This window comes from Armigeres subalbatus, chromosome 2 (assembly GCF_024139115.2).
Source record: "Armigeres subalbatus isolate Guangzhou_Male chromosome 2, GZ_Asu_2, whole genome shotgun sequence".
Classification (NCBI taxonomy): domain Eukaryota; kingdom Metazoa; phylum Arthropoda; class Insecta; order Diptera; family Culicidae; genus Armigeres; species Armigeres subalbatus.
In genome coordinates this window covers 43,956,095-45,109,527 of record NC_085140.1, presented here as the reverse complement: position 1 = coordinate 45,109,527, position 1,153,433 = coordinate 43,956,095, and the positions used below count along the sequence as shown (strand labels likewise).

The 1,153,433-nt window shown below is 40.0% G+C and overlaps 15 protein-coding genes and 6 long non-coding RNA genes across 32 annotated transcripts in view; 11 read left to right on the top strand and 10 right to left on the bottom strand.

The window, feature by feature from the left end:
* LOC134208949 (uncharacterized) overlaps positions 1 to 303,191 on the top strand; it is a 540,525-nt gene extending 237,334 nt beyond the window's left edge. The window contains exons 7-15 of the mRNA XM_062684917.1: positions 17,423 to 18,180; positions 27,538 to 27,681; positions 28,789 to 30,141; positions 31,785 to 32,349; positions 231,213 to 231,669; positions 270,488 to 270,638; positions 284,427 to 285,185; positions 285,543 to 288,142; positions 301,034 to 303,191. Of these exons, the coding sequence (XP_062540901.1) occupies positions 17,423 to 18,180; positions 27,538 to 27,681; positions 28,789 to 30,141; positions 31,785 to 32,349; positions 231,213 to 231,669; positions 270,488 to 270,638; positions 284,427 to 285,185; positions 285,543 to 288,142; positions 301,034 to 301,273 (7,027 nt within the window). The 3' untranslated portion in view covers positions 301,274 to 303,191. The remainder of the gene's footprint in view (positions 1 to 17,422; positions 18,181 to 27,537; positions 27,682 to 28,788; positions 30,142 to 31,784; positions 32,350 to 231,212; positions 231,670 to 270,487; positions 270,639 to 284,426; positions 285,186 to 285,542; positions 288,143 to 301,033) is intronic.
* On the top strand, positions 60,493 to 60,889 carry LOC134214747 (uncharacterized). The gene is made up of 3 exons (XR_009979890.1): positions 60,493 to 60,621; positions 60,680 to 60,750; positions 60,804 to 60,889. It is a non-coding gene; the product is annotated as an uncharacterized LOC134214747 (long non-coding RNA).
* Positions 62,456 to 63,171, top strand: LOC134214339 (uncharacterized). The gene is made up of 3 exons (XR_009979742.1): positions 62,456 to 62,512; positions 62,575 to 62,645; positions 62,699 to 63,171. It is a non-coding gene; the product is annotated as an uncharacterized LOC134214339 (long non-coding RNA).
* Positions 303,192 to 308,879: 5,688 nt separating the features above from the next.
* LOC134214337 (uncharacterized) lies at positions 308,880 to 313,796 on the bottom strand. Its single transcript, XR_009979741.1, has 3 exons — positions 313,688 to 313,796; positions 313,246 to 313,451; positions 308,880 to 309,085 (listed from the first exon to the last, which is right to left on the bottom strand). It is a non-coding gene; the product is annotated as an uncharacterized LOC134214337 (long non-coding RNA).
* A 3,439-nt stretch (positions 313,797 to 317,235) lies between these two features.
* LOC134218501 (uncharacterized) lies at positions 317,236 to 322,598 on the bottom strand. Its single transcript, XM_062697597.1, has 4 exons — positions 322,377 to 322,598; positions 321,575 to 322,306; positions 320,306 to 321,369; positions 317,236 to 320,239 (listed from the first exon to the last, which is right to left on the bottom strand). Exons 1-4 carry the CDS (start codon positions 322,425 to 322,427, stop codon positions 318,241 to 318,243), a joined length of 3,846 nt encoding a protein of 1,281 aa, XP_062553581.1. The 5' UTR covers positions 322,428 to 322,598; the 3' UTR covers positions 317,236 to 318,240.
* A 14,606-nt stretch (positions 322,599 to 337,204) lies between these two features.
* On the bottom strand, positions 337,205 to 372,188 carry LOC134218500 (tyrosine-protein phosphatase non-receptor type 4). 3 transcript variants are annotated; one of them, XM_062697596.1, is made up of 10 exons: positions 371,561 to 372,186; positions 340,650 to 341,261; positions 340,386 to 340,594; positions 340,175 to 340,327; positions 339,963 to 340,114; positions 339,616 to 339,900; positions 338,921 to 339,555; positions 338,236 to 338,863; positions 337,988 to 338,165; positions 337,205 to 337,917 (listed from the first exon to the last, which is right to left on the bottom strand). In XM_062697596.1, the coding sequence occupies exons 2-10, from the start codon at positions 341,218 to 341,220 to the stop codon at positions 337,591 to 337,593; spliced, it is 3,138 nt and encodes a 1,045-aa protein (XP_062553580.1). In that variant the 5' UTR covers positions 341,221 to 341,261; positions 371,561 to 372,186; the 3' UTR covers positions 337,205 to 337,590. The 3 variants fall into 3 exon arrangements, with proteins under 3 accessions (XP_062553580.1, XP_062553578.1, XP_062553579.1); XM_062697594.1 differs by having other exon boundaries at positions 338,921 to 339,900; positions 371,561 to 372,188; XM_062697595.1 differs by having other exon boundaries at positions 338,921 to 339,900; positions 371,696 to 372,188.
* A 301-nt stretch (positions 372,189 to 372,489) lies between these two features.
* On the top strand, positions 372,490 to 373,327 carry LOC134214336 (uncharacterized). The gene is made up of 3 exons (XR_009979740.1): positions 372,490 to 372,595; positions 372,656 to 372,942; positions 373,004 to 373,327. It is a non-coding gene; the product is annotated as an uncharacterized LOC134214336 (long non-coding RNA).
* Positions 373,328 to 377,781: 4,454 nt separating this feature from the next.
* On the bottom strand, positions 377,782 to 378,807 carry LOC134214335 (uncharacterized). The gene is made up of 3 exons (XR_009979739.1): positions 378,649 to 378,807; positions 378,146 to 378,549; positions 377,782 to 378,042 (listed from the first exon to the last, which is right to left on the bottom strand). It is a non-coding gene; the product is annotated as an uncharacterized LOC134214335 (long non-coding RNA).
* Positions 378,808 to 383,831: 5,024 nt separating this feature from the next.
* On the top strand, positions 383,832 to 394,926 carry LOC134218499 (AP-2 complex subunit mu). 2 transcript variants are annotated; one of them, XM_062697592.1, is made up of 7 exons: positions 383,832 to 383,991; positions 384,897 to 385,157; positions 385,245 to 385,407; positions 385,469 to 385,744; positions 385,821 to 386,274; positions 386,339 to 386,477; positions 393,002 to 394,926. In XM_062697592.1, exons 2-7 carry the CDS (start codon positions 384,981 to 384,983, stop codon positions 393,107 to 393,109), a joined length of 1,317 nt encoding a protein of 438 aa, XP_062553576.1. In that variant the 5' UTR covers positions 383,832 to 383,991; positions 384,897 to 384,980; the 3' UTR covers positions 393,110 to 394,926. The 2 variants fall into 2 exon arrangements, with proteins under 2 accessions (XP_062553576.1, XP_062553577.1); XM_062697593.1 differs by having other exon boundaries at positions 383,842 to 383,995.
* A 24,594-nt stretch (positions 394,927 to 419,520) lies between these two features.
* Positions 419,521 to 1,128,450, top strand: LOC134218497 (calmodulin-binding transcription activator 1). Of its 9 annotated transcripts, none has more exons than XM_062697587.1 (24): positions 419,521 to 419,630; positions 430,871 to 431,622; positions 509,223 to 509,394; positions 600,040 to 600,969; positions 1,006,692 to 1,006,783; positions 1,072,427 to 1,072,494; positions 1,077,816 to 1,077,951; positions 1,078,024 to 1,078,240; positions 1,078,293 to 1,078,585; positions 1,093,729 to 1,094,658; positions 1,096,326 to 1,097,316; positions 1,097,383 to 1,097,588; positions 1,097,652 to 1,097,921; positions 1,097,979 to 1,098,796; positions 1,098,858 to 1,098,980; positions 1,099,045 to 1,099,277; positions 1,107,996 to 1,108,352; positions 1,109,254 to 1,109,321; positions 1,109,382 to 1,109,551; positions 1,109,608 to 1,109,810; positions 1,109,874 to 1,110,297; positions 1,110,367 to 1,110,441; positions 1,125,051 to 1,125,078; positions 1,125,188 to 1,128,450. In XM_062697587.1, exons 3-24 carry the CDS (start codon positions 509,355 to 509,357, stop codon positions 1,125,317 to 1,125,319), a joined length of 6,804 nt encoding a protein of 2,267 aa, XP_062553571.1. In that variant the 5' UTR covers positions 419,521 to 419,630; positions 430,871 to 431,622; positions 509,223 to 509,354; the 3' UTR covers positions 1,125,320 to 1,128,450. The 9 variants fall into 9 exon arrangements, with proteins under 9 accessions (XP_062553571.1, XP_062553568.1, XP_062553572.1 ...); XM_062697584.1 differs by having other exon boundaries at positions 419,624 to 419,758; XM_062697588.1 differs by lacking the exon at positions 419,521 to 419,630 and adding an exon at positions 419,637 to 419,836 and having other exon boundaries at positions 1,078,305 to 1,078,585.
* Positions 484,051 to 485,214, top strand: LOC134214334 (uncharacterized). Its single transcript, XR_009979738.1, has 3 exons — positions 484,051 to 484,521; positions 484,624 to 484,704; positions 484,767 to 485,214. It is a non-coding gene; the product is annotated as an uncharacterized LOC134214334 (long non-coding RNA).
* LOC134214742 (uncharacterized) lies at positions 550,670 to 552,057 on the top strand. Its single transcript, XM_062694066.1, has 4 exons — positions 550,670 to 550,979; positions 551,038 to 551,172; positions 551,248 to 551,409; positions 551,561 to 552,057. Exons 1-4 carry the CDS (start codon positions 550,670 to 550,672, stop codon positions 551,998 to 552,000), a joined length of 1,047 nt encoding a protein of 348 aa, XP_062550050.1. The 3' UTR covers positions 552,001 to 552,057.
* On the bottom strand, positions 622,366 to 625,158 carry LOC134214333 (UDP-glucosyltransferase 2-like). The gene is made up of 2 exons (XM_062693734.1): positions 624,311 to 625,158; positions 622,366 to 624,240 (listed from the first exon to the last, which is right to left on the bottom strand). Exons 1-2 carry the CDS (start codon positions 625,142 to 625,144, stop codon positions 623,506 to 623,508), a joined length of 1,569 nt encoding a protein of 522 aa, XP_062549718.1. The 5' UTR covers positions 625,145 to 625,158; the 3' UTR covers positions 622,366 to 623,505.
* Positions 637,904 to 640,518, bottom strand: LOC134214332 (UDP-glycosyltransferase UGT5-like). Its single transcript, XM_062693733.1, has 2 exons — positions 639,647 to 640,518; positions 637,904 to 639,579 (listed from the first exon to the last, which is right to left on the bottom strand). Exons 1-2 carry the CDS (start codon positions 640,478 to 640,480, stop codon positions 638,845 to 638,847), a joined length of 1,569 nt encoding a protein of 522 aa, XP_062549717.1. The 5' UTR covers positions 640,481 to 640,518; the 3' UTR covers positions 637,904 to 638,844.
* On the bottom strand, positions 667,297 to 669,084 carry LOC134214330 (UDP-glycosyltransferase UGT5-like). The gene is made up of 2 exons (XM_062693731.1): positions 668,204 to 669,084; positions 667,297 to 668,147 (listed from the first exon to the last, which is right to left on the bottom strand). The coding sequence occupies exons 1-2, from the start codon at positions 669,035 to 669,037 to the stop codon at positions 667,413 to 667,415; spliced, it is 1,569 nt and encodes a 522-aa protein (XP_062549715.1). The 5' UTR covers positions 669,038 to 669,084; the 3' UTR covers positions 667,297 to 667,412.
* On the top strand, positions 689,147 to 690,984 carry LOC134214327 (UDP-glycosyltransferase UGT5-like). The gene is made up of 2 exons (XM_062693730.1): positions 689,147 to 690,001; positions 690,060 to 690,984. The coding sequence occupies exons 1-2, from the start codon at positions 689,168 to 689,170 to the stop codon at positions 690,786 to 690,788; spliced, it is 1,563 nt and encodes a 520-aa protein (XP_062549714.1). The 5' UTR covers positions 689,147 to 689,167; the 3' UTR covers positions 690,789 to 690,984.
* LOC134214326 (UDP-glycosyltransferase UGT5-like) lies at positions 707,993 to 709,883 on the top strand. Its single transcript, XM_062693729.1, has 3 exons — positions 707,993 to 708,329; positions 708,396 to 708,979; positions 709,035 to 709,883. Exons 1-3 carry the CDS (start codon positions 708,059 to 708,061, stop codon positions 709,752 to 709,754), a joined length of 1,575 nt encoding a protein of 524 aa, XP_062549713.1. The 5' UTR covers positions 707,993 to 708,058; the 3' UTR covers positions 709,755 to 709,883.
* On the top strand, positions 736,155 to 737,698 carry LOC134214331 (sulfotransferase 1B1-like). The gene is made up of 4 exons (XM_062693732.1): positions 736,155 to 736,261; positions 736,316 to 736,797; positions 736,858 to 737,315; positions 737,377 to 737,698. Exons 2-4 carry the CDS (start codon positions 736,466 to 736,468, stop codon positions 737,568 to 737,570), a joined length of 984 nt encoding a protein of 327 aa, XP_062549716.1. The 5' UTR covers positions 736,155 to 736,261; positions 736,316 to 736,465; the 3' UTR covers positions 737,571 to 737,698.
* LOC134214325 (luciferin sulfotransferase-like) lies at positions 756,016 to 757,325 on the bottom strand. Its single transcript, XM_062693728.1, has 3 exons — positions 756,803 to 757,325; positions 756,290 to 756,747; positions 756,016 to 756,236 (listed from the first exon to the last, which is right to left on the bottom strand). The coding sequence occupies exons 1-3, from the start codon at positions 757,132 to 757,134 to the stop codon at positions 756,043 to 756,045; spliced, it is 984 nt and encodes a 327-aa protein (XP_062549712.1). The 5' UTR covers positions 757,135 to 757,325; the 3' UTR covers positions 756,016 to 756,042.
* Positions 850,236 to 851,795, bottom strand: LOC134214324 (luciferin sulfotransferase-like). The gene is made up of 4 exons (XM_062693727.1): positions 851,775 to 851,795; positions 851,342 to 851,718; positions 850,827 to 851,284; positions 850,236 to 850,765 (listed from the first exon to the last, which is right to left on the bottom strand). The coding sequence occupies exons 2-4, from the start codon at positions 851,671 to 851,673 to the stop codon at positions 850,572 to 850,574; spliced, it is 984 nt and encodes a 327-aa protein (XP_062549711.1). The 5' UTR covers positions 851,674 to 851,718; positions 851,775 to 851,795; the 3' UTR covers positions 850,236 to 850,571.
* Positions 852,146 to 853,852, bottom strand: LOC134214323 (luciferin sulfotransferase-like). The gene is made up of 4 exons (XM_062693726.1): positions 853,720 to 853,852; positions 853,300 to 853,660; positions 852,783 to 853,240; positions 852,146 to 852,718 (listed from the first exon to the last, which is right to left on the bottom strand). The coding sequence occupies exons 2-4, from the start codon at positions 853,629 to 853,631 to the stop codon at positions 852,525 to 852,527; spliced, it is 984 nt and encodes a 327-aa protein (XP_062549710.1). The 5' UTR covers positions 853,632 to 853,660; positions 853,720 to 853,852; the 3' UTR covers positions 852,146 to 852,524.
* Positions 1,128,451 to 1,153,433: the final 24,983 nt, after the last annotated feature.

The window sequence follows — 1,153,433 nt, the reverse complement described above, 5'->3', positions numbered from 1 at the left end:
ACCTTTCAGTAAGGGTGCATGTGACAGCAACACTAAAAGCACACTAGAACCCGGAATAATCATTTAGCAGTGGTTGCACTTTTCTCGCACATAATGAAATACAAAGAGAATCACGCATAAGAGAACAATTCACATTTATTTGCATTCATTTTAATGCGTCTCAGCAAATTTTTGAAAAATGTTTTTAATTTTTTTTAAATATAATCGTACTTAGAACTAGAAACTAGCAAATAAAAATTCATCACACTCACTCTAGTATTGCACCGCCAAACTTTTGGCCTTATTTTGATTACATTCCTCTTTCCACTCCGTTTTTGTTTGCGTTGACGCGGCGCTACTCCACTAACGACCAAAGTAATCCCCAATAATCCAACGAAATCTATTTTCAGAACACTCGGGTGCTAAATTTATCCACCCATTTCTTGTATCGTTTTCATTGCGGTACTCTTCTTGTAATACTTGTATATCGGTGGCAGTGGTTTCCTACAAATGCTTCGTATCGCCTTCATTTCCTTCTTCGAACGTATAACGATTTCGTCTGTTCGTCATGATTTCTGCAAGTATGGCAAGCTGTTCCTTTTTAAAATTGGTAATAAATCGGTTTTATGATGGATCCCCAGTCCACAGCGACTCCAAAAATACCAAATGCCATAAACGGAAATTCAAAACTCTGGAGAAACAATCTCTTCCTCGGGTTTTGTCGGACATCCAACGTTGATGATCGTGATCGAAATCAAAACAAGCGCCGCGCACGTGGTGATCATGCGTCGCCAGTCCTACACATATACGATCGGAAAATTATTTATATTGGATTGATGTGGGTGGTTTTTGAATTTTGAACCGGGTGCATCTGCAACCATGCAACCGGTTGATGGGCTGGCAGTTTTCATTCGGTTGTTTGTCAGCGTAGAACTTTTCCGAGCGCTCGTGCGTGCGATCATAACGGCGATCATCGTCACGTAATTGCGGCAAATCGCGTTTGTTTGGAAGCAACTATTAATAAACGAACATAATTCTGTCCGCAGACTGCGTGCGACAGACGGAGGTTGTAACGGTTGTTGGTCACTAGAACTAGAACAGTGTGTTTTGAAAGGCAGCGATGGAAGAGGATACCAATCCAACGTAAAGTATCGTTCGTTTTCGGTGAAGAAATATAGTCAGTGATTGGATATTGCTGAATGAGTAAATTTTCTTGAATGATCTCACTCGAACTCGTAACTCCGACAATTTTGGTTTGATGCAATGCTATTCTTTACTGTATTAAAGATATTCAAAGTAGAACACGACTTTGTTCAAGAACTTTGGACAGTTTCATTTAGCAACTCTTCTATTTACTATGTAAAGATTTCTTGGATCATTTTTTATTACGGTGTTACAATTACATATTGAGCAGCACATATTTTAAATTGATACTTGAGGAAACCAATCAGTTATAGATCATGAATTCAGATTTTAACAACTGATGGCGTTAAATCGCAACAGATATTAATTTCTTCTTTTATCGCTGATATTTGCTGATATTTGCAAATACAAAAAACAAAAACAAAATTTATGTAAAATTTAAATATTTCATTAGGCTAGATGTACCAGTTGTGGCTATAGCACCAGTTGTCGCACATGTGCTTTATATGCCAAATGGCCAATAAAATCACCGCAAACCAAGTTCATATCGATAAAGCATACTCATATGATACGATAAAACCTTTGATCTTCTCCACAACAAGCAAAGCATAATTGTAAAAATTGATTTTGCTTAATTTTTGACGTCCTTTGCACCAGTTGTCGCACTAGTGGTCCCTAGTTGGCCAGTCCCATAAGAAAACAATGGGATTTGTCAAAAAAGGAACCAAATTTAAAAATAGTGCCTCAACTGGTGCATGCGTTCCTATTATGGATTAATCAATTTTGATGATTATAACAAATTTTATTGTGGTTTTCACAGCTGTTCTAAGGAGCAGGAAGTCAAACCTTTCGCTTGATATATAAAGTCCACCCACATGCCTTTTACTTATTTAAAAAAAAAATAGTTGTTCTTATGTATGGCGACAATTGGTACACCCACCCTAGTTCTTTTTCCAATAAAATTTCGAATTTCCTACTCAATTAATGTTTGCCGCAAAAAAACCATAAGGCCTAGGCTTGTTGAAGTTTCGAGAGGGTTTGATTGGCTGCTCCCTCGAACGACAGTTGTTTTGCCGTTGAACAGGGTCATCAAGATAATCGTTCTGAATTCTCCTGCCCGAAGTGCAAAGGACGACATCACACACTAATCCTCTTCAAACCCGAGAAAGCTGCAGGATTTACTACACCATCCAGTAATCTCGCCACAAATATTCCTTGAGGTACACCATCAAATCTTTCCCAGGTGGTCTCTGATGCCGCAGTATCCAACTCAGCTCGTTATTATTCATCTTAGGCTTTACTAGCTACAGCAGTGGTGTGGTGATCATCGAAGATGATTAAGGAAATCTGGGGTGGCATTGCGCACCTCGACTCGAAACGAGCAAACCATGCAAACTGTCATACGAAAGAGCTGTCGAAAGGAGATGCGCCTGTTTCCGGCGAGAGCGTTTCCAAACAGTGATGCGATCAAGAGTTTCAAGCTACTCTCGTAAGCAGTGTTGTAAAATGTCATTTGCATTCGTTTGTATAATTTTCCCGGAACTTTTTTCAGACACTCATTTTTTGAGATTTATGCTAACGTAAGAACTGTATCACACACACAAAACGCGACGCGAGACTGGACATAACACTTATGGTTCTTACAAACGAAAAAGGATTTTTTTTTAATTTACCTTTTTGTCGACCGGTTTCGGGCTCGATGTTGCCCATCTACAGGACGTGGTCCAACTGGTTACAAATGGGGACGATTACACTTTTTTCAGAAGTTAGCTATTGATTCTTGATGTATGACGAACTTATAGCACTTAAATGTGGCTACAACTTTGTCTAGCAAGACATTGCTGTAAATACGTAATCTGGGGCGTGGGAGGCAAAATGTCATTCAATTGACATTATGTCAAATGACACGTGACATTTTGGAGAGTTTTCACTCTCCAGCATTAGATGTTATATTTAGAGTAATGTACCCTTGACCAAAAATATAGCCCTACTCAAGCTTTATGAGTACATTTAAAATTATGATATGAATTTTACTTCTGAAGAAAGTTATTCACAAATTAGTCAAATGACATGCAGATGACATTTTACAAGAGTGCTCGTAAGTTTAATTTCTTGACTCTTCAAAAAGTGACCTATCCACTACGTCTATTGATCCCATAGGATGGATGATCCCAGACGGAATCGAACAAGCTGAGCCGAGATTCAAATCGACTCTGCTACGATGTCCAGCTAGGTTCCAGTTGCTAGGTGCTTGATCACAGATTTCGTTTCAACCCATACGTGAGGTGTGACCGACCCTGTCCCACTTCCGTTCTCCAATTCCAGTTGCTATCGGCTTCCACTAACGGAGCTGAGCTGGGGCACGAGTTCACCAAACGAATATTTATCCTGAAATTTGATTATATACGCCAAAATAACAAACAAAAAATTCCGCATATTGTAATAATCACTGAAGAGGCTTCTGAAAGAATTCCTAGGAAATTTACGAAGGCATCCCTTACTTTGAACACTAATCCATACAGTTTTCTCGGTAGTAAGTCCGGTCATCAATACATCATGAGCGAAAGAGCGGGCTTGGTAGTCATATGGCTATTGCTTCTGCCTCTTACGCAGGAGGTCGGGTTCAATCCCAATCCCAGCGAAATTTTTCCAAAAGTTGAAAACGATCCATAGTTTTGAATAAATGTTCCAATCAATTTATACAATTGAAAATGTATTGAATACATGGGTAAAAAAACGTTTCGATTGAATTCCTGAAGAATTCCAAAAGAAGCAATTCCTGAAGAAATATAAGAATTTATTCTGAAAATTAATTGGGGATTACTTTGTAAATTCTCTTGAAAATTCCCTTATATTTTTTCTGGAATGTATTAAATAAACCCAAAATAATCCACCACCACCTAGGGTACACCACTCGATACGGAAGCAACGCACAACTGTCATTTTTATTATTTCACGAAAGGAAGGAATCACATCCATCATTGCCTTATTCTGGACAAACTCATACTTTTAAAGGAGGCACATCACAATTGCCTTAACTGCCAAAATCCAGGCAAGCGCCTTCTTTTAAAGAAGAAATCACATCCACTATTTCCTTACACCGGACCAACCCCGGCCTACTTTCAAAGAACTTTCAACAAAAATGACAGTTGTGTGCCGCCTCCGTATCGAGTGATATGCCCCCTAAAACGCGAGCACTTTGAAACTTGGATTCCGTGAGGAGTGACCTTAAAGAAGGAATTACATCCGCCATTACCTTAATTCGGACAAGCACCTACTTTTAAATAAGGGATCACATCCACCATTGCCTTATTCCGAGCAAAAGCCTAAATTTAAAGAATGAATCACATCCACCATTGCCTTCATCCGGGAAAGTGCCTACTTTTGAAGAAGAGAACCTTTAAGAATCACATCCACTACTGCCTTGGCTAATAAACATTGCTTTTCACTGGGCAAACCATGATTCTAATAGAGGAATAACAATTATCCTTGCTTTATACTTGGCTAATGCAAGCTATCTACGAAATTATGACTCTTTAATATTATTATCGACCGGTGTTATATTCATCATTACAGTTTTTTTCCCAGCACCACTTAGTCAAGCAACTAATTTGATGAATACTAAAAATTATGCCAAATGTCCGTTATGCCAAATGACCCTCACTTTTGACGCTGTTCACAATTATGCCAAACGTCCGTTATGCCAAATGGCATTTATGCCAAATGACCTTATGCCAAATGGCGTTATGCCAAATTACCTGCTCCCGGACTACAATTTCTTAAGGGGCTTCCTAAAGATTTTTTTAAAATGAATTCCTTTGAAAAAAAATCCCAAGGAATTTCATTCTCCGAAGCATAAGAACTAGGCCGCTAGTGTTAGTTATTATGCTTAGCTTGTCCGTTTATTGTCCATTATAGTGTAAACCATGTTTGGTTTCTTCACCAACGTCGTTTGGTGTGGATCATCCGAACGGGAGTGACATTAGCAATCTTATAACTTTGCTTCAACTGTATTTCCGAACGAATTTCGAAAGGAATTTTTAAAAGAACTTCTAGAGGACATATCCGACATATCCGAGGAAATTGCTAAAGGAATTGGATCCTTTTTCTTAATCTGAAACAACGAAAAACTCAGAAAATATATTAAGCTCTTTTAGTGGAATGTATTAAACGAAAAACTGTTTTTTGAACAAATTGGCACCGAATCTTTCGATTTCTTCGATACAGATCAATAGTTTTGGAAATACTCAACACGCTGGGGCACTTCCAGTGAAAAACTGTAAGCAGTAGGCTAGATGTACCAGTTGTGGCTATATCACCAGTTGTCGCACTAGTGCTTTATATGCCAAATGGCCAATCAAATCACCGCAAACCATGTCCATATAGATAAAGTAATTCATATGATATGATAACAACTTTGATTTCCTCCAAAACAAGTAAAGCATAATTGTAAAAATTGATGTAGTAATACGAGCGGTGGATTTAAAGAAGAGAAATTTAATAAATTAAGATAATGTAATTAGAAAACCAATAAACCGTTTTGTACTTAATTTATTTGTAATTTGAATGAGTAATCCGTTTTCTTGAACAATCTTGTTCGCTTGCATCGAAAAAAAAATCGCCTTGTAACTGCATTGCGCAACACTCTTCAAATGGGCGGAGCCTCACATACTCAATTATTGATATAAAACTAAGAGTATCACCATTCTGCGACATTCACTCAACGAACGCGGTGACGAACGGTCACACTAGTGGGTCGGCGCTTCCCCAAACAGCAGTAGGTCGGACGGGCCTAATTCCTCCCACAGAAGGGAGGGTATTTAAGCAGTGGTGCATTAGCACCACGGCTCATTCTTCGGACGGACGGTCACACCAGTGGGTCGGCGCTTTCCCCACGCAACAGCGGCATCAGTTCGGGTGGCAATTCAATTAATGCCTAATACTACTTGGTAAAATGCATTTTTTATACGTGGGTCGCGAGACATATAGAATTTTGCTAGGTGGGTCGCATATCCAAAATTTTGGAATGCTCTGTTTTAGGTCATCCAAAACTTCTTGGCTACAGATCTACAAATCAATGAGCGTGGCGATTAACTTATAATCTCATATGTAACTTCATGTGGAATAACCTCATTCTGGTCGCATTGGGTAGTTCATCATCTTTTAATGGTTGGAATGTTACATATCTTAATTGATCCAGTGCTTACACACTCAGTTTTTATTTATACAGCTCGGCAAATTCCACACAGCCGTTAGCCCACCGAAATAAAAAACTGAAAACCCGGCAAAATTAACGTTTGTTAGCTGATTTTCGGCAAATAATTAACTGATTCTCAGCAATTTTGACAGAAATCTTGGCAAAAACACGTTTGTTGGGGCTCGGCTGTGCGAATTTCAGTAAAAGTTTAACAAATTGCTGAGATCCCGGTAAAAATACATCTACAAATCAACACCATAATGAATTCCTGGGCATGGAGTATCATTGTGTTAGCCTCATGATATGCAAAACCAAAACTGATCTTTTGGCTTCTGGAGCTGGAGCACGATTGGGCACGTGACCCAACAAATTGTTTTTTTCCTTCATTTTCCTTGTAATTGCTAGAATTGTTTTAAAAAATTGGTTTCGATTTATTTCGATAAACAATTTCTTGATTTTCTTGAAATAATTTCCATGAAGTCCTGGAGGAAGTTCTGAAGGAATATCTGGAGAAAAATATTAGAGCCTTGAAGAATTTCTGAATTTATCGCCGTTGTAATTCCTGGAGAATTTTCTGAAGGAATCTCTGGAGAATATCATGAAGGTATTCTAGGAGTAATGGGAAAAGAAATTGGTAAAGAGATTTAAGTATGTCAGTAATTCCTTTAGGAGGTCCTTTGGAAATTGCTCTAGGAATTCGGAGATAGATATTGTTTCGTCCAGTGTGGGACGACCCTACGTTGTGTTTCACTTTCCAGGATCCAGACGAATAAAGAACAACTGCTTGATGACTTCAACTGTTGGTTTATTGCCTCCGAGAGGCAGCGTGCCAGCTCGGAGGTTACGATAACGATACTGTACACTGAATTGATTGTAGAGTCGCCTTTTATAGGCGACTCTTAGTACGGGAAGACAATTATTATTATATATTACAATTATTGGGGACGTGTGCACAAACATTCAAATTTAAAATCTAATTGGACTTACAGCGCGCCAACTGCTACGCACATAACGCGAGCAATTGGCGCGAGAAAAGAGAATAACGAAAAATACACATGAATAGCAGCTCACACGCTGCACTGTTAAACTTCAACAGCAGCAGAAATGGTGTTGGAAGTTCCGAAGAAATCACTAGATTAATTTCCGAGGGAATGGAATGTCTTATAAAAACACCAGGAAAAATTCCAGTGGAATTGTCAAAATAATTTCGAAGGAGTTTTGTAGAATTTTTAAAAGTATATATGTATGTATGTGATTATCCATCACCCTGGCTTGAGTCTTGCTCTGATGCGGCTCCACCCAATAGTACAATCGAATTTAATTACCATTCTGCTTTCAATGCACTTCTGTGTGAAGGGCAAGCAACGGAGGTAGCGGACCCGTAACCAGAGACACTTACGTGAAGCCCGCGGGATAGAGAGAATCTCCTTTCGGCAATGTAATCCATTATTTATTTTTATTTATTCAGACTAAGGCCGAAGTGGCCTGTGCGGTATATAACAGTCTTCTCCATTCGGCTCGGTCCATGGCTAGTGGCTACACGTCGCCAACCACGCAGTCTACGGAGGGTCCGCAAGTCATCTTCCACCTGATCGATCCACCTTGCCCGCTGCGCACCTCGCCTTCTTGTGCCCGTCGGATCGTTGTCGAGAACCATTTTCACCGGGTTACTGTCCGACATTCTGGCTACGTGCCCGGCCCATCGCAGTCGTCCGATTTTCGCGGTGTGAACGATGGATGGTTCTCCCAACAGCTGATGCAACTCGTAGTTCATTCGCCTCCTCCACGTATCGTCCGCCATCTGCACCCCACCATATATAGTACGCAGCACTTTCCTTTCGGAAGCTCTAAGGGCGCGTTGGTCCTCAACGAGCATTGTCCAGGTCTCGTGTCCGTAGAGGACTACCGGTCTATTGAGCGTTTTGTAGATAGTCAGTTTGGTACGGCGGCGAACTCTATTCGATCGGAACCTCTTGCGGAGTCCAAAGTACGTACGATTTCCAGCCCACTATGCGTCTCCGAATTTCTCTTCGGGTATCATTTTCGGCAGTCACCAGTGAGCCCAAGTACACAAATTCTTCTACCACCTTGATTTCGTCACCACCGATGCAAACTCGCGGTGGGTGAGCCATATTGTCTTCTTTTGAACCTCTTCCTATCATATAGTGCGTCTTCGATGTGTTGATGACTAGTCCGATCCGCTTAGCTTCCCTCTTCAGTCTGATGTAGGCTTCCTCCATCTTCTCAAAGTTACGTGCCATAATATCTATGTCGTCGGCGAAACCAAATAGCTGGACGGACTTATTGAAAATTGTACCACTCGTGTTAATCCCTGCTCTTCGTATTACACCTTCCAAAGCGATGTTGAATAGCAAACACGAAAGACCATCACCTTGCCGTTACCCTCTGCGGGTTTCGAAGGGACTCGAGAATGCCCCTGAAACTCGAACTACGCACATCACCCGATCCATCGTCGCTTTGATCAACCGTGTCAGTTTATCCGGAAAACCGTGTTCGTGCATTAGCTGCCATAGCTGGTCCCGATCGATTGTATCATATGCGGCTTTGAAGTCGATGAATAGATGATGTGTGGGCACGTTGTATTCGCGGCATTTCTGCAGTACTTGGCGAATGGCAAACACCTGGTCCGTGGTGGAGCGTTCGCCCATAAAACCCGCCTCACGCTCGTTCGTAAGAAGGTTCCCGTTTATGTCCTTACACATATCGGGCTGTGGCACGTGGCCCTTACGTGAACGGTTTAACTTCTCATAGAACTTTCGTGTGTTATTAGGGAAGATCCATAAAGTACGTCACGCACAGTTGGTGATTTTTGACCCCCTCCCCCTTCGTCACACTTTTGTATTAAACCTCTAAAATTTTGTATGAGTCGTCACGCTGCTTGGAACCCCCCTCCCCCCTAGGAGCGTGACGTACTTTGTGGACGGCCCCTTAGCGCGGTACAGTTGCTCCGTTTCTTCACGATCTCGATCTTCCTGCTGGCGCTTTTTCCTCCGGAAAATCGAGTTTTGTCTGTTCCGCGCCTGTTTATATCGTGCCTCGTTCGCCCTCGTGTGATGTTGCAGCAATCTCGCCCATGCTGCATTCTTCTCTTCCACTAACTGCTCACATTCGCCGTCATACCAGTCGTTTCTCTGATCCGGGGGCACCGTGCCAAGTGCAGCGGTTGCGGTGCTACCAATGGCGGATCGAATATCTCTCCAGCCATCTTCAAGAGATGCTGCGCCGTCGAGAGTTTTGAGCGCAGGCATACTGCAACGAGGTAATGGTCGGATTCAATATTCGCACTGCGGTAAGTGCGGACGTTCGTGATGTCGGTTAGAATGTGGTCGATTTGGTTTTCTGTTTCTTGGTTAGGTGATCTCCATTTTTCGGGAAAATAAGGTGCTTCGGATTACCATTCCGCGGGAGGCTGCGAAGTTTATGTATCGTTGGTCGTTATCATTCGATACGGTGTGCAGACTATCCGGTCCGATGACCGGTCTATACATTTCCTCCCTTCCTACCTGTGCGTTCATGTCGCCGATGACGATTTTGACGTCCCGCAGTGGGCATCCATCGTATGTCTGCTCCAGCTGTGCGTAGAACGCTTCTTTCTCGTCGTCGGGTCTCCCTTCGTGTGGGCGGTGCACGTTGATGATGCTATAGTTGAAGAAACGGCCTTTAATCCTCAGCTTGCACATCCTTGCGTTGATTGGCTGCCACCCAATCACACGATGGCGCATCTTACCCAGTACTATGAAGCCGGTTCCCAGCTCGTTGGTGGTGCCACAGATTTGGTAGAAGGTAGCCGCTCGATGCCCGCTTTTCCACACTTTATGTCAAGTCCAACAGATTTCCTGCAGCGCCACGACGTCGAAGTTGCGGGGATGTAATTCATCGTAGATCATCCTGTCGCAACCTGCGAAACCTAGCGACTTGCAATTCCATGTTCCAAGCTTCCAATCGTGATCCTGTATTCGTCGCCTAGGTCTTTGCCGATTATATCGAGTCGCATTATCTCTTATATTGTTCGTAATGAGTGGTTTTCTAGGCGGCTTATTGGGCCTGCGCAAACCTCCTGTCTCGTCGGAGGGCCGTCGTGTCAGGGCTGTTTAGCGTCCCACCTAACACCAGGACTTGGGCTTGTGCGCTTTGAGCGGCACACGGTCGCTTTGGTGGAGCCTACTTGCGGATTCATGCAGCTTAACCCCACCACATCCTAGGCAAGCCCCACAACTCGCAGATGGCCTGGGGAGGGATCGTCAAGCCCTTGGACATAGTCCCTGCTGCCCGCGAATGTAATCCAACAGACTAATAAATAGATTCGCAATCCTTTTGAGTTTTCCGAGGATGTCTTCTTTGAAGAAGGACACGTAGAGTCCATTACAACTGTGGGGAAGTGTACCCATCTACATGAGTAGAAATTATTAACAGTATTACTAAAAAGAAATTCTGAAGGAATTCTTTATGGAATGGTCAGTGTGGATCTTATTTGAATTTTTGAAGGAATTTCCAAAAGAATTCCTTAAGAAATTTCTTAAGGTCCTAAGAAGTTCCGAAGCAATTACTAGGGAGAATTTTAAAGAAAAGCCTGGTTTCATTTGTGGAGAGTTTTTTAAAGCACTTCGTGAAAAAATTCTTGATCGGATTGCTGACAGAGTTTTTGAAGGCGGATGAGTTTCTTGATGACTTACCGAATTAATTCCTGAATATTTTTCCTAGGGAGGTATTTATAAAAAAAAATCTGTAGAAATTTTCGAAGGAACTCGTGCAAGAAATTCCCAAAGAATTCTTAAGAATATCCGAATATCTGCAATCTCGATATTTTGGAAGTTTTTCTTGGCATGCAGTCTTGATTCTATAGCCAAAACTGAGTTTGTTCTACTACTGTTCGGACTTTCGAAGAAATTCTTGGAGAACTATAGGAATTTCTGTGTACATACCAATAGCTATTTGTTCGGTAAATCCATTAAACATTTCTTCGTAAATTACTTTCAGAATTCTTTCGGATATTCCTTCAAAGAAATTCATTTAAATTCTTTTTATTCTTTATTATAGAGTTGATGTGATACTTTCGTGATACTTATATGACTGAAAGAGCCGATAATAGTCAAACAAAATTTATTATAGAGGTTTTCAGCCCTGGTTCACCTCTTTGTGATGCATTTTATAATTCTGTTAGAAAATCTTTCAGGTTCTCTTTCGGTTATTCCTTCAAGAATTGAGTCAAATTCCTCCATGAGATCCTTAGGAAATTCCTTCAATAAACTATACAAAATTCATACAAGAATAATTCCGGATATTAAATTCCTTCCTTTCCTTCAATATTATTGTATTCCCTAACCTCGACCAAACCGCGAGTCTTACGGTTCCCAAAACTAACATTAGAATCATAATAAACTGTATTTAAAAACATGATTCCGGCTCCGTAACGCTTCACGGCAAATGAGCCTTTCAAATAAACAATAGATTAAAAAAAATAGTTCCGGAAAGAATTCTTATTTGGAGGAATTTATAAAGGAATTTTCGAAGAAATTTCCAAAGGTATTTGAGCGTTAAACTTATTTTCAATAAGAAAAAAAAACACCTAAACAAAGGTTCATAAAAATTAAAGGAATTTACAAACGAAATTTTAGAAGATTTTCCAAAAGAATGTCTGAGGGGTATTCTCGAAAGAATTCTTGAAGGAATTTTAAAAGAAATTTTCGAAGGTCTACAGGAATTTTTGAAAGAATTTCTAAAGGAATTTCTAGAGGAATGACCGAAGGAATTCTTATAGGAAATTCGGAAAGAATTCCTGAAGAATGTTCTTAATAAATTCCAAAGGAAAATTTCGAAAGAATACCAAGAATATCTTCCTAGAGTTTCGGAAGAATTTTTTTGAGGAATTACTGGAAGATTTTCTATAATATCTTAAAAGAAATTCTTGAAGGAATTTCTAAAAAAAAATCTAAATCAAATTCCAAATGATTTGTCCTGAAGAGATTTCCGAATGTATTCCTAAAACAGAGTCCGTAGGTATTCCAATGGAAATTCTTGAAGAATTTTCCATGGGTATTTTCTAAAGAATTCTTAAAGGAATTTCCGAAGAAAAAAGTTTTCAAATTAATTTCGAAAAAATCCCAAAAGACTCCGTAAAGAAATTTCCGAGGCAATCCTAAAGTAATTTCAAGGAATTTCCTGAAGAAACTTTGAAGAAATTTTGGAAAGAATTTCCGAAGCAATAGCCAATTAAATTTTCAAGGGAATTCTTGTAGTAAATTCTAAAGGAATTCATAGGGAAATTCTAAATTAGTTCACCGAATTTCTTTTTCGAATTTTCTGAGGAATTTCCAAACGAATTTCTGGATTTATAGCTGAAGTAATTTCCACTGAATTTATGTGCTGTGATGCGCCAATATCCTAATGGAAGATGTTATGTAAACTTTTGCTGTGGAGATACAAGCTATTACTATTAGCTACAAGGTATAGCTATTAGCATGTTCACTCTATCAGTCTATCTGTAGCTAGCAAGTGTACAAAAGCCTAAAATACAATAAAAGCATGATAGGCCTTGCTGCGTGATTTTTTTTTCTCAGCTTAAAATTATTCACGCCGATTCACGCCGCCGCCGCCGAACATTGCTTACGGCGTGACGCCGCCGGTGTAAAAATGGCTTTACGCCGCCACCGTTCACAAATACTTCGGCGCACACCGGGATAAGCAGAATAAATCTTTGAAATGAAATTGTATGAAAAAATCTCCCGGAGAAGCACTTGTTGTCATCAACTGTTAAAAACCTGAAGAAAAGTCGATCAATGGAAAATACAAAACGGAAAAGCAACACTAAATAACATATCATCTGACACTTTCTTGTATGGGTTTCGTTCACTTTCTTTATTGAGAGATGTGCAAATCTCTCTAATAAAGAAACACTGCCTAAAATATTGATTTTTTTAAATCACACTTTGGAGCTCTTTGGAAGAACCAATGAAAATCGATTTTCGCAATATTTTGAATTGATTATGTTGCTGCAAAAATCATTATATGGCACGTTTGTTTTACCTGGAAATTGATGTAAAACACCTGCAAAAAAAACCCGGAAAAATCAGGGAACTTTGTTTAAAAACAATGGGTAGACGTTCCAATGAAGAAGTGCCTTACAACGACCTTCTTGGGTATTTAATTTGTCATAACGTTCCTGTAGGACTTTCGAGCATAGGTTGACTATTGTACTCGCACACACCCACACAAACGTTATTTGGAAGTAGCAAGAACTTTTCTAGGTATTCAATCAATTCATATAAATTTCATTCATTTATAATCTTAAATTTGTTTATTTTGTTGATGTTATTCAAGCCCATCTCGTTTGTTTCTAAATTCTGTTTGGATTTGTTTTGGTTTATGTTTGATTTTTCGTTTGTTTTTAAATAATCAAAATTCACAATTCTCGGATTTTCATTAGGTAAGCATTATTCAAAATTTAATATTGCAAATTAATTATAAATAACTTTTCAGAAAATAGAAACAAACATTATTTTTATTCAAACAAAGGTATCACGGAAAGAAATGGAAATACTGTAACATGTAATGAAAGGATCCATTTCCCAGCGGTCTAGTTCTTTGTCTTAACCTGCACTGGATACTTGGTTGTAGAACTGCATTATTCGTCGGTTCTGGGCAGGAATTGACTCCAAAGGGAAATGGGAAAAAAAATCTCCCATATCATCTCTGTCTCAGAAAGTAGAGGGGCAAATCAACTTTCCGCGGCAATCGAAGTGAGCGAAAAATGGTTATCACTCTCCACTGGAGAATCTCCAGTCTGTTTTTCTTTCCCGAAAAGCGATTTTTCCCCGAAAATGTTCGGAAGGGAGCATTACGAACCCTGATATTTTGGCATCAGCAGTCGTATGTTTAATTGCAAAAGCAATAGATCACTCAGTTCAAACGTTGTTTTCCCTTCAGGTGACTTTCACAATAATCCTGAAACTATGTAGATTTGATAACTTACTTGATGCGCTTTCTCCAGAGGAGCGACATCCAATTTTTTACTATGGATTTTGACAGGTTTCCTGTTCGTTTTTGGGTGATAAATTTATCCCCAGTGTCAAATTATCCCAATACTGATTTATTTTGCAATAGTATGTGCGTGAATTTGGAATGTTTAGTTTTACAGAAGAACATAATGCAAAACGCCCATACCACTCAATAATGCAACATGATACAATCATGAGAAAATAGAGAAAAATTTAACGAATTATCAATTAAAACAATTTTACACTTGATTCCATGCTTCAAACTTAAGAATGTTCAACTTATTTGCTCAATTATTTAGAATGCTAGTTTCCCAAGGTACTGTCTATGCCTTTGTTCGTTTTATATCATTTTCACCCTCGCAATTATTTATGTTGCATTCGCAGTGCACTCGTATTGGTGATTCAGAAAAGATGTGACAAAGATGGCGTAGCTTGTCATCCCCGTGACTTTCTCGATAAGCCTATGCGGAGTATCCTTCTCCACCAGCCTACCACGAACGCCTACGGTCTCTTCCGAGTTCTCTGCTGAAGATTATCTTCGCTTGACGCTCTTCTAGAATACTAACAACGTATCCAGCCCATCGTAGCCTACCATGATGTGTAAACAACAATATTCACCTAGTATACACTGGTAGGCATAATAAAGTGCCCACTTGCCGATTTTCATACAAAATGATCAACTTTGGATCTAGATCTCGGTTGCACGTAAACCGATTTTCCTGAGCTCAGTTGTAACCTAAATTATACCATAACCGTCTATGTAAGGGGATGTCCATATACCACGTAGACAGGTTTTGATCAGTTTAATATATCCTCTCTCCCAGCGTGGACAACTGCTAATATAAATTTTCAAAAATTTGCATGGAACGTGGACATTCGCCATACACCCTCTCCCCCTAAACTGTGGTAGGATAAAGCGGAGCAAGATGGGTCACGGGGTAAGATGGAGCAGGGCAGTTTTTGAGCATCGTAAACATTTTAATGTAGAGATTATGTTTTTGTAGGAGGAATAATTTGGTTCTACTTTATTGTCACTTGATTTGATGAGAAAATTTCATTTTGGTAGAGTATGGCAAGGGCAAAATTTTTCAGCATTGTTTCTCATGCGAAACACACTTTCTATAAAACGTGTAATCTCGTCGAGCAATGTAAAATTTTAACAAAAATTTTAAAGTAATATAATGAAAGTATAAAAAGTAATGTAGGTAGGTGATGTTGTACTAACTGCGATGAAATAAATAAATTTATTGAAAAATTAGACATTGTAACATAAACTTGCAAATAGAGCAAGATGGGTCAGCACATACTGAAGGGCATAGTTCGTATTCAAAACATATTTTCCATTGCTGATTCAATCATCAAGATTACATTGGAGCATAATGGCGTTGATTTGATTTGAGAAAGCAATACACGGACGGCTTGTTTTCATATGAAATTGCAGACATTTTTAAATGTAGAGCCATTTCTTCATCCAAAACTTAAAAATATGTTTTCATTAAATAAAATTATTGGCAATAAAGCTATCTATCTGTGTGTAATTTAATAATGGGAATAAAAACAATAAATATTGCAGAATTTAAAGGTGAACCATCTTGCCCCGCTGTTTGACCCATCTTACCTGCATTTTTACCCATCCCGGCATTTTTTTTTGATTGACAGGAAAATATACTTTTAATAAAAAGTGAATTTTTTGTTATTTCATTCCCCTGGCGTACAGATTATAAGCTATTTTTATAGATCCACGTTGAAAAGTTGATTTAAAATGTTTCTGTTTTTGGGCATTCAAGGTTCGCCTTAGGTGACCCATCTTGCCCCATCCAACTCTATATGGACAGCTCCTAAGGTTTTTCTAATACAAATTATCAAATTATTTTTTATTTATATGGAGCATAAGAAAATGACTGATCCATCCTCTCCCCAAGAGCCCTCACGCAATTAGTGTACGGTCCCTATCGCACTCACTTCACGCTACCTTTTATTTCTATGAAGGATTAATTCCTCTTCTGCCCTTGTTATGCTTTGTTCTCTGTTGAGCCAGGCACCAGTAACTAGCATACGACTCCTGGCAGCATTATTTTCGACATTAACCCGCTGATATTGGTGGGCGTGTGACTATTTGTTACAATTATTTGCAAGTGCATAAATGTTTTTATCAATGAATGTATTTTTTTTTCTTTTTCCTACTCTTTACGTGATTTTTTAAATTTTAAGTTCTTTACTCACGTATATATAATTCTATTCAGTTCGAAATGAACGATGCAAAATCTACTTGTGATTCGACTGATTTATTTTGTTGTTGAGATCCGAAACAGTTTCCCCATAAAATCACACTTTTCTAAAACACAACAGCTTCCACTTTGTTCTGTCTTGTGGATGAATATTGTCTTGTGGATGTCTTGCCCAAGGAGCACACAACATGCGGTATAGTCGATCAAATTTCAACGATCAACAGACGATCGACAGTTGTTTGTCAGTGAAAACTTCTCACTGGACGGATGCGCCTGCGCGCGCAGTCTGCAAACCGCAATAGTGAGCGCGGACTGATCTGATTCACTGCTCTGAGTTTTCATTCTCCCCGAATTTTCACTTCGGGAAAAATAGCCACTGTCAGACGCACGCAGTTTCCGTCGTGATTTCTGAACGTTTGAATGCAAGATTGATTCACGTGCTTCTTATGTTAGATGCATAATTTCTTCAGGAGGATACGATCCAATCGCGTGCTTTTTTGTTGCGTGTTACTGGTGGTTGAAGATTTCTAGTGAGAAGTTCAACAAATTAGGAAATTTTGAATAAGTGAATGCGGCGAAAGTCATAATTTTGTCCTCTAAGAAAGGTGAAATGATTGTTTGAAAAATGAAGGGTGTTGAATAAGATATTAAAAGTGAAAACATCAAGGGCAAAAAATTTCCCGTGGGGATGAGACTCTCATTTTCATTCTATTGATATATTACACGCGTGCTAAAAATAAAATCCGCGCAGCGCGAGCAGATAAACCCAACAGCTATCTACTCTGGCTAGAAGAGTAGAAAAGCGATTTAATTTATGATCTCTTGTCTTAAACAAACAAATATCAAACAAATTTTCACAGCGTGCAACAACAACAGCAACAGCAGCAAATTGACCATCGTTCGGTTGACAATCCGGAAGAATCTGTCTCGAGTGAAGAACCCGTCAGCTTTGGGCAAACCGAGGCAGAACCCACCGTGGAAACCGCCTGCCGGCGTGGTTCTTTAGAATCCCTGATCTGTAAGGAAAAACTCCACTCGGAGGACAAGAGCCTGGAGCTTCTGTCGCCGACCTTTGCTCACACCGAATCCAACTCGCACTCGTTCAGCGGAGAGTTCAACCTTGCTTCGCTCAGCTCGGACAGTGGAATACAGTTCGGTCGTGGGACGGAGGAAACGTCCGGGGCGGACTATGTGTCCTCTGTGAAAACCAGTGACAGTGACAAGTCCCCATCGAAGAAAACCATCGACGACGACCTGAACGAGCTTGACGAGGAAGAGGACGACGTCAGCGGGGAAGAGCATTTGGAGATAATCGAAGAGACTGAAGGACAGAGGCGCCTTTTGCTGAGTCCATCTAGTGCTGCTGCGGCGATAGCAGCCCAAGACCGAAGACGGTCCGGTTCGTCCAGTTGTTCTAGTTCTAGTGATTTGAGTGATCGGGAAGTTGACCGAATGTACGCGGCGTCGACGGTGTCCGGTAGTAAGCCGGACGACGATCAATCGTCGGGTTTACGGCGGTCCAACAGTGTACGTGCGCGGGCCAATATGTTCCAACAGATGGAAAGCCGGATGAAGGAAAACGAAAATCCGGCGGCGGGTCTATCGCGCGGCAGACGAGGTAAGTGCAATAACAAATTTGCTATGCTTATTGAATTTTCTACAGTGGTTAGAGATAAAGCGTCCCCATTGCAACCTCTGCTTCAGAAACACCGCTTGCAAAACGGAAAACCGGGATTTATTTTTAAAACTCTAATCTCTTGAACGAAAACTCTCTGACTTGCGACTGCTTTTCCGCTCACGTTTCCTACTGCCGGGGATAAGTGATTACGTCAAGTAAAACAAAAATCTGGTAAGAAGGCAGCGTGTGTTTGTGTTTGCTTGGCGGCTTCGTTGTTTGGTTTTTGAACATTCATTTGAGGGGCTTTCCCTTGGTGCGAGAGAATTCTCAATGTCTCGGTGGACATTGAAAAGTGTGTCGGTACGATTCTGTGCTGTGGATATCTGTCAGCATTTCATTTGCAAGATGAGGATTTTTTAGAAGTTCCTGTTAACTGACAAGATGAAAAAATAATGTGTAAATGAAGGAACAGGAAGGCATGAGGATGTTTTGAGAATCGTGTTTTTCGCCAAAATCCAAAAACAAGTCACATGTAGGTAATTAATCATGGTGTCAACGTTTGGCACACATTTTAACTCAGGTTTTGTTTCTGGCGCACAAATAAGCCCAATATTCGTCAGCTTAGTGCTTATTCTTACAAAGCCCCACTTTTAAAAGGTTTAAAACAAGCAACAAAAGAACCCTTTTTCCTTTTTTATCTACATATAATAACGATAAGTTAGCTTCAATTCAGAAGAGGCTCATTCATATAAATTTAATTCACTGTTATTTTCAGGAGACTTCCCGAGCAAAGCTTGAGAGCAAACCGATAATTAATTTTATTGTTGTGAAATCCCCTCATTTTGATAACTTAGGTTAATATCTTTTTGATCCTGCTGTCAAATGGGTTGAAATCCTATTCCTGCTGTCGATAAACGCAAATTGAAAACTGTTGATTTTCTTTGACAAAATAAGTAATCAGTTTGATGTCATATCAATTAATTTCGAATGAAATCAAAAGATGTAATCAATCACGAAAATTAGAATTTGAAAACAAATCATGATTTCAATTTGATGTCGACAAATTTATGATATCAGACTTTGCTCGGGTTTCTAGTCTCACAGGCAACACTTTTAAGCTGTCTTTAGAAGTAGTTTTCTTGTCTTTCAAGTCTTTCAGTCTTTCAATATTTTCTGTGCTATTTCGAAAACATTTCCTGGTGTCAAAAAAAAAAAAAATTAAATAATCAATAAATCATTCACAATATTTATGGGGAAATCGGAAGCATTTTCTGTAGATGTCATTCAAGCTTTTGGGAGACGTCTGCTCCTTGAATGAACATTGAAAAAAAATATGATTTCAAATGGGATAACCGTTATGGTGAAATCTCCCTCCCCCCGCAAAAAAATAGCAAGCATTCTGCTTTCTGATTTTTTTTCCAGGGAACTCAAATGGCTTTCCTAAGAGCTTGAAGATTTCCCAGAAAGCTTGAAATGATCCCCAAAAAACTTAAATGGCTTTCAGGAAGCTTCGAAAACTTTTCAGAAAATAAATAGAAGTCTTTCCAGATACTTTAGAAGACTTGAACGGATTGAAAGGATTTTCAGATAGCTTGGACGGCTTTACAGAAAGCTTAAAAGGTTTTACAGAAAGCTTAAAGGGCTTTCCAGAAAGCATGGAAGGTATCCAGATAGGTTGAAATGCTTTTCCGAAAACTTTGCAGAAAGTTTAAAAGGCTCTCCGAATGGCTTTCCAGAAAGATTCAAGGGCTTTCCAGAAAACCTTCAGTTTTCCAGAAAGCCTATAAAGCTTTCTAGAGAGCTCGTAAACGGTTTTCAAAAATATTGAAAAGCTTTCCTGAAAGTTTGAAATGCTTTCCAGAAAGCTAAAAACGCTTCCTCCTCCTTTTTTTCCTCGTTTGTCGGGTGAAGATCACTGCGTCCAGATTTTAGGACTATTGTGATATACCCTTTTGCTGTGAAATACGCAAGTTATCTCAGTAACATGTTTGTCACTGAGATACCTTGGTATCGATTGAACTCAAGACCATCTATTATTGATGAATAGAGATCCTGAGTTACAGTATGTGACTCCCCCATTCTGGCGAGACTAGCTTTATGAAGCCAACCACGTCCTTGGGGGATAAGATCCATATGTCAGCAGGCCCTAAAAAGGGCTTGCTGAGAACTTTGAACCTACGTTGGGTGAGTGCACTGCAATAGCAGAGGATGTGTTCTGATGTTTCTCTCTCCTCCTCACAGAAGCGGCAATTTGAGGTTTGGATCGCTCCGATCTTTTCTAGATGGTATCTGCAGGGGCAGTGTCCAGTTATTAGACCGGTGTAGATGTTGAGATCCCTTTGTTAAGACCTAATAGTTGTTGGGTCAGGGGTTCCGTAGCGTAGTTGGCTACATGTTCGTCTTATAAGCGAATGGTCATGGGTTTCATTCCCAGCTCCTCCACTAAACCCTAGTCAGTCGCTAGAAGCGCAGTCCGTACGGTGGCGTTTTGGGGAACGCGCCTCACCGGGCTGCCTGATGACGACTGACAAAACTGTTCTTCTCGGAGGCCATCCTCCAACGTTCTTCGATTAATGACAACTGAACAAAGCAACGATCACTGGATTCACCACATGGACAAATGAACACAATGGACTCACGATGATATGGACTGGCAACGACAACAACAACGAATTATGGACATATAAAAATAGATTCTGTGTGGACTCTGTACAGCAGAGTACCACAGTAGATCACGGCACAGTAGCGGTTAAGAACACATAGTGCCTACCAAATAAATATACGAATAAAAAAAATAGTTGTTGGGTTTTCTTGGGGTTAATCGTTACGAGCCTTTTGGATTGGCTCGTATGGGAAGTGCATTCCAGTTTGATGTGATTTGACTAACCATATATTTGTTCAGTTCCATTTTTACAGAGCAGTCTGAGATCCCGCAGAAGGGCTCAGGGCCAATGAACCTTTCATTAGATCCATTCCTGGCTAGCTCATCAGCAATCTCATTTCCCTCTAGTCCCGTATGTCCTGGGATCCAATATAGGTAGACTCGATTGCGTATGGATAAGTTTTTCAAAGCCAGAATGCATTCCCACACTAGCTTTGAGTTACAATTGTAGTTATTAAGCGACTTAAGTGCCGCTTGGCTGTCAGAGAAAATACATATTTTTGCAAATCTATACTTTCTCCTCAGGCATAATAACACGCATTCTAATATTGCATATATTTCTGCCTGAAATACTGTGGGCCACTGTCCTAAGTGGACAGAAATTTTTGTTGTAGGGCCATAGATTCCGGATCCTGTCAGATTATTCATTTTCGAACCATCTGTGAAGAAATTTATAGAGCCTGTTGGAACGCTGGGTCCACCTCCTTCCCACTCCTGGCGGGAAGGAATGAACACATCGTAAGGTAAGTCATAATTGACTACAGTTTCCATCCAGTCACTACAAATTCCTATTGTGGGATTTATGGCAAATTCATTTAATATGCTGAGGTGACCCGTAAGGTCTCCTGACAGCAGTGTTTTGTTCTCTTTAACCTTAGAGCACTTTTTCCGCTTCCAGCTTTATGAATTGATCTAACCGGGGCAGGTGAAGCATTGCGTCTAGGGCCAAAGTGGGTGTACTACGAACTGCACCAGTGATGGTTGTGTTTGATTCAAGAAAAGGGGTTTCAGTTGCACCTTTCTCCGTTTGGTGAAAGGGATAATGGAAGTTTTTGTAGGATTTATGCCTAGTTGATACTTTTGACACCAGGAAAAAGTGTGATTTAGGGCAGATTGCATTCTTTCCACGATAACACTTTCGAATTTGTCTCGTACGATAATGATAACGTCATCAGCATATCCAACCACTTCGAAGCCTCTTCTCTCTAAGCTGTCTAGAAGCTCATCCACCACCAGTGACCTCAACAAAGGAGAAAGCCTTGCGGACACCCCCTTGTTGCTTTAACAGTGATGTATGAACCGCTAAGCTCAGAGGAGATTTTCCGATTAGCTAGCATAGCATGTACCCAGGTAACAATGCATGGGTCGAAATTTCTCCTCAACATTGCTGACCCTATAGACGAATAAGAAGCGTTATCGAATGCGCCCTCAATATCAAGAAATGCTACAAGAGCAATTTCTTTTGCATTAAGTGTTTTTTCGATTTTTTGAACTACCGTATGTAGTGCCGAGATCGTAGATTTTCCACTTTGATAAGCGAATTGGTTTTTTGACAAAGGCATTGCTTTCATAAATTTGTGATTTATGTACTCGCATAGTACCTTTTCCATCATTTTGAGCATTACAGAGGATAAACTTATCGGCCTGAATGCTTTGGGGTTGGTTTTATCTCTCTTGCCTGCCTTCGGAATGAAGACAGCCCGGATTTGACGCCAATCGTTAGGTATGTGCCCCAAAATCAGACTCGCCTTAAAAATCTCAACCAAGGGTGGAGCCAGTGTTTTCCTCTCTTTTGGATCAACGCTGGGAATATTCCATCCATGCCAGGAGACTTAAATGGCTCGAAAGATCTCACAGCCCTCTCAACCCTGGCCTGAGTGAAAGCTTCCTTTGCAACCTTTATTGCGTCTTTTTAGATCCAGAAACCCATGATTGGATCTCTTGTGGATCTAAAAACGCTTTCCAGAGAGCTTGACAGGTTTGCCAGAGAGCATGAAAGGCTTTCCAGAATGCTTTAAAGGCTTTTCAGAATATTTGAAGGGTTTTTGAGAGAGTTTGAAAGGCTTTCCATAAAGCTTGATAGGCTGTCCAGAAAGCTTGAAAACGCCTGAAAAGCTTTTCTCTAGAAAATAGGATTAAAGTCCTTTCAAAAAGCTTGTAAGGCTTTCCGAACAGCTTAAAAGCCTTTCTGGAAAGTTTAAAAAGCTTTATACAAAGCTTGATACGAAAATTATTTTAAGCTTGAAGTATTCACTTGTCATAAGAAGAGTATGTACAATTCCATTCAATTCCACTACTTTATTGTACCTTTGACAAAGGTACAATAAAGTAGTGGAATTAAATGGAATTGTACAAACTCGTCTTATGACAAGTTTAAAACAAAAAAAAAAAAAAAAAAAAGCTTCTCTTTCCAGAAAACTTGAAAAGTTTTCCAGAAAGCTTAAAAAGTTTTCCATGAAGCTTGAAAAGCTTTCCAGGAAGCTTAAAAAGCTTTTCAGGAAGCTTGAAAAGCTTTCCAGGAAGCTTGAAAAGCTTTCCAGGGAGCTTGAAAAGCTTTCCAGGAAGCTTGAAAAGCTTTCCAGGAAGCTTGAAAAGCTTTCCAGAAAGCTTAAAAAGCTTTCCAGGAAGCTTAAAAAGCTTTCCAGGAAGCTTGAAAAGCTTTCCAGGAAGCTTGAAAAGTAAGCTTTAAAAGCTTTCTAGTAACCTTGAAAGGCTTCCCAGTAACCTTGAAAGGCTTCCCAGTAAGCTTGAAAAGCTTTCCAGTAAGCTTGAAAAGCTTTCCAGTAAGCTTGAAAAGCTTTCCAGTAAGCTTGAAAAGCTTTCCAGTAAGCTTGAAAAGCTTTCCAGTAAGCTTGAAAAGCTTTCCAGTAAGCTTGAAAAGCTTTCCAGTAAGCTTGAAAAGCTTTCCAGTAAGCTGAAAGCATCACCTGTCATAAGACGAGTTTATACAATCCGACATTGAATTCCACCACTTAATTCTGTATCTTGACAGATACATTTCGACCTCAACAGTAAGGCCGTCTTCAGTGTCTCTGCACTTGACTCGACTTCGACGAGACACTGAAGACGGCCTTACTGTTGAGGTCGAAATGGTCAAGATACACCAATGGTGGAATCTAATGATTGTATAAACTCGTCTTATGACAGTGAAAACATTCCACTAAAAGCTCAAAATAATTTTCTTATATTGAAAAGCATTCCAGGAAGCTTTTATTTCTAGAAAACTTGAGAAGTTTTCAGAAAGCTTAAAAAGTTTTCCAGAAAAGCTTTCCAGGAAGCTTGAAAAGCTTTCCAGGAAGCTTGAAAAGCTTTCCAGGAAGCTTGAAAAGCTTTCCAGAAAGCTTGAAAGGCTTTCCAGATAGCTTGAAAAGCTTTCCAGAAAGCTTGGAAGGCTTTCCAGAAAGCTTGAAAGGCTTTCCAGAAAGCTTGAAATGCTTTCCAGAAAGCTTCAAAGGCTTTCCAGAAAGCTTCAAAGGCTTTCCAGAAAGCTTGAAAAGCTTGCCTTGAAGTTTGAAAACCTTTCCAGGAAGCTAGAGAGGCTTTCCAGAAAGCTTGAAATGCTTTCCTGAAAGCGAAAGGCTTTCCAGAAAGTTTGAAAAGCTTTCCAGAAAGCTTGAAAAGCTTGCTGTGAATTTTTAAAACCTTTCCCGGAAGCAATTAGAATGCTTTAAAAGCTTTCCAGAAAGCTTGAAAAGCTTGCCTTGAAGTTTTAAAACCTTTCCAGGAAGCTTGAGAGGCTTCCAGAAAGCTTGAAAGGCTTTCCAGAAAGCTTGAAAGGCTTTCCAGAAAGCTTGAAAGGCTTTCCAGAAAGCTTGAAAGGCTTTCCAGAAAGCTTGAAAGGCTTTCCAGAAAGCTTGAAAGGCTTTCCAGAAAGCTTGAAAGGTTTTCCAGATAGCTTGAAGGGCTTTCCAGAAAGTTTGAAAGGCTTTCCAGAATGCTTTAAAAGCTTTCCAGAAAGCTTGAAAAGCTTGCCTTGAAGTTTGAAAACCTTTCCAGGAAGCTTGAGAGGCCTTTCCAGAAAGCTTGAAAGGCTTTCCAGAAAGCTTGAAAGGCTTTCCAGAAAGCTTGAAAGGCTTTCCAGAAAGCTTGAAATGCTTTCCAGAAAGCTTAAAAGGCTTTCCAGAAAGATTGGAAGGCTTTCAAGAAATCTCGAACGAGAGCTTGGAAGGTTTTCCAGAAAGCTTGACAGGCTTTCCAGAAGGTTTGAAAGGCTTTCCAGAATGCTTGGAAGACTTTCAAGAACTATTGAAAAAGAGCTTGGAAGCCTTTCCGAAAAGGTTGAAAGTCTTTCCAGAAACTTTGAATGGCATTCTAGAAAGCTTGAAAGTCTTTCCAAAGAGCTATTCAGATATGGAAGGCCATTCAAAAAGCTTCAGCAAGCTAAACGACTTTTCAAAAAGCTCGAAAGTTTCTCCATTAAACTTGAAAACTTTTCCAGAAAGGCTTAGGAAAGCTAAGGCTTTACGCAATACGCCAAGAAAATGTATTTGTGATCAGAAAAATATATTAAGCTCGTTTAGTGGAATGTATTAAACCGTCTAAGACGAATTAAGTACTGTCCATTTAATTCCACCAGTTAATTATATTAATTTTCGTTATCTTTGCAGATACGTATTTCGACCTCAACTGTGTGGTCGTCTTCAGTGTCTTGTACTCTGACTCGACTTGTCGAGAGTCGAGTCAAGTACAAGACACTGAAGACGACCACACAGTTGAGGTCGAAATACGCATCTGCAAAGATAACGAAAATTAAGATAATTAACTGGTGGAATTAAATGGACAGTACTTAATTCGTCTTAGACGGTTTGTATTTGTGATATTTGACCAATGATCCGAAATCTCATGTGAAACCTCGTCAAATCTCGTAATGGTCATCCGTTTCTTTCTTGGCACCAAAAGAAAACGTGCATTATTTTAATTTGTTAACTGTTTCATGTTGATTTCGAATCTTTATGTTTGTATGAAAAATTGTTACACTGGCGCCCAACGTGGGGCTGTTACTAAAACTTCATCCGACGACGGCTTGAATGGCTTCTCAGAAAAATGTGCAAGATAGGGTGGCTCAAATTAGTATGGGAAATTTTTTTCCAATTTTTTTTTTGATGGGCCGCCCTCTGATTCGGCTCTATTTGATGCCCTGATGCTCTGGACAAAATTTCAGCCAAATCGGTCAACGTTTGGGCGGTGCTAAACTCGTTGGAAGTTTATATGCAAAAATGTATGCAGAAACATCCAAAACAGTGAATTGCAGTTGGACGGCACAACTTACGATGAAGAACTATGATACTCATTCAGATCTTGAAGAATTTAACACAGAATGTAATGCAGAAAACCGCGAGAAGATTAGAGTTTGCCCAGCTAAGTTATTAGCATTTCTCTGAACTGGGGTTTGACCAAATTTCGTTTCTTTTACCTTTGAAAAGAAATAAATTCACCCCTACAACCAGTGTTGTAAAATGTCATTTGCATTCGTTTGTATAATTTTTCCTGAACTTGTTCAGAAATTAACTATCGGTTCCTGAGGTATGTCGAACTTATAGTCCTTAAATGTGCCTACAACTTTGTCTAATAAGGCATTGCTGTAAATATGTAATCTGAGGCGTGGGAGGCAAAATGTCATTCAAATGACATTATGTCAAATGACACGTGACATTTTGGAGAGTTTTCACTATCCAGCCTCATATGTAATATTTAGAGCAATGTACCCTTGGACAAAAATATAGCCCTACTCAAGCGTTATGTGTACATCTAAAATTATGGAATAAATTTGGCTTCTGAAGAAAGTTATGAACAAATTAGTCAAATGACATGCAGATGACATTTTACAAGCCTGCCTACAACACGCCAGTAAAATGCTAATATCTTTGCCTAATAAACTCTAATCTTCTCGCGATTTTCAGCATAACATTCTGTATTTAATTGCACAAGAACTGAATGAGTATCATGGTTCTTGATCGTAAATTGTGCCGTCCAACTGCAAATCACTGTTTTCAGATGTTTCTGCATACATTTTTCTATATAAACTTCCAACGAGTTTAGCACCGCCCAAGCGTTAACGATTTGGCTGAAATTTTATCCAGAGCATCAGGGCATCAAAAAGAACCGAATAAAAGGGCGGCCCATCAAAAAATTGAAAAAGTGTATTTTGAGCCACCCTACTGCAAGACCTAGAAACATTTTTATAAAGGAAATCTAGATTGTATTAAAGGATTCTTGACAAATTGTGTAACCCTGCAAAAGAAAAGAGAGAGTCAGTTCAACGGTTACGTTTTTTTATCAAGTTCATTTATTTAGTAGGCTCAGGGGTGTATAACACTTTACGGTGCCATGGTTTATTGTCATAAGCACAATGGATATCATCTTATTATTAAGTTAGTAAGATAGGGACAAAAGCCAACGTACTCGTTGTAACTTGAGGTTAGATTTACGGAGATTCAAGGAAGAACAGATCTTAGAATTCGGGATCAGTTACGATTACGTTTCATACAAAAAAAAATAAAGAATGCATACGTATAAAAATGTCTTTACGAGAAGACGGCAAAATCTCTAAGATTGCCAAATTGTGCATTACTCAATAATCCTACTTAAAATTTGTTTCACATGTTTTTCGAAGCAGCTTTTGCGTGCATCTTACACATAAGTTCTAGAAATGCGTTCCTCATTTCTGACTCCACCAATCTTATTTACTCTCCCAGTGATGCCCACCGGAGCAACTCCCACCCAGTTCGCAACGCAAACGATATCGCCCACGGACATCGACAGAAGCATCCAAAACAACACAAACACTAGCAATCTCATCAGCCAAAACAACGTCTCCGATGATTCCGGTACCGAGTTTGGTAAGTAGGCAGCAATGAGTTCCAAGCATTGACATCCGCGAAGTGATTGTTCCAACATTCTATTTTGGGGGCCGTCCATATACCACGTGGACATTTTAGGGCAAGCCAGAGTAAACGCGACATGCGATGCGACGCGACGCGACAGTGTAATTCGACAGCCTATTGATAATGATTGTTGTTCTTTTACGTAAGTCGCGTCGCATCGCTCGTCGCGTTTACTCTGGCTTGTCCCTTTAGGGGAGGGGGATATTTGACAAATGTCCACGGTTCATACAAATTTTTGAAAATTTATATAAGTAATTTTCCACACTGGGGGAGAGGGGTATCTACAATTGACTAAAACCTGTTTACGTGGAATATGGACAGCCCCTTACATTGTTAACAGTTAATTTGATCGAGTTGCTATTATTTGCGATGTTTTTTTTCAATAATTTTGTTTATTATTCCAATGTTAAACTAATCTTATAAGATGTGCGCGTGAAGTTTCTCATTGTCTTGCCTTTTTTTCTTTCATTTGTGACGTTTATTACCAGATATATTCATTTCGAATTATCATTTCGTGTCCGACGCATAAAATGTATAATTATTGCTGTTTTTAATCAAATTTGAAATCATATATTGGCACTGAATTTAAAAGTGTCTCCAATAATCTCATGACCTAGAATCTAATAACCTAACAGTTAGCTCAGGCAAGTCATCATAATAATTATTATCACAGTAAGCTGGTTAGTCCTTTTGTAAATTAACAACTGTCAGAGATTCGAAAAAGAATTCACGTAATCAACTAATTGAAATTTTGATCATTACTATCACTAAATTAGGTGAAGACTTATTTTAATTTTTCAATTCAAAATACAACAAATCCATCAGAGGTTCTATTAAGACAACTAAGCAATTCTTTAATGCGTACAATGCATTGTTCAAATTTGTAGAATATATTATAGGTTATACTTACTTAATTCTCAGTAATTGAAAATATATTTCTTTTGTAATTACCGCACGTTTTTTTCACACTACACTTAACCACTTACACTTTCTCATTTATCCTTAAAAAATGTACACACCAAAATGCACCATTTCTCCAACAATTTGCACAATATCGCACAGATCCCTCGACACTGCAGGTTTCGAAGAAAATCAAGCTATTCTCCGGCGGCGGAGATCAGGTTCCAGGAGGAGGAGGAGGTCACGGGGGCGTGGTCACCGCTACAATAACCACGCCCACAGGAACCCAAGTACCAAAGAAAAAGTTCAAGTTCCGTACCATCGGCAAGTTGATTATGCCAAAATTTCTAAACGATAACAACAACAATATTTCCAACTCCGCTGCCAATACCCCGCCGGCAGCAGAAGCCATGCCCACTCTCGCAAATACGCCGGACATGGTGAACGGAGAAATCGATCTGAAAAATGAGGACGGACATCTCCTGAATTGTTCGAAGGTTGATCGGATTCGGCGAAAGTTCATGGGCGATTCGTCGACTCCGATTATCGAGGATGAAGAATTCGATTCGAACGTTGAATCTGGCAAGGAAAACAACTACGATAGTGGGACGGAAACAAATTTCAGTTTAGGAGGCGTTACGGCCTTGAAAAAGAATTTCGTCAAAGAAAATCGCTCCCATAACAAAAGTATCCTGTTCAACTCGTCTGCGGAAGTCGAGGAACTGGTCGCCAAAGGGAAGGTTTCTAACATGGCCAAACAGTGGAACCGGATGCGTGCCATGACTTTGGACGTATCCGTTATCAGAAAAACATGCCACAAAACAGCTTCCGATACGGCGAATCTTACCTGCAGTAGTCTTCCCTACGAGGGCGATACGAAGCATTACGGTACGAACAATTCCTCTATTCTATACACTTCGTCTTCCAAATCGAACAATTCAAAAATAATCGAGAATCGCTTCGCTCGCTACTTTGGGATACATGTTCAAATGAGTCAAAACCCCGTGGCTACGGTGTCGCCTAACAACTCCCAACAAGACTGCCTCTCAACCACCAACAGTAGATCCCGCCGCTCGCGTTCGTTGTCCCGTGGAAACCCACCGGCGCCTCCTCCGCAACGACCGGTAGACGAACGAATTGCGAAGTATTTCGGCATAAACAAGAGCTTCTCCGGGTGTGGTTCACCACGTACGACATTCGTCAATAAACCTCGGGCCATTGTCAAGCCGCAGCAACGTCTGCTAGACCCGACATCCGCAGGTTCAACGGACTTAAGCGGCAATCGACGCCGTCGGTCACGCTCGATGCCCCGGGAGGCGAGCAGCGTGGATGAGTTAGACAAACTTTTTGATATGAACCCGGAAAAGGATTATGGGGCCAGTGTGAGTTTCTGCTTAGCCAGCGGGGTGAGCAGTGTGGTGGGCAAGGTAAACCACTTGCGGTACTTTGAAGAACTGAACATTACTGCGGAAGATCTCTCGATGGCGGACAGCGAATTCGACAAGCTTTATCTAGGTGTGTTTGTGGGGTCTATCGTTTGTATTTCCTACTAGTTGACCGGTTTAATAGAGGGCTAGTGCAAACACACTTCCTTTAAGTTAGACCGTGGTTTGGTAAATGGTCTGATGGATCGTGTTCCGTGTCGGGGAAAATTTCGATGACAATTCCAATTCTTCTTCTCCATCTCGGTTCGAATTTGGGATACCTTCGAATTGTTCTTGTTCTATATTGTTTAATTTCAAGATGTGTTTCTATGCCCACCGTTTCATAAAACTATATTTCTGATGAAAATATAAGAAAACACTTATTCAGAAAGTCCAGAATTATTCTATCTGAAAAGATCTCATCCTACTATTTTTGGAAATACATTCAAATTTATCTCTATAAAAATTCTTCAAATTCTTCACTTCTGCCTAACTCTGAAAACTGTGCTCACTATAGTGCAAATCGCACTCATGATCGAGTGTTAGAAATAAGAACCTTTAAAAAAACTGTTATTTTTCTATTTGTTTTTTATTCACACGTGATGTTGAGGTCCTCGTTATTCACTGAAGTAATAAATTTCTCAGGTAGAGAAGTTATGGATGAAAAATTAGCTCACTTTGAGTACAATGTTCTTAAATGAAGATATGGAACACCCCATCAGAGTCATTACCAACACCTTTCCAGCGCTCCTTCCCACTTTTACCTAAAATTCAACAATTTCTCTTTTTCCTTTCTTTTTTCTTATTTTCCATATTGTAGATTAACTATCATCCTAAAAAAAGCATTTTTCAGAACCCCATTCTCGATCCCACAAGTAGATCAACTCTGGCGTCAGTAACGTGTAGGACAAAATCATTCCGCTCCGGAACAAACCACCCCCTATCTTCATTCTCGACACCATTGGACCCGGGGCCGCAGCTGACCACATCTAGTATTAGACTATCGAACAACGACATCAATCTGGACGACCATTGGACCTTTCCTCTCTTTCATCTTTCCCTATCATTGTTTTACCGACTGACGAAAATTACAACGAATCGAACCGTAGCAACGAACAACCGCACAGCTCCGGACGATTTTCGAATCCTTTTTTATCTTTGACGGTACGTTTCTTGAAACATCTGGTTCTCACTCTAATTTGCCGAGTTTCACCGGGTTCGAGGTTCTTTAAAACGCCAACTTGTTGTTATAAGGTTTTGTTAACACTTTTGATTTAATCGTAAGCAGTTACGAGCGACGTTATAGCGACGAGTTGGTTATAATGCAGGGGAAATTCTTTTTAATACACGGGTAAATGGCGACTAACGGTGACGGTTTATTTTCCAGTTGATAAAAATGCTCAGCGCTCAGGCTAGCTGATGAGAATAGTGCGAAAATATCAATAACTGGTTCGATCCACCGATATAGATGACAAACTCATTGGTGTGCTTCCCATTTTCACCAGAAAACCAATAAATGCTTTCTATCATAGTATCAATGTTACACAACAATGCTTTCGATTTGTTTGTTTTACCATTTTGCTTGGATTGTTTGTCTACCGCAGTAACTGCGTAAAAGTTCACTTTGTTCTAGTTGTTTGCTTATTTTGTTCACGTTTGTTTTGTGTCTTCTGATAATACCTTGTTTCTAATAGGTTTTCGTATCTCTCCAACGCAAATTGTCTTCCTTTGCAGATCAAATATCTAGTCCTCGAAAATCTCCTTTTGCCTATCTACCACCCTCGGGGCAGCAGCAGCTACCATTCGTGTCGGAGCTGAAGAAGGGCATCCTCAAATCGAAGTCCGGTGGCATTGGTCTATTTCCGGCCGATCTCAATTCCGAGCTGAAATCGCGTCTGCGTAAATCCACTCATTCGTCGGTGAGCAACCTGAAAAAGTCCACGACCGTTTCGAACATCGAATGTGATGCCGCGTTATCGGCGGGGGTTGGTTCCTCGTCCGAGTCGGACGAAGAGGACGGCGTCGCGCCCGGTAAGAATCTCGCGAAAATGCTCCGAAATGTTTCGAATACGGCCGCGTCCACCGGTAGTAGTGGTGGCTATGTGCCACCCGGTGGGGTGGCCTTGTTTCCGCCGTTGGCACCCAGTTCGTTCGTTCCGCTCAAGAAAAGTGATCTCGTCGCGTCCGGTAGTGGTGCGGCCAGTGATGGAGAGCATTCGGCTTCGGTCGGTAATCGCGGTAACGTGGATTCGATCCTGAAGAACCCGGCTGTGGCAAGGCGACGGCGGCAGAATGAAGGGTGAGTACCACATTATGTTTTATTCGATCACTATTTTGATTCCAAACCATTGAAGCGGAAATATACGTCTAGTCGTAAACATATCTTTCGATCATGGGAAAAGTAGAGAATTTAATTTCCCGCGTTGCATTTATTGTTGTACCTGTTTGAAGATGGTCTTCATGCTACCAGCGGTTGTGGCTACCGAGGCGTGGCGCACGACGCAGGTGCCCAAATTTATGACCCATCGTTCACAAGACATTACTGTGCTGTGGGTCTGCTTAGCAGTTTAAGGTAATGCGATGATGATGGTGCAATTTCACGGTAGGGTTGTCATCGTCATTGCCGACAACGGTGAACAACGAAAATGGATGAAAAATGTGTTACCATATTTTTTCGAAGTTTCAGCTTGACTTTGTGATGAACGAAAATTAGTAAACCGTGAGTGATTGCGGAAATGCAAAGAAATCATGGTTAGTGAGACGAAGTGGTTCCGCTTGGTGGTTGAGAAGTTCGTTTACCGCATTTCATCATTCAGGTAGCCATAAGCAGCCAGCAAGGTCTTAGCTTTCGCAATTCTTCAATGGTAATAGCCATCATGACCTTGCTGATTGGCCGTGAACCGTTTTGATGAAATGAATGTGTGTAAAGGTGTAAACTGGCGTGAATCGCATATTTGTCCCATATGCATAGGAAACCCAGTAAAGATGGGACAGATATGCGATTCACGGCAGTAAACTGCTCGTCGGACGTTCTGTTTACGAGCGTGATCGACTGTTAAACTTTATAGTAGATATGTCTGATGATTAAGTGATGAAATAGTAAACGTTAAGAATTAACGTTTTTTGACGGTTTTTTTTACCGAAATAATAAGTGCTATCGGCAGGTGCCTTGCTACAATAGATGGTAAGATCATCATCATCATCATCATCAAATAATAAGATGAACGTACAATTTTCAACACCATGGCAGCTCTGAGCTCATGGATCGCATGCAAATAAAGACCATGCAAATCAATCGCATGCAAATGTTCTTCGCAGCACAAATAGATGGGGACGCATGGTACAGAAATGTTGCTTTTTAGAGACGTCTTAAAGTCGGAAAAACAATGTAAAAATAACAAAAAAAAAATTTAATTCACGTCACATTTATTTCAGTATAAAGTATAATGTTTTCTTCTATCCCTCTAGCGTTGCCTATTTTTCGGGTTGACATCCGACATGGTTATTAATTTACAACGTTCTGAAAAACTCTGATGTAGGGGAAAAGACGGCTTTGGCAGGTTTTGTTCTATTATTGTCAGAGGGGTTTTTTATGGCTGATTATGCTCAAATTGGGCCTAAACATTCTTTGCATATGGCCAAATTTCATAAAATTTGGTCGACAAAACCCCCCTGGCAATAATAGAACAAAACCTGCCAAAGTCGTCTTTTCCATTACATTATGTGATTATGGCATGGGTTTGAGGCATTTGGCATAAAGTCATTTGGCATTAAGTCTTCTTCTTCTTCTTCTTCTTCTTCTTCTTCTTCTTCATTGGCATTACATCCCCACTGGGACATTGCCGCCTCGCAGCTTAGTGTTCAATTAGCACTTCCACAGTTATTAACTGCGAGGTTTCTAAGGCAAGTTACCATTTCTGCATTCGTATATCATGAGGCTAACACGATGATACTTTTTATGCCCAAGGAAGTCGAGACAATTTTCAATCCGAAAATTGTCTGACTGGCACAGGAATCGAACCCAAATCTGGTCTTGCTTTGTAGCCGCGCATCTTACCGCACGGCTAAGGAGGGCATGATTTGGAACTTTGTTCACAAAATTGAAAATCAAGTCGTTTTCGGCCGTTGCGTTGCAGTCTTGTAAAGCAGCAAAAACAAGTTTACTTTTGTATCGGACGGCTTCGGTAATTTATTTTACCTTTTTCAAGTAGACAAACGCCTACTTTCAAAGAATAAATCACATCCACCAATCCTTTATTTAGGGCCAACGTTTATTGTAAAGATTGGATTGAATTCACCATTGTCTCATTCCAGGAAAACGCCTACATTCAAAGGACTAATCACATCCTTATTGTCCTATTCTGGAGCAAACTCCTACTTTTAAAGAAGAGATCACATCAAACATTGCCTTAATTCAGGCAAGAGCTTACTTTGAAAAAAAGATCACATGATTGATCCATGATTGTCTTAATCCGGGCAAATGCCTACTTTTAAAAAAGGAATCACATTCACCATTGCATTAATGCGAGCAACGCCTTCTTTGAAAGAAGGAATCACATTCACCATTGTCTTAATCCGGGCAAACGCCTACTTTTAAAGAAGGAATCACGTCCGCCATTGTCTTATTCCGGGCAAATGCCTACTTTGAAAGAAAAGATTACATCCACTATTGCCCTGTTCCGATAAACGCCAACTGACCCGCTATCGATTTGAAAAATGTATTGGAGGTAACCACTTTCCTTGAATGGGACTCGAACCTATGACCCTCATTAAGCTAGACTGGTAATTTAAACCAACTAAGCTACGAAGGACCTCCGTTGGACTTCACAACATAGCGTCTACTGACGGAGCTCATAATTGCTAAATCGGACGCATATTCGAAATACTAACTAGACCAACATTTGAAAGGGCGTAACTGCCAAAATTTATTCCTTCTGATTCTTCGTCCATATATATGGCTATATTAGTAGACGAGGAATCAGAAGGAGTAAATGTTGGCTGTTACGCCCTTTTAAATCTTGGTCTAACTATGTCGAATTCGTTTTAAAAAAGTTCCAACTTAAGTGCTGTCAAAACGTTTTTTCATTCGCTCATGTTGGAACTAGTTTCGCGCTGTGTTGTTTCACACCGGATTCACCAATAAAACCGTACTCCAACTGTCACAACCATATGGGTAGAGCTGGACGGAATAAACAAGCAGCAAAATAAAAACGTAACCGAGAGCGAAACTGTCCATACCTTCAATTAAAATCAGTATAAAAATTCTTTCGGAAATTGTTTGGAAAGTCTTGTCTTGTCTTGTCTTGTCTTGCACAGCCAGTATTGAAAAGCATCCTGGAAATGTCGGTTGCGTTTCCGAGCACTTTCTTGTCAGCATCAATATTTTTCAGCGAATCATAAATATGACACAAATATTAAAACCTCCACCAATTTTTGAAAGTTGCTGATGTAAAACTGTAATCATTGTCTGCCATTCGCTTGTATGTCGTACCCGATGTGCTTCAGTAAAGGTGTGGGCCATAAAAATTGTACTGAGTAGAGTTTCTCTCTCAAAAGAGCGAATTTTCGTTGAACAAATACTACTTAAGGGTTTGGCCCACACCTGTAGTAAAGCACATCGGTCGTAAATTCTATATCAAATGTCTTTCTCTTGTTGTACATTTCGATGTCTGTCGTTAATCCCTTCCGTATGTCTTCCTCTCTTCGTTGTCTCCAAAAAAGTTTGTTTGTCCTGTTGAAGTTTTGAATTCACGAAAGGAAGAAACGAGGGCAGCCGTACCAACCGTTCCACATTCAAGAGGTATATGAAAAGGTGACGTTGGGAGTGACATTGCTAAGAAGATTAGTGTCACTTCTTGCTGATCAAACGTCCAGGGATGGGACACAAGTATTTCTCCCATCATGTGTCCTGGCAATTATGCCTAGGCTAGAGCGCCATGACTCGTTCTCTGAGAAACGAGATAAAATAAAACATAATCAAGCAAAGTAACATAAAATTAATCGTAAACAAAATTTTATATTTACCCAAAACTGTGGTCAGGTTACTACTAATTCAATCAGTCGAAAATTGTTTGGAAAGTTGTATAGAAATTCCCCCTGAAACCCGTACAGAATATCCGCTAAGAATGGTCAGAAAAGTATATTTGAGAAGAATTCTTTCTGAAATGATATCCAGAATTTCTTACAAAATGTATCATCATTTGGAATTTTTAATAAAATTCCTTATAGATTTCTTACAGTAGAGTAGAGTGGGGCAAGAGTGCGCGTGGGGTAAGAGTACGTTTTCGATTTCTTGAAGTTGTAAAAAAAGATAAACTTGCTGCACTGTATCAGTTTGACAGGTATTCTGGCCAACTATTATCATGTGTAATTGTAAACGATTTGAATGAACAACATGGGAGATATGAAACTAGAAAATTTTCTGGTCGTTTTGCTAAAAATATTTGTGTTTCCGCAACTAGCTTTCCATTACCATATATACGTTCAATCAGGTGGGCATTATACCATTTCAATGACCTATTGTATAGAGTACTTTATGGTGCAGAACACTCATCCGTTATTCTAATACTAATGGTTATTTTTTTTGTCTTTATTATCGAGACTTTCAGCCCGAGGCTGGCTCGTCTCGTAGGCTAATGATTATTTATTGCATAGTAACCATGTCGACAAATGACAGCCGTTAATCTGAAATGTGAAGACTGCTTCGTCTTAACCGTGATTGTTATTATGCAATAAATAAACAATCAAGTAAGCCACTTTTAAATTGTTTACGTAACAATTGTACTGAAAAACGTATATTGAGGACTTTTTTTTTATTCATGTATTTATTTTGTAGGCACTTTTTGTTCTTAACCGCTCTGTGCCGTGATTTACTATGGTATTCTGCTGTACAGAATCTAGTTTTAGATATCCATTATTCGTTATTGTTGTCGTTGTCAGTCCATCTCATCGTGAATCCATTGTGTCCTTTTGTCCATGCCGTACATCCAATGGTCGTTCCATTGTTCGGTTGCCATTTATCCGAGTAACGTTGGAGGAATGCCTCCGAGAAGACCAAGTTGTCAGTCGTCTTCAGGCAGCCGTGACGGTAAGGCGCGTACCCCAAACGCCACCGCATGGGCTGCGGATCCGGCGACTGACGAGGGTTTGGTGGAGGGGCTGGGAATCGAACCCATGACCATTCGCTTATAAGGCGAACGTGTAGCCAACTACGCTACGGGACCCTCCTACATTAAGGACTATTTTAAATTGATTCAAACTAATAAATAGTGGAACAAGGCGGAACAAAACATTGTGCATTTGCTAGCTTAAAAGCAAATCTTTCAGAAGGTGGCCGTTTGGCTGGCCGCTTTTCATGGTGTCTGTAGTATTCAGAGTAAGCGGCTAATGATTTTAGTTTGTATAAGTGATTCTAGACTATGATTTGATTCTGCTATTGTGGATAGTACATTAAACATAAGCAATCAAATATACCAATCGTGAAATTACATATTTCGCGTGCCCCAATTTACCGTACAATGTGGCAAGTTTTACATTAGACTTGATTCGAACTCTCACTCGAATACTGATCACTATCGTGAAAGAATCTGTGCATGATTGAGTATTTGAGAGTATGGAGAGCAACATATTGAATTGTCTGACGAACTTTGTTTCATTTAAGCGTGTGCCAATGAATCGGTAGCTTGTGAGGGGCTGAGAGAGGTTGCGCGGCGGGGTATGGCAATGTTAGCGCATTGCTGCCACCGCAGTGTGAGATGGTGTTGGTAGCGCCATCGGGTTGAGTAGCAACGACGAAGATCGCACCGGCAGTTTGTTGTCGAATTTAAAAACGAACAGTCGCACCGCTCTTCAACGGCGGATTCCATACAGCCGTTTTCGGCTGGAATACGACATGTCGCAGTCGGTAGAAATAGTGTTTGGTTTTATAATTGTAACTAGCGCATGAAAATGGTGCTTGCCACATCCATTAATGTGCTAGTTACTAAATGGTAAGTATGCTCTCATTTTATGTTGTGGATTTCGGAGCGAGCAGGTCTCCGAAATCATAGAAAAAAATACCGAAGCGAGCAGGTCTTCGAGTGTTTAATAAAACATGATCCCGGAGCGAGCAGGTCTCCCGAGGATAGAATAAAAGATACCGGAGCGAGCAGGTCTCCGAGGCATTTATTTTTTTGTTTATTCCGGAGCGAGCAGGTCTCCGAGGCATTTTTTTTTTGTTTATTCCGGAACGAGCAGGTTTCCGAGGCATTTTTTTGTTTATTCCGGAACGAGCAGGTTTCCGAGGCATTTTTTTGTTTATTCCGGAGCGAGCAGGTCTCCGAGGCATTTTTTTGTTTATTCCGGAACGAGCAGGTTTCCGAGGCATTTTTTTTTGTTTATTCCGGAGCGAGCAGGTCTCCGAGGCATTTTTTTGTGAATGCGAGTAGAACTCCGAGGCATTTTTTTGTTTATTCCGGAACGAGCAGGTTTCCGAGGCATTTTTTTTTGTTTATTCCGGAGCGAGCAGGTCTCCGAGGCATTTTTTTGTGAATGCGAGTAGAACTCCGAGGCATGTTGACGTCGAACTACGTCTGTGACCACTTTGCAAATGCGAAGCAGGATTCCAAGACATTTTGTGTTCATTCCGTAGACGAAGGACTACGGCTGTGTATTCTATAGAGGAGTACACTTTGCGAATGTGAAGGACTCCGAGGCATTTTTTTGTTGATTCGGGAGCGAGTGGAAATCCGAGGCATGTTGATGTAAGATTACGGCTGTGTATTATATAGAGTACATTTCGTGAATGCGAAGCAGACTTTCGAGGCATTTTCGTGTTTATTCCGGAGCGAGTAGAACTCCGAGGCATGTTGGAGTAGGGCTTCGTCTGTGTATTCAAAAGAAGAGTACACTCTGAAAATGCAAAGCAGGACTTTAAGGCATTTTGTGTTCATTTCGGAGCGAGTAAACATCAGAGACATTTTGACGTAGGACTGCATGTATTCTATAGAGGAGTACACTTTGCGAATGCAGACTCCGAGGCATTTTTTTAGTGAATGTGAGTAGAACTCCGAGGCATGTTGACGTCGAACTACGTCTGTGACCACTTTGCAAATGCGAAGCAGGATTCTAAGACATTTTGTGTTCATTTCGTAGACGTAGGACTTCGGCTGTGTATTCTATAGAGGAGTACACTTTGCGAATGTGAAGGACTCCGAGGCATATTTTGTTGATTCCGGAGCGAGTGGAAATCCGAGGCATGTTGACGTAGGACTTCGTCTGGGTTTTCTATAGAGGACCACACTTTGCGAATACAGAGCAGGTCTCCGAGACAATTTTTGTTCATTCCGAAGCGAGTAGAACTCCGAGGCATGTTGACGTAGGATTTCGTCTGTGTACTTTGTAGAGTACATTTTGTGAATGCGAAGCAGACTTTCGAGGAATTTTCGCGTTTATTCCGGAGCGAGTAAAACTTCGATGCGTGTTGAAGTAGGGCTACGTCTGTGTATTCAATAAAAAAAGTTTACTTTGAAAAGGCAAAGCAGGACTCCAAGGCATTTTGTGTTCATTCCGGAGCGAGAAAAATCCGAGACATTTTGATGTATGACTGCATTTGGGTATTCTATAGAGGAGTAAACTTTGCGAATGCATTGCAAGATCCCGAGACATTTTTTGTTTCTTTTTCGGAGCAAGTAGAACTTCGAGACATGTTGACGCTGGACTACGTCTGTGTATTATGTGGAGTACACTTTGTGAATGCAAGCAGACCTTCGAGGCATTTTTGTGTTTATTCTGAAGCGAGTAGAATGCCGAAGCATATTGACGTAGGACTACGTCTGTGTATTCTATACAAGAGTACACTTTGTGAAAGTGAAGTACTCCGAGGCATTTTTGTTTATTCCGGAGCGAGCAGAACTCAGAGGCATGTTGACGTAGGACTACGTCTGGGTATTCTATAGAAGACTACACTGTGCGAATACAGAGCACGACTCCGAGAATTTTTTTGTTTATTCCATTTTGTGTTCATTCCGGAGCGAGTAAAATCCGAGGCATTTTGACGTAGGAATACGTCTGTGTATTCTATGGAAGATTACACTTTGCGAATGTGAAGGACTCCAAAGCATTTTTGGTTATTCCGGAGCGAGTAGAACTCCAAGGCATTTTGAGGTAGGACATCGTTTGTGTATTTTATAGAAGAGTATACTTTGCGAATGCAGAGCAGGACTCCGATGCAACTCCAAGACATGTTCGTCTGGGTATTCTATAGAAGACCACATGAATGAAGAGCAGGACTCCGAGACAATTTTGTTCGTTCCGGAACGAGTAGAACTCCGAGACAAGTTGACGTAGTATTACGTCTGTGGCTTCTATTAAGAAATACATTTTGCAAATGGACTCCTAGGAGTTTATTTATTTATTCCAGAGTGAGTAGAACTCCAAAGAATCATATTCTTATAAAGTTGAAAGAGTAGGGAAGGAGAAAGATGTAGTATTCAGAGTAAGCGGCTAATGATTTTAGTTTGTATAAGTGATTCTAGACTATGATTTGATTCTGCTATTGTGGATAGTACATTAAACATAAGCAATCAAATATACCAATCGTGAAATTACATATTTCGCGTGCCCCAATTTACCGTACAATGTGGCAAGTTTTACATTAGACTTGATTCGAACTCTCACTCGAATACTGATCACTATCGTGAAAGAATCTGTGCATGATTGAGTATTTGAGAGTATGGAGAGCAACATATTGAATTGTCTGACGAACTTTGTTTCATTTAAGCGTGTGCCAATGAATCGGTAGCTTGTGAGGGGCTGAGAGAGGTTGCGCGGCGGGGTATGGCAATGTTAGCGCATTGCTGCCACCGCAGTGTGAGATGGTGTTGGTAGCGCCATCGGGTTGAGTAGCAACGACGAAGATCGCACCGGCAGTTTGTTGTCGAATTTAAAAACGAACAGTCGCACCGCTCTTCAACGGCGGATTCCATACAGCCGTTTTCGGCTGGAATACGACATGTCGCAGTCGGTAGAAATAGTGTTTGGTTTTATATTTGTAACTAGCGCATGAAAATGGTGCTTGCCACATCCATTAATGTGCTAGTTACTAAATGGTAAGTATGCTCTCATTTTATGTTGTGGATTTCGGAGCGAGCAGGTCTCCGAAATCATAGAAAAAAAAATACCGAAGCGAGCAGGTCTTCGAGTGTTTAATAAAACATGATCCCGGAGCGAGCAGGTCTCCCGAGGATAGTATAAAAGATACCGGAGCGAGCAGGTCTCCGAGGCATTTATTTTTTTGTTTATTCCGGAGCGAGCAGGTCTCCGGGGCATTTTTTTTTGTTTATTCCGGAACGAGCAGGTTTCCGAGGCATTTTTTTGTTTATTCCGGAACGATCAGGCTTCCGAGACATTTTTTTTGTTTATTCCGGAGCGAGCAGGTCTTCGATGCATTTTTTTGTGAATGCGAGTAGAACTCCGAGGCATTTTTTGTTTATTCCGGAACGAGCAGGTTTCCGAGGCATTTTTTTTTGTTTATTCCGGAGCGAGCAGGTCTTCGATGCATTTTTTTGTGAATGCGAGTAGAACTCCGAGGCATGGTAACGTCGAACTACGTCTGTGACCACTTTGCAAATGCGGAGCAGGATCCCAAGACATTTTGTGTTCATTCCGTAGACGAAGGACAACGGCTATGTATTCTATAGAGGAGTACACTTTGTGAAGTACTCCGAGGCATTTTTTTGTTGATTCGGGAGTGAGTGGAAATCCGAGGCATGTTGATGTAAGATTACGGCTGCGTATTATATAGAGTACATTTCGTGAATGCAAGCAGACTTTCGAGGTATTTTCGTGTTTATAGAAGTAGAGTAGAACTCCGAGGCAGGTTGAAGTAGGGCTTCGTCTGTGTATTCAAAAGAAGAGTACACTCTGAAAATGCAAAGCAGGACTTTAAGGCATTTTGTGTTCATTTCGGAGCGAGTAAACATCAGAGACATTTTGACGTAGGACTGCATGTATTCTATAGAGGAGTACACTTTGCGAATGCAGACTCGAGGCATTTTTTTGTGAATGCGAGTAGAACTCCGAGGCATGTTGACGTTGAACTACGTCTGTGACCAGTTTGCAAATGCGAAGCAGGACTTCAAGATATTTTGTGTTCATTCCGTAGACGTAGGACTTCGGCTGTGTATTCTATAGAGGAGTACACTTTGCGAATGTGAAGGACTCCAAGGCATTTTTTTGTTGATTCCGGAGCGAGTGGAAATCCGAGGCATATTGACGTTGATGTAGTATTCAGTGAGAGTTCGAATCAAGTCTAATGTAAAACTTGCCACATTCTACGGTAAATTGGGGCACGCGAAATATGTAATTTCACGATTGGTATATTTGATTGCTTATGTTTAATGTACTATCCACAATAGTAGAATCAAATCATAGTCTAGAATCACTCGTTTCTAACTCGTTACCAAAACCGTTATTCTATTAGTGTCTTCAGGAAAGATGTTCCAATTCACATCTATAACATTGCATTGCCACTGGTTTTGTACATCAGCGTATTTTTTTATTGCATGCCACCCTTAAAAGTGGATACATCATTGATGTTTATTTTAATGAAGCCTAAGAAATATCTTTCAACTCTTCTGAAGAAACCAGGTCTGTAAAATGTAGTTTTCAGGTCGAAAACTAAAATAAAAAACGCACGTTTTGGGAGCCTTTGAACCAGTGTGCGGTGTGGTATTAGTGACATCAAAATTTTTCCAAAGACAAGATCGTCTATCGCTAAGGCTTGTCGAGCTATGCAATGTAGCAGATAACATGGAATCTGATTATTCTCTGCAGCAACATAATTTATGAGCATTATGAGCATTATGACCGCACAATTCGTAGTTGCTGAAATTGTACAGAGAACACAATGAATGGGACTTGGGATTAGCTACCCATTCTCAATGTACACGTTTCGGGAGCTCAAATATTTATGTTGCGTCTCCCGCAAGAAAATGCCGAACAAAAAACTGAGCAAATTCATGAAAATAAGCCACGCCCCAAACGACGCTGCAAAACAAACTAGAACTGAGACAATGACGAAACGAATGGTATAAAACAAGTCCCATTTCGAGGAATCATCATCACTATTCGATACGACGTTACACAAGCAACACTACGAGAAGAACGAGGCGACGCAGAGCAGAGGAGAAGAAGTGCAAATAGCTTGCAATTCCCGACTACGACAGCAGCGAAGCGATCGTAGCTGAGCCGACACACCGACGACAGTAGTAGTGCAGTGCCGCGCCTACTGAGCACCGAGCAACCATACATTAGTTGAAAGAGGAAGAAATAAAGAGTTAAGAATAATTTTCCGACTTCCTTCTTTCACTAATATCCCGATTGGTAACTCGTTCACTCGAAGAGGATTTTTCACTCGTTCAGCCACTACGACAAAAGCATTCATCGGTCCCCGAAATTACAGTCCACAAAATTTTGAATTCCGCACCGAACATTTGGTCCTTCGAACCGGATTTGACTACTGAGTGCTTCCCGAGGACGATTGGAAAAGCAGACGACGAGGAACAAGACATCGACTACGAAAAAGTGCGCGAAAAAGACTAGTATCAAAAAAGTCTTTCGGAAGAACAGTGGAAAGTGAAGTGAAAAGCTAAAATGCCGATCGATCGTACCCCTTCCAAGACGACGAAAGACGATGAATCGGATTTGTTCACGGGATTTTCTGAGACATCTATTCTGAAATCTAAGGATGGTGTTGCAGCAGCCGACAGTAAAGTGACCGAAGAATTGAATTCTCTTTCTCGTAAGCGAGCGCAGGTGATGTCAAAAGGTCAACCGAATCTACAATGTCGTGAAGGACGTCGAACTTGGCCTACCTCAGCTAAAGGTAGAGGCCAAAAAGTTGGAAGCAGCATACGCTGAATTTTCTGGCTTCCATAGTCAGATTATCGCCATCGTTCCTGAAGAACAACTCGACGAGCAAGAAGTAAAGTATGTAAGATTCGAGAGACTATACGACTGGACATCCGCTCAAATTGAATCGCGCATCATCAAGTGCGATCAAGCCAAACCACCGCAGGTCATCCTTCAGCAGCAGCCTCTAAAAGCACCGATTCCAACGTTTGATGGAGAATACACGAGCTGGCCGAAGTTCAAGGCTATGTTCGTCGACGTTATGGCACAATCCCGAGACTCCGACGCAGTGAAGCTCTATCATCTCGACAAGGCCTTGGTTGGAGCTGCTGCAGGTATTCTCGACGCGAAGACTATCAACGATGGTAACTACACGCAAGCATGGAACATCTTAACGGAACGATTTGAGAACACCAGAGTGATAGTGGAGACGCACATCCGTGGTCTCTTATCATTCAAGAAGATGACGTCCGAAGCCAGCATAGAACTGAGGAGCCTTCTTGACGTGTGCACCAAGAACATCGATAGTTTGGAGTACCTGGGGCAACAGATGTCTGGTGTATCGGAGCTGATTGTAGTTTATCTACTAACGGCTGCACTAGACAAATCAACACGGAAGCATTGGGAACAATCACTTGCATCGGGTGAGTTGCCGACGTACAAGAAGACGATAAACTTCTTGAAGTCACATTGTCAGATGCTAGAACGATGTGAAGCCGCTAATCAACAATCAGTTGCAAGAACGAACCCTGCGCCGAAACAGACAACACCAATTCCGAAAAATTACAGCCGTACCCACACCGCTACATCGAACGAAGCTGAGATGACAGAGAGATGTGATTTTTGCAACGGTACGCATTTCAACTATCAATGCAACAAGCTGAACACATTTGCGTACAACGAGAAGATGGAAAAAGTACGCGCAGCCGGCGTGTGTTTTAACTGTCTGCGAAAAGGACATCGATCAATCAATTGCCCCTCAACGAAGTGTTGCCGAAAGTGCCAAAAACGACATCATACGCAGCTGCACGACGACGAAGCCTACCAGAAGCAAGAATCCCGAACCATGTTGAAGGAAGAATTGATGCCAACCACGACCTCATCGAAGACAAACGACTCATCAGTGTCAACCGCCTTTGCGTGCAACCATGGACGCTCGTCACACACCGTATTGCCTCAAATCGCAGTAGTCTTGATTAAGCACGTTCATCTTAGACTCAGGGTTCCAGGTGAACTTCATCACTGAGAAGATGGCCAATACGCTTGGCAACCAACCTTCGTCCCGATAGCAGGGATAAACGATCTTCAAACGACCGCTTGTCGAAGGACAACATTAGAAAATCGTTTCCGTTACAGCAATTTCCGTACCAAACTGGATTGCTTGATCACCAAGCAGGTGATTGGTACTATCTCTTCCCGAAATATCGACGTCACGAGGTGGAGTATTCCCAGCTACATCCAACTTGCTGATCCATCATTTTTCCGACCTGGTGGCATCGACATGCTGATTGGAGCAGAGATCTTCTTCAAGCTCATGAAGCCGAACCTCATCACAATCGACGATAGACTTCCTGAGTTACGAGAATCTCAGCTTGGTTGGCTGGTTGCCGGTGCAATCCAGTCAGACACGCCATCCAACGATATTCGTTTCGCCCAAGTGGCATCGATCCAAAATGTCGAAGATTGGATGCACAAATTTTGGGAAATCGAGGAAGTTCCCAATGCATCATCGAATTCAACCGACGAACAACGCTGCGAGGAACACTTTGCAGCAACACACTTCCGAGACAATGATGGGAGATTTGTTGTCAGACTTCCCTTGAAGGAGAACGCTCATCAACTTGAAAGCTGTAGATCGCTAGCATTAAAGCGATTTTACATGCTTGAAAATCGACTTCAACGCAACCCTGAACTAAGGACCCAGTACGTAGATTTCATTCGTGAGTACCAGGATCTCGGCCACTGCCGAGAAGTCAACGAAGCGAACGACGACCCGAAGCGACCAGGATACTACTTGCCTCATCATGCAGTACTACGACCAAACAATTCTACCACCAAATGCAGAGTTGTTTTCGATGCCAGCGCAAAAGCATCCGAATCCAGCTTATCACTGAACGACGTACTACTGGTGGGACCGGTGGTACAAAGCGAATTGTATGCCATAATGCTACGATTCCGGACGTATAGTTTTGTGTTCACGGCGGATATAGCAAAAATGTACCTTCAAATTCGATTGCATCCGACGACACCCATTACTTAAGGATATTCTGGAGAGAATCCCCAAGCGAACGTTTGAAGGTCCTAGAATTGACAACCGTCACCTATGGCACCGCATCTGCACCCTACCAGGCTACCAAGAGTTTAGTTCAACTCGCCGATGACGAAGGAAAGGAGTTTCCTGTAGCAGCCGAAATAATCAAAAACGACTGCTATGTGGACGACATTTTGTCTGGTGCCAACACACTCGACGACGCACTCGAAGCTCAACGACAACTGACGACAATGTTGGGAAAGGCAGGATTCCCAATCCACAAGTGGTGTTCCAATTCCGATAAGTTTTTAGAAAGCATCCCGAATCAAGACCGACAAACACCAAAACCATTGGAAGACTGCGACATCAATCAAGCCATCAAAGTCCTTGGCCTTCTATGGGACCCAACATCCGACGAGCTCCTCCTGGCTGGAGACATATATCCAGTCATACCCAGCAACCGACCGTGGACGAAGCGAAGAATTTACTCCGAAGTAGCAAAACTCTTCGACCCGTTAGGATTATTTTCGCCAGCCATCGTTCTCGCCAAATTGCTAGTTCAGCAACTTTGGCGAAACAAGCAAGATTGGGATAATCCTGTAGACAACATCATCAGCCAACAATGGATCGAGCTACGACAATCGTTACATTTTCTGAAACAGTTTTCTATTCCTCGCCGAGCAAGCATCGATGGTGCAGTGCAGTTCGAGCTGCATGGATTTGCGGACGCCTCAACCAAAGCATATGGAGCGTGTCTGTACATCAGAAGCATCAACCCCGATGGCACAGCCACATCAAGACTGCTAACCAGCAAGTCAAAGGTGGCACCTCTTCATGATATGACGATTCCACGCAAGGAATTATGCGCCGCTCTTCTACTAGCGAGATTAATCGACAAGGTGACTTCAACCATCAACATCAGATTCCAGCAGATAGCGTTGTGGTCGGATAGTCAAATTGTGTTGGCTTGGCTTCAAAAGCATCCTAGCCAACTTGAAATCTTTGTTCGCAATCGCACAGCAGAGATACGAAGGTTAACTGGAAGCTACCAGTGGAACTACGTCAGAACTCATCTCAACCCGGCGGACATCATTTCGAGAGGCCAACTACCAATCAATCTCATCACGAGCGGACTGTGGTGGGACGGTCCTAAGTTTATCAACGAACCGATCATCGAGATAGAATCGCCAGACGAACTTTCCGACAGCGAATTGCCCGAGCTAAAAGCAACAATAGTGACAACAGCAGCAATCATCGAAGAAGCACTACCAGTATTTGGAAAATATGAGTCTTTCCGCAAACTACAACGAATTACATCATAGATTTTACGCTACATTACTAACTTGAAGAAGAAGACAACTGAATGGTTAATCTTTGCGAATTTCGACAATCGTTTTTGGTTATCGTGAGTATTCAACATATCGAGCTGGGCGACGAGATCCAGCGTCTTCAATCAAACGTACCATGCAAGAAAATAAGACCTCTCTGCCCGATTTACAGCGACAACATCTTGCGTGTAGGTGGACGCCTCAGTCATTCACGTCTACCTGATGAATCGAAGCATCAACTTATCCTGCCACACACGAGCCCTATTACAGAAATGTTGATACGAACGATACACATCGAGCAGCTTCACGTCGGACCTGGAGGACTATTAGCAACAATTCGACAGCAGTTCTGGTTAACAAATGCCAGATCTACGATACGCAAAGTTACCAGGTCATGCATAACATGCTTCCGAACGAAACCATCCGACGTCACTCAACTAATGGGAGAATTTCCAAAACAACGAGTTTGTCCTTCGCCTCCATTCAGCATTACTGGCAACGATTATGCCGGCCCTATCTTGGTGAAGCAGGGATCGTACCGACCAAAACAGATTAAGGCATACATTGTGTGTCTGGCGACGAAGGCCATCCATCTAGAGTTGGTATCTGACCTGACTACCAACGCGTTCATCGCAGCGCTTCGACGACTCATCGGCCAATATAGATCACCGTCTGAAATCCATTTGGGCAACGGAACTAATTTCTGTATTCCGTCATCAGACTGACATCGACCGTATCATTCAGTATTGCCAGATAAAGGAAATCGAATGGCACTTCATCCCACCTGGAGCTCCAGAGTTCGGCGGCTTATGGGAAGCTGCCGTAAAATCGACGAAGACTCATCTGAAACGAATAGTAGGCAACTTGGTGCTTACTTTTGAGGAGATGAGTACTGTATTGCGCGAGATCCAAGCAGTGTTAAATTCTCGCCCACTGTTTGCAGTTTCGAACGACCCGACAGACCCTGAGGTGATCACGCCAGCTCACTTCTTGACTGGTCGTCCCATTAATGCGATACCAGAACCATCGATCCACGACGCAAATATCAACCGACTATCTCGCTGGCAGCATTGTCAGCTCATGCGAGAACACTTCTGGCGAGCTTGGTCCAGAGAGTACCTGACAAGCCTACAACCACGCAAGAAGAATTGGACTACGATCGACAACGTAAAGCCAGGAATGGTGGTACTTCTACACGACAAGAATCGACCGCCGCTTCTCTGGAAACTCGGCCGAATCACATCGGTGTACACCGGTTCCGATAACTTGGTCCGAGTTGTAGACATTCTGAGTGAAGGAGCTACCTACAGACGCCCCATAACGAAACTGTCTATTCTGCCAACAGAGGATAATCAACGCCTGCTGAACGACAGAACGAACAGTTAGTTGAAACGCAACGTCCCAACGCGGCCGGAGTATGTTGCGTCTCCCGCAAGAAAATGCCGAACAGAAAAATGAGCAAATTCATGAAAATAAGCCACGCCCCAAACGACGCTGCAAAACAAACTAGAACTGAGACAATGACGAAACGAATGGTATAAAACAAGTCCCATTTCGAGGAATCATCATCACTATTCGATACGACGTTACACAAGCAACACTACGAGAAGAACGAGGCGACGCAGAGCAGAGGAGAAGAAGTGCAAATAGCTTGCAATTCCCGACTACGACAGCAGCGAAGCGATCGCAGCTGAGCCGACACACCGACGACAGTAGAAGTGCAGTGTTGCACCTACTGAGCAACGAGCAACCATACATTAGATGAAAGAGGAAGGAATAAGAAGAAGAGTTAAGAATAATTTTCCGACTTCCTTCTTTCACTAATATCCCGATTGGTAACTCGTTCACTCGAAGAGGATTTTTCACTCGTTCAGCCACTACGACAAAAGCATTCATCGGTCCCCGAAAATACAGTCCACAAAATTTTGAATTCCGCACCGAACAGTCTTGATGTGAAAATTGACTATTTTTTCTACAGATTCCTCAATAACTTTCACAGGTGTTACGATAGATCAAATTAGTCTTCTAGACAAACATGTTTTTCTAACTCGTTTCCAAAACCGTTATTCGAATATTGTGTCTTCAGAAAAGATGTTCCAATTCACATTATCTATAACATTGCAGTGGACAGCCACTGGTTTTGTACATCAGTGTTTTTTTTCATTCTATGACACCCTTAAAAGTGGATAGATCATTGATGTTTTTTTTTCAAAATCAAGCCTTAGAAATATCCTTCAACTCTTCTGAAGACACCATGACTCTAAAATCTAGTTTTTAGGTCGAAAACTAAAAAACGCATGTTTTGGGATCTTTTGAACCAGTACGGTGGGGTAAGAGTGACATCAAAATTTTCCAAAGGCAAGATCATCTATCGCTAAGGCTTGTCGAGCTATGCAATGTAGCACATTAACATGGAATCTGATTATTCTCTGCAGCAACATAATTTATGAGCATTATGAGCATTATGACCGCACAATTCGTAGTTGCTGAAATTGTACAGAGAACACAATGAATGGGACTTGGGATTAGCTACCCATTCTCAATGTACACGTTTCGGGAGCTCAAATATTTATAGTCAATAACGGCACCGGCCACGTCCTTACGGTCATATAGGAATGGAAGGATTGTTAGTCCGACTCTCGTTGCTACTAGAGACCGAGTATACCTCTGCATCTCCACGATTGTCTTGGGATAGGATATCGTTTTAGTTACAAAGGATAATTTATCTGGATTCACTTTGATAAGCGATACGATCTATGGGATGGGAAATAACACTAATTCGAGTTAAAAGTTAAAACATGTACGCCCGGTAACATATGAAAACTGAGGAGATTCGAGTTTTGGACGACCGCACTGAAGCCCAGCACTCTGTACCCACTTGCTCGATGGATACAGCAAACTATTGAAGAGCACAACCACGCGCGACATGCGCATAAGCCACCGAACACAAGATATATATATTATTTCTTTCCCGACCATTAAAACACTCTTATTACCGGCCGCGCAATGCAGAACACAATATTTCGGCCGATTGCGCGATCGTTCTGCTGTCCGAAACAAGAGAAATCACGCACTCTATTCTCTGCAGCAACATAATTTATTGGCAAAAATGATCATGTCTCGCGTAACATATGATTACGGCTTATAAACCAAAACCATGATTTTTCATTTTCTAGCATAAACGATTGCTTTGTAAATGATTCTTTATCGTAGGTAAAACTCCGTACTTAATATCTCTTAAGAAACACATTTATTGCTATTTTGAGTGAACGTCTCATGAACCAATTCTACCATAGTGGTTTTAAGTCCTTTTGGCGCTCTTAACTACCATGCGTTGATTCATAACATGCTTATGTATTTCAATACCAAACGAATAATAATTCGTTATGCATTTGGTATTGAAATTCAATTTAATAACTGAGTTTGTCATGGCTCAAGCATTGTGCATATAAGTTTTGGTATTATTCCTTTGGTATTTACCTCTTATGCAGGGCTAGTTCATAACAGAGTATGGTATCAATAACAGAATTAGTTATTATTCAGCCAATTTCTCCTGCTCAGGGTACCTTCTTGTATTGCTTTGAATTACAATCACTGGCAGAGGGGCCAGATATAATAAAGAGATTTTCTTCTCTCTTTACTGTTATGGATAGACATTTCTATAAATAATCCTTTATTTCTTCCTTTCGCCTTATACCGAGAAAACGTATTCATTCAAATATGGCATTATATTCTTCCTTCGCTTTGTACCGGGCAGACGTTACCATTTAAAGAAGGCATTACTCCTTCCTTCGCCTTATACCGGGTACATTCGTTCTCTTAAAGAATGTTTTATCAACTCCTTTCGCCTTATATCGGGCAGATGCATCCATTTAAAGAAGGCGTTACCCCTCCTTTCGTCTTGTACCGGGCAGATGCGCTCTTTTAAAGAAGGTATTATCAAGTCCTTCCGCCATATACCGGGCAGATCCATCCCTTCGTCTTATATCGAAAAGATGCGTTCTTTAAAAAGAAAAAAATACGCTAAATGCTTTTCGGCGAAATAGTATACAACCCCTTAAACCGAATAAATCCTCAAATTAGAAGAAGGAACCATATTCTCTCTTGCCGGGTCTGCCGGGCAAATGGGTTCCTTGCTAGAAGGAATCATATCATATACACCCTTGCCGTAGACCAAGCAAATGCCTGAATTGGAAAAAGGACCCATATTCTCTTTTTCCTACTACCGGACAAATGCATCCTTTGAAAGTCTTAAACCGAGCAACTTCCTGAATTGAAAAAAAGAACCATATTATGTTCTGCCTTTTGCTGGACCTTCTGCCATCCTGTAAAAGTAGGGATCTTGTTTTCCCTCGGTTTAAACCGAGAAATCCCTGAATTACGAGAAATAATCATATCTTCTTTTATCATCTGCCGGGCAAATGCATCCTTTGAAAGAAGGAACTTTATCTTCTCTTGCCGTCTATCGAGAAGATGCCTCGTTTAAAAGAACGGATCATATTCTAATTTGCCTTTAATCGAGTAAATGCCTGAATTAAAAGCAGGAACCATATCGTATTTTGCCTTCTGATGGTCAAATGCATTCTTTGAGAGAATGGATGATATCTTTACTTGCCACAAACAAAGAAAATTATTTTATTGAACAAATGAATCATTCTTTGAAGAAGGATGCGTATACTTTTTAGACTTAAGCACGACAAAGTGTGCTTTTAAAGAGAAGATAATATCTCCTGCAGAAATAACTAATAAAATAGTTTTTGCTCTTGAGCACTTACAATTATGCTATTCGAGTTTCATTGTCTGTCTAAGTCAACGATGATCTTGCAACTGACCCAGAGGTGCAAAGATGTTAAGTAGAAAAGGCAGATAATAAAAATTTCATCAAGTCTACCAATAATGTACTTTCGAGCAGTGATTATATAGAATCTCTAATTTGAAACAAAACAATTCAAATCATCTTTCTTATAATATTCAAGCGGTAATAATTATAAATAATTGAACATATTATGCGTAAGTTCCGAAATCGGTGATTACATAACTATTATGGCAAATGATGATTATATTATACCAAACGATCTTTATGCCAAATAACCTACCACCATATATTTGAATTCATACATATTTGAAACTTTTACGAGGGTTTGAATTTTTTAATTATTTCTCGCGCTTAGTTTCATAGGGGCGTAACTGTATAGATCGATTTCTCTTCGTCGATGTTTTCTTTTAATTATTGTACCGAATTGCGCTAGTTTGCCGATGATTTAATGGTTTAGTGTGATAAAGGATGATTATATCTTGCACCATAATCAATAATCACGGTTGTAGCCTTTGAAACAATTGAGTTATTAACTAAATATGAAATCGATTAAAAGAAATCGATCAATACAGTTACGCCCCTATGAAACTAAGCGCGAGATTTGTACTATAAATGCCCACCGGAAGTTAAATCGTCTTCGGGCTACCCTTATCACCAAATTGCCTGAAATTTTGGCAGGACTTCTTAATTGTCCAACAGTGGCTAAAAGAAATATAGGGACAGGTATCATTGTAATTCTTTTAAAAATGGAACATATTACGAGTCATATTATACATTAACTCTCTACGATCCATGTAGTCTACAATCTACATTTATATAAGGGAAATAACAGCAAAATCATGTATCAGCAGCTCTTTAAAATTTATCAAAATTATTCAGGAATGTATGAGACTCGGACATTCGAAAGCCCTTTGGTAACCTTCCAACCCTGAACATAAAGTAACGCCAGAAAATGCAATCATGGATGCTTTTTTCTGCAACTCCCTCTATTCAAGGGTCTGTGCTACGCTGTGAGTCATGAAACGTAATTCGGTGCTAATTTTACTCATCGTCCAGGTACTTTGAACGGAGTTGAGTGCTTACCAACATCGAGAGAAGACTAAAGCGAAACAACCGAAGAAGCATACAAGCATAACCCCATGATACATAATTTGAATCGTTCACTTCCTCTCCTCTGTGTTGTATCCAATATTAAGAACCGGCTTTTCTTAGCTTCTATGCTAGGTATTGCATCGATCGGAAGCACAATCTACGACGAAAACGGTGGATGACTTCACCCTCATAGACGCAAACGCCGTCGTCGTCGTCGACCAGACATAAACAAACTGAAACATCAGTTGTCTCGCTCGAATACTATGAATGAATTCGCACGTCTATAGATGTGTGTTGAAACGGTAAGATGAACTTACAATACTATGCTTATGATGCCAACATACTGTATGATACCCGGATCCGGCTGTAGTGTTGGTCCGGAGTAGCATAGTTCATTCTCCAATACAATTGACTGGGATCAGCTGTCTAATTCTGTTTGTGTTTCCCAACCAAATCGTTCAGATTCTCAATGTTATGAAATGTGAGGGTTTCCCTATTTTGTGCCACAATAATCACTTACATATAACTATCGTTGAATTGCTTTAATTAGTACATAGAGCAGTATTGTAGAATACGAGACGAGTCAGCCTTGGGCTAAAAGTCTCGCTTATAAAGACAAAAAAAAGTATTGTGGAAGGATAACTCCAACTGCTTAAGATTTCATTTTTTCATAATTAGGAAACACTGCGCAAGATGTTCATTCCTTTGCCATACGCTCGTTCACCGGCTGTGCAACAAGCGTATTGCTCGCGCATGGTCTGCTTGTCTGTGACCATCGCATCCGTCGTTGCCGCCGCCGGTCGCGGTGGTTGTTGGAATTGGAATATGGGTGGTTTCGCCCTTGTTCATCCACTGGCACACCGCGGCGGCGGCGGCGTCGTGTTGTTTGTATACATATCCAACGGAGCGAACCCGTCGCTAGCCAACGCTGCCGTGGTGGCCGTCGTCGCCCTTGTGTGAACATTCTCATTCACTCAAGTTCCGTCTGTTGTCGATGGTGGACGTAGATTACGCGCGACTCCGACTTCGTTATCTCTACGCCTGTATAGAGGAGGCCTGAAACGTTCGTTCTCGTGTGCATCTTGTTGTTGAGATATTAGCAGGGGAGTGGAATTCTGTGCAGCTGACTGACTGTATATCAGTTTATGTGTTTTAGAGTTTTCTCGTGGCCCAGTGATCGGCAGTGTGGATCGCGATCTATTCTGTAGACAATTGCTATTGACGACCCACTTTTACGATCATTCAGAGTGATCGTCCGTCGATCAGATTTGGAGTCTATTTCATTGTCGCACGATTTGCGCGACGCGAGGGGGTAGGATAAGGAAAGTGAATATTATTGTCGAAGCTGATTGAAAGGTGCATGAGCTGTCTGAGTAAGGAGTGCAAATTACCGGTTTCTCCAAGCTGGCTAAGCCTTTGCAGGCAAACTTATGTCGAAAGAGTTGATGGTTCGAATATAGGTGCATGGTAGTCCCCCGTCTATGGTACACAAGAAAAAGGGGGAAGATCGCCTCAAGTGGCATTGAAGAGTTTAGTCTCGCGACTAGAAGAGCGAATCGGATAATTTGGCCACAACCGGTTATTTCGACGAATTAAAGTGCTGTAGTACGTTTCGTGTTGGAGACCTTCTCCGTTGAACAGAGAAGTGTTCTGTGGAGTGCTGTGTTGTACGATGTTGAATTGCGTGGAACGTTAAGTTCGAAAACATTCAAACAGGCAGCTGCGTAGGAAGTTGAAGCCGTATTGCACTGCTGCTGTGTCACAATTCTGGTTAGTCTGGTTCTGTACATTGAAAATCTACCTGTTCTCTCCGCATCTAACAAGTGCATCATATCGCTGGAGAAAACGTGATTTGAAAGATTCGTTTGTTTGGCTCAACTTGTTTATTCTGGCGACGGTCTGTACATCTAAACATCCAACGTTCTTTCTGAATAAGAACTACATCAGAGCACAGTGCAGAGTGTAGCTTACTTTCAGTTTAGATGAAAAAGCGAAACAGCTTCCTAAACGTAACTGAACGAAGTCTTGCGTGAAGTGCAAACATCTGCACCAGAGCAGTCACAACAACAAGCGCGCTCTGTTCCCTTCTTGTGTCTACAGTCTGGAAACATTAAATTGTTTTGCGTTATTGTTGCTGTGCGAGCGTAGTATTTACCTTGAAAGGTGGTGGTTCGTAAGGTTAGTGGTGAAGGAGAACAAGAAGAGCCATATTTAAGGAGCGGCAAATACTGAACTGTGCCTGTTGCGGAAAAGGTGTTTGGTGTCAATCAACGGGTGCTGGTGCTGCTGAGCGCGAGAATAGAGGTATGAGGAATACGCAATGCGTATGTGATGGTTGGAGAAATGAGGGGTTTTCCGTTTTATATGTTTTTTATGTCTTCACTTATCATAAGGCGACAAAGTACTAGGGGAACTGCTCCTGGAATTCATCTCAGGGCTCCGACATTCATCCCATCAAAAACAAAGCAGTGGAAAGCAATTTGGTTTGTTTCTTGTTTTTGTGATTTTTTCAGCAGTGAGCACGCACGTTGACAAAAAGAAGCGACAAAATTTTTCGCGATGAGATGAATATATGCTCAGTGAGATGGAAATCGGGACATTTCCCCTATGTCATGAAATTCCACCACTCAAATGTAACTTTATAGATAAGTTTTTCGAACTCAACAGAAAGGTCTCGTATTTTCAATTTTGACTTCCTCTCTTTGTTTCTAATATAGTAAGAAAATTGCCTTTTAGTGGACTAAAGGTTCAAATTTTTGTCAATTCATGCTTTTAATTTTTTTTATGTGTCCACATTTGTTTCATGTGTTTAATTCATAAAAGGCTTTTATTGTTTCAGGCTGGTAAAATCTTGACTCAGTTTGATTTGGACTATTGGCCGATTTGTTTTGCAAAGTTTTTCTGATTCAGTTGTAGCAAAACGTAAGGATCTTAATCCGTACCTGTATTTTGTGATGAAGGAATATATATAAATTAAATCAAGATGGCCGAAATTATAAACACACTAAAATCAAATCCAGTTATGGATTTACACAATATTTGTTAGTGCAGCAATTTAATATATGTTTCGGAATTCGCTTCTATAAAAATATAAATATAATAATTATTGACAAGTTCAGTAGTTTTGTTTTTTTTTTTTGAATAATTTGTCTCTCCTAATCCAAGTCTAATCCAAGCTTTGCTTTTAGTTGGCAAATGTTTTTGTTTGTCCAATTAAAATTACAAATGAGAGCTGAAGTTTGGAGCTTCATTTGAAATTTCATTCGTTTGAAATCTATTCAAAGATTCAAAGATCAACTACACCTGAACGCAATATGAAAAAAAAATCCGTATTCCTGCGAAAAAAGAAACTATTTTCAAATTTCAGAAGTTTCAACTCCTGAATAGTTTGTCAATTTAGGATTGACTATTCTGTCTTGGGAATTTAGCAATAAGTCTCCTATTTTTGAGAAGCCATCGTGGAGCCCAGCACTCTCTACGAAATTTAATTCCAGAAGCTGCAAAATCTATAATGGATGTTTGGGACAATGGAACTGTTTAGAACTGTGTGTCATTTTTTCAAGAACCTCTTTTCTAATTATGGAAAAATTACCTCTAAATGTTGTGCATTAAGGCAAAATACGCAAAAAAGCTAGTGAGATCAGATATCCAATAATCCATGTGAACTTCCAATTCTGAATTTATGAAAATTTATCGGAATTTTTGGTCAGTTTTGGTCTTTGAAATAGGATTAAAAACCGGGAATCTATGTATTTCAAAATGGTCACTGACAAAAATCGCCAAACGCTGGATATGGATATCGTCATAGTCAAGCTAAAGTCCTACAGTAACTGAAGTAAACAGATATATGCCGCAATATCTGTCACAGATTCTGTTTTACTATGAGAACAGCTTACTGTCGCAGTTTGGAAAATTTTCGTGAAGATTTGCTTTCTTGAAAGTTAAAGGGGAAAAACGTTGTCAAATCTACAAGCTTTGGAGTGCGGCCCACCGGATTTCCTCAAAGTTGCTGTTCAAGACTTCAGAATTCGCATGGTTTCGAGTTGGTTTCCATTCCAATTGGCTCAAAAATCCTTAAGTATAATTTTCCTAAATTTTTTTGTTTTCTTTTTCTATTTATCTTTTCCTGTAATGAAATTCTTTTTGGCTTCTTTTATATGCAGGGTGCTCAATAAGTTCGAATACAAAATTTGTTAATGTTTCATCATTGTGTTTGTATGCGCAATGTACATATTATGTATTAGGATTGGTGTCAGCGTTAGCTGTATATATACGCTAACGAATGTGTATGGTGTTGACATTCTGTCACTTGTTTGTTTATTACGCGCGTTTAAAATGCATTGGGGCATCGTAAATAGCCGTTTTTTAAGGTCAAAATCATTGCGGCGTACTGCGAAACTAAGGTTTTGGGGACGGTTGATGCCCCCAGTGCTAATACAATAATGAGCCCTACGTGTTCCAATAGGACGATACCCCTTTATACACGGAAAATGCGATTTAATTTCATCGACTTTTTGGACAAAACTGTGCGGCCTCCCAGCTTCCAGAATTTGAATCCTCTTAACTTTCTTGTTTAATCCTTTATTATGTCAAAGGTGGACGAATACAAGGTCAGCAACTTGGACCAGTTCAAGACGTAATTTTCAAAATCTGGAACGGAATACCCATGCAGATCGTGCGTGCCGCTTGCGATGGGTTTTAGAAACGTTTGAAGCTGGTGGAGAAGTACAAAATAGAGGTCATTCCAAACGAAGTGATACAAATGTTCCTTATAAACAATACATTCAATGAAATGAAACCGGGAAAAAAATTAATTCAATCTCAATTTTTAAACATTTTTTGAAAGTGTATTCGAACTTATTGAACACCCTGTAAGCCAACGAACCAACATGTCCTTATGCTCTGCAAATGGTCAAAGGTGCGGAAAATGCAGAAAAAAACCATCTGTTGCAATATGCAAGCTATTACGGGGTGATTTTTAACAATAGTACATGGGCCGTTGAGAGCCGTTGAAGACGACGCGTCCCCTTGTGAGCCTTTTGTTTCTAAGTAAAACGTCCTTTTTTCTGTGAAAAAAGAACTACTAAGTTATGTAAACATTAATTTAATCAGAATGTCATCTGTTTCTGCTTCACCCAAAAATAAAATTTAGCAGTTTTGTATAAATTTTTGACATAAAAATCCAAAAATGAAGAATTCTTTCACCAAAACTTATTGAACTTAAACATAATTGTGTATATTTAGTGTAGCAATTGTGCCAAAATCCTTCAAATCTGTACATTTGTATTTTATATAGTTTTCGGAAGGTTTTGATACAGAATTGTATTAATGTTTGTCATCCACTGGTTGGGTATTCGTTCACATAAAATACATTTATTCAGAAGTACAAAAAAATGACAAGCCCTTTGATACCCTGATTTTCATCCAAATTGGTCACCTTTAAGGCGATGCTAAACTGATTAAAAGTTTAAATGGGAAAATGTAGATGGCGTTATTTATGGTTGCGTTTTAGTGAATCTGAAGAAAAATATCACGTTGCTCGTGTTGGCGGTGCTCACTTGCTGTTGGCGCCAGTATTGAAAAAAATGGCACCAGTGTTGGTAAAATCATTCTCAATTATTGAGAATTCACGCACTAGCAAACTCGATTTTAATGGAAAGCGTCACACCCGTTTTTTTCATGTGATGTGTCACTCATTTGTCAAAAAAACAACGAGGGACCGACTGTTTACTTCGATGCCATTTACTTCCAGTTGGCAGCAGCAGTAAAAAGTTTTTTGTTTTTATATACCTACACTTTTATTTTCCTCGTCAACAAATCCTTGAAATGCTCCTTTCATATGGTTGCCAGCATAGCTGAAAAAGTTGAAGAATTCGAGTTTTATTAAAAAAAAAATTCTACGTATTCTGTTAATTATCAAGGGATTGAATTCAATGCGAAATGAAAAGTTTCTCACTTTTCATTTCTATATGCATTTACGATATTTAGCATACTGTGAGAGTCGTTTTTCGCAAGTTGTTAAGATAATGAAGTGTTTCGGAAGCCATACTCCAGGATATTTTTAAAGGCTCCAATTCCCTGGGCATCGGTTCTGGTTAAGGTACACCGGGGCAAGTTGAAACGGTTTTTTTCAAAGTTGAACTTTGAAGTGCTGTAAAAAAATCACCCTTTGCTAAATTTTGAATCCGTTCGCGGTGTTTGCTAGTTCGGGCAAAATATTATGCATAAAAAATAAACAACCTTACCAAACTTTTATATAAATATTTTGTATACTGAAAATATTTTTTACATGCATTGTATCAACTTGCCCCACATATCGGGGCAAGTTGAAACACTGTGCTATATACAGACATAACCTGACTTTGCCGCATTAAAAACAAAATATATGTACTAAGTGATACTCAAGATGAGATGCACGAGGTTGTAGAGGTGACTATACCGCCAGGATTCGCATAAGAGTCCCATGTAAATTTTTGACGGTTTTTATTTTCTTTCAGAAATACGCTCAAAATTGTCTCCTGTTTAAGAAAAACTGATAAAATAGTAAGCTTTGTTCTAGAAATTTGAGAATCAAATCCCACTTGTGTTGTCTCAACTTAATATTTACTCGCATTCCAGATTTTGATACTCTTTTACACAAAAAATAAACTTAAATATGGTCCGTTTAATTTTCCCATAGCAATACAGATAAAGAACATAATGTCATATTCTGTTTTTCAATCTTTAGCTTTTTTTGTATTTCTCCATGTTGTAACCGTTCGTTACAAACTAGTTGCTGGCTCCACCGCAATTGATGAATAAAAAAAATCTAAATATGTCACACCCTATTTACGGTCATGCACCCATCAGTGTTGGCCCTGTCAGGCTCTCACGCGTGTTTGACATCGCCATTCCCACAGTAGACTCGTCTCGTTCCGTTCACCTTATAGGAAAGTTTCTTGACAGCAGTGCAGGGGAGTTGCTAAAATCAACACTTAAGCCACAAAAAAAACTCATAGATAGAGGTCACCACAGGCATTTGATTGAAAAGGTAGGAGAGAATATGCTGTCAAACTTCGTGCTTCACACGAAGTTTGTTCTCCAATTCCTCATCCGCCTAGTTAAACCTCAGCCTCGAAGAGGAATTTCTTTTCGGTCGCAACCTTCGAAGGAAGTGGTAGTGCGCGACGTGTTTAAGAATAATTATAAAAAGAGGTTAGAAAAGACCTCGTGAAAAGTGGTGCTTTTATTTAATTTTGTGCTTTTGTTTAAGTTTTTCCTAGGTCAGTGAAGACCTAATAAAGTCTAGTGGAAGTGTTTTAAAACAAACACATACGAAAAAAGGTAACACGCTCTCAATCGTCGTCACACATTAGGGTGCTAATGCCATGTGGCAGGTCCGATAGAGGGCCTTTTTTCTTTTGTTCCTTTGGAACAGGTTCCAACGCTTCCGCCAAAGACTTCGGAGGTCACTACGGTGGCCCCGCCAGTGCACTACCTCAAGCCAGCTTCCCTCAGTCGAGAGGTGCGATCGGAAGAAGAAGCCGGGGAAAGGAGCCAACTGAAGAAGAAGCCGTGGTGGTCCCGGAAAGCCGTTCCGGGTGCAACAAAGTGCCGTATTTCGGAGGACATTAACGGTGTGCGGCCATTGGGGATAAGTACCGCGGTGAGAAGCGCCAAGAAGATTCCTGTAGCCACGTATCACCATAATTTGCACGGCCGCCATCTTCAATCTTCATTGTCTCCCAAGCCCCACCGTCCCGGTGCGAAGCGCCATTAGAAGCATTCCACCATCGGCGGCCATCGATCATCGCCGATCCATCGCCATCCAACATCGCTGGCATTTCTACCATCGTCGGCCATCGATCATCGCCGATCCATCGCCATCCAACATCGCTGGCATTTTTACCATCGTCGGCCATCCATCATCGCCGATCCAGCGACAATCGCCGGCCATCCAACATCGCCGATTCAACATCGCTGGCCTTTCTACCATCGTCGGCCATCTAATCTCGCCGAGCCATCGACAATCGCCGGCCACCCGACCTCGCCGATAATGCCGATTCAACCATCGCTGGCACTTCAACCATCGTCTGCCACCCAACCTCGGGAACAATTCTACAATCGCCGGCCACTCAACATCGTCGACCATTCGGCCATCGTCGGGTATCCCGCATCGCCGACCATTCAGTCCTTGTTGGGCAGTCAACCATCGCCGGCCACCAACCCATCGTCAGCCATCCATTCATCGTCGGCCATACATTCATCAACGGCCATCCATTCGTCGTCGGCCATTCATCGTCGGCCATTCAACCACATCGCCGGGCATTCAGCTACCACCATCCATACTGGCGTTTACCGGCCCCTCGAGGCAGAGCAGTTTTGATTTTCTTTCAGAAATACGCTCAAAATTGTCTCCTGTGTAAGAAAAAACTGATAAAATAGTAAGCTTTGTTCTAGAAATTTGAGAATCAAATCCCACTTGTGTTGTCTCAACTTAATATTTACTCGCATTCCAGATTTTGATATTTTTTTATTTTTTTATACAAAAAATAAACTTAAATATGGCCCATTCAATTTTCCCCTAGCAATATACACAGATAAAGAACATAATGTCATATTCTGTTTTTCAATCTTTAGCTTTTTTTGTATTTCTCCATGTTGTAACCGTTCATTACAAACTAGTTGCTGGCTCCACCGCAATTGAGGAATTAAAAAATCTAATTTTGTCACACCCTATTTTCGGTCAGACACCCATCAGTGAGTGTTGGCCCTGTCAGGCTCTCACGCGTGTTTGACATCGCCATACCCACAGTATACTCGTCTCGTTCCGTTCACCTTATAGGAAAGTTTCTTGACAGCAGTGCAGGGAGTTGCTAAAATCAACACTCAAGCCACAAAAAACTCATAGATAGAGGTCACCAGAGGCATTTGATTGAAAAAGGTAGGAGAGAATATGCTGTCAAACTTCGTGCTTCACACGAAGTTTGTTCTCCAATCCTCATCCGCCTAGTTAAACCTCAGCCTCGAAGAGGAATTTCTTTTTGTCGCAACCTTCGAAGGAAGTGGTAGTGCGCGACGTGTTTAAGAATAATTATAAAAAGAGGTTAGAAAAGACCTCGTGAAAAGTGAAGTGCTTTTTTATTTAATTTTGTGCTTTTGTTTAAGTTTTTCCTAGGTCAGTGAAGACCTAATAAAGTCTAGTGGAAGTGTTTTAAAACAAACACATACGAAAAAAGGTAACACGCTCTCAATCGTCGTCACACATTAGGGTGCTAATGCCATGTGGCAGGTCCGATAGAGGGCCTTTTTTCTTTTGTTCCTTTGGAACAGGTTCCAACGCTTCCGCCAAAGACTTCGGAGGTCACTACGGTGGCCCAGCCAGTGCACTACCTCAAGCCAGCTTCCCTCAGTCGAGAGGTGCGATCGGAAGAAGAAGCCGGGGAAAGGAGCCAACTGAAGAAGAAGCCGTGGTGGTCCCGGAAAGCCGTTCCCGGGTGCAACAAAGTGCCGTATTTCGGAGGACATTAACGGTGTGCGGCCATTGGGGATAAGTACCGCGGTGAGAAGCGCCAAGAAGATTCCTGTAGCCACGTATCACCATAATTTGCACGGCCGCCATCTTCAATCTTCATTGTCTCCCAAGCCCCACCGTCCCGGTGCGAAGCGCCATTAGAAGCATTCCACCATCGTCGGCCATCGATCATCGCCGATCCATCGCCATCCAACATCGCTGGCATTTCTACCATCGTCGGCCATCGATCATCGCCGATCCATCGCCATCCAACATCGCTGGCATTTCTATCATCGTCGGCCATCCAACATCGCCGATTCAACATCGCTGGCCTTTCTACCATCGTCGGCCATCTAATCTCGCCGAGCCATCGACAATCGCCGGCCACCCGACCTCGCCGATTCAACTATCGCTACCAACGGCGGCCATTCAATATCGTCGATAACGCCGATTCAACCATCGCTGGCACTTCAACCATCGTCTGCCACCCAACCTCGGCAACAATTCTACAATCGCCGGCCACTCAACATCGTCGACCATTCGGCCATCGTCGGGTATCCCGCATCGCCGACCATTCAGTCCTTGTTGGGCAGTCAACCATCGCCGGCCACCAATCCATCGTCGGCCATCCATTCATCGTCGGCCATACATTCATCAACGGCCATCCATTCGTCGTCGGCCATTCATCGTCGGCCATTCAACCACATCGCCGGGCATTCAGCTACCACCATCCATACTGGCGTTTACCGGCCCCTCGAGGCAGAGCAGCAGCCCACACTCAGGACCCGGGGCATGCCCCTCTCAAGCAAGTACCCTAAAAATGTGTGACGTACAGTAATGCCCGAGGGCAAATAAATCTAGACATGTTAAGTTAAAAACCGGTGGTAGCGAACTTATTACACTAGCGCAATCCCTGGATAAACAAGTTTTCACTTTTCCATTTGCCTTCTCCGCTTTGTTCGGGCTCGCAAAGGAGCCACCAAGCCTTGTCCTCCGGTGGTTGTTCCCAAACTAAATTCTTTTAGGCTTTTGAGCCGATCTGGATGTTGGAACCTTCGCTTTTGTTTACGTCGGTACCTGTGGTTCTCTGGTGGACGGGTATTGTTATGCATACCGACTGTCCTGCAGGGCAATAAGCACCTATAAGAAGACGAAACGAGGTAAGTTGGGAAAACAAACGACCCTGAAAGTTTAGATACGCATCGAGCATGCAGTTTCAATGTAAAACAAGTTTGAAAAATTCAAAGGCAAATTACTCATGTCGGAGAAAACTGACATGGGACTCTTTTGCGAATAATGGCAGTATGCAACAAAGACACAAGCGTAATTTTCAGGACCAAATTCTAGAGAACGGACTACGCTAAAAATTTATTATATTGATTACGTCCTACTTGTGACCACTCGGATTACTTTTCAGAATGGTTCCATAGACTTTTCATAATCATTATGCTTATTAAACATTACCTACCATGCAATTTTAATTAAAAAAAATCTTCCAAACATCTTTTTGAGACCTGTTTCATTGACACGTCAAATAGTTGTTTGGGATTTTGCAAAGGGCAAAAAATAAACAATAGCAGGGATTACTTTTAGTAGCTGCAATCTTCCAGGAATGGCAGTCAGATGGTGCGTTTGGGGGAGTAGTTTGTTAACAAAAATTATCAGGACATTCGGTCATTTCAGTTCTAAATTACAGCTTCCGTTTCAACTTACCCCGCATTTCAACTTGCCCCGGTGTACCTCATGCATTTCAACTTGTTTTGCGCAGCGGTGCGCAAAAAATATGATCCCTAACGGACAATGAGCGAGAACACCGCGTTTTATCCGATTCTGTTTTTGTATAATATGTAAACTCAAAATTACTTAAAAATGTTTAAATGATTCTTAAACAATCAAATGAAAAGCTCAAAAATATGAAATAAAGCGAGGTCTGAATCAATATTTACTTGATTCATAACACTCTACTTCGTATTTAATCTTGAGAAAAAATAAATAAAGAATAAAATCGATTTAAGAAATAAAAACCCAACTTAATTCACCGAGTAGTGATACTGCCTTTCTTGCATTTAGCCAAGACACCAACCTTATATGGCGCTAATATGGTTCGATGTACCATTTTCTCAGTAATTTCTAAACGCAACGGTCGATCTCTATCAAGTTCAATGGTGAATGGTCTAATGTTTTTCTCACATTTCGGCACACACATACACACGAACAGACAGACATTTGCTCAGCTTGTCGAGCTGAGTCGATTGATATATAACACTATGGGTCTCCGAGACTTATATAAAAAGGTTGTTTGCAGAGTGAAATAATATCTTTTCGGTACTTTGTTGTACGAGAAAGGCAAAAAGTATATCTTCCTAAATAACACTTGCAAAATAATAGAAGTTTGTTGTTGCAAAAAGATGATTTTTTCAGCACGAGTTGTAGGGTATCTGTTCCCATATTAATAACAGCCCGTATATTAATCTCAACCGTCGATAAACCAAATAAAAAATCAATTTGATTACAATTTCTCACATCGTATGTACACAATAATTAATAGACCACCTTCTCCAATGTTTGGAATATTATTTAAAATTCCGTTTGAGTAATGTTTTAGTTCACAAGACTCAAATTATTAAAAACAAAATTATAAAACACATTCATTTTCATTTTCCTACCTCTGAACTGTTGATTTGATGCACTGCTCGATTGCTACTAGCAGATTCATCTCATTTCACGCCGTTGTTTTCCACTCAATTTCAAGCTAAAACGAATGAATCCTTTCAAAATACACTTCACAACACATAGAGCACATCACAATTTCACTATAAATATAATCATTTTTGAAAAACTAACGCGATTTCCTATAGTTTGATATAGGTTTATTTCGAACAACGTCTAAATTATTCTTGTCCGTATTCCAAACTATTTACATGGCTTGCAGCATCGGCAAGGGTTGCCGACCTAGATTTTTATTTCGTAAAGACTTGAATGAACTTTTACTGTGAAATTCAATTCTTATGTTTGTAAAACAAAGTATATCGAAGAGATAAGAGAGACAAACATAAAATTGAACTGATAAGTTGGAAAACTACAACGAAAACTGGAATTTTGTAATTATATTTCAACTCAAATACGAAACATTGAAGAATTCAGCATCACTGCAATCATATCGTTACGTATACACACAAGTAATAGTGTGCGTATTTTATGCTGGAAACAGTATTATTGGTATAGGTACAGGCATAGGATTAACTTTTTTGAATGTTATTGAAATAGGTGCATGGCAGTGATGATGTTTTTAGCTAAATACTTCTATAATGTGATAACAATTTCATTTTGAAGTTACCAAATTGTTATCAATTAAAATGACGTGAGCCGAGCATAATTATTCTCATGTTTCTTGATTATTGGGTGAGAAATAAATGCATCTCATATGCACATTGGCTTATTGTTATTGATATAGGAACAGATACTACGTTTATCCAACGAGGCTTGCTGAGTTGGATAAATACTACGTACGAGTGCTGAAAAATCGAGTTTTGCAACGAGTTGCACACGCTATTTTTTGCAATGACGAAAAATGGACTTTAATTTTTATAAATCTGTACCCAAATTGTACAGTCTAATTTACTCCACAAGATCATTCTTGCCAATAAATTATGGTGCTGCGGAGAACAATTAGATTCAATTTACCGTGCTACATTGCATAGTTCGGTAAGCCGTGAAGCGATAGATGTACTTGACTTTGGAAATTTTTGATGTCGTGTCCACCAAACTATTTAATTTATTACGGGGCGCATAGAATTCACTATTTGAGCACTTACCGAAGCTAATTCAGCAAAATGTGGTCACTACTGTTCTGATGTTGGCGTAACTACTGTTCTGATGTTGGTTTTCCCAAATGAGTGTTAAAATGAATATTATGCAACCCTAATGTTTATTAAAGCACCCATTTCGTTGGTATGGAAAAGTAGGCCGTTTTATCACTCAAAGACGAACTGTAAACCAGATATTTTGATCAGGAATTGCAAAAAAATAAATTCATTTCAACTGTATGGAAAATATCTGCCGGAGGATTTTGAAATACTTTTGTCGAGTCAAGTACTAGACACTGAAGACGGCCATATTGTTGAGGTCGAAGTACGTATTTGTAAAGTTACAATCAAGCGGTGGCATTGAATGGGATAGTATTAACTCGTCCCATAACAAGCGAAAACATTCCACTAGAAAAGACTTTCTTTCTAAAAATTATGTTACCAACATATGTATACTAACGAGTGTCTAACATCTCACCTCTTTCATGATGGTTTTTTTTTGTTTTCTGAATAAAATGTTGGATCCTTGGTCAAGCTATTATCGGCTTCAGTGGTCTATCCGCATCAGCATTTTGTGGAGTGTGGGATTGATTTCCGTCCTAGTAAGAGGACGACATTTTCACAACACTCAGATAACCACTTGAGAGTTTTAATTGTTACGAAAAGTTGTCCTCCTTCTTCTTCTTCTTCTTCTTCTTCTTCTTCTTCTTCTTCTTCATTGGCATTACATCCCCACTGGGATATTGCCACCTCGCAGCTTATGATACTTACACGATTATTACACGATGATACTTTCATGCCCAGGGAAATCGAGACAATTTCCAAACCGAAAATTGTCTAGACCGGCACCGGGAGAAGAACACAGCCTTTCTCTGAATGGTCTTGCTTTATAACCGTGCATCTTACCACTAGGCTAAGGAGGGCCCCTAAAAATGCCATTCTTTGTACCAAGATAAATTAGACGTGGCCACCTTTTTATCGTTTGTTGTTTTCAAATTGCATATAACGAATATGGGAACGTGTGACAATAAAGAGAATATTGCAAACATACCATTTGTCAGATTTTGGCAAAAATCTCGTCAATTTACTTTAGGTCGGCTTTTGGTTTCGTTCTTTTCTTCTGGCTGGCTGCAATTTATTGCGTGTTGTTTTTGAATGTCTGACTGTTTAACGACATGCCTCCTGGCTAGAGAGGTTTGCCAACGTTTTGTGCACCACAGCAACATATCACGCATGCCCCGTAGGTTATTTTCAGTAAATAGTTGTTGTTTTTTCGCGTCCCAAAAGAATTGCAATTATAAAAGTCGCTGTAGACCAGACTTAGATAGCCGCTGAAACAGGTTCCCGCTCGCCTCGTGGCGAGTTTTTTTTTCCCAAACGAAGGAACGAACGGGTTGTTCATTTTCGGTGACTTGATCGCCTCTGTCCTCCGGTCGCACGTTGGTGGCTCCTACCTGCTGTCTACATCGATGGTGGTACAATGTAACCCGGACCCGGGTGTTCGTTCTGTGCCCTGGGCCATCGTAATCTTGTCCACGGTGTTCCCACTGCCTGCCAGCCGCGTACGGTACAAACCGGTTCTGTTCTTGGCCCGGTGCCAAGTGTAGGCTCTACACCGTGATTGTACAATTCTTTTCGGTGCCATTTGAGTGCGCGGCGCGGCGTTTGGTTTGTTGTTCTTTTCTGTGTCAACCCACTGTGTGTGACTGACTACGCGCATTTTCAGACGCTTAAGTCACATAATCCTAGATGCGGTGGAAATGCGATGGCAGGGTTCAGGGATTTCGAGCCGAAGTCGTCGTCCCTCTTTCTGGTCGGAATTCCTGCGTTCTCACGATGACGGCAGATCTTGGACAGGTGCCAGGAACATTCGGGTTTGGTTGTATATTTAGATTTCTAATGTTGGGAGGAATGTCTTATGGTGAAGGCTATTACAGTCGTAACACGACTTTTACGATGCTGACATTTCTTGAAATCAAATTGAAATTGTTTGTCGCAAACCTATTCAGAACTACTTGGAACGCCCAGAGCAAAGCAGTGAATCATTACGTAGCTTAGTTTTGAGAACGATACAGTAGTGCCTGTACAACAAAAGGTTCTGATTGATTTTCAAAATTCAAATTTATATTTTGCTAAATTTGTGTTCATTAGATCTAAATCAAAATTATTATTTAGTAACATTAATTTGTTCACGAATCGAATACAAAATAAATTGTAATTCTAAAATTTATAAAATCGATTTATTCATGTAACTTGTTATGAGTTTGATACTAGGGTAAGAGTAACAACGAGTGAAAGGAATCTGAATTTTGAACGTTCGGTTTGTTCGTCCACTGAAGTTACCAAGCACGGAAAACAGTGTACTGTAGGGCATCTCTTGATAATTCACTGAACACGCGAAAACTCGAGCAAGAATTGGCCCCGTTCGGTCACTTGCGCGCGGGATCCCACTGCATCGTGACGAGCAACCTCAGCAGCGACGACGACTGCGACGCGAAAGTCTTCCTGGGTATATTTATTTCGTCACAAAGAAAAATCCACCAAAGGCAACAATAAAACGAAGCAAAAAAAAACAAAGACACATTTGGCTGCTGAAAACTGAAAAGGGTAAATTCGTGACCGGTGGTTGGAGCACGCACCAGGAAAACCCAACACCATAGTGGCAGTGATTATCCCACTCCAATTAGGCCTTGCTCGTTTGTACAGGCTTTGTTCAAGTCGTGTGTACCAGATCGATCAGGAAAATTTTAAAATTTACGTAAAAGTGCTTCCATTTGCAATAACCGTCAGTCGCGTTAATGGCTGATAATCGCGGCTAATGTCGCTCCTCCGCCCGGTTGTCTCTTGTCATCCATTCTCGAATGAATTAGGACAGATTTGTGTGGGAGATAAGAATTTGGACTGCGGTAGCGGATGGGCAACGCCAGCGGTGACTCCAAATTGAAGTTGATTTTTTGAGTAGGCCTCTGTTTTGTCGACTCGAATCTGATCCGACTGCCAGTATAATAAACACTCGCAAGATAAGCCTCTTTTCAATGTTGGTTCTTCCTTTGTGGCGGAACTTTTCACTATACCTATTTTGTATTTGGTTCGATGCGAACAAGATGGTAACAAGCTGTGCGATGATGTCCATCTGCGAGATTGTTGTTGGGAAATTAAATGGGACCACAACCAAAACAAGAAAATTATGCAATTTATGTAGGGATTTATGGGCAAATAAAAATGTTTATCTTGGATGCCAGGGCGGAATGTTTGTCCATCCGCCATACACAAGGAGAGATGGGGTGACATTCTTTGGCGAAAATAATGTGTTTCGAGCATGTTGCTTCGTAAAATATTAAATTTATGCTGAAAAGTTGAAAAGTAGCATTTGTAGAGCGTAATTGAAAGTTTTCGACTGAGCTCAATTCTTAAAAACTTTTTTACTGCTTCATACAAACATAATGTAGTTTGAAGCGTAGTCGTTCGCTATCGTGCTTAAAAGTTTCTGTTCCACTTTCCCCGTATTTCGTTAGCTTTTGTAATTGTACGTGAGCTACGATATTGTTTTTTTTTTGAGAATGTAAACTACGTCATGTTTCTTTCCAAAAACAAAAGGCAAAAAGGGTTATGCCATATCCTCAATTGTGATCATATTTCCGTCACATATTTAATAAAACCCCACAAATTCTTTACTAATATTTCACGTTAATCGAGATTTTACTTTATAAAATCACGTGTTATAGAGTAATGATAAAACAGTCCCTCCAATCAGTTTTACAGTTTGTGGAATATAATATTAATCATCTTTAGCAGAAAATAATGGCAACAATAATTATGGCATGTTGAAAGTCTATTACATCACGTATTCGTTGTAAGATTTCTCACCCATTCGTCATCTAATTTACCTCTGTATTGGTGTTGTAGGGCCATTTAGTAATGCACATTAACTACACCCGGATGCCTTTTCCGTAACATTCGCAACATTCTATATCGTCTAAATACCTAGAATTAAGTACCTTCTGTCCAGCAAACGACGTGCAAAGCACGATGCCCGAGCAAAATGGTATTGTGTCTTGTCTAATTATCATCAATCATATGGCCCGCGAACGCGATCGCACGTTCTCTCCCATATTGTCCGTACCCGCTCAGGCGTTCAATTCGCATTCATTGAATCCATCTGCGCTGCTCTGCAAGCAAACGGAACGTGATATAAGACAACTCGTGAACATCGTGAATGTAGTAAATTTACAAAGATCTGCCAAACAAACTCCTTTCAGTTTGCTCTCCATGATGAACGTTCGGATTTGTTCGTCCATTGAATGCCTGATGGTTGGTTTACTTTATGGGTTTTTATGAGATGCTGTTGCTGGTTGCCATGGATGATGGTTCGCATGGAATGAGGAATGGTGGTACGGCACGACACCCAAGCAGCCAGCAGTATCGAACCGTCCCAAACACGACCGTCTCTGATTTCCCCTTTTGTAGTGCTTCTTGTTCGCTTTTGTCTACCTCTCGATCGAAGATGAATCCCAGAGGGGTACGTCGGACATAAACCAAACTGGGTAAAAAAATAAAAATACGAAGCCAGAAAGACGGAAAGATAAATATTGAATCATATCAGTTTTCGTCGGTCAGCAGCATCAAAACAGCTGAAAATGCAATCGCTCAGGGATGTATGACTCAGATCGTTGGAATTGAAGAAACTGTTGCGAATACCTGGCCTGGCAGGTAAAATACGACGTAGGAATAGATTATGTGAATTTTAGGCAGTAAGAGTGAAAAAAATCAATCGAATAATTAATTCGAATTTGATTTTCATTAACTTTTCTGTTCTATTGAGTCGACATACAAAAATATTTATTATAAAATAACATTTTGTTTTTTTTTTAAGTTTTAATGTCAATAAGAGCCATCTTATTGGCATTACATCCCCCACTGGGAAATCGCCGCCTCGTCGCCACGCGATGATACTTTTATGTTCAGGGAATTCGAGACAATTTCCAATCCGAAAAATTGCCTAGACCGACACCGGGAATCAAACCCAGCCACCGTCGTGGTCTTGCTTTGTAGCCGCGCGTTAGTTAGGCTAAGGAGGACCCCCAATAAGAGCTATACTCTCGCCTATTCCTTATATTGCAAATCTTGTTTTATCTATTTATTTACCAAATTTCCAGATTGTAAAAATACTTCAATTTTTAAAACATTAAATAGCCGAATTTCATGAATCTGTCCAATTCTATACATTTCTTGTGTTCTCAATTGCTATACAGACCTCATTCGATTTTAACAACATTTCATTTTGACAACGGGGCCATTCGATTTGTGCAATGCTATGCTATTCGACATTGGCAATAAACCATTCAAGTTCGGAAACACATTTATTTTTATTTTATAAATTGTTTATAAACCGAATAAATTCCCGGAAAAACATTTAGATTTAAGCATTCACGTAAAAAACTGGATCAACCTCGAAACCAATGTAAAAAAATCGAAAAAATAAAAAATTGACCACACCGCAGAGTATTTTTTTTTACCACGAAGGTGGTTATTAAGGTACTATTGAAGCGGTAGATTTTCGAACATTTTTACAAAAAAAAATGATTTAGTCTTTGCCCGAAATACACATTTTAAGGCTCGTTAATATGACATTTGTCTACTTCCAAGTACTTCCTCCTCTTCTCTTTTTCATTGGCATTACTGGAACATTGCCGCATCGTAGCTGCGCGCATTTTGCCGCACGGTTACCCGAGTAGACGATAAAAGATCTGACGACAATATTAATATTTTGCACTAAAATATCATGAGCATGAGCATGATTGACCGCCCACGGTTGCTACTCCGTTATTGCCAGGTCAGCTGTAATTACACTGAGAACCAATAGATGAAGTTTGGGATATTTCGCACTAAAATATCATAGGAAGAATAAGTTATGCTATGTGTAAGTGATCAATATCATGCGCCATTAGTTTGTTCTTATTCATAGCATAGCTTGATATTTGAATGATATTTCGGTGCAAACTTTTGACATTGTTGCCAGTTATTTTATCTTTTAACGGGTGGCCACTAAATAGCGGGAATGAAAAGAATGGTTCGGGAAGAAAACTGCATTGAAGTACAGTTCAATCTGATATACGTTATATAAAGAGTTGGCCTTAGTCTTTAAACTTAGATTAATGAATAATAGCATATGGTCCGTGGTCCGACGGTGGTTGCATGTCCTAAGTAACAAATACCATGCTTCTTGGATTTATCTAATTCTTATTGCGGACTTATGACAGCAATCACCAAGCTGATTGCTCAGTTTTATTGGCGCTCTTATTGCTATCAATAAACCTCCCATAAATCTGCTGAAAAAAGCTTCAAACGTCAAATGCCTATTGACCATATGAACAGATATATGGTAGTGATAAAGAGCGTAATAAATCCAATTTTCAACGCTCGAATAAAGCTACAATTTTTGGTCATAATGTGGTCAAATGAATTACCACCATAAGAATGTTTGTATTGGGAAGAGTTTATGACGGTGTTTTATAAAAGCAAAATTTTTCCGATCAAATTCCATGATGACCACATTGAAAAAGGGAAAAACATTTCGCAGTCAGTAAAATATATCACTGAAATGTATGATTTGACGAAATTTTAACCGCTTATCATACTTTTTCCGATAAATAATTTTATTAATATTGGACAAAAATACTAATCGATTTAGTGGACATCCTAGATGTTGTGGTAATCAATATTTTCGAATTATTTCCCTGAACTACGTTATATGGCCGGCGCGTGGTGTTCAACCTTATTTTTTCACAAAATTTGACCATAAAATCGGAAGCGCACTTCTTTTCAATGGTACTTATCAATCGAAAAAAAAACAACCTGAAATAAAATATTATTTCGATGTCGTCATCATAATTTTCATCAACAATCCATTTTGTTATTATTTTTCTGCAAAGATTTGTTTCTCTTTTTTTAAAGCAACATTTTGACAGCTGCCGCAGCCAAATTCCCTTTTTTGCGGGTGGTTTAAAAAGGGCTTCTAAATGCTCTTATAGGTTTATAGTGGTTATCTGGAGAGGGCCACTTGGCAATATCTTACTTATATAGTGGTCATCAGAAGGTTGCCGTGTATTACTCGGTTTTATTGTTAGATCTTATAAATTGATCTTGAAAACCATTCTTAGTGCGGAATGAAACTTAAAATGTTACTTGGGGAATCACATGACCGTTTGATGGCGGCCATCTCCGGATGATGCTTCTGATCCTATGGATGAGTTGCATCGTGTCTTTGGCCTTCCAATCTCCTTTGAATACAATGTAGTTCGGTCTTTAAAATATTTTGACAGTTTTTGAAACATGAAACGCAAACTTTCGAAAACAAGAATGAACCACGAACTCGCCCAGCTCTACGGCGAACCCAGTATCCAGAAGGTAGCTAAAGCCAGAAAGGTACGATGGGCAGGACATGTTGCAAGAATGACGGACAGCAACCCTGCAAATATGGTGTTCGCTTCCGATCCGGCAGGTACGAGACGGCGTGGAGCATAGCGAGCAAGGGGGGCAGACTAGGTTCAAAACGACTTGGCGAGCGTGGGGCGCATTCGAGGGTGGAGAGATGCGGCCTCGAACCGTGTATTATGGCGTCAAATTGTTGATTCAGTGTTATCTGTTTAAATGTAAACTAAATAAATAAATGAGTTTTCGAAACATTTTCTCGTGAATTCTTTCTTCCGAAGGAATTCCTAAAGGAACTTCCGAAGGAATTTCGAGAGGATCTTCCGAAGGAATTCCTGGAGGAACTTCCGAAGGAATTTCTGGAGGAAACTTTCAAAAGAATTCATTCAAACTTTCGAAGGAATTCTTGGAGGAACTTCCGGAGGAATTCCTGGAGAAACTTCTGAAGGAACTTCCGAAAGAATTCCTGGAGGAATTGCTGGAAGAACTTCCGGAGAAATTCCTGGATGAACTTCCGGAAGAATTCCTGGAGGAATTCTTGGAGGAACTTCGGAGGAATTCTTGGAGGAACCTCCGGAGGAATTCTTGGAGGAACTTCCGGAGGAATTCCTGGAGGAACCTCCGGAGGAATTCCTGGAGGAACCTCCGGAGGAATTCCTGGAGGAACCTCCGGAGGAATTCCTGGAGGAACCTCCGGAGGAATTCCTGGAGGAACTTCCGGAGGAATTCCTGGAGGAACTTCCGGAGGAACTTCTTGAGGAATTTTTGGAGGAACATCCGGAGGAATTCCTGGAAGAACTTCCGGAGGAATTCCGGGAGGAATTTCCTTAGGAATTCCTGGAGGAACTTCTGAAGGAATTCCTGGAGGAACTTCCGAAGGAATTTCTGAAGGTACTTCCGAAGGAACTTCCAAAAAAAAAAATTTCAGGAACTGCCGCAGGAATTCCTGGAGGAACTTTCGAAGGAATTTCTGAAGGAACTTCCGAAAGAATTTCTGAAGGAACTTCCGAAGAAGCTTCCGGAAGAATTCCTGAATTCCTGACTTCCGAAAAAAAAATCTGGAGGAACTTCCGCAGCAATTCCTGGAAGAACTTCCGCAGAAATATGTCTTTAGCGGGTAGGTGACGGTTTTTGACGAGACTTTGAAGTTTCCGAGTAAAGAGGTTCCGACGGTGATGGATTTCTGGAATTCATTCGGATAGCCACTTATGAATATAAACGAAACAAAATACTTCCCGAGCGCTTTGTCAGCTTCCGGAGGTTCGGAAATACGGTCTTCAACGTCAAAGTATACTTTCCTTCACAGTTCGGCGGCGAGCTGGGCTGAGTCAATGGAATCGAGTAAATCCCCACATTGCTTTCTCTTGGCTTCTTGGACGCTGATACGGCACTGATCATGTTTCCACTGTATGTTTGCAACGCACTTACCATTTCGGGATGGCTGGTAGGAAGTCTCCAAAGGAAAACGGACGGCCTTCCTTCGTGCTTTTACCTCCCGACGCCTCTCTATCTCAACTATCGGGAAATCTGGACTGGATCTTCTGGCTGGTACCCGGTCAACCGGTGCCCGGTGCTATCTTCTTCTTCTTCTTCTTGGCATTACATCCCCACACTGGGGGACAGAGCCGCCTCGCAGCTTAGTGTTCTCATTAAGGTCTGAGGGAAGGGTTTTCCGTTAAAAAAGCACGTGGTAGCACTCTCTGAGAGAGAAAATTGCCCAATTCAGTCCGCCAGAATGACGCTGTCAGTGTCGCCAAAATTATTTCATCATTATGCAGTTTACAATTGCTTGAGAATTTGCCGTAAACGGAGAACAAAAGGAATTGGCAACAATGCGGAAGAAATTTATCACTCATGCAGTGGTTCGGCGAGAGAACAGCAGCAGCGCCGACCAATCACGCAATGAGGAAATCAAAATAAACAAACTCCAGCTGGTTTTGGAAAATGAAAACATTAGCCGTTTCTAGAACAACATTAGAAAATATCGTGAGAGGATTTCTGTACAAGGTTTACACAAAAGCTTTGAAAATAATTCGGGTGATAACAGTGGTGCTGGTGTAAATAAGACAAATAACACAAATAAAACAAATAAGACAAATAAGACAAATAAGACAAATAAGACAAATAAGACAAATAACATAGTTAAGACTAAGAAGCAAAATAAAATAAGTTCCTAAAGGAATTCCTTCGGAAGTTCCTCCAGGAATTCGTTCGGAAGTTCCTCCAGGAATTCGTTCGGAAGTTCCTCCAGGAATTCCTTCGTAAGCTCCTCCAGGAAGTCCTTCGGAAGTTCCTTCAGGAATTCCTTCGAAAGTTCCTCCAGGAATTCCTTCGGAAGTTGCTCGAAGAATTTCTTCGGAAGTTCCTCCAGGAATTCCTTCGGAAGTTCCTCCAGGAATTCCTTCGGAAGTTCCTCCAGGAATTCCTTCGGAAGTTCCTCCAGGAATTCCTTCGGAAGTTCCTCCAGGCATTCCTTCGGAAGTTCCTCCAGGAATTCCTCAGGAACTTTCGAGGAATTCCTGAAGGTACTTCCGAAGGAATTCCTGGAGGAACTTCCGGAGGAATTTCTGGAGGAACTTCCGGAGGAATTCCCGGAGGAACTTCCGGAGGAATTCCCGGAGGAACTTCCGGAGGAATTCCCGGAGGAACTTCCGGAGGAATTCATGGACGAACTTCCGGAGGAATTTCTGAGGAACTTCCGGAGGAATTCCTGAGAACTTCGGAGGAATTCCCGGAGGAACTTCCGGAGGAATTCCTGAGTGAACTTCCGGAGGAATTCCTGAGGAACTTCGGAGGAATTCCCGAGGAACTTCCGGAGGAATTCCCGGAGGAACTTCCGGAGGAATTCGGAGGAACTTCCGGAGGAATTCCTGGAGGAACTTCCGAGGAATTCCTGGAGGAACTTCCGGAGGAATTCCCGGAGGAACTTCCGGAGGGATTTCCGGAGGTTCCCGGGGGAATTCCGGAGGGACTTCCGGGGGGATTCCCGGGGGAACTTCCGGGGGGATTCCCGGGGGGACTTCCGGAGGAATTCCCGGGGGAACGTCCGGAGGAATTCCCGGGGGAACTTCCGGAGGAGGAACTTCCGGAGGAATTCCTGGAGGAACTTCCGGAGGAATTCCTGGAGGAACTTCCGGAGGAATTCCTGGAGGAACTTCCGGAGGAATTCCTGGAGGAACTTCCGGAGGAATTCCTGGAGGAACTTCCGGCGGAATTCCTGGAGGAACTTCCGGAGGAATTCCTGGAGGAACTTCCGGCGGAATTCCTGGAGGAACTTCCGGCGGAATTCCTGGAGGAACTTCCGGCGGAATTCCTGGAGGAACTTCCGGCGGAATTCCTGGAGGAACTTCCGGCGGAATTCCTGGAGGAACTTCCGGCGGAATTCCTGGAGGAACTTCCGGCGGAATTCCTGGAGGAACTTCCGGCGGAATTCCTGGAGGAACTTCCGGCGGAATTCCTGGAGGAACTTCCGGCGGAATTCCTGGAGGAACTTCCGGCGGAATTCCTGGAGGAACTTCCGGCGGAATTCCTGGAGGAACTTCCGGCGGAATTCCTGGAGGAACTTCCGGCGGAATTCCTGGAGGAACTTCCGGAGAAATTCTTGGAGGAACTTCCGGAGGAATTCCTGGAGGAACTTCCGGAGGAATTCTTGGAGGAACTTCCGGAGGAATTCTTGGAGGAACTTCCGGAAGAATTCCTAGAGGAACTTCCGGAGGAATTCCTGGAGGAACTTCCGGAGGAATTCCTAGAGGAACTTCCGGAGGAATTCCTAGAAGAACTTCCGGAGGAATTCCTAGAGGAACTTCCGGAGGAATTCCTAGAGGAACTTCCGGAGGAATTCCTAGAGGAACTTCCGGAGGAATTCCTAGAGGAACTTCCGGAGGAATTCCTAGAGGAACTTCCGGAGGAATTCCTGGAGGAACTTCCGGAGAAACTTCCGGGGGAATTCCTGAAGGATCTTGAGGGGAATTCCTTGAAGCTTCCGAAGAAATCCACAGGTTTTGTATGCATAAAGTTAGCCCACGCCGACCCACGCCGCCGGGTTTGAATTTCCAGTTTGCGAATTCTATGATAGACCGACTTTTAAATAAAATGGATGGAAATTTCTACAAGATCTTGAAACATGACTTTTATTGTTAAAAACATAATCTGAATAATTAATTATTTTGGAGTGTCTTAAAGAAAACGTTACACGGTTATAACACTTCACAATTCTTCAAATTACTTCCACTATAATCAACTTTGTTTCTATGGACAGTAATATAGGGCTTATTCATTAGCCGCTCAGTTGCGAAGACCGACGGAGGTCCTTCGTAGCTTAGTTGGTTAAAAGCACCAGTCTAGCGTACTGAGGTTGGCGTCGTGGGTTCGAATCTTCTCGAAGGAAAAGTGGTTACCTCCAATACATTTTTCAAATCATAATCCACATAATGTACATATTCACATCTGAGTTTTCATAACATTGTAAATTCATATTGTTTGTTTATTTTCAATTTCTTTTATCATTTCATTATGAACGGAATGTTAACATGAGAATCTTGCTGATTGAGATTCTTATTGACTTTCATCAAAAAACGACACTACCTGAGCTCAAGGAAGCAGTTTTTTATTCTCGATTTCCGTGAATTTGGTTACAGTTCATCACTTGTCTAGGGTTACCAAGGTCCGATAGGCACTTGGTGAAAAGAAGGGTTCTTAAAACGGAGTCACCCTCAGGTTCACCCTAAGGATTTATTTTTAAATGCTCTATTTAAATGATTTTTTAAATCCTGTGAACCTTCCAAATGCAAGGTTTATTGTTGGTTTTGATAACAAATTAAAATGAAAAGCCAGTTCGCGACAACTGATTTTTTTTTTCGATTTGCTTCTATAGTAAGCATCGGTTCGATCGAGAGAAGAGCGATTTTCTCAGAATGCAGAATCCACGACATGCATTGCGTGTGTATTTTTCTCTCGTCGAGGGATAGTGAAGATAAATAATTTATAAGTGATTATGGATCGAGCTTCTGTAGTGCACGTCGGTTGGATCGAAAGAAGAGCGATTCATCCTAGTATACAGATGCCACCGTGCGTGCATTGCGTGCCAGGTCGTGCTATCGCTTATCAACCGAATCACATTGAAGTACGCTTTAAATTGGTTTTTAACACGGTTGTCGTCTTTGTGTTTTCAAAATAAATTTCACAAATGAATATTTTGAGTTTCTTACTAAGGTTACTTCCCATAGACGGTCACGGAGATGTAGAGGGTTTCTCGGTCTATTGTAGCAATCAGTGTTGAACTCTTTTTCTATTATGAAGGGTACAGTCAATCAAGCTAAGCTAAACGAAGCTTTTCGTACTTGGTTGTGCAGTGTTTATGTACTTATATAAAAAAAAATATAGTAAATCCCACTGGAAAACTAGTAAAATCATTGTAATACCTCTCTTAGACCGATGAAATGTAGGTCCCGGTTTCTCACCCAGGATGGAAGGCATGCTGTGGGAAGCCGAATCTTTCGTCGGCCTCAAGATTTTCGCGTAGACGACGCTTAACAACCTTGGAGCTGCTGCAGGTTATCGAGATAGGGCGGAATTTCGATGCATTCCAAGAGCAGACGTTATCCTTCAGTATTGAGATGACGCGGCTCTCGTCTGGCCAGATTTGGTCCGAACAAATTCAGGTCGGTTGACCAAATTCACGAAAATGGCTTTAGCAGGTAGGTGCAGGTTTTTGACGAGACTGGAGTTTTTTTTAGTAAGGAGGTTATGGATCTCTTGAATCCATCTGGATAGCCACTGTAAGCGAGGCAAATACTTTCCGAGCGCTTTGGCAACTTTCGAAAGTTCGGATATGGTACGGTCTTCAACGTCAAAGTTTACTTTCCTCCACAGTTCGGCGACGAGCTGGGCTGAGTTGACGCAGTCGAGTTAATCCTCACATTGCTTTCTCTTGGCTTCTTGAAAATGATAATGGCCAATTTTTAGAAGAGCAGATGGAGACGCGAAGAGGGTCGCTTATTAAGACTAAACCAAGAGGTTTACCGTTCACTTTCAGAAGATCATCGTTTGATGCATTCCGGAGGATAACAAGAACATAGTTCAATCCCTTGTAAATTCCTAAGAATCATCTGTTACTTTGAAAAATTACTTGTACAAATTTTGAAGAATTGCCAATGAAAATTTCAAAAAAGATCCCGAGGAAATTCTAAAAAAATGCCGTGGAAATTAAAAAGAATTTCACTTTGAGTTTCCTGTGAAGAAATTCTCGTCAAAGAATTGCCCTTTGAAATGCATATTAGCTTTTTCGTGGAAAATCCGTAGAGTTCCCGTGGATATTCCAAGAATTTACCTTCAGACATTCAGAAGAATTTTCTTTTGGAAATTCCTAAAAAAAACTTTTCTTTGGAAATTTGCACTGTCCAATATACAACACAATTAGAAATTAAGTCTCTGTAATAAGGGAAACTATTTAAGCTCTTTTAGTGGAATGTCTTCAACTGTCTAAGACGAGCTTAGTGCGAGACACGTCGAAATACGTATCTGTAAAGATAACAAAACATAGTGGAATAAAATGGAAAGTATCAAAACTCGTCTCTGTAATAAGTTTTTGGCAAATTACTACACCTGGGGTGGGTTTAAACATGCCAGAATTTTCTTCTACTTTTTCGTGGTTTAACACAATGTTTCATCAAATCCAAAGACCATCAAAGAAACTACCAAAACTTTATCGCGTGAATCCCATCTCATTAGAATTAGCATTAGCATTAGCATTTAGCAGTTCGCACAAATTCGTAGGTGGTTTTCATCCGTTACCACAGATATTGATTTGGGACTAATCACTAACTCTTAGATGGAAGCAATGCACTCTCCAACAGTCGAGATCTGTCCTGGCCACGTCCTTGCGAATGCTGAGGAAGGGGAAGGATTGTTAGTTGGACACCTACTTAAGAAAGATGCAGAGATCTCTACGACGTCCCATAGGTGCCACGGGAGGTTTTTGGATTGTTAGTGTGGAAGGTTTAACAGTAGGAATCGTTCTGGTAGGACGTAAAACACAGAAAGAACTAAGATAGAAATACAAACTAGGAAATAATACAAACACAAACGTGGAATTGAACCCACGACCTCCTGCTTATAAGGCAGAAGCGGTAGACACTAGATCACCGAGCTCGTCTCGCGTAAATCCCATCTCATAGTCATAAATTTCATGCAAACAACTAAAATTTTGTCTTCTAGCACTTAACTTTGTCTGTAGTTCGATATTTTTGTTTTATTAAAATTTTGCATTTTTGCAATTATATACATAATACTAATTTTTATTATTTCTCTTCTTTATTTTCAGGTAAGCATCAAATTTCATCTACTACTCGAAGAATTTCGTTGAACAATAAAAGCAAGTTATATTTAAATCGCATCTAAACGTTTAAATTGCACTTCTATTCAAAGTAATTTGTATCGCGGAAATTAGCAGCGTGACGTAAACACTTCGAAATTTGTCAATGTTTAGTTGGTTCTTTTGGTTTCGATACCGTTGTTGAATGGCGACGAAACGTGAAGCAGTCATTGAGTCAATTTTTTTTCATCATATAAAAGAACTTGTTGTTCCTCTTGTAATTACTTTCTTGTCCCATCATTACCACCCCCACCATTGTTCTCCAACGGACCGCGATTAGATACGATACCGCCATTATAGTCGGCGAACAACAATAAACAGCCCAGTCATTACAATTTTCCCCGTTGGTTAATGGTGGCCGTGGCGGTTGTATTGGTTATTGTTGGTTCAATATTCAAACCTCTACCACGGGTGCACGATGGCTGTGAATAGCAAGAACAAGCGAACCGCCCAAGTAATTATCCCAAGAACCATCATTATTACCCACGGTTGACCTTCTTCTGCCAGGGAACCATTACTCCCCGGGTATGATCAAGAAGTACATAAAGTGTTCTCATGATGTGAAATTTCATACTATTCACGTGTTGCGTCTTATTCTTCTTCGGGCCGAACGGAAGCCTGTTCCCATCTCGATTACTGCTGCCCAACGTAACCGCAAACGTTGTTCTCGTATAGCAAAGCTGCAACGTGCTGCTTGCTACACAAATCTCACTGCAACGAACCTTGCAAAGGTAGAAGTTCGCAACTGATGCGCTACCGAGGAAAACCGCAAAACCTCAACCTACGTACTCTGTTATAATTGTTCGTTTATATGTATATCTGCACTGCATTCTAGATCCCTTGGTTTTCTCTGGTGATTTAAAAAGTGTTTCAATGGAGAAGATCCTTAGATTGAGTAATGCAAAAATGGACCATTTTAAAGCCGCCCCCAACACTTTGTGTGGTGCATCTGCAAATTTAGTATAGGTCGTCACACATCTCGCGATCCTCCTCCCCTTTGTAAGCGTTACCTAATTTATGGACTTTCTCTTATTGGTTTTATTTTATAGTAGGGTTACTGCTCCTGGACTTCATCTCATAGCTCCTATATTCATCCCACGAAAAACAAAGCAATGAAAAGGTATTTGATTTGTTTCTTATTTTTGTGATTTTATTCAACAGTGAGCACACATGTCGCAAAAAGAAGCGATGAAATTGGTCCTGTATTGCTTTGTTTCGCGGTGCACAATGGTTGGATTTGTCAAATTTCACGACATAAATCGATAACTCGAAAACCACCAGTGCTAGAGCTTTGACGTCTTCAGAAGAAATGATCTATAAGAAGAGATCTATTGTTGGTGTAAGTTGTCATTAGGGTGGCCCTACGGTGAATTTTTTTTAGAAAAGTATTTTTTTACCCTTTTGAGTTAGGATGTCATATAGTTCTACAAAGTTGTAGAGAATTTAATTCTAAGCATTTTTGCTAAATAAACATTTATTTTATCTCATATAGGTGATGTTTTATGACAAAATTACTAAATTTAGATAGGGTGGTCCCGAAAAAATAGTTTTTAGCTTTCACTTTCATCAATTCGGAATATTTTCAAAACTGTCTTAGCATCGCTTCACGGTTTTTTGGATGGCGCAACTTTGGTTACATAAGATAGTTGATATCTTCATTTTTAAGCATATTATAAGCGTTTTTCATGAAAAAGTGATATTTTCTGAGCATTCTACTGCAGCTAGTAGCAAATATTAGCAAAATTAGCCCATCAAATCCATGGTATTTCATTTGTCCATCTTTGTCCGCTTTTGTTTGACGATAGTATTATTTTTGTACGAAAAATTAGGGTGAAACACATATATCATCTTTTGGATTTTCACAATATTTGGTAGAATAAAAGACAAGAACACCGTCTTCGACCAGAGGTCGTAGAGACTGAACACTTAACACCTAGACAACTGACAGGACACATAATACCCAGTGGGGTGGAGAATTTTTCGATCACGAAAAGTTTCCTTCTTACCGAGGCGGGAATCGAGCCACGCTACATAGTCCATGCCTCTAGACGATTGACGGCGCTAACCGCACGGCCACAAAGCCCACAAAGAATCGTTCTTTATCTAAAATATTTGAATCAACTCGTGTCGAAAAGAAGTCGAAAAATCATTTTGACATTTTAACTACTGGAACGATTTTCAAGGGGTTTTCATGAAATATATGCTTAAGAGCGCTATTTTTATGGCGAAATACAAAATCATAAAATTCAAGTTGATTTTTCATGGCTCATTCGTAGAATAATTTTATTTTCACAGTTTCTAAGTGAGGGTCGCCAATGACTACATGTGATTCCATGAACATTGATAATAGGTCCAGTAGTTCAAATATTATGTTTTAAAATTTTTTTTTTCTGAAATGTTGATTTTTTTGACCACCCTGGATCGAAATCGGACAAAATTAAAAAGTGAGTTTATTTATTTTCGAAAAAGAATGATTCTACCAAATATTGCGAAAATCAGAGATATGGTATATGTGTTTCCCATGGAATAGCTGATTTTCATACAGAACTAATATGATTATCAAACAAAAGTGGACAAACATGTACAAATGAAATACCATGGATTTGATGGGCCTGCATGTATACTTTCACATAACGATTGAATTTTTTGCTTATATTTGCTACTAGCTTCAGTAGAATGGTTAAAAAATATCACTTTTTCATGAAAAAACGCTTATAATATGCTTGAAAATGAAGCTATCAGCCGTCTTATGTAACCAAAAGATGCGCCATCCAAAGACCGTGAAGCGATGCTAAGACAGTTTTTGAAAATATTCTGAATTGATGAAAGTGGACGCTAAAACTATTTTTTTCGGGACCACCCTATCTAAATTTAGTAATTTTGTCATAAAACATTACCTATATGAGATAAAATAAATGTTTATTAAGCAAAAATGCTTAGAATTAAATTCTCTACAACTTTGTAGAATTATATGAACTCCTAACTCAAAAGGGTAAAAAATACATTTCCAAAAAAATTTCACCGAAGGGCCACCCTAATGACAACCAACACCAAAAATAGATCTCTTCTTGTAGATCATTTCTTCTGAAGACGTCAAAATCCTAGCACAGATGCTTTTAGAGTTATCGATCGTGAAATTTGACGAATCTGACCATTGTGCGTTGAGATGAATATATGTTCAGAGAGATGGAAGACGGAGCAGTTTACCTACTTCAAAGTTCAATCTACAATTCATTTTATTTTTATAATGTTATTATTTCACCCTTTTCCGTTTTGTCATGTGAAAAAATGAAACATCTTCCTCCAAAATATTTATTTTAAATAGGTAAAATCGATAATATTGAATGAATTATTCAAGTCTGTATACAAAATAACGTACCTCATCATCGAAAGGCATGAAGATAACCGGTAGTGAACAGGGCTAACGATTTTGTGTCTACAATGTACCACTCTTTCTATGAAGTAAGCTTTTATTGCCTCAATTTCGTGAATTATATGGGTGCTCAGTAGGGTGGCTCAAATTAGTATGGGAAAAACTTTTTTCAATTTTTTTGATGGGCCGCCCTCTTATTCGGTTCTATTTGATGCCCTTATGCTCTGGACAAAATTTCAGCCAAATCGGTCAACGTTTGGGCGGTGCTAAACTCGTTGGAAGTTTATATGCAAAAATGTATGCAGAAACATCCAAAAACAGTGATTTGCAGTTGGACGGCACAACTTACGATGAAGAACTATGATACTCATTCAGTTCTTGAAGAATTACATACAGAATGTTATGCAGAAAACCGCGAGAAGATTGCCCGGCTAAGTTATTAGCATTTCTCTGAAGTGGGGTTTGAACAAATTTCGTTTCTTCTACCTTTGAAAAGAAATAAATTCACCCCTACAACACTCCAGTAAAATGCTAATATCTTTACCTAATAAACTCTAATCTTCTCGCGGTTTTCAGCATAGCATTCTGTATTTAATTCTACAAGAGCTGAATGAGTATCATTGTTCTTGATCGTAAATTGTGCCGTCCAACTGCAAATCGCTGTTTTTGGATGTTTCTGCATACATTTCTCCATATAAACTTCCAACGAGTTTAGCACCGCCCAGGGCATCAAATAGAGCCGAATAAGAGGGCGGCCCATCAAAAAATTTGAAAAAGTGTTTTTTGAGCCACCCTAGTGCTCAGTTTGGAACAGAGCTAGTGTACAGAAGACGCACATGTGTCAGCTCGATTGAACTACTGTGGAAACTTGCATAAGGTGCCTCTATTTTGCATAAACAGAAATCAGACCAAACGATGTAATGTTGGGAAGCTTTGTTTCCCGGATAACCACGAAAGACTGGTAGCAACATCTTGTTGAAAATTTGTGGGGTAAGTGAAACAAAGGATAGTTACAGTCGCAGATTCAAATAAGGGTGAATGTTTTTCACGCAGTGTATTCTAGAAAATTTTATTACATATTTCTCGACCGCTGTCGTAAAAAGCGACTTCATCTTATATTCAAATCATAGATTTGAGATGAATATTTTCCCAGTCCCAAGTTGAGAATTCTTAGGATCGTGTTTCTTAGACATTATGAATTTTTATGCAAGCGTAATCAACGTTATTGCATAGTACTGATGCTCTTTATCATTTATGTTCACTTCGTAGATTGATCCGATATTGGAACTTGGAAAACTACAACAACATTCATTTACAAAATTTAACCCTACGTATTGCACAACTTTGTTGTGGTTTCGTGTTGGTTCACCTTGAAATGATAATGATCGTGATCGCAAAAAAAGGTAAACTGCGAAGAAAATAATAGCTTTATGCTCATGGTGTTCGTTTACTTCGCTCGCGGTGCTCCGCAACCTTCCGTGGCCGTCATCAGCGTGAGACTTTACTGATAATTATCACCACACACTGCGAAAATCTTCAATTGAATCTTTTTCTCTGCGTTGGTTTCTTACATTACATTTCCAATGGAACTTGACCAGTCATTCGACTTAGGGCTCTTCATTTACATTTTTTGTTAAACTTTAGTCTAATTGAACAATTTTATCATCACACAAATTTGCTTATTGTGCGGCAAGTACAAATATATGCGATGTCTGAAACAATCCTCTATCGAATAATAATCGAACTCGCCATCCCCGGATTGATAACTCCATGGTGGTTGCCCACCAGGCTCATTGGCGACCCCCTCAACCCGTCGCAAAATGATGCTACCGAGCGGCAAGCCCATCCGCCGATCGCTCCGTTAACCACGGGCGCGCGCTCGTCGGATCGGTAGCAGCGCAGCGCGGTGCTAAAAATTTCAAAACTTTATTTGCCATCAAATTCACATGTGTTTTGTTGTGGGGCTTGTTTGCAGTTCATGCAAACAAATTGTTCGCCGCAGACGGCCATCCACAGGCCACAGCACGGGACGGGACGGGTGCGTTCGGTGTAGAGTTGACGGCATCTGCGTGATTGATGGTAAAGGTAAAGGTGTGAATTTCAAGGCGAAATCTCCCACAGGGGGCGGTTCATAGTTTGTAATGCAACATGTGAAGACGAAGAGCGATCAGCGCCGCATGAGTCTCAGTGGGTTTGTGGAAATAGTTTGGCGTAAAAATGGTTAAATAGTTCATTCCGAGTAATGGTTTTGATGAGAACAGCATGATGATCAGTATTTAAGATTGCAAATGTTTTGTAATGTAGGAGATGTCATGTCTCCGGTTGTGTGCATTTAGGTACTTATGTTTGAGCGCGCGCCAAAACACATTTCTCAGCCGACTTTGATGACATGCGCACGATTTTCATGGTAATCAATTATTAATTCCAAAGTACACAACCTAATTCCTATTCAATAATCTAGAAACTGTATAAAAGTTCCTTTAATCATCGTATAATGTTCTGTAGAATAGATCTTTTTTGGGCCCTCCTTAGCCTTACGATAAAATGCTCGGCTACAAAGCAAGACCATGCTGAGGGTGGCTGGGTTCGATTCCTGGTGCCGGTCTAAACAATTTTCGGATTGGAAATTGTCTCGAGTTCCCTGGGCATAAAAGTATCATCGTGTTAGCCTCATGATATACGAATCCAAAAATGATAACCTAGCTTAGAAACCTCGCAGTTAATAACTGTGGAAGTGCTTAATAAACACTAAGCTGCGAGGCGGCTCTGTCCCAGTGTGGTGATGTAATGCCAATATTGATATTTAACATATCAACTACATTTGTTGCAATTCTGGCTCAATCGGACATACTAAACCAATTTTTGGAATGAAAGAGTGTCTAAGGTTATCACCCAAAGGTACAATCCTGGAAGGTGCCCCGTAGAATTCGTCAACCGATTTTTCTCCACATACAAGGCTGAGCTAGTCTACTCTCCACATCTCGATATTGAACGGACCATCGAGATAGGGAGAGATCGAGGAACAGAAGGAAAATTGAAATGGGTACTAGGTCGAAAAAAGCTCGTTGCTATGAAAAACGACAACAAATCAATGTATTGATGTGTGTGTCTTTGATGTGTTTTTTTATTGTCCCGAAGGTGGTCCAGTAGCCTAAAAATTCGAATATATCGACATAGTGAGAGACAATCCGGAACAAAATATGACCAAAGTGCATCGAGAAACCTCCATATCCATATCCAAGATGTAGAAAGCAAAAATTTATTGTAGATTGGAGGGTCCGAGCAAACCATCGACATAGAGAGCATTTAGATATAGAGAGTCGCTTATTTTGTTCAGACTTGTGCGGTCGAAAAGAAAATCATTAATGCGCGATCGAATGCGCTTGAATCTGCAGAATGATTTTAAGATTCGCCGTTCTGCTTTGCGTGGTGGAAAAGAAAATAATTTGTGCTAGATCGAAAGTATTTGGAACCACAGAATGATTGGAAGATCCGCATTATTTTGTTCTGCCTTGTACGGTCGAAAAGAAAATATAAGAAAATAACAAATGCGTTTGGAACCACAGAATGATTTCAAGATCCGCATTATTTTTTTTTGCGGTCAAAAAGAAAATAATTACAGCGCGATCGAATGCATTTGGAATTGAAGAATAATCTCATGATCCGCATTATTTATTTTGTTTTTTCTTGTACGATCAAAAAGAAAACAATTAGAGCGCGATCGAATCCGTTTTGGAACCGCAGAATGATCTCAAGGTCCGCATTATTTTGTTCTGATTTGCGTGGTCAAAAAGAAAATAATAAGTGGGCGAACGAATGCGTTTGGAACCGCAGAATGATTTCAAGATTCGTTTTATTTATTTTGTTCTGCCTTGCGTGGTCGAATAGAAAATAATTAGTGCGCCATCGAACGCGTTAGAAATTGCAGAATAATTCCAAGATTGCATTATTTTTTTTTCTTTCTTGTACGGTCGAAAAGAAAATAATTAAAGCGCGATCGAATCCGTTTGGAACCGCAGAATGATCTCAAAATCCGTATTATTTTGTTCTACTTTGCGTGGTCGAAAAGAAAATAATTAGTGCCAGATCGTTTGCGTTTGCAACCGCAGAATGATTTCAAGATCCGCTTTATTTATTTTGTTCTGCCTTGCGCGGTCGAAAAGAAAATGATTAGTTTCAACTTAAAACGGCTACGCAGTCTTTAAGGATTAAAACAAGATTTATTTTTGTCCAACGTTTCGACACGGGGTTGGTGTCTTCATCAGGGGAAAAATCTTATATTTGTTCCTTGTCTAATGTTTGGTCTTGCAATAACTGTCTGGTTTGAATATTTATTTAACACATAATGTGAACATTGATGACACTGGCAAATAACACATATTTTCTTTATCAAACCGCCTCATTGCAAACACAAAAGGGGGGGGGGGGGGGGAGTTCAATAAGGCGGTTTGATAAAGAAAATCTCTGTTATTTTCCAGTGTCATCAATGTTCAAATTGAGTGTTTCCGAAGCAATGTACCATAAATATCCAAACCAAACAGTTATGGTAAGACCAAACATTAGACAAGGAAAGACGTGAGATTTTTCCCCTGATGAAGACGCCAACCCCGTGTCGAAACGTAGGACAAATAGAAATCTTGTTTTAATCCATAAAGACTGCGTAGCCGTTTTAAGTTGAAATAACAATAAACAGTCGATCATTCGAATGAAAATAATTAGTGCGCGATCGAAGACCTTTTAAACCGCAGAATGATTTCAAGATCTGCATTATTTTGTTCTGCTTCAGACATTCAAACTATCTTCATGGTACACACAGCATATCGTTTACCAAAACGAACCAAGCTATATTTCCTGCCGCCTATATTCAATATCCCAGTGATTTCTCGTGAAAGCAGAGATGACTCGTCGGCTTCCATCAAAGCGAGTATCATGTCAACATTTTCCTACCCCTTTCTCAATTGATCACGGACAGAGCTGGTATTGCTCAATTTTGGATCATCTATCAGTTTTTACACATTGAGAATAATGTTAGTCCCAAACATCATTTGTTGGTTCTCCGTATAAGCTGATCTGGCAATACCAAAGTCAGCAACTGTGGGCAGGGGCCTTCCTCAGTCGTGCGGTACGAGGCGCGGTCCAATCTAAAAAAATACGGTTTGGAAAGTTTCTCGACTTCCCTAGGTATAAAAGTATCATGGTGTTAGCCTCAATATATACGACTGTTAAAATGGTAACTTGGATTAAAACCTCTCAGTTAATAACTGTGAAATTGCTAAGAGATTACTAATGTGGATGTAATGTCAATAAGAAAAAGAAGATCCGTGGGAGGTAAATCATGCTCATGTTCAATATTAAGTTTGGATCTAAAGGGTGGTCTCGGCAATAATTATTTTAAGCCCTCTCCCCTATTACGTAGACCTGTGCGCCGATTAAAATTTCATCTGCGGGCGTTCTGCCGGAAATACTTCTGAAAGAACTTACAGGAGTTCCACTGGAAGATCTTTCAGAAGTTCCTCCGAATGTTTTTTTCGGGAGTTCTTCCGGTAGTTCCTTTGGAACTTCATCCGGGAGCTCATCTGGAAGTTCCTCCAGGAGTTCCTCTGGAAGTTTTTCTGAGAATTCCTCTGGAAATTTCTCCGAGAATTCCTCTGGAAATTTCTCCGAGAAATTCCTCCGGAAGTTCCTCCAAAAAATTTCTCCGGAAGTTCCTCCGAGAATTCCTCCGGGAATTCCTTCGAAGGTTCCTCTGGGAATTCCACTAAAAGTTTCGCTGAGATATCTTCCAGAAGTTTCTCCAGGAATTCCTCCGGAAGATTCTCCAGGAGTTCATGTGGAAGTTCCTCCGGGAAATTCTCCGTAAGTTCCCCCGGAAATTTCTCCGGGAATTCTTCCGGAAGTTCCTTCAGGAATTCCTCCGGAAGTTTCTTCGGGAATTTCTCCGGAAGCTGCACTGGGAAGCCTTCCGGAAGTTCCTCCGGGAATTCCTCCGGAAGTTCCTTCGGGAATTCCTCCGGAAGTTCCTCTGGGAATTCCTCCGGAAGCTGCACTGGGAAGTCTTCCAGAAGTTCCTCCGGAATTCCTCCGGAAGTTCCTCCGGGAATTCCTCCGGAAGTTCCTCCGGAAGTTCCTCCGGGAATTCCTCGGAAGTTCCTCCGGAAAGTCCTCCGGCAGTTCCTCCGGGAATACTCCGGAAGTTCTTCCGGGAATTCCTCCGGAAGTTTCTCAAGGAATTCCTTGAGGAAATTCCGGAGGAATTCCTTCGAAGTTCCTCTGGGAATTCCTCCGAAATTCCTCTGGAATTCCTCCTGAAGTTCCTCTGGGAATTCCTCCGGAAGTTCCTCTGGCAATTCCTCCGGAAGTTCCTTTGGCAACTCCTCTTGAAGTTCCTTTGGCAATTCCTCCGGAAGTTCCTCTGGCAATTCCTCCGAAGTTCCGCTGGAAATTCCTCCGCATGTTCCGCTGGAAATTCCTCCGCAAGTTCCTCTGGGAATTCCTCCGAAGCTCCTCTGGGAATTCCTTCGAAGTTCCTCTGGAAGTTCTTCTGGGAATTCCTCCGGAAGTTCCTCTGGAAGTTCTTCCGGGAATTCCTTCGAAAGTTTCTCCGCGAGTTCCTAAGGAAGTTCCTCGGGCGAATTCCTCCGGAAGTTCCTCTGTGACTTTCTTCCGGAACTTCCTCTGTGAATTCCTCAGGAAGTTCCTCCAGGAATTCCTCCGGAAGTTCCTCTGGAAATTCTTAAGGAAGTTCCTCTAGAAATTCCTCCGGAAGTTCCTCTGAAAATTCCTCCGTAAATTCCTCTGGAAATTCCTACGGAAGTTCCTCTGGAAATTCCTCAGGAAGTTCCTCTGGAAATTCCTCCGGAAGTTCCTCTGGAAATTCCTCCGGAAGTTCCTCTGGAAATTCCTCCGGAAGTTCCTCTGGAAATTCCTCCGGAAGTTCCTCTGAAATTCCTTCTGAAGTTCCTCTGAAATTCCTCCGGAAGTTCCTCTGAAATTCCTTCTGAAGTTTCTCTGAAATTCCTCCGGAAGTTCCTCTGGAAATTCCTCCGGAAGTTCCTCCGGAAGTTCCTCTGGAAATTCCTCCGAAGTTCCTCTGAAATTCCTCCGGAAGTTCCTCTGGAAATTCCTCCGGAAGTTCCTCTGGAAATTCCTCCGAAGTTCCTCTGGAAATTCCTCCGGAAGTTCCTCTGAAATTCCTCCGAAGTTCCTCTGGAAATTCCTCCGGCAGTTCCTCTGGAAATTCCTCCGGAAGTTCCTATGGAAATTCCTCCGAAATTCCTCTGAAATTCCTTCGGAAGTTCCTCTGGAAATTCCTCCGAAGTTCCTCTGGAAATTCCTCCGAAGTTCCTCTGGAAATTCCTCCGGAAGTTCTCTGAAATTCCTCCGGAAGTTCCTCTGGGAATTTCTTCGAAGTTCCTCTGGAAATTTCTTTGGAAGTTCCTCCGGGAATTTCTCCAGAAGTTCCTCTGGAAATTCCTCCGGAAGTTCCTCTGGAAATTCCTCCGGAAGTTCCTCTGGAAATTCCTCCGGAAGTTCCTCTGGAAATTCCTCCGGAAGTTCCTCTGGAAATTCCTCCGGAAGTTCCTCTGGAAATTCCTCCGGAAGTTCCTCTGGAAATTCCTCCGGAAGTTCCTCTGGAAATTCCTCCGGAAGTTCCTCTGGAAATTCCTCCGGAAGTTCCTCTGGAAATTCCTCCGGAAGTTCCTCTGGAAATTCCTCCGGAAGTTCCTCTAGAAATTCCTCCGGAAGTTCCTCTGGAAATTCCTCCGGAAGTTCCTCTGGAAATTCCTCCGGAAGTTCCTCTGGAAATTCCTCCGGAAGTTCCTCTGGAAATTCCTCCGGAAGTTCCTCTGGAAATTCCTCCGGAAGTTCCTCTGGAAATTCCTCCGGAAGTTCCTCTGGGAATTCCTCCGGAAGTTCCTCTGGAAATTCCTCTGGAAATTCTTTCGGAAGTTCCTCTGGGAATTTCTTCGGAAGTTCCTCTGGGAATTCCTCCGTGAGAAGTGAGAATTGAGACGTCTTTCTTCTCACTCCTGATTTCTCACTTTTCAAATGACCTTTTTGGTCAAATGACCCTTTCGGCCAAATGACCCTTTCGGCAAAATGACTCTTTCGGCCAAACGACCCTTTCGGTCAAATTACCTTTTCGGCCAAACGACCCTTTCGGTTAAATGACTTTCGGACTAATGGTCTGTTTGGCCAAATGGTATATTTGGCCGAACGGCCCGTCCCCGTGCTCCTCTGGCTCTGGCTTTCCCTCTGACAAAAGAAGAAAATTGAACTCCGCAGTTTCAACCCCTCCCTGTTTGTGATGAGTGTATCGAAGGTGTTGAGCAATACTGTGAACAAGGAGAAGAAGACGAGATCTATGCGTTTATGTACTCGGGTTGCTAATTTTGGGCAAGAAGAACCTAAAATCTGAGTGCTCTTTCGTGGTTGTTACCGTTTTAAGTCCATTCGGAGTCCAAGTTATGATTCGGATATTTGTGGATGTGCCTTCATCGGGGCTGTTTTTAAGGAAAGACATACTTTTGATCCAGAGTTACCGTAAACCGGATTCCAGCATTCGACGAGATGAAATAAGGGCCCTTCCCATTTTCAATAGGAAGCAATGGGGATTCCTCGTCGAATGCAACTTTTTGCGAAAAATTCGCCTAATAGTAAAGCACATAAAAAATGTACGATACTTTTACCGCACACACATAAGAACGGCAAATTATGACAATATTATATCAAAATTAGATTCTAAGTGTTAAGATATTAAATTTAAAAAACAGTTAGAAATATCCTAAAAATATCAACTTACTCTCACCAGGATATTATCAAACGAAAGTTTAATTTTGTTAAATAGCTCGGCTTTTTTTTCATTTGCCGTAAAAATATTTCAATAATAATTCGGTGCAAAATTTAAAAATTGTTTCCCGTCATTTTAATCCTTATATACCGATCAAATGCATAGCACGTTTTGTTATTTATTGGATATAGCAACGAACGGAACATTGTCACGCCACCAGATTGAAATTTTGCCTCAAACCATGAGTACGAACAGCAAAATGTCTTCTACTGTCTCAAAGGAGCAATTCAAACCGCGCAAGGGATGATGTTCTTCGTTTCAAGGGTGTAAGCAAACAAACAAGCAGCGCAGAAACACCAACAACCGGGACAAGTATTAGGGGACGGCTGATTTTCGATGTGGGGGAGTGTTTTGAATGGATTTTTCAGGTTTATTGCAGCTGGGGTGAGGAAATCCTGCCAGACAACGAAACACACGCACAAGTGAATTGGGGGATTTTTTCGTATAGAGCCATAAATTGTCTAGAGATTTTATGGCTTTTATGATGCAGTGCGGCTTCGGGATATTCAAACGCCAGAAGCTTAATAGTCATTAGTAAGGTATTAACACAATTTGCAGATAGTCTATAAGAGCTTCCATATATCAAATTAGAATAGTCTGGTCATCAGGGGATGAAACCGTCCCATTCTACCCTTTTCCCATATTCAGTTAATTACCGAGCTGGTTGCATAATCGGTATAATCTCCCCCAGTCCGTTGGTTTCCTTGATCCGAGACTCATTCGAACCGAACGCAGGTTCTGGTGCTAACGGGTGCTATAGTCACGACTCCGAGGCAAGGTGCACAATACACTTTGGAATCCAAAGAAAAGATCGCATCAGACAAGCAACAATGCGGAAAGACCTCACCTCCTCACGATTTGCACTCACTCGACGACAAGTAAAGTGTGATGAAATGAAACCGAAGTGACGACGATGTACAAGACCAAGACGCGACACACACCGTCGGTCGGTCTATGTTGTACATCTCTGTGGGTGGTGGGGGTGACGAAAGAATGCATCGAATGCATACGAAACTACAGAGCAAGAATGTGCACACAATTGTAGAATCGTGTGCTGCACACTCACTCCTTAGCCCATTGCATCGTCACCTGCAAGCTGCAATCCACTACCCGCATCAGGGATTAAATGGAAGGCGAGACACGTTCGTAATGCAAATTTTTCCTCTAATTCAAAGACAACGCATACCGGGGAGCCGGGAACTGAACGGGGGATATGGTTTGTGGATCTAGATGAAGAGAAGAATGCGCTTTGATGCTTTTCAGAGAAGACCAACCGAACTAATTCCAACCACTGACTGCACTGTTGTTTGGGATAATACAACCAACTCGGCGAGACGTCTATTGCACCCCATAGTTACGAAAGTTGTCGTTTCTCGGATTCGTTAACACAGAATCAGAGCTGTATTCGTAGGACAGAAACCTTCCACTGGAGAACATGCTTCATAATGGGAACTAAAACTGTAGTAAAATTTCTTTGTATTTTCGAAAAAATGTCATTCGCTCGAACGTCTCTGAGTCAATTACGAGACACTGAAGATGGCCTCACAGTTGAGGTTGAAATACGTATCTGTAAAGATTACAAAACATAGTGGAATTAAATGGAAAGTACTAAGCTCGTCTTAGACAGTTGAAGACATTCCACAAAAAGAGCTTAAATAATATTTCTGGTCTCTGAGAACTCAGACACTATAGGATGACTGACCACTAATCATGCTATCAACAAATGAATAATGAATCATTTGAACTCTTTTCTTAATCTTGTTTTTTTCTACCCTAACACAACACCACTGCAACCACTGCAACACCCTCGAACCACGCTTGTATACACGGGCAAGCCTATGTTCAATTCTCAGAATATAGAAATTTTGATGGGTTCGAAACAGGAAAAAAATCCAATATCTTCAGTCGATTTTCTTAAATTCTAAGTGCATTATTGGTTTCTTTTGCTTTTTTTACATTTACGTTAAACAAGTCTCATATTTAATCGAATATTGATTGATGTGGTGGAATAGTCTGGATTGATCTTTGTTTCACAAACATACATTTACCTACATACTAGTCAGGGTTTCGACTTTTCGTTTCAATGAGACCAAAGCAAGCGTTTTTCGGGCCAAGGAAAATCTTGTTTCGTTGTTTATGTTGAGGATAATCTTTCCCCATCAATCTTTTCTCTAGAATTAGTATTGGAAGATGAACGAAAATCTTGCCTATTAGATGAAAATCCTTTTCGTTTCATTACTTTCATCTCTCACTCACTTTTCGCGAGAATTATCGCAGAACAATTACAAAATTGTATGGCCGCGCCGAGTTCGAACCCAGAATAGTCACAATAATAGCTGTGGGGATGCGCTTACTTTAGCCACACCACCACGCTATCTGTATGAAAGCGTTAAGTTATTAGTTCCACATAAGCTACTACCATTTGCATTGATGATGCCACGAAAAGACTCGAATATGAAAGAAAAGGAGCAAACCAACGTTTAGCGGCAATCGAAGTGAGCGAAAAATTGTTTTCACTCTCCAGGCTGTTTTTCTTTCCCGAAAAGCGATTTCTCCCCGAAAACTTTCGTGAGGGAAAATCATGTGCTCCTGAGATTGAGTGAGCATTACGAACCCTGATACTAGTCATCCTCCTCCAGTCGACTTACCGATTTTCACAATCGCGACTTACTCATCAATCATCAATCTATCGCTACTGATAAGCGTAACAACAAGCTTAATCATCGGCATAATTGAAAAATCGCTTTTCCTTTGTTTAGTCTTTTTTATAAATAATTTTCATATAATAAATTCATATTATGCACACATGCAATCCGTCGAATTATCCAATAAAAAAATGGAAAAGTGTGTATCCAAGTGGCAAAACTTACTACTGGCCGAAATGGATGGTTCTGCGGTTCGTTCGCTAATCGGTGCTATAATAATTAGGCACGTGCATCACAAACGGCGCTGCAGCGTCTCGAACTCGAAGTCATTTGACTGACGGACTGATTGGCAGCCTTCAGCCGCCCATTATAGGCAGTAGCAAACGGTAGCAAATAGTTCGATGCTGCTTTGGTACGCTCAAGCCATGGAATAACCCAATGAATTCCGAAATAACTGAAATTCCGATTCGAATTAAGGTGCGGAAGAATTTATCTTTCAGCTGAACGCAGCCTTTGGGTGCCGCTTTTCCAATTTGAAACGAATTTTCAGAATGCCTCGCTCGCGCTGAATGCAGACTGAAAGGCAACGGTCTCGAAGAAATTCGACATCCGCCGGACTGGTGGTGGTTTGTTTTCATTTTCAGTTTATGGAAAGATTTGCTTCTTCTTGTTATCATACCTCAAGCACGAAAATAAATGCATATTTCTAGTGCGCAGCATGAAATATTTTCTCTATTTACAGGTAAATTTTTTATCGATCCCCTACGCTTGCGTAATTTTTTTTCCCTGTTTTCAAATGTGCTACAACTCAATCAACTGGGAGTGCAACAGCAGGAGCAACAGGAACGTAAACTATCAAAATCTATTTCGGTTTCTGCCTGCAGGCAGACAAAATGGAATTTCCCAACCTATATCGAAAATGTTCGGTGTTAGAATTGCTCGTTATCTGGTTGAATGGATGGCATCCTTGCTGCAGTTTTCCTGAACTGCGCAGTAGCCACATATGCACCATTTCAAATAAAATTTAATTAAACATATTTGAAAGAAATGTAGAATTAGCATCAGCAACAAATTAGATATCTCAGTTTGAATTTTTTGTACTGTTTTGATTTAAACCTCGAACAGACTCATGAACATTGTTTTCATAGATATTTGTCTGAAATATTTCATTCGTTGGTGTTCAAAATATGCGTAATTTAATTCCTTACATGTTGAATTATGAGAATAAATTGCCTGTTTTAGTGAGCGTTCAGACCAAAGTAGTTAGAACTGTCTCACAAACGAAAACTCGCTATTTAGTGCAATTTGGATGCTGTTTAGCTTTCGGTATATGAGTCACAACCATAGACATAATATAAGCATGTGTTTATTCTCGATTACCAATAAAACTCGTCTACGGCGATTGTTTGAAACGGTAGGACTATTTTTTCCTTGTGTTAGTTTGTCCAGGATATTCGCATAGTAACCCAAGAAGTTTAAATAAAATAAAAAAACAAAAATTTAATGTTTTAAAATATATTCACTTTATAAGAAAAGGTTCTCAGAAGTTAAATAGGTTTCCTTTTCTTTTCACTCACTAAAGCGCTCGTGTAGTATTCCAATACCGGCCAGACTTGAAACTTGTTTCGGACTCGGGGGATTCAGATGATGAGTTTTTGCGCAGCTCTCTCAGACCGGCAGGCCATATTCGATCACAGGAAGGAGCTGCCTGAACAAAGGCTCGTTGTCGAGGGTCAAGCCTAAGATAATCGGCCTAATTAGCCCATTCCACTGACGTGCCATTAAGGATGACTTTACAATCCTCAGGCGGAACATGTTTGGTGGATTCTGAGTAAAGGAAGGTGATGCCCTGCTCACTTAGACTATTTTTCCGCCCTCAGCGAAATTTCCGACAAGTTTTACACTGCCGAGAACTCAGATTTTTTGTTCACATCCTGGTAAATTCCTTTGCTGAAATTTCAACAATATTTTGCCAAAATTTATGATTATCGGCAATTCTAAAATTATAAATTTCAAGTGTGTGGATTTTTACTGCGTTGATACAAATCTTCCATCTAATGAGGTATTCTGTCAGGCTCAGGACATCCAGGTCTCAATAAAGTTAACCACTAGCGCTCTGATCACTTTACTTACTCAGAAACAAAACTGTTCTTTGAGCAAGATTTTTGGTGGTGAATCGCCTTTTCAAACAGCTTGGATAACCCTAATAGATGGCTGATGAGATGGTTACTTGGAATGGAAAAAGGAGGAAGAAGTGAGAAGGAAGAAAGATGTGAGAGGAAGAGTAATAAGGAAGAAGAAATAAAGAAGAAAGACGGAAGAAGGAAGGAAGAAAAAGGAAAAAAGTAGAAAGAAAGTAGATGGAAGAGGGAAGAAGAATAAAGAAGAATGAGGGAACGAGGAAGAAGGAAGAAGAAAGAAAGAAGAAGGAAGAAGAAAGTAAGAAGAATGAAGAAGGAAGGGAGCAGGAAGAAGGAAAAAGGGAGAAGGCTGAGGGAAGGAACAAGAAAGAAGCAGAAGGAAGAATGGAGAAAGAAGAAGGAGGAAGGAAGAAAAAGAAGGAAGGAGAATGCAGGAAAGAAAAAGAAGGAAGAAGGAAGAAAGAAGGAAGACGGAAAAACAAGAAAAAAGGAAGAAAGAAGAAGGGGGAAGGAAGAAGGGAGAAGGAAAAAAGGAGAAGGAAAAAGGAAGAAGAAGGAAAAACAAGACAGATAGATAAAGCAAGATGCAAGAAGGAAGAAAGGGTTAGGTGAAGGAAGAACTTCTCATTTTTCATTTTTTGTCTCATTCGACCTAATCGGCCATCGGCCTAATGATTATTCGGCCTAACGACCTTCGACCAAATGGCCTTTGGCCTAATAGCCTGACACCCAATCAAACATAGTAATCCTGAACGCTGAGCCAGTGATCAATTTCCAGGAATATGCGATGTCCAAGATTATTGCAAAAAGTTCTACAATTCAGCCCAATGTATCTATCGGATCAACCAGGACTTCTGTGACGTCCTTATCATCGGTGTACATACTCAATCGAATTCAATAAGTTCAATATGTTGAAAGTTCTCTAAAGCATTCTCGAGTTCAGCCCAAGGTATTAACCAGGACTTGCCATGTCCTCATCATTTGAATCGAAAAGTGTGTCAGTCAATTGTTCATCAAAATCTCGGCATCATCATCAAAAAGTCTGTAGTAGCTGGTACAAGTAAATTATGGAGTCATACCAAGTCAACGGACCTACTGAGATATTTGGTGATGCACAGATACATCGTTCATAACTTGGTTGATTTGGTAGGTCGAATATTCTGTGCCCCAGGACATTATTTTATTATTTAAAATGGAAGCTTCATTTTAGAGAGCCAAAAAGCTCTGTAGTACAGTCAGCCCTCCATGAGTCGATATTGAAAGGAACATTGACTCAAGGATATATTGAGATGTGGAACAGAAGTTTCTTGGAAAACTGTTCAAAAGGACCATAGCAGTATCCTAGACAATATTTTGTAATTTGCATTCATGAAGCGATATCAAGTCATAGAACTTCGGTTCAAGGAGGGTCCACTGTAGCGTGTACAATAGACTGGCCCAGAGCAAAAAAGTTGGCTAATTCCACAGGGCACCCCAGGATTGTGTCTTTAGGTGAGAAAATCAATCTCTGAAAATTTCAGCTCAATCGCTTGTTGCATAAGCCGCCGCATTTGATTTGAAGTTTGTATGGGATTTCAGCCAAAATGTATAGGAAAATACACCTCTGTCACTCATTCGATCTGGAAATTGGTTCTGATTGCTCGATTGACCTCAGAATTGCAAAACGGCAGTTGGTATGCTACAGAACAATTTCCCAGAACATTGTATGATGATCAAATGAACTTTATATAGGTTTCGGCTGATGCGATTCGATCAAAAACCCCAAATTCACAAATCAGCTCCTAATAAACCAGCCGAAAATTATATAAAAGTTCATTTAATCATCATGCAATGTTCTGTGAAATTGTTCAGCATACCAACTGCCGTTTTTGCAATTCTGAGGTCAATCGAGCAATCAGAACCAATTTCCAGATCGAATGAGTGACGGAGGTGTATTTTCCTATACATTTTGGCTGAAATCCCCATACAAACTTCAAATCAAATGCGCCAGCTTATGCAACAAGCGATTGAGCTGAAATTTTCAGAGATTAATTTTCTCACCCAAAGACACAATTCTGATGGGTGCCCGTGGAATTCGACACCATTTTTCTCCCCATAGTAATCTGGGCCAGTCTAGTGTACAAGTAATGAATGAAAATTTATCAGCTCAAAGGGCCTGCTGGGGTGCTCAGCGATGCACGGATACATTATTCAAGACTAGGTTGATCGACAACATTACAGATTCTTAACTCCCGGACGTTTTGGAGAAGTTTGATTCCTGGAAAGTCATGGGTAAAGCTTCCTTTACTTGTGGGTCATCAATGAGCAGGCGCAGTCGAATGAAATCTTGGTGTTGACCATCAATTTCACGACCTCGAAACATTGCTGAAATGTACCCCTTGATGAAGTTGTTCGTGATCATATCACGAACAGATGGGAGCATATTTGGTGTGTCTTTCTTGCTATAGATCAAAGGACAACGATTTTCCCGATCTGGCAACTGGTCTTGCTGTTGGAACGGCTGTTTTTTTTCGACAACGAATCTCCGGCATCATCATCTTTCAGCAATATCCTCCGGAGTCCGGAGACGAGCCAACCTAGGGCTGAAAGTCTCCTCCATAAAGATATAAAAAAAATCTTTCAGCGAGTGGAAGATATTGTGATAAAGCTTCGCCGGATCATGGCTTTTTGGAATTTCTAAAGAAAATTTCATGGATTTTCCAAGTGAAACTGTTTGGAATTTACAAATGAAAATGTTTAAAACTTCTAAAGGGAATTATTTAGAATTTCGGAATTTTAGAACTTTCATTTAGTATTCACTGGAATTTCCATAGAAAAATCTTAGGAGTTTTATCGGTAACTCTCTGAAATTTTTTTGAGAATTCTTTGGAGTTTCCGCGGGAAATTGTTCAAAATGTGGATTACAAGAAATTCATCGAAATGCAACGGGAAATTGTTCAGCATTTACATAGAAATTTTTTCGGAAGTTCCACCACAGACAAGCAGATGTGACACTTGATTTAAATCCATCGTTCACGAATTATTTCGCGCATTTCTGCCAGCAGAGGCGCTAGCCACTTTGGAATTAGACGCTTGGAAAATCAACCGACTGAAGCAACGATTTACTTTGCATCATAACATGTGTCTCTCATTGACGCGCAAAAAAAAAATCAAATTGATGTCATTTTTGATAAACTGTGAGAGCCCGGTTAGCTGCACACTGTAATCGATATAATTGTATTCAGACAAAACAAACGATTATTGAACTTGATTGGGTCATAGTCATGTTGCATTCCAGTCCCAATCCTATTTAGCTTGAAGAAAGTTACGAGATTCAAACCATTTTTTCCAGCATTTCTGTCTAGGATGTAATCAAAATTTTTGGTAGCCTTCAAGGGTGCAAATGGGAAGCAGTAACAACTGGATTCAATGTACCTCAGAACAGGAAAACTAAGTTATAGAAACCTTTTGGATGATTCTGTTGCCCGTCTTTCAGACTGTAAGTGAAGGCGATGACTTAGTCTCAACTCCTAGACCCATTGACGACCCTAAAACCGGACGGTTTTAATCCCAAAAGATAAAGCAATTTGAAAATATATGAAGCCAGCAGAATTAGTCAGTTCGTTATAAATATATGGTAATATTGTGTCGCTCATAAACAAATCTACTCCTCCACTTATTTATAATCGCAACAAAATATGAGCGTCAGATAGTCGCCTAAGAAAAACATACCTCCAGAAAAAAAACTACTTTGATATTTTTGAAAATTCTATAAGAGCCTGGGAAAATGATCACAAAATTTGTCATTTTGTTGCAAGCCACAATATTCTCAATCACGTTGAAAGTCAGAATGGGCAACAGGGAATACACACTGTGAAACAAATCCAGAGTTTTCAAACGATTTAAACTTTTTGTTTATTTTCCGCGTGATTAACCCTCTACAACCCAAATTTTTGGCTTCGCTCAAATTCACTATTTTGCTTTCTAAAATTGATCTGAACACGATTGGGGCGTTACAAATTTTTAATTCGCAATCTTATCAATTTCACAATTTGATTTTTTGGAATTTTGTTTTTCAAGTTTTTTATCACACAAATAATTTCTTGGATCTATTAATCTTTTTTTGATTTTTCTACATAGGGGGAATGACGGCTTTGGCAGGTTTTGTTCTATTATTGGCAGGGGGTTTTTTATGTCTGACTATGCTCAAATTTGGCCTAAACTTTCTTTGCATATCAAAGATCATTGTGGCCAAATTTCATAAAATTTGGTCTACAAAACCTGTTTGTTTGTGGTTCCTCAGAAAATACATCTTAATTTCCATAGTACATAAATGCATTGGAATTTGTTATAGTTTTTTTTTATTTCTATGAAATATTCTTCCCAATATGTATGTTTTTTTTCAAATTCCTATGAGAAATTCTTCGGAATTTTCCGGAACTCCACGGTAAATTTTTCAAAACGAGGAAGGGTCGTTAAGTCAAGTCAAAGGCCGAAAGACATCTGTGGAGAGCCATTTAGCCGAATCAAATGTTTTGCCAAAACGGTTATTAGGCTGTAAACGGTTTTGTCGTAGGCGACATATGGCCAAACTGGTTATGTGAAATATTTGGTTTGACGTTTGGTCGTTTTGCGGAAACTGCAATTTTTTTCTGATCGGGTTAAATGGCTAAGAATGTCGAACAAATGGTCTAATAAAACTTTCGGTCAAATGGCCCTTTTCTACCAAACGACCATTTCGGCCAAATCATAACTTTTTCGACTTAAGGATCGGATGGATCGAAACGGTTATTAAGCCAAAGCTAGTTTCGCCGAAAACGCCATTCAGCCGAAAGTGACATACGGCCGAAAAAGTAATTTGGCCGAAAATGCCGTACGACCGAACCAATAATTTGGCCGAAAATACCGTTTGACGGAATGAACATTTGGTCGAACATATTTTTTTCTGTAAAACCATCATTTCGGCCAAACGACCTATTCGACCAACCGACTTTATCGGCGAAATAACCAGTTCAGCCGACCGATACTTTCAGCCAAATATTCATTTCGGTCAAACGACATTTTCGGACATATTGTATTATTATGGCTTGTCCGGCTCAAACGATTTTTCAAAGAAATGACCTGTTCGTTCACAACACATTTTCAGCCGTAATTCCATTTCGATCGAATGACATTTTCTTTCGGCCAAATAACCTTCGACCAGATGGGTTTCAGCCTAATGGTTTGTTCAGTCAAATTACATTATATTTGGCCAAACAACATTCGACCTTGTGGCCAAATGGTTTTTTCAGTCGAATGACTTTTGGTCTAACTGCTCTTCCCCGTTAAAAAGTTCGATTTCAACGAGAAACCCTTCGGAATTTCTACGGATTTTTTGTTTAGTTTACACTAGAAGTTGCTTGAAATTTGCACGGATAAATTGCATAAATTCTTCGCTATGGCAATGTTTTTCAAATTTCCAAGGAAATTTACTTAAGGTCACTCCTCATGGAATCCAAGTTTCAAAGTGCTCGCGTTTTCGAGAGCACACCACTCGATACGGAGGCGGCGCACAACTGTCATTTTTGTTGATTTAGCTTTGCTGCGTCGCAGCATGCGCGAAACAATAAAAATGACAGTTGTGCGTTGCTTCCAGAGCAGAGTGGTGCCCTCGGAAACGCGAGCACTTTTAAAATTTGGATTCCGTAAGGAGTGACTCTTAAGATGCAAACAGCGCGACGTACTGTCAAAAACTGCCGGCGGCGCACACCTCTATAGGGCACTGCACGAAAAAATCTCTTTCTTTTTCGTTCCTCATACATTTTGACGTTTACTGGCCTTGTTGTTTTCTAATTTCTTTGCAGCGAGAAAGAGACAAAGCAGTCCGTGCAGTGCCCTATTGCGGTTCCCATATTTATAGATTACCATAAATTCATTGATTTGGACATCGCATGGTTTATCGCTAAAGTACTGATACGAGAAACCGCTCTAAGGAATAAATAAAGAATGGCTAGATGAGAAAATGAGAAGAATTGCATTTTACGTAAGTTTTTTTTTAATTACTTTTATCATAGAAATGCTGCTCGTTATTGCTTTCATCGCATAGTGCACCTGTTCCTTGATTCATCTGGTAATTTGGCGGTAAACCATTTCCAAATGTTATTCTAGATTTGTATCTTAATAGATACGAGATTGTCAATTTTATCTGTTTCGGACAGTTTAAAGGTTGGGCACGTCTCGATAGCAATTGTTTGACTCTATCAACAGCTTCAAGCTAAAGTTTTCTTTTGGTTAACCCAGACGGAATATAAAGAAAATACTGACTTACATATTCGTGTTCCTTTTCTAATTTTACGGTTTACTTATTTTACGAATTTGTCTTCTCACTTGCAGATTCTACTGCTGTCTGTATGCTACCCTTGCCCTTGTCTTGATAATATTTTTATTTCTTCAATTCAGAGGTAGGGGAAGGTGGTCGACTGCACTGGTCGGGTGTCGGCACCCAGACGTAACTTTTGACAGATAACAGATATGGACAATTTTCCATATATCATACATGCGCTATATAATCACCGATCTTATGTTTCGTTGAACAAGAAAACAATTTTTATCAAGTGAAACCCTGATCAGAAGTTTTTTTATGATTATTTGCTTAGTAAATTTATTACGTATTTACAAAGTAAATTTAGTCAATTTTGTGATTCAATATTGAATGCTACTGTAGCGTTCACAATTAATATTTTATTTTTACTTTTCAAGATGATTGTTTATTTTGGTTTTCGGCACACAAACATGGTCGGTTGTCGGCACCCCTTTTTCCAAGGGAATATCAAGACAAATCAAAGTTAATTGCCTAATTTCAGGTTATTAGCCACGTTGTGAGTGAAAATGACATTTTTGAATGCTTAATATATAATGTATTTCAATGTTTAATTTCATTGCCATTTACATAATAAATCTTGATATTTTCAGCCATAACGCCAACAGTTCATATTTTTCCGTTTTAATGTTTTTTTTGGGTGCCGACAACCGACCATTTTTTTATAAACGGCATAAAATCTACACATAACGAAACTATTTGTTTTAATTTTCTGGGAGACAAAATAAATCAAATTTCTTCACCAGTTGGCCTATGGCTATAGGCTTCCTTCTTCTTCTTCGTTGGCATTACATCCTTCACTGGGACATTGTTGCCTTGCAGCTTAATATTGATTAAGCACTTCCACAGTTATTAACTGCGAGGTTTCTAAGCTGTTACCATTTTTGCATTCGTATATCATGAGGCTAACACGATGATACTTTTTATGCCCAGGGAAGTCGAGACAATTTCCAATCCGAAAATTGCCTAGAACGGCTGCCAAATATCACCACTTTGTTCAATTGGGCAAAGCACGAACCAAGGACAAAAGGATGTAGACATTATTTCAGTCACTTACTTTAGGCTTCAATGCACATAAATTACTCAGACAGTTTTCTAATAGGATTTACTGACTCCGTTTTATAATACTTTCACTGTCTTTCTATGATAATAGATTTAAAGTTACGATATTGCAATCAGAAAATAGATTAAATTTCAACTTTACAAATTTTATTATTATTTATTCAGACTAAGGCCGAAGTGGCCTGTGCGGTATATAAGAGTCTCCTCCATTCGGCTCGGTCCATGGCTACACGTCGCCAACCACGCCGTCTACCTGATCGATCCACCTTGCCCGCTGCGCACCTCGCCTTCTTGTGCCCGTCGGATCGTTGTCGAGAACCATTTTTACCGGGTTACTGTCCGACATTCTGGCTACGTGCCCGGCCCATCGCAGTCGTCCGATTTTCACGGTGTGAACGATGGATGGTTCTCCCAACAGCTGATGCAATTCGTGGTTCATTCGCCTCCTCCACGTACCGTCCGCCATCTGCACCCCACCATAGATGGTACGCAGCACTTTCCTTTCGAAAACTCCAAGTGCGCGTTGGTCCTCCACGAGCATCGTCCAGGTCTCGTGTCCGTAGAGGACTACCGGTCTAATGAGCGTTTTGTAGATTGTCAGTTTGGTACGGCGGCGAACTCTATTCGATCGGAGCGTCTTGCGGAGTCAAAGTACGTACGATTTCCAGCCACTATGCGTCTCGAATTTCTCTGCTGGTGTCATTTTCGGCAGTCACCAGTGAGCCCAAGTACACAAATTCTTCTACCACCTCGATTTCGTCACCACCGATGCAAACTCGCGGTGGGTGGCTCACATTGTCTTCTCTTGAACCTCTTCCTATCATGTACTTCGTCTTCGACGTGTTGATGACTAGTCCGATCCGCTTAGTCTTAGTCAGTCTGATGTAGGCTTCCTCCATCTTCTCAAAGTTACGTGCCATAATATCTATGTCGTCGGCGAAACCAAATAGCTGGACGGACTTATTGAAAATTGTACCACTCGTGTTAATCCCTGCTCTTCGTATTACCCCTTCCAAAGCGATGTTGAATAGCAAACACGAAAGACCATCACCTTGCCGTAACCCTCTGCGGGTTTCGAAGGGACTCGAGAATGCCCCTGAAACTCGAACTACGCACATCACCCGATCCATCGTCGCCTTGATCAACCGTATCAGTTTATCCGGAAAATCGTGTTCGTGCATTAGCTGCCATAGCTGGTCCCGATCGATTGTATCATATGCGGCTTTGAAGTCGATGAATAGATGATGTGTGGGCACGTTGTATTCGCGGCATTTCTGCAGTACTTGGCGAATGGCGAACACCTGGTCCGTGGTGGAGCGTTCGCCCATAAAACCCGCCTGGTACTGCCCCACGAACTCCCTTGCAGTTGGTGCTAGTCGACGGCATAAAATTTGGGAGAGTACCTTGTAGGCGGCGTTCAGCAATGTGATTGCGCGGTAGTTGCTACAATCCAGCTTATCGCCCTTTTGTAGATGGGACACACGACACCTTCCATCCACTCCTGCGGCAAAACTTCCTCCTCCCAAATCTTGGTAATGACCCAGTGCAGCGCTTTAGCCAGTGCCTCACCACCGTGTTTAAATAGCTCTCCTGGTAGTTGGTCAACCCCAGGGGCTTTGTTGTTCTTCAGCCGGCCAATCTCCTCCTGGATTTCCTGGAGATCCGGGGCCGGTAAAATTATGTCCTGCGCGCGATCTCCCAGGTCCATCACCATACCGCCATCTTCGTCTGCCACATCGCCATTCAGGTGTTCTTCGTAGTGCTGCCGCCACCTTTGGATCACCTCACGCTCGTTCGTAAGAAGGTTCCCGTTTATGTCCTTACACATATCAGGCTGTGGCACGTGGCCCTTACGTGAACGGTTTAACTTCTCATAGAACTTTCGTGTGTTATTAGCGCGGTACAGTTGCTCCGTTTCTTCACGGTCTCGATCTTCCTGCTGGCGCTTTTTCCTCCGGAAAATCGAGTTTTGTATGTTCCGCGCCTGTTTATATCGTGCCTCGTTCGCCCTCGTGCGGTGTTGCAGCAATCTCGCCCATGCTGCATTCTTCTCTTCCACTAACTGCTCACATTCGCCGTCATACCAGTCGTTTCTCTGATCCGGGGGCACCGTGCCAAGTGCAGCGGTTGCGGTGCTACCAATGGCGGATCGAATATCTCTCCAGCCATCTTCAAGAGACGCTGCGCCTGGCTGCTCTTCCGTTGGGAGTGCCACTTCCAGCTGCTGCGCGTATTCTTGGGCTAGTCTACCGTCTCGTAGCCGCCCGATATTAAGCCGCGGCGTCCGACTTCGACGCGTGTTGTACACCGTCGAGAGTTTTGAGCGCAGGCATACTGCAACGAGGTAGTGGTCGGATTCAATATTCGCACTGCGGTAAGTGCGGACGTTCGTGATGTCGGAGAAGAATTTACCGTCGATTAGAACGTGGTCGATTTGGTTTTCCGTTTCTTGGTTAGGTGATTTCCATGTGGCCTTGTGGATATTTTGCGGGGAAAGAAGGTGCTTCGGACTACCATTCCGCGGGAGGCTGCAAAGTTTATGCATCGTTGGCCGTTGTAGTTCAATACGGTATGCAGACTATCCGGTCCGATGACCGGTCTATACATTTCACCTGTGCGTTCATGTCACCGATGACGATTTTAACGTCCCGCAGTGGGCATCCATCGTATGTCTGCTCCAGCTGTGCGTAGAACGCTTCTTTCTCGTCATCGGGTCTCCCTTCGTGTGGGCAGTGCACGTTGATGATGCTATAGTTGAAGAAACGGCCTTTAATCCTCAGCTTGCACATCCTTGCGTTGATTGGCTGCCACCCAATCACGCGTTGGCGCATCTTACCCAGCACTATGAAGCCGGTTCCCAGCTCGTTGGTGGTGCCACAGCTTTGGTAGAAGGTAGCCGCTCGATGCCCGCTTTTCCACACTTTCTGTCCTGTCCAGCAAATCTCCTGCAGCGCCACGACGTCGAAGTTGCGGGGATGTAATTCATCGTAGATCATCCTGTCGCAACCTGCGAAACCTAGCGACTTGCAATTCCATGTTCCAAGCTTCCAATCGTGATCCTGTATTCGTCGCCTAGGTCTTTGCCGATTATATCGAGTCGCATTATCTCTTATATTGTTCGTAATGATTGGTTTTCTAGGCGGCTTATTGGGCCTGCGCAAACCTCCTGTCTCGTCGGAGGGCCGTCGTGTCAGGGCTGTTTAGCGTCCCACCTAACACCAGGACTTGGGCTTGTGCGCTTTGAGCGGCACACGGTCGCTTTGGTGGGGCCTACTTGCAGCTTTTAATGGGAATTTAACAGGGACCACTGTCAAACCCCACCACATCCTAGGCAAGCCCCACAACTCGCAGCTGGCCTGGCGTGGATGCGTCAAGCTCTTGGACCTAGTCCCTGCTGCCCCTTACAAATTTAGTTACTTCATTTATGTATAATAACTTTACTGTCTAATAAATTACGATTTCTTATCGATTCACCATTTACAACTGTATCGATTTCGGATCGAGCTCAATGATGGTTTCAATGGTTTTCTTCAGATTTTTTGAAAACGTAGTACTTTTGCTTTTGTTTAACTTTTCCAGCGAAATGTTCTATTTTTTGCCTTTCTTGTATACGAAGTATACGTAAAGGATATAGGATCTTCATATACATAAACACAGCTGATTCCAATACGAATCGGTTAGTACGGATATCTTGCAAATCACTTACTCATTCGCGAGTTATATTGCCTCAAAGGAAATGTAAACTCATTTATATATATAGAGATTAGCTAGTCTACAACATCTTCAGCTTATATAAACTGATTACTGTCCCATCGACATTTATTAAGAACCATCTCCTATAAAACGATGCTATGCACATTATTTCAAGCCCGTATCTGGCCGTAATTGTTTGTACTGTGTTCGACATAGATGTCTACATCCGCTCATGTTCACCAACTGAGCACCGTCGTCGTGCTTTACCGAAGAAAGGCTCCATCCTCGATGACCGTTGCATAATCCTTTCATGAATATCCTAATAGATGGGGGGACCGGTGCTAAGTGACGTGTAAACGCCTCCCACTCTATACCGACACGCACAAAGGACTATCATCCATCAGAAGTCCCTTCGTATAGTTGTCACATCAACAGCAGCAAACTTGTGCTCTACCACCGTCGAATGTGCAGCATCCACAACCGGTGCAGGTCCCGCATGAATATGGCAGTGTTAATTAAGATTTTATGGTTGCGGTTTTACCGGGCGATTTGAGTGAGGAGCCGCCTGTGTGGTAGCGAGAATCGTCCAGTTTAAGGATATGTCCCTCGCTACAAGTCCTTTTCTGGTCGTTCATTCTCTTCGGTGTGCAGAAAACAGAGCCAAACTTGGAGCCAAACATAGTAAGCAAACAAAGCTGCCGTACTCGCTAAAAGTTAACATTTCCATGTTTAGTTGTATCAACAAAGGTGGAGGGAAACCGACACATTTTTATTTTTTATTTGCTATACGTTTTTGCGTCTGGGTCGAACGAATCAGTCGCTTCCCGCTTTTAATATGCCATTTTTGGTCATGGCGGAAGCGTAAATTAAACTGCTACTCGCCGGCCGCTCTGACCGGTTCGGACCCATCTGCTCGTTCGCGAGAACACTTCGTTCGTAGACCCTTCATCAAGTAGCGACGCGACGGCTGTGGCCCCCAAAAATGTTCGTGACCAAACCACGACCATCTGTGCTGTTGCTGCTGCGGCATTTGTTTTGCCCTAACATGAACTGATTGGCAATGGCAATGACCATTCTCCGGCTAAAAAGGAGCTCCCGCGTCCATAGAAGTATCCGTTTCGGAGCATCGTGATCAGCCCTAAATATCTGCTGGGGGGACTTGCCAACTGGAACCATGCACCAGCTGTGACGACCGGTAGGAGCAGCCAATAAAAAATTCAAATCATGTGCGAATATGTCGGTTCTATTTTGAATCTTTCTTCCCTGTTTTACTATCCAATACATCCGTTCCGGGCGTAGATAACTCGAAAACTTTTTCCAAGAAAGCAACCTGCTATATGCATGCACGACACAGGCATAGGTACGGCCCTTTTCGATAAACGAGTTGGATTAGAATGGCTGCAGAAATTTATTGCATCTACGTTGGATCCCCGGATAAGCTGGGTACAGCGAAAAGAAAAACAAAAAACAGAATGACGAATGAAAATTGTTATTTGTACCGACTCGCTTCTGGGGAAAAGTTTTTCCATTTCCTGCTGAGTTTGTGGCGTTGCAGTGTAGTAAGTCGGAAGGATTTGCTGAAACGCAAATGTCGGTTTGATCGATACGGGTTTGTTATTCCGCGAATCACGCATGGTTGCGTCAATAGGTTGACTGTAGAATAAAGCTTAGGATCTGAAAATGTGTTGTTTCTATTTTCTTAAATAGGGGAAATAAAATGAAGCTATAAAACAAAGTATATGCAATATCCCTAGTAGGGAGAATGCTTTTATGTCTCCATAGATTCACTTACATTAATTTAGAAAGTTAGAGGCAAAAGGGGGCGGGTGGAGTGTCTTTTTTTAGTTTTGAGCTAAGCTAAAAAGTTTTGAGATTTAAGCTCCGCGGCAATATGTTGATATAGATTGTACGTTCATCATAAAAAGTGATAATCGCCAAAACAACTTTACCTTTGACTCCAAAATACGTGAATTTACAGTCAAGTTATGTTTTCGAATGAAACGTATTCTACGTTTTCTACTAAACAAGCTACAAAAATTTTCTGTTCTTTTAAATTTTCTCACGTGAAATTATGAAAAACGATGTATTTTTCGGTATGCTAATGTCGATTGTGGCTAATTCTATACATTTCAGTTCATACTGTATTTGAATCGATTGAATAAACAAAATATTAGATAAATGACACCTATTTCCAATTCTCACATCGACTAATGTCGATCCAAATGATTGACCTCAATAATAGCCGCCAAAACCTCTGGCTTCGCAGCTCACGCCAAGTGTTTGCAAAAGTCAGTAGGTATGTAAACCTACGCACAAGTCTTCCGACCATAATTGGAATCAGCTCAAGAGTGCTGTAACAAACTCGTCGGCTAATGAATTCCATCTTTCTACTCTTCATAAAACTCGCGCTGACTTTAATGGGGTGTAGGTTTTTTCTCTCCACTCGATCCATCTTGCACAGCTAGTGGTGGCTTCAAGTGTCTGAATAACCTGTTTCGGCGGCTTGCAGTAGTTCAGTAGCGCATACTTTCTGCTCCCCCATCTTGGTTCAACATGGATTTGAGCCCCTGCCCCGTGTGAAAGAACAAACGCCGCCAACGCATTTGAATAATTAAAGCCTGCACTAAATTAGCGCTTAGTTGGTGCCACCAACCTAATGGTAGGATCATTTGCAAACAACGGCAAACGGATGACTCCCAAAGGCACGAGCGCAATTTTCCCCCGTGAGTGTAATTATAAATGGATACAAAACAGTCATCGGGCCTTTGCTGTCGAGCTCTTTTATCACTTTCTTGAATTGAATAAAAACCGCTTTAGTAGGAGCATAATTGTAAAAAAAAAACAGCTTCAATATTTTGAAAGGGACGTAATTGCTTCTGTGGAAGTTGTTCCAGGTCCAGTCCAGCCATATTAAGTTCGTATTTCAACTTCACTACTTGATGCGAACACTTCTTCCACTTCCAGCTGGAAGTGGTGTAACGCAGGAAGCTCTAGGTTGCAAAAGTGGTTTCGCCTTTTTATAATAGTTATTCCAAGTTCGGTCGTAGCGATAAGTGGATCAGAAAAGTGTGCGAGACCGAATGGCTTAGAGTACAACGTATGTGTGGTGCGATTCAACGAGAAGGGAGGCAGATCATTACGACATTTGCGAATTTCAACGTATATGTAGCATTAAGTTTAACAATCCATAATGTATGTAGGATATAAAAATGTGTTAACTGTATTGCAGTGGACGAGTCATATGCAATGTATTAGATTCGGTTATCAGCTCGATTATCTAATGCGCACAATCGAATTAAATCTGATTCATGTAGGTAGTAGGTAGGTAGTAGATTATTATTTCATCCTTCTTACGGATTTTTACGTAAAGTTTGCATAATTTAATTCAGCAAACGAAACTTACACGGAAAATCAATATTTGTTGAATGATACAATAGTGCAAGGATAAGCGGAGACTTCTATAATCGACGATGATATTAATCTATATTTTGCAAATTCCGAATCCACGGTTGACATTGCCCTGTCATCTGAACAACTACGAATGGCGTGAATCGAAGTTAAACAAATGTTTACCGTCACGACATCAAGGTGGGGCGACTTCACTCAACTGATAACGCGGTTGATAGAGGAAGTGATATCAAACGTTGTCCCCCAGGGTTGGATTTCGTTGTATCGTTTTTGTTCTCCGACTTCTTGGAACTGTACTCTATCGTTTCTGCCCTTGTTCGTTGCCCACAGATGACACGCATTTCATTTCTGGAAAATTGACTAGGTAGAAGATGAATTAGAGCTATTTATGAAATTGATTACTAGTATGAATGAAAGTTTGTTGTATAAGAAAACAAATTTAGAAAAATATTTTAAGAAATATTTGCTCGACGTGTTATTTTAGGAGATTATTGAACATATCGGAAGCCAGAACTCATTAAATCTATTGAAAACTCTTCATTGGTACATGGTTAGTTTTTATATGGCCATTTAACATCGTATGGATTTTATAGTCTAACTTACCAAGTATGACCAGCTACCGGTGGAAGATAATAATGTGAAAGACTTCCGCCTAAACATCGGTGTAGCGGACCCATCAAATGAAAACGGAACTGCGTATAATCTACATATACATGATGTATCAGATGTGAATGGATAATATAATTATCCCAAGCGCATTACTCGCTGACGCTCATTAGTCATTACTATTACTTATTTAAGTGGCGATTTGGTTTGTTTCCGTCTCGTTTCGCAACGTAAAATATTTCAAGGTGAATGTTGTCAGTCATGGTACAGTTAGTCATGTACCTTTTATAATGAGAAAATGCGAAAGAAAATCTGCCTGCCACTTGTTGGTACAAATCTTACTGAGCGTCTGTTCTCCATGTTAGGAGCGGCTCACAACAACGTCTATTCTCCAGGTTATGGTCGGCTGATCAACATCCGAGTGCCAACGAGGGACTCTTAGTGAAACTGTGCACCATTGTCAACCGGGAATAAGGAGGAATGGTCCTTCGGAAATTTAGGGGGTTTGGTGTCAGGTCATACAAGCCAGACTTTAAGAAAAACTCACGCAACGAATAATCAACAGGAAAGTACGGACCGTAACAATCGGCGAAGACCACAGCGACGAAAAGGGAGTAGCGATTGGAAACTCTCTCAACTCCATCGAGGGCACCGTATACTCGCCGATGTGCTCAATGACCGTGGATTCAGCATCGTAGCGCTGCAGGAGGTTTGTTAGAAGGGATCGAAGGTGCTAACGTTTAGAGGTTATCATACCATCTACCAGAGCTGCGGCAACACACACGAGATGGGAACAGCTTGAGAGAATGTGCAGGTTGAGGATCAAAGGCCGGTTATTTAGCATAAGCATAATCAACGGAAGCACTGGTGGGACACATTCTATGTGCAGCTGGAACGTGAGTACGACAGCCACGTCAAAATCATCATAGGAGATTTAAACGCACAGGTTGGCCAAGAGGAGGAGTTTAGACCGACTATTGGAAAGCGCCCACCGGCTGACGAACGAAAACGGCCTACGACTAATTGATTTCGCTGCCTCAAAGAATATTGCCATTCACAGCATCTACTTCCAACACAGCCCTCCGTATCGGTACACCTGAAGATCACCAGTTCAGACAGAATCACAAATCGACCACGTTCTGATTGTTTGACGGCACTCTTGGCCGTATTTCCATTCCGGCACAAAACAGATAGGCATCATAGAACAAACTGCAAGTTTCAAAATAGACTCTTTGTGTTGTTCAGTTAAGCTTGACTTCCACCGCTAGTTTCACTAGGGTTTCAAAATCATTCCACGGCAAAACTGCCTATATGTTATGTGCTTTCGGCCTAATATTTAGTCGTTTCGGTCAAATGAGATTCGGATAGATGACCAGCGGCTTAAAGTGTTATTCGGCCAAGTGGAATTCGACCAAATGGCTTTCGGACAAATGTCCTTTGGTCATCTGGTATCTCCTTAAAACCACGCTTTGTCCAATATTAGTTAAAAAAGTATACGCTTCTTACTTCAAATGATGCATTTATCCGGCATAAAACTGGGGAGGGTATGATTCTTCCTTCAATAAATGCATTCGCTCGGATCAAGGCTAGGGTGGATATGATTTCTTTTTTCAATAAATTCATTAACTCGGTTTATGGTGAGGGAAGACATGATCCTTATTTTCAAAGGATGCATATGTCCGGCATAAGAACATAGAAGAAAATATGATTTATTTTTTTCCTTTCCTTTAAGTGTACGAAAATACCCGAAGATCGCTTCACAACCGAGCTTTTGATAGACGGCCCATATACCCATAGTGATGTAATACCAATAGATCCAGACCGACAAAGTGAAATGGTGTATGTATGAATCGAAGAACAGGTCATTATGATCCCTCTTTAAAAACACTTTCCATAACACCCAATCCTTTTCATAATAAAATGGAGAAACCTGCAAAAGCCACCCGTCTTAGGAAGATTCGCGCACTCTTGAGTATACAGTGGCCTCTCCACTAGATCTGGGCACCAATTGAAATTTTATCGGCGGCGGCGTGATAGATCATTTTCTACCAATGGCGGCGGCGTCACACAGTGGGACCAATCCCAAAAAAAGACGGTCATAAATGTTAGACGTGAATAAAATGGTCTAGCAGACCACATATTGTGATTTTTCATTGAATAGATGGTTCCTCTTCTCGGTATCAACGATCTGTAAGCTAAAGTATAACTATCGCAGCGAGAGGTGGAGCACCAGTCGTCGCAAGCACGCTATAGTTCTCTGTGACAACGTGCTTGCACCAAGTGGTGTATATCAAATATCAATGGCTGGCGCCGCCAATATAGAGTTCTCTTTCTATGAGCATTTCCACAGGTATTTAATTACCGATTTCAGCCGCCTCACCGCAGTGCTAAGAAAAAAAAAAAAATTGTTAGAAATTGTAAACATATGGAATATGTTCTGTTTCGTCCTGAAGTAAAGCTGTAGAAGCGCAAATTGTTACTTGATATTACGATTCATGTGAAACACTCATGATCTTTTTACAGAGTAATTTTGGAGAATTAGAAGTAAGGGATAAAATAAAATCCTCTCCCGAAATTATCCATTGCGACTAGACATAACATGACTTGATAGTTTATCCTACTTTCATTATCAATATTTTCAAAATGTCAGAACGCAGGAGCCTGTAAGAACTAATGATTACGTGGGGTTTCCTTAACAAAAGTATGCGTGAGACTAGAACAAATGGAGCTAGGGGCCGTACTGATATTACGTAAGCACTTATGGGGGAGGGAGGAGTGGCTTCTGTCCATGTAAATAAAAAAACATTTGTTTGAAAGAAATTTTACATGAGGGAGGAGGAGTCGAAAACCTCAGAAAAAAAATACTCACGTAATAAGTTTACGACCCCTAGACAATTGTCACACCTTTGCATTGGGGCAAATGAGAAGTAGAAAGAGAAGTAAAAACAAGTTGTGTGTTGCTGCACTTATCAAAATTGATTGGCAAGACCGAAAGGACCACCGTCAGTAGAACATAAATAACTAAGCGGGCGGAAGGTGGCAGAACCTAATTTCTTCTTGGATTCCTGACAAAAAAAATGAAGCTTCAGTGTAAATTCCATTGTTGGGTACCGATGGGTATCCTTATGAATTTTACAATGAAGACAGCAAGAAGATAATACAATAATAATTTTATACAAATAAAGACCGAGTACTTTCGGTGCGATCAAAAATAATTTACGAACGTTTAAGCGTGGCTTTGGGCCTAGGGTCTTAGGGCTACACTTTGTAAAAGTGCGAAATATAATAGGTTTGGGCGATGTATACGTTGTGGACAACATAATGAACAATAAGATAAATGTTACAAGATTTAACAGAATTAAAAATCAACAACATGCCCAACTTGTATTGACTGTAAAGGTAAGATCCACCCTAATAAAATGAATCAAAACTATGTTTTGATCATCGTCAAGTATTCTACTAAAGTTATCAATTTGGATCATTTTAAAAAAATGGTTTTTGACCGTCTTTTTGGAGATTGGTCCTTCTGTGTGTCACGCCGTTGATGATCGGCGGCGTGGGTCGTCGTGAATTAATTTCATGTAATGAACAGAAATTCCGGACTCCGATAGTTCCTCCAGACATTTCATGAAATTTTCCTAAAGTTCCTCCTGAACCTACTCCTGGAATTGCTGCGGGAGTTTCTCCATGAAATTCATCAAAAGTTTCTCCGGAAGCTCCTCCGGGAGTTCTTCCGAGAATTCCTCCGGCGTTTTCTCAGAAATTCCTCCGGAGGTTCCTTCAGAGATTCCTCCGGAGATTTCTTCATGGATTCCTCCCGAAGTAACTTCTGGAATTCCTCCATAAGTTACTCCTGGAATTCCTCCAAAAGTTGCTCCGAAAATTCCTCCAGAAGTTCCTCCTGGAATTCCTCCGGAAGTTCCTCCTCGAATTCCTTCGAAAGTTCCTCCTCGAATTCCTACGGAAGTTCCTCCTGGAATTCCTCCGAAAGTTCCTCCTGAAATACCTCCGGAAGTTCCTCCTGGAATTCATCCGGAAGTTCCTCCTGGAATTCCTCCGGAAGTTCCTCCTGGAATTCCTCCGGAAGTTCCTCCTGGAATTCCTCCTGAAATTCCTCCTGGAATTTCTCCGGAAGGTCCTCCCGGAATTCCTCCGGAAGATTCTTCTGCAATTCCTCCGGAAGATTCTTCTGCAATTCCTCCGGAAGATTCTTCTGCAATTCCTCCGAAGTTCCTCCTGGAATGCCTCCGGAAGTTCTTCCTGAAATTCCTCCGGTAGTTTCTCCTGGAATGCCTTCGAAGGATCTTCATGAAATTCCTCCAGCAGTTTCTCCTGGAATTCCTCCGGAAGGTCTTCTTAGAATTCCTTCGGAAGGTCTTCTTGGAATTCCTCCGGAAGTTCCTCCTGGAATTCCTCCGGAAGTTCCTCCTGGAATTCCTCCTGGAATTCCTCCGGAAGTTCCTCCTGGAATTCCTCCGGAAGTTCCTCCTGGAATTCCTCCGGAAGTTCCTCCTGGAATTCCTCCGGAAGTTCCTCCTGGAATTCCTCCGGAAGTTCCTCCTGGAATTCCTCCGGAAGTTCCTCCTGGAATTCCTCCGGAAGTTCCTCCTGGAATTCCTCCGGAAGTTCCTCCTGGAATTCCTCCGGAAGTTCCTCCTGGAATTCCTCCGGAAGTTCCTCCTGGAATTCCTCCGGAAGTTCCTCCTAGAATTCCTTCGGAAGTACCTCCGGAAGTTCCTCCTGGAATTCCACTAGAGGATTCCTAGAGCTCCTCCTGGAATTCCTCTGGAAGCTCCTCCTGGAATTCCTCCGGAAGTTTCTCCATAATTCCTCCGGAAGTTCCTCCAGGAATTCCTCCAGAAATTCCTCCGGAAGTTTCTCCAGGAAGTTCCTCCGGAAGTTCCTCTTGGAACTCCGGAAGTTCCTCTTGGAATTCCTCCGGAAGTTCCTCCTAGAATTCCTCTGGAAGTTCCTCCTGGAATTTCTCCGGAAGTTCCTCGTGGAATTCCTCGAAGTTCCTCCTGGAATTCCTCCGGAATTTCCTCCTGAATTCCTCGGAAGTTCCTCCTGGAATTCCTCCGGAAGTTCCTCTTGGAATTCCTCCAGAAGTTCCTCCTACAATTCCCACGGAAGTTCCTCCTAGAATTCCTCCGGAAGTTCCTCTTGGAATTCCTCGGAAATTCCCCCTGGAATTCCTCCGGAATTTCCCCTGGAATTCCTCCGGAAGTTCCCCCTGGAATTCCTCCGGAAGTTCCCCCTGGAATTCCTCCGGAAGTTCCCCCTGGAATTCCTCCGGAAGTTCCCCCTGGAATTCCTCCGGAAGTTCCCCCTGGAATTCCTCCGGAAGTTCCTCCTGGAATTCCTCCGGAAGTTCCTCCTGGAATTCCTCCGGAAGTTCCTCCTGGAATTCCTCCGGAAGTTCCTCCTGGAATTCCTCCGGAAGTTCCTCCTGGAATTCCTCCGGAAGTTCCTCCTGGAATTCCTCCGGAAGTTCCTCCAGGAATTCCTCCGGAAGTTCCGCCTGGTATTCCTCCGGAAGTTCCGCCTGGTATTCCTCCGGAAGTTCCGCCTGGTATTCTTCCGGAAGTTCCGCCTGGAATTCATCCGGAAGTTCCTCCTGGAATTGCTCCGGAAGTCCCTCTGGAAGTTCTTCCTGGCATTCCTCCGGTAGTAGATGATTTGTATATTCATCATTTGCCTTCAAAAATTGTTCCATTCCAGGTCATCCAAGAATGACCCGAAAAAATGATTGAAGAATTTTTTGGATGTTCCTTCAGAAATTCTCCAGAACATTCCCAAAAAAAATTTCTGGAAATTCTTCCGATTCCTTCATGAATTTCTACAAAAAATCTGCCGGAAATTATTTCAAGAAAGCCCTACAATCCGACCCTATTTCCCCAAGTGCTAATTCTGAAAACAGGGAAATTCAGTCTAGAATTCCTCCGAAATATGTTAAGAAATTGCTCTGGTAATTCTTCCAGAAGTTCTCTCACTTTTGCTATCACGAGCTTCCCCAAGAATTCTTCCAGAAATTCATCCAGGAATGGCAGCGAAAATTATTTCAAGAATTCTCTAAAAAAAATTCCCTACCCCAACCCAAGTAATGTCTACAAAACTTCCTCCGGAAATTCGTTTTGAAACTCCCCCAGAAATTCCTCAAGGAGCTGCTTCGGAAAATTTATCGTTCAGAAAGAGAATCCCCGATGGAAGGACAGCAATACCTAGAGGATTCCTGGAAAAAAATCCTGGTTTGAATCCCTGGAGGAATTTTTGGATGACTTCTTGAAATAATTACACTCTAAATAGTGAACCTCCCAATGGACTAGGAAAAACTGTCGGAAAAAAAACCAGAAGAGTTGTTGAAAATATTTGATTTGACAAATTTTGATAAAAATAATCGAGTGGATTTTACGATGGACTTGAAGAAGAAATTACCAAAGAGTTCCTAAGCTAGAAGTTGGAATATTATCCAAGGGAGTTCACGGGGAATTTAGGAAAAAATCAAATGAAGTTTTGAAATAATTTTAGCCGAAATACCAAAAAAATCTAGTTGTAGGATTTCTAAAGGTATTATACATGCAATTCCTTAAATATGTAGCTCGTTGCATACGTTGTATAGCAAGAAATCTAGAATCCTGAATGAAATATGACCAGAACACACCGAGATAGACAAATCGAGATGTGAAGGTTATGTAGAAAGCCCAAATGTATGTAGATTGAAGGGACTGAGAAAACCATCGACATAAGGGGAGATATCGAGATATGGAACATCGAGATGTAGAGAGTTGACTGTATTTGTTGTTGTGCTTTGGGCAAGTTTTCCTGCGTACCCATATCTTGCTAGCTATCTTTGTTAACATTTAAAAAGATCCTGCTATTTTGTCGTGTTATGGTGGAACCAACGTCACTAAATCGCTCGGAAAATTCTATTCAGCTCTGATGACAACTACGCCAATCGACCGTTATGCCAAACGGTCAATGATTATTATTTTTTTTGTAACACACGAATAATTATTTTCGACTGATTGACAGATATGGTTATGAATTTCTGTTTCTCGTATTTTACTTGACCATGCTTTAAAACCGATAATGCTTCAAACCAATTTAGCCCATTGAACACTTCTATCATTTATTATAACACGTTTTCTATCCTTTCTGTTCCATTCCAGGTAAGCTCGAAACTTCCGACCTGTGATTGTGACCTTACTTGACCTGTACATCCTGTAAGTGCTATAACCATAAAAGGAGTTATTACCGCCCTGACGACGTCTCAATAAAAAAAGTCGGGATTCTCTGCTGACGGAACAGCGCACGAAGTTATTGGTCCTTGATGGATGTCTTGCGTTGATAGGCTGACTGGTTCTGATCGAACTGAACTACCCACGACGAAAACATCACTTATGCATGTAAATATGCTTTAATTCTCACCGCCATATCTGCCATATGTACATACTGACTGGACGGATATGGCAACAAGCAAAGCACTACACGATGGAGTTAACCTCGGAGCGACAGCAAAACATATTGTTGGGAGCGTCAGACGAGTGAAGGGGAACCGCATTAGTAGAATTACACATCCCAATATGGTATCGATGATCGCTCGAGTAGGCAAACATGTTGTTATACTGCATGGGTTTTCTCGTGTGTGGTTGGTTTTGTGATTTTGTTGGATTTGTTCAAATCTTTTGCGTCGTAAGTTTTGTAAATTAAACATTTTGAAGAATTTAAACATGTAGATGTGATTTTAAAATTGTATTAAGAATTGTGTTAAACGCTGAAAGAAATAATTTCTAAGAATTTTATTTCATATGGGCGATGTCGATTTTAACCTTGAATCTTCAATTGGCGATCATACGCAGCGTAGAAACCATGTCATTCATGTGACTGGATGATGAAACTTGTTCAACCTATTTGCCAGGATGGATGAAAGGATGAAACACTTCTCTGACTTCAGCAATATAAAAACAAAAAACATCTTTTACGAATATTTATTACTAAGTTATGAACTTCGGTGAACATTTGGACGGCATTTCTTCACTTTGTCGTTAGGACTTTCAATTTTTATTGTTTAACTCTCGTCTACCGACAGTTGAAGGTACAGGAAGGCTTGTTACAATAATTAAATTTTGATAAGAGGGACGAGTGCCATATATCAATTGACACAGTTATATGCAATGAGTTGTTATCAATGGATATGTGTATATGAATGTAGATATTTTGATTTATAACCCAGCCAACACAATATCGCATATGACAGCGAATGAATGTGCAAAATGCATCCAAAATGTACGTATATAACACTTATCCCAACACTTGTTAGTGCATTAGTGCATCACATTCATTCTACACCCTCCCTTCTCCTTCGGTCACGCTTTTTAAAATGTGTGATAAATAAAATGTCACAAAGTCTTGGGGCCTCTTCCGTTTAATCATCGGACGTCATTTTTAAATGCAACCCAAACGATGATGAAGATGATGAAATAATTTGTGATGTTTAAGAAGTGTTTTCCTTAGAAATTCACAAGAATTTTTCGTGGAACCCTAACGAGGCGGGAAACTTGTGGTATTAAACATGGATACATATTATGAAATTGTTATAAAACTTGATTGAATTCTGAATGCATCAAAATTGTTATAATATATTGAATTGATTCACTTATGTATTCAATTGAAAACCACCTGTTCAAATAATGATGATGATAAAATATTTTTAGATCATGTAATATCTACACAAGAGAATCATCTTCTATGCATCAGAAATTATTACAACTTTTTCTTTTGTCGACAATAAATCTCGTGTTTATTACTTTGCATGGTCTGCGAAGCACAATATCATCATTTGATGTCAGCAGTCAGTGGCCGAACGTGACACACGCGGAACCTTCTCTGCATATCTCAATGAGAAGGGAACAGGTTTTTTTTTTATCGTCGCCTAAAACTGCCTTGACCTGCTGCCATTTTGGTGGATTCGTTGGCCTAGCCCAAACAGTTCATGGCCATGGTGACAGGTTCAGTGCAATTAATGTGGCCCATCGTCATTCAATTAGGGTCTAATGAAATTCAAACTGACATTTTCCAGTAGAACATTCGCATAAGAATGGGATTTTTTTTTATTGCTTTCTGTTCGCCCTCCAGCTTTTCATAAAAGTTATGCGAGATATGTCAGTCACGCGCGATATTTCGTAATTAAAGAGAAACAACATTCCCAATCCCCGGAGGCTGGGAGTGCACCGCAAAGTGAATCTTAATTAAATTTGTTAACCCTCTTCAAAAACCGAAAAATGTACATCCAGAATCTCGAAACTTTCCAACCGTTGCAACCAAGTAGCGTCCGGCGGACATCCGATGGGTCCGATGATTTATTAAATTTACCTCGCAAAAGCCATCTCCACCGAATGTTGTTGCTACAACAACCCATCTGGCCTTGTTCCATCCTGGTGGCATTGAAATCATCGCCCCGAAACCCAAACCCAAAGTTTTCCGCCTCGAAAAATGGACTTCACCCACACTACCGCCGGAAAAAGAGCTTGATTGTAAATAATAGCCAGTGCCTCCACTGCTATAAGAGAGCTGGACAACCGGCACGAATCCCAGGCTCCGATGTGTCAGGAACGTCAGGATTGGCTTTGTGCAGTGCTGCTGCCGCATCAGTGTTTCCGACACATCCCACTGGATTCTGTCTAGACTCATCCCACAATGAACTCTGTATCTCGCATTGTACTACGCGGTACAAACGGTATCCATTTCATCCCGACAGCCAGCGGTAGCAGACGGAGTTTTGACGGTTCGACGATTTGGTCGATGAAGAGGAAAGATTGGGGGTAGGACAAGTTCGCGTCTGTCAGATGGGGGTTATTTGTTAACTTCATAAAACTACAATTGCACAACTCCCCTTGCGTCGGCGAAGTCCCATGATCAGAATGAAGAGCTGTTGTACTGTTTCTGCGGTTGGTGAAGCTGTTTGAAGTTTTAATTAAATCTCATATATTCATTGTTGCACCCATGGCATCAATGATTCAATAGACGAAGTCGCCGAATGGGAGCATCGACGATGGTATTGTGCATTGTGGCGATCCCAGCCCGAGAATGCACTCCAATTCAGTCTTTGTTCGGAAACTGCCAATCGAGGGACACACACGCACATGAAGATTTGAATATTGCATACTCGCTCATACTCGAATGCGAAATTGACAATTTACTTGGTTACTATTATTTAGTACTGTGCCATTGGAAATGCGTAATTGCATTGCTAAATTCCACCGACTAAGGTTCTGAATTTGTGATGAATCACGCAGGTATCTCAAGATCGAATTCCCCTGAACTCGGTTGTTTACAGCCGGCACTAGGCCAACAAACACGAACACTTGGGAGTTCACGATGACCAAGGCAATCAAATATCGACAGCAGCTCGCCATCGTAAACGTAAACAAAGCAAAGCTTTGTGTGCTCTCCGTTCGCTCGGTAACTACTGGCGTGGCATGGCACAGTTAGCGTGAAATTCCTATCACGGAATTTCGCGTTTTTTTTTTGCGTTCTATTCACGTCCACCTAAATTAGCTCGTTCATCGCGCGCGCGTTCCGCAATTGATGACTTTGTCGACCTGCGCACAATGGTTCAGAAAAGGCCAAAATCTCACAATCCAATCAATTGTCAGAAATTGAAGTCCTTGTGGTTGAATGAATATGTTAATAATGGATTTTTATACAGATTTTCAAACCTATGCTACCGGTGACTCTTAACGTGGTTGCGGATCCAACGGTCACATGTTCGACACTTGTCGCAGAATTTTTTTGTAATCATAATTTTAGAGCATATCGTTATATTGTTGTAAATGATATAATAGAGCTCGTATGTACGTTTATAGCCTCAAAGTGCATTGTTTATCCCTAAGTTAATTCGAATATAATAACATGTAGCCAGTATATTACTACTGTGGCACAGTAGTAATGTGTGCCAAAATGTGGCACTCATGCACAGAAACCGTTAGTTGAGTAACAAATAACGACATCGGAAGTGTAGTTCTATGTGATCTAGTTCTATGTGTCTACGTGATGCGCTCAACAAGCTCCTCGAAAGAAATTATAATCGTTGAGATCTCATCTGTCAAAATAGACGAAATCGGGTCAAAAATAAGTGTTATAAAATTTAAAAAAAAATTGAAATTGTTGAAGAACATAATACAATCAAACCAACAGGTTCGAATCAGATTTTGATGCTTTGGTCGATATTTTCGCGGAGTAAGCCACTGTGCTGCGGTCACACCATCACAATGTAGATAATAGCGGGAAGCATCATGAAATTCAGCACAGCCAACAAATTCGTATTATACTGAAGTTTGCCACTAAGTCACCAATAGAACAGCAGAGTATTCTACATACTAGTGGTTTGCTTTTTACGATGCTCAGAATAATTTTATTGAATGGCGAATATCATGATGCACCAGGTGCTCATTTGGATTGAAGCATCGATGGATGGCTCTGAATGAGAAAATGTTTACTAACGAGAAGCCATTTGTTAGATTGTTTAAAATACGATTTGTTCAAATCGGAGCATTCAGATGTGAGATTCAAATAACAACACTTTCGCTGGTTTATCGATTTCAGTACACTCATTTGTGGAATCATAATTTCTTTTAGCGATTCTCGCTGATTTCATTTAATACTTACGTGAGTCCACGAGTTTCAAACAAATACCTAATTGTATAATAATAAAATGATGGTGCCTTTCTCGTGCATCATAAAATGTATTAAAAAAAGTACATGAGATAGGTAAAAATAACACTTTAGGCCGATAGATCCCATAATTATCGGATTTACTTCTAACGGCGATGCAGTCTTGGATAATCAAAACAAATGTTTTAGATTTTTCCCGACGTTTCGACTCTATTTCGAGTATTCGTCAATTCCATAAATCGTTGAACCGTTACCGCCTTCGGGGAAGATAGAAGTTTAGTGAGAATCAAGTGAGCGACTAAGTGAAATTAACCCGATGTAGAATTTAAGAATTGACACCAATAGAATGTGTACCTTTAAACGACAAACGATTTTGTAGAATTCTTTCCGTTCAAAATTTCAAAAACAAAGACTGAATTTTAAAATGGAAACTGAGTGACCAGCCTGAACACTATGGGTCTACGGATTTTTTTTTGAGTGAACATATAGCCTTTCGGTACACTTAGTGTACAAGAAAGGCAAAAAAACTTAAATGGTATTTTTATTATTATTATTTATTTTTGACACTTCACACCTATAAAAGTGCATTCGTGTCAATTAAAAATAAAAAAGTGTATACATAATCATAATAATTTTACATTTCATTTTTTCCGTGATCTGGTGTTATACACCTTCCAGTCATTATTCTTTTCTGATTCACAAACTTCATGGTCATCCTGGCAGGTACGCTTCGGTAGATTTATTTCATAACATCCACTTGTTTCTGTTCCAGCCGACAATCGCCTCTTCGCTGTTGTGATGGTCTCGTTCATATTATCGCCCTCATTGTGATCGCTATTGTCATCATCATCATCGTCGTCGTCGTTGTTTTCGGCTCCCTGATTTTGGTTGTTGATTGGTGTTGGTGCCTTTGGTGGAGCGACATCGCTGTTATTGTGTCTCATGTCATCCGAACTCAATTTTGCTTGGACGGTAGAAGCTGCTGTTGTTGATAGAGTTTTCTTGTAGTACGATACCAGTGTGGTTTCGTTGTCAATGACGATGCGTGCGATATGTACGTACCACGCGGACACCGTTCAACACACCCGGGAAGAAATTCTTCCAGGCCTCGTTGTGGATAGAGATGACCTTTCCATATTGTTCCATATGGCTCGAAATAATGTCGTTAGACATCCGAGGAGGAAGATCGTGGATCCTCACTGTTGTAGTAGGGCCTTCAACATATACAGGTACATAATATGTCACACCGAGATGCACAAGTGAGTGTATGAGGTGGTTCTTCTTTTGTAAGCGTAAAGCTACTCCGGCGTCGAGCAGTTCGATGAACACGCAATTTCTAATGTTGTGTAGCTGGATGCTTTTAACATCAGCCATATCTAGTTTAATAAACTTTTCCAAAAACTCCTGTACCTGGTTTAACGAAGGACGATGAGGCAAGACACTAAAGTCCCTCACAATTGTGTTTTTGCGATGCGACATCTTGCTCCGATTGCAAGATATTTTCACACCAACAGTATTGTTAAAATCTTGTTAAAAACTAACAAAATAGACATCCGTCGCGCGAGAAGCGATTACCAACTGTTAAATGGTATTGAGATACGATAAAACGGTAGCATGATCCACCCACAATTGTAACTAGTAGTGAATAAAACTTATCGCTCAGAACTTCTTCTGAAAAGCAACCTTGTTCTCTTTCATTTTTATCAAATAAATTATCACCTAATGAGTCCAGAATCAGATTTTTAGAAACATATGTTTTTCATATGTTTTTTAACCATTTCATTTATTTGGTATGCTCAGTCGTGTGTGACACTTTGCGGAGCCGCAATTCTTAAGTATGATATCTTTATAATTTGTATCATCTTATCATTAACAGTTAGTAGAGAAGAGACATAGACCATAATACTCGTGGTGACTCAAGGTTATAATTTACTCAATTCAGGATGGACGGGGTAGGGATTTGGGTTTAGGTTATTCCAGCCGGCTCACCCGGCCGTTTGACGTCGGAAACGGTTTGGCATGACGTCGTGCTCGATTTTGATTCAGCAGGGAGGATCTTCCGGATGACCATTGCTTCGTGGTACACGGAACAGAAAAACAGAATCGAACAAGAAAAAAAAACTGAGAAAGAGATAAACACGGGCATTAGACTTTGATATCAGCCTAGCATATAATCCACATCGCGATCTCCCAAAACACCTTTTTCATGTTTAATAATGGTCGTTACATATTAAGGTGACTTAATTCTTAAAACTTATTTCACTGAATCAACAATTTGACGCCACAAGACACGGATTGAGGTAACACATCTCATCCTGAGTTGCGCCTTACGCTCGTCAAGTCGTTATGTACCTGATCCGTCTACCTTGTCGATCCGATCCACGTCCTTTTTCTCCGATCGGAGAATAATTTTCGAAGGAGCTTATGTTCACATTTCTGAACTTCTGAACGCACTGGTTTTACGCCCCAAGTCCATGTCTGCATTCGAATGAACATTGCTCGACACAAACACTTCATTAATCATTGTGCGTCTGGTACCTTGATGTTAACTCAAGTTCATTTTGGAAAACCTTAAACATCTCATGTTCAAAGAAATTTGAATCATATGATTATTGAACCGGATTGGGTGTATACTAGGGTGTCCCAAAAAAAAAATCGATGTTCGAAAAGTCATTTTTAGTCATTTCTGCACATAGTAAGCACACTCAGTGACAGTCAAATGGATGAATTGGGTTGAGTAGTCGTCTGACTATGTCATTCTATGTTTTGAATAATCATGCGATGTTTGTCAAAATTCGGACCGAAGTTGCTTCATGAAGATGAATATTTTAAGCTCTGTGTGAGACTAACTTGGATGCTCACCCTACACCACCTGATTCACGCTCTAGCACACCAATCTGAGACTTATTTGGGTGCTCACACTAGCACACCCTGCCACTCCTCCTGAAACACGCTCTGATACACCATGTGAAACTTACTTAGGTTCTCACTTCTGACATGCCATGTTTAGTAAAACAAGCGTTCAAGTTGGTTGTTACATGAAGAATGACATTTATTGGAACAACTACAGTCACTCTGAAAATTGAGCGTACAGCATGGATTAGATGATTTTCATTCCAAAGGAAATTTAATTTTTGGCTCGGTTGTTTTTAATGCATTTCAATATTCATCTCTTCCTTCAATGTATGCATACATAAAATAATTGAAATTTTTTCTCTGTTACTGGTGACAAAATTGAGCGTACAGGGAATGTTTTTCTATAAAATTCCATATTATAAAAGCGATTCATGTGATTTAATGTTATTTTTAATGGTTATATTTATTATAATAAATATCCCGAGTAGACGAAAATAGCTCAATAATATCAAATGTTGATAAGATAGCAAAATGGGATATGGACATGATTGATATAAGAGATAAAAGATCAGACGATAATATCAAAATTTTGCACTAAAATATCATCAGAAGATCAAGTTATGCTATTTGTAATAAGTGATCAATATCATGTGCCACTAGTTTGTTCTTTTCCATAGCATATCTTGATATTTAAATGATATTTCGGTGCAAATTTTTGATATTGTTGCCTGTTCTTTTATCTCTTATATCAATCAAGTCCATATCATGTTTTGTTATTCTGTTCATGGCTTCTGCCCGGGATCCGCTACATAAACATTCAATGTTTTGAAATTAAACCATGTTTTGGTCAAAATGGCAAACAAGTAAGATGTATAAACAATGCTATTTAACCATTCAATGCTGCTGGGCAAAAAAGATGCTTGAAGATATGGATTTCACCGGCATCGTGTCTTATATATGATAGATAATCGAGATCGAGCGAGACATACGATAAATTTGAGAAAACTCAGAACATTGAAAACAGATGCAAACATACAGAGAAAACGACAAATGTTGGGAATGGCATAATTTAAATTTAGTATAACTTTATTAAAAAGTCGATGTATATGTAGCTTATAAGCTCAGAACACTCATTAATAATAATATTAATAAAAGAGCAGCACTCGGATACATTATAAGATGTCATTTTATATTTGAAGACTCAGTCACCGTAGGAACAAATTTGGTTGAATCTTTTAAATTCACTAAGATATCATTAAATAAGCTGCCAAACTTTTAAAAAAGTTCATTTTTGCTCGCCAAATGGAAATCATCCAATTGTATCCCTTGTGGTAACAGATCGTAGAGTTTAATCCAAATTTAATTATGAAATTACGATTTTAAGGTATCTTTTCAATATTAAATCAAAAGTGCTCTACGGGGTTGAAAAGCTGTATTTATGTTCGGTACCTTAAGATACACCTTGTACTTTTATAATTTGACTTTGAATGATTGGACTCAATAATATTACTCTTAATGAAAGACCTGAGACAATAATCGACCTTTAAAACAAATTTAAGTTGAAGACACTAAATTTGAATTATGCCATTCCCAACATTTGTCGGTTTCTCTGTATGTTTACATCTGTTTTCATCATTACCGACTGAGTTTTCCCAAATTTATCGTATGTCTCGCTCGATTTCGATTTTCTATCATATATAAGATACGATGCCGGTAGAACATACAAGTTAAAGCATCTATTTTGCCCAGCATTATTGAATTGTTAAATAGCATTGTTTTTACCTCTCACTTGTTCGTTATTTTGACCAATACATGGTTTAATTTCAAAACATTGAATGTTTAAGTAGCGGATGTTTATTATAATTTTAATCGTGTTTTTAAGAAGAAATTTTATAGAAAAAAATTAGCTGTACGCTCAATTTTGTCACATCTAATAGGCGTATTTTGAGAATCCCTGCCCTTTGGTTCAGAAAGGGTAAGGGCGCGTTCTGCCAACTTGGTCGAGGCAGATTTCAAGTGTGAACAAGTTACTACATGGACGTTCTAAAGTGCCTGAATGAAATGTGTAGCTTGTGAGGAGCCCTTGAAGATGTGATGTTGGATCAGTATCTTGATATTAATCAGAATTTATAATGTAAATTATTATAATTTTTTTAATAACACTACTTTATTCCGTTACGTATTTAGTATACTTGAGTTTTAACTAAAAACACAATGTCAGTTTTGATCACAAATACAATGTCGGTAGTAATTACAAACTTATACTTATCAGTATTTTTACTTGATTCGCTATCCTAATTAAAAACTCCGATATAATAATATTCATAGTTTATCGCGTGTATTCAGAATCAGAGTGTAAAATAATCGAAATTTTTTGGTGAAGTCCATTTTTCTTCATTTGTCAGTTCACTTCCGACACATTCATAGTCGGCTCTGGACAGTCAATATTCAGTTGAATATTAGTCATTGAATATTTATGCACATTTTACAAATTGATAGATTATCTGAAATCTGAACACGTTTCAAATGAGTAAAGTAATGTATCACATAGAACTGAATCCGATTTTCATCCGCGAGGCACTTTCAACGGTAAACATCAACATAAACAATGCTAATTATGTTTATTTTTACAAAGTAAACACACTCAGTGACAGTCGAATGAATGAGTTCGTGGAGTAGTCGTCTGACTATGTCATTCTATGTTTTGAATATTCATGCGATGTTTGTCAATATTCGGACCGAAGTTGCTTCATGAAGATGAATATTTTACGCTCTGTTCAAAATGTTTTGTTCAAAATTACAAGACCTAATAATGATCCATAATTTACATCCGCTGAACCATTCTGAACGGCCGTATTGAGAATATCACCTAGAACATATTCTCTGCTTAAATAACAGACGCGAGACGCCTGATGCTGGATTATCTGATTTTCCTCAATCTCTGGTACTTGGCTTCCCGGTGGAACTTATATTGAGTATCCTTCGGAAAGAATCTGTGCCCGGGATGGGGGAGTCAATTAAGGCAACATTCGTTTGAACAGTGACTTGTCTTTGTGGGCGGGGACTCGAGCTCGAGTGTTGATTTCGGGAGTCTGGTGGCGCTCTCGCGCGGACCAGCACTGTCAACAGCGAGACCCTCGCGTGCGTGTTGATGGTATTGGTTTGCATGGTTTGTTGGATTCGTCGGGTCGTCGTTTGGGTCTTTGTTTGCGGCAGCGTATGGGTAGTTTTGAGACTTTGGTCTTGAAATGATATTCTCAAGCATTTTTCTTACATTATTTCTCCCTCCCCTCGGATAGGTTATCTTGCCGCGATGGGTGGGCTTATGCCATTAGCACTGATATGGCAAACAAAGACATATCCTGTCGTGGTGATATCACATGTTCACTATTTTTTGTTTAATGCCGCGTCACATATAATCTGGCATTGATGCACTGATTTTACGCATGTGCATGTGATTCAACGGACATCGTATCTTGGAGTCTTGAATGGTGGTGCAGACAGGTAGAGGTCCTTTTCATCAGTAATAATGATCTCTGCTATGCGGCAATACTTTTCAGAGGCGTTCCCTGATGATGATGAGTCGTAGCCACGCTTAAACATAGCTAGGTAAGAATTAACCAGTAGAAAATATCATCAAGACATTCTGCATTTTTTCACGTTTGCTTAACTCTTAAGCGGTACTTACTTATACGCTTGAACTAGGATACTCGCCTGAGAGGAGGTGACCTTTAGCAATAGAGACAATGAACTGACATCAAAACGTAACATAATCTACAATGAGTATATAATTGAACTGAATTACGTAGGAAACATAAGATAACCAAGACAGACAGAGTAATAATGATACAGTGCGAAACATTCGACATAATTATGACTAGATTAACAGTAGATCCATAGACATAAAGATCTACCATAAGACTTCCTAACCCTATCAAAAATTTGAAGCTCAAGAAATGTCTGTAGAATTATTACCTGTTGAATTTTATTCGGAGGCGATTTCGAAGCTTTTGAAGACCAACAGGCCCATAGCAACAGTATTCGGTGTTGTTAAGTTGAGAATTTTTGATAATTGCTGGACGCACGTTTCTGAAGTGAGGCCTGGTAAATAGACTAAATAGATTCCAAAATAAATTTTAAACGAGTCATATTTATCAAAATCTAGTGCGTTATTATTGTTTCAAAATGCACTGAGTTTTCTCTCCTTGCCATCATATCTACAATAAGACTGACTCTCGCGATAGATTTTAAGCTTATTATTTTTTGAGCTTCATTTGTTTGATGGAAACTGCAAATTTAAAAAAAAATTGACTGACTAGTTTTTGTTTGCGTTAACATTGTAGTAGGGATAGTAGTGATAATTGCTGATCTCGATGAAATTGTGAAAAAAAATGGTTGTTGATATGAAAATGATGATGTTGTGTGGTTATGCAAGTGTTAGTGAAAAGGTTAATGCACAAGTTGGTATTGGTGCTGTAGACATAGTGACAGAAGAAGCCAGGTTAAAGATAGAGTTGATTTGGGATGGGAACATGTTCGCAGTGAGTATGAAGAATGAAATGCAACATTGAGTTGAGGTGCTAGAAGTGGGAATTATTTTATAATTATACGAGAAATAATGTAAAATATTCGGTACATGTCCAATGAAAGCTAGTAGAAGTGTCGGTTTTTATATGATATATAACAGCGCTGTTTTGAAGATCGATTCATTGTGTGTGTGTGTTCATGACTGTAAATAAGATATTTGTGATGACAGGGACAATAGTAATTATGATAGTGATGGTGGTGAAAACGATAATAAGTGATGCTACCGGGATTATTTTGTAGAAAGCTATTTGAATCAGACCTTAACAGTGACCATTTGAGCAACGTAGCTTAGAAACGTCTGTTAATGATCAAAAATAGAGGCGTGTAGAAGCAAATGTAATCACCGGATCAACAGGGAATAGACCTAGTGTTAAGTTGGAGTGATGAGTGATAGTTATAATGGTGAAAACGGTGATCATGTTATTGAAGGGGACTATTTAATAAAACTATTTGGATCAGGCCTAAAACAGTGACCATTTGAGCAGCGTGGCTTAGGAACGTCTGTTATTGATCTAAAATAGAGGCTCATAGAAGCAAATTTAATTACCGTGGGGAATAACAGGGATGGACCCGGAGTAGAGTTTGAGTCGAGAAACTGCCAACACATGAAAAAAAAAAAATCTAATAGGCGTATTTTGAGAATATTTTCAAACAAATAAACTTTAGAGAAAAAATTACAACAATTTTATGTACATTGAAGGAAGGGATGAATATTGAAATGCATTAAAAACTACCGAGCCAACCATTTTTTTTTCCTTTGAAATTTTCGAATGTAGCCAACTAATCCATACTGTACGCTCAATTTTGAGAGTGACTGTATGTCATAACCTACCTGATATATTCAATAAGTAACATACTACACAAGCGAGGTACTACACAAGCGAGGCTGACTTGGGTGCTCACCTCTAATGGTGTATACACACGGTCAAGCAGTTTGACGAACATTGACTCCACCCCTCGTTTAGTCAAGCATTGACCATGTTCTACAAATCGCAACACGAACACTCAATTTATTCGACCAACAGTATCACACACAAACGACCGAAGTGCCAACTAACACCAACCATCAAAAAATATATGGGGGTTTGTGCGACTTTACTACAAACGCTCAAATATGTTCGGCAAACTTTGACTCCGCCCCCGATAGCTCAAACCAAAATCAAACCGCTTTGATTTTTTCCAACCGAGCCGCCAACTGTCAAATGGTTGTTCGAACAACTTCACACACGGTCAGACAAAGCAGCAACTGAGGTATTTTCTCTGGGGTAGAGTCAATGTTCGTCAAACTGCTTGACTGGTGTGTACGTACCATAACACACCACGTGAGGCTGACTTGGATGCTCACTCTACTCTCCTCTGCCATGCCTCGAAATGTGGTTTGTTTGATTTGGAGGAGATTAAAAGTGGTTCTGGTGCTATAACCACGAATGATATATCTAGCCTATATCGTCAAATTACATTTTTCTAAACCCGTTGCTTTACTCCAACAGCTCTAGTGAAAAATTGAACATCACCAGACACAATATTTTGTAATGTACAGAAACTAGAAGACAATTAATTAAGATGCGTTTTTCGTTAAGTGTAAGATCTTGAGTATTCCTTTTAGCAATGCAGGTTTTCTTTTAAACCTGCTCCCAATGCAATGGGGAAGCGCTATGATCAGTGCAATGAAAATTTTAATTTCCCATACTAATTTCCATGTTACGGAGTCTCCAATAGCCCTGCGAGCAAATACGTAGGATTGCCAATCCGAAGATGGCGAGTTCGATTCTCGATTCGGTTCAAGTTGATTTCGGGTGGGAAACATTCTCGACTCCCTGGGCATAGTATATCCTTGTACTTGCCACACAAGATACATACTCCTGCAATGGCGGGCATAGAAAAGCTTTCAACTAATATCTGAGGAGATGCTAACAGAATACTAAGTTGAAAAGCAAGCCAAGTTCCAGTTGGAATGTAGAGCCATTGAAGAAGAAGAAGAATTTTGTGAACTTGAAACGCCTTGCGCTGTGAAATCAGCTCAAATTTTCCCACCCATATGATTATCCTTCGAAACTAATAGGGTCGTGTAACGCTTTAAAAGTTTCGGATGAAGTCTAAGTCGTTCAATCAGTGTCAATGTAAATGTTACTAAGAAATATAAAAGGTGGCCATTTTGAGTACCACGAATTTTCAATTTTCATTTTCGAACAAGGATCTATCCAGGTAGGACTTTCTAGGCATAATGTACTGAGGTTACCCAAATGTATTGAGCTTATGTTATGTTCGGTTTTGAAATTTTAACTTAATTTTTTTTTTCCTACATAAAAAGTTAATCATTTTTTGAACTATTTTAAGTCCCTATATTTTGTGAATACGTATATTTATTATGTGGCCTGAAAATTATCCGTTTGAAAAGTGATCTACTTTCCTTGTTAGTGCACCAGCACCAGTTGTCCGGTATGTTCCGCGCCAATGTGTGTATTAGTGTTAAACGTCAAGTTACAGCCGCAGATTTTCTGCAAGGATGGGAAATTTATTGAGTGCTTCCACAAGATCGCACCCATGTTACGAGATCCGATTCAAGAACTCAATTTTCCAATATCTGAACGCTTCCTAATATCTGCACATTCCAAGATGTTGACTCAAAATTGTGAACTGTGCCGAGCTAAACCAACTTGACTGCAGCAGCCAGGTCAGTAACTGCTGCCGGGACATTTGAAGCTGATAAGCCCATGGAAACTTTCGTAGCCGCTACGTGGGAAATTATTCTGGACAAACTAAATTGGTGAGCACGTTCCAGTTCTTTACTTTTCTTTCACTTATTGCTTCACCAATCTATAAAAATATGCACTAAATACGTACAGGGCACCGTTTGTTGCTATTGCCGCGGATATTATGGGAGTCCCAGGTATCTGGTTCACGCTTTAGTTAGTATCGGTGGCTCTTCTTGGCCTTCTATTCCCTGAGTAGTTAGTACGAATAAGGGCGTCCTTGTGAAATTTGGCTGTACCTGTTATGAACAACTAATACATCCCTTTCCCCACACTTCCTGAAAAAATCTTTATTGCTTCAGATGGATTCCTTTTTGTCGTACTAGTTGTCGTAACAAAAAGGGCACCATTACGGAGCATGAGATCTGATCAAATTATTCGTAGTTCTACTTAATCAACACCTCCGGTTAGGTGAGGGATAGAAGATGACTCACACACACACACATCAAAAGTTAATCATTTTTTTCTTTCAAGGGAGATTAGAAAGAATTTTGAAATATAGAAGCATTGATAGTACCCTCTCAGTCTCTGTGTCGCTCTTAGTAATTCGTTTTGTATTAGTCATTTTGCTCTTAGTCATTCAGGTACGTTTTAATGGTTAAACAATTCTCGGGCAGAATGCTTCATGGGCTCTTTCGTCATTCCTTTTTCACCAATATTCATTCCCCTTTCATTTTCTTTTGTCTTTTTTTATTCATTTCGAATTTATCACAACAATCAATAACATCTTATAACTAAATAAGGGAATCACAATAGATTCATAAAAAAAAACCTCTTGGCCCCTAATCAGGTGGTGCGGTTATGGCCTGGCCCCCGCTAGACAAGCTCCACATCCACTTGCTGCGCTCCTGTACGCCACATCTTCATTTGTTACCGTTGGCACTTGCTGCATCGGAAGCTGATGAGATTGCACAGATCTGTCAAATAACGAAACATTTAAAGATTAAAATGACCTTAGAGCTGCTCAAATAAATTCTCACTGTTGGTAGTACTGGTTGAATGTATCCTGCGTCGGTCCGCCCGAATTGGGCGGTTCACTCGGCACATACTGCACCGGCACGTCATCGTCAATCATCAGCGGGCAGTCTTCGTAGACCAGCTCCGGTCGAACGATGTTCACCAGCGACCACAGGAACGGATACGGTATTCCGCTGGCAAAACCGTCGTAATCGTCCTGATCGATTGTGAAGGCTCCGATTCCTCCGAGCTGTGTTTTCACAACGTATTCGGCTTTGCGCCGATGTGACTCGATGTCGTTGAAGGTGACCCACTTTTTGTCGAGTCCATGGGTTAGCGTTGCATACGGAACCATCCGAGCATCATCCCACGAAGTGTAGAAGTTCTCCCGCTCTATAGTCTCCTGGGCACTTAGTTTGCTTAATTTTTGGATGCTTTTCACCGTCGCTGGTCCTCCGTTCACGCACAAGGTCATTGAGTAAAGGTAAGCATATGTGGACGTCAAAACCACAACCTTTTGAGGATTTAATCCAGCATTGATGTATGCTCTTACACTGTAGTCCTATTGAAAAGAATTCGTGATTTTTTTTGATTTTTGTATACAATGTTTGAATACTTACAATATTCATTCGATCATCTGAATCACTGGGATACGTTGGCGAAACGTGGGATGGTTTGTTGGGATCGTGGTAATCTCCGGTCAACAAGTTCACAAAATCCACGTACATATCAATCTGTGGTACATCGTAGCTAATTTCGATATCCCGAGGATCCACTCCAACAGTTAACGAAAGTGTCATTCCACAAGCTTGTGTCCGTAGGCTAAGCTGTTGAAGGAGCAGAACCAAATTGGCCCGATCCGCTCTACGACCACCAAATTGTCCCGGGTAGAACCAAGCTATGTCTATACCATCTAAACTGTGCTTGTTGGTAAACGTAACGATGTTGTCCACCACTGTGTACACCTGTTCGGTCCCGTTGACGGCCTTGGAAAACTGGTTGCACTTTTGGTTTACTCCGCCAAAGGCAAGAATGAACTTCGCTCCATCGTGCGCTTGTTGCAGACGTTCTTTGAACTCCAAGAACAATGATAACGCTGGAAGTTATTTGTCCATGAATTGAAGAAATTATGCAATCATGAGTGGCACAACTTACCTCGACTAGACGGCTGCATCAGCAGTAACTTCCCATCGCTGTTTACCCCAACCAAATCGATTAGAATGAAGTGAGTACAAAGTCCCGGTCCAAGGCTGTCGTAGTTATAATTTTGATTAGAAGCAGATATGAAGCACACAACTTTATTTTGATAATTTCTATCGTTTTCCACTCCGCGAGGTTCTGACACTACAGGAGTTGATCGTCGTACTGACAGAGCACTGATTGTACCGAATATCAAGAATAGCCCTAGGACGGGCGTGATCCATTGCCGTCTCGTTGCCATTGTGACCGTGGAGCGTTCACAACTGTACGATACTGAAGTCTATACGGACCTGGCGGCCGCTAGCAAGGTTACCTTTATAATCATTGGGGTGTATGATTCCAATAAAACGGTTACAGGTTTGCTCCAAATTTTTGTTTTGAAGCTAAATCACGTACCGACGGTTCTAGTAGGTGCGGAACAAGCGTACGTGCTGCTTGATCAAATATGTAAAAGGTTTATGCAATTCGAGTGGGCGACCAATAATGCGTAGCCATTGTATAACTATTCCAACAATCTGTTGAACTATATTTTTCCAGCATAGAAGACGAAGCGTTCCGAGTTATGAGTGTCTTAGGATGGATTATGGAAACGCATTTTTAGAATTATAACGTGTATTTAATAATAATCAAAAAATCTTAATATCTACATATGAAGTCATTCATCAATCATCTGTCCAAAATATCGATATGGCACATCTGCTTCGCTCTTAAAAGCATACTCGTTTGTATTCACCAAAGAGGCTGTTTGTTGTCGAGGAAAGTATTGCACATTAATATCTTCATCGATCAGCAATGGTGGGTGTCTGTACTCTATCGATGGCCTTATTGTGTCTACGAGGACCCATAAGAATGGGAAAGGAATTCCGGGTTGGCATCCTGTCGTATGGCCCCGAGTTTCTTCTTGATCGATTGTGTATGCACCGATTCCACCAAGTTGGTATTTCAATACGAACTTAGCCTTCAGCCGATGGGATTCTAAATCACTGAACGTTATCCACTTCTTTTCAAATGTTCCTGCAGCTAGGGTGCCATACGGAACCTGCCTGGTATCGTCCCACGAAATGTGAAAATTGTTCTGCTCTAGCACGCTTTGAACACGATATTTGTTCAACTTTTCCACGCTTTTGACGATTATTCGGCCCTCTGCAAAGCAAAATTGCAATGTGTAGAGATACCCGTGGGTAGATGTCAGAACAACAATTTTCTGAGGGTTCAGACCGGCCATGACGAAGGCTCGAACACTACGGAACTTCAAAACCAATCACGATTTAACTTCGGAAATCCGTAAACTAACTACTTACAACACTCGAAGGATCATCTGAATCTTTGGAGTACAGCGGTGCAACGTGCGATGGCTTCTTGTGTTCATGGTAGTCAACGGTCAAAAGATTGACGAAATCGACGTAGATGTCGATACTCCGAAGATCGAACACCTCTGGATTCAGCGAAGCGGTCAATGAGAGACTGGATTCGGGTGCCATCCTACCGCGTAGTTCGTTGAACAATCTTACCAAATTGATCCTGTCCGCTTTGCAATCACCAGCTTCACCGGGATTTAGCCACGCGATATCTACGCCATCTAGTTCATGTCGTTCTACGAAGTCAACAATATCTTCAACCAGTTCCGCAAGACCAGCTTTGGATCGAATCGCTTTTGAGAAATCTCTTGACTCCTGATTGGACCCGCCGATGGACAACATAAACCTTGTGGAATCGTCAGTTTTGCTTAGACGATCCTTGAACTCCAGGAAAGATGTCAGTGCTGAAATATATTAGCAGTGCGGTTTCCGTGTTGTATCAATGCTACGTAACAGGAAACTTACCCGGAATGGACTGTTCTACGAGTGAAAGGCTGCCTTGCCGGTTGACAACCGCCAAATCGATCAGTATGTAATGGGTGCACAGCGTAGACCCGACGTGAGCATAGCTGAACTGAGGGTTCGATGCGGAGATGAAACATACAATTTTGGTTTGGTAGAAGGAATCGCTGTAGCACTCGGAGACGGCTAGAAAGAAAAGACATCCGAAAAAAAGGAAGGATTTTTTCATGGTTACAGTGCGATCACAATCGGTTGAGAACTGAACTGTCAGCATTCGTAGTGAAGCAGTTTTTACGAACTACGCCTGAATAGGGAAATTTGTTTATCTAATGCATATAATTGCACGCCCAGGAAGTTTGGTGCGGATATCTTCCACTTTTGTATCATTTATTTCTTTTACGAAAAAAGCACGTGCTGACCGCAATATATCGGATGGGAGACTGTTCGCAGATTACCGCCACCTACGGACGACTAGCTGGATTTAGCCCAATAATAAGTTATGAAAACGGCGCATTCGCATATTTTATTCTATGTTGGTAATTTTTGTGCTGCTTGCTGCTGTTGAGTGTTGCATTTCGATGAAAAACATTCATTTTCTTTATCGTGATAGATTCCACACATATCGATGAAATCATAAAACATATTACGGTATCCACTATAGAAAAACAATTTTAAATTTATGTTCTTCTAAACCAGTATTTCGTAGTGTAGGCCAAATTGCTTGCCCAGTTGTGCTTAAAAAGTTTAATGGTGTCTTACATTCCTTTGACCATCGTAAGTAAGAGCAGCGGTAGAAACAACTTTAATTATGTTGAGGAAATGCACCCGCAAAAAAACTGATCATGAATCGTGTAATCTGTATGCATATAGTTATAAAAAAGCACTATTGAAGCATAATAAGATTATTGATATACCAAGAATCGCTACAAGTTGTTTTTCATTAATAGAAATTATTTGTGGGCTGTTCTATTCTACCGTAGACTAGATATAATACGTTGTTCTGAACATCGTTCATTTTATGTGACGCCGATGGCGGGCTTGTTTTCGGTTGAATAATGCACCACACCAATTTACGAGAAGATCACGTACTAAAGTAAATGTAATTGTGAGGGAAGGTCAAGAAAACTTGCGTAATATACTTTTGCTAAACTTGCTTTCACTTTTCATAAATAAAATAGGACGTTTCTTTCATTATCATATCATATATCTACCAATCTATGTATGTAATGTTCGCTAACTACTTCTGAACCACTTTCAACCAAATTTTGTACACATATTCAATGAGGAGACGATCATATGAGAGGGCAATTTGGGAAAGGGGGTGGGGTCTGGAGGGAGGGGTATTGTTCAGAAAACGGGCAATACAGAGTAAATTCTGAACCCCTAGACCGATTTCAATCAAATTTGGTACACACATTCTATATCCTACACACTTAATTTTTTTCGCCGAGTTCTCAGCATTTTTAATTTATTTTCCCGAGATGGGTACCGCCGAGTTTTAGCAAACATGATTTTTGCCGAAATCTCAGTAAATGTGACGTTACGGTTGCTGAGATACGGTAAATATTTGCTGGAAATCAGTAATAAACGAAAATTTCTGCCGAGATGCAGTTTTTAAGTTTACAGAGCTACAGCGGTGCCCGATTTTACCGAGCTCCAAAAAGAACAGTTAGTGTGTAAGGAGAAGATAACAAAGGGGTGGGATGATCATTGAGAAAAGGAGGAGGGGTTGTCTTTAGAAAAGGAGCAATTCAGTGTATCTCCTAACCACAGGATCGATTTCAACCAAATTTGGTGCACACATTCTCTATCCTAAGGAGAAGATAACAAAGGAGGTAGGAGGGTTATGGGGAAAGGGGTTGTCTTTAGAAAACGAGTAATTCAGTGTAACTCCCAACCCCCAGAATCAATTCCAACCAGATTTGGTACACATATTCTCTATTTTTCGAATGAAATATATCGATACAGGGGTACAATTTGATGCGCGTTAGATCTACCTCTGTGGGTTTCGTGCTACAGCATGGGAAATTTTAATTGCATAATTTACTTTACAGTTCCGAGCAAAGCCGGGTAGGTTGAAATTATGGTTTGCCCAGTGAAAAGCAATGATTAATGTTATTCCTTCTGGATGGTGAATGTGATCCCTTCTTTAAAAATAGACGTTTGCCCAGAATAAGGCATCGGCGAATGTGTTTCCTTCTTTAGAGATAGACGTTTGCCCGGAATAAGGCGATTATGGGTTTGATCCCTTCTTCAAAATCAGTCAATGTTTTCAAATGATATCTGCTTTCTTTTTATCGATGAAGTATCAATAAAAAAACACAATTATTCTGTTGACCAAAAATCAAACTGGCAATTCCGAGCAAGGCCGGGTACATACAGCTAGTTATTAATATACTTCAATATAAGTCGTATTCACAAATAGAAGCATCCTTTCAAGAGGCTCGGAAGCCTCCTTTCAAAAGGCTCGGAAGCCTCCTTTCAAGAGGCTCGGAAGCCACCTTTCAAAAAGCTCGGAAGCCTCCTTTCAAGAGGCTCGGAAGCCTCCTTTCAAGAGGCTCGGAAGCCTCCTTCCAAGAGGCTCGGAAGCCTCCTTCCAAGAGGCCTGGAAGCCTCTTTTCAAGAGGCTCAGATGGTTCTTTTCAAAAGGCTCAGAAAGCTCCTTTCAAGACGCTCGGAAAGCCCCTTCCAAGAGACTCGGAAGCCTCCTTTCAAGAGAATCGGAAGACTCCTTTCCAGAGACTCGGAAGACTCCTTTCAAGAGGCTCGGAAGCCTCCTTTCAAGAGGCTCGGAAGCCTACTTTCAAGAGGCTTGGAAGCCTCCTTTTAAGAGGCTCGGAAGCCTCCTTTCAAGAGGCTCGGAAGCCTACTTTCAAGAGGCTTGGAAGCCTCCTTTTAAAAGGCTCGGAAGCCTCCTTTCAAGAGGCTCGGAAGCCTCCTTTCAAGAGGCTCGGAAGCCTCCTTTCAAGAGGCTCGGAAGCCTTCTTTCAAGAGGCTCGGAAGCCTCCTTTCAAGAGGCTCGGAAGCCTACTTTCAAGAGGCTCGGAAGCCTACTTTCAAGAGGCTTGGAAGCCTTCTTTCAAGAGGCTCGGAAGCCTCCTTTCAAGAGGCTCGGAAGCCTCCTTTCAAGAGGCTCGGAAGCCTCCTTTCAAGAGGCTCGGAAGCCTCTTTTCAAGAAGCTCAGAAGCCTCCTTTCAAGAGGCTCGGAAGCCTCGCTTCAAGAAGCTCAGAATTCTTCTTTCAAGAGGCTTGGAAGCGACCTTTCAAGAGGCTCAGAAGCCTCCTTTCAAGAGGCTCAGAAGCCTCCTTTCAAGCTCGGAAGCCTCCTTTCAAGAGGCTCAGGCCTCCTTTCAAGAGGCTCAGCCTCCTTTCAAGAGGCTCAGGCCTCCTTTCAAGAGGCTCAGGAAGCCTCCTTTCAAGAGGCCTCAGAAGCCTCCTTTCAAGAGGCTCAGAAGCCTCCTTTCAAGAGGCTCAGGAAGCCTCCTTTCAAGAGGCTCAGAGCCTTCTTTCAAGAGGCTCAGAAGCCTCCTTTCAAGAGGCTCAGGAAGCCTCCTTTCAAGAGGCTCGGAAGCCTCGTTTCAAGAGGGTTAGAAGCCTACTTTCAAGAGGCTCGGAAGCCTTCTTTAAAGAGGATCGAAGACTCCTTTCAAGAGGCTCAGAAGCCTCCTTTCAAGAGGCTCAGATGGTTATTTTCAAAAGGCTTAGAAAGCTTCTTTCAAGACGCTCGGAAAGCTTCTTTCAAGAGGCTCGGAAGCCTACTTTCAAGAGGATTGGGAGCCTCCTTTCAAGAGACTCAGGAAGCCTCTTTTCAAGCAGCCTCCTTTCAAGAGGCTCGGAAGCCTCCTTTCAAGAGGCTCAGGAAAGCCTCCTTTCAAGAGGCTCAGAAGCCTCCTTTCAAGAGGTTCTGGAAGCCTCCTTTCAAGAAGCTCAGGAAGCCTCCTTTTAAGAGGCTCAGAAGCCTCCTTTCAAGAGGCTCAAGCCTCCTTTCAAGAGGCTCAGGCCTCCTTTCAAGAGGCTCAGAAGCCTCCTTTCAAGAGGCTCAGGAAGCCTCCTTTCAAGAGGCTCGGAAGCCTCCTTTCAAGAGGCTCAGGAAGCCTCCTTTCAAGAGGCTCAGAAGCCTCCTTTCAAGAGGCTCAGAGCCTCCTTTCAAGAGGCTCAGGAAGCCTCCTTTCAAGAGGCTCGGAAGCCTCCTTTCAAGAGGCTCAGAAGCCTCCTTTCAAGAGGCTCAGAAGCCTCCTTTCAAGAGGCTCAGAAGCCTCCTTTCAAGAGGCCCGGAAGCCTCCTTTCAAGAGGCTCAGAGCCTCCTTTCAAGAGCTCGGAAGCCTCCTTTCAAGAGGCTCTGGAAGCCTCCTTTCAAGAGGCTCAGAAGCCTCCTTTCAAGAGGCCTGGAAGCCTCCTTTCAAGAGGCTCAGAAGCCTCCTTTCAAGAGGCTCGGAAGCCTCCTTTCAAGAGGCTCAGAAGCCTCCTTCAAGAGGCTCCAGCCTCCTTCAAGAGGCTCAGAAGCCTCCTTTCAAGAGGCTCGGAAGCCTCCTTTCCAAGAGGCTCAGAGCCTCCTTTCAAGAGGCTCGGAAGCCTCCTTTCAAGAGGCTCGGAAGCCTCCTTTCAAGAGGCTCAGAAGCCTCCTTTCAAGAGGCTCAGAAGCCTCCTTTCAAGAGGCTCAGAAGCCTCCTTTCAAGAGCTCAGAAGCCTCCTTTCAAGAGGCTCAGGAAGCCTCCTTTCAAGAGGCTCGGAAGCCTCCTTTCAAGAGGCTCAGAAGCCTCCTTTCAAGAGGCTCAGAAGCCTCCTTTCAAGAGGCTCAGAAGCCTCCTTTCAAGAGGCTCAAAGCCTCCTTTCAAGAGGCTCAGGAAGCCTCCTTTCAAGAGGCCTCAGAAGCCTCCTTTCAAGAGGCTCAGAAGCCTCCTTTCAAGAGGCTCAGCCTCCTTTCAAGAGGCTCGGAAGCCTCCTTTCAAGAGCTCAGAAGCCTCCTCCTTTCAAGAGGCTCTGGAAGCCTCCTTTCAAGAGGCTCGGAAGCCTCCTTTCAAGAGCTCAGAAGCCTCCTTTCAAGAGGCTCGGAAGCCTCGTTTCAAGAGGCTCGCAAGCCTCCTTTCAAGAGGCTCGGAAGCCTTCTTTCAAGAGGCTTGGAAGCCTTCTTTAAAGAGGATCGGAAGACTCCTTTCAAGAGGCTCAGATGGTTCTTTTCAAAAGCTCAGAAAGTCCTTTCAAGACGCTCAGAGCTTCTTTCAAGACGCTCGGAAAGCTCCTTTCAAGAGACTCGGAAGCCTACTTTCAAGAGGATTGGGAGCCTCCTTTCAAGAGACTCCGAATTTTCAAGAGGCCTCCTTTCAAGAGGCTCGGAAGCCTCCTTTCAAGAGGCTCGGAAGCCTCCTTTCAAGAGGCTCAGGAAGCCTCCTTTCAAGAGCTCAGGAAGCCTCCTTTCAAGAGGTTCAGAAGCCTCCTTTCAGAAGCTCAGGAAGCCTCCTTTTAAGAGGCTCAGGCCTCCTTTCAAGATGCTCGGAAGCCTCCTTTCAAGAGGCTCGGAAACCTCCTTTTAAGAGGTTAGAAAGCCTCCTTTCAAGAGGCTCGAAAGCCTCCTTTCAAGTTGCTCGAAAGCCTCCTTTCAATAGGCTCGGAAGCCTCCTTTCAAGAGACTCGGAAGCCACCTTTCAGAAGGCTCGGAAGCCTCCTTTGAAAAGGCTAGGAAGCCTCCTTCCAAAGGCTCAGAAGCCTCCTTTCAAGAGGCTCGAAGGACTCCTTTCAGAAGGCTCGGAAGACTCCTTTCAGAATGCTCGGAAGCCACCTTTCAGAATGCTCGGAAGCCTCCTTTCAGAATGCTCGGAAGCCTCCTTCCAAAGGCTCAGAAGCCTCCTTTCAAGAGGCTCGGAAGCCTCCTTTCAAGAGGCTCGGAAGCCTCCTTTCAAGAGGCTCGGAAGCCTCCTTTCAAGAGGCTCGGAAGCCTCCTTTCAAGAGGCTCGGAAGCCTTCTTTCAAGAGGCTCAAGCCTCCTTTCAAGAGGCTCAGGAAGCCTTCTTTCAAAGGCTCAGAAGCCTCCTTTCAAGAGGCTCAGAAGCCTCCTTTCAAAAGGCCTCGGAAGCCTCCTTTCAAAGGCTCAGGAAGCCTCCTTTCAAGAGGCTCAGGAAGCCTCCTTTCAAGAGGCTCAGCCCTCCTTTCAAGAGGCTCAGGAAGCCTCCTTTCAAGAGGCTCAAGCCTCCTTTCAAGAGGCTGGAAGCCTCCTTTCAAGAGGCTCAAGCCTCCTTTCAAGAGGCTCAGAGCCTCCTTTCAAGAGGCTCGGAAGCCTCCTTTCAAGAGGCCTGGAAGCCTCCCTTTCAAGAGGCTCAGAAGCCTCCTTTCAAGAGGCTCAGAAGCCTCCTTTCAAGAGGCTCAGGAAGCCTCCTTTCAAGAGCTCAAGCCTCCTTTCAAGAGGCTCGAAGCCTCCTTTCAAGAGGCTCAGAAGCCTCCTTTCAAGAGGCTCGAAGCCTCCTTTCAAGAGGCTCAGGAAGCCTCCTTTCAAGAGGCTCGGAAGCCTCCCTTCAAGAGGCCCGGAAGCCTCGTTTCAAGAGGCTCGGAAGCCTTCTTTCAATAGGCTCGGAAGCATTTTAAGAGGGCCGGAAGCTTTCTTCCAAAAAGCCGGGAAGTCTCCTTGAGGGTCGAAAGTTTACTTTCAAGTGAATCGCAAGCCTCCTTTTAAGAGCCTCGGAAACCTCTCTTCGAGAAGCTCGGAATGCTTCGTTCAAGAGGCTTAGAAACATACTTTCAAGAGGCTCAGAAGCGTCCTTTCAAGAGGTGCGGAAGCCTACCTTCGAGAGATCCAGAAGCTCTTTTCAAGAGGCTCAACCTCCTTTTAAGAGCTTGGAAGGCTCCATTCAAAGGGTTCGGAATTATTCTTTCAAAAGGCTTGGAAACCAACTTTCAAGAGGGGTACCTCAATTAATACGTGAGTTTGAAGAGCTCCCTCTCAAGAAAAAGGTTGAGAACCGAAAACCGTCTCATTGAAATTATGTGTAATGTTTATATGTTTGAATTCAGTTTCAGTTTACTTTGTAAACGAAAAATAGTTACTAGTAATAAAATTGCTGTTTTCAGTAAGCCTTTCCATTGATGCCTGAGAATTTCCAAGGTTATCTTTGGATCAACAACGCAACTAGAATACTTTCAAGCGTAATCACTACCTTCGCATCATAATTTGGGTTCACGAGAACTGTGAATCATTTATCATTATAATAGTTATATCGTCATTTCAGAATGAGATTCCAATATCTGCATGAGTTTGTGTCTATACTGCCCAGTATCGCATATTTGTAACACTTTTTATTTTTTTCATTTTGTAGAAAGCCTGTTAATCTTTCAGAAATGATTGACTTTGTGGGGAGGGTTGACAAAAGATTTACAAAATCAGTCGCAATGCAAATGTTACAAATATGCTATCATGGGCAGTATAAGGGCCAGATCAGCCTAGATAACCCTAGTAACATTTTGGTTTTATGCTGGTTTTTTAACACTCTTCAAGAGTAAATTATAGACTTGAAGAGCGTTATAAAACTTAAAATTTTACTTGGGAAGGGCCAGATAGGCAGTACAGGCGACCCAAGAACCTCTTGGAAAATAGACCTACTGATGAATCAGCATAACGATGGACTTTCCACCTGTGAACTTCTAGCGAAATAGCTCCATTCTGATCCATAGAACACGCTGGTGGTTTATAGTCATTTACAAGGTTTGAAGGTCATCCATGAATTCCTTGATGAATAGACCTACGGATCAACCAGCGTAACAACGGACTTTTTACTTGTGACTTCTAGCAAGATAGCCATATTCTTGTTCCTTGAAGCACGCTGGGTGGTTTATAATCATTTTAGGGTTTGTTTGTCATCCAAGAACTCCTTGAAGAACACACTATAGAATAACCAGCGATGGACTTTTCACTTGTGACTTCTAGTGAGGTAAACCCATTCTGGTCCATAGAAACACGCTGGTTTATTCTCATTTACAAGGTTTGTAGGTCATCCAAGAACTCCTTGGAGTATAGACCTACTGATCAACCAGAGTGGAACGATAGACTTTTCAGATGTTATTTTCTAGCGGAGTAATCAAATTCTGGACCACAGTAATACGTTGGGTGTTTTATCATCATTTACAAGGTTTGAATGTCATCCAAGAGCTCCTTGAATAATAGACCTTCCAGCACAACGACGGACTTCTCACTTGTGGCTTCCAGCAAGGTAGCCCCATTCTTATCCATTGAAGCACGCTAGGTGGTTTATAATCATTTTCACGGTTCGTAGGTCATCCAAGATTCTTGAAGAACGGATCAAACGCGTAACGACGAACTTCTTATTTATGACTTCCAGCAAATTAGCACAATTCTAGTCCATAGAAACACATAAGGTGGTTTATCATCATTTACAAGGTGTGAAGGTCATCGAAGAACTTCTTGAAATATATAACTACGGATCAACCAGAGTAACGATGGACTACTCACTTGTGACTTCTAGCGGAGTAGCCCCAATCTGGCTCATGAGTGCTTCATATTCTTGTTCAAGGTTTGTGAAGCATTCAAAAGCTCCTTGGAATATAGACCTACGGATCAACAATGGACTTATCGACCTCTACCGAAATAGCCCCATTCTGTTAAATAGAAACACGCTAGAAAAATCAGCTTAACAATGAACGTAGCATGTGTGGCCTCAAGCGGATTAGCCACTTTGTTTTATATGGAATTACGTTGGGTGGATTATCATCATTTTTGAGGTTTGAAGGTCTCCCACGAACTCCTTGGAGTACAGACCTATGGATCAACTAACGTAACGAAGACCGTCACAAATGTAACTTCAAGCGGCATATCCCCATAGTGTTATATGGAAACACGTTGGGCGGTATGTCATATCATCATGTTAAATGTTTATAGGTTGCCCAACAACTCCTTTCTATAACTAGCCAACGATGAACTTTTTTTGCGCATCGAGTTTTCAAACATTGTCCAAGTCGGCAAGATAATATCCGGTAATGAAGGCAATTAATAAATACTCGTTGAGATTCTATCTCTGTCTATAGATTTCAAGTGTTCCAGAAAAAGTTGTTGATGAACAGCCTATGTTTCAGCTCCATATTTCCAGTCCTTCCACGATTTTTTTTTTTGAAGAAATCTTATGAAATCTTTCCTATTTCAAGCACTATTTCCTAACTACAGTGTTCCGCATCAGACACTGCATTCTACTGTTGCAGCATTATGCGAAACTCAATACTGGATTATTCTATTCCTGTTCCGATTTGCATTTACCATCGGAATTAGTTAATTATACCTACCACGCTCATGTCTGCGGTGTGCCATTGCTGTTGTGCCGGTCACAGCAAAACCGTAGAACCACCCGCACTGAAATGCAATTGGCTTACCTTACCTTCTGAACTCTACTAAGGCTTTTGTTAACCTGTGAATTGAAAACCGCGAACCAACGACTAGTAACTACTGTGGCAGCTTTAGTTATTGAACCGAGTTCACTCAAGGGTCGAGGATTACCGAAATATGATGCGGTTTCCGAAACAAAATACTGAACTGCACGTGCTGGCTTCCCTGTAACCAATATTTTTCCTCAACTGTTATGCGGTTCTTCAGCCGAAATATTGATTTTGTTATTATTTTCGAAACACGAATCAACAGCTTTTCCACTCGAGACCCTTGCTGGAGAAGAGCTCTTCCGAAGGATATTTACTGTCTACCGCATTCGGTTGTTTCGTTCCGCAACTATCATAGTCGAGAATTAAAAATGCATCATCCTTGCCTGACCATGAAGAAGCACTGCGGAGTCTCGTTGCAAGTACAGTGTTGACCGCTTGTCGTTGAAGGGTGCTTAAATATTCAAATCAGCACCCAGCACTATCCAGCAGAGTCAAAGAAGAAGTGCTCCGAAGGCCAGAACCAGGACCAGCAGTGTTTGTTTTCTCCGGTGTGAGAACTGTGTAGAAAGTCAACCGAAACTTTTCCCGGAATAAATCATATCGTGTGTTTCTACTTTGTCGGACGGTAACTATCAGCAAGCGAAGCGTCTCAACATCCCCTCTTGAAGTCCTTTATGTCAAAATTGCACAACGCTTTTACGCTCGTTATTCGTGAAGTGAGCCCATCGTCGCACAGCAGTAGAAATGATGAATTAGTTCATATTAGGTAAGTCATTATTCTTCCTGCAAAGCCATGCACAGAGAGTTCGTGCACCGAAAAATAAGCGACCAACACGATTGTTTTGCTGCATTCAACTGTTCTGGTTGAACAACCTGTTTTGATTGTACCTTAAGTCAAACAAAGAATGGGAACCATAAATAAAAGCGTCGAGACGGCTGTTATCCTCCTGAGCGAAAACAAAAGCTCATAAATATCCTTGAAAATTCCAAGAAAAAATATAAGTTGAATTGTGTTCTCTCAAAACTTGTAACATTGGAACATGTTTATTGAAACCATGATGGAATTTCATTAAAAAAAACATTTAGATTAAAAAAAACACTATTTGGTTAGAGAAATCTATGTATCCAATCCAAACTGAAGCTGTCATAAAGACTTCTCAGCTGCATTCCATCATGACCGAAAGAAAGCTCTATCCCCGTCCGGGCAGGGAATTTTTCCCAGGGACGATAAATTCCTTTGCGATATGGAAATTTATGAGAATTGCGTCTCGTTTCCTACAACAAGCAATCAGAAGCGGGCGGCCAGGTAGGTAGGCAGATACTGCCCATGATCGCATATTTGTAACATTTGCATTTTGGTTGATTTGGTAAATCGTTTGCCAATCCTCCCCACAAACTCAATCATTTCCAACTTACCACAGATAAGCAAGATAGTAAAGCCTATTTTACTGTTGTGGGATAAGATGCAGTAAATTAAGCTTTCTGAATGATTCACAGGCTTTTCCCGAAGTGAACAAAAATGCCTGTGTTACAAATATGCGATCATGGGCAGGATAGCAGCATAATAATCCGCCACGGTGGCAATGGAAAGAAATAAACTGGCGAATGAAGCGAGATGTTTTACATACCACCAGCTATACAGCTTCACAGCCGGACGATAGAATGCATCTCAACAACGTGCACCTTGCATCTATTGATGCGCGCCTCCGTACCGATTCCTGCCCCAACTGCTGGAAGCTCCCTTGGGAGAGAGTCAGCACCAATCGAGGTCGTCGTCGTTTTTGAGGATGTTGCACATCCTATGGCACTTTTTGCCCATTTCGTGAGCTTTAACGTAGGTTCAACGTTGACCCGATTGAAAATAAATCATTGTTATTTTTTAGATTATTAAGAAAATTTGAAAGACAAGTTTCTATTACATTTCCATTTCCAAGGGAAATTCTTTGGAATTTCCAAAGGACATTTTTTTAGAAATTCCAAAGCAAATTCTTTGGAATTTTCAAAGCAAATTCTTTGAAATTTCCAAAGGAAATTTTTTTGAACTTCCAAAGGAAAATCTTTGGAATTTCCAAAAAAAATTCATTGGAATTTCCAAAGCATTTTTTTTAGAATTTCCTAACCATTTTTTTTAATTTCCAAAGCAAATTCTTAGGAATTCCCAAAGCAAATTCTTTGGAATTTCCAAAGCAAATTCTTTGGAATTTCCAAAGAAAATTTTCTGAAATTTTCAAAGGAATTTCCAAAGAAAATTCTTTGGAATTTCCAAAGGATATTGGATAATTCCATGGAAAATTCTTGGTATTTCGTTGGAATTTCCAAAGGAAACTATTTGGAATTTCAGGGAAATTCTTTGGAATTTCCAAGGGGAAAATCTTTGAAATTTCCAAGGGAAAATTCTATGGAATTTCCAAGGGGAAATTCTTTGGAATGTCCAAGGGGAAAATCTTTGGAATTTTCAAGGTTAAATTCTTTAGAACTGCCAAGAGGAAATTCTTTGGAATTTCCAAGGGAAATTCTTTGGAATTTCCAAGGGAAATTCTTTGGAATTTCCAAGGGAAATTCTTTGGAATTTCCAAGGGAAATTCTTTGGAATTTCCAAGGGAAATTCTTTGGAATTTCCAAGGGAAATTCTTTGGAATTTCCAAGGGGAAATTCTTTGGAATTTCCAAGGGGAAATTCTTTGGAATTTCCAAGCGGAAATTCTTTGGAATTTCAAGGAAATCTCTGAATTTCAAGGAAATTTTGAATTTCAAGGAAAATTCTTTGAATTTCAAGGAAATTTTTGAATTTCCAAAGGGAAATTCTTTGGAATTTCAAGGAAATTCTTGAATTTCCAAGAAATTTATTGAATTTCAAGGGAAATTCTTTGGAATTTGCAAGGGAAATTCTTTGGAAATTCCAAGGGAAATTCTTTGGAAATTCCAAGGGAAATTCTTTGGAATTTTCAAGTGAAATTCTTTGAAATTTCCAAAGGAAATTCTTTGGAATTTCCAAGGGAAATTGTTTGGAATTTCCAAGGGAAATTGTTTGGAATTTCCAAGGGAAATTGTTTGAATTTCCAAGGGAAATTCTTTGGAATTTCCAAAGGAAATTCTTTGGAATTTCCAAGGGAAATTGTTTGGAATTTCCAAGGGAAATTGTTTGGAATTTCCAAGGGATTTTTTTTTGGAATTTCCAAGGAAAATTTTTTGGAATTTCCAAGGGAAATTTTTTGGAATTTCCAAGGGAAATTTTTTGGAATTTCCAAGGGAAATTTTTTGGAATTTCCAAGGGAAATTCTTTGGAATTTTCCAAAGGAAATTCTTTGGAATTTTCCAAAGGAAATTCTTTGGAATTTCCAAATGAAATTCTTTGGAATTTCCAAATGAAATTCTTTGGAATTTCACAAAGGAAATTCCAAGGGAAATTCTTTAGAATTTCCAAGGGGAAATTCTTTGGAATTTCCAAGGGAAATTCTTTGGAAATTCCAAGGGAAATATTTTGGAATTTCCAAGGGAAATTCTTTGGAATTTCCAAGTGAAATTCTTTGAAATTTCCAAAGGAAATTCTTTGGAATTTCCAAGGGAAATTGTTTGGAATTTCCAAGGGATTTTTTGAATTTCAAGGAAATTTTTTAGAATTTCCAAGGAAATTTCCAAAGCATTTTTTTTTAATTTCCAAAGCAAATGCTTTGAAATTTTCAAAGCAAGTTCTTTGAAATTCCCAAAGCAAATTCTTTGAAATTTCCAATGGAAATTCTTTGGAATTTCCAAGGAAGTTTTCGCGGGAAATTCATCGGAATATCCATAGATTTTTTTTGGAACTAACTCGGAAAATTCTTTAAAAAAATCTACTAGAATATTTTTAGAATTTCCACGGAGAGTTCTTTGGAATTTTCAAGTGGAAATTCTTAGGAATTTCCAAGGGAAATTCTTTGGAATTTCCAAGTGAAAACTCTTAGGAATTTCCAAGGGGAAATTCTTTGAAATTTCCAAGAAAAATTCTTTGGAATTTCCAAGGGATTTTTTTTTAATTTCCAAGGGTAAATTTCTTGGAATTTCCAAGGGGAAATTCTTTGGAATTTCCAAGGGGAAATTCCTTGGAATTTCCAAGGGGAAATTCTTTGGAATTTCCAAGTGGAAATTCTTTGGAATATTCAAATGAAAATTCTTAGGAATTTCCAAGGGCTAAATCTTAGGAATTTACAAGGGAAATTCTTTGAAATTTCCAAGAAAAATTTTCCAAGGGAAAATTCTTTGGAAATTCCAAGGGAAATTCTTTGGAATTTCCAAGGGAAATTGTTTGGAATTTCCAAGGGAAATTGTTTGGAATTTCCAAGGGAAATGGTTTGGAATTTCCAAGGGAATTTCTTTGGCATTTCCAAGGGAAATTTATTGGAATTTCCAAGGGAAATTCTTTGGAATTTTCCAAAGGAAATATTTTGGAATTTTCCAAAGGAAATTCTTTGGAATTTCCAAATTAAATTCTTTGGAATTTCCAAATGAATTTCTTTGGAATTTCCAAATGAAATTATTTGGAATTTCCAAATGAAATTCTTTGGAATTTTTAAAGGAAATTGTTTAGAATTCTAAAGAAATTCTAAATTTTTGGAATTTCCAAGGAAGTTTGCGCGGGAAATTCATCGGAATATCCATAGATTTTTTTTTGGAACTAACTCGGAAAATTCTTCTAAAAAAATCTACTAGAATATTTTTAGAATTTCCACGGAGAGTTCTTTGGAATTTCCATGAGATTTTTCAGTATTTCCACGGGTCACTCTTTGAAACTTCTCAGGGAAATTTTTCAAAATTCCCATGGATTTTTTTTTCGAAATTTCCGCGGGAAGTTGTTCGGAACTTCCTCAAACTTTTATTTTCTAGAATTTCGTATAAAAAATTGAATTCTCAAAGAAAACACTACTAGAATTTCCAAAATGTTTTCACGGAGAAAGCTTTCGATATATTCTATGGAAGGATCTATGAACGTTCTCTTTTTTTCAGAGTGGCTTCCACATTTCTTTATTTTCATCGGGTAGCCCCATATTGACACGAAAAATGTTTATGATTTCCATTTTGTCGGTCCCATGTACCACAGAACGATGAAACTGCAGTGGTAGCCGCTTCCAGCTGGGATATGCATCACCTGCGAATCGTGCTCCCGTGGTAGTCGTTGGGCTTTTGCATCAAGGATAGATATGCGCACTTGCAGCAGCAACCAGCAAAGTGGAAATTGAGCCGTGCAGGTGTGATTACCTTTATGTGTGCTTTTTTCTGTCTCTCTGTCGGACCAGTACGTTCCCATAGAGTGCACCACGGAGAACAAAGGTGGCTCATCAGTGGGAGCGAGCTTGTAGGATCTCTGAATGCATGAATTGCAGACACATTTTTTTCCGCCGTAGGGAATTTCAGAAAGGTAATAACACGACGAGTAAGGATGTTGACCTGGGATATTGTGTGTGCTGTTAGGAGCTTTCACTGGATTGTGTGCATCAAACTAGTTGTGCCCATGTATAGAAGTATGTGGTTTTATTAAGCCACATTGTAAACCATACAATACTAAATATTGGACATAATTTAAAATACATCATAAACAATAAAATTAAGATCGTCATTATTCGCTTCATTACTTATTTATAAAAATAGAAATCAACCGAACAACGAATTGCCTCATTACATAAGCGTTTTACTCATTACGGCACTTTTTTATTACTTACTACGGTATTATCTACCTTTTACCAAAAATAAAACCATAATACAAATAGAATATTTCGAATCTCATTCTATTCTTAATGATCTTCAATACTACTTGTTAGATAACTTTGAACTATCCAGTCTACTATACACAAACCTATTACAAACTATACTAATATTTTATTTTTGTTTTTTCATTTCAGGTACGTGGTGTAACTTAAATATTCTGTGGAAATTTCCGTAAGTTCAATGTTCGAAACATGTGTATAATTCTCAACAGAAACATGATCAAATTTCTGGATTAAATTACGACTTTGTAAACGTTGTTGATACGTCGTGTTGTAAAATGTAAAATGTCCCACCCGGTTGCTGTTGCCATAACCGATTCATCATATTCGTAATTGGATTATCCCGTACGCACGCAAACCCGACGACAAAACCTAATTATCGTCATTACATGCCAACCGTTATCAACCATCATCCGACCGTACGGTGTATCAAACAGCGACGGTCCGTGGTGACATTAAATTTTGCTTAACCAAGCTTAAGGAATAGTCGGTGGTCGGTGCTGCACATTCTGATTCAATTACTTCACTTTCCATCCCGTGAAACCCAAGCTGCAGATGATGTACAACTTTTGCCCTCGGGCCACGCGCCAGTTCATACACAGACAGGTATCACCATCACCGGGTGATCTCGGCACTAGCAGTCCTGTCATCATCAGCGCTCGCCCGTCCTGATAACGTCGCCGACAGCTTCCGACATCCGGAAAGTTGAGATAACTATGTGAAAACTATGACTTTTCCAATTATGTCCTTTCCACGTTCTGACGAAGGCACTGAGAGAAAAAGCAAACCAAGCTTACTGCACATCTAGTGGTGAAGTGGAACGGCTCAGGACTCTAATTTGATCCAACCAGCATCCGACCGGAGGGGATTGTTTTCATCAAGTTTGAATCTGGGTCTGAACAAATTGAATCAAGTGGCTCCGATCCAACAGTTTGCAAACTAATCGGTACGATTTAGTTCATTGGTCGTAAATTGGAACGGAATATTATTCAACTTGTAGTTTGGAATTTATCAACAACAATAAATTGCTGTTCTCAATTTCCCACCCAACCGATGATCATGGAATGCAATTTCGTTTATAGTTCAACAATGGAATCCTTTTGTTGCTGTCCATAAATTTCGAACGGTCTCTCTTCCCACGCGGCAGGCGAGTATTCTCACAATCAGCCAGTGATCCCCAATTAAGATCCAAGAAGATTCCAATTATCATCCGGTTCGCGTCCTCAAGCATTGCATTGTTCCGACAATTGTGTGTAGCAAGTGGAAGATACTTTTGTTCCGCAGATGCAACCTTGCAGAAGCGGAAATAAATTACAGCAAATGCTTCGGGATAATGATATTGTGTGAGCGTGCCTTTCACTTTGAAGGACTCTGCGAAGAGGCCAGAACAGGGATGCCTATCTTGAATTCCACCAGCAGAAATATTGAGAAAGCATTCGAGAGCATTCCATCCTTGTAAACGGATCCAATTTGTGCTCAGGATATGGGGAAACTTTGAAAGATGATCAAGATTCTTTCCGTCGCCACTGGACAGCACAACCCGCAGAAAAAAAAAACTGTCAGAATGGTCTTTCTGTTCAGCAAAGACCAACTTTTCCCACCATTCATCCTTCTATGAGAGAGAAGGCCAAGTACGCGTATACTCTGCCCATGTGGGTTTTTCTTTTTCGGCTGACCCGGGCGCTGCTACTCTCACTCTAACAATGAAAAAACTTCTTGAAAGATGACTTACTTCATGTAGCTAGAGATGGGCGATGAATACTATCGTGGGTGGAAGAGATAATTAGAAATGAGTTGCATCTTATGTTCCTTCACGAAAGCACGCTCACATCATCGTCGTGAAAAAAGGGGCTTAAAGCTGCAGAAAAAGAGTTTCGAGCCATTAAGCACGACACAGCCTTTTTGTTCGACTCAGGGAAGAGGCAGTCGAATGACAGAATCTGGGAACGAAGTCAGATGTCCCTTTGGCAAAGCTCACTTGCACACACATTTATACTATCGTCCTACCCTGAGATGGTTGGCGTTGCTGAGCTTCCGCCATTGACAGTTGCCAGCTTTTTTTATTATAAGAAAATTATTTTGAGCTTTTTAGTGGAATGTCTTCACTTGTCATAAGACGAGTTAATACAATCCCATTGAATTCCACCACTTAAGTGTATCTTGACAGATACGTATTTCGACCTCAAATGTAAGTGTCTCTCTTCAGTGTCTCGTACTTGACTCGACTTTTTTACTTTTTGCATATACGACAATACAGTGGTCCAGTCTAATCGATTCGTTCGAACTGAATATGCCGGCTCTAAGAATGCACTTCAGACGTGCAAGGAAGAGTTACATTGTAATAAATAACTTTATTTTTGAGCATTTAATGCTTGAAATAATTGATTAGGAATTCGTAATTTATTTCGATAGTATTGTTGAAGTATTGTAAAAAAACCACGCTGATAAATATAATTGGTTTGAATGCCAGAAGGAGTTGCATGGATATCATGAAAATTCTTAGTCAATTAGAAATGACTCTTGAGAAAAATCAAGTTAAATAAATTCAATTTCTAGAAAAAGGCCAAAGAGAGGTGATAATACTATCCCATTTAATTCCATCACTTGAATGAAACTTTACAGATACGTATTTTGATCCAACAGTAACTCCGTCATTAGTGTCTCGTAGTTGACTCGAGTCAACTACGAAACACTGAATATGGACTTACTGCGGAGGTCGAAATACGTAACTGTAAAGTTACAATCAAGTGGTGGAATTAAATGGGACACACTACTAAATAGTTCTAAATCATTTTCTTATCGATAAGAGGTACCTTTGGAAATAAATTTTATGCAACTTGTACAAAATTTTGACGTTTTTTGGTGTTGACATTTGTATAAAATTTAGCATGCAGATTATTTATGCCAGATTTAGTTTTTATCGACACAAGTTTCTACAAACTAAATATCAATTTTAAAGTTTTTTTTCAATCTGTTTCTACCTGTCCGTCTACTAAATAAAACTGAAAACAACAAATCGAATTATTCTGTGCCAGATCTAACTAAAAGTGACTTTTAAATTAAATTGGTCCCCACCACTCTTTCCGGGAAAAGTAGCAATACTCGAGAGTGGAACGCTCTCTATATTTATGACATAAATAAACATCATTCATTTGCACAGAAGTCACAAACCAGACAACAAAAAAAGTTTTCCATCCAACTTGTGCACAGAAAATAAAAAAATAACATGTTCCATTACCAGCCGATATCGAGTAGGGTGGTGGGAGTCATTTTGCGTTAAGCAACCGCCAAGTTCAGCTAGTGGGGCTGCACTATGCACTAGCCAGTTCGAATGGCATTCCACAGCTAGACGAAACGGTGCAATCGAATGTAATTAAATTGACATATTTCCCAATTCCACCCCTAACCGATGCGATGTTCTGCGTGAAACCCCCAATCAGCCAACCGCATGGCCAGTAAGTAAGCAATCGGTTGGCAAACAAGTTGGAAACGATTGCACAAAAAATTATCCTCTTTTCCACTAATGCTCGGTCAGGGGGTGGTGAATTATTGATTCGTAATAAAAAGCAAAACACTTCGACTATCTATCAAGTTAACAAACATCCTTTTCTCAGACGATGCAGCAGCAGCATCTCGTACCAATCGTCTTTTTGTACCGACGAGAGGAGAAGGACAAGTGCTAGGAAAGTAATAGCAACGAACGAGTATAGTAAAAGGATCCATTGAGCAGCACATCGACTCGTCGACCAGAACGAAAAAGCAGTTGCTTCGGACGAGGAGTTGATTGAGTACACAACGCTAGAGCTTAATCCGGTTGTTGGTTTGAAATCATTGCACTCGGCACCGCTGGCGCTCCATCCGCCAAAAGGATATGTTCGTTCATTTCCAAGGCAGGCGGTCGTGTTAGTGTGGTGTAAATCTTCCCGGTTGCAATGTGCCACTGACAGTTGGGAGCTCCAGCCATGGCTGGGGTTCCAAGCACCATTTGAGTTGAATGTTGTTGCCTAGCTTCCAGCAGAAGGATTCGAATGGGAGAGGAAAATTGATAGCCCGTATCGATATTAGACAGCAATGCTTCTACTATTTATTGCAATACATGTAGTTCATTACAGCATCTAGAGATGATAAAACGGAATGTTAATTTTTATGTTTTAATATTTTTTTATATTGGGACAAATAAAAATGATATATGTGGCAATAAGATTTACATGTGAATCCAAAACAGATTTTCCAAATCGTTAGGAATTGTTATTTACCTCTACAGAAGATCGAATATGAAAATATATTTTATGATTAATCTTTTTTCTAATTCTGAATTTGTGTAAAGGGAGAGATCCCTCGACGTCGGACACCTCCTAATACCGGACAAGGGTGGTCTAACCGGTAGTACCGAAACCGGTAATACCGGTATTGTTTGTTTATGAGGTTTCATCACCGCGAAACTTATTGATTGATTTTCATTGGCTTTTATCGGTGAGATCGAACTACCTAAGCTCAAAGTGGAAGGGAGCATGTTTGTAGAGCACGATGAAGCACAGAATTGAAAGTTATCGCAGATGATCGACAAGTATGAAAATTGAATAGAAGTTGAAACGTTAGCAGAGGGCCATTGAAGAATAACACGAAATTGAAATCGCTGTTATTTTACCTAATGTCCACCCAGGAACGGCTTGGCTGATAGTGTGTGAACTATCTTACCAAGACAGGCAAAATAACAGCGATTTCAACCTGCTGATATGTTGTTCGGCGTTCGGAGACAGTTCTAGCGATCAGTGGCATTTTTCAGATATTCCTGCAAATTGGCGCTACTTATTGGTATTTTTCACGCAACAATTCACACGTTCCGAACAACATATCAGCAGGTTGAAATCGCTGTTATTTTGCCTGTCTTGGTAAGATAGTTCACACACTATCAGCCAAGCCGTTCCTGGGTGGACGTTAGGTAAAATAACAGCGATTTCAATTTCGTGTTGTTCTTCAATGGCCCTCTGCTTACGTTTCAACTTCTATTCAATTTCATACTTGTCGCTCGCTTGCGATAACTTTCAATTCTGTGCTTCATCGTGCTTTACAAACATGCTCCCTTCCACTTTGAGCTTAGGTAGTTCGATCTCACCGATAAAAGCCAATGAAAATCAATCAATAAGTTTCTCGCGGTGATGAAACCTCATAAACAAGGAATCTAATTGGCAAAACAATGACAAATACGGTTCGTATTAGATCGCTTGGGCCAAGTAGGAACGTGTGAATTGTTGCGTGAAAATTCCAATAAGTAGCGCCAATTTGCAGGAATATCTGAAAAATGCCACTGATCGCTAGAACTGTCTCCGAACGCCGAACAACATATGAGCAGGTTGAAATCGCTGTTATTTTGCCTGTCTTGGTAAGATAGTTCACACGCTATCAACCAAGCCGTTCCTGGGTGGACGTTAGGTAAAATAACAGCAATTTCAATTTCGTGTTGTTCTTCAATGGCCCTCTGCTTACGTTTCAACTTCTATTCAATTTCATACTTGTCGCTCGCTTGCGATAACTTTCAATTCTGTGCTTCATCGTGCTTTACAAACATGCTCCCTTCCACTTTGAGCTTAGGTAGTTCGATCTCACCGATAAAAGCCAATGAAAATCAATCAATAATACCGGTATTACCGGCAAATTTTGGAGTACCGAAAATACCGGTATTAGAGGTGGAAAATACCGGTATTTTCGGTATTGAAAATTTTGCTGGCAGTATAAAAATCTGACTTTTTCTTCAATGAACATTGTTGATATCGTCCAGAATTTTCCTGCAATGTATGAAATTTTGAAAACGGTACGAGAAGTAGGGTATCTGTTCCTATATCAATAACAATAAGGCAATGCGCATGTGAAATGCATTGAGTTCTCACCCAATAATCAAGAAACATGAGAATAATTATGCTCGGCACATGTAATTTTTAATTGAAAACAATTTGGTAACTTCAAAAATGAAATTTTCATTACATTATAGAAGTATTTTGCTAAAAAACATCATCACCGCCATGCACCTATTTCAATAACATTCAAAAACAGTTAATCCTATGCCAGTACCTATATCAATAATACTGTTTCCAACATAAAATACGCACACTATTTTTTGTGTGTATACGTAGCGATATGATTGCAGTGATGCCGAATTCTTCAATGTTTTGTATTTGAGTTGAAATATAATTACCAAATTGCTGTTTTTGTTGCAGTTTTCCATCTTATCAGTTTAATTTTGTGTTTGTCATAATTTATCTTTTCGATATAATTTATTTCACAAATATAAGAGTTGAATTCCACAGTGAAAGTTCATTCAAGCGCTTTAAAATAAAAATCTAGGTCGGCAACCCTTGAGAGTACTGCAAGCCATGTAAACAGTTTGGAATACGGACAAGGATAATTTAGACGTTGTTCGAAATAAACCTATATCAAACTATAGGAAATCGCGTTGGTTTTTAAAATATAATTATATTCATAGTGAAAATGTGATGTGCTTTATGTGCTGTGAAGTGAATTTTGTAGGGATAGAATTGTTTTAGCTTGAAATTGAGTGGAAAACAACGGCGTGAAAACAGATGAATCTGCTAGTAGCAATCGAGCAGTGCATCAAACCATCAGTTCAGAGGTAGGAAAATGAAAATAAAAGTGCTTTTTAATTTTATCTTTTAATAAGTTGATTCTTGTAAATTATCAAATAAATCATGTAAATAATATTCCAAACATTCAAGAATGTGTTCCATCCACTATTGTGTACATACGATGTGAGGAATTGTAAATAAATTGATTTTTTTATTCGGTTTATCGACGGTTTGGATTAATATACGGGCTGTTATTAATATGGGAACAGATACCCTAGTAGTTCTTTTCCGTAGATCACCTTATTTATTTATTTATCAGACTAAGGCCGGAGTGGCCTGTGCTGCACATAAAAGTCTTCTCCATTCAGCTCGGTCCATGGCTGCAATTCGCCACCCACGTAGTTTGCGGAGGGTTCGCAAATCGTCCTTCACCTAATCGATCCACACTGCCCGTAAATCACCTATGAAAAACGATTTTCTGCAAAAATATGTCCGTCCTGAATTAGGAAAAGAATTTGAATTAGTGGCTGATGCTAAGGCACGCTGAAATAATTCAAACCCTCGGACATGTTTAAGCTGTTGTGGGACTACTGCTCTGTGAGTTCTGCACTCTATATGAAGCCGACATTGGAACTATCATCAAATCAAGCCACAGATAATTCCGCCACTGTTTCAATGCTTTTAAGGAATGAAGCCGATCCAAATACGCCGATCTTTTTTTCTTTTTTGAATAATTCTCCCGTGAAGCAATTACCGTGGGGCATCGAAATCCGTACACTTAAGCACCTTAGTATATGAAAAAGTCATTAGAAAATAGGAATCGAATGTAAATAAAACGTTTGTCATTGACACAGGAGCATGGAGGCTTCTACTTTTGAAGTGTTTCGCATTTACTCATTCAAAACTACGAAAAACGTGATAAAATAATGAATAAAATCAACTACTCCTGACTCGAAATCCGTCCACCGTGGACGGACTTCGAATCAAAGGATCAAAATCCGTACAGCTATTTTTTACCTAAATATTTAAATTGAAGCAGTCTGATTGACTTGTAAATAGTTCAATACGCACTTTGAGAAACGATCCATTCGACTTGTATTCCGCTTATCTTATGTAATTATTCGCAATAAGCAATTGAAACACAGTTACTTTTGGAGCAATTATGCTCTACCCGAAAACAAAATGGCGGCAAAAACTCCGCGTTTGGTGGGTGGCGAACTGTTTTTGATTTTTGTTTTTGTTTGAATTTCAAAGCCTTCTTCCCATTCCTGTGCCCTAAAAGCTTTCTGTCAAGAATCTGAACAAGATAAGATAAATTATTTCTGCATTAATTACCTTTAACCCCCTTTAATTGATTGATATCTCATGAGGTGGACGGATTTCGGTCCCGCACGGTAATCAGAAACGATTTTCGCATTTTCTTCAAGGCATCCAGAGCTACTTTGATTAAGCAAGCGTATAAGATCTTGAAGCGTCTAATCATTCCTGATGCGATCGTTGAAACTGAGACAACGACCATACGACGATCGGTACGAAGAAGATGCCTCTATGGATATTTTTCTGGTTTATCGGTTAAAGAACAACTTGTGAAGAGACTGCAGCAAAACAAAACACTTGCGTTGCTGGTGGCAAATACGCTGACGCCGGGATCCTTGCATACAATCCGTAAGGAATTCTCCTACTATAAATCGGAAGGGATTACGGGCAAGTATTTGACACTGATGTTCGATGGTCTTGGAACCATTCGTCCTACTTCGGTTGAACCAGAGAGGGCATTCTCAGTAGTTAGCAACATTGCTAACAAAATCCAATGCAGATTGGGAGATGAGCCGCTCAGTATGTAATGTCTACTTAAGTTTCGCTTTGCCCAGCTCAACAAGCAATGATTTTAACATTTGAAGTTTGTCAACAAATGTTGTTTTTCATCCAGAAGTCCAAATCAGAAGATTTTTTCTTTTACTAGCTGAAATTTTCACAAAAACCGGTATTCTACCGGTATTACCGGTATTGACTTCATCAAATACCGAAAACCGGTATTTGACAAAAATTGCCAATACCGACCACCCTATACCGGACACTTCTCAAAACGAAACTCGCAGACTCACAGAGGTCCCTCCACCATCGTATGTAGTACTAAAGAAATCTATTGAAAAGTCCTTTACCTGTATGGAATATCAGATCCTCATGTTGTAAACTTTGTACAAAATTTGAAATTGAACAAAAATGCCAAAAATGTTCATGTTTGCTTTAGAAGGTTTGGATCAACAATAGTAAAATCAATTTATTGCATTCTGGTTATGCGAAGATGGTCAATATTAGCCATATTTTATATAACGATCCTGATTTGTTAGATATATTTTAAAACTGTGGTACAAAATCAATTTCTGTATCCGATAGTTGTCCCCCGGGTACGGACAGTTACTTTTTATATGATCGAATAGTCAACCTTTACATCTGTTTTATTAAAATCACTTCAATTGAATTGTTTCTTCTTACTAAGGAATCAGAAAGCCACAGAATTAAGCATAAACTGAAATTACAGAAGTCATTGAAAATAGTGGGAATTTGGAGTAGGATGTAAGAAATTTAGCTGGAGAGTCAAGTAAGCTCACTATTATTTTTCAATACCAACAAGAAGAAAATGAAAAATATTACTATTCTAATTAAAGAGATTTTCGTTTAATTGCTTATGCGTCCGGCTCTGGGGGATCTCCTCCTATGTATTATTATCTCTATTCTCAGCTGCTTCGCAAAAGTTTTAGAAGGTATTATGTTGGATTTTTCATTTATCCAGCCGTTCAACACATCATATTTACAATGTTATGGAAATGCGAATATGTATTATCTTCCAAACTTAGACGACGTTCATGTTCATGATAGATTTAGAAGCGAAAGTATAGATTAGATAGTTCCGTTAGGTTACGGCAGGCATGAAGAATGTTTTATAAAAGTGGATTTGAAAGCGAACGGAGAGTAATATTTGTGATGGTATAAAACTCACGACCAATCTTCTGTCAAACTCCCGTATGACGAGGGAGGGAAGAGTATCAGTGTGGAAGCTGATATCTCTACTGACAAAAGGAAGGTGGTTTGATTTTCTCATGTACATCATAATTGCTGATCAACATGGATTTCTTGAGAAACGTTCAACTACCACGCAGCTTATAAACTACGTGTCTACGCTAATCTATAGTATAGAAAGACTACAACAAATTGATTATGTGCATGTGGAGTTTTCGAAGGCTTTCGACCGAGTTCCTCGTCAACGCGCGGTAGATAAACTCAGAAGAATCGGCTTCCCTGACTGACTAACCACTAGGATCGCTTCATAACCAGACAACCGTTGGACATCTGTAAAACAGTTAAGTTGATTCTTTTCCATATTACGTTCGAGATAACCCAAGGAAGCCATCTTGGAACCCTACTTTAGATGCTTCTTGTGAGCGATATATGATCATTCCAAGCAGATGTTGATAGACTTTTGGGACTGGTGACAGGAATGGATTGGCGAATAATGTAAACAAATGTAAGAATTATCACGTTCACATGTCTCCGCTTTCAATAGTTTTAGAATACATTATGCGTCAAAGATCTATGTACAGGGGGTAGACAAAATGGTTGAAATAGGCAAAAAATGGGCGAAGTTCAAATCAGCATAACTTTGCGTAGAACGATCCGATTTTGATCAAACTGGGGCCATCGGACGCGGAAACTCTTCTAGTATACTGGCCCTATGCGAAACCTCTGATTGGCCCTTGACCACCGGTGGTGTTCCGGTTTTCTGAGGGTATGTTAAAAATGCATTTTTTCTACTGCTTTTCATTTTGTGTGACGTTTACTGCAATTATGTTTTATGTTTACCCCAGAAACAAGAACTAATATGCTGACCAATGCTGGCTGTAGCTCGAAAATCCGTTAGGTATACGCAGATTATGGCCATTTTCGTGAAAATGGTACGGGATTGCCCATGCACCCTGAACAAATGTCACTTTCGCAGAACTTCCGGAACCTGCTACAAATTGGCCAAAGAGTCTTACAGTCTTCAAAATATATCTCTTATAAAGATCCTATATTCATCGTCTTGGGAAAACATGAATTTTGACACCCATATATGCATGGTTCCAGATGGTGCCAAAACCGGCCCCTCCTGGAAGGCCCTTGGACACTGTCATTCTGGAAATGTTTCTGTAATCATCGTCTCGCAAAACCATGAAGTTAGATACTTATATTTCCACTATTACGATCTGTTATCATTTCATCATGTTCCCGGTGCCGTTTTTAGGAAATGGCCGTATCTCTGTGTAGTTTAGATAAATTCTCGATCTACAGCCACCATTGGCCGGCATATTAGTTCTAGTTTTCTGAGAAAGCATAAAACATGATGAAAGTTAACGTCACATAAAATGACAAGCAGCAGAAAAATGCATCATGAACATACCCTCGAAAACCCGGAACATCTCCAGTGACCAAAAGACAATCTCAAGTTTTGCAAGAGGACAGTATACTAGAAAAGTGTCCGCTTCGGATGGTCCTGGTTTTATCAAAATCGGATTATTTTACGCAAAGTTATGCTGATTTGAATTTCTACATATTTTTCCTATCTCAACCTTTTGTCTAACCCCTGTATCTCACTGGACAGTAAACAGTATACTTCGTTCTAGTAAACACATCTCAAGCACGACAGCTAACGCCTTTGTTGTGTTGGGACTTCTGAAGCGCCCAACAAAATTGATACGAATTTTTGATACGAAATTTTTTTGGAAAAAAATGGAGCAGAACGATATGCCGAGGTTTTATATGAGTCTGTCAATGGCGTGTGGAGAAATACAGCACCATCTCCCGTCATGTACAATGACCAACAAGAGAATTTGCTGACAGACAAAACCAAAGTGGCTGTCAGGTGGAAGCAACACTTCGAGGCTTTGTTGAATAGTGGAAGTGACGGTTCATCGGTGAACAGAATAAATATTAGCGACGATGGAGAAACTATGGAATCGCCTACACTAGATGAGGTTAAAAAAGCTGTTAAAGAGCTTAAACACAATAAGGCTGCGGGGAAGGACCAGCTTCCGGCTGAACTTCTCAAACATGGCAGTGAGCAGCTTTATAAAATTCTGCACCATATTATGTCGAAAATATGGGAAGACGAGGAAATGCCTGCTAGCTGATTGGACGGCCTCATTTGCCCTCTCTTTAAGAAAGGGCACAGACTGGAGTGCGCCAATTACCGAGGAATAACCCTCCTTAAGTCGACATACAAAATTATGTCCCACTCGTTCAACAGATTGAGACCGTTTGAAGAGTCCTTCGTCGGCGAATACCAAGCAGGTTTTTGTGAGGGGCAATCAACGACGGATCAAATGTTTACCATTCGACAAATCCTTGATAAACTCAGGGAGTACAACATGCAGAGTCAGACACATCATCTGTTTATTGATTTCAAGGCGGCGTACGAACGGAATGAATTACAGGATTTTGTTTTTACACGATTTTTTTCGCTCGTATTTTTGATCGTGTGACTTCAATTTACCACCAAACTATTCGCAACCTGTTTCAAAAATTCCAGAATAAATCGAAGAAAAATCACATGCTAATTAATATGCGTTAAACATTTCGGATGGGTGCAAAATTGAGAAAATGTAAATCGCGTAAAAACAAAATCCAGTGTATGGCAAATTATGCTTGAACATGGTTTTCCGACGAAGCTGATACGGCTGATTCGTATAACGTTGGACGGGTCGAAATCAAGTGTAAGGGTTGCGGATGAAATATCAACATCATTTGTCTCAGACATCATCGTGCTTTCGTGCTGTGCGGTTCTATTTTCTCTTTTTGCTGAAGGAAGTTTTTAATACTAAACGAAGCTATTTTAATTTCAACAATGCTTCTCAGCGTTATTTGTACCCACTGATCCTGTTACGATCTTTGCAAGGACCCGTGCCTTCGTTTCAAGTTGGACCCGTTTGCGGAAGTAAAATTCCGACAAGCGGTGGTAATCCTGCAGGGACACCGTTCTGGAAAAAAAACTCTTAGAAGGTCACGTCTCCACGCTCAGCAATGAGCATTAATAAAAACAAGAGGAAGGGGGAGTCTCTGAATTCTCCACTTCCTTCTAAGAAACAAGGTTTCAAGACCGTCCTACCAAAGCGCGGAAAAAATAGAAGGAAGCTGGAGACTTCAGATATTCCTTCTAACTCTAATATTGAAAATAATTCTTCTCCTATCGAACTGAGCAATCAGTTCGATTTGATTAATGATGAAATTGAACAAATCGAATCTACCTCTAGCCCAGGTGATTCGACTCATGCGAAAAAGCAAAGGATTCCGCCAATTGTGGTATCTGTTGCCGAGTTTTCTGGCTTTAGGAATGAGATTTTGAGTAACCTGCAGGGGATCAAGGTTTCATTTCAGATTGCTAGGAAGGGTGACTGCCCCGTTTTGTCGGGATCCTTTGACGATCGCAAACGTCTTCTCCAGTATTTACCGGGAAGCGCCATAAATTCTTCACATACGACGACAAAACTGAGCGATTGTTCAAAGTCGTTTTGAAAGGTCTTCCCAGTGACGACAAATCACTGGATGAGATTAAAATTGAAATTTCTGAATTACTTGGATTTTTACCAGTCCAAGTAATTAAGATGAAAAAGAAATCTCGCTCTGGTACTTCCCAGAGGGGTATTTCTCAAGAATTTTATTTAGTTCACTTTAACAAAAATGAACTAAATAATATGAAAAGTTTGGAAAAGGCCTGTATTATGTCCCATGTCCGTGTTACATGGGAACATTTCCAAAACCCCACTCAGTGCCGTAAGTGCCAAAAGTGGGGTCACGGAACTAAACATTGCCACATGGATGCTAAATGCATGATTTGTGGTGGAACCTCTCACGCCAAGGACGCCTGTCCTGTGAGAGAAGATTCCAATAAATTTAAATGTGCTAATTGTGGGGGCAATCATAAATCCAATTTCTGGGAATGCCCTTCATGCAAAGAAGTTTTGATTTCCCGGAAATTCCAATAGGATCCCAAATTCGCCGGGTAAACATATTTCAAACGCTCAAAATCCGCAATCATTTGCCGGTCGAGTAATTCATACCCACCACAATCAACGAACAAATTTGGCTCCTACCTCTCAACGGGTAACGAGCAGTTCATCGAATTATAATTTTTCAAACACGCCCTCCTATGCTAGCATCGCTGCAGGCTGGCAAAATTTGACTTTCATACCCATTCTTCAACGGGAAATAACGTTTGTTTTGACGACTCAGGTAGCATGTCTGCTTCCGACTTTGATTTTTGATGCAATGTTCAAAGCAAATACCAAAACTGAAGCAGTTCAGGTTGGTATCAAATTTACTCAAAGAATTGTTATTGGACTTCGTTTTAATGGATCCAATTTTTTTTTGAAAATTTTAAATTGGAATTAAAGGGTAAGGAAGATGAATTATTCAACTTCCTATCAGTTCATAAAGTGCACATTGCCATTATAACTGAAACATATTTAAAACCTGGTCTTTTTTATCAAAAGAGATCCAAACTATTTTATTTACCGAAATGATCGTCTTAACAGCGCCTGTGGTGGGGTCGCCATTGTCATTAATAGACGTATCAAACATACATTATTTTCTTCATTCGAAACCAAAGTTTTTGAAACTTTGGGAGTTTCTGGTGAAACAAATTTTGGACAATTTTCCTTCATTGCAGCCTACTTGTCTTTTCAATGCAATGGGCTGCAAAAGAATTTGTTGAAAGCTGATCTTCAAATTCTAACTCGCAACAAATCAAAATTCTTCGTGATTGGTGACTTCAATGCCAAACACCGTTCATGGAATAATGCTCAAAGCAATTCCAACGGCAAAATTTTATTTGAAGATTGTTCTGCGGGATATTATACTATTCAATATCCCAATGGCCCAACTTGTTTTTCCTCTACAAGAAATCCTTTGACAATTGATTTGGTTTTAACGGATTCAAGTCAGCTGTGTGGCCAATTGGTAACTCATGCTGACTTTTTACTCTGATCACCTTCCTGTGACGTTTGAAATCTCACAAGAAGCCATTTATAATCCAATCAGCACTACTTTCAATTATCATAGAGCTGAATGGGATTTCTCTCAAAACGTATATTGATAAGAATTTTGATGTTGATATTCCTCTCGATACCAAAAGTGATATTGATAATGCTCTCGTATCTTTGACAAATTTAATTGTCGAAGCCAGAGGCATTGCAATTCCTAAATGTGAAATTAAATTCAACTCCATTATTATTGACGACGATCTTCAGCTACTGATTCGTCTTAAAAATGTGAGGCGAAGGCAATACCAAAGAACTCGCGATCCCGCGTTGAAAGTTATTTGGCGAAATTTGCAAAATGAAATTAAAGACGTTTCGCTATTCTGAGAAATACCAACTTTGAGAATAATGTCTCGAAGTAGGATCCCAGTTCGAAACCCTTTTGGAAATTAACGAAAATTCTTTTTAAAAAACGTGTTGGATCTAGTGCGTTAAGGACACTTTCCAAGGCCTGTTTAAGTTTGATCACGCCTCTCGAACGCATGGGAGGTTTTTGAATTCGTGCAAGTCGGATTTAAATAATGTTGTAGGCGTGACACTGAATGTGTCAGAAAATCTTTCTTCTCAATCGCTGCTCTCAAAGCGGAAAGACGGACCGAGCCTGACAATTTTCAATGATTAGATGTTGTGTACTCACGATCTATCGCGGAATATTCGTCTCAATTCCAACCCAAAGTTAAACCCTTCCTCACACATGTAAAGGTTCGATATGCATCTTAGTTCTAAATGAAACTTTAATAGTAAACAAATAAGAAATTCAAATAACTTAAGCCACTAACGCTTTACATAATAACTAAATGGGATGACTCTAGTAACATGCTTACCGATGTGCTCTCGGACAGAGAATCATTTTTTCTTGGATGCGCATGCGGAACAAGCGACAAAAGAGAACCAACGACAAAGCTTTGTTTTTGTCGGCGATTGTAATGATAAAGATCCGAAAAGTTGAGTGAGCAACAAAAAAGAAGACAATTTTGTTGCTAACTTTTCATCCCGTTATTATGCATTAAATTTCTACAGTATTCGAGAATCTAACTCTGATTACAAAATAGCATCGTATTCTCGGAAATATAAGAGCATGCAAGACAAATTATTCTTGTCATATTATGTTCAGGTTCTGATAAAGACTTGTTACGAGGTGCGTTTGTCAGTAACAAACTCTGTTGATGACAAATGGTATATCGTTAGGCGTTGCTCGGATATTGATTTCCTGCTCTCGGACGAACATGGTGACTTCCGGCTAACAGTGCACTTCACTGGATGTCGTTAACACTTAGCCCGCGACGGAGAGGAGCAATCTGTGGTTGGTAAATGAAGCCCTGACGAGATATGTTGGTTAGATATCATTCCGACAATCATGTAAACACTGTCCGTCGATACTGCTTTATGGAATCCGATCTGCATTTTTTTACAGTCCACGTCCGACCTTTGTACATTTCGTCAGCCTGTCATGGATGATTTTTGCCAGAAGCTTCCCAACTTGGTATATCTAACAGGCTTATAATGTGACTATACGAGGCCGGGTTTCCAGGTTTGGCAGTAACACCAGCTTCTGATCTTACCCAGGTACTTCTGCAGCACCGTCTTGAATAGAACAGTAAGCTCAACATCGATTCTTCGTTCCAGTTTTTGTTGCGTTGTTGTGCCCTAAGCCTTTATCATCCTTCTTGCTAGCTCGGCCGTATCAACTGATGCCCGAGTAGACGAAAAGAACTCAATAATATCAAATGTTGATTAGGGCCATCCAGAAACCACGTGGTCATATTTTTGAAGATTTTCAACCCCCCCTCCCCCATGTGGTCTATCGTGGTCATATGGCAGACCCCCCCCTCCTTTGACCACGTGGTTTTTTCAAGCACAAAATTAAAAAAAACCTATGTAACTAAAACATATGGTTAATCCGATCAATTTTGAAGATGGACAATTTCAACTGATTCAAAATCAAACTAAAACCCAGCATGGAAATTATAAATTTTCATTATTTCGAAGATTTTTATGATGTTATCATGTTGTAATGTGTATCAGGTATTAGGTTATCTAGAACTCGCATACCTTCGATGCATCAAGAGGAAAAATGCGGACTCGCGAATATGTTATAAAAATTTCGAGAAAAATTTGTAAAGGTTTAGAAATTTTCCAAAAATATCCCTATATTTTTTAATTTCTTAATTGGTGATTTTTTAAATACATAATTGCAATTTTTGTTTTTACAAGTGCTAATTTATTATTGTTATGTGGAAAATTTTCAACTGTTTATGGAAATTTTGCATTATTTGTAGTAATTCTATATTTATTTAATACTCATACCCTGATTTCTTTATTGGAAATTTCCAATTCTATTATGGAAAATTTCTATTTTTTCTCTAATAAATAATCCAATGATGCCATACTAAACATATTTTCTCGGTCACTCTGATGTCTTTCGAATAATTTCCCAAGGAACTTCTATTCCATATCTCGAATATGCTTCAGTCAATGGTGGACTCATAGAAGAATGAATGTATTATAGATCAATTATCATTTTGGAGTTCGGATCATTCGATTTATCCAATTAACCAAATTATGAATGATGTATGATATAATATCCCATTAGGTCCATTGGGTTGATATGACAATTGTTATTTGTACAAGCTACTACAGACTTTTTAGTTAAAAAAATATGTTGAGCTTTTAATGGAATGTCTTTACTTGTCTTAAATGGGAAGGTATTTAATTCCACCACTTGATTGTACCTTGACAGATACGTATTTCGACCTCAACAGTAAGGTCGTCTTCAGTGTTTCGTACTTGACTCGACTTAGGTTATACAAAACTTTGGGTTTTAAAAACGTCCTGGAACCCGTAATGTTTGAACTACCTAACCATTCAAGTCCGTGAACCCAGTGCTTCTAAGGCCCTACAACAAAGGCATAGTCATTGTGCAGCTTGATGTTGACTCAAGATAATTTTGGGTACCTTGTCTCTTAGATCTCATGTTAATGGAAATTAGGATCATATGCTTATTTCATCGGATTGGGTACATACCGATGATGAGGACATTACAAATGTCATGATTGATCACCCGAGAAGTCGTGGGCTGAACTTGAGAGCAATCACTGGCTTAACGTTCAGGATGACCCATCTTATCTGAGTGTTCAGAATGATTAAAACATTTCAACTTCATTTGCATGCTCTTAGAATCGAAATCTTCCCAAAGTTTCGGATAACTGAGTTTTCAGGGTCAGTCAAATTTGAGCTCCCATATTTTTTTCTGTAAAACCAATATCTAGATTAACAATTTTACTGAAGAAAATGGTGGTCTAGCTCTTTTTGTGATTTAATAGACAATCTAAAACGCTGGGCATATATGACCCATCCGTCCTGAAAGGGTTGAGATTTGTTTTGGAATTCAATTTCAATCGTTATTATAACACTATTTATTACCCTAGATTGTTTTAGGAATTGGAGTGTTTTTTTCTGGAACACTGCCACTTTTTTTCATATCGCCGGACTCTTCTTAGTTCTAAGACCCTTTTATGAATTTAAAAAGCATTTTATTTAGAATTTCATGTTGATTTTTTAAATGCAAACTTCTCTATGTCATAACCTTTTTCATACGCACTACTAGAATTTTGTGCATTATTGATCGAAAAATTTAAAAATGCACCTAAATGTTCTAATTAGGTGCATTATTAAATTTTTCGATCAATTAGCCTACTTATTCAATATCATAAGAACTAGGCTTCTTAATCCTAAATAATTGCCTACATGTATTGCTTGGATGAATTTTAAATTCCAAGATCTTCCTAATTTTTAAGAATAATTATTCTGGAGTTGCAAGGGAAACCCTTCAGAATAGTTAGAAGATATTCTTCGGAGTCTCCACGAAAAAATCTTCAGTATTTCAACGATTTTTTTTTTTCGAAGTTCTGTGGAAAAGTTCCTAAAAAAGGTTCGGTAGAAATTTTGAAGAACTAGAAGAATCCGTAGAAGGATCCTAAATGCATATTTACGATGAAAATTCCAATAAACATCAAATTCCGAAGAACTTCCGGCATAAATTAGAAAAAAAATTCAGCTTACTTTTTTTACAGAATCTCTAAAGATTTTTTTCAAAATCCTGGGCAAATTTAATGAATCTTCAAAGGAAATTCTTCTAAATTTCCAATGGAAATTTTTTCGTTTTTCAAAAAATCTTAGAAATTTTCAGCAGTTTTTTAATTTCCAAAAGAAATTATTTGGAGTAAACCAAAATATTTCCGATGAAAATTCCTAAGATTTTCCAGTAGAAAATCGAAAAAGTTCATCTAAAACACCAATAATGAGTTTCTCGAGGATATTTCGATGTTTTTACAAGTTGAAAATACCAAAAAATTTGCTCTTTGTAGTACTTGTGACAACCTTCTTTAGAAGCAATTCCAATAGGAATTCCTTAGAAAATTAAATCAAAATTTTAAAGATTTTCTGATGTGAAAATTCCTTAAAATTTTAAATCATTTCTTGTGCTTCTTTGCATGGTAAAGATTTAAAGCAATGTTTAGCTGAACCTACAAAGAAATCAAAATGACTTTCCGAAGAAGAATGAATTTCCCATGAAATTTTGGAAGAATTTATGGTGCAAATTAAAAAAAACACGAACCTTGAGAATTCTAAAGATTTATTCTTTGAAAATCCAAAGTATTTTTTGAAGATAATCCATAGACTCTTCCGTGGAAATTCTAAATAATGCCTCGAATGAAAAAAATATTTGGAAAATTTAAAAAATGTGATAGAATTCACAAAGAGCGTAAAAAATTTCATTTCAAAATTCCAAATTTGAAAACAAAAATCCTAAAACAAAAAATCAACGGTAATATCAAAGTGTTTCATGTGGCATTGGCTATTTAATTTCTCATGAAAATTCAGAAGATTTTTTCTTGAAAAATTTAGAAGTCTTCTTCTTCTTCTATGGCTCCATATTCTAACTGGAAGTTGGTCTGCTTTTCAACTTAGTTTATTCTATTAGCATTTCCTCAGTTATAAATTGAAAGTTTTAAATGCCAGCAATTGTACGATTATATATCTTGTGTAGCAAGTACGAAGGATACATTATACCTAGGGTGTCGACAATGTTTGACACCCGAAAACATCCTAGACAGGAACGAGAATCGAACTCGTCATCTCCGGATTGGCAATCCTATGCCTTTGCTCGTAAGGCTAACTGGAGATTAAACATTTTGAAGTGCACTCCCTAAAATGTTCGAAAAACTTATTTTGGAAATGAAATAGAATTTCTGGTGAAGATTCGGAAGAACTTGTCGAAGAAATTCATTAGAATGTAAAAAAAATATGAAAATATGAACATTTTTTTCCACCGAAAATTATATGTATTTCCCACGAGACTGTTTTGAATTTTCAGACAGAATTCACATGGAATTTTTTTCGGCATTTACACTGGCGATATTTTGTTTTTTTTTTCATGACCAATTTGTAGCAAAATTTTCCAGAGAGAATTGTTCAAAAAACATTCTTTTGCACTTTATCAGGATTGTATGAAGTAAGGTCAAAGTTTTTACAGGAAATTTTTTTACTGGATTTTTCCTGAATATCCACAAGACATTCTTTTGAAGATTTTTCTTGAATTATTGTAAAAACATGAACAGTTTTCAAAATTGTAGCTGTAGTCCGCTGATGCAAAAGTGTCGGCGGCGTGATGCCAAAAACCATCTGCGACGGAATTTTAAAAAAATATTTTTTCATTTTTCTTTCCCAATTTTTTTTTTTGGTGAAAATTGAGACTGAAACGCAACCTGCTTTTTCGTTTATTTTTTTATTGAAATAGGATCTAAAGCTAAGTTGGCCAAATAACGCGGATATGCATCGGCGTTGCGACCGACGCTGCGTTACCGGGTTTTCTCGATGCTTAATGCTAAATTCTTTTTAACACTGAGTTGAAAAGACGCTACGTGGGCATCGGCCCTAAGATGCGCTTTGCGTTTAATGATTAAATCATTAAATTTTGATGATTTGTATTTTTACACCGCTATTGTTATTTACCAAAAATTTTAGTGTAAAAAAAACCACGTGGTTCGAGAGCAACACCCCCTCCCCATGTGGCTTATCGTGGTCATTTTCCAAACCCCCTCCCCTATATGACCACGTGGTTTCTGGACGGCCCCTTAGATAGATATGAATGAATGAAGATTTTGCTCTGAAATACCATAGCCCAGGCTTCGAAATCACCTCCGATGGCTAACGGCCTCAGCTTGTCGTTTAATTGCTGCATCATTTGGCTGAACAGCTCCAGTGGAGGTGCATAGCATCTGCATATGAAGACGCAGTTTATTTTGGTGATTTGCATAGCCTTCGTTTGTTCTCCTCATTATTTATTGTTTCACAGCTATACCAATTCTATCTACCCAGTTGCCATTATAAGTGAGACATTTGATACGGCTCTAAATGCATCGCAAAAATCGTTTTTGTTGTTGTGCGGTGTTGCAATGATGCACAATTTCCAGTAAATTTTGGATTTGTCCGGACCTTTACAAGCCTCAGCCCGGTGTCCAAAGCCCAAATACGTGAAGCGTCTATCCATTTGTTTGTTCATTTGCGGGAGACTTAAGAGGGCATTGCCCACATTGTTAGCAGCAGTTGCTAGCAGACGAATCATCGCCTATTTCAAATAATTCGTCATTTGCACCTCGCCTGTGATTGAGAATTGAAGTCATTTTGAGCTGAATGGCAAAATTTCATTCTAATGTTACCGTTAGGACTGGATAAGTTGATCCTCAAACTTGTCCATTCAGCAAATCAATGCCTGGTGTTACACTTGCTTTCACCAGTGTATTAAAGTTCACAATCTCAATGACAAACAAACCCATCAATGAGACAAATAGATCCCCTCGATGGACATATGTACGTCACTCTCTCCGCACTCTCAATTTATTTAACGAACAAACAAACGAATAATCCGGTTCCACCCGATTGGTTTCAGCAACCATGGAAATCAGTTTCCACTGTGTCGTATGCATGGAAATGGATTTCCAGCAAAGAAGATAGTAGCGATTTTTTGCTGCCTCAAACCACGAGAGATATCTTCCTGGAAGAAGGAGCTTTTTCATCTCACTGCCTCTAGAAGGAATGCAAGCTTACTTCGGTTCAACCGTCTGGGTCATTGCCGACATCGTGCTCCATCAGAAATCTCGTATGTTCTAGACGCTCTGGTGCAACGACTTGGTCGTTTTCCTTCGCCAAAAAAGCGAACACCCCGATGGAACGACGACGCGAAGTGGAAGTTCAAGTGCAAACAAACTTCGGTAGAAGTGCTCTGTTATCCTTCTTCCTTCTGAGAGAAAAACCCGTCGGTCCCCCACTTGTAAGAAGATGCCGACTGTAGCAGAGTGCCATCATAGCATGGTGTGACCAGAGGGCTACTGCCCTCTTATATGAATCAGTTAATATCCAAATCAAGCCCCCGGATCGAAGCGAAGTTTAATGGCTTTCTGGAGTTTTTCTTTGTGTGTTATTCTCGCACCTCCCCTTTGTGTAAGAACATACTTCCTACTGTAAAAAAGACAAAGATAGGGCGGCAGCGAGGAAAATCTGTCTAACTTGGAGCGGGGATTTTCCTCGTCATTACTCATGGGTTTTGTTCTCCTAGTTTTCGCTATTCATGGGTAAGAATCATGCGACTACCGGCGACGGTGCAGCTGCTCGCCATCTTCAGGAAGGAAGATGATAGAACTTGTTCCAAAAGACAAAGTTTAAAGACATTGTTTCTTCTTCCGATGTGTTTCTTTGTAGGGCAATGAAAGTTTTACTTCTTCTATACGGGCGGCAAACTAGTCGCTATCGGTTGGCAAGCTTCGGTGAACAACACTTAAACTAGCGGAAATAATAGAAGATATGATTTATAGACGTGTCGTCTGGAAAATGAGCTCATTGTTTGAGGACTGGCTGGCATCACATCAAAGGAAAGTTAACAAGTTAGGCTATTATTGAAGAGCATGGAATCAAATCTAAACTATGTTTTTCCTGCAATTTAATTTTTTATTCAGTTTCTCTTTACGTTTGGTTTTATCACTAGAGAAACTTTCACAAAACTGACGGAATGTTTCTAGAATTTAGCTCCTAGAAGTCATCTAGCGGTTTGGCGAAGTTCTGTTGAAATTCAAATTTCTTATTTTTAAATTCAGGTTCTGCAAAATCATAAAAAGCGCCTTTTTGATTGATTTGACATTTATATCCTCAGCTAATGGACTGTGGAATACCTGATATTATGTTTGACAACAATAACTTTTAATAACTAAAAATTAAATCTTTTTCAATGTGCTTGTAATTATTTTATTGCTTTATAACAAATAATTCTGCTTCTTCAAGGTATTTTTACAAACGCTCGTGATGCAAGTTAATTGCTTACATAACTTTTTCTGCATTTTTTACTTTTGAAACTTTTGAATGTTTCCAAAACTTGATCATTAGTTGAAAAAGCATTATCTAACCACTTTCCCACACACGAGGCAGCAGTTCCCACCATAGTGCCCTACCAGGAGAGATTGATGAACGCTTCGTCAAAATTGAAGTCCAACCATAAGCAATAAGCATATATTGCATCCCCTTCCTCTTCCTCATAGCTCGTCTGCTCTGTGCCGCCGCGGTACGCCCCGGAATGCACAATCCATTTGTGTAACGAAGGACAGACACTTTCCACTCGAAGCGAAGAAAACATATCGCAACTCCATAAGAGAAAAACTGCAACAAAGTATTACTTTACAAAAACATGCCATATATCACCTAACCGAGGGACCGACTGGGAGGCAACACTTGTTGTTACTGAGCTAAGTTCGAAAGCGAAAGATAGACATGATGCACATTGCACCGCACCGTCGACTCGTCGTCGGTCGGACGTCGAGTGGAGCGACCTCAGTGCAATTCATCCCACAGCAGTGATGGATGCGATGATGAAAATGAAAATAAGGTCGATGGTTCGTAGGGAAGCAGCGGGAAGCTGCTGATCCGACTTAGACACAACTCCGGAACGCACTTATTCAGCAGAAGGTACAACCAGACAGGAAGTTTGTAATCTTCACATTCTCCAGATGCACACGTTCCATTTTAATTTGTATAGTTGGGGAGCACACTAATGTAGAAAGGGGTATGTTGGCAAGTAAAAACTACGAGATTGTAAGTACGGGTCTCGAGGCGGAAATGATCCGGTACCCTTAATCTTCCTGTATTCATCTCTGTACCCGTCTAAAAAGTCAATGGGGAAGAATAGGTGCTAGATTTACACTTCTAGCACCCATTCTTCACCATTGAATGATTGAAAACCCGAAACAGTTCTCTTGCAGATAGAAGATGGGCAGATCCAGATCGGTTCTCATAAAACTAATGGATTTGTGTTATTAATTGAAATGATTTTTAGCCTTTTTCTATGGCAACATAAATTAGGGATTGTGAGAAGTTAACATTGAACATCCTCCTTGATTTCACTTCGCTAGGTCATCGAGAGATGGAGTGATAGTGATAGAGATTAGATAGGTATTGACCCATGAAAGTTATTCAATTTTTATGGAAGAATTGAAGGTTTCTAAATCTAAACCTCTCTAAACCCGTATCTGATTCGATCCCGGTTAATTTTATTTACGGAAACATAATTTCTATTCTATCTAGCAGGAGCCCGACCGGAAATAAATTCTTTGGTTGTATTGAAATTTGGAACAATATTTTAAATTTCGCTAGAACGAATCCTTTGTCGAGACTATTTGAAACATATTCAGAACATTTTTTCTCCTTAACAATGTTCTGTTTTGGAAGAAAATTATTGAAGCTTGTTTAGATAAATGTCTTAACCTGTCATAAGACGTGTTAGTACTATTTCATTTAATTCCACCGTTTGGTAAACTTTACAAGCACGTATTTTGACCGCAGACCGCAGTCAAAAAATATGATGATTCAACTTTCTGATCAATTAAATGAAAATCACATCACAATGATGCTTTAAAAAAAAACCCGACTTGATTTGAGCTTGATTTTGCTGTTTCCTTTCCATAACAATCTTAATAAAATTCAATAATTTCCTTCAGAAAAAGTTCGTTTACAACGATAATTGTGGCTTTCTTTGCAAAAAAACAAAACTAACATTTCTGAATAAAATGTTAACAGATACAATTGCTGCTTTAAATCAAATTTGTTTTTTTACATAATTGAAACACGAACTAATAAAAATAATGTAAGATTGTTTAAAAATCTGCCAATTTGTGTTTGCCAATTTTTTATGCGAATTTTGCAAGCTTTTATTATAGATATAAATTTATAATAAAATAAATTTCCCTAAAGAACTAGACATTTTATATAATAAATAAAAAAAAATCCATTAAAGAAATCGAGATACAAGCAAAAAAATAAATATAAAATCTCCCCAAACTATGCAAAATTTCCATAAACAATTAAAAAAATTTCACGAAACAAAAATATATTAGCACTTTTGAAAGTTAAAATTGCAATTAAAAAAAAACCTTTTTCAAAGAAATCAAAAGTTAGTGTCTCGTTGTGGTGGATACCAGCCTTACTGCCACTTTGATATGCACGATCAGCATAAATGCGCAACCGTCCAAAGTTCCACGAACGGACGGCGATTGCCCTTTATGCTGATCCTAGCACAAAGCGTCACGTAGGCAGCGCGTTAGTTGTACGACGAGAAGTTAAATAAAAATATATGGGGACACTCTCCTCTGAACCGTACATGAGTACACTACACTCTGTTTAAGATATCACCCCCAAAGAAGGTCAAAACATGGCGATCCTGCCAGGAGAGCCTGTTCCTGTTGGAAAAAGTAGTAGTTAATTATCCACCCGCAGTGCGCAGAACGAACAACACTCTCAGCTTAGTGTAAAACGTTCCGGTTCAATCAAAATGATTGGTTAATTATCTTCTCACAGTGCTAGGAAGAAAAAAAAAATCGAAGCGCAAGTGAAATCGGTCAGTAGTGAAATCTGCAAGGAGCAAAGCGTTTGTGGTATTTGAACATTTGGACTTATATGTATACAGTGCCCTGGTGATAATAATGGGTTTCTTCTCGGCCGACGAAATCGTCGCGCCAGTGATAGATAGTGCGTCACATACTACCGCCCAAACCGTGGCAATTTGTGTGATTGCCGCCGTCGCGGTGGAATACTTATTACTTCGCGGACTCACAAAATTGCACCGTCAGCACACCGAAAGGGTTGCTGAACGCGTTGCTCGCCGGTCGACCGTCGATGTTTAATTTAATCTGTGCGTAAAGCATAGAGGAATCAAATCGGAGACTGTTGTTTAATTTATGAGCTGGATGAAGAATGTGAAAAGTGCAGTGAAAACGATGCTCAACCGATGGAACCGATGAATGGTGTGAAAAGTGCAGGAGGACGATGCTTAACCGTTGGACCCGTTGCTGCATAAGCATGTTTAACCGATGGATCTGAGAGGACGATGTTTAACCGATGGAACCGCTGAAGGAGCTGGATAGACAACACAGGAAGGAGTCTTGGAAGTGCGAACGTGTACATCAGCCCTCTTCTGGATCGAGACCAAGGACATTGTTGCGTAAATATGCTGGGACGTATCTATGACGCGTTACCAAAATGTTAGAAACTAATCCATATCAATTATTTTAGGTTCACCAAAGATATCTATCTGAACAAGTGGTAGGAGTGTTAAATCGGAAGCAAATATTTCCAGAAATAAGAAACTAATTTCCAAAAGATGTCAGGTATGTCCTAAATGGATACATTTTTCGAAATAGGCGATAAAATAAAACATTTACATACAACAATCCTCAAAAACAAACCACATGCACGTAAAACGCGAAACATAAAGATAAAAATTTTAAAGGAATATTTACTTAGTTTAAAATGCATAGTGCTTGATGCTCAAGGTGATACATTTTTTGGTTTGAGAAAAAGGTATATCGTTTTGAAAAATATAGTCCGAGAGTGTATGGATATTTTAAATGAGGAACATCTTAACATTACCCCGTTAGAAGAATCAGAGGAAGAGGAAGATACAGAAGTAAAGGAAGAAGTAGTTTTTGATATTGAAGAAGCAGAGTCGTTCCTTAGTTCAGACGAAGACACTGGCAACAACATGGCTAACAGATTAGATTTGACTCTTGCCTTAAAACTTGTCGATAAATATAATGGCGAGGCAGAGAAATTAGCAGGATTCTTCGAATCCATTGACCTTCTAAAGGACTATTCAGAAGAAGTAGCTGAATTGGAAATTATTAAATTCATAAAAACCAGACTAACTGGACCAGCACATGGTGTTATTAACACCGCTGTTACTCTAGTTAATGCGAAAGCTTTACTCAAAGCAAAATTTGCTGTTCGATTTAGTCCTCAGGCAATAGAGGCAGAGATGGCGAGTATCAAACAACATAAACTATCTTTGAGTGAATACGGCCAACAGATTCATGATTTAGCAGCGAAGCTTGCTGCTGCTCATGTATCTAGAGGTACTTTTAATGATGAAGCGGCAGCAGACGCTATTGTCCAGCCTGTCGCTATAAAAGCTTTCACCAACGGACTAAAGGATCCGAAAGCTCAATTTTTCATCAAAGCCCGTAACCCAGAAACTTTGACTAAGGCTATCAGTGATGCCTTAGAGGTAAATAATACTGATGGAGAAACTGTTCACATAACATTTCACCAGACACCAAAATACACTGGATATAACCATAACCAGCATAATTCATACAGAGGTTATCGAGATAACAGAGGTTATCGCGGCAACCGAGGTTTTCGAGGTAGAGGTAGATTTGGCTACCGTGGTTTTGATTACAATTATCAATCGAATCAAAATATGCCTCAATACCATAGTACTCGAGGAAATCGTGGGAATCGAGGAATTCATAATCCACGATATCAGTCAAATCATCATCAACGAGGAAACCAACATTCGGTGAATGTAGCCGAACCAGCACAGGAAAATCGTCAAACCAATCAAACACAAACACCACGCCCAAATCATGAAGCAAATCTAATTGATTTTTTTCGTTGATTTAAATCAACACAAACTTAAATCGTCTCCCAGAACAATTTTTACAGTATTCAAAAACAATATTACTTTCATTATTGATAGTGGTGCGTCATGTAGCGTGATAGATAGTAAATTTATCCCAAAAGATGCACAAATCAATACTAATGATATAATTTCGATCAAAGGAATAAATGGAATAACAAAATCACTAGGATCCATAGATACTACTCTGCATTTTGGAAATGATACTTTTAATATTAAATTCAATGTGGTACCGAATCTGCCTAGTAATATAGCAGGTTTGGTAGGCACAGATTTTTTGCTTAACTACAAAGCGAATATTGACTTCGAAACATTAATTTTAACACTGAGAAAAAGCAACCATGCTATTCACAAAATACCTTTGACGCTTGACGGTACTGTGTCAATCGTTATACCTCCGCGTACAGAAGTTACAACATATGTTAAAACTAAATTTGTAAAACACATGTGTCGTGCTTAATCAACAAATTACACCGCATGTTTACGTTGCGAATTCAGTTGGACAACCATCGAACGGAATGATCCCAGTTCGTGTAGTCAACTTCAAAAATAAACCGGTTGCAATTGATCATTTTGAACCACATATAGAATCAGCTTCAAATTACAACATCATTGAACTTCGTAATAATAACAATAATATTGATAAAGTTCGAGCGAGTACACTTTTTAAACGAATTAAAATTAAATCATTTGTCAGGATCTGACGAAAAACGATCAAGCAAATTTGCCTGAAATATGCTGATATCTTCTGTTTGGAAGGAGATAGGCTTGAAACAACCAATGTGTATTCCCCACAGTTACTGTTAAACCCAATAGTCAACCTTCATACAGCAAGCCATATCAATTCCCCATTCACAAAAGAAGGAAGTTTGTAAACAAGTTAGAAAATGTTACAAGATGAAATTATAGAGGAAACTAAATCTGAGTGGAACAGTCCTTTATTACTTGTTCCTAAAAAATCTGATACTGATGTGAAGAAGTGGAGATTAGTGATTGATTACCGAAAGGTCAACACGACTCTCCAAGATGATAAATTTCCGCTCCCAAATATAGAGGAAGTAATTGACTCACTAGCAGGAGCTCAATACTTCACACATTTAGATCTATCACAAGGATATTACCAATGTAAATTAAAACCTGAAGATAGACCAATTACGGCATTTTCAACTCCATCGGGTCAATATCAAATGACGAGATTGCCCATGGGTCTGAAAATAAGCCCTCAAGTTTTCAAGGTTGATGACCGTAGCGATGTCAGGTTTAAACCTTGAAAGATGTTTAGTATACCTAGATGATATTATTGTGTTCGGTAAAACTTTTGATGAGCACAATAAAAATCTAATTTCCGTATTTCAAAGATTACGAGATGTAAACTTAAAGCTAAACCCCAGTAAGTGCAATTTTCTAAAACAGGAATTACTTTATTTAGGTCATTATATTTCGAAAGAAGGAGTACTGCCTGACCCTTCAAAAATTGAAATCATTAAAATTGGAGCAGCCCAGTTTCTGTTGATGAAATGAAAAGGTTTGTAGCCTTTTCAAACTATTATAGAAAACATATCCGAGATTTCGCAAAAATATGTGCCCCCTTAAATTGCTTAACCAGAAAAGACGTTGTATTTAACTGGACTCCTGAATGCGAAGCGGCATTCCAAAAACTGAAAACCCTATTCATAAACCCCCCAGTTTTAGATTACCCAAACTTTGATGATGAAAATATTTTTAAATTACATACTGATGCTTCAGGATATGGACTTGGAGCAGTACTTAGCAATATGAATGATAGACCGATAGCATTTGCTAGCAAAATGCTGAATCCAGCCGAGAAAAACTATTCAACGATAGAAAAGGAACTACTGGCAATGGTGTGGGCAATCCGACATTTTCGTTCATACTTACATGGACGAAAGTTTCAACTGTATACCGACCATCGACCATTAGTTTACCTTTTCACACTAACCGATCCTTCAAGTAGACTGACGAAGTTTCGTCTGGCACTTGAAGAATACAAATTCGATGTCTTTTACAAGAAAGGTTCTGAAAATGCAGTAGCGGACGCGCTATCGCGTATTTCTGTGACCGAGTTAAAGGACATGCACAACAAACTTACACACGAAGCATTCGTAACAACCCGAATGCAAACCCAAAATGAGGAATCACAACGTTCTCCTTATAATGAAGTTGTCACTGGCCATGACTCTTCAAACTCTTCTAACATGAGAACAGTACAAATTATAGTCAAGGATAATAACTTAAAAGAAAATGTAATATGGGTCCCAGAAAAGAGATAATAATGATCAAGCCAACGGAAACCTTGGTTTCGTTACGACGAACAAGGGATGAACTTGGTAAAATATGTAAAAGATACAAAGTCGACGAATTATTTATGAAAATCAATGATCAATGTGCGCACAAATTTTATGAACAAATAATAAAAATGGTCTAGACAAAGGGATACCGAAAATAATAAGGATTTCCAATAAAATAAAATTTATAGAAGATGACTTGACTAAAAATTGATTCTAAATGACTATCATTTACTACCCACTGCTGGTCATGCAGGTATGAAAAGAACTATGAGTACAATAAGGCAAAAGTACTACTGGAAAGGTATGAAACAAGATATAGAAGCTATGATTAAGGCTTGTGAAAAATGTCAAAAATACAAATCAATTAATACGCCAAAACCGGAAATGACAATAACCACAACAGCTGAAACAGCTTTTGAGAAAATATATTTAGACCTAGTAGGACCATTAATTCCTTCTGAAGGTAATGAATATATTTTGACAAGCCAATGTGAACTGACAAAGTTCATAACGGCAACTCCTCTCAAAAATAAGACAACCACCACAGTTGCCAAAGCCTTTGTAGAAAATTTCATTTTGAAATATGGAGTTCTGAACGAATTGCTACTGACAGAGGAACTGAGTTTATGTCAGAATTGTTCAGTTCAGTAGCAAAACTTTTAAATATAGAAAAACTAAATAGTACCGCTTACCATCACGAAACAATAGGAGCTTTAGAAAACACTCACAAAAAGCCTTCGGAATTTCCTGAGAATTCAATGTGACAGTAAATTGTTTTCTTGGGTAAAGTGGGTACCATACTATGAATTTGCGTATAATAATACAATACACACGAAAACAAATTATACACCATTTCATTTAGTTTATGGCAAACTATCGAAAATGCCATCCAATTTAACAGACATTGAACCAGAACCTATTTATAATTATGAAAACTATTGCAAGGTATTGAAATCAAAATTGCAAATTTGTCACAATGAGGTAAGAAATCGTTTAATTGAAGAAAAAACGAAAAGAACTGCGAATATTAACAGAAATGCCAAACTTCAAATGTACAAGCCAGGAGATCTAGTGTGGCTAAAGAACGAAACTGCTAAAAAATTAGAAGCAAGATATTTTGGACCATACAAAGTAGTTGCAGATTTGAACCCAAACGTAAAAATTTTGATTAATAGAAAAGAAGATTTAGTTCACAAATGTAGAATCAAACCGTACGAAAGAATAGTAGAAGATTAGGAAAGACGTGTGGTGGATATATGGACATGCATAGATAAATAATTAAATCATGGTTATTATTAATTCAATTATATCTTAAAAAACAATATATATTATATAATCTTTAACTTTGTATTACATTTCTATAAAATATTATTATCATCTAATTTTAGTAATATATGTAAACATTATTCTTTTGTAGATTTAAAAATTTAACTGCAGCAAATTTTTAAATTTCATTAGGTAAGGCGTGTGGTGGATACCAGCCTTACTGCCACTTTGATATGCACGATCAGCATAAATGCGCAACCGTCCAAAGTTCCACGAACGGACGGCGATTGCCCTTTATGCTGATCCTAGCACAAAGCGTCACGTAGGCAGCGCGTTAGTTGTACGACGAGAAGTTAAATAAAATATATGGGGACACTCTCCTCTGAACCGTACATGAGTACACTACACTCTGTTTAAGATATCACCCCAAAGAAGGTCAAAACATCGTTCTTGGACCCGACTCAAAGTAGTTTTCTTTAACAAAATGGGATTGTATTAATTTTTATATTTTTATATTTTTCCATGGAAGTCTTTTTTTTTATTTTCAATTGCTCTTTATTAATTTTTTGTGGAAATTTTTCAAATTTTTGTAGATTTATTTTTGGAGATTTTGTATTTTTCTCCTATGGAACATTTTGATTTCCTTATGGAAAATCCTTTTGTTATAATTGCAATTTTTGTTTTAAAAAACGCTAATAAATTGTGGTTTTGTGAAAAATTCTTTATTGTTTATGGAAATTTTGCATTATTTCTATAAATTTTATATTCATTTCTTTAGTTCAGTCTATATTTCCGATATTGGCCCACCCGATATAGAAAAACTAATTGTAAATTTATTTTAAAATTAATGAAAAACCTATTTTTGGATAACCTCAGCATGGCTTTGAGGCCTCTTGGAAGGAGGCTTCCAAGCCTCTTGAATGGAGGCATCCGAACTTCTTAAAATAAGCCCTCCGGGCCCCTTGAAGAGGTGCTTCCAGGTCTCTTGAAAATAAGCTTCCAGGCCTCTTGAAAGTAGGCTTCCAGGCCCCTTGGAAGGATGCTTCCATGCCTCTTTGAAAAGAGACTTCCAGGTCTCTTCGTAGGAGGCTTCCAGGCCTCTTAAAACGAGACTTCCAGGCCTCTCGAAGAGAAGCTTCCAGGTCTTTTGAAATAAGGCGTCCAGGCCTCTTGAAAGAAGGCGTCTAGGCCTTTTGAAAGAAGGCTTCCAGGCCGCTTGGAAGAAGGCTTCTTTAAAGGAGGCTTCCAGGCCTCTTAAAAGAAAGCTTCCAGGCCTTTTGAAAGGACGCTTTCAGGTCTCTTGGAAGGGGGCTTCTAGGCCTCTTGAAAGGAGACTTCCAGCCCTCTTAAAAGGAGATTTCCGGGCCTCTTAAAACTAGGCTTCCGGGTCTCTTAAAATGAGACTTCCGGGCCTCTTGAATAGAGGCTTCCAGGCCTCTTGAAAGGAGGCTCTCAATCCTCTTGAAATAAAGTTTCTAGGTCTCTTCGCAGCAGGCTTCCAGACATCTTAAAAGGATGCTTCAAGGCCTCTTGAAAAGAGGCATCGGGCTTTAAAACGATACTTCCGGGCCTCTTAAAGAGAAGCTTTCCAGGCCTCTTGAAAATAGGCATCCAGGCCTCTTGAAAGAATGCTTCCAGGCCTTTTAAATGGAGGCACCCAGGCTTATGGAAAGGAGGCTTCCAGGCCTCTTGAATGGAGGCATCCGGGCCTCTTGAAGAAACGCTTCCAGGCCTCTTGAAGAAACGCTTCCAGGCCTCTTGAAAGAGGTTTCCAAGCCTCTTGAATGGAGGCATCCGGGCCTTTTAAAAGGAGGCTTCCAGGCCTCTTGAAAGGGGGCTTCCAGGCATCTTGAAACAAGGGTTTTATGCCTCTTGTCAGAAGGCTTTCAGGCCTCTTGAAAGGAGGCTTCCAAGCCTCTTGAATGGAGGCATTCGGGTCTCTTAAAACAAAGCTTCCAGGCTTCTTGAAAGGAGGCTTCCAGACCTTTTAAATAGAGGCTTCCAGGCCTCTTGAAATGAGGTTTGCAGGTCTCTTGGCAGCAGGCTTCTGGTCCTCTTGAAATGATATTTCCAGGTTTCTTGAAAGGAGGCTTCTGGGCTTATTGAAGAAGGCCTACAGACCTCATGAAAGGAGGCTTCCGAGCATTTGGAAAAAAAACTTCCAAGCCTCTTGAATGGAGGCATCGGGGATTCTTAAAACAAGGCTTGCGGTCTTCTTGGATAGAGGTTTCCGGGCCTCTTGAAGAGAGGCTTCTGGGCCTCTTGAAAGAAAGCCTCTAGGCCTCTTGAAAGAAGACTTCCATGCCTTTTGAAAGGAGGCTTCCAGGCATCTTAAAAGGAGGTTTCCAGGCATCTTGAAAGGAGGCTTCCAGGCCTCTTGAAAGAGGCTGCCAGTCCTCTTGAAAGGAGGCTGTCAGTTCTCTTGAAATGAGGCTTCCAGGCTTCTTGAAAGGAAGCTTCCGGCCTCTTGAAAGGAGGGTTTCAGGCCTCTTGAAAGGAGGCTTCCTTGGCTCTTGAAAGGAGGCTTCCAGGCCTCTTGAAAGGAGGCTTCCAGGCCTCTTGAAAGGAGGCTTCCAGGCCTCTTGAAAGGAGGCTTCCAGGCCTCTTGAAAGGAGGCTTCCAGGCCTCTTGAAAGGAGGCTTCCAGGCCTCTTGAAAGGAGGCTTCCAGGCCTCTTGAAAGGAGGCTTCCAGGCCTCTTGAAAGGAGGCTTCCAGGCCTCTTGAAGGCTTCCAGGCCTCTTGAAGGAGGCTTCCAGGCCTCTTGAAAGGAGGCTTCCAGGCCTCTGAAAGGAGGCTTCAGGCCTCTTGAAAGGAGGCTTCCAGGCCTCTTGAAAGGAGGCTTCCAGGCCTCCTGGAAGGAGCCTTCCAGGCCTCTTGGAAGGAGGCTTCCAGCCCCCTAGAAAGGAGGCTTCCAGGCCTCTTGAATGGAGGCTTCCAGGCCTCTTGAATGGAGGCTTCCAGGCCTCTTGAATGGAGGCTTCCAGGCCTCTTGAAAGGAGGCTTCCAGGCCTCTTGAAAGGAGGCTTCCAGGCCTCTTGAAAGGAGGCTTCCAGGCCTCTTGAAAGGAGGCTTCCAGGCCTCTTGAAAGGAGGCTTCCAGGCCTCTTGAAAGGAGGGCTTCCAGGCCTCTTGAAAGGAGGCTTCCAGGCCTCTTGAAAGGAGGCTTCCAGGCCTCCTCTTGAAAGGAGGCTTCCAGGCCCTCTTTTAAGGAGGCTTCCAGGCATCTTGAAAGGACCTCTTGTATAGAGGGTTCCAGACCTCTTGAAATGAGGCTTCCAGGCTTCTTGAAAGGAGGCTTCCAAGCCCCTTGAATAGAGGCTTCCAGGCCTCTCGTAAGGAGGTTTCCAGGCCTCTTGAAATGAGGATTCCAGGTCTCTTGAAAGGAGGCTTCTGGGCCTCTTGAAATGAGGATTCCAGGTCTCTTGAAGGAGGCTTCTGGGCCTCTTGAAGAAGGTCTACAGACCTCATGAAAGGAGGCTTCCGAGCCTTTTGAGAAGAAGGTTCCAGGCCTCTTGAAAGGAGGCTTCCTTGGCTCTTGAAAGGAGGCTTCCAGGCCTCTTGAAGGAGGCTTCCAGGCTTCTTGAAAGGAGGCTTCCAGGCCTCTTGAAAGGAGGCTTCCAGGCCTCTTGAAAGGAGGCTTCCAGGCCTCTTGAATGGAGGCTTCCAGGCCTCTTGAAAGGAGGCTTCAGGCCTCTTGAAAGGAGGCTTCCAGGCCTCTTGAAAGGAGACTTCCAGGCCTCTTGAAAGGAGGCTTCCAGGCCTCTTTGAAAGGAGGCTTCAGGCCTCTTGAAAGGAGGCTTCCAGGCCCTCTTGAAAGGAGGCTTCCAGGCCTCTTGAAAGGAGGCTGGGCCTCTTGAAAGGAGGCTTCCAGGCCTCTTGAAAGGAGGCTTCCAGGCCTCTTGAAAGGAGGCTTCCAGGCCTCTTGGAAAGGAGGCTTCCAGGCCTCTTGAAATGAGGCTTCCAGGCCTCTTGAAAGGAGGCTTCCAGGCCCCTCTTGAAAGGGAGGCTTCCAGGCCTCTTGAAAGGAGGCTTCCAGGCCTCTTGAAAGGAGGCTTCCAGGCCTCTTGAAAGGAGGCTTCCAGGCCTCTCTTGAAAGGAGGCTTCCAGGCCTCTTGAAAGGAGGCTTCCAGGCCTCTTGAAAGGAGGCTTCCAGGCCTCTTGAAAGGAGGCTTCCAGGCCCCTCTTGAAAGGAGGCTTCCAGGCCTCTTGAAAGGAGGCTTCCAGGCCTCTTGAAAGGAGGCTTCCAGGCCTCTTGAAGGAGGCTTCCAGGCCTCTTGAAAGGAGGCTTCCAGGCCTCTTGAAAGGAGGCTTCCAGGCCCTCTTGAAAGGGGGCTTCCAGGCCTCTTGAAAGGAGGCTTCCAGGCCTCTTGAAAGGGAGGCTTCCAGGCCTCTTGAAAGGAGACTTCCAGGCCTCTTGAAAGGAGACTTCCAGGCCTCTTGAAGGAGACTTCCAGGCCTCTTGAAAGGAGGCTTCCAAAAAGATGAACATGTAATTTTATGGATACCTATGTACGATATAGTTTTATTTATTCATAGGTAAAAATTTCAATTTTAGGCAAATATTCGATATGTATAATATACTTCCTTCTCCATTTTATATCCATTTCATTTTCAACAACATTTGCAAATTTTACATAAATATTGTTGAAATATTTTCCTATATCACTAAACGAGATAAAAATATATGATGATACGAATACGAATCGATTGAATATAAACAAACTGATCTGCACTCTGTCCTCCTTCCCGTCAAGTGATACCATAGCCGACGAAAGTAACAGCACTGAAATTCGAGACGTCTTTGGGTGGTCCAACACTTTTCTGTTTATGCGATTGTTTTCTCCGTTGAAGATGTGAGTCGAATTCCCATTGGATTCAAATTGCTCCCACCGGTCAAGGAAAAAATGCCAATAGCAAAAAAACACTTTGTTGTTGTTTGATTAGATTTTGTTCCACGGATGAATTGCTGATTGGATAATAAGTTGTTTGGTGATTAAAAATACAAAATAGTATTACTAAATCACTCACCCGGATTCCATTTTCGGCTGTGCACTGGATCGCTGTGGTGTGGTAAACACACGATTGTGGTCTTAAGATGATCATCGATGAAAATCGCAGTAGATTATGCACAGATATTAAGTTAAGTGGTTACTCCGATTCAAATTGGACGGACGGCCGAGAAGAAAAATTGACAACAACAAAGAGATTAATTACAACGAAAAAGATCGTACATTCGATAATGCTTTACTGCTCGGTTGTGGCGCATATGTGTGCTCAACGCTCGAGGTGTTAAATTGGTTATGGTTGATCACCATATATGATAACGATCGGGGGTATTTAAAGCAGGTGATTCACCGAAACCGAAGATGCAGGTTTTTCGTGGCGTAAAAGCGATCCAGTAGTAAACGTGTGTAACATAGGCAATGGCAGCTGCGCCAGTGCATGAATTTAATTGAGTGCCAAAAGTGAATTAATTACACGAGAGAAGATCGACGCGATAATAATTTTTCGTGCAAAGAAAGGGTTTGAAGTGTGATGTCTCAATCGAAGGAACATGCAAAAAATGAAATGGGATTTATTGTTTGGTGAAGAAAATAAAATTGAGGTCATTAAAAAAGTATTATTTACATAGTCTGGTTTTCAAGAACCCAAACGCTATGGGGCTAATGATCGCCGTTAACCAAACTATCATTTTCAATTAGGCCAATGCAACAAAGCATAATGAATGCATGCTGTGCACTTCAAAACCAACCAATCAGCTTAAACGCGCATCATAGTTATGCTGCTTGATCTCGTTTGCTCTACACCACATGATCTCTGCTCTGCCAGTACGATGAATAAACACAAAAGCGTGTTCTTCTCAAGTACGGCCCGGCGCGTCAGTTTTCATTTTCGAGTACAAAACAGTGACGATCCTCCAATTCTGAGTTAGCCATCCACTTGTAATTGTATAACGAACCGCACCACACCGACCACGCCACGCTTCCACCACAACACAAACGATGTCCGGGAAACATATCACACCACTTGCGATGTATTCCTACCCATAAGCGAGCCAGCACAGACCCAGCCCCAGCCATTCTCGAGTGGCATCACAAAACCCGATACCAGCTCCAGAATGGCACCGTCTCTCCTCTGTTTTTGTTGTTTGTTGCTGTTTTTGTTGTTCGGGACGGCATCTGGTTAGCACTTTATTTAAATTTAATGACAATAATGAATAGTGCTTTGCTATATGCATTTTGTGCAGTTAGTGTACAAATTCATTCGCAGTTCACATTAGTATGGTGTCGCATGGGTGCCCTGTCACGAGACGAGGCTGGGCTGCTCCACTTTGACCCTACTGTGAACAATTATTTCTTCTACCTTGAGAACATAAACAAAGCAAAGTGCGGTTGAAGCGCCATCAGTCGTTACGCAGCAAGCTTTTGCAATTACAATGAAAATAGGAATCGACTATCGAGGTTGCCTCACGTTGGTATTATTTGATTTAGGATGAAATCATGACCTGATTACAGTAAGGAATATATTAAACATATTCTACTTTACAAAATTTTGAACATCAACATTTAATTTAGTCTGAAAGTCGTAGTCGATCTATAATCCATAAAAATTTAAAAGCAATGACCAGCTTTGGAAATAAATATATTGGAGGTTTTGGCAATATGTTTAAAGCCATGGTGCTCCATGGCTTACGATCTGAAAACCTCTGTTGTAGTGTTCTATTGTAGCACAGTTGTAGATCTAACTAGTTCATGAATGGTTCGTTGAGAGCCAGATTTAGAGATAGTCAGCATTTATGGAACGGAAGAGAGTATACTTCCGTGGGAAACGTTGAAGTCATAGTGAGTACCGGAAGGGGAAGGGGTATTTTGGTAAAAAAATTTACCGAGAAATATGCAATATAGATTGCGGTGCTCTGGATATTTTTGTGTCAATCATGAATGGATAGAACATAGCAGTTCTGTTTTTGTTGTTTTATCTAGAAACAAATAAGTGAATTCAGTATGCTGAACACCCTTGTTGCTGCCGTCAGTTCGCGCACATAGTCGTAACCAGAAAGAGGTCATACTTACTGCATACTTTAGTTTTGAGTTCAGAATCTTTATTCTAGACTAGATTATCTTCTCTCGTCAAATCATCAATTGTTGTTAAACTGAAAGATCTGTTATGTTTTATTACTGCGTATTGAAAACAAAGTGAAAAACAATCGCTTACTGAAGGAAAGAATTAAATAAATCTCGCTTAACTTTTCAAAAGGGCCTAAGTAACATTTTTTTCATGAACTAATTTGAGTACTGCAATCAAATGCTTCCATGTTGTTCTGTTGATTGTGGAATTCAAATTAATTCATGAAAAAAATGTTACTTAAGTCCTTTTGAAAAGTTAAGCGAGAAATGTACAGTTTTTGATAAACGGTAATAGTGTAGCCCGGATGTTGTATACAGTTAATTCTTGCGAACAAAGGCATAGATGATCCCGAGATGACGAATTCGATTCTCGGTCCGGTTTTGTCTAAGATCATTTTCTGGTGGGAAGTATTCTCGACTTCATGGGCATAGTGTATCCATTTTGTTTTTAATATTTGTGCATAATAAATAAAACACATATTTTGAAAAGCAGGCTAGTTTCAGCAGGAATATACAGCCGTTAAAGATATAATTATTACTTGCACTAATTGAAATGATCAAATAGGGGTTTTATGTATTTCTTTTCGTGTATTTTTTGTATTTCGTGCTATCTCATTTATTCAACATTTCTAATTTTCCTACTTCAGAAATATTTAACAAATTCGCTTTCCCATTTCTGCCATCGCCTACGGTCACTTGTGAATACATAAATGAATGAGGCTTTAATTAAAATAGTAATCGTTCGATGAAATATTGACTCTCTAGCGCGAGAGTGAGACTGTCTGGCTTTTAATGAATCTCTGAAAATGTCTGCGGCAAATGACGACATCGCCAGTGACGGAATTGACATGCAACATATTTATCGTGCACTGGATGTACATGTTCCGGCCTCGGAAACAAGTTCCGCCAGATTACCACCGAACCAACTCCATAATCGTTCAGTTAGTCGGTATGGGGGGGCCAACGATCAGAGGGCGCGTGCCTCGTGTACCCCGTCACGTATGGAGCCGCACGGTAGAGAGCATGAGGTTGAAACATTTAAACGCACCATTAAACGGTTGTAAAGTTATATCTTCCCGCAAACGCATTCGTTCGTGGCTCTGGGATGCTGCTTCTGCTGTTGCTGCTGTTGCGGTTTTGTACGCCGCACATGCTTTATGGCTAAGATACCAAGCAAAACTAGCTGACGGGTGGTGTATTACGGCGAAGTTGAGCTAACCGGTGCGGCGTGCTGGGAGAGCTTAGTGGAAATCATCTGCACAATTATAAGTACTGATGCACAATCCAAACACAGACGGGGGCACGAGCTATCACGTGATCGTAGGCAGCCCATGTGTTCGTATCTAACCGACCTAGCGAAGAGAGGAGGTCCCGTAAGCATGAACGAAAGTGTAAGCTACAATTATGTTGTTCAGGAACGCATCAAATCTTGCCGAAGCATGGAAGCGGGCTTGATTGGCGATGGCAGTGTAATACCTTGAGTGGAACCAGCAAATTGCATGATATGTGCACATACTGGGCAAGTGTAGGCAGCAACCTCAGCTGGAGTCACGTGATAATTGCAGTTAAACTTGTCGAACCATTGCCTCACTACCAGTGCGATTATTTTAATGTGAGAAAGAGTGACGAAAACATGCGGGTTCAGACGCGCCAATCTGGTACTTTGTATGCTTACCGGTCAACATCTATTATGACGACAATAATTTTTTTCTTGGAGTTCACATTTATTTGCGAAAAATCTTGTTGATTTACACACTTGATTACGTAACGTAACGTTGAACGTAATAGCCCTTCAGGCTTGGAAATTTATGTATTCTGCTTTTTTATCTTTCTAGCTTTAACCCCATTCGATTTTGGCAAAACAATTTTTATTTGATTTTTGGAATTGATTACAAACCGCTTAAATCTCATAATCCACACGAAAAAAACTGTTCAGATCCCAAAACATGCGTGAAAAAAAATTACATTAGGAAACGCGTTCAAAAATCCAAGAAAATCGCTTAGATTCCAAAAATCCACTTTAAAAAGTGTTACAGTGCTTCTAGTTTCACAATAAATAAAGAAATAGGAAGTATTATGAGAAAAAAAAAACATTCGATTCTGGCAAAAAAAACGTCCCGAACGTGTAACAAAATTGAATGGGGTCTGAAGAAAACATTTTGACTCTATGAAAAATGCTATCTAAGTAACTAAGCCCAAATTGTCATATTGATCGAATCCCGCACCTCTTGGAGTTCCGATATTTCGCAAGGGACGTTAAACTAATTCTTCGTTCTACAAAAGCAGTCTACACAGGTTTCCGCTCGATATTGCATATAGGAATGCGGAGGAACTTCTTTTGGACATGTTGGAGATCTTCAGATGATGTGTTTAAGCCGGTAACTCTGTCAGACTGACGTACCATAATCAATTACGGGCGGGGTAGTAGACACCAAAAAAAATTTTTTTTACAGTTTAGATTTGCAATCAATCAACGGGTACAACGATTTCAGCAGAGTGTTGCATTGTGACTGCTTTGTCCACCTGTTGTCTGATAGTCAGCATACAGCAAATCAGAGTAAATCCGAAATTGTCAGACACATTTGCCCATTCTACTGCTGTAGGTAGCGTTCAGGGTGATTTTAATGTCCACAACAAGAACAATTCTTGGTGACTTGAAGTAGAGGAATAATATGTGTCTTACTGATATGCTTTTTAACTTCCTGAGTATTATACAAGCATAGGATTCGCTAATAAAATTAGTCTAAGTACTTATCAAAAACTTTTGTGCATAACGCATTTTATATATCTGTTTAATAGACATTGAATTACAGCAAAGAATCCGAACTCAGGTCCACCAAGTCCACAATATCATCCTTGCTTCATCTAATATCATCTACGCTTTCTAATACGACTAAAATAAAAGCTGCCTCTAACAAATTAGAAATTTTCCATAAAAAATTAGGAAATTGACAATAAAGAAATCAGGGTATGAATTATAAATGAAAATAAAATTTCCACAAATAATGCAAAATTTTCACAAACAATAGAGAATTCTCTACAAAAATTTGAAAATTTGCATAAAGAAATATAAAAAAAAGTAATAAAACTGATAAGTTTTTCATTGATGACCCCTTTTTTGAAAGCGTTTAAGGTTCATGGAAAATTTTATCAATATTATATCTTTTTTTTGTATTTTTTATGAAATTTCTCTTATTTTTTATTGCTTTTTATTGATTACTAGCGGAAAATTCCCCGCTTTGCCTGGGTATTGCAAATATCACAATGACCTGTTTGCAGCACCGCACTCTAGATCAATTGGCGTATTTTTGTTTTGTTTTCATCAACAGCTGACCCAAAATTGTATTCTAATGATTTTTTTACATTTCTCTGTTAAATTCACCAACTTTTTGTATATACAAACCTTGCGGATTCCAAAACAAATCGATTAGGGAAAAATCTTGCAAATCGGTCAACCCGTTCTCGAGTTAAATTATCAGGACGGAAATCTCAATTCATTTTTATCATATAGATTTTGGGAAACTTGTTTTAATTTTTTTTGAAAAAAAAAGTTCATTTTGTGGAAAATTTCTTTTGATTGCTTCATTGGCAATTTGCCAATTTTTTTATGGAAAATTTCTTATTATTCATAGAAATTTTATTTTGCTGTCGATAGATCCATGCAAAATGGGTCTGCCGATAACCGTTATCTGCCGATAACCGCATATTTGTCCCATCTTTGCTGGGTTTCCTATTTATATGGGACAAATATGCGATTACAGGCAGTAATAATCATGAAATAGAATGATTTCATGCATTGGCGTAAATAAGGGGGGGCTAGGGGGCTTAGCCCTTCCTAGAAAAAAAAAATTAGCCCCTAGGATTTGATAAGTTAGTTAGCAGTGATATCAGTTTTCAACATATAGCATAAATGAATTACCGAAAAGTTTGAAGACTAAAGAGTTATCTCTCATATTCACTCTATCATACTTAATGAAATGAGTGGAAGAAAAATTAGTTTGTTTCTGAATTCTGAGAAAGATTCCCATCAGCATCCTAGAAGAATTCTCATCAGAATCCAAGAAGAATTCTCACTTCAATCTCTAAAGAATTCTTTTCGGATTCATCGAAGTATTCCAATCGTAATCCAGAAGAATTCCTACTGGATTCTTTCCAGTATTGTTGAGCAATACCCTTAGGAATCTGTGAAAAATATCCTTTAAAATCCATTGAGGATTTGCTTTATAATCTCTCTTTGATTTACTCCGGAATATCTCCAGATTCGTTTTAAGATTGGTTTAGGAATTCCTTGACAAATCAGAATCCTTCGGTGATTTGCTTCGTAATCCTTTGAAGATTTAATTCGGAGTCTCTCGACATTTTGCAAAATACGATAAGGAATCCGGCTGACGATTAGCTTCGGAATCCCGCAAAGAATTGCTTCAGAATCATTCGACGTTTCGTTTCGGAATACATCGACGGTTTGCTTCAGAATTTCTCATAGATTTTGTTCAGAGTCCCTTAACGATTTTTTTTTTGGATCCATTCGACGATTTGCTTCGAAATCTTTTGATGATTTGCATCGGAATCCCTCAACGATTTGCTTCAACATCTTTGGAGGATTCCCTTCGGGATCGCTGGAGGATTCTTTTCGAAATAACTGAAGGATTAATTCGGAGTCGCTTGACGATTTGCTTCGGAGTCCCTCGACGGATTGCTTCGGAGTCCTTCGACGATATGCGTCTTCATCCCTGGAACATTGCTCATGAAATACCTGGAACCATCATATTGGAATTCCTGGAGGGTTTTCGACGAAATCCCTGGAATATTCCCCTTCAAATTCCTGAAATATTCCCGTCAAAATTCCTGGAGGGTGAAGGATCCCTGGTACATTCACGTCGGAATCCTTGAATTTTTTCCGTTGGAATTCCTGAAACATTCCTTCCGAAATCGCTGGTGGATTCCCCTTCATGAGTCCTGGAGGCTTCCATCGGTATTCTCGTCGAAATATCTAGAGATTCCCGTCGGAGTCCCTGGAACATTCCTGTCAGGATCACTAAAGGATTCTCATCAGAATTCTTGAAAGTTGAACTATTTTTTTTTCATTTGAGATAGATAGAATATTTATGAAGTATGCAAATATATCCACTGCCTGACGCTAGTCGAGCGCAATTAAACATAGTGCACGTGCTTGAGAAAAGAGAATAATATGAATGAGTGTGATGGATCCACAATTGCCTTAGGACTGCATTTGTCACATTACCGCCAAGCTAACTTGATGAGATGTTAAAATGTTCGAGAATTTTCAAAAGAGGGTCAATTTTGAGAAAAAATATGAAGGGCTATAGCCCCCCTAGACATCGGAGGTAGTTACGCCAATTATTTCATGTTTTTGACATAAACTTCGTCTAATCAATGGTGATACTCGGATACAACTTTGAAAATTTCAAAGTTGGGACATTAACAAAATTATTCAAGATTTTAAACGTTAACAGCGCTTTTATCTTTCTATGTTTTTTTTTAGATTGTTTCTTCAAGAGCGCGCTTGATTTTCGTTCGAGAATTCGCGGAGAGCGGATAATAAAGTCCGGTAGCGGTCTCATCCGGGAGGTTTTAGCTCGCAAGGTTCAAATTATTGAGTAGTTGCTGATAGTGATTAAAGATTTTTGAAAATAAATCGGTGCTTTTCAGAACCACTATTGTATTCGGAAGAAGTTGAGATCAATTTTTTCAAAGTACAATTAGCAAATTAGTGACAAATTAGCGTCAACGAATTTTAACATCCTAATATAGACACGCTTATTCTTCTGCACTCCACACTCTCCTCAACCATCGTATCAGTACAAAGCTGTTCATTGTGACATACCTATTGAAATGATCGGATTTGCTTCTTCCATCATTATCTAACATACCAAAGAGTGACACGATACCCGACCGTCATTTGACTTGCCTCTAAAAAGATACAAAAAATATTTTAGTTACAAGATGAAGATTGTCGCTTCGGTTTCCTTTGTTCTGCTGTCCAAAACATGTTGGGTACCGATCTGTCAAATCGTATGTATTTTTCGTATGTATTTATAAGGCATGCTAGTCTTTTGAAAGGAGGCTTTCGAGCCTCTTGAAAGGAGGCTTTCGAGCCTCTTGAAAGGAGGCCTGAGCCTTCTTGAAAGGAGGCTTCTGAGCCTCTTGAAAGGAGGCTTCCGAGGCCTCTTGAAAGGAGGCTTCTGAGCTCTCTTGAAAGGGAGGCTTTGAGCCTCTTGAAAGGAGGCTTTGAGCCTCTGAAAGGAGGCTTCCTGAGCCTCTTTGAAAGGAGGCTTCTGAGCTTTTCTTTGAAAGGAGGCTTCTGAGCCTCTTGAAAGGAGGCTTGAGCCTCTTGGAAAGGAGGCTTCTGAGCCTCTTGAAAGGAGGCTTCTGAGCTCTTGAAAGGAGGCTTCTGAGCCTCTTGAAAGGAGGCTTCTGAGCCTCTTGAAAGGAGGCTTCTGAGCCTCTTGAAAGGAGGCTCTGAGGCCTCTTGAAAGGAGGCTTCCAGGCCTCTTGAAAGGAGGCTTCCGAGGCCTCTTGAAAGGAGGCTTCTGAGCCTCTTGAAAGGAGGCCTGAGCTTCTTGAAAGGAGGCTTGGGCCTGAGTTTCTCTTGAAAGGAGGCTTCGAGGCCTCTTGAAAGGAGGCTTCCTGAGGCCTCTTGAAAGGAGGCTTCCTAGCCTCTTGGAAGGAAGCTTCCTAGCCTCTTGAAAGGAGGCTCTGAGCCTCTTGAAAGGGAGGCTTCCTGAGCCTCTTGAAAGGAGGCCTGAGGCCTCTTGAAAGGAGGCTTCTGAGCTCTTGAAAGGAGGCTTCCTAGCCTCTTGAAAGGGAGGCTTCCTAGCCTCTTGAAAGGAGGCTTCCTAGCCTCTTGAAAGGAGGCTTCCAGGCCTCTTGAAAGGAGGCTTCCTGGCTTCTTGAAAGGAGGCTTCCTAGCCTCTTGAAAGGAGGCTTCCTAGTCTCTTGAAAGGAGGCTCCTAGCCTCTTGAAAGGAAGCTTCCTAGCCTCTTGAAAGGAGGCTTCCTAGCCTCTTGAAAGGAGGCTTCCTAGCCTCTTGAAAGGAGGCTTCCTAGCCTCTTGAAAGGAGGCTTCCTAGCCTCTTGAAAGGAGGCTTCCTAGCCTCTTGAAAGGAGGCTTCCGAACCCCTTGAAAGGAGGCTTCCGAACCCCTTGAAAGGAGGCTTCCGAACCCCTTGAAAGGAGGCTTCCGAACCCCTTGAAAGGAGGCTTCCGAACCCCTTGAAAGGAGGCTTCCGAGCCTCTTGATAAAAAAGGCTTCCTAGCCTCTTGAAAAAGGAGGCTTCCAAGCATCTTGTTACAAGGCTTCCAAGCATCTTGTTATAAGGCTTCCAGGCCTCCTGAAAATAGGATTCCGTGCCTCATGAAGAATTTACTTTCGAGACAATTTATCTCATCCAATGGGCCAGATTTAACCGGAAGGGGGCCACGGGACCAATCTCCAGTAGCCTTGCGAGCAAAGGCGTAGGGTTGCCAATCCGGAGATGGTGAGTTCGATTCTCGATCCGGTGTAAAATGTTTTCGGGTAGGAAACTTTCTCGACACCATGGGCATAGAGTATCTACTGTACTAAGTGAACAATTTTCTACAAAACTTCAAAATTAGTTACATAGTTCCAAATTTTTTAAATAGAAATCGAAACCAGCCAGCATGGTTTTGGTTTATATCAGCTCGTCTAATCATTTACACCTTGATGCATATATTTTCTTATATGTATATCATAACAAGCTTTATAGTGCGCAGTGCGCTCATGAATATGCAGTTTTCTATCAAATTGTGTAATGACAATTAAAGTAAACTTACTACGAAACCTATACTTTACCGCATAATAACACTTTTATCGCCTGGCACTCCATCGCAGCACTAATCGATCATTACCCACCTGGTGGTGTTCTACTGGTCAACGCAGTAAAACGATAGACGCGTATGAATGTGATTTCCCGTACTGAACCATGAATAATTTAATAATAATTATCCTATCGATACAAAACGCACCCATCGCTGCCGCCATCACAGTAATTATTGAAGTTGTTATGTTGGACGTCGTAATTGGCGGTGATGAACAAACCGTACCAAAACAACAACGAATATTTATTTGGTTCGCAAAAGCAAATTTAAATCTCTAATTAGCTGATTAGCAGTAGTCTATATTGAATTATACAAACTCAAATATTAAGGATTATTTGTCTAGGGGAAAGTTCATTTCACTTAAGTAGAAAACATTGAAGCAAGTCCTTACCAACAATGAGAGTGAACGTATGACTATTTATCATCAGAATTATAATTTGATAAAATTGTATTCTTCAATTGTATTATATATCTGACATCCAGGTGAAAAATGCTTCTTATTCCATTATAAGCCATCATGTGCTCACTAATCTTTGAACTGCAAATTATTGACCCTTTACGAATTTGTTAAAAATGACAACCATGTTAATAAAGGGTCGTTGCGGTTTTTTTCGTTATGTATGCTATTTGTAATTGAAGGTTATTCTATATTTTGTTCTACAAATACTTCGAAAAAGTCTTTTAATGTTTTTGTTGCCAGATCCTTAAAATAGGATATATCCGATTTTTTCCTAGAAACTACAATCAGTACCAGTGTAACACAAGTTGATTGAAAAACTTATTATTTCCTTTTCCTACTTTCGTTTCAGGTGAGTTTTCCACACTTTGAAGTTTTCAAATAAGAGCGCTCAACGACTTTGTTCTCCGAACAAAAAGCGCAAGGACTCAACAAGACGGATGGGGAACAGGTGAGTGGTGTCGGGTGGACCCAAGAGCGTCCTTGAGAAACACACCTTCTCCGTTCCGTTCATTGGTGGTGGTTCTGGCTCACATTCACCAACTTCAAATAAACGACGGAAACGACCACAACAACTGGCGCGATTGGATAAATGGGCATTTGGAACGAGCGTCAGTCGATGGAGCCATTTTCATCGCTTTTGCTATTTTGTGGGTTTTCTTGCGAAGGAGTGTGTTCTCGATTAGGTTTATTCTTTACGGCGTGAAAGAAGATGCCTTTCAAACTGCTATTAGCAAGTCTATTCAACTTTCAATAATTGCTGTTTTCCGTTTGAATAGCGTTTGGAAGGTTTCGTGGTCTGGCGTAATAACTCAATGTTGCATTACAAAATTTCAATAGCTGTACAGTTTGACCCAAAGTTTTGAGAAAAGAAAACATAGGTGTGCATTGAAATTCCACGTCATAACTTTGAGCTTTTGTTTCTAATGAGAATTTAGGTAAATCGTTTGTACACCAACCATACAATAATGTGAGCTTACAATTCCTACGTAACAGATATAATGTATTGGGATACGAGTCTATTTAATTTTTAAGACACTTCACTAAACGTGTGTGATTTTGAAACTTCTACTTTCTGTGAAAACGAAATGAAAAACCGTAGCTCCATTGCCAGTTAACTCGGATAATTCATTACTATCGGTAGCCAGATGCGAGAAAATCCACTGTCCCTAGGGAGTCTCGCTAGTTCCAAGCGCCAACTGTGTTGCAACCCCACCACGCTACCACAACCGAATCGATTATCGCGCAGCACATTCCAGTCTCGTGTATCGTTACAGAATAGACTGTCGACCGCGGCCACCCACCCGTCGACGGTGAGAAAATATATGACTACCGCGGGGATTAAGCGGAACCCAGGTACGCAATATAAAAGTCCTATTCGAATAGTGCTCGCACTTGTTTTTTTCTTCTGTTGGTTCTAGCGCAGTGAGAAATATGTGAAAGCATTCTGTTATCTGATATGCTATAGAGTAAGTTCACCATAATTCAAAGCTGCTTGTAACTTGTAAAGAGGTAGCCAACCGGTAGTACAGCATAAGTTGGAACATTTCTCCGAAGTATCTAAAAAGGGATTAATGGAAGGGTTACATTGCGTGGTTGTAACTTATTCCTCTGTCCTTAAACCCATAGGCAACAAATAAATTTTCTCTCGTGTTGTGGAGCAGCTTTTCAATGAATAATAAAAACATAATGTTATGGCTGGTAACCAGCATGTCCTTTAGAAAGTCGTACAATTTACGAAAAGTGTTAGGGACAGTAAATTTATAGCTGCTTTTAATTTTTCGCTTTATGTCAAGGGATGGAAACAAAATGGTAATATTAACTCTATATAAAAAAAAATCTTAGAAAATCTGGTTATTCCTATTGACGAAACTTCATCATGGTTTTGTTCATGGTTTCGTCATGCGATGACTGTATAGATGAAAGTGGATCAAAAAATCGATTTTGATTTTAATATCTTTCCCGAACAGCACAAGTCAGACGAAAATGGTTGCAGCAACTTGATTTTGACCAAATCTAGTTACGTATGAGTTGCAATAACCTTTGTGTATCATGTGTGCTGCTAGGGTAATTAGCGAGACTTTCAGCCCAAGGCTGGCTCGTATCGTATCTGCATCTTAATTGTTCTAACAACACTGGGAATACTTTTTACACGGATGGACTTTATCAATTTCTCGGTTTGTCTCAATTTTCACAACAATTTTATTACCACCTAAGTATTCTTTGATTTTTTATGGATTTTTTTTCGTGGAATTTACTCAATGTTTTATTGAATCCAAATTCCAGAATCAAGCAAAAAACGAACAGCGTTAAAAGCAACACCAGTGTATTCAAGCAACACCTCTTGTTTCTCAGTGAGTAACAACAACTGTGGAGTGACTTACTAAAGGTCTGGCTTATGCACAACGCGTCGTATTTGAAACTCCTTTGTGACACAAAAAGCGCAAGAGGTGGAGCCTATTTGCAACATCTTGCGGCTACAATGAAAATAAAAACGCAAAAACCAACCGGGAATCGAACGATGGACCTTGAGATTTGCAACCTTCTGCTATAACCATCACACTAACAATTCTTTTTGAGATTCTGCTACAAGTGCACTACATAAACAACAAAGTCATTTGTAACTTCATTGTACCTTATATGGAACATGGAAGAGACTGTCAAAAATAGAATACTGCTCAGCTGAGCTCAAAGTGTTTTGCAACATATCAGAAACATTGTCGTAACAGCAATGAACCGAATTGTTATTAACTCTGAAACTTATCTGTTTTGTTTCTGATATGAAACACATCGACTTTTAAACCACCCAAGAAGTCAGATGGGTAGAATATTGCGACGCCACTTAAACGGAAATGAAACATTGCGATTTTCTGAAACTGGGAAGTGGCTTTAATGTGACTCGATGTATTGCGATGTATTGACTCAATGTTGCGCGTGCTGCTTGGGACATAAACGGTTGTATAGCAAGAATGCATGTTTATCCAATAATCTGAGCGTTATATACATCTGATACTATTTAGGTCATGGGCGTAGCCAGGATTTCGAGAAGAGGGGGTCAACTTTTTTGGTTTTCTAAATCGTAGTTTTATAGTAGTTTTATAAAAACACATGAATATTAACACATGAAACCAAATCCAAACCAAATCGAAACAATAATGATTAAAACAATAATATGGATTTAAAAATGCGTGATTTATTGCTCATCAGATTTTTTAAATAAAGTTAGAAAAATATTAATGAACTTAGTATTTAGAAAGAATATTAAATCGGCTATAATAATTATTATAAAAATCCTGCATTCTTCCATAAGTTTAAGAAAACTAGAACCATACATCTGAATTTCTAAACAAATCCTTTCAGAAATAATATTTATTATAAAATAGGCAGAAAAATCAATATGCAAGCTTGCTCCAGGATTTCCTTCGACAATTGCTCCTGGCATTCTATCCGAATTTCTATCAGGGATTCTTTAGGAATGCCTCCAGCAACTTCTTCGGCAGTGTCTTCAGGAATTCCACCATAAATTTTGCCGGGAATTGAATTATAAGTTCTGCAGAATTCCCTGCAATAAGTCAAATAATTTCGTGCTGTTTCCCATAATTTTTAAGAATAAGAATATTCCGTGAAAGTTCCGCAGAATTGCCAGTAAACATTCCTAAGAATTCCACGAAAAATCTTCGAATTTCTTGTGTAAATTCCATAAAATTTCCCGTGAATTGTTTCGAATAATTTCTTGTGAAAATTTCAAAGAATTTCTCCAGGAATGAAATCCACAATGGAATTTTCCGAGGAGTTCCTAGATTAATTCGCAATGAAATCCTGAAAGAATTCCGGTGGAAACTTCCAGATTTCCACTGGGAGATCCTTCAGGAGTTTCTCCGAAAATTCCTCCTGAAATTCTTACAGGAGTTCCACCGGTATCAAGAATTTCTCTAGGATTTCCTTCGAGAAATAATTCCGGTAGTTCTATCGGCAGTTCCTCTGAAAATTCTTCCGGGAATTTCGGCAGAATTTGAATTTATTTAGGACTGCTTCAGGAATTTATATAGATTTTCCACCAGAAGCTCTTTCCTGAGAATTTTTCCCAACAAAGGTTTCAGCTAGATGAGATTTGTCTATAAGATGAATTCTCTTGTTTCGAGAATGCTTCTGGTAGTTTCCCAGGGGTTCCTTTGAAAATTCTCCCAGGGAGTTTCTTTCAGAAATTCTTCCAGAAAATTCCTTCGAGAGTTCCTCTGAGAATTCCACCAGCAATTCATCCGGAAGATTCTCCGGAAATTCCTCCGGGAGTTCCACCAGAAGCTATTCCAGGAAATTATTCAGGCTTTTTTCAGGAAATCATTTAAGTTTTCTTCAGAAATTAAGCTGGAAATTCCTCCCGAAGTTCTTCCGAAAGTTTCTCTGGGAGCTCATCCGGGAGGTCCTCTAGGAATTCTTCTAGGAGTTCCTCCTGAAATTCCTCCGGGAGTTCTTACGGGAGATCTTACGGGAGCTCCTCCGGCAGTTCCTCCGGGAGATCCATCAGCAGTTTCTACGAGAATCACTCCGGGAGTTTCACCTGCAGTTTCTCCGGGTGTTTCTCTGAAAAGGAACTCCCGGAGGAACTCCCAGAGTAATTTCCGGAGGAACTCCCGGGGGATTTTCTATAGGAATTTCCCGAGAAATTATCAGAGGAATTCTCGGAGGAACTTCCGGTGGAACTTTTGGAGGAATTTATTGAAGAACTACAGGAAGAATTTCCGTAGGAAATCCTGGAGGAACTCTCGTAAGAATTCTAGGATGAACTTCCAAAGGAACTTCCGTAAGAATTCCAGGAGGAACTCCTGGAGGAATTTTTAAAAGAACCTCCCGGAGGAATTCCTGTAAGAACTCCCAGAGAAATTCTCCGAGGAACTTCTGGAGGAATTTGTAGATAAATGAATAAAGAAATGCAAATGAATTCTTGGAAGAAAGCCTGATTGAATTCTGAAGGAACTACTGGTGGAACTTCAGAGGAACATCCGGTAGAATACCCTTGAGGAAGAGAAAAATATTTCTGAAGGAACTTCCAAAAATCCCATTTCCCGTGAATTTCTTGCCAAATATCGTCCAGGAATTCCTGTAAAGTTCCTGGAGGTATTACCGGAGAATTTCTTGGAAAAATCCTGGAAAAATTCCATGAGGAACTGTCACAAGCACTTCCGGAGGAATTCCCACATCGAAGTGCTGAAATAATTCTTAGAGAAGTTCCTAAAGGAATTTCCGAAAAAAATATCTGAAGGAATTCCCAGAAAATACCAGGAGGAATTAATGCAGAAATTCCCTGATGAAATCCTGAAAGTATTCCCAGATTATTTGCTGAAGAAAATCTCTGCGGATTGTTCCGAATAAATTTCTGGAAGAACTCTTGGCAGATATCCGAGTAAATTCCGAGTGAAGTCCGGAAGGAATTCTAGTACACTTCCGCGGAAAATCTCCCGGAGAAGTTCCTGGAGGAATTCCTGGAGAAGTACCTGAAGAAACTCCCGAAAAAATACCTGTAAGAATTTTCCAGGAGAAATTCATGAAGATATTTCTAGAGGATTTCCTGAAGGATATTCTGAATTGCCAAAAGATTGGAATGCTAGATGATTTCGCTATTGAATGTTCGGAGGTATTCCCGGAAAATTTCCTGGAAGTAATCCCGTAGGAATTAAAGGAATAGTTCTGGGAGGAATACCCGGAGAAGTTCCTAGAAGAATTTCCGAAGGAATTTCTTATAGATTTACAAGATTTATGGAGCTCGGAGGATTTCCGTCATAAACTTTTGAAGAAACTTCTGGTAGAATTTTGGGAAGATATTCCGTATGTATTGTTACGGGATCTATTGGCTGGTGGCTTCAAACCGATGCTTACAGCAAATAAAATACATATTTGAAATTCATTAGCTAAAAAGCTGAAATAATATATTTATTGACAGTTATTTACATAATTAGAAATAGTGTATAACTCACTATTTCGGTGATTTGTCTGAAGCCGATTGCCTCCTTGCCAACAGAACCTCCACACTCGCTGAACAAGAGGTTTTGTTGTTATTTCTTACACATCTAAATTGGTTGATTTATAGCTAGGGGTGAGTATTATGCAATGAGGTGCGAAATGTATCATGTAAGGTACAGTGGGGTAAGTGGGTAAATGGGGTAAGTGAAAAAAACGCAAGTATTTCACTGATAAAGCACAGAATTATTCAATTTCACTTCACAATCATACAAGGCCATTCAAATCAATGCGTTGAATAAGTGAAACATGAAATAATGAACCATTTCAACATGCGAGAGTAAATGTTTATTAACCTTTCAAGTTTATCTTTTGCACAAGTTGTTTTGCGTGTCAATAAATACAAATATTTTTTTATGTTGGTTTCCATAACACATTCAATTAGTGCATTGATAAGTTGGTTTTCTTTGTAGTTTTGAATTCCAACCACAAAAATATTGATATGAACATCAAAAATTTTGAAAAAAATATTTTATTGCTTTGCCTGTTTTTTACCATGGGTGGGGCAAGTGAAAATTTTCCGACACTGAATGCATTTCTCTATTTTTTCAAACACAAATAATTTCTATTAAGCGTATATAAACAAATGATACCAATTCGAACTCATTCGAAAGCTTTTGGTTATTACAGTGAAACATGCTAATACTAAATTAGGAACCCAAAGTGCCAAGCGTGTCAGTGTTTTAAATAATCCATGTTTGATAAATAATTCGTGAAAAATGTTATTTATATAGCTTAAATACAAGAATCACTACTATTGCAAATATATCAACAATTATGATTTATTTGGTTGAAATTTATAAAATTTATTTATTTGTTAATGTAGATTCTTCTACTGAAATCATAAGTGAATTGTTAATGAAACACAATATGATTCCAGATTTGATGAATATTTCAAAGATTATTACATTTACTCATTATCGCATTACCGCCAAGATTAATTATCTTACTATAAACCTGAAGTAGAAAGTAGTGTTAGACACAAATGGAGATGAGATATTAGATCTCAAAAATTCAAGTAAAGAAAACATAAAAATCATTTAATGGAGGCATCCTTTGACTTTCATGAAGTGTCAAAAAACATCACAACAGATCACAGTTATGCTCTATTCAGTATAATTATCATTTGCATGAAATATATGAACAGAAAATGTGTTCTTATATTGAAAAATCCTCTTTTAAAATCATTTTTTCACTTACCCCACATGTGGGGCAAGTGAAAAATTTAAACCGTTTTTTTTTGTTTTCCAAATATTTTGTATCCTAAAAGTATTATTCAAAGATTTTGTTCGCAGGCATATAAATATTGGATAGACGATTCGTTATAAATATGATCAATTTCAATATTATTTTCAACTTTTATGACTTGATGAACACGAAATATACGATTTCCTCTACCCACTTGCCCCACTGTACCTTATTCTTGACGGAACTCTCGAATGCATTAGGGTCTCGCCGACATTTCTCACCAACACGAACGCAGGTTCGTGGTTGCAAACAATCCCATTTGATTTTGCTGTGACAGCTGCTCGTGGTTGCAAACAAACCGAGTAAAAGTGTGAGTGAAACGTGCGTGTACGTACACGATCGCTGAAAGCCTAATGCCTGAAGGAAATGCCGGATTCTTCCTGAAGAGAGAATAGTCGAAGAAATATCTAGAAGTAAATCTTGGAGAGAAGACAAGATATCTTCAAGGAATTTCCTCGTGAATTTCCTAAAAAAGTTTAGTGGGGGGTTTCTAGATATGGAGGAATTACAATTACATGAGAAGAATTTTCGAACGGTTTTCAGAGGAATTTGTGGATAACTTTCCGGAGGAATTTAGAAGTTCCCAGAGGAGCTTCTAGAAGGATTTCAAGGAGAATTTTTGAGCTCGAAATGTTTCGAGTTGTTTTGAACTTTCATATATTATGGATACTGGATGCCTTAATAAGTTTTAGGATTTTTTTGAATTTCAAACACCTATTTCTGTATATGATTGGATCGTAAAGTGCACATGTTTGAGGAAATTCATTTCAGTACCCGTTCAATATTTCCACAATTTAGGGGGGGGCGACGGTCCCCCCTGCCCCCCCCCTTGGCTACGCCCATGATTAGGTAATAAAATTCAATAAATGCTTAAGTTCGTCACTTTCAATATGTAAAGTTGGAAGTATTTCTCGTAAAAGTTTTAAGTGGATATCTAATTGTTCTCATTGTTGGATTCTATTTCATATTCGCTGTGCGACATGTGCATTTCTCATGTCATCACTTTTCTTTTGAACTAAGTTTCCCATAGAATATTTTCCCATGAAATCAAATTGATTGCACAAGCATTTCCTGTAAGGAGTCCAATGACTACAGACAAGCTGTTGTCAGCACCTTCTCCATTAGGCACTCCCAATTAAAACATGCTATACTCATTCTCTCACTCACTCTTAATTCAAATATCGATCCAAGCTCAGATGTCTCCAGTAGTAGTAAACTTATATTCGACAAGTTATAAATAAATCAATTACAGTTCAACCTTCAACGTGAGCGTTGGTTATTTTGAGTTATCACTCTCCTATACGAGCACGCAGTGTTCTATTTGTTACATGGCAACCGTGACAGGACACGAACCTGCAATCTTCGGATTGTAGAATTCAGTATATCCGTTATATTTATTATAAAAATATTCTCATTATTTTATTATATTTATTTATTCAAATCTGCTCATAACTATATACACTTTTACCAAACGCAATTCTAGGATGCCCTTGCTTGTTTTCCTATGCACATAAACCGGTTTTTAACTGATGGCAGTGTACCTGTCATTTTATATGCTAATATTTCACCTAGTGGACATAATGACAGACCGTGCTCAGAGAGAATAATTATTTCCAACCCGAAAACATACTGGACAGGATTATAGATTAGATAGATTATATCATTTGCAGACATTTTATCTACTATTTTTGAATTGCTGTTTGATCACACCAAACAAAGAATCCCATATTAACTTAAATACATATAGATTTTCAGGTTTCAAATAGATTTTCCATGAAAAAAAGATAATGAACAGGAAAACAAAGCTGCACCTGCTAACTGATAATATTAGGGGCGATTCAAATATGATGTCCACTACTTTCCCTCCTCTGTCACGCTTTTTGTATACCTAGTATATGCACTGTCACAAAATCTTAAACCCCCTCATCGCCCTCAAACCTTAACATCATTTTTGAACGACCCCTTATTCGTGAATATTTCATACCATTTTGATAACAAAATATTTTATTTAAAATTATTTTACTAATGTTTGTTATTCTAAATTCATTTTTAAATATATATTGTTATACAAAGCTGGGCAATGGCGAATCAAGGCGTTACAAACAATGTTGCGAACTGTAGAGTTGGTCTGTTGGATTTTACTTATTATTGGAGGAAGTTATATTACGCGGGTGTTAAGTATCACTGCGGTGAAAGCACAGTTGTATACTTTAATCTGAATTATAAAAAAACACATAAAGATAAAAAAGGTGTACTTGATATACCATAATTGAACTAGAATACAACGTTGAATCGAACAGCACGCTGGACAAAACGAGCCAGGATGGTATCTTACTACATACATACATATAATTAAAAAATATATCTAGAGTGCTTTGAAAATAGGTCGTATTTGCAAAAGAGTCTCTCAAAAGAGAGTCTATTCTCTTTCGATTATTATGAAACTATACAAAAGTTTACTTAGAATTTCTTGGCAGATATCCAAAGACAATAGCTTTGTCTATCATGCTGAAGTGGAATCGTAGCAAAACATGCAAAACTAGCCGATTTATTAGCGAAAGAGAGCGTGATCAAAGAGAATCTTTCTTTTGCACATACGACCTATTCTCAAAGCAATCTAGATATAATACTTTTTATGTCATCTATTAAATAATTATATTATCACGTATTTTTTTAGCATTTTAACTGAAATTATAATTTTGAACAATATGTCAAATGTCTTAGAAATACATGAAACATCAACATCTGGTGTAATCTAAAAAAAAATGTTTTTGTGATCTAAAAATCATTGCAATTTTCAAGTGAATTAGCTTGACAATGTTTTTTTTTATTTATTAGAATCAACCAGCCTGGAGTGAATGTGCTTCATGAAAGTGAATATTTTATGCTCTGTCCAGGGCACTTATTAAATCACTTTTCTTTTTAGATTTGTGCTATTAGGAGAGTTAACTGATTTGGCAAACCAATTTAGCAAAATAATTAAATCCCTACTATGAACGCTTTCTTATTTACTGCTTACCCAGATCTGGAATGTTGTCGCCTCGCTGATTAGTATTTAGTTAGAACATTAGGCAGTTTCAAACATTACGAAATTTAAATATTATTTTATTGTCTTGAAGATGTTTAATACTTTATTGTAAAATCTAATTCTTTGAAATGTTTATCCAAAACCTTTTTAAATTCTTGGAATATTCGAAGAAGCATCGTTTAGACATTCCTTTAAGAATTCCTCCATTTACTTCGGAAAAATATTGAAAAATTTCGTTGAGTATTTCTGTGGAAACTTGAGAAGTTCTCAAATGAATTTTTGGAGGAGTATTTGAAGAAATTCGTGGAGGGTTTTGTGCAGGAATTTCGAAATGAATTTTTGAAGGCATTTCTAAAAGAGAACTTGAATGGATTTTAGAAATTATTTCCTGAAGGAACTGCTAAAAGAGTTTTTGAAGGTATTTCTAAAAGACTTCCTAAAGGAATTTCCAGAGGAATCCATAAAGGAATTTCTGAAAGAATTTTGAAGGAATTTCCGGAGGAATTCTCTAAGGGCTGTCCATAAACCACGTAGACTCTTGAGGGGAGGAGGGTTTCGAAAAAGTATACGTTAGTCTACGAAGGGGACGGGGGGCATAGCAAAACTCTACGTAGACTTTTTTATATTTTTTTTTTGGGAAACAATTTATAAAGCAGCAAGGTTCACTATTGTGATTTTTTTTAGGGTTTTTACCAGATTTTTTTTGCAAGACTTTATCGAAATATTCTCTTGAATTTTTCCAGAAGAATCTAATAAATTACATTGAAGTAATAGTCGGAACTATGGCTTAAAACTATATGGATTTTCTCAGGAAATTCTTCTGTGTTGAGCAGGAATATTCTATGAAGTATTGTATAAAAACTTTCGAAAAAAAATTTCCACTTGGATTTTATAGCAGATTCTATTAGAATATCTTTTGATTTTCGTCGGGAACTTCTTTAGAAACTACAAGTGATTCCTTAGAATTTTCACGAAAAATTATGTCGCACTTCAACGGGGAATTCCTCGAAATTACAGCGAGAAACCCTTCACTGGAGATTTTTGGGAAGTTCACGGGAAATTTTTCTTAATTTCGAAAACCCTTCGGAATTTTCGCGAGGAATTCTTTGGATAGATAAGCGCAATTCTTCAAAATGTCCATGGGAAATTCTTCGTATATTTCACGGCAATTTCTTTGGAAGCGCTAATGTGAATTCTTTGGAATAATCAATGGAAAATCTTCGAAATTTCTGAAGAAACTATTGAAAATTCACCAAAATTACAACTGAAATTTCTACCTTTATAATTTCCACCGAAAATTATTCGGTGAAGTCTTTGGAATGTCTATATGATTTTTTTCAATTTACTCAGAAAATTGTTCCAAATCTGCAAGAATGTAGGAAACCATTCTAAAATTCCACGGGAAATATATCGGAATATCCATTTAAACTTGAAATTACCTCGGGAAATAATTCTAAAATAGTTTTGGAATTTATAAGACAATTCTAGCGATTACAATGGATGATTATTCAATGGGATATTGCATGGAATTTTCAAGAAAAGCATCGGAATTTTCACGGAGAGTTCTTTGAAATATTACCGGGAAGCTTTAAAGATTATTATCGGGATCTTCTTCGAAAATTGCCACGAAAAACTTATTGGAATGTAGACTTGGCTTTCTCGGAATTTCAACTAGAAATTTTTCAAAATTATGGAAATTCTTCGGTTTTCTACAATTTTGAACCGGCGTGGAGAATTATAGGTCAGATGCGTGACATATTTTATGCAGTGGTGTAATCAGTCGAATTCAACGGAAATTAAATTACTTCACTTTGAGATTTGGTTTCAAGAGCTGTGGACAGAGGATTAAATTAGATTTTGATTTTGATTGTCCAATCACATATGATATTTTGTAAAATTTGGAAAAGTCTACGTAGACTTCAAGGGGGTGGGGAGGGGTTTCCTAAAAGTCCACGAAAGTCTACCAGGGGGGAGGGGGGGTTTTGAAAATGTGAAATTTCGGTCTACGTGGTTTATGGACAGCCCCTAAGGAATTTACGAAGAAATTCCTAATAAAATTTCATAGGAATTGTCTACTGATATTTCTGAAGTAATTTCTAACTTGTCCAGGAATTCTATCGAAATTTTTCCGAGTAATTTATTCACCATTTACGTAATTTATTCGCCATTCGGGTATTGACTCAAGGAGTTATACACTCCTCCGAAAACGAATTCCAGAAAGTCTTTCGGAAATTCTTTCGGGTATTCCTTGGAGTTTCCCTCAGGAATTAGTTCGGAATTTCTTCTACGTATTCCTTCAGAAATTTGTTTAGGAAAACCATGGGAAATTCGTTAAGGTATTCTTCAAAAATTCCTTCAGAAATTCTTCTAAGAACTCTTTTGGAATTTCTTGCAAAGTTCTAGGACGAAATTCTGGGAAATTCCTTAAGAATTCCTAAATAAGTTCCTGGAGAGATATCCGAGGAAATTCTTGATGGAATTTTCAAAGCAACTACTGAACTTCCGACAGTCTTAGATTTCTCTAAGAATTCCTTTGGGCATTCGGCCAAGACTTCGTTCAGAAATTCCTCTAGGGATTTCTTCAGAAAATCTTAAAAAATTGCTTAGGAATTAAAGCTAGAAATTTAATATATTTTTTTAAATTCCTCAAGATATTCCTCCAAAAATTCGAAGAAGGGATTCTAAGAACTGTTTCAGAATTTGCCCTCAGGAATCCATTAAGAACTTCCTCTAGGAATTCTTTAGGAAATTCCTTTGGAAATTTCTTAGGAAATTACTTCACGAATTGCTTCACCAAATCCTTTAGGAATTCTCTCAAATTTCCCATAAAAATTCCTTCGGATGTACTTTCCGAAAATCCAGTAGATTGTTTGATAACATTAGAAAGAAATTCTTGGACGTGTTCCTCAGGAATTACTTCACAACATTCTCCATTTTTTCGGGAAGTTCTTCAGAAATTCATTCAAAACTCCTTCAGAAATTTCTTCGGAAATTCCTTTGCAAATTCTTTCGAAAATTGCTTCTGGGATGCATTCGAAAATTCTGTTCGGAATTCCTGCAAAAATGTCTGTAGATTCCTCTTGATTTTTCTTTGGAATTCTTTCGGATCTCCAAGTTCTTCCGGAAAGTCCTTAAAAATTTTGCCCGAAATGCTTTCCTAAACTCTTTCCGACATTTATTCAGGAATTCCTTTGGGAAGTCCTTTAGGAATCACTTCGAGAAATTGTTTCGGAAATTTCATTGGAAACTATTTTATTCCTTGATAAATTTCCGAATGATTTCCTGTAGGAATATTGTATAAAGGAATTTCCCAAAGAGAACTTTTGATATCATAAAAAAAAAATTATGCACAATTATTGTTGTTTTTGACTACTTGGCGTAATAACCTTGGCGCAAGTAAGCAAGTCACCTGGTTGCATAATTTTGGTTAGAACTTCAATATATGAAGACTTACAACGATAAATGTAGACAACCACAGCATATTAGGCTATGGTTTGAGCCATATACCGTCAAATGGGGGGAAGATGATCATTGAGGTGAAGATGATCATTTGATGTGTCAGTCAAAAGTGCCAAATTTTTTTATGAAACGGTAGTCAACAATATTCTCCGTTCAAGTAATGTTACCGCTTGGTACAAATCCAAGTTTTTCGATTATAATCATGAAAATATATTTTGTTAAAAAAGAGAGAGATAGTCATAAATGACGCTTTTTTCATTTCAAATATTAACTTCGTAGACTTCTTTACGTAGTAAATTCAACATTTATTCAAATAACCTAGTGTATTTTGACTATTAGGTCATAATGATTTTAGTAGAGCTGTCTTGATCAACTTCACCCCAAACCAGATTACTCAAAAAATGTGTGATAATTTAAATTATTTTAATAAATGCGAACGCATTTCAAAAAAATAAAGTTATTGATTATTGCAACATATAGCAGTACATGTTTTGAAAATATTTGTTTCGATTTAAAATGTAAACACACATTGTTATTGCATGTTTTGTCTTAAAAATGATCATCTTCCCCCCAGTTGACGGTACCTTGTTTTATGAATAATGGAATTTGATTTTGTTGTGTGTAGATATTTTTTCTCGACTATCCGAATATTGCATTTGTGCAAAGCCCCCTAAAGCAGAACAGATACAATACTTATTTTGATTGATTTCAACTGCTTTAGATTGGCCAATTGCTCATCTGTTGTTTGAAACATATCCGCCCGGCAGATATTCCAATATTTCCAACTGCAAGCTGTGCTGCTTACCAGGCCGACACACTGCATCCGTTTTTAAGTGGCTATCATTAAGTGCACTGAGATCAGTCAATTCTGTGCAGATTTTTCAGTTTCCGGTAGCATTGACCTTTTCCTGCAGTGGTCCAGCATTATAAGATAATCGACGCTGAGTAGAGTACAACATCGCATCAACTTTTGCCCACATATGGAGAATGTGAATCATATTGCAGCAAAAATGGGACAAATCGAATTGTTTTTAAAGCATTATATGTCTTTTGTGACTCAAGTAACTTGTGACTCAAGTTGACTAAACTCGATACATATTGACTAGAGATGAAATTTTTTGCTTAATTACATTTCCTTAAGTTGGCTTGACATAAATTCAAAAAGGTGCGTATCGAACCATTCTCTCCTGAACTAGAAAAAACGCAGCTCTCAAACTGCCAGCGTACTTGAACCACTGAAAAACAGAATCAGATCATAGGTAATAACACTCACTTAAACTCGCTGAAGTGGATGTTCGCAAACAAAAAGCCTACCCATATACCTTGGCGAAAAAAAAAAGGTTTCCAGGAACCGGCGCGATCGCGATTTGGAAATGGCCTTCCGCTTAAGTGGAGCTTGGTGTAAGAGTTCTCAAGTGGTGTGCCCTCTCACTTGAGGCTTGAGGCTTCTTCTGATCCCACGAGCACGACAGGCCAGCACCGAAGAGTGAAAGCCATTACACCACCACCGCGCTTCCTCGGCCGAAAGAAGCCCATTAAAAGTTCGATTCTTCCCGTGTCTTCAAATTCAGAGCGGAAGATAAGACAATCTTTATGGAAAGGTTTTGTTTTTCGCTTTTACCTCGAAGATTCTTCAGCCTTTCAATGTGAAGCAACGTTTTAATGATCTTTGCGGTGTGACCGATGGAAGTTATGTTAATAAAAATATACACAGTACAGTTCGTTCGAAGATTGGGGTTCCAGATCTGGTTTCAATCGAAACGATTTAATTTTAGGCATCAATTTGAACAAAATTGGCATTTACTCTTACTTTGATATTCAATCATCTGACAGAAACACCGTGCACTGTTTTCAACGTTGTCCAACGTTGTCATAAAATACCCAAACGAACGTGCGATGACTCATATGTTTACAAAGTTTTACCTTTACTTTTTTAAAGCTTCGCATGTTTGACGGTTCGCGGTAGAGGTTCAACGGAGATGTGATGGGGCTCGCAACTCTCTTTGCCGATGGATGCTGATAATCTGACCTACCATTCATAACCTTCTGCGTCCAAGCTGTTGTTCGCGTGGACCGAAGAAGTTCAAAGAAAGCGCCATCAGTCAATTGTTGATCTTTGTACGAATGTGGTGCCGTTGTCATCGCAATTATCGACCGTTCTCTGGTTCAGCCCTGAACTTGCTGTATAGCAGAAGTTGCATGACTTCCATCATTTAGTAGCGGGAAGGTTTTGCCCTAGGTGGTATTTTTTAATTGAGCGTTCCACTAATGAGTGTAGGGATGTTGGATGGGAAGAAATTGCTTTTGTGTTTGCTTTGACATTTACTCATTTGAATGCTTTTACAAAGGTTCGCATTAGCACGGTTAATGTGCAACAATGTAGCACACAGATGTTATTTAATACAATTAATTATAATTGTTGTGACTATACTACATACATGTTTTTTGTTGGGATTTGCAGTTATAACGACAATAGCATTTTTTCAGTATACATATTCGTTTTCTCCTCTCAAAGCTCTGAGTATATGCTGGTAATATTTCTTTAGTTATTAATGGACTGTTTTTTATTTTCAATGTTCTGAAAACTAAGGGTCGTGGGTTCGAGTCCCACCGAAAGTGGTTACCTCCAATACATTTTTCAAATCAATATCTTTCACATATGAGTTTTCAGAGCATTGTAAATTAATGTCCAAGTCGGGTGGTTTAATCGCCGGAATATAGGCAATTAACTTTGATTTAACGGTTTTTTATACCCAGCATTGTATCCATTAGTAGGTACCCTATGTGGCAAACATAATAGATGCACGTTTTCCCGATTTGCATTGTGCAAGTGGTGATCTAAATTTCTAAATAGTGGCTTTATGCAACCAGGAAAAATTTGGACCTCAAATCCTGGAAAGTAGGTAGTGGATTTTATTAATTCAATTTTGCCGGAAATGTGCTACGCCCCAACAACAAAAAAGAAAACAATCTCATTGATTAAGGCCTAATGTGTTTTCGATAAAACGTCATAATGTAAACAAAACTCTCAATCTCAATTACTCGTACAATATGTATAGAATCCAGCGTAACAAAATCCAATAAGTCATGGTACAATGGAGGCATACAATCTCATTCCAACAGTTGGATGTTTTACGAAGAACCGCTTATAGTGAAGAAAAAATACCAGATAATAGTATATCCCTATATACGTAAGTTTGTCGTTCCGAGGCTGTCCTTATTGTTCCTCGGCCCGTTTGAATGGCTGCGACCGTCTTATTTTGCAATGACGCAAATCATCCGGATGAATTATGGAAGGTTATACCATGGCACGCCGCCGTATGGACCTGAATATTATGTGAAGAAGCAATGAAGGCACTCGGAAATATGCTTACCCATCGCTTTCTTTCGCAAGCTGCGAGGAGATACGGGGTATGATATCCCACAGTACAGTATTCATATACCTACAACATCGTTAGGTTAGTGAATAGTAGTCAATCCCTTACTGTAGGGATTTAGAGTCGGGGCTATCGTTGTTGCACGATCTGCAGTAAAATGCTCTCATTCGTGACGCATTCAAGATATAGTGAAGTGAGCGATTCAGGAATTCGGCTTCAGTTGCTGGTGCCTAAGCCACGAAAGAAAATAGAAGGTGGGCACCTTTTACTCCTTTCTTTCATTGCTCGTACCCTAACAAAGGCGATGATAAAACCGCTGACGATGGATCGCTCTTTTGAATTCGGTATTATCGGTCGCTCGATGAAGAGAAACCAACAGCCATTGCTTTATTTACTGACAGAAAAGTTCGATTGCTTCTGGAAGAGGTCGAATGATTACGGGTGAAATTGGGTCTTTGATGTACATGTTTCTGGATTGTCGTTATTCAGTCGGATTCTCGTTAGCCAGTCGGAGAAATAGCATCAGCATTTGAAGGACTGTAAATCTATGTGTGGCTCGGTGCGCTTGGCAGAAATGGGATGTGATTTGAATGGCCCAGATAATGAATCAATAATAACATACAATCATGCTGTGAAAATAAGAAACTGTTGGAGGAGATTGTACTCGGTTTTCTACTCGCAAACAAATCGTGACTGAATGAAATGAATGTAGTGGCGTGAATGAAGTAAAATAGATTCTTCATTTGAAGAATCATCATATCTTTATATTGAATACACATAGCAGGGAGATTTGTAACATTCGCAGGACATGTTTGTTGATACCTACATTATTTAGAAAATTGTTCAGAATCCTTGGAATCTAGAACTAAATTTTAAAGTCCATAAAGATTCCAAAAAGTTTTTTTGAATTCCTATTCAACGGGCTCAAGTATGATACTATTCTCTACTATTTAATTTTTTGTAGCAAGAACGCTCATGTGAAGTGCCTAAACCTGACAGTAGTTTTCTGGTCCCGAATCGACAACACTTCGTCGAAAAAAATCTGCTTTAAAATATTCTACGGTGTTTATCAATTTCAAGTTACCTTGAAAGTGACAGTTCGTAAATCAAAAAAATACCCGGAAAAAAGAATGGCTGCTACAATTCAGTAAGACCAATAAGACATCAGCAGGGCCATTTAATAACAATTTAAATTTTAACGAACTTTTCACGTTTATCTCGAGAAATAAGACCGAGCTTAAATGTGTATATTTCACACATTTTAACGAACACTGACAGTATACCCGAGCAGAGCTTGAGAGCAAATCGATAACATGTTTTGTTGTTGTGAAATCGCCTAATTTTGATAACTCAGGTTGATATCCTTTTGGTCGTTTTAACGGTTAAAAGATCAAAATCTATAGCAGAAAAATCTTACTGTGACATCAAATCGAAAACTATTCCTGCTATCGATGAGAGCAAATCAAAAACTAATTTTGATATTGGTTCCGATAACAAAATAAGTACACAGTTTGATGTCAGATCATACAATTTAGAAATCAACAGCAAAATAAGATCAAAATATGTAATCAGTCATGATGATTCATATTTGAAAACAAATTATGATTTCAATTTGATATCAATATCAAAATATGTTTTCTATATGCTCTCATTATGTTTTCAGACTTTGCTCGGGTAATGTTTATAAATTTTGCCTAACTATATTCGACTTCGACTGGACTACAACGCTAAACTTTTTCCGAATCATTCTTTATTATATCACAATTGGATTCATTTGTAACGTCAGTGGAGTATATTTTCTTTTGATAATGACCGAAGAACAAATAACTATTAATCTCGCCCTGCTGCTATGCGACCACCGTTGCACACACCTCCCGATAAGTAAAAATTATGTAATTATCATAATCGTTTACGAGCTTCCTTGCACCTCACATAATAGGCGAGATGAGGAAGCTTAAGCTCACCTACCACAGGCAGACCCAGTACTGGAGGCAGGTTCTCAAACATAAAACACAAACCGCAGTCATAATAAAGTGTCATAAACTAGCTCCGCGGTGAGTGCAAACTAGGAGAGCACCATTGCATCCCAAGAATCGAGAAGACGGTGGTATGCCGTAGTAAGTCAACAAACCCACTGTTTGGGTAGACATTGACCGAGAAAGACGTCCAACAACACTCAGTGACTACCGCACGGCAATTGTTTACAACGATGAGATAGACGCGCTAGAGAGTACGGTAGTATTATAATTGCCCTACCATAATGGTAATGGATCGCGGACTATACCATTTGAATGCTTGCTCGTATCTACCCATGCATGCAGATTATACTCGCTGCATTTGCATGATTTATGTTGGCTGGGAAGACGGAAATGCTATTCCCTGGTAATATCCAGGCGAGCTGTATTTATGACGTATTAAGGGACTTAATTGGAATTGGGAGACAATTTATAGCGGTTCAAACGGTTGTCGGTGTATTTGTGTACGTGCAGTAGACTGACCCGGGAATAAACATCTGCAGAATTTTCATTTTCCTGAATTTATAATGACTTTCGGGCAACAGATTTATACTATTTAAAAACTTGTTTGTATCGAATGACAGTGTTATTCGTATATTGAACACTGTATTAATACTAATATCACAGAGAAACAGACATAAGACATTGAGCATTTACTTATCAAATTCATTGTCGTTCAAATACTAACGACATCTGTTGATTTCAGTTAGTTGAGCAAATCACGAACCAGATGGTGGTAGTGAGCAATCGTCAAACTCGAGCAAAAACGACGCACGCGCCACGAGTCGATTGGCAAACTAATGATTATTTAAATTGACCAGTAAATCAGTGAACGATGGAAATTTGACAAGTGTTATGTCTGTTTGTCTGTGCTAATATGTTTCATTCTAAATTGCTATCAAAGTTAAACAAATTGAGGAAAACCTTAATTAAAATTTGATACAGAAATAACACTACACCTCCGGCCAGCTTAATCTCTACCATAACTGAGGATAGGAAGAGACTATTGACTATTGGTAGGTATCATAAGTACCGTAGTCCGGGGAACATTGATAATTTTTTTTTATAATTTTTTGTAATTTTTTTCGCCGTAAGTGAAACCTTTGCAATTTTCTTTTTTTTAAATACGTACTTAAGTACTTCTACGTGTAGTGTAAGGCTGTTGTGTTGTGATCGATTATTTAATAATTTTAAACATGTTTCTAAAATCTTAAAACATTGTTTTTTCACCATTTTCCCAAGGGAGACCCTTCCAAATAAATCACAATAAAAAAAATCAATAGCTGCTGCAATGCATTCCGCAAAAAATATGAATTCATGGAAATAACTGAATCTATCTACCTAAAGTTCAATTTTGACCTCTCTTATGCACTTGTATCTTTACATTTTATAATACACGAGAAAGGCACCATCATCGCTAGGTGTATTATTCAGGGTTTTTAGGTTGTATACTATTTCACCGAAAAACATTTCGCGGTACGACATTTCGCGGAATGTATCAATTCTCCGAAACACATTTCGCGGAATGAACCTTTTTTCCGAAAGACATTTCGCGGAATGTATCTTTTCACCGAAAATCATTCCGCGGAATGCCATTTGGCGGAATTCAGTTAGAATTATTATCATTCAAATATTAAACGATTTCTGCTTAATTACATGAAATCAGGGCAATTTTTTTTTTTATTTGATGAAAAACCGATCTCGACCCGTACTCGAGAATTTTTGCATTCGTAAACCCGTACTCGACCCGAACCCAACATAATTTAATTATTTAAGCCCGCACAAAAGTTTTCCCCGGAAAATTCAAACTAGATATTTTCTGGTTCTTTTTAAATTGAAGAAAATGTAAGCCCAAACAACGAACTAGCCTCACAATTAACAAAACTGAATAAAATAATTTTCAGTATTTTATTTTTTAAACCCGTACCCGACCCGAACCCGAACTAATTTTTCAAACCCGAACCCAACAAAAAACCCATCGTGTTCGGGTTCAATTCGGGTTCGATTCGGGTTGCGAGTCTAGGCCCGGTCTAGGAAATTTATCGAAAAAAATTGTTTCGGCTTTTTAGGTATAACAGTTTAAAGTGTAAATCTCGTGTTTAACGAATGCAAAAAAAAGGTAACCTGGCTAATAGCCTATTCAGATTACGCCATTAATGACATAATAATTGGCGTTTCAGGGTAAATACGCTTTATGATGTCATTATTTACGTAATATTCCATACATTTTGCGCTGTCAAAAGATACCCTCTAAAAAGAATTTATTACGAACAATTATTACGAGAGAGCTTTCGTTCTAACTGGGATGCAGGGAGAAATTCAACAAAACAAAACTGACAAGCGTCACGCTTTCTTTGCCAGAGAGAAAATTCTCTCTGTTTTCATTTCGTTTCGTAGTTGACAGTCATGCTCTTTCTGTCGCACCAGGGTCGAATGCATGTTAAATGGAAATCTTCTGAGCGCTGAAGAATAACTCGGATTGTGATGGTTTTGTGGAAAGCATTTTATATGATGAAAAATAATGATGATAATTATTTATTCTCCACTTATTCAACATGAATTGTTTAAAAAACAGATGCTCTCTAGAATTAACATGAAGTATTTAACTTAAACCTAGATTTAATAGAACAAATCGAATATATTTTCAAAGTTCAAGGGCCAATGCGGAAGACAATTTAAAACGTAGGAATGGTTGTAAAACGAATATATTTGATGAATAAACATGATTTCATAAATTGTTTCAATTCTGCTCCTTGAATGGCTCAATATACTTTGGATTTCAACATTTTTCACGTGGGACAACTGTACGATTTGAATGGGTATATACATATAATAGTAGAATAACATTAAATAAAAGATGGATTGGTAATGCATTAATTCATCCAACATCCAGTTTAAATTATATCACATTCACACGATTCGATTTTGTTAGAAGCTGTATCATTGATTGTCGAGTAGAACGCAATGGTTCAGTTTCCATTTTTGAAAAAAAATTAAATTGCTGAGTTGCCCTTCATACATGGAGATACTGGTGGAAATACATTTTAGTTCGATAATATTTCTTGAAAATTGGTCCAATCGTCCTTTTCTATTTATTTGTGAGAATTCTAAAAGTATCTAAATTTTTCTATCAAATCTCCGTTCGATCATAGTACAGAATCAAAATACTTTTTAAACTTAAACATAAATTGAGGAATAGTCTGATTCCCCGAAGAACGGCGCACCCAACTAATGAATGTAGCTTCGCTCATTATCCTTAATGAGAGCTTCAAATATTCTTCGAAAATCCCTTTTCATATTTTTTTTTTAATATTTTTTTTCGTAGAAACTTTGTTCAGAAAAAAATGTTCGATTGTCGCCACACAAATGCTTGATTTCGCAAATCAAATTTTAAAACTCTCCTTGAATTCAACCCTGTATTAGCGTGCAAATGAGGAAACATGGAAACGTCAAGATATATTATCTTGCTGCAGTCTGAACACCTCGTAATAATTGGATACCCTCTCACTTAACAAAGTCATAAATAGCCCAATCTGAATAGGCTATAAGAAACCTCGCAAGTGATAATTGTAGGAATGTTGAATGAACAAAAGCTATTATTATTAATATTCCGCAAAATGGTACATTCTGCCAAAAGTCATTCGGGGAAAAGATACAAACCGCGAAAAGTTACAAACCGCCAAATGTTATTCCGCGAAATGTTCAACCGCGAAAATGAATTCCGCGAAATAGTTTTCGGTGAAATGTTATACAATCACGTCTCGCATATCGAGTTATTATAGACAAAACATAAAAAGAACTAACAAAACCAAATTACAATAATATCGCTTCAAAACTCGTATTACCGATGCATTTCATTCACTTTAATCCATTTTTTATCTAATTTATACCATATAAAATCCTTTATAGAGTGCAACGTGGGGGAAATAAACGGAATAGTACTAAATAAAGTCATCTTATGACAGACGATGCTTTTGACAAATCGCAGGATGATTAGTTGACACAGTTGTGTTGTCTTTTTTTTTTTTTTTTTTTTTACAAGGGAGAATGCATTTACACACTAACACAGTACACGTGCATTGTAGTTGCCAAACTACCACACGGAAGTGTACTGGAGTGTCGGACTCGACCATACCGGTAATACCGACTAAACTCCCTTGGGCTCCACCATCGTTTCCCCCAGGAACTACCTCGCAGTACTACTTCTGGGGGATGGCAGTACTAAGCGTACTCGCTCATTATCTCTCACACAGGCACTCGTCCCATGCGAGACTGACTTGGGTGCTCGCACACCATTCACTCCATTTGAGTCTTACTTGGATGCTCTCCCGGCGCTCCGCTGCCATGCCTCGAGGTGTCAATAGCAGTAACTGCCTGGGCCTACAGATATTACGCTACGACACTCCTGCCTCAGCACGAGCAGATCAATCACACCACTGCCGAAGCAGGGACATTCCCATGCTCCACATGTGCACAACTGTAGGTGTGTGGGTACAACCCACTGCTACCCTGCCGCCGAAGCAGCTTCTCCAAAGACCATTCGCTCCATGTGACACTTATTCGGGTGCTCACTCTAACACTCCACTGCCATGCCTCGAGGTGTCGATAGGGTACCTGGACACCGACCTCAGCATGTGCAGTCCATACTCAGACTTCTGCTGCGCTTCGAGGTGACAATAGCGGCGACACGCTATGACACTCCTGCCTCAGCACAACCAGATCACTCACTCCCTGCCGAAGCAGCTCACGCGCTACCCTACCGAAGTAGGGACACTCCCCAACTCACTCTAACACTCCACTGCCATGCCTCGAGGTGTCGATAGCGGTATGTAGGGACCAACCAGCGATACTACGCTACGACACTCCTACCTCAGCATGTGCAGTCCATACTCAGACTTCTGCTGCGCTTCGAGGTGACAATAGCGGTGACGCGCTATGACACTCCTGCCTCAGCACAAACAGATCACTCACTCCCTGCCGAAGCAGCTCACGCGCTACCCTACCGAAGTAGGGACACTCCCCATGCCAATTGGCACTCCCTGGGCTTGTGCTTTTGAAGCGGCACACAGTCGCTTTGATAGAGTCTGCTTACGGGCACTTGTGGTTTTTTGGGAGGGATTTTAGCAGAGCCCACTGCTAAATCCCACCACGCCCTAGGCAGTTCTCCCTGACTCACAGACAGCTGGGTAGGGGTCGTCAAGCCCTTGGACATGGCCCATGCTGTCCCTGCTGTCCCTGCTGCCCCCACAGTTGTGTTGTCTGCGATGGTCGAAGTTGACTGAGTTTAATTAGCGTAAAAATTAGACGTTCCGTAGAAATTACATTTCTTTTTTGGGCACTGAAAATCTGAATTTTGAAACAAAAAATATGGATTCACCAAGGAAATAGGATAACTTATCATATTATATTTGTTCCGAACTTATTATTACATTTGTTTCTCGAGTGCTTCGCGAAAATCGGACGACTGCGATGGGCCGGGCACGTAGCCAGAATGTCGGACAGTAACCCGGTGAAAATGGTTCTCGACAACGATCCGACGGGCACAAGAAGGCGAGGTGCGCAGCGGGCAAGGTGGATCGATCAGGTGGAAGATGACTTGCGGACCCTCCGTAGACTGCGTGGTTGGCGACGTGTAGCCATGGACCGAGCCGAATGGAGAAGACTCTTATATACCGCACAGGCCACTTCGGCCTTAGTCTGATTAAATAATAATAATTCTCGAGTGCTTTGTTCGTAGCTTGCTGTGAGTTGAAGAATTAAGTTTGTTTTAGTTTTTCAAACAAAAAAGCGATTAAAAGAATGCAAAGTTAGGCCACATGGTATTCTGCAGCAAATTTAGCAAAAAAATTGTTCATTTCATATCATCGAAAAAAAATTTGTACTACGTCCTATCCGGACGGGATCTTGGCGTTATCCTGGATAGCGGGCTGACATTCAGAGTTCACTACAACAATATTGTCCCCCGATCGATTGGGCTTTATCTTCAAAATTATCGACATGTTCCGTGATCCGCTTTGCTTCAGGGCTTTTCTCTGTTGCGATGTGTGGAGCCCTGTATTGCCATAACTGAAGCCGTACAACGAAAATTTGGAAGACATGCTCGCTCTTCGTTTACTCAATAGGCGCGATCCGATGAACCTGCAACGTTTACGATGAACGCTGTCGTTTTATTGACATCGAACCACTAGAGGCAGCTGGGAAGCTGATTAACGGAAATATCGATTGTTTAACTTGATACTTGATGGGCTACAGCTCTTCGATGGAGCGACTCCCATAGATTGTTGATGTTGTCGCTTACTTTGGTTGCACTTATACGTTCGTCGAGCTCCTGGTACTCAGCCGATACTCCTTCCGCCGACAATCGCTGGTTATTGTAACGCATCGTTCGCTGTGATCTTTCGTTCGATACAGTTGACAACCGTGATCGAATTTTATTGACAACGAGATAGTGATAAGAATCAATTTTCAGACCTCCGAATGTCCGCACATCGATAACATCCGAGAAAAGACGCCCATCCAGCAGAACATGGTCTATCTGGTTGCAAGTTTCACCATTTGGGTGTCTCCAGGTGTGCTTTCGGATGTTCTTTCGTGCAAAGTAGGTGTTACTGATGGCCGCCATTCCTCTGGCAGCCTCGAAATTTACTAGCCGTAGGCCGTCCTCATTGCACTATGGGGAATTCTCATACAAATGGGCGGCCAAAAATATATTTTTCAGGCCATCGTTAACCCTTCAAAAATGACACCCATGAAAAAAAACTTTATTTTTTAATTTGTTTGAGCATTTTTTTTGTTTTCAATACAGCATGCATAAAATAGCAAACAATCATATTTCTAGTAATAATGTTGTTCATTTTTTAATCATTATGAGGTATAAAGAATAAATACCACAATTTTCAAGTAAACTCTGATTGCAGCGTTCTCGTAAAAGCGCAAATATGCGCAAGCAAATCACTCACTAAAAAGTGGTACTAGGGTTATATTTCAATCCCCCATTTACAGATGAGGGGACATTTGGGGACATTAGGTTTGCGGGACCATTTTATAGCGAAGAATTATGATAATTAAAGTTTTCTTCTACAACTTTTTGATGTAAATCTTTGCATACAAAACAACCCAAACCCATATCTTTTGACTGAATAAGAACAGCACTTCAATATTTTCCGATTCTCTTATCTAGGGTATATACTTTCATACGATATATCGGGATTAGACAAATTGGAGATAGTAATTTTTCGATTAATGGCCACCCCTTTCCCCATAGTGCATTGGTAGCGAAGTGAAGGCTCTCGCTACCGATTATGGGAGGGAAAATGTCCTCTCTACCGACCTGAGCGTTAGCGTCTCCGATAACAATTTTCACGTCATGCTTTGGGCACTCTCCATAGGCTTCATCAAGACATCCATTAAACGTGTCGTTCACGTCGTCGGATTTATCGTTTGTCGGTGCGTAAACGTTGATTAGGCTTTAATTGAAGAATTTGCTCTGTATCTTCAACACACAGATTCGTTCGCTAATGGGTTTCCACTGCATTCTCGCTTCATCTGCTTGCCCATCACTACGAAACCTACTCCATACTCTGTTTTTCGCCGCCACTATGATATATGTTATATTCGAATGCAGTGTTGGTTGTCGGGTCCACGGCTCGGAATTCACGTTCTCCGGATCTAGGCCATCGGACTTCTTGAATAGCGGCCACGTTCACTCCAACCTTTTGCAGTTCGCGAGCCAGAAGGTTCACTCGTCTAGGTTCATTTGGGGTCCTGACATTCCAGGCTTCAGTAAGCTACCTTACCGGGGTCGCGTTACCTACATCGCGTTGGTGGGGCTGCCACCTTAGGTATAGCTGACGCGATACAGCATTTCGTTAATCAGCCGCTGGGTACTAGGCAGACGCTGTTTGAGCCGCACCTCCTGGTGAACAGACGCTTGAGGCGTACCTTCTCACTCTAGCTGATGTCGGAAGGACACCAGTGCCCAGGCTGCACTACCAGCTAAGTACACAACCCTCAGCTGGCGGTCTTTTGTCATCGGACGACCAGTGGAAGCGTGAGATAGGAACTTGTGGGGACCAGAGCTCCGTTGGGCGCTCCTTCCTTGATGTCAACACACCATTTTGCAACACACACTTTTCATGTCGGTAATGGGAAAGAAATCCCATTACCGATTAACATGATTCTCTAATTTATTGAATATGCTTTGCGAAGTTAACTAATCTTCTTCTTCTTCTTATATATAAAAATGAAATGGTCTGTGTTCGTATCCGCATAACTCGAAAACGGCTGGATGGATTTTTTTCATTTCTTCAGCAGAAATATTCGTTATAGTTTCCGACGGGTTTATATGATATTTCCTAATGGGAAAATTACGAGTAAAGTTGAGCAAACCGTGAATAACTAAAATTGTGATTCCTATGCAAACTTTGCATGGGCAGTTCGGAATGCACATTCTTGCCTACTACGCAGGACAACGTCTGCCGGGTCAACTAGTATCTATACAAATTTTCCATACGTGTAATGTTATAGGGTAAAAGACCCAATACTGGAGGCAATAAGCACCATTCTATCGCTTACACTTGTCGATATTGCAATCAACTTACCTTGAGGTTGTTTCCTAAAGCTCATCAACACTATTTTATGCAAAATATGTTTCAACCGCTAGGAAATTCATCACTGTTGCCTAAATTCATTCCTCCAATTATTGGTACAATGTTCCAATAGTTGTGTTATTTTTTATTCGTATTCCTTTAATTGCAAATTTTCCTAAGGGACTCGCAACTATTGGTGCGAAGGCCAAAAATAAATAAGGTATTTGAGGATAATTTACCGTTTTCGAGGATATTCCTAAGCTGTTTTCGCTTGTTTCGTATAATGACAATTCACCTAATTGATCAGCAATGTGGATTGCTACGTTTAGATTCTCTAAAAACTACACTACCGCAACTATAGGAACACCCACACCTATTGGGAAAGTAGGCTTAAAATTTTCCTTCCATATAAGTTCATATCTATCTAACATACACTAATTGGTTGGTATGGGAACCATCCAGCGAGAAAACTCGAAGGCTCAACAACGGACATTAACATCATAATCACGTTTCGCTACCGTAATTTGGTTTCTGCTCAAAGGAATCTTTATAACGACTCTGTTGTAGGTCGGTGTCCCTTTGGTCTGTCCATCACCCGCTACATGGGTTGAGTCTATCAAACTCATAACCACGAGAGCAGCGGGTGAACCACTTTCTGTTTTCACTTTCATTCTTTCACTTTGGCCATTAATTTTGCTACGATACGGCCGATGATACGATGCGTTGTTTGTCGCCGTCTCGGTAATATTAACCAGTCAGTCGCCGAACTGGCTGGATGTTACTGTCCGTCGTTTACTCGTCAGTAGGGTGTTCCAGTTTAATTTGAATATCCGAGCTGGTGTTTTATCCTTAAAAAATACATATTCATATCTATGAAAGCTTGATGTTTTCGTTTTCATAAAGAGAATACACAGAACTTCTTCAATGGTATTATAAAATGTTATTTACATACTGAATTTCATCAAATTTGATCCGCAAACTCGTTTTCAAGCTTCCTTTTTCAACATAAATGCTCCGGTCGCTATGGATTCTCCAACATATAATTTACATTTAGGGACACCCTCATAGGCAGTGGCACGTGAACGACCCATCGTCAATGTGGTCGATCCCTGTACAACAGAAGAACGTGCCGTCAATGGCAATGAATTCAAATTATGCCAGGAACGTGTATCAATCGGCCGGCCGGTAGAAGTTGTATGGCAGCAGTCAGTCGGTGCTGTGGTATTGCACTGCCTACCCTTAGCGGAGTGCGTTTCTTCTCATTACCGTGAGGTTTTAATGCGCCAAGTGTTTGGGGCTGGTGTGGCCCGCCGAGATCGTCGACACCAGGTGGGTGGCACGCCGCCATGTTTTTGCAGCCAACATCTCAGTGTAAAATTCATGATAGTATGTGTTTTGTTTAAAGCATCACATTTGATTCTCATTAGGATACAGAACTGTCAGTGGGATACGGTCGCGTAATGTTGGCTGCAAAACAAACCTATTGTGTGAGATAGGGATGCCACCGGGCTGGTCGACACATCAACATTACGACCGGGTTAACGGCGATGTGTGGTTTCACTTTCATCCGAGATCGATGAAAGAGGATCCGGAATGGGATACGCATCCGAGAGCGGTTGTAGTGATGTGCGGCGGACGGCGAGTTAGAAATTTGCTGCGCTAATAGTAATTACGTATATGGTGAGGCTGTTATCGATATGGTCATGGTCGATGTGAGAAAATTAACACATAATGTCATACGTATGCATCAACATAATGTTAGTAGTTGGTTTGAACATTTCAATATATTAGATTTGCTACAATGCAAGATCTTGGTTTGTAACAAGATATCAAGATTCAGATACTTTAGGCATAAATTAGTTTAACTGTTGCCATTCCTCATTACAAAAAAATCATTCTACTAAAGCATTCAAAAATGTTTTCGGGAAAATAAGATTATATTTTAGAAATAATGTAATACAAATATTCTTTTTTCATGGGAACGATATTTACATTCGTATGAAATAGAAACTACCATATTGCCAAAATTTCGTCCCCCATGAGAAAACGAGTAAATTGAATCCTATTCAGCCGTTCTGTGTTTTTTTTCTTTGAATAAAAAAATGACTTCCCAAAAATCAAGAAATCAATTTCCTCTCACCCGAAATTGTTGGTTAAACATTGTTAAAATAATTTTCCTTCTGTCTCCTTCCTTTCAGCTACAAGCAACAACTGGTGAAAAGCAAGAGCCAATCGGAGCTTGCCACCTTCATTCCGGCGTCGGCCATCATCTATCACAACACGGCGAAACCATTCAGCAGCGGCGTGGGTGGCGTCGGCTCGGTTGGCGTTGGCATCGGCGGAAATGATCCTCTGAGCTACGGTGGTTCCAAGGACCAAAGGGCTGGTTTCCTGAATCAATCCAAGACCACCGTCGTCGGAGCGGGGGAAGGCGTGGATCTGCAACGTCAGCAGCACTACCCGGTGCCACCCGGTTTCATCGGTTTGAGACGCTGCCTAACGGAGGAGATGCGCCCGGATCAGGACTCGATGGTGAAGAGCGTGTCGATCGCCGAACGGTTGGCGGCACTACAAAAGAGCGGCGAAGATGACTGGCGGAAGCGAATTGCCAAGAAAGATGTCACGGACGATGTCCGGCGGGAGAACTTAGTCAATGTGAGTATCTCTATCACTTGTCATGTCATGCCTATACTACAGCATAACGAAATCGGGGACTCGATTGATTACACTTTGGGAGCTGGATTGCTCACAGATGGTGATGGTAGTCTGTGCGGTGCACAGTCACGGGTGAATTGTTTGCCATAAATCAAGCAGCATGGGAGAGCATCAGTCGCTCATCGTGAGTCAGGGAACGAACTAGTTCTCGCTACCCGCGAACGATAAATTGAACGTCAATCGACCATGCTTTGCCAAGGGAGAGGGAATATTTTTTTTAACGTAACGAGATGAGGTTTTTGGATGGGTAGAGTTAAGCACAGAAAATCATGAGAAATATCAATGCTAAGTAATTATTTCGAAAGAAAGGTATCTAAATTGGTAAAACAAATCGGTTTATCAATTTTAACCTAAATTTCTCAAATAACGTTTTCGTTAAACTATTTGTGGTCGTGCTATTTACTACAACAATTTATACCAAAAAAATTGCAACAAATTTTCACATTTTTTTGTGAACAAGAACTCTTAAGGTTAAGGTTGAGGATTAAACATGTTTAAAAGACAGAATCGCTGAATACTCAACACCTAGTATAAATTAACGAACAGGACTTAAACAACACCTAGCAGACAAGTCAACACTATGAATGTAGGATTTGGATTCCCAGTCTCGTAGGATTTTTTAAACTTTCCTGGGCATGGAGTATCATTGTGATAGCCTTGTGATACATGAATGCTAAAATGGTAATTTGACTTCTGGAGCTGGAGCTCGATGGGGATGTGACCCACCAAATTGAACATTTCCTTCACTCCTCCTTGTACTTAAATTGCCATATTTGTTCTGGAAAAAAATTGTTCTAGATTTATATTGATAAACAATTCCCAACGAAATTTCTTGGTTTTCTTGAAATAATTTCCGAAGGAAGTCCTGGAGGAAGTTCTGAAGGAATACATGAAGAAAATTTTTAGAGTCTTGAGCAATTTCTGGATTTATCCCCGTATTAATTTCTGGAGGATTTTCTGAAGGAATCCCTGGAGAAAATTTCGAAGGAATGTGGAGAAATGTCCAAATGAATTCTTTATGCAATTTAAAAATGTCGCTAATTTTTTTAGGAGTTCCTTTAGAAATTGCTCTAGGAATTCGTACGAAGATATCCGAAAATTTGTTCTAGAATTTTGGAAGGAAATGGCGGAGAAAATTCCGATGGAATTACTAGATGAATTTCCGAGGCAGAGCAGAGACACTTACGCGAAGCCCGCGGGATAGAGATAATCTCCTTTTAACAGTTTAATCCAACAGACTAATAAATAGATTCGCAATACTTTATTTTGATAAACAATTGCTCTTTTGAAATAATTTCCGAAGGAAGTCCCAGAAGAAGTTGTGCAGGAATACATGAATACAATTCTTAGAGTCTTGAGGAATTCCTGGATCTATCTCCGTAGTATTTTCTGGAGGAATCCCTGGACAAAATTTTCTTGGAGGAATGTTCAAAGAAATTCTTTAAGAAATTTAAGAATGTCGGTAATTCTATTAGGAGTTCCTTCGGAAATTATATCTGATATCTGAAAATTTGTCCTAGAGGGAAATGGCGGAAGAAATTCCGAAGGAATTACTAGATGAATTTCCGAGGGAATGGAATGTCTTATGGAATACCTGCAAAAGTTCCGGTGGAAATGTTAAAATAATTTCCGAAGGAATTTTGTAGAAATTGTATGTATATTGTTTATATATAGTTATCCATCATCCTGGCTTGAGTCTTGCTCTGCATACGGCTCCACCGAATAGTACAGTCGAATTCAATTACCATTCTGCTTTCAATGCACTGGTGTATGAAGGGCAAAAACGGAGGTGGCGAACCCGTAAGCAGAGACACTTACGCGAAGCCCGTGGGATAGAGAGAATCTCCTTTCAACAGTGTAATCCAACAGACTAATAGATTCGCAGTCCTTTCTGAACTTTCCGAGGGATGGCTTCTTTGAGGAAGCACGCGTCAAATCCATTACAACCGTAGGGAAGTGTGTCCATACATGGGTAGAAATTTTTAAAAGTATTCCAAAAATAATTTCTAAAGAATTTTTGAAGAAATGTCCAGAAGAATTCTTTTATAAATGTTCTAAGGTCCTAAGAAATTCCCGATGGAATTCCTGATGTAATTTTTGAAGGTATACTAGAATGAGTTTCTTGATGACTTTCCAATACAATTCTTGAATATATTTCCTAGGGAATTATTTAAGGTATTTACAAAAAAAAATCTAGAAATTTTCGAAGGAACTCCTGCAGTGAATTCCCAAAGAATTCTTGAGAATATTCGAATTTTCGCAATCTCGATATTTTGGGAGTTTTTCTTGGCATGTAGTCTTGATTCTAGAGTCAAAACTGAGTTTGTTTTACTACTATCCAGATTTTCGAAGAAATTCCTGGAGAAATATAGGATTTCCAATAGCTATTTATTTGGAAAATCCATTAAAAAATCCTTCGTAAATTCCTTTCAGAATTCCTTCGGATATTCCTTCAGAAATTCATTTAAAAATTCTGTTCGAAAATCTTTTCAGGTTCTCTTTCGGTTATTCCTTCAAGAATTTATTCGAAAATCTCTTTAGAAAAGCCGCCAGGAATTAATTTGGACTTTCATCAATGGATTCCTTCAGAAAACCCTCCGAAAAGGCCTTTGTTTTTTTTCGGAAATTCCTTTCGAACTTCCTCCAGGAAGCCCTTAGGATTTTTTTTCAGTGAGCCATTCCTTCAGGAATAATTCCGGAACAAATTCTAATTTGGAGGAATTTATAAAAGAATTTTCGAAGAAATTTCCAAAGGCATATGAGTGTTAAACTTATTTTCAATAAAAAAAAACAAATATAACCTCCCTCCCCCCGTTTTTAACTAAAATTTATAGTGATCCCTAGAAGAAGGCAAAATACATTGCGCCGACACGTCGGAAGATAGAAAATCTATGTTTCCCTATATTTTAATGACTGCATGCCAAACCAAATCCCGCAATAACACCGAACAGTCGATAAATTGAACTAAATCCACTTAAACAACGGTTTAAAAAATTGAAGGAATTTACAAACGAAATTTCCAGATTCCCCAAAGAATTTCAGAAGAGATTCCCGAAAGAATTCTCAAAGGAATTTTAAAAGCAATTTTCGAAGATCTACATTCTACAGGAATTTCTGGAAGAGTTGCTAAAGGGATTTTCTATGGGAAATTCGTAAAAAAAATCCTGTGTAAATTTATAAATAAACGCCAGAGGAAAATTTCGAAAGATTAATACCAAAATATCTGCATAGAGTTTACAAAGAAAATTTGAAGAATTAGTGTTTTTTTTATTATTAGAGACTAGCGATTTTCTACCTTTCCCCGTTAAGGTCACTCCTCACGGAATCTAAGTTTCAATTTAACGCATGCTGCGACGCAGCAAAGCTGAATAAAAAAAATGACAGTTGTGCGCCGCCTCCGTATCGAGTGGTGTGCCTCCGAGAACGCGAGCACTTTGAAACTTGGATTCCGTGAGAAGTGACCTTAAATTAACAATTGTTTTTGTACATACAAACCTTATAGGTCTCCAGACGAATCGATTAGGGAGAAAATTTTGCAAATCGGTTAAACCATTCGTGAGTGACCCATTTTTTATGGAACAGTGACGGGAAATGTCGAAAAAAAATGTCGTGGGATTTCAATTACAAATTTGCCAATAACTTTTTTCAGAAGTTATTAACAATTCGGTTTTGTGATTAACATTTAATTCTTAGAAGATCCTAGAACTTTGTCGACAGATCATTGTTCTAAATACAAAGTCTAAGCCATGAGAGCGAAATTAAAAAATGTCACGGAATGTCATGACATTAATGTCATTTGACACTAATTCGGCTCTCACGCCGCCAATTTCAGATTTAAAGAAATTACCTATTAGAAAAAGTTAGGGTCTTTTGAGGGCTACATGTGTGTGTGTCATCCTCTATCCCTCAAAATATATGAATAAAAAATGACTACTTCATTTCTTCTCAATATGGAGCAGAAAGACATGCACTAAACAAATGACATGGGTATACTACTAAAGTTCAATGAAATGGACGCAGTGGTTCACCCCGAAAAAAAAAAAAAAAAAAAAAAAATCCCTCACCCAGCTGGGAGTGTTGGTCAAGTAGTACTACGAATAATTTGATCATATCGCAAGCTCCGTAATGGTGCCCTTTATGTTACGAAGACTAGTACTACCAAAAGGATTTATCCCTGAAGCAAGTTAAGCTGCTCCAGGAAGTGTAAGGAACGGGATGTACTAGTTATTCATAACAGGTACAGCAAAACTTCACAAGAACGCTCTTATTCGTACTAACTACTCAGGGAATTAAAGGTCGAGAAGAGCCACCGTTGCTAACTAAAGCGTGAACCGGATACCTGGGACTCCCACAATATCCGCGGCGATAGTAACAAACGATGCCCTGTACGTATTTAGTGTTCAATTTTCAATTTTTAAATTTATAAGGAAATGATAGAAAGAAAGCAAATATTTGGAACGTGCTCACCAGTTTCCGAGACGATGACTTGATAACAAAGCGTTTAATTTTGAGAAATCAGACACTAGATGCATTTCGCTATTCTGATTTCTGTGAGTTAGAGTCTAGTGTGCCGTTGTAATCGCGTTCAAAGTGGGTGTTTCATGATATGATCCTCTTCTAGTTGATTTAGAGAACACACATTAAAGTAAAAATATAAAATGAAAAAGGGAAAAGAATTCGAAGAAATCAAACGATTTGGAGCATGATTGGAAATGTTGAAATGTAAAATAAGGAATGAAGAGGAACAGAATAGCAAATTATAACAAAACAAAAAGCTTCTCTGTTAGCTTCCGCAGGAAATCTTGATCTCTTCGTCAGCAGCGGGTTGAAGTTCACCGATTTGTAGCTTCCGTGTCCTTTTTTTCTTTGCATAACAAAAATGCTGGAGGCGAAAAAAAATGACGCACAGAAAACCAAACACGTCTTGATTTGAGCACAGCACACTACGTTTTTCGGTCTTTTGAGGGCTACATGTTTATATAAAAAAAAAATCATAATTGTAAATAATGTTTGAAAAAAGATATTAGCAAATTTGTCCCATGACATCGAAATGACATTTCCAGTCACTAGTCAGGAAGGAAACCTAAACTAATTTTTATTTATATAGATTCCTAAAAGAAATTCCTGAAGGAATTTAAAAGAAAAATCCCTAACAGTGTCCGTATCACCCAACCAGAGAATGCATGATTTGATGACAATCTTGTATGAATTCCATGGTTTATGGTGACGAGAAAAATAGAAATAAGTATTTGTTTGTGCCTAGTTCCGTCGAAGAACGATTCTTTATATACTTCGGCAACCATATTTATTTTCGAAAAAAATGGTAGAAGACGAGAATTGAACCAAAACCCTACAGCTATTCGACTAACGCGCTAGCCATCTGGGCTATACACCAGATGAAAGAAGCAGTGATAGAAGACTATCATAATCTTCGTTCTTTATTATGTGAATGTGATAATTATCATATAATCACAAGTAGAAGGGTAATAGAGATAGCAAAGGGTGGTGTTAGTGGAATTGGCATTATGCTTATCTGCGTCCTTGTCCGCCATCAAGTTGAACGGAGCTGGGAAGATTGTGTCAGTCAAAGTTATACTGCTGTACACGATGCATATATTTGTTGCTGTCCGAAGAAATAATGTCCGAAGAAATAATAAATTTTCTAGGGAATTTTTGAAGGTAGTTCTGAAAGGATTCAATAGGGAAATTTGAATTAATTCTTAGAATTTTTTTTTTTAATTTTGTGGGGAATATATTAATACATTTCCAAACAAATTTTCAGAATTATATCCGAATTACTTATGTACTTATGTGCTGTGATGCGGCAATGTCCTAGTGGAAGATGTAATGTACATTTTTGCTGTGGAGATATAAGCTATAGCTATTCGGATGTTTACCCCATCAGTCTGACTGTAGCTAGCAATTGTTAAAAAAACCTAAAATTCATAAAAAGCAGCATATGCATTGCAGCGTAAATTTCTTTTCTCTGCTCAAAGCTCTTCACGTTGATTCAAAACGCCGCCGTCAAACATTGCTCACGACGCCGCCGAGGGTGTAAAAATGACCTTACGCTGCCGTTCACATATACTTCGGCGCTTATCGGAGATATCAACGTAATTTTGACAGAAAAACAATTATAACTTTTGATTGGCAAAAGATATTGAGCATATTTACATATCAAAAGTTGCATTTTTTTAGCTTTAAAAGTAACCCAAAGACGACTTTTCCGAAAAATCAAAAACAAAAAACAATTGATCAAAAATGCTGTTTTTTTAGAGACACCCTAATTTATGTAGGCAAAATTGCTTTAAGCTACAGAATTGTTTTCTTAGGATTGATTGGTATAAACTGCGCTACAACTTTGTAGAATATTGCATTTAATATTCCGTAAATTTAAAAACAATTTTTTTTAATTTTTTTATGATGGGCCACATTATTAAGGACTGTTCATTAAAGAAAATGGACACCTGTTTTTTAAAGGAACATGTTTATTATGAAACAAATTCATAAGGTTGCTTTATATAAATGACAATCAACATATATATGAACGAATTCACGTGATTTTGAATATTTACTTCTCTTTTCTGAAGAATGCTAGGACTTTTCTCTTGACAGCTCCCATTAGATTCTGCACAACTTCTTCCGTAACTTTTCATTGTGCCGCAGACCACATTTTCTTGAAGCAGTCAACAGAGCTTGCTTCTCTCCCATCTACCTTAAGAAACCGCGTAATTATTGCCCAGTATTTTTCGATAGGGCGCAGTTCAGGGCAGTTTGGTGGGTTTCGGCATTTTTCGACAAAATCGACTTTTTCCTTCTTCAGCATCTCCAACGTACCAGAAACGTAGTGAACCGATGCCAAATACGGCCAAAACAATAGAGGATCCATATGCTTTCGGTAGATGGTTAGAAGTCGTTTTTTGATACATTATTTTCTTCAATTTTCACCGTTGTTTGTGAAATATGGAGTCACAGGAGCAAATTGCTTGCCATACCAAAACATTTTCCCCAATTTTTTCGGTTCGGATATATCGCACGTCATCAGGCACATCTGTCCTCTGTTCAGCGTTGAAAAAATGTGGCCCTGGAAGTGTACCGGTGTCCAATTTGACGTATATCTCGTCGTCCATCAAAATGCACTATACCATTTGTGCAGAATTAATCTGCGAGTTGATAAACTGATCCGACCTATCGTTCGGAATTTCTAAGGTTTTTCCAAATTTTTCAGGTGTGCTGCAAAAGTAAACAATTTCTTTACAAACAGAGCGAAAATTACGAATTTTCGTTAAGTTTTAACCTTAAACCATTCATAAAAAGGTGTCCACTTACTTTAATGAACAGTCCTTCACAGATAGAAAAATCCACTGAAATTTACGCTAAAAATCATGCACATAAATGGAACGCCATTATTAGCTCAATTCCACACGTGATATAGCCTAAATGTATACAATATTTGACGCAAATCGTCAATATTGCTTACAAGTTGTAAGCAAACTTGTTAGCAAGAGGTCCATTTTCGCGTAGAATAGTGTAAATTTCCGCATCTCAAGTTTTACGCGCTGTTTACTTTTCATTATTTTTTTCTGTGTTATTAAATAGCATGCACGCAAAAAAAGTGGTCATGAATTCGTGAACTAACAAGTTCACGGTGTATTTTTTAGTGAACAACAGCCACGGATTCGGGAACACAGTCACGTTTTCTGGAACGTTCTGGAAAACGTGACTGGTGTTCCCGAATCCATGAATTTAATCACGGTGTATTTTTGCTGGTTCACGAATTCGGGAACGCTTTTTTTGCGTGTGATGATGGCCTCACCAAGGATGTTATCGATCGTTTAGTAATTTGCGTTCGATCATTTAGTAGTTTATCAATAACTCATTCCAGAAGCTGAATTTCAAAATGTGTTGTATTGTGAACTTCTAGTGCGAAGGTTTATCTACAACTTTGCGGAATGTTTTGTTTGCTGTTGGAATTCAACTAAAAACGGAGTTATAGCGCTAGTTGCAGTAACTTTAACTAAATGATTGGAATTTTGTTATCATTTAGTCTAAGTTACTGAAACTATAGCTATAACTCCGTTACTAGTAGTATTCAAACAACGAAACATTTGGCAGATTTGTAGAAAAACCTTCGCACTAGAAGTCCACCATACAACACATTTTGAAATTCAGCTTCTGGAATGAGTTATTGACAAACTACTAAATGATCGAACGCAAATTACTAAATGATCGATAACATCCTTGGGCCTCACTACTCCGATCAACTTTGTAAAAAAAACATTTTTTTACTATAAAATATAGTTTTACCGTAAAATGCATCTTTCCGTGTAAATCTGTATCCTGGACCATAGTGCAGCGGAGAATGTGTTGTTTCACAAAAAGCTTTCTTTCCCGTAGAGCGTGACTCGAACTTACCTACCACAGCACGTAAATCCCCTTGTATAGCAGTCAGTGGTAACATTCAAAGCCAAGTTTATTAAATTTATGTATAACTTACCCTTGCCCTGAGAAGTTCCGAATAGTTTACCGGGTATATTCTGATTAATGTATAGTAAAGAAAAATGTGGTTGCATTACTTACTATGGTAAATGTGGATGCATTACTTCAACATCTTCTTATTTATAACATTGGTCAAATTGGCGGCCATTACCGCTCGCGGAAAACAAGATAGAAATCACAAACGTATGTAGTCCTACGTCATAAAAAAAATCCGGTAAAAGCGTATCAAGAATTATCGACTCACAACTCTAAACGCAGGTTCCACAATCACAGACCACATTACCTGCCAATACCTACGTCTGTCTGCTTATTGCGCTCATTTCCTTCGTTTGGTGGAGCAACAGCCGTGCATACAGGCAGGCAGACCGGCAGACCTCACCTATGTGTAGAAGCAGCAGCGACATGGTGGGAGCCTTCATGGGAGCCATCCATCTTTCGGAGAATAAACGCTCGCAAGAAGCAGAACAGTAGAGACCATTGCATTATTGCTAAATCGATTCGTTTCCATTCATGCTAACGCTGGCTGGTGCTGTGGGAGGCCAGCTGCCTATTATTGATGATGGCGCACAGTGAAACCATCTTGGAGCCACACCTGTTCGGATGTTATTCCGAGTAGAAGGAGCGTCAAAGTGGTTGTTGGTATCGCGTCGAGTTATAGAAGTGTTGTTGTGGGGAAGGTACACGTGACGAACCTTTCTTAATAACGACGACGACCGGTTGCAGTCAGCTACCATGCAAGATGCTGTGCGCTTCCAGTTAACCAGATTCGTGGGCGTGAACGTGACTTCGACTGTCGACTAACTGTGTGCTTAATTGAACGTTTTCCCATATTGTCGTTGGTTGCCGGCGAGATCCATTTCTCACTGCAGGGCTTGTTCTGTCGTATACGTGTACTTAAATCTGACAAGTCTCGATTGGCATCGACCGACAGGCAATAATAATATATCTGTCAACATGTCTCAGCGAGATGTTCAATCATTCGTTTGTAACGTTTGGCTGGCTGATGCCGGCGATGCGATGGGCATCTTTTGAATTTGACTGCTATAAAAGCGATAAAAGCATGGAACTGGGGAACATATATCGCTGCATGATGGTAGAAGATGGGATTGCTTTGTGCATTGCCCGACCGTGGTGTGTTGGGTGTTGCATATGTCTAGGCGATGGGGGAACTGCTCGATTGAATTTTCAATTTATTGCGAGGTGTTTCTTTTCGCCCGGAGTTTTATGGCTTTGCGATCGATTTGCATGGGATGAATATTCTCGTTTATGTTATTTCATAGGAGCGAAATCTTATCATAAAATAAAGTAAGCAGAATTCTTCGACTTCTGGGAATGAAATTTCAAGACGCCATTAAGCCATCATCTTCGTAATCAAATGCGAAATATATATATAAAAACCAATCTATGTATGTATGTTCGCTAACTACTTCTGAACCACTTGACCGATTTCAACTAAATTTGGTACACACATTCTACATCCTCAGGGGAAGTTAACAAAGGGGTGGGATGGTCATTTGGAATATGGGGAGGGGTGGTGGGAGGGGTTTTGTTCAGAAAACGAACAATTCTGAGTAACTTTCAACTCCCACGACCGATTTAAACCAAATTTTGTACACATATTCACTACGAGGAGGCGATCATATGGGAGGGGATTTGCGAAAGGGGGAGGGGTCTGGAGGGAGGGGTTTTGTTCAGAAAACGGGCAATTCAAAGTAAATTATGAACCCCTGTAACGATTTCAACCAAATTTGGTACACAAATTCTATATCATAAGGAAAGGATAACAAAGGGGGTGGAATGGTCATTGGGAAAAAAGGGAGGGTATAGGGAGAGGTGTTGTCTTTGGAAAACGAGCAACTCAGTGTAACTCCCAATCCACAGGACCGATTTCAATCAAATTGTTCAGGGGTATTGTTCAGAAAACGGACAATTTAGTGTAACTTCTGAACCCCTGTACCGATTTCACTGAAATTGGTACACACACACTAAGATTTTCTTTCTCGAGCTAGGCAAAATTGGGCACCGCTGTATCTCAGTAAATTTCAGAACTGAGCTTCGGCAGAAAATTTGGTTTTACTGATTTTTGACAAAATATTTACCGTATCTCAGCAGCTGAAACGTCACTTTTACTGAGATCTCGGCAAAAAAACATGTTTGCTGAAACTCGGCGGTGCCCACCTCGGGAAAATAAACAAAAAATGCTGAGGTCTCGGAGAAAAAAATTAAGTTTGCACATTCTCCATCCTAAGGAGAAGATAACAAAGTTCACCCCCATGGTCATTGAAAAAAGAGGGAGGGTAAGGGGAAAGAGGTTGTCTTTAGAAAACGAATAACGGAATAACGGAAAACGGAATAAGGCATCGGTGGATGTTTTTCCTTCTTTAGAAATAGACGTCCGGAATAAGGGTTTGATCCGATTTTGGGTTTGATCCCTTTTTCAAAATCAGTCAATGTTTTCAAATGAAATCTGCCTTCTTTTAATCAAATGATGAAGTATCAATAAGAAAACACAATTGTCCTTTTGACCAATTGGTCTATTCGTTTTCCGATTGTGAAAAAACTGCGAATCAAACTGGTAACTCCGAGCAAGGCCGGGTACATACAGCTAGTGCGAAATAGAAACCGGTGAAACCAGTTTATCTCATCTTCAAGATGCTCCGACACTGCTCGCGCACTTGTAGTGAGACATGTACGACATCAGACCCTCAAACCCTGCAGCGTGAGGTTTTGTTAGTGTACACTAAGATTATTATTCATGATCTTTCAATGAAAACTAATGATAACATGGATATCAAATCTATGTTGTACTTATAAGCATATTTGTATCATGTTTGATTGGATCCGAACGATTTGAGTTCACTTATGCGTAGAACGGCGATATAAATCTTATATGAAAGATGGAAGCTGTGCATAACCAATGTTACTGTAATAATACTGTTACAATATCAGTTACTAAACAGTTTCAAATAATACAAAACGTAGAATAAGCAAAATCGTGATAGGTTTTGAAACTTGCCTGCTGGATAACTGGATTTACTTACTGGCACAACTGAAAATGTTCACGGAATTACACTCTACCTCAGTTGGGAACCTCTGACAACAACCTAGGCTACCCGTCAGCACAGGATGGTATTGTAAAAAAAACGGGTTTATTCCCCGCAGTAAAACCGGCAATCATCGATGACTCATCCAACCCATCCTACTTGTTCCGGGTCTGTCAGAAGGATCATAAAACTTGGCGCATTCTCAAAGGCAGGTCCGATGCGTTTTTTACTTTATATGGAAAAGAGTTGCTCCGAGTGCAATGATGTTATAAAGCAAGGCTTGATAAGCATAAAGATACTACAGTGTCTTTAGATAAGCAAAGCACTTGGGATATTTTATCAGAATGAACATCGTGGCGTTGAATTACAATTCAATATTAAAATAATGCAAATGTAAAATCCAAAACAAATGCATCCAATCGAGCTAATTATTCTAGAGTATTTTCTGTGGGACCCATGAATAAAATTCAACTTTTAAAACTGAGACATTTGATACCAACAACCTTGTTTTGGAAAAAAAAACTCGACAAACACCATGTATGGGTATTTTATATTCTACTTCGAATCGGGAAAAATCAAAAACAAGTTCTTGTTTGGCCAAATCGAAAGGAACACCAGAATGATAGTGCTGATGTTAAAAGCGGGTGGAGTGAAGAAAAGGAATCAAAACAAATACATCGAATTGGCAATTGAGAACTTCAGAACTGGTTTGTACGCGGTGGTATCGTGCGATTTGAAGGTTTCGGGTGCGATTCGGATGGGTTATGCTTCAACTACCTTTTGGGTAAGCATTTGATAGTGAAAATGAGCTTGCTTGAAACCGGGCTCATTTTGCATCTGACAGCAATAATTAGTATGTATTAGGGAACTTTAAGATTCTAGACTTGCATTCCATTCAGTGAAGTAGCCAGAAAATCGACCAAGGGGAGGGGGAACACATGGTCCTACAACTTCCGGGCACGGCTTTTTGTGACCGAAACTTGATTTGCATCAGGGTTTGGAGACCTTAAACGTACGTAGTTCAGCTCGAGTTTTGGTATTCTGCACGGAAGTTTTGCTAACATGCAATTTTTTGGCAACATCTCAACCTGAGGCTTTCAGCGGCTGTGACCTGAAGCCTTTTTTTCAATTTGCTGTTCCGATCGAGTACATCGTTCTTCAAACCGTTTTTTGACACCAGACACTGTGGATTTCGCGATTCCCAACTTTTTCCGATGGCACGATGCGACAGATGCACACGCACTGTTCTTTCGTCGCCATTTTGGAAACTTTCCAAGTATGAGGCAAGGTGTGGACGGCGATAACTTCTCACATTTTTGTCAATCGATAGTCAACACCAAGATTTTTTTTATGTACAGGTTATCCGACTTGTCAATATCCCCAACTCAGCCATCTTGGATTTTTGTATGGAATTTACGCTCGTTTGTTTACGTTTTGCACTGAAAATGTATGTTTCCCCCCCGCGCTGGTTATTCCCATCTACTGACGAAGTCGGATAACCTGTACATAAAAAAATCTTGGTCAACACCATGGTCGGATAGGAAGCCCCCTTCCCCCCCATGTGATGATGATAATACGCTTTGTTCTCGCTCATTTTGTTTTGAGGACCATGTTTTTTCCGCACAGCTATGTAAAACAAGTGGAAATACATCATCAGAACAAGTGCCCCCATGTTTGGAACTTTTTGAAAGGAATGTATCATGGGGTACAGCCTCCCGAATCGACTAAAATAAAAACTCCCCCTTAAAAAGTTAGAAATTCTCCAAATAGAAAATTGCCAATAAAGGAATAAAGGGTAGAAACAATAAATAAATATAAAATTTTCCCGTAATAATGCAAAATTTCTATAAGCAATTCAGATTTTTTCACAAAACAAAAATAAATTACTATTTTTGAAAGCAAAAATTGCAATTATAAAAGAAGAAAAGAAATTTCCATAAATAAATCAATATTAGCAATAAACAATTGAAAGGTTTTCTACAAAATAAATGTTTTTTTTTCCACAAAAAATTAAAAACTTTCCATAGAAAAAATCAATAAAGAGACATATTTTTTTCTTAGAAATCCACCTTACATGCAGTATTTTAGAAAATGTGGAAATTATTCTTCAGGAATTTAAGAAATTATTTCAAAGACTCCTCCTGCCAGAAGAAAGTTCGTACATACAATATTATAATTTAGCCCTCGTTTCCCAGATTGACCCAATAGATGGGGAGAAGAGCCCGCCCTCTATCCACGAGATGTTAACAACAGGAAGTAGGCGATTCCACTCTTCCTATCCAAATCGCTTCAATCGGGTGCCCTGGTGTTTTTTTTATGGTATATAATCATATAGTTTCAATATAATTTGGTAAATATATATATAATGGAATTCTCTCACCAAGTTTTAATTCCATGTCCTGAACCTTTCTCCAACGCCAGCTCGTTTTGGTTTAATGTCCGCTGAGATCGAAGACCAATAGCTCTTCAAGAGATGTTCTGGTTTAGATCGGGAAATATGCTTCATTCTGGTACAAAGATCGAGAAATAGAGTTCTTGATTTCTGAAAAGATGAAATAAAAAAACGGATACTATACTAAATACTACGAGTGCTGAAAAAATCGAGTTTTGCAACGAATTGCACACGCTATTTTTTGCAATGACGAAAAATGGGCTTAAATATGATAAATCTGTTCCAAAATGGTACAATTTTATTCACTTAATATTGGTCATGATATTGCCAAAAAATCATGTTGCTGCAAAAAACAAACAGATTGTGTGCTCGACAGACCATAAGGCGATAGATAAACCTGCCTTTGGAGAATTTCATGTCATGTCCATCAAATTATTTCATTTGTTACGTGACACAGAGAATACACTATTTGAACACTCCCCCAAGCCAATTTAGCTAAATGTGGTCATGTAACTATTGTTCTAATGCTGGTTTTCCATTATAGCACCCAAATGAGTGCTTTAATGGATTTTATGCAACCCATTTGAGTTGCATAATGTTCATTAAAGCACCCATGTCATTGGTATGGAAAAGAAGGCCGTTTTATCACTCAAACGCCAACTGTAAACCAGGTATTATGATCAGGAATTGCAAAAATGGGCTTAATGGGTCTAATTTACTTTACATGATCGTTCTTGCCATTAAATTATGTTGCTGCAGAGAACAATTAGATTCCATAGAAAAAAATATATACTCCTTTTAGTGGTATGTATTCTACCGTATAAGACGAGTTTAGTACATTCCATTTAATTCCACTACGTTTTGTTATCTTTGCAGATACGTATTTCGACCTTGAAGTCGAGTCAACTATCTGCAAAGATAACTAAACGAAGTGTAATTAAATGGAAAGTACTGAACTCTTCTTAGACGGTTGATCAGATGCCATGTTATCGTGACATATCACATAGCTCGACAAGCCATGAAGCGATAGATGAACTTGCCTTTGTCAAAGTTTGGTGTTACGTCCTTCAAACTATTTCATTCATTATGCAACACAAAGAATACACTATTTGAACACTTACCCAAGCTAATTCAACAAAATGTAATCATGTAACTACTGTTCTGATCTGATGTTGGTTTTTCATTTTAGCACCCAAAGGAGTGCTATAATGATTTTTTTGCAATTCCTGATCAGAATACCTGGTTTATAGTTCTTGTTTGAATGATAAAACGGCCTACTTTTCCATACCAACGAAATGGGTGCTTTAATGGTCTTTATGCAACTCATTTGAGTTAGTGCAACAAGTTGCACACTCATTTCGGTGCTATAATGGAAAACCCACATTAGAACTGCAGTTCCATGACAACATTTGGCCTAATTAGCTTGGATGAGTGTTCAAATAGTGAATTCTATGACTTACATAATAAATTAAATATCGCCTTACAAGCGAATGATCATGGGTTCGATTCCCAGCCCTTCCACCAAACCCTCGTCAGTCGCCAGATGCGCAGCCTATACGGTGGCGTATTGGGGAGCGCTCTTACCGTTACGACTGCCTGATGACGACTGACAAATTGTTCTTCTCGGAGGCATTCCTCCAACGTACCCGGATAAATGGCAACCGAACAATGCAAAGATCATTGGATTCACGACACGGACAAATGGACACAATGGACTCACAATGAGATGGACCAGCAACGACAACAACAATGAATAATGGAAAAATCTAAAAATAGATTCTGTGTGGATTCTGGAAACTGTCATACGAAAGACCTGCGCAATGATCAGCAATTGCATAAAAGGAATTTCATAGTATAGGCGAGATTTTCGTTTATGTTCCAAAGCTGGTGAAAACATTCCACTAAAAAGCTCAAAATAATTTTCTTTCCAAAGCTAGCTACAGAATGAAGATTGGTGGGTGAATGATATTCCTCATCATAAACAACGAAAACAGATTTTCAATGGGCTCATTGAAACGAAAAGTCGAAACACTGGTAGTAATATCCCGTATAAGAGTTGATGACTAAAGTTGTACTTATTGAGATTTTTATTTACCTTTTTTCTAGTGTCTACTTGATGGTAGTGCGTGAAATTAAAAAATGAAGTTCTATAAGTAAGGTAACTAAATGTTTGAAAACAAAATGAGATTTACAAACGATTATTTCCAGTAGGTACCTATCAAGGATAAAAAAAATACAATTTGTCGGTTTACTCATGGGAAATAATGGACAGAAAAATGAAAAACTTATAGGTTTTAATTTAGCGCATCACTTTTTCAGATTACGGCAGTATATGTTCAGCTCAAAAAAATAACTAGGGCGTTCAATCGCGCGCTCTGGTTCAGTTGACTATTTTTGAACGCAAATTGAACGCACTTAAATGCAACACATAGTGTAAACAATGTTATTTATTCGCATGTACAAAGACTACTAAATTGTGTGTCAAATTATGAAGCTCAGAAGGCCAAAAAACTTATAATTTCTAAATAATCCTTTTTGCATTTTGACTCTTAGCGCTATATCTAAAACAACATTTGAAAAGGGCGTAACAGCCAAAATTTATTCCTTTTGATTCTTCGTCTACATCACGGCGTGTTCAGTAGAACAATATTATCACAAAAAAATGAGCATGGCTAAAATTTCAACTACGTTAAAATATAGCTTCTTATCTTTCATTTCCTGGGTATTTTAAAAAATTCTACCGGGGGGTCCCGAACAAATTTTTTTTCCTTTCCGTATGGAACCTGCATTCTAATCTAATACCAGCTGCCAGTCACGAGTCCCTCACGAGTTGACTCATCATTTATTTTTTTTAACTATTTTCATGAATTAAATGCAAGGAATGAATATTTTTCATGTTCATTTATTTTGAACCTAATTTAAAAGGCTCAAATATGGAAAAGCATGACGGAGCCAAAATTATTAAGTTCAACATTTGGCTAGCAAACATACTGTTTCGCAAGGGTTGAACCCACTAATATTTTTAACAGTGTTTGTTTAGTTTCAATTTTATACTTTTTGGATTTAAATGAAAATTAGCGAAATTCGTAGAAATTATTCCAGATAATTGAGAAATTTCAAATTGATTGTTTGAGCTAAAAAAACGACAGGATTCCGACATTCAAGACATAACGATTTCTGAAAACCTAATGATTTTTTATAACATTTCCAAGATAATATAAAACTATTTTTCGCAATTCCTGATCATAATACCTGGTTTACAGTTCGTCTTTGAATGCTAAAATGGCCTACTTTTCCATACCAACCAAATGGGTGCTTTAATGACCATTTTGCAACTCAAATGGGTTGCATAATATATATAGCATTTGGGTGCTATAATGAAAAACCAACATGGGAACAGTAGTTACATGACTTCATTTTGCTGATTTTGCTTGGGAAAGTGTTCAAATAGTGTATTCTCTGCGTCGCGTCATAAATTAAATATTTTGATGGACAAGACATAATAATTTTCCAAATGAACGCTTCATGGTTTAAGAGCTATGTAATGTGGTACGATAACATAGAATATGATAGTTCTCTGCAGCAACATGATTTATTCGCAAGAATGATCATGTGGAGTAAATTAGATGGTACAATGTTACCATACTGAAGCTCATTTTTCGTCATTGCAAAAAATAGCGTGTGCAACTCGTTGCAAAACTCGATTTTTTCAGCACTCGTAGTATTTATCCAACTCGGCAAGCCTCGTTGGATAAACGTACAACTTGTGCTGAAAAAATCATCTTTTTGCAACTAGTTGCACAAACTACTATTAACCTACCGAGATAAGCATGCCAAGACCATGCTGCAGGTGGCTGAGTTGTATTCCCGGTTCGGTCTAGGAAATGTTTAGGTTGGACATTTCCTCGGCATTTCTATGTGGGATGGTTTTATAAAGATATTTTTGGTTTTGAAAATAAGGAATACATTTTATTCTATGGAGTTTTTATAAATATTAACGGGGCTTAATAATTAGTAAAACTTTTCTAAATTACGCTTCTGATCATTGTTGAGCTAGATTTTTTCCACTAGATAGATGAATAAAAGTAAAGCTCATCGATTACTTCAAAGTCTGGTGGTTGTACCAAGAGTCATGAAAATAAGTGTCTTTTTAGAAGAAGATGCATTTGATGCATAGGGCAGGAGATTGATTTTCGTTTACTGGTTAACTTTTCTGAACTCTTAGGCAATTTAGATTTTATTAGAGTCATCCCTTCAGCACGATTTTTGTGTCTAAAATTCAAACTCTTCTCCAAAAACTTCTAAAACTACCCTGGTTCTGATCGTCCAGGTTTTGTGTTTGCGTTTTATGTTGGTGGTATTCGGCTTGACCAAATAATTGAACGTTATTGAAAGTGATTGCCAAAAGCAAAATAGCAATAATGCGACAACACAATGAAAAGTGGACTAATTTTTAAATTGGTAATGAATTTCGAGTGAAAATAATCGTTTCGAATGAGTATTTCTCCAAGCTCACGCAGTGCAATATCATAGAAAGTTGCATGTTTGCCACAACATTTGTAGTAAAATGAATTTGCTTGTCTGGATGAATCACTCGTTCTCATCAACTATGCATCGCAGCGATATGATCTCTAGGACAAAATACAGTACATATTTTTAAGTTTTTTTTATACCCATGTCACTTTTTTTTGAAATCAGAAGAGATTTTATTTTAAACTAAAAGCTAGATATTTACTTCCATTTTTGCCTTTATTGTGCATTTAGCATGACTCATATTTGCGCTCATCTGTTTACCGTATATCAATTGGAATCCGATTTCTATTTGAATGAGTTATTAAGGATTTCTATGAGCATGTTGGATAGTTTTTAGTGATAAATTGAAGTTACACAATCAAAAATACGACAGAAAAAAAAGTGTAAGAAGTGAATTATGTGTATCTACATTACTTCTCCTTCTTCGTTATGGCATTACATTCCCCACTAAGACATTGCCGTCTCACAGTTGAAAAACTGCGAGGTTTCTAAGCCAAGTTACCATTTTTCTACCATCAAATTTACCACCAAAGTTTCAATTTTGGTATATATTTGGGAAAGAATTGGGTGTATATGTGCATAAGATGACGATGCAGAGCATAATCTCCATCCAAGCCTTTCTTAGCTGTTTGCAGGGGATAACATAAATATATCGAGTTCGGCTTCGTCATGCACTTTGACGCTTGAGCTCCAACAAACTATTAATTTAGACTATAACTTGGTAATTTCGGTACCCCTGAGTTTATATACGATTATTGGAATAAAAAAATCCAGGAATCTCATTTTAAATGGGACGCGATAAATAATAATCGTTGGTCTTCCAACTACAAAGATCCGTTTCAGGGAGAAAAAAAAAGTTATTCGAGACCCCTCGGTATATTTTTCTCAAATAGTCACGAAATGAAAGCTTAAGAGCTATATTTTCACGTAGTGAAAGTTTTGGCGATGCTCATTTTTTTGTCATAAAGGTCCCCCATACACACGCCGTGACATATATAGCTTATATGCTTATGAAGTACCAATGTACAATGTTATTGAATATAGTCAAAAATGGGTTGAGTATGCTCGTTTGATTTATTTCACTGCCACTAAATGAAAGACCAAGGAGTTGTTGTGCTGTTGCTACTTACCAAACATACAAGTCCCCTGAAAGCTACAAAAACAACATACAAGTCACTGAAGGCTACATCTGTGTACATGTTTAAACAGTAAAATCTGCATTTCATACATATGCTGGCGGGTTGAAGTGCTTGTCTGTATTTTGAACGATCATAGAGCACTTTGTGTTCTAGTCAATATGACAAGACAATGACTGAGTTAATTGCGACGCAGCATGCTAAATTATTTTTGAGTGATCCCATTGGGCTTTCTCACAACTCGCTCTAATATGTATTGTATTTAGGCAATTTTTCAACTTTTTAAAACCAAAAATTTTTTGGTAAAAATTACCATTTTGAGTGGTAAAATTAAGAACAGTTCCGACTTTTTTCAACCGAAGCAACAAACCGCCTCATATCTACTACTATTTTGAGTTTTGAGGACCCATAAATGCCCAAGACGAACTTTTAATTTTGAAAACTATGTATATCAGAGGTTTTAGAGGTTTTTGCTTTGAATTTTCACTAAAATCAAGGGGAATGGTTATACTTTTATGTACCTACATGCCAACCCCTTCCCACCACTTTTTGTGGTTGAGAAAACTAGGTGACCCAAAAGTGTAATTTTAGGCTTTGATATATGAAAATGGTAATATCTGATTTAATTGTCTGTTTATCAGTCCGTATGAACAGGGCTATTCAATATCATTCAATTGTATGATATTTGTGCAAATAATGTATCAAGAATTATCATAAGGCCACCAATACATCTGAAAGATTCTGGTGCTCTAAATAAATAAAAAAATGCTGTGCCTAAATCATGAACCTATGTCCATATGAGTCCTTAGAACACTTTCAAATGCTTCAACATTCAAATAAATCCAACGCAGATGTTCTAGGGTCTCCTTATTGTCCGAGAGTTGAGTTCAATTGGTAACCAGGTCAACTACGACTGATATTAAACCGATAGCAAGCCAGCATTTCCATGTAAGTCCTCAGACCCCTTGCAAATTATTCGGGACTCAATTGAGTCCCACACAGATGTCCTAGGGTCTCCAAATTGTCCGGGAAATGATTTAAATTAGTCTCCCAGGTCAACCTAGCCTGGTATCAAACATCTACTAATTTTGAATTTTGAGTTAATTACAAGTATGGAAATATTCTATACGCTGTAATGTCATTTGATATTAATAACGAGAGGTGTGAAACGTGCTTCTTGAGAAGAGAGTACAAACCCTTATCCGTTTTCATAATGATGGAATTTACAGTTCTCATTAATCAAGTAGATACCATTTGTCTTGTATCATGCTGTAACAGTCACTCTAAGCTAAGCTACAAAAATTGGGCCACAATGAACTGAATTTATTAATACTCTCCGCGGTCTTCTCACACAACTTTTGGCATCCTCTGCCATATGAAGTAATATTATATTAGCGAAATCTATCTCAGTCTTCTCAAATCGATCCTTTCGGGCATCAAACACTACACTAGTGCTGCTGCTACCGACACCACGGGTACCCTCGGGACACCCTTTTGCCATCCATCCTACATACTAATTATTGCTGGTGTTAGACAAACGACCATCAACGACGGCATGCGCAAGGCGCGCCGCGCCCATCACAACAGTTCGAACCCACATCTAACGATGGATGCGACGACGACGGGACCGTGAGGATGGTGATGATGATGATGGATGGCTTTCATCTTCAGCTTCTTCGCATTAATTTCAAGCTGCGATGGCTTATCTTTTAGCACACACTCAGCACAGTACCTACATTTTATCAGGCTTAGCACGTCAACAGAGAAAGGAACAAAAGAGTAATTTGTTGAGTACCACCCGCCCGTTGTTCGGTCAGTCATGCGTGTAAGTGACGGTTAACTGCTCACCTGAGCTGCTGCCGGCTTGGCTGGCTGGCTGGCTCCTCGTCGACGGTGATTAGGAACTGGTGATGTATGGAATGGAATACATACATAACCGGTGTAGCCGATCGAAAGTGTTTTAACGCAAGCTAAAGCCATCGACGATGGTGAATCAAAACAAGCCAGCACTCGTTCTCTTGCTCGTAGCTGCGCTCCACTCAATTCAGCTCGACAAACAGAAACAGACGAACTGACTCATGGTGAGTCGGTTGAGCGTCGTTTTCCAACCATTATTGGAGACGACTGTGGGCCACATTCATATCTATACTGACTTCATTAGTAGTAGCTTTTTTTAAGAATTGAAAGAAAAGTTCACCGATAAAACTCTAAAAGAAATGTGCTATTCGAAAGCGGATTGTAGTGAAAACAATCAAATCTCGTTAATAGAATTATTTTAAGTGGATTTAAGCTTGTTTAGTGGAATGTCTTCACTTGTCATAAAGCAAGTTAGTACTACCTAAATCCTGTTAGTCGTGCAGATTGGTTGGTCAACTATAATTTTCTATTTGCACATGATCGTATTGTTGTAGATATATTTCTCATCAGACTATTTTGATATCAACGGCGCAGAAAAATCGATATTGAAAGTACAAGTAACACATTTAGGGTGATTGATCATTAAACTGAAGACACCATTACACTAAAACACATAATAAAAATTAATAATTTAATAATCATTTTGATTATTCAGTGATAGCAGGGATTCAAAAGATTGATATTCGATTCCCTTGCGATACATCATCGTACATCAAAGTTGTTACTGTATCAGCGACTTTTTTCTACTTTGAACGCATTTCTTGAACGTTTTTTACTATTCTATCATCACATTTCGCATTGATGATTGCACAAAATTGGTCAATGGATCGAAAATCAGGACAATTGGGATTCAGCGGCATAGAAACAAAATCGTTCTTGTAAGCCGCATATCACTCTAGCTCAAATTTATCACTCCTACAGTTATCAACTGTGAGAATTCTAAGCCAAGTTACCATTTCTGCACAGCAAATAATTTTGAATATTCAACGACGTGTAAAAATGCAGCTCATCCCATCAAACGAATTAACATTCGATATTCAATTAAATTTGATTGAATTTTACAAGCAAGTACCGTTTACATTTATTTCGATTTAAAAGAATGGTGAGATCGATTGAATGTTACGTTTATTTGCATGCTCCAAATATGTGCATGAAAATAAATTTAAAATCACAACATATTTTTATCTGTGTGCATTCGTATATCATGAGGCTAACACTATGATACTTTTATGCCCAGGGAAATCGGGACAATTTCCAATCCGAAAATTGCCTAGTAGTCCGGCACCGGGAATCGAACCCAGCTACCCACAGCATGATCTTGCTTTGTAGCTGCACATCTTACAGCACATCTTACAACGCATGCTAAAACAGATACCACGCAGAATGAATTGTGATTTGATTTTTGCGAAACTACGAACAAGATATCCGGCGTTGAGCTTCACACTAGTGTAGGTCTTGCACAGACTCACAGATATTTCGATACAGCTCACACTATAACGATTTTTTTTGCTAAAGTAAATGACATTATCAATTGGCTTGTTTATTTTATTTTAAAGACAAGACCGACAACAACAAATAATGCATAAAGTAATCCACATATCAGCAATGACAGTTCTTTGTGGGATTTCAAAGTAAAAGAACAGAGAGAAAGGTATAACGACCATGTTTGGCTCAAACACTGATAGATAGCAATGAGTTTTCCCATATGAAGGATGTGCAGAATTTGCTTCGATTTCGCGAATATCAGTATTGGACACAACGTATTATGCTAAGAAATTTTCTCTCGAAACAGTACAAAACTCTTCAAAACTGGCACCTCTGCGCTGCCTAGAAGATAGTAAAACACGAAAAAGTTTCTTTTCGATAAAAAAATAACAAATAACATTTTTCGTTCGAAATTAGTGAAATAGTGAATTTGTTTCTTAAATTTTGTTTTGCAATTAGTACTGTAGAACAGTGGTTCCTTCTTCTTGAGAGATACCCCTTCACACTTTTGTATTAATTGAGGTACCCCATATTTTTTGTTCTAAATAAAAATAAGTGTAACTCATAAGATAAGAAAGTTGGCTGAAATTTTCATTATTCCGAGATCTTGGAGTGAAGCTTCCGAGCCTCCTGAAAGACGAATTTCGAGCCACATAAGAGGAGGCTTCCGAGCCTCTTGAAAGGAGGCTTCCGAGCCTCTTGAAAGGAGGCTTCCGAGCCTCTTGAAAGGAGGCTTCCGAGCCTCTTGAAAGGAGGCTTCCGAGCCTCTTGAAAGGAGGCTTCCGAGCCTCTTGAAAGGAGGCTTCTAAGCCTCTTGAAAGGAGGCTTCCGGGCCTCTTGAAAGGAGGCTTCCGGGCCTCTTGAAAGGAGGCTTCCGGGCCTCTTGAAAGGAGGCTTCCGGGCCTCTTGAAAGGAGGCTTCTGGGCCTCTTGAAAGGAGGCTTCCGGGCCTCTTGAAAGGAGGCTTCCGGGCCTCTTGAAAGGAGGCTTCCGGGCCTCTTGAAAGGAGGCTTCCGGGCCTCTTGAAAGGAGGCTTCCGGGCCTCTTGAAAGGAGGCTTCCGGGCCTCTTGAAAGGAGGCTTCCGGGCCTCTTGAAAGGAGGCTTCCGGGCCTCTTGAAAGGAGGCTTCCGGGCCTCTTGAAAGGAGGCTTCCGGGCCTCTTGAAAGGAGGCTGGGGGCCTCTTGAAAGGAGGCTGCCGGGCCTCTTGAAAGGAGGCTTCCGGGCCTCTTGAAAGGAGGCTTCCGGGCCTCTTGAAAGGAGGCTTCCGGGCCTCTTGAAAGGAGGCTTGGGCCTCTTGAAAGAAGGCTTCGGGCCTCTTGAAAGGAGGCTTCCGGGCCTCTTGAAAGGAGGCTTCCGGGCCTCTTGAAAGGAGGCTTCCGGGCCTCTTGAAAGGAGGCTTCCGGGCCTCTTGAAAGGAGGCTTCCGGGCCTCTTGAAAGGAGGCTTCCGGGCCTCTTGAAAGGAGGCTTCCGGGCCTCTTGAAAGAAGGCTTCCGGGCATCTTGAAAGAAGGCTTCCGGGCCTCTTGAAAGAAGGCTTCCGGGCCTCTTGAAAGAAGGCTTCCGGGCCTCTTGAAAGAAGGCTTCCGGGCCTCTTGAAAGAAGGCTTCCGGGCCTCTTGAAAGAAGGCTTCCGGGCCTCTTGAAAGAAGGCTTCCGGGCCTCTTGAAAGAAGGCTTCCGCTCCTCTTGAAAGGAGGCTTCCGGGGCTCTTGAAAGGAGGCTACCGGGGCTTTTGAAAGGAGGCTTCCAAGCCTCTTGAAAGGAGGCTTCCAAGCCTTTTGAAAGGAGGCTTCCAAGCCTCTTGAAAGGAGGCTTCCAAGCCTCTTGAAAGGAGGCTTCCGGGCTTCTTGAAAGGAGGATTCCGGGCCTTTTGAAAGGAGGATTCCGGGCCTCTTGAAAGGAGGATTCCGGGCCTCTTGAAAGGAGGATTCCGGGCCTCTTGAAAGGAGGATTCCGGGCCTCTTGAAAGGAGGATTCCGGGCCTCTTGAAAGGAGGATTCCGGGCCTCTTGAAAGGAGGATTCCGGGCCTCTTGAAAGGAGGATTCCGGGGCTCTTGGAAGAAGGCTTCCAGGCCTTTTGAAAGGAGACTTCAGGGCCTCTTAACGAAATAATCGCGGAAAAAACTTTTTTTTTCAAAAATCATTTATTATTATTAAAAAAAGCATGAAATAAATACAATACATAATAATTTGTTGCACCGTCCTTTAAATTCTACCAAAATTAAGATCTTTTTGCAAAATACAGCATTTGCTACGCGTTACGCATAGGGTGGGGGATTCTTAGAAACAACGTTTTTCGCGTTACGTAATATATCACCCTTTAAAATGATGAGATGATTTGATTGGTATATTAAGTCGCAAATTTTCACTTAGTGGCCCATAGTTCGACAGACAACCCACCAACAACAATGATGGATTTGAGTAGAGAAAAAAAATCACGCGCGCCTGTTCGCTACTGCACTCCGGGTCTCTCACATCGAACGGCGCAGCGCCGTCGACGACCGCCACCAACACAAGGATGGCCGGTGCGGGGTGTTGTGAGAACCCTTTGAGTCCCACAATCCATCCCGTGCGGCAGGAGGATGCCCTCCAAGAGACTCGACGAACTGGGCGTTCAGTTGAATCCTGGTCGCGGTACGATTGGTACTGTTGATGCGCGAAGTCTCGACTGCATCATTTCGATATCGGTCTCGGTCGACGTTGTCGTCGTCGTCGTCGGTGGTGCGAGAAGTAAGTGAAGCGCGACCCCGCCGTTGCTATCCGTGATTGTTGTTCAGTGCAAAAGAAGCCTCAATCTATCATCGCACCCAGGCGGGTGATAAATATGAGCTGAATACTATTGGCGATTCGATCGCGCTGTGAAGAAATAGCTTTGCCGTGATTCATGATTAGTTATGATTCAGTAGGTTTTCCCCTCGATCAGTATGGATCTGCTCATGATGCTGGAAATTGCCCAACAGTGGCTGTTGATGCCGCTGGTGGTGATGATTTCCTTGCACAGCCTGTGGCGGCTGTATAGGAACGTAAAGGACAATGCGAGATTGTTTGTGCGTCGAGTCCAAGAGGCGATTGAACGCGAAAGAGAACGGCTAATTGAGGATATCAAAGCGGATCTGCTGAAAACGTTAAATAAAGGGTCAAAACCTTTGGAACGCAATGGGACTGCATTGCAGCCAACGCCCGAAGTGAAGCCTACCGAGAATCAAAAAGAACGGCGTAGTCAGCCCTCGTTCGAGTATGCGAGCAGATTAGATAGGAAAGATAAGAGTAACATCGTGAATGAAATCATCTATCAAATTCAGTCCGGGGACAGAAACTACACCGACGACGATAAAGTCGAAAACAAGGTTGAAACGGAAGACTCAGCCATATTGAAGGACGTCCACCGCAGAAATGTGGTCGCTCGAATGAAGAACCTTTTTGAATCGAACGAATCCAGTAAATGGCAGCTTAACCGGGTCGTCGATATCATAAATCAAAAGCAACGACCTCCTCCCATGGTTACCACCAGTATGGAAAATTTACGAGTCAAGCCGCTCTCTATCCCTAAGGCCGCATCGGAGCCACCAGTAGTCCGCCTACGACGCAAAATTCGTTCCCAGCAAAGTCTGTCCGAGTCTAGCAATCGCGACTATTCCGACATTGCATCCAGCATCGAAGACATCCTGGAGGCGGAACGGTTCTCCAAACGTCTCTCGCAGTACTCCATTTCGGAGCTCCTAGACGAGGACAGCCCGCGCAATCAAGAGGTTCCCAACCCCACCCCGGACTTCAATCGCGTAGGTCGTGGAATCAAAACGCTGTCAACGTTCTCCCTTTCGGAGCTTCTATGTGACGATGAAGCAGAAAGCATGTTTGAATCCGTTACCCTACGACGAAGCGGGGTCATCATTCGCAAACCCGTCGAGAACATAGATCAAATTTTGATCGATGAAAACCTTTCGCGGTGCTACTCGCAGTACTCGATCTCCGATCTCGTCGACGACGAAGTCGTCTTCCTACAGGACTATTCCTCATCATCGACAGCCTAAGTCGGTGCCCAATTGTGATTTCCATTTCGCCAAGCGAATCAAACGTTCCGCACCAAAGTGGAAACTAAAACAAAGGAACAATATCTTATCTAGCGCACTCGCAGGTGCATACCAAAACGTGTAAATATTTCTGTCGCATTTTCGTTAAGTCAGTTTAAGCCGTAGATTAGGCCACCTTAAAGATTGTGACCGGTGGTCTCTCTATCAATGTATATCCTACCCGTAAATCAACTACATTACTATGACGTGGCTGTGATTTGTGCTATTTAGACAGCACACACTATACATATAATCAAGTACCCGCCTGAGGGCATTGTCATCAAGGATAGAAGCGAGTAGTGAAAAAAAAGTATGTCAGTTTAATTTATTATTGCTTTCGAAAGCAAAAACACTAAAACATGGACGAGGAAGAAGGTTCGGCCACTGTTTGTGTCTGCTGCGTCGTCAACTTAGCGCCCAACTCTGTCAACATCATCGTCGTCACCGCCCCAGCACTATGCTCAAATGTGCGCCAATCAGTTGGCGGTGGTCAAAGGCGACGGACAATTTCCAGGAATAATGTTTGTCCGCATTCTTTTGCGCGCTCCAGTGATGGTCATTTCGGTGAAAAAGTGACCCAACGAAAACATTAATTAACGGGTAGGTAATCTGATACGATCGATACACACACAGGTTATGGATTGTTGATCAATGAGCATTTTGTTTGATGTCTTCGTACAGCTTCAGCAATCGGTTGCGCTTGGGCTCATGAGTGTAAATTGTTTACTTTTCAATTCGATTGTTGATTTTGCACACAGTTGTCTGAATCGATGGACAGACTATCTTCGGCGGTGCTTAGCACGTTTCGTTATTTTTTTATTACCCAATGTACTTAATTGCACATCTGCCAGCTGAGCCAAAAAATTCTCGTCTATTTTGGACAGAACAGAACTATATAAGCACTTTTGGAAGCAGTTCACACAAGCTAGGAGTTAAATAGTTTGTCAAAGAAATGTTATCAAACAGTCTTTGGAAATACTGCCGGGATTGAACGTAGTCTATGATGATGAAGTCCTTTTCACTGAGAAGAAATTTCTTCCTGTTCAATAAGCAACGATCGAACTAAACAGTTTAAATTTGATAAATATAATCAAACATGAAAATGTACTATTTCTGAGCTGAGCTACTGTTTCTATTATTCATCTCATAGCTTCCATATTCATCCTAGCAAAAACAAAGAAATGAACAGTCGTTCGATTTGTTTCTTATCTTTGACAACGAGTTAGGGATTTAAATATGTACTAAATTTTATCAACTGGTGAATCTTCTTCTTATTGGCATTACATCCCCACAATGGAACAGAGCCGCCTCGTAGCTTAGTGTTCATTAAGCACTTCCACATTTATTAACTGCGAGGTTTCTAAGCCAGGTTACCATTTTTGCATTCGAGGCTAACACGATGATACTTTTATGCCCAGGGAAGTCTAGACAATTTCCAATCCGAAAATTGCCTAGATCGGCACCGGGAATCGAACCCAGCCACCCTCAGAATGGTCTTGCTTTGTAGCCGCGCATCTTACCGCACGGCTAAGGAGGGCCCCTTAACTGGTGAATAATGGTAGTAGCACACGGTAGCACACGGAAGTTCTTGTTATTAAACAAGTTCTTTAGCTTGAAACGGTTTTGTAGATAATGCTGCATGGCCATGGCCGATGCATGGCCAAATATCAGTATTACTGTTTTGATTTCTCAAGAAAGGATTGATTTGTTATTGGTAAAGGGGAATGCCTTCAATAAGCTTGCTATCTGTGAAGCGTCTAATCTAAATAGCGAAACCTTGTCATGATGTTCTTGAGAAAAATGAAAATGCTTGTTGAGCCCACTCCGCAGAAAAGAGCGTTGCAGTACTGATATAGCGTTTCGTGCTCATTAGCCCAATCGGAGTCGTCTTGGTGTTTCACAAAATAAACTGTCAAACAGCTCAAGGTATGGCACACCGTCAATCGTACCTACCAAGATCTCATCGATTACGATGATAAGTAACAGTAGAGATGAAATGCGTCCTTTCCTTACTTCACATCAGCGAATGGGGTCGGTGAAGCTACGATCCTATCTGAAAATCGCTTGCATCAATGGGCGCCACACAAATTTTCGTGATTCAGACAAAAGAAATCACTTCCGTAGTCAATGAATATTTAGCAAATAAAGGGACACTTCCACCTGCTTGACTTTCTCCAGAATGATGCGGAGCGGATATTGCATAATAGTTGCTTCAACATTCGCACAGACAGCATAGGGTCAGCCCTGAGCACCTCCGCCGAAAGCCGATCTTTAGAGTTCATGCGTCGGATGGCTACTTTTTGAAGAACACTGGCTGAGACTTGAAGAAGCTGTTCAAAGTGCTCGACCCAACATTTCAGCTGTCCAAGTCAGTGAGTAATTGAGGCAATAATCTCTGGATGCTCAGACATCCTTTCTTCATCGGTCAGGATGTCCACCTATGCTCGTCTGTCCTGTCTGCAACAGCGCCCGACTCCCACTTACAGATAAACATACCGTTGACGGGACTCGTAATTTTCTTTTCTGGATCTTCCCGTTTCTCAGCCTTTGCTACTTTACGCTCCTAAATCTTCCGCCGCGTAATATATGTAATCCATTATTTTCGTTTAATGCACGGCTCACCCAAGTTGTTCTCGCCGGTTTCGATAAAAGCATTCTTCGCCGCCTACTTCTCTTCTACACTACTACCTTCCAGAACATGCACTACCCGAGTTCCAAGTTCTTCAACGAACGATCTCAGTTGGATCCTCTAGTCGGTCTATGTTGATTCGTTTCCTGAGCCTCTCCTCCAGCCGCTGAATCCGAGCAATGCGTTGTCGGATCTCGTCAATTAGAAGATTGCTAGCTCTGCTAGCGCTGCATTTATTACGGGCTCAAAAGGCATCGTCTTCGTTTTCAGCTGATCCATTTCTAGAGAAACCAAATACTACCCGGACAGGAGCCATAAACAGAATAACAAAATATGATATGGGGCCCTCCTTAGCCGTGCGGTAAGATGCGCGGCTACAAAGCAAGACCATGCTGAGGGTGGCTGGGTTCGATTCCCGGTGCCGGTCTAGGCAATTTTCGGATTGGAAATTGTCTCGACTTCCCTGGGCATAAAGGTATCATCGTGTTAGCCTCACGATATACGAATGCAAAAATGGTAACCTGGCTTAGAAACCTCGCAGTTAATAACTGTGGAAGCGCCTAATGAACACTAAGCTGCGAGGCGGCTCTGTCCCAGTGTGGGGAGGTAATGCCAATAAGAAGAAGAAGAAGATATGGATTTGATTGACATAAGAGATAAAAAAACAAGCAACAATATCAAAAATTTGCACCGAAATATCATTTAAATATCAAGATATGCTTTGGATAAGAACAAACTAATGGCACATGATATTTATCACTTCTTACAAATAGCATAACTTGATCTTCTTATGATATTTTAGTTCAAATTATTGATAATTGTCGTCTGATCTTTTATCTCTTATATCAATTATGTCCATATCTCATTTTACTATCTTATCAACATTTGATATTATTGAGCTATTTTCGTCTATTCGGGTAGTTCTGTCCACTACTAGGTTTTTCCAATCTGCCAGATTCACTATTCAGCCATCTTGGATTTTAGTACGGCATAGCCAGCGAGTTTGTATGCACTGGAAATGATTTTTTCACCCCCGTCTTCTTCTCCTCCATTAATTTGGCAGATTAGGAACCTAGTAATGTATTAATCTTGGTCCCGCCAATTTCAAAGCGGCTCCTGAGAAGTAAATCAAACGCTTCTGGCTGCAGACGGGAGAAGCGGGTGCGGGTGGACTCCCCAGCCGTCAATGCAAGGGGAGGAAAGCCGCAACAACCGGCGATAACCGCCTCCTCTACGATATTTCACGAAGTCTGATTGGGGCAAGGACAAATTGGTGGGTGTCGAGACATGTCAGTCACTCACCGATCCAGCTGATCAGTTGAAACGTTGACTTGACCACTTAGAACAACTTCATCAAGTTTTGACGACTTATCCGAATTCGTATATAGAGAAAGGTTGACAATTCTCTGACGGCAGCCGGTAGGATTCCGGCCCGGATGATCATGTGAGAATCATACTGTCATGCTTCGCATTATCCTGGGACAGGTTAATGAATTTCAAGAGTCCCTCCATTTGGTACTGATTAGCCACGGAGAAGCCTCCGATCGTTTGAATCACAAAAAAAAACTACGTACGAGTCAAGTACGAGACACTGTTGAGGTCGAAATACGTATCTGTCAAGATACAATTAAGTGGTGGAATTCAATGGGATTGTATCAACTCGTCTTATGACAAGTGAATTAACTTTGATTGAACTTTTCTGCTAAAATAAATTCTAAGATGATTTTTAAAACTTCAATTCTACATCCTAATACAACTTATATGTCGATAATTTTCAATTCAGTTATCAAATTTAGCAACAAATTAGGAACAAATTCAACGCATATTTTAAAATAAGCTGTCTGAGAAAAAAATCTCACTCGATCTGTCACCTAACTTAATTTTTCACGCCTCAGACACTTGTTATTATGCTTCGGCGACAATAGGAGCTTAGAAAATTATAATAAGTCAGGGGAGTTTTGAAAATCCATATTCGTTGAAATTTAGGAGTATTTCCGAACCTTTCTCCAATCTCAAGAAGCCTACACACTTAAAATAAATTGCCGAATTCGGTATAGAATTGATAGGGGTAATGACGGCTTTAGCAGGTTTTGTTCTATTATTGGCAGGGGGGTTTTCATGACTGATTAGGCTCAAATTTGGCCCAAACATTCTTTGCATATCAAAGAATATTGTGGCCAAATTTAATAAAATTCGGTCGACTAAACCCCCCCTGCCAATAATAGAACAAAACCTGCCAAAGCCGTCTGTTCCCCTACGCCGATTTGATAAGCTGCATCGTATTTGTAAGGATTATCCTGAAATGCGATGCATCTTATAGGACTAGTTTTAGTTAGAAAGAAAAAAGATTCTGAAAGAAGTTTCGTTTGCGATGGAATTTCCTTTGATGTCATATAACTCACGAACAGGTTGACCGATATGCAAGATTTTCTCACTAATCGATTCGTCTCAATTTGGGCGAGAAAAGTTGGAAAATTGTTAACTCCACTAACCACAACGTGATTTTTTTGTTCGGAATGTGTTCTTCAAATTGTTGGTGAAACCAGATAAACCAATTGGAATATTCACCCTAGTTAGTAAGATATATTCGTTTCCGTTGTACTCGCTTCAAAAATAACACAGGTATGCATTATTTTGAGTTAAAATGTCGATTTGCTACTGCGCACAATTGAGCACCACGGTTTTTGTTTCACGATCAGAAGGATATGAAATACAAACGAAATCAAATTTTTCTGGCTACCCGATTCGTCGAGTCGCAGCGATGTACAGAATCCCGGAGAATACACTTATGCGAGCCCGTGGCACTACGGAATTGAAACATCCAGGACGACCAACTGTCTTGATCACTTGATCACTAAGCAAGAAAAAATCGGAATCATCAAATGGATAATTGACCTTTCCCGTCAAATATTGTTATTCGCTCAATCGATTTTTTTGGCCTATTTAAGGCCAACTTTCCCAAAGAACCCATATTGTTTACCCCTTTGAGTATTTTTAAAATTTAAGCAAGCATCGGTGAATTTTTCAGGCCGGTTCACACGTGCAGCACTTTTTCGGTTTTACTTTTTGATTTTAAAAATATTTAGAGGCTTCAAAAAATATGGGTACTTTGGAAAAGTTGACCTTAAATACGCCGAAGAATCGACTGAGCTGAGACAATAAAACGAGATACAATTTTTGACAGGAAAGGTCAATTGAGACGGCAAGAACGTCTTCCCAACGCTTCCCAACGTCTGAAAACGTCAGTAGCCTATTTTTTTTTTTTCAAATCCACAGGAAGCGCAAGTTTCCTGAAAACGTACCCGGTCGAAAATGGATATTATTGTTTTAAAAACAACGTCTTAACCAAGGGGCAACTAACTCTAAACTTTCGACAGTATCCAGAAATACTAACAAATATTAGCGAAAAACTACGTCGTATCTACAATACCTAAATTGATCGAAGAGCCCTGGTTGGGAAAGCATGAAACACGACGCCACCCAGTAAATACAGTCCATCCCGTTTTATGCAACACATAATTTCAGTCTCTTTTAAATTTCTAAAAATAAACTCTGAACAATTATTTCTATTACCAATACTTTTGGAACAACCTTTGGGGCTCCTGTTTTGGTTTTATAGCATTGGAAATATAAAATGCGGTTTGAATGTTTTCTAGCATCTATTGGAGGCAGAAAACACATGTTTTCAAAGCGGGGGAGCACTGTGTTTCATTAACTAACTGACAAACGTCATAACAACCAAACTAGCAACCGTACCGTTGTTTGACGAAAATCATATATACTAGAAATATTACGAAATACTATTGCGGGACAATGAATAATATTTTCGCAAAGTTTAGAGTTAGTTGCCCCTTGGTCTGAACTGTACTTAACTCGAGTGGCGATCTCTCTTCGCTTATGTGGTCGGGTCGGGATCTGACGACCAACTGGCACAACCTCACACAACCCTACTTCATTGAGCGCCGTTGCTGATGGAGCAAGTGTGTAGTAGCCGGACAATACTAAATACTCATCCTACTTGGTTGGCATGTGTACAAAAATACATACGAGAGAGTGAGTTCTGAAAATGTATTGCGAGAGTTCGGCTGGTTCCCGGTGCTGGGAATTTGGTTACCCGCTAAGCTGCGGAGGACGACGGAAATCCTTCGTAGCTTAGTAGGGAAAGCACCTGTCTAGCGTACTGGGGTCGTGGGATCAAAGCCCACCGAAGGGGCGGTTACCCGCCAATACCTTTTCCGAACTAAATCTAGCACATGTTGTGCATATGCATAATCGAGTTTCAGACATAGTAACGCATAAAACTTATTGGAGCAAATTGAAAATTTAGAATTTGAACATTGAAGTGATAAAACGAGCGACATCGGACATCCAAAACTTTTTTTTGGTTATCGACATATATTGCCCTAGCAGATCGGTCCCTGTGAATCTCGGAACCGTAAGAAGCATAAGTACTAGAAGGCGGTTTAAACAGATTATGCCAAATTATGCTTCAACAAGCTCCAATTGGCCATAATTTATGCATCATGTTGTAGTGCCTGTTTGGTTTCATCACCAACATCGGTTTGACATTTGTAGTACCAATACTTTGGCTGCCAGGTCGAAGTAAAAGTAACTTAGATGTTAGTCACGCGAGCAGGAGCGACATTAGCAATCTTATACTTTTAAATCAACTCTCGAGACGGACACCTTTTCTCTTCAAATGTCAAATATTACAGCACCGCACTCTAGATTGACTTACAGTGTCCGACAAAACTATAAGACCAGAGGCCGTTTTTTATACAAAATGACCAACTTTGGAGGGCTGTATGTATCTCGGTTTGAAGTTAGCCAATCGAGCTGAAATTTTAGCTGCCCGGACCACCACTTTGGGTTAATTTTCCAGGGTCATAACGTGAGAATTGAACCATGACCACTGGCCCAATGATACTTATTTACCAATATCTTTTAACATAGTGAATAAGTTTACTGTCTTGTTTCTTAGTTTTAGAGATCCTAGATGTGGTCCTATTTTTTGTCCTTTCAGAGGTCTGTAAGTTCGAAGTCCGTGGTCCGAAAAATGTGTTCGGGCAGCCAAAATTTCAGCTCGATAGGCCAACTACAAACTGAGATACAGCCCTCCATAGTTGGTCATTTTGTATAAAAAAAAACGGCTTCTCGTCTTAAAGTTTTGTCCGACACTTTATGTACAATACCTTTGAATTTCTTCACTTTGTGCGGTAAGCAGAACGATCAGCCGATCACCGAAATTTTGTTCTGCTTTGTGCGGCATTGTTTTCATCGATCAAACTACACGCTATACACGGCATACCGTTTACCAAAACGAACCCTGCCACACTCCCTACCCCATATATCCAACATCCCAGTGATCTCTCGTGGAAGTGCAGATGACTCGTCGGCTTCTATCAAAGCGAGTATCACGTCAACAATTTCCTACCTATTCCCTAATTGACCTGCATTCGGGCACGGCCGGCGCTGGTATTGCTTATTTTTTGGGTCACCAGTTCTTACACATTGAAGATGATGTTAGTCCCAAACTTCATCTGTTGGTTCTCTGTGTAACTACAGCTGACCTGGCAATAACGGAGGAGCAACCGTGGGTGGTCAATCATGCTCATGCTCATGCTCAATACCTTTGAATTTCTTCACTACTCACAAGTTTTTTTTTGCATTTCCCTGATTTTCTATTTCCAAAAAAAAAAATTGTCTTTTTCTATATAAACACAGTCCTTCCTAAAACTAATCGAACCTCACATAAATCAGGCTAATTGATCCATCCGTTTGTAAATAATATTGCCTCTTAAGAAATGCAAACTCATTTGTATACATATTATATAAAGATTGTCCATAATGAAGAAGATTTATTTTTAGGATGTTGCAATTCTGGGCGATTATTCAAAAACTGTGCCCATGATACTCCATAAATATGGTGTGGTTTTCGCTCCTCTAGTATTTTGGATATTCCTGGTGGCACTACTACGTCCGTCGAATGAGTTCACATTGAGAGAGAAACAAATATTGCGAACGCTGATATGTAAATAAGACTATTTTAGTAATTAACACATTTACCTCGTGCTTTTCTATATAGTATAAAGGTGAGCTTCTCTGCATAGCTGAGAATTCTATATGAGCAGCTGAAAATTATCAAATTCTATGAAAGGCAACATAGATGATTATAAGTAATTCATTCAGTAAAGTACAATGGACTAAACTTTCTCACTCGAAGTGATTTATCAGAGACGATTTCTTTTCTATATTCTTAACAATAATGCTTCTTAGAAAAATTCGTTTGTAGAAATATTCTCATTGTTGAGTTTAACGAAGAACATGTAGGAAGTATTGCCAATATCAAAAGGTCAGTACGTTAATTGAAAATTAAGCGCAAACTCTTGGGGAAGATTCATTAGTTACGTAAGGCAAAAATTGGCAATTTTCAAAACAACCACACTTTTTGTATGAATCATCTGAAAATTTTGTTTGGATCATCACAAATCGCTCAAACCCCTCTCCCCTCTAAGCGTTACATAATTTATGTAAGTTCTCTTGCGTGATCTTACCCTATTTCACAATACTAAGAGCACTAAGAGTGAATAGAAAGCATATAGTGTATCGCATTCTCACATAACGACAAACCTGAGATGATATGATCGTAGATATTTGGTATCGAAGTTTTTAATAAAAGCCAAATCTCAGAATTCCGATGGTTGTATTCCTTTTTGAAGCACCAACTAGTGCCTAAGGCTGTGATTTAACTCGAAAACCCGAAATTTGAAGGAAATCCGTTTTTATTTGAATTTAAAATTTTGATTCAAACATGATTATTTATACACTAAAATGTTATTATTAAGTCAAAAATAGCGATTAACAAAAGGCTTAAGCTGAAAAAACACCTAAATAAAAGATGAAAAAACGATGATGATTTCTTCAAAATATCTGTTTGTGCTATCATCTAACCATAATTGTGTTTCCTATTACTATTTTCCCTGCGATTCTATTCATTCATATTACATCTGAATAATAATGCTTTTTGATTCGCCAGTTGTCGCAAGGGCGTGGTCAGAACACAAAGAAAACTTGTTGAATAAACAGAGATTAGTTTTTAATGTCTGCCTTTGCTGCAGCACATGGAGTGGACAATCATCATGTACTGTTTGACTTGCTTATTGCTACTCAAAGAATGATCAAGCAATTTTCGAGAATCAATGCAAGTAGATATAGTGTTGCGTTGCTCAAACAGACTATTGAATTGTTGACCAAACATCGTACATTCGTAAATCAAATACCCAATGAAGGCATTGAACTCAATTTGACCCCTTTTCAAATCTCATCAATTAAAAAAAACTGATCAGTTTATTGTCATAAATTTTATGAACAAGTGTTTCTGCCAATTTAACCAGTATACATACTTCTCAGTCACATACGTACTGACTAAGTCATGCAAGTCACCGAAGATAAGTTTGCCAAAATTCCCACCAGACATCCGAATTGGCTTCATTGTTCCTGGGTTAAGGAAAAAAGGTCACCCCAATTATCCCTCCTTCAAGTGGTCACCATATTTATTTGAACGTTCTTGTACGTGTAGTCGATTGGCGATGACGACGTCGCCTACCGCCGACGTACAGAGACATTAGACATTAGCTGCCGCATCAATTCGGCTGACTCCGATATTCCTCATTCATGACTCAATCACTTGACTTGATTTGATTTAATTGTGCATACGACGACGCTCTGACATGCTCCACTCTGGACTGGACGGCCGGCGCGGCGATGATTCGATTCGTTCGAGCTCCCTAAGAGGTTCAGCTTTGATTGGTCGTCGTTCACATAATTGCCCGCTCGAGTTCAAATCGGTTCCAATTTTTCAGCTCGTTCGTTTTGCAACCAACCAGTAATCTCAAACGCAAACAACCGGCGGCGTTGAGCCGGGCGCTGTTTACCGAGTGCCTGTTATCCGAGTAGAGACACTTTTGATTTCAGGGTAGGGTGTCTCATTAAACAATAATAAAAAATAAAAACTTGTAAGGTATTCTAGAAAAGGCTTGGTAAAACTGTAAGGTCTTGTACAATACTTGTATGAGAATCTAGCAATTTCGTATACAGATGATCGTAAGTTCTCGTACAGATTTTGTATTACAGAATTGTAAGAAAATCTGACATCCACTACAAGAAGGTTGCTAGATGTGGTACAAGAAACCCGCATTTGTCCAAATTTTTCCATAACTCTGTGCGGTCGTCACCACAGATTGTATGCAGCCTTTGAATCGACAAACAATTTTTGCGTTAGGGTAGGATATACGCTGTTTTAGCAGGTCAGTACGGGACCTGCTAAAGTGCGCATTTTCTGAGAAAACCACGATATGTCAAAAATAATGTATGCTGAATATTGTGTTATCCAAAGTTGACGAGTGTCCATTAATGTCTGATAACTTTCGATACTAAATTAAAACTGGCCTGATAACATGTCTCTGAATAATTTGTTATTGGCAGTTTATTATTGATGCTTATGGTGGTGTTTATCTACAAAGAAACTCCCAACCTTATCCCTACACATTTCGGTTCACGGCATGAAACCTTTCCAGCATGCATCAGCCTAGTGCATATCTTTCGTATTTTCAGGAATATGCACATTGAATTTTGCTGCAATCAATTTCCTTGTCTTACCCTATTCAAGTCTCACTGAATCGTGTGGGAAATAATCATTGGTTATGGGTTGCACTGCAACCAGCGCCAGCGGAAGGAACGAGTGGGTCCGTACCATTATTACATATTACGATTACTCATTAAACCGAAACCATCATCATTGGCACTTTTTTCTGGGTGTTACACATCGCAGTTAGGCTGGTCAGTTTACTCATGTTGGTTATATTTTTTTTCCTGTTGTGGGGCGATTGACCGTTTGAGCCTGTGGTTAGGTGGGCTTTCGCTTTCTATACGATGTGCATCTATTCGCGCCCATTATCCAACCCGCTCACTCATGGGAGCACAGAAACTTGTATTCATAAACTTTCAATTATCACACATTACTCATTCGTGTTCAACTTTTGTTTGTTCTTTTCAGAATGCCATCCTTGTTGCCAAATCGCTCGAGAGTCCGGTGAAGAACAGCACACCGCGCCCGTTCAGTCGGCCAGCGGACGTCGAAGGCGGGAACATTTCCGACCGGCTCGGAAAAATCAAAACGTCTTCGGAAAACTGGAAGAATCGTGTCGGTAAGTAAGGGCACTAAAGATATGTATCAATCGTTAATCCATACTCACTCAGGCGTATGATTAAAGATGCATTTACAGAAGAGAGCGCTTGTGGTGTTTGTTTTTGTTCACTGTAGGCATTGATGGGGTGTTTGACAATGTTTAACTACGCACGCTTCCTTCCGTAGTAGTTAGGGTAAGACGGTATAATGCGCCCCACCTGGCCAAAACGCCCCACTTTGATTTCTAGAAAACTATAACTAATTAAGGATCAAAATCAGTTGGTACCCATAAGTATTTGTAAACCCATCATACTATGTGAATGTGAAAGTATTTTTGTATTACACAATGAAAATAATAGCAAAATACAAAAAGTTATAGTTTTGATGTAACTTTTAAAGTTTGTTTGCTTAACATTCTGGAGCGACTCTGGCATACTGTCCGCAAAACTTGCACTGGAACACTCAGTTGGGCAACAAAATAACTTTTGGCAGTGGTTAATATGATATAAAATTGCTTCCATCTTCAAAAATGTAACGATTTTCGAAAATATGTTTCACTGGCCAAAACGCCCCAGTGTAGGCAGGACGATATGCCCTTACCAACTGAACACAAGCGCAGCGAGCCTGCAGCAGTTGCTTCCAAATTGTATGGAGAATATTGAAATGTAATTCACACCTGCTTAAATGGACCTATGTTGGTTTTTTAATGTCAAGCGCATAAGGATTTGTAGCTCTTTTGTTATGGGATTGATAAAATACTAATGAAGGGCTTTGAAACGTCTTTGGTTAAGATGGGGCGTATTGCCCAGGCACTTTTTGAAATTCATTTTTTCACGACTTTTGTAAAAAGCTTTATTACGTGTTATCTGTAATATTTTTATATGATTACTCACGGGCAATGCATTTGCGACTTCCTGGACTACCAAATAACACAAAGTTTGCATAAATTGCGTTGAAGAGTAAAAAGTTATAGAGGAGTTGCCTTAGGGGGGGCATATTATACCGTCTTACCCTATGTGCAAATAGATGAACGATAACATACTTTCGAGTTGGCGGACGATGGTAATCGCTATAGGTCTATCTGTCTATCAGACATTGGAACATACATGTTTCTGTTGTGAAAACTTAAGGGATGTGCATATTTCGCTTATGCATCGCTGCACAATGCGATCGTTTTCACGTACCCACTTGTTGGTGCACATCATGTCTCTATTGGAAACAAATTGATAATGTGATGGTTCATAAATCTTGTACTAGATCTTTCCTAATTCCGGATCATAGTGATTTATGGGACTTAGTGCATTTTAGGTGATACTGCAAGCCGGGTTCGCGTCGATCTGTGGGTGGAGTTGATCATCCGTGTAACGAGTAACAACATCTCATGAACGATATCAAGCGTGAGTCATAACCCGCCGAACTGAATAACTTAAAATCAAGCAGGATTCGACTCAACGTAGGTTACGTAAATGAAATGCATCTGAACCCGGATAGATTATGCACTGAATTTCTAAAAACTTTCACTTTTGATATAAAGAAGAAAAGATAAAAATCCTGATTTTTTTTGTCTAGCCTATTCTAGTAGCCTAGAAATTTGAATGTATCGACATAGGAAGACTGAATCCTGAACAAAATATGACCAGAACACATCGATAAAAAGAAATTTTGACGGAGATTAAGGGAAGATCCATTAATTACGTAACGCAAAAATTGGGAGTTTTAAGAAGGGAGAATTCGACAGCACATGCAATTTTAAAATTTGGGGAGACTTGATCTCTTTTATATTATATCTACGCAATAAATATTTTTTCCTGCCAACCCTTCAACAAATCTGTCAAATCTACAAAAATTAGAAGCCTGAGAACAGATTTATATTTTTTTAATTTTTTCGCCAAATTTTTGTATGGGAGACTAATGGGGGATCAAGTGTCTCCATATTGAGGCAAATACTTCAAATCCAAATATCCTAAAACTTTGATGGAATGTTGACATTTTCATCAGTACAGATCATTAAGCATATTTATTAGACCTCTTCATGTTTTCAAAAAGTATCAAAAATTCAACCGGTCAGCCCAGAATCACAATTCTTATGCTAAAATAAGTCTCCTGTCAAATTTTCAGCTAATTCGGATAAAATTTCGATGTGGCTCAAGTCGATTTAGTGTTTTTGGGCTATTTTCAATTTTGGAAAAAATCTAACAAGAGATATAAACGTCGAAAACTATCGCAACAACCTCTATACGGAAGCTTTTGGTGTGCTCTACCAGTCTTGTGAACATTGCGATTCGTTCCGTTCACGTTTTGTCCATGTAAAAGTGATTTTCAAGCTTTTAAGTGCATAAAAATACTGTTTCCCCCAAAAGTCGTTGTTCAAAATTCTTGAATTTATTACAAATCATTGTTATTTTATTCTTCTTCTTTTTTTTCCTGGAAATTTGAGTAATATAATTGTCCATGTGCGATTTACCGTTTAATTTTTAAAAATCAGTTGCTGAAGATTTGTCAGAAATTTACACGTTAGGATTTCTTCAAACAAGTTGTTCGAACAAAAAAGCTTTGATTCCATTTGTTACTACGATGCACTCAATGTTAAAAGCATGAAGGCATATGATAAAATTAACAAAATTTGGAAGTCGTTTGTTGTTAGCATCAAATATCATATGATTTAATTTATGTTTTGTTCGAACAACTTGCTTGAAGAAATCCTAACGTGCAAATTTATGACAAATGTTCAGCGTCTGATTTTTAAGAATTTAACGGTAAATCGCACATGGGCAATTATATTACTCAAATTTCCAGGGAAAAAAGAGGAATAATAATATAATAAATTAACAATCATTTGTCATAAACTCAAGAATTTTGTAGAACAATGACTTTGAGGGGAAACAGTATTTTTATGCACTCAAAAGCTTGAAAATCACTTTAACATGGACAAAACGTGAACGGAACGAATCGCAATGTTCACAAGACTGGTAAAGCACACCAAAAGCTTCCGTATAGAGGTTGTTGCGATAGTTTTCGACGTTTATATCTCTTGTTAGATTTTTTCCAAAATTGAAAATAGCCCAAAAACACTAAATCGACTTGAGCCACATCGAAATTTTATCCGAATTAGCTGAAAATTTGACAGGAGACTTATTTTAGCATAAGAATTGTGGTGCTGGGCTGACCGATTGAATGTTTGATACTTTTGGAAAACATGAAGAGGTCTAATATTTATGGCTTTGTGCTGTGAAAAAAACGAAAGCATTTGGTCATTGTTATGAAAAGTTGTTCAAATTCTGCGCGGCCAATAAAATAATCTTTAGGAAGGACAAAACATACAAACCACCCTGCAGAATAAATAAGGTTGTCAATCCAAAAAATAACTGACCACATAAAGGTCATTTGTCTAGAGCTAAAGCTAAAGATCCTAATGGTTAGAAGCATTAGGTTCAGAGAAACAGCCATTCAGATACAGTCGGCTAACCAAATCTTGATATTAATATATTAAAGAGACCATCGAGAAAGGAGAGATCAGGAAATGTAAGAAACATTAATATTAGTATCTACTCGTCACTACGAAAAAAAAAATACAACAAAATAAATGTCAATTCTTTTAATATTTGTTGTTGGCCAAATATGGTCTAGTAGCCTAGAAATTTGAATATATCGATATAGGAAGAGTGAATCCTGAACAAAATATGACCAGAACACATTGAGAAAAAGAAATATTGGCGGAGATTATATCGAAATGTGTTTTTCTCCTTACATTTTATAATGCACGAGAAATGCACCTTCACCGTCAGGAAAATTAATTATGACGTTTTTCTTATCTCTTATACACAATTCAAAACTACCCAAACTATTTAATAACCTCGATGGGGACCTCCCCTCTTGAATACTGCTGGAGTACAGTTAAAGTAGCCATCAACGACGCAGCGGAGGACAACGTCGGCTATGCTTAGCTTAGCTTAGCTTGATTAACTGTACACATCGTAGTTGCTAATCTTGATTGGCCGAGAAACAACCATTGGCGTAACTAAGGGGGGCCAGGGGCCATACTTTGTATGGACCACATTTAGAACTTCTAAAGGCACATCTTTTTGTTGAAGACCCATGGACCTATCTCGTTTATTTATCAAGTTATAGCCGTTTTTCGATTAAAAACATACTTTTTTCAAAATGAAATAAAACGCTTTAAACAAAAAACGCTCTCTCAGTTTTCCCACCATAAACGCAGAAAAATGCGAGCTTTCGAATAGAACCAATTGATTGAAAATCGGTTTGCTCCATTTCAAAATATACGCATATGAAAAAAACATGTTTTTCATACAAAAACTCGAATAACTTTTTTTTGTTATAAGAGATAGATCCATAGTTCTTTAACAAAAATGTGCGTCTTCAAATGTCCAAAAAGTGCTCGGAGCAAAGTGTATGCGAGAAATGAATGTATAAAAAGTTATGTGAAGAATACCGATTCTTAGCGACCGCCCTAACGTATTTATTGAAAAAGCTCATAACTTGTGAACCATAAGTGATAGAAAAATGGTTTCTTCGGCAAAGTTGCTCAAAATTAGTTGCTCTACAACTTTGTGGAACATTGCACAAGTCTTTACCAAAAAATTAAAAAGTTGATATTATGAACTTCTGAAATATAGATACCACCCTAATTTCACTACATAAAAAAAAACGTCAAAAAATATGAAATTTTTTTTCCCAAAGACACTATATATCAAAAACTAAAAGTTTTGGCGCAAACATTCGCAAGATTCGACTCTGGGACCATTGTGCATTGGGCACAGCGCGAGCTGCTTCTGTTTTTCGCCTTTTGTTGCATCCACATCTGCTTTATCGGCGTGATCGATGAGCACATGACGCTGTTACAGAGGTGCGCGCGGTGGTTCATTAAGTCAATTCGAGTCCGTTTTTCATTGCTGTGCACAGTGGCTAAAATCGTGTTTTAGCGCGTTTATTTAATAGTATCTTTATAACGTGATTTAGCGTGATGGCGTCTTCGAGACATTTTATCGGTAAGTTAACGCGCTTCTTTGGAGGTATTCATCCTTATGAACAATCCCCCTAAGAGTGAGATGAAAAATTTATTTTTTGCACTTCACAACATATAAAGTTTGATTCTTCATAAAAGTTGTAGCAAAAGTTCTCCTGAAAAACTTTGTCGAAAACACCGAGTTCGTAATTTCTTTACTTTTGGAGATTCATTGATTTTTATGCCAACAAGTTTTGAGCATGTTCGATGTATAAGCAACCAAGCACATGGAGACGCATGGTGCATTAGTTCATCAACTCCTTGAAGGGTGATTGATTTCTACCTTGCATAGTAGGAAATGGTTTTTGATGAAACATTCCTTACATTCGCTTACAACTCTACAGTTCAGGTAATAATTTAAAGTTCATTACTTGTACTTTGTTATGCGTATGAGATTGACTGCCACAATTTGCCCCTTGTCAAATTACAGTTATATTAAATATGACTAAAAAATCCAATAAAACTGTTATAGCTTTTTTATTTTTAAAGTTTTTAAGTCACAATAGCCACCAAACGGCGTATTTTAATATTATCTAAAACTTTTTAGAATATGCAAAAAAATTATAAATTATAGTGAAAAAGATATGCAGAAAACGTAAAACATTTCCAAAAGTAACGTTATTACGAACTTGGTGTCTTCGACAAAGTTTTTCAGGAGAATTTTTGCTACAACTTTTATGAAGAATGAAACCTTATATGTTGTGAAGTGGAAAAATCTAAATTTCCATCTTACTTTTGGGGAGATTGATCAGTAAACTGAATACCTCTAAAGAATCGCATAAACTTACTGATAAAATGTCTCGAAGACACCATTACGCTAAATTGCATAATAAAAATACTATTAATTAAACGCGCTCGAAACACGATTTTAGCCACTGTGCTGGGGGGGGGATCTGGTTGCCATTATCCGTGTGTCATAAAGAGGGTCATTGTCAGTCGCAGTCCGATGATTGTGATCACGAGCGTTCCCCAAAGCGTCGTTCTTCACGCTGCACCTTTTAGCGACTTGACGAAAGGTAATTGGGAGGGCTGGGAATCGAACCCATGACAATCCGCTTATAAGGCGAATGTGTAGCAAAAGCTGAATTTCAAAATGTGTTGTATGGTGGACTTCTAGTGCGAAGGTTTTTCTACAACTTTGCTTTATGGTTCGTTGTTTGAATTCCACTAGTAACGAAGTTATAGCTATAGTTAAAGTAACATAGACTAAATGATAAAATTCCAATCATTTAGTTTAAGTTACTGCAACTAGCGCTATAATTCCGTTAATAGTTGAATTCTAACAACGAACCATTGGGCAGAGTTGTAGATAAACCTTTGCACTAGAAGTCCACCATACAACACATTTTGAAAATCAGCTTCTGGAATGAGTTATTGACAAACTACTAAATGATCGAACGCGAATTACTAAATGGTCGATAATATCCTTGCTATTTTGTACTTCTTCACTCAGTGATCTGCCATGCTGACGAATCAAGCAAGATGAATTCTAAGTACATATATGCCAGTGGGCGGAACCAGTATAGAACCAGTAGATAAGCCAGGGCTCGAGAATAAAAACTGGGTCCCATTCCAAGAAGTTGAAGACCCAAGGAGTGACCATTAACCATCTTAGCTAAGTCACTCCAAACGATTCAACTACTACTATCACCTAATAATATAAACGGCTAGTACGAGATGTTCCCGTTCTGTTGTTTAATTGTGAAATCAAGTTAAGAATTGATTCTCACAGGAATTTACAACAACGCTGCACAGTAGGCCTGGCCGCTTTTATGTTTGAACTACATTTCTGATGTACTTCAAATATAAATATGTGATGGTGTGCAAGACGACGGTGTGGGGCGACGAAGGCTGAACGATAAGCTCGCCCAACTCTATCACGGTGTCTTTGTCCAAAAAGACTTATTTTCAAAAAATCAGTATTTCTGAAACACCCGTAGTATAGGCGTTCTTCTTTCACGTAAGTGCAATCATAAAATGTGCTATCGTCGGTCATTTTTTCGTACTTTTTTGGTGAGTTGTGTGAATTTTAACGTGGATAAGATTTATATGGAGTTTCCACTAAAAACACCAAAAAAAATGAAAATTGTTCTAGATCCCCCGATAGAACATTTCAGTGTAGACACGAAATGAAAGAGGAGACTACACACTTTCGCGTGGTGGTTGTTTCAGAGATACTGATTTTTATAAAGTAATATTCCCCAAGCAGGAAGGGGAACGATGGGCAGGGCATGTTGCAAGAATACCGAAAATGATGTTCGCTTCCGATCCGGCAGGTAGAGGGAGGCGATGAGCGCAGCTAGCCAGATTCGAAACAATTTGGTGACCGTGCGACGGAATCGAGAATGGAGTGATGTGACATCGAACCATGTATTGTGGCGTCTGTTGATCCTGTGTTATCTGCTTAGATGTAAGCTAAATAAATGAAAATGATTATTTCTCATGATATATATTTTGTGATTTAGTCTGTTATTTTGTACTGATATACTTCGAGGTTAATGTCTCAGGGTCAGCGAGGATTTCAAATCGATGATTATTTGTTATCGTTATCGGTACGGAAATCTGTGGCAAGGTTCAATCTCACCCGGTGTGGCAATTTTGAAAATCCGTCGTAGATTAAGAACGGTGCTACCAAAACAAATCAATCTCAATTTTCAGCAGGGGCGTCTCGTGGACTTTTGCTACACCTGTTCTACCATGCTGATAAAAAATTATTCATCAAGCTGAGTGGTTTCGAATGAAAGTTGTGCATTTAATCTAATATTACAACCTTTTCTTGTACAACTATATGTACAATATTAGAAAAAAAAATTAAATAGAAAGGATTTACAAAACAATAAATAGCTTATTAATCTCTTTTGTTACAAAAATGTTTTAAATTTAGATGCACTTGAAATTCTAAACTCTCGCAAATCGTCTGAAATCTAACTTGATAACAGTTGGCAATAACTGGATATTGCTCAGAATAGAGATCTTTCAAATCGGCTCATTCCACCATTCGGGGTACACGGGTCCCATCGCCGCTAATATTTAAACCCTCACATATTTTGTAGCTATGAAAGAAATGTTATTAACCATTATTAGTATAATAATAATAGTATATAATTATACAATTATTCAGTTCAATCAAAGTTAATTGCCTATTTCCGGGGATTAAAACACCCGACTTGGACATTCATTTACAATGTTGTGAAAAATCATATGTGAATAGCATAGGCGTAACTAGAGTCTCGGTCTAGGGGGGGCCATGGCACCAGCTGGTGGGATGTAATTTTCAAAGGCGATTTAAAGCACTGTGCGCATGGATTGCAATAGAAATTGTTTGACTAAGTTTATCGCTCATTCGTCCTAGAATTAACATAAAAAAATCGCGAATAATACAATTGATTTCCAATGATGCTGTGATTGCTTCAAAACGCTGTGTCTGTGTCAACTTGTCTTCTCCATGTTACTAAATGTAGATAAGTGTGTAATCTAAGATTCAAGAATCTTCTTCGAATTATCTATAAATGAAATTCGATATGAGTATATTTCTGAAAGTTTTCAAGCATTTCCATGATTACTTAATGCATAAAGATTAATTCCGCGAAATTGTGTCATAATCAATATAAGTATTCATGCAATTCCAAAATGTATGCTATGTGTTGAAATAGTTAAGTACCGATGAACCCAAATTTGAAATCCTAAAGTGTTTTTTATGAGTCATAAATTCCATGAGTCATAAAATTATGAGTCATAAATCAAATTCTAGAATAACATAGGGTTTTTGTAGTTACTGACGTTAGGAAGAGGCTTTATTATGGTTTTCTGAATAGGTGAGAGATTTCTCTGCAAAAATCAAAGAGACTTGAGAAGCAACCAAATCGATCTGAATTGTGCAGCAAAAGAAATGTTTTCTGATACGAACTGGTTTCTAAATCTAATTTTTTTTATCCTAAGAAACAAATTCTAACTAAAGCAGGCACAAAAGAGTTTTCCGATGATCCTTATGAAATCGCCAAAAAAATAAATGGACCAAGATCTTTTGAGGATTATAAAAATATTTCTTTAATGTAATCTCTGTTGTGAGTGCGAAGGTTGCCTAAGTTTTGTCCTAATACTTTCAATGGAATGCGTTGTTGATTTTTCTGTCATTGTAACAAAGATTCTTAAGTTTTATAATTTTATATCTTTCTGTGCCAGAATTATATAACGAGAGCAAAAAGCTCCATAGGAATTTGATCAACTGTTTTGCGGCATACCTTGCGATTAACTCGAAGATTTTCGAAAGAATGGTCGTTCGAAATTTCATTGACCGGATTTGTGTACATGTGCTCATTTTGATGTAGTTGCTTCAGTCTTTTTGGGAATGGTAGTTTAATAGAACAGAAATATTTATATCTTAATACAATTATGTTTTTATGTTTCTGCGACCAGGATACTAGTCAAACAAATGCAGAACAAATTTATTTTTTTAAGCTAGCAACTGAATTAGATGCGGCATTGATTTTAGCTTAAAAATCAAGAAAATGTTCCTGGGGTCCAACTCAAATATTTCAATGCTTTGCTGAACAAATGGTCATAGATGTGATAACGCAACAAATATATGTTTATAGAATTCATAATCAAAATTAAGAAATATGTAGGAAATATGTAAATGAAATAAAAACTGACTAAGTTGGAATTACTTTTCAAAATTTTCTGGGGGGGGCCACAAGTAGGTCTGGAGGGGGCCAGGCCCCCCCGGCCCCCCCTTATTTACGCCAATGGTGAATAGTCTAGCGTACTGAACGTACATATTCACATATGAGTTTCCACAACATTGTAAATTATACAATTATTGTTTGATGCGACCCCAGATTGTGACGACCAATGAGTCACATTTAGAAGTTGAAATGTGTTCCAGTTATTTAATTCTTCAAATTTAGTGAAAACTATACATTTTTCTCTATGTTGATTGATTTTGAGTATTCGTAAAAAAGCATTATTTAATGTCTCTTTTGAAAACGCAAACATTAGTTTAATATTGTTCTTGATGCATTGCATATTCATCAGGAGAAAAAAGAAAAACAAACTGTTTCCAATCATCGAAGTATGAACGAAAGCGTGCGCGGTGCGCCTTTCGGCAAAGCACAGCCCGACACTACGATCGAGTCTAACCGAAGGTGCATCGCGTCGTTGATTGTTCTCGCAGCGTGTCGAACGGGTTTGACTCCTGCTGCGCGCATAGCAGAACTTGCATCTAAACGTGCTTGCTTCGCATGCGAAAGAGGATGATATGAGGAAACGGAGAAAGCTGGCAACGCTCACGCTGGTTCTCTGCGCGCGGAGAACGAGTGAGCATACCAAGAAGGAAATTATTTCAAATCATTTGTCATGGCGCAAAACTTTAAATTTGACTTCTGGCAGCGCTGCTGTTGGTTCTTCTTTATGGATCGTACGACTGGCAAAAGCTTTCTATGTGATGGGGTGTGGTGTGTCGGGGAAACACACATTTAGCTGCAATTTGACTGTACGCCAAGCATGTGGCGTTAACTTGATCTGCCTACGAAATATTTTGTTTCTTTAGATGTTTAGATGTTAAAATCATTGGAAATACTACGCGAAACTTTGTTTTAAAAATTTACTGAGTAAATTATTTGCCCTAATAATTAATTGCCAAGACATTAATTTCCTACTTCTGGTTACCTGTTCCATGAACAGGTAGAACGTATGGACGAGTCGCCTCTGATTTTCAGCGATAACGATAAAGTTCCACCCTATATATGTCGCTATTTATCCACACCCAATCGTTGGTTATTATTCTTTTATTTCTTTATTGCCTTTCTCGTTCAACAAAGTTGTACCAGAAGGCTATAATTTCACTCCAAAAGCCAAATTTTGATAGAAGGCTCGGAGACCCATAGTGTTATATACCAATCGACTCAGCTCGAAAAACTGAGCACATGTCTGACTGTGTGTGTGTGTGTGTGTGTGTGTGTGTGTGTGTGTGTGTGTGTGTGTGTGTGTGTGTGTGTGTGTGTGTGTGTGTGTGTGTGTGTGTGTGTGTGTGTGTGTGTGTGTGTGTGTAGCCCCGGGAATTTTTTATTGTTAAACACGTTTCATATAGAAGGACTTGACCGATTCGAGTGCAACTAGTTTCATTCGACGGAGAAACTTTCCTAGTTGGACACTATTGTTTTTGTTTGCTAATAACTCATTCGATTTGAATAATATTTCTATTTTTCTTTTAACAAATACGCTGTTTACATGCACACTTTAAGTCATTAATCAATTTAGCCATGACGCAATCCATTACTCTCATAATAATTGCTAAAAAATTACTCAATTATTGAGTAATTTGTAAGCAGCGTGATAGAGTTGCATCAAATATTTTAACCGCCAAGATGTAGGCAATTAGCACAGTATTTACATCATTAATTCGAATCCAACATATCGAATCGAGAAAGGCATAATCACCACTTGGGGATAAATTTAGGTTTTTTTTTATTGAATTCTTGTATTTCTTTATTTAATCCGAAGCGTTAATCGAATCACTTTCCGGCGTTAAATACTGGATATTTGTTGTGGCGCGCATGCATTAGCATTAGACTGGCCCAGATTACTATGGGGAGAAAAAATGTTGTCGAATTCCGCGGGGCACCCCCCAGAATTGTGTCTTTGGGTGAGAAAATCAATCTCTGAAAATTTCAGCTCAATCGCTTGTTGCATAAGCTGGCGCATTTGATTTGAAGTTTGTATGGGGATTTCAGTCAAAATGTATAGGAAAATACACCTCCGTCACTCATTCGATCTGGAAATTGGTTCTGATTGCTCGATTGACCTCAGAATTGCAAAAACGGCAGTTGGTATGCTACAGAACAATTTCACAGAACATTGCATGATGATTAAATGAACTTTTATATAATTTTCGGCTGGTTTATTAGGAGCTGATTTGAGTATTTTGGGGTTTTTTGATCGAATCGCATCAGCCGAAACCTATATAAAAGTTCATCCAATCATCATACAATGCTCCGTGAAACTGTTCTGTAGCATCCCAACTGCCGTTTTTGCGATTCTGAGGTCAATCGAGCAATCAGAACCAATTTCCAGATCGAATGAGTGACGGAGGTGTATTTTCCTATACATTTTGGCTGAAATCCCCATACAAACTTCAAATCAAATGCGCCAGCTTATGCAACAAGCGATTGAGCTGAAATTTTCAGAGATTGATTTTCTCACCCAAAGACACAATCCTGGGGGGTGCCCCGTGGAATTAGACAACTTTTTGTTTCCTGGGCCAGTCTAATTAGCATGTTTAAGGTTGCTTTACACCTCGGGAATCCGGTCCGTGATTTTTGTTCCAATGTGTTTTCAAATGGATTACGACCCGAATAATAAAAAAAATCGGGTCCCATTGAAAATACATGGGAATGAATATACGGCGCAAATTTTTCCAAAGTTTGAGGCCACTTGAGCGCGCGCAAAAGGAATTGTTTATGTTGCATATGCTTCTCATGCCAAATATTGAAATCGAACAGATCAGTCGAGAACTAAATGAAAATTTATTTAATCTTTAATCATCGTACAATACTCTGCGGAATTGTGGACATTAGAGTGGGGCGCAGTTGTATGGGAAAACTAAAACTTCGTCCGATCAAGTGAGATCAAGGTTTTTCTGAATCGTTTTGGGACCCCAATCAACTGTGCAAAAAATGGGCTCGATTGGTTGCGACCTTGCATGCCGCCGCATCGCGTTTAAGTTTACATGGAGATTAGTATGGGAAAACGTTCTTTTTTACAGTTTTGCTCTTAGCGGCTTCAATTTATCATCAATCACGTGACTCAATACGTTAGCATATCGCCTTGAAGATGCCGAAAGATTTTGCCGAAGAAGGTACGCGGCTGGAAGGTGTACAAAAAAATGTATTACGCTTCGAAAAATGATTGTTTAAAGCATATGCAAGAAATCAATGTTTTTGCCAGCACTACCGGACAACCTGTAATTGTCAGAGGGCAAAACCCATCTTGCTTCTAGTCGGAATTTTTACTTTGTGAAATCATTCCGAGTATCTCCCATTAGTTCCAAAGTCCTATAAAATCAATAATTTTGAAATAACACTCAGTTAAAATATTGCTCCACGTAGTTCGGCAGTGCTGGCAGAATAAATGATTTTTTGCATATGGTTTGAACACTCAATCTTCGAAGTGTTATAACTTTTTTCGTGAACGCTCCAGCAACGTGCCTTCTTCAGCAAAGTTTTTCGGCATCCTTTGGGTTACACTTTAACGTAATGTGCCACTTGGTTTATGATGAACTGAAACCTCTAGTAGTAGAAATGCAAAAATATACGTTCTCCCATACTAATTTCCATACAAACTTCAAACGCGATGCGGAAAGCGAGGAAGCAACCAATCGGTCCCAAATTCTACACAGTTGTTCAGGACCCAGAATGGCTTTGAAAAACCATTGATTTGAAAAAATGACCATGACGCCCCACTCTAGTGGACATGTTCTTGAAGGCTATAAATAATGTTTCTTACATAAGACTTTAAAATTCAGTCATTGTTTTAAAACAAAATATACATATGTTATCAATAAAATAAAGTATGATAAGAAAATTATTTAGTATGATAGTGTGATGCTTTCCTGAAAAATTACAAGTGAATTCACTAGCATTTTAATGATGGATGATTTTATCACGTCTACTGATATAAAAATTGATTACCTACATAAATGTGTTCTTCTATTCATACACAATCAATATTTGCATACCCCAGAGTTGACCTTATGTTCCTTATTTTTTTTCTCACGCTTCACAGAACTCTCGGATGCCACCAACTTCACCGTAGCGGGCCGCATGCCCGCCGCCCGGTCGCCAAAGTTGCCGTTCATCAAATCCGACACCAAGCAGTCGCCACCGATGAGCGCGTTCCGCAGCGTGAACCCGCCCCAGCTGGGCCTTGCTAAGAGCCCCTCGATGATGGTATCTTCGGTGACCACCTCATCAACGCTGCATACTCCCACTACCCCCAGCGTACCACTACTGCAGAATGGCGCAGCCGCAGGGTCATCACCAGTCGCCGCACTGGCCGCCATCGGCCAACAACTATCTAGTCAACTTAGTCAGCACAGAGCAGGAATGGACAGTATGATGAAGCGTAGCATTAGTGTCCCCGGAGTGCCCTCATCCGGCGTCTACGGGGAAGCCGGTGGGGATCTCAAGTTCCACGCTGCCGGCGGTTCGAAGGTTTCAATCCCAAAGCTGGACGATGAAAGCTTTGGCAACTTTTTCACCAAAGTCGAGAAAACCGTATCAGCTACCACATTTACCACCAGCAAGACCAGTAGTAGCAACAGTTCGTCGGCGGAGGTCGTTATCGGAGATTTCGACACGCTCAAAGTAGATAGTCAGCAGCGTCTGACGCAGAAGAAGGTTGTCCAGGGACCAAGACGTCGTGGTGCCATGTCGAAGAATCCGCTCAAGAAGCTGGCCGCTCGGGATGACCTGCAGACCGAGTACACCGAAATCAAAACAGGTATCGCCGATAAAGAGTTAAAAAGACTCAAACTAGAATCAAGTAAGTGTGTGTTTTAATTTTGTTGTTGTACCATCTAAAGCTCGACGCAAACGCTCTTTTTTCGACTATTCTGCTTTTAGTTTCTACATATCGACGTTTACTACCTATTGTATCATTTGAAAAATCATTTGCTAACTGCTTACAAGACCCTCGAGACCTTACCGTTACCCAAACCAACATTTTTCTAACAGCATATTTGTTAACCATGTTCCCTTTCTCCTCGCGCTTTCTCCCGTGGGACTCGTTCTCGCGATCGAATGCGTCGTTTTCTTTTCTTTTTCATGTGTGTTTGCGTGTTTTTCCCACCCGCTCCCGCTGCTACCAACAACCACCGCATATCGCCATCCAACTCAACAGTTGCCAAAACTAGCAATCTGGCCGTCGAAGCGCTTGCTGGCTTGGCTTCCGTGGAGGACTTTAAATCGGTCGCACTAAAATCTAGCACCCTGCCTCTGAACCAAAGTTTCGTTCCGTACAAACCGTTGATGTTGTTGCATGTCAAGGGCCGCCGACACGTTCAGACCAGGTTAGTGGAACCGGTGGCACGGTCGATCAACCGAGGAGACTGCTTTGTGCTCGTCACCTCCGATCGACTGTTTGCCTTCATGGGCCAGTTTGCAAATGTGATCGAGCGATCACGGGCCAAGGAAATCTGCGACGTGATCGTGCGGGATAAGGATCTGGGATGTGGTGCAACGAGTGCTACGGTGATCAACGATGGAAAGTTTTGCAGCGAGCGACAGTTACGTGAATTCTGGAAACTACTTGGACGCGGTCAGGAAGATCAGAAAGTAGACGTTTGCGATGCTGGGCATGCCGACGAGGATGAGCTTTTGGAGAGCTGTCTAATTGAGACAACCAAAGTTTACGAATTCGAAGATGATGGGTTGGTGCCACTTGAAGAATACTGGGGTGCTGCGCCCAAAATGGCTATGCTGGATTGTAAGAAAATCTTGATCTTTGATTTCGGTAGCGAACTGTACATTTGGAACGGGAAGAATGCCTCAAGTGAGGCCAAGAGGGCCGCTATCAGGTTAGCGCAAGAGCTGTATTTGCAGGAATACAGTTATGACATGTGCCAGTTAAATCCAATCAATTTCACGGAATTGAGCGGTGACAGACAGAGAGATGCCAGACGTGTACCGAAGAGTGGATCTGTTCGTCCGGAATGGTGCTTGATTGCGAAGGTTACTCAACATATGGAGACGACTCTATTCCGACAGAAGTTCATTGATTGGCCAGATATAACCGTTCAGTTGAAGGACGATGGTTACCAGTTGGGGGACACTCCCAGTTTGGAGATTAAACCGGTCGACGGTGAGATGTTGTTTAAAGGACAGCCCTATGTGGAACCGAATTTGGTGCTCGAAAACACTAGCTTGGGACGTGGGAACTTTTACTATGATACTAATACGATGCGTCACTTCGATGTGCTAACGATCTCAGTGACTCAGTGGGAGATTGACGAATACGAGTATAAAGTTATTGAGGGTCCATCTTGTGGACATTTCTACTCTGACGAAAGCTACACGGTACGTTGGATGTATCAGGTGAGTGTGACCGTGCGAGAGCTTAGTGGAAAAGTTTCAAATCGAAGCACCGTTGTTGGACGTGACCGTTGCGCCTATTTCTGCTGGCACGGAAAGGACGCTCCGGCCAACGAAAAAGGTGCAGCTGCTCTTCTGACTGTTGAATTGGACAAGGAAAAGGGTGCTCAGGTTCGTGTTGGTCAGGGTCAGGAATCATCGGCCTTCATTCGCCTATTCAAAATTATGTTTATTCACAAAAGTAAGAAGACTTTGCGGAATGCCTGGCGTTTGTTTATCATCACCGGTAACTATCCGGAAGAAACAGTCTGCACCGAAGTGATTTGCCATGAACGTCAATTACGCTCCCGTGCTACAATGGTGCTAATCAATGGTGAGAAGGGCCGCGTAATCCTTTGGAATGGATGCAAAGCCCAGCCTCATGCTAGGGAAGTAGGTCAGAACGTTCTCAATGCCATCATTCAAAACAAGTATACCGAACTGTTTGATGAAAGTCTATCTTCAGTAAGCTCTAAAACTCTCGAAGAAGGACATGAAACTCATGAATTCTTCGAAGCACTTGAAGGCACTGAAAATCGCCATTCGTACCATTCGTTGCTTGGTTCAAACCAGGACTTCAGTTACACACCACGAATCTTTAACCTGACCAGCATCAATAACGGTAATTTTGAAGCCACAGAATTGCAGTATAATCTACGGTGCAAAGATTTGGTTTCACCGTATCCGTTCCGACAGGGAGATCTGTACGGTGCCCGCCAACCGACGATATTCATGATCGATAACGGGCACATACTGTGGCTGTGGCAAGGATGGTGGCCAACGGAAGACGGTGCTGGAAGCGATTCTGGTAGCAATAGCGGCAGCGACAACCACAGCAGCTTCGACAGTAATCGCTCCGGCGAAAACCGTTGGCAAAGTGAACGTCGAGTCGCAATGGAGACGGCAGTAGCTTACTGGAAGGCGAAACAGCGGAAAATCGGCAACGGTACAGCCATAGATGAATCGATGAGTAAGATTTGTAACGGAAACGAAAACCATGCGCAACTTCCGGACGAAAACGGCAACGGTGCCATCGATGAGGTTGACATAGTCGGGAAAACCACTGCCAACAATGGAACATTACAACACGCTGCCAGCGACACAACCGATGACTGTGATACTAACCCTGCTGCTACACTCAGAGGGGACTGTGATGGCGTCGCTGTTGAGAACGGTGCTGTAATTGATGACGGGATTGGTGACGTTGGTAAGGGATCTGCTAGAGAAGCCGAAGCGATGCAGCGGGAGGAGCGAAGCACACTGAACGACATTAACGGCTACGTGGTTTGGGCAGGTTTGGAACCGTTGGAATTTATTGCCATGTTCCCCGATTGGGAGCAGCGCGACGATGTTGCAGAGATTAACGTACAGGTGAGTTTATTAATGTAAGAGCTAACAGGTATTATATGCGTTGATAGAAGGTAAGACCGTTGTTGTTCGCGCGGTTACATCACATTGCGTGAAGCATTTCTCAAAGTATTGTTACAGTAGGTAATGTGAAATTATCGTCACAGCTTTTTGAACGTATTTATTAGCCATATCGCCTTTTGTGGACTGCCTTCTGCAGTTCTCAATATTTTGTCTATTATTAAGCAACTTATATGTAACCAGTCGTAAATTCTTTTTATGTATTCACATATCTGTTCATTCTACTTTTTATTATGATACGTGAATCAGCCTAAGCGCACAAATTTTCTACAGGAACTGAACAAGTTGTATTTTTTCGGTCAAATTAAATTTATTTCTGGACAGATTTACTGAAATTTTGATCAACTTTATCGGTATTTTTGTAAAGCGATTCATCTAAAAACATTGCAGAAATCATGTTACTTTCTCCGCAATCGCATTATTTTGTTATTTGGATAGGTTGTATGAATCAGAGTTGAATGGCAAAATATTAATAATCAAAGGGACTTTTTAAAGTGGCACGCAAAGAAATAATCGGCAACTTGAAGAACAACTACCTTGATGCTGTTACCTGATTCCGTTCAACAAAGTCAAAATGCGTTTCAATTCTTAAACATCGTCTAAAAACTAAATAATTGCAGAAAAAATACTAAACTAAGAGATAGCCGTTTAGTATTAACCGACAATTAAATCATAACACGTCTGTTTGGTTCGATATGTGGAGGCAAAACTGATATTTTTAATGTCATATATGTATGTTAGTGGCATACTATGATACAAAACAATTCGATGGTTACTGCGCCAACATCCTCCCTTAACCGAGAATCCGTCCAATGCCAATTGTTCGTCTTTCAGTTTCGAATCTGGGAGCCGGAATCGCCTTCGTCAGTATGTCCGCAACTTGCTGTTGACTTCCAACGTGCTGCAAACCGATCACATTTTCGTCGATCTTCTCGCGTACGAAATGATGACGAATGTCTATGTGCTTACTGCGTGGAGAGTAACCGACTTCCTTTTCCGCTAGGTGGATCGCGCTCTTGTTGTCGCAAAAAATGGTTATCTTCTCAGCAACGCCGGATAGCTCCTGTCGTAGTCCTCGCCACCAGATAGCTTCTTGAGCTGCTGCCGTCGATTGCCTTCGACAACTCCAAGATATCGGTCCGCATGACTTCATGAACACATATCCCGTGATGGTTTGTGGCGTCTCGATGTCGTTTCCCCAGTCCGCATTACTAGCAGCCAGTCAAACTTTCGTCTTCTTGTTTCTTATAAATTATTTTCATCTCCTTCGTCCCTTTCAGGTACCGCAAAATGCGCTTCGCTGCTGTCCAGTGCGGTTTGCCTGGATCGCTGCTAAACTGGCTAACTACATTCACGGCAAAACTGATGTCCGGGCGCGTGCAACACGCCAGGAACTGTAGACCCCCAGCAGCTAACGGGACGGAACTTTCTTCATCTGCTTTCGTTCTTCCTCACTTCTCGGACCGTCAGGGTTGACGAATCCTTCTGGCTGCTCCATATAAATTTCCTCCTATTCCAACTCACCTTGCAGAAACGCTATTACTGCATCCATCTGGTGAATCTTCAGGTCCAACCTGGCAACCAACGACATCAAATAGCGGACGGTGGCATACCGGACCACGGGCGAGTAGGTATTTTCGTAGTCGACACCCTTGACTTGAGAGTAGCCCTTGGTCACTAAACGGGCTTTGTACCGCTCGGTGGATCCATCTGGATTGGTCTTGACCGTGTACACCCACTTGCAACGGAGTGCTTTCCTTCCAGCAGGCAAATCGGCGAGCTCCCAGGTCTGATTCTTCATCTGCGCTCGGTACTCCTCGACCATCGCGTCCTTCCAACGGTCGCTGTACTTGCACGAAATCGCTTCCTGGAACGTCTGTGGCTCGACGCTCGCATCACCTGGGGTTACGCGAAGCTGTGGAATTTGGGAACGTTCGTCAGGAAGAATACTGAGTCCCAAATGAAAGACCGATACTTGCCTGGGGTTACGCGCTCCCTCGCACTGCGCCTTACCAACTGTTGTGGGTCCTCTGGTTGTGGAGGGAGCGCAGCAGGTTGTAGGTCAGGGTCGATCAGCGTCTTGTCGGCGTCTTCTGATTCCTCGGACTGAGCTCGTCATCTTGCGCCTCCAGATCGTTTTCTTCACCGTATACGAACTGTTTCTCTGCAATATCCATCTCGTTTTGCACAACCATTTCGAAAGGTGCTTCTTGGGTGGAATCTTCTTCTCTCGGAGTATCTTGACCTTCCTTCAGAAATATCACGACTCACTGCTACGTCCTGCGTCTTGAAGTTGTACACTCTGTACGCTTTTGAGTTCTCACTGTAGCCCATGAAGATGCAACGTTCTGATTTCTCATCCCATTTGCGTCTCTTCTACTTCGGAATGTGCACCATGACTTCGCTTCCAAACACACGTAGGTGCGACAAATCGGGACGCTTTCCCGTAAACTTCTCTTCAGGAGTGACATGAAGACCTTTAGTTGGTAAACGGGTGGCGACGTATGAAGCAGTGGCTACCGCTTCCGCCCAGAATCGTTTTCCAAGCCCAGCATCAAACAGCCCTCCTTAGCCGTGCGGTAAGACTCGCGGCTACAAAGCAAGACCATGCTGAGGGTGGCTGGGTTCGATTCCAGGTGCCGGTCTAGGCAATTTTCGGATTGGAAATTGTTTCGACTTCCCTGCGCATAAAAGTATCATCGTGTTAGCCTCATGATATACGAATGTAAAAATGGTAACCTGGCTTAGAAACCTCGCAGTTAATAACTGTGGAAGTGCATAATGAACACTAAGCTGCTAGGCGGCTCTGTCCCAGTGTGGGGATGTAATGCCAATAAGAAGAAGAAGAAGCATCAAACAGCATACTCTTGGCACGCTCCACCAACGTTCGGTTCATCCGTTCTGCAAGCCCATTCTGCTCTGGATTGTACGGAACCGTTGTCTCGTGATGGATTCCAGATCGACGCAAGCACCGCCGCATCGCACAATTAACGTACTCCTTGCCGTTGTCCGTTCTGATCCGCTTGATTTGCTCTCCCGTTTGGTTCTCAACAAATGACTTGAAATCTTCAAATGCGTCCGCCTTCGATTTCAAAAAATATTCAAACGCCTTCCTGTTCGCATCATCGATGAATGACAGGAAGTACCTGCTTCCTCCCAACGATTCCGTCTCCATTGGCCCACAGAGATCGGAGTGGACCAGCTCGAGCACCCGATCAGCACGATTTTACCTTGAACGGTTGCCGCTGGTGCTTACCTTGAATGCAGGGAACACATTTCTCCAACTCTTCGTCTTCAAATTGCATGCCAGTCGCTATTTTCCTCAGCCGATGCATACCGTCGGCCGAAAGATGTCCCAATCGACGATGCCATAGTTGAAAACTATTCTGCCCCCCTGTCACGTGAACGTTCGGATTCTTCGTACAGACCGTCCGAATACTGTTCAACCGCTACAATCTCCTTCGTGGGGCTAACGACCTTGCACGAACTCTTGTCGAACGTCACCTGGTATCCGCTCTGGCATATCTTGCCCACGGACAGCAGATTCAAGGCCAAATTTGGAACACACAGCACATTCTTCATGGTGATACCACACGACGAACCTCCGATGTCTACTTCCAGATTGAAGACGCCCTTCGAGACGACGTCAGCTTTCGCATTATTCGCTACGTTGATACTTGACGACACATTTTCAGCTTCTTCCAATAACTTCCTGTTCCGGCACGGATGCGTCGTTGCACCGGAATCAAAGATCCAGTCGGTATTGACCTCTGACGACTGTATTGCGTTGAACGTCGCGTAGAATGCAGCGTGACCACTTTGTTTCACACGGGCTTCTCCTCGGGTTTCCTTCTTCTCACTAAATTTCCTCTGGCACTGGGATGCATAGTGTCCCGACTTCTTGCACTGGAAACACTTCACCGCAGACTTTTCTCCAGATTTCTGCTCCGGTCTCGGATGATTGTAGAACGCACCACCACTTGACTTGCAATTGTTGCCGACCTTCACATCCTGCAAGATTTTCGCCTTGACGATGTCCGCCGTAAGCTGCATTCCCGACGACTCCAATCCCAGGATGATCGGTTCGTACTGCTTCGGCAGGCCTTTAATCAGCAAGCTCGGTAACCTGGTGTCGTCCACTTTGAAACCTACCTCCGAAAGCTGGTGACACGTCGTAAACAGTTCGTTCACGTACTCCTGTGTCGTCTGGCAAATGATTTCTTCATCCCGTTCAGCGCCAACCAGTCGGATTCCCGTCAGTCTTCTCAACAGGCCAATCTTCCGTGTCGAGCCGCTATGCTCGTAGGAATCCCGCAAATTGTCCCACGCTTCTTTTGCGGTTTTGGCCCCAAATGTGGGGGGCACCGGTTCTGGTGATAAATTTACACTTGTTTTACAAACAGCTGTGCGAAAAAAAATATGGTCCCCAACATAAAATGAGCGAGAAAAACATGTTTCATCAAACCCCCTCGGTGGGGGATGCCTACACTCAGGAAAATGGTTCTTACAATTTTCATAAGACCAATCTTATGAAATCATTTCATAAGAATGGAATTATGAAAATCATAAGACCTTGTTTTGACAAATTCTGGATTTATATTTGCTATCCAGCGAAATGTTTTCTTGAGGCGTTGATAGGCGTGTGATGTAATCACGCGCCTCCTAATCTCGACGTCCACGGTTCAAATCCGGGTTACATTTTTTACATATATTCAAAATATTTCATAAGATCGTCTTATGAAATTCATTCCATAAGAAAAACTTATGAAAATCAACACATTTTCTTTTGTCGCAATTTCAAAAGAGTATCTTATGATATTCATACGACCCGTTTCTTCAGTGTATCCGAATCAGTTTTTTCCAACTTTTATGCAAGTGCGATAGTTTCGTTTTCATGGCTTGTTATGATCCGAAGAGGTTTTTGCCTCTCTTTCTTAAATGTTATTCTATTATGAGCAACAATTGGCCCTGACGAAAGCGAGAAAATAAAATGGGGGCCGGTTGATACTTTTTTATTTCACCCAGCAAGGGATATAGGACGTAAATTTTAAAATGCTTATTAAAGCGTTAAAACATATTTTAGCCTAAAATTGTTCACTTTTTTGGGTTAGAAATTTAATTTACTTTTATGTAGGTAACACGAAAGTTGAATTATTTTAATTAGAAAAACATGTGTAGATAAGGTCCCTAACATGTAGTTTTTCAAAATTCTCACCCTACGTATTTAAAAGTTTTCAACATATCACTGTTAGTAATATTTTAAAAGCATTTTAAAATATATTTCCTATACTTCAGTGATTTCACGCACACGTCCGTCGCCGCTAGATGGCAACAGCGCGGCTGCGACAAAGCGAATAGATCTTATTGTAATTACAATTCAATTTGTCGTATTGTTACAATAATTTCTATTGTAATTCTATTGGACTTTTCTTATTAATGTGTTTTTCAAGATTGGCCTAACATTTACTCTATTTTGAACGAACATATTTTGGTAAGTTTTTCAGGCCGGTTCACACGTGCAGCACTTTTTCGGGTTTTGTTTTTTGAAATAGTTAGAGGCTTACACAAATATGGGTTCTTTGGGAAAGTTGACCTTAAATAAGTCAAATAATCGATTGAGACAATAAAACGAGATGCAATTTTTGACGGGAAAGATCAATTACAAAACAATGTATTTAATCATTAATTCACAATGTGATAAATTATAAATATTATGAAAATTATAAGATTTGTGATACCCTAAATAAGAATTTAGCCTATTTATTGTCTTATTTTGTTAACTTTTAAAGTTTAGATAATTATCCGTTTATTTCTGGCATTTATAAGGTTTTTTTTAATTTTCTTATAATTGCATTATTTTATCACTATTCGCGATATCATGAGCATGAATTAAAGACAGGGTGGCCAACCGGAAAAACTGTTAATTCGGCTGAAACTAAATTAGTTTTTAAATTCTTTATAATTAGTTTTATTTTATCAAATTTCATATAAACTTTCTCGTACTATTCCAACCAACCCAGAGCTTTATTGTGGTCTTCCAGTTTATATAATGAAGCCCTGTTTACTGAAACCTATAATGTAGGTAGTTGCCCAATTCTTTGTGGTTCATTATTTCACATAAAATTGCAAATAAAAAATGGTTCCAAAGTGTCACAAAATCTGAAAAAAACATTTTATTTGGTTCAGTTTTTTTCTGAAATTCAAAGTAAGTTAAAATCTAGATAAGGGGCCATCCAGAAACCACGTGGTCATATTTTTGAAGATTTTCAACCCCCCCCTCCCCCCATGTGGTCTATCGTGGTCATTTGGCAGACCCCCCCCCCTCCCCCCCCCTTTGACCACGTGGTTTTTTTTTCAAGCACAAAAATAAAAAAAAAAACCTATGTAACTAAAACATATGGTTAATCCGATCAATTTTGAAGATGGACAATTTCAACTGATTCAAAATCAAACTAAAACCCAGCATGGAAATTATAAATTTTCATTATTTCGAAGATTTGTATGTTGTTATCATGTTGTAATGTGTATCAGGTATTAGGTTATCTAGAACTCGCATACCTTCGATGCATCAGGAGGATACCAAAAAATGCGGACTCGCGAATATGTTATAAAAATTTCGAGAAAAATTTGTAATGGTTTAGAAATTTTCCAAAATATCCCTATATTTTTTAATTTCTTTATTGGTGATTTTTTTAAATACATAATTGCAATTTTTGCTTTTACAAGTGCTAATTTATTATTGTTTTGTGGAAAATTTTCAACTGTTTATGGAAATTTTGCATTATTTGCAGTAATTCTATATTTATTTAATACTCATACCCTGATTTCTTTATTGGCAATTTCCAATTCTATTATGGAAAATTTCTATTTTTTCTCTGATAAATAATCTAGAGCTGGCTCATCTCTCAAAATTTCTAATTCTTCATTGAAATTTTATTTTGATATTGACTCGTGGAATCCAATGATGCCATACTAAACATATTTTCTCGGTCACTCTGATGTCTTTCGAATAATTTCCCAAGGAACTTCTATTCCATATCTCGAATATGCTTCAGTCAATGGTCTTTTCATAAGCGCCTCATAAAAGAATGAATTTATTATAAATCAATTATCATTTTGGAGTTCGGATCATTCGATTTATCCAATTAACCAAATTATGAATGATGTATGATATAATATCCCATTAGGTCCATTGGGTTGATATGACAATTGTTATTTGTACAAACTACTACAGACTTTTTAGTTAAAAAAATTATGTTGAGCTTTTTAATGGAATGTCTTTACTTGTCATAAGACGAGTTTGTACCTTCCCATTTAATTCCACCACTTGATTGTACCTTGACAGATACGTATTTCGACCTCAACAGTAAGGTCGTCTTCAGTGTTTCGTACTTGACTCGACTTAGGTTATACAAAACTTTTAGGTTTTAAAAAACGTCCTGGAAGTCGTATTGTTTGAACTACTTAATCATCCAAGTCCGTGAACCCAGTGCTTCTAAGGCCCTACAAAAAAGGCTTAGTCATTGTGCAGCTTGATGTTGACTCAAGATAATTTTGGTTACCTTGTCTCTATGCTTATTTCATCGGATTGGGTACATACCGATGATGAGGACATTAGGGGAAACTGGACACACATGATCCCCACTTTTTGTTTAGGATATTTCTCGATGTAACATGCACAGATTTGCACGCTTCTTGATGGACTTGATAAAAAATTTAATAAGCTATTCAAAAACGTCATTGGAAGCAATTATTTGTTCATGAAAGTTACCGAAAAATCGATTTTGCCGAAAGATAGAAAATTTGGCATTTTCAAAACTTGCGGGAGACTTGATCCCCATATAGGGGGAAATTAATCCCTTTATGAGCTGAACATGTTTAGGTTCTTCCAAATCTAATGAAAGGTTGAATTGGTCTTACCTCAAATCCTAATAATTCTTAATAGTCTGCCGTAACATCAATCGTGCTAGTATTTTAGTTCTCGAATAGAGTAATAGTGACAGATAGAATGTCTGCTATAGCAACAAAATTGGTCATTTTCTCCAATAACTCCACTTTTCTTTCTAACCATTCACTCCACTGACAGTGATCATACCACGACAACCATGATGTTCCCAAGAGGATCTCTCTTTGTGATTGATACAGTTATGATACCAAAAATGGTTGATCGATACATAAATATATGGTCATATGGAATGGGTCATCGTTCTCACCGGCAGTCTTGAGGTAGTAGAGCAAAATTGTTCAAAAAGGTCTTTTTGCCCTCAGATGCATTCAATCTATTCTACAAGCATTCTAAGTAGCTGAAAAAGTGACCCATTCTCACCCCTATGTGACCCATTGCCTCCCCCTTGAGATCGCCAGACTACTAACAATACCACAACCGTGATAATACCAGAATGATGGCTTCATACATCAATATGGTACTATCACGCATCATCATTTTTGTAATGCGTGTTATTATTACACTAATGCGATTTCTCTTTAACGACTGGCCAAAAGATGTTGAATGAGCCTATTATTTAAAATTCTTGAGGAAGATTTACAAATAAATGGTGATTGTAAGCAAACTTCTCCTAGTTCAAACGGAAAAAAAAAATTAATACCTGATCGAACAATACTGATTTTAAGCCCTGTGATTTGTTGAGTATTTTCAAAGCTTAATTTACACTCTTTTTCATTGAAAATAATGTTCAAATGCATTTAATAATCAATCAAAACTAAGTGTGTTCAACTACACTTTGTTCTGGTTAATGAAATGAGGAAAATTCAAATTGCGCGTGTATTGTCTGATTGACAAAATTAAAGAGAATTAAAATGTATTTATACTTTTTAACTAGATAAGAATTTTAACAGATCAATTAGTTATAGACAATACAATAATATGCGACGATAGACAACAAACGCCTTAATATATGCAATATCGGGATCAAGTGTGTCCAAACTGTGGGGGATCAAGTGTGTCCATGTTGAGTATTTATCTTGTTTTGTTTTTTGTATTCAATGGAAAATAAGCAATAGTTAATTGAATGAATTTATTCAATTCTACAATAATAAAACTTTGTCCAGTAAAAATTTGGTACGTTTTGGTTGGACATATTCAAAGTTATTAAACTTTTCTCCTTTGAAGAAAAAAAGGATTGAGAATGCTTAAATAATAAAACCTCTCTAAAACCCATTTACATCAAGTAACTAATATCAAATGTTACTCAGATTCAATAATCTATCTAACGGATTCGTTTGCACATATCACTGGTATAAAAATGTGATTAGTTTTCGAGAAAACAGAGGGGGATCATGTGTCCCCGGGGATCATGTGTGTCCAGTTTCCCCTACAAATGTCATGATTGATCACCCGAGAAGTCGTGGGCTGAACTTGAGAGCAATCACTGGCTTAACGTTCAGGATGACCCATCTTATCTGAGTGTTCAGAATGATTCAAACATTTCAACTTCATTTGCATGCTCTTAGAATCGAAATCTTCCCAAAGTTTCGGATAACTGAGTTTTCAGGGTCAGTCAAATTTGAGCTCCCATATTTTTTTCTGTAAAACCAATATCTAGATGAACAATTTTACTGAAGAAAATGGTGGTCTAGCTCTCTTTTGTGATTTAATAGACAATCTAAAACGCTGGGCATATATGACCCATCCGTCCTGAAAGGGTTGAGATTTGTTTTGGAATTCAATTTCAATCGTTATTATAACACTATTTATTACCTAGATTGTTTTAGGAATTGGAGTGATTTTTTTCTGGAACACTGACACTTTTTTCATATCGCCGGACTCTTCTTAGTTCTAAGACCCTTTTATGAATTTAAAAAGCATTTTATTTAGAATTTCATGTTGATTTTTTAAATTAAAACTTCTCTATGTCATAACCTTTTTCATACGCACTACTAGAATTTTGTGCATTATTGATCGAAAATTTAAAATGCACCTAAATGTTCTAATTAGGTGCATTATTCAATTTTCGATCAATTAGCCTCATTATTCAATATCATAAGAACTAGGCTTCTTAATCCTAATTGCCTACATGTATTGCTTGGACGAATTTTAAATTCCAAGATCTTCCTAATTTTCAAAAATAATTATTCTGGAGTTGCAAGGTAGTTCAGAATAGTTAAAAGAAATTCTTCGGAGTCTCCACGGAAAAATCTTCAGTATTTCAACGATTTTTTTTTCGAAATTCTGTGGAAAAGTTCCTAAAAAAGGTTCGGTAGAAATTTTGAAGAACTAGAAGAATCCGTAGAAGGATCCTAAATGCATATTTACGATGAAAATTCCAATAAACATCAAATTCGAAGAACTTCCGGTATAAATTAGAAAAAAATCCAGCTTACTTTTTTTACAGAATCTCTAAAGATTTTTTCAAAATCCTGGGCAACTTTAATGAATCTTCAAAGGAAATTCTTCTAAATTTCCAATGGATTTTTTTTCGTTTTTAAAAAAAATCTTAGAAATTTTTAGCAGCTTTTTTTAATTTCCAAAAGAAATTATTTGGAATATGCCAAAATATTTCCGATGGAAATTCCTAAGATTTTTCAGTAGAAAATCGAAAAAAGTTCATCTAAAACACCAATAATGAATTTCCCGAGGATATTCCGATGTTTTACAAGTGGAAATAACGAAAAAATTGAACTTTTGTAGTACTTGTGGTGGTTGTACTTTAGAGGCAATTCCAATAGGAATTCCTTAGAAAATTAAATCAAAATTTTAAAGATTTTCTGATGTGAAAATTCCTTAAAATTTTTAAATCATTTCTTGTGCTTCTTTGCATGGTAAAGATTTAAAGCAATGTTTAGCTGAACCTACAAAGAAATCAAAATGACTTTCCGAAGAAGAATGAATTTCCCATGAAATTTTGGAAGAATTTATGGTGCAAATTAAAAAAAAAACACGAACCTTGTGAATTCTAAAGATTTATTCTTTGAAAATCCAAAGTATTTGTTGAAGATAATCCATAGACTCTTCCGTGGAAATTCTAAATAATGCCTCGAATAAAAAAAATATTTGGAAAATTTAAAAAAATGTGATAGAATTCACAAAGAGCGTAAAAAATTTCATTTCAAAATTCCAAATTTGAAAACAAAAATCCAAAACAAAAAATCAACGGTAATATCAAAGTGTTTCATGTGGCATTGGCTTTTAATTTCTCATGAAAATTCAGAAGATTTCTTCTTGAAAAATTTAGAAGTCTTCTTCTTCTTCTATGGCTCCATATTCCAACTGGAAGTTGGTCTGCTTTTCAACTTAGTTTATTCTTTTAGCATTTCCTCAGTTATAAATTGAAAGTTTTAAATGCCAGCAATTGTACGATTATATATCTTGTGTAGCAAGTACGAAGGATACATTATACCTAGGATGTCGACAATGTTTGACACCCGAAAACATCCTAGACAGGAACGAGAATCGAACTCGTCATCTCCGGATTGGCAATCCTATGCCTTTGGTCGTAAGGCTAACTGGAGACTAAACATTTTAAAGTGCACTCCCAAAATGTTCGAAAAACTTATTTTGGAAATGAAATAGAATTTCTGGTGAAGATTCGGAAGAACTTGTCGAAGAAATTCATTAGAATGTAAAAAATATGAAAATATGAACATTTTTTCCACCGAAAATTATATGTATTTCCCACGAGACTGTTTTGAATTTTCAGACAGAATTCACATAGAATTTTTTCGGCATTTACACTGGCGATATTTTGTTTTTTTCATGACCAATTTGTAGAAAAATTACAAGCAAAATTTTCCAGAGAAAATTGTTCAAAAACATTCTGAATGCCAGCACTTTATCAGGATTATATGAAGTAAGGTCAAAGTTTTTACAGGAAATTTTTTACTGGATTTTTCCTGAATATCCACAAGACATTCTTTTGAAGATTTTTCTTGAATTATTGTAAAAACATGAACAGTTTTCAAAATTGTAGCTGTAGTCCGCTGATGCAAAAGTGTCGGCGGCGTGATGCCAAAAACCATCTGCGGCGGAATTTTAAAAAAAATATTTTTTCATTTTTCTTTCCCAATTTTTTTTGGTGAAAATTGAGACTGAAACGCAACCTGCTTTTTCTACTTTTTTTTTTTATGGAAAAAGGATCTAAAGCTAAGTTGGCCAAATAACTCAGACATGCATCGGCGTTGCGACCGACGCTGCGTTACCGGGTTTTCTCGATGCTTGATGCTAAATTCTTTTTAACACTGAGTTGAAAAGACGCTACGTGGGCATCGGCCCTAAGATGCGCTTTGCGTTTAATGATTAAATCATTAAATTTTGATGATTTGTATTTTTTACACCGCTATTGTTATTTACCAAAAATTTTCGTGTTAAAAAAAACCACGTGGTTCGAGAGCAACACCCCCCTCCCCCCATGTGGCTTATCGTGGTCATTTTCCAAACCCCCCCCCTCCCCCCCTATATGACCACGTGGTTTCTGGACGACCCCTAACGCTGAAGAACCCATTTAAAAATTGTATAATATACAAGGTCAGTATCACGAAATTGTTTAACACAGGATATGTGCCCGTTTGTGTCAGTATCTACTTACTTCTTAATAATATCATCTTAAACTTAAAACTTTTCGACCAATTCGCATTTAATATCAATTCAAAATTATGTTCAATTATTTAGAATAATTTGCAGTAATGTGCCATAATTTCAATCAATAGTACAGAACTAATAGCGCTGTTTTTATTGAGCTGGATTTTAGGTCACATCCCAATCAATTTTGGCTTTGCTGTTGATTTTTTGTTCATAATTCCTACTTAAAAGTTCAAACATTTAACTAAACATTCGTATTTTTTGTTGTTCTTGTTTCATTTCTATTATCACCTAAACAGGATGGCCGTAAATCTGCCCCGCAGCCAATAGCCAGCAGTCTGTCGCTTCTGTCGCGCAAGGAGTATCCCCTGTCTGTGCTGCTGGAGCGACCGCTACCCGAGGGAGTCGACCCGACCAAGCTAGAATTGTACCTCCACGAGCAGGACTACCCGGAGGGGCTGGGGCTCACCAAGGCCGAGTTCGATCAGCTGCCCGCGTGGAAGCAAACAAAACTCAAAAAGGAGCGAGGTCTGTTCTGAGAAGACAAACGAACGAATACCACCACTTGTTTTTGCACTTATTAGTACTCGGATGGTTACCACTAACTTTTCCTTCCCCTCCATGTTCTTCGTTTGTTAAAAAATGAAAGGCTGCATAGGAAAATTTCGTTTGTTTTTTTTTACCAAATGTTTTATGTCTTATATTTTGGAAATCCTTCGTCGATGTGTTTTACCTGTCTCAGTTCAAACAAAGGCAGACACAATTATATTTTTCTGGGTCTTTCCAGTTGTTCAAATTTTATTCACAAGTTATTTTGTTTTTGTTATTATGATTTTTGTTTTCACTCTCGAATTTACGTTTTTATACTCTGGGAGGGGCGCTAACGGTTGTTTTCTACTTAGATGTTGTTTTTAATTTATGTATTGATTCATAGATGGCGCCACTCCAACTTTTCGAAAATCATTTGTAACTATAAAGTGAGAAAACCACTATACTCTAATTTGTAAAAAAAAAATGAGATTGTGTATCAATAAAAGATGATCGAAAACGTATCCTCCGACTGTGTGGAGATTTCCGCTAATTTTTAAATACGAAGATTTCAGCTGCCCTCTATGTTTTAACCTTTTAACCTTAAAACCGACGGAAAGACGTGTGAGAATCCAACACTCTGCTCCCGAAAACGAGAATGCTTTATACAACTTTTTTATATGAATAGAGAAACGTAATAGCAGCGCATACGATTTCATACTTATGAATAAAATATGAAATAACTTTTCATAATATCTTTCGCCATTCGTCATTTTTTTTGTAAAAATGTAATTTTATTACCATTAGTAAGCCTAAATCGTGCATATATGTTACTCTTAATAGCAGTCTAAAATGATTAAATTAACTTCTTTTTTGCTTTTGCCCAACTGGTTTATGTAGAAATGTGTGCTATCTTCTTTAAATTATTACAACTTTAATACACTTGGAAAAGGCAAAAAGCAGAATTCCCCTTCTCTCTTGGCAGTGATAGTATGTTTTAAGGCGCTTATTATTATTATTTTTGTAAAATCCTGCATTAATATGTTTAAAATATCATATGTAGATTTTAGGTGGATCGGTTTTCATTTAAAAAACAAAAGTCACAATTGAAAAGAAAATTTCGTGTTTTGTTGTAAAAAAGAAGTACTTAAAAGAACTGAACTCTGCTCGATGGGAAATATGGAGACAAACGAACAAGGCAGAACCACTTCCACATGGTTTAGGGGAAGTTGTTCTTTTATGAACTGTTTTATGCCTGTTTGTGCAAGTGTGCGTGATGTAACGTGCTATTTGTAGTGAAACAGTAACTCTGTGTTCCATATTTACCTATATAATATTTGAAACCAAACATTGCTGAGCTCCACACACCGAATAAAAAGAATGGTTCATAATATCCGCCAATGCAAGAAAGAAAACATTTTGTGTGTGCTACTAAAATAGGATTTTATTCAAATAAATCGGCCGAAACCAAGAAAAATCACAATCACTAAAATACCAGCCTCATTGATTATAATAGAAATATACACATATACATGAAAAATAATAATTATCGACTAAAAATCTTACAAACAGCCGAACATTTATCATCCTCCCGAACACTTTACAAACGCAAACACACAAACACAGTTGAAGGTATATACCGATATCAATATATACACCATTACACGAAACGCGCATATAGCAGCAAAACAATTTAAAAAATAGTCATATACGGTCCTGATTCGAGCATATAGAATAATTAATCATTTGCATGCTTTGTAAAGCTCCGCGTACAAGCATCTTGAATGCTGATGCTATGAATTACGGCGGCAGAAGAAAACGAACAAACGAACACACACACAGGAGCTAAAGCTAAATTGTGAATGCGGAAGAGTAAGTGCAGTGTATTATGGAAAATATAAAAGATGAAAAACTTTTTACCAATTATAAGTGCGCAGCTGGTACTTGAATAATGAAAGAAATTCCTTCTATAATACATTGATGACAGTCGATTTTTGTCGTTGAATTCCACATCTTTTCAACGTTTTCACCCCTACGTAAGGTATGGCCGACCTAGCCTCACTTCCGTTCCAGAATTTCAGTTGATGTTGGCAAACACCAACAGCCGAAGAGTGTTCTCCACTGATACACACCATGCTTCGCTAACGTTCAGCAGCACAGATTTCACGTTAGAATCAAAAATTAGATTTCTGGTGCGTTCTCTTATCTCTGTCTGCCTGTTTTCCAAGATATAGGTACCACCGGAAATAAGTATAAAGACAAGCATGATACATACATATTTTCATACATTTTCATCATGTTTGAGGATCGAAATTTCGATTCATAGCGATTCGGTTTGGCTAAAATTTTGCTAGGCACCTGTTTTTAACTTGAAGTTTATATCTTTAAGTGAATTGAATACAACATCTTTATTGATTTCGGCCTCCGAATTTGGAAATAATAATAAAGACACCACTTTTTTTATGGGGCTCCATACAACGGAACTGTCTTCATAATTATTTCCCACAGAAACGCGTATAAGCAGAATATATGCATAACTGAAATTTTCATTGAATGAAAATTAAAGTTATTTTAGACCTGCTGGAAAAAAAGCAGCCCAATCGAATCGGATGAATCGAGATAATGACCTCCCAACTTATTTCCACCAGTGTATTTATCCGTGCGCCTATTTCGATCTTGGTATCGCCGTTTGAAGAGTTGTACCAAGTGTAAAACAATGCAGACATAGGCAGGCTGATAAAATACGGCAGATTACAGTAGACTGGACATGTAGTGCGTCTGCCGGAAAAGAAACCAGCAAAAGTAATGTTTAGCAGAGAAACTAGAAGAGGACGTCAGCTCCGGGGTAAATCTCGCACTCGCTGGCTGTGCGCAATCAAGGAAGATGCGCGTGCGGCCGGCGTGTAGGGAGACTGGCGACTGGCGGCCCAATAACGAGCGACCTGGAAAAAGACATTGCAATCGCTTTTGTTCCAGACAACACGGAGTGTACGATCATCATAGGATATGATAGAATCAGGTGTTCCATGGCAGGCCGCGATGTGGTTCACGGTCAATCGTACCTACCAGAATCTCGTCGATTACGATTAGGAACAGTAACGGTGATAGGGTACATCCTTGCCGGATAGGGTCGGACAAGACCCCATTGTGCAGCACTCTACACGAGAAGACCTCCCTCTGTGCTTCTATGATTACACACGGTCTTCCGGCACGAAATCCGGCCTGCTGCCGCCGCCCGCCGGAGAGTTGCCGCTATTTATGCTCGCAAATGGCTATAAGAACGGTACACAGCAACATAACGCCTCGCAAGTTATCGCATGCTTTCGATGGCTGTTTGAATTTCTAGCAGTGAAGGAGCTTCGGTATTGACGTGTGTTATACGTCGGGTCCTAGGCAGATCATTCCAAGGTGGTGGTGGCCTGGCTGGCACTTGAAAAGATGTTCGAAGTGCTTAAATCAGCGTCAGGTCAGTTGGGTAGGTAAGTAACTGACCAGTCGCATCGTTCTACTCATCTTTGCCCAGCATAGTCGTCGTGAGGTATCGTAAAGTATGCGAATGTCTTCGTTTTCTGCAGCTCTATCCTCTTTGTCGACATAAGCGTTTCACATCCTTCTCCAGAGCCGAGTATCTTTAATTGACGGGCTTCTGTGTGTAGCTATTTTAAAAACAATAATTACATAATTTCAAAAAGAATTTCGTATTGTGCGATAATAAGAACTATTGTTGTTTCAGCAATCCAATAGGATTATTTTCATAGAAGCTTGGAATGCTTCAGCTTTTCTGAAGGGTTTGTACATTTAAATAGTATTGTTGTTTTGAAAAGAGATATCTGGTTAATTCAAAAATATTTTTTTTCATTTGAATGACTTTCTTCTCGTAACTCTGGCTCCTCTGATTTGTTTTTCGCCCTACAGCTACTTTGGCTTCTCTTCAAGGCGAGCTCGGTTGTCTAGAGGCTACCGCTTCTGCCTTATAAGCAGCAAGTAGGAGGTCGTGGGTTGAATTCCAGGCTCGTCCCTTTCCTACTTTGTATTTCTATCTTAGTTCTTTCATGTTCTACTAAAACGATTCCTACTGTTAGAACCTTCCACATCAGCAATTCCCAAACCTCCTGTTACCGACGCCGATCCCAACCGAAGGAATTGGGCGACGAGGGTGGGTATGATGTTCGAAACAAGCTAACGTCTAATGACAATAGCTGGTTTCAAACTCGTTCTGTTTCTTACTTCCAGCTTGCTACCTGAAATAAATGAAAGTTGTTATGACAGTGCGTCAGAAATGCTGGGGAATTCCAGTGATGAATCATTGTTCAGAGGTTTTTCGGAAGAAGATGTACTGCGGCGGTCAGGACGTAAGACAAAAGGAGTTCCACCTGAGCGATTTGGTGATCAAGCGAAAGTGGTGCGAGCAGATGATGAGCCCGAACCACGAAATTTACAAGAAGTAAAATAATCGCAGAATTCAAAAGCTTGGCAGGATGCTATGACAGAGGAAATAAAGAGTCATGCTGTGAAAACACAACGTGGGAGTTAGTGCCGCTGCCCGCGGGAAGAAAAGCAATCGGAAGTCGTTGGGTTTTCAAGTTGAAGAAGGATGTAGCTGGCAATATAAGCAGATATAAAGCAAGGCTTGTGGCGCAGTTCGGGGTTGACTTTGATGAGGTGTTCGCCCCAGTAACAAACCAAACAACATTTCGTGCACTTCTCGCTATATCCAGCATTGAAGGAATCGCACTGAAGCATCTGGACGTGAAAACTGCTTACCTTAATGGTGACCTGCAGGAGGAAGTTTTCATGAAGCAGCCACCCGGATTCGAGGAACCTGGACGTGAGCACCTTGTATGCCGACTGAAGAAAAGCATATACGGACTTAAACAGTCGGCGAGGTGCTGGAACCGCAAATTGCATGAGGCCCTAAACAGAATGAAGTTCAAGCAAAGTCAATCGTACACTAAGGTCGTAGTGTACGTAGTGTACGTGGTAATCTATGTAGATGATATTGTGGTAGGGTGCAAAATTTCTTGGGAATGCAAATCGCCAGAACGGACGGGAAGTATAGTATCAGTCTTGGTGGCTATATCGACCATGTATCAAAACGTTTTTTTTTAAAGCTTGATGATCGAAGTGAATCGTTCAAAGACGCAACCGTGTACCGTAGTTTGATCGGTGCTTTATTATACTTCGCCGTTCACGCCAAACTGGGCATATCGGTTAGTACATCAATTTTGGGACGCCAAGTAAGTTGTCCATCGGAAGCTGATTGGTGTGCAGCAAAGCGAATAGTTCGGTATCTACGAGGAACAAGAGATTGGAAGCTTGAGTTTTCCGGAAAAGAGAAAAATCTTGTTGGTTTCTGTGACACTGATCAGAAATCTCGGAAGTCTACAACCGGATATTGTTTTCTGCTGGGAGGTGCAGCTATTTCATGGGTAAGCCGTCGACAGTAACTTTATCATCCATGGAAGCCGAAATTGTGGCATTGAGTGAAGCAAGCCAGGAAGTAATCTGGTTACGAAAGCTGTTGTATGAAATGGGAAACGTTCAAAAAGATCCAACTTTGATATACGAAGATAATCAGAGTTGCATCGCTTTTGTGCGTTCGGAAAGATCAACGAAAAGATCGAAACACATAGAAACTGAAAAACATTTAGTTAAAGATCTCTGGTAGCAGAAGAAACTACAACTTATCTACTGTCCAACGGAAGAAATGACAGCGGATATCGTAACAAACCCATTAGGCGCAGTGAAGCAACGTAAATTCGCCGGTATGATTGGAATGAGTCTCACTCACTGAGGAGGAGTGTTAGTAAATAGGAACAGTGATTCAAATTTTGACTTTTTTGCTCCCCTATGCTTAAACAATGGCATTTGCTATTTTAATAATCGTCTCAATTTTTTTAGCTAATTTGACTGTAATTTAACTGAGCACAAGCAGTTTGAAGCTTATATGAAAATTACTATGAAAACAGTAACTTTTGTGAAAAACCGTTCCCCACCATTGCCCATTAAGCTCTAAAAATGTATGAATACGTTAGCGACATAGGAAATTTAACAAGGGAAAATATCGTCGTTGTTGCTAAACGATTTGATGCTGGCAACAAAAGTTATTAGGGAAATACTGAATTGTGGGAAATTCAATTTAACACGTAAAAGAATAACATCAATATCAATAATGAGCATTTCTGTTTTCTTTATAATTTTGCTCACAAAAGTCAGATTGCTTCGCAACAACAACTGACTTTCAGCTTAGGATCTATTCTATGATAGCGATGCATTAAATATATTCAAATAGATTCTGGGCTGGTTCACGAAACGATCCTTTACATGAGCGACAATCCTCATAGTAATTTTCATATAACCTTCAAATGGCACATGCACAATCAAAATACATCCAAATCAGCTTAAATTTGGGAGGACTATTAAAATAGCAAAAACAATCGTTTAAGCACAGGGGAGCGAGAAAGTCAAAAGTTGAATCACTCTAGTGAGCATCCCTACTCATTCTACATGCAACGTAAATGAATAAGCGCTGCCAACCTAAACAACTAATAGCGGAAGTCACGCAAAAAGCTTGTGACGCTGGTGCATTGTAACTCACTCTTGTACAGATCCTCGTTGAGTTAACATCCCTTTCTTTTTTCAAGTTTCTTTAAAGATTCCTACGGGCAAGAAGGGCACCCTTCTAAAAATCATTTTTTCAAACTAAAATGTATTAGAACACCAATATTCACACAAAATAATAGCTTTTAATGCACATTGGCCATATTAGAACAATAAAAATGACGAGCTCGGTGGTCTAGTGGCTACCGCTTCTGCCTTATCAACAGGAGGTCGTGGGTTCAATTCCAGGCTCCAGGTGTTTCACGTTCTACCAAAAACGATTTCTATACTCTGCCGTAATCTGAAAAAGTGACGTATACGCCATTATCCAAAAATGGTGTTAACAAGTAGTACTCATTAAGCTCTTTAACAGAAAAATGGCAAACAAGCATATTGTAATTTAGCGCTTACATCACTTTCTGAGATTACAGCAGTACTGTTATAACATCCCACACTAACAATTCCAAAACCTCCCGTGACACCTATGAGAGGTCGTAGAGTTCCCTGCATCTTTCTTAAGGACACTCCCGGAATCCAATTTTAATAAAAATACTCGCGTTTTCACGGGCACACCACTCAATACGGGGTCAACGCACAACTGTCATTTTTATTATTTCAGCCTTGTTGCGTCGCAGCATGCGTGAAATAAGAAAAATTACAGTTGGGCGTTGCTTCCGTGTCGAGTACATTTAAATTTTGATTCCGCGAGGAGTGTCCTTAAATAGGTGTCCATCTAACCATCCTCCTAACTAACCATCGCAAGGACGTGGTCATGACAGATCTCGACTATTGGAGAGTGCATTGCTTCCATCTAAGAGATAGTGATTAGTACCGTACTGTTGTATCTGCCAGACAACTGGTTTTCGGGATATTAGGTAGTAATAAAAGAGCACTGTTACTTGTGACGGCACAAACCGAACTGACAGAATAACAATAAGAATCAGAGCGTAACACTTTCACGTCACTTCGGGTACATGTAGTCTTTGTCGTTTCTGAGTCGGCGTATCCTTTTTTTCAACCTCTTGAATGGCTTCGTCCATATCCCTCTTCCGCTTGTGGCTGTGTCTAATTTCCTCCTCCGGAAAACCAAGAAATTCCTTCTCATCGACCTCTGGTCCCGGCTGTTGCCGATGTAAATGAATGTTCGGTTTATGGGATTTCCCATGCTTAATGATGCGTAGTTGTCCTCGATGTGCTGTGGTCGATACGTTTCCAATTTGAACCTGGAAGGTATTGCGAGAACACCTTTTAATATAATTTGCTTTGAGCCATCTAGATTTATTATGAGGATTATGGTTTTTGTACCACATTTCGTCTCCTTCCTCCAAGTTCTCGAAAGGGTCCGAAATATTGTTGAAATTTCCTTTGCCTTCATTTGAAATATTGTCATGCATTGGAGTTGTGTTTTGTTTATAAATTAAGGTATCATGCAAACACCCCTATTCTTGTTTACGGACGAACGAAACTTTCGATCGAATGCAGTTCGTTCGAATCGTTTCCCCATTTGATTTTGCTGGCGTAAACGAGAATGCGCATCAGCTTTCGTTCGAAAGCGCGTTCGTACGTAAACAAGAATAAGGGTGAAAGCTTCTAAATGTAAATTGTTTTTGTACTGCGTTTTCGGATTTAACAAATCTAGCATTGTTTTAGGCTTATATCCAAATACCAACTTTGATGGACAACTTCCATCAACAGCTATGCAATTATTTCTGTAGTTAAATAAAAACAGATTGAGTTGGTCCTCTACATTTAATTCAGAAAATTCTGGGTCAATCAAAAACTTCTTCAACACATCTTTTACGGTTCTCACCAACCTTTCAGCCTGACCATTACTGGAAGGATTATAAGGAGGACTTTTCAGGACATGGATCCCTTGTCTTTTCAAAAAGTGAACAAAAGCATGAGAATTAAATGGAGGACCTCCGTCTGAAACTAGAACATCTGGTAGACCAAATCTGGCAAACACCGTTATCAACTTCCTCAGTACCTTTGTACAATCTGTTCCGTTTTTCATCAGCTCAACTTCTACCCATTTGGAATAGCTGTCAACCACTAATAAATATGTATGATGTTCAAAATAGAAAAAGTCAATATGAATCCTGCTGAATGGTCTTGTTGTTGGTATCCATTTAGAATGAGTTTTAGTTTTAGGAACAACCATCATACTGTTGCAAATGTCACACTCAGCTACATAATTCTCGATATCATTGTTAATTCCAAACCAAAAAACGCTTTGTCTTGCTAACCGTTTCATTTTAACAATTCCAGCATGGTTGCCATGCAACAGTTTTAAAACTTTCTTCTTCAAAGACACCGGTATCACTACTCTATTTTGGTACAATAGACAATTATCCATCAACTCCAATTCCCTTTGGTTTGCAAAAACATCTATATACTCCTTGTTTACCTTTGAAGGCCAACCTTTCGTCATGAATAAAATAACATTCTTTAAAAACAAATCATCTTTAGTTCTAGCCGCTATCACAGAAAAGTCAATCGGAAATTCATTATTAAAGTTTATACTATTAATTAAGTCTGAATCATACTCGTCAGGAACTTTGCTCTCTAAAGGAAAACGCGAACAGAAATCCGCGTTTCCCATCCTTTTGGATGGTCTATAGTAAATTTCAAATTCATATATAGAAAGCTCAAGTACAAACCGTTGCAGTCTAGTGGCGTAGATAGAATTTTTTCCATCTTTCCCAAATATGCCTACTAAAGGTTTGTGGTCTGTGTAAATGTAAAATTTCTTACCAAATACAAACTTGTGGAATTTTTTCACTGTGCAGACCAGGGCAAGTGCTTCCAAATGCAAAATTGGATAATTTCGTTGGGCAGTATTTAACGAAAATGAAGTAAAATAAATTGGTTTCTCCACCCCATCGATTATGTGAGCCATTACTCCTCCCAAACCATATCCAGAAGCATCTGTAACTATAACGATAGGTTTGTTTGCGTCATAGAATTCTAAAAACTGTGCATCTAACAATGCGCGCTTACTATTTTCAAAAGCTTTATTGCAGTTATCATCCCAATTAAATTTCACGCCGGTTTTCAATAAATTATATAAATGATACAACTTTGAAGATAATCTTGGAATAAATTTGTGATAATAGTTAATGAATCCTAAAAAGGACTTTAGTTCTGTCTCATTCCGGGAGCATTTGCTTTTTCAATAGTAGAAATCTTATCCGAGCAAGGTAATAGCCCTCTTTCACTTATCACATGACCCAAATGAAGAAGTTCAGTAACAAAAAATTTGCACTTATTCCAATTAACTTTTATATTTGCTTGCTTTAGCCTATCAAGTACCATCAATAATTTTTGTTTACAATCATCCATATCCGTTCCGGCTATTAAAACATCATCTAAATACACCGATACATGTTCAATTCCATTAAGAATCTGATCCATTATTTGTTGAAATATTGCTGCACTAGATGATGCGCCTTGAGGAAGCCTGTTGTAAGTATACAACCCTTTTATTGTATTTATTACCATAAATTGTTTCGATCTTTCTGATAAGGCTAACTGGGTATAAGCACCCTCAAGGTCCAGTGAGCAGAAAATTTTACAGCCAGCTAATCCAGAAAAAACATCTTGTACTGTGGGAAGTGGATATGTATTTGGGATAATGTACTTGTTGACTGAAACTTTACAATCTATGACCAAACGGATTTCATTATTCCTTTTCATTACAACAATAACTGGAGACGCCCATTCACTAGTTTTAATAGGGGTTATCACTTTTTCATTCTCCAACCTATTTAGATAGTCCAAAACTTTATCACGCAAACGATATGGCACTTCATAAGCTTTTTTAAATATCGGGACTTCTGATTTTAATATTAAATCTGCCTCAAACCCTTGTATTGGAGAGGAAATTTTTTTAATAAATACATCTTCATATTTAGCCTTGATTTCATCCACTGATTGATCATACCCTATTGAATTTACAAAAAATTGTCTCCAACTTGGAAAAAATGCATCAAGCCATGGCCTGCCTAACAAGGGAATAAAATTATTGTCACAGCTCAACACCAAGAGTTTCATTTTTTTTGAAATTCCTTTAAAGGTAACACACACATCTACTTCTCCTTCAATTGCTAGATTAGATCCATTTACTACCACCAAATGTCTGTTGCTCTTCATTAAGGCTTTGTCAAAATACTCAAAAAATTGTCTCTTTCCCATTACAGATACGGACGATCCACAATCCACCTCCATGTCGAACGAAACATCCTCAATTTTCACGTTTACAAGACAAGGATCACTAATTTTACCAACTGACGATACGTGCATACACTGAAGAACATTTGTCTCACCATCATTCTCACTTTCAGTATCCGAATCTGCTCGCATCCTGTTGACTAACGCGCTCAAATATTCATCCGGATTAGATGTGTTCGGGTTTACCATATTCACAGCATCTCTACGCATATTCTTTAATTTAAAGCACTTTCGCTTAATGTGACCTTGTACTCCACAAAAATCACAAATTAATCGAGAATAATCAGGACGCGTGGAGCGACGACCCTTCTCCTCCTGCTCCTGCTTTCGAGTCTGCCAATGCCTGTTGTTCCATTGAGTCCGCTGATAGGGAGCGTACCCTAACCTACTTCTAACTGGTCCACGATTTCGTTCCTCGCCTCCAACACTAGCACTCGGCCTGGCGGCTAATTCTAAGGTAGCTGCTATTTTATTCAATCTAGCTCCAGGAAAACCCAAACTTTTCAATGATGCTATCTGGCCCGTATTGTTGCTGTAATCCATATTTTTTGCGTTGTTTCTGGCAATTTCCCAGGTTGCTATGAGCTTTTCAGCTGTTTCTAGGGTTAATTTCTCTTCATTCAGTAACCTTTGCTGGAGAGCTTTGTCCCGGACACCAGCAACAATACGGTCCCGGATTGCCATCTGCTTAAAATTTTCAAAATTGCAGAATTCTGCCTGTAGTTTTACAGACAACACGAAGTCCTCTAGGGATTCTTCCGGTTGCTGTATTCTCATATTGAATTTTAGTCGCTGAACTAAATCCGACTCGGTTTTGTCCAGTCGCGCTTTCAATTTTTCAATCATTTCCATGTAAGGGACTTCTGCAAGATTACTGTTGGGGTACAGCAGTTTAAGTTCTCTAAAAATGGTGGGACCACTAAGAGTTATAAAATGGTCTCGCTTTTCTGCTTCAGGAACTTTGTTCATGTTAAAGAAAAATCCCAATCGTTCAACCCAGTCTCCGAAAGAACTACCTCTCCTGAATGGTTCCAGAGTGGTATTAATATTTGATTGGGCCATTTTGTAATTTACAAAAAAAAAATGTATACGTTCCTTACTGCCGGATGCACTCAAATGTTCCCGAATGAAAGAAAAATGAATAAAAACTCACCGAGGTATCCTTCGACCCTTGCCGCCGTTCTCTACTCGCGGTATCGGTCCCTTGACCAGTAAGCGAGCCGTCAGTTAACGTCAACGTTGCACTGGGAAATCGGAAACTGTCCTGTTAGCTTTCAACTTCCGTGAAATAGCCAGTTAGCTAGACAGAAGTGACGGATCACTTTACGTCGATTTATTGACGATTGTCACAGTCGAAATCTAAAGAAATAAGAAAAAATCTTTTAATAATAACGTTATAATCGGGTATTGTTTCTAACGATTTCTTTTTCATCTGCACTTCATTATCTTGTTAGCTGAAAAGAGAACAATAGCCCGCACGTTTCACTCACGACTGTTAACAGTTTGCAAAATGGCGTACACTACACAATGCATGTTATGTCTTACAATTATTACCAAAGCACAATACTGTATTAATTCTTTTCCAATAAACTTACAGCAAAAAAGGATGCCGTCGGCATCAAATTCCTTAAATTCTGTCCGGTTACTTGTTCCCGTACAATGGCGTCCAAACGTTGTAATAGCAATCGAAATTGACTCACTAACCAGGGATGCCAGATGATATTTTCATATGTCTTCACAGTCGTTTAAAAATGTCTTCAAATGTCTTCAATATTATTATAAATTCAGTAGAAAATCGAATTATAGCCGCTATTGAAATTGGAGTTTTTTCACAATCCATACGTTAAACCTAATTTCGGAAGTGGTGCGCTGTATAGCACATCACCAAATGAAAGCAGTGCACCACTTCCGAAGTTAGGTTTAACGTATGGATTGTGAAAAAAATCCAACTTCGTTAGCGGCTATAATTCGGTTTTGCACTGAATTGATAATATTAAAATTATGATTATCAGTGAGAAATTTCGAAATCCAATAGGTTTGTTAATTCAATAATCACCTTGTTTTACTAATGTGGAATAATGTTAACGAGTTTCTTATGGATTTTGTACTGAGTCGGATTTTTTAACTGAATTTTCACGTGGAAGTCTTCCAAATTTCTTTCTAAAGAATACCATATTGGGATTCAAAATTAACTGTGAAATACTTGAAGAAACATCCAGAGAATTTTCTAAAGGAACTTCTGGTAAAATTTCTAGATCAACTTCCGGATAAATTCCTGATGGAGCTTCTTATAACTTATACTAATTTCTTCTGGATGGAGCTTCTAATTACTTTTGGAAGTCTCCTAAAGAAATTTTCCGAGGAATTCCTGTTGGAACATCCAGAGGATTGACTGAAGAAACTTTCGGAAAAAGTTCAGCAGAAACTTCGGGGGGAATTCCTGGAGGAACTTAAGAAGGAATTCCTGTAGAAACTTCAGGATGAATCCCGGAGGTTTTTTTTCTGGAGGAATAACTGAAGGATTTTCCTGATGAATTTCTGAAGGATGTTCCTGAGGAATTACTGAAGGAATTTCTGGTGGTATTCTTGAAGGAACTTCTGGAGACATTTTTGGAGGTAGTTCTGGGTGAATTCTTGGAGGAGCTTCTTGAGGTATTGATGAAGAAATTTCCGAAAAAAATCCTGGAGGAAATACCAGATGAATTTCATTTCAAATCCTGGAGGAAATACCAGATTCATAGTATACTTCCGGAGGCATTCTTGAAGAGTCATTCGGCAACTTTCTTAAAGGATCTTCCAGAGGGGGAACTTACGGAGGAATCCCTGGTGGAGCTTTCGCCGCAATCCCGGGGAAAACTTCCGTAAAAATTCCTGGAAGAATTACTGAAGGAATTCGTGAAGGAACTACCGAAGGAGTTCTGGAGGACCTTCCAAATGAATTCCTTGAGGATTTTTCGGAAAACTGCCTGAAATTCTGGAAAATTTCCTGGAGGGATTACAGAAAGAATACCAGAACGATTTTTTTAAAAGAAATTCATTGAGGAATTTGCAGAGAAAACATTAAAAAAATGTCCAAAGACTTTTCTAGAAGAATAATCAAAGGAATTTAAGGAAGAATTTAACGAAAGTGTGTACAGAAAAATATATTAAGCTCTTCTAGTGGAATGTATTCAACCGTCTAAGACGAATTAAGTACTCTCCAGTTGTGGTCGAAATACGTATCTGCAAAGATATCGAAAATAATTGGTGGAATTAAATGAAGAGTACTTAATTCGTCTTAGACGGTTGAAAGTGTGTAGCAAGTTTCCTTTGAATTTCTTTTAGGGAGATTTTCCTGCAGAAATTTACCTTGAAAATTATGAGAAATATCCATTTAACACCAGCACAATTTCAATTTCTTATCGACATTCGTAAGAATTTTCTATGAAATTTAATTGAGACAATTTTCTTGTGGAAATTAAAGTGCATTTATTGTGAGAGTTGTGGAAATCAAGATGAATTTTCCGTAGTGTTGGTAAAATCACTCATAAATCTCAATCAACGAGCGCTCCCATGCGAACGAAATTTTCTGCGATTTTGAAGGAATGCATCACGCTTGAGTTTTTTATGCTAAAACGCATCATTTCACTCATTTGCCAAAAAATCATTTTGGTTTAAAAACGCGACAAACGTCAATTCACTGTTTTTAACGAAGGAGAACAAAAGAAAACCTACGATGATTCAAATGGATGATTCAACTCATCCATGTGTTTTTAGGTGCTGATTTGAGTGCGTTTCAACTCACGCTTGATTTGAATCATCCATGAGTTTTGAGATTTTGAGTTTTTACCAACACTGATTTTCCGTTTAAATTTTGGAGGATTTCCTTTATAACTTTTTTACGGAAATTATTAAATATAAATTTTGTACTGAATTTCCAATTTCAATTCTCTTGAATAAAGACAAGAAATTCATAATTTTTATCGGAAATTCTCCTTATTTTACACGAACAATTCTATGAAAATTTTCACAGAAAATTCTTTCAAAAATTCACGGAAATTTCAATCAGTTTTCCGTCGGATATTTAGAAGAAAGTCACATGGAAATACCGAAAAGATAAAATGAATTCAGAAGGAATTTAGAAAAAGTGCAGGTTCTAGCTCAACGGTTGAAAAGATTAAATCAAGTCATAGAAGAGTTCAATCTATTTTTGCCGTAAATTAGATCGGTCATTGCGTTCCGATGCAATTATTGAAATACCTTTTTACATAAACGGCATCGGAATTTTTTTAACCAGCGCTCAACTCAAAGTTAAGTGCGTATCAGGTCTAAAATGCGTTCCATTTATCAGATCTATTATAACTTTTGTAATTTTTTTGTATAATTTAAATATAGAACTCGCAGCTCGCAGAATTATAAGTAATAAATCAAATTATATTTTCTCTCGCTGGCTTATTGATTGTCTTCAAGTATCTTCGAATAAGTAGATAAGTCTTCAAATATTTTGAAAAGTCTTCAAAATGTCTTCACGAAATAAATGTCTTCACAGAGATTCAAATGTCTTCAAATCGAAGACATGTCTTAAAATCTGGCATCCCTGTCACTAACTCTCCTGTTTCCTCGTCGCCAATCTGTTGTATCTGCCAGACAACTGGTTTTCGGGATATTAGGTAGTAATAAAAGAGCACTGTTACTTGTGACGGCACAAACCGAACTGACTCGTGCGGTATATTATCTCATCTATATCAAATCCACTGTAGTAGTCCTTCGAGAGCTAAACAAGAACATCGCACACTCTTTCGTTTAACGGAACTCATAAATTCATCGATACACTCTTATTAAAAACATATCACGTACCAATATCTGTGGTAACGGATGAAAGTGATGCTACTTTCATACAATAGTCGTGGCTTGTACCACCTACGAATTTGTGCGAAATGCTCAATGCTAATGCTGTTTTTCTTTCTCGAAAATTTCTCCGATTTCTCCCCGAAAATTTTCGTGAGGGAGCATCCTGTGCTCCTGAGATTGAGTGAGCATTACAAACCCTGCATAAATGAATATAAGTTCGATTTACGTAAGATTAGTTGACATCGATTTATCTCACGTCATTTTATCCATAGAATTTTCACTTGATGAAGGGATGTGATCCAAATATAATTTTGTTCGTTTGAAATAATACGTATTGCATATATTTAGGTTAGTTCATAAATAATCTTAAAACTAATATCACATTGCGTAATTTTTAGCCCTTCGTTTCCCATGACAGCAATGATTTTTGATAACTATAGAAACAAATCGAATTAAATTTTGCTCAGTACGTTAAGCTACAAGTTCTTGATGACCGTAAAGAAAGACTATAGGAATATTGATGTAAGTATTCGTTTTGGAAATGAGGAAAAGTTGGGTAAGATGGCCATACTTGCTTTTTTTTTTGCTGCAATAAAAAGATCTTAACGACCGACGAAAGCAGCTGCATTAACTCATCCGCACCGTCGTTATTTCCACCGACTGATAGGTTAGATGGATGATGGGCATATTTGTGTTTGGAATAATAGCAGCGGAGCTTGATTTTTATTCCAAATGGCTTATTTTTACAAGCTGTAACCACAGATAACTTATTCCGTTCCATAGGTTTGGAAGATGGATTCCGAAAATTCCGTTCGTGGGAATATACTCTATGAGCATGAAAAGGTACATAATGCCAGATTAATGGTAAACTTTAGAAAATCTATTCTGCAAGAAGCCAGACCGAATAGAATTCCGTTTGCGACTCTGCACTATGTGGCATATGGTTCTTGGCTGCAGAAAAAGTTGACCTCACTGGAATCGATCAAGATGAAAACAAAGTGGTGGAATTCAATACCAAAGTACGATCTCGGTTTATAGAGTATTTAGACTATGTGCACTATCAAAATGCTAAAGATTATCTTGACATGAAACGACATATACATTATTTCCGACGGAAATTAGATGTAAACTTGCACATCAAGTATTATGTGATAAATCTCGTAGACTGGATAGGCTTTTATAGCTTTGTGAGAACAATCAATTAAACAAGGTATATCAGCAATGTTGGCCATCTCACTACACTTTCCACTATGCTTCGTTTCTGTTCTGACAAAAAAAAACGACTTCTTAAAACACAAACCTGAAACCATAAATTCCTTCAGCTACCGAGGGCGCTTTCACCGTAAGTCATTGGTGCCATTGCGGAAATGCTGTTCTTCATGGCGTCGTATCCATGCTGTTGATGTCCACCCGATAATGATCCTGTTGCTGAACCATCGATGGAAGAAACAATCACAGCACCATCCGTTGTTGCCACCAGCTGAGCAACGGCCCCCTGTTGTACCGTTTGCTGCAGCGTCGCTCCCGTTTGCTGTTGTTGGTAATGCTGTTGATCACCCATGGGACCGGCGTTGCCGTATCCGTAAAAATTGTCCACCTTGGAGAGATTATTGGCAAACCCTGCTGGTCGTATCAGTGGGAATTGTTGATCGTACTGGTGCTGATGATGGTCACCCAGTGGTGGAGGAATAAGCGAGAAAGCGTCCATCGGAGGTTCGATTGAATCCTTTTCTACAATGACCACATCGGAGTTGACACTTTCGCATAATCGCTCCGGTTCTTCTTCCTCTACAACTTGTTGAATTGGTTCTGTTGCAAGACTGGTGGATGGTGTGCCTCCTTGCGGTACTGGGGCGATTATATCTCCTTCCTGTTTATGCTTCGCTTTGTGTAATTGATATTTAACTTCACTGATGGATACGAACGAGCATTCTGTGCATTTGTATAAAAGATTGGTAGCCACATCTGCATGCATGCGCTCCAAATGCCTTCGATAAGTTGTGCTTTGAATGCTCGTGTAATCACAGTATGAGCACCGATACATGTGTCCTTCGGAGTTGTGCCTCATTTTGTGCCTTCGCATGGAATTGTGGTCGTTGCACGAAAAGTCGCAACTGGAGCATTTGAATCGTTTTTCATCGGAATGTTTGGCCACATGCGATAGCAATAAATATCTGGTTTTCAGATGCATTCCACAGATCAAACACCTCATTCGTCCGTCAACTTCGACGCTTTCCGGGACGTGTCTGCTTTCCATATGCGCTTTGAGGAACTTTTGATTCGCAAATTTGAAATCACATTGAACGCACTTCACGGGGTTATCAGACTGGAGCCAAGGACTTTGAGGTCTGTGACTCTCTTTCGGTTGATGAACTTGCTGAAGATCCCTATGGGATCGTCGATGATTCCTCAATTGTTTGTTATTCTTGAAAGCCTTGTTACAAATAGCGCAAATAAAGTTCTTTTCATCCGAATGGATCTTCATGTGGGTGTTGTTCAAACGACACAGAACAGGGGTTTTGAAGTTACACAACTGGCAAGAATAGAGTTCCATGTCTATCGAGTGTTCCCTCCACAGGTGCGTGTGCAACGTGTTCCAATTTCTAAACTCTTGTGAACCGCATTCCGGGCAACGAGTTCCGTCCGAATTGGTGCTTTCATTAACCGTATCGTGACACTTTTTGTGGTATGCTAAAGTTTCCGGTTGTTTGAAGCGAACACCACATTCTCCAAAGTCGCATTTATAGCCTTCTTCCATAGGCGTTAGGTTGTTATAAAGTTTTTTCAGTTTTGTAATTCCAGTTTGTTTGGCACCTTTGGGGCGCCCTCTGGTTCGAGTACGTTCGCGATCTTTATCTGACGGTTTTTGAGGCTTAGCCGAAGAGCTAGGAGTCTGCTGTGGCAGAATATCACTGGGATGTCCTGTAGGAAGATTGATATTGATTTGTTCCATTTGATTCAACGGCGATATCGCTGTTTCATTTATGGAATGCGTTAGATGCGACGGCGATTGTTGAGAGGGCTGTAAAATAGGCCCACTGGGTTCCATTAAATTGTCTGCAACATAGATACGACCTTGCTGTGCTTGTACGGATTGTTGTGGTTGTGATTGAATATGCGGCGGCGTTGATTGTATTGATGGTGGTTCTGAAGATTCCGGCTCTGAAGGTGCTGGAGGATCGAGGTTAATTATATCCTCCGCACAAACAAACATATTATAATCGTCCGTATGGTTGTACGGTTGCTGTTCCACAGTTTCCGACGAAGAAGCTTGTAATTGCTGATGCTCAAGCAGGTCATTTGTATGTGCTGCAATCCTGTAATCGAATATATCAAATAATAATTCTAGATCAATCTGAAACCTTGAAACTAAACATTTTTACCTTAAATGTTCCTGTTGTTCATCGTATGCTACATTTTCCGCTGTCCTATCCGGTTCAATTATGATGAAGTCATTATTAAATTCCTGTTGATAGGTTTCTTGTTCAGTCACACTACCGCAAGCGGAATCACAGCCTGTCATGTCCTGATACTGCGATCCGTTGTCTTGAAACTCGTCAAGATCGGAAGGGACCTCTTCCAAAATATTCAAAAAGCTGTCCTCCTGCATTGGTTGCGTTCCAATTTCATTGCTCATTTCTACACTATTCAAATTTTGAGCAGTGCTCGTTGGTGGAAGCAAATTTTGCAACTGTAGCTGATCGATGGTCATTAAATTAAGTTCGTCGACGGATTTCAAATGGATAGTCGGTTGCTTGAGCACGCTAATATTCTTTATAAATATCTTGCTCTTCCTCTGCGGTTGTGCTGTTTGCAGGCCTGAATCAAAATTAGCCACAGTCATCAACGGCGGAGTGAAAGTTGTCGGAGGTGTCGAAGAATTGCTGCTACAAATAGGGGTCGGAAGAATAACCATATTCAGGGCCGAGCACCCAGCTGATAATGGGGTTCCGATGCTGGATACAGACGTGGATGGACTGACAATCGGCGGAGGTGGGGTTGTGTACAAACTTTCACTACTGCTGGTCCGACTCATCTCACAAGTTGAATTGATCGTCGGGGGAGTTATGGGAATCATTGGATTCCGTAAGATATCAACATTGCGTATAAATATATTATTACGTTGCGAAGATCCTCCGGTCACCGATTCGCCTATACTTATCGGAGGTGACTGACTGTTTGGACTAGGCGCAGGAACCACGAAGCTGTATTTGCTCTCATGCAATCCAGAAGGATTTTGAAATACATTCTCTACGTTTTGGTTGAAATTCAGGTTTTGCAATGAAGATACGTTACGGATGAAAATCTTCCCATTTTGTGGAGGTTGTTGTTGAGTAGTTTGCTGTTGATTAGCTTGTTGAACGTTTTCCTGCTCAATGACATCAGGTTTTTTGAGCAACTGTACATTTTTTATGTAGATTCGACTTCTGTTCTGCTCTGGGGCGACCTGTAATTGGAAAATAAATATAATTTATTTAACAGTAAAAATGTTTTAAACTTGGAACCTGCTTAATTTAAGGTAATGTATGTATTTTTAACCACAAAGCATTCAGTAATTCTGGTCTGGACAAAATAACCAAGTGGTGGTATTTGGGATTTGGCTGTCCTTCTATTAAGCTTATTTGAAATATTCCTTAATTTTAGTTAAATACCTCTTGAACAGGTTCAACAACCGAAACTTCATCTCCGCCGCGAATTGAGGATTCGCAATTAGTTGATTCCGGGACGCGCAAAAATCGTCCATCGATCAACGTATTCACCTCAGTTTCGTCCATCATGTGATCGACCTCAAGGTGCACTTTCAAGGAATTCGATTTCCGAAACTTATTCTCGCAAGCTGGGCAGTTCAGAAAATCCGTGATATCTCGTTCTCGGCTGGGATGCTTATCGCGAACGTGATCTCTCAAATTTTGTTCCACCAGGGTAACCAGCGGGCAAAACTCACAACAGTGCACTCTCAACTCTTCCTCCCTGCGTTCCTGGCGGTCCTCCTCCAAATAACTCTCGGATACATTGGGTACCTGTACCATGGCGGTGCCCTTTTCCAGCGCCCGCAAATCTCCCAGCTCACGCTTAATAGCTTCCGATTTCTCCTCGCACTTGATAGCTTCCGCATTGCTCCGGGACTGGTTCTGCTGCTGATACTGCTGGTTGATTTGCATGGGCACTTTAACGAATATGCTCGGCAGAACGACATCGTTCGGTCCGGATGAAACTCCTGTTGAACTGCTGATGGATCCATTAGCAGCGCAGGCGACTGTTACAGCACTTGACACGGTGGTGCACGGCGGAGCAGGTATTGTGCTGAAGTATGCCGAATTGAAACTGAGATGGGAAGTAGGCTCAATACTCTGCAGTGGCGAATTGATGGGATTTGCCGCCAGCTATAAAACGCAACGATGGATTTTTTTTATTTATTATTTTGGATTGCGATGAACTACGAAGCAAACATACCATAGAATCAAATCCGAGGCTCTCCGTGCATTGATTTTGAAAAATGTCCATTCTTTCCGAAAATGGTATAGCGATCCTATGATTCCAGAAAACTATTTACTTTGCCATCATGATGGTTATATCAGATTTCGACAACTAGCTGAATAATTTTTAATTTTTAAAGAAATCTACGCAATGTTTACTTTCTAGCTGCTAGCATAAAGTTATAGCATCGCTTTTTGACAGGTAAACAGCTGTTTATAAAGTCGATATGGCGATGTGTGCGTGTGATCCCATCAAGAAGCATATTACGATGTGTTGTTTGATAAGGGCGAAAGTCGAAAACGTAAAAATTGGCCTTTTTTGCTGATTTCAGAAGGATTATAGACTCCTTGCATTGTTTTTCATTTCCATTCGGTAGATGACACGGTGCTATACCACTTCCAAAGGAAGCGGTCCTACACGGTAATATTGGAATACTCATTTTAGGAGTACTTTTTAGTCTTATTTGAGAATATGGCCAATACGTCAAAAAATGCGTACTTTCAAATCATTGGTGGAGAGTATTTTTCACTCCTTTTAGAGTATGTAAAATAAATTGAAAATGAGTGAAAAGTAGTATTTTAAAGAAAAGAAAATTTCATAACCAAACATTAAGCAAGTAAGTTTACTGCTTGTGACGGTGGTTGTTAAAAAATGAAAAGCTAATTAGAAATCCACTAGTAATCCACAACGCAGGAAAAACTATTTTGTTCATGGGTAAGTTTATATTATTGATTTGTTTCATGTTCTCTAACTAAAAATATATATTATAATTTATCTATAGGAACTATGATGATTCTATAGCCTGTTCTAGAGTGTTTTGCGTGACGATCATAAGCCTGTCAGGATATGGCCAACTAGTCGATTTGGTGATCTGATGGAAATGCAGGTCAAACTCGGTCTGGGCCATTGCTCACGACAAATGTGAGTTGAAATTTGGTGAATTCGTTTGGGAATGAAATGCTAAACTGTGATTTCTTTTTGCAGATTGATGTCGGCCCTCGCGCCTGGGTCGAATCCTTCTACCAGAGCATCCAACTATCTCAAACCGAATACAAAAGCAGTTCCGATCGGAGATCGGTTCATCCAAGGAACGCATCCGGAAGCGAGCATAAGGAAAGAAGCACAAAAACTAGGAGGAACATAAAGCCCGTTTGGATCCAGTGGAGGACATCGAATATCTTCCTGATGTATTGTAAGTGTTTGAAACTCTCGATATTGGAATGCTGCAGTAAGCGATGAGCACACTGCCCAAGGAGGAAGCTCGCTATCACTTCACGTTGTGTAGATTCTGGTATGTGCGTTCCGGTTGACGATAGGAGTATGCTAGACACAGTCGTACTATAATTGTTCCATATGAATCATTTTATTATTGAATAAATATGCATTAATACCCTCGCTTTTGTTATTATTAGCTGAAAATGAAGGAATCGTTTTATTTTTTAAAACGAATAATTTATAATAAGGTGTAAAAAGTATGCATTTTACCATTGATATTTGGGGTAAAAAAGATGCATTTTAACTTTGAGAAAAGGAGTAAAAAGTATGCTTCGTTTGACGTATAGGCAATATACTCATAAATGAGTAAACGAAACATACTCCTTTTAAGCGTAGTTCCACTTTTCCAGGATTATGCGTACTTTATAGTCCTAAAAGAGTATATTCCGGTTACCGTGTATAGTATCGAGAAATTTTGGTGAAAGTCATTGCTAATAATTGCAACTTTCGGCATTATGAAACAAAAGTGTTGATTTATGATCAACTGTGATAATATTATGTTCATGGGGCGATGAAAAATTACATAACTCGATAAATGCGGGGACGTGCACCGAATTAACACAATAACACAGAGAAACAGACGTCTCTTTCAACACACGTTCCATCGTTCACCTTTTTAACGGTTGATTTATTTTTGTAGGTACAATATTGTAGATCCAGTTGAAAACCGAACTGAGCTCTCGCGATAATCGCATTTTCTCCCATTTCCGAATGTCGCAACTGCATCGCGAGTGATGCGCATGATGGCGCACGGCTATGGCATAGATGCGCACTACGCGCGATGCAGTTGCGACATCCGGAAATTAGAGAAAATGCGATTGTCGCGAGAGCTCAGTTCGGTTTTCAAGTGGATCTACAATATATATATCTGTACACCCAAAAAAATCTGCACGTTGTTTCCACCTGAAAAAGTACGTAAATTTTTTCCACCTGAAATTCACGTAACCTTTACCTGATTTGTCGATAGAATTTGCATTCTACGTGAAAATCAGGTAAGTTCTACCAGAGTTTTGGATAGAATTCACCGGACACGTAAGTTTCACCTGAATTTTCTGAAGCATTTGCAGTTACGTGTGCACGTAAAATGTACCTGAAAATTCAGGTGGAAACAACGTTTAGATTATTTGGAGTGTACAATTCGTATATACAATATACAATTCTACTCCACACTCTACCACGGGAGTAGCACCTTCAGCACTGATGTTCGGTTAGAGTGCTTCGGGATAAACTCCCAGCGTTCCCAGTAGAAGTAGCAAGAAAGTCTATCGAAGAAATACAGGATACAGACCGAGAGAAGAAACAGAAAGGTGCGGAGTATGCCGACAGAATACGTAATGCCACACCTAATTTACTGAAGGAAGGAGATACTGTTGTTGCGAAAAGGATGACGAGGGACAACAAGCTGTCAACGAATTTCAGTCCGGAAGAAAATGGTCATACTCAAACGCAATGGAGAAGATGCAACTATATCCAATCAAAGGAAACCGGCAAAATATTTCATCGGAATGTTTCGTATCTAAAGCCACTGATACCAAGAAAGGAAGTCATCGTGGATCACATGGTCGGTGAAGGAAATGATTACATTGAGTCCCTGTCCCGAACTAGCAAAGCAGCTCAACAAACCCACCGAAAATGCAAATGCAGATTTTGGACCCTCATCGCGTTCTAAACGTGCGCATAAGAAACCTACACTCAGAAATAGAATAATCCTAGCAAAGTATAAAAACAAATCCGTTTTTATATTTTTGAAGTTTATTCTAAGACTACCTTCAGATTATGAGCTATATCACTTGATATAGCGACTCTTGACATGAGATGCCATATGCATTATTTCCAGCGAAAACTAGATGTACAAACACTGATGTCAAGATGCTCTATATCAAGTGATATAGCTCATAATCTGAACGTACTATAAGCTTTGTTTAAATAGTATACCTTTCAAGTTAGACAGAAGCTGTACGACTGTAATCAGTTTAAATTCAATTTTATTGGCATATCGGTCTCGATGCTGCTCGTATAGAGGAAGGGAGCAGCGTGTGTGCGAAAACAGGCAGCGACAAGTGTGAAAATGGTTTGAAAGGTGTTGAAGTATGCGAGGGCCATTTGAGAATAATTAAATTATCGAAGCGTCCGTCTTTGCCGTACATCCTTTCTGGGGATGGCTCGGGCAGTGAATGAAAGTCACTGTTACCGAGACTGCCAGCCGCTGTCGCAACATGGCAAATGAAATGAACGAGTAAGTGTTTGACATATACATTGCTGTATGTTGAGCAATGTCGTAGAATTGCTGGATTTTCAGCTAACAAAACCAACTTTGCTGATGTTTCAGCAACAGGAAATTTACTGAAGCAATTCCAGCAATTCAGTTTGCTGGACGACGATAAATAAATTTGGTGTGTATGTATCTCAATGATTACCAACTGGGTATAGTTCAGGACTACTGAGAAAGTGGGGGAATGTAGTGTCGAGATTGAGATCTAACAGGGTATAATATAACAGACTAATTAAGAATGTTCTTTAGGTGTGTAAGTGAGAATGAATAAAGAGAATGGGTCAGTTGGATACACGCAGAGAAAATCTACCTTTTTGAACTAAAAAATAAATTTATTGAAATATTTTTTAAACCCAAATATTTTATTTTTTAAATCAAAACTGAAATATATTTAATTCAAAAATTTTCATTGTTGTTTCTACTGCAATCCAGTGTAACTAGTTTGTGGAGTAAATATTTGAAAAAATTACAAATATAATTATTGTGGTTTTATTTTTCACACTAATCCTACCCAAAAATAAAATAATTGATAATCACAAGAAATTTTATAGGGTTCTCGCCATGTGTTTTTGCATATGCGATGTTTTCAGGATTTGGGCACGGAAAATCAAAATTTCGGACCCATTTAAAATGCGCGGGGACTAAAATCAGGCGACAAATTTTCCCAAGCTGTGAGGCTAGCTTAAAAGCTTCTTTACACCTCGGGAAAATTTTCCGCCGAAATTTGATCCCCGTGCATTTTAAATGGGGCCGGGATTTTGATTTTCCCTGCCCAAATCCCGAAAACATCGCATATGCAAAAATACATGGGGAAAAAATCCGCCAACCAAATTCCCGAGGTGTGAGGCTACCTTAAGGTGGGCTTTACACCTCGGGAAAATTTTCTGCCGGATTTTGGTCCCCGTGCGGTTTAAATGGGGCCGGGATTTTGATTTTCCATGCCCAAATCCAGAAATCATCGCATATGCAAAAATGCATGGGGAAAAATCCGCGGACCAAATTCCCGAGGTGTAAGGCTACCTTTAAAGGAGGACATGTCCTTCTTTTTCGCCAAATTGGTTCACGTCGGTAGGGTCTGTTGGCCATAGGAAGGGAACCCCCTCACGAAGAACAACAAAATACTAGAGTTCCCTCTCACTACACCACGGCATGCTACTGATTGATACTTCTGCCAGCAGCTGCAGTTCTCTTTATTCAACAATAGGTATATACAATACATTCATAACAATATTTCTTAATCTACCCAAGAGCAACTACAGCCAACTGGCACCTGCTTCCTATCCATCTTCGATCTACAGCGAAGCGTCGCACACTACCTGATATTCCAACACTCCTCCTTAGTGTGCACGCGTCGCTACTGTCCTGGCTCCTCCTAACACCGAACCTCTCTTCCAGCATCTCCTCGCCGGAACAATTCCTCTTGGTCCAAATCCGTTGCCCGTACAAATGGACCCCCGAGGGGCGGATCACTATGAAATTTAGCTGAATCCAAAATACGTATTGATAAAAATGCGGCAAAAATATGCCAATTAATATAATGCGTTAAAAAATGCACAAATGCTTTTGAAATGCGAATGAAATCTTAATGCGTTCGAAAATGCATCTAAATACGAAGTGCGTAAGTAAATGCTCGTTGGTATAAAATACATAATGCGTTACAAATGCAACAATTCGTTAGAAAATACGTTTTTTCACGAAGTGCGCTTGACTGATTTGACAGATGTAGGCTCCATATTTTGACATTGTTGTTTTGCAGCGGCGATAGTCGTAAACATTAATTTTTGCCACCAATTTCAGGAAAATTAGATGTTTTAAACGGTTTTTCCGTCGCCATTTAACAAAAGGCGCTGAACTTCATTTGTTCCCGGTGGTAGTTGGCAGAGATCGTTCCTAAATATTGCCGAATTTGCTGAAATGCAGAATGCAGATTCCGAAGGAGAAAAGGCTACTTCTTAAACCTTCCTGTTTTGGCTAAATGTTATGTGTTCAGAGGCTACTTGGTGCATTTGAAAAATTCTTGAACATCCAGAAATGCTGGTTCTCCGATTGAAATGGCCACTTTTCTATCAAATCTGGATCCTGGATAGCGACTTATGTTTTTGTTTGTTCTTTGTTCTTTTTAGACATTCATGATATAAATTTGTCATCTAAAACGTCCGAGTCATGTTTGTGTTCGAATATGCACCTATTTAAAAGTTATCTATAAGAACTACAATGAGAAAACCTGGAAATCAGTTAAATAAATGGCCAAACTCTTGGCCCAGAAAAGTGTAATCAACACCAGTGCTGTCCAATGAGCAGGTTAAAGTAGCTCGAATTTTCTCCCATCCTACTCGCTCTTTTTTGTCAATAAATGGAATCAAGCGGAATGGGAATAACTTCGAGATGCTTATTAGATAGGACTACGCTGCCGCTAACCGCAAGTCGAGCACATCTGTATATGGAGCTCCATATACAGATATGCTCGACTTGCGGTTAGCGGCAGTACGGTTCATTGATATTGCATGAAATTATTTTTGAACAGCCATATCAAAAATTTTATTTTGTCAAACTCGGAATGCAAGTTAACACAAGAAAGAAAATAACGCTTTGTCAATGGACGGGAGGGCTTATGGGATCAACCGAAATACGATGTTTTGTATATAAAAGCTTGATATGACGAGCTGCGATATTTTACAACGATTTTGAAGGTATTAAAATATTGGTAACATAAAATAGTTTGTTTCTATACACTAATCCAAGTTCGAGTTGAAACCACAACAAATGTACGTCAAATATGGCATGTCAAACCAATAAGAACACTCTTTTAATTAGGAATGCGTGGAAAATTATCCAAATGCGTTCAATAATGCATCAATGCACAGTGAAATGCCTCAATGCGTTCTCAAATGCAACAATGCTTCAATGCAATTTCAATGCACCAAAAATACGCGAATGCGTTCAGCAATACGTATGACTGCTTCGAAAATGCGTGAGTGATCTGCCCCTCGTGGACCCCACTCCGATGTTTGTACAAGAACCTCTCCAGCACATGCGTCTGCACAAGTGGCCCGACTCCGAAGCTTGCACAGCGCCTCTCGATTAGGGTGTCCCAAAAAAAATCGATTTTCGAAAAGTCATGGTGCTCAACCCTGAAATGAAAGATATACCTGTCTGGATAATTTTTGTAGAACAAACCGAATTTTAAAAAATCGTTTAGAGGTCGCGCCAGATCGATTTTTGAAAAATTAGCTTTAGGTAAAAATCAAATATTGGGGCCTTTCACAATTTTTTTTCAGGGTCACCCATTCGTTTTATATTTTTTTATTTTTCTGTGGATCTTTGCCCATATCCTCCTTGAATTAGTTTTTCGTATTGTGCGTTTTTACAGTCTGCAGAAATTTTTAAATATCGAAAAATACACATTTTTTTGACAAATTTTCGCAGTTACTTCATCCTAACACAAAATTTTTTTTTTCTCGTTTGGGAAAACTTAGATACTACAAAGAGTTATTTATAACGAGTATTTTCATAAAAAAATATCCAAGAAATGTTGATCTGGGGCTGAGATATTGCAGTTTTAGTAAATAGTCAAAAAGTGTACAAATTCGATACTTTTTCTTTACATGTTATAATTTCATCAAGATTGCACCAATATTTTAATTTAAATTTAAAAAAATCAAAAGCAAATAAATGGGAATATTTTCTAGGTAACATAGCTTTTCTTTCGGATGGAGTTGGTTACCTGAATTACAGGATTTGGACTGAGTATATGGATGGAGCCAGTTATAAAATGATATCACACCAAACAGTTAATATGTAGCAATATACAAGTAATCAGGTTTACTATGATCTCTTTATTAGTTTTGATTCAGTCATAGGAAGCTTTCCACAGCATACAAAAATCAAGGCAGGCTCAGCACGTATGTAAACATTCAGTTTGAATGTAAACATGTGTCGTCACTACTATCTTCGCACAAGCTGAACTGAGACGATGCTCTACGGTCTCAGCATGCTTACTTTTGTACTCTAATATGTCGCGTTAAAATTTGCGTCACTCTTGAAGTGTCACTTTTCTTACGAGCCTACCTTGTTGTCGGTATACCGTGATGCTTTTGATATGTCATATGACAGTCAAACAATTTGTTTCGTCGTATCAGTTTGACAGTTTTTCCATGAGAGATATTGAAAAGAGATATTGAACTTGAGATATTGAAAAAAAAAACGGAATAAACATAAAAATGACACATCAAGAGTGACGCATATTTTAAAGCCACATGTTAGAGTACAAAAGTAAGCATGCTGAGACCGTAGAGCAGCGTCTCAGTTCAGCTTGTGCGAAGATAGTAGTGACGACACATGTTTACGTTCAAACTAAATGTTTACATACGTGCTGAGCCTGCCTTGTTTTTTGTATGCCGTGAAAAGCATCCTATGATTGAATCAAAACTAATAAAGAGATCATAGTAAACCTGATTACTTGTATATTGCTACATATTAACTGTTGGGTGTGATATCATTTTATAACTGGCTCCATCCATATACTCCGACCAAATCCTGTAATTCAGGTATCCAACTCCATCCGAAAGAAAAGCTATGTTACCTAGAAAATATTCCCATTTATTTGCTTTTGATTTTTTTTAAATTTAAATTAAAATATTGGTGCAATCTTGATGAAATTATAACATGTAAAGAAAAAGTATCGAATTTGTACACTTTTTGACTATTTACTAAAACTGCAATATCTCAGCCCCAGAACAACATTTCTTGGATATTTTTTTATGAAAATATTCGCTATAAATAACTCTTTGTAGTATCTAAGTTTTTCCAAACGAGAAAAAATTATTTTTTGTGTTAGGATGAAGTAACTGCGAAAATTCGTCAAAAAAATGTGTATTTTTCGATATTTAAAAAGTTCTGCAGACTGTAAAAACGCACAATACGAAAAACTAATTCATGGAGAATATAGGCAAAGATCCACAGAAAAATAAAAAAAAATATAAAACGAATGGGTGACCCTCAAAAAAATTGTAAAAGGACCCAATATTTGATTTTTTTCCTAAAAAATGTTAATTTTTCAAAAATCGATCTGGCGCGACCTCTAAGCGATTTTTAAGAAATTTGGTTTGTTCTACAAAAATTATCCAGACAGGTATATCTTTCATTTCAGGGTTGAGCACCATGACTTTTTGAACATCGATTTTTTTTGGGACACCCTACTCTCGATGCTCTGCCAACCCTGAATGTTCCGATCCAAAGTTCCTCCTGGACTCCTGCTGACCAGCCAGCATCCTACCGAACGTTCCAACCTCCTGATGAATTCCGTCCGGCGCTACCCAAGACTTACGTGGCTGATCCATGATCCCACTGCGCCACGCGACTTATGGGGCTGATCCATGATCCCACTGCGATAACGTCGACGGCAATAACATCCCACTAAAGGCTACCTTACACCTCGGGAAAATTTTCCGCCGGATTTTGGTCCCCGTGCATTTTAAATGGGGCCGGGATTTTTATTTTCCGTGTCCAAATCCCGGAAACATCGCATATGCAAAAACACATGGGAAAAAAAATCCACGGACCAAATTCCCGAGGTGTGATAAGATGGAGAACGGAAATCGTTCCTGGGTCCATAACCTGTTGGCCAAAGGAAGGGAACCCCCTCACAAAGAATTACAACTATACTAGAGTTCCCCTCCATACACCACGGCAGGCTACTGACTGATACTTCTGCCAGTAGCTGCAGTTCTCTTTATTCAACAATAGGTATATACAATACATTCATAAGAATATTTCTTAATCTACCCAAGAGCAACTACAACCAACTGGCGCCTGTTTCCTATCCATCTTCGATCTACAGCGAAGCGTCGCACACTATCTGATATTCCAACAGGGTCGACCGATTTGGTTCCCGACGAATTTATAGATTGTTTCACCGAGCCTTATGGGACTTTTACAGGGGAGCTCGCCGACGCGATGCCAAACAAAATCGATAGACTATCATCGACTAAATCAGCGGTTCTCAACCTTTTTATTAAGAGCATTGTCCTTCATTAAGGTACTCCCTATTTGTTGCTGTAAATGAAAAAAGCATTACTTAAGACATATGACCAGGCTCACCAAAAAGATGTCTGAAGTTTTCGCTATTCCGTGAAGCTTATAATTCAAATTAAGTTTATACGTCATGCTTCGTAAAAAGAGGCTTACGACACTCTTGAAAGTAGCTTTCCACACCTTTTAAAAGAAACTTCCGAGCATCTTAAGGGCCTTGCGTTTGCAAGGGCACCATTTTCAATAATGAAGCTACGGTCAGCTGTCATCTTTTAATTCCGAGCCTTTGAAAGGAGGCTTCCGAGCCTCTTGAAAGGAGGCGTTAAAATAGTTAATTACTGATAAGAAAATTATTTTGAGCTTTTTAGTGGAATGTTTTCACCTGTCATAAGACGAGTTTATACAATCCCATTGAATTCCACCTCTTAATTGTATCTTGACAGATACGTATTTCGACCTCAAAAGTAAGGCCGTCTTCAGTGTCTCGTACTTGACTCGACTTAAGTCATATTCTAGTCGGCCTTGAGAGTTATTGGCTTAATTTTCAAAATGTTGGTGTACATTTCACTCCAAAATCGAACCTTTTAAAGAAGTCTTGGAGACCAATGATGTTATATACCAACTACCAACCCGACCAGTTAGTCATAACAATTATATCAATATGTGTTACAAATAACAATACTTGAAAAAATTTCTCTGTCAAAAATGGATGAAAGTAAATTTCACGATCGTCATAACTTGATTATAACATAATGTATTATGTTTATTTTACAAAAAAAAACAAAATTGCCAACATTTTTGGTACCGCCATCGGGGGTGACAATGGGTCATCGCTCTCACCGGCAGCCTGAAGGTCGTAGCGTAAAATCGTTCAAAAAGGTGTCTTATATTTTAGTCTTCTTGCTCTCAGATACATCCAATCCATTCTACAAGCATTCTAAGTAGTTGAAACAGTGACCCATTCTCACCCCCATTTGACCCATTGTCACCCCCGACGACGGTAGATACACAGAAAAAAAATCTGTGGTAAAAACTACTATTTTGTAGACTACGCTCTTAAAGAGGCTGCACTCATAACAAAGAGATGAAGGGTCAAAATAGGAACAGCGCATTTGCTGTCAAATCGGTTATTCAATCGAGCACAAGGTTATTAAAGGTAGGAGTATTGCGTCTCTTTGTTTTTAATCCAGGCTCGTTATACGCTCTGTTTTTAAAACTACCATGAAATTTCAGTAAATTTTACCATGGTATCAGAGAAATTCACCACTGTTTCAGTTCATGTGACAACAATCCGCATGGACCACAGTTGATTTTTACTGCGCGCATGGTAAAATCAAACGGGTTTGTTATCTGCTGAAAATCGTCGGTGCGTATTCTTAAAATAACCCTCGGAATGGTAGTTTAGACTACAATATTTTTTTGCGTGTAGGAATTGGAAAAAACGAAGTTACCACCTTCAGTATATCTTGATTTAATCGAGAAAGGCATCGTCACCGCTAGGTGGATTAATTTGGGTTTTTAACGGTTGATTTTTTTTTTGTAGGTGGTCAATGGTGGCCGGATGGCGCTTCCATCGATTTTGGTTGTGTTTGGGTAGGGTGACATTATAATGGTATATGGTAAATATATGGTAGCACCTTACACCTCGGGAAAATTTTCCGCCGGAATTTGGTCCCCGTGTATTTTAAAGGGGGCCGGGATTTTGATTTTCCGTGTCCAAATCCCGAAAACATCGCATATGCAAAAACACATGGGGAAAAAATCCGCGGACCAATTTCCGGATTTTGGTCCCCGTGTTAAAGGTAGCCTCACACCTCGGGAATTTAGTTGGCGGATTTTTTCCCCATGTATTTTTGCATATGCGATGTTTTCGGGATTTGGGCACGGAAAATCAAAATCCCGGCCCCATTTAAATGCACGGGGATCAAAATCTGCCGGATATTCTTCCCGAGGTGTAAGGTAGCCTTAAGGGTACCCTCACACCTCGGAATTTGGTCGGCGGATTTTTCCCCATGTATTTTTGCATATGCGATGTTTTCAGGATTTGGGCAAGGAAAATCAAAATCCTGACCCCATTCAAAATGCACGGGAAATCAAAATCCGCCGGACAATTTTCCCGAGGTGTAAGGTAGCCTTAAGGTAGCCTCGCACCTCGGAAATTCGGTCCACGGATTTTTTCCCATGTATTTTTGCATATGCGATGTTTTCGGAATTTGGGCACGGAAAATTCCCGGCCCCATTTAAAATACACGGGGACCAAATTCCGGCGGAAAATTTTCCCGAGGTGTAAAGCTAGCCTCACACCTCGGGAATTTGGTTCGCGGATTTTTTCCCCATGCATTTTTACATATGCGATGTTTTCGGAATTTGGGCACGGAAAATTCCCGGCCCCATTTAAAATACACGGGGACCAAATTCCGGCGGAAAATTTTCCCGAGGTGTAAGGCAGCCTTGCATATGCAAAAATACATGGTGAAAGGAGGCTTCCAAGCCTCTTGAAAGAAGGCTTCCAAGCCTCTTGAAAGGAGGCTTCCAAGCCTCTCGAAAGGAGGCTTCCAAGCCTCTTGAAAGGAGGCTTCCAAGCCTCTTGAAATGAGGCTTCCGAGCCTCTTGAAATGAGGCTTCCGAGCCACTCGAAAGAAGGCTTCCGAGTCTCTTGAAAGGAGGCTTCCGAGCCTCTTGAAAGGAGGCTTCCGAGCCTCTTGAAAGGAGGCTTCCGAGCCTCTTGAAAGGAGGCTCTGAGCCTCTTGAAAGGAGGCTTCCGAGCCTCTTGAAAGGAGGCTTCCGAGCCTCTTGAAAGAAGGCTTCCGAGCCTCTTGAAAGGAGGCTTCCGAGCCTCTTGAAAGGAGGCTTCCGAGCCTCTTAAAAGGAGGCCTCCGAACCTCTTGAAAGGAGGCCTCCGAACCTCTTGAAAGGAGGCTTCCGAGCCTGTTGAAAGGAGGCTTCCGAGCCTCTTGAAAGGAGGCTTCCGAGCCTATTGGAAGCAGGCTCCCGAGCCTCTTGAAAGGAGGCTTTCGAGCCTATTGAAAGGAGGCTCCGAGGCTCTTGAATGGAGGCATCCGAGCATCTTGAAAAGAGGCTTCCGAGCCTCTTGAAAGGAGGCTTCCGAGCCTCTTGAAAGGAGGCTTCCGAGCCTCTCGAAAGGAGGCTTCCAAGCCTCTCGAAAGGAGGCTTCCAAGCCTCTCGGAAGAAGGCTTCCAAGCCTCTCGAAAGGAGGCTTCCGAGCCTCTCGAAAGGAGGCTTCCGAGCAGGGTTGGGAAAAATCAAATTTTCGAAAAATCGAGAATGATCAAACTCACCGGCGATTTTACTTTTAAATTATCAGCGATTAAGAATCGTTTGAAAATCGGATCTTGATTTACAGCATTTACCGTTACATTTTGAACTCTTTTTCCTTACTAGCATGAAGCTATGACGCCAAATAGAAGATAAAACGGGACTGTTGGCAATTAGCTATTATTAGTAAAGATTAATGATTGAATGAAAATTCTGTGTTTATTATCGTTTGAGTACAAAATTTGAGAAGTTGTCGCCGGCGACAACTTGCCTACTGTTTTCACGTGAGAAGTTTTCACATGAAAATTGCAATCATGATCGTCTGATAATGATTAATCACAACACTGCTTCCGAGCCTCTCGAAAGGAGGCTTCCAAGGCTCTCGAAAGGAGGCTTCCAAGGCTCTCGAAAGGAGGCTTCCAAGCTTCTCGAAAGGAGGATTCCAAGCCTCTCGCAATAGGCTTGCAAGCCTCTTGAAAGGTGGTTTCCGAGCCTCTTGAAAGGAGGCTTCCGAGCCTCTCGAAAGGAGGCTTCCAAGCCTCTCGGAAGAAGGCTTCCAAGGCTCTCGAAAAGAGGCTTCCAAGCCTTTCGAAAGGAGGCTTCCAAGCCTCTCGAAAGGAGGCTTCCGAGCCTCTCGAAAGGAGGCTTCCGAGCCTCTCGAAAGGAGGCTTCCGAGCCTCTTGAAAGGAGGCTTCCAAGGCTCTCAAAAGGAGGCTTCCAAGGCTCTCGAAAGGAGGCTTCCAAGCTTCTCGAAAGGAGGCTTCCAAGCCTCTTGAAAGGTGGTTTCCGAGCCTCTTGAAAGGAGGCTTCCGAGCCTCTTGAAAGAAGGCTTCCAAGCTTCTTGAAAGGAGGCTTCCAAGCATATTGAAAGGATGATTAAGCTCTACAAATAGTTATAAACAGTTTACCTAGAATAACCTTCCTTATTTTTACAGAAATCACATATGCCAAAGAAAGCACCAATTCCGACACAATTCAGCACACCAAACAAACCAACATTTCATTTATAATTTTTTTTTTAAATGTCTGACTAGTGAGTAATAGTGATGAAATAAAATAACCTATCCTGCAGAACTTTTTGATCACTTACCTTGATTACTCGGACTTCCTGGATGTTCCGGAATGTTTCTCGATCTGAAAATCTCAGAAACCACCGTTTCCATACCACTAACCACGCCGTCCACTACCAGGACGTTAGGCAAGAAGATTCACGCTTCGATTGTGTGCTGTTCAATAGATGGTCTTCCTTCTTCCCTTTCACACTCTATCGTTTCATACTTGTTCGCGCCATAGCGAACGGCTTTCAATCTGTTGATTTTCAATTATCTTTCGATTACCTACTCCCTCATACTTTGAGTAGAACTGACCGATAAAGCCGATAAACAAATCATTCATATAAATAAAAAAATATTTATATGGGAAAAATCTAACATTCAATAATTTCATCAACTATTGGATTCGGCTTCTGGTGTTGGTCTATGTTTCTAACTATTCCCGCATAGGATTTCTGCTGACTCCGATTCAATCTTTCTGGACAGGAATTCTTCCGGTGTCCTTCCGATTGACACACAAAGCATTTTTTTAGTCGCATTTTGCATTATAGAAAATCTTTCCTTTCCTGTTGCATACCTCAATCGATGACGGAATATCATCTTCAAGGACAGTCCACAAAGGATCTTCCGGCATGGAAGGCACATCGATCTTTTTTTCTTAATCGGGGCAATGTTCAATTACTTATTCGAATGATAATTCAATGATCTTCAATAGAAATAAATAAAAAAACTTTTTATTATTCAAACAGTTTTGTTTTATTTCATATACCAAACTATGAATTGAGAAATCGTTGGTAAAAAGGTTTGGACAGGGACTAATTCTCGGGGCGATTGGCTCCATAAACCACCATAATGGGGTTTCAGCGGTGGTGATTGGGGACGAGAAAAATACAAAGGAGTAATGAACAGTTTATAATCTTCTGATACATACGTCTAAATACATAATAAATCTCTACTGTTGCTCACTAGTCTACAAGAGAGTTATAGAGAAAGATATATGGTACTGACTGATTAAATAGCACAGATTAAATGATATTTGTCGCGTAAAACGTACGATGACACTTATTAATATAAACCACTGATTATATTTACGAAGATACAATTGCGTATGGATGATACAGATTGCCGCCTACACTGTCGTAATCAGAAACTATATGCGTAATATGTAGATAAATATGTTTGTTAATAGCTGCTTGCACAAGCTGCGCGCGTTGTATAAATAGGACGAGAATAAAACAATTCGAACAAAAGGACAAAAAGAAGGAACCTAAACTACAGTTTCTCGTCAGGAATCCCCCGGGGCGTTCCCGTTGATGGCAGTAGTAACAGTAGCTGCATCGTTTCCATTAGTGGGTGTAACATTGTTGGTGGTTGGAGTGGTGGTAAGACTCGTCGTTTCTACTGCCAGTGGGGCTTTGCGCACCAGAGGTGATCCTTCCAGCGGAGCTTCTTCCAACGGAGAACTCGAATCTTCATCACTAGAAGATACCAATGGGGCAGTAGCACCGTTTGTGGCCGTACTGGATTTATGTGGAGCAGTTTCCACCACTTCTTTGGTTACCATTTTTCGATAGGCTGCACAGATGCATTCGCAAACAAAGCGATACTGACTCTGTGAATGAGGAGATAATTTTTAATTTATATTTCATAAGTACTCAATGTCTCTGTTCCACGATACTTACCACGTTTTGTACCATACAAGCCCTTTGATCACGCATTGCCTGAACTATATCCAAAGGGTAAACGGGTTCTTTCACTTCCATCAATGCGAGTGCCGTATCCATTAGAATTAGAACCCCTGTTCGACCGATACCAGCGGAACAATGAACAATGATGGGGGGATTTGCTGCACTGATGTATCTAAAACAAAAAAAAAAAAAACAATCAGATACAATTACAAGTGTAAGCATTTATGAGAGGATACACTTACTGATGAACTGATGTTGACGAAGGCATATCGTTTGGACTTTCATCGCTATCCGTATGCAAAATCCGTCGCTCTGATGAATCCAAGCCCCCATTTTCGTCCATCGTTCTTAACTTGACGTTTTTTAAGCTGGCTTCGATCTCCTGCAAAAGGGTGGTATTTCGCGCGGCACGTACTTTTTCCGTGAATTGTAGAAAAAGGTCCGGATCCGCTGGTACTCCGTGATCTGGCCAAGCAAGGTATTGCATATGCTGGATCGTTCTGGTTTCACCAGTCTTCTCATCTGTCAGCACCAAATCTCGAAAAACGAAGCTTCCTGTTTCGTCCGGTTTCTCGTTTAGGCATCTGATGGAGAATCCTTCAGATAAGGCCAAAGGTTCTTCGTCAGCCGATGGCCAATATTGGTGACATTTGGGTCGCCCTCGTTCCATGACGGTGGTCAGCATAACCACCAGATGGCTGCTTTCTTGTTGAACCATTCGCCAAAAATCGTTCACCGTGGTTGAAAGAGGGCCCTGTGTAGCAATGTATCGGTTGATTGTTCCCGTTGGTGGAATTTCCATGTTTACGTAGTTTGCGTTTATGTAATCGCCGCTTTCAGCATTCAACAAAACCACACGAGTGCAATCATCTTGAAAATAAATAGAACTAAATTTAGATTCATTGTATAATACTTTTTAATACTTACAAGGCGAAATATCCCTGTAGCGGTTCTTGTTAAGATTGTCGTTCTTCCTAGCTTCTGTAATAGCTAGATCCGCATTTTTTCTGTACATCTGCTCGTACTGTGCAAGCAATGATCCGGACGCCAATCCGTCACTCAATAAAAGCAACGATTGCGTAAACAGCTGATCGCCATTCAGTTCGCCACGTACGATATCGTTTTCTTCCGGAACGTACTGATACAGTGGTTCCTCTTCCGTATAGTCAACTAAGGCATTCGGTTTCAGCGTTAGCATAAGCTCGCCTCCCTGCCGCGAGGCACGGATCAAATTCACAACCTGTTCGTGCATCATGGTGCCAACGTCACGCCCATTGATCATTACTAATTGGTCGCCTTCGCAAATCCGTGGAGTGCTTTTGTCTGCCGGCGTGTGGGGCGCCACTCGGGACACCTGCACAGGAAGATTCAAATCCACACCACCTTTCACGTTGAACCCGAACCGGCCTTGATCATCGGCCACTAACCGTATCGTTACAAGACCTTCTTCCTTGGGTATACTGTTTTCTGGATTGTTAATACCGTTGTACGCGGGGGGAGAATCGAACATTGTCGGAATTTGTGCATCGTATGTTCTTGCACAATGCTCGATGAATGTGGGACTGAAATGAGGATCATGATTATCAATGAACTGGTTTGGACTGAAGTTTAACAAAACTAACTCATCACTCTGCTGTTCCCAAGCTTTTCTCGGAATCGACGGCGTTTTCGATGTAACTTTGTCATATGTCCGGTTTCCCTTGGTTAACGACAATAACGACAGTTGATTCTTATTATTCGTGGTTCCATTAGTGCTTTCGTTGCCGGAACCATTAAGCAACGGCGACTGAGGTTGAGACGCCGTCAAAAGACGTTTACTGGGCGAACGGATGAATATTTTTGCAACTTTACCACGCTGCCGGCTTTCTTGTACAGCTTGAAGCTCGGTGCGACCGGAATAATGGAACCTAAAGAATTACGAAGGTTAGATAGAAAACAACTCACTCGTCTAAAATATAGTGTCACCTACTTAGAACCTAGAGTTAATGGCAGGAATCGTGGTGATCGGTGCGGTCTTTGCAGACGGAAAAACGAGTGATGTTCGACACAAGCCTTCCACAGTGACTTTGCGTTGCGATGTGCGCCCATGTTGAACCCAAGCAGTGTGTCGTAACTCTCCGACTGTGAACGTGATTGGTGTATATTTGTACTAATTTTATAATTAAACTTATCGAAGCTTACCGGTTCCCGTCGCAGTTGGATGAAGAAATCTTTTCGTTTGAATGACACTTTCACCATCTTGGACCAGGAGAAGGTGTTAATGCGAATACCGTTTTGGTAGACTAGTAATCCTATGGATGATACGCCCAGGTTTAATACTTTTCCGGTCGAGTCCTGGAATATGCAACAATGTTAGAAGGCAAGTATGTCGAGACGAAACGTGATAACTCACCGTTGCCTTGTGAGAATCTATCCCGTACATATCAAGTCGTTTGGCGTGCTCAAGATAGTTGTATTCGGCATCCGCCGGTAGCTGTCCCCTATGAAGCTTGTGCAGCTCCGATATCCGATGTTCCAACTCTTCGTTTTGTTCCGGCAGTAATTGCATATCACTGAGATAGCCATGCGTATGTTCCAATGGATTGTAATCGCCTAGTTCAGCTGCAATCCAAGACAGAATTAAAACAATTTCGATGCAAATATAAGAATTACTTACACTGCACGGTATAACTAGCGAGCAGACAGGCGGTGTTCAATGCCACTGGCAGCTTCCCTTGAAAAATATCCCGTTTTATCTGCTGATAAAACTGGTATCTCGTATACTCTTCACACAGTCGGCTAGGATCTGTGATGTAAAACTTCACTCTAAAAATCAGTACCGGACTGATGTCACCCGAGAGTCGAACCGCGTTCCACTGCTTCCGGAATGGCTTGTTCGGATCAAGCCATCGCCCAGCCTCAATGGAAATTGCGGTGGCCTCGCTTCCACCGGTGCTACCGCTGTTGCCACCGGAACCGTTCTTGTCCTTTTTGCTGCTGCCGTTGGTGGCACATTTCGGCTGAAACTGTAGCCCGAAGTAGTCTCGCTCCGATAGTTCCAGATGCTGAAATACCAACTCAAGCAAATCCGATCCCTTGGCCTTCTTCTCTAGCTGGAAGGTGTGAGTGGTGTCATCGAGGAACAGGACGGTCACCGCTTTGGTTTGGGATTTCTTATCGCGCGCCAGTTCGGCACTTCTCACTTTATACGTTCCACTGAAACCACCGATTCGAACACGCTCAAGCATAGCGTCTGGCCATAGCTTGGAGATTCCGTAGTCGTTAGGAGCTGAAAGTGGAAATGAAGTAAATTTAGTTGCATAAGTGTTGAAGAATGAGAATATGTATAATTCATGTAAATAAAATGACAATGGTTTGATTCCATTAACGATTTTATAGGAATAATTTGAAAAATCTTCCGCTAAGTACAACTTAACTATAATGCCATATAAAATCTATACTGCCGTGAACCGCAAGTCAGTCAGTAACACGCAGGGTTTCGACTTTTCATTTCGATCCGAACCATTTGGGCAGCACCCCCTATTCCCGTCAATAACGTTCATTACTCGAGCGCATTACAGCCGAACTATTTGTTTTTTAAGTACATAGTTAGCTTCTGTCGATATCTAGTGATGTACAAAAAATCAAGCCATTTGGTTGGACCGCGGTCAAGTTATTGACGTTGCGGACGGAAATAGGGGGTGCTGCCCAAATGATCCCAATATTTACTTTTTTAAGCCACCAAAGTGTCGAGCGAAATGGATAAAATTTTGGCTAATTTTCCCAATATGAGGTCCATAGGTAGATACTTTTTTCAGCCCACTTGGGACAAGTGCCTGTTTATTTCGAGCATACGAATAATATAAAGATGGGTTGCTGTTTGCTTGGTTGCAACTTTACTTACGTTGAACGAAGGCAGCATGCAAACGAAAGCAGAAAATCAAAACACCTGTTCTCATTTCAAAACGTAAACAATGCGTTAGGTTCTTCTTCTTCTTATTGGCATTACATCCCCACACTGGGACAGAGCCGCCTCGCAGCTTAGTGTTCATTAAGCACTTCCACAGTTATTAACTGCGAGGTGCTTAATGAGGCTAACACGATGATACCTTTATGCACAGGGAGAGAGACAATTTCCAATCCGAAAATTTTCTAGACCGGCACCGGGAATCGAACCCAGCCACCCTCAGCATGGTCTTGCTTTGTAACCGCGCGTCTTACCACACGGCTAAGGAGGGCCCCTCGATGATTGTGTTGTATGCGTTAGGTGCAGGGTTTGAATCCAAAAGAGAATGGTAAAGTTTCTCCCTTATCGTCTTTGTATACATATACGGTATGTAGCATACCGCGAGAGATTTCTTTTGCAAGCTGTTATGATAAACAACTAATTCGGGAGGCTCTACCTCATGATAAATTTGTTTTAAAAAGCTCCAAACGCGGGGAGCACTGGTTCTGATGATGCATTTCAACTTGTTCTACACAGGTCACGGCCGGAAACTTACTTTAAATTGAGCGTGATAAAAAAATCTTAACTAAGTTTAAAATAATCACCCTGATTTATTTGTTACCCTTTCTCTAGTTATTGTACCTCACTTATGGCACAAACAAAATTGGATCGATGCCACCAATAACAAACCACAAACTTCATAATTGGTGTCTACAATGATGGACATAAACTTATTATAATCTCAATAATTGAAGGTTGTTCGAAATTAGTATATAGCATGAGTGTTGCAATAACGGTATAGACTCAATCACATTCAAATAGCCACAAAAGGATATTGAAAACATGGCATTTTCCAAAAGACAAGAAAAATTCTTTATCTACTCTGCACCTCGAACTGTAAACCTTTGAATCTGCAGGTCCTGACACTACCACATAGCCCACTCTAGATCAATACCAATGGGTTGAGTATACAGAATGACATTACTCATAACTCATAGTCAACTTTGACTCCAAAATCCCCATGGTAGTGATCATTTTCCTATCGAAGTCTCGATCTCCAATGGACGTAATCAATCTGTTGATATCGATCTCTCATATTACCACACGAAGCACATCGATTGGGGAAAATATGTGGAGGCCATTATTGATGGCGTAATGTCGATAGAAGCAGTTCCCCCGCGAGAAGAGTACGAGTTTCAACTTACTCAAGAACCTCCCAGACGTCGCGAAGAGATGCTTATTGAGCTTGTAAAATCAGTTACTGGAGTGCAACATTGTTCCGGATGATTGGAGGCAAGGGAAGGTTATAGCCATCCAGAAGCCCGGAAAATCCGCGTCGGATTATAATTTGTACCGTCCAATCACTATGCTATCCTGTCTTCGGAAGCTATTGGAGAAGATGATTCTCTTTTGGCTAGACAAATGGATTGAATCGAATGATTTATTGTCAGATACACAATTTGGTTTCTGAGGGACAAGGGAACGAACGACTGTCTTGCGTTACTTTCTTCAGAAATTCAACTAACTTTCGCTAAAAAAGAGCAAATGGGCTCAGTGTTTTTGGACATTAAGGACATAGTTGGAAGAGTACCACGATGGCCGTCAATATGGCACCGGACCTTCCACGGGTCAACCCCACACCTCCCGCACTCCTCTCCCACCAACATTCGAATTCATCGAACAGCTTCGAACAAAAGTTTAATATTCAAATTACTAACCTGTTCACAGCATATTTATTCACTTTCCGTGATAATGAACATGTTTGTCCAAAGAGTCCTATGTATTTCGGCTCGAATAATATTCTAAATCAGCAGTTTCGTGCCAATTTATTAGCCGTTCGCGATTTGGTGGGTTCATCACTGCACTTCACTTCTTCTTAAAGGGCACTGAAAAATCAAGTTTTACTCACTTTTCCGCACAGGAGCAGCCCGAAATGTTGATGGAATGCAAATTAAACATCACTTTTCGAAATCAGTCACTTGTTTGAACCGAAAACTTAATATAAACTGCAATTTTGCCCGAAAAAACGATTAAAACTGCTCGCGGAGCGAATGTCAACAACGGCACCGGCAGCAGCAAACTAATAACTAGGGTGGTTCAAAAAATAATTTTGCTCCGCCACGCTAAGTCGAATATGATTTCTCGCTTAACTTTTCAAAAGGACCTAAGTAACATTTTTTTCATGATTTAATTTGAATAGCGCAATCAACAGAAAAACATGAAAGCTTTTGATTGCAGTACTCAAATTAATTCATAAAAAAAATGTTACTTAGGTCCTTTTGAAAAGTTAAGCGAGATTTATAATTTGGGTGTCATCCGATGGTTTGGGCTGGTTTGAATAGAAGCTTACCGTGCACAGGTCGTTTCAGTTTTGTATGACAGTTGATATGGCGAGCTTGAATTTAACATTATTCTGATTCTGGCACTCCGTCATTGGGCGATGGCGAGGGGGGAGACCATATGACTGGAAGAAATATTCAATAGCTTTAACCCCATAGACAATCCATATTGAATGGTCGTTCCAATAGTTGGGAGTCGATTTAATTTAGGTTGCGAATCTTTAGTATGATAATTGGGCTTCTCAGAAGGCATCAGTGAAACGTGCAATTCAACAAAATATGTACCCAGAATTTGTCAGTGATATCTATCGCACCAGGGGCAGATACTTCTAGTCTAGTCTAGTCTACACTATCGCACCAGAGGCAGATGCTTCAAACAAAAAGTGTGACATAGAGGTGAGTAAAATGCTATTTTTGCGTTACGAAATCAATGGATCTTTCCTGCGATGCGGTTTTCGTTCAGTCTCTGGAATGTTGCTTTCAGCTATGCGGGTTCTCTTTTCGCCAGCGTTTGGAGGAGAGGCACTTTAGCCAGCGTAATAAAAGGTTCAGTTTCCCATACTAGTTTTCATATAAACTTGAACCGGCTCGCGCTTAACCAGTTTTTGTTCAAATCGGTTTTTGGAGGACACTCGGAGCATGGGACGGAATCGAATGAGCGGGGTGGTGCTGGGTCGTTTTTGAACCACCCTACTAATATTCTTCGTTTTTTTATAAATACTACACCAATACTACTACAGTATATGACAGTTTTTATTGTACCAATACTTTCAAAGCTTTGTTTTGGTACTCAACCCACCTTCACCTTAAGGGAGCTTTTGATTCAGTTTGCGTTGATGTCTTATCTGACAAACTCCACGCGTGTGGACTTTCACCACTTTTGAACAACTATTTGTACAATTTGTTGTCAGAGAAGCGTATGAGTTTTTCTCATGGTGACTCGGCAACTTCACGAATTAGCTACATGGGTCTCCCTCAGGGCTCATGTTTAAGCCCTCTTCTTTACAATTTGTACGTCAGAGACATTGATGAATGTCTCATGCCAAATTGCTCGTTAAGACAGCTGGCAGATTGTGTTGTATCCGTTGGACGCAAGGACCGTTGCAAGATATTCTGGACAATTTGTCCACTTGGGCTTTAAAGCTCCGCATTCTCTCCGGAGAAAACTGAGATGGTTGTCTTTTCAAAAAAACATAAGCCAGCAAAGTTCCCGCTCCAACTGATGGGTAAGGCAATCACTCATAGTATGTCTTCTAAATATCTCGGGGTCTGGTTCGACTCGAAATGCACCTTTGGAAGGCACATTGTGTATCTGACACAAAAATGCCAGAAAAGAATCAACTCCATGCGAACGATAACGGGAACATGGTGAGGAGCGCATCCCGAAGATCTTATCACGTTGTACTGAACAACCATTCTGTCGGTTCTCGAATACGGTAGCTTCTGCTTCCAGTCCGCGGCTAAAACACTCATGCTGAAGCTTCAACGGATTCAGTACCGCTGTCTCCGTATCGCGTTGGGTTGTATGAATTCGACTAATACGATGAGTCTGGAAGTACTTGCGGGAGTATTGCCTCTGACAGATTGTTTCGCAGAATTATCGCTCCGGTTCCTCATCCGTTGTGAGGTTCTCAATCTATTGGTTATTGACAACTTCGAGAGGCTGCTCGAACAAAACCCTCAATCTCGATTCATGAGTATTTACCACTGGTATATGACGCTGGAGGTAAGCCCATCTTCGGTTGACACCAATCGTGCTGATTTCTTAGACCCTTACAGCTCCTCTGTAACTTTTGATCTGTCCATGAAGCAGGAGGTTCATGGAATACCAGACTTTCCTCTGGTCTTTCCTCCAGACTTTGCTGCTGCAAATAACTGCAACATATAAAAGGGGCCCTCCTTAGCCGTGCGGTAAGACGCGCGGCTACAAAACAAGACCATGCTGAGGGAGGCTGGGTTCGATTCCCGGTGCCGGTCTAGGCAATTTTCGGATTGGAAATTGTCTCGACTTCCCTGGGCATAAAAGTATCATCGTGCTAGCCTCATGATATACGAATGCAAAAATGGTGACCTGGCTTAGAAACCTCGCAGTTAATAACTGTGGAAGTGCTTAATGAACACTAAGCTGCGAGGCGGCTCTGTCACAGTGTGGGGATGTAATGCCAATAAGAAGAAGAAGATAAAAGACATTTAATTCCTCTTACTTTTCAAAGAATACCTAGTGTGAGACACATCGAATTAATTAAAGTATTTAGGTTGTTCATTTTCGTAGTGAACTTCAATGGGTTTGTAAAAGTCAGTAAGTGATTACTTACTCAGAAATGAGTGAATTTTTTTAACTGTTGTGCGTTTTCTTGCACACACATACATTGAACAGACGATGTGTAAATCATTATGCAGATGGAGTTAGTGGTTGGAAAAGGATTACTGCGGTTAAAAAAATCAGTACACATGTATGAGCATGCACGTCAGTTTGTCGGTGGTCATACCTCCATTATTTGCAAGCAAATACGGGCATGCCAGCGAGGAGAGAAGCTTTTTTACAGACGAGTCAATAATGGATGACTCTACTGGTTTCGGCGTTTTTAACGTTTTTCATAGCGCCTACTTTAAGCTCAAAGAGCCTACCCAAGTAACCATGGAGCTATATATATGCTTGCATATAATACAGCCATTAAAGTTGACTTAAAGTGGAAAAAGGCCCTTTTACGACCGAAATAATGCCTTATTACTTTGACATGTTGAAATAAAACATATTAAATGCATTGCTGCATTCGTAACGCTGAACTAGTGTATCGTTGCTTGACAGGCGATGAATAAATGCATCTTTACATCGGTAAAACTTATCTAATGCAATTAGTATTTAAAATGCTGATCTGTGATTGATTACATGCTTTGATTAATGCTTGGTGGTTACTTGGGTAGTTCCGTGTATACCGCTGAGCTAGCAGCTGTGCACTATTCACTTGAGCATATTACATCCCTACCTCCTGACCACTTCTTTATCTTCACCGACAGTCTAAGTACCTTGGAGGCTGTTCGGTCAATGAAACCTGTAAAGCACTCAGCGTATCTTCTAATCGGGATACGGCTTGGGTGCCTTCTCATTGCTCGATCACGGGAAATGAGAAAGCGGACTCTTTGACTAAGGTGGGCGCTGTGGAAGGTGATATTTACGATCGGCAAATCACCTTCGATGCTCAATTTTGCTCATTAGTTCGTCAGGAAACCTTGATCAGCTGGCAGCAGAAAAGGACAAATGGGGAGTTGGGTAGATGGCTGTATTCAATTCGCTCGCAGGTGTCGAAGCGAACATGGTTAAAAATGAAAATAGGACGAGCCTTCATTCGAACCATGTGTCGTCTAATGTCCAATCACTACACTTTAAACGCACACCTTTTCAGAGTGGGACTCTCGGAAAGCAATCTCTGTGTTTGCGGCGAGGATTATCAGGACATTGATCATGTCGTGTGGGCGTGCGAGGAGAATCGCGGCCCCAGATCTGAATTAACTGAACATCTCCGGGTCCGAGGAAAACAACCAAAGCCTGTTAGAGAAGTGTTGGCGGGCCTTGATCTCGAATACATGTCCCCCGTCCACCAATTTTTGAAAGGTGCTGATGTAAGACTGTGATCTTAGTCTGCCCATCCCTTTGTCTGTCGTATCCCATATCGAATGTCTTCCTCTAGCTGCCCATTTCAATGTCTGTCGTTAACCCCTTTCGTATGTCTTCCTCTCATTGTTGTCTCCCAAGAAAATGCTTGTTTGTCCCGTTACAGATGTGAAACATCGCCAGGAATATCAACTATGTGAACATCAGCATCGTAATTACTTCACGCTTCACGGCAATTGAACCTCCAAAACAAACAAAAAAAGTCAACTTTGATCTAGCCTGGGGGGAATGGTCTTGCTTAACTACCCTATTCAAATGTTGAGTAATTCATGAAAACTGCATTATTACATGCTGAAGATTATTTTTCAGAATAAAGTGATGTATGGACAAAACCTTCGCAACAGTCGAAAGAATTGAACGGAAAAGTTTAATTGGGCACATATTGAAAATTTATACTACCCCCAGAAGCACAGAAAATTATTTTTTTGATTTGTAGGCATTTTTTTCAGCTAAACCTACTAAAAAGTCATAGAATAAGGACTCTAAACAATATGGTATCAATGACGAAGTGATAGATAATAGTCTAATGAAGCTATTAACGACTAATGCTTCTATTAGGGGAACTGCTCCTTGAATTCATATCATGTACCCAAATCAATACCAAGAATTGGTGCGCAATTTATTTTTTTCCTTATTTTTGTGATTTTGTTCAGTAGTCACGCCGGATAACAACAAAACACGACACAAATTGAGCCTAAATTGCCTGTTTTGCGAATGTTATTGATATAGGAGCATGTTATTAATAATGGAACAGATACCCTATGTGAAGTAAAATTGATGCATTCAGTCGACATTTCTATGGAAAAATCTAAAAAATCACAAATCTTTTTTGAAGCACCTCTAAATCTCCATGGATTTGGCTGAAAATTGGTCAGGAGACTCCATTTAAGATACTCATTGAAATAGAGGAGTGGCACTTTGAATCTGGAATACTTTTGAAAATGGTGAACAGGTAAATATTTTCCATCTAGTTTCGGATGTAAAAGTTAAATGATTCATTAGTGATGGCACTCATGATTCTTAAATTACTAGACAAGCAAATTAAATTTAAGTGAATATTTATTTGTCAATTTCAAATGAAACTTTGGAGAAATCTTCCGTACTTTCTTTGTTAGAGATGTTCCGTCTACTAGACTCGGACGAAGCATAAACTTATTTCATAGTCAAACATTTTGTTTTGCAAATCGTTCTCATAATGTAGCGTAGACACGCTCAAACACGTTGGATCAACATTGACTCCGCCCCAAGAAAATGCCACTAACTTTCAGTGATGTTATGGAAGAAAGCTGTCTGTATTACAGTCAGATTTAATCCGGGAGTTAGAAAGTTTTAGCTCTCCTGCTGTTCCAGTGACCCGTTTCAGACTGCCTGGTATTTCATGACCAGTCCGAGGTCACTTTGGCTTACAATAATGGATCCATAAACAAACTTCCGGATTGATATATTCGGCGCGTATTTAGTTTTATAAATTGATATTACAGTAAACACATTGGAACAATCTCACCAAATTATTCCTCCGGATAATGGAATCAAAGAAGCGAATTGTACTGCTTGTGTCCACAGAATCAGGGACGCATCACATGGAAAATGGCAGCTGAACTTTCATTATCCACCTCGAAATACCTGGTCGGTAGATAACACTTTCCCACTGTAATATTATTGTTCGGTATCTGATAGAACACCTATCATGGTCTGACGTCTCATTTGAACGCTCTTCCACTTTTAATCTTCTCGTCGATAACCGGACACTTGTGTTCAATACATCCATGGTTTGTTCTGAATCATACGCACACTCGCCTTTTAAAAAGCTCTATTTTCTTTTTTTACTGTTGATTAAACTTTATTTTAACCACTTTTGGACACAGCCAATATAACTTTCAACAATCTTTTTGCCTTTCTCTTATTTTTTCTGAAGGAACAAAAATCTGTACTACGAGAGACAAAAACGAGAGAAAGGCACGAAAATCTTAACACGATTTTCCTGCACAGCACACTAAGTTTTTTCATTTGACAGTTGGCGAGCCGGTTGAACAAAAATCAAAGCGCGGTTTGATTTTGGTTTGACCTGTCGGTGGCGGAGTCAAAGTTTGCCGAACATGTTTGAGCATTTGTAAGCAAACCTTCATGTATTTTTTGATGGTTGGTGTTCAAGTTGGCTTCGTGATATTGTAAGTCAAATAAATTGAGTGTTCTTGTCGCGGTTTGTAGAGCATATTCGATTCACTTATCACAAAATGTTGCATTCGACGCGGAATCCTGTCCCATTGTTTCGTATTGAACATTGGCCATATATATCGGACTATGGGCTCAAAAGTTAAGGCCAAAATACTATTTTTATGACACACGAGAAAGGCTCCATCATCGCTAGGTGGATTAATCTGGGTTTTTTTCTGGTGTCTCTTCAAGTGCGAAATAAATTCGTTTAATGAAAATTATCCGATTCCGCGTCGTAAAAATGGCGTCACATCAGGAGGCATGTGATCGAAAACTGCGCTCGGTATTTAGTTCAGCGGGTGTTCAGTAAAGCACTTTTGATTTTACTGAGTGATCGGCTTTTTTTTTACAAGGGCAGGACATTATCTTAGAACAGTGTGTATCGGTAATGCTTATTACCGAAACTCAGTATTCTTTTTAGAACTACTGAGAGAGCCGTAAAAATGACTGCAGAAATCAACAAAGGTTATTAAATAACTGAGCTCTCGGTTCAATTTTTCGTTTACCGAATAAAATCAGTGAATAATATTACCGAGCTGAAATTCTCTATTTAAGCGTGCGTAACTACTTTCACTACTGGGCCCCCCTTAGCCGTGCGGTAAGACGCGCGGCTACAAATCAAGACCATGCTGAGGATGGCTGAGTTCGATTCCCGGTGCCGGTCTAGGCAATTTTCGGATTGTAAATTGTCTCGACTTCTCTGGGCATACAAGTTTCATCGTGTTAGCCTTATGATATACGAATGCAAAAATTATAACTTGGCTTAGAAACCTCGCGGTTAATAACTGTGGAAGTACTTAATGAACACTAAGCTGCGAGGCGGCTCTGTCCCAGTGTAGGGATGTAATGCCAATAAGAAGAAGAAGAACTACTTTCAAACTTCATGTCATTAGTACTGGAAAATCCAGTCAGATTCACCTGATAAATCACCACACGAAGCGAAATTTTGGTCAGGGTACGTGCCAGTCAGGTCACTGTTACGTGAAAAGTATGGTCGATGAAAAACACATTTGTTTTCCGATAAATATGACGTAAAGATTTTTCAGAGTGCACACATCTAGATGGATTCTTCCGAATTTAAGCAGCCAGCGTAGTAAACGTCAAAACATAGAAAACATTTTCTCTAACAACTATACCTTCACCTGTCATAAGACGAGTTTATACAATCCCATTGAATTCCACCACTTAATTATATCTTGACAGATACGTATTTCGACCTCAACAGTAAGGCCGTCTTCAGTGTCTCGTACTTGACTCGACTTGTCAAGTATCTGTCAAGATACAATTAAGTGGTGGAATTCAATGGGATTGTATAAACTCGTCTTATGACAGGTGAAAACATTCCACTAAAAAGCTCAAAATAATTTTCTTAACTATACCTTATTTATAGTTTTAAGATGTCAAAATTAAAAAAAAAACCGAAAATCAACACAATAACTTATCTTTGTCAAAAAATGTATGTGACGACACAAATCAATAAAAATTATCGGGATACAAAACTCTAGTGCAGATCTTTCGTTTTGTGTACGCACACTCATAAGTTCATATTAAGTAATCGCATCGCACATATCAAAAAGGCATTGCGAATGTCACTGCTATATAAACTGTTGCATTCACACACGAAGAAGTTTCAATTGCAAACCATTCATAACGTATCTGAATCTACTTTGGGGCCGTACACTTATTACGTAAGCGATTTTTCTCCGTTCCCTATGTGAGAAGTTTTGTCATACAAATTATTTTTTAATTTATTTGAAGCGTAAAAAATGACAGACCCCCCCCCTTTCCCGTAAGTGCTTCACGTAATAAGTGTACGACCCCTTCGCTCTCTTGCCGTTCTCGCCATGCTGCTGTGCAGCTCATTCGGATGTTGAACGTTTCTTGGAATCATGAATCAGCGGTATCCGCCGTCATCGATACCGACTCGAATGCACATCAATTCACCATTTAGATACACACAAATGGGGAAGGTGGTGATTTGAAGGGGTTTCGTTTCGTTGCCTTATCTCCCAATAGCTGCACAAAGAAGTTCGTTCAGTGCGCGGATCGGGTCCTTGCAGGGCGTCCGAGTTCCTAGAACTCCGCTATCGTGTGGTTGCTGTGTACTTTCTTCTCCCGTGCGCTATGACTTGTGTAGATACAAGCCGCTGATAAGAAAGTAAAATTTTGTTAAATTGATTTTTCCTTTCGGTGGTCGTAGGCAGTCAATGATAGGTCCGCTTCTTGCCTTGCCCCCGAACGCTACCAGCAATTGAACAGGGTTTGCTACTTTTCGCATTTCAGCAGATACACTTGAGATAAGTGATGTCGTACTACGTGGGCAGACCACCTCGACGGCAGTTAGGTAATTTGTATGACCGGTGTTGCTCATAGCGAAAATAATCATCTGATATGGAGAAATGCTCCACACGCGCTACTATCGTTCGCCTTATGAACCAGTGTTTGTGCTTACTTTGCAGATGCAATGATAACAATGTCGAGATGACATCCTGTAAATGATTCCAGAGCAAAACGCAGATAAATCTGAATTATCTACCTACTGCTGATACTGGCTTTGTAATTAGTATGAACACCCAACCATTGTGGTTCGATACGACGTTTTTGTTCATAACTTTTGGGTACAGCAATGGATTGTATCTTAGGCTTTGGTCCGCTTCGCAAATTAAAATAAAATTAAACTTAAAAATGACAATTCAATAAATTTCAAATAACCCTGCTCGCAGAGCAAGATTACTTTTGACAGATATTGAATCATTTTTGATAGATGTTTTGTTGGGCATGCTGGTTGGCTTGGCACCAGCCATTCTTATGACCGGGGGATTTGATAATTTCCGAACTGTCACTTTTAAGTTTAATTTGATTTTAATTCGCGGATCGGACCAAAGCCTAAAAGTCTGTCTCATTTAGAGAATTAAACTTAAAAGTGACAGTTCGAAAGTTAGAAAATCACCCGGTCATAAGAATGACTGGTTCATTTATTTATTACCAGACTAAAACCGGAGTGGTTTGCGCAATACATAAAAGTCTTCTCCATTGAGCTCGATCCATGGCTGCAGTCCCTCCGCAAATCGTGCTCCACCTGATCGATCCACATTGCCCGATTTGCACCTCGCCTTCTTGTTCTTGTCGGATCGTTGTCGAGAACCGTTTTCACCGGATAACTGTCCGACATTCTGGCTACGTGCCCGGTCCACCGTGATCTTCTGATTTTTGCGGTTTGAACGATGGATGGTTCTCCCAGCAGCTGATGCATTCGTGGTTCATTCGCCTCCTCCACGTATCGTCCGTCATCTGCTCCCCACGATAGATGGTACGCAGCACTTTCCTTCCGAAAACTCCCAGTGCGCGTTAGTCCTCCACGAACATCGTCCAGGTCTCGTGTCCGTAGATGACTACCGGTCTAATAAGGGTTTTGTAGATAGTCAGTTTAGTAAGACGGCGAACTCTATTCGATCGGAGCGCTTTGTGGAATCCAAAGTACGTACGATTTCCTGCCATGATGTTTCTTCGAATTTATCTACTGGTATCGTTATCGGCGGTCACTAGTGAGCCCAAGTACACGAATTCTCCAACCACCTCGATTTCGTCACCACCGATACAAACTCGTGGTGGGTGGCTTACATTGACCTTTCATGAGCCTTTTCCTATCATGCACTTCGTCTTCGACAGCTATTATTGTTACTATTCTGGGATCGAGGCGCGGACATACAATTTTGTAATTGTTCTGCGATAATTCTCGCGAAAAGTGAGTGAGAGGTAAAAGTGATGAAACGAAAAAGGATTTTCATCTAATAGGCAAGATTTTCGTTTATCTTCCCAGGCTAATTCTGGAGAAAGATTGATGGGTGAAAGATGATCCTCAACATAAACAAAGAAAAAAGATTCTCCCTTGGCCCGAAAAACGCTTGCTTTGATCTCATTGAAACGAAAAGTCGAAACCCTGGTCAAAAGTAATCTTGCTCTGCGAGGAGGATTATTCGATAATTATTGAAATGTCACTTTTAAGTTTAATTTCAGTTTACTTCTTCAAATGAGACAGTCCCTAAATAGTCATTGATGTTAGAAGGTGAAAATATTGCTTTTTTTGTTTAAGTTTTTACTAAAAACAATTCGCATTCATAGTGACAATATGTCTGCTAGATGGTTTCAAATAAGAAGCTCTTGGCTAATGTAGGAAAATTATAAGCTGAGTTTTGGAAGCATTCGGGAAAATTTTCCATTTTTGCAAATAAGTGGAAAAAAATCCAAAAGATCGCAGCAAGCCATGCTCGCAGTTGGTTGTTTTTGAATTTGCTGTCACGCTTTTGTTCGTTCCCGCAACAAATAGATTTGGCTGATGTCTATATTTTGCATATGTACTAGAAGAAAAAGTTTATGTGATCTGAAATTAATGCGTTTGGTGACTTTTAATGAAGTGTATTTCTTAATTGAGTGCGCGAACTCGTTTAAGGGGAGTTTGTATACGGAAATGTCCTTGGTGAAATATGTGTGGCTGTGTGATAATATCAGAAATACATGGACCAATAACGAATTGCTTAGAATAGATTAGAAAGAATGAAGTGAATTGTTTGTGGACACTAACAGTGATCATCGTTTCCTCAGTTCATTTAACCGGAATTGGATCAATTTGGTGAGATTGTTTCAATATGTATTTTATATGATTCCAAAACTAAATACGCGCTGGATTTAAAAATCCGGAAGTTTGTTTATGGATCCACTATCCAATTGACAGGCGGGGTTTATTGCAAGTGAAAGTGACCTCGGACTGGACGTGAGTAACCAGGCAGTCTGAAATGGGTCACTGGAGCTGCAATAGAGCTAACAGCTTCTAACTCCCAGGCTAAAGCTGACTTTATTACAGACAGCTTTCTTCCATAATACCACTGCCGGATAGTGGGGGTTATATTGAAGATACACACGAGATACACACAAGTTTTTACTGAAAACAATTGCTTAATTTTTTGAAAGTCGGTACAAGGAGTAACAAATCTCATTGGGTGCTCTTTAAGTCTCCGCGTCTATTTCCTAACGGGACTTTTTGCTAGATACCAATAGGCCAATAAGCCGGGCAAGCGAGCTTAGAATTGCAGTTCAGGTGGGAAGTACGTGTTCCTTTCTGAGACAACATTGTTAGTAGTAGAAGGAAGAAAACACCCGGACATGGGATTTCGGGTGATAAGATTTAGAATTGGTAACATGGGACGATCATTCAGTCACGTTCGCTTTGTGTGCGGTCAGCATCAAACAATGTTTATCTACATATTTTTTTATCAATGCCAAAAAATCCAACATTTGATGAAAAATCGAATGATAGTTTATTAATGTTTGAGCTGTTATCGGTGTTTTTTTTATCCAAATAAGATTATGTGAGAGATTTGGACATCTTATGAATCTTTAAAGGCATGGTCAAGCGAAGTCCTTCGTCCACTTCGCGGTTAAATCAGAAAAATTATCCACTGTTAGTTTTGACGCCATTTATGAAAATCACGCATAAAATTTTATCTCTAGAATATTGGATTTGGCACCCAAGTACAATTTCTATCCCGAAGGGTATTGAAAGCATTGATATTGATCTCTATTATTGGCTCTCTGAAGAACCGTTTGTTTTTTGGACATGCATGCTGCATCATGTGGCTTTTCTTCAGCCTGTCTCGGCTCAGCACCGATGCCGGCCGGTCTCGGCTCGACTCTGCTGCTGCTGCCGGTATCTGCTCAGCATTGCTGCTTTGTCGGGTCTGTAGGGTGGACTGCTGATGTACTGGCTAGGTTTCGGCTGATGATGGTCGCTTCGATGGTGTCGAGCCGAAAAAGCGATCGGTGCAGACTTCATTCCCTGCTAAAAGGTGTGAGTGTGCTGTTCAATCGATGATGCGGTTGCTTCGCTTGTCCCGGTCAGAATGACTGGCTGCTCATTCGCTGGTGTCTGCACCAATCAGAACGTGGTAATGGAATGATGCAAGAATTATGCGGTACCCATATTTATAGGTTCCCTTGATCTCAATGGTTTTCATTGAAAACAGTTTCATGCCTATTGAAACAAGTTTTTCGGGTCTTATCAAGCATGGACATGGAAGGCATACTTGAAATCTGTCGATTGAGGGGCTTACCGCAGAAATTCGTCCACTGAGACGAACGCTATTAACGTTTAAAATCTTTCAACACAGCGTAACGCGGTCGATTTGAATATTTTGAAATGACACCCGGTATAGTAAAGAGAGACGTAAGTCCTACGTCAAAACGAGTGATCTGGCCGTTTCAAAAGGCCGTTGTAGGTTCAATCGAAATAGTTTTGTCTTAACAAATTCAATCGAAAATAGTGATCAATAGCTATAAGAGGATGCTATCGTTTATCTTCTATTGATAGGCATCAAGTTCTGTCCCATTTCCCAAATTAAGTTCAAATTAAATTCAAAAGTGACAGTTCTTTATCTATTGGCATTGCAAACCATCCCATCATTCGGTCTTCTGTGCAATGATGAGAAATTGATCTCAGTTGTCAGCTCTTGTTGTAGCAACATCTTCGCAACGTCAACAAAACCCGAGCTGCGCTGACTGTCAGCACCTATCAGTGTCATATGATATTATTTGATGCTCAAACTCATATTACCGTTTTTTTGATGAGTTTGCTCTAGTTGTAACGGTGATGCGGTGACGCTGTACAACGCGATAAAAAGTTCATCCGCAACCACCATGCAACTCATCTGTCTAGCGTATAAAGAAAAAGAGGGCATCCAATGCAATGTCTTAACATTTGGTTTGTTTTCACCGAAATAGAAAGCGGAATGAAAGCTTTTTCGTTTAAATACTCGCTCGAATTCCGTTACTCTTTCAGGACAGGATAGTCAGGAAATAAACACCTGTTATACCTGTATAAGGTAAGCAACTTGAATATTTCTTGCTGGTTTTGAAACGGAATTCTAACTGAAACATATTTTAGGGCGCTAAGAAAACTGCTGGATGAGAAGCTCATCGAATCTATGGCTATGAAGAAAGTAACGCGGAAGATGGCAGATATTAATTATTGTTGTCATACTGTCCTGTTGTCCTAAAATTCTCCTCTTTGATTTTACTCCATCTAAACGATTTTATAATCACAATTAAGTAAGGGCAACTAATAGAAGGATAATTGCATTTTCTAAAAGTCATGTCAAACTGTCAAAAAACCCAGATTGATCCACCTAGCAGTGATTATGCCTTTCTCATGCATTATTTAACAACGCAATCAAATGCATTATCGGGAAATTCATTGAAATCTATATTTATAAAAAAGAATTTCTGTCTGTCTTAACCTTATAGACTCGGAAACTACTGAATCGATTGGCGTGAAAATTTGTACGCACAGGTTTTTGGGGACGGGAAAGATTTTCAAAGATAGTTTGAGACCCCTCCCCCCTTTGAAAAAGGGGGCTCCCATACAAATGAAACAGCAATTTCTTCATACCTCGAGAACTAATCAGAGAATACATCAATTTTAGGCGAAACGAAGATTGTCGGGTCTGCTAGTGCTGAATAATTTGTGATATTAATTTTAAAATCACTTATATTAGCGTGCGTGTTTTATGCGAGCTTTTTGCCTTTCTCGTACAACTAAGTTGTACCGAAAGGCTATCATTTCACTCCAAATTCGAACTTTTGATAGAAGTCCCGGAGACCCATAGTATTATATACCATTCGACTCAGCTCGATGAGCTGAACAAATGTCTGTCTGTCCGTGTGTGCGTGTGTGTGTGTATGTGTGTGCGTGTGTGTGTGTGCACAAAATGCCATAAAAAACATTAGCCAAATTTTCACATAGAAACTCTTAACCGATTTTCTTGCAACAAGTTGCATCCGACAGAGACTAAAACGCTGTTGATCACTATTGAATTTCATAATAATTGCAAATTGCAAAAAATAGATAATATTAAAATAGTGATGAGACATAGTCACATAGAACAATAATGTGTTATGAAAAATGCCTTACATCTATGAATATTTTATCCGTGGCTTCCCATTAAGAGTTTCATCGCACTATAAAGATGCTCGTGTTGCACGCATTTAGGCGTAAGTATGCTCTTCGTTCAGTTTCATAGTACTATGAAATTGTGCGAAAGTCAAAATTCGAACATAGGAAATTCGAGAAACTTTTGGCAGCGCCATCTGTCGTCTAGTAGTGTAAATTTTCTATCATAACATTAGACGGTGTAACCGTTTTGCCTTTCTTGTACATCATCGAGGTGTAAGCGTAAAGGCTACATTTTATACATTTTTGCGCGAGAAAGGCGCCATCACCGTTAGGTCGATTAATCTGGGTTTTTAAATTGAGTTGCTGTAGTCATCTCAATTTTGACCAAAATGTCACTTACACCCCTCTGCTTCCAACCCCCTCAACTGTGGAAGTGCTTGCAGGGTTGTTACGGAAACAAAATCAAATCCAATCCATTTCCGCGCGGCATTAAACCCTTACCGCGTCAAATCTGCGCAACTCACAATCAAATTCTGGTCAAACACGCACGAATTATAATTTTTTTTATCATAATTTCCCGAACTAGCAACCCTATAACCAGAGACCGGCGGAGCGAAAAACTGTTGAATTGGCAACGTATGTAAATGCATGAAATCGTAAAAATAATACTGGCAGCACTTGAACTTTTTGTTTTGTTGTTCCTATGGATTCTTCTTCTTCTCCTTCGGTCTGTGACTGCGTTCATCAGTCACTTTGGGGACAGGTAGCACCGACCATATGTCTAGCGGTTTCGTTTAACGTCCAATTTGAAGGTCCGTCCGGCGGTAAAGCATCGCAGTCGTGCTTCATAGCGTTGACATTCAGTTTATTATTTATTTATTTGTCAGATTTGCCATCTGTATTTTTTGAGGTAGTTCGTAATTTCTTTGTACAGAGTTACATACCTAGTTTTTAGCAAGTCTCAGAAAGTATCCATCAAACGAAAATTGAGCTCTGATCTTGTTCTATTTCGGACATAGTAATATCAAGTGTTCTGCTGTCTCTGGTTCCTGGTATATATCGCAGTCGCCGTCGTCATTCAATCGCATTTTGTGTAGCCAATACCGGCTGTAATCGTGTCCTGCCATAATTCTATTCATAGTCCTGGTTTGGTTGTTATTTATTTCAACGTTGTAGAACCACGGCCTCGGTAGGAAAACTTGTTGCACTTCGAAAAACTGTTTACCTTTCTCTTGAGAATAATCCACATACCATGTATTTGTTTTCTTTTCAACATCATTTTTAAACCTCAGAATGGCGTCTTTCAACAACGTCTTTCTGTGTACCAGCCCAAGAGTCATCTGTCGTAGAACTTTGTCGTTCGTATCTTTCTTAGCGGTTGGTCCAAATCCCAAGTCAGTGTATATTTCTACCAAATCATATTTGGAGAACACTCTATATATTAAGGTTATGCTGTTGAAAACTTCTAGATGTTCCTTGAAGATTTTTTTCATGTATTTGAGCTTTTCTTCTTCACACTCCTCGTAGTCTATTCGTAATAATTGCGCACTCAACACATTTTTGAACGCACAACTTTTCGCTATCTCCTTGCAGGCTATAAATTCTCTTATTTTCCATGACTCCTGTGCTGATATAGCTACTAATATATTTCTAGGTGTAGTTTTGCTACACCCGGTTACTTTTCGCAAAGCTTGGTTGAGAACTACTTGTATCTTATCTTGATTAGTTTTTGATGAATTGTTGGTAACTGATGAACAATATTCTAAAACATTGCTCAAAGCTTTGCACAGTAATAACATTGTTTGTGGGTGGCCTCCATTTTTGATACTGCTGATAACTTTTAACATGTTCAAACTTTCAGTTATCTTTTGACAAGTGATACGCGTTTGTTGTTCGAAACTCAAAGACCGATCTACAATAATTCCTAAATATTTGTGACTTTTTACAGTTTCTATTTCGATATTATTGATTCTTAAATCTAAAGTGGCTTCTCCTAGTTGAAAAATTACAGCTTTGGGTTTTTCTGGGTTTATTTGTAAATTAAGACTTATACATTCTGAAAATTTATCTATTATATGACTGTGCTTTTCTTCTTTTTTCTTCTCTTCAATAGTTTTTGCTTTAATTAAAATTGAAACGTCATCCGCGAACTGCATCAAAATTACATCGTCTTCTATCATTTCGTGTAGCTGTTTAGTATAAATATTAAAAAGGGTAGGTGATAAAACGTCACCATGAGGTAGTCCATTACTTATCATTCTACTTATTTGTTCATTTCCTACACTCATCGTAACTTTTCTATTTTGGAGTAAACACATTACCCACGTTATAATTTCATTTGGGAGTCTAGCTAATGACATCGTCTCTACTAATTTCTCAGCTCGTACTGCATTAAAGGCATTTGATAGATCTAGGAAGATTGCGGCTGTTTTGTAGTTGCGTCGTTTGTTCTCTTTTATCGCGTTCACTAGATAGTTGATGCATGTTGATGTGGATAGATTTCGCTGGAACCCGAAAGACGTCGCCGGTAGTAGCTTGTTTTTGTCCAGTACCTCATGGTTTTTTTTCGAGAACTGCTGTGTTGATTGTTTTTGTGAGTGTGGGAACAAGAGAAATTGGTCTCTTTCCCTCTACTGTCATCTGATTTTTACCGGCTTTTGGTATGGCGACTACTTTAATTTCTTTCAGCTGCTCCCGTAGATGTCCAGCAATGAACATTTCGTTCATTTCTTGGCTGATGTTCTTTCTCACTGAAGGTTTGATCGCACGAAGGTTGTCGCAGGTGCTGATGGCTTCTTTCTGAACAAAATGTTTTCCCATTTTTCGGTATCCATGATGTTGTAATTGCAAACAGGTCCTGAAGTGAAGGCTTCTACGTCTACGTTGTTTGGTCCATAGTGCATGTCCATGACGCGCTCAGCCATTGTACCATCCTCTTGTACTAGGTTGTTCTCTTTTCTAATCTTCTTTCCTATTAATCTGCTGATCCTGTTCCACAGTTCCTTAGAACTTGTCTATGGGTCGATGCTATTTGCAAAATCCTTGATCGATTCTTGTATTCCTTCTTTTTTGAATCTAGTGAATATAGCTGTCATTTTCTTCACTGTAATAGCATTTTCTGGCGAACTATTTACGTTAAAGTTCTTTAGTGCTTCGTTTTTATTTTTCCGTGCTTCTTCGACTTGTTTGTTCCACCAAACCTTTGGAGTATATTTCTCGGGTACTTATTCAAAAGGACGTATGTGATTTTGTAAACAAAGATTCAAACGTCGATTTGTCCGGTCTGATAGCCCCCCCCACGCAAACCATCACCATAGACAGATAGGGGGAGGCTTCGGCTACCTGTTGGTGGTGTTGGTTTGCGTGGGAGTGCCATCAGATTGGACAAATTGTCGTTTGAATCTTTGTTTACAAAATCACATACGTCCTTTTGAGTATGTCCGAAATTGGTTGATTCTGGTATTTTTTTTTTTGTTATTCTCCTGATTTGATCCCTTAATTTTTATTTTTACATTTCTTCGTTTATCTTTTTCTTGTTAACAAACTGCTTCTTCCTTAGGTTTTCGTTTCGCAGATCCATTTCGATTAGCATATGCGCGCTTCCTCCTATGCTTTGTGGCAGGACTTGACACTCTACTTCGTCAATGTCTGTATCCGTTGTTAGACGATTAGCCAGCTGATAGTTGTTCAAATAAACCATCACCTTATTTCGCCCCGCCTGTTTGACCTCGGTAATGCGACCTTTGTACACGATCAATCGCTGTAACACCTGTGCCAGAGACAGCTTGTTAATTCGTACCTCGCCTCCCTTGTTGTCGCTCAACTCTACCATTACTCTGTAGGATCCATCGTCTTGTTTCGTGTATTGAAAGTTCTCTTGCGTTCCTCGATAGTTGTTCTCCCTCCCGTTAGTATGGTTGTCTTTTTCATTGCCCACCATCTTGGATTCTTCGTATATTCCCCTTTTCTTTGTCTCGCTTATTTTCTGTCGTACGCACTTCGTGCGGCCGCCATTTTGTATGTCACTACGGCTTTATTCACTATGGCGTCGGCACCGGAGCCGAAAAATATCACTGAACTGGGCTTCTTAATTACTATTTTAAAAATTTCCTTTCTCACTTCACTTGAGTGTTAATTTTCTTAACAAACGCCGTTTAATCTTCCGAAAAACGTACTTTTCACGAAAATGAAAAATAAAAACTCGCTCGTCACCGATAAAAAACACAACCGATCGCTTCGGACTTCTAACTCGGAATCGCTTCTTATGGATAAAAAATGTAAGCAAGTCGAATTGGAACCGCTTTTGACGGATCGATTGGAAACAAGATGGCGTCTTCGCCGATATCTTATTGTAGTATTCTATTCCGAACCTTCTATGCGTTTTATAAAATATCACTGAAGACTTCAAACTAATTCGGCATGTTTTGTTCTATTATTGGGTATGAAATGAAAACTTTATAAAATTCGGCGCATAATCCATTTATATTCAAAGAATAACAATAATAAGAAACTTCCGAACCTGTAGTTTAGCCTAAAACATTAAAACATGCAACTTTGTTGGAATTATTCACAAGACAGGTTAGGTAAGTTTGAAGCGAAATTTCTACGGAAGGTTTTCAGATATTTTAGCAGAAAACAATTCGGAAATTTTTGCAGAAAATCTTCCACAAAATTGTGTGAAAATTAATTCGAAATTTGTGAGGAGATTGCTTCTATAGTTCTTGTAAAAACTTCCTCCATTATTTTTTGCGGAAATTTTTCCAACGATTTGGACAAACATTATGTGCAACACTTCGGAAGGAATTGCAAAGGACCATTTTGGAATTTTAGTGGTAAGCTTCGAGAATATTGACGAAAATTCTTCCTGAAATTCATCAAAAAAAAAATTCATCCGGGTGTAAATTCCACACGGAAGTCTTACGAATTTTTCAATCAGGAAATCTTGCAGAGAGTTCTCCGCGAATTCCTAAGATCTTCTGGAATTTTCTTCGGTAATCTAAAAAACTACTGCAGAAATTGCTCCTGTGAGATTCTGGGAAAATTATTTTGAGAATACCTGTGGAATTCTTGCGGAAACCTGCATGTTAATGCAAAAACTTATTCGTGATATTGTTTTCGTAAATTTAAGTAAGTTTTCTCAGAATATTCTGTGGGATATATTCCGAGAATACCTGCAGAAATTCCTCTACATTTTCCTGCGGAAATCACTTTGATAAATCCTGGAGACATATTTTCCATTTTGTAAATTGTAGCGAACTCTTCGTCTGTTTTTTTTAGTAAATTTAAGCGGAACTCCTGCGGATTCTTTCTACAGAATTTCTTGCGATCATCGCTCCAAGAATATTGGCGAAATGATGTTAAGGTTATACATATACACAGCCAGTTCGTGAAAATGATGGTAAGGTTCGTCGTAAAATTAAAATAAATAAAAGTAAAAATCAATCAGAAACTAACAAATACATGTCTCGGAATTATAACGAAATTTAAGAGATAAAAAAAATCAGTATTGATGTTTTAGTCTAGAAATGTTTTGTTTTGTAAATGTCATGTTTAAAAATTTATTAAAAATTACAACACGTAACGTCCCTCCACAATAACACTTGTAAAATGCATGCCTTTCAATAAGGACTTGGAAATATCCAAAAAATTGTGTAAGCATGGACGCCAAACGGTGGCTTTTATTTCAACAACATTTTACTATCGTGAATATAGCCACATTTGGCATGCTCATAAAAAACATTAATAAAAGTATATTATAAACAGGGTGTCGACTCAAATTTGAAAATAAAATTCCCTGACTTTCCCTGATTTTCCAGACCATTCCTCAAAAAAATCCAGATATGGGAAATGTTTTTTTAATTCCTAGAAACGGAATAAAATCTCTGCATGTGTGAATAATTTAAGTCCATATGAGTTCCTGAGCTACTGGAAGCCTAATCACTTCTAGAAACAGAACATTAAGGATTTGTAGAATATCGTAGGTAATTCTGGTCGTTCACAAAGATTCAAGTAAATGCGCATAACTCCTGAAAGATTTTCATATTTCTAGACCAACATTTGAAAAAGGCGTAACAGCCCAAAATTAGATTTTACTGGTTTCTAAAATTGGCTCCAATCAATGTTATAAGTTTTCCTTCATCCACCATTAGGAATTCTCACGAACTCCTTGGAGTCGCAATATAGACATCTAAGACAACTGATGGACTTCTTCAAATCGTTGAAGTTTTCATTATCTTTCTGGAAATTTGTGTGAACTCTTGTATCTTTTGACACGACTTTTGAACTTCCAAACAGTCGGAGAAGCTTCTAAAAATCCTTCTAATGCCGTAAAAAAATCGTACGTATTAGGTATTGTCGAGAACATCGAGAAACCTCCATTGGCTCTCAAGTATGATTACGGAGTAAGCATTCTTATTCACTCTCTGTGGAGTTTATAGACTTCTAAAATTAGTTACGGATCAATCCCTACAAGCTCACATAAATCTATGCAGCACTTACAGTAAGCCCAGCAAAACATTCTAACCACTGCAATACTGTAAATAATTTGGTCTGAATTATTTATTTGAACACCGTCTTCAATTTATAGATTGCTTCACGAAGACATTCAATTCAAATTTGAGTAAATACCATACAATCTACCAAGTTTTTGGAACAAAGCTTTTGAAAAAATCTACTGAACATCTATCGAGGAGTTCCAGGATAAAAACTATCGAGACAGATTTCTTAAATCCCTTGGGATTTTTTACTTATCAGTGAGAATTCTGAGGTAATTTCTGGACAAAATTATCATAGATACAGCAGAATATTTCCCCATTAAATTGTTTTAAAAACATCAGCAGCGAATTTAAAACTGAAACATTACCATTGATAACAACATTATCCGCCTCTTGCGTCTAAGCATAATTATGGAATATCGAGTAATGTCTTATTGAGACCTTCGCCACCTACGTATATGAGGTAGACCATATGATGCTTTTATTCACTTTCATTCTCTCTACATGACCATTATTTTGAGCACCTAAGGACGTGAGGATCGACCAATGAATGTATAAGCCCATCATCAAATGGATGTTCCCGAAATGATTTTAAAACATTACCTACAGAAACTTGTTTAGGGCCGATGTCCACGTAGCGGTTTTTCAAGCTGCGTTGACGCAGCGTTACTCGGCGTTGAATCAGGCTGGGAATGCACACGACAAGCGGTAATTTGCCGCAAAACTTCTACCGTAAAACCTATCTGTCACGCCAAATTTCATCCAACTGCCAGCTGTTGTCAGTCTGTCATTTTCCTTTCTCTTCCAATATGAATCGAGTTATCAATCCACATAAAGACACCAAACGTGCAATATTTAAAGTACAGCATCCGTTCGCTAACTGGGCTGAAACACCAGCCCAGTTAACGAACGCCGCTTTTTAACTGGGCTGACGAGGGAATTCGCGATGCATTGTTGTGATCGTGTTTTACATGAAGCTTAAAGAATATACCATTCAGAGTCCCCTCGTCACCGAGTCTTTGTTGTTGTTTTTTGACGGATAACTGCTTTTTAACTGGGCTTTGGCCCAGTTAGCGAACGCCCAGTTAAAAAACAGTCCAGTTAAAACGCGCCCAGTTAGCGAACTGTTGCTGTATTACAAAAAGTTTGATTTTGATTTGTATGAAGCTCATCGCCCCCGAACAAGAATCAATGGGTAGTGCTATTGAAAACATGTCATGAGCTTTAACATACCTATATGATGGCAGACTAGAGAAAGTAACTTAGTTTAGTATTATCCCAAAATAAAAAGTTCCAGTGATGCTATTTAGTAGAGGGTAGAAAGATGGGGCCCTCCTTAGCCGTGCGGTAAGACGCGCGGCTACAAAGCAAGACCATGCTGAGGGTGGCTGGGTTCGATTCCCGGTGCCGGTCTAGGCAATTTTCGGATTGGAAATTGTCTCGACTTCCCTGGGCATAAAAGTATCATCGTGCTAGCCTCATGATATACGAATGCAAAATGGTAACCTGGCTTAGAAACCTCGCAGTTAATAACTGTGGAAGTGCTTAATGAACACTAAGCTGCAAGGCGGCTCTGTCCCAGTGTGGGGATGTAATGCCAATAAGAAGAAGAAGAAGAAGAAGAAAGATTAATCACTGTCGATTTAGAAGTCACCCATTACTTCTAAAATGAAAAGTTTAAACTTTCGAAATTAATTGTAGACCTGTGAAATTGAAATCGGGCCACACAATCCGATTGTTCAAAAACACGTTTTCAATACAGAGAGGCAGAAATTTGGCATTGCTTTACTTAATCCCAATATATTTTCTACATTCATAATTAATAAATATTGTTACGATTTCATAATGTTCTTTATTCTTTATTTCCAACTTAAATTTATTACATCATTCGGCGAGATTAATCTTGAATTATAGTGGATCCAGGCATTTAATTGTTTTTGTCTTGAATCGATCATCTTTTGCGTTTGGGGTACGATTTTTTATTAGTTCCATTTATCGGCTAAATAGGGACGAATCATTTTGTTCCGGAATAAAAAGTCATTAAACATTTTGGTCAGATACTCCAGCCGCTCCTACAAATTAGGTACTCAATATAAATTTTCACTCCACTGCAACACGGACCGATCGCGTTGCCCACAACACTAGAAGAGTCGCACTTATCCCGAAGTCTTACTGTGGCTCGCGTCCATCCCATCATTTGGTCTCGTTTATTTTTTGCAATTGCAATCCACATTATTTGACGACATCCTTCCGTTCACATTCCTTAAAACATGTACATCTATCAGCAATAGAAAATTAGAAAATCTAAGATATAGGAACAAACTTACATTTAATAATTTTTCCCATTACGGAACTGGTATCGCCTGCCTAACAAACTTACATTTAATAATTTTTCTCATTACGGAACTGGTATCGCCTGCCTTGGTGCATACAGGGTCCCGCGGAATGCACTTTGTTGGTTGAATTTTGCTCCGTCATTCAGTCCAAAACTGTCACATCACCGTCTGTTCGGAAATCAATTTATTCTGATAAAGTTGGTACAAGCAACGTCACTACACTATCGGCCATCGGGCACATATTTTCGTTGACTTTAACTCTATCCGCCAGCCTGGGATGGTTGCTTGTCAGTTTTTTCCAAATGTGTTTTGATCACTACTGGTATTAACATAGAAACGAAAGAAAAACTTGCCGCTCTGAACGTACTAGTACTATTATTTAAATAAGTTAGAATTGAAAGTTTTTGTTATATGCTAACTAATTTTCGAAACCAAAATGAACTGATTTGAGAAGTATTTTTGTTTGTTTTGATTTCGCTCTGACAGATTCTTTCTGCAGATTTTCCCATTAGAAATCTAGTTGGAAGGAAAAAAATAGAGAAATGTCAAAAAAATATTCGCGTGCACGCTGCGTTCCTGTGGGGAATTGCGATGACTTTGCGGTAGCTCTCGCCGCAAATGAGACGCGTGTCGAAGCCGCGTTAACGCAAGTGCGTGTGCATGATTCTATTTGATGTTGGGTACTTCCTACCGCAATTGCGTGGACGCTGCGTGCACGCAAGTTCAAAACCGCTACGTGGACATCGGCCCTTAGAGATACTATTCGTCGATTTTTTTTAACAAGCTTCCTAGTTGATTGATTGTTGAACGGTTCTGAACTAAAGCCTGTCTACGTGAAATTTCGGACACCCATCTTCCAACGCGTTTTTCAAACATTTTTACCAACCACTGAGACGATCCATTTACATAACAGCTCAATCTCTTTGTTTTACTGCTGCTTTCAGCATGTCTTAGCTCTCGTCCAAATTGATGAAATGGCGACAAATCAATTGAACATCATCTAACTGTCCGAAATTTAACGTGGAAATTAGAAAAGCTAAGATATAGTAACAAACTTACATTTAATAATTTTTCCCATTACGGAACTGGTATCGCCTGCCTAACAAACTTACATTTAATAATTTTTCACATTACGGAACTGGTATCGCCTGCCTTGGTGATTCAGTTTCGACTGCTTTCACGAGATAGTTTTCAAACATTTGGGCGTTACATTTTCATCAGAAAGTAATGTGATATATTAGGTTTTTAATTAGAGTTGGTTACTAGTCAGCAATTTAAATTCATCAGGATAGATCGCAATATATTATTTTTTTCTATATCATAAGTACATCAACATAATTTTATAAGGAATGACTCTCCCGATTGATGATATCTTAAAGCATTTAACTATATCTTTGTACACAAATACACGCTCACATCCACACAATAAATTTTTGGATTTGTGCAAAGCTTCTTAGTTGTCGACCAAGTGTGACTAAGTAGGACGGGAGGGCTGTATAGAAGTCGCAGAATTTATAACTAAGAAATAAAATTATATTTTCTCTCGCTGGCTTATTGATTGTCTTCAAGTATCTTCAAATAAGTAGATAAGTCTTCAAATATTTTGAAAAGTCTTCAAAATGTCTTCACGAAATAAATGTCTTCACAGAGATTCAAATGTCTTTAAATTGAAGACATGTCTTCAAATCTGGCATCTCTGGCCAATAGAGGCCCGTAGCGTAAAATTTGCAACCTCTTTGGTAACCAAAGTTTGATATTTAACTTACTTTAAGTGTAAAAATGTATCTTTTACCAATTTCGGTACAGGAAACTCTCCCCAACTCGATGTTCTGTAACTCGATATTTTCCCTTCCGGGATGAAGTTCAAAGTCCCTTGAATCTAGCATGCTACGTACCCTTCGTAAATCTACACCTCCCTTACTCGATATTCTAAGGGCCAATTTCTTCGAATCTATGACAATTGGTCGAAAGACAAAAGGCCGAAAAGACAAAACGTTAGAAGGTCCAAAAGGACACAAGGTCGAAAGGGACAAAAGGTCGAAAAGGACAACACGTCGAAAAAGGCAAAAGGTCTATCAAGAACAAGTTGATAACAAGTTGGGTGTATTCCAAAAGAATTTATGAAATGCATTTAACTTCAAGCAGAAATGACGCACTCATCTAATCAATTAAAGTTGAAGAATGAGCAATTTTCAAAGAAGGAGTTATTACTATAAAACAATATTATGAATATCTAGATAGTTCTGAAAGAGATATAAAAGATAAAAGATAAAGTTTTTAAATTTTCAGAACTTATTTTGCTTGATGGGAACATGACTCAAACGCTACTAATAAGGAAACTGCAAACAATTCAAAACGACTCCGACACAAAACCACTCAAACTAAATAATCTAAAATATTGAAGGGGACTTTAAAAAAATTGGATCAGGTCTCAACAGTGACCATTTGGGCAACGTGGCTTTGAACCTCTGTTATTGCTTAGAGATTAATAGAAACAAACTCGATTACCATGGGGAACATGAAAAGGCCTCGTAGTAGACTTTTAGTCTACAGACTGCCAACAACCACAAAAAAAAGCTTTATAGCTTAATAGTGGAGGTGGTTGTCGAATATAACTGCCTCGGAGTATTGTTTATCGGCTATGCAGTCTGATGATCAGCTAAAGCGCAATATTAATTCTGATCCGATGTTTCAGTACTTTTATCGGTCCCTTTTCAATAGATTAAAATTGATTCAGAGTTTCAATGTCATAAGTGTCCTTAGTTTAGTATACATTGCTAGAAATAAAAAAAATCACTATAAATTTTCAATATTGGGTTTGTGATTTTTTCCCTGACCTCAATCAAAATTCCCTGACTTTCCCTGACATTCCAGGTCCAAAATGAAATTCCCTGACTTTCCCTGACTTTCCAGGTTTTTCCAGGTAGTCGACACCCTGATAAAAGATACGATATTTAATTTAATAAATTTTCATCTAAAACTAAATCCACGCCAAATCCTCGTGAAGTCTAATTCGCGAAAATCACGAAATCCGCGTAGTCGTAACAACCCTGTGCTTGATGAGCACTAAGCTGCGAGTCGAGAATGTCCTAGTGGAGAATGTAGTGTCAATAAAAAGAAGAAGCAGAAGAAGAAGACTATCTCCTAGTTCAGAGGAATTTGTAGACATTAAGATCATTAGAAGTAAGTCCTTAAAGTGAATTATAATTAATAATAAAAATTCCTTTATATACAAGGTTCGACAAATAGATCGAGATGAGCAAAATTTTGTCAAAATTCCAATAAGCATAACTTTGTTTAAAACTTGTATATTCAAGATACATTTTGAGGACCGGAGAGCTGAAAGACTCGCTAACCAATTTAAAACACGCTCCGGATGTTCTGCAAAAGTTACATCGGTTCAGGATGTATGGCCGATGTAACTTTCGACCCTTTTTACGGAATTGATCATATCTCTGCGTTTTCCTGACGAATTCTGTATATGCTGCCAGCATTGGTCGATACATTAGTTTTTAGTTTCTGGGAAAACCATAAAACATGATGAAAATAAACGCCACATAATATTGAAACAGTAGAAAAAACTGCCTTTTTAACATACCCTCGGAAAACCCGAAACATCTCCGGTGCCGGTGGACCGATGCGTGATTAAGTATAAGGACATGGTTCCGGATTATTGTATGCAAAATTATACCAATCTGAATATCGAAAATTTTGCCTATCTCAAACTGTTTGTCTAAGGGACCGTTTAATAATTACGCAAGCATTTTTCTTGGTTTTTCGGAAACCCCTTCCTCCTTGTAAGATTTTTTCCATACAAATTAGGTTTGTTTATATGAAGAGTTAAAAAATTACAGACCCCCTCCCCCATATGTGCTTACATAATTAGTGAACGACCCCTAAATTCCGTGTATGTATCTCAGGAATTTTTAACTACAGCTATCATTACTATGGAGAAGTAAATTTTTGCTGAATTCAACCACACTTCATGCAACAATTCATATAAGTACTGCGCTTTTTAAGTTTAAAGTGATTCTAATATGGTGCATTAGTTTACAACATTGCTCTACAGTACACCCCCGAACATAATTATAACGCCAACGCTAATATTCATGGCCATGTCTGAGAAGCAAAATCTCGAATCCCAGCTATAAGATTGAGTACATATTGTGCTTTTCAGCTCAAAATGACCTGAATTTTTATTCCATTGATGTTATTTGTAGGCATGTTGAAAGTACGTTAAAAGGATTTATACAAATGGAGTGGCGTTGTTTTTCTTAACTGGTCATTTTGAGATTTCCATTAGGTGATTTATGTATAGAAAGAATTATTAGACTGAGACGAGGATTGGTGCACACAATATTAGTTTTTTTATCGGCTGTAAACAAAAATTTAAAACATGATCTCCTTCTATAAAATGTCGATACTAGAATGAGTCAATAATATTTTTTATCTACTGGGCAAACAAATCCCCATCATCATTCTTGTTAAAACTCATGGATCGATATTTTTACTCATACTTTTACATCGACATGACCCTTCTGATTGATAAACTTGACCCTTTTATGTAGCTCCAATCATCCAGAGCGATTAAAAAATATGTGAAATGTGTGAAAAGAAATTTAGATATTTTTTATTGCTTACCGTTCAAAACTAAATGGATGGTCACGCCGTACTTAATCCGCTCGAATCATTCGTGGATGGCGATGATTAATCCCAAACTGCGACAAACTCCAACAGGCACCGAAGGAAAACACAAGATCAGAATCTTCCACTCACTCTTGGTTGCACTAACAGGTAGCAAAGCTCGTTGTTTGTTTTTTTTCCACGGACTTGCACTGCTTTTATTTTGTCGTCGTTTCGGGAACAACGGACCACTGATTGAATGCACCGCAACGCAAGAAGAAAGAACGACGGGATTTAGGACGCCGGAGCTTTGAGAGATTAAGCACTCGTCGTCGTCGTCGTCTGTTTGCACCACCAGCCAGCACCCACTGAAGCACCGAGGAAAAAAATAAGCACTCAGCAAAAGCAGACACAGGATGTAGTGAAAAATGCCGAAAAAGCACTCGAAACCAACAAAATATCGCGAAGCAACACTGCTAACCGAATACCGGGACAATGGAGCGCAGTTTGACGCAAATTTAGCAAAGAAAAATGCACTTTTTCGGGGAAAATTCCGCGAAAAACAATGACCACTAGCCGACCGAAAGCGTTCACTGGCAGAAAGACGAAGACCGAACAGAGAAGCAGCCGGACTGGGATTTTCCTCTTCGTTTTTTGGTGTTTGTGCGAATGACGGGAAATTGACGGATTAGAATGACACTTGAATTCAGGGTCGGTCGTGCCGAAGGGTATTCATTCACAGTACGCAATAATCGATGAAGTTCATTTTAGTATTTACCCAGCAAACAATCAGTTCGACGTTAGAAACTAATTAGGGGATGTTAGTTATGTTGCGGTGCAAATACATAACCATTTTTATGATTTTATGCTGTTGCAATAGTATTCGTACGTGTCTATTTTCGATTTTGACGGTTTGCTTTTGTATCAGCCGCAATGCTGGGTTGTTGAAAAAAGCGGAGATGAAAAAATCTCGAAGCTCCCGAACAGGTCCTGAAACGAAACGTCTGGTCCGCGGTCAGGATGCGCTTCTTCCGATGACTCGTGCCGTACCGGGTAAGTTTTGTTTTTATTTTCATAAAAAAAAATAATTGCCAAGAACTTTATCATTTACAGAGGCCGTATGGATTCCGGCATCAATGTGGTTGCGGCACTTGGAAAAATCATCGGAAAAATCTATTGACGGCGGATGCGATAAATTTGCCAACGATTTTGAATGCGGATTCGAATAAACCGTACGCCGCTGATCGATCTGCCGCTGGAGTTTTTTGAGCAAGTGCTGTGCGTCTGGATGCCTGGATGCCAAGCCGTGTGGATGCCTGCCTCCAGAATGAATGTGCTGCAGCGAGAAAAACCGCACCAGTTTGAAAGCCCTTGAACAAAAGATACCAGCAATTAGTCAGGTAAGTTCTGTGTTGATGTCCATGTGGTTGTTTGACTTCATAAAGATTTTGCCTTTTACAGACAATGTTTACATGGATGCCGGCATAATTATCGGATGAGTCAACCCGTGTCCGTGCTACACAAGCATTTTAAAATCATGGACTTTAATTCATCGCTAGGAATATGTGGATGCAGGATGATATCTATTGTAAAAAAAGGGATGAGCTCATTTGAATCCGAACGGAAAACATGATCAAAACGATTTAGTATAGGGATTCTAGGTTTTCCGAGTTAGAAAACATTTGATCAAACTCTAGTTTGAAACAACAGTACATACATATCGAACTATTTAATTTTTCGTTGGAATTCCTGGAGGAACTTCCTGATGGAACTTCCGAAGGAATTCCTAGAGAACCTCCGGAGTAATTTCTGGAAGAAAATTTGGAGGAATTTCTAGAAAACATTCGGAGGAGCTTTAATTTAATTTTAATTTAATTTTAATTTAATTTTAATTTAATTTTAATTTAATTTTAATTTAATTTTAATTTAATTTTAATTTAATTTTAATTTAATTTTAATTTAATTTTAATTTAATTTTAATTTAATTTTAATTTAATTTTAATTTAATTTTAATTTAATTTTTAATTTAATTTTAATTTAATTTTAATTTAATTTTAATTTAATTTTAATTTAATTTTAATTTAATTTTAATTTAATTTTAATTTAATTTTAATTTAATTTTAATTTAATTTTAATTTAATTTTAATTTAATTTTAATTTAATTTTAATTTAATTTTAATTTAATTTTAATTTAATTTTAATTTAATTTTAATTTAATTTTAATTTAATTTTAATTTAATTTTAATTTAATTTTAATTTAATTTTAATTTAATTTTAATTTAATTTTAATTTAATTTTAATTTAATTTTAATTTAATTTTAATTTAATTTTAATTTAATTTTAATTTTATTTTTATTTAATTTTTAATTTAATTTTAATTTAATTTTAATTTAATTTTAATTTAATTTTAATTTAATTTTAATTTAATTTTAATTTAATTTTAATTTAATTTTAATTTAATTTTAATTTAATTTTAATTTAATTTTAATTTAATTTTAATTTAATTTTAATTTAAATCATTAATTTAATTTTAATTTAATTTTAATTTAATTTTAATTTAATTTTAATTTAATTTTAATTTAATTTTAATTTAATTTTAATTTAATTTTAATTTAATTTTAATTTAATTTTAATTTATTTTTTAATTTAATTTTAATTTAATTTTAATTTAATTTTAATTTAATTTTAATTTAATTTTAATTTAATTTTAATTTAATTTTAATTTAATTTTAATTTAATTTAAATTTAATTTAAATTTAATTTTAATTTAATTTAAATTTAATTTTAATTTAATTTTAATTTAATTTTAATTTAATTTTAATTTAATTTTAATTTAATTTTAATTTAATTTTAATTTAATTTTAATTTAATTTTAATTTAATTTTAATTTAATTTTAATTTAATTTTAATTTAATTTTAATTTTAATTTTAATTTAATTTTAATTTAATTTTAATTTAATTTTAATTTAATTTTAATTTAATTTTAATTTAATTTTAATTTAATTTTAATTTAATTTTAATTTAATTTTAATTTAATTTTAATTTAATTTTAATTTAATTTTAATTTAATTTTAATTTAATTTTAATTTAATTTTAATTTAATTTTAATTTAATTTTTAATTTAATTTTAATTTAATTTTAATTTAATTTTAATTTAATTTTAATTTAATTTTAATTTAATTTTAATTTAATTTTAATTTAATTTTAATTTAATTTTAATTTAATTTTAATTTAATTTTAATTTAATTTTAATTTAATTTTAATTTAATTTTAATTTAATTTTAATTTAATTTTAATTTAATTTTAATTTAATTTTAATTTAATTTTAATTTAATTTTAATTTAATTTTAATTTAATTTTAATTTAATTTAATTTTAATTTTAATTTTAATTTTAATTTAATTTAATTTAATTTTAATTTAATTTTAATTTTATTTTAATTTAATTTTTAATTTAATTTTAATTTAATTTTAATTTAATTTTAATTTAATTTTAATTTAATTTTAATTTAATTTTAATTTAATTTTAATTTAATTTTTAATTTAATTTTAATTTAATTTAATTTTAATTTAATTTTAATTTAATTTTAATTTAATTTTAATTTAATTTTAATTTAATTTTAATTTAATTTTAATTTAATTTTAATTTAATTTTAATTTAATTTTAATTTAATTTTAATTTAATTTTAATTTAATTTTAATTTAATTTTAATTTAATTTTAATTTAATTTTAATTTAATTTTAATTTAATTTTAATTTAATTTTTAATTTAATTTTAATTTAATTTTAATTTAATTTTAATTTCAATTTTAATTTAATTTTAATTTAATTTTAATTTAATTTTAATTTAATTTTAATTTAATTTTAATTTAATTTTAATTTAATTTTAATTTAATTTTAATTTAATTTTTAATTTAATTTTAATTTAATTTTAATTTAATTTTAATTTAATTTTAATTTAATTTTAATTTAATTTTAATTTAATTTTAATTTAATTTTAATTTAATTTTAATTTAATTTTAATTTTAATTTTAATTTAATTTTAATTTAATTTTAATTTAATTTTAATTTAATTTTAATTTAATTTTAATTTAATTTTAATTTAATTTTAATTTAATTTTAATTTAATTTTAATTTAATTTTAATTTAATTTTAATTTAATTTTAATTTAATTTTAATTTAATTTTATTTTAATTTTTAATTTTATTCTAATTTAAATTGTGATTTTAATTTTAATTTAATTTTAATTTAATTTTAATTTAATTTTAATTTAATTTTAATTTAATTTTAATTTAATTTTAATTTAATTTTAATTTAATTTTAATTTAATTTTAATTTAATTTTAATTTAATTTTAATTTAATTTTAATTTAATTTTAATTTAATTTTAATTTAATTTTAATTTAATTTTAATTTAATTTTAATTTAATTTTAATTTAATTTTAATTTAATTTTAATTTAATTTTAATTTAATTTTAATTTAATTTTAATTTAATTTTAATTTAATTTTAATTTAATTTTAATTTAATTTTAATTTAATTTTAATTTAATTTTAATTTAATTTTAATTTAATTTTAATTTAATTTTAATTTAATTTTAATTTAATTTTAATTTAATTTTAATTTAATTTTAATTTAATTTTAATTTAATTTTAATTTAATTTTAATTTAATTTTAATTTAATTTTAATTTAATTTTAATTTAATTTTAATTTAATTTTAATTTAATTTTAATTTAATTTTAATTTAATTTTTAATTTAATTTTAATTTAATTTTAATTTAATTTTAATTTAATTTTAATTTAATTTTAATTTAATTTTAATTTAATTTTAATTTAATTTTAATTTAATTTTAATTTAATTTTAATTTAATTTTAATTTAATTTTAATTTAATTTTAATTTAATTTTAATTTAATTTTAATTTAATTTTAATTTAATTTTAATTTAATTTTAATTTAATTTTAATTTAATTTTAATTTAATTTTAATTTAATTTTTAATTTAATTTTAATTTAATTTTAATTTAATTTTAATTTAATTTTAATTTAATTTTAATTTAATTTTAATTTAATTTTAATTTAATTTTAATTTAATTTTAATTTAATTTTAATTTAATTTTAATTTAATTTTAATTTAATTTTAATTTAATTTTAATTTAATTTTAATTTAATTTTAATTTAATTTTAATTTAATTTTAATTTAATTTTAATTTAATTTTAATTTAATTTTAATTTAATTTTAATTTTAATTTTAATTTAATTTTAATTTAATTTTAATTTAATTTTAATTTAATTTTAATTTACCTTTAATTTAAGTTTAATTTAGTTTTAATTTAATTTAATTTTAATTTCAATTTTAATTTAATTTTGATATAATTTTAATTTAATTTAAATTTAATTTTAATGTAATTTTAATTTAATTTTAATTTAATTTTAATTAAATTTTAATTTAATTTTAATTTAATTTTAGTTTAAGTTTGATTTAATTTTAATTTAATTTTAATTTAATTTTAATTTAATTTTAATTTAATTTTAATTTAATTTTAATTTAATTTTAATTTAATTTTAATTTAATTTTAATTTAATTTTAATTTAATTTTAATTTAATTTTAATTTAATTTTAATTTAATTTTAATTTAATTTTAATTTCAAAATGATTTTCCCAAAAGAACTCCTGGCGAAATTCTTATAGGCTCTTATAGAACTCCTGATTGAATTCCCAGAAAAGTTCCTGGAGTTCTAATGCAACTCCTTGAGGAATTCCCAGAGGAATGCCAAGAGGAACTACTGGAGGAATTTTAAGCAGAACTTCTGCAAGAATTATCAGGGGAGCTCATGAAGGATTTTTTATATGGACACCTGGAGGATTTTCCAGAAAAACTTTTGGAGAAATTCCTAGAGAAACTCCTGAAAAAAGTCCCAGAGGAACTCCTGGATGTATTCTCAAAAAAGTTGTTCGAGGAAATTGTAATGCAACTCCTAGAGGTATTCCCAGAAGAATGGAAAGAATATTCAAGGGTATCTCTGGAGAAATTATCAGGAACTTCGAGAGATGTTATCGGACGAACTTTTGTAGGAATTTTCTGGGCAACTTCTGGTGGAATTTGGGAACCCCTAGATAAATTTTCAGAGAAACTTTTGAAGGAATGGCCAGATTAACCCTTGGAGGATTTTCAAACAATTTTCTGAAGAAATTTTTGGGCCATTGAAACTTTCGGAGAATTACTAATAAGAACTCCATTACGTTAATTTTGATTTTTTCATTTAGTACATAAATTCTATTTATGCTTAATGTCTATTGCAATGCATATTCCTATTCCTAAATTTTAACCGAAAGCAAAAGGCCGCATCGGATGGATGGCCGTAGTGTGTGCTATCTGAAAATTGCAAAGCATTTTCGTGTATCGGACGGATCGACATTTCCGTAGCCTTTGTTCCTGCTCTCATACCCTTGGATATTGTCAGATGACGAAGACTGTTCCGAGCCGAAAGGCGGCAGTGCAAACCTGAAAAGGACAAGACGATTGTTAAGTTCTCGGAAGGATTCGCATCGACAAAAATGCCGCAATGTAATGGACAGCCATCGCAGACTGCAAATGACTTACTTACCTTTGCTAGGATCACAAATTGTATCTTCTGCAAACTCGTCGATGCTGCTTTGCTTGATGTCCTTGAAATGGCATTCGATCCATTTCAGCACCATCGTCAAAAACCTCGTCAGCTAAGAAGCCAAAACTTGAGGACATTGGTTCCGATGACTAAGAAGATAATGCCAGAAGAATCAAATCTAAAGTGCCGTTGGTTTTCGACTTTGAGCAGCCGGTCTCGACTCTAATCCGGATTAACGTCTATGCCTGTTTGGTATGCGGAAAGTACCTCCAGGGACGCGGAACAAATACACACGGCTATACGCATTCCGTATTCGAGTCTCATCATGTCTTCCTGAACTTCCTGAAGTGGCCAGACGACGAAGACTGTTCAGAGCTGAAAGGTGACATTGCGGCAGTGCAAACCTGAAAAGGGCAAGATGTTTTTTTAGTTCTCGGACGAAATTCTCGGCTCTGGATCGTCTACAATTTCAATGCCAACAAATTTAATTTAATATAACTTACCTTTGTCTGATTCGATGTACAATAGCAAATACATATATGTTAAATATGAAATAATTATGAAAGGGGAAAAAGTCTCCGAAGGCCCCGAAGATGTTTATTTATATTTCATTTACATCCAACTGTCATTGGAGGCAGTTATGTACTTTATGTACTTATCTGCCTCTGATGACAACTGGATGTAAATAAATCAGCATGAAAATCCCGAAAATCCCTCTTGAAACAACCCTAACCGCTGCCTAACCGGCCAAAGAAAAACATACATAACGTTCATCTAACGTAAGAGTAACATGTTAGATGAAATTATGCACGAATCATAAACATACCTAACAAAAGTGTGTCATTCTAGCGTAACTTTAGCCTCACTTTACCCTAACTGTTAGTGAGAATGTTAGTGTAACTATCTAACAGGATAGATGCACATTATGCTCATGTTAGAGTAACCTTCCTTGCTGGGTAAGGCGAAGGCGTCCAAAAGTTACGTCACAAAAAAAAAGATGTTAAGGCCACCTTACATCTCGGGAAAATTTTCCGCCGGATTTCCCGTGCATTTTAAATGGGTCCGGGATTTTGATTTTCCGGGTCCAAATTCCGAAAACATCGCATATGTATAAACATACATGGGGATAAAATCCGCGGCTCAAATTTCCGAGGTGTGAGGCTACCTTTAAGGCTACCTTACACCTCGGGAAAATTTTCCGGCGGATTTTGGTCCTCGTGCATTTTAAATGGGGCCGGGATTTTGATATTCCGTATCCAAATCCCGAAAACATCGCATATGCAAAAATGCATAAGGCTTTCAGCGATCGTGTACGTACACGCACGTTTCACTCACACTTTTACTCGGTTTGTTTGCAACCACGAGCAGCTGTCACGGCAAAATCAAATGGGATTGTTTGCAACCACGAACCTGCGTTCGTGTTGGTGGGAAATGTCGGAGAGACCCTAATGGGGAAAAAATCCGTGGATCAAATTCTCAAGGTGTGAGGCTTCCTTAAACGGCGAAATGACCATTTTTGGTTAATGGACGGTTAAATATGTATAATTAACATATATAATCGGTTGTTTTTCCGAACAAAATTTTCTATGTATCCCCGCTCATCCTGCTCTCGTTAATCCGACGACTCGTTATTGCGAGAAAAGAGAAAAATTCTAATTTTGCGGAGCAAAGAAGAAGAAGCAGACTGAGTGTCGGAAGCTTCAAAATGGCATGCACTGTACGAAAATTGTTGATATTTCTTGATATTAAGAATATTCGAGAAATCTAAAATGTTTCTAAATCACATAAATAGGGTAAAATGCCCAATAGTGGACCCCCTAGTAGCGAAATTTTGCTCTTCCTGGCGTAAGGAGTGGAAATTTTCAAAATATTTTTTTTGCGTGATATCTAATATCAAGCTCTGCATCTCCTCTTCACGATACATACATAAAACGCTCAAATACTCGACGTTATTCTTTGAAATTTACATTGTAAAGTCGGACTAAATTTGCCCTATAGTAGACCCCCTGGGGGTCCATAATAGGAAATTGGTTCCCTATAGTCGACACTTCATTTGATTTTCATGTTTCGTTTCGGGACGTTCTTCTTCCCTATTATGGACCCTCCAAAATATTCCTATAATGGACACTCTCGTGTTTATTTTTTATAGAATTGTAAAAAATCATCTATTTTTACATTCCATAGCATTAAGCACTAAATCCGGCCGCATGCATTCACTTTCAGTCGAAGTAGTCAGTGAGGTTCCGGCTCCTCCATAAGTGGGTCCAACGTATCACAAGCATCAACGACCAGAACCACCCCGGAAAACGGCCAATGCCGAAAGTGTACATAAGGAATGAGGCCCTGGTAGACGCATGGTGGTACAAAATCTAAATTTCACCGATCAGAAAAATCATGGCTTTCAATAAAAGATATTTTAGTTACTAGATAAAGATTGTCGCTGTCGTCGCTGTCCGGAACATCTTTTGCTGGCGAGGATAGGGGAGCTAAATGTCAAAGAAGGAAAATCCATACGATTTGACAGGTATGTACCACACATGTTTCGGACAGCAGAACAAAGGGAACAGTAGCGACAATCTTTATCTAGTAACTAAAATATCTTTTCTTTCAATAAATAAAGATAATAAATTACTTTTATCGAGACTTTTATTGTGATTTTGATTTTAATTATTGTATTGAAAAAGGACAACGATAAAAACAAACGAACATAACCTACAAACCACAGCCAATTCCAAAATAATCTAAACAATTATACAACCAACTTATACTACAGAACGATTTTCTCAAAGTTATACTATCCCGGTATTATTATATCGAATACGAGTTTGGGAGTTTGGGGTCAACCAGGCGAATAGCCATTTAGAATGACTTCTCACTTAACTTTTCAAAAGGACCTAAGTAACATTTTTTTCATGAATTAATTTGAGTACTGCAATCAAAAGCTTTCATGTTGTTCTGTTGATTGCGCCATTCAAATTAATTCATGAAAAAATGTTACTTAGGTCCTTTTGAAAAGTTAAGCGAGACTTTTAAGCTATTTAGTATTTCAAGCAAAATTTTTCATAACGACGTATGTAACAAAAGTAAACAAAACGGGGTTTTTAATACAACGTGACAATCACACGCGGCTTTATATAATACGCATCGATTTTACTGATTTCAGATCTTAAAATTCTTTAATTCGATCTTTTTGCGAATCGACGTATGTAAAAATTTCTATTTTTGAAGCCTCACTGTTACATACGTCGCTTTAACATATGGGAACTGAGAGCGACCTATGTAACAAAAAAAGCAAAACAAAACAAAACTGCAGTTGCGTCAATCGTGCAACTATGGAAAACCGACCAATGTACACCGACGTACGTGTAGCATACCGGTGTATGTATAATTTTATCGTTTTTCACAGTGAATTTGAATGAACTGAGCTTTGCTGTGAAGCACGCTTATTACGTGTCATGTAATGATGCATGCCAGCGGAAAAAAGTATTGAAAAAAGATTTGGTTTTAAAACAGTTTTAGAAAAAGTTTTGCCAACTTTGTGCAAAGGATTTCTCGAATCCTCATAATTGTTACATACGTCGTTATGAAAAATTATGCTTGATTTATTTATTTCATGTCGTTTTCGTTTTTGCGGTGTACACTGAACCCAATCATCATCCTCGTAATGAAGGAATTGTCATCCACACTGTCCCCGGAAGACATCGTTTTGTTTTCATATGACGAAAATCACCGCATGCTTCACTTTCCTGTAACCGAAAGCGAATCATCCCCTATTGAGATGACTGTGTTTTGATTTGTTAACACCTGTAATCCCAAGCGCGGATGAAAGATGATTTGAGCCTGCCCCACAACGTTTGTCATTCATTTGTCGTCTTTATGATTTTCGGTTGCTTGGTGCTATTGCTAGCGCGATAGTTTTCACCATTTTGAAATCAGTTGTAAAGCAGATTAGACAAAGAAAATCATTTACTGATAGTTTTGTGAGCAATAAGTCCTGTTTTTTGTTTTATAAGTTATTATAGCTACGACTGTGATTCTTGCAAACGAGTAACATTATATTCAAATAGTGAGTATGGATAGAAACTACAGTGGAGCATTCATTCCATTGAATAATTGTGGTATTGTTTCGTTTTTTTAGGAAGCGTCGGAATTCTTCGGTTTCTCAGCAAACACTGTTGTAGCAAAGGAAATCTTTAATAACAGATTAAATTGCCCTAGCAGTTTGTTCCGGTTGTTCCTTTCGCCATGCAAAGCCGATGTTATCCTACACATTCCTACACAGGTGATCCGGAATCGCAGCAATTTTGTCCAGCTCGATTCAGATGGTCCGTGTATCATACAGTAATTGGCTTGGTAGTGGCCGAGGAAGTGGCACTAATCCATCGTATACTCAATTGTGGGATCCGGAACCTTTTGTTTGACGTACGGATCCGAAACCATAGGATTTTCTTGGATGTGGACGAGTGCCATACAAAGTTTGGTATCAGAGCTTATCAGTCTTTTTGATGCTGGATTCCGGAACCGCTGCTACTATTTATAAATATGTGATACGTGTCATACACATCCAAATTATTATTTTGTTTAATATGGATTGATTTCAAAATAAACTTATATGGAATCGTAAAATACACATGTTTCTGTATTTTTTATTACTAGTAGAATGTGGACTCAATTGTGGAGTAATCTTTCACCTGGATCATAATTGATTTTCATCCGAATTCTAAATAAAAATGCATTTATTATTCATATTTCTATCATTCTCTTCTTGATTTACACATCATTCGTATACCAATCGCAACTAATTTAGTCATCGGATGATGTTCATTCAGATGCGTGTCATCCGACATCGAAAAAACCCGAATGCAAATCATTCGATAAGTGAATGACAGTCGTTAAGGGGCGGGAGCAATACAGTCGCGATTCGCTGGTTGGGCCACGACCTTGGCCCAACTAACGGATTTGGTTTTTAGTTGGGCCAACTGACAGCCATTTGAACACGTGTATTTCGACTTGAACATCACAAATGATGTCCAGTGACGCCCAATCCCGTTTTCCGTGTTTACATTGAATTTTGACGTACGGTTGCTTTTTAGTTGGGCCATGGTCCAACCAGCGGAGGCCCAACTAAAAAGTGACCCAAGTATTAAGATCCCGACCAGCGAATCCCGACTGTACACTTGTCAGTTATATTTATGAGGAAGTATTGGTTCAGTGTAGCTACACTCGTGCTACACTTTTGCACCGAAAATGTTCGTTTTTGATTTTCGTGCTACACCAGTGTAGCGTTTTTCTTGCACTGAAACAAGTAGTGTAGCACCAGTAAAAATCAGAGTGTGCCGTGTGTAGAGAATAAGAAGCGGTCACCACACCGTGTAGTGTAGTTTGTTGTCAAGTTTCTCCCGTTGTTACTGTTTTCTTTTTATGGTATCCAACAGGTATCCATAACAAACAAACCCAACTGCACTCAAAACGTTCGTTTTTGCCGTGCAAAATGCTGCACTAAACGGTGTTGCTACACCTCAAAAACGAAAACGACATCAGAGTGTACCATCATCTATTTTAAAAAAAAACTTCAGGCTTTTTTCAAATGCTATTCGTGAGAGTTCATGCAAACGAAACGTCATCGGCTGAGTGTGGTTGATCGATTCGTCGATGAAACGTTTTTTTTTCCTTTGCGCGAGTGAAAATCCGATTGTGTCATTATCCGTCCGCCTCGTCGTAATCGTAAAAGTTGGAGGAAAGTTATTCGATCCTCCCTTTCGCGTTCGGTTGTTTTCTGGTGATTTTCGCTGCAACAATGGATTAGTTTTGTGCAAAAAGTGCTGCAAACAGTTCTGCGAACATTGGTAGGTACGGCGAAATCAAAGTTGAACAGACTTTCGGACATATTGTGCGGAAAATAATCCTTTTAAAAGTGACGGTCCGAGTGCGGATTGACTGACAAACGTCGTGCTGGAAGACATTTTTTCTTGGCAAGTGACACAGCAGCAGTGCCTTTGTGGATGAGAAGATGCTGGTGGAATGGTGCGGGTGAATTAGTAGTACGATGGTCGAAGGCAGAAGAATAAAATAGGACGATAGCACTTATATATTTTCACTGATACTTCCAGTGGGACGATAATTGAATTGATGCTTCCGGTGAAATAAGAGATTCAGAGAAACTGAAACTTGCTAATCGAAAAAATGCCCTATCAGGCGAGGATAGTTATTGATTTTATATCTGATGTGACGTGCAACTAGCCTCGAAATTGATCAAATTAAATGCAATAGTGTCAAACATATCAACTATGAAAAAAGCAAATAATATCAGAACACTGCCCCCAAAATTCGGATTTTTTATGCAGCCCTGTGTTTGCTAACTGCCTCACATCAGTTCTTGGTTCTATCAATTACTTTCACTGTTGGGGAATTTCTTATCAGTGAGATGCTGATTATGCTCAGTTTACTCACTGCCGTAGCATTCAGTGAAGCCAGTAGAATATACAAAAATATTGTTATGGAAGTGGGCGGTTCGATGGCTTCGTTAATGGCTATCACGATTTTCTAACCGGATATCGCTGTATGGTCACTTATTCATGCTCAAAAATAGGGAATTTAATCATGAAAGGATATGAATTGTCTTTTGTAAGAACATTCAGTTGTTACTTAACAAATCTGCGTTATGAGTTGCTTCTTAAGATGCCAATTGATATGTGTATCAAAATCAAAAATAACAAAATTAACTTTTACTTTTCGCTTTTGACTTTACTAGCTGACACCGAGAACGTAAACTCACTCGGAACAACGATAGCAATTTATTATCCGAGAGGCATAGCACAACGTATAAGCAGCCAAAATGATTGGCGGACTGTTCGTTTACAACCATAAGGGCGAGGTGTTGATCTCCCGCGTTTATCGGGATGACATTGGGCGGAATGCCGTTGATGCCTTCCGGGTGAATGTGATCCATGCGCGGCAGCAGGTTCGCTCGCCGGTGACCAACATCGCTAGGACCAGTTTCTTCCACATTAAGGTAAGAGCGGTTTAGATTTGATCACACATGATGAGTGTTTCCTTCCAAACGTACAACGGTGAATCCTAATTTTCCAATATTTTGTAGCGTGCGAATATTTGGCTGGCTGCAGTTACAAAACAAAACGTGAACGCTGCCATGGTATTTGAGTTTCTGCTGAAAATCATAGATGTGATGCAGTCGTACTTTGGAAAGATATCTGAGGAGAACATCAAGAATAATTTCGTACTGATTTACGAGTTACTAGATGGTGAGTTACTTAAAAAAAAGTTCAATCATACGGAAGCTTTCATTCCTCCATATCCTATTAGAAATCCTGGACTTTGGTTATCCACAAAACTCGGATACCGGTGTGCTCAAGACGTTCATCACACAGCAAGGTATCAAGACGGCCACCAAAGAGGAACAGGCCCAGATCACATCACAGGTAACGGGCCAAATCGGCTGGCGTCGCGAGGGCATCAAGTATCGTCGAAACGAACTGTTCCTCGATGTGCTTGAGTACGTCAATCTGCTAATGAGTCCCCAGGGTCAGGTTCTATCGGCTCACGTTGCCGGCAAGGTTGTTATGAAGTCATACCTCTCCGGTGAGTGTTCTCAGGATTCCGCACTAGATGTACAAACCTACCAGCATGTATGTAAAACCTTTCTCATATTCCTTAGGCATGCCTGAATGTAAATTCGGCATTAATGACAAGATCGTAATGGAAGCGAAGGGTCGCAGCGGCATCTCCGGAAATGCGGACAACGAAGCATCTCGTTCGGGCAAGCCCGTTGTTGTGATCGACGACTGTCAGTTCCACCAGTGCGTCAAGTTGAGTAAGTTCGAGACGGAACATTCGATCAGCTTCATTCCACCGGATGGTGAATTTGAGCTGATGCGCTACCGCACGACCAAGGACATTTCGTTGCCATTCCGAGTGATTCCGCTGGTGCGAGAAGTGGGCCGCACGAAAATGGAAGTCAAGGTGGTGCTCAAGTCTAACTTCAAACCATCGCTGCTCGGGCAGAAGATCGAGGTGAAAATTCCCACACCGCTCAACACGTCCGGCGTTCAGCTAATCTGTCTGAAGGGCAAGGCCAAGTACAAGGCGTCCGAGAATGCCATTGTGTGGAAGTGAGTTGCCATTGTTTATCCGGTTGATGTATATTTCAAAATGATATCATATTCGTTTTTTCAGGATCAAACGCATGGCTGGAATGAAGGAAACACAGCTTTCGGCTGAAATTGAACTGCTGGAAACCGACACGAAGAAGAAGTGGACCCGACCTCCGATCTCAATGAACTTTGAGGTTCCGTTTGCACCATCAGGGTTTAAGGTATGTTTTGAAAGAAATCCTCGACTAAGTAATTAATGTTGTCGCAGTATCTCCGACATTGGAGCCGGATGTCTGCGCTTTTAGCATTTTGTGCCAACAAATCAATAATGTAGATTTAGTTGATACTGCTTTTACTGGTCGGATAAATTTAGATTGGCAAGAGATTGTGTATTTTATGTAGGGGAAAGTCGGGCAAAATCGTCATATAGCTTTATCTCTCTGACGCACGCTCGTGATTCTGCTGCCGATGGAAGCTTTCTGCTGTCACCAAGCGATTATAATTTGCACTTTAAACAAAATTCGTCTCGGCTAAACCTTCGCTTCCATAAAATTGTGATACTTGAAAAACGATTGATTTTCAATAATTCGCCTTCCCAGTCACAAACAGTAACAAAACCAAATCAGAATCTTGATTTTTTTACTTGGTTGCCACTGACGCGCGTTCGTGATTTTGCTACGGACGGCCACTTTCTGGCGTCGCAATGCGGTTAATTTGCAATTTAGAACAAAATTCTTCACACAACAACCTTCCCTTCTATAAAATGGTGGTCCTGAAAAGAACCAATTTATTGGTCCTGCAACAACACCAGATCCAGAACCATGCAAAAAAAATCACAGGAGTTCCGCTGTCGTCGACGATAGCTACTCGATAGTTTGTCGCTAAACCGCTACAGATGCAGAAACCACCGCCACCCATGCTAGGACCGCTATCAACGCCATCGTTCTGTGCGCTCTCCGTTATCGCTCTCCGTGACCACTCACCGTATAGATCATCGTACAGGAATGTCGCGCGAGCGAGAATCATGGGCCTTTTTATACCCGGCGAAAATAAAACAAGGCCTGATTGGTTCTGATATTTTTACTGGGTATGACAAGAGTTTAAATTTTCAATAGTTTTTCGTTAATAATCAAAAATTTCAACGAAATTGACTGATTTCTGAAGAGTTGCGGAGTCAATTGATATATAAATCTCGAAAATCCATCAAAAGATAAAGGCGGTATTGTATTGACGTTCAAAATCTTACATGATTTCGTGACGGTCCCAAATTTCAGATTCTGATTTGACACCCAGCTCCTTCGGGTAAGGCGTTGTCCAACTTCAAAATACAAAGAAGTACAGTTCAATCTGATATACGTTATATAAAGAGTTGTCCTCAGTTTTCAAACAGTTACCGCTCAGCTTCTGAGACGTGCAGACGTGTTTCCGATTGCGCTCTTGGAAAGTCAAGTGATCGATTACAGTGGTTAAAGTTCGATTCCGTCCGTGCCGCTTCGCGCGTTTCAGTGATCCGCGATGAGGCGAGAAAATACTTTTCGTATTGACTATTCGAGTTTCCCAGTGAAGCCGTCATTCGAGAAGGTTCACGGCTTTTGCCGTACGGTACTCGGCCTAAAGAAAGAAGAAGTGTTGAGACTACAGTGCCACAGAGGTGAACAATGTGCGTTCGTCAAGGTTGACAACCTGGCGCTCGCACAACGAATAGTGCAAGAACATGATGAGAAGCATGAAGTGGAGCACGCGGGGAAAAAGTACAAGCTTCGCATCACCATGGAAGATGGATGTGTAGAGGTTAAAGTGCACGACCTGCCAGAAAACGTCCCGAAGAAAAAATCGTTGAGTTTCTGAAGTGTTTTCGGTGAATCGGTGAAGTGTTTTCGCTGTGAGAGTTAACATGGGGAGAAGGGTTCGAGTACGGTGGGATACCGCTCGGCATTTGGTCAGCCCGAATGCTAGTCCATCGAAACATCGATTCATGGGTAACGATCGATGGACAGCAGGCCTACATTGTTTACAAGGGTCAGATCGTCTCTTGTAAATACTGCAAAGAGCAAGCGCATACTGGCATATCGTGTGTCCAGAACAAAAAGCTGCTAGTCCAGAAGAGCTACGCGAACGTGGCGAAGCAAACTGGGCCACGACAACCACCGAAAAAGGCGAACGTTGCAAAACCCCCGAGCGCCAAACCGGTAGGTCAGCGTTCTGTCGCTCCACCACCAGCATCGCTGGAGGCTTTCCCCGAGCTGCCACAGCCGTCGAGTCAGACCGAACAGTCCGGCTCAAAAACCCCAACAGCTATCCAATCTGCTGCTCCAACTGCACGAACGGTGTCTCTCAGTTCGTTGCAAACACAAACCGCGCGCAACTCATCGTCGTCATTGCGCACACAACCACGGACCGCTGAAGTGCTCTTGGTTGACATATTTAAAAAGCCAGCAAACGCAATGCGATCGAAAGATCAAACCGCCGGCAACGATACGGACGAATTGTCCACATCGACGAGAAGTAGCCGAAGCCGAGGGCGCCCGCCCGGCGAGAAACAGCGATGCCACGACGGTGACGACGAGAAGGATGTGCACTTCCTTCCATAGATGGCTCTCACGTCATACAATCTCGCATCCACCAACATCGGCACGATCACGAACCCCACAAAACTGAACGCACGCCGAACCTTCATAAGCAGCCAAAACCTCGATATCGTGTGTCTGCAGGAAGTCGAGAACGAACAGCTTTCCTTGCCTGGCTTTGTCGTTTTCGCGAATGTGGACCACACGAGGAGAGGCACAGCTGTAGCGGTAAAGGAGCACATCCATGTCTCTCACGTGGAGAAGAGCCTGGACAGCCGACTAATCGCGCTGCGAGTGCACGACACAACGATCTGCAACGTATACGCACTGCTCAGCGCGCTGCTAGAGAGGAGTTCTTCAATGGCACGCTTGTCTATTATCTCCGCCACCACACCGAGAACGTCATCGTAGCTGGCGATTTCAATTGCGTGCGATTCGTCCAGCCCGAACATCGGTCCGTCCCTCAAAACAGCTGTACAGCTGTACATGATGTATGGGAGAAGTTGTGTCCATGTGATGCAGGTTTTACCTATGTCTGTCGAAACGCGCGATCTCGACTCGATCGGATCTATGTCAGCCGTGGTCTTCGTGACAAACTGCAGTCGGCCTACACGCACGTTTGCTGTTTCACGGATCACAAGGCGCTAACGCTCAGACTTTGTCTTCCCCCACTGGGACACGAGCCCGGGCGCGGTTTCTGGGCCCTTCGACCGCATCTTCTAACCGAAGAAAACGTTGCCGAGTTTCAGTATAAGTGGCAATATTGGACTCGTCAGCGCAGAAACTACGCGTCGTGTATGCAATGGTGGTAGAAGACGAAATCATCGTCGAGCCTCAAGCGATCGAGGCAAATCTGTTTGATTTTTTCTCGAGCCTGTACTCAGAAGAAACAGCAGAAAATGACGGCAATGCCAACAACGGGGACGATTTTGCTTGCGAACGTGTTATCCCACCGGACGACCCACTGAACGAAGCGTGCATGGAGGAGATACAAACAGCGGAAATTCTGGCTGCTATCAGGGCGAGCGCACCCAAACGATCCCCCGGTGCCGACGGGATCCCACGAGAATTTTATCTCCGGATGTTCGATGTCATCCACCGTGAGTTGAACATGCTTATGAATGAAGCACTCAACGGAAATCTCCCCCATGCCTTCGTGGAGGGCGTCATCGTGTTAGTGAAGAAGAAGGGAGGCGACAACACAGCGCGAGCGTACCGGCCCATATCGCTGCTCAACAGTGATTATAAATTGCTGTCCCACATCCTGAAAAACAGGATGGAACGCGTTATGCAGGCCCACCGCGTCCTTAGCAACGGACAGAAAAAATGAAAGATCTTCCGCCGATTCTACTTCGACAGCACATCCGGAGACGAGCCAGCCTAGGACTGAAAGTCTCCTTAATCTTCGTCTTCTTCTTATTGACATTGCATCCCCACACTGGGACAGAGCCGCCAGTCGAGCGAACAATCCGCGAAGAATGTTGATAGTCACTGCCGATGTGATACGGTTGGTTTGAACGATCTCTGGCCACTTCGAGAACGAGTCTACGACGATGAGGTAGTACTCGCCTTCGATCGGACCGGCGTAGTCAATGTGGACGCGCTGCCACGGACATGCAAGCTAGGCCAGTAGACATAGCTCCTTGCGAGGGACTTCATTCGCTGCATGCCGGGATGACCACGATGAAGCTGCTCGAGACATCGCTTGCGGTGCAGCAACGGAATTATGAGCCGTTTGGCAAACAATATACACCCAGCTACCACGAAGAGCGATTCCTGTCTGGCTTGGAACTGTTGGATGTCGGACCCTGAAAGTTTGGACTGGGGCCAACCGTGTTGAACACCGTGGTAGACTGTTTGGAGCAAACGGTCTGCTTGGGTGCTTTGCGCAACGGCTCTGAAATTGAGAGGCAAAACTTTAACCGCATTAGACACTACTGACCTGAGATCTTCTTCCAAATTGAGACTCGCGATGAGATAATCCTCATCGGGCTTGACATGCTGATTGATCAATCGCGAGAGCACGTCTGCATTGCCAAACTTGTGCGTGGGTACATACTCGATGTCGAAATCGTAAAGTAGCAAGTTCAAAGTGAAGCGTTGGAGGCGATTGGCAGTATATACCGGTATTCCCTTTTTAGAACCGAAAATTCGTAGCAGAGCTTGATGGTCGGTTTGGAGTCGGAAGTGCCGCCCGAAAAGCATCTTATGGAATTTCGTGACGGCGAAGATGATGGCCAAACCTTCTCGATCCGGCAGACTATAGCCTTGCTCGGCCTTCGTGAGTGCACGGGACGCGTGTTGGACGACCTTGACGGTACCGTAGAGGAACTTGTGACTGATCGTTGCCCCGAGCCCAACAGAAAAAGCGTCGGTGGACACTACGATCTCCCGCTTAGGATCGTAATGGGTAAGGAGTAGATCAGAGGAAAGAATTCGCTTGAATTGCTCAAATGCTGTCTGGCACTCTGGCGTCCATTGGAATTTTGCCTCAGTCTTGAGGAGATTGTCGAGCGGGTACCGTAGCTTGCGCATGTTAGGGACGAATTTGCCATAATAGTTGATAGCCCCCAGAAAAGAGCGCGTATCGGACACATTTGTGGGAGGCGGAAGCTTCATAATTGCCTCGAACTTAGCTGGATCTGGACGTAACCCGCAACCATCGATGACGTGACCTACGTATTTCACTTGCTGTTTGCGAAATGTGCACTTTTCATGACGAATGGTGAAGCCAAACTCTTGAATTCGCTTCAGAGCAGCCCGTAGATCGTGTTCCTCCTCCGTGCTTCCGTCGATGATGACGTTAGGCACCATGTCCGGATAGGATCCCAAACCTGGCTCTTAAACATGCGATTCTTGCTAATCCGGATATGTTCAGAAGTTGCCTCCAACAATGCCTGGATGAAGGAAGCTTTCCAGATCGTTGGAAACGGCAGAAACTGGTGCTGTTACCTAAGCCCTGGAAGCTCCCAGGAGACCCTTCGACATACAGACAAATCTGCCTGCTCGACACAACTGGTAAGTTGTTGGAGAGGGTGATCCTGAATAGTTTGTCGGTTTACACGGAATGTGCTGGCGGCTTATGAAGCAACCAGTATGGGTTCTGTAAAGGTCGTTCTACCGTTAAAGCAATTCGATCGGTAACGGATACGGCTAGGATAGCGCGTAGTTTGAATAGAAGAGGTATTAGGTACTGTGCATTGATTATTTACTTGATACTTGATGGGCTACAGCTCTTCGATGAACCTACGCCAAATGGAGTATCCTTCTCCACTGGACTCGATCCTGGGCCAATCGCTTCCAGTCGCCCTGAACATTGGGCGCCCTCAGGTCCTCTTCAACTGCAAAAAGCCATCGTGTATGCGGCCTTCCACGAAGCCTGCGGCCTCTTCCGGGTTCTCTACTAAATATTATCTTCGCTAGACGTTCTTCCGGCATACGAACAACGTGACCAGTCCACCGTAGTCTGCCGTGTTGTATAAGCCTAATAATATCCAGCCCTTTATACACCTGGTACAATTCGTGATTCAAGCGACGCCGCCAGATACCGTTCTCCTGTTTACCGCAGGGTATTGTCCACAGCACCTTACGCTCAAACACTTCGAAAGCTCTCCGATCAGCCACCTTTAACGTCGATTGCCAGCGACCATGTACTTCGTTATGCTGGTATTGATCGTGAGTCCAATCCTTGCTGTCCCCCTCTTAAAAGGCACAAAAGCCTCTCCCACGGCACGGCGATCAATCCCGATAATATCCATATCGTCCACAAATCCCAGCAGCATATGCGATCTTGTGGTAATGGTACCGCTTCTTTGCACACCAGCTCTCCTAATCGCTCCGTCGAGCGCGCTACATTAGAGTAGATTCGAGAGTGCATCACCCTGCTATAATCCATCTAAGGTAACAAATGACGTCGATATTTCATCCGCAACCCTTAAATTTGATTTCGATCCATCTGTGCATTGATCACTAGGTGGATTTCTCCAGAGATGAATCAGCCAAGAGCTGAAAGCTTCTTTAATAAAGAAGAAAAGAAAACTAAGTGGATTAATTAGGGTTGTACAACTGAACTGAACTGTGCTGCTACAACACCGATAATGAAAATACATAAAAGAACAACACATAGCAATTATAAACAATTGAAATTGTCGTTATTTTGATTTTTTTTCTTTTTCCAGGTTCGCTATCTGAAAGTATTCGAGTCCAAACTGAACTACTCGGACCATGATGTGATCAAATGGGTGCGCTACATCGGCCGCAGCGGGCTCTACGAAACGCGGTGTTAATGCTCCACACTGTTTGCACTAGTAGCTCTTTTTACTCTCGATAATCGTGGACGATGGCACACTACAAGCATAATTATTGTGTTGAATGCACGCGCAGGACAAAAGTGTGTGGGTGTTGAGCTCGTGCGTGGCGGCAATCGAAATATCGCTCGGTCTTGTTAATATTGTGAAATTGATTTCGGTTCAACGACACGAAATAGTGTTTGCTGCGAAGGTCGCACTGCTCACCCCACATGCGTAAATTATACAAAGAATTTTTCAATGAACGTGGAGAAAATAACCGTGGAACTACTATTACTGAAGCACTACTATTGGACATAATTAAGAGTTATCAAAGTATGCTTAGACTAGCAATCAGCAAAAAACTCCTTATTCTCGTTATTATAATTAAACAAACACTATATTATATGAACAAGTATAAAAATGGTAACAATAATATTATAGGAATAGATCGCCCTAAGACCAATTTGATTTATTTAGAGGATTAGTCCACTGATCAGCAGGTTGACGGTAGTTTATTGTAGAAGAAATTGCAGTAATATTGAATGAAAATTCGATACAATTTTCACCCTACTAAGAGATGTTATGCTTTGTTATTCTGAATGTAGCTATCGTGATGTGCTCCCATTCATGTAAGCAAGAAACAGTGTCTAACTTCCAACTAGCTAGGCGCTGTGACATGTTGATTGGAATTAGAGCACATCCCGGTACAATTATCAAGAATCTCAGACTTAGTTTCTGCGCTTCTTTCATTTCGTCCTTGATGTAAATACTTGTTTTGCTCGTTTCGAAGCTTCCCATATGATTTGCTCCTTCAAGATAAATCCATTCCATTAGTTTGATTATAACTTAAACCTTTCATGGAGAATTGTCTTCTCTCGTTACCGAAAGTCGAAACCAGTAGAAGAAACTAGTTATATGATAAGATTCGAATCGAACATAAGGTGTATGTGTACAAAAGTGCAAAAATCACAGATCCCATACATAGTACATGTTCAAAACGGAAGAATACGCAGAAGAAGAAGCATCATAATCATAATCACGAATAAACTAAAACATAAAATAAAATATTACAAAAAAAAACTTTGCTGTAGTCACTGGCCATAAATAAAAACCATCAATACGTTTTAACGAAATGTTCAATTCTGTCTTAGAGTTTACAAATGTAACATTCTTTTGTTGCAGGTGAAATTATTGATTTACCAACAAGTGGAGTTATTAGAAATTAGCATTAATGATAATTATGTTGATTTTCTAGCTACTACAATCTTTACAGAACAATGAACAACAATTGACGCAATCATCTGAAACAGTTTAGTTTTTCAAACGAAAAGAGTGGGTTCATGATATTATTGTTTCTTAGTACGATCCAATCTGTGTATTTAAATAACTATCATCATCATCCGTACGCTTTTATTCGTAACTCACGATAGCCTGAATTTGTGTCGCTATTTTTGTGTTTCAGCGGCCATTTCTTCGGATTTACTGGCAAGAGTGGAGAACCTTAACTCGGAACCAAACGATTATATTAGTAATTAGCCAAACGGAAATTCTCGCTATTGCAAAAAAAACTAGAATGAGATAACATAATGCTTAGATCGGTTACAATGCGATGAGAAGAATTACTGCAGAGGAAACAAAATTCGAAGCATGGTTCTCCCACAGAAAATACAACACAGCTATTCACACGATATGCAAAATACCAAGATCGTAAAAAAAACTACTGAATGCTATTCCCTTATATAAAGAGACATGAGAAACTGACATATTAATATAAAATGGAATAAACTCATGAACATAGTTGTTGAAAATAGGAATGTGTTTCTTTTATGATTTATCCCTAAATCCGATACTACCCGTGCAGGAAAGTGGACTCTCTCACTCATTGCTCCTAGCACCGTGCGTACTTAGAACCAACGTAAAAGATTTGATTGGTAGACTAGATGGTTACGCCTATCCTCGCCGTCTTACTTCTCAGTGGGATAAAAGCCTCCACTACTGCCCTGCGATCGATCGCAAAGAGCTCGATGGTCGATGTCGTTCGCAAAACCCAGGAGCATGATAGCCAATCATGTGATTATAATTCCGTTCCTTTGCACGTTAGAATAAATTCGAAAGCGAAAGCACCATGCTTCAATCCTCCAAACGAAGATTTCGAGCTTTCGGACATTGTTTCGACAGAGAACAATGTTCGGATATTGTCTGCCACTGCTCTTTTTTTAACTGAATCATCACTGCTTTGAAATCAATTAACGGATAGTGATCGGCGGATAGTGATAGTGCGGCGCAGCATGCGTGAAATACTAAAAATGACAGTTGTGCGTTGCTTTCGTATCGAGTGGTGTGCCCCCGAAAACGCGAGCACTTTGAAGCTTGGATTCCGTGAGGAGTGAGCTTAAGAAAACCTGTTTGATATTCGCCGATGAAGGACTCGTCAAGTGGTCTCAGCATGTAAAACAGTTTTTCATACTTCCATAATTTATGAACAATGTGATGGATTGATTGATTGAAGTTTGAGAAGCTCGTCCGGGATCTTGTCCTTTACAGTAGCTTCATTGGTTTTCAGGTTTTTAGTAGAGATAGTCGGGTTTCGGATTTTTAAAACCAAATTTCACACCGCAGTTTCTGCTTCTACAGCTACGGCAACATATTATAGATTATGCAACACACCGTCTGCTGCGTAGCCAGGTGTTTTAGTGTTGGATCATAGCAATCTTTGATATACAAAAACAATTTAAAATGTACTCTCATAGCAACTAACGGCTATATAAACCCCACTACTGTCATATGTCATATGCTCTCCTAAAGATCCATAAACCCGGGAAGGAGATGCAAGAAATAGTTTCATCAGTGGGCTATGCTACCCAAAACCTGGCCTGGAGTTCACCCAGAAGCTGTTAGAATCAGGACGCATCGAAAAAGCGGCATTGTTCCCAAGCGTTCTAGTGAAAGACGATCTGAATCTCCTGGAGGATTGGCTGATAACACAAAGGACGGAAACAGCATGGCGAAGAAAGGTTAAGATGCACCTAAAGCCGGCAAGGCTATGCATGAAGGAGAACTACTTCACATTCCGAGGAAGCTCTACAAACAGACGAAGGGTGCACCGATGGGAAATCCGCTATCACCGGATTTGTGGAAACTATTCATGGCGAATTTAGAGGACAACATACAGAGACAAGGAGTACTACCCGAGAAATGTTGGAGATACGTCGACGACATTTTCAGCATCATCAACCGGAAAGGACTACCTATGATTTTGGAAGCGGTAAACAACATGCATAATTGCATAAGGACATCAAATTCAACCACGAGGATTAAAAGGAAGGTAAATTAACTTTCTTGAATCATTTATTTTTTATTTATTATCAGACTAAGGTCGGAGTGGCCTGTGCTGCACATACAAGTCTTCTCCATTCAGCTCGGTCCATGGCTGCACTTCGCCAACCACGCAGTCTGCGGAGGGTCCGCAAATCGTCCTCCACCTGATCGAACCACCTTGTCCGCTGTGCACCTCGCCTTCTTGTTCCCGTCGGATCGTTGTTGAGAACCATTTTCACCAGATTACTGTCCGACATTCTGGCTACGTGCCCGGCCCACCGCAGTCTTCCGATTTTGGCGGTGTGAACGATGGATGGCTCTACCAATAGCTGTTGCAACTCGTGGTTCATTCGCCTCCTCCACGTACCGTCCGCCATCTGCACCCCACCATAGATGGTACGCAACACTTTCCTTTCGAAAACTCCGCGTTGGTCCTCCACGAGCATCGTCCAGGTCTCGTGTCCGTAGAGAACTACCGGTCTTATAAGCGTTTTGTAGATAGTCAGTTTGGTACGGCGGCGAACTCTATTCGATCGGAGCGTCTTGCGGAGTCCAAAGTACGTACGATTTCCAGCCACTATGCCTCTCCGAATTTCTCTGCTGGTATCGTTATCGGCGGTCGCCAGTGAGCCCAAGTACACGAATTCTTCAACCACCTCGATTTCGTCACCACCGATAGAAACTCGTGGTAGATGGCTTACATTGACCTCTCTTGAGCCTCTTCCTATTATGTACTTCGTCTTCGACGTGTTGATGACTAGTCCTATCCGTTTAGCTTCGCTTTTCAGTCTGATGTAGGCTTCCTCCATCCTCTCAAAGTTACGTGCCATGATATCAATGTCGTCGGCGAAACCAAATAACTGGACGGACTTCGTGAAAATTGTACCACTCGTGTCAATCCCTCACGCAGAAAAAACTACGTTAAAAACAAACATATTTCAGGTAAATCCAAACATAAATTCAGTTTACTTTGGCCTCAAAAATAAATATGTTTGGATCAAACATATTGTCGCATTTGAAGCGAACGAAAACTTTTTTTGAATCAAATGTTTGTTTCAAGTTGTTTCAACCAGCTAAATGTTTGAAGCGAACATGGATATTATTGTTTTGGTTCGACCACTCATAAGATTTTCTTATCAATTCTACTAATTTTTATATTCTGGTAGCATTTGACTACCAGATTTCACAATTCCAAACGATCATATTTCATTTTCTTACCTTTCTGTACCTGAAAAACATTCTTGTCATCAATTTGGAAGCAAGAAAACATGTGCTTCTACTCTTGCTCCTGCTCCTCTTCTGACTTCCGATCGGATCCGATCCGAACTCGAGTTTTTGTTTACTTTTGCAAAAGTGAGCGAGGGGCTGCCCACTAGTGTATGTATAAAACAAACAGGGATTTAATTTGGTTTTGAAAATAAATATGTTTGATTCAAACATATTACCATTTTGGGAATAAACATGTATATTTTTGAAGCCAATGGATGAAATTTGAGCTGCCCTACGTATTACTCCCTCCAAAGCGATGTTGAATAGCAGACACGAAAGACCATCACGCGTTTCGAAGGGACTCGAGAATGCCCCTGAAACTTGAACTACGCACATCACCCGATCTATCGTCGCCTTGATCAACCGTATCAGTTTATCCGGAAATCCGTTTTCGTGCATTACGGATACAAATTTCATCCATTGGCTTCAAAAATATACATGTTTATTCCCAAAATGGTAGAGTAGAGTGGGGCAAGAGTACGCACTTAGTTTTCAATCGATCATGTGACCCTTATAAAGCAAGCTTCTGCATATCAAATCAGGGTCGATGATTCATATACTCTTCCTTTATGTTACCCAGTGGAAAAAATATTGAAATTATTGAGATTCGTTTTAGTAGAACCCTTATTGCAAGACAAGTGAAAAACGCACTCTTACCCCACCGGTGGGGCAAAAGTGCGCATTGGGTGGGGTAAGAGTACGCATTTATAAAATCATGTGCTTTAAGTATATAATTACACAAATAAGATTTAATAACATTTAATTGATGTTTAATGAGCATATATTAGGGAATGTTTAAAGATTACGTAACTCTTAAAGGGGGAGGGGTCCTAAAAATGTGCACTTTCAAACGAAAAACCATTATTTTCTGTATATACAAAAAACTACAGAGGTAAAAATATATATCAGGTTTTACGTGGCGTATACAAAGGAATTTTCCTTAAAGAAAGTTCACCAATCACGTAACGTTAAATTTGGTTATTTCATCACCCCTCCCCCCTATATTATACTTTTTGTATGAATCCTCTAAAAATAATATGGGTCGTCATACATCTCGCAACCCCTCCCAGATAAACGTTGCGTAATTTATGAATGTTTATTTTGATTGAATGAAATTATCATTTAGATGAAATTGTGTTTTCGTACTATGTTTAGGTGTACAACAAGTCCTAATACAATTTCATTATTTCGCTTCAGTGCTTGGTTCGCTAAGTCCTTTCTAACACCGAATTACTTCAACTTATCCTAATTTCGAATTCTGTCCTTTTTTTCTTAGTTGTGGATCTTAACGCTTTGGAAGAAGTCCTATTTCGGCCGGAGATACGGGTTTGACATCAGAACTTGAAGATTCATATGCGTACTCTTGCCCCACCGGTTCCTGCGTACTTTTACCCCACAGTCCCAAAAATTATTCAAGTAATGGTTTTGATTTCTTGGAAAACCAATCGGATTGGTGTTCTGCACCATAAAGTACTCTATACAATAGGTTATCGAAATGGTATAATGTTCACCTGATTGAACGTATATATGGTAATGAAATACTAGTTGCGGAAACCCAATTATTTTTAGCAAAATGACCAAAAAATTATCTAACTCCATATCTCCCTTGTTGTTTATTCAAATCGTTTACAATTACATATGATAATAGTTGGCCAGAATACCTGTCAAACTGATGCAGTGCTGCTAGTTTATCTTTTTTTATTACTTCAAAAAATCGAAAACGTACTCTTACCCCACGCGCACTCTTGCCCCACTCTACTCTAATATGTTTGAATCAAACATATTTATTTTTAAAACCAAATTAAATCTCTGTTTGTTTTATACATACACTAGTGGGCAGCCCCTCGCTCGCTTTTGCAAAAGTAAACAAAAACTCGAGTTCGGATCGGATCCGATCGGAAGTCAACAGAGGAGCAGGAGCAAGAGTGAATCATATGTTTTCTTGCTTCCAAATTGATGATAAGGATGTTTTTCAGGTACAGAAAGGTAAGTAAATGAAATATGAATGTTTGGAATTGTGAAATCTGGTAGTCAAATGCTACCAGAATATGAAAATTGGTAGAATTGATAAGAAAATATTATGAGTGGTCGAACCAAAACAATAATATCCATGTTCGCTTCAAACATTTAGCTGGTTGAAACAACTTGAAACGCACATTTGATTCAAAAAAAAGTTTTCGTTCGCTTCAAATGCAACAATATGTTTGATCCAAACATATTTATGTTTGATGCCAGAACAAACTGAATTTATGTTTGGATTTACCTAGAATATGTTTGTTTTTAACGTAGTTTTTTCTGCGTGATTAGCTGCCATAGTTCGTCCCGATCGATTGTATCATATGCGGCTTTGAAGTCGATTAATAAATGATGTGTGGGCACGTTGTATTCGCGGAATTTCTGCAATACCTGACGTATGGCGAACACCTGGTCTGTGGTAGAGCGTTCACCCATAAATCCCGCCTGGTACTGCCCCACGAACTCTCTTGCAGTTGGTGTTAGTCGGCGGCATAAAATTTGGGAGAGTACCTTGTAGGCGGCGTTCAGCAATGTGATTGCGCGGTAGTGGCTATAATCCAGCTTATCGCCCTTTTTGTAGATGGGACACACGACACCTTCCATCCACTCCTGCGGCAGAACCTCATCCTCCCAAACCTTGGTAATCACCCAGTGCAGCGCTCTAGCCAGTGCCTCACCACCGTGTTTAAACAGCTCTCATGGTAGTCAACTCCATGGGGCTTTTTTGTTTTTCAGCCGGCCGATCTCCTCCTGGATTTCCTGTAGATTCGGAGCCGGAAGTCGCATGTCCTGCGCGCGTGCTCCTAGGTTCATTACCATACCGCCACTGTTATCTGCCATATCGCCATTCAGGTGCTCTTCGTAGTGCTGTCGCCACCTTTGGATCACCTCACGCTCGTTTGTAAGAAGGTTCCCTTTTATGTCCTTACGCATATCGGGCTGTGGCACGTGGCCCTTACGTGAACGGTTCAACTTCTCAATAAACTTTCGTGCGTTATTAGCGCGGTACAGTTCCTTCGTCTCTTCACGGTCTCGATCTTCCTGCTGGCGCTTTTTCCTCCGGAAAATCGAGTTTTGTCTGTTCCGCGCCCGTTTGTATCGTGCCTCGTTCGCCCTCGTGCGGTGTTGCAGCAATCTCGCCCATGCTGCATTCTTCTCCTCAACTAACTGCTCACATTCGCCGTCAAACCAGTCGAGGTAGTGGTCGGATTCAATATTCAATATTCGCACTGCGGTAAGTGCGTACGTTCGTGATGTCGGAGAAGAATTTACCGTCGATTTGGTTTTCCGTTACTTGATTAGGTGATTTCCATGTGACCTTGTGGATATTCTTGTGGGGGAAGAAAGTGCTTCGGACTACCATTCCGCGGGAGGCTGCAAAGTTAATGCATCGTTGGCCGTTGTCGTTCGATACGGTATGCAGACTATCCGGTCCGATGACCGGTCTATACATTTCCTCCCTTCCTACCTGAGCGTTCATGTCACCGATGGCGATTTTGACGTCCCGCAATGGGCATCCATCGTATGTCTGCTCCAGCTGCGCATAGAACGCTTCTTTCTCGTCGTCGGGTCTCCCTTCGTATGGGCAGTGCACGTTGATGATGCTATAATTGAAGAAACGGCCTTTTATCCTCAGCTTGCACATCCTTGCGTTGATTGGATGCCACCCAATCACGCGTTGGCGCATCTTTCTTGAATCAACTTGGTCATCAAAGGAACAAATGCAACATTAGACTTCGAGATCTACAGGAAGCCCATCATATGATCCACAGGATTTTTTCCCTGTTCGGATGTACCACTGCGACCAGTTATTAGATCTATTGTGGTATTACCAGTACATATAGTGTATGAGTGAATGTCGAATTACTCCAGTCAGTGCTATTGAGAAGCAATGCAGTATAGGTTTCGATACAGATTTGTTTTGTTTTTCTCATGCTTCCGAAGGCCATGCATAGGAGCCTCGAGTATAATTTTGCACTGCCTTCTTTCATATACTTGGGTCATTCCGGCAGACAGTTCAGCTCAGGGCAATGATTCCGAGGTTTTTTAAACTAATTGCTAGAAAAGTGGTTTAGTTTCAAACAAGAGGTCTTTTAATCATCTGCAGGGTAAAGTTATTTTTGTTATACTTCAAAAACTGATATTGCCCAAGCTCGTAACATGGATTAGGCTAGGGCTCGGTTTTGTAGATCTTACACCTTAAAACGCTACGTAAAAATGATCTACCAGCTTTACGGGAATTTCTAGCTTTACAGGATGCAGACGATGCCCCTAAGCGAAGACGGAAAAACAAAGGAGCTACAACACATTTTGGAAACAGCGAAAATCAATCAAATCATCAGCAAGAAGAAAAGGAACCTGCGGAGAAACGAAACGGTTCAAAGAACATATTGCAGGTGAAAGTAAGGCTAAGAGGGAAACAGATAAGAAATAATGAATTTAGATCTAAGGTAGCTAAACATGTACATCAGGAGAATCTTTCAATTACGACATCAAACATTAAAATTTCAAGAATTTGTAAGTGTTTGGTTTTGTTAATCGTGTGTATTATTGAGATTTTTCTTTGTAAATATGCGAAAAAATGTATGACAGGTAGTTTTTGTATGAGAAGCGAAGGTTTGTCCCCCAGTAGGCCCACTTAGCATACAAGTAGATAGTCATTAGGAGCAACCACCTTAACTGCTACCAACCACCCACCAAGCTTCTTCAACCCACCACCAGGAGCCGCAGGATAAGGAGTTGGAGCGGCCATGATGGGTTGCACAGATGGGTGGTACGAAACAGGGATGGTGACTGGAAAAGTCGATGACCGGAGATGGGGGTCATGAACCTTGGGCCTGAAAATCTTGTAATAGCTCGTTCACTTACCCGTCAATCGTGAACGAGTTAAGAAGTGTAAAGTCAAGGAGATCGTTTATTTTTCGGAAAATAATATTGAAAGCGATAAGACAAGGATATCAGGTAATTGCTCAGCCTCCATCTCCATATATCTTCCGGGTTCCCTAAATTGTGACCGTGATTGTGATGTGTGCTTTCGTTTCAAATTTCATAGGACCACGTTGTTCTACCGTGGATTCGTTGCTGTCCCGTGCTTTTCAACGCCGTGTTTGTGCCCAGTTTCCCGTGAAGCCCTGCGCCGTCCTAGTGCCGCGTGCCCTCGCCACGTAAATTCCGGCACCGTTGTTGGCCGAAGACCGATCCGACAACACATCGGTAGCCTAGGACGCGCAACTGGATCATTAACTATACGCCGACGATCCCTCGGCTCTTAGGTTGAGCGGAACGCGGAACGTAGCCAGACGTGGCTGAAGCTTGCGGTCAAGACGAGGAAGGACGCAGCGAAGAGGAAAGAGGTGGTTGGAAAGAAGAAGGGGCCCCAACAGTAAAGGTTAGCTAAATAGTTAGTAAGAAAGTGGGAGGAAGGAAGAGAGGAAGGAGTGAAGCTAATAAAATTGTTAAAACGTTGAAAGTGCTGGTAGGTTTACCTTAATTTCGAGTGCGAAGATTCCCTGTCCCGCGATAAACTTCCGAGAGTGTGCCGACCCTGAGGCAGTTGATTCGGGGAGTCTCGGAAGTGCTCCCGTTTGGCTAGACCGGAAATTACAAATTGTCTCTTCCCCGTGGAAACTTGTTGCCGAGAGCTTGGAAATCTACCGGCAGGTACAAAAGCGGCTGTTGGATAAAGATCAAGGAAATGGTAGCTCCTTGCTCTTCAAGTTTATACCTAAACATTAAACGTTACAAGCGAGTAGACGTAAGCACCGTGGTAAAATAAGTTAATGTACCTAGATAGTACCTACACCTAGTATAAATAGTATAAGCTGGGATCATTTTCTTCAAGTCGAGTAAAGTACGAGACACTGAAGACGGCCTTACTGTTCAGGTCGAAATACGTTTCTGTCAGAGGTATAATAAAGTAGTGGAATTAAATGGAATAGTACAAACTCGTCTTATGACGAGGAAACGCCACTTGGTGATATGTCATGTTATCTTCGATCGTACACTCCGAAACACATTCAATCGCGAACTAATTGATTCGCTTTTTGACCGCGCAAAACAGACCTAAAAACTGGATACGAGACACATTCAATCGAGAACTCTGCTTTTATGCAATCTTCGGGAGACTTGTTCAATTTTTAAGAGCTGTATTTTACAGAAAATGGATAGAAAAAGTGGAAGCAAACAGATCGCCGTCAAATAAATTTTACACAAATAAAAAAAAAGGATTAATCCACCTAGCAGTGATGATGCCTTTCTAGAGCATCTAGAGCAAAAAAAAAAACGTTTTTGAAAATGATTTTTCAATAATTCCGATCGGGCCAATTTTCAATAGCAAATAATGGAGCCGCATTCCCCGTCGAATGCAATTTGTTGCGAGTAAATCGGATAATGCTAAATTTCAAAAAGTATGTCTACAATTTTTTTACACATACACACTAGAGTGGGGCGCAGTGGTATGCTGTAAAATATTTGTAAAATTACTGTAACCAAAATTATCAATTCCCTCGTCAGAACTACTGTGCAATCCTCAGCTTCCCTGAGATTGTGAACATCAGGCTGCCTTGCAGCATCCAATGCAGGTAGATGGAAATGATATTATCTCATCTTTCTTGTAGTACTCTCTACCCAGCTCTTAGCTTTTTCCAAGAGGGAAGAAATCTGATTAAGTTGTAATCATTTATCAGTTCCAATCAATAAACCAACCGCGCCGGACGGATAGTGTATTTTCTTGAAAGCGTCGTTTTTATGCACTTAAAAGTTGTGTTTTATTCCAAATCAGTACCGAAAATCGAAGACGTTATTTTTTCTTATGTAAAAATGCCAACTTCATCCAATCAAGTGAGATCAAGGTTTTTCTGAATCGTTTTAGGACCCCAATAAACTGTGTAAAATATGGGCTTTCCGCATTACGTTTTAAATTTATATGAAGATTAGTATGGAAAAAATTCTGTTTTTCATTTTTTTTTCGAACAAGGTACATAGCTGGAAGGTCTACAAAAAATGTTATTACATTTCGAAAATTGTTTGTTCAAACTTCAAACTTTGTTGTAACTTCCATTTGCTCCTTTCATTAGCTCCAAAATCTTATAAGATATTTTTTTTAATTACACTCATTTAAATTATTGGTCCACGTAGTTCGGCAGTGCTGGCAAAATAAACGATTTTTTGAAAATGGATTCAACAATCAATCTTCGAAGCGTTATAACTTTTTTCTTGGACGTTCCAGCAATGTACCTTTTTCAGCAAAGCTTTTCGGCATCTTTTGGGTTATACCAAGGGGCAAGTAACTCTAAACTTTGCGAAAATATTACTCATTGTCTCGCAATAGTATTTCGTGATATTTCTAGTATCCACGATTTCCATCAAACAAAGAAACGGTTGCTAGTTCGGTTGTTATGGCGTTTGTTAGTTACTTGATGAAGCACAGTGCTCCCCCGTATTCGAAACACCTGATTTCTACTTTCTACAGATTCTAGAAAACTTTCAAACCGCATTTTATATTACGAATGGCATCAAACCAAAGCGTAGGCCCTAAGGAGTGCTCAAAAAGTAATAATAACAGAAACAGTTGTTCAAAAATTTTTTTGAATTTAAAGGAGACTGAAATCATATGTTACCTAAAACTGGGTGGACTGTAAGCGTTGTGTGTCATGCTTTCCAAACAGGGCTCTTCGATCAATTTACCGTAGATACGAAGTAGTTTTTCTCTAGTATTTGTTAGTATTTTAGGATACTGTCGAAAGTTTAGAGTTAGTTGCCCCTTGGGTTATACTTAAACTTATTAAAAAAACTACAGAAATTTCACGAAAAATTGTTCCAAGTTTTTACAAGAAAATCCACGGAAAGTTTCTGTTGAGTATTCTTTGAAATTTACTCAGAAAATTCTTCAGATTTTCGAGGGGGGATTGTCCAAAATGTGGACATAAAATAATGGATTTCATCGGCAAATTGTTCGAATTTTTTATTGGAATTTGCACAGGACTTTTTAAAACATCGTTGGAAAATAATTTGGAATTTCAACGCTGAATTTTACGAAATTTTAACAAAATTGTTCAGAACTTCGACATACGGCCGAATTGGTTATTTGGCCGAAAAAGCCTCTTCCCTAACACGTTGTTTGGCCGAACAGGATACAAGGCCGCAAATGTACACCCAAAACAATTCTGTATGACATTCTTTGTATTAAGCGTATTGTATCAAATCTCGCAAACTGATCAGAGAATGTCATACATATGCAAGCTCATTGCATTAAGTTGGTTTATTTGGTTTCGATCAATACATCCAAACGAATCTCGTTGGCTCCTCCTAGAACAAGTATATTAAATCGTGTACAGTAATTTTTTTAAAAGAATATAGAAAATAGCATCGTCCATGTTTCTTATCTTTATTTTTTTAGTAATAGATCTCCAAAGATCGTTCCAAACAAACGGTCTAAAACATTTTCTTGATTGAGAATGTTTTCGAACATTCGCTTTACCTGATGCTGAACTGCAAGACCTAGACTGAAAATATATGGACACTGTCAATCTGGGCCCAATTGAGCTTTTCGAATCAGACTTAAAATGGATGACACAAATATTCTACGTGATTCTACGTTCATAGAATTTGAGCAATTTAGCGTAGTTTTTGAGGAAAATTACCCAGACCTAATTAGGATCCGAATCCAACAACCTAAAACGCCTGAAATTCCTAGAATAAAATATATATACATACAAGAATTTAATCGGAAATGCTCCTCAGGGGCTCGTTAACATCGATCACTTCTCATATCCGCTACCATGCGTCCCCATTCGATAACATGCTTTGCTTCAAATCGAATGCAGTGATACCATCTAGAACGTTTTTTTTAGTTGATTGTGATAGATTACTATCGGTGAGACTTCTTTGCTGCTCCTCACCAAATACTATCTGTATTTCGTTTCACTGCTCATCGTGTGCACTTCCATACATTCGCCTTGCGATAATAATAATATTTAGAAACCGAGGAACGCACTCTAAACAACTATAAATAACGTAATGCTTTTGGAACATTTACTTACATATTTTTTTCTTATAGGCTCGTGCCATTCACTACACATCGCATGGCTGACCATGAAATCTGGATTAGAATTTCTCCACTGAAAGGTGGCATTTTCTATGGGTGTTCCCTAACAAAGCACAGAGTCTGCTTAGGTGACTTTCTTGATGCTCAGCGAGGCAAGCAACACACACAGTGTGAGAATCCGGTAGTTTAACTATGAGAGATGATGGTCCAGTTTGCACCACACACAATTTCGATGCTTTTTAAACAATTAGAAATTTAGAGTATGCATTCTTCATTATGATAGATTTTTTTGCATACTGAGATAACAGCGATTAAAGTTTCAAATCGCGTTTCCATATGAAACCTTAAAAAACATCAAATATGTTGAAAAATCATCGGAGTTGTTCATCTATCGATAGATTACGGTGAAACGATTTAGTGACACATGGTAACTAGAATGCTCTACACTCCAGGACGTTTTGGAAAACTAGGGAAGTTCCCCGCAGACTAATGGATCGATGGGTCAATAGTTGTACATATTCTGTCAAAATGGGTGTCCTTGGACTTGATGTTGGAACGTATTGTCTTTTTTGATAGTTTTCCTATTAAATCGCAGAAAAGGCGACCCGGCGATCCAGTAGGAGTAGAAGAATGCAGTTTTAAAAAGAACATAACTTGACATCTCAAAGTCAAACTTCAAGATTCCCCAAAAATGGCAGATGTAGGATATCATTTTTCGTTATTGAGACTACTTCTGATCACTTCCGGGAAAATCCGGAACACTAAGGAAGCGGTTCTGAAGCTTGTTTTATAAGACTGATGTCCAACATCACCAACACTATTAGTTGTACGTACTTTTCGACTTTTCAAAATCAGATTGAGTAAAAACAATGTTTGCCTGTGAACTAATTTGATCCTTGATGGTCAGTTTTGGGCACTCGATACTCGTTTTGGCTCACTAGCTGGGGACATATTTCTGGATACTTAAAAACACAAGAAAGAAATCGTTCATTCGACCATTTGACGAAAGCCATTCGACTGAATTCCACTTGGCTGATTAACACGTCAGTCCAAAAGCCGCATTCCAGTTAGCCGAATTGAGCGTTTAACCGAAACGGTTATTAGGTCAAGCATTCGGCTGCTTTAGTCAAACAAGTCATTTGGTCGAAAGAGAGGTTTGGGGGACTAGATCATAAATATTCAACTGAAAATGTCGTTTAATTAAAAATTGCTTCTGGCCGAAAGGCGAAAATGTCCTTTCATTCGCTGAACACATTTGACCAAAAATGGCGTTTGAATTGCTGAAAAGGTTATTGGCCATACGGCTTAACAAGACAATTGACCGAACATGTCGCTCGGCTGGAAATGTCAATTGGTCGAAAAACCTTAATTTTTGGCGTTAATAATGGTTTAGTGTTAGCATCAATTTGCTTAGGTGGTTATGGGCCATTTGGACGAATGCCGCTTCGCCGAATTGGTAAAGTTGGTAGACGAGAAGTGAGAGGTAAGAAATGAGCAGTAAGAAGTAAGCAGAAAGAAAACAGATGTGAGCAGTGAACCGTCTCACGTATCAATTCAAAGTTCCAACTTCTGACTCACTGACTCACTGTAAGAAGTCAGAAAAGAGAAATGAGAAGTAAGATATGGGTAGTGAGAAGTGAGATGCGAGAAATAAGAAGTGAGAAATGGTAGAAATATCGAGACGTTTCCTTCTCATTTCTTACTTCCCACAGCTCACATCTTACTTCCCTCTGCTCACTTCTCATTTCTCATCTCTTACTTCTCGTATGGGCGAAATTATCTCACAATGTGAGGGACAACTATTTTGGGAAAAGGCATTGTCAGCAAGACCAAATGGTCGGGCAAGCAATGGAAAAGGTCGAGAAGGTTAGGGAATTTACGAAACATATGGTGGTTCAATCAGGTTAGTAAATGCACTAAATTTCGAATGTCAAAATTTCGTGTGTCAAAATTCTACCATTATTTTTCAGCACAATACTGCGTCACTGGGATATAACCAAATATAACGACATTCTTCATTCTGTGAGTTTGCACCACTTGTAATGTGTTTGTTTTTATCTGTACTGGACCTAATCGGCTAAACGATTTTTTCAATAAAACAAAATGTTCGCGTTCGGCTTAATTAAAAATCAACCATCTGAACAAACAACATTTTCAGCGGTCTTATGACTTGTTCGGTCAAGCGACATTTTCGCCTAAATTATCTGTTTGGTCCTATGACCGGTTCGACAAAATGACCTGTACGGCAAAGTCATTTGCGGCAAAACGGCGTAGTTTGTTCCGCCATACCTCTTTTTCGGCCATTAATTACTTTACTATTCGGCCAAATGGGTTTTGGAATGCATTCAGATATGAAGCGCTTATATGTAAAGAAAAAATAGTCTTCGGCTAGAAAAACTAGCTTATTCGACTTGAATTGTTTTTTTCTTTGTGATACTCCCTGAAAAAAAAAATTCTGCATTTTTTTCATGAAGAATCATGAAGTTCGATACGATACTAAACTAGACTCAAGCCTTCACAAAGTTTCCAGCAACGGTTTCGGGTGTCCCAGGATGTTTTCATTCAAAATAGTGTTAGCAATAGTAGTTTGTGCAACTAGTTGCAAAAACATAATTTTTTTCAGAACGAGTTGTACGTTTATTTAACGAGGCTTGCCGAGATGATAGATGAACTTGTCTTTGGAAAATGTTGAAGCCATGTCAATCAAACTTTTTCACTTATTTCGCCTTGCAAAGAATACACTATTTGAACTTTTTCTTCTTCTTATTGGCATTACATCCCCACACTGGGACAGAGCCGCCTCGCAGCTCAGTGTTCATTAAGCACTTCCACAGTTATTAACTGCGAGGTTTCTATTTGACCACTTACCCTTCAAATGTAGTCCTGTAGATGTAACTACTATTCTGATGTTGGGGTTTCATTATAGTACCCAAATGAGTGTTATAATAGAATTTATGCAGCTCCTTTGACTTGCATAATGGTCATTAAAGCTCTCATTTCGTTGGTATGGGAAAGTAGGCCGTTTTATCACTCAAAAGCAAACTGTTAACCAGATATTATAATCAGAAATTGTAAAAAAATAGTTTTAACATGCATTTTGCAAAAAAAAAAGCCGATGATGACTTGAAGGTATTCTGATAAATGTCTCCAGCTAGAGCCCCGGTACCGGTTCAAGTGTATTAAAAACTGGTATTCATTCTTCCAGATTCGTTCCAAGGCATCGCAAATAAGTTTTCTCCACGATACGGTTATGGAAAGACGATGTAGATACGAATAACAAAATACAAGTCAAAAATGTCTTAAATAGCCACCCGACAGACCCACCTGGCAATCCTTAAAAATCCGGAACCGTTCAACTAACATATCCTATTGATAGACCCTCTGAAACTATGATAATTTCTGGTTGATACCAAATGTAATGTAATTAATGGATCTACCCATAGAGAAAAAGAGAACTGTGCAACAAAAATCCTATCCGACTAGATGCTGGTGTCATTTAAGAAATTTTGAGCCAGTACTCGTCGATAGAAACAGTTGATGCAAAAGTATAAGATTGTTCAGAGGCGTCGCGTGATCATTTCTTCAACCTGTGCACTAGGGTGGCTCAAAAACACTTTTTAAAATTTTTTGATGGGCCGCCCTTTTTTTTGGTTTTATTTGATGCCCTGATGCTCTGAACAAAATTTCAGCCAAATCGGTCAACGTTTGGGCGGTTTGAGCGGTTGAAAGTTTATATGCAGAAACATCAAAAAACAGTGATTTCCAGTCGGACGGCACAATTTACGATCAAGAACCATGGTACTCATTCAGTTCTTGTAGAATTAAATACAGAATGTTATGCTGAAAACCGCGAGAATATTAGAGTTTATTAGACAAAAATATTAGCATTATACTGGAGTGTTGTAGGGGTGAATTTATTTCTTTTCAAAGGTAAAAGAAACGAAATTTGCTCAAACCCCACTGCAGAGAAATGCTAATAACTCAGCCGAGCAAAGTCTAAACTTCTCGCGGTTTTCTTCATAACATTCTGTATTAAATTCTTCAAGATCTGAATGAGTATCAGAGTTCTACATCGTAAGTTATGCCGTCCAACTGCAATTCACTGTTTTTGGATGTTTCTGCATACATTTTTGCATATAAACTTCCAACGAGTTTAGCACCGCCCAAACGTTGACCGATTTGGCTGAAATTTTGTCCAGAGCATCAGGGCATCAAATAGAGCCGAATAAGAGGGCGGACCATCAAAAAATTGAAAAAAGTTTTTTCCATACTAATTTGAGCCACCCTACTGTGCACTATTTTAATATTTCGAGAAAAACACATAAAAGCGACCTGAAATGATTCATAAACGAAGTAAAATCATAAACGAGTCATTTTCCAGCGCGTTTCTCAATATGTTTGCTTATTTTGTTGCATCTAACTGGTGAGTAATTCTCGCTGAGACCGGGCCACTATTTGCACGAGGTTCTTAAAAATACCTAAATTTATAATCATTCGAAAGCTTTCGGCGAGTATATTAAGGATCCGAGTTAAATTCTTCAGAAAGATGAACCCCTCGTTAGTTATACACGAAATCATTTTAATGGACCCCTCGATTTTTGTCATTTCTTGACTCACCAAAACTGTCATAACTCCAACATTTCTCAATCGATCTTAAAGATCAGCAATTATTTTTTGAAAGCCCATCTGACCAAAGAACATTATTTTTATGGTTAATATGATACTACGACGTCAGTTCCTTAATTTCATACACTATTCTAAGCAAAATGTGTTTAAAAAATAAAAAGCATATCTACAACAGTATTCTATTTGAAGGACTCAAAAGTTCGAGGGGTCCATAAACGTGATTTCGTGTATAACTATCGAGGGGCCTATCTTTCTGAAGAATTTAACGCGGATCCTCAATATACTCGCCAAAAGCTTTCGAATGAACATAAATTTAGGAATTTTTAAGAACCTCGTGCAAATAGTGGCCAGGTCTCAGCGAGAATTACTCTGGTGCTTAGTTACTTCTTATTTTCTGAATTAACTCAAACTTAACTAGGCTCATCAGAACCGTTTCCAATGAGACAAATAAGACATAGGTATATCTATTCGGAAATTATTGAGCTGGCACTTTCAATTCTAATGAGTTATTCGTAAAATGAGACGAAGTTTTAAATGCAGAAATCAGAATATCAGAAAATAAAAGTCTATACAATAAACTCTTCCCAATTAATAATTATTCTATTTACAGTTTATATCTTTGATCAATATTCTGGACTGGACAGATGTCGAACAGTTTTCCGTCCATCAGCATTTACTCAACATTTGCTCAACTAAACCTAACTAAATACCCAACAAACATTCACTAGTTTAACTAACATCAGTGTGATGAATCAGTTCAGCACTGTGTTGAATTATGTCTGTACTATTTCTTATCGCAACTTCTGTTCAGGCTTTGTTCACACAATTTTTGAGAAGTTATACAGCTACAACATCTCGTTTTGAAAAAAACAACTTTATTCCCTGATTCGTTAAACCTTTAATAAGCATTTTACTTAGCCTTAATCCGGCTACATGTAAATTCTTCGAAAATAATAACGCATTGAGAGTAACATGATCAAGATCTCCATTAAACGTAATTGCTATTTTCATATAATCATTTTAAAATTTTCATAAATCGGGTCTCGAACTGCTGACATTTGATCATCAGCCGGTAACGTTGCCATCCGCGCCATCCTTGATTTGTAAGTTATGGTTTACTCAATGCAAAACATAAATAACACAGCTCAACAAGATTTTGTCCCTAACACCAAATAATGTGTCCCTAGTAGATTTTTGCTCGCTGAATCCGAATCTGACTTCAGATTTTCTCTAACACGTCGAGATTTTGAGATATACCTCAATAAATGTCGTAAAATCAATGATTTTGAGCATTTTTGAAAACCCATCGTTAACCCTATAGAAAGAATTACTAGTCAATCAAGGTCCAAAATGGATCACAAACATCTAATCTTTCGAAATGTGGTGCATTTTGAACAAGTTAAACATAATAAGTGTGATTTATCTACAATTTTCGTAAGTGAAAGTTATTTAAAAATATGTTTTATGCAAGCCTTTTTCGAAGACTTGTGTACAAGCCTGGTAATTATTTGTGAACGGTTTTGAGAGGAAAGTCAAAAGAATTCAATATACCTAATAGTTTGTCCAAGCAAAAATAATTTGTTTTCATTGAAGTAAGTTCTATTGAATGTAAATATGATATTGTATTTCCTCTGGCGCGATAAATTTTCAATAATTGCTCAAGTGATGGGTGTATTTACTGTTAATTGAAGCATCTTTATTATGTTCATTCGAATAAAGTTAAGTACGAGAACTGTACGCAGTTCTATATATTTTGATTATTCCTGCTATTTATGATCATTCTAATATTCCTATGATAGAAATTTGGGCGGAAAATTATCAATTAGCAAAATCAATCAACGAATCGATAAGTTGCATTCGATCGTTCTTGTATATGATTGCATACAAGCTGAAGCGACGTTGACGGCTACGCAACAGAAACCGGAAAACGTCAACAACCTACTCGTGCGCGGGGGACTTTTTATTTGATTCGCGTTGAAAATGCTGAATGGATGTTGCAATAATCCCAATGCAATTTCTTTTATCTATGGTCAGTTTATAACAGTAAAACGGGAAAAAGTTCACTAGTTTTATCAACCTTTTTATGTGCTAAGACGCAAAGTAATGCGCCAGAAAAAAAAACAGTTGGGCTCCGCTCCACTTGTGTGCTGTTCAACATGTTACAGCTACCCGAGCATATGGTTAAATGATCCGCCAATTCTGCACTCTGATATTTCTCTAATTTAACAAAACAAAGGCATGAATGAGAAAATTTACGATGAAGTTACAAAATGTTTAAGTTTCAACTTATTTTCCGAGTGCTGGAATGTATTTTATTAGTAAATGTGGGTGTGGCTTGAATGCTCTTGTAGGGAATCTAGTAGAGGATTTGAATTTGTTCAAATTGCAATCCGATCTGTTTCTTGTTGATTAAAGGAATCATCATGTTCGCACTATATTATAGCACAACACAATTGCAACATGATAACGGATTACGTGTGGTTATTGGAAGTTGATCGATCGAAAAAAAAAACAACCATAAATCGAGTAGAATACCATTTTAGGAGGAGGACAAATGTTGAGCATAAAACGAAAAAAAAGTATATTTTATCAAAAGTCGAATGAAACATATATTTACAAGCTGACTAGTATCTATATACTTCATTCAATATTTTCATATCCCAGTTCCTCTGGCCGTTGCATGCAACTTTTTGAAACGGACTTGCATGGAATGTTTTTAAATCAAATTCACTGAACCTAAACTCAAGGAAAACCGAACAGAAAACAATTGTAACGAGCAAATCTGATGGAAATTCATTAGATTAGATGTGTTTATACCGTTTCAGGTATTGATTGATCTAAAATTATGTTTATATGCTTCATGAAAGTCCTTCAAAAAATGCCAATTTCTTCAAATTATCGGTATTAATCTAGCTATATCTCAAAATTTGGACATGTTAGAGCATATCTGAGGACAGATTCGGATTCAGCGAGCCAAAATCTACTGAAGACACATCAATTGGTTCTGAGGACCAGCAAAAAGTTAAATTTTGTTCCCCTGTGTAATCGTATGGCTGAATATGAATCATAATTGGACTCTTAATCAACAAGTCAATCTGTCAAACTACAGTTTGTTAATAACTGTACAAGGTTTTTATTTCAACCATTGTTCAGCCAGTCATAACCATTCTACACTGGGAAAAAATATAAGAAAATAATGTCAAAACGATAAAATAAAATTCGTCTCCAATGATGGGGTTTATGAAAATTTAATGAATTTATGTTCGACCTTTCTCGGATACTCTGAATAACCGGTTGCGATATTATTCTACCATCAATACCACACATGCAGCGAGTAAATAACTACACACATCGACATTTATTTACATATAAAAAAACAACTAGTATATAGGAAATCTGTAACAGACATGCAATATGGTCGATTTTTTTTATGAATTTGTTTGTGTTTGTTTCCTTTTCGTTTTTTTTATAGTTTATAGTTCAACAACAACTGCAAACAACAACTTTGTGTTTGTTTCCTTTCCGTTTTTTTATAGTTTATAGTTCAACAACAACTGCATGAATTTTCTTCATTGCACCAGCAATTTTGTTCGTTATAATTTCCAACAGCTTTATTCTAGATCAGGAATTAATTATGTATCACGAAACAATTACGCATCACCCCACGAATATAAAGCCTGAGTGTTCTTGACAATAAAGCCAACACTGCCAAAAATATCTATATAGATATATGTGTCGCTGTTATAAATTTTTGCAATAGCTCCACCCTAATATAATCGATATAGAACCACACATAAATTAAATAATTGCTAATTCGAGACCACACATAAAGTTTATTTGGATATATATTTTATTAGTATACTAGTATATAACTCAAACTTAACCAGGCTTAAAAGTGATAGTTCGTAAAATTACTATCATCAGAACCGTTTCCAATGAGACAAATAAGACATAGGTATATCTATTCGGAAATTATTGAGCTGGCACTTTCAATTCTAATGAGTTATTCGTAAAATGAGACGAAGTTTTAAATGCAGAAATCAGAATATCAGAAAAATAAAGTCTATACAATAAACCCTTCCCAATTAATAATTATTCTATTTACAGTTTATATCTTTGATCAATATTCTGGACTGGACAGATGTCGAACAGTTTTCCGTCCATCAGCATTTACTCAACATTTGCTCAACTAAACCTAACTAAATATATTGCATTTCTCGAAAAAAAAAACCTTCAGAAATAAACATCTTTGAAAATGTTGACCCGTTTCATATTCGCTAATTCTGCGACAATAAAGATTTTCATCAGAAGATGTTAATATTGTCGGATACTTCTATGTCGAATATAGTTATCGTATTTGTAAACAGGCTTCAGGCTTTATTGCAAACGCCTATTAGCAGATGACAATTTCTGTTTAAATTGTCGCGCTAGTATTATCCGACAGTACATTGTCGCCAGGATTAGTGGATATGTAAACGGGCCATCCCATATCAAATATCCAGAGGCGCCTCGTCCATACGTTCTACCTGTTCATGGAACAGGTAACCATTTTTAGTTCAGAAGTAAGAAACTTAATGTACTTACAATTAATTTCATAGCAATTAATCATTAGGGCGAACAAAGCTTCACATAATATTTCCAATGATGGTTTAATATCTAACGAAACAAAATATTTCGTAGGCAGATCAAGTTAACGCCACATGCTTGGCGTATAGTCAAATTGCAGCTAAATGTGTGTTTCTCCGATACACCACAGCCTATCACATAGAAAGCTTTTGCCAGTCGTGCGATCCATAACGAAGAACCAACAGTAGCGCTGCCAGAAGTCAAATTTAAAGTTTTGCGCCATGACAAATGATTTGAAATAATTTCCTCCTTGGTATGCTCACTCGTTCTCCGCGCGCAGAGAACCAGCGTGAGCGTTGCCAGCTTTCTCCGTTTCCTCACATCATCCTCTTTCGCATGCGAAGCAAGCACGTTTAGATGCAAATTCTGCTATGCGCGCAGGAGTCAAACCCGTTCGACGCGCTGCGAGAACAATCAACGACGCGACGCACCTTCGGTTAGACTCGGTCGGAGTGTCGGGCTGTGCTTTGTCGAAAGGCGCACCGCGCACGCTTTCGTTCATACTCCGATGATTGGAAACAGTTTGTTTTTCTTTTTTCTCCTGATGAATATGCAATGCATCAAGAACAATATTAAATTAATGTTTGCGTTTTCAAAAGATGCATTCAATAATGCTTTTTTACGAATACTGAAAATCAATCAACATAGAGAAAAAGGTATAGTTTTCATTAAATGTGATAAATTAAATAACTGGAACACTTTTCAGCTTCTAAATGTGACTCATTGGTCGTCACAATCTGGGGCCGCATCAAACAATTATACTAATAATGGTTAATAACATTTCTTTCATAGCAACAAAATATGTGAGAGTTTAAATATTAGCGGCGATGCCCGTGTACCCCGAATGGTGGAATGAGCCGATTTAGAAGATCTCTATTCTGAGAAATATCCAGTTATGTATTGCCAACTGTTACCAAGTTAGATTTTAGACGAGTGTTCAAGTGACTTAGTGTTTAAGTGCATGTCGAATTACTTCATTACTATTGAGAAGCAATGAAGTATCGGTTTCGATACAGTTCTTGTTTTTTCCCAAGAGTACATGACACGGTCACGCTATTCAGACCCTTCACAGAGAGCATTCTCATTGAAGCCGCGCCCCTTATCAAATCTTTCCTTGAGAAAACAGAACAGTAATACTGTTAATTGGCCATACATTGGATTCCTAGCCACATCCTTGTCTTGCTTCTAGAATATCACCAGCAAAGGTATAAACCCGGGATTAAGCTCTATCTACAAGACCATTTCAATCTAGAGAAGTTGTTCAGTAACAAGAATTTCCGTGTGTTCCTCGAACTAACATTGTTTACCAGTTCATGAAGAGTTAGTACCCATAGAACCCTAACTTGAATTTTTTCCAGCAGTTAGTTCAGTATAGGTCAATGGCCCCGGGTTTTTATAACTAATTGCTAGAAAATATGTTTCCGCTGCATACAATTTAGCATCAAATCAGAGAGGAATTTGAGTCTTTCAACCATGTGCAGGGTAAAGTTAATTTTGTTATAATTCATAAACTGCAATTGGTAGAGAGGACTAAATACGATAAATTGTTGAAATACCACAACTTATTGTCCTAGCTTGAAAAATGGATTAAGTTAGGACTCGGTTTGGTAGATCTTACACCGTAAAACACTATGTAAAAGTGATCTACCAGCTTTACGGGGCAAAAAAAAAAGAGATTAATAAGCTATTTATTGTTTTGTAAATCATTTCTATTTAAATGTTTTTTTCTAATATTTGGTTAAGTTGTACAAGAAAAGGTTGTAATATTAGATTAAATGCACAACTTTCATTCGAAGCCATTGATGAATATTTTTTACCAGGATGGTAGAACAGGTGTAGCAAAAGTCCACGAGACGCCCCTGCAAATATCAAATATCAAATATCAAAAGCGCTTTTGCTCCGCGGTGCTTATGCAAAGTGGAACGCTTTGAGGTAGCAGAAATGCGCGCTTTACTCTTCTCTTTCGATTTTGTTCCGATCGCGCTCTCTTCACCGAATCACGCACACTCTAACTTTCACCTACTCTGTGACTGAGTAAAATTGTATTGCCCTCTCTTTTCTTCCCACGGAAATTTTACTCAACTTCCGTCAAAAGCAGGACTACTCTCGCTTAGCTTTTCAAATAGACCTAAGTAACTTTTTTTTTCATGAATTAATTTGAGTACTACAATCAAAAGCTTTCATGTTGTTCTGTTGATTGCGCTATTCAAATTAATTCATGAAAAAAATGTTACTTAGGTCATTTTGAAAAGTTTAGCGAGTACTCATAGTTTTGAGTAGCACCGCTTTTGACGGAAATTGAGTAAAATTTCCGTGGGAAGAAAAGAGAGGGCAATACAATTTTACTCAGTCACTGAGCAGGTGAAAGTTAGAGTGCATGCGCTGTTTGAAGCGGTTCTCGATAGGCATCAAACCTGCACTGCCAGCGAAGAACGCTTTGACTACCTATACATCGCCGATTGCGGTTAGAGCAGATGATCCACACATATAAAATAATGCGTGTATGATTCATGACAAAGCGTTCTCGGCTGAAAGTTCCGTGTTGATACTGTTGATACAACATGTGGTGTCGGTGAAAAATATAACGCGTCCCCATCGCAGCTTTTGGTTGCCACATCACATGCCGCTTATAAAAAAACATGCATATTTTCCATTAATGTATCTAATAGTCAAATTTGCATGTAACATCTATCAAATGCACAACATTCAAATATATGCTTGGATTAGAAAGACAAGAAATCTATCTAGAGTTTAAATGTTGAGGATAAAATTGCCATTGCCACATGTGCAGTGCACAGGTTGCACATGCGGACGCGACGCCTCTGAGATTGCTATTGGCGCTCCTTTTCGCGTGACCAAGCAGCTAGGGTACCGGTACCACAAGTGTCAAACTGATTTTGGTTATAGAAACAAACATGCACTGGAGCATGATGCATAGTAAGCATAGTTAGGCTTATTTAAGCATATTTCAAAATAGGTATAATGACTACAGCGCCACTAGCGTTCTAGTATCAATGCATCTACTATAGAAACCCTTTCAGCACGCGATGGTATATGAGCAAATCGAACCACCTTCCTTTTGCCAGTGGAGAGATATCAGCTTCCACACTGATACTCTTCCCTCCCTCTTCATATGGGAGTTTAATCATCACAAATATTGCTCGCTTTCAAATCCACCTCTATAAAGCATTCTTCATGTCTGCCGTATCCTAACGGAAATTACAAATCTTTACTTTCGCCTCTAATTCTATCATGAACATGTACATCTAAGTTTGGAAGATGATTTTAATATAATGCTATTTCAATCATTTTATATAAACATGGGCTATAATATTCAGACAATATTCTCTGTATTTGGTTCCATGGCAAAAGATTATGTTATTAGGCACACGCACAGATATTCTCATGAATGTACATTGCTGCATCAGATGTATTTGAGCCCATGCTCCCCTCACTTATAAAAAACGACTGAGTCGAGTGCGAACTAGAAGAAAATTTGACAGCCGCGGTGAACCCTCGTCGAGTGAATTTTCCTCCAACCGACGTCGTCGAACGGTCGCGAATTTTCCTGCCCACCGCTCTCACTCGTACGGGAGTAGGCATCCCAGTCAGGAGGAGGTCAGTGCCATAGGCTCGCGGTGTGTTTATCTCGCGGGTGCGTGCGTTTTTTGTTGGCTCGGTTGGGTGCAAAGACAAAAGTGCATTCCCGTGTGGACAGCCCAGCTCGCTGACGGGCATTCGAGAAGGTGCTGTTTTGTGATTATCAGTCGGGTGTGAACGATTTTGGCCAGGTTGCAAGTCGAGAACAAGGAAAATAAAACATAGTGAAGTCATAGTTCTCTATCGCCCTTTTTGACAGTGCGCGAGAGCAATGGTAGCAAATTTTCCTCAGTGAGACGTGAATCTCGCGGTGGGAAATAGAGTGAGAAAGGGATTCGTAAATTGCTCTGCGTGTATTAGGGTGATCTATGATTTGCTTGTTTTAATCAGAAGTTGAATATGTATTAGAGTCTAGATTTAAGAATAAATATTTCAACTTCTTCTAAGACCATGTTTATTATAATGGGTATAGAGAACATGATACAAATCCCTACAAGGGCGTTTGTTTTATTATTTATAATTTAAGATATTGTTTGTTTTCAAACTAAATGTTCTTATGAGTTTGAGCTAGAAACTTGAGTTGCAGGTAATAATATATCCTACCGACTTGATCTAAAGACTAGATCGGCAATTTATTTATTAAACAATGAAGATAAATAGAAATATAAAGACTTGTTATAGTAAGCGAGTATCATGCCACAAGATTGGAGTGTATAAATAGCAGCTTGAATTAGGAACCTCATACTAAATAGCTGTGGAAGTGCTTATTAAACTCCATGAAAGATCCGGTCATTTCGTTTTGATTTAGTTTCGCATGATTTAGATCTCTCTATTTCCCTTCCTTTCTATGTCACACTTTAGTTTTGACGTCACACTTCGGCCTGCCGTAATTTATGGACGTTTCTTAAACAAAAAGAAAATTTTGTTTTGAGCTTGAATATGTTTGATATAATAGTGGATCACCCTAATGCACCATACTGTTGCCGGAGCAGTGAATTCTAAACCAAAGCAAGACGGAAAACGTTAGTAGAATGTTCATATCTGCTAAGGAAAAGTGAGACAGCAAAACCAATGAAGAACCGTGAAAACTCGTTTAGTGTGAAATGAAAATTCTAATGAACCTACTATCCCTTCGGTGCTCTGATGGAACGTGACTGTGGTGCGAGTTTCAATCAGGAATGTTTTACCTATACAGAGAAAACCGAGGAACGTGCTCCATCATCAACAACTGCTACTGGCCGTCGTGTTGCTCGGCTTGATGGAAAGTCGCGTTTCACATCGATGTGGATAAGGTTGTGTGCGACCGCTGGTGGGAGCTCAGTGGGTGGTGGGTGATTGGTTGGTTGGTTGGTTGGTAGCGATACGTAGTCATGAGCAAGTTGTTATTTTGTTATTGATGTTGATCGTATCGTATCCAGTTTTTCCTATACTTGTTGTGTTAGTGAGCGATGAATTATATGTGGGCCGATGACAACGACAGGTTGAAGATCCTTGTTTACAAATTTATTCATGTCGTAAAACGAAGCCTTTTCAGAAAAAAATAAGGGAAATTGTTTTCAACATTATTTATTATGTATCATGAATTCACTTCAACGTAATAATATTCTATATATTTCGGAACTTTTAGTGTTTTAGTCCTGTTTTAATTACTGTTTACATTCTGAAGCCAACAATGGGTAAGCCGATCCATAAATAGAGGTATTTAGGCGAAATCCACGGTTTAAATAAAATATGTCCTTTATGATGAATGTTCGTATGTTTAGTAAAAATATAGAGCCCAAGTTTCCCATTCATTTATTTAGTCTACATCTAAACAGATAACACTGAATCAACAATTTTACGCCACAATACACGGTTCGAGGCCGCATCTCTCCATCCTCGAATACGCCCCACGCTCGCCAAGTCGTTCTGCACCTGGTCTGTCCATCTCGCTCGCTGCGCTCCACGTCGTCTCGTACCTGCCGGATCAGAAGCGAACACCATCTTTGCAGGGTTGCTGTCCGGCATTCTTGCAACATGCCCTGCCCATCGTACCCTTCCGTTTCCCATATTGAACCAATAGATTAGAAACGAAATGTTAGCACTAGGAAGTTGACGATCTCACTTTCATTATTCAATTCGCTGATGGTCCTTGTAGACCATCCATTGTTTAATAGTAGCGCTGCGAGTGGTTAGGACAGGTAGGACATGTTCTACGCTCGATACTGCCTGGGTAGGGCTGTTCATGATTGTGGTGAACATAATAAACACACTTTTTTGTTTTTCGTGAAACATTTCTTATACATACTATATATAACTAGTTTATTTGTGGACGCAATAGCGCCCGTGGCAAGTGTTTTTTTTTCAAATTTTTAAGAGTGATATATTATTTTCTGCATTTAAAAAAATCAAAATTTTCAACGCCTGTTGTCTGTGATTTATTTCATCAAATGCTGTGTCTGGTTGTCTAAGGTTGTCACTGGTTTTGTTTTCTGCATCTGATAGTAAAAAAGAATTGAAGTGTCAAATATTTTATTTTTTGTTAGAATTTCCCCGCGTGCTGCGTCTGGTTTGCTAGTCACCGGACAGACAAACAGGGCTATTATATATATGATAGCCCTGTTTGTCTGTCCGGTGACTAGCCAACCAGACGCAGCACGCGGGGAAATTCTAACAAAAAAATATATTTGACACTATCAGATGCAGAAAACAAAACCAGTGACAACTTTAGACAACCAGACACAGCATTTGATGAAAAAAAAATCACAGAAAACAGACGTTGACGATTTTGATATTTTTTTTAATGCATGAATTAATGAACCGTTTATATTAAAAAAAAAAACACTTGCCGCGGACGCTACTGCGTCCACAAATAAACTAGTTTTAAATAATACAGACCCCATTCGATTTTGGCAACACGTTCGGAACATTTATGTTGCCAAAATCGAATGGTTTTTGTTTTCTCATGATATTTCACATTTCTGCACTTATTGTGACACTATAGACATACTGTGACACTTTTTACGCGGATTTTGAAATCTAAGCGTTTACACTGAACATTTTTTGATGCGATTTTTTTTTACAATTTGTTTTACGTCGGTTTCGGGGTCCAACCAATTTTTTACGAGAGTTTTGGAATTTGAGCGTTTTCCTCGAAACAAATTTTTACGACTTTTTTTTATCGGTTTAGGGGTTGAATCAGGACTAAGAGTTTTATGTGGTGTACAAGCAATATAAAAAAAAAATCCCAGATTAATCCATCTAGCGGTGATGATGCCTTTCTCGCTTATTATAAAAAGTATCGAGAAAAATTCTTAAGAGAAGTCCAAATAGCTTAAATAATATAAAGTAATTAATAGTTTTTGTTTGTCATATAGTTGAAATTTGAAATAAATTTCTTCTTTAGACTTCAATATTCTTGAAATAATTTATTATAAGCCACAGATGATGAAAATTATTAATTGTTTTTGTATTATTTCTAAGAATAAAATTCTGTACAAAAAAATGTGGCAAAATTGGATCGTGAAGAAATCATATTAAAACTGTCATAAAATTGGGGCAAACAAAACTTCATTTAATTTACTTAGTTTACATCTAAACAGATAACACTGAATCAACAATTTGACGCCACAATACACGGTTCGAGGACGCATCTCTCCATCCTCGAATGCACCCCACGCTCGCCAAGTCGTTTTGTACCTGGACTGCCCACCTCGCTCGCGGCGCTCCATGTCGTCTCGTACTTGCCGGATCGGAAGCGAACACCATCTTTGCAGGGTTGTTGTCCGGCATTCTTGCAACATGTCCTGCCCATCACACCCTTCCGGCTTTAGCTACCTTCTGGATACTGGGTTTGCCGTAGAGCTGGGCGATCTCGTGGTTCATTCTTCGCCGCCACACACCGTCTTCTTGCACACCGCCAAAGATGGTCTTAAGCACCGTCTTTCGAATACTTCGAGTGCTTGCAAGTCCTCCTTGAGTATTGTCCATGTTTCATATCCGTAGAGGACTATCGGTCTTATCAGCGGCTTGTACATGACACATTTGGTGCGGTGGAGAATCTTTTTTGACCGCAGTTTCTTCTGGAGCCCGATGCATTTACCACTTTTGCAAACGTTCGGCCGACAATGTTAATGTCATCAGCGAAACAAATAAATTGATTGGAACTGTTGAAAACCGTACCCCGGCTGTTACACCCGGCTCTCTGCATGACACCTTCTAGCACAATGTTGAACAAAAGGCACGAAAGTCCATCACCTTGTCTTAGTCCCGACGCGATTCGAACGAACTGGAGTGTTCGCCCGAAATCTTCACACAGTTTTGCACACCATCCACCGTTGCTTTGATCAATCTGGTAAGCTTCCCAGGGAAGCTGTTCTCGTCCATAATTTTCCATAGCTCTATGCGGTCTATACTGTCGTATGCCGCCTTGAAATCAATGAACAGATGGTGCGTTAGGACCTGGTATTCACGGCATTTTTGAAGGATTTGCCTTACAGTAACGATCTGGTCCGTTGTCGAGCGGCAGTCAACGAAGCCGGCTTGATAACTTCCCACGAACTCATTCACAAATGGCGACAGACGTCGGAAGATGATCTGGGATATCATCTTTTTGCGGTATTAAGGATGGTGATCCCTCGAAAGTTCTCACACTCCAGCTTGTCGCCTTTCTTGTAGATGGGGCATATAACCCCTTACTTCCACTCCTCTGGTAGCTGTTCAGTTTCCCAGATTCTGACTATCAATTTGTGCAGGAAAGTGGACAGCTTTTCCGGGCCTATCTTAATGATCATAATCATCCTTACCAGCTGCTTTATTGGTCTTTAGATGCTGGATGGCATCCTTAACTTCCCTCAAGGTGGGGACTGATTGGCTTCCATTGTCCGCTGAACTGACGTAGTCATCTCCTCAGTTGCCTTGACTTTCACTGCCTGTACTCTTAGCGCCATTCAAATGTTCCTCGTAGTGCTGGTTCCACCTTTCGATCACCACACGTTCGTCCGTCAAGATGCTCCCATCCTTAACCCTGTACATTTCGGCTCGTGGCACGAAGCCTTTGCGGGAGCTTTGAGTTTCTGATAGAACTTGCGTGTTTCTTGAGAATGGCACAGCTGTTCCATCTCCTCGCACTACGCTTCTTCCAGGCGGCGTTTATTCTCCTGAAAAAGGCGGGTCTTCTCTCTCCGCTCCGTCTATAACGTTCCACGTTCTGCCGGGTACCTTGCTGCAGCGCGACCGCCCGCGCTGCGTCCTTCTCCTCCAGAATCTGTCTGCACTTTTCGTCAAACCAACCGTTCCGTCAACTTCGTCCCACATACCCGACGTTGTTATCGGCTTCAACTGTATTCCAGTAGTCCTCAAGAGGGGCTTCATCGAGCTTGCCCTCTTCCGGCAACGCAGCCTTCGGATGCTGCGCGTATGCAGTGGCGACATCAGGTTGCTTCAGTTGCTCTAGGTCGTACCACGGCGGTCGTCGGTACCGAACATTGTTGATGACGGATAGTTTTGGGCGCAGTTTAACCATCACCAGATAGTGGTCAGAGTCGATGTTAGCGTAACGATATGTCCTGACGTCGATAGTGTCGGAGAAGTGCCGTCCATCAATCAGAACGTGATCGATTTGTGATTCGGTCTGCAGTGGTGATCTCCAGGTTTACCGATACGTAAGGCTGTGTTGGAAGTAGGTGCTGCGAATGCGAACATATTCAATACTTGAACATGTTAAAAATTGGGGCATCACTGTGTCTTGTACACACTCATTTATAGAATAATGATGCTATGGCATTTTCATTGCAGATAATTGAAAACAATCTCATTTGAAGATAAATTATAAACAAATAATTAATTAGAAGCCTGAATGTGTCCATTTTTGAGAGAATAAAGTGAAATTACATATGTTGAACGAAATTCACAGTATCACGACGTTCTGACAATCACATTTACATACCGGGCATTGTTTATCCGAAACGTTGGAACTTGTTTGCCTCGCCTTTGATATTTCCACAGGAATCTTGATATTGCCTGTTTAGAGAACCATCTTTCTTATTAGAACACGTGGTTTGACTAATGCCATTACTGCAGTTGCATCCTGCGCTGCTGAATACATCCATGCGCTGAAATCTAACAGGTTTGGATTCAGTGTGTTCCTAGAGTATTTTGCCCGGTCAAGCTTCAATGATGACGGCAGTCTCTCGACCAGTTCGTAACGTAGCGGTGCGTTGTAGACAAAATCATTTACTCTGCAAGCTTGGATTGTTGCAACCAAGTTCTCCACGGTAAGGGCGAAGTTAACCACCGTCTCTAGACGATCGATATTCGGTGATGTTAGATTTAAGCAAATATTTCTCATTAGCACATTTTAAAGAACTAGAATGGATATAGATTGCCAATTTGTCGATAACATGTGCTTTTTGCTTATCATCCCGTATGACACAGACGTTGTCATTTTCTGTTTCTGACGTAGATGACGGACGTTGTCATTTCCTGGTAGCACATTGATGGGTAGCATTGGTAGTGTACGGTGCACAATGGGCTCGCTGATAGACGGGCGCGCTTTCAGGTAGTTTGGCAGAAAGCGTCCCGTTCCGTACGTCTTTAAATGTCGTTTGGCCGAACAGAGGTCATATGGTCGAACGACCATACAACCGAAATGTCATCTGCTGAGCTGTCATTGGCCAAAAATGCCAAACTATAATGAATATGAAAAGAGTGAGGTGATAAATGACAATCGACAAGCGAGAAGAAACCCGAGCAGGAGCGACGACCTCGATAACAGAAATTGGTATGAACTAGCCTTGCATAAGACGTAAAATACCGAAAAATAATACCAAAAACTTATATGCAGAATACTTGAGGCATAACATGCTTAGTTATTTCAATACCAAACGAATAATAACTTGTTATGCATTTGGTATTGAAATTCAATTTAATATCAGAGTATGTTATGGCTCAAGTATTGTCCATATTATTTTTTGGTTTTATTCCGATTGTGTTGACAGAGGCGGTTAGGATGAGGAACGGTTCGTTAGAAAGCGATGCTCGTAATCTTTATATTCGGTGTCCAGCAGTTCCGCCACCAACCTTCAAGGGCTTCCGTTTTGGCGCCTCTCTTAAAATGCAGGAACTTGTTCCAGGCACAGGCAGACATGGGGTCGGTGAGAGGACGTGTAGCCGGTTACAGTAACCGAGGTACGTAGCTCGAGCCCATACAGAAGCGTGTTGTCAATGATCGCTTGCCTAATTCGTAGACGAAGACCCTAATTCATCGTTTTTGATTTATTGGCATTATCGATGGCATATCGATTGGCAGATCGATGTGTATTACATTTCAAGCTCAAATTAGAAAAAGAACATAGAAATGAAACACTGCACTATTGTTCAGGATACAGTTTTACGCGGAAAGATGCTTTTTACGTCAAAACTATATTTTTTGAAATAAAATGTTGTTCTACAAAATTGTTCAAAATAGTAAGGCCACCATACTTACTTGATACTTGACAGCTACAGCTACAGCTACAGCTCTTCGATGAACCTACGCCGAATGGAGTATCCTTCTCCATCATAATGGTATCAAAAGATAGGGTGGCCCATCATATAAAAAAAATTGAAAATATTTTTTTAATTCCTCGGAATTTCGACATGTTATGTTGCACAAACTTGTAGCGCATTCCAATAAATTTTGCGAAAAACAGCTTTTTCTGTAGCTCTTAAGTTGGCTTATTCAGAGCAATTTCACCCAATTGGATTAGGGTGTACCTAAAAAAAAAACAGTATTTTTGATCTACTTTTTTTGTTTTAAACTAGCTGACCCGGCGAACTTTGTCTCGCCCAAAACTGATCAAATTGCTGATATATTATTTTACGTACACAATTTATCTAAAAAATAAACCGGTTTTTCAAAATAACTTTTCCTTTTTTTCACATTATTTTATCATGACACTTTTCGAATTAATTTAGTAGCCAAAGCAAAATTAACAAAAAACGATCTTTCCGTTATCTGATGATAATGTCCACTTAGATGACATGATTTGAAATTATCATACAAAATGCACGACAAACCATTTCATCGGAGAGATTTGATTTCGATTGTCAATTTTTTCAACTTCATCGTAAATAAAAAAAGAAAGGGATATAAATTAGTAAAAATTGAGCTGTCTATTCTTGAGTCATGCGCGGTCGTACAAATGCCACCGAAATTGAAAGAAAAATCATGTAAATTAATTTCAACGAAAAGATTGGGCATTGATCTTTAAAGTATTCCATTTCATCTTAACATTTTTCCTCGTAAATAGAAGAAGGAAAGGGATATTAATTAGCAAAAATTGGGTTGTCTATTCTTGAGTGATGCGCGGTCGTACAAATGACAACTTTGTTTTATATATATAAGATTTGAGATAAAACAAAAAAAGTAGATCAAAAATACTGTTTTTTTTAGGTACACCCTAATCCAATTAGGTAAAATTGCTCTAAATCAGCCAACTCAAGAGCTACAGAAAAAGCTTTTTAGCAAAATTTATTGGAATAAGCTGCGCTACAACTTTGTAGAACATAACATGTCAGTATTCCGAGAAATAAAAAAATATTTTTTCATATGATGGGCCACCCTATTGATGGCCTTACTATTTCGAACAATTTTGTAGAACAACATTTTTTTTTTCTAAAAAATATTATTTTGGCGTAAAATGCATCTTTCCGCGAAAATCTGTATCCTGGACTATAGTGCACTGTATGAATAGATATCGCAAGCAAGCTACCAGTATGAAGGGTGTCAGGCCATTTAGCCGAATGCCGTTTGTTCGAACGGGTCGTTTAGATTACGAGTAATGAAGAGTGAGAAATGAGAAGTGAGTAATGAGAAGTAGGAAGTGAGTAGTGAGAAAAAAAAGTGAACTGAGAACAGAGAACTTCTTCTTCCCCTCCTTCCTTACTCTTTCTTTCTTCTCCTGTCTTCCTTCTTCCTTTTTCTACCTTTTTCTTTCTCCTTCTTTCTACCTACTTTTTTCCTTCTGCCTTCTCCTTTCTCCCTTCTTCCTTTTTCTTTCTTTTGTCTTCCTTCTTCATTCGTCCTTCTTTCTTTTTTCTTCCTTCTTTTTTCCTCCATTTTATTCCTTCCTTCATCCTTTTTTTCTTTCTTCTTGCTTCCTTATTCCCTAATTTCATCTACCTATTCCTTCTTCCTTCTTTTTGCTTCCTTCTTCCTTTTTTCTTCTTTTTCCTCCTTTCTTTTTATCCTTCCTTTTTTCCCTTTTTACTTCTTCCTTCTTTTTTTCCCTCCTTCTTTCATCCTTTACTTCTCCGACTGTAAGACTGGACTCGTGTACTTTGAGCAGCACACGGGTGCTTTAGAAACTCCTGTCGGTACATGCAGCTTTCATTGAAGTTTAACACAGCCCAGAGTTAAACCGGTGGTTAAACCCTTGGTCAAATTTCACCATATCCTAGACAGGATCTGCAGATCGTCACTCCCTTACTTTAGTTAAAGACAGACGAATGACAGTGTCAAGGCCACACTATCAGCTGAGTACGCAACCCTCAATTAGCGGTCAATTGTCTCTGGCAAATCCGTTGAAGCTTGAGATTGGTAGACGTCAACTCAACATTTCGAAGCACAAAAGCTCTCTCTATGAAATACCATGCGCCTCCATATTGACAAATATACAATATATATTATGGAATGCTTCCAAAGACCATATTTGCTTCGCTGTAGGTACAAAAAACACCATAAAGGCTCTCCCAGACCTAAGCGATTTCATCGCCGTGTCGGCGACATCAAGTGGCCGCGTTTATATCGTTTTTTTTTTTATTTTTTTTTATTTTGTTTTTTTTTAAACTAATTTTATTCGCTAATTATCTAATACATGCATTCATCTCTTAGACTAGGTGTTCCGTGTTTTCTTAACACTATCATCCTTATTTGCTATGTTATATTTTTAGTTATTATTAATACATTTCAATTGCCTCTGGCAGTTAGAATTTTTTTCCTCTGGTTGAATTGAACCATGTAGGAATTACAATGTTTTCCGCGTTTATATCGTTGGATTTCTTTACCAACGGCGTCGCGTGTGTGTGGGGGAAATTTGATACTCGAAAAGCATAGATTTTTTTTTCATGTAATGCAAGACATACAAAGCTTTGAAAATGTTCCACTCATTCCGAAATGTTGAAGAAACGTGCTTCACTGTACACCCCAGGGAATAATTTTAACACCATCACTGTTTGAGGATCAAAATTTAATGATTGTTGCTCGTATGCATGTTTACTGAAAAGTCACGTTTTAGTTGGAAATAATTATAAAGCCATCACTTTTATATGGGGCTCCATACAAGTGGAGTGGTTTTATAATTATTTACAACCAAAACGCGCCTTTTTCAGTAAATATGCATACGAGTAACAATTGTTTATTGAAAATTAAGGTTAGGCTAGGAGGCCATTCTATTCCAAAAACATCATATAGAATAATGTAAGTTGGAGTGGGGAGTCAATGGACGTAGAATACCGCATAATCTGTTACGGGTTTCCTTAGATTCCTGCATGGTTAAATTTAACATCAGACAAGTGCGTGGGGAAGTAAATAGAAAATTACCAAACTTCAATTTGACTTAATTAAAGAACTGCTGCAGTACATCGTTTATTCTTCATACATAATAGGATGTGTTTTTCGATCACGATGAAACTTATCAAATAAAACCAAAAACTTTGGAAATGCTTCTAAAAACACTAAATTAAAAAGTTTAGCTTTGGTTAGAAATTCAGCCTAATATCAATATACAACCTTAAACCCAGTTCTTTGTTTGAGGCTTATTATCTTTTGTTTACGGCTATAACTCGCAAGCATTCATCTCCATGTCGAGCCCTAAGACATAAATTTAATATTACCCTTACCATGTGGCAGAAGAGTGAACCTACAACGTTATTGAACCTCCCGTAAAGCCTACCATCTCCACCAACCATATAATCCAAAGCCTGTTCCTCGATGTGGGACCACTCACTCATACAAGACACGTGCTTTGCTCAAACACTCAACCTCTCACTCACCACGAGTATCGGAATCAACACCACCAGCGAACGCAAGGATTCAGTGAAATACATGTGCCAATTGGGCCTCATTTTCCTCAAAACAATAAAATCCTACGAGTTTTCCAACCACATGCCATCAGCATGTTTTCCGAAATTCTCAGAGCAAGAGCAAGAACCCATTCTCACCACACCGTTGCTATCCAGCACTCGCTCACTTCGGATGGTTCATCGGTCCTCTACAAGTCATGTTTTTCCTTCCACAGAAGTACCGACTGGCAGAGCTGTGGTGTGTGCTGGCGAGAGAATGGAACTCGGTCAGGAGTCGTCGAGTATCGCAGAGTGACAGCTCCGTTTTTAGCCCAGTTTTCCCAGTTACCAGTGAAATCGTGGAGTGAAGTTTCCCGTTCTTATTTTGCGTTGTTTTGGTAGTGTTTTCCTAGGACAAAGTGTTGAAACTTGCAGTTAATGTAGTGTGCTCAGAGTTTATCTTGTTAGTTGACAGTTAGGATTCTTGTCGTGGCGGGTTTTCCACGGAAAAAGTAGGAAAATCGGTTCTATTTAGTGGGCCTTTAATAGCACCTGGTCCTCTTTCGCTGTGTGTGCACAGGAAAAAACAGCGAAGAAAATTCATGCCCACCCCGTGCTGCCTCCCGTGTGTTACTTTCAGTGTCGCTCACATTTGGGTGGAAAGTTCATCCCGTCTATAGTGATCAGAGGCCAAAAAGCACGTGCGAGTGGTTGTGTGTGTAGCACAAGTCGACTGTTGTAGTGGTGCCGGAGTGTTTTCCAGCGGGTGCGTGTGAACCATTGTATTTACACAAAAGTGAAATATTTCAAGCCCCAACGTGATGACGACGACGTCGATATTATCCTTGGACTTCACGTGAAAAGCGGCGGCAACTGTGGGAAATACGTCGAAGGAAAAGAATAAGCAGACCGGTTGGGTTGTTTTCTGTGGCAATTCTACACAGTGTTCGTTCCGCGGACGCAAAACGCTGATCGTCTTTACGGCCAGGTGAGTATTATTGCATATAGTCATTTGCTGATGAGTATAGAATTTTGGAATATGTTTTCAATCATCAAGTTAAATGGTTGAGAGGATTATTTTTTCATTTCACCAATGATAATTAATGATGAATTGAGGAATTCCATCAAATAGTAAGAGCAAAGAATATCTGTATCATAAATCAATTAATCTCATGCATTGATAATAGTTTCATCTAATAGGCATTGTTGACAAAGACGAAGCTGTCTCCTTGTATTTAAGAAATTCTAACTTATTCTAATTTTGAAAACTCATATGTGAATATGAATATTATGTGGAAGATATTGATTTGAAAAATGTATTGGAGGTAATCACTTTCCTATCGATGGGACTCGAATCCACGACCCTCAGTGCGCTAGCCTGGTGCTTTAATCAACTAAGCTACGAAGGACCTCCGTCGGCCTTCGCAACCTAGCGACTACTGAATGAGCTCGAGATTCCCAAATTGGACGCATAGTCAATTCACTCGCAATCCATTTGTCAAAGCAACACTTCCACATGTGTATAGTACACGCTCACATTAGAGGAGCGTGAGTAAATATTTAGAATGTCTGGCGGCTATACACATTCTTCATCGGCAACTGTACTGATCAAGTGAGGTTGTGTGAGCTATTTGCCAGTCGATCGTCAAGCTCAGACCTGACCGCAAAATAACTGTTTATCTGCATGTATGGGCGCGGCAAATGCTGGGTAACCCAAGTAGCATTTTAAGTTTTATAACGCTCTTGTAGACCATAATTTACTCTATAAGAGTGTTATAAAACCAATATAAAACCAAAATGTTACTAGGGAAAGCGTATCATTGGTACTTCGCATATCTGAAGGAGTAAATAGACCCCATCTTGCGGTCCTTAGCCTCTTACCCACCAGCTCCTATCCCTATCTCCTCGTGGCGCTGGTCGGGATACTAGCAACATTAGGGAAGATCGGGTAACCAATCCCAGTGGGAACTATGGTCGTATGCTGACATAGAAGGGGAGTATGCTCCTCTCCGGAGGTGCAAATCTTACTGGGCGTGTGTTCTCCATGTCCATCTGCTCAAATCACGCAACGAATAATTAACAAGAGAGTACACACGCATACTCGCCGATGTGCTCAAAGATCGTGGATTCGGCATCGTAGCGCTGCAGAAGGTTTGTTGGAAGGGATGTGTTAAGGCCATCGACAAGCCACCGGGGTGTTTCAAGCACATCGCATCAGTGGATGACATGCCTCATGTTGAGGCCCCACTAAGTCATCATATCACCATATTGCATTATATACTTACCCCTTTTTGTCATACCTTGCTCCATACCTGGAGCATTACATAGCATACCAGAAACGAGACAAAATTCATAACAATAACAAATATAACACAATAATTAATGTAAATTACTTACCTTACAATCTTTCTGAAGATCAACAACATTTGTTTGTGTACAATGCATTGTTATTGACACTTCCAGAACAGTCAGGCAAGCAAATACTAGACACAATATCTTTAGTACAATAATAGAGCTTGCATACAATAGGTTAGACAGATAATAGTTGTATACAATCTGCAACATTCCATAGGGTAGAGCTACTATAAATAATACACCGTACTATCTAGAAAAAGTTAATTCGTAATAAATCATCAAGTGAATCGGAACGTTTTTCTCATACCCCGGCCAGTTGGCCGCGCTCGGATTCCTTAATCCTGTAGTCTGTGTACCAGGCATTACCTAAACGTTAACAGGATCAATGGTGCGAACGTTCAGAGCTGCGGCAAAACACACGAGCTGGGAACAGCTTTCATAGTGATGGGTGATATGCAAAGGCGTGTGATCGGATGGTGGCCGATCAACGAAAGAATATATGTGCAGGTTGAGGATCAAAGGCCGGTTCTTCAACTTCAGCATAATCAACGTCCATAGCCCACACTCCGGAAGCACTGATGATGATAAGGACGCATTCTACGCGCAGCTGGAACATGAGTAAGACAGCTGCCAAAGCCACGACGTCAAAATCCTCATAGGAGATTTGAACGCTCAGGTTGGCCAAGAGGAGGAGTTTAGACCGCCTATTGGGAAGTTCAGCGCTCACCGGCTGACGAACGAAAACGGCCTACGACTAATTGATTTCGCCGCCTCCACGAATATGGCCATTCGCAGCACCTACTACTTACTCACACATCGACCACGTTCTGATTAATGGACGGCACTTCACCGACATTTTCGACGTCAGGACATATCGTGGCCCTAACATCGACTCTCATATCTATCCGTCAACTAACGTCCGTCTATCCATCAACTATCCGTCATCAACAATGTTCGGTACCGACGAACGCCTTGGTACGAATTAGAGCGACTGAAGCAACCTGATGTCACCACTGCATACGCGCAGCATCTCGAGGCAGCGTTGCCGGAAGAGGGTGAGCTCGAGGGGGCCCCTCTTGGGGTCTGCTGGAATACAGTTGAAGCAGCCATTAACGACGCAGCGGAGAACAACGAGAGTGTAGACAAATTCTGGATGAGAAGGACGCAGCGCGGGCGGTCGCGCTGCAGCTAAGTACCCTGTAGAACGTGGAACGTTATAGACGGAAGCGGAGACAGCAAACCCGCCTTTTTTCAGGAGAAGAAACGCCGCCTGGAAGAAGTGGAGTGCGAGGAGATGGAACAGCTGTGCCGTTCTCAAGAAACACGCAAGTTCTATCAGAAGCTCAATGCATCCCGCAAAGGCTTCGTGCCACGAGCCGAAATGTGCCGGGATAAGGATGGGAGCATCTTGACGGACGAACGTGTGGTGGTCGAATGGTGGAAGCAGCACTACGCGGAACATTTGAATGGCGCTGATAGTACATGCAGTGAAAGTCAAGGCAGCGGAGGAAATGACTACTTCAGTTCAGTGGACGATGTTAGCCAACCAGTCCCCACCTTCAGGGAAGTTAAGGATGGCATCCAACAGCTAAAGACCAATAAAGCAGTTGATAATGATGGTATCGGAGCTGAGCTCATCAAGATGGGCCCGGAAAAGCTGGTCACTTGCCTGCACTTACTCATAGTCAGAATCTGGGAAACTGAACAGCTACCGGAGGAGTGAAAGGAAGGGGTTAGGCCCCATCTACAAGAAAGGCGACAAGTTGGAGTGTGAGAACTTTCGAGCGATCACCATCCTTGATGCCGCCTACGAAGTGATATCCAGATCATCATCTTCCGACGTTTGTCATCATTAGTGTGAATGAGTTCGTGGGAAGCCGGCTTCGCTGACGGCCGCTCGACAACGAACCAGATCTTAATGTACGACAAATACTCCAAAAATGCCGTGAATACCAGGTCCCAACCAGCTGTTCATTGATTTCAAGGCGGTATACGACAGTATAGACCGCGTAGAGCTATGGACGAGAACAGCTTCCCTGGAAAGCTTACCAGACTGATCAAAGCAACGGTGGATGGTGTGCAAAACTGTGTGAAGATTTCGGACGAACACTCCAGTTCGTTCGATTCGTGCCGAAGACTAAGGCAAGGTGCTGGACTTTCGTGCCTGTTGTTCAACATTGCGCTAGAAGGTGTCATGCGGAGAGCCGGGTGTAACAGCTGGAGTACGATTTTCAACAGATCCAGTCAATTTATTTGTTTCGCGGATGGCATGGACATTGTCGGCCGAACATTTGCAAAGGTGGCAGAATTGTGCACCCGCCTGAAAAGTGAAGCAACAAAAGTTGGACTGGTGATGAATGCTTCGAAGACAAAGTACATGCTATTGGGCGGAACCGAGCGCTACAGGGCCCGCCTGGGATGCAGTGTTATGATAGACGGGGATACTTTCGAGGTGGTCGAGGAATTCGTCTACGTTGGATCCTTGCTAACGGCTGATAACAATGTGAAATCGTGAAATACGAAGGCGCATCATCTGTGGAAGTCAAATTCACCTCCGCACCAAATGTGTCATGTACAAGACGCTGATAAGACAGGTAGTCCTTTACGGACATGAAACATGGACAATGATCGAGAAGGACTTGCAAGCACTCGGAGTGTTCGAGAGACGGGTGCTTAGGGCCATCTTTGGCGGTGTGCAAGAAGACGGTGTGTCACGGCGAAGAATGAACCACAGCTCGCCCAGCTCTACGGCGAACCCAGTATGTAGAAGGTAGCTAACGCCGGAAGGGTACGATGGGCAGGGCATGTTGCAAGAATGCCGGACAGCAACCCTGCAAAGATGGTGTTCGCTCCCGATTCGGCAGGTACGAGGCGACGTAGAGCGCAGCGAGCGAGGTGGGCAGACCAGGTGCAAAACGACTTGGCGAGCGTAAGGCGCATTCGAGAATGGAGAGATGCGGTCTCGAACCGTGTATTGTGGCGTCAAATTGTAGATTCAGTGTTATCTGTTTAGATGTAAACTAAATAAATGAATAAATGAACACTGCTAGCTCTAGTGCCACTGAGCTTTACGATATGACCAAAATCATCTTGATACGCACTACATATCTCCGCGTAACGGGACTAAAACCATCGCTTTAACCTTCCGAGACTCGATTCAACTTTCATGAGCATGAGCATTATGACCGTAAAATTCGTAGTTACTACTCCGTGATTGACTGGGGCTTGGGATGAGCTACCCATTACCAATGTGCACGTTTTAGGAAGCTCGGAATATTTTTAGTCAATAACGGCACTGGCCACGTCCTTACGGTCGTATAAGAAGGAAAGGATTATTGGTAAGACTCTCGTTGCTACTAGAGACTGAGTATACCTCTGCATCTCCGTGATTGTCTATGGATAGGACATTTGTTAGTTACAAAGGATAATTTATTTGGATTGACTTCGGTTAGCGAAGCGATGTAAGGGATGGGATATAATTAGGCGCATTTAAAATATTCTACTCACTTTCGTTTCTATCGAACCGGCGTGTAAATCTCAAATGCTACAAAACGTGCATAATTTAATTTATTTACAGGCCGCACAAAGTTTTGCGTATATTTAGAAAACACGCACAAACAGCCACTGATTTATTAATTCACCGGCCGCACAACGCAGAACAAATTTTGTATTTTTTTGTATTTGTTTTTCTTTTGGGTCTCAAACCAAGGCATATGGGATATGGGATGTTTTAAGATTTCCAAATTGTCCTGGAGTTTGAATCAAATTGTGTACCGTATAAATCACGGTTTCGATTGTGTCCTCAGTCTCAACATCAACATCTGATGTGCTTGCATGTGGCCTGTAAGTAAAACACATTTACTTGGAGGACATAATACCTTAGCTGGGGACATGATGGAATCCTTGATTGATTCTGTAGACTATTTGATTCAAACTCCAGAACGATTTGGAGATCTTAAAACATCCGATGTACTTGAATACCAGACGCAAGTGATGAGGAAACAAACTGGAAGGACAGATTTGGGTTGATACTGTTGCTCGAGACATCATGTAAGCCTAGGCTGACCAGATCATTTCGATGAAAAAACGGGACAAACGCACTTACAAAAAGGGATATGTCAAAAAACCTTGTGACAAAATTCAAGAGCTGTGCAAATTTCAAAATGTATGGACTTAATTTTCATTTTCCGTGTAAGAAGTTAGAGAAAATTTCTAGAGTGAATCATTCACCACCATAACCAACCTTCTATCCTTCTATTGTATTAAGTTAGTAGTGGGAAAATACTAAACTACAAATATTTCACTCTTCAAAGGGGCGCGGACAAAAACATAAAGGAACAAAAACCTCGCATTTTTTATAATGTTTTTAAAAAAATTGTGGTTTTTGAAATTCTATTTTAATCGACTCTTAAACAAGCATTAAGGATTTTATTATTGACTAATATCAAAAACTTTTCCAATTCTAAACTCTTGAAAATTACAGAAAATAGTCAAAGTACCCTGTCTAAAGCCGGTCTGGACATTGAAGAGATAAGAAAAAATAATTTTCTGAAAAAAATATCAAAAGACAAATGCGATAAGAGCAATAGGGTAGGATTATAGATTTCCCGTGCTAAAACCCTTTTTCATGAATATAAGTGAGGGAAAATCTGCGGATAAGAATAATAAGAATCTCAACGGGGAAAGAACATTAATAATATGTAATTTTATTTATGGTGAATAAATGGCGCATGTGAATAAATGTCAAATCTAATCAATTCACAGTCCTTTTCGATCGAAATTGATTTAAATGACGCTTAAAGTCGACTCACCTCGGGAAACTTGTCCATTGATTTTGTTCCCAAAAAGGCGGGAAGCAATTTCGTCCCGAAAAGTAAAACAAATCTTGGTTTATTTTAGCTCGGACTCTCGAAGATTTCCGATAGGATTGTATTTTGAATCGGGCCGAAATTCTAGTTTTCTGCAACGGAATCCTATAAATAACGCCTGTGCATATGGAAGCAAAATTTGCAGACAAGCTACTCATCTGTAAACTAGCCTTGAAGTACGTAGCGACCGAAATATGAACAAATTTTCCCTAAAATTAGTTTTGTTCAGCTGATTATTTTTAAAGTCGTTATTTTTTTTTACAGTGGATGATTTCGAAACTGAATGATTCTTAATGTTTCGAAAAGAATCAAACGATTGAAAAATGTGTGGTAAAGTTGATTTTAATAAAAATAGGAATACATACTTAGCATAAAAAACCCGAAAATGAACTTAATGTGAAAATTAGAATGTCTGTCCCTGCACTTCATTTTATTGACGTTGAGGCGTGACCTGATTTTCAGAATATACTTGCCTACCGAGTTACAAAAAATGTTAAAAACCTTAAAAAAGTCGATCCAAGCAAAATACATAGCGGCATAGATAACATTCTCTTAAAAGCAACATTAATAACATAACATCTCACTCTTTTTTTTTATGTGTTTCATCCACTTTATTTGTATTTGGTTTTAGGTTCTTGCCTGAAATATTGAATTTGTTTGAAAGACATTTTGGAGCTCTTTGGAAGAATCAATAAAAAAACGGGACAAATTGAGGACTTTTTAGATTACGACGGAACAGCACAATAAGGTCTAAAAAACGGGACTGTCCCGTTAAATACGGTACGTATGGTCAGCCTATGTAAGCCGTGATTCATTCGGTAGACCATTTTATTCAAGCTTCAGTACAGTTCGGAAAACTAAGAGCACCTAATATTCCAGGATTTGAGATGCAAGTGAAAGACATATACTTTGAGGACATAATTGAGTTTATACAGATGTTGATTCGGTATACGATTTGATTTAAACTCCAGGGCGTTTTTGGTATCTTACAATATATCATAAGGCTGTATTTAAGACGCAAGTGGGAGACAAATACTTGGAGGATATAATTGGGTTGCTTCCGCCGCTGGAAACATTATCAAGGGCGTGGTTGATTCGATAGACCATTTAATTCATACTCTAAGACAATTTGGAGAATTTGAAATCTTACAACATTGTAGTAGATAAGATAAATATATAATGTCAAGATTTAGCGAGTTCGAATTTATATTTTGTTGAGAAATAGAAGTATTTCAATTAATTTTTACAGTGTGCATTAGATTCCAATCGATTAGATTTTGAGGCATTTGCGATTATGTGCATTGAGCTAAAATATCAATTAATGGGTGAATTTATGTCTGCGTATATTCTTGGTTTAATGATGTTGATGATGATTCCCGACCACGAACGCTTGAAAAAACGAGAGAAGAGATGTTCGGGTGTTTGAAAAGGAAGGAATCGTTATGAGTCAGTTTTGTCAGTCTGATATCTATTTTCTTGGCGAATGAACGTGGATTGATTTAGTGAAGGTTATTCCGTGGCGATTGGTTACCACAAACATCTCATACGCCTAAATTTAAGACGCCAGTTAAAGACAAATACTTGGAGGACATAATTGAGTTGCTACAACGGCTGGGAACATCATGAATGGCATGGTGGATTCGTTTGATTATTTGATTCAAACTCTTGGACAATTAAGCATCCTAGGCTGAACCGAGAATTGAACTCACAACCTCTGGATCGCACGTCTTTGCTGGGATGCTGCCTATGACCCTTTGTAGACCTGTGTGCCGAAGTATTTGTGAACGGCGGCGGCGTAAGGCCATTTTTACACCGGCGGCGGCGGCATCGGTGGCGCCACGCCGTAAGCAATGTTTGGCGGTGGCGGCGGCGTGAATCGGCGTGAAGAATTTTGAGCTGAGAAAAAAAATCACGCAGCAAGGCATTTCATGCTTTTTATGAATTTTGGGGTTTTTTGTACAATTGCTAGCCTCAGTCAGACTGATGGGGGAGCATCCTAATGGGTGTAGCTTGTATCTCCACAGCAAAAGTTTACATTACATCCTCCACTAGGACATTGCCGCATCACAGCACATGAGTTCATTGGAAAGTACTTCGGATATAAATCCAGAAATTCGTGTGGAAATTCTTCAAGATATTCCTCAGAAAATTTGAGTAAGGAATTCTAAGAATTAATTTAAAATTTCCCTAATGAATTTCTTCAGAACTTCCACCAAGAATTCAGTTGAAAATTTATTAGGGTATTTCTTCGGAAATTCCTTTACGGAGTCTTTTGAGAATTTCTTCAGTAGTTCATTCGAAACTATTTTCAGGGATTCCTTTGAAAATTTCTTTAAGAATGAGATACCCATGGAAAATCCTTCAAGAAGTTCTATGAGAATACCTACGGACACTGTTTTAAGAATACATTCGAAAATCCATTTGGGAGAAAACCTTCAGGAATTTCTAATCGAAAATCTTCCAGTAATTCCTCAAAAAAAATCTATGGAAACTCTAGGAAGATATTTTTGGTATTCTTATAGAAATCCGATCCTTTAGCAACTCTTCCAGAAATTCCTGTAGACCTTCGAAAATTTCCTTTTAAATTACTTTAAGAATTATGTCGGGAATCTCTTCAGAACTTCTATTGCGAAATCTTCGGAAATTTTGTTTGTTAATCCCTTCATTTTTTTAAAACGTTTTTAAGTGTTTTTTTTTATTTGAAAATAAGTTTAACTCTCAAATACCTTTAGAAATTTCTCCAAATTCGAATTATTTCCGGAACTATTCCTGCTGTAATTTTGTATGGTTTACTGAAGTAATTTTCTTAAGACTTCCTGGAGGACGTTCCAAAAGAATTTCTGAAAATATTTCAAATGCCTTTCCGGAGGGGTTTATGAACGAATCCCTGGATAAATGTCCAAATTATTTCTTGGTGGCTTTTCTATAGAGATTTTCGAAGAAATTTCCGACTCAATTGTTGAAGGAATAATCGAAAAGCCTGAGAACCTGAAAAGATTTTCGAACAGAATTTTAAAATGAGTTTCTGAAGGAATATTCGAAGGAATTCTGAAAGTAATTTACGAAAGAATTTTGAATGGATTTTCCAAACATCTATTGGAATTTACATAGAAATTCCTATATTTCTCCTGGAATTTCTTCAAAAACCCGGACAGTAGTAAAACAAATTCAGTTTTGACTCTAGAATCAAAATTACATGCCAAGAAAAACTCCCAAAATATCGAGATTGCAGGGCTGGTAGCGACCAATCTCGTACAAAATAGTGACTTTAGTGACCAATGCTGACGAAAAAAGGGACCAAATAGTGTCTTTCAGTTCCAGAAAAAGTGACCAAATAGTCACTTTCAATTGACTTTTATGTGGCAATGGTACCTATTTAATTATTTCTCAGACATAGAATTATTTCGACTCATAAAGTTTATAAGTCTGCGGTCGGAATCTCTGTTGTTATGGAAAATGTAGCAACGTTATAAAGAATTTTAGAAACTAACTTTCTTTATAAAGCTTGTAAAAATTCATCCTACTTTAAAGTATATTCATAAAGGGAACTGTTCCGTTTCCCATTTCACTAAACATATATTCATCTCATCGCGAAACAAACAGCTATCTTCATTGTAACTTTTCACAAACATGTATGCTCACTGTTTAAAAAATCACAAGAATAAACAACAAATTAAATTCATTTTTGTTGCTTTGTTTTTTTTTTTTTGATGAACATAGGAGCTAGGGGATGAAGTCGAGGAGCAGTAAATCTTCATTATGAAATAATGAATTTTACGAACATACATGGACAACTTACTAGTTAGCATAATAAGAAAGTGTCCGAGGAAAATTAAGCAATTCCGATAAAATAAAACTACGCGCGCATGTTTCCTACAAGCTTTGCCGGACTAGTTTTTACGCGGGTCAAATTCCACATAAGTTTACAAAGTTTACGGGAAATACCAATCACCTGCGTAAAAAACGACTCCATTGTACGAAACATGTTAGTTAACTGGGTAAACAATTGAAGCAAAAGGGTGTAAGTGACATTTTGGTCAACATTGAGTTGACCATAGCAAAAAATTATTTGGTTTTAGAACTTTGAATTGATATACTTAGTACGGTCTTCTTTCTTGTTCTTATTGGCATTCCATCCCCACACTGGGACAGGGCTGCCTCGCAGCTTAGTGTTCACTAAGCACTTCCACAGTTCTTAACTGCGAGGTTTCTAAGCCAGGTTACCATTTTTGCATTCGTATATCATGAGGCAAGCACGATGATACTTTTATGCCCGGGGAAGTCGAGACAATTTCCAATCCGAAAATTGCCTAGACCGGCACCGGTAATCGAACCCAACCACCCTCAGCATGGTCTTGCTTTGTATCCGCGCGTCTTACCGCACGGCTAAGGAGGAGTATACGGTATTTGTAAAAAAATTAAAAATTCCCAGTTATTTTTAAAATCTTTATACGATTTGTATGAAAAAATATTGAAAAACTTAACAGTTATTTTTCTCAAAACTAAGACTACACCCCTTTGAGTTTGACTCTCAATTAAGGGTTTACCCTCTTATGATTTCAAAAAATATTAATGAAACTCACGTGCTTCATTACTTCAAGGAAATTCAATGAATCCATGAAAAAAAGGAAGTGTTAAAAATCTTATCAAGCATTTATATTTTATCCCTAAAGACTTTTTTTCTTCATGGCCAAATATACTGAAACTAAAATTGTTTATGTTATGCACTGTTTCTTGGATGTAACTTTTACAATTTAAAAAGAAGTTTTAAGAAAGAAAAGAAAAAAAAACAGTAATAACAAAACTTTTTTATACATTCCAAAACATAACAAAAAAAAACAACAATCTTCTCCCCATCTCATAAAAACTGTATGATTTGCGTCGAAATTATGTTATTTTAGAATTAGTTACAGCACAGATTCTTGCCAGAGATCAAAGAATCATGTCAAAATCTATTTTTTTTTGTTAATGGCATGTCACGGTATGTGTCAAATTCAAAATCATCAAAAATTTTAAATATTCACCTTTTTTTATATTTGAGTAACCAAAATTTATGCATTTTCAGTTTCAGATGTATAACATCATTATATTTTTAAAAATTCACAAGTATTGATACGTAATTAATAAACCACCTCAAATCCCATTACATTATCAAACACAGATGCAGATTTTAATATTTCGATTCATTTTATGTTACAAAATTGATATATTTATTTGTTACAAAAAATCAGAAGGGTTATGTACAAGACACAACCGCCCAACGTAAACTACGTAAGACAGTTTGTTCATTGAGGATTGTAGTGCCATCATACATGAATATTTTTAGAAAATTCATTTGATTACTTATGTCACTGGTTTCGAACAAAACTAGCGTATCTTAAGATATGAAAATTGTTGGATACGACAATTGTTTAAAAAAATTACTATGAAAACCCAAATTTATTCCTCAGTGGTAATGATGCCTTTCTTGGATCCGAATTGCCTACATTTGGGTTTTGAAGCATTTGATGAAATATTTCAATAGAAATATTTTCCGTTTGCAACTTTTATTATTCAGAAACATTCCAATCATAGGCATATCTTGTTTTTCGTGCATCACTAGAAATCATAAAATGTCAATCATGTACCAAAACCCAATTAATTTGGTTGTGATGCGGGTGTGAAGAGGGTGTGTGTGTTATTACAATCTAACTCCCACTGTCTGGCAGTGTCACCGGTGTTGGTAAAATCTCAAAATCTCAAATCTCATCGGCGATTCAAACCATGCGTGAGTCAAATACCATCAGAATCATGGCCCAGAGATTTGCTCATGATTCGAATCACAATTTGCATCATTGCATGATATTTACGTGTTCTTCATTGTTGAATGCATTAAATTAACTGTGTTTCTTCTAAAACAATGGCTAATAATTGCATATATAAACAAAACATACGCCTCGATTGCGTTTCGACGCTTTTTAAAACGAAATCATTTTTCGGTTTGTGAGCGAAGCGATGCGATTCTGGCCGAGAAACTCAAGCGCGATGCTCCCCCTACAGAATCGCAGGTGAGTTAGCTCGTGCATGAAACCTCGATGATTCAGATTTGAATATGATTCTACCAACACTGAGTGTCACTATGGATAAAATATGCGTGCAACCATTTTATTAATATCATTGCAAGACTTTTGAATCAGGGATCAAGAAGGTGATAACTCTATTGTAACTCATATAGCCCGTTTCAAGAACGTATGCATTCCGAAGCTTTTGTCGTGCAATAAGTACTGCATGATTCATTCCTGTAATAACACTTCCTGAATCAATGTTAAATCCTTCTGATTCAGGCGCGCATTTAATTGACAAACTATTATCAGGCCGATATAAATATCTTTTAAAATAAGCCCCCTTCGGATTGTTTTTGCTTAAAATAACAATTTGAGGGGCAACAAAAAATTCAGGTAAATTTTGAGAATTTTCAAAACATTCTTTAACAAATCCGAGGAGTTTTTTTTCAATTTTTTTAACATTTTTATATTTATTTTTTACTAGCAGACCCGACGAACTTTATTTCGTCTAAAATTGATTTATTCTCTGATTAGTTCTCGAGTTATGCAGAAATTTTTGGTTCATTTGTATGGGAGCCCCTCTTTCCTCCACACGCCAGATTTGGTTCCATTTGCTTGATCTCGAGTTATGATGAAATTGGTGTTTCATTTGTATAGGAGCCAGGTTTCAAAGAGGAGAGGGATCTCGAACCATCTTAAGAACCTTTCCCGGCCCCAAAGACCTCTGCATTCAAATTTTCACGCCGCTCGATTCAGTAGAAGAAGAAGAAGATTACCCCCTCCCACTTGACTTTGCGGAGAGTCGGAGGCCAGTAGACCTTGACCTTGCGTAGACCATAATCTTCTATATGGTAAACATGAGTTCAGATTTCCTTCCTGACGATTTAACTCGCGAACGGGTTGACCGATTTGCAAGATTTTTCCCCTGATCGATTCGTTTTGAGTTCCGCAAGGTTTGTATATATAAAAAGTTGGTAAATTTGACGGGAAAATGTAAAAAACATTAGAATACAATTTTAGGTCAGCTGTTGAGAAAAATAAAACATACGCACGGAAATTAATCTAGAGTGCGGTGCTGCAAATAGTACATTGTGACATTTGCAACACCCGGGCAAAGCTGCATCTGTTTCTGCTAGTTTTATATGTATGGCCTTATTAGTTTTCAGTTTGCAAAAAATGCTCGTTTTAAATATTAATATGGTTATGCAATTACATTGCGATGATTGCATTACTAGCAAGGGCATTGGCATTGATATCAATTGATCGTCTCATGCCTGCACAAACATGCCCCTATCTGCATCACTTTTTATACAGCATGCACGACATTACGCATTTTCGTTACATTCGTCGCTGGTCCGGCTCCATTGTTCTACTTTTTGTGCGAAACACCGCACAAAAAGCAAAGTCCAAAAGCCAACCGCACTGAACGGCGACGACCGAAACGTGACTCTTGCGGGCAAGAAAAGAGGGTGCTGCCAAAATGATCCGATACCCTATTTTAACGTCCTAACCCAAAGTTTCAATATAATTGGCAAATTGGTAGAGAATTTACGCGTAGATTGATATATAAATCTCAAAAATCCATCGGAAGATAAAGACGCTATTAAAGTTCAAAATCTTACATGATTTCGTGACGGTCTCGAATTTGGAAATTTTCATTTGTCCCCCTGTATCCGAGTCTTCCCCTTAGACGTAGTTTACGTCAAAAGAGACTTTTTAGTGACCAAGTATACCTTCAATAATTCTTCAGACAATTTATTCGGTAAGTCATCAAGAAACTCATTTTCTTCAGGTATTCCTTCAGAACTTCCTCCAGGACTTCCTTCGGAAATTATTTCAGGAAAATCGTGCTTCAGCTTCAGAAGCTTAGTTCCCATTATTGCTTTCTGTAGCCAATAAGATCTTGGATGATCTAACATTTAACACGCCAATGCGGGTAAAAGTGACAGAGATAGAAACAAACAAATCTGCTAAAGGTATAACAGCTATTTAATTAATGCCTGATAGGTTGCCTTGGCTCGGCAGATGCAAACGATCTGCATACTGTGATTTTTGTGTTGACCGAACATCGGCGTGAAATACGAAATTCAGCGGCGTCGAGCAAACCGGCGTATGGCGCGCCGCCGACACCTTGGCTGGCGTCGGCGTACGTCAATAAGTGTCGGCGGCGGCGACGTGGCGCGGCGGCGCACAGGTCTAACCCTATGACCAATATATCTCTTTATTCAACTTCAATATAAGCTTTATCTCGCTGCTATTTTGTTGGTAATGCTATTTCCAGCTGTTGCATCTAGTCTTGAATCATTCGGCTGTCGATATATAGCCGCGTCGTTTGATAACCACAATTTTCACAATTTTCTTATCGTCTAGGAAAGGGGATTGCAATTATTACATCCAACGTTTTGATTTAACATGCGAGACTATTTGACTTCAGTCTACTATAAACCATGTTTTATTTTATCAATCCCATTGTGGGAGAAAATCATGAATGAATTGTTTCCATTCTTTGTCATTCATTCGTTCATTTTATTCTGTGCTCTATTTGCTGGGGCCCCCATATTCACCCTCTTCAAAATCTTTCACGGCTGCTCTGTCTGAGCTGGGTTCAACTTCAACTGCTGTTGCTGCTGGTTGTTTACAAAGCGCTCTTTATTCGGTATAGGTCTAGGATCGAAACCAATATGCAAATCAAATGATGATAATCTTTTTGACACGAAAAGGCAGACACACATCACCAGCTAGATATGTTTGTACAATTCCACATGAAGCAACCGGCGTGCTCCGTGAATAGGTAAGAAAGGAGTCTCGAAAGGATATGATGAACCACGGTTCCTAACATCTATCCATGTCTAGCTATAGGTTACGGATAAATAGAGTCGAGATTGGATTAGTTTTATTCTCCCCCTACATCACCACACTTGGTTCACGATGAAAAAGTGATACTCTTCTGTAGTCAGATGGATTGGAGGGAAAAAAGGTTATCTAAATAGAATATATTACAAGCGGTCGGAAAAGATTCATATGCTTATCAACGTTATGTCCATCATCGTGATTATGTGTTTCTTTTTCTGTGATTTTTGTTTGCTTTTCGGAACACCTTCTGCGAGATTCTTGTGCTTTTTAAATAGGTGCTACGCTGTGGTTGACTGTAAAAACAATTGTCAGATGCTTTAAGAAAATTAGCATTCTTTCTCAGAACACAAAATATAAAATTATCTCGCGATCGTGGTTTTCAAGGTCAGCCACTCGCACATAAACCCTCCCAGTGTTTCTATCCAAAATCATCAGCGCACCGAGGAATGTGAGTCGACAAAAACACGGCGGCCTCCGGAACATTACACCGACACGCACAAAGGATTTTTCCCGGTGGGGTTTTCAGTGTTTTACCAACAGCATATCCCCTCCAGCCAGTTACCGGGTTCCGTTGTGGATGGATCGATATGTTTTTATGTGTGGTTTCAGCAGAATGTTTGCCCAACAGTATTAACGCCGAGCCATTCCATCGTACGGTTTTGGTAAACAGAAGGGTGCGAGCGAGTTGAGTGGGAGAGTTTTAATCCTTGTATGGTACTTACATATGCGTATGTGGTGTTCGCTTTGACTTTTCGATGACACCGTTCCTTGTCTTCAGCTGTTTTGATATCAAAACATTGGAAAGGCTACTCCTTTCTTGTTGGCATTATTTCCCCCACTCGGACAATGTCACATCACAGTTTACTGTACATTAAGTTCTCAGCCAAGTTACTATTTTTGCAATTATGTATCATGAGGCTAACATCCATGAAATCGTGAAAACCGGGTCAAGCATGGTCTTGCCTCGCACAATTAGTGCATTTTACCATTAGAATAAGGAAGGCTCCAGAAGATTGCTGTTACCTCTTAGAGAAAATGGCAAGGTTTTATCTGTGGTGAAATTAGTTTTGAACTTTTGTTTTGTTTATTAAATCATGTTACTTCGAGATTTTTATTTTTTTTAAACTTCTCACCAATAATAATATAAATCCTACCAAAAAAACTTCAACCTACACTTGAACCGTTTGTTTGAGAAACTGCATATGTTAAATTTTTGGCAAAATGAGATTTTTATATATTCTGAATCCTTGTCCAATAACACGCATCATGGCAAAAAAAAACGAACAAAAATTAAGGTTCAGGAATGTGAAATTTTTTTCATTTGTTTGAGAGACTACTTATGTGCAAGAGTAATTATGAAAATACTGCTTATAGTTTTCGCACTGGGAGTGCCCCAGGATGTTGTTTTTGCCAAAAACTATTAATCTGTATCGAATAAATAAAAAAAAATCAATGCTAATTTGTTCAAAAACAGTTTTTTTGTTGTATCCTCGATTTTTTTTAAATGGATATAATATTATGCAGTTTCTCAAACAAACGTTTCATTTGTCATACCTTGCTTGTAGATCGAATCGCGACAAAATCGATGGCATTCGATGGTTTCTAAGTGCTTGGTCCTGTGAAATCATCTTTTTTGCCTCTCAATTTGTCATAAGTTGAGTTCCAGTGAGGTCGTCTTTCGCCTGTTTTGTCGGGAGTTCAACAGTAGTCTAACACACCGTCTAACGCATTTGGGGAACGAATTGTGCCGTTCGTAGATTGGGAATTCCCCAATTCTGACTGTTAATTAGAAATAAACTAGAGAACAAACTACATAAGTTAGCAGCTGTTGCGATTTAACGTGCCCCTGCCTTTTATTTTGCATACGGAATGGCATCTAAGGCCAAGTACCACCGTGGGACAATCTAATCACCGAGCCAGTGAACGCAGGGATACGGAGAAATTTATTCTGCTAATAAAAGTCTACTTCAGCTCTCCTCGAGCGAACACCACACCCCAATATAGTGGCAATTCACAGCTGAAGCGGCAGCAGCACCTATCGGGGAGAGTATGTGTAGGTCAAGGCCGGGGTTTTCCTTCAGTTCTGTGTTTCGTTCGTTTGTGAATTCACACTAGGCAGGCTGGTCGTTGGCGGCTAATGCTTTTTCATTTGGGCACATAACTGTTAGACTGGTTCATGGATAAGCAAAATGTGTCTCATTTACGATTTTTTTTATTAAATTTTATTAAAGTATTAATAAAGTATCTTTGCTATGAAACCATCACAAAGAGCATTAAACTCATACCGAAAACATCGAACCAGTCTAGCTGGCCTGTATTAATATAGTTACTGTATCTCTTCGACCAAGTTGCTCTACCCTGGCTGCGAAGCGAGTTTATCCAGCACGAACAAGGGGAGCGTTGCTTTTATGCGTATTGATTTTCGACTACGATTGTGGGCTCAAATAGGCACAGAAGATGAAGTGAGGCAAAGAGGAGCGGAAATTTGCGATGAATACAACATCGCTGATTGTTATCTTGGCGCTGGGAAGGAGTGCTCCAACAAGGACTAACATTTGATGATTAGTTCGAGCATTGGGAGCAACTGTTATGAAAACTTTCACCGAAAATATTGGCATGAAATATTTCAACATTTCGTAGTAGTATCATCAACATGGCAACAATACCAGTTCAAAGCGGACCTCATGTGGTTGAGGATGTACTGATTGAATGGAACGGTTTCGTATATAGCAGACTTAATTGTTAGTTATCATGTTTTTCGCCAACATTCGACGAAATATATCTGCTACCCTCATTAGCCCTCCAAGACCCAAATTTATGTTTTCGGTCAAAATCATTGTGTTGCTCTCTAAAATCGATCTAAGCACGTTTTTGGCCATATTTGCCTAGGAAATTCCGAAGAATTTTCCGAGAAAATATATCCGATTTTCCGAGATATCTTCGGAAAATTCTTCGGAAGTTCCTTAGGAAATTCTTCAAATTTCCTTGGGAAATTCTTCGGAATTTTCTCATGAAGCTCCACGGCATTGCCTCCAGAAATTCTTCCTTCTTTCTTCGGGAAATTATTTGGAATTTTCTGGGGAAATTCTTTGAAATTTTTCGGAATTTTCTCAGGAAATTCTGCGGTTTTTCCTCGGGAAATTCTTCGGCACTTGCTTGGGAGATTCTTCGGAATTTCCTTGGAAAAGTCTTGAGATTTTTTTTGGAAATTCTTCGAAATTTTCTTATGGAATTCTTCGGAATTTTCTCGGGAAATTCTTCAGTATTTCCTCGGGAAATTCAACGAAATTTTCTCGAGAAATTCTTCAGAATTTCCTCGGGAAATTCTTCGAAATTTTCTCGGGAAATTCTACGGAATTTCCTCGGGAAATTCTTCAGTGGAATTTCCTCGGGAAGTTCTTTTGTATTTTCGAAATTCTTCAGAATTTCCTCGAGAAATTCTTCGGAATTTCCTCGGAAAATTCTTCGGAATTTCTTTGGGAAATTCTTCGGAATTTCCTTGGGGAATTTTTAGGAATTTCCTTGGAAAATTGTTCGGAATTTCCTTGGGAAATTGTTCGGAATTTTTTTAAAATTTCCTCGGGAAATTCGTCTTGATTTCCTCGGGAAATTCTTTCGAATTTACTCTGAAAATTAATTAGATTTTTCTGTGGATTTTCTTTGGATTTTCTTCGGAATTTCCTCGGAAAATTCTTCGTAATTTCCTCGGGAAATTCTTCGGAATATCCTCGGGAAATTCTTCGGAATATCCTCGGGAAATTCTTCGGAATATCCTCGGGGAAATTTTTCGGAATTTCTTTGGGAAATTCTTCGGAATTTCCTTGGGAAATCGGGAAATTCTTCTAAATTTCCTTGGGAAATTATTCGTAATTTCATTGGGAAATTCTTCGGAATTTCCTTGGGAAATTCTTCGAATTTCCTTGGGAAATTTTTCGAATTTCCTTGGGAAATTCTTCGGAATTTCCTTGGGAAATTCTTCGAATTTCCTTGGGAAATTCTTCGAATTTCCTTGGGAAATTCTTCGAATTTCCTTGGGAAATTTTTCGAATTTTGAAATTCTTCGAATTTCCTTGGGAAATTCTTCGAATTTTGGGAAATTCTTCGAATTTCCTTGGGAAATTCTTCGAATTTCCTTGGGAAATTCTTCGAATTTCCTTGGGAAATTCTTCGAATTTCCTTGGGAAATTCTTCGAATTTCCTTGGGAAATTCTTCGAATTTCCTTTGGGAAATTTTTCGAATTTCCTTGGGAAATTCTTCGAATTTCCTTGGAAATTTTTTGGAATTTCCTTGGGAAATTCTTTTGAATTTCCTTGAAAATTCTTCGAATTTCCTTGAAATTCTTCGAATTTCTTTGGGAAATTCTTCGAATTTCCTTGGGAAATTCTTCGAATTTCCTTGGAAATTCTTCAGAATTTCCTTGGGAAATTCTTCAGAATTTCCTTGGGAAATTCTTCGAATTTCCTCGAAATTCTTCTAAATTTCCTTGGGAAATTCTTCGTAATTTCCTTGGGAAATTCTTCGAATTTCCTTGGGAAATTCTTCGAATTTCCTTGGGAAATTCTTCGAATTTACTCGAAATTCTTCGAATTTACTCGGAAATTCTTCGAATATCCTCGAAATTCTTCAAAATATCCTCGAAATTCTTCGAATTTGCTCGGGAAATTCTTCGAATTTCCTCGAAAATTCTTCGAATTTCTTCGGGAAATTCTTCGAATTTCTCCGGAAATTCTTCGAATTTCCTCGGAAATTCTTCGGAATTTTCTCGAAATTCTTCGGAATTTCCTCGGGAAATTCTTCGGAATTTCCTCGGGAAATTCTTCGGAATTTCCTCGGGAAATTCTTCGGAATTTCCTCGGGAAATTCTTCGGAATTTCTTCGGGAAATTCTTCGGAATTCCTTTGGAAATTTCTTCGAAATTTCCTCGGGAAACTCTACGGAATTTCTTGGGGAAATTCTTCGGAATTTCCTCGGGAAATTCGTCGGAATTTCCTCGAGAAATTCGGCGGAGTTTCCTCGGAAAATTCGTAGGAATTTACTCGGGAAATTCTTCGGAATTTCCTCGGGAAATTTGTCAGAATTTCCTCGGGAAATTCGTCGGAATTTCCTTGAGAAATTCATCGGAATTTCCTCGGGAAATTCGTCGGAATTTCCTCGGGAAATTCGTCGGAATTTCCTCAAGAAATTCGTCGGAGTTTCCTCGGGAAATTCGTCGGAATTTCCTCGGGAAATTCGTCGGAATTTCCTCGGGAAATTCGTCGGAATTTCCTCGGGAAATTCGTCGGAATTTCCTCGGGAAATTCGTCGGAATTTCCTCGGGAAATTCGTCGGAATTTCCTCGGGAAATTCGTCGGAATTTCCTCGAAATTCTTCGAATTTCCTCCGAAAAGTCTTCGGAATTTCCTCGGAAAAGTCTTCGGAATTTCCTCGGAAAAGTCTTCAAAATTTCCTCGGGAAATTCTTCAAATTTTCTCGGGAAATTCTTCGGAAAATCCTCGGGAAATTCTTCGAATTTCCTCGAGAAATTCTTTGGAATTTCCTTGGGAAATTCTCCAGAATTTCCTTGGGAAATTCTTCGGAAAATCCTTGGGAAATTCTTCGGAATTTCCTTGGGAAATTCTTCGGAATTTCCTTGGGAAATTCTTCGGAATTTCCTTGGGAAATTCTTCGGACTTTCCTTGGGAAATTCTTCGGGCTTTCCTTGGGACTTTCCTAATTTCCTAGGGAAATTCTTCGGAATTTCCTTGGGAAAAGTTCTTCTGAGTTTCCTCGGGAAATATTTCGGACTTTGCTCAGGAAATTCTTCCGAATTTTGCAAAGGACTTCCGAAAAAACCTAAAGAAAATTTCATGGAACATTTGCAGAGCTTCCTAAATGATTTCCTTTGATTTTCTTCAGGATATTCCGAAAAATTCATCGAGGAGGAAATTACAATTGTATGTCACGAGAAATTCTGAAGAGTTTCTTGAGGATTCGAAGAATTTCCCAAACTCCGATGAGTTCTACAAAAAACGTCCGAAAAATTTCCAAACAACTTTCTGAATTTATTTCTTAAAGAAATTTCTAAGAATTAAAAAAAAGCCGTGGAAATTCCCAAAAAATCCGATAGATTTCTGAAGAACTTTCTCAAGATTTTCGAAACAGCTTCTTAAATAAATTGTGACGATTTTTCCAAAGAAATTCCGAAGAATTCATCGAATACGAAGAATTATCAAAAGAAATTCCGCATAATGTTTCGAAAGCCCTTTGAAAATTCAACACACATTTTTCGTATTTTTGGACTATTTCGTCTAAAAATGCATGCTAAAATTTCTTTAGTTGCTTGTGATTTAACATATCTGATTTTAGAGATTGTCAATCATTTTGATATTTTTATCTTAGTGTAGACTGTAATCGAAGGAAATTGTACCAATCAGGTATCAGGTATCAGAACGTCGGCTTGGGAGGCACGTTCCCCTCAATTTGGGAGATTTGTGCCATCGCCTTCACTGGCCTTTCTCATCATTTACCTGACGGAAAAGGAAGTGGAAAAGGGAAAGGAAGGAAGTGAAGTTGAAAAGAAGAATGGAACTGGTTTTTGGAGATAGAGGGTACATTCAATAATACATACATACGATGCATTTTGTGAAACGCAATGAAACGCGAAGCATAAAATATATTGGATAAGTCACACAATGCGAATGCATATGATATACCATTTATAGAAAAGCCAAATATGTAGGCTCACAGAGAGAGACTAAAGAGAGGTGTCACAAAAACACTGAGGACGTAACAATGGACGAACGTAAAAACGAAACACAGAGTACACTGTGAAAAACGCATAATGCGAATCCATATAGGTGACAAACACAGAGTACATTGTAAAAAACATATATGCGAATCCATATTTACGTCAACTCTCAATGTGGCCGAACAGCCCTGAAAATACGAAAGCCCTTTGAACATTTAACACCATTTTTTCGAATGTTTAGGCTATTTCCTCTAAAAATGCATGCTCAATTTTCTTTAGTTGCTTGTGAGGTTGATCTTATATTAAGGTGAAACTGTTCAGAATCCAAATCTTTTCCACCTCGCATTTTCAGAGGCAACAATCTCAAAGGAGCAACAAATTGTAATCATCTTTTAATTTTAGCTTTGATGCGTCGCAGATAATATAAAACGATGACAGCTGCTCGTTGCTTCATTATTTAAAATGGTGCCTTTGAAAACTCGAGGTGGAAAAAAAACAGGATTCCGAAAAGTTCGTCCTTAATTCAAAAGCACACCTTTAAGCTTAATATTTTACATAGGGAAATGTTCCGATTTCAATCTCACTGTACATATATCCATCTCATCGCTAAACAAAGAAATACGGCACCAAATTCATCGCTTCTTTTTGTAAACATGCATGCTCACTGCTGAAAAAAATCACAAAAATAATAATCAAACCAAATTCCTTTCCATTGCTTTGTTTTTGATGGGATGAAAATAGGAGCTATGAGATGAAGTGGCGAACCGCTCCCCTAGTTACATATTTTTCTCACGCTCGTATACCCCAACTTTGATGTTTAAAATCAATTTTAAAAGTTTCTGGAATTCAGACTGCTTGGCAGTTAGCTCACTAGCTGACAGCTCGACCCATAGTTAAATCAAGTTAGGGGTGCTCAATACGCGATATATCAAATTTTTCGAAATTGATTTAAAATAGTTCCCGTGCATCAAATCTGATTTTGTCATTTTCATTTCTGGTGAGACAACTTCCTCTTAATTGGATTCTCTCGCAGTTCAAGGTTTTATTCTAAATCACCACATGCCAATGTGGATTAGCTGGAAAAAGCGACGAGTACGTACTCAATGATCTCATGCTTCAAACCACACCATTGCGATGCATCGCCCATTATTGCCTATCGCGAGAATGGATGGATTCGTGCTTGTGCGAAAAGTAAACACTCGCTTGACGCCACGACGCTGCTGCACGTGACGAAACTGAACTGGTGCTTCATCGACCAATCAACGGACCAACATATGGATTATTGCTATATGTGCATGGTCTTAAGGTGAATATTTTCGTGGAAAACAAACAGTTTTTCCCGTTTTATGAATCGAAATAGAAATTTAGCAAATGAGTTACCATTGTTTTAACATCATGTGTCTAAAAGCTGTTTCAATTCGTGTTATTATGATTGTCATAGTTTCATTATCACCTTAAGGCAACTTGATGGAGAAAGCCATCATTGGAACCAACAGCAATCCGATAGCTTGGAGCAGGCTTTAGTTTAGTGGGTGGATTGTGGCGGTGATGGTAGGTAACTAAACTAGGTTGCTAATAAGTGGGCATTAGAGGCAATTAAATTTGTGTGTACTTGCTTGAGTGTGTGTATCGACTTTGACGCGGTCACACATTATCACAAAGAAGTCGAGACTTATGACGACTGCACCTCCACCACGCACATCGCTTATGAGGGGCCATTCGTAGTTTATAGTTACGTGGCCAGTCCATTAGGTGGCGTGCACCATGGATTGTGGGAACAGCGAGGACCAGCGTGCATTGTGACGTTCTGTGCGATATAAGGATGCATGTCGTCATGTACGTTACCGGCTTTCCAATGTTTGGTAATAAATGTTCACGAAGCACGTCTGTCAGATGCACGACAGCTCATCGAGGGGATATGGTTTACATAAATTCAATTATTACTATGATGATAGATGTTGGCATGCTCGGAAATGTGACTTGTTACGATAATATAATGATCAACTTGAAGCATTTTGTTTGAAGACTCGACGTGCATATGCACAGCATGTGAAATTTTTTTTAAATGTATTGGAGGTAATTATTTTCCTTCTGTGGGATTCGAAACCACGACCCTCAGTATGGGTTCGAATCCCAACAAAGGAAAGTAGATACTTCCAAAATATTTTTCGAATCAAATCTTGCACATGCTGTATATGTGTATATATGCATATCGAGTTTTCAAACATTGTGATAAATGTCCATGTCGAGTGGTTAATACCCGGAAAATTAACTTCGATTGAATTAAATTATTTTATTTTCGTTGTCTTATAACCTCATATGGACATAGAAGTTTTGGTCAAGTCAGCGTTACTGACAATGTTTATTATACTTAGCTTCTTAGTACTGTGCTTTTATTAGAAACTAGTCGACCCGGCAGACGTTGTACTGCATAGTAGGCGAAAATGCGCGAATCTTTATTTTAGTTTTTCACGATTTATTCTACTTTATTCGTGATTTTCGCATAAGGAAATATCATACAAACCCGTCGGAAACAATAACCAACATACCTGCTGAAGGAATGAAGAAAATCCACCCAGTTGTTTTTGAGTTTTGGATAAACACTAATTTGATAGCAATCTTTCATATTAGATTATGCAAACTTTTGCTTTCGCTAATCTTGTGGAACTTTAGAGGTTCAAAGAGTATTTCCAAATATAGCCAACATTGAGAAATAAATTAGTGTGAAATTAAATTTCTACATCGTTTTGATTCAAAGCAGTTTAAATGCAAACAACTTTCTACTTCATTCAAATGAAATCTAACTAACAAAATCCTTTCTAATTCAGCTCCGTCTGTCAATAATAAATTCCACTAATCCTAACATCTCTACGTCTCCCGCTCTTGAAGAGCAATACCCAGCCCAAATCAGAAATCGTTACCCATTAGTATCAATTTGTATCCACTTAATTTTTGGGCTTTCGGTATCTCTTTCGGTCCATGGCTACAGCTTAATCTAATCCAGATCTTGCCAATAGCTCGTGTGTTGATATGGAAAGCACAAGTTTGTCCCTCTACGTCTACGGCCAGAGCGTGTTCGTGCTTCTATTTCTAGCTACCCCTTGAAGATTTTCCACAGTGCGGTGCGTTCAATTGAGCTGAGGTGTGCGAAGCCAACCGTAGCCCACCGTCTATTGGGAAAGTTTTCGCAATCGAAAATCTCCGAAGCGGCACCGAACACCAAAATGGGAAACAGATCCCCGCTCTGGATCGGTGGATTAGTGCGTCGTCAGCGCCTTCATCGGCTTGCTACCTGGGGCGGTGGAAAACACAATCGAAGAAGGAACATTTTGCGGTAAAAACTATAACTTTAATCCTTCGGTATGTTGAATAATTTTCTTCGGTTATTTTTCTTTCATTGCTCCCGTTCTACCTAAGTGGTATCTATAGATGAAACGAAAATCAAAATCCTTTTCAGATTTTTGGCGTGGATTCTGGGGATTTTCCGGAATGGGATGCGTAGAATCGTATTGGAATCGAAAACGACGATGGCGATGACGGCAGCAGCATTTAGACTTCCCCACCTAGTTGTGAATTCTTGGAATTGTAGCTCAACTCGAACCGTGAGCTACCCATATAGGTAGGGGAAGGGGGGGCAATATGCCCTAGCTAAGCAAACACTGCTCTATTGTCATATTTGTAACGCTATTCATGGGCATTTTTACATTATGCATTAGTTGAACAAGATAGCTAGTTGATGCCATTCAAAAATTGTCAAAAATCTCAATCATATTGATAATATTCACATTTCAAAAAAGTGGTGATATTCTGTTGCCGGAAAACTCATGAGGCAAAACGCCTTTTAGCTGTCAGCTCCTAGGGAACAAAGTACCACGCGTCGGCGAATCAGCATTCTAGTATGGATTGTCCGTGGAGACGCAAGTACTTTGTAGGTTATTGCCACTAGGGCGTTTTGCCTCGCCAAAATGTTAGATGTTTCTTCAAAATGTGGAAATTTTCGGTTTTTCCGACCTTCCCATGCACTATTTTGAAACTTTCTTCGCCTATCCTACATAATTTTAGATCTAGTTTTGTTACGGACATGTTAATGACGGTAAATATGAGGGAAACTACAAAAGGCGTTTTGCATCGGGGGGGCGTTTTGGGGCCTCTTCCCCTACAACATACAATTGTGGGGTTAGGCAGAGATGGTCATGTACTGTTTGAAACAATCGGGCGGGTGGATTAGAAAGGCTCAAGGACGAAGATTGAACGGCGGAGGTGGGTTTAATGCTTTGATGGAAACTATTCGCCCAACAAATTGATATTTATTGAAGGGAAAAGCCTTTATTGTGCAAGATAGGAGTCGAGTGTACAATTGGCGTCAGTACTGATGATGAAAGCGAATGCTAAAGGCTGACTGGAATATTGGAATGAACTTATGATGAAAAGATTTCTTTTAACTTTATTTGCAAACAGATATAAACAATAATTCTCACCGCAATAAAAAAACACTATTTATTAAACACTGTAAAAATTATCATTTTTTTATTTTTGAATTCTTTCGATGAAGTTCAGATGAATTGTAAAGACTTTATATTCGAATTCAAAAAAATTCAATTTGCATTTGAAAGTTCAGAATTATTACATTATCAACAACATTGAATATTGCTAAAATATTCTTGTTTTAGGATGTTTCCTAAGTTTCCTAAGTATGAGTATTATTTTGAATATTTGCCCGTCTTTTAATAACAATTTTCTGATTCTCTATGGAAATTTGCGAATTTTATAGCCATCAACACTCGCAATAACGTCAACAGCTATGTCACTCATAAATATCTATCTCCAGTGGTAACAGTTAAATTGTTCTGGTCAGCTTGTTTCCCTCACTCCCCCAATGGGACTGTCGCATGAATTTTTCAGCACCTGTTCTCATTCATTGAAGCTCGTGGTTCGTGTTACACTTCGACTACATATCAATGCATTGAATAACCCATTCACGCTACGATTCTTGTAAAGCACAGGTTCTGTTTCATATATAGAACGAAATACACATTGTGACGCCTCCGGGCGAATGAAGTGGGCGAGCGGGTGAGCAAGAATCAGTTATTCCGAAGTTTCAACTGTCATTGGTCAAGATTTTTTTTTGCTACCATCATCACAGCGTGGCTAGTTTAATCCATCCATTAGCAGTAATTGAAATATCACTTGTTGAACGAACTTAACCAGCATTGACATCTAACGGTGTCCAGAGTGAAGCTCAACTGTATTTGTCTTTCTTGTACGTCTGTGTTGTACTGAAAGGTTTTATCTTCGCTACAAAAACGGATGTCTGATATGATTGATCAAACAAACTATGCTAGTGTAAATATTGTTTAGCAGAAAGGTGTTCTTTTCAAACTATATTTTTTTAAAATCTTGATTAGGGTGTTTTGTCTTTCTCGTATACTAAGTATACGTAAAGGCTATATGTTCACTAAAAACGAACTTTCTATAGGAGGACCGGAGACCCATAGTATTATACATATACCGATCGCCCCAGTTCGACGAATTGAGGTGATGTTTGTATGTGCGTGTGTGAATGTATGTGTGTATGTATGTGTCTATGTGGGTGTGCAAAAAAAATCTCACTTATTTTAGGCAAACATCCTTAACCGATTTGCTCGCAACAAGTTGCATTCAGCGCAGAGTTCTGTCCCAATATTTTCTATCGGAAATTGGTCGGATCGGAAGTTATGGCCAAAATACAATTTTTCACAAAAAAACGCGTAAAAAAGTGTCCCCCTTTTTTTTTTTGTCACTTATCCTTAAATGATTTGTTCGCTACATTCGCATTGGTCAGGTCGAACTATGGGCTCGAAAGTTATGGCCAAAATACAGTTTGTTTATGTGCATGAGAAAGGCACCATCACTGTTAGGTCGATTAATCGGGGTTTTTAATTTTAAAAATAAGTTCAGCACAATTTTTAACTAAGGAAAGTCATATACTTACTTGACACTTGATGGGCTACAGGTCTTGGATGAACCTACGCCGAAGGAAGTATCCTTCTCCACTGGACTTGATCCTGAGCCAATCGCTTCCAGTCGCCCTGAACGTTAAGCGCCCTCAGGTCCTCTTCAACTGTTAAAAGCCATCGCGTACGCGGCCTTCCACGAAGCCTACGGCCTCCTTCGGGTTTTATAATAATATGAACTTTGCTTGACGTTCTTCCGGCATACGAACAACGTGTCCAGCCCACCGTAGTCTGCCGTGTTGTATGAAGCCTAACAATATCCAGCCCTTTATACACCTGGTACAACTCGTGATTCATGTGACGGCGCCAGATACCGCTTTCCTGTTTACCGCCGAGTATTTTTCGCCGCACTTTACGCTCAAACACTCCGAAAGCTTTCCGATCAGTCTCCTTTAACGTTCATGTTTCATGCCCGTATAAAGCCACCGGAAGAATCAGAGTAGTATACAGCGCGAATTTTGTCTTCGTTTGCAGACCACGGGACTCAAGCTGGTTACGAAGTCCGTAACAAGCCCTATTTGCAGCTGCAATATGCCTTTTCACCACGCGGGTAACATCATTATCGCACGTCACCAATGTCCCAAGATACACAAATTTTTCAAACACTTAAAATTTTTCACGATCCAGCACCATTTCACTACCACCACCACTAATGAACCCACGTTGATTGCCAGCGACCATGTACTTCGTTTTGCTGGTATTAATCGTGAGTCCAATCCTTGCTGTCTTCCTCTTAAAAGGCACCAAAGCCTCTTCCACGGCACGGCGATCAATCCCAATTATGTCGATATCGTCCGCAAATCTCAGGAGCATATGCGATCTTGTGATAATGGTACCGCTTCTTTGTACACCAGCTATCGTATTTGTTCCCTCGATAGCTATATTGAACAGTAGATTGGAGAGTGCATCACCCTGCTTCAATCCATCTAAGGAAACAAATGATGTCGATATTTCATCTGCAACCCTTACGTTTTATTTCGACCCGTCCAACATTACACGAATCAGCCGTACTTGTTTCGCCGGAAAACCATGTTCTAACAAAATTTGCCATAAGTCATCCCGTTTCACTGAGTCGTACGTCGCCTTGAAATCAATAAACAGATGATTTATCTGCAAGTTGTACTCCCGAAATTTATCAAGGATTTGTCTTAGGATAAACATTTGATCCGTCGTTGATCGGTTCTCATGAAAATCTGCCTGGTATTCGCCGATGAAGGATTCTTCAAGCGGTCTCAATCTGTTGAACAAAATCTTCTTCTTCTTATTGGCATTACATCCCCACACTGGGACAGAGCTGCCTCGCAGCTTAGTGTTCATTAAGCACTTCCACAGTTATTAACTGCGAGGTTTCTAAGCCAGGTTACCATTTTTGCATTCGTATATCATGGCTAACACGATGATACTTTTATGCCCAGGGAAGTCGAGACAATTTCCAATCCGAAAATTGCCTAGACCGGCACCGGGAATCGAACCCAGCCACCCTCAGCATGGTCTTGCTTTGTAGCCGCGCGTCTTACCGCACGGCTAACAGAATAAGGGACATAATTTTGTACGCCGAATTAAAGAGGGTTATTCCTCGGTAATTGGCGCACTCCAGTATGTGCCCTTTTCTTAAAGAGGGCAAATGAGGCCGTCCAACCAGCTAGCAGGCATTTCCTCATATTCCCATGATTTCGACATAATATGATGCAGAACTTCAAACAGCTGCTAACTACCATGTTTGAGAAGTTCAGCCGGAAGCTGGTCCTTCCCTGCAGCCTTATTTTTTTCAGATCTTTAATAGCTGTTTTAATCTCATCTAGTGTAGGCGACTTCACAGCTTGTTCATCGTCGCTAATATTTATTCTGTTCACCGATGCACCATCACTTCCACTATTCAATAAAGTCTCGAAGTGTTGCTTCCACCTGGCAGCCACTTCATTTTTATCTGTCAACAAAAAGCCTTTTTGGTCGTTGCACATGACGGGAGATGGCGCTGTCTTTCTCCGCATGTCATTGACAGTCTCATAAAACCTCCGCATATCATTCTGCTCCATTCTTTCCTGCGCATCACTAATAACTTGTTCTTCGTACTCTTTTTTCTTCCTGCGGTGGGTTCGTTTTTCGGCTGCTCTTGCTTCCTTGTAGCGATCTCTATTCGATCGGGTACCTGTCACCAACATCCGGCTTCTGGCAGCGTTCTTCTCGTCTGTCACACCAACCCGTCCTGGATCGGCTCTATGCAGTGCCTACCTCTTCTCATGCTGTTGTGCTAATCGCTTCATGGACCGACTCCCATAGATGAAGTTGTCGCTAACGTTGATTAGCGCAATCATAGCCGATACTCTTCCCGCCGACAATTGCTGGATATTGTAACGCATCGTTCGTTGTGATTTTTCGTTCAATACAGTTGACAACCGTGATCGAATTTTACTGACAACAAGGTAGTGATCAGAGTCAATGTTCGGACCTCTGAACGTCCGCACATCGATAACATCCGAGAAATGGCGCCCATCCACCCGAACATGGTCTATCTGGTTGCAAGTTTCACCAATCGGGTGTCTCCAGGTGTGTTTTCGAATGTTCATATATTCGTGGCGATTTTTGCAATTGGAAAGTGTACCCCGGTATAGAAATCAAAACGCCAGGTGGTTTATTGCACATAAGGGAATGGAATACACCCACGTTTAAGGCTTATATAAACTAATATGAGGTGGGTAAGTTCCACACATTTTACAAAATTTGAAATCTCTTCCATGCATGTATATAGGAAATCAAGGTGAGTGATTTTGAAACATGAAATGCGTAATCTAGTCTAGTTGTCTACTGTGTAGGTCAGCTCTTGTATTCGTACCTCTACGTTGTCTGCAAGAACCTGTATGTGTGACCTCGTGTCATCGGAAAAGGACCAGCCGGAAACGTTAGGTATTTGTCGGGGACAAAATAGTACTTACGTGTCGTCCATAACTAATCAGGTGGTGGGGATTCACATCGATTTGTTTTCGGCGAAAAATGACAAAACAAAACTTTTTTTCCAAGTTCGTTTATTTGGTAGGCTCAGGCGTGTATAACACTTTACGGAGCCATATTTCTTTGTGATATATACAATCAATGTCATTTTTTTTAGTTAGTAAGAGCGGGATAGGAGCCAGCGTACTCGTGGTGACTCGAGGTTAGTTTACAATATTAAAGGATGGACGAGGCTTAGGATTCGGGATCAAGGAATTTCGGCTGCTCATCCGGGCATTTGGCGTAAGGGACGATGTGGCGTGTCGTCGTGCTCGAGGATTGGTTCTACTGGGAGCGTCTTCCGGATGGCCTGAATAACGGAGATCTACGGAACATAGAGACAGAGACAGTACAAAAAAACTGACAAAAGAAAAAAAACTTTGACAAAAGAAAAAAAAGCAAAAATTAGGTTTTGATGTCAGAATCACAAATGAAACTATAAATGGCCTGCATATAAACCGCATCACGACCAAAACACCTCGAATTTCCCTGAAGGGTTGTTTACCTCGGGCCACTAGGGTATCCAATAGTCGCTCTCTGGAGGCGGCAATTTCCGAGCAGAACCAAACTACGTGATCGATGTTATCATAACCGGCTCCGCACCTACATAAGTTGCTATCGACAAGGTTTATTCTGTACAGATGTGCGTTTAGTGAATAGTGATTGGACATAAGTCTCGACATCACGCGAATGAAGCCTCGACTTAAGTCCTCACCTCTGAACCATGCTCGCCCAGAAACTTTTTCGAACTATGGAAAATAGCCACCGTCCGAGTTCATTGTGTGTCCAATTCCTTTGCCAACTTTGAAGAGTACTCTGACGGACTAATGGGAAAAACTCGTTACTATGCGAGATTCGTCTATCATAAACCTCACGTTCCTGTGCGCCCACCTTTGCCACCGAGTCTGCCTTCTCATTGCCGTAGATTGAGCAGTGAGATGGGACCCAAACAAAAGGTAATCTTGAATGATCTTTCGACCAAAACACGCATCTGCTCTCTTATGTTTGTAAGAAAGTAAGATGCGTGCTTAACAGGTTTCATCGACCGGAGTGCCTCGATAGAACTAAGACTATCCGAGAAGATGAAATAATGGTCTACAGGCTGATTGGAAATTATCCCCAAAGCGAAGTTAATTGCTGCCAGCTCAGCAACATAAACCGAACACGGTTCCTGAAGTTTTCGGAAGGTGGTTGAAGTTACATTGAAAACACCGAAGCCAGTGGATCCGTTGATGCGAGAACCATCAGTGAAATATCTGTTGTTGCAATTGACATGTTCATATTTATCAGAAAAAAGTGAGGGAATAGATATTTGTCGAAGATGATCTGGTATTCCTTGAATAGCATGTTTCATGGACAGATCGTATACAATTGAGGAACTGTCGTTGGTGAAGTGAACTCGAGGGGGATTATAACACGGAAGACAAAGATCTGATGATATGTAGTTGAGATAAATTCTCAGGAATCTTGAACGACAAGTTAGTTCAAGCATATTATCGAAGTTATCTAGAACAAGTGTGTTACTTGTTCCACATTTGATGAGTATTCTAAGCGAGGCTCCCAGTAACGGTGCTTTAAAGGAGTGACTCAGCAAGCACCTCCAGGCTCATGTTATGCGTTGAATGCATGCAGCCAAGGGCAATACGCAAACAACGATACTGAATTCGTTCCAATTTGATCAGGTGGCAATCAGCTGCTGAGAGGAAGCAGAAAGAGTCGTACTCTAAAACAGAGAGAATAGTCGTTCTATAGAGTTTGATGAGGTCTTCCGGGTGAGCACCCCACCCCGTTCCGGAGATAGAACGTAGAAAATTGATCCTTTTCCGGCATTTTTGTATCAAATACTCAATGTGGAGTTTCCAGGTACATTTGGAATCAAACACGACCCCAAGGTATTTAGAAGATAAAGATTGGTTGATGTCATCATTCAACAGCTTGAGTTTCAGTTGAGCAGGATACCGCTTCTTAGTAAACACAACCAACTGAGTTTTTTGCGGTGAAAACTCGATCCCTAAATGTCTGGCCCAAACAGTCAGATTATCCAGGGTACTTTGCAATGGTCCTTGCAAGACAGCTGCACATGGACCTCTTAGAGACCACGGCATCATCTGCATAAAGCAAGGACTTAAACATGAACCTTGGGAAGGCCCATGTAACTAGTTCTGGAAGTTGTCAGAGTGCCGAGTGTGAAGTTCATTTGTTTTTCTGACAACAAATTGTACAAGAAATTATTCTAAATAACGGGTAATCCATTACTGTGCAGATTGTCTGACAGTACTTCTATGGAAACTGAATCAAAAGCGCCCTTAATGTCCAAGAATACTGAAGCCAATTGCTCCTTGTGCGCAAAGGCCAGTTGTATATCTGAAGAAAGCAACGCTAGACAATCGTTTGTTCCTTTCCCTTTTCTAAATCCAAACTGAGTATTTGAAAGCAATGCATTTTCTTCGACCCAATGGTCGACTCTTGAAAGGATCATTTTCTCCAATAATTTTCTCATGCATGATAGCATGGCAATCGGTCGGTATGAATTGTGATTAGACGCTGGTTTCCCAGGCTTTTGAATAGCTATTACTTTGACCTGTCGCCATTCAGGTGGCACAATGTTGTACTCCATGAAACAGTTGTACAGGTCAAGTAATCGTCTTTTGCGATATCTGGGAGGTTTTTAAGAAGATTGAATTTGATGTTACCGCATCCCGGAGCAGAGTTATTCGATGAAAGAAGAGACATAGAAAGTTCCAGCATTGTGAATGGTCCACCCAATGAACCGGGATCAGTGACTGATTCTCGAAATAGCGGTTCTGCTGGTACGGAATCTGGGCAGACCTTTTTTGCGAAGTTGAATATCCATCGATTGGAGTATTCTTCACTCTCATTGGTGGAAATGCGGTTCCGCATGTTGCGAGCCGTTTTCCAAAGTGTTGTCATTCAGGTTTCTCGTGATAGTCCCTCGACAAAACGTCGCCAGTAGCTACGTTTTTTTGCCTTGAGAAGATTTTGAGTTTTCTTTCGAGCCTCAAATACTCTTCAAAGCTCTGACCTTCCGTGTTTACGGAAGGCCTTGAAGGCATCAGATTTCTCAGAATACAACTTAGTACATTCATCATCCCATCCAGGAGTGGCTGGTCTTCTGATGACAGATGTACTTGGAACGCGTCGTTTCTGAGCTTCTAGTGCGCTTTTTGAATCAACTCAGTAAGGAATCGATATTCATCCAAAGGGGAAGAGTATCAGTTGATTCAATACCAATTTTTCCGCCGATGCAAATTTTTGCCAGTCAATGTTCTTCGTGAGATCGAAAGGAACATTAACTGGCTCAGATTGTTGATAGCCACTCTTAATTGTGGTGACTATCGGCATATGGTCACTACCATGGGGATCTTGAATTACCTTCCACGTGCAATCTAATGATAGTGAATTTGAACATAAAGACAGATCAATACGGCTTTGTTGACCATTTGGTCCTATTCGAGTTACTTCACCAGTGTTCAAAATATTCAAATTGAAATCGTCACACAAATCATAGAAAATAGGCGCTCTATAATCGTCATACGTTTCGCCCCATCCAATACCATGTGCGTTCATATCACCCAATATCAATACTGGAGATGATAGGAGGGAGACTGCGCTCCAAAAATGTCGACGATTAATAGAGGCATTTGGAGGAATGTACACTGAAGCTATGCAAAGATCTTTATTCTTTACATTTATTTGGCAAGCGACGATCTCTAGGCCATTAACAGTCGGAATGGGAATTCTGTAGAAGGAGTAGCACTTTTTGATCCCCAAAAGAACGCCACCATAATGATCATCCGGATCTTGGCGAATAATATTAAAATCGTGGAAGTTGATTTCATCTTCAGAAGAAAGCCATGTTTCACAGAGTGCATATATCGCAATCGGAATTGCGAATCAAAAACTTGAACACGTCTAGTTTATTTTTCAGACTATGACAGTTCCACTGCAGCACAGTGATTGTATCTTGCATGGCCGTATTATCCATCGAAAGATACAATTTCTGCAAGAAGGGGCCATGAAACAGTCAATTGCTTCAGATAACTTTCTACTGTTGGTATAAAGAGGTCAATGAGTGGCCTCAATGAATTCGGAATATTGAACAAATTCAAAAAACGGTCCACGAGGTCCTTAAAGAGATCAATCCTCGCTTGGACGGAATATTTTTCTGGAAGTGCGAATTGCATTTTTTCTTTCATTGATTCTCCTAACCGGATGTTTCTTGGAAACATCGGTTTTAGGCAATGGCGGGAATGTCTTGCTGCAACTAGGATCCAAAGGAGCAGTGAAGACAGATTGCTTCGGAATTTTAAATAATCCCCCATTACCTTCAGATTTTGGCAAGCTTTTATGGATGACTTTTGTTCTCTTACGGCGCGATCCCGGGGAAGACGGTTGCTTCCTCTTTTCGGGCACGTGTACCTCCGAAGAATCATTCATATCAGCTACGTCGGAGTCCAATTCATCAGTGGCAATAGAATCGTAGTAATCACTTACTCGAACGGCAGCTGAAATAGCAGCTGTTAAGGCCATCAGCAAGCCACCGGGGTGTTTCATCATGACACCGCGCCGGTGGACGACATGCCTCATGCTGAGGCCCCAACACATCACTTATTTGCCACTTTAAATTTCATTGAATACTTACCCTTTTTCGCATACCTTACTCCAGCTTTGGAGCATTGCATAACATACCTGAAACGAGACAAAATCCATAACATTAACAAATATAACGCAATAATCAATGTGAATTACTTACCTTACAATCTTTCTGAAGATCAACAACATTTGTTTGTGTACAATGCATTGTTATTGACACTTCCAGAACAGTCAGGCAAGCAAACACTAGACACAATATCTTTAGTACAATAATAGAGCTTTCATACAATAGGTTAGACAGATAATAGTTGTATACAATTCTGCAACATTCCATAGGGTAGAGCTACTATAAATAAGACACCGTACTATGTAGAAAAAGTTAGTTCGTAATAAATCATCAAGTGGATCGGATCGTTTTCCTTATACCCCGGCCAGTTGGCCGGGTTCGGATTCCTTAATCCTGTAGCCTGTGTACCAGGCACTACTAAAGCGTTAACATTGGTCCTTCGAGCCGGATAGACGCCAAGGCCTGGCGGCCGTTTCAAGAGTACAATAGAAGTCTAGCTGAATTCTGCACCAACGCCATCACGATTTCCTTGCCAACGCCATCGTCATCTGTGAGTAGAGTGGAATCGTTACCATCAAGTGAAACTGTGCAACATCATTGGACACCATCAAAAGTGGATCCTGAAGTGTGTGTGTCAAACTCCCGTACGTCATGTCATCAACCTCCGTCTCTTCTGTGACTATCCTCCGATCGTAGGATATTTCCCGCAACGCACTCCATGTGGTTGGGCTGGGAAATCCATTTGCGTGTAGCCTGCATCAGACAGTACCACAGGATTAGCCACAGACAGAAAGCAGAAGTCAATCTCCCGTCATGGATTCTGTTCCTCGGCACCTTTAGACTAGCAAACCGGACCGGAGGAATCCATATTTCCGTGGTGCTCATCCCAACGTCGTGTTGAGTATACCACAAGATGCATCTTTCGTTTTGGATTCTGTTCCTCGGCACCTCCAGCGTGACCGGACCGGAGGAATCCATATTTCCGTGGTACTCATCCCAAAGTCGTGTTGAGTATACCACAAGATGCATCTTCTGTTTTGGATTCTGTTCCTCGGTATCTAAAGCGTGGCCGGACCGGAAGAGTCCATATTTGCGTGTAGTTCATCCGAGAATACACCATAAGATTGACTCCATTTCAAGCCAACAGAAGATTACAAATGGCACCGCGCACACAAGCAGGATAATTATCATCGTAAAACCATCATGGCATCGTATTAAAGCAATTTCGAGTATCAAGCGTCTATCAACACCGGAAAATTCATCCATTCAAGTTATTGTTCCAACCCGATCGCTCAAGGTGGGCGGCATGAGATTCGTTACCAACCCGCATCCAACTGCACATCGACAACATTCATTCATCCAAAGTCACCAATTGAACCCAATCGCTCAAGGTGGGCGGCGTAAAGCTCTTCAGCATTATACATCCAACCAAATATCATCATCGAAAGAAGTTTACCCAGTCAAGTCATCAATCGCTCAAGGTGAGCGGCAAGGTAATCAGCAATAAACATCCAAACGAACATCATCATCATCAAGAAAAGAGTCGTCTGGTCGAGTCATCATCCAGATCGGTCGCTCAAGGTGGGCGGCATGAAATTCATCAGCAACCAAACATCGTCAACGAACAAAGATTCATCGATTCGAGTCCAACCCAGTTCAAGCATTATATCATCATTACAAACATCGGAGAAAATCGTATCTCATCATATTCCACCCAACCTCAACAACTCAACCTGGTCGCTCAAGGTGGGCGGTGTGAAGCTAGTCAACAATTTGTATCCTCGGCATCAACGAAAACTCATCGTCGATTCGATCCAACCCGATCGTTCAAGGGATTCTATGATGTCATCGCATCAGCAAGCATAGTGTCATCATTTAAACATCGGCTGAAATCGTTTAGCAACATCGTTCAGGGTGAGCGGTATGAAGCTTGCCAACAACCCCACCCAAGTTAGTAGCATCGACGAAGAAACACCAGTCAAGAAGTCATCGATTCAACCCAATTGCTCAGCGTAGTAGCGTGAACCAACACAAGGGAAATCATCATAAATACCAACACAACTGCAGTCTGAGGTCATCATCAAGATAAAGATCGCATCAACCCGTGCCACATCGAAGTTCATCATAAATTGCATACATCGAAAAGCAACATAATCGTTTTCCCATCTAAACTCAATAATCGAAAATTGTAAACAATTTGGTGGGCGGAATGTTAAGGCCATCAGCAAGCCACCGGGGTGTTTTCATCACACCGCGCCGGTGGACGACATGCCTCATGCTGAGGCCCCAACACATCACTTATTTGCCACTTTAAATTTCATTGAATACTTACCCTTTTTCGCATACCTTACTCCAGCTTTGGAGCATTGCATAACATACCTGAAACGAGACAAAATCCATAACATTAACAAATATAACGCAATAATCAATGTGAATTACTTACCTTACAATCTTTCTGAAGATCAACAACATTTGTTTGTGTACAATGCATTGTTATTGACACTTCCAGAACAGTCAGGCAAGCAAACACTAGACACAATATCTTTAGTACAATAATAGAGCTTTCATACAATAGGTTAGACAGATAATAGTTGTATACAATTCTGCAACATTCCATAGGGTAGAGCTACTATAAATAGGACACCGTACTATGTAGAAACTTTAGTTCGTAATAAATCATCAAGTGGATCGGATCGTTTTCCTTATACCCCGGCCAGTTGGCCGGGTTCGGATTCCTTAATCCTGTAGCCTGTGTACCAGGCACTACTAAAGCGTTAACAGCAGCCGTGGCGGTGGTTGTGGCGGATGTGTCTTGCGACTTAACCATTTCCGCATACGACTGCTTGGAGCGCTGTACCAACGAGCGCTTCACTTTTTGGGTGCGCTTTTTGTACACTGGGCATTCTTGCAAACCATGGGGAGGATCCATGCCACAATAAGCGCACTTTGTAGCTTGTTGTTGACAGGACGGGGCTTGTTGTCGGAAAACTCGGCAGTGTGCCCCAACTGTTTGCAGTTGGTACAATTGAACACCCTCGGCACAAAAAGACGCACCGGAAATAACATATTTTCAATATCTACATATTTTGGGAGAATCGAACCGGCTTAGAATACACTCTTTTACCATCTACCATGGTAGCTGAATGCAACTCCTTGCAATCCAGAATATCCACAGTAGACTCCATTGCATTCTTTAAGCGGCCTTTTCCCGCAAGTACATCCTTGCAAGTCAGGCTCGCTGCGTTGATCACACCTTCGATTTCGACCTCCCGCGAGGGGACATAAACCAAGTATTCAACATTGTAGGCCTTGTCTTTAGCGATTTCGTTTGCATCCTTGTATGTAGGTGCGGTTATGCGTAGTTTGTTCCGATTTACCTGATGGAAATCAGTTTTCGGAAAACGACGCGTCAAATCTCGCTTAATGCCGAGAAAATCTAGGCTTTTCACTTTCTGCCGAAAGTAAACAACCCAAGGCCCAGGAGAAGATGCATGGTAGAATCGTGTGTGCCACCATCTTTGGGAGGCCCACTGCCCTCCGCAGTCTCCGCCTCCATTATCACCTCGCAAGGTGTTGGAAGTATAGTTATTACAAGCTAAGAACTAATAACTATTAACTAATTAGAAAAAACTAATAAAAAAACTAATTCAAACTATTCTAATCAGACCCACTCTGTGGGAGAACAATACAACAATCTTTGCCACTTATCTGCGGCTGCTGCTGTAGGTAGCAGCAGTAACAATAGCCTGCTTCACTGGCGTCGCCAGAAGCAGCTACTTCCACTCGCCGACAGTGATCGCCTTGGATCCGTAGGTAGGATACGCACCACACAATAGCACTCGCACTACCGAACACAATCCGCGATGAGACACAGCACACACGTCTGGCTCGTTCGAACTATCGGCACGGAATGAAAACAAAACTTTGCCAGACTGTCCGGACGTTTCGGTCGATTTACTGGCCTTCGACCAACTTCTGCGGACAAATCTTCCAGTCACTAACGTAGGCCGTCTGTTAGAAAATAAGTGACTGGAAGACCTGTCATAAGACGAGTTTATACAATCCCATTGAATTCCACCACTTAATTGTATCTTGACAGATACGTATTTCGACCTCAACAGTAAGGACTAAGTCGAGTCAAGTACGAGACACTGAAGACGGCCTTACTGTTGAGGTCGAAATACGTATCTGTCAAGATACAATTAAGTGGTGGAATTCAATGGGATTGTTTAAACTCGTCTTATGACAGGTGAAAACATTCCACTAAAAAGCTCAAAATAATTTTTCTTATCATGACTGGAAGATTTGTCCGCAGAAGATGGTCGAAGGCCAGTAAATCGACCGAAACGTCCGGACAGTCTGGCAAAGTTTTGTTTTGTCATTTTTCGCCGAAAACAAATCGATGAGAATCCCCACCAGCAATTTCGCGGCGATTGATCCATTGTAAACATAACTAATCAGGGCAAATACTGTTTGCTTTGCAAACGTGCTGTAAGTCATGGCCTACTGACGCTCTATTCAAATTATGCGTATGGCGAGTCACGTGAGACGTAACATCGATAAGATAGATATCGGCAATGGATATTATGCATATTACACACTGCCAAACGAGAATTCAAATAAATATACATCCAGGCTAGGATAACGTTGCATTGAACTTTGAGAACGATGTCGCATACAGTGAGGCCACCCTTTTTTGCACCTTTACTTTACAGACTCCAGTCGACAGGGAAAGTTGGGGTTTCCCAGACATTACGAAATAAACGATACAGTGGCTGAGCGGATATCATAGGGTCAGCTATGAGCAACTCGGCTGTTATGCGTTCGATCCCAGGGACTTTATTCGATTTCATGAATGGCCGTTTAAATCTCTAGAAGTGATTGAGATTCAGTATTGACACGTGGTATACGTCGGATTCTAGGCAGATCATGCCGAGGGGTAGCGAATTAGCTGGCACTTGAAAAAGCTATTCGAAATGCTCGCCAACAGACCAGGGTCGTTCAGTAGCTGACCATTCGAGTTTTTTACAGGCATCGTTGCATTCGTCTTCGCCGTTTAAGCGTCGTGAGATATCAAAGAGGGAGTGAATGTCCCTGGTTTCTCCTTCATCGGCGAAAGAGTCCACCCACTCTCATCTGCCCCGTGTATTAAGTTGGTATTTTTTGTTTTACCGATTCTAATACGTACAGAGCACTTCTCGCGCTCAAAATATGTTAGCTATTTAATACTCACTGAGCACTTTTGTGAGCAGCACTAGTGCTCAAAATATTTCAGCAATTTTGGATACGCACTGAGCGAGCACCTTTTGCGAGCCCCACTCGCGCTCAAAATGTTTTGCGATTTCATTACGAACTGAGCACTTTTGCGAGCACCACTCGCGCTTAAAATGTTTTAGTGATTTGGATACCCACTGAGAACTTTTGCGAGCACCACTCGCGCTCAAACAGCGATTTGAATACGCACTGAGCACTTTTGCGAGCACCACTCGCGCTCAAAATATTTTAGCGATTTGGATACGCTCTGAGCACTTTTGCGAGCACCACTCGCGCTCTAAATGTTTTAGCGATTTAGAAACACACTGAGCACTTTTGCAAGCACCACTCACGCTCAGAATGTTTTAGCGATTTGGATACAAACTGAGCACTTTTCGCGCTCAAAATGTTTTGGCGATTTGGATACACGCTTAAAATGACTTACATATTTTTGTGTTCCGTTCACACAAAACGGGCCTCTCCTGGAACAACTCATATTATGAGTAACTACGATGTTACTCATTTTTGTGTAACCGATGGCCGATGATTTTCGGTGAGTTCATTTTACACAGCGAGAGAGCAGTCGGAAATCGAACCTAACCTCAATTGTATGTTTTCAAATTAATGTTTAAGTAAGCCAACTTTTCTATACTTATTCGGAGGCTTCTCCAATCGTTTTGATCAACAAAACAAAGTGCGATGATTGTATTCGCACTTTTTTTTTGTTTCGCCATCAAAACAAAAGGAAAAACCTCCGAAAAAGTAGGATTTCTTGCAGCACATTCTGCACACGTTCGCCATCATAGCGACCCGAAGGACTTTGACAGTTCGAGGCAAACTCACTTACACATATCATGCACATGTGAGACAGTACACAGCGACTGCTTATGTTTCACACAAAGTTTTCACTCATAGTGAGAGTTGGCTAAGGCGTCGCCGGGATGTGTGAAAGCTATTCATGCGATGTGTACTTGACTTTAAGCGTGTACAAACTGAGCACTTTTCGCGCTCAAAATGTTTTGGCGATTTGGATACGCACTGAGCACTTTTGCGAGCACCACTTGCACTCAAAACATTGTAGCGATTTTCCACACGCACTGAGCACTTTTGCGAGCACCACTCGCGATTTATGTAGTTTCATTGTGCATTTTTATTTATTAACTTTGATCGGTCCATCCTTTTTCGTTTATTAAGTAAAAGTTCGGTGAGAGTCATGTATAGCATGCTATTCAGCTAGACAATGAACTTAAAGTGTACTTTACAAAATAAAATAAAAATCACAAGGCGATGTACTGGAAGATTTTATTTTATTTATTTTTTTCAATGATTGTTCACTAGAATGTAGATGCTGTTCTTATTTAGGATGCGAGACTCCACGAGACGAAGCACCTACCACAAGTATTGAACTTCAGTTATCCTCTTATAATCCGGGATGCGTACCACTGCTCCATACGATCGACATGTAAAGTGGCAAAATTTTACTTCATGAGTAGATTTCATATATGACACTTGACTCAAAGTTTACCATAAGTTCAATTAGGATAAAATGTGAACTAGAAAGTTCGTATAATGCCAAGGTGGCACTAAATGTGAACTTTATGTCACAAAAAGTTAATACCGAACTGATTCTGAATTTGAAAGTTCACAAAAAGTTCGTATGGAGCTAGATTCTGAATTAAAGTTTTATAAAAAGTTCATGTGAACCTGATAGGCGGCTTTGAACAGTTTGACTTTGTATTGTTTTTGTAGCAGTGTGCCTATGCTCAAGTTCCTACAAAGTATTATTCAGAACTTTGTTTGTACTTGTGAAGTGAAAAAAAAAATTTTGTGAACTTTTGTGCTGACAACAAGTTCGGTTTGTACTATCGTGGAACTTGATATTAGAAGTTCGGAACAAGTTCCAAAGTAGCGTGGTGTAAATTTTATAGTTCGGAATAATATAGATTTTCAAACTGATTAGAAGTACGATTAGTACTTGAACCGAACTTCTTGTTAGAAGTTCGGAACAATAATTTAAGTAGCATAACGTGAACTTTTAAGTTCAGATGAAGAGGAATAAGCAACTTTCCTAAACTTTCAAGTTCATTAATAGTATTAATTAAGAGTTAAGTTCGGTTTATGAACAATGTAGCTATATTCGAACTAAATGTGAACTTCTTAGTTCAATCCTCAAGTCTAATCCGAACTTTTGGTTGCTTGGGGTGGCTCTCTGTGGATGCGTGAGCATCTGAGATCTGACAAGAATAGACACAGTCATGGCTTGCTGCTCGCAGATTGACATGCTGAGGTGTGAATCTATGGACACATGCTGAAGGAATTTTACTCAAACCCCACCACCTTTGTTTCGTGAGAGAAGTCAAAAATATCGCTGATAGCTGGCTAGGTTACATTATTTACGTTCATGTTTTATCAATAACTCCAGAAAGCAAATGCCGATCAATCCCATTTTCAACAGGAATCTATATTACCGGATTCCCCGTCGAATGCTTAACACTCGAGCACCCGCGCTTTTGTACTTTGCACTATATTAACGATAAACCATCGCTCATGCTACAACACGAACGAGCTTGCATGAGCGTTCCAGGACCGGGCGCATGCTGAACGGATTATTGGCGTTAGAAACCTTGTTTTATAGTTTATTGAGTTGATTCACAATTATTCAATTCTCCACTATTTAAAACAAATGAATTTTTATGACCGGTTTTTTTTGTTAATTTAGTCATGTTTCGAACTTTATCAGTTAATGATTTTTCAAATTTAGCCAAGTTAGTTAATTTTAGCCAAGTTAGTTAATTAGCGTTCAATACGATAAACAAATTTTTTATACATTCTATAACTACTGTTTTAAAGATTTTGCTCACATGCCATTTTCTCATCTTATTTAAATAAGCCAGTTTTACTACATCTAAGACGTAAGACGCGCGGCTACAAAGCGAGACCATGCTGAGGGTGGCTGGGTTCGATTCCCGGTGCCGGTCTAGGCAATTTTCGGATTGGAAATTGTGTCGACTTCCCTGGGCATAAAAGTATCATCGTGTTAGCCTCATGATATACGAATGCAAAAATGGTAACTTGGCTTAGAAATCTCGCAGTTAATAACTGTGGAAGTGCTTAATGAACACTAAGCTGCGAGGCGGCTCTGTCCCAGCGTGGGGATGTAATGCCAATAAGAAGAAGAAGAAGTTTTACTACATTAATCAATTTGTTTTGACTGATTTGAAAGCGATCAATATTGACAATTAAGGAAATTGGGTCAGTTTAGTTAATTTGATCAATTTAGTTAAATTCAGTAAATGTGATTAAATAGAATCAATTTGTTTGAATTATTTATTAAATTTGTTAAATAATTGATAAGTTTAGTTTTTTTGGATTTGTCAAATTTCATTTGCGATCCTGTCGTTCAATAAACAATGTGCACTCGCTTGACTGTGGATATACAACAGTAAATCACATGTGAGATTGGACAAATCAAGCATCCGAAAGATATTCTATTCGCAAAAAAAAGAGCTAACCGCGGTGAAGGTTGTTACTCGGATTCTGATGGCTTTTCCGCAAATGTGACCTTTAAGTGGTCTTGTTATGTAGGGGTTATCACGCCCATCTAGAGAGTTGGAGGTTGAGGGATAATTTTTCGTCCCCTCGAATTTTCAATTTTTTCTCAGCGGTTTTTCTTTTTTTGGCTAGCTAGTTTTTTCATAAGTCTGGTACACCCAGAGTGATGCAGTGATTACCTTGAATATGACATGTCGAAAATTCATTAAATATGTGTAAATTGTGTTGTGTATTTAAAAAAATGTAGTGCTGGAAGAATTATGTTCCTTGAATTATAGGAAGCGGATTGGAGCAACTTTAAGATCAAGATTTATCCAAGGAAGTATCTTTTATTATTATATAGGTTCTGATGAGCGGCTTCAAGTGGTTCGGGGTTGTTTCCGTCCAGCTCGGTTTTATTTGTTGACAAAAGAAGACGAGCGGAGTGGGAGGGACTTCGGGTTGCTTCGGGCTGCTCGTTGTAGCAATCGATATACAGCAATATATATCGATTACGGAATTTGTTTGGATTCTACTTTGAATCTATCCTTCTATCTATCCATTATCTTAGTAGAAAATTTATTTAGTAACTGTATCGCGGAAGATTAGCAGGAACATTAATTTTAATATCTGTTGAACATTCAACGTTTTCTGGGGTTTCATTTGATTTCGGGCAAATAGATATAAAACTGTTAGAATTTGATAATATTCCTAGGACCTTTTTATTCAACATGCAGATTACTCGTAAGAATCGGCAGATTTTGATATGCTTTAAGCGGCCAGATTTGAGTTCTTCCCAGAAAAGTTAAAGTGATTTTTTTTTCTTGAAGTAATGATATGGAAATGCGTAGAAGTAACACACACGAAATCATTAATTTAGTTCTTGAAGTAGGTTTTCGAGTGTAGAAGCAGAATATCTTTTCAGAGAACGATCTTTTTTCTTCATATTGGCTATACATCTCCCACTGGGACATTACCGCATCGCAGCAGTACCATTTTTGCACTCTCATATCATTAGGCTAACACGATGATACTTTTGTGTCCAGGGAAATCGAGACAATTTCCAATCCCACCCGGTATCGAACCCAGCCACCTTCAGCATGGTCTTGCTTTGTAGCCGCGCATCTTGCCGCTAGGCTAAGGAGGGTCACTCAGAGATCGTTACTGAGAACTAGTAATAAAATTTTGTTTCTCGCCAAAAGAGTATTAGCACATACAAGAAAACCTTCAGTTGCGTTTGCTCGTGTTTAGTATGGATAGAACGATCGCGCTGTAATAGAGTGCTTGGTTCTGGTTTTTGATACCATGCCTTTCAAGGATTAATTAACTGCCATTAATCACGCGTGTAATTAAGAATCGACTCAAAACAATACAGCAGTTTAAGGCTAAAATATCAGGCGAACAAAAGTAATCCGGTATCCAAACATCGTATCTACAGAACAGGCAGAATTTTTTTTTTTCGTCTCTTCAATTTTTTACCAATCCAATTTCTACTTTCTAACATTCTAACTATTGTTTGTATGTATGTTTGTTCACCATAAGTAATTAAATATACTTGCGTTGAAGAAGCGTTGTGCATTGTAGGCGATTTAGCTGAAATGTAAGTGAACAATTGCTCGCTTTGAGCAAATGATTATTTATTCTCGCGAAGGATGAACAATTAAGAAATTGAAGTGATTTCGTACAACATTATTCGAGCGCATGAAAAATTGATTAGCTAGTAACGCATTCTTGTGAGTACAAAACAGTGTTCGGTAAACCATTCAACACAAAAAAATAAAAAAAATCTTCCTAGGGATTGAGTGCAGAATGGATCTTGTGCCGCTACCTTGTCTGATAAAAACGTGAAGTAAAAGTAAACATCAATTTCTACTGCCCGGTTAGCAATAAACTTATAAGATCAATCACAAGAACCGGAAAATGTTGTCCACAGAAAAACATCAGTACATGTTTGTTCGTGTTTTGTATTGGACGTAGAACGATCGGAGACATATTTCGTCAGTAAGCAGAATGATCGGCTGATATTCGAAATTTTGTTCTGCTTTGTGCGGTGAGCAAAACGATCAGCCGGTCACCGAAATTTTATTCTGCTGCGTGCGAGTGAGTAAATAATTAGAAAGTAAAAGTTTAGATCGCGTGTTCTCTTCAGTAAGCAGAACGATCGGCCGGTCATCACAATTTTGTTCTGCTTTGTGCGGTGAGCAGAACGATCGGCCGGTTACCGCAATTTTGTTCTGCTTTGTGCGGCTTTTCATATTAAATTATTAGTTTTGTTTTCATCGATTAAACTACACGCTATACACGGCAAACCGTTTACCAAAACGAACCCTGCCACACTTCCTACCCCATATATCCAACATCCCAGTGATTTCTCGTGGAAGTGCAGATGACTCGTCGGCTTCTATCAAAGCGAGTATCATGTCAACATTCTCCTACCCTTCCTTAATTGACCTGCATTCGGACACGGCCGGCGCTGGTATTGCTTAATTTTGGGTCACCAGTTCTTACATTGAAGATGATGTTAGTCCCAAACTTCATCTGTTGGTTCTCTGTGTAATTACAGCTGACCGGGCAATAACGGAGTAGCAACCGTGGGCGGTCAATCATGCTCATGCTCATGCTCTTGTTATGTAGGGGTTATCACGCCCATCTAGAGAGTTGGAGGTTGAGGGTTCGAGTCCCTCCAAGACACGTGGATTTTTTTTATGGATTTTTTTTCGCAAATTTCATATCAATTTGTCCATTTCGAAACATGTGCTGTGCATATGTACAGCCAAGATATTTAACAAAAAAAAGTCTTACACAGTTCATCCGAACCGTAGGTGAATGAATATAGCGTTTTTTTTCGGTTTTAAATTCCCCCTGGATCAGATTCAATTCTCAATCCAGCTGCGTTATCTCGGCCACCGCGCCACGTCACGTGTGTAAAGCTTTTAATTACAATATTTAATTTCGCCACCATCAATTGAGCTTAATTCAATTGTGTCGCTGTTAAAGATAGGAAGGATATCCTCCATTTAACCGCCACTGGCATGCTTCTTCCACATACAGCTCGAAATGAACACTGAAATGGCAGAATAAAAAAAACATGTTTTTTGTTTGTGGAAATTCGATTTTTGTTAAATTTGGATGTAGGCAATTGTTGGAATGCACGTGGAAAAATTTCGAACACATCAGACAAAAACGTACATGGCTTTGGTTGATCGGGCGATTGGTGTTACCCAGGATCAATGGTGAGTGGAAAAAATCTGATTCTGGTTAATTACAGCCGGAAATGGACCGAAAGCCTGAGGCCATTTAGTGGGCTGAGGGATTTTTTCATTCATTCAGAATTGTTTGGAAAGCGTGGGATGCATTGAGACCATTGTTGGCCGTAATTGACATATGAGACAATTAGCAAGGTGAATAGATTGCGATTTCATAGCTTTGATTAAAGTACTATTGTGTGGGGGTAATTGATGATGAATAAACATTCAATTTGTTTATTATTTCTATTTTTTTATTGACACGCCGTTACAAATATGCAAAAAAATGTGTCCTCTACCTCTTTTGAGAGTCAATAAAATATGTAGTTAAAGAAGGCCAGTTCTAAGCAGAATGCTTTTGTTAACATTCTCAACATGTGTGGTAAAAAGGCAAGCCATTTTTTCCATCAATTGACTACCATTTCTAAACATGTTGCTACATCGAATGTCACCAAGTTCACCAACAATACGCACCATACTAATACTTGCTAAATTGACAATCACCAGCATCAGTCAGGTTAACACGCCTGGGCGTCACATGCACCACTAGCCTTCTACCGAAGGCATCGTTCGAGTGTGGGCCATTTGCATAAACATTCTCAATATTAATTATAGCAAATTTATTGCTAATTTAAGACCCGATAGGAGCCTATTATTGTCAAGCTAATATCCTCCGAAGTGCTGTGTTCTCATCATTACATTTATATCTCGCTTTTCTCGCCTGGCCGCGCCCGGCGTCGGACCCAATCGAGCTTGTCATTTGATCTCTCACTCTCTGGGTCGGCGCGAAAATTCCGATCCGACTGAATCCGATATGACCCTCGAGTGCCAAAGTGCGTGGGCCGCGGGCGCGGACTATTCGCAGTACCTTCACAACAAAAGGTGAATGTGTTCTAAAAGGCACCGATTGTGACAGATAACCATCTCTGGTAGCTCTCGGTCTGAAGAGCCAACTTTCTCAAATCGTCTCAAACTATATTTGTTTTAAACTTCTTGCTTATCATTAGATTGAGTTTTAGTCGACCATATGCCAATATGTTTGCAAGGTGCACATCGGACCACTTTCCCCACTCTCCCCTAGCTCTCGGTCTGAAGAGCAAACTTTCTCAAACTATATTTGTTTTAAACTTCTTGCTTATCATTAGATTGAGTTTTAGTCGACCATGTGCCAATATGTTTGCAAGGTGCACATCGGACCATTCTTCCCTACACGTATGGGAAAATGTATCTCTCTACAACAGCCTTGGCTCTGGTTTATCGTCCTTCATCGGAACTGCGATTGTTGTACATATTGTCGAGTGATAGTTCACTTGCAATGTTGTTGCCATTTCGCTATCCAGCCATTCATGTTGCCGCCGTACCGTGTACCATGGTAGCAGATATGCTTCATAATAGCTATGCTCGTGAGGACGATCAAAACTTATTATTTGCATTATTTGCTGTTCCTACTAGCATAGGTTAGAGGGTTAGATGATTCTGTGTATATCGCCATGGCTGTATGCGAGGAAAGGTGCGCGACAATTCCGATTCCGACGACAATGATGACGATGTTGTTTTGAACACATAAACCTACAGACCTGGTCTTGGCGTTCGCGCTCATTCCCGTTTTAGGAGCACAAGGTAAGGTGGAGTGAATGGTGTGTAGCATAATGCCACAACGTAGCAAGGTTGCATGTGCCAGTGCAATAGCTGGTGGCCTGCCATTAGCTATTAATAATGCCACTACTAAACATTGGAATCCTTGCCATTCTGCCGACCTCACGACCGACCGTTGTTGTTCAAGCCTTCGAAGACGAAACAACGGTATTCTGGCCGTTTCTCATCGGAATGGTTTGGAAAGGGCTGTACACCGGAGGAAACTGTTGCCAAGCTGCTCCCAGAAGTCGCGATTCAGATACAACCAGCAATCTGCTCCGATAGGGTTGATTAGGTAATTCGGTCTGTAAAATGACTTGCGGATTCTACAAAATTATTCTACAAAACAATTTCATTACACAAATTTTCATTATTTCATTTGTTTATATAATATTCTCGAAGATTCCGATTTATTTTTAATTTCCCGCTTTGAGAAATTCTTCCGAGTTTTCCTGAAGTTCTTTAAACGTTTTTTCTTTCGTATTTCATGAAGCTCGTCTTAATTTTCGCAGGAAAATCTTTTAATTTTCCTACTATTCGAACTTTCAAGGAAAATTATTTTGAATTGTCACGGGAAACAGCATTTTCGTGAGAAACTTATTCGAATTTCCTTGGGAAATTCTTCCGAATTTTTTGAGAAAATTCTTTCGATTTTCCATGGGAAATGACTTCGACCAAATGACTTCGGCTTAATGGTCTGTTCGGCCAAAAGGTATATTCGGTCAAACAATTCGGCCAAACGGCCCTTTCCCGAATTTTAGAAAATCTTGCAAAAAAACTAAAGGCAATTTAATTAAAAATGGATAGCAGTACGGTGTCGAGATAATTTCCAATCCGAAAATTGCCTAGACCGGCACCGGGAATCGAACCCAGCCACCCTCAGCATGGTCTTGCTTTGTAGCCGCGCGTATAACCTCACGGCTAAGGAGGGCCCCTGTACATATAATGAGTACATAATTTCGATTTTAAATTTTGTGTCGTGATAATCATACTTTATAACCAGTATAAGAAAAAAATCTGATTTGGTAACCGTTTTTAAATAAATGGCTTTAAGAATTTTCGAGAGGAGTTTTTCTTCGTATCCTTTCCAGTGCATATCTTAAAATTTTATCTTTCTGCTTTATACACCATCAAAACGCCAATACCCCAGCAATTTGAAACAATTCAATTAGAGCGACTTTAAAAATATGTGTAGCATGATAATTTGCAAAATCTTTCTGCCGGCTCTAGGTGACTAGTTTCCCACCAAAAACATATAAGAAATTCCACAGACAATGATGGTTATTTAAAATATGACTGGAATATACTATCCTCTGTAAAGGTAGGGTGCATTTAAATAGCTTTCTTTTATGCTACACAAGACGTTGAAGCTTTGATAAGCCAAACCGTGCAACAAAAATCAAATGTTCATTTTTTCGCAGAAGTTCCAATTAATTACATTGAGGATATTTCCAAATATCTACACGCATAATAAGATAAGACATATTCTCCTAAATTCAATTCTATTAAACTAGAGTTTGAATTGAACACCAAAATGTTAAGCCAAGCTCAAACCAATGTCTGTGGATTGAAACCTAGAACATCAATGTTCGAGCCCTAAGCGAATGATAATTCGAGTGTGGGAATTCTTCCGAATTTCTTCAGGAAATCCTTTTTTTTATTTACACGGGACATTCTTTCGAATCCAAAACAAAATAGAAATGTAAAATTGAAAATTTTTCAATGAAAACTTGAAAAAAAAATCCCTTCGGGAGTTTGAAAATGTTTCCAAAAAAAAGTTCGAAGGATTTTCTCGACGAAATTTGGAAAAACCCTCGTGGACACTCAAAAGATGTCGTCACTTAGGGTACTTGCGCATATTTGTCGATGGGATCCGGATCCGTGGTAGCTTGACGTGCAGGTGGCAGCTTGTAGATGGCGTTGCGGTGCACTCCGGTAGCGTATAGCAGCTAACGGGAGATTCGTGGTGATTCGAGACGATAATGGACACATCCATACGTAGTAGATGGTCTGAAGCGCATGCTGACCCAACAGAGAGGAGAGGGGAGGGGTATTTTCCCTTTTCACAATAGTTTCCTGTCCATCGTTGACTTTGTGGGACGATTAGCGTAGCGTAGCGTAGGCTTGTAGCTGCTTGGTGGTTCTGGGGAATAGGCAGAACTTGTTCCGCACACACAGAGAAAAAGAGAGTGAATTAGCACCCTATTATGACGCCATCTTGTCTATCACTTCACACAACTATACATCTTCTATTCAATTTACTTTTCTCTTAGAATATTCCCAATTTACAAAAACTTCGGATTATACAGTTTTTCCGATCCGATTTCGAGTAAACGATACAACAATAAAAGTAGATTGTAACAATAATTTTAACAAATTTTGAACTAAAACCAACCGTACTATTTTGTTCTCGTTATTCAAAAAAATCTTCTTTTAAGTTTTAAGCAGCGCTTCTTCTTCTTATTGGCATTACATCCCCACACTGGGACAGAGCCGCCTCGCAGCTTAGTGTTCATTAAGCACTTCCACAGTTATTAACTGCGAGGTTTCTAAGTTACCATTTTTGCATTCGTATATCATGAGGCTAACACGATGATACTTTTATGCCCAGGGAAGTCGAGACAATTTCCAATCCGAAAATTGCCTAGACCAGCACCGGGAATTGAACCCAGCCATCCTCAGCATGGTCTTGCTTTGTAGCCGCGCTTCTTACCGCACGGCTAAGGAGGCACGGTCAGACGTTGCTAGTAAATCACTCGCACAGAGCGTTTTGTTCGCAGAAAGTGACATCTGTCAAAAATTTGCATGTCTGGCTACACTGAAAGTGATAGCATGCAAACAAGTGACATCTCGCAAGCAAACGCTCGCTTGCATTGTGTGACTGCTAGGCGTTAAAAAATTGCAACTCGCAGAAACAAAATTGCCCTTGCTAGAGCAGCACTAGCAAAAGTGAAAACGTTTTCAGATGGCAGTGTTGTCCTGCAAAAGTAGGAATGGAATTAGATTTTTTGGCCGAAAAATAAGTTTTTCTTTTTTGTTTATATTTGCATGAGAGTGAATCTGACATTTCTTCTTCTTCTTCTTCTTCTTATTGGCATTACATCCCCACACTGGGACAGAGCCGCCTCGCAGCTTAGTGTTCATTAAGCACTTCCACAGTTATTAACTGCGAGGTTTCTAAGCCAAGTTACCATTTTTGCATTCGTACACAGCAAAAAAAATATTAAAATGCAGCGACGCAACTTTACGAAACGTACCCAATAAATTGATGTAATTGGTGATTTTACGTATTATCACGTCACTTCAACGCTTTATTACATCGCTACCCGTAAAATCTGATTGAGAATAATCATCTCTCGGTTACGTCATTAAAGCATAAAATTGACCATATTTTTCAACAATTTAGTACATTCAAAATGCTGCACATCATGCTGGTTCACAATAATATATAATATTACAGAAATCAACGTAATATCGCTTTAAAAATTGCGGCATACTCGTCAACAACACAGTAGCCAACTGACAGCCATTTTCACTTTTTTGTTTGCGCTGAACGACAGTGATCGGCGATCAACATTTTACTTTTAAAACTATATTTATTTGTAAAAATGTGAACTTGAACTAGTGCAGTGTCCATCGCTATTGCTGACAACAATTCGTGCTAAGGTGCAGATCGAATACTCATCATGAGGGTGAGAAAAACAATACCACAGGTAAGCATCCATTTTATTGTCAGCCGTGGAAGTGCAAAATTTGATGCGTTCGAGAAACTCAGGTGCATGATGCTTGATTTACAAGTTACTTTCATTCCCCAGGTAAAATAATGGAGTTTGTGAGTTTGTTGCTTTCCTGCGAAGGTACCCGTTCGTCGATAAGAAAATAATATGGTTCCGCAGGTATGTTTTTCATTCATTTGTGTTCTGCCCCAGCCGATGTGAACTGCGAAAATCTATTACAGGTTCTCTTCCGGAATCGGAAGCACACGTTAATAACAAGCGATTGGATAATTAGCAAAACATGAGTTGTACGGAGGTGTCGACGTGTCAAAGGTAAACTTATTAAAGATCACAAATGCGGTAGGGAGAGCAACCATTTGAGCAGCATCTTTACTACCGTCCCGAATTACTAGTTACGAATTGCATAGTAGGTAAAGGTTTCCAGTGATGATGTGTAAACAACTAAGCCGTTTGATTGGGATGTGTAATGAACGCTTAGGACGGGAGTAGGAGTGCTACCAAAATTATCCTCTGTTATCCTAATAGTTTAACGGTAAGGTCATATCAAACAAGAAAAAATAATATTAGAAATCAAATAAAACTGAAAATGAATTCGAAAAAGAAAATTTAAAAATAAACAATAAAAACTAAAAATGAAAATTCAAATTCAAATAATTAAAAACAAACATTAAAAATAATTTTATTATATTTTCATGTTTTATATTTTTATATTTTTATATTTTTGTATTTTTATATTTTCATAGTTTTATATTTTCATATTTTTATATTTTTATATTTTTATATTTTTATATTTTTATATTTTCATATTTTTATATATTTATATTTTTTATATTTTTATATTTTTATATTTTTATATTTTTATAATTTTATATTTTTATATTTTTATATTTTTATATATCTATATTTTTATATTTTTATATTTTTATATTTTTATTTTTTTATATTTTAAATTTTAAAATTTTTAAATTTTATATTTTTAAAATTTTAAAATTTTTTATTTTTTTAATTTTTTATTTTTTTTTTTTTTTATTTTTATATTTTTATATTTTTATAATTTTTATTTTTATATTTTTATATTTTTATATTTTTATATTTTTATATTTTTATATTTTTATGTTTTATTTTTTTTTGTATTTTTAAATTTTTATATTTTTATATTTTTTTATTTTCATATTTTCATATTTTTATTTTTATTTTTATTTTTTTTATATCTTTGCATTTTTATATTTATATATGTATTTTTATATTTTTATATTTTTATATTTTTAAATTTTTATATTTTTATATTTTTATATTTTTGTATTTTTATATTTTTATATTTTTATATTTTTATATTTTTATATTTTTATATTTTTATATTTTTATATTTTTATATTTTTATATTTTTATATTTTTAATTTTATTGTTTATATTTTTATATTTTTATATTTTTATATTTTTATTTTTTATATTTTTATATTTTAATATTTTTAAATTTTAATTTTTTAATATTTTTATATTTTCATATTTTTCAATTTTTATATTTTAAAAATTTTATATTTTTATATTTTTAAATTTTTATATTTTTATACTTTCATATTCTTATATTTTTATATTTTTATACTTTTATATTTTTATATTTTTATACTTTCATATTCTTATTATATTTTTATACTTTTATATTTTTATATTTTTATATTTTCATAGGTTATTTTTATAAAGGCTTTCAACAGTTTCAACGTGCATTTTGGACACTCTCGAAATCCTTTCAATAATTCATCTAAAATTTTCTATAGTTATTTAAACCAGAAATAACTTTTCGAGTTTCTACCGGAACTGTTTCAGATTTTTTTCTCGAGAATTTCTCCATAGCGATATGAATCAGAAATCGCAGCGAAAAATTTTCCTTGAATTTATCCCAAATTTTCTAAAGCTATGTAACCAACAATTCCTTTGCGAATTTCTTCAGAAACTTCATCGAGAAATCTTTCAGGACTTGTTTCGTGGATTCATCCAAGAACTCCTTCGAACATTTCCTCAAAAAATATCCAGGATGTTTTTGGTTTAATCTTAAGGAATTTAAAAATAGATTACCAAAGCAATTCCCCGAGAATTATATTGTGAAATTTCTGGAAGGGCATAGAAAAGTATTCTTAAAGTAATTTACACTGAATCTCCTGGAGGAATAGAAGGCAGAATGACTTATGAAAGAGTTTCTAGGAGTGTAATTTGGGTGGACGCATCTGGAAAAAATTGAGGACTTTTGAAAGTAATTTCTGTAAAAGTTGACCTGGGGGGATTTCTAGGTTAATTTTTGAAAGAATTGATGGATTATCAGAACTTTCTTGAGGAATATGCAAATGAATTTCCATAAGTATTCCTTGGAAAACTCCAAGACATATTTCCGGAAGAATTCTCGGTGGTGGGTGGCAATTGGGTTAGAAATTCTATGTAAGATTTAAAAGGCATTCCTGATGGAACTTCCGGAGGAATTCCTGGAGGAGCTTCCGGAGGAATTCCTAGAGGAATTTCCGGAGGAATTCCTGGAGGAACCTCCGGAGAAATTCATGGAGGAATTTCCAAAGGAATTCCTGGAGGAATTTCCAAAGGAATTCCTGGAGGAATTCCTGGAGGAATTTCCGGAGGAATTTCCGGAAGAATTCCTGAAGGAATTTCCGGAAGAATTCCTGAAGGAACTTCCGGAGGAATTCCTGAAGGAATTTCCGGAGGAATTCCTGGAGGAACTTCCGGAGGAATTCCTGGAGGAACTTCCGGAGGAATTCCTGGAGGAACTTCTGAGGAAATCCTGGAGGAGCTTGCGGAGGAATTCCTGGAGGAACTTCCGTAGGAATTCCTGGAGGAACTTCCAAAGGAATTCCTGGAGGAACTTCCAAAGGAATTCCTGGAGGAACTTCCAAAGGAATTCCTGGAGGAACTTCCGGAGGAATTCCTGGAGGAACTTCCGGAGGAATTCCTGGAGGAACTTCCGGAGGAATTCCTGGAGGAACTTCCGGAGGAATTCCTGGAGGAACTTTCGGAGGAATTCCTGGAGGAACTTCCTGGAGGAACTTCAGGAGGAATTCCTGGAGGAACTTCAGGAGGAATTCCTGGAGGAACTTCAGGAGGAATTCCTGGAGGAACTTCCGGAGGAATTCCTGGAGGAACTTCCGGAGGAATTCCTGGAGGAACTTCCGGAGAAATTCCTGGAGGAACTTCCGGAGGAATTCCTGGAGGAACTTCCGGAGGAATTCCTGGAGGAACTTCCGGAGAAATTCCTGGAGGAACTTCCGGAGGAACTCCTGGAGGAACTTCCGGAGGAACTCCTGGAGGAACTTCCGGAGGAATTCTTGGAGGAACTTCCGGAGGAATTCCTGGAGGAACTTCCGGAGGAGTTCCTGGAGGAACTTCCGGAGGAGTTCCTGGAGGAACTTCCGGAGGAGTTCCTGGAGGAACTTCCGGAAGAATTCCTAGAGAAACTTCCGGAGGAATTCCTGGAGGAACTTCCGGAGGAATTCCTGGAGGAACTTCCGGAAGAATTCTTGGAAGAACGTCCGGAGGAATTCTTGGACGATTTTCCAGAGGAATTCTTGGACGAACTTCCGAAGAAATTCCTGCAGGAACTTCTGGAGGCATTCCTGAAGGATCTTTAGTAATAATTCTTGGTGCAATTTTCGGAAGATTTCCAGAAGGTACTCGGAGACGAGCCAGCCTAGAGCTGAAAGTATTCTTAATCAAGACATAAAAAAAAATCCAGGAGGTACTTCAGGAAAAACTATTTATTTTTCGGAGGAATTTTTGAAGGAATCAATGGAGGATCTTTCGCAGAAATCCCTGGAGAATCTGCCGAAAAAAATCCTGGAGGAACTTATATATCAGGAAGCAATATCAGGAGGAACTTCCAGAGGAATTCCTGGAGAAACTTCCGGAAGATGTCCTGGAGGAATTTTCGGAGGAATTGCTGGAGGAACTTGAAGGAAATTCTTAACGAAATTCTGGAGAAGTTCATCAAAGAACTTCTGGAGGAGTTCGTGAAGGGACTGCCGGTGAAACTCCCGGAAGAATTCCAGGTGGATATCACGGGGGAATTCCTGGAGGTTCTTCCGGAGGATGTCCTAGAGGAACTTCCGGAGCAATTACTGGTAAGGAATTCCTGGAGAAACTAACGGAGTAATTCCTGGAGGTACTTCTGGAGGATGTCTTACAGGTACTCCCAGAGCAATTACTGGAGCAACTTCTGGAAGAATTTCAGAAGGAATTCCTGGAGGAACTTCTGGAGGAATTCCTGGAGGAACTTCGGGAGGAATTCCTGGAGGAACTTCCGGAGGAATTCCTGGAGGAACTTCCGGAGGAATTCCTGGAGGAACTTACGGTGGAATTCCTGGAGGAACTTACGGTGGAATTCCTGGAGGAACTTACGGTGGAATTCCTGGAGGAACTTCCGGAGGAATTCCTGGAGGAACTAACGGAGGTAACTGGTAATTCCTGGTAATTCCTGGAGGTACTTCTGGATGATGTTTTAGAGGCACTCCCAGAGCAATTACTGGAGCAAATTCTGGAGGAATTTCAGAAGGTATTTATGAAGGAACTTCAGGATGAACTCCCAGATGATTTTCCGGGTGAATTCCTGGGAATTCCTTGAGCAACTTCCATGGGACTTCTTGGAGGAACTTCTTGAGGGATTCCTGGAGGAACTTCTTTGTGCATCTTATGAAAACTTTAAGAACAACTCAAATTTATAGCTCAGTTTTTCTTCTCAAAGCCATCGGCGTGGTATGAAAATATTATGCGGCGTACACATTTTTAGCTACACCATGCGGCAGCGATGCCGTTGCGCGTTTTTGCTCAAGTCGAGGCTTAAGTCTACTAAAAATCAAAAATTTCGCATAAAAACTTTTTTGACAAAATTTAAAATCAAAATATTTGAAATTTAAAAAAATTAAAAACTAAAAGTCCATTATCCATAAGACATTATTAAACATAAGTGTTCTAGAGCTATTCAAGAATGTCAATCATAGAAAAAGATATATGGAAAATAAAAATTAATTCAAAATCGCTACAAAATGTTTTTTAATACAAAAGAACTCAAATGAAAAATCCCGATCCCCTTAATCCCGCCCCAAAAATGAGGCATCCACCTGCCGGGTTTTACGTCGCCTCGTCTATTACATCGCAAATATTACGTAGTAAATTTATTACATCTCACTATTCGGAAGGTAAAATATAAAGTACGTCACTTTTTTGTCACTTAATTCTGATGTAATAACACATCGGATCTGCGACGGCGATGATGTGCATCTAATCTGATGTGATATTACTTTTTATTTTTTACTGTATGAGGCTAGCACGATGATACTTTTATGCCCAGGGAAGTCGAGACGATTTCCAATCCGAAAATTGCCTAGACCGGCACCGGGAATCGAAATCAGCCACCCTCAGCATGGTCTTGCTTTGTAGCCGCGCGTCTCACCGCACGGCTAAGGAGGGCCCCTGACATTTACAAAAAGTGAAAATCTGCTACGTGTGACTGCAATGGCGAGTGCTCTCAGAAATCATTCGTTTGTACGAGTGATTTGCTTGCAACGCCTGACGGAGCCTTTATGCTGTCAGTTCGTATGATTAGGGTGGGACATGAATTTGGACTTGCCGTACGATCAGCAAGATGTATTTGGTACCGAACCAGGGGAAATTTTTCTGAATTTCCAGGGGAAATTATTTTGAATTTCCAAGGGTAAATCCGCGACTCTGAAAACAAAACCGCGACAAACATAAATATGGTTTCTTTTCTTCAAAACACGCTTCAAACATCAATGCGAAATTCAATAGTTTTGCTTCTAATTTATCGGAACATGAATATGAATAAATAGAAGAGAAAATGTAAGAATATTCCGCTTGATAATATTAAACAAAATTCCGTGACATCCCCACCTTTTGAAGTCGATACTTCAAATTGGACTTAAGTTGGTTGCACAGATGGCCGTCTGCAGTCATAAATGAATAACAATTAAATAAAAGACTATATTAGAATTAAACTTTTTAGTGCGAATTGACCTTTCCCCTCAAAAAATTTTATTCGCTCAATCGATTCTTTATTTTATTTAAGGTCAACTTTCCCAAAGAACCCATATTCTGTAACGCCTTTAAGTATTTTTTGAAATTTAAAACAGAAAATCGAAAAAGTGCTGTTTTTCAAGATTGGCCTAACATTTGCCCGATTTTGAACGAACATCGTGAATTTTTCAGGCCGGTTCACACCACGTACAGTACTTTTTCGGGTTTTGTTTTCGATTTTTAAAATAGTTAGAGGCTTTAAAAAATATAGGTTCGTCGGAAAAGTTGATTTTTAATAAGCCAAAGAACCGACTGAAACAATAAAACGAGAAACGATTTTTGACAGGAAAGGTAAATTCCAAGTCCAATCATCGTTTTATAAGTGCTTCAATCGGTAACCCGTCAGTACCATCAATTGATCCACGTTAGGAATCAAGAAAACCAAATCATTTAAATGAACTGATCTTCTTAAGGCTACCTTACACCTCGGGAAAATTTTGGTCCCAGTGCATTTTAAATGGGGCATGGATTTTGGTTTTCAGTGCCCAAATCCCGAAAACATCGCATATGTAAAAATGCATTGGGGAAAATTCCGTGAACCAAATTCTCGAGGTGTGAGGCTACCATTAAGGTAGCCTCACACCTCAGGAATTTGGTCCGCGGATTTTTTCACCATGTATTTTTACACATGCGATGTTTTCGGGATTTGGGCACGGAAAATCATAATCCCGGCCTCATTTAAAATGCACGGGGACCAAAATCCGGCGGAAAATTTTCCCGAGGTGTAAGGTAGCTTTTACCCTAGTACGATACACTACAGATCCGAGAATATTATCCGACAACGAAGGGGAGACCGGGGCTGGTTGGCCGAACGGACAGGTTTGGCCGAGTGGCTTTTGTGAAAATGCTTTAAGGTAGGCTCACACCTCGGGAGTTTGGTCCGCTTATTTTTTCCCATATGTTTTTACATATGCAATGTTTTCGGGATTTGGGCACGAAAAATCAAGATCCCGACCCCATTTAAAATGCACGGGGACTAAAATCATGCGGAAAATTTTCCCGAGGTGTAAAGTAGCCTTTAAGGTAACCTCACACCTTGTGAATTTGGTCCGCGGAATGTTTCCCCATGTATTTTTACATATGCGATGTTTTCGGGATTTGAACACGGAAAATCCAATTCCCGGCCCCATTTAAAATGCACGGGGATCAAAATCCGAAAAATTTTCCCGAGGTGTAAAGTAGCTTTTACGGTGATTTTGGTGGGGTATTAGGTTGCTCTTGTACGGATGTAATATCAGATATTTTTGTGCTTCCGTTTGCGCAGGACGACTTTTTTTTTTGCTATTTTGGTGCTAGTGAGTAAAATTATGTTATGATAAAGTCATATTTGTAACACGAATCAATATTCTTCAGATTTACAAAAACGTGGTACTCTGGAAATGGTAATAAAAATTATACAAAATGGTTTTTGTAAATTGTGATTGTTCTCGAAAACATCCAGTGGGGTAGGTTGGCCAAATTTTGTGTGGTTGTTGTCGATCGGCCGAGTTGAAATTCCGGAAAAGCCAATTGACATACATTTTGACCGATTCCTCAATGAAAGCAGCATTGAGAAAAGAGAAAATGATATCAAACGAAAATAAATCATTTGTTTGAAAAATTGCTTATATCTAATGATATGGAAATGCTAATATCATCTTACAAACTTAGACGTACATGTTCATGATAGAATTAGAGGCGAAAGTATAGAATTGATAGTTCCATTAGGATACGGTAGGCAATTGCATGAAGAATGTTTTTATGGAAGTAGAGTTGAAAGCGAACGGAGGGCAATATTTGTTATGGTATAGGGACACGGCAGGTATTTTCGCCTGTTCGTCATAGTCTCGAAAACCAATAAAAGTGACACTTTTTTGTAAAACTCCCCAAGTAGCACAGATTGTCACAATTGGATTGCGGTGATCTATATGCGACAACAATTTATGTGAAATTTTATTAACTGTAACTGTATCTGTAACACTAGTGCAACCAAAAAAGCGCAAAAAATTGAGCTACTATGTAACTAACTATACGGTCTCACATTAAGTTGCGCTGTAATCCATCCGTAATACAGTCACTCTCAAAATTGAGCGTACACCATGGATTAGATGAATATATTCGAAAATTCCAAAGGAAATTTAATTGTTGGCTCGGTTGTTTTTAATGCATTTCAATATTCATCCCTTCCTTCAATGTATGCGTACATAAAATGGTTGAAATGTTTTCTCTAAAGTTCATTTATTTGAAAATAATCTCAAAATACGCCTATTAGATGTGACAAAATTGAGCGTACAGCTAATGTTTTTCTATAAAATTTCTTATTATAAACACGATTAATGTATTTTAATATTGTTTTTTCATGATTATATTTATAATAATAAACATCCGCTACTTAAACATTCAATGTTTTGAAATTAAACCATGTTTTAATCAAAATGGCGAACAAGTAAGATGTATAAACAATGCTATTTAACAATTCAATGCTGCTGGGCAAAATAGATGCTTTAAGATATGGATTTCACCGGCATCGTGTCTTATATATGATAGATAATCGAAATCGAGCGAGACATACGATAAATTTGGGAAAATTCAGTCGGCAAATGATGAAAACAGATGTAAACATACAAAAAAACGACAAATGTTGGGAAAAGCATATTACAAATTAAGTGTAACTTTATTTAAAAGTCGATGTATAGGTAGCTTATAAGCTCAGGACACTCATTAATGATAAATAAATAAAAGAGCAGCACACGGATACATTATAAGATGTCATTTCATATTTGAAGACTCAGTCACCGTAGGAACAAATTTGGTTGAATCATTTTAATTCATTAAGATATCATTTAATAAGCTACCGAACTCTTAAAAAAGTTTATTTTTACTCGCCACATGGAAATCATCCAATTGCATCTCTTATGGTAACAGACAAAGGAGTTCAATCCAAATTTGATTATGAAATTACGATTTTAAGCTTTCTTTTCAATATTCAATCAGAAGTGCTCTGCGGGATTGAAAAGCCGTTTTTATGTTCGGTACCTTAACATGCACCTTGTACTTTTAGAATTTGACTGTGAATGATTGGATTCAATAATATTACTTTTAATGATGGACCTGAGACAATAATCGAGCTTTAAAACAAATTTTAGTTAAAGATATACTTAATTTGAATTATGTCATTTCTAACATTTGTCGTTTTCTCTGTATGTTTACATCTGTTTTCATCATTTACCGACTGAATTTTCTCAAATTAATCGTATGTCTCGCTCGATTTCGATTATCTATCATATATAAGATACGATGCCGCTGAAACATACAAATTAAAGCATTTATTTTGCCCACAGGCATTGAATTGTTAAATAGCAATGTTCTTACCTCTCACTTGTCCGCCATTTTGACCAAAACATGGTTTAATTTCAAAACATTGAATGTTTAAGTAGCGGATGTTTATTATTATAAATATAATCATGAAAAAGCAATATTAAAATACATTAATCGTGTTTATAATAAGAAATTTTATAGAAAAACATTAGCTGTACGCCCAATTTTGTCACATCTAATAGGCGTATTTTGAGATTATTTTCAAATAAATGAACTTTAGAGAAAAAATTTCAACAATTTTATGTACACATACATTGAAGAAAGGGATGAATATTGAAATGCATTAAAAACAACCGAGCTAACCATTTAATTTCCTTTGAAATTTTCGAATGTAGTCAACTAATCCATACTGTACGCTCAATTTTGAGAGTGACTGTATTTCCATGTTACAGTAACTGAAACATTCAGGTCTTGATTGCCACATTATAACTATTTACTGACTTCTACTTGTCAACGTTTTATTTGTTGTCATGAAACTTAGTTATGTATTTAATACGAAAATAAAACAAATCTGGTCACAATGTCACTGAAATTAAATGTCAGTAATCAGAAAGTTAAAAACATGAATCTGAAATAACAAATTGTAAATGGTTATATGCAAAGTGTTATCTTTATGTTATTTTAGCAGGGATAAATGTGCGGAATGGAATTTTTGGTGAAACCTATCATTTTAGCTAGCTAAAAACCTCGCGCCCTCAGTTAAACCAACTTTTAGGTTTTATTATTTAAAGTATTTTTGTTCTTAAATAAGTTTCAATAACAGTAAAGAAAAATAAATGTCTTTATTATTATATCTCTAGATCCCGAATTTAAAATTAAAAGTAGATTTAAAAAAATAGCCGTTTTCTTATTTATTACATTAATCATTTACCAAAAATATATTTTATAGGCATATTTCCAAGCATATTTCTAGACCAACATTTGAAAAGGGCGTAACAGCCAAAATTTGATCTCTCCAGTATTTTGTCTATGTATATAGCTATGCATGTAGATAAGGAATCCGAAGGAATAAATTTTGGCTGTTACGCCCTTTTCAAATGTTGGTCTAGATTTCATCAAACGACCGCATACATGGTGGTTCAAAATATTTGATAACCTTTGCAATTTTTCAATGTACTGATGTTTGGATTTGGATAATGCTTCTGTCTAAAATAAAAGGTCGTGTATGGTTCAATAGTTGCTAATTTGCATCTCTATAATTTTTACTTTTTTAATTTTCATACTGTCAATTCCAAAACATGACCCTTATGGAAGGCCGTAGATCTATCAACATTCTTCTAGAGCAGGTTTTCAAATAACACTTCATTAGTTAGAAAATTTTTGATTTTCAAATGACATAAATTTAGCATCACTTATGCACACCTTTGGGTTTCGTTTTCCTTTATAAATAAGAATGGAATTTTTTCGTCTAGGAATATGATCATACGTACCAAATCGTAAGCTTAGGAGAAACGTTCGGCTATAGTGGAGTTCTAGCAAATGTACGTTGCTTTCGTTGGTTTTAGCCCCTACGACGATGGACGGAAAAACCTGCCGTGTCCCTATATCTCACGACCTTCCTTCTGCTAAACTCCCGTATGAAGGGGGAGGGAAGAATATCAGTATGAAAGCTCAAAAATGTAAAAAAATACTAAAAAGTAAAGATTTGAGATTTTTTACGTGCCTAAATATAACAAAATTATAAACACCATTTTTAACTACCGTCATCGGGGATGACAATGGGTCAAATGGGGGTGCGAATAGGTCACTGTTTCAAGTACTTAGAATGCTTGTAGAAAACATTGAATGTATCTGAGGGCAAGAAGACTAAAATATAAGAGACCTTTTTGAACGATTTTTCTATCCGATCACCATGCTGCCGGTGAGAGCGATGACTTATTCTCACCCCCAGACCCATTGTCACCCCCGATGACGGCATTTTAACCTATTTTAACAAACTCGGTCAACCTACCGCAACCCGATGGTTGGCGATGGGGTTGGTTGGCCGATTTTTCCCACCGCGTTTGTTTGTTCATAACTTTTTCCTCAATTCGTTTCCATCGATGAAAATATGTCAAAGACGCGCCCAAGACAAGTATATTTATGATAGTTAAAACCGTTTTTTTTTTTCAAAAAATCTATCCAGAATGAGTACAGACATTCCAAAAGCAACCACATCAGGTATTCCTTAATTATCTATCATGAAAACCGTCGGATGTGCCATTCACTGTATAAATCCCTTTTAGTCTTCTCAAGGCTGCAAGCTCAGTCACAGTCTGTTGTAACTGAGCAACCACGAATGAACCTTCAATGGATATGGAGAAGATTGGAGAAGATTAAAGAGAAGATTAAAGCACAGGTAAGGGAACAGAAACCTTCCCGACTGAAATAAGAACTAGCCTACCAAGAAATTATTGGAATAATTGATAGCACAAATGACGAGATATCGAATGCTTTGAATTCGATGCCTGCAACACGGTGGGAATCGATAAAGTACAAAACTGGACACTACAGATGGTCGAGAAATAGAAAAAACTATAGTGCTGTCCAATGAGAGCTTGAAGTAGCTCGAAGTTTCTCCCTGTCCTTCTAATGTCCATTTGTTGACCAAAAAGAACGAACAGGACGGGAACAACTTCAAGCTACTTCGAGCTGCTCATTGGACAGCACTTATGTATCGATCAATCGATGAGAATTGCAGAGTTGCCAACAGTCAACATACCTATGTGCGATCAGTTATCCATTCTGTCCCAGAAAAGTTGCAAGTGCGAATATTACTGTACATATTTGACTTTATCGACCACACTCTATGCAGCGTAAGGTAGATAAGGTGTCGTACCCTTAATCGTAATAATAATTCCGTAATTTTCGCCATAAAAGTGTTAGAATAAGTAAGCATTTTAAGCGCAGCTCGGAATTTCAGTAATCCAGTAATGCAATATGATCGATCCAACATCCAGTCAATCCAATCGATAGTTAAAATGGTCGAATATTAAGTATTTGGATCTTAACGGATTGCTAATTCCACAAACGCTATTTCAACTATTCCTGTATTTCTGCTTGCGGTACAACATCTATCAGCAACAATAAGCTATTCGACCCTAATCGAAGTTTGTTTACGAACTTTACAGTTCAGCTTCCTACATCCGCCTAGACGGGAGCATAGATAGAACCGAAATCCATAGGTGTTCCGTGCCATACTTCTCCCTGGTGGAGCATTCATCATCGAAGCAGAATGCACACACCGATACAGAACAGCCCATAATGTTGGGACATGCATGCATCCCCGTTACGAGCCAGGTAGCGGCTGCTAGGCGAATATCATCATCATGTTAGATCCGTCGTCACCACACACCGCCCAAACAATGTTCAATATGCACGCGTCTGCCGTGGCGGGCGACGACGTCACACACATACACACCGCCACATGTGCACACAATGGGGGTATCGTTCGGTGTTTTGTGCATACGATTTTCAGTTAGATAAATTTTCAAATGGCATTATTATAAGTCTTCTGTTTGCAAACACGATGACCGCGGCCAACACGAACCGATGATGTCGAGCAACATACACAAAGTATCAGGGTATATATTTGGAAAACTGGATTGCATGACAATTGAAATTCCGTTTAAACAATAATGATCATATAATTAGTTGAGTGAGATTTTGAGGAAACGGGAAACGGGAGGGTTCTGTTGATTTGTTTTCAGAACGGTCACGATATCAAAATATTATAGATTAGTTTCTAAATTGCTCAGGTTGTGCTTCCTGAGACTGAGTTGATTTGCAATTGTTGAATCGAGCATTCCAGGAATTAGTATACACCTATTTTAGAGTATCTATCGACTATTCTTTCAAATACAATGCCAAATGAAAAATAATATGGGTTAACATTTTTCAGCGTAATACTCATGACCAAAACGATCAAAGCGAAACCACCAAATAGAAAAAAAAGTTCAGTTTCTTTCTAACAATCATTACGATGATACCGAGGATATTTATTATTCATCGCAACTGTAAGAGACAAAAGCGCCCGCCGTTGTTGGATGGATTCGGTTTCCTTTTCCATCAGGACGACATCATCCATGGATTCATTCGAGGAAGCAGCTTAGGAGATTCGATGACGGTGACAGCCATAACAAGAAGGATGTTCCTTGGCGGGATATCGGAAGAAGCAAACTTGAGCTCACTCAATATTCATAAATATGCATATAACCTGAGTTAGGTCTTGGCTTTGTCGAAAGTTGTAGGTGGCTTCCGGCGACGAAGCGATATTATCTTTTCCTACATTGCATTGTGGTGGTGATGTACAGAGAAAAACGAGCTTGAAGAAAAACTGCAAAAAAGCACAAAAAAAAACGTTTTCAGCTTGTTTCACTTTTTTCCACGCGACTACCATGGAAAAATTACTATTCATCCACGAACGTGCCGTGAAGATGTTTCTTCATAATTCACTTGCGTTCTCCCACAGTATGCATGCAGGAGGACGCCGCTGCTGTCGTCGTCTAACGATTGCATTGTACAGCGGCCGCGGTCCTCGGGATGGATGGCTGCTGAGTGGCTTCAGGACGATTTAACTCATTTATCTTCGCTTTATCTTTAATGGACTTGAGGGGCCTCTTGTATTACGAGGTAGGATCCAGTGAGGCGCTGTATACGGAATCTGCTCGAAGCTGTATGCAATAAGATATCATTGTGTGGGGACAAGTTAAGGAGTGTTCCAAGATAATATGGTTGACTACGTACATTTACTTAGATTAATTTTATTCCCATCATTAGTTTTGGGGCCAACGATTGCGGATTTCATTGTGAAGAGGTGTAAATCCTTCACAAAGAAAGTTTGTAAAGAAAGTTTTATATAAACCATGAATTGGTATTCTGTTATGTCCTAAAACTTAATTAATTTGAATTAATTTTGTTTTTATTTAAGTTTGACTGCACTTGTATGAATTATTTCCGTAAAAAATGTTGTCAATGTCAATTCAATATATGTCAATTGGGTGTCTAGAACTGTGTTTGCGTCAGCCACCGATGTAGACCGGTGTCGTATTTAGCTATCGTTTTATAAACTGAACTACTGTGGCACTCGTGAGAACTCGAGGAAACGTTCATAGACAATCTCTCAAATTTTACCAAGGTGTCACATGTTTGAACTGGTACCCAATCCACATATTCGGTCATGAAAAGCTAGGGTTGACTGGTGGATCACACTGTGCGTTTCCAAATGACCATGCACAACGTTTTAGTTGATAAGACTACCGTAATTTGCCAATCGTCCTGAGCATTGTCGAAAGGCATCAAATAAACTCGAGATCGATATACTGGCGCCATGGCGTGAGCATCGTATAAATGATTCTACGGTGGCACATGAAATCTTTTGGTACCCTTCATGGAGAGCAGAGTTTGGTAACCTACCGTACTCAGGTACATTCGTGCCAACACTGTACGAATCCATCCCACACATGTTCTACGTGTGAGAAGAACAAAAAGTGGTTGGGATAAAATTGAACCGTAAGGACTGTAAAGTTCAACAGCAATCAGCCAGCGAGATTTGCGAGCGTGGTGAACAGCAGCTTAAATACCATCTCTGATACCAACATTCGTTACTTTGAACCCCATCCTTCGTCGAAGAAATACGCTTGTCGTGGACTTCAGTATTCTTCCAAAATGACCCCCGTTGGAGCATTGGAGCAATCGTATCACGATTGGAAGCTTGGAACATGGAACTGCAAGTCGCTAGGTTTCGCAGGTTGCGACAGGATGATATACGATGAATTACATCCCCGCAACGACGTCGTGGCGCTGCAGGAGATTTGCTGGACAGGACAGAAAGTGTGGAAAAGCGGGCATCGGGCGGCTACCTTCTACCAAAGCTGTGGCACCACCAACGAGCTGGGAACCGGCTTCATAGTGCTGGGTAAGATGCATCAACGCGTGATTGGTGGCAGGATGTGCAAGCTGAGGATTAAAGGCCGTTTCTTCAACTATAGAATGAGCATCATCAACGTGCACTGCCCACACGAAGGGAGACCCGACGACGAGAAAGAAGCGTTCTACGCACAGCTGGAGCAGACATACGATGGATGCCCACTGCGGGACGTCAAAATCGTCATCGGTGACATGAACGAGCAGGTAGGAAGGGAGGAAATGTATAGACCGGTCATCGGACCGGATAGTCTGCACACCGTATCGAATGACAACGGCAAACGATGCATAAACTTCGCAGCCACCCGCGGAATGGTAGTCCGAAGCACCTTCTTTCCCCGCAAAAATATCCACAAGGCCACATGGAGATCACCTAACCAAAAAACGGAAAACCAAATCGACCATGTTCTAATCGACGGTAAATTCTTCTCCGACATCACAAACGTCCGCACTTATCGCAGTGCGAATATTGAATCCGACCACTACCTCGTTGCAGTATTGTTTGGGATGTCATGAGTATCGGAGGCAAGGACATCGTCTGCTAAAGAAATTCATTGTCATTTTTGGCATTTTTTGATTATCTTTCATAAACATGTAGGCGACCTTTACAGAATGTCAAGGAAATGTTTTAAAAGCTCGGCTGAATTTGTTTTTCTGCTGAGAAACAAATATCGTGTTTATAAATGTTTCCTCATGAAACCTCATTTTTTCCTTCTAACAACCTACTCAGAGGAAGAAAATCTTGAATGTGAGCGTCTCACCACGTAGAATTTTGATTACTCTGATCAACAATAACATTATTCATCTTGCGGGTGTCCCAACAGCGCAGAGGGAAAAACTCTTGAATGTAGGCGCCTCGCCACGCAAAATTGTGATCATTCTAATCAACAATAACAACATTCCTCTTGCGGGTGTCTTACAAACGCAGAGGAAGAAGCTTGAATGCGGGTGCCCCATTCGATGCAGCCAAAAGTTATGACGGTTTCTGTCGTCACTTTTTCACATGATTGATTGCACGTCTTTATAGTCGGAGTAGTTGAAAACCTAATGGCGTCTCAAATAAACAAATAGTAGGAACTTTGGTAACATAAATGTTTCGATAACATTTATAACGTCTTCATACGTTACTTCAAATTCATTATTACAAAGAATTAATAAAAATCTTCGTATGGCAGCTGCCGTTTGAAGAATAATTGTATGAAGTCTTCGTTATTCGATGTCGTCATGACGATTTGGTTGCACGACGAAAGCTAACGTCGTGCATCGTCAATGGATGCGTCTAGTAGCAATGAAGACAATACAACTCGTCGCTACTGCGACGATGACTATTGTTAGCCCTGATTGTAGGCAACCCACCACCCGAGCAGGATAAAATTAATCATTATGAACTTGCCTTCCATAAGACCACCATTATGGTATTATTTTTTGCTATTTTACCTTTTATGCGAGGCAAGATCATACACAATTCTGTTATCGAGGGTATGGGAATGCAAAGTTGTGATGCTTCTGATCCACAATAATACCCCTCTTCTTGCTAGCCATCCAATACTGAGGAGGAAACTTTTGATTGTGGGTGTCCCACCACGAAGAATTGTGAACATTCAGATCCACAATAACATCATTCCTCTTGCAGGTGTACACTAATAAAACAAAATATGAAACTCTTAAATGCGTGCGTCTCATCACGCAGAATTGTGATCATCCTGATTCACAATAACACCGTTCTCCTTGTGGGCGTCCCACCAACGTAGAGAAAGAAAATCTTGAATGCGGCGTCCCACCACGCAGAATCATGGTAATTCTGATCCACAATAATATCAGTTTTCTTGCGGGCATTCCACCAACGCAGAGGAAAAACACACTTGAAAGCGTTCGTCTTATCTCACAGAGTTATGATAAATCCACAGCTACACAAATCAAACTCTCTTTATTGAACTCCATCGAATCCTGGGGCGAGGCATGCAAAAACGATTCTTCTTTTTCATTATTTGAACTCTTATTCTTCTTTACATCACGGTTGGCCATTAATTTACCAACTGCTTCATCTACGTGCCGCGTAGACTATTCATAGCACCATATGTGTTCCCAATTCGCGTAAGTAAGTACGTCCTATTCTTTATGGGTCTTTCAATTTTTCTGAACATTTTTCTATGTTTATTCAAACTTATATTTCTTTGCGATTTGGGCGTAACTTATTTTGTAAACAAACATTGGAAAGGGAATTCCTGCTAAAACAAGCATTTTATGAGGAAACCACGGTATGGTTCCGACAGATTAAGCTTTCCTCTACCAGATAAGGGAATTAGTTTGGGATTAGGAAGCAATGTTTGTTTACAAAATAAGTTACGCCCAAATCGCAAAGCAGTCCCGATTTATAAATCCTTATTTGAACTGAATTGTATGACCTTAGCCTATAACGAAGGAAAGCACATCCGTCCCAAACCTTCAAAATGCTTCAAAGATTAAACATACCGTGTTGTCAAGTAGAAGCAGAATCCCTCTCATTCACACAGATATAACATGACCATTTTTCTTCTTATCGATGCAAATATGCTGCTTCTATTTTCGTTTCAAATTGTTTTTCTTTACAAACGTCTACACAACACAATGGGTGAGAAATTTCTTCAAGCTCTTCTAGTGGAATGTTTTCACTTGTCATAAGACGACTACTACTAAGTACTACTCCATTAAATTCTTTGTGAAAATGGAAAAAAAAGTGAAAAAGCTCCTGGCAGGATCGCCAAATGTGAAATTCAACATATATATTGATTACCCATAATGTTAGCATTGCGATTCAACTCATGAAGAAGCTGGTTCCTTCAGAAGCTCGGAAGCCTCTTTTTAAGAGGCTAAGAAGCCTTTTTTCAAGAGGCTCGGAAACCTCCTTTCAAGAGGCTCGGAAGCCTCCTTCCAAGAGGCTCGGAAGCCTTCTTTCAAGAGGCTCGGAAGCCTCCTTTCAAGAGGCTCGGAAGCCTCCTTTCCAAGAGGCTCAGGAAGCCTCCTTTCAAGAGGCTCGAGCCTCCTTTCAAGAGACTCAGGAAGCCTCCTTTCAAGAGGCTCAGGAAGCCTCCTTTCAAGAGGCTCGGAAGCCTCCTTTCAAGAGGCCCGAAGCCTCCTTTCAAGAGGCTCAGAAGCCTCCTTTCAAGAGGCTCAGAGCCTCCTTTCAAGAGGCTCAAGCCTCCTTTCAAGAGGCTCAGAGCCTCCTTTCAAGAGGCTCAGAAGCCTCCTTTCAAGAGGCTCGGAAGCCTCCTTTCAAGAGGCTCAGAAGCCTCCTTTCAAGAGGCTCAGGAAGCCTCCTTTCAAGAGGCTCAGAAGCCTCCTTTCAAGAGGCTCAGAAGCCTCCTTTCAAGAGGCTCAGAAGCCTCCTTCAAGAGGCTCGGAAGCCTCCTTTCAAGAGGCTCAGGAAGCCTCCTTTCAAGAGGCTCAAGCCTCCTTTCAAGAGGCTCAGGAAGCCTCCTTTCAAGAGGCCTCAGAAGCCTCCTTTCAAGAGGCTCGGAAGCCTCCTTTCAAGAGGCTCAGGAAGCCTCCTTTCAAGAGGCTCAGGAAGCCTCCTTTCAAGAGGCTCAGAGCCTCCTTTCAAGAGGCTCAGAAGCCTCCTTTCAAGAGGCTCGGAAGCCTCCTTTCAAGAGGCTCAGAAGCCTCCTTTCAAGAGGCTGGAAGCCTCCTTTCAAGAGGCCCCAGCCTCCTTTCAAGAGGCTCAGAGCCTCCTTTCAAGAGGCTCAGAAGCCTCCTTTCAAGAGGCTCGGAAGCCTCCTTTCAAGAGCTCAAGCCTCCTTTCAAGAGGCCCGGAAGCCTCCTTTCAAGAGGCTCAGGCCTCCTTTCAAGAGGCTCAGAAGCCTCCTTTCAAGAGGCTCAGCCTCCTTTCAAGAGGCTCAAGCCTCCTTTCAAGAGGCTCGGAAGCCTCCTTTCAAGAGGCTCAGAAGCCTCCTTTCAAGAGGCTCAGAGCCTCCTTTCAAGAGGCTCAGGCCTCCTTTCAAGAGGCTCGGAAGCCTCCTTCAAGAGGCTCGGAAGCCTCCTTTCAAGAGGCTCAGAGCCTCCCTTTCAAGAGGCCTCAAGCCTCCTTTCAAGAGGCTCAGGAAGCCTCCTTTCAAGAGGCTCAGAGCCTCCTTTCAAGAGGCCTGGAAGCCTCCTTTCAAGAGGCTCAGGAAGCCTCCTTTCAAGAGGCTCAGAAGCCTCCTTTCAAGAGGCTCAGGCCTCCTTTCAAGAGGCTCAGAAGCCTCCTTTCAAGAGGCTCGGAAGCCTCCTTTCAAGAGGCTCAGAGCCTCCTTCAAGAGGCTCAGAAGCCTCCTTTCAAGAGGCTCAGAAGCCTCCTTTCAAGAGGCTCAGGCCTCCTTTCAAGGCTCAGGCCTCCTTTCAAGAGGCTCAGAGCCTCCTTTCAAGAGGCTCAGAAGCCTCCTTCAAGAGGCTCGGAAGCCTCCTTTCAAGAGGCTCAGAAGCCTCCTTTCAGAAGGCTCAGAAGCCTCCTTTCAAGAGGCCTGGAAGCCTCCTTTCAAGAGGCCTGGAAGCCTCCTTTCAAGAGGCTCAGAGCCTCCTTTCAAGAGGCTCAGGAAGCCTCCTTTCAAGAGGCTCGGAAGCCTCCTTTCAAGAGGCCCGGAAGCCTCCTTTCCTTTCAAGAGCTCAGAAGCCTCCTTTCAAGAGGCTCAGAAGCCTCCTTTCAAGAGGCTCAGAGCCTCCTTTCAAGAGGCTCAGGAAGCCTTCTTTCAAGAAGCTCGGAAGCCTCCTTTCAAGAGGCTCGGAAGCCTCCTTTCAAAAGCCTCGGAAGCCTCCTTTCAAGAGGCTCAGAAGCCTCCTTTCAAGAGGCTCAGAAGCCTCCTTTCAAGAGGCTCAGAAGCCTCCTTTCAAGAGGCTCAGGCCTCCTTTCAAGAGGCCTGGAAGCCTCCTTTCAAGAGGCTCAGAAGCCTCCTTTCAAGAGGCCTGGAAGCCTCCTTTCAAGAGGCTCAGGCCTCCTTTCAAGAGGCTCAAGCCTCCTTTCAAGAGGCTCAGGAAGCCTCCTTTCAAGAGGCTCAGAGCCTCCTTTCAAGAGGCTCAGAAGCCTCCTTTCAAGAGGCCTCGGAAGCCTCCTTTCAAGAGGCTCAGGAAGCCTCCTTTCAAGGGGCTCGAGAGCCTCCTTTCAAAAGGCTCGGAAGCCTCCTTTCAAAAGGCTCGGAAGCCTCCTTTCAAAAGGCTCGGAAGCCGCCTTTCAAGAGGCTCAGAAGCCTCCTTTCAAGAGGCTCGGAAGCCTCCTTTCAAGAGGCCCAGCATCCTTCAAGAAAGCCTCCTTTCAAGAGGCTCGGAAGCCTCCTTTCAAGAGGCTCAAGCCTCCTTTCAAGAGGCTCAGAGCCTCCTTTCAAGAGGCTCAAGGCCTCCTTTCAAAAGGCTCAGAAGCCTCCTTTCAAGAAGCTCAGAAGCCTCCTTCAATTGGCTCAAAAGCCTCCTTTCAAGAGGCTCAGAAGCCTCCTTTCAAGAGGCTCGGAAGCCTCCTTTCAAGAGGCTCGGAAGCCTTCTTTCAAGAGGCTCGGAAGCCTCCTTTCAAGAGGCTCAGAAACCTCATTTCAAGAGGCTCGGGAGCCTCCTTTCAAGAGGCTCGGAAGCCTCCTTTCAAGAGGCTCGGAAGCCTCCTTTCAAGAGGCTCGGAAGCCTCCTTTCAAGAGGCTCGGAAGCCTCCTTTCAAGAGGCTCGGAAGCCTCCTTTCAAGAGGCTCGGAAGCCTCCATTTAAAGAATATGTTTCGATACTAATAGCAATAACTCAAGCTGGGTCTATTAGAATAGCATCCTTAAAACCAATTGTTTTTAGAATTCGTGCTTTCTGAATGCTGAAACTTTTGGGATTGAATACCTGATCCATGTAAGAGCCTTTACAGGAAAAGGAATTGTTTGTATCTAGAGTTGTTACTATGGACATTACTTATGACTAGCTAAAAAACCAACTGATGATCAACCACTTTTTATTGTGCTTTGATAGATAGTATTCGCAGAATTGATTTTAAACATTTAGCTTGAACTCAGTTTGCCAAACATCAGTCAAGAATGTAGACTGCTTATAATCTTATGCAACTCAACAAAAACCCATTAATTCAATCTGTTATCAGCTCCAAAATCAATTGTAAAACAATTCGCTTTTTTTGTTTGGCTTATAATCGTTTTAACATCTACTAAATCTGGTTGGGCTATCAACCTTCAAACTGACTCCCAAGCCCCAAAGGCGCAGCACAATCGAACATAAAATAGTTCCACAAAAGCAACACCCCCATAAATATCCCCGTTACATGCGATTAATTTAATTGTAATTTATCGTACTTGGAGCGATAGATTTCACATGCAACACATTAGCTTGCCGATGATGCTAGTGCTGCCGGCCGGCGATGGCGCTTCTGTTCCTCGAAAATAATAGAATCCAGATCACTACCGAAAGCTGACCACCGACCATCCTTTGGGAGCTGGTAGGTCGGTAATTGATCACTACATTCCGAAAAAGTGTACCAACTAGTTAGTTGCATACGTTTGTAGAACTGGTCCGAGCTGGTGGGAAACAATCGGACCTGTTATCGTAAGCGCTGCGATTGGGACACGGTTTGACCACAGACAAACCAACGTACGATCTGTAGGGCGTTTTTCTTGGACATTCATATTCGATCTAACTCTATCACATGTGCCACCATTTAGTGCGATAGGTTACTTGTTTCACAAATGACAAAAACTAACAATCAATCAAAATATTACATCACTTGTCTATGACAATATTGTCCATCGGCGCTAGTTGCTTTTAGGTGTGTAGGCCGGCCACTTATCGATCCCGACAATCGCTCCGGGGTAAACAATATAAACTGATAAGTGCAGATATCTGCGTGGATGGAAACTGGCTTCGAGTGGCTATTTTCGGGCTCTCCGCGGATTGAAAGATTGGGCCGGAATCAATTTTGGCGCGGATTCGGTTGGATTTATTTGCGATGAAACCGGAGATTTGCGATTGCCGATTTACCCATATTTACATAGCAACTAATTTTGCAGTGATTCAGAGCCCCCCGGGTGCCGGCGGTGGTGGTCGATTTGAATAAATCATGGATCGCATGTACACACGTACTCACAGTAGAATTATTGCGTCATTGATATTCATGAGAGCTTAGGATAATCGTTTTGGTTTGATTTTTTTTCGGAGCGTGGGGAATTTTTACCCTCATTTAGTGTAGATAAATAATTGCCTTTTCTGATTGCGTGTGTGTGGCTATTCCAACTCGATTAGCTATCATTGGCCATCCCTATCAAACGGTGGTGAATGAGGTGGAGTTGTAAGGCCCTTAATTGGATGGGTATTTGTTTTGTTTCGCAAACCAATTTTCGAAATGGTGCGTGATTTTGGATAATAAAAACGGTTTGGTTGAATCGACACTAAACGGCGAATTCATGTCAGCTGATTACATTTCTAATTTAATGTCTGTTGAAAAAAAAACTCTGCGACAAACCGAAAGTCCGATAAACTTTCATTATTTTGTTCTGAAAGTGAAAGAAAATAACATAGAAAGACAAGAACATAAGATGAGAGAATAGACAAGAAGAGACAAAACGAGGAAATAAGACACAAGAAGAGATAAGAAGAAACAAGAAGGGACAAGAAAAGATAAATAGAGATTAGAAGGGCAAACGTTAGATAAACTTCCATCTCGAGCCGGAAAAATCATTACAGATAACTATTATGATAGTTTTCATTAAAAGGAATGCTATCATGTAAAGTCCAGTTTTAATATGAGCCTTTATTGCTTAATGAGCTACAAACAGTGTCAAGAGGCTTATTACCATTTTCTCATGCCATGACACGGTACAATGCAAAACAGTGATTGGCTAAGAGGGTTTGAGGATTACCATCGTCTATTGAATAATCCTATTATTCCATTTCCGTCACATAGCGAATATGTAGTACAAAACAAACCCCAAGAAGTCACAGTTTGACGTTACCGGTGGAAAGTCCCCAAAGTGATTTACCTTGAAGCCTCTGCACTTTGGTCCAGCTTTGGCAAGCAAAATTTCGCCCCTTCTTCCTTCACCTTCAAAAAGTCCTTCGAGTGAGTGCCCAACCTTAGCTAGTAGTATGCAAAAGAACGAGCGAGGATAGCGTTCACCATCGTAAGAATGATAAACGGTCGTTACACAATGCGAGGGCAAAGGAGCAGCACCACGGCAGTGTGGTGCAGAAGAAGAATTGTTTTCCCGCCCGTCTACTGGCGCGGAGGCTTGAGCATGGAATGCTCGTCGTGCTCGATGTGACAGGCACAATGGAAAAATGGAGTAAAGATGAGTGTCTTATGATAAATGAATTCTGAATTTGGGTTAAAACACTGTATCGGGGTGGGCGGACGAAGTGTTTAACACGTCTTACATTATCACATTCTGAGAGCACTCCGCCATCGAGTGGGGTTGGGTTTCTCTGCAGCCTCCGACAAACTGTTTCCGAGAGGTGGCAGAAGATTTATGACTTCATGCAACAGATATCCCCGCAGTCCTGCAGTTGGTAAAGGAGTTGAGAAGAAGGCGCTCAGGTATTAGGCATATTCTTTACACCATTGACATTTTGCTTTCGTTAGCAGGTGGTAGTCAAGTTGAGTTTTAAGAGGGCTTGTTTAGCATATTTTCCGGGACGGTTGAGCAGGGTCGCATCGTTTTATTTACCATATACTACCCTAATGAAATTATGTTATGAACAATATTCTAGTTTAAAGATATATTTTACTTTCTTTACATCAAATACGAAGATTTCATTTAAATTTCAAATTTGACGATCTTGTTATATGCATCAGTATCTTACAAAAAACGATTCTAAGTTGCTTTGGAATTGCAGATCGACAAATTTCCTTCAGCTGGCCCTGTCGTTCGATGTAAACCCTCTTAATGCAAATCTGTGCACTGCATCTTGTTTGGAAATACCTCACACTCACCTTCTGTCAAAGCGTGTCATCAATCTTACTCCGGTTGACGAGCGAGTGCATGATCCGAAAAGTCCCTTCCATGCAGTTTGTAGTTACGTAGGCTGTAACTGAAATCCGGCTCGCATCGCACTCACATAAATCTCTGCCAAGCTTCACACTGTTTGGCCGGGAAAAACTTTTTTAATTCCACTTCTGAATATTAACATTATAAACTAGGGCTGTAAAACTTAATCAGCGCCAGCAAAATCTAGCTTGGCGTGTGGCTGCCGGGGGGATTGTGATCGTAATCTACTGCTTCCTATAGTTTTTCATTTTTTGGAAAACTTTCGCTTGCATACGGGTGGAGGCCTAAGAAATGATAATCTAAATTGTACTGCTGGCGTAAGGATGTTGCATTCATTTTCACACGTTCTCTATTCTTATTCTTTCAGAAGCGCTAACAAAGCTGTCCCAGTACTAAGCAGTTGGTGGAAACAGTTGCATATGAGGTTTGCACCAGGCAGAGGATGGTGAAAGCAGCAGCAGTTCACCGTTTGGAATAGATTGTTCCTGACGTCAGGGCAATGACGTCACAGGCCGTGTATTGCCTCAGTTTGCAGATACGTAAGTAAATTTTTTACTTGATTTATTTAAATCGAGACTGAAGCTTTTCACAGCGTTTCATAATTAGTAAACCGTTCTTTTTGGTCTATTTTGTTCACAGTTTGAAACTAACGTGGTTTCAAAATATTTACCATGCAAGAAGAGAAAAGATAAAAAGAAAAAAAATAATTATGCACAGTCATGCAAAATCCATCTCCGTCAAAAACCGGATATTACCATTCATTCAGTCCCAGATGGTCCATTTACGTTTTGGCTAGATTTATTTAGCCAGCTGCTATTGTAGCAATTTAATTCAATTATTTTTCTATATACATAAAAATGAATTTATGTCTGTCTGAACCTTATAGATTCCGAAACTACTGAACCGATCGGTGTAGAAATTTGTTTGCAGGGTTTTTGGGGCTGGGGAAGGTCTTAAGATGGTTCGAGACCCTCCAAACTTTGGAAAGCTGGGCTCTAATACAAATGAAACACCAATTTCTTCATAACTTGAGAATTAATCAGAGAATAAATCAATTTTGGGCGAAATAAAGTTCGTCGGGACTGCTAGCATGTAATAAAATAATCCATGATCCATTTTTGGGGCCCTCCTTAGCCGTGCGGTAAGACGCGCGGCTACAAAGCAAGACCATGCTGAGGGTGGCTGGGTTCGATTCCCGGTGCCGGTCTAGGTAATTTTCGGATTGGAAATTGTCTCGACTTCCCTGGGCATAAAAGTATCATCGTGCTAGCTTCATGATATACGAATGCAAAAATGGTAACCTGGCTAAGAAACCTCGCAGTTAAAAACTGTGGAAGTGCTTAATGAACACTAAGCTGCGAGGCGGCTCTGTCCCAGTGTGGGGATGTAATGCCAATAAGAAGAAGAAGAAGAAGAAGAAGAAGAAGATGATCCATTTTTAGAAAGTTTTTCGATTTAACGAAAAGTTTAAAAAATACACACATTTTAAAGTGCCCCATTTTTAAATGATCTGGTCTTTAAGGAATAATGACAATGGATTAAGGACTAACGGCGAAGGACTAAGGACTAAGGACTAACGGGGTGAAGGACTAAGGACTAACGGGGTGAAGGACTAAGGACTAAGGACTAAAGACTAAGGACTAACGGTGAAGGACTATTGACTAAGAACTAAGGACTACGGACTAAGGACTAAGGACTAAGGACTAAGGACTAAGGACTAAGAACTAAGGACTAAGGACTAAGGGCTAAGGACTAAGGACTAAGAACTAAGGACTAAGGACTAAGGACTAAGGACTAAGGACTAAGGACTAAGGACTAAGGACCAAGAACTAAGCACTAAGGACTAAGGACTAAGGACCAAGGACTAAGGACTAAGGACACAGGACTAAGGACTAAGGGCTAAGGACTAAGGACTAAGGACTAAAGACTAAGGACTAAGCACTAAGGACTAAGGACTAAGGACTAAGGACTAAGGACTAAGGACTAAGGACTAAGGACTAAGGACTAAGGACTAAGGACTAAGGACTAAGGACTAAGGACTAAGGACTAAGGACTAAGGACTAAGGACTAAGGACTAAGGACTAAGGACTAAGGACAAAGGACTAAGGACTAAGGACTAAGGACTAAGGACTAAGGACTAAGGACTAATGACTAAGGACTAATGACTAAGGACTAAGGACTAAGGACTAAGGGCTAAGGACTAAGAACTAAGGACTAAGGACTAAGGGCTTAGGGCTAAGGGCTAAGGACTAAGGACTAAGGTCTAAGGACTAATAACGAATACCAAGTACTAAGGATTAAGAGCTAAGGACTGAGGACTAATAACTAAGACTAAATACTAAGGATTTAGAGCTAAGGACAGAAGGCTAAGAACTAATGACGCAGGACAGAGGATTAAGCACAAACAAGGACAAAGAACTAAGGATTAAGGACAAAAAAGGACAAAGGACTTAATACTAAAAATTAAGAATTATGAGCTAAGGACTAAGGACTACAAACTTATGACGCAGGACTAAAGACTAAGAGCTAAATACTAAGCGTTAAGGATTAAAAACAAAAAGGACAGAACTAAGATCAATCTGACTAAACTAAAAATTGAAGACAAAAAAGGACTAAGAACTAATGACACAGGACTAAGGATCAATGGCGACGGACGATGGACTGCAGATTAAGGAATAAAGACTAAGTAATAGGATTATGGACTAAGCACTTAGGACTAAGAGATGGAGACTAAGGGCTGAAGACTAAGAACTAAGGTCTAAACTATGGACTATGAACTGAGAACTAAAGAGAATGGGGGGTCCCGTAGCGTAGTTGGCTACACGTTCGCCTTACAAGCGAATGGTCATGGGTTCGATTCCCAGCCCCTCAACCAAACCCTCGTCAGTCGCCGGATGCGCAGCCTATACTGTGGCGTATTGGGGAGCGCCCGTACCGTTGCGACTGCCTGATGACGACTGACAAATTGTTCTTCTCGGAGGCATTCCTCCAACGTACCCAGATAAATGGCAACCGAACAACGCAACGATCATTGGATTCACGACACGGATAAAAATGGACACAATAGACTCACGGTGAGATGGACCAGCAACGACAACAACAATGAATAATGGAACATCTAAAAATAGATTCTGTGTGGAATACCACAGAATACCACAGTAGATCTCGGCACAGTAGCGGTTGAGTAACACAGAGAGACTAACGACTAAGGAGACTAATGAGACTAAGGACTAAGAACTAATGACTAAGGATATTACGGAATAAGTACTAAGTAGTAAGGGCTAAGGGTTAAGGATTTAGGACTTTGGACTAAAAACTAACGATTGAGGACTAAAAACTAAAGACTATGGCGACTAAGGATTAAGAACTGAGGATTAGGGTCTAAAGAACAAGAAGACTAAGGACTTTGGACTGAGGACTGAGGACTACAGAAACTACAGAAACTAAGATTGAAAGAGATTAAGGACTTACGAAACTAAGGACTAAAGAGATGAAGGGCTAAGGACTAAGGACATACGACTAACAACTAATGCCTAAGGAATGAGGACTAAGGACTTGAGACTAAGGAATAAGCAGACTATGGATTAAGAAGAACAAGGAGACAAAGGAATAACGACGAAGAACTAAGTTGCATTTTTTCAACCACGCATGCTCAAAGCGATTCGTTTTTGTTTTCATTTTCTTAATTTCCTCTCCCTCACATTTTGTCGCTTAATCTGATGTAAGAAAAATGAACCAGCAAATGAAATCAACTAACTTAAATGCGGACAAACATTGATTAAATTTTAAGCTCGGATTAAAATTATGTTTGTATCTGGATTGAATTTGGTTTGGATTTGATTATCCAAATTATCGGATTGGATTTAGATTTGAATTATTTGATTTGGGTTAGATTTTGGTCAGATTTGGATTTGATTGGATTTGGAGTGGTTTTGGTTTCGATTTGAATTGGGCTTGGGTTTGAAATTGTATTGGATTTGGATTGGATTTGGATTGGATTTGGATTGGATTTGGATTGGATTTGGATTGGATTTGGATTGGATTTGGATTGGATTTGGATTGGATTTGGATTTGATTTGGATTGGATTTGGATTGGATTGGATTGGATTGGATTGGATTGGATTGGATTTGGATTGGATTTGGATTGGATTGGTTGATTGGATTGATTGGATTGATTGGTTGGATTGGTTTGGATTGGTTTGGATTGGTTTGGATTGGATTTGGATTGGTTTGGATTGGTTTGGATTGGTTTGGATTGGTTTGGATTGGATTTGGATTGGATTGGATTGGTTTGGATTGGTTTGGATTGGTTTGGATTGGTTTGGATTGGTTTGGTTGGTTTGGTTGGTTTGGATTGGTTTGGATTGGTTTGGTTGGTTTGGATTGGTTTGGATTGGTTTGGATTGGTTTGGATTGGTTTGGATTGGTTTGGTTGGTTTGGATTGGTTTGGATTGGTTTGGATTGGTTTGGATTGGTTTGGATTGGTTTGGATTGGTTTGGATTGGTTGGATTGGTTTGGATTGGATTTGGTTTGGATTGGTTTGGATTGGTTTGGATGGATTGGATTGGATTGGTTTGGATTGGTTTTGGTTGGTTTTGTGTTTGGTTTGGATTGGTTTGGATTGGATTTGGTTTGGTTCGATTTGGATTGAATTTGGATTTGGATTGGATTGGATTTTGATTGAATTTGGATTGGATTGGATTTCGATTTGGATTGGATTGGATTTGAATTGGATTTGGATCGGATTCGGATTTGATTCGGATTGGATTTAAATTGGGTTTGGATTGAGCTTTGATTGTGTTTGGTTTTGTTTTGATTGTGTTTGGATTGGTTTGGGTTAGATTTGTGTTAGATTGGTTTGGATTGGTTTGGATTGGTTTGGATTGGATTTGGATTGGTTTGGATTGGTTGGATTGGTTTGGATTGGTTGGATTGGTTTGGATTGGTTTGGATTGGTTTGGATTGGTTGGATTGGTTTGGATTGGTTTGGATTGGTTTGGATTGGTTTGGATTGGTTTGGATTGGTTTGGATTGGTTTGGATTGGTTTGGATTGGTTTGGATTGGTTTGGTTGGTTTGGATTGGTTTGGATTTGGATTGGATTTGGATTGGTTTGGTTGGATTGGTTTGGATTTGGATGTGGATTGGTTTGGATTGGTTTTTGATTGGTTTGATTGGATTTGGATTGGTTGGATTGGTTTGGATTGGTTTTGATTGGTTTGGATTGAATTTGATTTTGAGTTGGATTTAGATTGGATTTACATTGGTTTGTGTTTGGTTTGGTTGGTTTGGATTGGTTTGGATTGGTTTGGATTGGTTTGGATTGGACTTGGATTGGTTTGGTTTGATTTGGATTGGTTTGGATTGGTTTGGATTGGATTGGGTTGGTTTGGATTGGTTTGGATTGGTTTGGATTGGATCTGGATTGGATTTGGATTGGATTCGGATTCGGTTGGATTTGGATTGGTTTGGATTGGTTTGGATTGGTTTGGATTGGTTTGGATTGGTTTGGATTGGTTTGGATTGGTTTGGATTGGATTTGGATTGGTTTGGATTGGTTTGGATTGGTTTGGATTGGTTTGGATTGGTTTGGATTGGTTTGGATTGGTTTGGATTGGTTTGGTTGGATTTGGATTGGTTTGGTTGGTTTGGATTGGTTTGGTTGGTTTGGTTGGTTTGGATTGGTTGGATTGGTTTGGATTGGTTGGATTGGTTTGGATTGGTTTGGATTGGTTTGGATTGGTTTGGATTGGTTTGGATTGGTTTGGATTGGTTGGATTGGTTTGGATTGGTTTGGATTGGTTTGGATTGGTTTGGATTGGTTGGATTGGTTTGGATTGGATTTGGATTGGATGTGGATTGGTTTGGATTGGTTTGGATTGGTTTGGATTGGTTTGGATTGGTTTGGTTGGATTGGATTGGATTGGTTTGGATTGGTTTGGTTGGTTTGGATTGGATTTGGGTTGGATTTGGATAAGATTGGGATTGGATTTTGATTAGATTTTGATTGGATTTGGATTGGATTTGGATTAGATTTAGATTGGATTTGAATTGGATTTGGAATTAATTTGGATAGCATTTGGATTTGGATTCGATTTGGATTGGATTTAATTTGGATTGGGATCGGATTTGGATTGGGCTTTGATTGGATTTGGGTTGGATTTGTATTAGATTGGGATTGGATTTGTATTAGATTTTGTTTGGATTAGGATTGGATTTGGGTTGGGTTTAGATTGGATTTGGATTGGATTTGGATTGGATTTGGATTGGATTTGGATTGGATTTGGATTGGATTTGGATTGGATTTGGATTGGATTTGGATTGGATTTGAATTGGATTTGGATTGGATTTAGATTGGATTTGGATTGGATTTGGATTGGATTTGGATTGAATTTGGATTGGATTTTGATTGGATTTGGATTGGATTTGGATTGGATTTGGATTGGATTTGGATTGGATTTGGATTGGATTTGGATTGGATTTGGATTGGATTTGGGTTGGATTTGTATTAGATTGGGATTGAATTTGGATTAGATTTTGATTGGATTTGGATTGGATTTGGATTAGATTTAGATTGGATTTGAATTGGATTTGAATTGGATTTGGATTGGATTTGGATTAGATTTGGATGGGATTTGGATTGGATTTGATTTGGATTTGGATCGGATTTGGATTGGATTGGGTTTTGATTGTATTTGGATTGGATTTGGGTTGGATTTGTATTAGATTGGGATTGAATTTTGATTAGATTTTGATTGGGTTTGGATTGTATTTTGATTGGTTTGGATTGGATTGGATTTGGATTGGTTTGGATTGGTTGGATTGGATTGGTTTGGATTGGTTTGGATTGGTTTGGATTGGATTGGTTGGATTGGATTAAGATTGGTTTGGATTGGATTCGGATTGGATTCGGTTGGTTTGGATTGGTTGGATTGGTTTGGATTGGTTTGGATTGGTTTGGATTGGTTTGGATTGGTTTGATTGGTTTGGATTGGTTTGGATTGGATTTGGATTGGTTTGATTGGTTTGGATTGGATTTGATTGGTTTGGATTGGTTTGGATTGGTTTGGATTGGTTGGATTAGATTTGATTGGTTTGGATTTGATTGGTTTGGATTGGTTTGGATTGGTTTGGATTGGTTTGGATTGGTTTGGATTGGTTTGGATTAGATTTGGTTTGGTTTGGATTGGTTTCAATTGGTTTGGATTGGATTTGGATTGGTTTGGATTGGTTTGGATTGGATTTGGATTGGTTTGGATTGGTTTGGATTGGTTTGGATGGGATTTGGATTGGTTTGGATTGGTTTGGATTGAATTTGGATTGGTTGGATAGGTTTGGATTGGATTTGGATTGGATTTGGATTGGTTTGGATTGGTTTGGATTGGTTTGGATTGGTTTGGATTGGTTTGGATTGTATTTGGATTGGTTTTGATTGGATTTGGATTAGATTTGGATTGTTTTGGATTGGTTTGGATTGGTTTGGATTGGTTTGGATTGGTTTAGATTGAATTTGGATTGGATATGGATTGGTTTTGATTGGTTTGGTTGGTTTGGGTTGGATTTAAATTGGATTTGGATTGAATTTGGATTGGATTTGGTTTGGATTTGGATTGGATTTAAATTGGATTTGGATTGAATTTGGATTGATTTTGGATTGGATTTGGATTACATTTGTTTTGGATTGAGATTGGGCTTGGATTGGAATTGGATAAGATTTAGATTTGATTTGGATTGGATTTGGATTGTATTTGGATTGGATTTTGATTGGATTTGAATTGGATTTGGATTGTATTTGGATTGGATTTGGATTGGATTTGGATTGGATTTGGATTGGATTTGGATTGGATTTGGATTGAATTTGGATTGGTTTTGGATTGGATTTAGATTGAATTTGGATTGGATATGGATTGGAGATGGATTGGATTTGGATTGGATTTGGATTGGATTTGGATCGGATTTGGATTAGATTTGTATTGGATTTGGATTGGGTTTGGATTGGATTTGGATTAGATTTGGGTTTGATTTGGATTGAATTTGAATTGGATTTGGATTGGATTTGGATTGAATTCGAATTTGATCTGGATTAAATTGCTTTATTAGTCGATTCCGGTATTTACTGTTCTTGGTTACGAAATCGTCCATGGCCACATTCAACTTTGATTTTTTTCTCGATTATCATCATAAGAAAGTACACGCCAAAGTACATGCTTATGTTGAGTTGATTGGAAGCCTCCAAGATAATGTTTTCCAATTCATGCGTGTTGTTTTAGTTCTGGTAGTTAAGCTCTAAAAGCTCGCTCCATGGGACCGTATTTTTAAAGGATTGTATTTACCATGGATACAATACACAGTGCACTTGCACTGCAAATTTCCTCAAAATATATTTTTAAACAAACCACAAACTTTCAATCGATCCCATAATTGACTGAAATTTCAACACTCATATTTTTAATTAGCTCCGTACAAAACTTCATCTTGCAGATTCACCGACAAACGTTGACTGGGTTACTGCAAACTTTCTCCTAGAAGAGCTAGTAACATCATTCGGAACTATCTCCGGTGAAGAGAAACTTCGTCTCAGAATGAGGCACATTTATTAAACTAGAATCCGGGCTTCCCTTTCGAAACTGGAGCAGGCAGTGTGCTGTGCTACCATTTCCTTGCCACACTCTTTGGAATAAAGTCATTTTTGCTCCTCTCGCTTCACTGACGGTTTCTTCAAACGACTGAGGGAGAAGTGAACCGTTTTCAATATCATTTCCATTTTCATAAGCTCTATTAGATTAAGACATTAATGAGAGTCAATTGATTTTTACCACTTTCTTTGCAACCTAACTCACTTCCGCTGCCGCAAGAATCCTAGGGAGACGACCCATACGGTCGTTTATGGTCTATCATTGGGGGAGCTTGTGCAAAAACGGTTAGAATCCTACTGAAAGTAGAAAACTACGTAACTCTTAACAGGCGTTTTGTTTCTTCGCAGGTTGAATAACCTTGATCTTGAAATGTCAAATAAATCAAATGTCAGATATAATAAACCAAGAATCTTGCATTTTTGAAAATCAGAAATTCCTATAATCAAGGTTCTTCAAAAAACCCAAAGTTTGCATTTAAGTCCACAATCTTTGACCTGAAACCTAGACAAATTATTTAAATGTGATTAAAGAATAGCTTAATACACTAATGTGCTCTAACAACTCTTTTTTGGTAATTAACAGATAGTACATCGTATTTATACTCTTACTATCAATAACGAAAATCATAACTTTTTTTATGAACCAAACAAAACTGTTTCGGTGTGTCCGTCTTACTCCAACCTCCTGTTTTGGAAGCGAGAGCGTGTTTCCCTCGTTTTCGCCTGAAGCTGAACGAGCAAAGAATCAACAAAAGTGTGATAATTGACTTAATAACCACGGTTCCTTCCCGATAAAACTGAAGAAAAGAATGCGAACGGTTATCGGGTCTACCCATTGAATTTACGGAGGTGGTGATCAATTTCAGGAATTAGGAATTAATATATATATATATATATATATATTACCGCTAAAGCTCATTGAATTACATGAGTCTCCCGGATTCGGGTGATACATGGGCCTCTTCGCCATGTCAAGTTGCTCAAATGGGCTAGTCTAGACTCCATATTTATCTCCACCGGTGCTTCTTTCCCTCAGGACCGTCCGAAAATGACTGCTGGCGGTGGGGTGACAGACAAGGTTGTATAATCCATTCGGATATAGATTCACATTCGGGGGGGGAGTGAGTAGAGGGTGTTAGATTCGAAGGCGATTTGCTGCCTTTTGTTCTTGAATTTGTGTCTTCCTTTTGTCGTCGTCTTGAGTAGAAAATTCCGGGTGGTAAAAGTGCAATAAAACCAAAGGAGAGTCGTTCCATCTTTGGTACATGTGTTGTGAGGTAGCTATGGCTGAACTATGAGAACCAGTGAAGCCATGATTACACACCATGGAAAGATGGTAACGAAGAAAGAGCATAACATCCACATCCACACATACATACGGAAACGTCCTATTTTAGTGCTCATAAAAGAAGTTAATTTTCTCAAGTGTTGGATGATAAAACTATCAGTAAATCACTTCCACTTTTATGCACTTGAGCACAAGATTATCGTGAATGGTAGATGTGTTTGACTGGAGTTGGAGTCACTTGGAACAGGCTATGGCAACTAGAGACGAGCAATCCGAATTCGTCGACAGTCGCCAGAGGCGCATCCACGTTCCAATTCGTGGGTACAACAAATAGTAAAAATGTGTGTGGTGTTGAGAAATCGATGCACATTATATTATATATAAAAAATTGTAAAAATTAAAAATCTGGACTTCCTGTCATTCCAGACATTTTCTTCAAATAAATTGTGAAATTTTCATCGATTTTCAGAACAAATATTGCTCTTTCAATAAGCATGATTGTACTAAAAGTTGCTTGGTGCTCTATTCATCAAAACGATGATCAATATAGGAGAAAGGGAAGAAAATCAATTCGACCACCTTTGCTACCAGACGGATAGTAATGTCTAGGAAGTCGTCTAAATATTTAATTTTACGACGGTACTTCGTAAGGATTAAAGACGAGAACCGTGTTTCACTCAAACGCGCTCTCAATGCACATTAAAAAACGATAGCGCGCCCACTCATGAGTTTCTTCTACTAAGCGATAACACGTTTTTAACGTATTTTAACGCGGATTTTTCAACAAGTTTTTTTTTGTTACGTAGTGGACGAAAATTATGTTCCTCAACTGCACGATCCACCAAGCAATAATTATTCAACCTCATTGTCTCGTGACTGGTTAAAAAAATAACTCACACATTTTCGTCCAAAGGCTGCTGAACACTCTATAAATTAGTTAGAGAACGCCCATCAAATAAGGTAGGGGAAACTTTGGGCAATTATAAGCTAGATTATGTTTCTAAAATTATTGTTGTAAATGTTGTCTCAACCATCATGTATAAGAAATTAAAGATTCTTAAGTTTTGTTCATTCAATCTTTTATTCCTTCACCTTTGACATTTTTAGAAATTTCTATGGATTGTAGCTTATCCACTACCAGGAAATTTTATGATCGTCAAATAATCTTTTGGGGAGTACAGAACCCCTCGCAGACCAGATGTTATGCGGGCTTGAGAATATTTGTGATTTAATAGTCCTTTCAGGTTTCTACAAAACTTTTTCCCATGGACTTCTAATAATCCTAATAATAAGTTAAACTGCTTATTATAGAAATCCGACCAACGACAGTTCACAGATTTTGGTGAAATTAACCGAAATCCCAACAGCATAACTGTTCGGTATTTATTTCCCCAATTTTCTGCGATATTTTCCTTTAAGCAACTGACATAACCACGTAAAATCTGTAAAATTATTTTCCGAACAGTTCTGCTGTTGAGATTTTGGTAAAATTTCACAGAAATCATTTATTCTAAGTGTGTACTCAGTAAGTATTACGACTTCGGCGTACCCATCCTTATCAGTTTTCACCAACAAGGCGTCGCCTCTGTCCTTAGCTTTCTTCCGCTTTACCATACTGACCAGCTGCCAGGGATTTTCGGTCCCTTGTGCCGGTGGCACCGGTCGGATGGTACCCTCTTGCGGCCCGGCGACTTGCGTCTGGTTGGTGCCTTTCGGCCTTTTTGGGCCGAGAAGTAGTCTTCTAGGGTCGACGCCCTTCGTGCTCCTCTGCACCCCGATCTGCTCCGTCCAGACGACGTTTGACCTTTATGATCGCACGTTGTTTGGCTCTGCTTTGCCGGATTGCTGCCTGAGCCGTTTGGGGTTAGGGGCAGTCTTTTCTTCATTGGCCGTCAGGACGAAATCAATCGCCTCTTGGGCCATGGTCACTCCTCCAAGGAAGGAGAAGGCATCGGTTTGGGGTCCTTTGCCGGCCTTCTCTCTTCCCACAACCCGCTTGAAAAACGCATCCTGTTCTTGTCTTGCGACTCGAACACCCTGGCGGAGCATCCGAAGGTTCTGTTTCAGTACCTTGATGGTGTTCTGCCTTGCGCTCGCGAACTCGATGGTATCATCGGTGACCACCCGCATCCCAGGTAGTTGCCCGCCGAGCGTGCTGATAGGGCCATACCCCATAACTGCTGGAGAGACTGTGGTGCTGCAAGTTGCAGTCTCCGTCACTCCGCTCTCCGCCTCCTTGGCAAAGGGCTTTACTACCTCCGTGCCTAACGCATCGTCAAAAGAATTATTTTTGTATTCACTCATTTTTATTGGGTGGCAGAATTGGACAGTGTGCTACAATGCCCGCCACTGATTAGGGCACGGAAGACAGCCTAGCCATAAGTCCACTCGCCGTTTCGAGTCAGTGTCACCTGGCTCTACTAAGAGAGTATGTAAGACTGCCTGCCCGGGCTTTCACAACATTACGATATCCAAGACAAGGTCCGTTAACACGTGGTCAGAATGCCATATAATCAGGATCTCACTGCAATTGATCCTGTTGTGCCAATTGGCACTCCCTGGGATCCTGTGCGCTTTGAGCGGCACACGGTCGCTTTGATAAGGCCTGCTTGCGGACACATGCAGTTTTTTAGCAGTTTAATAGAGCCCACTGCCAAGCCTCACCACGTCCTAAACAGGCCCCCTAACTCGCAGAGGCATGTTAAGGTGGTTATACAACAAAGTCACAAATCGGCCATCTTGGAACCCACGTGCTTTAGCACGAATTGAGAGAACCACAACGTCCACGGGGTTGAAATATCCGTAGATCGTTTGCTAACTCGTGCTAAATAATCGACATTAATTTCAGCATTGTACAAAAATTATTACGCTTGATTTGATCTTTGACCGATGCTAACTAAAGCATGAATCGGGTACCTGGGACTCCCACAATACCCGCGGCAATAGCAGCAAACGTATTTAGGGTTCAATTTTCATTTTTTAAATTTATAAAGCAATGATAGAAAAAATCGAAACGTGCTCACCAGTTGAGTTCATCTACTATCAAGATGGCTCCAGTTTCGAACAGGACGCATCAGGAATATCCGAGAGACGATATAATTTCAACGCTTCTCATCCTTCATTGCTTCCATCGGAACTAAGCTGCAATACCCAACTGTGGCCAATATGACAGCTGCGAAGGTTCTCATGTAGTTCGTAGCCAGGGATGCCAGGGGATATTTTCAAATGTCTTCGCAGATGAGTAAAAATGTCTTCAAATGTCTTCAATATCAAAATTATGATATCAGTGAAAAAATTTCAAAATCCAATAGATTTGTAATTTAAATTATCTCCTTGTTTTATGTATCGTTCATTTTTACACACTCAAATTATTAGAATTCAAGAGAATATTCTTTTAAATCTTCATGAGTAAGGGAAATGACTTGCTCTTGGATTTTCTAATGAGTCTTTAAATATAATTCCAACGGTTTTTTCGAACTGAATTTCCTTGTGGAATTCTTCTGAATTTATTTTTGAAGAATTGCCTGTAGGGATTCGGAAAAATTCACCGTGAAATACCTGAAGAAACTTCCATAGGATTGGAACATCCAAAGAATTTTCTGAAGGAACTTTCAGATAAATTTCTGAAAGAACTTCCGGATGCTGAAATGCTAATGGAACTTCCGGAGGAATTACAGGATAAATTCCGGAGGGATTTTCTGGAAGAATTAATGAAGGATTTTTCTGAAGAATTCCTGGAGGATTTGTAACGGTCAGATTTTTGTAAATATTAAATGTGTTTCTGTATATATGTGAATGGGCGAAAATTCCATTCAAAATGTTTAAATGTTTAACTGTCCCTTAGCATAGGCAACAAGCCATAAATTTTTGCCCAATCTTTCCTTGGGCGAGTTTAGTTGTCGCCTCGAAAGGTTGGAAAGGGACGGCAGCAGGTCCAGCGCACCGAGTTATCCTTCGGAATTGTGCAATCACGAATGTGCACGAAGAAATTTCGGGAAATGGCGAATCTCAGGATTGTCCGGGATTCACTTTCCTTAATCTGAGGGAACATAGATTCTGCCATTTCGTCTGTGAACAGCCAGTATATAGGAAGTGTGCGCGTTTGTAATTTATTCGTTTTTTCTATAAAGTATGTTAAATATAGTGACGTTAAGTGCATGTGATTAATTAAATATTTGTTCGTCCTTAGATTAGAAGTAAAGTGTGCGTAGTTAGGAATTGTGTGCGATAATTGAGTTAAAACCAACGAGATAAGGTAACGTGCTCTATATGTGCTGTGCTGTGCTTGTGCTAAGTGTTCTGTTTAGCCGTTTGGCCATCTAATTCGTAGTAACCTCACTCGCACCCAAGCGTGCGAATTCCTTTCCCTCCACGGACGAAAGCCTTCCCAGCAACCGTCAACCCGCTGGAAGCGGACGATCCGTCAACAAATCGTCCGGGCGAGGCCTGGGGGACCTCCACTTGGACAGGGTCCATAATTCGGTCCGTCTATCGTACCGCCAACCGCCATCAAAAGCTGCTACCGCGTGTCGCCATCGCTGCATCGCCGCTTTTAGAGTGGGCAAGCCCACCGCCATCGTCCAAGCAGGCGCTTGGCGTCATCGTCGCCGCTCGAGACGGGCACATTGACCTGCCCGTAGGTCAACGACTGGGCCGGTAAGCCATCAGAATCCGGTGAGTCCATCCAGTGGAAGTTTTCTTTTTGTGGAGTGGGGCGTCCGCTGAGGGCGCCTCGGAGTTGTTGTTTTTTGTCCAGTCAAAAGACTGAAGGAATGTGCCCATAAAGCCATTCACAAAAATTGGTGACACCGTGAAGCGTGCGTGACGAATTGCCGCCGCTAGAACTTCTTGTCACCAGGAGCGCAGACTAGCCCACCAATGCGCTGCTAGAAAAGTGACGTCGCATCAAGAACACAAATAGCACGTGAGCACAAGAGAGTTAGACAGGGAGAGAACAAGCACACATAGTAGGGACAGAGAAGAGAGGACGAACACAAAACCAAACATGAATGAGAAAATCTAAAATGTAAGAATCAAACCAAATACATGTAATCGAAAAGCTAAATATGTCTCTCTTATAATAAATGTAGTTCTGTCCCAATTCCCTGCTGTTTGATTGATTTATATGTGTTTTACGTCACTTCGCGTTTGTTTGTTTCGAGTCCCGTCCTCCACCATATGGGAGTGTGACGTAGGGGCAGTCAGACCACCTCCTATCTGTTGTTTATTGCGCGACGATCGGTGGATCTCCGATGATGAGATGTTGCGAGCAGCATAGCCTGTTGCATCGCATTTGAGTATGGGTGGATCCTTACCGAAATCTCTGAGTGCCTTCTGGTTGTATGAGGAAGTTGCGATAATTAGGGTAAACCCGTTCGGTCGTTGGTTCGCTAGCTAGCTGAAACGATCCGTAAAATTCCTTTCGAGGAAATTAAATGGACTCGCCCTAAGGAGAGTCTCGTACGGGCAATAAATCTGCACACGTGGTTTCCCCGTGGAGTGGCGCTTAAGCCACGTGTTTGAGGGCGGATCGCTCCTTGCCGGCTACAGATTTTCCTGAGGACTTCCTGAAGGATTTTCCTGAGCAATTACTGAAAGGGTTTCTGAAGAAATGTCTGAAGAAACTTCCGGAAGAACTTCTGGATAACTTTCTGGAGGAACTTCCTGAGGTATTGCTCAGGAATATTGCACAGGAATTTCCGAAAGAATGACTGGAGGAAATATCAGAGAAACTCCAGAGTATAGTTCAAGAGGTATTATTGGAGAATCTTTCGGCAACATTCTCGGAGCATCATCAAGAGGAATTCCTGGAGAAACTTCCGGAAGGATTCTTAGAGGAATTTTCGAAAGAATGCCTGCAGGAGCTTTGTGAGCAATTCCTGGAAGATCTGCTGGAGTAAGTCGTGAAAGAAACAAACTGAGGAATTTCTGAGGGAGCGACTGGAGGATTTTCCGACGGAATTCTTGGAAGATCTAAAGGAGAAATTTCTGGGCGAACTTATGGCGAACTAGCTGCTAGAGGTACTTCCAAAGGAAACTGGAGAAATTTTCGGAAAAATCTCCAAAAAAATTGCTGCACGAATTCCTGGAGGAATTTCATGGAAAATTTCAGAAAGAATACCAGAGATGTATTTACTGGCGAAATTCTTAGAGGGATTCCCAGTTAAAATACTGGAAGAGTGCCCAAAAATATTTCTTGGAAAAATATCAAAGGAATTCAAGGAACAATTCAACAAGGGACTGTAACGAGTTTACCCTGAACTTTCTACTGAGTCTTTAATAAAAATTCTGGCTGTTTTTTTTTAGGAAATTCCCCTGATTTTTTTTTCAGAATGTTCTCCTGAACAAATAAAAATAATTTACGGTGGCTATTCTGAGAAACATCCATTTAACTCCAGAACAATTTCAATTTCTTGTCGACACTCGTAAGAATTTTCTGTGGAAACTAAAGAAAATTTTCTGGGAAAATTAAAATAATTTCCTGTGAAAATTTTCGTAAAAAGAAGAGACATCCCTTAACTTTCAAACAGAACTGAAAGACAGAAAGACAGACCAATTTAGACAAATTTCTTGTGGAAATAAACATGAATTCTTTGTAGGAGTTCAGATGATTTTCCTGCAAGAACTTAGAAATAATTTTGTGAAAATTAAGATGAATTTCTCGTTTAAATTTTTGGGGAATTCCTTCATTGCCAATACCTACTGAAATTATTATAAATTTTCAAAACAATTTGAAAAGAATTTCCAATTCCATTTCTCTTGAAATTTTATGAGAAATTCCTTTTATGGGAAATTCTCTTTATTTTACACGATTTTTTGGGCCCCAAATAAAGAATCGATAATTTCTTTCAAAGAACGATGAAGTTAATCTTCCTGAACGCGTCAGTTTTCCATTCGACTCAAAAATCGAAAGGAACATTGTTTAATTTGAAATTTAAATGAATAGATGAAAAATGCTTCCTCAACATTTTCGGTCTTGTTTGACGTACGGAATAATATGATTCAAACGAACTAGCAAAACACCGCAGGGCACTTGACTCAACCTTTGACAGTTAAAATATGGGCCTGACGTTTTGGGCTGATGGTTCATTCGTTCTGAAATGTTGCAAAGCTCAAAATTTGCCTTAATATGTCTTAAAAAAAATATTATTTTTACTGTTTTAGACTTTCACCAGAATTTTTATAACTTTGGTTAAAGTATTTCTGGCTATCGTTTGCAATCATAAACGAGATATGGCTTTGAAACCCAATTCTCCTTATTTTACACGAATTGATATTTTAAAACGAATTTTCATTAATTTTTTTTTAAATCCACTGAAAAATCATCGAGTTCTTCAAAATTTATTCTTTTTCTCGACGGTTATTCTGGGAATACCGAAAAGATCAGATGAATTATAAATAAATTTAAGAAAAATTGTTCTAGCCCAACAACTTATAGTAAAGTTCTTTTTTGCCATTTGAAATAAATTAGATCGGTCATTGCGTTCTGATACAATGATCGAAACATCTTTTTAGCAGACACGTCGAAAACGCCACCGCTACCAAGGAAAATTTAAACGAATGCTGCCATCGGAAGTTTTTTAACCAGCACATAACTAAAATGTGTTGCAGTTGTCAACCTTATCAACCGGCTAGTGTAAATGTGTTTTTACGTTTGAAATTTTATGAAACATTAGTCTGTTATGTATAACTTTTGAAATATTCATATGATCTGCATATAGAAGTCACATTATTTATAAGTTAGTCATCAAATTATATTTTCTATTCGCTGGCGATTGTCTTCAAGTATCTTATTTAAATAAGAAGGTAAATCTGCAAAATGTCTTCATGAAATAAATGTCTTCACAGGGATTCAAATGTCTTCAAATTGAAGACATGTCTTCAAATCTGGCATCCCTGTTCGTAGCAAACAAAAGATATTTTAGTTACCAGATAAAGATTGACGCTGTCGTCGCTGTCCAGAACATCTTTTGCTGGCGAGGATAGGGGATCTAAATGTCAGTGTAGGAAAAATACATACGATTTGACAGTTGTGTACCACACATGTTTCGGACAGCAGAACGAAAGGGAACCGAAGCGACAATCTTTATTTGGTAACTAAAAAATCTTTTTAGCAAACCAATCCTGTCTCTATATACTTAGAATTGCTTCTGCATTCACTAACAACTTCTGATATCGTCGATAATAAGTTCTCCGCTGAAGATAGCGGGTATGCCATCTGCTAGAGCTGGTTGTATTGTTGCTATTGTCACTGCTGTAGCTCTTGCATTATTTGTAGATGGAGAAACTGATGTGAACTGCATTTGGCAGGAGGTAATTTTGGGGTTGCACATCCTTCCCCCAATATCCTCCGTATAATACATTTTCGACACTTTCCGATTACGATTCGTTACTGAAATACGGCACTTTTACTGGATATTGAGTTGTTCAAATTATTTTTGGCAGAGGAAAAAACTGTTGTTTTGAAAAACACGCCTGTTCGAGGCAAAGACTGCTACGATATTTTTCTGGAGTAGAAAACCGTGTGGTGAATTTGAAATTCTGGCTTAATTGTATAATCATTTAAACGCACATTTAGTTTTTTTTTTTCTAATTGTTTGGTTCTAATCTGCGGCACGGCATACAAAATACAAAACAGGATCAGCATGTATGTAAACATTCATTTTGAATGAAAACATGTGACGTCGTTGCTTCGCACAAGCTGAACCGAGACGATGATCTACGGCTTCAGCATGCCTACTTTTGTACTCCCCCATGTGGCGATAAAATATGCGACACTATCGAAGTTTCATTTTCCTTACGAGCCTACCATGTTTTCTATATACCGCGATCTGGGGTAGAACTTGCAAAGAGGAAATAATGTAACGTCATCTGCTGCCAGTCACCTGCTGTCTGTCACGTACTATCAGATGCAGCCATTAACTTTTTTGTGTGGTATCTCTTAAATAGAATATGTACCGCATGATTTTTGTTTTATGAAGACCTTTTCATTTTAACGTGTTCCAAAAGAGCCGGGTAGCATAATAACACTTTCATTGTGCCTGTAATGGGAGTTAGGTGAAGCAGTCGAAAATGCATGGTTAACTGTGATGAATCATACTTGACAAGTAGAACGCAAAAAAATAGGTTTGAAGAATGCCTGTCCACAGTAATCAATGTTACTTTCGGTGTACCGCAAGGTTCACATCTTGGTCCATGACTCTTTATTTTGTTCGTCAATGATGTTGAGCAGGCACTGAAACATATTGTGGGTTTTGAGTAAGTTACCATCAGCGTGTGATTATACATTAACACTTCAGCGTGTCGATCAGTGCGCAGCAAGCCATGACTCGAGCCTTCTGATCAGACCTCCGCGGCGTGCACACGCACCCACGGAGAGCTGCTGTCATAACAATTCGCTCCGGCCAATTTGGGGCTACACATTTTGGCGATCCTGCCAGGTTATTTGTTGGATCCTGACGCTGATTTCAAAAGGTGAGTTGAATTCAATTTGTTAATGTGCTAATGTGTTTTTGAAAAAATGATAAAATTGATTGATAAAATTTTTGATGATTCAAAAAAACACAAGGCAATGGGTTTATATTGCTACAAAACGCGTCTGGAAAAACGCTGCAAAATGGATTGTGGTTTGAAAATTACAAAGCGCGTCTGGAAGACCGCTAGAAAATGGATTGTGGTTTGGAAAATCACAAAGCGCGTCTGGATGACCGCTGGAAAATGGATTGTGGTTTGAAAAATCACAAAGCGCGTCTGGAAGACCACTGGAAAATGGATTGTGGTTTGGAAAATCAAAAAGCGCGTCTGGAAGACCGCTGGAAAATGTGGAATTCCATTTTATTTACAAGAAAATACATTAAAGTACACAGAACGTTGACATTGAACCATGAACCGACTGAAAGATTTAATCAGGTTCGAGATTTGGGTGTGATACTTGATTCTAAACTATCTTTTGTTGATCACTTCAACAACATTATTTATGAAGTAATGAACATGTTTGGGTTTATCAAAAGATTTAGTTTACATTTTAACGATCCATACGCAATAAAAACATTGTACGTCGCATATGTGAGGCCTATTTTTGAATATTGTACGATAGTGTAGGCCCGCATATAAACCGCATTGAATCAGTACAAAAACAATACATTTCTATTGTTTGCCTGTTTGCCTACATTGAACGATTATGAGGCACGACGTATGTTAATAAATATTGATGGACTTCAAAAGCGAAGGGAATTTGCAATGATAGTTTTTGTAAATGATGTTATAGCCAAGTATCTTATACGGAAATTCTAGAAAACTTAAATTTCAGCACACCAGCTCGTCCTCTTAGAAATAGACATTTATTTTACATACACTATTAAAAGTGGCAAAAATGGGACGTGAACTGAAGTGTTTTCCATTTTCATCCGTCATATTTCCTATTCTCATTAAAAATTAATTGAAAAATTCTTAAAAATTGATGGATGGAATACTAATTGTAGTGATCCTTTGTAAAATTTAGTGATTTTTATTGTGCTAATGAAGTTTGTGTCAAGTGAGGAGGAGAATCTTCATCAAGAATTCATTACTCAACTCAATAAATCGCTGGCTTCAACTTTCGCTGTTTTATTTATCGAGGAGATAGTGAAGGACACTTTCTCAAGCCAACAAATGTGATGTCGAGATAGAAATTTCAATTCATGACTGACGAGCCAAAGAAGCTGAAGTATAAAACGGACCCATGAATTTGGTGAGCAAGCTCCATTTGTTTCCATTAACCCTCTAAGACCCAAATGTTCGTATTTACTCGAAACCACTTTTTTTATATTAATCGATTTGTCTACTCGGACGTGAATTTCCGTCGTTTTGGAAGCCGTATGTAATTTTTAAATATTCTTGTAATAAATTCGAGACCTGAGAAAGTATCACGTATCACCATATAGATCTCCATTACATCGGTTTAGTTGTGGATGAATTCTAAGCTAATAAATATTTACCTTCCAAAGCGATTCGAATTTAAACACCAAACTAATTTTCAACATTTTTTTAATTACTGAGATTCTCCAATTTAGCTTTAACTTACTTTGAATCACGCATTTAAGTCTATATTATTGAACAAAATCAAAATGAGTCATGAATTATGGTTATTTGGAAACTTAATAAATAAATACGATACCCCGTCTTGGGTTTAGAGGATTAATTATATTTTAAATTTAATGTATTATCCACTTGTATATTACTAAATACGTACAGGGCATCGTTTGCTACTATTGCCGCGGATATTGTGGGAGTCCCAGGTATCCGGTTCACGCTCTAGTTGGCAACGGTGGCTCTTCTCGACCTTCTACTCCCTGAGTAGTCAGTACGAATAAGGGCGTCCTTGTGATGTTTTGCTGTACCTGTTATGGATAGCTAGTGCATCCCCAACCCCTTACACTCTCTGAAGACACCCTTCTTCCTTCAGCAGTGATTCCTTTTTACAGCACTAGTGTTCATAACCAAGAGGGCGCCATTACGGAGCATGAGATATGATCAAATTATTCGTAGTACTACTTGAACAACACCCCCGGCTGGGTGAGGGATAGAGGATGACCCACACACACACATACACTATTAAAAATGCCAAAAATGGACCTTTGAACAAATTGATGTCTTGCTATAACACCTATTGCGATACAATTGATGTAACAATAAGTAAATCTATGCTTAAAAAATGTTTCTTTTCACTTTATGTATAAAAAGTTTTTTTTATCAATAAAAAATATACCTATTACGTACTATTGTTAATTAGTTAAGAAGGTCTACAAATGTTTGACGACAATAAATACAAAATACAAAATACAAAAGAAGAACAAATATTAAACCTAAAACCTCATTTTTAGAACATACTTTCCTTCGTAATTATAAAGTACTTTACGGTATTTCCTTTCTAGACATTTATCACTGTTTAGAACAATTTTATTTGGGAATCAGAAATATGGGGTTAAATAAATTTCTTTAAGAGACTATTATGTATTTCATGCAGGATCAGTTGATTGCAATTGTTGTCATTGTTTGCTGAAGCGTAATTATTCCCCAGGAAGTCCTTCTTGGAATCGAAACGAATTTCTTCGAGGTTCTGCTTACTATTAATTTCAATTTCTTCAATCAGTCGTGCTTTTTCTAACCAAATGCATCAAACGTACAAGTTGGAGTGCCGTCTTTAATGTTATATGTATTGCAAATTGTTAAGGCTCAAGGCTCCATAACTCTGTTTTGAAAATTAATGACGTTATTGCTTGTTAGTATTGGTGAGGCAACTAGTACGAAAAAGTGACGAAAATTTGAGGTGGGTGAAAATGGGGTGGTAAAAGCTTGTCAGCTGCTACATAATGTTGCCAGCTGCAACAAAATGTTTACTTTAGAGTATTTATGAAATATTTATTATATGGAAACTTATTTTAAAATTCTTCATACACCACTGGGCTTTCAACATACAGTGTTGGTGAAAGTACAGTAAAACACTTTGATTCTCCGAATATTTACATTTTATCCGGTAAAATTTCGTGCACCGAGCACATTGAGACAGTTTCCCAAATTAATGTAAGACGAAATTATGTCTTTTTTATTCTTCATCCGCAGACTGTTTGTTTGCTGCTGCGTGAGTCTCGTGCCATCCATCCACACTTTCTTGTGCGCAGTGCAAATAAAACAGAATCGAGTTGAATTAGGCTGTGGCACACAGCTTTGAAAGAGTGCTAGCCACAGATACTGATTTATTAGTTCTAATCTGAAAAATGAGTAAGGAATAATGAAATGTATATTTGCCACCAAAACCGATTATATGTTTTATTATAATTATTATACGAAAACATTGATTGTGGGGGGAGAACACAGTAAAAGTATGCGCTGTCGTCTGCTTGGTCGTGGCTGCTGCTGCGGCTGCCGTGGTTTTATTTTTTTTTGACTGCATGGTAGGATGAATGGTACGGTTAAATTAAATGTCAACCATTCTCCACCCTGCCAACAGAAGCTTGCATAATCTTTTCTTTTTTCTGGTCGATTTGATTAATTCGACAAACCGCAATAATTATTTGATTAAACAAATCTGGCAACGATGAAATGATGATTCTTTTCTTGTATATGCATAAAGTTGTTTTCGTGTCGACTAGCATATTCGATGTATTGTTTCAATATTTCTAAGTTGCTTTGCCGAGATTTTGAGCGCACTATTTCACCTAATGCGGTAGTGAATTTGGGTGTTCCGAATTTTGCGACATTCACAATACGGCCGTCAAATTTGTCTCTCACTTCAAATTTTTTAAAGCAGTTTTCGTTGGTTTTTCGACATGAAGTGAAGAAATTGGTGTTCAACATCAAAGACAAAAGTGAAAGTTAGGTAGTGAATTATGTTTAGTTGTGATAAAATAAAGAAAACGGCGAGAAAAGAACAAGTGAAAAACTGAGTGCATGTTCAAAATAAGTGTATGCGTGTGTTTCAATCGTTCGGAGTTGGTGTGTGTACAATTAGTATACGAAAATTTGTCTAGGAAAAAAGCAGTTTTAAGCGCTTTTCAGTCAAATAATTAATAATTAATTAGCTAGGTGAGTGAAAAACGCATATGAAAATACCATGAATATACGTTGACAGAGGTAAGTTGGTGAATAGCAGTGAAATATTGAATTTTGTCTAAAATTGCATTAGTATTAGTGCGAATGAGAACAAAATCATCTTCATCATCAAATTGATTACGGTTTATAGAGCCTTAAATCAGTATTCAGTTTAAGTCCAGGCTACGATCTCTATAAATGATAAAGAATCAGTCCTCTTTGAATTTTGGATAATGTCAAAATTTAGATAGATTTAATCTATTGGACATTATTTAAGTGTTTGTGTTCGAACATAAGCGTGGACAGGTTTTACGTCTGTCATAAGACGAGTTTATACAATCCCATTGAATTCCACCACTTAAATGTATCTTGACAGATACGTATTTCGACCTCAACAGTAAGGCCGTCTTCAGTGTCTCGTACTTGACTCGACTTTCTACGGTTTTACGTCTTTTTCACGGAAAACTGTGGTTAATTACACATACAGGTTTGTTTTTGTTGATCGATCATCATTCCACCTTTCGCAGGTGTCAATTACTTATTTACCCATCCCACATTATTCCGTCTGCAATATTTCCTCCCGAAGACTGCTTAGGGAAAATTTACATTACCACCAGCGCGCCAAACGACAGCAACCGAGCACAACAAATCTCGCTACATTGAACGATTTATCTCGGAAACATCGCGGCACATATCATTTCGAGCGAGCGAGCGCGCGCGTACGGATAATAAACACCCACTTTGGAAGGAGTAGTGCGGGAACTGTGCTGCACTGAGTAGCAAACATCGAGCAGCTGAAGTGCTCTCTGCGAGTGCTTGTTTCGCTTGATTTGCTAAATGCCGGTACATGTTTCTCGGTTTCATGACGTCTACTTCCTTCGTCGCATAGTGACCGGTCGTCGGGAAATTGTTGGATGGAAAAGGATGGCACTTTTGTCGAGTTGAATATTATAAATATTGCAGCATTGACCCTAAAAAAATCAGAACATTGCCGCCTTGCAGCTAAGTGTTTATTAAGCGAGATTTCTGATCCAAGTACCATTTATGTGTATATGTATATTATGAGGTACGAACGAATGCATTTTGACACAAATATCCTAAAGTTGACCAGTTGATCCGATTCACTATTGACATTGTTTGCTTTGGCTTTGTGGGCGCGCATCTTATCGCTATGCTACAAATGGCCCCTGATGCTAAAAAATATTAATATGTATATGCTACATATTAAAATTTTAACCAGCTAGATTAGGTATATACCCCTTCTGTGGACGTCATTCCTGCCGATATTTTCTTTCATTTCCAAGCAAACTTCTTTCGATTCAAACTGCGTTTAGTGTAAATATTTAATCAGTGATGTAGCATCGTTAGCAACCGCTCGTGGACGACGACGAATGGCGTTGGTTCGTATAGCTGGTGCGACGAGCTGAAATATCACTAGATTGGGGGGTCCCTTGTGTGCGAATTTTGCAAGACAAATGTAGTTTCGTTCGTCTCCTTCGGTGGAAAGATGGAAAGGGGTTAGGAAAAATGGTAAAAATCGTGATTTCCACTCACGAAATTTAGCTAACTTCTGGTTCGCTGCTGGTTCTGTTTTGTGTTCTTAGGAAGTGCGCGATGTCTTCTCGTTCCGATTGTGATGCATGTTTCGTATCTTGTTCGATGGTTGATGGGATCATTCATATGTATGAATGTTGTCGTGGCATGGGAAGGAAAATTAATAAATTTATTTGTGTGTGGAAGGAAATTGGAGTTCCTCTGGGAAATCCATTTGATAAATAGGAGCTCTGAAGATTTTCGCTTTGTCTTGTTTTGGTTGAGATTGTTAGCAATTGTTTGGGATTTGGAATGTGTGTTAGAGAATTTCTGCAGGATTGCTCAAGTAGGTTCATTGAAGATTTACCGTCTTGAACTATTAAATCTTATCCATGCTTTCTATCTATAGCCACAGATTAGGAATTGGTATTATTGTTCGACTTTCAGTCGATAGTAACAATTGTTTTATCAGCCGTAAATCGTTTTGTTTTTTGGGAATCGAAAAAGGAAGGTCTGTTAAATATCTATTCAAGTATGGAAAATATGAAGAGTATTGGTTTATAAATGCAATAATTTATTTCAGTATATTAAGTCTTTCTGGAACTAAAATAAACCATTATGTATTATTGTGTAGTGTCGGTGAAGGCCCGCTACTACTGGCATGGTTTGGAAAATTTCTTGTTACATTGGGCATTAAATGCTTAGATGTTTGTCACACAAACTTTCAACTTAGACCTATGGAAGTGCATTTAGATCACTAAGGTAAGAGAATGCGATTGTCGAATATACCATTAATAAAAAACGCCGTTTAAAACCTTGGTGAATGTGGCTCTGGGTACAAACTTGGGTTCAGGAAATTTTCAGATGCCAGTCAAATATGATAATCGTAAGTAGGAATGATAACCGTTAGCCGGCCATATTCATTTGTGGAATACGATGCTAGTAAAGATAGAGTAAAGATGATGATAGAAAACTCCAGTCATTCGTATGATGGTAATATAATAAATATTGCCAATGTAGATTCGTAATCCTGGTCTAAAACAAAAGAGGCAGGGCACACACTTTTCTGCTCCGGTAGGTCGTAATTCAAGTTCGATTTAACCTTGTTCCATTTGAATGCTATTAGACACGTGTAGCACCGGAGACTACCTAACGGTGGGGGAGACAGATCCTAATCGTCCTGAAAATGATATCATGTGAAATCATTTCCTTCTTCCATACCCTAATAGATAAAAGCTTCCCTACTATGGAGCGCCCCTCAAGTGCGGGAAATGGAAAGGGAGTTCAACACGAGTTGTATGATGGAATCCTCTTTGCATACACAAATAAATACAGAAACAGCCAGCAATTGGAGATCCCAACGTTGCCCATACCGGGTGGAGAAGATAGATGTCTTCTAAACATTCTGTTGACACAAACCAAACGAAGAGCATTTAAATTTAAACGGCGGTGGTCTGATCTGACGCTCCTTGAGAAAATACACCAACCGGTGTCGTTGCGTTGTCGTCGTTTCGGATGAACGGATTTGCCCCGAGGGGGCGACCAGAGTTTGCCATTGTTCACGGTTAAGTGATTTATCAACGCCTCTCTTCGGGAAGCAGAAATGTGTTGACGTTTGTGATGCCATTCAGAGTCAATTAGGTTCTAATGTTCTCGTTTAGCAGTTATTAGACGAATATTGATCTTTTGTTGTCACAATAAAATTTAGAGAAGGGGGAAAATGGAAAAGTCGACCACTGCGAGGAGATGGACTGTATGTGTGTATGTATGTATGTGTGTGCACAAAGAAAACTTAAGACGAGTTTAGTAAAATTTATCACCTCATGTTTCTAGTAATGGACTAACCATTGACCTCGATGTTGTATTTTTTTTATTCCTAGAACTCCCAGAATTGTATTTAGATTAGTCAGATTTCCAGGTAATAATACTTGCCGTTAAAACTAACTTTTAATAATTAATATAACATCGATTAAAGATATTTCATTCATTTATTTAGTTAACATCTAAACAGATAACACTGAATCAACAATTTGACGCCACAATGCACGGTTCGAGGCCGCATCTCTCCATCCTCGGATACGCCCCACTCTCGCCAGGTCGTTCTGCACCTGGTCTGCCCATCTCGCTCGCTGCGCTCCACGCCGTCTCGTACCTGCCGGATCGGAAGCGAACACCATCTTTGCAGGGTTGTTGTCCGGCATTCTTGCAACATGTCCTGCCCATCGTACCCTTCCGGCTTTAGCTACCTTCTGGATACTGGGTTCGCCGTAGAGTTGGGCGAGCTCATGGTTCATTCTTCGCCGCCACACACCGTCTTCTTGCACACCGCCAAAGATGGTCCTAAGCACCCGTCTCTCGAATACTCCGAGTGCTTGCAAGTCCTCCTCGAGCATTGTCCATGTTTCATGTCCGTAGAGGACTACCGGTCTTATTAACGTCTTGTACATGACACATTTGGTGCGGTGGCGAATCTTTTCGACCGCAGTTTCTTCTGGAGCCCGTAGTAGGCCCGACTTCCACAGATGATGCGCCTTCGTATTTCACGACTAACGTTGTTGTCAGCCGTTAGCAAGGATCCGAGGTAGACGAATTCCTCGACCACCTCGAAGATATCCCCGTCTATCGTAACACTGCATCCCAGATGGGCCCTGTCGCGCTCGGTTCCGCCCACAAGCATTTGCTTTGTCTTTGACGCATTCACCACCAGACCAACTTTTGTTGCTTCACGTTTCAGGCGGGTGTACAGTTTTGCCACCTTTGCAAATGTTCGGCCGACAATGTCCATGTCATCCGCGAAGCAAATAAATTGACTGGATCTGTTGAAAATCGTACCCCGGCTGTTACACCCCGCTCTCCGCATGACACCTTCTAGCGCAATGTTGAACAACAGGCACGAAAGTCCATCACCTTGTCTTAGTCCCCGGCGCGATTCGAACGAACTGGAGTGTTCGCCAGAAATCTTCACACAGTTTTGCACACCATCCACCGTTGCTTTGATCAGTCTGGTAAGCTTCTCAGGGAAGCTGTTCTCGTCCATAATTTTCCATAGCTCTATGCGGTGTATACTGTCGTATGCCGCCTTGAAATCAACAAACAGATGTTGCATTGGGACCTGGTATTCACGGCATTTTGAAGGATTTGCCGTACAGTAAAGATCCGGTCCGTTGTCGAGCGGCCGTCAACGGAGCCGGCTTGATAACTTCCCACAAACTCATTCACTAATGGTGATAGACGACGGAAGATGATCTTGTATATCACTTTGTAGGCGGCATTAAGGATGGTGATCGCTCGAAAGTTCTCACACTCCAGTTTGTCGCCTTTCTTGTAGATGGGGCATATTACCCCTTCCTTCCATTCCTCCGGTAGCTGTTCGGTTTCCCAGATTCTGACTATCAGTATGTGCAGGCAAGTGGCCAGCTTTTCCGGGCCTATCTTGATGAGCTCAGCTCCGATACCATCCTTACCAGCTGCTTTATTGGTCTTTAGCTGTTGAATAGCATCCTTAACTTCCCTCAAGGGGGGGGGCTGGTTGGCTTCCATCGTCCGCTGAACTGACGTAGTCATCTCCTCCGCTGCCTTGACTTTCACTGCCTGTACTCTCAGCGCCATTCAGATGTTCCTCGTAGTGCTGCTTCCACCTTTCGATCACCACACGTTCGTCCGTCAAGATGCTCCCATCCTTATCCCGGCACATTTCGGCTCGCCGCACGAAGCTTTTGCGGGATGCGTTGAGCTTCTGATAGAACTTGCGTGTATCTTGAGAACGGCACAGCTGTTCCATCTCCTCGCACTCCGCTTCTTCCAGGCGGCGTTTCTTCTCCTGAAAAAGGCGGGTCTGCTGTCTCCGCTTCCGTCTATAACGTTCCACGTTCTGCCGAGTACCTTGCTGCAGCGCGACCGCCCGCGCTGCGTCCTTCTCCTCCAGAATCTGTCTGCACTCTTCGTCGAACCAATCGTTCCGTCGACTTCGACCCATATACCCGACGTTGTTCTCCGCTGCGTCGTTAATGGCTGCTTTAACTGTACTCCAGCAGTCCTCAAGAGGGGCCCCATCGAGCTCACCCTCTTCCGGCAACGCTGCCTCGAGATGCAGCGCGTATGCAGTGGCGACATCAGGTTGCTTCAGTCGCTCTAGGTCGTACCGTGGCGGTCGTCGGTACCGAACATTGTTGATGACGGATAGTTTTGGGCGCAGTTTAACCATCACCAGATAGTGGTCCGAGTCGATGTTAGCGCCACGATATGTCCTGACGTCGATAATGTCGGAGAAGTGCCGTCCATCAATCAGAACGTGGTCGATTTGTGATTCTGTCTGCAGTGGTGATCTCCAGGTGTACCGATACGGGAGGCTGTGTTGGAAGTAGGTGCTACGAATGGCCATATTCTTGGAGGCGGCGAAATCAATTAGTCGTAGGCCGTTTTCGTTCGTCAGCCGGTGAGCGCTGAACTTTCCAATAGTCGGTCTAAACTCCTCCTCTTGGCCAACCTGAGCGTTCAAATCTCCTATGATGATTTTGACGTCGTGGCTTGGGCAGCTGTCGTACTCACGTTCCAGCTGCGCGTAGAATGCGTCCTTATCATCATCAGTGCTTCCGGAGTGTGGGCTATGGACGTTGATTATGCTGAAGTTGAAGAACCGGCCTTTGATCCTCAACCTGCACATTCTTTCATTGATCGGCCACCACCCGATCACGCGCCTTGGCATATCGCCCATCACTATGAAAGCTGTTCCCAGCTCGTGTGTGTTGCCGCAGCTCTGGTAGATGGTATGATTACCTCTAAACGTTCGCACCATTGATCCCTTCCAACAAACCTCCTGCAGCGCTACGATGCCGAATCCACGGTCCTTGAGCACATCGGCGAGTATGCGTGTGCTCCTGATGAAGTTGAGAGATTTGCAGTTCCACGAACCGAGTTTCCAATCGCTAGTCCCTTTTCGTCGCAGTGGTCTTCGCCGATGGTTCCGGTCCGTACTCTCTTGTTGATTGTTCGTTGCTTATGATTTTTAAAGGCTGGCTTGCAGGGCCTGACACCAAACCCCTAAATTTCCGGAGGACCATTCCTCCTTATTTCCGGTGGACCATGGTGCACAGTTTCACTTTAGAGTCCCTCGCTGGCACTCGGACGATGATCAGCCGCCCCTAACATGGAGAACAGACGCTGTTGTGAGCCGATCCTGACATGGAGAACAGACGCTCAATAAGATTTGCACCTCCGAGAGGAGCAAACCCCCTTCCCTGTCAGCATACGACCATAGTTCCCACTGGGGTTGGTTACCCGATCTTCCCTAAGGTTGCTCGTATCCCGGCCAGCACCGCGGGGAGGTAGGGATAGGAGTTGCTGGGTAAGAGGCTAAGGACCGCGAGATGGGGTCTATTTTATTCCTTCAGGTACGCGAAGTACCAATGGTACGCTTTACCCAGCATTTGCCGTGCCTGATTAAAGATCTCTTGACGTTAAATAGTCCGCTTCACTTGACAATTCATCACCCTCAAGCTATTATCAAAAATCACTATTCCTATTGCCAAAGCTAAAGCAAGACCAATTTTATTCCATCAAATCACCAAAAATCTCTGGAGGCCCACGGAAATACCTTCCAAATGCACCTTCACCGTTACGAACCGGGGTAGCATAAAGTCAGTATTATAAATTGCTTCCTGTCATGCATCCATACATCATCGAAATGAACTTTCGGGCACGGGTGTTACTTCATTCGCCTAACAACATGTAGGCCCATTTGATGTTGCTGTAACGGATCACGCTGTCCTCAAGGATTTACCTTCCACCTCAGCTAGGAACCCAACTAATATATCCGATTTGTAACTGTGAAACGACGACGGTTTGGCGAATCAAATTCTAAAACATTTTCCCTTGAGACGACAGTTCGCCCAACCTCTGCCACCGAGGACTCGGTCTTACTCAACCAAGGTGTACACTGTAGCTACATATTTGTTCAATCCTTTCCGTTGGTTTGTCTGTTCAGATTTCGAAAATCGCAGCCATAAATTGGTTGTAAAGCAACACAGTCAGAGCGAAACCGCTTTCCGTGGTCCCGAATGGTCTCGCCTCCTGAAACAGAAGGGGGAGGTGGCCAATTTCTAAGTCCGTCAAAGTGAGTTTTATCTTTCGATCTTTATGCACCCCAAAGGTGACCATTCGCGCATTCATTGTGGTTATCTGAGCGAGGAATGGGGTGGCAACCGAGGATAATAGAGTAGGTTTGATTTATTTTCCAATTTGATGCTAATTTTTTGGGCGCTTACGGAGACGTAGAGTACGATTCTCTATGGGTCTTCAGGTGAGATCATTGTGTTTGCCACAAAAGTAATAAGATCAAGCATTTCGCATGGAAATCCTTCAATTAACAATTGTGAAAACGAAAATAAGCCGACAATGTGAAAAAGCCTTAAACTAAACCACAATTTTTATTCCGTATTTAGTTTTTGGGAACTGTGGAAATTCGTAGCGGGTCGGATAACACTACCGAGTGTTCGTTGGGGCATGCAGTATCGAATGGTCAGCAGGCGATAGTGCTACGATAGGGCATAAGAAGTATTAATTTTATGAAGAGGTCACTCTAACAGTGGTTAAAACCCCTAATTAATCCACTTAGCTGAATGAGTTTTTACACGGGTTTTGCGCATAAAAAATCGATCTGTCCAATTTACAATTGGAAACAATGGGACCACTGGAGGTGCCATTTTTGGCGTAATTGGATTATTTATAATTTGGCGTCAGTAATAGTAAAATTATTTCAGGTATTCCTTCAGATCGGAAATTCCATTCCCTCAAAAATTCCTTCAGTAATTCCTCCGGAATTTCCACCAAAAAACCTGTCCACAAATATTGTAAAAAAAATCAGGAATTTCCTCAGGAGTTTCCGAGCGAATTGCTAACGGACGTGACAACGGAACTCCTGAAGGCATTTCCGACATTGAATGAGTACAAGAATTTCTTTGGACATTCCTCCAAGTATTTTTTCGAGATTTACTCTAGGGATTTTTCTAGAAAATCCTCTGGAAATTACTTCGGAGATAAATCCAGAAATTCCTTCGTAAAATCTTTTAGTAAAACCATTTAAATTTCTGCAGGAACTGTCCGGAATTTATTTTGGAATAATTTCCCTGAGATTTTTTTTTTAAGAATTTTAATTTTTAATTAAGGAATTTTCAGAAGAGTTTCTAGAGGAAATGTCAAATGAATTTCCAGAAGAAATTTACGAAAGAACTTTACGAAAGAAGTTATTTCCGAATGATAATAAAAGAATTTCTGAATGAATTTCAGGAGTGATTCCCGAAAAAATGTTAAAGGAATCGTAAGAACTCCAAGAATTTCTTCCTTGAGTTCCCGAAAAGATTTCTTATGACTTGCAGAATTTATTTAAGAAATTCCTGGAATAATTGCTGAAGCAGTTTCTTAAAAAACCCAGATTAATCCACCTAGCGGTGATGGTGCCTTTCTCGTTCGTTCAAAAGGTTTAGAAAAATCTCAAATAACACCAATATGTGGATTGGTCTTATTTTTCATATTTGTTTATATGCATAAAAAAAATCTCGCCAAACGCAATTTGTTGCAAACAAATCGGATGAGCATAAGAGCAAAAAATGGCATTTTATTTTGTTGTTTTAAAATTAGTATTTTCGCCATAACTTTTGATCCAATTGTACGATCCGGCCAAGTTTCTATAGGAAACAATGAAACAAGATTCTGCGTCGAATGCAATCTGTTGCGAGCAACCTGAGAAGCACACATATTGCACATCAATCACAGTAACTTATATATGACCGGAATCAGTCACAATATGGTTACTGCAACCAGATTTGTTGAACTTGTGTTGCTTGGGGAATAGATGAAGTCTAAGTGCTAAAAAAGTGAGCTAGACTTTTTAGAACTCTTTTTCACAATAAATAGTAATTTGACCATCCCGAGCAGCACAAGTCAAACAAAAATGGTTACAGCAACTTATATGTGACTGAAGCTGGTCACATATGAGTTGCAGTAATCTATGTGGAACATGCGTGCTGCTAGGGATAACATCTGAGCCCATAGTCCAATCTGGCCAATTTACAATAAGAAAATATGAGACATTCTGCGTCGAATGCAATTTAATGCGAGCAAATCGGTTGAGGAAAAGTGCCCGAAAAATGAGTGACATTTTTTACGCGATTTTTTCGTACGAATTTGTATTTTGGCCATAACTTTCGATCCCATAGTTCGATCTGGCCAATTTCAAATAGGGAACAATGGGACAGGATTCTGCGTCGAATGCAATTTGTTGCGAGCAAATCGGTTGAGGATAAGTGCCCGAAAAATGAATGACATTTTTTACGCGATTTTTTCGTATGAATTTGTATTTTGGCCATAACTCTTGATCCCATAGTCCGATCTGGCCAATTTCAAATAGGAAACAATGGGACAGGATTTTGCGTCGAATGCAACTTGTTGCGAGCAAATCGGTTGAGGATAAGTGCCCGAAAAATAAATGACATTTTTTACGCAATTTTTTTGTATGAATTTGTATTTTGGCCATAACTTTTGATCCCATAGTCCGACCTGGCCAATTTCAAATAGGAAACAATGGGACAGAATTCTGCGTCGAATGCAACTTGTTGCGAGCAAATCGGTTGAGAATAAGTGCCCGAAAAATGAGTGACATTTTTTACGCGATTTTTTCGTATGGATTTCTATTTTGGCCATAACTCTCGATCCCATAGTTCGATCTGGCCAATTTCAAATAGGAAACAATGAAACATGATTCTGCGTCAAATGCACCTTGTTGTGAGCAAATCGGTTGAGGATAAGTGCCCGAAAAATGAGTGACATTTTTTACGCGATTTTTCGTACGGATTTGTATTTTTGCCGTAACTCTCGATCCCATAGTCCGATCTGGCCAATTTCAAATAGGTAACAATGGGACAGGATTCTGCGTCGAATACAACTTGTTGCGAGCAAATCGGTTGAGGATAAGTGCCCGAAAAATGAGTGACATTTTTTACGCGATTTTTTCGTATGAATTTGTATTTTGGTCATAACTCTCGATCCCATAGTTCGATCTGGCCAATTTCAAATAGGAAACAATGATACAGGAGTCTGCGTCGAATGCACCTTGTTGTGAGCAAATCGGTTGAGGATAAGTGCCCGAAAAATGAGTGACATTTTTTGAGTAGTTTTGCGCACACACACACACATACACACACACACACACACACACACACACACACACACACACACACACACACACACACACACACACACACACACACACACACACACACACACACACACACACACACACACAGACATCACCTCAATTCATCGAACTGAGTCGATTGGTATATAACACTATGGGTCTCCGGGCCTTCTATAAAAGTTTGTTTTGGAGCGATCATATAGCCTTTACCGTATACTTAGTATACGAGAAAGGCAAAAAGGTAGTTTGACCATAACTTCCGATCCCATAGTCCGACCTGACCAATTATCAATAGGAAACAATGAGACAGGATTCTGCAGCGAATGCAACTTGTTGCGAGCAAATCGGTTAAGGATAAGTGCCAAAAAAATGAGTGACATTTTTACGCGATTTTTACGTATGAATTTGTATTTTGGCCATAACTTTCGATCCCATAGTCCGATCTAGCCAATTTCAAATAGGAAATAATGGGACAGGATTCTGCAGCGAATGCAACTTGTTGCGAGCAAATCGGTTAAAGATAAGTGCCCGAAAAATGAGCGACATTTTTTACGCGATTTTTACGTATGAATTTGTATTTTGGCCATAACTTTCGATCCCATAGTCCGATCTGGCCAATTGCAAATAGGAAACAATGAGACAAGATTCTGCGTCGAATGCAACTTGTTGCGCTCAAATCTTTTGAAGATAAGTGCCCGAAAAATGAATGACTTTTTTTACGCGATTTTTTCGTATGAATTTGTATTTTGGCCATAACTTTCGATCCCATAGTCCGATCTGGCCAATTCCAAATAGGAAACAATGGGACAGGATTCTGCGTCGAATGCAACTTGTTGCGAGCAAATCGGTTAAGGAAAAGTGCCCGAAAATGAGTGACATTTTAATGAGTAGTTTTGCGCACACACACACACACACATACACACACACATACACACACACACACACACACACAGACATCACCTCAATTCGTCGAACTGAGTCGATTGGTATATAACACTATGGGTCTCCGGGCCTTCTATAAAAAGTTTGTTTTTGGAGCGATCATATAGCCTTTACCGTATACTTAGTATACGAGAAAGGCAAAACCAGATTAATCCACCTAGCGGTGATGGTTCCTTTCTCGTTTTTTTTCGAGTGAGTAGTTTCTACGCACATTTGGTGAAAAAAAAAGTATTTTGGCCATAACTTCTGAGCCCATAGTTCGATCCGGCCAATTTTCAACAATAATGGGACTGGATTCTGCATCAAATGCAGCAAAATGTTGCGAGCAAATCGGTTGAGGGTAAATGCCTAGAAATGAGTGAGATTTTTTTTAAATTAATTTTGGCCATAACTCCGAGTCCCATAGTCCGATTTCGCCAATTTTCAATACGAAACAATGGGACAAGATTCCGCGTCGAATGCAACTTGATGCGAGCAAATCTGTTAAAGATAAGTGGCTGAAAAATTAGTTTTATTTTGTATGTGTTTCTTATGTAAAAAATGAATTTTGACCATAACTTCGAAACCCATAGTCCGATCTGTCCATTTTTCAATACGAAACAATTGGACAAGATTCTACGTCGAATGCAACTTTTTGCGAGTAAATCAACCAAGAGTAAGGCCTAAAAAGTGAGTGAGATTTTTTTTCACACACAGACATCACCTCATTTCGTCGAGCTGAGTTGATCGGTATCGGTAAAGCCATAGTGTTGGCTTTCCGGGACTCCTATAAAAAGTTCATTTTTGGAGCGAACATATAGCCTTGACGTATACTTTGTATACGAGAAAGGCAAAAAGGCAAAAAAAAGTATTTTGGCCATAAATTCTGAGCTCATATTTTCATAGCTGAATTTTCAATACGAAACAATGGGACACGATTCCGCGTCGAATGCAACTTGTTGCGAGCAAATCCGTTGAAAATAAGTGCCTGAAAAATGAGTGAGAATTTTGTATGTGTTTCTCATGTAAAAAATGAATTTTGGCCATAACTTCGAAACCCATAGTCCGATCTGTCCAATTTTCAATACGAAACAATGGGACAATATTGTGCGTCGAATGCAACTTGTTGCGAGTTAATCAGCTAAGAGTAAGTCCCTAAAAAGTGAATGAGAATTTTTCGTGTAAAAAAATATATTTTGGCCGTAATTCCGAAGCCCATAGTCCGATTGGGCCAATTTTCAATATGAAATAATGCAACTTGTTGCGAGCAAATCGGTTAAGGATAAGTGCCTAAAAAATGAGTGAGATTATTTTGCGCACACACATACACACACATACACACATACATACACACATTGGGGGCAGCAGGGACTTTGTCCAAGGGCTTGACGACCCCTCCCCATGGCCTCTGCGAGTTAGACCGGGACCATGTCCCTATCCCCTAATCTCGAGGCGTCAAGCGACCCATGCCGAGGGGATGCATGGGGGGAAAATTAATTAGCTAGGCCTTTAACGGAGCCTGTGGGGTACCTGAGCACCCTCCACAGTAATTGTCCCTTACCGCGTCATGCTGGGCTCTGGCGTGGTGGACCTCTTTTCCCGAGCAACTCGTGGGACCAAAATGGAAAACCAAGTCAATTCTTCAATTAGTGGTAGTAGTGTAGGCGACAACCTCTTCGCAAGAGGTGGGTTGTTCAGGTCTCCGCCTAGGAGGCCAGAGGCAATAGTCGGCAGCTCAGTGCGCAGCGCCAGCGTGGGTCACTTAACCTTCCTCTCGGCTAAAAAAACGCCGGTAGAGGTTATTGACGGCCCATGGCTTGTGGAGGCGATGAACCGCAAACGCGATGGGCTTTCGGCCTTCGAGGTGGCGACGGAACAGCTGGACGCCATCATCGACTTTGCGTCATCGAAGCATAATATCAGTAAGGACCTCAAGAGGAGCTTGCTGAAACTTCGAAAGTCGATGTTGGACGCCAAGCTGGAAACGGCGGTCGTCGACGGCCAAGTGCGAACCCGTGAAATCTGTGGAGTCGAGGTCTACCCAGACGGAGGCTCAAGAATTCGCGGATTTGGGCAGGGTCGAATCGACCGAGGGCGTGCCAGCGAAGACGGTGGTGCCAAAGTCTACCCAGACTGAGGCTCAAGTATTCGCGGGCACGTCGAGGGTGACTGCTCCAACGGAGGAGACAGTCTTCAGGGGATGAGCTCCAAAACGCGGAGGGTTACTACCCATAACAAGGGTAGTGGGGCTGGGAAGCTGAACCCCGGCCAGGTACCTCCAAAACCGGGGGAGGAAGGACCTGGAAAGGTCCGTCCACCCAGGAAAGACGGTGGTAAGGGGTTACGGCAGGCTGAGAGCTCTCAGCCGCCCCAGACCAGGGAAATAGAGGGGGATGATGCCTCCTGGACCCTGGTCAAGAACAAGAGAAAAACCGAAGACGTCAAGGGCCCAGGCGAATGTCTAGGGTAAGTCTAGGGTAGGCGCCAATCGCTCCAGGGGCGATGCTCTAGTCATCACGGTGGATGAGGCTAAGTACTCGGACGTTTTGAAGGCGATGAGGAGTGACGTCAAGCTCGGTGAACTCGGCGCCGACGTACGTCGAATAAGACATACCCGGATGGGCGAGATGATCCTCGAGCTGAAGCGGGGCGTCTCGCAAAAGGGCGCCTTCTACAAGAAGTTGGCGGAGGAAGTCCTAGGCGAGACGGTCAAGGTGAGGGCACTCACGACGGAGGTGAATCTAAGGGTTAAAGACCTGGACGAGATCACCGAAGTCGAAGAGCTCGTCACGGCCCTGCGGCGACAGTGTGAAGTAAAGATGCCCACCGCAGCTGTACGGCTACGGAAAGGTCCGGCAGGGACGCAGGTAGCATTGGCTCGGCTATCTGCAGCGGACGCCTCCAAGGTAGTCAAGTTAGGGAGCGTCAAGGTGGGATGGTCGGTATGCCCTGTGGGCATATACGAGCAACCCGAAGTTTGCTTCAAGTGCCTGGAACCGGGGCACAAGCAATGGGACTGCAAAGGCTCTGACAGAAGCAATCTCTGCCGACGCTGCGGATTGGAGGGACATAAGGTACAATGCTGCACGAACCCTCCCAATTGTTTGATTTGTTCTAGCAAAGCTGCGAACAGCAAGCACCCTATGGGGGTTCGATGAGCCCGGCGTTTAAGCGTGCTGCAAAATCAAAGTGCAGGTAACGCAGCTGGCTTGCTCGGCCTCGCCCGAGTGTTTGGTGTGCGCAGGTTTAGAGGAAACGGCGGAACACGTGTTGTTTGTGTGCTCACGTTTTCGCGCAATGCGTGACCACATGCTTGCCACATGTGGTCTGGACATTACCCCGGACAACCTAGCTCGGAGGATGTGTAAAGATGAAGTTGGCTGGAACGCCGTTTTATCGGCTATCGCCCAAATCGTCTCGGAGCTACACAGAAGGTGGCGCGTGGACTCAAGGATGGCTAGTTCAGGCGCAAATAAGAGGTGGTCCAAGGGTTCGGAGTCGGCTTCATGGGTCATACCGGTGCCCTGTGGTCGAACTCGATCCTTTTATCGAACAAGTGGCCGCGTGAAGAACAACATGGTATCGTCGCTTTTCCCGGCGTCGGTCGACCGGGCGGGTTCCGAGCCCTAGGACGGAAAGGGGTCCTCGTCAAGGCTGGGGCAGGCATAGGCAAGTTCCTCTGTATGTTTGCGAATAGGCCCTATCGCAGAGAGGTCAATTTGGGGTGCACGCGGCATCAGCATTCTTGATACCAGTCGTGCAGAGGGAAGCAGGCGCGAAGTCGACCCTTCCCACCTTCCGAGGACATAGGGCGTGGTAAGGTCACCTGGAAAGCCGGCAATGCCCTGGCACGATACCACGGTGTTCTTCTAAAAAAGCGAGTTACGATGTTCGGTGCTGCAAGGACACGCAGCTAACCTCGAGGGTGCGTTGTGCACTGGCCCCCCTTTGAAGCATTACTTTCTGGTTGTACCGAAGGGACTATGGGCTTGGCGACAATGGAAACGGTTTAGCGGGTCGGGGATGTAGTCCTGCCTCCCTCGGTGATCCCTAACCCCGCACTTCCTGGTCAACCCAGGATGTCTGTTGAGAAGATTCCCGCTCCATTGCTTAGGAAGAAAAAAAAAACACGCACGCATAACACTATGGCTCTCCTATAAAAAGTTCGTTTTTGGAGCGAACATATAGCCTTTACGTATACTCTGTATAAATGTCATTCAAATGACATTATGTCAAATGACACAAGACATTTTGAAGAGTTTTCACTCTTCAACCTCAGATGTTATATTTAGAGTAATGTATTCTTGGACAATAGCCCTACTCAAGCGTTATGAGTACATCAAAAATTATGGAATAAATTTGGATTCTATAGAAAGTAATGAGCAAATTAGTCAAATGACATGCAGATGACATTTTACAAGCCTGCATGTGAGTAGATGGAGAGAAACGATGGTGCTAGGGAAGGGATAGCGGTCTAGCCAGTTATTTTAGTGTTTCAAGACCAGATTACTGGAGTAAATGTAGATTATTAGAGAATCTTGCGAGTCCAGTGTTGGTAGAATCATGCTCAAATCTCACTCACCGAAGCCTCATGCGCGAGCTGAATCGCTTGCGATTCTGTATGGAGAGCATCGCGGATGAGTTTTTCACGCAGAATCGCATCGTTTCGCTCATTTGCCGAAACATGGTTTCGTTTCAAAAAGTGTCTATACCCAATCGAAGCACATTTTATGTTTATGTATGAATTTGTTATCCATTGTTTTAAGCAAAGAAAGTTATTCCGATGGATTTAACTAATAAGAACATGCAAAAATCACGCAATGATGTAAATCGCGAGTTGAATAGTGGACGATTCTCTGGGCCATGAGTCGGATGAGAGTTGCATCGCGCTTGATTTGAATCGTGGATGAGATTTGAGAATTTGAGTTTTTACCAACACTGCCGGCGACTTATGAAATTTTTCTCCGGAGATTCCAACGTTAGTGCTTCGGATGTTAGCAACTGCGGAGTTCATAGTATACCTAGCTAAACTGGTGCTCGTATTCCTGGAAAACTTGTATCTTTTATCTTTTGTTTGGAAAAGCTAAGTATCATTCACCCTTTTATTTTATTACTTTTATTACTGTTTTCATTTCTTCTATTGTTGCATCGCAGTTTAACATTTATTAAGCAGTGTGAACGTATAGACATCATTATATTTTGATTAAATTAAGTTCGAAACGAAAATCGAAAGTGAAAATACAGTTCGCGTTCATTCGTGTTTTCTTCAGTAAGCAGAATGATCATCCGGTCTTCGAAAATTTGGTCTGCTTTGTACGGTTAGCAGAATGACCGGCCGACGGACGAAATTGTGTTCTGCTATATGCGGTTGCGTAAATTATTGTCTATCCGGTACAGAGTTAGTAGACATTTTGTACCGAAGACAGATTTTCCGAAGAAGATACAAGCAAAATACCCGTCTCCGGAAGTACAATGTATTCACCCAAAGAAGCTTTATTCAGTTTGACAGATAAAACTTTGGAACAAAGTTTAGCTCGGAAGTCCATACTTCCGAATTTTAATTTGGTGCTACGCCGACAATAATAAGAAAGTGAAGATTCCGCGTCCAGTGGTTATTTCTTCAATAAGCAGAACGATCGGTCTGTAATCAAAAATTATGTTCTACTTTGTGCGATTAGTAGAACCATCGGTCGGTCATCGAAAATTGTGTTCTGTTAGTGCGGTCGGTAATTTAAATATTTAGGGTTCGTTTGATTGTGTTTTTGTTTTAAGGACAAGCATTTCAGAGTCCAATAATGGCAGTCAAAATGGAATCGCTCCCTTCACCACCCTTGCCCTTTTTTACACTACGCATACATGCAAAAATTTCACTGCAAGATCGAGTAACAAAATTAAGTCTCAATTTGAGCGACTTACCTACTATAAATCTGCATTATGTATTATATTTGAACTTCAGAGATGTTACATCTTTGATAATAACACCAATTTCTCCCGATCGAATTATTATTTCGTCTGATTAGTGCGAATTGAAATGATGTTATCAATTCACCATCACTCCATCGCTGCAACCTCCCGCACGGAAGGGCAAAAGAAAATCATTAATTTGGACCACTATCACTATTCTGATGACAATGAGAATAAAAATTCAGCAAGCGCATGCTTCTAGGCTATCAATCACTTCCAAAATTCACTTGATTTATGCTGTAATTAAATCAATTAGTGCCTATTTATTTTCTTCACTGCCAAAACTGAAATTAAATTTTTCATTTTTTAGCTTCACTGCCTGTGATCGCTTAAAAGACTTAATCATGCTAGATCTGTTAAGTTTGGGACGAATATGCAAGTATAGCCAGTCTCCCGTTTTGTTGCAATAGTGTTGGTAAAATGGGTCATGTTTCAGTGAGGGCAGATTTGCTCCAAATAATTTCATTTAAAATATCCTAACATCATAGGAAAAGCTTTATACATCAACAATATTGAATTTCAAAATACATTGATCATCGAAAATATACGTAAATGCTATAAACAGCTAAGAAAACGCGTTTTGATTCTGAATATTTTCATATTTTTTGCCATCAAATTATTACAAACCAGAGTGCTGGCCACCCTGCCACGCTCGTTTCAATCAGTCAAAAGTGTAAACAAAACAAAAGTGGAAAAGTACTGCAATCAGTAAAATGGGTCGTCCGTGCAAAAGACGTGCAGCTGCCCGGCAGCGTGAGGCACAGAAGAAAATCAAGGTGAATATCGATGATCCACTAGCCTGGACCTTTCAGGATCCGTGGAGGACCGTCCAAGAGGTATATCAATCAAATTCAGTAGTGCAGGATGTCACACAACCGACAGCACCGATCGCTGTGCCGGAGAATGTTTTTCCGCTGCCTCCGGAGCCATCACCATTGCCAGAAATACCGATGCCTGAAACGGAAATCCAGCCGAGCTCCGCAGTTCGTCCAATGCTGCTGAATGAATCGCTGATGCTGTCAGGTAAGCACATCAGATCAGATTTTAATAATGGTAAGTGCATAATGTGTTTTCTGTACAGATTCCTGTTTTTCGTCATCCACATCTGCACCGCTTTCCGCTCTTCCGTTAGATCCAATGGCATTGCGACAGGAGTTAGATGGGCCATCATTAGGAGTATTCCCGGTATTGGGAGAGGAACGACCGGTTTCATTTGGTAAGATTTAATTTTAGTTGCGCGTTTCACTTTAAAATCATACCAAGTGGTACGTGTTTCTTTATCAATTCTCAGAACCCCGATTTGAATCATCTGCGCGGCCACATGATTATATCCCACATTCGACGGACACGTCGGCCACAGGATTGCATACCACATTCGACGGACACGACAGTAGCACTACCCAGGAATTAACTGTTGGCTCCATGCCAGTATTAGGACCCCTAAGTACATTTGGTAGGCTTTATTTTTTGTCAATATGAATTTCAATCTGTATATAATAATGCTTATATTTATGATCTATATTTAAACACATTTTACTAAACATAATTCGCGTTACGTAATATTTAAATAATTTATAATATCATTCTTAACTACTTTCCTGTAGGTTGTGCGAGTGGAACGGACCGTTCAACTGTTGGAACGCATAAAACAACACCTCAGAATATCAATCTGGTTCGTTCAAGTACCCTAATAGTGGAAATTCCTGGTCTACCTGCGGGGAAAGTGTGCAACACAGGTCTAGACTGCTACTGTGCTGCATGTCTGAAATGGGATACCGTGGCCACCAAACCAGCATATAGCACGAACATCGAACGTATGTCGGTTGAGGAATCAAGTGAGGCCGTATCGATGAAGAAGGTTTACGGTACGCTTCGCAACATGAAAGCCACTTGTCGATTTATCAACAAATCGAAATGCACATTGCGTCCTGGAAAAAAAGTGCTACGAAAGGTGTCCAAACATATTTCAGTAAAGAGGTATAGAATAAGGAACGTTAGGGTAAGTGTGCCAGTGGTGGATGTACTATTATTAATGATTATTTAAATAAAGTTAATAAAGACATGATGTAGTGAAAGCGTTCTACTTCGGTAACATTGTTTAAAAAGCTAAAAGTGTTATTATATTTCTAATCAGTTTTGCCACAAGTACCATAGCTGTTCAAATACTAATTTCGGTGTGAACTCTACTAATGTTCAATGGAGAGTACACGCGATTCTTTTTTTACACGGCTTTTTTACACGGATTCTCGAAATAACACGGATTTTTTTGCACGGTTTCTTGAAATAACACGGATTATTTTTATATGGATTTTTTTCACACGGCACGCATCTCCCGTGTAAAAAAAGAATCGGGTGTACTAAACTCGTCTTAGACGGTTGAATACATTCCACTAAAAAGAGCTTAAAATATTTTTTCTACTAATGTTGGTCGACATTATGTCAGACTGAACCTATTTGAATTTATTTTTTGATTTCGAGAAATACGAGTTCAAATATCTGAACACCCATTGGAATTGATTGTTAGAAGGTAATTTATGTACATAAAACCCAACATTTGTATGTATGTATGTATGAATGCAGCATAACTGGGTATTGTTTAGTCAACTTACAATTCTGTGTAACTTACGAACCGCTTGACCGATTGTCTTGTCTTGTCTTAGCACATGCACAGCCAGTATACTTACGAACCCCTTGACCGATTTTCACTAAATTTGGAACACATATTTTCTGTCCTCAAAAGAGTAGATAGAGTAGGTGGCAGGGTCATATGAGCCATTTTACTATCAAATGGAGGATCCACTAAATAATAATAACAAATTTCAAACGTTCATTAGAAGTACAACAAGCATAGTTCTTGTATTTTTTTTTGTACACAGTATGGGACGCGTTCAACTTGTAATTCAGTTTTTTGTAAAGACATGTGTATATTGAAATGTCGTAGAGTAAAACAACAACAAAATAATTAAACAAAAGACCTTCTTCCACCACAATGGGTGCGCTTACCCTCTATGATTATGCAGTAGTATTCACATTACTTTCTCATGTTTAGATTCCAAGCCATTGATGCTGATTCATATGCGAAGGTGAAAATACCTTACGAAAAACCTTGTGAAAACCTTATTAGTGGTCGCCGGGTCATCGAGTATGACTATTTCATCAAATGGATTACATTGGCGCAAGCAACGCATTCTCAGATATGTGTGGGGGTACTGAGGCCATTCCAGGAAAATTTCCGCGCTATGGTATCCACAATTTATTTAAAATGCAACGTTTGTGGAGAAATGTTTAAAGGATCGTCCGAGCAGCCTAGTTCGAAGCTACGGCTGCGACGAAGTATTAGCTGGGGTATTTTGTGCAGTGGAAGTACGTACACCCAAGCACACGAATTATTTTCCTTTTTAAACATACCATTTATGACGAGAAATGCATTCATCAAAGATGAGGTTGCAATGGACAGCGTGCTTGAAAAAGCTTTGGAAGATTCGCTAGATCGAGCAATCGAAGGAGAAAAGGCATGTGTTTTAAAGGAAATGAATCAACAAGGAGATACAGCCATGGCCGAGCAGTATGTGGAGTCGTGTGCCGCCTTAGATGGTTCATGGGGACAACGAAGCAACGGCCATCGGTATAATTCGGCTTCCGGTTGTGCTGCGATAATTGCAACAAGGACGAAAAAAGTTTGCTATGTTGGCTGTAAAAATAAGCGATGCTACGCATGTAACCTGAATTTGGCGAGAACTAAGAACAAGCTACCCGTACTCAACCACAAATGCTACAGGAACTACAAGGGAGCATCTGGAGGTATGGAACCTGCGATCATAATTGAAGGTTTCGAGGCCCTCAAAAAGAAAGGAATTAAATTCACTACCGTTGTCACTGACGGGGACTCAACAACAGTTGCTCGCCTAAAAAATAGCTGCGATTTTGGACCGGATATACGACATCAACTGTGCTGTAATCACGTAATGAAGAGTATGGGCAAAAAGTTACGAGAGGTAAGTTATAGACACTACGGTAATAAAATTAAACAGCGGATTTTGAGTTTATCCCTTATAAGGCCGGGACGTCACTCATCTTGTTCAAAGTGCTCAGAATGCGCTTACCAATTTTCATAACCTTAGGCTTTTTTCAAAGGGATTAGTAGGATTTTCTTTTTCCCTAGGTACCTCCCCGCGTTCATTAGCTACAAAAATGTCTGTGTTTTTCCATTTCCATTTCCGGAAGTTCCTTCAGGAATTCCTCTAGAAGTTCCTCCAAGAATTCCTCCAGAAATTTCTCCAGAAGTTACTCCAAGAATTCCTGCAGAAGTTCTTCCAAGAATTCTTCCAGGAATTCCTCCAGAAGTTACTCCAGGAATTCCTGCAAAAGTTTCTCCAAGAATTCCCCCAAAAGTTCCTCCAGGAATACCTCCGTAAGTTCCTCCACCAATTCCTCCGGAAGTTTTTCCAGGAATTCCTCCGGAAGTTCCTCCATGGAATTCCTCTGGATGTTCCTCCAGGAATTCCTCCGGAAGTTCCTCCAGGAATTCCTCCGGAAGTTTCTCCAGGAATTCCTCCGGAAGTTCCTCCAGGAATTCCTCCGGAAGTTCCTCCAGGAATTCCTCCGGAAGTTCCTCCAGGAATTCCTCCGGAAGTTCCTCCAGAAATTCCTCCAGAAGTTCCTCCAGGAAGTTCCTCCAGGAAGTTCCTCCAGGAAGTTCCTCCAGGAATTCCTCCGGAAGTTCCTCCAGGAATTCCTCCGGAAGTTCCTCCAAGAATTCCTCCAGCAATTCCTCCGGAAGTTCCTCCAGGAATTCCTCCGGAAGTTCCTCCAGGAATTCCTCCGGAAGTTCCTCCAGGAATTCCTCCGGGAGTTCCTCCAGGAATTCCTCCAGGAATTCCTCCGGAAGTTCCTCAAGGAATTCCTCCGGAAGTTCCTCAAGGAATTCCTCCGGAAGTTCCTCAAGGAATTCCTCCGGAAGTTCCTCCAGGAATTCCTCCGGAAGTTCCTCCACAAATTCCTCCGGAAGTTCCTCCAGGAATTGAAGAAAAGCTGTAGCCTGGTCAAGCCGAATGACCTAAGTTTGAAATACGCATTACGCAGACCGTAGATCTGACGACCTGAACTCAAGAACGTTTTGCATGTCCAACAGTTTGTTGGAATGCAGCAAGATTGGTGTCACATATCTTCACAGGCATTTGAGTATTTGTTGGGAATACTTTTGACAGATGTCATGAACATTTTGAAGGCCGTTACTGAGTAGTCCCTACGACCTAAAGTTCAGAATGTTTCGCGTCATCTAGAATATCACTGTGAGGCATGACAAATATTTCCACATAATCATTTGATATCCTTGAACTGGGCAGGATGTCCTTAGCTTGGTGTAAAACACCAAACATAATTGTGGATCTGATGACCTGAATTCAAGAACGTTCTGGCCCTAAGTGCATTAAAATGCATAATAAATCGGTAAGCGCATTACTGAGAACAAACACTTTTAACGAGGTGTTATCGTGCGATAAAATCTGTCAGAATGAATAAATATTTCTTACTATAATGTTTTCACTAAATACTATACATTTTTGTAGATCAAATGTCCCAAGCAATATACTGTTGTTGTAAATAGATGTATAGAGAGAACCACGAGAGGAATTAGAGCCGCAATCAAGCATTGCGCCGAGAACACCTCAGGAAAGGATATAGAAGGCTTGAGGTACGATATCCGAAACGCCCCTTTCCATGCGTTTGGTAACCATACGCAATGTCGTGATTACTTTTGCACAATTAAAGAAGGAGATACAGAAAACGATGATAATTTGATTACGGAACTAGACAAGGCAGGAATATGGAACAAGTTCCTGGTAATTGTCGAGAAAACTGCCGCAAAAGCTGAATTCATAAGCGAAAATAGGACAAGCAACTTGTAAGTAGCATATTTGGCCTTCAAAGTACTATAGTAAAATTTTCTTCTCTGTGATCCATTAAACATTTGACCGTTCGGTGACAGTTCTTATAGAATTTAAAATTGATCTTCTGGGAAGGTCAGTTTAATCGGCAGGGCGTTGACAGTTCTTTAGTACTCGACACATATCATCTGGGCAGATAAGTTCAACCGGCAGGACGGTGACAGTTCGAACCTTCCTAGGCACCTGGATGACTACACCTATGCCTAACCTATCACAGAGCTCCATAATCGTTGATCTTGGGCGATGTTCTTCCAGTTTCCCCGAACGGTCAAGGTCTCTAGGTCCAATTCCAGCACGTGCAGTCAGATTGTTCGTGACCTTCCTCGAAATCGTCGGTCTCTATCTGGGTTTCGCTATTCATTCTTTAGACTTTCACACTAAGTGACCAGCCCACTGAAGGTTGCCGTATTTTATACGATTCGCAATATTTTCTGTTTTGTTTATTTAAAATAAGCTGGTTACGTAATTCGTAAAAGGCCCTAATCGCAGCAGCAATACGTCTTTTAACTTCACAGTAATCGCCTTTGTCACAAGCGTTCCAATTTGAAGAAAATCTTCAACAACTACAAACACATCCCCATCCAGTACTGCCTCATCACCAACAGCAGTAGGACTACTTCTATCTCTACCTGCAACCATGATCTTTGCCGGGACAACGACCTTCACTACTGTCATGCAATCGATTGGTGACATTTCTTATATGTTTGAAATAGCTTCCCTTGGGTGATCTGTTCTGTTGGCAGGATGATGCCAGTTCTTATAGTGTTTTAAATAGTTCTTCTGGGGAGTTAATTCGGCAGGGCGGTTACAGTTCGTGTAATGTTTGAAATAGATACCCTAAGGAGATTAGTGCTGTGTGGACAGGGCGATGAAACTTCGTGTAGTGTTCGAAATAGTTTATGAACTGGAATTTGAAATAATTTGTGGCGCAATATGCTGGTTACGGGTCGTACACATATTACGTAAGCACTTATGGGAGGTTTTCGTTTTCGTACGCACCATATAAATACAATTTCATTTGTATAAAAAAATCTTACATGGGGAGAGGGGTCGACCAGAAAAAATGCTCACGTAATAAGTGTACGACCCCTTAGTCGTTGACTAACCGCGACTAATTTGGGCTGCAACACTAATATTTGAATAGAAAAATAATTACAAAAATTTACCAACAGGGTGGAAAACTTGTACTGTAGACTCAGTAAGTACAATGTTGGAAAACGAGTCGACACGATGAGTCGTGGCTCATACCAGCGGCGAGTTTTCATAACCGTACTGCAGCACAATGATGGGTTCTCGTGGCAGGATAATTACATGCATTTGTTCACTGGTGATAAGCCAGGGTATTACATGAGAAAAATGATCTTAGAAAAGCAAAAAAAACTGACACGAACGAAACAAGCTGCGAGTAAACCTGGATTTTCCCGCCGAAAAGCCACGCAATGTGTAGAAGAAGAACACGACTACGGCGAAGAAGCAGTTAATGCATTCGAAAATTCTGTAAGCATGGCTTACGATTATTCTACGATTGAATCAAAATACGAGGTAATTTATTAGTATGTATTTATACACTGGGGACGGTTTTACGCGGTTGTGTCGCGGTAATTTAAGGTCACTCCTGACGGAATCCAATTTTCAAAGTACTCGCGTTTTCAAGAGCACACCATTCGATACGGAAGCAACGCACAACTGTCATTTTTATTTTTTCAGCTTTGCTGCGTCGCAGCATGCGTGAAAAAAATTGCGTGACCTTAAACCATGCGTGACCTTAAACCATGCGTGACCTTAAACCACGTAAATCCCTAAATCGCGTAAATTTAAATCACGTTAATCCCTTAAACCGAGTAAAAAACCGAGTGAAAGACTCGACTGTTCACGTTATAGAGAGTACGTATTTGAAAGACGAAAGTATATTCATGATGAAAAACTTCAAAAACCTATAGGTTCATCATGAAATATTACATTGACTGATGACTGGAAAATTCACATTTGTTAAACAGCAGTCTGAAATTAGAAAAATGAAGAGAAAACAGTTGTGACGCATAAATTATGTAACGTAGCAATTGAGCATTTTCATTCCCATTAGTCTCGTTTTTATATGGCATTACAAATTGGCTGCATGGATCGTCACGTTTTTTGGGCCCACACCCGCCATGCTCCCTAAGAGCGTGATATAATTTTTGCCGTCATTATTTGCTAACAAATGAAATATCATTAAATTAAGGTGCACTGTATAAAGTGAACAGGTCTAAATATAATCCATATCAAACACTTAGGCTGTGAACCGTTCACGTTAACCTTTTTGTTAAAATTTGACAGTTGATGTTTATTTCTCTAACTAAAAGAATCAATTAAATGGTTCGCAGCCTTAGAGTAGTTAAAATATATTCAAAATCTTTCAAATTGTTTGGTGGAATTTTAACCAAAAACCTTCAGATCGATAGAACAATTCCAATCATATGGAACAAATGTATTCAATGCTATTTTTTTTATTTATTTTTAAGCTGACAGAGGCCACAAGATCGCTATTAAGATCCAGTTTGTCCATAACAGAAATGGAAGGAATAGCTATGGGACGGATCCTCACAAAATATGTGCCAGAAGTTATGAGTTGCAGAGATTCCAGCAAGTTAAAAAAATGTGAAATGATTCTTCAAGCGACGAATACGTGGAACTATTTAAAAAGCAACAGGGCTATAGTAGGTCTGGTCCTTCGTTTCCTCAATGGTCAAACGGATTCTCAAATGGGAGAGTGTAGAATGTTTGTTGACACGTGCCATCAATACTTGTGTTGTGTTGTGGATGGTAATATGAATATTTTATGGTTAAATGATGAAAATAATCAATTTTATTTTATAGCGATTTCTGAGGACGGCACTACCGTGCTTTTGATCAAAAAAATTGAATCAAAGGACAACATATCCGTAATCATGTCGAAACCCTCTAATAAGTTTGGGTGCAGACTGAAAGACGGAAACATTACAGTTGGAAAAAACTTGAACATTGAAGTGCAAGCTCTGTTACATACATGCAAGGTAGAAAAGTGTTTAATTTTTTTTGTTAATTCTACCAACCTTGCAGATAACATGCAGACTATGGTCAAATATGACGATGATTTTTTTCAAAAAAACGTTTCCTCGAAACTGTTTGAATTTTTCAAACTTTTGGGCAAAAAGGTATTGGACAATGGCACTCATATAAAAATATAGTACTGTTGCGATTTTTATATGAAATGTATTAAGTGGTGTTTCTAAAATAAAGCCGAAATAAAAATGAATGAAGTATGAAATTTATTTATTTTTCGTTATCTTATATTATTATCATTTGTTCCCCAGCTGATATGTGTGGAAGACATCTTGAGTGCCTTCCGAACAATATCTAACGGTTTGAGTGTTCGAAAATACTAATTTGATCCATGGCACTCTGGCAGATTTTTCACATTTATTGATCAATTTGGTATTCTTATAGGTATCATCTCTTCATATGAATCAGATCAGATAAGTCAAGAATATTTTGCCGTTGATGTTATCTTGTTTTGCTGCACAAAGTTGCGCTTTATCAATGAAATTCGAACATGCTAACAGCGGCACACTGTGAGTTAACTTTCTGAAATCAGTATGGTGAATTGTATCTAAGGTGGAATTTCTTGAAATAAAACACCTTAATTGGAACAGTATTTGATAAGCGTAGTAGCCGACACTTTCCTGCATTACTGGTACCAAATAGAACAAGAACAAAGTTCCTGCTTCCGAGAAAACCCGCGCTGGATGACTTTCGCCATATACAGTTCAGGCTGTTATGCTGGGTATTTGTGCATATACGTTAGTGCCTGGATGCCAGCAGCGGCGGGTAGGAAACCACTGCTAATACATAATTTATTGCACCCACTCTTGTTCAACTAGATGGACTGATTTTCGTTCGAAAACATAAATAGGCTATTATTTAACTTGTACATGGGTAGTCTTAAATAAGGGGTTTTGGTTCTAATAGGTGGATTGATCTTTGATAAGAAATGTAAATAATGTTTGACAGATGCATATTGTGCATGTATTGGTGGAGGATCTTGCGATCACACATACAAACATAATTTTAATTGCACCAATACTAATGCATTTTTTCCGTGGACGCTGAGATGCTTGTCCTTAAAGCTTCGCATGAGCTTGTGGCGAGTGCAGAGGTGTTCTTGGCTTGCAGTAGGCGATTGGTTGCATCATCAATTCCTTGCCATTCCCGGTAAACCGTGAGGACGTGGTCAGCGCCGTTATCGACCATTTAAAATACAAGAGCTCTCGGACTGTTCACATTGAGGTTGGTTCATTAGTTCCATGTGCAATTGCGATTGTTCTGGTCAATCACGGAGCAGTAACTACGAAAAGCACGGTCATCATGCTCATGCTCATGTAGAATACGGTGCTGCAGTATTTGACTTTTGAAAAGAAAACTGCTAATATCGAGCAACGCAGGATCCAATCTTCTAGTAACAAATTCATTACATACAACTGTGTAGACCTTCTTCACCTTTGAACGCCCATTGGGTTGCACCTTTGAGTTTTTTCTTTTATGTTTCCAAAATAACGAAACATCGGATAACTGATTTTATGAATGAGCAGTGAGAGTAACTTCTAAAAAAAGTATTCGTGGAAAATAGTGATCAAAACGATGGGTCAAATGTCAAATGAAATGAGTATTTGGAATTAAAAACCAATGGTCATTCAATTGGTTTCGAATTCCATAAACACATTTCATTTGCAACATTTCATTTGATGAATACAAACAGAAGCTATTTAGTTAACTTTCATATCCTACTATGTAGTTTATAAAAACAATGAAAGATAAAAGTTTTCGACCTGTCTTTTGTGGGTTATTTTTTGAAAAATCAAACCTTTTACACCAGAAAACTGTTTTTAATAAAAAACAGGGATATTTATTATTTCGCTTCTTGTTATTAAATTTGTTTAAATATATGAATGTAACTTTCAATATTTCCCAAGCTTCGAAATAAAACGCGCATTATAGAGCCTTCACCTATGTCCCAGCAACATCGCTTTCAATGCCAGCGTGAAAAAATCTCCTGATTAAACACATTTATTATGATGCGCGAAAAGTCGACACTCCGCTGAAGTCGTACTTCGCGCTATAAACCCAGAGAATAGTGTCGGGCACATTCCGAAAAGTGGATCAGTCCACAGTAACGGGAGGGGCATGGAAAGTTGAATTGGTAACGGTAATGGTAATGGTCATTTTTTCGCGACCCAAGTTAACAACCGACCAACCAAGCAGCCAACCATTCAAAAGAAGAGGCTATGAAAGGATTAAATTTATGCCAGGCTCGTTCGGCAAAATAAAAGTGTTTCTAAATGGACGGCATAGACTGGTCGTAGAAAAGGCTCACCCTGTAGGGTGGCAAAACCGTATTTCCTAAGATTTTTGTTTTTTTTTACAAAAGGGTGTACTTGACTTTGGGTATCAGAAGTTAGTACAAAACTATTTACTTCAGCAATATCCAAAACGAGGAGAATGCAATACTTTTCGGAGCTCGAGCTATTAGCGATGCTAACTTTAAGTAATGACCATCAAGTCGTAAATGCAAATCGCTATTTCAACATCAGGCAAGGGTGAAAAGCATAGGGGAAAGTAATCAACAATGGGAAAGTGTTCCTTGCTACTGTTGCTACCATGCAAACCGTTCAATCAACTAATAATCAAATTTTGCATTGATATAAAGTTTTGGATAATTGACTCATATTACTTTAGAACTTTTATCGAAGAGATTAGTACCAAGGTTGAAAGCGATCATTTATAACAATTATGCATTACTTTAATAATAACGTACTTTCGAATGATCGACTGTTTATTGTTATTTTAACTTAAAACGGCTACGCAGTCTTTAAGGATTAAAACAAGATTTATATTTGTCCAACGTTTCGACACGTTTCTAACCCCGTGTCGAAACGTTGGACAAATATAAATCTTGTTTTAATCCTTAAAGACTGCGTAGTAAAACGGTTAAACTTTAATAATAACTTTATAATGCATTTGGCTCATCAGCTTTAGGTTTAGGTCGAAGGAAATTTTAAAAAAATCGTGGACCATGAAAATGAGTTCATATGAATTAAATAAAAATTATCACAATAGGATCTAACAAATGGTCAAAGTGATTGAAACTCCCAACAAGGGAAAAAACTTAAATTTTCGAAATATGTTTATTCGTGTTCTTTCTCAGTATCAACCACTCTCCTCTACATTCCCATACTCATTCACTTTCCAGTCTCCGCTACCTTTGAAGCCGAAAGCCTTTTTCCACCCCATTCATACGAGTTGCATACATATGTGAAGTGTGGCATACGTGCTCCCTATCCCCATTTTCGAAGCCCATTTGCCATCCAGCAAACACGTCGACGTAGTAAACAGAACGCAGCGAGTAAGCAAAGAAAACGGTCTGCGAAATCGCGAAAGAGGCTACAACTATAAATATTCGGCGTTTGCTATGAGAGTTCCCTTCAACCCTTCCAGTATCCAATCCATTTCAGCTTGCAGGCGCAGCGGAGAGAAGAAAGCGCCCGGAATACAACTTGAAAGTTCGCGATGCTCTTTATTAAATATTTTTATAGTGCTTTTTGTGGCTTGCCCGTCTGTCGAAGCTCCCACCCTCTGGGCCACACTGGATTGCAGTCACCCTCGCCTTCGCGTTCAACCACATAACTAACTGCGTTCGTGCCCTGCGCCTGGGCCCAAAGCCAACGATGAATGGAGACAGCAGGGTGGGAGGGTTGTTGTTCGGTCATACATCTAGAGACAGAGAGCGTGGAAAAGCAACCCTTTTGGCTTTTCGTTTCGAAGAACAAACCGGAAGGCAGGCGTTTTCCCATACGCGCGTTCCAAGTTATCGTTCTTTTCCATGTTTTTCTTCGGTTACGTGTGAGCATGGGAAACTATGGGCTTGGGCTTCGCGAAACCGTTTGACTACTACTATTCGCTGGTGTTGCAGAATTCTAGGAGCGTATTTTAACCCATAGTTCGGATCATCCAGAATCCACATGTGTATGCATTCGGCCTTCACTGGGTGGTACGACTTTAACTTTTATTGTTTTTTTTTCGTTGGTACGTGAAAAGTGGGGTGGTGAAATGTGAAAGATAAAATTTAATTTCGCGACAATAATTTTTATTGTTGGCTTTACCGGAGGGCTTACTACAGCAACGCATAGGAGGCGAGAGTACAAACAACAAGTACCATGCTCGGCACGGGGAGTAAAAAATGGAATAATCCTTTGGTTGCGATCGGTGTACGATGATAAGTTAAGAGGATTAAAAATTCCTGACACGAAAGTGGAAATGTTATCGTGATCACTAGTGTCAGCGACAATCAGGATGCAAATTATTGCATTCCGTAGATACTACTGACGTTACAATATTTCTTTTAAATGGCATTAACACCGACTTATTTTCGTTGGGAATAGGGCAACGTTAAAATATAAATAATTAAGTACTATTATGTTTTGCCATTTTAATACGAATCATGTATTGTTTGAATTATCGTTCAGCAAAGTTTTACTAAAAGGCTATAATTTCACTTTAAATTCAAGTTTTGATTAACAACTAGAATAGAAACATAATTTATTGTAACAATCGATGTGCGTGCCCTTTTTATACAACTTTTTAACAATATTCGTGATTACAAAATTCCATATTTACTCAAGATGATTGGTTTCTCAATATCGATCCATGAAGCCTCAGCTGTATATTAGTTATCTATTTATTTATTTATTCATAGGATATTTGATTTTCATCATCTGTTTATTGGTTTTATAATAATTATTTAATTCAATTAAACAATAAAAATGAATTAAGCTTTTGTTAGATGTTATAGTTGAAACTAATCTTGCTTGAAATCAACTTTAAGAAAGGCTGAATGAAAAAATATTACACTCCAGTCACGTAATCTACATACCAAAAATAGTTTGTCTTTTGTTTTGTACACAGTTAGCTTCGCTACCCTTTTTACTGGGCTCACAAGATGACGCGGGAAACGAAAATGCATCCAGGCCAACTTTTCGTCTGTCGCGGTTGTTTTCAAGGCAAATTACATGCACGTGAAACATTCTCCGCGAAACTTTATTTATGTTTTCCAGTTTTAAAATCTTCTACTTCAAGGCAAATATGGATTTGGTTGCAAATGAATGCCGTTACTGTAATTTAATTTTGACAAAGGTTAGAATTCAAAATTTGTATGCAACCAACGGAACGATTTGTATGCACAACAACCACCCGGAATACAAGAGTCTACGAGGCGAGTAGTTGTTCCACCGTGCCGACGATATTTATTGGTTGTTTGTTTAATTATTTACACCGACAATCTGGTGCGTACTTGTGTTTCGCAGCGATTGCCTTGTAAAGTAAGTCGAACTGTGCCCTATTTAAGGGAACTACCAAGCCCAACTCGTTACCAACTGGAGGTCGGGTTCATCTAAATTTACCACCGCCATCCATGAAGTGCTATTGGAGGGTGTTTCCAGTTGGCAACCCCAATACGGTCTGCTGGTGGCACAATTCAGTTGAAGTAAATTCGAACGAGACGAGCTGATGTCCCTGCCGTTTGAGGTGACATCGATTCTGTGTGGCTAGCAGCTCGCCGGTGTAAGAACGAGGCCTAATTTTCTGTACAACTTCGTTCACTCATTTATAATGCCATCTTTATGTTGTGCACTTCGAACGTGCAGCCCATATCGCCGGGTATGACAGGAAAATTTAACTCGGAGGGAAATGGGAGAATCTGCCAGGTGCATGATGGAAAGGACTTGCTGTCTCTTCGTGGCAGACCGTGACGGCGTTGGTATCCGACGGATGGTAAGGTGGAGTGAACTGTTGTTGGCATCAAGATTAATAACGAAATTGTGGGTTAATTAATAAATGTGACAGTGTTAGACTACCAACGAAGCCTTTCTTTGTTGGCATACATCCCTAATGGAACATTCGTGAGCATCACGAATTCATGAAACAACAGAACGATGCGTTTCAATATCAAACGCTCGGCAGTTGAAAGAGTTGCTGAACAGAACCGCCAAAAGCTGGACGAGCGAATGAGAGATGCCAACGGGTCTGGTGACGGCTACAGACTGTGGGAGAGCATCCAAAATACTGTGACTACAACAGCGCAGAAAGTGTTAGACACTGCAGTGCACAGCTACGCGACCGAAATGGTTGGTTTGATGAGGAGTGCCAGCGAGTGACAGACGAGAAAAATACTTCGAGAGTAGAATGATAGTGGCTTGTACCCGTTGCAATACAGAACGGTACTATGTAACAAGGGCAGACGAGAATCGAATCCACTGCAGAAAGTAAAACCAGCAGGAAGAGTGTGATAGCTGAAGCGCAGGAGTACATGGATAGCTACGAGAAAAGCTAATAATATGGTAATATGAAGAACTGCCTACCGGCTGCATATACCCGATCGAAAAGAAAGGGCACAGACTAGAGCGTGCCAAATACGGAGGGATCACATTCTGTTCAACATACTGCGACCCCTTGATTAGTCCTTCATCGGGGAATACCAACAGTATTTCGACATGTTTAGCCTGTGGATGATATTTGATAAAATCCAGGAGTACAGCTTGCAGTACTCGAGGGGGCGATTAGGATATCTGGCGTGCAAAGGAACGGCACTATCATCACAAGGTCGCATATTTTTTGTAGCATTCAGCAAATTCGTGAATGGATTTGCAAATAATTTATGTAAATACTGTAAATGAATTATGTTGTAAGAAGTAAAATTTTTCAATCGCCAGTTAAGTATTATATAATTTTCCCTTGACATAGGCAAACGGGCATTAGGTGAGCATCCATCCTCTCTAAGGTCGAGGCCATTTGTTTTCTGGGACTCTACGACACTACCCATAATTCCATTACCCATAATGCCATTACCCCGAAGGCCACTACCCCGAACGCCACAACCCCGAATGAGTCACTACCCCGAATGCCATTACCCCTAATGGGACACTACCCCGAATGAGCCAGTACCCCGAACTAGACATTATTTCAAGTTCGGGGGTCCCGTAGCGTAGATGTTTACACGTTCGCTTTGTAAGCGAATGGTCATGGGTTCGATTCCCGGCCTTTTTACCAAACCCTCGTCAGTCGCCGGATCCGCAGCCCATACGGTGGCGTTTTGGGGTACGCGCCTTACCGTCACGGCTGCCTGATGACGACTGACAACTTGTTCTTCTCGGAGGCATTCCTCCAACGTTACCCGGATAAATGGCAACCGAACAATGCAACGATCATTGGATAGACGACATGAACAAACGGACACAATGGACTCACGATGAGATGGACAGGCAACGACAACAACAATGATAATGGAGAATCTAAAATAGATTCTGTGTGGATTCTGGCAGCAGAATGCCACAGTAGATCTCGGCACAGTAGCGGTTAAGTAACACAGAGTGCCTACCAAATAAAGAAAGGAATAAAAAAAAAAAAATAATTATTTCAAGTTTATATATATTATACATATGAATGAACAATAATGAATTATTGACAGTGGCTGATTTTCTACCCGCCGCTTCCACATCCAGGCGCTATCGTATATGCGCCAATAGCCAGCATGAGTTAACCGCCAGAAATTGGCTCCACCCCAGTACCCCGAATCCTAGTACCCCGAATGCCATTAACCCGAAGGCCACTACCCCGAATGGGACAGTGCCCCAAAATTCATAACCCCGAATGAGACACTACCCCGAAATCCATTTCCCCGAAAGGCAATTACCCCGAAAACATTTAGAATCTATAGTATTCTATTATTATGTTTAACACCAACAGATATCGATGAATCGCAACAGTTTTTAACCAACCAGTTTAACCAACGGTTTTGATTTTTCTTCTAATTAGCTTTAACTGTCATTCCTGTCATTATGACCTGGAAAAGTACTATTCTACGAAATGGAGTAAGAGATCCTTTTTTCCAACAGAACGCGTTTTCCCGGTATAAGGCGAACAGAGGAGATGATGCCTTGTTTTAATGAACGAGTTTGCCCGGTATAAGGCATACAGGGTAAATATGATTTTTTTTAAATAAACGCGTTTGCCCGGTATAAGGCGAAAAGGAGAGATAATGACTTCTTTAAATGGACGTGTTTGCCCGGTATAAGGCAGACAGAGGAGATGATGCCTTCTTTAAATGGACGGGTTTGCCCGGTATAAGGCACACCGAGGAAATAATGCCTTGTTTAAATGAACGCGTTTGCCTGGTATAAAACAGACAGAGGAAATGACGCCTTCTTTAAATGGACGGGTTTGCCCGGTATAAGGTATACAGAGGAAATTATTCCTCGTTTAAATGAACGCGTTTGCCCGGTATAAGGCAGACAGAGGAGATGATGCCTTCTTTAAATGGACGCGTTTGCCCGGTATAAGGCAGACAGAGAAGATGATGCCTTCTTTAAATGGACGCGTTTGCCCGGTATAAGGCAGACAGAGGAGATGATGCCTTCTTTAAATGGACGGGTTTGCCCGGTATAAAGGAACAAAGAGGAAATTATTCCTTGTTTAAATGAACGCGTTTGTCCGGTATAAGGCAGACAGAGGAGATGATGCCTTCTTTAAATGGACGCGTTTGCCCGGTATAAGGCAGACAGAGGAGATGATGCCTTCTTTAAATGGACGGGTTTGCCGGTATAAGGCACACAGAGGAAATTATGCCTTGTTTAAATGAACGCGTTTGCCCGGTATAAGGCAGACAGAGGAGATGATGCCTTCTTTAAATGGACGGGTTTGCCCGGTATAAAGGAACAAAGAGGAAATTATTCCTTGTTTAAATGAACGCGTTTGCCCGGTATAAGGCAGACAGAGGAGATGATGCCTTCTTTAAATGGACGGGTTTGCCCTGTATAAGGCAGACAGAGGAGATGATACCACCTTTTAATGAACGTGCTTATACCTCGATAAGGCACACAGAGGAAATACTGCCTTTTTAAAAGGAACGTCTGTTCCATAGAAGGCGAAACGAGATGATGCCTTCTTTAAGTCAACGCAACTTCCCGAAGACAAACAAGATCTCCCTCTCTCTCATTCTCATACACAAACTCTCACTCACTCACTTACTCTGTCACACTAATTATTACTCATTCACCCACTCTCATTCATTCACCCACTTTTACTCACTTAACCACTCTTACTCACTCATCCACTTTTACTCATTCATTTACTTTCAATCATTCGCTCTCTCTTTCTCGCTCACTCTTACTCACTCACTCTTACTCGTTTACTCTTACTCGCTCACTCACTAACTCTTACTCGCTCACTCACACACTCACTCTTACTCACTCACTAAATCACTCACTCACTCTTACTCACCCATTCACCCCCTCGTCGATTTTGAGATTTAGACCACGCTTCATCCAGAATCCGTTGCTTTTACTACAGCGACCAAGGAACAACTTCTACCTTGTTGCCCTAGTAGCCATGCTGACGTGGACCGCAATTGCCTCCAACTCTCTGCATTGTGCATGGAAACGTGCTGCATAATCTCCCCTGCCATTCAGGAATCTTGAAGAGTGCCATACGAAGTGGAACGGGATCTTACGGAGTAAGAATACTTAGTTCCATACTGCATTAAAACAGTTTCAGTTCCAATCATTGTTCATTCATATGAAATTTAAAAAAACATTTATTGAGTTAAATTTTTTTCATTGAAATGAAGTATTAACTTGAAATAATGACTAATTCGGGGTACTGGCTCATTCGGGGTAGTATTCCATTAGGGGTAATGGCATTCGGGGTAGTGACTCATTCGGGGTTGTAGCGTTCGGGGTAGTTTCCTTCGGAGTAATGGCATTATGGGTAATGGAATTATGGGTAGTGTCGTAGAGTCCCAGAAATTTGTATGGTGAACGACATCTAACGCGGGTTTTCTCAAAATTAGGATCTTTTCATGAAAAACTATTTGGTACCGGTTATGTAGAAAGGAGTTCGCTACTACGCCTACCAAATATTTTTCCGATGAAAGTGCTTAATTTTGAGAAAGCGAGCCTTAGATGCCTTTCGCCATACTGATTTCAGAAAGTTAACTCCTAGTGTGCCGCTGTAAGCACGCTCAAAGCAGGCGATTCATTGGAACTGAAACTGTTTCAAGCAGTACAGAACTAAGTATGTATTCTTACTCCGTAAGATTCCGATGGCACTCTTCAAGAGTCCTGAACGGCAGGGGGAGATTATGCAGCACGTTTTCATGCACAATGCAGAGAGTTGGAGGCAATTGCGGTCCACGTCAGCATGGCACGTCAGCTAGGGTATCAAGGTAGAAGTTGTTCCTTGGTCGCTGTAGTAAAACCAACGGATTCTGGATGAAGCGTGGTCTGAATGTCAGAATCGATGAATGGGTGAGTAAGAGTGAGTAAGTGAGTAAGAATGAGTGTGTGAATGAGCGAGTAAATGAGTGAGTAAGAGTAGTTAAGTAAGTAAGAGTGGGTTAATGAATGAAAGTGGGTGAGTGAGTTATAATTAGTGAGACAGAGGAAGTGAGTGAGTAAGGGGATGTGTGTATGAGAGTGAGAGAGAAAGGGAGGTTTTGTTTGTCTTCGGGAAGTTGCGTTGACTTAAAGAAGGCATCATCTCTGTTCGCCTTACTTTTAAAAAGGCAGTATTTCCTCTGTCTGCCTTATCGCGGTATAAGCACGTTCATTGAAAGGAGGTATCATCTCCTCTGTCTGCCTTATACCGAGCAAACGCGTTCATTTAAAGAAGGTATCATCTCCTCTGTCTGCCTTATACCGAGAAAACGCGTTCATTCAAAGAAGGTATCATCTCCTCTGTCTGCCTTATACCGGATAAACGCGTCCATTGAAAGAAGGCATCATCTCCTCTGTCTGTCTTATACCGGGCAAACACGTCCATTTGAAGAAGGCATCATATCCTCTGTCTGCCTTATACCGAGCAAACGCGTTCATTTAAAGAAGGTATCATCTCCTCTGTCTGCCTTATACCGGGTAAACGCGTCCATTTAAAGAAGGCATCATCTTCTCTGTCTGCCTTATACCGGGCAAACACGTCCATTTGAAGAAGGCATCATATCCTCTGTCTGCCTTATACCGGGCAAACTCGTTCATTTAAAGAAAGCATCAACTACTCTGTCCGCCTTATACCGGGAAAACGCGTTCTGCTGAAAAAAGGATCTCTTACTTCATTTCGTAGAATAGTACTTTTCCAGGTCATAATGACAGGAATGACAGTTAAAGCTAATTAGAAGTAAAATCAAAACTGTTGGTTAAACTGGTTGGTTAAAAAACTGTTGCGATTCATCGATATCTGTTGGTGTTGAACATAATAATACAGATTCTTAATGTTTTCGGGGTAATTGCCTTTCGGGGTAATGGATTTCGGGGTAGTGTCCCGTTCGGGGTGATGGTTTTCGGGGAACTGTCCCATTCGGGGTAGTGGCCGTCGGGGTAATGGCATTCGGGGTACTGGCATTCGGGGTAGTGGGGTGGAGCCGTTTTCTGGATAAGGTAGGAAAGGGATAGCAGCGCGACTATTTTGTCAAATTATCAATCGAGCCGAGAAAGTCAGGATTGTACATGAAGGTGTTGGGAAATGACGTACTTCCGGTTGTGTCCAAGTTCCACCTTCCATAGTCTGAGGATTCACATCAGATTCGATCATTTCGTCCGCGACTTTCCGTAAAGTTAGAAATGTTCGCGTTTGTTAGGACTCTACGACACTACCCATAATTCCATTACTCATAATGCTATTACCCCGAAGGCCACTACCCCGAACGCCATTACCCAGAATGAGTCACTACCCCGAATGCCATCACCCCGAATGGGATACTACCCCGAATAAGCCAGTACCCCGAATCAGTCATGATTACAAGTTTATAGTTTATTTCAATGAAAAAAAAGTAAATCAAAAGAAGTTTGAATAATAATCACTTGTTTTATGAATTATACAACATCAAGGCAACTTCAGTCGAGTAAATTACACAATTTTTACGAAGATTTTGACCGTATACCCGTACTTATTTTTGAGCTGATAGTTCTTTATCAAGTACACTATTAATTATATGTGTGTATTTCTTCTACGTGAAAATAATCGATTTACAATGATATAGAAATGCTAATTCTACCATGAAAGTGTACGTCAAAGTTTGGAAGATTGTATTAGCATTTCCATACCTTTGACAAGGTTCACCGTGTCAGACTCGAAAGTACTCAACGGTGTGGCAGCTGCCACTCGAAGAGTTTTTTTTAAACCTTTTAAATAATGAATTTGAATTAACATATAAAGGCGTTTTTGATACATTTATGTTAGCAGAGTTCCTACTATTTTGTTTATTTGACACACCATTCTGGTTTGGTCCAGTTCATCCATACCCAAGCAACACCTCTTGTTTCTTAGTGAGTAACAACAACTGTGGTGTGACTTACTAAAGGTCTGACTTATGCACAACGAGTCGTATTCGGAACTCCTTTGTGACACAAAAAGCGCAAGAGGTGGAGCCTATTTGCAACATCTTGCGGCTACAATGAAAATAAAAACACAAAAACCAACCGGGAATCGAACCATGGACCTTGAGATTTGCAACCTTCTACTATAACCATCACACCAACAATTCTATTTGGAGATTCCGCTTCAAGTGCACTACATAAACAACAAAGTCATTTGTAACTTCATTGTACCTTATACGGAACAATGAAATGTGACTCGATGTATTGCCAGTGTCTTCAATGCAATTTATTAGGAACAAACACCTACTCGGAAGATGTTGCGCGTGCTGCTTGAGTGACGTGCAGTCAATTATGTGAAGAAGTGACTACAAAAATCGTCATGACTATTGGCTGCGCGAACATCTTCGTGGTAGGCATGCGGCACGAAGAAACCGAATAGGTGATACGTTGAACCTGGCGAACGCGTTCATTTTAAGAAGGCATTATCACTTCTCCCTGCTTCAAAACGTTCAATCGCGTTCACTTAAAGCAGGCATTATATCCACTGTTCGCCTTATACCGGGCAAATTCGTTCATTAAAAGAAGGCATTATCAATTATGTACCCCTTAAACCGGGTTAACGCATTTATTCAAAGAAGGCAGCATCTCATATGTATGCCTTACACCGGGCTAATTCTTTCATTTAAAGAAGGTGTTATCAACTCGGCTCGGCAGGCAAATGCATTCATTTAAAGAACGCATCATCTACTCTCTTCACCATATAACGGGCAAATGCGTTCATTTAAAGAATGCGTTTTCAACTCGGTTCGTCTTATAATGGACAAATGCTTTCATTTAAGGAACCGGGCAGATGCATTCATTTAAAGAATCATCTACTCATCTACTCTGTTCGTCTTATCCCGGGGAAATGCGTTCATTAAAAGAAGGCATTATCAGCTATGTTCGCCTTATACCGGGCAAAAGCGTTCATTTGAAGAAGGCATCATCTGCTCCGTTCGCCTTATACCGGGCAAATGCGTTCGTTGAAAGAAAATATTATCAACTATGTTCGCCTTATTCGCGTTCATTTAAGAAGGCATTACTTCCTATGTTCGTCTCGTAGTAGGCAAGTGCGTTAATTTAGAAAAAAAGGCGTTATCTCCTCTGTTCGCCTAATCCCGTTTATGCTTATTCTCGGCAATCAGTAAACTTAGAATTTTAAGTGTGTACGTTCATCAAATCTATTTTTTCTGCTTTATATCAGGCAAACGCGTTCATTTAAAGAAGGCATTATTTTCACTGTTCGCCTTATGTTAATAGAAAGAAAACGTTATTTTCTCACTTACTCCATTTCATAGAATAGAACTTTCCCAGATAATAATGGCGTAGAATGATAGTTAAAGCTAATTAAACAAAAAATAAAAAATGTTGGTTAAATAGAACCTTTATTGCCTTTCTCTAAATAGTAAACTGACCCCAAAATCATGGGTCACACACTAATATGAGTCATTTCAATTTAACGAATGTGCAAATGGAGTGACTAATTATTGTTACAAAATGACCCATATATGTGGGGTCAGTGTATATACTTTTATTATTTTCAAAGATTGTAATTTTACGATTCATCAGTATCTGAATGATGGAAAAACAACAGATTCGAAATGTATTCGGGGTAATGGATTTCCGGGTACTGTCCCATTCGGGGTAGTGGCCTTCGGGGTAATGGCATTCGGGGTACTGGGATTCGGGGTACTGGGGTTGAGCCGTTTGTTAGTTAGTGTTTCGTTTGCCAAAAGTAGATCTTATTAATGACGTTATGTGTAATTAATTAATTAAATAATTGTTCGTTCTACAGTAGGTTAAAATAAAGTGTGCGGTGTGAAATTGTGTGTGCTAATTGGAAAGCAAAGCCCAGATAGGAGGTAATCCATTGTGCTCAAGATGTGATAGATGAGCCAATACATATTCGTTCGGTTCAGCCATATCGGCTTGTTTCTCACTCGTAGCATTTATCAATGCACCCAAGCGCGTCACCGTTTCCCAACGGACGGAGAATCCCCGACAACTGTCTACAGGTCGGAATCGGACTGGTCCGTCACCATACTGGACCGGGGAGGTTCTGGACCTCCACGTGGACAAGATCCATTGGCCAGTGCATCAAATTGCCGACGAAGCGAGCAACCGGCATCGCACCATTGAGTAGCGGATAGTCACGAGCATTGTCCGCACCCGGCAGGTCATCGACTGTAGTAAGTCGCATTGAATCGATGAGTCTGAAACTTTTTTTTTTGTATATAGTGCGGCGTCCAAGGAGGGCGCCGCAGAGGGATATTTTTTACTAGTCTTAGATTGAGGAACTGTGAAAGTTCAAAGAAAAATCTAGTAATCGAGAGTCGGAGTGGGGAACCCGCTACTCATTACTCAAGCCTGTAATCACCCGTGAAAAGCGTGTGTGATCCCATTCACGCGACCATCTGAATTCCCATCACGCAGAATAAAGAGAAGCTGAGCTACCGATAATCCGTGACGTCATGATGAAGAAGGACAGAGCACGTGAGAGTAAGAGATAGGATAGAGAAAACCTCACACAAGCTAAAGATAGGCAATGAAAACCAACATCAACCCTAAACAAATACAATCCCCCCACGAGTATGTTTATTTATTACCAGACTAAGGCCGGAATGGCCTGTGCAATACATAAAAGTTTAGCTCGGTCCATGGCTGCACTTCGCCAACCACCCAGTCTGCCAACCGCCAACCGCAAATCGTCCTCCACCTGATCGATCCACCTTACCCGCTGTGCACGTCGCCTTCTTGTTCCCGTCGGATTGTTGTCGAGAACCATGTTCACCGGATTACTGTTCGAAATTCTGGCTACGTGCCCGGAATTCTTCAACCACCTCGTTACCACCGATAGAAACTCGTGGAGGGTGGCTTACATTGATCTCTCTTGAGCTTCTTCCTATCATGTACTTCGTCTTTGACGTGTTGATGACTAGTCCAATACGTTTAGCTTCGCTTTTCAGTCTGATGTAGGCTTCCTCCATCTTCTCAAAGTAGCGTGCCATAATATCTATGTCGTCGGCGAAACCAAATAACTGGACGGACCTCGTTAAAATCGTACCACTCGTATCAATCCCTGCCTTTCGTATTACTCCCTCCAAAGCGATGTTGAATAGCAGACATGAAAGACCATCATCTTGCCGTAACCTTCTGCGCGTTTCGCAGGGACTCGAGAATGCCCCTCAAACTCGAACTACGCACATCACCCGATCCATCGTCGCCTTGATCAACCGTATCAGTTTATTCGGAAATTCGTTTTCGTGCATTAGCTGCCATAGCTGGTTCCGATCGATTTTATCTTATGCGGCTTTGAAGACGATAAATAGATGATGTGTGGGCACGTTGTATTCGCGGCATTTCTGCAATACTTGACGTACGGCGAACACCTGGTCTGTGGTGGAGCGTTCACCCATAAATCCCGCCTGGTACTGCCCCACGAACTCTCTTGCAATTGGTGTTAGTCGTCGGCATAAAATTTGGGAGAGTACCTCGTAGACGGCGTTCAGCAATGTGATTGCGCGGTTGTTGCTACAATCCAGCTTATCGCCCTTTTGTAGATGGACTTGTAGACTTGGACTTGGATTTTGTAGACACACGACACCTGCCATCCACTCATGCGGCAAATCCTCATCCTCCCAAACCTTGGTAATCACCCAGTGCATCGCTCTAGCCAGTGCCTCACCACCGTGTTTAAACTGCTCTCCTGGTAGTTGGTCAACTCCAGGGGCTTTGTTGTTTTTCAGCCGGCCGATCTCCTCCTGGATTTCCTGGAGATTCGGAGCCGGAAGTCGCATGTCCTGCGCGCGTGCTCCTAGGTTCATTACCATACCGCCACCGTTGTCCGCCACATCGCCATTCAGGTGCTCTTCGAAGTGCTGCAGCTATCTTTGGATCACCTCACGCTCGTTTGTAAGAAGGTTCCCGTTTATGTCTTTACACATATCGGGCTGTGGCACGTGGCCCTTATGTGAACGGTTTAACTTCTCATAGAAATTTCGTGCGTTACTAGCGCGGTACAGTTCCTCCGTCTCTACACGGTCTCGATTTTCCTGCTGGTGCTTTTTCCTCCGAAAAATCTAGTTTTGTCTGTTTCGCGCCTGTTGCAGCAATCTCGCCCATGCTGCATTCTTCTCCTCAAATAACTGCTCACATTCGCCTCCATGTGGCCTTGTGGATATTTTTGTGGGGAAAGAAGGTGCTTCGGACTACCATTCCGCGGGAGGCTGCGAAGTTTATGCATCGTTGGCCGTTGTCATTCGATACGGTGTGCCAACTATCCGGTCCGATGACCGGTTTATACATTTCCTCCCTTCCTACCTGTGCGTTCATGTCGCCGATGACGATTTTGACGTCCCGCAGTGGGCATCCATCGTATGTCTGCTCCAGCTGTGCATAGAACGCTTCTTTCTCGTCGTCGGGTCTCCCTTCGTGTGGGCAGTGCACGTTGATGACGCTATAGTTGAAGAAACGGCCTTTTATCCTCAGCTTGCACATCCTTGCGTTGATTGGCTGCCACCCAATCACACGATGGCACATCTTACCCAGCACTATGAAGCCGGTTCCCAGCTCGTTGATGGTGCCACAGCTTTGGTAGAAGGTAGTCGCTCGATGCCCGCTTTTCCACACTTTCTGTCCTGTCCAGCAAATCTCCTGCAGCGCCACGACGTCGAAGCTATTATTATTTTATTTATTCAGACTAAGGCCGAAGTGGCCTGTGCGGTATATAAGAGTCTTCTCCATTCGGCTCGGTCCATGGCTACACGTCGCCAACCACGCAGTCTACGGAGGGTCCGCAAGTCATCTTCCACCTGATCGATCCACCTTGCCCGCTGCGCACCTCGCCTTCTTGTGCCCGTCGGATCGTTGTCGAGAACCATTTTCACCGGGTTACTGTCCGACATTCTGGCTACGTGCCCGGCCCACCGCAGTCGTCCGATTTTCGCGGTGTGAACGATGGATGGTTCTCCCAACAGCTGATGCAACTCGTGGTTCATTCGCCTCCTCCACGTACCGTCCGCCATCTGCACCCCACCATAGATGGTACGCAGCACTTTCCTTTCGAAAACTCCAAGTGCGCGTTGGTCCTCCACGAGCATCGTCCAGGTCTCGTGTCCGTAGAGGACTACCGGTCTAATGAGCGTTTTGTAGATTGTCAGTTTGGTACGGCGGCGAACTCTATTCGATCGGAGCGTCTTGCGGAGTCCAAAGTACGTACGATTTCCAGCCACTATGCGTCTCTGAATTTCTCTGCTGGTGTCATTTTCGGCAGTCACCAGTGAGCCCAAGTACACAAATTCTTCTACCACCTCGATTTCGTCACCACCGATGCAAACTCGCGGTGGGTGGCTCACATTGTCTTCTCTTGAACCTCTTCCTATCATGTACTTCGTCTTCGACGTGTTGATGACTAGTCCGATCCGCTTAGCTTCCCTCTTTAGTCTGATGTAGGCTTCCTCCATCTTCTCAAAATTACGTGCCATAATATCAATGTCGTCGGCGAAGCCAAATAGCTGGACGGACTTATTGAAAATTGTACCACTCGTGTTAATCCCTGCTCTCCGTATTACCCCTTCCAAAGCGATGTTGAATAGCAGACACGAAAGACCATCACCTTGCCGTAACCCTCTACGGGTTTCGAAGGGACTCGAGAATGCCCCTGAAACTCGAACTACGCACATCACCCGATCCATCGTCGCTTTGATCAACCGTGTCAGTTTATCCGGAAAACCGTGTTCGTGCATTAGCTGCCATAGCTGGTCCCGATCGATTGTATCATATGCGGCTTTGAAGTCGATGAATAGATGATGTGTGGGCACGTTGTATTCGCGGCATTTCTGCAGTACTTGGCGAATGGCGAAAACCTGGTCCGTGGTGGAGCGTTCGCCCATAAAACCCGCCTGGTACTGCCCCACGAACTCCCTTGCAGTTGGTGCTAGTCGACGGCATAAAATTTGGGAGAGTACCTTGTAGGCGGCGTTCAGCAATGTGATTGCGCGGTAGTTGCTACAATCCAGCTTATCGCCCTTTTTGTAGATGGGGCACACGACACCTTCCATCCACTCCTGCGGCAAAACTTCCTCCTCCCAAATCTTGGTAATGACCCAGTGCAGCGCTCTAGCCAGTGCCTCACCACCGTGTTTAAATAGCTCTCCTGGTAGTTGGTCAACCCCAGGGGCTTTGTTGTTCTTCAGCCGGCCAATCTCCTCCTGGATTTCCTGGAGATCCGGAGCAGGTAGAATTATGTCCTGCGCGCGTTTCCCCAGGTCCATCACCATACCGCCATCTTCGTCTGCCACATCGCCATTCAGGTGTTCTTCGTAGTGCTGCCGCCACCTTTGGATCACCTCACGCTCGTTCGTAAGAAGGTTCCCGTTTATGTCCTTACACATATCAGGCTGTGGCACGTGGCCCTTACGTGAACGGTTTAACTTCTCATAGAACTTTCGTGTGTTATTAGCGCGGTACAGTTGCTCCGTTTCTTCACGGTCTCGATCTTCCTGCTGGCGCTTTTTCCTCCGGAAAATCGAGTTTTGTCTGTTCCGCGCCTGTTTATATCGTGCCTCGTTCGCCCTCGTGCGGTGTTGCAGTAATCTCGCCCATGCTGCATTCTTCTCTTCCACTAACTGCTCACATTCGCCGTCATACCAGTCGTTTCTCTGATCCGGGGGCACCGTGCCAAGTGCAGCGGTTGCGGTGCTACCAATGGCGGATCGAATATCTCTCCAGCCATCTTCAAGAGACGCTGCGCCTAGCTGCTCTTCCGTTGGGAGTGCCACTTCCAGCTGCTGCGCGTATTCTTGGGCTAGTCTACCGTCTTGTAGCCGCCCAATGTTAAGCCGCGGCGTCCGACTTCAACGCGTGTTGTACACCGTCGAGAGTTTTGAGCGCAGGCATACTGCAACGAGGTAGTGGTCGGATTCAATATTCGCACTGCGGTAAGTGCGGACGTTCGTGATGTCGGAGAAGAATTTACCGTCGATTAGAACGTGGTCGATTTGGTTTTCCGTTTCTTGGTTAGGTGATCTCCATGTGGCCTTGTGGATATTTTTGCGGGGAAAGAAGGTGCTTCGGACTACCATTCCGCGGGAGGCTGCGAAGTTTATGCATCGTTGGCCGTTGTCATTCGATACGGTGTGCAGACTATCCGGTCCGATGACCGGTCTATACATTTCCTCTCTTCCTACCTGTGCGTTCATGTCACCGATGACGATTTTGACGTCCCGCAGTGTGTCTGCTCCAGCTGTGCGTAGAACGCTTCTTTCTCGTCGTCGGGTCTCCCTTCGTGTGGGCAGTGCACGTTGATGATGCTATAGTTGAAGAAACGGCCTTTAATCCTCAGCTTGCACATCCTTGCGTTGATTGGTTGCCACTCAATCACGCGTTGGCGCATCTTACCCAGCACTATGAAGCCGGTTCCCAGCTCGTTGGTGGTGCCACAGCTTTGGTAGAAGGTAGCCGCTCGATGCCCGCTTTTCCACACTTTCTGTCCTGTCCAGCAAATCTCCTGCAGCGCCACGACGTCGAAGCTGCGGGGCATTCATCACTATACAATGCAACATATTAATGACAATTATTAATATTGAACAAAATATTGGGATTTAATTTTTTGAAAAAGCTTCCAATCGTGATCCTGTATTCGTCGCTTAGGTCTTTGCCGATTATATCGAGTCGCATTAACTCTTATATTGTTTGTAATGTTTGGTTTTCCAGGCGGCTTATTGGGCCTGCGCAAACCTCCTGTCTCGTCGGAGGGTCGTCGTGTCAGGGCTGTTTAGCGTCCCACCTAACACCAGGACTTGGGCTTGTGCGCTTTGAGCGACACACGGTCGCTTTGGTGGGGCCTACTTGCGGATACATGCAGCTTTTTAAAGGAATTTAACAGGTCAAACCCCACCACATCCTAGGCAAGCCCCACAACTCGCAGATGGCCTGGGGAGGGATCGTCAAGCCCTTGAACGTAGTCCCTGCTGCCCGCAACACTCCAAATTACTGGCAATCAAATATGTCCAAACAAATATGTTCAAACGGGCGATGTCAACTAAATTGTAGTGGAGGTAATACAAATAAACCTCAACCGCTATGATACTGCGCAGCGAGGGACTCAAAGTGCTATGTTGCAATCATTTCTGATCTATACCGGATCCCACCAGAAAACGGTAATTGGGTAGCGGATGAAGCTGGAACCGCCGCTATACATATGTACGGTAGAAAGTTACCCTTTCCAAGAAATTGTGTATTGTGCAGCTGAAGGCTGCGTGATCGCCAAAATCAACGGTATCTACTACGTACCCCCACAATGGACGATTGATCAGTTCAATCGGATGCTGGATAAGGTAGCAGTAGAGCTTATCGACTGGAGGCCAGTCGTCATTGCTGGTGACGTACGTCACGCCTGACCAATAGAGTGGGGCAGCCGTTACACTAACCCTAGAGGTTGGAGTTTACTAGACGCACTTGCACAGCTCAACGTAGACGTAGTTAATAAAGGTTGGACGAGCACCTATGGGATGGCAGAGAGTTCATCATCGATGTTACCTTCTGCAGTCCTGCAGTTAGCAAGGAACACGAACCGGAGAGTCTGCGAAGACTATACCCATAACGGTCCGATATTATACATTCGGAACCACGCGAGAGCAGTATCAAGGAGCGAAAGAGGAAGACAGAAGCCTTTGACAAGGATTTGATTGCGAAAGCAATGCGATTCGAGCGCATCCCGCAAAATCTTAGTCCTGACGAGCTCAATACGGCGACCATGCCGTCGCAGCTGTTTTCTATTAGGCAGGAGGATGCAAAGACTCACAACGACGCAGAAACAGAAGAGCGCAGACCAGTTTTTAGGGCGGCTAAAGCTGCCCTCAAAAAGAAATCAGGCTCAGTAAGGCAGATTGCATGAAGAAGCTCTGCCACAACGTGGATGTGAACCCATGGAGGATGCATACAGAGTCGCCATGGCTAAGATTAAAGGCCCAGTGATACCGCTAGAGAGGAGCTCAGAAAAACTCAACACAATTATCGAAGGACTGCTTCCGCATCACGAATCAACAGTCTGGCCTCCCACACCGTATGGTGTGGCCAATTGAAGGATCTTAAGATGGTTCAAGATCCCTCCTCCCAAACATTTCTGCACAACTCAAGAACTAATCAAGCAAATGTAAATTAATGTGGGAAAACAGAATTTTTGATGTTTGATCTGCGATTACATTTTCCTTTTTTGTATACTTCATCGCGTCAATTTATTTTTGGGCGAGACAAAGTTCGACGAGTCAGCTAGTTGTAAATAGTTTCCAATCCGGCTGGCCAATAACCGGGAAGTCGGCAATTACCTTTAAATAAACTGAAGAAAATGACAACAAAAATTATTTTTATTTTCGTTTTAAATACGGGGTTGATGAAGAAAAAGTTAGTACAGAATTGTAAGTTATTTGGATCTAGATTTTGTGTACATGCCAAAATGTGTCGACAATAGACAAAAGCACCGTAGCTGCTTAACTGAACCATCACCAACCGCACCAAGTATCATCGTCATCGTGGTTGGAAACTGCTTCCATACCGTGTGCCATCGTATTAGCTTGGTTGGCACTCTATAGCTAGTCAGGATTCCAGCCTGTAACGATCATAAACTAGCACCATACACCACCAACCGTTTTCACATGATAGAAACTCACCTCTTCAACGTATAGCCTAAGTACGATGTTTTGCGGGCGGAACCGAGCGCCATATCGGGGTTGTAGGTGAAACTATTTGGTTGACTCTTATAAATATCTGACGGCATGCATTGGACTCTCGTACACTCGGCGGCACTGAACTGTATTGAGCCGGTTGTTCCACGTGCCAAAGAGGACGGGTGTCGTATTTCCTACTACAACAGAGGGCTTGGGTTGAATTGAAGCGTTCCAGCTAGGAGGGGAGTGGAAGCGCGTGGAAAAGTAATTGGCGGTGTGTAGTTATTTTAGACGTTTTATTGCCTCTCTCGGATTTGTATATGATCAAAATTAGTTAAACGTTTCATTGAACGAAAATAATTGCTTCGGGATAGTAATATTTTGCGGGTTAATGTGAGGGGATTGCGTGATGTTGAGTAGGTTTCAAATGTTTTAGAATCAGTGTCTTGTTTAAAGTTTGCTAATCATAGCATTTTCTCAAATCCAGAAAATCATCTTTATTGCTAATAGAAAGTTTCGCTTGAAAATGCGAAATTGTTTTGTAGGAGTTTCACGCCTATCTGATAGTAGAAGATTATGGAGTTATGATCAACCAAAACACGTGGATTCTTTTTCGTTAATGTAATATTAATTCGTTTATTTTCGAAACATGCATTGTGCATATGCACAGTCAAATTAATTAATTAGAATTATTGTTTGTAAGGACGAAATGCCAAATAATATGCAATTATTTACTGTTGAAATTTTTATGTCCACTTAGTAACAGTTAAATTTGGAACTCTCTAAAAAAAGTGATCTCCAATTTCTAGTTGAACGGTTGAGCGCCTTGTTTTTCTAGATCGAATTAAAATTTCAAAATGCATGCTGTAATTTTAATTATTTTGACCTCTACCTTCCATATTAATAAACATAAAGATAACATAAATCATGACCACAAAAGCACCCCAATCAAGCTATTATATACTGTTGTAATGAAAATTGTACATTAATAAGAAATTAAACTATAAATATGTCAACCTTGATTTACCGCCTGGGTCCTGTTTGGTTTCATCTCACACCACCGGATCCAATTTTATATTTGGAAAGAAGAAAAAAAACTAAACCTACTGACAAACCTGTTCAGCAACGCGTAAGTTTGTTTATTGCCGACTATCTACGCTCTACGATGGACCGGCAGCAACTTCACTCATGGCAAAGTGTTCCGGAAAGGTTGGGGAACCAAACCCTCAAGTGTAAATAAGCACAACTTGCTCCAGCCTCAGGACGAGATGGAACACCACGCTGCCTGATTCCACAATTGTGTGGCACTTTGCACCCGGGGACAAATACACTTTTCCACTAATTATGACTTTGTGCGGCGAGTTTTTGAAAACCGCGGTGCGATTTGAATGGGATATGAAGTGTTGAGATGTTCATGATGAAGTTTTATATATGAAAATACATATTTATTATTGTATCGGATGTGTAAAACCGACAGTGTAGTATCGATCGCCTAACGACTAATTTTGTGAAGAATCATAAAATTAAATCTGAGCATCCCTCCATTTGGAGCTGCGCACACCAGAAACTATATGATGGTCAGTCATCGTCGCCACTCGTAGTAGTCGAACCTTAGGCGGATGGAGATAAAAACTGAACGGCAAGCGTTGTAAAGGATGAGGCGCGATACAAAGTTGGTCTATTTGTCGGCCGAGAAAGGAACACGCAGGGCAATCCGAACGTGCTTTGGCGAGTGCAACTAGGACGTTTGTTCTACGTACAATAACCGGGTCGGGTTTGGATCCGGCTGCCGGAAAGTAACTATTTGAACTGGACAAGTGGCAAAAGACGACCCAATGGTCACATGGCTCACGATAACGGATGGGCTACGGTGAGGATTAAATTAAATTCTCCCAGAGGGTCTGTTTTGCTTCGTTGTTTTTTTTTTATTAAATGTTTGCGGTGAATAGATTGCGATTTATTGTATACATTGTCAGTTCTAGCAGTCGGTCTTATTTAACGTTAAGAACATGATATATTTTAGAAATTTTGTTTTCCATTCGATATCTTGTTATGTAGTAACAATCACTAATGTCATAAATGTCCCTCAAATGCAAGCATGGTAGCGTTGCGCTTGATTTTTTTTCAGCTGTGGTGTGTACAATAAATGTTAATCAATGAAAAATGAAACCCGATCTTGTGATACTTTGGAACATTTCTCAAGTGATTGTTTTTATTATTTTCCTTAAAAAACTCTTTTTCTTCAAAACTGGGCGGTTTTTATTAGTTAACCGTTAGTTAAATTATTAACCGTATTTTCGAGGTTGTCCACAATCGAATCAAAAAATGGAAATGTCCAAAAATGTCAAATTTTCACAATTGTCAATGATTTTTTTTTTCAAATCGATACAATCAACCTTACTTTTTTGCTTGCGGTGTGGTTTTTTGTCTTGCTCTCCATTGGTATACAAATATTGGCATAATATCAATTATGGCTAAAGTTATGGACCAAAAACCAAAGGGTTCCCATAACCGAACCTCTTCCCCTAGGTTCTGCTCATTTAGAACATTTTTTTTGCATTTCCATGACAATATATTATCTGCATCTCACAACTGAAGCGTTAGTTTGAGGAACTGCGTAACTGCGACATCTGGAAAAAGGTATGAGTGACGATTATGGAAATTTTCCACGGAATATATAGGACATAAAATTGAAAATGCGTTTTTTAAATTCAATATTTAAAGAACAATATTTATTTGAAAACTACTTTGTATGCGGGATTAGACTTTTAATATGCTTTATAATAAACGTATTAATTTGAAAATACATAATGTTTCATGTAAAAATGCTTATTTAGTAGATTATTAAATTTCTACCACCAAAGCTGTATTATTTTTTTATTAAAAAGTTTTACATTTTTTGGAAGCATATTAAATTTAATTTTCTATACTTCATCATGCCAAATTTCCGTGATGTCACTCATGTTTCTTGTATGCACGGCAGCTTCGACTTCGCGAAAATATAGTTCATGATAATTAATTTAGGCAATCCATTTAGGAAAGACCCAGTGTATCGGCCAATATATCAAAGGTTATGCTTTTGTTTAAGGAAATTAAATTTGACCTGTAGTAAAGATTTAATATTAATACAAAAATAAAGTTTTCCTAAAATACACTCAACCCTCTTTTTGCGGCACTTATTGGGGGACGTAAAAAGATTTGACGTTAAAATATTTTTTTCCTAAATTACGAGATTTTTACTTAATTCATTGATCTTTGGACACTTTGGACAAATACGATACATATTCATAGCAATTCAAAGACCTAAAATGGATATGTTATTTCACATTTTCTTGGTCTTCCAAGAGTTCCCTGGAATTTAGGCTTTCAGACCACCATGCGTACACTAATATATATCGGTTTTTTTATATGGTACATGCAACCAGTGGTTCATACATCAATATTCCTTTTTTGTCTTTATTTGAGAGATTTTCAGCCCTAGGCTGGCTCACCTCTTTACAATATTCCTAGCGATTCTTGAATCAAATTGGACATACCTTCAACATGCGTTCCGTTCCTGGTAATCCATTAATTTCAAGAATTGTAGTACAAGCCTTAAGATCTTTGCGCGTAACCAAAGATCTATTTGCTGTTTTAGAAATGCAACATGATCTTAGTTATTATTGGAACCGAATTGGATATGAGTTTAATGCATGTTCCAGCTCAGGTCATTCAAAAGTTATAAGAATTGGAGTACAGGCCTTAAGGTCAATACGCGTAACGAAAAAGCTATTTACTCCTGTGGAAAGAAATGAAATATGCTTTTAATGATCATTTGAATCAAATTAGTGTTCCTTATAGAATATGGTTCTAAGGACCAACCTTGCAGTCTACGGAGGGTCCACAAGTAATCTTCCACCTGATCGATCAATCTTGCCCGCTGCGCACCTCGCCTTCTTGTGCCCGTCGCATCGTTGTCGATAGCCATTTTCACCGGGTTACTGTCCGACATTCTGGCTACGTGCCCGGCCCACCGCAGTCATCAGCTTTTCGCGGTGTGAACGATGGATGGTTCTCCCAGCAGCTCATGCAACTCGTGGTTCATTCGCCTCCTCCATGTATCGTCCGCCATCTGCACCCCACCATAGATGGTACGCAGCACTTTCTTTCCAAAAATTCCCAATGCGCGTTGGTCCTCCACGAACATCGTCCAAGTCTCGTATCCGTAGAGGACTACCGGTCTAATGAGCGTTTTGTAGATGATCAGTTTGGTACGGCGGCGAACTCTATTTGATCGGAGCGTTTCGCCCTTGGTAATTACCCAGTGCAGCGCTCTAACCAGTGCCTTAACACCGTGTTGAAACAGCTCTCCTGGTACACGCAAAAAATCCGTAACCAAAAGTGCTAAAATGAGTCATGATTTCAAGAAAAATGTGTGTTTTTATGTTATGAAAATACACCATGAAAAAAGGTCATGAAATCATGACTCATTTTGCTGTAACGCAAGCTTGGCGTTACGTTTTCGATATTTTATGACGAAATGTGGCAAACTGAGTCATGATATCATGAAGTGTGGACTCCGGGACCATGACCTAAAGTCATGAAAACAGAATCACAATTCATGAATCTGGAATCTGTCATTTATGGTTCCGATGAATTTGACGAAAAGTGGAAATTTGGGTGATGATATCATGACGCATACACACTGAGACCATGAACTAAGGTTATGATACATAATTCATTTATGATTCCAGAGTGTCAGTTCAAATCTCAGAATAAAAATCATTAGTTGAAATGGCATAACAGAGAAGTACGGATTTTTTCAAGCATTTCTGATGGCAAACACGTCCACTAGCTCTGGCTCATTAGGCGGTTTTCTAGCAGCGACTCCATCGTCTGATCCAGTTTTAATAAAACATTGAGTGCATTTGAGACCACAGAGATTATGATGAGGTAAGGGAATTGATGATAAATCAATCCTCCAGCCACAAAGTGAAGCAGGAAAATATTGGGGAAAATAATAGATGTTTTAGTTACAATATAAAGATTGTCGCTATCATCGCTGTCCGGAACATCTTTTGCTGGCGAGGATACGGCGCTAAATGTCAATGAAGGAAACATCCATACGATTTGACAGTTTCGTGCCCAACATGTTCCGGACAGCAGCACAAAGGGAATCGAAACGACAATCTTTATCTTGTAACTAAAACATCTTTTGGGAAAATATACAATTGATATACCTACTGCCATTTTTACTCAAACTGGTAGAGATCTTGCGTTTAGCACCGGCCGGATGATCAACATGGACGTAACACAAAACAAATTAGAACACGATGATCATCGTTTGCAGAAGGTAAACTACTTCCTGGGTACGTACAGCGTAGTGTCGTATTTCTGCGTTGGATTGTGGAACAGCGTGTACCAATCGCACAGGCGGCGCACACCGCAGGAATTGATCCGCCGCTGCCAGATTGGATGAGGATAAGTTTTCCAGAAGAGTCCAACCACAGTATAGTTCTAGGCACTTTTGCACTGTTTTCTGCACACTATTCCCGATTAAAACCGCGGATCCAAAATTATTATTATTTTTGTCCATAGCAAAATATTTTTGTTGATTAAATCTTACAATTATTGAACTATTTTATTATGAAATTATAACATCTGCCAGGGACGCCTTGACAGAAATGAAATGAAAAAAAAAAAAAACAATTTGACAAGATTGCGTAACGCTGATTTAGGATATTTTGACATATTTTCATGACTCTGGGTCATGATCCCATGACTCTGAGTCATGTTTTCACGACTCAGCATCAGTTTTCATGACTCATGAAAATACGGCTAGCATTTTGATAACACTTCTGGCACATATGAACTTAGCTCAAGAAAAAATTCTAATGCTAATCGCCGTTTGGGTCATTATATCATGAATTGTAGTCATGATATCATGAACCAACCAGTTTTATGAAATCATGACTTTTTAGTCATGAATTCGGTTACGGATTTTTACCCGTGTAGATGGTCAACTCCAGGGGCTTTGTTATTTTTCAGCCAGACGATCTCCTCCAGGATTTGCTGGATATACGGATCCGGAAGTCGTATGTCCTGCGTGCGTGCTCCCAGGTTCATTTCCATACCGCCATCGTTATCTGCCACATTACTATTCAGGTGCTCTTCGTAGTGCTGCAGCCACCTCAAGGACTATACTTCAGAGAATTCTTGGATGAACTGGGATGCAACAAGGTATATGCATTGTTTTTCTAGGGTTCATAAAGACATCAATCAGTTTTTTAAAGTTTTTAGAGACTTTTGTCTATGCGTGTAGATCCTATGTCATGTGATCCAGAGATTATTGGATGAGTTAGAATGGAACATTTGCTGAAGGGCAGCCCTTACTTTGCACCGTTAAATGTGTAAAAACGATCCACAAAAAAAAAATAAAAACGATCCGTAAATTACATCTGAGTGTTCCATGAAACGCTACCGTTAATCCATAAAATAGTTCGGGAGTATCCCCAAATAATAATTTTAAGATCCATAACTACACTAAAATTAAGCAAAAAAAAAAGTTCCTTTAGACATGATCAAGAAAACAATTAAATTCTTGCTATTTTCCATGACAAATGATCCATAAATCTTTGGAAAATGATTCATAAAAACCATATTTCGATTCATAAAAGGTGGGCAATTTTTATCGTGACGATGATCCATAATATTGGTCATTTGATCCATAATTTTGGTGATATGATCGATAAATTTGATCATATGATCCATAACGCTTGGAAAGAAGGCCAATGAAACTATGTTAATTGATCCATTTTTTTTTAAATCTATGGATCATATGGCCAAAATTATGGATCTTATCATTTGAACAAAATGATGGATAAAATGAACAAAATTTAGGATTAACATCCCGATAACAATAACGCAAATTTGAAGTTTTATGGATCAAAATTCATCATTTTCAATATAAAAAGAAAAATGGATTATTTTTCAAAGATCTATGGATCATTTGTCATATGTTCATGGAAAAATAACAAGAATGTTATTGTTTTTTACCATGTCAAAAGGAACATATTTTCCTATTGATTGCTAAATTTTAGCTATTCTATGGAATTATGGTAGGTGTTATTTACGGATCGTTTTTCATTTTTTATGGATCATTCTTTATTGTTTATATGAAAAAGTATGTTTGTCTTTGCTGAAGGGTTATCAAATTTGGTTCTATGAATCAAAAAGGGCATAAACCATTCTACGAAGAGACAAATGGCCTTTGGTTACGCGTGTTGATAAGGCCCATACTCCAGAGAAACCTTGGATGATCTGGAATGAAACATTTGTTGATGGCGTATTCTATTCACTTTTATGGCTAAAAAAACATATCAGCTCTTTTGGTAAGCGTGTAGACTTTTAAGCTTATACTCCAGGGACTTCTTGGATGACCTGAAACGCAACAGTTATTAAAGTCGTGTAAAATTTGATTCCATGGATTATAAAGGGCTTGAACCATTTTTAAAAAGATATAAAGCCCTTTGGTTACGCTTGGAGACCTTAAAGTCTTAACTCCAGGGAATTTTTGGTTGACCTGGAAAGGAACAGCTATTGAAGGGATATCCAATTTGGCTTATTACATAATAAAGGGGCATGAACCATTTTTCAAAAGAGATATCTTCACTTCGGATACGCGTGCAGACCTTGAGATCTATATTTCAGGGAGTTCTTGGATGACCTGGAACGGACCCGAGCAGCACAATTAAGACCGATTCGGTTGCAGCAACTCATATACAACTGGATTTGGTCGAACATATAGTTATGATACAATATGCACATCAACCGTAATAGCCAACCAGAGGGCCCTGCCAACAGAGAAGCACCGTCAGCAGAACCCCTGGACTTCGATCCCAATCAGCCGTTGTCACCCAGAAAGTAATAATGCACCATCAGCAGAATTCCCCACCGGTCGATCACCGATGTTCCAAATAGGCAGGCATAGGAAATATTAAGTTGGCAATAATAAGTTATAAAAGGTAGTGAAAGACAGTGAATTGGGCAGTTCATAGTTAGCAAGCATTGAATTCAATGTAATTAGTGTAAAGTTTGATTAATAAATTTTTTTTTATGATTCCGTTAAACTCGTTATTACAATTGGCGCAGCCAGATAGGCCAGTGAAAAGTGTTCTTAGGGAAAAAACAGTGGAATAAGTTGGACTAATAAACCAATTTGAAGTGGTACCCGTTTTTCAACATCCTCAACTGAAGGCGTAGCCGTTGACGTGATAAGAGGACCCCCCGCCACTAGGACACGTGGAGCACCGCCAACGTTTTTCATCGAGCCACCACGACTAAAAAACCGTAAGTAGAACCCTTTATTCATTTTAAAGTGAAAAGTGTTACTTGCGTCTGTGATTAATTTTATCGCAGCGAAACGAATTTGCGAGTTCTAAGAGAACGCAAGTTCAAAAACCCAGTGAAATTTAAACCGTGTGTGCACAAGCGAGGCTAGTGAAATCAGAGACAACATTAGTTGAACTTCATTCACATTAACAGCTCTTGTTGCATAATCGTATAGGTCAGGTACGTTGAGTCGCGCAGCGAACCGTATCGCATGCCAAAAATTCATCGCAAAAGAAAATTTGTGCTGAACTTTTCAGATTCTTCTGAGGACGAGTTTAATACATCCTCACCTGATATGGAAGAAATCTCTAACAAGCTCGCTCAAATGATGACTGCTATTGTCAGTCTTCAAGAGAGACAAATTCAAATACAACCACGAAAACGTTTAGCTAGGAGCCTGAACCTTATCGGAACGACTTGGAAATGGATCAGTGGAAGCCCGGACGCCGAAGACTTTCACATCATCAACACAACCCTGAACAACTTAATCGAAAGCAACAACCAACAATATAAAGTCAACGAACAGATTGGTAAAAGATTGGAGTCATTAACCAGAGCAGTCAATAAGGTAATTGAAAGCAAACATGAAAACCAGATCATACTAAATGAAATAGAAACCATCACTACCATTATTAATATTGACCTGATCAACATGATACTAGAAGAAATTCAGGACGCAATATTGTGGACTAAAATATCAGTTGCCAAGAGCAAAATTCTCACAACCCAAGAGATACACACAATTCGAGTATTATTGGAGGATCAAGGAGTTTACACAGATCTGCCAGACGAAGCACTAAACTTAGTGCAACCCAAAATTGCCGTTAACCACGAAACCCTACTGTACATCTTACGTGTACCAAAACTGGAGAGAGAAGAATCAGCAATACTTCAAATCCATCCGCTGAATAATAACAATTCAATGATTAGAAATATCCAACACACCTGATTAAAAGCAATCATGGACTATTCACAACCACCAAACCTGATGAATTCATTCAACGTAGTAGTTACATCAGTAAGTACTCAGATCAATGTATATCGAGTTTGATATTGGGAAAGAAGAGCTATTGTACTACCAGACGAGAGAATAGTACAGAAGCACAACTAATAACCGACAACCAATTATTAGTTACCAATGCGAAATCAGAGTTACTAAAACTGATTGTGGTCCTGATAATCGCATCCTAGAGGGAAACTTTTAATAACATTTTACAATTGTACAGTAACTATCAGAAACCAGCAGTTTTCATAAATCAGCCGAATCGTTCAACCGTCCATCATTCAAGGGGCTATGTACAATCTTATAATACACCACCAATTAGAGGAGGACGACATAAATTATCTCAACAATAAAACTATAACCAACAGGAAAATGATTAATCACGTTTACTTGAAGCAGTTTACAAATCAACTTTGGCATTGGAGTTTATTTGGAGGGTTAACACTCTCAACCATTATAACCATAACATTAGCTGTGTTTGCTCTACTCTATTACAGACAAACTGTTCGTTACTTCATTTCTAAGCTAACCAAAAGAGACCCCAAATCTTCATCGCAGAATCCCATTGAAGACGCGTGAGGCCACGCTTTTTTCACCCCCCGGAGGAGTTATGATACAATATGCACATCAACCGTAATAGCCAACCAGAGGGCCCTGCCAACAGAGAAGCACCGTCAGCAGAACCCCTGGACTTCGATCCCAATCAGCCGTTGTCACCCAGAAAGTAATAATGCACCATCAGCAGAATTCCCCACCGGTCGATCACCGATGTTCCAAATAGGCAGGCATAGGAAATGTTAAGTTAGCAATAATAAGTTATAAAAGGTAGTGAAAGACAGTGAATTGGGCAGTTCATAGTTAGTAAGCAGTGAATTCAGATGTAATTAGTGTAAAGTTTGATTAATAAATTATTTTTTTATGATTCCGTAACACTTGTTACTATAATTATATGTCAGAGTAACTTCTATACAAAATTAGCTTTCTGAATAACGTAAATCTAGCTGCCAAAATGTGCCAATAAGGGTGATATTTTTTTCATGAAATTGACCTATTTTTCCGAAAAATGTTTTCCATTTGATAGAAATGTCAATAAAAAAGGCAATATTATCTTCAGATTAGCGTATGTCAGTGCTATTCAATGTTTTGTGTTAAAAAACGGGTCAAAACGTTGTATATTTAGTTTCGAAATATTGAAAATTTTAGTTTAATTTTAAATTAGTTTAAGACTGCAATATCGAAAAACAACGAAAAACAAAATTAGGAAGAAAACATACAGTATCTTTAGCAAAATATCTCAAAACATAGAATATTGTATAAAACATTATCAAAAACCCGTACAAAAAAAATATTGTAGAAAAAAGTTTTTTTTTGCTCGGGGATCGCATTAAAACATAATAGTGGATTATACGCTCTAGATTTTATCGGGCAGCTTTTTGAACACATTCTATGAACAAATCATGGATCTAAATCTGTATTAAACGCCACAATGAGGTTTTGACCGTCTTTTTCCTGAGTTGTTCCAATGTGCGTCCTACTTAAAACACGTTTGAACCCATTGGAGTTTTGACAGATTGATAGTTATTTGGAACAAAATGGATTTGGCACCAATTTTCTCATGAACAAAGTTTAACTTTCGAACTGTCAAATCTAATCATGCTTCGGGTCAATTTTAACCCCAGAGAAACAACCATCGAATTGTCAAAGTTTAACTGAAAATAAAACGGATTGGCGGAATGGTTCACAGCCTTACTGAGGCAAAATTGGCACTGATTGATTTTCATTTCGACCGCACAAAACAAAACAAAAATCGGGCCGCGTGAACTGTCTGCTTTCTGAGCAGCAACACTATAAAACAGACACTCAATTTTTTTTGTTAAATATCTTGGCTGTGCATATGCACAGCATATGTTTCGAAATGGACAAATTGATATGAAATTTGCGAAAAAGAATCCACGTGTCTTGGAGGGACAAGCATGCCTTTGGCACAGCAGAGTGCGATTGAATTCGCATTCTATACCGTCCCGCCCAGACAGTTACTGGGGGGCATGGAGTGCGATCCTCTCGTTTAATAAACAATGTGCACTCGCTTGGCTGTGGATATACAATAGTAAAGCATATGTGGAGATTGGACAAATCAAGCATCCGAAAGATATTCAATTTGCAAAAAAGAGAGCTAACCGCGGTGGAGGTTGGTACTCGGATTCTGATGGCTTTTCCGCAAACGTGACCTTTAAGTGGTCTTGTTGTGTAGGGGTTATCACGCCTATCTAGAGAGTAGGAGGTTGAGGGTTCGAGTCCCTCCAAGACACGTGGATTCTTTTTCGCAAATTTCATATCAATTTGTCCATTTCGAAACATATGCTGTGCATATGCACAGCCAAGATATTTAACAAAAAAATGGTTTTCGTACGGCCGAGTTGCCGAATAATATGCAATTAATAGACACTCAATTGTTGAAAGCAATTTTGAAGATGTACAAGAACTTCTTAGCTCATTGGGTTTCTAAGAGTGCCTTGTGAAATCTCAGCTTGTGAATTATAGTCACTTTTGGAAGTCAATTATGTTTAAAAATTTGTGTACGTCACCTGCCATAAAAAGGAGGCTGTAAAACTGTAAAGTGACTGTAAAGCTGTAAGGCTGTAAAGTGACGTATGAAAAGTGCCGTAAAAAGTGGGTTGAGTGTGTTGTTGTTTTTTTTAATATAAATAGAAAACATGTTACAAATATTAAAGACCTGCTATTGAATCTGAGTTCTTGGAAATATTACTTTTGAAATTTTATTCATATTTTTATTTTTATTTATATTATAGAAGGGTAAATTTAGAAGAGTTTCCGTTGGAAATTTGATGGCTTTTCAGTAAAAACTTTGAAAAGATCAGTAAAATTCAAAATAATGCCGTCTGCAACGAGTTTTTAGGGAACATTGCTTCTCGCGTCGTGTCTAATTTGTCTGGAGCTGGAGACGCGTGATGCATTGTAAGACACTGTCTTGCAAGGAAAAACAAACATCTCGGGAAGTAGGGAAAAACACGCTCTACCATGCTGAGCCTCTTTTCGTCGAGGTACAAATTCAGTCACAACTTTCGATGAATGGACGTAGCTATAATATTAATTAATTTACCACGAGCTTCCCCGCTGAGTTGGTGTGCCTTTCTTGTTTTCCTGTGTTTTTTCATTCACTGCCATTTCGATTGCCATTCCGAGCGAGTGGACCAGGTCATCCGACCGCAAAACGATTGCCATCTTTCCGTTTAAACACCAATCTGCCTAGTCGCCACCTTTTGTTGACCACGTGAAGAAATGACTTTTTGCGGTTTAGATTATTTGTTATGTAGATTAGCTTCCTTTTGGGGTGCGATTGTGCGGTTTGAAGTCAGACACGAACGGGAGCACTCCACAATAAATTGTCTCCCTATCGGTTTAGTTAGCCTGGTTCCTGTTCCCCTGCACAGAAACGGACTCAAGCACCACCTTTTTCGCCAACTGGGAATGGAAAGGGCAGTTTAGGTCATCGCAAAGTTTTATCCCCGTTCGGGGAGTTGGCCTGGGTCCAGTTCAAATAGATGGAGCTGTGTGTTTGTGTATCAGAAGGCAATAAAAATTCCATGATGCGATATTTATGGGCCCTCCCCAAGAGGAATCCGTTTGCGTACTCGTGGAAGGTGCGAGGGACAGTTCGAGAAATGATAGCAATCTTTCATCCTAATTGACTCGCATTAAAAAGTGCTTATTGTGTCCACACTCTGTATCGGCTCATCTTGGAAGGGAGACGCAGACGACTCGTAACAAATTGGGTAGATCATAAATTTATGTTTCCTTTTTTATCGGGGACTACTACAAGAATGATGACATGGGCTAATTGAAACATCATGTAGGGCATTATTTCTTCAAGAGTTAAACTTGGGTGAACCTAAAAGAAAATAATCTAATTATATTTGAGTCCTTCTAGAAGTATTAGATCTTCTTCTTCTTCTTATTGGAATTACATCTCCCACTGGGACATTGCCGCCTCGCAGCATAGTGTTCTCTAAGCACTTCCACAGTTATTAACTGCGAGGTTTCAAAGCCAAGTTACCTTTTTGCGTTCGTATATCACGATGATACTTTTATGCCCAGGGTAGTCGAGAAAATTTCCTACACCGGATCGGGAATCGAACTCAGCCAGCTTTAGCATGATCTTGCCTTGTAGCCGCGCATCTTACCACACGGCTCAAGATGGCCCCGACAGTATTAGATGTTTATGGTAATAAATATCGCTTTCTAAGATTTTTGCTTCTTCAATAAAGTGTTTGTAAAAGCGTGTCAATTTGCGCGTATGGGCGATTGTTTGTATAAGAACAATGCAATGTGGGATCCTGCCCATTAATTCTCAATTGATTTCATACAAATTGCATTCGGTGGGAAAGCTACACTCGACACATGTGTCTACTTTTGCTGGAACACATCCCGGAACTGGAACATTTTGCATTTAAACATTGTCTCATTTTAAAGCAAGATCAACTCAGTTGCATAACTTTTTTGGGCCGCTCCTTCACGTCGTTCGAACGAGAGCACTGTAGGTGAAGAAGTTACCAATGTAAGCCCGTCAAACGAACCGTGAAAATTCAATTGTAAGTCAATTTTTATGACACTCCTCCTCGTTCCCAGCGACGGACACAAATGGCGGCGACGCGACGGCCAAAGATTATAGTGCTTTCCCAAGAACTCCTTCAGAATGCACAAATTTCAGACGTTGAACATAAATCCATTCCAATAAAAATGAAGTCTATTTTCGCTTCTTTACATCAACTTCGAACTTGGAAGCTACTTCGAAATTTGACGTAATCGATCCGGTAGGGTTGTCACTGGAAGTTCCCAAGGTTCGCGAGCAGTGGAATTCGAGGAAATGTGAAAACCCCTCACCGCGTCGGCGGAACAATCGAACAGGTAAATCCATTTCCCACCCTTCGGCCATTCCGATCGGTCCTTCGTCGAAGGTATCCATCCATTCAATCCAGGTGTAGGCAATGTACTTGACTCGAACGTCTATCTTGTCTCCTGTCTTGCACAGTGTCTCGTCGAGCACCGTCGAAAAAAAATCTACATTGATTGACAACGAACGATTTTACAGCTGACTGAGGCCTTTCAATCTCAGCTTTGCGATTCGGCTTAGTGTGCCCGCTGTTGATGGCAGTAGTGGATCAGGACAGGGGGTTTCGTTACAATGTAACCGAACCGGAAGGACCCGAGCGCGCTGCTTGATTGGAACGGGGTAGTTAAACATTCCATTGCTCGTGCATAAATTTCTGGCTCAGTCCGATCCGTCGATGATGTGGTTCAACTAAGGGTGATTGATTTTATGAGTTGAGTCGCCGTCAACCTTGCATTTCGGGTTTTAAAACGAGCTGTGACCTGGATTTTATGGCTTAAAGAGCTGAGTCGATAACCTCGAGAATTACAAATGTAGCAAATATTTTGTTTTTTTTTTTTTCTATTTCTCGATTTGGGATTTTAGCACTTGAATGAAGAATTTTTTTTATAATATTCAAGACTTAAACGATCTGTGCACAGCTGATTCGAATGAACTACATTTTACCTACCGAATATCGAGTGTCAGACGTCAAATGCGAAATGTCCAATTTCTAATAATCCATTTCCATTTACGATTTCCTTTTTACATTATTCAAATTATGACTTCCACTTTACAATTATTTTTGTCTTTATTAGCGAGACTTTCTGCTCATCTCCAATTTTCAATTTCCACTTTCCAATTTCCAATTTCCAATTTCCAATTTCCAATTTCCAATTTCCAATTTCCAATTTCCAATTTCCAATTTCCAATTTCCAATTTCCAATTTCAAATTTCCAATTTCAATTTCCAATTTCAATTTCCAATTTCAATTTCAATTTCAATTTCAATTTCCAATTTCAATTTCCAATTTCCAATTTCCAATTTCAAACTTGCAATTTCCAATTTCCAATTTCCAATTTCCAATTTCCAATTTCCAATTTCCAATTTCCAATTTCCAAATTCCAAAATTCCAAATTCCAAAATTCCAAATTCCAAAATTCCTGCATCATCTTTTCCTCATCATCTCCGAGTACCGTAAGGACATGGCCGACGCCGTAATTGACCATTGAAAAGTTTAGATCTGTCGGACTGTGCACAGTGAGGTTGGAAAGCAGCTCAACAACTCAACAAAATCATTTATGTTTGCGGTATTATTTACGAATAGAAAAAGAACGACTCAAATTTTCAAAAACTTTTAGTGGTGACAAAATCAGTTCAAAAACGTGATAAAATCAGGGAGTGACGAAATCAAGTCAACGCTTTATTTTTATTTGTGATTGTTGATAATATGTATGCGATTGAAATTAAGATTGGAAATGAAATCGAATTCAAGAATTGGTGGAATAAGAATAAATTCGTTTTAGGATTGGGAATGAATATGGAAATAGGATTGGAAATGTAATTTTCCCTGGAATTGAGATTCAGATTCAGATTCAGATGATTCAAATTCAGATTCAGATTCAGATTCTGATTTAGATTAAGATTTAGAATCAGATTTGGATTCAGACTCAAATTCAGATTCTGATTTAGATTCAGACAAAGATTCAGAATCAGACAGAGATTTAAATTCAGATTCTGAATCAGACTGAAATTTAGATTCAGAAACAGACTCAGACTTAGATTCAGACTCAGATTCAAACACAGATTCACACTCAGGCAAAGATTAAGATTCAGACTTAGAATCACATTCAGATTCATATATGGAATAAGATTCAGATTCAGATTTAGATTCGGATTCAGTTTCAGAAACAGAATCAGGTCTAGATCCAGATTCAAATTTAGATTCAGACTCAGAACCAGAATCAGATTCAGACCCAATTTCAGATCCTGATTCTGATTTAGATTCCGATCAAGACTCAGAATCAGAATCAGAATGACACTCAAAACCCAGATTAATCCACCTAGCGGTGATGGCGCCTTTCTCGCGCAAAAAGGTAATAAATGTAGCCTTTACGCTTACACCTCGATGATGTACAAGAAAGGCAAAACAGTTACACCGTCTAATGTTATGATAGAAAATTTACACTAGTAGACGACAGATGGCGCTGCCAAAAGTTTATCGAATTTCCTATGTTCGAATTTTGACTTTCGGACAACTTCATAGTACTATGAAACTGAACGAAGAGCATACCTACGCCTAAATGCGTGCAACACGAGCATCTTTATAGTACGATGAAACTCTTAATGGGAGAAATATTCATAGATGCAAGACATTTTTCATAACACATTATTGTTCTATGTGACTATGTCTCATCACTATTTTAATATTATCTATTTTTTGCAATTTTCAATTATTATGAAATTCAATAGTGATCAACAGCGTTTTAGTCTCTGTCGGATGCAACTTGTTGCAAGAAAATCGGTTAAGAGTTTCTATGTGAAAATTTGGCTAATGTTTTTTATGGCATTTTGTGCACACACACACGCACACACATACACACACACACACACGCACACACGGACAGACAGACATTTGTTCAGCTCATCGAGCTGAGTCGAATGGTATATAACACTCCGGGTCCGGGTCTCCGGGATTTCTATCAAAAGTTCGAATTTGGAGTGAAATGATAGCCTTTCGGTACAACTTAGTTGTACGAGAAAGGCAAAAAAGAAACAAAGATTCGGATTCAGACCCAGATTCAGAATCAGACTTAGATTCAGATTTAGATTTAGCCTCAAATTCAGATAAAAACAGATTCAGATTTAGATTCAGAATTCAGAATTCAGAATCAGATTCAAAACCAGACTAAGACTTAGATTCAGATTCAGACTCAGAAGCAGATTCAGACTATGATTTAGATTCAGATTTCGATTCATATTTAGATTCAGATTCCAATTCAGTCTCAAATTCTCATTCTAATTCAGACTCATGTTCAGATTCACATTCAGAATCATTTTCAAATTAGATTCAAATTCAGATCCAGAATAAGATTTAGATTCAGATTCAGAATTAGACTCAGATTCATATTTAAATTAAGATTCTGATTCAGACTCAGATTAGGAATCCGATTCTGATTCAGATTTAGATTCTGATTCAGATTTAGATTCTGATTCAGATTTAGATTCAGATTTAAAATCAGAATCAGATTCAGATTAAGATTCAGACACAGACTCGGATTAAAATTCCAAAATTCCAAAATTCCAAAATTCCAAAATTCCAAAATTCCAAAATTCCAAAATTCCAAAATTCCAAAATTCAAAATTCCAAAATTCCAAAATTCCAAAATTCAAAATTCCAAAATTCCAAAATTCCAAAATTCCAAAATTCCAAAATTCCAAAATTCAAAATTCCAAAATTCCAAAATTCAAAATTCCAAAATTCCAAAATTCCAAAATTCCAAAATTCCAAAATTCAAAATTCCAAAATTCAAAATTCAAAATTCCAAAATTCAAAATTCAAAATTCCAAAATTCCAAAATTCCAAAATTCAAAATTCCAAAATTCCAAAATTCCAAAATTCCAAAATTCAAAATTCCAAAATTCCAAAATTCCAAAATTCAAAATTCCAAAATTCCAAAATTCCAAAAATTCCTAAATTCCAAAATTCCAAAATTCAAAAGTTCCAAAATTCCAAAATTCCAAAATTCCAAATTCCAAAATTCCAAAATTCCAAAATTCCAAAATTCCAAAATTCCAAAATTCCAAAATTCCAAAATTCCAAAATTCCAAAATTCCAAAATTCCAAAATTGCAAAAATGCAAAATTCCAAAATTCCAAAAAATTCCAAAATTTTTTTTATTTGTTATTTGTTACCGTTATTTGTGATTGTTGATAATATGTATGCGATTGAAATTAAGATTGGAAATGAAATCGAACTCAAGAATTGGTGGAATAAGAATAAATTCGTTTTAGGATTGGGAATGAATATGGAAATAGGATTGGAAATGCAATTTTCCCTAGAATTGAGATTCAGATTCAGACTCAGATTCAGATTCTGATTTAGATTAAGATTCAGAATCAGATTTGGATTCAGACTCATATTCAGATTCTGATTTAGATTCAGAGTCAGATTCAGATTCAGAATCAGACTGAAATTAAGATTCAGAAACAGACTCAGACTTAGATTCAGACTCAGATTTAGACACAGACTCACACTCAGGCTTAGATTCAGATTCAGACTCAGAATCACATTCAGGTTCATATTTGGAATAAGATTCAGATTCAGATTTAGATTCGGATTCAGATTTAGAAACAGAATCAGGTTTAGATCCAAATTCAAATTTAGATTCAGACTCAGAACTTTCAATTCCAAAATTCCGAAATTCCAAAATTCCAAAATTCCAAAATTCCAAAATTCCAAAATTCCAAAATTCCAAAATTCTACAAATGTTCAAATCTTCAAATCTTCAAATTTTCAAATCTTCAAACCTCCAAATCTTCAAATCTTCAAAACTTCAAATCTTCAAATCTTCAAATCTTCAAATCTTCAAATCTTCAAATGCTCAAATCTTCAAATTAATAATCTTCAAATCTTCAAATCTTCAAATGAAGATATGAAGATCTTCAAATCTCAAATTTCATACTATCTTCGATATATTATCGATTATTAAATGTGTGCTCTTTCTCTTCAATTACAGGTCCCCCAACAGAGGAAGGAACCAACGTGGTGGCTACCTCAAGCGGAAATGATCTTACCAAAGTGGTCACCACTGCTTCCACGCCGGTCACTGCCCCCGGAGGAGCCATTATCACGGGGCTGGACAGCAAGAGCGTTACCCTTACGGAAGCGGCCACCCGCCAACTGCAGACCCAGATCCATCTGCAGCAGGCTCAAACACAAACGGCCGCTGCGCACCCGCAGCACAGCAACATAATCCTGGTGCGCGGCTCTCGATCGGAAAATGGACAAATTATTCTCCAGAACACCCATGAACTACTGAGTCTGTTGAGTGATGAGGACAAACCTATTTTACTGCAGCATCAACGGCTCAAAACCAAAACCGTCCCAGAGGTCACCGCAACGGCCGCCACTGGTAATACGATTCTGTTCCAACCGGCGATCAAGAGCAACGCCGTCGACGGTACCTTTCTGCTGCAATCCGATGGAGGCCTCAAGAAAACCGCCCTCACCACGGATGGTGGTGGACCGATCTTCCTTCAGCAGCGCCTAAACAAAAACGGTTCCTCCGAAGGGCCGATTCTTCTTCGCACGCTTAAACGCATAGATAAGTCTCAGTCGATTCTCGTTATTCGCAATGCTACAACCACTGCTTCAACTGCCGGCTCCGTTATGGCCGGCAACGCTTCTTCCAATAGTGCTTCTACCAGTGTGGCCGGACCGGCAACCACCGCCACCATAGTTAAGGCAAAACCGATTCAAATACAGCAACAGCAGCAACAGCAGCTGATTCAGCCGGCAACAGCTACTTCGACCACGGCCACCGTCGTAACCGTTAGCTCCGGTGGGGCATCGAACGTGGCAGTGGCGGAGGAAATCGACAGCAAAAAGGAGGCGACGCCCCCGGTGAAAATCGTCCAAAAGCCGATCAATTTGCCACTTGGAACAGGTGAGTCGTTATTGTTTTGTTCCTGATTTGTCGAGGAAATATGATGGGAAGCGATAAATCACTTTTGCAATTTTGCGTTGCAAATTGAAAGCTTAAATGGGAATCGTTCAGAACAGTATCTCATCGTAGTGGTCATTTTTACATTTCGGAAAAGTTTCAAAACATCTAATTTAAATATTCTATGTTAATATAAGCTGGTCGCTTTTCAAGAACTTTTCAAGATTTTTTCAAAAAAATTAAAAATTGGCGAAACTGGCGAAAAACTGGCGAAATTAGGAAGAATTTCTTCAGAAAGTTTAGAATTTAAAAAAAAGGAGAGAATGAATGCTATCCTCAATCAATAAAACCTAGGAATCGAGCAAATTGTGTTATGTGAATATCATCAATTTTCATCGTACTCCAATTAGTCCTCCTCATGTGAAGTTTGTTCTCTGAGTAACTCAATGTTTTGACCTATTGATGATTTGCATAAAATCGTCCTAACTTTCTGTCGAATTGTACCAGTCCTCGGCAAAGCTGGTTTCATCACAAAGAAGCCTGGCGGAGAGGGCAACAAATAGCTCGTTGACTCTCCATTATCACAACATCCGTCGTCGGGTTTAAAAAATCAAATGGGATGGGTCTCCTTTAAATTTGTCTGGGCCTGCTCGTGTGATAAATGTTGAGACAGTTTAGTGTTTTCCATCCTGGCCGGGCCCAGCTAGATCGAACGACCGGCCGACAAATCGGCAAAGCAACCCACAAGAACCAGTCGGTTGTCGGAAAATGGTTTGGGTGGGAGAGGCGTTTCTGGGACCATTTTTCACACTTTTGTCGCTCGATTTCATTCCGTCGGGTAGTGTCGATCAGATCGAACGAGAAGGGCTTAGAAATGGCGAAGGCGGCATTCGGGGTCGGCCGGAGCATGGTTCAAAGGGCGACACTTTTCGCAATCTGTTTTCTTTCGATTTCGAGTGGAAAAATTGGAATGTTGGTACTGTTCGGGTGTTGCTGTTCGTGTTCTAGGATTATCGGGTCGATGGTAATGGTGATGGTGGTGGCATTGAATTAATTTTTGATTTTTGTGCAAATTCAATTTCTTTTTATGTTTTCTTTCCAAAGTTCTTGAAGAGGGAAATTGAGCATTGTTTTCGCGTCGTTTGGCGTTTGGCAGCGATTTTCGCGTGCCCTGATTGAGTTCGGTGCTCGTTTCGTGAAGTGGGAAGGGTATTTTTGATTTGCAATCGCGACACGGTGATTTATGAGAGATTTTTAGAATTGTTCGTTGTTTACTCGCTCCAAGATTCCGGAATGAAAATAATAGCTCTGTATCCAATCTATGTCTGAATCAGTTTCGTTATTCTAACAATTTATTAAGCTCATTTTCTTTTGAAAGTATGCTGAAAACTTTTCATAACTAACGCTGAATGGGCATAATACAGCAATAAAATCAACTTAATTGGCCTTCTTTCGACCAAACACTTTTGATCAATCTGGCCAGCGGTTTATACACAACAAGGGATAAGCATAAAATTAAGATAATTATTACTTTTCAACTTGAATAGCTCAAGTGGTTGGCCCTTCAAGGTTTCGTTCAACAGAAAACAGCCCATTGAAGCGCTCGGAACTGACAACTGAGAAACAGATACACAGCTCACGATGCTCTGCTCATGGAACTGTGGGTAGTAAATTGGTTTTGTTTTTTGATCTTTCAGTTCGTTTGTAAGCGCTCATAGAATTTCCTATACAGTTTTCCGCTCAAGCAGAGAACTTGGAACTCATGCAACGAAGAGACACTCCATCTTAAGTTTTTTGTATCACAGTTTAAAAAATTCTAGTTGTGCAAATGAACGATATTCATATTGAGAGAAGTGTTGGCAAACGATTTATTTTCTCACATTGAAGAACCTTTGGATTGATGAATTAAGCATTTAAGCAGGATTCAAGTAGCTGATCAGTCGGTTTTGGAACTGCGAAGAATTGGTAACAGAAACTTTCTAGACATCCTGGGCATAGTGTATTCTTGTGCTTGTGTAAAAGCTTTCAAATTATAACTGAGGAAATGCTAATAGAATACTAAGTTGAAAAGCAGGCCAAGCCCCAGTTGCAAAATAGAAGTCATGGAAGAAAAGAAGAATATGAAGCAGAAAGGGTGTCATTAGGTCATGCCCTCATAAAAACCGTGGGTATTCTTTATAATTCGGTTTTCTTATCTTTAGGAGCATTAAGTTCTTTATGAAAGCTTTTTAAGACTTACCTTGACTTTTCGGAGGGCTTTAAACCATTTTAGTCTCACTGACCCGATATCTTCCACAATGACGCTTCTTCAGTACACATTTTTTATTTTCAAAGCAGACTTTTTGACTTATCTTTAGACCACTTTCTTGTAACTATACAAATATTCGAATGTTTTGCTTTCGTTGCTATATTTTGCTAATCGAATGAACGAGATTGTAGAATGCATCATAACCCTCCAGTCTATCAGGATCACTCACTGCTGTAAAAAATGTCAATCCAATTTGTACATTAACCCGAAAATCCTTCCAACACTGAATGGCAGCAACCTTGCACGGACGTCGCCGGTCGGTGATGAAGAAATGATGTTGATGACTGGATATTTAACGTCGTCGTTTTCCCTATGTCAACAATGGTAAGCCCTGGTATATCCCCGAAAGTGTACAAAACGAGAAAATGCCTCCTCTTGCTAGCTTTTCCAACCGAACTACGCTCGTCTGAAGCCATCTGTCACCGGAAAAGCAACCGTTTATCAGAATGGCTTGTTTGTTGGATGACTTCCTTCTTCGTCCCCCTCCGGTTTCTTTTCCTCTCCGTCTAAAAGTGAAATATGCATCGTGATAGGAACCCCCCCATCTGACTCGGGGTTATGTCTTTTCTTCGGCGAAGATTTTAAAATGAAATATGCTTTCTTCACCGGGTTTTATTTGTTTCCTATGAAAATGCTGCGCGTTGCCCTTTACAATCCTCATAATTTGCAATTTTATTTCGTTAATTTTATAACGATGATAATGTTTATTTATCTGTGTCCTTTGAGTTGTCTTCGGCAGCAGGAATCGTTCCTCATTGTGAATGGGTCGCATTCATCGTGTCTGTCTCGTATAGTTTCACAGTTTACGACGTCGTCCGAGCTCCATTCAATTCTCTAAAATGGGGAAAGGGACCTTGCTTTGTTCCGGAAATGAACTCACCATTAAGGAAATTACTTCAATGGAAGGATTTCCGCCGACAAATTTCGGGTCCAGTTCGGATCAATTTGCCGTGGGAAGAAGGAAATTCCAGTAATTTCTTCACTAACGATGCCGTCACCTTCAAATTCCGTCATGAATATTCGATTAAAATTAGCTCAATTTTCACCTTCACACATGGGAGAAGCTCATTGGTATTCTTCGAGCGTGCCGCCAACCGAGCACATGCACTTATATGAGCACCGACATATCCACCGATCCTGCCGCACCGTAACCGGTAGAGAGGCAATCGAACTGGATCGCCCGATGAGGTGGTCTCACCACCAGAAGAAGGCCTTGTCGGCTCACAATCCAATCAAATTAATTATTGATTGGCAGCGTGGTTATAGCATTAATTGAATACGAGACAGTGCCGCCGGAAGGTATCTTTCGGATTCTATTTTTTTGTCTGTTGCTTCTGAACATTCCATCGAAAAGTGCCGACTCGGTTCAATAGAAGAAAAAAAAACACCATAAGATTTGTCATCTAGGGGAAATGCGGGAAAAATATACCGATGAATTATTCAAAAATGTGTTTTCCTAAATTTTTAGTTAATTTGGTTGTAATTTGACTGAGCACGCGTAGTTTTAGGTTTGTATGAAAATTACTATAAAAAGAGTAACTTTTGCGGGAAACCATTCTATAACGCTGCTCATTAAGGTCTAAAATAAATGAGCACGTTGATAACATAGGAAATTTAGCAAGGGAACAGACCGTTCTTGTTGCGAAACGATTGGATGCTTGCCAGAAAAGTTATTAAGGAAATACTGATTCGTTGGAAAATCTATTTAACACGTAGAAGAATAACATCAATATCAATAATGAGCGATTTTGTTTCTTTTTTAACTTTGCCTTCAAAAGCCAGATCGCTTCGCAACAACAACTGTCTTCTAGCTTAGGACGTATTCTAAAAGTTAACGGGTTAATTATATTTTAATAGTTTATGAGTCATTACACGGAACGGTTTTGCACATAAGTATAAATTTTCATAGTAATTTCCATACAAACTTCGAACTGCGCGTGCTAAGTCGTATTACAACCAAATTAGGTGAAAATTTAGGAGGATTACTAAAACTGCAACTGTCATCGTTTAAGCACAGTGGAGCGAGAAAGTCAAAATTTGAATCACGCTATTATCATATAATATACAGGCAAGAAAAACTGAGTCGAGTCAAGTTATCAACCCTTTAGCGCCAAATTAGTAAAAGCTTATTTTTCATGTTCCATTTACTCGGGATTCATATGTTTTTTTTTCGTTTTGGGAAGGCATTTGACCCAAAGCCAAAAACTGATTGGCCGGACAAACCATTAGGCCGAAATCCATCTGGCCGAAAGGCATTTGACCAAATTGGTCAAACGGCCGAAAATGCCGTTTGGCAAAAAGGGTCATTTGGTTGGCATACGAACGAAAATGTAGTTTGACCAAACAGGTTATATCGCCGAAAAGGTCTTTTGGCTGAAAATGCTGTTTGGCTGAATATGCCGTTTGGCCGAAAAGGTCATTTGGGTCATATTGTCAATAATGTAAAAAGTGAGAAATGAATCATGCGAAATGAGACGCCTCACTGCGCACTCATCAAATCTCACATCTGACTAAAACAAAGCATTGGTAGCTCACCGCATGCAGCTCGCAGCTCGTTCATTCATTGCACAAATGAAGTTGAGCTAGGTGTTCCAATTGACCTTTCCTGTCAAATATTTTCAATCGCTCAATCGATTCTTTATTTTATTTAAGGTCAACTTTCCCAAATACCCCATATTTTTTACCACTCTAAGTATTTTTAAAATTTAATACAAAAAAAGTGCACTTTTCGGTTTTTGTTTTCGATTTTAAAAATAGTTAGAGACTTCAAAAAATATCGGTTCATTGGGAAAATTGACCTTAAATAAGCCCAAAAACCCGCTGAGACAATAAAACGAGATACAATTTTTGACGGGAAAGATCAATTGACCACTTTCGTGATTCTGCCATTTAAATTTTCTATCGGACAGCTTCCGGGTTTGTTCACGTTTTGTACTGAAAATAAACTTTTCTGCTATAGCCGCGATTATTACTTCTGCTGCAAGATGCAATCACCCTTTATTACACCAATCCAATCTACCGCGATTCGCAACATTAATAAACAGAAAACATCGACAAAGATAAATCGATCAATGCAGTTCGCCCGTAGGATTCTAAGCGCTTGAAAAGACATTTGAGAGGCGAATGAATTCCGTATTCATCACGCTATGAATGAGTTGAATTCATTTGCTGATTTCAACTACGATCCTGATATTCAATCAACCAAACTTTGTTGCTATGGTGCTGTACTATGGGACGCGCGTTGATCAGGGCTCCAACATGGTTAAAAACAGCTAACTTTCATTCACTCTTCTCTATGGGATTTAAATCGAGTCAAGTACAAGACGCTGAAGACGACCACACAGTTGTGGTCGAAATACGTATCTGCAAAGATATCGAAATAATTGGTGGAATTAAATGGAGGTTACTTAACTCGTCTTAGACGGTTGAATACATTCCACTAAAAATAGCTTAAAATATTTTTTTCTGCCATTCAAATATTCCTCGTAGTGCTGCTTCAATCTTTCAATCACCACACGTTTGTCCTTCAAGATGCTCCCATCCCACCCTTATCCCGGCACATTTCGGCTCTCGGCACGAAGCCTCTGCGGGATGCATAGAGCTTCTGATATAACTAGCGTGTTTCTTGAGAACGGCACAGCCTGTTCCATTTCCCCGCACTCCGCTTCTTCCAGGCGGCGTAGTCTATAACGTTCCACGTTCTTCCGGGACCCTCTGCAACGCGGTCGTCCGCTGCGTCCTTCTCCTTCAGAATCTGTCTGCACTCTTCGTCAAACCAATCGTTCCGTCGACTTCGTCCCACATACCCGACGTTGTTCTCCGCTGCGTCGTTAATAGCTGCTTTAACTGTATTCCAGCAGTCCTCAAGAGGTTTGGAATCATTTGGCCGAATGCCGTTTGGCCGAATGTCGTTTGGCCGAATGTCGTTTGGCCGAACGGGTCATTTGGCCGAACGCCATCTGGCCGAATGCCGTTTGGACAAATAGTTGAAATTCTCTGAATGAAGAATAAATAAAAAAAAGAAGGAAAGAGAAAGAAGAAAGAATCAAGGAAGAAAAAAGAAGAAAGAAGCAAGAGGGAAGAAGGAAGAATGAAGAAGGAAGAAGGAAGAAGGAAGAAGGAAAACGGAAAACGGAAAACGGAAGAAGCAAGACGAAAGAAGGAAGAAGGAAGAAGGAAGAAGGAAAAAGGAAGAAGGAAGAAGGAAGAGGAAGAAAGAAGAAAGAAGAAGGAAGAAGGATGAAGGAAGAAGGATGAAGGAAGAAGGAAGAAGGAAGAAGGAAGAAGGAAGAAGGAAGAAGGAAGAAGGAAGAAGGAAGAAGGAAGAAGGAAGAAGGAAGAAGGAAGAAGGAAGAAGGAAGAAGGAAGAAGGAAGAAGGAAGAAGGAAGATGGAAGATGGAAGATGGAAGAAGGAAGATGGAAGATGGAAGAAGAAAGAAGAAAAAAGAAAGAAGAAAGAAGGAAGAAGGAAGAAGGAGAAAGGAAGAAGGAAGAAGGAGGAAGGAAGAAGGAAGAAAAAAGAAGGAAGAAGGACGAATGAAGAAGGAAGAAGGAAGAGGGAAGAAAGAAGAAGGAAGAAGAAAGAAGGAGAAGAAGGTAGAAGGAAGAAGGAAGAAGGAAAAAGGAAGAAGATAGAAGGAGAAGGAAAAAAAAGAAAGAATAAAGAAAGAAGAAGTAAGAAGGAATAAGGAAGAAGTAAGAAGGAAGAAAGAAGAAGGAAGAAGGAAGAAAGAAGAAGGAAGAAGGGGAAGAATGAAGAAGGAAGAAGGAAGAAGGAAGAAGGAAGAAGGAAGAAGGAAGAAAGAAGAAGGAAGAAGATAAAAGAAGATAGAAGAAGAAGGTAGAAGAAAGAAAGAAGAAGAAAGAAGGAAGAAGGAAGAAGAAAGAAGGAAGAAGTTAGAAGAAGAAGGAAGAAGGAAGGAGGAAGAAGGAAGTAGAAAAAAGGAAACAAGAAGAAGGAAGAAGGAAGAAAGAAGAAGGAAGAAGGAAGAAGGAAGAAAGAAGAAGGAAGAAGGAAGGAGGAAGAAGGAAGAAGGAAGAAGGAAAAAAGAAGAAGAAAGAAGGAAAAAGGAAGAAGGAAGAAGGAAGAAGGAAGAGGGAAGAAAGAAGAAGGAAGAAGGGGAAGAAGGTAGAAGGAAGAAGGAAAAAGGAAGAAGATAGTAGGATGAAGATAGAAGGAAGAAGATAGAAGGAGAAGGAAGAAGAAAGAAAGAAAAAAGAAAGAAGAAGTAAGAAAGAATAAGGAAGAAGGAAGAAAAAAGAAGGAAGAAGGAAGATGGAGTAATATAGAAGAAGAAGGAAGAAGGAAGAAGGAAGAAAGAAGAGGGAAGAAGGAAGAGGGGAAGAATGAAGAAGAAGAAGGAAGACGGAAGAAGGAAGAAAGAAGAAGGAAGAAGATAAAAGAAGATAGAAGAAGAAGGTAGAAGAAAGAAAGAAGAAGGAAGAAGGAAGAAGTTAGAAGAAGAAGGAAGAAGGAAAGAGGAAGAAGGAAGTAGAAAAATGGTAACAAGAAGAAGGAAGAAGGAAGAAAGAAGGAAGAAGGAAGAAGGAAGAAGGAAGAATGAAGAAGGAAGAAGGAAGAAGGAAGAAGGAAGAAGAAAGAAGGAAGAAGGAAGAAGGAAGAAAGAAGAAGGATGAAGAAAGAAGGAAGAAGGATGAAGGAAGAAGAAAGAAGAAGAAGGAAGAAGGAAGCAGGAAGAAGGGGGAAGGAAGAAGGAATAAGAAAGAAGAAGAAAAAAGAAAGAAGAAAGAAAGGGGAATGTAAAAGGAAGAAGGGAAAAGGGACAAGTACGAAGGAAAAATAAAGAAGGAAAAATGAAGAAGGAGAAGGAAGAAGGAAAAATAAAGAAGGAAGGAGGAAGAAGGAGAAGGAAGAAGAAGGTAAAGGAAGAAGAATGAAGAAGGAAGAAGGAAAAGGAAGGAGAAGAAAAGAGGAGGAAGAAGAAGGAAAAAGTTCTCTTTTCACATCTCCCTTCTCACATCTTACTTCTCATTACTCACGTTTCATTTCTCACCCTTCGCTACTCGTAATTTGAGGTTAATTTTTTTTAACTATTCGGCCAAACGGCATTCGGCCAAACGGCATTCGGCCAAACGACCCGTTCGGCCAAACGGCATTCGGCCAGACGGCATTCGGCCAAATGGCCTGACACCCCCCAAGAAGGGCCCCATCGAGCTCACCCTCTTCCGGCAACGCTGCCTCGAGATGCTGCGCGTATGCAGTGGCGACATCAGGTTGCTTCAGTCGTTCTAGGTCGTACCGCGGCGATCGTCGGTACCGAACATTGTTGATGACGGATAGTTTTGGGCGCAGTTTCACCATCACCAGATAGTACCTTCCCTCGGATATGTTACCATGCCGCGGTGGGTCTGTTTACGACATTAGCACTGAGATGGCAACCAAAGACATATCCTGTCGTGGTGGTATCACATGTTGACCATTTTGTTTGGTGCCGCGTTACATATCTGGCATTGACGCACTAATTTACGGCATTTGCATGTGATCCAACGGATCTCGTGTCTTGGAGCCTTGAATGGTAGTGCAGTCAGGCAGAAGCCTTTTCCATCAGTGATAATGACGTGAGTTCTCTTCTTTTCGGCAATACTTTTCTGGTGCGTTCCCTGTGACGATGAGTCGTAGCCACGCTTACATTTAGCTAGCTAGGCATTTATGGAAAAACAAAGTATTCAAGACATTCGTAGGAATCGACTGCTGGATTCACTGAGTAGAAGTTTTTTCAAAACAAGGAACGTGGTACCAGTTCTATTTTGTTATGCCTCACTTCGAAGAGCAATAATAAAAAATACCACACATTATAATGATGGTATATGAACAATCTTATGACGGCTTCATTCACGATAATTTTTACTAATAGTAGGGAATAGGCGTGATGAAGCTTTACTTTGCCACCGAAAAGTGAATCCTAAAGCTGACTCATAACTGATCATTAGTACATGATAGATAATGACAGTTAGTTTGGAAACGATCAAGCTACTTATTAGAACATAATAATAGTAATACCTTGACAAAGGAATAACAATAAAATAGACTAAATGCACGAACAGTTTCCACTTTTTACAAGACATAACTTACATTGTGTTTGATAGTATTGACACAGGATAAACCAATAACTTAGGCAAACAAAGTAATTCATGGAACGCATACTTCATACCTTCTGACCATAAAGACAAGAATGACATCGTACAGATCAATCTATATGATTCGGCAATTGAGCCTCCAAAATAAACGAAAGATTAAAAAAAAAAATCTATATGATTAGGGGCCCTCCTTAGCCGTGCGGCAAGACCATGCTGAGGTTGGCTGGGTTCGATTCCCGGTGCCGGTCTAAGCAATTTTCGGATTGGAAATCGTCTCGACTTCCCTGGGCATAAAAGTATCATCGTGTTAGCCTCATGATATACGAATGCAAAATGGTAACTTGGCTTAGAAACCTCGCAGTTAATAACTGTGGAAGTGCTTAATGAATACTAAGCTGCGAGGCGGCTCTGTCCCAGTGTGGGGATGTAATGCCAATAAGAAGAAGAAGAAGATATGATTAGGAATGAGATAATGGGAGAGAGTATCTATAAGAGTTGTAAATGTAATGTCTTTTGAGCCAGTTCAACAGTGTCTTAATGGACGACATGATCCTTGTACGGCTGGGAAACTGCTTCAAAAGTTATTAACTTGTCATTTTTTATAAATCGGGGATTGAACGCTTTCTTATACTTGATAAAAAAAAACTTCCGGCTCAGTTTCTACGATGAAGCATTGGGCAACATGTTCCATGTGAGTCGGATAAACTGCTTCGGTCGATTTTGAGCGCGTACAATGACAATAGACGTATAAATAGCATAAAAACTGGCTAAATTATTTGACTCTGACAAGAAAATGACAAAAATGACTTTAAACTATTACGATGTTAGTTAGCATGAGACCTCTCCGACTATTTATGAACGTAAATCCCTCTGATTCAGTTGCAACAGCGTCTTCTTGGACGACATGTTCCGTGTACGGCTGGCAAACTGCTTCGAATGGAATTATGCTACGGTATCATCAAAGGCCTGGTGCAGAGGTTTCTACTCTATTCAGAGTCCCGCCAGTAAACCTTCATAAAAAAAAAAGTTTCACCATCACCAGATAGTGGTCAGAGTCGATATTAGCGCCACGATATGTCCTGACGTCGATAATGTCGGAGAAGTGCCGTCCATCAATCAGAACGTAATCGATTTGTGATTCTGATCGCTGATCGCTGAACTTCCCAATAGTCGGTTTAAACTCCTCCTCTTGGCCAGCCTGAGCGTTCAAATCTCCTATGATGATTTTGACGTCGTGGCTTGGGCAGCTGTCGTACTCACGTTCCAGTTGCGCGTAGAATGCGTCCTTATCATCATCAGTGCTTCCGGAGTGTGGGCTATGGACGTTGATTATGCTGAAGTTGAAGAACCGGCCTTTGATCCCCAACCTGCACATTCTTTCATTGATCGGCCATCGCCCATCACTATGAAAGCTGCTCCCAGCTCGTGTGTGTTGCTGCAGCTCTGATAGATGGTATGATTACCTCTAAACGTTCGCACCATTGATCCCTTCCATTAAACCTCCTGCAGCGCTATGATGCCGAGTCCACGGTCCTTGAGCATATCGGCGAGTATGCGTGTTCTTCCGATGAAGTTGAGAGATTTGCAGTTCCACGAACCGAGTTTCCAATCGCTAGTCCCTTTTCGTCGTAGTGGTCTTCGCCGATGGTTCTAGTCTGTACTCTCTTGTTGATTGTTCGTTGCGTATGTTTTTTTAAAGGCTGGCTTGCAGGGCCTGACACCAAAACCCCTAAATTTCCGGAGGACCATTCCTCCTTATTCCCGGTGGACCATGATGCACAGTTTCACTTAGAATCCCTCGCTGGAACTCGGACGATGATCAACATGGAGAACAGACGCTGTTGTGAGCCAATCATGACATGGAGAACAGACGCTCAGTAAGATTTGCCCCTCCGGAGAGGAGCAAACCCTGCTTCCCTGTCAGCATACGAACATAGTTTCCACCGGGGTTGGTTACCTTGGTTATCTTCCCTAAAGTTGCTCGTATCCTGGCCAGTATCACGGGAGAAAAATAGAGTCGAGATCTGATGTTATTGGAAGTCCATGAGGAGATTGGCTGCTGAAAAACAACAAAGCCCTGGGCCTTTTTTGAAAGGAAGGAGGAAACCTAAATCAGACTGAAGAACGAAGCTAACCGGTTTGGACTTGTCATCAACACGTCCAAGACATGATCGGAAGCGGCTCAACAGAAGACAACGTGAGCCACCTACCACGACTCTGTTTATGTGGTGGCGAAATCGAGGTGCTCGTGTACTTGAGCTCACTGGTGACTGCCGAAAATGATACCAGTAGAGAACCATCCATCGTTCACAACGCAAAAATTGAAAGACTGCGGACAGTAATCTGGTGAAAATGGTTCTCGACAACGATCCGATGAGCACAAGAAGGCGAGGTGCGCAGTGAGCAAGGTGGATCGATCAGGTGGTGGTCGATTTGCAGACCCTCCTCAGACTGCGTGGTTGGTGGCGTACAGCCATGAACCGAACCGAATGGAGAAGACTTCTATGTACTGCACAGGCCACTTCGGCCTTAGTCCGAGGAAATAAATAATAATGAACTGCATTGATACATGATGGGTGCATGAAACGATTTAGGAAAAAATCGGAAGGAAGAACTGCTAGACTGCCCATAAATTCATAAAAGTCCCATGTCTGCTTGATTTCCTATCTACATGGAACTGTTATGAATTTATGAACAGTAGAGTCATTGGGTAGTCACTACACAGATTGACAAAACATCTCTTTGAAATAGGTAAAAATTCTGGATCTCTCAAATCTATTTTTTTTTTAAAGAATTTCCAATCTGCTGATGGGTTGGTAAAATATTTCATAATCATATTGGTAGGAAAAACTTTCACTTTGAGTTACATATTATTATCATAACAATTGTTTTCAATTCTTGTGGTCAAGTTGTCCGCGAACGTTCGAAGAAGCCAAAAACAGTCCGAATCTTGAATGACCTACCTCGAAGTCGAATCCAAAATTAATACATCCCCTACAGAAATTCCGTCTTCCAGCTTTCCGCCGATGGCATCAGAAAATATAAAAACTGCTGACCGAGAAGAAGCGACAAATTTTCGATGATCGGTCCCCCCTTCGATACTCTCATACCTACTTATGGAAAGGCTAAATCTTTGGTGGAAATGTGCAGACGATGAAGACGTCAAGTGGCGTATGTATTTTGTCTACCCCATCCTGCATCACCACACAGTTTCTTTTTGTTACGACCAAAGTGTATGATTCCCTTCTTTTCGGGGTGTTGACTTTATTTAATAATATTTGTCCCTGGTCCATATTTCAGCCTTTCAGTACTGATTGCATTGCACGTGTTGCACTTTTGGCCGTCCTCTGGGCAGAGCCAGTTGTTGTAAGGCGAAAATGTTTCTTCGGATCAAATTATAAAATCAGCAATTTTTCGGCGACTCTCAAACAAGGAAACCGAACTCGGGAATAAATCTCAACTTGAGACAAACTTTGTCTCTTCCGAGTCGGAGGGTAAAACACAAATATTTGATCTAAACATTATTTTGTCAGTCGCTCACTCAATTCGGGTTGAAGAGTTATTTGTCGTTATTTTTTTTTCTCCCGACGAGTTGAACTGTTTTAGTTTCGTTTTAGTTAGTTGTGCTTGGAACAACAATGAGCAACAAAACAACAAGGATTAACCCCTCTTCGATGGGGGAAGGTCTGGGGTTGCGGTTTAGAAAAATCGTTTGAGCATTTTCCCGGCGGCTCCTTTTGCTGTTGCCCGGTATGTCGAGAGAACGAGAGGTGCAACTTTGATACATGAAAGGCAAGTGCAATTTCGATAGACACAAAAACTTGCTTCACAAGTAGTTTCGATGTTTCGGTTTGACTTTTTTTTCCGTTGGGCTGGTAAGAGTTTGTCCTCCCACTAAATCGTTGTGGGCTGAGCTGGTCTTTTTTGACGAGGAGAAATATTGAGGAAGGATGGAGTTGACTGTTTTGAATTTTAAATAGTTTGGATGATTGTGAGTTTCTTCATTTTTTGCTCGGTCTGAGTTGTATTCCCCAGGAAAATTGAAACACGGGTCTCCAAAGTTGTCCTTTAGAATCGCGTGAAGCGGGAGAAGACAATTTAGCATAGGTGTATCAAGAATGTGTTTTATTATTCAACATTTTTGTAAAGTAATAACAGTCAGCCAGTGGAACATTTAAAATTATGACGTCCAAGGTGACAAGTTGATTTGTTTTTCTTTATCTAAGGTTTGGCTTTACAAACATCATCGAAATATCAAGAATTAAACCATATGCTTTGAAATATAACTTTTTTTATTCAGAATTTCATATGAATTTAGCAGAAATAGGAAATGGAAATGGCGCATTTATCGTTAATTGGAATTCAAGAATCAAAATCGAATATTTAGATTTCTTATTCTGGATTTTGAAAGTAAGTATTGGGACATAAATTCTGCATCGACTTAGGACATGAATTTGTGCTGACATTCAGATTTGTTGGTTTCTGTGTAATAACACCAGTTTATTGTAATTATTTATTCAGATTTTGATGTTTACAACCCCTGGTTTGTTTAAAATTTAATATGAAACCAAATTGATGATAGATCCCTTTAGTTGAATCACAATGAAGGGCACAGGGATCAAATTTGAGATTAACGATACAAAGCATATATGTTTGCAACAGAAATTCGCCTCTTGATTCCCTCTTCCCATTCCCAATCACGTCACTGCATATCTTTCATTTGCCGTCGCCTCTTCCTTCTAACTAACGGCCAGAGTAATTATTCAAAATTTTTAAGGTTCGGTTTCATGATTTGCATTCTAATGAATCCCCTCCCGAGCCTAGATACCCGCGGGAGAATCACTTTTCGGAGATGATGAGAATAACTTGATTTAAATAACGACACTAATTATTGCGTTTATTTCTTGTCCTCCCCGACGACGGAAGCTGGTTGCAACTCAAACTTTAGGAACGTTTCGGAATATGGAGGGTGCATTTTCGTTGTGATTCATTAATTCCTTTATAGGCCAGATTGTCAACAAGGCACTGCCTACACACCGTGCATTGGCGTTGAATCTAATCTCAAATTGATCAAATCAAGTCAGACAAAGGTGTTTCATAAAAAAGTGAGTTACCTAGCGTTGTCGTTTGTCATTTCGCTGAAAACGGGGAACGATGCAAATCACATTGTAATTTTCTCGAGGCTGCTGGTTGTCCACAACGGAGTCAGGTGTCATTTGTCATCGCTGGCTGCTTCTGGCTGGTTGACATAATCCCTGAATAATGTAGCCATTTTCCATAGTGTACATCGGTTTAAGTTGTCGTTTGTCAGGGATTATGCTCTTTCTTCTCAAGTGGTGATCCTTTTGTTGCGTGGGTTGATAAACTTACGAGAAAGTAGGAAAGTGGGGAGACAAAAATGAGAAGACTGCTCAATTTTGTTTTTAAGTTTTCTACTTTTTATGGGTTAACTTTGATAGATTAATTACATCCTTCTCCTTTACACACGTTTTTGTTTAGAAAAGTTTATCTAATTCGTTATCACCAAAGATTTGATTCGTCTCAATATGTCACTCGCAGGCCGTTATAACGTACCGGGCTACTTGCGCTCAAGACAAAAATGATCAAGGCCAGAAGGGTTGACCTAAGAAATAGTGAGTTTTCCCACAATATCAGCGCTCTCCCAGACTGTGCCAATCCGTTTTTGTTGTGGATCAATTTAAAAAAATCCATTTCACCTTAGACAATATTGGACACATTGCCGGTCTAGATGAAACAGCCGTCAGCGAGCAATACCCATCTGACTCCCAATGACTTCCCGGGAGAGCTAGAGATCTTGGCTGACAAACTGTTGACCTATATCGAACCATCAAGAAACATGAGAATCTCAGGCTTTCATAACATCCTAAATCTTGAACTCAATCACATGAGTGCTCCTTTTTCCTTTATATCTAGGAAAGTTGCAAATAATGTTCAAGCTCCGAGGGATGTAGAATCCCTCTGAGTAACTCCGTTCGCTCCTGACAAGGAAGCTAAGGAAGTAATACAGTATGTTGTTGAGATCTCCAACGTGGATGCTTCTCTAGTCACCGTTACTAAGCTTGTCTCTCGTGGCAAGAGCATAGACGATCTCTCTTTCGTTTCGTTTGAAGTGTCAGTCTGCAAATTGGTCTCTAGATTGATCGGATTGGCCTGCTGGTATCAGTGTCCGACCTATTGCACCTTATCGAAAAAACAGAGCAGCCTATCGACTACCAAATCTACAATGAGAACCAGATCAATCTCACCGTTTCATTCTTTGGAACCCCCCCATCTCCATTGGGCCGGAATCCATCTGGTCGAATAGGTCATTTGGCCGAAAAGGTCATTTGGCCAAAAATGTCATATGGCTGTAAAGGTCATTTGACCGAATAGGTCATATTGCCTAATAGGTCCTTTGGCCAAAAAGGTCATATGGCCGCAAAGGTCATTTGGCCGAAAAGGTCATATGACCGAATAGGTAATTGGTCGAATACGTCATTTGGCCGAATAGCCATTGAATATTTGGCCGAATAGCCATTGAATAAGTCATTTGGCCGAATAGGTCACATGGTCGTAAAGGTCATTGGCCGAACAGGTCATTTGTCTGAAAAGGTCATTGGCCGAATAGGTCATTTGGTCGAATAGGCTATAAGGTTAAAAATTTTTGGCCCCGGACAGGGAATGTAGAACAACAAGATCGTCAATGATAACAACAATATCCTCTCTTGTAAGTGATAGGACAAACTCAACTCACAATAAGCGTTTGACCCAAACTGCAACAGAATAGGACAATGATCGCCTGCCGCGCATTTAGAGAAGTGGTGGTCGGTTTTCGACGATGTTTTGGTTAAATAAGTATCAGTTATCAATGTTTAGACAAAAATTTAACCATCTATTAACATGATTTGTGTTTTGTGTTTGAAAAGTTCACAAACAATTACCTTTTCATTTTTGTTACAAATAAAATGGAACGAAACATTGTCTTCATTCTCTGCAGATGAGGACAAAGGCTTATCGCTATTTTCTTTTGTTCCTTGTTTTTGGATTTTTTCAGCGACAATTTCATTTCTTGGCCCGGAATCGATGAGTTCCAGAAGAGAACTGGCCTCCACCCCCAGCTGCTGCTCTAGCCACGGCAATTGTGTGGGGCAGGCGCAGAAGGGCTCTTTTGTTCCGGGTCTCAGGGTTGTTGGTGTTGGGAAGCTTTCGGGAGCGTGAAGGAACTAACAATGGAATTGAATAATCTACTAAGAAGTTTTTAATACCAAAAACCCAAAATAATCCACCTAGCGGTGATAGTGCCTTTCTTGTGTATTATAAAATATAATGAGAAAAGCACATAAGATAGCTAAAAATTGTATTTTAGGGAGAAAGATTCAGTTATTTCCATTATTTCACATTTATTAGTATTCATTCAAATGTATTGAGCAGTTTTTGAAAAAAAAAACGAGCAATGGGTAATGTTTTCAACATAACCGCGACTAGACGTAGGACTTGTATAAACGTAGCGTATTTACATTCAACTTCTATCTTTTGGATCTATGGAGTTTGATTATAGTATTGATATTGGAAACGACAACTTCCATGCTGTGTAGAATTATTAGCAATTTGTGTATTCAAAACTTCTGGAAATAAAACTAATAATTAAATACATAATTAGAATTGCTTTGTTTCTAACTTTTAAGCCCTTATTTACTCAAGCAAATGTAGGGCATTTATAGATTTCTTATTGATGCTTACTGCTGAAAAAAATCAAAACAATAAGAAACAAGTCAAGGAGCAGTAACCCTACTGAAATAGAGGAGGTACTGCTAACACATCAACGAAAATTTATTTAATGTTCTGATTCCAAACTCTGAGTCTACGTCAAATTTAATAATACAATTTCTCAGAAAATGATAAACAAAGAATAAAATAAAGTTTATTTAAATATTCTTCTGGAAATTATTTTTTTGCGGACTTTCTTAAAAGATTTACATGTAATGCAGCGAAATTTTCTAATCTAAAATGGATATCAACACTATTGCTAATGCCTTCTGCAAATAAATGAAAGTAATTATTTTAATCAAATTTTTATTTTCATCAGTGCAGTTGATTTTTTTTGGCTGGGGAATCAGAACTGTTATAGTATAACCATGTTTTAATGTACGTGTCGTTTAGTACCAAGCACAACTTAACATATGGTCAGTCATATGACATGACTCGTACCCATCCCGGGATCATGTGGATTATGAAACCAATCACTTTTCGTGGATGAGCAGACCAAATCTCTCTAATTTTCTTCTTCTCCATCCACCACCGCTGCCTCAGCCATCATCGGCCTCTAGCCGTGAACTCCGAGCGATGCGATGGGCGATTGCATCCATCGCAACCGACACCACTGCATCCGACCATCATCAAGCACAGAATGACAAAAAATGCGCCCACTTCTTAAGTATTCATAGACCCTCCGGCAGTTCTACCGCTGGTGACTGCATGCTGTCGCTGTCGCTGTGTAGGTAAACAGCGAACGAACGAAACAAAAAAATGCGCGAGCAAAAAGCACGTCAGTACGCGCTGCTGTCACAAATTGTAATGGCTCACACACGGCAGGAACTGCTTCTTTCATACACAAAGAGAACTTTGTGGTTAACCCGAAGGCCCGTGACATACCGCATTCTGATGTCCGTGTTAGGAATGCACGGGATTGGTTACATATGAAATTTTTACTGGCTTGACAAGAATTGAAATTTTCAATAGCTTATCGTTAATAATCTTTAGTTTCAATGAAATAGGCAAATTGCTGGAGAGTGTCCGAGTCGATTGATATATAAATCTTAAAAATCCATCGAAAGATAAAGGCGCTAGTAGCGTTCAAAATCTTCCCTTCCATCGTAACGCTCTCGATTTCCAAAAATCTAAATGACACCCAGTATAGTGAAGAAAGACGTAAGTCCTACGTCAAAAACCACCGTTTGAAAAAAAATCTAACAATAATAATTTTTACGCTCGAATTCGCCGAAAAGTTTATATGTCCGTAAAAGCTGAATAGGTCGTTGGCCGAATAGGTCATTTTGTCGAATAGGTATTTTTGCCGAAAAGTTCGGAAGCCTCGGAAGCCTCCTTTCAAGAGGCTCGGAAGCCTCCTTTCAAGAGGCTCGGAAGCCTCCTTTCAAGAGGCTCGGAAGCCTCCTTTGAAGAGGCTCGGAAGCCTCCTTTCTTGAGGCTCGGAGGCCTCCTTTCAAGTGGCTCGGAAGCCTCCTTTCAAGAGGCTCAGGAAGCCTCCTTTCAAGAGGCTCGGAAGCCTCCTTTCAAGAGGCTCAGGAAGCCTCCTTCCAAGCGGCTCAGAGGCCTCTTTTCAAGAGGCTCATAAGCCTCCTTTCAAGAGGCTCGGAAGCCTCCTTTCAAGAGGCTCAGGAAGCCCTCCTTTCAAGAGGCTCAGGAAGCCTCCTTTCAAGAGGCTCCAGAAGCCTCCTTTCAAGAGGCTCAGGCCTCCTTTCAAGAGGCTCAGAAGCCTCCTTTCAAGAGGCTCAAGCCTCCTTTCAAGAGGCTCAGAAGCCTCCTTTCAAGAGGCCCGAAGCCTCCTTTCAAGAGGCTCGGAAGCCTCCTTTCAAGAGGCTCAGAGCCTCCTTTCAAGAGGCCTGGAAGCCTCCTTTCAAGAGGCTCAGGAAGCATCCTTTCAAGAGGCTCAGAAGCCTCCTTTCAAGAGGCTCAGCCTCCTTCAAGAGGCTCCAGAGCCTCCCTTTCAAGAGGCTCGGAAGCCTCCTTTGAAGAGGCTCGGAAGCCTCCTTTCAAGAGGCTCGGAAGCCTCCTTTCAAGAGGCTAGGAAACTCCCTCTCAAGAGGCTCGGAGGTCTTCTTTCGAGAAGCTCGGATGCGTCCCTCCAAAAGGTATGGAATTCTTCTTTCAAGAGGCTCAGAAGCGTTCTTCCAAGATGTGCAAAACTTTCTTTAAGAGGCTCGGAAACCTGCTTTTAAGAGGTTCGGAAACCTCCTTTTAAAGAGCGCGATAGTTTCCTTTCACGAGGTTTGGAAGCCTTCTTTTAAGAGGCTCTAAAGCTTACTTCCAAGAGGCTAGGAAGTCTCCCTTGGAGAGGATCGGATTCTTTGAGGAGGTTTAGAAGACTCCTTTTATGAAGCTCGGAAGCCTCCTTTCAAGAGGCTCGAAGACTCCAAAAGTCATCAAAGTCTTACAGCAAGCTTGATGTATAAACTTAATTTGAATTGAATAGTTTCACGAAGATTTCACATTCTGGAGATCCATATATTGCGTTACTTTTAAGGTCCGTTTTCCATATATCTTATGAGCTTTGCATAATTTCATTTACAGCGAAAAAAGTAGGGGTACCTCCATGAATATAAAAGTTCAAATGGGTACCTCTCTAGAAAAAGGTTGAAAACCGCTGATCATAACTTTAAACCAGAGCGTTAATGAATAAAGCTTCCAATGAATGATTAAATTTGTTATGATTAAATCATTCAACTCTATGATTAAAGATTATGATTAATGATTTTATCATTTTTGACAATGATTAATGATTATGATTAACGATTAAATTAATTTTGACAATGATTAACGATTATGATTAATGAATAAAACGTTTGGAGTAAGATTAACGATTACCAATCGTGATTAAATACTGACACAATATGTGTATGATTAATGATTAAAGATCGGTATGAATAATGATTAATGATTATGAATAATCAAATTGAATGGTTTGCCTATTGATCAATTATCAAGTAACATTTTTACCAAATTGGGTTATTAAAAGGTATGAAAATTAAATGATTATGATTAAAGATTAATGAATAAAAGCGATGTATGCAATGATTAAAAGTGACGATTAATGATTAAACTCAAAACAATTGGCTATGATTAGTGATTAATGATAAAATATGAAATTATATGATTAACGATTAGTGAATAATGATTGAATCATATTTTTTGTATGATTATGATTAATGAATAATGATTAAATAACCCATTATTCATTAATCATGATTAAATCTATGATTAATCACTAATGCTCTGCTTTAAACTACCGGGTAAAGCTATTACTTTTATTTTATTTCAATGGATTTTCAACAAAAAAGTCGCTTCTCTGCATTTGAGCCAAAATTAAGGTGGTTATACAACAAAGCCACAAATCGGCCATCTTGGAAACCACGTGCTTTTTATTGTGATTTTTCAAGAGCACGAATTGAGTGAACCACAATGCCCATGGGGATGAAACATTCGTTGATCGCTTGATCACTTGTGCTAAACAATCGACTTCATTTTCAGCATTGTACGAAAATTATTACGCTAGATTTGATCTTTTGATGCTAGGAGTAGAAAACCGTGTGGTGAATTTGAAATTCACCACATGGCTTGATTGTATAATCACCTTAAAGAACATGAAGAATATTCATCGGTTTCATTAGATTCATGAAGAATGGTTAAAAAATGAATGAACTCGTGATTGGCAGCTCGTATTAGATTAGAATGTTGGTAGCCTTTGGAAAAGAAGAAAATGTTCAGGACCCCTCGGTATTATTTTTTTTTAAATACCCAGGAAATGAAAGATAAGAAGCTATATTTTCACGTAGTTGAAATTTTAGCGATGCTCATTTTGTGATAATATTGTTCTACTGAACACGCCGTGAAAATCTTAATATTGAAGGCTTTAAAAATTAATTTCGCATAGTTTAGATATCCTGGGACGTACAGAATCCGTACCACTTACTGGAAAATTGAGGAGTTTTCCATTCTATCAATTTTTATTTTATTGAATAAATTTTTAAAAACTTTTCAATCATTTGATTTTATGTACTATCAAATATGGGAGCATCCATAAATTACGTAACGCTCAGAGATGGGTGGGTGGTTGACCGAAGTGTGACAATCCATACAAAAATTTTCAATGATTCATACAAAAAGTGTGACGGAGGGGGGTGGGGCGGTAGAAAATGGCCAATTTTTGCGTTACGTAATTAATGGATCTTCCCTATGGACTAAACCATTTGCTGTTTCTTTTAAATAATATATGTATTTTCATAATGTTTTGTCATGTTATCTTACACATACTTTGTTAATCTGAACATAAATGCAAAAAGGAAACTTATAAATTCATTTACCGATCATGTCTTTAGCATACTAATTTATATTTCATTTTTTTTTTCAGGTAAGCATTTCACCGATTAATACGGAATGAAAAAGTGAGTAGTCGGTTCACAACAGATGAATATTTCATGACAGAAACCTTACTCACTCATGGTATAAGCCTTAAATGGGTGTGCTATTAGAGTGACATTCTTATCTTCATTAACTGCATCAGATAATTCGTTTTATAAATCTGCCTGTGATATTTGGTCATTGAACAAGGTCATTGGTATTTGTGGGCTTCCACACGAATATATAAACTTTGTTTCCTGACGAGAATAAAAATCGTAATCCTCAGAACGTCACTGAAATGTACAACTTTTCAAAGTTTGACGGAAGTGTCGGTACATTGTAAAACAAATAAGTGAAAATGTAGGTGGGTTATTACAATTTGTGATAAATTAGTGGACTTGGGCAGTTTGATAGTCTACTAAAAGTTACTCGAATTTAGATTTATTTCAACGTTGAAAGTAGTTGTTTGGCTTTTCTTCTATCAAAATGGGAAATATTTTATAAGGGGCGATTGTTCAAGATGCAAAAAAGAAAAGAAAGGAAAGAATATGAAATGAAAATTAAGGAAACATTGTTCTTTTGTCAAAAATAATATATAACCTTATTAATCATTGTTAAATTTATCATTATTTTCGATTTGTTACAATCATCTAAAATATCTAGTTGTGTGTTTCACTGCCGCTCTGACTAGTACTGTACTTCTAAAGTAATAAATATGTAATAGCACACATGCTGTAACAAAATGACATGCATTTTTATTGACAATGGTATTTATCAAATTTTTACATCAGTTCTCGACAACGTGATCTGTTATCGATAGCAAGTTGAAGATATTTCCGCGATGATTCATCCATTTCGATTTGATGAAATCCGTTTTTGAATCAATTCTTTTTTGTTGTTGCAAAAATATCTTGAATACTAGAATAAGTGCACCTGAACTGGAATTATTCTATATGACGAGTTTCCTACAATATTATTGTAAAATCAATAGCTTCATTTATGATTGTTTCATTTTCTTGTCAACCGAAGACTTCTGCTTACACACCTTTTGTATCAGTCTTTTCACAACGTAAATATTGATGGCAGCTACTGCCAACAAAATTACAAACATCACAGCATAAACATCCAAAAGCTGGTACTCGAACAGCGAGAGATCCATTGCCGCCGATCGCAAATGCGGAGCTCCTCGATGTCGGATTACGTATTCGGTCCAGAATACGGCCGCCTCTTTCGGAGACAACGGCTTATCGCGGAATCGTTCGGACACTAATTTTGCATTCTTAGCATACGCCGGATTGTTTAACACCGTAGTGATCGCTTTCTCGACCGTCTCCTCGGTAATGTCATCGTAGTCCAGCCGCACTGCATATCCAGAGCGAACGGCTTTTTCGACGTTCATCGGTTGGTCCCCGAAGATCGGAATTCCAACCATGGGTTTGCCGTGATACAGCGCTTCCGTCGATCCGAGAAGACCGCCGTGCGTGATAAACAGCTTTACGTTTGGATGAGCCAAAATGTCATTTTGTGGCATCCATGCCTGGATCTTTAAGTTAGACGGTTGGTTGGGTATGGTTTCGTCTTCAAATTTCCACAAAACACGCTGTTTGAGCTTTGAGAAAACTTTCAGAAATGCTTGTCGCTTCTCTTCTGGAAAGTGAATCGACTTGATATTTGATCCCATACAAAAATAAACGACACCGTCTTTAGCCTCGTCAAGGTATTTTTGAAGGTCCTAGAAAATTGAACAGTAGGTAGAGATTTACGAAATCAATTCAAATGTCAAATAAAATCCCTTGACTCACCTGCGGCAAAGGTTTCCCTTCTTCGATCTGGATTCCTCCGGCTTCGATCACATTAGGTGGATAAGGCCTTGGGCTACTTAAACTAAAATGTTGATTCAAAAACACTAAAGACACGTTTTTCATCTGCTGCTCGAAAGTCAGTTTGGCATGGGGAAATCCTGCTTCATACATCCGCCTCTGATTGGGTAGATAGCGTTGCTCGTAGTACAGCCTATCGATAATTGTCATGGCCGTATTGTGGAAACGCTGCCAGAATGTCATCTTATCTGTGTAGCTTAGCAAAAAGTGAGCCACGTGTGATGGTGGTGCCGGAGATCCCACCAGATCGTTGGTCCACATGCAACTCCCAAACGTTGAGTACGCTATCAATGGGGCATCAAAATGCTGGGCAAATCCGTACAGCGACTCGGTGATAAATGCCTCAACGAACACCACATCAAACTTCTCATCTGATTCGAGCAAATCGACTACACTCGGGTGTTTCAGCACGTATTTGCAAACCATTTCAGAGAACGTTTCGTACATCATGTATAACATGAAAATCGGTGCGATAAATCCACCGGAATTCCTAAAGTTGAAAAAGTTCTGCTCAACACCTTTTTGGGTCTCTTCAACTAATCCGGTCAACAATATTTCGCGGTAGTTTTTGGGTGGGTTCTTAAGTGAAAACGGGCTGATGACGGTAACATCATGTCCGGCATTTGCCAACGTTTTCATGATCCCGGCACCAATGTTGAAGTGAGATGTTGCTACCATTGGTAGCACGCCAAGAATTTTGGCACCTTCGGAGAAGGTCACCAATAGGAGGAGAATCGCTACCGCGCGTGCGATCATGGTGATTTGCCAAAGTAAACTAAATGAAATACGTCGAACAGAAGTGTGGGAAGTTGTCTATTATTGAGGTAGAGTATGAATGGTATCTTATCGACGTCGCTGGCGTTTGTGATTTGTCGTCAGAATGATAACTGGATTCAATACGTTAATTGGAAATGATTTAGCAACTTTGGGGATACATTCTTGGATAGCATGCTTACAGACAATTTCACAACGATATGTGTTGTTAGTATTTTAATAACCTTTATCAATAAAGGTCAAAACATCAGAATACTTGCTGTGCAATGTCTTCGCATTAATAGCATACATTTATTAAATTCAATCAAGCCCAGGGAACCTTCAGAAACTGCGAGTTCATTTCGCGGCCTTCGCAGTGTTTCGCAGTGAAGAATTGTAATTCTCAATCATAATATAAAGATAGACATAAGAGATAAGTTGGTTCCTGGGTTTGTATGATGTTGTTATTGCGATAAACACCAAATGTTTATTTGGGTTATGTATAGTCGGTCGAAATACGATACTGTCATATGAAAAATCTTAAACCAAAGTAGATCTCCAGAATATTTTAACCGTAGACTAATGCATGGAAATGTTATAACCAGTGATTTTGATAAAATGATACAGTTAGATACACTTAAGTATAAGCAAGTCATTCTGTCTGGTGTGGCAACATTATTTCGTTCCTAACAGCTTTGGCCCTTCTGTTCTACAAAACTGTACCGAAAGGTGTTTCATCATCTTTTTACAATCAGCTTCAAGTTTCCATTTCACTTCAAAATTCCATCATTCAATCATTTCACTTACAAACTTGCAATTATCCAACATCTGTCGCGATACTCCAATTTTGCAGATTTGAGAAAGATAAGATAGCGCTTTATCTAAACCCATTAATGTCCAGTGATCTGTTGATAGATTAGAAGCGTTTGAAGCTTTTTTGTTTTTAAATAGGCAAAAGTAACTACCTATTATAAAAGTATCTGAACTGGTTTATTTACACAACTCACCATGATTTGCCAAGATCTAGAACCAGAACACAACCACATAATTGACAACCCACAGAAGAAAAAAAATGTATGGAGCTATGAAAAAGCTAATGAAAGCAGTGTAAAATATTAGTTTCGTATCTATCTTCTATTCTTCTCGATTAACCGGGCTCGATTAATCGGAGAAAATGGCTCGATTATCCGGAGTAATATTTTTACCCATCTTAGAAAAATAGAAATATTATCTTTGTGTATCCGTAACGTATCCAATATGTGCAAGACATGATAGTGACTTTCTCGCTTTCCTAAGGGAGCATCCATAAATAACGTAACGCTTAGAGGGGGAAGGGGTGTTGCCCGAAGTGTGACAATCCATACAAAAAATTGCAATGATTCATACAAAAAGTGTGACATAGGGGGATGGGGGTTGAAAATGGTCAATTTTTGCGTTACGTAATTAATGGATCTTAGCTAAGGGACTGTCCACAAATTACGTAACGCTTTAGAGGAAATAAGGAAGTTAGACCAAGCGTTACGATCCGTAAAAAAAACCTTCCATAAGTTACGTGAGGGAGGGTGGGGTAACACCGATATTTTTTTAAGCATTTGTATGTACATTCTGAGTACAGCATTCGCATTGTGATTCATGCCACCAAATGGTCCTTCGGAATATCCGGAATGGATTCATTCACAAATAACGTAACGCTAAATTTGGAGATTTTGAACCTCCATCCTCCCCCTCGTAACGATTTTTATATGGAAGGTTTAATTGGTTTGTATGAATCGTAACGCACGGCCTGACTCTTTCCCTTCCCGTCCAGCGTTACGTAATTTGACGTGACAGCCTCAATATTTATATGAAAAAATAATTATTTTACCAACGGTGGTCCATGTATGGATTAAAACACCAGTTCTATATTCATAGTAACAACAAATGGCGCTGAAAAATTCTTGTGTTTAGGGAACATCCGTAAATTACGTAACGCTTAGATAGGGGAGGGGGGTTTCCTGAAGTGTGACAATCCATACAAATTTTTTAGATACCTCAAACAAAAAGTGTGACGTAATTGATGGATCTTACCTAATGATGAAATGAATATTTTCATTTTCAAAAGAATCACTCGGTGGCCAAGGTGATCCATACACAATGTCATGCTCAGAATGTCGGGCAATAACCCGGTGAAAATGGTTCCTGATAAGGATCCGCAAGGGACAAGAAGGCGAGGTGCGCAGAGAGCAAGGTGGATCGATTTAAGGTCCCTCCGTGGACTACAAAGTTGGCGACGTGCAACTACAGACCAAGCTGAATGTAGATGAATTTTATGTATTGCAGAGGCCTTAGCTTGAAGAAATCAAATGAAATAAATTCCGATGTTAGAATGTCAAATGGTGCTATGCGATGAAATTCATTATTTTTTGTTTTATTTCATGGACGTTCCGGAATTTTTGGAAGGCCACGACATGTATAAGCCACAACATCAAGTGCATCTGAAAAATCTTGGTGCTTAACGATAAATTTTAGAAGTTTTCTTTTTTTGGATCCTCCACACGGTGGTTAGAGGTATGCGCCATCGCCGCCGACAGTTTATGGCAATCCCGTTGAAACTTCAGTGGATTTTTCGTGAAAAAAGCTATTTTTCTTGAAAATTCTATACAATTTTTCGTTGAAAAATCGAAAAAGCTTTTCGTAAAACTAAGAACTTTCATTGAAAATTCTGAAGAATTTCCTTCGAAATTCTAAGTAAATTTCCTTAAAAATTTGGAAGATATTTTTGTATAATTTAAAAGAAAGGAATACAGGATCACCGTCTTTGACCAGAGGTCGCACAGACTGAATACGTTATGGGCCAAACACAATTGGTACGTTTGCGTGCGTTTTGACAGTTCTCCCATGGGAAAACTGTCAAAACGCACGCAAACGTACCAATTGTGTTTGGCCCATTACACTTGGCATTAGACAACGGACACGATTTTTTTTCTCCTTACTAGGGCGAGAATCAAACTCACACTCTATGGCTTACAAATGCGCTGAGACAACTGACGTCACTAAGGCCTAGGCCAAAAAGGCCTAGATGGTCGTTTGGTAGAGAAGGGCCATTTGGCCGAAATGAACATATGGTGTTAAATTAATGATTTCGTGTGTGTTACTTCTACGTGAAGTTAAACGATTTACAATGATATGTAAATGCTAATATCGACACTATTGTTTCATAAGGGTGAATGTCCCAAACGTAAACAATGCCTTTTCCTGCAAAGTCCTCAACAACTAGGACCACTCCCAACTAACAACCACTTGGAACTAGTGGCGCTCCGCGCCTTCTATCAAGAGGAATGGAAAATACCGCCAGAAGTCTCTAATCTTCCGGAAATCAGCAGAATAAGTCAATGTTTACGTTTGCGACTTTCGCCCTTTTGAAACAACAATGTCGATATCATCTTCCAAACTTAGACGCACATGTTCATGATAGAATTAGAGGCGAAAGTATAGAATTGATAGTTCCGTTAGGATACGGCAGGCATGAAGAATGTTTTTATAGAAGTCGATTTGAAAGCGAGCGGAGGGGCAATATTTGTGATGGCACATATCGCACGACCTTCCTTCTGCCAAGCTCCCGTATGAAGGGGGGAGGGAAGAATATCAGTGGAATATCAGTGTGGAAGCTGATATATCTCCACTGGCAAAAGGAAGGTGGTTTGACTTGCTCATATACCATCGCGTGCGGAAGGATTTGCTATCGACGAGTACTGTCTCCAAATTTCAAATATGACATCAGCATTTAGTCGAATAGGATTTTTATTGCACAGTTCTGTTTTCTCATTGCGTCCGTCTCGTCGCAACCAACTTGGCTGCCTCGGAGAGAACAAAGCAGAGAAAGGCACTGCTGCTGTACCGTCGACCAATAACAGCTGGATTGATGGATGCCCCCACCAAGGGTAGTACACTAAATCAGGGTAAAAATATTTCACAGTCAATGCAGTGAAAAACATGGATCTCAGTAAAATCTGCTGTCGCCTTCATCGCCGCCGTGATGAGTGCGACTGGGTGCAGCCGAAAAATCATTTCCAACGCCGACTATTCAATTTCGCATTCAGCCACTCACAAGTCGCTCTGACATGCTGCTCAGTTCGCGCCTTACCGTATGACTGTGAGTGGCCCATTTAAACGCGTGGTGAATTTTTTCAATTTGCTGGGTGAATGTGTACATTTTGCTGTGGTAAATTTCATCTTCGCGGCGCTGTGGGTGATGTGAGTTCTGTTGTTTACTTTTCTGCTTCTCCGGGAATGTGAGGTTGATTTCAAAGCAGGAAGAAAATAAAAAAATGATATAAAAAAACATCACCTTCATCCAGTGCTGCCGAATATTTACAACCCTGCACTAAATTAATGATTTCGTGTGTGTTACTTCTACGTGAAGTTAAACGATTTACAATGATATGGAAATGCTAATATCATCTTCCAAACTTGGACGTACATGTTCATGATAGCATTAGAGGCGAAAGTATAGAATTGATAGTTCCGTTAGGATACGGCAGGCATGAAGAATGTTTTTATAGAAGTCGATTTGAAAGCGAGCGGAGGGCAATATTTGTGATGGCGCATATCACACGACCTTCCTTCTGCCAAGCTCCCGTATGAAGGGGAGGGAAGAATATCAGTGTGGAAGCTGATATATCTCCACTGGCAAAAGGAAGGTGGTTTGACTTGCTCATATGCCATCGCGTGCGGAAGGATTTTCTATCGACGAGTGCTGTCTCCAAATTTCTAATATGACATCAGCATTTAGTCGAATAGGATTTTTATTGCACAGTTCTGTTTTCTCATTGCGTCCGTCTCGTCGCAACCAACTTGGCTGCCTCAGAGAACATCCATACGACGTACGGGTGAAGATCATACGGCCGAACTAATAATTTGGCCGAAAAAGACGTTTGCTCCGACAGCTTTTTTGTTCGAAGGACGTTTTTCGCCGTATAATCCGATCAGCCGAATAAAATTTTCGGCCAAATTGCCCTTCCTTCTAAACTACCATTTCGGTCAAATGGAATTTTCGATGACAAGGCCTATTCGACCAAACGACCTGTTAGGGCATATGGCTTTTTCGGCCAAATGACTAGTTTGGTCCTACCGCCAAACCATTTTCGACATATAACCGTATCGGACAAATGGAAATCGGCTAGATAGCTTCCGGCTTAACGTATTATTTGGCCATGTGGTATTCGGTCAAATTACTTTCAACCAAACGACCCTCGTCTTATGAAAATTTTCTCGTAGAATTTCCAAAGAATTACTAATAGACAACATAAGGAATTTAACGTAGAAATCCAAAGAAATTCCGTAAAAAATCCAGTTGAAATTCCGTTGGAAACAGTTTTTGTGAAACTTTAAAAAAATCACAAGGAAATTCTGTTAAATTCATAGAATGCATGCCCGATGGCATAGGCAAACTCCTAAACAATTTCCCGTGAAAATTTCAAAGAAATTCCCATGAAAACTTTAGAGCAATTCCTGTTGAAAATTCGAAAAACTTGGAAGAATCTCCTGGGACAGCTCATTAGATTTTTTCGTGGAAATCGAAAGGATTCTCCCGTTAATGTTTTTATATATCCTAAAAAAAAACTTTACGTTACGAACGTAATAAAAAAAATCGCCAAGCCATCGCTGACCAAAATTATGACAAACGTTGCCGCCGACGATTTTCGGATCGGCGCTGACCTCTAACGGTAGTCTGAATCCGTGAACGGACCAACGGAATGTTTTATTAGATGTTATATAACCAAAATAAATATTATTCGATTCAAAGTTGAATTTTCAGCAACAACAAAAACATGGCTCGGAGGGTTCGATTATCCGGAGTGAAATTTTTTCAACACTCCGGATAATCAAGTCCGGCCTGTAATAAAAATGAAATGGTCTGTGTTCGTATCCGCATAACTCAAAAACGGCTGGATGGATTTTCTTCATTCCTTCAGCAGATATGTTCGTTTTAGTTTCCGATGGGTTTATATGATATTTCCTCATGCGAAAATTACGAGTAAAGTTAAGTAAATTGGGGAAAAATAAATTTAAGATTCGTATGAGCATTTTGCATGGACGCTTACTATGCAGGACTACGTCTGCCGGGTCAACTAGTTTCTTATAAAATGATTAGTAAGAAGAACATCGACAATACAAAATATGTTGTCTATAAAATGAATAGCTCTTACTTTAAATTTACAGATCATAGTGATGAAACGGATTTTTCCGCCAGGTAATAGTAGCAAGCTCTCAAATTGCATGCATATTCGGAATAGATCCTGACTATGCCTTTGTCAAAGTTATTCTGGGGATCTGGGGCAAAGAAATAAAAGAAGTCGACCGAAACCTAACTTGGCAACAGGTTAAAGTGATAGCTGGGAAACGCTCAGGATGGAGATCTTTCAAGTCGGCCCTTTGCACCACCGGAGGTGTACAGGGTTCATAAGTCAGTAAAAAAGGGACAAAGTTACTCTTCTTCTTCTTGTTGGCATTACATCCCCACACTGGGGCAGAGCAGCTTAGTGTTCATTAAGCACTTCCACAGTTATTAATTGCGAGGTTTCTAAGCCAAGTTACCATTTCTGCATTCGTTTTTCATGAGGCTAACACGATGATACTTTTATGCCCAGGGAAGTCGAAACAATTTCCATTCCGAAAATTGTCTAGACCGGCACCGGGAATCGAACCCAGCCACCATCAGCATGGCCTTGCTTTGTAGCCGCGCGTCTTACCGCACGAGCAAAGTTACTCATGATCATCATCATAATTCGGAATCCCTGCGCTAGGTGGCGCCCTTGAAATGCATGTTAATTGGAAATCGGGATGTACCACAAGAATCTGAATATTTTATAAAAGCACAGTATAAAAATGTTACAGCATATATGATGTAATAAAAAGGCTCCATTCGATTCGACTGATTTTTCCATCACTTTTCAAAATTACAGGTCGTCGTTACTATGGAGGTTGTATTCAATATTGCGTACAAGAAAAAGTTGGATGTAAAATTAGAGGCTTTTGAACACAAAAATATGCGTTTCAATATTTCCATAGCGTATAATTTTCAGAATTTTTAACTGTATGGGTACACAGGAGAAGCTCAAATAAAATAATAATAAGAAAAGTGCGTAAAAAATAATGTCGTAAGTATTACTTAAAGCTTGCTCACTAGTAGTATGCTTTAAAACCTTTGCTTCACTTTAACCTTCATCTACTCAGTGACTGCGTAAAATTGTATTGTCGTCTCCTTTCTTCCCACGGAAATTTTAGTCAATTTCCATCAAAAGCAGCACTACTCATAGTTTTGAAGTGGCGACAATACTATTTTACTCAACCACTAGTGTAGATAAAAGTTAATGTGATGAGAAGTACGCAACAAAACTTTCGTCTTAATGATTACAAATTAGGAAAAAAAAGTTGGTAGCCTCTATTCAAGGTTTTTTTTTCTTTTAATCTTAGATGTATTGGATGGGAGAATTGCATAATTCATCACTTTTCAAACGTTTCCTCATTTTTAAAACATCACTGAAAATCCGCGTAGTAAGTGAGGTTCTGCAAGGCAGACGCAACGTCATTCTGCTCCACATACATGATTTTGCAGGTTTGTTTGTCGCAGCAGACATTTCATATCTTTCACGTGATGCGAGCCAGTGATAAGAAATCGCATTACCTAAACAATCGGTAACTGATGAGTCGAGCACCAAACGTAGGGGAACAGGCCCCATAATACACCCAGGGGGCAAAACGTCTTCATGCTATTGCATCATATTTATGATGGTAGTTGAGATAAAACTAGGCCGAAAATTATGTAGGTCAGCCGAGAAAAGTATTGAAACTACATAAAGGAAGGTCGAAAAAATTGAAAATTTCCTTATTTTGATGAAACGTTTAACACTCAAGAAAAAAAAAGATCATTCGATTCATGTGCTAGCTCACGTGGATTTTTGCAATGGGGTCTTCTTCATGAAAGGTATGTGTTGTATTCATGGATTATTTCCAATCTTGATTTTCATCAAATTCATGATTGCGTTAAATGGAATCTATAAAGATGACACATACTTTTGATAGAAGCTTTAAATGAAATATGTATATTCGTATGCCAAATGATTTCGATCACTGGTATTTCTTTACTAATGATATTTATTTTGCTTTATTCTTCAATATCAGTCACAATAAGTGCAAGACACATGTTTATTAATAAAAAATGAAAATAAAAATTTCACAATAAAGCAAACCACGTTACGCAAAAATTGGCCTTCACACTCCTGTAGCACTGTTTGTATGAAACGACTGCAAATTTGCATTAATTTCGAACGGATCGTCAAGCTTCACACTCTCCCCCTTCAAATGCTTCGCATCTTATGGACGTTCTCCTAATGATCCTCTTTTTTCGTCGAACACAACGAAACTCTAGTCCAGCTGCTGATGAAGAAGCCCAACCAATTAACTGCCTACCCAACAATGACCTGCAAAATGGAGACACGCACTTCATATTCAATTCCCAAAGAACGCATGCAGTTCGGATGATGGATTGGATGGTTATCAAGTTGCAGACTGACTTTATGTATTTTAAGGAGATAATTTTATCGCACACAACTATTGTATATTGTGGAGCGCTTGCTTGATGATAATAACTAATTTGCTCACCAATTCGAAGTTTGAATTCATAAAACAAAGCACTAACTCGAATTTTCTCCACCGCGCTCAAAATAAGTGCAACAGCAGCATCTAAACTCTAACTCCGCCAATTTTTATAACTTGGCTCCAGAAGGTCTGCTAGTCCGCAAATGCTTTGGGTAAATTAAATGAGGCATTTTATTTAAGTCCGGCATATGTTATAGGTATGTGTCACTATTAATGATGGGTATGAGATACAAATAAATATAATAAGAATGAAAATATATATATATATATTTAGAGTAAAATCAACAGTGATTCAAATCGTTGGGGCTGTCAGTTTGAATATGAATCTGAAACATCAATTTTCCCAGCAGCTGTTCTAGATTCATTTTTTACACAACTGTCAAACAAATAAAACTGGTATAACGCTCAGTTTTATTTTCTGCAAATTTGAATCACGAATGAATCACGAGATTCAAATATTTTCCAATTGTTTTGGTGTATGAATGCGTCATTTTATCTACGGATCAATCCACTTTGCAATTACGGGGCCTTTCTTGGCAGCAACATAATGATTTCATTCAATTGAAAATTTGAAAAACATGAATAGAACACTGCTGGGGAAACCAGCGAGTTTGTTCTATTTTGCTCCAGATTCAAATTAGAATAGTGGTCGAAAAAATGTAAAAAATAACGTTTTCCCGTACTAATCTTCATATAGATTCAAAACGCGATGCGGAAAGCGATGACGCATCCAATCGAGCAAGAAAGTTGGATGAAAAAGTTGATTGGGGTCCCAAAACGATTTAGAAAAACCTTAATCTCACTTAATTGGATGAAGTTTGCATTTTTCCATACAACTGCGCCTCACTCCACTATAGAGGCAGATTGTCGCTGTTGTTACTGATGGAACAGTTTTTGCTGGCGATGTTAGGGCGCTAAATGTCAACAAAGCCTATGCGCATGAACCTGGTTTGAGGCCTAAGCGGAGGTGAAGAAATCGACCTTTAATAAGAAGGAGGCGTTCGCAAAAGACTTTACAAAGGCCCTAGGAAGCCACGCCACGGCTCTGCCTCTTTGACAAAGTAATACTGATCTGAATCATATCTGATTACATTTACACTTTAAGCTTGACGTCTTAAATATTGAGCCGGATCACTTATAAAAATAGAATACAATAGTTAAAGACACTTTTCGTTTTCTGTTACTTAGTTAGGAATTTATTATTAGCTTAGTAAGGGCCAATTGTCCCCTCTCCCCTATCACTGTAAGCTCAATCAATCAGCAACACTGCGATATAAAAGATATAAGTGTCTTGCACTTGACCGTAGTAGCACGACTCACAAATTCTATGGAGTTTTTCAAATGAGCGTAATTGACGTCGACCTTGAATTTTGGGGCGGATTTTTTTTTTAGAATTATTTATTGATGAACATTGAGTACGGAATTGATGTTGTTATCCCCACACGGACCACGGAAAATCCGGAACATCCATAGAAATGATCATTCGAAAATTTCAGCGTAAAGCACCGGGATTTTTTTAGAACCATTTCTTGTTTACCATGAATATGATATTTATGTTGTGAACCACACACGGACCATTATGGCCACCGGGTGGTCCCTTCGATGATCCGGAATATCCGTAAAAATAATCTATTGGAATATTTCATCGTATTTTAAAACCTTCTACATAAGTTTCAGCTCCGTTTAATCTTGCTGGGTGGGACAGGAAACCTTCCGACTTATAATGCAAATCACTGCTGCTATATCTGAACGGGTGTTCATTGCGATATACAGTAGTTGTCCTACCACTTTCTGGCACTGCTTGTTGTCCGGAAGAAGAATGGAATTTTCGTTTTGCTTCCTGTATACAGGGTCCAACGGAATGTTCGACGGTTTAGCATCTTCCAGTACAACAGATTTCACCAATTCGTCGATGTACTTAGGGTGACTTTAGTGGAACTATCCAGCTTCATCTCGCACCACATAAATGGCCAGGTAATGTCCGACATCCCAAAGGCAACTGATTTTGAAGTTTGTCTCATAAAAATCTCCTCCTCAATGTTGCCATGGAGAAAGGCCGTCTTCACATCGTACTGCTTGACCATCATCTTTCGTTTCGCCGCAACAGACATCAGGGTCTGGAACGAAGTTTGACGGACCATCGGCGCGAATACCTCGTCGTAGTCGGTCTCATAACGTTGGCTGAAACCTTGAACTACCAACCGCGCCTTATACCGGATTACTTCGGCGTTCTGGTCCCGTTTCATCTTAAAAGCCCATTTACAGCCAACAGCGCCCTTTTTTTCGGGAAGATCAACCAGCTTCCAAGTGTCGTTGAAACTGATTGAGTCTATCTCTTCCTATCTCCTGCCTTCTTCCACTGGATGCTTGGGGAACTGGACATTGCTTCTTTGAAACTCTTCGGCTCCTTATGAACCAGCAGTCCAGCAATGCACGCATACCTGTCCGGTGGCTTACCTCGATTGATCCTTTCAGACCTTCGGATTGACAGGTCATCTGGTTGATCTTTATTCTGTAGCTCTTTATCCACTGGATCATCCCTTTTACCGTCGTCATTGCGTTGGACTTTGATGGATTTATCAGGCACTTCAATGTTCGATGGAAAAATGCTTGAAGGAATCACCATCTTCTTCTTCTATTTCAGCTTCGTCTTATGGTTGGCAGGTATCCAGGAACTTGACATCACGACTCACGACTATTTTTCCGCTTCAAGGATTCTGCAAACGATACGCTTTCGAAAGCTTTACTGCTTTGCTGTCCAGCTTTGCGCGCTTTTTGTTAGGTATATGGCAGAACACATCCACTCCAAATCGTTGTACATGCCCCAGAAGGGGTTTCTTATCAAACCATCGTTCATACGGTGTACCGGAGATGGAGGGAGAAGGCAGCCGATTTTGAAGATAGTTGGCTGTAACCACCGCCTCTCCGCAGAATTGATGATCCATGATGGCGTCAATCAGCATACAACCGGCCATTTCCACCAGCCATACAGAGCAGTGAACTGGCCAACAATCCCGTTCCGCTTCAGATACGTCAAGAAATATCTCCGCCCTCCAATGGTTTTCGTCCGCATCGGTCCACAGATATCGGTGTGAACGAGGTCCATCACCGCCGACCTCTTGGAGTCGGACACTTTCGGAAACGGCTTTCGCTGCATTTTACCTTGAGCACATGCTTCACACACCTCCTTGCAACTGCATCCCTTCACGTGCACTCCTTGGGCCAGATCCGTGAGCTTCATGATAGCATCACAATCTCTATCGCCAAGCCGCCGATGCCCAACATAAATACACTCGCTGGCCGATGTCGGCCGATCTGTGTGTGGTCACAACATCAATTCCATACTTTTTTTTATCTTTATTTATGTGATTTTTTATTCAACATAAGTTCATCGCCTACAATTCCTCAGGGTTCAACAATAATAGGTTTCTATAATAGGGATGTTCCGGATCATGTAGTGGACTACCAGGCGGTCAAAACGGTCAGTGTGGGGGTCACAACAACAATTTTATATTCAGGTTTTCGGTTTTAAAAAATCGATGCGCTCTACGATGAAATGACTGACCAACTATCCATCCATCCACCGGTTAAACGCCTTTTGGGTATTCCCCAAGGTATTCCCTTATATTTATCATATTTGGCATGACCGTAACAAAACTAGACCTAAAATTATGTAGGTTGGGCGAAAAAAGTGTCAAAGAAAAGAAGGTTGGAAAACCCGAAATTTTCCACATTTTGATGAAACAACGGGGCGAAATGCCCTAGGGGGCTAACCTACAATATGCCGGCTAATAGGCTTTTGCCTCTTGAGTTTTTGTTGGCAACGACATATCATCACTTTTTTAAATGTGAATAGGGGAAATGACGGCTTCGGCAGGTTTTTTTTTATTATTGTCAGGGGGGTTTTTGTTGACCAAATTTTATGAAATTTGGCCACAATATTCTTTAATATGCAAAGAATGCTTAGGCCAAATGTGAGCATTTGTATTTTGAAAGATGTATTTTGTTTGTTCACTTCGACTTTGTTCACTTGTCATCGGATAGCGTTAAATTCCCTGGATAATGCATTGATATTACAATCACTGGAGCAAATCAAATAAATACTAAGTGCAAATCAACCACTTTATTTCGTAATAACCTTTTACATCCGAAAAATGCGTATGCTTTTTATTGATCGTTCATAAAAGTCTAACCCTTCTTTGGAACCTGGAGGAAACCAATTATGCAAACTCTGTCGCTCAAAATCATAAATACTTAAATAAAATATTAAAAAAAGGGTTACTTTTTTTTTAGCATACTTCACTATATTAAAATAAAAACAAGTGACGATTGCGTGAGGATGCGTGAAATGTTTTTCGTGGAGCTTATTAAGAAAACTCCAATCCTTCCAACGCTGACAATTTTTTTGCTTGATTGTGTTTGGAATCAAATCAAAAGTTTTATTTTATTTTGTATTGTAGAAAAAAGCTACCAATTAATATCATCATTAAGGGTCACCTGAAAACAATTTTAGATCGAATCATGCTTGAAAACTTGGACAATTGCGATAAAATTGACATGCAAATTATGATGCAGTTTTGGCAGCCAGCTTTGCTTACAATTAATCAAGATTGTTTCAAAACACGCTTTTTTGATTTTTCGTATGCGATTTTACGATGCACGAGAAAACCATCATCGCCCCTAGGTGGATCAATGTTTTTTTTAAATGGGTTTTTATTGGTTTGTCCTTATAAATGAAATACAATCCAACGATATTAGTAGTTAATAATGGTAGTTCTTAGTGACAAAATTAAATATAAAATATCTTCAAACGTGAGTAGCACTAGCAGACATAAGCTTACATTTAATAAAAGTGAAATTTGCGTCAAGTTATATACTTGCTGATGCAATTATCTTCCTAAGTATAGCTTTCCTTCATTAACATGTAGTGCCGCTTTCTATGATCAAAATACCAACCAACAACAAACTATATGATATTTTATATTCTATAGGTTGTTTTGATGCATTAGTAAAATTTCAGCCCTAAAGTCTATTTTAATACTTCATCATTGACTATTTCGACTTTATGATCGTTTCTTTCGCCTATCTACCGAAGACTTCCGCTTGAAAATCTTTTGCAAGCTTCGTTTCACAATGTAAACATTACCAGCAGCAACTACTAACAAAATCACAAACATCACAGCGTAAACATCCAGTAGCTGGTACTGGAACAGCGAGAGATCCAATGCCGCCGATCGCAGGTGCAGGGCTCCCCGATGTCGAATGATATATTCGGTCCAGAACACGACCGTCTCTTTCGGCGTCAACGGCTTATCGCGGAATCGTTCCGACACTAATTTTGCATTTCTCGCATACGCCGGATTGTTCAACACCGTACCGATTGCTTTCTCGACCGTCTCCTCGGTAATGTCATCGTAGTCCAGCAGCACGGCGTATCCAGAGCGAACGGCTTTTTCGACGTTCATCGGTTGGTCCCCGAAGATCGGAATTCCAACCATGGGTTTGCCGTGGTACAGCGCTTCCGTCGAACCGAGAAGACCGCCGTGTGTGATGAACAGCTTCACATTGGGATGAGCCAAAATGTCATTTTGTGGCATCCAGGCCTTGATCATCAAGTTGGATGGTTGATTGGGCATGGATTCGTCTTCAAATTTCCACAAAACGCGTTGTTTGAGCTTTGAGAAAACCTTTAGGAAGGCATTCCGCTTTGCTTCTGGGAAGTATTTCGACTTGATATTTGATCCCATACAGAAATAAACGACTCCGTCTTTAGCCTCGTCAAGGTATTTTTGAAGTTCCTACAAAATTTAACAGTAGGGATTTACGAAATCAATTCAAATGTCAAATAAAATGTCTTGATCTCACCTGCGGCAAAGGTTTCCCATCTTCGATTTGGACTCCTCCGGCTTCAATCACATTGGGTGGATAAGGCCTTGGGCTACTTAAACTAAAGTGCTGATTCAAAAACACTAAAGACACGTTTTTCATCTGCTGCTCGAAAGTCAATTTAGCATTGGGAAATCCTGCTTCATACATCCGTCTCTGATTGGGCAGATAACGTAACTCGTAGTACAGCCTATCAAGAATGGTCATGGCCGTATTGTGGAAACGCTGCCAGAATGTCATCTTATCTGTGTAGCTTAGCAAAAAGTGAGCTACGTGTGATGGTGGTGCCGGAGATCCCACCAGATCGTTGGTCCACATACAGCTTCCAAACGTTGAGTACGCTATCAATGGGGCATCAAAATGCTGGGCGAATCCGTACAGCGACTCGGTGATAAAGGACTCGACGAATACCACATCGAACTGCTCATCTGATTCGAGCAAATTGACTACATTCGGGTGTTTCAACACGGATTTGCAAACCAATTCAGAGAACGTTTCGTACAACATGTTTAACATAAACATCGGCGCGATAAACCCACCGGAACTTTTAAAGTTGAAAAAGTTCTGTTCGACGCCTTTTTCGGCCTCTTCAATTAAACCGGTTAACAATATTTCGCGGTAGTTTTTGGGTGGGTTTTTAAGCGAATACGGGCTAATGACGGTGACTTCATGCCCGGCATTGGCCAATGCTTTCATGATCCCGGCGCCAATGTTGAAGTGGGATGTTGCTACCATTGGTAGCACACCAAGAATTTTGGCACCTTCGGAGAAGGTCACCAATAGGAGGAGAACTGCTGCCGAGCGTGCGACCATGGTGATTCGCGAAAGTAAACTGAACGAATCAACGTAGTAAGTTGAGAATTATTGAGGTAGAATCTGAACGATAACTTATCTCCAGCGTTTGTGAATCGTCGTTAGTGTGATAACTGGATTCAATGTGTTAATCAGTAAGGCAACAGCTGCTTGCGGGCGCCACTCCACTATGGGGAATTCTCATACAAATGAGCGGCCAAAAATATGTTTTTAATGAAAACTGTTTCTATGCAACATATATTATGTGAAGGAATATTTGAGAACCTTTTTCAACCCTTTAAGGGCCATCGTTAGCCCTTCAAAAAATGTCACCCATGAATAAAAACTTTTTTTTAATTTGTTTTTGGCTATTTTTTTTTGTTTGTTTCTAATACAGCATGCATAAAATAGCAAACAATCATATTTCTAGTGATAACGTTGTTCATTTTCTAATCCTTACGAGGTATAGAGAATAAAAATCATAATTTTCAAGAAAACTTTGATTGCAGCGCAAATGTACCCAAGAAAATCACTCACTAAAAGGTGGTACTAAGGTTATATTGCAATCCCCCATTTACAGATGAGGGGACATTTGGGGACATTAGGTTTGCGGGACCATTTTATAACGAAAAATTATGATAATTGAAGTTTTTCTTTACAACTTTTTGATATTAATATTGGCGTGCAAAACAAACCAAACTATCGGAAAGCTGAGCTGAGATTAAGCTTTGAAATGGTATATAAAACTTTATATTTGGAGAAAAATTCATAATTCACTTCATAACATACAAATCAAAGTAAGGAAAGATTTTTTAGTTTCATCAGCTTTTTTCACTTCGCCAGCCCATACCTATCTTTTGACTGAACAAACACAGCGCTTCAATATTTTCCGAATCTCTTATCTAGGGTATATACTTTCGTATGATATATAAATTAGACAAATTGGAGATAGTAAATGTTTCGATTAATGGCCACCCTTTTCCCCATAGTGCACTTGTGGAGACAATGTTTCACAGACAATTTCGCAACAATATTTGATGTTACAATATCAATAAAGGTGACATCAGATTACAGTATTAATGTCTTTGAATTGATTTTATACGTCTTATTTATATTAGAAAAAATGTTGAGGCATTTGGGCATTGAGCACGTTCTATCAAATCTCGAAATCTGATTGTTTAAAGAATGCTATATAAAGCGAATGTCGCAAGTAAAATTTCTTTTTGTCGTCTTTCTTTTTTTTAATCCTTTATAAGACAGTGACAACTATATTGTAATCATCAAACATGGCGTTTTTCTGTTTATTAACAATAGCATTACCCCTTAGCAAAGAAACAGATGAAAACCTTTTCTGATTAAAGCTCACATAAAAAATGATTCAATCATTAAGAAATATAATTACAATACCATCTATGTCGTCCACATATGGTCGGGGTTCAGCCAAAACGCACCAAGCGCCAACGAAAAATTACCTATTTTACTGCTCAAACTTTCGTTTAGCAGATTTAATTGATCGTAAATCGTATCGGATATCCCTCAACCGCATAACTGAGGATATCCTACTGCAAATGTACGTTTAAAGTGATATGAAACTATTTCCGTTGTCCTTTTACGAACAAAATATCACAAGTCAGTCGAAAAGCCGCTTGGTGCGGTTTGGCTGAACCCCGACCATATGTAGTATGTGCTGATCATTTTTTTTTCAACTAATTTTATTTGCTAATTATCTAATACATGCATTCATCTCTTAGGCTAGGTGTTCCGTGTTTTCTTAACACTATCATCCTTATTTGCTATGTTATATTTTTAGTTATTATTAATACATTTAAATTGCCTCTGGCAGTTAGAATTTTTCCTCTGGTTGAATTGAACCATGTAGGAATTACAATGTTTTCAACTTAAACTAATCTTAACCTATTTTATACTAAGGGTACCAGGAGTTAATCGTTGCAATAGAAGATTGCAACGATTTTTGTCTAAAATTGGAAATTATTTTGTTGGACATTTGTTGCAATGTCTCAATATTAGAAATTCTATGAAGTTCATTGGTACTATACCACGGAGGCAACTTCGGAATCATTTTCAGAATTTTATTTTGAATCCTCTGAAGTGCCTTCTTTCTGGTATTGCAGCAACTAGTCCATATTGGCACAGCATACAACATGGCAGGTCCAAACATTTGTTTGTAAATCAAAAGTTTGTTCTTAAGACAAAGTTTTGATTTTCTGTTTATAAGTGGATATAGACACATAATATATTTGTTACATTTGACTTGAAGGCCTTCAATGTGATTTTTAAAGTAATTTTTGATCTAGCAGAAGTCCTATTCAGCTTCGCTAGACCAATTAATTAAGTGACAATATGTCTACTAGAAGGTTTCAAATAAGAAGCTCTCGGCTTAGGTGGGAAAATTATAAGCTGAGTTTTGGAAGCATTCGGGGAAATTTTCCATTTTTGCAAGTAAGTGGAGAAGATATCCAAACTTTTTTGCAATCTACTACAAATGACACGAAGGCTACGCCCTTTGGCTGAGAGACCTGTGTCGTCTGCAAACAAAGATTTTTGACATCCTGGTGGTAAATCAGGTAAGTCAGAAGTAAAAATGTTATACAAAATGGGCCCCAGTATGCTGCCTTGGGGGACACCAGCCCTTACAGGTAATCTATCAGATTTAGAATTCTGATAGTTTACCTGCAGTGAGCGATCTGATAAATAATTTTGGATCAGTTTAATAATGTACAGAGGAAAATTAAAATTCATCAATTTTACAATCAAACCTTCGTGCCAAACACTGTCAAATGCTTTCTCTATATGAAGAAGAGCAACTTCATTCGAATATCCTTCAGATTTGTTGAGCCGAATTAAGTTCGTAACTCTTAATAACTGATGAGTGGTTGAATGCCCATGGCGAAAACCAAATTGCTCATCAGCAAAAATAGAATTGTCATTAATATTAACCATCATTCTATTTAAAATAATCTTTTCAAACAGTTTGCTTATTGAAGAAAGCAAAACTGATTGGGCGATAACTAGAAGCCTCAGCTGGATTTTTGTCCGGCTTCAAAATTGGAACAACTTTGGCATTTTTCCATTTATCTGGGAAGTATGCCAATTGAAAACATTTGTTAAATAAATTAACCAAAAAGGATAAAGAGCTCTCAGGAAGTTTTTTGATAAGTATGTAGAAAATACCATCATCACCCGGAGCTTTCATATTTTTAAATTTTCTAGTAATAGATCTCACTTCATCCAAATTAGTTCCCAACGAAGGGTCAAAAACATTATCTTGGTTGAGAATGTCTTCAAAGCTTCGTGTAACCTGATCCTCAATTGGACTAGTGAGACCTAGACTAAAATTATGGGCACTTTCGAACTGCTGAGCAAGTTTTTGAGCCTTTTCGCCATTTGTTAATAAAATTTTATTTCCCTCTTTAAGCGCTGGAATTGGCTTTTGAGGTTTTTTAAGAATTTTCGTTAATTTCCAAAAGGGTTTCGAACTGGGATCCAACTTCGAGACATTATTCTCAAAGTTGGTATTTCTCAGAATAGCGAAACGTTTTTTAATTTCATTTTGCAAATCTCGCCAAATAACTTTCAACGCGGGATCGCGAGTTCTTTGGTATTGCCTTCGCCTCACATTTTTAAGACGGATCAGTAGATGTAGTTGAATTTAATTTCACATTTAGGAATTGCAATGCCTCTGGCTTCGACAATTAAATTTGTCAAAGATACGAGAGCATTATCAATATCACTTTTGGTATCGAGAGGAATATCAACATCAAAATTCCTATCGATATACGTTTTATATAAATCCCAATCAGCCCTATGATAATTGAAAGTAGAGCTGATTGGATTATAAATGGCTTCTTGTGAGATTTCAAATGTCACAGGAAGGTGATCAGAGTCAAAGTCAGCATGAGTTACCAATTGGCCACACAGCTGACTTGAATCCATTAAAACCAAATCAATTATCGAAGGATTTCGAGTGGATGAAAAACAAGTTGGGCCATTGGGATATTGAATAGTATAATATCCCGCAGAACAATCTTCAAATAATATGTTGCCGTTGGAATTGCTTTGAGCATTATTCCATGAACGGTGTTTGGCATTGAAGTCACCAATTACGAAGAATTTTGATTTGTTGCGAGGCAGAATTTGAAGATCAGCTTTCAACAAATTCTTTTGCTGCCCATTGCATTGAAAAGACAAATAGGCTGCAATTAGAGTTTCCATTTCCCGGCCATTTTTGCTGTCCCGGGATTCGGGATGAAAATTCTTGTATATCCCGGGAAATCCCGGGATCCCGGGAATTTTCGATGTTTTTAAAAACATTATTTTTTTGTTTTGAAAAAGTTTGTTTTCGAAGTTTAGGAGTAAAGTTCATATTTTAGAAAGGCCAAATGATACAGAATTCATATTGAAAAACTAAATTCAATTTCAATTTAAATGGTTAAAGCAAATAGTATTTGCGTTTGTATCGAAAAGAAAAGTTTTTTGAACAAATGTTCGCCGAGTTCGAAAAGCCGCGTTCGCTGTCCGTCGAAGTAGGCTTGATTGTTTGTATTATATATTGGATTTAGACCATTTGTAAGTTTTCATTCAAGCAGCGCATTTTCTGTGGCAATACTAGGTAGTGTCAGACACCTCGCTGTATACGGAAGATGCGCAGTGGAATCGTACTGCGACCATAAGCTCACGAGTCACAACGAAAACACAATAGTAGAGTTCCCTACACTCCACTGCAGGTTTCTGACTGATACTTCTACCAGCAGTTACAGCTCCCCCTTTGCATCAACAGGTTATAGGCCCAGGAATGGTTCCAGATCTACAACTTAGTGTCGATAAACTAGTCCCAAAGACATTATCAAAGACCAACTAATTAAGTAACTAATCTTTGACGTAATCGCAGTACGGGATCCATACATCGGTTGTATATAAGTCACGTGTTCGCCGTTTCTGAATCGTACCGCATTTATCGGAGCAGGTCAGCAAAAGTCTAAGAAGAGCTTTAATCCAAAACATTCAGAAGCTGGTTAGCAGAAGTCCTGAAGGAACTCGGACCAAAAAATAAACATAGGGGACGAAGAGCTCATGATGACTAGCTATGACATGATGACATGATGCTGTTGCTGGCAGAAGTATCAGTCTAGTCTTGTGTTTTCTTTGTAAGGGAGTTCTTCTTGGCGTTGGGCGTTTAATGCAAATATAAATTGTGAGCATAAACACTATTAGTAAGCCTGAAGAAAAAAAAGGATTTTTTGTCTCGGGTATCTCAAGATTTTCGGGATTTAAAAAAATATATCCCGGGAATCGGGAAATCCCGAATTTTCCTAAATCCCGGGATTTTTCGTCCCGGGATGTCCCGGGATGGAAACTCTAGCTGCAATGAAGGAAAATTGACCAAAATTTGTTACAACAGAAACTCCCAAGGTTTCAAAAACTTTGGTTTCAAACGAAGAAAATAATTTATGTTTGATACGTCTATTAATGACAATGGCGACCCCACCACAGGCGCAGTCAAGACGATCATTTCTGTAGATAAAATAATTTGGATCTCTTTTAATGGAGAGTCCGGGCTTTAAATAAGTTTCTGTTATAATGGCAATATGCACATTATGAACTGAAAGGAAGTTGAATAATTCATCTTCCTTACCCTTTAGAGAGCGGGCATTCCAATTTAGAACATTAAAACGGAGTCCGAAAACAATTTTTTGTGTGCACTTTATACCAACCTGAACAGCTTCAGGTATGGTATTTGTTTTGAACATTGCATCAATCATGTGATGCAATTGTTCAGTTAAAAAATCAAAAACGGAGGCAGTCATGTTACCAGAATCGGCAACATGACCGTTATTTTCCGTTGGGACATGGGTATAAACCTCATTTTGAGAAGAGAAATTTTGTATACCAGCAGCGATGTTTGCATACGTGGGCACATTGGAAAAATTGGAATTAACTGAAGTACTTGCTACCCGTTGAGGAGTGGCAAAATTTGTTCGTGAATTGTGGTGGGTATGAATTGCTCCACCGGTAACTGGTTGCGAATTTCTAACGTTTGAAAATTTCTACCCGTCGAATCTGGGATCCGATTGGAATTTCCCGTCATCAATTTTGCACGGGAATTCAAAACTTTTTTGCGTGAAAGGCATTCCCAGAAATTGGATTTATGATTCCCCCCACAAATTTGCGCACTTAAACTTATTGGAATCTTCTCTCACATGCGTCCTTGGCGTGAGAGGTTCCACCACAAATCATGCATTTAGCATCCATGTGACAATGTTTGGTTCCATGACCCCACTTTTGGCACTTACGGCACTGGGTGGGGTTTTGGAAATTTCCCCCAGGCCTGCGGAAATGTTCCCATGTAACACGGACATGGGACATAATACAGGCCTTTTCCAAACTTTTCATATTATTTAGTTCACATTTGTTAAAATGAACTAAATAAAATTCTTGAGAAATGCCCCTCTGGGAAGTACCAGAGTGGGATTTCTTTTTCATCTTAATTATTTGGACTGGGCCCTCCTTAGCCGTGCGGTAAGATGCGCGGCTACAAAGCAAGACCATGCTGAGGGTGGCTGGGTTCGATTCCCGGTACCGGTCTAGGCAATTTTCGGATTGGAAATTGTGTCGACTACCCTGGGCATAAAAGTATCATCGTGTTAGCCTCATGATATACGAATGCAGAAATGGTATCCTGGCTTAGAAACCTCGCAGTTAATAACTGTGGAAGTGCTTAATGAACACTAAGCTGCGAGGCGGCAATGTCCCAGTGTGGGGATGTAATGCCAATGAAGAAGAAGAAGACTTGGACTGGTGAAAATTCAAGTAATTGAGAAATTTCAATTTTAATCTCATCCAGTGATTTGTCATCACTGGGGAGACCTTTCAAGACGACTTTGAACAATCGCTCAGTTTTGTCGTCGTATGTGAAGAATTTATGGCGCTTCTCAGTTAAATACTGAAGAAGACGTTTGCGATCGTCAAAGGATCCCGACAAAACGCGGCAGTCACCCTTCCTAGCAATCTGAAATGAAACCTTGATTCCCTGAAGGTTACTCAAGATTTCATTCCGAAAGCCAGAAAACTCGGCAACAGATACCACAATTGGCGGAATCCTTTGCTTTTTCGCATGAATCGAATCACCTGGGCTAGAGGTATATTCGATTTGCTCAATTTCATCATTAATCAAATCGAACTGATTGCTCAGTTCGATTGGAGAAGAATTATTTCCGATATTAGAGTTAGAAGGAATATCTGAATTCTCCAGCTTCATTCTATTTTTTCCGCGCTTTGGCAGGACGGTCTTGAAACCTTGTTTCTTTGAAGGAAATGGAGAATTCAGAGACTCCCCCTTCCTCTTGTTTTTATTAATGCTCATTGCTGAGCGTGGAGACGTGACCTTCTAAGAGGTTTCTTCCCAGAACGGTGTCCCTGCAGGATTACCACCGCTTGTCGGAATTTTACTTCCGCAAACGGGTCCAACGTAAAACGAAGGCACGGGTCCTTGCAAAGATCGTAACGGGATCAGTGGGTACAAATAGCGCTAAGAAGCACCGTTGAAATTAAAATAGCTTCGGGTAGTATTAAAAACTTCCTTCCGTAAAGAGAGAAAGAACCGCACAGCACGATTGTTAGTTAGGGCCCTCCATAGCCGTTTTGTAAGATGCACGGCTACAGAGCAAGACCATGCTAAAGGTGGCTGGGTCCAGTCTAAGAAATTTTCTGGTTGGAAATTTTCTCGATTTTTTTTTCAATTAGCGTTCATTTGAAGGCTCAAGCGCTCGAAGGCATAACGGAGCCGAAAGCCAATTGAAATTTTATTACAATTTCATCTTTTGTTTCTTATGTTCGTATGTTAGTGTTGGGGAGCCGAAAAACTCGCGGCTTGATCAAGGTTAAGGAGTACACACAAAAAAAAATGGATGGGATAGTGCCTTGGGATTATATTGGTAGGTAAATTTTCTCGACTTCCCTGGGCATAAAAGTGATATTCAAATGCAAAAATGGTACTTGGCTTAAAAACCTCGTAGTTAATAACTGTGGAAGAGCTTAATGAACACTAAGCTGCGAGGCGGCAATGTCACAGTGGGGGATGTAATGTCAAAAAAGAAGAAGAAGTTAGGGTGTATAATTTTTGTTCAGACAGTCAGTATAATATCACCAAATGATACTTTAATAATAAAAGTGTACAAATTTTACAATGTGGACGAAAATAAACTTTTAGTAGAAACAAAGCTATAAAATATTTTAATTAGTCCCAAATCAAGTGACAACAAGAAGTGTAATTGTAGCTGAAAATGCAAAAAGCAACAAAAGAGAATGGCGTTTATTCTTTATCCTCATCTGTGGAGGATAAAGACAATGTTGCGTTCTATTATATTTGCAACAAATATGGTGAGGTACCTAATTGTTGTGATCATTTTCCTATTCTGTTGCAGTTTGGAACAAACGCTTGTTGCGAGTTTAGTTTGGACAATGTTGCTATCATTGGCAGTGATAGTTTCATATTTGCTTAATTCAAATTATTCCCTGCATTAAAATTTATATAATGTTCAAATTTTGCACAGACCCATCATGCCTTACCTTACCTAATATCAGGAAAAAATCTTCAATTACGACATCACATATTATCCATAATGTCTGATCCCGTCCAAACATAACGTAACTGAGAGCTTGGAAGGTACAAACAACGCTATTAAATAAAGATCAGGGAAGCAGCAGCACTTGACTCTCCCAGTGCCTATCTACCTGATCAGTAATGAAACTGTCGGTATAGGTGAGCATGGCAGTGAAATAAGATAAGTTGATGTAACTAGCTGAGTACGAATAGTATAAACTTCGATTTCAAGTCGAGTCAAGTACAAAAGAAACACTTTACTTTTGAAGTAGCATTACGCATATTGTAATCAAGTGGTGACACTAAATGGGATATGACAAGCCCATTTTGCATTTAGTAAAGGCAGAGATGCGGGGCTATGATAGAATATAATTTTCCCTTTTTTGTTGGGGCGTGGAACCACTGCGTCCGTTGAGTTCAACTTTTATTGTAAACCTCTGACTATTATATACTAATCATCATTTAGCAAGTAAATAACCTAAGACGCGTCTTTTCACATTCCGGCAAAATTGTATTTATAAAACCCATTACCTCTCCAGGATTTGCAGTCCAAATTTTCTCCTGGTTGCATAAAGCCACTATTTTGAAATTTAGATCTACGCTTGTACAATGCATCACAAATGCAAAGTAGATGTTCAGAGGTTTCACAGAAACAAAGTAGGGGAACTGCTCCTGGATTTCATCTCATGGCTCCGATGTTCATCCCATCAAAAACAATGCAATGGAAAAGTATTTGATTTATTTCTTATTTTTGTGATTTTTCCAGCAGTGAGCATGCATGTTAATCACTAATATTGAGGTACCGACTGTTTACTTCGATGAAATTTACTTCCAGGGTGCAGCAGCCGTAAAAAGTGTAGACAACAACCTTCTTGCACCATCTTTACAGTATACTCGTCATTGAGTGGCGATACCGGCGTTTTTATCTGTTTAGTTAAACCTGCTACTCTATGTTTTGAGATTTTCACAATGAATCACATACAGTGGCTGGTTTCATACTCGCCGCTGCCAGCGTCCAGGCGCCAACGTAAATGTGAATATAGCCAGCATGAGTTAACCACCAGAAGTATGTATGGCGAAAAACATCTAACGCGAGTTTTCTCAACAGTAGGAACTTTTCACGAAAAACTATTTGGTACCAGTTATGTAGGAAGGTTAGTGTTCGCTACTATGCCCATCAAATATTTTTTCGATGAAGTTGCCTTATTTCGAGAAATCGAGCCTTAGATGCATTTCGCCATACTGATTTCCAAAAGTTAACTCCTAGTGTGCCGCTGTAAGCATAACAATCACTTAAGAAAGGTCCAAAATAGCACTTTAGGTAGTTGGATTTAATTTTTCCATCAATTTACATACATATATTGCATTCATTTATATAGGGGAAATGCCGCTTTGGCAGGTTTTGTTCTATTATTATCAGGGGGGTTTTTGTTGACCAAATTTCATGAAATTCTGCCACAAGAATGAATTTATGAATTTGATATGCAAAGAATGTTAAGGCCAAATTTGAGCATAATTGCTTATAAAAACCCCCCTGACAATAATAGAACAAACCCTGTCAAATTCGTCATTTCCCCTACATCGCAGGCAAAAAAAGTTTTTTTTTTAAACTCGCGTTTTTCTTCGCAATGACGGGTCCCTATCAAAATAAACGATAATTTGTCAACAACTTCAGAAGGAAATGTCTAAAAGGTCAAATTTTCAATGACAACAATAATACTGGATTCTACGTCGAATGCAACTTGTTGAATGTAAATCGGTCCACGCTTAGTTCCAAAAAGAGCATATACAGTGGTTAGATAAGCAAAAAAAAAATAAAGCCTATTATTTCAATAAACTATGACTAAATAAATCGAAGAAAATGCATTAAAATAAGTTTGTGGATTTGTTTGTTGATAACCTCAGTGATATTGAACGATTTGTCAATGAAAAGAGGGTGCCCATAACCGAACCAATAAAGGTGGCCACAATCGAATTTAGCAGCGTGTTAGGAAAGTGGTGAAAAAAATTTCGAATAGAATAAATAACCGTAAAATAATAAATTTACCGTATGAATACGCATTAGAACTTACTTTTTGAATTCAATCACACCAATTTATGACACTTTGAAAAAGGTAAAAAAAACTTTCGTGTTGATTTTCGTGTAGAAAAAAATGATTTGTTCATAGTTCAATGTCAGAATGACAATAACTGCTTTCTGTCAAAAGATACGTAGGGGTGCCCACAATCGAACTACTTCCTTTAGTTTTATAGTGATGAAATTTCGATTTTACGAACACTGAAAAAACGCCATCTCTTGCATTACTCGTTCTGACTGCTACCTTATAGCAACAAAACCAAACTCAGGATCTTGCGAGAAAATTTCAATTTTCACCGATAACAGCCAAACCGATGAAGAAGTCAGATGGTCGGTATTGGCCATTTTTGAAAAATACCGGTATTCAGTATTTGGTGGAGTCAATACCGGTAATACCTGTAAAATACCGGTTTTTGTAAACTTTTTTTATTTTGGCTTTTTGATGAAAAACAATTTGTTGACAAGCTTCAAATGTTAAAATCATTACTTGTTTAGCTGGGTTAAGCGAAACTTAAATAGGCATAACATACTGAGCGACTCATCCCCCAATCTATATTGGATTTTGTTGGCAATGTTGCCAACTACTAAGAATGCCCTCTCTGGTTCAAACGATGTTGGACGAATGGTTACAAGACCGTCGAAAATCAGTGTCAAGTTCTTGAGCTTAACCCTAGTAGCATACCTTACTCTGATTTGGTTGCAGCAACTCAAATGTGACCAAATTTGGTTCCATATGTGTTACTGTTACTACTCTACAACATGAGTGTTACTCGGGAATCCCTTCAGATTCATAGTAGGAGAATTCCAAGTGTTATGCTCTGCTACAGTCTCTTCACAAGTTGTTCTTTAACCGATAAACCAGAAAAAAATATCGACAGAGGCACCTTCTGCGTACCGATCGTCAGGTATGGACGTTGTCTTAGTTTCACCGATCGCATCAAGAATCCCGTCCACTTGCCCAAATAAAAGTAGCTCTGGATATCTTGAGGAAAATGCGAAAATCGTTTCTGATCAAACGAATTATTAAAAAAAAAAAAAAAAATGTTGGTGCATTCCGATCGTCTTTCTTGTATTTTTTTCCTTAAGGTGGTTATACAGCAAAGCCACCAATCGGCCATCTTGGAAACCACGTGTTTTTTCTAGTGATTTTTCAAGAGCAATTGAGAGAACCACAACGCCCATGGTGGTGAAACATCCGTAGATCGTTTGCTTACTTATGCTAAACAATCGACTTTAATTTCAGTATTGTATGAAAATTATTACGCTAGATTTGAACTTTTGATAATAGGAGTAGAAACCGTGTGGTGAATTTAAAATTGTTTGTATATGTATAATCACCTTGAAAGCATCGAATAAATTGGCGGAAATTTCTGTCGCTTGATTTGATAATTGTTTCAATATAGATTGGAGCGCCACGCCGGCTTCATAAAGATTGCAGAACTCCCGACAGAGTAGTTACACGGCAGCTTAAACCGGGTTCGAGAGCTTGAATTATTTCACCAACCGTCAAACAATTATCACTGAAGATGAATTTGGATTAAAGCTTCAACTCATAGATTCGTCTGTGCATAGATAACATGCTATTCCAACGTGCCTTGGTATCAGCCACTAATTCGACTTCTTTTCCGAATTCAGAATGGGCAAATTTTTGCAGCAATTCGTTTTTCACTGGTGATTTCCGGAAAAGAGCTAGTACGGCATGTGCCTTTTTCAGAATTCCATGTATCGCGGGAAAATTCTTGTCAATATCAACAATATTCATGCTTAGCTTAGCTTAGACTGACTGTACATATCAATGGTTGCTACTCCGTGATTGATCAGAGCTGGTGCAAATTGCACTTCGATCCAAGTGAATAGTGGTTGGGGTTTACCATCTATTCTCGAAGTGCACGTTTCAGCAGCTCGCACATGTTGATCAATAACGGCGCCGGCCAAGTCCTTACAGTCAGTTGGGAAAGGAAGGGAAAGCAGTGTGTGGTAACTGTTGCTACTAGAGACCGAGAATACCTCTGCATCTCCACAATTACCACGGGAAGGAAGTTAGTTGGGTAGGGTAATCAGAAACATAGATCGGGATGCACCATGGAAAGTGATGTGACCTATGCAACTTCTATTCTACTAATTATTTCAGATATTTTGAATATTAGCATTTCCTTACCTTGTTTAATTGTTCATCCTTCGCGAGGATAAACAATCAATCGCTCAAAGTGAGTGATTGTGTATTTGAGTTTTGAGTCGAGCACCCGCAATATAATTTCTTCTACGCGAGAAAAGTAGAAAAAGAGCGGGCATAAAATTTAAATTAAGGAGTAAATTACGGTTGTTTAGCCATATTTATAATTATCGGAATTACGGTTGTTTAGCCACATTTATAATTATCGGAAAGCCAATATCAATCAGCAACCATTATTGAATTTCAACTTGAGGTTAAATACAAGAATGCATAGTCAGACAATGCATATTTTGACATAAATTTTTGACGTTTTTTATGTTTATTTTGCATGTTCATATGTTGATGTGTGTGGATTATGAGTTTTTATTTAGTTATTTGACATTAATATCCTTCATGGATTCCATTAATGCATTAGTAGTAAATTGTACAAAACCAACATTTATTGCCGTTAACATAAAAGTAGACGTGCGCTTGAACACTAAAGCAATAGAAAGTTTCTAATCGCTAAATGTGTAGCAATGACTAAGATAAGCTCTTTTAGTAGAATGGCTTCACCTGTCATAAGACGAGTCCAGTACCCCTCCATTCAACTACACCGCGCCGCAATTTCCACAGATACAAATACCGCACAGGCAAAGTCGTCCTCAGCGTTCTGCACTTGACTCGACTTCGAGTCAAGCACGAGATACCGAGGTCGGCCCCACAGCTGAATCTGAAACACGCATCCGTAAAGACTACAACGCGGCGGAACTAAACGAAATAGCACCAAACTCGTCCTATGACCGTCTTTTCACGGTGCTCCTGTAAAAATCTAAATTGAACTATCTATGGTTGCAATTTATGTAAAATTACTCCATAGTAGACATATGTATGAATCCCAAAATGTTTATGTTTCTAAGTTAATCTCTTGCTAGCCTGCTAGGCTTTCGGAAGAGTATGTACTTATATCTATTGTATTTACTGTTTGTTCTTAAGATGCGCATGAAATTCCCAAGATTCCTTGTCCATAACTTTCTGATCAGTAAGCAAAACCATCCGGGTCATCACACACTTGAATAATATTACTATCGAAACGAATGAAAAAAAAATAGTATTACTTTTAAGCAGCGACGTATTTTTCGCGATTTTCCGCTTATGCTACGTGTTTTAGATTAGAAATTTAGCTAAATTGTATGTCAGGAATACGTCGCAAGAGACTTACGATTGTGAGGTTTTATTTTATTGAATAAAATCTACCGAATCTACCAAAATACTACAAAATACAAATTAATTGTAAGAACCCTGAAAATGCAACAAAACACACAAAATATCGAACATCTCCACCGCTTCCACCTTCTCCCCATAGCATTCATTTACCATTCATACATGGATTTACTAGAATATGGAAAAATACTCCCTTTTGTATTCCGCGATATGAAATTTCACTATTGTTTGCTTCTATTGCACTACTTGTCACTAAAACATGAACGTATTTAAAATCAAATCGAATTAACAAGGCACCAGCCGAAACTATGAAAAACCGCCGATTGTCTCCGAACTCTCTTGTCAATATCAACAATATTCATTGAAGAAAAGTCAATGGCAGTTTGACAGATGACTAAGAGAATGAAACAACACGTACGATCGATTTTTGCTGTAACGTGAACGTCGTCAATGAAGCTTACTTGTGCAAAGTTACTGATGCGCGCATTCGATTGTTGTATGTTTCGCACGATGAGTCTTAACTTGTAACCGAATATCTGTCCAATCTGTCTCTGACCGACATAAAGGTCATGGTTTCACCATTCCATTAATATCCCCAATCACTATCGGCAACCACTCAATATTTTCAATCCTGTGAGACAAATCTGACTTCAGAGCTGCTTCCCGACCACTCACTCTGTAAACGTCACCGATGCGAACAAATTTCACGAGTGCTGCTACTTGCCGCTGATGATTCGCAGCTCCATCATCCATTACCGCCACTGAGGCCATTGATGCCGTTACCCACGCCATTGCCACTTCGATTTTTCTGTAGCAACCGCGCCCGCGCCGACTACCATCGCACAGTGGTGTCATCAATTTCGGTATGAAATTTTGTTTTAAATGGCATAGTAAGTTCAGCAAGTATGTTGCATACATCAAGGCGTATAATTTGAGAAAATTTTATTTTAGATTAATTCACCCAAAAGTGAGATAAAAAAAATATTTTTTAAAAAAATATTGGTTGAAACAAAACGGCGTCTTTGGAAAAGTTGTCAGAAATAATGTACAGAAAAACTTTGTCAAAGATACTAAGGGTCTATCTATTGGAAAGAACAAAATATGGCACAATTTTAAATAACACGTCATTCAACCCGATAAAAATAACTTCGCATGGTTGAATTTTTGAGGTCAACTATGTTCTAGAAACTTATTCAGCACATACAAAAATACAGCATTCAACTACAAAATCATAACAATAACTTCAATTTACAGAAGAAAATTCGAGATTTACAACAACATTTTTTACCCCAAAATATCTCGCAAGGTTGCAAAAAGTGGCAGCCAAATCAATGCACATTCAAAAGATAAGCTTCCAAGTTTTCTATTACAAGTAGTTTTAGTTGTATCGCGTTGTATCCTCGTCAGATATTTGTTATTGAAAAATAACTATTTTTTCTACATGATCGGGTTAGTCGTTGGTATAAGATAAATATTTATGGCTAAAAAATCAACTGGTCTTAATTAATATGTCTGAAATTTGATTCATGTATATGCACAACATGTGATAGATTTAGTTCGAAAAATGTATTGGAAGATATATAAAATATAAGTGATATAAAATCATGCAATATAGGTGTCTATCGATCGGGCACGATGAGTAGAGCACGAAAATTGATGTTTGATGCCATTTTGACATTCAAAATGGCGGACCGAAAATTCAAGATGGCCGCCGCTTAGGCAACAAAAATCATATATAATCATGCAATATGGGTGTCTATCGATCGAAAACTGATGTTTGACGCTACTTTGAAATTCAAAATGGCGGACCGAAAATTCAAGATGGCCGCCGCTTGGGCAAAAAAATTATATAAAATCATGTAATATGCCTGTCTATCGATCGGGCACGATGAGTAGAGCATGTAAATTGATGTTTGACGGCATTTCGTATTGGTATTTGAATTTATCTTCAATATAAAAAATCGTACCGACTATGTAGACACCTTTGCGTGGTGTGTTACGATGTAAGATCTACCACGGTCACATTGTCACCCGAGCAGCACAAGTCGGACATAAATGGTTGCAGCAACTTGATTGTGATAAAATCTGGTCACATATGAGTTGCAGTAATCTACGTGGTACATGTGTGCTGCTAGGGCAGCTACAGGCAAATCCTGACCCAACGAATACCTACTACAATATCCAACTCCGTGGTACTTATGAGGGTGTCGCTGAGTCGGGGCCTCTCGTTAAGTAGGTAGTACATCAACACTTCCTTCCCCTCTCAAGTTACGGTGAAGATGGGCATGGCCAGCAGTAGTAATCCTGCTTTTGTGATTTTTATCCTAGATTGAAATCAAGGACCATACCTACCTTGATTTCTGATAGCAATGTAAATAAAGATTTCAAAAGAAAAACATAAGTATCACTAGTGTCCAATCTACGAAGTACACCGTAACTATGCTATGCTATGCTATATAGAAAATCGTACAGACTATTCGTATTCTACATATTTAATTTTAAATTTAAAACTCTACTTCAACATCCCACATACATGCAAACAGCTTACATCGTTGTATCACAGACAAACAGATGTAACACTGATGAAATACCCATCGCCCATGCTCTGAACGGTTGTTTCAAATAACACTGATTACTTGGTTCATACCAGATTTGACAATTCACACTAGCGCCGTCTGTTGACATTGTCGTACTAGACACCATTTCGTGCAACATGCACGCGAGATGGTGATAAAGTAACTGGGTGATGAGTTTTTCAGGAAATTGTTCTAGCTGTTACGTCTGTTTGTGTGTGGTTGTATGCTCTGAAGCATGATCTGAAGGAGCTGTACTGGCCGTAGTTGGTTCCATGATGCGGAACATTAATTGTTGGTGGATTTCGAAGCGTGCAATGTGGCATGTTTATATTAAAATCACGTCAAATACAAACAACCGTTGAATTTTCTTTCTTCGGGCCGATAGTGTCTGTAAATTAATCAGCAAACATCTCGATTTATATACCGGTAAGTTCTCTATACCATTCCATGGCAGCTGGCGTAGTACAAATCCTATGAACTGCCTTTGTATCCGCTTTATGCGTATGACGTGTACCGTATGCTTCACGCAAAAAAAGAGTTCATGAATTCGTGAACTAACAAGTTCACGGTGTATTTTTTCGTGAACAACAGCCACGGATTCGGAAACAAAGTCACGTTTTTTGGAACGTTCTGGAAAACCGGTGTTCCCGAATCCATGAATTAAATCACGGTGTATTTTTGCTGGTTCACGAATTCGGAAACGCTTTTTTTTGCGTGTAGGGAGTCCTGATCGGGACTGCATACTCCAGGAGGCTATGAACCAAAGAGTGATTTCAGAATGTGAATGTTCTAGAATGTTGAAGTGTGTGAATCGTTACGATTTACTTGATTACAGTTCGACTGGGGTGTTTATTGAAATATTTTGGCTTTTCAGTCCGATATATTCAAACGGGTTTATATTCGCATTGCCCGACGTTTCAATAAACGGGCCGAAACGTCGGGTAATGCGAATATAAACCCGTTTGAATATATCAGACTGAAAAAGCCAACATATTTTAAAAAAAAAAAAAGGTGACTATTTACGTTATGGGTCTGCAAAGGGCCAACTTGAAAGATCTTTGATCTGCGAGTGAATCCTAACACGGAAAATACTTTGATCATGGATGAAATGTGGTCGTTGAAGCGTTGCTTTGAGTCGAAAGTCTTGGACAGAGCTTACGCGCTCCAAAGTGCTACTGCCAATGCTGTATATGGTTATGGTTGTTATGTTAAGGTTGCCATTATTTGAAATCATAAATGGTGGTGGGTAAATGTCACATTCGTACACATGACACATGTGGGAGATTGTCATTCGGGTAAACGTCATCGGGTTCAATTGCATAGATTTATTTGACTTTAATTGCTCAAGCGGTGGCCTAATAATCGATTTGCTTGTTCCACTCATCGAGCCCGAACATCATTTATTGTATTATTTCCTGTATTTTTTATTGCCTGAGTGGTGTCCACATTGAATTAACGGTCCGCCATTTTGAATTATAAAATGGCGTCAGACATCAATTTTCGTGTTTTACTCATCGAGCTCGAACGATAGATATCCATAGTTATTGTGGTTTCATATGAATTTTAATGCACGAATGTTGCCAAAATCGAATAGTTTTAGTTTTTTCATGATATGTACTTCACATTTTCACTTATTGTGATAGGGGAAATGACGGCTTTGGCACAAATATGGGACTGCACAAGCGTTATGAGCATGAGCATGATTGACCGCCCACGGTTGCTACTCCGTTATTGCCAGGTCAGCTGTAATTACACAGAGAACCAACAGATGAAGTTTGGGACTAACATCATCTTCAATGTGTAAGAACTGGTGACCCAAAAATAAGCAATTCCAGCGCCGCCCGTGTCCGAATGCAGGTCAATTGAGGAATGGGTAGGAGAATGTTGACATGATTCTCGCTTTGATAGAAGCCGACGAGTCATCTGCACTTCCACGAGAAATCACTGGGATGTTGGATATATGGGGTAGGGAGTGTGGCAGGGTTCGTTTTGGTAAACGGTATGCCGTGTATAGCGTGTAGTTTGATCGATAAAAAAAAACTAGTCATTTCAATTTAAGGCCGCACAAAGCAGAACAAAATTTCGGTGACCGGCTGATCGTTCTGCTTACCGCACAAAGCAGAACAAAGTTTCGATGACCGGCCGATCGTTCTGCTTCCTGAAGAAAACATGTCTGGACGCGATCTAAACTTTAACTTTCTTATTAATTTACTCACCCGCACTACGCAGAACAAAATTTCGGTGACCGGCCGATCTTTCTGCTTACCGCACAAAGCAGAACACAATTTTGATGACCGGCTGATCGTTCTGCTTAATGAAGAAAACAAGGATGCGATCTACAATCGTTCTACGTCCTACGAAACACGTACAAACCTGCACTGATTGTTTCACTTTCTTATTAATTTATCCACTCGCACAAATGAACCGGACATTTAGATAATCGCGCGATCATTTTATGTCCAATACAAAGCACAAAAAACTGATTGTTTCATTTTCTTATAATTTTTCTCACCAGCACTGCAGAATCGGACATTTCGCTAACCACGCGGTTGTTCTGCGTCCAACACGAAAAAGCTTGCACTTGCACTTGTATAGAATGATAAAAAGCACGATGTCCTCTTTTATAAAATAGAAAATATCAGAAAATAAAAGCTCTACTCACCTGGATTTCCAGAGCACAAACTGCTCTCCTACCAGTAACTCACCATGATATATTTCTCCGGACAATAAAAAATAAATATTTAAATGAAAAAAACAATAACACTCCTCGGATTTATTAAACAATGTTTTGAAAATCCTCAAAATTGCCCGAATTTTTTTTTTGCCCCCTCAAAATATTATTTTTGGCCAAAAAAAAACCGAGGAGGGGGGACATAATTGTTTTTAAATATTTGTATCGGCCTAAATTGAGTTTATCACAAACTTTTGTTTAAAGATAAAATCACTCAAATCGTTTCACAGACGGTTGAGATCTTGATAAGACCAATTTATTTGCTTTTGATAATTGATTCAACTAATTTGCCTTAAATCACTATAAACTTAAATCACTATAACTTAATTGCGCATTATTCGTTGATTCGGTCACAGAAAAAATCATGTTAAATAATTTGTAAAAAAAAGTAACAGAAGAATTACGGTAAACCCAGTGCAATTTAAGGTTATTCAAAAAAATATATATTTTTTTTGACGCTTTGATTCCTAAGCGCTTACACATATGTTGATATAAATCTAATTTTTTTTTTGCAGAGATATGGATGAATTTTGACTAGTAAAGATTAGTTTTTTTCTCTATGCTTAAATACTTTAACAATAGAAAAACAAACACACTCAGATGAGAAGTTGAATTTGAATTTAAATTGAAAATGAGCTCCACGTAACATCTATTCTCTTCCATATAATTAAAGCCATATGTTTAATGAATGTAGTGAATATGTATATAATAAATACAACTAATGAGATGAAAATAAAATATTGTAATGCATAAAAGTCCGTGTGATAAACGCTAGGATGGACTTCCGTTATCGCTCCGTTTATCTTTTTTAAATGACATAATCGGTTTTTTCCTATGCCGGCAGTTTACATTATTCTCTTCGAAGGATGCACATCACTAGATAACGAACATTCATAGAAAGAGTCAATATAACCCATACAAAGAGTAGATATAACGATCGCAACTTATGTTGTAATGCATAAACTAACAGCGCGTGCACTGTACAATGTCTATGGAATAGTAACCGGAAGCAGAGACTTCTAGCGGCCTGTTCGTTGTGCTAAGTTTTCTGTGACGTAGCAAAGTGACGTAAGAGCAAGGATACCAGGGCATTAACTAAATGACTTTAGCGTGTTAAGATGGATCATGAATTGCATGGTCTCTACCTTACATAGTATCGTAATTCGACGCGATACTACTCGTTTTATTCCAGTTCGAAACAGAAGTTGGATCAGTTCAAATAGCCAATTCCTGCCTTCAACCCAGCGGAAAGAATTGTTTAGACTATCAAATCATTATTGGCAGGGAGGTTTTTGTCGACCGAATTTTATGAAACTTGGCCACAATGTTCTTTGATATGCAAAGAATGTTTAGGCCAAATTTGAGCGTAATCAGTCATAAAAAACCCCCTGACAACAATAGAACAAAACCCGCCAAAGCAATCATTCCCCTTATGAGATCCATTGATTTTTCATAAGGTGGTTAATATGTGACTTACCTTATGGCGTTTAGGTAGAGAGGGAAAGATTTTGAGCACCTATTTTTACACCGTTACCTACTTCATCCATATCGATTATGTAGAGCTGAGTAATCACGGTACAGTCTTAGGATTTTCCTTCAGGTCTTCAGGCTATTTGATCTGTTGAACAATCCTAAGCGAAATCATTGCTTGCAGGACAACTTGCACTGCCACTAGTATCTCTACGTTGATTGCCGTCCGCAGCGAAGGTAAGATTGACTGCATGTTCGAGTGATGACCCGCTAGCATGAATTCAGGATATAAACAACTACCCGGTTCTTCGGTTGTCCTCGTCTATGATGACGTTTCCTACACGTTGGTTGATACACATTGTACTGTGGTTGCTTTCATCCTTGGCGCCGCTTTTCTCGTTGGAGACACCATTCCATTGTCCCGGAAGTAGGTAATGCCACCGCCATCTTCGTCGTCGTCGTCACCTTGGAATTCTTGCCACCAGAACTTTTGATCTTTCTGACTGTTGAAGCTGTTGTTGATCTTCTCGCAGCATTTCTCCGATCTTCGTCGTCGTCGTCACCTTGGAATTCTTGCCACCAGAACTTTTGATCTTTCTGACTGTTGAAGCTGTTGTTGATCTTCTCTGTTGGAATCTTCAAACTGGATTTTTTGATTTTCTTTGACAAGGCGGAAAAATGGCGCATGAAGAAATTTTTGCTTCCAACTTCTATTCTATGGAACTACACAAGCGTTATAACTGACAAATTCATCAAAAACTGTGAAAGGAATAAGACTTTCGAGTTGGTGGTAACACATAAACAAATACGGCTTCAGAAAAAGGCTTGGGTAAATTAGTCAAAAGACATGCATATGACATTCTACAACACTAGTGCGGACTATGAGTCATGCTCGGGATTTGGGTCAGCATTAAAACAAGCACTGCGGTTTATTCCTAAAATTGCTTTTTTTTCATAAATCAAATTTTCACTTCATTTCAATGAATCACTTATCGGAGGTTTTTTAAAAACGAAGTTTAAAATACTGAACTAGTTGAACTAAGCGATTACATCCAAAAAATAAAAATGGTGCAGATGCAGAAAACTAATCACCGTTGATAACACAGAGTCGAAATCATCTGTGACTGTATAAACAGACCGAAACTAAATGATGTAAATAAAAATGTACCCAAAAATATTTGTCATGCGAAATATTGAAGACTCATCACTTGGAAAAAGTAATACATACTTGAGTATAAGTTCCTTAGCACGAAAAAATACATCGAATAACAAGGAGCATTACATTCCGGATTCTCATCAATTATATAATAGATTTTTTTTATAAAGACAGGAACACAGTCTTCGACCAGAGGTCGTACAGACTGAACATTTAAGGACAAGCATTTCGGAATCCAAAACAAAATTCACTCGCGTTTTCAAAGGAACACCAATATGAAAGCAACTGTTATTTTCATAATTCCACGCATGCTGCGACGCAGCAAAGCTGAAATAATAAAATCAAAAGTTGTTCGCTGCCTCCATAATGAGTGGTGTGCCTTTGAAAACGTAAGAGAATTAAGTTTTGGATTCTGTGATGCTTGTCCTTAAGGGGGAATGAAGGTTGGCAAAACTCCACTACATAAATCCGTATTTTTTAAATGAGTGTTTGTGATATTGCCCGGTGTTGCACTAACAAAATCACAATTTTCCGAAGGACGGAAAGAGACAGACGACACACCGCCGGTGATGAATCATTCAGAAAACTGTTTTCTTTGCCCAACTTTCCTTGAGCCTTAACACCTAGACAACGGACAGGAAAAGTTTCCTCTATACCGGGCCGGGAATCGTACCCACGCTTCACAGCCCATGCGTCTAGGCAATGGTTTCCCAAACTGTGGGTCCCGACCCCAAGGGGGTCGCGAGCGGATTGTTGGTGGGTCGCGTAGAACAAATATTAATTACAGCTTGGATGCCGAACCTTTTGATCATTTTTGTCAGGAACATAATTCCGAGTTCAAACCGCATTTTAAATATTCATCACCATGCTATCTTAGAAAACATTTATCCCCTTAATAAAGTAAAATAAAAACGCTAACATTTTAACAAACAATACCATGTTCGTCATTTTGACGTAAACTACGTCTAAGGGGAAGACTCTGATACAGGGTGTAAAACGGAAATTTCCAAATTCGAGACCGTCACGAAATTAGGATAGATTTCAAACGCTAATAGCTCCTTCATCTTTCAATGGATTTTCGAGATTTTATTATCAATCGAATCCTAAGCCTATTGGAATTATTGATTGCCAACGAAAAAACATTGAAAATTCCAAATCTTCACCAACCCAGTGAAATTTCACAGTTTCGTTACGACCGCCGTCTGCGGTTGGTTTTTGCGGTCTACTTTTGTGCGATGATTCGCACAAAAAGTACAAAATAGAACCAGAGCAATGACCGCGTCGGAGCAAAAAAGTAGTGTTTATGAAAAAGTGCTACAGATGCTGGACATGTTCATGTAAGCAAGAAGTGAATATTAAAATTGATCAATTTTAAACAAACACTCTAACTCTTTGAAGGAAATTGAGTAAAATTTCTGTGGGATAGAAAGAGAGAGCAATGCAATTTCACTCAGTCACCGAGTAGGTGAAAGTTAGCGTGTACCTATCCTACTATTTAGGCAGCATCCCTTTAAAAAAAACACTTCAAAAGCATTTAATCGCCATTTAATAGGCAATTAACTATGAAATGCATTAATCACTTTAAGTCGAATAACAATCGGAGAAAGGCATCATCACCACTGCGGAATAATAAATTTGGGGTTTTTAAATGAAAATTTGAAATTGTCATATCCAACCATTTTCATATATAGTGAGTTACGCCAATTTTGTTCGAAACATAAATGGATTGGTGTGCGATCGAACATGATTTGCGGAAAAACTACACATTACACGCGGCAATACGTTTACATATACATATACAAACCTCGCTACCTCTCGACCCAATATAGGGTAAATGATCCAATAGTGGAGGAACTAAGCACATTCCACCACTGCACTGTTTATTCGCTTGCCCACAAACTATACATTAATTCACTTACATTAAAGGTGCATTTGAGAGCTAATCATTTCTATTTTGTGTAAAAAGTGTTCCAATATCATCAGCACCCGTCATTATTACCTAAAATGAATCCTCCAATTATTGGTGCAATGTTCCAATAGTTGCGATATTTTCTTATTTGTGTTCCTATAGTTGCGAATCCCATTGTTTTCAAACGGGACTCGCAACTATGGGGACACTACCGCAACTATTGGTACAAGGCACAGAATAAATTAAAGTATTTCAGTGATACTTTACCGATTTTTCTCGAAATTCCAAATTGTTTTCGTCTTTTTCGTGTAATGACAGGTCAACTAATTGATATGCAATGTAGGTTGCTGCGTTTATTGCGTATATTTGGCAAAAACTGCACTACCGCAACTATAGGAACAACCACGACTATCGGATCAAATACCCTATCCAACATCCCAATGGTTGTAATTTGACTAAGCACGCACGCGCAGTTTGAAGCTTGTATGAGAATTACTATGAAAACAGTAAATTTTTCGGAAAACCGTTTTGCAACGTTGGTCATTAATATCTAAAAATATATGAGTAGGGGAAGGGGGGGGGGCAATATGCCCTAGCTAAGCAAACACTGCTCTATTGTCTTATTTGTAACGCTATTCATGGGTATTTTTACATTATGCATCAGTTAAACAAGATAGCTAGTTGATGCCATTCAAAAATTGTCAAAAATCTCAATCATATTGATAATATTCACATTTCAAAAAGTGGTGATATTTTGTTGCCGGAAAACTCATGAGGCAAAACGCCTTTCAGCTGGCGGCTCCTAGGGAACAAAGTACCACGCGTCGGCGAATCAGCATTCTAGTAAGGATAGTCCGTGGAGACGCAAGTACTTTGTAGGTTATTGCCACTAGGGCGTTTTGCCTCGCCAAAATGTTAGATGTTTCTTCAAAATGTGGAAATTTTCGGTTTTTCCGACCTTCCCATGCATTATTTTGAAACTTTTTTCGCCTATCCTACATAATTTTAGATCTAGTTTTGTTACGGACATATTAATGACGGTAAATATGAGGGAAACCACAAAAGGCGTTTTGCATCGGGGGGGCGTTTTGGGGCCTCTTCCCCTACGTTGGCAACATAGGAAATTTAGCAAGTGAATAAATCGTCTTTATTGCGAAACAATTTGCTGCTTGCAAGAAAAATTATTAAGGAAATACTAAATCGTGGAAAATTCAATTGAGCACGTGAAAGAATATCATCAATAATGAGCAGTTTTATTTTCTTTAAAACTTTGCTTACGAAAATCCGATCGGTTCGCAACAACAATCGTCTTACAGATTTAGAAATATTCTACGAAGTCTTCGGGTTGATTATATTTAGGGGGAGATCCTCCACTGCCGGACACATAAGCCATTAAACAAAAAAAACTTTAACTATCCGGATTATATTTCCTTTTATACCATACTAGCAGAACGTACCCTGCGTTGCTCGGGTATTTTCGTTTAACGTTCGAAATGTCATTTTCTGCGTTGATTGCGACGACGCCGCACTCTATATCATTTTTCGAGCGATCGCATTAGGTTTTCTCCAAACTCGCCTTAATATTGTATTTTGACAATTTTCCCAACTTTTCCTTTAAAATTAGCTAACCTTATGCATATAGAAACACAGCTGATCATTAATACGAATCGATTAGTAAGGAAATCTCGCAAATCGGTCATCCTCTTCGTGAGTTATATTGCCTCAAAGGAAGAATAGATAGAAGAAAGAAACACAAAATATGACTATTGACCATTGATGATTCATACAAACTATATTTGATCATTTGAACACGTTTTTCGACGATGAATTTTGGTGAAAAATTTTACGATTCAGAAAAATGTCTCCTAGTACCGGACACTATTGCATCATGTTCAAATGTGACTAAGTTCCTGTTACATGAGTAAAGACATAATTCAGGATAGTAATATTATTCAAGTGCTTTAAGTTGTAAATATTAAAAATTGTTAGTGGAGCTTATTTGACTCTTCAGCTAAATTTTTTACATCCTAATCCAAATTCCCACCTTTTTCAATTTTTGTTTCTGCTAATTTTTGTGGCTTCTCAGCAAGAAGAAACAATTGAATTGAAGTAAGTGTAGTTTTGTACAAAGTTTATCAAATGAAGATCTGATATTCCTTGCCGTTAGAAGCCTGTTCAATAGCTTCCTTTTGTACTTAATAAGATGAAGGAGGGACTTCTGCAAGTAGTGTCGTTTTAAGAAGTGTCCGGTATTGGGAGGTGTCCGGCGCTGGGAGATCTTCCCCTAAATAGTTAGTGATCCGCCTCACGTAACGATCTCTCACATACGGGGCGTTTTCTATAGTAATTTCCATACAAACTTCAAACTGCTCGTACTCAGTTATATTATAACCAATTCAGTTGAAAATTTAGGAGGTTAACCAAAACAGCAAATGTAGTCAAAATTTCAATCACTCTAGGCTCTAACCAAAATAATTATCTTATGATCTGTTTTACGTAGTTTACGTCGGGCGGTCGTATCTTGTATATAACCCTTCTGATTTTTTGCATTTGTACATGTAAGCTAACGTAAATATTTGCCATGTGAAAGAAGCCGAAACAGATGACATTCTGTTTCAATTAATGCTTAATACTACTTGATAAAATGCATTTTTCATAGGTGGGTCGCGAGACATATATAATTTTGCTAGGTGGGTCGCATACCCAAAAGTTTGGGAAGCTCACTCTAGGCGATTGACGTCGCCAACCGCACGACCACGAAGCCCATTTAATATTTGCTTGAGTGCTGATATTTACTCAGTGATAAGACTGTATTTAAATTAACTCTAAATGTAAAGAGCAGACAAATATTTAGTAACAATGAAATCCTCGTTAAGTTATGTTATGTTTATTCAACTATCGGCCTTAATATAGCTTTTCTTCCTTTAGATGCCTCCTATCACAAAAAATATGACTAAACTATGTAATTATTCTTATCCTCCTATTCTTGTCAGTCCTAGAAAAAAATAATTAAATACTGTGATTTTTACAAAGTAACTCTACGATCGTTTCTTTCTCTTATCCACCGGAGTCTTGTGTTTAAATATCTTTTGCAAGAACCTTTTCACTACATAAATGTTGACAGCAACAACTGCCAATAAAATAGCAAGCATCATAGCGTATACATCCAGTAGCTGGTACTGGAGCAGCGAGAGATCGGTTGCCGCCGATCGGAGATGCGGAGCTCCACGATGTCGTACCACATATTCGGTCCAAAACACGGCCGTCTCTTTCGGAGTCAACGGCTTATCGCGGAATCGTTCGGACACCAACTTGGCATTCTTTGTGTACGAGGGATCGTTCAACACCGTTTTGATTGCCTTTTCTACGCTTTCCTCAGTAATATAATTGTAATCAAGCATGACAGCATATCCAGAACGAACGGCTTTATCAACGTTCATCGGTTGATCACCGAAGATCGGAATTCCTACCATAGGCTTTCCATGGTAAAGTGCCTCCGTCGTACCAAGAAGACCGCCATGAGTAATAAACAGTTTCACATTGGGGTGTGCAAGAATGTCATTTTGTGGCATCCATGCTTTGACCTTCAAATTGGACGACTTATTCGTCATGGTTTCATCTTCGAACTTCCATAACACACGCTGTTTGAGTTTGGAGAAAACTTTCAGAAAGGCATTCCGCTTCTCTTCCGGGAAGTGAATTGATTTAAGATTTGATCCCATGCAGAAGTAGATCACACCTTCTTTAGCCTCGTCCAGATACCTTTGTAGGTCCTATGGATTGAGACATGCTTTTTAGTTGTATATTCGATAAACTCTGCAAAACTTACCTCTGGTAAAGGTTTTGCCTCCTCAACCTGGATTCCTCCTGCTTCAATCACATTTGGTGGATAAGGTCTTGGGCTGCTCAAACTGAAATGTTGATTCAAGAACACCAAGGAAACGTTCTGGATCTGTTGCTCGAAGGTTAACCTTGCATTCGGAAATCTTGCATTGTACAGCCGCTTTTGAGTGGGCAGAAAACGCAACTCGTAGTACAATCTGTCGATGATTGTCATTGCCGTATTGTGGAATCGCTGCCAGAAAGTCATATTATCCGAGTAGCCTAACATGAAGTGGGTAACGTGTGAAGGTGGTGCTGGAGCTCCCACCAGATCGTTGGTCCACATGCAGCTACCGAACGTAGAGTAAGTTATCAATGGGGCATCGAAATGCTGAGCAAACCCGTACAGTGATTCAGTGATGAACGATTCAACAAAAACAACATCAAACTTCTCATCCGAGTTGAGCAACTTAACCACATTGGGATGTTCGAGCAAATTCTTGCAAACCGACATACCGATTGCGTCGTACATCACGTATAACATGAACAGTGGTGCAATGATCCCGCCTGAGCTTTTATAATTGAACAGGTTCGTATCGAAGCTTTTCTGAGCTTCTTCCACCAATCCGGTCAATAATATTTCCCGGTAGTTCTTCGGTGGGTTTTTCAGCGTATACGGACTGACGACGGTGACATCGTGCCCAGCGTTGGCCAAAGTTTTCATGATCCCAGCGCCGATGTTGAAGTGAGATGTTGCTACCATGGGTAGCACGCCAAGTATCCTGGCCCCTTCGGAGGTAGACACCAAAAGTAGGAGAACTGCTGCCAAACGTGCGATCATGGTGATTGAAGGAGGTGAACTGATTGAAACACGTTTCTTCCGTGAATGATAATTTACTTATTGTTGAGGTAGAGACGAATCTTATCGCAGACGGTGGCGTTTGTGAATTGTCGCAGAGATAGCAAAATTCAAACGGCCATTGATACGGCGATCATTCACGGGCGACGTTTATTTATAAAATGCAAACTCATGGTCAATTTCACAGCAATGTTGAATACGCGAGATGCGTCAGCATCACTTTATTACAATTGGGCTACTTAACGCTACTCGAATGATGCGCGAATGGCTGAATGTCGGTCGATGCGTGTGCGGTTAGTCAAGATCAACAATTGTCACGCCTCTCTACTCGTGCGGAACAGATACTCCCCAAAATATTATTACCGAAAACAGGGGCCAAGTTAATCAGCGGATTTTTAAAATAATTGGGAAGGTACGGCACTCGTGGATTTTAATACTATTATAAGAGGCTTTCGTTTTGCAACTTAGTTTGATGGAAAAATTGGCAGAACACTCAAAATAGTGCAAATGAAATGTATCTTCTGTAGCAATGTCGCCTTAAAATATGAAATATCTGACACAAATTATCAATATTGCATACAACTTTCAAGCTAACTTGTTTGCCGTAAGTAAGACCGTAAGGGAAATGTTCGTCACTAATTGAATATGTGACAAAACGTTGAGCACGAAATTGACGGCTTAAGCTTAGATAAGATAAGACCCAGTCATAACAATTCGATTCAGGCGTATTCAAACAAACAGCTGTAAGCTCAATAAGATCATTTTATCAGGTGAGGATAGGCACACACTTGACGAATTGATCCAATAAAACTCGCTATATTTTATTAATATTTTTTATTGTTGATGTTTATTATTAAATTCATTATTCTTAAATGTTTTCGCTCTACACAAGCATTTTCCTCACAGTTTCCTCACAGATTCCTAACATGAAAAACAGAACACGACTTCCCTGATTTGAGCCAAGTATATCTTATTTTATGATTTTCAAAATAAAAAGTATATCTCCTAAGCTGACATTTTTGAATTCTTGTTGATATTTTTTTTTGCTTCAGTGCATGATCGATAGTAATTGATCTCCCTCTCTCTGTATTTTTATTTTCCAAATTTGTTTAAAGACCGCCATAAGATGATTTACAGTGGTCTCCAGTAGCCTTGTGAGCAAAGTCAGCGTTGGCGTTGGTATTCATCTGAGGAGAACCGTCGGATCTCGGTGAATTATTCTTGAATGATGGACCTATAAAGGTTTTTACAAATACGAGCCCCATCCAACTCTAAGTGAAATTTCTGGATTGAACCACAACAAGACATCGCAGAAGAGATAATTTTTAAAGACTCATGATGACGCAAACCTGGTAAATAAATGAAAGAAATAAACCAAAATTTGATGACAAATTTTCAATGAGAGAGATAGGCAGATGCAAGAAAATTTTCCGTGCCAGCTCAATCTGGAATGTAGATAAGTATTGTACAAATAGATGACCTCATTTTATAATCATTTATAACCAAATTGCACCAAACGCCATCGAAATTTACAAATTTTTCATCACAAGTTTTCGTTTAGCAGATTCAATTGATCACAAATCGTGTCAGATATCTCTCAGTTCCATAACTGGGGATATGCTTCAAAAAAGTTTAGAATAATTTGATATGAAATTATTTACGTTTTCCTTTCACGAACAAAATATCGCAAGTCAATTGACAAGCCGCTTGGTGCGTTTTGGCAGAACCCCGACCATATATGGAAAGTTTTTGCCACGAACATTCCCCAAACCCCCCCACAAACATTCCCCAATTTATGCCCATTTTTTTCTTTTTTTTGTAGAAGGTGATAAATTAGATTTGTATTGAATTTGGAATCGATTGAAATTGGATTGGATTTGGGTTGGATTTTTTTTTAATTTTGATTGGATTTGGATTGGATTTGGATTGGATTTGGATTGGATTTGGATTGGATTTGGATTGGATTTGGATTGGATTTGGGTTGTTTTTTTTTTAATTTTGATTGGATTTGGATTGAATTTGGATTGGATTGGATTTGTATTGGATTTGGATGTGATTTGGTTAAGATATGGATTTGGATTGGATTTGGATTGGATTTGGATTGGATTTGGATTGGATTCGGATTGGATTCGGATTGGATTTGGATTGGATTTGGATTTAAATTGGATTGGATTTGGATTTGGATAGCATTAAGATTGGATTTGGTTTGAATTTTGATTGGATTTGGATTGGATTTAAATTGGATTGGGTTTTGGTTTGATTTGGATTGAATTTGGATTTGTATTCGATTTAGATTGGATTTGGATTTTGATTTGGGTTGGATTGGTTGTGGATTGGATTTAGAATGGATTTGATTTTGATTTGGATTGGAATTTGGATTGGATTGGATGTGGATTGGATTTGGATTGGATTTGGATTTAGATTGGATTTGATTTGGATTGAATTTGGAATGGATTTGGATTGGTTGGTTTGGATTGGTTTGGATTGGTTTGGATTGGTTGGATTGGTTTGGATTGGTTCGGATTGGTTGGATTGGTTGGTTGGTTTGGTTGGTTGGTTGGATTTGGTTGGATTGGTTTGGTTGGTTTGGATTGGTTTGGGTTGGATTGGATTTGGGTTGGTTGGTTTGGATTGGATTGGATTTGGATTGGTTTGGATTGGATTTGGATTGGTTTGGATTGGTTTGGATTGGATTTGGATTGGTTTGGTTGGTTTGGATTGGTTTGGATTGGTTTGGATTGGTTGGGATTGGATTGGTTGGTTTGGATTGGTTTGGATTGGTTGGATTGGATTTGGATTGGTTTGGATTGGTTTGGTTGGTTTGGATTGGTTTGGATTGGATTTGGATTGGTTTGGATTGGATTTGGATTGGTTTGGTTGGTTTGGATTGGTTTGGATTGGTTTGGATTGGATTTGGATTGGTTTGGATTGGTTTGATTGGTTTGGATTGGTTTGGATTGGATTTGGATTGGTTTGGTTGGTTTGGATTGGTTTGGATTGGTTTGGATTGGATTTGGATTGGTTTGGTTGGTTTGGATTGGTTTGATTTTGATTGGTTTGGGTGGTTGGATTTGGATTGGTTTGGATTGGTTTGGATTTGGTTTGGTTGGTTTGGATTGGTTTGGATTGGTTTGGTTGGATTTGGATTGGTTGGATTGGTTTGGATTGGTTTGGATTGGTTTGGATTGGTTTGGATTGATTTGGATTGGTTTGGATTGGTTTGGTTGGTTTGGTTTGGTTTGGATTGGTTTGGATTGGTTTGATTGGTTTGGATTGGTTTGGATTGGATTTGGTTGGTTTGGATGGGATTTGGATTGGATTTGGATTGGTTTTGATTGGATTTTGATTGGATTTGGATTGGTTTGGATTGGTTTGGATTGGTTTGGATTGGTTTGGATTGGTTTGTTGGTTTGGATTGGTTTGGTTGTTTTGGATTGGTTTGGATTGGTTTGGATTGATTTGGATTGGTTGGATTGTGATTTGGTTGTTTGATTTGGATTTGGATTGGTTTGGATTGCGGTTTGGATTGGATTCGGATTGGATTCGGATTGGATTTGGATTGGTTTGGATTGGTTTGGTTGGATTGGATTGGATTGGATTGGATTTGGATTTGGTTTGGATTGGATGTGGATAGAACTTTGATTGAATTTGATTTGGATTGGATTGAATTTGGATTGGATTTGAATTGGATTGGATTGGATTGGATTTGGATTGGATTTGGATTGGATTCGGATTGGATTTGGATTGGATTTGGATTGGATTTGGATTTTGATTTGGATTGATTTGGATTGGATTGGATTGGTTTGATTGGTTTGGATTGGTTGGTTTGGTTGGATTTGGATTGGTTTGGATTGGATTTGATTGGTTTGGATTGGTTTGGATTGGTTTGGATTGGATTTGGATTGGTTTGGATTGGATTTGGATTGGTTTGGATTGGTTTGGATTGGTTTGGATTGGTTTGGTTGGTTTGGATTGGTTTGGTTGGATTTGGTTGGATTGGATTGGTTTGGTTGGTTTCGATTGGTTTGATTGGTTTGGTTGGTTTGGATTGGTTTGGTTGGTTTGGATTGGATTTGGATTGGTTTGGATTGGTTTGGATTGGTTTGGATTGGTTTGGATTGGTTTGGATTGATTTGGATTGGATTTGGATTTGGTTTGGATTGGTTTGGATTGGTTTGGATTGGTTTGGATTGGTTTGGTTGGTTTGGATTGGTTTGGATTGGTTTGGTTGGTTTGGATTGGTTTGGTTGGTTTGGATTGGTTTGGATTGGTTTGGATTGGTTTGGATTGGTTGGATTGGATTTGGTTGGTTTGGATTGGTTTGGGATTGGTTTGGATTGGTTTGGATTGGTTTGGATTGGTTTGGATTGGTTTGGATTGGATTGGTTGGATTGGTTTGGATTGGTTTGGATTGGTTTGGATTGGATTTGTTGGTTTGGATTGGATTTGGTTTGGTTTGGATTGGTTTGGTTGGTTTGATTGGTTTGGATTGGATTTGGATTGGTTTGGATTGGATTTGGATTGGATTTGGATTGATTGATTGGTTTGGATTGGTTTGGATTGGATTTGGTTTGGATTGGTTTGGATTCGGATTAGTTTGGATTTGGTTGGATTTGGATTGGATTTGGATTGTATTTGGATTTAAATTGGATTGGATTTGGATTGCATTTAGATTGGATTTGATTTGAATTTTGATTGGCTCTGGATTGGATTTAAATTGGATTGGGTTCTGGATTGGTTTGGGATTGGTTTGGGTTGGTTTGGATTGGTTTGGGATTGGTTTGGTTGGTTTGGTTGGTTTGGATTGGTTTGGATTGGTTTGGTTGGTTTGGTTGGATTTGGATTGGTTTGGATTGGTTTGGTTGGTTTGGATTGGTTTGGTTGGTTGGTTGGTTTGGTTGGTTTGGATTGGTTTGGTTGGTTTGGATTGGTTTGGATTGGTTTGGTTGGTTTGGATTGGTTTGGATTGGTTTGGATTGGTTTGGTTTGGTTGGTTTGGGTTGGTTTGGATTGGTTTGGATTGGTTTGGATTGGTTTGGTTGGTTTGGATTGGTTGGATTGGTTTGGATTGGTTTGGTTGGTTTGGATTGGTTTGGTTGGTTTGGGTTGGTTTGGATTGGATTTGGGTTGGTTTGGATTGGTTTGGATTGGTTTGGGTTGGTTTGGATTGGTTTGGATTGGTTTGGTTGGTTTGGATTGGTTTGGTTGGTTGGGATTGGTTTGGATTGGTTTGGTTGGTTGGATTGGTTTGGTTGGTTTGGATTGGTTTGGTTGGTTTGGTTGGTTTGGATTGGTGTTGGTTGGTTTGGTTGGTTTGGATTGGTTTGGATTGGTTTGGATTGGTTTGGATTGGTTTGGATTGGTTTGGATTGGTTTGGATTGGTTTGGATTGGTTTGGATTGGTTTGGATTGGTTTGGTTGGTTTGGATTGGTTTGGGATTTGGTTTGGATTGGATTTGGATTGGTTTGGTTGGTTTGGATTGGTTTGGATTGGTTGGATTGGTTTGGTTGGTTTGGTTGGTTTGGATTGGTTTGGATTGGTTTGGATTGGTTTGGATTGGATTTGGTTGGATTGGATTGGTTTGGATTGGTTTGGATTGGTTTGGATTGGTTTGGGATTGGATTTGGATTGGTTGGATTGGTTTGGTTGGTTTGGTTGGTTTGGTTTGGATTGGTTTGGATTGGTTTGGTTGGTTTGGATTGGTTTGGTTGGTTTGGATTTGGATTTGGTTGGTTTGGATTGGTTGGTTGGTTTGGTTGATTGGTTTGGATTGGTTTGGATTGGTTTGGTTGGATTGGATTGGTTTGGATTGGTTTGGTTGGTTTGGGATTTGGTTTGGGTTGGTTTGGTTGGATTTGGATTGGTTTGGGATTTGGTTTGGATTGGTTTGGTTGGTTTGGTTTGGTTTGGTTGGTTTGGATTGGTTTGGATTGGTTTGGATTGGTTTGGGATTGGTTTGGTTGGTTTGGATTGGTTTGGTTGGTTTGGTTTGGTTTGGATTGGTTTGGATTGGTTTGGATTGGTTTGGTTGGTTTGGATTGGTTTGGTTGGTTTGGATTGGTTTGGATTGGTTTGGATTGGTTTGGATTGGTTTGGTTGGTTTGGATTGGTTTGGATTGGTTTGGATTGGTTGGTTGGATTTGGATTGGTTTGGTTGGTTTGGATTGGTTTGGTTGGTTTGGGATTGGTTTGGGATTGGATTTGGATTGGTTTGGTTGGTTTGGATTTGGTTTGGTTGGTTTGGTTGGTTTGGGTTGGTTGGTTGGTTTGGATTGGTTGGATTGGTTTGGATTGGTTTGGATTGGTTTGGTTGGTTTGGATTGGTTTGGATTGGTTTGGATTGGTTTGGTTGGTTTGGATTGGTTTGGATTGGTTTGGTTTGGATTGGTTGGATTGGTTGGATTTGGTTTGGATTGGTTTGGTTGGTTTGGATTTGGTTTGGATTGGTTTGGATTGGTTTGGATTGGTTTGGATTGGTTTGATTGGTTTGGATTGGTTTGGATTGGTTTGGATTGGATTTGGTTGGATTGGTTTGGATTGGTTTGGATTGGTTTGGATTGGTTTGGTTGGTTTGGTTGGTTTGGTTGGTTTGGATTGGTTTGGATTGGTTTGGATTGGTTTGGTTGGTTTGGGATTGGTTTGGTTTGGTTGGTTTGGATTGGTTTGGTTGGTTTGGATTGGTTTGGATTGGTTTGGATTGGTTTGGTTGGTTTGGATTGGTTTGGATTGGTTTGGATTGGTTTGGATTGGATTTGGTTGGTTTGGTTGGTTTGGTTGGTTTGGATTGGTTTGGGTTGGGTTTGGTTGGTTTGGGTTGGTTTGGTTGGTTTGGTTGGTTTGGTTGGATTGGTTTGGTTGGTTTGGTTGGTTTGGATTGGTTTGGATTGGTTTGGATTGGTTTGGATTGGATTTGGTTGGTTTGGATTGGTTTGGATTGGTTTGGTTGGTTTGGTTGGTTTGGTTGGTTTGGATTGGGTTGGATTGGTTTGGATTGGTTTGGTTGGTTTGGATTGGATTTGGTTGGTTTGGTTGGTTTGGATTGGTTTGGTTGGTTTGGATTGGATTTGGATTGGATTTGGGATTGGTTTGGATTGGTTTGGGATTGGTTGGATTGGTTTGGATTGGTTTGGTTGGTTGGTTGGTTGGTTTGGATTGGTTTGGATTGGTTTGGTTGGTTTGGTTGGTTGGATTGGTTTGGATTGGTTTGGATTGGTTTGGATTGGTTTGGTTGGTTTGGATTGGTTTGGATTGGGTTTGGTTGGTTGGATTTTGGATTGGTTTGGTTGGTTTGGGTTGGTTTGGATTGGTTTGGATTGGTTTGGGATTGGATTTGGTTGGTTTGGATTGGTTTGGATTGGTTTGGTTGGATTTGGATTGGTTTGGATTGGATTTGGATTGGTTTGGATTGGTTTGGTTGGTTTGGATTGGTTGGTTTGGGTTGGTTTGGATTTGGTTTGGTTGGTTTGGTTTGGTTTGGATTGGTTTGGATTGGTTGGTTGGTTTTGATTGGTTTGAATTGAGTTGGTTGGTTGGATTGATTTTATGGGTTTGGATTCGATTGGTTGGTTGAGATTTAATTTGATTGGATATTGGATTGATTTGGTTAGTTTGGATTGGTTTGGATTGGATTTGATTTGATTTGGATTGGTTTGGTTGATTTGGATTGGTTGCATTGGTTACATTGGATTCGATTTGGATTGGATTGGTTTGATTGGTTTGGATTGGTTTGGATTGGTTTGGATTGGTTTAGGATTGGTTTGAATTGGTTTGGATTGGTTTGGATTGGTTAATTGGTTGGGATTAGTTTTGATTGGATTTGCGTTAGTTCGTTTACGTTTGGATTTGGTTGGTTTTGATTTGGTTGGATTGGTTAGTGGATTGGTTTGAGCCAATTGGATTCGATTGGTTTGATTGGTTGGATTGGTTTAGTTGGATTTGGATTGGATTTTGGATTGGTTTGGTTGGATTTGGTTGGTTGCTGGATTGGATTTGGTTAATTTGGTTTGGATTGGTTTGGTTGATTTGGATTGGTTGGTGGATTGCATTTTGGTTGCATTTGGATTGGTTTGGATTGGTTGGATTTGGTTTGGATTGGATTGGTTGGATTGGTTTGAATTGGTTTGGATTTGGATTTTGGTTTTGGATTTGGTTTGGTTGGATTTTGGATTGGTTTAGATTGGATTTGGTTGGTTGGATTGATTTGGTTGGATTTGGATTAGATTTTGATTGGATTTGGATTGGTTTACGTTGGATTGGATTTTGGATTGAATTTGGATTTGTGTTCAATTTGGATTGGTTTGGATTGGTTTGGTTTGCAGAATGGAATTGGATTGGTTTGGATTGGTTGATTGGTTTAGTTTGGTTGGTTTTGGTTGGTTGGTTGGGTTTGGATTGGTTTGGATTGGTTTGGTTGGTTTGGTTGGTTGGGTTGGTTTGGATTGGTTTGGATTGGTTTGGATTGGTTTGGATTGGTTTGATTGGTTTGGTTGGTTTGGATTTGGTTGGATTGGTTTGGTTGGTTTGGATTGGTTTGGATGGTTTGGTTTTGGTTTGGATGGTTGGATTGGTTGTGGATTGGTTTGGATTGGATTTGGATTGGTTTGGATTGAATTTGGTTGGTTTGGATTGGATTTGGTTTGGATTTGGATTTGGGTGGTTTGGTGGTGGTTGGTGGATGGGTGGTTTGTTGGTTGAATTGGTTGGTGGTTGATTGGTTTGGTTTGGTTGGTTTGGTTGCATTTGGTTTGGTTTGGTTTGATTTGGTTGGAATTGGATTTGGGTTGGTTTGGTTGTGATTGGTTGGATTGGTTTGGATTGGTTTGGATTGGTTTGGATTGGTTTGGGTTGGTTTGGATTGGTTTGGTTGGTTTGATTGGATTTGGATTGGTTTGGATTGGTTTGGTTGGTTGGATTGGTTGGGTGTTAGATTGGTTTGGATTGAATTTGGTTTGGTTTGGATTGGTTTCAATTGGTTGGATTGGATTTGGATTGGATTGGTTGGTTTGGATTGGTTTGGATTGGTTTGGATTGGTTTGGATTGGTTTGGATTGGTTGGATTGGTTTGGATTGGTTTGGATTGGTTTGGTTGGTTTGGATTGGTTTGGATTGGTTTGGATTGGTTTGGTTGGTTTGGTTGGTTGGATTGGTTTGGTTGGTTTGGATTGGTTGGATTGGTTGGTTGGTTTGGATTGGTTGGATTGGTTTGGTTGGTTTGGATTGGTTTGGTTTGGATTTGGATTGGTTTGGATTGGTTGGATTGGTTTGGATTGGTTTGGTTGGTTTGGTTGGTTTGGTTGGTTTGGATTGGTTTGGATTGGTTTGGTTGGTTTGGATTGGTTTGGATTGGTTTGGTTGGTTTGGTTGGTTTGGTTGGTTTGGATTGGTTTGGATTGGTTTGGATTGGTTTGGATTGGTTTGATTGGTTTGGATTGGATTTGGATTGGTTTGGATTGGTTTGGATTGGTTTGGTTGGTTTGGATTGGTTTGGATTGGTTTGGATTGGTTGGTTTGGATTGGTTTGGTTGGATTGGTTGGTTTGGATTGGTTTGGATTGGTTTGGTTGGTTGGATTGGTTTGGATTGGTTTGGTTGGTTTGGATTGGTTTGGTTGGTTTGGATTGGTTGGATTGGTTTGGATTGGTTTGGTTGGTTGGATTGGTTGGATTGGTTTGGATTGGTTTGGATTGGTTTGGATTGGTTTGGTTGGTTGGTTTGGTTGGTTTGGTTGGTTTGGATTGGTTTGGTTGGTTTGGATTGGTTTGGATTGGTTTGGATTGGTTTGGATTGGTTTGGTTGGTTGGATTGGTTTGGTTGGATTTGGTTGGTTTGGATTGGTTTGGATTGGTTGGATTGGTTTGGATTGGTTTGGATTGGTTTGGATTGGTTTGGATTGGTTTGGTTGGTTTGGATTGGTTTGGATTGGTTGGTTTGGTTTGGATTGGTTTGGATTGGTTTGGATTGGTTTGGATTGGATTTGGTTGGTTTGGATTGGTTTGGATTGGTTTGGATTGGTTTGGATTGGTTTGGATTGGATTTGGATTGGTTTGGTTTGGATTGGTTTGGATTGGTTTGGTTGGTTGGGTTGGTTTGGATTGGTTTGGGATTGGTTTGGATTGGTTTGGTTGGTTTGGATTGGTTTGGATTGGTTTGGATTGGTTTGGTTGGTTTGGTTGGTTTGGATTGGTTTGGATTGGTTTGGATTGGTTTGGATTGGTTTGGATTGGTTTGGTTGGTTTGGATTGGTTTGGATTGGTTTGGTTGGTTTGGTTGGTTTGGATTGGTTTGGTTGGTTTGGATTGGTTTGGATTGGTTTGGATTGGTTGGTTGGTTTGGATTGGTTTGGATTGGTTTGGATTGGTTTGGTTGGTTTGGATTGGTTGGATTGGTTGGATTGGTTGGATTGGTTTGGTTTGGTTTGGTTGGTTTGGATTGGTTTGGATTGGTTTGGATTGGTTTGGATTGGTTTGGTTGGTTTGGATTGGTTTGGTTGGTTTGGATTGGTTTGGATTGGTTTGGTTTGGTTTGGATTGGTTTGGTTGGTTTGGATTGGTTTGGATTGGATTGGTTTGGATTGGTTTGGATTGGTTTGGATTGGTTTGGTTGGTTTGGATTGGTTTGGTTGGTTTGGTTGGTTTGGATTGGTTTGGTTGGTTGGTTGGATTGGTTTGGATTGGTTTGGATTGGTTTGGATTGGTTTGGATTGGTTTGGTTGGTTTGGATTGGTTTGGATTGGTTTGGATTGGTTTGGATTGGTTTGGTTGGTTTGGATTGGTTTGGTTGGTTTGGATTGGTTTGGATTGGTTTGGATTGGTTTGGATTGGTTTGGATTGGTTTGGATTGGTTTGGATTGGTTTGGATTGGTTTGGTTGGTTTGGTTGGTTGGTTTGGATTGGTTTGGATTGGTTTGGTTGGTTTGGATTGGTTTGGTTGGTTTGGATTGGTTTGGATTGGTTTGGATTGGTTTGGTTGGTTTGGATTGGTTTGGATTGGTTTGGTTGGTTTGGTTGGTTTGGATTGGTTTGGATTGGTTTGGTTGGTTGGTTGGTTTGGTTGGTTTGGATTGGTTTGGATTGGTTTGGATTGGTTTGGTTGGTTTGGATTGGTTTGGATTGGTTTGGTTGGTTTGGATTGGTTTGGATTGGTTTGGTTGGTTTGGATTGGTTGGATTGGTTTGGATTGGTTTGGATTGGTTTGGATTGGTTTGGATTGGTTTGGATTGGTTTGGATTGGTTTGGTTGGTTGGATTGGTTTGGATTGGTTTGGTTGGTTTGGATTGGTTTGGATTGGTTTGGATTGGTTTGGTTGGTTTGGATTGGTTTGGATTGGTTTGGATTGGTTTGGGATTGGTTTGGATTGGTTTGGATTGGTTTGGGTTGGTTTGGATTGGTTTGGATTGGTTTGGGATTGGTTTGGATTGGTTTGATTTGGTTGGTTTGGATTGGTTTGGTTGGATTGGTTTGGGATTGGATTTGGTTGGTTTGGATTGGTTTGGATTGGTTTGGATTGGTTTGGATTGGTTGGATTGGTTTGGATTGGTTTGGTTGGTTGGATTGGTTTGGATTGGTTTGGATTGGTTTGGATTGGTTTGGATTGGTTGGATTGGTTTGGTTGGTTTGGATTGGTTTGGATTGGTTTGGTTGGTTTGGATTGGTTTGGGATTGGTTTGGATTGGTTTGGATTGGTTTGGATTGGTTTGGATTGGTTTGGATTGGTTTGGATTGGTTTGGATTGGTTTGGATTGGTTTGGATTGGTTGGATTGGTTTGGTTGGTTTGGATTGGTTTGGATTGGTTTGGATTGGTTTGGATTGGTTTGGATTGGTTTGGATTGGTTTGGATTGGTTTGGATTGGATTTGGATTGGTTTGGATTGGTTTGGATTGGTTGGATTGGTTTGGATTGGTTTGGATTGGTTTGGATTGGTTTGGATTGGTTTGGATTGGATTTGGATTGGTTTGGATTGGTTTGGATTGGTTTGGATTGGTTTGGATTGGTTTGGATTGGTTTGGATTGGATTTGGATTGAATTTGGATTGGTTTGGATTGGTTGGATTGGTTGGATTGGTTTGGATTGGTTTGGATTGGTTTGGATTGGTTTGGATTGGTTTGGATTGGTTGGATTGGTTTGGATTGGTTTGGTTGGTTTGGTTGGTTTGGATTGGTTGGATTGGTTTGGATTGGTTTGGATTGGTTTGGTTGGTTTGGATTGGTTTGGTTGGTTTGGATTGGTTTGGATTGGTTTGGATTGGTTGGATTGGTTTGGATTGGTTGGATTGGTTTGGATTGGTTTGGATTGGTTTGGTTGGTTTGGGATTGGTTTGGATTGGTTTGGGTTGGTTGGATTGGTTTGGATTGGTTTGGATTGGTTTGGATTGGTTTGGGTTGGTTTGGATTGGTTTGGATTGGTTTGGATTGGTTTGGTTGGATTTGGATTGGTTTGGTTGGTTTGATTGGATTGGTTTGGATTGGTTTGGATTGGTTTGGTTGGTTGGATTGGTTTGGTTGGTTGGATTGGATTTGGTTTGGATTGGTTTGGATTGGTTTGGATTGGTTTGGGTTGGTTTGGATTGGTTTGGATTGGTTTGGTTGGTTTGGATTGGTTGGATTGGTTTGGATTGGTTTGGATTGGTTTGGATTGGTTGGATTGGTTTGGATTGGTTGGTTGGATTGGTTTGGATTGGTTTGGTTGGTTTGGATTGGTTTGGATTGGTTTGGATTGGTTTGGATTGGATTTGGATTGGTTTGGATTGGTTTGGTTGGTTGGTTGGATTGGTTTGGTTGGTTTGGTTGGTTTGGTTGGTTTGGGATTGGTTTGGATTGGTTTGGATTGGTTTGGATTGGTTTGGATTGGTTTGGATTGGTTTGGATTGGTTGGTTTGGATTGGTTTGGATTGGTTTGGATTGGTTTGGATTGGTTTGGATTGGTTTGGTTGGTTTGGATTGGTTTGGATTGGATTTGGATTTGGTTGGTTTGGTTTGGATTGGTTTGGATTGGTTTGGATTGGTTTGGTTTGGTTTGGATTGGTTTGGATTGGTTGGATTGGTTTGGATTGGTTTGGATTGGTTTGGATTGGTTTGGATTGGTTTGGTTGGTTTGGATTGGTTTGGATTGGTTTGGATTGGTTTGGATTGGTTGGATTGGTTTGGATTGGTTTGGATTGGTTTGGATTGGTTTGGTTGGTTGGTTGGATTGGTTTGGATTGGTTTGGTTGGATTGGTTTGGTTGGTTTGGTTTGGTTTGGATTGGTTTGGATTGGATTTGGATTGGTTTGGATTGGTTTGGATTGGTTTGGTTGGTTTGGATTGGTTTGGTTGGTTTGGATTGGATTTGGATTGGTTTGGATTGGTTTGGTTGGTTTGGATTGGTTTGGTTGGTTTGGATTGGTTTGGATTGGTTTGGATTGGTTTGGATTGGTTTGGATTGGTTGGATTGGTTTGGATTGGTTTGGATTGGTTTGGATTGGTTTGGATTGGATTTGGTTTGGATTGGTTTGGATTGGTTTGGATTGGTTTGGATTGGTTTGGATTGGTTTGGTTGGTTTGGATTGGATTGGTTTGGATTGGTTTGGGATTGGTTTGGATTGGTTTGGATTGGATTTGGATTGGTTTGGTTGGATTTGGATTGGTTTGGTTGGTTTGGATTGGTTTGGGATTGGTTTGGATTGGTTTGGATTGGTTTGGATTGGATTTGGATTGGTTTGGTTGGTTTGGATTGGTTTGGTTGGTTTGGTTGGTTTGGATTGGTTTGGTTGGTTTGGATTGGTTGGATTGGTTTGGATTGGTTGGATTGGTTTGGATTGGTTTGGATTGGTTTGGATTGGTTTGGATTGGTTTGGATTGGTTTGGATTGGTTTGGATTGGTTTGGATTGGTTTGGATTGGTTTGGATTGGTTTGGATTGGTTTGGATTGGTTTGGATTGGATTTGGATTGGTTTGGATTGGTTTGGTTGGTTTGGATTGGTTTGGATTGGTTTGGATTGGTTTGGATTGGTTTGGTTGGTTTGGATTGGTTTGGATTGGTTTGGATTGGTTTGGATTGGTTTGGTTGGTTTGGATTGGTTTGGATTGGTTTGGGATTGGTTTGGATTGGTTTGGATTGGTTTGGATTGGTTTGGATTGGTTTGGATTGGTTTGGATTGGATTTGGATTTGGTTTGGATTGGTTTGGATTGGTTTGGATTGGTTTGGGATTGGTTTGGATTGGTTTGGATTGGTTTGGGATTGGTTTGGATTGGTTTGGATTGGTTTGGATTGGATTGGTTGGTTGGATTGGATTTGGATTGGTTTGGATTGGTTTGGATTGGTTTGGGATTGGTTTGGATTGGTTTGGATTGGTTTGGATTGGTTTGGATTGGTTTGGATTGGTTTGGATTGGTTTGGTTGGTTTGGATTGGTTTGGATTGGTTTGGATTGGTTTGGTTGGTTTGGATTGGTTTGGATTGGTTTGGATTGGTTTGGTTGGTTTGGATTGGTTTGGATTGGTTTGGATTGGTTTGGATTGGTTTGGATTGGTTTGGTTGGTTTGGATTGGTTTGGATTGGTTTGGATTGGTTGGATTGGTTTGGATTGGTTTGGATTGGTTTGGATTGGTTTGGTTGGTTTGGATTGGTTTGGATTGGTTTGGTTGGTTTGGATTGGTTTGGATTGGTTTGGATTGGTTTGGTTGGTTTGGATTGGTTTGGATTGGTTTGGATTGGTTTGGTTGGTTTGGATTGGTTTGGATTGGTTTGGTTGGTTGGTTGGATTGGTTTGGATTGGTTTGGATTGGTTTGGGATTGGATTTGGATTGGTTTGGATTGGTTTGGTTGGTTTGGTTGGTTTGGATTGGTTTGGATTGGTTTGGATTGGTTTGGTTGGTTTGGATTGGTTTGGATTGGTTTGGATTGGTTTGGATTGGTTTGGTTGGTTTGGTTGGTTTGGATTGGTTTGGTTGGTTTGGATTGGTTTGGATTGGTTTGGTTGGTTTGGATTGGTTTGGATTGGTTTGGATTGGTTTGGTTGGTTTGGATTGGTTTGGTTGGTTTGGATTGGTTTGGATTGGTTTGGATTGGTTTGGGATTGGTTTGGATTGGTTTGGATTGGTTTGGATTGGTTTGGTTGGTTTGGATTGGTTTGGATTGGTTTGGATTGGTTTGGATTGGTTTGGTTGGTTTGGATTGGTTTGGGATTGGTTTGGATTGGTTTGGATTGGTTTGGATTGGTTTGGATTGGTTTGGATTGGTTTGGATTGGTTTGGATTGGTTTGGATTGGTTTGGATTGGATTTGGATTGGTTTGGATTGGTTTGGATTGGTTGGTTTGGTTGGTTGGATTGGTTTGGATTGGTTTGGTTGGTTTGGATTGGATTTGGTTGGTTTGGATTGGTTTGGTTGGTTTGGATTGGTTTGGATTGGTTTGGATTGGTTTGGTTGGTTTGGATTGGTTTGGTTGGTTTGGATTGGTTTGGATTGGTTTGGTTGGTTTGGATTGGTTTGGTTGGTTTGGATTGGTTTGGATTGGTTTGGATTGGTTTGGATTGGTTTGGTTGGTTTGGATTGGTTTGGATTGGTTTGGATTGGTTTGGTTGGTTTGGATTGGTTTGGGATTGGTTTGGATTGGTTTGGATTGGTTTGGGATTGGTTTGGATTGGTTTGGTTGGTTTGGATTGGTTTGGATTGGTTTGGGATTGGTTTGGATTGGATTGGATTGGTTTGGGATTGGATTTGGATTGGTTTGGATTGGTTTGGTTGGTTTGGATTGGTTTGGATTGGTTGGTTGGTTTGGTTGGTTTGGATTGGATTTGGATTGGTTTGGTTGGATTTGGATTGGTTTGGTTGGTTTGGATTGGTTTGGATTGGTTTGGATTGGTTTGGATTGGTTTGGATTGGTTTGGATTGGTTTGGTTTGGTTGGTTTGGTTTGGTTTGGTTGGTTTGGTTGGTTTGGTTGGTTTGGATTGGTTTGGATTGGTTTGGATTGGTTTGGTTGGTTTGGATTGGTTTGGATTGGTTTGGATTGGTTGGATTGGTTTGGATTGGTTTGGTTGGTTTGGATTGGTTTGGTTGGTTTGGTTGGTTTGGTTGGTTTGGATTGGTTTGGATTGGTTTGGTTGGTTTGGATTGGTTTGGATTGGTTTGGTTGGTTGGATTGGTTTGGATTGGTTTGGATTGGTTTGGATTGGTTTGGGTTGGTTTGGATTGGTTTGGATTGGTTTGGATTGGTTTGGTTGGTTTGGATTGGTTTGGTTGGTTTGGATTGGATTTGGTTTGGTTTGGATTGGTTTGGATTGGTTTGGATTGGTTTGGTTGGTTTGGGATTGGTTTGGATTGGTTTGGATTGGTTTGGATTGGTTTGGTTGGTTTGGATTGGTTTGGATTGGTTTGGATTGGTTTGGTTGGTTTGGATTGGTTTGGTTGGTTTGGTTGGTTTGGATTGGTTTGGTTGGTTTGGTTGGTTTGGATTGGTTTGGTTGGTTTGGTTGGTTGGATTGGTTTGGTTGGTTTGGATTGGTTTGGATTGGTTTGGTTGGTTTGGTTGGTTTGGTTGGTTTGGATTGGTTTGGTTGGTTTGGATTGGTTTGGATTGGTTTGGATTGGTTTGGATTGGTTTGGATTGGTTTGGATTGGTTTGGTTGGTTTGGATTGGTTTGGATTGGTTTGGATTGGATTTGGTTGGTTTGGATTGGTTTGGATTGGTTTGGGATTGGTTTGGATTGGTTTGGATTGGTTTGGATTGGTTTGGTTGGTTTGGATTGGTTTGGATTGGTTTGGATTTGGATTGGTTGGATTGGTTTGGATTGGTTTGGATTGGTTTGGATTGGTTTGGATTGGTTTGGATTGGTTGGATTGGTTTGGATTGGTTTGGATTGGTTTGGATTGGTTTGGTTGGTTTGGTTGGTTGGTTGGTTTGGTTGGTTTGGATTGGTTGGATTGGTTTGGTTGGTTGGTTGGTTGGATTGGTTTGGATTGGTTTGGATTGGTTTGGATTGGTTTGGATTGGTTGGATTGGTTTGGATTGGTTTGGATTGGTTTGGATTGGTTTGGATTGGTTTGGTTGGTTTGGTTGGTTTGGTTGGTTTGGATTGGTTTGGATTGGTTTGGGATTGGTTTGGATTGGTTTGGATTGGTTTGGTTGGTTTGGATTGGTTTGATTGGTTTGGATTGGTTTGGATTGGTTTGGATTGGTTTGGATTGGTTTGGATTGGATTGGGATTGGTTTGGATTGGTTTGGATTGGTTTGGATTGGATTTGGATTGGTTTGGATTGGATTTGGATTGGATTTGGATTGGTTTGGATTGGAACCACCGTTATTGATGCAGTTATTGAAGAATAAACAAGTTGTGTGACTCCTGCTTAGTATTTGTTTATATTTCAAGTAGTCTCGTTGTTGTCGTGGGTTTCAAGTAAGCTACGAACTTCATATAGTCAAGGTCTGCGGAGGCAGTTATTGCAGAATAAGTAAGTAATTGTTAAGAATATACAAGGACGTTATTGAAGAATTAATAAGTTGTTTAACCACCTTTTAGTATGTGATTCCATTCCAAGTAGTTCTTGTTGTTGTCATGGGTTTCAGGTAGTCTACGAGCTCCATAGAGTAAAGGTCTTCTTATCAACCAGCGTTACGCAGGCAGTTATTCAAGAATTAACAAGCTGTGCGATTCCTTCTTGGTAAATATTTTCATTCCAAGTAGTTCTTGTTGTCATGGGTTCCACATAGCCTAGTGGACTCCATAGAGTCAAGGTCTGCTGATCTACCTCCGAAATTGATGCGTTCATTGAAGAATAAACACATTGTGAGACCCCATCTTTGTATATGATTCCACTTCAAGTAGTTCTTGTTGATGTTATAGGTCCAAGGTAGTCTATGAAATTCATAGAATCAAGGTCGGTGGATCAACCTCTGTAATGAAGGCAGTTATTGAACATTAAACACTTTGTGTGACCCCTTCTTGGTATATGTTTGCATTTCATGTAGTGCTGGTTGTTGTCATGGGTTCAGTGTAGTCTACGAACTCCGTAGAGTCACGGTATGCAGATCAACCTCTACAATGGAGGCAGATGCTTAGGAATAGACAAGTTGTATGACCACGTCTTCAATCATATAGCATTCCGAGTAGTTTCTATTGTTGTAATTGGTTCCAGGTAGTGAAAGAAATTTCTTTGGTTTATGTCTTCATTGAAGAGGTTTGCAGCCCTGGGCTGGCTCACCTTTTAGTCAACGAACTTCACAGAGAGATCTGCTGATAAATCTCCGTAATGGAGCCATTAATTTAGGAAATAACAAGTTGTGCAACCTCATCTGAGTGAATGAGGTAATTGATATACGTTTGCATTCCAAGTAGTTGATCTAGGCAGTTATTGAAGAATGAACAAGTTGTGTAACCTCATATTGATACATTTGGATTCCAAGTAGTTCTTGTTGTCATGAGTTCTAGATAGTATACAAACTTTGTTTAATCCTTGGAAATGTAAAATGTGAATAAATTGAAACGAGATAACCTCAAGCCGGGATCGTATGTGAGGAAGAAAATATCACAAAGATCATGTACCATATTTTAAACGTGTTGAAGACTTTTTAGTTACTCGAAAGTCTTACTCCAGAGATTTCCAGGATGACCATTAACATATGTTAAGATCGCATTTAGATCTATAAACACATGCAATGTAGGCGTTTTATTCTATGTACCACAAAGGGCATATACCGCTTTTGAAACCGGCTGAAGGATATCTGGTTACGCGTGGAGATCATAATGCCTTTTCCAGGGTTTTCTTGGATGACCATGAACACATGCAATGCAGGCGTTCTATTCTATGTACCACAAAGAGCATATACGAATTTTGAAACAGGCCAAAGGATCTCTGGTTACGCATGCAGATCTTAAGACCTTTTCTGGGATTTTCTTGGATGACCATGTACATATGCAATTAACGCATTCGATCCTATGTATCACAAAACACAGGTCCAAGCTCAAGGAAGTTCTTGAAAAAATGTGAATACTTGAAAATGACGGTTAACGACTTACTGTGCGTCATCATGGATCTGCACCACTTACGACTTCTTGATTTCTTGGCTCACCAAGAACATCTAAAGGCCTCAGCACTCAAACATTTTGATGACCAAGATAAAGAAAACAATTTAAAGGACTCTAATACCAAAATTGGTAAAAAACACATCTTAAGACTAAAAGTAAATTAAATACCAAACTTTGCTTTCCTTAAAGATTGCTAATTTTCCAAGAACTCTCTTTTTAAGCACAAAATTCGAAATAATGCTCCCTCTTTTGACGCTCTGATTCAATTAACGCTCCCCCGTTTTGGGCGCAAAAAGAGGTTTTGCAGTAACGATGACATTTCTTGGTAGGTACCGAGGATCGTTCATAGTCTATGAAACTGGAACCACGAAAAATCCGGCAGTTTCATATTAATTGTTGCTAAGAAAATTTTCTAGTTTGCCTGTTTCAGATGAAAAGCAATTGTGGCTGCTTTGCTTCCCTTTTTCGAATCTACGATAACAAATATAACACAATACGGTAATCCGAACTAAGTACTAAACCGTCAACATACCTTAAATTACGATTTTGTTCTAATCAAAATACCGATTAGTAGTAATTAAAATTATAATATCATTGATAATAATGCTGTTTATGTGATGCGTGCGTGCTTTCGTTGCGACATGATACGGAGAACTGATTCATTTGAATCGGATTCCATTTGACGGCACGAAATAATATCTTACCACCTCCATAAATGGACTTCAACGTCACGTGGGAAATACACCTGACTGAAGCGGCCGCAGTGTAATCAATGCAGAAGTAAACGACCCTGTTATCTTTTAAAGTGATATTTTGAGAAATAAATAAATCGAAAGATTAATCACTGCGAACAATTCCCAACTTTTTATCTGATTCAAGATAAGTTGAACAACACGACCCATGCGATTGTTCCAACTGATGGCGTGATTTCATAAGTTGGATTCATCTCCAACTGTCCGACATGAACTCTCCTGTTTACTTTGTTTAACCTCTCGTAACTAGTTATCGCGGCATTTGGCTTGCCGGTGATAAGATACGTACGTTGGCGTGGCTCAACACTCCACCCAGCCAACGTGCTTTCATCGGAATGATGAATTCAGTCAACTAAACATGGTAGCACTCAACATAACAGCAGCACTTCTCCTGCTTTTGGTGGCCTCTTCCGAAGGAGCCAGAATTCTTGGCGTACTGCCTCCAGGTGGGAAATCTCATTTCTACATCGGGGCTGGTTACATGAAAGCCTTGGCCGAAGCAGGGCACGATGTCACTGTGATCAGTTCCTTTCCGCTGAAGAACCCGCCCAAAAACTACCGGGACATTGAGCTAACCGTAGATCAGACCGAAGAAGAGTACGATGAGAACATGTTGGATTACAAAAGCTCGAACTGGTTCACCGCGCCCTTCCACATGTTGTACTTTTTGTATGAAATGTTCCCTGATGGGATGTGCGGGTTCGTCCTGAATCATCCGAATGTGGTGAAGCTGCTCAACTCGGATGAGAAGTTCGATGTAGTGCTTGTGCAGACATTTATAACTGAAGCATTGTATGGTTTTGCACAGCACTTCGATGCTCCACTGATTTCGTTTTCAACTTTAGGAAGTTCCTTGTGGACCGACAATCTTGTGGGAACTTCAGCGACACCATCATATGCGGCACATTTCTTACTTAGCTACACAGACAACATGTCCTTCTGGCAGCGGTTCTATAACACGATCATAACCGCTTACGATAAATTGTACTATGAGTGGCGGTATCTTCCCGTACAGAAGAAGCTGTACGACGCTGCATTTCCCAATGCCAAGTTGACTTTCGAGCAGCAGATGAAGAATGTGTCTTTAGTTTTCCTAAATACACATTTCAGCTTGGGCAATCCAAGGTCGTATCCGCCAAATATGATTGATGCTGGAGGAATCCAAATTCAAGAGACGAAACCTTTGCCTCAGGTGAGTTTCCGGTTAATAGTTTACGCATACATAAGTCTTAGATGAGTTATTGTTTTAGGATCTTCAAAAATATTTAGACGATGCGAAAGATGGGGTCATTTACTTTTGCATGGGATCTAACATAAAATCGACTCACCTTCCGGAAGAGAAACGGAATGCTTTTCTGAAGGCTTTCTCCAAACTCAAACAACGCGTTGTGTGGAAGTTTGAGGACGAAACCATGCTTAACCAACCGCCCAACTTGATGGTCAGGGCTTGGTTGCCACAGAATGATATTCTCGCCCATCCCAACGTCAAGCTGTTCATCACTCACGGAGGTCTTCTCAGCACGACGGAAGCGCTGTACCACGGCATCCCTTTGATAGGCATTCCGATTTTCGGTGATCAACCGATGAACGTCGAGAAGGCCGTTCGGGGAGGGTATGCCGTGCTGCTGGACTATCCGGATATTACCGAACAAACCGTCGAGGAGGCAATCAGTACCGTGCTGGATGATCCGTCCTATTCGAGAAATGCAAAGTTAGTGTCCGACCGGTTCCGTGACAAACCGATGTCTCCGAAGGAAACGGCCGTGTACTGGACCGAGTACGTAATTCGGCATCGGGGAGCACCGCATCTGCGAACGGCGGCATTGAATCTCTCGCTGGTGCAGTACCACCTTCTGGATGTTTATGTTGCGATGTTTGTAATTGTGTTATTAGTTGCTGTTATGAACATGTACTTGGTTAAGAAAATTTTGCTGAAAGTACGTAGATCTTCGCTCAACAGGAAGAAAAAACTATTTTAAATTATTGGATTTTTATTGGATGAAATTGCAATGTGAGATTTTTGGTCGATACTTCTTGGCATACGATTGATGAGGATTTTCAAATAGATGCATTCAATTTTAGTGTTATGGTTTTACGCCCACCAAATTTGAATTGAAATAATTCTTTAAAATGTATTATTGTTAATCTACATTGAAATGAGAAAAATAAAATATATTTTCGAATAAATAAATATTTTCCTTTTGTCTTTATGCATTACAAAACAAATCTCGTACGTTAATTAAAACACGTAAAAAAATATTAAAATAGCAAGTTGTTATCGATAACAACACACTGAAGAAGTCCTCAAGTGGAGGACGAAATGCGTATCTGTGTTGATACCAAAAAAACTAATTAGTGGAAGTAAAAGGAAGACAACAGTCGTTTAACCGTGTAACATTTTACACTTTCCAGAGCGTGTTCTAAAATAATTATTCATTATGGCCCTTAATGTTGTTTGCTTCATAAAAAATATTTTTAGTTCAAATAGATAGATAGAACTGCAAGTCGCAAGTTGCGATGAATTACAATCCCGCAACTTCGACGTCGTGCGCTGCAAAAGTAAATATCATAAAGTAAGTGTTTACAAAAATATTTGGAAACGCCATAAGCGTATTCACAACTATCATAGACAAATGATTAAACGCGTTGAATACTTGCCATTTGATAGTTGAGTCGGCAGTGACCTGTCAAGGCCTTGACTAAGACACTACAATTCTGTTTGGACAGATTAGCTGAATAGTTTGCTACTACCAGAGATTAACAGACAGCAGAAGAGTTAATCGAAAGCTTCACCCAACACATAGATATTGGGATAGTTGACTCAGGATTAATAAAGTCAAGTGATGCAAAAAAGGTGTTAATAATTATCAAAATTCTCAATTTGAGAATTCTAACTTCGACCTTATGTGAATTGGCAGTTTTTGAACAGATGTATATTACATTGCCCATAATGTGTCGCTGTAGTGCCGATTCACTCCACACATAGCGGCAAATATTTCCGCTTGAAAGACAGCGCAGTGTCTACCTAGTGAGTTGGACTGTTCCAATCTCAGCTCACGCAAATAGACACCTGCACCTGCTCTACCTTGGAGGCAAAAAAAACAATGCTGCCCGACATGCTTCTCTCCAAATAGCCAATTGACCACTCATCCCCGAGGGGAATTTTGTTGAAAATGCTCTATAGAGAAAACTACTAAGGCACACTAAGGCACAGATGACTTGGAACAAGTACAGTTTTGTCCCATTTAACCATAAGCGTTAAAAACGAAATGTATGTGAATTGCAATTTACAGAATTCTTTTCCATGAAACCGAGTATTCATGCCCGGCAAGTACAATAAAATGCTTCTTGTTTGAGATGTACGTGTATTGGGGCCACATCGAAGAGAACTTCGAGAGCAGTTGTGAGAGTCGAAGAGAACGCACAAGTTATTGCATTTTGGCACATACTTTGAAGATTTAGTCTGAATTGTCCTAACTGTCACTACACAAGATTAGTCACCACACCATAAGCACCCAAAATAGGTCGTATAGCTGTTCTCTTTTTCTAAGGAAAACTGTCTGCCGTTATAAGTACAAAAAACAATAGTAAAAGATTCTGCGTCGAATACAACTTGTTGCAATTAAATCGGTTGAAGATAAGTGCCTGACGGGGAAAGGTCAAGCAACCAAAAGTACGGATAAGATGGAATGTTTTGGCTTAATCAGCTTGCATTTTAAGTATTTTTTTGTATGGCTGGAGCGCGAAAGTGAACTTTGAAGTTCCGTTAAGGTGCTTGGAACTGAATGTGAACCAAGAGTGAACCAATTGGTTCGGTTAGGAACAAATTTAAGTAAAATGTGAACTTTTCGTTGCTTAGAAAACCATTATGCTGAAACCCATCTGGCCGAAAGCCAGTTGGTCGAACGTGTCATCCGGCCGAATAGGCAGGGATGAAATCCAAAAGAGAAAAAAAAGACAATAAAAACCCAACTTAATTCACCGAAAAGTGATACTGCCTTCCTCGCATTTAGCCAAGACACCAACCTTAGATGGTTCAATCGAAGGTTCAATGAACCATTTTCTTAATAACTTTTGAGGGCTTACCACCTTTCGAACTTGTTGCAAGAAAATCGGTTGGAGTTACTATATGAATAGTTGTCTATTGTTTTACTTAGCTTATGTGCGCACACACACATCCATAATAAATTTCTTTTAAAAAGCTGCAAACGCGGGGAGCATTAGCTCTGATGATGCATTTCAACTTGTTCTACACAGCTGTGCATGCCCCAACACAAAATGAGCGAGAATCATAACTTCTATGTGGGGGCTGAATATCCGATTTTGTTTTTTCGCACTTGTATACAAGTTTGATAAATTTGTTATCATGGCTTGTTATGATTCGAAACAGTTTTTGCCTTTCTTTTGTCGATTTTCGTTATCTATGGAGAATGATTTCTGCAAACCCTCCGAATTGGTCTTTGGGCCTAATAGGTCATTTGGCTGAAAAGGTCATTTCCCACTTCTCACTGTGAAAAGTGAGGAGTGCAAAGTGAGAAGGTAGACATCTCACTACTCACTTTTTACAGTGATAAGTGAGAAATGAGGAGTAAAAAGTTAGATGTCTTTTCATTTCTCACTACTCACTGTATGAAGTGAGGATGAGAGGTGAGCCGTCTCACTTTTCACTCCTCATTTCTAACTTCTCATCGTGAAAATAGAGAAGTGAGAAGTGAATAGTGATACGTCCCACTTCTCACTTCGCACTAATCACTTCTTATAGTGGGAAGTAAGAAATAAGGAGTGATAAGTGAGACGTGTCACTCATCATTTCTCAATTCTTACTGTGAAAATAGAGTAACGCGAAGTGGCTAGTGAGACGTCTCTTTTCTCACTTCACACTTCTCACTTTTCACAGTGGTAGGTAAAAAATTAGGAGGGAGAAGTGGGTAGAGTCTTGCTACTCTTTTCTCACTACTCTCTTCTCAATTCTTATCTCTCACTTCTCACTATGAAAAGTGAGTAGTGCGAAGGAGAGCGGGTCATTTGGTATGAAAACCGTTTGGCATAACGGATAATAGTATTAAAAAGACATAGTCCTTTCGGAGACAGCATCCATTAACCGAGTATGAAAAATGATAAATGTTATCTCTTCATGGAAAATAAATCATCCTTCGGGATGCGTTTGTCCGGGTTAATGCAATGGTGGATGTGATCCCTTCCTTAAAAGTAGGCAATGGTGGATGTGATCCCTTCTTTAATAGTAGAAGCTTGCTTAGATTAAGGCAAATGTGATTGTGATCCCTTCTTTCAAAATAAGCGCTTGTTCGGATTAAGGCTTTCTCGCGGTTAGGCAATGGTGCATGTGATTCCTTCTTTGAAAGAAGGCGTATTCCAGAATTGAGACAATCATGGATTTAATCCATTCTTCAAAAGTTGGTGTCTAGAATAAGGCAAAGGGAATCAAGATTCTTTTTCTGGATGCATGCGTTTTTCAGGAATAAGCCCAACTATGTGAAAAAATACATTAAATAACCCTTTTCCTTTAACAGTTCCAAATTATGCCAAATGTCCGTTATGTCAAATGACCCAGACCAAGTGCGAAGTCAGAAGTTGGACATCTCATTACTCCCTTTACACTACTCACTTTTCACAGTGAGAAGTATGAAATAAGGAGTGAGACGTCTCACTTCTCACTCCTTGTATCTTATTTATCACTTCTCATTGTTTAAACTGAGAAAAGCAAATTGAGAATGGTCACATCTCTTTCCTCACTCATCACTTCTTATTTCTAATTTTTCACAGTGAGAAGTGAGATGTGGGAATGACCTTTTCGGCCAAATGACTTTTTCGGCCAAATGACATATTCGGTCCAATAGCCTATTCGGCCAAATGACCCTTTGGGCTATATTACTCTTACGGTCAAATGACTTCCGGCCTAATGGTCTGCTTGGCCAAATTACTTGTTTACTTGTTTTTGTCTAGAGCAAATACATTTTGACATGACATTGAGAAGGCAGAAATTTGCCCAACGTCCATTATGCCTAACCGACATTATGCTTTACGTCGCTTACCGTCATCGGGGGTCACACAATGGGTCAAATGGGGATGAGAATGGGCCACTGTTTCAACTACTTGGAATGTTTGTAGAATAGATTGAATGTATCTGAGGGCAAGAAGACTAAAATATAAGAGACCATTTTAAACGATGACCCATTTTCACCCCCCAAACCCATTGTTACCACCGATTGCGGTATGCCTAACGTCGCGGACTCGTTTAGTACTATTACATTTAAATCAATTCGAGTCAAGTAGGTACATGACACAGAAGGCGGCGTTATAGTTGAGGATGAAATATGTATCTGTAAAGATTACAATGTGGTGGAACAGGCGAATGAGGAAGGATTTCCCGTCGAATGCAGTTTGGTCGGGGTTCAGCCAAACCGCACCAAGCGGCTTTTCGACTGACTTGTGATATTTTGTTCGTTCAAGGACAACGGAAATTGTTTCATATCCATTTAAGCATACATTTTCAGTAGGATATCCTAAGTTATGGGGTTGAGGGATATCCAATACGATTTGCAATCAATTAAATCTGATAGGGTAAAAGTTCCGATAGTCGTGGGTGTTCCTATAGTTGCGGTAGTGCTGTTTTTACACAATCTACGTATTTAACGCAGCAACCCATATAGTCTATCAATTTGTTGACCTGTCATTACACGAAATACAGGAAAAGAGGTTGAGAATTGCATCAAAATTGGTAAAGTATCACTAAAATACCATTTCCTTTTCTCTGCTTTGCACCAATAGTTGCGGTAGTGTTCCTATAGTTGCGAGTCCCATATGAAAACAATGGGATTCGCAACTAGAGGAACACGAATTAAAAAATACCGCAACTATTGGAACACTGCACCAATAATTGGAGGTACCATTTTAGGTAACAATGATGGATGCTGCTGCAATCAGAACCCCTTTCGGATCAAATATAATTAATATTCTTTCATGTGCACCCTTGAGGTAAGTGAAATGAAGTATAGGCTTGGTGCGAACCAACAAATAGTGGTGGAACGTGCTTAGTTCCTCCACTATTGGGTCTTTTACCCTAAACAAAAGCAGAAAAATCCCCGCTGGCTGGCTGAACCCCGACCATTTGTTCTGAGGAAATCAGTGAAGAATAAGTACCTAAAAAAATGAGTGAGAATGTTTTACGGATTTTTCGTGTAAAAAATGTGTTTTGGTCATAACATCGAAGCCCATACTCCGATTCGGCCAATTTTGAATAGGAAACATTGGGACAGGATTCCGCGACGAATGTTCTCGGATGCCCGTTACTCTAATAGGAGCGCAACATTATTTCATTTTCGGAAGTTCTGAAGGGTATATTTTCAACAGCAAAATGGACACAAATTAAGCATAATGATCAGACCATAATAATAAATGTTTTGCAATTCCTGTTCATAATACCTGGCTTACAGTTCGTCATTGAATGATAAAATGGCCTACTTTTCCATACCAACGGAATGGGTGCTTTAATGGCCTTTATGTAACTCAAATGGGTTGCATAATAGTAGTTTGTGCAACAAGTTGCAAAAAGATGATTTTTTCAGCTCAAGTTGTACGTTTATCCAACGAGTTGCACATGCTATTTTTTGCAATAACGAAAAATGGACTTTAATTTGGTAGATTTGTACCAACATTGTACAGTCTAATTTATTCCACATGATCATTCTTTCAAAAAAATATGTTGCAGCAGAAAACAATCAGATTCCATGTTACCGTGCCACAATGCATAGTTCGATAAGCTGTGAAGAGATTTAGATATACTTTTTTAATTTTTTATGTCATGATCATAAAACTATTCAATTTATTACGTGACGCAGAGAATACACTATTTGAACACTTGCCTAAGCTAATTCAGCAGAATGGTGAGTAATGTGAGTCAAAATGTGAGTCATGTAACTACTGTTCTGATGTTGGTTTTTCATTATAGCACCCAAATGAGTGCTATAATGAATATTCGGCAACCCATTTGAGTTGCATAATGTTCATCAAAGCACCCATTTCGTTGGTATGGAAAAGTAGGCCGTTTTATCATTCAAAGACGTACTGTAAACCAGGAATTATGATCTGGAATTGCAAAAAAATGATTATAGCACTCATTTGTGTGCTATAATGAGAAAACAACATTTCTTTATTTCTCTATTTAGTATTTTCTTCATCGGACTGTACAATTCTAATGAAGTCTGATAGAGAAAAGTCTTGTTGAGCAACTTCCCACACGGTTAGAAAAAAGTACCTAATTTTAGGTACTTTTTTCTCTTGCATCTCCCTCCCTCTTCCCTTTGTTGTCATAAAATGAAGAGCAAAACCACTCAACAAGGGCATTAAAGTGTGCAAAATAAATTGCCGAGAATCCAACAGCTGATATCTCGTTAAAAATCTCGGTGAAAGTTTAAATTACCGATTGGTCGTAAAATGACCAATGCAACCCAACTGTCAAAATTTACCGTGCCGTTCGGTGCGTTGCCGAATTGATCGGTAAAGTGCTTTGCCGAAACTCAGTAAGTATTTTTTTTATTTATTGTCAGATGAAGCAAAACAAAAATTAATATGAAATTAGAAATATTTCAGGTCGCGTTTTTGTTGTACATATTTATTGATAATGAAACTTTATAAATGGTTACAAGTAGTATGGATATGGATTTCTATTCGCTCTGGGAGCCAGTTAGACAGCATACTCTATCCCCGTTTTTACAATTTATCACTATAGGCCACATTCAAGCAAAATGAAATAATTTTCTGTGCATCTTTTCTTCTGTTTTAAAGTTAAATTCTGTACCATGCTGTAACGTTGAGGACGGGATCAGGGGGTGTTTTTGTATATAGATTCTTGATTTATCCAATGATTTTCAACTTGTTTGTTTTGGGGGGGAAGCAATTTCCATCGATTATGGTGCATCTGTTGCATCTTTGGTGTGAAGTACAGCTGAAGCTAAAAATAATACAAATATAAAATTCATTACTTTCAACACCGAAGTCAACATAAATTTTAGTATGAATATTGAGCGTGTACGGAGAAGAAATTCAAGTCTGAATAAATGCTTACCAGAAAAGTTAAAGATTCGTTTTCTTTTTTCTTTGTTTCATGCTGCTTCACGTGTTTTAACAGGGACAGAGCACGCTATAGGTTTTATACATTTGACAGATGTGTTTGCCGAAATTCAGCTAAATTCCCTACTACCGATCACTATGACAAACTTGACTGCCGAGTTTCAGTAAATTGTGTAAACGTCATATATATTAACGAAATATCAGTTATTAAAAGCTTTTACAGTCATATTCGTCAATTTATTTTACCGAGAAAAAAATTGTCGATTAAGTGTGTGGGAACCCAACGTTGAGTAATCTCATGTTTACAAAAGTTGTGTTAAACTTATCCAACTTTTGGTTAGTTTATATTTAAAATTTAGTATATTTTATTTAATATTAAGTGAATTTTATTTAATTTCAAGGAAAAGTTACTTGATTTTGGGGTCCCACACTGAACCCCCGATTTGAGTGAAAAGTACATAATATAAGGTACTTTTTTCTAACTGTGCATACTCAATATGGCATAGAAGCTCCACATCTTTTCAACGTCATTACAAGACAAAAAATAAAAACAATACAAAACGTTTGGCATACGGAATACAAACATTCACTTATCATTAATAAAATATTAATCCTAGGAAGTCTATGTAGTTCATCTGATACATCGCAGCTCTCGTCTCATCCCGTCATTGGTGAAGTCCGTGGCAAATAAAAAAAAAACAAACAAAATTCTCCGCTATTCACTCATCTTCTGGCCCATGCACAATGGTCGGGCTACCAAAACATAATTTCGCAGATTGTATATTTTTTTTGATTAAAAAGTAAATAAACTATATTTTCATGTGCACTGATTCAAAATTAATTTGAAAATGGTTTTCATTGTTGTTAGAGCTTAGCTTAGACTGACTGTATATATCAATGGTTGCTACTCCGGGATTGATCAGAACTGGTGCAAATTGCACTTCGATCCAAGTGAATAGTGGTTGGGATTTACCTGGGTGCTGCGGATAGAGCCGCTTTTCTGCTCTCAAGCGAGTAGCGGGATATTTTGAAATCAATCCCATGAGTAGAATAATTTTGCAGTTCTCCGGCTGTCAAACATTTCCCGCTCTTCCAATTTCTCTTTCCATGCTACATGAATGCGCACAACTGCGCGAGACTCTACATGACTTTACGATGGTTTACATACAATCCTGCTCCAATCAGCTGCTGAATCTTGTGAAATCTCGTAACGAGTGCTTTTTAGTTGCATTCATACTAATTATCCACTCGAAATATAATGTGAATATATTTGTTACAAAGAATGCAAAACTCAAACTAAGTTTATTTATATTTTTTCCCCAAATAGTAACAATACTTCTCAATATAAGATCTAAAACGAACATAACCACAATCTTCAATGTTTGGCTCCGGCACAATAGAAAATTTTGGCTTCAGTTTGACAACCAAATCGATTCTATCCGCACCACCCAGGGATTTACCATCTATTCTCGAAGTGCACGTTTCAGCAGCTCACAAATATTGATCAATAGCGGCGCCGGCCAAGCCCTTTCAGTCAGTTGGGAAAGGGAGGGAATGTTAGTGTGTGGTTATTGTTGCTACTGAAGACCGAGAATACCTCTGCATCTCCACAATAACCACGGGAAGGATGTTGTGTTAGTTGGGTGGGGTAATCAGTAACATAGATCGGGATTCACCATGGAAAGTGATGTGACCTATGAAACTTATATACAACAGTTTTAGCATTTCTTTATCTGGTTCAATTGTTCATCCTTCGCGAAAATGAACAATCAATCGCTCAAAGTGAGCGATTGTCCTTTGAATTTTGGATTAAGCGCCTGTTTCATCATTTCTTTAACGGTCTAGTATTAGCCTGGAAATACCTGTCGTTTACCTATATGAAAATTTGGGGCATAATATGAAAATAATTATAAATTATATTCTTTATATCTACTTTTGAAAAAATATGAAATCATTCATAAATTGTATGAGAATTGGAATGCGAAAGTATCACGTGAAAGAAAAAGTTTGTGAATTACGACACACGAAAATGGTCTTCATTGTTGTAAGAGACCTAGTGAAAAATGTGGAAAACGATGAATTCCATAAAATGCGTTAAGAACACATATCTACGCCGTATGATAAGTTCTATTTTATTAGCTACATTAATAGTCATACTAAAACCTTCCTATGGCACATTTTACATTGATAAAAAATGCTTTTGATGTTTTTAGCCACTAGATTGAAAATTTCTGAAGTTTGACGATTTGGCATTGAAAAAAGTCTTTTATCGCCGCTACTTTACGTTTCAGAATACCATCAGACCTTTCAGGGGGCGTCGAGAAAGTTTGCATATATTTGCAGACATTTGTCTAATTCAAGGTAATTTTTTATAAGAAAAGTCGAAAAGAGCACTGATAGATGGATATGTCCCACCATTTACGTTTATTTGTATTCAATACTAAAATCCCCGCCTCGTAAAAAAACTTATTGCGAATCGGATGAGTATAAGTTCCAAAAATGTGTTTTTCCTATATACTTTAAGAAATTTATTTTGAACATATTTTTTAAACACGTTGACCCATTAGGGTCACATCTTCTTTTGGGAGCAAATCGATTGAGGCAATTTTTATGCTCATTTGTACATACACACTCACATGGGAACAAAACTACGTAATGATTAATTATTTTAGAGCGTCTTAGGGGAAATGCTACAAGGTTAAAAGACTATTATTCTTCCATTTACTTCCACTATTAACTACGTACATTAATACACAGAGTATACAATACATACACACATACAGACATTCATTCATTTCTTTTTTTTAGTTAACATCTAAACAGATAACGCTGAATCAACAATTTGACGCCACAATGCACGGTTCGAGGCCGCATCTCTCCATCCTAGGATACGCCCCACGCTCGCCAAGTCATTTTGCACCTGGTCTGCCCATCTCGCTCGCTGCGCTCCACGCCGTCTCGTACCTGCCGGATCGGAAGCGAACACCATCTTTGCAGGGTTGCTGTCCGGCATTCTTGCAACATGTCCTGCCCATCGTACCCTTCCGGCTTTAGCTACCTTCTGGATACTGGGTTCGCCGTAGAGTTGGGCGAGCTCATGGTTCGTTCTTCGCCGCCACACACCGTCTTCTTGCACACCGCCAAAGATGGTCCTAAGCACCCGTCTCTCGAATACTCCGAGTGCTTGCAAGTCCTCCTCGAGCATTGTCGATGTTTCATGTCCGTAGAGGTCAACCGGTCTTATAAGCGTCTTGTACATGACACATTTGGTGCGGTGGCTAATCTTTTTCGACCGCAGTTTTTTTTCTGGAGCCCGTAGTAGGCCCGACTTCCACAGATGATGCGCCTTCGTATTTCACGACTAACGATGTTGTCAGCCGTTAGCAAGGATCCGAGGTAGACGAATTCCTCGACCACCTCGAAGGTATCCCCGTCTATCGTAACACTGCTTCCCAGGCGGGCCCGGTCGCGCTCGGTTCCGCCCACAAGCATGTAAGTACCTTGTCTTTGACGTATTCACTACCAGTCCAACTTTTGTTGCTTCACGTTTCAAGCGTGTGAACAGTTCTGCAACATTTGCAAATGTTCGGCCGACAATGTCCATGTCATTCGCGAAGCAAATAAATTGACTGGATCTGTTGAAAATCGTACCCCGGCTGTTACACCCGGCTCTCCGCATGACACCTTCTAGCGCAATGTTGAACAACAGGCACGAAAGTCCATCACCTTGTCTTAGTCCCCGGCGCGATTCAAACGAACTGGAGTGTTCGCCCGAAATCTTCACACAGTTTTGCACACCGTCCACACCGTCTTTGATCAGTCTGGTAAGCTTCCCAGGGAAGCTGTTCTCGTCCATAATTTTCCATAGCTCTACGCGGTCTATACTGTTGTATGCCGCCTTGAAATCAACGAACAGGTGGTGCGTTGGGACCTGGTATTCACGGCATTTTCGAAGGATTTGCCTTACAGTAAAGATCTGGTCCGTTGTCGAGCGGCCGTCAACGAAGCCGGCTTGATAACTTCACACGAACTCGTTCACTAATGGTGACAGACGACGGAAGATGATCTGATATATCACTTTGTAGGCGGTATTACGGATGGTGATCGCTCGAAAGTTCTCACACTCCAGTTTGTCGCCTTTCTTGTAGATGGGGCATATAACCCCTTCCTTCCACTTCTCCGGTAGCTGTTCGGTTTCCCAGATTCTGACTATCAGTTTGTGCAGGCAAGTGGCCAGCTTTTCCGGGCCCATCTTGATGAGCTCAGCTCCGAAACCATCCTTACCAGCTGCTTTATTGGTCTTTAGCTGTTGAATGGCATCCTTAACTTCCCTCAAGGTGGGGGCTGGTTGGCTTCCATCGTCCGCAGAGCTGACGTAGTCATCTCCTCCGCTGCTTTGGCTTTCACTGCCTGTACTCTCAGCGCCATTCAGATGTTCCTCGTAGTGCTGCTTCCACCTTTCGATCACCACACGTTCGTCCGTCAAGATGCTACCATCCTTATCCCGGCACATTTCGGCTCGCGGCACAAAGCCTTTGCGGGATGCGTTGAGCTTCTGATAGAACTTGCGTGTATCTTGAGAACGGCACAGCTGTTCCATCTCCTCGCACTCCGCTTCTTCCAGGCGGCGTTTCACCATTGATCCCTTCCAACAAACCTCCTGCAGCACTACGATGCCGAATCCACGGTCCTTGAGCACATCGGCGAGTATGCGTGTGCTCCCGATGAAGTTGAGAGATTTGCAGTTCCACGAACCGAGTTTCCAATCGCTAGTCCTTTTCGTTGCAGTGGTCTTCGCCGATGGTTCCGGTCCGTACTCTCTTGTTGATTGTTCGTTGCTTATGATTTTTTAAAGGCTAGCTTGCAGACAGCAAACCTCCTAAAAACCAAACCCCCTAAATTTCCGGAGGACCATTCCTCATTATTTCCGGTGGACCATGGTGCACAGTTTCACTTAGAGTCCCTCGCTGGCACTCGGACGATGATCAGCCGCCCCTAACATGGAGAACAGACGCTGTTGTGAGCCGATCCTGACATGGAGAACAGACGCTTAATAAGATTTGCACCTCCGGAGAGGAGCAACCCCCCCTTCCCTGTCAGCATACGACCATAGTTCCCACCGGGGTTGGTTACCCGATCTTCCCTAAGGTTGCTCGTATCCCGGCCACCACCACGGGAGGTAGGGATAGGAGTTGCTGGGTAAGAGGCTAAAGACCGCGAGATGGGGTCTCTTTTATTCCTTCAGGTACGCGAAGTACCAACGGTACGCTTTACCCAGCATTTGCCGTGCCACATGCAGACATACTTTATCTCAATTTACCGTTTGATATTCAGGCCTTACAGGCCTTCTATCAAAAATGTGTCCCACATTTCTTCGTTGGATCTATTTAATAAAATCTTCAGTTTTAGCAATTCTTCTGTATTTTAAAGATATCCCAAAATAATTTGAAATAATTCTTTTTGTGTATCTAAAACATTTTTTTTAAAATGCCCAAAAAATTCAAAAATAAAAGAGAACAAAAAAACTTCCTTGAATTTAATTTTTTGGTAGGCAGAGCCCCAATATCCCCTACAATAGGCTAAATATTACTTTAAAACATTTTATTCCGTCTATATGTGGTCCAGATAAGATAATCAAGCAAATCTAATTTTGGTCAAATTTCGTAATTTTCATTGTGCCATGTCGACTATTGAAGTCGAAGAGTTCGAAAAATTTGTTGAAGCTCCATGACATAAACCTGATTGGGTCATGTAATTCTTTAATCTTTATTCTTTATTTAGTATTTTCTTCAACAGACTGTACAGTCTTAATGAAGTCTGATGGAGAAAAGCCATGTTGAGCGACTTCCCATGTAGCTAACTCAATATGGCATAAAAACTCCACATCATTACAAGACAAAAACTAAAAACAATACAAAACATTTGGCGTACGGAATACAAACATTCACTTATCATAATAAAATATTCATCCTAGGAAGTCCATGTAGTTCTCGTCTCGTTCCGTCATTGATGAAGTCCGTAGCCATGGGCGTTGCCAGGATTTCGAGAAGGGGGGGGGGCAACTTTTTTGGTCTTCTAAATCGTAGTTTTATAGTAGTTTTATAAAAACACATGAAACCAAATCCAAACCAAATCTAAACAATAATGGATTAAAAAATGCGTAATTTATTGCTCATCAGATATTTCTAAATAAAGTGAGAAAAATATTAACGAACTTATTATTCAGAAAGAATATAAAATCGGCTATAACAATTATTATAAAAATCCTGCATTCTCCCATATGTTTGAGAAAACTAGAACCATACATCTAAATTTCTAAACAAATCCTCTCTGACATAATATTTATTATAAAATAGGCAGAAAAATCAATATGCAAGCTTTCTCCAGGAATTCCTTCGACAATTGCTCCTGGCATTCTATCCAAAATTCTATCAGGGATTCTTTAGGAATGCCTCCAGCAACTTCTTCGGCCATGTCTTCAGGAATTCCACCATAAATTTTGCGGGAATTGATCCGAAAATTTCACCATTATTTACTCCAAGAAAATCTTCACGAACTTTTTTATAAGTTCTGCAGAATTCCCTGTAATAATTCAAATAATTTCGTGCTGTTTCCCATAATTTTTAAGAATAAGAATATTCCGTGGAAATTCCATTCCTGAGAATTTCACGAAAAATCTTCGAATTTCTTTCCATAAATTTCATTAAATTTTCCGTAAATTGTTTCGAATAATTTCTTGTGAAAATTTCAAAGAATTTCTCCAGGAATTCTACAGGAAATTTATACAGAAATTATACCGAAAATGAAATCAAAAATGGAATTTTCGGAGGAATTCCTAGATTAATTCGCAATGAAATCCTGAAAGAATTCCGGTGGAAACTTCAAGATTTCCACTGGGAAATCGTTCAGGAGTTTCTCCGAAAATTCCTCCTGGAATTCTTCCAGGAGTTCCACTGGCATTTTCACCAAGAATTTATCTAGGATTTCCTTCGAGAATTATTCCGGTGATTCTATCGGCAGTTCCTCTGAAAATTCTTCCGGGAATTTCGGCAGAATTGAAATTTATTTAGGCTTCTTCAGGAATTTACATAGATTTTCCACCAGAAGCTCCTCCGAGAATTTTTCTACGAGCTCCTCAGGGAATTCTCCAGGAGGTCATCTGATGATGATGATGGTTCAGCTACTAACCCCAACAAAGATTTCAGCTAGACGAGATTTGTCTATAAGATGAATTCTCTTGTTACCGAGAATGCTTCTGGTAGTTTCCCCGGGGTTCCTTTGGAAATTCTCCCGGGAGTTTCTTCAGAAATTCTTCCAGAAAATTCCTTCGAGAGTTCCTCCAGGAATTCCACCAGAAGCTATTCCAGGAAATTATTCAGGCTTTTTTCAGGAAATCATTTAGGCTTTCTTCAGAAATTAAACCTCCCGAAGTTCTTCCGATAGTTTCTCTGGGAGCTCATCCGGGAGGTTTTCTAGGAATTCTTCTAGGAGTTCCTCCTGAAATTCCTCCGGAAGTTCTTACGGGAGATCTTACAGGAGCTCGGGAATTCCTCCGGGAGATCCACCAGCAGTTTCTACGAGAATCCCTCCGGGAGTTTCACCGGTAGTTTCTCCGCGTGTTTCTCTGAAACACTGGAACTCCCGGGGGATTTTCTATAGGAATTTCCGGAGAATTTATCAGAGGAATTCTCGGAGGAACTGCCGGTAGAACTTCTGGAGGAATTAATTGAAGAAACTACAGGAAGAACTTCCGGAGGAAATCCTGGAGGAACTCCTGGAAGAACACTTAAAAGAACCTCCCGGAGGAATTCTCATAAGAACTCCCAGAGAAATTCTCCGAGGAACTTCTGGTGGAATTTGTAGATAAATGCCTAAAGAAATGCTAAATGAAGTCCTGGAAGAAAGCCTGATTGAATTCCCGAAGAAACTACTGGAATCGTCCAGGAATTCCCTGTTAAGTTCCTGGAGGTATTACCGGAGAATTTGTTGGAAAAACTCCTGGAAGAACTCCCGGAGGAACTCCCACAAGCACTTCCGGAGGAATTCCCACATGGAAGCTCTGAAATAATTCTTAGAGAAGTTCCTAAAGGAATTTCCGAAAAAATATCTGAAGGAATTTCCAGAAAAATACCAGGAGGAATTAATGCAGAAATTCGCAGATGAAATCCTGAAAGTATTCCCAGATGAATTGCTGAAGAAAATCCCTGCGGATTGTTACGAAGAAATTTCTGAACTCTTGGCAGATATCCGAATAAATTGCGAGTGAAGTCCGGAAGGAATTCTAGTACACTTCCGCGGAAAATCTTCCGGAGAAATTCCTGAAGGAATTCCTGGAGAAGTACCTGAAGAAACTCGAAAAATACCTGTAAGAAGTTCTGGGGAAATACTTGGACGAATTCCAGGAGAAATTCATGAAGATATTTCTAGAAGATTTCTTGAAGGATATTCTGAAGTAATTGCGAAAAGAATTCCAGATTGGAATGCTAGATGATTTCGCTATTGAATATTTGGAGGTATTCCCGGAAAATTTCCTGGAAGTAATCCCGGAGGAATTAAAGGAAAAGTTCCGAGAGGAATGCCCGGAGAAGTTCCTAGAAGAATTTCCGAAGGTGAAAAGTGAAATTATGGAGCTAAATCGGAGGATTTCCATCATAAATTTTTGAAGACACTTCTGGTAGAATTTTGGGAAAAAATTTCGTATGTATTCTTGACGGAACTCTCGAATACATCCTGAAGGAAGTGCCGGATTCTTCCTGAAGAGAGAATAGCCGAAGAAATATATAGAAGTAAATCTTGGAAAGGAGAAAAGAAATCTTCAAGGAATTTCCTCGTGAATTTCCTCAAAAAAAAATTAGTTGGGGTTTTCTAGATAAGGAGGAATTAAAATTACATGAGAAGGATTTTCGAACGATTTTCGAACGATTTTCAGAGGAATTTGTGAATAACTTTCCGGAGGAATTCAGAAGTTCCCAGGGGAACTTCTAGAAGTATTTCAAGGAGAATTTTTGAGCTCAAAATGTTTCGAGTTGTTTTGAACTTTCATATATCTTTTGAATTTCAATAACCTATTTCTGTATATGATTGGATCGTATAGTACAAAATGTGCGGCGAATCGATTCCTCCTAACAGTATTTTTGCAACGAATACAGTTTGTGAGCATTTCATTCTTTGCTCAAGGATTTCGATTCCAAGAAGTCTACAGCGACGGGAACAAGAAGGCGAGGTGCACAGCGGGCAAGGTGGATCGATCAGGTGGAGGACGATTTGCGGACCCTCCGCAGGCTGCGTGGTTGGCGAAGTGCAGCAATGGACCGAGCTGAATGGAGAAGACTTTTATGTGCAGCACAGGCCACTTCGGCCTTAGTCTGGTAATAAATAAATAAAAGTCTACAGTGATCTTGATATCGTGGTAAATTTAAAAGATCACACCAGGGAAGACCACGTAAAGCAAATCTGACGAATTTGTGTTGAATTGCTTCGATCCTAGTGATCCAAGTAGATTGATACGGGGTCCATACAAATGCATTCGATTCGAGTATTGACGCACGAAATTCAATGATGAAAAATTCCGAAAAATTTCTATGATGAGGGAAACTTGCACTGACTTAGCGAATGGTTGTAAAGTTTAAGATCAATGCCTCGCTACAATTTTTGGAAACGAATGACGGAATGCCATCAGAGCTGGCTGAGGAGGAATATTTGAGTTTACTAATGGCTGAATTAACTTGACGAGGAGTTATCTGCAGCTACAACTCGTGCTTAAAAAATGTCTTTTGGCAAATAGTTGCACAAACCACTTTTATTGCACAGAATAAATAATTAGAGGGTTAGTTCTTTGTTTTTGAGCAGTAGCTTAACAATTTCTGAAATCTTATTATAATGTTTTATAACATACAAATGGACGAACTGATATGACATCTAGGTGTGCGTGTAAATTTCAAATACTTGGTCACAAATCTGATCTTTTGAAAGTTTAAATCGCAAATAATGTATGTAAAAACTGATACCGTACGGTTCTTCTGCGAATGATAGGCTCAAACAAAAACAATCGCACCATCACCACTCAACTCGTAGATTAGAGACACCCAGCTGATAAGCACCGGACAAAATAGCCGAACTAAAACACAACGCTCACAATCAAACAGCACCGCCCGTGGCTATGATGGCCTCATCGCTGATACCGCGGCTACTATTTACCGTTTGCATCGCCATCAGTTACCATTCGGTGCTCCATCGTGAAGCCGAAGCTGCCAACATTTTGGGTGTTTTACCAACATGGGCCAAATCTCATTACATCATCGGGGCGGAGTATATGCGCTCGCTGGCTCTGGCAGGGCATAATGTGACCGTGGTGACACCTTTCCAGCTGGCGGATGCTCCACCGAGCTACCGCGAAATTGTGATGGATGGTATTTTGGATGCATCCGCTGGTGAGTTTTAGTTGAATATTTTCAAACTCTGATACACAGGAATATAAAAGGTTCATTATTTTCAAGGCTTGGAGAAAAACTATTTCAAATACAAGGAAGGCTCGTTCATAATGATCCTGTCGATGTTGTACAACGGCCTTGCAGACACAACATGCAATTTCGTTTTGAAACATCCTAAGGTTGCATCTTTGATGAAATCTGATCAACAGTTCGATGCGGTGATCGTGGAATCGTTTATGACAGAATCCATCTACGGATTGGCACAACACTTCAATGCACCGCTGATTGTATTCTCTACCTTGGGAAGCAATCTATGGACCAATGGACTGGTTGGTGCCTCCGCGCCATTTTCCACTGTGGCACACCTGATGCTTGGGCTTACTGATCAGATGAATTTTTGGGAAAGAATGCTTAATACGGTTGTTGGGATTTCGGAACAGATTTATTATGAAGCAGTATATCTACGAAGACAGAAGCGATTCTACGACGAAGCATTCCCTCAAGCAAGCATGAGTTTTGAACAGCAACTGAAGAATACATCATTAGTTCTGTTAAATCAACATTTTGCAATAGGCAGTGCTAGATCTTATCCACCAAATATGGTTGAAGTTGGTGGAATTCATATTCGAAAGATTCAGCCTTTACCGGAGGTATATACTGAAATTAAAATAAAAATAAATTGAAGAAGTACGAATTTGTTTTCAGGACCTCAAACAATTTCTGGATGAAGCGCCGTTCGGGGTGATATACTTCTGCATGGGATCTCACATCCAGTCGAAGCATTTCCCTAGGAACAAACGTGACATCTTCCTTAAGGTTTTCTCCAAACTGAAGCAGAAAGTTCTTTGGAAATACGAAGACAGCTCGATTCAAGACGTCCCTAGAAATGTTCTGATTCGATCATGGATGCCACAGAATGACATCCTCGCTCATCCCAACGTTAAAATGTTCATTACCCATGGGGGCCTCCTCGGAACGATGGAAGCACTGTACCACGGAAAACCAATCATCGGCATACCGATCTTCGGTGATCAGTTGATGAACGTGGAAAAGGCCGTTCGGTCCGGTTATGGGCTCCAGTTGGACTACGAGGCTATCAGTGAAACAAATGTCGAGCGAGTGATCGGAACACTTTTGTCTGATGAAACTTTCGCAAACAAGGCCCGCCAAATCTCCAACTGGTTTCACGATAAGCCGATGACGGCAGCCGAAGCAGCTGTCTTTTGGACAGAGTATGTGATAAGGCATCGAGGAGCGGTTCAGCTGCGTTCACCAGCGACGGATTTGATGCCGTGGCAGTATTATTTGCTGGATGTGGGCTTCGCTTTATTGGGGCTTGGACTGATCAGTTTGATAATGGTATGGAAAACTGTGAGGGTTTGTAGTAAGCTGGGAAAAATGTTGAGGAAAGCTAAGCAAGAATGATTTTAAAATATGTGTTTGTCTGTTGAAATTTTCTGAACAATACAACGTAAATAGAATAAGTGAGCATTTTATTTATATTTTTCTACTTTTAATTTAGGTGTTTTTACTATAAATTAATTTAAACATTTAGTGTCGACGTTGAGGATTTTAAAACACTGATGTTTTACAAGACTTGCACTACACATTTTTTAATTGACTCTTGTGTTAACAGCCCATTCTTTTCATTGAGATCATGGCCATTACAAATATTTAAGAACAATAATGTCTCCCTTCCCCTCGGATTGTTTCGCCCAAAAATAATATTTTGAGGTGAATTTTTTTTAGCAATTTTCAAAACATTCTTTAACAAATCCGAGGATTTTTTTTGTTTTTTTTTTCATTTTAGTATTTATTATTTACTAGCAGACCCGACGAACTTCGTTTCGCCTAAAATTGATTTATTCTCTAATTAATTCTCGAGTTTTGCAGAAAGTTGTGACTCATTTGTATGGGAGCCACCCCTTCCAGAGTGGGGAGGGGTCTTGAAACATCTTAAGAACCTTCCCCGGCCCAAAAAAACCCTCTGTGCGAAATTTCAGTCCGATTGGTTCAGTATTTTCCGAGTCTATAAGTATATACTAGCAGACCCGACGAACTTCGTTTCGCCTAAAATTGATTTATTTTCTGAATAGATCTCGAGTTATGAAGAAAGTGGTGTTTCATTTGTATGGGAGCCCCCCTTTCCAAAGCGGGGAGGGGTCTCGAACCATCTTAAGAACCTTCCCCGGCCCCAAAAACCTCTACATACAAATTTTCACGTCGATCGGTTCAGTAGTTTCCGAGTCTATAAGGCACAGACAGACAGAAATTCATTTTTATGTATATAGATATATATAAAATATATAATATATATATATATATATATATATATATATATATATATATATATATCTAGACCAACATTTGAAAAGTGCGTTACAGCCAAAATTTGATCTCTCCAGTATTTTATCTATGTATATATCTATGTATGTAGATAACGAATCCGAAGGAATAAATGTTGGCTGTTACGCCCTTTTCAAATGTGTGTCTAGATATATATATATATATATATATATATATTATATATATATATATATATTATCCTTGCCCCTGGACCTTTTGGAGATCAGTAGAACATAATTTTAATTAAACATTTGTTACAATTCTACCATAAACAAATATCGTTAAAATATTGTCCGTATAATGCTCAAAACATTGTTTAAATAGTCCAAAACTTTATATCAACCCTTCGTTTGCCTATTTTTTGCTACAATTACGCTCTGAAGACGCGTTTGTATTAATTTGGCCAGTTTTTAGGGTTTTGCGGGGAGATTTTCTGCCAGAGGAAAGACGTTTTTTTCACGCTTGACAGATTTTCTCTCTATTTTCAGAGTGAACATTTTCAAATAAAAATGACGATGTTTTTCAAGTTTTTGTTGGAATAGACGGCCAAAACCAAAACCGGAAGACTCCCGGACACCACAATTTGAGAAACTGAGCCAAATCAAAAACATCTCAATTTGTGTCCCATTCACTCAAATATGTTGTCCAGCGAATCCATTGGGCAGCTTTGGTGCGATAAAATGCCCATCGATGCCGGATTTGAGTTTGAGGTGTTGGAAGCTTTAAAGGTAACCAATTACGAAGGACTCGTTCGGTAAGTTAGTTTTATTATTTCTCACATAGACCCATACTTACATGAGCTGTTGTATGTGGCAGTCAGTTTGATTCAGATAATTGAACATTAGGATCGTTCAATTTTATAGAAGGTTTGAGGGTTCTAGCTTCCGTATGTCTTCTGCCGGCATTTTTTTGTTTATATTTTGGCAGTATTTCGACCAAATTGATGAAGAATTGTGGCGAATTCTGTTTGTATGGTGGTTTGTGTGGGAGGAATTAAGGATTTATGTGAACCTTAAATCTTCATACGATTACCGGATCGTGTTAGATTCGGTAGTGCACCCAGTCCTGGCTATTGTGTCTATGGGCGGAGCATGCGGATAACTCATTACCATTACTTTAGAGTTGATTTAGCGATGTAATTGGCATTGTTTATATGAGATAAATAGATAATTTGGTGCAATTAGCGTGAACTGATTTACTATCAGAATCAACGCACGATGAGTTAGTTGTCCGGTGGTTTTATTTGTATAGATGCTGAAGGTGAGTGTTGGGAATGTACATTAGAATTCATCATGAATTGGTAGTGTGGGGTTGGGGGCTCACGGTAGTTTTGGGTTTTTCCGGCATGGATTACCATATAAACATAGTTTGCCTTTGCGTCACCCTTGGATCGTCATCAGAATTATCAAGGGGGTGCTTAACGGGGGATATATTTTTTTGCGGAGAAAAACTAAAAATGGAACTGCTGTTTTGAGCATGTGCTTATAATTACTAATATAAGAAATTTGTTAGTTTCTCATTTCATGGATCAGTGAGATTCTTGCCCATACATAATAAGAAGGTTGAAGAAAACTCGAGTACATTTTCTTCGATATACCGTCAACTGGGGGGAAGATGATCATTTTTAAGACAAAACATGCAATAGCAATGTGTGTTTACATTTTAAATCGAAACAAATATTTTCAAAACATGTACTGCTATACGTTGCATCAATCAACAACTTTAGTTTTCTGAAATGCATTCGCATTTATTAAAATAAATTAAATTATCACACATTTTTGGAGTAATCTGGTTTGGGGTGAAGTTGATCAAGACAGCTCTACTAAAATCATTATCACCTAGTAGTCAAAATACACTAGGTTATTTGTATGAATGTTGAATTTACTACGTAAAGAAGTCTACGAAGTCAATATTTGAAACGAAAATAGCGTCATTTATGACTATCTCTCTCTTTCTTCCACAAAATACATTTTCATGTTTATAATCGAAAAACTCGGATTTCTACCTAGCGGTAACATTACTTGAACGGAGAATATTGTTGACTACCGTTTCATAAAAAAATTTGGCACTTTTGACTGACACATCAAATGATCATCTTCACCTCAATGATCATCTTCCCCCCAGTTGACGGTACTTATCATAGTGCTGTCCTGATATACTGTATATTTATATATGAAAATGTTGGGGCGCCTATTTATTGGTGTTCAATCTGTAGAGTGGTCGTTTCTCAATTATGTATTTAAAAAAGTTGTCACATTTTCTCAGCCAGATGTCAGATGGAGTGTAAAGGAATCTAGCTATTTCTCATATGCCCAGTTGTAATGATTTATATGGGTCATTGTACATGATTGTAAGATAAAACATACAAAACACGTCTGCTGTCTTCCGCTAGTGAAGACATTCCACAAAAAAGCCCGATATAATTTTCTAGAGAGAGTTTACATTTTTGTCTCTTTACAGTAAGCGTTGAATACCCCCGCGTCGAAGAAATGAGTTTCTTTAAAAATAAATGTCGGTTTTGCAACTGCAAAACAACTTTGCAACTAATAGCTCATTTATATGTTATAGGATGTTTAATTTATCTAAATTCTTTCTTAAATCTCTGGCCTATTCTTTTTCTACATTCCTCGCGTTGGAGCAATGACGACGTAGGTACTTCACCAAATATTCAAATGAACAATTGCTCACTTTAAGCGGTTGATTGTTTGTCCTCGCGAGGGATAAACAAGTGAACAATTCACGTTTTTCGATTGTTCGACAGCCGTTAACATTTAACGATGCAAACCGGATGCCAGTTTTGTCACAGATCTTTGCGACAATAAGCAGATATTGATTATTTTTCCTCGCGTTAGATGAAAATAATACAATCACGATAGCTGATTATCGCGGACAGTTAAAAGATAAATTAACAATAGCTCTACCGGAACGATTGATTGTTTGCCCTTTCGTTGGGTGAACAAGAACGCAACAAAATACGTTGTAACTGATCTATACTTTGTTCTCGCGTCAACATTAACATGCTAGTTACTTGGATTACATCACTTACCAAGGTGAATCCTGATCTAAGTAATGACACTTCCTCTCCCTACTTACAATAATCCTTCCCGTAACAACCGTAGAGATGCAGACGATTCGTCGGTCTCTAAAACAACGGTTGTTACACTTACATTCCTTCCCTTCCTTAGATGATCGTAAGGACGTGGCCGGCGCTGTTATTGACCCATTGAAAGTTGAGCTTTCAGAACTTGCACATTGAGGATGGAGTGCTAATCCCAAGTCCCATCTGTTGGTTCCCTGTGCAATTCCGCTAGTTCTGGTCAATCACGGAGTAGCAACTGCGAATTGTACGGTCATCTCATGCTCATGCTCATGCTCATGCTTTTGCGGGGAGATTTTCTGCCACTTTTACATGAGAACCTTCTTCAATTGGTTCAAGTTCTGTATCGTGTGATCTCGAGCTTTCTGTTTAAGGTTCCCAAAGATTTTCAATGGTACAAACATTCTAATAAGCCTTCAGTTTACGGGCAATCCCTTGCGGCGTCAGACCACTAAGGGTGGAGCAGCAGCATCCTTGGCACAATTGATTCATTTATAATTTGGCGTCAGTAGTAAGAACTATAGTTGGAGGCGTTAATCAGTCAAGCTATAAATCAATTCAAGTAAAAATCTTCGGTTTCAAATATTACAAAATTTTTATTGCATTTTATCGTCTATAAAATACAGCGCAATCTTTTTTTAAACCTTATCAACGTGTTTTTAAAATTTAAAAATTAGGCAAACAATACAATGCAATCGTTTAATTTATTGAAAAGGTTTCAAGGAATTCTTTGGAATGTTTTTGCCTTTCTCGTACAACTAAGTTGTACCGAAAGGCTATCATTTCCTCGAAAACGAACTTTTTATAGAAGACTCTCCGACCCATAGTATTATATACCAATCGATTCAAATCGACGAGCTGAGCATATATCTTTTTGTCCGTGTGTATGTATGTGTGTATGTGTGTGTGTATGTGTGTGCACAAAATCTATAAAAAACATTAGACAACTTTTCGTATAGTAATCCTTAACCGATTTTCTCGCAACAAGTTTTATTCGACAGGGGACAAAGCCTTGTTGATCACTATTGAATTTTATAATGATCGGTTATTGCGTTATAAAGCTATGAAGAAAATGGTACATCGGACAATATAAACCCCATATAAGGTTGGTGTCTTAACTAAATGCGAGAAAGGCACCACCAACGCTAGGTGGATTAATCTGGGTTTTCTATATCTAATTCAAAGAAGGAATTCTAAGAGAATTTTGAAAATTGCTTTGGAAATTCCTTTCCTAATTCTTTCTGGAATTCTTTTGAATATTTCTTCGGTAATACCTAAAGACAATCCTTCGGATATTCTTCAGGAACTCCCACAGATATTGTTTAATGATGATAATACAAGATATTGTTTAAGGGATACCTCCTGAATTTTTTTTAGAAATTCTCCGGAAATTTCTGCAGGAAATTCTGGAAATTCTTTTAGGAATTTGTTCGGAATTGATTTCATGATATCTACGGAATATGTTTCAGGGAGTCCTTCAAAAATTATTTTGAGAACTCCTCCCGGAATTCACTCCAACGATAATTGAGAAAATTACGCCAGGAACTCGTTTCCACATTCGTCTAGAGAATCCTTCGAAAAATTCTCTGGAAAGGACTTTGTAAATTTCTTCGGAATTGCTTTTGAAACTTCCTCCAAGAAATCCTTCGGAAATCCTTTTAATAAAACCATATAAAATTTCTTCCGAAATTCCTGGAATTATTCAGAAACTTCGTTGTACGTTTTTTCGGGAAAAAAGGAAAACTAATGGAACTGAAACTAAACAACCTCTAAAGTAATTTCCGAATGATTCCTAAAAGAATTTCTGAATGAATTTCTGAAGTAACTCCCACAAAAAATGCTAATGGAATATCCGAAGGCTTCAATGAATTACAAAAAACTAAACAAATTCGAAGGAAGTTCTCAAGAAATTTCGTAGGAACTTCAAAAAGAATTTCTTCCTAGAGTTTCCGAAGGGACTTCTTAAGGAAGACTGGAAGAATTTCTCTTAGAAACTCCTGTAATAATTGCTGCAGCAATTTGTTTAAAAATTGGAAGGAATCCCTAAACTAATTCCCGCAAAAATTCCTAAAGCAATTTCCAAAAGAAATCATGAAGAAATGTCCCGATTTATCTCCAAAGCAATTTTCTGAGAATTTGCCGAACGAATCCCTGGAGAAAATTCCGGAGGAATTGGAAATTCCTTCAGGAGTTCTTTCCGAAATATTTTTCGAAGCTCGTTCGGAAATTCCGGCGGAATTATGGAGGCCGAAGTATCACCTAGATGAATACTGGAAAAATTTCCAAAGCAATTTCTGAAGTAAATTCCCAAGGGATCCACTTTTCATTTGAAGGATCTTAACAAAAACCTTGACATGAATCATCGTCAGCGTGCTTTTCTCCTTCCAGGCTCATTTTCCAGAGCAACGCAGACTACACTATTTTCACAGCAGATATGTACTGAATTCGTCCACTCCGAGGACAATGAATTTTTAAACAATTTACAAAAAAATGAAAAGAAAACTGACGGAAAAGTGCTGAAGAAAATATGACGGGACAGCAAAAGAAAATAATTTTGCGACCTATCTCAAACGCGGCACTCTTCGATCTGATCAGCATAATCGAGTCTGTGCAGCCAAAATTTTACATTATTGTACAAAACTTTGGCATATACAATTCTGCAAGATTTTAATACAAGAAATGTAAGTCTTTTATACAGATTCCGAAATTGTATATGCCAAAAATGTATACAATTTCTGAAAGGTTCTTATGAAGAATTGTTTTAAAATCTGCCATCCGCAGTTGGGTGTGCCCTTTCTTGTAGATAGGACATCATAGGTGTCTTCGCTTCACTCTTCTTCGCTTCCAAATCATTCAAAGCACTTTGTGGATTTTTTGTTAAGCCGGTCACTCACAACTTTTAGAAGCTCATTTTCTCTAGCGTTGGTGGCTTCACTGCCTATCTATCGCCCTCAATCTTAGTTCTGTTTGTGCGGTGCTCCTTCCACCTAGCCTCTGCTGACTATCGTTTCTGGCAAAGCTTCTCTCTGCCTCCGTTTCTTACGCCGGTGGAGTTTTTTTTCTCAGCTTGATTCTTTATATCGTTATCTATTTTGGCGGGTAGCTACTACGAGTATATGGCTGACTTCTTGTGTGGTACCAAGTTTCTCTGTGGCTGTTTTATTGACCGCCTCATGGACTTGTTGCCTTGCACATTTCGTTCAAATTTTCTCCAGTTGAGTGTCCTTCGATTCTTTCATCGAGCATATGAGCGAATTGCTCCGCAACGCCCTCGCCCGACAGTCACTGTATCTGTATGTTTAGTCACATATGGTTCTCGCACGCCTACAACCGTTGATGCTGGACAGCCTTGCGCGAATTTTACATTGGTGCTATCAATTCCTCTGGCTTTGGCAAATGACTAGCTTCAGGCCGTTGTCATTGGTGGTTGTATGAGGGCTCTCCTTTCCAATAACTGGGTGAAACTTCACTTCGCTTCCGACCATTGCATGTGCGTCACCGATGATGTATTTCATGTTGTGTTTGGAAAATTTCCCGTAGGTCTTCTCTAGACGCTCATATAACTCGTCCTTCACATCATTTGGTCTGTAGTTGGTTGGTGTGTATGCATTGAACAAGCTGTAGCTGTAGAACTTGACTTAATTCTCAATACGCATATGCGATCACTTACCTGTTTCCATCTAATGCTAAAACGATGCTGGTTACCAAGCACTACGAAACCATCTAACCAAACCTTTTGCAGCTGTCGAATAAGGGGGCAACTCGTACAGTTTCCCACAGGATCCCAACATTCCAAGTATCGAGTCTACAGCTTCCGTGAAACATTACAGTGTCCTTTGCCGATTGTGCAATCCTTCATTTTTGATTACATTTCTCGGGGTTGACCTACCCACATGATGGAGCTGTCATCTTAGGAATAGCTTACGTAGTGCCGCATTTAAAAGACTTTGTGTTCTGCAAATCAAGTATAAAAAAGTCGTTTTCGAGAAGATCAGAGAAAAAAAAGCATTCCGAAAAGTAAAATAGTGAAATTGACTGGTCGACGGATAGTTGTAACCATACTAGGTTTATTCAGTGCTTGTATGGCCTCTTCTGGATGAAGCAGCTGACTCAAAGTTGAGCAAGGATGCCGGAATGGTGAGTGGGTCAAACCCGTAGTTTATTTTACAAGTCAATCAATATATGGCATGAAAATGGGGTAATTAATTTCCAATTATCACAAGCGGGCTGTAATTCTCTTTTCTCAAGGGAAACACACACAAAGTTGAAACATGGTTGAGTTATTAACGTTGCAGACGGGAATAGGGGGTGCTGCCCAAATGGTCCCGCTCCCTACATCAACCTTCTGTTGCTGATTGGAAATAAAACGTCATGCATTTCCCGACTATTACTATTCATAAGTTCTTCACTTAACTTCACTTGTGCGAAGGTTTTTCTACAACTTTGCCTAACAGCTGAATGTTTGAATTTAACTTATAACGGAGCTATAGCGCTAGTATCAGTAACTTATTCTGAATGATAACAAAATTTTAATCATTTAGTATAAGTTACTGCTACTGGAGCTATAGCTCTGTTATTAGTGAAATTCATACAACGAACTGTTAGGCAGAGTTGTAGAAAAACCTTCACCCAAGAAGTCCTCCATTCAACACATTTTGAAATTTAGCCTCTGGAATGAGTTATTGACAAACTACTAAATGATCAAGCGCAGATTACTAAATGATCGATAACATCCTAGCGCGCAAATGTCATTTTAATTATTTCAGCTTTGCCGCATTGCAACATGCGTGAAATAATAAAAATGACAGTTTAGTGTTGCTTGTATGAAGGAGTGTTGCTTTGGATTCCGGGAGGTTCCATTCCTATATTACTACAAGGTCGTGGCCGCCATTACTGATCCTTCTTCTTCTTCGTCAATGGCTTTACATTCCAACTGGAGCCTGGCCTGCTTTTCAACTTAGTATTCTATTAGCAGTTCCTCAGTTATTAACTAAAAGCTTTTCATTGCCTGCCATTGCATGAGTATGTATCTTGTTTGGCAAGTACACTGGATACACTATGCCCATCAATCCTAGACCGGACCGAGAATCGAACTCGCCATCTCCGGATTGACATTCCAACGCCTTTGCTCGCAAGGCTACTGGAAACCATCCTGATCCTTCTAAGTCTTTAATTTTCAACAGGTGCACATTGAGAATAAAAGCCAATCCTCGATTTCGACTGTTGATTCTTTTTACAAGTTTGGTTGTTCTGATTTATTGCGAAGAATCAACTATACCAGTGGTCCTCAGCATGCTTACTATCAAGGGCCGCATAGCAATTTTGAACTGCTGAAGCGGGCCTCAGTAAACTTGCAACATTTGTTTTTCATTTCATGTAGAATTTTGAAGCCTAATCAAAATTATTTTCAATACATTTATTTCACATTTAAATAAAACTTGTTGCGATGAATCTTCTTCAAATAACATAGGGGGAAAGACGGCTTTGGCAAGCTTTGTTCTATTATTGGCAGGGGGGTTTTTGTCGATCAAATTTTATGAAATTTGGCTACAATATTCTTTGATACCGTCGTGCGGGGCTTCTTTTGACAAATAGGGGGCTACTTTGGACATTTTAAAACAAGAATTATAACGTTAATTACTACCCAATTACCACTATCACTATTTAAGTGTCTTGCTGATATTTGGATGGCAACTTTCTATTACAAATTTGGTATTTTTATCTTTTAACTTTTTTAGAAAATCAAAAATCCAAAGTAGCCCCCGGAATCAAAAGAAGCCCCACACGACGGTATGCAAAGAATGTTTAGGCCAAATTGGAGCCTAGCCAGTCATAAAAAACACCCCTGCCAATAATAGAACAAAACCTGCCAAAGCCGTCATTCCCCCTAGTATGCACATTTTATTTTACAGGTTTTATTGCCGTAGCTGACTTTTAGTTGATACTGTGGTAGCGGACTTGACACGAGAAACATATTTTCGCATAATGTCGTTCGATACTAAAATTTTGAATTTTTATTGAAGGATTATTGTTCACTACAAAACAGTAACGATTCCTGATTATGGATCGACTGTACGTTTAAATTATATTTATTGAACGGCTACTCAGTCTTACAATTTTTACGACCACTTGACATAAGACATGTTTGGGAAATTATTAGATAATTTTCTTAATTTTTACGAGTTTATTATTTACCCGACGTTTCGCCACTGGGATTGTGTCTTTTTCAAAGGGAAAAACAAAAATATTTTAATAATTTAATAATTTTAATAAATATAAGTAACGATTCCTTAACCTCATTCTATCGATCCAAGGACTTTCAATATGCAAAATTTGTGCACGTAAATGTATGGAATAAAGAGATTTTGATTAACTATGATTTGACTCTGATAATTTTATTTCCTGTTTGGGCAGTGATTATAGTAATATTGAAATCTTCCAATTCTGTGTCATTGAGTAGATAAAAAGTAAGATTTCGAGACTTCACTAATCGTAACTTGTCCTGTCAAATAACGTCGAACATGTTTCGGCGCCAGGTGAACTTGCCAGCAATTTTGAATAAATCTGAATTCCGCACTATTAATTGTGTTTCCAGATTTCCGATCAATTGAAATTTACTGAAACCTTCATCAACTAGTCGGAGCATGGACAAAATCTTGACTTTGTTAAAAAAAACAGGTAGCGTAAAGTACGTTGATATTCAGTTTAGATTCCCTGAGCAGCACAAACAACTGGGCATGATGAAAAGTGTTTGGTGACATCTAATACGTACACAGTTCGAACGAAACCTGTAAATTTCCGTTTAAGTAGATGTAACAAATTGACCTCCGTGTTAAGCATCGTAAGGTTATAGGTTATTTTAAATTTACACGTGCTGTAATTTACGAGTTTGTATTTTTATAAGAAATTTAAAAAAATGCGACCAACATGGGAATCGAACTTCAATCCACAGAGTGAGATACCACCTCGTTAGCCACTCGTGCATTTCAACTTCTTGAAGGCGAGCCGACCAAAGAGTATCAAGTTAAGCGTTCTGTCGATTTGATTATTCTTCATCAGACTGAACGATAACTTAAATTTACATGACACGGAAACTTCTTCGAGGCGCGAATGTTTGAGACTCAGTATACTGAATACATCACAGATTTCTCGAAGTGATGTTATGTAATCATTGAGTTACAGCGATGAAATGCTGCGTTATAAGGGCCACTTTGAACAAACATCCGAAAATTTCAATTTGATTGATGCTTATATGAATAAAATAAGCACCAGCTGCGGTTTGCATGAAATGGAATGGGAGATGTTTTGATTTGTTTTGACAGCTACGTTCTCGCACAACAAGGTTTCCGTTAGACGCATGTAAAATTGAGTCATGTTGAATGGAAATATCAACGATTTTATCGTTTACATCACAGAGATTGAAAATTATGATTTAGTACACATTCTGTTACCAAATTTTACATTCAGTAAGGATTTCCGTCGTGGCTAATTTCCAGAATATTTTACTGCGTATTAACGGGCCACATGAAGTGTATATTCTGAAATGCTTCGCGGGCCGCAGCAAAAGGCTTCGAGGGCCACATGCGGCCCGCGGGCCGCACTTTGGGGATCACTGAACTATACGCTAAGTAGGCCATCATGCTTAAACTGTTATCATAATTTCAATTTAAGTATCACTTACACAGGCACAGCGATGCTTCAATCAAATCCAGTTCTTCAAGTGTCTTGAAGGTTACAAACAAAAAAGCATGCCGTAATAGGCACTATCGTGTAATTATCTCTGAAAAGGAACAACAGGGGAGGCAAGCGATTTTGTTATTATCTCTAGCTGTGCAGGGCAGCCGAAATATTGCGTCCAAAGAAATTGATAAGATGTTTGCTGTGGTTTTCTAAACGAGGTTATAAACTAAAAAGAAAGATTATCGCTATCGTCAGTGAAATAAAACATCTTTTATTGGAATGGCGGCAAAACATCTTTAACTTTTTGCATACGCGTACATATTTGTCCAATTGGGTTTCTTATTAGGCTTGTGAGCAAAGCCAAAGTCAATACTACATATATGCGGATTATTATTCATGTTTATGATCGTACTTCTTCTTTTTGTTGACAATAAAGCCCCTGTACCGCGCTAATAACACACGAAAGTTCTATGAGAAGTTAAACCGTTCACGTAAGAGCCACGTGCCACAGCCTGATATGTGTAAGGACATAAACGGGAACCTTCTTACGAACGAGCGTGAGGTGATCCAAAGGTGGCGGCAGCACTACGAAGAACACCTGAATGGCGATGTGGCAGACGAAGATGGCGGTATGGTGATGGACCTGGGAGAACGCACGCAGGACATAATTCTACCGGCTCCGGATCTCCAGGAAATCCAGGAGGAGATTGGCCGGCTGAAGAACAAAAAGCCCCTGGGGTTGACCAACTACCAGGAGAGCTATTTAAACACGGTGGTGAGGCACTGGCTAGAGCGCTGCACTGGGTCATTACCAAGATTTGGGAGGAGGAAGTTTTGCCGCAGGAGTGGATGGAAGGTGTCGTGTGTCCCATCTACAAAAGGGCGATAAGCTGGATTGTAGCAACTACCGCGCAATCACATTGCTGAACGCCGCCTACAAGGTACTCTCCCAAATTTTATGCCGTCGACTAGCACCAACTGCAAGGGAGTTCGTGGGGCAGTACCAGGCGGGTTTTATGGGCGAACGCTCCACCACGGACCAGGTGTTCGCCATTCGCCAGGTACTGCAGAAATGCCGCGAATACAACGTGCCCACACATCATCTATTCATCGACTTCAAAGCCGCATATGATACAATCGATCATGACCAGCTATGGCAGCTAATGCACGAACACGGTTTTCCGGATAAACTGACACGGTTGATCAAAGTGACGATGGATCGGGTGATGTGCGTAGTTCGAGTTTCAGGGACATCCTTGAGTCCCTTCAAAACGCGCAGAGGGTTACGGCAAGGTGATGGTCTTTCGTGTCTGCCATTCAACATCGCTTTGGAGGGAGTAATACGAAGGGCAGGGATTAACACGAGTGGTACAATTTTCGATAAGTCCGTCCAGCTATTTGGCTTCGCCGACGACATAGATATTATGGCACGTAATTTTGAGAAGATGGAGGAAGCCTACATCAGACTGAAGAGGGAAGCTAAGCGGATCGGACTAGTCGTCAACACGTCGAAGACGAAGTACATGATAGGAAGAGGTTCAAGAGAAGACAATGTGAGCCACCCACCGCGAGTTTGCATCGGTGGTGACGAAATCGAGGTGGTAGAAAAATTTGTGTAATTGGGCTCACTGGTGACTGCCGAAAATGACACCAGCAGAGAAATTCGGAGACGCATAGTGGCTGGAAATCGTACGAAATGGACTCCGCAAGACGCTCCGATCGAATAGAGTTCGCCGCCGTACCAAACTGACAATCTACAAAACGCTAATTAGACCGGTAGTCCTCTACGGACACGAGACCTGGACGATGCTCGTGGAGGACCAACGCGCACTTGGAGTTTTCGAAAGGAAAGTGCTGCGTACCATCTATGGTGGGGTGCAGATGGCGGACGGTACGTGGAGGAGGCGAATGAACCACGAATTGCATCAGCTGTTGGGAGAACCATCCATCGTTCACACCGCGAAAATCGGACGACTGCGATGGGCCGGGCACGTAGCCAGAATGTCGGACAGTAACCCGGTGAAAATGGTTCTCGACAACGATCCGACGGGCACAAGAAGGCGAGGTGCGCAGCGGGCAAGGTGGATCGATCAGGTGGAAGATGACTTGCGGACCCTCCGTAGACTGCGTGGTTGGCGACGTGTAGCCATGGACCGAGCCGAATGGAGAAGACTCTTATATACCGCACAGGCCACTTCGGCCTTAGTCTGATTAAATAATAAATAATAATAAAGCCCCGGCGTGGTAGATTGTTTATTCCATAAAGGCTAATCTTTTTGCAATTTATGATGGCACGAAAAGGACGATAGAAGTGAGAAAACGTGCGAATCAACTTTTCGCGACACTACTGGTAGTGAGGGAAAAATGATAATCTCTCATCAGACCTTTTTGACGTAAAGCTAGTTTAAAGGAAGACTCGGGCACAGGGTGTGAAATGAAAATTTCAAAATTGGGGACCGTCACGAAATTATGTAGGATTTTGAACGTTAATATATAAATAGATTTTTGAGATTTGCATATCAATCGATTCGGAAACTCTCCATATTTTTTTTTTTCAAATTTATTGAAATATTTGATTATCAATGTTAAAATATTAAAACTTCAATTCTTTTCAAACCCAGTAAAAATTTCAAGATCAATCCTGTTCATCCATCCTCAACACGGACATCAGTTTGACGTAAGTTACGAGTCTATTGGCACACAGTTGCTTTTTCTCTGTGCATAATAACGATGCCGTCTGATAGCGGCTGCCGCGGTGGCGTTAGTAGCGGTCATTAATGGTGGAGTGGCGGTCGGGTCGGCAGCATCATTAAGTATAATTTTTCGCATCGGAGGCATCTGCAGAACCGAGGGGGCTGGAAGCCGCTCTCAAATCATATTTGTCTCACAAGATTCAAACTATTGAGTGGTTGCTGATAGCTATTGGAGACAATATTGCATAGAACGCTAGTGACTAGAAAACTCATGGCATTCAGTGAAATTTTCTCGCGAAATTCAGAGTTGGTTAGGTGTTGTTTGTCGTATACAACACATATTATTGAGAAGAATAACAAGAGAAAGTTGATCCGAAACGAATTTTCTTCAAAACATAATCGCTTGGTATCGGAATCGGAATCATGACGTCAGTTTATGTCAGTGTCAGTTTTCGAGCGGCTGTGGTTGGTGGGATGTTGCCCTTAGGAATGTATTTCCCATGGTGGCGTATGTAGGGGAGAATGGTCCAAAATGCACCCCTGGGGCAAAATGGCCTCACTCATAAAATCACTCATGTAATCTGTTGTAGTACATTTATGAACGAATATTACCATTACAATTCATAATTAGTTGTCCATCATTGAGCTCCATTGGAAGAATTTATCAAAATCCCTTCAAATTTAACGATTTGCTATTCTTCCACCACATCCGTAAGATTGTAGCTCAATCCATTAAGAAAAAACAAACAACCATGCGTTCACCATCATTTTACAAGCAATTGAGTCATTTTAGACCACCATTCGGGCGTTTTTCCCCAGGCCTATTTTTGAAACATGCGTTAGAAAGTCATGAAAACTTTATTGTTTTGAATAAGAGATCATTGTGAAATGTAGTATACGTTGAAATGGTTGGGTATTTTTGTTTACATGGGCGAAAACATCGAAAAAGCTTAAGGGGTGCATTTTGGACCGTTCTCCCCTATCGATTTGGTGTCGTCGGCGAAAAGTGGAATTTTCTCGCGAGATGGCTGACTTTGGATTTTAAAATTAATCAAACAGAACTAAACCACTCATATCAACCAACACTCAAATGTCCATCTAATTCAGCATAATAACAAGAATACATACCTATAAGTAACTTTTTTAAGTGGAAATTTTAAATGGTCTATCCAACAACTTTCATATTTTCAGATATGCCAGTTTTGATGGAAACCAGTGACATGAGAAATCAAAAACTATGACATTAAAATATTCATGCATGATGGCACTACATTTCACAGTGCATGAAACTGTTTTATGTAGTTTGCGTCGGGAGGTCGTATCTTGTACGCCTAACCTTTCGGACTTTTTCTTTTCCGCAAATCGATTTTTCGGCGAAAATCCGCGTGCTTGAGCATTCACAAATCACTGCTCGTAACAATGGTCGAGAATTACGTTCCCACGGCTTGATCTAATGGCCAATAATTCGATTCTTTCAAACAACCTTTCATCAAGCCGCTGAAAAATGCAACGGGATGGGCGGCACGGTGATTGCCCTTTTTTTCACTTGTTGGGCATCTTAATCACTGCGACCATTTGTTAGATCTATTGTGATGTACGCCCCATTTGATCTAGCTTTGTTAACTTAACACATTATTACTATGTTGTAGAGCAAATGCATCACCTTGACTACCAGCGTTATCCCAATGTAGGTCAAACAAAAAGATCGTTAGATGTAAGGTTCAAAGAACATATTGCAGAAGTAAGTAAGGCTAAGGGGGAAGCTGATGAGGGATTAAATTATGAGTTTAGGTCTAAGGTAGCTGAACATGCCCGAGTAACACATTTGTCAAGTCAAGTACGAAACACTGAAGACGACCTTTCTGTTGAGTTCGAAATACGTATCTGTCAAGGTAAAATTAAGTAGTGGAATTAAATGGGATTGTACAAACTCGTCTTATGATAAGTTAGAATACTAAGTTGTCCTTTTAGGTCACCTTCGAAGAGGTTAGAATTTCTCTTGATCTTCAAAGCACTCTTCTCTGCTTCTAATTGAATGAATTGATCCAATGGAAGCACGTGGAGCAAAGTGTCTAGCGCTTTATTCGGCGTGCTTCTCATTGCACCAGTTATTGAAAAAGCAGCTAATCTTTAAGGTTTTTTCAACTTCTTCTGAATAACCCTTTCTTTTGTTTTTGGCCGCCATATTAATGCGGCAGATGACGTTCTGGTTTTCACAATCGCCATATAAATCCATTGAATCATATTTGGCTTTAGTCCCCATTTTTTACCGAACGTCGCCTTACTTATCCATAAAGCATTTGTAGCTTTGCTTAATGCTCCCTTAAGATGTAAGTTCTAATTCAGCTTGTTAAGTCTAATCCAAGATGCTTGATCATCAACGATAAAAGCTAAAAAATATTGATACAAATCATTTCTTTTTGTTTCTAGTAAATATTCGCACCTTCTTCTTTATTCCTCTCATAAAAGTTGCACACATCTGGAGTCAACTTCCTTGACACATTTGTTCCACATTGTTGTCATCTGAGTCGCGTCCCGAGCTGTTTTTCCACTTTTCTTAAGCTTCCGCTCCATTACTGCCCAAAATGTCTCGTTGGGCCGGATCTGTGGGCAGTTGCGTGGATTAATGTTTTATCAATGAAATCTTCGTTATTATCGCGGTACCACTGGATGACTTCCCGGCTGTAGTGGCAACCTCGCCAAATCTGGCCAAAACTTGATGGGACCTTTATGGGCTTTATTGAAGATAGACTGCGGTTTTTGAGACATTCCTCCTTGTACAGCTTCGAGTCCATCGTCTTATTCGTCACAAACACTTAGTAATATCACAATAAATAAAATAATGAACTATAATAAAACAATAAAACAAACAAGGGGCCCTCCTTAGCCGTGCGGTTAGATGCGCGGCTACATAGCAAGACCATGCTGAGGGTGGCTGGGTTCGATTCCCGGTGCCGGCTAGGCAATTTTCGGCTTGGAAATTGGCTCGACTTCCCGGGGCATAAAAGTATCATCGTGATAGCCTCATGATGTACGAATGCAAAAATGGTAACCTGGCTTAGAAACCTCGCAGTTAATAACTGTTAAAGTGCTTAGTGAACACTAAGCTGCGAGGCGGCTCTGTCCCAGTTTGGGGATGTAATGCCAATTAGAAGAAGAAGAAGAATGCTACGTAATATGTACGTAAAATTATTATCTTAATATTTTTCATGTGAAATTCATTCTCATTTGTTTGAATTCAGAATGACAAAGAAAGTCTCAATTAGTTAAACAAGCTATTTCTCTTTTAAGCAACACACAAGGTAGGTACCATTGCAGGAATCTAAATTCAATTTATCAAAAGTGCCACCCGCTGAGTGTTGTTCAGACATCGAAAGTCCCGATTGTCAACCATCTCTCTTCGCTTCCCGCCAGAACCGGGCATGATACGATTTGTTTGCATCTAATTCGTAATTCCCCGGTTGAAATGCACGTGACACCACCGGAAATGAAACGTCCCACAAGTCGCGAAAGCTCTCCAACCACACTTTACACACTTGTTTGCCAAACAGCCTTCCCTCAGATGAAGTTGAGCCCGCACCAGCAGCGTTTCCGTGAGGACACTACTAGACTTAGACACGTAGCCGCTGTCGCGGTTCTCGTCGGCGTCATCCTCACTCGCGTAGGTTGCTCTTCTCAAGTGGTGATGGTCCTTGGCGGTGAGCACTCTGGGCTTTGATTCTCTATTTCATATTCATAGTCGAGGACTCCCCTTGGCGGTGGATGGGCCAAAGCCATCACAATTTTCGACTTGATTTGAAGTGTCTCGACGACGACGGCAGAGAGGCCAATTTGTGGGACAAGGTATGTGGTTTTGCGGCGGAATGTCAACCGCGATCCCAAACGGAAGGTCTCTAGCTGCGGTCGTGACGATGATTGCCGGAGAACTTTTCGAAGGGGTTAATTGACTACCGCCACGACCGCCGTCTGTACCACGAATGGTAGCAAAGCAACAAATTTAATTTATTTCTTCGAGCTGAACTTGCAACGGATTGGTAGGAGTTATAATAATTTTGCGGTTGGTCGGGTTGAATTGCAGTTAGATATGATGGATTCCCCCAAATTATGGTCTTGAAATAACCAAACAAATAATTTGATGGACTTTGTTTGCGAAAAGTTTTCCGGTTTGAGTAGACGGAATGATTTTTCACTCCAACGAGCAGATATAATGAACTATGAGGAGATGTTTCTTTTTTTACCAAAGTACGATTCGAATTGGATCATTTTCAGCACCTCTTTGAATTCATGTCAAAGATCAATTTACGAAAATTACATTAGTATTTGTAATTCACTTTCCAAGCATGCACTTATCAAGTATAAGCTAATTGACCAATAAAGAACATTATTGCCCTTAGGTAAAACGTTAGAGTTCCCCACAGGTATCCACACCAAAAGCCCGTAAATTCCTTCAAATTAATACCGACAGGCGAGCGGCGAGAACTTTGTCAGCTTCAAGCGTTGGATTCCCACTGTGAGATTTATCGCTCAATGGATTTGCCCTAGATCAGTTGAATAACACTATTAAGACGGTGGGGTAGTGTAGAGTGGGTCTAACGTGCTCTTTTTTGCTCTGCTCAATAGAATTAGAACGAATTTCCAACTTATGACAATAAAAATTTTTGATTCTGGAAACAATAATTGTTTGTGGTTCAATCTAGGATTGTATCTCAAATTAGTTTAAAAATGTAACAAACATATGGAACAAATGTCAAATTTTATTATTATTGAGTTTAGGTTATTTTTACTACAATAATATTCAATTTTGCAGCCCCTTGTGAATTTTTGATTTATAAAATAAAGATAAGTGATGAATAGTACTTTTTTTTATTTGGCAGTTTTTAAACTCATTTCACAAACATAAATGTTGTTTGTTAGACAAGCATCCAAAAGCTTTAACAGAAATCTTGGAATTATTCATAATCATAAATAGCAGCAGATAATTCGCAAATTTACAAAAATCATCAGTTGCTAAAATGATGAATATTAAAAATTGTCTTAAACTTGGTATGTTTAAAAAATGTACGAATGAAAAAGAAACTGCACGTTATGTTTTTAAGCTGTAGTAAGTAAGTTATATATTTTACTAACATCAAAATTTTACCTGGACCCACTCTATGGCCCTGATTCCTTCCTTTGGTTCAACAGCTGTCTAATCCCCGTTCTTACTCGCAATCCCAAGAGCTTTCGCTCTTGTCAGCAGGAGATTTTCGTGTCGATTCTGGTCGTCGCCCGCTCTAAAACCTCCGTCAGACAAGTGGTCACTAATTTGGCTCTGATCCGGTCTCACTTCCCTTCGTCCTTGTCCAGCCTTCATCCTATCTTCGGGGATCAACCACTTATGCAATCATAATCATCGTCATCACCATAATCGACATGTGGATAGATCCGATATCTGTGCGCTCGTTGTTAATCCTCTCGTCGTGATGAGCTGCCGGCGAGCTGCAGATCAAATTTCTCCCACTGCTGGCTGTTCCTCGTTATAATTTCATTAATGCTCCCATCATCACCACCGCTGCCCGTTGAGGGCCAATCAAACGATGAATGATGGTGATGATGAGTTGACGGCTGTCCTCCTTCCGAACAGTGTCCCCCGATCACATCCCGTGAAAGGCGATGACAGCGACGCATCGCGCGTGGGAGAATATTCATTCGGGTCGTTTATTGCGATTCGCTTTTCTGTTGGGTTGTGAGCTCGGTTTGCGCTCTTCTACTATGTCAATTTGCCTATAATTGAAATGGTTGGAGATGCTACCTTCTGTTTTTTGGGGAATCCCTGTTTGGGACCAAATTTACATAATAAATTGAAAATTGGTGCCGGTAAATTGGAAATTGCATCTCAAAAAATTTCAAATTTCACAGGTTGCATGCATGCAAATGTTTACGTTGAGCAAATATTGATACACACTTACCTCATTTCACCGTATTCGGTAAATTTTACCGAAATCTCAACAGCAGAACTGTTCGGTAATTTATTTTACAGATTTTTGTAATTTTTTCCATTGCTCAACTGTAAAAAATAACCGAAAATCAGTTAAATTATTTACCGAACAGTTCTGCTGTTGAGATTTCGGTAAAATTTTACCGAATTCGGCGATTTATTTTAAGTGTGTATCGACTTAATTTTCCATCACATTTTAAAATGACAGGTTATCGTTGCTATGGATCTTGTATTCAATAGTGTGTGCAAGAAAATGTTGGATGTAAAATTAGAGGCTATTGAAATAAGCGTTTGAATATTTCCATGGCGTGTAATTTTCAGAATTTTTAACTGTGTTGATTATTCGCATAAACTAGAAAAAATCACGGATCTGTTTTAAAAAACTATTGCACTTGATCACAAAATGCACAGTATAAAAATGTGCAACTGGTTGGCTACAGCGTCAATACACCTATGCCTGGCGTATTGTAGAGCTCTATAATTGTCTGTCTTGGGCGATGTTCCTCCAGTTTCCCCGAACGTTCAGGGTCCCCAGGTCCGATTCCACCGCGTGCAGCTAGCGTGTTCGTGGCCTTCCACGAAGTCGCTGGCACCTATCTGGTTCTCTGTTAAATATTGTTTTCGCTATTCTTTCTTCCGACATTCGCACTAAGGGGCCAGCCCACTGAAGTCTGCCGTATTTTATACGATTCATAATATTTTCTTCTTTGTATACTTGATACAGCTCATTCATGCGTCTGCACCATACACCATTTTCTAGTTTCCCTCCGAGTATTGTACGCAGCACTTTTCGCTCGAAAAACCCCGAAAGCTCTCCGGTCCGCCTCTTTTAATATCCATGCTTCATGTCTATAAAGGGCCACTGGTAGAATCAGAGTTTTGTATAGAGCAAATTTCGTTTCACCAACACAACTAGGTCTTCCTCTATCTCTACCTGCCACCATGTACTTTGTATTGGTAGAGTTAATGGTTAAGCCTATCTTAAGTCTCCCTCTATATTAAGTCTCCCTCTTCAGTGGGACAAAAACCTCCACTACTGCTCTGCGATCGATTCCAATAAGGTCGATGTCGTCCGCAAAACCCAGGAGCATATTCGACCGTGTGATGATAGTGCCGTTCCTCTGCACGCCAGATCTCCTAATAGCGCCTTCGAGTGCAATGTTGAACAATAAATTCGAAAGTGCATCACCCTGCTTCAATCCGTCTAAGGTCACAAACAGGGTTGACACTTCGTCTGCAATCCGAATACTTGATTTCGAACCATCCAGCGTTGCACGTATCAGTCTAATCAGTTTCGCCGGAAAACCGTGTTCGGACACTATCTGCCACAACTCATTTCTCTACACTGAATCGTACGCTGCTTGGAAATCAATGAACAGATGGTGAGTCTGCAAGTTGTACTCCCGGAATTTATCAAGGGTCAAGGAACCGCAGGCTAAACATCTGATCCGTCGTTGATCGGCCCTCACGAAAACCTGCCTGGTATTCCCCGACGAAGGACTCCTCAAGCGGTCTCAGCCTATTAAACAGGATACACGACAGGATTTTGTACGCCGAGTTCAGAAGGGTGATCCCTCTGTAACTGGCACACTCTAGTCTAGTTTTACTGTTTTTAAGCCCATTTAGAGCCTTTTTAACCTCGTCCAGCGTTGGTGGTTCCACAGCTTGACCGTCGCCGACTATTTCCATCCTGCTCCTTAATACACTTTCATTTTCACCGTTCAACAAATCTTCGAAGTGCTCCTTCCACCTGGCTGCCACAATAGTCTTGTCTGTCAGAAAATTCCCCTCTCGGTTATTGCAAATGGCGGGAACTGGCGCAGTCATTGACAGTTGCGTAAAACCTCCGCATATCGTTTCTATCCATGTTCTCCTGCGCTTCAGCTATCACACTCTCTTCGTGTTGCTCGACCTTCGATGTGCTCGACCACTGTAGATACCTCGTCCTGGGAGATGCCCAGCTTGTACTCGGAGCCGAAATATTTTTTGATCATTTCAAAGTGTCAGGTCAGATTCAACTTGGCGAGTCCCTGCCGAATCTCGTCAACTCCGTTCTTGGTTGGGTTGTATCTGGGGGAACTGCCAACTTTCGATCGACGCAGTCCGTTTCCGCCAACCTTGCTAAAGTCGCAGATCTCTGTAATCTAATGGGAAAATTCTGGATCATCGAAAAAAACTAGGATTCCTCAACCTACTCTGTTGAAGAAGCAGTCTGTGAATCTCATTTCCGTCGAACGGTTTCTCGTTCACCAGAAGGTCGCTATATCGTTCGATTGCCGCTAAAACACCTTGGGAACAATCGTCGATCTGCTATCCACCGACTTCATCTCATCGAAGGCCGACTTTCACGGAATCCGGAGCTATGGAGTCACTATAGAGAGTTCATGCGAGAGTACGAAGAATTAGGTCACATGCAACAAGTTCACGACGATGAAAACCCACCATCTCCCAGTTACCATCTACCTCATCACGCCATTGTACGAGAAGACAGCACAACCACTAAGTTGCGTGTTGTTTTCGATGCATCCTGTCGAACTACAGAAGGATCATCCCTAAACGATGCTCTCATGCTTGGGCCTATAGTTCAAGAAGACCTCCGATCTATTATTTTGCGCTCCAAAACCCATGCTGTGATGCTTATCGCAGACATCAAACAAATGTTCCGTCAGATACGGATTAACGAAGAAGATACACCACTCCAAAGAATTGTATGGCGTGCCTCTCCAGACACATCCATGAATACATTTGAACTGAAGACTGTTACCTATGGTACTGCTAGTGCACCCTTTTTGGCCACCAGAGTACTCCGTCAACTCGCCGATAGCGAACAACATCGATTTCCGGAAGCTGCAGACGTTTTGCGCAAGGACTTCTACGTGGACGACTTGTTCTCCGGCAGAAAAACTGTGGAAGAGGCCATCACACTCCGAAATCAGCCTAATTTGTTGCTAGCAGCAGGTGGCTTCGAGCTTCGTAAGTGGGCTTCAAATGACAACACTGTCCTGGAAGGAGTTCCATCAGACAACCAAGCGTTGAAGCAATCGGTGGATTTGGATCGTGACAAATGTATCAAAAACCCTTGGGCTTCACTGGGCATCATCAACAGATCATCTTCGTTATAAAATCGAACAACCTACACATGAAAACACTCCACTAACAAAAAGGATCACCTTATCTCAAAAAGCTCGCCTGTTTGATCCCCTTGGCCTTGTTGGTCCCGTCATTACAGCTGTAAAATTATTTATGCAAACTCTGTGGGCCTCAAAAACCAGCAACGGACATTTATGGGCCTGGGACCGGGAACTTCCTCCAAGCTACAAGGACGATGGCTCAATTACAGCACTCAATTGCCCCATCTAAATGACCTACGCATCAAAAGACATATTTTATACTCCCTTCCCTTCCTCGACTCAGCTACATTTCTTTTCCGATGCTTCGAAAAATGAATACGGCACATGCTGCTACATATGCTCTACGAATTCCGCCGGAGAAATTAAGGTTGCACTGCTGACTGCCAAGTCTAGAATCGCTCCATTGAAGCAGCAGAGCATTCCACGTCTCGAGTTATGTGGAGCATTACTCTCAGCAGAGCTCTATGGAAAGGTAACTGCATCACTGCAAATTCCAGCCGATGTTTTCTTTTGGGTAGACTCAACTATCGTAATCAGTTGGCTTCAATCTGCACCTTCGACTTGGACCACCTTCGTAGCAAACCGTGTTTCCAAGATCCAACTCGCCACACAAAACTGTTCGTGGAACCATGTTTCGGGACAACAAAATCCTGCCGACCATATCTCTCGTGGGATGTCTGCAGAAAATCTTATTCATGACGAACTTTGGTGGAAGGGTCCGCAATGGTTGATATTGGAGAAGGAATTTTGGCCCTCACAACGAACAAACGACTCAAACTTTAATAACATCTCAGAATCACGGAATCCTACTGCACTAGCAGGTTCTGCAATTTTAACCACTGAGCCTTCTTTCGTCGATCAATTCATCGCCAAATTTTCTAGTTATAACAAAATGCTACGAGTGGTTGCTTATTGTCAACGTTTTCGTCAAAATTGCCAACGTATTCCGACCCAGACCACAACACTCATCACTACCGAAGAAATGCAAGCAGCAGAAACCGTTCTTATTCGCCTAGTGCAGCAGCAGCAGTTAGACCCATGCTGACCCATTACCGTAACATTTGGAAAATGTATTGGAGGTAACCACCTTCCTTCGATGGGACTCGAACCCACGACTTCTCAGTGCGCTAGACTGGTGCTTTGTTAACCAACTAAGCTACGAAGGACCTCAGTCGGCCTTCGCAACTTAGGGGCTACTGAATGAGCTCGAGATTCTTAAATTGGACGCATAGTCGAAACACTCACAATCCATTTGTCAAGCTAACATTTCCACATGTGCTAAGTTGCGTAGGCCGACGTAGATCCTTCGAAGTTTAGTTGGTTAAAAAAGCACCAGTCTAGCGTACTATGAAGCCTTGGGTTCGAGTCCCATTGAAGGGAAGTGGTTATCTCCAATACATTTTTCAAATGTTACGGTAATGGGTCAGCAGGTTGGCTCAAACGACAACGAAACTAATTCCAAGGTTCTAAGTTGCCGACGGAGGTCCTTCGAAGTTTAGTTAGTTAAAAAGCACTAGTTTAGCGTACTGAGGGTTGTGGGTTCGAGTCCCATCGAAAGGAAGTGGTTACCTCCAATACATTTTTCAAGTCATAATCTTCCAGATAATGTACATATTCATATCTGAGTTATCAGCACATTGTAAATTAATGTCCAAGTCGGGTGGTCCAATATTCGGAAAATAGGCAATTAACTTTAATTGAATTATTGCTGTGTTAAGTATTCAGTGTGTTGGATCTCTGGTCGAAGATCCTGACACTCTTTTTATATAAATTCGCAACGGAAAAAAATACATTGTTTCCAATCTCGATAATAAACCCCTCGTCGAACATCTTAAATTTTGTTGATGAGTTAAAATAAATCTGTGACAACTTTTTCCTGTATCCGGTCTGCATTCAAGTTCAAAAATATGTATAACACAGAAGATCTCTATACATGATAGCCGTTTCTCAGAACGATAATATAATTTAACACAATGATAGGCAAGTGATATAATACCCTCTCATTCGCACTTGACTTTGGTCTTATAACTTGATAATTAATGCTTCCACAAGTAGTATCCAAAGCTGTTAAACGGCTAAAAATAAACGCATCCTGAATATATAAATGCTTCACCGAAAATAAAAATGAAATCATTAAAATATTTGTTTTGTGAGAAATATGTATTTATTGCCATTCTGATTCAATCGAAAACTTTTGTGCAAGTTCTACGTTCTTCGCGCCTATATTAATATTGAAAAATTCCTAAAACTCATGGAAGTTTTTACCTTATAAATTGGAACTTTTTAGTTTTTTTTTCGACGAGCTTCTCGTTCATATAACATTTACGTAAAAAAAGCATTATGTATCTTATGTTATAAGCAGGTTAGGACGATTAAAACTCTACTTTTTCCATAAGTTCCCAAATACCTATTGGTGGCAGAACACGTAATTCCAAATAGGCGATTGCCATGAAACGACTCGTTATAATATTCTTACTGAAATTGCAATATGGTAATATTGTTCTTTTATTTACTTACAGGTACGTTTTCAAATTTTTAATTGCAACTGTCGCAGGTAAGAAGTAATGAAAAAAAAACAGAACATATTTATGATAAAATGTCGTTTGTTTTTTCCACACAAATCAAACGCATCAATCATTTCTAGTTCAAACAGTGGCGAAATAAAATGGTTCGTGACATAAGCAGTAACGGTGAATTATTCTCAATTTAGCTGATAAGTTTTTGCATGAAGCTCTTCACGGATCCAAACGTCATAGAAAATAGATTATTATAAACAAAATAAACTTTTTCTAACTTTTAATGTCACATTCAATCAATTCAACGCAACACATGTCTAAAGAATGACTCAGCAATAACTGCTTTAGTCTTATCTCACCAACAACGCGCGATAAACGCTAGGGGAGCTAAATTGTTTTTTTATTTCGATTATAATAGCAAACAAATCCATGTCGGCCTTCAAATTTAGATGAATCCAACAGCATAGCGAGTTCACCATCGACAATCAAGAAGTGAGTAGATATGTCTTATCAAATTGCATACACCACCTATGAACTGTTTTCTAGTCTCGAATCCAAGAGCAAGCGCATTATAAAATTGTGTTCGAGTGAGTGAGGTACACAACATTGTTCGATCACCTGATACCAAAGACCTATCGTACGACAAACCACACGGAGTGCAGTAATTGCGTGCATTGTGCTTTTCAACGGTCAAAAATGTTTCGATACAACGCAATTGATCGTGACGAGGTGAAACGCTTCGAAACACCATTCAATGAGGACCTAACTGAGGTACATCTGGAAGACACCTCGGTGAATCCGTATGGCAGTGAACCATGGAATCCGACCCACTGCGTGATGCCCGCCATGTACGCGGAATACGCAGACCGTATTCGAAATCTAACGGTTTATGATGACGATGTGTGGGTAGTGACATTTCCCAAGGCAGGCACTACATGGACCCAGGAAATGGTTTGGTTGATCCATCGCGACTTGGACTACAAAACGGCATCCGCCGTCAACCTAACCGATAGAGCTATCTTCTTAGAGTGAGAAGCTTGGATGATGCACTTGAAATGATTAAAAGTGATCCAGTGTTTTTGTTACAGAATTTGCGCATTTTTCTCCAAAATAGAATTACCGGATACCATCTCGATGGTCGACCGGATGCCTCGACCTCGTCACATCAAAAGCCATCTACCATTGGCGCTGCTTCCCAAACAGCTGTGGACTGTGAAACCAAAGATTGTCTACACGGCCAGAAACCCAAAGGACGTTACCACTTCGTACATGCATCACTACAAAAATCTGCACGCTTTCAAAGGCACCAAGGAAGATTATTTGGATGGGATCTTGGCTGACAGAATCGTTTTCTGTCCCCAAATCAAACACGCCGCCGATTTTTGGCCTTTGTCTACCCGCGATCATGTACTTTTTTTGCATTTCGAAGACATGAAGAGAAATCTTCCCGAAGTGCTGAAGAAAGTATGTGCCTTTTTCGGAAAATCCTATACCCCAAGTGAGCTGGCGGAGCTGAAACAGCATCTGTCCTTCGACATAATGAAAGGTTGGATCGTATGTTACTTATGCGACTTAGTTCACTAAATCAAATTATTGAAACTTTTTAGAAAATAAATCTGCAAACAATCAAGCATTGGCCAACAAGCTCCAGGACTCCATGGGTGTGAATGCAGGATTCCAATTTATGCGCAAAGGAGAAGTTGGTAGCTATAAAAAAGAACTTCCAGAGGAGTTTATCGCCAGGCTAAACGACTTAGTTGAGAGTGAGCTGCAAGGAACAACGTTCAAATATAGAGAATGAAAACATGGTTTTTTGAAAATGAAAATGTATTAATTGTGATGGTGTATTTACTGATAGATTTTATGGGTACCCGACGCTCGTATTCGTAAACGTATTCGGAAATGATGAAATAAAGCATTATAGAAGCATGAATGTGTATCAATTGCGCACGATTACATAACTGAGCGCTACAGCGAGTTATTTAAGTTTTAATGAATTAGGCTGCACCTAACGGTTATTTCTACGTCTTTAAATGATTGGAAATTGATCACGGCGGCTAGGAGTATGTTGGGATGTGGGTATTTTCGAGCTAAAAGTTCTACGTATTTCTAACATATTTCGTTAAAAACCCACAAGTACACGAGTTCATCATTATAAATTGAATTCCATCATTTTACTGTATTTGTGATTTTTTTTAACTTAGGTAAATTTTATTTTGCATTATGAGCATGAGTTGCACATTAGTAAGGTGACCAGACCACACTATTCACAGTTCCATCATTCAGATAAGTGATGGTAAAGCTTGTTAATCTGTTGCTATTTTTATCTTTTCCTGGTATAAGGTGTGAAATTATGGAAGCCATTCACAATTTTATTGTTTCAGAAGTTTAACACATTCTTTCTCGAATAAATTGCTTATGAGTCTTATTCTGCGGGATTTTGTAGATAAGGACATTTCGGTCTTAAGCCAAAAAGTGTTACGCAACAATTTTCCACGTATAGCCTAATGGTGGAAATTCCAAAATATTCGTAATTGCCATTTCTGGAACTGTGAACAATGCTACGGAAAAATCTGATATTATTTTGTGTCAATCACAAAAAAATATTTGACAGCTGTTAGAAATAATGTGATGCTTTCCTTGAGTGTTAGTTGAGCTCCGAATTCTTGACTAGTTGATATTCGAGCTAATACAAACAACACCATTGTCGGTTGTGCGAGACGGATAGAAGTAGTAAGATTTGATTCTGGTTATAGTTAGGAAGTGCGTGCTTTGGAGATTAACGAAGGAACTGTAATGTAATTTTTCTTTATATCTTCTTCATCTTATTGGCATTACTTCCCCACTGGGACATTGCCGCCCCGTTGCACAGTGGCTAAAACCGTGTTTTAAGCGCGTTTAATTAATATCACCTTTATTATGCAAGTTAGCTTAATGGTCTCTTCGAGACATTTGATCAGTAAGTAAATGCGCTTCTTTGAAGGTATTTAGCTTACTGATCAATCCCCCTAAAAGTGAGATAAAAATTTTCTTTTTTCTGCTTTACAATGAACAAGGTTAATGTCTTCACAAAAGTTGTAGTAAAAGTTCTCCTGAAAAACTTTGTCGAAGACACCGAGTTCGTAATTTCATTACTTTTGAAGATTTGTTACGTTTTATTCCGACAACCCCCTAAAAATGGTTTTTCCATCATAGCTTTTTTATTCTCAATTCTACATTTTTTGCATGTTCTAGAAAGTTATAGATAATAATAAAATACGTTGTTTGGTGGTAATTGCACCTTAAAAACTTGAAAAATAAAAAGTTATAACAGTTTTAATGGATTTTAGTCATATTTCATGAAGTTGTAACTAAGTATAGGGCAAATTGTGGCAAACAATCTCATACGTATATCAAAGTACAAGTAATGGACTTTAATTTAATACTTAAATTGTCGAGTTGTAAGCGAATGTAAGACATGTTTGAACAAATAACTAACTTAGAAGTGTATTAATGAAAATGCATTCAAGAAGTTGCTTTGCTTTTTTAAGATACTACACAAAATAATTTTAAAGCATTAAATTCGCTAATCGATGTAGCTATTTTCACTGTCACTATTGTCTTTGTTTATGCTGCTATATGAAAAGTTCTCCTTTTCAGAAGAGTTTTTGCGTCCTCTGAAAACGAATATATTGCTTTTTATCCACGAGTTCTATTTATAAACGGTTCAGATGAAACGAGTAGCATATCCAAAACATCACGGTCCATTGCTTGTCTTGAAATTTTTCGGGTGCTGAGTTCTCGATATCTGCTTACCGGATAAAATATGTAAATAGTATGCCATAATCAGCCATTGTTTGGTGCCGATTGGTCAACTGTCTGAAGAAGTGCAGGAAGCCAGAAACAAAGATTGGAAAAGGTAATTTTCTTACAATTTCTTCGATATGAGCATATTATTTACATAGTTCATCCGGTAAGCAGATATCGAGAACTCAACAAGCAAAGACAAGCAACGAACCATCATGTTTTGAATATGCTACTCGTTTCATCTGATCCGTTAATAAGTAGTATTCGCGGATGGCCCAAAAAGCGAAATATTCGTTTTCGGAGGACGCAAAAACTCTTCTGAAGAACTTTTCAAATAGCAGCATAAACAGTGACAACAGTGGCAGTGGAAATAGCGACAGCAATTAGCGAATTGAATGCTTTAAAATGATTTTGTGCAGTATCTTAAATAAGCAAAGCAACTTCTTGAATGCATTTTCATTAATACACTTCTAATATTGCAATAAAAATTATTTGTTCAAACATGTCTTACATTCGCTTACAACTCGACAATTTAAGTATTAAATTAAAGTCCATTACTTGTACTTTGATATGCGTATGAGATTGTTTGCCACAATTTGCCCTATACTTAGTTACAACTACATCAAATATGACTAAAAATCCATTAAAACTGTTATAACTTTTTTATTTTTCAAGTTTTTAAGGTGCAATTACCACCAAACGACGTATTTTGTTATTATCTATAACTTTCTAGAACATGCAAAAAATGTAGAATTGAAAATAAAAAAGCTATGATGGAAAAAACATTTTTAGGGGGTTGTCGGAATAAAACGTAACAAATCTTCAAAAGTAATGAAATTACGAACTCGGTGTCTTCGACAAAGTTTTTCAGGAGTACCTTTACTACAACTTTTTTGAAAACATGAACCTTGTGTATAGTAAAGCTAAAAAAACAAATTTTTATCTCACTGTTTGGTGGTTAAGCCGGAAATCTCCAAAGAAGCGCATTTACTTACTAATCAAATGTCTCGAAGAGGCCATCACGCTGAATTTCATAATATAGGTGATATTAATTAAACGCGCTTAAAACACGGTTTTAGCCACTGTGCGTTGCTCAGTTTTCATTCAGCACTTCCACAGTTATTAACCGCGACGTTCCTAAGCCAAGTTACCATTTTTGCATTCGTATATCATGAGGCTTACACGATGACACTTTTATGCCCAGGGAAGTCGAGACAATTTCCAAACCGAAAATTACCTAGACCGGCACCGGGAGTTGAACCCATCCACCCTAAGCATGGTTTTGCTTTATAGCCGCGCCCCCATTTCTTTAATTAAAATTAATTTTTAGTCTTGAAGCTGCTAAGGCAGTCAGCTGCTGTTGAAATGACACTTCCCAGGTAACCAGTAAGCATTATATAAAGCATTTAAGTGGCATTATATGCGCCTTTACTGCAAAACATTAAGTGCCAATAAGCCCTATAGTCGCCTTTAATGCTATTTTAATGCAGGTTTTGGCCCAATATATGGCTCCTTAAATGCTCAATCCTACTTTATCGATAAAGTAGAAATTTTGCTGAGTAGCATTTATGCAGCATCCGAAATGCTGAATAAATGCTTAATTTTAAAATCAAGAGAAAAAGTTTTTTTAAATGGCATTTTTGTAATTCTTTTTTTACATAGTTTTTTTTTCATACTATATCGTTATTGCATTTTCATATTTGATATGGAACATAATTTTTTACTTTCTTCGAGCGGGATTCGAACTCGCGCTTTTGCCACCCGACGCCCTTACCAGTTGGCCCATAAGAGAGAGATTATTCATTTATTTAGTCTACATCTATACAGATAACACTGAATCAACAATTTGACGCCACAATACACGGTTCGAGGCCGCATCTCTCCATCCTCGAATACGCCCCACGCTCGCCAAGTCGTTCTGCACCTGGTCTGCCCATCTCGCTCGCTGCGCTCCACGTCGTCTCGTACCTGCCGGATCGCAAGCGAACACCATCTTTGCAGGGTTGCTGTCCGGCATTCTTGCAACATGCCCTGCCCATCGTACCCTTCCGGCTTTAGCTACCTTCTGGATACTGGGTTCGCCGTAGAGCTGGGCGAGCTCATGGTTCATTCTTCGCCGCCACACACCGTCTTCTTGTACACCGCCAAAGATGGTCCTAAGCACCCGTCTCTCGAATACTCCGAGTGCTTGCAAGTCCTCCTCGAGCATTGTCCATGTTTCATGTCCGTAGAGGACTATCGGTCTTATTAACGTCTTGTACATGACACATTTGGTGCGGTGGCGAATCTTTTTCGACCGCAGTTTCTTCTGGAGCCCGTAGTAGGCCCGACTTCCACAGATGATGCGCCTTCGTATTTCACGACTAACGTTGTTGTCAGCCGTTAGCAAGGATCCGAGGTAGACGAATTCCTCGACCACCTCGAAGGTATCCCCGTCTATCGTAACGCTGCTTCCCAGGCGGACCCTGTCGCGCTCGGTTCCACCCACAAGCATGTACTTTTGTCTTTGACGCATTCACCACCAGTCCAACTTTTGTTGCTTCACGTTTCCAGGCGGGTGTACAGTTCTGCCACCTTTGCAAATGTTCGGCCGACAATGTCCATGTCATCCGCGAAGCAAATAAATTGACTGGATCTGTTGAAAATCGTTCCCCGGCTGTTACACCCGGCTCTCCGCATGACACCTTCTAGCGCAATGTTGAACAACAGGCACGAAAGTCCATCACCTTGTCTTAGTCCCCGGCGCGATTCGAACGAACTGGAGTGTTCGCCCGAGATCTTCACACAGTTTTGCACACCATCCACCGTTGCTTTGATCAGTCTGGTAAGCTTTCCAGGGAAGCTGTTCTCGTCCATAATTTTCCATAGCTCTACGCGGTCTATACTGTCGTATGCCGCTTTGAAATCAACGAACAGATGGTGCGTTGGGACCTGGTATTCACGGCATTTTGAAGGATTTGCCGTACAGTAAAGATCTGGTCCGTTGTCGAGCGGCCGTCAACGAAGCCGGCTTGATAACTTCCCACGAACTCGTTCACTAATGGTGACAGACGACGGAAGATGATCTGGGATATCACTTTGTAGGCGGCATTAAGGATGGTGATCGCTCGAAAGTTCTCACACTCCAGTTTGTCACCTTTCTTGTAGATGGGGCATATAACCCCTTCCTTCCACTCCTCCGGTAGCTGTTCGTTTTCCCAGATTCTGACTATCAGTTTGTGCAGGCAAGTGGCCAGCTTTTCCGGGCCCATCTTGATGAGCTCAGCTCCGATACCATCCTTACCAGCTGCTTTATTGGTCTTTAGCTGTTGAATGGCATCCTTAACTTCCCTCAAGGTGGGGGCTGGTTGGCTTCCATCGTCCGCTGAACTGACGTAGTCATCTCCTCCGCTGCCTTGACTTTCATTGCCTGTACTCTCAGCGCCATTCAGATGTTCCTCGTAGTGCTGCTTCCACCTTTCGATCACCACACGTTCGTCCGTCAAGATGCTCCCATCCTTATCCCGGCACATTTCGGCTCGCGGCACGAAGCCTTTGCGGGATGCGTTGAGCTTCTGATAGAACTTGCGTGTATCTTGAGAACGGCACAGCTGTTCCATCTTCTCGCACTCCGCTTCTTCCAGGCGGCGTTTCTTCTCCTGAAAAGGCGGGTCTGCTGTCTCCGCTTCCGTCTATAACGTTCCACGTTCTGCCGGGTACCTTGCTGCAGCGCGACCGCCCGCGCTGCGTCCTTCTCCTCCAGAATCTGTCTGCACTCTTCGTCGAACCAATCGTTCCGTCGACTTCGACCCATATACCCGACGTTGTTCTCCGCTGCGTCGTTAATGGCTGCTTTGACTGTATTCCAGCAGTCCTCAAGAGGGGCCCATCGAGCTCACCCTCTTCCGGCAACGCTGCCTCGAGATGCTGCGCGTATGCAGTGGCGACATCAGGTTGCTTCAGTCGCTCTTGGTCGTACCGCGGCGGTCGTCGGTACCGAACATTGTTGATGACGGATAGTTTTGGGCGCAGTTTAACCATCACCAGATAGTGGTCAGAGTCGATGTTAGCGCCACGATATGTCCTGACGTCGATAATGTCGGAGAAGTGCCATCCATCAATCAGAACGTGGTCGATTTGTGATTCTGTCTGCAGTGGTGATCTCCAGGTGTACCGATACGGGAGGCTGTGTTGGAAGTAGGTGCTGCGAATGGCCATATTCTTGGAGGCGGCGAAATCAATTAGTCGTAGGCCGTTTTCGTTCGTCAGCCGGTGAGCGCTGAACTTTCCAATAGTCGGTCTAAACTCCTCCTCTTGGCCAACCTGAGCGTTCAAATCTCCTATGATGATTTTGACGTCGTGGCTTGGGCAGCTGTCGTACTCACGTTCCAGCTGCGCGTAGAATGCGTCCTTATCATCATCAGTGCTTCCGGAGTGTGGGCTATGGACGTTGATTATGCTGAAGTTGAAGAACCGGCCTTTGATCCTCAACCTGCACATTCTCTCGTTGATCGGCCACCACCCGATCACGCGCCTTTGCATGTCGCCCATCACTATGAAAGCTGTTCCCAGCTCGTGTGTGCTGCCGCAGCTCTGGTAGATGGTATGATTACCTCTAAACGTTCGCACCATTGATCCCTTACAACAAACCTCCTGCAGCGCTACGATGCCGAATCCACGGTCCTTGAGCACATCGGCGAGTATGCGTGTGCTCCCGATGAAGTTGAGAGATTTGCAGTTCCACGAACCGAGTTTCCAATCGCTAGTCCCTTTTCGTCGCAGTGGTCTTCGCCGATGGTTCCGGTCCGTACTCTCTTGTTGATTGTTCGTTGCTTATGATTTTTCAAAGGCTGGCTTGCAGGGCCTGACACCAAACCCCCTAAATTTTCGGAGGACCATTCCTCCTTATTTCCGGTGGACCATGGTGCACAGTTTCACTTAAGAGTCCCTCGCTGGCACTCGGACGATGATCAGCCGCCCTAACATGGAGAACAGACGCTGTTGTGAGCCGATCCTGACATGGAGAACAGACGCTCAATAAGATTTGCACCTCCGGAGAGGAGCAAACCCCTTCCCTGTCAGCATACGACCATAGTTCCCACCGGGGTTGGTTACCCGATCTTCCCTAAGGTTGCTCGTATCCCGGCCAGCACCGCGGGGAGGTAGGGATAGGAGTTGCTGGGTAAGAGGCTAAGGACCGCGAGATGGGGTCTATTTTATTCCTTCAGGTACGCGAAGTACCAATGGTACGCTTTACCCAGCATTTGCCGTGCCATAAGAGAGAGATGGTAGTGAGAATAATTTTGCCCAACATAACCAAAACCTCATTTAAGGAACATTGAAACTTAATCTAACTCATCTCAGAATGCAACCGTCACAAACGTCATACCCAGTTTCAATGAAATAGCTACAGTAGTGCTGCTTTAATGCATCCATCGAAAATAGTGCAATGGAATAATCAAATGTAGCTAAACTATGTAATTAGTAATAGGGTTAGGTTAAGGTGGCTTCCGGTGGCACTCCAATATCTTTGTGTGTGTACCATAAAAATCATCAACTCAAGATTAGTAGCCGTGAGAAACTTGACTACCAATCTTTTTGCCTTTCTCGTATACAAAGTACAGAGGTTAGGCAAAATGATTGAGATAGGCAAAATTTGGCCTAAATTCAAATCCTTATAACTTTTTGAAAAATTGATGAAATTGGACAAAACTGGAAGCATTCGACGGCAAATTTAGTCAAGAATTAGGAACATGCCTGGTCACAAATACTGGCCACTAGACACAGGAGATATTCCGGATTTTTAGAGGCCATGTCAAAAACACATTTTTTCTGACGCTCGTATTTCTGTGTGGTTTGAAGTTACATCGATGAACACTATTTTCCTAGAGACTAGATCTTATTGAAAATTGAGTGCGGGCGGTTGCGCTAAGATCCGTTGAAAAACATCCGAGATATGGCCATTTCAGTAAACCTGTTTTTGGATATTATGATCAATTATGTATATCCTTCCAATCACGTATATATTATCCGGTACCATATTAATATTGGTATCAAACTTCAAGATTTTTCATGGAGATGCTTCTGGAAGCATATTCAGGACGATCAGTTGCCCTGACCACTCTGTAGTAGGTTCCAGGTGCCCCCGGGGAAGTGGCCAATTTGAAAAACGTTTAGAACCCTATCAATATGGGTATCAAACTTCAAGATTTTTCATGAAGATGTTTCAGGAAGCAAATTCAGGACGATCAGTTACCCTGACCACTCTATAGTAGGTTCCAGGTGCCCCGGGGGAATTGACCAATTTGAAAAACGTTCACCATTTTGAAAGTCCAAAACGAAAAACCCTATCAATATGGGTATCAAACTTCAAGACTTTATTTAGGTGATACTTCTAAATGCATTTTAAAACCAGCAGCTGTCATGACCACTCTGTAGTAGGTTCCAGGTGCCCCGGGCAAGTGGCCAATTTGCAAAATGTTCGAAACCATATCAAAATGTGTATCAAGGTTCAAGGTTTTTCATGAAGATGCTTTTGGACTCTCCTGTCGAATAGAGTTCGCCGCCGCACGAAGTTGACCATCTACAAAACGCTCATATGACTGGTCGGCCTCTATGGACACGAAAGTTGGACGTTGCTGGCGAAGGACCAACGCGCAGTTGGAGTTTCCGAATGGAAGGTGTTGCGGACCACCTATGGCAGCTGATCATCCTGAATATGCTTCCTGAAACATCTCCATGAAAAATCTTGAAGTTTGATACCCATATTGACAGGGTTCTGAACGTTTTTCAAATTGGCCACTTCCCCCGGGGCACCTGGAACCTACTACATAGTGGTCAGGGCAACTGCTCGTCCTGAATATGCTTCCTGAAACATCTCCATGAAAAATCTTGAAGTTTGATACCCATATTGATAGGGTTCTGAACGTTTTTCAAATTGGCCACTTCTCCCGGGGCACCTGGAACCTACTACAGAGTGGTCAGGGCAACTGCTCGTCCTGAATATGCTTCCTGAAACATCTCTATGAAAAATCTTGAAGTTTGATACCCATATTGACAGGGTTCTGAACGTTTTTCAAATTGGCCACTTCTCCCGGGGCACCTGGAACCTACTATAGAGTGGTCAGGCAACTGATCGTCCTGAATATGCTTCCTGAAGCATCTCCATGAAAAATCTTAAAGTTTGATACCAATATTAATATGGTACCGGATAATATATACGTGATTGGAATGATATACATAATTGTCCATAGTATCCGAAACAGGTTTACTGAAATGGCCATATCTCGGATATTTTTCAACGCATCTTAGCGCAACCACCCGCATTCAATTGTCAATAAGATATAGTTTCTATGAAAAAAGTGTTCATCGATGTAACTTCAAACCACACAAAAATACGAGCGGCAGAAAAAATGTGTTTTTGACATGGCCTCCGAGAATCCGGAACATCTCCGGTATCCGGTAACCAGTGTTCGTGACCATGCATGTTCCTAAATCTTCCTAAATCTGCCGTTGAATGCTTCCAGTTTTGTCCAATTACATCAATTTTTCAAAAAGTTATAAGGATTTGAATTTGGGCTAAATTTTGCCTATCTCAATCATTTTGCCTAACCCCTGTATACGTAAAGGCTATGTTCGCTCCAAAAATGAACTTTTTATAGGAGGCCCAGAAACGCATAGTGTTGTATACCGATCGACTCAGCTCGATGAATTGAAGTGATGTCTGTGTGTGCCTGTTTGTATATGAGTGTATGTGTGTTTTTTCTTCCTAAGCAATGGAAGGGGAATCTGCTCAACAGACATCCTGGGTTGTCCAGGAAGTGCGGTGTTAGGGACCACCTCCAACAGCAAACGAGGGAGGCAGGACTGCATCCCCGACCCGCTAAACCGTTTTCATTGCCGCCAAGCCCATCGTCCCTTCGGTACAACCAGAAAGTATTACTTCAAAGGGGGCCATGGCATAACGCACCCCCGAGGTTAGCTGCTTGTCCTTGCAGCATCGAACATCGTGACTCGCTTTTTTAGAAGAACACCATGGTATCGTGCCAGCGCATTGCCAGTTTTCCAGGTGGCCTTACCACGCCCTATGTCCTCGGAAGGTGGGAAGGGTTGACTTCGCGCCTGCTTCCCTCTGCACGACTGGTATCAAGAATGATGAGTGATGATGCCGCGTGCACCCTAAATTGACCTCTCTAGGGCCGATAGGGCCTATTCGGCAGCAGACAGAGGGACTTGCCGACGCGGTGCCTACGCCTGCCCCAGCCTTGACGAGGACCCCTTTCCGTGGGCTCGGAACCCGCCCGGTTGACCGACGCCGCGAAAGCGACGATACCATGTTGTTATTCACGCGGCCACTTGTTCGATAAAAGAACGAGTTCGACCACAGGGCACCGGTATGACCCATGAAGCCGACTCCGAACCCTTGGACCACCTCTTATTTGCGCCTGAACTAGCCATTCCTCGAGTCCACGCGCCATCTTCTGTGTAGCTCCGAGATGATTTGGACGATAGCCGATAAAACAGCGTTCCAGCCAACTTCATCTTTACACATCCTCCGGACTAGGTTGTCCGGGGTAGTGTCCAGACCACATATGGCAAGCATGTGGTCACGCATTGTACGAAAACGCGGGCACACGAACAACACGTGTTCCGCCGTTTCCTCCGGCAGGGCCCGGTGGCTGAACCGGTGTAGGTACTGTCTGAAGCAACCATGGCCTGTAAGGACCTGGGTCAGGTGGAAAGTGATTTCCCCATGGAGCCTCTTGACATAGGTACGTGGTATAAACCTATGTGTCTATCTACCCTTAGTGGAACTGTCCCACGCACGCTGGCATTTGACCATTGAGGCCAACCTGACAGTCCTACGGACGCCTCTCGTGCCGCGCATTTCGAAGCACTCCGCATTTCGACCCGCCTCCGTGTCGTGTACCAGTACTCGATTCTGGAAGTAGCTTCCGAGAATCTTGTACAGGTACTCGGGAATTCCAAGACGCAGGAGCGCATCTGCAATAGCTGCCCAACTGGCACTATTGAAAGCATTCCTCACGTCGAGAGTCACTACTGCACAATAGCGAACTCCCCTCCTCTTACAAGATAGCGTCTACGGTCAACTTACCCTTTCGGAAGCCAAACTGGTTACTCGATAGACCATCCGCACCCTCCGTGCGTATCAACAACCTGTTGAGGATGATCTTCTCGAGCACCTTCCCCGCCGTATCAAGCAGGCATATTGGTCTATATGCCGACGGATCCCCCGGTGGTTTTCCCGCCTTTGGCAATAGGACCAAGCTCTGCCTTTTCCATGCTTCAGGGAAGACTGTATGTGTATGTGTATGCGCAAAATAATCTCACTCATTTTCAGGCACTTATCCTTAACCGATTTGCTCGCAACAAATTGCATTCGACGCGGAATCTTGTCCAATTGTTTCGTATTGAACATTGGACAGATCGGACTATGGGAGTTATGGCCAAAATTCATTTTTTTACATAAGAAACACATACAAAATTCTCACTCATTTTTCAGGCACTTATCTTTAACGGATTTGCTCCCATCAAGTTGCATTCGACGCGGAATCTTGTCCCATTGTTTCGTAATGAAAATTGGCGGAATCGGACTATGGGATTCGGAGTTTTGGCCAAAAAACATTTTTTTACCCAAAAAAATCTCACTCCTTTTTTAGGCACTTACTCTTAGCTTACTCTCGCAACAAGTTGCATTCGATGCAGAATCCGATCCCAATGTTTCCTGTTGAAAATTGGCCGGGTCGGACTATGGGCTCAGAAGTTATGGCCAAAATACTTTTTTTTCACCAAAAGTGCGTAGAAATTACTCACTCGAAAAACCCAGATTAATCCACCTAGCGGTGATGGTGCCTTTCTCGACCTTCGTAAAATGTGTGTGTTTAAAAATAGATGAGCTAGTAGTTAGGAGAAAAAAGGAAAAATTCTTTGTCCGTTCTATGAAAATCAGATTATTTAAGGCAAAGATATTGTAGATCCAGTTAAAAACCGAAAACCATATTTTGTCCCATTTTCGGATATCGCAACTGCATCGCGAGTGATGCACGACTACAGATGCGCACTACTCGCGATGCAGTTGCAACATCCGGAAATGCGAGAAAATGCGATTGTCGCGAGATCTCAGTTCGGTTTTCAAGTTGATCTACAGTATGCTAATAAGAATTTCGACCATTTTTTTTTTCAATCTTTTTGACCGTAGGGGCCCTCCTTAGCCGTGCGGTAAGACGCGCGGCTACAAAGCAAGACCATGCTGAGGATGGCTGGGTTCGATTCCCGGTGCCGGTCTAGGCAATTTTCGGATTGGAAATTGTCTCGACTTCCCTGGGCATAAAAGTATCATCGTGTTAGCCTCATGAATGCTAAAATGGTAAACTGGCTTAGAAACCTCGCAGTTAATAACTGTGGAAGTGCTTAATGAACACTAAGCTGCGAGGCGGCTCTATCCCAGTGTGGGGATGTAATGCCAATAAGAAGAAGAAGAAGAATCTTTTTGACGTACATACCCATCACTTGTCATAAGACGAGTTTATACAATCCCATTTAATTCCACCACTTAATTGTATCTTGACAGATATCAAGATCAATAATACAATTAAGTGGTGGAATTAAATGGGATTGTACAAACTCGTCTTATGACAAGTGAAGACATTCCACTAAAAAGCTCAAAATAATGTTCTAAACAAAATGTACATACCAATGTTTTATTTTACCCAGTCATATATTTTAAGGATATCACTTTTGGATGTTTGTTAAACTGAAGCTCCGACTACACAAAAAGAAAACGAAAATGTTCTTCCAATCAAGCGAGCGGAAGGCAATATTTGTTATGATAAAAATCTCAAGACCGTCCTTCTGCCAAACTCCCGTTTGAAGAGGGAGAGAAGTGTATTAGTGTGGAAGCATCCGATAGTTCGTTTTCAGAGAGAAATTATAGCCTTTCGTTGCACAAGAAAGGCAAAAAGTATTTTGGCCATAATTTCTAAGATAATGGCCAATTTCCAATAGAAAATAATAGAACAGGATTCCGCGCCTAATGCAATTTGTTGTGAGTAAATCGATTGAGGGTAGGTGCATTAAAAGTGAGCTAGACTTTTTTACGCGCTTTTTTATAACACAAAGTATTTAGGCCATAATTTCTGTGCCCATAGTCCGATTTTCCAAATTTTCCATCTTCCAAATCAACAATACGACAGGATTCCGCGTCGAATGAAACTTGTTGCAAGTAAATCGGTTGTGGATAAGTACCAAAAAAATGAGCTAAACTTTTTGCACTTTTGGTGCGTGCACACACAGAGACATCATCTCACTTCGTCGAGCTGAGTCGATTGGTATATAACACTATGGGTCTCCAGGCTTTATGTAAAAGTTTGGTTTTGGAACGAACATATAGCCTTTTCGTATACTTTGTAGGTAAAAGGCAAAAATGGTGTTTCGGCCATAACTTCCGCTCCCATATTTCGATCTGCCCAATGTTCAATAGGACACATCGAGACATGATTATGCGTCGAATGCAACTTGTTGCGAGCAAATCAGCTGAAGATAAATGGCTAAAAAATTAGTGACATTCTTTACGCGATTTTTTTGTAACAGTTTGCATTTTAGCCATATCTTCCGATCCCATAGTCCGACCTGGCCAATTTTCAAAAGGAAACAATGGGACAGGATTCTGCGACGAATGCATTTTGTTGCGAGCAAATCGGTTGAGGATAAGTGCCTGAAAAATGAGTGACATTTTTTACGCGATTTTTACGTATGAATTTGTATTTTGGCCATAACTTCCGATCCCATAGTCCGATCTGGCCAATTTCAAATAGGAAACAATGAGACAGGATTCTGCGTCGAATGCAACTTGTTGCGAGTAAATCGGTTGAGGATAAGTGCCCGAAAAATGAGTGACATTTTTTACGCGATTTTTCGTATGAATTTGTATTTTGGCCATAACTGTCGATCCCATAGTTAGATCTGGCCAATTTAAAATAGGAAACAATGGGACAGGATTTTGCGTCGAATGCAACTTGTTGCGAGCAAATCGGTTGAGGATAAGTGCCCGAAAAATGAGTGAAATTTTTTACGTGATTTTTTCGTATGAATTTGTATTTTGGCCATAACTCTCGATCCCATAGTCCGATCTGGCCAATTTCAAATAGGAGACAATGAGACAGGATTCTGCGTCGAATGCAACTTTTTGCGAGTAAATCGGTTGAGGATAAGTGCCCGAAAAATGAGTGACATTTTTTGAGTAGTTTTGCACACACACACACACACATACACACACACACACACACACACACACACACACACACACACACACACACACACACACACACACACACACACACACACACACACACACACACACACACACACACACACACACACACACACACACACACACACACACACACACACACACACACACACACACAGACATCACCTCGATTCGTCGAACTGAGTCGATTGGTATATAACACTATGGGTCTCCGGGCCTTCTATAAAAAGTTTGTTTTTGGAGCGATCATATAGCCTTTACCGTATACTTAGTATACGAGAAAGGCAAAAAACGAGAAAGGCACCATCACCGCTAGGTGGATTAATCTGGGTTTTTTGTTTACATCCGATTACCGTAAACAATGCATTAATGTGAACGATTTCAGTCCAAGTTGAATACAGGAATACTCAATACTGTTTGACTATGGCATAAACTAACGAAATGTGTCCGAAAATCAACAGATTCGCTTTGATTTGCGACGATATTTATGTATTATTTTTTCATTATGCTAGATGTTTATGTTTACGTCTTGCGATATTGTTACCAGCTGTTCAAATTCACAAATAGTAAGTATAATTGAAATTTACTGCGTTTTCTTTTTGATTTTTCAAGACGTACCAAAGTAGGATAATGACGATATATTTATGACATTAATAGATAACAGGTTGGAGGGAGATTTATTATTTTTTCGATATTTTACATGTTTTCACCACTTTTCACTGTGATTTCACAGTATTTCATGTTCACATCACTGTCTTCTGGTATAGGCAATGATCAATGACTGCTTGCATACGACGCTGCCGACGACGATCAACCGACGTTTTATTTTCACTCAGTTTTATTTTGATTGAATCGACGCTAAATGAGCACTATATGGTTTGATAATTTATCAATGTGTAGATTAAGATTCTTACATAGTTCTGATACTTTTCCTAGTAAAAGTGTTATCAGGTGTGGTTTTTTCAATCACAAACAAACTGCTCGGTGCTAATTGGAGTGAGAAAGTGGGTAATTGTAAGATTGTGTTGGTGAGCCGCAGCCATTCTGAATGACACCGTAAGAGGCCTTAACGACAAGTACTCCTGTCAATGGTCGGAATGGAAAAAAAACATTCAGCACGTACCGATTTCTATTCTCAAATGTAAGTTCATTGGACAAATAGTCCCCGCTATATGGTTGCATGTTTTCCGTTTGACGTATGAACACTACAGGCCTTAAAGTGGCACTAATGTAGCTGTTCCATTGCACTTAGCGAAAAACAACATTTTGCATTCAAAATGCTATTATAACACTATGCCTCTCATGATTGCTTTTAGAATGCTTATTTAGAACAGCCAGGTTTTCGTAATGCTTATTTACAGCATGGAGCATATGCAATGCCAGTATAAAGCTACTATTGTGCTTACTTTAATGCTTATTGGTTACCTGGGTTATTCTACGAGGAAGAATAGCAGCCTTTTCTGATTTTTTTCCCTTTTTTCCCGAAATTATAGAAGGAAATTTCACTTAACTTTTCAAATGGTAACAACATTTTTTTCATGAGTTAATTTAAATAGCACAATCAACAGAACAACATGAAAGCTATTTATTGCAGTATTCAAATTAATTCATGGACAATTTTTACTTGGATCCTTTTGAAAAGTTAATTGAGAAATTTATCTCATGGCTCCAGTTAGGCGAGTTCGATTCTCGGTCCGGTCTAGGAGGTTTTCGGGTGGGAAACATTTTCGACGCCCTGAGCATAGTGTATCCACTGTACTTACCACGCAAGTTATTGACTCATGCAATGGCGGGCATAGAAACGCTTTCAATTATTAGTTGAATACTAAGTATTAAAGCAGGCCAAGTTCCAGTTGGAATGTAGAGCCATTGAGGAAGAATCAGATCTTATAGCCACTTCCGGACCCCCACAGATGCATCGCAACAACCTATGGAAAGATTTCTTCTTTTTTTCTTTCATCAGGCATGACATAACATAGGATAGGTTTTTTTTAAATCTTTCTTTTATGTTAATACTAGCGAAAAATAGTCAAAGACCCAAAATGTATTCTACCGTTTTTTTACCTCTCCCCACCAAATTCACCAGCTTTTTTGTAAACAAACCTTACGAATCCCAAGACGAATCGATTAGGGCGGAAATTTTGCAAATCGGTCAACCCATTCGTGGAAGGGAACCTAAACTAATTTTTATTTATATAGATGTATCTGGTAGTTTTTATCTTATAAAGTTCTCATCAAATCTAGTAATGCGACAGATTTTTTGTCGTGATTATCAACGAACCAACTTGTGATAAAAATTTCTGGATAATTTTGCATTATTCTGATTCTCTTGAACGACTAGAATCTAGGATAACTAGGGCCAAATGACCTATTCAGACAAATAACTTTTTCGGTTGAACGACATTTTTGGCTATATGACCCGTTTGTCCAAATCATATATTCGTCGGCTAATTGAACCTTTCTGTCAAATGTCTTTTTCGGTTAAAAGGATTTTCTAGCAAACCGAATAAGTCATTTGAAAAGTAAGAAATGAGGTGTGAAAAGTGAGACGTCTTCTCTTTTCAAAAGATCTATTCGGTCAAATGGCTATTAAGCCAAATGATCTATTAGGCCAAATGACTATTCAGTCAAATGTTCTATTCGGCCAAATAACCTATACGACCAAATGTCCTTTACGGTCAAATGATCTGATCGGCCAAATTTCTTATTCGGCCAAACGACCTATTCGGCCAAATAACCTATTCAGCCAAATGACGTATTCGGCAAAAAGACCAATTCGGCCAAATATCATATTCGGCCAAATGATCTATTCGGTCAAATGACCTATTCTGCATAATGGTCTGTTCGGCCAAACAACTTTCGGCTCAGTGGCCTTCGGCCGAACGGTTTTTCCCCTCAATAAAACTGAAAAATTTGGACGCAAAAGTTCTTCTAGTGTTCTGCCATTATCCTCAATATTTCGTCAGTCCATGGTTACCGGAGATGTTTCACTCGAGCAGCATAAGTCAGGCAGAAATACTTGCAACAACTCGGTTGCTACTAAACTCGGTCACATATCAGTTGCAGTGACCTATGTAGAACCAGAGTTGTCCTACAAAGCTGGCAAAAAATATGCTCTTTTATTTTTAACAATTTTGAAGATTGAAGTGACATTAAGAAAACATTTCAAACATTTAAATATCAATCTATTAGTTGCATTCACTGATCCAACTCTTTGAGAAAAGACAGAAAACTAGGGGAATTTTTGCGTTCATAGATTTCAAATTTATCGAAATTGAATTTATGAAGCAAAGTCATGATAATTTGAATTTTGACAAATTTTTACCTTTCTCAACATGTTTGTCTGTTCTTTGTATGTAGGTACCAGAAACATAACACGGCTTTTTTGTCAAATGGCTTACTTTCATCTATCCACAGTCGTAGAATATTTCACAAGCCCAAACTAAGGGATTGGAGGGGTAGCCAATAGTTTATTTTTTTCGTTTCTAATGCGGTGATGAGCAAAATGAAAATGATCTGCAGAACTGGGCCAATGCATCCTACAAAGCAAATAGTTTTGAATATTCAACGACGTGTAAAATTGTGTTACTATAATTCCATTTTGTCGATCAAATTTACTATTCAAAGCATGAAAAATATTCAATGATAGAAAATCAGATTTCAACTCAATCGGCAATTTTTTCTGTTGGCACTTTTTTTATATGGGATTGTTATGCGATTACAAGCAGTATTATAGGAGAATGAAGTAACTTGAACTAGATGAAAGCTAGTATAAAACCCTATTGATTATGCGATGCCTTAATTAAACTGTAATGAAATTTTAATAAGCCAAATAGAATTGAAAATGTTAATAGGCTAATAAGGTTGAGCACTTTCGAAGTTCTGAAATCGAAACCTGGTTTAAACTAAAACTAATTGAGCCTGGTTTAGCGTGCGTGTCATTATTATTTTATTATGTTTCAGGAAAATTCTACTGATCAATACCAAAATTTATAATTCCGTAGAAGTCCAATCGTTGACACCTCAAGGGAATCTGAAAAAAGGAGCATTCGAGTTCACAAGTAACAAATGTCCAATTCGAAATCAACTACTCGAAGTCAATTCTTGCACGGTTATCTGCAAGTATGATGACAATCAAGAAATAATTATTTCAGATTTTTTTGCACCCTTGCATGATTTTTCTTCATTATGTCAATCATTGTTTTAAGGAAAGTTTGTTTCATTCTTTGTATTTAAATGTTGTTCCCTGCAATTGTTCTTCAATGAAATTATTCATTTTGTCGATAAACTCTGCTGGAAGTTCATCCTTGTAGCCACCGACTTGACCCTTACGCATGAACTTGAAATCATTGGTTATCCCCATAGCGTCCTGGATTCCCGTCACCAGTATCTGGTTGTTTGCAGAATTGTTTTCTGAAATGAATTTTGAAACTGTAAAACCATTACATTAAAAACACGATACCTACGTTTCATAGTATCGAACGTCAAATGTGTATTCAACTCCGCCAGTTGACTTGGGCTGTAGGATTTTCCGAAGAAGTCACATACTTTCCGCAGTACCGCGGGCATATTTCTCTTCATGTCTTCAAAGTTTAAAAACAGCACATTTGGGAGGTGTGCTACAGCCCAAAATTCGGTAACGTGCTTAATTTGTGGGCAGTAGACTAGTTTATCCGCCAGTATTCCATCCAGAAAATCTTCTCTTGGACCTTTGAAGCCGTGCATATTTTTATAGTGATGCATAAACGAAGTGGTGACATCTTTCGGATTTCTTGCGGTGTATATAATTTTCGGTTTCACCATCCAAAGCTGCTTGGGAAGCAGTGCTAATGGTAGGTGACTTTTAATGTGCCGTGGTCGGGGCAGATGCTCAACCTGAGCTATAGTATCCGGTAAATCCACATTCGAACAAAAGGTGCATAATCTGCAATGCAAAAAAAAATATTTCAAAAGCTCAAAAGAAGTTGATAACACCTTACTCCAAAAAGATAGATCTTTCCGTTAGGTTGACTGCGGATGCCTTTTCGTAGTCCAAATCGTGATGAATCAGCCATACCATTTCCTGAGTCCAGGTAGTGCCAGCCTTCGGAAACGTCACTATCCACACGTCATCATCGTAAACTGTTAGCTCTCGAATACGGTCCGCATATTTTTGATACATGGAAGGCATAACGCAGTGAACCGGTTTCCACGATGGGTTCCCGGACGGATTAACCGAAGTGTCCTCCAAGTGCACCTCAGTGAAATTTTCATTGAATGGTGTCTCGAAGCGTTTCACCTCGTCACGATTAAGGGTTTCGTATCGAAACATGTCAGCACGGAGATTGATATCGTCGTTTACACTCAGTTTGTTTATCTAATGATTATTGTTCAACGATATTTCGGGTTTATTCGAATCTGAGTACTTCCTTCCTTCGGAAGAACTTGATTGATAGAGCACTCGTCATCGGCTTCGTTACAAGTGAGCTGCTGTGCTTACAACAGCTGATGATAGTAGTCTGATAAGAACTATCTACAGCCAGATTGTCGAAGGTGTAATGGTGATGGTCATATGTGTAATTTGTCTGAAACAAATATCCGAATATGAATAGCAGCGATCTTTATCATTGCTGTAATAAACAAAACTATCTGTGTGCTTTTCCCAGCGTATGAAACAGTGAGATAAGAGTATAGTAAGATTATCTACATAGTTTCTAAAGGGTGTTGTGAAATTATTTTGCTTGTATAAAAGGCTTTGGCTAAATACCTACTTGATTTCGTTATCATGGGTAGTGTGTGATTTGAAATATTATCAAACAATCGGCATATAGTTATTTGCTAATGTATTGTTATGCGGTTAGTTTTTGCGGTTTTCATTTCAATTACAATTTTTGGTTGGCCTGGAGTGCTGGAGTGCAGGCAACCATTTGTATATACAGGAGGCATTCGATAACTGCAAGTCATTTAACTGCAATGCTTTTCTAATGCAATTGCAAATGCAAATACAGTAATATCCCGATTTTATCACCCCCCTGGTGAATTTTGGGGTGATAAAACAGGGTATGTGACAAAATTGGAAAAAAAATATTTCCAATTTTTTAATTCATTCCACAAATATGAATCATTTTATGCCTTGGAAAGGCCAAAGGCGTGATTGGTACCCGTTTTTTTCTTGTCGAAATTGCTTACAAAATGTTTTTCAGGTACTTAGAGGTCGTTCGTAATAAACTACACGCGGTGAAAGTTATTTCATGAAAATCAATGTTGTTTGTGGTATTATTTACGAAAATAAAAAGAATGACAAATTTTTTTGGGGTGACAAAATCGGGTCGAAAACGTGACAAAATCGGGACGTGATAAAATCGGGTCGAAAACGTGATAAAATCGGGGGTAGACAAAATCGGGGGTAGACAAAATCGGGGAGTGACAAAATCGGGTCAATACTGTAGCTGCAACAGTTAAAAAAAAATTCAAAATGATGTCAAAATCAACGACAGCTGCAATGCGTTGCACAGTCAAATGCACTTTTGTTGCATCTGACATCGACTGACAACAGTTTAACGATTGAAATGCGTTGTAATCGAACGGCATTCGCTAACTAAAACGTAAACATGTAGCAGTTATCGAACGACTAGTTTTGTTTAATTCGTTCTATCCTATTTAACGCACAATAAATTTGTTTGATAGGGTAACCGTACTCTTAGTAGAGGTAGCACCAATAGTGGAGGTAGTGGGGTTTTATAGAGATTTTTCATATTTATGATGGTTTCAGTTGATGCATCGTGCTTAAAATATTTTGTTAAATACAACTTATTCTAAGATTTTTCTTGGAAAACTATTGAAAACAATGATTTTCCTTAATAAAATTGACCCCTTTGCACCTATAGTGGTGCAACTGTACCAATAGTGGTGAGTCTCATAAGAAATCAATGGATAGCACCACTATGGTTTTATTTCAATACTAGAATTTCCAGCCCGCGACAAAAAAAAACGGGATTTAGGAAAATTTGGGATTCCCCAATTCCCGGGATATTATTTTTGAGATCCCGAAAACCAGCTTTCTACTTCAGGTTTACAATTACGCTCAAAATTTTTATTTGGTTTGAACGCACAATGTCACAAAGAAAACATAAGACTAGAGTTTGCTTCACCTATGGCGGGCTACTGACTGATACTCCTACAATATAAAATACAATACATCGTTAACAATATTCCTTAATATTACAAATGAGCAGATACATCTACAAGAAAATTATTTAGCTCTTTTTAAGTGGAATGTTTTCACTGTCATAAGACGAGTTTAGCACAATTCCATTTAATTACACCACCTCGTAATACTCCACACATCCTGAATATTTTGTAATTTTTCTATCCTTTTGATGCACATATTTGGAGCATAATAATAGATGCAAGAATTAATGCTTTATTTTTGAATCTAAATTGTTTCAATTGTTTGATTGATGTGAAAATAAGGCAGATTTTATTGAAATATAAACTAATATAAATTAAAATTTACATGGCACTTGATATTGCATCAAATAAGGCTTATATTTATATTTACATATTATTTTACACGTTACTTAACTTTCATTACTCTTTTTCTGTGTGTATTGTGCACGCGTCGTTAATCTCTTCGGCATTCCTATCACCGAGCTAATCATACAGAGCTCATCGTCCTGTATATGTATGTTTAGGTCCGAATCTCCTCCAGGACTTTTGGTGATCAGCTCCTGAATGTTTTGGTTCATAGCTTATCTTGGACTTCTGCTGACCAGCAAGTTCTCCGAATATATTCCGTACGATTAACGCAGCCAATCCAAAATCTCACGGCGCCACGCGGCTTTTGCAGTCGATTCGTGGATCTCATACTGCGATTACTTCGAAGACTAATTAGTTTATTCGTTAGTCTTTGATTACGTCTTTGCGGATAATCTATCGATACTAAGCTGTAGATCCGGGACCTTCCCTGGGCCCATGACCTGTTGAACTATAGGGGGAGCAAACTCTATTATTAGTATTTTGTTTTCATCGTGAGGTTATGGGCCCAGTACAATGTGTATTGTGTATCTTCCGTCTACAGCGAGGTGTCTGATACTACCTAGTATTGCCATAGAAAGTATGCTGCTTGAATAAAAACTTAGAATTTGTCCAAATCCAATATATAATACAAACAATCAAGCCTACTTCGACCGTCAGCTAACGCGGATTTTCGGACTCAACGAACATCTGTTCCAAAAATCCTACTTTCCGATCAAAACGCAAATACTATTTACTTTTTGAAGTCATATCATTAAGTCATTTAATTAAAATTGAATTGAGTTACAAACCAATCCAAACCATCCTTTCCCTTCCTCAGCATTCGCAAGGACGTGGCCAGGACAGATCTCGACTATTGGAGAGTGCATTGTTTCCATCTAAGAGATATTGATTAGTCCCAAATCAATATCTGTGGTAACGGATGAAAGTGATGCTACTTTCATACAATAGTCTTGGCTTGTACCACCTACGAATTTGTGCGAAATGCTCAATGCTAATGCTAATGCTAAATTGAGTTACAATTTGAATTCTGTATCATCTGGTCTTTCCAAAATGTAAACTTTAAACATGAACTTTGAAAAAAAATTCGATCGCGAATCCCGGAAAAAATTAAGAAATTTCAGAAATGTCATCAAAAATCCCGGAAAATTTCAGAAATTTACACGCTACGGAAATATTTGAACCCAGGATTTTGTGTTTAATAACATTTAATTTTACATCCAACTTTTTCTTGTATACAACGTTGCACGCAAGCTCCATAGTAATGACTACCTGTAATTTTGAAATGTAATGTAAAAATGAGTAGAATCGAATGGAGCATTTTTGTTTCATCATAATACTGTAACATTTTTATACTGTGTAGATATTGAGTTTGGAGAAAGACTTTTTTGGGTTACTTCAAGAACTTTTAATCATTCCGGACCGATAGCTTGAACGAGTCAGACGTGTGTGCTGTGTCTCATCGCGGATTGTGTCGTACCTTCGGATTCAAGGCGATCGCTGTCGGCGAGGGAAGTAGCTGCTTCTGGCGACGCCAGTGAAGCAAGCTATTGTTACTGCTGCTACCTACAGCAGCAGGCGCAGATAAGTGGAAGAGATTGCTTTATTGTTCTCCCGTCACAGAGCGGAACTAATAGAAACCAATTGAATTAGTTTTTTTTCATGATATTTTTTTTTCTAATTAGCTATTAGTTGTAAGTTAGTATAAGCAATAATTATCCTTTCACCTTGCGAGGTGAGAATGGAGGCAGACAGTAGGAGGCAATGGGCCTCTAAAAGATACACAGTTAAAAATTATGGAAATACTTGAAAGCATATTTTTGTGTTCAATAGCCTCTAATTTTACATCAAATTTTTTGTTGTACGCAATATTGAATACAAGCTCCATAGTAACGACGACCTGTAATTTTAAAAAGTTACGGAAAAATGAGTCGAATCGAACGGAGCCTTTTTGTTACATCATATGTGCTGTAACATTTTTATACCGTGGATAATCAAAATTCGGACACACTCAAACTTCGGACGCTTCAATTCGTATGGGATATTTTCTGAAATATTTCTTCGAAATGTTTCGTGAAGCTGGATCGGAAAGACTAATAGATTTCGCTTGTTTTAGTATAGTTACATTTTAATAAGACATGTTAAAACAATGCGATGAAATGATTAAAAGACAGTCAGAACTGTGCAGTGAAAATTGTTTTCAATTATTCTTCCCGGTACGGTGTAATCAGGTGTCCGAAGTTTGAATCTTTGTGTCCGAAATATGAATACAAACCCGCCGGTGTCCGAGGTTTGAATCAAACAGAAGCCGGACATTTTCATAAATTGCAAACATTCTTCGCAATATCTTGCACATATTAAATACGTAGTTTAAAGATGAATACTGTACTTAGTGATTTAAACGGTGTGATTCAAAATGTGAGTTAACAGGATGATTGTACATCAGAAAGTGTTTAAGCGTCCGAAGTTTGAGTTTGCACGGTACTGTGTAGTACTCGCACACGATTGTACCATGCGGCTTCGCCTGGGACTTGGGTTGTTTACTTTCGGCAGAAAGTGAAGAGCCTAGATTTCCTGGACATAAAACGAGATTTGACGCGTCGTTTTACGAAGCTTGAATTCAACCAGATCAACAGAAACAAATTACGCATCACCGCGCCTGCATACCAGGTGGCGAATTAAATTGCGAAAGGCAAGGCGTACAATATTGAATATTTAGTTTATGTGCCCTCGCGAGAGGTCGAGATAGAAGATGTAATCAACGCAGTGAGCCTGACTTGTAAGGATGTGCTTGCAGGGAAAGGTCGTCTAAAGAATGCCCTGCTATCTACCGTGGATATTCTGGACTGCAAGGAATTGCATTCAGCAGCCACGGTAGATAGCAAAAAGGTATATTCTAAGTCAGGCTCGCTTCGGGTGACATTCGCCGGTTCGATGCTCCCAAAATATGTCGATATAGAAAATATGTTGTTTCCGGTGCGTCTTTTTGTGCCAAGGGTATTTGATTGAACCAAAAAACAACTTGGTCACACTGTCGAGTTTTGTGACAACAAATCACGTTGTGCTAAATACTTCGAAAGTCATCGGGAGGAGTCCTGTCAGCAACAAGCCACAAAATGTGCTTATTCTGGTATGGCTCCTGCCCATGGTTTGCAAGATTGCCCGGTGTACAAAAAGCGCACACAAAAAGTGAAGCGCTCTTTGGTACAGCGCTCCAAGCAGACTTATGCGGAAATGGTTAAAGCGCAAGACTCATCCGTCGATACCACTGCAAAGGCTGCTATTTCAGCTACCGTTCAAGTAAGTGATTACTACGATTCCATTTCCATTGACGAATTGGACTCTGATGTAGCCGACATGGATGATTCTGCGGAGGTACACGTGCCCGAAAAGAGGAAGCAACCGTCTTCCCCGGGATCGCGCCGTAAGAAATCAAAAGTCATCCATAAAAGCTTGCCAAAATCTGAAGACAATGGGGATTATTTAAAATCCCGAAGCAAACTGTCTTCACTGCTCCTTTAGATCCTAGTTGCAGCAAGACATTCTCGCCATTGCCAAAAACCGATGCTTCAAAGAAACATCCGATTAGGACTATCAACGAAAAAAAAATGTTACTCGCACTTCTAGGAAAAGAATTCCATCCAAGCGAGGATTGATATCCTTTAAGGACCTTGTGGACCGTTTTCTGAACTTGTTCAGTATTCCGAATTCATTAAGGCCAATCAGAAAGTTATCTGAAGCAATTGACTGTTTCATGGCCCCTTTTTGCAGAAATTGTATATTTCGATGGATAATATGGCCAATACCCAAGATACAATCACTATGCTGCAGTGGAACTGTCATAGGTTGAAAAATAAATTAGACGTGTACAAGTTTTTGATTCGCAATTCCGATTGCGATATATTTGCACTCTGTGAAACATGGCTTTCTTCCGAAGACGAAATCAACTTCCACGATTTTAATATTATTCGCCAAGATCGGAATGATCATTATGGTGGCGTTCTTTTGAGGATCAAAAAATGCTACTCCTTCTACAGAATTCCCATTCCGACTGTTCCCGGCTTAGAAATCGTCGCTTGCCAAGTAAATGTGAAGAATAAAGATCTTTGCATAGCTTCAGTGTACATTCCTCCAAATGCCTCTATTAATCGTCGACATTTTAGGAGCGCAGTCTCCCTCCTATCATCTCCAGTATTGATATTGGGTGATATGAACGCACGTGGTATTGGATGGGGCGAAACGTATGACGATTATAGAGCGCCTATTTTCTATGATTTGTGTGACGATTTCAATTTGAATATTTTGAACACTGGTGAAGTAACTCGAATAGGACCAAATGGTCAACAAAGCCGTATTGATCTGTCTTTATGTTCAAATTCACTATCGTTACCATATGCCGATAGCCACCACCATTAAAAGTGGCCAGCCAGTTAATGTTCCTTTCGACCTCACGAAAAACATTGACTGGCCAAAATTTGCATCGGCGGTAAAAATTGGTATTGAATCAACTGATACTCTTCCACCTTTGGATGAATATCGATTCCTTACTGAGTTGATTCAAAAAAGCGCACTAGAAGCTCAGAAACGACGCGTTCCAAGTACATCTGTCATAAGAAGACCAGCCACTCCTGGATGGGATGATGAATGTACTAAGTTGTATTCTGAGAAATCTGATGCCTTCAAGGCTTTCCGTAAACACGGAAGGTCTGAGCTTTTCGAAGAGTATTTGAGGCTTGAAAGAAAGCTCAAAAATATCCTCAAGGCTAAAAACGTAGCTGCTGGCGACGTTTTGTCGAGGGACTATCACGAGAAACCTCAACGACAACATTTTGGAAACGGCCTGCAACATGCGGAACCGCATTTCCACCAACGAGGGTGAAGAATACTCCAATAGATGGATATTCAACTTCGCAAAAAAGGTCTGTCCAGATTCCGTACCAGCAGAACCGCTATTTCGAAAATGAGTCACTGATCCCGCTTCTTTGGGTGGACCATTCTCAATGCTGGATCTTTTCTATGTCTCTACTTTCATCGAATAACTCTGCTCCGGGATGCGATAACATGAAATTCAATCTCCTTAAAAACCTCCCAGATATCGCTAAAAGACGATTACTTGACCAGTACAACTGTTTCATGGAGTACAACATTGTGCCACATAAATGGAGACAGGTAAAAGTAATAGCTATTCAAAAGCCTGGGAAACCAGCGTCTAAACACAATTCCTACCGACCGATTACCATGCTTTCATGCATGAGAAAATTATTGGAGAAAATGATCCTTTCAAGAGTCGACCATTGGGTCGAACAAAATGCATTACTCTCAAATATTCAGTTTGGATTTAGAAAAGGGAAAGGAACAAACGATTGTCTTGCGTTGCTTTCTTCAGATATACAACTGGCCTTTGCGCACAAGGAGCAATTGGCTTCAGTATTCTTGGACATTAAGGGCGCTTTTGATTCAGTTTCCATAGAAGTACTGTCAGACAATCTGCACAGTAGTGGATTACCCGTTATTTTGAATAATTTCTTGTACAATTTGTTGTCAGAAAAACAAATGAACTTCACACTCGGCACTCTGACAACTTCCAGAACTAGTTACATGGGCCTTCCCCAAGGTTCATGTTATGTACCTTGCTTTATAATTTCTATGTTAAAGATATTGACAATTGTTTGGAAGGACAATGCACGCTGAGACAACTTGCAGATGATGCCGTGGTCTCTCTAAGAGGTCCATGTACAGATGTCTTGCAAGGACCATTGCAAAGTACCCTGAATAATCTGACTGTTTGGGCCAGACATTTGGGGATCGAGTTTTCACCGCAAAAAAAACTTAGTTGGTTGTGTTTACTAGGAAGCTGTACCCTGCTCAACTGCAACTAAAACTGTTGAATGATGACATCAACCAATCTTTATCTTCTAAATACCTTGGCGTCGCGTTTGATTCTAAATGTACTTGGAAACTCCATTTTGAGTATTTGATACAAAAATGCCGGAAAAGGATCCATTTTCTACGTTCTATCTCCGAAACATGGTGGGGTGCTCACCCGGAAGACCTCATCAAACTCTATAGAACGACTATTCTCTCTATTTTAGAGTATGGCTCTTTCTGCTTCCTCTCAGCAGCTGATTGCCACCTGATCAAATTGGAACGAATTCAGTATAGTTGTTAGCGTATTTCCTTTGGCTGTATGCATTCAACCCATAACATGAGCCTGGAGGTGCTTGCTGGAGTCACTCCTTTGAAGCACCATTACTGGGAGCTCTCACTTAGAATACTTTTCAAATGTGGAACAAGTAACACACTTGCCTCAGATAACTTCGATAAAATGCTTGAACTGACTTGTCGTTCAAGATTCCTTAGAGTCTATCTTAACTACTATCTATCTATCTCAACTTCAGATCTTTGTCTTCCGTGTTATAATCCACCTCGAGTTCACTTCACCAACGACAGTTCCTCAATTGAATACAATCTGTCCATGAAACATGCTATCCAAGGAATACCAGATCATCATCTTCGACAAATATCTATTCCCTCCCTTTTTTCCGAAAAATATGAACATGCCAATTGCAACAAAAGATACTTCACTTATGGTTCTCGCATTAACGGATCCACTGGCTTCGGTGTTTTCAATGTAACTTCAACTACCTTCCGAAAACTTCAGGAACCCTGTTCGGATTATGTTGCTGAGCTGGCAGCAATTAACTTCGCTTTGGGATAATTTCCAATCAGCCCGTAGACCATTATTTCATTTTCTTGGATAGTCTTAGTTCTATCGAGGCAGTCCGGTCGATGAAACCTGTTAAGCACGCATCTTACTTTCTTACAAACATAAGAGAGCAGATGCGTCTTTTGGTCAAAAGATCAAAGATCATTCAAGATTACCTTTGTTTGGGTCCCATCTCACTGCTCAATCTACGGCAATGAGAAGGCTGACTCGCTGGCAGAGGTGGGCGCACAGGAGGGTGAGGTTTATGATAGACAATACTCGAGCAACGAGTGTTCCCATTAGTCCGTCAGAGTACTCTTCAAAGTTGGCAAAAAATCGGACACACAACGAGCTTGGACAATGGTTATATTCCATAGTTCCAAAAGTTTCTGGGCAAGCGTGGTTCAGAGGTGAGGACTTAAGTCGAGGCTTCATTCGCGTGATGTCGAAACTTATGTCTAATCACTATTCACTAAACGCACATCTGTACAGAATAAACCTTATCGATAGCAACTTATGTAGGTGCGGAGCCGATTATGATGACATCGATCACGTAGTTTGGTTCTGCTCGGAAAATGACGCCTCCAGAGAGCAACTATATCAATGTCGTCGGCGAAACCAAATAACTGGACGGACTTCGTGAAAATCGTACCACTCGTGTCAATCCCTGCCCTTCGTATTACTCCCTCCAAAGCGATGTTGAATAGCAGACACGAGAGACCATCACCTTGCCATAACCCTCTACGCGTTTCGAAGGGACTCGAGAATGCCCCTGAAACTCGATCTACGCACATCACCCGATCCATCGTCGCCTTGATCAACCGTATCAGTTTATCCGGAAATCCGTTTTCGTGCATTAGCTGCCATAGCTGGTCCCGATCGATTGTATCATATGCGGCTTTGAAGTCGATAAATAGATGATGTGTGGGCACGTTGTATTCGCGGCATTTCTGCAATACCTGACGTATGGCGAACACCTGGTCTGTGGTAGAACGTTCACCCATAAATCCCGCCTAGTACTGCTCCACGAACTCTCTCTTGCAATTGGTGTTAGTCGGCGGCATAAAATTTACATTAGTTGTTACAACCCAGCTTATCGCCCTTTTTGTAGATGGGACACACGACACCTTCCATCCACTCCTGCGGCAGAACCTCATCCTCCCAAACTTTGGTAATTACCCAGTGCAGCGCTCTAGCCAGAGCCTCACCACTGTGTAAACAGCTCTCCTGGTAGTTGGTCAACTCCAGGGGCATTATTGTTTTTCAGTCGGCCGATCTCCTCCTGGATTTCCTGGAGATTCGGAGCCGGGAGACGTAAGTCCTGCGCGCGTGCTCCCAGGTTCATTATTATACCGCCACCGTTGTCTGCCACATCGCCATTCAGGTGCTCTTCGTAGTGCTGTCGCCACCTTTGGATCACCTCACGCTCGTTTGTAAGAAGGTTCCCGTTTATGTCCTTACACATATCGGGCTGTGGCACGTGGCCCTTACATGAACGGTTTAACTTCTCATAGAACTTTCGTGCGTTATTAGCGCGGTAAAGTTCCACCGTCTTTTCACGGTTTCTATCTTCGTGCTGGCGCTTTTTCCGCCGAAAAATCGAGTTTTGTCTGTTCCGCGCCCATCGTGCCTCGTTCACCCTCGTGCAGTGTTGCACCAATCTCGTCCAAGCTGCATTCTTCCCCTCAACCAACTGCTCACATTAGCCGTCATACCAGTCGTTCCTCTGATCCGGAGCCACCATGCCTAGTGCAGCGGTTGCAGTGCTTCAATGGCGGATCGAATATGTCTCCAGCCATCTTCAAGAGATGCTGCGCCTAGCTGCTCTTCCGTTGGGAGTGCCACTTCCAGCTGCTGCGCGTAGTCTTGGGCTAGCCTACCGTCTTGTAGCCGCCCAATGTTTAGCCGCGCGGACGACTCCGACGCGTGTTGATCACCGTCGAGAGTTTTGAGCGCAGGCATACTGCAACGAGGTAGTGGTCGAAGATGGTCGGTAAGTGCGGACGTTCGTGATGTCGGAGAAGAATTTACCGTCGATTAGAACGTGGTCGATTTGGTTTTCCGTTACTTGATTAGGTGATTTCCATGTGGCCTTATGGATATTCTTGCGGGGGAAGAAAGTGCTTCGGACTACCATTCCGCGGGAGGCTGTAAAGTTTATGTATCGTTGGCCGTTGTCGTTCGATACGGTATGCAGACTATCCAGTCCGATGACCGGTCTATACATTTCCTCCTTTCCTACCTGAGCGTTCATGTCACCGATGACGATTTTGACGTCCCGCAGTGGGCATCCATCGTATGTCTGCTCCAGCTGCGCATAGAACGCTTCTTTCTCGTCGTCGGATCTCCCTTCGTGTGGGCAGTGCACGTTGATGATACTATAGTTGAAGAAACGGCATTTTATCCTCAGCTTGCACATCCTTGCGTTGATTGGCTGCCACCCAATCACGCGTTGGCGCATCTTTCCCAGCACTATAAAGCCGGTTCCCAGCTCGTTGGTGGTGCCACAGCTTTTGGTAGAAGGTAGCCGCTCGATGCCCGCTTTTCCACACTTTCTGTCCTGTCCAGCAGATTTCCTGCAGCGCTACGACATCAAAGTTGCGGGGATGTAATTCATCGTAGATTATCCTGTCGCAACCTGCGAAGCCAAGCGACTTGCAGTTCCATGTTCCAAGCTTCCAATCGTGATCCTTCATTCGTCGCCTAGGTCGTTGCCGATTGTATCGAGTCGTATTATCTTCTATGTCGTTCGTAACCGTTGTTTTTAAAGGCGGCTTATTGGGCCTGCGCAAACCTCCTGTCTCGTCGGAGGGCCGTCGTGTCAGGGCTGTTTAGCGTCCCACCTAACACCAGGACTTAATCTGCGATTAAACACAAATTTTATTATCATAACCCAGCGCGATAACATCGAAGTATATTTGCAGTCGGACTACATATCATCTATGCATGAAGTTAAGCATTTCATGAATCATAACGATAAAACTATTCACGATATATGAATCGTGCTTCAACTTGACAGGTTCCCAAGTACACACATAATCGGGACTGATAAAAAGCTGTTCCAATCATATAATGCTTATCCATTATAATGCTCAGAAAACCTTCGCGGGCCGCAGGAAAAGGCTTAAAGGGCCGCACTTTGGGGTTCACTGAACTAGATGAATGATAAAGTATTCATTCTTAGTAAACAGCGCACCGCTCAAACGTCAATGATGAATTCGGTGCATTGGACCATTGTTGCCCTTGCCAGTCCATCTCATCGTGAGTCCATTGTGTCCGTTTGTCCATGTCGTGTATTCAATGATCATTGCATTGTTCGGTTGCCATTTATCCGGGTAACGTTGAAGGCATGCCTCGATAAGAAAAAGTTGACAGTCGTGCATTCGGCGACTGACGAGGGGCTGGTGGAGGGGCTGGGAATCGAACCCATGACCATTCGCTTGTAAGGCGAGCGTGTAGCCAACTACGATACGGGATCCCCTGGTCATATTGCAATGTTAATGAAACATTGATCACAATTCAAATGTTTTTGACATCTTGATGCAACTTTTTCATGCTTTGATGATTTTTCAATGACTTTAATGAAACTGAATAGAAACAGTTTTCAGGTGAGAGAATTACTTAAATTTCTTTGGCACAAATGTTTTACGAATGTCTAATAAGCAGTGCCGACAAATCATGCTCAAACAGTATCTGTCAATAGTTCATTTATTTTTATTCAATAATACGTCAGCCTTTTGAAAAGGTTGCACTAAGTATAATATTCCTTTCATAATTCTACCATTTGACGCTATTCCCATCTTGCACGGCAGGCATATAGTGCCATTTAACCACCTGGTTCTTTTTTCACCATTCGGTCATATTTTTTAAATGCCAAAGTAATTTCGATTGCGATTCTATATTTGTTTCGAGACTGCAAATTACATTATATATTACATTATAAGATTTATACATCGATTTGTTCAATCTGATGGTACTTCCACGCAAACGAACACCACGACTAGGTAGCCGAAGTTTCCCCCTACCTGTTCGTGGTATTGGATTTCGTGGGAGTGCCATTACATTGGGCAAATCGACTTTGTTACAAAATCACATACGTCCTTTTGAATAAGTACCCGAGAATTAGTATATGATTAACACTTGTGTGGTAAATGTTCAAAACATATCTATATAGAGATTTTATTGCTACACGCAGGGCAGATGATAATTGTGCTAATGCATCCAATTAGAGCCGATCGTTTCTCGTGAAGCAAGTTCGAGTTATTGTACAGGAATGAGAACCATCGGTTCATCATTAGTCACAGTACGATTGGCTAGATTTCAGTTGATAAACATTTTCTGTAATAATAATTATTAGAAAAGAGTGATTTTTTTATATTTGTTGACCATTTAGGAATAGTTTATTTATGGCAATGTCTCGTACAGGAGCATCCAAAATTCAAATGAAAATAATCATCAGATAAAATACTAAATTCTCAATCATATGGATTGCTGAACAGATTTCATCATATTTTCACGCAGAGTTCAACGCCGACAACCAAAGCCTATCCATTTCGTCGATTCGAAAATCGACATACACCGTACAGTCCGGTTTCTCGCTGCTCTGAACGTCGATTTCCCAATTTTCCACCGAAAGCCAAAACTTTCTCACCCACGTGCATTTCCATGTGCGAGAAAATCCCAGCGCACGAATGAGAGAACCACAACAAACGGCTCAAAATGTTGCTAAAATACCTTCACGTGCAAAACATTATCGCTCCGTACGGAAGGCTCTCTCTCGAGCACAGCTCTCTCGACGTGCCTCGTGAAAATTGTTAACAATTTTCCTTCTCCTTCCTGGGACTCGAAGAAAATCGCCAGATGCCGTGGTCTCGCTCGCACACCACGCATTATCCTTGCCGCGAGGGGAAAAATCCTTTTCGATTCGCACGGTTTTCCCTTTCTGGTGCGCTATCGCGCGGACAGCGAGCTGTCCTGCTCGGGCAATCCCGGCAGCTTTCGGGCTCGGTCCCGGATCTCCGGTCTCCAGCAGCGGTGGTCATAACAAACGCTTCAGTTGGGCGCTTTTCCAGTGTCGTTCGTCCTTCTGCCGGGAAAGGAAGTGTGTTCCGCTTACGCGCGCGTTCCCTTTTCCAGTGAGGAAAGCAGGGGTTCAAGGGTGCCAGCCATCCTTGCCTGGATTGATGTGTTCCTAGCCCCTTACGATGTGTGTCTATTAGGTGTCGTGGTCGTTGTCGTAGTCCTTCGGTGTTTGGTGTTGTTTCCTCCCTGGATGTTTAGTTTCCTGTGTGCATAGTCGACGTCGTGTTTTTTGCGTGCAATCGTAAAATCGAAGAAAGTTTAAGTTCCTGATGGGAGAGAAGCATCGTTTTTGACGTGAAAGTTGTAAAATCTTTGTACAATGACCTACATGTGACTGTAAATAAGTCGATGTGAAACATGTCGTGAACATATAATTTCGTAGAGAAAAGCCCAACAACTGTAGCACTGTGTGGATGTCTCAAAGTGGTTTTTATTAATTTCACCCATTTGAGTGTCGTGAAGTGTCACAGTCGGTGTACAGTGAAAAAAAATCAGTCTACATTCAACCACATGCCACAAGACGCCACTAAATGAGGGAACCGATTTACGCCGATGAAATAGCAACTAATTAATGCCCGGTGCGTGTTCCCCAGAATTAAAAGGATCCAAACAAGGGAACTAACCAAGTCGAGATTGTTATCAATTCGACAATTTCGCTAATCTGAAAACCAGCAGTGATAAACCGTTTTCGTCGTTTTAAGGTTAAGTGAACTCACCCTAAATGGAGGGGTGATCCACAATTCACAGGAAACCCTCACTCAGAAGTCAATAAATGTGAGTGATGATGGTTAATTAAATTAAAAACCACAATCAAATAAAGTACCCCTCAGACCGCGAAAAAGTGAATCCGAAAGAAGGAAAGTCCTTAACGAAACGAAATAAATATCAAGTGAAAGTGACCCATAAGATAAGAAAGAACGACCGTGATAGCTCATAAAAATTAACCGAAAGAAAATAAACAGCCGGAAATGGTAGCCAAGTGCAGAAGAAAAACTGACAAAAGTCCTGCCAGTTGGTCGAACGCGGAACGTTTGAACAATTAAAAGGCAAAAAATCGTAAGTGAGAGTGGAAGTGATTTAGTAGTGTTTGTCCAGGCAACAACGGGTTTTGGCCACATCCTGGGTTGGCATCTGTTTGCATGTCGAAAGGGGGAACACATTTGAGCAAAAATGGTTACATTTGAAAATTATTATATTTTGTTATATTACCAATTTTTAGTGTTATTGAATTTTTCTGTGTACAGTCGTCATCAAAAAATATTTGGCACAATTTTGGAATTTTATCAAATTAGGAATAGACCAACAAATACAAGCTATTGCAGTTTTTAGTACAACACTTTTTGATGTTATGCCTTGAAATTGATAAGTTATTCAGATTATTCAGTAAGTAAGTGCTGTGCTTGCGCTTTTGAAAAGAACATAGACATACCGTTTTGCAAACATTTTTCTCAAAATATTATAGGGGAAGTGCTCATTTTTGTAAAATTCCGCGCAAATCTAATGGAACGTTAATTAGAATGTGCGTATGTGAAAGTGGATTTTTTTTTCGAGTGTGAGATGAGATACTCTAAATAATAAGTTATCAAACCCAGATTAAACATATCATGTGCATATTTATATTTGCAATATTATTTTGATCTTTAAATTGAGAAAACTCGAAAAAAGTAGTTGGTGCAGTTAATTTCCTAACATTAATCCGTATCCGCTATAGAAAATGTATTTCGCAGGAAATCCTTCCACCGAGGATGTTTTATTTGGATTAAGAAATTCAGAAGCACGCGCTTAGTAGGAGAATTCCTCAGTTTTCTCAGAAAGAATAGGGATCTTGAAATGGCATTTGATCTTTGATGTTGTGGCTGTATTACTATGTAATTTAAATTTGTGTGAACAATGCTTGAACAGAAGCAGTAATGAGAAATAGTTCGTAAGCCATTCAATAATAAATACACTCGATTCTTTTTTTACACGGGGATGCGTTCCGTGTTAAAAAAGTTTGCAGTTTAAAATTTGAAAATCCGTGAAAAAAAAGTTTTATGATTTCTCGACAAATCATGAAAAATGGGGCAACTTTGCAAAATTTTTGTATGGGATATTTTTTACACGGCCGTGTAAAAAAAAATCCGTGTAAAAACATAATCGGGTGTAATTGAATTGAATCATTGCACCGATGTTAGTTAAACTAGTGATTATGGTTGGGCTCCCTCTCACCTTGGTAATTCTTTAACCAATGCAAACTTCTGCCATATGCTTAAGTACTTTTACATTGGAATGATACAATAATGAAAACAAACCTCTGTTATTCGGATTTTCTGTGTTAGGTTGGCTGATCTAATCACGATGAAATAGAAACTTTCTTAAGTTTATTTGGAGCTATTTCAATTACCATATATGATTTAGGGTACAAATGAGTGTCCACAGCATTCTAGTGCATTGATTCGACAACTACTATCGTTGCTGAATTTTCTTAATTTAACTAAGTCATGGAATATATCAAAGACTTGTATTACAGGTGGTTAGAAATCGACTGGTGACTTAAATGCGGTTTGGTTTGTCGACGCCCAGAAACTGTGAGGAACATATCTGTTGATTTTATAGCTCGAGATATTGATCTGTTCAAATCAATAGCAAAATCAGATATTTTCATGATATCGCAGGTGAAGATAGAAACGGCATGGACTCCATATCCAACTCTTGCGATTGCTAGAACATGAGAAGCATAGGGAAAATAAAAGTAGGAGAATGGAACGGGCCTGTGATTCAATACACGACCTCTTACGTATAAAGCATAAGCAGTAGTCATATGACCACCAAGCCCAAATTTGAAACGAATTTTGTCAAAGGCTATGTATTTAACAAAGTGAGTTTTTTAACAGTTCACTTTGTTAAGCTACAAAACCTTCGTCAAAATTTGTTTCAAATTTGATCTCGATATCAGGCATTCTGAAATACTCTTAGAACTGTTTACATCTATGAAACTTTTGCAAACATTTTGCGCAAATTAAACCAATATACTTTCTTTATCAGGAGCGAAGCGCCCTGCTACACAACAGGAAAAAACAAAACAAAAATGAAAATAGAGAAGCAAAACACGTATGAATCAAACAAGTGAAGGTAGCCAGATTGTCGAATTACAATCTCACAAGTTTGCTTGACAACAATCACTGTTGAATTAGCTGGGTTTTGCGGTAGTTGAAATATCTGAGAATTATCAAACTTATCGGCTAAGAAATCGTGCACACAGTCAGAAATATTTTATGCATATATTGGAAGCGCCAAAATAAATGCAAAATAACACGATCCTGTGAATGACCGCATCGTGCTTTCGTGATGTGCGGTTCTATTTTCTTTCTTTGCGGAAGGAAGTTTTTAATACTACCCGAAGCTATTTTAATTTCAGCAGTGCTTCTCAGCGCTATTTTTACCCACTGATCTCGTTAAGATCTTTGCAGGGACCCGTGCCTTCGTTTTACGTTGGACTCGTTTGCGGAAGTAAAATTCCGACAAGCGATGGTAATCTTGCAGGGACACCGTTCTGGGAAAAAACCTCTTAAAAGGTCACGTCTCCACGCTCAGCAATGAGCATTAATAAAAACAAGAGGAAGGGGGAGTCGCTGAATTTTCCACTTCCTTCTAAGAAACAAGGTTTCAAGACTCCTGCCAAAACGAGTCTACAGATGTTCCTTCTGTGGTACTCCTCACCGTCCATTTTTTTTTTGCTCTGGTTTTTTAAACTAGGATCCGAACCAGCAGATGTTTATTCTCCTAAAATCATACACTGAATGCCACGAACCTGTTCTTCACAACACGCACCAAGGAAACATCGCTGCATCTCAACGATCACTCTTTCCTTGTCGTGTAGCTACTGACATGTATCGTTTTATACGAGTTTACTTCTCTCTCTTTCTGTCGCACTTTACCAAATTGGTTCCGACCTCTCTCAGTTAAGAGCGTTTCCGGTATATTTGCGATCAACGACCCTTCAGAAGTATCCGTTCAAAGTACACAGTTATATAAACTATTCATAAATGTTTAAATTTGGTATTCAATGTGATCGTACTAATTATATATCCTACACCTTCTAACTCTAATATTGGAAATAATTGTTCTCCTATCGAACTGGAGCAATCAGTTCGATTTAATTCATGACGAAATTGAGCAAATCGAATCTACCTCTAGCCCAGGTGATTTGATCCATGCGAAAAAGCAAAGGATTCCGCCAATTTTAGTATCTGTTGCCGAGTTTTCTGGGGTTACTCAAAATCTCAATCCTAAAGCCAGACAACTCGGCAACAGATACCACAATTGGCGGAATCCTTTGCATTTCAGATTGCCAGGAAGGGTGACTGTCACGTTTTGCCAGGATCCTTTGACGATCGCAAACGTCTTCTTCAGTATTTAACTGAAAAGCGCCATAAGTTCTTCACATACGACGACAAAACTGAGCGATTGTTCAAAGTCGTCTTGAAAGGTCTCCCTAGTGATGATAAATCACTGAATGAGATTAAAATTGAAAATTTCTCAATTACTTGGATTTTCACCAATCCTAGTAATTAAGATGAAAAAGAAATCTCGCTCTGGTACTTCCCAGAGGGTTATTTTTAAAGAATTTTATTTAGTTCATTTCAACAAAAGTAAAGTAAATAATATGAAAAGTTTGGAAAAGGCCTGTATTATGTCCCATGTCCGTGATTCATGGGAACATTTCCGCAGGCCTGGGCCTCCAAAACCCCACTTAGTGCCGTAAGTGCCAAAAGTGGGGTCACGGAACTAAACATTGCCACATGGTCTTTTCATTTAAAGAGATTCAAATTATTTTTTACCGAAATGATTGTCTTGACAGTGCCTGTGGTGGGGTTGCCATTGTCATTAATAGTCGTATCAAACATAAATTATATTCTTCGTTTGAAACCAAAGTTTTCGAAACCTTAGGAGTTTCTGTTGAAACAAATTTTGGACAATTCTCTTTTATTGCCGCCTACTTGCCTTTCCAATGCAATAGGCAGCAAAAGGAATTTGTTGAGAGTTGATCTTCAAATTATAACTCGCAAAAAATTCAAATTTTCATAATTGGTGACTGTCGGGTTTCTTCCCGACCGAGAACTATGTTTCCACCCACAACACCACCAGTGAACATTTGACCCAAAACACTTTTTCTTTAGGGGCAATTTTCGTCATCGAACGACCAATTTATCACACAAACGCCAATAGTTCCAATTCACTACACAGTTTATTTCACATAAGACGATTTATTTAACAAAACTACTTTTATTTTACACTACATTTATTACTACATAATTAATACTAAACACGGAACAATTATTCGATCGAGGGTTCGCCCCTCGATGTGCGTACGACGACGGTTTGTTTTGAACTAAAAATTGCCTTTGCATTCGCTGCTGCTGCTTCTGCAGCCGATCAATCGTCCGCCCTACAACGATCATTCGTTCGGTTGGTAAGGTTGACGATGCGAGAGATGCGATAGAGCGAACCGGTAAAGTGCAGCCACAGTAGGTACGACTGGTATCGCACTCCGTTCACTTCAGTTGTACAGTGATAGCATGTTGAGTGATGCTACCGTCAGTGGTTAAACTGAATGGGTTAGTCACGAACATCCTCACCCACCCTGAAGTGGCCAGGAAGCTTCTGACAAGAAACACCCAACAGTACGTCCCTCCGTGCACTGGACGGAATCTTCTGACGAACCCCAAACTTTGATTTCTACATTTTAAAAGGCAAGTGGCACACTCTGTTGCACCTATGCAGTACCACCCGTGATTTTGAGCTTAAGAGCTGCACTGAAAACGTCCTTCATTCCGATAGTTGATAGTGCTAATGGGACTTTCGTATTTTCTCACCCACCATTTCGGATAGCGGGTTACCCAAAATTTGCCTATCCTAATTATTTTGTCCATCCCTGTAGTTCTGCAAGCACTAGATTGCGTTCAATGGAGATCTTCGTTCCTTCCTCGCTTCGGACAGACTAAGCTTCTTTATGAACATATCGTTTCGTGAGAACCTCCTTATGTTATCTCTATCAATACCATTCACATTCCTTCGTTGAGAAGTCCTTCAAGTGCTTCCGGACGGTTGAAAGTACATAGTGCACATCCTTCGCTGACCATCATTGCGTCGATCTGTCGTCTCTAATCGACTAGAGCATTGACGTTTTCTACTCCGGTGATAACATTCTCTTCGATCACGTTTGCTGTTCCAGTTTCGCTCTATTGATTACTGCGTCCTCACTGTGATGTCTTTTGATTCTCTTATGTCCTCCAACGCTTCAGCTTTCTCTGGGAGGGATACCATTGGATCCCTTCAGACCGTGCGATATCGCCATATTGCAGCTGAATCCAGTCGCCTGACTAGTAGATGTGACTTCCCCTGTCACTATCCATCCAAAAAGCGGACTCCGTCAGCACAGGTAGATCCTTGCCTAACGGGATTTCACTTCCTGACGGAAGAAGCTGAAGAACGCTTGGATGCCCAACATCATCAATTTTCCTCGATCGGAACAACTCCGGACCCGCTAGCTCGATGTCCTCTGGAATGTCCCATTCACTTGCCTGAACGGTGGAGGTTGGCAGGTTTGCTGTGACCTTTCGGTAAAACGAAGAAAGTCTATCGATCGAGCATACGATGAAAGGCGAGATTTGACGACAGCTTTTTATCTTGTGCGATGCCTTTATTCCAGACTGGCCAATGCCACAGAATCGAGATGTTGACTTTCTGTACCGAAACGTTCATCGCCTGGCATAGATTAGCAGAGATAAAGTTACACTCTGACCCTGAATCCAGAAGTGCTCTAACGCTGGATATCGACGACCCACGTCGTCTTCTATTACTACGACAGCTGTAGCAGCTAAGAGGCTCGGTATGAAGCACACTGCGCCGCGTTGGAAGAAGTTGAGTTCGACCGCTAGTAAATCCGCTTTGCCCTGGAATTTGCACTTGCACCAATCCTGTTCCGGACTTCCTCACCAGAGTCGATCTCCTGGAGAATCCTATGGCTACCCCTGCGTTCTCCTCCTTGAAACACAGCAAGGAAGTGGTGTCGACCTTTACAATGCCAACAGGAGAACTTCGACGTGCACTCCCGAGCTATGTGACCACTAGACTGGCCAGGAAACAAAAGTTGTCTCCCACAATTCCACGGGGCACCCCCAGGATTGTGTCTTTGGGTGAGAAAATCAATCTCTGAAATTTCAGCTCAATCCGCTTGTTGCATAAGCTGGCGCATTTGATTTGAAGTTTGTATGGGGATTTCAGCCAAAATGTATAGGAGAAAAAATACACACTCCGTCACTCATTCGATCTGGAAATTGGTTTACTGATTGCTCATTATTGACCTCAGAATACCCAAAAACGGCAGTTGGTATGCTACAGAACAATTTCACAGAACATTGTATGATGATTAAATGAACTTTGCTTATATAGTTAGGCACTTCGGCTGAGTGCGATTCGATCAAAAACCAAAAATACATAAATTAGCTCCTAATAATTTCCAGCCGAAAATTATATAAAGTTTATTTAATCATCATGCATTAATATTGATACTGTATACACTACCGATTGGCTGAAATCCTGCATCAGTGAGCTGAATTGCCCAGAGCTGATGCTTATAAAGCGGCTGTATTGGCCCTCTCCCCATATTAATCTGGGCCAGTCTAGTATTGACACGTTGAGGCAATTGCGGCAAAGAGGATTAGCTTCGGCGCAAGAACGACTCCCGACTGAACAGCGACATCCTTAGAAACACGATGGACACGTGTGAAGTCCGTGGATCTCCGCACAGGATGGACACACTTCGCGTTATACGACTGTACGGCGTTGTTAGCTGAGCGCTTCGGTGAATATGGCCTTCTTCTGCGTTGTGGCGACTGCTCGAAGACTTTCCGACTCCACCTTCGTTGGTAAAGCTTCGAAAGAACTTGGATTCTGCACGCTGCAGAAACTCCAGCAAGAATCGCCTTTATGGTGTCCTGCTCCTTCGTCGACCCCAGTGCTCCTCCGCATCCTCGTCGTGTGCTCGGAGTCGAGACGAGCGCTTAGATATTCGACCAGCAACCAGATCTTTTTGCCCATTCCCGGCTGGATTGGATGATCTGATCCAGGGTCAAGAATCACACGATCGAACCCATCCGGCAGCCACCAGCCTGTGGAGATCCGCGATTGACTCCGTGATGAGGGACGGCAGCTTGAAAGAGGCCTGCACTTGCTTCTTCCGTAAAAAGCTTTGCTGCACTGTTTAGCGTTTGTAGCGACGACTGCCAAGCAACCTGGTAGATGTCCCTGGTGATCTTCAGCGGATTTCTCCACTGGTGCCTTAGCTTCGCCTGCATATAAGCACCACCTTGCAGGTAGTGGTAAATTTCTCCACATCAGGTGAGGTCCTGGCTTCTCGTGAATCCAGAGACGTGTAGAGATCCCTGAAGCTGAGCCAGTCGTCCGATGTTCCCATCGAAACTCTGCGAAGGTTGAATTTGAGGGTAATCGAACGTGGTCCATACCACCACGTAGAGTGACATCTCCAGGACAGAGTCGACTGGTTCTGGACGGAATTATGCTGAACCTCTCCCACTTTCTCCGCCGGAAACGATTTCGCATCGTAGTAGCGGTTCTCCATCTCAACTGCTCCCTCTGCAAACCTTCAGGCTCACGTAATGAAGTCCTCCGTGCGCTTATATTTCCCCAGATTGCCTCACTTATCTGAACCCACTGAATTACGTATCTAACTTCTCGAGGACAGAACATTGATTTGAGCGACAGGGGGTACCCTCAGCTTAAAGTTCTTAACAGTACTGGCGGCTAATGTTAGCTTAAAGATAATTTTAACCCTTCAGCCTCGTCGTCAAACTCTTCAGGGAATCTGCGTTCCCGGTAGCAGGCTTCATGTTGCTGGCATCGTCGCTCCACGGAAACTCGAACAATGTCGTTAGTCAGATTCAGGATTTACTCCCACTCGCAGAGTCGTAGAACCGTCAGCAAATCAAAAATCGATAGAAAAGGAGATGCTTAGTACTCAATATTGTCATCGCTTCCGCAGGTACCTGTATTGCCGCACTATTCAGCTCACCTATGAGGAAGTAACAGCGGTGCAGCCGAGCCAAAACAACAAATTCACCGATTGAGAACACCTCCAATATTCGGACGAAGAACGCCTCAGATTCCGATCCAAGCCAGGAAATGCGAGGGAGTGGAAATAAGAGTTGTAATATTCAAAAATTGGAAACTTCGGCTGACACATACTGTTCGCGCTCACCTGTAAGAAACAACAGCAGGTACCAGTGGCCGAGCTCAAAAAGCAATCAAATTATGCTCAAAACGCCGCTGGAGAACTAAAGATGGCGCGCTGAACGAATTGAATTCGGTTTCCAAATCAACGCAAATCCTTCCAAAAACCAAATCCGTCATTCGACTCAGTAATGGCAATCCAAATTGCACCGAAAGAGGAATGAAATTTATTTCAGATGTGCAGTATATCAAAACTATATCCACAGCTTTGGCTGGGCATATACTATTCAAAATGAATTTACCTGGCCGGAAAAAGCGCTTTCCGTGATGCCCAAGCCCAAAGCGAATGTAGTGTCGTCCGTCTCTAAATTGAAGTCGTCGTCCGGAATTCCGTCGCACCTTTGCTTACAGTCCGTAGAACCCAAAATGTTCTTGACGAACAGAGTATTCTCCGATGCCACCCCGGTCGAAGCAGCGGCCATAAAATCGTCACTTTTATAAATGGTAATGTTGGTGTTAGCGAGAGTATTGCACAAGCTTCGGCTAAACATATACTTGTTCTAACATACCTGACAGGTAGTAGAACAACGCTTCGATTATTTTACAATTCGATTTTTAGCCTCCGAATCAAATCAAATTTTACTTCCACACGCTCCACTGTGCAACGATGCGACGGCAGTAACAGCAAACAATAACCACTGCCGGTCGTCGTTCAATTGCTTCTTCTCTTTACTGCTGCTGAAGGCGAATAGTATACACTGCAGCAGATTGATCAGCTGATGATGACGGTTGGATGTGATGTACGGTGCCTTGATTAGTCTTTATGACGGGTTTCGATAGTTAGAATCGATGGCAATTTGATCCTAACACTAGATCAAGTAATAGCCTAAGGATCTATTCAGCAGCTTTTCGATGGCCACTGATACTATTCAACACACTAGAGTATGGCGATTTTCTTTCTTTCGGGCACTTCACTATGGCGCAATCCATTTGTGTGATTTTCGATTGTTTTTCACCGGTGTATTTGGTCAAATATTTGGAATTTGACCGTTCCAAAACCAGTAGATCATCAGCTCCGAAGAGGACCAGCTTATGTCGGGTTCCTTCCCGACAGAGAACTATGTTTTTCCACCCACTACAACACCAGTGAATCTTTTACCCAAAGCACCACCTTGCTTTTCTTCTGCAGGGCAATTTTTCGTCATCGAACGACCAATTTATCACTACAAACGCCAATAGTTCCAATTCACTACACGGTTTATTTCACATAAGACAGATTTATTTTTAACGAAAACTACTTTTTATTTACACCACATTTTATTACTACATAATTAATACTAAACACGGAACAATTATTCAGTCTAGGGTTCGCCCCTCGATGTGCGTACGACGACGGTTTGTTTTGAACTAAAAAATTGCCTTTGCATTCGCTGCTGCTGCTTCTGCAGCCCCGATCAATCGTCCGCCCTACAACGATCATTCACGTTCGGCGGTTGGTAAGGTTGACGATGCGAGAGATGCGATAAGAGCAGAACCAGTAGAAGTGCAGCCACAGTAGGTTACGACTACGGTATCGCATATCTCCGTTCACTTCAGTTGTACAGTGATAGCATGTTGAGTGATGCTACCGTCCAGTGGATTAAATTGAATGGGTTAGTCACGAACGAGTGACTTCAATGCCAAACACCGTTCATGGAATAATGCTCAAAGCAATTCCAATGGTAAAATTTTATTTGAAGATTGTTCTGCGGGATATTATACTATTCAATATCCCAATGGACCAACTTGTTTTTCTTCCAGTCGAAATCCTTCTACAATTGATTTAGTTTTAACGGATTCAAGTCAGCTGTGTGGCCAATTGGTAACTCATGCTGACTTTGACTCTGATCACCTTCCTGTGACATTTGAAATCTCACAAGAAGCCATTTATAATCCAATCAGCTCTACTTTTAATTATCATAGAGCTGATTGGGATTTATATCAAACATATATCGATAGGAATTTTGATGTTAATATTCCTTTGGATACCAAAAGTGATATTGACAATGCGCTCGTATCTTTGACAAATTTAATTGTCGAAGCCAGAGGCATTGTAATTCCTAAATGTGAAATTAAATTCAACTCCATTATTATTGACGACGATCTTCAGCTACTGATCCGTCTTAAAAATGTAAGGCGAAGGCAATACCAAAGAACTCGCGATCCCGCTTTGAAAGTTATTTGGCGAGATTTGCAAAATGAAATTAAAAAACGTTTCGCTATTCTGAGAAATACCAATGTCTCGAAGTTGGATCCCAGTTCGAAACCCTTTTGGAAATTAACGAAAATTCTTTAAAAACCTCAAAAGCCAATTCCAGCGCTTAAAGAGGGAAATAAAATTTCATTAACAAATGGCGAAAAGGCTCAAAAACTTGCTCAGCAGTTCGATAGTGCCCATAATTTTAGTCTAGGTCTCACTAGTCCAATTGAGGATCAGGTTACACGGAGCTCCGAAGACATTCTCAATCAAGAGAATGTTTTTGACCCTTCGTTGGGAACTAATTTGGATGAAGTGAGATCTATTACTAGAAAATTTAAAAATATGAAAGCCCCGGGTGATGATGGTATTTTCTACATACTTATCAAAAAACTTCTTGAGAGCTCTTTATCATTTTTGGATAATTTATTTAACAAATGTTTTCAATTGGCATACTTTCCAGATAAATGGAAAAACGCCAAAGTTGTTCCAATTTTGAAGCCGGACAAAAATCCAGCTGGGGCTTCTAGTTATCGCCCAATCAGTTTGCTTTCTTCAATAAGCAAACTGTTTGAAAAGATTATTTTAAATAGAATGATGGTTCATATTAATGACAATTCTATTTTTGCTGATGAGCAATTTGGTTTTCGCCATGGGCATTCAACCACTCATCAGTTATTAAGAGTTACGAACTTAATTCGGCTCAACAAATCTGAAGGATATTCGACTGGAGTTGCTCTTCTTGATATAGAGAAAGCATTTGACAGTGTTTGGAATGAAGGTTTGATTGTGAAATTGATGAATTTTAATTTTCCTCTGTACATTATTAAACTGATCCAAAATTATTTATCAGATCGCTCACTGCAGGTAAACTATCAGAATTCTAAATCTGATAGATTACCTGTTAGAGCTGGTGTTCCCTAAGGCAGCATACTGGGGCCCATATTGTATGACATTTTTACTTCTGACTTACCTGATTTACCACCAGGGTGTCAAAAATCTTTGTTTGCAGATTACACGGGCCTTTCAGTCAAAGGGCGAAGCCTTCGTGTCATTTGTAGTAGATTGTAAAAAAGTTTGGATATTTTTTCCACTTACTTGCGAAAATGGAAAATTTCCCCGAATGCTTCCAAAACTCAGCATATAATTTTTCCACATAAGCCAAGAGCTTCGTATTTGAAACCTTCTAGCAGACATATTCTCACTATGAATGAGGTTCCAATTAATTGGTCTAGCGAAGCTAAATATTTAGGACTTCTGCTGGATCAAAAATTAACTTTTAAAAGTCACATTGAAGGCATTCATGCCAAATGTAACAAATATATTAAATGTCTATATCCACTTATAAACAGAAAATCAAAACTTTGTCTTTAGAACAAACTTTTGATTTACAAACAAATATTTAGACCAGCCATGTTGTATGCTGTGCCAATATGGACTAGTTGCTGCAATACCAGAAAGAAGGCACTCCAGAGGATTCAAAATGATTCTGAAGTTGCCTCCGTGGTATAGTACCAATGAACTTCATAGAATTTCTAATATTGAGATATTGCAACAAATGTCCAACAAATTAATTTCCAATTTTAGACAAAAATCGTTACAATCTTCTATTGCAACGATCAGCTCCTTGTACCCTTAGTTTTAATTAGGTAAAGTTTAGTTTAGGTTGAAAACATTGTAATTCCTACATGGTTCAATTCAACCAGAGGAAAAATCTTAACTGCCTGTTTTAACTGTTTATTCTGAATACAAAAAGCAACCAATCGGATTATTATGATTTCCATTGCAGCAGTTAAGCAATACGGTGACTCTCGGTTGTCTGCCATTATGGACCAAAAAATTAACTAATCGGACCTATCCAATAAAAGTACTTCTTCATGATTTATAGATGACTTTTCGAATTTGTTACATTCAGATTTTATTCTCATTGAACTGGTCAAGTAACTAATAAAGTTGTAGAATAGAGTAATTTTTTTTCATATAATCATTATTGAGATTTTCAGCCCGTGGCTGGCGGGCACCAACTTAGCCAACTGCACGCTACGGCGCAGCTTGAATATTTGGGAAGTTGTCTAGATAATGCTTTTGTTTGGTGAGCCTGCCACTATGATCATTTTTCAAATCATTTGGTACCAAACAACTGTACAAATGCTGGGCTCGTTTATTTGCGTCGATAAATTGAAGGTCAGGACAATAAGCAAACAAACATTTTTCAATCAATTCTTTGCGTGTAATTTGACTTGACGAAAATAGAAATCTCTCCACTTTCTGTGCGCCCGCACTGCTCATTATTGTCCTAACTACTTGTCGCCATGCATAACGCTATTTTTTCAGCACTCGTAGTATTTATCCAACTCGGCAACCCTCGTTGGATAACCAAAATGGTACAATTTTATTTACTTAACATGACCAATCCTACAAAAAAATCATGTTGCTGCAGAAAACAAACAGATTCCATATTATCGTGCCCCATTGTGTGTTCGACAAACCATAAAGCGATAAATAAACCTGCCTTTGGAAAATTGGATGTCCTGCCCATCAAATTATTTCATTTTTTACGTGACACAAAGAATGCACTATTTGAACACTCACCCAAGCCAATTTAGCTGAATGTGGTCATGTAACTATTGTTTTGATGAAAGATGCAATAAATAAATAAATAGAAATAGTAACTATTGTTTTAATGCTGGTTTTCCATTATATCTAGCACTCAAATGAGTGCTATAATGGATTTTATGCAACCCATTTGAGTTGCATAATGTTCATTAAAGCACCCATGTCATTGGTATGGAAAAGTAGGCCGTTTTATCACTCAAACGCCAACTGTAAACCAGGTATTATGATTAGGAATTGCAAAAAATTTGTTATTTGCTTCTAAATTGATTAATCCATAATAGGAACGCATGCACCAGTTGTGGCACTATTCTTAATTTTGGTTCCTTATTTGGCAAATCCCATTGTTTTCTTATGGGATTGGCCAAATTGGGACCACTAGTGCGACAACTGGTGCAAAGGACGTCGAAAATTAAGCAAAATCAATTTTTACAATTATGCTTTGCTTGTTTTGGAGGAAATCAAAGGTGTTATCGTATCATATAAATATTCTTTATCGATATGAACTTGGTTTGCGGTGATTTGATTGGCCATTTGGCATATAAAGCATATAAAGCGACCCTTCGATTTTTGTCAATTCTTGACTTATCAAAACTACCATAACTCCAACATTTGTAAACCGATTTTGGGGATCGTTATATCGTTGGAAAGAAGTAAAGTGTGGCATCAATTTGGATGGAAAATTGAAAGATGTTTTGAATTTGGCTGCAATCTTATATTTAATTTTTAAGAACTTAGTTTTCACTAAATTTAAGAATAGAGCAACGCACAACTGTCATGCGTGAAATGATAAAAATGACAGATGTGCGTTGTTTACGTATTGAATGGGCTGCCCTGGAAAATGCCAGTGAGATAGATTGTGGATTCCGAGAGGCTTGCCCTTATACATCATTGGAAAGCTTAGCCTATATTGCTTTGTATCCAAATATCTCAGGTGTATGTTTTTTCTGTTAAAAGTTATGTATGATTCACCACATAATATGACCATCGAACATTATTCTTCGACGTTAGTTTCATGATTCCATACTACGTCAAGTATGTTTTGAATATAAAGGGCATGTCTACAAAAGTATTATATTAGGAAGGCTCATTTTTTAAGCATGACGAAGCCATTATGTTAAGTTGTTGGTTTTTATAATTCAAGATTCTTGGTATTGATGATTATGAAGGTAGGGTAGAGTTATTTTAGATTATTCTGAACTTATTTTTCCCAACATGTCATCAATAAAAACGGCGAAAGTAGTGAAATGAGGTCTACTTTGATTTACCAATAAACAAAACAAAATAATTAAAAAAAAAAAATATCATGGTAACCATAGTAACACCATAGGGTGTTGTTAAGTCGGTGGCCTCTCGTTAAGTAACAATGCTAATGCTAATACATAGTAAAAAAAAATTATTTGCTGGAAGTTGAAACAGACAATGACTGAAAATATCTGTAATAAAGATGAATCTCTGAATATCATGACTAAAACTGAAAATGTTTCTGTCAACCTCGCTATGTTATAATATTAGTAGAATGAAAATAATATTTCGTATAAGATTTCTTGTTTGCTTGTTTTATTTTTAACTTATAACTACTTAATTTTATATTTTAAGTCAGTATAAAAAGCGACAAATAATCTGAAAAACAGATGTTCTCCAAAATTTCTATTTCAAACATACTTATCCAGTTGAGATTATAAGCTATATATAAGTATAGAAATAAGTTAGAAAAAATGAAGCAAATAATTTTGTTTGTCTTTATTACAGAAACTTTCAGTTAGTGTGGTGGGATGTAAGAAACGCAAATTATTCCATTTAAATGGAATTTTAGCGATGTTGGTCGTTTTTTTTCATTGCAGCTCAATAATGTTTAACTAATAATGAATCGTAATGGTATATAACAATTAAGGTAACAGTTCGATAATTTTCAATTTACCCTGCTTGCAGAGCAAGATTACATTTTACAGATATCGAATAATTTTTGAAAGATGGCACAAAAATAAAATTTCCATAAAAAAATAGAAATTTTCTATAACAAGTTAGGAATTTGCCAATAAAAAAATCAAGATATCAGCAATATTTATGTTTGTAATTTTTCTAAATAATTCAAAATTTGTATAAACAATTGGGAATTTTCTACAAATCGAAAATATATTAGCACGGCCATCCTTGGCCTAGCGGTGAGATGCGCGGCTATAAGGCAAGATTATGCTGAGGGTGGCTGGGTTCGATTCCCGGTGCCGGTCTAGGCAATTTTCGGATTGGAAATTGTCTCGACTTCTCTGGGCATAAAAGTATCATCGTGTTAGTCTCATGATATACGAATGCAAAAATGGTAACTTGGCTTAGAAAACTCGCGGTTAATAACAGTGGAAGTGCTGAATGAACACCAAGCAGCGAGGCGGCAATGTTCCAGTGAAGGTTGTTATGCCAATAAGAAGAAGATTAGCACTTTTAAAAGCAAAAATTGCAATTTTAAAAGATGAATTTTCCATAAAGAAATTAAAATGTTTTTAGCTTTGACTGACTACCAGAGAGAGGCAAAAACTGTTCCGAATCATAACAAGCCATCACAACAAATTTATCAAACTTGTATACAAATGCGAAAAAACAGAATCGGATAGGCAGCCCCTATAGAAAAATGGTGATTTTCGCATTGTTTTCGCTCCTTTCGTGTTGGTTACTGCACAGCTGTGTAGAAATGCATCATCAGAGCCAGTGCTTCCCACATTTGGAGCTTTCTAAAAGAAATTTATCATGGGGTATAACATCCCGAATCAGTTCTCTATCATGACAGATTGCGAAAAAAGTTTCTCGCGGTATGCTACATATCGTATATGTATACAGAGATGATAAGTGAGAGACTTGCTCTTTCTCTTTAGGATTCAATCCCTGCTGACTACACATATCTATGGTTGCTACTCCGTGATGAACCAGAATTAATGAAATTGCACAAAGAATCTACTGAATGATTGACTGGGATTGTTCAAGCATTGTCAGTGTGCAAGTTTCAGTGGCTCTTATATTCAAATGATCAATAACGGCGCCGGCCACGTCCTTGTAGTCAGTTAGGAAGAGGGAAGGAATATTAGTAGGTGGTTTTTGCTATTTGAAGACCGTGTTTACCTCTGCGTCTCCATAAAAACCACAGGAAGGATTATCAGTCAGTTGGTAGGCATCGTTGGATCTGGATTTACTCTGATAAGCGATACGACCGTGCCATTCTTTATACACAGTGATTTTACCTAACCATGATTTGGCCGCACAAAGTAGAACAAACTAACTACCTGCACACCGAGCATGAACACGACCAAACGTATATCTATTGATTTACTTCCTGACCGCACAATGGATACAATGATACCAGATCGTTCGACGTGTCGATGAACCGAGCATGGACAATAGTCACCATGCATGCCCGATGCAAACTGTGGAGGACCTTGTTTTTGACAACCGAGCCGACGTGCAGTATTCTGTACTTACTTGCCCTTACTTGACCGGAGCAAAGCGCAATACAAGCGATGATAATCCACCGAATATCAAATGGATATTTTTTCTTCCGCCCGCGACGAATAACACACTTACTGTACTTACTTTCCCGATGGCTACTGCAAGCTATAGAGCGAGATAAATAGGATACTTTTTTAAAATTATCAATCATGAACCTGTGGCTTCCAAACAGTATAAATCATTAGTTTTCTGTACAGTGAGCTGGGAATCGGGTCCATAGGCCCAAGTAGTGATTTACCCTATTAGCAATAAACAATTACATAATTTTTCACAAAAAAAATATTTTTCTCATAGAAAATTAAAAACTTAAATTAATAAAGGGCAATAAAAAAATAAGAAAATCTCCATAAAAAACACAAAAAAGCGAAAAAAGATAAAATTTTTGTTTCCGCTTTAAAAGAAGGGGCCATCTACGAAAAAATGCTCAGTTTTATTGCTTTTTTAATTACTTTATGGAAATTTTCAAAAAAAAAATATTACTCTATATTGATTTTTTGTGGAAAGTTTTAATTCTTCTTGGAAAATTTTTTTTGGAGAATTTCGTAACTGTTTATTACGCTGTCCATGAGGACATTTAACGATGGGACTGACCATCGAAATCAAAACAAAGTGTGTATGCAGTTGAAAGCAGCTCACTTCTGGTGTACACCGCGCTCAACAATTTTCTTTGGATTGTTGTGTCAGTCCGGTCAGAATCTGTCAAAAAAATCAAGCTAAACAAAAATCATCAGCTGATCGCAGCTGTCTTATGGATTGCTTCATTACTAATATTGATGTATTTATGGAAATTTAGTATTTTTACAATGGAACAATTTGATTTCTTTATGGAAAATTCAATTTTTGCTTTTGAAAGCGCTAATTTTTTTTCGATTTGAGGAAATTTCTTAATTGTTTCTGGGAACTATGCATTATTTATGGAAAATTTATAATTATTTATTGCTTGTACCATGATTTCATTATTGGCAATTTCTTAATTTATTATGGAAAATTTTTAATTTTTCAAGGGGAGTTTTTATTTTAGTCGATGGTTTATTGGTCTTGCTGGGTAGCATCAGCCATTCTTATAACCGGGTGAGGTTTTTTTTATTGTTCGACCTGACACTTTTAATATGATATTAATTTGAGAATCGTACCGAACCCTAATAATGTGCAGACCATTGGTTTTTACCTTCTTTTTAAGTGGTACCTCTTCCAACTTATGCGTTGCGTGGGGATAATAAATACAGAATTCATAAACTTTTTTGATTTTCTACCTTTTGTCCCTCGATTTTTTTCCTCAATTATTCCAAAATTAAGGTTTTCAACCCCCCTCCCACCTTCGTCACACTTTTTGTAGGAAACATTTAGAATGTTTATATGAATAGTCACGCTACTTGGAACACCCCCCCCCCGTCGAACCTTGACGTACTTTATGGATGATCTCCAGCCTGAAAATGATGTCAATCACAAAATAATTTAGGGTAGAGTTAGAATAGTGAAATTACTCCACTTGGTAATATATCCTTAAACTTATTTGGGAATTGAAAACTATGTTTCTTAAAGGTCCTAAATGGATCGAAACGTTGCATTGGGAACAGATTAGCTACATACCTATTTTTCAATTTCCGTTAATATGTACTACAGTTAAGTTAAAACCAACATTAGACGCCATGTCAGGTTATTATAACTAAAGCTGCTTAGCGAATGATGGCATGGGTTTTTGGGATGTGGATTAATTTGTGAATTATCCTAAATGCCCCTAAGGCGATATAATTTTCGTAGTTAATCAGCAGTTGTCTCATGTGCAATTTGTGTTTTCCTTTAAAAATCCAAATATATTTCATATGGCTCTGGAATATTCACCAAACTAGAAAATCTAAATGTGGTGGCGATTACGTTGAACTAAAAGAACCATTCGCAGGCAGTTTCCCCCACACAATGAAAGGGTAGTCAATGGAAAAACAATCCTCTGTCCGTACCATCACCGGTGGCCAAGTGAGAGTGGAAGTGATTTAACGTTGTTTGTTCGACCGACGACGACGACGACGACTTCTTGGCCACTTCCTGTGTTCGCATCGTAAATTTAATTGTTGCCATTCTTGGGGGAACGACAACACTCTTAAGTGTTTTTTCTTCTTCTTCGGAACCCTCATCATATCCAACAGCCACAACAGGTTCGATGTCTGTTTGCTGTTGGAATTTCCTGAAGATCACCTCCACCACCCCCAATTCGTACACCGGGCACCGCACAGACCTGTCGACCAAACGAGCGACGACGACGACAGTCGGTGTTGTGGTGCACAGCTGGAACATCCAACAGCAGCAGCGGAGAGACGCGCCAGCTCTCTCGGTCGGTTGCCTGTCGGGTTTTTCGCGTGGAAAGTGGGTGGGAAAAAAGGCGGAAGACGACCCCAACGACGAGGAAGACGAAGCCTGTGCGAGGACGAGTGACATACTTTTTCCCCTTAGTGTGTGGGTCCTCCGCAGACTGGCGCTGCTTTAGTACGAGCATTGCTGCTGGGCGTAGGAAGAGAAACGGTCCGACCTCTTCTTGGTCGATTGCGGGGCTCATCGTCGTCGTGGCACTGCTGCTGGCTGTGCGATGGCTCTTGTTCGTTCTCTTTTCAGCCCGTGGGCTGAAGCCGCGCGCTCGAACCTGGCCAAATGTGTGTCTTTTCTCGTGTGGTTGGGTGGTTTTCGGTGTGCAAAATCGATCCGATGAGGGCACCCGTTTTTGCATTGCAAATTTGGATGGGTTCTGGGTTTATTTTTTCTTCTGCCGTTTGAAACGGTTTACAGCGAAAATATCGCACTTTATGGATATGAATATGACATACATGGTAATTCGGGCGACAGAGTAGATTGACCTTCAAATTTCGATTCGAGGCGGCATTTTTGGAATATTTAATTTCGACAAAATTTCGATTTCATTGAATTAGGTAGTTGGATTGTAAAATGCGAAACTTTGCATTGAGTTGCTGACATAAATAGAAAAGGTTCAGTTGACAGTAGCTTGTTATAACCCTATAGGATCAGTATGTTTCAATTATGATGGCGACCGAGTCTACGGCATTTGCCATTTAAATGCCCATTATATGAACGACTTTTAGCTGGAAACGGGTTGTTTGACGTTTCTTCGTTGAGAATTAGTTACGATTAGATTGTTCACCTCCCGAAGTTATATTTGTGTCATATTCTTTGATTAAATGGGTGATTTGATTGTTTTTGTGCCGGTGCAGGATGTCTATAGATAGAGTCTCCAATATTTCGTGTCTTGCACGAAAGTGTTGAAACCGCTCAAAGTCACTTAAATAGATTGTTGTTTCTTAGAAAGACTGGTGGCTTATCAAGAATGACGGCTTCAAAATTCTAGAATGAAAAAGATTCCAAGGAATATTTGAAATTCGCCACTATTATTAAAAATTATCACAAAGTAGTTGAACTTTACCTAAAAAGTAAAGTTATTAATACTTTCGATTTCAAGTACGGCTACGCAGCAGCGTTGTAAATATTCGGCAGTGTGTCGTATCGTGCCGTGTCGAAACGTCGGATAAATATACATCTTTTTTCAATCATTCAAGACTGCGTAGCCGTACTTAAAATCGAAATAAAAATATACAGTCGATTTCTCAATAGTTCGTTATTAATAATTGTGCAATATTTTTAAATCTATTACAATATTCTGCAACGATCTATTTTGAGTTGCAGTTTGTTTTCCAAAAGTTTTCAATGAATCTCTTGACTTTCATCGTCATAAAAAGTTTGTTTACTTAATTTTGCTAAATGTACCCATGCAATCAATTATGGTAATGAAGCATCCCCATTTACTCGGCATATAACCTTGCTATGCTCAGCTGTCCATGCCATGCCCAGTCCTTAGCATAGAACCTGTTCACCACCAATCAAGGTAACCGGCGGCCAAGTCCAAGGCTCCTCCTCTCCACAGCTGGGCCTCGTCCACGTAATCCATCAATTAACAGCCAGTGAGAGTGAAAAACGCAAGAATTCAAGTGACATGCAGGCCGTCAAAACGCGACTCGTTGCATGATCGACGATCGCAGTGCTTTGATCCCGTTGAAAAGAAATTAAATTATAATTTACCATCTCTATTGCACTAACAGCCATCACCAGTACTGGGATAGGGTTCGTGTCGACCGCCGACGGCACGAACTTCCTTCCAGTCAACCTGCCAGTTTGTGAAACCTAAGGCGTCAGAGTGGGTATTATTGAGATTTCATCGGGTTTCGTTGATAAATCTCCACGCGACTAAGTGTGTTCGGTTGTGAAAGTTTTTCAGGACATTTATTGTTACGAAATGGTCGTAAACGCCGCTAATGACCGGGTTCGTATTCGGCTAGGGCTGGCTGGAAAATTGTGTTGGAAAACAATTTACGCGAGTTTGTGGGGGCGGTGCACGTATCGATGGCCAACGAAGGTGTGCTCCAAACATTAGCTCGATTAGTGTTTACATGACCGTTGAGTTGGCAGAATTTATTTCATTGGGGGTTAATTTACTGCCTGTTTATGGTTGTATTTTGTTTCTATAGGATTTATAGAACCTAGTTAAACCTGAACCAGAATTTATTCATACCAGCATGATTCGCACTTGACCGACAAGTCGTCAATTTTCCACTGAATTTAATTCCTCATAAATCAATCGTCCCAAAATAAACTCCCCTTATTCCATTCATTCAGTGATTATGATGGCTTTCGTTCGCAACGTATGTCAGAGCCAATCATCTTTCCTAACCCAGTGCCAAATCATACACACAAACACAATTTCCGGTGGTTGGAACGAATGTAGGTGAACCGAATCGAGGGGTCCAGAGCCGAAATCAAAACCCGCACCTGCCGCATGTCATCACTTGGGAAAGCCATCGAAACAATTTTAAAGCTGCCATCGATAAAACGATGACAAAGCTGTGCTACTCACCCGCGCAAAATTTAACGCGATTTCTCCTATGTGCGTTTCCCGTAGGCTGGGTGGGGCGGTATCATTAGCCTTCGATTCGACGACGGAGCCATACCAAATTCGACTGTTGATGTGTGTTCCACCAGCTCCAGAAATGCAACCCGTACGAAACCGAACAGGAAGCGTGCAACCACCGAAAACAGCTGCCGCTGCTGGCTGGGAAAAGGTGTTCCGAATGTGTAGTCACAGTATCAGAATGTCCTCCGCTCGTCCACTCATCCATTCTTCTCCCGGGCAGGAGGCATCCATTCATGGTGGCGTAAAACTCGAGCAACGCTCCTCACATGTTGGCACGACAAGCTTTCCCGGCCAGAGGATGGCCACGGGGGTGGCTTCCTGTTTGATTTGGTCTCTATTTCTGTTCCGGCTGTTGACACCCCCTCGAGTCGTACAATACATATCGGGCGAACCTAATTCGCAAAAAAAAGATTCCAAAATTGAGGAAAATATACACATGTCCACACATGTCGTCGTTGTCGTCGTCATCGGGACGTTGAAATGCCTTCACGTTTCTATCTTCTGATTTATGCGGTCGGGCAGAGGGGTGAATGGATCACATTTTTTTCCATTCGAAGCTCCAATTTGTATTTCCGGTGAAAGTTGAGGAAGGGGTTGAGGAAAGTGGAAGCGATTTGATTCGCATTTATTTTTCTGTCAAATTGAACTTTCCGAAATATGTTTACATATGATACTGTTTGTGACCGATCGCGTTCTGATTGGATGTCACAATCACCAGAAACGTGAATACGCTTTGCGTGTTTTTTCGCGTTTTATTCGGTGGGGTTTATAAACTTCGAAGTGAAATCAGGAATTAGTGCACTGATACTGATTGTCAATGACCTTTCGGATGAGTGCAGAGAGGAAAGGGTGTTGAAATTAGGCATCCGGATTCTTAACGTGAATTTTAAGTGTCAGAGCGAACCTTCCTTTGTTAAGCTACATTTACATTAATTTACTATTTTTTTTTGTTTCCTAGAAGGATTCCGGATGGAAACCAGGATGTATTGCAGGTGGATAGACTTTAGATGCATAATTCAGGTTAAAGATGGATTCCGGATAGAATCCAAGATGGATTCCGGATGGAATCAAAGATGGATTACGGATGGAATCCACGATGGATTCCGGATGGAATCTACGACGGATTCCGGATGGAATCTACGATGGATTCCGGATGGAATCCACGATGGATTCTGGATGCAATCCAAGATGGATTCCGGATGGAATCCAAGATGGATTCCGAATGGAATCCACGATGGATTCCGGATGGAATCCACGATGGATTCCGGATGGAATCCACGATGTATTCCAGATGAAATCCACGATGGATTCCAGGTGGAATCCACGATGGATTCCGGATGGAATCCACGATGGATTCCGGATGGAATCCAAGATGGATTCCGGATGGAATCCACAATAGATTCCGGATGGAATCCACGATGGGGTCCGGATGGAATCCACGATGGATTCCGGATGGAATGCGAATGGAATCCACGATAGATTCCAGGTTGAATCCACGATGGATTCTGGATGAAATCCACGATGGATTCTGGATGAAATCCACGATGGATTCTGGATGGAATCCACGATGGATTCTGGATGGAATCCACGATGGACTCTGGAGGGAATACACGATGGATTTCGGATGGAATCCAAGATGGATTCCGAGTGGAATCCAAGATGGATTCCGAGTGGAATCCAAGATGGATTCCGAGTGGAATCCAAGATGGATTCCGAGTGGAATCCAAGATGGATTCCGAGTGGAATCCAAGATGGATTCCGAGTGGAATCCAAGATGGATTCCAGATGGAATCCACGATGGATTCCGGATGGAATCCACGATGGATTCCGGATGGAATCCACGATGGATTCCGGATGGAATCCACGATGGATTCCGGATGGAATCCACGATGGATTCCGGATGGAATCCACGATGGATTCCGGATGGAATCCACGATGGATTCCGGATGGAATCCACGATGGATTCCGGATGGAATCCACGATGGATTCCGGATGGAATCCACGATGGATTCCGGATGGAATCCACGATGGATTCCGGATGGAATCCACGATGGATTCCGGATGAAATCCACGATGGATTCCGGATGAAATCCACGATGGATTCCAGGTGGAATCCACGATGGATTCCGAATGGAATCCACGAAGGATTTCGGATGGAATCCACGAAGGATTTCGGAAGAATCCACGAAGGATTCCGGATGGAATCCACGATGGATTCCGGATGGAATCCACAATGGGTTCCGGATGGAATCCACGATGGATTCCGGATGGAATCCACGATGGATTCCGGATGGAATCCACGACAGATCTCCAGCTCACTTTATTTACGTTGATCCTAATGTCACTGCAAACCAGTCATTGCGAACCGAAAAAGTAAACCATCTTAAATTGCATCCGGAATTCATCGTGGATTCCATCCGGAACCCATCGTGGACTCCATCCGGAACCCATCGTGGACTCCATCCGGAACCCATCGTGGATTCCATCCGGAACCCATCTTGGATTCCATCCGGAATCCATCGTGGATTCCATCCGGAATCCATCGTGCATTCCATCCGGAATCCATCGTGAACTCCATCCGGAATCCATCTTGGATTCTATCCGAGATCCATCGTGGATTCCATCCGGAATCCATCGTTGATTCCATCCGGAATCCATCGTGGATTCTATCCAAAATCCATCGTGTATTTCATCCGGAAGCCTCTGGAATCCATCCGGGATCCATCGTGCATTCCGGACGAGATCCACGATGGATTCCGGATGGAATCCACGATAGGATTCAAGATAGGATTCAAGAGGATCCCGGATGAAATCCACGATGGATTACGGATGGATTCCAGAGGATTCCGGATGAAATTCACGATGAATTCCGGATGGAATCCAAGATGGATTCTGGATGGAATCCACGATGGGTTCCGGATGGAATCCAAGATGGGTTCCGGATGGAATCCACGGTGAATTCCGGATGGAATCCAAGATGGTTTCCATTTTGGTTCGCAATGACTGGATCGCAGTGACATTAGAATCAACGTAAATAAAGCGAGCATTCTTCTCTTTCTCTCTCTCTCTCTCTCTCTCTCTCTCTCTCTCTCTCTCTCTCTCTGACTCCAGACTCTGACTCTGACTCTGACTCTGGATTCCAGATGGAATCCACGATGGATTCCGGATGAAATCCACGATGGATTCTGGACGGAATCCACAATGGATTCCGGATGGAATTCACGATGGATTCCGAGTGGAATCCACGATGGTATCCGAGTGGAATTCACAATGGATTCCGGATGGAATCCACGATGGATCTCGGATGGAATCCACGATGCAATTCATCCGGAATCCATCGTGGATTCCATCTGGAATCCATCCGGAATCCATCGTGGATTCCATCCGAAATGCATCGTGGATTCCATCCGGGATCCATCGTGGATTCCATCCGGAATCCATTTTGGATTCCACTCGGAATCCATCGTGGATTCCACTCGGAATACATCGTGAAATCCATCCGGAATCCATCCGGAATTCATCATGGATGCCATCCGGAATCCATCTTGGATTCCATCCGGATACCATTTTTGATTCCCTCCCTAATCCATCTTGGATTCCATGCGGTGTCCATCGTGGGTTCCATCTGGAATTCATCGTGGATTCCATCCGGAACCCATCGCGGATTCCATCCGGAATCCATCGTGGATTCCATCCGGAATCCTTCGTGGATTCCATCCGAAATCCTTCGTGGATTCCATTCGGAATCCATCGTGGATTCCATTTGGAATCCATCGTGGATTCCATTCGGAATCCATCGTGGATTCCACCTGGAATCCATCGTGGATTTCAACTGGAATCCATCGTGGATTCCATCCGAGATCCATCGTGCATTCCTGAGAGAGAGAGAGAGAGAGAGAGAGAGAGAGAGAGAGAGAGAGAGAGAGAGAGAGAGAGAGAGAGAGAGAGAGAGAGAGAGAGAGAGAGAGAGAGAGAGAGAGAGAGAGAGAGAGAGAGAGAGAGAGAGAGAAGAATGCTCGCTTTAATTACGTTGATAATAATGTCACTGTGAACCAGTCATTGCGAACCGAAATGGAAACCATCTTGGATTGCATCCGGAATTCATCGTGGATTCCATCCGGAACCCATCGTGGATTCCATCCGGAACCCATCGTGGATTCCATCCGGAACCCATCGTGGATTCCATCCGGAATCCATCTTGGATTCCATCCGGAATTCTATCCGGAATCCATCGTGGATTCCATCCGAAATCCATCGTGGATTTCATCCGGAATTCATCGTGGATTCCATCCGGAATCCATAATGGATTCTACCCGGAATTCATCGTGAATTTCATCCGGAATCCTCTGGAATCCATCCGGAATCCATCATGGATTCCATCCGAGATCCATCGTGGATTCCATCCGGAATTCATCGTGGATTCCATCCGGAATCCATAATGGATTCTACCCGGAATTCATCGTGAATTTCATCCGGAATCCTCTGGAATCTATCCGGAATCCATCATGGATTCCATCCGAGATCCATCGTGGATTCCATCCGGAATTCATCGTGGATTCCATCCGGAATCCATAATGGATTCTACCCGGAATTCATCGTGAATTTCATCCGGAATCCTCTGGAATCCATCCGTAATCCATCGTGGATTTCATCCGGGATCCTCTTGAATCCATCGTGGATTCCATCCGGAATCCATCGTGGATCTCGTCCGGAATGCACGATGGATTCCGGATGGATTCCAGAGGCTTCCGGATAAAATTCACAATGGATTTTGGATAGATTCCACGATAGATTCCGGATGGAATCCATGTTGGATCTCGGATGGAATCCACGATGGATCTCGGATGGAATCCACGATGGATTCCGGATGGAGTTCACGATGGATTCCGGATGGAATTCACGATGGATTCCGGATGGAATCCACGATGGATTCCGGATGGAATTCAAGATGGATTCCAGATGGAATCCACGATGGGTTCCGGATGGAATCCACGATGGGTTCCGGATGGAATCCACGATGAATTCCGGATGCAATTCAAGATGGTTTACTTTTTCGGTTCGCAATGACTGGTTTGCAGTGACATTAGGATCAACGTAAATAAAGCGAGCTGGCTTCTCTCTCTCTCTCTCTCTCTCTCTCTCTCTCTCTCTCTCTCTCTCTCTCTCTCTCTCTCTCTCTCAGGAATTCACTATGGATTTCGGAAGGAATCCACGATGGATTCCGGATGGAATCCACGATGGATTCCAGATGAAATCCACGATGGATTCCAGGTGGAATCCACGATGGATTCCAGGTGGAATCCACGATGGATTCCGAATGGAATCCACGAAGGATTTCGGATGGAATCCACGAAGGATTTCGGATGGAATCCACGAAGGACTCCGGATGGAATCCACGATGGATTCCGGGTGGAATTCACAATGGATTCTTGATGGAATCCACGATGGGTTCCGGATGGAATCCACGATGAATTCCAGATGGAATCCACGATGGACTCCGCATGGAATCCAAGATGGATTAAGGATGGAATCCAAGATGGATTCGGATGGAATCCAAGATGGATTTCGGATGGAATCCAAGATGGATTTCGGATGGAATCCACGATGGATTCCAGATGGATTCCAGATGAAATCCACGATGGATTCCGGATTTAATCCACGATGAATTCCGGATGGAATTCGCGATGGATTTCGGATGAAATCCACGATGAATTACGGATGGAATCCACGATGAATTCCGAGTGGAATCCACGATGGTATCCGAGTGGAATCCACAATGGATTCCGGATGGAATCCACAATGGACTCCGCGATGGGTTCCACGATGGGTTCCGGATGGAGTCCACGATGGGTTCCGGATGGAATCCACGATGAATTCCGGATGCAATTCAAGATGGTTTACTTTTTCGGTTCGCAATGACTGGTTTGCAGTGACATTAGGATCAACGTAAATAAAGCGAGCTGGCTTCTCTCTCTCTTTCAGGAATTCACTATGGATTTCGGATGGAATCCACGATGGATTCCGGATGGAATCCACGATGGATTCCGGATGGAATCCACGATGGATTCCAGATGAAATCCACGATGGATTACAGGTGGAATCCACGATGGATTCCGAATGGAACCCACGAAGGATTTCGAATGGAAGCCACGAAGGATTTCGGATGGAATCCACGAAGGACTCCGAGTGGAATCCACAACGGATTCTGGATGGAATCCACGATAGATTCCGGATGGAATACACGATGGACTCCGGATGGAATCAGCGATGGGTTCCGGATGGAATCCACGATGAATTCCAAATGGAATCCACGATGGACTCCGCATGGAATCCAAGATGGATTAAGGATGGAATCCAAGATGGATTCCGGATGGAATCCAAGATGGATTTCGGATGGAATCCACGATGGATTCCGGATGGATTCCAGATGGAATCCACGATGGATTCCGGATGAAATCCACGATGGATTCCGGATGGAATTCACGATGGATTTCGGATGGAATCCACGATGAATTACGGATGGAATCCACGATGAATTCCGAGTGGAATCCACGATGGTATCCGGATGGAGTCCAAGATGGGTTCCGGATGGAATCCACGATGCAATTCCGGATGCAATTCAAGATGGTTTACTTTTTCGGTTCGCAATGACTGGTTTGCAGTGACATTAGGATCAACGTAAATAAAGCGAGCTGGCTTCTCTCTCTCTCTCAGGAATTCACTATGGATTTCGGATGGAATCCACGATGGATTCCGGATGGAATCCACGATGGATTCCAGATGAAATCCACGATGGATTCCAGGTGGAATCCACGATGGATTCCAGGTCGAATCCACGATGGATTCCGAATGGAATCCACGAAGGATTTCGGATGGAATCCACGAAGGATTTCGGATGGAATCCACGAAGGACTCCGGATGGAATCCACGATGGATTCCGGATGGAATCCACGATGGATTCCGGATGGAATCCACGATGGATTCCGGATGGAATCCGCGATGGGTTCCGGATGGAATCCACGATGAATTCCAGATGGAACCCACGATGGACTCCGCATGGAATCCAAGATGGATTAAGGATGGAATCCAAGATGGATTCCGGATGGAATCCAAGATGGATTCCGGATGGAATCCACGATGGATTCCGGATGGATTCCAGATGGAATCCACGATGGATTTCGGATGGAATCCACGATGAATTACGGATGGAATCCACGATGAATTCCGAGTGGAATCCACGATGGTATCCGAGTGGAATCCACAATGGATTCCGGATGGAATCCACAATGGACTCCGGATGGAATCCACGATGGATCCCGGATGAAATCCACGATGCATTCCGGATGGAATCCACGATGGATTTCGGATGGAGTCCACAATGGATTTCGGATGGATGCCGAGTGGAATCCAAGATGGATTTGGAGTGGAATCCAAGATGGATTCCGAGTGGAATCCAAGATGGATTCCGAGTGGAATCCAAGATGGATTCCGTATGGTATACAAGATGGAAACTTCGAGTGGAATCCAAGTCGGATTCCAAGTTGAATCCAAGACAGATTCCAAGTGGAATCTATCCAAGACGGATTCCGGATTCCACGGGCTGAAAAAGCATCCACCACCAGAGCTAATATAAAGAAAATTTGCCGAACATAAAGTCCATTTCGCTCAAGACTTTTGGTAGCTTAAAAAGGCATTTTGCAATATTATTTTTGTTTTTAACTACTTGGTGTATAACCAATTCAGCAAGTCGTCTGGTGGCATAATTTTAGTTAGAGCTTCAAAAAGAAAGATTTAGAATGATAAATGTGATTAACGACAGCATATTAGGCCAAGGTCTGAGCCATATACTCTATCTGATGTGTTTACCCATTCGCCTTAATTCGTTCGCCTCAGTTAAAAATCCTATGCTTGAGAGACACAATCACCATCCGGGAATTATCGAATTATCATCGATTTGCTCGTTTCGTCTGGTCGTTGCTCGTCAGGATGAAGGGTTCCCCACCCCGGCCCAAAGCGATAGTGAGCCAAATTCCCATTTATTGAAAAAGTTTTTTGATCTATGAGTGACATAAATAACAAGAGCAAGCCCGGATGGGTCGGTTACTGGTTGACCGAAGAAGAGGGGAATCTCATATCATAAACATATTGTCTCGTTTGCGTCCGTCTCGTTTCTCGGTGGTGGTGCGGCAGAAGTCTGTCGGGTTTGCTTTTTCCCTTCCGTTCAGCCACTTATCCTTTGATGCGATTTTGGGAACCGAAAAAGGGGATTTGAGATTCCATAAGCTGCCAGGAATGTCATCAAGTAAATCACCCAAACTTTGCCCTTGTGGCACGGAATGTTGAAGATTTGGGATGCCGTTTTTTTCTGGATCAACAAGGTGTATGACACATGTAATGAGGTACTAAAAGTCTTTACCCAATATGTTACTTTATGAATGGAGTGTGATGGTAACACACAATTTCATCCCCCATAAGAGTATGACTGGAGTATAAGAGCATTCTGGGGTTTCTGTATCTGGTAATTTAAGTCCAAGAATTCTTATTTTGCTTTAATTGCTGAAGATTGGTTGACTTATCAAGTGTGATCGAGTTTTCATTACTTTGAAATTTTGATTGACTTGACAGAATAGCCGTTCTAGACTAAACTATGTCAAGCTCCAAAATAATTTTAGGCCATCTCTGCGCTTATCTAACTGTACAATCTAAGGTTATATTCCAAAAGACGGCTATCTGCATTCTGTGCCGTGGTGGGTTTCAAGATAGACGACCAGGTGAAGGCCGATAATTTCTATTAAAAAGCTCATCAGCGCCAGCTCAGCAAGATAACAGCTCCAGTCAACTCGGATGAGGGCAAACAATGTTTTTGCGTTATGCTTGTCAAACCATCAAAATGATTTTTGAATGGAATTTGGGCTCTACCCCTCTGGTTCCAGTTCCTATTTGCTCCCGTACACACGAGAAGGGTACAAAAATTGCGTAACATGACATCGCATCACTAGCTTCAATTTCAACATATCACTTTTGGAAAGATTTTATAAAAAATGGTCAAATTTGAGTTCAAGTCGTAGCGGTATCCATTTCAATACTTTTCTGCTACTGCTGAAATAATATAAATCAAGGTCATCCTGAATGAATTTTATATTTTATCAGCGAACATCTTCCCCAATGGTGCAAAGCACGTTTCTCTGGCGCCTATCTCGCCTAATTCTTGGTAAAGAATACATGTTTGATATTATTTTCTTAACTTTTTTGAACTGCAAATGTAGGTGCAATGCTAGAATGATCTTAAACTCAATTTTTCGTGGCATTTGTTTTGCCTAATGTTTTTTTGTTCACTATTTGGCTTGATTGGGACGACAATTTGACTAATGCAAATTTCTTCAAATACTTTGGCAATAAAACACTTCAATCTGTAAAAAAAACATCATTTGATGACCAACAAAATTCTATGATTTGCCAATGTGCAATGTCCTTTCATGTGTGCAGGTGCAGTTCAAACCAAGCAGCTTTGTTAACATTCTCACTCGACTGAAAATAATTCAGAAATCATCATCAGCTATTCGTCAGAAATTGTACGCAAAAATCGCATCAGGAACGCATCGAAAAATACCTTCATAGATTCCCCGTTTTTGAATTCCCGGCAAAGCGGTAGAGGAAGGGGTTTCTATAACTAACCAACGCTGACGGCGCTTCGACACCTAATAAAAACCAAACCCAATTCCTGGACGTTATGACTGTAGTCCTCCCTCAAGCAGAATAAATCGTTTACATTCCGATTTGCGTTTGGTGTTTGAGCCACTCTTCCTCGCAAAACACCCTCGAGGGCTCACCTTCCTCTGGTTTCACCGAGTGCAAGGCGCATATTGTATTAGCAAGCTACAGCCCTTCCAAACCCATGTGCCTTTCGTGTCCATCAGAAGGATCTTCTCCACAATCTATTATAGCCCACTCGAGTGGCAATGAGTGGGGGAGTAGGATGCAGAACGCATGAATAATAGTTTGATGATAATCGTCGTAGAAGCATGAGTTTGTTAGTTATTTTTTGAAAGATTTTACTTATTTTGGATGAGGACGACCTTACGAATCAAATCAACATACAGTCGGCTTCTGCTTTAGAAGTTTGAAACCAAGTGAATTTTGCATTCTGTTCAAACTCTGTACTACCACTTGGTGGATTTATCTGGATTACATATTACCCTACTCAAGATTTAAGCTTTAATTTGCACAAATAATAAATGATGACCCGGATCCATACCATTGAATTCGATACTTAGTTGACTAAATTTTCTGATATTCTTGAAGCGCTCGTATTTCTCCCTAAACCCCTAAACGAATGGCACTGTATTCCACTAGAGCTGATAGTGATAGATAGGTGAAATGCCAAAATTGCGTAAAACTATCCTTCCCCTCTCTATGTTGGATAGAGCGATGCCCTGAGGGGCGGAAAAATCATTGGATTGGATTGGACTCTCTGGCTGTTGGGGACCGAGGGATGAGGCAAACAAAACGCTGGACGTCGCAATCGAGTTAAATTCGGAAAATTCTCCAAATAATATGTAAATATAAATCACTAAAATGTTTAGCAGGGCCGATGATCCTCTACACCCCGTCGGTCCGGTGCGATGCTTCGGCAAAGCGTGTTCCAGTACAGTTATGGGAACGTATGTGGCTCTCTCTATGTTTACTATCGTCAGGTTATTGGGCTGGATAGTTTTCGGCGTGCGGCGTCCGGTTCGGTTCAATTCGGGTGCAGGGTAGTTTGTTTTGATTCGATGAGGGTCTTTTAGGTTTCGCCCCCGCTGAATGGACGAAGGGGGCAGGGCAAGGGAAGGAAAGTGATCTACAAACATATCCATAAACGGTTAGGATGGAGTTTGTTTATGGCTCGGTGATGGGTGCCTAAATGCAAAGAATTATACAACAGGAATCGTTTATTTGGAAGAAGAATTGAAGTGTTGCCAGTGCACCAAATAAAAATCGCTCACTATCCTGTTTTCTTCTCCAACTGTTTGATATATTCGCAAGACCGTATGGTTTTTTCAGTGAAGCGAAATTGCACACACTTTTGAGATGACAAAATATCTAAATATGTTATGTTCATAATTGCGTGCTCTAAAATTCTTTCGAAGGCCATAATCTGGTTAAGTTGAAAACAAAATTGCTATCATAAGATGACTCATTTTTTTGTTCTATCTGAGGACGTTGATAACTCAGCTCAATTGGTTGAATGACCGTGCCGGAAGCCAAACTATTCCTCGGTGAAGATGTTGTGGTATGTATTCGGAAGACTTTAGTAACCGGCGATAACAGCTTGGATAACCTTGAGAGAAGGCTTCCGTATAGAGAGGATTTTCGACGACTTCCACCAAGTACGGCGTAGTCCCGTGAAATTTTTAAAGCCCATGCGACATCTTAGGCTTAAGGTCACTCCTGACGAAATCCAAGTTTCAAAGTGCTCGCGTTTTCGGGGGCACACCACTCGATACGGAAGCAACGCACAACTGTCATTTTTATTTTTTCACGCATGCTGCGACGCAGCAAAGCTAAATCAACAAAAATTACAGTTGTGCACCGCCTCCGTATCGAGTGGTGTGTCCCCGAAAACGCGAGCACTTTGAAACTTGTATTCCGTCAGGAGTGACCTTAATGATGGTGAAGAGGTGAGTTTCAACCACATGCTCTGCGAGACTGCATCAAGCAACAAAACAGCATACAGCATACTCAAGAATGCTACGCACGAGGGCGCAGTACAGTGACTTCAATGCATATATGTCTGTAAACTGCGATGCATTACGATGAATGAATCCGAGAACTGCCCAAGCTTTAACAGTAATTATACAAATATGCTCACTGACACGCAGTCTAGAATCCATTACGACTCCCAAGTCTCGGATAAAAGCAACACGGTCCAGTTCCATTCCATCGATGGTATAGGCGAAGGTAGTTGAATATAGGCAGAAAGGCAGAAAGTGATCACCTTGTACTTCTTGATGTTAACGTACAACCCATTTTCATCGCACTAACGCAAAGGAGAAGTTCATCAATGTCCGTCTGAAGATCAACGCAGTCTAGTAATGATTTGATCACTCTGAAGATTTTGAGATCGTCGGCAAAGTCGAAGGCTTTAAGGCCCTACAACACTGCCTTGCGGAACACCCGAAGAAATGCTGAAGACCTCGGATCTGCCAGTCAAATAGGATAAAATCCAGTCCGCTGCTCAGTCTGGAAAGCTCATGTGTCGCAACTTATTCACGGCATGATGATGTGGTATGCAGTCGAACGCTGTCGAAAAGTCGAAGTAAATCTAATCCACCTGATTTCGCCGTTCGACTTCACGAAACAGAGTAACATAACAGATTGGTCGTAGTAGAGCGACGTGGAACGAAACCATGCTGGTGTTCCGATATTACATGTTTAGTTGCTGATAATATGACTTTGTGGATCATAGATTCTAAGAGTTTGCCAAGACAACATAGTATCGATATACCGTGGTAGTTTTCAACATTGCGCCCACTTCCTGATTTGTGAACAGGGTTAATTTTGCTGTTTTTCATAATTCCGGGAACGTATTGTGTTTAATCGATTGATTGAAAAGCAGTAGCAGTGGAGTCGCAAAAGATTCAACACAGCTCTTCAGAAGATAGGGCGTTAAGCCGTCCACTCCTGCACCTTTGGACACATCAAGGTCACAAAGAGCCTTTAGCACTTCACGATGGGAGATCTGAAAGCGTGGAAGACGGATTTCATGGACTGGGACGTTTCGGAAGCCTACTGCGTGGGCTGGAAGCAGAGGTGTTGCATTGAATACGCTTTGAAAGAATGCCGCAAAAAGGTTCGCTGCCTCGTCAGATGAAGTTGGGGTCTTTCTTCTTAGTCTTCTTCTTGGCATTACATCCCCACACTGGGACAGAGCTGCTTCGCAGCTCAGTGTTCATTAAGCACTTCCACAGTTATTTACTGCGAGGTTGCTAAGCCAAGTTATCATTTTTGCATTCGTTTATCATGAGGCCCACACTATGATACTTTTATGCCCAGGGAAGTCGAGACAATTTCCAATCCGAAAATTGCCTAGACCGGCACCGGGAATCGAACCCAGCCACCCTCAGCATGGTCTTGCTTTGTAGCCGCACGGCTTCGGAAGGCCCCCAAGTTGTACTAGCGTATCCGTAATTCACCGTCTTCGGAATTTGGTTAGTTGACTTCTGAGATTTCACAAACTTCCAAAACATGGAGGGGTTGTTCTTTAAACTCGACTGCAAGTTGTCCAGGTGTCTACGGTAGCAAGAGTCAAGAAGCTCGTTATAGGAAGATTCCAATCGGAGTGCATTCCTGTTCTCGTTGGTTTTGTTAGCGAAGAATCTTTCGCGCGCTTTTCTCAATTTGTTCCGCTGGCTACGAAGTTCAGCATTCCACCAGTGATTATTGCTTCGGCGACGAGGTACCATCAATTGAAAAACTTCATACAGTTTGTCATAGAACAAGGCAACATTACCATCGATAGCAGGCGCCTGGAGATATTGATTTCAGTTGAGCATGAGCATGAGCATGATTGACCGCCCACGGTTGCTACTCCGTTATTGCCAGGTCAGCTGTAATTACACAGAGAACCAACAGATGAAGTTTGGGACTAACATCATCTTCAATGTGTAAGAACCCAAAGTGACCCAAAAATAAGCAATACCAGCGCCGGCCGTGTCCGAATGCAGGTCAATTAAGGAATGGGTAGGAAAATGTTGACATGATACTCGCTTTGATAGAAGCCGACGAGTCATCTGCACTTCCACGAGAAATCACTGGGATGTTGGATATATGGGGTAGGTATTGTGGCAGGGTTCGTTTTGGTAAACGGTATGCCGTGTATAGCGTGTACTTTGATCAATTCAAAACATAATCGAACGAACACTAATTATTTTAATTACCGACCGCACTAAGCAGAACAAAATTGTCGATGACCAGCCGATCTCTCTGCTAACCGCACAAAGCAGAACAATATTTTCGATGACCGACCGATCGTTCTGCTTACTGACGCGAACTGCATCTTCACTTTCTAATTAATTTACTCACCCGCACAAATCAGAACAACATTTCGATGATCGGGCGATCGTTCTGCTAACCGCACAAAGCAGAACAAATTATGTCATGACCGGCCGACCGTTCTGCCTACTAAATAAATCACAACTGTACGTGACCTCTGAATGCTGAACATTTGTCTTTCAAGCAACAAACAAACATGATCTACTTTTTCACTCAATTCCGACAGACAATTTGATACTCCCAAATAAACGTCTTTGAGGCATGTTTTCAAGTACAGCATTGCGATTAGTAAAATCTATTCACTTATCGACCGCACAAGCAGATCAAAAGCTTCTGATTCTCGCGAACAATCTGCATATCATATAAAAACGCACACAGCAAATAATTTTGAAAATTCTACGACGTGTAAAACTGCAGGTTACCCCATCAAACGAATTAACATTCGATATTCAATTAAATTTGATTGAATTTTACAAGCAAGCACCGTTAAAATTTATTTCGATTTAAAAGGATCGATTGAAAGTTACGTTTATTTGCATGCTCCAAATATGTGCATTAAAATACATTTAAAATCACAACATATTTTTATCTGTGCACTCTAATCTATTTTCTTACCAACCTAATATGTACTAGCATTTCTACCACTCTTCAAAAAATTAGCTATGTCTAAAATGCATTTTCTACTAACAAAATGGAAAGCGAGCAAGATAGTTGACAAAAGAGATATATTTGAAATAGGCTATGAGAAGGAAGATTTGAAGATAGTCAAAATAGAAGGCGAGCAAAGGCCAGAATAAATATATATATTGTGATCTAGGGCTGAAAGTCTCTCTGAAAGAGCTTCTGTTGGAACTCCACTCGGAATTCGGAAAAAAATCCGCTCAAAATTCGGACAGAATTTAGTTCGAAGTTCGAATAGAAAAATCCATTTAAAATTACATAAGAGCTCCGTTCGAAATTCAGACACAATTCCAATCGGAAATCGAACAATATTGCACTCGAAACTCGAAGAAATCTATTAGAAATTAGAAAAAAAAAAACGTTTAGAATTCAAACAGTAGTAAATTCGAATTCAAAAAGAATTTCATTCGCAATGCATAAGAATTCCATTCGGAATCTGAACAGGATTCCATTCCGATTTCAAGAGAAAAAAAATTCGAATTTCGTTATTCGGACAGCATTCTAGTCTAGTCTAGTCTAGTCTACACATACACAGCCATCACTTGGAAGAATCCTGGAAAGTTATAGATTCGACTACACCTATCACTTTTCTTGTCAATATTTATGTTTGAAGCACATCATGAATGTAGTTCAAACATAAAGCGGCCAGGCCTAAAAAGAAACAAAACCGGTGAAAACAAGCATAGAACCCATAAGACGATAGAATACATCATATTTACTTACCACAGATTATCGTTATCTCGATTATCTCAAATATTCACTGGCCCATATTCACTCATACGTTGACAGCAATATGTAACATTTTTATTATTTAATATATGTGAATATTAGAAAAATATCCCACATTTGGGAAATAGTATTTGAAATATTTATTCGAAACATACTATATTCAAATATGTGAAAGAATAGAATAGAGATGATATAAATATCTCAAAAATTAGTATCTCTGAAACACTCACCACGCGAAAGTGTATAGTCTCCTCAGTCCTCTTTCATGTTGTGGGTAAACTGAAGGATAGAGCCTTCAAGGTAAACATACCATTAAAAAAACAACTTGTGCTTATTCTTATTTAACTTATCTTGATCTTGAAAATACCTTTAACTAACGCATTTCAACGTCCAGGAATCGAGTGGCAAATAATAAATCACTTTAACTAAATAATGTTTATCTTCTGTTGAAATTCCGTAAAATCAATAAAAATAAAATAAATACGAAAGGACATTTGAGGTTTACACAATCAGAAAATTAGAAAAACTAAGGTGTAGGATTAAATGATATTTGAAATTAAAAACTTGATTTAACATTTCAGGATGCGCACACTCCTAAGCTGATTGCATTCATTTCATCTACTTTTTGGATTATTTCAATTGAAAGGTGAGAAAACCTAATTACTTTAAACCCACGATGGTCACGACAAATATTTCCTCTGCATTCCAGAATGTATCGTTTGTCTCTGATGGCCTCTGTTAGGTTCAAACTACTTCAACGACCAATCCCACATCCAGTCAAAAAGCTCAATGAGCTTTGGCAGAATGATATTTGTTTGGTACAAATTTTATGTAACGCCATTTTTTCCACAAACAAAGTTTATCTATCATACTGACAAATCCAGCCATGCTTCGGAACAGGGTGAATCTCAACCAAAAGTTAAACAACCCACAAACCGTTAAACTTCGACCAAATTTTAAACGAATCGGTAATTTGGTTCGCAGCTTAAGAAAATAACATAGGTACATGTTTTAATAAGCGTATATGACAAATAATAATTATATTATAAGAGAAGATGATGACAATACTAATTTAGCATCATGAATACTGCAAACAGTATGAGTTCAGTAAAAAAAAAACACTTACACATAATCCGCTGAGATATAAAAATGATCTTTTTTCTTTTGCTTACCTTTTTCCATCTTGAATTGATCTATTTTTAACTTACGACGATTCCATTCTGGTTTCCAGTTTTAAAACCCCCTTCCGGAGTCGATACCTCCGCTAAGCAGCTAGATCTGCTGGAACGACTCCTCTGTTCATTCTGATGGCATAGAGATTCCCGGGTCAGCTGGACTGCGGCTCTGAACTGGCTAAATGGTTCTTCGTCTGCATGGGCAACATTTTGAGGGGAATAGGGTATTCAAAATTTGTTGAGTCCAAAACCACTGTACACCCGCGAATCGAGAGAAGAAAAAAAAATTCTAGAAACTACCACAATTTTCGGAAAACGGATTTTATCGGCTGAATTAATAAAAGTACAGAAAATACCAGGATCATACAGTTTGTCATAGAACAAGACAACATTACCATCGATAGCAGGCGCCTGGAGATATTGATTTCAATTGATCGTAGAAAGCTCAGAATTGAGAGAGAAACAATCGCATCGTCGGAAGTCGAAATCTATAGCATCTGGATCGCGTTCAGTTTGAGCGGGTACGAAACTGCAAACATCCATTTGTATTAGCACTGGCGGGTGATGATCATCTGTTGGTAGGAGGGGCAAGGCTGGCTGAGAAACTTCTAAGATGTCCGAAAAGCTTTTTTTTTTTGTGTCTTTATTAAGGAGACTTTCAGCCCGAGGCTGGCTCGTCTCCGATATGTCCGAAAAGCTCTTGAACACAAGACCAAGTACTCTACCATTACGATTCGAAATGGAGTTTATTTGCACCAGACCGCTGGCGGAGATTGATTCGGTTAGAACAATTTCTTGCTCGCTAGACGCATTTACGGGAAGCAAGCCGTTGATATCGTCGTCAAAGCGCCACTGAAGGTGATTGTAATCCCCTAGCAGTAGAATTACACACCCCCACCTCTACGAAGGTTGCTGATGGACTCACTACGATCACAACGAAATATCGTGCAGTCCGACGAGAGTTCTAAATTGCATATATCAGACCGTAGCCACGTTTCGGTTAAACCAAGATTTTTTTATGTACATGTAAATGCATCCTGGGTTAAACTACTATGTCGTAATCACAAGCCGACAATCGTAGTTTCAAATCCGTCGTTTACGTGCGTAAGCCCCTGACATTCTGGTAGTAGACGCACAATAATTGTGCATCATTTTGAGCAATGACGTTGCAACAATTTTTAGCTGGATGAAGCGTTGCGGCAATTTGGCTGGAATCGGGATTTTTTACACAAGTTGAACTGATCGTATTGCCTGAGAAACGTTATGTTGGAATGTCCCTTCACCTGTATCAAACACAGGGCTGGGACGACTGATGATCGCTGGCTGAAGTGGCTGGACTGTGATGAGCGGATAAGGACCTTCCACAAGGCTAAAGGCAGGTGTGTTGATATACAAGGATGTGGTAACTACGTTCAAAATTAGCCACGGATGCAGCTGCAGATATATCGTGCTATATAGTTGTTATGAGTTAGTTATTTTAACATAGATGGTTATAACCGTTTTTTAGTAGCTTTAGAATGTAGAGCAAAAACATATAAAGAAAATTGACAAATTTTGCGACCAGTTCCCACTGTCTGCCAAGGATGAGAATATTTTGATCAAGCTCGGAAATATAATCTGATAATTTACTTGTTTTATACCTATTCGTCAATGAATGCATATCATGTGTGCCATTGCATTTATACAACATTAATAAAACATCCCAAGCAGCACACATGTTGCACAAAGGTCACTGTAATCCTTATACCACCGAATTTAGTTACATTTGAGTTGCTGCAACCAAATTGATCTAAATTGTGCTGCTAGGAATTCAAAATGTTAATTTCAATTAATGATATAATGAAGTCATATATATTGCTTATTGACAAAAATATAACATAGAATAATTAAGCTTTGTTAGTTGTATCAAATACTATTTAACCTTTCCTATAGTTTATTTTTTCCTAAAAATAGATGCTTTTGGTGTTATTTCGGGCGTAACAGTGACGGTGCATTGGATGCAGTGCGAGGCCGCCACTAGTTTCTGATAAAATGGTTTAGGCTGAGGCGGTAGAAGTATTTATTAGTTAATAGAGAGAAAACAGCGAATCTTGATTTAAATCATTCGGTCAAGTTTTTGTAGACAGGGAGCTAGTTAACTGGAAGCGCGGTTCTCACATTCATCTCATCAAACGAGATCCTTTCGAAATTTCACGGGAAATTCTTTGGAGCTTCCTCAGAAAAGCGTTTTGTATTTCACTTTAAAAGGGTTGTTGTTTGTACTAACGTAAGAACTAGACGACATTCTCGCGTCGCGTCTTTAAGTGTTTTGTATTTCCACGGAAAATTAAATGAAATTTCCTCGGAATTGTTACACGGAAAATTTAGTGAAATTTTGATGACTTTTTTTTTTGTTTGAAAATTGTATTGAAAATTGTATTGTATATAAATTGAGAATTTTCCACAAATAATTTTAAAAGTTTTCCTGAGAAATTCACCGAAATATTTACAGTAAGTTCTTAGGAATTTCATTACGCTTTGTTTTAAACGTTACATCATACTGATCCTCTTTGATGCTCTATTTGATTTTTGGGCCCTTTGGCTATCTTGCTGATGATGTACTTTTGATCTTTGAGGCTAGCACAAACACAAGATTAGACCAATCCGTTGAACGTTGAAGTAAGAGAGTTTGGTTCGGTTGGGTTCTTTATCATAGACCTTTTAACCGTATTAGTTATTCGGGTTACTGAGATAGTTACCGACTGCAGATCTATCCTACTCCGACGGGAAGTCCCCTGGTGGCGAGAGCTTCCCCGAAACCAACGACCCGTGCTCGTGGAAATTTATTGGATAGCCAACATTATTCTCTCACCTGGTTCACATATTCCAAAATCAACAGGCAAGTCCGAAGCACTTTCTCAGTTCAACGGGAAAACGGTTGAGTGCCAAGTTGGTCCAAAGATTTCGGGTGGAGCATAGCTACCGGTGCAACAGCGCGAGCGGTTCGCCATTTAGCTCCCAGCGTTATTCTCATGCCATTCTTAACCGCTTTATCGTTGAGCCATTTAGCTCCCATGGGTCCGCTTAGTTGCGGACTACTTAGATGATCCTCGGTGGCAAATGTATTATCCTCTCTGTCTCTGTCTGTGTATTATCCTCTCTGTCGAAGTAAGAGAGTTCCCGGCGCTGGAATTACCCTCGAACCGACGACCCGCTTCCATGTAAGGTGTTGTTGAGCAGCCTTCACCACTCGTAATATTTCTTTTGAACCCTTTGGCACACTTTTGTGAGTGACAGGTCGAAGTCAGTCCATGAATATTGCAGGTGCAGCATATCATCTGGTTCAGTGGTGCTCCAACAACCCGATACCGGTACCATTACGCACCACGATCGTTTCAGCCTAGTCCTTGGCGGACAATCCAACCTAGACTGACTATAAGCTCCCCGATGGCGGAGACTCCTCCGAAGCCAATCTTTTGTGACCTTGAGCCATGAAGCTTCCAGCTTGAACGCGGTCTACTCGGAAAGTCCTCGGTGGTGGATTCATCCAACTCCGACAAGAAGTTTCTCGACGGCGGAAGCTCCCCCGTACCCGACCGCGTTACTGTGGTCGCTGTCTGATGCCCTCTGGTCTTCACACCATTGTCGCTGCAGCGTCAACGTGGTTTGTGATACCGCTCTGATCTCATTTTGTTTTGTTCTAAATCGTGGACTGTCGAAAATTACGTGTTCCGGTGTCTCCTCGCAGTTCGGGCAGGTCGGGTAAAGGGGAGACTCTGCGCACAGAGAAACAGAAGTCTTACTCTACACATGTTCCATCGTTCATCGTAGCGGTTGATTTATTTTTTTGTAGATGATCAATTGGCCACCGATGGCGCTTCCATCAATTTTGATTGTGTTTGACGTTTGAGCACTACCGCCATCTGGTTGTCGCTTGGCCACATATAGTTATTATAGCATATGGCAACAATGTTTCCATGACGATTGCATTTTGTTCTAAGTGAGACGTTTGTTTCTCTGTGCTCTGCGTGTCCAACTCTGTGCAGATACATCCCGAAACATTCATGGCCCGACAGGGGTTGTGTCAGGGAGAAGTTGACTTCCACGTGCTTTCTATACGCCCACAAGCCGGAATGAGCCGATAACTGCATGCTTGATAACCCGTTTAAGCCTTCTGTGTACCTTTTAAGTACTTTTTATTATCCGATTCGCTTGGTAGGTTGTATAATCCGAAGGGAAATCCTGTGCCTTTGCTTTACATTAAAAAGAGGCTAGATTGAACTATGGCATCTGAAGTTATAATCAAAATACTATTTTTAAGGACAAAATACGCCAAAAGCACTCATATTTTTTGGTATTTTTTGGCGAAAGAAAGGCATCAACATCGCTGGGTGGATTAGTTAGGGGTTTTTACTTTCTATTGGAGTTTTTTTTAATGAGATTTTTTCGCTATATTTTTTGGAAAATTTTCCTGAATTTCCACGGAAAACATTTCAAAATTTCAATTTTTAAAAGTTTTTACTGCAAATTATCCACAATTTCCACTGATAAATCTGTTTATTTTCTTTCCATGAAAGTAGGGTTGTGTTAAGGTCACTCCTCACGGAATCCAAGTTTCAAAATGCTCGCGATTTAGGGGGCACTCCACTCGATACGGAAGCAACGCACAACTGTCATTTTTATTAATTCACGCATGCTGCGACGCAGCAAAGCTAAATCAACAAAAATGACAGTATCGAGTGGTGTGCCCCCGAAAACGCGAGCACTTTGAAACTTGGACTCCGCGAGGAGTGTCCTTAAGATATATTATTCTAACCGTTTGCTGTACATCACGTGGAAAAAATGGTAAACAATATAGTGATGGTATTCAAATAGACCAAATAATCTACGTAGGGGGACAAGGGGCAATATGGACACCCTAAGGTTTTAATCAATTTTAGGGGATTTTAATTGAATATATTTCGGATTTCTAGCAATTACATGATACTATTACTCGTTAACTACCAGTTCTGTTTTGAATCGTATTGAAAATTAGGCAATTTCAATAAAATAGGACGATTTTGTAATAGTTAATTTTTCACTACTCTCGGGAAGGTAGCGGGGTGGGCAGTATGGACACCCTTAAAAAATATGAAGAAAATTATCTTACTTGTGATTATATGCCATTGCAACCTATTTTATGGATCATCCAACATAAATATTACCCAATTCAATTGTTCATCTTCCTGTCATGATTTTGTATGAGACACCCAAAATTGTGTTTGGAACATCAACATCCGAAAATCTATTTCCCTCTTCTTAAGCGAGGTCATATATGGTCGTTTTCTATATTAATTCCATGACGAATAGAAGAAGATTGATTACGTAACACAAAAATATGCCACTTTCAGCCGGTCTCATACATGTATGTCGAACTTTTTGTATGAAGCATATGATTGTTTTTATATGGATCCTCACACTTATTGCAAGACCCCTTATCAATCGTCTCTACTCTAAGCATTGCATAATCTATGCATACTCTTATTCACTCTACTGGCATCGCCAATCCTTCCAATGGGTTGTACCGATCAACTTGCCAACGAGATTGCCAAATCTATACAAAACACTTCCTTTTTTTGTCGCACTTTCAGCGACTTTTATGGTATATATATATGCTTCTATGGTATATATGTCATGTACTGGAACTTTTATAGCGATTTATAATTCCGCACCATAATAACACGAAAATAACACGATATGAAAGCCGATGAGTTTGAGGTTATGTTTTTAATTTTTAAGGTGTCAGTTCTACCCCCATATAGAGTGTTCAGTTTGCCCCAACAGGTGAACAAATTTAAAAACTGTTGGAAATTTTGTAAAAATCAAGAAAACTTGTCACAAATGCATGCCATGTAAATAACAGAATTTTGCTATGGGATGATTAATTATTAAGAAATCATCTTCTGTGGTAAAGTAAAGCTTATTTTATGGGAGGTGAAACTTATAATTTTTAACCATTTGGAAGACATTTTAACTTTTTTGTCAACACTTGTCATAAGACGAGTTAATACAATCCCATTGAATTCCACAACTTAATTGTATCTTATAAGTCGAGTCAAGTACGAGACACTGAAGACGGCCTTACTGTTGAGGTCGAAATACGTATCTGTCAAGATACAATTAAGTGGTGGAATTCAATGGGATTGTATTAACTCGTCTTATGACAAGTGAAGACATTCCACTAAAAAGCTCAAAATAATTTTCTTATTTTTTCTCAAATTTATGCGCTAAGAAAATAAAACAATGGCTTCTACGCTATAAATTAGTTGTTCATGAAAGGATTTTAGAGTTCGCTGCATTGAAAGTAGATAAACGATTGAATTAACAAGAATATTGGGGGTGTCCAATCTGCCCCGGGTGTTCATAATGCTCCCTGGTTCCCTAAGTCGCTAAAATTAGTATTAGTATTGTCACAGTGGTATTATTGAGTACTTTTTTTACATCCTACTGGTGATCTGATGTTACATGAAGAAGAAGCAGAATGACGATATCAAGACAAAATTTTCAAAACGACTTATCTGCTTTTGTAAACAAAGATTCGAACGTCGATTTGACGAATCTGATAGCATTCCCACGCAAACAAATACTATCAATAGGTAGGTGAAGGTTTCGGCTACCTGTTGATGGCGTTAGCATTACGGGTTTGAAGTCGATGAAAATTATATCCCCGTTCTGCTACCCGTTTTCAAATAAAATGTTTTTATTATTTTTGGGAAAAATTTAAAAAAAATTACATCAAATTCCCAATAGGATGTAAAAAAAGTGGAAGGTTGTATCCTTAGACACAACCGCCAGTTGGACGTAGGATTACGTGAAGTGTAAATTATTCAATTTCAAAATCTTTATATTTAAAAATGAAATGGTCTGTGTTCGTCGTATCCGCATAACTCGATAACGGCTAGATGGATTTTCTCCATTCCTTCAGCAGATATGTTTGGCATGGGTTCTGACGGGTTTATTAGATATTTCCTCATGCAAAAACCGCAAGTTTTGCCGAATAGACTATGAAAAAACTAAAATTATGATTCGTATGGAAGTTTCGCATGGGCAATTCACTACGCACATTTTCGCCTACTATGCAGGACAAAGTCTGCTGAGTAAACTAGTTCTGACTATTTTCACTGGCGCTGATCTTCTACTGCTTTATCCGCAATCGGTGCCATCGTAGAGGATGAACTGCAGACATCAGGCCCATCAGGCATCCCATGCGGCATTTTTGAATGAAATATTTTTGGGTATGAAAATGTGTGTTTTCCACTAGACGTCATGGATTCTCTACGGTTTTGCAATTTGGAGAAAATTCCTCTTACGTTTACTTCATTCGAATGCAAATAATATTTGCAGCATATCTCTCCGACGAACATGATTCTTCTGCTGGCAACAATTCTTCTGCTACCAATCGAAATTTTAGGCAATCGCTAATTGATTATGATTTACTCTCTAAAGAAAATTCAACTCGGCTCAGCTTTTTTAAAATGGTGGTCCCGAAAAGAGCCGATTTTTTTTTAATAATGTGCTTTCTCAATCACAAACGGAAGCAAAACCAAAATTAGAATTTTGAAAGATTTTTTTTTCTTGACTGCCACTGACGCCAATGTCAGTTACTCGATCATGTGCTACAGAAACGCGACAGATGCCATCCAAGCATATTTATTTTTGCAGCGTCTCCCTTCGACGAGCGCTTTTATTTTTACATTGCGCCTCACTTATCAGCAACCAAATGATGGTACAAACATTGCGTGGAAATTTCATTCGGATGCTGCTGCTGTCGGCGACGGACACTCGATGATATACTTTTTGCTAAGTGCTGATGTAGGCTACAGTCAATCGATGATGTTCTTTCCGCGTGGACCGTTGCTCCCGGCGTGCGATAGCTGCTGTGAGGCCCTCGATTCCGCTCTCCGCAAAGTCCTGAGTGAGCTGAACACAGAGCTCCTTTCATCCATTGTTTTAAATAATTGGGCAAAGTTTTAAAGAATTCGTCGATCTATACAAAAAATCGGTTGAAAGACGGCTGAGCCCTTACTTCCTGACCACTTTTCGGGACGGTCTCTATTGAATCTGCAGAATATCCCCCTATCCTCCTGTAGGACGTATGCATCCAAATTGGTGGCTTCAGGCCATCTTTCCCTCTTAAAACCCGTCAAACTGGCAGCACTGCTCTTCACCTCATTCGAACGAGCTTGCGATAAACACCGACCAGTAGGTGATGATGAGGATGCATTTTTGTGGCTTCTGGGTGCGTTTGCCGTGCATACACTTCGGTCCACTTGGCACACGGAGAGCAAGCACTGATTATTTCGATTTGCCTAATTTTCGGCGTTGGTTTATCTACGCAGCCATCGGTTCGGCTCGTGTCTCGGGTCTCGAAAGGCTGGGTGAATCGGTCTAATGGTAGAATAAATCAGTGCACATGAATCTGACTGGCAGAGGGTGTTTTATTGGGGTCGATGGCAAGGCTGAGCAAACCTCGTCGGGCTGTGATACGCACTAAACTACAGTATGGAGGGAGTTGGGGGACGGGCCCTTTTCCCCCAGGGAAACGGATAGGTTGCTGAAATGTGTGCCTTTCCACAATCGAATTTGCTGGAGATCGAGATGTGTGAGGATGGTAAAAAAGTGGAACACTGGAGAGTGGAAGAAATTCAATTTCAAATTAAATACTCCAAATTCGATTCATTCTGGGCTGACATGGTTGGTTGGGGGTTTGTTCTTGAATTGGTTGGTGGGAAAGTTGGAGGTATGATCTGATAGTTGGCGTTTGAATTTTTGCCTTGCGTTGGAATGACTCGTGAGATAAGTGGAGGAAGAATGGGGCTAGGCAACAAATTGGGCTGGTAAACTATTTAATTTGGCAACAATTTTCGTAGATTGAGCACCACCATGCGCCGGTAGGGTAGTGTCGGATGGTGTGTTGAATGCGAGCGTAATCGGTTTTGACGCCTCTGATGGGAATTTGTCTGGATTCTCAATATAAATTTTGATTAAAAATTTATTGCCAACATTTTCTAGTCTAAATATTTTAAATCCATGTCGGCACATGTGGGATCTGGGTGGAACCCAGGCGGTGACACACTTCGGCAATTAGTTTGTGATAAATGATTGCAATTTGTGGGAAATTTTGTTGATAGAATTTTTTGTTACCGTTCGCCTGTCCGTCCGGTTGTCGTTGGACTGCTGAAATGGGAATCCGACGCTAAACAATGAAATATTGACTGGGACAGCTTGTTGACAGAATTATGTGGTGCGTGGTTGGAAGCTAATAATTTATTAATTTAGAGACTGAAGTCAGTTTTTTTTGCTCGCTGGACGCGTGATTGGAATTATGCAATTATTCAGCGCTGGTTCCGTGCTTCGGGCCAATAAATTAGTGATCAATTGAGTGTGGAAAACAAACCAAAGCTTTCGCAATTGGATGAATAATCTGACCTAATTGTTTGACTTGATTAATTTGATACAATTAGCTGTATTTATTAATCAGCTAGTTAAAACTAGATGTTTGGATTTATAAAAATTCCACTTATTCATTATAGTCATCAGCAACAAATGTGCTTCCGGTGATCACCGTGTAATCATCTCTGACTGGAAATAAGATAAGGAATGTAGCACACCTATTTGTTATGCCCTAAGATAATTTCCAAAAGAATAATGAATTCATGTACCTTATCGTGCACATGGAATTGAAAACTAAACAAAAATATGAAGCAGGAATAGATATGGCTCCACATAGATAAAGTAAAACAAAAAACAGCCAGGTAAAGTTATGGTTTCTTCTTCTTCCGTAGAGCTACGTTTCCATCGTAGATTTGCCGAGAATAAACACTGTGCGTAAGGAGTCGTCATTCTTTCCTACTCGAAAAGGTTTTGAGCTGGTTCGAGGATCGGACCAATCTTTGGCCAATAGTTTCGGTCACAAACCTGATAAAAATCATTAGTCTCATAAGGTTTGAGAATCTGTTTTTTTCAGGGGCTTGATTTGTGGCTTCAATTTCTAGTACAACATAGCTGTTTTAAATGTAAAAACACTCATAACACAATCCACCACAGACGACCGTTGCGAACATATTCTTCTACTCTGCGCGTCCTACTCACTAAAGACGAATATTTGGACACACTTTTGGGGGAAAGGCCGAATGCCATTTGGCCGAAGGACACTAGGCCGAAAATTCCTTTGACCGAATATATCATTAGGCAAAAAAGTTGGCCGAAAGTGTCATATAGCCGAATAGGTCATTTGGCCGAATATGTCATTATTCCGAACAGGACATTTGGAAGAACAGGACATTTGGCCGAGCAGGACATTTGAAAAGAGAGAAATTAGGTGTGAAAAGTGACACGTCTCACTTCTCACTCCTTATTTCTACCTTCTCACTATAAAAAGTTAGTAGTGCAAAGTGAGAAGTGGCACGTCCCACTACCCACATTCCACATTTAAGTCTGAAATGATAAGTGAGAAGTGAGACGTCTCATTTTTCACTCCGCATTTCTCACTTCTGACTGTAAAAAGTAAGAAGCGCGAAGTGGGTAGTGAGACGTCTCACTTCTCACTGTGAAAGTGAGTAGTGAGACGTCTCACTTGACGTCCCAATTCTCACTCCTCATTACTCACTTTTCGCTGTAAAATGTGAGAAGTGAGAAGTCAGTAGTGAGACGTCCACATTTCTCACTTCACACTACTTTTCATAGTGAGAAGGGAGAAATAAGGAGTGAGAAATGAGACGTCTCACTACTCACTTCTCACATGTGTCCTTTTCGGCCAAACGTCCTATTCGGCCTAATGTCCATTTGCCCAACTGTCGTGTTCGGCCGGATGACCCGTTGGACCAAATGACTTTCGGCCAAATGGGTTTCGTCCTAATGGTTTGTGCGGCCTAGTGGCATTCGGTCAAATGGCTTACGGCCGAATAGGTTTCGGCCAAACGACCCTTTCCCCACTTTTGCCCGTGTTACTCCTCACTACGGGTGCTTCACACCCCTTTATGGAAGATCATTTTATAGATACGCTATGGTCCGCTATGGAAGAGAGCCATATCCATGTTATTCTTCTTCTTAATGGTATTACATCCCTCACTGGGATATTGCCGCCTCGCAGCTTGGTGTTAATTCAGCACTTCAACAGTTATTAACTGCGAGTTTTCTAAGCCCAGCTACAAAACAATCGGATTAGAATATTCAATTGACTTTTGCTTATTTGTTTCTTTTCTAAGGGATGATTCCAAGCACATTCTTGCGGGTGGCTCACCTCATTACGAAAGACCATTTCTTACATTTCTGGGAGAAGACATTATCTCAATCAGTTGCAATGGATCGAATGGCTTTCGAAACGTAATCTTCAAATATTCTTATCGAAATCTCGATTTTAGAGTGAACTTTTGGCCTCCAGTTCAACTTTGTTGTCCGAGATAACACAACGCAGAGGCCGAAAAGCGAAAATGCATCCACCTTCTTTTGAAATTTGAAGTCTTTTGGCATAGGTATTTGGATCCATAATTGGATCTAAAAAGTCATCCACACTGAGTCCCATTTTTCATACAACTCACAACCCAACGCGTCCATCATTATAAACGTCCATTTACTAACAATTATCCAACACGTAATTAGTGTCTCGTACATATTTGAAGAGAGTGTACACGATAAAAACGTACCACATGTCAAAGAACCAAACAGTATATAACATACAAATCGGAGGCAAAGTAATTAACTGAAAAGAAAGTTTGTTTTTCTTAAAATTTCTTGATTTAGCAGAGTTTTAAAATAATTCAATGAAATACAATGTTTAAGCATAAACACCTATTTTTCGGCAAACGTTCGACGATGTGGTGTGTATGAAACATGGATAGCCGCTCTCGGATTTGCCCAGTTTCGTTAGATAATTTAGATAAAGCGCCTACTAGTAGCTAGTCAGAGCGTAGCGATAAAGGCTTAAGTAGCACAACTTTTGAGCCCGTTTCCGTATGTATTGTATGTATATGCATGGACTGCCATCGAACGGAGACCATCAGTAGTTCTGGTGTCTTTATCCCCGGTGACAACTTCTGCGTTCTCCGTTTGCCGCCGGGTCGGCCGCCATCGCGACTAGAATATAATCCAACTCTCGAAAATTGGAACCCCCGTCCCGGTTTATTTTTATCGTAATCAGCAATAAATTAATAACTGTTCGCCCAGGGTAAATTGACGTTCGGGCGAAGCACAAGTACGACTCCCCTTTCCTGTGAATCAATTGTATGGAGGTAGCCAAAAAGTGGTTGAATCGGGTTGGCTGTCTCCAATTTTCGATTCAGTTTTTTTATAACCCTCGAATACCCGAATTCGTATCTTTTAAATCTTCCAAAAGCAGTTCCAGCAAAACAAGTGCCATCATATCAACGAAGAAAATTTGAATGTATGTGTCTGGCTTGACCCATTCGGTCGGAAGAAAATCAAAGCACGATAAACATTGGATTTTAAGTCTCTGGAAGGCAAATAAAAAATCCCACAAGAAGAAAACAGAAATCGAATTGAGTTTCCCAGCTGGAGTATATGTTCTCACGTCGCTCAAGTGGGCCCATAAACAGACCCAACAAATCGAAACCGAAGAAGACAAGTGAAAGTGCGGCCCTAAAAATGTCAATTTGTGCGAAAAAATGGAATCAAATAAAGTAAACTGTCCATTTGGATCAGTGTAAATACGATAAATAAAGTTGTAAAATAAAACCCCTTGAAACGCAAATAAAACGTGTGCGAATATATGGTGCGATGGAAGTCGGCCTCAGTGAGTGAGTCACATCGCGGCAGAGAGTGAAAACCGAAAAGAAAAAAAAAATCGTTCAATTTTGGACAACGCGTGATTTGCACACACTCAGCTGGGTCCTCCGGGGCAGGCGGCCGTGTATCGTTGACCAATAAACCACAACAAAACAACAACCCTCCGCCGATTCATTCAGCGAAATCAAACAACGCAACGGTGGTGGTGGTGGTGACAGCGAAAAGTGATAAAATGCCGCTCTCCAGCGAAAAAGAAGAACACCAGCAGGAAGAAAGAGTGCGCAGTTAGTGCCCAATGGGGAGGGGACAAGACACAAATCAAAGTAAGGAGGAAAACCTTCGCGGGCAGTGGGCTGAGGCGATGTGTGTAACAAACGATGGACCGGTTCACGTTTTGCAGGGCAGTCGCTTTATCATTTTTCCAAGAACTGAGGCTTGTTTTATTCAGTCGGAACTTGGGAGCAGCAGATGATGACAAAAGTGGTGCGTAAATAAAATGAAATCAATTCGGTGGGCTTTAAAAATGGCTCGGGGTTTTGGTGCGAGGTTTCCAATTATGTGCGCTTGAGATTAGTTTGAGTGACTACAAGCTCGAAAGGAAAAGCATACATTAAGAATGTGTGAGCAACAATAATGTTGTTTTCCTTTTTCAATGATGCAAGAGCTTGTAACAGAGAAACGGCACATATTTACGGTAGACTATTGCCTTTTGGCACTCGTCTAGAAAGGCATTCTTTCCGTAATATTTTGTTTCACCATGATGCATCATATATTGGACTACAGAATAAGGTAGTTTGTTTGATATAGCATTGCTATCGTTCATTTGTTGGCCTGACAGGGAGTTTTTTTTTCTGGTGTTTCTGCTTTTCTATACTCAGTAACTAGAGTTAATGTGAAACTTGTGCATAGAATGCAAGCTAACAGAAAACCACTTTGTTTGTTTTGCAAAATTCACTTTGCATCAGTAGTTTTCGGCCCAAGAGTAGGTTAAGCTTAGCGTTTATTATGAAACTTATGTTTAGGAAAAACAATTGTGTTCCTGTTAGCGTTAGGAAAACGCAACAATTCCTAGTTTTTTTTTCTAGTGGTTGAATTCTGGGTATTTTTAACCACATACTCGACTTGAACCTGATCTGGAAAGAAGTAGATTTTTAGTCTGAGCCGGCTTTCTACTTACAAAGTATAATAATTTGTCATTTTGAGCAAAATATGAATCGGATCAGATCTGGGTCTGATGGAGCAATAATATTTTCGATTCGGTTGTACAGGGTTCAAAAGTAGAATATATTCTTAACATGGGATAAGAGAACGGTTTAAGTTGAGCCCGGGTTTTGTCATAATTAGTTGAATTTTATACGAGATCTTGTTCGCAATAAAAGGAAATCGCCCACGTCCTTAGTCTAGATCGAAAACATATGGAAATATAGAATGGGTGCACACTAATGTGGATGCCTACGACTGACTTTTTTTGTCAGAGGTGGTATTATATATGCGTTCTTTTCGATAAAAACAAATTTCCACGCGTAAAATAAAAATATGGCAGACTTTGCAGTAGTGTAAAGAGCAGAGAAGAAAAAGTGATATGACCAAGGATGTTATCGATCATTTAGTAATCTGCCATCGATCATTTAGTAGTTTTAGAGGAAAAATTTTAAAATGTGTTGTATGGTGGACTTCCAGTGCAAAGGTTTATCTACAACTTTGCACTTATGACGGAGCTATAGCGCTAGTAGCAGTAACTTAGACTAAATGATTGCATATTTTGTTATCATTTAGTATAAATATAGCAACTAGCACCGTAACTCCTTTAATAGTGGAATTCAAACATCGCCCTGTTAAGGAGGGTTGTAGAAAAACCTTCGCACCACCATACAATACAGTCCACCATACAATAAATTTTGAAATTGGCCTCTGGAATGAGTTTTTTTACAAACTACTAAAAGATCTAACGCAGATTACTAAATGATCGATAACATCCTTGGATATGACATAACAGAATAAATGCTGCACCGAGTTTTATTTAAGTCCTGTGGTCTTTACGAACATTGCTTAAAATGGTTAAAAAAAATCCTCATAACATTTCGAGCATTCACATTTCAAACATGTGTTCTTTTGTCGGAAAACTCATACAGGTAAAACGTATTTTTAGTTAGCACACCATGCGCCCGCTTATTTCGTTTTAGGAGTTATATGGTGTCTTGGGTTTGTCACGAACCCTAGTCTCAAAAGCAACGATGAATATACTTACTCGCCTCACAGGTACACAATTAAAAAAGGGCGAGCTAAGCAAAGTCTTTTTTATACCTTAGTTTTAACGATTTTCATGGATATTCCTTCACGATCTCTTCAATCTTCAATATTTCAATAATTGTCTATCTTGCTAATGCTAATTTAGTAAAAAATGCGAATGGTATAAAGTGTGCATAATCCGGCCTTGGACTGTCACTAGAAATGGCTGTTATGACCCATTTACCTCTAAAAGCCAAGTTAACCTATGATCGATTGCGGCTTTAAGATAGATTGCGGCTAATTATTTCTGATTCATGATGCAAATTCATAAGGAACTATAAATGATATAAGGTTAAAAGACTATTATTCTTCCATTTACTTCCACTATTAACTTTTTTATGTATCAACAATCAGATACGCATTTCGTTTCCTAATTGGAAACTTCTTCAGTGTTTGTTATCGACTCGTCGATAACAAACACTGAAGAAGTTTCTAAGTAGGAAACGAAATGCGTATCTGATTGTTGATACATAAAAAAGTTAATAGTGGAAGTAAATGGAAGAATTATAGTCTTTTAACCTTGTAGCATTTCCCCTAAGACGCTCTAAAATAATTAATCATTATAAATGATATATATTCCAGTCTTGGCTCGCGACTAAAAATTTAAAAGAAAATACGGTTTTTACATATTCCAGCCTTGGATCATGACTGCAAGTGGCCAGTTTGCCCCATTTGCCTCTAAAATCCTTTTTTCTAGAACAGCTAGGATTTCAAATCGATTGCGCCCAACTAGTTCCATTTAAATTATTAAGGTGAGTGGAAATTTTTTCCGAAGAGTGGGCCACCTTTAGCATTAGAAAACATAGAATTAGCTAGAAGAAATCGATTTTAAGAAGAAAATGGGGCAAAACGGCCACTTCCACTCATGATTCAAGGCCGGAATATATAACAGTCATGTTTTCTATCAAATTAGCATCATAAAACATAAAAATAATTAGCCATAATTGATTTTAAATTGTAACTGCCAAAAATAAATTTTCGGGGGCAGAATGGCCACTTCCAGCCATGATCCAAGGCCGAAATTTATACTATTCGTATTTTCTACTAAATTAGCATCAGAAAACTTAAAAATAGTCAACCGCAATTAATTTTAAATTGTAGCTGTCATAAAAAATGCGTTTATTTTGGGTAAATGGGGCAAAATGGCCACTTCCAGTCATGGAATAAGGTCGGAATAGATACTACACATATTGTCTACTCAATTAGCATCAGAAAACAAAGAGATCGATTTTAAAGTGTAGCTGTCATAAAAAACTACGATTTTCGTGTGTAAATGGGCAAAATGACCACTTCCAGACATTTTCCAAGGCCGGAATTCATATCATTCATATTTTTTACTAAACTAGCATCTGAAAACATATTGATAGTGAGCCGCAATTTATTTTAAATTGTAGCTGTCATGGAAACAATACGTTTCCATGGGGTGAATGGGGCAAAACGGCCACTTCCAGGCATGGTATAAGGTATAGATACCACTCGTATTTTCTAATAAATCTCGCTTAACTTTTCAAAAGGACCTAAGTAACATTTTTTTCATGAATTAATTTGAATACTGCAATCAATAGCTTTCATGTTGTTCTGTTGATTGCGCTATTCAAATTAATCCATGAAAAAAATGTTACTTAGGTCCTTTTGAAAAGTAAAGCGAAAAATGAGTATCAGAAAACATAGAAATCGATTTTAAATTGTAGCTGTCATAGAAAAAATATGATTTTTAAGGGAAAATGGGGCAAAACGGCCAGTTCTCAGAAATTCCGGCGAATAAAAGGTATTTTTCCGACGCAGCAGGTAGCCGCAATGAATAGGTACCTTTTTGGGTCGGATTTTCCCCAGTATGCTATGAGTTTAAAATGAACGAATTAATGATTATAGTGTTTGCAATGCGTTAAAGTTCATTTTGATTCAAACTCCGGACAGCAGCTGGCCTTGGATTCAAACTTCGGACACCTGATTACGCAGTACCGAGTTGAATAATTGCAAATAATTCTGACTGGCTAGCTCAGATTGATTTTAAAACACTTCGTCGCATTGAATTAACATGAATTACCATGCTGAAACCATATTAAAATAAGTTAAAATCATGAGACCTTTCAATCAAGCTTGATGAAACATTTCGATTTTGAAAAAATTGCAAATTGAAGTATCGGAAGTTTGAATATTGTTTGATTCTCCACCTATGGTACCGTCATCGGGGGTGAGAATGGGTCACTGTTTCAACTACTTAGAGTGCTTGTAGAATAGATTGAATGTATCTGAGAGCAAGAAGACTAAAATATAAGAGACCTTTTTGAACGATTCTGCTCTACGACTTCTAAACTGCCGGTGCGAACGATGACCCATTCTTATACAACACTATGGGTCTCCGAGGCTTCTATGAAAACTTCATTTTCGGAGTGAAATGATAGCCTTCCGGTACAACGTTGTTGTACGAGAAATTCAAAAAGGTTGTTTGGGATTCCACGATGTTTTTTTTTTTCAAACAGCCATGCCATAAATGCTCTGAGACGTTATCTTCTCGTCGCGGAAATATGATAACTTTTTTTTTTGTCAATTCTCTCAATAGGATCAATCGTGGAACAAACGTATTTTTTTTAATCTACAGTCCCTACACTAAATCGACCCACCGATGTTTTCATAGGGTTTTTTTTTGAGAAACTGTTTGTCACTTCATTTTGATAAGCATTGTTCAAACCGTCAATTAACATCTATAGATATTAGGTAGAATCAGAAGTAGGTGTTTTCAGGTCACGTAACGTATTTTTCAAGTCTTCTGTGAGATATCTATCTCTTCACAAACTTCACCAACAGCCGATATGAATTCGCTAACTAGCTCTCAATCCTGGAAAGGTTTGATACGTATTGCCAAAATCTCATTAACAGCAAAACTGGCCCTTTCTGCATTATTAAACTTCGTGATTGCCCAGATTTAATTCATTTTATTAGTAATAACATACAGTTTTTATCTATCTATCTTCTATACAGGTAATCTTCGATATAACGCACACTCGATATAACGTCACTCGATATAGCGTACATTTTTCCCCGTACACTTTGAAAAATAATTGTTATTTGGGTAATTATTACAAAATAATTTACTAAACCGTTATGATCATTCATGTAGGGATGGCATTATTGAATGGATTCTAATTGTATCAGCTAGAGGCGTTAATTACTGTTTTCCCCGTTTTGCACTATCCTCAGAATTCTCCCGAGGTATTGGGTGATATTGAGGTTTTAGGCATATTCTATGGATAAATGTCTAGTTGATTTTAGTTAAAGTCAGAATTGATGACGGGTTGTTTTCAGGTCTAAGTCAGCCAATATCGAGTAAAGTATTGGTATTGTAGATTCAGGGAAATGTGTACCAGATTATTTTTAAATTATTCCTAGAGGAAATTCCTGGAGGAGCTCCCAAAATAATTTCTGGCACATTTTGTGGAAGAATTCCTGTAGGAAATTCTAAAAGAGTTCCAAAAAGAATTTCCGAATCAATGTTTGAATGAAAAATCTGATTGAATTCATGAAGGAATAAAAAAACTGAAGAAATGTTCGAAACGAATTCGTAAAGTAATTTCTGGAGGATTTTTTTAAAGAATTTCCAATGAAATTGAGAAAAGTATTTTCAAATAGGATTTGCGAAGAAATTTTCTAGATTTCTACAGGAACTCCTTCAGAAACTCCTCCGGTAACTCCTTCCAGAATTCCTTCTGAAATTGTTCCATCTGGAATATCTTCTGGATTTCCTTCAAGAATAGCCCCAGGTAGTTGTTCTTTTGGAAAATTTATCAGTAATTTATTCTAAAATTCCTCCAGAAAATCCTTTGAAGATTACTCTAGGAATTTCTTCGGCGATTCCTGGAGGGATTTCTTCAAAACATCTTCCAGAAACGAATCCAGTAATTCCTTCGAAAATTCCTCCAGGAATTCCTTCGAAAATTCTTCCAGGAAGTCCTTCGAATTTCGCTCAGACGCACAAACACCTTCGTTAAGTAGTAGGTGGCGTAATTGGGTCGATATTATGAAACAAGGTGACTGACGTGGAAAAGGAGGTCATGACCCTGGGATGGGAAAGTATTTCGAAGGGAACGGATTTTACAAAGGTACAAAGCTACCAAAGTTGGAAATTGAAGAGTAGAAAAGAAAGTACACGCTTAAAATCAATAACACAGAGATGTGTTTGCATCACACAAAACGGACCTAATGCGGAACATCCTCTAGATGAGCGACAGTTACACAGGCACAAAAATGCCTCGTACGGTCGTGATAACGGTCCTTTTCAACATGTAAACGTTTGTACAGATTCCTTGTTTCATGAGGAACCAAATACTGTTGAAAATATTGAAATCCAAGCTTCAATAAAACCACACGAGCGATTTGTGTGGCTGTGTAACTATCGCTCATCTAGGGGATGTTCCGCATTAGGTCCGTTTTGTGTGATGCAAACACATCTCTGTGTTATTGATTTTAAGCGTGTGTGTGGAACAAGAGAAGGCGTTGAGGACAATCCCACTGTTTTAGGGTTGAAAACCCCAGCAAGAACCGCCGTCATTCCCTGGTTCCGTAGTCGGCCTAATCCGGCATTTTTTCCGCCGATAGTCGATCTGCCTTCTTATTGGTCTTATTGCAACGATGTAAGGAGCGAAGAAGATCCCCAAGCCACCCCGGCCATACCACCGGTAAGCCCGCAGCGAGCAGAGTTGCTTGCTACCGGGTCGTCGACCACAGAAGGAAAGAACGAAGAAGAGGAAGGAAAGAAATGGAGTGGTGCAGGGTTGCCAGGAAGAGGGGCTCTAAAGACAGGTTAACTAGCTTTAGGAGAGTGAAGACAGAAGTAAATAAAGTGTCGCAAAATAAAGCTCTTTGGTTTTCCCTGCATTTGATTGCGAGAGTATCCTGTCCGCGAGTTGCTTGAGGTGAGCGTGCTGACCCTGAGGCCATTGGTTCAGTGAGTTTCAGCATAGCGCTGGGCATACTTATCCGATAATTACAAATTCCTGACGGATTTTTAAATTGAGCTCCTGAAGGAACTTCCGACATTCTTAGATTTCTCAAGATTTCCTTCAGAAATTCCCCAGAAATATCTTTGAAAAATCCTCCGGAAACAACTTCGGAAATAAATCTAAAAATCATTTTTTGAATTCCTCCTCAATGTTTCTTCAAAAATTGAAAGAATTAGTTTTAAGAATTATTTCAAAATCTACCTCAGGAGTTCCATCGGAATTCAAAACTTCCTCCTGGAATTCTTTCTGAATCATTTATTTTGAAATATATTCACGATTTCCTTTTAGACATTCTCCGAAAATACTTTCCGAAACACTTTTAGAAACATAGCATAGCATATGTGATTGTACAAATCGTGGGTGGCTATACAATGCTCAATTGAGCAATCTACTGTATATTGTCGCAAATTGGTACTTGGGATTAGTACCTTTTCCTATACAGTAGCAGTTGTATACCTGGCCACGTCCTTACAATCACGGAAGGAAGGGAAGGAATGTTAGTACAACATCTACTAGTGAAGATGCAGGGAACCCATACTACCTTCATAGATGTCTCGGGAAGGAAAATTCGTGTTAGTGCGTAAGGTGAATAATAGGGAGCTCTATTCGACAATATAGAGCGATTGTCAATAACAGTATATGCTGAAAAAATATTAAAATATATTCATCAATTTACTTACGAACCGTCCAAAGGAGGACAAAGTAACCTGGATTTTACAAATGTTTCGCATTATATACAAAACACGTTTAACCGCACACTTATTCACCGAACATTAAAATCTGAACCAATAACTCCTGCTTACTGAGCAGAAACACGACAAAACAGGCACTGACGGCCGCGAAATGCAGAACAAAATATTTCGGCAAAACACAAAATTTCGGCAAATCGCGCGATCTTTCTGCCGTCCGAAACAAGAGCCAACTCGCACTCCCGAAACACCTTTAGAAATATCTACAGACAATATTTTGGTAATTGTTTCCGATATTTCTTCGAAATTCCTTTGGAAATTCGTTCTGGAATTCCTTTACAATTTCCTTCGGAAAATGATTAAGGTTTTGAAAATTCGTGTAGGATTTTTTTCGGAAGTTGCTTTAGAATTTTGCATGGATTTTTTTAGGAGTTCATTTAAAAGTTCCTTCAGGAATTCTACCGGATATCTCTATGGAAATTCTTTCACAAATACCTTAAAAAAATCTCCAGAAATTCTTTCAGAAATTCCTATTAGCGTTGAACTTAATTTCTAAATTGAAAAAAGACTTTAATGAAAAATCAGGATTTTCTAAAAAGTCCTCCAGAAATTCTCTCTCTGGAATTTTCTTCAGAATTTTCAGAATTTCTTTAAACATCTGTGAAGGAATTCCTTTAGAATGTTTGTCGGTAATACTAGTGGAAAATCCTTCGGAGATAATTTTCGATTTTTTAGGAATTCCTTTGGGAAATACTTTGGAAATACCATTTGGAATTTCTTGGGAAATCCTTTTAGCAAATCTTTGACTATCCCGTTGAAAATATCGTCAAAAATTCCTTCAAACATGCTGTTGTAAATACCTTCAATGAAGTATTAAAATTTTTGGAACGTACATTCAACAAAATATCGGATAGAATTCAGGTATTTCATATTGTTTTATTGAAGAAAAGAATTCCTAAAAGAATCCTGAAAAAAATATCATAGGAATTTCAGATGATTTCGAATTCCATTGAAAATTTCGAATAAAATTAATCAAAACTGACGTGATAGCAGATTTTTTTTGTTCAGAATAATGTTGGCGTATATAATTAAAGAAGATCTCGGATACTCAATAAATGAATATTCAAGCAAACGGTGCAACGAAAAGCAAGCCTTGTGTTTCCTGCGCCTTTTAGCCTCTTATTTCCTGTGCTTCATATAGATATAAAAAAAAAATTTAATTCTTCGGGTAATATTTCGTAGTAAAGAACAAGTTTGTTGGAATTGCTAACAAGAAAAGCTCATATGTGAATATGTACGTTATGTGGAAGATATTGATTTGGAAAATGTATTGGAGGTAACCACTTTCCCTTCGATGGGAACTAGACTGGTGCCTTAACGATGACCCTACAGCACGCTAGACTGGTGCTTAAACCAACTAAGCTACGTTGCTTAAAGCACCAGTCTAGCGTACTGTAGGGTAATGGGTTCTCTTCTTGACGATATAACTCACGAACGAGTTGACCTATTTGCAAAATTTCCGCCTTTATCGATTCGTCTTGGGATCCGTAAGGTTTGTATAAACAAAAAGTTGGTGAATTTGACGGGGAAAGGTAAAGAATCGGTTTAATACAACTTTGGGTCAGTGAAAATGAAACAATAACACCGACATTGATCTAGAGTGCGATGCTGCAAATAGTTAAGTACTTATATGACATTTGCTGGGCATTTATCGCTAGTTTATCTTCTTCTTCTTCTATATAATAAAAATGAGTTGAGATTTCCTTCTTCAAAATTCGTGGCAATTTATTACACTAATTCCATCTGTGCTATGATTTACAAAACAGCTCTCACTTGCTTGTCGGCAAACTCTAGCATGCACTCTTAAATTAATTTTATCAGATATCGAATAATAATCATTTTCGGGTTTACATTCCACCTGAGAATGTTTAGCATAAATACCAATATTTTCAAGTTAGAATTATTTTTTAAGCTGAAAACGCTTTTTGTAGTGATGGTATAAGATTTTATTGTCGATTATAGCATTGTGAAGAGATTTTAAATTAGGGTTTATTTCAATTAACAATCCTGTGTAGATTACGCAAAGTGTGCATATGATGTTGATACCGAATACCTGGTCGATTCTCGCGCATTTTTCCTTCTCTCTTTCTTGACTTCTTTTGTCAAAAGATCACTTATGTCAGCAATGACAGAACGAGTTACTACACTGCAAGTAAAACGGCGTTGAGCTTTCTAGCTAATTTTGGAATTAGACAGGCCCGTCGGTTAGTCGGTGATATGACTACCAATCTGATTCTTTCGGGATGTAATGATTTTTTTTTCTTTCATTCCGCGGGCCCCAGAAATGGAGCCAAGGGCCGTGCGTTGGTCAGCCCTGATTTAGATCGCCATTATATCAATAATAACTGTTTCAAATATTTTACTGTTGGCTTGTTATTATAATAGCAAAAAGAGTTATTTATGAGCTATTTGCTCGAACAATGTCTGTTATTTCTAGACCAACATTTGAAAAGGGCGTAACAGCCAAAATTTATTTCTTCTGATTATTTGTCCCCATATATAGCTTTATATGTAGACGAAGAATCAGAAGGAATAAATTTTGGCTGTTACGCCCTTTTCAAATGTTAGTCTAGATTTTATGTTTTGCTGTTTTAGCAGCTATAGCATCAACATATCTATGGTTGCTCCTCCTTGATTGACCAGATTGACCAGAATTAGTGAAATTGCACAAAGAATCAACTGAATGATTGACTGGGATTGTTCAAGCATTCTCAGTGTGCAAGATTCAGTGACTTAAATATCAAATGATCAATAACGGCGCCGGCCACGTTCTCGTAATCAGTTAGAAAGAGGGAAATAATATTAGTAGGTAGATTTTGTTTTTTGAAGACCGTTTTTACCCCTGCGTCTCCACAAAACTAAAGGAAGAATTACCAGTTAGTCAAAAGTCATCGTTGAATCTGGATTCACTCTGATAAGTAATGCGACCGAGCCAGTTTTTTTTTTGTTCACAATAATTTTAACGAGCTGTTATTCGGCCGCACAAAGGAAAACGAACTAAAAACCTTCATACCGGGCACGAACTCGATCAAACGCACACCAATTGATGCACGTTTTGATCGCACAAAGCACGAGAATATCAGATCGTGTGAAGTGGCCAAGAACCGAGCATGAACACGAGCATAAATGGCATATGCAGACTATGGAGTATCACTCTTAGAACGATCGAAACAACGCGTAACACTAACGCACGATCCTCCAAACAGTAATCAATTAACTTCGTTGTTCTAGACGAGAAAAAAACACTCCATGCACACCACGTGGCATTGCAAACTCAATACAACACGATCAAACTCAAATTGGAGACTTTACTTTCTGATAAATTTCCTCACCAGCACCAAGCAGAACCAAACGCACCTTTGATCACGCCATCGGTCTGCGTCCAATATAAAACACGAGCAATCACGAACCCTTTTTGATATTTTAGCAGCCCTATATCATACAAAGTAATATCAGATTTTTTTTATTCAGTCGTTCATATATTAATGGTAAAAATTGTTATTCTTTTGCTTTCTTCTTCTACCCGGCCAACCTGATTGTAAATCCCCGGAGGTGAAGGGGCTTCCACTTGCGTTTTCAGCGGGTTCAAGACGCACACCTCCAAGCGATCGAACTGAAATGAACTACAATTCTATAATCAGCTAGCGATGGGGTATCTTCAACCTCGTTAAACATGCTCGCATAAATTATTTGGTTTGACACACACTTACGCAAAAGCAAACTCTAAATCACTATTGTCCAAATAATTTATCTCCTGATGCCACTGCATAATATGCAATGTTTTCGAAATTAAGGAGGCGATCGAATCTGCTCTATTGTATGGACCTTAGTCCAGGATGTTTTATGTTTTTCTTAAAAAAAAATGGGCTCGCTGATAAGATCATTGAGCAAGATAGCAAGTCCTACCTTACTTGGCGTTTTTTATTTACCTATGGAGATCAGCGCATATTTTTTATTTAACTTCAGTCAACGTTTCGGCCATAGAAACCTGACCAAACAGGGCATATTAAGCCCCTTACCATACCTACCTTCATACATCATCTGAACCTGAAGAAAAACTGGACTTATTGAGCGTTATCGTGTACATACTTTACTTGCAAAAATCAAACCACATGCTTGCAAGCCATAATATGTGTTGACTGTAGAAAAATCAACCGCCCAGTCGAACACCGCCACTTATTGTCCAAAGGTGAGTAAACATCGTTCTCACGTGAAACCCGCCAACAGTGAGGATTGAGTGGACGAATGGACGTCACAGCACAGCACTTTCACATTGGACTCATGTCATGTACATCCCGAAAACAAGTAGTTTATGCAACGATACATGCACGCATAATCTGTAATTAAATTTCCTTCAACTAAACATTCTGGGAGAGCTCGTCGGAAACTCGCACCAACTACCTGGGCCTGATGGAAATCTAAAACTAACAACGATTTTATTTATGTATTCACCTGTCTTGCGCCCTCCTTCCATGGTGGCGTCCACTGTCCTCACGGGGGGCGCAGTGATCCTGATTAATGGATTTTTACAATTTATTATACAGTTGAAGACACATTCGTCGGATCAACTATAAAATATCTATATTTTTAACATTTGAATATTTTCAATTCGTTGGTATATACTAATTGTACAAGGGAAATCCAAATCTGAACCACTGTGCCGTAGTGGCTAACATTAGATGAAAATTGAGTGATAAAAATGAAAAATAAATTGCTCGGAATAGGCACACTGTTGGAAGAGAACCGATAGCATGCGAACAGCAGCTCTGTTTTCATCCTGGAGTTAATAATTAACCGGTTGTCACGATTTCGTACGGGGTTGTGTTGTGCAGCACACTTAAAAGCAATCCATTGTGGGACACAACATTGCTGACGGTACGTGCGCGAGCGTGTGTTCGGATCCGATTGTTCCGTTTGGGTGGTCAAGGATGTGGAATGTTGCTATTTTAATGTGATTATAGTTTCGTAATCATACATGTATTGTGCAATAGAATTGTCTAGGTTGTGGGACAGAAATCCGTTGTTGCTTGGAGGGACTAAACATAGCAAGTATAAGAAAAGTCAAAACTCAATAATTTGAAGCTGCATAGTGAAATCGCAAGTGAAAAAAAATACTTTTCTTTTAACTCGATAAAAACTAAGTTCAGGCATCATCTTTGTGCCAGTCTAAATTGCAATGCTTTATTATCCTTTCAGCATCATGTTAAAATATGCCCCGATAATGACATTATCCTTAGACAATATGAGTGCAATTTATTTGTTCGAAAATACTTCCACCGGTGCCGGTGGTGCTCACAATGGGACGGTTAATAGGCCACAGTTATGGGGCGACAACGAAGAATCAGAATCGCAGTGCTTTTGATTTATCCCCGTTGGTCGGTGTATTGATGTGCGCGGATTTTAATATGCGTGACAGAAAGCCAATATTAATCAAGTGGTTCATTAATTTCATTACCGCCGTTATTATTACCGAGGTTGGGTGGCCATCAACGCGTTTGGTTTTGGCTAGCCGCAGACTGGCCTCGGGCTGAAAAGGCTCCATAGCCAACAAATCCTCGTGTTTTTCGTCGGTTCGCGCGTGTGGACGCGAGTGAGTGCTTCATAACTGAACCCAGTGCAGGAAAGTTCCCTCGCGAAGGACGATAAAAATCCTGACTAATAATGGCCGATTATCGTCATCTGCCGCCACATCACCAAGCCCGTGGCGGTATGTACCACCCGTTGGCAAACCACGGAATGCTCTATCCACCTCAGCCGGCTCATGCCGGCTCGACGCTGGGAATGCAACAGCAGCAGCAGCAGCAGTCCCAGCAAAGACAAGCTACTATGAACCCTCATTCCCACCAACAACAGCAGCAACAGGCCCTAAGTCATCACCCTCAGGGTCCTCCGATCCCACCACCTTTACCTCCGATGCTGCATCATGCGCAGCAGCAGCAACAACAGCAACAGCAGCAGCATCCTCTGAGCCACTTACCCCACCCACACCCCGCGGCAGCCCATCACCATCATCATCACATGCTGACGAGGCACTACCTCGGGATGCATGCCGGACATCCGCGGTTGCACGGACTCAACATGACCACCAGTATGCCGTTGAATGCAAGTAAGTGGCACTAAAGAAGATTCTTGTATCCTATTTTCATATCGTCAGCAAAATCAATATAAACATTTCTTTATCAATCTTGAGGCTAATCACGTAAGAGCGCGGTAAGACAATATAATGTCTACTTGGAATACAAAGAATATTCATTATTTTATTAATTCCATTTTTGATTGGTTGAAAATAAAAGAATGATAACTTCTGGATGTAAAACGCCTGTTAACTAAATGCTAGTGCCGTTGTCGACATTTTTCAGAAGAATTATTGATAAATTTTGCTTTTCGGACAAATGACCACTCATGAAGGCCATCTGTCTGATATTTGATATTTCTTCGGCAACAAGGCACCAGGCGTCCACTTATATTTTAGCATGGGCGCTACATCCAATGTACTTTCACCAGAAGCTTTCTCAAATCACAAAAAAAAAATCTTTTACTTTCAGTCTGCCACAGAGGCAGACAAAATTTGACAACCTTCCTCTAGTATATCACCATTGTACCTCCTGGATCGGAAAGCGCACACTGTGGCGGCAATAATCTCATTTTAGCCGTTGTTTTAACGCCTCCACCGACGAACGCCCCTGAACCGCTTCGTACATAGAACACTCAGTTTGTTCCGAGCTTCTAGTAGTCGCCTGGTTCCAGCTGCTTGCTAGCCAAATTCAGCAACATAGCTTCACTGGAAAGGTGTCTGTGGAAATAGCGCCCGGCCTCGACGCTCTACAGAACAGCTTTTTTCACCTTTCAACTTTAATTTAAACAAATACATAATTACGACCGACAACGGATGTCGTCGGTTGGCAACGACGGCGGCGACTGTGGATGCCAGCGCACTTGTAGCCCCAGCAGCGAATAGCGAGAAAATTGTGGCGGAACTATTTCTGCCTTGCTTTCCACCAGGCAGTTGCGTCTGTTTGTACCAGATCCAGATATAATTACATTAAGGCACCTTCCATGCAAACAGACACTGATGAAGTGGTTTTATCTCAACTAGCTTTTTTCCCATTTTCCTCTACTTACACACGAAAAATTAAAATATTTCGAATGCCACACCACACGTGTGCTTTTCCCGAAATTACTTGCATGAACTTTAACAATCCCGAAGGTGAAAGACGTTTTCATTTTCAATCCAAAATTGATTCCGTTTTACAGGGAAAATTGAATTCGATTTTCTTTTGTTGGAATCGTGTAACAGTTGAGAATGCTTACCTCCCGCTTCCCCTCCCAACAATCCACCCAGAAGTAAACTCTTCAATACCTACTCGCTTAAAATGGGTAAGTGCAATCACAGTTTCTTGGCCAACCCCGAAGCACAACACGTCATGCATAATTTTCCGGGCTCGTTACCCCATGAACCGATAAAATGCCCAACTGGCTGGCAATTCGGCATGCAATCACGATTAAGCGGACGAGGGTGAGCCATTCTTCGAATTCTTTCGATTAAATTTCTCCGATTCGTTTGGATAGTTTGGTGGATTGGAATGTGTGACAGTTTCCCAAACGAGTCAACTTCGAACGAGTTGCATTTATCGTTCCGAGTGGACACGGCCGCACTTCATCACTTATTCAGCAAATATTATGACACCCCATCATTTGTGTGACGGTGGCAATCAATTGACAGCACAGGGATCGATGGCGAAATAAAAGGGAGAAAGTGACAAATTGTGGAGCTTGTTAAGTGATAAAAATTTACGATGCACGGATAAATGCTACCCGTCAGAAGAGGAAGTCTTCGCAAAAAAAAGCATAAAACATGGAAAATGTGATGGAAAGTAGATTAAACTTTTATTGACGTCGTCGATTTTGTGTTTGTTGATGAAACGCTTTTCTTCACATTGGGGGACCATTGGAGATGGAGGGAAGCTTTGGCGAGTGAAGCTCAGCTGCCATGACGTGATTTATGGTTCATTAGAACTGCAAATTGATGCCAATCGACGATGATTCTTCCGGCCAATTTTATTTGTTGTCAAAAAGATGATTATTCATACTCTATTTTGTAACAGGAGAAAGTAGTCGTTGAATGGTTAGATCGCAGAAAGCAACGCTCGCGGATGGTTTCTTTTGAATTTGCTGTCACGTTTTTGTTTGTTCCCGCAAGGGATAGATTCGGCTGATGGTTGCTGATGTCTATATTTTGCATTTGTACTAGAAGAAAAAAGTTTAAGTCATCTGTAGTTTGAAATTTACGCGTTTGGGGACCTTTAATAAAATGTATTTCATAATTAAGTGCCGGAAATCGTGTATTGTAGTTTGTTTACGGGGATCAGACGAACGAAGCTGACTTTATTACAGACAGCTTTCTTCCATAATACCACTGTTGGTTTTAGCTTTCTTCCATAATACCACTGAGGGACCAAACTCATTCACTGATTTTTAGGTCGTACGTATTTTCATAGTCCAACCAAATATAAGATAGTCGCCTCCATCCTTCAGGAAAACATTACTGCTATATTTCTTTAAAAAATATTGGGAGGGTTCGTTTATTTGATAGGCTCAGGCGTGTATAACACTTAACGGAGGCACGGTTCTTTTTGATATGTACAATCTATTTATTATTAAACTAGCAGACCCTGACAAGAACTTTCGTTTCGCCCTAAAATTGATTAGTTCTCGAGTTATGCAGAAATTTCTTGGTTTCGTTTAGTATGGGAGCCCCCTCTTCCAAAGTGGAGTGGGAGGGTCTCGAACTATATTAAGAACCTTCCCTCGATTCCCTAAAAACCTCTGCATTATAAATTTTCACGCCGATCGGTCTCCAGTAGTTTCGGAGTCTCATAAAGCGTCTTCAGATTTAGATAGAAATTCATTTTTATGTACATAGATTCGGTTTTCGTTTTGTATGGGGAGCCCCCTTTCCAAAGGAGGGAGGGTCTTGAAGACCATATTATGAACAGCTTCTCGACCCCAAAACCTCCTATGCATTATAAATTTTCACGCCGATCGGTTCAGTGAAGTTTCCAGAGTCTATAAAGGTTCAGACAGACAGAAATTCATTTTTATGTACATAGATTAGTGAGAGAGGTATAGAAGCCAAAGTACTCGTGGTAACTCGAGGTTAGGTTTACAACGGTTAATGATGATCGGGACTTAGGATTCAGGATCAGGGAATTTCGACTGCCCATCCGGGCATTTGGCGTAAAGGACGATGTGGCGTGTCGTCTTGCTCGACGATTGGTTTGACTGGGAGCATCTTCCGGATGGCCAGAGTAACGGATATTTATGGAACAGAGAGGCAGATACAGTACGAAAAAACTTTGACAAAAGAAAAGAAAAAACAAAAACTTCCACAGTTATGTTGAACTTGCAAAGGTTTCTAGGCCCTGAATTACCATTTTTGCATTCCTATATCATAGAGGCTAACACGATGGATACTTTTATGCCCCAAGGAAGTCAAACCAAACGTTTCCAACTCGAAAAATTTCCCTGACCGAAAATTCGCTTGGAATCGATCAACCAGGCCACTCCTCAGCATGGTCTTACTTTGTAGCCGCGCGTCTTACCGCACGGCTAAGTAAGGCCCAAATGTGCTACTTGTAATGAAGTAATTTCAAGGAGATATCGATTACGATGGTGTTATTCGAGGTTATGGCTTTCAGTCTTCTTATGCTCAAAAACGGATTTTACGTTTTTATCTGACGTTTCGATTACATATATTGTACCTTTATCAAGGAGTTAACTATGTCCCGTTTTATTGATTACATTTGTTTTTAGCATAGAACATTTTTGTCACAGCTTTATGTACTAACGCCCCCTTCATTGCTTGGTAGGGGCTGTGAGATTTGAATCTATCCGTATACCAGGACTATAATAATAGGATAAGCTTGGCAAAAAAGAATATAAAACAATGGTCTGGTTATGTAATTAATAGAAATAAGCGATACGTGAGTAGTAAGTTTTCTGAAACACAAAAAAATACCGAAAAGCCGTTTTGCCGGAAGTCATTTGTCCGAAGGCCATTTGGCCGAATGAAAATTTTACGGCATTTTACGGTACTTTATAATTAGGTACTTTTTACGAATAGGTCGTTTTGCCTAAATTGTCTTTTAGTAGTAAGGATCGTTTGGCCGAAAAAGTTGTTTGATCGAATAGGTTATTCACCCGAAAATTCTGTAGGGCCAAAATGATCGGTTTGCAGAAAAGGTCCATTTGGCGCAATATGTCATACAACAGTGAGAAATGCGAAGTGAGATGTGATAAGCGAGACATTTTTTACTTCTTCAATCTCACTGTGAAAAGTTGAAATGAGAAGTGTGTCATCTATTTTACGGCCAACGGCCTTTTTCAATAAATGACCTATTCGGTACAACTGACATTTTCGGCTATACATATATAACCAACCCTTTCGGCTAAATGGGATTTTTGGCAAAATGACCCTTGAAGTCAGACGATCATTCCGGCTCAACAATATTTTCGACCAAATTTCCAATACATACGGTCAAACCACTTTTTCGATTCCAAGTGCGGGGACTTGTCCGGCAATCTTCAATGATTTTTTCATTTCATATTTTTTTCGCATTTATTTAAGTTAACATCTAAACAGATAACACTGAATCAACAATTTGACGCTTTACAATGCACGGTTCGGAGGCCGCATCTCTCCATCCTCGGATACGTTCCCCACGCCTTCCGCTGGAAGTCGTTTCTGCACCTGGTCTGTCCATCTCGGCTCGCTGCGCTCCACGCCGTCTCGTATCTGCCGGATCTGGAAGCGAACACCATCTTTGCAGGAAGTTGCTGGTCCGGCATTCTTGCAATATGTCCTGCCCATCATCGTACCCTTCCGGCTTTAGCTACGCCTTCTGGTTACTGGGTTCGCCGTAGAGTTGGGCGAGCTCATGGTTTCATTCTTCGCCGCCACACACCGTCTTCTTGCACACCGCCAAAGATGGTCCTAAGCACCTCGTCGTCTCGAATACTCCGAGTGCTTGCAAGTCCTCCTCGAGCATTGTCCATGTGTTTCGTAATGTCCGTTGAGGGATCATCATTCTACCGGTCTTATTAACGTCTTGTAATATGGCACATTTGGTGCGGTGGCAGAATCTTTTTCGACCGCAGTTTCTTCTACAGAGCCCGTAGTAATGGCCCGACTTCCACAGATGATGCGGCCTTCGTATTTCACGACTAACGTTGTTGTCAGCCGTTAGCAAGGATCCGAGGTAGACGAATTCCTCGACCACCCTCGAAGGTATCCCCGTCTATCGTAACACTGCTTCCCAGAGCGGGCCCTTGTCGCGCTCGGTTCCGCCCACAAGCGATGTACTTTTGTCTTTTGACGCATTCACCACCAGTCCAACTTTTGTTGCTTCACGTTTCAGGCGGGTGTACAGTGTCTGCCACCTTTGCCAAATGTTCGGCCGACAATGTCCATGTCATCCGCGAAGCAAATAAATTGACTGGATCTGTTGAATCGTACCCGGCTGTTACACGGGCTCTCCTGCATGACACCTTTTAGGCACAATGTTGAAATCAACAGGTACGAAAAGTCCATCACCCTTTGTCTTAGTCCCCGGCGCGATTCGGAACGAACTGGAGTGTTCGCCCGAAATCTTCGCCACACAGTTTTGCACACCAGATCCACCGTTGCTTTGATCAGTCTGGTAAGCTTCCCAGGGAAGCTTGTTCTCGTCCATAATTTTCCATAGCTCTACGCGGTCTGCTTTTTATCGTATGCGCCGCCTTGCGGAAATCAACGTAGAACAGATGGTGCGTTGGGACCTGGTATTCACGGCATTTTTGAAGTTGATTTTGCCGTACAGTAAAGATCTGGTCCGTTGTCGAGCGGCCGTCAACGAAGCCGGCTTGAGCGGTAACTTCCCACGAACTCGTTCACTAATGGTGGACCAGACCACGGAAGATGATCTGGGATATCACTTTATAGGCGGCATTAAGAGATGGTGATCGCTTTGAAAGTTCTCACGTACTCCAGTTTGTCGCCTTTTCTTGTAGATGGACGGCATATAACCCCTTCCTTCCACTCCCGGTAGCTGTTCGGTTTCCCAGATTCTGACTATCAGTTTGTGCAGGCAAGCGGCCAGCTTTTCCGGGCCCCATCTTGATGAGCTCAGTCTGATACCATCCTTACCAGCTGCTTTATTGGTCTTTAGCTGTTGAATGCGCTCCTTAACTTCCCTCAAGGTGGGGGGCTGGTTGGCTTCCATCGACCGCCGAGAACTGACGTAGTCATTCTCCTCCGCTGCCTTGACTTCTTCTCACTGCCTGTACTCTCAGCGCCATTCACAGATGTTCCTCGTAGTGCTGCTTCACGCTTCGATCACCACACGTTCGTCCGCTGTCAAGATGCTCCCACATCCTTATCCCGGCACATTTCGGCTCGCGGCACGAGCCTTTGCGGGGATGCGTTGAGCTTCTGATAGAACTTGCATTAATATCGGCCCGAACGGCACAGCTGTTCTTATTTCCTCGCACTCCGCTTCTTCCAGGCGGCGTTTCTTCTCCTGAAAAAGGCTGGGTCTGCTGTCTCCGTTTTCCGTCTATAACGTTCCACTGTTCTGCCGGGTGCCTTGCTTGCAGCGCGACCGCCCGCGCGCTGGGTCCTTCTCCTCCAGAATCTGTCTGCACTCTTCGTCGAACCAATCGTTCTGGTCGACTTCTGGACCCATATACACCTGACGTTGTTCTCCGCTGCGTCAGTTGTGGCTTTAAGTTTTAACTGTACTCCAGCAGTCCTCAAGAGGGGCCCCATCGAGCTCGCACCCTCTTCCGGCAACGCTGCCTCGAGATGCTGCGGCGTATGCGAGTGGCGACATCATAGGTTGCTTCCAGTCTGCTCTAGGTCGTACCGCGGCGGTCGTCGGTACCCGAACATTGTTAGTGAGCGGATGGTTTTGGGCGCAGTTTAATCCCATCACGCAGATAGTGGTCAGAGTCGATGTTAGCGCCACGATATGTCCTGACGTCGATAATGTCGGAGAAGTGCCGTCCATCAATCAGAACGTGGTCGATTTGGTGATTCTGGTCTGGCAGTGGTGGTGATCTCCCAGGGTGTACCGATACGGGAGGCTGTGTTGGAAGTAGGTGCTACGAATGGCCATATTCTTGGAGGCGCGCGAAATCAATTGGTCGTAGAGGCCATTTTCGTTCGTCAGCCAGTGAGCGCTGAACTTCCCCAGCCTAGTCAGTCCTAAGCTCCTCCTCTCTGGCCAACCCTGAGCGTTCTAAGTCTCCTATGATGATTTTGACGCATCTCGTGGCTTGGCGGCGCTGTCGTACTCACGTTCCAGCTGCGCGTAGAAATTTGCGTCCGCAATCGATGCCGGCGCGTAAGTTTTTGGTTGCCGCGAATATAATTAAGATATCTATTGATGGTGTTCGGTTTTGGTGGCTCATGGCGCATGTATCACATTTTTGCTCCGGTCAGAAACACAAAGCGCTGATCTTGAATAGTTTTCCAGTAGCCAAATCGAACAAGTCAGTGTGGTGAAAAGTGTTTTGGTCATCTGGCGAAGTAGTTAAGATACTTCGAATCAAGTCTTCGGCAAATACGTTAGGATTACACGCGTTGGCTTTTTCCGTTTTGGTGTCAGTTGTCAGAATGCGGCGTCGGTCATAGAAATAATTAGTCGCTTACCAAGGCGATTTCAATATATTTCCTTCTCAACTAACAAACTATTACTTTCCAGTGCGCTCATGGAGATGCAGAGGATGACTCGTCCCGAGAAAACTATTCAATTGGTGAGCTGTGCATTATTTGTTGTTTCTCGGCCGTTTGACCAGTTAAACATATATGTCAAAAAGTGCTTCGGCCTATTAACCGTTCCTACCAGTTCGGCAAAATGGGATTCGGCTAGATGATTTTCGGCCTAATGGACACTATTGATACTCATGTTTATATTGAAATCCCTATCCAGATTGCTATAAGAAATCAAGGAGGGTGTAGTCCTTGATTTTAATCTAAGACAAAAATGACAAAGTATGAGGATTACTTCACCGTAAGTTGGAAAGGAAAGAATATGTTGATGTAGAACTTACTCAACGAGAGGCCCCTGACTCCGTGACACCCTTATAAGTACAACGGATTTGGATATTGGGAGATATTTTTGTTTGGTTAGGATTTGCTTGTAGCTGGAAATTTTACCATGATACACGCAAAAAAGAGTTCATGAACTCGTGAAATAACATAATCAAAATATTTTTGGTCACGGTTTCGGGAACAGCAGTCACGTTTTCTGGAAGATTCTGAAAAACGTGACTGGTGCTCCCGATACCATTACATAAATCACGATGTATTTTTGCTGGTTCAAGAATTCTGGAATGATTTTTTGCGTGTAGATCTTAACTCGTAATGCATCACGTAAAGGTGTCTACCCCGTGTTACGGGAACTTGCTTTTCCGCAATTTGAGGGGTGTTGAAAAAGTCACATCTCACTTGATTTAGAGGCTTCCTGTACGGTCCAACGTCAATGGAAAATCAAATTCTAAACCTGTCATAAGACGAGTTTAAACAATCCATTGAATTCCACCACTTAATTGTATCCTGACAGATACGTATTTCGACTCCTCAACAGTAAGAATGCCGTCTTCAGTGTCTTGTACTTGCGCCCGAAACTCGACTTACAAGACACTGAACTGACGGCCTTACTGTTGAGGTCGAAATACGTATCTGTCAGGATACAATTAAGTGGTGGAATCTAATGGATTGTTTAAACCTCGTCTTATGACGGGTGGAAAAACTTATTCCACTGAAAAAGCTTCTAAAATAATTTTTCTTATCAAATTCTACCCCAGAGTTATAGTGGTAAGTCGATTTCTTACGGACTTTTAAATGACCCTTTGAAATCTATCATAAATTTTCTCTAGTTTTTGAAAACGAAGTCAATTTCTGTAAAATGGCTATACCCAATCGGCGACTGTTGTTTTTTTTTAAAACAATTCTGTAATTTTTGTATACAGGCGATGTAAGATAAGTTGGCAAAATTGTAGCGTTTCATACAATATTGGTAAGAATCTACCGAGCTGAATGGAGAAGTCTTTTATGTGCAGCACAGGCCACTCCGGCCTTAGTCTGATGATAAATAAAAAATGGTAAGAATCTAGTGATTTCCCATATGTCCACTTCTTACACCTTATATATTCTGGTAGGTTCTTATACAGAATGGTAAGCAAAACTAACACACTTCTTTCGCTTATCACTTCTCGTTTCTTATTTCTAATTTCTTACTGCTCCTTTTTCAATTATCATTAATCACTTCACACTTTTCTCATTCACTATGATTCGAACAAATGACATCATTGGCCACATGATCTATTCGGCAAACGACATGTTCGATCCAATGACGTGTTCAGCCAAACGACATTTTCGGCTGCATGACCGTTCGGTCAAATGGCCCTTGCTTTCAAACGACATTTTCTGTAAAAAGACATTTGTTGATTTGTTTATTTGATTAATTTTTCATCTTACTCATTTGTGGTCCTAATGAATATTCAAAATTTTGACAAGGAATAACGAAGAGTACGTAAGAACAAACATCATCGTCTTGAACAGAGTCGTTGTCTAAAGGACTGTGTCGAACTATTAAAATTAAACCGGTATTGCCGATTTCACCAATTTGAAGAGTTATGTGTAGATTGTGATTTGCCCCTTCTTTTCTTCTCACACTCACTCTCATACTTGAGTTGATCTAATTTTTGTTACTGAAATTCTCACCCAATTATAACCTCATTACTCGTTAGTCACATGTATAGCGTGTACACTAAATCGATTCACTGCAAATGATTTGACGTCTATTTGTTTTTCTTTAGATTGGAGCACTCACACACAAATACATTATACACGGAAAATCAAACTTTTTGAGTGTGTATTGGAGTGTGAGAGTGTGAGAGTGTGGGGGCCCTCCTTAGCCGTGCGGTAAGACGCTCGGCTACAAAGCAAGACCATCGCTGAGGGTGGCTGGGTTAACTGATTCCCGGTGCGCTGGTCTGAGGCAATTTTCGGATTGGAAATTGTCTCGACTTCCCGGTAAGGGCATAAAAGTATCATCGTGCTAGCTCTCACTTGATATACTTAGAATGCAAAATGGTAACCTTGGCTTTAGAAAACCTCGCAGTTAATAACTTTGTGTGAAGTGCCTAATGAACACCTAAGCTGCGAGGCGGCTCTGTCCCAGTGTTGGGGATGTAAATGCCAATGAGAAGAAGTTAAAGAAGAGTGTGAGAAAAAGATGACTACTAGAGGAAAAAAGAAAATTTCGCAATGCTCCTATAAAAGTGCAAAAAAGCGCAATAAAAGACTACGTTAAATGTATTGCACATATATTCATAAGGACGATATTTTACACTTCGTGCTTCAAGATGAAGGACATCTCGACGTCGTAGTGTCCTCTTCAGAGCGTATACGCTATACTATAGTATGATATATGTATAACATATAACATATGGTAAAATCGCAGTCACAGCAACTTACTTCCGATGCAATGTAATATCTGAAAACTGGGATTTCAGCCTATTTTTAATAAGAAAGATTTATCGTTGGTGATGTTGGCTCTATATAAATCAAATACTACTTGCATGGTTACATTCTCACGATAACCAAATGAAGCGATATGGAAAACTTATGTTTGAAAATGTACCAAAACAAAAGTCAAAGCACGGGACACCAAGGACGAACCTTACAAGGCTGGGGTCGAAACACGTATATGAAAAGGAGATACGACGTGGTGGAGATCCAAATGGAATGGACACGGGAAGGAAAGAGATACTATTGTCTCTAATATGAAATAGAATAACATTGGTTTGATCCTTTCACCAAATACAATCCTTGATGCTCCAGCGAAAAGGTTGCAAACCAGTTAGGGGACCAACTTCACACACACTAAATGTACAACATCAACTTCTGAGTCTTCTTTTTTTTGGAGTTAATGGACCTTCAAAACAATGCTGAGTTTCAAAAAGTACACGCATGGTTGCAACTGGAAATCACTATTTTTCTTGTTCGGGCAGGCCCTCTTTACTTCTCTTTCACGTTTTTCCATGACACTAAGGGCTTGTCGAATTGCCCACCGATATGGCAGAACTAGGTGTTTTTTCGACACGACCATCCACAATTATCAAATCCGCGTTGCACGTACGGGAATAGTAACAGAACAACGTAAAATGAAGAAGAATCACGGCACATACGAGGGAAAAACTGTAACACCCCGACGCATTTGTTCACAGAAGGGTATCAGAGTAATCGATTAGAAACGGATACTTCTTCTATTTTTTTCAAGAAACAAAACTGCAAAATTTCAAACGGTTGAATCAAGATCGACTACGCAACGTGTCATCAGCCGAAACTTTTATTTTTCGCTGAAGGAAACTGAACATTTTTTGTTGCGGAAAAAAGTGCGTCTTCATTGGGGCACGGCACACTTCGATTTTCAGGACGAAAGATCGAAAGAACAGAAGATAGAAACTACGGTTGTAAGACAAAAGGTCGAAGGTCAAAGGGTCGAATTGTTAGAACGTGGAAATTACAAAAAAGAGGCAAACCCTCGATTGTTTATTAACCATTCTTTTACACATTTATGTTTATATGTGTTTCCCCTAATAATAGTCCATTATTGAATTGTTCCTGCTCTTAGTCATAGGCTGTTCTATCGGATTTCGCATATTTATATTTACTTGTGTTTCACCTGATAATATTTTAGTCCAAAATTTTCCTTTTTCTTCAAACATAGGGTATTCTTCAAAAATAAATTTTCAAATCAATATTTGAATCAAAGCGTTGCTAGGCTTTATTTACTTAAATTTTAATTCCTGAAACAAGTTTTTCACTCATTTTCAACAAAATGATCATTCGAAATATCATTTTTGGCTCAACATACCATCTTCTATTTCGATGGGAGTTTGTTTTGAAATAAATATGAACGAATATAATAAATTTAGTTTTATTATTAGAAACCGTTCACAAATAATGTTACGCTGTGAAGTAAGAAGGAGTCTGGAATAGCCTAAATTAGCGTTTCATACGGACCCTTATAATTGTTTCATTTGATCAAGTTAACTAGTAACTAGAATGAAACCATCAATCTGTGTATATTCGACTATTTGTTCTGTCGACTTTTTATATCTTCGATCTTTTGTGCTTTCGACCTTTTGATCCAGTTAGTTTTTTCAACTTTCTTTTACTTCAACCTTTTGTCTTTTTCTCGAACTTCTTTTCCTTCGATCTTTTGCCTTCTCGTCCATTCGACCTTTTGTCCTATCGTCCTTTCGACCTTTTGTCGTTTCGACCTTTTGTCCTATCGACATTTTGACCATCGACCTTTTTTCCTTTCAATCTTTTGTTTTTTGACCTTTCGGACCGTTCCGCGTCCGTCACGAAAAACGATCAATCACTCACTCAGTTTGCAGAAAAATTTTACAATATTTTTTTGTTTTTCTCTCCCCTATACTTGCGAACCAATATTTTCTGAGTGTCCACGCTAGATTGGTGCTTTTTCCAAATAAGGGCCTCTGTCGGTCTGATTACCTCGAATTCACATCTCATTTAATTGCGGTACAGAATTGTTATTGAAATGAAATAAACGGACATAGTCAAACAGCATTAAAATCGGAATGCTCATTACAGTTAAATGTAATTATTGAATAAATTTATTAAAAAAATCAATCAATGCTAATAATACATCTTCATTTCTTCTAACGTGCATACTAAATCTTCTTCTCACTGGCGTTATTTCCACTGGGACATTGCCACCTCGCCGCTTAATGTTCATCTAGCACTTCCACAGTTACTAACTGCAAAGTTTCTAAGCCAAGTTACCATAACTGCATTCGTATATCATGAGGCTAACACCATGATAGTTTTATGCACAAGAAAGCAGAGAAAATTTCCATCCCAGAAATTTCCTACACGGGCCGGGAATCGAACCCAGCCATCTTCAGCATGGTCTTGATTTGTAGCCGCGCCTCGTACCGCACGGCTAAGGAAGGTCCCATAATAAATATAACTGAATAGAAATACAATACATATTTCAACAATTTTTGATTTTCGTGTAAGGTTTCCTTTTCCCTATACTTCATTCTTGAATAACAAGACCTTTAAAATGTTTAATACATACACTTTTCATATTTATTACAAGGCTATCCGTGACTACATAACGAATATTATGGCAGTCTATTCTTCTGGCAATGAAATAACAAAAAAGAGGTTGCCGTTGATTGGATGATAACAACATCGTGGATCTGTTGGTTGCTCTTGGTTATCTAATCTATGCCGTACATCGTTAAATTGTGTTAGGACAAAAATCGCCCTACAAGTATTCCATCATTGCCTCCTCTTTACATATTTGTAATTTGTTCGTCGTGAGTAATATTTGTATAACTTTTTTTTCATAACCCTTAGAATTTCATAGAATTTATAACATTTTGAACGTCAATATTTCAATCTCTGTATTTAAAATTCGATCCGTTCAGTTGCTGTTCGACAAAAGCATCCAATTTATCGACAAACTCCGCTGGCAGTTCATCCTTGTAGCTGCCCACTTGCCCCTTTCGCATGAATCTGAAATCGCTCTGCACACCGGTAGCCATCGCAATTCCCGCCAACAGTAACCGATTGTTGGCAGAATCGTTGTCTGAAATATGTTTCAAGGTTAGATTGTTTGCTCAGCCAGCAGTAGGACGACTTAAACCAACCTTTCATTGTATCGAACTTCAAGTGATGTTCCAATTGCGCCAGCTGACTGGGAGTGTAGTGTTTCCCAAAAAAGAAACTCACTTTCCGGAGAACTTCCGGCATGTTTCTTTTCATGTCTTCGTAGTGGAGGATCAACACATTAGGGCGATGAGATATGGTCCAGAACTCGGTGGCGTGTTTGATTTGAGGGCAGAAGAGAAGTTGGTCCGCGAGAATTCCATCCAGGAAATCTTCCCGTGGTCCTTGGAATCCATGCAAATGTTTATAATGATGCATGTACGATGTGGTGACATCTTTGGGGTTCCTTGCGGTGTAGACAATTTTCGGTTTAACCGTCCAAAGCTGCTTGGGAAGCAGCGCTAGTGGTAGATGACTTTTGATGTGGCGTGGTCGAGGCATCTGTTCGACCTTACCAAGAGTGTCCGGGAAGTTCGCATCGTTGACGAATGCAGATAATCTATAACGTATAGGAAGACATGATTTCGAATAGTCCTACGGATAAAAGACAACTCACTCCATAAAGACGGATCGATCGTTCAGGTTGACGGCGGCAGCCCTTTCGTAGTCCAGATTCTGATGAATTAGCCAAACCATTTCTTGAGTCCACGTAGTGCCCGCCTTAGGGAAGGTTATTATCCACACGTCGTCCTCATAAACCGTCAGATCACGAATGTATTCCGCAAAAATGCGATATCTGGACGTCATAACACAGGGAATCGGCTTCCATGATGGATCTCCTGAAGGATTTATTGAGGTGTCTTCCAGATGTATCTCTATGTAGTTTTTAGTCAAAGGTGCCTCGAAGCGTTTCACCTCGTCACGATTCAAAGTATTGTAACGAAACATTTTTGAATGTAACGAAACAGAACAAACGTAGAGGATTCTGTAATTCTAATTTAAGGTTATTCCAGAAAAAGAACGAATGAATAAATTTGTAGCTCACTCACCTGTATGCAGTTGAATACTAATTGGATCGCCCGAGGCTCAACACTAAATGGGCTACATAACAGGTACAGATTACGCGTGTGCCGATAAGACCTATCTGTTATTATTAGATTGCGGATGGCAATGATTCTTCTTCTTTTCTCTCAGTATGCACCTTCATAAGACCCTTGTTGGTTGAATTGTGTGTTTTTTTCAATTATTAGTCTTATAGTGCCATAATCAGGCGACATTTTGTGGGTATATATACCCGCTATGACTGAATTACGAATACCTACATCAAACAGGGATAAAAAAAATAAAACAAATGATTTGTTGAACAATTGTTTAGAATTCCAGAAATTTTTCTGCACTTTTATTAATGACTCCTCAAATGAACATTTCCAATTACAAGAGCTCTGAGGGGAAAGACATATTAAAAAAATATTTGTATCGGTCTTAGTACACTCACTTTGTATTTTATAAGTCTTATGTTTCTAATGATAAATGCAAGTATGTAAGCAACGTGAAGTGAATTTAAAGTTCTCTGTTTAGTTACTCTGGATACACTTTTCAAATTGAAAGTTTATAAATCGCGCAGAAAATATGGGTTAAAAACAGATATTTTTGTTGTGGCAAGTAATATTTTTGTTTTCGTCATGCATGTCTTTTGCAAACTTTAAATTAAGGCTTCAAATTCAAGAAATTTTCTGCAGAATTAAATTGCATGAAACATACAAAAAAAGTTTTTCGTTGGTTTTTAAAAATCAAATCATTCATTCTCTATATCTAAAATCCGATCCCTTCAGTTGCTGCTCCACGAAAACACTGAATTTTTCAATAAACTCGGCTGGCAGTTCATCTTTGTAGCCTCCAACTTGACCCTTTCGCATAAATTTGAAGTCGTTTGGTACACCTGTCATCATTTGAATCTCCGTCATCATCGCTTCGTTGTTGGCTGATTTATTTTCTGAAACATTAGAAAAAAATCTCTAATACTTGACCATATATTAACGGGTGAGATTTAGTCCAACCTTTCATGGTGTCGAACTTCAAATGGTGCTCCAACTCCTCCAATTGACTGGGGCTGTAGCTTTTTCCGAAAAAGGCACAAACCTTCAGAAGAACCTCCGGCATCTTCCTCTTCATGTCTTCGAAGTGCAGGAAAAGCACATGGTCTCGGTCGGCTAACGCCCAGAAGTCTGTGGCGTGTTTGATTTGAGGGCAGTAGATCAGTTGGTCCGCCATGATTCCATCTAAGTAATCTTCACGAGGACCCCGGAATCCATTTATAAACTTGTAATGGTGCATGTACGACGTGGTGACATCCATCGGGTTTCTTGCGGTGTATACAATTTTTGGCTTAACCGTCCAAAGCTGCTTGGGAAGTAGGGCTAGTGGCAGATGGCTTTTGATGTGACGAGGCCGGGGCATCTTTTCAACTATACCAATTGTGTCCGGGAATTTAATAACATTAAGGATTGCGGATATTCTGCAATACACATAAATAAACATTATTTTTCATTCGAGAACAGAGGCACAACATCTTACTCCATGAAAACGGATCGATCGTTCAAATTGATGGATGCAGCCTTCTTGTAATCCAAGTCTTGATGAACCAACCAAACCATTTCTTGTGTCCACGTAGTGCCCGCCTTAGGGAAGGTCACTATCCACACGTCGTCCTCATAAACCGTCAGATCACGGATGTATTCCGCAAACATTCGGTACCGCGATGGCATGACGCAGTGAACCGGTTGCCATGATGGGTCTCCGGAAGGGTTGACCGAAAGATCTTCCAGGTGCACTTCAGTGTAATTTCTAGTGGATGGTGTTTCGAAGCGTTTCACCTCTTCGTGGCTCAAAGCATTGTATCGAAACATTTTCGGCTGCTACTCTGATACACCGGAACCTGAATTTAAAAAAAGGGCAAGTTTCAGAATGATCCAATGTCAAAAGCTTTTCACTCACCTGAATGCAGTTGAATAATAAATCGCTCCCTGTGAGGTTCCGCGATTACGTGCGCCACCGATAAGACATATCTGCGACTTGATTATGGGTGGTACGTTGGAGGTGATTGTTCGCTTTTTCACTTTAGGTAACGTTTTTGCTGCATCATCAATGCTATCATCTCTTTAAGCTTAGGCAGTCAATTATGGCTTCTTCTCATTGCTTGACTCTTTGTTCCTCCCAGGAACTTGACTGGCTCTTTAAAATATGGTTTTAATTCGAATTTCTGCAGTTTAACACTAAAGACATTCAATATATGCCATCGCATTGCATCGGGAAGAAATTCTGTAACAGTCGCCATATCTGCATAAGAAATCGTACGCTTTAATCCCCCACTTCGATCCACTGGAGGACCATTGAAGATTTACTTTGGTTTTTTGGAGTTATAAACACATTGGCCATCTTCTCTTCCACCTTTCATATCACCTGATATACATTGTTTTTTTTCGTGACATATGTACTAAATCTAATGGCATAAAAGGCATGATTAGGGTAGTATTTATTATGATTTCGTCATTACGGACTTACCCACACACTGGTTTAAAATAACAATCTGGATAATGATTTTAACAGAAACATAAGTATCATAAGATAATACACCCAATGAACAAATCTTGCAATTCTATATACAATCTTGACAAAGTGATTGGAAACAATTGCTTAGAAATCACAAAAAAACACGCTAAATTGGAAGTAACATAGGAGGATATACGAAAACAGTGAGCGAGCGGTAGAAGGGTGATGGTTCAAAATAAAATCGAGTTTTTATATAAGATCCAAACTAATAATCAGAATCGTGGGTATCTTTCCATATAAATTCCTTATCAATTTGATAAAGGGAAACGATCAGTCACATTTTTCGCATTGTTGAAAAAGTTGACACGGTAAATAATAGGGAATACGAACTAATGGTACTTCGTGTATCTGAAGGAATAATGGATTCTATATGGAGTGGTCCTTTGCCTTCTGCTCAGTATAACTTCGTACGAGCATCGTTTGGGGAGATCGTGTAACGAACCCAGGTGCGAACTTCTGTCGTATGCTGACAGTGAAGAGGAGATTTGTTTCTTCTTAGGAATAGAATCATTTCACCATTGGTTGCATGCTGTGCCGATATGGATGCTCTGCTCAACACGTGCACGAAGGAAGTTGATATCCGCAAATGTAATGCCATCACTTTCTATCGAACAAGGATTACAACCATCTTTGACCTTTGGATGTCAACAGAAAGCGTTGCCCGCGTAAACACTATCAATGATCTCGGCGTTCTGCTGGACGAGAAGCTTAACTGTGCCCAGCAGAGAGCATCAACGACCGCCAAGGAGGCGTACGAGGTGCTTAGTTTCATCAAACGGATTACGCAGCAGTTTGAAGATGCTTATTGTCTAAGGACGCTCTACTGTACTGTGGTATGGAGCATATCACGCGGTGACACAACACAACGCAACATTATTCGATTTGCCCTCCGCCTTCTGCCGAGGAATGATTCTGTTCGATTGTCACCTTACGAAAATCGCTTGAAAATGTTCCCACTTTGACTAGCAGAAGAATATTGCAACAACGAAAGTTCCTCCTTGACATACAGTGTGACAACGTAGATTGACCGATGCTTTTGGAACGTCCCCGCCAGAACAACTCGCCAGACCTATTATCTTCGTGAGCATATGCATCGCACTCTCTTTTGGCAGAATAATCCGTCGTTTCAATAAAGTGTCTTTCAATTTCGATTTTAATTTGTCCAAATGTATGTTTAGAAATAAGATAAGCTAGTAATGATATCTTTCTGTAGGACTTTTAAATCGAAGACTAGTAAATAAATAAACAAAAACCCAGATTAATCCACCTAGCAGTGATGATGCCTTTCTCGTGCATTATAAAATATATTAAAAGAGTCACATTAGAAAGGTCAAAAAAGCTCTTTAGGAGAATAGATCACATTTTTTCGATCATTTTGCATGTTTTTGCATTAGTTAAATGCATCGCCATCATTTTCAGAATTTTTTTTTTTTGGTTTTGAATTTTTTTTTTCCAATGATTTTTCATTAATTCCGAAATGCAATGTCCGATCGGGCAAATTTTCAATAGCAAACAATGAGACCGCATTCCCCGTCGAATGCAACTTGTTGCGAGTAAATCGGATAATGCTAAGTTCCAAAAAGTGTGTCTACAAAATTTGTACATATACACACACACACATACATACATACACACATACAGACATCACCTCAGTTCGTCGAGCTGAGTTGATCGGTATATAACACTATGGGTCTCCGGGCCTTCTATCAAAAGTTTTTTTTTGAAGCAATCATATAGCCTTTCGGTACAACTTTGTTGTACGAGAAAGGCAAAAATAAATAAAAAAACCCAGATCAATCCACCTAGCGTTGGTGGTGCCTTTCTCGCGCATTAAAATAATAAGAAAAACACATAAGAGAGGTCGAAATGGCACTTTAGGGGGATAGATTTTACTTTTTCCATCAATTCATATGCATTTGCATTGCTGCAATCCAAGAAAAAAATATTTTTTTTCGTTTTTGAATTTTTTTTTCCCAAGGGGGGACCCTTGGCAGAAAAACAATGTTTTTTTAATAACTTTGGAACGCAATGACCGATCGGGCCAATTTTCAATAGGAAACAACTAGACCGCAATCCGCGTCGACTGCAACTTGTTGCGAGCAAATCGAATAATGCTAAGTACCAAAAAGTGTGTCTCACATTTTTGTACACACACACACACACACACACACACACATACATACATACATCACCGCAATTTGTCGAACTGAGTCGATTGGTATATAACACTATGCTGCCGTCCCAAGCATATCTGTCCCATGTCGATTTTTATCATTTTTGAGTTTTATGCACCAAACGTTATAAATTAATGTATATTTCATTGTGAACAAAAATACATATAGTTTGTTCGAAAACTTGGCGAAAAAATATCAGGTCATTTTGTCCCATTGTAGAATTTCCAAGCATAACTTTGTCCCATTGAAACAAATTTCCATATAACATGTATTAAATTACTTCGAAGAGGCCAATTTTCATTATCAAATCATTCAGAGAAAGAATATGGGTTGTGGTATAGTTTCAATGGGTAAAAAGGTTAATCCACCTAACATCGTTGATGCCTTTCTTGTGCATTATGAAAATTGAAAAGTAATAATTGAAGCATATTAAGATGATTTATATTAAAACTTGAGTGAGAATAGTCTCTCATTTTTAATCGCATTCTATGTACATATTTATTTAGACTGTTTCTTCCTTCCTTGTTGGCATTACCATTTTTGCATTCGTATATGATGAGGCTAACACGATAATACTTTTATGCCTAATTGCACTTGAAAATTCCTTTGACCGTGAGTCCAACTAAGCCACCTAAGCATCATCGCTGCTTTGTATGAGTCGTGCTTCTAATCGCATGGCTATAAGGTAGGCCCAATCAATTTTACATATATACAAGATTTTGCAATAGCTTCGGAGGTGACTAATCGATTTTCAATAGCAAACAATGGGGCCGAAATTCCCGTCGAATGCAACTTATTACGAAAAAATGGTCCTTAACATGTGTTTACAAATGTTCACATACGCACCACACACAGGTAGAAGTTTCCACTCGACACATCAGATGCTAATCTAAAATAAGGAAACACCTGAAATAGGAATCATCAAACACCTTCGCAGATTTGCGGTATTGAGTTACCACGTAATCTGATTTTGATGCTTCTTTCAAAAATCCATCTGCGCTGAAACATAATTCACCTGAACCAGTGGCGTAGCCAGAAAATTGGTCTGGGGTGGAGTTTTCCGAATATTTTTTCTTCGAATTAAAAAATTCTTCTAAAATTTTATCTCTGGGGAGGGGTTTTATGTCCAAAACCACCCCCGTGGCTACGCCACTGACCATAACATATTTCAGGATTAAATTATGTATAGGAACCAATTCTCACTGTCCTTATACTTATGTAAGATATAATATCTCTGGGGTTTTCAGACACACTTGTCCCCATGTCAGCTTTTTTATACATATTTTTTCTATGGAGCGTGAGCCCCCTCCCCCAAAAGCTTACGTTATTAGTGTACGGCCCTTTACTACAATACGCTTTGAAAAGACCTTATGCATCTAATCTGAAACAGGTTATTATCCAGACCCAACTAAACTTTTGCTAAGCGCAAAGTAATCTGATGATACTCTAGCACTGGGACAAATATGCTTGGAATTATCAATTTTGTTTCCAATTTCGCAGCATAAATGTCCCACTGAATAAATTCCACTAATAAAACAGTGTTTATTCTTTTGAAACATACTAAGCCATTAGAAATACACTATTTTCATCGATATACGTTTATTAATCAAAATTTCATGGGGCAATTTATACAAACTAAAAATATGTTTCCAACTTCAATCGCATTTTTCTCAGTTGCATATTTTTTGACATGGGACAGATATGCTTGACACGGCAGTATGGGTCTCCGAGCCTTCTATCAAAAGTTCGGTTTTGGAGTGATCCTATAGCCTTTACGTATACTTTGTATACGAGAAAGGCAAAAACCAGATCAATCCACCTAGCGTTGGTGGTGCCTTTCTCGCGCATTAAAAAAATAAGAAAAACACATAAGAGAGGTCGAAATAGCACTTTAGGGAGATAGATTTTACTTTTTCCATCAATTCATATGTATTTGCGGTCATTTGAATGCATTGCTGCAATCTTTGAAAAAAAATTTTTTTTTCGTTTTTGAAATTTTTTTCCAAGGGGGGACCCTTGGCAGAAAAACAATGTTTTTTCAATAACTTTGGAACGCAATGACCGATCGGGCCAATTTTCAATAGGAAACAACTAGACTGCAATCCGCGTCAACTTGTTGCGAGCAAATCGAATAATGCTAAGTACCAAAAAGTGTGTCTCACATTTTGTACACACACACACATACATACACACATACAGACATCACCTCAATTCGTCGAACTGAGTCGGTTGGTATATAACACTATGGGTCTCCGAGCCTTCTATCAAAAGTTCGGTTTTGGAGTGATCCTATAGCCTTTACGTATACTTTGTATACGAGAAAGGCAAAACTGATCAAGCGTCTGTCTTCTAAGGAGTCTGTTTCCCATACTAGGAGCGGGCGGATTACCATCGTCCGAGTACCGGCGAGGGACTCTAAGCAAAACTATGTGCAATGGCGACCGGAATAATATCGGCTAAGACCAAAGTGACGACTAGCTCAGTACAAGGAACTACAAATCTTTCAATGTCATTGGTAGCATAGCCATACTCGCCCATGTCCTGAATTACTGAGGAATCGACATTTGAAACAGCTGTTCCATTTTCAAGAAACACGCAAGTTCTGTTATGTGACTTATAGGCCGGAATCTTCGGCAGCACCGAACCACGGAAGTTCCTTCCACTACAGCTACCCCGCAAGCTGAAACAAACAAGAAGCACATGCTATGAAGCCGAGCGAAACCCCCGAAGGCTAAGAACGAAAAAGCTCATCATTCATGCTGGCGATGTCAACAGTGGAAGATGGCCAATCTTTACATCCTGGGAAACGAAGCGAAGATAGTGGCTCAGGCATCCACTGCAGCAGTAAAGAAGATTCCCGAGCACCTTCACTACATCAATAGACGTATGCGAGAAGCTGTCGTCAATTAGCCGAAGAGAGCACCTCCTGCTGGAAGTCCGCCGTTGTTGAGAGAAGTAAAACCTCACCGGTCGGTTATCATTCGATTTCTGATCAGTCCTTTCCAGTGATTGTGATTTCAAAAGATTTTTTTTACTATTATTTCTCAGACTCAAAGTCAGAAATAAAAAAAGTCTTTTCCATTCAACTCGGTTTATGGTTTATTTTTTGTACTTAGCATTAACCTCCCAAGTAAAAATGTCCATGCTTGTTGGATTTATTTAATTCTTATAGCGAATTTATGACAGCATTCACCATAGCTAGTTGTCCAGTTTTATTGGCGATCTTATTGCTATCAATAAACCTCTAATAAATTTGCTGAAAAAACTTGAAACGTCAAAAGCCGATTGATCTTATGAGTAGCTCTACGGTTATGATGATGAACGTAATAAGTCCTATTTTCAAAATTTTTGATCGTAATATGGTCAAATGGATAACCACAATAAGAATATTTACATTGCAAAGAGCGTATAACGGTGTTTAATGAGAACAACATTTTTCTGATTGAAAACTATGATGGCCATATTGAAAAAGGAGACGCAATTTCAAGTCGGTGGAATTTATCACTGAAATTTATGATAAAGGCGGTGTTTTCTTCGCGAAAAACACGTCTTGGAAATAGATTTGAATATTTAGGTGGAATTTTAATGGATATTGGTGTAATAATCATTTTAAATTTAATGCGCAGAACTATATTATTTTGCGGGCGCGTGGTTTTCAATCTTAATTTTGCACTAGCTTTCACCACGAAATCGGAAGCGCACCTCATTTCCATGGAATTACTTCGGAAAATAAACCTGAATGAAGTTATTTTGAATTCATGTGATTTCATCATGATTTCCATCAACAATTTATTTTGTTATTATTTGTCTGCAAAATTTTGTTTTCCTTTCCTAGCAAAGTGTTGTTTCCCTTTTCCAAAGCAACATTCTTGACAGCTGCCGCAGCCAAATTCCCTTTTTTGCGGGCGGCTTTAAACGGATTTCTATATACTCTTATAATAGGTATATTGTGGTAATCTAGAGAGGGCCATTTGGCCACATCTTACTCTTTTAGTGTTCATCAGAAGGTTGTCCTTTAGTAGCGGGTTTTATTTTTAGCTCTTATAATTCAATCTTGAAAACTACTCCTAGAGCGAAATAAAACTTGAAATGTCACTTGGGTCATTTGCTTGCAACAGGTTGCATTCGACTAGGGTTTACGTCTCTACCATTGCCTCCTTATGAATCATGGCGTACATTAATTAGCCTGGAAGAGCTCAAAAAACGTAGGAAATTTTTAATGGTAGCTTTCATAAACGATATACAAAGAGTGGATAGTAGTGAAATTTTGGAAAATATTAATTTATACGCTCCTATCCGTCCACTTAGAAATAGAAGTCTATTTCATATCAATAATCAAAGGACAGACTATGACCGAAATGGCCCAATAAATAGAATGATGTCATGTTATAATGCGCATTGTGAAACAATTGATGTAACGATAAGTAAAACTGATCTAAAAAAAGTGTTGTTCTCTAGGCGGTTGTTCTCTCTGATTGGCGGCAAACAAATAAATAAATTTGTGTTTTACTTTTGAAATATACAAACTATTGCAATTTGAAAAGTTCACAACAATTACCGCACCATATTCGTTGCAGACAAATTGGAACACAATATTGTCTTTATTTCTGTAGATGAGGACAAAGAATTATCGCTATTTTCTTTTGTGGTTTGTTTTTTTCGCATTTTTCAGTGACAATTACACTCCTTGATAAGCACACAGGCACATGGAGACGCATGGTACATTGCTTCACCAAGTCCTTGTAATTAAACTTCTTAAGCACAAATTCACAAGGATAAATGACAAAATACGGAAGACTGATTTATGCTTTGAATGGTAGAACATGTTTTTTGATTAATCATACCTTACACTCACTTACAACTCTGATGTGCAGGTATTAAATCAAAGTCAATTACTTGTACCTTGTTATGCGTATCTATTATCTAGAACTCCCTAGTATATGCAACAAATGTAGAAATAAAAATAAAAACAGATATGACGAAAAAAACATTTTAAGGGGTTGTCGCCCCATAAACGAGACACATATTTAAAAATAGTGAAATTACAAATTTGGTGTTACGAGATGACCCAGCCTTGGGTTGAAAGTCTCCTTAATAAAGATATAAAAAAACTTGGCGTTTTCGACAAAGTTTTTCTGGATAACTTTGCCCACAACTTTTAAGAAGACACAAACCTTGTATGTTGTAGAATAAAAAATACATTTTTCAACTCACTTTTAAGGGGATTGATCAGTAAGCTAAATACCTTCGAAGAAGCGAATTAACTTACTGATAAAATGTTTGTAAAACAAGGCAACACGAAGAGAGTGTGATAGATATGCTTATGTTTAGCCTGTGATAAATTCCTTGATAAATTCCTGTGATCCTTGGTAAATTCCGGGAGTACAACTTGCAGACTCACCATCTGTTTATTGATTTCAAAGCAGTGTACGATTCAGTGAAAAGAAATGAGCTGTGGCGGATAATGTCCGAACATGGTTTCCCGGCGACACTGATTAGACTGATACGTGCAACCCTGGATGGCTTGAAATCAAGTATTCGGATTGCAGACGAAGCGTTAACCTCTTTTGTGACCTTAGACGGATTTCGAATTTATTGTTCAACATTGCACTCGAGGGCGCTGTTAAGAGATCTAACGTGCAGAGCACTATCATCACACGGTCGCATATGCTCCTGGGCTTTTCGGGCGACATCGATCTCATTGGAATCGTTCGCAGAGCAGTAGTGGAGGCTTTTGTCCCACTGAAGAGGGAGACGGTGCGAATAGGCTTAACCATAAACTCTACCGAGACAAAGTATATGGTGGCAGGTAGAGATAGAGGAAGACCTAGTGGTGTAGGTGCTGAGCTAGTGCTTGATGGGGATGTGTTTGCAGTTGTTGAAGAATTTGTTTACCTTGGAACGCTTGATGTGACGATGACGCTTCCCGTGAAGTGAAAAGACGTATTGCTGCTGCGAATAGGGCCTTCTACGGATTACGTATTTAAAGATGAATTCATGTGCTCTCTTGTCTTCTGCCGGGAAAATGTATCTCTCGAAGAAGAAATCATATATCCCCTTGTATTAATCCAAACAAATGCCTGAATTGAAAGAAGAAATCATATTCTCTTTCGGCTTCTGCCGTATAAGTTCATTCCTCAAGGAAGAGATTTTATCTCCCCTTGCCTTAAACCGAGCAAACTCCCGAATTGAACAAAGGGATCATATCCACTTTTGTATTCTGCCGAGCAAAACAGATGATTAGTAGAAAAAGCAGATAATAAAAATAGCATCATTCTTATGATTTAAAAGCGATAATAATTTTAAAGAATTGAACATATTTTGCCTTAGTTTTGAAATTGGTGATTACAAATTATTATGCCAAACAACATTTTGCCAAACGACCTTTATGCTAAAAGGCCATATGCCAAACGACTTTATACCGGATGCCGTACCACCCAACCATGTGTTCATAATTTATTTTTCATGTAATTAAATCACAATTGATCAAATTTTCACATTTTCAAGTTCTCCGCCTCCTCCAGACAAATTTTTTGGACTTTTTTGAACTCCTTATGACTCCTGACAATAATCCCTTATTAAAAATCATTTTGAAACAAAATCAAATTCAATCTTCTGTCTACGGCTGTAGAAGCCAAATATTCAAGTGAGCAAGTAGAATTTTTAGAGGTTTTGATTCCTCCTGTACTTTGTTCCCTCCCGTCCGGAATCCACCAAGAATACATCTGTTATTCCGTTTGCGTCCATAGTTTGTTTGTTGAAGAAATAAATTTTGTACTTTTTTCAATGCATTTTTTTATAGGAAAATCATAGCCCGATGAGTACTTGTGAAGTACTTGTTTTGTTCGTCTTTTTCCAATACTTAATCAATTATGCGGAAGAATTCCAATTCCCGTATTGATCGTTTTTTAAAAAATAGGAGATCTACGTAGACTCTATGTCCCCTTTCGTAGACATACCTAACCTTTTTGGACCCTACGTTGTTAATGGATAGCCCCATATGATAAAGAGTAACTTGATGCCAATGGTCATGCAATAAATTTTCTTTCTATACAATACCGATGTTGTGTCCAAACTGGAAGTAGTTTATTATATAGCGTGACACTATGATAGTTTTCTAGGGCCTCCTGAGGGTCTAAAAAGAGTCAATATTCTCTTTGTTGTTGATAGTTAGAGGTAAATGCTCACAATAATAATGCAAAAGATTTCATTAACTTATTTTTATACTGAAGATGAAAACAATCGTTTAGTTCAGTTCCGATCGTTGCATAAAATGATTACTTTGTTTGATAGATTCTGAAGTTCATCTTGCGGTGAGAAAGTAAAAATTTGTACCGAAATCGTCTTTTCTTCAGTAAGCAGAACGATCTGCCGGTCATCAAAGCTTTGTTCTACTTTGTGCGTGTGTGTAAACTAATTAGAAAGTATTTTTTTTATCGAGTCCTAACGCGTTTTCTTTAGTAAGGTCTTTAGAACGATCAGTCGGTCATCGAAATTTTGTTCTGCTTAGTGCGGTAGATAATTTAAATAATTTGTGTTCGTTCGAATGTGTTTGTATAAAATCAATCAAACGACATGCCATACACAGCATACCGTTTATCAAAACGAACCCTGCCACACTTCCACCCCAACATCACAATGATTTCTCGTGGAAGTGCCGATGACTCGTCTGCCTTTATCAAAGCGAGTATCACGTCAATATTTTCCTACCCATTCCTTAATTCGGACGCGGCCGGCGCTGGTATTGCATATTTTCGAGTGACCAGTTCTTACACATTGAAGATGATGTTGGGCCCAAACTTCATCTGTTGGTTCTCTGTGTAAATACAGTTGACCTGGCAATAACGGAGTAGCAACCGTGGGCGGTCAATCATGCTCCTGCTCATACACATGCTAGATTCTGAATTCCATCCTATGGTATTTCAATCTTTAAGATTTTGCAAAGCAAATACTCTAAATAGAATAGAATCATATTCCGCAAGTTGAGTTCTAGAACCAATAAACAGGGTACTACTTCCCTGGAAAAGTTAGGTTCTCAAAACATCTACAACCGGATTTTAGAAACTCAATCGTTCAGTTTTCTTCATTTCCGATTTCGAAAACTAACAAATGAAAATAATTGCATTTTTAGCATTGGAATATTGACTTTTTGCTTGATAAAACCTAGATCAATCAACTTAGCTATGATTTTACTTTTTTTTTTATCCATTATTCAAAATAACCTGAAAAGTTCTTCCGAATGATGAAAGAAAGCAGATCTACGTAATTCTCACTATTCCAATTAATTTCCATTCTTTTGCGACCATTATTCATGACTCCTTTTTAATGGAAAAGTGAAATTGAATGATAGGAAGATTTTTTCCTAGGGGGTTTGTCATGACTACAGAATGCTATGGCCAATCTAGCCAATATTTAATAGAAAATAGTGGGACTGGATTCCTCGTCGTGTGCATCATAATGCGAGAAAACTAGCGTCAGTGGAAATATCATAATACTGTTAGATGCATTAGCTGGAGCAAGATTATATACAGTAACCCTAATTGAATTCAAACCATTATTTTACAGTTGAAGTAAGATTAGATATAGTAATTGAATTCAAACCACGATTGGTCTTACAATTATGCGATAACCTTAATTAAAATAAGTTCAATTTATGAAGCCTCATTGCCATCGTGTTAAACATAAACATATAAAAATTAAAACATTGTTTCTTTACCTTTTTTTGCAGGTATGTATCACCAATCTCTTCAAATGAGGATTCCTTCAGGTTTGCCAAATCTATCAACTTATATTAACCTACGTAGCTTATTTAGTTATAGCTTTAATTGCGTCCACACAACAGCAATATTAAAAGCGAGTGAATTATCTGCTCCCTGCTGTTTTGTTGTTTGTCGTTACCGCCTCTTATCCGACTTTTTCCACCCACCAAACCAAGATAGATGCACTTATTATCTCTCCACCCCCGACACTATCTCACCCCGGCAAAAGGAGGAGACGTTTTGCCACGTTTGTTTGGTAAACTCACTCTTCTTCCGTTTCCATTGTGTACCGAACCGGGGCGAGTGTGTTTACCATAAGGAGATGGTCTGGCACCGGAAGCTTTTCGCACTTCGTTAGGTAGCCGCCCGCCTCCGTCAGGTCCGAAACATTGCGAACGCCGCCAGCAGGCCCATGGTGTAACTTTTTAGTTTTTACGTATTTTGTGAAATTTTTCGGTCCGATGACGGTGGTAAGCAAAAAAGCACAAGCCCATTTCGCGTTGCTAATGCAACTGGATACCGGGCGGTGCACTGTGGGGCAGAATATTCCCTAGCAGCACACATGTTTCACATAGGTTACTGCCACTCATATGTAACCAGATTAGGTCACAATCACGTTACTGCAACCATTATTGCCTGACTTGTGCTGCTCGGGTTGTATGCTGCGGAACGTACTATACCCTTCATTCGTAATACCATTTCGGCTTGAGTTTTTTTTTAAATCATAACGATAAACAAAAGTGATTATTATTTTTAAATTTGTAATTTATAAAATTTTTACTAACTGCTATTCATGAAGAAGCTGGAGAATTTCTTGGGAAAACATTCAATTGCTCATCATTGTCATCATTCTAGATAGTTGTAGATTTCATTCACCACAAATAGGATTTTGCTCCAATGTGCAGTGGCATACGTGCACTACTATGTTCGCTAGCCCTGGAAAACGCTGAAAAAACGAGGCAAATTTTGTTTAACAAATTACATTTATGAAATTAATTACTTTTTATCTGATGAAAATAAGTCTGGACGCGAGTCTGGTCCGTTGTTGGTCGGTCGTTCGGTTGGGAATGTGTGTTCTAGTTCTAGCTGCTTTCCCACTACTGTTCGCCACTGTAAATTATGTGGAGGAATTCAGTCAGATGGTACAGGAAGTTTGGCTTTGGCCTCATAATTTAGTGAAAATTAAAATGATTTACAACCCGTGAATTCCCTCTTCCAAACAACCGAACGTGGTGGATTCTCGTGCGTCATGCGTGTTTCACAATTTGCATATTCGTTGGAAATTTCGCGACTATTAGCTTACTCCCAATCAAGCAAATGGAAGTCAGCTTTACGATGGAAGTCTCTCACCGGATTCTCCCACACCCAAGAACGATATGTTCACGTTCAATTTCGGTAACGGGTTCTATCCAGGAAGACATAGTTCAGTCTAACCCTTTCGTGGGGCCATCCAAAGTGGCACCATGTGACACTTCAAGGAACTAGCAACCAAATTTCCCTTCTAATTCAAATTCTAACTGTCTCCGACACCAAGTAGTGCTGTCTGTGTGGAGCACTCCTTGCGGAAAGTGCCGTACCGGATTGCAATGGAAAATGCCAGCAATAGGCTAAGCAAGCTAACAGCAGGCAGTAACATGGCGATGGCAAATGTGCAACTCTTCCGTCGTGGCTTTTATTGCGTCTTACATTTTTATATTTACGAGTTTTCCAGCCCTTTCTGGAGCTTACAGAAAAAAAAAGTAGGATCGAAAATGATGGTGGTGGGTGGTGGTGCTGACGGCGGTTGGATTCGATGTCACAGTTTTATTTCCTTGCCGAACACAAGATGTGGCACTTCTGACCCATCATCGTGTGGTCGTTGGCAATCGTGGAGGAGTATCGGATCGGCAGGAAAGACATCTCTATAAAGAGACACTTTTATTGCCGGTCGAAACGCGATGACAGGTGAAGTGGCAAAGGGTGACAGCCGCATGGTGAGGGGGATATGCTAGATTTCATTTTAATATCGATTTCGGAGGACGACATTGGAGGGGGAGGATGCAACATTTACTTTGGCACAATTTCATTTATATATCGTGGAGCACGATAGATGCTTCAGTTACATTATTATTGACACGCTCTCAGTCTAATCACAAAGGCATCATTTAGACTTTCATTTCATCCATTGAAATATTTTGATAATAAATAAATGGCAATAACCATCTGCTCTTTTACAAAAATTCAACATTCATACATCGTTTTGAGATTTTATTATTTGTACCTAAGGCCGATACAAATATCCTCCTTTTAAGGATTTTTAAAACATTCTTTAAGAAATCCGAGGAGTTTTATTGATTTTTTTCCATTTTAATATTTATTTTTTATTGTCCCCCCACTTGACCTTTCGAAGACCAGTAGGACATAATTTGAATTAAATATTTGTAACGGCCTAATTTGATGGCGATATAGATGTGGTATAAAGACTATGTGATCACCAAATTGCCTAAAATTTTGACAGGATTTCCATATCGTCAAATTGATTAGGCAGACAGGAGCTGCAATCTCTGATCACCAAATCTTCAGCTCCTCGTTTAAACGGCCCATCCGGAATCAGCTGATGGATTCATCTTTGCCGTTTTCTCAATTGATAATTGAGGATAATGAGGATAATTGAGCCTCCTTTCAAGAAGCCTCCTTTCAAGAGGCTCGGAAGCCTCCTTTCAAGAGGCTCGGAAGCCTCCTTTCAAGAGGCTCGGAAGCCTCCGTTCAAGAGGCTCGGAAGCCTCCGTTCAAGAGGCTCGGAAGCCTCCTTTCAAGAGGCTCGGAAGCCTCCTTTCTAGAGGCTCGGAAGCCTCCTTTCTAGAGGCTCGGAAGCCTCCTTTCTAGAGGCTCGGAAGCCTCCTTTCAAGAGGCTCGGAAGCCTCCTTTCAAGAGGCTCGGAAGCCTCCTTTCAAGAGGCTCAGGAAGCCTCCTTGCAAGAGGCTCGAAGCCTCCTTGCAAGAGGCCTGGAAGCCTCCTTGCAAGAGGCTCAGCCTCCCTGCAAGAGGCTCAAGCCTCCTTGCAAGAGGCTCAGAAGCCTCCTTGCAAGAGGCTCAAGCCTCCTTTCAAGAGGCTCGGAAGCCTCCTTTCAAGAGGCTCAAGCCTCCTTTCAAGAGGCTCGGAAGCCTCCTTTCAAGAGGCTCAAGCCTCCTTCAAGAGGCTCAGGCCTCCTTTCAAGAGAGCTCTGGAAGCCTCCTTTCAAGAGGCTCAGAGCCTCCTTTCAAGAGGCTCAGGAAGCCTCCTTTCAAGAGGCTCTGGAAGCCTCCTTTCAAGAGGCTCGGAAGCCTCCTTTCAAGAGGCTCAGAAGCCTCCTTTCAAGAGGCTCAGGCCTCCTTTCAAGAGGCTCAAGCCTCCTTTCAAGAGGCTCAGAGCCTCCTTTCAAGAGGCCCGGAAGCCTCCTTTCAAGAGGCCTGGAAGCCTCCTTTCAAGAGGCTCAGGAAGCCTCCTTTCAAGAGAGCTCAGAAGCCTCCTTTCAGAGGCTCAGAGCCTCCTTTCAAGAGGCTCAGGCCTCCTTTCAAGAGGCTCAGGAAGCCTCCTTTCAAGAGGCTCAAGCCTCCTTTCAAGAGGCTCAGAAGCCTCCTTTCAAGAGGCTCGGAAGCCTCCTTTCAAGAGGCCTGGAAGCCTCCTTTCAAGAGGCTCAGAAGCCTCCTTGCAAGAGGCTCAAGCCTCCTTGCAAGAGGCTCGGAAGCCTCCTTGCAAGAGGCTCGGAAGCCTCTTTCAAGAGGCTCAGAAGCCTCCTTTCAAGAGGCCTGAAAGCCTCCTTTCAAGAGGCCTGGAAGCCTCCTTTCAAAAGGCTCAGAACCCTCCTTTCTAAAGGCTCAGAACCCTCCTTTCAATAGGCTCAGGAAGCCTCCTTTCAAGAGGCTCAGGAAGCCTCCCTTTCAAGAGGCTCAGAAGCCTCCTTTCAAGAGGCTCAGGAAGCCTCCTTTCAAGAGGCTCGGAAGCCTCCTTTCAAGAGGCTCAGGCCTCCTTTCAAGAGGCTCGGAAGCCTCCTTTCAGAGGCTCAGGCCTCCTTTCAAGAGGCTCAGAAGCCTCCTTTCAAGAGAGCTCAGAAGCCTCCTTTCAAGAGGCTCCGGAAGCCTCCTTTCAAGAGGCTCGGAAGCCTCCTTTCAAGAGGCTCAGGAAGCCTCCTTTCAAGAGGCTCAGAAGCCTCCTTTCAAGAGGCTCAGGAAGCCTCCTTTCAAGAGGCTCAGAAGCCTCCTTTCAAGAGGCTCAGAGCCTCCTTTCAAGAGGCTCAGAAGCCTCCTTTCAAGAGGCTCAGAGCCTCCTTTCAAGAGGCTCAGAAGCCTCCTTTCAAGAGGCTCAGAAGCCTCCTTTCAAGAGAGCTCAGAAGCCTCCTTTCAAGAGGCTCAGGCCTCCTTTCAAGAGGCTCAGGCCTCCTTTCAAGAGGCTCAGAAGCCTCCTTTCAAGAGGCTCAGGAAGCCTCCTTTCAAGAGGCTCAGCCTCCTTTCAAGAGGCTCAGAAGCCTCCTTTCAAGAGGCTCAGAAGCCTCCTTTCAAGAGGCTCAGAAGCCTCCTTTCAAGAGGCTCAGGAAGCCTCCTTTCAAGAGGCTCAGAAGCCTCCCTTTCAAGAGGCTCAGAAGCCTCCTTTCAAGAGGCTCAGAAGCCTCCTTTCAAGAGGCCTGGAAGCCTCCTTTCAAGAGGTTCGGAAGCCTCCTTTCAAGAGGCTCAGAAGTCTCCTTTCAAGAGGCTCAGAAGCCTCCTTTCAAGAGGCTCAGAAGCCTCCTTTCAAGAGGCTCGGAAGCCTCCTTTCAAGAGGCTCAGAAGTCTCCTTTCAAGAGCTCAGAGCCTCCTTTCAAGAGGCTCAGAAGCCTCCTTTCAAGAGGCTCAGAAGCCTCCTTTCAAGAGGCTCAAGCCTCCTTTCAAGAGGCTCAGCCTCCTTTCAAGAGGCTCGGAAGCCTCCTTTCAAGAGGCTCAGAAGCCTCCTTTCAAGAGGCTCGAAGCCTCCTTTCAAGAGGCCTGGAAGCCTCCTTTCAAGAGGCTCCAGCCTCCTTTCAAGAGGCTCGGAAGCCTCCTTTCAAGAGGCTCAAGCCTCCTTTCAAGAGGCTCAGAAGCCTCCTTTCAAGAGGCCTGGAAGCCTCCTTTCAAGAGGCTCAGAGCCTCCTTTCAAGAGGCTCAGAAGCCTCCTTTCAAGAGGCTCAGAAGCCTCCTTTCAAGAGGCTCCAGCCTCCTTTCAAGAGGCTCAGAAGCCTCCTTTCAAGAGGCTCAGAAGCCTCCTTTCAAGAGGCCTCAGAAGCCTCCTTTCAAGAGGCTCAGAAGCCTCCTTTCAAGAGGCTCAGAAGCCTCCTTTCAAGAGGCTCAGAAGCCTCCTTTCAAGAGGCTCAGAGCCTCCTTTCAAGAGGCTCAAGCCTCCTTTCAAGAGGCTCAGAAGCCTCCTTTCAAGAGGCTCCAGCCTCCTTTCAAGAGGCTCAGAAGCCTCCTTTCAAGAGGCTCAGGAAGCCTCCTTTCAAGAGGCTCAGAAGCCTCCTTTCAAGAGGCTCAGAAGCCTCCTTTCAAGAGGCTCTGGAAGCCTCCTTTCAAGAGCTCAGGAAGCCTCCTTTCAAGAGGCTCAGAGCCTCCTTTCAAGAGGCTCAGAAGCCTCCTTTCAAGAGGCTCCAGAAGCCTCCTTTCAAGAGGCTCAGGCCTCCTTTCAAGAGCTCAGGCCTCCTTTCAAGAGGCTCAGAAGCCTCCTTTCAAGAGGCTCGGAAGCCTCCTTTCAAGAGGCTCGGAAGCCTCCTTTCAAGAGGCTCGGAAGCCTCCTTTCAAGAGGCTCGGAAGCCTCCTTTCAAGAGGCTCGGAAGCCTCCTTTCAAGAGGCTCGGAAGCCTCCCTTCAAGAGGCTCGGAAGCCTCCCTTCAAGAGGCTCGGAAGCCTCCTTTCAAGAGGCTCGGAAGCCTCCTTTCAAGAGGCTCGGAAGCCTCCTTTCAAGAGGCTCGGAAGCCTCCTTTCAAGAGGCTCGGAAGCCTCCTTTCAAGAGGGTTGAGGAGGATGCTGGGTCATTAGGCCGAATGGTCTTTAGGCCAAATCGTTATCAGGCCGAACGGTCATTAGGCCGAATGGCCATTAGGCCGAATGAGAACTGGGGAGTGAGGAATAAGTAGTACGGAAGAAGGAAAAAGGCGGAAGAAGTAAGAAGGTGGAAGTAAGAAGTAAGAAGGAAGAAGGAAGAAGGAAGAAGGAAAAAGGAAGAAGGAAGAAAGAAGAAAGAAGAAATAAGAAGGAAGAAGGAAGAAGGAAGAAGGAAGAGGGAAGAAGGAAGAAGCAAGAAAGAAGAAGGAAGAAAGAAGAAGGAAGAAGGAAGAAGGAAGAAGGATGAAGGAAGGAGGAAGAAGGAATAAGGAATAATGAAGATGGAAGAAGAGAGAAGAAAGAAGGAAGATGCAAGAATAGAGAAGGAGAAAGGGGTAAGGTACAGAAGGAGCTTCTCATTTTTCATTTTTAGCTTCTTTTTGCTAATTCGGCCTAATGACCGTTCGGCCTAATAACCTTCGGCCAAATGGCCTGACACCGTTGAGGAGGTAAATCAATCAATTATCAGCAGACAATATTTTGATTTAATTTTATGTTACTGCAGGTAAATCGAGTACAAAACTTTAACATAACATTTTGAAACTTGTCTGAAAGAACCTTGCATAATATTTCAACACCAGTTCATTTTTTCCCAAACGAGCCTGCTCTTCTCTGCCCCCCCCCCTCTGCTAAGTTTCCCCATGAACAAGAATCTTGTACCAAAACTCTTGTTGTAATTGATTGCGATCCATGTTGAAACAACGACAAAGGTGGAATCAACTGTTCACCCAATTTTCGCCACCCCCTTTCGGCACTCGTCAAAAACTCGTCAAAAGGCGTCAAAAATCATCCTTGGCCGGGTGCTTCCCATCAGAATAATTTATAGGCCATGAATATCATTACAACTCGACGAAAGTCGGATGGCACCGACCGAAGCAGCTACATCTGGTCAAAACGTAGCGCAAACGGTGGCGTTTATCCTTTCACCATTGCACAGCTAATAAAGCATGTTCGTTCCTGAAATAATCATTCCGTGATGTTGCTGTTCCTGAAAGGAGTCACCTTCGCATTCTCTGCCCCCTCCCCCATACGTACTGCCATCGCTCATCGCCGAAAAGTTCGTTTGTTGCTCTCGGAAAAACCTACACGAAACAAAAACAAAGTCGATGCTAATAACAGGGCGCTGGGAAATATATGTAAACGGTTGGTTAGTTGGTTCTTCGGCGGGCACTTGTCAGCGCGTCCTGGACACGAAACATCAGGAAACACGGAAAAGGTCGGCGGACTTTCGTGATGTAATCCTATATCCTGTTTCGAGTGGTCTATACAAATAAAAACACGCCGTCCGTCCGTCCCGCGCCGCTGACAAGACCCATCATGTAGGTGGTGCCAGCCCCTTCCGGTCGGAAAAGGGGAGAATCCGCGAATCGTCCGTTGGCCACTGGCCAACCGACTGACCGGCTGACAACGGAGGGACCGTATGGAAAATGAATATAATAATAAGGATACGTAATTATGAGCATAATCAAATTTGAATTATTTAGTTGTGTGTGTGGAAAAACCAACAGTTTAAACCCTAATTTTGAATATATTTGGAATAAATAGCCGGGAATAAATAAATTATACATGAGCGGAGTCTTCCGTGAGCTACTGCTGCCACTCGGTATAGATCGTGAAAGCTGGTGGCGAAGAGAAAGAATAACATTCAACAAACGGCTATTGCTGATTGTTTACATTTTGGGAAAATGGGAATTTCCGGTTGAACGAATATACGGTCGGCGGTACCAACCACTAGTTAGCCGAACCAGTTCACCGATCAACCTTGGCAAATTTTGGAAGCAGTCGTTCAAAGCCACCCGACCCAACGGATGATGGCATGGTACCCTCTAATCTAAAGAAAAAAAAACTATAGGAGGCTAGCGTGAGTGGTGACTATTTCTTTCGGCACGGTGAAACCATCTTTGTTGATTTAAGTTCTTAATTTTCCGGAACAAATTTGTTCACGGCTGTTTAAAAATTTTCCGTTGATAAAAACGGTGTCAAAAAATTAGCATTGGACTGGTGATTTTTGTTAGGCGACTCGTTTAGATGAACAAACCAGCTACTACATCAAGAAATTTTATTAAGATTATTTTATTTATTTGTAAGACTTGTGCGAAATGCATTTGGTAGAGAACTTTTAATGTCTGTGAAAATTGTGCTCCCAAAATTGAGCACCTCATGCCTACATTTTTTGATTTGTACTCGTTAACAGTAATACTGATAACAACTACACTGCCAGTTGGTGAAAGTCAGCTTTGAACACAATCAATCCAGCAGGCAAAAAAGGTTAACATTCTCCTCAAAATTCCTTCCACGTCTCAACTACTCAAACAAGTCTGCGTCCAAGTTGAATTCGACCCCCCAGCAAGACGAGTTTCCTTTCCGTTGCCAGAAACCATCAAGTCAACCGCACCGCACCTCCTTGTTCCTGCCATCCAGCAATGATTTCTCGGGAATAAATATCCTTAAGACAAACAATAAATTTTAACCCGCTTTTGTTTTCTTCACTAGTTGATGGGCGACCCATCATCGTGTCGATCCCTTCCCTGCACTATTCCTCCACCGCCTCCGGTACAAGAAGACTGATGATGATGGCGGTGGTGTGTGCTGGATGGCTGTAAGAAAGCACTAACTCCAACTCAAAGAAATGGAAAGTACTTCCACGAATGCTCTCCTCCACCGGCTCTCGGGTCATCACACTCGAATGGTGAATATTTTTCCGGCTTAAGAAAGTTGGCCGAGAAAGGGGATTCCGGGATTGCACCCCGGAATCCCCGACAATTTGGCGAATGACTTTTGCTCCAGATTTCGGACTTTTTAGTTTCCGATGAAAAATTGCATTCGGTGAAGTAATGAATGTAAGACATTTTTATAAATCATATCCCAAGTCAGGACCGAGGCAGCAAACGAGTAAGTGGTAAGTGCTGAACCATAGTGGAGGCAGACTGAGCACTTTTTCTTCGGCTGCCATGTCCGGGGAACCAGAACTTGCCAAAGGGACTCCCACTTTTTTAATTTTTCAAAAGTTTCTCGCGAAACGTCCTCCCGCCCCAACACATGGATTGCACGTTGAGGCTGGTTCGCTTAAAAAAAAACTACATTCTCGTTTCTTCAGTTTTACAACTTTTTTGTTTGTGTCGAAAAGTTTGACTGAAAAACGGGAACTTTGAAATAAAGCAATTTAATTTAGTTAGCTGTGTTGATTGTTAATTCTATCGATTTTCGGTTCAGTTGGCCCCCATTCCGGTGAAAGGATTTTACTCGGTCGCGTTCTTTCTCCCGAGAACAACATCAACAAAGTTAACAAGACAGTTCAGTCGAGTTTGAGCGGGGGACTTGGCTCGAGCCAGACCAGGACACAACTTTCATCGTACAACTTGAAAGCACTAAGATTTCAGAGTCAAGTACTCGCTGGGGGAGTCATTGAATGGATTAGGCGTTTTTGAAATCGAGAAAAGAAACAAAAAAAGTCCACCGATTTTTTAGGGCATACCAAGCCTGCACATTCGCAGGGCAGGTGTTGAATTTTTAACCAGCGTCAAGAAGGGAACGGATTCATGGGTGAGTGGTCGGACGAACGAACACAGATTTCCATCACGGCCAACTGGTCAACGACGAACACTGTACTATGGGATCAGGACGCACAAATGGGGGTCAACTTCTGAACCACGAGGTTGTTTGTAGTTTATGTTTGTGAGACTATAGATATCATAAAATAATATCATAAAAATTTAACTTTGTTTCAGGTATGAATTGCTAGATACGTTGATATCTTGTATATATATATGGCATATGGGCAAGAAGCGAGTAGTATTTTTTTTTAACTATTTGCAACAAGGCGTCATGCAGCTTTAGAGAGACCCATAAGCTCTTCAACGATAATTTAACTTAAATCCGAGAAAGTGAGCTGTTTAACTTCATTTGGATGAACGTTTTTCTCATTGTAATCGTTCATTCTCTGGTTGTAAAATGTCAAACTAAATAAAACACTGTTGTCCGATCCATCCATCCATGTCCTTAACTGCTCGTCGATATTTAATTTAAGAAATTCTATTCTTCGGTAAAGGTCCATAGAATAGAATCGTCAACGTGACGAATTAAGGACTAATCGTCATACGGCGTGCCTTCAATTTCGTATCCGTGGCTTCGGATTTAGCCGCCACAGTTTTTGTTAGAGATATTATTTTTATTAGAAAGCATCTGGACATATTGATCAGATCGTCAGATAACTCGTACATCTGAAAGGTGTTTGTTAGGTACCACAAGTCACAACAACAGTTCCTCTTCCTAATAACAGTAAAGATGGGGCTGATCGGGAATGAAAATACACATGATTTTGTAATTTTGTCTTAGATTGGAATCAAGAGTCCCTCCTCGGTTAATGACAGCATCCGAGTTATATCAGTGATGAACAAGTGTTGATGTACACCGTAACAATCTTCTTCTTATTGGCATTAAATCCCCCACATGGAACATTTCTGTGTCGTAGCTTAGTGTTTTTTATGCACATTGGCGTAACTAATGAAAAATTCTAGGGGGGAGGGGGTCCTAACTATTTTTAAACATATATTATATATCTATGGACGTCTTAAACATTTCAAAAGTTGTTCATCGACGCTCAGCCCTGGCATAAAAATCTCGAAATCTCATGTGAGTCCCAAAATTCTTGATCCTTTCCTGTTAGAATAACTTCTAGGATGATTAAAAAAAAAACAATTCTACATCCAGTCATTATTTTTAATTTAATTTAAATTTAAATTAAAAAAATAGCAACAAATTAACAGGAACAAGTTTAACGCATATTTTCAAATAAACTGTCTGAGAAGCTGCACTAGTTGTCATATAACATAATTTTTTACGCCTACTGAGGCATTTTCACTAGTTACATTGCTGCAGCGGCAATATGAGCTTACAGAAGCCAAATAAGTCTGCGAAGTTTCTAAAATCCATTCGAAAGAATACCAAGTTCTTTCTTATGTAACTGTTAGTTACTTCTCCTGGAAATCTAAAAGTTTTACTGAAGCTTTCTCCAATCTCAAGAAGCCAACCGTGATAATTAACCCTCTACAACCCAAATTTTTGTTTTCGTTCAAAATCACTCACTTATTTCTAAACTCGATCTAAACACAGTTTGGGCATTAACATTTTTTCATTCGCGATTTTATCAATTTCACTATTTGTTTTTTTAAAGTTTGTTTTTCAAGTTTTTTATCCAATGAAATAGCTTCAATCAAAATCTTTTTTAATTTTTCAACATTTTTAAATTTTTAGTGTAATTTTTTTCCGTGTAACGAGTTAGATAAATATTTCAGAGTGTAACATTCACCACTAGATAAATAGCCACTAGACATTCACCACTAGATAAATTTACCAGTTAGATAAGTATTTCATAGTGTAACATTCACCACTATCCTATTAAATAAGGTTAGTTGTAGAAAAATACGAAACTACAAATATTTCACTCATCAAAGGTATAGGAGCGAAACCACGGAGTACAAAAATATTACTCAATTTTCATTATCTTCTTATTTTTCTCTTCTATTCTTCTTCTTCTTCTGTATATAAAAATGAGTTTGCTTTTCCTTTGAGGCATTATAACTCACGAACGAATAGGCCGATTTTCAAGATTTCATTACTGATCGGTTCGTCTTGGGATCAACTGTGTCTGTATATATGAAAAGATAAAACATTTCGTTGGAAAAGTTGGAAAAAAATAAAAAATACGACGCTTAAAGGAGTGCTGAAATCGATCTAGAGGGCGACGATTAAACGATTGACATTTAGGACGAAAAAAAAACAACCCGAGCAAGATCGGGCAGGTTCGACTAGTATTTTTATAATGCGTGTAGAATTTTGAAAATTGATTTCAAACCACATTTAAACATGCAATAAAGTTCAATCACAGTTAATTGCCTATGTTCCGAGTATAAAACCATCCGACCTAGACATTAATTTACAATGTTCTGAAAACTCAGATGTGAAAATGTACATTATGTCGAAGATTTTGATTTGAAAAATGTATTTGATATAGCCACCTTCCCTTCGATGGGAATCGAACCCACGACCCTCAGGACTGAGGATCTTGGGTTCGAGTCCCATCGAAGGGAAGGTGGTTTCCTCCAATACTGTAAATTAATGCATTGAAGTTCATATCATTACAAAAGAAATACGACTGGAAGATTTTGTGTTTTATTGTGTGGTTTTCTCAGTAAACTATTTCACCCTTAAAAAAGGCCAAAAATACAGGCCGAAACGTCGGGCCAAACAAAACTAATCGTTTTGACTAAATTAGACTGAGAAAGCCACACAATAAAACGTTCATATCATCGATCAACATCAAAAGCTTCTCGAAATCTGACCAATTGAAAGTTATTGAAAATAATTAGAATACCCTGTCTATGCCCTGCCTATAATAGGATTTATTTGAGTAAGAAAGCTAGATCGGGGAAAGATCATTCGGCCGAAAGCCATTCGGCCGAAAGCCTTTTGGCCGAATGCCACTAGGCCAACCAAACTATTAGGCCGAAACCCATCTGGCCGAAAGTCATTTAGCCGAAAGGGTCATTTGATCGAAAGGGCCGTTTGACAAAAGGGGTCGTTTGGCCGAAAGGGTCATTTGGCCGAAATGCTCATTAGACCGAAAGGGTCATTAGGCTACAAGTGTCATTTGGCCGAATAGGACGTTTTGCCGAATAGGTCATTTAGCCAAATAGTTCATTTGAAAAGTGAGAAATTAGGTATGAGAAAAGTGACGTGTCACTTCTCAATCTTCACTTTTTCTTCTCACTGTAAAAAGTGAGAAGCACGAAATGAGTAGTGAGAAGTCTCACTACCTACTTCGTATTACTCACTTTTCACAGCGAGAAGTGATAAAAGAGAAGTAAGAAGTGAGACGTCTCATTTCTCACTCCTCATTTATCACTTCTCACTGTAAAAAGTGAGAAGCGCGAAGTGAATAGTGGAACGTCTCACTACTCACTTCGCGCTTATCATTTCTCACTTCTCAAAAAGTGAGTAGTGCGAAGTGGGTAGTGAGATGTCTCACTACTACACTTTTTAAAGCGAGAAGTGAGAAATGTGGAGTGAGAAGTGAGACGTCTCACTTCTCTTTCCTGATTTCTCACTTCTCACTGCGAAAAGCGAGTAGTGCGTAGTGGGTAGTTAGGTAGACGTCACACTACTCATTTCACACTTCTCACTTTTTACAGTGAGAAGAAAAAAATGAAGAGTGAGAAGTGAGACGTCTCTCTTCTCATTTCGGCCAAATTACCCTTTCGGCCAAACGACCCTTTCAGCCAAACGACCCTTTCGGCCAAACGACCCTTTCGGCCAAACGACCCTTTCGGCCAAACGACCCTTTCGGCCAAACGACCCTTTCGGCCAAACGACCCTTTTGGCCTAATGGTATATTCTGCCAAACAACTTTCGGCCTAGTGGCATTCGGCCAAATGGCTTTTAGCCGATTGGTTTTCGACCAAATGATTCTTCCCCGCTACATATACATGTTTTATGAATTCAGAAAATATAAAAAATAGGTTTTTCTATTAAGGCTTTTTATAATTCGGTTAAAAGGCTCAAATTTGGCGTGATTTATTCGGCGGTGGCTCACGGTCGATGGTCTTAGAATGTTTATATGTTTATAAGCAGGAAACGTGCTTTATAAGATGGAAACGGAAATGACATCCAACCTAATTTACGGACAGAGGAATTGGATAATGAAGACAATTTGTTTTCTGCATTTACCCCAAAAGATAATCAGAGGGCTAGATATGTGCAATACCTATGCAAAGTAACTAATTTTCTAGAGGGCTAGTTAGATCTTAGGTAGGGCTAAAGCCCCCCTAGCCCCCTGTAGTTATGCCAATGATTATGCACTTCCGCAGTTATTAACTACGAGGTTTTTAAGCCAAGTTAACCTTTTTGCATTCTTATATCATGAGGCTAACACGATTATACTTTTATGCTCAGGTAAATCGAGAAAAGTTCTATTCACAAAACTTTCTAGACCGAACCAGGAATCGAACCCAGCAACCATGATCTTGCTTTGTAGGCGCGTAGCTTACCGCACGGCTGAGTAAGGCACTAACGCCGTATTTGAAGCTTTTCCTCCATAAATGCTTTTTGTTTCACTAAACTTTCTGTCTTGGGAAACTCGCCTTTTCAAACTAAATTCCAATAATTGGACAAAAACTCTATTCTTTCTATCAGTTTTTTGCTTCGTCCGGGTTTGAAAACCAAAAGAAATCAATAGCAAAAGAGCTGTCGCGTTGAAAATGTTTTCAAGTTAATAGAGGCTTCTCGTTTGATTTTTTTACTTATGTTTCCTGAAAACATTGCTTCCAATAACCGTGAAGGGTGCCTACGTATTTCTCATTCTTTTTCCCTTTAAAGACTGGAATGCGCAGAAATTAGTCGATTTAAATTGAGTTGGGTGTATTTTTTAAATCGTGCACTTAAAAAACTTGAACACCCATAGGAACGCAGTGTCAAAATTGGAACAGCGCGTTTGCTGTTCCAATCAGAGTTGAACAATATCAACAGCGTAGGCTGATTTGTGACTTCCTTCACTTATTACATATCAGTGGACGAAATTAGCTATCAACTCTGCACTGATATTGTACACTGCTCTGTCAGTCAGTCATAGTGACTGATAGTTAACCAATCTCTGTTACTGATAGCAGAGCAACTTGGCAATAAAATAAACTATCCAGGAGGTATAACTCCGCCGGGGCCCTCCTTAGCCGTGCGGTAAGACGCGCGGCTACAAAGCAAGACCATGCTGAGGGTGGCTGGGTTCGATTCCCGGTGCCGGTCTAGACAATTTTCGGATTGGAAATTATCTCGACTTCCCTGGGCATGAAAGTATCATCGTGTTAGCCTCATGATATACGAATGCAAAAATGGTAACTTGGCTTAGAAACCTCGCAGTTAATAACTGTGGAAGTGCTTAATGAACACTAAGCTGCGAGGCGGCTCTGTCCCAGTGTGGGGATGTAATGCCAATAAGAAGAAGAAGAAGAAGAAGAACTCCGCCGGAAAGAGATTAATTAGCTCGAAGCTGCCGAATATCTTTTTGATATTCCAGCATATAAGAATGTTTGAAGTAGTCAGGTTTAGAAATAAATATAATATTTTATTTGTAAGTAGAAGGTGGTAAGAACATTGAACAAAACAGATATGACGAATACGAATTCATCTACAATCTAATTTAAGGATTACCAATTATTTTGCTATAATTCAATACCTGGGTTTAAAATTTCTTCTAGGGTAGACAATGTAATGCTGTGGAATATAACTCTTTAGAGTATACTACAATTTGGCAGTATTATGGACAACGTCGATTGAATAAAATTCTGAAATAGAACAAGATCGCAGATGGGAAATCTGGCGTTTTCAAATGAAACCAATATTTTACATATTTTTATGAATCATCCCAAAATTTGCAACGTAACACGTAACTCCACGCACTGTCCACATCAATCTCTCAATCTCATGCTAAGGTTGTGGATTATTTCACTTCAAAGTTTGACTTGTAGTTAATATTTCACGATTTAATGTTTACATTAGTTAAAATGGTTCGCAGCCTGAGAATTTTGAACATCGATAGATAATGCTTTTATTTAGTTTCAAACGAGCGGCACGATAATTAAAAATATCGATGGATGGTGAATTTCGCCCAAACAAATTACTAATATAAGTTTTTCGTCCATGTGTTTTATGGTAATAGAACTTTACCATTTCATCACAGGAATATATAGGCAGGCTTCCACTTTCTGATCTCTGTCAGTGACAGCCGCTTGTTTCAATATCACGCAGTGTTTCAACTTTTCGTTTCAATGAGACCAAAGCAAGCGTTTCTCGGGCCAAGGGAGAATCTTTTTTCGTTGTTTATGTTGAGGATCATCTTTCACCTATCAATCTTTCTCTATATTTACCCTTGGATGATAAACGAAAATCTTGCCTATTAGATGAAAATCCTTTTTCGTTTCATCACTTTTACCCACTCACTCATTTTTCGCGAGAATTATCGCAGAACAATTACAAAATTGTATGGCCGCGCCGGGATTCGAACCCAGAATAGTAACAATAATAGCCGCAGGGATGCGCTTACTCTAGCCACACCACCACGCTATCTGTATGAAAGCATTAGGTTATTTGTTCTACATAAGCTACTTACTTGCATTGAAGATGCCACGAAAAGACTCGAATATGAAAGAAAAAGAGCAAACCAACGTTTTGCGGCAATCGAAGTGAGCGAAAAATGGTTATCACTCTCCAGGCTGTTTTTCTTTCCCGAAAAGCGATTTCTCCCCGAAAGTTTTCATGAGGGAGCATCCTGTGCTCCTGAGAATGAGTGAGCGATACGAACCCTGAATATCAGTGTGAACTGATAGAGCGTTGCATTGATCACTGATTGCTAGGATAAAAAATGACTGTGCTGCGAACAGTGCTATCGATATCACCTAAATTTCTGTAGTGATGGTGATATTAGGCAACTCTGGTTCCAATCGAACACAAGGTTCTTAAATGTAGGAATATTGCGCCACTTGTATAATGCAGTCACGTTAGTTTTTGCCATTTACTAATCAGTTTACAGAATGGCGTCGTATTAAGAGAACCAGGGTTTTAGAATTTTGTACAACTGCTGTATCAACCTTGTTGGATGTTGACCGCAAATTCGTTTTGAATCTTTTGAGGTTTTGTTTTGCTTAACGATTGTCCAATACCTTCTGATTGAGCGGTACAATTGGGTATTTGGGTACAATTTGGATGTTGGCGGCGGTATACCAATCCTGATCAATTTCACAGTAATGACAAGAATCTTGGTCTGGCATGCAAAAACAGCATGAAACCAGTTCTTTTTCTTTCCAAAAACGCAACATGTTTGGGCAAAAACCCGATTGTGTGAAAAGCATGATTATTATTGCCAGTTGTCACAAAAAAATACACTTTTCAATTCACAGATTAGAATCGCCAACCAAATCAAACACTAATTGGCAAACTTTAACATCTTAATCTTGTGAACCTGACATTCGGCCATGTGTTTTTTGGTTTGTTGATTTTTATCGGTGATGAAAAACACGTTAAACCACACTGGTGGCAAGTGTATGTTTTTCAATATTAAGCATCTCGAGATAAAATAGAATGCTGCGGCTTCCTGTTGGTTGCTTCTCAGGTAATCGCAATGGTCACTAAACACGACAGAGTCAATGAAAATCTTACACACCGTATGCACTTGCCATGATAAATACCCTCCATGTACTCAGTGACTCCGGTTGCCTCAATCGGTAATACAATCGAACACTGCTGTCATTTGGCGAAAATCACGTGGTTTTGTTTTGAGTGGGGAAATTCTGCCTATCTTTTAACACGGCGGCTATCTTGACGTTTACCTTCGCAGTCGAGCCTGCGAGCGTAAGACCGCCGCGGTATTCTAGAAAAAGATTAGCGCGACAATATCTGATGATGACTGAATGGAGTAAGCCGAAGCGTTATTAAAAATCGGAAATTGTGTATTCATTACCGATAAAAATCAACAAACCAGACAAAAATAAAGATAGAGATTTTGTATACGCGTGAACAAAATTTGGATACCCCCTTCCTCTTGTTTTGATGTTATTTCGACAACTGATTAGAAATACACTGCCGCTAACCGCAAGTCGAGCACATCTGTATATGGAAACCCATAGACAGATGTGCTTGACTTGCGGTTGGTGGCAGTACAGGTAACATTCCGTACGCACACATTTACAAAATAACCCGAGTAGCAAACTTGTCACATAACAGTCACAGGGACTCATATGCGACCAAATCAAGTCACATTGGAGTTGTTGCAACCAAATCGAACTGAACTGTGCTACTAGGGAAGGATTGTTCGTGTTTCTTAAGCGGACGATTAAAAAAAATAGATCCAATTTAAATCGACCAATTTTTGCGCGTTCTAGTCTTTATATCTGCTTGGCTTCCATTCAGTGAGAACAAACTAAAATTTTCAAATTCAGTTCAGAGAAACCAAAACTAAGTTTGGCTCTCATAAAAAAAGGAATGGGAACAAGCTTTAAAGTTTTAAAAGACTTCAGCAGAAAATGTTCTCAGCTTATGTATTTTGGCTTTTCACCTTCGTCTAGGGTTCAATATTAAAACATTTAATAGCGAAATAGAAGAGCAGCTGAACGGTGGCGATTTAGCGAAAACACCTATCAGAACTTCGTCTGTCTATTAGTGTGTGTAACGACGAAAAGGCAATTTCTGTTCTCGGAGGCATGTCTAAGAAAAATTCCGTGGTTCGAAAAGACAAAATAACAACCTGGTTCTCTGGAGATCGTTCAAATACAGATCTTTAATAAGTTGATCAAAAATTGTGACACTTACACGAAAATATGCCACTAAAATAATTTTAGTAATTCACATTCCATCCGCGACGAAGATTTCAAGCAAACCTCCAAAAACAAACTCAAAAAATCAAAAAAATTCGGCTGTGCCGCTGCATAAAATCTGTATTCAAGAATATATTACACAGACAAAAATATGATGTGATTTTAAATGTATTTCTATACACATATTCGGAACATGCAAATAAACGCAAAATTCAATCGATCTTACTGTTCTGTTAAATCGAAATAAACTTAAACGGTGCTTGCAAGTAAAATTCAGTCAAATTAAATAGAATATTGAATGTTAATTCGTTTTACATGTCGTTGAATGTTCAAAACTATTAGCTGTGTACACATTAAACAGACATTTCTTGTATTAACCTCTCTCATGCCATCCCATTATGAATCAATTAATACGTATATAGGTTTTCACTTGTGAACCTCTTCAGTGTTTTGTTATAAGCATCCAAGCAGAAAACGGAAAACATATGTAATGGTTCAAAATAATTTTATTTGGGTTTTTGAAAGCTGCGGAGGATTCATTGAGTGGGTAAATTCATGCTACAGCAATTCTCTTCTTCCTGAGTAAAGCACCCTACCATCGAGATTTTCCACATTGATGAAACATCCAACTATTTAGCAAATCACCCTAGCGGCACTAACTTACGATGCACCACGGGTCCCCATCCATTATCGATACCAGAATGTTGATTAGTTGATGCCAGGTGCGATGATTCCTGTGGGGTTTGAGTAAGCCACCATTAGCGTGTGATTATACATTAACAATTCAGCGTGTCAATCGGTGAGCAGCAAGCCATGACTCGGCCTCTTCTTGTCAGATCTTCTTGGAGTGCACACGCATCCACGGAGAACTGCTGTCATCGCATTTTACTTCGGCCATTTAGGGCCACACATTTTGGCGATTCTGCCAGGTTATAAAATCGGTTCTCAAATGCAATATGTTCTAAGCTAATCTTTGTCTCGCGCCCACACAATTTCAAATTGCTACCAGCTAAAATGCGTTTCATTTGCTTAAGTTTTCCGGCAACTGAATTTTACTGCTTTTTGAGAATGCTCGATTATCGTTTGGAGCGATGACTTATCCAGGAAGAACGCAGAATAAAAAAAACATTTGCAGTCGGTGCGCAATTGGCCGTGCTATTGTTCAGCAGGGTTTCAGCCAATTTGGACTTCACTTATCATAAGACGAGTTTGTACAATCCCATTTAATTCCACCACTTAATTGTACCTTGACAGATACGTATTTCGACCTCAACAGTAAGGCCGTCTTCAGTGTCTCGTACTTGACTCGACACACTCAGTCGAGTCAAGTATGAGACACTGAAGACGGCCTTACTGTTGAGGTCGAAATACGTATCTGTCAACAAGGTACAATTAAGTGGTGGAATTAAGTGGGATTGTACAGACTCGTTTTATGACAAGTGAAGACATTCCACTATTAAGCTCAATATAATTTTCTTAACAATTTGGACTTGTTGGAGGGTTTACGGCTACGGCAGTTAGAGTGAGAATAGATGTACATGTTGTACATTATTCCTGCTTTCCCAATGGACCCCACTATGTAAACAAATCATGTTTTGGAGCGGTACGTTTATTAAGTGAAGGATTTTTCTGGGTTTTCAACTCTCCGTCCTAACAAGTAAGATATTTTTCTCATGCAAATCCATTTTTATTTATATGGAGCGTGAGAAAATAACAAACCATGGTCCTCGCAACCTTCACAGTGCTCCCATAAATTATAATATCATAAAACTATCAAAAATTTGGGAAGAAAGTACGGCCGAAGCTTTCGCATATCATACAAATAAAAATTGAGAATTCCATAAACGACAAACCTGATTTAGAAAACCATATGCTTAAATCATTAAAATACTTTTGAAATCACTGAAATACAATGAAATACACTCAAACCAGATACGATTAATGGAAATAGAAATTAAGAATCCTCAGTCTACATCATGCATTTATTTATAAATAGTACAATGAATATGAAAAGAGTAGTTTTGAGTAGTTCAACTTTTTACGAAAAATGAATAAGATTTTCGTGAGAAAAAAACGGCAATACTATTTCACTCAGTCTCTGAGTAGTTTGAACCGAGCGTGTATATAATAATTATTCAGTTATTCATTTAATTCAGTAAAAAAAAATGAAATTTTATTATTGGTTGCGACTTGGTTCACGATTATCCCGTTGTGCGTCGCTTATGAAAAAAGTGTTTTCAAGAACACGAAGCAAACTAACGACGATGGACCTAATGTTGACATAACCAACGACTGCTGGTGAGACTCCTCCACTTCATACCGGCGTAGGAGCAGCCGGAGTGCCCGAGGTCGTTTCACATGTACAACGGAGAGTACTTTTTAACTGCTCTGGTTAGACGGCCACCCACTTGCACATTCCGCTCGAACGGTGGTACGATGTGGTCGGATGAGATTTTTTTCTCTGTTCCGGCCCAGGACCGACACATATGTGACCAATAAATGTCAACGTCGGTGTTGGAAAGTTTCCGTTTCCTGATTTCTTAACGCCGGTGAGTGGTGCTGAGGTTACTTTGTAGCGAGTTTTTTCCTCGGCTGGATGTGGCGGTGAATGGTTTAACTAAAGATGTTTTTCTAAATCGATATCAGCCTTTCGCTGTTGGTTCGGTGATAAAATTCGTTAAAGCATATGAGAAGAATGTCTTTATATGTCTTACATTGATTTAAGTGGAATCTGGCGCGATGCACTAAAGAAGATCTGTCGCAAATGAAGGAAAAACAGGAAAATCAATTAAAAATCTGCTTCCACACTTGTGACAAACAGGATAATAAGATTTTTTTCATTTTGCAGCTTTTAATTAGTTTCCAAACTGTATTTGTTTTCATTTATTTTTAGAAAAAAAAAGATATGATATTTGATATATTTTTAATGATGTTCAAATCAAATCTTAATGCATAAGTCAAAACATTTTTCCATTCCAATCACGTTTTTTTTTATCCCAACAAATCGTATACCGATTGGCTATATAACTAAGCATAAAACCAAAGATTATCATTATTATAGCATTAAACTTTATTCTCTAAGCTACCTCTCTCCTGGGAGCGGGCCATTTGGCATAAAGTCATTTGGCATAACGCCATTTGGCATAAGGTCATTTGGCATAAAGGCCATTTGGCATAACGGTCATTTGGCATAACGGACATTTGGCATAATTGTAACCAACGTCAAAAGTAAGGGTCTTTTGGCATAACGGACATTGGCATAATTTTTCTTTGCGTTCGCTAAATGGTGACTAAGTGGTGCAGGAAACACCCCGGAATAGTAAATATAACACCCGTCGATAACAATATTAAAAAGACATTGTCCTCTCGTGGAAAGAATACATTTGCAATGCAATGCAAAAGTAGGCGCATGCCCGGATTAGAGCAGTGGTGGATATAATCCCCTCTTTAAAAGAAGGCGTGTTGACGGCTATGGCAATGAAGGATGTGATCTCTTCTTTAAAAGTAGGTGCTTGCCCGGATTATGGCAATGGAGGATATGATCTCTAAAAATAGGCGCTTGCCCGGATTAAGGTCATGGTGGATCCGATCCCTTCTTCAAAGGTAGCCGCTTGCATGGATTATGGCAATTGATGAAGTAATCCCTTCTTTAAAATTAGGCGCTTGGCCGAATTATTATAATGGTGGATGTGATTCCTTCTTTAAAGTAGGTGCTTGACCGGATCATGGCGTTGGAGGATATGATCTCTTCTTTAAAAGTAAGCGCTTGAACGGATTAAGGTCATGGTGGATGCGATCCCTTCTTTAAAAGTAGGCGCTTGCATAGATTATGGCAATGGATGATGTGATCCCTTCTTTAAAAGTAGGCGCTTGTCCGGATTATGACAATGGTGGATGTGATGCCTTTTTTAAAAGAAGACGTTTGCCCGGATTAAGGCAATGGTGCAAGTGATCCCTTCTTTAAAAGTAGGCGCATGCCCGGATTAAGGTCATGGTGGATGTGATCCCTTCTTTAAAAGTAGGCACTTGCATGGATTATGGCAATGGAGGATGTGATCCCTTTTTTAAAAGTATGCACTTGCCCGGATTATGACAATGTTGGATGTGATTCCTTCTTTGAAAAAAGGCGTTTGCCCGGATTGAGGCAATGGTGGAAGTGATCCCTTCTTTAAAAGTAGGCGCATGCCCGGATTAAGGCCATGGTGGATGCAATCCCTTCTTTAAAAGTAGGTGGTTGCATGGACTATGGCAATGGAGGATGTGATCCCTTCTTTAAAAGTAGGCACTTTCCCGGATTATGACAATGGTGGATGTGATTCCTTCTTTAAACGAAGGCGCTTGCCCCGATTGAGGCAATGGTGGATGTGATTCCTTATTTCAAAGAAGGCGCTTGCCCGGATTGAGGCAATGGTGGATGTGATCCCTTCTTTAAAAGTAGGCACTTGTCCTGATTATGACAATGGTTGATGTGATTCCTTCTTTAAAAGAAGGTGCTTGTCGGATTGAGGCAATGGTGGATATGATCCCTTCTTTAAAAATAGGCGCATGCACGGATTATGGCAATGGAGGATTTGATTTGTTCTTCAAAATAGGCGCTGGTCCGGATTGAAGCAATGGTGCATGTAATCCCTTCTTTTAAAGTAGGTGTGTGGCCTGAATTGTGGCAATGCAATGGTGGATGTGATCCCTTTTTTAAAAGTAGGCCCTGCCCGGATTATGGCAATGGTAGATGTGACTCCTTCTTTATAAGTAGGTGCTTGTCGGGAAAAAATCAATGGTAGATGTGATCTCTTCCCCGAAAAGCTCAATTTAGATTGATTTGGTTGCAATAACTCATATGTGACTTGATTGATTTTAGTAACTCGTCTACGACAAGTGTGTTGCTTGAGTTTTTAAAGTTAGGCGCTTACCCGCATTAAGGCAATGGTGGATTTGATCCGGTCTTAGCGCGCATGCTCGGATTGAAGCAATGGTGGGTGTAATCCCTACTTTAAAAGTAGGCATGTGGCCGGAATAAGTCATTGATGGATGTGATCCCTCTCTCGGAAGTAATTCTGCCGTTTTGTTATTTCGTTCTCCCGGAAATGTCTACCATCAATCTAAATTTATCAGAAAACAGCCTCGACCTACTTTATCTACGCTAAACATTACATGAAATATCTCTTTCGCTTTCACAGCTCGAAATTATGCCAAATGTCCGTTATGCCAAATGACCCACTCTTTTCTTACAGTTCAAAATTATGCCAAATGTCCTTTATGCCAAATGACCATTATGCCAAATGGCCTTTATGCCAAATGCCCTTATGCCAAATGGCGTTATGCCAAATGACTTTATGCCAAATGACCCAGACCCCTCTCTCCTATTTGTTTATTATGCGATACCAAAGAAATTATTGGACATTTAAGATGCCATAGGAACAAGAAATCTCTCGCCCCCAAAAAAACACCAGCCCGAGGAAGCTAAAATTACAAGCCGATTCGGTGAGTGCGTAACGCCTCCGAACGACTTCAATGTCTAATAGAAAGAGGCCATTCCAATTATCTGAACAATTATTTCGCTGTAATAAACATAAAGCCCAACTTATGTTTATTTTATACTCTCGTTTCCGAGTCAATCTTTTTCGCTGAATGGTGAATTAGACGTACATACAGCTTACGGAGCAACCCGTTCGACCGACATTACTTTCTATTACGATTGGATAATTACCGAAGAGTGGGCGCTTTACGAGTGTTTTCCCCGGCGCGCGCCTACCTGTGTATGTCTAATAAGTCCTTTTTTGTCCCGCAAAACGGTCGTAACTCTCGAATGGTTTCGCCACTTTATTGACCAATTTCGGGAGGCTTCCGAGGACCTTCGGGATTGTTTATCGGATTTTAATCGTTTTCTTATGGTCGTGTTGGTCATAAAGCGAAAGTGTATCTGCGGACAGAAAAAGGTACTCTTTCCAATGCAAATGAGTCGTTCATGTTTAACCTTTTAGCCGTTCTGGCACTACCGTCAGAGCTTTTCATAACAATTAACGTTTGTGAAACTACCCATTTGCAGAGGAATTTGTTGCTTTTTCGAGTGCTTGTAACATGAATAACCACGCATTTATTGCTGATTTGTTTACTTGATAGTTTGTTATTGTTCGGTTTTTATGTAACGTAAAAAAACCGATACTCAAAATAGACGTTTTATGACAAAGCATTGATGATAAAAATATAAGAATATCAGAATAATATCTTCAGAAGTACAAACGAGTTTATACTTTCTTTTGCTAGAAATAACTCGAAATGCATCCTTTAGCAGCTCAACAATGCTCACATTTTCCGTCATCTGTGTCTAGCAGAAATCTCTCGAACACACTTTGTTCCATCCATTGAAACAGGAAATTATTTATTGCCCCTTCCGAGCAACAATAACAAAACGGTGTGGTGACCTCGCATCATCGGATCGGCAAACTCGAACTCGGGCGGCTGGCTGCAATGAAACGGTCCTTCGGGATATCGTCCATCCAGTTAAACACCTGCAGATAGTCTTCCTGTGCAAATGCCCTGCTGCTGACTGGTCGGTCCCGTTATCACCGTGAACGTGCGAGCTTCGTTATCTTTTCATCTCGAGAGACCACGCGCGCCTGGTTGGCCACCACCGTTTCGCGGTTGATCTCGCGGTCGCGAAACGGTTACGGTGGTGCTCTAACGGATAGTACTCTAAAGGCTCTGTGGATCGCAAAACAGGTTGCCATCATTTGTGTCGCCGAAGCCGTTTAGGGGCACGGGGTGTGAGCATTATTAACTCGTTCTTTTCAGGCTTTCGGTGGCTGATAGGGACAGTGAAGCAAAAGTAGTAGAGCTCTGCTTTTTAAGGCAGGTTTGTTTCCGGTTGCTGTTTGGGACGATGATGGTGGTCGATATCAGAGGGTTGAAAATGGCTTCATAAATCACCTGCTGATTGAGAGTGTCCTTACATTGTTTATTTACCAGAAGGATAAATCAGAGCACCCATAAGGGATAATTCCTTTTGAAGTGAAATTGGCAACGAAGGATTTATGTTTGTGTCCAGTAAAGTTCATCAGTAAAGTTTTAGGTTTGAAACTTGAAAAAGTCAGCAATTGCAATAGGGGTGTCTATGTTTGGTTTCGTATTAATAATATTTTCAATCACAGTTTCTGGCCTTTAATTTTTATTTCACTCGTTCCGTACCTTCTAGAGCCTAAACATTTGTTTCCATAGATATCAATAGGAGGCTTTCTATGACTGTATAACATAAACGTATGTTATGTGTAAATATTAACTTAAATACTATAAACTTCTATATAATAATATAAACTTCTTATAATTGCACCAATGTATATATAAATATTTATTCCTAAACCAATCTAAGATTTTTTTTAGAAAGAGAGGCTAACTCTGATTTGTTTTTTACATTCTTTCAAGCGTTGCTATACTAATATTGCTTACTTATCGATATTGACTGTAAAGTAGCAGTGGCGCCGTTATTGATCTGACATGGGGACACCAAATATTATACAGTGAAATAGGCTGTTTATCCTAGTTCTTATTTGTGTGGTTCAATGCGCAATTTTCTTAATTCAGGATTGTGTCAATCAAACGTAAAAGTCGCTAATTGTTAAAATGAACGTTAACGAATCAAAGAAACAGCGTTAATCGTTGATTAACATTAACAACTCTGCTTTGAACATATTTGTTCGACGTATAAGCAAACAAAAAGTATAAAAACAAAAAGTTGTCTAATTCCACGGGGCACCCCCCAAGATTGTGTCTTTGGGTGAGAAAGAATCTATGAAAATTTCAGCTCAATCGCTTGTTGCATAAGCTGGCGCATTTGATTCGAAGTTTGTATGGGGATTTCAGCCAAAATGTATAGGAAACTACATCTTCGTCACTCATTCGATCTGGAAATTGGTTCTTATTGCTCGATTGAGCTCAGAATTGCAAAAACAGCATTTGGTATGCTACAGAAAAATTTCACAGAACGTTGTACGATGATTAAATGAACTTTTGTATAGTTTTCGGCTGATTCGATCAAAAAACCCAAAAATACACAAATCAGCTCCTAATAAATCAGCCGAAAATTATATAAAAGTTCATTCAATCATCATGCAATGTTCTGTGAAATTGTTCTGTAGCATACCAACTACCGTTTTTGCAATTCTGAGGTCAATCGAGCAATCAGAACCAATTTCCAGATCGAATGAGTGACGAAGGTGTATTTTCCTATACATTTGGCTGAAATCCCCATACAAACTTCGAATCAAATGCGCCAGCTTATGCAACAAGCGATTGAGCTGAAATTTTCAGAGATTGATTTTCTCACCCAAAGACACAATTCTGGGGGGTGCCCCGTGGAATTCGACAACATTTTTTTCTCCCCATAGTAATCTGGGCCAGTCTAATGTATATGGAGACGCACGGTGCATTAGTTTATCAACTCCTTGTGATGGGAGATTGATTTCTGCTTTGCATAGTAGGAAATGATTTTTGATGAAACATTCTTTACATTTGCTTACAGCTCTACAGTTCAGATATTTATTTAAAGTTCATTAGGGGAAGATCCCCCAGTGCCGAACACATAAGCCATTTAACGAAAAACTCTCAAATTATCTGGATTATGTTGACTTGTATATCATGTACACAAAATATGATAATTGATGATTCGTACAAACTATATTTAATTATTTGAACACGTTTTTGGACGATGTAGGGTAAGGGAGGTATTTTGGACCACTTTAGGAGATGGCCGAACAATTTTGTCGAATAAAAGTTAGATTTTGTTATAATGCTTGATCCATTCCCTATGCAACTAAAAAGTGATGAATGCTAGGTAGGATTTGTAGGTAAAAATGTTGTAAATCCCACCGAAAGAACTGAACTATTGTTAATTCTGAAGATATGTAAGATTTAATTTTGGACCATCTGTTTTTATTTTGAATCACCTATTGAATATATTTTGGACCACTCGAGTAATTTTGTATTGCTTGCAAAGTTATGTTACTATTGGATTAAATTAGTGATCTCCAGCATTTTCGGCGTTTTCATCCTGAAAGTCCTTGTTAAGCAATACATTTTTATAAGCATTCAAAGCTTAGAACAATATCTACAAGCTTAGGAAATTGAAACTAATATCAATTTCAGTACCTCTCGGTACAGCATCATCAAAGCAAAACAAACGTGTGGCCCATGGCCGTGATGTGTGCACCTGCATACATACCCTGCATATTTTTTTGTAGTTTGTTAGATATGTTCCATTTGCGTCATTGATTGTTGCCTGGATCTTCCTTGCTCCTTGCATATTCTTTTTCAAAACGAAACATAATCGTAGAACGCGGAACTCTGTTGCATTGGCAAACAGCACGGACGGAGACTCTTCGGAAACTCTAGCAATATATTTTTGGTATTCTTTCGAAATTTCCCTCCCTCCCTTATTTAGAATTTTCTTCAGGACTTCTTTCCGAATTTCTTATAGTAATCCCTTCGGACATTCCGCCGAATATTCCTTTAGCAACTCTTCAAGAAATTCCTGTAGACCTTCAAAAATTTCCTTTTTAATTACTTTAAGAATTCTTTTGGGAATCTCTTCAGAAATTCTATTGGACAATCTTCGGAAATTTTGTTTATAAATTCCTTCATTTTTTTTAACCATTGTTTAAGTGTTTTTTTAATTGAAAATATGTTTAATACTCAAATAGCTTTAGAATTTTTTTTCGTAAATTCGATTAGAAATTTCTCCAAATTCGAATTCTTTCCGGAACTATTCCTGCAGTACTTTTGTATGGTTTACTGAAGGAATTTTCTAAAGACTCCCTAGAGGAAGTTCCAGAAGAATTTCTGAAATGGAATTACAAATTCCGGAGAATTACAAATGAAGAAATGAAGGAATCCCTGGATGAATGTCCAAATTAATTCCTGGTGGCTTTTCTAAAGAGATTTTCGGAGAAATTCCTGGATGAATTGCCGACTCAATTGTTGAAGGAATAACCAAAAAAGAAACTGAAAAGATTTTCGAACAGGATTTTTAATTGAGTTTCTGAAGGAATATTCGAAGGAATTTAAAATGGATTTTCCAAACAGCTATTGGAATTTACATAGAAATTTTTATTTTCTCCAGAAATTTCTTTAAAAATCCGTACAGTAGTAAAACAAACTCAGTTTTGACTCTAGAAGCAAAACTACATGCCAAGAAAAACTCTCAAAATATCGTGATTGCGGATATTCGAATATTCTCAAGAATTCCTTGGGAACTTACTGCAGGAGTTCCTTCGAAAATTTCTACAGTTTTTTTTTTGTAAATACCTTAAATAATTCTTTAGGAAATACATTCAGGAATTGATTCGGTAAGTCATCAAGAAACTCCTTCTAGTATACCTTCAAAAATTCCGTCAGGAATTCAATCGGGAATTTCTCCAGGAATTCCTTTAAAAAACCTCCACAAATTTTTCTGGAGATTCTTCAAAAACTCTCCTAATATTAATTCTGACAATTCCATCACGAATTCCTTCAATTCTTTTTGGAATACCTTTAAAAATTTCTACCCATGTAGATGGGTACACTTCCCCATAGTTGTAATGGATTTGACGCGCCCTTCCTCAAAAAAGCCATCTCTTCAAAAGCTAAAAAAAGATTGCGAATCTATCTATTAGTCTGTTGGATTACACTGTTGAAAGGAGATTCTCTCTATCCAGCGGGCTTCGCGCAAGTGTCTCTGCTTACGGGCCCACCACCTCCGTTTTTTGCCCTTCACACAGCAGTGCATTGAAAGCATAATGGTACTTAATTGAATTTGACTGTAATATTGGATGGAGCCGTATGCAGAGCAAGACTCAAGTCAGGATGGTGGATAACTACATACATACATACATACCAACTTTTAAAAATTTCTACAAAATTCCTTCTAACATTATTTTAACAATTCCACTGGATTTTTTCCAGGTAAGACATTCCATTCCCTCGGAAATTCATCTAATAGTTCTTCATTTCCTTTCAAAATTCTAGGACGAATTTTCAGATATCTCTGTACGAATTCCTAGAGAGATTTCCAAAAGAACTCCTGAAGGAACTACCGATATGCTTAAATTTCTTAAAGAATTTCTTAGGACATTCCTCCAAGAATTTCTTCGGAATTTTAACCAGGGATTCCTTCAGAAAATCTTCCAGACGGAGATAAATTCAGAAATTCCTCAAGACTCTAGGAATTTTCTTCAGGTATTCCTTCAGAACTTCCTCCAGGACTTCCTTCGGACATTATTTCAGGAAAACCAAGAAATTTCTTTGGGATTTAAGTACAAGGAGAGTGAAGAAAATGTTCAATTTGGTGGGTGCTCCACCTTCAGAAGCCATGTTACCATTATTGCATCTGTAGCCAAGACGGTAAGACGCGCGGCTACAAAGCAAGACCGTGCTGAGGGTGGCTGGGTTCGATTCCCGGTGCCGATCTAGGCAATTTTCGGATTGGAAATTGTCACGACTGCCCTGGGCATAAAAGTATCATCCTGATAGCCTCATGATATACGAATGCAAAAATGATAACTTGGCTTAGAATCCTCGCAGTTAATAACTGTGGAAGTGGTTAATTAACACTAAGCTGCGGGGCGGCTCTGTCTCACAGTGTGGGGATGTAATGCCAATCAGAAGAAGAAGCCAAGAAGATATTGCATGATCTAACAATTAACACGCCAATGCGGGTTAAAGTGACAGAAATGAAAGCAAACAAATCTGCTAAAGGTATAATAGCTATTTAATTAATGCCTGATAGGTTGCCTTGGTTCAGCAGATGCAAACGCACTGCATACTGTGATTTTTGTGTTGGCCAATCATCGGCGTGAAGTACGAAATTCGGCGGCGTGGAGCCAACCGACGTATGGCGCGCCGCCAACACCTTGACCGGCGTCGGCGTACTTTAATAAGTATCGGCGGCGGCGGCGTGGCGCGGCGTCGCACAGGTCTACTGGAAATTGGTTCTGATTGCTCGATTGAGCTAAGAATTGCAAAAAGGGCAGTGGACATGTTACAGAACCATTTCACAGAATATTGTACGATGATTAAATAAACTTTTAAATAGTTTCCGGCTGATTCGATTCGATCAATAAATCCAAAATTACGCAATCCAGCTCCTAATAAATCAGCCGAAAGCTGTGTAAAAGTTCATTTAATCATTATACAATGTTTTTGTTTTATTCCTTTATTTATTTGATAGGCACTCTGTGATACTTAACCGATACTGTGCCGAGATCTACTGTGGTATTCTGCAGCCAGAATCCACACAGAATCTATTTTTAGATTTTTCCATTATTCATTGTTGTTGTCGTTGCTGGTCCATCTCGTCGTGAGTTCATTGTGTTCGTTTTGTCCATGTCGTGTATCCAATGATCGTTGCATTGTCCGGTTGCCATTTATCCGGGTAACGTTGGAGGAATGCCTCCGAGAAGAACAAGTTGTCAGTCGTCATCAGGCAGCCGTGACGGTGCGGCGTGCACCCCAATACGCCACCGCATAGGCTGCGCATCCGGCGACTGACGAGGGTTTTGGTGAAGGGGCTGGGAATCAAACCCATGACCATTCGCTTGAAAGGCGAACGTGTAGCCAACTACGCTACGGGACCCCTCCTACATTATACAATGTTCTGTGAAATTGTTTTGTAACATGCCAACTGCTATTTTTGCAATTCTGAGATCAATCGAGCAATCAGAACCAATTTCCAGACCAAATGTGTGACGGAGGTGTATTTTCCTAAATATTTTGGCTGAAATCCCCAAACAAACTTCAAATCAATTGCGCCAGCTCAAGCTACAAGCGATTGAGCTGAAATTTTGAGAGATTGATTTTCTCACCAAAAGACACCGTCCTGGGGGGTGCCCCGTGGAATTCAAGAACTTTTTTTCTCCCTATACTAAGCTGGGCCAGTCTAATACATTATGTTCTTCTTCTTCTTCTTCTTATTGGCATTACATCCCCACACTGGGACAGAGCCGCCTCGCAGCTTAGTGTTCATTAAGCACTTCCACAGTTATTAACTGCGAGGTTTCTAAGCCAGTTTACCATTTTTGCATTCGTATATCATGAGGCTAACACGATGATACTTTTATGCCCAGGGAAGTCGAAACAATTTCCAATCCGAAAATTGCCTAGACCGGCACCGGGAATCGAACCCAGCCACCCTCAGCATGGTCTTGCTTTGTAGCCGCGCGTCTTACCGCACGGCTAAGGAGGGCCCTGATACATTATGTATCTAACAAATTATGATCGCTATTTGAAATATGACTAATATTGCCCATTTCGACATAATTAGAATGCATTCGATTGGTTTATATATTGTTGATTCAAACCTTCTAAAATAAGGCGAAACATGAAAAATTTTGACATTTTTGTTCAATTTCAAATTTTGTACAAAATTTACAACATGAGAATCTGATATTCCATGCAGGTTAAGAATTTTTCAATAGCTTTCTTTTGTACTACATAAGATGATGGAGGGATCTCTGCAAGTGCCGTTTTTGGAAGTGTGGATCTCCCCCTACTTGTACTTTATTATGCGTATGAGATTGATTGCCACAATTTTCCCGTTGTCAAGTTGTAGTTAAATCAAATATGACTAAAAAATTCAATAAAACTGTTATAACTTATTTGTTTCCCAAGTTTTTGCCCACAAAACGGCGTATTTTAATATTATCTTCAACTTTCTAGAATATAAAAAAAATGAAGAAATGAACTACTTTTTCACGAGGTATATTAGTTCCGATTTTTTTTTGCTGAAAATTTAAATAATATGAAGGTTCTATTTTTGACCAAAATGCGTTATTTTTGGTAAGTGTTTTTTGATAAATTACCTAGAAAAAAACATATAATTGTTAGATCAGCAGGGCTGGTAACGATAAATGCCGTTCAAAATAGTGACTTAGTGACCAACGATGACAAAAAAGTGACCAAATAGTGACTTTTAGATGCAGAAAAAGTGGCCAAATAGTGACTTTTGTATGTAGTACTAACCAGGTAGTGAGCTGAGTTGCATTCATATTGTTAATGTGTAACTCGTAGTAGATCGGAAACTAGGAATATCATGTTTTTCAAATCCTTATTAGAATGCTATCAGAAATCAAGAGAAGACAAAAATTACAAAATCATGAGGATTACTACTGCTGGCCGTGTGCATCTTCATCGTAACTAGGGAGAGGATGGATCTTAGCAGGGGACAACCGACTTGGCGACACCATCATAAATACCACAGAGTTGGATATTGAGGAAGGTATTCGTTGAGACATCCAGAGGCTAGCAATATGACCATGGTAAACCTTATTCCGTAACACACGGGAGCAGGTTACAAGTTGTTACACTAAACCATGCTTATAAATCCAACAACGATTTTGAAGCAAGTTCTACAGCATTGTGGTAATAAAGTTTAACATGAGCTCGAAGTTTTTCGTGAAACTGCAGTTTGTGTATGAAAAAGACAGAAGAACCTAAGTTTTCTAAGTTTCAAGTTTCGTAAAATGTGATCCAAAATCTTGAATTTGATGCAGAAATTGCTTTGGAAAACTCTGAAATATTTTCAGAAATTTCAGCGGAAGTTGATTTTCTGTGGAAAACTTTGTGAAAATTTCTAGGATTTTTTTTCAGAAATTGTGCAGAAAATACTTCAATCCTTGTGAAATCTTTCTCCAGGAGTTCAAACTGAAATTCTAACAGAAATCCGATGGCAAATGTCAGCACAAAAACTTCCAGAAATTTTTTCAAGCTATAAATTCAAGGCATAATATTTTGTAGACATTCCTGCTGTCTTTCAGGAATTTCCCCGGAAACTACACGTCAATTACTATAAAACTTCTCCGCGAATCCCTGAAAAAAAAAAATCTCCTTCAAATACAAGCGGATTTTTTCATGAATTCCGGTAGAAATCTTTTTGAGAATCCCTGTAGATATTGTTTGGTGAATTCCTAAGAAAAACCTTCCGAAAATTATTTCCCAAATTCAAGGCGGAATTTACGTATTGTTAATTCACAATTTACGGAATTTACAGAAGTTACAGTGAAAGTTCCTCCAAGAGAAACAAAGTTAGGAAGCTTTTTATAACGAAGGTGGATTTTTCTCTAGATACAGGCAACTTACCCAACTTAAGAAGTAGTGCGCTGGATTCGCCTAAAGATGCGCTAAACAACGCATCAATTAGTTTGACAGATAAAACTTCGGAAGAAAGTTCGGTTTGGAAGTCCCGATGTCCGAATTCTGATGTGGTGCTACGCCGACAATATCATGCTGTGTGGTTCGTCGTGGAGGGGTTAATCAATCAGAAACTAAGAAATACCTCTGAATTATGTCAAAATTGACGTGACAAAAAAATGGATATTAAGAAACGATGAAAAATGACAACAAGTGATGTTCTTACCCTTATAATGCTTGTTAAACGAGTGCTCAAGAGTATAATGCATTCAATAATGGCTTGGAAATATAAAAAAATGGGACTTCAAAAATAGACTTCAAATGTGGAGTACCTTCTCAACGACATTTTGCTATCGAGAACAAAACCCTACGCTCCTTGTTTATTAAATTTCCACCCAAAACTAAATCCGCGCGAAGCCTCAACCGTTATGTAAATCCGCATCAAATCCGCGAGAATAGCAAAACGTTGTCTAAACGTATGCCCAAGCTTCGCTGTGTGGTCTGTCTGTGTGTCTCTCGATCCCGAAGTCCATGGTTCGAACCCACTCTGCCTTTTATAAAACGGCCTTGGAGCAATTTTTCAAACTTTATATATTTGATTTGGTTGATGATAATGGTAGGTACAAATGATTTTTATTTTGAACTTTTTTTTACTAACGGTCGTGCGAAAATAGTGACTTTAGTGACCATTTTCCGAAAAATAGTGACTTTAGTGACTTTTGGATGCAAATAGTGACTTTTTAGTGACTAGACTCAAAATATTGACCAAGTTACTAAAAAGTGACCTGCTACTAGCCCTGGATCAGTGTTTCCCAACCGGTGGTCCGCGACCCTCTGGGAGGCCGCGAGATCATAACAAGGGGGCCGTGAGATCTTTGCAAAGAATAAACCCTTTTTGTGGTTTACTATAACCAAAAGCGACGACATCATAACTATATTAAATAGCTTTTTGAGTTTGGTGGCTTGCAGTGAAAAAAAGTTTGAGTAGTTTGTAATTATGGTGCATCAGCAATGCTTGTTTCAAAATAAGGACTTCTGAGAAGAGTAAATGCCAAGGTTTCTACGTGAATACGTGAATACTACGTGACGGTCCCCAATTTTGAAATTTTTATCTCACACCCTGTATCAGAGCCCTCCTTAGACGTAGTTCACGTCAAAATGCGATCACATTACCAATTCACCATTCATATGAATGTATGTACTCCACACAGTTAAAAATTCTGAAAATTACATGCCATGGAAATAATTGAACCCATATTTTTGTGTTCAATAGCCTCTAATTTTACATCCAACTTATTCTTGTGTGCAATATTGAATACAAGCTTCATAGTAACGACAACCTGTAATTTTTAAAAGTGATGGAAAAATGAATCAAATCGAACGGAGCCTTTTTGTTACATCTTATATGCTGTAACATTTTTATACTGTGCAGCAACTCCCTCCGACGCACGCATGTGATTGCACTTCCGACATCAAACTTCTGCCATCGCCATGCGATTAAATTTTGTGCTTTTGAGATGCAATTTTTTTTTTAACAGCAACCAAATGATTGCTCGAAGCTTGTGAAAAAATTTTACTTGTTGCTGACAATAACAACTGGATGATTTCCTACAAAAGTACAGACGTCATCATTGCGTCCCATCGATGATTTTGATTTTTCAAACGAATTTACTCTCAGTCAAACCCCCTTTTCTCTCATGTAAAATTTATTGCCCTTTAAAGGACCGTTTGATCTGATGGATGATCGATCATGCGGCTTTCAAATCACTAGCTCAACAGAAGCCAACCGTTAGTCCGAGTCTTGCGAGAAAATGGCACTCAAGTGCTGCTGACGCCGATAATCCAGGATGGTTTCCATCATGTTGAATTTTCAACTGCAACCTTTCCGTTGGAAGCGCTAACCACGCCATCGGTGGGAACGAATTTTCTCCAGCAAGAACGACGACGACCACCACCGATGCTGATAGATAACCGCTGGGGCCGCTTCTCACGAAATCTCGACCAAATGAAGCGCACCTATACTGATTCTGGGACCGCTCTACCCTCTGCGCGATATATCGAACGAAATGGCTCACGCGCGTGGGAAAGCAGCTTTCATGTAATCAATAAAGTAAAACATGTAGCCACGCCCCTTTGAAGAGTGTTATGGTTGCAAATAATATTTGCACTCATACCGATAGCAAAGAGGCGGGACTAATGGGCTTACTTTATTGATCACAAGATAGGTGCTTCCCGCGCGCGCGGGCCATTTTGTTCGAGCTGTCGCGGAGAGCGATCTCAGCGTCGGCATCGGCGGCGGTCGTCGGTGAATTGCTGCAACGTCAACACTTTTCAGTAAGAATCTTGCGTGAAAATTCCACTTTTCGCCGACGACAGCCGAAGCGATAATTTACCGCTGAAACGCCTTCCATCCATGCCAATCAAAAGTTCATTGCAGCGTCTTTCTCCGAAGAGCGCTTATGATTCCGCTACCGACGGAATCTTTACGACTGAACTGTCTGCCGTTGCCCAGCGATTGTGAAGAGAATTAATTTCGGATCAACTTCCTTTAGAACTAATGGTGATTTTCCAAAGAACCGATTTATCTTTAATAACGTGTGTTGATAATCACTCATAGTTACAGAATCAAAGTCAAAATCTTGCGTGGAAACTTCACATTCTACCGACAACAGGCAAATCGGCATAGTGAAAAAAATCTGTAGCAAACATCATTTTTCTTCAGTCATAATGCAAATCAATTTTTCCTTCCTTCCGACACGTGCTTCGGATTCAACTACCGACGTTAGCATTGCGCTTTGAATAAAGCTCATCTCGGAACTGATTTAATTTTCAATCATCAACAGGAAAAATACAAAGTTAGAGTCTCGCGGGAAAATTCAATGTTGTGCCGTGTTTGGATGTGTTGTGTACATCCAAATCGTTGCAAACGCCACATTAGTGAATAAATTGCTGTAGCAATCTTCCGCCGACAGCCTATGCTCGGACCGGCACTAATGCTATGATTCCGCTACCAATGCCAAACAATTATGCTTTGTTCTTTGAAGAAAGTTCGTCTAATATAAAATTTCTCAATCACTAAAATCATATAACTCAGAATCACGCTTCACTACAGAATTTTCCAGTTCCTAGCGGTTGCACTTTAGAAAAATTATTTCAACTTAACCTTCCTCCCAAATATAATGGTGGTCCTGAAAAGAACCGATTCGTTTCCACTTATGTGCCTCATTAACAGCAACCACTGGACTGCGACTGCCCGATCCGCTGTTTAGAACACGGATGTAAATGATGTGCTGCTGCTGCCACGACCGCCACCACCATCGAGCGAAAAATTTCCATCCGCACCACCACCGCTGAGATAGCCGTTTTCACTGAGACCGCTTCTAGACGCCCTGGTCCGTTCTCCGTGACATCCAGAATGAAAATGACGCGCGCACGCGAAACACGGGGCTTTTTATACACAGGGAAAACGAAGCAGTGGATCAAAAGAACGAGATTGATTATTTCTGAATTTTTCTCCCGGTTTGGAAAGAAATAACATTTTCAATAGTTTAACGTTGATAATCAATAGTATCAATAGAATTGGTAAATTTCTGGAGAGTTTCCGAATCGATTGATAAGCAAATGTCGAAAATCCATCGAAAGAAAAAGACGCTATTAGCATTTGAAATCTATCCCAATTTCATGACGGACTCGAATTTGGAAATTTGCGTTTTACACCCTGTATCTGAGTCTTCCCCTTAGACGTAGTTTACGTCAAAAAATCTTGGAGGCTGTTTTGAGTGTGAGTGTCAGTGAGTGACGTACCACAAGAAAAAGATGAACAGATAGACTCACTCTTGTTTTGCGACGCACAAGTGTGAGTTTTAATGCTAATTTCTGCTCCTCAAAAAAACTCTTGCTCTTGCTCATTTTCCACTCAGTTTTTGGCAAGCCTGCTTTTAACAGATAACAAAAATTAACATTTTGGCATACGTCATGCATGCGCTATATAAGCAAAATCTTTTTGGGTCGACTGCCTCATTTAACAAAGTTCGACGGCTTAAAATTCGTGATTTTTCACGAGTAAGGGATTGGCACTCATTCCGAGTACTTCCAAGTATGTTTTGTCACCTTCAGGTGGTCAACCTCGAGCTGGTCCAGTGGAAACTCTATGAGGACATTTTCGGAAAGTGATGCCACGTACTTCCGAGTGTGTTTGTTCACCATGATTTTGACCTTTGAATCGTTCCAGTTGATGACCCAATGTGGTCATTTAAGAAATCGACCTTGTGGGTGCCTCAACACCTCTTTATCTTTTATCTTTACTCGTAATATATATATATATATATATATATATATATATATATATATATATATATATATATCAATTCCGTAAACCCCCGTAAATGGTTGGCCACCTGAAGGTGATCAAACACACTTAAAAGTATATGGCATGAGGTCTTTTTGCTTTTGCGAGTCAATTCAAGACATTTGGGCATTCGAACGGATCTAATATATCCATTTTGGAACTGTCCATGATATCATGCAGCCATGTACCCGGAACCCGGATGGCACGGCAAATGCTGGGTAAAGCGTACCATTGGTACTTCGCGTACCTGAAGGAATAAAATAGACCCCATCTCGCGGTCCTTAGCCTCTTACCCAGCAACTCCTATCCCTACTTCCCCGCGGTGCTGGCCGGGATACGAGCAACCTTAGGGAAGATCGGGTAACCAACCCTGGTGGGAACTATGGTCGTATGCTGACAGGGAATGCTCCTCTCCGGAGGTGCAAATCTTATTGAGCGTCTGTTCTCCATGTCAGGATCGGCTCACAACAGCGTCTGTTCTCCATGTTAGGGGCGGCTGATCATCGTCCGAGTGCCAGCGAGGGACTCTAAGTGAAACTGTGCACCATGGTCCACCGGAAATAAGGAGGAATGGTCCTCCGGAAATTTAGGGGTTTGGTGTCAGGCCCCTGCAAGCCAGCCTTTAAAAAATCATAAGCAACGAACAATCAACAAGAGAGTACGGACCGGAACCATCGGCGAAGACCACTGCGACGAAAAGGGACTAGCGATTGGAAACTCGGTTCGTGGAACTGCAAATCTCTCAACTTCATCGGGAGCACACGCATACTCGCCGATGTGCTCAAGGACCGTGGATTCGGCATCGTAGCGCTGCAGGAGGTTTGTTGGAAGGGATCAATGGTGCGAACGTTTAGAGGTAATCAACCAGAACCAGAGCTGCGGCAGCACACACGAGCTGGGAACAGCTTTCATAGTGATGGGCGACATGCAAAGGCGCGTGATCGGGTGGTGGCCGATCAACGAGAGAATGTGCAGGTTGAGGATCAAAGGCCGGTTCTTCAACTTCAGCATAATCAACGTCCATAGCCCACACTCCGGAAGCACTGATGATGATAAGGACGCATTCTACGCGCAGCTGGAACGTGAGTACGACAGCTGCCCAAGCCACGACGTCAAAATCATCATAGGAGATTTGAACACTCAGGTTGGCCAAGAGGAGGAGTTTAGACCGACTATTGGAAAGTTCAGCGCTCACCGGCTGACGAACGAAAACGGCCTACGACTAATTGATTTCGCCGCCTCCAAGAATATGGCCATTCGCAGCACCTACTTCCAACACAGCCTCCCGTATCGGTACACCTGGAGATCACCACTGCAGACAGAATCACAAATCGACCACGTTCTGATTGATGGACGGCACTTCTCCGATATTATCGACGTCAGGACATATCGTGGCGCTAACATCGACTCTGACCACTATCTGGTGATGGTTAAACTGCGCCCAAAACTATCCGTCATCAACAATGTTCGGTACCGACGACCGCCGCGGTACGACCTAGAGCGACTGAAGCAACCTGATGTCGCCACTGCATACGCGCAGCATCTCGAGGCAGCGTTGCCGGAAGAGGGTGAGCTCGATGGGGCCCCTCTTGAGGACTGCTGGAATACAGTCAAAGCAGCCATTAACGACGCAGCGGAGAACAACGTCGGGTATATGGGTCGAAGTCGACGGAACGATTGGTTCGACGAAGAGTGCAGACAGATTCTGGAGGAGAAGGACGCAGCGCGGGCGGTCGCGCTGCAGCAAGGTACCCGGCAGAACGTGGAACGTTATAGACGGAAGCGGAGACAGCAGACCCGCCTTTTTCAGGAGAAGAAACGCCGCCTGGAAGAAGCGGAGTGCGAGGAGATGGAACAGCTGTGCCGTTCTCAAGATACACGCAAGTTCTATCAGAAGCTCAACGCATCCCGCAAAGGCTTCGTGCCGCGAGCCGAAATGTGCCGGGATAAGGATGGGAGCATCTTGACGGACGAACGTGTGGTGATCGAAAGGTGGAAGCAGCACTACGAGGAACATCTGAATGGCGCTGAGAGTACAGGCAATGAAAGTCAAGGCAGCGGAGGAGATGACTACGTCAGTTCAGCGGACGATGGAAGCCAACCAGCCCCCACCTTGAGGGAAGTTAAGGATGCCATTCAACAGCTAAAGACCAATAAAGCAGCTGGTAAGGATGGTATCGGAGTTGAGCTCATCAAGATGGGCCCGGAAAAGCTGGCCACTTGCCTGCACAAACTGATAGTCAGAATCTGGGAAACCGAACAGCTACCGGAGGAGTGGAAGGAAGGGGTTATATGCCCCATCTACAAGAAAGGCGACAAACTGGAGTGTGAGAACTTTCGAGCGATCACCATCCTTAATGCCGCCTACAAAGTGATATCCCAGATCATCTTCCGTCGTCTGTCACCATTAGTGAACGAGTTCGTGGGAAGTTATCAAGCCGGCTTCGTTGACGGCCGCTCGCCAACGGACCAGATCTTTACTGTACGGCAAATCCTTCAAAATGCCGTGAATACCAGGTCCCAACGCACCATCTGTTCGTTGATTTCAAGGCGGCATACGACAGTATAGACCGCGTAGAGCTATGGAAAATTATGGACGAGAACAGCTTCCCTGGAAAGCTTACCAGACTGATCAAAGCAACGGTGGATGGTGTGCAAAACTGTGTGAAGATCTCGGGCGAACACTCCAGTTCGTTCGAATCGCACCGGGGACTAAGACAAGGTGATGGACTTTCGTGCCTGTTGTTCAACATTGCGCTAGAAGGTGTCATGCGGAGAGCCGGGTGTAACAACCGGGGTACGATTTTCAACAGATCCAGTCAATTTATTTGCTTCGCGGATGACATGGACATTGTCGGCCGAACATTTGCAAAGGTGGCAGAACTGTACACCCGCCTGAAACGTGAAGCAACAAAAGTTGGACTGGTGGTGAATGCGTCAAAGACAAAGTACATGCTTGTGGGTGGAACCGAGCGCGACAGGGTCCGCCTGGGAAGCAGTGTTACGATAGACGGGGATACCTTCGAGGTGGTCGAGGAATTCGTCTACCTCGGATCCTTGCTAACGGCTGACAACAACGTTAGTCGTGAAATACGAAGGCGCATCATCTGTGGAAGTCGGGCCTACTACGGGCTCCAGAAGAAACTGCGGTCGAAAAAGATTCGCCACCGCACCAAATGTGTCATGTACAAGACGTTAATAAGACCGGTAGTCCTCTACGGACATGAAACATGGACAATGCTCGAGGAGGACTTGCAAGCACTCGGAGTATTCGAGAGACGGGTGCTTAGGACCATCTTTGGCGGTGTACAAGAAGACGGTGTGTGGCGGCGAAGAATGAACCATGAGCTCGCCCAACTCTACGGCGAACTCAGTATCCAGAAGGTAGCTAAAGCCGGAAGGGTACGATGGGCAGGGCATGTTGCAAGAATGCCGGACAGCAACCCTGCAAAGATGGTGTTCGCTTCCGATCCGGCAGGTACGAGACGACGTGGAGCGCAGCGAGCTAGATGGGCAGACCAGGTGCAGAACGACTTGGCGAGCGTGGGGCGTATTCGAGGATGGAGAGATGCGGCCTCGAACCGTGTATTGTGGCGTCAAATTGTTGATTCAGTGTTATCTGTATAGATGTAGACTAAATAAATGAAATGAATGTACCCGGAACCAACAGCTTGGTGCTGGAAATCTCAAATATAACATATGCTTGCATTTAGATTCTCCATTCTATGAACAATATCTTTTTTTCGTGAGTTTCTTGGAAAAATTACATTCTGGGTTACTATAGGTACCCTTTGGGGTCTTTGTCTCAATCCGGAATCATTACGAAAATTCACGTCCTCAAACCATTTCCTGAAAATATATTATATTTTCGATCCAACCATGCCTGTTTTGTTGAAATCGGTTGATCATTGACGAAATGAGGGCAAATTGAAAAATAAATTTCAGTCGTTTTTGTCTGCTGGTATCGTATAGGTTAAAGCAATAATGAATGAATTAGCAGCAACGTTGGCTCTACATCAGAAGTCAAGAAAATGTAACCAAGAGAGTTCGACGTATAGATAGACCGTATCCAATAGGAAACTATTGTTTGAACTTGTTTAGTGTAATGTCTTCACTTTACATAAGAGAAATAAGTAATATTCAATATAATCCCGACGTTTTATATCTTTATAGTGAGGTATTTTGGCTCAAAATTGAGGTTGATCTTTTATGAGAATAATCTTTAAAATTATAAAAAAAATTACCACAGCTAAACTGACATTTATCACTTCTATAATCAATAATTTTAACCACATTGATCTATCAAGGATGATCATTTTTTAGTCAGCACCTGATTCCTTTTTAATGATGTTTTAACAGAAAGAAAAACTTCGGCGAAAAATACAAACATTTCACACATAAATAGCATATTACGCGTTCAGTGGTCCGCAGCTTGGCCGTTTGGCCGAAAACCATTCAGCCGGATGCCCTTTGACCGAAGGCCACTAGGCCGAAAGTCGTTTGGTCAATTAAACAATTTGGCCGAACAGACCATTAGGCCTAAAGTCATTTGGCTGAAAAGGTCATACAGCCGAATGGTCTTTTGGCCGCAAAGGTCATTTGGCCGAATAGGACATTTGGCCGAATAGGCCATTTAGCCGAATATGTCCCACTGGCAGCCGAATCTTTCTCATAAAAACACCTTAAAATGGCAACTACGTGTATCAAAATTACTCTCACTTCTCTCACAAGTCATCAATCAAGAAAAAAAGAAACGATGATACCCTGCAGTATCATACACCGTAGCTGGTCGGACGCACGGTGGCAAACGAGCCTCTATTGTCGTTGCAGAAGCATACCCTCCTTAATACGACAATAAGAAGCACATGTTTGTGATTCAAACGCAACCGACTGTTGTTCAATTCTGAAACACATACTTCATCAATTTTTCTTTCCTTAATCACTCAACTGAATTAAAAGTAACAATCATGATTGTAATATCCTTTATCACTGCGAACCATAAAATCTAAGCTCAAATGCAGTTCTGCTCAATTTTGTTTGAGTATTACCGGCTTTTACAGTCTAATAAAACAGCTAAAACGTTGTTGCTTCTATTTTCCGACGTTTCGGTGTATATTTCACCTTATTCAGAGATTTAGATGCTACGTTTTGTTGTGCATGTGTGTGTCCTGTATAAATAACGTTATCAATTAACAATGACGTTTCACTACGATTCATACGTCTCATTATTTTGCACTTCACTGTGGCTTTATAAATGTTTCTTGGTGTTATTCGACCTTTAGCCCACCTACAATTCCGATGGAAGCTTCTCTGAATTTATCTCCAGCGCACTAGTGATGGCGTATCTATCGTACGTGCACATACACAACAAAACGTAACTTATAAATCCCTAAAGAAGGTGAAACATACACCGAAACGTCGGAAAATATATGCAACAAAGTTTTAGCTGCTTTATAAGACTGAAAGAGCTGATAATAGTCAAACAAAATATAAAATCTAAGGTAATCTGTTGAAATTTGCTGCATTGATAAGAAGAAAACATCGATGAAGGGAAATCGATCAATGCAGTTACGTCCCTAGGATCCAAAGCGCGAGACTTCAGTTATTTTTATAAGCCGAGAATATCATCGAAGTAGCTTGACATTGGCCTTCTTCTCCTTCTTCTTCTTCTTATTCTGATTGGCATTACTTCCCCAATGTGACAGAGCCGCCTCGCAGCTTAGTGTTCATTAAGCACTTCCACAGTTATTAACTGCGATGTTTCTAAGCTAAGTTACCATTTTTGCATTCGTATATCTTGAGGCTAACACGATGACACTTATATGCCCAGGGAAGTCGAGACATTTTCCAAGCCGAAAATTTCCTAGACCGGCGCCGGGGATCGAAACCAGCCACCCTTAGCATGGTCTTAGAAATCTTCCCGGGCGGCAAGAAAAGACTTCGAGTCCTGCATGCGGCACAATGCTTGTGGTATTTTTGGTTGAAATTAAAATTAAGAAATGTTTTTTTTGTGAAATATTAAAATTAAAAATAAAATATATATGAAATATAAAAAATGAACGTCCCTTCCGAAAATTCTTTACTAACACTGTGCAACCGAAGCTTCCCCACATGTAGACGAGATGAGTTATTAAAATGAATAGATGTAATCAGCAACTGAATTATGAAAATGATTAATTGGCCACCGTTCGAGCTCCGAAGCACATGTGCCATCGTGTGGCATCCCACACTTGGTCAGAAAAGTGAGATCGCCACCGGGCAGCTACTCTGTGGTCCGTTTCGCTCCCCCCACCGTGTTCTTCCAGTATCCGCCATCGAGTCCATTGACGGGAACTCCACAAACGATATTTATTACCCAATACACGGGACTCGGTATAGGATTGTCCTTCCATAGTGGTCGGGTGTTGAAACCACCACCGACCAGAAGAAGCCAATTTATCGAACTCTCAACTCCAAAGCTGGTCGATTATTTATTTGCAGCCCCTTGGTCTCTTCCGCACCATTGGCATTTTACAACGTGTGCTGTTTGTCGATTGCACAGACTAATATTTGCTTGAATTAGCTAGCAAAAATTTGCATTAAGTATTATTTGATTTGTTTGAGTTGTTACAAATAATACAGGGCAATTACTAATAGGCATATTGAATCATATACATATATGTTATATGATTTGTAGTTTTGTGGCTACAATCAAAGTTTGAAAAGTTTTAAAATTGGTATGCCAATGATTAGATAATTTAATTTGGGAATTTTCCTTTTATTCAGTGTCACAGCGTATAACGAAACTTTTTCGAAATTTCATAGAAGAGTCCGGAATGTAAGAACGTTTTAAAAAGAGAATTCCTGCATGGGTTATTTTGAAAAAGAGGCTAGAGCTCTCATCTTATTAGCACTAGGATTTGAGTTTCGACCCTCCGAATTGCAAAAATACTCCACCGCGTGTCAAATTTAGAACGCTGATAGCTGACCTCCGTGTGGTCAACCACTAACTGGTCTGGCCGCATAAAAAGAGTCACAAGGTGAAAAAAGATATCCAGCATGCATGGTCACGGTCGGCACATATGCGTCGGCCGGGTGGCCGCCTGTGTTCGAGAATCATTACCCAGGCCATAAATTGATCCGCGATATTCAAAGTGTTTGAGGTTTTCCGGTTGTTTTCCCTTCTGAAGTAGTGATAAATTTGATTTGTTAGCATCGCTGGACCGAACGTAAATTCTGCTTCCAGCCGTGCCATCAACAGAGATCGCAATCATCACGACTGTAGCTTTGCTAGTTGATCCGGCGACAAACGACAAGCAACGACAAACGACGACAGAAGACAAGATTATGAGAGCACATTAAATAAAATTACACTCATTACATTTTCACAGATACTTCGTCATCTGACTCCGGGGAGGGGCAGAAGCTGTTGATTGCATCCGTTTTTTCGCACTCCATTGCCTGTGAGCGCCAGCATCCGAACCAAACCAGGCACTGTATTTCACATCTGCCAGCGAGCGTCCTTGTTGTCGTTGACTCCGTTTAGCAGCTTATTGCTGGCGAAAATTATGAACCGTGGTTTATCTGATGGAAAAGAGGAAGGAAGTAGTCGGTTGGTCTGGGTCGGATGGATGAATAAAGAGGAACATAGATCCAAGAATCATTGTTCGTGGTTGATTGTGGATGTTCGCTTATAGTAAATAATTCACTAGTACTTATGAAATATTCGAAATACTAATTCCAGTTTAAACTTCAACATAAAATTTTTTTTCCTCTTAATTTTTTAGTTGTCATAAAGGGTTTTGTAAACAAAATTTTATATATCCGTTGCTTGGGTTGTTACACACGTTGGATTTAACAACAATTGCATAATTAATCTACCTAATTTCGAAATCGGTTATATCTTATTACATCTTCGATATCTTCCATAAGGTACGAGAGTATCAACAAACAGTCCACGAGGAAGTTTGTCGTTTGCCACACCACAAAGAGATAAAAATCTTCTCCATAGCAGAAGAACAGTGTAGTCCCCGACACCGACAGTATCAGCTCCAAAATTATGATGCCATGCATCTTCTCGACTGTGAAATTACTTTTGTACTTGACAAATGCACTTAATTACGCGCGAGCTCGTAACGCCACGGGATGCCAAGTAGTGTTGGTCGGTTGGTTGGGTGGTTTGCGCTCTGCCTGCTGCTGCAACAGTCGTCACCGGAAAACTAATCCTGACGTGAACTCCAACTACGATGACGGAAACCAACTTGGAAGAACAACTTTCGGAATCTGATTTCTGCGATGGTATCCAGCTACTGACACCCGCTTGAACGTCTAGCAGAACCATAGGAAACGAGCGTGAAAATTGGTTGTCGGTTGCATTCATCCACCCGCTGCTTGTTGGTGCTGCACGCGTGGCATTATTCGTAAGAAGGAAAACTTTTGCCACCTCCACACTGCCTCGGCGATCCTGCATCATTCTCCCATTGTGGATACCAACTATGGATGCTGCTCCACGCAGACACCAGCAGGGTAGCGGGCGTTTGTGTAAAAGAATGGAATTTTTAAGCACCGACGTGTGGCGAAGCTGGTTGTTGGGGAAAATCGGCTGAACGGGATGTAATTGTTGCTCCAACCGCTGCCACCACCGCCACCCTTGGGGCAACCGCACGATGAATGGGTCAAAGTTTTCCAAAACCACGAAACGTTTTACGTTTTGGCAGGAAGAACGTGCTTCGAGATGCAGACACACTTGGCAAGGTTGGCCGGCTGGCAAAGTGGCGTACTGAGCGCTAGAAGAATATTTTCCTGAAATGTTTTCATTGAAAATTGATACAGGTTGTGCGAAGAAAGTTGTAACAATTGTCCCAGATGAAACAATCAAAACGAAATGCTAGGCCAATAGATGGAAATACCGTTCGTTTCGATGATTGCTTTCATTCTTCAGCAGCTTTATTCTTTTTGATGATTTACGGTAAACTATTTTTGAAATTAGAAATCAGCGACGCAGGTCATTAAAACTTATTTTGTAGAAGGGTAAATCACTACTTGGGCCTACGGACTCGAGCCCGCCTTACTGCACAGAAAACTAATGATTTATACTGTTTGGAAGCCGTAGGTTTATGATTGATAATTCTAAAACAGTCTCCCATTCATCTCGCAAAATATTTAATATAAACTGCAAGACCACTGAGCCGAAGTGAATCCATTCACTTTTACAAAACGGTATTATCAAATAAACTTCTTCTTCTTCTTCTTCTTATTGTCATTACATCCCCACACTGGGACAGAGCCGCCTCGCAGCTTAGTGTTCATTAAGCACTTCCACAGTTATTAACAGCGAGGTTTCTAAGCCAAGTTACCATTTTTGCATTCGTATATCATGAGGCTAGCACGATGATACTTTTATGCCCAGGGAAGTCGAGACAATTTCCAATCCGAAAATTACCTAGACCGGCACCGGGAATCGAACCCAGCCACCCTCAGCATGGTCTTGCTTTGTAGCCGTGCGTCTTACCACACGGCTAAGGAGAGCCCCTTATCAAATAAACACCTTCCTGAATATCGTCACAGTGCTCGATACAATCATTGCTTGAAGCTGTTAATCACCACATAAAATCAGAACTCACACACTTTGATCCTTCTTATTTGTTTGTTTCACTACAGCTTATAAAAACATACAAATGAATACAAATGTAACCTAAAACCGATAAAAAAAATCACCTCGGCCCACAAACTTCTAGCCGAACCGTGCTGCCAAAAGGCCAGGAGCCCCATTCCCGGCCTAACATGCGTATGACTACATTATTCAATTGATATTCATGACAGAAAGCATAAGAGCATTGTTGGTTGTTTTATGTAATTTTTAAATTTGAACAACTATAATATATTTGTTGTATGAGGGTGAAATTTTCTTTTTTTCAATCTTCGAACGTTTCTGGCGTTTTTCTGAATATGCAGGTTATTAGATTTGTGCAGATATAAAAGCGCTCCAGAATGCACACATTTTCGATAACTCTATTTTTTCAGAGGCCCGGAAGCCTCCTTTCAAGAGGCCCGGAAGCCTCCTTTCAAGAGGCCCGGAAGCCTCCTTTCAAGAGGCCCGGAAGCCTCCTTTCAAGAGGCCAGAAGCCTCCTTTCAAGAGGCCCGGAAGCCTCCTTTCAAGAGGCCAGAAGCCTCCTTTCAAGAGGCCTGAAGCCTCCTTTCAAGAGGCCCGGAAGCCTCTTTCAAGAGGCCCGGAAGCCTCCTTTCAAAGGCAGAAGCCTCCTTTCAAAGGCCCGGAAGCCTCCTTTCAAGAGGCCTGAAGCCTCCTTTCAAGAGGCCAGGAAGCCTCCTTTCAAGAGGCCAGAAGCCTCCTTTCTGCAAAGGCCTGGAAGCCTCCTTTCAAGAGGCCCGGAAGCCTCCTTTCAAGAGGCCCGGAAGCCTCCTTTCAAGAGGCCCGGAAGCCTCCTTTCAAGAGGCCTGGAAGCCTCCTTTCAAGAGGCCCGGAAGCCTCCTTTCAAGAGGCCCGAAAGCCTCCTTTCAAGAGGCCCGGAAGCCACTTTCAAGAGGCCAGGCCTCCTTTCAAGAGGCCCGGAAGCCTCCTTTCAAGAGGCCAGAAGCCTCCTTTCAAGAGGCCCAGGCCTCCTTTCAAGAGACCCGGAAGCCTCCTTTCAAGAGGCTCGGAAGCCTCCTTTCAAGGCCCGGAAGCCTCCTTTCAAGAGGCCAGGCCTCCTTTCAAAGGCCTGGAAGCCTCCTTTCAAAGGCCTGGAAGCCTCCTTTCAAGAGGCCTGGAAGCCTCCTTTCAGAGGCCTGGAAGCCTCCTTTCAAGAGGCCTGGAAGCCTCCTTTCAAGAGGCCTGGAAGCCTCCTTTCAAGAGGCCTGGAAGCCTCCTTTCAAGAGGCCTGGAAGCCTCCTTTCAAGAGGCCTGGAAGCCTCCTTTCAAGAGGCCTGGAAGCCTCCTTTCAAGAGGCCTGGAAGCCTCCTTTCAAGAGGCCTGGAAGCCTCCTTTCAAGAGGCCTGGAAGCCTCCTTTCAAGAGGCCTGGAAGCCTCCTTTCAAGAGGCCTGGAAGCCTCCTTTCAAGAGGCCTGGAAGCCTCCTTTCAAGAGGCCTGGAAGCCTCCTTTCAAGAGGCCTGGAAGCCTCCTTTCAAGAGGCCTGGAAGCCTCCTTTCAAGAGGCCCAAGCCTCCTTTCAAGAGGCCTGGAAGCCTCCTTTCAAGAGGCCTGGAAGCCTCCTTCAAGAGGCCTGGAAGCCTCCTTTCAAGAGGCCTGGAAGCCTCCTTTCAAGAGGCCTGGAAGCCTCCTTTCAAGAGGCCTGGAAGCCTCCTTTCAAGAGGCCTGGAAGCCTCCTTTCAAGAGGCTCAGAAGCCTGCTTCCAAGAGGCCTGGAAGCCTCCTTTCAAGAGGCCTGGAAGCCTCCTTTCAAGAGGCCTGGAAGCCTCCTTTCAAGAGGCCTGGAAGCCTCCTTTCAAGAGGCCTGGAAGCCTCCTTTCAAGAGGCCTGGAAGCCTCCTTTCAAGAGGCGTGGAAGCCTCCTTTCAAGAGGCCCGGGCCTCCTTTCAAGAGGCCTGGAAGCCTCCTTTCCAAGAGGCCTGGAAGCCTCCTTTCAAGAGGCTGGAAGCCTCCTTTCAAGAGGCCTGGAAGCCTCCTTTCAAGAGGCCTGGAAGCCTCCTTTCAAGAGGCCTGGAAGCCTCCTTTCAAGAGGCCTGGAAGCCTCCTTTCAAGAGGCCTGGAAGCCTCCTTTCAAGAGGCCTGGAAGCGTCCTTTCAAGAGGCCTGGAAGCCTCCTTTCAAGAGGCCTGGAAGCCTCCTTTCAAGAGGCCTGGAAGCCTCCTTTCAAGAGGCCTGGAAGCCTCCTTTCAAGAGGCCTGGAAGCCTCCTTTCAAGAGGCCTGGAAGCCTCCTTTCAAGAGGCCTGGAAGCCTCCTTTCAAGAGGCCTGGAAGCCTCCTTTCAAGAGGCCTGGAAGCCTCCTTTCAAGAGGCCTGGAAGCCTCCTTTCAAGAGGCCTGGAAGCCTCCTTTCAAGAGGCCTGGAAGCCTCCTTTCAAGAGGCCTGGAAGCCTCCTTTCAAGAGGCCCAGAAGCCTCCTTTCAAGAGGCCAGAGCCTCCTTTCAAGAGGCCCAGGAGCCTCCTTCAAGAGGGCCAGAAGCCTCCTTTCAAGAGACCCGGAAGCCTCCTTTCAAGAGGCCCGGAAGCCTCCTTTCAAGAGGGCCCAGAAGCCTCCTTTCAAGAGGCCTGAAGCCTCCTTTCAAGAGGCCAGGCCTCCTTTCAAGAGGCCCGGAAGCCTCCTTTCAAGAGGCCCAGAAGCCTCCCTTTCAAGAGGCCCGGAAGCCTCCTTTCACGAGGCCCAGGAAGCCTCCTTCCAGGAGGCCAGGAAGCCTCCTTTCAAGAGGCCTGCAGGCCTCCTTTCAAGAGGCCTGGAAGCCTCCTTTCAAGAGGCCTGGAAGCCTCCTTTCAAGAGGCCTGGAAGCCTCCTTTCAAGAGGCCTGGAAGCCTCCTTTCAAGAGGCCTGGAAGCCTCCTTTCAAGAGGCCTGGAAGCCTCCTTTCAAGAGGCCTGGAAGCCTCCTTTCAAGAGGCCTGGAAGCCTCCTTTCAAGAGGCCTGGAAGCCTCCTTTCAAGAGGCCTGGAAGCCTCCTTTCAAGAGGCCTGGAAGCCTCCTTTCAAGAGGCCTGGAAGCCTCCTTTCAAGAGGCCTGGAAGCCTCCTTTCAAGAGGCCTGGAAGCCTCCTTTCAAGAGGCCTGGAAGCCTCCTTTCAAGAGGCCTGGAAGCCTCCTTTCAAGAGGCCTGGAAGCCTCCTTACAAGAGGCCTGGAAGCCTCCTTTCAAGAGGCCTGGAAGCCTCCTTTAAAGAGGCCAGGCCTCCTTTCAAGAGGCCAGAGCCTCCTTTCAAGAGGCCCGGAAGCCTCCTTTCAAGAGGCCCGGAAGCCTCCTTTCAAGAGGCCCGGAAGCCTCCTTGCAAGAGGCCCGGAAGCCTCCTTTCAAGAGGCCCGGAAGCCTCCTTTCAAGAGGCCCGGAAGCCTCCTTTCAAGAGGCCTGGAAGCCTCCTTTCAAGAGGCCTGGAAGCCTCCTTTCAAGAGGCCAGGAAGCCTCCTTTCAAGAGGCCCGGAAGCCTCCTTTCAAGAGGCCTGGAAGCCTCCTTTCAAGAGGCCTGGAAGCCTCCTTTCAAGAGGCCTGGAAGCCTCCTTTCAAGAGGCCTGGAAGCCTCCTTTCAAGAGGCCTGGAAGCCTCCTTTCAAGAGGCCTGGAAGCCTCCTTTCAAGAGGCCTGGAAGCCTCCTTTCAAGAGGCCTGGAAGCCTCCTTTCAAGAGGCCTGGAAGCCTCCTTTCAAGAGGCCTGGAAGCCTCCTTTCAAGAGGCCTGGAAGCCTCCTTTCAAGAGGCCTGCGACCCTCCTTTCAAGAGGCCTGGAAGCCTCCTTTCAAGAGGCCCGGAAGCCTCCTTTCAAGAGGCCTGGAAGCCTCCTTTCAAGAGGCCTGGAAGCCTCCTTTCAAGAGGCCTGGAAGCCTCCTTTCAAGAGGCCTGGAAGCCTCCTTTCAAGAGGCCCGGAAGCCTCCTTTCAAGAGGCCTGGAAGCCTCCTTTCAAGAGGCCTGGAAGCCTCCTTTCAAGAGGCTCGGAAGCCTCCTTTCAAAAGGCTCGGAAGCCTCCTTTCAACAGGCTCAGGAAGCCTCCTTTCAAGAGGCTCAGAGCCTCCTTTCAAGAGGCTCAGGCCTCCTTTCAAGAGGCTCGGAAGCCTCCTTTCAAGAGGCTCAGGAAGCCTCCTTTCAAGAGGCTCAGAAGCCTCCTTTCAAGAGGCTCAGGCCTCCTTTCAAGAGGCTCAGAGCCTCCTTTCAAGAGGCTCAGGAAGCCTCCTTTCAAGAGGCTCAGAAGCCTCCTTTCAAGAGGCTCAGGAAGCCTCCTTTCAAGAGGCTCCAGCCTCCTTTCAAGAGCTCAAGCCTCCTTTCAAGAGGCTCAGAAGCCTCCTTTCAAGAGGCTCAGAGCCTCCTTTCAAGAGGCTCAGAGCCTCCTTTCAAGAGGCTCAGAAGCCTCCTTTCAAGAGGCTCAGGAAGCCTCCTTTCAAGAGGCTCAGAAGCCTCCTTTCAAGAGGCTCAGAAGCCTCCTTTCAAGAGGCTCAGAGCCTCCTTTCAAGAGGCTCAGAAGCCTCCTTTCAAGAGGCTCAGGAAGCCTCCTTTCAAGAGGCTCAGAAGCCTCCTTCAAGAGGCTCAGGAAGCCTCCTTTCAAGAGGCTCGGAAGCCTCCTTTCAAGAGGCTCAGGAAGCCTCCTTTCAAGAGGCTCAGAAGCCTCCTTTCAAGAGGCTCAGAGCCTCCTTTCAAGAGGCTCAGAAGCCTCCTTTCAAGAGGCTCCAGAGCCTCCTTTCAAGAGGGCTCAAGCCTCCTTTCAAGAGGCTCAGGCCTCCTTCAAGAGGCTCAGAGCCTCCTTTCAAGAGCTCGGAAGCCTCCTTTCCAAGAGGCTCAGAGCCTCCTTTCAAGAGGCCCGGAAGCCTCCTTTCAAGAGGCTCAAGCCTCCTTTCAAGAGGCCTGGAAGCCTCCTTTCAAGAGGCTCAGAAGCCTCCTTTCAAGAGGCTCAGAGCCTCCTTTCAAGAGGCTCAGAGCCTCCTTTCAAGAGGCTCAGGAAGCCTCCTTTCAAGAGGCTCAGGCCTCCTTTCAAGAGGCTCAGAGCCTCCTTTCAAGAGGCTCAGCCTCCTTTCAAGAGGCTCAGAAGCCTCCTTTCAAGAGGCTCAGAAGCCTCCTTTCAAGAGGCTCAAGCCTCCTTTCAAGAGGCTCAGGAAGCCTCCTTTCAAGAGGCCTGGAAGCCTCCTTTCAAGAGGCTCAGAGCCTCCTTTCAAGAGGCTCAGGAAGCCTCCTTTCAAGAGGCTCAGAAGCCTCCTTTCAAGAGGCCTGGAAGCCTCCTTTCAAGAGGCTCAGAAGCCTCCTTTCAAGAGCTCAAGCCTCCTTTCAAGAGGCTCGGAAGCCTCCTTTCAAGAGCCTGGAAGCCTCCTTTCAAGAGGCTCGGAAGCCTCCTTTCAAGAGGCCCAGAAGCCTCCTTTCAAGAGGCTCAGAAGCCTCCTTTCAAGAGGCTCAGGAAGCCTCCTTTCAAGAGGCTCAGAGCCTCCTTTCAAGAGGCTCAGGAAGCCTCCTTTCAAGAGGCTCAAGGCCTCCTTTCAAGAGGCAGGAAGCCTCCTTCAAGAGGCTCAGGAAGCCTCCCTTTCAAGAGGCCCAAGCCTCCTTTCAAAGAGGCCCAGGAAGCCTCCTTTCAAGAGGCCCAGGCCTCCTTTCAAGAGGCTCAGGAAGCCTCCTTTCAAGAGGCCCGAAGCCTCCTTTCAAGAGGCCCGGAAGCCTCCTTTCAAGAGGCCAGGCCTCCTTTCAAGAGGCTGAAGCCTCCTTTCAAGAGGCCCGAAGCCTCCTTTCAAGAGGCCCGGCCTCCTTTCAAGAGGCCCTGGAAGCCTCCTTTCAAGAGGCCCGAAGCCTCCTTTCAAGAGGCCAGAGCCTCCTTTCAAGAGGCCCGGAAGCCTCCTTTCAAGAGGCCTGGAAGCTTGCTTTCCAAGAGGCCCGGAAAGCCTCCTTTCAAGAGGCCCGGAAGCCTCCTTTCAAGAGGCCCAGCCTCCTTTCAAGAGGCCAAGCCTCCTTTCAAGAGGCCCGGAAGCCTCCTTTCAAGAGGCCCAGAGCCTCCTTTCAAGAGGCCCGGAAGCCTCCTTTCAAGAGGCCCGAAGCCCCTTTTCAAGAGGCCCGGAAGCCTCCTTTCAAGAGGCCCGGAAGCCTCTTTTCAAGAGGCCAGGAAGCCTCCTTTCAAGAGGCCCAGGCCTCCTTTCAAGAGGCCCGAAGCCTCCTTTCAAGAGGCCCGGAAGCCTCCTTTCAAGAGGCCCAGAGCCTCCTTTCAAGAGGCCCGGAAGCCTCCTTTCAAGAGGCCCGGAAGCCTCCTTTCAAGAGGCCAGGAAGCCTCCTTTCAAGAGGCCCGAAGCCTCCTTTCAAGAGGCCAGGAAGCCTCCTTTCAAGAGGCCCGGAAGCCTCCTTTCAAGAGGCCCGGAAGCCTCCTTTCAAGAGGCCCGGAAGCCTCCTTTCAAGAGGCCAGAAGCCTCCCTTTCAAGAGGCTCAGAAGCCTCCTTTCAAGAGGCCCGGAAGCCTCCTTTCAAAGAGGCCCGGAAGCCTCCTTTCAAGAGGCCCAGGCCTCCTTTCAAGAGGCCCGGAAGCCTCCTTTCAAGAGGCCCAGAAGCCTCCTTTCAAGAGGCTCAGAGCCTCCTTTCAAGAGGCCCGGAAGCCTCCTTTCAAGAGGCTCAGAGCCTCCTTTCAAGAGGCTCAGAGCCTCCTTTCAAGAGGCTCAGGAAGCCTCCTTTCAAGAGGCTCAGAAGCCTCCTTTCAAGAGGCTCAGAAGCCTCCTTTCAAGAGGCTCAGAAGCCTCCTTTCAAGAGGCTCAGGAAGCCTCCTTTCAAGAGGCCCGGAAGCCTCCTTTCAAGAGGCTCAGAAGCCTCCTTTCAAGAGGCCTCGGAAGCCTCCTTTCAAGAGCTCGGAAGCCTCCTTTCAAGAAGGCTGGAAGCCTCCTTTCAAGAGGCTCAGGCCTCCTTCAAGAGGCTCAGGAAAGCCTCCTTTCAAGAGGCCTGGAAGCCTCCTTTCAAGAGGCTCAGAAGCCTCCTTTCAAGAGGCTCAGAAGCCTCCTTTCAAGAGGCTTTCCAGGCCTCCCTTCAAGAGGCTCGGAAGCCGCCTTTCAAGAAGCTCGGAAGCCTCCTTTCAAGAGGCTCGGGAAGCCTCCTTTCAAGAGGCTCGGGAAGCCTCCTTTCAAGAGGCTCGGGAAGCCTCCTTTCAAGAGGCTCGGAAGCCTCCTTTCAAGAGGCTCGGAAGCCTCCTTTCAAGAGGCTCGGAAGCCTCCTTTCAAGAGGCTCGGAAGCCTCCTTTCAAGAAGGTCAGGAAGCCTCCTTTCAAGAGGCTCAGGAAGCCTCCTTTCAAGAGGCTCAGAGCCTCCTTTCAAGAGCTCAGGCCTCCTTTCAAGAGGCTCAGGAAGCCTCCTTTCAAGAGGCTCAGGAAGCCTCCTTTCAAGAGGCTCAGAAGCCTCCTTTCAAGAGGCTCAGAAGCCTCCTTTCAAGAGGCTCAGAAGCCTCCTTTCAAGAGGCTCTGGAAGCCTCCTTTCAAGAGGCTCAGAAGCCTCCCTTTCAAGAGGCTCAGAGCCTCCTTTCAAGAGGCCTCAGAAGCCTCCTTTCAAGAGCTCAGAAGCCTCCTTTCAAGAGGCTCGGAAGCCTCCTTTCAAGAGGCTCAGGAAGCCTCCTTTCAAGAGGCCTCAGAGCCTCCTTTCAAGAGGCTCAGGCCTCCTTTCAAGAGGCCTCAGGAAGCCTCCTTTCAAGAGGCTCAGGAAGCCTCCTTTCAAGAGGCCCGGAAGCCTCCTTTCAAGAGGCTCAGGAAGCCTCCTTTCAAGAGGCCTGGAAGCCTCCTTTCAAGAGGCCAGAAGCCTCCTTCAAGAGGCCTGGAAGCCTCCTTTCAAGAGGCTCAGCCCTTCAAGAGGCCTGGAAGCCCTTTCAAGAGGCTGAGAGCTCCTTTCAAGAGGGCTCGGAAGCCTCCTTCAAGAGGCCTGGAAGCCTCCTTTCAAGAGGCCCGGAAGCCTCCTTTCAAGAGGGCTCAGAAGCCTCCTTTCCAAGAGCTCAAGCCTCCTTTCAAGAGGCTCAGAAGCCTCCTTTCAAGAGGCTCGAAGCCTCCTTTCAAGAGGCCTGGAAGCCTCCTTTCAAGAGGCCCAGGAAGCCTCCTTTCAAGAGAGCTTCAAGCCTCCCCTTCAAGAGGCTCGGAAGCCTCCTTTCAAGAGGCTCAGAAGCCTCCTTTCAAGAGGCTCGGAAGCCTCCTTTCAAGAGGCTCAGGCCTCCTTTCAAGAGGCTCAGGAAGCCTCCTTTCAAGAGGCTCAGGAAGCCTCCTTTCAAGAGGCTCAGGCCTCCTTTCAAGAGGCCCAGAAGCCTCCTTTCAAGAGGCCCGGAAGCCTCCTTTCAAGAGGCTCAGGAAGCCTCCTTTCAAGAGCTCGGAAGCCTCCTTTCAAGAGAGGCTCAGAGCCTCCTTTCAAGAGGCCCGGAAGCCTCCTTCAAGAGGCCTGGAAGCCTCCTTCAAGAGGCCCGGAAGCCTCCTTTCAAGAGGCCCGGAAGCCTCCTTCAAGAGGCCTGAAGCCTCCTTTCAAGAGGCTCAGAAGCCTCCTTTCAAGAGGCTCAGGCCTCCTTTCAAGAGGCCTGGAAGCCTCCTTTCAAGAGGCTCAGAAGCCTCCTTTCAAGAGGCTCAGAAGCCTCCTTTCAGAGGCTCAGAAGCCTCCTTTCAAGAGGCTCGGAAGCCTCCTTTCAAGAGGCTCAGAGCCTCCTTTCAAGAGCTCAGGAAGCCTCCTTTCAAGAGGCTCAGAAGCCTCCTTTCAAGAGGCCCAGAAGCCTCCCTTTCAAGAGGCTCAGGCCTCCTTTCAAGAGGCTCAGAAGCCTCCTTTCAAGAGGCTCGGAAGCCTCCTTTCAAGAGGCTCAGAGCCTCCTTTCAAGAGGCCTCAGAGCCTCCTTTCAAGAGGCTCAGGAAGCCTCCTTTCAGAGGCTCAGAAGCCTCCTTTCAAGAGGCCTCGGAAGCCTCCTTTCAAGAGGCTCAGAGCCTCCTTTCAAGAGGCTCAGAAGCCTCCTTCAAGAGGCCTGGAAGCCTCCTTTCAAGAGGCTCCAGCCTCCTTTCAAGAGCTCTGAAGCCTCCTTTCAAGAGGCCCGGAAGCCTCCTTTCAAGAGGCCTCAGGAAGCCTCCTTTCAAGAGGCCTCAGAAGCCTCCTTTCAAGAGGCTCAGAAGCCTCCTTTCAAGAGGCCCAGGCCTCCTTTCAAGAGGCTCAGGCCTCCTTTCAAGAGGCCTGGAAGCCTCCTTTCAAGAGGCTCAGAAGCCTCCTTTCAAGAGGCCTGGAAGCCTCCTTCAAGAGGCCTGGAAGCCTCCTTTCAAGAGGCCTGGAAGCCTCCTTCAAGAGGCCCGGAAGCCTCCTCAAGAGGCTCAGCCTCCTTCAAGAGGCCTGGAAGCCTCCTTCAAGAGGCTCAGGAAGCCTCCTTTCAAGAGGCTCAGAAGCCTCCTTTCAAGAGGCTCGGAAGCCTCCTTCAAGAGGCCTGGAAGCCTCCTTTCAAGAGGCTCAAGCCTCCTTTCAAGAGGCCCAGCCTCAAGAAGCCTCCCTTTCAAGAGGCCTGAGCCTCCTTCAAGAGGCTGGAAGCCTCCTTTCAAGAGGCTCGGAAGCCTCCTTTCAAGAGGCTCTGGAAGCCTCCTTTCAAGAGGCTCAGCCTCCTTTCAAGAGGCTCAGAAGCCTCCTTCAAGAGGCCTGGAAGCCTCCTTTCAAGAGGCTCGGAAGCCTCCTTTCAAGAGGCCCAAGCCTCCTTTCAAGAGGCTCAGAAGCCTCTTTCAAGAGGCCTCGAAGCCTCCTTTCAAGAGGCCCGGCAGCCTCCTTCAAGAGGCCTGGAAGCCTCCTTTCAAGAGGCTCAGGAGCCTCCTTTCAAGAGGCTCCAGGCCTCCTTTCAAGAGGCCCAGGCCTCTCAAGAGGCTCAGGCCTCCTTTCCAAGAGGCTCAGGGAGCCTCCTTTCAAGAGGCCGGAGCCTCCCTTCAAGAGGCTCAGGAGCCTCCTTTCAAGAGGCTCGGGAGCCTCCTTTCAAGAGGCTCAGGCCTCCTTTCCAAGAGGCCTGGAAGCCTCCTTTCAAGAGGCCTCAAGCCTCCTTTCAAGAGGCTCAGGAAGCCTCCTTTCAAGAGGCTCGGAAGCCTCCTTTCAAGAGGCTCGGAAGCCTCCTTTCAATAGGCTCGGAAGTCTCCTTTCAAGAGGCTCGGATGCCTCCTTTCAAGAGGCTCGGAAGCCTCCTTTCAAGAGTCTCGGAAGCCTCTTTTCAAGAGGCTCGGAAGCCTCCTTTCACGAGGCCCGAGAGCCTCCTTCCAAGAGGCCTGGAGGCCTCCTTTAAAAAAGCCTGGGAGCTTCTTTTCAAAGGGCCAAAAGCCTCCAGTCGAAAAGTCTCCAGTCCAAAAGCCTCCAGTTATGGCCAAAATAAGATTTCTTTTCAAAAAACATGCTAAGAAAATCTCACTCAAGTCTTTTTAGTATATATATCGCACGAGAAAGGCACAAACACCGCTAGGTGGATGAATCAGGGTTTTTTTTTAAAGAAGAAGACAAATAAGGCCATGAATGTGTATTCAATTCGCCTTGAATATGTTTCTTGATAATTATAAAAAGGAAACGGAGGAAACGTAATACGTACATCCAACTAGCAGATGTCAGATTTTCTAACAATTCTGCATAAGAAACTGTCAAAATCTGTATAAAAATTGGGAATATGCTAAATTGATAGATTCATATCAGGGTTCGTAATGCTCACTAAATCACAGGAGCAGAGGATGCTCCCTCACGAAAATTTTCGATGAAGAGTGATAAACAGGGTTCGTACATTTCGTTTCGGTGAGACGAAATCAAGCGATTTTCTGGACAGAGGAGAATCTTTTTTAGGAGCTTGTAGTGAAAAACATCTTTCTCCTGCCCCTTTTTTTTTTCTCTAGAGCGAACTTAGAAGAGAAGCGAAAATCGTGCCTACTTGATGAATTTCTTTTTTCGTTTCATCTCTTTTACGCCTCACTCACTTTTCGCGAAAATTTTCGGTGAGCAAAGGAAAAATCCACGACAAATCGATTGGTGCTATTTTCATCCGCCAGAATTATGGGAACGTTTTGCCCCCGATTGCGGCTGACTATTTCTATGTTTTCTGATGCTATTTTAGAAGAAAACGCTAATGTTTTAAATTTCGGCCTGGATAATGACTGGAGTTGGCCTTTTTGCCCCATTTACCCCACTTTTTCATTCATATTCAAGTCTGCCCGTTGCATCATCAATGCAAATGGTAGTAGCTTATCCTGAACAAATATTTTTTTTTTTTTTTTTTTTTTTTTTTTTTTTTTTTGGGTGATTTTTTCCTGAACAAATAACTTAATGCTTGCATACAGATAGCGTGGTCGTGTGGCTAGAGTGAGCGCATCCCTATGGATATTATTGTTACTATTCAGAGTTCGAATACACAATACAATTTTATAATTCTTCTGCGATAATTCTCCCGAAAATTGAGTGAGAGGTAAAAGTGCTGAAACGAAAAAGGATTTTTACCTAATAGGCATTTTCATTTATTTTCCAAGGCCAATTATAAAGCAAAGATTGATGGAATTGGTGAAAGATGATCCTCAACATAAACAACAAAAAAAGATTCTCGCTTGGCCCGAAAAACGCATTGAAACAAACAGTCGAAACCCTTATTCTTATACAAAAAATGTAAGCCTCATATGCGGATATTGTAAGAAAAGGTTACAAAGCTGTAGGCAAAACGCATATGCTCAGTTCTTGCACAGAATTTGGCAGGTTCTTTAACACAATTGCTTGAAAACCTGACATACGCTGGTTGGGTGTATTACGTATGGGTTTAAACAAATAAGTTTATATAGTGAAGTTTTTTTTGTAATCTCATACATATTTATGTAATTTGCTTCAAGATGCTCTTTTTTTTCACTCCCAAGATACTTTCATACACATACTGTCCCTATTTGCATAAATGTACCAAGTCAGTTTTCTCCAGTTTGAGTAATTTGCCGTTTATTTAAAAACTCGTTTTACATGTAGAATTATAAGAAATCTAATAAAATGATAAAGTATGCATTTTTTCTGAAATTTTGAAATATTTTTTTCTGAAATAGGGGGCAGTTTCAAGATTTTTTCTGAAAGAAAATCAAAATCGTCAAAAATCGACATGGGACTTTTATGCGAATCGGGGTAGCATAATGAACTTATTACCACTCTTAAATTTTGGGATCTGACGAAAAATCGACGCTTGATATGGTTGCATAATGATCGCATTTATGATTATTATAAAAAACATAGAAAAATAAAAGCTATAATAGTGTTGGTAAAAACTCAAATTCTCAAATTTCCTGCCCGATTCAAAGTAAGCACGAGACAAGTCCCACCACACTCATAGATCAGAGAATCTTTCATAATCAGGCTTGCATCATTGTAGGATTTTCACGTGTTTCTCTTTGACTAATGCATTAAGTTTCTTTTTTTAGCGTAAAGCATTGGATAATAAATCCATATGTAAACAAAAAAGTACATTTTATTGAGTTGTGATGCCTTTTGGAGCAAAATCTTTTTTTTTTTGGTCAGTGAGCAAAACAATACGTGAAAAGTTCAAGCGCAATGCTCTTCCTGCAGCGAGTTGGCTCGCGAATGAGGGCTCAAAGATAGAGATTGGAGTATGATTCTACCAACACTCACTAGTGCTCATTCCATTTGTGAATGGAAAATCAAAACCTAAAATCAATTTATTGGAAAACGTTCAGTACATGAGTCAGAATCAGTCATAGTTGTTTGGGTCAAAATCGAGATAAACATCAATAGAAGTAAGAACATAAAGCCTTCATATCTTTTTATGAAAACTTCAACACATACTTTCCGAAGAGGTTAACAATTAACACGTCAACTTTAAAGCTTGTTTCTGGAAAGTTTCACACCTAATTTTAATTAGTGTCACTCCGGGCTTCGCACCTTTCTTTTTCCCTTCATTAGCCTTAACCGAAAGAGTTCTGTAAAACATGAAAAAACTTGGTTAATGTGAGGCGAACATGCCGTTCTTCCTCGAAGCGGTGTTCTTTCCATTTCACAACAAAACCCCATCATTAACACGATAAAAAGAATAATTTGTGGTCCTATGGTTCGTGCCGAGCTCGATCCCAGCACATCCATCGGTAGGAGGAAAACCGAACGAACAACTTCATCCCCGGTTACTATTATTAAATAATCATAAAGTTTTGTATGTTCGGCATCCGGTTTTAGCCAACTCCAAAACACCCAGCGTCGGTAAAGGGTTCGACAAGGCAGAATAAACTTTTTTCTTCCCTCCAGCAGCACTAGCAGCAGCAGCAGCAGCAGAAGCAGCAGTGGCAAACATTGTAAAAAGGATTTCCGATTTCTTTATTCGCGACTCGGTGCGAGGGCGCTGCTGGGCGGTAATTTCCCACGACACCTATATAGGAGAGAAGGGAACTTCTTTGTCGAGATTTTCCGCCGGCGATGACAGCAGCTGAGTCCCATTAGTGGTGGCCGAGCGCGATGCAACTTTTGACAAAGCACCGGCACCGAGGAGGCGGAGGATGCATAAAATATGGATCGAAATGAAATTTTAATCGCGATCAGCTCGCAGTTAATGTCTGTTGGAACGTTGAACTTGGCCTGTGGGTTAGTGGCTTTCAAATCGTTGTGGTTTGTGGAATACGGTAAAGCGTGAATATTAAAAAAAAATAAAAGGTTTCTTTTAATTATGTTACAGTTTTACAATTTTTTAAAATTATTCTTCTTGTTAAACATCCTTCAATCAATCTTCAAAATTGCCGAAAAATAACTGATGGTATTGTTTGACGTTAGTTTAACTTTGAATTGACGATTTACATTTTCAGCAGTTATCATTGAAAATAAGTTCCATAGACACTAAAATGTACTAAATATATAGAAGCTGTTCAGAACTGTCGATCCGAGGAATCACGTGAGCAACCTCTGCCGTAGGAAGGAAATGTAAATTTGAGAAGAATCGTTTTACGACTGAAACCGTCTGGATGGATCGTGTCCAAATTCAAACACTCCAAACACAGGAAACACGAACAGGAAGTCGGCATATTTTCCTTCCGAGGAAAGCATTTCTGGATCGGGGTAGATTACAGTCCACCGACCGAGAACGCCAGGCAAATGAACGGGGCGAGGTCGACCTGACGACCGACCCGGAAACATATTTCCCCTTATCAGTGAGCATTATCACTCTCGCACTCAAGCATGGTTTGCTCATGCTTCGGAACTGCTCAATTCCACAGACGACGACTATGCTTCGTTCCTGAAGCCTGAAGCCGTGAGCTTTCTTCCGCTCTTTGGCCACCAGCAGCGGCGACGGGGTTGGGGGGTCTTCTGGACGATACCGACAATGAGCAAAAAGTCAGCAAACAAGGCCTCCGAAAACGATGCATGTCAAATTTAGTTTGATGGCTTTTTTGTAGCTCCGACGACCGGTTGTTAAGCCCGACGGCATGGAAATGGATGAATTTGAACGGACGACTGACTGACTGACGGATGGCTTTCTCTGTTTGTTACTTGCTTTCCATATCGTGGGCTAGTTGGCACCTATTTTACGCCAGAAGCTACGTTGTTTGGACCAACCAAAGTGTCGGGTTTAATTGGTGTGATCATGCAAGTCAAACAGCAACGGTTCCGGGGGCGTTTGTTTCGATTAAAAGTGGAGTCAAAGAACGAAATGATTGCTTGATTGCTTAATTTTGACGGATTTGGCTGAAACGGAACGGGGCGAAGATTAAATCATTTGAAATTTGATTACTTTTCTAGTTTTCAAAGACGATTGTAGTTGTATAATAAATTCCTATTAAACGATGACGAAACAGGACGGAAATCGGTTGACGAAATTCTTTATTTTACGACTCGAATGATTCCGGATTAAGGTAAAAGATGTTTTTATATTCAAGAACAATTAATTATTGCTCACTACGCGGTGTAATCGGTTCACAATCCACTCATCGAGGCAAAATTATTAGTTTCAGTATTCATTCGACCATCACGCAGGATAATAATGGAGTGCTTCCAATTTACGATTATATTCTCTCCGCCCCACTTTCATCCCCTTCGAAATTAGAATCAATGAGTTGGTCCGGTCGTAAAACTGTTACCAAATCATTACCATCAAGTTCTAATAGCTGCCTGCCCCATCAGCTCCCACTCGATAGAATAACAACAAACGATGATGATGAGCGGAATCAATTTCCCGAGCTCTGTAGGTAGGTGGGTCAGTGGGTGGCGATGGAGGCGGGAGGTGATTTGGGCGGTGAAATTATACGCGTTGACGAGCATTAGTAAACAAATAAACGGAACTGAATCAACATAAAAAAGGGCGCCCGGGTCCATTAAACTGCGATCAAAATTCAGATTCGGGGTGAAAACAGTTAGTGCCAGATGGATGTGTAACTGTCGAGCGATTGCAGAAAATAACACTTTTTTTGAGAAATAAATGACGTAAATCTCATTCGCTATTCGGTTGATTGTATTTGGCAGTAGGTATTGTGTTAGTTTAACCCAAAATTTTGCTCGTAGATGCTCATCTGTCGTCATCAAATTCTTTAGCTAAACTAACAAAATTGAAGTTAGGTAAACTAGTTTTTTTCGGAATCTGGCAAATTTTTTAATTGGTTGCTCAAAATGTCATGTAAATTATTTATAACTATAAGCAGCACTTTAAGACGCATTTGATTATCATCATCGTTGAGCATGTCTTCCGTCCATAGCAATGAATCGAATTTAAAACACTCGAAATTAAGTGGTTTTACAAATCAATTGTGTAGAAACGCAATCACGAATGCAACTCGTGTACTCGCGGCACACAATCTCACGTGCGAAGAACTCCACTTGCCAAGTGCATCACGAATCCGCGAGTGCATTTCTTTTGAATAACATCCACAGTATTTTTTTCTGCCGATCCGCTAAGTGTTTCAAGTTTGAACTTGATTGGCTTCAGCTTGCACACACCTAAACAAACCTTCGGTTGCATAATTCGTGGTGGTTTGTAAGGTCCTGGGGTGTGGCTGCTACTTTTATTCAGCACAAAAATTCAAACAGAAGCGTAAAAGAAGCGATATCTAGTTTTTTTTCCCGCTCTGAACAAGGCTGCAAAAAATTGCATCAAGATTAGTTCTAACCCATTCGGCGGTGCCCATTTACACAAGACCCATTTGGGACCGAAGAACTCCCATTAACGTGGGAATGATCGGCCGACCATGACGGGCCCCCGAACCACCGTGCGACCTCCTACCAACACGTGAGTATGGGTACAGAAACTGCAAAACAAAAAACCGAGCTGCACGTAATCGACGTAATATATTTTTTTGCTTGGTGTTAGCAGGATGAGTGCTCAGTAATATTTCAGAAATTGACCTATTGAACTGTATAATAAATTACGTTGAATAGTATCTTGTATACTCGGTTCGCTTTTTACGTTGATAATGTTCACTAATTTCTCGGTCTGCAGCAGCTTTCAGAACCTTTCTTTTTTGCTCTCAGATATTTTGTGGAACGAATACCATTTTATGTACTTTGCCATCAGAATATCAAAAACGATTTTTTTTAACTGTGCCAGCATTGCACGAAACCGTCGATATGAGCCCTGTTGACGTCTAATCATCTTTCTTTTGCAAACGCATCTTTTTCATCTTTAATGGCTCTACATTCCCACTAGAACCTGATTTTCAACTTAGTATTCGTTTAGTATTTGCTCAGTTATTAGGTAGTTGAAAGCTTTTCTATGCCCGCCATTGCATGTTTTCATGGGGAGACGCTTCCGAAGCGTTAACATTAGAAATGTTGCTAATCCTTCCCTATTCAAAACGTTTCAATTTGGTGCCCACACTTTTATATAAAATCATGTAGTTTTAATACATAAACTTAAAATAAATCGCAGATTTCTGTGAAACTTCACCGAAATCTCAACAGCAGAACTGTTTGGTGAATAATTTTACAGATTTTCGGTGGTTTTGACAGTTGAACAAAGGAGAAAGAGCAGAAAATTTGGTGAAATAATTACCGAACAGTTCTGCTGTTGAGATTTCGGTGAATTGAGCCAAATTGGCAAGTTATAAATACTATCAAATTTTGTCATTAAATTTTCATTCATACATTTCGTTGCTTCTCGATTGAGGAGATCCTTTGTTCACACTTTATGTTTTGATTGAATTGTAATCTTCTCTTCAGAGATGGAAAAATTCTCTGTTAGCTTCATCAACAACCATTTGAACAACCTTTGAAAACACGCGTGCATTTTGGATTCGGGGAGGCTTGTCCTTAACCATATTATAAAACGAACCGCAATTATGGAAACAACTTATACAATTAATTCCGCCATATATAGGTATGCAACCAATACCAACTGAAATGGAGATATTCTTAGCGCTGCATGTTTTATTTTTCTTGCAAAACATCTATTCAAATGTTCTTTTCGTATCCGTATTAAAAAGTCACACTCTGATTGATTTGATTTGTTCGCTGCGTATATCTCATTTTCTGTATCATTATCAAACATCTTTCTCTTCTTCATCATCATCATCTTCTTCTTCTTCAATAGCTCTACATTCCAACTGGAACTTGGTCTGCTTTCCAACATTCCTAGCACTTCCTCAGTTATAAATTGAAAGCTTTTCTATGCCCGCCATTGCATGAGTATGTATCTTTTGTGGCAAGTACAATGGATAGATTAAGGACTGTTCAGTTTATTGAGAGGTCCCTTTTACATGACGATTTAAAGCAGACAGATTGGTTAATTTTGATGGAATTTGCTTCATCGTATATTATAATATACTGTCAATCAACTGTAATTTTTGAAAAGAGATAAAACAGCTTAAATCAAACAAAATGGTGCCGAGTAAACATAAGTTTGTTAAAAAATGTTAATCAAAAGGTCAGATAATATATTCAACGAAAAAAAAACAGATTTCTTTACAGATTGATGTTTTAAAAAACATTGACAATACAAAGTGACCTCTTTATAAACTGAACAATCCTCATGCCAAGCGAGTCGAGAATGTTTCCCACCCGAAAACAGCCTATACTAGACCAAGAATCTCCTTTGCTTGCAAGGCTACTGGCTACTTTTTCTACATTCTAATCAAAAGTCATACTATTGCATACTATTTCGTGTTTTTTTCGCGGTACATTCCGTGGCACGTGAGAATTCTCCGAAAGTTATTTCACGAAATCCACCTTTTCACCGAAATACATTTCGCGGAATGTACTTTCTCATCGGAAGTCATTCCGCGGAATTCCATTTGGAGGAACTTGAGTTTGAATAATTATAGTCAAAATATTTATTAAAATCTACTTGATTACATAGTGCTAGTTTTTTGTAATATTGTTTAAATTCTTTTGGGTTGTGGCTTAAAGCAATGAAGAATGCAGCACGGATTCTTTAAAGGTCGTTCGACAGCTACGAAATTACTGGTATTTGAGAATTATTCTCTTGAAGCCATGGACAGAGGAAAACGAGGTTTTATATACTAATTTTAGTAAAGCGTTTGATCGCGATAAAATACCAAGGCTTCTCTTTAAACTAAACTCTTTAAACTGGGCTACTTAAATGGCTTGAAGCATATCTGACCAGTCGCAATCAAATAGTTAGGTGCAAAGGAAAGCAACCTGTACCGATTGCATTACAATTCGTCAAAAATTATTTCCCGGAATTCATTTTTGTGGTTGAACATTTCGCGGAATAACTTTTCGCAGTACGACATTTGGCAGTATGTACCTTGTCGCGGAATGCCGAATATTGCATTTAGCAGATTAGCATATTTTCAGTAAAGAATGATAGAGAATTCAGCAGATTGTTTTCTCAGATTAGCATAGTATAAAATGGCTTCTTCTTTTTCTTCTTCTACCTTTTCTTCTTGGCTTATTGGCTCCACTGCGACAATGGCGACTCACAGCTTAGCGTTCATTCAATAAATTCACAATTATTAACATCACGGTTTCTAAGTCGAAATACCATGTTTTTTGTTGTTAACACTGTGGGGTTTGAGTAAGTAATATCAGCGTGTACATTAACACCTCAGCGTGTCAATCGGTGAGCAGCAAGCCATGACTCGTCCTCCTCTTGTCAGATCTCAGTGGCGTGCACACGCACCGACGGAGAGCTGCTGTCATCGCATTTCGCTCCAGCCATTTGGAGCCACACATTTTGGCGATCCTGCCAGGTTATTTTTTGAATCCGGACACTGCTTTCAAAACGTGAGTTGAGTTCAAGTGGTTAATGTGCTAATGTGTTAAAATATTTGAAGGTTTGGAAATATCACATGGCAAGGTGGTTTGTATTGCAACAAAGCGCGTCTGGAAGACCGCTAGAAAACGCATTGTAGTTTGGAAAATCACAAAGCGCGTCTCGAAGACCGCTGGAAAATGGATTGTGATTTGGAAAATCACAAAGCGCGTCTCGAAGACCGCTAGAAAATGGATTGTGATTTGGTAAATCACAAAGCGCAAATGGATTGTGATTTGGAAAATCACAAAGCGCGTCACTGAGACTGCTGGAAAATAGGTTATGATTTGGCAAATCACAAAGCGCGTCTCGGTGACCGCTGGAAAATGGATTGTGGTTTGGTAAATCACGAAGCGCGTCTCGAAGACCGCTGGCAAATGGATTGTGATTTGGAAAATCACAAAACGCGTCACGAAGACCGCTGGAACATGGATTGTGATTTGGTAATTCACAAAACGCGTCTCGAAGACCGCTGTAAAATAGACCGCTGGAACATGGATTGTGATTTGGTAAATCACAAAGCGCGTCTCGAAGACCGCTGGAAATGGATTGTGATTTGGCAAATCACGAAGCGCGTCTCGAAGACCGCTGTAAAATGGATTGTGATTTAGAAAATCGCAAAGCGCGTCTCGAAGACCGCTGGAAAATTGATAGTGAATTAGCAAATCACAAAGCGCGTCTCAGACCGCTGGAAAATAGATTGTGGTTTGGAAAATCACAAAACGCATCTCGAAGAGCGCTGGAAATGGATTGTGATTTGGAAAATCAAAAGGCGCGTCTCGAAGACCGCTGGAAAATAGATTGCGATTTAGAAAATCTCAAAGCGCGTCTCGAAGACCGCTGGAAATTGGATTGTGATTTGGAAAATCACAGAGCGTGTCTCGAAGACCGCTGGAAATGGATTGTGATTTGGAAAATTACAAAGCACGTCTTGATGACCGCTGGAAAATTGATTGTGGTGGTTTGGAAAATCACAAGGCGCGTAAAAATAGCAAATAGTTTGTGGTTTGGAATTCATCAAGGCGCATCTGGGAAACTGCCGAGAAAAGGCTTTACGATCTCAAAAATACCGTGGTGAGTCTTTTTTTAGAAATTTATACACTTGGCAGCATTGGCAGTTAACATGAGACTACCAGATAAGCTAGCTCTAACGGTATCTTGGATATATGGAAAACTATCGAATGCTACAAAAGGGGTGTTTGGAAGGCAAAATATATTATCTTGAAGTTTATTTTAGAATTCGCTGACATAGTAGTCATAGCGGAATTACCTGTTGGATCAAATATCCGAAATTCAGTTAAAAAAACGTTGCCAGCATTTACAAAGCTATTAGTTCGGAGTTATTGGCTAATAGTTAACATAAGTCTAAAATTTAAGTATAATATCTCATTCAAGTATGATATCTCAGCTAAATTCTATAATTTTCTAGGCGGTTGTTCGATAGTTCAACATCGATATGTTGAAGGTCGACTTGATGGTGTTACTATAAAAGAGGCTGAAAGTTGGATCAAATGATCGGAATAAGATTTTAATATTATTACAGCAATCTATAATGTTTTTATGAGATCAATATCATAACACTAGGTATTAATTTAAGCGATTCTATTGACTTCCATATTGTCGTTTTGCGAATGAAAATCACGATGCTAAGACAGGTTTATATTGGAGTTCACCTTTTAAGGGGAAACACAGATTGGCAAGTAACCACTACATAAATGCGTATTTTTTTAACGAGTGTTTGTGGTAGTTCTCGATTATTGCACTACCACAATCACTGTTCTTCGAAGGACGGAAAGAGACATACGACGCACTGCTGGTGGTCTTCTCTTATTTCCCAATTTGTCTTGAGACTTAAAGGAATTAATCTGTTTCTCAAATGCAAAATGCTCAATATTCATCTTAGTCTCGCGCAAATATCTTTGGAATAAATCGTTGCATCCTATGCAAGAGGATTTTTTTTGCCTTTTTTATGAGAGAAGAAGGAGAATGTGGGGTAATATCAGCGTGTGCATTAACACCTCAGCGTGTCAATCGGTGAGCAGCAAGCCATGACTCGTCTTCCTCTTGTCAGATCTCAGTGGCGTGCACACACACCGACGGAGAGCTGCTGTCATCGCATTTCGCTCCAGCCATTTGGAGCCACACAAACACGTTGAAAATTTTATGCCCTGAAAGGTCAAGACAATTTCCTGTAAGTGTCTTTGTTTACGGGTCCGCTACCCCCAGAATGCCACAAGGCGAAAAAAATCGCGCTGTGTTTTTCGTCGAAATAGTATACAACTATGTGCACCTATTCGTACCAGATCGGTAGTCCCGCAAGGCTCTTATTTAGATCCGCTACTGTTTATTTTGTTTGTAAACGACTTGTCCTTCATTCTAAAACATCTAAAAGTATTGATTTACGCTGACGATATGAAACTTGTTATTGAGATCAAAGACGCTGAAGACGTAACATAAATGCATTCTGCACTGCCCATGATCTCATAGTTGACGTAACAACCATTGCACTTTCGCACGTATTTCGAATAATTTAGGGACAAACATCGCACATTTAAAACATTTCAACCCGTAAGCACTTAAATGAGGTCTGGAACAAGCAACGTGGCGATGTTGCAGCGGTTGAATTACTTTAGTAAACGCGTAATAAATCAAATTCGCTGAAAATTCGAATGGTTGATACGTCAACTATGAAATCATGGGCAGTACATCAAAATTTTGTCCTTGAATGATACATCGAAGTTCTTGATCTAATACCCATCGACCGATTCGTGCCTTTAGCTTCCGTCGTATTATCCTTATCGCTTTCTCTAACTTCTATGAATCCACCTTCAAACTGATAAAATACTTTGAATATCCTCCTGAGCTGTTTTTGCCGAATCAGTCGAAACGATGCATTGAACAGATGACGTTGAGCCAGTGGATGTAAACATTTTGTCAGTATAATGGCACAAAACAGCGCAAAGACGGTAAGACGCGCGGCTACAAAGCAAGACCATGCTGAGGGTGGCTGGGTTCGATTCCCGGTGCCGGTCTAGGCAATTTTCGGATTGGAAATTGTCTCGACGAATGCAAAAATGGTAACTTGGCTTAGAAACCTCGCAGTTAATAACTGTGGAAGTGCTTAATGAACACTAAGCTGCGAGGCGGCTCTGTCCCAGTGGGGGGAAGTAATGCCAATAAGAAGAAGAAGAAGAAGAACACGCATAAATTATTTCTATACATATCCATGATAGTGTATCAATCACCCGTTTCATATTGATAATGATGAAATTTTCACGTGAGACATCCACTCTTTTATGGAACATGTACATTCAAACCATTTCTCTTATGCAGCCCACAACACTACTTTCCCATACCCAACCACGCGAGCCCACAGATGACGATGGAAGACTCGCAAGTGCAACCTCAAGCGTGGAGGGCAGGTCGCCCACCCGGTGGAAAGTTTCCCTACCCGGCCCGAAAAAAAAATCGCATGCTAAAATTCTATATTATAAACAATTTTAATTTGTATACATTATCATATTTCTGAGCGGTATTAAAACCGTTTGGCGCTTGGTCTTCGCGGTTCGAAAAGCATTTACACAAAAGGAAGCGCGCCGAAGGAACGAGAACGAGGTGGTTCTTTCCGCGAATGAATCTAATCTGGTCGGGAGAATCGCGATTCATTCCGGTGGACGACGTTTATTTTTCCGCTAATTCACATCAAACTAATGATAATGGCTTTCCGGCATCCACAACGGACGTCCATATCTGGCACGTGAGGGCTTATGCGACGGGGATAGAAAAGGACATCGGGGGAAATACGGTTTCCAACTAATTGATATAAAAAATGAATTATTGAGGCGGAGAACTTTTCACGCGTCAATAACTTGTTTTGTATAGTTTGGTTTGGTTTTATTTTCATTGCTGCCCGTCTAAATTGTGATGTGAGATATGGTAATTAAGTGATTATTAAGGCTAATTGGTTTGATGGGTTGCGACCTTATTGGTGTTTTATTGGGCTATTCCACCGAATTCCGATAAAAAATGGCACCACACAAGAAGTTTTTTCATTTGATAATAATGGAAACAACAATGAGAGAATTGAGTGCCTTTTCAATAAATGAGAATTGTGGGTAAAGGACTCCAAATGCTGAATTTGCGAGATTGTTTTATCTTCAGGTCTTGAATTTCGATTGGGAAATATACCGTTTTCTATCAGCCTGTTGAAAACGATCGACATTGATAAAACCTGCCTCAGTGAGGTCTACTTTTGAAAACGATTACATTCATATTCAAGGTTTTGATATGACTCTGTGGATTTTTATTTTCTGTTATTTTTACTATTGTGCAACACAACATGGAATGACCGATCATTCCAACGCTGCAATGAACGTCACTTCGCGTACATAATCCTGACACCGTTCTCATTTGACAAATTGATTAAAACTAATGATTTGATTTATTTGTTGAAATAAATTATACAATAAACACCCATCAACATAACCCCTTTCTCCACATCCATTTGCCCTCCAGCTCCGGTGTGTTCATAATCATTTAAATTCCATCAATAATTTATACGATTTATTTTTTCAATTCATTGTTTTTTTTTTGTCCGTGGTTTACGTTTTTTTTTCGCAACTCACACTTTTGTCGTTAAATCGTCAAATCCCCGCCTGTCCCATTTTGTTCCCCGGGATCCATTTTTATTCTCGGCGGGTGCCTGATGCTATCTCCCAATTGCTGGCGCAAGCTTCAGCCAAAAGAGCGTTGCATTAAACTGAAGCGATGGAAACATATTTGACGGTTTTTATTTCCACTGTAGTGCGAAGCGAAGCGAATAGCACGGAAACGCAAAAGAGTAGTGCATTTGTATTCGCGAGCGAACACGCCGAGACCGAGCGTATTCATATTAATACTGCTTTAATTTAAAATTATACACCATATCATTACTTTAATTATAAAATAATTAAATTGTGACTGAATTACCCTCATTATCCGAGTGGTTGAAGATGAATTTTGTGCGAGAGCACCGTGGTGGGCGAAGGAAGAAGGTGTGGAAGTCAGGTTTATGTGTTAAATGGAGTCGTCAACTTGGAGTGCTGGTTCTCTGGTTCGTCCGAGCGGGGGGTCGGCGCGGAGAGGCAGCAACAATATGTAGCGACAAATGTTAAATTTTCAACTGACAATTTTGCAAGTGGAAATCTGCGACTGCTGCTAGGTTTAACACGGCATAAAAGTGGGGATCACATTACGTGTCGGCCGAATCGGACAACCAGATTTCAATTTAAATTTATGAATTGTTTTATTTTTGGGCAGAGGGATTTCCCGAGCAGCTGATAATGGGTTGCATGAGATTTCGCGATTGGGACTGATTACTTTTGCTCTGTTTGAACAGATGTAACAAAGTAATGTTATTTGTTGAAGAAAACAGCTGTGGCAGCTAGCAAATTCGGAAGATTTCCTGTTTAAAACGAAAGAATTTTCCGTTAATATTCAGAAATTTTCCATTGAAAATTAAGACGAATTTTTCTTGGAAATTCGGACAAGTTCTTCATAGAAATTTCTTGTGGAAATTCAAAAGAATTTCTGTTGAAATTTGACGAATCTCTTGAGGAAATTCAAAACAAACAAAATCTCACAAGGAAATTCAACAAGTTCCGGTGTTAATAAAATTATTATGACCTTTTAGTGGAATGTCTTTACTTGTCATAAGACGAGTTTGTACAATCCCATTTAATTCCACCACTTAATTGTACCTTGACAGATACGTAATTCAACCACAACAGTGTGGTCGTCTTCAGTGTCTCGTACTTGACTCGACTTCAAAAATCGTATACTAAATACATATCTGTCAAGGTACAATTAAATGGGATTGTACAAACTCATCTTATGACATGTGAAGTTCCGATGCTTTTTAAGTTACGAAGGTAAAGCTTGGAACTTACAATTCCGTGCTTCATTTAAATCATGGCTGTTCCGATTAAAAGCCAAGCTTCAATCGAAATGACCGTTTTCTCTTATTTCGCATTTATATGTCCCCTTCAAAACAACCCTCTGTTCGCGTTGTGTCCAGTTCAGGCATTGAAAGCGTGAGTGAAGTGGACGAGCTTTGATCTAATTGAATCATAGCATCCTATGCCAGTGAATGAACAGCCTTGCTCAGATGGATACCAAACAATAATTATGAGCGATCGTTGCTGCGTAAACAAAGAGCAACAGAGTTCGCCAAGCCAAACTGGCATGGTATCCAGGGAAGCTACGATTGGAGCATTTGTGTTACGCTCCCTCTACTAGAATAAAACCAAAACACATCAGGTGTTCTGCTTTATTCACTCTGCTTTCAAGTAGCTGGAATGGAGGAGAGAAAGTATCAAAGCCTCCCATGCAGTGTATCAGAGTTCCATTCTCATAGCGGACTTAATTTTCCTAATGTCTGAAAAGATTTTTCTAACAGCGTGTGGTAACAACACTCATTGTTAGGTTACCAAGTGATTTGCCTCGCTCAGTTGTCTCCTATTGGTGAGCGATGAAGATCTTTAAACATTGAATCAACGAACGCCAAATTTCAACGATCTAGAAAGCATCAGCGATTAGGCCGCAGTAGAGCATCAAGTTGGCATGAATTTAGCCGATTTTTACTCATGATCTGATTTTTTTCAATGCCTGGTCCAGTTTTCCTGGTTTGGTTTCTGACTATCTCTATACTGGAGTTTGAAGGTAATTCTACGCAGTGGCTGACCTTCTTCTTTCCAAGCATTGATCCACGAGAATCATGACGTCCTTTTGACCCAGATGCACGTATTATCGGGACCATCACCACTAGAGCCGCCAATTATCCTCCGTCGTGTGCTGGCACTGATCAATCGCTATTTCAATGAGTATCTGCTCAAGAAGCCCTATCTAAAGGACTTGATGGAGTTCCAAAGGAACATCAAAATTCTTTGGCAGTTAGCAGAGCCTTTTGAGTCTTGGAGTGCTTTTCTAAAGTACCTATTATGTATGCACCTTCACGACAATACTATTTGACCGCGAGAGGACACAGGGACAACTTGTTAACAACTAGCTCAATGCATGCTTTGTTGAGTTTCTGGACCAGCGAAGTCGAATATCATTGTATTGCACCACAGAATACTTTGTTCCCAAGTGCCATGCATGAGTTCAGTAACATCTTCTGGATATCCCTGGCCGACAGACAGCAAACATGCGGGAGTTATTTTTCCTTCAAGTTTACCTGCCGAGTCTGCAAGCAACACAACCACACTCTTCTACACCGTGGTTATAGCTTCTCACTTATAGTAAATCCGTTGGCGAAAGCTCCCAAGTAGAGTACCATTTCAACTCAAAGAAATCCTAGCAGCCAGCATCAAGCTCTAGGACCCAACCAAGAGATTCGAATCGGTATCGAACTTGGATGAACCGACCATCGTGCAGTGCAGCAGCGTACTTTGAAATCCCCAACAAACCATTTGGTAGGATTGTTGCTGGCGGACTCATATTTTTCCTGCAAATCAGGAATCCATATTTTTCCTGCTTCAAAACCATTACTTCACAAGACGGTCTCGTGCGTGTATTACTACCACTTAGGGGTAGGTATTGATCCCCATTGAATGCATACAATATGTAGTCGTATTCCTCGGCGATTACATCACGAGCAATCGATACACAAAACGTAACGCGAATGATGATGATTTGAGATGATTGGAAATGTTGTGGAGTAGGTAAATATGATATTTGAATAAAACATTGTTTTCTTAATTCTACAGATTTCTACATATAGGTTTTTGACAACTAAAATTTAAAAAAGGGGGTTTATTATTAAATGAATCCATTAATTGTCCATAACCTTTCCCTATTGGTTCGGTGGTGACTTTGGACGAGATTATTAGCTTTATTGCACAGAGTAGCATAATGGCGCATGAATCCTAAATCTTTTGGTTCATCAGGCACGTATCCAAAACTTTAGACATTAGTCAATTATCGTTTTAATTTCAGAGTTGCACTCTGCACTGATTTTTAAGTAAACTGTATTGTTTTTTTTTCATAAATTACAAATTACTTATTGCGCAAATTACTTATTATTATTATAGAGTTTTGGCACTTCCTCAGCAAGCGTGCTGGGAATTTTCACCTACCCCGGGCTATCTGAATGCTAAAGGGATTAGGCTCTGTGGATCTCATTCGCCGGTTGACTTAAAATCCTATAATAAACGTTTGCACCGGATGTATTAGTTATGGTGGTTCAGGAATCTTCTTACGATGCTGCAAGTTCCAAGAACCACTGTCTTTTGGATGCTATGGAGGTTATGAGATAGTTCCAGCTCTCCTAAGGATCTCAGAAGAGATTTCGGGACGATTCCGGTTGCTGAGATAACAACCGGAATTATACGCACGTCCTCCAGGTGCCACATCTGCTTCAACTCCTCCGCCAAGTCGTGGTACTTCGTTATCTTGCTAAATAATGTTGTTTGGATATTATGGTCTAGCGGTGCAGCAATGTCGATGAGGGTTACCCGCTTCATCTTTTTGTCGTAGACCACAATATCGGGCCGAATGGCACGAATGAGGACATCCGTTATGATCTCGCAATCCCAGTACAGCTTCACGAAACTATTTTTCAGAACCGGGACAGGCACATATTTGTAGTAGGCGACAAACTGGTTAACCAAGTTGTGCTTTAAAGCAAGCTGTTGGTGCACAATCTTGGCTACTTCGTTATGACGACCGAGATAGGCTGAATCAGCTAAGGCTGAACTCCCGGACACGATATGTTCGATCGTCTCTCCTACTGAATTGCACTTCCTGCAGCGGTCCTCCACGTTTTCGTGCAATATATAGTGCCGATAGTTCTTCGTCGCAATTACCCGGTCCTGGATGGCTATCATGAATCCTTCTGTTTCCGAGATGAGTTCACCCCGCACCAGCCACGTATTCGACGCCGCTTTGTCGATATATTCCAGCTCCAGTTGATTGGGGTGCGTCCCATGTAACTCCTTCTGCTTCCACGATGCAATCATCTCGTCGACAGATTTGATGTCGCAATTCTGAATCCGTGGTCAGCTTCACACACAGCGCGATAGATTTCGTGGCGGTTCTGGCTTTCCAGGAAGTATCTTCGCAACTGCTGAATCTGGGAAACACGTAGTGTTTGTATATCGGTGACGCCTCTTCCTCCTACTGTACGTGGCAGGGTGACTCTCTCAATGGACGATTTTGGATGGCGCATGCGATGCTTAGTGAACGCCACTCGTACTGCTCGTTCTAACGCCTCCAAGTCAGTCTTGGTCCACTTCACCACCCTGAAACTGTATGTCAACAAGGGCACAGCAAACGTGTTTATCGCCTTCACCTTGTTGCCGGCCGACAAGAGGCTCTTAAAAATACCGTTGACACGATGCAAGAACTTTTTCTGCAGCTCTTTCTTGATCGTCGTATGGCGAATTCCTTTCAGTTGCAGGAAACCTAGGAACTTGTACGTTTCGCCTTCAACCATGTTTCCATCTCCTCCTGTTCGTTGACGCGGAAACTGTCGGCATCCACCAGGTGACCCTGGTGTAGATGTATGGATCGACATTTATCGATACCAAACTCCATCCGGATGTCGTTGCTGAATACCGTTACAAGCCGCAGAAATTGGTGCAGCTTCTCCACAGATTCCGCAAACAGCTTCAAGTCGTCCATAAAGAAGGTGTGGGTAATGTTTGTACTCCTTTCCCCACTCTTCAAATGATAGCCATAGTTGTGTTGGTTGAGTGCTCTGCTAAGAGGGTTCATGGCAAGGCAAAACCATAGAGGACTAAAGGTATCGCCTTGGAATATGCCCCTCCTGATGCTGAGAGTCCTGAACCGTAACACCTTTTCTCCGTCGGTAATGTGTAGGGATGTGCTCCACATCCCCATAGCGTGCTGCATTAGCCTGATGACGTTACCGTCTATCTTATACAACTGCAGTACCTTAAGAAGGTACGAGTGAGGTACTGAGTCGTAGGCCTTTGTATAGTCGCGATCCGCCATGCTCAGGTTTCTTTGCATGTGGGTGGCCTGCCCAACAACAACTGCATCAATGATGACCTGATCCTTGCAGCCTCATGAGTTGCGTCGTCAACCTTTTTTTGCCTCGGTCATCAGGTTGTTGACGTCGCAATGGTTCTGCACCCTCCTCGCTATTACCGATGACAGCACTTTGTACAGACTCGAAAGGCACGTTATTGGTCTGTACTTGGCTGGGTTCAAAGTGTTCCGATCCTTCGGCAGAAGATAAGTGACACCCTAGTGATGAATTCCGGTAGCTGCTCGGGGTTATATAGTACCGTGTAGAAGCATTCCGCCATCCGCCCGTGGACCGTTGTGAGTTTCTTATATCAGAGATTATGCACAAAATCGGGTCCTGGTGCAGCTCGTCGTTTGCTTTGTCGTTTCGGACGTAGTTGTAGAATACTCTTTTGTTGATGTTGAACATTCGGTTTTGCTCTTTTCTCTTTGAACATTCTCCATAACGTCGCAATCGTTTAGCAAGAGCACTCAATCGCTGTACATGGATGTCGAGGAGCTCAGTGATCTTAGCCTTGGTGAGATTATGGAGTTTTGTGGGTTTCACAATTTTAACAACATTCCGAACTAGCCTGGTTGATCGATTCCCCTGCTTGTACTGTATTAATCGACCAACCTTTGACCGCAATGTGGCGATGCGGGTCTCCAGACGTCGCATCCACGCGGGTTTTCGTGCTTTGGGGCGTGCGCGTCCATCACTCTCACCTTGTGGGCGCGTTCGCAATCCCAACGTTCTTACAACAGCCACTGCAGCCGAATACACGATAAATTGCAGCTCCTCAAGGTTCTCCACGGTTTCCAAGTACTGTGGCAAAATATCCTGGTTAAGGATGATTACTGTACTCGTCAACCGATAGGAGTACTGCAACTTGGGTATCCGGTGTCGGGACATGGGGTCTGTCCCACGGAATTGTGTAACTGCTGTGCCCATATGATTAGCTAGTTCGTCCTTCAATTGCTGTCGTTGCAATTCCACTGTTGGTCCTGGAGCGGCGGGTGCAATCGAATCGCGACGGTTACTTGCGATTGATGCATCCAACCCAACAGAACTCCTTCTCGACGTATCGCTCGATCTTGCCTCCTCCTCCTCTCCTAATTCCCTCTGCACTTCCCGCTTGATGTACTCTACGTCTTCTGGAGTCAGCATATTATGTAACATAATAGCTCTCTGGCGTGTGTACAACTTGTTCTGGTCAAGCTGGGGTGCAAACCGAGGGAACCTCTCATTGAACATCTCCAGCATCGCCGGTCTGCCGGACATATCCCTCTCCATCCTGGTGCAAACGTAGTAGCAACGGATCACGTACTGATTCATCTCCCTTGTCCACATGATCCGTTGACGTCGGCGGCCTGCTTACGTGAGTGATTGACGTCGATCAACCACAACAACATCAGCAGGTGCAGCATTGCCTTGATGCTGGGTCATTAGGCCGAAGGCCGTTAGGGCGAAGGTCATTAGGCCGAAGGCCGTTAGGCCGAAGGTCATTAGGCCGAATGGTCATTAGGCCGAACGGTCATTAGGCCGAATCCCGAGCAGCACAAGTCAGACAAAAATCGTTGCAGCAACTTGAATGTGACTAAATCTGGCCACATATGTGTTGCAGTAACCAATGTGAAACATGTGTGCTGCTAGGGATGGCCATTACGCCGAATGAGAACTGGGGAGTGAGAAGTGAGTAGTGCGCAATGAGGAAGAAGTAGAAAGGAAGAAGGAAAAAGAAGGAAGAAGGAATACGGAAGAAGGAAGAAGCAAGAAGGAAGAAGGAAGAAGGAAGAAGGAAGAAGGAAGAAGGAAGAAGGAAGAAGGAAGAAGGAAGAAGGAAGAAGGAAGAAGGAAGAAGGAAGAAGGAAGAAGGAAGAAGGAAGAAGGAAGAAGGAAGAAGGAAGAAGGAAGGAAGAAGGAAGAAGGAAGAAGGAAGAAGGAAGAAGGAAGAAGGAAGAAGGAAGAAGGAAGAAGGAAGAAGGAAGAAGGAAGAAGGAAGAAGGAAGAAGGAAGAAGGAAGAAGGAAGAAGGAAGAAGGAAGAAGGAAGAAGGAAGAAGGAAGAAGGAAGAAGGAAGAATGAAGAAGGAAGCAGGAAGCAGGAAGAAGGAAGAAGGAAGAAGGAAGAAGGAAGAAGGAAAAAGGAAGAAGGAAGAAGGAAGAGGGAAGAAGGAAGAAGGAAGAAGGAAGAAGGAAAAAGAAAGAAGAAAGAAGAGAGAAGTAAGAAAAAAGCAGAAAGAAGAAGAAAGAAGAAAGAAGGAAGAAGGAAGAAGGAAGAAGGAAGAAGGAAGAAGGAAGAAGGAAGAAGGAAGAAGGAAGAAGGAAGAAGGAAGAAGGAAGAAGGAAGAATTAATAATGAAGAAGGAAAAAGAAAGAAGTAAGAAGGAAGAAGAGAGAAGAAAGAAGAAAGAAGGAAGAAGGAAGAAGAAAGAAGGAAGAAGGAAGAAGGAAGAGGGAAGAAAGAAGAAGAAAGAAGGAAGAAGGAAGATGGAAGGAGGAAGAAGAAATAAGTAAGAAGGAAGAAGGAAGAAAACGGAAGGAAGAGGGAAGAAAGAGAAGAAAGAAGGAAGAAGGATGATGGAAGGAGGAAGAAGAAAGAAGGAAGAAGGAAGAAAGAAGGAAGAAAGAAGGAAGAAGGAAGAAAGAAGGAAGAAGGAAGAAAGAAAAAGGGAGTAAACGGAAAGAAGAAGGAGGAAGAAATGAGGAAGAAGGAAGAAAAAAGAATAAAAAAGAAGGAGGAAGAAAGAAGGTAGAAAGAAGAAGAAAGAAGGAAGAAGGAAAAAAGAAGAAGGAAGAAGGAAAAAGGAAGAAGGAAAAAGGAAGAAGGAAGAAGGAAGAAGGAAGAAGGAAGAAGGAAGAAGAAAGATGTAAGAATGAAGAAGGAAGAAGGAAGAAGGAAGAAGGAAAAAGAAAGAAGGAAGAAGAAAGAAGAAAGAAGGAAGAAGGAAGATGGAAGAAGGAAGAAGGAAGAAGGAAGAAGGAAGAAGGAAGAAGAAAGAAGGAAGAAGGAAGAAGGAAGAGGGAAGAAGAAAGAAGGAAAAAAGAAGAAGGAAGAAGGACGATGGAAGGAGGAAGAAGAAAGAAGAAGGAAGAAAGAAGAAAGAAGGAAGAAAGAAGGAATAAAACGGAAGGGAGAAAATAGAAGGAAGAAAGAAGAAGAAAGAAGGATGATGGAAGGAGGAAGAAGAAAGAAGGAAGAAGGAAGAAAGAAGGAAGAAGGAAGAAAGAAGAAGGAAGAAAACGGAAGGAAGAAGAAAGAATAGAAAAGAAGAAGGAAGAAAGGAGGAAGAAGAGAGAAAAAGGAAGGAATAAAAAAGAAGGAGGAAGGAAGAAGGTAGAAAGAAGAAGAAAGAAGAAAGAAGGAAGAAGAAAGAAGGAAAAAAGAAGAAGGAAGACGGAAAAAGGAAGAAGGAAGAAGAAAGGAAGAAGAAGGAAGATTCAAGAAGGGACAAGGAAGAAGGGGTGAGGTGAAGAAAGAACTTCTCATTTTTCACTTCTTGCTTCTTTTTGCTAATTCGGCCTAATGGCCATTCGGCCTAATGACCGTTCGGCCTAATGTCCATTCGGCCTAATGACCTTCGGCCAAATGGCCTTCGGCCTAACGGCCTTCGGCCTAATGGCCTGACACCCATTGCCTTGGTGATTTCTTCTGCTGCCGTTTCTGCTTTGCCTTGTCGGCACGGGCTGAGCCCGATGATTAGAGGGTCGCTGTTGCACCTCTCCTTCCTATAGCCGCTGGCCGCTCGCTCTGTCCCACGTTCCAGGACCAGCTCCAGTAGGGGTTCCTCCTCGGGCAATCGTATGGGTGGTATTCTTCTTAAGCGTAACTCCATTTCTGGGTGTGCTTTTATTTCCGGAAGCTACAGGTTCTATAAAGTTATTTAATTCTTTACAGTGCTAAATAGCTAGGTTCAAGCGCCAGTGCTCGAGGGTGGTTTTTCATTGGTGCTTAGGAATCGGGCCTCCAGCTCCCACCTACGCTAAATGGTGGTTTTTCATGGACGCCCAGGGTATTTCACCTGAGCTCCCACCTACTAACCATCACCACCTATTATTATTATTATTATTATTACTATATTATAGGTAAGACAGCGTGTGTTCCAACCAATCAGAACGATCGGAAGGGATTTTCTTGCTATAGGGATGTCGTCATTGTGACTTGTGATAAGAGATGTTGAAGATATATTTCTGCCGATATAATTTCCATTGTCTTAAAATTTAATATTTAAATGACATTAAGCTATTCTGGTTGAGGCTGCTTCCTTGTAATACGGTTACGTATTGGGCCATTTCTCGTGGAGTTTTTTTGACTCGGGACTCGGAAGGGCTTTTCGAGGGGCAATCTTTTCGCAACATAAGTTGCGTGTTAAATACCAGTTTTGGCCATGTTCCTAATTTGACCAGTTTATCGCATATCTCCAAAAATAAAGCAACTTTCGAGGGTTTTTATTATTCTTACAGGAAGTTGGTATATCCCTCATGCTTTTCACTACTGAAACTGATCGATATTTATTTTTTAGAAAATATTCATTTTTCGGGGTTGGCCAAATTAGGCACCAAGGTGGCTTATCCTATCGAATTTGGAAACACTTTACTGCCTCGTAACTGTGTTTTAATAGCTGATTAAGAATCCTTCCCAAGCAGCACAAATGGTTTCACTACTGAACATTTCACTGTGTTGCAACTATTCGGAAAGAAACAATCTTTGCGTATGTGCCATCAAATATAACTCTGTTGCAATCTAAAAAGCGCAAGAGGTGGAGCCTACGGAAACATCCTTCGATTGCAGTAAAATTGCAATAATGTTGCAAAATACTACAGCAGAAAAAATAATATAAAAATATAAAACTGGATTCGATTTATGGATCTTGTGATTGATAGTCCTTCACTCTACCACAGCACCATTCAACACTTCGAAAGGACTGCATGTTGACTCACCATAAAAACCATACGATTATGAAGTTTTGTACTCGGGTTTCCTGTTGTGAGTTGTCAAAACGTTGAACGATGCTAAATTAAACATGAAGACACATTCAACTTATCTGCAACTTAATTTAAACAAACAATTAAATTTTTTAAAGACGAATTGAAGTTACATGGTAGAAAATATGCAACTTAATGATTTTGTTTCGTGTTTACAACATGCAGTGCAGTATTCTTTGTTTGTTTTTTTCCAAATGTCAAACATGTACTGCATTGCAATTTTAATGAAACATTGATCACAATTCGAACGTTTTTGACATCTTGATGCAACTTTTTCGTGCTTTGATGTTTTTTCCAATGCCTTTAATGAAACTGAATAGAAACAAGGTGCTTTTAGGAAGATGTTGCGTGTGCTACTTGGGTTACATAAGTTAAGCGGAATACAAATCGAAGGAACCATTTATTAAGGTGCGTATTGAACTATTTACAGCAGTAACTTAGTCAATCAGTCTGCTTCATATTAAATATTTAGTGAAAAATTATCTGTATGGATTTTGATCCTTTGATTCGAAACCCGTCCACGGTGGACGGATTCAGGGATAGTTAATTTAATTCATTTTTTGATCATATTTTTTGTAGTTTTTAATATGTAAATGTGAAACACTTTAAAAGTTGAAGCCTTCAAGCTCATGTATCAATAACAAACATTTAATTTGCATTCGATTTCTATTTTCCAGTGTCTTTTCATATACTAAGGTGCTTAAGTGTACGGATTGCCTCACGGTACGTAGATCTATCACATGTGTAACACTGAGTAATAAACCATGGAGGTTTTGCTGTTTTCCATGGTATCGTATCAAGTGTTATGCAAAATCAAATTCCGAGCAGCGTGACTTTGAGAATGTTTCCCTTTTGCTATGGTAACGTTTTTCTGTTTGTGATTGTTCTCTCTATCTCCAAATCAACTAGGATAACGTGTACCTCATCTTAGATTGTTGACGTAGAATTACGTGTTTCGGTAAGATAGGTTGGTCATTCCAAAGTTTCAAATTTAGGACCGTCACAAAAAAAGGAAGTTAGAGTCAGTAACTCAGCCGTTCTTCAACGGATTCTGAAGATTTTGGTATGAATCGCTAAGTTAACTCTCTTAGATTTCATACAACTTTTGTAAACAATTGATTAAATGCATTTAACTGTTGAAAATCCGTTTTTGACAGGTAGTGTTGAAATTTCACTTTTACAGTAATTTGCCAACATTTTGGCTATATCCAAGATGAATACACCACTAGGTGTTCCAATCTGCCAAATTCACGATTCAGCCATCTTGGATTTTAGTATGGAAGAGCCAGCCGGTTTGTTTATGTTTTGCACCGAAAATTAATTTTTCACCCCTGCCTTCTTCTCGTCCATAAACTGGGCAGATTGAAACACCTAGCTGTGTATTCATCTTGGCTATATCCATCCGCAATGAACATGGAAAAAATAATTGAATTTTGCATCCATTATCAAACTATACGTAATTCTACGTTCAATTTGTGGTCGTGTCTTTAATACAACCTTCTACTTTTTAAGACGAATTAAGTACTGTCCATTTAATTCCACCAGTTAATTTTCGTTATCTTTGCAGATACGTATTTCGACCACAACTGTGTGGTCGTCTTCAGTGTCTTGTACTTGACTCGACTCAAGTCAAGTACAAGACACTGAAGACGACCACACAGTTGTGGTCGAAATACGTATCTGCAAAGATAACGAAAATTAACTGGTGGAATTAAATGGACAGTACTTAATTCGTCTTAGACGGTTTAATACATTCCACTAAAAGAGCTTAATATATTTTTCTTCTACTTTTTTTCACTTCGTTTCTTGCTGGCACTTCCTAAACCCGTACAGCGATTTGGAATACGTAGTTAGCTTCGCTTAAATGTTTTTAGTAGCAGACTAGAACTCGTAGTTCTCTATACTGAATCAATGTCTCAATCATGGGTTGACATCTCCATCGAATAGGAAATTATTCTGTAAACTAAATCAGAATTGTTCATCTTGGATTTGTTAATCGTTTCTTCTCCTTCGTGGGTTCGAGTCCCATGGGTTTGGTTACCTCCAATACTTTAAAATCAAAATCTTCCTTGAATCTTCCACATAATGTACATATTTTCATTTGAGTTTTAAGAACATAGTAAATTAATGTGGCAATTAACTTTGATTGAACTGGATGGATTTGCCTAGAAATGTTTTTTTAAACGGAATAAAATAGATTACAAAAACCGCCTTATTTCAATTCAGCCTTAGAATTGGAATTTTTCTTTCAATCCACATTTTTTTAGTATAGTTCACGGTCAACCAACCAGCAGCTGCCTAATTTATTTCCCTCAAACAAACGTGTGTGCAAATGTTTTACGATCATAAGAATTAGAACTTGTAAATTCCTCGTGTAAGCCCTTTTGCTTGACTGTTCGTTTTTCCAATGGGACAGGACACTTTTATTGTGGGAGTCTTGAAATGAAAATGGAAAATGGAAACCCTCTATGGTGAGTATGTTAAGGCTTTCACTCCCTGTTTGCCTTTTTTGCTTCATTTCATTTGAGCTTAGGTTGTGTTGCTTTCCCAGACCCGAGTCTTGTATGCAATCTGAGTTCCTGCTTACACCGTCACCATATGTGTGACGATGTTTCTATAGTAGGACGCGTCTCGTGCGAAAATATATATGGTGTACACTTGCACTTGGTGGAAGTAGTTTTTGCTGCGAGAATTATTGTTTCGGGGGTTGTAGTCGTGAATTCGCTCAGTATGTAGTTTACTGGACCAAAGCAAGTTCGAAAAAAAATCAGTGATCCAAAACGATTTTGATCACTAAAATATACATAAGATATTAACTACCCTCAAAGCATACTCCGGTTTTTCTACTTTTAGTGACGGATTTAATGATCAGCAATATTCATGTTTTTAGAGAACTAAAAAATTGGAAAATTAGTCGTGGTTCACCTCATGGTCAATGAACAATCAATAGAAAATCACTGAATATACGGTAGCTCGGGATATTAGATAATTATGAATGATCGAAGAAATTGAATCGTCTGATACAAAGCAAAGGATGATTGTTTTAGAAAAACAATTAAATTTACATTTTTTTTTGATCAATACTATAGTTGAAATGCAGCAATAATATCTAATTAAGATTTCGGCCACTTTTATTTTAAAGCTACTAAAAATATCGAACATTCAGCCCTGCCATGAAACATGTGCTTGCTTCCATTCCGCTGCCATTGCTGTCTCTCCATAACTGTGGTGCCCTGTTTCGCGCCAGAATCCAAGCTTTTTCTCACCATAGCTGTGAATCCACCCGCTCACTTTCGCACGTTTAAATGTAGCTATGAAGGTACGTACGTTTCGTACACTATTTTTTGTTGCCTCCTTGCCGTTTCATCGGATTCACAAACCAACCGACCCGAGTCCGCTCAGTTCAGCTCAGTTCAACGGCGGTGCAGCTGCTGCCCGGTTTTTTGTGCACCACTTCCAGCCAGACACCGAAGTCAGCACACTTTCGGAACGCGCCACGCGAAGCAACCTCATCAGTGCTGTCATGGCAAATCATGAGCTGGTTACTCATACATTTAAAATTTTGCGCCCCTTGGAAAATCCGCCCATCAAACTTTATTGATTTGAAAATTGCGCCCCACGCCTAAATGTGAATAAATTCATTCAGGCTATCATTTCACTCCAACAACGAACTTTTTATAAAAGGCTCTTAGACCCATAGTATTGTATACCAATCGACTCAGCTCAACAAACTGAACAAATGTCTTTACGTCCGCGTCCGTTGAACTTCGCCTGCACCCGACATTTTTTTCTTTTTTTTTTAAGTTTCGTCTCCACAAATTTAGGTATCTTCATTGAAAATGTATCACTAATCAACAAAAGTGTTACATGAGAGTGCTGTCCGTTGTCTAGGCCAAGACAAATTTGTTATCGTGGTGTGTCACGGTAAAATGAAAACTAATAAGGTGTACCGGCTTTAAATTTAATTTTAAATGTTCATCAATCGACCAAAACAAACTATTCACTATAAATGCCTTAGAGCAATTAAATTGTACTCCAATTGCTACTAAGGCTGCCCTCACATGACTCACAAGACCGCCCAAATCCCAATGAAGGTCTCAGAGTAACCATAATGTACTCAAACCGAATCTGTGTCTAACTTCATGGGTTTCAGACGTTCGCTGAGCTCATTATGGATGCCTCGAATCAAACATATTGTACTAAAATTGATTCTATGTCCGCACTACAAACTCAAAGGATCCATCAACTTACTATGAAGGCCTCAGGGTAAATCAAATCTATGTCCGCCCACTCAAGGGACTCAGATGATCACTCATTTCACAATGAACACCTCAGGCTCAGAGTAATCAAATTGTACTCAAATCGAATCTGTGTCCGCCTTCATGGGACTCAGGTGATCGCTCGATTCACTATGAAAGCCTCAGAGTAACCGAATTGTACTCAAATCAAATTCATGTCCACCCACATGGGACTTAGACGATCACTCATTTAACTATGAGCACCTACGAGTAACCAAATTGTAATCAAATCGAATCTGAGTCATCCCCTCATGGGACTCTAGCGAGGGCTCAAGACACTATGAACGTCTCAAGGCAACAGTTTTGAACTCAAACTCATGATGTATCCGCTCTCATGGGGCTCTGGCGAGCGCTCAATTCACTATAAACGTCTCAGAGTAACAATCTTGTACTCAAATTCATGTTGTTTTCCCCCTTATGGGACTCTGGCAAGCGCTCAATTCACTATGAACGTCTCAGTGCAACAGATTTAGACTCAAACTTATGCTGTGTTCTCCCTCATGGGACTCTGATAAGCGCTCAAGTCACTATGAGCGAATCAGAGTAACAAATTTTCAAAACGACTTATCTGCTTTTGTAAATAAAGATTCAAACGCGTAATTTAAGTACAAAATTATTACTCTGGGACGTTCATAGTGAATTCAATACCTAATTTCCATAACGACTTATCTGCTTTTGTAAATAAAGATCCAAACGTCGATTTGACGAATCTAATGGCACTCCCACACAAACCAACACCATAACAGGTAGCCGAAGCCTTCACTTACGTGTAGATGGTGATGGTTAGCGTGGGAGTGCCATCAGATTCGTCAAATCGACGTTTGGATCTTTATTTACAAAAGCAGATAAGTCGTTATGGAAATTAGGTATTGAATTCACTATGAACGTCTCAGAGTAATAATTTTGTACTTAAATTCATGCTGTGTCCGCTCTCATGGGACTCTGGCGAGCGCTCAAGTCACTATGATCGTCTCAGTGCAACATATTTAGACTCAAACTCGTGCTGTGTTTGCCATCATGGGGCTCTGGCAAGCGCTCAAGTCACTATGAACGCCGCACCCACGCAAAGTATCCAGTAGACTCGCCCAGGAAACAAAAAGTTGTCGAATTCCACGCCCCTCCCCCCCTTGGATTGTGTCTTATGGTAAGAATATCAATCCCTCAAAATTTCAGCTCAATCGCTTGTAGCATAAGCTGCGCATTTGATTAGATGTTTTTATGGGGCTTTGAGTCAAAATTTATAGGAAAATACACCTCCGACATTCGACATTCGATTTGGAAATTGGTTCTGATCGCTCGATTGTTAGTATGTTACAGAACAATTTCACAGAACATTGTATGATGATTAAATGAACTTTGCTATTTTTGGATATTTGATATAAAATGTTAGGTACTTGATCTGCCCATGATTTTATAGTTGATTTTTGGAATTACTTGAAGACAAATATCGCAAATCTTAAACAATTTACCCGTAAAAACTTAAATGAGGTTTGAGACATGCAACTTATCGATGTTACAACGATTGAATTACCGTAGTAAATGCGAAAGTAAGTTAAATTAGCTGAAATTTTGAAAGGTTATTACGTCAATCATGATATCATGGGCAGTACTGTTCACATTTTACATGTAATTGAATTTAAGAAAGATTTATTGGAGTCGAGCCAGCCTAGGGCTGAAAGTCTTCTTAATAAAGATACAAAAATAAAGAAACAAAAAAGGTTTTGTTTTCTTGTTAGTAGATTTGTTCATTTTAAATTAACATTTCCAAAAGCAATATGATGAAATATGGTTATTATACACGGGTCGATCAAACAACCTAAATTTTGAGTTGTTTTAGTTGTCTCATTCCACCCGATGATATCAGAATCAGAAAAAGTAAACCACCTAACGATAGCAGTTCGACGGGGAATTAAAAATTGGGTTGAAGGGGTTTATCTCAAACTTAGGTTTTTTGAACCTATTCAAACCTTTCGTTAGGTGGAAACAACTTAGAATTCAGATACTTTTCTACACGTGATCAAACGCAAACTCAAATCAAATACTAAAGCTCAGGCTGACCCATTCGACTGAAATTTGGTTTCCCCCAGCAACGATCTAGAATTAATTGAACTTAATTTTGACTTGTTTGAACTTCATTTTGGGTAGATGAATTTAACCATGTGGCAATGAGAATTATCTTAGGGGGGTCTGGCATACCACGATGGAAATTGTGCCTTTTTTCGGAAGAAATGTAGAAAATATATACATGCTTGCTTGTACTGAATGTATCCGCATAACAATTTCATTTCAAAATTTTCATAACTTCTTTAATCAAAAATAAATTATTTTTATGAAAGAATTAGTTCAATGGCTTATGTCTCTACTCATTACTAGAGCAATCCACATTTTTTTGTAGATTTTGACCCCCTCCTCTTATGTCCCCAACGTGTTTTTTCTTGAACAAAAAAACCGTACTATCACACTTAACATATTTTTGGTAGTTTTCAACCAAGTGAAAATGTTTTGATGCTAATTCAGGATTCTGTTAGCATTGGTTCCACGATGTATGATTAAACTTTCAACTTTTGTATCTTCAAGTCCAGAAAACCTTTTAATATTCAATTAGAGGTAGAAATTCTTTTCAAATATGATTTTCCCAACTATAAGAAGTTTCTACGAAATCGCAAAGTCCTGCTGCTAATAGCTGAGGTCTTTACAATATCACTTTTTTTTCTAAATTTTATCCGGGTTTCTAACAATCTACTTCTATTTATTGTGGATTAAAACTATGAGACGGTTAGTAAATGTTATTAAAAAGTAGTGTACGATTGCTGTAATAAGAAATAAATTTTAGGTTTATTAAAATAATTGAATTGATCTCACATCGGCACTGGGACCATCCCCAAGGATTCAAACAAGCGCTCATTCTACTATCTCCTTAGAGAAACCTAAATGAACTCAAAATGCTACTGTGCCCGCCCTCATGGACTCAGACGAGCAGTACAACCAAATTGATCTCATACCGACACTGCGACCGCCCCAAGGATTCAAACGAGCGCTCAATCTGCTATCTCCTTAGAGAAAATAAAAAGGAACTCAAAATACTACTGTGCCCCCTTTATGGACTCAGACGAGCGCTCAATCCACTATTATCACATAAGTGTAAACAAATTGATCACATATCGACACTGCGACCGCCCCCAAGGATTCAAATGAGCGCTCATTCTACTATCTTCTTAGAGAAACCATATTAAACTCAAAATGCTACTGTGCCCGCCCTCATGGACTCAGACGAGCAGTACAACCAAATTGATCTTATATCGACACTGCGACCGCCCCAAGGATTCAAACGAGCGCTCAATCTGCTATCTCCTTAGAGAAACCAAATTGAACTCAAAATACTACTGTGCCCGCCCTCATGGACTCAGACGAGCGCTCAATCCCCTATAATCACATAAGTGCAACCAAATTGAACTCATATCGACACAGCGCCCACCCTCATGGACTCAGACGAGCGCTCAATCCACTATCATCACATAAGTGCAACCAAATTGAACTCATATCGACACTGCGCTCGCCCTCATTGACTCAGACGAGCGCTCAATCCACTATAATAACATAAGTGCAACCAAATTGAACTCATATCGACACAGCGCCCACCCTCATGGACTCAGACGAGCGCTCAATCCACTATCATCACATTAGAGCAACCAAATTGATCTCATATCGACACTGCGACCGCCCCCAAGGATTCAAACGAGCGCTCATTTTACTATCTCCTTAGAGAAACCTAATTGTACTTAAAATGCTACTGTGCCCACCCTCATGGACTCAAACGAGCTCTCAATCCACTATCATCACATAAGTGCAACCAAATTGAACTCATATCGACACTGCGCCCGCCCTCATTGACTGGGTCGTGCGCTCAATGCACTATCATCACATGAGTGCAATCAAATTGAACTCAAATCGACACTGCGACCGCCCCAAGGATTCAAACGAGCGCTCATTTTACTATCTCCTTAGAGAAACCAAATTCAAAATGCTACTGTGCCCGCCCTCATGGACTCAGACGAGCGCTCAATCCACTATCATCACATAAGTGCAACCAATTTGAACTCATATCGACACAGCGCCCACGCTCATTGACTCAGACGAGCGCTCAATCCACTATCATCACATAAGTGCAACCAAATAGAACTCGAATCGACACTGCACGCCCTCATTGACTCAGACGAGCGCTCAATCCACTATCATCACATAAATGCAACCAAATTGAACTCATATCGACACTGCGCCCACCCTCATTGACTCAGACGAGCACTCAATCCACTATCATCACATAAGTGCAACCAAATTGAAGTCATATCGACACAGCGCCCACCCTCATTGGCTCAGACGAGCGCTCAATCCACTATCATCACATAAGTGCAACCAAATTGAACTCATATCGACACTGCGCCCGCTCTCATTGATTCAGACGTGCGCTTAATCCACTATCGACACATAAGTTTAACCAAATTGTTCTCTTATCGGTACTGCGACTACTATCGCCTTAGAGAAACCTAAATGAACTCAAAATGCTTCTGTGCCCGCCCTCATGGACTCAGACGAGCAGTACGACCAAATTGATTTCATACCGACACTGCGACCGCCCCAAGGATTCAAACGAGCGCTCAATCTGCTATCTCCTTAGAGAAAATGAAAAGGAAATCAAAATACTACTGTGCCCGCCTTTATGGACTCAGACGAGCGCTCAATCCACTATCATCACATAAGTGCAACCAAATTGAACTCATATCGACACTGCGCTCGCCCTAATTGACTCAGACGAGCGCTCAATCCACTATTATCACATAAGTGTAAACAAATTGATCACATATCGACACTGCGACCGCCCCCAAGGATTCAAATGAGCGCTCATTCTACTATCTTCTAAGAGAAACCGAATTGAACTCAAAATGCTACTGCGCCCGCCCTCATGGACTTAGACGTACGCTCAATATACTGTCATCACATAAGTACAACCAAATTGATCTCATATCAACACTGCGACCGCCCCAAAGGATTCAAACGAGCACTCATTCTACTATCTTCTTAGAGAAACCATATTAAACTCAAAATGCTACTGTGCCCGCCCTCATGGACTCAGCGCTCAATCCACGATAATCACATAAGTGCAACCAAATTGATCTTATATCGACACTGCGACCGCCCCAAGGATTCAAACGAGCGTTCAATCTGCTATCTCCTAAGAGAAACCAAATTGAACTCAAAATACTACTGTGCCCGCCCTCATGGACTCAGCGCTCAATCCACGATAATCACATAAGTGCAACCAAATTGAACTCATATCGACACTGCGCTCGCCCTCATTGACTCAGACGAGCGCTCAATCCACTATCATCACATAAGTGCAACCAAATTGAACTCATATCGACACAGCGCCCACCCTCATGGACTCAGACGAGCGCTCAATCCACTATCATCACATTAGTGCAACCAAATTGATCTCATATCGACACTGCGACCGCCCCAAGGATTCAAACGAGCGCTCATTTTACTATCTCCTTAGAGAAACCTAATTGTACTCAAAATGCTACTGTGCCCACCCTCATGGACTCAAACGAGCTCTCAATCCACTATCATCACATAAGTGCAACCAAATTGAACTCATATCGACACTGCGCTCGCCCTCATTGACTCAGACGAGCGCTCAATCCACTATCATCACATAAGTGCAACCAAATTGAACTCATATCGACACAGCGCACACCCTCATGGACTCAGACGAGCGCTCAATCCACTATCATCACATAAGTGCAACCAAATTGAACTCATATCGATACTGCGCCCACCCTCATTGACTCAGACGAGCGCTCAATCCACTATCATCACATAAGTGCAACCAAATTGATCTCATATCGACACAGCGCCCACCCTCATGGACTCAGACGTGCGCTCAATCCACTATCATCACATAAGTTTAACCAAATTGTTTTCATATCGACACTGCGACCGCCCCCAAGGATTCAAACGAGCGCTCATTCTACGATCTCCTTGAAGAAACCTAATTGAACTCAAAATGCTACTGTGCCCGCCCTTATGGACTCAGACGAACGCTCAGTCCACTATCATCACAAAAGTGCAACCAAATTGAACTTATATCGACACTGCGCCCGCCCTCATTGACTCGGTCGTGCGCTCAATGCACTATCATCACATGAGTGCAATCAAATTGAACTCATTTTACTATCTCCTTAGAGAAACCAAATTTAATTCAAAATGTTACTGTGCCCGCCCTCATGGACTCAGACGAGCGCTCAATCCACTATCATCCCATGAGTGCAACCAAATTGAACTCATTTTGACACTGCGGCCGCCCCAAGGATTCAAACGAGTGCTCATTCTACTATCTCCTTAGAGAAACCAAATTAAATTCAAAATGCTACTGTGCCCGCCCTCATGGACTCAGGCGAGCGCTCAATCCACTATCATCACATAAGTGCAACCAAATTGAACTCATATCGATACTGCGCCCGCTCTCATTGACTCAGACGAGCGCACAGTCCACTATCATCACATAAGTGCAACCAAATTGAACTCATGTCGACAGAGCGCCCACCCTCATTGACTAAGACGAGCGCTCAATCCACTATCATCACATAAGTGCAACCAAATTGAACTCATGTCGACACTGAACGCCCTCATTGACTCAGACGAGCGCTCAATCCACTATCATCACATAAGTGCAACCAAATTGAACTCATATCGACACTGCGCCCACCCTCATTGACTCAGGCGAGCACTCAACCCACTATCATCACATAAGTGCAACCAAATTTTAGTCATATCGACACAGCGCCCACCCTCATTGACTCAGACGAGCGCTCAATCCACCATCATCACATAAGTGCAACCGAATTGATCTCAGGTCGACACTGAACGCCCTCATTGACTCAGACGAGCGCTCAATCCGCTATCATCACATAAATGCAACCAAATTGAACTCATATCGACACAGCGCACACCCTCATTGACTCAGACGAGCACTCAATCCACTATCATCACATAAGTGGAACCAAATTGAAGTCATATCGACACAGCGCCAACTCTCATTGGCTCAGACGAGCGCTCAATCCACTATCATCACATAAGTGCAACCAAATTGAACTCATATCGACACTGCGCCCGCCCTCATTGACTCAGACGAGCGCTCAATCCACTATCGACACATAAGTTTAACCAAATTGTTCTCTTATCGGTACTGCGACCTACTCCCAAGGATTCAACCGAGCGCTCATTCTACTATCGCCTTAGAGAAACCTAATTGAACTCAAAATGCTACTGTGCCCGTCCTCATGGACTCAGATGAGCGCTCAATTCACTATCATCACATGAGTGCAACCAAATTGATCTCATATCGACACTGTGACCGCCCCCAAGGATTCAAACAAGCGCTAATTCTACTATCTCCTTAGGGAAACCTAAATGAACTCAAAATGCTACTGTGCCCGCCCTTATGGACTCAGACGAGCAGTACAACCAAATTGATCTCATACCGACACTGCGACCGCCCCAAGGATTCAAACGAGCGCTCAATCTGCTATCTCCTTAGGTAAAATAAAAAGGAACTCAAAATACTACTGTGCCCGCCTTTATGGACTCAGACGAGCCCTCAATCCACTATCATCATATAAGTTCAACCAAATTGAATTCATATCGACACTGCGCCCGCCCTCATTGACTCAGACGTGCACTCAATCCACTATCGACACATAAGTTTAACCAAATTGTTCTCTTATCGGTACTGCGACCGCCCCCAAGGATTCAAACGAGCGCTCATTCTACTATCGCCTTAGAGAAACCTAAATGAACTCAAAATGCTACTGTGCCCGCTCTCATGGACTCAGACGAGCGCTCAATCCACTATCATCACATGAGTGCAACCAAATTGATCTCATATCGACACTGCGACCGCCCCAAAGGATTCAAACGAGCACTCATTCTACTATCTTCTTAGAGAAACCATATTGAACTCAAAATGCTACTGTGCCCGCCCTCATGGACTCAGAAGAGCAGTACAACCAAATTGATCTTATATCGACACTGCGACCGCCTCAAGGATTCAAACGAGCGCTCAATCTGCTATCTCCTTAGAGAAACCAAATTAAACTCAAAATACTACTGTGCCCGCTCTCATGGACTCAGACGAGCGCTCAATCCACTATCATCACATAAGTGCAACCAAATTGATCTCATATCGACACTGCGCCCACCCTCATTGACTCAGACGTGCGCTCAATGCACTATCATCACATGAGTGCAATCAAATTGAACTCATAACGACACTGCGACCGCCCCAAGGATTCAAACGAGCGCTCATTTTACTATCTCCTTAGAAAAACCAAATTTAATTCAAAATGCTACTGTGCCCGCCCTCATTGACTCAGACGTGCGCTCAATGCACTATCATCCCATGAGTGCAATCAAATTGAACTCATATCGACACTGCGACCGCCCCAAGGATTCAAACGAGCGCTCAATTTACTATCTCCTTAGAGAAACCTAATTTAATTCAAAATGCTACTGTGCCCGCCCTCATGGACTCAGACGAGCGCTCAATCCACTATCATCACATAAGTGCAACCAAATTGAACTCATATTGACACTGCGACCGCCCCAAGGATTCAAACGAGCGCTCATTTTACTATCTCCTTAGAGAAACCAAATTTAATTCAAAATGCTACTGTGCCCGCCCTCATTGACTCAGACGAGCGCTCAATCCAATATCATCACATAAGTGCAACCAAATTGAACTCATATCGACACTGCGCCCACCCTCATTGACTCAGACGAGCGCTCAATCCACTATCATCACATAAGTGCAACCAAATTGAACTCATATCGACAGAGCGCCCACCCTCATTGACTCAGACGAGCGCTCAATCCACTATCATCACATAAGTGCAACCAAATTAAACTCATGTCAACACTGCGCCCTCATTGACTCAGACGAGCGCTCAATCCACTATCATCACATAAGTGCAACCAAATTGAACTCATATCGACACTGCGCAAACCCTCATTGACTCAGACGAGCACTCAATCCACTATCATCACATAAGTGCAACCAAATTGTACTCATATCGATACTGCGCCCGCTATCATTGACTCAGACGGGAGCTCAATGCACTATCATCACATAAGTGCAACCAAATTGAACTCATATCGACACTGCGCCCACCCTCATTGACTCAGACGAGCACTCAATCCACTATCATCACATAAGTGCAACCAAATTGAACTCATATCGACACTGCGCCCGCCCTCATTGACTCAGACGTGCGCTCAATCCACTATCGACACAAAAGTGCAACCAAATTGTTCTCATATCGGTACTGCGACCGCCCCCAAGGATTTAAACGAGCGCTCATTCTACTATCGCCTTAGAGAAACCTAATTGAACTCAAAATGCTACTGTGCCCCCCCTCATGGACTCAGACGAGCGCTCAATCTACTATCATCACATGAGTGCAACCAAATTGAACTCATATCGACACAGCGTCCACCCTCATCGGCTCAGACGTGCCCTCAATGTACTATCATCACATAAGTGCAACCAAATTGAACTCATATCGATGCTGCGCCCGCCCTCATTGACTCAGACGAGCAATCAATCCACTATCATCACATAAGTGCAACCAAATTGAACTCATGTAGATGCTGCGCCCACCATCATTGATTCAGACGAGCACTCAATCCACTATCATCACATAAGTGCAACCAAATTGAACTCATATCGATGCTGCGCCCGCCCTCATTGACTCAGACGAGCACTCAATCCACTATCATCACATAAGTGGAACCAAATTGAACTCATATCGATACTGCGCCCGCTTTCATTGACTCAGACGAGCGCTCAATCCACTATCATCACATAAGTGCAACAAAATTGAACTCATATCGATGCTGCCCCCGCCATCATTGACTCAGACGAGCACTCAATTCACTATCATCACATAAGTGCAACCAAATTGAACTCATATCGATACTGCGCCCGCCCTCATTGACTCAGACGAGCATTCAATCCACTATCATGACATAAGTGCAACCAAATTGAAGTAATTTCGACACTGCGCCCGCCCTCATGGACTCAGACGAGCGCTCAATCCACTATCATCACATAAGTGCAACCAAATTGAACTCATATCGATGCTGCGCCCACCCTCATTGACTCAGACGAGCACTCAATCCACTATCATCTCATAAGTGCAACCAAATTGAACTCATATCGACACTGCGCCCCCCCTCATTGACTCAGACGAGCGCTCAATCCACTATCATCACATAAGTGCAACCAAATTGAACTCATATCGATACTGCGCCCACCCTCATTGACTCAGACGAGCGCTCAATCCACTATAATCACATAAGTGCAACCAAATTGAACTCATATCGATACTGCGCCCGCCCTCATTGACTCAGACGAGCATTCAATCCACTATCATCACATAAGTGCAACCAAATTGAACTCATATCGACACTGCGCCCACCCTTATTGACTCAGACGAGCGCTCAATCCACTATCATCACATAAGTGCAACCAAATTGAAGTAATTTCGACACTGCGCCCGCCCTCATGGACTCAGACGAGCGCTCAATCCACTATCATCACATAAGTGCAACCAAATTGAAGTCATTTCGACACTGCGCCCACCCTCATTGATTCAGACGAGCGCTCAATCCACTATCATCACATAAGTGCAACCAAATTGAACTCATATCGATACTGCGCCCGCCCTCATTGACTCAGACGAGCGCTCAATCCACTATAATCACATAAGTGCAACCAAATTGAACTCATATCGATACTGCGCCCGCCCTCATTGACTCAGACGAGCGCTCAATCCACTATCATCACATAAGTGCAAAAAAATGGAACTCATATCGACACTGCGACCGCCCCCAACGATTAAAACGAGCGCTCATTCTATAACCTCATTGGAGAAACCTAATTGAATTCAGAATGCTACTGCGCCCACCCTCATGGACTCAGACGAGCGCTCAATCCACTATCATCACATAAGTGCAACCAAATTGAGCTCATATCGACACTGCGCCCGCCCTCATTGACTCAGACGAGCGCTCAATCCACTATCATCACATAAGTGCAACCAAATTGAAGTCATTTCGACACTGCGCCCGCCCTCATTGATTCAGACGAGCGCTCAATCCACTATCATCACATAAGTGCAACCAAATTGAACTCATATCGATACTGCGCCCGCCCTCATTGACTCAGACGAGCGCTCAATCCACTATCATCACATAAGTGCAACCAAATTGAACTCATATCGATGCTGCGCCCACCCTCATTGACTCAGACGAGCGCTCAATCCACTATCATCACATAAGTGCAACCAAATTGAACTCATATCGATGCTGCGCCCACCCTCATTGACTCAGACGAGCGCTCAATCCACTATCATCACATAAGTGCAACCAAATTGAACTCATATCGACACTGCGCCCACCCTCATTGACTCAGACGAGCGCTCAATCCACTAACATAACAAAAGTGCAACCAAATTGAACTCATATCGACACTGCGACCGCCCCCAAGGATTAAAACGAGCGCTTATTCTATAACCTTATTGGAGAAACCTAATTGAATTCAGAATGCTACTGCGCCCACCCTCATGGACTCAGACGAGCGCTCAATCCACTATCAACACATAAGTGCAACCAAATTGAGCTCATATCGACACTGCGCCCGCTCTCATTGACTCAGACGAGCGCTCAATCCACTATCATCACATAAGTGCAACCAAATTGAACTCATATCGATACTGCGCCCGCCCTCATTGACTCAGACGAGCGCTCAATCCACTATCATCACATAAGTGCAACCAAATTGAACTCATATCGATACTGCGCCCGCCCTCATTGACTCAGACGAGCGCTCAATCCACTATCATCACATAAGTGCAACCAAATTGAACTCATATTAACACTGCGACCGCCCCCAACGATTAAAACGAGCGCTCATTCTATAACCTCATTGGAGAAACCTACTTGAATTCAGAACGCTACTGCGCCCACCCTCATGGACTCAGACGAGCGCTCAATCCACTATCATCACATAAGTGCAACCAAATTGAGCTCATATCGACACTGCGCCCGCCCTCATTGACTCAGACGAGCGCTCAATCCACTATCATCACATAAGTGCAAACAAATTGAACTCATATCGCTGGTGCGCCCACCCTCATTGACTCAGACGAGCGCTCAATCCACTATCATCACATAAGTGCAACCAAATTGAACTCATATCGACACTGCACCCACCCTCATTGACTCAGACGAGCGCTCAATCCACTATCATCACATAAGTGCAACCAAATTGAACTCATATCGATACTGCGCCAGCCCTCATTGACTCAGACGAGCGCTCAATCCACTATCATCACATAAGTGCAAACAAATTGAACTCATATCGCTGCTGCGCCCACCCTCATTGACTCAGACGAGCGCTCAATCCACTATCATCACATAAGTGCAACCAAATTGAGCTCATATCGACACTGCGACCACCCTCATGGACTTAGACAAGCGCTCAATCCACTATTATCACATAAGTGCAAACAAATTGAACTCATATCGCCACAGCGCCCACCCTCATTGACTCAGACGAGCGCTCAATCCACTATCATCACATAAGTGCAACCAAATTGAACTCATATCGACAATGCGCCCACCCTCATGGACTCAGACGAGCGCTCAATCCACTATCATCACATAAGTGCAACCAAATTGAACTCATATCGATACTGCGCCAGCCCTCATTGACTCAGACGAGCGCTCAATCCACTATCATCACATAAGTGCAACCAAATTGAACTCATATCGCTGCTGCGCCCACCCTCATTGACTCAGACGAGCGCTCAATCCACTATCATCACATAAGTGCAACCAAATTGAACTCATATCGACACTGCGCCCACCCTCATTGACTCAGACGAGCGCTCAATCCACTATCATCACATAAGTGCAACCAAATTGAGCTCATATCGACACTGCGCCCGCCCTCATTGACTCAGACGAGCGCTCAATCCACTATCATCACATAAGTGCAAACAAATTGAACTCATATCGCCACAGCGGCCACCCTCATGGACTTAGACGAGCGCTCAATCCACTATCATCACATAAGTGCAACCAAATTGAACTCATATCGACACTGCGCCCACCCTCATTGACTCAGACGAGCGCTCAATCCACTAACATAACAAAAGTGCAACCAAATTGAACTCATATCGACACTGCGACCGCCCCCAAGGATTAAAACGAGCGCTCATTCTATAACCTCATTGGAGAAACCTAATTGAATTCAGAATGCTACTGCGCCCACCCTCATGGACTCAGACGAGCGCTCAATCCACTATCAACACATAAGTGCAACCAAATTGAACTCATATCGATACTGCGCCCGCCCTCATTGACTCAGACGAGCGCTCAATCCACTATCATCACATAAGTGCAACCAAATTGAACTCATATCGATACTGCGCCCGCCCTCATTGACTCAGACGAGCGCTCAATCCACTATCATCACAAAAGTGCAACCAAATTGAACTCATATATATGCTGCGCCCGCCCCCATTGACTCAGACGAGCGCTCAATCCACTATCATCTCATAAGTGCAACCAAAATGAACTCATATCGACACTGCGTCCCCCCTCATTGACTCAGACGAGCGCTCAATCCACTATCATCACATAAGTGCAACCAAATTGAAGTAATTTCGACACTGCGCCCGCCCTCATGGACTCAGACGAGCGCTCAATCCACTATCATCACATAAGGGCAACCAAATTGAACTCATATCGACACTGCGCCCACCCTCATTGACTCAGGCGAGCACTCAATCCACTATCATCACATAAGTGCAACCAAATTGAACTCATATCGACACTGCGCCCCCCCTCATTGACTCAGACGAGCGCTCAATCCACTATCATCACATAAGTGCAACCAAATTGAAGTCATTTCGACACTGCGCCCACCCTCATTGATTCAGACGAGCGCTCAATCCACTATCATCACATAAGTGCAACCAAATTGAACTCATATCGATACTGCGCCCGCCCTCATTGACTCAGACGAGCGCTCAATCCACTATCATCACATAAGTGCAACCAAATTGAACTCATATCGATACTGCGCCCGCCCTCATTGACTCAGACGAGCGCTCAATCCACTATCATCACATAAGTGCAACCAAATTGAACTCATATCGACACTGCGACCGCCCCCAACGATTAAAACGAGCGCTCATTCTATAACCTCATTGGAGAAACCTAATTGAATTCAGAATGCTACTGCGCCCACCCTCATGGACTCAGACGAGCGCTCAAACCACTATCATCACATAAGTGCAACCAAATTGAACTCATATCGACACTGCGCCCGCCCTCATGGACTCAGACGAGCGCTCAATCCACTATCATCACATAAGTGCAACCAAATTGAACTCATATCGATACTGCGCCCACCCTCATTGACTCAGACGAGCACTCAATCCACTATCATCACATAAGTGCAACCAAATTGAACTCATATCGATACTGCGCCCACCCTCATTGACTCAGACGAGCGCTCAATCCACTATCATCTCATAAGTGCAACCAAATTGAACTCATATCGATGCTGCGCCCGCCCTCATTGACTCAGACGAGCACTCAATCCACTATCATCACATAAGTGCAACCAAGTTGAACTCATATCGACACTGCGCCCGCCCTCATTGACTCAGACGAGCGCTCAATCCACTAACATAACATAAGTGCAACCAAATTGAACTCATATCGACACTGCGCCCGCCCTCATTGACTCAGACGAGCGCTCAATCCACTAACATAACACAAGTGCAACCAAATTGAACTCATATCGATACTGCGCCCGCCCTCATTGACTCAGACGAGCGCTCAATCCACTATCAACACACAAGTGCAACCAAATTGAACTCATATCGATACTGCGCCCACCCTCATTGACTCAGACGAGCGCTCAATCCACTATCATCACATAAGTGCAACCAAATTGAACTCATATCGATACTGCGCCCGCCCTCATTGACTCAGACGAGCGCTCAATTCACTATCATCACATAAGTGCAACCAAATTGAACTCATATCGACACTGCGACCGCCCCCAAGGATTAAAACGAGCGCTCATTCTATAACCTCATTGGAGAAACCTAATTGAATTCAGAATGCTTCTGCGCCCACCCTCATGGCCTCAGACGAGCGCTCAAACCACTATCATCACGTAAGTGCAACCAAATTGAACTCATATCGACACTGCACCCGCCCTCATTGACTCAGACGAGCGCTCAAACCACTATCATCACATAAGTGCAACCAAATTGAACTCATATCGATACTGCGCCCGCCCTCATTGACTCAGACGAGCGCTCAATCCACTATCATCACATAAGTGCAACCAAATTGAACTCATATCGACACTGCGACCGCCCCCAAGGATTAAAACGAGCGCTCATACTATAACCTCATTAGAGAAACCTAATTGAATTCAAATGCTACTGCTCCCACCCTCTTGGACTCAGACGAGCGCTCAAACCACTATCATCACATAAGTGCAACCAAATTGAACTCATATCGACACTGCACCCGCCCTCATTGACTCAGACGAGCGCTCAAACCACTATCATCACATAAGTGCAACCAAATTGAACTCATATCGACACTGCGCCCGCCCTCATTGACTCAGACGAGCGCTCAATCCACTATCATCACATAAGTGCAACCAAATTGAACTCATATCGATACTACGCCCGCCCTCATTGACTCAGACGAGCGCTCAATCCACTATCATCACATAAGTGCAACCAAATTGAACTCATATCGACACTGCGACCGCCCCCAAGGATTAAAACGAGCGCTCATTCTATAACCTCATTGGAGAAACCTAATTGAATTCAGAATGCTACTGCGCCCACCCTCATGGACTCAGACGAGCGCTCAATCCACTAACATAACATAAGTGCAACCAAATTGAACTCATATCGATACTGCGCCCGCCCTCATTGACTCAGACGAGCGCTCAATCCACTATCAACACACAAGTGCAACCAAATTGAACTCATATCGATACTGCGCCCACCCTCATTGACTCAGACGAGCGCTCAATCCACTATCATCACATAAGTGCAACCAAATTGAACTCATATCGATACTGCGCCCGCCCTCATTGACTCAGACGAGCGCTCAATCCACTATCATCACATAAGTGCAACCAAATTGAACTCATATCGACACTGCGCCCGCCCCCAAGGATTGAAACGAGCGCTCATTCTATAACCTCATTGGAGAAACCTAATTGAATTCATAATGCTACTGCGCCCACCCTCATGGACTCAGACGAGCGCTCAAACCACTATCATCACATAAGTGCAACCAAATTGAACTCATATCGACACTGCGCCCGCCCTCATTGACTCAGACGAGCGCTCAAACCACTATCATCACATAAGTGCAACCAAATTGAACTCATATCGATACTGCGCCCGCCCTCATTGACTCAGACGAGCGCTCAATCCACTATCATCACATAAGTGCAACCAAATTGAACTCATATCGACACTGCGACCGCCCCCAAGGATTAAAACGAGCGCTCATACTATAACCTCATTAGAGAAACCTAATTGAATTCAGAATGCTACTGCTCCCACCCTCATGGACTCAGACGAGCGCTCAAACCACTATCATCACATAAGTGCAACCAAATTGAACTCATATCGATACTGCGCCCGCCCCCATTGACTCAGACGAGCGCTCAATCCACTATCAACACATAAGTGCAACCAAATTGAACTCATATCGATACTGCGCCCGCCCTCATTGACTCATACGAGCGCTCAATCCACTATCATCACATAAGTGCAACCAAATTGAACTCATATCGATACTACGCCCGCCCTCATTGACTCAGACGAGCGCTCAATCCACTATCATCACATAAGTGCAACCAAATTGAACTCATATCGACACTGCGACCGCCCCCGAAGATTAAAACGAGCGCTCATACTATAACCTCATTAGAGAAACCTAATTGAATTCAGAATGCTACTGCTCCCACCCTCATTGACTCTGACGAGCGCTCAATCCACTATCATCACATAAGTGCAACCAAATTGATCTCATATCGACACTGCGACCGCCGCCAAGGATTAAAACGTGCGCTCATTCTATAATCTCATTAGAGAAACCTAATTGAACTCAGAATGCTACTGCGCCCACCCTCATAGACTCAGACGAGCGCTCAATTCACTATCATCACATGAGTTCAACCATATTGAACTCATATCGACACTGCGCCCGTCCGCAGACGAGCGCTCATTCTACTATCTCGTTAAAACAATCAAATTGAGCTCAGAATGCTACTGCGCCCCCCCCCCCTCATGGACTCAGACGAGCGCTCAATCCACTATCATCCCATAAGTGCTACCATATTGAACTCATATCAAGCAACCGAATTAAACTCAAAATGATACTGCGACCGCCCTCATGGAATCCGACGAGCGCTCAATCCAAAAATAATTAAACATAATTAAGCATTCCTGCTACTTTCCTCATGTTTCCCCTGTAATTTCTAAACTAAATCTTCCGAATGCATTTTTCGCTGATTCTCGCATCCCGGAACAAACATTTCGCTTGATTCCCGCATTGGAACATCCTCTGAATGCTGGGGATCATTCATTCGAAGCGAACCATTATGAAACGAACGCGTCCGGAAGCATTCCCGCATACAGATCGCATGGTTCCCGCATTGGAATGGCCTCTGAATGCCGGGGATTGTTGATTCGAAGCGTAACATCATGAAACGAACGCGTCCGGAAGCATTCCCGCTGCTTTCCGGATGTTTCCCCCTGTGATTTGTAAACAAAATCTTCCGGATGCATTTTTCGCTGATTCTCGCATCCCGGAACAAACATTTCGCTTGGTTCCCGTATTGGAACAGCCTCTGAATGCTGGGGATTGTTGATTCGAAGCGTACCATTATGAAACGAACGCGTCCGGAAGCATTCCCGCTGCTTTCCGGATGTTTCCCCCGTAATTTGTAAACAAAATCTTCCGGATGCATTTTTCGCTGATTCTCGCATCCCGGAACAAACATTTCGCTTGGTTCCCGTATTGGAACAGCCTCTGAATGCTGGGGATTGTTGATTCGAAGCGTACCATTATGAAACGAACGCGTCCGGAAGCATTCCCGCTGCTTTCCGGATGTTTCCCCCGTAATTTGTAAACAAAATCTTCCGGATGCATTTTTCGCTGAATCTCACAGCCCGGAACTCACAGATCGCATGGTTCCCGCATTGGAATGCCCTATGAATGCTGTTGATTGTTGATTCGAAGCGTACCATCATGAAAAGAACCCGTCCGGAAGCATTCCCGCTGCTTTCCGGATGTTTCCCCCGTAATTTGTAAACAAAATCTTCTGGATGCATTTTTCGCTGATTCTCGCATCCCGGAACATACATTTCGCTTGGTTCCCGTATTGGAACAGCCTCTGAATGCTGGGGATTGTTGATTCGAAGCGTACCATTATGAAACGAACGCGTCCGGAAGCATTCCCGCTGCTTTCCGAATGTTTCCCCTGTAATTTGTAAACAAAATCTTCCGGATGCATTTTTCGCTGAATCTCGCAGCCCGGAACACACAGATCGCATGGTTCCCGCATTGGAATGGTCTATGAATGCTGGGGATTGTTGATTCGAAGCGTACCATCATGAAACGAACGCGTCCGACAGCATTCCCGCTGCTTTCCGGATGTTTCCCGTAATTTGTAAACAAAATCTTCCGGATGCATGTTTCGCTGATTCTCGCATCCCGGATCAAACATTTCGCTTGGTTCCCGTATTGGAACAGCCTCTGAATGCTGGGGATTGTTGATTCGAAGCGTACCATTATGAAACGAACGCGTCCGGAAGCATTCCCGCTGCTTTCCGGATGTTTCCCCTGTAATTTGTAAACAAAATCTTCCGGATGCATTTTTCGCTGAATCTCGCAGCCCGGAACACACAGATCGCATGGTTCCCGCATTGGAATGGCCTATGAATGCTGGGGATTGTTGATTCGAAGCGTACCATCATGAAACGAACGCGTCCGGAAGCATTCCTGCTGCTTTCCGGATGTTTCCCCCGTAATTTGTAAACAAAATCTTCCGGATGCATTTTTCGCTGAATCTCGCAGCCCGGAACATACAGATCGCTTGGTTCCCGCATTGGAATGGCCTATGAATGCTGGGGATTGTTGATTCGAAGCGTACCATCATGAAACGAACGCGTCCGGAAGCATTCTGCTGCTTTCCGGATGTTTCCCCGTAATTTGTAAACAAAATATTCCGGATGCATTTTCGCTGATTCTCGCATCCCGGAACAAACATTTCGCTTGGTTCCCGTATTGGAACAGCCTCTGAATGCTGGGGATTGTTGATTCGAAGCGTACCATTATGAACGAACGCGTCCGGAAGCATTCCCGTTGCTTTCCGGATGTTTCCCCCGTAATTTGTAAACAAAATCTTCCGGATGCATTTTTCGCTGAATCTCGCGGCCCGGAACATACAGATCGCATGGTTCCCGCATTGGAACAGCCTCTGAATGCTGGGGATTGTTGATTCGAAACGTACCATTATGAAACGAACGCGTCCGGAAGCATTCCCGCTGCTTTCCGGGTGTTTGCCCCGTAATTTGTAAACAAAATCTTCCGGATGCATTTTTCGCTGAATCTCGCAGCCCGGAACACACAGATCGCATGGTTCCCGCATTGGAATGGCCTATGAATGCTGGGGATTGTTGATTCGAAGCGTACCATCATGAAACGAACGCGTCCGGAAGCATTCCCGCTGCTTTCCGGATGTTTCCCCCGTAATTTGTAAACAAAATCTTTCGGATGCATTTTTCGCTGATTCTCGCATCCCGGAACAAACATTTCGCTTGGTTCCCGTATTGGAACAGCCTCTGAATGCTAGGGATTGTTGATTCGAAGCGTACCATTATGAAACGAACGCGTCCGGAAGCATTCCCGCTGCTTTCCGGATGTTTCCCCCGTAATTTGTAAACAAAATCTTCCGGATGCATTTTTCGCTGAATCTCGCAGCCCGGAACACACAGATCGCATGGTTCCCGCATTGGAATGGCCTATGAATGCTGGGGATTGTTGATTCGAAGCGTACCATCATGAAACGAACGCGTCCGGAAGCATTCCCGCTGCTTTCCGGATGTTTCCCCCTGTGATTTGTAAACAAAATCTTCCGGATGCATTTTTCGCTGATTCTCGCATTCCGGAACAAACATTCCGCTTGGTTCCCGTATTTCCGGATGTTTTCCCCTGTGATTTGTAAACAAAATCTTCCGGATGCATTTTTCGCTGATTCTCGCATCCCGGAACAAACATTTCGCTTGGTTCCCGTATTGGAACAGCCTCTGAATGCTGGGGATTGTTGATTCGAAGCGTACCATTATGAAACGAACGCGTCCGAAAGCATTCCCGCTGCTTTCCGGATGTTTCCCCCTGTGATTTGTAAACAAAATCTTCCGGATGCATTTTTCGCTGATTCTCGCATCCCGGAACAAACATTTCGCTTGGTTCCCGTATTGGAACAGCCTCTGAATGCTGGGGATCATTCATTCGAAGCGAACCATTATGAAACGAACGCGTCCGGAAGCATTCCCGCATACAAATCGCATGGTTCCCGCATTAGAATGGCCTCTGAATGCCGGGGATTGCTGATTCGAAGCGTACCATCATGAAACGAACGCGTCCGGAAGCATTCCCGCTGCTTTCCGGATGTTTCCCTCTGTGATTTGTAAACAAAATCTTCCGGATGCATTTTTCGCTGATTCTCGCATCCCGGAACAAACATTTCGCTTGGTTCCCGTATTGGAACAGCCTCTGAATGCTGGGGATTGTTGATTCGAAGCGTACCATTATGAAACGAACGCGTCCGGAAGCATTCCCGCTGCTTTCCGGATGTTTCCCCTGTGATTTGTAAACAAAATCTTCCGGATGCATTTTTCGCTGATTCTCGCATCCCGGAACAAACATTTCGCTTGGTTCCCGTATTGGAACAGCCTCTGAATGCTGGGGATTGTTGATTCGAAGCGTACCATTATGAAACGAACGCGTCCGGAAGCATTCCCGCTGCTTTCCGGATGTTTCCCCTGTAATTTGTAAACAAAATCTTCCGGATGCATTTTTCGCTGAATCTCACAGCCCGGAACACACAGATCGCATGGTTCCCGCATTGGAATGCCCTATGAATGCTGTTGATTGTTGATTCGAAGCGTACCATCATGAAAAGAACCCGTCCGGAAGCATTCCCGCTGCTTTCCGGATGTTTCCCCCGTAATTTGTAAACAAAATCTTCTGGATGCATTTTTCGCTGATTCTCGCATCCCGGAACATACATTTCGCTTGGTTCCCGTATTGGAACAGCCTCTGAATGCTGGGGATTGTTGATTCGAAGCGTACCATTATGAAACGAACGCGTCCGGAAGCATTCCCGCTGCTTTCCGAATGTTTCCCCTGTAATTTGTAAACAAAATCTTCCGGATGCATTTTTCGCTGAATCTCGCAGCCCGGAACACACAGATCGCATGGTTCCCGCATTGGAATGGCCTATGAATGCTGGGGATTGTTGATTCGAAGCGTACCATCATGAAACGAACGCGTCCGGAAGCATTCCTGCTGCTTTCCGGATGATTCTGTAATTTGTAAACAAAATCTTCCGGATGCATTTTCGCTGAATCTCGCAGCCCGGAACACACGGATCGCATGGTTCCCGCATTGGAATGGCCTATGAATGCTGGGGATTGTTGATTCGAAGCGCACCATCATGAAACGAACGCGTCCGACAGCATTCCCGCTGCTTTCCGGATGTTTCCCCCGTAATTTGTAAACAAAATCTTCCGGATGCATTTTTCGCTGATTCTCGCATCCCGGATCAAACATTTCGCTTGGTTCCCGTATTGGAACAGCCTCTGAATGCTGGGGATTGTTGATTCGAAGCGTACCATTATGAAACGAACGCGTCCGGAAGCATTCCCGCTGCTTTCCGGATGTTTCCCCCGTAATTTGTAAACAAAATCTTCCGGATGCATTTTTCGCTGAATCTCGCAGCCCGGAACACACAGATCGCATGGTTCCCGCATTGGAATGGCCTATGAATGCTGGGGATTGTTGATTCGAAGCGTACCATCATGAAACGAACGCGTCCGGAAGCATTCCCGCTGCTTTCCGGATGTTTCCCCCGTAATTTGTAAACAAAATCTTCCGGATGCATTTTTCGCTGAATCTCGCAGCCCGGAACATACAGATCGCATGGTTCCCGCATTGGAATGGCCTATGAATGCTAGGGATTGTTGATTCGAAGCGTACCATCATGAAACGAACGCGTCCGGAAGCATTCCGCTGCTTTCCGGATGTTTCCCCCCTAATTTCTAAACAAAATATTCCGGATGCATTTTTCGCTGATTCTCGCATCCCGGAACAAACATTTCGCTTGGTTCCCGTATTGGAACAGCCTCTGAATGCTGGGGATTGTTGATTCGAAGCGTACCATTATGAAACGAACGCGTCCGGAAGCATTCCCGTTGCTTTCCGGATGTTTCCCCCGTAATTTGTAAACAAAATCTTCCGGATGCATTTTTCGCTGAATCTCGCGGCCCGGAACATACAGATCGCATGGTTCCCGCATTGGAACAGCCTCTGAATGCTGGGGATTGTTGATTCGAAACGTACCATTATGAAACGAACGCGTCCGGAAGCATTCCCGCTGCTTTCCGGATATTTGCCCTGTAATTTGTAAACAAAATCTTCCGGATGCATTTTCGCTGAATCTCGCAGCCCGGAACACACAGATCGCATGGTTCCCGCATTGGAATGGCCCATGAATGTTGGGGATTGTTGATTCGAAGCGTACCATCATGAAACGAACGCGTCCGGAAGCATTCCCGCTGCTTTCCGGATGTTTCCCCCGGAATCTGTAAACAAAATCTTCCGGATGCATTTTTCGCTGATTCTCGCATCCCGGAACAAACATTTCGCTTGGTTCCCGTATTGGAACAGCCTCTGAATGCTGGGGATTGTTGATTCGAAGCGTACCATTATGAAACGAACGCGTCCGGAAGCATTCCCGCTGCTTTCCGGATATTTCCCCCGTAATTTGTAAACAAAATCTTCCGGATGCATTTTTCGCTGAATCTCGCAGCCCGGAACACACAGATCGCATGGTTCCCGCATTGGAATGGCCTATGAATGCTGGGGATTGTTGATTCGAAGCGTACCATCATGAAACGAACGCGTCCGGAAGCATTCCCGCTGCTTTCCGGATGTTTCCCCCGTAATTTGTAAACAAAATCTTCCGGATGCATTTTTCGCTGAATCTCGCAGCCCGGAACATACAGATCGCATGGTTCCCGCATTGGAACAGCCTCTGAATGCTGGGGATTGTTGATTCGAAGCGTACCATTATGAAACGAACGCGTCCGGAAGCATTCCCGCTGCTTTCCGGATGTTTACCCCGTAAGTTGTAAACAAAATCTCCCGGATGCATTTTTCGCTGATTCTTGCAGCCCAGAACATACGTATAGGAGATCCTGCAAAGGGTAATCCCATAGAGGACATATTTTTAAATCTAAGGAGGCGCAAGTTAGTTAGAGGAATACATATAGGAGGGCGGAGATCCTACAGAGGACATATTTCTAAATCCACGGGGGCGCAAAAAAGTTTGAGTAATACGTTCTAGGGGAGCGGAAATCCCGTAGAGGACATATTTTGAAATCTATGGGGGCGCAAAAAAGTTGAAGAAATTCGTATAGGAGGGCGGAGATCCTGCAGAGGACATATTTTCATATCCACGGGGGGCAAAAAGTTCGAATAATACGTTCAAGGGGGCGGAAATCCCGAAACGGAAAATTTTCTTAAAATCTACAGGGCGCAAAAAAGTAAGAGGAATACATATAGGAGGGCGGAGATCCAGCAGAGGGCATATTTATAAATTGATGAGGGCGCAATAATGTTCGAATAATACATTTTATGGGGAGGAAATCCCGAAGCGGACAACTTTTTTAAATCTACAGGGGCGCAAAAAAAGTTAAAGGAACACGTATAGGAGGGCGGAGATCCTTCAGAGGACATATTTCTAAATCTACGGGGGCGCAAACAATTCGAATAATACGTGTAAGGGGAGCGGAAATCCCGTAGAGGACATATTTTGAAATCTACGGGGGCGCAAAAAAGTTCGAATAATACGTTATAGGGGGCGGATATCCCGAAGCTGACATTTTTTTTAAAATCTACAGGGCGCAAAAAAGTAAGAGGAATACATACAGGAGGGCAGAGATCATGCAGAGGACATATTTCTAATTCTACGGGGGCGCAAAAAAGTTTGAATAATACGTTCTCGGGGGCGGAAATCCCAAAGCGGACATTTTTTTTTAATTCTACCAGGGCACAAAAAAAAGTTAGAGGAACACCTATAGGAGGGTGCAGAGGACATATTTCTAAATCTACGGGGGGCGCAAACAGTTCGAATAATACATTTTAGGGGAGCGGAAATCCCGTGGAGGACATATTTTGAAATCTTAGGGGGCGCAAAAAAGTTAGAGGAATACGTATAGGATGACGGAGATTCTGCAGAGGATACATTTCTTAATCCTCGGGGGCGCAAAAAAGTTTGAGCAATACGGAAATCGGAAGCGGTTTTTTTTTAAATCAACAGTTGCGCAAAAAAAAGTTAGAGGAATACGTATAGGAGGGCGGAAGACATATTTATAAATCTATGGGGGCTTGAAAAGTTCGAAAATTACGTTCTAGGGGAGCGGAAATCCCGTAGCGGACATATTTTGAAATCTTAGGGGGCGCAAATAAATTAGAGGAATACGTATAGGAGGGTGGAGATCCTGCAGAGGACATATTTCTAAATCCACGGGGGCGCAAAAAAGTTTGAATAATACGTTCTAGGGTAGCGGAAATCCCGTAGAGGACATATTTTAAATTTACGGGGGCGCAAAAAAGTTGAAGAAATTCGTATAGGAGGGCGGAGATCCTGCAGAGGACATATTTTCATATCCACGGGGGCGCAAAAAAGTTCGAATAATACGTTCTAGGGGGCGGAAATCCCGAAGCGGAAAATTTTCTTAAAATCTACAGGGCGCAAAAAAAGTAAGAGGAATACATATAGGAGGGCGGAGATCCAGCAGAGGGCATATTTCTAAATTAATGAGGGCGCAATAATGTTCGAATAATACATTTTATGGGGCGGATCTACAGGGGCGCAAAAAAAGTTAAAGGAACACGTATAGGAGGGCGGAGATCCTGCAGAGGACATATGTCTAAATCTACGGGGGCGATTAAACAGTTCAAATAATACGTTTTAGGGGAGCGGAAATCCCTTAGAGGACATATTTTGAAATCTACGGGGGCGCAAAAAAGTTGAAGAAATTCGTATAGGAGGGCGGAGATCCTGCAGAGGACATATTTTCATATCCACGGGGGCGCAAAAAAGTTCGAATAATACGTTCCAGGGGGCGGAAATCCCGAAGCGGAAAATTTTCTTAAAATCTGCAGGGCGCAAAAAAAGTAAGAGGAATACATATAGGAGGGCGGAGATCCAGCAGAGGGCATATTTCTTAATTAATGAGGGCGCAATAGTGTTCGAATAATACATATAATGGGGCGGAAATCCCGAAGCGGACAATTTTTTTTAATCTACAGGGGCGCAAAAAAAGTTAAAGGAACACGTATAGGAGGGCGGAGATCCTTCAGAGGACATATTTCTAAATCTACGGGGGCGCAAACAGTTCGAATAATACGTTCTAGGGGGCGGATATCCCGAAGCTGACCATTTTTTTTTAAATCTACAGGGCGCAAAAAAGTAAGAGGAATACATATAGGAGGGCAGAGATCATGCAGACGTCATATTTCTAATTCTACGGGGGCGCAAAAAAGTTTGAATAATACGTTCTCGGGGGCGGAAATCCCAATCGGGACAACTTTTTGTAATGCAACCGGGGAGAACACGAAGGTCAGCGGAACACCAATAAGGGGGTGGAGATCCTGCAGAGGACATATTTCTAAATTCACGGGGGCGCAAAAAAGTTTGAATAATACGTTCTAGGGTAGCGGAAATCCCGTAGAGGACATATTTTGAAATCTACGGGGGCGCAAAAAAATTCGAATAATACGTTCTAGGGGGCGGATATCCCGAAGCTGACCATTTTTTTTAAATCTACAGGGCGCAAAAAAGTAAGGAGGGCAGAGATCATGCAGACGTCATATTTCTAATTCTACGGGGGCGCAGAAAAGTTTGAATAATACGTTCTCGGGGGCGGAAATCCAAAAGCGGACAATTTTTTTTAATTCTACCAGGGCGCAAAAAAAAGTTAGAGGAACACCTATAGGAGGGTGGAGATACTGCAGAGGACATATTTCTAAATCCACGGGGGCGCAAAAAAGTTTGAATAATACGTTCTAGGGTAGCGGAAATCCCCTAGAGGACATATTTTGAAATCTACGGGGGCGCAAAAAGTTGAAGAAATTCGTATAGGAGGGCGGAGATCCTGCAGAGGACATATTTTCATATCCACGGGGCGCAAAAAGTTCGAATAATACGTTCTATCGGGCGGAAATCCCGAAGCGGAAAATTTTCCTTAAATCTACAGGGCGCAAATAAAGTAAGAAGAATACATATAGGAGGGCGGAGATCCAGCAGAGGGCATATTTCTAAATTAATGAGGGCGCAATAATGTTCGAATAATACATTTTATGGGGCGGAAATCCCGAAGCGGACAATTTTTTTTAATCTACAGGGGCGCAACAAAAGTTAAAGGAACACGTATAGAAGGGCGGAGATCCTTCAGAGGAGATATTTCTAAATCTACGGGGGCGCAAACAGTTCGAAAAATACGTTTTAGGGGAGCGGAAATCCAGTAGAGGACATATTTTGAAATCTACGGGGGCGCAAAAAAGTTCGAATAATACGTTCTAGGGTGCGGATATCCCGAAGCTGACATTTTTTTTTAAATCTACAGGGCGCAAAAAAGTAAGAGGAATACATATAGGAGGGCGGAGATCCTTCAGAGTACATATTTCTATATGCACGGGGGCGCAAAAAAGTTTGAATTATACGTTCTAGGGGGTGGAAATCGCGAAGCGGACAATTTTTTTTAATTCTACCAGGGCGCAAAAAAAAGTTAGAGGAACACTTATAGGAGGATGGAGATCCTGCAGAGGACATATTTCTAAATCTACGGGGGCGCAAACAGTTCGAATAATACGTTTTAGGGGAGCGGAAATCCCGTGGAGGACATATTTTGAAATCTTAGGGGGCGCAAAAAAGTTAGAGGAATACGTATAGGATGGCGGAGATTCTGCAGAGGATATATTTCTAAATCCTCGGGGGCGCAAAAAAGTTCGAACAATACGGAAATCGGAAGCGGATTTTTTTTTTGTTTAAATCAACAGTTGCGCAAAAAAAAGTTAGAGGAATACGTATAGGAGTACGGAGGACATATTTCTAATTCTATGGGGGCTTGAAAAGTTCGAAAATTACGTTCTAGGGGAGCGGAAATCCCGTAGAGGACATATTTTGAAATCTTAGGGGGTGCAAATAAATTAGAGGAATACGTATAGGAGGGCGGAGATCCTGCAGAGGACATATTTCTAAATCCACGGGGGCGCAAAAAGTTTGAATGATACCTTCTATGAAGGCGGAAACCCTGAAGAGGATTTGTTTTCAATCTACAGGGGCGCAAAAAAGTTAGAGGAATACGTATAAAATTCCAAAATCTACTTGGGCGCAAAAAAATAGAATAATACGTTCTAGGGGATGGGAATCGCGTAGAGGACTTTTTTTTAATCTACGGAGGCGCAAATCAGTTAGAGGAATACATATAGGAGGGCGGAGATCCTACAGAGGACATATTTCAAAATCTACAGGGGCACAAAATAGAGAAATTCGTATAGGAGGGCGGAGGTCCTGCAGAGTACATATTTCTAAATCGGGGGCGCAAAAAAGTTTGAATGGTACGTTCTAGGGGAGCGGAAATTCCGTAGAGAACATATTTTGATTTCTAAGGGCCGCAAAAAAGTTAGAGAAATAAGTATAGGAGGGTGGCGATCCTGTAGAGGAAATATTTCAAAATGTACGGGGGCGCAAACAGTTCGAAAAATACGTTTTAAGAGAGCAGAAATCCCATAGAGGACATATTTTGAAATCTAAGGGGCGCAAAAAGTTAGAGTAATACATATAGGGGTGAAAATCCTACAGAGGACATATTTCTAAATCCACGGGGCGAAAAAAGTTCTAATAATACGTTCTAGGAGAGCGGAAATCCCGTGGAGGACATGTTTTTAAATCTGCAGGGGCGCAAAAAAAGTTAGAGGATCACGTATGGGAGGGCGGAGATCCTGCCGAGGACATATTTTTAAATCTACAGGGGCGCTAACAGTTCGAGTAATACGTTTTTGGGGAGCGGAAATCCCGTAGAGGACATATTTTGAAATCTACGGGGGCGCAAAAAAAGTTAGAGGAATACGTATAGGAGGGCGGAGATATTTAAATAAATTCTACGGGGGCGCAAAAAAGTTCAAATAATACGTTCTAGATCCCGTAGAGAACTTTTTTTTTAATCTAAGGAGGCGCAAATCAGTTAGAGGGATTCGTATAGGAGGGCGGAGATCCTGCAGAGGACATATTTCAAAATCTACGGGGGTGCAAAATGTTCAAATAATACGTTCTAGGGGAGCGGGAATCCCGAATAGGATACATGGAGAATATAAGGGGGAACGATTTCAGAATGGTAGGAGCAGTAAAAGCGATCTTAGAGTGCGGACAATTTTTCAGAAGAAAATTATTTTTCGTTTCGGTGAAAAGAGGGCAAAAAAAATTTTTTTTTGGTCCCGAGAGCTGGTTACTCAGTGAGTAACTTGGAGTAACCACCATGACAGCACTGAACCTCATGTGTGTGGCGGAGGCCTGCGATGCATGTTGTACAAATAGTTGTACAAGAACCGCCACAGTTTCTCCGTCTCGAGTGGAGCGTCGTCGCCATCGTTTGCGTCTGAGTCTGGTTCCAGGTTCTGGCTTCGTAGGCCTAAGTCTTTTTTTCTGCTCGAAACACCCACCAGTACAGTAAGTGAATGGACGAAGCAGAGAAGGATAGGGTGGATGGAGAGCGCGCGCGTATCTTCGCATGTGGGATTCAGGATGCCTTAAGCCACCCGAAAGTGCATGCATGGGCTGCAAACGAGCAGGGTTTTGGCCGGAATTTATGCATTTGCTTCTACAATTGCATTACGTTAGGAAGAGCCTTTGCATTTTTGGACGCCTTTGTACATATCGCATGTGAATCCACTTGGCGATGGGACGCTTGTTCGTTTCGTTTCGTGAAGATTGTTCGTGCACGTTTAGGCGCCTATATTTTTACATGGGAAAATATGATACTTAATTCCATTAAAATATTGCCTCGATTTCCACATAACCTTTGCCTACTAAGAAGTGAATGGTGAATTGGATAACTTGGGGCTCTGAAGTAGTCTTCCAAATATGTATGAATGGGATCAAAGGTTCTCATACAATATGATGGATGGAGTATTAGAAATATTACGTACCAATGACGTAATTACACCTCTCGCTACAATCGATGTGCCTAATTTTTTGTAGTTAAAACATTTTTTGTAGTAGTGCATTACATTTTTATAGTAATCACAATTTTCCCCTAATCAAATTTGCTAATGCTTTCAGAGGAAACATTGCTAATCTAGCTACTGAATTATAAGTTTTCATAAATAATGCCCTCTATATTTTTGGAACTAATTCCATCAAACTCCCTCAATCTAAATCGACTACTGCTCCGCACGAAGATTTCACATGATTCAAGCGAAATATTGTACGTGATGCAAATCAAACACACCCGTATTTCTCACCTCGCCAACACCTCGTTCAGGACCAGCCTTGCAATCACAACACAAAGGTGTTGATTGCAGCCGGCCGCGCCTCGTCAGCTCTTGGGCCTGCGACAGGGGCCTTTGAAAAATGTGCAAAATTTATGATTTATATTTATATGCCATAATTTGAGTTTCCGTTTTGTATTTTAAATCCGTTCCGTTCCGTTTCGGCTCCGCCGCTCCAGGAAGGAAGGAAAACTCGCTGAACTATAGAAGTTTGGAGCTGTCCGGTGCAAAGCCGACCGACCGACCACCAACCGGCTTGGTGCGGGACTGATTTGTCCGGCTAACGACGACGACAACGGAGCATCAACAAAGAGCTCTATCGCTGTGTCGTGATTTATTAGCATTTTATTCTAAACAATAAATATATTTCGTTGGATTTTTTCGCTTCTGGCGCTGTTGTTGGTTAGGTCAAGCCAAAATAGCCGGCCGATATGAATATCTTCGTTTTAAGCTGCTTGATGGGAAAATTTCTAAAACACACCTGGATAATGGTGTGTACAGTTCGTGATCCGTGCATAAAGGGGAGCAATGAGACCTTTGGGATCATTTGAAACAGATTTATCACCCAAAGGTGCTATTATATTGTCGTGAAAGGCATTTTTCAGGACTTGTCAGGTTAAGCTGCTTCCGTGTCGAAAGCACGATGGTTGATTCTTCAAAGAAAGCGAATGGCGATGGCACTTTGTTAAAGTTTCATGATTGATGAATTGCATCATGCAGTGTTTATGTCATTTGGCTCTACGTTAGTTGTAACTGTCACAAAAATATAAATATATTATATATTAGCTCAACGTTTTACAATCGCCAGCATGTTCTGGGTTATACGTGGATTGCTATCATTGTGATAGTACAAACCATTTCTTTGGGTTGAGCCGAATCTTTCTTGAACTCGTCTATTTTACATGCATTTTCAAGTGTCGTGGCAAAACAAGAACAAAAAAATTGGCTAAATTGTGAAATCGAACAACAATTATGGTTGTTCACAGTACTCCATAATTTACTTTTTTACACTTTCTTCGACATTTGCATATGAAATCATTCCTAATTCTGTTTATAAAACTTTTTTTTCAACTCGACGATGATTACGGTAAAAAGGTGACATTTCCATTGCCTGTTCTCCATCCTAAAAGCGGCTCACAACAGCCTCTGTTCCCCATCATAGGGGCAGCTAATCAATGTCCAAGTTCAAGCGAGGAACACTACTCAACACTGTGCAAACTAAGGATCCTATAATGAGAGATATGCAAATACTTTTCCAGACAATTTAGCAACGCTGTTTCTTTTGTTAGCAAACGCTTCCAGCACTTGCCGCAGCGCAAAATGTTGAAGCTTGTATATGACTTTGCATTTGATAACAATTTAGAATATGTTTGTCTGTCCACTAACAGTGTTTAAATAAGCATTATCACTAAAATAAAAGTGCAATACAAATAGGCGAAACACGATACATAAACTAGATTACTTCTACTCGCGAAAGTAAAACAAATTGTTTATTCGATGAAACTTTTCTTAAAATCTATCTCAATACCTCTCAACTTCGTCTCAATCTGCAACAATAACAACGTTCATTTGGCTCACGTTTTGACAGTTCTCAATGCTCGATTGGCTTACATCGAGAAGACATCCAGTCTGCATCGAGAAGACAGAGCCTTCAACACAATGTAGGGGAGATTAGTACAAAACGTACCCACGGGACAACTTTACCTGACTAATTAAATCACTTATATAATCTTTTGTAGGACATATATGAACGTATAGGGGAAGGGTCGTTTGGCCGAAACCCATTCGGCCAAAAGTCATTTGGCCGAATGCCACTAGGCTGAACAAAACAATAAGCCGAAACGAATCAATATTGTTTCGTCGAATGACATTTGGTCAAAAGGACATTACGTCGAATGGACATTTGGTCGAAGGGACATTTAGTCGAAAATAAATTTTCAATCCACTAGAGACGTAGGCCATTTGGTCGAAAGGACACTACGTCGAATGGACATTTAGTCGAAATCAGATTTAAGAATGAAGAATCTTCGTACATTTGGTCGAAAAGATATTTGGTAGGAAGCGTATTTTCGAATTAATAATCTTGGTACATTTAGTCTACATTTAGTACATTTAGTGACTTTCCGTCGAATGGATATTTGAAAGAAAGAAACTTTAGTCAATAACAATAAAAAATGAATTTTTTTTTGCGGTGTTTCTAAAAGTCACATAATTATGGCTCCAATACCCAGCAAACACAAGATCGTATATCATAGCGACTAAGTGTACAAAGTGGAGCCCATATACGTACACTTTGTATGCAGTCATATGGAGGCATGCGCCAATATCGCCTCCACCGTGTATACTTATTCGCTATTATATGCGACTTTGTGTTGGCTGGGTATTGTCCAAAGAGTCATGGGTTCATAAAAAGAATAAATAATACGAGAATATTCCCGACTGGATATTGACTTTTTACGAACATCTCTAACCAACTACGATGAATCTATACCACTTGGACGTCGAATAGACATTAGGTCATATGACCATTAGGTCGAAATATAATTTTCTGCTAATAATTACCGAATTATGAGGTTAAATTTTTTTCAAACTTCCATTTACTTCCGCTATATTCACTTATGTATCAACCAGATACGTATTTCGTTTTCTACTTGAAAACTTCTTCAGTGTTTTGTTGAGCATGAGCATGAGCATGAGCATGACGACCGTGCATTTCGTAGTTGCTACTCCGTGATTGACCAGAACAATCGCAATTGCACAGGGAACCAATGGATGGAAGCATGGGATTTGCTCTCCAACCTCAATGTGCACAGTCCGAGAGCGCTAGTATTTTAAATGGTCGATAACGGCGCTGGCCACGTCCTCACGGTCATCGGGGATGGGAAGGAATCGTTGATGCAAATACCTCCCCCACTGCAAGCCGAGAACACCTCTGCACTCGCCACGAGTTCATGCGGAATTTTATTGGAATCTGGGGGTTGGGTTCTATGGCAGAGGTTCGTCTTGGTTAACGGGTTGCCAATGTGATAGTAATGAAAGGGTGGTATATTATTGGATGCCGAAACGAGCTTTTTCGCTCATTTCGAATTCTAACAGTTACCTGCTAGAACTATAGTCAAAGTTGTAGGTGAATGATAGAAGATGGAAACGGTATGAAAGCCCATTTCCAGTTCTAGCGATTGCTAGAACATGAGAAATATATGGAAAGATACAAAGTAGAAGGAATGGAACGGGCCTGGGATTGAACCTCATGCGTATAAGGCAGAAGTGGTAGCCATATGACCACCAAGCCCGTTCGAAAACTTCTTCAGTGTTTTGTTATCGACAAACGATCGATTTACAACATACATGTTTTCCATTTTTTCTGTTAAAGAGTACGATGAGTACTACTCGTTAACACCATTTTTGGAAAATGGCGTATACTTCACTTTGCCAGATTACGGCAGATCATGGGTTCGATTCACAGCCCCTCCATCAAGCCCTTGTCAGTCGCCGAAGGTGCAGCCCAAACGGTAGCGTTTAGGGGTGCGCGTCTTATCGACACGGCTGCACGATGACGACTGACAAAATGTTCTTCTCAATGGCATTCCTCCAACGTACTCGGATAAATGGCAACCGAACAATGTAACGAGCAATTGAATTCACGATATGGACAAATGGACATAAAGGACTCACTATGAGATGGATCTCGTTAATGCACTTTAAAATCACAATCCTTTGTTTTTTTTCCTGATCAATCCCCTGAACTTTTTAGTCGATAATATTTTCATAACTTTATTGGTTAAGACTTTACTAAAATTTTAAAGAATAAATTGCTATCGCTGTAGCTATTTTCACTGTCACTGTTGTCACTGTTTATGCTGCTATTTGAAAAGTTCTTCAGAAGAGTTTTTGCGTCCTCCGAAAACGAATATTTCGCATATTTACATAGTTTATCCGGTAAGCAGATATCGAGAACTCAACACCCGAAAAACTTCAAGACAAGCAACGAACCGTGATGTTTTGAATATGCTACTCGTTTCATCTGATCCGTTAATAAGTAGTATTCGCGGATGGCCCAAAAAAGCGAAATATTCGTTTTCGGAGGACGCAAAAACTCTTCTGAAGAACTTTTCAAATAGCAGCATAAGCAGTGACAACAGTGGCAGTGGAAATAGCGACAGTGATTAGCGAATTGATTGCTTTAAAATGATTTTGTGCAGTATCTTAAATAAGCAAAGCAACTTCTTGAATGCATTTTCATTAATACACTTCTAATATTGCAATAAAAATTATTTGTTCAAACATGTCTTACATTCGCTTACAACTCGACAATTTAAGTATTAAATTAAAGTCCATTACTTGTACTTTGATATGCGTATGAGATTGTTTGCCACAATTTGCCCTATACTTAGTTACAACTACATCAAATATGACTAAAAAATCCATTAAAACTGTTATAACTTTTTAATTTTCAAGTTTTAAGGCAATTACCACCAAACAACGTATTTTGTTATTATCTATAACTTTTTAGAACATGCAAAAAATGTAGAATTGAAAATAAAAATGCTATGATGGAAAAACCATTTTAGGGGGTTGTCGGAATAAAACGTAACAAATCTTCAAAAGTAATGAAATTACGAACTCGGTGTCTTCGACAAAGTTTTTCATGAGAACTTTTGCTACAGCTTTTCTGAAAACATTAACCTTTTCCATTGTAAAGCAGAAAAAACAAAATTTTTTTCTTACTTTTAGGGGTATTGATCAGTAAGCTAAATACCTTCAAAGAAGCGCATTTACTTACTGATCAAATGTCTCGAAGAGACCATTAAGCTAACTTGCATAATAAAGGTGATATTAATTAAACGCGCTTAAAACACGGTTTTAGCCACTGTGCAATGATAACGATAACTAATGTCTAAAAATAGATTCTGTGTGGAGTCTGTTCAGCAGAATACCACAGTAGATCACGGCACAGTAGCGGTTAAGAAACACAGAGTGCCTACCAAATAAAGAAAGGAATAAACTAAATGTCCTTTCGACTAAATGTCCATTTGACTAAATGTCCATTCGACCAATTGTCCTTTCGATTGAATGTCATTCGACTAAACGTCATTCGACAAAAGCCAACAGGACCTTTTGACCGAATAGAATATTTGGCTGAATAAGACATTTGGCCGAATAAGACATTTGATCGAATAGGACATTTGACCGAATAGGACACTTGGCCGAATAGTACATTTGGCTGAATAGTACATTTTTCCGAATAGGACATTTGTCCGACAAGGACATTTAATTCTTTGTTTTTAAAGGTTTTTATGCTTAAATTTTCAGTTTTTCAGACGTAACGTTTTGGTTTAGTATTTTAAGATTTTTGGTAGACCTGTGTGCCGATAAAAATATTGTCGCCATGGCATAATAGATCATTTCAAGTTAGCGTGGATTTATTTTATACATTAAATTTTTGTCAATGTTAAATTTACTGCACTTACGAAAAAATCCTTCAGAAATTCCTCCAAAAACACCTTCGGAAATTTCTCCGCACATTCTTTGTTTTTTTTTTGCACATTTCATGTTTCAGGAACTTACCTGCACAAATCCATTTCCCAATGCCGGCTCCTTGTGGGTATGAACGAATTCTGCAGCTCCATGGTATCCTATTTACCTCTCTGAAAAATCTATATACATAAAAATGAATTTCTGTCTGTCTGAACCTTATAGACTCGGAAACTACTAAACCAATCAACGTGAAAATTTGTATGTGAAGGTTTTCGGGGCCGGGGAAGGTTCTTAAGTTGGTTCGAGACCTCTCCCATCTTTGGAAATAAGTGCTCTCATGCAAATAAAACACCAATTTCTTCATAACTCAAGAATTAATCAAGCAAATGGAACCAAATATGGCATGTGGAGGTTTTCGAAAGGAAGATATGTTTCTGTGGTGGTTTGAAACCCACCCCTTCTGGAAAGGGGGGCTGCCAGACAAATGAACCAAAAAATTGCGCATAACTCAATAACTATTCAGAGGATATTTTTTTAGGCGAAACGAAGTTTGTCGGGTCTGTGAATAATACATTGCACCGGCTGGGTACAAATAAAACTACATACAAAACTTACCCATGAACAGATTTTCTTCCAATTCCAGATTCCAGAGACATCTCAATTCTAACTTTTCACTGCAAAAAGTGAGAAGCACGAAGTGATTAGTGACACGTTTCACTACCTACTTTGCACTATTCACTTTTTACAGTGAGAAGTGAGAAATGAGGAGTAAGAAGTGAGACGTTTCAATCCTCACTAGGGTGCGGCTTATTTTTCGAATGTTTTCGAAACCAGGAATTCGTGTGCCTAAACGCCTTTTTATGGCAAAAAAAATAGTAGCCTCAGAATTTGAGCCCAAAATATTGAAGTTCAGAGGTCGCGCAAAGGCCTTCAAGGTGATTTTTTGACCATCAAGTTTGGGCTTTCATGAAAATAATCATAAATTTGACAATTTTTATCCGATTTACAATATATTGTAATTAATCTCTTCAGTATTAAATTTATAAAAACTTTGTAGAGCATCATATGTCTTCAAATCATCTCCAAATGATGGTAATATGCAGGTTTTGACAAAATTGTCTTCTTTTTTGCCTTTCTCGTACAACAAAGTTGTACCGAAAGGCTATCATTTCACTCCAAATTCGAACTTTTGATAGAAGTCCCGGAGACCCATAGTGTTATATACCATTCGACTCAGCTCGATGAGCTGAACAAATGTCTGTCTGTCCGTGTGTGCGTGTGTGTGTGTGTGTATGTGTGTGCGTGTGTGTGTGCACAAAATGCCATAAAAAACATTAGCCAAATTTTCACATATAAACTCTTAATCGATTTTCTTGCAACAAGTTGCATCCGATTGAGACTAAAACGCTGTTGATCACTATTGAATTTCATAATAATTGCAAATTGCAAAAAATAGATAATATTAAAATAGTGATGAGACATAGTCACATAGAACAATAATGTGTTATGAAAAATGCCTTGCATCTATGAATATTTTTGAAGTTTATCCGTGGCTTGCTCCCATTAAGAGTTTCATCGTACTATAAAGATGCTCGTGTTGCACGCATTTAGGCGTAAGTATGCTCTTCGTTCAGTTTCATAGTACCATGAAATTGTCCGAAAGTCAAAATTCGAACATAGGAAATTCGAGAAACTTTTGGCAGCGCCATCTGTCGTCTACTAGTGTAAATTTTGTATAATAACATTACACGGTGTAACTGTTTTGTCTTTCTTGTACATCATCGAGGTGTAAGCGTAAAGGCTACATTTATTACCTTTTTACGCGAGAAAGGCGCCATCAGCGGTAGGTTGATTAATCTGGGTTTTTTTTTAAAGAAAAATCAGTTTCACAAAAGCTCTAACTTTGTCAAATATCAGCCGAATCCGGATATTTCTATATGAAATTAAAGAGAAATTTGTATTCTAATTTTTCTTTTCTTTTCTGTACTCCTCACTCATCATTTCTCACTTCGCACTGTAAAAAGTAAGTAGTGCGAGGTGGGTAGTGGGACCTCTCACTACTTACTTCGCGCTTCTCAGCTATTACAGTGAGAAGTAAGATGTGGTCAGTGAGTCGTGAGACGTCTCAATTCGCACAACTCACTTTTCACGGTGAGAAGGGCGAACTAAGTAGTGAGAAGTGAGACGTCAACTTTTCACACCTCATTTCTTACATTTCAAATGACCTATTCGGCCAAATGCCTTATTCAATCAAATGTCCTATTAGGCAAAATGTCCTATTCGACCAAATGTCCTATTCGGCCAAATGTCATAGTCGGCTAAATGTCATAGTCGGCCAAATGTCCTATTCGGTCAAATATCCTTTTCGGCCAAATGTCCTATTTTGCCAAATTACTTCTGGCCTAATGATCTGTTCCGCCAAACAACTTTTGGCCAAATGCCCTTCTGTCAAATGGAATTCGGCCTAACGGCCCTACCCCTTCGAAGGAATATTTGGATGAATATTCGGAGGAATTGTTGGAGGAATATCCGAAAAAAATCTTTGAGGAATATCATACGGAATGTCTGGAGGAATATCCGGAGGTTCTCCTGTAATAACATCCGGACAAATTGCTGAAGAAATATCCATTTGAATTCCAGGAGGAATATCCGGAAGAATTCCTGGAAGAATATCCTGAGGAATTCCTGGATACAAAAGAATTTTTGGGCGAATATTCGGACGACTTTCTGGAGGAATATCCGAAGTAATATCTGGAGGAATATCCGAAGGAATTCCTTTTAGAAATTTCCGGAAGAATTCCAGGAAGAATAGCCGGAAAAAATCTGGAGAAATATCCGGAAGAAATCTTGGAGGAATATCCGAAAGAACTTCTGGAGAAATATTCGGAGGAAGTTTTGGAGATATATCCGAAGGAGCTCTTTGACGAACATTCGGACGAATTCCTGGAGGAGTATCTGGGAAAATTCCTGGAGGCGTATTCGAAAGAATATCTGGAGCAATATTTTGAGTCACTCCTGGAGGAATATCTGGACGAACTCCTGGAGGAATATCCGGGAGAATTCCTGGAGGTATGTCCGAAGGAATATATGGAGGAATATCCGGAGGCATTACCGGTGGAATATCCGGATGAGTTCCTGGAGGAATATCCGGAAGTATTGCTGGACCTGTAGCTGAAGGAAGGGTCCGCGACGTTAGGCATTGTAAGTACTAAGTAGGTTATTTGGTAGGGTTTGGGTCACCGTGTTGATATTTTTAGGTGAAAACTAAACACACACTTTGCATAATTTTGCATAAGGTTTCGGCCTACTGTTTTTCAGCCATCATCAGATCTAAAATTTATTGAAACAATTTTCATTTAAAAAAATACAAAATAAAATTTTCTTCTACCCACTTGCAATTAATCAATCGTTCACCACCAGTGTGGTTTTCAAACTAAAAACCCCCCTAAATTTCTGCATCCTGCACGATGATATGCGTGACGTCACCCATCTTCTCTTCGTGTTGTATGTGTTCTGAGTGATCGTATTTTGCACACCAGGCCATTGTATGCAGAATTAATTCCACCACATTCACGCTGCATTTTGACGGTTCTGTCGTCACTAATTAGCTTGATATGGAAAGCCTCTGCTATCAGTCTGGTCTCCTGGTTTTCGATCCTCTCCAGAATTTCGGTTTTGCTGAAGTTAAAATTATGTCCTTCTTCCAGGAAATGTTGTGTTAGACCCGTTTTTGCCTCCTTTTTCTTCATGTTATTCTGGTGTTCGTTGAGTCTTGTGTCCAAACAATCGATAACACGGGAAAGGAAACAAAATTTTTGTCAGCACCCTACATACCATGCTTGAGTGAAAAACTCGCAAAAATACTCAACAAACAAAACATAACACTAGCACATAAACCAAGAAACAAAATCAAAGACACCGTATTTACTCGTCTTAAGGACCCCATCCCCAAAGGAAAAACCAAAAATGTTGTGTATGGCATTCCGTGCAATACCGATGATGGGAAAATCTATGTGGGGCAGACAGGCAGAATGCTAGACACAAGACTCAACGAACACCAGAACAACATGAAGAAATAGGAGGCAAAAACGGGTCTAACACAACATTTTGTACCTTGTATTTTTTTAATGAAACTTGTTTCAATAAATTTTAGATCTGATGATGGCTGAAAAGCAGTAGGGCGAAACGTTATACAACATTATGCAAAGTGTGTGTTTAGTTTTCACCTAAAAATATCAACAACTTAACGATATATAAGTAGGTTAGGCATAATGGACGTTTGGCATAATTCTGTCTTCTTTATGTCATAGGCTGTTCTTTGGGTCATTTTATGCCTAACGTCCATTATGCCTAACGTCTTTATGCCTAACGTACTTATGTCTAACGGGATATACCTCTGGAGGAAAGAAAGGAAATAAATATTTGGTTTATTTGTCTTATTTGTCTTTACACCCAAAAATATTAACGTTACAGGTGACGTAATTGAAAAAAACTGACACGATAACGCAAGACGTTATATGAATTGAGATGAAATTTTCAGTCAATTTGTATGAACACGAAAGTTTCAGTCCAATCGCCACAGCACATAACATATGTGTAACTCGGGTAGCAAAAGTTGTACCCTTATAACACTTTTTATTTGTTATACGGAACATCGAAACGTCAGAAGATAGTATAACAGCATTTGATCTAACAAGGGGTCACGCGACTTATATTGTATATCTGAATACGATTCGCGTTGGAATTATACAAAAGATTTTTCCTAGTGGCGTTTGGTGTTTAGGAACTGAAATTGTTTTTTTATAATTAATTGGAGATTGGAGTAAACAATATTAAAGTAGGAAAGAAAGGAGTTTAAGTTATGTAATTGATTTAATATTGTATTGATATTGAATCGACAAACTCGAACAAAATCCATTCGTACGCCGCGCATGGGCTCTTAACCAGTAAACCATGAATTTGTTTGGTTGAAATATTATGTTTTTATTCGAAAATCATATCAAATGCTCATTCATTGCTATGAGCATATTTATTAACCGCATTTCTCAAATATTTCCCATGTGTGGCGTCTCTCCCAGTGGTGTGGCATCGCACCCGAATTTGACTTTTTTTTTCTAACATGTATGTAACCGACTTTTTGTCTTTCAAAAGTCTTCTACACTATGTTTCCTTAAACTATCAATAACAGCAAGTAGAGTTTCATTTATCGGATTATTTTGAAGAAATATCGATTTTTAAAAAGGTGATGCCTCACCTGGATTTACCATTAGTTAAATGTTCAATGCACAGTTTTGGTGTTTTCTGTTTCCTTTTTACATGTCGTTGAAATTGCTCTACTTTTGGTAGAGTAATGTGACCAGCAAGCATCCTGCGACACGCGGGACGCCTATCTGGATTGCGTCACTGGCTTGAAAATGGATCCTCCAAAAGTGCATTTCGCATAAATTTTGGCCAAAAAATGGAAAAATATTTGTAAGGCTGTATAAATTGTAATAAATTTGTAAAACGAAGTTGAAAAATGCATCATGGTCACATTATGGTAGAGAGTATTCGGAATACTATCCACATAAAAGCAATGTTTTAATAATGAAAAGAATGCCATAAATAGAGATGACATTAATATGATAAAGATTATCTTGATTTCAATGTTGAATCATCACATTTTCATTTAATACTAGTTGACCCGGCAGACGTTGTCCTGCATAGTAGGCGAAAATGAAAGTTGAGAACTGCCTATGCGAGATTCCCATACCAATCTTTATTTTAGTATTTCATGATTTACTCAACTTTACTAATGATTTTAGACTGAGGAAATATCATATAAACCCGTCGGAAACTATAACGAATGTAACTGCTGAAGGAATTAATGAAATCCATCCAGCCGTTTTCGAGTTATGCGGATACGAACACAGACCATTTCATTTTTATTATATAGAAGATGATATCCAAATTGGAAACACCTCACTGGTGCGATGCTCTCCTGCATTATGATAAGCGAGTTTTCTTTCGTACGATTGATAATTTATAATGTTGCTTCTAATCTATCTATTTTGTGATTGTTGCGCATCTTAGACAAACATTGGTGTATCCCTCGTCATCCTTTCGAAAAAACCGAAGACTGCGTATATAAAGATTCGTTCCTAATGTAGAACAGTTCTAAGGAATATACTTTTCTACACATGTTGAATAAAATCTAGATTTTTACCATGCTGACTCGAAAATATTATATCAATTTTAGAGGAATTTTATTTTCGTATGATAAATAAGTTAAAATGGGTAAAAGACGAACATTTCATCAAAAATCGCCTGAAAATAGAAGTTTACCCTACAAATAAATCAAATTAGATTTCATCAAATATAAATTGTTTAGTAACAGCATAGGAGAGACCTTCTTTTGGATGCAATCCATAATTTTTAAAAACAATGTAAAAAATTGATGATAGAAAAATAAATATCATTATACTTTGGCTACAGATCTTGCTCTTTGTAGTCTTGGAAAAAAGTGTTATAATTTTCTGATCATATGATATTTGTTTACACTTGAAAATGACAGAACGATGTTCCCGTTCCTAATTATAACAGTTTTGGCTCATCAAAAGGGGGTCAACTTTTGGATTGGATTTTGTTCGAAGATCCACTTATGTTATGTGCGTACTCTCTTGTTGATTGTTCGTTGCTTATGATTTTTAAAGGCTGGCTTGCAGGGCCTGACACCAAACCCTTTAAATTTCCGGAGGACCATTCCTCCTTACTTCCGGTGGACCATGGTGCACAGTTTCACTTAGAGTCCCTCGCTGGCACTCGGACGATGATCAGCCGCCCCTAACATGGAGAACAGACGCTGTTGTGAGCCGATCCTGACATGGAGAACAGACGCTCAATAAGATTTGCACCTCCGGAGAGGAGCAAACCCCCCTTCCCTGTCAGCATACGACCATAGTTCCCACCGGGGTTGGTTACCCGATCTTCCCTAAGGTTGCTCGTATCCCGGCCAGCACCGCGGGGAGATAGGGATAGGAGTTGCTGGGTAAGAGGCTAAGGACCGCGAGATGGGGTCTATTTTATTCCTTCAGGTACACGAAGTACCAATGGTACGCTTTACCCAGCATTTGCCGTGCCAGAAACTCGCAGTTAATAACTGTGGAAGTGCTTAATGAACACTAAGCTGCGAGGCGGCTCTGTCCCAGTGTGTGGGGATGTAATGCCAATAAGAAGAAGAAGAAGCCCTCAAAGGACCCTATAACTTTTTCTAATAGGTCATTTCTCTAAAGCTGATATTGGCGGCGTGAGAGCCGAATTAGTGTCAAATGACATTAATGTCGTGACATTCCGTGACATTTTTTTAAATTTCGCTCTCATGGCTTAGACTTTGTATTTAGAATCTGTTCCACAAAGTTTTTTTTGTCCTAGGCTGGCTCACCTCTGGTTTCGACAAAGTTCTAGGATCTTTTAAGCATTAAATGTCAATAAAAAATCCGAATTGTTAATAACTTCTGAAAAAAGGTATTAGCAAATTAGTAATAGCAATCCCACGACATTTTTTTGACATTTCTCGTCACTGCTCTGGCGAATAACACGTTAGTAATCTAGCCAAATTCCATTTGGTCGAAACGGTTCATAGGCCAAAAGTTTGGTCGAAGGCAACTTACGGCCGAACTAGTGAATTGGCCAAAATATCATTTGGCTTGACAGGTCATTTGAGCATGAGCATGAGCATGATTGACCGCCCACGGTTGCTACTCCGTTATTGCCAGGTCAGCTGTAATTACACAGAGAACCAACAGATGAAGTTTGGGACTAACATCATCTTCAATGTGTAAGAACTGAAGACCCAAAAATAAGCAATACCAGCGCCGGCCGTGTCCGAATGCAGGTCAATTGAGGAATAGGTAGGAAATTGTTGACGTGATACTCGCTTTGATAGAAGCCGACGAGTCATCTGCACTTCCACGAGAAATCACTGGGATGTTGGATATATGGGGTAGGAAGTGTGGCAAGGTTCGTTTTGGTAAACGGTCTGCCGTGTATAGCGTGTAGTTTGAATTAAAACAAACACAACTGGATGCGAACTAAATTTTCACTTTCTGATCAACTTACTCACCCGCACAAGGCAGAACAAAATTTCGGTGACCGGCCGATCGTTTTGCTTTCCGCACAAAGCAAAACTAAATCTCGACGACCGGCCGATCGCTCTGCTTACTGGAGAAACACGATTGGACAAGAAACAAATTTACACTTTCTGATTAGTTAACTCACCCGCACAATGCAGAACAAAATTCCGGTGACCGGCCGATCGTTTTGCTTTCCGCACAAAGCAAAACTAAATTTCGACGACCGACCGATCGTTCTGCTTACTGGAGAATCACGAGTGGACAAGAAACAAATTTACACTTTCGCGGATTAATCATCAATTATATAGGGGAACAGACGGCCTCGGCAGGTTCCGCTCTACCATTGGCAGGGGGGCCTTTGACGACCGAATTTTATGAAATTTGGCCACAATATTCTTTGATATGCAAAGAATGTTCAGGCCAAATTTGAGCAAAATCAGTCATAAAAAACCCCCCTGCCAACAATAGAACAAAACCTGCCAAAGCCGTCATTCCCCCTACAAAAATAATGTGAAGATCGCCTTGTAAAAGTAGGAGTTCCATGGAATGCTGAAATACTCAAATGTTTTAGTCATGTAGGGTCAAATAAAAATATGCTTTATACTAGAGTTTATTTATTTTTGTATTTGTTGGATCACGGATCTTCTTCATCCAACCTACGTTTTAATATAATATAATATGATAAAAAATAATAATTTGCATATGATATAATACAAGATTTTATAAGATGCACTAAATCCTCAAAGAAATGGCAAATTCATTACAACTTTGAAGTAAAGTATCCATCTACACGGATGTTGCCAACGTCTTCCGAATGCAGCTTTAATACACCCCCAATTGATATATACATTTTCAGTTGCCAGTATAAACGATGTAATTATGAACAATATAAATAAATTGCATCTATTTGTATTGTATAAAAGAAAAAATCAAATTACCGCCGAAACTATTATTTCCTTAGATCAAGATCGGATGCTGTCAATTAAATAACAAAAGGGTTTAAAAATAAATAATAATATAATATAAATCCCCTGTCATAAGACGAGTTTAAACAATCCCATTGAATTCCACCACTTAATTGTATCCTGACAGATACGTATTTCGACCTCAACAGTAAGGCCGTCTTCAGTGTCTCGTACTTGACTCGACTCGTCTTATGACAGGTGAAAACATTCCACTAAAAAGCTCAAAATAATTTTCTTATCAATAATATTAATATTATATATGAATATTCAAAATAATAATAAAAATATGAAGAATAAGCATGGCTTCTATTTTCTGTTTCGTAAGGACATTCAATCTTGCGGTGTCCTTCTATTGAAAGAGTTATTGATTTAGGATAATATTTATTTTCGTTCTAGTCCGTGCATTCGTTTAATTAATATAATGAATTGAATGAACATAATTATTATGTGTATTAAATGAATATAATTAGTTGATTGAAAATTAATGTGTATATGTATTGAAAATATAGGACATAATGATGATAAATATAGATACAAGATTAAATCAACATGTGAAACAAATTAAAATAATGAATGAATAGAAAATATTTTTTGTCGTATCTAAATGATGCCACAACCGCGAAGTCTCATGGCACCCCTTTGTTTTAGGAATTCAAATTCTACGACAGAGCTTGAAATGAAACTACATATATGGAATCCTTCTTTAGTTCCAAAGATTATAAAATTTACCCCTAATTCCTAGCGTTAAAAACAACAAGATAAAATATAAAATAGGGAACAAATCAGCAAATTAAAAAAAAATGTTAATGTCATGCGCATAATCATTAATAAAATTCCATTTTTCCATAATCGGTTCACATAAATACCTGATTCACATAGATACACTGCCACATATATACACACTAGATACACTAGAATCGCATATCTGTCCCATATGAATAGGAAACCCAGCAAAGATGGGACAGATATGCGATCCACGGCAATACAACACATGTGGACTCCACGTACACCCCTCTCAATCAAACTTTTATTCAAACCAATCGTAATCCGATGTCTAATACTCAATTATATTAAAGGATTTTCTGTTTATGTTAACAAATAAGCATTGAAATCAAATCTTGTCAATCCTTTAAAATATAAAGATATTAAATAAGGGTGGATCTCACCGGAGTTTCCATGAATCTTCAACAGCATGAGCACAATCGTCACAATCGCGAACCGGGCACAAAATGGCGAACTTGTTTTACGTTTTTCACTATTCACCGTAAATTTTTCATATTATCATATGTAAACAATGTTTATTCACTCTTTTCTTAAAACCTTAATCATTACACTTCTACTCAGATTTTTTTACATTTTTTCTCATTTGGCTTGACAGGTCATTTGGCGAAAAATGTCATTTGGCCGAATAGGTCATGTTAATTATAAAACTTTTTCACTGGCCAGACTTAAACCCACAGATTACTCGCGGAATAGCGCTTTTCGGAATTAGTCTTGAAAACATTCTCTCAACGAAATGCAGCGAAATTCGGAAAAATTTCGAAATATATTTAATACATTACTTCTCGGTCATCACCAATTGGTCATTTAAATGGATCGCAGAAGTAGCCAATTTTTAAATTCGTTGTAGCTTTTTAGCAAAAGCAAAGCCAAATTGGTACCACCACTAGGATTTTTCAGGAAATTTATAAAAATGGAAAAACTTTCAAATAAGACAAATAAGACAAATAAGACAAATCAGGCTGTTTCGTCCAGGGTGGGACGACCCTACGTTGTGATTTCTTTTCCTCAGACTCCAGAAGACGAATAAGAACAACTGCTCCAGTATCTTAAAACCAATTCCTCCGAGTAGGCGCGCTGCCTCTCGGAGGTAATAAATCAATAGTTGAACAGTAACCAGTAGTTTGCCTTTATCGTCACCCGAAGAACCAACACAACGTAGGGTCGTTCCACCCTGGACGAAACAAACACACTTCGAAAAAGTCATGTACACAAAATATTTTTTTACACGGTTGGTATTCTTTGATTTGAACCTGATTTTTCACAGCTTTTTAAATACCACCTGAATTTTCTTTGTTTTTTTGTGATTTTTTCATGGGGTTAACTCATAGTTTCATCAACGCGGAAGGTCGTAATCAACTAAAACACACCCGTGTAAAAAAAGAACCGGGTGTAATTTTAGATGCATTCGAGACCGACACCCAGGAGCATCATTATTAATGTGAAATTGTGTCATGATAAATGTGAAACTAGGTTCACTTTTAAATTTACACGGCTGTATTATTGAAACAAAAATGATAAAGTACCAGACGGGAATCGAACATTGGTTCGCTGCGTAAGCGCCACTCACTCTACCACCCCGCTATCACCGCTTTATAATGAAACACAGTTGGTCTGCCATTGCATCAACTCGTCGGTTGTGTGTTTGGTGCGTGTGTTGTCATTTCATACGTTCATCGCTACGGTTGCTTTGGGTTCGATGGATGTAAATTTCAGTTTGTTTTTCATTTAAACTGTGGCCACATAACATAAGTGGATCTTCGAACAAAACTCCAATCCAAAAGTTGACCCCCTTTTGATGAGCCAAAACTGTTAAAATTAGGAACGGGAACATCGTTCTGTCATTTTCAAGTGTAAACAAATATCATATGATCAGAAAATTATAACACTTTTTTCCAAGACTACAAAGAGCAAGATCTGTAGCCAAAGTATAATGATATTTATTTTTCTATCATCAATTTTTTACATTGTTTTTAAAAATTATGGATTGCATCCAAAAGAAGGTCTCTCCTATGCTGTTACTAAACAATTTATATTTGATGAAATCTAATTTGATTTATTTGTAGGGTAAACTTCTATTTTCAGGCGATTTTTGATGAAATGTTCGTCTTTTACCCATTTTAACTTATTTATCATACGAAAATAAAATTCCTCTAAAATTGATATAATATTTTCGAGTCAGCATGGTAAAAATCTAGATTTTATTCAACATGTGTAGAAAAGTATATTCCTTAGAACTGTTCTACATTAGGAACGAATCTTTATATACGCAGTCTTCGGTTTTTTCGAAAGGATGACGAGGGATACACCAATGTTTGTCTAAGATGCGCAACAATCACAAAATAGATAGATTAGAAGCAACATTATAAATTATCAATCGTACGAAAGAAAACTCGCTTATCATAATGCAGGAGAGCATCGCACCAGTGAGGTGTTTCCAATTTGGATATCATCTTCTATATAATAAAAATGAAATGGTCTGTGTTCGTATCCGCATAACTCGAAAACGGCTGGATGGATTTCATTAATTCCTTCAGCAGTTACATTCGTTATAGTTTCCGACGGGTGTATATGATATTTCCTCAGTCTAAAATCATTAGTAAAGTTGAGTAAATCATGAAATACTAAAATAAAGATTGGTATGGGAATCTCGCATAGGCAGTTCTCAACTTTCATTTTCGCCTACTATGCAGGATAACGTCTGCCGGGTCAACTAGTATTAAATGAAAATGTGATGATTCAACATTGAAATCAAGATAATCTTTATCATATTAATGTCATCTCTATTTATGGCATTCTTTTCATTATTAAAACATTGCTTTTATGTGGATAGTATTCCGAATACTCTCTACCATAATGTGACCATGATGCATTTTTCAACTTCGTTTTACAAATTTATTACAATTTATACAGCCTTACAAATATTTTTCCATTTTTTGGCCAAAATTTATGCGAAATGCACTTTTGGAGGATCCATTTTCAAGCCAGTGACGCAATCCAGATAGGCGTCCCGCGTGTCGCAGGATGCTTGCTGATCACATTACTCTACCAAAAGTAGAGCAATTTCAACGACATGTAAAAAGGAAACAGAAAACACCAAAACTGTGCATTGAACATTTAACTTATGGTAAATCCAGGTGAGGCATCACCTTTATAATAATCGATATTTCTTCAAAATAAACCGATAAATGAAACTCTATTTGTTGTTATTGATAATTCAAGGAAACATAGTGTAGAAGACTTTTGAAAGACAAAAGTCGGTTACATACATGTTACAAAAAAAAGTCAAATTCGGGTGCGATGCCACACCACTGGGAGAGACGCCACACATGGGAAATGTTTGAGAAATGCGGTTAATAAATATGCTCATGGCAATGAATGACCATTTGATATGCTTTTCGAATGAAAACATAACATTTCAACCAAATAAATTCATGGTTTACTGGTTAAGAGCCCATGCGGCGTACGAATGGATTTTGTTCGAATTTGTCGATTCAATATCAATACAATATTAAATCAATTACATAACTTAAACTCCTTTCTTTCCTACTTTAATATTGTTTACTCCAATCTCCAATGAATTATAAAAAAACAATTTCAGTTCCTAAACACCAAAGTCCACTAGGAAAAATTGTTTGTATAATTCCAACGCGAATCATATTCAGATATACAATATAAGTCGCGTGACCCCTTGTTAGATCAAATGCTGTTATACTATCTTCTGATGTTTCGATGTTCCGTATAACAAATAAAAAGTGTTATAAGGGTACAACTTTTGCTACCCGAGTTACACATATGTTATGTGGAGTACGGACCGGAACCATCGGCGAAGACTACTGCGACGAAAAAGGACTAGCGATTGTAAACTCGGTTCGTGGAACTGCAAATCTCTCAACTTCATCGGGAGCACACGCATACTCGCCGATGTGCTCAAGGACCGTGGCATCGTAGGCATCGTAGCGCTGCAGGAGGTTTGTTGGAACAGAGCATTAGTGATTAATCATAGATTTAATCATGATTAATGAATAATGGGCTATTTAATCATTATTCAATAATCATAATCATACAAAAAATAGGATTTAATCATTAATCACTAATCGTTAATCATGGAATTTTACATTTAATCATTAATCACTAATCATATTCATAATTGTTTTGAGTTTATTCATTAATCATCAATTTTTATCATCGCATACATCGCTTTTATTCATTAATCTTTAATCATAATCATATAATATTAATACCTTTCAATAACCCTATTTGGTAAAAATGTTACTTGATAATTGATCAATATGCAAATCATTCAATTCGATTATTCATAATCATTAATTATTGATCATATCGTTCGTTAATCATTTATCATACACATATTGTGTCAACATTTAATCGCGATCGGTAATCGTTAATCATACTCCAAACCTTTTATTCATTAATCATAATCGTTAATCATTGGTAAAAATTAATTTAATCGTTAATCATAATCATTAATCATTGTCAAAAATGATTAAATCATTAATCATAATCTTTAATCATAGAGTTGAATGATTTAATCATAACAAATTTAATCATTCATTCAAAGCTTTATTCATTAACGCTCTGGTTGGAAGGGATCAATGGTGCGAACGTTTAGAGGTAATCATACCATCTACCAGAGCTGCGGCAGCACACACGAGCTGGGAACAGCTTTCATAGTGATGGGCGATTTGCAAATGCGCGTGATCGGGTGGTGGCCGACCAATGAGAGAATGTGCAGGTTGTGGATCAAAGGCCGGTTCTTCAACTTCAGCATAATAAACGTCCATAGCCCACACTCCGGAAGCACTGATGATGATGAGGACGGATTCTACGCGTAGCATGAACGTGAGTACGACAGCTGCCCAACTCACGACGTCAAAATCATCATAGAAGATTTGAATGCTCAGATTGGCCGAGAGGAGGAGTTTAGACCGACTATTAGAAAGTTCAGAGCTCACCGGCTGACGAACGAAAAAGGCCTACAATTAATTGATTTCACCGCGTACAATAATATGGCCATTCGCAGCACCTACTTCTAACACAACCTTCCGTATCGGTACACCTGGATATCACCACTGCAGACAGAATCACAAATCGACCACGTTCTGATTGATGGACGGCACTTCTCCGACATTATCGACGTCAGGACATATCGTGGCGCTAACATCGACTCTGACCACTATCTGGTGATGGTTAAACTGCGCCCAAAACTATCCGTCATCAACAATGTTCGGTACCAACGACCGCCGCGGTACGACCTAGAGCGACTGAAGCAACCTGATGTCGCCACTGCATACGCGCAGCATCTCGAGGCAGCGTTGCCGGAAGAGGGTGAGCTCGATGGGGCCCCTCTTGAGGAATACAGTCAAAGCAGCCATTAACGACGCAGCGGAGAACAACGTCGGGTATATGGGTCGAAGTCGACGGAACGATTGGTTCGACGAAGAGTGCAGACAGATTCTGGAGGAGAAGGACGCAGCACGGGCGGTCTCGCTGCAGCAAGGTACCCGGCAGAACGTGGAACATTATAGACGGAAGCGGAGACAGCAGACCCGCCTTTTTCAGGAGAAGAAACGCCGCCTGGAAGAAGCGGAGTGCGAGGAGATGGAACAGCTGTGCCGTTCTCAAGATACACGCAAATTCTATCAGAAGCTCAACGCATCCCGCAAAGGCTTCGTGCCGCGAGCCGAAATGTGCCGGGATAAGGATGGAGCATCTTGACGGACGAACGTGTGGTGATCGAAAGGTGGAAGCAGCACTACGAGGAACATCTGAATGGCGCTGAGAGTACAGCCAGTGAAAGTCAAGGCAGCGGAGGAGATGACTACGTCAGTTCAGCGGACGATGGAAGCCAACCAGCCCCCACCTTGAGGGAAGTTAAGGATGCCATTCAACAGCTAAAGACCAACAAAGCCGCTGGTAAGGATGGTATCGGAGCTGAGCTCATCAAGATGGGCCCGGAAAAGCTGGCCACTTGCCTGCACAAACTGATAGTCAGAATCTGGGAAACCGAACAGCTACCGGAGGAGTGGAAGGAAGGGGTTATATGCCCCATCTACAAGAAAGGCGACAAACTGGAGTGTGAGAACTTTCAAGCGATCACCATCCTTAATGCCGCCTACAAAGTGATATCCCAGATCATCTTCCGTCGTCTGTCACCATTAGTGAATGCGTTCGTGGGAAGTTATCAAGCCGGCTTCGTTGACGGCCTCTCGACAACGGACCAGATCTTTACTGTACGGCAAATCCTTCAAAAATGCCGTGAATACCAGGTCCCAACGCACCATCTGTTCGTTGATTTCAAGGCGTTATACGACAGTATAGACCGCGTAGAGCTATGGAAAATTATGGACGCGAACAGCTTCCCTGGGAAGCTTACCAGACTGATCAAAGCAACGGTGGATGGTGTGCAAAACTGTGTGAAGATTTCGGGCGAACACTCCAGTTCGTTCGAATCGCGCCGGGGACTAAGACAAGGTGATGGACTTTCGTGCCTGTTGTTCAACATTGCGCCAGAAGGTGTCATGCGGAGAGCCGGGTGTAACAGCCGGGGTACGATTTTCAACAGATCCAGTCAATTTATTTGCTTCGCGGATGACATGGACATTGTCGGCCGAACATTTGCAAAGGTGGCAGAACTGTACACCCGCCTGAAACGTGATGCAACAAAAGTTAGACTGGTGGTGAATGCGTCAAAGACAAAGTACATGCTTGTGGGCGGAACCGAGCGCGACAGGGCCCGCCTGGGAAGCAGTGTTACGATAGACGGGGATACCTTCGAGGTGGTCGAGGAATTCGTCTACCTCGGATCCTTGCTAACGGCTGATAACAACGTTAGTCGTGAAATACGAAGGCGCATCATCTGTGGAAGTCGGGCCTACTACGGGCTCCAGAAGAAACTGCGGTCGAAAAAGATTCGCCACCGCACCAAATGTGTCATGTACAAGACGTTAATAAGACCGGTAGTCCTCAACGGACATGAAACATGGACAATGCTCGAGGAGGACTTGCAAGCACTCGGAGTATTCGAGAGACGGGTGCTTAGGACCATCTTCGGCGGTGTGCAAGAAGACGGTGTGTGGCGGCGAAGAATGAACCATGAGCTCGCCCAACTCTACGGCGAACTCAGTATCCAGAAGGTAGCTAAAGCCGGAAGGGTACGATGGGCAGGACATGTTGCAAGAATGCCGGACAGCAACCCTGCAAAGATGGTGTTCGCTTCCGATCCGGCAGGTACGAGACGGCGTGGAGCGCAGCGAGCGAGATGGGCAGACCAGGTGCAGAACGACTTGGCGAGCGTGGGGCGTATCCGAGGATGGAGAGATGCGGCCTCGAACCATGCATTGTGGCGTCAAATTGTTGATTCAGTGTTATCTGTTTAGATGTTAACTAAATAAATGAAATGAATTCTAAGCCAGGTTACCATTTTTGCATTCGTATATCATGAGGCTAGCACGATGATACTTTTATGCCCAGGGAAGTCGAGACAATTTCCATCCGAAAGTTGCCTAGACCGGCACCGGGAATCGAACCCAGCCACCCTCAGCATGGTCTTGCTTTGTAGCCGCGCGTCTTACCCTTAAAGGGCTACATGTTTATATAAAAAACATAATTGTAAATAATGTGTGAAAAAGGGTATTAGCAAATTAGTCCCATGACATCGAAATGACAATTCCCGTCACTGCGCCTAAGTGTAATTTTTTTACAGGAATTGTCAATTCCCATCCATAGATCGGCATCTCAACTGCTCCATTAGTCTCGGAAATTTCTTTTTTATGCCTGATTAACTAATATAACAGTCCCATTTCAAGTTGAATTTCAATTGTTCTACGATTCCTTCCTGGCTCCTCCGCTTCGCCACAGGACGACATAATCGAGAAGCCAAATCGGGCCGAACGTAGAGGTCTGTAATAGGTTGGAACCCGTCTCGCACACATAATTCTCCCCATTGGGAAAATAAATCGCTAATTTAAGCTAAAATATGTATATCGCACGGCAATTTATGACGTTGAAGATTTCAGTTCCTTCAGCGCGCCTCCTTCTCGGAGCTTGTCTGAGCGGGGACAATGCAATTGTATCGTCGTCGTCGTCGTCGACCGATGGAAATCACACGACGCGCGTTCCCATACTGGCGCGGCCCCATCGTCAGTCAGTGGTGCTGGTGGAATAGCCAAACTTTCATTCGTCCGCCGCTTGTTTTACGACCCTCTTCAATTGCTTAGCCCTACTGGTAGGGTGCGCTTTTTATGGCCTCACGCACCCCTTGCTCCGAATGGGAAGCGCGTAAGAGAACGACTCATCATCCCGCGGAAAGACGAATTTTGGGAAAGCTGACCACAGTAGTTCGGAACGGAAAGGCACGGTGCCACTTCTTGGAGGTCAATTCTCAAAAGTTCCGGCCTCGCAGCGGCACTGGAGCGGATTTACGACCGAACGCGCCATAAATCATCGCCTATAAATTATAATTTGTAACATGCAGAACAGTCATCTGTTATTGCGCGGTTCCAATATAAATACTGTTACAGAAACAAAAAACCGCTCGGTTTGACCGTTTGAATTTTTTCCCTAATGTACTGCGAATTCGAAAGCGAAACGGTTCAATCAGATAACGAAGCACAATTCCTTTTGTAATTCAAAGTTGTGCCTAATTAGTTTGGTCAACGCGAGTGAAGTTGACATAATTGAGAATGTTTGCGGTGAAATAAAAATAGTTGAATAAAACAAACCATGTCTTGTAGCACTTAAACTAATTTATAGATTCTGTACAGATAAAAATTTTGAGCATTAAGCTTTGCTCAACCATTTTTGGTCAAATTATTTTGGAATCAACCTTTTACATCTCAAATGTCAGTCAACCGTATCAAATATTACAAATTAGTAGATTTTGAATTTAGTAGATAATGAATAAAAAAAAGTCAACAGAAGTGGCATCCACGAAACTTGGACACTGTAAGTAGTACATAGTACATACTTATTTATTTCATATCCACCAACCGAGAGTTTTGAAATGCAACATTCTCAATTTTTCATCCGAATTAAGTCGTGAATTAATTTCATGTATTCCATAATCCATCTGTTTTTTAGTCAAAGGATTAATGATATCTTAATGTAACCATCGTTTACAGATCAGTGAGTTTTGGTTCCTTCTATAAATTAATTCCGCTTTGTTTGCATACCGTTCCAAGCTGCACTTAAGTGACTCTCCAGCTCACGCTTTACATCCAAAGTATGACAAGTCGCCGTTATCAACGGACACATTCCACGAAGTCTTCCAACGTTAAGCCCTGAACCGCCAGTGCTGAGAGCGTATCAACGAATTTACTACCGCTGGTCACGATTCTTCGATTTGTTAGCGATGATGTCGTCGTTGTTCTGGAAAGAGTGAAAGTTTGCACCTCGAAGGTGACATAAATTATTTCTCCGGACTTCCTGTTTCCACCAGCACACGCCGCGCCCGGTCGTCGTTTCACGGCGGACGTGAAAATGGGACATTTGTTTCCCATTTGTTTGACCACCGCGTCGCACCGCCACCACCATCGCCGATACCGGAAGCAGCAACAACAACCATAACCGCATGTATCATAATCCGGCCTCGTAAAATTAGAATTAAGTCGTTAAGAAGTGCAATCAATTTCACTCTATCCGAAAATAATTGCCCAACGAGTAGCGATGGTGGTTTATCGTGCAAGTCCTTCGTTAGTGATTGATGAAGTTGTACCAAGTTGGAACTTTGTTTCTGCTTTTTGCAACAGCACAAATGCCTTGATTTATTCGGCTCAGCGATTCGAAAGCCCTGCCATGAATATGTGCTCGGGATAATAATTTTATATAATTTACTCCACACATCTTTGCAGTTTCTTCGTTATTTTTTTTGTTCTTTCAACAAATATTCAATTTCCTTCACAGCAGAGGTTCTCAATCAAGCAATTTGGAAATTATTTGCTATCCCATTGATTGATAAAACATATTTTTGTAAAATTCGTACTAAGAAACAAACATTTCAAACCTCTACACAATTCAGAAACAATTGAAAATTTTCCTATTTTTAAAACCGCTTCTAACCTAATTTTTCGTTCTCTTCATCTTCTCCCCACAGATGGCGAACCGATCAAACTTCCGGAAAATTTAGAAAGTTTACCACGGGCTGACCATTTCCCAACCCAGCGACACCGGTGGAATACTAATGAGGTGAGTAAATGCGCCTTCCCCGTACAAATACTGTCTTGATCCTTCTTGGCCGGGCAGTCAGTGCCATGTGAGGATATATACCGGGACGTGCGGAACGACATGGCAGCAGACAACGCAACGGCGGTCGGTGGGTGGATAACAATCCTCGGTCGAGTCCGGGAAGGGGGAGCTCTAACAAGAGAAAAGTACCGACCGACTGCCTGCTTGACTGAAACAATCTGGCCGCCGGCGGCAACGACGACGAAGACGTTGCATTGCTGGTCGGAGAAATTCCATTGTTTTTCGTTATTTTTTTGGCGAGGAAGTTCCCCAAAAGCTTTGTAAAAGATCAAGAGTCAAGAGTTTAATATTGGGTGGAATTGTTTTATATTTTATTGAATTACAGAGCAACCGGGGCAGTAAGGAGACGATGGTTGGTTCAACGAAGTCTTATTATTCGCGTGTTGTTTTGGCTTTCTGTTTTTTTTCCTTCATTGGGTTGATAGTTTTCGTGGGGTTCACTTGAACGATACAAATTGAACGTTTTCAACCATTATTTGGTGTTAGTAAATTTTTCGATTAGTATGATTGAGGGAGGTGTATTCTTTTTCTTGGGAAAGGATCTGTTTTTTTTTTCTTGGAAAAACTGTGTTTAAATAAGGCTTTTTAAATTAAAAGTTGAGATACGAGGCTTCGAAGTAGTCCTACATCATTGAGTATTTTTAGCAGGCGTCTGATATTTTTTGTGAGTTTCGAATTGTTTTAGTTTTATAATGGTTTTATTATAACCAAGGCCGATGTCACAAGATATACTTTTGCGAAGAAAACGCCGTGCATCATGGACTTATTTTTAGCATTCTAATTATTGGCATGCTTCTAAGGAATTAAGTTTTTATTTACAACATTTTTTTTAGATTTATTAGGGGAAAATTTTGGCATCATAAACCTTACACCAAACTGTAAGTTAAAAATAATTATTAATTACCCTAAAACACAGGTACAGCTTAACTGGTAAACATTTGTATGCTCTTTCATCATTCGTTTGTTCCCATTATTCAACAGTATTCCAAATAGTTTTTAAAGCTTCTGCTAACACGTGAATCGATTTTCCGTTCACACAACTTTTCCTCGGCGACCGATAACCTTGCCCCTCTGCACACAAGTCACATACATCCTCATAATCCAATTCTCCGAAACCAAAACAAACTCCTAACCGTCGGAGAGGAAACCATCAATATTTAGAACTTGTTTATCTATTTCGAATCCTGTTTGGCACTCGACTTGGATCGCCCATCCCGCAATAAAAACACTTGGCCGTACAACGATTGTTTGGCACACAATTCTAAATCCTTCCCCTACCCAGAGCGACAGGATCAGCGTGAGACCTCGCCGCCGCATCGTCACTCAGTTGCTTTGCTGCCGAAACTGCAACGGGCGGCGGTTTGTCGTCTTTTGTGCGACCAACAACCAGTCGACGATAGAAAGTGGACTTTCTTTATATTGTTGCACTTCCGACTTACATATCGTATAGCTTCTCTTTTTTTTGCTTCCTTGGGCCTTTTGTCGAAGACGACGCTCCCCAGTTTGAGCTGTTTATGGGCGGCGTTGGACCATGAGTTCTGTAACTTTACGAGCGGCTTTTTCTGTCCCACTGTTGCCTTCATACTTGACGGTAGGGAAGGGGGCAAATTTTGCATTCGATTGCATTTTTAACCCACGGTCGAGGCGGGGGTCGATCGTTTTCCATGGGAAAAGATTTAGGGTCGTAGGATTTTGATTAAGTTCCAAATGTGGAGGAATTTTTACGAGCATCGGATGGAAGATATGTAAGTCGTTTCATAGTCGATACTTTTTCCCTCGTTCGACCCAACAACGTCGAACGGAAGGCCTTGAACGAGGTTCAAATTATCACTAAATTAGCGCATGAAATATAAAATTTTATTGCCAAACCCAACTTTCGTTTGCCGACGTGCTATCATCCGTAGCCGCGAATGCACAAAGGTGCAAAATAGAGTGTGAAGCTCATTTGGGACTATTCTCACTCCATTACTAGCAGTGTTTGGTGCGAGCAAATAACCCGCACAGGAAGTGGGCAGCTTGTTTGCGAGGGAAAAATGTAAATCGTGCCTCGGAGCAAATACTTAATGACGAGATTACTTCGGAGAGAAAAAGTTTTCTAAAATTATTTAACACGAATTCAGTCCAATTATAATATGAAAATATAAATAAATCATAATGTTGAATAATTTCCTATGAATTGAGAGTTTCAGAAATGTTCATCCTGTTTCCTACGAAACAAACAATGAACTACATCCAATTGGTACAGTACAAAGAGGGATGTTACAACCGCACATCCGGTTCGTGCTTGCCACCTAAAATGACCTTCTCTCTTCCTTGACTCCCCCACATTTGCCACTTTCACAATAACGAGCCGTCCCCGGGGCCCGCGTGCCACCGATTCCGATAGACCGACCGACCGACCGTCGTCGTATACAGGGAAGGTAATCCTTTTCCCGATTTTATTATTGCTCGCGTACACACATTTTCCACTTGAGAGCCCACGTAACGAGCCACCACCAACCAACGAGCATCAGCGCACTTGCCTTACCCCGCATACACAAACAACACACCCCTTCGCACATGCAACAGCAGCAGTGGCATCGAATAGGGGGTTCTGGTGCAGTATGCATAATATGTGCATTTCGTTATTTTATATGAAAATAGTTTGAAAAGATGACCACTTTCAGGCTAAATTTTACTTCAAGATTTTAAGATGGTACTCCTAGCAAGTTGACTTTGGAAATCTAAGAACCGCGTTTGTTCGGCTGCGTTGCATCGTGGACCGTTCTCCCCTTCGCAACAAGAGTGCACGTTATCCGTACAGCTGTACTAGGCCCGGTACTAGAAGCGAAGATTGTACCCCGTAGGCCATTTACTTGACTCGCGCTCAAACGAGCATCCTTCGTCCGGACCGCATTCGCAAGCCAATATAATGGCATTTGAGCGTAAAAACCATTGAACGGGTTAAGCGATGTTCGGTGCTGATTGGGCAGTCAGTGGTGGGTGGTTGCAATTTTGGCATTTTGCGTTTATTATTGCCTTCGGAGTTTCGCTTCTTTTCCACCGATGTAGAATTGTTTCTCACAAGTGCGCTCAGAATTTAAATCGAATGGTAAGGATGATGGAACTAGCAGAATAAAGATTTGCTTTTTGAATTTGTCTTCGAAAATATTTTCAAATTTTTAAAATTGACCACCGACTCATGCGCTTGTGTTTACTTTTCTGTTCACTTGGTCATAGTAGGAAGAAAACATTCAATAGGTTAATATGCTGTACCAAACCATCATTCTGTCAGTACGGTTTTCTTTAATTTGATTGACGGACTGATTATGCCATCGATTTAATGTCGAATGACTTATTAAGGTAGCTCGCCGTCTAGATGAAGGATGAGTAGGGGGATGTTCGTTTATGGGCACCCTTTTGTTCCATAAGTTAGCAATATTCCGACGTTGCCCGGTTCAGAACATTTGCTTTTCGAATGCAATTTTTTACTTCAGAACGGTTTATGTACAATCCTTCTAAATTTATTCACAAGTCATCGCCTTTTCGCATTTTCGTTGTGTTCAAATTATCCCAGGGAAAACATCTGTCTTTCTTCAAATATAAAAACACAGCAGAGTCCAAGACGAATCGATTGGCGAGAAAATGTTGCAAATCGTTCGTGAATTATATTTCCTTGAAGGAAATTCAAACTTATATTTATTTATATACTTAGATAGATTTGCTAATTTGACATTTTTGGACATTTCTTGGGACATTTCAATTTTGTGGTTCGGTTGTGGGCATCCTTAGAAACCAGGCAGAAGATGGAGACAAATAAATGAAAACCTACATATTTAAAGGAAAAGAGAGCCACAAAAAACAGATTAATACACAGCTAGCAAATGGTGATGCATTGGACATTGTGTGGACATGCCTTAAAAAAAAACAAACAAAAAATCTCATTATTCCAATCAATTATATCTAACTAATTCTTAAAAACTGAATAAAAATGTTGTTAACCTTCTGTCTGTGCTCAAAAAAAACTTATTCTTACTCTTTGGACATATTGGCCCCAAATTGAAATCGTTATAACTTTTTTATTGTTTGGCCAATTTCGGCTTTTTTTAGCTGTTTCGATCATCTTGCAGGACGTAACCGTAAGATCGACCATAGGCGGGCGGGCACCTCGCCGGGAGGAGTTTTCGTGAAAAAGGGTAAAAAACAGTGTTTTATGCTTATTTTGCTTATATCTGAAAATTGTTCCCATTTTGGCCTGCAATTTTTAAAAAAAGGTTATGTAGGAAGACGTGTGCTTTGATATGGAACATTGATATGTTTAGAACTTGGCCGCTAAGTGGTGGAGATCAAGATATTCCTATATATGACATTTGCTACTTTGTAAATATTCCTTTTGCACAAATTTGAAGTACACTGTAGTGCTTATTTTCAAGATTTTTAATACGCACCTAGGGGACAATTTTCGGTGAGTTTTACCAAATTACCAAATATCAGGAGAATCGGTTAAAAATTTAAAAAAAAAATGGCAGCTCTTCAAAGTGGGCTGGGGTCATATTGACACCAGAGAACAGACAAAAGGTTAAATAAAATAAAGTGCTAACTACAGCGATTTTGAATGATTTGACAATAAAGGTGGAGGGGGTTCGTTTGACCGAAACTCATTCGACCGTAGCCATTTGGCCGAAAGCCACTAAACCGAATAAACCGTTAGATCGAAAAATATCTGGTCGAAAGCAATTTGGCCGAACAGAGCACTTCGCCGAACAATTCATGCAGCTGAATAGGTCTTTTTCTTCTTACATCCCCCACAGGGACATTGCCAGCTCTCAGCTCTCATTTCTGCATTCGTATATCATTCGTATTCGTATTCCTATAATACGATGATACTTTTATGCTCAGGGAAGTCGTGATAATTTCCAAATCGAATATTGCCTAGACCGGCACCGAGAATCGAACCCAGTCACCCTCAGCATAGTCTTACTTATCTTACCGCACACGCATAGGCCACTTTTCACAGTGAGAAGTGATAATTGAGAAATGAGCAGTGATTAGTGAGATATCTCACTTCTCATTCCTTTTTTTCTTACTTCTCACTTCTCATTGTGAAAAGTGAGTCGACTCAGATAAGTGTGGAATGTTAAGTGAGACGTCTCATTTCTCATTTCGCGCTACTCCATTCACATTTCTCAATTTTTACAGTACAATATGAGGAATGAGTAAGATAACATGAGAAGTGATACATCTCACTTCTCACATCTCATTTCTCACTTCTCACTGTGAAAAGTGAGAAGTGCAAAGAAAGTAGGAAGATCTCTCACTATTTTTCGTATTTCTGACTTTTCACAGTGAGAAGTGAGAAATTAGGAGTGAGGTGTCTCACTTCTCACTTCTAATTTCTCACTTATTACTTCTAATTGTGAAAAGTGGGAAGAGCGAAGAAAGAAAAAAGAAGCCTCTCTTTACTCCATTATTCATAACTTCTCATTTCTCACTTTTCACTTCAAACCTTCCCATCATACGATCTGCTGAGCAAAGATACTGACGTTATAATAGGATAATGATCTTTGTTATCTATCCGCTCAGTAAACAAAGTGCAATGTTCGCCGCGGAGAAATATTTTTTCATAGCTTTTGTTGTAGCAACATTTTCGCAGCGTGAACAAATCCTGAGCTGCGCTGGCTATGAGGATCATCATCAATTGCTCAAATGATAATATCTTTCCAAAGTGCTCTTTGATAAGCGATAATATCTCCTGTGTTCAGATGATATTACCTGGGGAGAAGTGAGAACTTAGACCTCAAATGACCTATTCGGCCAAATGTCATAATCGGCCAAATGACCTATTCGATCAAATTACCTACTCGACCGAATAATCCATTCGGCCAAATGACCTATTTGGCTGTATGACCCTTTCAGCTAAATGACTTTTGGCCTAATGGTCTGCCAATATGTATATTCGGTCATACAACTTTCGGTCTAGTGGCGTTCGGCCAACTGGCATTCAGTTTTCGACCAAACGGTCCTTCTTCATTTTGGCCATAACTTTCGAGCCCATAGTTCGATCTGGTCTATTTTTAACAGGAAACAATGGGACATATTCCGTCGAATGCAACATGTTGTCAGCAAATCGGTTGAGGAAAAGTGCTTTAAAAGTGAACCAATCTTCTTTCGCGTTTTAAATCTAAAAAGTTCTATATTTGGCCATAATTTCTGGTCCGATCCGACCAGTTTTCAATAGGAAACAATGGGACAGGATTTTGTGTCGGTTGAAACGGCGTCGAATATTGCGAACAAATCGGATAAGGGTACGTGCCATAAAAGTGAGCTAGACTTTTTTGTGCACACTTTCAAACGGACATCACCTCAGTTCATCGAGCTTAGCCGGTTGGTATATAACACTGTGAGTCTCCGGGCCATCTGTAAAAAAGTTTATTTCGGAGCGATCGTGTAGCCTTTACGTATACTTGATATACAAGATAGGAAAAAACAAAGCAATGAAAATTATTTTGACTTGTTTATTATATTTGTATTTCATTTCAGTATTCACAGCCCGACGAAGAAAATAGTGGTGAAGGAACATTTGGCCGAAACTTATTCAGGCGAGACCCATTTGGTCAAAAGTTTTCTTTCTTTGTAAAATACGCCATTTGGCGTACCATCGAACCCATCTGACCGAAAGTTATTTGGTCGTAAATGGACATACGGATGAAAATGTCTTTCGGCCGAACTGGTCACTTGGCTGAAAATATTGTTTGGATGGTCAATTGGGTGAATAGGTCATTTGGTCGAAAATGCTTGAAATTCAAAAGTTCAAAAAATATTTGAACGATAATTCCATTTGGCCGAATGTCGTTTTAACAAAAATTACGTTTTACCTAAAAAGTCGTTTGGCCGAAAACGCCGTTTGGCTGAAATTTTAGTTGATTGATAAACTCGTTTGGCAGAAAGAACCATTTGGACGGAAATGTCATTTCACATACGATTCCATAGGTCGAAAACGTCGTTTAGCCAAACAGGACATTTGACCGAAAATGTCAGAAAAATATATTAAGCTCTTTTAGTGGAATGTATTCAACCGTCTAAGACGAATTAAGTACTCTCCATTTAATTCCACCAATTATTTTCGATATCTTTGCAGATACGTATTTCGACCACACAGTTGTGGTCGAAATACGTATCTGCAAAGATATCGAAAATAATTGGTGGAATTAAATGGAGAGTACTTAATTCGTCTTAGACGGTCGAAAATGTCAGTCGGCTGAACAGATCAATCGACCGTAAATATCGTTTTTCTGAACGGGTCGTATAGCCCAAAATGTCGGCCAAGTGGAATTCGGCCAGATGACATAGCATAGAGGTTTGCTTTAGTCCGAAAACCATCGGCGGCGACATTTGTCATAATTTTGTGTTTCAGGGTGAGTAGACGTGGCGATTTTTTTATCGCGTTCGTTCCATAAAGATTTTTTTTTTCATTTTTTTGAAATATTTTTACAACATTAACAGGAGATCTTTTGAATTTCTCTTTAACCGTTGGTTACGAGTTATACTTGCAGCTCCTCCACAAGCACATTTTTAAAATGATGTTTGCTAAAAATAGGTTGAGCGGTCAGTTTGTATGCACAAAAAATGATAAAGGAATGCAATTTATGAATCAATAACCGCATTTCACAGGTGGGATTTTTTTTTCTAAAAAGCGCGGAAAGGTGATTCTATCACTCTTTTAGATCGTGATCTCTTAACAGAGTAGAAGTTCTCCCGAGTTAAGTTATAGTTATGTAAAAATAGAATTGAAAAGCCTTTTGTGTGGTGAAATTGTTAAAATCAAGTTTATTCTCTATAACTAATGAGATGTGCGTATTACTACTGCGTGAAGTTAAATGATATGGAAATGCTAATATCGTCTTCCAAGCTTAGCCGTACATGGTCATGGTATAATTAGAGACGAAAGTGCAGATTTGATAGTTCCGTTAGAAAGGTCAGAAAGGGGAAAAGTCATTCGGCGAAAAGCCCTTTAGTCGAATAACATGTCCAGCCGAAAGTCATCTATTCGAATTCCATTTGGCCAAATTGAAAAGTTTAATAAGTAGAAAACGGTTTGACCGACAACGTCACTAAGCAATTTTTGACATACAGTTGAAAGAGACATGCGGCTGAACTGGTAATTTATCCGAAAAAGCCGTTTGGTCTAACACGTTGTTCCGCTGAAATGATTTACTTACTTTTTAAGTAATGATTGCCTGGCCAAATGTCATTTCCGGACAAATGGCCCTTTCTGCCAAGCGAACATTTCAGCCAAATGAGGGGCGATTCAAATATGACGTCCACTACTTTTTGGGATTTCTAGACACCCTCCCCCCCCCCTCTGTCACGCTTTTTTGTATACCTAGTATATGTACTGTCACAAAGTCTCAGACCCCCTCCCCCCTTGAACCTGTGACATCATTATTGAACGACCCCTGACCTGTTCGACCAAACGACAGTCGACCAAAGGATCGAACGGCGGTCAAATTTATTTATCAACCATCCAACTCTTGTTATTAAAAGATCATTTCGGCCAAATAACCAGTTCGGCTGAACTTAGTTTCGACCGAATGTCAATTTCGACCAAATATGAACTATTTGAAATATTTGACCAAACAACTTTCGGCCTTGTCACGCTCAATCAAACGGCTAAACGAACCTTTTCGCCTATTGGCGAACGTCATTTGGCGGAAAACCAGTTATTGTTTTAATGCCACTGGGTCGCATGACGTTAAGCCAAAAGACATCTAGCCTAATGTCATTTGGCCGAATTGAATGTTAGACTGAAAATGGTTTTTACCAAAAATGACATTTGTACGAAAGCGACATACGGCCAAACTGGCTATTTATCTGAAAAATCCGAATAGGATGGAAAATGCCGTTTGGCCAAAATGAATTTTTCTGCCAAACAACCATTTCGACGAAATGGCATTCCGGTTAAATTACCCTTTCAACTAAACGACTTTTTCGGCAAAATGACGAGTACGGCCAAACGACACTTACGACCATATGTCCATTTCGGTCGGAGGGCTTTTTGAGGCAAACAACCATTTAAGCCAAATTGTATTTTCGGCCAAATGACCTGTTCGGCTGTATGTTTTTTTTTATATCTTTAATATCGAGACTTTCAGCCCAATGCTGGCTCGTCGGCTGTATGTCATTTTCAGCCGTATGTCTATTTCGGTCAAACGAAATTTTCAGTCAAGTAACCTTCGGCCGGATGGGTTTGTTTGGTTTAATGGCACATTCGGCCATGTGGCCTCCTGCCAAATGACTTTCGTCCTAATGACTTCGTGCCAAATCCGGTTCAAAAATTTAATTTCAAAGAGATTTTTTTAGGATTTCAACGGAAAATCCATTGAAAATTTCATAGGGTTCGTTCACAAATTACGTAACGCTATATTTAGTTATTTTAAACACCCCTTCTCCACTCCTGTAACAGTTTTTGTATGAATAGTTTATTTTTTGTGAACAGCATCATAAGAAATTTTCAGAAAAGCTATGATGAAACTGGATAACTGTGATATTCAAAATCCAATATTTCTAATGAAATGGTTTGTCTGCCCATGATCGCATATTTGTAACATTTGCATTTTTTGCGATTTTGAGTTAGGCTGATTCATCTTCAAATTGTTAGTTTTTTTTTTCATCTAGAGCAAGGTGAGATTTGAAAGTTTGTCCTAAAATCTCGAAAAAAAACTATCAAGTTGTTTTGTAACATCGAGCATAGTGAGTGACACTGGAAAATTATATAACTGGTGTGCCATGTTCTATGAACAAAAGTTATCGCAATCAATTCGCACTCAAATATCAAGTGATGCAAATATAGCTGCCGAAAATTTCAACTGCAAAGAGTGTTTGCACAAAACTCTGATTTTTTTTTAAATTCCATTTTAGATTTTCATACTAATGTTTATCACAAACTTTCTCGTTCTATTTCTCCCATACTTATTTCGATTGTTACACATATGTGATCATGGGCAGCATACATAATGTGCCATTTTTAATCAATATTATCAATAAAATATCATTAGATAATAGATGAAGCGATTCGATTCAATTCATAATCGCGTTTTTTTTAATTTATGTTGTTTTTTTCACACTGATTTCAGGATTCTCGCGATTTATTTTTTAAAACCGACTTTACAGTACTGATAAAAAAAATTGAAAAATAATCAATTTTGAGAAACGATTCAACTTTTAATTGATTTGTGAATGCAAAAGTGAATTCAGCGAATTAATTTAGGGTGAGATAAAGTGATATGATTTTCGATTTTCTGATAACATAGGATGATGGCCATCTCTCATATGCTTAAATTTAAAGAAACATTTTGAAAGAAAACTTCTTCGTTTCAAAATGCCAATCAAGATTCAGTAAGCAATGCAAAGTGTCCGGAATCGAACTGCAGGCCTGTACCGCTGGCAGCAGTAATAGAAAAAGAAACCGAGGACATTGTTTCGAATCCATACATAAACACACTCAACAAATTCCTTACTGCCATCTATTTAATATCAAGTAGGTATGTACATACCCAACGCGACCAACCATATGAGGCCGTCGCTCGGGGGGCGACCAACAGTTGTGACGACATCAAGTCGCATAAATTTCAACGGAGTAGGAACAACCCTGCGTTCGTCCTGTGGCGTGGACAAAAAAGGAAGTTCTGTCCCCGTTCTCATCTGGGCGGCCTTAGCAGAGACAAAAAGTCTACCCGCGGGGAGCTGTTTTACACTTGACGCTTTCTGCTGGGAACGGAAGGGAACAGCCAACCAACCAACCAACCAACAACGATGCCGTCCATGGGAATGTCACTTGTTTTTTGTTTGCTTTTTAAGTTCTGAAAAGTACATGGAAAGGTTGAAAGTTCACTCATTAAACCAGTTTGGCATTGGCAGCGAAATAAAATTTCTATAAAGAATTATATATTTTCGATCAAAGTAGAAATTGCCAAGAAAGCAATTAATAAATGGAAAAACTCCCTAAATAATCCAAATTTTTGAGAAAAACTACAGAAGAAAGAAAATTAAAAAAAAATTAACAGAAAAAAAAACAAAATCGCGTACAGTGTACTGCCATTGAATTATGATCTAAAAGGTATTCACAATTGAATTATGTTTGAATCAATTTCTTATTCTGGTACGACTTAAAAAGTCATCATCATCGTTAAGTAGATTGATCAGCATTTTTTTCCTCGTTTTGGCGGCTTCAGAGGAAATGGCATCCTGTTGAGATGAAACAATGAAATAGTTACCTCTCTTGAGTGTGGTGTGAGTTTTGCACTGGAGGCCTGCAAACGGGATTGAGGCGGGAATTCTCACATAATTTATAGTTTAATGTGTTTCGAGATAAGAATCGAAATGCACATTCGCAGTTTTTTTTCTGCCGGGAAGATAAATATGTGCGATTCGTTGCCAAGTTCTGACTTTTGAATTTATTTTCCACACCAAAACCGATGCGTGCAAATCGTCCACAAATCTATGTGTGTATCAACAATCGCATATTCAAGGAAACGACGCGATTTCCCCGAGGATCGCCAATAAAATACATTGACAGAGGCCAAATTAGCCTTCTAAATGTAATTTCCATTTCCACCCCCTTCGCCGCTTACTTACGGGACGACGGTGTTTTCTGTGACGGTTATCGAGCTGACCGGTTCTCCTCCTTCCAAATGAATAACACACGTGACACGCGGGCACACATACACAAACCGGACACGGCGTCGTATTTTATCTCACTTTATTAGAGGCTCCGGTTGAGCTCTTGGTCGTACTTTCAAATCAGAACGACTTAATTCTTACCGAGTGGTAGCCCCGCCGGCTATGAGCAGAAAGTCACCCTCACCAATGAACGCGCACGGTGCATGGCACTAGGGGTATGCGATGTTTCCTATGAAACAGTGAAACGATCAATCCTAAAGTAACATTTTAAAATTTATTCCATATTTTAGCAGCTTTCAAGTGCGAATTATACAAACTGAAATCTAATTGGTACACGAAGGATCACTCTTAATAATCACGATAAAGCAAATATAAAAATTAGTTAACTCAAATACACGCCGGTGTATTTGCTGTGCGTGCGCCCGCGTGTATTATTTCCAAAGATTCGGTCTTGCTGATGTAGATGGTGAGATCCGGCACAGTGTAGCATTCGGGTAGATCGTCATTCAAATGCTCCAAGTAATAGGCTTACTGAGCGACACATGATTTGATACACGACCAATCGCGCCCACCAGTACAACAGTCAAAAGTGCAAGAAACGACATCACATTCGGCTCTATGAAGGATCTATCCCGCCACAGGGCAGTCAGCTCTCATTCGGAAACACAATGTGTGCAGCTCTGTGTTTCTCGCTGTCAGGGTAGACCCGATGTTAACTAAAGCCAGCGTATTCTACGACCTGCTTCGTTTATAACAGGTATCACTGGCACCAAACAAGCGGATCGTACAATAAACCTAGCTGGATTCTTTGAGCGAACAATCTCTCAGAAGGCCCTAATGTACAAAGTGGGAGGTTTTGTGTCCATATTTAACCACCAGAACGATGAGTTACTAAGTAAAGGTTGTAGGTCACGAGTTTTTGTTAGCATATAAGGCGATTGAAGGTTTCTTCGTCGACGATCTACGCAATTTTACGCTATGTGGTATCATAAAACGATTCGATAACGTCTGACTGCTGATCGGAAGCGAAGGTTCGAAAAATCCGTCCGGTCAACGAGAACGACTACAAACTCGTGGTTTGGGCATTCAAACGCCTAATTGCAAGATGTGGGTTGAAGTTGCGTGTCAGCAAAACTTACTTGTAGAATACAAAAACTCGCGCGGATCACGTACGTTTGTGGTTCAGAAGTTCCCGAACTGAGACGATTTACAGCATGCGCAAAAATCTGTGCCAGGAAGTTGTACGACTAGAAGTTATAAAAACCACACTGTTGCGTGATGGATGACGACACATATGTGAAAGCGAACTTTAACCAGGAAACATGTATGTGACTGCAAAGATAAGTGTGATTTTCCCGGGAAATTTTGGACTCAGAAAATGTTGAAGTTCGCAAAATTAATTCTGAATTTGGCAAGCGGTTTGTACTTTCGGAAAGTGGAGTACGCCTTTCGTTACCACAAGCACAATACATCCTTCTCAAAAAGGCTCATGATGGTCTGACCATATTTTGGCTGGATTTGGCATCATGCCACTAGACAAAGGACCTGCTAGAGTTGTTTAAAGCGAATGTTGTCGATTTCGTGTAGAAAGATCTGAACCACACAAAAACTTCGAAACTACGTCCAATAGAAAAATACTGGGCTGTTAAGAAGGAGCAACTTCAAAAATTACCTAAAGTGATGAAGAATGAAGAATAAATGAAGTACCGTAATCCGGGGTATCATTGATCAATTTTTTCAATGTTTTGTAAATATTTCCTCCGTAAATTAAATGATTGCTTTTTTCATATTTTTAAAACGAGTACTGCTACGTGTAGAACGTTTGAGGCTATTGTTCTTGATTATTTGATAATTATAAAATTGTTTTAAAAATCTGTTTTGTCTAGTTTTTCGAATTTCCAATTTGGGGTAACTTTGATCATCAATCATTTCACTTTGTTACGTCTATAAAGCAAGCGTTTGTAAACGCCTTAAGGTAGGCAATTTCTTTTGAAATCCTTATACTGAGGCGAAGCGTATTGATTGTTTCGAGTGAGGCATCATGACCGCTAGGTGAATTATCTGGTTTTTCAACAATAAAAATCAAAATTTTGAAACAAAAAATATGGATAAACAAAGAAAATAAGATTACTTATCACCCAATTGTAGGTACGATCTCAATTTTTTTGTTATTATGCTTGTTTTGAGTGCTTTTTTGGCAGCTTACTGTGAGTTAACAAAATGATGTTGATTTTATTTTTCAAACTATGGCAAAAATTAAATGCAAATTCTAGTGGAGATTATATTATTCGGTAGCAAATTTAGTCAAGATTAAAATACCTAACTCATAATAAGTAATCGTAATAACAGAAAGTAATACTTTATTCATCTTTTGAAAATGGTTCAACTGATCAATGTTACCCCGCTGATCAATGTTCCCCCGGATTACGGTAAGTGTCGATTTATATGTATGAAAAAAAAACTGTCGTTTCTGAAGTCGTGCAAAACTTTATGGATGGGATGACGACCAAAATACGCGCATTAGAATATAATGACGAAACCAATCAAATAATATAATATTGCAGTGGTGGTTCCAAAACATAAATAAATGATGCCAAAACTATTTGATTTATTTCTTTTTACTTCCTGAAAACATGAACCATTTACATGTCTGACGAATCAGGATACCTACTAGGGTGGTTCAAAAAAATGATTTTGCTCCGCAGCGCTCATCTGATTCTTTATCATGTTCTGGGTGTCCTATGAAAATATGAGCTCATTTGGATAAAAACTGATTTAGCACAAGCCGTTTCAAGTTTGCGCTTTCGCAATGACGCTTTCTCATCAAGCGCATGTTAAAAGAAAACCTACATAGCTAAAAGAAATACTCAACAGCTTTCACTCAGTGAAAACCGCATTTCAATTAATCGTTCCAATAATTAGTAATCGAATTTAATCTATACCGTGGTTTTCTGGAGCTAATTGCATAACTCATCAACAGGCAACATTGCTGCTCGTAGCGTGAAAGATAGCACACACAAATCAGGCTACTATGTTGCACTGCACATTTCAGTGATGCCCTCAAAGAAGTTTCACGATCATGGCTAAAGATTCGCAACCTGTCTTAAAATCGATTACTAATTATTGGGGCGGTTAATCAACATGTTTTCGTTGGGTGAAAGCTGCTGAGTATTCCTTCTAGCTATGTAGGTTTTCTTTTAACATGCGCCTAATGGGGAAGCGTCATTAACAGTATAATGAAAAATAAATTTCCTCATACTAATTTGCATGCAAACTTGAAACGGCTTGTGCTAAATTAGTTTCAATCCAAATGAGCTCAAATTTTCAGAGGACACTCAGAACATGATAAAGAAGATGAGCGCTGTGGAGCAAAATATATTTTTGAACCACCCTAATACCTACCTCGTCGTTGCACTAACATCAACGATCCAGTGCTGTATCATCTACATGGCTACCACGATGCTTCGCTTGAAGTCTACGGTGCGGCTATCTTACAGAGATCTTATCCTTTTTATCTCTATCTGCTCGGCACGAAGTCTCCGGTGGAACCAACTAACAAACCGTCCCTTCTCGATAAGATATATGTGCAGAAGCGTTGGTGACTGACTTGGTGATAAGGTCACTTCAAAATACGAGGACAAAGCGACTCGACAACTGCTTTGCCAGTGACTCCGTTCGATGGAAAATATTCGTGGCCAATCGAGTAGTTGCAATAAATTCCGTAATACCGAGCGAATAGAACACAACAAGAACCAAGGCCAACAGTATACGATGAAGAAACCGTCAACAGTGAAGTCAGGAAGCCCATCCTTGCCTACTGTATTCGTCCTATACAAAGCGTGGGTCATTCGATTCGGCGGAAATTGTCAACTGGATCGTAGTTAACATACTCCTGGACCACTAATAGTCATCAAATTATGCGTTTCAAGAAACCTGCTGTTTCGCTACATTCATTATCAAGCATACGCAGAAGAAATCATCGGTCTCGAGAGAGGTCAGCCGTTACCACAACGAAGCAATCTTCTGAATCAGTGTGCGCGAAACATCCGTGAAGCTACTATAATATTTTGATTCAAATTAAGCTGAAATCACCATTTGAGACCGAATGTTTTAACCATTTCATTTATTTGCAAGGCTCAGTCATGTTTAACACTTTACAGAGTCACCAATTGCATTAGTACTGAAATTACGTTTCATCAACATAAAATTCAATATTATCAATACGAAACAATATTGCAGACGAAACATTTCAATTTCAGCCCCTTGTAATAGATTCATTTCAACTTCCGAAACTAAAGTACCTCCGGAATCGCCTTTTCCACTTTCATATAGAGGCCGTGATTATTTGTGTTTATGCCAGGTTGGTACTCCGCAAGAAAACGCTTCCGTACCGCACGTTTTGGATTTGCATACTTTGACCGATGTCAAGTCGGAATTGGGTACTTTTGGTGGCAAGTCGAAAATGCGAATACGAGTATTGCCACCAGCTACTGACATATACACCTTTTTCTATAAATCGAACCATATTAGCCAGCATTGGCATTGTCCAGAAGCAAGGGTCCTCCTTAGCCGTGCGGTAAGACGCGCGGCTACAAAGCAAGACCATGCTGAGGGTGGCTGGGTTCGATTCCCGGTGCCGGTCTAGGCAATTTTCGGATTGTAAATTGTTTCGACTTCCCTGGGCATAAGAGTATCATCGTGCTAGCCTCATGATATACGAATGCAAAAAATGGTACCTTGGCTTAGAAACCTCGCAGTTAATAACTGTGGAAGTGCTTAATGAACACTAAGCTGCGAGGCGGCTCTGTCCCAGTGTGGGGATGTAATGCCAATAAGAAGAAGAAGAAGAAGAAGAAAAAAAAAGCTAATATGCTCTTCACTGATATTTTGTTCGGCATCGCATTCGGTGGAACGGCAAAACGTACTACCGAAAAACAAAGGATGACAAACCTGCGAGTGAACAAATGTTTCTGTGCACAACGAGGTTAGATTGTTCATTGTGCTGACTGCTGACTACTTTGCTAGAGGCCGTTAGAGAAACATTTTAGGCTCCTCAAGGATGAAACTTAGCTCCCCGGCCGGTAGTGCGTACCATGTCACAAAAACGCACCAAACTGTAGCATGCTTCCGTGGGTCGGTGAGTACTGTCGCTGTCTTTCTCTGACATCCTCGGATTCATCCTTGTTCCACTCAGGCCTCGTGAGTTATCGTAGAAGAGGTGATAATCGCCGGTTTTTTTCCTCTCAACACCCACCAGGACTTGGATGAACCAAGCAATGAAGATGAGAACAGTTGCTTCAGCAGCGAACATCCTCATGAAGAAGGTACCTTCACGAGAAATTATTTTAATGTACCTAGTGAAGAATGGTTTCTCCCTCCATGTGGCTACTATCGAACACAACAGTTCGAGGGTGAAATCAAGCACACGCTGGTTCCGAGAATATTCAACTCTCTTGGCTCAGTCAGTAAGAAATGCTATTGAATTGGATTTTGAGATTCTTTAAAAAGAATTTTCGTTATTTTCCAAAAAGTTTTCGAAATGGGATCCAACTTTGAGACACTTATTCTCAAAGTTGGTATTTCTCAGAATAGCGAAACGATTTTTTATTCTCATTTGGCAAATCTCGCCAAATAACTTTCAACGTGGGATCGTGAGTTCTTTGATATTGCCATCGCCTCACATTTTTAAGATCAGGATCAGAGTTGAATTTAATTTCACATTTATGAATTGCAATGCCTCTGGCTTCGACATTTAAATTTGTCAAAGATACGAGATTGATATTGATACTTTTGGTATCGAGAGGAACATCATCATCAAACGTTTATTTAAATCCCAATAAGTTTTATGATAACTAAAAGTAGAGTTGATTGGATTGTTAATGGCTTCTTGTGAGATTTCACGTCACAGGAAGTGATCAGAGTCAGAGTCTACATGGGTTACTAATTGGCCACACAGTTGACTTGAATCCATTAAAACTAAACCAATTGTCGAAGAATTTTGACTGGATGGAAAACAAGTTGGTCCATTGGGATATTGAATAGTATAATATCCTTCAAATAAAATTTTACCACTGAAATTATTACATGAACGGCGTTTGGTATTGAAGTCACCAATTATGAAAAATTTTTATTTGTTGCTAGTTATAATTTGAAGATCAGCTCTCAACTAATCCCCATTGCACTGGAAAGCAAGTAGGCAGCATAAAAGAGAATTGTCCAAAATTTGTTTCAACAGAAACTCTCAAGATTTCAAAAACTTTGGTTTCAAAAGAAGAATATAATTTATGTTTGAGACGTCTATTAATGAGAATGGCGACCTCACCACACAGGCGCTGTCAAGACGATCATTTCTGTAGATAAAATTATTTGGATCTCTTTTGATGAAGAGTCCAGGTTTTAAATAAGTTTCAGTTATAATGACATTGTGCACATTATGATCTGATAGGAAGTTAAATAATTCATCTTTCTTATGGGCCAAACACAATTGATACGTTTGCGTGCGTTTTGACAGTTCTCCCATGAGAAAACTGTCAAAACGCACGCAAACGTATCAATTGTGTTTGGCCCATTACGCTTTAAAGAGCAGGAATTCCAATTTGAAGTTTTCAAAAAATATTGGGATCCATTAAAATAAAGTCCAATAACAATTTTTTGAATAAAATTGATACCAACCTGAGCAGCTTCAGTTTTGGTATTTGCTTTGAACATTGCACCAATCATGTGCTACACCAAGTTCCAGCGGACAATAGTAGCACAAACTTCCAGCCCCCCTCGGATTAACAAAAGATTGTGACTTCAATCTATCATTTTCTGCTGCCGAGCTGTTATGTCATTCGCCCTCTTCAACAGCAATGGGAACCTAGACAACACAAGATCGTTTATTATGACGATCAGCATGCGTTTCGCCCAGGGAATAGTACGGGCACATATTTTGCAAACTTAGGAGACGCTTTGCAGAACGCCTGCTATTGTCCATGCTGATGTCAAAAATTTTCTAATCCAGTATTTTGCGCTCGTTCATGGCGTCGTGAGTTCCCTGCAATTTGACATTCAAGAGATAGAAAACATTGGAACTCATAAAGTAGATTGAATGAAAAATTTTAAAGTCAATAAACAAAGGTCATTCTTCTTCTGCGGCGGTGGTAGCCTCCAACCTCAATGTGCACAGTCCAAGGGCTCTAGTGTTTTTGGATAGTCGATAACGGCGCTGGCCACGTCCTCACGGTCATCGGGGATGGGAAGGAATTGATGATGCAGTCACTCGCCCACTGCAAGCCGAGAACACCTCTGCACTCGCCACGAGTTCCTGTGGAATTTTTATTGGAATCTTGGTGTTATGGCAGAGGTTCGTCTTGGTTAACGGGTTGCCAATGTGATAGTTATGAAAGGGTGGTGTAGTATTCTAATTAGATGCCGAAACGAACTTTTTCGCTCATTTCGAATTCTAACAGTTACCTGTTAGAACTAATCAAGTTGTAGGTATAGGGATAGAAGATGGAAACGGTATGAAAGCCCATTTCCAGTTCTAGCGATTGCTAGAACATGAAAAATATATGAAAAGATACAAAGCAAGAGGAATGGAACGGGCCTGGGATTTAACCCACGACCTCCTGCGTATGAGGCAGAAGCGGTAGCCATATAACCACCAAGCCCGTTAACACTGAAGACGGCCTTACTGTTGAGGTCGAAATACGTATCTGTCAAGATACAATTAAGTGGTGGAATTCAATGGGATTGTACAAACTCGTCTTATGACAAGGGAAAAAATAAGATGTTTCGCTGTATTTAATTTTGATCAGCTTTATCGTGTTTTTTTAGTACCGTAATCCGGGGGGACATTGATCACTTTTTTAATTGTTTTGTAAATCTCGCTTAACTTTTCAAAAGGACCTAAGTAACAATTTTTTCATGAATTAATTTGAATACTGCAATCAATAGCTTTCATGTTGTTCTGTTGTAAGTGAAAGTGTTGTAAGTGTTGTAAGTGAAATCATAGCTTTTTTCATATTTTTAAAACGAGTACTGCTTCTTGTAGAACGTTTAAGGCTGTTGGTCTTGATTATTTGATAATCTTAAACTTGTTTTAAAAATGTTTTTTGTCAAGTTTTTTGATTTTTCAATTTGGGGTAGCTTTGATCAATCATGTATCTATAGAGAAAACGTATGCAAACGCCACAAGGATTTCAATGAGTCGATGTTAGTGAATCCAGGGTATCATCAAGGATATCAAGGCTCACCAAGATTTCCTGTTCTTAAAACACTGATCATATCATTATAGATTCATCGATTTCTTATGGATTTCACATACCTAGAAAAGAAAATCAAATGATTATTTGTCGAAAATACTTTAGAAAAATACAAATAACAAAACGGAAAAATTTTGACACTGGTTTATATTGGCCGATGAATGAATATGCATTCGTCTCCCCTTGTAAGATAGTACGCTGCTGATAAGTATTGTGCAAATTGATAGGACACGGAATGGCCACGGAATGTTTCTGCTACTAAAATTCCGTGAGCAGTACGTAGCTGATAAGTAGAGAAAATTGAGTAACGCTTATAATGCCTGCTGGGTGACGTAAACGGAGCTGTTACTTTTCCTTACGGAAAAAATATTCCGTACAATTATGCTGCACGGAAAAAATACAATTCTCCCAGCTGTATCAGTTATCAAACTTTTTTTTGGAAATTTGATCAAATTTCCGCAAACCCTTTCCATATCAGCAGCGTACTACACAGAAAAAAATAAAGAACCTTAAACAAGTTTACAGAACTCAACTTTGAGTACGAAGTTCAAGTTTTTAACTCAATATTAGCACAGATATAATTATCAAGATTTTGGGTTCAGAACAAATTAGTATTTATTTTTTGGTTCCATTAGTACAAATTACCGGCATCCAAAAATTTTGCGAAATCGAACTGCCCCTCGAATAGGAAACACATTACACACTTTCCTTCCAATTTTTCGCCCCTCGGTATTTTCGTTACTTAGTAACGAGAAGACTAAAAAATCAACAAGAAAAAATCCGAATGTTTATTGTTTGCAATCTCATGAAGTGAAGAACCTGAAGAACGGAATAAACTCACAACTGAAGTTGCTTGCATCTGGATTCTAAAGTGTTGCTTAATGCTATTTTTTTGAGTTGTGAGTAATTTTCGGAAGCTTTGAAATGTGAATAGATCATAATTTTTATCGTTTCCATCTATAGATCGTTCCATGGCGCTCCCTAAATATCGTTCCATGGCTTGATTGCCGCTCCCTAAATAGTTTCGGGCATGCAACATCTTGGCCCAATTCATTCAAGGAATCAACAACATGTCAAATGGACATGAGAGGGATGGGAAGAACTTCGAGCTACTTCGAGCTGCTCATTAGACAGCACTATTGTGATGTTCTGTGGTGGAGTGAAGTAATTTGTTGTGTCTAGGCCTTTCTTCTCACCGCCAATACCAATCGCCTGGCAGACATCGGTCTGTCTGGGAAGGCTCAACGTTTCATCGTCTTCTTTCAACACTGACACACATACAAACTAACACTTTTCCCTAGGTTTAAACTGAAACAGAACGTCGGTAATTAATAAACACCTCTTTTGAATTTACATGTGAAATTTATGCTTTCAAAAGACTCCGATCATTCTTCGTAATTGGTTCTGTTGTCGTGATTTGAGGTTCCTTCCTTGGGAAGACGTGATGTTTGGGAAGTTCCAGTCTGAGTCGTATTCATGTTTGATGTCTATCGCTCTTACAACTGAATGGATAATCAGCAGTTTAGAAAATTATTGCGTTTTTTTTAATTAACTCTCTCGTAGGCTCGGTACCAAACCCTTAGAAAATTATTCCATCAACTCAAGATGGAAGGTGGGGATTGCTCGACCCTTGATGCTGCTGCTGGAAGACGATGTGTTCGCCTCGCTGTCCGTCCGATGAATGACCCGAACCGCCGATGGCCCGTTGGATTTGTAGCCGACCTGGCAGGAGGGGATTGCTCGACCCTTGCTGCTGCTGATGGGAGACGATGTATTCGCCTCGCTGTCCGTCCGTTGAATGACGCGGACCGCCGATGGCCCGTTGGTTTTATAGCCGACTGGCTGGAGGGGGTTGCTCGACCCTTGCTGCTACTGCTGATGCTGATGGGAGACGATGTGTTCGTCTCGCTGTCCGTCCGTTGAATGACGCGGACCGCCGATGGCCCGTTGGTTTTATAGCCGACTGGCTGGAGGGGATTGCTCGACCCTTGCTGCTACTGCTGATGCTGCTGGGAGACGATGTGTTCGTCTCGCTGTCCGTCCGTTGAATGACGCGGACCGCCGATGGCCCGTTGGTTTTATAGCCGACTGGCTGGAGGGGATTGCTCGACCCTTGCTGCTACTGCTGATGCTGATGGGAGACGATGTGTTCGTCTCGCTGTCCGTCCGTTGAATGACGCGGACCGCCGATGGCCCGTTGGTTTTATAGCCGACTGGCTGGAGGGTATTGCTCGACCCTTGCTGCTACTGCTGATGCTGCTGGGAGACGATGTGTTCGTCTCGCTGTCCGTCCGTTGAATGACGCGGACCGCCGATGGCCCGTTGGTTTTATAGCCGACTGGCTGGAGGATTGCTCGACCCTTGCTGCTACTGCTGATGCTGCTGGGAGACGATGTGTTCGTCTCGCTGTCCGTCCGTTGAATGAATGCGTGAGTCAGACGGCGGCTTGTTTTATTTGCCTCGCTGCTTGTTTGTCACCGGTTAGGGGCGGAGCAACGTCTAGTGGAGATAACTCCGCCCCAATTCATTAGTCGTGGAATACGCAGCGGGTGAAACACAGAAGGGGAAAACTTACATTTCTTGCATCATAGATTAATTCTTTCAATGTAGGTTTTTATGAAATATAGAAGACAAATCGTAATTCATATTAAATTTTATTTTATTTATTTTTTCTTCACTTCTTGTTACCACTACACTATGTGTTCGAACCGTTTCTTTGTTCTGATTATGGTAAGTGGATCGCGGGGACCAGTGCCATCTTTAATACATTTTTTATTTCTTGGCCTCCGTCCCATGCGGCCTTCATCAAGGGGGTGATGACAGTACTTTTCACATATAGTACAGTGAGATAGACATCGTTATAAAACGTAATGATATCGTAATGCCCTATACAACTATTCTAAGCGCAGCAGATAGCTTCGTAAGGTAGCACATTCTAAATCGTCACTCGAAGGCCACAAGGAAATAGTTTGTACTTTCCAAACTATGGTTTCAGACATACGTTCTAAAACAACATTTCTGTCATAAAGTTGCCCCCGGTGGATGTCTGGAAACAACAAGTCAACTTTCAGAGATCCTACGAGATACATTATTTTACAAACAATCTGCTTTATTCGTATTTCAATAATCCATTCGAAATATGGATAATTCTAGATGAACGCCGGTTTAACTTTAAATGATCAGATCTGGTACGGTTGAATCTGGTGCATCTGTTAGATCGTTTCAAGTTTGCGCTAAAAAGAAAATTGATGATAAGAAACTTCGGAAGGGTGATGAAAAAATAACTGCATGGATACTGTTGATCTGAGACTATGATGCAGATAAAAAGAGACTATTGACCGTTTGAAATTATTAGGAATAAGTTTGCTTTAAAACAAAGCATAACGGAGATAAAAAACACCGCGATTTGGGTGAAAAAAAGTTATACAAATTTAACCGTTTCGTAGAATCCGTAGAAAACAAAATGAAATTTCACGCAAAAGCTGACGAAGAAAAGAGATGATTAAATACCCCAAACATTGACAATTGGCTGAAATGGGAGAGACGAGTACAGATTGCTTCGATGTTCTAAAACGTTAAAAAATTACGTACTGATTACCGATTACATTCTATTACATTACTGGCTACTGGGTACCGAGGATCGTTCATAGCATGCGAAACTGGAGCCACGAAAAAATCACCAGTTTCATATTGATTGTTGATATTAGGTTGTTTTCTCACTCCCTCTCATAAATTTGAGTTGGTGAAACTTTATAGAGAGTGAAAATTCATCACGGGAGTAAAGGCACCGGATTAATTCGCATCTTTCTTATTTTTGGCTTCTTCCACGCAAGGGCGGATTTGAGTGAAAGGAACCATAAAGTGAGTTGTTTCGTGGTTCCGTGTAGGCTTTAAGCACATAGCAATCCATGACAATCGTTAGACAATCGAGCTGTTCGGATGTAACGTCAGCTGAGTGCAAATCAAATCCCTCCAAATCGCAAATCAAACAAGGCAGGCTTGTCCAAAATTAATACACCACTAGGTGTTCCAATCTGCCAAATTCACGATTCAGCCATCTTGGATTCTAATATGGGAGAGCCAGCGGGTTTGTTTTGGTTTTGCATCCGCCTTCTTCTCTTCCATAAACTTGGCAGATTGGAGCACCTAGTAGTGTATTCATCTTGGGCTTGTCTGTATACCGTGCACGAACTAAAATAGGCAACAGAAATAACTATCGAAGCTTCAGAGCCTCACAAAACATACACTGATTAGCTCTGATTCTGTAGCAGACAAAAAAACATTCAGAACAAATGTTTTTTATCAAACAAACTTATATACGGTCAAACACGACGAATTGAATTTTTACAAAAGCAACAGAGAAATATTCGAGCCGCTTCCAAACCACACATCGATCTCCATATCGCATACCCTTTTCCCCTTCTTCGGCGAACCGAAGGACGCATATCGTTCTCTAATTTACATACACTTCACGTCGGCTAGCCGCCGTGAACGGGATCCCCAGCAGCCTTCATACTGGCACCCACTGTCAAAAAGCTTAGATGATGTGAAATCACACCCAGCATGGAGGGATAATATGGTTGAGAATGTCACACAAAATCGTGTGGTCACCCACGAAAACCACACAAAAGATACCGTTTCTGTCATGGTCGCACTGGTGAAATGCCGACTGGTGGTGGAGAAGCCAAGTAGACCATCCTGAAAAAGGTTTCTACCACCGGATCCAAACGAAGGCGGTTGCTAATTGTCGTGTCGTCGTCGCCGTCATCGTCGGTTGTCGCCGTTGGTTATTAACGGGCACTCCGCCACCACACCGGTCAGCACGTTGGTTGACAGTGAGGCGGAAAAAAGTCATTAAAATCACATTCCTATTGCTCAACTGGTGTCTCATAAGTGCCTTCAAGTGCGAAATTAACCAACAGTATGTACCTACGTGAGTACGGAGGAGTATCGGGAACAATCCTGCCATCGCGCTTCGTTATGAGGGTCTAATGTAATGTTTATGGCTTGTAAATTGTAATTAGTGCAAAAAAGGTGCCCCATCATATCGGTAATTTATGCGTGTATACACTGGTGGACATAATTATAACATCAGGCATAAATTTTCACGAAAATGGTAATGTGAGAGGATCAAAAGCCCGATTCCTAACGATTCGAATGAATTGAAATTTTGCTTACCAGTTCAAAATGTCTGGTATGCATTTTAATTTGATTGTATGGTATCCTAAATAAAAGTGGTAGCTTTTTGATTATTTTTAACGGAAATTCTATGAACGTTTTGCGGAAATTGAGTAAGTTTTTTTTAAAGATAAATATCACTTGATGGTCTTATGCTCAATTTATTCCCTCATTGCATCAAGATGTGTAGGACGGATCTTGTCTTCTCAACCATGTTTGGCTATGTTCTGATTTACTATTCCCATTCAATTTTATCGATTTGCTTTCGCAAATCTTAAACAACCAACTATTTGAGATTTCAATCCATCTTAACCAAGGCGAAAAGCAATTTTTCATTCTATACTCTGTGCTCCCATAAAGTAACTAACTCCATTCAGTTTTCATGCACGCCATGAAACACAAACATCCACTTTACGTCTCTATAAAATTGCAATGCATTCCATTTAGTTTGCTGTTTGGTGAAATTCCACTACGACCCTAACGTTGGCTGTTGCATCTTTCCCCATCTTTAAAAGGAGACATCTTTCCTTTATTTTCCAACACAATTTTCTTCTTGTACCCGTCCAATGACGACGACGACGACGGAAGACTTGAAGTTCCGCTCCTTGGAGCGACTAGTTTCTATTTTTTATTTTGGTCCAGAACCGAATAAGCGAAGGAGTGGATGCAGCATGCAACAAAATCAACCGATGGAAATAAAATTTATGATTGTTTTTTTTCGGGGCTTCTCGCGCGACGATGAATTGCGGTTGTGCTTGGAAAAACCAGCCACTCGATTTATGCGAAATAAATTACAATAAATCAGATCTTTTCACTTTATCTTCCTTGGCGGCGGAGTGTTTTTTTTTTCGTTACTTCACGACTATGACCCCGACAATAACAAGTGTTGAATTTAATCAACAGAAGACAAGCTTCCGGACGTTATTTAAGATCAAAGCTTCTTCGGTCTTCTACATCGGTTTTTCCAATACGGCTCCTTCCCAGACGAACATAAAGCAAATCCGAACAATTACCGATTTCCACTTGGGTGCTCCTTGAAGAATCGGAATCTATTAGGATTTTATGACCCAACATAATGAAAAAGAGCGGACCCATAAAGCCGACTGCCAGCCACGTGGACCATCTATCCAGATATAGATCCAGAGAGATGGGAAAAAGTTTCGAAACGATTAAAACTCTCCGATTGTATCTCATTTTCCTCCGATTCCTTCCCTCCAGGCGCCCCAGACGAGCGGAAAAGCCAAAAAGCATCAACAAATGTCTATATAATTGTATCTTAATTTATAACGATCCGAGAGTGTTTGGCTCCCGGTCGTCGTCGTCGTCGTTGGATGGGAACTAGGCTGAGCCGGAAGGTCGTCGATTGCCGGAATGTTTGTACGTGTGTCCATTCGAGGCAAATGGGTTTTATTCGTTTTTCGTACGTGTATGTGTGCGTCACGTATGTGGGTCTAGTGGCTGATAGTAGTTGTAGGATTTTTATAGGTTTCTCCTTTTTTTATGGGCGGAGAGGTGCCTTATGTCTCGGCCTCGACGAACTCGAAGAAATACGTACGACAACGGGAAAGTCATAAAAGGATATAAATGTAAAAACTCATTAAAATAAATTTTATAAGCTTCTATGTACAGCAATATCAACGGTTGTAAAAGATATTAAGTGTTTATGTATCTCTTCACCTTCCCGGTCGGTCGTTGGCGTTTTGAGCCGGAGGCATGAGGGGTGACAAAACGTCTTACACCTTCGTGCTCTCCTTGAACGTGTCACCTTTGGAAGGAACGTAAGGACGGGTTGAAGCCTTCTCGTCTAGGCATAATTTTTCTCACCGATTCGATGGATTCAAGATCCATTGTTGCTGGCGTGGAGAGAAATGATTCCGAAACATTAATGTAGTTGGGAAATGGGCCGGAATTTGAAATGGTGTAGCATTTAATCGGTTTAATTAATATAAAATTCCACTTTGGTTCAACGAAATGGCAAGGGCAAATATTGCTTTGATATTTGGACTACTTGAAATTTTGTTCTATAAACATTGCTATCTATAAACATTTAAAAAAATGACATTCTGTGTCATGTGACTAATTTGCTGAGAACTGTTACCCAAACATTAAAAAATAAAGGGCTTTTTTGATCAAACTGTAACACTTGATGACTCGCATAACTTTGTCTAACAGCTGTTATAATTTCGTCTTAATCTGTTGGATATTGTATTTGGGGATTTCCTAAAAAATGCTGTTCAAGCCTTTAGAATTCGCATGGTTTCCGGAGCAAAAAAGTATAATTTTTCTATATTTTTCTGTTTTCTCTTTCTATTTCTGTTTATATCTAATGGAACTCTTTTTGGCTTGTTTTGTAAAAGCTAACGGATTAACATGTCCTTATACTCTTCAAATGGTCAAAGGGGCGGAAAAAGCAAAAAAATCCATCCTTTACAATGCTCATGCTAACATGCAAGCTATTGTGTAGTGATTTTTAATAATAGTTTAGTTGACAATTTACTAGGGGATGGAAACTGTTTCATCGCATAACGAGTCCCATGCAGAGATACCTAGGCATGTACTAGTCTACGAAAGGTTTTCCCATGTCTTTCATGTTTGCAGTCAATAACCAAATCTGATGGGTCACACTTCCCATCCATGGTTGACGGAACTGCGATTGACATGGGCCGTTGCGGACGACGACGAATTTCAATTAGCGAAAAATATATTCTTAAATAATTTTTCTCGCTTGCGTCACGTTCCACCAAGCGTGAGCTTGCACCGTCGACAGAACCACTTCACACCGCAACCTACAAACAGATGGTAACATGAGCGAAAAACGCATGGGACGCGCAAAATGTCTATTATACAGATGTTTTCTTTCTGAGAAAAACGCGAGCATGCAAATACAATAGAAGTAGCCGACACTTGTTGTTGTATTTTATTCAAATAGAATTGATTTATCCGTTTATTCCATATCAGGAGTTGTGCTCATCAGCTATTTTCACAATGCCATAATCTTGGGGGAAGGGCCGTTCAGCCGAATGCCATTTGGCTGAATGCCACTAGGCTAAAGTGACCAGAACTTTCTTGCTCCAACCCGGGACACCTTAACTTTACGCACAATAAATTTTGAAAGCGACAAATCGTTTCAAAGCGGATTATTCTCTTCTCAACCAAAACATCCAGCATGATGCTAATTACTGGAATTCATAGAAACATCGAAATCTTTGGATATTAAAATAAATAATATAAATGCAACAAAAGCAAACTGTCCATATGAGCATCATAAGTTTTTCTTTTGGAATCTTACCATGAGAAAACGTGTTGATTTTCACAAGTCTATTTTTTTAAATGCATTTCATGAGACAAACTTATAAAATGTTTAGAGTATTATATGGCCGGGGTTCTGCCAGATCGCAACAAACGCCAACAAAAAAACATTTTTTCTGATTAAGCTTTCGTTTAACAGATTTAATTGATCACATATTCTATCTGACATCCCTCAACCCCATAACTGAGCATATCCTACAACAGATGTTGATATGAATTGGTATGATATGACATCCGTTTTCCTTTAACAAACAAAATATCCCAAATCAGTCAAAAAGCCGATTGGTACGGTTTGGCAGAACCCTGAACCATGGACATCAAGATTAAAAGGCATGTAATTATTCTACACACCCATCGACGTTTCAAAAAATCGTCTTCTTGGATAACCAGGGAAGAGCCTTTCTTTACAAAAGTCTTACGGCTGGAAGCCATTTGGCCGAAAGTCATTAAGCCAAAACTCGTTTGGCCGAATAGATCGATTGACCGAAAATGCCGTTTGAAAAAAGGACCATTTGACTGAAATTTGCATGTCATTTGGCCGAAAAAGTCGTTTGGCAGAAAGGGCCATTTTGTCGAAAATGTTGTTTCCCTTTCGGTCGTATGTTCTCTTTGGCCAAATGACATTTTCGGCCAAACAGTGTATTGTATGTGTATTTCAAGGAGAGGGTTCGATGAACACTCCAGTCGTAAAGTAAGTTATGTATAGCCGAATAGCTCGTTTGGCCGAATAGGACATTTGGCCGAATATGAGGTATGAAAAGTGAGACGTCTTCAAGGATGTCTCACTTCTCACTACCTACTTTTCACTTCTCACTGTGAAAAGTGAGTAGTTCGAAGTGAGTAGTGAGGCGTCTCACTTCGCACTTCTCACTTTTCACAGTAAGAAGTGAGAAATGAGAAGAAACTTTTCATTTCTCATTTCTGACTGTGAAAAGTTAGCAGTGCGAAGTGGGTAGCGAAACGTCTCACTACTCACTTCGCGCTCATCGCTTTTCACAGTAAGAAGAATGAAATAAGTTCTATAATATATAATTTCTCACTTTTCAAATGACCTATTCGGCCAAATGTCCTGCTCAGCCAAATGATCTGTTTGGTCAAATAACCTATTCGGCCGAATGTCGTATTCGGCCTAATGTCGTAATTAGCCAAATGTCCTATTTGGCCTAATGTCCAATTCGGCCAAATGGCTTTTTCGGCCAGATGGGTTTTGACCAAACGACCCTTCCGCGAAAAAAACGTTGTACTAAGTTGTATAAACATTATTTGAATCAAAGTGTCATCTGTTTCTGCTCCACTCAAAAATATAATTTTGCAATTTTGTATAAAATCTTGACATAAAAAAGACATAGATTTTGCAAGGTTCTGTTACATGTTTGCAATCCGCTGGCTGGGTGGTCGTTCACGTAAAAATTATTTACGCTGGCCTGAGTACAAAAGTAAACAATGAGAAACATAGCGGTCGTTCAAAAATGGCGTCATATGTTTTGGGGGGTGAGTGGAGGTAGTCTAAGATTTTGTAAAAGAACATATAGTTACATCCAGGCCAACCATCGATCCATTGCTACATCAGCTATAAACATCCGGTCACCAAGGAATCTGCATCATCAGCAGTTCAATATTATAAAAGGTGCAATCGATCGACCACGCGTCCTCTTTTGTAATTCAGACGTCTAGGTGTTAAGAAGTATTCAATATATCAATCCGTTTAATAAATAAATGTCGCGTTAGTGTTTTTAAAAGCCCGAACCGTTCCCCGTACATATTATTGGCGCAGCCGTCCGGTATCTGTGCCCGTGCGTGAAAAACAGTGTTTATTAGGATTCTTAAATCCTAGAGTAGGTCCGCGAGTAATTTTACTGTGCAGTGAAGTGAAAGTATCTGGTGTCATCGAGGGTGTACTGGAGTTGAGGCCTCACCGCGCGACACGGACCACAGAGAACCGCGACCCCCCCACGACAGCAAAACAAGGTAAGTGAAATTTGTGCTCTATGGTGTACTTCGCGCGTTCTTAGAGAGACGTGAACAACTCATATCCAAGTTCCATTTACCAATTTGAAATTGAACCGTTCCAAGAGAGAGTTTAATTTCATCGTGATAAATCATAATTGAGCAGTGTTTAATTTAGTTTATCACCGGGAAAGTGGCAGTTCTAAGGGAAGCTACCTCCCAAACAGAATTGGCAAAGTTCTAAGAGAATTGCTGTTCTGAGAAATCACACGAGTTCTAAGAGAACGTGTGTTTCTGCAAACAAATTACTAAAGTTTTAGTTAATGCCTAAGATTCCTAGCAAAGGCAAAAGTGCCTTGGAAATCACTAGGGCGTTACTGAAAAACAGGAACAAAAAGCGATCAGTTTCCGAATCAAGTAGTGAATCGGATAACGATTCGGTAGAATCAGCTGAATTTTCGCACGTTCCAATTCAAGGCCTTGATATATCATTAGGACAAATGAACATGGCCATGTCCAACGATAACCAAATTAACCTGCTCGAGTTGATTACTCAGCAACTTAGTGCTATGATGGATACAATCAACCGATTGGATGCCAAGCAAAGCGAACACGATGCCGCTATTCGCAATGTAACCGGAGTATCTTCTGGTGCTTCTTCGTCGTCAAGTGCGACACAACCCATAGTGCAACAACCTCTAAATCGGGGTGACTTAGACTATTTGTTTAAGATACCTGATCCAATAAAATCGTTGCCGGTTTTCGACGGCAACCGTAAACAGTTATCTGCCTGGCTGCAAACGGCAGAAAATACACTAAATCTTTTCAAACCACGTGTCGATGACACTTTATTTCAAATGTACGTCACCGCGGTGACTAATAAAATTCAAGGGAAGGCAAAAGACATACTGTGTCTAGCCGGTAACCCAGTCGAATTCGATTCGATAAAAGATGTGTTGATGAATGCTCTTGGTGATCGACAGGAGCTTTCGACCTACAAATGCCAACTTTGGCAAAACAAAATGGTGGATGGTATATCTATTCAAAGATACTACCAGAAAACCAAAGACATCATACAATGTATAAAAAATTTAGCTAAACAAAAGCAAACTTATAAAGACAACTGGCAGGCTATAAACATGTTTATAGAGGAAGATGGCCTCGCTGCCTTCATAGCAGGTCTCAAAGAACCGTACTTCGGCTATGCACAAGCTGCAAGGCCTACGGATATAGAGGATGCTTATGCATTCCTTTGTAAATTTAAATCGAAAGAGTTGACCGCCTCATACATGACGGACACGAATAAGCATTCAAAACCATTTAAAAATTATTCGAAACCGCACCCACAAAATCACGGTACAGAGGGAAAAACGGAATACAAACCAAACAAATTTGAACGGAATACAGAACCAATGGACACAACCACGACACGGAGTCGACTAACTATGAACAAACACATAATTAACAACCATGAAATGATAGAAGAAGATAATTTGAATAATCCGCAATCAGATACTGAATCCGAAAATGAATTGGACTTAAATTTTCATTGGGTGCCTACAAATCAAAAACCAGTTTGAATTAACTCCCCTACTAGAAACAAACACACACTAGAACAAAACAGTCGTTGAATATTTTAATTGATTCAGGAGCGAATAAAAACATAATTGAACCAGAAATTTTAGAGAAAACCATTACCATACCAGAAACAACAATTAAAAATATCAAAGGAAAAACTAATGTGAACCAGAAAGGAATTATTGACTTTTTCAATGGTGCTTTTAAACCTCTTCCATTTTACGTACTGAAATTTCATTACTTCTTTGATGGACTCATTGGGTCTGAAACACTCGCAAAACTGAAGGCTCATCTTGATTATGAAAAGGAAACCATTACATTGCAAGACAAACAATTCTCGTATTCAAAATTCTTCCCAGCCAAACAGCTTTACAGTCATTTCGTATCTATTCAGACAAATAACAACGGCGACTGGTTTGTCCCCACGTTTCAAAAACTTTGCAATGGAACATTTATTGAACCAGGACTCTATCGAGCTCAAAACTCTAGAAGTACAATAAAAATTTTGTCGACAAAACCTAAACTGAAAACCCTAGGAAAACTTTCGTTATCAGTCAACAACTTTGAAACACTGCAACCTGTACCGATTCCAAATGAAAGAACTATTTCAAAAGAAAACATCAAATCTTTTATAAGAAGTGACCATCTGTCTCCTCTGGAAATTTCAAAACTTTTAGCAGTTCTTCATGATAATCAAGCAACTATGTTGAAAGAAGGCGAACAACTTTCTGCAACAACTGCTTTAAAACATAAAATTATTACTTCAGATGATAACCCTATTTATACTAAAAGTTATAGATATCCACATCACTTCAAAAAAGATGTTGAAGAACAAATTCGAGAAATGTTAGATAATGGTATTATTCAACCATCGGTTAGCCCATACTCTGCCCCTATATGGGTTGTACCTAAAAAACAAGATGCATCTGGCAAAAAGAAAATTAGAGTCGTTATTGATTATAGGAAGTTAAACGAAAAAACAATAGATGACCGTTTTCCTATGCCCCAGATCGAAGAGATTTTAGACAATCTCGGAAAATCTGTATATTTTACTACAATTGACTTGAAGTCCGGGTTCCATCAAATTCCTATGGACCCAGCTCATAAAGAAAAAACAGCTTTTTCAACAGACAAAGGACACTTCGAGTTTAACAGAATGCCTTTTGGTTTGAAAAACGCTCCTGCTACATTTCAGCGAGCGATGAATAATATTCTAGGAGAGTATATAGGCTCCATTTGTTACGTCTATCTGGACGATATTGTTATTATTGGGTACAATTTGGAAAATCATTTACAGAACCTTCGTCTGGTTCTAAAACGCCTTTCCGATTTCAATTTGAAAATTCAACTTGACAAATGTGAATTTTTAAAAAGAAACCGAGTTTCTCGGACATATTATATCCAGCGAGGGAGTGAAACCAAATCCCGAGAGAAGATAGAGAAAATCATTAGCTGGCCGTTACCGAAAATCAGAAAGAAATTAAGCAATTTCTAGGTCTAGCCGGTTACTATCGTCGATTTATTAAAGACTTTTCAAAGATAACCCGTCCAATGACGAAGTATCTTAAGAAAGAAGAATCAGTCGATTTACAGGATCAAAATTACATTCAAGCTTTTTCAACTCTAAAACAAATAATTTCAACAGACCAAGTGTTAGCATACCCGAATTTCGAGAAACCATTTATTTTAACGACAGACGCGTCCAATTACGCCGTTGGGGCTGTACTATCCCAGATTCAAGATTCAGTAGAAAGACCAATCGCGTTTGCTTCAAGAACCTTGAATGATGCCGAATCTAGATATGCTACAATAGAAAAGGAAGCTTTAGCTATAATTTGGGCTATCAACAAATTTAAAACTTATCTTCACGGTGTCAAGTTTACATTATTAACCGATCATAAACCCTTAACGTTTCTGAAAAACTCTTCCAAAAATGATAAAATTTTACGATGGGCGCTTGATCTGAAAAACTATTCTTTTGATGTTTTATATAAAGAAGGAAAGACTAATGTCGTGGCGGACGCATTGAGCAGACGTCCTGATGAAAAACATGTTAATGCACTTGATATTAATCATAACTCTTCCATTTCAGGTACCGGTGACGATTCAGATGATGATTCATCACGTCAAAATAATCCCCCTTCTTCTGATAACCAAGAATCCGATGCAGAAACAATTCATTCTGCAGACGACTCGCCCGACTTCTATATACACCATGTAGACCGACCAATAAATTATTACCGTAACCAACTAATTTTTAAAAAAGCTAGAATTACAACGGTCATTTCTGAAACAGTTTTTCCACATTTTCAAAGAACAACAATTGTACAACCAGAATTCTCAAAGGAAAATATAACTGAATATCTTAAAAGATATCATAATAGTAAACAAACAGCCATTCTTGCACCAGAAGACATGCTTCAAATTATTCAGGATAGTTTCAAGGAGAATTTTGGAAGTAAAAACCATTTTATTTTCACTTCTAAAATAGTCGATGATGTCGTTAGTGAAGAACGACAAAACTTGTTAATATCAACCGAACACGATAGAGCTCATAGGGGTACCAACGAAGTGGAAGCCCAACTTAGAAGATCTTATTTCTTCCCAAACATGGCAAAACTTATTAAAAACTATTCCGATTCATGCCCCCATTGCCATAAACATAAGTACGAAAGGAAACCGTATAATATTAAAATTTCCCCACGCCCAATAACCCTTTGAAAGAGTCCACATGGACATTTTCATAATAGCTAAATTTAGTTTCCTCTCTTTGATCGACTCTTTCTCGAAGCATTTACAAATGCATTCCATTAAGACAAAAAACTTGGCCCATGTACAAAAAGCCTTAAGCAAATATTTTAGTGGTTACCCAATACCAAAGAAAATTGTAACGGATCACGAGACAACATTCCGCTCAGTTCAACTTAGAAATTTTTGAGTCAATTAGGCTGCTGCTTAGAATACGCGTCTTCTTCAGAAGCTAACGGGCAAGTTGAAAGGGCACATTCAACGATTATAGAAATTTATAATTCAAATAAATACAAATTTCAGAACTTAGGAGTGAAGTCAAGAATAAAATTGGCAGTTGCGTTGTATAATGAATCCATCCACTCTAGTACAAAACTCAAACCAGTAGAGATTGTCTTCAATTTAAATAATGCTCGTAATTCTGAGGAAATAATAGGTAAAGCTCAGGAGATGTTTGAAGAGGCAAAAACCAACATGTTAAGGGCTCAGCAGAAAATTTTAAACAAAAATTCAATAAAAGAGGACCCACCAGTAATTCAGGAAGAACAGGAAGTTTTCGTGATACCAAACATTAGAACTAAAACCGAACCAAGGGCTAACCCAACCATAGCAAAAAATGTAAATCAGAAAACCTTTGTAAACTCTAACAATGTAAAAAGACATAAAAACAAGATTAAAAGATTGAGGAAACGTTAACTAAACAATCATAACCAACTAACAATAACTAACTCAATTCTCCGCTATCTTCTATTACTTCTAGATGAAACTCATCGTATTCGGAGCGATATTCATTATGATAGGAATAAATTGTCAAGAATTAGGAATCAAACACTTGAATAAAGATCCCATTGTTATCTTAAAGAATGGCAAATGCAAAATTCAAACAGGAACAACAAAGCTAGTTCATCCATTAAACTTAACAGATATAGAAATCACGATGGAATTAGTATCAACATTGGCGTATAAAAAAATAGTAAAACAAAAACTTCAGGAACTGTACACAAATTTTCAACAAATACGACCTACTTCAAGTATCCGGAACAAGAGATGGGACACACTCGGAACGGCATGGAAATGGGTTGCTGGAAACCCTGACGCACAGGATCTTCGCATTATTAACAGCTCAATGAACGACTTAATTGCTGAAAATAACAAACAATATCAAATCAACGACCAAATTAACCTGAGACTACAAAGCCTAACAAGTACCGTCAATAAGATAGTTGAAAATTCGTACTCAAATAAAATTATCTTGAATGAGGTTGACACACTCATAACCATTCTAAACATTGACACAATTAACAAAATTTTGCTGGATATTCAAGATGCTATATTCTTATCAAAAACCTTAACTGTCAATACAAGGATTCTGTCGCTGAAGGAAATAACTACAATAAGACTATTGCTAGAGGAACAAGGAATCAAAGTCGACTTACCGGACGAAGCAATCAACCTCGTCACACCAAAGATAGCAGTGAGTAGAGATACCCTCCTATACATACTACACGTACCACAATTAGAACCAGAGGAATCCGATATCCTTCAAATTTTCCCTTTGGTCAACGACGATATCATAATCAAAAGCTATCCAAACATTCTAATCAAATCAAGGAAAACACTATTTACTACTAGTCATCCTTCAGAATTTGTGCAACGACACGCATTTGTTCAAGAGTTTACAGATAACTGCATCCAACCGCTTATCTGGGGAACCAAAGCTCATTGCGCAACAAGAGATAAGTACCGTACAGAAGGAAAACTTATCAGCGAAAATACTATTCCACAAAAAAAACACCTCATCTCATCGAGCTGTGGACCCAATAATCGAAATCTAACCGGAAACTTCATCATAACATTTTCAAACTGCACAGTTACCTTTGAAAACCTAACCTTCTCGTCACAGGAAAGTACATCTGAAGCTAAGTTCATGCAAACAGCTCTCCACAACATCCGCATGGAAAACTGGTTACAAAAGGATCCGAACATCACCATTTTAGACAACCGCACGATTGCCAACAGGAATCTTCTTCATCACGTGTCTCTCAAGCAGTTCGACAACGAGTTACGAATTTGGAGTCTATTCGGAGGATTATCGGTAACAACGATAATATCAATAACCCTAATTTTATCTATCTCAGACGGTCAGTAAATGAGATATGGCAAAATGTCTCACGCCCAAGGAAACGCAAATCTGCAGTAGAAACTAAACCCAAGGAAGTTCATGGAGCTGGAAGCAATAATCAAGGGAAATCGAGTGCCGAGGACGACACTTTTTCACCCCCCCGAGGAGTTACATCCAGGCCAACCATCGATCCATTGCTACATCAGCTATAAACATCCGGTCACCAAGGAATCTGCATCATCAGCAGTTCAATATTATAAAAGGTGCAATCGATCGACCACGCGTCCTCTTTTGTAATTCAGACGTCTAGGTGTGAAGAAGTATTCAATATATCAATCCGTTTAATAAATAAATGTCGCGTTAGTGTTTTTTAAAAGCCCGAACCGTTCCCCGTACATATTATTATATGCTAAGGGTCTGTCTCATTTGGAGAATTAAACTTAAAAGTGTCAGTTCGAAAATTAAAAAAACACCCCGTTATAAGAATGGCTGGTGCTACCCAGCAATTCCAATAAGACATCGATGGAAAATGATTAGATATCTGTCAAAAGTAATCTTGCTCTGCGAGCAGGGTTATTCGATAATTATTGAAGTGTCACTTTAAAGTTTAATTTCAGTTTAATTATCCAATTGAGACAGACCCTAAGTATACACAAAAGCTTGACAGTGGGGAGAGGGAGGGGAGTCTAAAAATCTCACAAAATAGTTGATGTCATATTTGAATCACCCCATAATACAGTTTCCCAAGATCTAATATATTAGATTTATATGAGAGAATAATATGCCATAAAAGGCAAACGTTTTTAGGCTCTATTTAAATAGTAGATGGACAAGTGCGCGTTCGATTGGTTTCCTCTACCACGCGAAATAATTGTGGGATCATCTCAATATGTATATCCAAATATCTTCTTTGCCATTAGTCCCATGATAAATTGTAATCGACATCAACACATATTTATATTATTTCCACTCAACCGGAGCTACGGTAGAGTAACTCAAATCTGGCTGGCAACCTGGCAAACATGTAAATAATGAATAAAAAATAAAAATAAAATTTGGCTTCTTCCACGGAACATGACACGTTGGGTAGATGCAACTTCCTTTTTGTAATACTATTCATAGAAGAGAGAGTGAAAGAACTAGTTAGGTAAAAAATGAAACTTTGTGCTCAGCTTGGAGTACTTTAAACTTTCTTTAGGAAATTTATTTTTCTGTGTGGTACCCGTGCGATTGTGTTTCTTATTGCATGCAGAACGATCGCGAGATCATCGAAATAACTTGTTCTGCATTGTGCGGGTCAGTGAATCAATTAGCAAGTAAAATTTAATACACGTCCGATCGATAAATACATTTAGGCCGAAATGGTAGTTTGGCAGAACGGGCCATTTGACTGGAAATGTAATTAAACGGAATAGGTTTTGGCTGGAAAAATTATTTGGACAAATAGCTTATTTGGCCTAAAATGCTAAAATAGTCGTTAAGGAGATGGGACCATTTGCCTGAACGAGTCATATGACCGAGAATATCGCTTGACAGAATTGAATATTTGTCGGGAAAAAAGTTTGACCGAAAAAGTAACTCGGGCAACATGGGTGTTTTTAGCCATTTGGCCGAAAAGTTAATGAAGACGAAATATCGTTGGGCCGAACTGTTCTAATGGTCGAAAAAGGCATTAGTACGAAAAGATCATATTAATATATAATAAATAAAATAATAATAAAAAGTGATAGGTCTTACTTCTCACTTTGCACTCCTCATTTCTCACTTCTCATTCTTTATTTCTTCACACAGTGATAGATGTGACGTGAGACGCCTTTTTTTTGACTAATTTATTTCTACTCAGTTCTTATTTAGCACTTCGCATCTTCGCAGGGAGAAATGAGAAATGAGGAGTAAGAAGCGAGAAAGGAGACGTCTCCCTTCTCACTTCTTATTTTTTCTTCTCACTACTTATTTCTTATTTATCACTTCTCACTCTTTATTTCTCGCCCCTTATGAAATTTTTCCCTATGAAAATTAAAAAAGTGAGTAGTAAAGAGTGAGATGTCTTACTTCTCACTTTTCACGTCCCATTTCCCGCTTTTCACTGCGCATAGTGAGAAGTGCCAAAGTAGAAGTGAAAATGAAAAGTGAGAAGTTAGAAGTGAAACACATCAGTTCTCACTCTTCATTTCTCATTTTCATTGGTCTCTTTGCACAATAAGATGTAAGATGTTGGAAAGAAGTCAGTCGTCACTTTTTTCACTTCTCATTTCTTACCTCTTACTTCTCAATTCTTATTTCTTACTTCTCATTTCTTACTTCTCACTTCTCAGTTATCAATAATCGTTTCACACTTTGCACATCCACTATTGTTCGGCCAAACGACACTTTTGGTCATACGATCGTTCAACCAAATGACATTTGCGGCCATACGACCTGTTTGGCCGCATAACCTGGCCAGCATTTTCTATCAAATGAGTTTTTCTACCAAACAACCGTTGCGGTCAAACGGCTTTTTCAGTCAATACAAGTGATCTTCTTCTTCTTCAATGACTCTACATTCCAACTGGAACTTGGCCTGTTTTCCACTTCTATTTTCTATATTTTATTCTATTACAGGCTGCCTACTCTCTGGAAAAACCTGAAAAATACTCAGGGGATTTCGTTCAACATGGAAAAACCTTGAATCCTCAGGGCAATTTCAGTAAAATCAGGGAATTATTTTGGAAATGCATTCAACGCAAATTTCAATGTTGTTGTTGTTATTGTAACTAATTGTAATTGAAATGTCAAACAGCATTTTTATCATAGTTTATTATCTCCAACGTGGTTCGAAGGTTCAAAAATTACGAAATCGTTGAATTTGGCATTTTGTATGTTGTCACGGCTTGAATAGATGTCGCCAATATTTAGAAATTTGATTTGCCTGGTAGAAAACACATTTGACAAATGATTTGTAGTTGCGGACTATAAACTCAATTTTTTTTAACAGATGAGTCTATAAGCTCGAACCTGAAATCTCAAGCAAGAAAGCCAAAAAAAGTCAACTATCATTTATCATAGCACACAAAGGCTCTGTAAAGTTTTGACTAAATTTGGCCCTTGAATTTGAGAGACTCTTTTGTCACCTTTAGTGATACCTTGACAACAGGGTGAATTTAATTGAAAAGGCCTTAATTGAAAAATTGCCCTCATATTCGTCTTATGGAGACATTTTGGTCAATTTTAATCCGAAGCCAAAATAGTCTTGAACAGTGACCCGGGTGATGTAGAGTAGGGTTCCAATGCAATTGCTCATTTTTCATTTATTTAGTTAACATCTATACAGATAACACTGAATCAACAATTTGACGCCACAATGCACGGTTCGAGGCCGCATCTCTCCATCCTCGGATACGCCCCACGCTCGCCAAGTCGTTCTGCACCTGGTCTGCCCATCTCGCTCGCTGCGCTCCACGCCGTCTCGTACCTGCCGGATCGGAAGCGAACACCATCTTTGCAGGGTTGCTGTCCGGCATTCTTGCAACATGTCCTGCCCATCGTACCATTCCGGCTTTAGCTACCTTCTGGATACTGGGTTTGCCGTAGAGTTGGGCGAGCTCATGGTTCATTCTTCGCCGCCACACACCGTCTTCTTGCACACCGCCAAAGATGGTCCTAAGCACCCGTCTCTCGAATACTCCGAGTGCTTGCAAGTCGTCCTCGAGCATTGTCCATGTTTCATGTCCGTAGAGGACAACCGGTCTTATAAGCGTCTTGTACATGACACATTTGGTGCGGTGGCGAATCTTTTTCCACCGCAGTTTCTTCTGGAGCCCGTAGTAGGCCCGACTTCCACAGATGATGCGCCTTCGTATTTCACGACTAACGTTGTTGTCAGCCGTTATCAAGGATCCGAGGTAGACGAATTCCTCGACCACCTCGAAGGTATCCCCGTCTATCGTACCACTGCTTCCCAGGCGGGCCCTGTCGCGCTCGGTTCCGCCCACAAGCATATACTTTGTCTTTGACGCATTCACCACCAGTCCAGCTTTTGTTGCTTCACGTTTCAGGCGGGTGTACAGTTCTGCCACCTTTGCAAATGTTCGGCCGACAATGTCCATGTCATCCGCGAAGCAAATAAATTGACTGGATCTGTTGAAAATCGTACCCCGTCTGTTACACCCGGCTCTCCGCATGACACCTTCTAGCGCAATGTTGAACAACAGGCACGAAAGTCCATCACCTTGTCTTAGTCCCCGGCGCGATTCGAACGAACTGGAGTGTTCGCCCGAAATCTTCACACAGTTTTGCACACCATCCACCGTTGCTTTGACCAGTCTGTATATCTGAAATCAACGAACAGATGATGCATTGGGACCTGGTATTCACGGCATTTTTGAAGGATTTGCCGTACAGTAAAGATCTGGTCCGTTGTCGAGCGGCCCTCAACGAAGCCGGCTCACAAGCAATTGCTCACAAGTTTCATTACCCCCATGCAAAATTTGAGCTCAATCGGACATGATTTAGGGGTGCCTAAAATTCATCAAAATTTTGAAATTCTTAGCCATGAAATTTTCTTTTTGAAGTAACATCAGATCTCGACGTTTCATGCATTTGGCATCAAAAACAAAAATTCGATTTTCGACTTTTACTTTGGTCCCCCCTTGGGAAAATTTTCATGGGTAAAAATTTCAAAACTTTGATGAATTTTTGGTACCCCTTAATCAGGTAGGATTGAGCTCAAATTTTACATGGGGTCATATTTTGAGGTAATGAAACTTGTGAGCAATGTCGTTTTGTGAAATTCGAAAATGTCATTTTTATTGGCACTCTATAGCAGAGGTCAAGAGATAATGAAATGAAATGGCCGCTCAAGTTGATAAACAAGATAATTCGAGGTATTGCAAGAAAAGCTCTTCATCTCATCAAATCAAAGAAGTAAACGCAGAGTTTGAAGAATTAGTTTTAATTACAATTGAAAACGATAAAGACGATAGACAATAAAGAGAAGCAAATCACGAAAACAAGTTCGACCTGATATAAGTGCGATGAAAACAGAATCAGAGAAGCAGTCTACATAGACAGCCTCATTTGCTTGTTTGTTAGAGACAAAGATGTTTTAGCAAAGCCTGTGTAAAACAAGATAAATGCATCATCAGCACCAGTGCCCCCGCAATGGAGTGTTACATCATCCCGAACCTTTATTCTTGTTAACATTTGCTCCTGAAAGTGTTACAAAAACCTTCAATTTGACTACTCAACTTTCAATGGAGCAATCAGGAGATAAAGCGGATAATTTATTTTCAGATGTTAAGTGAGTTCGAGTCGAAAACAATTAGTTTTCTGTATTCAAACAACCATTATAAAGATGGAAGTAAAATACGTATACCTACATATACTTCTAACTTGCCGAGACCGATTTTTGCATACGGTTTTGAACCTGGAGATACCCGGAAAACTCAGGGAATTATTTCCGGATTTCGAGTAGACACCCTGATTAGCATTTCCTCAGTTATTAATTTAATGCTTTTATATGCCCGCTATTTCATGAGTATGTATCTTGTGTGGCAAGAACAATGCCCAGGGTGTCGAAAATGTTTCCAACCCGAAAACATCCTAGACAGGACCGAGAATCGAATTCGTCATCTCCGGATTGGCAATCCTACGCCTTTGCTCGCCAGCCTACTGGAGACCTAAATACAAGTGATATATAGTGGTTAATTGCGGGTATGTTTTAGGAAAATTCCAAAAAATAAAAGGAAACAGGTTGTGCGCGTTAACGGCTGTTTTTTTTCGTGTGACTTGCAGGGAAATTTAGGAATTTTGCATGTGAAGATTGCAGTGAGCCGTCTCGCATAATATGCAGGATAACGTCTATTAAGTAATTTAATTTATATGTAAAAATGAATTGGTTTGTGTGCATTTTCGCTGATGGGTTTTCTTCATTCCTCCAGCAATTTTGTTAGTTATACTTACTGATAGGTTTATGAGTAAGTGAACAATTATGACATTTGAACGGTTATAGACTATTGGATAGTTAGGCACATTGGGTCATTTTTTCGGAGATATAATTCACATTTTGTCCTCATTGGATTAGAGAGAATAAGGGATTTTTTAAAATAAATTATTGTTCTTATGGTTTCGGAGAGCAAGCAAAGGCGTCTTAACTTTCATTAATTAGTCAGGGTATGTCTAAAGCCTTCACCCCATCCGAGAAAAATTGAAACAGAGTGATATAATTTTCTTGCAAAGTCACTCCCAGCGCTGTTTTACAAATTTAATATTATTTGCTTATAATGATACTCCTAACTCACATACAATATCAACCATCCAGCTTCATGACATCTATGAGGGCATCGGTGAGTCGCTAGCCTCTCGTTGAGTGCCGCGGGGGACCGAAATCCGTACAGCATCAAAATCGGTTTTAAGATAAATAATTTATAAACAAAATTGATCCTGTGTTCCAATGTTCTCTTCGACTTTTGGGTCGGTAGAAAAACTTACGCGTTCAGGATGATTTACTCCATTGTTTCCTGAAAGAAAATCGAATATCGATTCTTCATTTTAGGACCCAATTTTGTTCAATATTTCCTCATGTATTGCGTAGTTTCAAGAGCGTAAAAGTAGAATACTACTAATTTATAGGCTCTCGTGTTCCCGTAACAACAACGAACGTTTTACTTGCATTCGTTTCTTTTTTTAGAGCCTTGTCCTGAGCAAGCTGATGATAACATAAAGTATAAGACTTATATGTAGTGAGTAAAATACACGATCACTGATCGCTTGTAATACATGCATGAGAAAATATTTCCATGAAAATTCAAACTAGTCATTCCGTGCACAGTTGTTATGAGATGTTGAGTAAAAAAAATAACGATTGGCAGTTTTTTCAATATACTTTTAAGATTTTCGTACAATCCGCAAAAACAAGCAGACAACCATGCGTTCACTGTTTATATTTGTTTATTGTTTATTTATTAAAATAATTCAACTGACAATGAATGCCTAAATGAATATTGCTTAAACAAATTGGTTACGGCAGCGGTACGGAAAAAGTCTAGTAACCGATGACGAAACACGTCAAAAATATCGAAAAATTCGTGGAAGCGTCGACTGATGGATTGAATTGGTTCGTGTAGTGCATAGTTGCTAGTCTGTGGTTCTAGAAGCAAAAATAGACGTTGACGAAGAGGTCTTTCAGGTATAGATTTAACTGCGACAGTAGTGCTGGACAATCAATGTGACCCGCTTCAGCTTCCCAACAAACGTAGCTTGAGCGGCGATCCGTCTAAACTCTAGTGGTTCGATGCTAATCAACCGGCACCGCTCCTCGTACGGTGGCAAGTTCGTCGGATCACGCCACCTTAGGGATCGAAGAGCGTATCTTAGAAACTTCCGTTGAACGGCTTCGATCCTATCGATCCATGTGGTCTGGAAAGGGCACCTAACAACAGCGGATGATTCCAGTATTGATCGCACAAGGGAACAGTACAGTGATCTAAAGCATAACGGATCACGGAATTCACCGGCAATTTTGAAAATAAAACCCAATTAAAAACATGCAAAATTCGTGTAATTCTAGAGTCGCATTTTTTTCCCAAAAAATATTTGAGCTTCTTGACACTGGCGGAGTTAAACTGGGGCACGTGACACACCAAATCGAACATTTTCACTGAAATTTAATTATATACGCCAAAATTGTCTTGAGAAAAAATACTGTTTTTCTGCCAATTTTTATATTTTTGATCGACAAAATCCTCAGTGTGACACAACATTAAAATCACCCATTTTCAATGTAAGGAGACCCGTAATAGAATACATTTTAAAGAATTCAGGCGGTGCAATTGAGTTCAGTCGACTGGGTCAATGGAAATCAAGATAGGGCAAGTGCTTGGCCACATCATTTATTTTTTTTTTTTGAATAATCGAACAGTTTCGGCTGCGTACAAACCCAGTAAATGGAATTTACTGAAAAACCTCGTAGCTGCCGGACAGTAAGATCATTTCAAAATGATTTTACAACTCAAAATACATTACTTTGACACGCTTGGTGCCCCAATTAAATTGTTTACTTGCAATCACAAACAACTTTGACATTTTATCGCAGATATCATCCAAAAGAGTTAATTTACTATAAAACAAATAATAAATCATGATTTCAAACAACTTCCTGCTTAAATCAAAGGGCCAATGGTAGAAGGGTAGTGCAGTCGATTTCAATGAATTTATCCAATTTTTGAACCAGCAGTACAAGTGCACCAGTCAAAGCACATACCTTGCTGGCCTTTGACCTTCTAACAAACCCAACCCAAACGACACGGCTATCGCGATATACACCGTATCGCTGTTTTCTTCGGTACAGGTACCGTGCCTTTTTACTAACGTTCGTAAATCTTCGTACACGAACCACCTCCTTCTTAATCTATCAACATCCATGCGAAACGGGGTCAAGAAAATCGTACAGCGTGATACCCCACCCTCAAAGTGGAGAAAAAATAACTATCCTCGCTTATTTCCATCCACTATCAGCGCAAAATCCACCCGAAACAGAGTCTGCCACGGCACCAAACACATTTTCCTATGTTCTTATCAAACACAATCCCACCCACGCGCATACCCCTCATAGCCTGGCGTTCTAATAGACCCGAATCGGCGGCCAAGAGACCCGAAGATGTCGGCGACCAGCACCTCCGAGTGTGGGAAGAAAAACTCATTTTCCTACAAAACATAATTATATGCGCCTTAACAGACCATCACCGCCGCCGCTCCCAACCTCGGCTCTTCATCCTACACTCGTGCTGGGAACGTGAGAAGATTCTCCCCTCCACAATCCCCACAGCAGAGAGCGGAAGAGATGGAGAGTAGGCGCCCTACCCGTACCGATAAGAGTGAAAAAAGGTACGAGATAGCGGCGAGCATAGATTGTGGGGGTGTAATCGAGTGAGTGAGTGAGTGAGAGAAAAGCGTGGGAAAATGACGACGGAAAGGGACGGCGAAGAATCCTCTGCTACCATGTGATACGGCTTGATTTTCGTCGTCGTCGTCATCCGTTGCTGACGTCGGGACTGTTGATGTCGGTTAGCTTGGAAAGCTTCAGCAACTGTAACTGGATAGCAGCGTCACAACGAATGTGTGGGAGGTTTTGGCTGTTCTTCACTGATGATGGTTGTTCTGATTTCTTTTCGGTATGCTGATAGAATTTACGGTCGGTTCATGACTGATGGGTAATCTGGGCGATGGGAAATGAAACGAACCGATAATGGTTGGTTTTTATTTGTCAGCAAGGGTATTATAAAAGACTAATTATTCTGTGAAGTGGAGGATGACAAACTACGAGATAAGATTACGTGACATATTGAATTTTGCATAAAAATTACTTTCCTGTAAATCTAAATGTCTATCGTTAAGGGAAATATTTAGAAAAAACTGAAAGAATATCAACGAAAACTTGTCATATTAAACTTTCATGATTTTTATTCCCATCAGGGTTCGTAATTTTCATTTCGTACTTAAATTTTGAATGCATTTCAAAAGATTGTGTCTTGGATGGCATTAGTGGATTTCACTAGATACAGTCTTCGATACTAACTGAAAGGCAAGCTCAGTAGATGAAGTAGAGAACGAAAAGTTTTAGTCCACAATCGTCTAGATAATGGCATTACTGTCATCCAAGAAGATACGAAATGTTGGAGCGACATCTGTTATCTATCAACAAGACTGAATAATCATTTGTATCTACTCAGCTATCAACACAAATGTGAGAATAGATCGACTGATATTGGGCCTACATTCAGTACCAGGGTACCTTTTGCTATTTTAATAGAGGTAATTATTTTTTATTGCTGGAAAATGAAACTCGAAGTCATATAAAGACTTGATGAATGGGATCAACAGATTCGGCCGAAAGTTATCTAGCCGAATTCCATATGGATGGAAATTAATAATTTTCGATCGGCCAAATGATACGTTTGGCCGAAGAAGCCATTTAGCGAATTGAATATTTTGGCCGAACAGATAAAACCGTCAAAAATGTCATTAGACCAAAAAGACCTTATGGCAGAAAATGTCGTTTTATCGAATTGGTAATTTGGAAGAATAAGTCGTTTTTCAGAACGGACCATTTCGCCGAATGTCATTCGTCTGAAAGCCATTTAGCTGAATACCACATGGTTAAACGATACGTTAGGTCGAAATTTACATAGCCGAATTCCTTTTGGTTGATTTGAAAGTTTTACTGAAACGATCATAAGGCTGAAAACAATTTAGCCGAAAATGTCAAATTTGGCCGAAAGCGACACACAGGGTACGTCAGAAAATAATGCGAAAATTGGTTCTATTTCTTTTAAATCCCATTTGAACTGCTCTAAGCAATATTTTCATCATTTTCAAGTTCAGTTATCATTATAAGGTCCTTTCAAACAAATTTACTTAATGTGTGCTTTATTTTTATCAATAATATCCTCAAGATTAATAATATCCTTTTGAACCTAGTCCTCCGACATCGACTGGCATGTGCATGTTATGGCTAACGTTAGGGTCTTTACACAAGGGTGCGATGGTTTGCAGACTCGTGCTTCAACATATGCCCCAATCGTATAACCCAACAGATTAACATCCGGACTGCTAGAGGGCCACAAATCTTTCGACCAAAATATCATATTTTTCTTCAGCCATTGTTGGGTCGACTGAACTGGCGCTCCATCATGCTGGAGGACAACGTTTTGATCCTCGGAAAATTCGACCTTTCCCCAGGGAAGCACTTGGTCCTTTAAAATACCGATAAACAATTCGATATTGATATTAAACCCAATATCAATGAAAACAGGCGGCAGTTTTAAACCGTTGGACGCCCCCAAGCCAAACATCATGACACCAGCCGGATTGTTTTAGAATTTAAACTTCACTTTCTACAAAACATCCCCAATTTTCTTCGTCGTTGGCGTCAGCATCGATGCTGAAAAGTTTTCGCGCCGAAAAACAGGATTATAATTTTTTCTTTCTTCGACAAAGAAAGCAATCTTTTTGAACGAGTCACTCGTAGTTCCAGGTCCGTAATCAAGGGGCGTTTAACTCCAGCTTTGGAAGGTACATACAAGTCTTCTTTGATGGTTTTCGCATGGATTTCTCAGAAATTTTGACTTCTTTGGCAAGTCAAAATTTCTGAGAAATCCATGCGAAAACCATCAAAGAAGACTTGTATGTACCTTCCAAAGCTGGAGTAAAACGCCCCTTGATTACGGACCTGGAACTACGGAAGTTTTCTGGTGGAACGCACCAGGTTGCAAGCCATCTGTCCACTATCACGATTGACATACGTGCAAAGCTCGGACGTACACTTACCGGCTTCCGTTGCTTAAACCCATCATGGAGAGACATTTAAAGGCGATAAACTGTGGCCAAAAGCCAACCTACCACCATAGTAATCTCATTCGGCGTCTTCTGGGCGAGCAACAAACTAGTAATCACTTCTTTTGGGTACATTTTTACAAATTTGCAATACAACAATTACAATCTCTCGGTGCGGCATTTGAAAGTAAACATAAACAAATATACTTTCAACAGAAATTAGTCACTAGCTACTCGAATTAACCCAATATTCAAGTTTAAACATTTTCGCATTATTTTCTGCCGCACCATGTACGGCCGAAGCGATAATTTAATCGAAAAAGCCATTCGGCCGAAAATGTCGTTTGGGCAAAATAGTTGCTTGGCAGAAAGGGTCATTTTGCCGAAAATGTCAATTGGCCGAACGGGTCATTCGGCCGAAAAAGTCGTTTGACCGAACAGGTCAAGGCCGATAAAGTCGTTTGGTCGAAAATCCTAGCCAAAGGAAAGGGTCGTTTGGCCGAAACTAATTCGGTCGGAAGTTGTTTGACCGAATGCCACTAGGTCGATTTGAACGTTCGACCAAAACGGTTATTCAGCAGAAACCCGGCTTAGCTTAAACGAACAGACTGAATTAGTCATTCGGCCAAAAATGCTGTTTGGTCGAAATTATCTTTTGGCAGAAAGGGCCTAACTCTTCTGGTTGATTAGATCATTTTGCCGAAATGGTCGTTTGGCAGAAGGGTGGTTTGACCGAAAATGTCATTTGGGTGAACTAATCATACGGCCGAAAATGACGTTGGGCCGAACAGGTCACATGGACGAACATACCTTTTGTCCGAACAAGTCATTTAGTCGCAAAAGTCGTTTGGCCGTTTGACCAAAAAATGCAATTAGCTGAAAAGGTGATTTGGATGAAAATGCCATTTGGCCTGAATGATTGTTTATCGGAAAATTAAATTTGGCAGAACTGGGTACCGTGAATGTCGTTTCGTAGAACAATAGTAAATGTGAAAAGTGAGATGTGATTCATGATTATTGAGAAGTGAGAAGCAAGAAATTACTTCTTACTTCTCCTTAATTATTTCCCACTGTTCACAGTGAGAGGAAAGAAGTACAGTGAACTCTCTCTTTAACTCGATGTTCTGTAACTCGATATTTTCCTTTACTCGATGGAATTCAAAGCCCCTTCAATCTAGCATATTGCGTTGCCTCCGTAAGTCGAAACGTCTCTTACTCGATGCTCTCTAAGTCGAAGTAATTTTTCAAAGCCTTTTCACCTCGCTAACTCGATGTTGTCAGAAACAGTTCACATGCACGATATACACGGTGCCGGATCGTTTGGCCTAATGCCGTTTCACCGAATAGTGGAAAAAAGAAACTTTGATTGCGAGTATGGGAAAGTGAGTAATGAGAAGTGAGTAGTGAAATTTACATGAAGTGTTCAGCAAGAAGAGGCAAGAAGCAAGAAGCGAGGGATGAGACATTTCTCACATATCATAAGATATGAGACGTAAGAAGTAGGAAGGGAATTGAGAAATTAGATGTAAAAAGAGAGAAGAAGGAAGTGAAAAGTGAGACGAAAAAATGAAAAATTCGATGTTAGAAGAGCGAAGTGAAAAATGAGAATTGAAAAGTGAGTTATGAGAATTGAGAAGTAGAACGTTATAAGTGAGAAATGAGAAGAAAAAGGCGGGAAGTGAGAAATAAGTAGTGAGAAGTGAGATTTGAAAAAAGAAAAGTGAGTGGTGAAAAGTTGTGTTAATTAAGAAGTGAGTATTGAGATACGAGAAGTTAGTAGTGGGAAGTGAGAAGGAAGAAGTAAGAGATGGAAAGTGAGTAGTGATATATCGAGAAGTAAGTGATGAGAAATGAGGAGTGAAAGGCGAGATATTAGAACAAAAATGTAATTTATCGTCAATCTATCTATCTTCCTTCTTTCTTTTTTCTTCTTTTTTCTTCCCTCTTTTTTTATTTCTTTTTCCTTTATCCTTTTCCTTTTTCTTTCTCTTTCTTCGCTTTTCCTTTTACTTTCTTCCGTCCTCCGTTTCCCAAACTCTTTCTTCTATTTCTTGTTCCTTCCGTTTGCTTCCTTCTTTTTTTCCTGCTTCCTCATTTCTTTCTTCTTCATTCCTTCTTGCTTTCTCCATCTCCTTTCTTTTTTCTTATTTTGTATTCTTCCTCTTTCTTCTCTAGTTTTTCTTTCCATCCTTCATCTTTCTGATTTCATCTTGCTTCTTTCTCCATTCGTCCTTCTTCATCCTTCCCTCTTCCATGTTTTTTTTCTTCCTTCTTTCATTTCCCTCCTTCATTCTCTATTATTTATTTTTCTTTCTCCTTTTTACTTTACTCTTCTTTCTTCTACCTTTTATTTCCATCCTTCTTTCTCATACCTTCTTCCACAGTTCTTCCTTCTTCCATCCTCCTTTTTCCATCTTTTTTGCTTTTTTCTTCTTTCTTCTTACTTCTTCATTATTCCTTCTTTCCTTATACTTTTTTAAACCTTCTTTTTTTTCTTCTTCCTCCTTCCTTTCCTTTTTTATCTTTTCACCACTTTTTTCCTTACTTCTTCTTTCTCCTGTTTCCGTCTTCCTTCTTCCTTATTCTAACTTCCTTTGTCCTTATTTCTTGTCTTAACTCCCTTCATCCTTATTTTTTCTCTTCACTCCTTCCTTCATCCAAATTATTTCTCTTTCTTTCTTCCTTTTTTCTGTCTCTTCCATTTTTTCTTCTTGGTTCTCCATTCTTCCAGGACAGAAAGAAGTCCTATACCTCACCACTCACCTTTCACTTCTTATCATCTGGTCCATCACTTCTCAATTATCATCACTCACCTCCTACCTTTAGCTTACATTTTCCTCACTGCTCGCTTCGCAACATCTCATTTCTCACTTCCTATCACTCGTTACTGCACACTGCACTACTTTCTCACTCGTTACTGCAAACATCTCATTACTAAGTACTCACTTCCAATTCTCAGTATGTAATCACTTCTCATTACTTTGTATTCACTTCGAACGTCTCATTTCTCACTTTTCAGTTCTCACTTTTCACTATTCAATCCGTCTCACGTTTCACTTCTCTTAATAAGGTTCCCTATCTCGATACCTTCCTAACTCGATGGTCCCTTCATAAAGTGAGACGTCTCACAGCGAAATGACCTTTTTGACCAAAAGACTTGTTATGCCGTATGGCCATTTTGGCCAAACGACCATTTTGGCCTAACGACTTTTTCAGCCAAACAACCTGTTCAGCTCCGTTTAGTACGCGTTTGTTCGTTCTCCCTTTTGCACGCAGATCGATCGCGTGATAGTCGAAATATTTGGTTTTGCTTTGTGCGGTCAATAAAGCTATTAACCTTTTCGTCATCAACCTCCCTTGTGAAAAGAAAATATAAAAATAAACTTTTACCAAAAGAAGCAGATTTTTTTCAAGTTTCATGGGGCTTATGGATTTCCAGGATTGGCCACTTAACTCCGAGGTTATTCCGGATTTAAAATTGGTGTAACCTTTTGGCCATTTTCCAGAACGCATTCTTCGGAAATGATTATTTTATATTTTTTGAATGGAAACGACGCATAAACTATTAGATCAGGAATTTGGTTGGTCCTAAATATAGGCTGTTTTTTTGGCGTTCCGCCGGAACCTGTTACGGGGTCACTTTATGCAAATAGGCGATGGGACACATCCAACTTTATGATTTCATAAGTTATGGCAATCTACAGTATTTTTGTACTTCCTGGGCCGTATTTGAACCGATTGGAATCGGAAGGGTTGATAAATGCGCGTAAAATTGTGAGTGCGCAATTGTACGTGTTTATTAGTGTTCATTATATAATTTTCAGTTGATTCCTTGTGAAATTTCGCTGATCGCTGAGTCGCAACCATAGATAGACAGTGAAAACTGAGGACAAACCTTTAGGAATCCAACACAAAATGCAGAAAAAAAAGTAACGAGAAGTGAGAAGTGATTTGTGAGAAATGAGATTTGAGAAGTAAGAAGTTAGAAGAGAAAATTGAGAACTGAGAAAAATTCTGTTTGGCTGACGTTATTGGCCAAACAGGCCGTTTGCTTAGCTAGCTTCAGGGCAAGCCTCCCGAAATCCAAAACTAAATGCACCCCATTCAAAACGGAAACCACGCATAATTGTCATGCAAGGAATAATATAAATGACAGTTGTGTGTTGCTTCCGTTTTGAATGGGATGCCTTTGAAAAAACCATCATTTAGTTTCCGAGAGGCTTGTCCTAAAGCTAGCTAAGCAAACGACCTGTTTGGCCAAACATTTCCGACCGAATGACCCGTAATTTTCGACCAAAAAGCTTTTTCTGTCAAACGACCATTTCAACCAAACGGCATTTTCGGCCAATTAATCAATTCAACCAAACGACTGTCTCGGCCAAATGACCAGTTCATCTGAACGATATTTTCAGATTTGTTCAGTCAAATTGCATATTTGGTCCAAAAACTTTCGGCCAAATGACTATCAGCTAAATAACCTTCAGCCAAACAGCCTTTCCCTCTGCTCTCAATTTTCTCATGTTACGTCTTACTATCAATCCTCACTTCTCACAAATCACTTCTTGTCCAAAAACTTTCGGCAAATGACTATCAGCTAAATAACCTTCAGCCAAACAGCCTTTCCCTCTGCTCTCAATTTTCTCATGTTACGTCTTACTATCAAATCTCACTTCTCACAAATCACTTCTTGTGGGGTATAAAGTGAGTCTGAAAAAAGAATTTGCATTTGTTGGTTACATTAATGGATAAAGTGGAACATATTTCTTATTTCATGATAAAAATAATGAAATAAACTAAAATATTTAAAAATGACATCAATAGAAAACATAATGATAACGAATTTGAAATTCAATCGTAGTAGGCATTTGAAATGCCAGCATACTTAGAAGCTAATGAGAAGAAATTTGAAATTCAATCTCAGTAGGCTGACAGGAATTCTAGAATCGAACGGTAAAAATAAACGATCATCATTCAGTGTTCTGTTTTTGAGGCGTGAACATGCGAATTATCCTTCGGTGTTCTGCGCTTGTTTTCGTTGGTAAAAGGCAAATCGGAGGACGGATTTACTTGGCTACGACACTTCTCACTTCTCGTTTCTTATTTCTCATAGTGAGAAATGCGTGAGAATAGGAACTGAGAAGTGAGAAGTCACATTAATCACTTCTCATTTTTGACGAAAACTACGTCTAAGGGGAAGACTCGGATACAGGGTGTAAAATGAACATTTCAAAATTGGGGACCGTCAAGACCGTTTCAAGCGATCGGATCAGTATAAGTGTAAACTATATACTGATGCCGGATGATTTTTTTGGTCAATTTGAGCGGTACCGTACATTGGGCTAACATCCAACTGTTGTTGAAGCCGAAACCGCACAACACTAGAGGGAGATAAATATTTGTTTCCCACTAGTGAAATATATCAGAATCATTCAAATATTTCCATTGCCATGGAATGGATTAACTATGCTTCGATTTTCTGCTTTTGCGTGTTTTTCACCGCAAAAATCGATTCTGTTTTTGATTTCAAAGTTAACTTGTCCATATCATCTGAACTAATTCAAAGACACGTGTCCTATTCAAGCCATTATCAATTGTCATCATCGAACTCCTACCACCAGTCCCATCGGAAGCCGGAGGAGTCAAAGCAAAAAGCACCAATCCACCATCCTCGCCTACATAATCGTGTGTGGTGTGTACGAAAGGTACATTGTTCATTCCACATTCAACAATAATGGCCCCAAACGGCAATAACAATTGCCGTCTCCGATGGGCATAAAAGTCGGCCCTATCTACGACGGCATATTTTCCCCCACCCCAAATACCAGGAAGGATAACGGAAGACAAATTCCTTCTGGTTCTGGCGGCTTTCGCACATAATAACGTCAGGAGCACACCGGACGAGATATGAATGCTTGCGATGCTCTAGCCGGATCCTTCCAAGGCTAAAAGATGCCTCTATAAAATTTAATGTATGATTGTATTAAAACCATATTATTGTTTTTATGGATTTTGTAAATCTGATAACGGGTCCATCTTTCTTGGAACAGGTTCAAACCCAGCTTGGTTCCACGTCCTGTCTGCCTGGTAGTCTACGAAGAAGTTACATAACAAATTGTAGTTTATGGACCGAGGTGGACAAATTGAGCGATTCTAATTCGGACGAGCTGACGATAGCTCACTAATCTGTCAGTAATGAGAAATTCAATCTTTCCCCATCTTCCATTTTCAAACGCGTAGAAAACACTAGAGAATACATACGTAGGTGATGAAAAGCGACCATTAAAAATTCAATGCCTACAACGTACACAAATTTCGGGTTCTACAACAGTTCGACGTCGTCGTCGTCGTCGTCCTGTCCCAGTGCCAAATTAAGTGAGTACCACATAAATGTGAACTGACTCCCATCGTCACGTAGCGGCTGAGTCCCTCCGGGTCGACCGAATCGACGACAATGTTTTCATCTCATGAAGTGGAAATTTCTCTCGTTCTCGTTGTCGGTTCTCCTGGGGGGAGGCCCACTGTGGGGGATGGAGAATAACGATGATAGGACATGTTGGCAATCGCTTTCTCCACGCTGCCTTCGTCAAGGCAAACAAGGCGTGCTGGGAAGTGCGGTTTGAAGCGTGAATTTCCTGAAACGAATAGCCTGGAATGCAAAGTATGGAGTAAGTGGGAAGATTGACGATTACTTGGTGTTATTTTTCGTGAATTAGGAGACAATTTCTAGTTTATCTGTGATTGACATATTGGCGATGTAAGGCATTCTCAAAACACGACTCTGGTGCGCACTATTATGAGAAAGCCAACGAAAAAATAAATTTTTGAACAATAAAAATCGTTTATTACTATATGGTTTTATGAAAGTTTTCGACTGACATTGGTTATTGTTTATGCACATGCTGTGAAAAACATTTCAATATCACACAAGTCTAAATTAAACAACAATTACTGAGAAACTCTACCCATTTCTATCTCATTGTAATATTCATCTCATCGCAAAAAAATGAAATACAGCACTGATTTCGTCGTTTATTTTTGCTCATATGCGTCTTAACTGCTGAAAAAGTCACAAAATTAGAAACAAACTAATCTTCTTTAAATCAATTGGCTTTGCTGAAGCCACAGATACCAGAACTATGTTTTGTAAATCCCGTGATTGATTGTCAATTAGTCGTTTAGTGAAAAAAAGGCCCAAAAATGTATATTAGGTGACTGCATCAAGATATATTTTAATTGTTCTTGCAACTGCTATTTTGCTACGGTGGCAACGGTAACATACTTTGAATTCGATTAATGCATTAGATCACTTGTGGAGTAGCCAATATCGAAGAATTAATCAGTGATGAAAACTCAATCTATTATAAAGTGTACGGCCAAACCAAAAACCCCTTAAGTGGCCAATTTCCAACATGCCATCGACTGAACTCGTCCTAGGAGCCAAGCAGCGTCTACCCCTCGGCCACTTAGCAAAACCTCCTCCATCATCCGTGCCCGCGTATTCTCCGCCTCACTTCTTTTAATCCGGGAAACCGATACCGTTGCGGAATTCCAATCAGCTTCCGATGAGTCTCCCCCCGAACGAACGAAGAGCGGTGGCGTTGTCGTCGTCTTCTATCCGAGGCCCGCTGTCACCCAGAAGCATCGGAAGCCTTGGAATAAGAAATGAGACCGATAGGCGTGAATTTCAATCAGCGTTCCTCCCCGGAGAAAAGCGCCCACCAAAGCCGACCGACTCCTTCCGGAGAGCGATTGCACATGCATGGCAGCGGCCTACAAATGTACGACGACGAGGGAGATAAATTCGGTTGCCGATTTGCAAATACTTCTCACCGAAATTTCGTATTCAGAACCGGACCTCTGTGTGTCTTCAAAGCGGCTTGATTGCGATTAAAATTTCATCGACTAATTGGCGTCGTCCTGGTTTCCGAAATGGGTGGAGACGTCCAAGCCAAAGGGGGTTTCGTGCTGCTTCAGCAAACTAAATATGATTATCGTACATAACATCAGGGCTGGTGACGGGTTATGCTAATGTGGCTTTTTTCTTCTTCTAGATATTTTGTAAGACTTTTGGCTATTACATCCAGAGTAGACGAAAATAGCTCATTAATATCAAATGTTGATAAGATAGCAAAATGAGATATTGACATGATTGATATAAGAGATAAAAGAACTGGCAACAATATCAAAAATTTGCACTAAAATATCATGAGGAGATCAAGTTGTGCTATTTGTAATAAGTGATCAATATCATGTCCCATTAGTTTGTTCTTATCCATAGCATATCTTGATGTTCAAATGATATTTCGGTGCAAATTTTTGATATTGTTGCCAGTTTTTTTTATCTCTTATATCAATCAAAACCATATCATGTTTAGATATTCTGTTCATGGCTTCTGCCCGGGATGTTGGCTTATTGCACGATTTGAAGCAAGTATCATATGAGGTTTATTTAAATTATCGTGTAAAGTAGATGTTATGCTTATTAGTATACCGTACGTATATGATTCACACGAACCACATTTTAGTATTCGAATTTTGAACATATTTTTCTACATATACATGGTTTAAAAAAAGTGTCTCCTATTTAGTATCGGATATTATTACGTCATGTACAAGTTTGGCAAGTTTCTATCACATGAGACAACGTTTATAATAATAGTGTGAGTTAGTAGAGCTTACTCTCCATATATAACTGTTTATAAATTGCTTTTAGCAATGCCACTTGTCACTTTATCATATATCCCCTGAATTAGGAACGGTTGAAACGGCTTGTGGGGAATAAAGTGAGCCTGAAAAAAGCATTCGCATTTTTTTAATTATATTAATAGCTAAAGTAGAACAAATGACTTATTTCATAATAAAAATAATCAAATAAACTAAAATATGTTCAAATGGTAATAATAAAAAAATAAAAAATAGCAAATTTGAAATTCAATCGTAGTAGGCATTTGAAATACCAACATACTAAGAAGTTAAAGAAAAGAAATTTGAAATTCGCTTCCAGTAGGCTGACAGTAAATTCTAGATTGTTCGAAAGGTGACATAGAAAACAAATGAAGATTACTCAGTGTTCGTTTCTTGAGGCCGAAGGACGCTGTATGTTTATCGGCGACCAAAGCCTGTTATCCACGGAGAAAGTGGACAAATCGTTTGGCTACGACAATGGTGTAGTCGTTGCTCCACTACAAGGTAAGACATTTTTTTGAGGTGATTGAGAAATGAATCGAAATAAGGCAAAATAAAATGATCAGCCTATGTACCTATAAACAAAATGGCAAAAGAATAAATGATAAGCCAAAGTATGTCAGTGGTAAAAAAAGGTAAACTGCAAACAACAAACAGAACGACAAAAAAATCAAGTTAAGCCGTGGAATAAAACTGACAGAAGAAAGTGATAAGCCTTTCTTATGAGAAGTGAAAATGGCAAAAAGTAATGGTAAGCCATAAAGCAAATATTATTAAATAGCTACATTGAGAAATGCGTATTTGAAACAAAGCGGATTTTATTTTGAAGATTGTCCACCATCTGAAAGTTGAAACGTGAAATCCAACTGGACGAATGAAGAGTTAAGGGCTATTGATTTAAAGATCGTGAACTCGATCCCGACCTCACTCGACTCGATTTGAATTGGATTTGGATTGGATTTGGATTGGATTTGGATTGGATTTGAATTGGATTTGGATTTGGATTGGATTTGGATTGGATTTGGATTGGATTTGGATTGGATTTGGATTGGATTTGGATTGGATTTGGATTGGATTTGGATTGGATTTGGATTGGATTTGGATTGGATTTGGATTGGATTTGGATTGGATTTGGATTGGATTTGGATTGATTTGGATTGGTTATGGATTGATTTGGATTGGTTTGGATTGATTTAGATTGGATTTGCATTGGATTTGGATTGGTTTGGATTGGTTTGGATTGATTTGGATTGGATTTGGATTGATTTGGATTGATTTGGATTGATTTGGATTGGTTTGGATTGGATTTGGATTGATTTGGATTGATTTGATTGATTTGGATTGGTTTGGATTGATTTGGATTGATTTGGATTGATTTGATTGGATTTGGATTGATTTGATTGGTTTGGATTGGATTTGGATTGATTTGGATTGGATTTGATTGGATTTGGATTGGTTTGGATTGATTTGGATTGGTTTGGATTGGTTTGGATTGATTTGGGATTGGTTTGGATTTGATTGATTTGATTGATTTGGATTGATTTGGATTGATTTGATTGATTTGGATTGGATTTGGATTGATTTGGATTGATTTGGATTGATTTGGATTGATTTGGATTGGATTTGATTGGATTTGGATTGGATTTGGATTGATTTGGATTGGTTTGATTGATTTGATTGATTTGGATTGGATTTGATTGATTTGATTGATTTGGATTGATTTGGATTGATTTGGATTGATTTGGATTGGATTTGGATTGATTTGGATTGATTTGGATTGGTTTGGATTGATTTGGATTGATTTGGATTGGTTTGATTGGATTTGGATTGATTTGATTGGTTTGGATTGGATTTGATTGATTTGGATTGGATTTGGATTGGATTTGATTGATTTGGATTGATTTGGATTGGTTTGGATTGATTTGGATTGATTTGGATTGATTTGGATTGGTTTGGATTGATTTGGATTGATTTGGATTGGATTTGATTGGATTTGGATTGGTTTGGATTGGATTTGGATTGGTTTGATTGGATTTGGATTGGTTTGGATTGATTTGGATTGGATTTGATTGGATTTGGATTGATTTGGATTGGATTTGGATTGGATTTGATTGATTTGGATTGGATTTGGATTGGTTTGGATTGGATTTGGATTGGTTTGATTGATTTGGATTGGATTTGGATTGGATTTGGATTGGTTTGATTGATTTGGATTGGATTTGATTGATTTGGATTGGTTTGATTGGATTTGGATTGATTTGGATTGATTTGGATTGGATTTGGATTGATTTGGATTGGATTTGATTGATTTGGATTGATTTGGATTGATTTGGATTGATTTGGATTGATTTGATTGATTTGAATTGATTTGGATTGATTTGATTGGATTTGGATTGATTTGGATTGATTTGATTGATTTGGATTGATTTGGATTGGTTTGGATTGATTTGGATTGATTTGATTGGATTTGGATTGATTTGGATTGATTTGGATTGATTTGATTGATTTGGATTGGATTTGGATTGATTTGGATTGATTTGGATTGGTTTGGATTGATTTGGATTGGATTTGGATTGATTTAAATGGATTTGGATTGGATTTGATTGGATTTGTATTGGATTTGGATTGGATTTGGATTGGATTTGGATTGGATTTGGATTGGATTTGGATTGGATTTGGATTGGATTTGGATTGGATTTGGATTGGATTTGGATTTGGATTGGATTTGGATTGGATTTGGATTGGATTTGAATTGGATTTGGATTGGATTTGGATTGGATTTGGATTGGATTTACTCGGCGAAAAATAAGAAAAAATATGTGAAGACTGTAGACGCTTGAAGCCCGAGGTATGTACAACAAGAATGTATTGTGAGTTGAATAAAATACGGACGACTTTAAAAGGCTGGTAACTTTCTAGCTTACATCATCATGTACGTACAGATGCTTAATCATTTAGCACTCCATTTCTACAATATACTTAAATCATCTTTATATCTATATCATCCTTAAAAAACAACAATTTGGACTACCGTTAGGCTTTAGCTTGCAAAGGTTGTGTCACAAATGTATGGCTTGAACAAATGAATGTTGCTTTGCAGGCGAATTAAATTCATTTAAAATATTGGTATGTGATCCTTGCTTTAACTCTTAGAAACCATTCGTAGACCACAATAGAACATTAAAAATATTTGAAAACGATATTCGCCTGAATAGTAAGTTAACATGCTGTCAGCCCTGTTCCGTATAGCGTGGCCATAATTATCAACTTTATCTGGGAGTGCCAATCAAACGGAACCAAAGTTATGTAAATACAACAAGTTGTAAGTCATGCTTCTTCTGACCACTTTTTGTTTCCTCCTTCAGGATATTCTGTGTAAAGGAAAACTATTTGTTAATCGAACCGTGATTAAATGGCCGTTAGCCGCACGCTAATGACTTATCGGGGTAAAATAATTAGAAGCGGAGCGAGAAACGGTGGGGTGGCAACGGCATGCGATAACCATCGAAAACTGTTCGCTTCGTTCGCCTTGGTGGTCCGTCTGTGGGCGGTTGACTGCCTGTAAAAATAACACAATCAGCTCGAATTAAATCATTTCGTAAAACGTCTCCTCCTTCCCGGAACGCTCCCGGAATGAGTCTTGTTACAATGTAAGGCGAACGTGAAGTCTGAACCGACCGTCGCCCCATAGTTGGGTACGAAACTAACGAGAGCGTGATTAATTTCCTAGCTTTGTGGCCTTTTTCTCATCCAGTCTCGAGTTGGTTCAGGGTGGCCAATATTTAGACTTGAATGGAAAGGAGCCTTACGGACTCGGTGCTGGTGGTCACTACCGAACAGAAGAACGGAACGAAAACAGAGAACGTGAGAGTGAATATCTCATCCGGGAGATCTCTGACGGGTCCGGAACAGAGCGGACTGAACTGAATGCTTATTTGTAAGGGTGATTTATCGCGATTTTTCCAGGCTCAACACTTCCGTTGCATAGCACCTTCCAATGTCTTAATAAATTATCGTTCGGGAGTTGATCGGGTGCTGAACGATGGTGGATTTCGAATGGGCTTTGATGAGGAACAAACGCATAGCATTCGCAAAAGCTGCTAATGAACATTTATGTTGAAAATAATCAAAATCGATATCGAAAAACAAATATTTTATTCTTATACTCTGCTTGTCACCTTATTGTAATTAGCAAAGGTAACAATCTTTCTAATTTTACTCACTCTTTATAGTCTTATCGTTATCATTTTTAACGTTGGGAACGATTGTAAGCCAAATTATGTACGAATTAGTCCGTGAAATAAAATTTCTCTAACTAAACTTGCATTTACTCATTAGTAAATGCAAGCTGGGCACTCTTGTAAATCATTTCTTGAAAAAAAAATCATCAACACTTGAAAATCAAATTTTTCATACTTCTGGTTTGTCATCCTGGAGGTTATCGGTTTTGTGTGCATTGTTTACTCATATTTATCATAATCTTGATCTACAAATAATAATTCCATTCATATCTAATGCCTTATATCATGATTTGCAATGTCACAATAATTTGTTTAAAGTGACGTCAAATGCGTTATTTATATTTATCTTAAACTTAAATAACATTGCTATTATCATATGTTCAAGTTTTCGAACATGCAAGTTAGATTTTAAGAAAGAAAGTTTCAACACAACCTTCACAGACTAATGTTAAGAAAACCCTTGTTGCTATTGCTTTCCATCTGAATGGCGATTGCCTGTGGCGAACCATTCATTGGAGCAGCCTCGCAGAAACTTGTTGGCAACGATTTGCATATTGCATTCGGAGTCCCATGCGAAAATCAGAGATAAAATATTCCCATCCTGAACTGATGTCACACACAATCACACAATGAGATGTAAATGTCTCTTTTGTTTGCAAAGTGCCAAACCATTTCGGTAGTTCTCGCTGTCGCGTAAGACCAACATTTTCATTTTGCTCAAAGCTCATTTAAAGCGACATAATGGTTCGAGTACCCATATGGATGCTTTTCTTGGCTTATCTCGGAAGGAGATCTTTCTTTGGACGAGCTCGCAAACCGGTGAAGCCCGCGCCGCCGGCGGCGTGCACTTTCCCACATTTTCATTCAATTGAGAAAATTGAAAAGTATTATGAACCAAAGCGCCAACGTTTCAGCAAGCATATGCACACGCGGTTGGTCTTGCTCGGTTTCGATGGGTTGTAATCTGAAGTCGGAGATCTTTTCCGGCGAGATACCAATTTAATTTAATAATACAAATGAACTGTTTTACATTTTCCGGTTGTTTAAGACTCTGCTGTAGGGCAGGTTTTCGGGAGTAAAAAAACTCTTTGGGAGAAAAACTGTTGATATATTTTTATTTTACATTTCTCGGGCGAAAGAATTCGAGACGGCGACAGAAGCATTACATTGGTAAAAAGTGAAGCGCACTCTTCTTCCTTTTTTACGGTTTCGTAGCAAAAATGTATGAATTTTTCAGTTATACAAAAGTAACACAAGATAACGTCATAAGACTAGCTGAGGAAGACGATACGTTGCTTAGTCTTGGCATTTGACTCTTCTATGTATAGTTCCAAAATACTGGTTGAATTGTGGGGAAGTAGAGACATGAGTAAAACTATTTGACCTAAGGTCGCTAGACTGGAACCATAAGGGCGAAACCTATCTGGGCGAAATAAATAAAACATCGTTTTGCCGAACAGATCATTTGGCCAACCGCAAATACCATTCTCTGAGCGGGTAAATTGGTTGACAACGTCGTTATGTCAAACGTGAAAAGTGTGGGGTGAAAAGTAGGAAGTGAGAAGTGAAAAGTAAGAAATATAAAGTGAGAAATGGAAAGTGAAAAGTTAAGAAGTTAGGAATAAAAAGTTTGATATATGACGTCTCACTTCTCTTTTCTTACTTCTTCTTATTTCTCCATTCTTACTTCTTAGTGTGGAGAGTGAGAAGTGCGAAGTGAAAACTGAACAATAAGAAATGATATATAAGAACACTTTTGTCTCACATCTCACTCTTTCACACACTTCTCACTACTCATTTATTACTTTCAAGAGGCTCGGAAGCCTCCTTTCAAGAGGCTCGGAAGCCTCCTTTCAAGAGGCTCGGAAGCCTCCCTTTCAAGAGGCCTGGAAGCTTCCTTTCAAGAGGCCTCGGAAGCCTCCTTTCAAGAGGCTCGGAAGCCTCCTTTCAAGAGGCCTCAAGCCTCCTTTCAAGAGGCTCGGAAGCCTCCTTCAAGAGGCTCTGGAAGCCTCCTTTCAAGAGGCTCGGAAGCCTCCTTTCAAGAGGCTCGGAAGCCTCCTTTCAAGAGGCTCGGAAGCCTCCTTTCAAGAGGCTCGGAAGCCTCCTTTCAAGAGGCTCGGAAGCCTCCTTTCAAGAGGCTTGGAAGCCTCCTTTTAAGAGGCTCGGAAGCCTCCTTTCAAGAGGCTCGGAAGCCTCCTTTCAAGAGGCTCGGAAGCCTCCTTTCAAGAGGCTCGGAAGCCTCCTTTCAAGAGGCTCGGAAACCTTCATTCAAGAGGCTCAGAAACCATCGTTCGAGAGGCGCTGAAGCTTCCTTTGAAGTGATTCCGGGCTCAGTAGCCTCCAATAACTTAGTGTGATGTGGAAAGTTGCACGGAATAATAAAAATTCCTGCCCACTTTATGGAAAGCCTTTCTTTTTCTTTTTTTCTTATTTTGAAAAGTGAGAAGTGATAAATGCAACGTCTCACATTTCATTTTCTGTATCTGTCTTGTTGAGAAGAACAACAAGTGTGAAATAACAAGTGAAAGTTAGAAGAGAGACATGAGATGTGGGAAGCTACTAAATTCTTACTGATTACGAGACGTCTCATTTATCGCCACTCATTTCTCTCTCGTTATTTCCTATTTCTTATTTCTCACTTCTCACTTTTAACCTTCTGTCTGTGCTCAAAAACTTACGTTGTCTGTGCTCTGGGGTCAAATTGACCCCAAATTGAAATGCTATAACTTTTTAATGTTTGGCCGATTTTGGATTTTTAGCTGTTTCGAAAGATAATTTAATCATCTTTCAGGTCGTTACCAAAGATTGACTATTGGTGGGCGGGTACATCGCGAGGAGGGGTTTTAGTGAACAAGGGTATAAAAACAGTGATTTTTCATGATTATTTTACTTATATCCGAAAATCCTACCCATTTTGAACTGCATCTTTTTAAAAGGCTATGCAGGAAGGCATGTGCTTTGGCATGAGGCGTTTATAAGTTTAGAACCCGGCCGCCAAGTGGCGGTATATCTGAATTCATTATTTTAGACTACTCAAGATATTCCGATATATAGAATTCTCCTCAGTGTAAATATTCTTATCGCACAAAGAAAAATGGGAAGAAGTGCTCATTATATTGAGCACCGCTTTGTAGTGCTAGACATCCTGAACAATGTTGCCGAATACAACTTGGGTGTAGGTATGAGGGATCTCAAGCTAAAGCAATATTTCATATATGCAAGAATATTGCAAGTACACTAGCGCCGCCTATTTGTAAATTTCCTTATTATTTATTTCGTTACATCCCACCAGACGAACTTTGTTACAGACGTCATCTTTACAAATTTCAAAATTGTGCGATAAGAATATTTATAATGAGGAAAATTCCATAAATCGGAGTTACTTGAGTAGTCTAAAATAATGAATTCAAATATACCGCCACCTAGCGACCAAGCGCTAAACTAATCAATTTTGAAAAGGCGCAGTTCAAAATGGGTAGGATTTTCAGATATAATAAAATAAGCATAAAAAATCACTGTTTTTGTACCCTTTTTTACGAAAACCCCTCCCCGCGAAGTACCCGCCCACCTATAGTCAATATTTTGTAACGACCCTAAAGATGATTAAATTATCTTTCGAAACAGCCCCAAAAATCCAAAATTGACCAAACATTAAAATAGTTATAGCAATTTCAATTTGGGGTCAATTTGACCCCAGAGCACAGACAACGTAAGTTTTTTGAAAAAAGAACACTGTAGCGCATATTTTCAAGATTTTTCAAGCGAATTTGCACCTAGGAGCCAGATCTCGGCGAGTTTTACCAAACTACCAAAAATTAGGAGAATCGGTTGAAAACTAAAAAAATGGCAGCCACTTAAAGTAGCCTGGGGTCATATTGACCCCAGATCACAGACAAAGGTTAAGAGAAGACTGTTATCTCTTACTTCTCACTTCTCAAATATCACTTTTCACGTTGCAGTTCGCACATTTTAAAGCGAAAAGTAAGAAATAAGGAGTGATGGAGGAGATGTAATGCCAATAAGAAGGAGAAGGATGGAAACATGAGAAATAAGACGTTCGCTTCTCCCTTCTTGATCCTTACTTCTCATTCTTACTCTTCTCACAACTTACTTCTCATTTTTCACTTCTCATTTCACACTATTTATTATTCATTTCTTGGGCCCTCCTTAGCCGTGCGATGAGACGCGCGGCTACAAAGCAAGACCATGCTGAGGGTGGCTGGGTTCGATTCCCGGTGCCGGTCTAGGCAATTTTCGGATTGGAAATTGTCTCGACTTCCCGGGCATAAAAGTATCATCGTGCTAGCCTCATGATATACGAATACAAAAATGGTAACTTGGCTTAGAAACCTCGCAGTTAATAACTGTGAAAGTGCTTAATGAACACTAAGCTGCTAGTCGGTTAGTGGGGGCGTTTGGGTTTTTTTTTTGGAATCCAAAAATCTCTTTTGATTCATTCTTTAAAGAATATTTCAACATTTACAAATAATTCTAACCAAACATTTGAATTCCATCCTGAGTACCAGAAAATAATCAACAATATGTTGTTTTCTCATTACAGGAAATTGCGGCCATACTCATCAGCTTCGACAAACATTCCGAATGGCAGTCAAAGGAGGTAAAAACGAGGTAAGCATTAAAATGCATCCAATCAAATTTCTCCGTTTAACAGTGCATAAACCTGAAACTGCCAAAACAAAAAAAAAAAAACTCGTGGCCCACCTGTTGTTGAAGGGATGGCCCAACTCGCGAATCGTTTTCACTTTCATTGTTTATAAAACGCTGCTGTCTGTCATATTCCTCCAAGCACCTCGGTTAGAAGTGCATAAAAGTTTACAACAAATCCTGCTCTGGGTCGTAAAAACATTACTCACCCATTGGGAGCACTCCTCCGCGTCTCAACGAAGGGAGCCCCACGATCGCGAGATAACGTTCATAAATACAACAAAAAATTTAACTGCTCAGCCATATTCGGAACCATCCATCAAAAGGGTTGATGAGCCACTTTCTCAAAACTCCCCCGTGTCGGCGGCACCTTCTACATTGGATGATGAGCACGGAATATGTGAGAAATTATGACGGCAGTTTCGTACCGTTTAACGTGACAATTCCCATTACGATGGTCTTAGACGAGGGAGGGTAATCAATTGCCCGGAAAATATGTCGCCTTAAAAATTCCTCCACCAGTCTTGAGTTATGAATTTATTTTGGCAGACATCTTTATGAGCCGGACTTCGGGTCGGCCAAACACCTCTCCAGAATAAATCGAGACCCGACATAATTCCAACTTATCATCTGACCACGCGCAACCTCGGCACGGAACCCTTGCTGGCCGGGCCAGGCTGATCCCTTTTTCCACTCCTACAAGATTTACACTCGCAAATACATATTAATTAAATTTTATCACCCGGTGTCCATAACGAAAACAAGAATAAACCTCCCGATTCACAACCCTTTTGCAGCGGAAACGCATCGTTCCCATCCGTGGCTGTTTATGATCCCCTGCCTCGGTAGGATGGGTGATAGCTGTAAGGGTGTTTCGCGTTTTGTTCCGCTCCATTGCTTTTCGACAGAAACTTGAACGCATCTCGCGTACCCTCAGCCAGTGGTTGGTCGGATGTGTAATTTTAAGCATTTTATTTCGCACGTTGCAATATCTTGCCGAGGGAAAAGCTACGCACATAATTCGTTCATCCCCCAACCCACAATCTTGTGCAAACATACACCGAACCGAGTCCGAGCTCTGGCTTGCAATTTATTACCGGGAGTTGACTTTAAAGCTGACACAAGGCTTATATGAGTCCAAGTCCACCCACCACGGACATTCATTCGTAACGGAAAATACAAACACGCGGCGAATTGGGGAGGACGTCGTCGACGCCGCACGTTCATTGTAATCCCCAGAGCTCGGGCCCAGTGCTGAGGCACCGCCTCACCACAGCGCCATATTTTATGTGGGTCATTTCGAACCAGCGAAATATGACGACGATATTACAAATATAAATAGCCGGAAGATAATATATGGTCAGCTTTTGCAATGGCTTGGTGGGTACGAGACTTATTTCACCGTTGGTGTTGAGCCTATTTTCCGGGCCGAGGTGATGTCGACGCGGGCGAAGGACATTGGGAGATGAATAGATCTCGAGGGTATCGTGTTGCGAACTCTTGACAGGCGTTTTTCTAATGAACGGCGAATAAATGGGGAGATGAAACGTTGGACTTCAGAAGTGAAAAAACTCGGACTTCAGCTGGATATCTGTTGATTAATTAGACGGATGATTCAGCTAACCATTGAATCATTTAAGAAAAAAGAATTAGACTCCTACTTCGAACTTTTGCATGACAACTTAATCTATGTCATGTAAGGGTAATAACAATTTCGGAAGTCATTCAATCTCAGCACAACAAAGGGGGAAATCTTGACCAGATTCCAAAGAGAATCGCGAACGGATTTCGAGGGGATTCTAAACCGGATGCCAAGGGGAATCTTGAACAGAGGAATCCTGTCTGAATTCCGAGGAATCCTGACCGGATTCCGAAGAAAATCCTGACCGGATTCCGAAGGGAATCCTGACCGGATTCCGAAGGGAATCCTGACCGGATTCCGAAGGGAATCCTGACCGGATTCCGAAGGGAATCCTGACCGGATTCCGAAGGGAATCCTGACCGGATTCCGAAGGGAATCCTGACCGGATTCCGAAGGAATCCTGACCGGATTCGAAGGAATCCTGACCGGATTCGAAGGAATCCTGACCGGATTCGAAGGGAATCCTGACCGGATTCCGAAGGGAATCCTGACCGGATTCGAAGGAATCCTGACCGGATTCGAAGGGAATCCTGACCGGATTCCGAAGGAATCCTGACCGGATTCCGAAGGGAATCCTGACCGGATTCCGAAGGAATCCTGACCGGATTCCGAAGGAAATCCTGACCGATTCGAAGGAATCCTGACCGGATTCGAAGGAATCCTGACCGATTCCGAAGGAATCCTGACCGATTCCGAAGGAATCTGACCGGATTCCGAAGGGAATCCTGACCGGATTCCGAAGGAAATCCTGACTGGATTCCGAAGGGAATCCTGACTGGATTCCGAAGGGAATCCTGACTGGATTCCGAAGGGAATCCTGACTGGATTCCGAAGGGAATGCTGACCGGATTCCGAAGGGAATCTGACCGGATTCCGAAGGAATCCTGACCGGATTCGAAGGAATCCTGACCGATTCCGAAGGGAATCCTGACCGGATTCGAAGGAATCCTGACCGATTCCGAAGGGAATCCTGACCGGATTCCGAAGGAATCCTGACCGATTCCGAAGGGAATCCTGACCGGATTCGAAGGAATCCTGACCGGATTCCGAAGGGAATCCTGACCGGATTCGAAGGGAATCCTGACCGGATTCGAAGGGAATCCTGACCGATTCCGAAGGAATCCTGACCGAGTTCGAAGGGAATCCTGACCGGATTCCGAAGGAATCCTGACCAGATTCGAAGGAATCTTGACCGGATTCTGGAGGGAATCCTGACCGGATTCCGAAGGGAATCCTGACCGGATTCCGAAGGGAATCCTGACCGGATTCCGAAGGGAATCCTGACCGGATTCCGGAGGGAATCCTGACCGGATTCCGGAGGGAATCCTGACCGGATTCCGAAGGGAATCCTGACCGGATTCCGAAGGGAATCCTGACCGGATTCCGAAGGGAATCCTGACCGGATTCCGAAGGAATCCTGACCGATTCGAAGGAATCCTGACCGGATTCCGAAGGAATCCTGACCGGATTCCGAAGGAATCCTGACCGGATTCCGAAGGGAATCCTGACCGGATTCCGAAGGAATCCTGACCGGATTCCGAAGGAATCCTGACCGGATTCCGAAGGAATCCTGACCGGATTCCGAAGGAATCCTGACCGGATTCCGAAGGAATCCTGACCGGATTCCGAAGGGAATCCTGACCGGATTCGAAGGAATCCTGACCGGATTCCGAAGGAATCCTGACCGGATTCCGAAGGAATCCTGACCGGATTCCGAAGGGAATCCTGACCGGATTCGAAGGAATCCTGACCGGATTCGAAGGGAATCCTGACCGGATTCGAAGGGAATCCTGACCGATTCGAAGGAATCCTGACCGGATTCGAAGGAATCCTGACCGGATTCGAAGGGAATCCTGACCGGATTCGAAGGGAATCCTGACCGGATTCGAAGGAATCCTGACCGGATTCGAAGGGAATCCTGACCGGATTTCGAAGGGAATCCTGACCGGATTCCGAAGGGAATCCTGACCGGATTCCGAAGGAATCATGACCGGATTCCGAAGGAATCCTGACCGGATTCCGAAGGAATCCTGACCGATTCCGAAGGGAATCATGACCGGATTTCAAAGGAATTCCTGACCGGATTGCGAAGGGAATTCAGACCGGATTCCGAAGGAATCCTGACCGGATTCCGAAGGAATCCTGACCGGATTCGAAGGAATCCTGACCGGATTCCGAAGGGAATCCTGACCGGATTGCGACCGGATTCCGATGGAAATCCTGACCGGATTCCGATGGGAATCTTGACCGGATTCCGATGGGTAAGGAATTATTCATTTATTAAAATTAATTATTTAATTATTAAAATTAATTATTTAATTATTAAAATTAATTATTTAATTATTAAAATTAATTATTTAATTATTAAAATTAATTATTTAATTATTAAAATTAATTATTTAATTATTAAAATTAATTATTTAATTATTAAAATTAATTATTTAATTATTCGCATAATTTGGAATCATAGAACAAACTGAATCAATATATATAAACAAGCTTCCATCCTGTCGTCAATCAAACTAAATCCAGCCACAAATTTATCGCCTGTTCTGGCTAAACACCCGCCCCTATTGCAACTCCATAAAACACGCATGATAAAATTTCTCCCAACTTGCAGTCATTAGTACACAACTATGAAAACTCGTACAACGAAATAATTAACTCCAAAAGTGGGTATAAGAAACCTGCTCTGCTCACACGCACCTCGTTACTTTGGCGGGAAGTCTCACATGGCCACCGCCGAACACTACACATGGATTTGTGCACGCCTTAAAATAATAATATAGTTGTTCGCTTCGGAAAACAAACTTTTTCCCACATACATTGCCCCGTACCTACCTTCCTTGGGAAAATAGTTGCGTTCCCCAAGAACTCCAGTTCTCGATGCTCTTCGGGTAGTACAAGCCGGAAATAAATTATGATATGCGAGTACAGAGACTTTCGACACCGGCTGGGTGGAATTTCTTCGGCATGCCTGTTCGCTCGAGTTCAGCGTCAAGCGCGTTGGAGAGGGTACGCAACGCACCGCACTCGTATGCGGGCCCCCGTATGAGGAGAGAGGCGTGAAATTATCCTCTAATTAATTCTCGGAAAGGCTTTTGCCAGGACGACGGACGGCATGAGTTACGTTCTGAGCGAATGGGCCCCTGAACGAGTTAAATGTGCGTCGCGTCGGGTGCAGATGAGGAGCGGGTCTCCGGCGCAAATTGGCTGGAATAAGTGAATTTGTAGGAAGTTTGAAATAACTTGCCTCTGAAGCCTATAATGGGTGTGAAAAATTCCTGTTATTGCTTGTCGGTTCGTGCTCAAAGCAAATTGCACTCTAATTGGACGTTTGAAGGAATTTGAATGAAGGCACACTTGTTGGTACATATTGGCTTCACTCGAGCGATTTCAGATGACTTGTTGCATTAGGAGGACGCGAGTTTTCTTTGCTACAGTGTGGAGCATTACTGTCATGTTTAATTTAAATGCCTACGGCTAACATACCAACCCGAGTTTTGACTACAATCAAGGAATACTACTGTAAAATGTTGAATTTCTTCATAGTCAAACCCAAACGGAAAATGAAGTTAATTTTATAAAAGCGTCTCATACAATATTAATTCTCATATTCTTTCGCTACCGTCTAAATTTCCAGGCCAAAAAGCGGCTCAATGTTGCTCTACTCCCGCAAAAAGGTTCGCTACCGACGAGATGGCTATTGTTGGAAAAAGCGAAAAGATGGCAAGACAACCCGCGAAGACCACATGAAGCTGAAAGTGCAAGGCACGGAAGTAAGTTCAACCACCTTTCTTTTCTCTGTATCAAATTGACAAACTCACTGACCTACCTCTCAAAAATGGCAGTGCATCTACGGCTGCTACGTTCACTCGGCCATCCTGCCCACCTTCCACCGCCGGTGCTACTGGCTGCTGCAGAACCCGGACATTGTCCTGGTGCACTATCTGAACGTGCCCTACCCGGACGACAACAAGATGGCAGTCATCACTCCCAATCTGGCGCTGTGGGGTGACAAGAAGGAGTGGACCAAGGAGGAACTGGTCAGCCAGCTGAAACCGATGTGTAAGTATCTGTGCCCCCTCCCGTGCAGCCGACTATTTCACTGATGGGACAGTTTTTCCGGCAGTTTTCAGCGAAGACGAACCGGACGCGACGAACGAGATCGAGATCTCCACCGCCGAAACGGTGGAGGCCATCGTCAGTCAGCTGATGGAGAAGCAACGGATGGCGCGGCAGTCGGCGCTGGTGAAGCAGCTGGAGTGCGGCTGCCCGGATGCGAACTGTGTTGACGGGAAGAGTTGCTCGCATCCGATGCGGCGCATCAGTGCCGCCAAAAGTGATATGGGCAAGCGGCCCGACGGTGGACATTTGGGTGGAACGGCGCCCAATGTGCTGATTGGATCGAGGGTGAGTAATTGTTGATTATTATTGTGTCGAGTATTTTTCCTAACATCTGATTTCAAGATAAAATGGGGTCTTGTCCACTTCTCATAATAAATCCAAATAAGGCCACCCAATTCAAGCATGCATTGGTGTTAAAATACACATTACTTGTTGTTGTGGCCGTGAGGATTTAACGCGTAGGGGACTTAGTAAAAACACAAGGTAACACATACCGTAAATGGTTTTCAATTTCGACTGTTGTATTCGCGGGTACTTTTTACACACTCTTTACATTTTTTTCTTGATTGATGACTTGTGACGGAAGTCAGATTTTTACTTTTTTTGGAAAAGATGTTTAATTTTGATACACATAGTTAAGTTTGCCATTTTAAGGTGTTTTTATGAGATATTGCGAAAAAAGAATCGGCTGCCGGTGGGTCTTGAACCCACACTATTCCATAAAGTACACGGGCGTATTACCAATTATACAACAGCTTCCCTTGCGAGAAGTTTTGTTCCATAACCGGCTAATAACGGTGGGATATCAGTCAATTCCCCGTATATATCGAATCTGCAAGAGAAAAGGTGTGAAATGTTGCCAAGGCAGATTCGATGGATACGGGGAATTGATTGATATTCCATCGTTGTTAGCTGGTTATGGAACAACTTCTCGCAAGGACAGCTGTTGCTACAAATTTATAAAACTCTAAAGATTCACAGTGGGAATGGTTATGTAAAATGTTTGATGACATTTGTACAATGTTGCGGGTCTTAAATGTTTACCCACATGCTTGAGAAGATGTCTATATATTACGTAAAAGGGTGTAACGTTTTTGTATAGAAGAATATTTTTAGATACGTTGTCACAAAAGTTTGTCGTTTTTCACTAAACTACATACATCAGGTAATAGTAGTGTTAGTAATTATTTCAATAATTACCATTGATATATGGGTCACTTTGTAACAATAATTGGTCACTCTATTTTGCATGTTGATTAAATAAAAATGACTGTTAATAGTATGTGACTCATGGTTGTAGGACAAGTGTCCTAATTATGGAAGAAAACATATGATGTATCAATGTTTTAAAAAAACTTACATTCAGAATTTGTTATAATTAACCTTTTAATGCCCAAAACCGCTTTTAAACGAGGTATTTTGATTTTTTTTTGTAATTTTCAATTGATCAGATTTCGAAAAGTTTTTGATGTTGATCAATAATATAAACTTCAATGCATGTTTGAATGTGGTTTCAAGTCAATTTTCAAGGTCTTATACATTTATAAACAAATAATGAAAATTTAGAAATATTTTGTTCCTCCGTGTTTTCGCTCGTATACCTTTGAAAGGTGAAATATTTGTAGTTTAGTATTTTTCTACAACTAACCTTATTCAATAGAAGGTTATACAGTGTTGACCTGATTTTGCCCACCCCTGATTTTATAACGTTTTCGACTCCATTTTGTCACCCAAAAAAAATTGAATTTCTTAGGCATTATTTTGATATTCATAAATAATACTGCAAACAACAATGATTTACATGAAATAACTTTTACCGCCTGTAGTTTATTATGAATGCCTTCTGAGTACCTGTGAAGGATTCTGTAAGCATTCTCGACAAGAAATAATGGGTACCGTTCAAGCATTTTGCCTTTCCAAGGCATTAAATGATTAATACCGTCGTTGGGGGTGACAATAATGGATCTAATGGGGGTGAGAATGGGTCACTGTTTCAACTACTTAAAATACTTGTAGAATATAACATTTTTTTATAAACTTTTTTTTTTCAAAAGAGTCAAGTCACAAAAATGAAAGTAACATGATAACAAACTAATTGGTAATTATTTCTCGAGCCTGTGACAAGCGCGGTGTCATTATCATCAATAGATATAGCCCAGTGTCATCATTGAAGCGCAGTGTGAAAAAAAAATGTGCCCGGGACATCCTGGAGCAAACAATAGAATGCCAGTAGCCTGTTATTTCTGTCATAAATGCTATTTGAAGGAAACCTATCATCAATTCTCTTTTAAAACCTTCTACGTTCACGTTGAAAAAAGGAAGACCGATTTGCTTAATTTGTTCAGAAAGTTTTGCTTTATTGATGGAAAAAATCTGAATCCAAGCATTCTATGAAATATGATATTTGAAAAGGCTCAGGTAGGTAGAGCTTCAAAGGTAAGGCTGAGCGCCTTACATTGATTCAAATTAGGCCGATACAAATACAAATCTATTTTGTCCCTATTTTCCCCCACTCGGATTTTTTTTGAAAATATTTTGAGGGGGCAACAAAATAAAATTCGGATAATTTTGAGGATTTTCAAAACATTCTTGAACAAATCCGAGGAGTTTTTTTTATTTTTTTCATTTAAATATTTATTTTTTTTTATCCCCCCCCCCCCTTGACCTTTCGGAGACCAGTAGGACAAAAAGTTAATTAAATATTTGTAACGGCCTTATTATTATTGAAGAAACAACAAACTCTCTTGACTCAAGCAAATATGAATATAGAAAATGCAGTACTGTCCAGTTTTGCGGTAAGTAAGAGTTTGGCAAAACAGATGAAACCTATCCAGGACAGAGAATTTATTATGGAAATCATTTCGGTTGTTGTTTACATCAGTGGCGTAGCCAGATAATCGGGGAGGGGGGGGGGGCTGTATTATGATTTTTTTGAGTAACAATTTCCATATTACTAATTAATCTCTTGGTTCTCGAATGAAAATGATCTGTCTGGGGGGATGGTTATGTCCAAACAAAACAAAATTTCATCTGTCATACCCATACAAAATCGTGTTCCAAACGAACAGGAGACCTCTGTCAAATAAGGCACATGTCGCCACTCTTAATTGCATACACTCTGGTGTGTCCTAAGGAAATTGGCTCCTTCAGTAGCGTTAGTTTGCGCGGAAAATTTCTCGCGGGAGATTTACACGGCCGTGTAAAAAAATCCCATACAAAATTTTTGCAAAGTTGCTCCATTTTGCATGATTTCTCGAGAAATCATAAAACTTTTTTAACACGGATTTTAGAATTTTGAACTGAAAACTTTTTTTTTATACGGAACGCTTCCCCGTGTAAAAAAAAATCTGGTGTATTCTACTCTTGCAAAAGATGAAAATACTGTCGTGAAAAACGTGGCATAGAGCCGAGCCAGCCCAGGGCTGCAAGCCTCTCTAATAAAGACAAAAAAAAACGTGAAAAAGGTGGCTGTCTTTATAAGAGGAATTGATGATCATCTTTGAATGACAGAGAAATTGACAGTTTCCCTATGCAGAGGTAAACCTGAGGGCTGATGAAACCTGTGTGAAGGAACTTTTTTCTCCTTTGAAAATGGAGCACCAGCAATCAATGATAACAATGTCGTTGTGACAATTCTAAGCATGGAAAAGCAATCACAAAGGTATGGGGATATTTTTCTGCCATAATGCATATTCACCAAAAGAATCGATATGTGAAAACGATCAATAGTCCTCAAGTATTGACGCTTGTTATTAGAACAATCAACTTCATCGACGTTAGGGATCTCAACCACCACCAATCAGTTGACGGAAATGACGAATACGGAGACTTTCTGTATTATTGCGAAGTTCACTGACTAAGCATTGATACCATACTTGAGAGATTTTTCATTCGAAAAGAAAATGGCACTATTTTTTACAAGATAAAGGAAAACCACTGCTCGAGCTGAATGATCCTGAATAGTGATTTGGTTTTTCTAGCAAATATCGGCAAACATCTCAATGACTTGAACATAAAGCACTTTGTCACAGTGTGGTGCTGAAATCTGGTACTTTTCTCTCATCATGTTGAAAACAGTTCATGCAAATCTGTTCAATATGATGCTAAAGTATTTTTTTTATTATCTATATTTGGGAGATTTTTAGCCGGAGACTGCTTTATCTCCTTAAGGTGGTAAAGTAACGAAATGCCCGTTCACCGGTGTCAAATGTGTCAAATGGATTCCTAATGCAACGACGAAAACAAAAAACATTGTTTGAACGCAATAAAATCGTGTTTAGTTTTTTAGAAAATGAAAAAAAAACACTGATAATTTTGATAATAATTAAAAAGGTATGTACCGAATATTTTCTGGCCCGCCAGCCAGTGCGAATTCTAGAAATTGGCCCGTGGCTTGATAAAGTTGGGCAGGCCTGTCCTAAATGGTCGTTTGACAAAAAGGACCACTTTTTGATCACATTGCCGCGCTCACTTTTCACAGAGAGGAGTAAGAAGTGAGTAATGAGTAAGAAGTGAGTATTTAGTGAGCAGTGAGACGAAGTGAGAAGGGGCCTTCCTTAGCCGTGCGGCTACAAAGCAAGACCATGCTGAGGGTGGCTGGGTTCGATTCCCGGTGCCGGTCTAGACAATTTTCGGATTGGAAATTGTCTCGACTTCCCTGGGCATAAAAGTATTATCGTATTAGCCTCATGATATACGAATGCAAAAATGGTAACTTGGCTTAGAAACCTCGTAGTTAATAACTGTGGAAGTGCTTTATGAACACTAAGCTGCGAGGCGGCTCTGTCCCAGTGTGGGGATGTAATGCCAATAAAAAGAAGAAAAAGAGACGCCTCACTCTTCACTTCTCACACCTTTTTTCTCACTTCTCACTTCTCACTTTGCACTATTCACTTTTCACAGTGAGCAGTGAGAAGTGAGATATAAGGTGTGAGAAGTGAGAAAGAGACGTCTCACTTTTCGCTTAGAACTCCTCACTTACACAGTGACAAATGTGAAAAGTAGTAGATATAGAAAATTAGTAGGAGAAAAAAATAAATTTATCAATTTTTGGACGCCTTTTTTCACATTCTTCATTTTATCATCCTCATTTTTCACTTTTTGCCGTTAGAAATGAGAAGTGAGAAATAATTAGTGACAAGTGCGAAATAGAGCGTCTCACTTATCGCTTCTCACTCCCCAGATACTTGCTTATACGTATTTCGACCACACTGTGTGGTCGTCTTCAGTGTCTCGTACCTGACTCGACTTACTCGACTAACATGGACTCCGGAGGTCCTAGAAAATCTAAAGAAACGGTGAAACATGCTTGCATTTCTGCGAAACTTTTTCGATGGACGAACTAGTTAAGTACTGGTGGAAAACTACAGGACCAAAGTAGTGCAGAAGGAAACTGGCGTACCGCAAGTATCGGTAATCGTCAAGTTATTCCTTGTGGCAATGTGCGGCGTCTTCCAAGTGCCACCAAAAGGGATGCTTATTCTAGTATATTCTGACGATATTCTCCTGATCGTCACTGGAAGCACCCTGGATGCACAAGAAGAAAGCTACAGGCAGGAGCAAGAGCACTCGTTAATTGGACCTGGAATGTAGATTTCGAAATTGCAGCAAGTAAATGAGCTAGGCTTCACAATTTGTGACTCGAGGCATATACCACCGCGTGAACCCATAAAAGTCGGAGGTCATCCGATTCCTACAAAAGGGAGTGTAAAAGTCCTCGGAGTGACGATCGACCGGCACCTAACACTTCGAGAGGACCAAGGAGGTTTGTAAAACCCGAATTAACGAGCGAGTAATATAACAAACAAAAGGACTAGGAGTAACCGAGACATAAGCAGGCGAGTGGCCATAGCCGCCGAGTAGGACCGCGAAGCTGGAAGGCCAAGAATCTAAAGATTGAATGGTCAATTAGGGCGCAGTTGCGGAAGAGTACCAACCCGACTTGAGCCAAGGAGGTCTTTGGGGAAAAGTTTGAGCATGATTACCAAAACACAAAGATTCGGTACGATGGATCCAAAACCTGCACTGCCCATGCGATCATGGGCAGTGCAGATGCACCTCAAACTGGCCAACCAGTCTCTAGCAGCACACATGTTCCACATAGGTTATTGCAACTTATATGTGACCGGATTCAGTCACAATCAAGTTGTTGCAACAATTTTTGCCTGACTGTGCTGCTCGGGGTGCTCAGTCTACTCGACTGAGGCACAGGCCTTGTTTTAGGCAGCATGCGATACAAGCACGGCGCTCATCCTAACTGTTGTCGGACTCGGTGAGCGTCCTTTTGGCTCTGGAATCTTCCTGAACAAAGCATCCGTGGATCCAGGCTACACAGGACCTCGTAGCTGGCTGCTACCCAAGCTTTTTATGGGTTCCCGGTTACATCAAAATACATGGAAACGAGGAAGCACATAAACTGGCAAATCTTGGATGGAGCTGTACAATGTACATAGCCCACCCGAAATGTTCTCGGCCCCGACGCCCGATTCGAAATAAAAAGGGGTTATAAAAGAGGCATGGCAAATTGAGTGGTGGAGAAAGCGATCCTATTTTCTGCGACTAATCAAAGGTAAGACGAGAGAGGACCGAATGTTTTGGAGGGAGCAACATGTATTGTCCCGACTCCGAACAACTTGCAAATGAAGATTGGAATGACGTCATGTTTAGATGAAACCGAATTCATATCCTCAATATAATAATGCATTTGAATATTTGTTAGAGCATGGTCATAGTCTAGATTTCCTTGCTACTGTTATAACACTTTTCGTTGGGTAGTGATATTGAGTCATGGTCATTGTTTCAATATATTGTTTATTTGAGTTTCGGTTGAAATTTCAACTGGCTTTTTATAAATTACTATGGCAGTATTCCGAAGAATGTTATTGCCGATTTGTTTAAAAGTATTTATGTCAATGTATGAGAAAATAACATCGTTCATTTGAATTGCTAGCTTCTTTATTCTTGGCTTAATTTTGATATTTTGTTGCATATCGTTTTGTATTTTGATTGTACTTTTTGTTTGGGCAGGCCTGCCATCTATATGTTGTAGTAAAATTTGTAAATCGTTTATTAGATTAGAATTTAATGCGAGGGTAACTGGTGGGTTAGCCTCTTTCTGAATCTTTTATCATATATAATCATGTCTATACACGATGTGTTATAATTATAATTAAATGTTAATTTTGGCAAATCAAATGCCTCCAAACTACTGACGGGTTCATATACGTGAAGTTGATCAGGCTTCTGTGTTTGACTGTCAGTTGTTGTAGTGGCATTTTTCTTTGTCATAGATCTAGTTAATATATACATCTTCTTGAGTGTGTCTGACGTTATTTGGATTCTAGATAAGGCATCAGATAAAACATTTGTGGTTCCTTTAATATATTCCACTTCAAAATCGTATTCCTCCAAATCCCATCTCATCCGCGTGAGTTTAGATGTAGGATTTTTTAGAGAGCATAGATAAATGAGTGGTCGATGGTCTGTACGAATGATAACTGTATGACCATAAATGTAAGGCCTAAAATAGTCGACTGCCCAATGTATTGCGGTTAGTTCCTGCTCTATGGTTGATTTGTTCGATTCGCCTTTCGTAAAAGCCTTACTGGCAAATGCGATTGGCAATTCAAAATCTCCATGCCGTTGAGCTAGAACTGCTCCGCAAGCTATTTTGGATGCATCAGTTGTTATTATAAATTCTTTTGGTAGTCTGGAAACTGTAAAAGCTGAGGTGATAATAGCTGCCGTTTAAGCATGTCAAAAGATTGTTGACAGATTTCCCCCCAGTCGAAAACTGCTTCTTTTCGTAGTAGTTTGTTTAATGGAACATTTATATCTGTGAAATATTTGCTGAAACGACGATAGTAATTGCAAAAGGCAACAAATCGTCGTACTTCATCTGCATTTTTCGGGATTGGATAGTTGATGATTACTGAATATTTATTTTATCAGGCTGAATACCATCCTTCGATATATGGTGCCCTAAGTAGGTCACCTCATTCTTGAAGAAATAACATTTGGATGGATTTAATTTTAGATTAAACTTTCTCAATTGCAGAAAAACTTTACGTAGATTTACAATGTGGTGATCCACAGAACATCCTACGACTATGATGTCATCTATGTAGAGAAATGCACATTGTGGTGGTAGACCGCTCAAAGCGATGGACATCATACGCTGGAATGAGTTTGGGCTGATGTTTAATCCGAAAGGGAGTCTATTGAATTCAAAATGACCCTTTTCGGTGGAGAAGGCTGTATATCTTTTGGAATTTTCATCTAAAGGTATTTGATGAAATCCTGACATGAGATCGAGTGTAGTGAAATACTTCGCTCGACCTAAATGATCCAGAATATCATCAATACGGGGAGTGGAAATTTATCTGGTATGATCTGTTTATTCAACTGTCTAAAATCAATCACCAAACGCCATTTTTCTCGTCTGGTGACGATTTTTGGGTACTAACAGTATCGGTGAATTAAATGGTGAAGTTGAATTTTAATAATTTTTCGTTAAGCATTTTTCCACTTGTGCATCAATTTCGGATTTTTGACTTTCAGGTATCCGATAATTTTAATGTAAACCGGTTTTCCATTGTCAAGTTGTATATTTTGTTCATAAAATTGTTATGAGTCAAAATATCGTTCTCAAGTGAAAATATGTCGTTGAAGTCTTGACATAAAGCTTCAACTTTTCTTTTAATTTTAGGTTCTAAATTTTGTGTGTTAATTTCGTTTTTTATATTCTGTTTTCTTATTTCATCGCTTGATAATTCCTTTGAGGAATCAAGGCGGTATTTCGCTAAAGGCGCATCTTGCGGTGTACATCCTGATGGTAAAATAAAATCATTATCAGTCGTATTTATGAATTTAATGAAACAACTTTTCTTGCTTACAATTGAATTTGCGCAGAATATACCATCTGAAATTTGTTGTGAAAAATCACGCTGTCTTCGGATAAATGTGTTATTCAGTCTTCGGATGATTTCACACCTGGCAGGAATTACGGTTTTGTCTTTGATAATTATTTACAATTGGCAATTCTAAGGTTTCAGAGTTCATTGGTATATGAAGTAACCAATACTCATAGTCAATTTTGCAATTGTAATTTACGAGAAAATCTCTCCCTAAAATACCATCAGTGGGAATAGGGAAATTTTTCTCGACTATGTGAAATGTGTGTGGTATTAGCATGCCATTAATTAGTAAGTTTGCATGCGTGGTTCCTATAGTGCTGGTATTACCTTATCCTATCCCGATAATGTTGCATTTGTCAGCGGGATAGTAAATTTGTCAATGCTTTTAATTTTGTTAGCTTTCATGACTGATATGTCAGATCCACAATCTACAATAAATGAAGACTGTGTATCTGTCATATCAAGCGTTAACTAATACGTAGTTGGTTGCGGATACATTTATTGTGTATGCCGCCCCAACGGTACGCCTAAAGGGTGGATATTTCCATTTGTTGATTGTGTAATTTGCTGCGGCATTTGAATATGAGGTTGATGAGCTAAGAACATATTTTCATTTGCCATTTGTGACATCTGTTGCTGCTGTGACATTTGATTGTGAGGCTGATGAGCTAAGAACATATTTGATGGGTACCGACCACGTCGAGTCCAATTACCTCTTTGATAAGAGGAATTCCCTCTGTGTGACCAATTTCCACCTTGATTTGTAAAATGTCCACGATGAGATTGTGAATTTTGATATCTATAATTCCGATTTCCACGTCCTCTGTTATTCGTTTCACCTCGTCCTCTTGAGTAGTTTACTCGACCTGCAAAAATTTGAGCATTTGTTGCTGGCGAATTGTTGTTGGCATTAGTGTATTGAACGTTTTCTATCACCTTCTGGATTGCATCATTAATGTTGATGAAGGATCCAGCTTTCAAAATAAGCTTAGTATCCGTATTTTTGATACCACTTATCAAAGAATCAACTCCCTTTTTTATAGCCATCGTGTTAGCTCTATCGACTGGTATTTGTTCGTTTACGTAGCATGATTTGAGTTGCGATGTCAAATTTTCGACTTCCTTGCAAAAGTTTCAATTGAATCCTTTTGTTTGAGAGCCCTTAATTTTGCTTCTAAACCATCCGATGTGATTTTGATTCGCAATGTTGCTTAAGCGCATCCGTGATGGCTTGCAAATCATTAGCGCCAGTTATTACCTGTCGTGCAATGCCCGTAAGGCGAGACTTGACAAATCTAATCACCGTAACCTGAGCTGCTTGCTTCTGGGCAGCGGTAGCTTCGTTAAATTCGCTCTCTACTGTGTCGTTAAATAAAACAACAGCGTCAATAAACGCTTCTAAATTTCCTGGAGCACCATCGTACGTTTGCACTAGGGTGGTGCCCAGTTTGATGTCTACTTTCGGGTTTACCATTTTTCCTCTGAGTTTATGTTTTAATTTAGAAATGAAATTTATTACGCACACTAACGTGTATATGCTTATTTTATGATTGCCTGCGTACTCTATTTTTGTCGAGATTAGAGTATGTATTTCACTATATATCTGTCGTGTACATTTATACAAAAAGACAAATTCGGCTTGGGGAAATTTTGACTCATGCTCGGCTAAAATGTTTGTTATTTGTGTGTATAATGTACGAGCATCTTCTAGTTTTGCATTCAAAGTTATTCTTTTATATACCCTGTTAGGGGCTTTTTTCAAATTGGAAAGTATAGAATTTAAACGAGAAATGTTGCTATCTATGAAAAGTTTATGTACCTCAATATCCATTTAGGTGTTGCTGCATTCATGGTTAAATCAGGTCACTTCAAGGGCTTCAAGGATTCTACTATGCCTTCTGGGTTGCACAACTCGTTCACTGGGGTTGCTGGTTCATCAGGAAATCAAACGCATCTGCTTTCATCACGACTCGCACTCAACTTGCACTCATATTTTGTATGTTGATCTAAATTGTTTATTGTCGCCGTTTTTTCTCTCTTCTTTATTTATAAATGTCACTCTCTTATTGCAAAGATTATTGTCACTTTTGGTTCACTCTAATCTTTTTGCGTTACGACTTCGTTCAGGTGAGCAATGGATCTGGCCATCATTCTTGCTGCCTTTTTCCGCTCTCGTTTTGCAATTACTTTGTACACAATGACTGCGAGCTGCAGTGAAATTAAAAAAATTATCACCCACAACTTAAGCTCGTGGTCGAGATGCAACTCCGTGTGAAAATCTTGTGTGTTTATAATGTTCACATCACTATCACCACTTTGTTCCGTTTTGGGACTTGACTTCTTATTGCCCATTCTTGTAACTATTTCTTTTTTCACTGGAATGTTTCACTTCACCAGAATAATGGTCGTCCTGTCACGGTCGCCATGTTATAACACTTTTCGTTGGGTAGTGATATTCACTGTTAAAATAAATTACCATCCTCTTAGAAGGTTGGAATCTTAATGCTTTATTGAAATTTAAAGAAATATAATTTAACCTACGGGAGATACTTGAAGCACCAATACATGAACCTAGCTATGTACATCGATCACCAATCAGTGATCGTTGTTAACGCAAAAGAGCGAGGACAGAGACCCTCGAAAAATACATGACTGTTCACTTGGTAACAGCATGTCTCGATACATTTGTAATGCGACACTTTCTGCTTGTCGCCAACGGTGCTAGAGTTGCTAGGCATTGAACTGAAGGTTCAATGCCGGATGAAATTGACCTTCTCAGCATGTTCCCACTGAGTCTGCTGAAAGTGTGTTAAAGAAGAAATATGAATAACATGTTTGATGCACATGTTACACTACAAAGATCATCCACGTAGTTTGTTTGTTGTTTATTTCTCGTAACAGATCTTATGTTTATGAATAGCCTTAAATCTATGTTGAACATAAAAAAGCGGCACCTGTTATCATAGAAGCTTTGTCGATCGCACATAATGAACCTTGGCCATTAAAATGTGGATAGTACTTGGATATAACATTTCAGCCCTAATATATACAGAGAACGGTTGCGAAATCAATTATTCATCTTCTTCTATATCTTTACTTCCTATATATAAAATGTTTCGGATCGATTCCTCGTCCTACTGCTCTTGTTGTCCGGGTTAGAAAAGGCGTAACCCACAAGTTCGAAAGCGGCCTTTCATTTAGTGCCCTTAACGCGGCCGGTCATGTGTCCCTCGGTGTCCCTTCGTGGCTTAATTTTTCAGCCTCATCTGTTGGGTCCACGTTCTCCGACACTCTGGTCATAATTAGGCAGTAATCCATCCAAACCCGGGACATCTTGTGGTCAAAAACCCGCTGGAATGTGCTGCAGCATGTTGTCTTCCTCGATATTTTTTCTTGATCTGGTGCCGCAGCTAAAGTTGTGAGGGGATTTCCTCTTCATGGGAGGGTCTGGATATGGAGGAAATGTGTGGTTAAGATTGGGTTGAGGAGGATTTGAAAATGATTTTGAGATTTATTTCCAAAGTTTCGAAAAAATCCCTGGGTAATTTCTGAAGGAAATCTTGAAGCAATGCCAAAGAAATTCTTGGAGAAATCCAAGAATGTCGGAAGTTCCTTCAGGAGTTTAATTTAAAAATCATTCAGGAATTTGTAATTATCGGGTAAGTATGCCTAGAGATGTCGCAAATTAATCGATTATTTCGATTAATCGATTAATCGTTGTGATAATCGATTAATTTTGAATCGATTATTACCCAACGACTAATCGATTCAATAATCGAGAAGAATCAACAGTAATCGATTAGTTACTAATCGATTAATCGGAATTTTACGACATCATAAGGATGTCGCAAATTAAGCGATTACTTCGATTAATCGATTCATCGTTGTGATAATCGATAATTTTTTAACGATTAATCGATTTAATATTCGACAAGAATGGAGAGTAATCGATTAGTTACTAATCGATTAATCGAGATTTTACGACATCTCTAAGTATGCCCAGCGCTGTACTGAGACTCCCTGAACCAATAGCCTCGGGGTCGCTCACCTCAAGCAACTCGCGGACAGGGAACTCTCACAATCAAATGAAAGGAAAACCATAGAGCTTCACTTTGCGAGACTTTATTCACTTCTGCCTTCACTCTCTCTTAAAGCTAGTTAACCTGTCTTTAGAGCCTCTCTTCCTGGCAGCACTGCACCACTCCATTTCTTCTTCCTTCTTTCCTTCGGTGGCCGACGATCCGGTAGTGAGCAACTCTGTTCGCTGCGGGCTTACCGATGGTATCGCCAGGGTGGCTTGGGGATCTTCCTTGCTCTTGCTTCGTTGCAACTCGACCAATAAGAAGGCCGATCGACTATCGGCGGAAACAATGCCGGATTAGGCCGACTACGGAACCAGGGAATGACGGCGGTTTTCAACCCAAAAACAGTGGGGTTGTCCTCAAAACCTTCTCTTGTTTCACACACTTTCTTCTCTACTCCTCAACTTCCAACTTTGGTAACTTTGTAACATCCGTTCGCTTCAAAATACTTTGGGATAGTGACCGCATCCACCTTTTCCAGGTCAGGCACCTCGTCTCATAGTATCGACCCAATTACGCCACCCCTTAATGGCTTCTTAACGAAGGTGCTTCTGGCCCTCTGTCTTATAGGGTGGTGGAGGCTAATCATGCACTGCTCTACTGCAGTTGTCAAAGTACTGGGAAAACCTACATATAAAGACACAAACACATTCACGCATTAGACTGCATTTTCATGAATTTCTCAGCAACACTCATCACATAACATAACCAACAGTTACAAATTTGTTTAGAAATTCACTAGGAGTTTCTTTGAATTTGATTCTAAAATTTTTTTGAGAAATTCCTGCGATAATTTCTAAAACTATTGCTCAAGGAGCTTTCGAAGGAATTCTTGCAGGAATTTCCGAAGGTCTTAGGATTTTCTTGAAAGAAATTAAAGAAAGAATTTTTCTTATTCATTATTAAAGTGATTTTTATGCGTAGTAAACTTCATCACTATTAACCTTATGGGAAATTCCGAAGGAATTCATGGGATAATTTTTGGAAGGAATTACTGGATTCATTTCTGGAAGATTTTTTGTAGAAATCCCTCCGGGAATCGGCGAAGAAATTCCTGGAGTAATATTCAAAGGATTTTTTGGAGGAATTTAAGAATATATTACTGGTGCACTTTCCGAAAGAACAACTACTTGGGGCTATTTTCGAAGGAAATCCAGGAGAAATTCCAGTAGGAATTCTAGAAGGAGTTCCTGAAGGAAATTTCGAAGAAATTCCTGTAGAAATCTAGGACGTTTATCGCAAATTCTATTTTGAGTTATTTCCTAAATTACTTTCCTAAATTTCCTAATTTCCTAATTTTTTTAAAAAATTCCATTGGAAATTATTTAAAATATTCCTCCAAAAATTACTTCACGAATTCGTTTCGAAAATTTCTTCAGTTTTTTTAATTCCTTCATGGATTCAATCAGATTTTTTCAAGAATTGATCCGGAAATTCTTTTTGGAACTCTTTTAAAATTTCCTGCAAGGATTCCTCCACAAAAATTTCCAGCCTTATTGTCGGACGCCTTTTGAGTCCTATCAAAACTGTGCGAGATTTCACCTCGATCGGTAAAACCATTCGAGAATATTTACATTTGCTAACTTAGCAAAAGTCACAATCTATTTTTTCGTACCCTTACTGTCAGTTGCTACTCGCAGCTATTTGCGTAAGGTACGTTGTTGTGCAAAGCACTTTCAAAAGACCGAATAATCTGATATGGTCATGTTTTCCCTTTCGAATATACATTCTTCTGAAAATTCATCAGAAATTTCTGGTTTTGTGGATTTGTATAAAACATTTTATTTTCAAATCTCCTACGTAAATATTTTTTAAGTTTTTTTTTCGAGATTTTTTCTGGATTTCCTCAAAGAAATGTTCTGAATGTTCAGTGGAAGCTTATCTCACTTTCCAAAAGAAAATCTTCCAAATTTTCACGGGAAATTCCTTTTGTCTTAATATCTACAGAAAACTCTAATGAATTTCTGTCGAAAAAACTTTTGTGTTTCTTCAAACAATTTTAGTTTCCGGAGATAAACATTCAACAATTTTCGATGGTCCATCATGTTTTGCCGAGGTTCCGGTTTTTGTCTGACTCAATTGAATTCATGCGTTATTGTCATTATTATTATTATTTGAACATTAAGTATTAACTAAAGAAACACCAATAGGAAGGAATGTTCGATTAAAATGCATACATTGTTAGTTTGAGTGTGAATAAGAAGTATATCTCTTCCTCAATACAAATTTTACGTCTAAACCATCTCATCATAAAGTCCAATTAACCTCCCCCATCATACCAAAGCTCAGTACAGTAATCATCATCAATCGGCTCCAATTTAGCCCTGCAATCAACAGACCCATAATATAAATCCCAATTTTCCACATCGACCGCAAAATCTCAATTAAATCTTATCTCATCTCACTTCGTCCTCTAATCCCCTCGCTTCAGATGTACCCCCGCTGGATAGACAACCGTCGTGCACGGGAGGCCCAACTCCAACAGCAGCAGCAACAGCAACAGCAGCAACAACAACAACAGCAGCAGCAGGCCCACAACAACAGCATCCTCCAAGACGGAAATCGATCCTCACTCGTTCCAAAGGACAACACTTCGATACATTTCCAAGTCATTCCTACCTCTCAGCAACTGAACCACTCCAGCAACAACAATCCAAATTCAATTAGAACAATTTCCGGCAATCATCCTCATCACCAGCAGCAACAGAATCCTTCGCAGATAGTGGTCAGCAGTAGTAGCAGTAATTTAACCCTCACCCAGCATCTCAACTCGTTGAACAACAATAACACTAACTCACAATTAACAAGTGTCAGTAGTCATATTACAAACGGACTGGTCCAGAATGGCCAGCATTTGGCCGCGACCCAGCAGCAGCAGCAGCGAAGTCATATGATCATCGCTAGCAATAATTCGTCCTCCTCGCCATCGTCCACGGCTTCCGGCACCAGCAGCAGCAGTAGTGGCGGATCCAACAATCAATTAACCGCGGGTGGTCGCGACCCAAGCATAAATCTCGCGGCCACCGCTAATGGTGAAGCTGCTCATATATCAATGCTTGGCCATCATCACCCATCGGCGGCGGCGAGAGGTCCTGGCTCGACTTCGACTTCCGCATCACAGGCGGGCGAGGGTGTCAATCAAAGGTCATCATCGTCGCAACAGCAGCAGAGACAAGAGGCTAATGTCAATAGCAATAACAACAGCAACAACAACAATGGTGGTAGCAATAGCAATAATAACGGTGTCGGCGGTGGCCATCATAATCACATTACGGTTAATAATGGTGCGGTTAGCAGTGCGTCAATGGTCAACCCAAGTGGGGGTGGGGGAACGCCCTCGCTGGTTCTGAGCTTGTCACAGGTGAGTGAGGTTTGCGTGAGAAATGAAGTGTTTGAGGATTTAGTCGAGCGTAACAATATCGTTCGACCTTTGAGATAGGTTTCTGCAAACGCTAATTATGAAAATCAGTGATTTATCTTAAAACGACGGAATCTCTTAGCTGTTTGTGAATGTTGAAGAGTTTCACATGCTTAAATATTGAAAGATGTACCAATCCAGGCTCAAACTATAGAAAATAGACAGAACAATATTTTCAAACAAGAAGAGAAGTTGGGTTAGGGATAAGCTATCAAAAATAGTCATGCTGAAACATTTTTAAAGAATTTTGAATAGAAACAATCTATTTTCAAGTACGAATGACCAACAATTCTATTCGTTTTTCAACTCATTTCCAAATTTATTCCAATTCCATTCCAATTCCGTTCCAATTCCATTCCAATTCCATTCCAATTCCATTCCAATTCCATTCCAATTCCATTCCAATTCCATTCCAATTCCATTCCAATTCCATTCCAATTCCATTCCAATTCCATTCCAATTCCATTCTCATTCCAATTCCATTCCAATTCCATTCCAATTCCATTCCAATTCCATTCCAATTCCATTCCAATTCCATTCCAATTCCATTTCAATTCCATTCCAATTCCATTCCAATTCCATTCCAATTCCATTCCAATTCCATTCCAATTCCATTCCAATTCCATTCCAATTCCATTCCAATTCCATTCCAATTCCATTCCAATTCCATTCCAATTCCATTCCAATTCCATTCCAATTCCATTCCAATTCCATTCCAATTCCATTCCAATTCCATTCCAATTCCATTCCAATTCCATTCCAATTCCATTCCAATTCCATTCCAATTCCATTCCAATTCCATTCCAATTCCATTCCAATTCCATTCCAATTCCATTCCAATTCCATTCAATTCCATTCCAATTCCATTCCAATTCCATTCCAATTCCATTCCAATTCCATTCCAATTCCATTCCAATTCCATTCCAATTCCATTCCAATTCCATTCCAATTCCATTCCAATTCCATTCCAATTCCATTCCAATTCCATTCCAATTCCATTCCAATTCCATTCCAATTCCATTCCAATTCCATTCCAATTCCATTCCAATTCCATTCCAATTCCATTCCAATTCCATTCCAATTCCATTCCAATTCCATTCCAATTCCATTCCAATTCCATTCCAATTCCATTCCAATTCCATTCCAATTCCATTCCAATTCCATTCCAATTCCATTCCAATTCCATTCCAATTCCATTCCAATTCCATTCAATTCCATTCCAATTCCATTCCAATTCCATTCCAATTCCATTCCAATTCCATTCCAATTCCATTCAATTCCATTCCAATTCCATTCCAATTCCATTCCATTCAATTCCATTCCAATTCCATTCCAATTCCATTCCAATTCCATTCCAATTCCATTCCAATTCCATTCCAATTCCATTCCAATTCCATTCCAATTCCATTCCAATTCCATTCCAATTCCATTCCAATTCCATTCCAATTCCATTCCAATTCCATTCCAATTCCATTCCAATTCCATTCCAATTCCATTCCAATTCCATTCCAATTCCATTCCAATTCCATTCCAATTCCATTCCAATTCCATTCCAATTCCATTCCAATTCCAATTGAATCTGCTAATTTGGTAAATCACTTTGCTTCCAGCTCCAAGGCAATCCCGGCAGTCTGCTGATCCTGAACGGTCAGCAACAATCCTTCGTCTGCCACCCATCTCAGCAGCAGCAACATCTGCTGCAGCAACACAAATCGCTTGTAGATCAGAGTTCTAAGAACGGCCACTTGAGCAGCAGCAGCAGTAGCGGCACCAGCAGCAATGGCAGTGCCAACAGCAGTATCAAAATGGAGAACTCACCGTCCGACGGATCGCAGCACAACAGCAGTCTAATACCGAAGCAGGAAATCATGGAGTCGTCTTCGTCGCCATCGTCATCGTCAATGGCTACGAATCATCACACCGTCGGAGCAGGCCCAACGAAACAGTTCGAAAGCATGTTCGGTGGGTATGCGGTGCGACACAGCCCATCGGGTGGAAATGGCCACCACGATCATTTGCCATTCTTCAACGAAACACTGGACTTGTCGCAGGAAGACATCCAGAAGACGTTGAGCGCCAATATGCCCCTGGGACATAACCATGGTGCGGGTGGAGTTGGCGGAGGTCAGTCGGAGGCTCCGGCGGATGACGCCATGAATGGAGAGATCAATCCGATGGATTTCATAGAGAATTGTGGCGAAGCTCACGATCCGGTGGATGACGACGTATTCGTTAATTTGGATGCGTTTGATATGTTGGTTGAATTCCCGGAACTGGAGTTGGATGCGAAGAGTGCATTTTTGAATGGCAGTGAAACGGGTACCGAGGCAGGTGGGGAGATTGACGACGGAGCAAGTGATTTGAGCCATTTCAAGCTTTCGGCAGATAGCGGGATCGTTGTGGGAGATGAGTTGACGGGTCAGCACCCGAGTGAGTCAACGATTACGGATTTCAGTCCGGAGTGGGCCTATCCAGAGGGCGGGATCAAGGTGCTAGTGACGGGGCCATGGAGTACCGCTTCGTCCTATACAGTATTATTCGATTCGTTCCCGGTTCCGACGACGCTGGTTCAGAACGGGGTGTTGAGGTGCTACTGTCCAGGTAAGTTGGCTGAGAGATTGATGATCGCAAGTATAGAAGATCTGACGGGTATTTGATGTTTTACAGCGCATGAGGTTGGTGTTGTAACGCTGCAAGTTGCCTGCGATGGCTATGTGATATCGAATGGAGTTAACTTTGAGTACAAATCTCCACCCAAATTTGAAACGAAATGTGAGGGAAACGGCAATGACATGTTGTACAAGTTTAACCTGCTGACAAGGCTGGAGTCGATCGATGAAAAACTACAGATCAAGGTTGAACCGGGAGAATTGGTAAATAATTTGATTGTGTTCTTACGAATATGAAAGTTTGGCTTAGCAAATTTGTTTTTCTAGCCCGAAGAGTCAGTCATGTTCAAGCAAGCCAACTTCGAGGAACGTTTGGTGACTTACTGTCAGACGTTGACGGCCAAGATGTGGAGATCGGTAACTCCCGGATCATGGATCGGAAAACATCGGGGGATGACGTTACTTCATTTGGCATCGGCATTAGGCTACCCCAAGCTTGTACGCACGATGCTTACTTGGAAGACGGAGAATTCGAATGTCATTCTCGAGGCGGAGATCGATGCTCTTAGCCAGGATCAAGAAGGATTCACGCCTCTGGTAAAATATAGAATTCGTTATTTGTAAGTATTTGGGTAATAAAACTGTGCTTTGCAGATGTGGGCTTGCTCCCGAGGTCACGTCGAAACGGCGCTCGTTTTGTACAAGTGGAATCAAAATGCATTAAATGTCAAGAATTGCGCTCATGAAAGTCCGTTGGAGGTAGCCAAGAATCGAGGATTCCCTAAGTTGGCAGCAGAGCTTGAAAAGCATGAATTCCAGCGGATTCAAAGCAAAATATCACTAGCGACAACCAGTGCTTCACTATCGACGTTGGCGTCCATCACATCATCGTCTTATTCAACTTCTTCCAGTTCTACTTTATCTACTTTGGCTTCCAGTGCTTCAGCTGATTCTTCGTCTGTTCCTTCTTCTACAACTTCCTTAACGAATCCTTCCACAATTTTAGCGAACAGTAATAGTAGTAGAAATAGTGGCCATGGCCGCAGAGACAGTTGTAGATCTGCTACAGCCGATTTGGCTCACGATAATAGCAATAATGGTAACGATACCGAAGGCAACAATCATCCGGAAGTTAGTCCGGAGCACAATTTTATCAACGATCTGTTCAACTATAACGAAGCGCTGAATAGCAACAACAGCGACAGCTGCAGCAACGACAACTTTGCTCTCTCGTCTTCGTACAATCCGTCACTTTCGCCTGCGGCCTTGTCGCCGTACAGCGATATAAAGGGATCCTGCTCATCGATGGGATCCGGGCAGATTGGATCATCAACGGCGGCCGCTGGGGCTTTGCATTACGCACTGGAGAACAACAACTCCAATCCAATGTTGTCGAACGCCCTGTCGCCGAACTCCGACAGTAATCGAAGTCACGACGGGGTGTTTCTACGACCTGGTGCCGTATTTTCCAGGTAAATTTGAAGATTTGTTTCAAATCGAATTGTTTGATAGGTTTTTTGAATTCTATTGCAGTGGTCAAAGTCCCCCTGGTGCCCGCCTTTCCAAGCGATCATCGATAGACAGTGGAATAAACATGGAAACGCGTTCTATCAGCAAGTCCGGAAAATCGCTACGAGATGTCCAACGGATTAATAGGTAAAATAGAATTTAAGAGCCAGATTTGCTTTATTTATAAAATAATAAACAATTCCGTCTGCAGAAACGACCGAAGCATGTCGCTTCCATTAGCTGCCGGTTCGTCCGGTGGCTACTCATCTCCATTCGGAGGATCTTCCACGAATGGCAGCAACAACAAATCATCCAACAATTCCGACTCAGACAATTTCTCACTCTCGCTGAATGATCGAGCCACGGAGTCCCCCTCGCAAGCATCCAGCAATCTGAGCAATAGTTCGCTGCTTTCGCCGCTGCGAAAAATGGACTTCGCCTTATGTGAGTACTTTCTTTTACTTTCTTACGAGTTTGGCAACATTCCAAGATTATTCAATCGCTTAACCGAAAAAAAAGATCGCATTTGATGAGCACCACTTTACAAACAAGTAGTCAACAGAATACATATTTTACTCTTTCTTGACACTTCAACATATTCGTAGAACGCTTTTTGCATTTATTTTCTTATTCACATACAAAATAAAGCTCACTAGAGCTGGCCATTGTTTATATTATTGAACACCAACTCGACCTAAGTTCTATTGGGTCCTCAATAGCTGTGCAAATTCTACTTAAGATAACTGATTGTAAGCCGTCTTTCTGCATTTTGAATGTACTTTTTATGATCTTCCAAAACATTGGATCCGGTCCCAAAAAGAAATAGGGAAATTAGCACTATTGATGACCGTGAGTATCGTTCTGACTCAAATCCAGAACATGTCTCATGATGCAAACGCTCTAAAACTAAACTATCATTCGAATTTACAGTGGATTTTTTTTGAATTTCTAACGGAATTTCATTCGAATTTCCATAGTTTGTATAAGTAATTCATCCTAATATGCATAAGAAATTTATCCGAATTTTCATTGGAGATTCAAATTTTTCATACGAAAAGTTTTCGCGTTTCTTTTATTGGTGGTTTCGCCGGTTTGTCTTTCCGATGGTTCCGTTGTGACTCTGCTAGTGCGTCCCCTCCATCAGGTTGTGGGCCCAAGTGCAGGAAAAGAATTGATAGGCATTTTTTGTGCGGTTTGCCGAGTGCTGGTATTTTTCCGATTTTCCAACGATAGAAAACGAGTGGTTAAAACAAAATGGCGGATGAAGGCGCTCCTTGAAGGTGAAGAATTGTGGGAGGCGATAGTTGAAGCGGAGCCGGATGAAGGTGACGATGATTATGCTCAGTGAAAGAAGAAAGATGTTAAATCACGTGCAACGATTACATTGTTTATTGTTTATTGCACCCAAAGTGGCTGGGTTCGATTCCCGGTCCGGTCTAAAAAAATTTCTGGTTAGAAATTTTTTTGACCTCCCTGGGTATGAAATGATGATATACGAATGTAAAAATGGTCCCAGTGGGGGATGTAGTGCCGATAAGAAGTAGAAGATGGCACCGGCGGCTCAGTAATCGTGGGAAGAATGTAGATCTATTTTGTCGTCAGACCTGGTGGAGCGGTTTAGAATGCAAGGACTGCGGCGAGCGTATAATCTGTGAGCAGGGTTCTAATTTCTCTCTCACTCACGCGTCAACCGATTTCTCCCACCATCCACTTTATCTGGTTTGCATGTCTCGTAAAACACATATGCCGCTCAGTTTCCTCTCTATACTCCAAACTGATTGTATCTGACGATGCCCACTATAAGAAGTTCAACACAGCAGTTTTCTCTTTGCATTCAGTCAGTTCGTGTGGTGCTTTGGTTATAGTGGGCGTCATAGTGAGTTCGAGTCCCGTCGCGGCTATACGTATTTTTGTTAGTACGCTTGTAAAAAATATCTGGAGAAGTGGCGAGAAGGAGATTTTGAAGACGAAAAATTAAATTATCTGACGCTCACAAGTTTATCACCCATCGTTGTATCCGGATAAAATATTGTGTAAGAATACTTGCTTACAGGAGAACTTAGAATAATGACACTCTGCTATTTGGATCAACCCTGGGTCACGGTATACAGACAACAAGGTAGGCTCGTAAGAAAAATGACACTTCAAGAGTGACGCATATTTTATCGCCACATGTTGGAGTGCAAAAGTAAGCATGCTGAGACCGTAGAGCATCTTCTCGGTTCAGCTTGTGCGAAGATAGTACTTACGTCACATGTTTACATTCAAACTGAATATTTACATGCGTGATGAGCCTGCCTTGTTTTTTGTATGCCGTGCCCTGGGTTTTAATTCATATGAGCGAGAATTCCGAAGCCTGTCTGTGAGTGCTGCATCAAGTTAGGAGAATGCAGGTCAAAGCAACCATTGGATCTGACCCACAACGATTTATGTGGACCAATGGAGAATGTGCAGTACCGTGCGGAACCGAAATCCGTACAGCACCGAAATCCGTCCACCTCATGAGATATCAATAAATTGAAGTAGGTTAAAGGTAATTAATGAAGGAATAATTAATCTTATCCTGTACAGATACTTGACAGTAAGCTTTTAAGGCATAGAATAGGAAAGAAGGCTTTGAAATTATAACAACAAAAATCAAAAACAAATCTTCACCCACCAAACGCAGAGTTTGTGCCGCCATTTTGCTTTCGGGTAGAGCATAATTGCACCAAAAGTAACTGTGTTTTAATTGCTAATTGCAAATCATTACATAAGATAAGCGGAAAACAAATCGAAGGTATCGCTTCTCAAGGTGCGTATCGAGCTATTTACAATGGTAGTTTAGTCAATCAGATTATTTCAATTCAAATATTTAGTTAAGAAATAGCTGTACGGATTTTGATCCCTTGATTCGAAATCCGTCCACGGTGGACGGATTTCGAGTCAGGAGCAGTTGATTTAATTTATTATTTTATCATGTTTTTCGTAGTTTTTAATGAGTAAATGTGAAACACTTCAAAAATAGAAGCCTTCATGCGCTTGTGTCAATGACAAACGTTTTATTTACATTCGATTCCTATTATCTAATGACTTTTTCATATAATAAGGTGCTTAAGTGTACGGATTTCGATGCCCCACGGTATTTAGTTGAAATCTGAAAGCGATGCAGAGAACAAGATTCGGGAATACATTCGGAGGATCGAAAACGTGTTTGGTCAAAGGCCTAAAGGGATTAGGTCAGACGGAGGAGGCGATTATACCATCGAGGGCTTGTAGGAGTTTTATAGCCGAGGATATTCATTCCCAATTCACCACGATGTGGCGAGAACCGTGTTTGGCAGTAGATGGCTAACTGTATGTTGCTGAATGCTAAAACTGATTGGACCCTGGTAGAGTACTCCGACGTGGATTGGGCTGGTGATAGGCGAACCCGACGCTTGACTACTGGTAATTGGATTCATATGTTTCTATGGTGGTGTGATGGCCCAGTAGAGGACAGTATTCGGTTGCTCTTTCATTGTTAGAAGCAAAATCTAACTCACTCAGCTTAGCTTCGAAGACAACTTGGGATGCTTAAATTTCGCCAAGACGGAGCTATCCAGCGGCATTTCATACGAGAACTGTGTCTGTGTGAACAAGCAACTAGAGCATTTAGCATTTAGCGTACTTAAGGGCACTCCTGACGGAATCCAAGTTTCAAAGTACTCGCGTTTTCAGGGGCACACCATTCGACACGGAAGTAACGCACAACTGTCATTCTTATTTTTTCACGCATGCTGAAACAATAAAAAATGACAGTTGTGCGTTGCTTCCGTATCGACTGGTGTGCCCTTGAAAACGCTTTGAAAATTGGATTCCGTCAGAAGTGCCCTTAAGTGTACTGTCCCAGTGAAGAGATGGCGCCCAACGCCCTTACGAAACCAGTCGGAACTGCCAAGCTGATTTTTTTTTAAGCAGTAAGCATTACAGCTCATCCAGGGAACTGTTTTAAATGGATGACCACTATGGTGTCGCCAATGAAAATGACATTTTCGAATTTCAAAAAACGACATTGCTCACAAGTTTCAGTACCCCAAAATATGACCCCATGTAAAATTTGAGCTCAATCGGACATGATTTAGGGGTGGCTAAAACTCATGAAAGTTTTGAATTTTTTACCCATGAAAATTTTCCCAAGAGGGAACCAAAGGAAAAGTCGAAAATCGAATTTTTGTTTTTAATGCCAAATGACGTAAAAATGCATGAAACGTCAAAATCTGATGCTATTTAAAAAAAAGTAAAAAAATTTTGAAAGAAATCGATATTTTGTCATAGAACATTTTTGGGACTTGGGACTTGGGACTTTGGGAGCTTAAATTTTGGATTAGGGCATATTTTAGGGCTTCGGAAATGTTTGCGCAATGTCCGGTTTTTAAATTCGATGAAAAATTGTTTTCGCCATAAGAAAATGTTTCAAAGTCCCAAAACAGTCGATTTCTCTTCAAAAAAATAATTCTCAAAGTTTAATGCGTTTTGAGTCCTTCGGCATCAAAACAAGCACTTTGAGCAATCATGTCCGATTTAGCTCAAATTTTGCAAATGGGGATATTTTTAGCTACAAGAACGACTGCGTAAATTCAAAGAAAAAATTTCATCATCATTTAACAACTTTCATCGACTTTTTCTTTGGTCCTTGGATCCTTGGAAAAATTTTCATGGGTAAAAATTTCAAAACTTTGATGAAATTGAGTCCGATTGAGCTCAAATTTTACATGGGGTCATATTTTGGGGTAATAACAATTTTTTTTCCAATACATTCCATTGGCACCCTAGACCACCTTAGAAAAAGATAATCTATAATAAAACTGACAACACTGTACTAATGATTTTTTTATCTGTAAACAAATAAACCTTTCCATCGCAAAGACGTGTTCACATTCCGTGTTTCTTTCATTGGTTCTGGGTAGTTTCGTCGGTTTGTCTTCCAGGTCTCTATTGTGACACCGTTTGTGTCCACTTCACCATTATTATCGGAAATTCATCCAAAATTCCTCCAAAAATACATCAAAATTTCCATCAGAAATTATTCCGAGATTGCATTGGAAATTCATCCAAATTTTCATCGGTGATTCATCCTAATTTGAGTCGGAAATTCATCCAAATTTCCATATAAAATCATCCGAATTTCCATCTGTAATTCATCCGAATTTCTATCGCAAATTCATCCGAATTTTCATTGGAAATTTATTCAAATTTCCATCGGAAATTCATCCGAATTTTCATCAGAAGTTCATCCAAATGTCCATCAAAAATTTATCCGAATTTGCATCTCAAATTCATCTCAATTTCCATCGGAAATTAATTCTAATTTCCATTGGAAATTCATTAAAATTTCCATCGGAGATTCATCTCAAATTCCATCATCGGAAATTCATCCTAATTAACATCGGAAATTCATCTGCATTCCATCGGAAATTTATCCAATTTTCATCGAAAATTCATTTGAATTTCCAACTAAAATTCATTCGAATTTCTATCGAAAATTCATTCGAACTTCCGTCGAAAATTCATACGGAAATTTTGTATCGAAAATTTTATCGAATTGCCAAATTCATATGAATTTTCTAAGAAAATCGAATGAATTTTGGATGCAATCCCAAAAGTTTTTTGGGATGGCAATTCGAAAGAAGTTTCGATGGGAATTCGGATGGAAATTCGGAAAAAAATCCGTTGGAAATTCGAATGAATTTTCGATGGAAATTTGGATGAATTGTCGATGGAAATTTGGATATATTTCCGATGATCATCCGAATTTCCATTGCAAATTCATTCGAATTTCCATAGAAAATTCATCCCCATTCCAGAAGGAATTTCATCTGAATTGCCATCCGAAATACTTTCGGAATTCCATCCAAAACTCATCCGATTTTTCTTCTGGAATTCATATGAATTTCCATCGAAAGCCCATTCGCATTTCAATCGGAAATATATTCGAATTTCCATCGGATATTCATATGACTTCATACTGGAAATTTCTCATACGAATTTACAACGGAAGTTCATCCAGATTTTCATCGAAAATCCATCCAGATTTTCATCGAAAATCCATCAAATTCAAATCCATCGGAAATTCATCCAAATTTTCATCATTTTCAAAACTCATCCGATTCTCGATCGGAACTTCTTCCGGATTTCGATCGGTAATTCATCCGAATTTCAATCGGAAATTCATCCAGTTTGCATCGGAGATTCATCCGAATTTCCAACTGAAATTCATCCAAATTTCCATCGGAAATTTATAAATATTTCTTCGGAAATTCATCTGATTCGTTGGGAATTCATCCGACTTTTCATCGAACATTCACGCGACTGTCTGTCGGAAATTCATGCGAATTGTCATCAGAAATTCATCCGAAAACTCATCGGAAATTCATCATAATTTGCATCGGAAATTCATCATAATTTTCATTGGAAATCCATCCAAATTGTCATTATTCTCAAAACTCATCCAATTCTCAATCGGAAATTCATCCGAATTTGCGTCAAAAATTCATCCAGTTTGCATTGGAGAAACATCCGAATTTCCAACGGATATTCATCAAAATTTCCATCGGAAATTTATAAACATTTCTTCGGAAATTCATCCGAATTTGTATCGAAAATTCATCTGAATTTCATTCGAAATTCTTCCAAATTTTCATCGAAAATTACCGCGAACGTCTGTCGGAAAATCATCCGAATTTCCATCGGAAATTCATTCGAATTTCCATCGGACATTCATCCGAATTTCCATCACAAATTAATCGGACTTTCCATCGGAAATTCATTAAAATTCGGATGAATTTCCGATGGAAATTTTAATAAATTTCCGATGGAAAGTCTAATGAATTTCTGATGGAAATTTAGATGAATGTCCGAAGAAAACTCGCAGGAATTGCCGATAGAAATTCGCGTGATTTTCCGACAGACATTCGCGTGAATTTTCGATGAAAATTTGGATGAATTACTAATGAAAATTCAGATAAATTTTCGATACAAATTCCAATTAATTTCCGAAGAAAAGTTTATAAATTTCCGATGGAAATTTTGATGAATATCCGTTGAAAATTCGAATGATTCTCCAATGCAAACTGGATGAATTTTCGATTGAGAATTTAATTAGTTTTGAAAATGATGAAAATTTGGATGAATTTTCGATGGAAATTCGGATGAATTTCCGATTGAGAATCGAATGAAAATTTGGATAAATTTCCTATGGAAATTCGTACTAGGAATTTACAGTAGTAAGTCATATGAATGACCGATGGAAATTGATATGAATTTGAGATGGAAGTTTGAATTAATTTTCGATAGAAATTCGGATGATTCCCGAATATTGTTCTCTGCATCGCTTTTAGATTTCAAAAGAAATATAATACATATTCTTCATTGGTCCACATAAATCGTTGTAGGTCAGATCCAATGGTTGCTTCGACCTGCGTTCTTCTAACTTGATGCGGCACTCACAGACAGGCCTCAGAATTCTCACTCATATGAATTATTGCGGATCCTTTAAAAAAATTCCATTCTGCGGATCCGCAAAGTTCTTCCGCAGATATTTGGCGTTGTCATCGTAGAATGCCATGCTCAACAGCAGAGAAAAAAATATGAAGTGACAGCTGAGGTAGTTTCGAAATCCGAATTCCCATCGGAAATTCATCCGAGTTTCCATCAAAAATTCATCCCATCTTCCATCGGAAATTCCTCCGAATTTTCATCGGAGATTCATCCGAATTCCCATCGGAAATTCATCCGAATTCCCATCGGAAATTCATTCGAATTTCCATTGCAAAATTTCCATCGGAAATCCATACTAACATTCTTCAAAAATTCATTAGTATTTCCATCGGAACTTCATTCGATTTTCCATCAGAAAATCATAAGAATTTTAATCGGAAATATTTCGAATTTTCCCCGGAAATTTATTCGGTTATCCATCGAAAGTTCATCCGAATTTTCTTAGAAAGATCATTCAAATTTTGCATTGGAAATCCATCAGAGTTTTCATGGGAAATTCGTCCGCAATTCATCTGAATTTCAATCGGTAGTTTATTTTAAATTTCAACGGAAGTTCATTCAAATAACAATCGAAAATTCATCCGAACTTCCCTCGAGAACTTATCCAAATTTCATCGATAATTCATCTGAATGTCCATCACCAATTCGTATTCGTATAATTCGTATTTCCGTCCCTTATCCATCCGAAGATCCATAAAAATTCTTTCGAATTTCCATAGACCTGTGCAGAGCTTCATCAAATTTACTCACCCAATGCATTTTGACATTTGAGCGGGGTATTTACTCGAATCAAAGTTCATTTTGCGTTCATTATACGTCTCGCTCAAACGTCACAATTTCTTCGGCGAGTTCATTTCGCGCCGGTCTATTGCAAGTTCATTCGAGTTTTCATCGAAAATTCATTCAAATTTCATTAAAATCCATTCACATTCTCTTTGGATGTTGATTCGAATTCGCATTTGAAATTTCCACAGGGAAATATTTTTAGACGAATATTTTGTTTTCAATTTCCGTGAGCAATTGAATCGAGTTTTTACAAGTACCTATTCTGTTTCGTATTTACTGGGAATTAATTTGTTTTTCCACTGGAAGATCTCTTCAATTTTCACTGGATGCTTCTTTGAACAAAGATAATATCTTCTTCTTCTTCTTCTTCTTCTTCTTCTTATTGGCATTGTATCCCCACACCGGGACAGAGCCGCCTCGCAGCTTAGTGTTCATTAAGCACTTCCACAGTTATTAACTGCGAGGTTTCTAAGCCAGGTTTCCAATTTTGCATTCGTATATCATGAGGCTAACATGATGATGCTTTTATGCCCAAGGAAGTCCAGACAATTTCCAATCCGGAAATTGCCTAGACCGGCACCAGGAATCGAACCCAGCCACCCTCAGCATGGTCTTGCTATGTAGCCGCGCGTAAGGAGGGCCCAAAGATAATATATGAACCTATTTAAATTCTTTTTTTAATTCGTAACAAGCATCAGTAGTAATGCAGAGAGACAGCTTATAATCAGTTAAACTTAAGTTCCAGACAGTTATTTAGTCGGAAAAACAAACAGTTACTTTACAACGATCATTGTGAACCTCCCTAATGTTTCAATTGCTTGTAACACAACCAACTAAAAACAAACCTCAAATTAAAAGGTGAGGTCTCGGCGGCGCGCAGCAGTCCCATGTGCGAGGACACCGATTCGCTGCAGGAGGATGAACGACACTCATCGACTGTGGCCGGAAGGGTGGTGTCCTCGTCGTCGTCAACATCCGCCGCGGTGGCCGTAGCCGAGGCCCTGATCGGTTCCGTTAGTTCGTTCGGGGCCGGTCAGGGCCATGGAATGCATCATCTGTTGCACCCGAGCGGTGGGACACATGGTGGGTTGCATCACTATCAACAACAACAACAGCAGCAGCAGCAGCATCTTCAGGAGGGTGGCAGCGGCAGTGGTGCGGTGGAAATGATGGTCACCGGCGGTGGTGGGGGAACTGCAACTGGGGCCGCAGTAGGTCAGTTCAGTGATAAAATTTATGTTGTTACTATTTGTGTTTGATTTTGGATTATGTTTGATTGGTTGATTTAGGTTAACCCTCCTCAATGTACTTACCGTCTGTTATGTGTACTCATTTCCTTTCTGTTACTATCAATGTGTTTAGGGTTCAGGTGTCTTAGTTATTTCAGTTCAATATTCTTTATTCTATTACTCTTTCTTTCCTATTAGTTTTGTATTTTGGTGTAGAACTGTGTACATATCGGTGTTCTAATGTAAATAGTTTTCCATACACATGTTTTTCCACATGGTCAAGTGCATTTATGTTAAAAAGTTTGACATATTTTGTCAAATATAAAAGAGACAATGAACCTTGCAGATTTTTTACTTTACTACTTGAATCGCATATTGTTAGATACACCTTTTTGAATTGAAACTTTCAGAAACAATTTCATCTTTTTGAGGAATTGTTATAAAATATATCTAAATTAATTATTATCCATGGTAATTATATATTGAAACAGGTAAGTAAACCGCTTGCATGATCTGCCTTCAAACTTCTGCTTCCGCTAGATTGTAGTTTATAGTTGAAGTTTTATCTGAAAATTAGAAAAATGTTGGAATACCACATGAACGTTATTGCTACTTGCTGGATCCATTGATGGTGAATGCATATGTTTGAGTTGAATGAAAACAAATCGCGAAGTTGTCGAAGTTGACGATTTTATCGCAATTCGAATATCAATAAATTCATATATCAATAAATAACAGATGTAAGAGTCAAATTCAAAAGTATTCATGAGGTATTCGAAATAGGTATCAATTGTTTTGTATATATAGTTTTTTGAAATTGTGATTACTGTCTTTGCTATTACTAGACACTATAAATTTTAATTGGATCCAATTTTACACTTCTACAGGGGAGTCCGATGTCAAGGTTCTTACACTTGCCGAACAGATAATTGCTGCGATGCCTGAACGAATAAAGGTAACATACTGAAATGTTTCGAACAAATGAAATCTGTAACATTTGTAACACCTTCTACAGAACGAATCAGAAGAAATCATGTCTCAAGGTAGTCCTATGCCGGAAACCTTGAGTGAGGATTCTTCCGGAATGGGGATTCTGTCGGACTCCTTCATGGAACCGTTGCTCGACCCACTGTCGTCATCCCAGTTGGAAGAGTTCAACTTTGAATACAGCGATCACAATTATCGGTACGTCCTGTTAAACAAAGTATCGCACGTGATTTTATTTAACGTTTTTTTTGCAGATATCACGACGTAGGTACGCCCTGCTCCAGTTTAAGCCCTGCATCGTCCGGCCCACTGCAGTCTCCCGCCAGTTATTCCATTCCTCAAGATCAACCGGTGAGCTCTCCCAGTCCACCACCAACCACGCAAGATTTTACCGAATTCCTTCAGTCTACAAATTCGAATCCTTTCGAGAAGGACTTCTCCAATCTCAAGCTAACCGGTAAGGCTTTCTTTTTCAACACCGTAAAAAGAGTAGCTCATAACTCGTCTCCAAATTTTCCAGATCGTGAACAGCGAGAATTGTACGAAGCGGCAAAGTGCATTCAGAAGGCGTACCGCTCGTACAAGGGTCGCAAGAGCCGCATGGAGGAACAGGACAAGGAACGGTCGGCCGCCGTCGTCATACAAAACTACTACCGACGCTACAAACAGTACGCCTACTATCGACAGATGACCCAGGCGGCGGTCATCATCCAAAACGGCTATCGCTCGTACTGCGAAAATAAGCGATTCAAGAAAGCACTCTCCAACAATCAGTCCGGTCATCTGAGGGGTACCGTTGGCAGTGGGGAAAGCGCCGAGGAGGCAGCCTCCTCTTCGCAGTGCATACAAAGCTACTACAAGAACTTCAAGAACGAACAGCAGAAGTCACCGCAGCAGAACAATCAGGGCTCGCCGAAGGAACCGAGCCCGTCCGGTCCTCTGAAGTGAGTTTTGCAATTTGTTTGAGGTCACGGAAGGTGGAATTTAATTGATATTCATTTTATCAATTACAGACGAACTTACTCGCAACGAACCCAGAATCAGGCGGCCAGGAAAATTCAGCAATTCATGAGACAATCGAAGAACAAGTGAGTATTATCAAGTAACCGATTTTCCTTTCACCATGTGCGCAATTGCACGCAAGAAATGTTTCGCGTAAGAAGTTGAATGCAACGTTGCAACCAAATGTTGAATTCATCGCTTGTTTGCAAGTGAAATTGCATGCAAAGTCTTTAAGCAAAGCTCCCGAACGAGGAAAGAAGACATAATATTACCTAAATTGAAAATAATAATTTGCGAAATCTGAAATTTGGTGATTTTTTTAACTTTGCACATTAAAATAATATATCTACATTATAAAATCAGTTTGAAAGTTATTGTACATCTGAAGTGATTCAATTGTGTTACCTAAATCCACGACTTTTTCGTTGATTCCAAATATTTGGGAGTTGATAGGGTAAATCACTACTTGGGCCTATGGACCCGGTTCCCGGCTCACTGCACAGAAAACTAATGATTTAAACTGTTTGGAAGTCGTAGGTTTATGGTTGATAATTTTTAAAAAGTATCCCATTTATTTTTCACAATACTCAATATTTTTCTATCACTTGTTTTACTCCTAATTGATTCAATTGTAGAAAATAAAAATGTAGAATTCAAAATTTCACTCTCCGATGCCACACCACTGAGCCGGAGTGATTCTTTCCACTTTTACAAAACGGTATTATCGAATAAACACCTACCTGAAAATCGTCACAGTGCTCGATACAACCATTGCATGAAGCTGTTAATCACCACACCATAATTCTAAACACCCGCACTTCAATTATTCTTATTTGTTCGTTTCACTAGAACTTATTTAAACATACTAGAATACATTTTAAAATGTATTCACAAACCGAACAAAAATTCACCTCGGCCCAAGAACTTCTAGCCGCACCGTGCTGCCAAAAGGCCAGGATTATAAAAATGATCCTTCATCGTTAATAAAAAAAATGTCTAATATGTTGACGTTATCATGTTATTTATAGTTCTCTCGTTTTTAAAAGGTGAAATAAATATTGTTTTAAAGTATTTGGAAGAAATTCGGATGAGTTTATATATCTTCTCAACCAAATAAAATGATTATGAATAATACCATCTGGCATCTTGTTGTCGTGGAACGTGCATATTTTTGTTTACATCGCATTTTCTACCGTCCCGAGAGAGAATGAGAGTAAAATGTTGAGAGATTGAGTGAAATTTTGCTTAGGCCGGGAACTGGTTTTTTGTATGCCGGATTGGGAATCGCTATGACTGAAATGAGTGCTGCACCTCGTTAATTTAAATCAAATAAAAGCTTCTTTGAACGATATTTAGCACGAAAAGCTATTTTTTAAGCAGAAATGAACCCCAATGTAGTATTATACAGCCTACAAATTTCAGAAAAGGTTGCTTCCTGTCATAAATATCAATTAAATAATGCAGTCGTACACATGTTAGGCCGGGAATGGGGTAAGAAACCCTACTTTTATATGATTTAATATTCTAAGTGCAGTTCAAAACCACATTTCTCAAATTAAGATAATTTTTCTCCCATTAGCCGCAGGCTTCACGATTGCGTATCTGATACGCTATTTAGCGCATCTGTTTGCAAACAATGTGTTTTAGTTCCGCATTGAAGCAACATGAGTTAAACGTGAGTGAAATCGTTTTTCGCGAGTACCAAATTCGATTTTCAACTGGAACAATCATAAAATTAAAGTGCACAAAAACGTTAAAGTTAAACAAAAATTTTTGAAAACTCTGGTTTAGAGTAAAACAACGATATAATGCCAATTTGTCATAGATACTTAAGACCGAAACAGATCTGTCAGCCTCAGATAAGATGGCAATTTGTACTGTTTCATATAGCAAGAATGAAACATCAATAGGTGAGATCTACATGACAGATTTTTTCCTGTAAAATTAGATTTATGTGATAAATTTAGCTTTTTACCTAAAAAATTAAATAACGTCCCGGTAGATACAACAAATTTCCTCTAAATTACTGAAAATAACACACTTATAAATAAATTGAGAACAAGGAATTCTGACTTATACTGATTTTCGATAAGCGAGAAAATAGATTAACTAATCACCAACTTTCACTGGCGACGCCAGAGATCGTATAATGATGAGGCACCAGCAGTTTTGGCGTAATTAATTCAATTAAAATTTGGCTTCAGTAGTAAGAACTATAATTGAAGGCGTTAATCAGTCAAGCAAAAAAAATGAATGTTTTTTTTCAAAATCTCTCAATTCGAAAATTATTTCAGGTATTCCTTCGAATACAATCCAAAATTTCATACCCCCAGAAATTTCTCCAAAATTACCAGCAAGAGTTCTTTCCACAATTCCAGACAAAATGTCAGGATTTTTTTAGGAGTTTCCGAACGAATTACTGACAGAATTTACAAAGGAACTCTTCAAGGCATTTCCGGCATCATGGAATTTCCCCAAGAATTTCTAAAGAATACAAAAATTCTTTCGGAAATTCTTAAAGACATTCCTTTAACAATTTTTCAAGACATTTCCTTAAAAATTCAAAGAAGCAGTCTTAGGAAAATTTTGAAAATATCTTTAGAAATTGCTTTCCAAATTCCTTTGGAAATGTCTTTGAAAATTCCTTCGGAAGTACCTTAGGAAAAAACTCTGAATATTCCTAAGGAATACCTCCAGAAATTAATTCAGGGATACCTTCGGAAATTTCTGCATGAATTTCTTTGGAAATTCTTTCAAGAGTTTGATCGATTATAGAATACATAATGTCTTCGGAATATGTTTTAGAAAATCCTACATAAATTCTTTTAAGAATTCTTCCTGAAATCTACTCCAGTAATAATTTAAACAAGCAAGCAAGGAATTCTTTTTGACAATCGTCCAGGGAATCCTTCCGAAAATTCTCTGGAAATGGCGTAGAAACTTCCTCCAAGCAATCCTTTTAATAAAATAATATTGATTGTCTTCCAAAATTTCTGCAGGAATTAATCCGGGCATTTTGTTGCAAGAATAATGTTGGAAATTTTTTGAGAGTAAATTAGGAAATACTAAAGGAAGTTTTGAAAATTTTCTAACGGATATTTCAAAGAATTTCCTGAAAAAAATCCCGATAGAACTCTCAAAGTAATTTCCGAATGACTCCTGAAAAAAAATCTGAATTATTTTTTAAGCAATTTTCAAAAAAAAAACTAAAAGGATAATTTGAAGCTCATTTCTAAATCTATTTCAGAAGGAATGTTGTAAGGAAAACCTAAAAACAATCGGGAGAATTTCTTGATGAATTTCTGAAGAAATGTCTCAGGAACACCAGAAATAATTCCTTCCTAGAGTAACCGGAGGGATTTTTGACGTAAACTACGTCTAAGGGGAAGACTCGGATACAGGGTGACAAATGAAAATTTCCAAATTTGAGACCGTCACGAAATCATGTAAGATTTCAAACGTTAATAGCGCCTTTATCTTCCAATGGATTTTTGAGATTTATATATCAATCGACTCGGAAATTCTCTATCAATTTGTCAATTATATTGAAACTTTGGGTTATGAACGTTAAAATAGGGTATCGGATCATTTTGGCAGCACCCTCTTTTCTTGTCCGCTAGAGTCTCGTTTCTGCCGTCGCCGTTCAGTGCGGTTGGCTTTTGGACTCTGCTTTGTGCGGTGTTTCGCACAAAAAGTAGAACAATGGAGCCGGACCAGTGACCGCGGTCGAAACAAATGTAACAAAAATGTGTAATGTAGTGCATGGTGTATAAAAAGTGATGCAGATAGGGGCATGTTTGTGCAGGCATGAGACGATCAATTGTTATCAATGCCAATGCCCTTGCTAGTAATGCAATCATCGCAATGTAATTGCACAAACATGTTTATATTAAAAAACGACTTTGGAAAAATGTTGAGCATTTTGTTTGCAAACTGAAAACTAATAAGGCCGTTACACATATTTATGAAAAATTATGATCTCCGCAAAGTCAAGGGGGAGGGGGTAATCTTCTTCTTCTTCTACTGAATCGAGCGGTGTTAAAATTTGAATGCAGAGACCCCTCGCCTCTTTGAAACCTGGCTCCTATACAAATGAAACACCAATTCCATCATAACTCGAGATCAAGCAAATGGAACCAAATCTGGCGTGTGGCGGTTTTGGAAGGGAAGATATGTTTCTGTATGGTTTGCAACGCCTCCCCCTTCTGGAAAGAGGGGCTCCCATACAAATAAACCAAAAATTTCTGCATAACTCGAGAACTAATCAGAGAATAAATCAATTTTAGGTGAAATAAAGTTCGTCGGGTCTGCTAGTAAAAAATAAATATTAAAGTGTAGAAAAAATAAAAAAAACTCCTCGGATTTGTTAAAGAATGTTTTGAAAGTTCTCAAAATTTACCGGAATTTTTTTTTGTTGCCCCTCAAATCGTTATTTTTGAGCAAAACAATCCGAGGGGGGGTACATATTTAAAAAAAATTATATAGGCCTAATAATATTTTATTAAATGCGCACCTGAATCAGAAGGATTTAACTTTGATTCAGGAAGTGTGAATGCACTTAAGATATTTTTAAAATACGTGGGTGCAATCATGCGGTACTTATTGTATACGACAAAAGCTTCGGAACGCATACGTTCTTAAAACGGGCTATATGAGTTACAATAGAGCTATCACCTTCTTGCTCCCTGATTCAAAAGTCTTGCAATGATATTAATAAAATGGTTTCACGAATATGCTATCCATAGTGACACTCAGTGTTGGTAGAATCATACTCAAATCTGAATCCTCGAGGTTTCATGCACGAGCTAACTCGCCTGCGATTCTGTAAGGGGAGCATCGCGCTTGAGTTTCTCTGTAGAATCGCATCGCTTCGCTCAATCACCGAAAAATGATTTCGTTCTAAAAAGCGTCAAAACGCAATCGATGCGTATGTTTTGTTTATATGTGCAATTATTAGCCATTGTTTTAGACGAAAAACAGTAATTTCAATGCATTCAACAATGAAGAACACGTAAATATCATGCAATGATGCAAATTGCGATTCGAATCATGAGCAAATCTCTTGGCCATGATTCTGATGGGATTTGACTCACGCATGGTTTGGATCGCCAACAATTTTCATATCTTAAGATACGCTAGTTTTGTTCGAAACCAGTGACATAAGTAATCAAATGTATTTTCTAAAAATATTCATGCATGATGGCACTACAATCCTCAATGAACAAAACTGCCTTACGTAGTTTACGTTGGGCGGTTGTGTCTTGTACATAACCCTTCTGAGTTTTTAAGATATGCTTGGTTTCTGAGACGAGCCAGCCTCAGGCTGAAAGTCTCCCTAATAAAGACAATAAAAAAGAGGATTTTTGAAAAAAATCTCGATGGGATTCCCAAAATAATAGGATTTTGCGGAGAGATTCCCAAATGAATGCTCAAATTAAATTCTGTAAAAATTTCAAAAGGAATCTTTGAAGGTCTAAAAGAATTCTTGTGAGACCGCAGGAATTCCTAGAATCATTTTCGAAAGAATTTCTGGAGGAAGTTCTGAAGAAATTCCTGAGGAAAATGTCGAATGAATTTTCCTCCTACACACTTAATTTTTTTCACCAGAATCTCAGCAATTTGTTCAACTTTTACCGAGATTTGCACAACCGAGCCCCAGCAAACATGTTTTTCGCTGAAATGTTTGTCAAAATTGCTAAAAATCAGCAAATAATTTGCCGAAACCCAGCTAACAAACCTATTTTTTGACGGAATATCAGTTTTTATTTTTCTGGGCACATGATTGTGCGGATTTTGCCGAGCTGCAAAAATAAAAACTGAGTGTGTAGAGTTTCTTAAGGACTTCTTGAAAAAGTACTGGCAGAATTCTTTAAATATATTCCGAAGATTAATTTTTGCTAAAGAAATTTCCGAATGTATTCCTTAAACAATTTCCGTAGGTTAGTAGATACTGAATGAATTTTTGATTTTTGTTTATATCTTTATTAAAAAGTTTTGATTTATTCTTATATCTTACGATGGAATATTATGAAAAATATCAAATGGAATTTCTGGATTTCCCTCCGAAGTAATTTCTTGGATTAATGCACAAAATTAATGTCATGAGAAATTCTTGCAGAAATTTGAGAATGTCTTCAGAATTTTTTCAGGATTTATTTCGGAAATTCCGTTTGGGTTTTTTTTAATCCTTTAGGAACTGTTTTTGAAAACTCTTCGGGAATACCAATGGGCAATCCTCTAAAAATTCCTTCAGGAATACATACAGAAATTATTTTAGGAATATCTTCCGAAATTGTTCAAGAAGAAAATCTTCGGAAATTTCTTTTAGTATTCTTCAGAATGTCAAAATTATTTTCGGAAATACTTATCGAAATTTCTTCGATATTTCCTCACAAGTTCCTTCGGAAATTCTTCGAAGGATTCCTTCGATGTTTGCTTCACAAATTCTTTTAGAGATTTCTTCCGAAATTCTTTTTGAAATTCCTTAAGAAAATCCTTTACGAATTCCTTAAAGAATATCTACGGAAATTGTCTTAGGAAAACCTTTTGAAATTTCTATAGGATACACCCTTTTATGAATTCCTTTGGAAATTGCTTTAGGAATTCCTGCCGAAATTGAATTAAAAACTCCTTAAACTTGTTCAATGAGTTGCAGCAGCAATTTATTCAAGACTTTATTAAACAAATTCTTTCAATGAATTGTCGGCAGTGGCTGGTTTTCTACCCACCGCTGTCATTATCCAGGCGCTATCGTATATGTGCAAATATCCAGCATGAGTTAATTGCCAGAAATTTGTATGGAGAAAAACATCTTCTTACACCTCGGGAATATTTTGGTCACCGTGCATTTTAAATTGGAAAAATTCCGAAAACATTGCATATGTAAAAATGCATGGGGAAAAAAATTGCGAACCAAATTCCAGTGGTGTGAGGCTTCTTTAACGCGGGTTTTCACAAAATTAGGAACTTTTCATGAAAAGCTATTTGGTACCGGTTATTTAGGAAGGTGTCCGCTACTACGCCTACCAAATATTTGTTCGATGAAGGAGCCTAATTTTGAGAAATCGAACCTTTGATGCTTTTTGCTATACTGATTTCAGAAAGTTAATTCCTAGTGTCCGCTGTAAACACGCTCAGAGTGGGCGATTCATTCCTTGAGAGATCCCTTCCGTGAAATTAAAAAAAAATCTTGGAATTCCCTGGAAATTTCTTTTAAGAATTTCTTCAGAATTTCATCCAGGGATTCTTACGATGATTCCTACAGGAATTCCTTCGAAAAGTTCTTTCGGAAATTTCATCCGGAAATTACTTTGACATTTCCGTGAAAAACCCTTCAGGCAATTCCTTTAGGATTTTCTGTTTCATTCTTTTATAAATTTCCGAAAGAAATCTTCCAGCTAAATTTCCCAAATAGTTCCTGCAGCTGCAAGAGAATTTTGTATGGTTTTACAAAAGAAAAAGAAAGTTCCGATGGAATTTCCGGATGAATACATTTGGGCCTTTCAGGTGGTTATATAACAAAGCCACAAATCGGCCATCTTGGAAACCACGTGCTTTTTCTAGTGATTTTTCAAGAGCACGAATTGAGAGAACAACAATGGCCATGGGGATCACAACATCTGTAGATCGTTTGATTACTCATGCTAAGCAATCGACTTTAATTTCAGCATTGTACAGAAAATATTACGCTGGTTTTGAACTTTTGATAATAGGAGTAGAAAACTGTGTGGTGAATTTGAAATTAACCACATGGCTTGATTATATAATCACCTTCAGAGAATTTTCCGAATGAATCCCTGGAGGAATGTCAAAAGGAAATAATGGCGTAATTTCCTAAATTATTCCTGGAGAAACTTCCTGGTGTGGAAAGAATTTTTAGAAAATGATGTCGTATAAAATCCTGGAGAAATTTCAAAATAAATTCTCGAGCAAATCCAAAAGAAATCCTGAAGGACTTTTGGAATTTTCTCCTGACATTTCTTGCACAGAAATGTCAGGAGAAAATTTTACAGGGATCTACGAAAGAATCTCCAATAAAATTTGTGGATACCTATGAAACGATTTGAACCCGGGAGAGATTTCTCCGTTCCAGATAGGAATCCACCTAAGCCCCAAGCAGCTGGTCTTTAGCCAACGGCTACTTCCGGGGTGGGCCGACGACGATTACCACTTAGTACTTCTAAAAAGCGTCACAACGCTGGTCAGGGTGGGTCACTTTATGAGCGGAACGCCCAAGAGGAAATGATTATCGTTTTCGCCACAAGAATGGCGTGTTCGACGAAGAAGGTCACCAGCATCGGATTGTTCAGTGGCGACACCACCAACGTCGTGTGCAGTTAGGTGGGTTGGACGTCCTGGACGTAATGAGGACTGTGCGTTGGGCGATGATTGCGTTGGTCCTATGGTCTAAAAGTGTTGACTTTCTTGCAGATTCGGTTTGTCTCCCACAACCGAAGGCGGAAGGAAGGTGAATACACTATGTGACTCGATGTAGCCGTCTCAGCGTCGTCATTCGAGTACTGCTCACATCCCTTCCGAAAGTGGTATACGACCCCTACGGCCCCTGCTTACCACATTTCGAAAGATTTGTTTTAAAGTTCTCTCGTATTATCTTCACTCAATGGGTTATGAGTTCTTTCGTTTCTAGCTGAGAGTGCTTTCTTATCATATCTCCTTAATAGATAAAAAAAATATTGGTTGGGTTCGATCAAAGTTAACTGCCTATTTCCGGGGATTAAACCACCCGACTTGGACATTAATTTACAATGTTGTGAAAACTCATATGTGAATATGTACGTTATGTGGAAGATATTGATTTGGAAAATGTATTGGAGGTAACCACTTTTCCTTCGATGGGACTCGAACCCATGACCCTACAGCCCGAGCAGCGCAAGTTAGACAAAATTGGTTACAGCAACTTGATTGTGACTATATCAGGTCACATACGAGTTGCAATAACCTATGTGAAATATGTGTGCTGCTAGGGAGTACGCTAGACTGGCGCTTTTACCAACTAAGCTACGAAGGACCTCCGTCGGCCTAGCGGCTACTGAACGAGCTCGAGATTCCCAAATTGGACGCATAGTCAAGTCACTCGCAATCCATTTCCTGGAGGGACTTCCTGGTGTGGAAAGACTTTCCTTAGGATTTTTAGATAAACATACCATCGAAAATCCTGGAGAAATTTCAAAATAAATTCTCGAACAAATCCCAAGGAAACCTGAAAGATTTTTGGAAAGATTTTGCATAGGAATTTCGGGAGCAATTCTTACAGGAATCTACGAAGAAATTTCCAGCAACATTTTCGGATACTTATGAAACGATTTGACCCCGGGAGAGATTTCTCGGTTGCAGAAAGGAACCCACTTAAGCCCCAAGCAGCTGGTCTTGAGCCAACGGCATAGAACATATCAGATTAAATTTTGACTTACTGTTTTGTATAGACGATCACTTCCACCATTGACGATTTGGAAGGTTGCAGAAGAGGGTCGGTCTACTTGTTTCGTTGTATGTTCGGCGTGTTCGTCGCCGAAGCTGACCAGAGACTTCACTACTCTCGCGGTGGATAGTTGTTGAAGTTGGATGCTTTGAATGTGACAGTGGTGGTGGAAGGACTCGTTTCGGTGTGTGTCTTTCGTTGGAGGCTCGGCCGACGCCGACGACGATTACCAGGGTCGGGCTTCTAAAAAGCGACACAACGCTGGTCACGGTAGGCCGCCAGCCATATGGGCGGAACGTCCACGACGAAATAATGATCATTTTCGTCAAAAGCTTGGCGTGTTCGACGAAGTGGTTCACCTGGATCGGGTTGTTTAATGGCGACGCCACCGACGTCGTGTGCAGCTGGGTCGGTCAGACGTCCCGGACGTAATGAGGGCTGTGCTTTGATTATATGGAGCCAGAGTGTTGGCTTTCTTGCAGATCAAGTTTGTCTCCTACAACCGAAGGCGTCGAGGAAGGTGAATACGCTATTTTACTCGATGTAGCAGTCGGCTGTCCTGGGTTCCGAAATAACAGCGACGGAAACACTCCCCGGGTGGGATATGTCGGTTCAAACGATAATCGGCCTGATAAATCTCCACACGTGCTTAGCTGCCCGGTACAGACATGATGGCGCACTATTCACTTGGATAATATCGAGGATCACGAGCACATCCGCTTCTATCGAGTGTCCAACTCAGGCCTTGGAAAATTCGTTCAAAAACGAATGAATGCTTCGTTTTTAGCCCGCAGTGAGGTTTTAATTTCGATGCACCGATTGATGAGCGTTCGACGACGTGCTGCTGGCTGCACGAACAAGGGAAGAAGCAAATGCAAAGCATTCGTTTTATACATTGAAAGTGGGGAGTTGTGAACGTGGCCTCTTCACAAGCCGGGTGGTGCTGAGGCGGCATCGTTCAGTAGGGCAGTGTGAAATGAGGATGGTTCGTTCGTTCATCGGCAGTGTTTCAGATGCGAGTGAGTGTTGTGTGAATACAAAACCATATTAGCGAGAAAGAGAGAGAATGCATCATATACCTCTCTTTCACACATTCATTCCAACTGAAATGCGCAACTCAGTATAAGTGAGGCAAGAGAGTTAATATTCTCTGCACTAGTGGGTGTTTGATTTCACTCCCCAGCTGGTTCGTACAGCAGTGCTATATGGAGCGAGGAAGCATTCTTCACCAAACGCTTTGAAACTGTTCTCTCATGAAGCTACCTTCCTCGGGAGTATATTTGGTGCTGAAGCATCGGTTCTCATCTTCATTGCTTCATTCATCCAAGCCCTGGTCCAACTTCTTCTCCACGATCGTTTGCAAAACCTCAAACACCGAAGTACTTGTGGCACCCGATTTATTTATTCCGCTTTCATAATCTTTTGCGCGCATACGCCTTATAAGGTCGGTGTATTTACTAAATGCGTTTTCATTCCCCTCCCACCTTGTAAGATTTTCTTCATATAAATTAAATATTATTTACATGTATGAATTGTTAGTAAACTCCCTTCCGTAAGTGAGGGCACGATATGCATAACTGCTTACCATATTTCGAAAGATTTGTTTTAAATCTATCTCGTATTATCTTCACACAATGGTTCATGCGTTCCGTTTTTTTTTAGCAAAGTGTTCTTCCGTATCATGTCTCCTAAATAGATAAAAAACATTGGTTGCTCTTATCAAATATTTCATTGTGAACAGTGATGACTAGCTGCTAAGTTGTTACATTTTTTCTCCAGCTGTTATTGTTTCAATTTTTGCGACATGTCCGAAGACAGTGCAGTAAGCTACAAAAGCCTTTTGAACGATATGTTCATAAATAAATTTACCCGAAATTTTAAGTAATTTTTTTTTGTTCGAAGTGGGGCTTTCGAATAAGATTTTTTCCTTAAAACTGCAAGGTACATTCTTTTGCTTTCTTTCACGCAAAACCTAATTGAAAAAAAATTGTAAGATACCCCGGGGCAAGTGGGACCTAAAAAACGCTAGTTCAACCAAATTATTAACGCATACTTAGAAAACAGGTTATTTCAGAACATTAACCACTGATACATCATTATATGCTTCCATTGTTGAAGTATAGAGGAGTTGGAAGCCATTTATTCAATTACAAAAATATTGGTAGTGCAAGAAATAAATTTACCTTCACCCACTTAACCCTTCACACAGATAGAAAAGTTGTTGAAATTTACACGAAAGTAATGCACATAAAGGGAATGCCAAAAAGAGCGTAAATTTAAACGATTTTATCGCCTGAATGTATGCAATTTCCATTGCATTATGTCAATTTTTATATGATGTATGCCGCAGAAACTGACATAATGCTATAGAAAATGCATACATTTAGGGTGTACTTGTTAAAAAATATCCATGTACGCCCAAAATAGTGTAACTTTCCATGTCTTTATTTTTTACGCGCTTCTTAGTTTTCATTATTTTTTTCTGTGTCAAACGGGGCAAGTGGGACCTATTCTGTTTTCTACTGTCGAACGAAACTAATTTTGGGCTGTCCATAAACCACGTAGACTCTCGAGGGGGAGGGAGGGGTTTCGAATAAGTCTGCGTTAGTCTACGAAGGGGGACGGGGGGGTATACCAAAAGTCCACGTAGACTTTTTCATTTATTTTTTTTTAATTTAATTTATACATCAGCTTTGTGCAAAGTTCACTTACTTGATTTTTAAGGGATTTTTTTAGTTTTTTTTTGCATGACTTTACCGAAAAAAATCTCTTGAGTTTCTCAAGAAAACTCTAATGAACTTCGCTATAGATAGTAATAGTCTGAACTACGGCTTAACTTAAATTAAGAACTATCATGGATTTTACCGGGAAATTGTTCTGTGTTGAACAGGAAAGTTCTCCGAAATATTGTTTAAAAAACATTTAAAAAAATGCAATGTTTCCATTTGAATTTTATTGCGGATTCTACTAGAATATATTTTTATTTTCGGCAGGAATTTGTTTGGAAAGCACAAGTGATTATTTACAATTTTCGAGGAAAATAATGTCGTACTTCAACGGAAAACTCTTTGGAATTTTCGTCAGGTCAGATAGGTCAGATGCTTGACAGGTTTTAAACAATGGCGTGCCGATGCAAAAGTGTCGTCGGCGGTGGCGCACACCTCTAGGAGGAATCAAATTAAATAGAAATTTAGTTAATTGGGTTTGAGGTTTGGTTTCAGGAGCTGTGGACAGAGGATTAAATTCGATTTTGTTTTAAATTTAGTTTTATTTTGTTGGATTTTGTTCAGTTTAATTTTGTTATGTTTGAAATTCGAATTTTATTGTAATGTTTACATACTGAAATGGATTTGAATACTGTTTTCCAATCACATATGATATTTTGTAAATTTTGGAAAAGTCTACGTAGACTTCAAGGGGTGGGGGAGGGTTTTCGGAAAAGTCTACAAAAGTCTACTAGGGGGGAGGGGGTTTTGAAAATGTGAAATTTCGGTCTACGTGGTTTGTGGACAGCCCCTTGCGGAATATAGATAAACTGGTCATATTATTTCTGAGTATTAGTATTTTCAGATCATGGATGGAGATTGGTTGCATGTCGGACTTTATTTTTGCAACAAAAAAGGGATTATAATGTTAGCAGATATGAAAACTAGAGGACAGCCGATTTTTTGTTTATTTGGCTGTTGTCTTTGTTTTCCATCAGCTCACTTTTGTACCAAATGCTTTAGGTGGCAAGGATAAGCAAATCTTTATTCACTTTTCGTATGAACAATTATTTCTCTTTGTAGAACACAAATTATTACACAAATCAGTACTTCTGAGGAAACTTATTTATTCAGGCAATGTGCAGTGTTTTGAATTTGTAAAAGAGCAATATAGCCAATTTATGTACTAAAAGCCCTTTATTTATCTGAAAATCTGATGCGAAGTTTGAAAATAACAAAACACAAGACAAATCCTGCTGACCTATTGTAGAATAAATAGATTATTTGCACTGTAAACGGAAGAATATCGCATAGTTATAGCTATTGCTCTTCTTCATGCGGGAGATAATTTTCAGAATGTAAAATACACATTTGGTAAATAACTATACAATACTTTTTAACAATGAAATTTAACAGCATTTGATTCAGATCCTTATGATATATGAATGACGAAGTTATTTTTCACTAGACAACCATCAAAAACAATTAAAATAGCTTTATCGAAAATGTTGTTTAAATATGTCCCACTTGCCCCACGTATGTTAAAAGTCAAGGGCAAATTAAAATGGCAAAATTTGACTTTAATTAAAATGTTTAAATCGTATTCGATGCCACAGTATTATTTAATTGCTCAAAATATTCACTTTCCACATCAATGATATATTTAGAAAAGACTATTTAGTTGGAAATCAATTGTATTATAATAAAAGTAATAGATTTTCCCGGTAGTTTAAAGTCATTATCAAGCAATAGCATTAGTATGGTGCTTCAAATGTTTTTAATTCCAAATATGTTTGTGTCGGGTGAATTCGTTTATAGTTCTGCTTTATCTTCCTAGAACATTGTTATCATTAAAAACGTTCATTGATTCATCCGCAGTCATAGTACCCACTTACCCCGTATTTTCACTTGCCCTGGGGTACCTTATGTAAAATGTTTGTTGTTGAAACTGCGCTTGAAAGGCAGTGGGAAACATATTGCCATCAATTGTGTCATATTGCCACCGCTAAGGTAATGGAAACTATATTGGCACCAATTTTTCAATTGTTTTGGAGCTTTTTATTGGATATCATGTCTTATTGTTGATTTTTGTTTAGTTTCTTCTGCCTTATAAAGGGTTGAAGAACTTGTCGTTCATTTTGAGTTAAATATTTTGGCTGAGCATATGCACAGCACATGTTTCGAAATGAACAAATTGATGTGAAATTTGCGAAAAAAATATCCACGTGACTTGAAGGGACTCAAACCCTCAACCTCCTACTCTCTAGATAGACGTGATAACCCCTACACAAGACCAGTTAAAGGTCCGATTTGCGGAAAAGCCATCAGAACCCTGGTGCTTTAGACTAGAATAACATAATATGACCTTCGAAGCATATCTTATTCAAATATCGTTGAAATTTGTATTACCATATATCGTATACCCCAAGTCTGGCCTGATACCACACTGTTTGTAATTTGTTTATTTTACTGGACATGAGAACCTGTTTAAAAATATAAGACCTTACTAACCAACACAAATTCGCTTCTTTCAATGCTTCCCTAATACAAGTACGTGGGATGAGCAAATGACAAATTTGGTAAGATAGAATTCTCGTCAAATCCTAACTCCTAATCTAATGAATATAATGAGAAAAAAGTGTCCTACGAAATCATTGCAAAAAATCCTTTTATTTTTCTTCCAACCAGGCTGCAGAGAGAACGAGCCGAAAAAGAGAAGCAGGTCCACCAACGCAGGGCGGAGTACCTCCAAAGCTTGCAGTACCCCGGAGCACCGGCAGCACCCGAAGCACCGCCTACCAGCGATCCAAAGTAAACTGAGCGACTTCGGCTGGGTAAGAGACAAACTGGAAGCAGCGAAATCAAAAGCGAGCACCGCCGCGTTTGTTAGCAAACAAGCGAACGAGGGTTGACGAATTTCCTTTGTTTGAGTTTCGTTTCCCGTAGAAAGCAGAGCTTTCTTCAACGAATTTTTCAATGAGTTTGTTTTGAACATTGGAAAATAGGAAAAAGAAAAACAGTGCTGATTTTATGTCCACCGATGATTTACATTTTGAACCACTATCGTTATTCGAAATGTTTCACGCATGCGAGCTTGCATGCAATGTGAAATCCAACAAGAACTTGCATAGGATTATTTTTTTCGATTGAAGGAATTAGTTAATCATGACGAGGGTAAAGTCAACAATCGCGGCCATTGACTTACTAAATCAGATACCTGACTTTTTTCTATATAGACGAAAAATCACAGATGATGTTAGAAAAGCAAAACAAATATTAAAGTAAATATGAGCAAATTGTGATTATTGAAATTTTTCATTTTTGAATTAATGAAAAAAGCACATCTAAAGTGTGTATTTCCTAGTCTACTTAAAAGATAAAAGAGAAGCTACAAATAGATAGAAACTACCAGGTGGAAAATTTATTGTAAAAAGCAAACATTTAAAGCAGATATTTTTATTAACAGTAGCCAATGAAACTCTTAAGCAAATAAGCGGAGGAATATTTATAGAAGAAAAAAAAACAAGAGAGATAGAGATACATTTTTATTATTAGAAGTTTAAGCGATTGAAATTGTGTAATCCATACACGCGGAGTGGAAAAGGAAGTAAATCAACAAACGAAACGGGGGGGAAATATTTTAGAGAGAAATCGATGGCGATGGCTGTCGCGGTTGGGTGGAAAAACTTGATTTTTGGACAAGGTCGTGGGGTGTGTGCGGAAAAAAAAGACGAGGATGGCGGCCTTGGCTTAGATTTGCCACCTGAAGAAAAACCGGTGGCGAAGGAGAGTGCAAAATCACCTTCTGAAACTAATCAGTTTGTAAAACAAAAATTGGAGACATATGGTGCGAACTGCTCCGATTGGTGTAAATAAATGATTGACGGCTCGTTAGACGAATGTTCAGGACCTAAGAGAAAAAGTTATTTCATTGATGATAGAACTCTTTTTAGTTTTCTATTTGATTGTTGGTTTTGTTGTTCTTGAAGAAGTATATTATCATAGAAATGTAGGGGAATACTGGCGCCATTTATCTCTTTGTAGGTGGACACAGTAATTCGTGCGAAATATTGATGAATTTTAAGCATTACGCTTTAATCCAATGCGCTAAAAATTTATTATAGGAATCACGGAAATACACACACATAGACATATATGAAAAAGATAAACAGTGATTTATTTACTCTATAGAAGACGAGCGTCCATCTTATGACTTTGAAGACTTGTGAGAGATTAAAAATGCAAAACCAAATCACTACGACTAATCGCAAAACTGAGGAACATAGCAAAAGTTCATCAATATTTCTCAGAAAATAAAAATTAAGAAACTTAAGATGCAAGCAAGTTTACTACAACAAACACATCCATTTTATTAAGATAAGATATTTAGAACAAAAACTACCACGCATTCACATAAAAAACATCAATTACTATTACTATACTACGTTAGAGGAACTTTGATAGATGACAAATGATAGGATGAGACATAATTCTTGAGAAAATCTCCAAAAAGAAAATGAGCAAAAAAAGTTTAATTCGAAAAACGCATAACCTTGAATCAAAAAACGTTACTATCAATTTAAAATAGACTAAGATGAGGAGGAAGGAACAAATATACCGCAGTTGAGGGAAGTTCGTTGAAAACAAAATCCGTATGAAGCATGATCATCGTGGCATTTCCACATTAATCTGTATAGTTACGCAAACATAAAAAACATTTACTTTTGTTAGATAATTCAGTCTTCATTTCCGTAGGAAGAAACGGTTTTAAAGATGAACGTTTAAGCGGTTGTGGTAGTTGGAATATTCTAGAATCATGCGCATTTTTCTTCTTTGTTTACTTCTATTTCGTGTTTATTTAGTACGAAAACTTTATGTTTGAACCATTTTCAGAATGGATATCTCATGCCTATTTTTATTTTCAGTGCAACTGAACACCGTAGTGAAATCCAATCATTTTTATGTAGTATTGCCTAAAGAAAATCTATTCTTGAACCTTGTATATCAGCTAAACTTAAGAAAACTTCGAATTTTAGAGTCACGAGTCGCGAGAATTTCGGAAACATTATAAAATACTGATCACCATCTACGATTGGCTTTTTATTAACGAATATTGGCAGGTCCAAATAAAATTCAATTTGCATAAAAAGATACTTTCTTAACACTCGTTGAACGATATCCTAATGAGATTTAAATAAAAACAAGAATGGAGCTTTAAATTAAAATAATTAAAGAAAAAACCATAACATCTACTATTTAAACAATGCACATAAAATGTTCGACATTTAGTCACTGTATTCCTTTATAAAACTACTCCAAACCAATCCAACTACTTATGGCAAACCTGTTGCGCTGCCTCCTACAAACAACTGAACAAAAGACGAACAAATCTAATTTCTTCCATTTTTCGATTCTCAGTACTGTAGTAATCTTTGAAGATAAAAGCGTCAAAAACATGAAAACACAAAAAACAAGCAAAACCAAAAACATGCACACAAAAACACGATGACTCGCGGTTTTGAGAGAGATCAATGATTGTTCCTTGTTAAGTTATTCGACTACTATAGTGAAAATCTTTGCACATTATTATGTTAATATTTGCTTCCAGCGCCTTCGCTGTTTCTGGCTCTGTTAAGCGCTATATCGTTTCGTTGCGGATGTTATTTTTTAGTTTTTTCGCGCTCCTCTTCTTTCACGTTGCAATATCGTTAGTAAAATTCGGTTTTTCTGTTTTAGCTTTAGTGCGTAAGTGTTTCAGCTGGTGCCACGTGCACGGCACGATCCGTATCTCTAACATGATAACGATAATAAATTGTTGTTAAATTTGATGATGCTATTCCCAAGTCAACCGATTTGAGTTTTTGTTTCATTTCACCTTCCTTCAGTAGTAGGTCCTCCTGCACACCGCCGCATGGTTCGATTTTAGTTTCATTTGCTTTATTTGCCGATGCGATGATGGCAGGTTGTGGTTTGATTTGCTGTGTGTGGTTCTCTTTTGATTTGAGTCGACAAAAGTGGTTCTTTGAATCTGGTTTTCAGTTTGGCGTTTGATATCAACTTTCTAGGTCAGCCGGGTTGTAAAACAATTGGGTTCAATATGAAACGTTGGGACAAGCCTGTGTGGCTCATGAAAGAGAGAAAAATATTGTTTGAACGGTGAAAGGAAAATGTTTATAATGAATATAATTTCAAGAATTTATTTCTTTTATTTGCATTATGGGATCAATTATTTGTAATCAACCATACTACATCTTTCCAATTGTACGAAAACACACTTAAAGTAAACGGTATTTAGTAGGCAGATTTCTTGAATTAATAATCAATGTCTATTTTAACAGTCTTTCTGTTTAACTCTTAACAACTTAACTTTCTTGAAAAGAGAAAAATAGGTTTTAATTTTGAGTTTTGGAACGACCATTTCTAGCAGCAGTCAATTAATGTGATGGATTTCTGATAAGACTAGTTGAATAGAATCAACACTGCCAGCGAGTGAATCAGAGAGGCTTATCTCCGTTTCAAACTTTGAAAACGGTTACGTTTATTTTCTATTTCCGCACTTTGACTTTTTTTATCTTTATTAAGGAGACTTTCAGCCCTAGGCAAAAAAAAAAACTTTGATTAGCACAGACAAGAAATGAATTAATTTTATCAATATGAGTTTGCCTAAACTTCACCTTGTTGAGTTGATAATTAATTTTTAGCCAAATACATATCATTCCCGATATTTTGGAATGAGTATCACATAAAACCAGTTCTAATATGGGATTTCAGGTGGAAGCTACGCTATATTCCTCAGCTTTTTTCGGATTCTGATTCAAGACAGAAGACAGTTTCGATCGCTAGCTCGCCTCCCGTGGGAAAACCGGCGCTATCCAACCTTTGCATCACTTTGCATAAATGCAGAATTCTCTCCAGAGCGATCGGATCGGATTTTTTGTCTCAAGCCACTTGGTGGTTAATATTCTCGGGTGGACTGCATATTTTGTTTTGCCTTGGATAGATAGCCGCTGGTGGACGCTCAGTTGCTGCTGCTTGCTGCAGCTTGGATTCAACCAAACTCGTTTGTTGGCTTTGGAATTTTATTCGAAATACGTCTAATAATAGTCGAATGTCTGTATTTGGTTTTAATATTTCAAGGTGAATCGTGTTTGCAGATAGCAGCTTTGATGTATCCTTGAGATTTTGGAGTCATAAAGAAATGCAGAGCTGGATTATCTAGCCTAGATTATATGAAAAATGTATTAAAATGAAAAGAAACTGAGCATTGCTAGAAATATTCTGAGATTTTGAAGAGCCGATAGGAATCTGAGATGTACTTGTGATTGCATTGCATTCAGACAGCAGCCCTAGATTTGAGAAATATGGAGATACAGATTGATGATATACATATTAGAATATCATAAGATATCAATATACAACAAAATTAGAAGAAGTGATCGAAATACCAGGTCAACTTTACTCGGAGAGATGACATTCAACACACAATGGAAAGCGCATATTCAGCACAAACTTGTTAATCAGAATGATGAGAATAGATGAGACTTTTTGGGGACGACAGTCAAATTTATGAAGAAGCAACCGCTACCGACGCCAAGTGATTATGCTTTGTTCTATGACGAAAGTTCGTCTTAGATCAATTTTCTTTTGTTACTTTTCGTTTTTACTTTTCTCAACAATACGCATTTTGAATCATTCACAGCACATAACCGAACGCTGAAACACGTTAGAAAAATTCATTGAGTAGGGTAACTGTCCTATTTTGAACCCCTAGAGGAAGTGCATCCCAATATATGCTTATATCCATTGAAATACAGGTTAGATATGGGCGGAAACGACACCATTTCAAAGATTAAAGTCTTATTTATGAAATAGTAATTCGAAATGAGCTTCAGTTATTGATAAATCAGTGAAATTCGCCTTTTTCCGATATGAAAATATTCTTCGTTTTGGACAGTGCAACATATTTTGGACCCCCAAATGTACACATTTTGGACACCCCAATTTAGTCTCTTCAAAGTCAAATTTCTAATTTACCCTGGTCAATTGAGTCGGAGCCAAGTCTTATCTTTCTATTGGCATGCATCAATGAGAAAATTCCTGCTTTTTAAATTCACAATTTCGACAAAAACTTTGTGTGTACGTTCTGAGATTTTCAGTGATGTATACTTTTAAGCGTAACGCATTGTAACGCTCGTCTTCTTGAACAAACTAATTTCTTCGAAATTTCATCTAAATATCGCTTTTTCGCTCGGGAAACCAGTAAAATAGATGTTGAACAATGTTAATATCCTGAAGCCAATGGAGGAATTAGCAGCGGCATTGTTTTTATTTCAGAAATCAGAAAAATGTCGCCAGGAGGGTCCAAAATGTGTAGGGGTCCAAATCAAGTTGGTTACTCTAAGTTTCCAGTCCTTAGTGGATTTGACAAATTGCAGGAAAGTTTCCGAGTCGTTTAATATATTGATCTCGAAAATTTATCGAAAGATAAAGACGCTATTTGCGTTTGGAATCTCTCCTAATTTCGTGACGGTCTCGAATTTGAAAATTTTCATTTTACTCTCGGCATCAAAAAATGAATACACTCGCGTTTTCAAGGGCACCCGCTTCGCCCAACTGTCATTTTTATTATTCCAAGTTTTCCGCGTCGCAGCATGCGTTGAATAATAAAAATGACTGTTGTGCGTGGCTTCCGTTTTGAATTGGGTACCCTTGAAAACGCGAGTGCATTCAGTTTTGAATTCCGGGAGGCTTGTCCTTAACCATTATGGGCCAAACACAATTAATACGTTTGCGTGCGGTTTGACAGTTTGACGGTCACATGGGAAAACTGTCAAAACGCACGCAAACGTATGCATTGTGTTTGGCCCTTTACATATTCCGAAGCACGTTTCAAGAAAACGCCGCCTACTATGGGGCCGAACACATATTACGTAAGAACTTATGAGGGGAGGGGGGGGTCGGTCAATATCTTACGCTCCATATAAATAAAAATTCATTTGTATGAAAAAATCTTACATGGGGGGAGGGGGGGTCGAAAAACCCAGAAAAATTGCTTACGTAATAAGTGTACGACCCCTATCTTTATGGGGGTTTGGTGGTCTCAACAGCATCGGAATCACCTCCAAACAGGATTCAACAGATAATCAGTTTTCAAACATTACAAACGCTTCAATATTTGATGCTGGGCTTAGGAAGTCTAACGGTCAATCTTTTGTACGTCTATGGTAGAACCTATGTCAATCTTTTCATTTCCTTAGTTGTTTTATTTCGTCTTACCACGTTTTTAATTCAACTATTACTTTGTCTTATGTTATTATAATGTTATTCAGTTTTAGTCTAATTATAATTTATATTGCGTTTAAATGTTAGTTGATTGAGTCTAATGTCTAATAGTTATTGCTAAAAGTCTTCTTTGCTTAAACGAAGTTTAAGTTAAATCAAGCGTATAAGCAAGCATGGGCGTAGTCAGGATTTCGAGTAGGGGAGGGGGGCAACTTTTTTAAGTCTTCTGACTCGTAGTTTTATAGTAGTTTTATAAAAACATATATATATTAATACTTGGTACTATTTCCTTCTAAGTTCCAAAAACTGAAAAATTGACCCGTGGAATTCCTAAGAATATTCCTGAAAATTTTGCGAAAAATATTCGAATTTCTTGTGTAAATTGCATAAAATTTTCCTTGAAAGTTTCGAATAATTTCAAAGCATTTTTCTAGGAATTCCACCGAAAATTTATACAGAAATCTTCTATAAATATAAAACAAAGTTGGCATTTGTACGACCGCGCATCGCTGAAGAATAGACAGCCCGATTTTTGATAATTTATATTCGTTTTCTTCTTCTTTTTAAGAGGAAATATGATATGATGAAATTGGAATGGCTTTGAAAATCAAAACCCAATCTTTTCGATGAAATGATTTGTCGTACAATTTGCATGGAATTTCAAAATGTTGATCATCTATATATATTGAAATAAAAGTTGTTAAAACAAAAATGAGAGATCATTCTGAAGAACCGATTTGTTTTCTAGATAAATTGTGAACGCATAAAATTGTATCAGAAAATAATTGATCAATTTCTGGCGAGACAAAGTTCGCCGGGTCGGCTTATATTGAAAATGAAATCAACAATGCAATTTTCAGAGGAATTCCTAGATTAATTCTCTAAGAAATCCTGAAGGAATTCCGGTGGAAACTTCAAGATTTCCACTGGGAGATTCTCCAGGAGTTTATACTAAAATTCTTTCAGGAGTTACATTGGCAGTTCCGGTAGGAATTCCTCCATACCTCCGGTAGTTCATCCGAGAATTATTCCGGTAGTTCTATCGGCAGTTCCTACGGGGATTCCTCTGAAAATTCTTCCGGGAATTTCCAAGATTTTTTCCGAAAATTCTTCTGGTAGTTTTACTAGCAGTTTCTCCGGGAGCTCCTTTGAAAATTCTCCCTGGAGTTTCCCGGGAATTTCACCGGGAGTTCCACCAGTAGCTCTTCCAGGAAATCATTCAGGCTTTTTTTTCTGGAAGTCATTTAGGCTTTCTTCAGTAATTTAGCTGGAAATTCCACCTGAAGTTCTACCGATAGTTTCTCTGGGAGTTCCTCTAGGAATTCTTCTAGGAGTTCCTCCTGAAATTCCTCCGGGAGATCCATCAGAAGTTTCTACGAGAATTCCTCTGGGAGTTTCACTGGCAGTTCCTTCGGGTGTTCCTCTGAGGAGGAACTCCCAGAGTAATTTCCAGGGGAGCTCCCGGAGGAATTTCTGGAGGAATTCCCGGAGAAATTATCAGAGGGATTCTCGGAACTTCTGGAGGAATTTCTTGAAGAAATACAGGAAGAATTTCCGGAGGAAATCTTGGAGGAACTCACGTAAGAACTCCTGGATGAACTCCAAAATAAACTTCCGTGAGAATTCCAGGAGGAGCTCCTGGAAGAATTCTTAAAGGACCTCCTGGGGAACTCCCAGCGAAATTCTCCGAGGAACTTCTGGAGGAACTTGTAGATAAATTTCCAAAGAAAGCCTAAATGGATTCCTGAAAGAAAGCCAGAATGAATTCCCGGAAGAACTACTGGTTGAATTCCTGGAGGAATTTTCAAATGTGTTTTTTCTTATTCTTCTTCTTCTTCTTATTGGCATTACATCTCCTACTGGAACAGAGCCGCCTCGCAGCTTAGTGTTCATTAAGCATTTCCACAGTTATTAACTGCGAGGTTTCTAAGCCAAGTTACCTTTTTTGCATACGTATAACATGAGGCTAAGACGATAATACCTTTATGCCCAGGGTAGTCGAGACAATTTCCAATCCGAAAATTGCCTAGACCGGCACCGGGAATCGAACCCAGCCACCCTCAACATGGTCTTGCTTTGTAGCCGCGTGTCTTACCGCACGGCTAAGGGGGGCTCCTTTTCAGAGGAACTACAGGTGGAATATCCGGAGTTGGAACTTCCGAAATACTATTTCCCGTGAAATTCCTGCCAAATATCCTCCAGGAATTCCCTGTGAAGTTCCTGGAAAGATTCCCGGAGAAACTCTTGGAAAAACTTCTGGAGGAGCTCTCGGAGGAACTCCCACAAGGAAGTCCTGAAATAATTTTTGGAGAAGTTAAAGAATTTCCGGTGAAATATCTGAAGGAATTCCCGGAAAAATACCAGGAGGAATTAATGCAGAAATTCCCAGATAAATTGCTGAAGAAATTACCGAATGAATTCCCGGGGATTTGTTCTGAAGAAATTCCTGGAAGAACTCTTGAAAGATATCCTGGAGGAACTCCCAAATTGATTTCCGAATGAAATGCTGGAGTGAATTCCGAGTGAAGTCCGGAAAGAACTCTAGGACAATTCCGCAGGAAAATTCCTGGGAAAATTCCTGAAGGAATTCCTGGAAAAATACCTGTAAGAATTTCCGGGGAAATACTTGGACGGGAGAAATTCCTAAAGAAATTTCTAGAGGAATTCTATTTATATTTACATATATTCTGAATTATATTCTGAAGTAATTGCGAAAAGAATTTCATAATGAAATCCTAGAGGAATTCGCTCTTGAATTTCTGGAGGTATTCCCGGAACATTTCCTGGAAGTTATCCCGGAGGAATTAAAGGAAAAGTTCGTGGAGGAATGCCTGGAGAAGTTGCTAGAAAAATTTTCGAAGGAATTTCTCATAGATTTACAAGTGAAATTATGGAGCGGAATTGAAGGATTTCCGTCCTAAATTTCTGAAGAAATTTCTGGTGGAATTTTGGGAAGAAATTCCGTAATGTATTCTTGAAGGGACTCTCGAATGCATTCCTGAAGGAAATGCCGGAGATTTTTCTGGAAGTATAGCCTAAGAAATGTCTAGAAGTAAACTTGGAGAGAAGAATAGAAATCTACAAGGAATTCCCTCAAAAAAAAAAAAAAAAATAGTGGGGGGTTTCTAGATAAGGAGGAATTACAATAACATGAGAAGGATTGAACTATCATATATTATGGATCCTGTATACCCTAATATGTTTTTCTGAATCTTTTGAATTTCAATCACCTATTTCTAAATATGATTAGATTGCAACTATTAAACAGAATTTTGCATTTTGGTACAGACTAATTTTACTCTCTATTAAGGTAAATGTATCAAATATATATTACAGTATATAAAATTGCATTTTATATCACAAATTAGTCAAAATATTCGAAAACATTAGATACTGCTGGCCTAGAAATCCAGACACAGTGAAGGGGATTCTTCAAACTCCGGACGCTTTTGAATCGAAATCCGGACATTTCAAATTTGGCCGCAACAATTCTTAAATCAATCTGTTATCTGCTTCAGTATATGTTGCGAATAACATTAATATTATTATGAAATATCTGTTTGATTTGACACCTCATAAACGTTGCTTTGTCACTAATAATATTACACGAGACACATTCAGCAGGTACTCCGGGGTAAGTGAAAATACGGGGTAAGTGGGTACTATGCCTGCTAATTAATCGGTGAACGTTTTTAATGGTAACAATGTTCTAGAAAGATGAAGCAGAATATCAATGAGTTCACCTGACACAACAATATTTGGAATTCAAACCATTTTCGGCACCATACTAATGGTATTGTTTAATTATGACTTTAAACTACCGGCAAAATCCATCACTTTTATTTTAATTTAATGGATTTCCAACAAAATAGTCGTTCCTAAATTCATCATTGATGTGGAAAGTGAATATTTTAAGCAATTAAATAATTGTGTGACATCAAAAACGATTTAAAAGTTTTGATTAAAGCCAAAATCTGCAATTTTCACTTTCCCTTGATTTTTAACATACATGGGGCAAGTGGGACAAGTTTGAACAACATTTTCGATAGAGCCATTTTACCTGTTTTTAGATTGTTTTCTAGTGAAAAATAACTTCGACACTCATATATCACATGGATCTGAATCAAATGCGGTTGATATCGTTAGTTTAGTTGTTAAGAAGTACTATACAGTTGATTTACCAAATGTGTATTTTACTTTCTGAAAATTATCTCCCTCATGGAAAAGAGCAATGGTTATAACTATGCAAAATTTTCCGTTTACAGTGCAAAAAATCTACTTATTCTACAATAGATCAACAGGTTTTGTCTTGTATTTTGGTATTTTTAAACTTTGCATCAGGTTAACAGATTTTAAGATAAATAAAGTGCTTAAGACATAAATTGGCCATTTCATTCTGTTACAAATTTACAACACCGCCTGAATAAAAACGTTCCTTCTGAGGTTCTAATTTATGTAATAATTTGTGTTAAACAGAGAAACATTCATTCGAAAAGTGAACAAAAATTTGCTTATCTCTTCCATCTAACACATTTGGTAAGAAAGTAAGCTAATGTAAAGCCAGACAACAGACAATTAAACGGTAAACCGGCTGTTGTCTTGATTTTATAACTGCTAACATTGTAATCACTTTATTTTGCCAAAAATAAAAGTCTGCCAAACAATAAACCTCCTTCCATGATCTGAAATACTTCGACTCAGAAATTACATGAGCATTATATCTGCATTTTCCATATTAGTTTCGTTCCACAGTATAGAGCAGAATAGGTCCCACTTGCCCCGTTTGAAGGGGTAAGTGAGTCCCACAGGTAAATTTATTTAAGTCACTACCAATATTTTTGGAACTGAAAAAATGGCTTACAACACGTCTACACTTCAACAACGGAAGCATATAATGATGTATCCATGGTTAATGTCCTGAAATACCCTGTTTTCTAAGTATGCTTTAGCGATTTTGCTGAACTAGCGTTTTTTTAGGTCCCACTTGCCCCGGGGTACCTTATGCTTTTCAAAAAATATTGAGGCTAATTGCATGAAAATCGGCTCTCGGAATAGAATATCAAATACGAGGATATAGAGGTGTCCTTTCAGTGACCGGAGCACGCGTATCTGTCGAGATACAAATAAAATGGTGAAAGTTGTGAGGTGATAGTCACATTCATATTGCCAGCTTCGTGTAAAGCCTTCTCCAATATTCAAGTCCGCAGTTGAGGTTTGCGCATCACGCCCCCGCTGACATTCTACCATCGCACAGTGATGCCAAGGCGCAAAAAAGTGAAAAAAATTGATGAGTGTTAAGCTTCGATGGATTTTTATGATATTTGAAATGTCTTTTCTCAAAATTTCATGAATATTGAGTTATAATTGCATCTTTTGCATCATGTCGGTCCAACAGCAAATAAAACTTTTTTTTTAATTTGCTTGCTAAATGTATGGCGAAAACATTATGATGTTCAATCTGAACTATGAGCACGCAATCGCACGCATGCCGAATTGGGCTTATCCTTATATCAAAGCTTGTTTCCATATCTTTTTGAGGATATGATGAGCGTGTACGCAAATCTGCGCAAGGTTTGAGAGTGACATTACTTCATTCCATTACCATACATAAAGATGAAGCAAACCACTACCTGGAAGCAAGACATTAAAAAAATCGTCTAGATTTGTCCTGGAAACGTTTTTACGAACGCTAAGGAACGGGAGGGATGATTAGATGGCCATTATTATGAGAGAAGCAGAGTATCCAGCTTTTTACGCTAGCTATAAATTAACGAGGGGTGAACCGAATTTGACATGTGCTGTGGACAAAATACGTCCTGAAATGGCCTGAAATATCTTAGTAGCCATGTATTAGAATTTACTTTCTAGAATATAATTTCTTATAATTTCAAAGCTTAGGCGAGACTGGGATATGTACTACTACGAGAATTGAAAAAAGGAAAACCGAAAAGAAAAAAGAAATCCACAATGGAAGTCTTAATTCCTCCTTGGAGGATTTCGGTGTGGCGATCAACAGCCAACAGCCACTGGTACTTGAAAAATGAAACTTTCAGATAGTTTCGCTGTTTATGCCTTCGGAGAACAGAACTGTCCCGATTTGAATCTGCAGTAGAGTGGACCGAGAGGGCAGGTTTATAGTCGTTGTGTATTAAGGTCACTCCTGACGGAATCCAAGTTTAAAAGTACTCGCGTTCTCGGGGGCACACCACTCGATACGGAAGCAACGTACAACTGTCATTTTTATTATTTCACGCATGCTGCGACGCAGCAAAGCTAAATCAACAAACATGACAGTTTTGCGCCGCCTCTGAATCGAGTGGTGTGCCCCCGAAAACGCGAGCACTTTGGAACAAGGATTCCGTCAGGAGTGACCGTATTACCTACTACAGTATTAATTATGGATTATTATCTCTTGGGTGATGGTCATCAAAAGACCAAAAGATCTTCTTGGCTGATAGAAGAGCTAAAAATCGTCAATTTAAGAAGTACGTCCGTTGTTTTTTCTACTAAATAAGCAAGGGTATTCTTTTGGTTTTTCAATCCCTTCCCCAAAATTTGCCAAATGTAACAATTTGTTGCACTCATTGTTTGATTTTACACCTCCTCGTGCCCTTACATGATGAATATTCTAGATGGTCATCCTACGGCCACATAGTCATTGATACGAAACAGCGTGGCTCTATTGGTTTAGAGCAAGGCGACGTATACTCGAGTTTATACTGAAACACAAAACACATTTGATACTGAGCTTACTCAAAATAATGTCAGATATTGTTCAGCAAAAATCACATTAATTGTTCTAAACCACATCGATTGGAATTAAAAGTTTAACAAGTTTTTGTAGTTACTATGTCAGAAACTTGATTATGCATATGTACAACATGTGATAGATTTAGTTCGGAAAAGGTATTGGAGGGTAACCGCCCCTTCGGTGGGGTTTGATCCCACTACCCCAGTTCGCATGACAGGTGCTTTCCCTACTAAGCTACGAAGGACCTCCGTCGTTGAGTCAAAATAGATCGTGTGACTCCTCAAACTTTATAATTTTACAATACAATGATAAGCATAATACTTTAAGGGGTTCATACTTGGGTTCAATCCGGTCACATCGGCCACAATCCGAAGACCTACGAAATGGACATTTTTTTTAAATTAAATCAAAATAGGACGTGTGCCCCCTATAAAGTAAATCACGACTTGGGCCTATGGACCCGATTCCCGCCTCACAGCACAGAAAACTAAGGATTTATACTTTATGGAAGCCGTAGGTTTATGGTTGATAATTTAAAAAAAGTCTTCCATTTATTTCGCACAATACTCAATATTTTTCAACAATTTATTTCACTCCTAATTGGTTCAATTATAGAAAATAAAAATGTAGATTCCGAACATTCGCTCTCCGTTGCTACACCACTGAGCCGGAGTGAATCTTCCACTTTTACAAAACGGTATTTTCATATAAACACCTGCCTGAAAATCGTCACAGTGCTCGATACAATCATTGCTTGAAGCTGTTAATCACCACACAATAATTCTAAGCTCACGCACTTTAATCTAGAACTTCACTAGAACTAATATAAACATATTGAAAAACATTTAAAAATGTATCCTCAAACCGATCAAAAATTCACCTCGGCATAAGAACTTCTAGCCGCACCGTTCGGCCAAAAGGCCAGGAGTATTTTTTATTATGAAAAAAATCCTTCATCGTTCATAGGGAAACTATCTAATACTTCGACGCTATCATGTTATTTATAATTCTCTCGATTTCAAAAAGTGAAAAAAATATAGTTTTAAGGCGTTTGGAAGTAATTTGGATGAGTGAATATATCTTTTCAATCAAATAAAAATTATTATAAATAATGCCATCTAGCATCATGTCGGCGTGGAACGTGCATATTTTTGTTTACGTCGCATTTTCTACCGTCCCGAGAGAGAATGAGAGTAAGATATTGAGAGATTGAGCGAAATTTTGCTTAGGCCGGGAACTGGTTTGGAAGTGGGCCGGAAATGCAATCGCTATGACTGAAATGAGTGCTGCACCTCGTTAATTTAAATCAAATAAGCTTTTTCAAACGATGTTTACCAAGAAATGCTATTTTTAAGCAGAAGTGAACCCCATTGCAGTATTGCACGGCCCACGAAATTCAGGAAAAGTTGCTTCCTGTCATAAATATCAATTAAATAATGCAGTCGTATGCATGTTAGTCCGGGAATGGGGTAAGAAACCCTACTTGATGATTCCAGGAAACATGAAATAAATTCTATTTTTGTGGCTCTTAGGCCATTTGGTCATATTGGCTGCGATCCGTGAAACCTACTAAAGGAAAACTTGTTCAACTGGATCAAAAAAAAAATCAAAATCAAGCCTAGTCTAGTCGGATTGAGCCCAAGTCGCCAATAAACCTTAAAAATGTCATTCCCATCATTGCATTGTAAAATCATGAAGCTTGCGGTGTCACACAAACTGTTTTGACTCAATTTAAAACCATTCCGTATGTTCTTCAGGTTGAAGCCGATGTGAACTGATGTCTGAATTCAAAGTCCTGGATTGTGGCCAATGTGACCGGTTTGAACTAAGGGTATGCGATAACACCCTTTTTCCTAACGAAACGAAACGAAACGAAATTTAAAATGACTATGTTGATTCGGATCGAAACGAAACGAAATAAAGATTTCTTTCGATATTTCGAAACGATACGAAATCAAGGTTCATTCAATTCGAAATTTTTCGAAACGGAACGAAATTTTATTTTTTTCCGCGGAATTTTTATTAAATTGTTTTTACATTATTGTACGCAATTCTGATTTCACTTTTGCGAAGTCGAATAACTGTTTTGCGACCGAAAGAGTCACAATATCAGAAAAGGAAATCTGTGATAAATCGCCACATTCTCGCCGCATATACCATTGGGGATAAGACAATACCCCAGCATTTGTGCCACTTTCAAAGAAATTCATCGTGGAGCGTGTGTTCCCGAATCTGATCAATTTTATATCAGTAAGTATATAAAAATTAAGAAATTGTGTGATTTTTCATATACGGATTCAAATTTCGTGTAAAACCTTAGTTCACTTAAGAATCATGCAATTATGCTAAAGCATACTTCATATTGTCTTGTCAGCGTGGACTAAGTACTAACTTAGTCAAAATTAGAAAATGAATGCTTAGATTTGCCAGGCGTATACGCAGATAGAGAATTGATAATACTAGACCAACATTTGAAAGAGCGTATCAGCCAAAATGTATTCCTTCTTATTCTTCGTCTACATATATAGCATACATTTGCTCACTAGAAGAATCCTGTGCACCTTTCTAAAATGTACGAAGATATGTATTTCCGATTGAATTTAACAGACCCATAGTCTTATATACAATCAGCTCGACAAACTGAGCTATTGTCTGTGTGTTCTTGACATATGAGAACAGCTGTTATGGTCAGTATAAGCTGAAAGCAATCTTAAATAATTTTAATGATCTTTCAACCCGTTCTGATTTTTTTTTGCAAATTCCGTGCGAAGATCTAGAAATGCCAAGAAATCTGCAATGTTCCTTACATACAGCGCGGTAGCATGCGGTTGGCCAGGTTGGCCTCCGGCAAGGGCGCCAGTCTTTAGGAAGCGCCGAAATCAAGAATTACGCTATAAGCAAAAGACAAATTTATTTAATTTAGGGTTGGTACAATAAGAGATATGTGGAATAATCTAGAGCAAGCCAAAAATATTGCCTTTTTCCCACATCAACATGTTATATGGATTAGTTTTGACTGCTAATCCGATTTCTCAAGGACTTCCGAAACCAGTTACAAGAGGTCAGTAGAAAAAAGAGAAAAACAAAAATATAATATTTAACAAGTTATTTGACAATCATGGATTTTGATTATCAACATTGTGTGAATCGGATTATTTAAAATTTAAGCTATTACATATTGGGGTCACCGAGGGATTTCCGGAGCCTTAATGTTTGATAGCAGTGACTATTCGCGAAATGTAGAACATATTGAAGCAGTGCAGCATACATTTAAGCGTTTGAATAGAAAATTCTATTACCCTTATGAACCATATCAGAGAAGAATAAGTCGCATGCAGATCACATCATTAACTCTGCGCGTCCTTGATGTGTCTACGCTTCATCGACTTGTACATGGATCTATTCACTGCAGCATTACTAGTGACCTCCAGTTTTGGTTTCCCACGCATGGTCTATGTCAGTTGGATCTATTCTACATCCCTAGATCAAGGACAAACCTGGGAAAAGCTGCACCTCTTTCTCGTTTATGCCAGACTTACAACGAGGGCTACAACGAAGTGGACATTTTTATGGAGCTTTCGCGATTCAAGGATTATCCGAAACTAGCTGCTTTGATAAGTTTTAAAACTTTATTGTATTGTGGTCCGATTATTGGGTAACCCTGTAGGACACTACAATATATGAGATAAATAAATAACTTAAATAACTAAAAAAGGACAATTCACACTCAAATTCATTGGTTTGAATTTATTCAGCTTTTTTAAGTGGACATCTTTAAAAGGTTACATTCATAATAAACCGATTGACAAAATTTATAAGTGCCTTTTGTTCTTATATCCGGAAGTAGTGATATGGATTTTTGTGTAATTTATAGTTCAGGTAAATTTCCTGTTTTTTTTTATTTCTTTTTATTATAATCAAATGTATATTGGTCCTGACGTGGACGGCAATTCCGACCATTGAACGACCCACTGCATAGTTCAATTTTATCAACACAAATATGTACAGGAAGTGACTTCAAACTATCGACAGACACAGTCCTGATTTAAATTTTCCTTGATCCAAGCAAATCCGTTGGCGAATTCGACCACCAACTAATCTACACACCATACAGTTATTTTTGATTTAATTTGTCCTGACTGGGTTCATTGGTCCAAAGCTACATTTTACTTGATCCAAATAGGTTCAATGGCAACTCCCGGCCACCAACAAACCAACTCCAAAATATGGTTTTCCCTGATTCGACTAGATCCGGTAGAAACTCTAACCTTCAACCATCTCACCCCAGAGTGAAATTTTATCAACTCTGTTAGGTCCAGAAGTGATTTTAAAACACCGTCAGACCCACTCCAGAATCGGATTTTCCTTGACGCGAATAGGTCCGATAATGATTCCGATAATCGACCGACGCATTTCAGAGCTGGATTTTATTGACCCAACTAGACCCAGCAGTGCGTAGGCTCTAAAAACAACCTTAACATTATTAATGAACTTCCAGCACGGCTCTAGAAGGTCGCTTAAATAACTTAAATAAAAGTATCACCAAATGGAAACAAATCATAGATGGACATTCTGCAATTCAAATGAACTTCAGGAACAAAAGTTCTTGTTCTCTTCACAGTATTGAATGATGTTTAAAGCATCTTTAAACCACTAAACCTTCTAATTTTACTGTTCATGCATTTCAAATTGTCAAATAGTTGTTAAATTTTCCCATTTTTATAATCAAAAGAGGGGCGCCAAATCATAGTTTCGCCAAGGGCGCTAGCAGTACACGATACGGCTCTGCTTACATATTGTGCAAATAGTCAAAGAAGAGCTTCCCGAGCAAAGTCTGAAAACATGATGAAACACATTTTTATTTTGACATCAAATTGAAATCATAATTTGTTTTCAAAAATGAATCATCATGATTGATTACATATTTTGATCTCATTTTGCTGTTGATTTCTAAATTGTATGATCTGACATCAAACTGTGTACTTATTTTGTTATCAGAACCAATATCAAATTTAGTTTTCGATTTGCTCTCATCGATAGCAGGAATAGTTTTCGATTTGATGTCACAGTACGATTTTTCTGCTATACATTTTGTTATTTTAACCGTTAAAACGACCAAAAAGATATCAAATTAAGTAATCATATTCGGCGATTTCACAACATCAAAACGAGTTATCGTTTTGCTCTCAAGCTTTGCTCGGGTTATTGGCTTGATTAACTGTACATATCGTAGTTGCAAATCATGATTGGCCGCGAAACAGCAAATATGCACAGCTCACCAATTAAATAATATTCTTGGGATACAAAAAAGTTATTCTTATTGTATACTTGCTTCGGTGTTTCCAATTCATGACTAATAATGATGCTGGTCACGTGCTTATAGTCAATTTAGGATTAGGAGAGGAAAATTAGTTTAACACTCATTGTTATAAGAGACCTAGGAATGCTCTGCATCTCCGTGAGCGCTACGGGAAAGGAATCGTTGGTTAGTTGAGAAGGTAATTCTTGTGAAACCCCTTGGTGAGCGACAAAACATGTATTACGAAGTTATTTTGAAAACAATAAGACGAAAACTGTGTTTCAAATCAATCCAACGCAAGATCAATGTGTTTCGTTTAATAATCTTCTACAACACGATCGATCCCGCACTAAATAATTTTGTGCTCTTCGATGCAGACATAAGTTTTATCACTTTACATTCTCCCACACTAGTTGGCGTGATCAGCAACAACACGATCGATTGCACACTGGTTAAACAAATTTCTGCTACGCGAGGTAGATTTATTTCACTTCGCGTTCTCACGCACTAGCTGCCGTCCCATGACCAGCATCCACATGATCGTTTCCGCATTCATATAGAAGAAAACTACATACGAATTTGTCGATTAAGAATGAGGTTATGTAGTAAGCGTTAATAAGAATATTATATAACCTAAAGTTTTGAAAACAACTTTACGATTATGTTCAGCGGCGCAGCCAAAATTTTTGATAATATAAAGTATGGTTTAAGTTTAAATTTGTTTCAAAATTCCGCGGAATTCCGTCAAATTTCGTTAGAAGCTATTTTTTTCTAGCGAAATTTTTGTCATTTTACGAAACGAAACGAAATCAAGAAATCAGATTTCGCCATGTTTAAATTCCGCGAAATTCCGCGGAATTTCGTTTCGAACCACCTGAAACGAAATTTTTCGAAATACCGCATATGCTTAGTTTGAACCCCTAGTGGCCCAGGAACATATTATTTTCATCATTGTTTTGTGAAATCATGACGATTGAGGTGTGACATGATCTGTTTTGACCAGGGATTGAATTCTAAAAGAGAATGAGTAAATCTCTTACTTATCATCTCTGTATACATATACGATATGTAGCATCCCGCGAGAGACTCTTTTCGCAAGTTGTCATGATAGAGAACTGATTCGGGAGGGTATACCCCATGACACATTTCTATTAGAAAGCTCCAAATGCAGGGAGCATTGGCTCTGATGATGTTTTGTTCTACACAGCTGTGCAGTAACCAACACGAAATGAGCGAAAACAAAGCGAGAATCACCAATTTTCTGTGGGGGCTGCCTATCCGATTTTGTTTTTTCGCACTTGTATACAAGTTTGGTAAATTTGTCAACATGGGATGTTATGATTCGGAACAGTTTTTGCCTCTCTTTTATCGTTGTTCGTTATCTATTGAGAGCGATTTCTACAAACCCTGGTTTTGGCTCAATTAAGGAAATGGACATTCCTTAACTGCCCATGATTTCATAGTTGACGTGTCAAGCATTCACAATTTCAGCGAATTTGACTTATTACACATTTATTAGGGTAATTCAACCACTGCAACATCAATACCTTGCATACCGAGGAACCCTGAAAATATCATTCTCAGCATTGTTCTGTAAAATCATTAAGTTTGAGGTGTCACAAGACCTATTTTGGCTCAATTTATGGATTGGTGATTCCGGAGGTTCCTCGGATTGTGGCCGGATTGAACCCGAGTGGCCCAGGAACACTGAAAATATCATTCTCATAATTGTCATACAGGTCATACGACCTGTTTTGACTTAAATTTGCAAATGGCCACTTTTTCCGAGGACAACTGACCCAACGAATTTTGGAATAATTCTGGAACCGTACTGAGGATTGGCACAAATCTAGTATAAATTAAAAATTGGAATCCATCCGAATCGAATGCCACTTGTTGCCAAGGAATCGATCAAGAAATGTGGATTTTAAAGCAGATTTAATTTTTGAAATCCCTTAAAAACAGACGTCAGGGACGGAAAGGTGCTCCCCGGAACACCCTTTTTTTCACAATTGTGGAATGCGTTGCACGATCTGGCTCATTTTCTACAGCAAACAGTGTAACAATGTTCCGCAACGAATAAGCTTTGTTGCAATCGAACAAAATCAGTTGACAAAAAGTGATTGAAAAGACTTTTTTCCAATCTAATCTTTGATTGGAAAATAAAAAGACCTATGAAATGACTCATATTAGTGTGTGGCCCATAATTGTGGGGTTACTACAGTTGAGGAGATTGACCCAGACGTTTGGAGATTGGTCCAGACGGACGAAATCGCTCCTTTTTAATGGTTTTTCCATTACCGAGTTTGCTATGGTATTGAAAGATAAACCATTCTGGTTAACATGACGTATTACCTTTATTCATGTACGTGTTTGCCCGGTATAAGGCACATTTCTGGATATTGCCTTTTTTTAATGTGTTCCAGTGTCTGAAAAAAGTGTTGGATTTAGCCGTCACGTTCGGCATAAGACCAATTACGTTTTGCTATTTGAAGGAAGTACCGCACTAGACACTATGCGTCTCCATGCGTATGACGCAATGTTGTTCACCATAGTGTTTGTACGGCAAATCAAAGACTCTAAATTAATGATTTCGTGTGTGTTACTTCTACGTGAAGTTAAACGATTTACAATGATATGGAAATGCTAATATCATCTTCCAAACTTGGACGTACATGTTCATGATAGCATTAGAGGCGAAAGTATAGAATTGATAGTTCCGTTAGGATACGGCAGGCATGGAGAATGTTTTTTATAGAAGTCGATTTGAAAGCGAGCGGAGGGCAATATTTGTGATTGCACATATCGCACGACCTTCCTTCTGCCAAGCTCCCGTATGAAGGGGAAGGGAAGAATATCAGTGTGGAAGCTGCTTCATGCCTGCCGTATCCTAACGGAACTATCAATTCTATACTTTCGCCTCTAATGCTATCATGAACATGTACGTCCAAGTTTGGAAGATGATATTAGTATTTCCATATCATTGTAAATCAAAGACTTTTAATAAAAAAAATATAAAACAACGTCATCGCTTGTTCGACCATAAAATGTTAAGCAAAATTGAATCTTTCAATTAAAAACTGACGAAATTAGTAGTTGAAGACTGGTCAAAATCGAGAGAATAATTGTTTCGTCCAGGCTATTGACATCCTATTGCTTAGCACACCGCCAGATCGTAGCCAGGATGTCCCGGGCTATAGTTTTTTTTTCACACTGCGTTTCAATGATGACAGTGGGCTATGTCTTTTGATGATGATGACACTGCGCTTGTCACCGGCTCGGTTTCGTCAGTTATATAAAATCAAAAATAGCATTTTCGGCTATTTTTTCTTCGTATAAATGGGTTGGAAATTAGTTCTATAATTCGAAAGTTATGTTGGTTTAGAAATTTTTTTTGCGCCGAAAACTTATGAAGAATGATCAAAAGACAGCAGCGGCATATCGGCAGCTACACTTGAAATAGAGTCCGTGATTATGCACGCTTTTAAAAGCCTCTCTGAGGCTACAGGCCACAGATCTAATCAGATACTGATTAGGTTTGTGATTCAGGCCTTGCTGGATGTTGATCATCAATGGCGTGAAGAACGTGTTATTTTTCTAGAAGCCATCTATATAAAACTGATGATGTTTTTTGAGCCACGTACAAATTACTTTTGATTACCCAGATCTTAATTTACAGAACCGAACGACTCTTATACGAAACAGAACTATGCGCATCCCCTTCTGGTAGCTTGTTTTAGTGGGTTTAGTCCGTTCATCTGCGTCATAAAGCTTAGATCTGACCATTGTACTGACTAACGATCTCAATGTCAGACGTTAAATTTCAGCAGTAAAACCTCGCCGAAACAAAAGCAAGGTAACATCAAAATCCAAAATAAACCACGACCAACAAATTATGTTCGATCCGTTTCCAGTTGAGCGCACAGAATCGATTTAGCCCATCTTCACGCGCGTGTTTGGCTTCATATAGTTGGTGTAAAAAACTGACAGCAGTCGTGACTTGAACGAGCCTCCTTATAAGTTTTATTCACATAACACGAACCACATACTACAGCTTTTAATTGAACTTGTCCCATCTTCCTACTATAATGATTGTTATTTAAATGAAAAATTTCTAAGCGCATAATTGCATGAAGGGATATCCACTCCAAAAGATTGTGGACCGAGGCAAGAATCAAGCTCGTCGAATTGTATGGTTTTGTTGGCAAGGTGATCTGGAAACGACCATTTGCATATCAGTTGGTTTCACATTTTTTGGCATCAATGCATTTCAATTGAATTTTCAATTTTTTGACACTTTTATCATTGCTTTATCAAAATATTTTCGGTTCTATGACTGCCTCAATGGAAATATGAATGCCCTTCAAGGCAAACAAACTGGTCTCTCAAGCATAGCCACACTTCCAGTTGTCTTTCTCTGGTCAAACAATATTTTTTATATCGTTTTGCGTAGGCCAAACGAACCGTCGACTAACGTTTGATTTTTGAAGGCAACGCGCTGCTGCTGCAGCAGCAACAAGTCCCCCTTGCTTTGGTAAGCTTTGGCTGCTGTTATTACTGCCGTATAATTTGGTTCGCCTGTTAGTGTCAGTGACTAAATGAGATTGATCGGTCAGGTGTGTACAGTGGGAAGAGGGCGAGATGCTGTTTGGTTGATTGTTTTACGCTCTTGGGAACTCTGAGATTGAGGGTCATGCAGTCTACTCGGGTGATTGCCAATCGATCCAGTTCGGTTAGGTTATTATCTGTTAAATAATAATTTCTATGTTCACCAATTCTGTTTTGTTCGTTATCGTATGGAAAGAATGAAACCAGACTATCAATCGTTGAAACTAAATTAAAATACAGCGAAAACAATATAAAACAAGCAACTTGAAAGCAGAGAAAACGTCCAAAAAATTTCTAAAACTGTTGAAGAATTATTTGCGGCAATCGCATGTAGTGACAAATGGTAGACAATGGAATAGAATAGGACTTAAATATTTAAGTAAACAGTGACAGTTGATTGAAAATAGCGATTGGTGATAACCAACAGACAGGTGATTATTTATGAATTTATAAATGTAGATAGAGACCGGCTGCAGAAAACGAATGTAACATAAAGCAAACCTTCTGGAAGTCAAAACGTCTTTAAGAGATAGAATCAATAGAAATCATTAAATTTGTAAGAATTGGCTGCGATTTTTCTCGAATTCTATCGTAGAATAGGAAAGTGGGAATCTGTCAAGAGACCTCTAATGACTTTAAAATCTCTTTTCCGGTAAAACTCGAAAATTATATTAAAATGCGAAATGAAAACTAGCAACACTGACACATTTCACTTTTATATTACACTAATACACTTATGGGAAACCAACAGTATAGAAATGAAGCAACTAGTTTGTGATATTAGGAAGAATAACGACTTCTCACGCCAAAAAAAGTTTAAACATTCGCAACTAACCAACAAACTTAAAAACTTTTTGCACGGTTTGTTGCTTTACTCAGCAATTCATGAAGTTATTGAAAAGAACCCTTACTGAACATTTTCAACGGTATATAAAGCACTCGAAATCATTAACACACATCCTCGAAAGTTATCTTTCATCATTGAAATTTGATCTAATGATACGAAAAAGGTTAATGCAAATAGTAACGGTTATAGATGCTGAAAGTGTTGACCAAAGCTTTAATAAAATGGAAAATAAATCAATGCTATTACTGATGACTATAGAAGAATTGTAAACAAACACCAAAAGACAGAATCTGATAACCAGTTTCACAAAACGTCAAACAATAGAGGTAAATCGTTTATTTGCTGTCGATGCAGAAATTCCATTATGAAACCAAAAATACCACAAATGCAACCAACCCAGGAGAGAAATTTGAATAGAAAGTCTGATTATCCGTTGAATCATTTCAATTGTTTCGTTTTCAAGCAGTCAACATATGTTTTTTTTTATTGATTATTTAATCTGCAAACAACATTCAGAATATGGTAAGCAGATTACAAACAAATACAAAAAATAACTCAGACTAGATACACTTGAAATAGATAGACTTTTTCCCTTCTTCAAATTTTGGCATGAAACCGTTCTAGACGGAGAAAAATAGCACTAAATATTCACTTAAAGACATTGCATTGCGCAAGAATACGATAGAAACATATTCCTGCAACTTCATTGAATGGATAAAGATAGTGAGAAGGAAGAATTATAAATTCACACAACTTATATAAACACAGTTTGTCATTTAAATTTAAACTTTTTTAGCGCGTAAGTGACAAGGTTGTTGAAAAAGTTATCTCCAATACTCAGAAGTAATTTTCTCATTCATATGCATTTTCCGCTTCGCTCACATTAGAATAATCATTCATAATTCTGGCTTCATTGGTTTATCGCATTGATCCATTAAAAATGTCCAATAGACGCAGAATGCAAGGCGACTTTGTAAATAAAAGAGAAAACAAAAAAGAAGAAAAAAACGCTGAAGCTTGAAGATAAAATCACATAAAAATAAACTGAAGTACCTAAGTCCATTCAGGTTTTGGACGTTCGATTGTGTAAGTTATGTAATAAAAAAAAGAAAACCGATTGAGGGAATGTCATATTTGCAGAGCCACACGAACACGTTTTCTCATAAGAAAATCACATCCTAAATCAAACAGAGCAAACACATGAAAACAATACAAAAAGGCAGCATTGCTGTTTTTGATTCGAAGTGCAATGAGAAACGATCGAAAAGCAAACAAACAAAACACCAATGTGGACATTTTACCTTCACTTACACAAAGATTTTCCCTGGTGCTTATTTTTCAAAGAATCTGTTCTGTGAACATTAAATCATCAGCCCCACTTGAGTGACAGTTTTCCCTACACCTACATCTGATTGTTGACTATTGTTTAAGGAAAGTAAGCACGAACTACATAAAGCAAACATCACATAAATGCACACTTATCGAGATCATACGCGCATCATAGTAGGCGGGTAGAAGCAAGTTTGAGAAAAATATGAAAGGTTATTAAGGAGGCATAGAGCAGTTAGGTGAGTAAACAAATTCAGCCATTTTTTTACTAGAAAATTATCAAACTTCTACAAACAGAAACAAAGCAAATTTCTTCTACAGCATTATTTATCTTGTATTCCAATAAAACAATCTAAAATGAAAACTAAAGAAAAGGATAAGCAATGACCGATGGGAGAGGTGAGAAGGAAACAATGACGACTATAAAACACGAATACACTTACACAGAAACAGATTTAACCCTACACGCACACACACACTTACATCTGGGTAAGAAGGAATAGCAAATAAAGAAGAGTCAGCAGAAAAGAAAGATGTGGGCAAAGATATGGTGAGCGTACATAAGCGGAGAGAAATATTCTTATAATTAATTTTTGGAAACCGGTTAAAAACGGTGGATGAACCGAAACAAAAAAAAAGTTCTATTATATTGTAGCCATCTTTGAGCAAAAACCATTATTATATTATATTGTACTTACAACAGAAAGCAAACCAGAAAAAAAAACATTTAACGATTTTAACGATTTCAGAAATAAAGAGAATAATAATTCAAAAAATGCAGTTTTGATCTTGATTTGTTGCATCCGAAAATGGGTTACCAACATTGGTGTATTCGCGATGCTCATGTGTTGCATTTGTATTTCTTGGTCTCTAAAAGTGACTGGTGACTGCCGTTAGTTCCGTGATTGGGAAAATTCCGAGTTTATTTGGTCATAAAGTAGGAGGGGGTAAGTCGCTTTAACGGCGTGAATCTGTTGTCTAAAATCATGATTTTAATGATTTATGGCTCGCAGTATTCGATATATTTACCATGAACATAAACTTTCCAACACGTAATTAGGTTCAGGTTTCCCTTAATATAATTTGCACATTTGTTTATTTATTCAAATGCATAAAAAAGTTTAGTCACAAAATGAATCGTTGCGCAAATGTACCATGCGTCTCCATATGTTGTTATGCTTATATTGTGCTGAACAGTTTTCAATATCCCTACATCGTTCTCCTGGGAGGCTCATTTTTCATGAAAAATACTCATGGGGACATACGAATATCGTAATAACTTAGATTCTTCTTCTTCTTCTTCTTGATGGCATTACATCCCCACACTGGGACAGAGCCGCCTCGCAGCTTAGTGTTCATTAAGCACTTCCACAGTTATTAACTGCGAGGTTTCTAAGCCAAGTTACCATTTTTGCATTCGTATATCATGAGGCCAACACGATGATACTTTTATACCCAGGCTAAGGAGGGCCCCTATTGTAATTACCATACTAGTTTTAAATCATCATTAGGATTACGAACAATTTGTTGATGTACACCATAAATAAATAAAATAAATAAAATCATGCTGACCGGGCTGGACCGGTGTACAGTGTTTTCTAATCCAGGAATTCGTGATCGAAAATGTTTTGGCCATGAAAAGTTGATTTTAGAGTCTCAGTGACTTCGGAGAAAAGTTTCAGTATGTTAAGCTCCATATCCTGGAAAATTTTTTTTTTTGACTAATCCCCCTAAAAGTGAGATGGAAATTCTCTTTCCTCCAATTATAAAGATACATCATTGGTGTCTTAGAGAAAGTTGTAGAAAAAGTTTCTAGGAAAAATTTTGCTATATAAATTTTATTTCTATCTGCTATAGAAGTCGAGATATGGGTCGTTATTTATGAACGACCACCAAATAACAGGTTTTTCACGATACTTTCGTCAATATATTTTCTAGATTTTTCAAATGTTCTACAAAGATGTCCGTCGCGATAAAAAACATGAACCTTTCGAAGACAGTTTCTTCTTATTTTCAATATTGATGAAGTTATTGACAATTTTTGGTTCAAAATGAGCATTTTGACATTAACTGTATACATTTAGGGGCAAAGTGGGGCAGAATTTTAGTTTTTACACTTACGCCAAACCTATGATTTAGCCAAATGCAAAATTTTCTAAATGATTATGGATGGATATTTTACAGAACTGATATGAATTTCAAATTCCGCGGGAAGAAACAATGCGTAATTTAAAAAATCATCAAAAAGTCACGTAAAAGCGACCCCAGTGTATTTGGGCAAATTGTATTATTTTAGAAATCATCATATAGCCAGGAATGCTGATGAGAGGAAATGCAGTATCGGGTAAATCAGTAATCTTTTTTGAATGGAAACTATGGTTAGCGACGCATCAAACATCATAAGTTTAAATATAATTTTATGAAAGCAATTCGAAGGTACTTGTTTTACCTATTTACTTTTCGAAATATCCCGGAATAATAAAAAGCCGGTTTGCTACGTCTAAAACATCACAATGTTGCAAAACAAGTTAACAGAAAAGTGTTCCAAAAATTTTAGTTTATTTCTTTTCATTTAGAATTCTCTGGACATACCAATATCCCGATTCCCGATGTATTGGTATTTCTCTGTAAAATATTCGTCGATTCGATAATCATTTTCAAAATTTGGACATTAAAACAAGACATAGGTCTGGCGTAAGTGTTATTATCATGAACTAGATGACCCGGCAGACGTTGTCTTGCACAGTAGGTGAGAATGCGTGTTGTGATATGCCTATACAAAATACCCATACAAATTCTAATTTGAATTTTTCATATT

Coding starts and splice junctions, on each gene's coding strand:
- LOC134218501 (XM_062697597.1), bottom strand. CDS start 322,427: ATGGACATTTTTCAAAATCAATGCACGGAGAGCCTCGGATTTGATTCT. Junction 322,307..322,376: donor GCCTCGGATTTGATTCTATG/GTATGTTTGCTT, acceptor TGCGTTTTATAG/CTGGCGGCAAATCCCATCAA. Junction 321,370..321,574: donor TTGTTGAACCTGTTCAAGAG/GTATTTAACTAA, acceptor TTCCAATTACAG/GTCGCCCCAGAGCAGAACAG.
- LOC134218500 (XM_062697594.1), bottom strand. CDS start 341,220: ATGCTTGAGCGTGTTCGAATCGGTGGTTTCAGTGGAACGTATAAAGTG. Junction 340,595..340,649: donor CGCTAGTTATACCGTGCAGT/GTAAGTAATTCT, acceptor CTTGGATTGCAG/CTGAACTAGGCGATTACAAT. Junction 338,166..338,235: donor TCGTCAACATCAGTTCATCA/GTAAGTGTATCC, acceptor TTTTTGTTTTAG/ATACATCAGTGCAGCAAATC.
- LOC134218499 (XM_062697592.1), top strand. CDS start 384,981: ATGATTGGCGGACTGTTCGTTTACAACCATAAGGGCGAGGTGTTGATC. Junction 385,158..385,244: donor CCAGTTTCTTCCACATTAAG/GTAAGAGCGGTT, acceptor AATATTTTGTAG/CGTGCGAATATTTGGCTGGC. Junction 386,275..386,338: donor GAGAATGCCATTGTGTGGAA/GTGAGTTGCCAT, acceptor TCGTTTTTTCAG/GATCAAACGCATGGCTGGAA.
- LOC134218497 (XM_062697587.1), top strand. CDS start 509,355: ATGACGTCACAGGCCGTGTATTGCCTCAGTTTGCAGATAC. Junction 1,097,922..1,097,978: donor AAGAAGGATTCACGCCTCTG/GTAAAATATAGA, acceptor TGTGCTTTGCAG/ATGTGGGCTTGCTCCCGAGG. Junction 1,110,442..1,125,050: donor ATGAGACAATCGAAGAACAA/GTGAGTATTATC, acceptor CCCTAATACAAG/TACGTGGGATGAGCAAATGA.
- LOC134214742 (XM_062694066.1), top strand. CDS start 550,670: ATGGGTCGTCCGTGCAAAAGACGTGCAGCTGCCCGGCAGCGTGAGGCA. Junction 550,980..551,037: donor TGAATCGCTGATGCTGTCAG/GTAAGCACATCA, acceptor TTTTCTGTACAG/ATTCCTGTTTTTCGTCATCC. Junction 551,410..551,560: donor AGGACCCCTAAGTACATTTG/GTAGGCTTTATT, acceptor ACTTTCCTGTAG/GTTGTGCGAGTGGAACGGAC.
- LOC134214333 (XM_062693734.1), bottom strand. CDS start 625,144: ATGATCGCACGCGCGGTAGCGATTCTCCTCCTATTGGTGACCTTCTCC. Junction 624,241..624,310: donor AAGGGAAACCTTTGCCGCAG/GTGAGTCAAGGG, acceptor TCAATTTTCTAG/GACCTTCAAAAATACCTTGA.
- LOC134214332 (XM_062693733.1), bottom strand. CDS start 640,480: ATGGTCGCACGCTCGGCAGCAGTTCTCCTCCTATTGGTGACCTTCTCC. Junction 639,580..639,646: donor ATGGGAAACCTTTGCCGCAG/GTGAGATCAAGA, acceptor TAAATTTTGTAG/GAACTTCAAAAATACCTTGA.
- LOC134214330 (XM_062693731.1), bottom strand. CDS start 669,037: ATGATCGCACGTTTGGCAGCAGTTCTCCTACTTTTGGTGTCTACCTCC. Junction 668,148..668,203: donor AGGCAAAACCTTTACCAGAG/GTAAGTTTTGCA, acceptor CTCAATCCATAG/GACCTACAAAGGTATCTGGA.
- LOC134214327 (XM_062693730.1), top strand. CDS start 689,168: ATGGTAGCACTCAACATAACAGCAGCACTTCTCCTGCTTTTGGTGGCC. Junction 690,002..690,059: donor AGACGAAACCTTTGCCTCAG/GTGAGTTTCCGG, acceptor TTATTGTTTTAG/GATCTTCAAAAATATTTAGA.
- LOC134214326 (XM_062693729.1), top strand. CDS start 708,059: ATGATGGCCTCATCGCTGATACCGCGGCTACTATTTACCGTTTGCATC. Junction 708,330..708,395: donor TATTTTGGATGCATCCGCTG/GTGAGTTTTAGT, acceptor ATTATTTTCAAG/GCTTGGAGAAAAACTATTTC. Junction 708,980..709,034: donor AGATTCAGCCTTTACCGGAG/GTATATACTGAA, acceptor ATTTGTTTTCAG/GACCTCAAACAATTTCTGGA.
- LOC134214331 (XM_062693732.1), top strand. CDS start 736,466: ATGTTTCGATACAACGCAATTGATCGTGACGAGGTGAAACGCTTCGAA. Junction 736,798..736,857: donor GATAGAGCTATCTTCTTAGA/GTGAGAAGCTTG, acceptor TTTTTGTTACAG/AATTTGCGCATTTTTCTCCA. Junction 737,316..737,376: donor GTCCTTCGACATAATGAAAG/GTTGGATCGTAT, acceptor GAAACTTTTTAG/AAAATAAATCTGCAAACAAT.
- LOC134214325 (XM_062693728.1), bottom strand. CDS start 757,134: ATGTTTCGATACGAAACCCTTAATCGTGACGAGGTGAAACGCTTCGAG. Junction 756,748..756,802: donor GAAAGATCTATCTTTTTGGA/GTAAGGTGTTAT, acceptor TTTGCATTGCAG/ATTATGCACCTTTTGTTCGA. Junction 756,237..756,289: donor GACGTTCGATACTATGAAAC/GTAGGTATCGTG, acceptor AATTCATTTCAG/AAAACAATTCTGCAAACAAC.
- LOC134214324 (XM_062693727.1), bottom strand. CDS start 851,673: ATGTTTCGTTACAATACTTTGAATCGTGACGAGGTGAAACGCTTCGAG. Junction 851,285..851,341: donor GATCGATCCGTCTTTATGGA/GTGAGTTGTCTT, acceptor TATACGTTATAG/ATTATCTGCATTCGTCAACG. Junction 850,766..850,826: donor GAAGTTCGATACAATGAAAG/GTTGGTTTAAGT, acceptor AACATATTTCAG/ACAACGATTCTGCCAACAAT.
- LOC134214323 (XM_062693726.1), bottom strand. CDS start 853,631: ATGTTTCGATACAATGCTTTGAGCCACGAAGAGGTGAAACGCTTCGAA. Junction 853,241..853,299: donor GATCGATCCGTTTTCATGGA/GTAAGATGTTGT, acceptor TGTGTATTGCAG/AATATCCGCAATCCTTAATG. Junction 852,719..852,782: donor GAAGTTCGACACCATGAAAG/GTTGGACTAAAT, acceptor CTAATGTTTCAG/AAAATAAATCAGCCAACAAC.